The sequence below is a fragment of the Leptidea sinapis genome, chromosome 46, assembly GCF_905404315.1.
Source record: "Leptidea sinapis chromosome 46, ilLepSina1.1, whole genome shotgun sequence".
In the NCBI taxonomy this organism is placed as follows: Eukaryota; Metazoa; Arthropoda; class Insecta; order Lepidoptera; family Pieridae; genus Leptidea; species Leptidea sinapis.
Genome location: NC_066310.1, coordinates 3,350,534 through 4,312,576, shown reverse-complemented (window position 1 = coordinate 4,312,576; position 962,043 = coordinate 3,350,534). Strand labels below are relative to the sequence as shown.

Sequence of the window (962,043 nt, the reverse complement as noted above, 5' to 3'; positions counted from 1 at the left end):
TTGTGGATCCGACTACTTTGAAATAAAATTCGACAACAGCCTTTAGAGGAATTTGCTTGTGGCTAAAACTTAAAACCAATGCATTATCACTGAAGTTTGCTGACGCCTTTTCGAGTAGCCACAAAAGGTCGACATTGCACGAAGGATGATTTCTAGATAATGACCACATTGCATAAGGATTATTGGAAAAGGTGTTAAACTGGTTCGTATTAATGTAGGGTAACAGACTGGACCTCACGACACAGAGAATCCGAGTGTGAGGCCAGAATACTTGCAAAATTGTAATTATATGCAGCTTCGAGAACTGTAGAGAAATCATTGTATGGCTTACGAGCTCTGTATTATGTGGGCATCTCCATATATACATTGAGGAGTACTGTGAATCTTTAATTACTTACTTAGATTACAACAAGCAATACCGTGTCTTAATGAATATGAATATCAGTGCACGGTAATCCCAGCCCCGTCTAATCCGGAGCCCCTGTAATTCAACATGCCCATCACTATTGAGTGTAGGTACACAAACATTTTTTTGGCAAATGTTTTTTTTATGACAATACGGGACGAGACGATCAGGACGTTCAGCTGATGATAATTGATACCATATACACTGCAGCGCCGTTTAGGATTCTTGAAAAGCTCAAAAGTTCTTAGCGGCACTACAATTATTGTATTCGTCTCCTTGAGACAAATGATGTTAAGTCTCGTTCGTCCAGTAATTCCACTAGCTACGGCGCCCTTCAGACCGAAGCACAAGAATGCTTACACATTAGTGCTTTACGGCAGGAATAGGCGCCGTTGTGGTACATAGGTAATCATAGCCATACTCTAGCTGGCATCCTGCGCAAAGGATTGTATTATTTCTTGAGTTTGACTACATTTTGTATAATTTCTTCTTGTTAATTCATGGTGTACGTATACATACGTAGTAATGTCGTCGCAAGCCCAGTGAAAGCATAGAACACTGACAATTAAAGAAAAATGTATAATTAAGGACCAATTAAATCTTAATAATCTTGCAGAATTTTAGCAAATGAATATTTTATTTACTTATTAATTTTGTATCAAAATTGTTTTTCTTGCAAACAAGTCATATGGTAGTTTCCACGCGGTTCATATCTGCATAATGAAATAATCTTTGACGTAATCGTCAGAAGAAGCAGCGCGGGCTACATTGGGACATTCCGAACTAAATCGCCCGACGGAGAAAGTAACTGCTAATGTAAGAGCCTTCCAACTGCACATGAGAAAACGGACTCTGTTACCCAGATACAAGGTAGATTATACAAATGTTATAAAAGTACGCAGTCATCATACAGGTGGGTATGTGTTGAGTGAAGTAATACTGAGTTGTTAATGGGATCCGAATCTGCAATCTCTTTACTCAATGTAATCTCGAGATCTTTCGCAGGGTTCTCATATTTTTATTGTCTCTTCAATAAAAAAAAAAACAATTAAATATGTTTTTTTTATCTTTATTATGATGACATACTGGAAGAACGAGTTTGGGAATGAGCGCCAGTGCGATATTTTTAAAGAATTCGCAACAGCGTAATTATGTTGATTATAATTTATACCTAGTTTGATTTACTTAAGTCACAAGATTTTTCTTTAAAAATCTTTTTTGTACCTACTTACTTTCTTTTTAATTGTAGAAGGTACAACTGAGTTGAACATAGGTACCTATAAGACGGCTGTTCTGGTAATATTGTTCTAAAAAGCTATGTGTTTCAACTATTATTACTTAGAATGTCTTATGGATAAGTCTATAATTTATAATTATTATAATTAATTAGAAATATAAAAAAGAAAAAGAAAATTATACATGTAAACAAAATATAATCAGAAATAATAAAATAGAAAAAAAAAACAATATAAAATTATCAGTTTTCCATACTTTACAGTTTCTCGTGCATTTATTCGTGTGTTAGTTAGACCTCGGTAATCAAACGACTTTAATTATTTGTTGAATACTAGAATCGCTTCGTGTGTTTTAGGAAAAGCCGTAAGTTACATACAAAAGACATAAACGAGAGTTTCGATGTATGCTCTGTGTTTCGATGCGTATTTTTACGTCAGTCTTTATATTACTAGCTGATACCCACGACTTCGTCCTTGTGAAGGGTTTTTAAAAATTATCAGCAAGTTTGAATTTGAAGATTATCTCATGTCCAATTCTAGTTCCGGTTCCCGTTTTCGCTACCGTTCCCAACATTTTATATGAATCTTATTTCGAGGAAGATTGCTATGGTAAACCTATTATTGGAACTGTTATAGCTCACCCAAGTGAATTTCAGTTTTTCACAAATCCCCTGGGAACCATTGATTATCCGGGATAAAATGAAGCCTATGTCCTTTCCCAAGCTCTAGCCTATCCCTACAGGGAACCGATTTTCATATATCTAATTCCATCAAAATTGGTTCAGTAGCTCCGGCGTAAAAGCGAAACAAACAATCTTACATTCACATTTATAATATTGGTGGCGATACTAAATGGTGTAGTTTAGCCGTAGTTGTTAAGTTGAAGTAGTTGTGGTCATGTATTAAATTATTGTTTGAGGTAAATTATTCAAGACACTCTTTTAATGAATTTTAATGTATAAAACATTAAAATTCTTACCGCTGACCGATGTCGGCCATGTTATATTGCGTTCGAGTGCCTAAAATAGATTTATGGAAGGGTCCTAGCTACTATAAGTCATGTCAGTTTTTTTTTTTTTTTTTTATTTTCTTTAATGGATCACCAACATAAGAAATACTAGTTACAGTTTTAATAATTACATTGCATTACTTATAAAATTTAACTTTTCCTACAGTTAAAGGTAATCACAGCATGCTTTGTGTTACAAAAATATTAGTAAGGAGAAATTAAAAAAAATATATTAATTAAAAGTAGTAAATTACGAGCTATTTATATTAATTACAAATCTGTGAATGCAATATTCCAGCCAGTTTATTATATAAGACTATATAAGACCTAAGTATTACATTCTGAGGCTGTAGATAGGTCACACTTAATAAGCTTAAATTTAAAGTTGTTAAGACTATCAAAATTAATGTCGATATTTGGACTTTTCTTTGTATAGTCATTATAGCGACGAGAAATGCGTACCATAGGTGAATCACGTCCTAGATTGGTTTTACAGAAACTTGGCTCAAACAAGTCACATAGATGTCGTGGTATTCTGGCAGGAAATTTAAATTTAAGTAATAGAGTTGGACAATCAATGCCGCCGTTTATTAACCTATGGAGAAATAACATGTCGAGATGAGATCGTCGCGAGGATAGCTGCTGTAATTGAAAGTGCTTCAGTTTGTCTGCATATGTCATGAGTGTATTTGGAGTCTTGAATCGGTACGATAGACTACCAATTAACTTTTTCTGTACCCTTTCCAGTCTATCTATATGCACATTATAAGTCGGGTTCCAAGCTGTACTACAATACTCAAGCTCGTAACAGTTCTATAATCTAATTACTGTAGCTGGTTTTTTCAAGCCCTTTGTACTTCTTAAAATAAAGCCCAGAGATCGATTTGGTTCAGCCGAGATTTTATCAATATGATCCGAAAAACGTAGCTTGCTATCTAATTGGATACCGAGGTCTCGAATACTTGGTACTTCATGTAGTTTTGCCCGTCAATGAAGTATTCGGATTGCAAAGTGCATCGCTTTCTCACATACGTTATATGTTGACATTTTAAGGTGTTTAGAAGCATGTTGTTCTTTGTGCACCTATCATGAATTTTGTCAATGTCATTCTGAAGGGATTTCACGTCGGAGCTGTTACTCACTGTCTTGACCAACTTGAGGTCGTCTGCATAAAGATAAACGTCGCTGTGATTTACAGATCGTATTATGTCACGTATATGAAGACATTGAAAAAAAGAGGATTATCGAAGAGATAATGAGCGTTTTAGCTCTAATATGCGATTATGAATACCATTTTTTAACAAGCGTATATTAGCGATGTTTTAAATCTCCGCTAAGTCGTTATGAATAAGACAGTAAGACGCTACGAACAAATGAGAAATAAAGAACTTTTATACCCTCTAAACTTGAAAAAGGTTGACTTACACGTATAACGAAACTTAGATTCCTGTAAGCTTTTTCAGTTATTGCAGCAATGTGATCTGACATTGACATTTTTGTATCAAACAATATTCCTAAGCCCCTAATGCATCTAAATCGCATGAGTCGTTAAGGCTTACAAGTGTAACAAATAAATCCATGAGCCACTGTAAAGTATGTTTGTCAATTTTAAATTGAATATATATTTTAATTTTTGTATTACTGATTATATTTTGTTTACATTTATGATTTTCTTTTTCTTTATTATCTTTCTTGTTAACTAATATTTACATGCTAGATGACCCGGCAAACGTTGTTTTGCCATATAAATTATTTTTAGAGTAAAACTGTTTCTTGGACATTGCAACATTACTTTATTTTTCTAAAATAAAAGATTTTTTCTAAATGTCCAGCCATTTCAGAGATTAGCCGGAACAAACAGAAAGACAGACAGACACACAAAAATTTAAAAAAATGTTTTTAAAAAAGATTTAATTAAGAATTATTAAGATTAGAAAGTTTACATTGAGTAAAGAGATTGCAGATTCGGACCCTATTTACAACTCATTATTACTTCACTCAACACATATGTATGTATGATGTCTGCGTACTCGGAGACACTTTACTACTTATTATGTGTCATTAGGTCAGGAAATTCACCATGGTCTATACAATTGTTAAATATTACAGCTAAATATGGTGCAAGAAATCAAAAATCAAGAAAAAAAGAGAAATTAGCAAATTAAAAAGCTTACGTTGAAAATAATATCATTGACTATAAGCGACGATCTTGTCATACAATTTGAACTTTGAACTGAAGTTGATTTTCGCAAATTTATTTTAAAAATCGATATTGTGCTGACCCGGGGCTCTTGAAACCTAATACCGCACGCACTTGATAATTTTAATATGTTATTGCTTCTTCTGAGACAGACACTCAGTGGATCATCCCAGCGGATACTCCATAGGGAGTGCTTCTTGCTCCTCTCTCTCCCCAAGTGATGGTCGCCTTCGATGAAGGCTCTTGCCCAAAGCCAACCTCAGGTGGTGTTTAGTGGGTAGGAGCTTAGGTTTAACGTGAGTCCCACATAACCAACGCAGACTTAGGCTGCGTTGGTATTCATGAGCATTCACCACACAAAAAAACAATGTATCATTATTGGATCTCTTTTAATATAAGGTTCAAAGACGACCGAGTTTGATTATTGTTAACAAAACATGAGAACTTCCTTGAACTTGTACACAACGCTAAGGGTATAAGGAAATATTCTGACACTTTTTATTTTAAATAGCTAAAAACACATTTTACTAGACCAATAGATTTATATATTATTATATTGAAAAGTAATAAATGCTATTGGTCATTTAATCAAGAGCAAGGTAAAATCACATACAACAAATTTCAAAAAAAAAGACGACAAGACATGCCTGAGTTTGTTTACTGTTTACGTCAACGAACGATAATATTATGAAGTTGATAATAGTAAATTAGTACTATGTTAATTGTTAACGAATCGAATTAACTATATCACAAACGTATATCAACGTTATCGTTTAAATTGTCATCGACCTATCACTACTCACTGTAGTTGGGGTATAGCAGGGCGTCTAGTGGTAGTACCTTTCATGTTTCGCCAGCCGGCCCTTGCAAGGGTGGTGTCACCTTACTGGTCCGCAGACGTTCTGTAAGCTCTCACTAGTGGCTCCAAGAAGTTGTTGTGCATGCAACGGCCACACCCTGGTACACCTTGTCGGCGCGCGGGCTACAACTGGTTGAGGGGGGCCTGCACGCTTTGGCGGGCAGGTCTGGAGGAGGGGGCGGAAACCTCCCGCGTTAATGCATGAAGACTATCCCGGCAGGCAAACCACGCTGATAAGCACAGGAACTTGGCGGACTCGGCGGGCTAGCAAGGCATGGTGGAAGGCCTAAGGCGACAGCAGAGGTCTTCAGAGACTGTCCGTAGACACTTCATCTGATCTCTTCTCTGGTTGTAGCGATTTCCGTTCCATCGGGTTCAGGAGAGGAAGGACGAGAGATTGCGTCTGTGGTTAAGCGCCCACTTATGCACTTTAATATGATCTGCTTATTGGACTGCATACGGATAAGGAAACGGTTTTGAAAGCCGTGCGGCGACAAATGGAGGTAGAGAGGTTCGGTTGTGATGCACACCGGGCTTTACTGACATCTGCACGTAGGCGGCTCAGAGAGAGTGGTCGCTTTTGCGCTGAATGGGGTACCAGCGCGTCTCGGCAGCACTCTGGGTGTCCGAGCAGCCTATTTAGGGATGCACTGTTCGCCCCTCACGGGGACAGGACTAGAAAAGGTGTCTTTAAAAATTGCGTATCCTAGAAAACACAAGGGAGATAGTAACCACGGTTGTATATGCATCCTTAATACGTGGTGGCAAAAACAGAAATAGGAAAAAACTCACATCTAAGATATCAAACTTGACTTTTGCTGCATGGAAAGTTCGAACCTTACTTGATCGTGATACCAATTTGTGTCCTGAGAGAAAAACTGCAATCGTGGCTCAGGAACTTCGTCGCTACAATGTGGACATAGCCGCGATTAGCGAAACCTACTTGCCAGACGAAGGAGAATTAGACGAACGCGGTGGCCAATACACCTTCTACTGGAAAGGCACGCCCAACTCCGAAACAAGGCGCTCCGGAGTTGAATTTGCGATCAAAAGCTCTATTGCATGGAACCTGAATGAGTATCCGGTGTATAGATCTGATCGCATCATCTCTCTCCGCCTTCATATGGATAATGACAAGTTCCTCCAATCCTATGAAGAGCTGACTTCAATGCACGGGTTGGAAGTGATTTCGAGGCTTGGCCTCGTGTTTTGGGTCGTTGGTCGCCAAATTTTAATAAGCCTCTGTGCGCAATTTGGCCTGGCTATAACCAACACCTATTTTCGACTCCCCTTAAACCACAAAGTTACCTGGATGCAGCCTAGATCAAAGCACTGGCATCTTGCTTGTTACCAGAGTTATGCGAGGTGCTGAGTGCTGGACAGATCAAAAACTTGTGGTTATAAATATGAGGTTAAAACTCCGACCCCCGATAAGATCTAACATGGTTAAGACCCTACGCCTTGATACTAATAAACTTATAAGTGTAATAAAAAGCAAAGAGCAACTAAAGCATTATGGAGTGAAAAATAGAGCCCTAGATCTGTTAAATTCATATTTAAGCGAAAGAGTTCAGATAGTCGATGTAAATGGCAAACGGTCTTTGGGTAAACCTGTGGGAATAGGTGTTCCACAGGGTTCTATTCTCGGTCCTTTCTCGTTTCTTATATATATTAACGATCTACCGTTTGTGGTAGATGATAGCCATGAGATTGTATTGATTGCTGATGATACTTCACTTATTTTTAAAGTGAAGCGACGTGCAGATATTGATGACGAGGTAAACAATGCACTCTCAAAGATAGTGCGTTGGTTTGAGATGAATAATCTGCACTAAAACAGTAAAAAAACAAAGTGTTTACGGTTCGTTACACCAAACACAGCGGAGGTACAAACCAACGTACTTATAAATGACCAGAGATTGGAACTTGTGGACACTACGGTCTTCTTGGGTATCACGTTAGATAAAAAGCTTCAGTGGGGTCCACATATTGCCCATCTAGCAGATAGACTCAGCTCTGCGGCATATGTAGTTAGAAAGATAAGAGAGTACACGAATGTTGCGACCGCTAGATTAGTGTACTTCAGTTATTTTCACAGCATCATGGCTTACGGTATTTTACTATGGGATCATGCTGCTGACATTGATATAGTGTTTGCTTTGCAAAAGAGAGCTGTTCGTGCTATATATCAGCTTGGTTATAGACAGTCTCTCAAAGAAAAATTTAAAGAAATAAATATTATGACATTTATTACATTATTCAGTACATTTATGAAAATTTAATATACGTTCACAAAAATCGTTACCTTTTTGCTCTTAATAGTGATTATCATTATTATAACACTAGAAATAAGGGATTGCTTGTAACTTATTCTTGTAGGCTTCATAAGATACTTAATAGCTTTAAGGGTAAATGTATACACTTCTATAATAAAGCCACTGTTCAGGCATTATCTATAAATAAATTTAAATGTTTTATAAAAAAATGGCTCTGTCGTAAATCCTATTACTCCACTGCTGAATATCTAAATGATCGGACAGCCTGGGACTAGATTGTGATTATTTTATAGCGATAGAAATGATTGTACAGTATTGTATATTTTTATTGAAAAGAAGAAAAGAAAAAAAGAATGCTGGGAGAGTTTCTTGCGCCGCTTCTTCTATCTCAGAGCGCCATTTGTTTCCGAAGTGGTAGTAGTATCTAGTAGTTATTAGAAATGACATCAAAAAGAATTCTAAAGGAATCAAGTTTGAGAAAATAAATGCCTTTTATGCCTTTTAAACTTCTACCAGCATATCGTATGTTTACAAGTAATTGATGCGGCCACCCAAACTCTAGGGACAAAAACCCGTATTAGCGAAGACTGGTTCGACGAAAACGATAAGATGATCAATGATGCGATTATGAAGCACCGCACCCTATTACGACGTCAACAGCGAGTTAGAGGATCACCTGGTTTGCTCGAGGAGATTAGGAGCAGCAGTGTGGCTTTGCGCACACTCACACGTGAGGCCAAAGAACAGTGGTGGAAAAGGAAAGCCGTATACATTAACTGGCTTTCGGAAACACATCAACTTGGGCTGTTTTATTCTGAAGTAAGGTATTTAATTGAAAGTGCGTCTCGTGTCAATGTGCCATTGAAATGAAACGCACGAAATCTCCTGTAGCTAGTGATTTAAGCGTACCTCCCACGTTTGATGAAGTTGTTGCAGCTATCAAACAGCAACCAAACAACAAGGCGGTCGGTGTGGATGGCATCCCAGGGGAGTTATTTAAGTACGGCAGAGAGAACCAACATCATACTCTCTGGCGGTTATTTTTGCGGATGTGGGATGAAGAACGAGTACCGAGCAGCTTCAAAATCTCGCGTATATGCTCACTTAACAAAAATAAAGGAGACGGCTCCGATTGTAATTCATATCGAGGCATTTCATTACTTTGCGTTTCGGGAAAGTTATTTGCAAATTTCCTTCAGAACCGGCTCATATCACTATCCGAACAAAAACTACCAGAGACCCAGGTTGGTTTCAGTGAAACTATTTTCAGTTTGCGACAGTTGCAGGAAAAAAGCAAGCTTCATCTCTGTTTCGTATACCTCGAAAAAGCATTCGATTGTGTTCCTCGCGAAGACCTGTGGTTAGTCCTCGAGAAATTTAGATGCCCAGAAAAATTGGGAAGGCTTGATCGTATTCTGCACGATGACATGACTTGCTGCGTTTCAGTAAATGGCGAACAGACAGAGTTTTTCCCCGTTACCTGTGAAGTTAAGCAAGGATGTGTCTTGTCACCCATTCTGTTTGCTCTGTATTTTGCTGTGGTGGTTGAGGAAGCCTTGCAGGATATTTCGGACGAATGGTAAGCTGTTCAACCTGATTAGACTCAAGGCGCACACGAAAGTCTCTTATAGTGTCATCACAGAGATAATGTACGCCGACGATCTGTGTTTTGTTGCGGTATCCCCGGAAGGCTTACAAAATATGTTAATGATCTCTCTATACAAAGCCTGCAGTACGTACGGATTAAAAATCAGCGTCAAGAAAGAGGTTATGTCTCTGGATACGCTTCAAACGGCCGGTTTCGCACTCGGTATAAGCCTAGGAGGGGACACTCTGAAACAACTGGACAAGTTTAGATACTTGGGAAGCATAACACCAATACGAGGTGACCTGGATGCCGACATTAACAATAGAATCAGCGCTGCCTCGGCGACTTTCGGAAAGCTGGAGCAAAGATTATTACGGACATAAGCAGGTCCACGAAGATTGACGTATATATGGCAACGGTACTGCCAAATCTTCCCTATTCAGCAGAGTCCTGGTGTTTGTACCGAAGACATATCCGTACGCTGGATAGATTCCACATCAAGTATACATACAATTATGAAAATGGTGCTTCAAAATGCGGCATATGTCGAAGGACCTTAGTTGCCAAGATTGGCTACGTCAGCCACGTTCGGGCACACCAGCGTCCCCCCCCCCCCCCCCTAAACCTTTGCAGTCGCCGTGACCGTGTCGGTCAGGAAGACATCATCATCACTAGTCACTACTAGCTAGCCACTACCCAGTGCCCATTACTTCCAAGTTCCTACTTCCACGAACTAGAGGTGATCGTTAAATCAATGAACTGTTTCTATTAACAGTTTTATATCCGTTAACGAATTAACTGTTTTTCTTCAACGAAAAAACCTGTTGAACATAATAAGCTAATAAATTCATCAACGTCTTCGCCCGTAACTCGCAATAAATGAAGAAATTGAAAGCCACTCGAACACGAGTGACACGAACATATAAGGTACACCACAACCCGCAGGATACTGGTTATTATTATTCAAAAATAATAAACAATTAAAAAAAAATTAAAAAACGAATACTGCTTATCCGACAGTTTGGAACAATCCATCCAATGATAATAAGGTCCATGTGAATTGAATCTTTAATAATTATAATTACAATATAATAATAAATCATTTATTTTCAGGAATTCAGCCACAGACCTACAAACAAATTAATTAATAATTAAAAACAATTATAACGCCTACGTTATCCTAATAGCAATCACGCCGGTTCGGACGTTTGCTGGTTGAGTATCCAAGTGATTTCATGATTATTGTGGTGACGTCGGTAGGAGGGTGTGTTTGGGCCGAAGCCCAAACACACCCTCCTGCCGACGTCCTACCGACGTGGTGTTATGCTTCCCAAGTATCTAAACTTGTCCAGTTGTTTCAGAGTGTCCCCTCCTAGGCTTATACCGAGTGCGAAACCGGCCGTTTGAAGCGTATCCAGAGACATAACCTCTTTCTTGACGCTGATTTTTAATCCGTACGTACTGCAGGCTTTGTATAGAGAGATCATTAACATATTTTGTAAGCCTTCCGGGGATACCGCAACAAAACACAGATCGTCGGCGTACATTATCTCTGTGATGACACTATAAGAGACTTTCGTGTGCGAACCGAAGTTCAAGTGAGTATAAATATTGAAAATGTTATATTCTTGTACTTGAATATAAACTTCAGCGCGAGAAAACAACTAATACCCTAATTGCTAAGTTTAGTTTCGTTTAGTCGATAATTATTTTATATTGGCTTTTTTTTATTACTATACATAACACTTTGCTTACGATACGATCTGTGATGTAATTAACTATAATTGAAAATTGTTCTTTTCCTTTTGAATATTTATGCAATTTAATTATAGCGGCTACGTACACAGATAAGCTTCATTTAGTTTAAGTGTGTGTTATTGTATTTTAAGATTTAGACAACTAAAAAAAAAACAAAATGGCGGACCCCTTATGCCATTGACACAAGTGTGTAATACAGTTAAAGATGCTCTTGGTGTCGGTCGAGCTACACATAGAGGAGACGCCGAAAAAAGTCAAACAAAAAAAAGACAAACAGAAAGAGAAAGAAAGCAATGTAATTTACTGTTTTTATAAAACACTAGCTGACTCGACAGACGTTGTTCTGTATATAATAAATAAAATAATATTTTTATATGAATTTGTCAAATATATATCATAATTTATATATATATATAATAAATATAATGAAATTGTTTCACAGCAGAACTGTCAAACCGTGCGTCAATAAATTCTCTCATAGAAATTATGTATGGACACATCAAAGGAAAAACAAATTTGTTGTTTTTATTTAATTTAGCAGCATTTTCCTATTTATTCAAACTTCTCTGGACTTCGACAAATAATTCAAGACCTAAATTTGCAAAAATCGGTCCAGCCGTTCTCGAGTTTTAGCGAGACTAACGAACAGCAATTCATTTTTATATATATAGATAGATAGATGTGGGTTACTGATAAAGTTATTTCTTACTGTAATAAAAGAGTCTTCAGGAGAGAGAGAGAGTTTTCAGGTAACAAAGAGGAAGTGGCAAGTCATTCCAGCATTTAGTGGTTGTGAACTTGAAACAACAGTGGACAGCTGCACTCCTGTGTAACGTCATTTGTAATCTATACATACATGCTCTTGTGATGTTTATTTCTCTTTATGGAAAAGGAGGATAAACGAGCGTACGGGTCACCTGGTGTTAGTGATCACCGCCGCCCACATTCTCTTGCAACACCAGATGAGACACAGCAGCGTTGCCGACCTTTAAGTAAGGTGTACGCACTTTTTTAGAAGGTACCCATGTCGTATTGTCCGGGGAACACCGCACAAGGAAGCTCATTCCACAGCTTTGTAGTACGTGGAAGAAAGCTCCTTGAAAACCGCACTGTGGAGGACCGCCACACATCCAGATGGTGGGGATGATATCCTAACTTGTGGCAAGTAAATAATAATAATCAAACTAGAAAGACCCCAACGTGCTATATTAAAAATAGCATACAACAAGCCGTGGCGATATTCAACAGACACCCTCTACTCAGAGGTAAACCATCTTCGATTAACAGCCATTCCCAATATACTATCTACAGATAGAGATAATTTACTACCTTCTACTGTCGGTAATTAGCTGTCAATAATCTGAAGCTGTCCCAATATAACTGATAAGTCGTTATTATCGCCTTATATTGGGACATTGCAATTTCCATACAGACGTCTATCGCTGGTAAGCTATACGTCGTCCCATTGACAGAGAGTCGATAAGTTTATTGGGACAGAAAAGTCAATGATAGTTACGATTTTTATCTCAAGTCAGCGATAGACTGAGTATTGGGAACGGCCGTAAGACGATTATTTATCTCCTCTACATTACTTAAATTCCACAAAACCGTAAAATATCAGGCACGAATTTCTTATAGGGCGCTAATATAGGATCGCCCAAGAATGTGTTCTTCCTTTGCTCGAAGAACATAATATTACAAACAAAACAAAAATGTAATATTTGATTGTTTAAAAGTTTTAAACTACGAGGATACATGAAAAACTTATAAATGTACTAAATTAAAACACAATAAAACTAATTATTATACCAACGTTTTTAATTTTCTTTTCTTACTTAGCAAACATACAAACATACACTCACACACACACTTCCATACACACACACGCTAATTTCTTTTATTTTTATTTTGGATAAATATAGGGGAAGAGATCAGGGTACAGGGAAACGATACAGGGAATCCTAGTGTGAGGCCAGAATACTTGTAAAATTAAAGTTACCTACTTAAATTGTACCAATGTAACAGATATTTTGTAACAACTATGTAACTAATATGGTACCCCAAATTATTCTAAAATATAATATCTAAAATATTAAATATATATATATATACTAGCTGACCCGACAGACGTTGTTACAGAAATAATAAAAAAATATTATTTCATAGGAATTTGCCAATAATATTTGAAAACATCAAGAATTATTTCGTAAAAACTGCTCCCTGTTGTTATAATGAAATTGTTTCACAGCGGGACTGTCAAACCGTGCGTCACTAAAATCTCTCATAGAAAATATGTCCATACAAACAAATATTGAAAATAAAAATAATTATGGGTCGCAAATTGAAATAAAAACTATCCTATCTCTCAAGTTGGACTAAACTGCACTCCATGAAGTAATCCCCACTAAAATCCGTTCATTAGTTGAGGAGTCCATCGCGGACAAACAACGTGTCACGTAATATATATATTTTAAGACTAGCTGACCCGGCAAACGTTGTTTTGCCATATAAAGTATAATTCACGCGATAGTTTTATGAGTAATAAAATATTGCCTATATTATAGCCAATGTACCATGTACATCATTTTGTTCTATTGTCAATAGTTTTTGCAGCGCACAAAAATAGGTTTTCGATTTTACACCTTGTGTTACAAAATAGCAATTTTATTACGGATCCCTAATTTTGAAAAAAAAAACATAGCCTATAGTCTTCCTCGATAAATGGACTACCCAACACTGAAAGAATCATTCAAATCGGACCAGTGGTACCAGAGATTAGCGCGTTCAAACAAACAAACACTGCAGCTTTATAATAATTTATATATTATATATATTAAGATATCTATATTAAATTCTTAGTATGTGTAAGAAAGTGTCTATTACTGAATAAGACCAGGGCTTCGTATAGCTATGAAGGGTAGAGGTAAGGAGAATCGACTGTGTTTATAAAAAGTGTCCATCAAAATGCATTAATTTATGGTGCCGCCATTATAGGTAGCATCAGGATAAATCTTAAAGATGCGCCAAATCTATATATATAAATAAAATTGGAGTGTCTGTTTGTAATATTGAAATAACCGTTTTTTACTACATTTATATGAATATATATCCATATAAATGTATATATGAAACATACACCAAAATAACATTTTTTTAAATTTTTGTCTGTCTGTCTATCTGTGTTTGTTCTGGCTAATCTCTGAAATCCTCCTCCGATTTTGACGGGAGTTTTATTGGCAGGTAGCTGATGTAATAAGTAGTAACTTAGCCTAGCTTATTTTAGAAAAAATATTATATTTTAGAAAAATATAATAATATTGCAATGTCCAACAAACGGTCTAACTCTAACAATAATTTATATGGCAAAACAACGTTTGCCGCGTCAGCTAGTATTAAATTGTTAGGATTGAAATTAGTAAACTGTTTTTATACAAGATCTATTTTTAATTATAACTTATTTAACAAGAGTTTCGTGATCTTCGTGTAGCTTCCATTACGGTGAAGGGCAAAGAGAGAACAGATTCTGTAAAGTATGCATTGTCTATACTCTGACAAAGACTAAAGGAATGACGTAGATTAAAAAGTATGCGTACAGAGAACAAGTACTAAATCACTCTAGATGCTCGTTTCCCTATAATAATTCTATAAGGTTATATTCACTACATTATTTTGTACATCGTAGTTTGTAGAAATTTTCAATAATTAACTACTTTAGGTCGACAGTAATATTATTTTTTTAACTCGGCATACTTCAATTCATTTACAATAATTGCTACATTCACCATACTTCATACCATACCATGTGCCTACACCAGCGCCATTGTGGAAGGTTTTGGAACTATTATTAACAGCATAATCTGGACACTTTTTCAACTTTTCTCCCATAAGAGATGATATTCCTTCATAGCTTAATGCGCACTACAGGTAAAATAAAATCTTTTATGCGATAAAGAATCTTTAAACGGTAAAAGCAATTCTGATAAATATTTAGAATGAGTCTTTTGAAACGTAGTCATTCGTCTATTAGAACCCTCGGATTACGCGCCTCGGTAATTCGTCGTAGGCTCTCCGTTTTTTTTTATGGCAGTAAGGGACGAGACGAACAGGACGTTCAGTTGATGGTAATTGGTACGCCCTGCCCATTACAATGCCGTACCACTAAGGCTTCTTGTGAAACTCAAAAATTCTGAGCAGCACTACAATTGCGCTTGTCACCTTGAGACACACGATGTTAAGTCTCATCTGCCCAGTAATTTCACTAGCTACGGCGGCCTTCAAGCCGAAACATGATAAAGCTTACACATTACTGCTTCACGGCAGAAATAGGCGCCGTTATGGTACGCATAATCTAGCCGGCATCCGTGCAAAGGAGCCTCCCACTGGTAATATGGTTATATCTCAGGGTCGTATTGTATTATCGCCTTTATTTGCCATTCGGTAAAAAGTATCATGTATTTTGTTTTACTCGAATTTAGGACTAAGCAATTCGATTCTGATCATCTCATACGATAGGTACGTTATCTGAATGTGTATTTTTTGGCTTAAATCAAACATTATATAATTACTAGCTGACCCAGCAAACGTTGTATTGCCGATATAAAAATCGCGATACAAAAGTAACTGGTGATCGTAGATGGGTGAAAATTTGAAGTTGTATGTACTTTTTAATGCTGACTCATAATCAAACAAATTTAAAACAAAATGTCAAAAAAATTAAAAAAAAATTGTCGTGGACCACCCTTAATATTTAGGGGGATGAAAAATAGATGTTGTCCGATTCTCATACCTACCCAATATGCACTCAAAATTTCATGAGAATCGGTCAAGCCGTTTCGGAGGAGTTCAAAGTTTAACACCATGACACGAGAATTTTATATTTTAGAAATAGATTGTATATCAATTATCATCTGCGTATATGTGACAATTACAGGACAGGATGCAGTTGCAACAGTTAAATATATGTGGTCAAAATAGATGAAATGAAATTCAAGTAATCAAAAAAAAATATTTATTCAAACTAAACAAATCTTATAATTATATTTACAATACTATACTACATAAAATTAAAACTATCATTATGTGTCTAGCGTAGCAAAAATACTGGCAGTATTTCCGCGTTGGATAGATAGGCTGATCCGTTGACCGAGATAGCTGCCAGCGCTTGGGCTTCCAGTAGCCTTATTGATGAGTAATCAAAATAGTCATATCATATATATTATTAAAGTATTTGAATCATATTATACGAGTTGAAAACTAGTTAGTAGTTACCAGTGAGAGGCTCCTTTGCACAGGATGCCGGCTAGATTATGGGTACCACAACGGTGCCTATTTCTGCCGTGAAGCAGTAATGTGTAAGCTTTACTGTGTCTAAAGGGTCTAAAGGGCGCCGTAGCTAGTGAAATTACTGGGCAAATGAGACTGAACATCTTATGTCTCAAGGTGACGAGCGCAGTTGTAGTGCCATTCAGAATTTTTGGGGTTTTTCAAAAATCCTGAGTGGCACTGCATTGTAATTGGCAGGGCGTATCAATTACCATCAGCTCAACGTCCTGGTCGTCTTGTCCCTTATTTTCATAAAAATAAAACTAGTTAGTAAAATATATAACAAACATATTAATTTTTACTATACTTTTCAACCCCACCAATTTCCTTCAGTATCTGTCATTGGTTACTCATGTCTATGTTATAGACACGGACGAGTAAAAAAAGAAGGACTCCGCGCCGTGATATTAGCAAGTGAAGCACCGTTATGCTAGTGTGTGTGCGGTGAGGGGGGATACTAGTTACATAATTTTTTCTCCCTTAAATAATCATATATGGCCACAAATACTTATATAATATCGTTTTTAAACTTGTCTTTTTCACAACGCATGTTGACTATGATGTATGATTGACAATACCCTCTCGACTAACGGCCATTCCTGATATTCAGTCTATCTCCGGTTGTGGCCTACTTGAGAAAAAAAATCGTAACTATGGTTGACTTTTCTGTCCCTGTTATCGACGGTAACTCACCTTCTCGTATACGCTGTCTGTCAATGGGACGACGTATAAGCTATACGATAGAGCGATAGAAGTTTGTATGGAAATTGCAATTCACGCGTTCCGATATAAGGCGATAAGAATTACTTATCGTGTGGACGGCTTCAGATTATTGACAGCTAATTACTGACAGTAGAAGGTAGTAATTTATCTCTATCTGTATATAGTATATTGGGAACGGCCGATAGCGTTATGACCCGGTATACCAATTTTACATATTCAATCACTTTCCGTACTTCTGCATAATGTTTCAGCGAAATGCATTGCTTGAAAGCTTAGCCATAAGCCTTGCCTTCTTTTTGAGTAGAATTAAAATTTGTTGAAGGTACTATAATGAGTTAGTTTATTAAGTTACAGATAAATTGTTTTCCATTCCGTAAGTAAGGCATACTTTATTCTTATTACTTTTGAAAGAGGATTCAAAGAAAAATTTAAAGAAATAAATATTATGACTGTTCATTGTCAGTACATTTATTTAAATTTAATATACGTTCACAAAACTCGTCACCTTTTTGCTCTTAATAGTGATTTTCATTATTATAATACTAGAAATAAGGGATTGCTTGTAACTAATTCTAGTAGGCTTCATAAGATACATAATAGCTTTAAGGGTAAATGTATACACTTCTATGATAAAGTCCCAGCCACTGTTCAGGCATTATCTATAAAAAAAATTAAATGTTTTATAAAAACATGGCTCAGTCGTAAATCCTATTACTCCACTGCTGAATATCTAAATACTCGGACAGCCTGGGACTAGATTGTGATTATTTTATAGCGATAGAAATGACTGTACAATATTGTATATTTTTATTGAAAAGAGCGCAAAAAAAATAATGCTGGGAGATTTTCTTGCGCCGCTTCTTCTCTCTCAGAGCGCCATTTGTTTCCGAAGCGGTAGTAGTATCTAGTAGTTATTAGAAATGACATCAAAAAGAATTCTAAAGGAATCAATTTTGAAAAAATAAATGCCTTTTATGCCTTTTATATCCAGGCTGTCAAAAGCCTCGGTGTCGGTCAAAAATTGAAAAACAACGTTATAATAAGAAACAATTAAAAAAACGAATACTGCTTCTCCGACTGTTTGAAACAATCAATTCAATGAAAGGTTCATTTAAATGAAATTTATAACTCCTACATAATTTTAATAGCAATCACGCCGGTTCGGACGTTTGCTGGTTGGGTATCCAAGTGATTTCATGATTATGTGGCGACGTCGGTAGCGGGGTGTGTTTCGGCTTCGGTTCAAGTAAATCTGTTCCCCATGTCCACTGAAAAAGAAATAGTGTACATTTTATATACTTGGACATGAATAAGACCCTGCTATGACCCTGAAGGTCGATCCTTCTAAGGGGAGCTCCTTTAAATGTAATAATGATTCCTTCATTTTGAGGTCATAATTTTCGTAAATTCTAACCTCAAAATTAATGAGAACGTAAAAATCAGTCAAAGTCTGCTGCTAAATTTATAGCATAAGCTTTCTAAGTTCATTTGTGACTTTAAAAGCTTACTAGGTGGCAATAACCTAACCTCACTTAAAGTTATTATGTCAGGAACGTGTTGTATGTAACACGTCTCATTAAAAGTAATTCGTTGCTCTTTCCTTTTTATGATATCTTTGTCAATTAAACCTAACTTTAAGGAGGTTAGGTTTAATTTGTATTTATAAATAATAATAATAATAATACTAACACACTTTTACACAAATTATCTTGACCCAAATTCGGTATAGCCTGTATTATGGGTACAATACAACGATATACTTAATACACTATACTTACTTAAACATACATAAATAGATATAAACATCCATAACGCGGAAACAAACATCCATATTCACCATATTATAAATGTTTGCACCTACCGGGATTCGAACCCATGATACCATACCCATTCGTTGTTTGTTGATGTTTGTTTCAGAGTCATGGATGTTTAAAATGTATTTATGTATGTTTAAGTAAGTATATTGTATTAAATATATCATTGTCTTGTAACCCATAACACAGGCTATATATGCTTAACTTGGGGCAAGATAATTTGTGTAAAAAGTGTGTCAATATATTCGGGATAGTTGTTCATAGATAAATTATAAATACTCATATATACAAACGAGAAGATTTTTAAGCGTTTTTTGAATTAATATAAGAATTAGCGCAACTCTTACCACGAGCACAGCGAATGCCAGTCCCATCAGGTGTCCAGCCAGTACATCGCTCCAGTGGTGCTTGAAGTCTGAAACCCTGGACAGCATCGTGAACCAGCTCAGCATAACAGCGATGAACTGCAACGTGTGACGAACGACGCGAGTGCCACTCCAACTCATGCGTTTCTCAAGGTACAGCTGCGAAGGGTTAAAAATAAAAATTTAGTTATTCTTCTAATATATAAAATGCTCGTGTTCCGGTGTATTTTACCAAACTCTTCCGACCGAAGCGGCTGAACCGATTTGTATGAAATTTTGTGTGCGTATCGGTATTCGTATTACCATTAAATGATAAGGGTGAGCCACCCCTACATATATTTTTTGACAATTTTATTTTTATTTTATTATGATTCAGCATTGAAAAACACATACAACTTCAAATTTTCGCCCTTCTACGATCTACAACTATTTAGGTATCCCAATTTTTATATTATTCTGTTCCATTCGCAAATCCGCTAAAGGGTTGCAAGATGGCAGAAGTGCCGATATATTTGGTAGGTCTGTATAATGTCATTTCGTGATTATCTAGAAGGCAATGCCAAACTGGCTTCGAAGAAACAGAGATAGGCAATACTACGAGGGCGGCACTGAAAATTTCGGGAATCAAGGAAGTGACACAACATTACTATTTAAAAAAATATTTATTGCTTTTCGAAGTATTCTACGCGAAATTTGACACATTTTTCCATACGATGGAACCAATCATTGAAGCAACCATTCCATTCGGAAGTAAGGGTCTCCAAAATGGCCGTTTTGTAGGCGTCCACAGCTTCTACAGGTGATGAAAATCTCTGACCACGCAATTTATTCTTTATTTTAGGGAAAGTATAGAAATCATTAGGGCTTCCGTCGGTTAGGTAGACCATCCGCCGTACAGCCCGTACGGCGGATGGTCTAATAATTCTATGTTTTCGTGCTTTAAAAACTCTTTTGTTCTGTGCGCGGTGTGAGAACTCGCATTGTCGTGATGGAGGATGATGCGGCGGTTGCAGTTCTCTTTACGGAGTTCAGAAACGACCTGTGGCAAACAAATGCTAGCATACCATTCTGCATTAACCGTTCTTTGTCGCTCAAGAGGAATAGTCTCAACATGGCCGATTTTGGTGACAAATGTGGCCACCATTTTTTTTGCAACACTCCGTGAACGATTAATTTTTGTTGGCTTTAACTCATTTTCGAACACCCAAACTCGTGACTGGTTTTTTGTTTCGGGTTCGTAAGCGTATATCCAGGATTCGTCACCTGATACGATGTTGTATATAGCATTTGAGGATCCTGCGTGGAATCTTTCGAGAGTTCTGATAACGCGAGCCGCTTTTTTCTCTTCACAGAGCAAATGCGGTATCCATCGGGAAAACAACTTTTTTACACCTAATTATTCATGCAAGATTATTTGTATTTGACTCATGCCAATGTCTAAAGTTGCCTGAATTTCGCGGTATGTCACATGTCGATCTTCTTCAACCAGCTAACGTACAGCATCAACGTTTTCTTTGGTGCAGTCACCACCAGTTTTTGGACGACCTTGACGGGGATCATCACTGAGCTTGACACGTCCACGTTGAAATTCAGCAAAGCAGCGATAAATTGTGGTTTTGGATGGGGCTTCATCACCAAATGCAGAAATCATCCGGTCAACACACTGTTTTTGTGTTAAACCACTTCGAAAGTCATAATAATTCATCGCTCTAGAATTTTCTCGAGTCAATTTCATTTTCTCAACGACTAAACTAGTTTGACAAGACCTTGTGACAAGACCGAGAATCTTTTTTTAAATAAATAAATGGTATTCGATTTTTAAAACCACGGAGTTTTCAATTAAAAATATTTTAATATGACAGGAACAGTAGAAATATTCCATTCCCGGTACTTTTAGTGCAGCCTATGTACAAGCCGGCTTACATTCTACCACTCTGCAAAGAGCAGACCACATAATGCTTTTCGTCGGGGATCCAGTATTCTGTGGTCGGATACACTTGGCAGGGCGTATCACTTACTATAGTATCGCCTATTCCTCGTCATGTCAATTTTTCTAATAAAAAAGACATGCAAATTGACCTTATTGATCCCTTTAAGAAACTCAGTAGAATCTATGTTTTGCTATAAATATTGTTGCAGGCATCAAATATAAAATATTTAATATAGTCTGTACCGGATGCTAAATATTCTACTACTAGCTGCCGACAGACGTTGTTCTGTTCATATTAAAAAAAAACTCTTGCGGGTGGAATTTCGCAAAATCCGTTCTTAGCTGACCTCTATTCGGCGAAAGGAATATTCCTAACAAATTTCAAGTCTTTAGCTCTAGTGGTTCCAGAGATATCGTGATGAGTGATATACGTGGAAATCTCTTATATATATAATATATAGATGATATATTAATAATTTTGGCATCTACCATTACTTGTGCTGTGTGAAATTGCTATTGGTTTAATTTCATGACAAAGTTAATTGGGGCAGTTATCAGTATAAAGTCTCAGATAATTTATACGTCTAGATAGAATCTCTTGTTGTTAGGCAACCGATAAAAACAGGCCAGGAATATTAGTTTAGTGTGCGTGACAAGCTACGTCTTACACACGCGATTTGTAAGACACTTTGTGTTAGGGTACGTGCATAGCTCAAAATAGAGGTTAACTGTTGACCTCAATTTTTTTTCGACGTTTTCACAGCTGTCATAGTCTTTTTAGACGTATAAATTATCTAAGTGTGATATTTTCATATCATTTACTACTGACGTGTTAAATGTTTATAGAATTACCTACAATGTTAAACTGATTACTTCATGGGTCTGTATATTTTAGTACAACCTGTGTGAAAAGGTAACATCTTTATGGTAAGTATATTTATTTATTTTATTTATTACTAGCTGACCCGGCTAACGTTGTTTTGCCATATAAATTATTTTTAGAGTTATACCTTTTCTTGGACATGCAGCATTACTTTTTTTTTCTAAAATAAACGTAGCTAAGTTATTACATCAGCTACCTGCCAATAAATGTCCCGTCAAAATCGGTCCAGACATTTTAGAGATTAGCCGGAACTAACATGCAGACAGACAGGCAGACAAAAATTGTAAAAAATGTTAATTATATTTTTTATAATCTATATATTTCAAACAGACACTACAATTTTGTTTATATGTATAGATTTTTTAAATCTATTAAAGTATTAAACTAGATTATTACACTCGTTAAATTATTGTAATTTTTAGTTGTAATAGCGAATATTGGACCTCAAATAGTAGAGGGCTATAATGATTACTTGGGCCAGCCCCTAATCTTATATCTTTAAACGAGCAATTCTTGATAAATCGATCTAGCTAGGATTCATTTTATTTATAATTCTTTTATTATGATTTATTATGACTATTTTATTTCTCTTATGACTCTTTGGGGGCGTCCATAAATTACGTGAGATGTTTAAGGGGGGGGAGGGGGTCGAGTCCAATCTCGTCTAATCTTACGTTGGAGAGAGGGGGAGTATCGGCAAATATCAAGCAATTTTTTTCTGATTGAAACAAAAAAAGATACTATTTTGATCCATTTAATCATATGAACTAGTTGGTTCCAATAGTCTCTCTTGAGACCGCGCATGATTCTCCATGGACTGAATTAGAGTAGATATTCTTTTTTTAATCAAAGTAGTTACGATTTAAGTATAATTTATACAGAAAATTCAAAGAAACACCTCACGTAATTTATGGACGCCCCCTTTCCGACATCTATTGGCGAATAATAATACTATTTTATTTTTGAGAGCAAGAGCTTTAACGACACAATAACACTAAAGCTACAATACCACTTCAGCAGATGGCGTTGTTAAGAAAAATAATATTCATATTTTATCAGTAGACACCGGTTTATATTAAAATGCATATTGCATATGCTTTTGCATATTTAGTACTTTTTCAGAGGAAGTTGCATATTTAAGAAAAAAAAAAAATAAAAAATAAAAATATGACTTTTTATTTTTTTTCCTGTTTAATTGTATGCATATTTAGGTACTTTTTATAGATTTTTGTGCATATTTTAGCTATTTTACTTGCATATTTTGGGCATATTTTGTAGCATATAACCCGGTCTCTATAATTATCAGTACTATGGTTATTATTAGTGTTTAAATATAATATCTAAAACACACAATTTATCAAAAAAAAACAACGAGCAAAGGTATTTCATCCAGGTACTGATTATAAACAAATTGTTACTGGTAATTAGGAACGGCGCGCGTGATGGAGTTTATATCTAATAATTATAACTAATAAGTATAGGTAGAATAATCGATGGACTTACATCATAAACTGAGAATTGATTTTGATAAAATTGAAATAAAATTGGTCGTCATTTGTACCAAATAAAGAAATAGTGGGAGGTCCTTTTTACTTTCAAATGTCAGAAACCTTTTAAATGAATACTTATTTACCGCTAAGTAGACCATGGTGAAGGTTGACCACGAGGAGTGACCGCTGATGAACGACATGTGCATATCTTTGAACCTGTCCAATCTCGTTCCCTGGCAGACATACTCTTGAGGAAGAATGTATCTGTTTTGCCACTCCAAGAGACTGCAATCTATTGAAGGTTGGCATATCTGTAGAAAATTAAAAAGTTTAGATCGTATTTTTTAGGAAGCTTAAATCAAATCAAAATTACATATACAAATTAAATTTGTAATCAAAATTTATGAAAGATGTGGGGCTGTTGCTCTTCTTGTGGATGGAGCCACAGTCTGAGAGTTGCAGTAGCACAAGATATACTAAGATTTACGATCAGCGGATTAAGTGCTCGGACTGCACCCGAGAGGCGCTGGTTCGAGACCCGCATCGTTCATAATTATTTGTTATAAGTGAGGGATATCAGTTTAAAATAACAACTTATTTTAAATTATAAAATATGTTCATATAAATCGCAACAATTTGACTTCTGCATCTTAAAGTGTTCCGCAAGGTTCTATTCTCGGTCCTTTTTTGTTTCTTATATATATTAGAGAGATACCGTTTGTGGTAGATGATAGCCACGTAGTTGTATTGTTTGCTGATTTCCGTGACCTACAAAGGGATTTTGAATTTGAATTTGATGATATTTCACTTATTTTTAAAGTGAAGCGACGTTGTCATTGATGAAAAGGTAAACAATGAATTCTCAAAGATAGTGCGATGGTTCGAGACGACTCGTTTAAAGTGGGTCAAATAAGCGCCCAAATGAGTCGGTCACAAACAATTAATATACATACCCCCAACTCTTAAAAGGAGATATAATAAGAAATAAAATATATAAAAATTAATTCAATTGATCAAATAAGAAGAAAATTTAAAAGGGTTTTAATATTTATAAGACAACACATTTATAGACAGAGATAGCTATGGTAAAATATGATGCCATATATTAGTTTTGCCATAGTAGCTCTATACAACGGCCGGCAACGCTCCTGTGATTCCTCTGGTGTTGCAAGAGATTGTGGGCGGCGGTGATCACTTAACAACAGGTGACCCGTACGCTCGTTTGTCCTCCTATTCCATAAAAAAAAAAAAAAATTGTTTGCGATATAGGAACCTTACGCCATAAGATTTTTGAATTTGATTTATGAAAATAAGGGACAGACGAGCAGGACGTTCAGCTGATGGTAATTGATACGCCCTACCCATTACAATGCAGTGCCGCTCAGGATTAATGAAAAACCCAAAAATTCTGAGCGGCACTACAATTGCGCTCGTCACCTTGAGACATAAGATGTTAAGTCTCATTTGCCCAGTAATTTACTAGCTACGGCGCCAATCAAACCGAAACAGCAGTGAATGTTTACACATTACTGCTTCACGGTAGAAATTGTATTTCATTTTATTTTCAGTGTACATCATTATTTTTCTCTTGAATTATAAAAAATATATTTAAAAATTCCGGGTCAAATACCTAATTGGTAATTAAATGGCTAATACATCAAAACAAACGATTATTGACAATCTTATTATTGGTGGGGAAATAAAATATTATATCTACGCGTGTGGCGTGATATTGCGTGAACTATGACATATAAACTTTAACTTAAATTTGCTGAGATACTGAAAATCTCTGTAGTACATTCTCATTTGGTTCAAGGAGAAAAAATAAACTGTACGTGCGGTTATTAGGTTCGATACGGTTAAGGGCTCCTTCATAGGTCTTGCTACTCAATTTTACAATAAAATATCAGATAGAATAATACAAGGACTCAATGAGCACAAATTTAAGAAATACATAAAAAAATAATCAATATTGATAATAAAATAATGGTTCTTGACTTGTTCTGCGCGGGCCACCTTAAATTTTTTAGTATATATTATTATAACAATTTCGTTATTGTATGATTTAAAAGAAAGGCTGGGAGTTTCTTATCAGTTCTTCTCCTCATGTCAAAGCCCTTTTACGACCTGATTTACTAAGTGTTTAAACGGTATAGGCCGGTGATAGTGCTATGCGGTTAGCCGATTTGGTTGGCCATATTGTCTATTACGACATAGACACTTATGTATGCACGCAAGAAGTTAACCTTCTTTTTCGTAACAAAACAAATCCTTAAAATTATTCGTTCCTCATGCTATTCTACGTTTGTAGAAAGAACAATATTGTAAAAATCGTGAAATAAATTATATATAATATTAACTAATACGGCTGTATTGGCTTGAACCCTTTGCCTGTACTGGATAATGGACGAAGAAACTAAAAAAAAATAATTAATGTCACAAACGTCGGAAAATTTCTGAAAACTTATATTTTTAGATGTCGTTGTGAGCGCGCAACTTAATCTTAATATATATAAATCTCGTGTCACAATGTTTGTCCTCAATGGACTCCTAAACTAATGAACGGATTTTAATGGTGATTACTTCATGGAGTGCAGTTTGGTCCAACTTGAGAGATAGGGTAGTTTTTATTTCGATTTGGGACCCATAAATATTTTTATTTTCAATATTTGTTTTGTATGGACATATTTTCTATGAGAGAATTTAGTGACGCACGGTTTGACAGTTCCGCTGTGAAACAATTTCATTCTAACAACAGGGAGCATATTTACGAAATAATTTTTGATGTTTTGAAATATAAAACAGTTGTTTTTTTACTATCTACAGAACAACGTCTGTCGGGGCAGCTAGTAGTCAAATAAATTTATCTTCAATAACATTAAAAAGGTATACTTACTTAATGTACATGTTTTGTTTTTATGTCAATGTAATTTTTCAGTTATAAACCTATTTAAATATGATTTAAATATTCGTTTATTGTATTTTGGTTTGGTTTGGCCTTGTCACCAATGCTCTAAATAAATAAAATAAACAATCAATGTAATATGTCAGAAATATGTCAAATGTCAATAATTATTGTTACTTGTCAATTATTTATATATAAATAATAATAATCTTATGTTCCGGACGTTTTTTCCCGGTTAGGTTAGGATCGTCCCATAAGAAACTTCGTTCCAATATCTTACAACTATATGAAACGTAATAATGTGGATTTATTATCGATAGAGGAATTCATAAGATTATTAAAATATCTTAATGAATAAGGAAACATGATATCTATGTGGATAACTTTGTTATTGATCGCGTGATATACCAGAAGATAGATTCTCATATTACTATGATTATTTATAAGTCAATAATATTAATTACAAATAAAACACGCAATTCCTGTTTATAATTTTCTATATTTGTTTTCTTTGTAAAAGTAACTTTTTCATAGATAATTTTATTTTTGATAACATTAGGAATACGTTTTAAGATAGGATAATTTTCTCAGTGGGAGGCTCCTTTGCACAGGATGCCGGCTATAGTATCACAACGGCGCCTATTTCTGCCGTGAAGCAGTAATGTGTTCTGAAGGGCGCCGTAGCTAATGAAATAACTAGGCAAATGCGCCTTTTTGTCTCAAGATGACGAGCGCAATTGTAGTGGCGCTCAGAATTTTTGTATTTTTTCAAGAATCCTGAGCGGCACTGCATTGTAATGGGCAGGTCTTATCAATTACCATAAGTTGAATGTCCTACTTGTATCGTTCCTTATTATCATAAAAAAATATGAGCAAACGTGCGATATACAGATTGTATAATCTATCACAGCATATTATCTACTGTAATCGGCCGATGCTTTATTAACTCTTAAATAAATTGATGTAAACAATGTGTTATTTTTAAAGTGATATCCCTCAGTTCAGCGCGGAATGGAAAGAAGCATGCTTAATTTAAGGAAAATTAATAATGTACACAGCCAGAAGATAAGGAAGAAAACAAAACTAACTGATGCCTTAAGCCAAGCACTACAACTAAAGTGGAAATGGGCCGGACACATTTCCCGACTAACAGACGCTAGATGGATCATTCAGACCACAATATGGAAGGGACCTGCAAGAAAGAGATATGAGGGCACACCGCATAAAAGGTGGACCAATGAGATTGGCAGAAGTAACTGGCTCGAAAAAGGGAAATATAGAAAGGAATGGAACTTAAAAAAAATTATAGGTATTTATGTATGTTTATATGTATTTATGTATGTTTAAGTAAGTATATTGTATTAAATATATGATTGTCTAGCAACCCATAACACAGACTATATATACTTATGCCTAATTTGGGGCAAGATAATTTGTGTAAAAAGTGTCTCAATATTATTATTATTATGTGTCACTCGAACGGTTGGCATAGTGGTAAGAGCGTTCGGATGGAACTGGAGAGGTCGCGGGTGCGATTCCCGCATCTTTTATAAATTTTTGGTTTCAAATTTAATTTCTATAAATATATTTTATAACTATATTTCCAATTCTATGATTACATTAAATTTAAACAATTGTTACGGGGTAGCGTACCAAGAATACTGGCAGAATTAAAGAAGCTAGGCTGATCCGTTGACCGAAATAGCTGCCAGCGCTTGGCTTGCCAGTTGCCCTGTTGAGGCGCGAATTAAATAAAGGTAGGTTTATTTCTATAAATAGATGTAACTCTTAAGATATATTACTTACATCAAAGAAATGTGGTCGTAGTCTTCCAATAACATTTTTGGCAATGTTGGTTGTAATTTCAATGAAGCAGGCACCAAATGCGAAGGAAGTCAGCACGCAGTAGAATCCTACCAGCCATACAGGAACGGACACGTTTATCAGACAGATCTTGCTTCCTTCCTTACGAAGATACACCCATTCGCAGATCAGAAACTGTGGGAAAAATGTTACTGTCAGGTATTTTATTTTTTGAAGTGAAAATTTCTTTAGCATCGTTGTGATTGGAAGTCGATGAAACGAAAAAGCGACAGTAAGAGACAGACACATAAATTCATAAGATTTAACGTGGGAGAAAATGAGATAGAAAGCATTACATAGTATTTTGGTACCAGGCGATCATAGTTGAAGAAGAGATAGTCTTATGTACGACGTATCACTACATAAACACCGGAGACAACCAGGAGAACATAAATATGGTAGCGGTGATAGTAATGTCCATAGCGATTGAAATCCTATTGAGTCATCCAAGCAATTGTACCAGGACTTCATATGCAGTTTAGAGGTTCATGCACAATCCAGGTTTCACTTCTGACATGTGTATCCATTAATTACGTCACACGAAATTGATGATTACAAAAGTATTTACGAATCATATAGGTAGTGATTGGCCAACTGACCGGATTTTCAACATATTCCGTCACATCAACCTGAGAATTCCACATTTTATTCCATAGTGTTGTTGATATTGGAAGGAAGTGAAATACAATTCAATAACAATGATTTTCACGTTAAATATACTGGTTAGACATGAGCCACGGAAATAGAACTTCTAGAATATTCTCACTAAGCCATCTAAGTACCGGACGCTATGATGATTGTTATTAATATAAATGTCTTTTTCCTTCAATCTGTTCGTATATAATTTATATCCACGTGATCACGTAACAATTTGTAAATCCGAATACGCGACACAAATAAGTGTATGCTTTATATTATGTATATATGCAGGCAAATCGTGTTTTACAAACGGTGTCGTCCGTTCCCAAGCGCCGATGTTATCAAATATGCCTTGGGCAAATTGGCAACACGTTCATTGCTATACTTTCGATATCGATGGGGTGACCATCATAAAAAAAGGTTGGACAAAGCAGACTTTATTTCAGTTATTTAATTTTATAAAGTGACAAGACCATTTTGTCTTGTTACTTTGTGACCATTTTGTCGGTCGCGGGAGACCTCGTAGAACCTTCATCGTTTTGCGAAAAAAAGGTCCGAGGTCCGGCGAGCATCTATGAAAAGAATAATGAATGTAGAAGAAGCGTGTGAGGTTTGTAAGGATAGAAGCAAGTGGCATTCTACTGTCTCGAATTTGCTAGAAACTGTCATAACCATGATGTTAACACCATGAACAGACATAAATTTATAATGCCTACTACTCGTCTGAGTCGAGTTAGTCAGTCTTTTGTGGGGCGATGTATATGCTTTTATATCAAGATCCCAGAAAATGTTCAAAACAAAAATATTACGATATTCAAAAGAATTGTTAAAAGACGTTTGTGTGGTAAGGGTTACTATAACATAAATGACTTTCCTAATGATGCCAGATGGATACAGATTGGAAATGGTGCCGTACCGCCGGTACTGCCCTCAGACTATTAAATAATAAGTTTAATTGTACAATATTACTTTGTTAACATATTTTTTTATGATAAGAACAGCCCGCTGAGTTTGTTGCGCCCATTCTTCTCAGGTCTGAGGCATTCTTTTTGTAATGGGTAGCTTTTGACTTTCAATAAGTGATGTCACATCCTATTTGGATAAAAATATTTGAATTTGAATCTGCCTATCCTGAAAGGAACAAGGCGTGTGTATGTGTGTTTGTAATTTACTCACCGCTAGTACAGGCAATCCCAGCCCAAACCCTCGCAACATTGTCACTGTCACTGTGTCTTCTCTGTAAGGAAACATTAGACTCTGGTCTCCGCAGAAAAACCCTCGCTCATACGGCACCCATAAGTTGCTTGTTATAATTATAACAGATATTACTGAAACAAAAACATGACATATTAATTGCAATACTCGGTGGTCCAATAGGTTGAGCCGTTGCCTCTGGTTTGATCCTCACCCGCCGCATACCAATGTCATTTCGGTTTTCGAATTGAACCCTTTTTTTATTCGACATCACGACGACAACGCTCTTGTGATTTCCCAGTGTAACCCCCCTGGTGTTACAAGCAAGTACGGGCCGCGCTAATCCCATACCATTGGGTAAACCCCATTTTTATTATAATAAGGGACGAGACGAGCAGGACGTTCAGCTGATGGTAATTTATACCCCACGCCCATTACAATGCAGTGCCACTCAGGATTCTTGATAAAACCAAAAAATTCTGAGCGGCACTACAATTGCGCTCGTCTCATTTTCCCAGTAATTTCACTAGCTACGGTGCCCTTCAGATCTAAACACAATAATGCTAACACATTACTGCTTCACGGCAGAAATAGTGTACCCATAATTTAGCCGGCATCTTGTGTAAGGCCTTCCCACTGGTGAATATTTAGCTCATTTGTCCTCTTCTACTATAAAAAATTGTGGTATTTGGATCCATGCAAATTTTTTTTGAGTCTGTATGTTTGTGTTTGCAATTCAAGAATGTTTTCTTAATTTGATGAGGTAAAGAAGCACTGTCCAGTAAAGGTACAGACTCGCACGATTATCAACTGAACGGAAGTTTACTCGAATCTAAACTCTATCCAGTTTTACTTGATCTAGGGACCTAGATCGAGTAAAAATTTTGCGCGTCGGCCATCTTGGATTTGAAAAATGATCCCAAATTCGGTCTCGGCCCAAATAATAGTTTTATTTATATAAATATTATTAGACGCCATTCAATTTTGTTTACTTTCTTATCGTATAAAACACATTTTAAGTTATTTTTCAAGTATCTTGAGTGTCCATATATCTCCCCATCATTGAAGGAATCCGCATACCATTTGCTTGGACGCGTTTCAGGGCTACTTCAAATGAAGCTGGGTCAGCTGTATCGACTGACAATGGTCAAAAAATTTATAATAATACCGAGCACTTCAACTACAAGCGCCGTACATTCGAACAGTGCTTCCTACCCGTAATGGTTAATGGAGCCGAGACTTGGACGCTGACTCGGCAGCTTGTCCACCGACCACAAGTCTCCCAAAGGGCTATGGAAAGAGCTGTGTTGGGGATTTCTCTACGCGATCACGTTCGGAACACCGAAATCCGCAAGAAAACGGGACTCACTGACAAAGCATAAACCTCTAGGAAGTGGAAGTGGGCCATATTTGTCGTAGGTCCGTTGGAAGATGGGGTAAAAAGTTGTTGGAGTGGAGATCACGAAAGGGGTTCAGGAATGTTGGGAGACAGCCAGCAATATGGACGGACGATTTGATGCGAGCGGCTGGGAAGGACTGGATTCGGAAAACTCAGGTCCACACAAAATGGTCTAAAATAGAAGAGACCTTTACTCAGCATTGGGTAGATCAAGGTTGAAAAAGACTTCAACTAAAGATTTTTAAGTGTTATGATGATATGATAAGAGTTGAGAATGAATTGAAATTAAGTGGAGCCATTATTTAAAATCGAATTACTCGTAGACATAAAAATCGCGAGTGTAAAACGTAGCTAGTACAAACTAAAGTAATAAACCTGGCCTGTTTTCATCGGTTGTCTAACAGCAAGAGGCTCTATCTAGACGTATAAGTTATGGAAGATTTTATATTACAATTTTAGCAGTTTACTTCAAAGTTTCTTATAGAAAGTACATGGTGTTTATGTGGCATCAGATATTTATTTTACGATCACCTTTTAACACTACACGGTAATTAGTTTCTAGAATTTCATTTCATTGATTGATGATTAGATTGATAAAAATTAATGAGAACCAGTCAATAGTTAGTAAGTCTTTTGTTGGGCGATCTATACTTCTACAACATGATTCCAGAAAATGTACAAAACAAATTCAATACCATTGTTAAAAGACGTTTATGTGGTAAATGGTTATCTTATAGAGATATATACTACCAACATTCGATGCGTATTTTATCCTAGAATGTTGATGGCTACTTATTTCTTGGACGTTCCTTCCTTTGAAAATTCGCACAACAAAGCGTGAGGGAACGGCTAGTTATAACATAAATTATTTATTTAATGATACCACAGGTTGGTAATGAAGCGACCACCCTCAGACTATTTCCTTAATATATTTTATCGTAACAAAATTTTATTGAAAAAAGAATCCCGCTGTGATTCTTGCGCCCGTTCTTCTCACTCATAAATTTTCGAATGTGTGGCAGATTTTGTCGTTTTATAAATAATTTAAAATCCAATTTTCAATAAAAGAAAATTATCTGAATGAATTGTATTTGAATAGAATATCAGTCAACCAAAATGGGAACTATTTGAAAATTAAAATTGTTTCCAATATTTTAAAAGGATTAACAACATACAATTAATAATGTCTATAAATTAGTGAATAGCTTATCTTTTCATATCTGTTTCTTAATTTAATAAACCCATTAGAGTTTCGATTTATTTTCCAGGATAAAATTGATAATAATCTTAAGAAACAAAAAATATTTCAACATTTAAGGCTGGGGACCGAGCCAACGGCCTTGAGGTATCTAGCGGAGCTAGGTTATCTCTGCCGTAGAAGATCGCCATTGTTTTAATTCAGAATAAGAAGCATTTTTAATTTATTTCAAACATAATACAATATTCTTAACAAAAATAACAAAACTATATCATGTTAAATAGTATCGGTTAACAGTTAATAATTTTTCATACAATTTTTGTCTAGATTGAACAATTAGCATGGCTCCAACTGTAAGAGTTAGGGGTTTTTGGGCGATTTTTTTTGGCAATGTCAATTAAAAATAGATATGTAAAGAAAAAAATAGTTTTCTTCTCATATTCTGTAGACATATACCGATTTTTTTGTAAACATATAAACCGTTAAGGAATGGTTTCAATTGAAATAATTATGCGCTATTTTGGATATGTCTTGGGATGGCGGTTTTAAAAAAATTACTGAATTATTCAAATAAAACAACAGTTATTATGTAGTAATGTTGAATATCAATTCCTTTAAGACTAAGCTATATGAATGGCTAATTTAGACCAATTACTATGCGGTATCTGACTTTATAAATTTGTCATCATGAAAGAATCATTAAGAGAAAAATTTAAAGAAATAAATATTTTGACTGTTGCTTCTCAATACATTTTCGATAATGTTTTGTATGTTCATAAGCACATTGAGGAATTTTCTAGAAACTGTGACATTCATAATGTTAACACGAGGAACAAACATAAACTTGTTATGCCTACTACTCGGTTGAGTCGAGTTAGTAAGTCTTTTGTTGGGCGATGTATATGCTTCTACAATATGATCCCAGAAAATGTACAAAACAAATGTGTTACGAAATTTAAAAGAATTGTTAAAAAACGTTTGTGTGGGAAAGGTTATTATAGCATAAACGATTTTCTTAATGATACCACGGACTGGGAATAAAGCGAACACCCTCAGGCTCTTCAATTATAAATGTTTATTGTACGATATTACATTGTAATCCATATTTTATATTTAAAAAAAAAGCCCGCTGAGTTTCTTGCGCCCATTCTTCTCAGGTCTGAGGCAGTCTCTTTGGAATGGGTGGTAGATTTTGACGTTCAATAAGTGATTTTATATCCTATGTTGAATAAAAATATTTGAATTTGAATTTGTGATTATTTTTTCATCTCTATATCTTTATAATCTTGTGTTTAACTTTGAAATTTGAATACCCATTGTATATTTTATGCAGATGTTAATATGATGTAACAATTAAATATGTACTTGTAATGTCAAAAGTTTATTATTATACAAGCTGACCCAACAGACGTTGTTCTTTAAAAAAAATATTGTTTTATAGGAATTTGCCAATAATATTTCAAAACATCAAGAATTATTTCGTAATAATGCTCCCTGTTGTTATGTTATAATGAAATTGTTTCACAGTAGAACTGTCAAACCGTGGCGTCACTAAATTCTCTCATAGAAAATATGTCCATACAAAACATATATTGAAAATAAAAATAATTATGGGTCCCAGATCGAAATAAAAACTCTCCTATCTCTCAAGTTGGGCCAAACTGCATTCCATGAAGTAGTCCCCATTAAAATCCGTTCATTAGTTTAGGAGTTCATTGGAAACAAACAACAGGACACTGGATTTATATATCTTAGATAATGACGTTGAGCTGATGTAAAATGCATGCCCTTTTGGCTAATGTGTTGATTGGTATTGTGACTTTTGTTTACTTTTATACACACACATTAGGCAAATAAAGAATTAATATTATTATTATAATTTCTATTTGTGTTTCTCTCCCTAAAATTGACAAGATGAATTAATACTTGACGACCTGTATAGCCTAGTGGTTAGCGACCCTACCTACTAAGCTAGAGCTCCCGGGTTCGAATCACGGTAGGCATTCGATGATGCAAGCATTTATGTGATGAATATGGATGTTTGTTTATGAGTCATGGATGTTTAAATGTATTTATGTATGTTTAAGTAAGTATATTGTATTAAATATATCGTTGTCTTGCAACCCATAACACATGCTATATATGCTTAATTTGGGGCAAGATAATTTGTGTAAAAAGTGTGTCAATATTATATACTTACGTAATATTAGGAATAGCCCATCAATGACCAATTTTCGTAAAATTTTGATGCCAGTTTCTTGTGACATGTTGTTGGTTTCAAGTACACACATTGACTGAAGAATGGCAGTCCCCTACTGTGCTATTTATTGCTATCTGCTGATGTCGATAAACTATCTACGGGAAGAAATGGCTTAAGTGGGTCACTTATATGTATATTGTTTAATGTTGGGGGGAGACACATAACAGATACTTATATGACCCCACAATTCGTCGAATATATATAAATATCATTTTTTTCTAAATAGATTTTTATAGAATTTATTATTTTACCAGTGGGAGGCTTCTTTGCACGGATGCCGGGTTATAGGTACCACAACGACGCCTATTTCTGCCGTGAAGCAGTAATGAGTAAGCATTATTGTGTTTCGGTCTGAAGGGCGCCGTAGCTTGTGAATTTACTGGGCAAATGAGACTTAACATCTCATGTCCCATGGTGACGAGCGCAGTTGTAGTGCCATTCAGAATTTTTGGGGTTTTTTCAAGAATACTGAGCGGCAATGCATTGTAATGGGCCAGTCGTATCAATTACCATCAGCTGAACTTCCTGCTCGTCTCGTCCCTTCTTTTCATTAAAAAAAATCAACTATAAGTAAACATAAAAGTTAAAAATATTTATGGGATGTTAATCGGCGATTGACTTATCTCATGGAAAAGTATATTCTAAAGAAAGTGAATAAACTCCTGAGAATTATGTCTAGGTTGATAAACTCAGTTAAAATTAAACAAAAGTGTAATGAGTTCAATTATGTTCTGATTTAAATCATTAACAATAACAACATGGTCCGTAGTTTTCTTTATCTGTTTATATGTTGTTAGTGTTTTGTTAATCTGATCCCAGTTAACAAGTATACTTATTATTTATAGTTGGTTACTATGATGTATTTATTTCTATTTGAGTCATAATTAATAAGTTCTTGGTAATGTTGTTTATGTATATAGGAATATTAGGAAGCTCATTGTCGCTCAGAGACATGCTCGGAGTATGCTCGGAGTTTCCTTGCGAGATAGAATCAGAAATGAGGAGGTCCGTAGGAAAACCAAAGTTACCGACATAGCCCAGTGGTTGCGAAACAGAAGTGGCAGTGTGTAGGGCACATAGCTTGACGGACAGATGGCCGTTGGGGCAGTAAAGTCCTCGAATGGTAACCACGTGTCGGAAGACGTAGTGGTGGTAGGTCCTCCACAATATAGACTAACGATCTGGTCAAGATCGCCGGAATAGGTTGGATGAGGGCAGTGCAGGACATATCGTCATGGACCATGGTAATCTTTGCGGGAAACCTTTGTCCAACAGTGGACGTCTTCCGGCTGAAATGATGATGATGACGTAAGCACAAAAGCGTTTTTTCTAGAAACTGTGGGGCGATGTACTTATATTGAGAAATGTACTATTTGGTAGTTTTGACGTTCTATAAGTGATTTAAAATCCTATTTAGTATGAAAATATTTTAATATTACTCAACCTTTCCCTTCCATCCATCTATCTGTCAGCGATCTGTATCTCAAACACCGAAATAGACAGTGTGTATTAAGGGAAGGCGGGGTATTTACGAACACCTAAGGGAATTTCGAAGTTAAAGAAAAGATATCTAGTATTTGTAGGTTAACTTTAATAGTTGCTACTTAAAGATAAATATTCACACTACAATCAACAATGTTAATTTATCTTTATATAATCAACTTTTATAGTCAAAACGAACTTTGATTAAAAGTTATAGGATTTATAAAACAAAGCAGTGATAGAACCTAAATATCACGACATGTTTCTAAAGGTAATGAAACTGCAAACCGTACTGACGTAACAGGACGAACGAGAGGGGGTGAAAGTGGAACTGGAGGAGGCCTGTATATAGAGATGTGGCCCTGTAGTATTTATGTATGTTTATGTACGAATATACTTAGTTTAGATGAGGGTGTGTTCCCTGACCTCTTGGAATACAGCAAAGTTATACCTTTGTTTAAATCGGGCAGTTCTTTTGATCCTGCTAATTTTAGGTCTATGTCAGTGCTGCCTGTTTTTAGTTAAATTTTTTGAAAAACCTTTGCTTCAGCTACAAATGCATTTTTATAAATTATTAAACTATATTAATTTGGGTTTCACTGCATTGGACACATCTTTGACGCCTGGGAAGAGTCACAGGATGCATTGGGAATTTTTTGTGATTTGTCCAAAGCATTTGACTGCATGCGCCATGAAACTTTATCTTCTAAAATTAAAGCTTTACGGAGCAAAAAAAGATAGTTGACGTAAAAGACAAATGGTCTTCGGGTAAACCTGTAGGAATAGGTGTTCCCGCAGGGTTCTACTCTCGGTGTTTTCTTGTATATATTAACGATTTACCTTTTGTGGTAGATGATTGTCATGAGATCGTATTGTTTGCTGATGATAATTCACTTATTTTTTAAGGTGAAGCGACGTGCAGATATTGATGACGAGGTAAACAATGCACCCTCAAGGGAAGTGGTATGGTTTCAGACGAATAATCTGCACTCAAACAGTAAAAAACAAAGTGTTTACGATTCATTACACGAAACACAGCGGAGGCACAAACCAACGTACTTATAAATGACCAGAGATTAGAACTTGTGGACACTGTGATCATTTTGGGTATCACGTTAGATAAAAAGCTTCAGTGGGGTCCACATATTGCCCAACTAGCAGATAGACTCAGCTTTGCGGCATATGCAGTTAGAAATATTAGAGCGTACACGAATATTGCAACCGCTAGATTATCTAAGATATTTCAAGAAATCACAGATTGTCTAAACAGACATTAACGTTTATAACGCATTAGCTCCTACGCCGTGTCTATATGCTTGTATATTCTAAGTCTATGAAGATTTGTTGTATTGTTACGGATTTACGAAATACATACTGTGATACTCTTTGAAATGAAATGGTGACTGATTAATAAATTCAACCATTGAGATATGTAATTGTTTTTACAATCGTAATAAAGTTTATATTTAATCCTCCTCTCTTCTTCGACCCGCGGCAGAAGATCCGGCGGGAAGCAGCGGCTAATCAGGTAGCCGCGCATGCCATGGTGCCAGGTCCCGCAGGTGTGCGTAATCTGACGAGATGGCGACACGGCTGATGAAGGTGTCAAGGCTTTCAACTACTAAAATCCTCTGGATCGTGGTGTTCCTTACGCACTCCTAAAGGGGGCTGTTTTTTCTGAGCAAATTTGACGTGGCCAATGAACTTTACAAATTTGATTTGATTTGAGCGTGAAGTTTTAAATAAGCCCAGCTTATTTAATTATATGGCAGTTCCGCCGCTGATGCAGGTCTTGTGGACCCCCACCTGGTTCTTCAGAAGGATACTGGAGGAGAGCACCGTACGGAGGAGCGCTGCGGCGATGTTGGGCTTCGAGACAGTGTCATTCAAAACTGTCAGCCAATGTTGCCAGTATTGCTGACATTCAAAACAGCAGAATTTAGACAATCAGAATTAGGAGGAGTCACGATGTGTCTCTTCGGGGCTTGGTCGCTAGGGCCACCTGGGTTAACGATCTTCACTACCGGACATGAGTTCAAAAGGGATCATCCGCCTCCCTCACTGATGACCTCGGCATCTTCAGCCAGCGAAGGAGACCCTTCGCGCCCCGGGCGCGCGTAATATGACACCGATTGCTCATTTATTCATTCAGAGTCTGAGTGTTCCTGACGAACATTCGGGGCGATGTAACAAGCGATAGAACTGCTTATGTCTGGTTTAAAGAACTTTATTTCTCATTAAGAAATCACCTAGTTACTAGTACTGTAGTAGTGATCACCGCTGCCCACATTCTCCTTCAACACCAGAAGAATCACAGAAGCGTTGTGGGCTTCATTTCCCATTTTAATCGTACGTGGAAGAAAGTTCCTTGAAAACCGCACTATAGAGTAACACCAGACGTCCAAATGATATCCTAGTTTTTGGTGGTGGTTTTCTGAACGCTATAATCCTATGTTTTCACTGGTGTTTGCACACGCCACTTTGTTGCTTGATAGACGGTCAAGTGAGTTTACAATTGCCTCTTGATGGGGTTTTTTTCTTTTCAATAATTAATCGTCTAAGTCCAATTTACAAAGACCTTCCCAGGAAGTAAGTAGGTTTTCAGATGCTGGAGCTCGGAGAATCCGTGTCCGTTTTTTGGCGACACTCTTACAACCTGGAAGCTCGCTCTGTGGCTATTCTTCTGCATCCATATCTCCTATGCATCAACTACCTTGTGCAACCTATTGTAGTATAGTAGGTGCATGTTTAAGAGGTTGCAGAGTATGGGACCGGTAACCACCCTTTCAAAGAAGCCTCCCACCAAAAAGCATGACCCGAAAATAAAACCCAAGACCGCGACATGCTACCGAGGCAGTCATTTACACCCATAAAAAGACAGATTTTTACATTTTGTTACCGCAGTTAATGTGTGATTATAGTATAGGTAATGACATTTATTTATCAATCTGCGGCACGAGATTACTGGACATGCGCCTGCGCACAGGGGCGCGTGTGATTCGCGCACGGCGGAGGCGTGACGCAGTGTCATCAACGAACCTTATCAATTACAATTATCACGAAAAGCTTAAGTTTATCGACTCTTCTATAAATAAAATATAGTTATTTACGAAGCTAATCAAATAACATTTAAGTACGTACATGTATAAATCTATAGTTTATATAGGTTACCTATCTCTCGTTTTTTTATGGAGAACAAACTAGCGTACGGCCACCTGCTGGTGTTAAGTGATCACCGCAGCTCACATTCTCGTGCAATACCAGAGGAATCATACTATTTTTTTAAATTTCGTAGTACTTCAAAGAAAGTTTCTCGAAAACCACACTGTGGAAGAATGCCAGACATACAAATGGTGGGGGATAATCGTAATTCATGGCGTGTCGTGCCAAGGTGCATTTTTTTAAAAATCTCTTCGCCCCATATCGTTCTTCGTACGAAGAAATCGTTCAAAATTCTTTAACAGACACCAAGTTATGTCTCAAGGTGACGAGCGCAGTTGTAGTTAATGGTGCTAGTTCTATTACCTTCTGCATCAGCTGAACGTCCTGTTCGTCTCTTCCCTTATTTTCATAAAAAAAAGTTAACCTCGCAAGAAAAAATTTCTACTTTCCTCAAAAATCTCTGTACTGGCAGTAATAGTGGCTTTGTTAAATTAAATAAATTAAGAATGAAATTAATTAAGAATCGACAACGTCTAGGTACTAAACTCTAAATTAGAGAAAACTTTAAAGAAATAAAACTTTTTGACTGTTGCCTCTCATATACTTCTTAATGTTATGTTTGTACATAGGCACATTAGCGATCTTTCTGGAAACCGTGATAATCCTACTGGTAAGACCCGGGGCCCTGATAAAAATGCAACTGATTCCAAGCTTTCGAAATGTATTTAAAATAACCGACGGCTTCATAGCCCCTATTTTTTTACCACTCCGTTTCATTGTTGTGATTGAATATTAAATGACCTGATAATCTCGAAAAATCGTCATTTATTCAACTGTTGTGTAATAAGGGGTATTAAAAGACGAATGTGGGTTTATGATAATAGTGTGGTAATAGTATCAGATTATTAACAGTTGCATACAAGAGACTTTATCTACACCCATAATATGAATCCTCTAAAAGATTCTGAAACAGATAGCTTACTGCTAACATTAAAAAAGCCAGTCCGAGTAACCATAATATCATCCAAAGGAGTGTTATTATGAAAACGGATGATGTAATGCTGTACTGAATTTCATTACAACACTCGTTTGGATGATGTAATGGTTATTAGGACATTGGGTGTTTTAATGTTGGCAATGAGCTAACTATTTAAGAATCTTTAATAGAGCATTTAAAGCATGGGTGTAGATAAAAATACTTAAAATGGCGGGAAATGACCGAAGTTTTAAGCGGCTACAACAGCTTCTAATTTTCCTGCATAAAGGCAATCACAGACTTAGAATATACTAGCAGTCCAAGAATGTGTGACCAATATTGATTTGTCAGTGTGTGCGTGAGATAGTTGCTTAATATTCAAAATACTAAGAAGCTAATTCCAAGAGTGGCTGATTGTTTACGACTTCTCAATGAAAATCGGTTACAGTAACAATAGAATAGCTTTCCCTTTCTATCGTGCTGAGTCTCCGTCAGAGATGGTCTTCACTCTCGCACGCTGTGTTTGTATACCATTCTATTTGATTTAGATTCTATTGCGTCATATTCATACGCATATTCAGAGGCAATATAATCATTTGATACAATCAAAATAATTTAATCAGACCAATCGCATGTTATTTTCTCGAATGACGTTAATAATAGTTATTTTAATATCAGTTGCTTAAAGTGTGTTTAAAGATAACACATTGCACGTCATACTTAACAGTTTCCTTGTGATTGGTCGTACGATAAATATTGTGATATTTTATAATCACTCCAATTGGGTTTGTGTTTCACTAAATTGAAAGGTCAAGTCTTATTTTAAAATCATAAAGATAAGACCCGCCTAAAGATATATCTTCTAAATCACATTTTCATAGCAACTTATCAACGTGATTTATATTCACGTTAGCAACAGTGTGTGTTTTATCATTGTTATCATAACTGTGTATAAAAGAGACAAAATACACTTGATCAAGATTTACAACTTGGTACCTTTTTTTGAATGCGGGATCTTAGATTCTCATGTTTAAGAAAAGTATGTGTACCTACTTACGTATGCACGCAAGAAGTTATACTTCATTGGCCTAACAAAGTAGAAATCCTTAAAATTATTTATCCTCGTGCTATTCTACGTTTGTAAAAAGAACTATATAGTAAAAATCTTGCAACGATGGCTTTGATAATTAATTATTAAGTAACGAATACGGCTGTATGGGCTTGAACCCTTTGCCTATCCTAGTAATGGACGAAGAAACCAAAAAAAACATAACGAATGTCGCAAACGTCAAAAAAATTTTAGGAACCAACTTCATCCTTGGAAGCGCGTGAAACGTTGAATCGATTGGTCGTTTTTTCTTTCGCGGAATTTTCATTTTTGATTTTATCAGTATTATTATAGTTTATTCGTGTAAAGTTTATTTATATTTAGTGTTAATATAATAGGTTTAGTGTTTAGCTAGAGTCCAGGTAAGTTTTTATGTATAATATCATTATATGAACAAGCCGCCTGACTGTACCGCTCCGGGGGCTGAGATAGTTCCCCCGGCGGCTAGTTTTATTACTGTATCGACAACTAATGAGACGGAAATGGACACGGATAGTTCTGTTTCCAAGCGTACAAGTCGCAAAAGATCTCATTTACATAAAATTTGCAAAACCTGTAATATGAGGCGGTGGGTGGTAAGACTGGATGTCGTTGTGGAGGCAGTGAAATTAGTGATACTTCAATAGAAGTTACTAATAAACCTTAAGAAACATCTAATATCACTAGTGAAAATAATCCAATAAATCCAACAATACCCTCTATTGGTTCAGATCCCAAAGCTTACACTTCTATTGGAAGGATAAAGTACAACGAAAATGACATAGCTCCATTTATTGTGCACGTAGAAAGAGAAATAAATTCACCAAAATGACAGTACCACTCTACACCCTGTTTCATTTGGCAGGTTCCTTAAAAAATATTCGAAATATTATTAATGGTTCATTTAATAAAATAGGTAGGAACAGAATGTCTTTATCTTTCTCAAGTTTTACTGATACTAACACCTTCATAGATAATTCCAACTTAGAAAAGATGAACTTGAAAGAATTTATTCTATCATTCCAAATAATGCGCATGGGCTTTGTACGAGGAGTGCCCTCGGACTGGTCAATTGAGGATGTTATGGAAAATGTGTCTGTGCCTAGTGGTTGGTAAGGTTCTTAAGGTTAGACGAATAAATTATAAGAGTATAGTGGAGGGTTCTCCTGTCTGGAAACCTACTCAAAATGTTGTTCTGACATTCGTTGGCCAGGTCCTGCCGGAACGTATATTCGTTTGTTTTAATTCCTTACCAGTAGAGCTATACACATACCCAACTACACAATGTTTCAATTGTTGTCGGTTTGGACATACGAAATTGATTGCAATTTCGTATGTCCAAACCGATCAAAATGTAAATGTTACAAATGCGGTTCTGAACACACTGGTGACTCTTGTAATGTAAATGAGGAGAATGTTACTTGTTGCTATTGCTCAGGTAATCATTTTGCTATTAGTAGATCTTGTCCAGAGTATGACCGTCAAAAACAAATTAAAATTTCTAGGGCACAAAAATGCATCTCATATGGGGAAGCAGCAAAATTGATTCCTCCTATTAATTCACCCGCGGTACGTCAACTTAAAGAGTCGTGTTCAATTACGGTGAAACTAATTTAATTTATAAATATTGCAACAAGTGTTTATATACATACTTATTTCAGTATTTTTTTCTGTGACCTTAAATAGATTGCATAATCAGTGAAAAGTGCATATTTGGTTATCAGGCAGTGAAATACAAAGCAGTAAATCTTAAAAATAGTGAGTGTACAGTTTTTGTACAAATATTAATATCAATCTACCCTCAACACTTACATGTTCTAAATTGCCTAGCTAATTTAAAATTTATAACGCCAGCTCAAATTGTCTTAGCAATAGCATCAATCTCATATACTGCTCTAAATTTGTTGTTGTCTTCACTGTGGACACAAGTTAAGTTAAAAATACTATAAAATGTCTAAATCTTGCTCTGCATGTGAGAAGCCGCTTAAATCCAGCGAGCTTAAATCTTGTACGGTGTGCGATAATCATTATCACTACCAATGCTTAAGAATTACTCCAGAAAACTTTGCAAAGGAATCAAAGGCGCATAAAGCTTTGTGGAAATGTCCTCAATGCAGAGCGGGCGAAAGAAGGATGTAGTAACATTCATCTTGTTACTTTTTATCATACTAGGGTTGTCACACTTAAAATTATGGCATACTTTTAATTTTAAAATTCAATACTATCCAACAATTTTCTACTGAACTAGATGATTACCAGAATTCGGACCTTTGCATTAGTACAGATAACTTTACTGTATGTAGTGAATATATTAATGTGAAAAATTCATTTAAAATAATTTCATTGAATATATGTAGTATTCACAAAAATTTTAACCAACTCCTGGTTTCTCTGGAACTTCTTGGAATAAGTTTTGACATATTAATTCTCATTGAATGTAGGATCAAGCATCATAATTCCAATCACACTTTACCTGGTTATATCTCATTGCATACTAAGATAAATCCCGTTCAAAATGATGGGGTTGTTATTTTCATTAAGGATAGTATTGCTTTTAGCTGTGCAGAACTGGAGGTTTTTGGGGCTAACTGCTTACAGCTCGACTTAAATAATGAGCTCACTTTAATTGCCCTATACAGATCGCCTTCTTGCGCTAATATTGAAATCTTTCTAGACTCCCTGGATCATAAATTTAAGCAGGTAGGTCGTTCGAAAAACATCATTTTTATGGGTGATACAAATATCAACATTACTGGTAATATACATCCCCAAGCAAATGATTACTTAGCACTATTAGCCCTTCATAATATAGAAGTTGGCATAGACGCACCGACTAGGGACAATAGTTGCATTGATCATTGCATGTATAGACTAAAAAATAACAAAGCTGCTAAATTTGCTGTGTTAAAAGCTGATATTACCGACCACTATGTAACTCTTTGTAGTGTGTACGCAAAAGATAAATTCTCTTATATCGAAGAACGAAAACCTCCTTTTCAAAAACGATGTATTGACTATGAACAGCTCCTCAAAGATATAAGTAGTCAACCATGGGATGAAATCTGTAGTGAAACAGAGGTTGACAAAGCCTTTCAATTATTTCATGACATTATAGGTACACATATTAGAAATAATACTTCAGTTAAAAGCATTCCTCACTCTAGAGTTAAATTAAAACCTTGGATTACGGACGGGCTTCTCAAGTGTATACAAAAAAGAAACAAACTTTACTATTATTTAAGAAATATTCTAATGATCCTATCACTAAATCTAATTACTTAAAATATAGAAATATATGTAACCGAATAATAAAAGATGCTAGAGAAAAATACTATAGGATAAAAATTTCTAAATATTCAGGGGATTCTAAAAAGATATGGAAAATTTTGAATGAAGCTTCTAATCGAAAGAATAAACAAAAGTGTACTATAAAAGAAATGTTAATAAATAATAAAGTTGTAAATTTTTCTTCAGATGCAAATAAAATAACAAACGCTCTTAACGGATTTTACTGCTCAATAGGACATGACCTTGCTGAAAAGCATCTAGATAAAGTAAGAGCTACAGATAAAGCCCTATGTCGCAAAATTAGTCTCCCCCGTATACACAAAACTTTTTATTTAAAACCTACAAACCCAGCCGAGGTTAGCAAATATTACTGATAATCGTATTACATCATTAGCTCCAAATTTAAGCAAAACATTTCTGAATCGTCTAGCTCCCCCTTCAGTTCCGGAACACAACCTTTTTTTGTAGTAATATTGCTTCGCACATCTTCCAAAAGCAATGCATCATTAATTCTACCTTCACTATGCAAGAACTACAAAGTGCTTTAACCTCGATCAAAGACTCTGCCCCAGGTGAAGATGGTATTCCATATTCTTTTGTAGCAAACCTTAGTCAAGCTTCTCTTCAGTATTACTTGGATTTCATTAATAAAATAATTCTATTGGGCAATGTTTCACCTTCTTGGAAATCGCAAATTATTATCCCCTTCTTAAACCAGACAAGTCACCGAGTCGCAAAAGTTCCTGAGAATTTGGTAAAAAATCGTCTTGAATGGTTCATTGAAAATCGTGGAATACTACCCGAATCACAGTTTGGATTCAGGGAAGGAGCACTTTGGATAGTGTGGGTACTTTTACGACAGATATATGATTGGCTTTTACACGTAATGAATCAGCTATTGCAGTCTTTTTAGACTTGCAATCAGCTTATGATAATGTCAATCTGCATATTCTTCAATATAAAATGAATAAACTTACTATTCCGGATATTATAACAAACTTTATTATAAACCTTCTGTACAACTTACCTTTGAACAATAAAACTAGACCAACAACGGGATCAAAGTAGACTTGTGTGGAAAGGACTTCCACAAGGATCCGTACTCATTCCAATACTTTTTAACCTATATACTCATGACTTGGAATCTTCACTTCCGAACTCATGCTTACATGTTTCAATATGCTGATGATTTAGTAATATATGCCATGGGTAACACATTTAGTTCATTACGTAATGCCGAATATCAAATTCCTTAGATTGTTTAAAACTTTCGATGGATGAATGTATTACAAGTAGAGTGTAACGAACCCCCGCTTTATTTAAGGCACCAGTTTTTGTCTGATCGTCTATTTTTTCGTGTTTTACAATTTTTAAATAGCTCCTTGATAACCAAATTAAATACTCTCACGGATCTCAATGAATCACCAAGTTATTGGAATAACAAGTCACCCCCTTGTTTGGTAAAAAGTTATTTGAGGTATAAATCGATTCACTACCCGATACATCGATCTCCAAATTTGATTTATTTAAATGTAAATATGAAGCCTTATCTACCATTCCGACTGTTCATTATCTTGCAAATATTGAAAAATATAATGCCAATAATTATTTTAATTCTGTTGTTAAAGAAAACTGGCCAGGATGGCATCATATTTATACCGATGCGTCAAAACACAAGTCAGAAGATTTTGTAGGAGTAGGAGTTTATCATGCCCAATATAATATTGTCCAAAAAATTAAAATGCCCATCTAACACGTCAGTTTTTACTGCTGAATGTCTTGGCATCACCAAAGCATTAGAATATGTTTTACTTTGTAAACTTAATAATAGTTTAATTTTATGTGATTCCAAGAGTGCTTTACAGGCTCTTTTGCGATTTCCCTTCAAATCAAAATCATTTTTTCCTATTATAGCAGACATTAGAAGTAATCTTTACGAGTGTTCAACAAAAGGTCTTTCAGTCAATTTTGTCTGGATACCTAGCCACTGTGGCATAATAGGCAACGAAACAGCCGACACACTTGCAAATGAAGCTATGGTGTGTGGTGACAAATTCCCCTTTAAAATATATACTCAGGATTTAGCTGTTCTTTCTGGTCTTTATCTCAGGGCCTCCTGGGGTAAAGTCTGGGCCGAAATTGGCGAATTTAAAGGCAAAAATTATTGCGAAATTCAACAAATAATTCCTAACAAGTCATGGTTCTCTGTCATTAAACTTGATAAAATCATTACCACCATATTGATAAGAATGCGCCTTGGACACACCACTTGTCCGGCCCACCTTGCAAGGTTTCATATTATAGATAGTCCACAATGTGAATGCAGACATGACTTTGGGGATCTGGATCACTTATTCTTTTCCTGTCCTAAATATGACCGAACTTCCTTTTTAGATAGTTTGATATCCATCCGTGTCCCTTTCCCCACTTCTATAAAAATCCTCCAAATATTGTATAGTATACTTTCTAAATATATTTATAGCAATAATATTAAATTGTAAATAATGTATTCATCTATTTTTTTGTATATATTTATTTACCTTAACATTTATCTTAACCATATCAAATATCAAAATTCTCATGTTGTACATTTTTGTAACGTGATTCGTTTCCCTACCTTAAAATAAATAAAAACACTTTGAAGTAGAACATACGAGAAAATTTGCAATGTGAATCGATGAAAGAAAATTTGAAGCTGGCGGATGCATGGAATGTGGAATGCGAGCCAAAGTGTCCAAAATGGAGTGAAATTAAAAAAAAAAACTTCACCCTTTTACTTTTGTGTTATAGTCTATATATATTTCACTCTCATCATTTTTTCATAACGCGCCTTGAGAAGTATAACTTCAGAAAAATCAATTTATAAGATACCACCTGTTATGTATTTTCTTAATGTATTCACTTATAATACGTTGGGCACAAAGTTTCTTCGCATTTTAATATGAACCCCTTGCGTACCGAGTAAGTCGATCGACTTAGTGCCGAAATCTACACGCCTCATTCGATTTCTGGTTTTAGGAAGTGCTATTTCCTTTAGAGAACAGATTAGTATAAACATGAACGAGATTTATAAATTAGTTTGCCAACGATGTTTCACTTCTGACATATTGTGTACTTTGTACGCACGCAATTTTTTTGTTTGTGTACCTAGATGATCTTAATCTAATTTGTTTTGTAGTTTTTCCTAGTTTCTTGCTATTTAGTAACTACGGATACCTATGCTGATCTTGCTACACTTTTTCAAAAATGGCGTCCATTTTATCCGTGACAGGACGACCAAAACGAGGTGTATGTTGGACATCAAAAACCCGGATTTAGAACGTTTAAACATTTATTTTATCAAAATACATTACAGTATATTCCAATGAGATAGTGGTACATTCATTCATTCTACATTTTTATAACATATTATAAATAATCATGAATTCACCCTGAGTGCAAAAAACAGATACGTCTGTGAGGCTATTTCGTAAATTGTACGAAGTGCATGCGTCATCGCGGACGCGTTCTTAAAACAGAGAGGCGTCGAATCGAACCACTACACTGACACCGCTCAAACACATACACGTACTTAAAGTTAATTGCGGGAATCAAATGAATTTGATACTTTAGCAAGTTTAAATTTTGTTTTTTTAATACCTATGTATTTTTGATAATTGGTTGATGTATTCGTTTAGTAGTTCAATATTAGATCTTTAGATGGCAATTCTGTCGCATAACGTCGTGTGCAGTAATGGTAGTTTTTTTTAATCCAAGATGGCCGCTGCGAAAAATTATGATTTCAGCAATATGGGTATCGTATCCGAGGTTATCGAGGGTGCAGAGAACGTTGCGTGCAAGTTGGTGCGCGCGGTCGGCACCATCAGCAACGGCGGTCGACGGACGTCGGCTCCATACGTACCTATCCAGAACAACAAAATGTAGTCTGCCCAATATATCCGCATTATCAGCGCCAAGTCCCTTCCTACCCTCAGCTCACTATATCCTACTATACCCAAAATCTATATATATATAAAAATGAATTGCTGTTCGTTAGTCTCGCTAAAACTCGAGAACGGCTGGACCGATTTCGCCAATTTTGGTCTTGAATTATTGATGGAAGTCCAGGGAAGGTTTAAAAGGTGAATATATAGGAAAATATTGCTAAATTAAATAAAAACAACAAATTTGTTTTTCCTTCCTCATGTGTCCATACATAATTTCTACGAGAGAATTTATTGACGCACGGTTTGACAGTTCATCTGATGACATCTGATGTTATGACACCTGACATATTATTAGTATACTTTAGTTATTTTCATAGTATTATGTCCTATGGTGTATTGTTATGGGGCAGTGCGGCCGATATTAATACTATCTTTGTGCTGCAGAAGAGGGCTATTGGGCTTGGGCTTGTTGGGCGATGTATATGCTTCTACAATATGATCCCAGAAAATGTTACGAAATTTAAAAGAATTGTTAAAAAACGTTTGTGTGGGAAAGGTTATTATAGCATAAACATATAAATATATACAAATTCATATAAAAACAAACAACGTCTGTCGGGTCAGCTAGTATATAATAAATATATAATGTCGGGTACATAAGCGGATATAAAAGGTAAACCCCATAAAGCCTCAAAGCATGTACAGCTACCGCATAGATTTGTTTTGTATACGCTCTAATATAAGGCTATACTGGCCTTGATGACATATACTTTGTGCTACTCCACTGACACAGTATGAGATCCATTTACCTAACAATTTCCTTTCGCGGCTGGCGTTACGTTTTTCAATTTTTCATTGATTCTCTCATTTTGACAGAAAGACAATCGAGTGAAATATAAAAATAATACCTGTCTGATGATAAATAAAACCATTGTTATAAAAACATTGATTTATTACCCGTATTATTAAATAGTCATATTATATATTGTTCAACTTACAGGATATTCATTACAGCTAAAATAAATATAGTACATCAGGGTATGTTCGCATACAGGGTAATTCCGGATAATTCAGCTATTTTTGTGTCAAGCAACACACAACCAGCAACCACAACATATCGATAGACACAGGGTACAAAAACGAAGGGCAGCCTAGCGAAATTCTCTAAGAAAATTGTATGAAACGTGCAGTAGATAGATTGACAGATGACGGCTGTAATCCACTAGGTTATAAGCAACTGTTCGCTTTCAAACTTCGTGGCCAATCGCAATACCACAGTGCAATACTGTAATTACTACTATTCCAAACTTATGTCAAATTCTGCACGTTTCATACTAAATTAAATTTCAATTTTTACTTAGGCCGCCTCTTATTACGTAGTATTTACATACTCTTTGGCGAAGGGCAGAACAAAATGACGTTTCGTGCTATGTTGCCACCTATAAAAGTTACCGAAATTTGAGTAATCCGGACATACCCTGTGTCCGAACTTACCCTGTTGCTTCTTACAAAGTCTAGGTCCTCATCAACACTGGTCGTGGCAGGAATTCTGGTTGCGAGGTTCGCTCCGTCTCGTAAGAATCTCGCGCCAGATACTTCTTAGGTTTGTAGATGTAGACAAACTGAAAATAAATCAAAGTTATTATAAGTACCTACTCAAAATTTAGACTTTACAATAAACTAGTGAGAGGCTCCTTGGCACAGTATGCCGGCTAGATTATGGGTAACACAACGGCGCCTATTTCTGTAACATAGATAAATACATAGGATATCAAATCAAATCAAATCAAAATCAGTTTATTCACGTAGGTCACGGAAATGACACTTATGAATGTCAAAAACAAATTTTTTTCTTATTGAATCTACCGCTACTTCGTAAAGGGTTGAGCTAATGTGAAGAAGTAGCAAGAAACTCATTGCCACTCTTTTATATCAAGATTTACATTTACATCGATTTACAAATCATTTCAATTACAATAAAATATGTAAAATGTAAAAACGTCAAATAGTCAATGTTTTACACGAGTTAGTCAAAAAAGTAAATGTAAATTAATACAAAAGTTATTGAGTACAGTAGCTGCATCATCCACATACACCGTAAATAAATAAAGGTATTCTGTGAGCATTTTATAAGCGATTATAAATAAATAGGTATATATCCATACATATATATATACACACAATAACTTACCGAATATACTACCGTATAGACGGCCTGACAGCCCGACATTGTGTGACTAATTTTGATTTGTAATATCTAATATACTAAGGAGGTAATGCCAAGGCAAGCGGTGCTGACTCTTTACGACTTTTCAATCAGAATCGATTACAATAACAATAGATTCGCGTTCATTTTCTATCATGTTGTACATCGGTTAGAATTTTTTTTTTGCACGCTTTATATTTACGCTAGTATTTTTTATGTCATAAGGGACGAGACGAGCAGGATGTTCTCCTAAGGTTAATTAATACGCTCTGCCCATTACAATCCAGTGCCGCTCAGGATTCTTGAAAAACCCAAAACTTATGAGCGCCACTACATCTGCGCTCATCTCCGTGAGACATAAGATGTTTCCATTTGCCCAGATATTTCACTAGCTACGGCGCCCTTCAGACCGAAACACAATAATGCATTCTCATTACTGCTTCACGGCAGAAATAAGCGCCGTTGTGATACCCATAATCGGCATCACCACCGGCATCCTGGGCAAGGAGCCTCTAACGACACCCTTGGGCCTGGGACCCTATTATTTTTATGCCCCGGGGAAGCACAAGGCACTGATCAAATAGTTCACAGAATATCATCGGATATCCATTAGTATTCTGATGATGCATATTTTGTGATATGTTTTTACCGTGATTATGGCGAAGGCAGCGCCGGCCGCGAAGCCGACAGCCACGTCGCTCCAGTGATGCATATGATCGGTGACCCTGCTGAGACCGACGTACCAGGCGGCCAGGAATATGATGAACTGAGCCACGTGTCGCATCAGCTTCGACCCACGCCACTTAGCATTTACTTGTATATACATCTGTTAAATATAACAATATAAACATCATCACCATAGCAAACTTACAAGCAAACAGAGACGCGTTAAACATGTCGCCTCACAGGTGACATAAAGAGTACCAGCGAGAAAGTAGTGATTTTGTATAATCAGATACCAGCGACTTTATTTTTTTTCTTCTTTTTTATTAAAATAAGGGACGAGACATAATATGTCCTATGGTATATTGATATGGGGCAACGCTGCCGATATTAATTCAATATTTGTGCTGCAAAAGAGGGCTGTTCGCACTATTTATAACCTAGGTCCTAAAGAATCATTGAGAGCAAAATTCAAAGAAATTAACATCTTGACTGTTGCTTCTCAATATATTCTTAATATTGTAATGCATGTTCATAAGTATATAAGTGAATTTTCTAGAAACTGTCATAACCATAATGTTAACACCAGCAACAGACATAAAATTATAATGCCTACTACTCGGCTAAGTCGAGTTAGTAAGTCTTTTGTGAGGCGATGTATATGCTTTTACAACAAGATCCCAGAAAATGTTCAAACAAAATTATCACGTTATTCAAAAGAATTGTTAAAAAACGATTGTGTGGTAAAGGTTACAATAACATAAATGACTTTCTTAATGATACCACAGATTGGGAATGGAGTGACCGTCCTCAAGCTATTAAATAATAAGTTTAATTGTACAATATATATAAGCTGTGGAATGAGCTTCCTTGTGCGGTGTTTCCGGGACGATACGACATGGGTACCTTCAAAAAAAGCGCGTACACCTTCCTTAAAGGCCGGCAACGCTCCTGTGATTCCTCTGGTGTTGCAAGAGATTGTGGGCAGCGGTGATCACTTAACAACAGGTAACCCGTACGCTCGTTTGTCCTCCTATTCCATAAAAAAAAATATATAACTTTGTAAACATATTTTTTCGGTGAAAAAAAAAACGCCCGCTGAGTTTGTTGCGCCCGTTCTTCTCAGGTCTGAGGCATTCATTTTGGAATGGGTGGTAGTTTTTGACTTTCAATAAGTGATGTCACATCCTATTTTGAATAAAAATATTTGAATTTGAAAGTATTTCGTTCTTTGGAGTGATTTGTACGACTACAAATAAGATGATTGCTAACAAAGTTAGACAGGCGTTATTTATTAAGTTAGTACGAAAAGCTAATTATAGTTCTTAATAATATAAATAATGATTATGTCTTGGATCATTTATACGTCTAGATAGACTATGACAGCTATGATAACGTCGAAAAAAATAGACTTTAGAACTAACCTCTACTTTGAGCAATTCACGCACACTAACAAAAAGTGTCATACAAACCGCTAGTGTAAGACGTAGCTTGTCACGCACACTACACTAATATTCATAACCTGTTTTTATCGGTTGTCTTACAGCAAGAGACTCTATGATATTGGATTATGTACTAATTATTGTTTTGGACCTTCGCACCAACCTCAAAGACCAACCTCAGTCAAAGAACGAGAGAGACAAAGGATTGACGCACTAGAAATGTGGTGTTGGAGACGAATGCTACGAGTATCTTGAACACAACGCCGCACAAACGTCTCGATACTTGAAGAGCTCAAGGTGCACCTGTCTCAGTCCCCTTTGTCGTCATACCCCCGCGCCCCTATACCCCGCAGGCGAGGACTCAGATAAACGGTCGGCCTATAATATGAACCATTTTAATTGCTTAATGTAAATGTGTATGGACAATTATATTATACATAGACAATTATTGTCAATTATGAACATAAAATACATTATACAAGCGTACCAATAAACCAACAAAGCGAGGGAGACAGAAGAACATCTCTAACGGAAATATAGCAAGATAGCAAAGGAAAGCAAATCAAGTGTTTGTAACCAAATTTTGATAGACAACTCGTAAACAGCCACGCTTGGCATTAACTCCTTAGTATTTTAAATATTACACCATTAACTTACGCACATTGGCAGATCAAAATTGTTCACGCATTATCGGGCTGTTATTTGGAACACTTACAATAAAGAAAATGGCGCAGTACATAGCGAAGCCGGAGTGTGCGCTGGGGAAGGACAGCCGCATGTCCAACATCGTGTTGTGATTGGCTAGTGGCCCCGTGCACGTGAAGTTCTGGACGTAGCCGAGATCCCGCTCCACTTGTTCCATTGAGGTAGGAACTGGCACGCACAACTGAAATTATATCGATCAATGTATTAAAGAGAGCCGCTGAGAGGTATGTTCGGAAGTCTTCTGCCAGCTCAAAAAAAAGGGGTCATTAATTGAGTGAGATTTTTTTATGACAATATGGGACGAAACGAACAGTACGTTCAGCTGATGGCAATTGCCGCTCAAGATTCTTGAAAAACCCAAAAATTCTGAGTGGCACTATAACTGCGCTCGTCACCTTGAGACATAAGATGTTAAGTTTCATTTGCCCAGTAATTACACCAACTACGGCGCCCTTCAGACCGAAACACAGTAATGCTTACACACTACACATTACTGCTTCACGGCAGAAATATGCGCTATTGTTGGTACCCATAATCTAGCCGGCTTCCTGTGCAAAGAAGCCTCTCACTGGTCAGGTCAGTATTAAGGAGAGCCACTGCCAATACCTACCATCATAATATTGATATGATTTAGAAATGATGGCTGGTCGGCAATAGTTTAGAACAGTCTAGGTATGTTCAGACGTCTTCTGCCAGCTCAAGCAAAGCGGTAAATTGTAATTCGGACTTGAAAACGAAGTATTACGTGACATCCTAGAAGCTATAATATCACTACTTACGTTTTAAATACATTTGTAAAAGAAACAAGAGTATAGAGTTGACGAGCATCTCACCACAATAGTTTTTTTACGGAAAAGAACGACAAATACGCATACGAAAGATGTTAAGCGATCACCGCCGCCCACATTCACGAGAGGACCAGGAGGAGAGAGAGGAGAGGTACTCATGTCGCATCGTATAAGTTTGAAATAACAGTATTTTTAATTAGAACCTAAATAAAGCCAGGTTGACAAAATACACTTGATCACGTGCTACGAATTCAGATGCCATCTTCAATACGGGCCGTAGTGACGGCAGGTCAGAGCATAATCCTCAGAAATCACCAATCAAAAAGTGACGTTTGCTATCTGTCCACTTCTTGCTGACTGATATTTTAATCATCCCATGGGCGAAAAAAATGAATCACTCTTGAGGTAACAGAGAATACGGAGCTCCATTTGCAACAATATTTTCATGTCTTTTTCCTCTCATCCACTTCCTTTTATACAAGCTCTTACTCTCTTACTTTCGTTGCAGTATATCCCCCTGACCGTGGAATGTCGACCTATCCAAACTCTTCTAATAAAATATTGTTGACAATGACAGGTGGACAGGGCGAAGATGTCTAAAAAAAGGCGATGTCTCCCTTGACCGTTGACTAGTTAGGTCGTTACTCTGCCCAATTTCTGTTCGAATATTAGTCATTGTGTTATTTGAAATTTATTTTTAGAAGCTTAACAAATTGATCTATTTTTTAAAAGTTAATTATTGTTCGTGAATTCTTAGTTGGTGGTATTAAAATTTGTCAATAAATTGATATAAAAAAACCTCCATTTGATCTTATTTCCTTGAATATAATATTGAATAAACTTACATCATAAAAGTGTGGCCTCAGTCTTCCGATGACATACTTGGCGACAGTCACAATGAGCTGCTGGCACGCCGCTCCGAAGGTGAACACCCCAATGGCTGTGTAACTCTCCCAGACCCAGCCTGGTATCTCGGACCCACACAGGTACTTGTCGCGAACAGATTTCCCTTTCACACCGCGGATTATCTCAACTATCAGAATCTGGAATGACCAATAATGCCCATCAATCACATTTACACACTGTGAGTGAACATCACACATCCAGATGGATAGTTTGATATTTAAGTTTGTCGCAATTGGTACGAAGGAAATCGTAGGAAGAAATCAATTCAAATAGCTGTTCGTTGCACACAATCATCATGATTCAGCAACGCGTGTTGCAGATGCGGACAAAAACATGTCGTAAAATGATTTGTTATAAGAATAAGTAAAAGAACAGGCAGATGCTGAGAATAAGAGAGCTTGCATTATGCAAGTACTCCCACTAGCACCATTGCAAAGGGTTGATGCAAATATAAGAAGTTTGTCCATAATCTCTGCCTTACCAAAAAAGTAAACTAGTTTCATTTTAACTTTAGCTAAAGAAGGAGCCTCCTTCTCTTTCATAGGTCTAGAGGTCTAGAGGTCTGCCGTCTGCGGTGTTGGGGAATCTCTTCTCCAGAGATAGTTAAGGAAATCCGTTTACCGGGTCATCAGCAAGCTGAAATGCTCCTGGGTAGCTCCCAGCGGAGTCGTTTGCAGTTTGCAATGGGCAACTAGCTAAAATTGCTCACAATAAGTTTAGTCTGTGCACATTCTGCCGCAACAGCTTTGAAAATCCTAGCCACATCCTAGTGAGGTGTGAGGTCATTTGCTGGTGTGAGAACTAGGTCCCATAAAGTGCTCTGAGTTAATGAAAATGAAATGAAATGAAAATGAATTTATTTGAATGAAATGAAATGAAATTGAAAAACTTTACCACACATTCACACAAAATAAGTTAATGAAATCAAAATATAAGCTTAATCATAAATACAGAAGAAAAAGAAATAAAAGTTATTACTAAATTATCTGTATGGCACTGGTCTTCCAAAACAATAAACATTGAAGATTAAACAATAGATTTATGTATTAAAGAGTTATGTACCGTAGCAACCATCAGGGCAAACCCAAGTCCTGCCAGCAGCGCTTCAGATATCGTCTGATCCTTGTAGGGTAGGGCGAGAGACGAGTCGTCGTAGAAGAAGCCACGCTCGTATGGGGATGCCCACAGCTTTATCGCAAGCAGCGGAAACGAAACTGAAACGCGCAATATAGTTGTTGTTATATTCTGTACATTTAATAAACAAATACAATTCACGACTTTGATTGTGATTTTAAAATAGAATATTTCCCTTAATACCAGAGAACAAGGTTTTATGTCATTGTGATTGTTCCATAGAATGGAATACCATTACTGCGGATCGGGAACTTATTTCGCACTAAACAATCGAACGAGCGAGAGGTTCTCACACGGTGAGGCAACCGCACATGGATATCCGAAAACTTGGGGTCAAGAGATGTGTTACCGGCCTAGAAGTTGGGAGTATACTCTTGGTATCTAAGTCAAATTATTAACACTTTCGTGAGACATTTTAACGTTATTTATTAACACGGCGTTACTCCCCCCGCCCTGTCCAGCCGCGGACTACGAGCACAAGTCCGCTCACTCACTACACTCACCCTGATGAAGGACCTGCGAATGGTATGAAAGTTGTCGGTACCCACACCGATAAAACGTGAGTAAACCAGTGTCAATAAGGAACGGTATAAGTCGTATCGATTCAGGGAAACTGCAGTCGGTAATTGATTCCACAAAGTGCCTACGTGAGGCAAATATTCTCGCAACAATTGCGGTTGTAGGGTGCTTGACATCAACGTGATGCGGGTGGTATTTTGCATTTTGACGTTATGTTCATTTACGCGCTGGTATCAACCCCAATAACTCCTCTGAGAATATGCAATATGTAGAATATGGGGAGAAAACCCACATCTCTACAATTATTTGATTTGAATGATTCTCATATAATTTTATTAATCTTATTAACAGTTGCTGTCTTTTGTGTCGAATATTGTCCGCAATCATTGAGATAGCAAACTCAAGGTAGAGTCGTTCATCCGCAGCGATTTTTTTGGCTTGTTTTGGTCAAAAGGTATTCTCAATATGAAATAATTTCTAACAAAACATCATAACATATCTTATACAAAACATTCGCCTGGTCTAACTTTCATTTCAAATTCTTTATTAATAAATGATATTACAACGGAAATGTACAGCGATTTACGTTTGAACATTAAACATGAGAATGGCTAAACAACTGGTCTAACTGATACGCGCTGTAACGCGTGGATATCGCAATGCAATAAATGAAATTACTAGTAAGTACTAGGAGTTCTAAGAAATATAGTTAAACTAGCTGACCCGGCAGATCACGCGATAGTTTTATAAGTAATAAAATATTGCCTATATTATAGCCTGTACATCATTTTGTTCTATTGTCAATAGTTTTTGCAGCGCACGCAAAAATTGGTTTTCGATTTTACACCTTGTGTTACAAAATAGCAATTTTATTACGGATCCCTAATTTTGAAAAAAAAAAAACGTAGCCTATAGCCTTCCTCGCTAAATGGACTACCCAACACTGAAAGAATCATTCAAATCGGACCAGTAGGTACTACTGGATGATGAACAGAGATTAGCGCGTTCAAACAAACAAACAAACAAACAAACACTGCAGCTTTATAATATTAGTATAGATTAATTGTTTAAAATTTTTTAATTAAATAGTTACATTTTCATACAAAATAAATTTAGTACACTGTGAATTAGTCAATGTACTTGAACCCTGGAGCGAACGACTTTTTCTTTGGTTCTGCCTTTGATTCTTATGACAATTTGCGACGAAATTCAAATTCACTAAGTTCATCTTTACGAACTTACGTTTTTATGTCGCTATAACTGAACTGAACTTAATAAATTAAATAAATACTGCACATAACAAAACAATTAATAATATTCAATTAATTGAACATTTGCGCAAGCTGAAGTGGCGAACACTCAAAAAGACTAAAAAAATATTCAGGTCTCTAAAAGGACAAATGCCAAAATTATAGTTTATATACTTCCTTTTTACACTTATTACCTAAACAAGGCAATAAAATGCAGATACAATATTATAAGCAATTATCAAATTAATTATTAGATAAACTTTAAAAAAAGATTTTTTAATATCGAACTTATGGATTAAAGCTCCTGCCCTGCGAGTAGCAAACGGGTAAGTTGGTTCGATTTTTAATAATAGTTTGCTTCCTATTACTTAACATCTTAGATTAAGGATTGGGCTCCGCTGCGCTCCAGCAAGATACCGCATACCTAAGAACAATAGCTTTTTTACTACGGCAACTATTAGCTGCTTGTGTTTTTTTTTATGGAAAAGGAGGAAAAACGAGCGTACGGGTCACCTGGTGCTAAGTGATCACCGCCGCCCACATTCTCTTGCAACACCAGAGGAATCACAGGAGCGTTGCCAGCCTTGAAGGATGGTGTACGCGCTTTTTATGAAGGTACCCATGTCGTATCGTCCCGGAAACACCACACAAGGAAGTTCATTCCACAGCTTTGTAATACGTGAAAGAAAGCTCCTTGATAACTTCACTGTGGAGGACCGCCATACATCCAGATGGTGGGGATGATATCCTAACTTGTGGCATGTCGAAGATGGAATTCGGCGTCAGGAATCAGGTGAAACAGCTCTTCGGAACAGTCCCCATGATAAATGCGGTAGAGGACACACAATGAAGCGATTACTCTACGCAACGCTAAGTGATCCAACCGTTCACAGAGCACCCCCGGGTCACAGGTCCCCGACAATTCGAGCTGCTCTGCCAATCCAAAGCCAATTTGGCTTTGCTCTCCAGATGGCCGCGAAATTGGCAATCGCTCGAGATATTGAGACCCAGAATTCCGATACTAGGCGAGGCTGTAAGGGAAGTGTTGTCGAAGAGCGGTGATACGACAAATGGGGTTTTATTAGTGTTAAACGCGCAATCTTGAGTCTTCTAGGGGTTAAATTGAACAAGGTTCAATTTACCCCATTCCGCGATCTTTCCCCCCATTCGAGCAATGATCGTCGATAACGACCTGAATGCTGCTCCCAGTGACGAAGCTGGAGGTCCACTTGCACAAGCTCTCGGGAAGCCCAAATGATGGAAGTTTTGAGAGGAGCGCCTTGTGCCATACACGATGAAAGGCCTTCGCTATATCCAGGCTAACTGCCAGGCCTTCCCCCTTGCTTTCGGTAGCCGCCGCCCATCTATGTGTTAGGTATACCAGAAGATCACCTGCCGACCGTCCATGGCGAAAGCCGTATTGTCGGTCGTTGATCAACTGGTGACCCTCTAGGTATACTAAAAGCTGGCGGCTAATTATGCTCTCCATGATTTTGGAAAGTAGGGAGGTAATAGCTATAGGCCTGTAGTTTACCGGATTCGAACCTTTTTTTTTGGATCGGATGGACAGGGGCTGACTTCCATGAGTCAGGGACTAAGCTGCTTATGTGTGTGACACATGACATCTTTCATATTTTGTGATATACGCTTCGTGTTATTTTATATTGAAATTAATAAAATACAAAATACGTACTGATGGTATGTGATCCCAGTGTCTTTCTAATTCCTTGTATAATAATAATAATAAAAACATTTATTTCGGATCAGATCCATATCTTTGTGAGTAAAGTTAATTATTGTTACATAGTTTTACTACGCAACCCGGCACACTTTTTTTTTTAGTTTCAATGATTAGCAAAATTGAACAGAACATGTGGCACGTCAAACTCACTCATTGTTCGAGACTGGCTCGTGTACGCCCACGTGGGCGTAGTAGGTATTACTTGTCACCATTTGCGACTACGCCTGCGTACCTGATGTACATCTTTTATAAAATGTTATTGTTTGGTTCTACTATATTCATTATTATTATACTAACGAAAAATAAACCCGCCCACATTAACAATCATCATCGTTCGAATTCGAATTTCAAAATTCGAAATCACAGTGGCGTTGCCGCTCTTTTAGAAAAGTGTACGCGTCTAACACTGTGCGCAAAGTTTTTTTTATCGGTCATAATTACCTAAAAGAAGCTAATATGTGATAGTGCCTTACCCTAGCCCGCTCGTTGTATGGGTCGCGGAGATTCGCAGAGGTCGCACTTGATATTTTTAAAAATATAAAATTTAATAAGTACACATTAAATCTTTAATTAGCTTAAGCGTATTAATTACTGTGTATAATTCTATTTGTTTTTGTTTTATTTTGCAAAATATAATATTTTGTAATTAATGCTTAACGTTGTGTGATGAGAAATAAAAATAATAGGTATCACATGATTACACCAATAGACTTTGATTAACGCGAGTTTTACACATTTCAATAAAACCCTTTTTAATTGATTAAAACGCGTGTAATTGTAACTTTGATTTTATATTCCATTTTTGCGTAAAAAATACTTTTTTATTATTCTTATTTTAGTTAACCTGATGTTTCAACAAACAACAACTCGTTGTTAACAAGTTTATGCCTACAGTCGGTTAAGTTGAATTAGTAGGTAAGTCTATTGTTGGGCGATGTAGGCTTTTACCTACAACATGATCCCAGATAATTTACAAAACAAATGTGTTACGAAATTTAAAATGACTGTTAAAAGACATTTGTGTGGGAAAGGTTACATACTAAATGCTAACTATAGTTATAACATAAATAACTTTCTTAGTGATATCACAGACTGGGAATGGAGCGACCACCCTCAGGCTATTTAATACTACATGCTATTGTATAATATTACATATTATTATATTGTAACGAAATTTCAATAAAAAAGTCCGCCGAATTTCCTGCGCCCGTTCTTCTCAGACTTGGGGCAAGCATACTATTTCGAATGGGTGATAGCTATTGAAGTTTTAATAAATGGTTTTTAAATACTCTTTTTTATAATTATAATATAACTAGCCGTTCGTGGCGAATTTTAATAGGAAATAAATTAATGAAGGAACGTTGGAATTCGCAACAGACCATCTAGAATAAATTTATTAGTTTCAATGTCGATACGATCAATGCTTTAGGCGCGATTGAGCCTTAAACAACGACCATTTTCATACATATTTAAGATTGTTGTATTTGAAAACTAAAACGGTCGACATTTTTTGTAAAGTTTTTGATTAAATTAATTAAAAATATGAAATTTACATTAAATTACATTTGTAAGTACTTTTACCTTAGGTACCTACTTACATTAATTCGTAATAACAGAAGACTACCTTCTACTTATTTTTATCCGATTTGTTTAGTTAAATTCATAATTGTAATAATTTCTAATTAAAACAGGTACTTTATGAAAAACTTTGAATGAAAAATCCAATATCCGACACTTACTTATTATTAAAGCGATCAGATCCAAAAACATTTTCAAAATCATATTATTTTTTACCATTTTATCTCACAAGCCACAACACAACACGCCGCGATCTAAATCATTATTCACTAGCCAATATACAAAAGGTACTTTGTTCACTAGACTACAGAAATGTACAAGTTATTAACAATAAACTGAGATTATGAATACCAAATTACTACTCGGTATTACCGAGTAACTGATTGTGTAGGTATAGATACGATTCGCGAATCGCGATAGAAACTCAATTTAAATGATAAAGGTCGATAGTAGTTAAGCGTTGATAAGCGAAAATGAATCATACTTTTTATATCTCAAGAGCTAATTTAGATACGGCATAATTTTGCGTTTTCTGTTATCTCATTATCTCGCTTCCGCGACTTGGTGAATGGTTTGCCTAGTCAGGTGTTTCGATTAAAAATATTACCCTGAATACCGCCCTCAAGGTTTCTAGATCCTATTTACCTACCTCAGTCATATGAAGAGGTCGCTAACTATCGGCCTTATGAGGAAGCTCATTGTTGCTCAGAGGGCAATAGAGAGGGCTGTGCTCGGAGTTTCCCCACGAGATCCAATCAGAAATGAGGAGATCCGTAGGAGAACCAAACTCATCGACATAGCCCAAACGATTGCGAAACTGAAGTGGCAGTGGGCAGGGCACATAGCTCGGCGGACAGATGGCCGATGGGGCAGTAAGGTCTTCGAATGGCGACCGCGTACCGGAAGGCCTTGTCCAGCAGTGGACGTCCTCCGGCTGAAATGATGATATAATGAGAGTTTAAATGACAATAATTTACAGTATTTATGTATGTCATACAATACAGTCATGCAAAGTAGAGCTGCTTGAGTTGTCGGGGATCCAGTACTCTGTGAACGGCTAGATCACTTGGTGTTGCGTAGAGTCTTCGGTTCTATCACGGGGAGTGTTCCGAAGAGCTGTTTTACCTGATTTCTGCCGCTGATATCATCCCCATGATCTGGATGTGGGGCGTTCCTCCACAGTGCGGCTTTCAAGGGACTTTCTTCCACGTTCTACAAAGCTGTGGAATGAGCTTCCTTGTGCGATGTTTCCAGGGCGAAACAACATGGGTAGGTACCTTAAAAAAAGCGCGTAAACATTTCTAAAAGGCTGGAAACGCTCTTGTCATTCCTGGTTTTATAAGTGAATGCTGGCAGAGGTGATCACTTAACATCAGGTGACACATACGCTCGTTGTCCTCATCTTTCATGAAAATAAAAATGTCTATTGTATATTCTACAAGAGCTATAGATTATAAATATTGTAACAAGGAAAATATCTATAATTTGTATTGCATAAAACCGTTACTTTATAAAATAACATAAAAAAATGGGGGGCATTTTTGAGGATGAGGGCAGCGGAGAACCGATTGTCGTAGAGATCATAGAAGGCGTTTGGGGAGAAGTGGACGTCTTTTAGCTGAAGTGTACCGAATAATACCCACTTTTTTTTCACCTTTTTCACAAAAATATAACTCAGTCTCTATTGACAGCTAATCATCCAGCATACTGTCAATGAGGTTGCACACATTGTACCTACTATGAGTGTCTAAATGAGAAGCTTCTATAGAACTTTCAGAATCAACCAAGTCAATCTGCTTGCTAAAATGTTGCTTTGTAATAAATTTGTCATCAGTCAATAATAGTATAACAAGTGCAATACAAAACAAAATGATTTGCTTCCTCTGCGTAACACAAAAAAAAACTGATATGATTTAACCACGCACTTTTTGTATTACTCATGCGGGAAAAGTAGTAGGTAGGTATCTTGGCGCTTGCTGTTGCGGTTGGCCATTTTTTAAATTACGCGTGAGTTTTTTCGTACATGAAACTGTTGATTGAGTGCGAAATGTTTACATGTCGCACAACACCAATATGAGGATATCCAGATTTAAAATAAAACACTTTTTAAAGGATTAAAATGCGTAACTATAATTGTAACTGTGTTTTTACGTGCGATTTTGCGTAAAAGTTACAGTTTTATTATTATTTTAATCAACCCGTTTTCGTTAACGTTTCGAGATCTTTCCAGATCCCGTTTTCACTGGACACTTTTACGCAAAATGTAATATACACAGTTACAATAACAGGCGTTTTGATCCTATAAAAAGTGTTTTATTTAAATGTGTAGCACTCGAGTTAATCAAAGAAAATACACACATACCTAAATACACCCAGATTATCAAATGAAACGAAACTTCAACTTATAAACAAATATTTATTATGCTTTCATATTGCTAAAATACAAGAATAAATCAATAAATACGCTGCTAATAACTAGCTTGATACAGTGCATACGCGGTACCTAACGCGGTACTAAATTAAATATTTATTATAACTAACACACTTGTATAAAATTTATAATATAATTCTATTAAATTATATAATTTGTAAATATATACCATGTATGATGTACTGTGTACTTCTTGTATGCATGCAAATTATTTTAAAACTGAAATCAACAAAACCAAATATATTTACTTATGTTATACTTACATATTTTTATGTATCATAAAATGGATTGACAACTCATAAGATATTTAACGAACACATAAGCTGAATTTAAATAAATGTTGCACTACCAATAAAACATCGATAGGTAAAATAAAATGTATTCATTAAAAATTACATATCCGCATGCACGGACAAGTAAAAAAATAAGGACTCCGTGTCACCTTACATAACAGTGTCTCAGCAAAACAAGACGATTAACGCGTAAATACATAGCCCCACGCACACACACTACTACTAGCCGATAGGCGGCCATTATGAGAATTGTCATCGTGTGTGACAGTTTAGTTTACGTCTCAATAAAATATTTTAAAAATGCCGTCGTGCGTTGTGAAAAAGTGTAAAAACGATACCATATAAGTATTTGTGGCCTATACTATATAAGTATATATGATTTTTTAAGTGAGAAAAAATTGTGTAACTAGTATCCCCCGTAACCGCACACACACTAGCATAACGGTGCTTCAGTTGCTAATATCACGGCGCGGAGTCCGCCTTTTTTTACTCGTCCGTGATCCGCATGCTGTCAAACTGTCATCTAGCTGTCAACAGCAAAGCACCATTGCAATAGAAATTTTAATTAGAGAAATTGCATTATTTACACTCTATATCACAGTATTGAATACGTCCCCGGTCTTGCAGACCGACAGTTCAGAGATTTCGTATAATAACATGACAGACCTTTCAAAATGTACACATTTTTTTGAAGTTATAAATCTTTTAGTAGAAGCGCGTTATGAAAAAAATTATGAGATTGAAATTTTTAGATGCGCGCGCATCACTGTAACACACATGTGAAGTTGGTCCCGAAAATTTTCTGACGTTTGCGACATTCGTTATATTTTTTGTTTGATTTCTTCGTCCATTATTAGGATAGGCAAAGATTTCAAGCCTGTACAGCCTTATTCGTTATTTAATAATTAACTGTCAAAGCCATCTTTGCAAGATTTTTACAAAATCGTTCTTTCTAAAAGCGTGGAATAGCCACGTGCTATTCCACGTTTTTATAAACCATTTTAATGATTTTTGCTTCATTAGGCCAAATAAGTATAACTTATTGCATGCATTCACAAACACACCCACTTTTTTAATTTAAAATAAATTATTAATAGATTATATTATAAATTATTTGCCTCCTTTGAAATCAGATTACTAACTATATTTCTTCTAATAAAAGTTACCAACCCTAGTCAAAAGTGCATCGTCTTCAGTAATTCTTCGGGGCACATAATTTATTATAAGTTTTCGTTACATTCTGCAGGTTGTCATGTTAACATACAAATCTCAACTTACAATCACTAATAAATTGATATAAAATAAACGAGCCAATAGCTTTTAGTGCCTACACGGTGTATCAGCGATAAATATTGCACGTGTCGTGTCATAAATTACATTTACTATCGACAAAATTGAATCGTGAGCTGACCTGTATAAATACCACTGGACAGGTTGTTCCATATGTTTGACAGCAAATTATTTGTGCCTATTTGAAGCGCCACTCGCGAGCGTCCAGACAACTAATTTGACGTATAATACAAATGGCTGCAAAGGACCATACAATTTTATCTGAAGTATTTTTGCATTTTTAATTAATTTCGTTCGTTTTCCGTGTTATTTATACTTCAAGAATCAACGTAATAAAGTACACATTTTTTTTTGTAAATAGTTTCCCACCATCTTTCGATGTTTGCTGAGGTTGTCATCAGTAGTTTTAGTACCGCAGACTCTCGCTATATGGCCAACAGCGCCAAAATGGCGAATATCAAATAGGCACAAAAGCACTTTGACAGCCGCCAGTCCAGTCGTATATAGTAGAGGTCAGTGATCGTGAATAACTGCCTAAATGTCACTTTCCTACAGTCATAATAAACAATTAGGTCGAAATTAGCTTGAACATACATTTCCTGAGTAACTTATTAGACACTGACGGTGTTATTACAAAAAGGTTAAACATGTGAACACTTGTTTTAAAAAAGTTTTATTACAAATCTGTGTCTATCTGTTAAACATTCCTTATATTTAAACACGAGTCGAAGCTTGTCTACGGTGTGTCTAACGGATAGATCATATTCTTATGGAAGATTTAGTTTATATGATGACAGACAGCTGTCAAAAATTGCGTTCCGTTCCTTTAATTATTCCTGTACACCGCAGTTAATGTTCTGCTTAAAGACTTTTTAGTTAAACACTGTTAGAAAGAGAATAAACTCCATTTTAGACGTCGCTATTTTTAGGTCACTGACGTTGTTATAGTTACATCACTGTCTAAGACATGTTTAAATTATTTTTTTGTTTATTACAGGTCTTATGACCGTGACAGTCCACCAACTGTCATACATTTTTCGTGCAAATATAAACCTAACTGTTTTTATGATTTTAAAATACTTATCAGCTAGGTGGGTCATGATACTCATAAGTCAATTTTGTCGATGGTACATAAGTTTCATAATTATTAATAACTACACTCAAAATTGATATCTTATGTCTAATTAATTAGTTATAAATACACGTATAAATTACAAATTTCTACAAATTGATCGAAATTATTTAAAAAGTAAGTAAAACAAAATTAAAATGAGCCGTGCTATTAAAGAATACAATCTTAAATTGCGAACAACTCTAATGCTTATTCTAGTAGGCTTAGAGTATGGATTGGTGTCCATTGCGCCCCAACTAGATACCTAAGAACAATAGATGCTAGTGCGCGTGGCATCTTGACACTCAATGGCATCTTTCAAATTTCGTAACATACGCTTCGTGTTATTTAAGATTGAAATTAATAAAATACAAAATAATTTCGTATATGAGATCCCAGTGTCTTTCTTATTTCTAGTACTATTAGTTTTACAAAGTTTTACTACGCAACCCGGAATTTTAGTTTCAATTATTAACAAAGTTTATCAGAACATGTGGCACGTGAACGTCACACGTTATTCGAGACTGTCTCGAGTACGCCCACTTGGGCGCAGTATTTGTGGCCGCACTTTGCGACTACGCCTGCTGTATCGAGTTGGAGCGCAGCGGAGACCAATCCTTAATCTAATCTAGTAGCATTTGTAATCCCATTAAATATAGACAAGCTCTCAATTTTTACAACTACCCTCTTATTAATAATAAGTAGCTGACTACAATACTGTTAGTTATAATGATGTTTCACAAAACTACTAATGAATAGTAAGACTTATTATCTAATGATACTTTGTTTAAAACTACTAATTGCAACAACCTAATTGTTTTTGTATCATAAGAGTTAGCGTTAAAAGTAATATAACTACTTATTATAATATTTTCTTAACACTCTCAATATTTTCAATCCACATTTTAGCGTCAAATAGCAGTTGTAATTTAAAACAAACGATGAATTACCCACATGCAAGTAATCTATATATATAAAAGAGAATGTATGTTTGTATGTTCCCTAATAACTCCTAAACTATTCGACCGATCTCAATGAAATCTTTTGTAATAGATTCGTTGAAACTCAAAGAAGGTTTACATGTATAATATATATTTTAATATAAACTAGCTGACCTGGCAAAACAACGTTTGCCAGGTCAGCTAGTTTATATTAAAACAACAAATCTTTTTCACAAAGATTTTTCTGCCAACTATACTTAATAATAATAGTACATTACGATACAAGTGCGCAAAGTAGGTTGTACCCGCACAAGCGAAGCGAGTGCTGGATGTCCTACGTGCGCACGAGTATCGTATACTATTTTTCCTATTAAGTTGCGCAAAGTTAAACCACTATAATTATTTTCAAACATTCCCGCACGCTCAGCTACATTCCCGCACGCTCTTGTCAACGTGTGGGAAAGTGGTATTGCGCAACGCGAATGATGCGCAAAATTGAACTTTGCGCACGATAATAGGAAAAATATGTTAGTTATTAAGTAAACTCACTATTATCCAAACTGACTCTTATAATATATTATATTTAGACATAACCGACAAGAAACCTTAGCAAAGTATTTTGATATGTACAACACAGTGTAATATATTTTACATAACTCGCAATTTACTAAACTCATTACAATAAATTGAAAATATTAAAACTTAAAATACATGATAATCTATACCAAAGAAAAATATATAAAAAATTTAAATATAATATCGGTGTCTTCTGTTTAAAAACTGGTTTGGTATTGCGCAACGCGAATGATGCGCAAAATTGAACTTTGCGCACGATAATAGGAAAAATATGTTAGTTATTAAGTAAACTCACTATTATCCAAACTGACTCTTATAATATATTATATTTAGACATAACCGACAAGAAACCTTAGCAAAGTATTTTGATATGTACAACACAGTGTAATATATTTTACATAACTCGCAATTTACTAAACTCATTACAATAAATTGAAAATATTAAAACTTAAAATACATGATAATCTATACCAAAGAAAAATATATAAAAAATTTAAATATAATATCGGTGTCTTCTGTTTAAAAACTGGTTTGAACCTTTAATCAAATAGAAATAATTAAAAATTAATCACCCACGTAAATAAAGAACGAGCTATATATACCCGGTGCGGTTTTCAATGCCATTCTAAGTATAAATAAAAAAAAAATATTATATAGATTTTTTGAGAACTTCTATAAAGTTTCATCACAATCTTAACAATTGCTTCGGACCGCATACGAAACAAACATACAAATATTGATTTGTAAAAGTATCTAGTTACATTTTAAATTCTATTCTTATTAGTCAAGTCACGGGTTACTCCGTTTTATTTCCATAGTAAAATTCTTAAGTATTGGTCTCCGCTGCGCTCCAACTAGATACCGCACTACCTAAGAACAATAGCTTCTTTATTGCGGCAACTGTTAGCAGCTTGTGTACGTGGCATCTTGACACTCAATGGCATCTTTCAAGTTTTGTAACATAGGTTTCGTGTTGTTTTACATTGAAAATAATAAAATATTCTTACTGACGATATGCGATCCCAGTGTCTTTCTTATTTCTTGTGGTATTATTTTTAGAAAGTTTTACTTTTCAACCCGGCATTTTAGTTTCAATTATTAGCAAAGTTTAACAACCCTGACCCAATACATATAAGGCCTAACATAGTCAGTACTAAAATATAGTCTTACTAGCTGCCCCGACAGACGTTGTTCTGTAGATAATAAAAAAAAAATACTGTTTTATAGGAATTTGCCAATAATATTTCAAAAGATCAAGAATTATTTTGTAAAATATGCTCCCTGTTGTAACAATGAAATTGTTTCACAGCGGAACTGTCAAACCGTGCGTCACTAAATTCTCTCATAGAAAATATGTCCATACAAAACAAATATTGAAAATAAAAATAATTATGGGTCTCAAATCGAAATAAAAACTATACTATCTCTCATATTGAACCAAACTGCACTCCATGAAGTAATCCCCATTAAAATCCGTTCATTAGATTAGGAGTCCATCGCGGACAAACAACGTGTCACGTAATTTATATATATTAAGATATGTGCAATAAAACATGAATCGTAAACTAATGAATATGTTATGCATTGAACTGTATATTTATATGTATATCCACGATACGTAAATCATTCGTTCAGTCTTCTTTGATTTACCTATTCGTTCTTTAATAAATGTCAATTCTCATATCATTTGATTTAACTGCAATTCTAAATTGGCCTGAAAATATCAAAGCTAGTTCTAACAGGACATCCGTTTTATTTTTATGAAAATAGAGACGAGTAGGACGTTCACCTGATGGTAATTGATACGACCTGCCCATTACAATAAGGTGCCGCTCAGGATCTCAAATTAAAACCCGAAATTTCTGAGTGGCAGTCTCATTAGCCCAGTAATTTCACTAGCTACGGGCACATTGCTGCTTCATGGCAGAAATAGGTGCCGTTGTGGTACCTTTAATCTAGCTGGCATCCTGTGCAAAGGAGCCGAGTGCACTTATGTCATGTGAAATAATCTGTGAGGTAAACAAAATATATTCCAATAACAATTTGAAAATTATTTTGATTTAGGTTTAACAACCAATGAGAAAAGAGTCAAGAAAGTTTTCATGGGAAAGTGGTCTCTAAGGTGAAGACTCTTAATACTTCTCCAATGTGATAGTGGAATGTACGCCAAGCTAGTTTTTTCCCAACATTCGTTATGTAGTGAACACAATCTTCTTCCAGCCATCAAATTCAAACATTTTTATTCAAAATAGGATATGATATTACTACTGAACTTACTTATTGAAAGTCAAAAACTACCACCCATTTAAAAATGTTTGCCTCGGAACTTAGAAGAACGGAAGCAAGAAACTTCTTTCATATTAGAAATTGGTTACAAAGTAATATCGTACAATTGAACTTATTATTTAATAGCCTGAAGGCGGTCGCTCCAATCTCAATCTGTGGTATCATTAAGAAAATCATCTATGTGGTAGTAACCTTTACCACACAATCGTTTTTAACAATTCTTTTGAATTTCGTAATACATTTGTTTTGAACATTTTCTGGGATCTTGTTGTAAAAGCATTTACATCGAGAAAAACTCACTAACTCGACTAAGCCGAGTAATAGGCATTATAAGCTTATGTCTTTTCCTCCTTCATTCCTTCATCATCCTAATAATAGATCGCGTTTAGTTCATAATAAAAACTATACCGTATCAAGTAAACAAAAAACGCAAAATTCCAAATTCTTTATATTGTAACCACAATGAAATTAGACAGCTATGACATGACGGCTACCCTTTTCGAATTCAGGTAGGGAAAAAACAGTAAAGATTTTATAAGGCTGTCAAAATTAATTGTAGTTTAGGATGAATCAAACAAGCCTTTGAAATTTTATAAGGCTTAAGTTTTTGTTTGAACGCGTCGATCTCTGGACTGTACCAGTAGGATTAGAATAGTTATTATTGTATACTATAGTTAGTTACATTTATGAAGAAAAATATCGTAGTAGTACAGAACAGAAGAAGATTTTTTCAATGAAAATAAGTGACGAGACGAGCAGGATGTTCAGCTGTTGGTAATTGATATGCCCTGCCCATTACAATGCAGTGCCGCTTCGGATTATTGCAAAACCTGAAAATTCTGAGCGGCACTACAACTGCTCGCCTTGAGACATAAGATGTCAGGTCTCATTTGCCCAGTAATTTCATGATGAAGAATAAATGATTAATAAAAACAGAAGAGATAAGATACCTGTAGACAACGAGGTGTAGAAGCAATATTTACCAGTGTCGCTTCATTACTAAATATTACAATTTTATACAATATTCTAAATTATAAATAAATTACAAAACTTCACTGATATTCAGTTCATTTTCTTCAAAACAATTTACAACACAGTCACTGTACTATATAATGCATAGTCATTGTCGCAGACCTTAGAAATCCGTGTAGGGGGAAGTTGTGGCGATATGTCATCCCCCCTCCTCAGTGCTAGGGTCGTGCTGGGAGGTTGCTAGTCAGACCTGCCACGCGGGAGCTGACCGAGTGTTTCCGTTGGTCGTCAGCTCATTGTCGTGAGCGCCTGTTTGTCGACGAGGTGTTTTACGCAAGTCGGACACGAATAGGAACTGGAATAGAAAATTAATTGGTCATAAGATAATTGTTTTGAGCGGATTTTTAATCCACATATATAACAATTTTAATGGAATAATACACAGTTTTTGTTAAAGGGCTTAAAAGGCATTTATTTTCTCAAAAGGAATCAATCCTTTAGAATTCTTTTTGATGTCATTTCTAATATACTAGATACTACTACCGCTTCGGAAACTCGGCGCACTGAGAGAGAAGAAGCGGCGCAAGAAACTCTCCCAACATTCTTTTTTTGCGCTCTTTTTAATAAAATATAAAATATTATATTGTCATTGCTGTTACTATAAAATAATCATAATCTAGTCCCAGGCTGTCGGATCACTTAGATATTCAGCTGTGGAGTAGTAGGATTAACGACAGAAGTATTTTTTAATAAAACATTTAAATTTATTTATAGAATATATTCTATAGAACTAACCTCTATTTTGAGCAATTCACGTACACAAAGTGTTAAACAAATCGCGAGTGTACATTTACTGTGTTGTCAGCAACTTATAATTAGAGCACTCTTATACAATTTTATTGTAAAATAGAAATAATATTGTTTTTTAGTTTGGAATGATAAAATATTCACACTCATTGTTCATTCATCTGATTAAACATGGCAAAATTATTTTACACAGTGACATTAGCTACTGTCAGTTGCCTTCGTCTCATTAAAAATACGACTATAAATTCGAAATTCGAAACACGTACAAGAATCTTTGCGGATAAATTCGCGGTCTAACAAGAATCCTGTCACAAAAGACCCTTTTTATCGTAATAAATAAAATTTACTGAAACTTAACAATAATAATCGTGTTATAAGTAAAGCCATCGATAATTCCGTTTCGGTTCGTAACTAACATTTCTCGGTGATGCAATGTAAGTGACATAGTACTACGTACCTATTACATCTGAACTGGCTATAAAGCACAAGAAGAGCGCAAATTCGGCAGTGCTCATACTAACAATGTCCCTACAAATTCATTACCTCCTTCAATGACCAATAGGTATCTTTTCCAACCGTTTACTAGGTTCCAACCAATGTTGGAATCGAGTAAAAACTAAGTATAAATAGTAAATAGGTACTCGCTTCTAAATGGACGATGCGTGATTTCGGTTTTTTTTCCATTGGTTAGCTAGCCACTTTTATATATTCGAGGATTAATTAATTTATTTATTTAAAATACATTGTGTTACATGCACCTTAGTTACTAAACAAAATTGTAGTACTCGTAAAAGTAATTGCACCACCAAATGGATTATACGCCTCTAACGCTCTAACAACTTATGTAGGTAATCAATTATACTGCTTTGAATTCCTTTGGTGTTCATGGTTGCTTACTTGCACTCAGACGTAGATAAAATGTTCACATTAGCTACTTTTTATTAGATGGGGCAGACGGGCATCTTGCACGCCTGGTAGAAAACCAGGCGCCTTTGGAAATCCGCAATAACAGAGAAGAAGGGGTGCCTTGCCAGCCTAAAGTGTGTATGTTCAAATCAAATCAAAATCACTTTATTCATATAGGTCACGGAAATGACACTTATGAAAGTTAAGTAAAATATATTTTCTTATTGAATCTACCGCTACTTCGTAAAGGGTTGAAATAATGAGAAGAAGTCGAAAGAAACTCAGTTCTAAGCTTGAAGCTACCTAATTCGTATCTGTGCGGTAGCCGGCAGAAGATTCCACAAAGCTGCCAATACCCCGTGTATTGGACTGAATTAATGTAATAATAATTTTGACTCACACAAATTATTTTGCGCCAATCTAGGCACAGCTTCTATGGGCTGCAAGACTACGATATACCTATTTAATATAATGTACTAACTTAAAACATACATAAACACAAATAAATAAGCTGAATTCGAATCACTTCTCACCACAACAACGGCATAGACCAGTCCGATAGAGAAACCGGCGAGGACGTCGCTCCAGTGATGCTTGTAGTCGGAGACGCGGGACATCACCGTGTACCACGCCATCATCAGCATCGTGAACTGGATCCCGTGCCGCAGCAGCTTGGACCCTCTCCACACGAAGCGCTTCTGGAGGTACATCTGCAATGAACACACACTTCGGTCACAACTCATCTCAATCCTATAAGTTGTTATCAATCTTACCAGTGGGAGGCTCCTTAGCACAGGATGCCGGCTAGAGTATGGGTACCACAACGACGCCTGTTTCTGCCGTGAAGCAGTAATGTGTAAGCATTATTGTGTTTCCGTCTTTAGGGCGCCGTAGCTAGTGAAATTGATGTGCAAATGAGACTTATAATCGTATGTCTAAAGATGACGAGCGCAATTGTAGTGCCGCTCAGAATTTTTGGGGAATTTCAAGAATCCTGAGCGGCACTGCATTGTAATGGGCAGGGCGTATCAATTACCACCAGCTGAACGTCCTGCTCGTCTCGTCCCCTATTTTCATAAAAAAAACGACTCATCCCAATCATGGAGCCGTTCTCAATCTATCTAAGGTTGATAAAACTCAGACCGCAGAGGATAGATTAAGGATTTCCATTTGTCACCGACATACAATCCGCCGCACATACCGCGCGTGGGCATGCGTACTGGATGTAAAAAACATTAAAAGTAGATTAATCCTCACATTAATTTTAGCAGTTTTGTAGTGAAACTTCTTTAGAATCGTTGTGATTTAAAACTTGATAAAACGAAAAAGCGAGACGATAGAGACGCAAACATTTATATAGGTATGTACCTAGTCTCGCACTTAACAATGAAACAAAAAAAATTAACAAAGAAATGTGTGTGTACTCATGTATAGGTACACGAATAGCGAATGAAGGAACCAACTTCACCCTATTACTTTTGTGTCACAGTGATGCGCGCGCATCTTAAAATTTCACTCTAATCATTTTTTCATAACGCGCCTAAAGAAGTATAACTTCAAAAACTCACACCACAGAGGATAGATATTCCGTGACTATATAGTGTGCTTAAATCTTATATTTATAATCAACGTACGACTAGGCCATGGAAGAAAATTAATTGTGTTTTCAGTAGGGTGCCTAAGGCGTGTCTAAAGTCATATGCGCGTAGGCAAAAGTGTAAACGTAACAGTAGCCCTGGGCACCTATTACGAAAATCGAAATACGTAGTTTCGGTCCGAAACGAAAGAACGACGAACTTCGATTTAAATCCTATTACCAAAGTACTTCGGATCCGTATAGTGCGGACGTAATTCGTTTCGGAACTATAGACATAAAAAAATTGTACAAAGATGATATGAATGTACATACTTATATTACCGGTAAATCGTGCCAAAACCGATAACAAATTAGAAATTTACAAATAAGTTTTTCGTTATGTTAACATGTATTTAAATAATGGAATTGCTTTATATTCCGTTTAAGTTATCTATTTAAAAAATAATCCTATTTTACTGCAAGAAAATATGCTTTATTAGTTAAATTAAATTTGACGTATCATGTCATCTATTGCATTATATTTTTATTTAGTCTGTGGTAGTTTAACATACTTTCGCGGTTTTTTAGTTTAAATTTTTTCTGAAGTAAAGTGAAAGTTATATATATGCGAGTAAGTATTATTTAGAATAGAATAGAATAGAATAGAAACATTTATAGTGGCTTTATTAGTACAATCTCTTCACAAAGTTTTTCAAATAAAGTATGATTATGGCGATAATTCATAACAATTTAGGGAATCAACCATCGGGAATTTGTTTATTTAATAAATATTGCCGGAGTCGACGTCGCTCTCTTGCTCTTTCAAGGTTTTCTTCGTACAAGAAGACCTCTTCGTACATTAAAAAACGTGCCATTTTATAATAAAATAAATATGTTTTATCTAAAACGAAACATATAAGTCTGTCGTTAAAAGTGACGTTGTTGTTACGACCATAACAATGTCAAACAACGAAAACGTATGTGTCGAGTGAATTTAGGAATAAGCTAAACGAAAGACAAAATGTCTAATCTCGAACTTCGTTTCGATCTTCGGATTCGAAACACTTTCGTAATAGAAAAATGTACGATCCGTCAACCGAAACTTCGTATTTCGATTTTCGTAATAGGGCTCCTGTTACCGAAATATGAAGTTTCCGTTGACGGATCGTACATTTTTCTATTGTTCGAAAGTGATTCGGCTCCAAAGATCGAAACGAAGTTCGCGATAAGAGATTTTGAGATGAATAAGGTCGTAACTACATCTTCACTTTTTATGGTTATGTCTATGTTTCCGAAACGAAATCCGACCACACTATTCGGATCCGAAGTTGTTTGGTAATAGTTCTTTCGTTTCGGACGAAACTTCGGCTTTCGATTTTGGTAATAGACCTCCAGATCTATTTAGATTATTACAGTTAAAAGCTTAGATAGAAGAACATATTTATTATTGCTTCATTTATCAGAAATCAACCGTATTGACTTTACTGGTTCTCGCACAAGTTATATATCAATAGATGTTCACAAAACTGGTAAAAGATCACACTTATCCAAGTCTTTCTTTCAGAACGTGTACTGGATCTTTAATCTACATGCAACGGGAGGTGAAAAAGTAATAAATAACCTTTGTTTACACATTCGTTTAAGTACCTTGGCCCTTATTATATCTGTCAAAAACGACTAAGAATGTATACAAATGCCTCCAAAATTATGTACATTTAACTTTCCAGCTGGTGTGAATGTAAATGGAACTTAAATAGAATTCCGGAGAGCTGTTTTTTCTGATTTCTGTCGCCTAATTCAACATTCGCCCTACCAGCCACAAATTAGGATATCATCCAAACCATCTGAATGTATGGCGTTCCTCTACAGTAGGGTTTTCAAAGAAGTTTCTTCAATGTACAATTTAACTATGCAAGGGGCTTCCTTGTGTGGTGTCTACCGGACGATATGCTTGCTATGGGTACTACAAAAAAAAGCAAGTACATCTTTCGTATAAGCCGGCAACCTGTGATTCCTCTGGAGTTTTCATAGAGTGCGGGCAACGGCTAGCCATAGGTACTATGCGTTCCCTCCCCTTCCATAAAAAAATAAGTATTCTCTGTACTTTTTCGTAAATTGAAGGGTTTCTACGTCAAGCTAACATATTAATGCTTATTTATGTCATTTTTTTTTAATAAGCCATGGCAGACTTTAGCAAAACAACCTCTGATATTTATGCTTTACAATTATTAACGCTTTTCTTTTCCCAAAGAGATTAAGGAGCTACATTTGTCACGGATATACAATCCGTCAAACATACCGCGCATTGTCTCACCGACGCGTGGGCGTGCGTACTGGTTAAAAAAAAAAGGTAGATTAATCCTCATCTTAATTTTAACAGTTTTTTAAGTGCACAGGCATAATTAAAATCAAGATAAATATAAAGTAATACTGTGCTTAATAATCGTCACTACTGTTACTAATTTCCGCAACCCACAGTAATGGAAAAGCGTTTATTAGCTTCCTCATTTTCAAATAAAATAAATTCTTCATTATATTAGGTTCACTAGGTTAGTATTTAAAACTTCCAAGAAACAAAACAAATAAGTATTAACTTTATTTGTTGATAACTACAAAACGTGCAACAAATGATTTTGAATAAAAATATTTGAATTTGAATAATGATCTTCGACGTTAATTAGTATACTGTCGGTACTGTAAGCTCAAGGCAAAAGAGGAGAACTGCGCGGGTTAGTGGTGGAGGGGTCGAATTACAGAGTTTATATTTTATTCGACCGTGGCTTACCTTTTCATTCTTGATGTACTCTTGACTCAGGCGCTTCCTATACTATCCGCATATTTTGTAGCATGGTTTACCGTTTGCATTGTTAGATTGGACGTCGTATAAAAACAAAGCCAAAATATGGAAAATGCAAAAGACAATGTCGAAATCCGCCCCAGAGCCGATGAACATGGGACTTACACCATAAATATATTATTTTAATTGTTGTTGAAGCAGCAGTTGTTTAAAATATTTTTGGTCAATAAGCAGCAATGTAAAACATTAATTATTCATGTTTGGGTTTGATTCGGACAGTGACAATTGACACAAGACTAAGAAGATAAGTGTGCGTACGTTGTCTTTAAGCACACTTTTGCCGTTCCGCCATCAAATCAAATCAAAATAACTTTACTCATGCAGGTCACGGAAATGACACTTATGAATGTCAAAAAAATGTTTTTCTTATTGAATCTACCGCTACTTCGTAAAGGTTTGGGCTAATGAGAAGAAGTAGCAAGAAACTCATTGCCACTCTTTTATATCAATATTTATACTTATTACAATATTTATATCATCAGACTGCGAATGATATGTCCTATGTGTATAGAACAGAATACTCACGGCGAAATAGAGCATAGTGTAAGCGGAGAAGGAGGAGTGCCCGCTGGGGAAGGATAGCCTCATCTCCTTGAGCAGCTTGGCATCAGCGCCCAAGCAGGTGAACTTCTCAATGTACCGCCATCTGTTCTCCTGGAGGGTGCAGTCTATGTCCGGCTTACATACCTGGAAAGAAATAAACGACTTCTTTACCCAAAGGACAAAATAAAGTGCAAATATTCAAAGTACTTTAGAGCTGGGGGCCTACTCCTAAAATCGATATTCGATAAATCGTGGCATTAGTCGTGTCGAATTCTACTCTTAGTTACGTCGTATTCAATGTCGAAACGATGATTGAACGAACGAAACATTATTCGATATTATCGGTCCTAACCCTACTCTTAGTTGAAAATTTCAGAGACGAATATTCGAATTTCACAAATAATCAAACGTCACTTTTACGATAATCTCAACGACACCATCTAGGCTGTCGTTGCTATTATCGTTTCAAGTTGTATAGTTATATTTGCCATACAATATACATAGTTAATAAATATTATTAAAATAATTATATGTGATTTACTATTCAAGAGGATTTTTTTACTACTAAGTTATTTAAGTCATTTTGTTGATCGTTTATGCGTAGAAATAATGCAAATGGCCGCCTGAGAAATAGGAAGTCGACGAGAAGGGTTGAGTTACTTTTTTTACATTTTATTATCCGCGAGTTTTGTATTATTTATTCAATTTTAAATGGTCATATTATATTCATTACATATTTTTTTAACATTTACATTATGTGTAAATAATACCAAATTGGTGGTGCAGAGTCTGGCATGGTCCTTAGCGCCTAAACTATGTTTTGACTTTTGACACTTCACAGCGACAACGCACAGATAATGTTTAGGTTTGAACATATTACATTCACACTAACATCGTAAAAAAACCAAAATATTAGTCTATGGTAACGATAAACGATAAGGAATTCGAACATTTGTTAGAATACAATAGTTGCGATATATTCGGAGTATTATCGTATCGTTCCGAATGTATCGTTGTCGATTTTGCGAGTAGACCTCCTGTATTGAGTGGTGTTTTAAACGCCTCTTAAATCTTTAATCGCAATAAAAGGTGAAGATTTATAATTCATATGTCCATTTTATAAGCTCAAATTAGGATATCATCCCCACCATCTGGATGTGTGGCGGTCCTCCACCGGTTTTCAAGGAGCTATCTTCCAGGAACTACATAGCTGTGGAATGAGCTTGATTGTGGGGTGTTTCCGGGACGATACGACAAAGGTGCCTTCAGAAAAAGCGCGTACACCTTCCTTAAAGGCCGGCAACACTCCTGTGATTACAAGAGAATGTGGGCGGCGGTGATCACTTAACACCAGGTGACCCGTACGCTCGTTTGTCCTCCTTTTGCATATAAGAAAAAGCTCGACAACGCTCCTGTGATACCTCTGTTGTTACAGCAGAGTATGATCCGTTGTTATTAAATTCATATACAGTTGAATAAAAAAAATTGCACAAATTTACTCAACCATTAATAATTGCTTCAAAACCTTAGATTAATGATCGGTCTCGGCTGCGCTTCAACTAGATACCGCAATCAATGGCGTCTTTCAAATTTTTTAAAATACGCTTCGTGTTATTTTACATTGATATTAATAAAATACAAAATAATTAATAATGATATGATCCCAGTGTCTTTCTTATTTTTTGTGGTATTATTTTTAATAAGTTTTACTATGCAACCCGGCATTTTAGTTTAAATTTCTTAGTGGCAAAGTTTAACAGAACATGTGGCACGTCAATGGGCATAGTAATAGTTCCCGTACTTTGCGCTGCGCCTGCGGTATCTAGTCGGAGCGCAGCGGAAACCAATCCTTAATTTAAGTTCATAACTTAAATTAGTAAGTGAATAATAATTGGTGTCGCAAACTTAAAAAAATAATAAAAAATCTTGTTGTCGTACACGTCGAGACAATTATCTTATATTGGGACCGGTCCTTGAGACCATAAATTGTGAGCCAATTAATATTTTGTTTAAAACGATCGCTTGAGTGATGGCTGGTCCGCCGCGGGCGCCCGGGTTGTCCCACATACAACGCAATTTGTTTAACAATGCTATCTCGCTGCTTGTTACGAGAGGAATTACTTAGCATGTGAGGGCTAAGTGAATAGCGTCAGCGGATAGCGATACAAATAATCTCAAACTCACTTTTTCATCTAGGACAAGGAAATTACACTTCGGAATAGATTGAGCTTTCCAATAAAAAAAGAATCATCGAAATCGGTATTGAGTTATTCGTAAATTTGTCGCGCACATAATTATCAAAATCAGTTCACCCAGTCGAAAGTTCTGAGGCAACAAACATAAAAACAGGGCATGCATTGGTTTTCTAGCAAAGTATTATGAAACGCTGCTTGCTTCGTATATGCAATCTGTATACTGCCTGCGGTAGGTACTAAATTAACTTTAACACAAGTGCTATATTTATTTAGGTTCATAACGAGGTTGGCACTCCTAATTGCCTATATGATATGCAGGCCCCTGCATAAAAAAAACATACCGACTTGAGAACCTCCTCCTTTTTTGAATTCGGTTAAAAGAATTATTAATACTGCGCCGTGACAGCCCTATATTTTGCGAGCCCCTACTTGACTGGTTGATTGACGTGACTGTATCGCGCAAAAATAAAAGACTCCTTAATAATACGTTACTCCGTACACGTCTGTAAACAGAGCCCTATTAATAATACACTCGATTGTATAATCAGACGGCCTGTATTCAAGGCATGTCGCTATTTTGTTTTTAATTTATCCTTGAAGAACTTTACAAAACTCTATACGGTGCAAGTAATAACCACACCATTATTTTATTTTTGTGCACGTTTCATAAGTTACGCGGTGGAAGTAGCGGATTTTTAAGGCCGGAGACCGAGCCAATGGCCTTGAGGAATCGAGCGGAGCTAGGTAACCTCTCTCGCACAAGATCGCCATAGTTTTAATTCGGAATTAGAAGCATTTGAAATTCATTATATAAACATTCAAAAACATCCTAAGGTGTCTTTCATTTTTAAAAAATACCTCCACCAAGAGGCATCTTTTCAAAAACAGTAGATTATTCTGAGTATGGACACACACTTTAAAAACCTTTTTTTGGCGACAGCTCTTTTTATGACACAAAAAAAAGACGGTTCATTTATTAAAAATATTATTATATTACATAATATTATATCTTTTATGTTAGATAAACAGCCTTGAAATCAAAGCTGCTCAACTTTAGTTAGCTTAAAATAAATTAAGTTAATCAATCGAATTCTACGATCATTGTTATTTTTGAAGTCGTGTCAGTCGGATTAATTAATTAGATAGTATTTTTTACTATTTATTTTTATACCTTTTAGTGCATATTATAATATCTATTGTTTTTGAATAGTGTTTTTGAAGTTGGTTGTTTGTTTGTTAGTTATTTTTTTGTTTCTAATTTTCGTTTCATTAAGGCCAATTTCACACCGAGCCAAATGATTCGTTCAAATGTGCAGGTTTATCGGACATAATGTCAAAAAGGCAAAATCCATCCGCATTATGTTGACGTCTAGAATTCTACAAGCGCGCGTTTTGCAAGAAAACTCTTGCCTAGCACAGTCACTTAGTGACTAGATTAGAGATACTATTGTATATATTTTACCACTTTGAAAGTGTCTCTCGCGCAAACTGTTCAGTTTAGAAAAAAATGGTATTAGAAAGCTCCATATCATATTTGAAGAACTATCCATAGATACCCACACGTGTGGGTTTGATGAAAAAACATTTTTGTCTTTCAATTCTAAGTATAGGGAACCCCCAAAATTTATTGTTTTGTTTTCTATTTTAGTGTGAAAATGTTAATGCGGTTCACAGAATACATCTACTTACCAAGTTTCGACAGTATAGTTCTTATAGTTTCGGAAAAAAGTGGCTGTGACATACGGACGGACAGACATGACGAATCTATAAGAGTTCCGTTTTTTGCTATTTGGCTACGAAACCCTATAGAATGGTTATTTATTAAACCGAGTTGCGACTATCGACTCGAAACATTTACACATGTTTTGAGTCGAGCCATATGTGAATGCCTGAGAAAATATGTTAGTCAACGCGAGAAGAAAATCTGCTAATTACTAGTTACTACACACGAACGTGACCAGAACAAATCGTATCATACACTACGAAGTCATAAAGGCTAATTATAAAATTTTATACGTATTTTAATGTGCCACATTAAATATTATGTTTTTAGCGCAAGTTACGATTATATTTTCTGATAAAAAACATAATTATTAAATAGTTAAATGTATGCTATAAAGATAATAGTTAAGCATTTAATCATAATAACATAATAATAAATTAATCGTTTACTGGTAGTGAAATATGTGTTAGCGGCGTAGGTGAAATATATTTTTGACAAACTGGATACTGAAAGCAATGGTCTGAAGGAAGGTCTACGACTAGGTGAATCAATCGACCATACTTGGTGTTGATATATCGAGCGACATTCAGTTCCGTGGCCATTTGAAAGAGAAGACTGCCCAAGAATGCCCAGGAGCAACGAGGAGGACAAACGAGCGTACGGGTCACCTGGTGTTAAGTAATCACCGCCGCCCACATTCTCTTGCAACACCAGAGGAATCACAAGAGCGTTGCCGGCCTTTAAGGAAGGTGTACGCGCTTTTTTTCAAGGTATCCATGTCGTATCGTCCCGGAAACACCGCACAAGGAAGCTCATTCCACAGATTTGTAGTACGTGGAGGAAAGCTCCTTGAAAACCGCACTGTGGAGGACCGACACACATCCAGATGGTGGGGATGATATCCTAACTTGTGGCGTGTCGTGCGAAGGTGGAATTCGGCGGCATGAATCAGGTTAAACAGCTCTTCGGAACACTCAGAACTTTATATTACAAAAAGAGTGTATACGCATACTGGTCAATATAAAATAACAGACTCATGTCTACCCCATTATAAGAAATTCAAAATTCTAACCCTACCCTCTATATATCTTCAAAAAATGCAAATTTGTTAAAATAAATCTACATAATTATAAAAAATAAAAAGAAAATAAGCCCCGTCGACTTCCCGAAAGATATATAAATAAATTAAACCTCCCACAATCAAATTTAGTACTATATCCATCGAGTCCTTACGTAATGTCTATAAAAATATATAATAATCTGCCAAACAAAATTCGAAGCAAAGATAACGAAAATGAATTTATTAAAATACTAAAAAACTTTTTATTAGAAAAGTGCTACTATGTCATAAATGATTTCCTAAACGACTCAAACGAAAATAATTAAAATATGGGTCTCCCTACTACGGTCTGCTGTTCGGACCGAATTGCGACACCCGAACTGGGTATCCATAATAGTGCCTTGTACAATTATAGTATTTACTCCAAATGTTATATTTAAGAATTGTATTTATGGAATTTCAATAAATTTAAATTGAAGACAAATTGACCTCTTAAACGCTTGTGAAGACTGAGTACTTCAAAGCGTAAGGCGAATCTGTACGATGGGTGGCTGATATGAAGTCTACTTTGTTAAAGAATGTTTCTAAAACTGTACTGGCTTTTACATTTTCATATATACACATACTCCCTCTGGGTGAAGCCGGTTATTTCGTAAATGTTACATCTATTAAATGCCAAAATGCTATACCATTTTGGATAGCTAAAGAGACGTAGTAGTTTTTAAAATACATTTTATTTAAAAGAAGCGCTTCAAAGTTTAAAAGTCTTAGTGAAAATTCTAAAGTTTGTCGAGCTGTCAAAATTTGCGAAATGTCAAAAATTAAGCAACGTACAGTGATTAAATTCGTTTATAAACAAGAAGCTCATGATGAAGCTGATCCTTAAAGTAAACAAGAGTCAATGCAGGGGAACCCGCGAACCAGCTAATCATTGGCTCTCGTCAGGCCTCGGGCAATCTAAGCTGCTCTTATGTGGCTGCAATTTGATGCGGGCAAGGCTTTTCATAAACTTAGCGAGGAGTGAATTACAATCCCTCACGGGTTTTCACTCTGGACATTGCAAACTTAAATTACACCTAGGGCAGTGCGCCGAAGAACTGTTGGACCTAATTTCGCCGCCGAATACCTTCGCACGACACGCCACAAATTAGGATATCATCCCCACCACCTGGATGGCGTACTCCACAGTACGGTTTTCAAGGAACTTTCTTCCACGTACGACCAAGCTGTGGAATGAGCCGTGTTTCCAGGACGATACGACATGGGTACCTTCAAAAGAAAGCCCGTACACTTTTTGAAGGGCCGGCAACGCTCCTGTGGTTCCTTTGGTATTGCAGGAGAATGTGGGCGGCGGTGATCACTTTACATCAGGTGACGCGTAAGCTAGTTTGTCCTCCTCTTTCATAAATAAAACACCTAGCAAAAATTGGCCTAATTGAAAGCTTATGCAGATTCTGTCGAGAGGCCTACGAAGCTCCTACTGGGCTCAAAGCCGTCACACTCCATGCAGAGATACAATTAAGAACTCCGGTTGTGCAAGGGTAAACTTCTCTAAACGTTTGCCCTAATCTTCTACTTTTGAATACTTCATCTGCTTTCTACCTTGAAAACATCTTGCTTTATAAACCGCAGCGTCACAGACCTTAATATTAGAAGCGGGGCCGAGAAAAGAAGTGTCTTGACATAGAAAGCGATTAACTAATAAAAAGTTTTAATGATTAATGACAGCACTTGCAAAAGCCGCAATCAGGGAAATAGTTATTTCACGACATTTACACAAATTTTACGATATGATGACCCGTGTCTTCCTCATTCACAAAAAAAAAGTTAAAGATCAGCATTAATATGAAGTCAATGGGTCTCAGCTAAATCTTATTTCTTTAGTAATCCATAATATAACCCACAGTCCAAGTACAGCGATAACAGTAACACACACCCGCAAAAGCCAGCCTATTAATGTTAATAGTTTCGCCATAAATCAAGGAGGCAATAAAGCGTGGTAACTGATAAACGGAACTGTGACACGCGGAAATGTGCGCGCTAACAGACCGTGAACACTCGGGGCTTGGTGCACCAGCTCTTATTGCGGTCATGCAGCCGGTTGGCCGAGCAGTAAGCATGGTGTCATGATACTTGACGGCAGGGGCGTGCATTGATTTTCTAGTGAGGTACTGTGGATGTAACTAGTCGTAGTTGAGCTTTGGAATATGAAGAGATTCCTCACTGTGAGTATTTAGTATCTATCGTAAGAAAAATTTTTATGAGTAATAATAGAAGATTGGTTATAAAATAACGGGACCAAATTGATCTAAATTAACTTTAACACTAGTGCTATATTTATTTAGGTTTATAACTAGGTAGGCACTGCCTAATTGCCTGTATGATGCGGTCCTTGATGGGTCCACAAATATCGGTGCTAGTGTACCGTTCCGGGGGAAGTGTTGATGGGCGTTAGTGCTGGTGACATCTCAGCCATTTTTCATGGAAGAGGACAAACGAGCATACATATGTCATCTGATGGTATGTGTTCACCGAGCTCATACTTTCTTGTAGCAACAGAGGAATCACAAGAGCGTTGCCGACCTTTTAAAGAATCTAATAAACGTATATACGAATTCAAATTCGAAAACACCACTGTTTCGAGGCGAGGAGACAATTTTTGTTTTAAATTATTACGCGTCAAACACAGTCTGTTTTTTAAGTCCCAGAATGAGCGCGATGTAGTTAAGCGGGGTTTTTGAAGCGGTATACTGACTTACGCATTAAGGCTAATTTCCACTTTAGACTAATGAACATTATGAGGGATTTGATCATTTCTACTTCTCGGTCTCCTTTATTTTCGACTTTTCTGTTTGAAGTACACCTGCAAGAATTAATAAGTTATATCTTCGGACTAATTTGCTTGCTTCAGTAAGAAACCAAAATCAATTATCTCTGCAAAGGGTTAAACTATACTTACAAAATAAGCATGTCTAAAGATTTGGTTACGAGGATACTGCGAGTGAAGGGGAAGATAGGGCTTTTTCTACAGTAATATGCAAGCAATATTGTTTTTCGGTTATAAGCGAGCTTTTACTCGGACACTACTAGGCCGATGAGACTACATCTTATACCTCCAATGACGCTCAGAATTCTGGCTTTTCGAGAATCTTGTAATTAATTAATCTAGCGCCGTATCTAGTGAGATTAATGGGCTAATGACTCTTAACATCTTATGTCTCAAGGTGACGGTGCAGTTGTAAGTGCCGCTCAGAATTTTTGGGTTTTACAAGAATCCTGAGCAGCACTGCATTGTTATCATATATAATAATTGTATCAGTTGAACGTTCTGCTCGCCTCGTTCCTTATTTTCATAAAAAAAATAATCCTGAGTGGCACTGCATTGCAATGGGCTGGGCACATCAATATCAAGTCAAGGTGTTATTCTTCACGTCGCTTCTCATAAATATAAAAAAAAGTAAACAAAGCCAAAAATCTTATCTTAAATCTACACAAATATGTTATTACAGTAGCTTCTTAAGATACTTTGAAAGAAGAAGCTACATAAATTGGACTAAAAATGTCTCACACTACTCACGCCAAGATTAAAAACTAATTCGAGTTTACAGTAAATAATTTGCATCTCACAACGCCGTGGGGCGCGGCACCTCACAGACTAGTTTCTGTCGCGTTCTCTTATTGCGAAATAAATTAACTGCAATCATATTGAAATTCGCACCATAAATTATTTGATAGAACACGGCTTTATAGCTGACAACCGATGAATACATTAGTTTATTTAAATAATAACATTTCTAATGCTGAGCGATTTGCGGAACTTAGGCGATTCGTAGACGAAGCGTTAGTTGGTTTCTAATTTGTATTTAAACGGCCTTACAAATAAACTTGGTATAAAGTTATAACTGATGATAAACAAAGAAAATGCAAAATGTTTACAATATCGTTGACAACACTGTCAGTACAATGATAATTCTGAAGTTTTCCGAATGACAAGCTGCCTTGCAAATAAACGCGGGAAACTTTATACGTCCGAACAAACCATTCGTAAGCAAAATGTCTATTTGTAAATATTTTACATATTCTTGGTTTATGCTTAGTTATAACTTTATGCCAATTTTATTTGTAAGGCCGAAAGCGATTTTCATAAGTTCAATATGATAAAAGCATATTTAAAATAAAACGAGTGTACCCACCTTAAAATGACGATACGTTGAAGAGTACGGGCGTTGGCCATTACTTACCATCAGGTAACCTATATTCTTACTTCTTATTCCATAAAAGAACTAACATGGAATCGCGGCAGTACCAAATTATTTTAATTCTGAGAATTGTTGCATTGTCACAAACTAAGAGGGAACGTCAAAAGCAGTATGATAAAAATACCAACGCCTACGAAAATACCAGAAAAGTTATTTGGGCAGGATGCCGGCTAGGTGGGTACCACAGCGCAACCCCTTTTCTGGCGTGAAGCAGTAATGTAAAAGCATTGTTGTTTCGATTAGTGCGAAGTAACTAGTGAATTTATTGGGCTAATGAAACAACATCTAATGTTTTAAAGTGACGAGCGCAATTGCCGCTCAGAATATTTAGTTCAATCAAGAATCCAAAGCGACACGCATTGTAATGGGCAAGGCGCACTCACCATCAGACAATGTCATGCTGTTCATCTAATACTTATTAAAAAAAAATCTAGAAATAATATAACATTAAGTCATGCTTTTAATGGTTTTTCATTGTTATTAATAGAGTTCAGCGGAAATCCACAGCTCGTAAAATATAATGAAAGAAAAGGTACATAAATATAGGATTGTTTGAACTCATACATCTGATTACATAAAATCGGTCGAATTGTCTTCAAAAAACCCAATTTTAATAAATAAGAAATAATAAAATATGTATGTACAGACATAAGCTTATAATGCCTACTACTCGGCTAAGTCGAGTAGCAAGATTTTTGTGGGGCGATGTATATGCTTTTACAACAAGATCCCAAAAAATATTCAAAACAAAAGTATTACGTTATTCAAAAGAATTGTTAAAAAACGTTTGTGTGGGAAAGGTTACTATAACATAAATGTCTTTCTTAATGATACCTCAAATTGGGAATGGAGCGACCGCCCTCAGGCTATTAAATAGTAAGTTAATTGTACAATGTTACTTTGTAAACATATTTTAGATGAAAAAAAAAGCCCGCTGAGTTTGTTGCGCCCGTTCTTCTCAGGCCTGTGGCATTCATTTTGGCATGGGTGGTAGTTTTTTTTAATAAACAATAAGTGATGTCACATCCTATTTTGAATAAAAATATTTGAATTTGAATACTCTTGCTAACGGTTCTGATAAATTGGGAATTAAATTATCAAGTCCGATATGAAGACATTAATCATATAGTTGAAAACCATGAGACTTGTTCAGTTGGTGCCCCGAGCGATAATTTACATTTTTTGTAATGCATAATGAATCAATGAGTAATGACCTTGCGGGACAGGCACCGAGAAGTTAAATAGGTACGAAATAAGCAGTTTTCAATGAGTTTAACTGGGAAAATGCCTTACTGTCTGACTATAAATAACAGTAGCGAATTTCTTTTTTTAAACTTATACTAACTTATACCACCAACAGCATACGTTTAAAAAGTGGTCATTTTAAAATATATTTCTGAAGCATCATTACAAAATAGTAGTTGCTTTTTGTTTTCCTGTAAATGAAGCGCCTTTATTTCATGCAAATCTGTTACAAAATTAAACGAGTAACCGTAAGTCTAAAAAAAAGGGTATTTATTGTTGTTTCTACAAAACGCTTTCGAATAGGCTTATGAGTGATGATTACTTGAATCAAGAAATACATTATTAACTTGTATAAGTTATCATATGTATGAAAAATGTATCTTGAATATGTTCAATCTATTAAACGCTCTTGAACAGCCTTGTGTGTGATCCGCCTTACTTGAATCAAGACACACTTTATTAATTTGTAGAAATAGAATTGTATTCGTTCACAGAGCACCCCCGACAATTCGAGCAGTTATGCGTTGCACGCGGGCATTAGGTTCTAGCTGATACTGGGGTGCGTCCGACCAGAGGTGACAACAATACAGGCAGTATCTGGTGTTCCTGCGCTTTTGGAGTGCGCTAGAATTTAGGTCAGCTTGAAGTATTACCGTGATCTATTAATGACCCCTAGCTTCATTGAAGCCAATTTGGCTTCCTTGACACCTTCCAGATGACCTGTAGACATGACCGGACGTGGTCTTCATAATCTACTCGCAGCCAGAGAGTACACCCTACCCTTGAAATTGCCGAAACATTGACAGCAGTTGTCCTCCCCAATAAACACACCTACCCATATTATTATTCTTTCATTATTCTGAGCGAGTGAGGAACTTAATCCGAACGAGTCATTTAATGAACTTCTAGCAAGTATTTTTTTACGATTTAACTTACGAAACTACTGTTTTGTGAGTTGTGGGTGACCAAAAGGGTTTTTTGATGTGACAGAGTCATGCTGTCGACCGATAACTACAAATTATAAATTTATAATTTGTTAAAATTATAATAACGTTCGAATAACACAAAAATAGTTGTATCCTATTATATCCTATCCTTGGTATTTCGTAATGGATGCTAAATAATGGTAAAAAACTATAATTGTGTGGTATTCCCTATTAAAGGCTTATTTTTTTCGTTATTTGAATGTTTAGCACTTCAGTCATCACTAATCAGTAACCAGTGTATCGCGCGTCTTCTGGGCAAATAGATTATGTGTTTGCCTTTCGAAGGAATCAAGCTGAAATGGACACTTTCTACTGTATGTGTATGTGTGTACATGTGTAAATTATGTTTTTAAGTTTGTTAATTGTTATTGCTTTTACGGTAAATGTGACATTTAGTTTTTCTTTGAAGTTTGCGAACACGGGTGAGTTATTTAGAATATAAAACAAGATGCACAATATTGAATTTACAGTTCAGTTCATTTATACCGAAATAAAAAAGTGTTCGTAAGAATGAACATAGAGAATTTTTATTTCGTCGCAAATAATCAAACAATTAATCAAAGGTGAAGCCGACAATCCAGAGGTCAATGTACGTCGTCTGTACAGTACTGCTAATTCTTAGTATATTTATTTTAATATTTATTTTGTTTGAAAATTTCACTTTTTCAATTTAAAGTTTTTAATTAAATAATTAATTTTGCGATAGTTCTGTGGACTAGTATTATCTATATTTTTATTTATTTCATAGGTATACAGACCATACTGTATAAGTAAAGAAAAATTATTTAAAATATGAAGCTTCTATGAAACGCTTTCGAACAGCCATGTGTGTAATCCGCCTTAAATGAATCAAGACATACATTATCAAATATATTTACATAAATTCGCAACGGATAAAATCTAAACTATCACTCATTTTATTGATTTTAAATCCAGGTACATTTGCCAAGTAAATATTAAGTGACTTGTTAAACAAATGCAATATTTAATTTGCGATTGTAACGATAAGACATTCTAAACGTTTATTATGACATCAAACTGTCAAAAACAATGACAATCAATCTGACAAGACAATACTGGATTGACTCTACTGTAGATATTAAGCCTTTTATTTGTTCCATACATCTTTTAACAAAGAGGCAATGATCGAACCGGGGACCCCGTGATTAAAGGGAAAGGTTCTATCCATTGAGCCACCGACGTTTTTTTAGGATATTCTGTAAGTAAGTTGACTCTTAGAGTGGGATCGATAGAGCGTAGTTAGACTTTGCTGAGATATTAATTAAGGAACACTTTTTTTTTGAAAATAAGGGTCGAGACGAGCAGCACGTTCAGCTGATGGTAATTGATACGCCCTGATTATTGAAAAAACCCAAACATTCTGAGCGGCACTACAACTGCGCTCGTCACCTTGAGACACAAGTAAAGTCTCATTTGCCCAGTAATTTCACAAGCTACGGCGCCCTTCAGACCGAAACATAGTAATGCTTACATATTACTGCTTCAAGGCAGAAATAGGCGCCATTGTGGTACCCATAATCTAGCCAGCAACCTGTGCAAAAAGGAGCCTCCCACTGGCAAGTTTGGCTTCCACTTTGCTGAGTGTGATTAAATTCAAACTTGAATGTTGCATTGGGCTGTCTCATGTTAAGCTCAGCAAAATTTAATATGTCAAATGACTATAAAAACGAAAGATTATGCTAAGTTTACACTCAGCCTTAGTTCAGTTTTACGGAAGTAAAGTCTGAGAAGAGTCTAAGTACGTTCTATCTCAGCCTTAAATGCTAATTAAGTACGTAAATCTCTTTTTTTTCTCCTGTCATAAAAGAAATACCTACATCAAAGTGTATTAACAGATATTAAACTAAAATTATCACACGAACAATACAATTCGACCAAATCTTATACGACAAAAAAAAAGAATCACACTTGGCCGGTTTCCTTTTACAGTGAGACTTATCCATAACTAACCTGTGCCATCAATAATTCATTACTCATTAATCTGTTGATATAAATCAACCGGTAGCCAATAAAGCGATTGACGTCAAGCAATTATATGCCTTATTGATAGAACGGTAGAGGTAATGAATGAATCTAGTTGTCACGATGACAGTCATGTGTTTGTCTATGCCCGAGATTTAATACGATCCTATATACGGTTTGACTATTGTCTATCTTTATTACTAATCGAAGTTCGTGAGCGTTCGATAAGTAGGTGCCCGATTCTGCCTTTGAAATTGTTAAGCGGTTAATATACAAATTTAATTTTAATACCAACACTTATAACCTGCGACTCTCGAGATATGCCCCGGCGCTTAGATTTCATTCCTAACTGTTTCTTCAAGTCTCGAGCTGTAGCGACACTGACACATCTATAGTAATTACACTTTTTAGTATAATTACCATACTTACATATATGAAAACCTTAGACAACCACCGATGGACATCTGCAACACCAGGGGTGAGAGACACACAAGTGATGCGTTGCCGGCCTTTAATTTGGTAGTATGATCTAATGATCTATGTTTGAAGGTCCCTTAGTCGTATCGATTTTGGAAAACTGAAGCCAGTAATTGATTCCACAAAGTGGCTGTGCGAGGCAAGCGGGTTTTCACAAATCACTAGTAGGATTCTCCATTCTACATGATGCCGGCTAGATTATACTACCACAACAGCGCCTATTTCTACCACGAAGCAGTAATGTGTAGTTTCGGTTAGAAGGGCGCCGTAGCTAGTGAAATTACTGGGCAAATGAGACTTAGCATCTTATGTCTCAAGGAGACAAGCGCACTTGCAGTACCAATCAGAATTTTTGGGATGTTTATCCTGCCGAATCCTTTGCGGCACTACATTGTAATGGGCAGGGCGTATCGTATTACCATCAGCTGCACGTCCTGCTCGTCAGGTCATGTCATACAGGTAGAAATTCTTCACTTCAAAAATATTCATAACTAACGCCTTTTTACCATTAAAAACCCACATTTTCTGAATGTTCCAGCCTTGACCATTTATCTGCCAACATCTTACTCGCTCGTTGCCGACTGACGTATCACATTTAGCTAAGCTTAACATAATATAAATCACTATGTAAGTGTTATGCGAGGCTTAATTCATTTCGTCTAAAGTTTCATAACACAATCCAACGCTGTGCCACCAAATAGCAACGTGCAGGAAATGAAAACAAATACACAAATTTGGTAAACAATGGGATTTGCTTCCAATTTCAGCTGCATGTGTTTAATCGTAGCTTTCGTAAAGTATGCCAAATGTTAGTTGAGCGGGAACTTGAGAAGTTGAAGAGTCCGATCAATTTTATCTTTTCTACATACATCATTAAGAAAGTAGCAAATTGCGAGGTAGTGCCTACTTACATATGCCTGGGGGCACTGATTTCAAATAATGGCGGCTGCATAGACGAAATCAAAGGACGCATGGCAATCTCCAGATCGGCTATGGATAAACTGAGGAAAATATGGAAGGATCGCAATATCACAAAAACCACCAAAATACGACTTGTGCGGCTCTCATATTCCCCATATTCCTCTACGCTGCTGAGACATGGACCCTACGAGAAAGTGAGAAGAAAAAGATCAATGCTCTTGAGATGTGGTGCTGGAGAAGAATGCTCGGTATACCGTAGACGGAATTCCGAACCAATGAGTCCATTCTTCGGGAGCTCGGCATCAAACAGAGGCTGTCAACTACCGTACTAGCTCGCATTCTCACTTTCTTCGGGTATCGCGACGTGGAAGACTCCATAGAACGCTTAATAGTGCAGGGTAAAGTCGAGGGCACTAGACCACGAGGCAGGTCCCCGATGAGGTGGACGGACCAAGTGAGGCAAGCTGTCGACGTTACTCTGCATGAATGCACGAGAAGAGCGGCAGTTCGCGACGAGTGGCGTCGCATTGTGAAACAGATCACTAACCTCGACGTGACGACCAGGACCACTCTGACAAGGGTGTAACGCCGAAGAAGAAGACTATATACATCTGTAGGCTCTGTCTGTTGCATAGATTTAGAACAGAAAACGTATAGCTTATTTATTTATTTGGATTAGGGTCTACCAGCAGTTATTACAATAAAACTTATAAAAAAGCAACAAAAGTGTACAGAACTATTACTAATTGTATAACCAACTAGCTGACCCAGCAAACGTTGTATTGCCATCATAGTTAACATTAGTAGTTATTCTACCAACTGTAGCTAAAATTAAGTTTGTTTTTTACCTCCTGAGAAAGTTAGAAAGATACAAAGATTCTAATAAGTTATTCATTTTAAACTAGGCGGGGAACACATCAAAGGAAAAATAAAATTGTTGTTTATTTTTTATTCTGAACATTTTCATATTTATTCACTTTTTAAACCTTCTCTGGACTTCCACAAATAATTCAAGATCAAAATTAGCCAAAACGGTCCAGCCATTCTCGAGTTTTAAGCGAGACTAACGAACAGCAATTCATTTTTTTTTATATAGATATAGGTTAACACCGTGCATGCATTGATACTACGGTTAATACCGTAATACCTAACTAAAAGTTATAGTACTTCTACATTACAAAATTTTAGTACAACAACAAAAACAAAAATTTTGTGAAAATAAGGGACGAGACGTGCAGGACGTTCAGCTGATGGTAGTTGATACGCCCTGCCCATTACAATGCAGTGCCACTCAGGATTCTTGAAAGACCCCAATAATTCTGAGCGGCACTACAGCTGCGCTCGTCACCTTGAGACATAAGATGTTAAGTCTCATTTGCCCAGTAATTTACTAGTTACGGCGCCCTTCAGACCGAAGCACAGTAATGGCACACAGGCGCCGTTGTGGTATCCATAATTTAACGGGCATCCTGTGCAAAGGAGCCTCCTTTAAAGAAGGTGTACGCGCTTTTTTTGAAGGTACCCATGTCGTATCGTACGGAACCACTGCACAGTGAAATTCATTCCACAGCTTTGTAGTACGTGGAAGATAGTTTTCTTGAAAACCGAAATAAAATGATAAAACAGTGATTGAGTAACAAACATCCAAACGTACAAACCGTGAATATCTTCGTATCATTAGACTAGAAGATAAGATAAAACCTTATGATCTCTTGTGAAATCGTGTCAAGAAGTCAACTTCACAGGAACTCTCGTGTCTGTATGATCCCGGCCTCGCAACCTCCTGTCTTGTCCCTCATTAGAGCTGTCTTTGTTAACTTTAAGAGTAGTCAAGGAGCTACGTCGTTGACGGCAAGTGTCAAGATTATATATCGTCTAACAGCCTTACAAATAAAATTGAAAAAATATTATTAAGTTAAAAATTATAAAGTTATAACTAAGCAAAAACCAAGAATATGAAAGTGTTTACAATTAAAAGACATTTTGTTTACGAATGGTTTATTCGGACCTATAACGTTTCCCGCGTTTATTTGCGAGGCAGGTCGTCATTCGGAAAACCTCAGAATTATCATTGTATTGACAGTGTTGTCAACGATATTGTAAACATTTTGCATATTCTTTGTTTATCATCAGATAACTTTATACCAAGTTTATTTGAAAGTCCGTAAATCTTTATAGTAAACTTTAATTTAACCCATACTTATATTACTTCTGTTTGTGACTTTATATTTGTCCGTCTTTTATGGCTTAAGCAAATTACTCGACCTTTACTCAAATATTTTTAGATTAGATTTATAAAGCTGCTTATGATGAGCAGAGAATCGGGAAGATATTCAACAATTGCCCTTTTAAGGCTGGGGACCGAGCCGATGGCCTTGAGGAATCGAGCGGAGCTGGGTTACCTCTCCCGTACAAGATCGGCATAGTTTTCAATCAGAATAAGAAGCATTTTTCGGGAACCCAGTACTCTGTGAACGGCTGGATCATTTGGCGTTGCGTAGAGACGTCGCTTCATTGTGTGTTTTCTACCGCATCTATCACGGGGAGTGTTCCGAAGAGCTGTTCAACCTGATTCCTGCCGCCGAATTCCACCTTCGCACGACACGCCACAAGTTAGGATTTCATCCCCACCATCTGGATGTGTGGCGGTCCTCCACAGTGCGGTTTTCAAGGAGCTTTCTTCCTCGTACCACGAAGCTGTGGAATGAGCTTCCGTGTGCGGTGTTTCCGGGACGATACGACATGGGTACCTTCAAGAAAAGCGCGTACACCTTCCTTAAAGGCCGGCAACGCTCTTGTGCTTCCTCTGGTGTTGCAGGAGAGTGTGGGCGGCGGTGATCACTTAACACCAGGTGACCCGTACGCTCGTTTGTCCTCCTATGCCATAAAAAAAAAAAAAAAAAAATAATTTATTGCAAACATAATACAATTTTCTTTACAAAACAAACAAAACTATGTCATGTTAGATAGTATTGGTGTACGATTAATGAATTTTCGTACAATTTTTATCTAGATTGAATAATTAGCATGGCTCTAACTCTAAGTTATTTGGGTAACAGTAAGTAACTAACTGTTAGTGTAGTTATTTATGTGATTTTTTCGTACTGTCTACAAAAGAAGAATTGTAAAGAAAACTGATTTTCGTTCTCATATTCTGTAGATATACAATTATTTTTTGTAAAAATGTAAGCTTTATATAAACCGTCAAGAAATGGTTACAATTATGCGCTATTTTTGCGATTTCTTGGGATAGCGGCCTTAGACATAATTTTATAGAAAATAAAGAACTTAAATCTATGTCTATAGTTTCATGTATAAAAAATATACTAAGCTACAAATATATACGTCACACCATAGATGGTTTGAGAGATGGTTAATCGAAACGATAGATCGATTGTTGGAATGCCAAAAACAGGAAATGGATATAAATAAGAGTCTTTTATCGCAATTTCAAAGTCAAATTAGCTTTATTCAATTAGGCACTAAGCGCTTTTGAATCGTTACTACAAATATTTCTTTTAAATTACGGAATCTACCATATTTTCGGAAAAAGTAGAGCTCTTGAGAAGAACACACAAGAAACTCAACGGCAATAATAAACAAAAACAAATTGGTTTGTAAGGTGCTGCATCCAATATATGAATCGTGTTCGAGTTAAAAGCGTTTTTAACATCAAATATTTCTATTTAAGTAGGCGTTACTTTGCGGAAATTCATAATTATCCAAATGTTTTGAGTTTTCTTTAGTGTTAATTCCGCGACTATTTTTCTTCCGCCAAAATGAGCCGCTCAGTGAGTCTCGTTCCAGAGTCAACATGTTCTGAGCATGCCTCGCGTAGAGGCGAAACACGTGTCGAATTGTTTAAAAGACAAATATTGGCGGAATTAACACTAACGAAAACTCAGAACATTTGGATCAATAATTAACTGTATAAATATAAATTATCGTATATTGGATGCATTACTTTAGAGCCTGAATTCATTGTTTGTTCATTTTAGAATGGCAAATATACAAACATATAGGTTTGAACTTAAGCGTGGTGTACCGTTTCGCATATTATTCACTGGGATCGAATCAGACACGTAGTGATTGAGTCGTCTGTGTTAAGTACGTCTCTCGAGTGTGTTATGCAATTGCTTTCACGTAGTCAATCGAGACCAATTGTAATCAATAAAGCCTTCAACACAACAATCTATCAATTTAATGCTCGGTTAAATGTTAATGCGAGTAAAAGTCATAAAAGCTATTTACTTTCATAAAGGAGACTCGTTTATAATGTAGACGTTAGTTTCAGGATGCTGGCTAGGTTATGGGTACCACAACGCCGCCCATTTCTGCCGTGAAGCAGTAATATGTAAGCATTACTGTGTTTCGGTCTGAAGTCGTAGCTAGTCAAATTACTGGGCAAATGAGACTTTATATATTATGTCTCAAAGTGACGAGCGCAATTGTAGTGCCGCTCAGAATTTTTGGACATTTCAAGAATCCTGAGCGGCATTGCATTGTAATGGGCAGAGCGTATCAATTACCATCAGGTGAACGTCCTGCTCGGCTCGTCTCTTATCTTCATCATTATTAATATCATATTAATTCCTATGCAATATAGCCAATTTATCTAGTAGAATTATTATTTAATTATTGGATGTCATATGAAGATATTAAAGCCACAAACAAAAATAAGCTCAAGGAAATTATTTGCCAAAGACTGTGCTGAATTGACTCAGAACTAAATATACAAATTTTTATTGCTCATACTATACTTCACTGAATAGCGAAAATAAGTAGAAGTATATTATATTTATTTCATATTGCAACTTCTGCTCAGGAAATCATTGGCTAGTTTATAAGCTCTCTAATTATCAGAGGACACTCCAGCGGTACTAATCCAGAACTTAGCTGATAGTACTTAGCGTAAAAATAGACGTTGGTATATGAAGTAATTTATGCTGATGATAACTAAAAATGATCGCAAGAAAATATCAAATAGACGAGAGTGTGATGGTCTATTTAATGGTCCAAATTTTTTGAGTTACCTTCAGTGTAAATTCCGCTAATTATTAAATTGCACTAACTAGCGGAATTTACACTCAAGATAATTCAAATAAAAAATTTGGATAATTATGGATTTCCGCAAGATAACGACTAATTCAATAAATTTTGCTTTTAAAAATATTATTTGAGCTGAATTAAAAAAAAATAGAAATGGCGTGTTCATTTACTTCGGCAATGGTACGGTAAGCCTATGTACATTAGAGTGTGGAATTACTAAGTGCACAACCAAATACACTTATAAGATTCAAATCTAAAACGTAATAGATTAAAATACATAAAGATCAATACAATCTCAACATAACACCGATGCAATAAAAACCTCCGTTTCAAAAACGACTAGGTACAACTATAAGCTGATTTATATACGGTCTTAAAAAAATAGGATGTGATAATCAAAGGGCTTCTGTCAAGCTAAAAATACAAGATTCCACGCCACTAATCCCATATCAGCCAGTGACACCATTCTACAAAAGCAAAAAATATCCCAACCGTGAATCGCTATCCATTCATCCGGACAAACGTATTGTAAAGATTACAAACCGACCAGAATCAATGAGCCGTGGTGCTATAAACTTGAATGTGGTAGATATTGATGGTCGGGGTCATGATGAGTTGGTCGCGTTGATATAGGGGAGAAATATCAACAAATCAACGCATTAGCGCGTTGTACTATTATAAATGATATTAAAGGGGCAAGGATGATGCGTCACACATTTTAATTGAAACGATGCGTTAAGTTTGACCGATTTACGAATTAATTAATAATATAATACTAATTGAGGGGTAATCCTCTTATATATCTTTCACACTGGTCAAGTTTCTTTTGGATGATTCTTAAGCTTTACAACATTTGATTTTCATATCGTATTAGTAGAAAGTAATTAAAATTTACAAAGGCTCGAATCTGAAAAACCTGCGGCATAGTTTATTGGCCACATTAGTAAAAAAAGGTGATTGGATATTAAATTTTAATTATGTCGGTATAATTTACAAAACATCAAATAATAAGAAAGCGTTTGTATCCTGGTTGTGGTACTGGTAAATGTTCGGGGCGGCTAAGCAACCATGATCTGGTCAAGATCTCCGGAATAGGCTGGATGAGGACAGCGAAAGACCGATCGTCGTGAAGATCTATTGGGCGAGGCGAGGAATTTGTCAAGCCGTTCGTGTAACTAAGAGTATTTTCTTGTTAATATTTATTACTTTCAATTGCTATTGTAATTTGTAGCTTTAAAGAGATGAATGTGTTTACAGAGCTCTGGATCTTCATCGCTTCGAGCAGCTCAACGTCACAAGCATAAAAATGGTTAAGGAATACTGGCGTATATCAGATCAGATACTCCAAAATAAAATGTAGCTTTAGCTGTAAGTTATAGATCGCGTGATGTCATTGCATCTCGGAATGTTCTCTTTAAACTACATAAATCTTTTTTTATTGAATTAGGGCACATTTTACGAAAGTTACCGATATAGTCCAAATCATTGCGAAACTGAAGTGGCAGTGGGCAGGGCACATAGTTCGGAAGTGGCAGTGGGCAGGGCACATAGTTCGGAAGACGCAGTGTTGGTAGGCCCCCCACAAGATGGACAGACGATCTGGTCAAGATCGCCGGAATACGCTGGATGAGGGCAGCGCAGGACCGATCGTCGTGGAAATCTTTGGGAGAGGCCTTTGTCCAGGAGTGGACGCTAATGATGATGATGAAGGCATATTTTACGGAAATCTTTAATTATAGAAATGTTATGAATTATCTTAAGTGTTATTTCTACTAAGATTTGTCTTTAAATAATGTTGTCAACACTTATACTACATAAATCTGGTTATAGCACACTACTGTTATATACGTTTATACCAAATAGAAATACGTAGAACAGAATATTTAGCAGTTCTCATTTGATTGTTATCACTCAGGATGTTCGTCGCTGCAAATACGACCTTAGCGCACAGGAAATATTACAACAGCTGGTCCGATTGCCTTGAAACTAACTTGTTATCAATGGCTTGAAAATATTGTAGAATTTAACTTATTAATTCGAGATAGCCATGCACGCCTGCGATTTAATGAGACCAATAGAGATTATTTAGGTGAAATTAAACAATTTACGAGCTCCTTTGCAAAAAAAAAAAGATTATGGGTACCACAACGGCGCCTATTTCTGCTGTGAAGCACTGTGTTTCGGTCCTAAGGGCGCCTTAGCTAGTGAAATAACTGGGCAAATGAGACTTAACATAAATATTTATACCACATCACCAGTTTATAATCACTTTCCTCGGCATAGCAATTACAGGATAATATCTGTATAACTGGGCCAGATATTTGTCCATAGTATCTTTTTTTGATTTGAAGATAATCAGATTTTTTTATGGAAAAGGACGACAAACGAGAGTACAGGTAATCTGGTGTTAAGTTATCTCCGCCGCACTTATTCTCTTGCAACACCAGAGCAATCACATGAGCGTTGCCTATAAGGTGTACCCGCTTTTTTGAAGGTACCCATGTCGTATCGTCTCGGAAACACAGCACAAGAAAGCTCAATCAGCAGTTTTGTTGTACGTGGAAGAAAGTTTCTTGAAAACCGCACTGTGGAGGATATTATTAGATGTAGTGTTTTTTTAGATAAACTGTTTTTTGGAAAAGGAGAACCTTGATGAAAGAAAGAAGTTGTTTTCGGAATGGGTAGGCTGGTTGAAGACATTCAATGTATCAGCGATATATAAATATTGCTAGAAACGGTTGCAACACTAATTATGTTTCCTTGTAATTCCTCATTCTGTTGATAATCGAAAGCACATATCTTCTCGTGATTTACACCAAAGAGTCGAAAAACAAGAACGAAGACTTCCCTAAACAAACATGAGAGCTATAAAACCCGGGAATCGGCTTTGTGACCAATAAACATGGGGCGCGGCTCATCGCTAATGACACTTAAATCTTTACGAGCTAGCTATACGAGTTTGAAATGAGGCTAGCGATGTTTTCTTGATTAATGAATTCCTGTTTGAAGTGAAAACTACTTTTGGCGCACTCAGTACTTTCTTATGTGGGTATTGAATAAGACTCAGCAATATTATAATCAAGTCAGCTCGAGTCGTTTTAAATAATGCAAATGACAGCAAAATAGTCCAAAGTCAAATAAACTTTATTCCATTAGGCTTCCGAAATCGGTGCGGTATGCCTTAAGTATTTCGGCGCGAATTTGGACCATGTAAAATAAACTATCTTACAAATCAAATGAAGACTGAAACAAACAAAATTAGTAATAGCATCCAACAAATATAATGATTTATTAACTATAACAGGTCCACCTGGCACCACAAGCAGCGCCCGTTCACGAGTTGACGAATGGAAATCATTCCCTTCGCACACGAAAGAGTCGACCCGGCACACGACGCCACCGCAAACGATGTCAGTCAGTAAGCATGACGAACCAGGTTATAGCAATAAAATATGAAACAATAGTTGGCGGAGTTCTTTTTGAAGGTATTTCGAAATTCTTCCATGAAGTTTATGCATTTCATATTTCAGTTACCACAGAAGTTTTGTTTCATTTTTAGTATACGATACTAATAATGATCAGTCAAAGCAAATTAAATGTAACTTTATGAATATAGAACAATAAATAGTCGCATTTCGAAAACGTCGCCTTGATACGGTATTTACTTTTGCCGTGTAGTCAATAAGCACACACTGTTTATAAATACGATATCGGACATCATCAGGTCCCGTGTTTCTACTCGTGTGTACCGATACCTTTGATGAAACGTTATTGGAAATATTAAATACGGCTCAGCGATTCTAAAACTTCTACACACTACTACCACACAATCAATCACATCTGTCTTCAAGGTACGCACAGATTACCGACTTCCATATGCGACGTTATACTACTCTGGTTTCTTCCGCTTGCTTTTTAGCCAGTAATTAGGCCATATCAGATCTGATCTTGGGATGTACGCTTAAGTAACATTTCCAGCTATTTACAGCATGACTGGTAAACACTAAACCAACTCGAGGACGTGATATTTGGCGATCATAATATGAATAATAAATTAACATAAAAATAATAAATATTATTTGACTACATATTAACAGTTAACCAAACCCACACCGATTACACGCCAGTCGCGGGACGCGGAAGTAGTAAGCGAGAGGGCAGACGCGTGGACCCGTCGGCGCTTGCGATTAGCCGACGAAAGAGTCACGCAGTAACCAAACTTAATTTGTTTATTTGGATTTTTTTTTTCAAAATTTAAGTACCTCGTTATATTTTCATAGTTTGATAAAGAATTAAGTGCTTCAATAGTTGATAATCCATCGCCAAACCATTAAGCGTTCTGTAATGATGCACGGACCACGCCGCATCAGAGGTTATTCTTGAATTCAGAACTCAGTTTGCGATGAATTTTCTGTCCTGTAAGTTGTAACGGCCGCCAATTTTATGGTACCATGAATGAAAAATACCCTTTTGTAAGTATTTCGTGTATATTAATTGAATACATAAAATAGAAAGAATAGTTCTTTTTTCCTAAACGTGTTGCTTGATGCTAATTTTGCAATTGTCTTTATATCAAAGTCACTAAATGTCTTAGAGAAAACACACTTCACAAATGTCAAATGTCATTGCCAATATAATCAAGTACACTAAAAAAACGGATTGTGTCGTTTTATAAAACCACGGTAAAAGTGAACCTTTTTTCACATTATAGACATTTAACTAAAAACTTTTGGAATAATATTCCATTAAGGGTATAACAATAACTTTATCAATCTTAACAAGTTTACAAAAACAAACAAAATTGCGTGGAGCGCTGACACGAATGAATAATAGTCTATACACTACACGGCCAGCTGCTGCGAACTATAGGCGCCGTCCGACCGTCACGCGTCATGCAACACACAGACGAAAAAGTTTGAGACGATGTAATAAAATTTTCACTTTAAAAAACCAAACTCCAGTCGTACTGTATTTATATAATGGGCTTATTGTGATAAAGAAAAATATGCATCAAAACTGTCCACGTGTCTGTAAAGAACAAAGCATTTTAAACATTTCGAAGACATTTCGAAGCCGGACATTTGTCAGCACCACTTCAAGATGTCACATCGCTGACATTGTGATTAATTCTGCTAAGAACAATACCGTGCACTTGGCGGGATGTCATTAGTCTCCTTTCATCTTCAAATCAATCATTTACGTACTCATTTGTTTAATTCGTATATTTGCAAAATTGCTTTGTTGATTGACACGAAATATTACCGAGTTTTAACTTGCAATGTTTGTTTGAATAATCTTAAAACTAAATTTTGTGTTTCATCTTCAAATAAATCATTTACGTACTCATTTGTTTAATTCGTATATTTGCAAAATTGCTTTGTTGATTGACACGAAATATTACCGAGTTTTAACTTGCAATGTTTGTTTGAATAATCTTAAAACTAAATTTTGTGTTATCCTCCACTGATAATAACTGTGATTTGCCATCATGACATGGCTTCTGAGCTCAACGTTGGTTTCCAACTAGGATTCATGTCAACGGATATTGGCACAGATATTTTTATGAAGCCATAACAGATGGCTATCAAATGAAAGGGTTGGTTGAGGAGACAATGAGAAATGTAATATCTGTACTCGCCGCTATTGTTTATTCTGTTTCCTGTGAAATAGAGAGTCACCTATAGACAACAGACGCACTGGTATCTGATTGGCTAATCTAATGCCAATTGGCTATCGTCCCTTAACCAAAATTGTCACCGAGCACTTGCACAGTCCGCACTCAATACACGTACAATATTGATACTTCATCACTGGTCAACGACCTAATCGCATCGCATCAAAGTTCTCGGTGTAACTCAAATCACATTTAATTCTACAAACGCTGAGAGAACAGTAACACCCATTAGAACCAGGATCCTCGTTTCGTCCTTCTTCCTCGAAATCTCAGGTATGTCTTTTTTTTATGAAATAAGGGACGAGCCGAGCAGAACGTTCAGCTGATGGTAATTGATACGCTCTGCCCATTACAATGCAGCAAGTACCGCTCAAGATTATTGAAAAACCCAAAACTTGTGAACGGCACTGCAACTGCGCTCGTCACCTTGAGATATAAGATGTCAAGTATCATTTGCACAGTAATTTCACTAGTTACGACGCCGTTCAAACCGAAGCACAGTAATGTTTACACATTACTGCTTCACGGTAGAAATAGGCGCCGTTGTGGTACCCATAATCTAGCCGGCATCCGGTGCAAAGGAGCCTCCCACTGGTGTCTGTCTATTGTTTTACCATAACTGATTTTCATTTTTTCATATCATAATATGTTTTCCTACGCACGCGCTTATACAATATCAATGTGTCTGTGTTACAATGACCAACATCTTTCACTAAGATTCTCACGTTGGTACTTCGTTAAAGTGATTTAAAAACTGAAACTATATTTCCTTAAATGGTGGGGCAACCGCCCATGTACAATGTTAGACATTTTCAGACCATTCGTAAACCATCATGTTTGTTTGTTTACCATTCTACCAGTTCCATTTCACCAGTGGGAGGCTCTTTGGCACAAGATGCCGGCTAGAATATGGGTACCATAACGGCGCCTATTTCTACCGTGAAGACGTAATGAGTAAGCATTACTGTGCTTCGGTTTGAACGCCGTCGTAGCTAGTATAATTACTGTGCAAATGATACTTGACATCTTATATCGTGTATATATATAGTATAGGTGACGAGCGCAGTAATTGTAATGCCGTTCAGAAGCAGTAATGTGTAAACATTACTGTTTTTCGGTCTGAAGGGCGCCGTAGCTAGTGATATTACTGGGCAAATGAAACGTAACATCATATGTCTCAAGGTGACGTGCGCAATTGTAGCACCGCCCAGATTTTTTGGGGTTTTTCAATAATCCTGAGCGACAATACATTGTAATAGGCAGCGCGTATCAATTACCATCAGCTGAACATCTTGCTCGTCTCGTCCCTTATTTTCATTTAAAAAAAATCACATCACCGTACATACGTACGTAAAATGACATGGTAGTCAATAAATTTTTAATTCTTCCTCACAGTTTTAATATATTCCCCCCACTATGTTGTACCTACCCCAAAGTGATTTCGTTAAAAACGTTTTATTTGACTAGGATATCTTAATGATGGCATAAAAGCATTCGAAGATATCCGATTATAGTTTTACTGACGGCACTTCTTGTCAAATTAGATTAGGTGAACAATTTATGTGGCCGTAAAAGCATCTTTCTACAAACATTTGTATTCTTTGATGACAATTTTAGATTGAATCACAATTATACAGGATGCACAGATACAGATTATTATTTATTTTAACATTTGCTTGAAATTACATGGTTTTTAAATGCAGTAAAGATTCAGTTGTCGAAGAACAATACGTTATATACTGCAAATGATTCAGTACAAAACTCCAGGCTCACATCTAATATATAAAATTCTCATGTCGCGGTGTTTGTAGTTGAACTCCTTCGAAACGGCTTCTTCTTCTTATCGAGTCGACTGTCACCTCAAATACGGGCAGCCCAAAAAGCCGCAACCGTGATAGCTCGGTCGGTAGCTTGTGTAGCTCCTCGTTTGTGCATGTTGTCGGGCACGCAGGGCACCCAGTCATGTGCGCAACGGTCTGTCTCGGATGACCGCAGATGCACTCCGTATCATGTCCAGAGATGAAACCCCACCTTGCTAAGTTTGCCCTAGATGTACTCCTGCTCTGAGACGGTTGAGCGACTTCCAGATAGGCCAACTGAGGTTGTATCCTTCGGCTAGTTTCTCTTTCACGCTGATGTTCAGGTTTGAGGTGCTTAGCCGTGACGTCTACATGGCAAGACGTGTAGTTTCAGCGGATTGGTTGAGAGGCTGCACTGAGTGTAAGAAGCTATTCCTGGAGCCGTAGCCTACGGCGGGCTGGTATATGATTGAATAGTGGGTGCCGTCTGTCCTGTGTCTGTTTTGCTCTTTCTACCGAGCTGGAGACTGCTCTTCGCACCTCAGGGGGGGCTATTCCTGCCAGCTGGTACAGTTTTTCGGTAGGTGTTGGCTTCAACAACCGGTTATTAAACGACAGGACTCATTCAGTGCTACGTCGATCAGCTTTGTATGTGCCGACCGTTCCCATGCAGGGGAGGCATATTCGGCTGCGGAGTAGCAGAGTGCAATGGCTGTAGTGCGCAAGACGGTTGGTTTGACCGATCGAAACGGCTTGACCGATTCTCATGAAATATTGAGTGCATATTGGGTAGGTCTGAGAATCGAACTACATCTATTTTTCATCCCCCTAAATGTTAACGGTGGCCCACGCCAAATTTTTTTAAATTTATTTGATTATGAGTCAGCATTAAAAAATACATACAACTTCAAATTTTCACCCATCTACGGTCAACAGTTACTTTTGTATCGCGATTTTAATATCGGCAATACGTTTGCTGGGTCAGCTAGTAATTAATAATATCAAGTGAACATTTAATTTAAGTCGCGGTTATATCGTCGCCTTGGCGATTTAGAGGGGGTGGAACAGGAAACAGGAGCGTTTTGGCGGCACCGCGCTTGGTCTCCCACTCGCCCGTATACGTAAAGCCCGGTATGCACCAAAGCGGAGAGCAGAGGAGAGGAGATGTATTTTGATAACTAATCAGATGAGAAATGGATCAAGTGGAGAGGGGAGGAGACGAGAGGAGATAAGCAGCGAAGCTGTCAGGTAATTTCCATCAACACGGAGAGAAGATGTGAGCTGTGCTTATAACAACGCCTTTGGGTGTGCGAGGTGTGGACATACCGGGCTGACAAAATGCTGAGTTGGATAAAATAAATACGTTACGTCATCTATAGTAATAGATGATTTGAAAAAAGAGCTAAGCAAAACGGTTAATTCTTTTTTGACAGGTGTGCAGCCCGACTATTAAAATGCACATATCTTAATATATATAAATTACGTGACACGTTGTTTGTCCGCGATGGACTCCTAAAGTAATTAACGGATTTAAATGGGGATTACTTCATGGAGTGCAGCTTAGTCCAACTTGAGAGATAGGATAGTTTTTATTTCGATTTGAGACCCATAACTATTTTTAATTCCAATATTTGTTTTATATGGATTTATATTCTATGAGAGAATTTATTGACGCACGATTTCACAGTTCTGCTGTGAAACAATTCATTACAGTTAACAACAGGGAGAAAAGACGTTCTATACATAATATAGAAAGTCATTGACATGGAGCATATTTTACAAAATAACTCTTGGTGTTATGAAATATTATTGACAAATACATGAAAAAACAGTATTATTATGCTCAGGACAACATCTGTCGGGTCAGCTAGTTTATTATAATATATTTACTACAACCCTTTTGAGTTATCGTATCGTACCGTTACCAATAAAAAATACTGCCCATAGTAACTTTTCCACGCGAACGAAGTCGCGGGTAAAAGCTAGTACTGAAAAAGTAAAATAGAACGCAGCTCAGGTGATATTAATTAGATTTGGCATGTATATTATATTCGTAATTATTTAGATAAGTTTTTCATATTATTTGGTTATTACCTTATATATAAAATTCTCGTGTCACAATGTTAGTTACCTTACTCCTCCGAAACGGCTTTACTGATTTTTACCAAATTTTATATGCACATTCAGTAGGTCTGAGAATCGGCTACTATCTATTTTTCATCATTAACCACCCCAACATTTTTTTTTAAATTTTTTTATGATACAACATTAAAAAATTAATGCAACCCTAAATTTTCAACCCACTATGATCAACCCCTATTTTTGTATCGCGTTTTTTATATTATTCTGTTCCATCCACAAATCCGCTATAGGGTTGCAAGATGGCAATTCATCAATACAATACAATAATTGTAGTACGATAAATTTGGTAGATCTGAGAATCGGTTGCATCTACTTTTTACAACCCAAATTTTTTTTTTTTATTACTTTATATGGCAATAGAACGTTTGCTGGGTCAGCTTGTATTTTGTAAATGTTTACCTGTATTTGTAGAGTTTGTTCCAAATAAAGATATACTTAATTACTTACTGATATCAGACTAATGCTGAGTAATAAAGCAGGTAGCACAAATACAGTAATACTTACACGCCGTTAAGTAATCTATAAGTTGAAGTTAATTGCATTTTCCGTAACTTAAAGTTCAGTCTAGATAGCGGGAATAAATATTCATGAGAAAGTAACTTAATAGTGCACTTAAACTTAATTCACGCTGAATTCTGTTTGTCGCAGCCATAGCCTTCTATACTAGCGTATAGACTTTCTGACAAACCGAGAGTGCGTGATCAATTTTGATTAGTCAATGTATTTTTATTTATTTTATTTATTCATAAAGGCTTACCAACTAAATACAATATATTAACTTATGCACTGAGAATCAAACAAATATAATAACATAGTTTAAATGTACTTACATTATAAGTAGGCACATTACTACACGAAATACATGTGAAATTTTAAAATCTGTTGGAGAGCAATATAAATTTGTTTTTTAAAATTGCGAAAATTTGAGAAGAAACTATCAATGTTTTCATCTACATTAAAAATAAATAAATGTACGTGTCAGCTTATTAGTAATAATATAATAATAATAATATTGACACACTTTTTACACAAATTATCTTGCCCCAAGTTAAGCATATATAGCCTGTGTTATGGGTTACAAGACAATGATATATTTAATACAATATACTTACTTAAACAAACAAATTTCGTCGTGTTAGTATTAATATTCAAAATAGTAAGTAGGTAATGCCAATTGTTTACTTGCCAATGAAAATTTGTTACATTATTCGCTAGACGCTATACTTTTTGTGAAAGAGTGACATTTACAATAGACATAAATAATAAGTCTTAAAATATGAACATGCCGTTTTGCTCTTAATAGTGATTTTCATTATTATAACACTAGAAATAAGGGATTGCTTGTAACTAATTCTAGTAGGCTTCATAGGATACATAATAGCTTTAAGGGTAAATGTATACACTTCTACAATAAAGTCCCAGCCACTGTTCAGGCATTATCTATAAATAAATTTAAATGTTTTATAAAAAAATGGCTCTGTCGTAAATCCTATTACTCCACTGCTGAATATCTAAATGATCGGACAGCCTGGGACTAGATTGTGATTATTTTATAGCGACTGTACAATATTGTATATTTTTATTGAAAAGAGCGCATAAAAAAAGAATGCTGGGAGAGTTTCTTGCGCCGCTTCTTCTCTCTCAGAGCCCCATTTGTTTCCGAAGCGGTAGTAGTATCTAGTAGTATAAGAAATGACATCAAAAAGAATTCTAAAGGAATCAATTTTGAGAAAATAAATGCCTTTTATGCCTTTTTATTGTAATAGGTACTTCGAATTGACATAGAACCTTTATGGTTTGACATTTTTGAGTGAAACTTTTTTCACATGGCACCTATGTAGTTATTCTATTACTTCATTCGATTATTGATCTTCAGTTGTTTTTTTGTTCAGCATAGACAAGAAAGATGGAATGAAACGCGGCGTAAACAGCTCGTAATATCAATGTTGCGTTTGGAGAGGGTATAAATCGTCAATGATATCCTTAAACCCCTAATATTAACCGAACGTTTAGGTTTAACCTAAATATTCTGAGGTCAATTTATGACCGTTTAGTTACAACATGTGATTTGAAGAAATAAAAAGTACGTAAAACAACCATCCGAAGTTTTATATCATACACTATTGTATTCAATTTTTTAGATTTATATTATAAGGTTATAAGTAGAATGAATTTTCGGCATTCAAAGTCAATTTAGCTTTAAGATGGGACCAGTGGGAGGCTCCTTTGCACAGGAAGCCGGCTAGATTATGGGTAACACAACGGCGCCTATTTCTGCCGTGAAGCAGTAATGCGTAAACATTACTGTGTTTCGGTCTAAACGGGCGCCGCAGCTAGTGAAATTACTAGGCAAATGAGACTTAACATCTTATGTCTCAAGGTGACGAGCGCAATTGTAGAGCCGGTCAGAATTTTTGGATTTTTCAATAATTATTCTGAGCGGCACTGCATTGTACATGGGTATGGCGTATCAATTACCATCAGCTGAACGTCCTGCTCGTCTCGTCCTTTATTTTCATTAAAAAAAAAGATAACTCTATATTCAAAATATAGAGTTATTCAACATATATGGAGCTTATATTGATGAAACGGTATTTACGTACGCAGTGGCAGGGTTCAAATGAGCTTATAATTAATTAATGCCGCCTACAGTCTTAATCTAAATGTGGCTCTCGAGATTAGAAAATTAACATTTAATCGAGTTACACGCTCGATCGGTCGCGACAATAATTTAAAGCATATGTATGTGTTAATAAAAATATTTTAAAACAGTTTTCTAAATAGAACAATAAAAACTATGTTGATTCTTACGTTATTTAGTAGATAATTAAAATTTTACCAATATCAATTACGTATAAGTTGAGTTTTAATGATACGAAATGACAAGACACTGACGGAGAAAGGTGTCTTTGAAAGGTGCAACAAAGGCATCAGTTTCGACCTACACGAATAACTAATAAAAGATTACATTTGTAAAGAAGTTTATCTACAACCATGGTTTAAATCCTCTATTAAAGATTCTGAAACAGTTAGTTTATTGCCAACATTAAAACACCCAATGTTCTAATAACCATTACATCATCCAAACGAGTGTTGTAATGTTGTACTGAATTTCATAACAACACTCCTATTTTTTTTTTCGATCCCTTCATGCGCAAAGAGTTTCAACAGACAGCCACATTCTTATTGCTCGATGCGTGGTATCTGTATGAATTTCAAAAAAAGAACATTTCCGTTTACGCGCGTTCTTCACTACCAGAACGCCGCGCGCCGTAAAAAAAAAGTAGGTTATTCGAATCCCCGCCATTTTTCTTCGATATTTTTACTGTTTTGTTTTCAAAAAATGAGCGATTCATTTTAAACTGTGTGTATTCGAGTGAAATTTAATTATTGCACTATACAAAATGTAAATTACTACTAAAATAAATAATTGTTTCATTAATACTTATTTTATTTGTATATAATCAGTAATGAATGATTTTAGGTTACTACTAGGACTGGTGTTATAATGTTAGCAGTAAGCTAACTGTTTCAGAATCTTTTAGAGGATTCATATTCTGGGTGTAGATAAAGTCTTGTATGCAACTGTTGATAATTAAGTATTAAAACAACACTCATGTGATACTATTATCACACTCGGCTTCGCCTGTGAGATAAATCCACATTCGTGTTTTAATACCCCTTATTACACAACAGTTGCATAAATAACTATTAAAATCATGGATACCCGCAATACATCTGGTATTGTTACCTCTGTTATATCAAGAGATGTGTTACCTTTAAGGTTGGAGTATGTTTTAAGGTTCCTAAGTCGTATCGGTTTGGGAAAATCGCAAGCGACTGTTGATTCCACAAAGTGGCTGTGCGGAGCTAAGTTTCTTGCGAAACTTGCGGTTTTGGAATAATGCGAGACATCAACATTTAATGTCCAGTGGGTGGAGTTTGGCTGCCGAAATTATAGTATATTTCATATGGGTACTTATTCGGAACATGCCTCTTAGTTATTCATCTATTTTGGGGGCGATAAACTGATCTAAGCAGGTGTCATCTATGGGAAATTGGGTTTTAACGTGATGTCACAACCGCCATTTTCCATGTATCTCTCTGAGAGAGAGAGAGATATATATATAAAAATATATATATATATATATATATCTCTCCCTCTCTGGAACTTAGTGGTCATAAACAGTTTTGTGATACAAACGCACAGGCGATACGAGCCCATTCAAACCACACTGCGCCCGTCACCTTGACAGCATTGCGGTAGTACCTACTTAGTGGGGTGACATGAAGTACGTCCCCGGATCACTGTAACTTCAAATGATTTACAACATTGTAGTTTGCTCTTGGCGCCAGAGCCTAGATTAATGTAAGTTTGAAAAAATGTAAGTACTTTCCTGATACCCCTGGCAGTTTCAAACTACTACTATTTAAACGTACTTGCCTGGCTTTTTCATCCAATAAAAAAATCCGTGGAATGAATACAAGAACCAAATCATCTTAACACACCCTTCTCAATAACTAAAGATTTAAGACTCCACTTTAACATAATTAAAAAAATATAAATTACAACAGAAACGACGTGAAACAGGCTGAGGTCAGAGAATAAATTATGTTATTGCTTTCAAACTATTTAATCAGCAAAAAGTGGGCAAAAATAGATAAATATAAGCACGATAATTCTGCGGGAATGTTTTACAATCAACTCGCAAATAAATACAAGCTAATTCATAGAATCGGACAAACGCGATTGTATAAATGGATTAATCACGGTAATAACTTAATAAGTTACAATTCATTTCAATTTAATCAAGGTAAATTTTATGTTTGGTGCAAGCGACAGGCTGTCAATATTCGAATAATATTTTACTTTGAATTTTGATTTTTGAATCACTTATTGAAAGTAAGAGTTAAACACTCATTCGAAAAGATATGCCTTGGGCCCAAGAAGAAGTTGGTACTTTCATAAAACCAAATTGCACAAACCCGCTACCAGACGAACTTCTTGCGGGATTCGTCGAGTGCCAGATTATTCGCCGAATAGGGCGTGAAACCCATGAAATACGCTTATAACAATGATATCGTGACTAGACGAATTGACCCGCACGAATAATGAATCTAATGATGTATTTAAAAACTATTTATACGCACAAACTGTAGAAAATAGTAATAGGTTTATATTAAGAAGTAAAATGCAGTGGCAGGTAAATTATTATTGGCCAACGATGAAGAACAATTTACATTGAATAAGCATAGCAATAAAACAGGACTAATTACTGATATGAATTTACGACAGCGATAGATGGCTGTATAAAACAGAAATCATCTCTCCCTTCTAAGCCTTGTACCAAGCGTCTAGATATTATCCTTCTAAGCAGCACCGAATAGGCTGTGTAGATAGTACTAATGGCACGTTTGAGGCACACCGCTAATGCGCCTCCACAGTAAATCCGAACAGATTAAAACTGCTTGATTGAATACAAAATGGAAAAACTTCAACATAAACCGAAATGATTCCTTGGAAGTGTTGCGCTTATCTTTTCATCATTATCTTTTTATATCACTCTTTCGAAAAGGTATGCTTCACACCTGAGAAGAACTGGCGCAAGAAAGCAGAGGTTTTCTTAAATAAAATTTCAATTTTTAAATATTTATTTCATGAAAGAACCTGTTAAAAGTCGCAACATAAGTATGTTTCTAGGATCTTGTTGTACTTCGCTTTATGAAAACTACCTACTACTAACTCAACCAAGACTAGTAGTAAGCATAACAAGTATATGTTTGTTCCGGGTAATAATATTATGGATGGAAATTTCTTTATGGATTGATTTGGAACTGATCACCAGGTATCTGATCAATAAGTAAATGATACAAAATTAATGGTATTATATGATGTTCAATTAAGGTATTAATAAAAATGTATTGAATTTATGAAAATTGCACTCCTGTATCACGCAGCCATAAAATACTCTTTAATCTATAATAAATACTAATTAAGAGCTTCAATGTATTTTAATTGATCCGCGAACTATCCTTCCAACAATCTAGCATTGTGAAATTATCTTCAAAACTCCGCCGAGATTCAAATTTCAAAGTTTTATTTTCTTCTTAAACATTGCCTTTATCAAGTAAGTCCTATTTTTTTTCATACTCTTCGTTAAATTCTATCTTCGATTTACGGTCACGACTGATGTCATTAAGTTTATGAACGGAACTTTTTTTAAGGACATTATTCCACATTGACCAAGTGTATTTTGTCTCTTTTATGCACAGTTATGAGGATAGTAACAAAACACAATTCGCCACCTTCGCACGACACGCCATAAATTAGGATATCATCCACACCATCTGGATGTGTGGCGTTCCTCCAAAGTGCGGGTTTCAAGGAATTTTCTTCTACATACAACTAAGCTGCGCACTGAGCTTTCTTGTGCGGTATAACCAGGACGAAACGACATGGGAACTCCTGTGATTCTTCTGGTGTTGCAAACGAATGTGGGCCGCGGTAATCATTTACCAGTGGGAGGCACATGATGCCGGCTAGATTATGGGTACCACAACGGCGACTGTTTTTGCCGTGAAGTAGTAATGTGTAAACATTACTGTGCTTCGGTCTTAGTGAAATTACTGGGCAAATGAGACTTAACATCTTATGTCTCAAGTTGACGAGTGCAATTGTAGTGCCGCTGAGAATTTTTGGATTTTTCAAGTATCCCGAGCGGCACTGCATTGTACTCTACCATAAAAAATCACGGATTGCATACCTATTCAGACAGTTTCGGAATAAGGACCTAGGTCGATATGGGACGTACGAAAGAAACAGGTACACCACACATACTACACGTCTTACAGTTTGGCAGCATTCCTGTGATTCTAAAAGAACATTGTGTCAATAACAAGAAATTATAATGATAAAGACCATAAGTTGTTATAAAAGTGTCCTGTGTTACGATTTTGTCCATTTTATGGAGTTGCTTGGCAAGTTAATAAATTCGATTGATGCTTTCCATTACTTTATTTGACGGTATAAATCAATACAAACAAACCAAATCAGAGAAGTAAGTCCTACATTCTCGAATAGGAAACCAAAGCAAACAAGTTATAATGCGGTTTCTATAGCTGCACTTTTTAATATTCGAAATAGACTTTCCCATTCAACATTTAATAGAAATTTCTCGTACATATGGGAATTCAAGCACACCTGATCAGATAGATTCTCTATTCCTTTCAAATTCTACCATATCTATCTTGTCACCAAACGTGACTGTTTCCGTGTCCGTACGTGATCATCAATATCAGATCTACGTCATCAAATTGGTTACTAGTATATAGATGTACAAGCAAAAATATAACATATAACACTAAATGACGTACTATACATACACGGCCGTTTTCAATAACCTATCTACCCTTAGTTTAACTTACCGATACATTTCTGTTTAATGACAAGATCTTATCTAGTTATGTCCATTGCTATCTGTCAATAGGTTATTGAAATGTAAGTAAGCGTAAAAGGATAGATTTGTCTACGTCTAGTAACTTAACGTAAGTATAGGTAGGTTATTGAAAACGGCTGTTAGACGTCATGTTATTCATCGACGTTATTTCATATTAGAGATAACGAATGGCGTGTTGCACTGTTTTGAATGAATTTGCTGTTACGAATTACCTATGACATTCCAATATACGCGATAGAAACGGTTCCGACAGCAATACGGTTCTAGAGTAGGGAAAGGGAGCGCTCGAGAGTTAGGCCGCAAATGTAGAAAGCAGAATGAAGAATTAGATGAAAAGTAAGTATTTAAATACAATTTGTTAAAAAGAAAATAGTGCCGACGAGTCAAATGCCAGATTTTTCAAGGAGTTTGTACCAAATTCTAAATTGGGAACTGAAACTTTTAGAAGAGCAGAAAACCTCTGGTGTTATGCAAACGATGGTAAAGATAAAATAATGTATGAGTTAAGAGAGTGGAATATTGGTAAGCAACAGTATGTAGTGTATGTAACAATCAAACAGACAAATGTATTTCCAACTTGAATATAATCTTAACGGAGAAGACTAAAGATGTCTAAACACGCAACACCTAAAGGGAAAATAAGTTAAAACATCTCAAACAAGTTGCATCGACACGGTCTTTTTGTAAACTGCCAACGAATGCACATCCGAGCAGCGTCGCTTGATATGTTGTTTTGCTTTGCTTAGCTCGTTACTCGAAGCTCATTTTGTAATAATGTTGCCAGTTTAATTAAAGCCACATTCAATTGGTTATTTTGATTGTATAGTAAAATTGTTTTTGGCAGCACGTTGATAAACTTTACACCATTATCAAAATCAAAAGCGCCAAAAAAGTAGATATAGAAATAAAAACCTGTCAGCATAGAAATCGTTAAACTATGATTAGTAATTTACAATTGTTAATACCCTTCTTTTTTCGTACCTAGGGGTAGGTAAGTAAGTAGTATAATAATTATACTTCGCAGTTTGGTATCTTTAACTTTTAGCGATGCTGTTTAATAGTGATTCAGTTTATGCACAACAGTAATGTTATAAATGTAAGGAATGCACACATCCAAGTTTGAGAAGCTTTTTTAATATTGTGATTTAGTTTTAATTTGACATTTAACTTTAAATGATTTGACAAATACTAATATTTTTTTTTGTGAAAATAAAATTTTCTGTTATTATGAATTTTATGTGGTCACTTGTTTTTTTTCCAGCAATAGCTTTTTCCAGTTTAGCAGATATTTTTAAGACTTGACCTATTATAAGTGAACGGGCAAATCGTATATATAATCGTAAATATATATATATATATATAATTAATTGTAAAAAAGGGACGAGACGAGCTGAACGTTCAGCAGACTTAGACAGTTCAGGACTATTGAAAAACCCAAAAATTCTGAGCGGCACTACAATTGCGCTCGTCACCTTGAGACATAAGATGTTACGTCTAATTTTCCTAGTAATTTCACTAGCTACGACACCCTTCAGACCGCAGACATTACTGCTTCACGGCAGAAATAGGCGCCGTTGTGGGAGGTACCCATAATCTAGCCGGCATCCCGTGCAATGTAGCCTCCCACTGGTAATTTTTTTAAAGTCATTCAAACTGTATCAGTAGCTCTGATCTATTTATATCCAATCCTGCTTCAATGTCAAGTCAGCATGAAACCAACAACAAACAAACGATACAATCTGCTCAAAACAGTTACAACTCAATATTTCGAAGTTGTGTTCGAGACAGGAATAGATTGATCAATAATCAAAATCCAAAGCCGGAACGATCAATAACTCGGACGTGTACCATTGATAAGCCGTCTCGCATCATCGATCAAGTCAAGATAAGCTGGAGAGCAGTGCGGTCGATGGCCTGCACAAATCACCTACACACTATTCGCGTGCGTGCGAAAATATTATAGCACTGTCATTATATCATTCTACTCGATCTCGTCTTGCATCGATCAAAGATAACATAACAAATTTTTATCTTCGATCGATACGGGTTCCAAATCAAAATCATTCTATCAATTAGGTCATAAAATGACACTTCTTCACTTCACCACTTTGGAAAAGTTCAGCTTTATTGAAATGTTTTTCACTTTCCACTTTCTTTTTTCGCGTTGTTTTATCATCAACTTTTACGATATTCTCAGTACAAATACATTGCTGTTGTTATTATTCTTTCACAAAAATTACAAATCTTCATTTGCCATGATCCAAACATGCTTGATTGCCTCTTTTTATAACGTCAATCCTTTCATGCAAGCTCTCTTATTCTTGGCACTCTCGTTTTGAATAGTTTTTTAGAACATCTAACATCCAATCATATTCTCGAATCTACGCGTTTTTGCCTTCCATCGGCCGTCTTTCACTCGGGCTTTCATTGTGGCGGTGTGTCGGAATCGAACCAACTAACACCACACGTTGCCCTATTTCGAGCCTTTGTAGGAGTGGTCTGGAAACTGGCCTCTAGTTACGCCTAATGCAACGTTACTCATTACCATTCACACTCTCTCAACAAAATATGTGTCTATTTACTTTCATTCATCGCCTGTGCTTGGTTAAGCAATGGCAATATTACCTTTTCATTATTTTTATGATCTCAACACTGAGAAGTTTCAATGAAGTAGACACTGTTATTTACACTGTAATTTAAAAACTAGCTCTTACGATCACACTGTGCCCAGCAACCAGCATCCGGCATTTAGGATGCTGGTTGCTGGGCACAGTGTGATTCCCTGGTATCTAGTATTCAGCGTGTAGTTCATTCCACTAACTATAAGTTTAAGCTTAATAATGAGTTATGCTTACGTTATATTACGTGATATGTCACTGCAACTTCGGAGTGACATCTTCCATCATGACGTTTTTCCCTAATTTATGAGATTTACTAATTTTCTTTAAGCGTTGGTGCGAATGGAAAAGGCTAGGGAAGAATGTCAGGTCGAAAATGAAAATCTCTGTCAACCCCTCTGAGAGTTTTTCTCCCAATAGGGGAATAGTTAATTATACTGCAATTTTATTGGTCTCCAGCTTGGCAGAAATGTATACATAATGGTTGGCCTGTCGTATTCCTGAACTAGATAACAAAACACTACATATTAAAAGTTCGTTAACAATTTTCAATGGAAAACTGAGTCATGATACTTCATACGGTATCAGAATGACATTATCCAAAGTGTTAGTTCTATCCCCTCACAGAATGAAGCCATATATCTACGAAACTGCTCCGTCATCTGACTGCTACAAAAACATGCAATAAGTCCGCGACACTTAATAACCACCATGAATATATCATTTGGACGCAGATGGCACAAACACATCAAAATTACGCAGAGCCGGGCGGCGGAGCGTGACTGCGTGTCTTGTAACGATACGAAGATTAATCATACTCTATACGGCGTGCAACTTGCTTCGTAAACGCTGCGTTTCTCTTCAGGTGAGATATTATTGTAATGAGTAAGAGTTACAAAAAAATTACATTATGAAACTGACTTTGGCATGCCTCTTGACTCTAGTCTTGACATTACATTCGAAACGCTGTCATTGACTCGACTTTTTACGACGTTTAAGAGATTTGTTACAATCGTGTTGGTCGAATTGACAAACGACTATGTACGGATTGCGCGTTTCGGACTACTACTTACGTCCTAGTACAAATTTAAATTAGTAAATATAACTCGATCGGCGAGGCTTTACTAGTAACTAAATGGGCGGAAGTGAGCAATAATCATTATTTATTGATCACTGTCAAAAGTCATAACAAAAAACATAAGTAACGGGCATTTAACTAGAGTCCATATGTCTTATGAGATTAACAACATAAAATAATTTCCAAACTTTATGTTTGGTTTTAATTTGAATTTGAATAAGAAAAATGCTGACGCAGCTATTTAATACTACAAGCAACTAATTCGAAACAAAACCGGGATCCAACAACAATCCACTTTATCACCAAGTTCACTTATATATCAAGAAAATTTCGAAAGTCACAAAAACCAGTTGTCTATACGCGTAGCTTTTCTTTCGCTCCAATAAAAGCAGTCTTAATAAGACGCGACAGCTACAATACTTCGCACCCGTGTGTTTTCACTTCCGACGCCGGAGTTGACGAGGCATCCGCCACCCAGACAACAAAACGTCAAACAAGACCATACATGGTTACTGCTTGCTCAAATTAGATCTGGGAATATATGGATGGTGCGTGCGGATTTATGGACTTATGAAAGAGTCAAGTAAAATCTTAAGTAATTCTGACAAATGATTTAATAGTGTAGTAGAATAACTAATTCTTCTTTCAAAGTAAGAGCGTGTGGGTGCAATTAAGCATAACAATGTCCCTACTAGTATTTCTGGTGCGTTCGTTGATGCGCTAAAATCAAATCTATATAACACACGTAAACTTTTGTAACTTTTTCATAGCATTTTCCTACAAAACTCACTAGCCTATTCAAATTAAATGCCTGTTGGCATTACTTACTACCGTGAATTGTGTCTTTAATCAAATGTATTTAATTGCGAATATTCTTTATAATATTGAAATAAAAATAACTTTATAGCAACAGAAATAGACAAAGCTATTTATTTATAATATAGATGAAGTTTGGAACTTTTAATACGCTATTGTTTATATAATGACAGAAACAAATATACACAAATGGACTACAAACAATACATCATATATGCACTGTTGAGAAACCTCTTAATAGGACTAGAACAGCTGTGTTCTTTAACAGAAGGGTAAGATTTTTATCTCAAAACAAACTTATCCAAGCGTTGCACAGTACCAGCTGTAGATTACACCGAATGCAAATTGTAGAAGAAATTCACACCCAAAACAAATTTAAATGTAATATAATCTATATATATAAAAATGAATTGCTGTTCGTTAGTCTCGCTAAAACTCGAGAATGGCAGGACCGATTTGGCTTATTTTGGTCTTGAATTATTTGTGGAAGACTTAAAAGGTTCGAATAAACATGAAAATCCCCGGATTTAAATAAAAACAACAATTTTGATTTACCTCTGACGTGTCCCCCGTCGTTCAGAAATCAAATAAAAATAATAGTTTAAAGTGAATAACTAATTAGAATTTTTATATTTTTCTAACATTCTAAGGAGGTAAGAAATAACTTCCTTAAAACACGTTTAACACTTAAAAAAAGGAGTCCTTTTGTTTGTTTTAAGTTAATTTTATACAAAAGTTTAGGTCTTTTATTTATCGATTAAGGTAGAATGAAGTCTGCCAGGTCAACTAGTTTTAAATAAAAAAAGCGTTCCAGTTTCATGTTTTACGCTGAGAGTGACAATTATTATACTATCGATAGCTTCTGCATTAATTCGTGCAGCAATAATCTTGTATCTAGTTGTAGGTCAGAAAAATCTGTCAATCAGTCTCTCATTTAAACATCTTTCGTTTTAATTTTTTTAGTTTCGACCATTTCAGTTACCATTGATGGTAGTTATTGCAATTTTTCATCATTGCTACTCAGAAAAACATATCTATGTCGAGAGTATTTATCCTAACTTCATCTCTTCACCTGATCTAGCTTTAAGTTGCCAAAGTTTATTTGTATGGAGTAAGCGGAAGGTAGTCCCCACGGTTTATTGTATTCATTGCCCGCCTTTCGTTTCATGCTGCTTCCAACTGCTTTTATCAGGCTAGCAATAACCCTCGGGGAGGTTAGTTGTTAGTTAATTCTATTGAAAGTTCATGTTCTTCGTAATCTGGCTCTTTTTGAGGTATCTAGATGGTTGTTGAATCTGTAGACACTAATAACTCTTCGTAGTCTTTCTTATCTGGTCTATGTTTAAAGTGAGCACCTTATCGAAAGCTTTTTGTCAAGTCTTTTAGATATCTTTGAATATCTTTGGCCCATGCCTTTTCCTACGTAGTGCTACATGCTCCGGTTTCCCATGCATTATTGTAATTTATTCTTTTTTTTTTGAAGTGGAAGGCGCGATGAGCATTCTATGGTATAGACCACCAGAGTAATCATAAGAACTGCTCCAGCCTTTGACAATTATTATACGCTCGTCTGGACGATTCGCACGTGCCATTGGAGCCATATCGCACTCTGCGAAATAATGTCTGCTCCATTTACATGAGTCAAGATTTGCTTTTTCCCTTGGTTTTTTCCTGATTAATTCAATATCCGTATCACAAAATTTTATCAAACAATTAAAGTGGTATTTTCCATGAATATATCAGGCTTATTGCATATTTGTTCAGCATATCGAAACATATTAATGACACTGAGCCAGCCCCGGTATCCATTACGAAGCTTGGCTGCCGTCAACTGGTTTTATATCGCACAGTTAATATCAACCATAAAGATAAATAAGGTAATATGTTAAGTCTTACGTAAACATAATTTAAACGGCGGTCACGTGTTGCGCAATTAATTGCCTTTACTTGAAGCTTCTTGTTGGTACATAGTGTGAAAAAATTGTACTGATGTTGAATATTGAGTATGAGAAAATGAATATTAGTATATTATATTAATAGAGTGGAATGATTCTTATGATAAAAAGTGTGTGTGTGTTCTTATGTATGCACGCAATAAGTTATACTTCTTTGGCCTAACGAGGCAAAAATCATTAAAATGATTTATTCCTTGTGCTATTCTACGTTTTTAGGAAGAACAATTATGGTAAAATCTTGCAAAGAAGACTTTGACAGTTAATTTTTAAATAAGTTGATTTTCATCTTCAACCTGTTACTTTTGTGTTACAGTGATGCGCGCGCATTTTAAAATTTCACTCTCACTTTCATAACGCGCCTAAAGAAGTATAATTTCAATAAGTATATATTTATTATCATAAGAATCGTAGAGAGTGGGTCGGAGGCGCATGGCACATGAGCGCCACCTTTCTCCGGGCGGTGGAACCGGGGGGTACCATCGCCCAGTTGGAGAAGACCCCCGAGACGGCTGGCGTGTCCCGTGTTCAGCACGCCAGGTGGAATGGTGAGTGGGCGCCCCACAAGATGGGTTCGAATACGGACAACCGTCGGCGGAGCAGCGGAACTGTGCGAAAGCGTTCGCGTAACTCTGCCGGAAGACGGTGAGGAGGAACATTGCAGGTTTTTAGCCGGTAAGAGTCCGGCATAAATCGACAGCGCCCCCCCCCCCCCGCGTTGTCGGGTATCCATGAGGATTTTCCAGCGTTAAAAAAAAAGAAAATGTCTTTGTTGAGCGATTTATAAGCTTTTACTCTATCAGAATGTAATGTAAGAAAATGTACAAAATAAATGTGTTACAATAACATTAATGAATTTCTCAATGATACCACACCTTGGGAATGGAGCGGCCGTAGGCTGGCAGGCTTTTTATAAATTAATTTTAACTAAATGAAATTTACATTTAAAAAAATATTACAATAAATATATTGTTCTTGTTAATAGAATTATTGCTGAGGGCAACGTTGAAATTGTTAAAGTTTTTTAAAATATTTTAATTGTCTTGGTAATGTATCTGTGTAACGGAATTAGTAATCGTGGCTTTCAACCCCTAAACGTCGGATTAATTTGGAATTTTGCACACTTTTTAAGAACAAATTCAACAAACGAATCCCACCTTCGCACGACACGCCACAAGTTAGGACATCATCCCCACCATATGGATGTGTGGCGGTCCTCCATAGTGCGGTTTCCACGGAGCTTTCCTCCACGTACTACAAAGCTGTGGAATGAGCTTCCTTATGGGGTGTTTCCGGGACGATACGACATGGGTACCTTCAAAAAAAGTGCGTACAACCTTCCTTAAAGGCCGGCAACGCTCCTGTGAATCCTCTAGTGTTGCAAGAGAATGTGGGCGGCGGTGGTCACTAAACACCAGTCCACCTTTTCCATAAAAAAAGAACTAACCTAACCTGCAGGACCAGACGAATCATGGGAGTACAGCCAGCCACAAAGCCACTAAAGACCCTAAGCATATCTTGCTGGAGTCGTTAAAAAACAATAACGCTAAATTAAAGCCCCCATACAAATTACTAAAACCGGGCAGAGATTATGCTTAAAATTTTAATATTGCCTTCTTTATAGAAGAGGCGGACAAATGAGCGTACGGGTGGACTGATGTTAAGCGATCACCACTGCCCACAATCTCTTGCAACATCCTAGGAATCACAGGAGCGTTGCCACCCATCAAGAAACAAGGAAGTTAACTTCATAGATATAGTTCGTTAAATTACGTTCAGTGAGCACACACCTTTACGTGTGCTCTGACAAACTAGATCGTGTCAAGTGACATTAATTGGTGAATTGCTCTCGTCAGCTGAATTATGCCGAATTGCAATTGTACTCTGTTACATGATATTTGTTTGACACAATTTAAAGCGGCCATTTTATATGCCTCTGATTTTTTGTAGAGCGACAATATTAATCATAACTATACTAAGAATATTTAATGTAGGCCTTAGCGATAACCACTACTCGATTGTAACTCACCACGTACTAACGTACCTATTATAGACTAGCTGATACCCCGCGACTTCATCCGTGTACACACCGAACTAAGCATGAAGTAGCGACATCTATATATATAAAAATGAATTGCTGGTCGTTAGTCTCGCTAAAAATCGAGAACGGCTGGACCGATTTGGCAAATTTAGGTCTTGAATTATTTGTTGAAGTCCAGAGAAGGTTTAAAAGGTGAATAAATAGGAAAATGCTGCTAAATTCAATAAAAACAACAAATTTGTTTTTCCTTTGATGTGTCCATACATAACTTCCATGAGAGAATTTATTGGCGCACGGTTTGACAGTTCTGCTGTGAAACAATTTCATTACGACAGCAGGGTGCATATTTTACGAAGTAATTTATGATGTTATGATATATTATTGACAAATTCATATAAAAACATTGTTTTATTTATTATATACAGAACAACGTCTGTCGGGTCAGCTAGTTTTTAATACAAAATCACAGGCAGATACTTCAATTCAACAACAATGGTGTTGAAATATGTATTTGTCAATATGCCTATTGGAGCTACTCAGCATATCGGTTCATATTTGCTTAGTAATAACACATGTCTTCATTGTTCATATAACACAGTCAGCGTAACCTATATTGGCCGTATTTTATGCTTGCACGCACTTATGCAAACACTTGAGCAATCACCGTACGCAGCCCGTACAATAACGTACATATTATGAATAGGTAATTTATATCTCAGCGGCTACGCTCTGTCGCCGTCCAAGTATGTGCCCGTTGACTTTAACCAATTCACCGTAAATGAGACAGTGAGAGTGGTTAAATATATTTAGATACGGAAGCATGAGGCGAATAGCGCTATATACTAACCCCCTTATTCATAATGGTCCGCTAACTTAAAACAGCCGCTAAGGAGTGTTTTTTCTCATTCTGACTTAGGTCAATAGAAGAAGACAGAGTGTGAATTAGCAATGCTTTAAGTTAGCAGACTATTATGAATAATGGGGGATAGTAAAGCTTTACTTATAAAAAATTACCAATATTTTGGCTCCAAGTATTTTGTATTTTATTAATTTCAATGTGGCGCCTATTTCTGCCGTGAAGCAGTAATGTGTAGGCATTATTGTGTTTCGGTCTGAAGGGCGCTGTAACTAATGAAATTACTGGGCAAATGAGACTTATCATATTATGTCTCAAGGTAAGGAGCGCAATTGTAGTGCCTCTCTTAATTTATGGGGCAGGGCTTATCAATTTCCATCGGCTGAATTTTCTGCTCGTCTCGTCCCTTACTGTCAAAAAAAGTGTATTTAGATCTGGTACTAATTGCAATAATTGTTTTTATGAATTCCCTTTATAATTCGGGCATAATAAGTTACCTTTTATCTTAGATTTCTATGAGGAGCTCCGAAACGGCTTAAAAGATTTTAATTGAAGTCTTAAATTTTTCGTGTATGTATCATCAGCCGGAAGACGTCCACTGCTGGACAAAGTCCTCCCCCAAACGGAAACAAACATCCAACGTATTCCGGCGATCTTGACCAGATCGTCGGTCCATCTTGTGGGGGGCCTTCCAACACTGCGTCTTCCGGTACGTGGTCGCCATTCGAGGACTTTACTGCCCCAAGGGCCAATTTTCGTGTATGTATATCAGATAGATCATATAAATATGCATATATTTAATATTAATGTCTAATTGAACATAAATATTGTAAACGCGAACCATAACTACTTATTTCTCTCTATATTTTACATTTCAATGAAAAATTTCTCCTATAAATTATTGTAATGCTCAGCATCGTTATCAAATTTCTCCGTATATATGTGTTTCTTTATCTTAAAATATTCACAAACCAATGCTGCATATATATTTATCTCAGTTGTTTGTTTTAGGTCGAGGTTAACAGCCAAAAAAACAAGTTACATAAAGAGCAAAGCATTTATATTAATGTTTTTGCGTGTGTCGTAAAACTCAGTTATTCCCTATCATTCTCATCAGCCGCATATTATATGGCAATTTATTTTATCCGCAGCTATCAAATACCTTGTTTCCACTGCAATATTATTCTATTCTTCTCCGCTGATGTTTTAACATCGATATAAAAGTATCCTCGAATATTAGCAAAATCACACTTCGCGAAACATTTAATTGATACCGGTCACTCACTCGGAAAAAATAATAATTTTAATATTTTACACACTTGTGAAAAAGGATTTCGGTTAAATGTGTAAGAGCAATTAGAAATAATAAAACACAAAAATAACATGTTTACATTGTTGAATGAACAAACAAATTTAGTCCCATCACATTTGTTACGTATCTCTTCCGGGGGTAATACGTCACAACAGCCGACCAATCACAGCGCGTCATTTCATGGGACGAGGGTATAAAAGAGCGGATTCAGTCTCATGCCAGATTTTGGCGAGACAACTCATCCTGAGGATGCCTCGTGTAGAGGCGAAACACGTGTCGAATTGTTTAAAGACAGATATTGGCTGAATTAACACTAAAGAAGACTCAAATCATTTATATAATTATGGATTTCCGCAAAGTAACGCCTACTTCAATAAATTTTATTAGCAAAGAGTTGTCTCCTGTGCCTTGGTTTTACCACTTTTTAGACTACCACACTAATCTTAAAGTAATTGTTTTTTTTTTATGAAAATAAGGGACAAGACGAGCAGGACGTTCAGCTAATGGTAATTAATACGCCCTACCCATTACAATTCAGTGCCGAAAAAATTCTGAGCGGCACTACAATTGCGCTCGCCACCTTGAGACGTAAGATGTTAAGTCTAATTTGCCCAGTAATTTCACTAGCTACGGCGCCCTTCAGACCGAAACACCGTAATGCTTACATATAACTACTTCACGGCAGAAATAGTAGCCGTTGTGGCACCCATAATCTAGCCGGCATCCCGTACAAAGGAGTCTCCCACTGGTAAATACAGCAATGAAAACGTACTTACATCGAGAAAATGCGGCCTCAGCCTCCCAATAGTGTACTTGGCAATATCGGTGGTGAGCTGCTGACATGCACAGCCGAAGAGGAAAACACCAACGACGCGATACACTTCCCACAGCCACGCGGGAACCTCCTTGCCGAGTAAAACTCGCGAGCGACCGCCTTTGAAGTCACGCAGCCTTATCCACTCCGTGAGGCACATCTGTTGAAGATTCATGATCGTCATTAAAGACATGGGATTGTAAAGAAAATTTCTTGCAATTCTCGAATAAGTATATCATATTGTATTGCAACTCGGATTCATTTTATACTAGCTGAGCCGACAGACGCTGTTCTGTCAATTGAAAAAAATAATGTAGTCTTGCGGCCGTTTCCAATATACTATCTACAAATAGAAATAAATTACTACCTTCTACTGTCAGTAATTAGCTGTCAATAATCTGAAGCTCTCCCAAAATACCCGATAAGTCATTCTTATCGCCTTATATTGGGACGCGTGAATTGCAATTTCCATTCAAAATTCTATCGCTGGTAAACTATACGTCGTCCCATTGACAGACAGCGTGTACGGATAAGATGAGTTACTGTTGATAAGTTTATTGGGACAGAAAAGTCAACGATAGTTACGATTTTTAACAAAAGTAAGAGATAGACTGAATTGTTAACGGCCGTTAAACCATCGGAAATGTGTAATCCAAGTTAATTTGTTAAAAATGAAACAAAAACTTATTTCTGAATGATTTTATTATATTATTATGTAGTAATAAAAAATTATAAAGATTACTATCGTATTTGTATAAACAGCTTTTACATTACCGCTTTATAATTGCCATTTTATAAAGGTATTAAAATGTATATAGTATGTTATCCTTATGAGATAGACATATGCCCTCGCGGACTTTTCTGTAGACCTGTATAAGATACACAATTCCACCATACATTATTTTGTTATATCTCTAAGGGTTTAGACAGCGTTTTCATTTTCGTAATTTTTTACCGACACCTTACTACATATTATATCGTGATATTTTAGCAAATGTATACATAACATTTTATATACTAAAACCTTCCTTGAGAATCACGCCATCCATTGCAGAAATCAGCTTAAAAATCATTTATGAGTTTATCGCGAACAGACAGACAGACAGACACGGCAGAGGACTTTGTTTTTATAATATGTAGTGGTTTAAAAATTAAGTTTTAAGTACTTGTTACTAAGCATGTGTTCATTAATTCGTTAGAAATTTAGTATTTTGGGATTTTAATTAGCAACAAATCTAAATTTCTTTTCAAAATCGAATACTCTATTACCCACTCTTATATTTCTACTAAACACCTCCATGACAAGTAATTAATATTATTTGCCTTATCGCGATAATGTGGCCGCAGTAGAAGTTAAAACTGTTTTGAAAACAACTTTTCTTACGTTACCTAATGTCAATAGCTAAATAAATATCGTGAATATAAGAATAACTAAACGATTTGTTATACTTTAAAGTGATAACCCTCTGAGATTAATTACACAAATAACATTTGAAGACAATATTTATGAACGATGCGGGACTCGAATCTGCGACCTCTCGCGTTCCCTGCGAAAGCTCTTACAACCGAGCCAACCGTTCAACCACCAAGCCACAACCTGCTAGTTGAACAAAGCATACAAGATTTATCAAGCAGACGTCACTCGAACGATTGGCTAAGTAGTAAGAGCGCTCACACGGAACGCGGGAGTTTGCGGGTTCGAGTCCCGCATCGTTCAAAAATTTTGTTTTCAAATTTTATTTGTATAAGAATAACTTCACACTACACTTAAGCGAGATTCATCGAACTTCATGGTGATGGCATATCAAGGCGCAGTGCTTGCACGTAGTAAAAAGTCCTCTCATAATATTTTACAAAACGCGTTAAAAGAAATATGTATATGTTACGGGCAACGTGATTAACTGGACATTATTAATAAGGACCGGCCATTATTAATAATGCCCGACGGCCCGTGGTGCATGTAATAAGTCAGTGTTTGAGATAGCTTGAATTTATCACTTATTACATTCTTAATGCACAGTCAGTCCTTATTTATTAGATATTTTTGTTGATTTTTCTCAGCTTACTAATTTTTAAACTATTTTTTATTAAGTAATATATTTGTCAAAATAAAACTAGTTAACTAATGATGTTATTACATTTTTAACTGTTTATCTTTTAACTACTTTGTTAGTAGTATAGTAGTGGTAGAGTAAGTTTAATTTCATTTAATAAACAAAAACACTACAGTTCACCTATTTTATTACTTTGCCCAAAATAGGGTGGGCATTATTCATAGTGGCCGGGAAAAGTGATTCATCATGCTGTTTTAATCACATTGTCCAATTGAGTCGGGCATTATGAATACAGACCGGCCATTATTAATAGTGCCCGGACTTATCAAATTGCCCGTAACATATATATATATATATATATATATATATATATATATATATATATATATATACAATCTTAAATAATAATGATCACTCACAATAAACGTTAACATCGTGTTGATGTTTTCTTTGGTGCAGAAATCATGGGCGATGCTGATTACCATCTAAATCTGAAAGCACATATGCCTCCCCGTGCCCTAAAAATTCTAATTCAAAGTCCGCAAAGATCAGAAAGAGTAGAAAAATTATAAACCACTTGTCATTATGTTTAATCGAATACAATATATTCCAACCCAAACCACAAATTTAACGAAACCGACGCCTACATAAGATTTGACATTGCGACACACCTGCACCAACTTGAGTTCTTTCACCGTTAAATAAACAATATAAGAAAGACGACACGACAAAACGCTTAGTATAAATAAACATCAATAAATACAACATAAAACGAGCTTTATTTTACGATGCAATCAATAACCAAGAGTGAAAGAATTATGAAAATGTATGCATGCTATCATCAATATGCAGAATCACGTGGGAACTGCGATCCTATTTGACTTTACCCTCAAACTCTACAAAATTGAAATTAAAGGTATGTTCCGATATGCACTGCGAGAACTGCACAGTGCTATCACTGTAGAAAAATTCGTTCCGTTATCAACTGCCAGTAAACTGCCGCAGTACCCTAGGGAAATATATGATGTCATAAATCGCCGCCATAGTCTACTGTGGCACTGGCGTTTTCTAGGTGAGGTACTTGCAGTACTTTGATCACGTGATCAGTCAAAACCACTCGAGTGCCTAACGTTTTATAAACAATACCTACAGTTTAATCCCAAATAGTTTTAATTTGACAGTACTCCAACAACAGTTTTTTTAATGAACTAGAAAACTTTAATACACTCATTAGAATGCTGCGTCAAAAAGTGCGGCTATAAAGGAACAGCTTTACAGTATACTAAATTGACGTCACACTGTACAGTGGTCGCAGTGCATATCGGAACATACCCTAAACCAGTTTTGGCTTTAATCAAATAATATATTCTCAATTTAAACATTTCTAAATGTGTTGCCGCGAATTGCTAATATTAAATTTAGAGAATTTTTGTCGTTTGTATATTTTTGTTTTGTCAGTTGATAACAATTCAAATATGATCGTCTAATGAAGAGAAAAATTAAAAAACTAAAATGACTGAGTAAAGATAGGAAAAGAAGGCCTTCAATAATGAACAATAAATATTGTACACGTAACCTACATGTAACGGATTTAAGGTTCCTAAGAGATAAGATTAGATAAAGCAAAATAGAAAAATGGAGACAAGACGAATTTGGTTTGTAAAAAATGGAAACAAAGAAGTAAATATAAATTTATTAGCAAAACTAGTTATGCCCAAGGGAAATCAAAACATGTTAGACACAGATGCAATTTTCAATGAGATGGACAAAATCTAGACAATTTGCTATCGAGCTATCTTTGTATCAAGCTGAAAAGGCATTAATAAAAGGAATGTGGCCGTGTTGTTTTATTTTTTTCCAAAAACATACGCGTATCTCTGACAGTGCGACGTGCTCGGCCCTGTCACTCACCGCGAGGCCATGTAACAAGTAGACTAATTATATTTAACTACTTAATTACGTGTACATAATTGCGAGGAAGTCTAGGCTTACATGACATTACGATTTTATCTCTGAAATACGTTTACCTAAGACTATTACTTCTTTGAATATATCAAGCAGAAACTGGTTCTACAATTTACAGACATATACATACGTAATGCTGCTGGGCACTTATTTGGCGTGTACCGAATGAAGCTACGTTACGCTCATCCGGGTGAAGTCAGCTAAAGTCATCAAGTCTGAGATCTATAGACCGTACATAGAATTTGCTCCGAATTTACTTACGTAAAACTCATCTAACTTCAAGCTTAACGCAACCTTTGATTTCGCATTTATTTTTAGATTCGATATTTTGGTATTTGACAGCTGACATGAGTGTAAGGTAAGACAACCCAATGGCCCAAGCACGCGGCTGATTATACACAGCACATTGTCGATTATTATTAAACATACTCTCACAATAGAAAGTATACTTTGTTAATGTGATTAATATAATAGCTATAGATAGTAGTAATAAGAATATAGATTCGTTCTTTCATCAGAATCTCGCACGCCGCTATCGATACGACAATAATCGTTAACAAGGTGTGAATGAGTAGATAAGGCGACGCAGCACGAGCTACAATTACGAGGCCATTAGCCGCACGGTTAGCACTTCAGTGCGACATACCGCTGCCATGCTGTCCACAATTATTATGAATTCAATTTTGCACGATATTGTATTCAGAATATATTCGTTTATATCCCTAAGCTTGCAAAAAGCGTGGTGGATTCAGAATGATTGATGGCGAAAGAAATCAGCAGCGTTATGGTAATGAACATCTATATTATGGTGTTGCACCTTATATGGCAAATAACTCGAACATAAACAATGTGCTTTTACATCGCAAAACATGTTTATTTTAATAATGGAAATCTGGCTTTGTTTTCTTTGTTTATATCTTTCTGCCAATTTCCAGAATAAAACCATACTGATATTATCAATGCCTGGATGTGCGGCCATTTATAACTCGGTCCTCACGCAACATAATAGGATGCACCACTAATGAATCCTTTGTGACGTATTAAATTTTATAAAGGCATTAGAGATCATACAATCCAAGATTGATTGAGGGAGTACTAAAAGAGGGATCAAGACAATAGACTATGTGAAGGGTACGAAAATAATACAGCCTGCATACAAGCGAGTGAAAGATGCAAGAGATATAATGACCATGGCAAATGGATGTCCTTAATCTCTGCCTGACCACTTGGGAGACAAACTTGACGTTGTGAAGAAATTTGAACAGCACTGATAGTAGGAGACTATCAGGTAAGCAATAGGTAGAACCGTTGCCGCACGGTGTTGCTCACGATTCGATCCTTGCGCATTCGGTTTTTGAATTTATGTACATTTATTCGACAGCAACGCTCCTGTGATTCTCGTGGTGTTAAAAGGGAGTATGGGCCGTGGTGATCACTCATGTGTGCATGCGGCACATGCTCGTTTTTTCCTCTATTTGCCTAAGAAATAGTTTCCTAATGGTAGTAGATCGACGCCCCCAAATTAGTAATCCTGCGATTATCCTCAAAAATGATTGGTTCCTACATGAATTTAATTTCTGACTCACTGATCATTCATCAACAGCATAAAGAAATGATATAGATGAGAAAATTTATGCGCCTCCTTATCTACAGCTAATTGATGGACAAACCTTTGAAGTTATAAATACAGAGTTACCGGAATACACAACAGCCACGTTACTGATCACTGACGGATATGTGAATTGACAGCCCCCAACAGAACACATAAGGATACATATAGTTTCGTCGCCAATTTCCTGATACGTCCCGGATACGGTCCGTGTAGGGTTCAAGGGAGTAGAGGGAACCTAAAAAATTATCCCAAGCAGATATTCAAAAGAAATTAGTAATATAAAAAAGTGTGTGTGTACTTACGTATGCACGCAAGAAGTTATACTTCTTTGGCCAAACGAAGTTAATTTCATTAAAATGATTTATTCCTTGTGTAATGTAATGAAATTAATTTAATGAAAAGTATTTCCTAGTTTAAAGGTTCAGTTATGTCAACATATCATTGTATATAAACTAGTAATTATCTGGAAATCATACGAATTGCTTTGATTTTGAGGTTTTGTTACATTTTATCAAATAACATCAAAACCCGGGTTTTGATTTCAAAAATAATAACTGTGGGGGAAACTGTGGATGTTTACGTATCATCTAAAAGAACTTTGAATTGGATGCAAGTCTAGGCAACGGTCCATTTTTGGGCATTCTCCTTAAGGAACCAACTTCAACCACAAATTTCACTCTCATCATTTTTTCATAACGCGCCAAAAGAATTATAACTTCAAAAACAAATGGATCAGGCAGTTTACCTAACTATTACATTAACGTTCTCTGACCAGATTCTTCCTTATTATGAAGTGCAATGTGAGATAATTTGAGTACCAGTAAGGTGGTAAGAAAAACGAGTACTATACACTATAAGAAAATATTGTTAGAAGCCCTAGAAAATAATACTAAGTTAAAAAGTGAGTTGTCTGCTTTACACATACAATATGACTGTATCATCGAAGAACGAGATAAGCTACAAATGATTATAGATGGTTTTGATCAGTGTGGTGCAGAGTATGAGAATACCTTAAAGCGAAACTCTATCCTGGAACGAGAACTGTGTGATGCCCACAAACAAATAGCACAAATGGAAGAGGAGTCTCGTTTTCAGCCGTACAAGAAACCCAAAGCTTATTTAACGAATTACTATCAGCGAATAGCGTAGTTAAGCAAGTTTCCGTTGCAAGCAATAATGTAGCCGGCTCCGTGATTGACTTGACTCATGGTAACACAGTGGTGGGAATTAATTCTGTATGCAACAAAAATACATCAAAAGTATATGGTAAAATAAAAAAACACAGAAACTCCACAACATCAAAGATATTAAAAAATAAGAAAAGTCTCAACAATAGTAATAATAATAAGAATAAATTAGATTACTTAGACAAACTTAAAATTTGTACAGAAGAATTAAAAAATAACAGAATAAAATATGAAAATGACATAAAACATCTCGAGTTAGAACTAGCCCGTGTTGAAGGTAGTTTGAGGTCAATAACTAGTCTTTATGACAAATCTCAAGAGACGATTCGGGAGTACTCTGCGAATATGGATGAGCTACTTAAATTATCTCAAAGTAACCAGGAACGATTCGTTTCCTTGATGACCAATTATTTGTGTGACTGCCAAAATTCTGCGATTTTAAAACCAGATAGAGCAGCTCTCCCCTTAACCGCTGAAATTAATATCGGATCTTATTCAAAATAAACGTGATATTATACTGTTTGCTGACGATACATCTTTGTTATTTAAAATAAAACGCCAGCAAAAAACTTTCTGTCAGGTTGACGACGACATTGCTGAAGTAGTAAATAGGTTTAATGTTAATAACTTACTTTTAAACGAAAGGAAAACAAAATGTGTAAGGTTTACACTTCCAAATATAAAGCACCAACCAACACCTATAAAAATTAATAATGAAAAACTTGATGTAGTAGAAACGACAACATTCCTAGGCATTACATTAGACTTTAAGCTACAATGGGGTGCTCACATAAAAAACTTATGTAATCGACTTAGCTCTGCAGTATTTGCGATAAAAAGGATTAGGCAGCTGACAGATGTTGAAACGGCTAGACTTGTATATTTCAGCTACTTTCATAGTGTCATGTCTTACGGAATTATATTGTGGGGTAGGGCTGCAGATATTGAAAACATATTTGTGCTGCAGAAAAGAGCAATTCGAGCAGTCTATAAAATGCGTTCAAGGGATTCATTGAGAGAAAAGTTTAGTGAAATAAATATTATGACAGTACACTGCCAGTACATATACGAGAACCTCCTATAGGCGCATAAAAATATTAGCCAATTTAAAAAGAATAGTGATGTACACAGTGTCAATACTCGAAACAAACATAAACTCGCAATTCCATCTACTAGGCTCCGTAAAATTGCTAAATCTTTTAAAGTGGATTGTGTTGTATTTTATAATAAACTCCCAAATGAAATTAAAATGTTACCTTAAAAAATAAATTAACATCTAAGGCCTATTATAGCGTGAAAGATTATTTGAATGATAAAGATAGTTGGAATTCTAAATTTTGTTAATGAATATTGTTTTACTCATTTGAATGCTATTGTAACTTTTGTACTTCATCCTGACTTGCACTAAATAACTTATAAAGTTTTACAGTGAATGAAGATTTTTTTGACTTTGACTTTGAATATGACAACTGAATGTGCAATCAACAGTCATCTAAATAAACCATAGATCACTTCTGCCATCGCAAACCAAATAAACTCTTTTAAAGCCTTTTACCAAAGCACTCACTACATGGAAACTTAGATAAGAAACTAACCCTATCTTCGGACATAAACGATTCTCAAAAATCAGGCCCACAAACTTAAAGTCATGATTTAAGCCATTTGAAACTTTAAACGTACAACTTTGCTGCAGCAGTTAAAGCCAGCCATAAAGATAGCAATGCATTTACTTTAACAGTAAAAGCAGACTATAATCTTCGTGAAATTTAAACATAACCACTAAAGTAATTCGTAGACCGTGTGTACATAACGTTTAAGGTTTACGAGTGTTTACTTTTATGTTTAATATCATAATATTATGTAGCTAAACACAAGTTTCAGTGGGGATTATCTGTTTTTCCACTGACTAAACATTCAGTACTATCTACTCATGAGAGTCTGTTTTTTATGCGAAAAGATGATGAGACGAGCATTACACTCGCCTAATGGTAAGAGACACGCCCAGCCTATCACGACACAGTGCCACCACTGTTCACCAGTGGGAACAGTGCCTATTTCTGCCGTGAAGCAGTAATATGTAATCATTACTGTGTTTCGGTTAAAAGGGCGTCGTAGCTAGTGAAATTGCTGGGCAAAAGACTTGACAGCTTATCTCTAGGTCAGCAGCGCAGTTGTAGTGCCGCTCAGATTTTTTGGGTTTCTCAATAATCCTGAGCGGCACTGCATTGTAATGGGCAGGGCATATCCAATACCATCAGCTGAACTTCCAGCTCGTATTGTCCCTTATTTTCATAAAAAAAATCACGATGCTTGATCCGGCGTCGCAACTGCGCTCGTCAATTTATGACACTAGGTGTTAAGTCTCGTTAGCTACAGCGCAATTAAAACCGGAATGCAATAATGCTTGCACATTAACGTTTGACGGCAGAAAGATGCGATGCTGTGGTACCTAGCTAGGCGACGTTCTCTGCAGAAAACCCTCCCACTAGTCTTTTATTATATCACAATTGCCTATTTCTTTTGGTCTATGCCATACCAGAAGCCGCTGTCTAGTTTGATAATAATTGTTGTTGAATTTATTTTTCGTAAGTTAAATATCCTATTACAAATCAGCATACTCAGATTCCATTTAAATGATTTAAAAAAGACAGTTAACATCATCTTTAGCATCGCTAGGATTGATTCTGTTGGATATACCAATGTCTCAAAAATGTGGACGATAAATGGATGGTGTTTTTGGCTTATGCAAAAATGTTGTTTTTGCATCAGCTCCCCTCGTCCTTCATAAGTGATTGAATCTTCGCTTTCATTCTTAATAATTAGGCAATATCAAAAATTATAGATTCGATGCCATTACGATCTTGATAAGAACCATGCTATAAAAAGGCATAAAAGGTATTTATTTTCTCAAAATTGATTCCTTTAGAATTATTTTGATGTCATTTCGAATATACTAGATACTACTACCGCTTTGGAGAGAAGTAGCGGCGCAAGAAACTCTCCCAGCATTCTTTTTTTGCGCTCTTTTTAATAAAAATATTGTACTTTCATTGCTATTGCTATAAAATAATCATAATCTAGTCCCAGGCTGTCCTCTCACTTAGATATTCAGCTGTGGAGTAATAGGATTTACGACAGAGGCATTTTTTTTATAATTATTTTAATTTATTTATATATAATGCCTGAACAGTGGCTGGGACTTTATTATAAATGTGTATACATTTACGTTTAAAGCTATTATGTATCTTAATATGAAGCCTACTAGAATTAGTTACAAGCAATCCCTTATTTCTAGTGTTACAATAGGTACTTAGGTAAAATTTAAGGCTTTTAATGATTATAAAATAAATAACGAGTGCTTACGTGTGGCAGTGTAGATAGCAAAGTACCCGCATGTGATCTAAATTTAGACAGAGTGCCTACGGCAATGACACCGTTATCAAATCTCTTATTTTAAGTGTTTTTGCGTAGAATCTAAATGAGAACGAAAATAGATACAAATAATTATTTTCCACTTCACTAGCAATCTGATGAGTATCTTGCAACGGTTCTACTGGTCTGAGGCATATCTTATCGAATGTGGGGTAGATTCAAATATTTAGTAAATGATTTATGAATAAAATACTTTAATTCAATATCTCCTTTCTTGGGTCATTCGTTTTGTAAAATATTTCAAAACAGGGGGACACAATAATCCTAAGTACCTACTAGAGAGATCCATCAAAATAGTGCAAAATGATTGACGTGTAGTTAAAAAATTTGTTTACGACACAGTTTCGTTTGTATCGCTTCCAAAGTGAGACAGACCGAAACTTAAGGCGAAGGGTAAACAGTTTGGTGGTGAAAATATAGCATTTGGAGCTATGAACACTACTTTATCCTGTTACACATACCCTTAAGTCTTACTCGTAGGTTGCTCATGCATGCTGTTGGTTAAAGTTAATACTCCAGAGCTATTATGAAATACCAATTTTCTTTGCAGTTAAACAAGTTTTTTCTCGGAATGATGCATTTTGTTTAGTATACTACTCTCATAAAAGTTGTTCTTATAACTTTTAGTTTTTTTGTGTAGGTACATTTATTTAGGTTAGTAATCAATAATGAGGATTGTAAGCAATTGAACTGTTTGCACCTGTTAAAATGTTACATTTTCGACGCAAGAATTTTGAAAATATTGCCTTTGTTACATGAGAGCCGTGAACTCATATCGCTCAAGGTCGCCGGCATTTAGTGTCGCCTTAATAAAGTTTATAACCATAATCTAGCGCGCAAATTGGCCTTAAAAGATATGACACAAAGTCCACAGGACTTGTCGTTGTCCATATAAGACACCATAATTCCGCGTTTTTATCGTATATCCATAACTGGGTACCTATGTATAAATAAGAGTAAATGCTCTTATAAGGAATTGGACTAATATTACATACTAATGAGACTACTGTATATTATCAACCTATTTAATTATAAGTAATTCAATTTCAAATTATTAATTAAATCCTAGCTTCTACTACCTATGACATTGCAAGATTTATAAATAGCAAAAAAAACTTAGAAGCACATATTATTATGATAATTTAAAATGTATAGTTTTTTTTTTTTCAATTGATTGACAAATGACTCATATAATACCCCTAAAAATAGTGTATAAGGAAACTCATGTGTAATAGTAATTAGTAAGTAAGACAGTCCCGACCACACGTAAACAAAACATTAAACAATAAATCGCAGTTGATAGCGCGGTCATATTTATTGAATGTAAATCAGTTATAATATAATTAATTGGTTATCTATTTTCCAATGTACGATGCGTGTTTCAAGTGCAACATATTCACAGCTATGATACAGCAACTCAGAGGCGTGCTTATCATAGAGGCAATAGGCAGTGCCTACCTCGATATGAACCATTGGGAGCCATATTTACCAATGGGAGGCTCCTTTGCACAGGATGCCGGCTAGATTATGGGTACCACAACGGCGCCTATTTCTGCCGTGAAACAGTAATGTGTAAGCATTACTGTGTTTCGGTCTGAAGGGCGCCGTAGCTAGTGAAATTACTGGGCAAATGAGCCTTAACATCTTATGTCTCAAGTTGATGTGTTTTTCAATAATCCTGAGCGGCACTGCATTGCAATGAGCAAGGCGTATCAATTACCATCAGCTGCACGTCCTGCTCGTCTCGTCCCTTATTTACACAAAAAAAGAACCTAAATAAATATACATAGTGTTAAAGTTAATTTAGTTTAATTTGGTTCCGGTATTTTATAACCAAACTCTTATTTAATACCCACTCATTAAATTTTTCCTTACGCTAGATACTACATACCTACGGTAAGTAATCTTTTCATATTCCAAAGCTCAACTACGACTACTTAGATCCACAGTGCCTAACTTACTTTACTGTAGTAAATGCAAGCCCCTGAAGCAAACACACACAGCTTTTACATATACTTAATATAATATAAAAAAAAAAACAGGATTAAGGCGACACTAAATGTCAGCGACCTTGAGCGATATGAGTGCACGGCCGCCGGTCAGCCATCTAAGTAACAAAGCCAGTATTTTCAAAATTCTGGCGTGGAAAACGTAAGATATTAACAGTTAACTAACAATCCTCATTATTGATAACTAATCTGAATAAATGTACCTACACAAAAAAAGTAAAAGCTATAAGAATAACTTTTGTGAGAGTCGTACTAAACAAATGCGTCATGCCGAAATAAACATGTTTAACTGCAAAGAAAAATGGTAGTTCAAAATAGCAAACATAAGCAACCTACAAATAAGACTTAAGGGTATGTGTAACATGATAAAGTATAGTGTTCATACCTCCAAATGCTATATTTCCACCACAAAACCCGTCTAAAAACACCTTGTTTGCGTGTTTTCTGCCTACCCTCTAGTAACACGATGTGATTGAACTTTTGATATCGAAAAAATATCGCTTATAATAAAATGAAACAGACGTGGACCGAAAATATCTCAAATATCAACGTTGTCATAAGCAATAACAGTAAAAGCTGGCGAAATGCCATGGCTTCGACATTTTTTGTCGGTCAAGGTGTAGGTAGGCAAGGATAATAGGTGCAAAGCTGTTGGTGGAACGATAATAAAGATCTTTTATTAATTTACATTAAACATATACTTAGGCTTTGCCCAGACTTTTGTAGCAGGGTGCATATTTTACGAAGTAATTTTTGATGTTATGATATATTATTGACAAATTAATATAAAAACATTATTTTATTTATTATATACAGAACAACGTCTGTTGGGTCAGCTAGTACTATAAATACTATGCTTACCTTACTGAGTTTAAAAGTCTTTTAAATTTTATCGGTTATTAAGAGGAAACATAAGGGCGATTTTTCCATACATACGTTCTCCTTACATATTTTCTTTTTGGTTTTCAATCCTTGCATAGTTTAGAGATGTCAATTTTTAAATTGAAGAATAGAGCTTAGCGTTTTTATAATAGTTATATGTACTTTAGCTGAGCCATTTTAACAACTTGGCCATTTGGAATAGCATTTAAACGACTTTTGCTTTTAAATTTACTAGATAATAATGAACATATTAATAAAACAGAAAGATTCATTCATAATCATTCATTCAGAGTGGTGTACGTTATTCCCCTTGAAAACGTTAAAAAAGAAATTTTCACTTCAATACCAAAAATATAACTTTAAGCGCAAACATATAACTTAAATATTATGTAGTATATAATTACTAATAAGCGTTTTCGCATTTCGAAATTTAGATTTTAACAAATAATTTTTTTTTATGGAAAATTCTCAATTTAAAATATCGCTTCTCGTTTCTCTAATATCTTCTCTTTTTACTAACAACATGCGCGACCTTTTGGTAAGAAAAGCTTCCCAGATATTGTAGTGCGGTTACCCAAAAATGGGACCGTAAGACCAGGCTAACATGAATATAGGTAGTTTATGAAAATACTGACCCATGCAGTGACCGTAACTGGATGCATCATAGCGCATACGTCGAATAGTTCTAATAGACGACAATGGAAAAAGACTTTTATCTTGACTTTAAAATGTTGAAACGTAAACAAATTGTTAATTAAAACAATAAGTTACGACCTCTGATCACGATAAAACAAAAACAAATGAGAACAATCGCAGAATACATTGAAGAGTAACAACTCGTTAACATGAAAATGCAAATAGAATCGATTCATCAAGTATGAAGGTATCATAAAGTTAACTGTTATTAACGGATAAGTTGAATAGATTTCGCATTTACGTGGAAATAATATAATTATTGCACGTTTAATTGAACCCTATGCACTGCAACGGTTAATAAGAAACACGGAGTTGTTTGTAACTTGCAGTAGAGACTAATTAACCGACTTTAAAAAAATGAGGAAGTTCTCAATTCGTCGGTATTTTCTTTTTATGTTTGTTACCTCAACACTTTCGACAGGGTGAACCGATTTTGATAAATCTTATTTGAAAGCTGGTGCTTCCCGTGTGGTCCCATTGTAATTTGGTCCACATCTGGTAGTAGCATCCATGAGAAAACCATAAAAGTCTTAAATTTGCTATACGTACGTGGATGATAAATTTACGTTTATTTTTAGATTTATCATTGCTGCATTGAAAAATTTTGTATATCTATATAACACATATTGAGACAAATTGTTAGTTAGTGTATGTACTTCAAATTCACTGAAAATCAAATAAAATACAAAAAATATTAAAAAAAAAACGATTTCAAAAACACGACACCAAAACAATAGATATAATACGCACTAAAACGTATAAAATAATTGCGTATTTTTATACAATCTAATTAATTATCTAATTCTAGTTACGATTATTGTTATTTTTGGAGTCGGTGTCATCCAAGATAGGTTTATAACTACATACATATAAAGGTGAGATGTGCTTGAGTCGTGAGGAGGCGAGAGCGGGTCGCGGCGGAAGGACACCGATTCCAAAAAATAACAATAATCGTAACCAGAATAAGATTAATCAATTAGATTGTATAAAAATACGCAATTATTTTTATACGTTTTAGTGTGTATTATATCTATTGTTTTGGAATAGTGTCTTTGAAGTCGGTAGTTTGTTTGCTATTTTTTTTTTCAGTTTATCTATGCGATAACGTAATTATAATTGGAAATAAAAATTTGCGCTATTGAGTTGCAGATTCAGAAACGGATCGAACTAGATGACATAAACTCTGGATTATAAATAATAAAATAATATTGAATGAAGCCGTTAACCCTGAAATCCTTACTATCAAAATAATGTTTAAAAAAAAGGAACATACCGACGAATTGAGAACCTCCTCCTTTTTTGAAGACGGTTAAAAAGGGCCACTCTTGACCGATTTATCGATACAAATCAATATCGGCCAGCCGACCGTGTATTAACACGACCACTTGTAGCACATCCCGTTCGTTTAAGGCGCATTCTCACTACATACTTCAAGAAGGCCCGACCACAGATTAATATATATCTGACCTGCTTTCCGCAAAATGTGGTCTGTATAAAAATTATGAATTGAACTAGTTTAGTTACCAGTGGGAGGCTCCTTTGCACAGGATGCCGGCTAGATTATGAGTACCACAACGGCACCTATTTCTGCCGTGAAGCAGAAATGGGTAAGCATTACTGTGTTTCGGTCTGTAGGGCGCCGTAGCTAGTGAAATTACTGGGCAAATGAGACTTAACATCTTATGTCTCAAGGTGACAGAATGTTTGTTGGTTTTTCAAGAATCCTGAGCGGCACTGCATTGTAATGGGCAGGGCGTATCAATTACTATCAGCTGAACGTCCTGCTCGTCACGTCCCTTATTTTCACAAAAAAAATGTCTATTTTGAATGAGTCGTAGATTTTGATGGTATGATATTAGGTAAAATAAAGTAACAAAAAAATAAATTATGTAAAAATTAGATCCTCTCTACTGGACTATTTTTATTACTATATTCGCGGTGAGTGAAGCGCCTTAACTTTAAATTCTGAAAGGCAGGTGTCGGGTGACCTGCCCACGACCAGCCAAATGATCTAATTACCCATTCAACTGTGATCCCACACACTCGCCTACTTAACCTCAGACGAAACCGGTAGTTACTTGTCCAAATATCTGGTTATAGAAGCGAGAGACGTTCCAACTCCCACACTGTTTTTTTTAAATCCGTTCACACCAACATGTGAAGATATTTTTCTAGGACTCATAAACTATCACATGGTTGCAGCTTCAACCCGGAAGAAGAGGCTTTGGCAAACAATAACCAAATTTTATTGCATCTCTATATACCACAGAAGGGACAGACAGGCAAAAGACTTACGTGATCGGAAATAGAGAGGCAACCGCCCATAGACATCCGTAACACCTGGAGTCAAGAAATGCCTTGCCGGACTATATGGTGGGAGTATGCTCTATGCTTCACTTTTAAGCTATTGCATAGCTTTTATCGCGGGCCTTGAGCGTGGAGACCGAATCCAGAAATTCCGTAACGAAAATAACCTAACACTTTCTTACTAGATCTATATAAATATTTCGCCACGGTCATTACAGTTGCCGTGAAACAGCGGTTACACGTATACTTTTTGTGCTATTCCAGGTTCGAGCCTGGGGTACGTCTTGATTTTTTTTAATTTCTTTATTTTTTTTAACACTTTTTTTTAATTTTTATTAGTATGACAAGCATTTTTATTTAGTTTCACCTGTCCCGTTGTCTGTCTGTAATCAAATCTTGCAAGTAAAATTTTACTCACTTCTCGTACTGCATAAATAAAATAAATAAATAATTATAATTGCATAAGTTGATAAAAAATGCTATGCAATTGCTTTACCGCGGCAGTCCCCGAGTGCCACACGTCTTTTTTTTATTGATGCTATATATGATAAAAGTTGTGGATTCGAGTCTATTGCCCTGTTCATCGTACGGTGTTCAAACTTGCACCTTTAACAAAAACAACGTGTCAAAAATTTGTACCTGCCAAAGAGCTATGGAGAGGAGAATCCTTGGCATCAAGACTACCGACATAGTCAATAGTAAAAAAATCAGACACAGAACCACAGTGATAGACCTATTAAAACACACTCAGCGTTTGAAGTGGAAATGGGCACATCGCCCGTTCGTCTGATGAAAGATGGCCTAAACGAGTAACAGAATGGACAGGTCCGGGCAAACGACAAAAGGGAATACCAAAAGCTCGCTAGAAACATACTTCAATTGGCAGGAAGAGACTGGATGAAAACAGCTAAGCTAAGGAAAAAGTGGGGGCAACTGGCGGAGGCCTATACCCGAAAGAGGCCAATGCATATATCAATCTGGAACTAAACATAGTTATGATACATATTTTTAACATCATGAAAAGTAAATAAAAGGCTTTTATTATTAAAATATGCTCTATGCCTGAAGGTTTATATATGGAATAGAACACAAAATTTATATCTATCTGAATGTATAATAATATAAGCCCGAAGCGCTCAAGCAAAACCAAAAAACCTAAAAATGAACCATCATTATTATTTAAATCAATAAAACCATATAAAATATCTTATATCTTTTCATCGCTGCAACATTTCGTTTTAGCTTTCACACAAAACGAACGCAATTAAGATTAGTATCGCGAGAGGCATAACACAGTAGCCGTGATATCAGATCACTCCGGGAAATTATAAATTCTTCTCGACAAGATAAGTATCGCATTAACGCTAAATCATAGTAAAGCATTTGATTCATTTGATCATTGATTTACATTATTGTATTTTTTATGGAATAGGAGGAATAAAGAGCGTACGGGTCACCTGTTGTTAAGTGATCACCGTCGCCCACAATCTCTTGCAACACCAGAGGAGACAGAAGCGTTGCCGACCTTTAAGGAATGTGTACGCGCTTTTTTTGAAGGTACCCATGTCGTATCGTCCCAGAAACACCACACAAGGAAGCTCATTCCACAGCTTTGTAGTACGTGGAAGAAAGCTCCTTGAAAACCGCACTGTGGAGGACCGCCACACATCCCTGTTGGGGATGATATCCTAACTTGTGGCGTGTCGTGCGAAGGTGGAATTCGGCGGCAGGAATCAGGTAAAACAGCTCTTCGGAACAGTCCCCGTGATAAATGCGGTAGAAGACACACAATGAAGCGACGTCTCTACGCAACGCCAAGTGATAGCGTAGATAGAAGATGAACAATAGATGCATCACTTAAAGAACAATAATAATTTGACAGAGACAAGAGAGTAAGCGAGATACATTACAATATTTGCTATCGCTGTCGCGTATGCGATTTTTATGTTTGGACCCAGTACATCGGCTCCCAACAAACAATGGTTGCCATGGTGATTTCAGTTATTATTCAAATATGGGCCGTTGTTGTCTAGCATTGTAAAAGTCATCCAGAACGAAAACATGAAAACATAACACATGTCACAGAGTATTGCTGTCTCATTTACATGTAGAGAATCTAGTGTCCATCTTCTATGTACGTAAGTATCCATTACTACTCTGTGGTAATAATGTCTATCATAGCAGTTGAGATCATGTGTCATCCTAGCAACATGTACCAGGACTTCATATGCCGTTTAGAGGTTCATACACAATGCAGATCTTAAAATTATTATACAAGTGCTTACGTTCATTGGTGTTCTGAAATTATAGATGATTTTTCTGAGAGATAAACTTCTTAATGTAAAAAAATTGTAATAGGAGTGTTAAATTTTTTATGTTATTTAAATTATCATTTTTTGTGCATGATAGTGCAATAAATGAATAATGTATTTTGCTAGTACTTTTATTCTGATAAATAATGCAATTCGTGCGAAATTATTCACAAACCATTCCAAAATATTCAAAATGCACAACGTTAATGTTCCACTTTTCACTTCTGCCGGCACTCCCGGAGTGCAACCCGTATTTTTTTAATTGCATGGGAGCCATTTTGGAACAGTATATTAGTATTTTAGCTATCAAATATTGCGGTTTATTAGATACTTCCCGGTGACAGTTGATGCCCGTTGACAACAGACAGGCAGAAATTAGAATGCTTGTTATTTATTGCATGGTTTAAAACACGATGTTTTTCTCGTATACTCTAACGGCCTTACAAATATTCTTGGTATAAAGTTATAACTAGGCATAAACAAAGAATATGCAAAATGTTTACATTATGTTTTATGAACAAGAAAGAAATATTTTAGTCGAGTGACAGAGCACGACAGGCTTCAACAAATGATACCAGTAAAAACTACATACCAGATAATATAATTGGAGTTTCAAACAAATAAAACGATGGGAAAATAAATAAATAGTAATGTCATCCCACCAAACAAATTTTCTTAGTTTGTACAAGCGGTTCCAAAATTTGGAGGTCAATTAAATGAAGCAAACACAACCGAAGGCGACTAAGGCTACACGACAGATAAGCGATAGGTGACAACAACTAATGGAGTGACAAACAGACGGCGCTGCGGTCAATATTGACGGCCGATCGTTAACTGTAATAAACCATAGAGTTACTAATGAATTTGAAAGGTTTACTACGTGAGACATAACGTAAATCGTGAGTACCTGCTCAGTCGTATTGCACTTTTTTTATGACGTTTACAGCAAAAAGTCAAATCAACTCAAATCAAAATCAGTTTATTCACGTTGGTGACGGAAATGACACTTATAAATGTCAAAAAAAATATTTTTCTTATTGAATCTACCGCTACTTCGTAAAGGGTTGAGCTGATGAGAAGAAGTAGCAAGAAACTCATTGCCACTCTTTTATATCAAGATTTACATTTACATCCATTTACAAATCATTTCAATTACAATATAATATGTAAAATGTAAAATGATGCAACAAACACAATCAAACGTCAAATAGTCAATGTCTTACACGAGTAAGTCAAAAAAGTAAATGTAAATTAATACAAAAGTTATTGAGTACAGTAGGTGCATCATCCACAGACACCATAAATAAATAAAGGTATTCTGTGAGCATTTTATAAGCGAAAGGATGTAAATACTACGAAAGTGAACAGTTGCTTAAAAACGTATTGGATTTCGGCTATCTCCGTTTTTAACAAGATTATAGCCGTCATCTGTCAATCTATCAATGACTGCACGTTTCATGCAATCGAGTGAATCACTTTTTTCTTTATAAAGAGTTTCGCTAGGCTGGTTAACATTAACATTACACATCTGTACTAGTAGCTAGAGAAGCATTAAAAATAACAATAGATTATATAAAACTTATAGATTGCTACCAAAATAATATAGTGTATTTTCTTTGATTAGCGCGAGTGTAACACATTTAAATTAAACACATTTTAAAAGTATTAAAACGCGTGCAATTGTAGTTTTTTTTTACGTTACATTTTGTTACAGTCTCCCTGAAATTGTGATCTGGAAAGGTCGGGAAACGTCAACGTTAACTAAAGGCTGCCTCATCGAAAGTAGATGAAAAAATTATATGAATTAACAAAAATCTTATTCTGCAAATTAAAAAATTGAATAATTTTATCAAATTAATGAATGGTGATCGGTCCTCGATAAATCAACGAAGTTTGAACGAAATCCCACCGTTTAAAAGTGGGTCAAAATCGCGCCCAAATGAGCCGGTTACAAACAAACATACATACAGGTGAAGCTAAAAAAAATCGTGTAATAATATGTAACTTTTAGGGAAAATCAAAAAATAATACAGTAACACGCGTTTTTATCCTTTAAAAATATTCCGTTATTACTGTCGTTCAGGGCAAAGTGGAGGGCACCAGAGGGCGGGGACGGTCACATTGAATGAGTGCACCAGACTGTCGTCCATCAGGGAAAAGTGGCGATGCCTCGTGGGGCGAAACACATCTGCCCCTAAAGATTTCACTTCGTGATGACCACGACCGCTCTGAAGTATTACGACGAAGAAGAAGAATATCTATTAGAACTCACCGTGAACACTGGCAGACCGATCCCGATGATGTACAGCATGACATTAGTGACTGTGGAGTCTTTGTAAGGGTGCTTCAGAGACTCGTCGTCGCAGAAGAAGCCCCTCTCGTAGGGAGAGCCCCATAGGAAAAACGCGAGTATTAGGAACCCAACTGTAACAAAACATTGAACATTAATCACTAGAAGTCAGTTTTTATTTCGTAATTTACTAAATATCTTTTTTTTTAAGGAATAGGAGGACAAACGAGCGTACGTGTCACCTGGTGTTAAGTGATCACCGCCGCCCACATTCTCTTGCAACACCAGAGGAATAATAAGAGCGTTGCGGGCCTTTAAGGAAGGTGTACGCGCTTTTTTTGAAGGTACCCATGTCGTATCGTCCCGGAAACACCGCACAAGGAAGCTCATTCCACAGCTTTGTAGTACGTGGAAGAAAGCTCCTTGAAAACCGCACTGTGGAGGACCGCCACACATCCAGATGGTGAGGACGATATCCTAACTTGTGGCGTGTCGTGCGAAGGTGGAATTCGGCGACGGGAACCAGGTTAAACAGCTCTTCGGAACACTTCCCGTGATAAATGCGGTAGAAGACACACAATGAAGCGACTTCTCTACGCAACACCAAGTGATCCAGCCGTTCACAGAGCACTGGGTCCCCCACAATTTGAGCTGCTCTACGTTGCACGCGGTCAAATGGATCGCGTGAAATGATCAAATCAAAACGCTTTCGCACTACGTCCGATCAGAGTCCGATCTGTATCCGTGAATATACAGATCTAGAATTCTCGGACCTAATTCGGATATTACTTACGCACTAGTCCATTCTCTGATCCAAATCCAAGCAATTCACGGGCCACTTTTTGGCATACAGCATTTTACGGGAAGCCACAGCACTGGGCAAATGAGACTTTACATCTTATGTCTCAAGGTGACGAGCGCAATTGTAGTGCCGCTCAGAATTCTTTTGGTTTTTCAAGAGTCCTGAGCGGCTCTGTATTGTAATGGACAGGACGTATCGATTACCATTACCTGAACTTCCTGCTCGTCTCATCCCTTATTTTCATTAAAAAACCGCTTTATGAATTATCTTAGCTAATTATACTTAATAAAAAACCCATATAAAAAAAACTGTTACAAAAACTACAATAATACTAAGTAACGAAATAAAAAAGAATGTTAAGGTGCTAACAAAAAAATAGGCCATTTAAATTTTTTAAGAACACTGCAGACAATCCTCAAAAAATCTCTTAAACAATCATCTAGGCTAATAAAAAGTTGTTAATGTTACGACATCGCATTCACAAAACAGATTAAAAACACATTGGTTATAAATCTCGGGAATCCTAAAAACGGCTATAAAGTTCAACACAACAAGGCTGGGAATTTAAATTGGTCCATTTCGACTAGAATCAACTATTGTTTAAGTCATTGTTGTTTTAACAAACACCATCGGGAGCGACAAAAAACAGCAGGTACTGAGGTCTCGAACACGGAATAAGAAATATTGAAATGACAAGAGTGAAAGATAAAATATAGGTTTCTAGAAAACTTGCTTTGTGCAATAGAACTGGACAAACATCCCATGGTTTTTGGTCTGTTATCACTACACAGTATAAAACAAAGTCGCTTTCTTTGTCCCTATATCCCTATGTATGCTTAAATCTTTAAAACTACGCAACGGATTTTGATGCGGTTTTTTTTAATAGATAGAGTGATTGAAGAGGATTTATATGTATAATAACATCCATTAAATAGTGGAGAAATAACTATCTTGTTAACTAACTAACTAACTGTTATTTTTGAGGTTTCTAATGTTTACGACATCACATTATATATTACATTTTTACCGCTTACATTACAAACGCAGGCCGAACCCTACGAGATTTATCAGAATAATGTACTAAATATTGTACAAATTGAAAAGGTCTACAGAAAACTCGCATATTTTCAGTGAATGACATAGGCTATATATTTTATACCCGTGCGAAGCCGGAGCGGGCCGCTAGTATATTAATAAATTGTAATTCTTAATTTCGCTATTAAAAAAAACGACGCTCTTTCTTTAGTATTTTTATTTATGTAATAAACCAATGTGTATTCCGATTACGCGAATTCATGCCGTACGTTTATTCGATGCTCTAATGTGAAACAAAATAGTTTCTTTTTATGGAATAGAAGGACAAACGAGCGTACGGGTCACTTGGTGTTAAGTGATCACCACACCAGAGGAATCACAGGAGCGTTGTCGGCCTTTAAGGCAGGAGTACGCGCTTTTTTTGAAGGTACCTAAGTCGTATCGTCCCGGAAACACCGCACAAGGAAGCTCATTCCACAGCTTTGTAGAACGTGGAAGAAAGGATAATCGGGATATATTATTTTATTGTTACTTGTATCGATAAGAACATTACTTTATCATGAGAATCGGATCACTATTATAATAAAAAAATATTGAATTTAACAAAACACGATACAACTCCGCGCGGGGTCAATATCATATCTAGTAGTTGTATATCAAAGCACAGCGGAACCGTTTGTTATGTATCCAAACAAAAATAACAAGTCCATTAAAATAGGCTCACTTACGGTGTCTAGAGCTAAACATAATAAATAGCGGTTACTTATTTACACTGTATTTATGTAAATTCAACACTGACTGACACTTATGAATGTCAAAAAAAAAGAAATATTGTTTCTTATTGAATTTACCGCTACTTCGTAAAGGGTTCAGCTAATGAGAGGAGGTAGCAAGAAACTCATTGCCACTCTTTTAAGCCAAGATTTACATTTTAATTGTTTTACAAATCATTTCAATTACAATATATGCAAAGTGACGCAACAAAATACTCAAATGTCAAAAACTGAAAGGCTTACACGAGTAAGTCAAAAAAAAAAAGAAAAAAGTAAATTAATACTTATAAACACAAGAGTTATTGAGTATAGTAGATGCATCAATCCACACATACCGTAAATATATAGAGGCATTATGTGAGCATTTCATAAAATAAAATATATAATAACTTTAACTTTAAAGGAGATAATAATGATAAAAAACACATCAAGCAGACCTCCCGGTAACAAGATCATCCAGACACCACGAGTAGCACCCGTTCACGAGCATTAATAAAATATATTATGTAAGTATAATGTCTTCTGCAGTCTACTACCATATAATGTTAGTATTTAACTACTCCCAAAACTTTATATGTACAAATTATATAAATTTATTATTTGCTAAAAAGTCGTGCTGTGGCAGCTGTGACGAAACGACAAAAAAAATGAGTTTGACAGTTAGCCTCTATTTTGAGCATGCTCTCAAACACAAAGTAACGAATCGTGAGTGTAAGACGTCAGAGACCTAACAATAAGGACGTCTAAAATGGAGTTTATCTTTTCTATTACAAGACAGTGTTTAGCTCGTGTTTAACTAAAACGTCGTTAAGCTCAACATAAACTTAAGTGTACAGGAACAAATAAATAAATGGAACGCAATTTTTGTTATCTATTTGTCATCATATAAACTTACGACCGTTTCCAATAACGTATCTCTAGTTACGGATACATTGCTATCACCGTTTAATGACAAGATCTTATCTATTCATAGTTATGTCCAATATAGTTATAGTCCAATGCTATCTGTCAATAGGTTATTGAAATGTGAGTAAGCGTTAAAGGATATATTTGTCTACCTCTAGGAAGTTAAACTGAGGAAAGAAACGGCTGTATAACTATATTGGACATAACTATGGATAGATAATCTATACTAATATATAAAGCTGCAGTGTTTGTTTGTTTGAACGCGCTAATCTCTGGTACTACTGGTCCGATTTGAATGATTCTTTCAGTGTTGGGTAGTCCATATATAAGATAAGACTAAAGATTGTAAACGCTAAACAACAGAAAGACACAGATTTGTAATAGAACTTTTTTTTAAAGTGTTTAACACATGTTTAACATTTTTGTAATAACACAGAATCTGTCTTTTTAATAAACGCAGTGTTAACTTACTCCAAGTTTAAAATTACTTCTCCATGTCATGTAATTCTGTAGTGACCAAGGTAACATAAAGACAAACTTTCTTACAAATAAACTTGGTATAAAGTTGTAACTGAGAATAATCCAAGACTAAAAAATGTTGACTATGTCGCTGACAACACTGTCAATACAATGATAATTCAGAAGTTTTCCGAATATCAGGCAGCCTTACAAATAACCGCGGGACAAATTTAACGTTCGAATAAACCAATCGTTCGAATAAGCAAAATGTCTATTTGTAAACATTTAGCATATTCTTGGTTTGGTTTCAGTTATAACTTTATTCCAAGAAAATTTATTGAAGCACGAGGTCTATTACGAAAATCGAAAGCCGAAGTTTCGGTCCGAAACGAAAGAACGACGTACTTCAAATTAAATCCTATTACCAAAATTTTTCGGATCCGAATAGTGCGGACGGACTTCGTTTATATAGACACAACCATAAAAAGTGAGGTGAAACAGCGAAAAAGTCAACGTGAAGTGAATTTGAGAATAAGGTAAACGAAAGAGAAAATGTCTAATCGCGAACTTCGTATCGATCTTCGGATCCGAAACACTTTCGTAATAGAAAATGTACGATCCGTCAACCGAAACTTCGTATTTCGATTTTGGTAATAGGGCTCCAGGTGTTACATTGCCGAAATTCATAATTATTCAAATGTTTTGAGTTTTATTTAGTGTTAATTCCGCAAATTTTTGATATCTCGTGCCAGAGTTTGGCGAGTCAACATGTCCTGAAGATGCCTCGTATAGAGGCGAGATACGTGTCGAATTGTTTGAAGACAAATAATGGCGTAATTAACACTTAAGAAAACTCAAAACATTTGGATAACTTTATACCAAGATTATTTGTAAGGCCGATAAAGTTTTTAACTTGGAATAACTTTACATTGCGTTTATTAATAAGTCAGATTTAGTATCATGTACATATAAAATTCTCATGTCGCGGTGTTTGTAGTTAAACTCCTTCGAAACGGCTTGACCGATTCTAATGAAATTTTTTAGTGCGTATTGGGTAGGTCTGAGAATCGGACAACATCTATTTTTCATCCCCCTAAATGTCAAACGCCAAATTGTTTTTTATAATGTTTTGACATTTTTTTAAATTTGTTCGATTATGAGTCAGCATTAAAAAATACATACAATTTTCACCCATCTACGATCAACAGTTACTTTTGTATCGCGATTTTAATATCGGCAATACAACGTTTGCTGGGTCAGCTAGTGTACTTATATAATTTTGACTCAGTTGAATAAATACCAAAGGCAGTAATACTTACCACCATCAGCAAGGTCTATTAACACAATCTAAATGCAGCGCTGACAAATTAATTACTAACAATTATCAGCAATAAATAATTGTTACTAACAAGGCGTAGGTCAGAGTTTCTCATATTTCTCAAAAATGTTAGGCGTCGATGCATTTACGGACGGTCGGTCGTAAACTTGTGTAATTCGTGGTTATGTAAGAGGTCAACGCCCCTGGTACACTATGATTGATGATTCACTATCACTGCCGCAATAAGGAAACAATTTTTGAGAATGGGCATGACATTATTAAAGAATAACCCCCTTAGTCTGCTAACTTAAAGCATTGCAAATTCTCACTCTGTCTTCTTCTATTGACCTAAGTCAGAATGAGAAAAAACATTTGTCGACGCCAGATTTCCTATCGTCGACTGGATTAAATTTAATCTTATTATTATATCGAGTCATACACCTAAACCTATCAAACAATTACTCTAATATTACTCCATTTACCTACTCTGTCAATCATACTTCATCCTTCATCTATCTGTCAAATATAACATTCGTTCATTCACTCTTCTACTTCAGCTACTAGCACACGACACCTCAACTACACAAGAACTTTTTTATCTAATCCTGTTAAGACAGACGAAATGTAAATCTTTAAGAAGATATCAATCTTTCTTTTGTTCATCGCGAACAACATTCCTTAGCGACTGTTAAAGTTAGCGGACCATTATGAATAAGGGGGTAAATGGTTTTATGAACAAATACCAACTCCGCCGTTGTCGGTCCCAAGCCCGAATGAGAAAGGAGGAGGGTTGGTGTGGAGGAGACCTTCCCATGCTGTAAAACAGTCAACACCGAGTATCGGGCGGTGGTAACTAACCCGACATCCCTGTGTGGACTTAGAGCCCACGGGGCGGTAACCAGTGATTAGGTTTGCCAACTTTTTTTTACAAGAAATAAAGTATATTCAGGTCTGAAGAATATTAAACAGTATTTTAGAAAAATGAACAGTATTTTATTTATTTACCCCCTTATTCATAATAGTCTGCTAACTTAAGGCATTGCTAATTCTCACTCTGTCTTCTTCTATTGACCTAAGTCAGAATGAGAAAAAACACTCCTTAGCGGCTGTTTAAAGTTAGCGGACCATTATGAATAAGGGGATAAATGGTTTTTATGAACAAATACCAACTCCGCCGTTGTCGGTCCCAAGCCCGAATGAGAACGGAGGAGAGTTGGTGTGGAGGAGACCTAACCATGCTGTAAAACAGTTAACACCGAGTATCGGGCGGAGGTAACTAACCCGACATAGGGATGTTCGTGGGCTCTAATCAGTGACCGTGAGGATCTAAATACCCTCTAAAAAGACTGATGCGGAAGGATGTGGGAGCCTACCGCGCTTATTTTCCCATGAAAACCCCCCTTATGGTATCAGAAACCGAAAATGGGTATGTTGGGCGACCCGACTAACCATCGGCGCCACCCAGTACCCGGGCTGGATGGTGTGAAATTGACGACCGATGCCTTTCACACCGCCAGAGACAGGAATAGATGGAGTGCGATCATACGAGAGAAAGTGATACAGAAGGGTGGTCAGCAGGGAGGAGGAGGAGAAACAAATACCATGAAATTCCTGCCGCCGAATTACACCTTCGCAAGGTACGCCACAAATTACGATATCATACGCAATTTTTTATTTTTTAAAAGACACATGAACAAAGTGTCTTCCCCTTAATAGAGACATTAAGAAATGTGTTAATGGACACATTCTTAGTTTAATCTATCTAGCAGTTTAAGTTAAAGTAGAATTACTTATTAGTCTAAGTTAAGGCTAGATTGTAATGCAAGTGGGGCAACATTATAATGACTATATTATTATGTTCCCTATAGGAAAAAAAAACAATTTCTTATTTTTTAAAATGATAACCCTCACTTCTGGGATTAATTACACAAATTAAATTTAAAAAAAAATTATCAACGATTCGGGACTCGAACCCGCTACTAGGGTTGAGTAGCACCTAACATGCAAATATTGGGGTTGAGCAGGTTAACTGTAAAGCAGATCCTGTAGATGAAGCCACAACTCGAACGGTTGGCTCAGTTGGAAGAGCGTTCGAGGGTTCGAGTCCCGCATCGTTCATAAATGTTGTATTCAAATTTAACCAACCACTGGGCATACGGTCGTCTCGTAAATTAAAAGGCATAAAAGGCATCTATTTTCTCAAAATTGATTCCTTTAGAATTCTTTTTGATGTCATTTCTAATATACTAGATACTAATACCGCTTCGGAAACAAATGGCGCTCTGAGAGAGAAGAAGCGGGACAAGAAACACTGACAGCATTCTTTTTTTGAGCTCTTTTCAATAAAAATATACAATATTGTACAGTCATTTCTATTGCTATAAAATAATCATAATCTAGTCCCAGGCTGTCCGATCACTTAGATATTCAGCTAATAGGATTTACGACAGCCATTTTTTTATAAAACATTTAAATTTAATATATGCCTGAACAGTGGCTGGGACTTATTATAAAAGTGTATACATTTACCCTTAAAGCTTTTATGTATCTAATGAAGCCTACTAGAATTACAAGCAATCCCTTATTTCTAGTGTTACAATAATGAAAATCACTATTAAGAGCAAAAAGGTGACGATTTTGTGAACGTAGAATTGATAACCTTATCTAGAAAGTAACGCATTATGAAAAACAAACATAACCAAATCTAAATAGTTATTACGGCGCATTGCATAAGGCAAATACGCTGAAGAATTTACAAAAGGCTTGATAAGATAGCCGCTTATGTTCCAAAACTCAGGACGAAATGTGTTAGGCAAACTCATCACCTGACCCATTACAACATACTAATTCGAGTCCTTTGCCGATTGACATACGGATTATATTTCTATGCTAAATGTGGTAGGTAAACTCATTATATTATAGCTGCATTCTAATTCAAGTTCTATTCTAATGTATTACGGATTATATTGGTATGCTAATCAATTTATAATTTCAGAAGTCAATGACACTCCTTTGTTTATGTAAAACTAAGTGGCTTTCTCAATTATGGGAACACTTACACGAAGAGAAGAAAGCTTTATAATAGGAGATACACAAGGACGATAAAAATAGTTGTGAGCTTATGGAAAGAACCACATAAGATTCCTATTAAATTTTCACCATGATTAGTTATAGATCTTTTAACTAGAAATTTTACTTACACATTAAAGTAATGACTAATTTAAAGCGATCTATTAAAAAGTAGTTTACAAGTTATACAATTATGCTCACATTAATAATGACGTATTCTCGGATATTTGATGATACCACAGACTGGGAATGAAGCGAACACCCTCAGGCTCTTAAATTATAACCCCCTTATTCATAATAGTCTGCTAACTTAAAACATTGCTAATTCTCACTCAGTCTTCTTCTATTGACCTAAGTCAGAATGAGAAAAACACTCCTAAGCGGCTGTTTAAAGTTAGCGGACCATTATGAATAAGGGGGTAAATGTTTATTGTACGATATTACATTGTAATCCAAGTTTTATTAAAAAAAAGCTGATTTCTTGCGCCCGTTCTCTCTCTTCTCAGGTCTAAGGCAGTGGGAGGCTCCTTTGCACAAGATGCCGGCTAGATTATGGGTACCACAATGGCGTCTATTTCTGCCGTGAAGCAGTAATGTGTAAGCATTACTGTCTTTCGGTCTGAAGGGCGCCCTTTCTAGTGAAATTACTAGGCAAATGACACTTAACATCTTATGTCTCAAGGTGACGAGCGCAATTGTAGTGAGGCTCAGAATTTTTGGTTTTTTCAAGAATCCTGAGCCGCACTGCATTGTAATGGACAGGGCGTATCAATTACCATCAGCAGAAAGTCCTGCTCGTCTCGTCCCTTATTTTCATAAAAAAAAGTCTATTTCGAATGAGTCGTAGTTTTTGAAGTTCAATATGTGATTTTGAATAAAAATATTTGAATTTGAATTTCAGAAGATACAAACAATAATACATATAACTTGGTCAATTGACCAATCAAATAAGTGATCACCGCGGCCCATCCTCTCTTGTAACACCAGAGGAATCACAGGAGCATTACTGACCTTTTAAGGCGGCGAATAAACGAACATATCAATTAGAAAACAGAAAAGACATTGGTACATGGCGGACGAGAATCGAACCAGGGGCTCCGTGGTGAGAGTCAACGGTTAAAGATATTGCGTCACCGACAAAAGATAAAACTTATATATTTTCGAATGGCTGATTTTTTTTATTGACGTTCAAATAATTGTAAGACCCTATTCTATTGGCTTCAAAATAAATGGCATATGTGATATGTGCTCAGAGGAGCTGTTCGGGTTGATTCCAGCGGCCGAATTCCACCACCGGACATTACGTGCAAAGTACCACCCGCATCACATAGACGTCTGGCATTCCATAACCACGCGTTTTACAAGAAATTTCTGACCTCGCACAGCCACTTTGTGGAATTTATTACCGGCTGCTGTTTTCCTTCAAGAAAAGAGCTTACTTTCCTCTTAAAGGCCGGCAACGCATCTCTTGACACCTGTTGTTTGCGGATGTCCATGGGCGGTTGCCTCATCACTCCCCATACTGTAAGCCTCCTGCCCTTGAGCTGCCTTTACTCGAACAACTGTCACACATAAAGTTTGCAGATCAGAAGTTTCCCGTCAAGCTTTAGCAGCTATGGTATCACATAAATACAAGTTATGCCAGGTAACATTCAAACTGGCAGTCATAACAATATCATTATTACTACAGTAGCTCCGCAGCGTGTGTAAACACATATAGTTGGACATGTGTGCGTGAAGCGTGGATGTGAAATAAAAACAAATCTGGAAATGAATGGAGCCACTGTTGCACGCTTCAGCTGTGGTGTGTTGTGTCCACTAGACAGTTCTGTTTATTATTATTCCGAGTCGAAAGTAATATATTATGTAAACCTATTTAGTGATACAAGTCTTTTGGGGAGAGAAGCTAATGGGCAAATTAACTTTGTGTTCAACTGTGTTAACTGTCTGATGAAAAAGAATCAAGGCAATCGTAGTATGAGGCGAAGCCGAGGGATCTAATGCAGTCCATTAGGGGAAAAGCTCTTTCTCCCTAGTAATATAAAGTGATAATATAAAATACCTACCAAGATATGAAAGACAATTTTTTATTAAGATGTTTTCCCAAATAAATTGCAATGATAACAGTTTTAAAATTTGAAAGTAGATATTCATTTTAAGTCACATCGTTTGTAATACATTGAAACTACCAGTGGTTTTTTCATCGATAGATTCAATAACCAATCAAAAAAAAGAAGAAAACGTTAGAAATTGTTTTTCATATTTTTTTTCTGCACGCGAATCTCTCATTATCATAAAAGTAGCAGTTTATGCACAACTGTGACAAGATTCATTTTTCAAGATAAGAACACTTTTAATTTGCTAATGTCGATAGATGCACAAACTGTCTCAAAATAACTGTTGTCTAACGGCCGTTTTCAATAACCTATCTATCCTTAGTTTAACTACTAGAGGTAGACAAATCTATCCTTTTACGCTTACTTATATTTCAATAACCTATCGACATAAAGCATTGGACTATAAACTATATTGGGCATAACTATGGATAGATAAGATATTGTCATTAAACGTTGATAGCAATATATCCGTAACTAGAGATACGTTATTGAAAATGGCCGTTAAAGATTATGGTTGTGCTTGATAAATACAATATCAACTTCGTACGAAACGCTGGTAATAGATGAATAGGAAACAACTTTAAGATATGCTTTTCGTTGGCGCTTCCATTGTAAGCCGTTGCACAATGGAAATCTGCTTTAATCCGTTACTCTGTAAGCTCGTCGTAACTTGGAGCACCGATGGACCCCATTGTCTCTCAACAAGCCATTGTTATTGTAATGAATGCTGATGCCTCGTGACGTTTGAGTTTTGACAGTAGCCGCACGTTTGTATGAGCTTAAGAAGAATGTACAAACACCATTCAGATAGATATAATATATAAAATTCTCATGTCGCGGTGTTTGTAGTTAAACTCCTTCGAAACTGCTTGAGCGATTATCATGATGTCCACCATCCATGTCCACGCCAATTTTTTTTAAATATTTTTTTAAATTTGTTTGATTATGAGTCAGCATTAAAGAATACATACAACTTTTCACCCATCTACGATCAACAGTTACTTTTGTATCGCGATTTTAATATCGGCAATACAACGTTTGCTGGGTCAGCTAGTTATAATATAATATATGGAATAGCACACACGCTACTAGACCAAATAATTCTTGATATATGGTCGAGAGCTTTTGAGACGAAAAAAAATAATAATACGAAGAAACCCATTGGTGGAAGATAATATAACAAAAGGAAAAATAAATTACGGGCGATCTGAGGTCAGGAAGTGGAAAAGGGGGGGTGTTTAAGGGTAAAAAACAGTTTATCGCGATTTCCGGCAAAACTACAAGTGATTTGAAAAAAAGTTAGATGGCAAAGTTATAGGTAATAAAAAGGTCTACAAATTTTCAAACTTTTTTCACATTTCCTCAAAATTTATGTGAAAAATTAAAATAACGAAGTTTTTGGTTTTTTATATTTATCTTTTACAAAAAGACTGAAATTGGCCTCAGATTGAACGTAATTTATGTTTTCATTTTTGTTATATTCTCTTCCTTTTCCAATAGGTTTCATCCTACTATTATATTTTTCAATTTTTTTTACGTTAATCCTAATGAAAGATAATGGTAGCAAAGAGTATGTAAATACTACTAAGTAAAAGACGGGACAGCCTATGTAAAAATTTAAATTTGAGTTTAGTATGAAAAGTGCAGTCATTTGACATAAGTGTGGAATAGTAGTAATTACAGTATCGCGATTGGTGACGAAGTATAATCCAGCTAAGTTTGAAAGCGACAGTTGCTTAAAACGTAGTGGATTTCGCCTATCACCGTTTTTTACAATATTATAGCCGTCATCTGTCAATCTATCAATGACTGCACGTTTCATACAATCGAGTGAATCGCTCTCTTCTTAGAGAGTTTCGCTAGGCTGCATGGCAACAACTCTTACTCCATATAACTATAAAAAATACAAACGTACTAACATACCTACACTAATAAAATAATTGCATACATAAAACTATAGTAATATAGTAAAATAATTATTGTTGGACGAACAGACAGACAGGATAATATCATTGTATACTTCGTATTGTACAAGCATTTAAGATGGCTTTAATCTCCGACAAAATGGAATGATTAACCTCTTCCTGCCTTCTAGATTTACGACTTCGATGATCAGATAGAATTGACTACGAGGATAAAGAAACTCTGAAAAAGCTTAGAGTAGTTAGTATTGATGTAATAAAATTATCCCATTTTTGATGTGAAACATCTTTTCTCTATATCACTAGATTTTGTTTGTGGAAATAAATTCGTAAAAAAGTAACGGAAATATGTAACAGGAAACCAAAGAACTATTTGATTTGACCAATAAGCAAGCGAAGCATAAAATATATTTATAATCACGGACGAGTAAAAAAAAGAAGGACTCCGCGCCGTGATATTAACAAGTGAAGCACCTTTATGCTAGTGTGTGTGCGGTTACGGGGGATACCAGTTTCACAATTTTTTCTCTCTTAAATAACCATATATGGCAACAAATACTTTTATAGTATTGCTTTTACACTTTTACACAACGCACAACAGCATTTTTAAAATATTTTATTGCGACGCAAACGATGGCATAACTCATAATGGCGGCCGATCGGCTTGCATTAGTGTAAGTGTGTGCGGCGGGCTATATATTTTACACGTTTAAAGGCTTGTTTTGGTGCTTCACTGTTATGTAAGGTGACACGGAGTTCTTTTTTTTTTACTCGTCCGTGTTTATAATATGCGTTTTAATCCTTTAAAAAGTAGGTAATTAATATGAATAGAAGAACTTCATTTCTCGACATCAAGTGAAATTAATGAAGAAAAATTGTACACGTTTATTCACTTAAAGATATATTTCATCTTAAAGTGAAAAAACATGAGCAATTTCATTGAGAATGGCGTCGCTGCAGTCGCGGGACGAATCTCACGCCTGTTACTGCGCTTCTAACTAAAAAACAACGACGGGGAAAACTAAATATAGGTCGAGACCAATGCCCGATGTAACAGTTACCCAGTCAATCCAGTAATCACTCAATTAAAGCAGCAATTTATCACAGAGAGTGCGTTACAATCGAGCCGCCGGCCGCCCAACGCTAGCCGCCCGATAATTACTTCATACGCGAGTATTGTTTCATTGACTATGTACAATCAGACGGAGCATCTCCAATTATAGGCCACGGCACAAAAGTGTGGGCGAAATGCGTTTACAATCTTTTTTTTTATGAAAATAAGGGACGACACGAGCAGCTGATTGCTGATGTTAATTGATTCGCCCTGACCATTGCAATGCAGTGCCGCTAAGGATTCTTGAAAACCCAATAATTCTGAGCGGCACTACAACTGCACTCGTCACCTTAAGACATAAGATCTTAAGTCTCATTTGCCCAGTTATTTCACTAGGTACGGCGCCCTTCAGACCGGAACACAATAAAGCTTATACATTACTGCTTCACGGCAGAAAAAGGCGCCGTTGTGGTACCCATAATCTAGCCGGCATCCTGTGCAAAGGAGCCTCCCTGTATGGTTTACAATCGTGTACATTGAACGTACACTGAGTTCTATCTGCAGCACGAACTACCTAATGTTAAAAGGAACCATCAGTACGTAACAGAGACAATAGGTATCATCTATACAATTTGTTATGTTTTTAAAGTGATAAACCTCACTTCTGGGATTAATTACACAAATAAAATTTGAAACGGAACACGACAGTTCGCGGGTTCTAGTCCCGCCCCGCATCTTTCATAAATTTTGTTTTCAAATTTTATTTGTGTAATATCATCTATGTTGTATTAGAATCTTGAGGAGTAGCGAAAGGACCGATTTACCCTAGTCTATAGCTGTATTGCTGAACAAATCAACTACTACTAAAGGTTTACTCAAATGTTTTACGGCGAAAGAATCTAGGGAGAAGCGGGTTCGAGGAATGCCTGACGTTAGTTGTTCCCTGTACGTTTTCCGATAAGACAAAATGGAAAGCGAACTAAAACTGAAGGAGGCTACCTTAAAACTAGATGTAGGAGTAAGACAGCAAATAAGCTTAAGGAGTAGGGGGGAGGGGAGGTATAAAATTGGGTAAAATCCCAAACTACAAAAATCATCTTCACTCACAAGATATATAATCATTTAATCCTATTCGAATATAACTTTACTATTCACTGGTAACGTGTGCGTGGAATCTGTCTAATAATAATTATATCTATGTACCCCGCATTGTGTAACATTCGGTTTCTTGTTTATTTTACACTATATCTGTTCTGGTTCAAGGCAACTTGTACTGTGTCAGCTGATAACTTATATATGTTGCATAGTATAACAATGCCTGCGCATGTATATACATAAACATTATGGTATATTATACAAATTAACCAAAATTTATGAACGGTGCGGGACTCGAACCCGCACCGCGCCTCTCGGGCACGTTCGAGCGCTCTTACCAGCTGAGCTACCGTTCGAGTGACGCATGAATCGCAAATGGTCTAAAATCTTGGTATGTCCTATTCAACTCTCAGGTTGTCTAGGTGTTGTCTAGAATGATGTAAAGCATATACTTACCTACATAACCTAAAAAAAGACTAGCTAACTAGACTTAGCCGAACTTTTTGGTTGGTAGTTTGGTCACATTGGTTTTAAATAGCGTGATAGGTCAGTCTCATTCAAAATCCACTAAACGAAGTGCTCAATGCGGCTAAAGAAGTTTTGACTTCAAAAAATTATATACCCCAACACACCATCACTCTGGTAAACAAATTTGTTTTGTGCACTCACGAAACTTGTTGATGGATAGCACCGCTATTTTTAAAACAACTGCTGCATTTGGAAACAGTAAGAAGCCGACTATTTCTTTGTAAATTAGCTCTTGACGGATGAGTGGGGTTTCTTATAATAGGTTATCACTTTTGCCACCACTCACCATTCTATATTTTATACCCTTTACATCAGCTACGACTGTATCTATAAATAGATTTTATAAGACATGAAGGAGGATGGCGAGAATGGACCCACAAAATTTAAAAATTAAGCAAGCATCGTACAAGAACAAGTTTATATTAATTATAAACTTATGATTATAAGATAATAATAATATTGACACACTTTTTTACACAAATTATCTTGCCCCAAAGTAGGCATGGCATATATAGCCTGTGTTATGGGTTGCAGGACAACGTTATATTTAATACAATATACTTACTTAAACATACATTAATACATATAAACATACATAAATATATATAAACATCCATGACTCGGAGACAAACATCCATATTCATAATATAAATGCTTGCACCTACCGGGATTCGAACCCGGGACCTCGTAGGTATCTCTAACCACTCGGCTATACAGGTCGTCATGTTGATAAGGTGTAAGATGTTTATACAAAAATTATTGAGGCGCTAAGATATGAGAGTCGAAAGAAATTTGATATTATGAAAGTAAAAAAAATAAAACTTACAAAATCAGAAAATATATTTTCAAATATGGATTGATCGTTCTATTGCGATATAAAATCCACTGGTTTATTGTAGTAAAAAATCTCTCATTCACTCATTTTTAAGACACCATCAGATTCTATGGAAAGATAACAAAACATCGTACGCAGTTACGCTCAAAGTTAATTCAATGGTATTTCGCCATTATCATGACATCAATAGTGATGAAAATGTAAATCATGATTTAAAAGAGTGGCAATGAGTTTCTTGCTACTTCTTCTCATTAGCTCAACCCTTTACGAAGTAGCTGTAGATTCAATAAGAAAAAAATTTTTTTTTGACATTCATAAGTGTCATTTCCGTGACCTACATGAATAAAGTGATTTTGATTTGATTTTTGACTTGATATAAAACCTATCCTATGTCTGCTGTCTGCTGCATTGTAAAGTAAGGCAAAAAAGTACGCGATACAAAAAAAAATAATACGTACATATATCATCTAGCTGGAAAAAGTCTTTTGAAAACCGCACTGTAGAAAAACACTACACATCCAGATGAGGAAGGAGTGGGAGGCTCCTTTGCACAGGAAGCCGGCTAGATTATGGGTACCACAACGGCGCCTATTTCTGCCGTGAAGCAGTAATGTGTAAGCATTACTGTGTTTGGGTCTGAAGGGCGCCGTAGCTATTGAAATTACTGATCAAATGATCTTATGTCTCAAGGAGGTGCCGCTCAGAATTTTTGGGGTTCTCAAGAATCCCGAGCGGCACTGCATTGTAATGGGTAGGGCGTATCAATTACAATCAGCTGAACGTCCTGCTCGTCTCGTCCCTTATTTTCATTAAAAAAAAAGATGAGGCGAAAAATCGTTGTAATTTTAAAGTTATCACATAAAGATAACCCTTGAAGTCCACTTGAGTCAGTTTACAAACTATAATGTGCGTGCTGGCCTAATTCAATTCCCCATTAACATGTTATTACTTCCCCTGTGGCTCGATCAAGTTCATGACATTGCACCAATCAATGTGAACATCATGAATGATTCATGATTCACCAGTCGCGGCCAACGATTGTGCTCGACTCTTTGAATGTGTCGTAAACTTTCACGACAACAATTATTCAAGAACATTTGGATTCCCACGATGTACGTGGGCTATGGTGGAAGATTCTGGAATGGCCATTTATAATACAATTATTTGAAAAACATCAGCGTTTACAAAATCAAAACGATGTGTAGCATCACAACATAGATTTGTGGGGGCAATAATATAATATAATAATAATATTGACACACTTTTTTTACACAAATTATCTTGCTCCAAACTAAGCATAGCCTGTACTACGGGTACAAGACAACGACATATTTAATACAATATTCTTACTTAAAAATACATAAATACATATTAACATCCATGACTCGGAAACAAACATTCATATTCGTCACATAAATCAGTGCACCTACCGGGATTCGAACCCGGGTCCTCCAGTTTAGTACTCGGGGTCACTAACCATTCGGCTATATGGGTCGTCATGCAATGCAATCAAAGTCAAAGTTATTTATTTGCTAGAAACATTTACAGCTGAAGTTGTTATAAGTTTAAAAGTAGGCATAAGTTCATCTTGACAGACATGCAAATATTCCAGTGGTTTCGTAAAATGAATGCAATGAATTTAACTCGAGAAAATATTCACGACATAAATTCTAATATATTTTCACTAATGTTTTGCTCGTCACCTTGAGACAAGATGTTAAGCCTCATTTGCCCAGTAATTTCACTAGCTACGGAGTCCTTCAGACCGTAACGCAGTATTGTTTACACATTACTGCTTCGCACACACTGCATAAATAGGCGCCGTTGTGGTACCCATGATCTAGCCGGCATCCTGTGCAAAGAAGCCTTCCACTGGTGAATTATTTATATCATTATGATATCATAGGAATGATTGAAATTAAAAAAAATGCATGACAGCAAAGTTGTGCTGTTTCAGATATAGGTATCAAGTGCAAAAAATATACATCTAAGGGCTCGGAAGCTTTGGACTCGATACCGATACCGCATGATTGAAGTTGACCAGAAACCACTGCGTGAAGAGTGGTCTCGTAAAATGGTTAAAAAAAGGACTGAAACGAAACTTGGGTATGTTGCTTTGAACCTGAACGAAAAAGCCAATTGGTGAAATAGGTCTTTCTTTGTCAAGATTTTCCAACGAATGTTAGGAAAAGTCAATGCTTCAACGTTCAGAAAATGGTAGCTTCTTTTTCACGGAATAGGAGAACAAAAGAACGAGTCACACATATTCTCACACAGGAGTCTGGTATGGTATAGGGGCTCCTGTTTCCGCAATTAAACCACTAGCATGGGTCCATTTTGCGTGCAGTAATGGCCAGTTACTCCAACCAGCCCAGCTCCTTCGAGAAGTTCAGAACATTCCTGGGGTGTTCGCAAACTTCCTGGAGCGACCTCGTATTCGTTAAGGTTTTTGCCCGTTGGTTGGCCACCCCCGCACATTCAAGGATTACGTGAGCGACCATTTCGTCCTCGGCCAGACAGCCTTTGCACTTAGGACTGTCCGTTACGCCGATTGTGAACACACAGGAGTCTGTGTTGCAAGAGAATATGATGAGGAAGATGCTCGCGCTTTTATGAAGTTACTCATGTGTATCGTCCCGGAAGCACTGTTATGTTTAAGGCTGACTCAAGACAAATGTGGTTGTGGCGACCACAGCTGGTTAGAGTTTAAAAAAATATATAAAACCGCACCGTGACACTCGGAACGTACTTCATCCCACCCAAACTCCCTGTCCCTGTTCCAAAGCTTCCTTTATTTTAACGTTTTGTATAAATATCACAAAAAACTAAACGGAAAAATACTGTTTTAACTTAAAGCGAAGGCACTATCAAAAGTTTGTCAAGCAAATAATCAGTGCAAAACTAAAGACTAATTTAGTAAGGAAAAGAAAAACTTTTTAACTTAATTAAATTGTGACTTAGATCCGATCTTTATTTAGTACAAAGAGAAACGTAAGCAAATATAATTAAGACATAATGAGGAATAGCGTGTAAATTTAAACCAGCCCGCTATAAAACCAGCAATTATCTCGTTAAGAATTCAAATATTTCAAGACATAAATAATAGCTTTCCAGGGTAATAAAAAGTTATGTTTTGATCTACTGTATATATAAACTTGGTGGCGTAAAAGTTAAACACTTTCCACCTAATTCATAATGGTCCGCTAACTTAAAACAGCCGCTAAGGAGTGCTTTTCCTCATTCTGACTTAGGTCAATAGAAGAAGACAGAGTGAGAATTAGCAATGCTTTAAGTTAGCAGATTATTATGAATAAGGGGGTTTATATGCGGCGAGATTTACAAGAAAACCGGCCAAGTGCGAGTCGGAAGTGTACTGCAAGATCGTACAAGATCTAACACCTTGCAGGTAGAAATACATTTGTAAAATAAAGTTTTTTTTTATTTTACATGTTGGCTACTTTTGTACTCATCAATTTGTTGGTACAACGGCAGTAGTTAATACATACTCTGTTAAAATAACAGCTGTCTGATTTTTGCGGTTTATAGGACAGACAGCAGCTCTTGGTGGTAGGCAACTCTCCTTTGGTAATATGCAGTATACAAGGGCTTCATCGTCATCATGATCATAAACAGCTGGAAGACGTCCAGTGCTGGAGTAAGGCCTACCCCAAAGATTTCCACGATGATCCTGCGCTGCCCTCATCCAAATTGACCAGATCGTCGGTCCATCTTGTTGTGGGCCTAACATCGCTTCGTCTTCCGGTACGAGGCTTCCCATTCGAGGACTTTACTGCCCCAACGGCCATCAGTCCGTCGACCTATGTGCCCTGCCCACTGCCACTTCAGTTTCGCAATCATTTGAGCTATGTAGGTGACTCACCAGGGTGTAAAGGAGGGTCGCCTTGTCGAAGAAGTGTCGTGAAAGCTCTTTGAAATATTGAGCAATGGTAGGAAGCTCACGATCGTGATGAAAGTCCAAGGTCTCCACTGGCCGTATGCATAAAGTCAAAGTCAAAGTTTTTATTTGCATAAACATGTTACATAAATATTATTAAGTACATGTTTGCCACATTTATGACGTGCAAATTCTAAATCATTAGTTACAATAATATAGATTTAACAAAAGATTAGAAGCAGTATTATATAGTATATAGTCAAGTTTTTAGTTGAAAATATTCGTCTAATGAATATAAGCAGTTTTTACTAAGGTATATTTTCAATTTAAATGAGAAATTCCTATTTGACGATACCTCTCTTATTATTTTTGGGATGTGAGTATAGATTTTTATGCACATACACAAACAGTTTCTCTGAAATAATGTATTTCTACAGCAAGGTACTTGTAGTTTGGTGGGACTTTCTTATCAGTTCTACTGTCTTTTTCGCCATTTCTATCAAAAAATTTAGTGATTTAATTGACAAAACAAATCAAAAAGGGTTCTCAGGGAAACTATTTCGTTATAGAACCTTAAAAGCAACTTTCATTGGAATTTTTTACTTAAAACGAGTTTTTGATGGCGCCTCATCTAAAACTAAACTTATCACACCATTGAAAACACTTTGAATGTTATTTTGTAGTCGTGACTCATCAGAAAACATTCGACCTTTCAAGATTGTACCATAAATAGCATTTTGTAACATAGGTCAGTGCAAGCCACTTTAACATAGAATATTGTGAGACATTGCAGAGTAAATACGATCACTGTTCATGTACGTTCAATTTATTTCCTTAAGTTTTCCACTTAAAAGTACCTAGTTCTTTTGTAAGTGATACTTTTTGGGCGCGATAAGGTAAAAAAAAAGTTTGATCCTTATCAGCAACAGAGTCATTTGGTTCAATAATACAGGCTGTATTTTTTTTTTGAAAAATCATTGGCGTTGATTTCCGTCAAAAGTTTAAGAAATTTAAAAAACAAGTTATTGGTTTCTTAGAGATCCCACAAACTGCAGACTTTTGATCGGCCGATAGTTTGGTTGGTTTCTTAATAAGTATGAAGATGTATGACAGTGCACATATTATAACGATTCGGTATTGGCCGACAAAAAGTTTGATGGGCTACACGATTGCCTTCAAACTGAACCGTCAGCAAACTATCGGCCGACTGTTGAATCAGTACAGCGCTCATCTAGGCGCGCATACCACCGATTGTTTAGTCGGCCAGACTCATCAATAGCCGATTTAAAACTGTCGGCCGATAGTTGTCTAGTGTGCGCACTCATCACAGACCCAACTTTAGTCGGGCCAGTGTGCGCACTTAACAGCCGAACTCAACCAAACTATCGGCCGATCGAAAGTCTGCAGTTTGCGGGGTCACTTATAAATCGAGGGCATGACTACTTCCATGACTTTCCTCTAAGTCTCCGACTTGGCCATTACCGCCCTTTTCAAAAAACCATCCTATATATTATTTCAGATTAAAACGACTTTCCGAAGAATATTCACGGAAAAACTACAAAATGCTTCGGGTTGGGATTATGACCATTAGAAATCCAAAGTGGAATATTTCGTGGATATAGATTTACTTACTTTTTAGATTCCATATAACCATTCCCTTTTTTTTTTGGATTAACTTCTGTAAACATTTTTTTCCTGATAAGAATAAGAATGAATTACTACATGGCAAACGAAGTCTTTAAGAAAGACAAGAATGACATTTATATCAATTTTATTAGCGTCAAAGGGTCATGCAACCCCTTTAGAAAATTGTTCAGTTTCATCATCATCATCAGCCGGAAGACGTCCACTGCTGGACAAAGGCCTCCCCCAAAGATCTCCACGACAATCGGTCCTGCGCTGCCCTCACCCAATGATCTTGACCAGATCGTCGGTCCATTCAGTTTGCATGAATTTAAATAGAAACTAATAAAATCTTACAAAATAAATCATTTTGACTTTAAATACAAGCAAATTTACTTAGCGTGTCAGGGTTCCTACAAATCCTCAAGGAACATGTTGTGCTTTCTGCGGAGGCGGCAAAGGCGTGTCAGTACCAACCCCAGCATTAATCACATCCAAGATATTCGTAGTGATACCACGCATTGTATTTACTTGACAATGGATACATTCGCGCAGGACTAAGATTTATGCAATCATTGTTACTTCAGATCGTTCTTATTGCTATCCAACCATAGAAATCTAAATAAGCAGGTACTAGAAGTGACTTATCGCCTCACACGTGACAATATCTAGCAACGGAAACTCTTCCATAACCAGTACAGAATAGAAATAGAAAAATATTTATTTATCTTATATCATTAAACGAGCAATTCTTGTATATATATGCCGCAGGGATATGATAAAAACAGTGATTCGGTCAAATCTCGGAGAATGTTAAAATAACAACACGGTTTAATCATTTCTCTAAACAAATCTAGTGATTTGATCGAATGCCAGAGTTGGTGCCGTGAAATGACAAAAAGTCTTTTGTTTGGTATTTAAAAGGATTATTTGGTAAGACTTAGACATAATTTGGTAATAACTTAGTATCGTGTCGCATGTGGAGGGGGGAAGGGGGAGGGAGGGAGATGTCCTCTGTCTGTTATGTAACCAAATAGAAGCCGCGGGGCCCATATTATTAAAAAAACAGTCTCTAGCTCAGATGGGACATTGGGTGATCCGGAAAGCAGAAGACCCCGGTTTGAATCCAGATTTCCTTTTATTTCTTTTTTACCGTGCGTCAATAAATTCTCTCATAGAAAATATGTCCATACAAAACAAATATTGGAAATAAAAATAATTGTGGGTCCAAAATCGAAATAAAAACAACCCTATCTCTCAAGTTGGATTAAATTGCACTCCATGAAGATTAAAACCCGCTATTAGTTTTGGAGTTCACTGGTAATAACTTCAGGACACTTTATTTATAATATCCGGACGACCGATTGCTCGGATTTTTAAGAATGTACAAAACTTGAACAAAAAAAACTAATAGAACATCTGGATTCGAACCGGAGTCTTCTGCTTTCCGGATCACCCATCTGAGCTATTATAGTCTTGTGTATAGCGGCGAAATTTACCTTTGTATTCTAATATTATTGTAGCTGTTTCTAATTAAAACACGGATAAAACTAATTTTTTTTTAAATTGAAACCTAACTAGATCGATTTATCGCCCCCGAAATATGTGTACTAAATTTTATGAAAATCATTGAAGCCGTTTCCGAGATTCAGATTTGTTTCAAGATATAAGATATATAAACATATATAAGTATACCAGCTGACCCAGCAATCGTTGTATTGCCGATATTAAAATCGCGATACAAAAGTAACTGTTGATCGTAGGTGAAAATTTGAAGTTGTATATATTTTTAATGCTGACTCATAATCAAACAAATTTAAAAAAATGTCAAAAAAATTAAAAAACAATCGTGTGGACCACGCTTAACATTGAGGGGGATGAAAAATAGATGTTGTCCGATTCTCAAACCTACCCAATATGCACTCAAAATTTCATGAGAATCGGTCAAGCCGTTTCGGAGGAGTTCAATGTTTAACACCATGACACGAGAATTTTATATATTAGAATACTATAGGCGACAGTCGCCCCGCAAGTAATAAGCACTCACAACACATCTATTACCTCCTAATTTACATATCTATGTATCCAACACAGATTTGAACCGCAATCGATACTTTTACTCGAAGCGGTTTTCTCATTACGTCGTAAATGACTGTAATTATGGTATCAATCGCGTCCTATCACATACCCAAATGTGAAAGTTTAAATTGGCCACGTTAAGTCTATCCCACAATAAAGAAATTGTAATTTTAGCTCAATATACGGCATCGCAATAATTTTATGGGTACCGTCGGTCTCAGTGCAATCATTATCAAGTTCCTGTACAACTTGATAGCATATATTATATATCTTTAATTGAAGTTATTAAGCTTAACAATTTGTTATATTTTTAAAGTGATAACCCTCACTTCTGGGATTAACTACACAAATAAAATATTGAAAACAAAATTTTTATTTAACATGAGAATTTTATATATTGAATTAATCGACAGCTTGGATAAATTAACCATAACTATAGTAATGTTTCATTTGGGCCTCAAAGATAATCAAAGTTGATTTGAAATATTATAAATAATCGTCTTTAGTGTTAATTCCACAAAGTTTCACAAAAAGACCTGTCTTCAGGAGTTGTTGACTCGCCAAACGCTAGATCGAGAGTGATCATTTTCTTATTTATAAAAATCTGCTCTGTTTTGACCATCCGACAACAGCTATAACATCTTCATTAGCAATAAATCTCCGCAAATGCCCAAATTCTATTAAAATTTTATGAACTTATACATGGTTTTATATATGAGAAATCAGCAGTGGAATTGTTTACAAGTACCACAAACTAAGAGCTATAATTGTTCGTGACCAACTACCGACATATAATTGCTGATCAATTTGTAATGTTGAATTCTCGAAGCCAATAAGCGGGCAATACGCGTGAAATTCTATTAACAGGGCTCAAATTGGCTGCTCCTACAAGCGAGGATCACAAAGAAGCATTAGGAGCAATTCTCATGCACTTACATGGTTCGGCCAACGATGTCGGACGAATTGTTCCTCGCAATTAGAGTACAGCGGATACAATAATTCCGTGACTTCCCCCATACATTAAGGGCAATCTACCGATGTGAATTACACCGGGAATGCAAAAGTCTTGTTAAAATTAAACGCATATTCTGCTATTTTCCTGCATAGAATAAACTAGTTGATTAAATGAAAGGAGAAAAATATAAGGCTCGGTAATTATTCAGATCTACTGGAAAAGTGAATTTTAAATTTAAATAGCTTTTAAATTGAAAAGCCAGTTAAAGGCCTTCCAAATAAAGGCTTCAAAATCTGTTGACAAAATTCAAACAACATTTTTTTGAGAACTGAAGCATTAATCTCAAGACTCAAATGCTGATTATCAGACGAAATCATCGCTCAAGTAATCCTGGAATTGTAGAGCCTGGTTACACAGGGGGCAAATGAAGGTGAGGATGAGCAACTTCGTCAGATATTATCGGATAAACCTTTAGGGATTTCTGGAGGTATCTCCGATTTTAGCTGGTATTGGGTTAGGTTAGGTTAGGTTAAGGCATTTCGATCACACCCTCCGGGATTGCGTCACGTGGGAAACGAGGCGTCAAGACCTGAGGTCAGTGATCGACCTTGTGATTGCCAGGACCTCTCGCTGCCTGGCATGGTCAACAGCATGCTGGGCAGCGAAGAGGCTTGGAAGGCGGCTTCTTCCTTCTGTGAGCACGTAATGCTACAGAAGGAGGAAGCCGAAAGAAACAGAGAGAGGGCGTCAGTTGCCCTTCAGAGGGAAGCAGGGCGTGGCAGAAGGGGAAGAGGGGTCCAAGAAGAGAGGTCTTTTTGGGTCTGGTGTTGAAGAAGGGGGTCCCTTCTTCAACACCAGACCCTAGCAGCCGGTAGAGGGCCACTGATGGCCTCTTCCCCGAGTTTCTCCGGTGAAATGCCCTGCAAAGATCCCGGAGAAACTCTCTGATTTCGAGGAGGTTTTAGTGGGTATCACCAAACTTGGCCAACTTCAATCTACGTAAAAGATGGTCTAAGTGGTTGAGTCCCACACTCCCTGTGCCACATAGTGCACAGGGGTAGTACGAAAATGTAGTTCCTCCTCGTTAAAAAAAAAGGTTGAGGCATTTAAGGTGTATTAACTCCGTAAAAAACTATGCATAGTTATGAAGATGGTGGAATAGACTTAGTCGCGGATTACGAATTGAGACTACTTCTCGAATGCGAATATTTGGATAGGCATACATATTGGTGTCCTGCTAAGTTGACCTAACCTATGCTATGCTGAATTGTTTTCAGTTCTTGAAGCTCTTGATTGATCATTTGTACTGGGGACGTTTATCAAGAATTGGACCAATACGATGACGACTAAATATTTTGTTTCTAACCGCCTTATTCATAATAGTCTGCTAACTTAAAGCATTGCTAATTCTCACTCTGTCTTCTTCTATTAACCTAAGTCAGAATGAGAAAAAACACTCCTAAGCGGCTGTTTAAGGTTAGCGGACCATTATGAATAAGGGGGTAAATCTCCAAATCCAAGTTTACGATTTACGAATTGATTTTTATATTGCGTAGAATTTCAGCATAGGGAAATTAAATTTTGTTATTCTCTCCAAAACTTTAGCTTATTTGGAAATAACCGTACAATCTATTTTTTTTTAATTTTAGAATCATCAAACAAACGTTTTTGACTAACTCAGTAATCTATCACAAACTTACGAAAGGAAAACGAAATTTTCATACTGATTACAGTACGACTTGAAACAACGGAACGAATCCAGTTAACATTATTACTTGCATCAAATTTTCAAATCATTTTAACAGCCTTTAAATCTTGTTAACTAGTACCAGTTACAGAATAGCCGAAAGAAATCGAGTTGCTCCCATCAATAAATACCTTAAGTTATGACGTACGTTGATTCAATGTTATGGATTCCTTATTAAGTACAACCAATGAAATCTACATTTAAATTGAGGGCACGTTGGTGGTCTCGTGCAGTTGAATAGAATCGATTATCAATAACTCGATTCAAATGTAAAAATCCCGATTAAGTATCGGCCGAGATTTACCGACCGCGACGGTTCTGTACCACAAAATACTATCAATTGTATGCGATGGTTTAAAATATTATCGTGTTTGAAATCATACCAGTGGGAGGCTCCGTTGCACGGGATGTCGGCTAGACTATGGGTATCCCACATCAGCGCCTTTTCTGCCGTGAAGCAGTAATGTGTAAGCAATATTATGTTACGATCGGAAGGGCGCCCTAGCTAGTCAATTACTGGGCAAATGCGACTTAACATCTTATGTCTCAAGGTGACGAGCGCAATTGTAGTGCCGCTCAGAATTTATAGGTTTCTCAAGAACCCTGAGCGGCACTGCATTGTAATGGGCAGTGCGTATCAATAACCATCAGCTGAACGTCCTGCTCGTCTCGTCCCTTAATGTCATAAAAAAAATATATATAATATAAAAATAAAAAAAATATAATAAAGAAACTAACTATACTAAAAAAACTAAATAGTAGCGTATAGACAAACTAAGTGTGCCAGAGAGGGAAAACGAATCTACTGTTAGTGTAACCAATTTTGATTGTCAAGTCGTAAACAGTCAGCCACGCTTGGCATTAGCTCCTAATTATTTTCAAAATTAAACTACTAGCTAACCTACCTATATACCTTAAAGAATATTATACATTCTTAGCCTGTGGTTTTTAATTGGCATGACTTGATATTTGTATGCGATCATACAAGAAGAAAATAAAGACTATTAAAAATAAATACTAAATGACTACTAAGTAAACTATAGTGAAAGTTATTAATTACGCAATGCAGTCACCGCATCGAACACTCGGATTATACGCTAATCGTGGGGCGCGGAAGTTGTTAGCGGGGAGGGGGACACACGAACCTGTCGGCGCTTGCGCTAAGTAAGGAAAGAGTCACGCAATTTGTTACAAAATTAAGTAGGTACTTAATTTTAAAACATAATTAAAACGAGAATCCTTGTACTCTCTTGAGAGTTAAGTATCTCACCAGTCATACTGTATATTGAAAACAGCAATTATTGGACATGTACATACTAGCTTCCATCTTCGACTTCGTTTACCAGATAAAGGTCATTTTTCTCTTTCACTCGCCTACACATAACGCTCTCTTATTTCATTTTTTTTTTTATTATACAGTCAACGTTGTTTGCTTTCACGGTACCCTAAAAAGTATCGATTACCTTGACATTTGAATTGTCCACCTCTGTGATAGTATTTCTCAAGTCATGTTTATATGAACGCTCGTATCACAATCTGTTTATGGCACATGCTTTTGGAATCGCCTGATCTTTACCTTGAGTTTAATCAATGTCATTTAGTTAGTTTATTGAGGAAACTTTTACGTTTTGTTTGTATATAATATGATAGCAGGTATTATTTGAATATCGTTAAGATATTCGAGATATACATATAAATACTAGCCGATCCCACCCCCTTCGCTGGGCGAATTTTCAAAGAAAGGAACGTTGGAATTCGTAAAATAAGTAGCCATAAACCATCTAGGTTAAATTTCGCATCGAATGGTGGTACTTTTATATCGACACGATCAGTGGTTTAGGCGTGAAAGAGCCTCAAACAAGGACCATTTTCATTATATATATAGAAAGACACGACAGACGCTGTTCTGTCAATAGAAATAAAATATGTTTGTAAGTATTCGGGAATAATCTAGTATCAATCCATTGGAAATGTCTACACAACCAAAGTTAGTGAGATAAAAATGAAACAAAAACGTATTTCTGAATTATTAATAAATTTATAAGGATTAATATCTTATTTATTTAAACAGCTTTTACATCAAAGTTATGTATTGTAATTGCCAAATTTCTAAAGTATTAAAATCGATATCGGATGTTTTCCTAAAGTGATAGACATATTATGCCATCGACCTTTCTGTATATCTATATAAGATACATACTTAATTCCACCATATATTATTTTGTTTAATCTCAAAGGGTGTAAGCAGCGTTTTCCTTCAAAGACGGCTTACTTCTTCCGACATCTCTTACAAATATCGTTGATGCATGCAAAATCTATTTAAAAACTTACATACTTAAACCTACCTCAAGAAACAAGCTATCCGTTGGTGACAACAGCATGAACATCAATGCAGTAGTTTTCGAGATTATCGCGAACAGACAGACAGACGCGATGTAGATTTTTTTTTCTTATATGAATCTAATTATGTACCTGATATATTTTTAGTACTTACAAATTAAATTTGTATATAGTTTATGTTTTTTCTGTGTAGTAGGCTAAACACTGAATGAACTGAAACGTTCGTACCGGTCAATAGAACCAGTGGCAAGAAGTTCATTGCTGATAATAGGCATTTAAAGCTTCAGCACTGCAGAAAATATTATTACAATCTAGGCAAATTTTGCAACAAAAAAACTCAGACGTTTGGAGTTACTGGTAAGTAAAACTACCACCATTCGATGCGAAATTCATCCGAGATGGTTTATGGCTACTTATTTTTTTATTGTTAAATTTATTTCCTTTTAAAATTCGCCATTCAGCGAAGCGGGCGGGAACGGCTAGTCTAGTAAACATAAACTATAAAAAAGGTTGTTCACACAACGGGAAGATGTTCTAGTATCCAGATACAAGCACCCACATACGAAAAACAGGATGGTGCATTAAAATACTAGTTGAACACCACTTTAAAATGATATTTCCCTATTGTACGGCTGATTACAATTCGTTAAAGCGGCTAGACTGTTGCGAATTCTCTTTTCACTTTATGACTTGAAATATTAAACTAACCGGAGGCGGCAATTACTATAGGTATTCCCATTTTATATCATTGTTAATTCGCGATTCAGAATTCGAAAATTTTGTATAACAACTATTTAAAGTCAAAGTCAAATAAAACTTTATTCAATTAGGCTTAAACTAAGCGCTTTTGAACCGTCACTACATTACTTTTTTTGACTTACTCGTGCAAGCCTTTTAGTTTTTCACATTTGAGTATTTTTGTTTCGTCACTTTGCATATATTGTAATTGAAACGATTTGTAAAACAATTAAAATGTACATCTTGACTAAAAAGAGTGGCAATGAGTTTCTTGCTACTTCTTCTCATTAGCTCAACCCTTTACGAAGTAGCGGTAAATTTAATAAGAAACAATATTTTTTTTTGACATTCATAAGTGTCATTTCCGTGACCTACATGAATAGAGTGTTTTTGAATTTGAATTTTAATTTTTCTTTTAATTTTAATATAAGAAACTCAACGGCCACTCTTTTCAATCAAATAGAGTATTTTACAATGGCTGTAATATAAATTAGTTTGTAAGATGCTGCATCCAATATAGGAGCCTTTAAATAATATAAACTATTTCATAAAAAAATATAAAAAAAATTACTGTATAAATATAAATTATCGTATAGTGGATGCATCATCTTTTAGAGTTTGAACTCAATGTTTGTGTAAGGATGCTTCGTGAACATGATGGTCGTGATTACTGTCACAATCAGTAATTGCATCCACCAATTTAATATTTACCAACCGAGTTTCTGCGATCCAAGAAGATACAAGGACAACATGACTGACCACAGAGGATATATTAACCATAACTCGAGGATTTTTTAGATTCAGACATACATTACTTCTATATATAAATCTCGTTTAAAGCTACTGCAAATTATATGATGATGATTTTTCAAGTAAGTGCAGAACTGTGTCGGATATTCAAAGTCAAAGTTAAATATGTATATTTAATCAAGTTTATATAAACACTTTTGAATCGTCAATTAATTTTATACACTACTGATAAGTTGATAAGATTTGGGAAGAAACTCAACAAATGTTATTTTAAATCATTCTTATAATATAATAAATATAGCTGTATTATCTTATAATTGATAACAATAATATTAACATAAGGTAAAGGTCAAAACAATTAAAAACTAAATAACAGTTTAAAGTTAACTTATAAAAAAGCCACATTAAAACAACAGTTAACGCCCACATACATACACAATTAGCACTCTGTTTAGATAGCAGTAAAACCATGCACGTATTTCTAACTTTATTGTACTATGTTTTGATATTAGGGAGGAAAAATGCATGCCGATCTTACTCTGTTAAGATACTAAAATAGTCTTAAATACTATATTTTACAGATCATTTACTAAGAAAATAGAAGACTATAAATCTCTGGTTGTAAAACGAAGAACGACCACGAATGAAAATTCAGAGAAGCAATAAACAGAGCTATTCTGTAACCACAAAATTGTGATGCAAACTTTCTAATAATAAAGGAAAATTACGACGTGAACAATGTACTGACAGATTGGTCGTGATATTGGCTCATTTAGGTTAGCTAAGATGAAACGTCAGCGGCTATTTTTTCATACAAATGTTATTGACTCTTTTCTCTTTGTTTAAGTATATTTTCTTAAGTACTAGAGTACCAGTGGGAGACTCCTTTGCACAGGATGCCGGCTAGATTATTTGTACCACAACGGTCCCTATTTGTGCCGTGAAGCAGTAATGTGTAAGCATTATTGTGTTTCGGTCTGAAGGGCGCCGTAGCTAGTGAAATTACTGGACAATCGTGACATTTTTTGTTAAGTCACATTTTTCTCCTTTTATTTGAGACTCTCTTATTTGTTTGAGACTCTCTTATTTATTTGTGACTTTCTTTTTCTTCCTACACAAAATCGATTTCATTTCAAACATCTTCCATTAAGTGCTCAAATAAGGTTAAATCAAACGATCAGTTTAAAAGGACACATACTGATACCAAAACGAAAACTAAGAATAATTAATATTCCGCTGTGGCATCGCTCATCCATTGCAAATTTAATGGCGGATGTACGCATTCCCCATTTAGTGGTTAAAAAATAAATCAGTAAGCAATAACATCCTCTGAGGTAATCGACTTGGTATAACCTTCACGTTTCCCTGTCTTCAGTGAGGAGGAAAATATTTATTTAACTCATAATTATTTTTCATTCTAAAGTGTTTTATTCTACTTATCAAATAGCTTATTTCTATTGACTTATTGACTATCGAACGCTTTATTGAAGTAGGCATTACTTTGCGGAAATCCATAATTATCCGAACGTTTTGAGTTTTCTTTAGGTCCTTTAGTCTCGTGCCAGATTTTGGCGAGTCAAGAGTCCTGAGGATGCCTCGTGTAGAGGGAAACACGTGTCGAATTGTTTAAAAGAAACATATTGGCAGAATTAACACTAAAAAAAACTCAAAATATTTGGATATCGAACGCTTGGCAAGTACCGAGTCTAAAATAGATGAAATTTAGAATAAGTTTAAGCTGTTGTTCGTTGTATAACTTATATGTTATGACGAAGTTCTAACTTACTTCTGGAAGTACTAAAGTACCTACTTGAAGTAAAAAAAATATTAAACCTACTGAGCATTATTCACGTTTTCATTTTAGGCTTTTAATAATGTAAGAAATCTATATTATATCATTATATTATGTGGCTAAATGTAAAATTTTATTGTATTTGAAATTAAATGAATTTTATTGTTTATTTTTTACTTTCAATTTAACTGCAGCGATACTTCATTGGTTTATTGTAGGTTTAATTTTATTTATAAAGTCAGCGTATTGAGAATTCATTTTAAGGTACTTAGTTAATATACTTCTTTTATTTACATTGTTGCCAACCCTAACGGTATCATTACGAATGCGAACCGAGGGCTAAGTAATATGTGACGAAAGCCTGGTTTGAATGTGCGGCCCCGCCCTTAGGACACACGAATTTAAAAGGACCTCGCTTTATGAGTATCGCGTGACTACCAAAAGTGTCAACACTATTTTAAAAATTTACGAAATCGTGTTGTTCTTTACCCATACAGGTACGCGGACAGATTTGCAATTTAAACCAGTTCTCCCATTGCAATATATATATTTTTATATATATATATATATATAATGAAAATGGTCTTTGTTTGAGGCTCAATCACGCTTACACCACTGATCGTATCGACATTAAACTACCACCATTCGATGCAAAGTTTATCCCAGATGGTTTATGGATTCCCTATTTTTCAAATTCCAACGTTTCATCATTAATTTATTTCTTTTGGACGTCTTCCAGCTGCTTATTATTTTGGCAAAGACTTTCCCCAAAAATTTCAATTCAATCTCTTGCAAATTGGGATCATGTGGTTTCTGCTACTGATGTTAGCTCGTCTATCCACTTTTTAAACTGTCTTCCTCTTTTCCGTGTCTGTTTCGAATCCCAATCAATTAATACATCAAAGTTTAGCCCCATTCGTCCCTTTCCCCTTATTGTATGCATTCCATTTCCATTTTCATTTCCTTACTTTAATTGTTTACTGGATCTTCTTTCCTTTTTCCGAGCTCTCACAAACTTTCTCATATACAAACAGCATTGCATGTGGGAGCGCTAAAACACAAGCACATTAAGGATGACACCAAAAGTACAGGCACTTAATGAAATGCACCACATTAGGCCCCGGCAGTCGGCCAGATGTATCGCGTAATGTAAGTGCACGGATATCGCCGATAGCAGATATTGACAGCGGAGTGTGAGACACGTGGGAACGCCTGTGTTCGCCAATGATCATAAAGATAAGCTGATTCGCAGCAGTTGAACATCGTATCTCATATACTGCTGGCTTAGAGTATTTAACAAAAGGAGACGCCATGCTCGTGAACTTAACGTTTGCGTTGAAAGTACCTACTCACCCCGTTGAGAAAAATTCAAGACTCACCGACATGCATATATCATCATTTCATACCAATGTTTTTAATTTTTGACAGTATAAATAGTTTGAACATTAACGTAGTGCATTTTTGAATATTTTGGAATGTTTAGGGAATAATTTCGCACGAATTGCTTTATGTATTAGTATAAAAGTACTTGTAGTTAAATACAATATTCATTTATTGCACATTTGCACTTTTATATATACATATATATTATCAACTGAAGTTAAAGTTTATCGACAATCTAATTTGAACCCTATAACCTTTTACCGAAAGTTCATTTTCCATAAATTCAACGACTGTCTTACGAATTTTCGATCAGGGTCACGTGTCCTGACGCGAGTTTAACATTATATACCCATCCCAAGAAAAGTGCTCAACTCCGCTAAACTTTGGTTCTCCTACGTATCTCCTCATTTCTGATTCGATCTCGCAGGGAAACTCCGAGCATAGCATTCTCCATTGCCTTCTGAGCGACCATGAGCTGTCTCATCAGGCCCATAGTTAGCGACAAGGTCTGCGTACCGTTTGTCATCACTGGCACCACACACTGGTTAAAAACCTTCGTCTTGAGACACTGTGGTATTTAGGACGAGACTAGACCGACAGTTTTTGGAACGAAGTTCCATATCCCGCGTTGCGAAAGGGGGCTAGACGGAAATTAAGACCAAAAGTTGTAAAGACAGTTTTTATTATTTATATATAAATAATTGACAAGTAACAATTATTGACATTTAACACATTTGTGACAAATTACACTGATTGATTATTTTATTTATTTAGACAATGGTATCAAGGCCAAACCAAACCAAAATACAATAAACGAATATTTAAATCATATTTAAATAGGTTTATAACTGCAAAATTACATTGACATAAAAGGAAAACATGTACATTATGTATATATTTTTGATGTTATTGAAGATAAATTTCTTTGACTATAACGTTGCGCGCTCACGACATCTAAAAATAAAAGTTTTCAGAAATTATCTGACGTTTGCGACTTTAATTTTTTTTTTTTTGGTTTCTTCGTCCATTATAAGGACAGGCAAAAGGTTTAAGCCAGTACAGCAATATTCAATAATTTATTTCACGATTTTTACAATATTGTTCTTTCTACAAACGTAGAATAACACGACGAATAAATAATTTTAAGGATTTGTTTTGTGTACGCCAAATAAGTATAACTTCTTGCGTGCATACATGGAAGGACATACGGTGGAATTCAGTGGAAACTGCCCATTTTTTTTAGTAAATCAGAAAAATTATTATTTTTATAGTAATGAACTTCGTTCTTATCCGGTGTCCCCCACCACACCGTTTTTTCTTCTATTTTTATAACCAAAAGCAGAAAGCTATGTTGGCTCCGGATTCCATGCTCCAAAAGACTTATTTAATTCAAAGTCATTTAGAGAAAACGCAACGCCCTTAAATGTCTGAAGACACACGTTGTTACCATAAAGATAAGCGAGGCATTAAGAGATCCACTTAAGGATTGAGTACTCCTTTGATGGCGAAATTTCTGTCTCATTAAGATTAAAAGTAAATTTACCTGGCGAGCGGTTCCATTGATGGAAAATATGGTAGTTCTCATACTTTGAATATACTAGAGTACAGACAATCTGCCATTCAGTGATAATGCATGTCAAACTATGATTTGTCAATGTGTGTGTTAGCTACCAATGGGAAGCTCCTTTGCACAGGAAGCCGGCTAGATTATGGGTACCACAACGGCGCGTGTTTCTGCCGTGGAGCAGTACTGTGTTTCGGTCTGAAGGGCGCCGTAGCTAGTGAAATAACAGGGCAAATGAGACTTAACATCTTTTGTCTCAAGGTGACGCAGTTGTTGTGCCGCTCAGAAGTTTTGAATCTTTCAAGAATCAGCGGCACTGCATTGTAATGGGCAGGGCGCATCAATAACCATCAGCTGAACGTCCTGTTCGTCTCGTCCCCTATTTTCATAAAAAAAATAGCTATTGGTTCCTGGCTGACTGTTTATGACATCTCAATCAAAATCGGTTACAGGTACAATAAATTCGCTTACCTTTTCTAATTTGCTGTATCTCCGTTAGAGATGTATTTCTATTTCGCACGATTTGTTTGTCAATACGATAGTATATTGTCTATTAAGATATTAAGCCTATTATTTTCACTATAAGCGATTTTCGGATCGAGTGTGAATGCTTTTCGGCGCCATCTTATATAACGGACCTCCGCCAAGTACAGAATGTCTGATATACCTACTTAAAAATTAAAAATGTAATTTAATTATTGACACCCAACACTTTACCTTGTAATTTTAATACACAAGTTTAAGCCACTTTTAAATCCTTTTAACGTCGACCAAATGGAAGGCCGTATAAAAATGAGACTGCGACCTGTCACTTTTTAAGTCCGCAGGCCGAGTGCCTCCTTAACGGATACAGGTAATCTGACAGGTCTGTCGGATGTTTTGACAGCGCGGCAATTACCTGTCACTCGAGTGGCGGGAGACTCGGGCGTCTAGTGCTCACATCCTGCGTTCATTGCACTCGATTGGGCCGTGAGTCTCAATTGCTAAACATTTTGATGGGCTCGATCAAATTGTTAGGACTCTTAGTGTGATTACTGTGTGGTTGAAAACATGGGCTAAATTTGAACAATAAATGAAATGCACAAAATTAGAGTTGTGACTTACTGTATACTAGCGTGATAGACATAGAACGCATGGAGAGAAAATATCTCTTATTAGCTTAAACACATGATGGGACTTGGTTCGGTAGGACCATATGTTCCGCTACCGTCCCGGGCTAAGACCCGGTTGATGGTATGATGGTATGTCACATCATTGTGCATCGCACAAAATTATTATTATTACCGTCCGGATCGTACTAAGTACTACCGGACCGATTGGTGCGAGGCGCCCATCGGATCGTTCGATGGTCCGGCCGTACGAAATCTGACCTTGTGTTTTGCTATCGTCACTGTAACCGATTTTGATTCACAAGTCGTACACAGTCAGCTACATTTGTCATCAGATCCTAAGTGTTTTGAATATTAAACCACTTTTGCTGACGCACCCATTGACAAATCAAAGTTGGTCACGATAAACATTATCGGGTTGTCAGATCGTCTGTACGCTACCCACTTATTAATCTAAGACGCTAGTGTGATCCTTGCAAATCTTTCTGTTCGAATCAATGTTTCAGTTATACAGAATGGTTTCACCTTCGCACGACACGCCACAAGTTACGATATCTTCCCCCCCATCTGGATGTGTGGTAGTCCTCCACAGTGCGGTTTTCAAGGAGCTTTCTTCCTCGTACCACGAAGCTGTGGAATGAGCTTCCTTGTGCGGTGTTTCCGGGACGATACGACATGGGTACCTTCAAGAAAAGCGCGTACATCTTCCTTAAAGGCCGGCAACGCTCTTGTGATTCGTCTGGTGTTACAGGAGAGTGTGGGCGGCGGTGATCACTTAACACCAGGTGACCCGTACGCTCGTTTGTCCTCCTATTCCATAAAAAAAAAATGGTTTTTTGAGAACGGCGGTGATGGCATAGTTCCGACTTTGCCATCACCGCCATCACTACGAGACTTAGAGAAAAGTCGTGAAAGGAGTCATGCACACAAATTATAAGAAACTATCAACTGTATATTTAGTTTTTTAAAATTTCTTGAACTTTTGACGGAAATCGACCCGTATGATTTTTCAAAAAAAAAACATCCTGTATTAAGTAAGGTTTAATCTCAATAAAATCTTTAAGTAGGGATAACAGAGAGAGTTGTCATACTGAAACATGCAAGGCAAGCCTGTCAGTCATTAAGTTGGCATAGCGACATCCCATTCTGCAATGACGCACGCCAAGATATTAGTAGGATCATTGTATAGGTACTAGGAGATTGGTAAAACCAAGTAAAAGTGAATGTGCTGCAACGCCATTTACTTGGTGAATTATGACAAAGTGGTTGGCATTGACATATGATCGAATGAGCGACATATTTATGAAATAGAAAGAATAGGGCATTCTTTGATCGTGAATAACAGAATGGTTGTAAGCGTGGGAGAAGCGCTGTGAAAACCGCTTCGTGAATATTAACATCCGTATGATAACTATGTCATATATCAACCACAATCTGAGAGTTGAACTAGACATACAAAGATTTACGGTTGATGCGCTACTCGGACGGTTGGCTCAGTTGGTCAGAGCGCTCGGACAGAACCCCAGCGGTGCGGGTTCGAGTCCCGCACCGTCCATGAATTTTGGTACCAATAAATTTAAGTAAATATCACACAAAATTAAATTAACTAAAGTTTATTGAATTGGGCGTTACTTTGCTGAAATCCATAATCATACAAATTTTTATGCGTTGTCTTATGTCTTAATTCCGCAAACGACTCGCGTTCCCGCCAGAGTTCGACGAGTCAACATCTCGTGAGGATGCCTCGGATACATATAGCCGAAACGCGTGTAGAATCGGTTAAAGAAAAAAACTAATAAACATTTGGTTTGGTGTCAAAGTGACGAACTCAATCGCGATGCCGCTCAAATTTAAGGATTTTTCAACAATCCTGAGCGGTAACTACTACATTGTAATGGGCAGGGCGCTAAGAAGAATACTGTTCAAGGGAAGTGATACGACGTAAAACTAAATATAAATAAAATAAATTAATATTTATTTTAGGTATCTATATCTGATACTATCGATAGCGAAAGGAAAACCTTCAGAAAAGGCGAAATCAAATTGCTGTCTAATAAATGTTATCTTGCGATGCTATCTAAAATTAAAGGTTTATTTTGTGACTAAGTGAAAATACGATAAGATCGATAATTATCATAGCGATACCATTTCATGAGAAACCGTAATCCATTTAATACGCGTGAAATTACTAGAAAACTGATCAACTATCAATATGTCAGTTATATGTTAGGAAAATACTCTTAAGTTCCATATATACACAAATCACTTTTAAGACAAAATCACATAAACATGGTACGGAAACAAACATAAACTACAATTAACTATTAAGCTAGGACAAATTATGGTACGAAAACTATACAGTTTGAGGGAGCGCTACTATATAATGACTTGCCGAAAGATATATTTGAACTAAAGCTAGGACAAATTATGGTACGAAAACTATACAGTTTGAGGGAGCGCTACTATATAATGACTTGCCGAAAGATATATTTGAACTAAAGCTAGAACAAATTATGGTACGAAAACTATGCAGTTTGAGGGAGCGCTACTATATAATGACTTGCCGAAAGATATATTTGAACTAAACCTAGGACAAATTATGGTACGAAAACTATACAGTTTGAGGGAGCGCCACTATATAATGACTTGCCGAAAGATATATTTCAACTAAAGCTAGGACAAATTATGGTACGAAAACTATACAGTTTGAGGGAGCGCTACTATATAATGACTTGCCGAAAGAGGTTCTAGTAGAAAAATCAAGGGAAATAGACCACGCAGACCACTAACGCAGTGGAACGACCAAATAAATAGAGACGACAGTGGACCCCTGGTAATTCGGCCCCTGTCTAATCCGGCTGCGACATGGTCTATGGGCTGAAGAGAATGGTGCATCCTAAAACAAACTTCTATTTTGAGAAGACTGAGGGACAAAGCTATAATCTCGCGTTTCAACAACGTTAAAGAAAAAAAAAGTTATGTATTTTTAAATTGATTGATTCATAATTTTTGATTATTTTAGTATGTCTGTACACAATTATTTTCTAACGTTTATTATTGCATATTTTTTGTAACTTCTAGAGCATTAATGACATGACATTTATTTATACAGGTGTCCCAAAGTCATGGGACATGAAGGGAAAGTACCTTAAATATAGTAGATAGGGTATTTTACTGAAAGAAGACTTTATGTTATTTTTAAAAGTTAGTAATTCTGCATTCAAAGATTTTCAAAAAATTACTTGCCTCGTCTGGGACTCGAACCGACTTAAATGTAAATAAAAACACCCCTACTTTTATGATGCCAATCGAAAGAAAGGCTAAAATCTAATAACTCTTCTTAAGTAACATAGTATCTTAAAAGAAAGGAGCAACGTAAAATGTTTGAGACAAATTTCAAGAAAATTATTTATTGCCGACGACCTATGCCTATTCCATAGATAGCATTGATTATTCGTTAATAAGTACCCACTTCATAGTTAAAATACTTCATAGCATAGTTTTTTTTAGTTTAAAAGCGATACGAGAATGTGGGCGAGTTACAAACACAATTGTGCCATATCATATCGAGTATTCACCATAAAATGATAAGAAAATCAAAAGGCAGCGGACTCATTAAAAGATTGGCGATTTGCGTAAGACAGGAGGGATCACATTTTGAGCATTTAATTAATTAATTTACAGAAAAATACCCACTTAATTGACTACTTTCTCATATCTACATATCATAAAAGTAGGGGTGTTTTTTTTACATTTCAGTCGGTTCGATTCCCAGAAAATCTTTGAATGCAGAATTACTAACTTTAAAAAATAACAAAAATTGGGACACCCTGTATATATATAAGAGATATAGTCACTCATAAAGAGAATCAGAAATATTATTATTATTAAAGAACTTTTATATTATGTTACTTGCTGCTACGGAAACGGGGCAAGTCCGACTCGCACTTGGCCGCTTTTTATATTAATAAAGAGAGATTCAAATAATTTTATTTTATTATTACTATTTAGTAACTCACAAGTGCTAACCCCAAGCGTCCTACTAAACCCCCTACACACCACCTCCTACTCGTGTCATCTATTAATCGCGAACATGTTCTACTTATACGGAGTTCTATATATAAGGAGTTTTTATTTAATTTTATTTAGGAACAGGTGGCCAAAAAAAAAGCGTTCAGTTCACTTGAACCTAAGTTATCACCGTAGCCGTGGAAAACCAAAGAATTACCTGACTGTTGAAAGCTTTTTTAGTTATAGCATTTTTAGAGTAACCTTATTGTCCTGGAAAAATTGTGAATTTAATTCAAAAACTGATAAATAACCCAAAGTGAAGCTGAAACGTAAAATTACACTTCACAGCCCTTACAGTTACTTACTTATTGCCCTGTCGGTATCTCTTAATTAAATCTACCCACATAACGGAATATACACATGCAACGTTCCCAGTGGGAATTATACCATGGAATCCTAATTAAATCTCATCCTCACATTTTAAATCACACAAAGTCCCTTCCAAAAACCTTGTACTCATATCCTAAATACACTTGTGTCAAACATTCAATTCCCAGTATTACCATCAATGTCAATACACTCCACTGAATCAATGCACCCACTGTGTACTGGGCAACATGCGCTAACAGACCTTTCACACTACACATTAGTTACAAATTACTGTTTAGTTTATCATTATTATTGTAGTTTATTACTATTGTACAGGCGTCTAATGCAAATACTGTTTAAATGTATAATTACTAAGGTTTGTTATATGTTTGTTTCTTGCTACTTTCTTCTCAGGTCAATGGTTTATATTTTCGAATATTTGCTAGATTCTGAGACTCAATTAATAATAAATGAAATAATAATTATACACCTATAAAATATGATATGGTGAAATATGAACTAGTATTATAAATAAGAAATATTTGTTAAACTTTGATAATAAGCCTAAGTAAATGTATACACTTTTATAATAAAGTCCCAGCCACTGTTCAGGGTTTATCTATAAATAAATTTAAATGTTTTGTAAAAAATTGGCTTTGTCGTAAATCCTATTACTCCACAACTGAATATCTAAGTGATCGGACAGCCTGGGACTAGATTTTGATTATTTTATAGCAATAGAAATTACTGTACAATATCATATATTTTTATTGAAAAGAGCTCAAAAAAATAATGCTGGGAGAGTTTCTTATGCCGCTTCTTCTCTCTCAGAGCACCATTTGTTTCCGAAGCGGCAGTAGTATCTAGTATATTAGAAATGACATCAAAAAGAATTCTAAAGGAATCAATTATGAGAAAATAAATGCCTTTTATAAGTGTCCTATGAGAATAAATATTACAAATAAGTTATTTTAAGTATTTGTTGAAGTAAATAAAATAGGTTTAAGTGTTAGTTATTTAGATAGTTAGATAAAATTGAAAGTATATCTTTGGAGTTTTACTTGTCTAGAACGGCTTTACTCACTGTTTGTCGGAGTTGGTACCAACTAGTGTCAGACCATTCGGAGGTCCTTCTTCAGGGTGAGTGAGTTCACAGTGATGTCCTGTCTCAAGTTTGAGAGTTTTGAGAAAAGCCGTTTTAAACAATAAAAGTTCCTAATCTCTCTTGAAACTTTTTATAATTTAATGTGACTCTGGAGATTTCGTCACCAACACTTTCGCAGCTAAGCAATATTTGTGATAATGCATGAAACATTAATCATAAAATTTTGGTACATATTGAATTTGCAAATATTGCATAAGTTTATCTTATATCCAGGGGGTTTGAATAAATACTTACCTAATTAATTAGTCTAAAAGTGATTTGTGTAATGTATAATCAATTACTTTTTATTAATAATTAGGTTACTAAAACTAATTCCACGGTAGTTTAATACAAATCATTTCAAACATAATAATTAAATACTGTCTTTTTATTTTGAAAGAATATTCTATTGATAAAAAAATATATAACATATTGCATACTTTACATACTTTCACATTTAATATATTATTTTATAGTTAATAAAAAATTACTTAATAAAATAATTATGATTTTTAATTTGGATTAATTATGGTTAATTGATATATGAGTAATATTAGTGATACTCAATTCAATTTAAAATATTATATCATATTGTGTTTACAAGTTTTTTATACACAAAATAATATGACTTACCATTATTAAAAACTGTTACAACTACATAACATATGATTTAACAAAAAAGGTAGTGCTGAAATACACAATATTTTATTTATTTAAAAAATACATGAAGACAAGTTATTTTTCATAACTTAACTCGAGTATTAAAGCAATTATTCAAATATTTTAAATAAACATACCAATTAGAAGAATCGTAAAATCCATCAGAACTTTTCGCAGCAAAAACTTTGAGTCGCGGTCCAAGGTAATTGAATGTGTACGAGAATTTGCTTTTCTTTCGTTTCTCTCCATTGTTATAATTTATAAAGTTTTTTCATTCAACTAATAAAATATTTTTCATCTACAAATCTATTTTACACCACTATAACCTTTCGAAACGTCAAAGAAACTGCCGGTCGGTCGTCGTATTTATAAAACGTCAACTTCATAACAAAACAAATACACGTCAAACCCAACGCGCATGCGCGCTTTGACTGCGGACTGCTAAATGAAAAAGTCATATTCAGCCATGGATCTTTGAGTTGAATAGATAGGTACGCTATGTACGGCGTATATGCTGTATAGAATGTTTAACTATACTTAAATAACTATATTAATCCTATTTACTACAGTCATTGATGTACAATAAACAACAATACAATAATTAATGTTGCCAAGTGCCAACACATTACTTATTACAAAAGCCATAACGTAAACTGTAATGTTCGTCTGTGTTTTCGTCAAGGAAATTCTGTCGCTTGTTAAAAAAAGCTGAGTCCCACGTACATTAATAAGTTTATACTTTACTAATTTCAAAGATTGAGTTACTCTTGAGTTGTTGTCACAAAAACAGTCACGGCTGACTAACTTTAATGCTCAGCTATCTTAATACCCAGTGGTGATTGGTTGTGACAAAGGCTCTGAGGGTGCCTTAATCCTGTTTTTTTTTAACAAAACATCTACCGCCATTCAATCGGTAGCTTTATGACAGCACCTGTGATGAATTTAACAAAGGAAGTCTGAGCGCGGTGTCTCTACAAAAGAGGTGTTACAATGCTAAATAAAAAATCAAAATCGATCCCGAGTGTTATTGTAAGTATCTGTGGAAGGTTATGGGACATTAAAATATTTTTAAAGCTAAGAAATACCGAAAGTGGTAAGAAGGATATAGAAGAGAAGAGGTACATTTGTCTGTTTTTACTAGTTTTTCCCGACGTTAACTATAGGGCGTTATTATAATATAATAGGACCTTGCCAATAACCAAAATAAATTCTATAACTGGATTTTCGTTCCGCAACTTTTAGAGTCCATATGAAACATAATTCTTTGTGCCAAAGTCCAAGGCGCGCGCTAATATCTACACGGACAGATCCCGCGCTACAAAATTATTAGGTATCCGAAAGTGTGGTGTGTATTTTAAGATATTTTGAAAAGGGAACAATGGGAGCACCTAAGTAGCTCACCAAAAAATAATTTTTACACCCTTATATATCAAAAACGGTGGTACTTAGGTACGAAATAAAATAAATTAACTCCATATGGAGTTAATGAATTATATAAATGCAACCCACTCCATACAGAGGTCCATAAAGTAAAACGTTTTAAGTTCCAAAATAAATTTATACACACATCAGAATAATAGTAGGTACGTTTTGTTCAAAGAGTATAATAATAATAATATACATATATGGTTTTGTTTACATTACTTTTGCATGCGAACCTCAGATTAATAAATTATCCTTTTTAGTTAAATTTACTAAGAGGCATAATTTTACTTTTGCTAATCTGTGTTGTCAACATGGACTAATGCTTACCAAATATTGTTTTACTGAAACACATTATTACCAAATATCACAGTTCTAATTTGTTTTAGTGTAATTAAATTATCCAACCTAAATCCAAAATATATTATGACTGTTAGAATAATATACAATCATTTCTCTTTATTTTTTACGTCGCAACCAGTTAACTGAATCAGCGATATACTACATTTTTTTTTGGATTTTATGGCCTGGTCGATATACTACAGGATTCCAGCCAGTGAGAACATAAAGTGTAAAACTTTCGATGTCGACTGGGAGAGTTTCGATAAGTTTAAGCAACAGTTTTTCATTGAATGGTGAATTTTAAAGTCATGACACCAATCAACAGTGATGATTGGTTTATGGGTATAATTTGTGCGATGGACAATGCTATCTCCTAACGAATATGGTCCGCTAACAGACCACGTGCGATGATTTGGCCGTACCAAATCCGATCATGTGTTTGGTCTATAAGAGTCGCTTGGGCTTTTGTATGTATCTCTCCTGCATTCCTGAAACAGTATGTACGTTGACAAACATTGATTGCTGGCAAAAACATGCTACTATAACATACTCTGATACTAAAGTATTTAATTTTAATTATACTTTTGATTTTTTCCTACCAGTGATTCGTTTTATTGTCTACCTTAGTCATTATATTTTGTTGCAGTAAATGAGAATGATATATTTATTTATCTACTTTATCATATTTTAATTAAATTCATAAAGCAATAAATAAGTAATTTATGTTTGGGGTAAGCAATATTATATTTGAAATAAAAATAAAATATATTTAATAAAAATAAAAAACTACCGATCGACGTTAGTTTTTTTGACTTAGCAAAGATTGCTAAAATGAAAGTCATAAAATGAAATATTGGTACCATCTAGGCAATATAAAATATTTGGTCTGAAAGAAATTTAACGGGGTTTACATATTTTTATGGCGTGCAATAAATGAAAATTAGCTTAAGGCGCTATAGTCCTAAAAGTAACATTTTTAAAAATCTACTTAAAATACTTCTACAAATACTACGGTTCCAATTTTTTGACATGTTGATCTTCATTTCTTTATCTAAATTATCGCTGTTTCGAAAACACGATTACGAAAATCTCGATAGATTTTTTTTTTTTTAAATAGCCTTTTTTATTTGAATTGTTTATATTATCATAAAACTATGATAGCTATAAACACAAAACTTATTTTATTCGATAGTTTATTAGTATTTATAAGTTTTCATTGTGGGATTTATCAATACGCTTTGTGAATTATTTTATATTAATTTTTTTCGTAATAAACCAAACGCGACGCCTTGGTTGCATGCTCGCTCAAGCCAGCAGAACGCCCGTGACCACTGTCAAGGAAGGTACTGTGTTCGTGTCTCTCGGGCTCATATTACGTAAGATTTTTAGCAAACAAGTACAAAGCGAGAATCATAGTAAAAAAATAATGATGATGCGACAGCGTATTTGTTGAAATATATAGGTAAATGTAAGTCCGAAAGTACTAAAATAAAATTAACGTAATATTATTTTGAATATTATGCCACGCGGGATTTTTGTATATATGTACTTTAGAGAAGTTAGATAAATCCAAGAGGGCCGCCGCACAAAATTATGGTTTCATCAATATGGATATCGTGTCCGAGGTTCTCGAGGGTGCAGAGAATGATTGTGTGATCATTTTTGAAATCCAAGATGGCCGCCGCACAAAATTATGATTTCAGCAATATGGATATCTGCTCCATGGTTGTACAGAACGAGTTTTGGATATTTTATGAAATCCGAGATGTTCGCCCCGTAAAACAGCAATATGATCACAGAATATGATCACAGAATCGTTCTCGGCACCCTCGAGAACCTCGGACACAATATCCATATTGCTGAAATCATAATTTTGCGCGGCGGCCATCTTGGATTCCAAAAATGATCCCAAAATCGTTCTCTGCACCCTCGAGAACCTCGGACACGATATCCAAATTGCTGAAATCATAATTATGAGCGGCGGCCATCTTTGAATTCAAAAATTATCACAGAATCGTTCTCGGCACCATCGAGAACCTCGGACACGATATCCATATTGCTGAAATCATAATTAAGTGCGGCGGCCATCTTGGATTTCAAAAATGATCACACAATCGTTCTCTGCACCCTCGAGAACCTCGGACACGATATCCATATTGCTGAAATCATAATTTTGTGCGGCGGCCATCTTGGATTTCAAAAATGATTCCAAATTCGTTCTCTGCACCCTCGAGAACCTTGGATACGATACCCATATTGTTGAAATCATAATTTTGTGCGGCGGCCATCTTGGATTTCAAAAATGATCCCAAATTCGTTCTCTGCACCCTCGAGAACCTCGGATACGATACCCATATTGTTGAAATCATAATTTTGTGCGGCGGCCATCTTGGATTTCAAAAATGATCCCAAATTATTCTCTGCACCTTCGAGAATCTCGGATACGATATCCATAATGTTGAAATCATAATTTTGCACGTAATATAACATTTCTCTCATACGTCGATAAAAAGATTTACTTCAAAAATGCATAAAAAATATTATCACAGTAATTCCGTACTCTAGCACAACTGTAAGTTTTAAGAAATATTACGCGGTCCTTCTGGGTCGGCGGTCGTTGACCCGCATCGCTCGGTTCGTTCTCAGCCATGCCCGACGCCCATGTCCATGCGTACCTATCGAATCTAACGTTCGCGCAATTTTTACCTAAAGTGTTGGGAAAACCTCGCTTTAATACTTCATGATCCTCAATTTGGTGAGCAGAGATTATGTGACCAATCGACATCAAGCACCCATGCTTCTTTCCATTAAATATCTTTATTTGTTATTTACACTTTTCCTTATTTTAACTTAATTCAAATTATTTTCTAGTTTTGAGTGTTGTTTTCTAATAAGAGCGTGTTTTTTAGTTTTTATTTATTTAATTAGCATAACAATAAAAATCTTCTATTTTTGAAACTAAAAACACTGGTAGCTTCTTGCTACCCATAACGACAAAAACTCGGGCCCTTCTGAACAGTATTAAAAAAAATACTAGGTATATAAAAAATCACTGAAGCAGTCGCAACGTAGTTTGCGTTTTTTAGCGTTTTAGGTACCTAGAAAAGAACTCAATATTAAAAGTTTAAATACTTATACCTGCACTCGTACAATAGTTTTTTTTTAATGAAAATAAGGGATGAGACGAACAGGACGTTCAGGTGATGGTAATTGATACGCCCTGCCTATTACAATGCAGTGCCGCTCAGGATTCTTGAAAAACCCCAAAAATTCTGAGCAGCACTGCAACTGCGCTTGCCACCTTAAGACAAAAGATGTTAAGTCTCATTTGCCCAGTAATTTCACTAGCTACGGCGCCATTCAGACCGAAACACAGTAATTCTTACTCATTACTGCTTCACGGCAGAAAGAGGCGTCGTTGTAGTCCCCATAATCTAGCCGGCATCCTGTGCAAAGGAGCCTCCCACTTAACTAAAAACTTGAAAGCTTAACCTTGTCAATAACTTACTGATGATCAATTTAGGGTTAATTTAATAGCCCAAACATATGGTCGGATTTGGTACGGGAAGTACGTGTCGAATTCGCTTACTCCTACAAATTATAACCCTAGTCACTAAGTACTTTCAAAATATTTTTTTCGCTGTTTTGGATTTTACTATAAAATGTAACTTTAGTAACACGTGGGTTAGTAATAAAACATAAATCTTCTTTCTATATTCTACGTAATTGCTGATACATATTACAGATTAGTTCTATGAAATATTATCTTAGAAAATATTGAGCATTAGGCTTAAATACTATTCCACCTTTTCGGCCAACAGTGTAACAATGAGAACTAATATATGACTAAGATCTCCTTGCTATACACACACGTACAAGTAGGTACTATAATACCGTAAAATACAGCCTGCTGACAGACAAACGGTGGAGTCTAATAAGGCTCGCGTTGATTGTACTTCGGGTACAGAACCTTATCATCGATTCCATCATAATAACCCAAACACATGATCGGATTTGGTCCGGCTCTGCCATCGAACCGGGTACCGGACCATATTCGATTGCATTGTACATCGCTCAAAATTATTATTATTATTACCGTCTGGACCCTACGGCGCAGGACCAATGGATGAGAAGCACCCATCGGACCGTCCGATGGTCCGGCTGCACCAAATCCGATCATATGTTTAGGTTTTAAGCGTTCTTTTTCCTCTTAAATTTAATATTAGATCTTTGTAATTAATTATAAATAGAATACCTATGAAAATACCAATTAAGTAAAAACCGTTATTTTGACATTAAAACATACAGTTCGATTAGATTTTATAAAGTACATTAAATAAATAATAATTTTAATAAAAAAAATATGTGTGTGTACCAGTAAGAAGTGAAACCTCTTTATGACATAATTTTTCTTTTACTAGATAAGGCTTTAACAGTCCGTATTAAGTAAAAGCTATTTTATTGAGACGTTAAAATACTTTACGTCACAATATTGACATATTTTGATAAAATTCAAGATGGCGAGTAACCGAAAATCGTGACGGCATTGCTATAAAATTTCTTTCATACGTCTTAAAAGAAATTTCACTTCAATAAGAATTCAGAAGTATTTTTAACAGAAATTATCAACATTTATTTATTAATTTTATTAATAAAATATTTATTACATTATATACCTAGGTTTTCCTCATCTTTATAATATCATCATATCAGCCTGAAGACGCTCACTATTACACAAAGGCCTCCCCTAAAAAGATCTCCACGACCATCGGTCCTGCACTGCCCTCATCCAACCAATCCCGGCGATTTGACCAGATCATGGTCTATCTTGCGGGGGTCTGTCAACACTGCGTCTTCCGGTACGTGATTGCCGGTGTCGGTGACTTTGGTTCGTCTTCGGATCTCCTCGTTTCTGATTCGATCTAGCATAGAAACTCTATAGGCATAATATCTACATACCTACAAATTTAAATATAGGTACATAATATTTTACCTACAGTTTATAATAAATCAGATTTTCTACTATTTTTTGCCGACTTCAAAAAAGGAGGAGGTTCTCAGTTCGTCGGTGTTTTTTTTATGTCTGTTACTTCAGAATTTTCGACTGGGTGAACCGATATTGATAATTCCTTTTTTATTTGAAAGCTGGTGCTTCCTGTGTGGTCCATGGCAATTCGGTCCAGATCTGACATTGTTATCCATGAGAAAAGCAAAAATATCTTTAATTTTAACTTATTTGACTCCAAAAATATAAAAATCGTAACTAGAGTTAGATTAATTAATTCGAGTGTATAATAATATATCAAAAATTATGTTATTAGTACTGTATAATATAATTCAAAACTAAAACTTTAAGATTATGGTAGCCAAAATAGTTACAACCTAGTAGGTAAGTATATACTTATTTGTAAATTAATAATAAATTAGTTTTAGCTGCCATCTAGTGAACCACACTATAAGCAGTTGCTGCAACTAATATTACACGTTCCAATTTTGTACTGATACCAATGATATTCGCTAGATGGCAGCTAAAACATAAACGCGTTATTCCGTTATACACTAGGTGGCGCTATAATAAATTAGATAATATAGTGCAGAGATGAGAGCAATACTCCAACTGTGGCTGAACTTAATCCCTATAGAGATTAAGACATATTATCTTAAAGCCGGCTTTGCTATCCAGGTTTTTTTTCGAAACGGGAGGGCAAACAAATCTGGTGATAGTATGAGATCACCGCTGCCCCTTACTCCTTTCAGGCATCACAATAGCGATGCCTGAAAGGGATAAAGTGTCGATTAAACGTAGGTACATAATATGAATTCGAAAACCCAAAAAAAAAATAGATTGGTATTTGGCAGACGAGGATCCAACTGGGGGGACTCCGTAGTACGTGGTGAGAGTCAAGACGCTTCTAAAATGTAACGTCAGTGACTATTAAATACTAAGAAAAACACCCACTATTCAAAACAATAAGAAAAAAAACATTTAATTTATTTAAAGATCTTTTAATGTAATTTCCTGATGTTTCTCGTTTTCTCTAAAAAAAATAAAAACAACTTTTAGAATTACTTTTTCAACTCCTGTCCAGTAAGCATTATCATTTGTAAAAGCTTTCTGAGCTTGAGATGTTGGTATAAATAATTAAAATGTAACATTGAGTTAAATTGCAGTGTGACAATCATGTAAAAAGTATTTTATTTAGATAATATTTAAATCAATGAAATTACGAATAACAAAGCCTAGTTAAAACTATATACATACTTAAAAATATACATTACTAACCTAGGAAACATACGAAATGGAATTAAACAGGAAAAAAACCTAGACTGCCATCAATATTATTAAAACATGAATTTTCTGACTTCACACTCCGCTATTTCTTCTCCTAGAACCTCTTCAGTCATGAGGGCTGGCTGTGGCTTGCTGGATTCGTGTCTACCACGGCGAAACGGAACAGTTGTACGAATCGAGGCCCTCCCTTGGATCTCTTGGATTGGATAGTAAGCATCTCCTTCCTTACAAAGCATGTCTCTTTCCTTAGATGATTTATGCTGTGACAGCTGTGAAAACGTCGAAAAAGAATTAACCTCTATTTTGAGCAATTCACGCACACTAATTATACAAAATTCATACAAATCGCAAGTGTATGACGTAGCTTGTCATTGTTGATCTGTAAATTATCTGAATGATCTTTGATTTGATTTGATTTCACCTGCTGATAAATCTACAGAGGTAATTTGTCCAGTTCATATGAACGCTCTAAGACACGATTTCTATCCCGACCTCTTGTGTCTACCTAAAGCGTAATGTATTCGGTGGTGGAACCAAATTTCGTAGATTACAATTTTTGAAATAAGTTATAACAAATAACTATATCATTTTTAATCGACTTTAAAAAAGGAGGAGGTTCTCAATTCGTCGGTATTTTTTTTATTTTTGTTACCTCAAAACTTTCGACTGGGTGAACCGATTTTGATAATTCTTTTTTTATTTGAAAGCTGGTGCTTCCCGTGTGGTTTCCCGTGTGTCCCATTGTATTTGGTCCAGCTTTGACGGTGGAATCAATGAGAAAACCATAAAAGTCTTAAATTTGCTATACATACGTTTCGCAAAGTGATAAGTTTAAGAATAACTCAATATCCCGCTAACCGATTTCGATGATTCTTTTTTTATTGGAAATGATATACTTCAAAGATAGTTTGGTGAGTTTGGTTAGGTTCTGATCTTTTTTCTTTTTTTATTTGAAAGCTGGTGCTTCCCGTGTGGTTTCCCGTGTGTCCCATTGTATTTGGTCCAGCTTTGACGGTGGAATCAATGAGAAAACCATAAAAGTCTTAAATTTGCTATACATACGTTTCGCAAAGTGATAAGTTTAAGAATAACTCAATATCCCGCTAACCGATTTCGATGATTCTTTTTTTATTGGAAATGATATACTTCAAAGATAGTTTGGTGAGAGTTTGGTTAGGTTCTGATTACGGAATCCATGACAAAGTAACGGAACTCTTCAATTCTTAGGGGCAAATTAACGAAACTCGTCCGAATCTTTTTATGCTATCCGGATATTTAAATCATCTACCAACACATGTGTCACAAATTGTCGTAGTCGACTATGATGATCAATGGGACGCCTTAACGACTTACAGTAAGGGTGCGATCTGTGACAGAAATTTTAGCTGTCTGTAGTCAAATAGAAGCAAATTGAAATTAAAGCACTTACATTCATTGCTGCATTGAAAAATTTAGTATATCTACACATATTTAGACTAATTGTTAGTGTACTTCAAATTCACTAAAAATCATAAAATATTTTTTTTAACAAAAAAACAACTGGCTTCAAAAACACTATTCCAAAACAATAGATATAATGTGCACTAAAAAATCAAATCAATCAAATTATTTAATCCAATTCTAGTTACGATTATTGTAATTTTTGGAGTCAGTGTCAACCAAGATAGGTTTGTAACTACATACATAGTTATAGGTGAGATGTGCTTGAGTCGTGAGTACGCGAGAGGCGAGAGCGGGTCGCGGCGGAAACCGATTCCAACAATAACAATAATCGTAACTAGAAGTAGATTGTATAAAAATACGCAATTATTTTTGTACTTTTTAGTGCATATTTTATCTATTGTTTTGGGATAGTGCTATTGAAGTCGGTTGTTTTCTTGTTAAAATTTTTGTGTTGGTTAGTTTGATTTAGAAGCCTGATTAATTTTATGTTAAATTAAATCTTAATACCTGCAAAAGCTTCTGTGATAAAGGGCTGGGTAGCCGGAAAGGCCGGCAACGTAAGTTTATTTTTTACGGCATGGAACCCTAAAATCTATATTTAAAAACATTTTTCTTTGATTAATTTAGGGATTAAAACCCGTGTAATTTTTACATTTTTATTATTATTTTCGTTAAACCGACTTATCGAGGCCTTTCCAGATCACGTTTTCAGGAGGACTACGTCTGGTGACGTGATCTGGTCGGATTAACCGCAAGAGTCACTATTACATAAATTGAATGACCTCTTGAAAGTGCCTTTCCCACTTCCCGATGTGCAGTGTATTCTTTATTGACACTCATGACAGTGACAGTGATTATAAGTCACATTTATTTCCTACGTTTATGTCAGACTACATGCCACATCTGCACAATATATTATAATCTATTTGGGTTTGGTACAAGACTATCTCGAGAGTTTGTTTATAAACTTCCGCCTGTTTTCTCCAAGCCAAGTTTTGATAATCCCACAAAGACTAGATTATCCTCCGCCTTGCTTATCTGCAGCACAGAAATGTTTGCGATCGGATTCCAACTTCTTTGACGGATTACTTCGCGTCTGTACCGCGCGGTTTGTTGATTCGAGCACTGGACGAAACTTTTATTATTTTGTTCGGCTTGATAGCTTTTGTGGCATTCAATTGCTTTCACGTTTTCCTCAAATATAGGTATAAGTAATATAATAATCTTTAAAAAAACCGTAACAAAGTAACTGAACATAGAATATTTTTTAATTGCGTTTGAAGAACACACAGCAAATATTCAGTTACACACACACACACTCTTTTATGAAAATAAAACCTATATAGATTACATCATCACACTATTTTAATTTATATTCGACGGCAAAAAGAGATTTATAGATAACAAGCTTTTACCCGCAACTTCGTCCGCGTGGAATTGAGACAATTTCAATTCAATTGGACAATAAATTTTATTTTTTTGAATACTTTGCAAATAATACACATAAAAACTGCTGCGGCTAACTATAAATTGCTTATTTTAATAAATTTTTATAAACTATTTTATTTTGTTTTTCCATCCTTTTAATACAAAGTCTGGTGGCATCTTTGATAATGACGAACTTCCAACAAACTTCCACCCCCTATTTCAACCCCTCTAAACCTCTTATTCAAGATAAAAGTTAGCTTATGTCCTTATCCAAGTTCTAGTCTATTTCTGTACTAAATTTCATCAAAATCGTTTCAGTGGCTTAGACGAGATTGCGTAACATACAAACTTACATTCATTTATAATATTAGTAGGGTTATTAAAATTTGTCATTTGCAATTTTTGCATACAACAAAATCTTTCGAGTTGTCCGTTATATGTATTATATAGCGTAACGCTATAACAGCGACATTAAATGAACAAACGGGAGAACTACTTAACCGTAATGTAATCTAAAAATTAGAGTTAATAATTGTTTTTTTTTTCAAACAAAACTTTTATACATATGGCCGCTATCCCAAGAAATCGCCAAAATAGCGCATAAGGGACTACGCACACTTATTCAGCTCTTTTAAGCTTTTGTCCATAGAAAACAACAATTTTGTATGGAGAAGTGTACGCGTCGATTCAGCTTTCCGCGTACATTGTGCTTTCGCGGCAAACCAGCATAAAATGAGGATAAATGTGTTTTTATTATGCGAATGCTGTAGAGAGCGTTCGGCGCTGTTCCGCCGCGTACAGCGCTGTTCGTCGTGGAAAGCGGGGGAACAGATCTTTACAGGGATGGTTCGCGACTCCTTGTCGACAAGTTGCGACCTGTATTGTTCCTGCATTGATTTGACGTAATCATTATGCACGCAAAGATTAAAGTGTGCAGACGTGATTTAAAGTTATTATTCTGATTCTTACGACGCCGTACGCGGCTGATAGAAGCCGAGCTGTATAAGTGTGACCAAAATCATTTCTTGACTGTTTATTTAAAGCTTAACATCTACAGAATATGAGAAGAAATTTCATTTTTATCTTTAAATTTCCAATTTTTATAGACAGTGCGAAAGAAAATAACCAAAATACTCCTAACTTTTACAGTTAGGGGTATTTTGCATAGGGAGCCATGCTAATCATTCAATCTAGATAGAAATTGTACGAAACTTTATTAATTGTACACCAATACTATTTAACATGATATAGTTTTATAAAGAAAATTGTATTATGTTTGCTATAAATTAAAAATGCTTCTAATTCTGAATTAAAACTATGGCAATCTTGTGCGAGAGAGGTAACCTAGCACTGCTCGATTCCTCCAGGCCGTCGGCTCGGTCCCCAGCCTTAAAAAACAAAATATTAATCACCCTCACGTGGGTGCTACTTTACTACGATTTGAACTGCTACGGCGCCGTGTAGGACAAGACGTAGGCACAGTATAAATAATTTCTACTGTGATGTAGGTGTCCTACGAAAACGGGCGGCTAGTATATCCTTTTTTTTGTTTGAAAATAAGGGATGAGACGAACAGGACGTTCAGCTGATACGCCCTGTCCATTTCAATGCAATGCCGCTCAGGATTCTTGAAAAACCCCAAGAATTCTCAGCGGCACTACAATTATTGCGCTCTTCACGTTGAGTAAAAGCTAGTATTATATATTATCACATTACTAACACAAAAATAAAAATTATCAGATCAATTAATCCAAATGATTTGAGTTTTCTTTAGTGTTAATTCCGCCAATATTTGTCTTTAAACAATTCGACACGTGTTTCGCCTCTACACGAAGCATCCTCAGGAGGTGTTGTCTCGCCAAAATCTACGAACACGTGTCGAAACTCAAATCATTTGGATAATTATGGATTTTCGCATAGTAACACCTACTTCAATATTTTTTTTTATTATCAGTTTTATAATCAATTTAATAAAACAGTAAAATTTTAAACTATCAGTAAACGTCTTTAGACACGTTGGGCACTTCTTGTATGAGAAGAAGCACTTAACACGCGTGACCCCCACGCCAAAGTCTCTCAAAATCTGGTGATATAATGATGAGCTACTTAACCGTTATAATAAATAAATAAATTCAAAATAAAAATACAAAATCAACATAAATAAATCAATTTTCAATAATATCATTTCAGAACAAAATAAATAAACAATCTGTATCCCTCACTTCTCGGATTAATTTATTAAATTTGTAATCATAATTTATGAACAGACCGGGACTCGAAGCCGCGACTTCGTTCGAGTTCTTCTAGTTGGTTCAGTTGGAAAAGCGCTCCGAAGGAACCCTAAGGGTCGCGGGTTTTTTACAAATTTAATTTAACATACAAGAAACTAGTGGTAGGCTCCTTTGCACAGGATGCCGGCTAGATTGTGGGTACCACAACGGCGCCTATTTCTGCCTTGAAGCAATAATGTGTAAACATTATTGTGTTTCAGTCGGAAGGGCGCCGTAGCTAGTGAAATTACTGAGTAAATGAGACTTAACATCTTATTTCTCAATTTTATGTCTCAAGGTGACGAGCGCAATTGTAGTGCCGCTCAGAATTTTTGGGGTTTTTCAAGAATCATGTGCGGCACTGCATTGTCATAGGTAGGGCGTATCAATTACCATCAAATGTAAGACTTTCTTAATAGTTCCGCTTATTGTTGCCGCATTAAACTAGGCTTCTGTTTGCGGCTTATTCGATTAAGCCGTTTTAAGTAGGTACGTTTAGAAATAACCTAGTATTTGTAAGAATAAAAATCTGAAAAAAGCTGAAAAGTGTCACACAGATTGAAATTATTTAAAATAAATATTAATCTTTGGTTAAGATCAATGAGAAATTTGTATGGAAAAATATAGGGGAAATTGTACCTTGGCACTATGTGTACCTAGGACATAAGGCTGGTTTGAAAAACTCCCGCGATGTAAAATTCTATTTTCTAGTATATTCATGTACAGAATATACTAGAAAATAGAATTTTACTTTTTTTGAAGAAACTACTGACAATTTAAATTCAAAGTAGTCACATTTAAACACTTGTAAGTATGAAATATACATATTTGATATTTTGGTTGAGAATACTCAAATAATTGAGCTTTCAAAATATGCAAAAATCGTTTGAGTATAGTTCGTCAAATAACAATAAAAATAGATATCTAAAAAACTGTCCTAGGTACAACAGGTTTTCTTACCTACCGCAAAACTTTCATAAGTGCTTATATTAAGTCTATCAAATTCAACTTAGTAGTTAGTGCAATTCAAATTCAAATATTTTTATTCAAATTAGGATTCATAATCACTTATTGAACCTCAAAAACTAGCAACCATTCAAAAAAGACTGCCTCAGATCTGAGAAGAATGGGCGCAGGAATCTCAGCGGACTTTTTTTTATATAAAAATTACTTTACAATGTGATGTTGTACAATAAACATTTATAATTAAAGAGCCTGAGGGTGTTCGATTCATTCCTAGTCTGTGGTGTCATTAAGAAAATCGTTTATGCTATAGTAACCTTTCCCACACAAACGTTTTATAACAATTTTTTTAAATTTCGTAACATATTTGTTTTGTACATTTTCTGGGATCATATTGTTGAGGCATATACATCGCCCAACAAAAGACTTACTAACTCGACCCAACCGAGTAGTAGGCATAACAAGTTTATGTTTGTTCCTCGTGTTAACATTATTAATAGATAGAGCCGTGGACTCTCAACACATTTGATTCTAGCCCACCACGTATCAATGTGTTTTCGGTTTTCCAACGAACTGCCACAGGATTTGCTAAAAGATGTTTCCTCTAAAAATCACTGTGCCCATGAAATGTATTTAATATAAGTTTATTTAATATTTAATTTATTATTTTAACTTTCCAATGCCGTGTTAATTTACAAATACGAAATAAGTTTAATGCTGTACAATAGGTTTAATAGTAGTTTTAGGTTAATACTGTAAATTTAGTTTTATTGTAAGTTAGTATTATAGTTATTAGTGTTAGTATTATCTTTGCACGAGAGCTGCTGCCGACAAACTACTTACGTAGTTTGGCAGACTGTACTCATGAAATTTGTAAAGGCTACTGCAATAAATGTATTAAAAAAATCATATGAAGGTATGTTTATTCGACGTTTTAAAAGGCCGGCAACGCTCTTATTATTCCTCTGGTGTTACAAGTGATCACCTACCATCAAGAAAAGCTTATTGGACTTTATTTGTTGATTAAATCCACCAGTGAAAACTACATCAATACAATATTAAAGTTTATTCTAAATGCATTATCTGTTAAGGCAGATAAATAAATATTGACTCACTTTTACACAAATTATGTTTTTTTTAATTAAAAATAAGGGACGACACGAGATATGCCCTACCCTTTCCAATGCAGTGCCGCTCAGGATTTTTGGGAAACCCAAAAATTCAGAGTGGCACTACATTGAGACGTAATATGTTAAGTCTAATTTGACAGGTAGTTTCACTAGCTACGGCGCCCTTCAGACCGTAACACAGTAATGTTTACACATTACTGCTTCACGGCAGAAATAGGCGCCGTTGTGGTACCCGTAATCTAGCCGGCTTCCTGTGCAAAGGAGCCTCCCACTGGTAAATGTTGCCCCAAACTAGGCATAGCTTGTACTATGGGTACAATACAACGATATATTTAATACGATATACTTACTTAAAAATACATAAATACATATAAACATCCATGACTCTGAAAAAAACATTCATATTTATCATATAAATGTTTGCATCTACCCGGGATTCGAACCCGGGACCTCTAGCTCATTAGGCAGGGTCACTAACCACTGGCCTATTAAGATCGTCAGATTAGATACATCATGCGATTATTATGAAATTTACAAATCATTTAAATGGCATAATCAAGTGAAGTATACATTAAATAAACATACCTATTAACTTATTACCAAAAAAAAAAAATAACACAATGAAATAGTAATCGGAAGAGCTTAAAGTGCCTTATTAACAGACTGTGGCCGAAATGTGCAATTCGCTCTTAACGATCTTTAGTGTGGTAAGCGATATTAGCCACGCATTTAAATAACATAAAATAGAAGACTAAAGACAAAAAAAAATATATTATCATGTATACCTAAAAGTTATTACTGAAAAATCCACCTTTTAACATAACCTTCCTTATTAGTGAAATTACTGGGCAAATGAGACTTAATACAATATTATGTCTCAAGGTGACAAGCGCACATAAAGTTACGCTGAGAATGTTTGGGTTTTTCAAGAATAAGAGCAGGGCGTATCAATTACCATCAGCTAAACGTCCGGCTCGTCACGTCCCTTATTTTTTTTATTAAAATATTGTTTCTGTATGATATCTAATGCCTTACAAACAATTGTCTAAAATACTATCTTGACTCATTGCATCTGCAGTCCCCCAGAAAACGAGATCTAGAAAGGTTTTGAAACGTCGGGTTAGCAAAAATATTAATAAAAATGTAACTTTAACGCATAAATCTAATGTAAAAACACAGTTAAAATACACTACACAATATTATAATTAATCTAATTAAATAATACTTTAAGACAAGTTTTAATTCTAGTTGCTTAAGACAGAGCTTCAAATTTAGTTATGAATCATATTAATATAACTAAAGCCAAGAAACAATAGAATACGAACAAGCCTGCTCGACTTAACCGCGGTACGAAAGATCGTGAAATTCGAACGGTAAACAATTACAAAATTCCTTCATTACAGTACAATTCCTACAACCGGCAACATACAAATAGCTGGGAGCCTCCAATTTAAATAACAGCCTCGCAAAGCTGAAAAACAACCCGACCGAAGTTGAGAATAAATTAGCAACCCCTCCCCCCCCTCGGCGTGCGATACTCAATGTGTACATTGTGCAAAATATTATTTGCCTTGCCAGACAATAATAGGATCTACTGCTCCGCCCTGACATTTCAGCTTTGTACAACTCCGCCCACCGGAGCCCACGCTGCCATTGGCTAATCGCGTCATGCATCTCTTTCCCTAACGTGTTTTGTCCCTTTCCCGCGTGTAGCTTTTCCTTTAACGCCTGAGGGGTAAATGTTTTGGTAGGAAACACACACGAGGGTTTTCTAGAGTCGCGTATTGTTGGAGCGATTCGTTGAGTGAATATTTTTTGAGCTTTTATTTGATACCTGTGTAAGAATTTCTCTTTATGAGATTTTTTCAATAGACTCCTTTAGCGCTTAAAGGATCTTTTTACGTTTCGTAAACGCCCTGAGATATTTTAATATTATTCGAATACAACGCTCAGTTTTATTTATATATTGATAAGCAATCATGTTGATACAAAGCTATTTATTAGATCAACTTTGATTTAACTGCTTAATAATTATAATGTAAAAATGCTAAGTTATGCTTATTGTAGACAATATCTGTCTAGATTTAGAATAAAATGATTAGGTTTATACATATAATATGTTAACTAATATGAAAAAAAACGAACATAAAAAAAAATTTACTTTAAACTTTATTTTGTCTTACACTTCAGTAGTATTGTAACATTTTAACTAACAAAAGTACAGAGAAAAGTTGAGCGACCTCGCGATAAGCAAATAAAATAGAATCAATACTCGCTAATAACAATTATTAGTCAACGGCCTGAAATTCATGCACAAAGCCCGACCCGCAGCAATAATAACGACAATTGTTGTGTTTACTGAAACGTAAACGTGTGGTGTGGGGGCCAGGGGGCGGAGTCTCCGCAGGCGGGAGTCGGGGCCGCGCGGAGCTCCGGGAGCCGTCGGCTGCAGTCTCGGCCGCGACGCGCGCTGCACTACTCCTGTGCTGCCATGACAGCATGGAAGACTGTGAGCTCACTCAGTACCGTGACATGATCATCGAAGGGGAGCTTCCTTTGGACCTGCGGCCACCTCCCAGGCTCTACATCCCGCACTACTTGCGTGACGACCGTGAGGACTATCACCACGATGACACCTACGTGTCTGTCGACGAAGACACACCCGACCACCCACCGCAGTCCAGCGACTCTGAGCGCTACGACGCCTGCAGCCCGGACAAACCCAGCTCGCCAAAGAAACCGAAGCAGAAGTCCTCATCGCAGCTCATCAAACCCCCGTACTCGTACATCGCGCTGATCACCATGGCCATATTACAATCGCCGCACAAAAAGCTTACGCTCAGTGGTATATGTGAGTTTATCATGACGAGATTTCCGTATTACCGCGAGAAGTTCCCCGCGTGGCAGAACTCAATTCGGCACAATTTAAGTTTGAACGATTGTTTTATAAAAATACCCCGTGAGCCGGGGAATCCGGGGAAAGGGAACTATTGGACTTTGGACCCGTTGGCGGAGGATATGTTTGATAATGGAAGTTTTTTGCGCCGTCGTAAAAGGTACAAGCGGCCCGCACCGTCGCTGCAACACGCGCACGCGGTCGTCGCCATGCTGGCCAGAGAAGCCTACGCACCACTTCTGCCTCTTCCCTGTTACCTACCTCCCACCCCGCTGCTGTCACTACCACGTCCACCGCCGACGACGCTACGACCTGTGCCTTTACCGCCCCGACTCGCTGAAACCACAGAAACTCGAACTAAGAGATCTCGGAACGGTTTCTCTATTGAATCCATTATTGGATCACAGGACAGTGACGTGGTCGAACCTCGCCGGAGTGCGTTTTCGCCGCTACATTCAGGGAACAGTCCGCCAGACGACTGGGGAAGGTGAATTTATGAAGCCGGGTACGTTGCGAATTACTTTTAAAACGGCCGGCGGTATGTGAATACGTTTTGAACTTTATTGCTTGTCATAATGCAAGAACCAAGTGTAATGTGACCACAGTCCCTAGTTACCAGCTCTTTGTATTTTTGCAAGATCCTCATCGATGTAAATTGTTTCTCTATGGCATGCTTATTATAATTATTACCAGCTTATGCAAAGACAATTGTCACAAACGTCCTTAAATGTAAGTTATTTAAATCGCGACTTGAGACAAAATTAATTTATTAATGTACAATATATTTGTTCAAAATTTTCACAAAATTAACTTTCATAGTTAATTATTTTTCAAAATAAATTGGCAATAAAAATATTTCAAACGTAACCTATTCTTGATGATTATTTTTCATGCCGAAATTGATTTCTTGTAACATTACTATTGCTTGTATTAAATTATGAATTATGAAAGTCGCGATTACTATATCTAGTCACTTTGTACAAATTAGTAAATACTGTAAATATATTAGATATAATATTATATAGATTAACTACGTAGTATTAGATTATGTCGCCGCCATAACTTGTAAATTATATTAGGTCTAAGCTGTATTTATCAATAAAATAATGTAAAAGCATAAAATATAAGCTAATACAATATTATATTTATTTTTATTCAACATAAATTGCGTTCCCGTCATTATTTTATAAAAAAGGAAAACATACTAAATCGAAAATTAGAAATAGTATATTTTTATTTATAATGTCTCCATTTCTTTAATGTCCAATGTTACATTTTGTTTTTATCTTGATAGGTTGCATTATATTAGTTAGTCTAATCACATCAATGAGTTTATTAAATTTGAGTAAGTTACAAGACGAGCAGACAATATAGGTAATACGTATCTTCATTGGACCCAAACTTCTGAGTGGCTTCGGATTGCGGTCGTCACTTTCAGACATAAGTCTCACCAGCTCAGTAAATTCTACGCCGCTCTTCAAACCAAAACACAATAATGCTGCACATTACAAATAGACGAAGACTTAAAACGTCCCACTGGGACAAATATCTAAAACAGCGTCAGAACAGAGAGAGCGGTATAATTATAGTTTAGTAAAACTACATCGATATATTTGTCCAAAGTGTTTGAGGCCTTGGTACATTTTATACGAAGTTTAGATGATTTTTTCCGACTGAGGCTTTCTGTACCTTGCCTCCCACTGGCTATTTTGGAAATTATTCAATTGATAGTATACCTTATTATATGGATACCTTATTTTTGCTTAATAACTATGTTTCAAAATATGACTTAAAATTAGGTAATTTTGAACTATACATAAATAATAAAGTAATTGAAGCATGAAGCAGCTTTACACAGTTAGTTGTGTCCAAAGATCATAAAACCAGTCCTAATTAAATAATATTAATATGGAAACAGAAACAAGATGTGGAAGCTAGTAATAGGTAGTTAAAGACTGAAAAATAACTAGCCCTGTTGTTTTGCGCAATGTTAAAGTATATTGTGGAAGTCTGCTTTGTCATTTTGAAAACTAAGTATTGATAGTTTTTAATTGTTGGTAGGGTTAATAAAATGAAATTGTTAATATTCTAGTTAATGAAGTAACCACAAAAGGACATAAACCATTAATGAATACAGGCATTTAATTAAAGGGCTAATCCAAAGCCATCCAATTCACTGGCTAATTTAGCTAAATGGCTGCGATATATAGTCAGCCGCTTAGGAAAAAGGCTAGGGTGTTAATTGAACGGCTGATAAGCTGTTGGCTGTGAAATCTATAACATTTTTTTAGACAGCTTCGTGCCCTTCAAATGTTTCGATTTTGGGTAATGTTACTACATAAGTAACTACATATTATATATATTCGTGTCTGTCGCCCAAAGAGTAGGCTGATATCACGGATATTTATTTGCCATGACATATTTTTCTACTTCTACTCCCTCTTCAACTCTTTGATGCATCTTCTTTTAGTACTGTTGACTTTACTCTTTTTAAATACCCCTTTTAAAGTAAACATTTAAGACGGCCCCTCCTAGTATAAGAATACTGAGTCTCAAATAGAAAATGGAACCTAAATTAGCTTTGTCGAGATTTAGGGCTATGAATACTCTCATTTCTGGCTCGGTGAACTCCAGTATCAACTAGAATCGATTGATCGGCTGCAATATAGCTGCGGTTCAAGGTGTTGGGAATATCGTAATCATGAAGAGCTGTTTTGAACTAATTCCTACTGCTGATTCCTCCATTTAGCCACACAACACCAACATAGATATCATTCGGATTTGTGGCGTTAATCTACAGTGAACATTTCAAAGAATTCTCTGCTTTGAATTAATCTGTGGAAACAGTGTTCAGGGCGAAACGACGTGGTTACCATTAGAAAAACGTAACGTACACTAAATTAAAAGGCTTACAACGTTCCGATTTATTTAGTATTGCAACGGAATGTGGCCTAAACAATAGATGACTCAAAATATATAGCTAAAAGACTAAAAATTGCGTTAGTACTCCTTTTATAAAAATAACTAGCTGACCCGACATACTTCTGTTCCAAACCACTAGTAATTGTAGCTCCTATGATCATGAAAATATTTTCACAGAACAACATGACGTAAGCACCTATTCAAAGAAAGTTATTATTGCAATAAAAACATAACAGCTACAGAACTATTTATCGATAGCCTTGTGATATTCAGATGATTGCTTTATTAAGCAATAAGGCAAGACAGAGCGTCACTCAATACATTGTTTGCTACTTCGGCGTCACATGGAGCAAAGTTCTTACGTTTTGGAGGCTTTAAAGGACCTGACTAAATATGATAAAGAGCAGCGAAATTCAATACTTCTCCGATTGTCTCTTTCGTATTGCGTAGAGATTTACCAGAGGGAGGCTCCTTTGCACAGGATGCCTGCTAGATTATGGGTACCACAACGGCGCCCATATCTGCCGTGAAGCAGTAATGTGTAAGCATTATTGTGTTTCGGTCTGAAGGGCGCCGTAGCTAGTGAAATTACTGGGCAGATGAGACTTAACATCTTATGTCTCTAGGTGAAGAACGCAATTGTAGTGCCGCTCAGAATTATTGTGTTTTTAATAACCCTGAGCGGTACTGCATTGTAATGGGCAGGGCGTATCATATCATATCATTACCATCAACTCAACGTCCCTTATTTTCATAAAAAATACTATATATTTAAGAATTGTCTGCCAGATAATAACGGGTTTTATTTAAAGGGATTGTTCAGCTGCAAGTAAGATAAGTTTATTCCACAGCAGCATATCTTCATTATAAACTTCTTCTACTCGCATAGATATACAACTTAGGAACATTCAACTCAATTCAAAGGTCGAAAAGACATCTAGGATTAATACACAAATCAAACCTGGAAACAAAATTTTATGAACGATGCGGGACACGAACCCACGAGTGCTCTTCCAACTGAGCTAATCTTGTATGCTTTGTTCAACTCTCAGGTTGTGGCTTCATCTACAGGACCTTTTCACTTTCCATCGAGTGACTCCTATTGCCCCCTCGAAATATCGTTTATCTATAAAGAAAAGTAAATGTTTTATTTAAAATACAATGAAACATTATCATATGAAACTGCAACATTTCCAGTAAGGTGTATGGCAACACCAAATAGTCAAGATGACGAGAAATTCGCAACTAGATAATGAAATAATCACAATTTCTCTTTATTTACACAATCAACATTTGTGTTGTAAGGTAAACCTTATAACAACTTGCAATAGGGCTGGGTTACATAGTTCCATATGTATTTATTATTTTTTATGTATTAATGTACATTTAAGAATGTATATAGTATTAACTATTAACGCCAGCTAACTGTTGTAAAAGTTTGCGGAGAAATGAAGTACCAAATAAGCAGTTCAGTACAGTTACGAATAAACAAAAAAACAAACAATTTTTTTTATATTTCGTAGGTAAATCGTTTACACTTGAAATATGTTATTTTTTCTTACAGCTCGTTCGGAATGCAGATTTCCGTAGAGAAGAACGAGCAAGAAACTCTAAGGTTGCTCTTTTTTTTTTAATGAAAATAAGGGACGAGACGAGCAGCACGTTCAGCTGATGGTAATTGATACGCTCTGCCCATTACACGGTGTCGCTCAGGATTCTTGAAAAACCCCAAAAATTCTGAGCGGCACTACCACTGCGCTCGTCACCTTGAGACATAAGATGTTAAGCCTCATTTACCCAGTAATTTTAAAAGAGAATAGTATTATAGATTCTTATTTTCAATTTAATTTTACAAATCATTTCAATTACAATATATGCAATAAAATACACAATCGTCAATTACTAAATACCTTTCACGAGTAAGTTAAAAAATATGTAAATTAATATCATAAATAAAAAACATACAATGTAGGCATTAAAATCATTCTACCTAACTTTAAGAAAGTACATTTATGTTATAGTAACCTTTACCACACAAATGTTTTTTAACAATTCTTTTGAATAACGTAATACTTTTGCTTTGAACATTTTCTGGGATCTTGTTGTAAAAGCATATACATCGCCCCACAAAAGACTTACTAACTCGACTTAGCCGAGTAGTAGACATTTTAAGCTTATGTCTGTTCCTGGTGTTAACATTATGGTTATGACAGTTTCTAGCAAATTCACTTATAATGTAATGTGCCTATGCACATACATTACATATCAGGAATATATTGAGAAGCAACAGGCTGATGAAGATGATGATGAAGATGTTAATTTCTATGAATTTTGCTCTAAATGATTCTTTAGGACCTAGGTTATAAATAGCGCGAATAGCCCTTTTCTGCATCACAAATATTGTATTAATATCGGCAGCGTTGCCCCATAGAAAGAGGATCAGAAAGCTGGGTGACCAAGGATAATCCCTCGTTTTTAATAAACTGTTTTTTTTTGATAAAATAAAATACAGAACACGAAAGAGCCACGAACCAAATGTCTCGTGATTTAGATGAGTTTGGGCGGGACATAGTGTCCAAATGCCCGAGGCTTTTAGAATCTGATCCTGGTGGTTGGTGGAACCGTGGTAGGCCCAAATATCGCTGGCGTTTAGTAGGACTTCAAAGCCTTACCACGGGATGAAAGAGATTAGAGTAGAGATGGACGAACTGGAGATCTGGAGGTTTGTTCTCGATCAGTCCAAGGCCCAATAGGCTGTAGCTCCATGATGCTAATAATGAAGAGCAAATACTACTAGCACCGTAGCTGTCTTGAATAAAAAGGCTCCATTGACTGGAAGAAGTTTTTCACTTTTTTCCTTTGCACAGAATGCCGGCTAGATTATGGGTACCACAACGGCGCCTACATCTGCCGTGAAGCAGTAATCTGTAAACATAACTGTGTTTCGACCTGAAGGGCGCCGTAGCTAGTGAAATTACTGCGCAAATGAGACTTAACATCTTATATCTCAAGGTGACGAGCGCAATTGTAGTGCCGCTTAAAATTTTTGGGTTTTTCAGGAATCCTGAGTGGCACTGCATTGTAATGGGCAGCGAATATCAAATACCATCAGCTGTACGTCCTGCTCGTCTCGTCCCTTAGTATCATAAAAAAAACTTTCCTTTACTGTACAGCTACTACTACTACAGTAAGATGTGGAGTCTCAGGTCGAGACTCGAGTATCGCTCGGGACGCCTTTCTTACTCCGCTTATAACATACAATCGTGACGGCGCTTCGCACCACCCCCTATACTTGGTTACGTTGGAAAAGCTATTTTGAACTAGCAGTCATAGAGTAAATTCGAAAAAAGAACCAAATCAGGGCCAGCTACTTTTATTGAGATTTTTTTAATAGTGCAAAGAGGCAGCCCTATTTGATAGCAACATTGTACCAAGTACAATAACAAAATTAGCGAGATCAAACAAATCATCATCTCTGCAAATTGTCGAGATAAATGTTTATTCACTGTTTTATTTGACGTTAATATTACTGTAACATTGTTTTAAGGTTATTTATACGTTGTATACTCAGACAAGGATAGTGTATAAAATGAAATAAAATCATTTGCAAACAGGCGGAATCCAGTGTTTATAGAAAGCCAGAAATTACAAGGCCACAGTAAAAATCATGTTATTTTTCTGCAAAGACAAGGGAAGGTTTGCGTTACTAGAATTTCATCTCTGTGTATATGTCGCAGGTATATTGTTAAAGCCGTGATATTACAATTTCACTAGTGATATTACAATAAAATGGTAGGTTGTCAATTGTCTTCATTTCTTACAATTTAACTGAACGAATCAGGCCTTGTTCACTAGTAGGTCCCAAAAACAAATTAACACTGTTAATCACAACTCACTATCAGAGCGCAGCATGCCGCGGTAGAGGCCGGCGAGTGCCAAAACCGAATCAGCCCTTGTTCACTACTATTTCAACAATAATTTCAGATGGAAAATTACATACACGTTCCAATATTTACTATTATTGATTTGCAAATAGTGTATGAAAAAGAATTACCAATCAGAACGCTCGACGACTCATAGTGCTAACTACATTTGTAATATTCCTCGATTTATTGTAATATCACTATAGTGTACCAGTGACATTACAATGTCACTAAAATCGGGCCGTTTAATTGTAAGAAATGAAGTCGATTGACAATCTATCGTTTAATTATAATATCACTAGTGAAATTGTAATATCACGGCAAGCACAAATATATGATTGCGAAAATTAAGTGGCAGGGCACATAATAAGACGGACAGATGAGCAGACCGGTAGAGCAGTAAAGTCATCGAGTGGTGACCACGTATTGGAAGACGCAGTGTTGGTAGGCCCTCATAGGCCAAGATCGCTGGATTAGGTTGGATGAGGGCACAGCAGAACCGATTGTCGTGGAGATCATTGGGTATACCCCTTTGTTCAGCAATGGATGTCCGGCTTAAATAATGGTGATGATGATGATGAAAATATATAGCACAAAGGAGGCGTTGTTGAAAATTTTATTAGCAACCACAATAGGTACAGACAAAGACATGCTGTAGACATTAAAATTAAAATAAAATCTCTATTTGTTGCTGTTGCTGTATCTTATTTGCAGCGTAATCAAAGTACTTGGAGCGCAGCGCCTCGATTAAGTAGAACATCTTTCTTACTAGCGTTGATTTTTAGCTTTGTCATTTTCGGTCGATATTAGTTTCGTAGCTTTGCTAACATAAAATAAACGTTAACTTTTGATACTTCAATACGTCCCACGACCTCACCGCCACTTGTGTCGTCACAAATCCATCGGACGTAGTATCCTAAAAACGTTCCAAGCCACAAACATCCCATTTTGTGGGAACGCTCTGTGAAGGGCTGGATCACTTGGCGTTGCGTAGAGACGTTGCTTCATTGTGTGTCTTCTACCGCATTTATCACGGGGAGTGTTCCGAAGAGCTGTTTAACCTGATTCCTGCCGCCGAATTTCACCTTCGCACTCTCTTAAATTCTCAGGAACAAATACTCAGCCAAATCTTATATATGCTCTCCGGATATTTTCAGCCACCTATTGTAACATAGTAATGATCAAGTAATTGTCGTAGTCGAATATGATAATCAATGGAACTCCTTAACGACTTACAGTAAGGGTTCGATCTGTGGCAGAATTTCTAACTGTTTGTAATCAAATGTGGTCACGTTCATTGCAGCAAGTGTGCAGTGGAGTCAGTATCAGCCAAGATAGGTTTGTATCTATATTCATAGGTTATATATAGGTGAGCTGTGTTTGTGTCGCACACGCGAAGTGAGGAGGCGTGAGGCGAGAGCGAGTCGCGGCGGAAGGACACCGATTCCAAAAATAACAATAATCGTAACTAGAATTAGATTAATTAAGTTGATTGTATAAAAACATGCAATTAATAAAGAGTCCTCAAAAGCGGTATACTGTGCACGGAACCCTGAAAACCTCTAGTATTTTCCGCTCGACCATCACTCAGTTTGCCTATAAACCAAGAATTGTGCCAAGATTAATAACACAGCAATTTGATAAAGCACAAACATTTTATAGTTGTCTAAACATAAACAAATAAAGTGATAAAATTCTTGTGTTTATGAAATGGGACACGCACTGTTTGAACAAGGGAATGCAATACAAACTTACATCTGTGACGAGTTTGTAATTACGAAAACTTCAAATCTTAAGATAAGTGGCGATGTTACAGGCCCAGCGTTTCTCAAAGTTGTGAACTCAGGTGTCTGTATTTGTGATATGGAGTTCGTTAAGTTTTGAAAAATAAAATACAAATAACATTATTTAAAATGGAATTTTAATATTAACCACTCATTTGAAATTTTTGCGTGAGACATGAAAATATTGGGCAAAAGAAGATCAGCGGTTCTTTTGTTTAAGATTTTTTTCATGAAATAGCCAATTGGCGATCGGCCCATCTCCAAGGTGGTATGTTTAAAATATAATTTATGTAATATCACCCTAAAATATTTTACAGAATTTGTTCTATAAGTATATGCTAACTTGACTTATATAGACAATAATTAAGTAATGAATTCATCATGTTGTACATGAACATGAATATAACACCTTTATGACTAGATAGGGATGTAAAATAACATTATTCTGACCAGACATTATCATATAATATACTAGCTGACCCGGCAAACGTTGTTTTGCCATATAAAGTATAATTCACGCGATAGTTTTATAAGTAATAAAATATTGCCTATTTTATAGCCTGTACATCATTTTGTTCTATTGTCAATAGTTTTTGCAGCGCACGCAAAAATAGGTTTTCGATTTTACACCTTGTGTTACAAAATAGCAATTTTATTACGGATCCCTAATTTTGAAAGATAAAAAACATAGCCTATAGCCTTCCTCGATAAATGGACTACCCAACACTGAAAGAATCATTCAAATCGGACCAGTAGTACCAGAGATTAGCGCGTTCAAACAAACAAACACTGCAGCTTTATATATTAGTATAGATTCTGTTGTGTGCATTAAAAACTTAATTATAATGCAGATATTAATGGAAAGTGTATCGGGTTGAAAGGCGCGCAACTTAGCTCAGAATTTTTGCTTCAATTAAAAATCGTCACCTTTTTATATTTACTTATTTATTAGTCTTATTTACAATCACTTACAATAACACACACAAAACTACTAAGAACTAGGAACTAAATGTAGTGATTACTTACAAATAAACAAAGAATGGACAGAAATAATTAATTTTAAGTATTATACAGAATAAATTAAGAATTAAACAGTTTTTTTTTTATTAATAAATGAGTAAGTTACATAGTTATACACAGTGAGATTAATATACCAATTATAACATTATTAAAGATTACCAATGTTGGTGCAAATGTATTATATAAATATGAAGACGAACAAAGCTGCGACGGTGCGATTATTTGAATGCTACAGTAATTACATTCATATTAAATTTTCTCTTTTCAGAATGCTATCTAAGATGATTGTGAAAATTTAATTTTAACTAAAATGTTATGGATAGGGGACTGCAGTTTGAGAACCACTGCGCTCATACAGACAAGTTGTCAGTGTCTCATTAAGAGTAATGTTATGCTTGTAAACAAGTCTGACATACAGTTTTGAAATGAAACTATTTTTTCTGGCGGAAAACTTGAAGAACTTAATTTTACTTTACTTTTCTGAATTTCAAACGTGGCTGAATAATAGGTATCTATGTATTTTTGTGTCTGTTGTCTGTAAGGTATCTTGTCTGTAATTTTTAACATCTATTTATTTACATGATAAACTAAAATTAGGTGATCAGTTACAAATTACAGTGATTTTTTTTGATATTATTTCACCTACAAAAAATCTTGGCTTAGTAATCATAACATTTACTTTTTTACTTCAGTCATCAACGGACTCACTTGATGGTAACCAGGTTTTTGGTGAGCATGGGTAACAAGACTATCAGCTCAAACCAAAATACATTATAAGAAGAATATTTAAATCATCTTTCAATATACTTGATTACAAGAAAAACTCCCGGTAGGTTTATATTCCAAGTCCCATAATTTCTGATGGTTACCAGTTCCGTTATTATTAATGATGCAATTTTTTTTTAGCCTACAGAATGTTATCTTGCCAATCCTTACTAGTATTATAAATATGAATGTAAGGTTTTAACCTGATTCCTGTCGCCGAATTCCACCTTCGCACGACACGCCACAAGTTAGGATATCATCCCCAGTATCTGGATGTGTGGCGGTCTTCCACAGTGCGGTTTTCAAGGAGCTTTCTTCCACGTACTACAAAGCTGTGGAATGAACGTGTTTCCGGGACGATACGACATGTGTAAAAAAAATAGCGCGTACACTTTCCTTAAAGGCGGGCAACGCTCCTGTGATTCCTCTGGTGTTGCAAGAGATTGTGGGCGGCGGTGATCACTTAACACCAGGTGACCCGTACGCTCGTTTGTCATCCTATTCCATAAAAAAAGGATGTCATATGTTTTATTGTATCTAGTTTACGTCATTACTACTCAATCAATTATTGTTAAATTTTCTCAGAGAAAATGACATAGGGTGCTTTAAATCCGAAAATTTCAAGAGTCATCAAGGCAGCGCTAGTTCGGGTCCACATATTGTGATTTTTGATTGATGGGATTTTTCGAAATCCAAGATGGGTGGCGCTGAAAATTATGATGTCAACAATATGGATATCTACTCCATGGTTGTACAGAACGAGTTTTGGATATTTTATGAAATCCGAGATGTTCGCCCCGTAAAACAACCTTTACTAAAATTCTTGGGATTACTGAGATGTAACTGGAAATATTATATTGACAATTTTGCAACAATTTTGAATTTTGTATGCACCATACTTACGTACATATCTATGTTTTATGTGCGAGAGAAAAACATCTGGAACCATCATAGGAACACTCTTGAGTCTGTCTGTCTGTCCACCTGTCAACGTACATATGCAATTTAAAGAAAATCATAATAGGAAAATGTTGGTATTTTAAATTTTTCACCTCATTTTTTATGTGATTTTGATTTATATCAACTGAACATTGAGATGTTCCACATATTTCACATACAACATTATGTTTTTACGTCATGATGAAGTCGCGGTCCCAAAAGTAGTATTTCTATATTTGCGAACGAATTTCATATCAAACATTTATAAACCAAACTTCTTTTAACAGTGGCAGGCTCCTTTGCACCGGATACCGGCTAGATTATGGGTACCACAACGGCGCCTATTTCTGCCATGAAGCAGTAATGTGTAAGCATTATTGTGTTTCGATTTGAAGGGCGCCGTAGCTAGTGAAATTACTGGGCATATGAGATTTTTGAAAATGGTGCGCTGGTGTAGTGCCGCTCAGAATTTTTGGTTAAATTACCATCAGTTGAACGTTCAGCTCGTCTCGTCCCTTATTTCCATAAAAAACCTCTTGGCAAGAAATACGCTGTTTAATTAATTACTTTGGACTTTACAGCAAGATGCACCTGGTCACTAGGCACGAGCAACCCAAGATTAGCCGAATGTTAAAGCTCTGGACTTTTATAAAAAAGTGAAGTTTTTTTTTTTAATTTTACTATCTAGTTGATAGGATCAGGATAGGTTTACATCGGAATAGTTGCTATAATGAGAATGAATTTTTTTTAATTAGGGGCGAGACGAGCAGGACTTTTAGCTGATGCTAATTGATATGCCCTACGCATTACAATGCAGTGCCGCTCAGGATTCTTGAAAAACCCAAAAATTCCGAGTGGCACTACAATTGCGCTCGTCTCCTTGAGACATCAGAAGTTAAGTCTCATTTGCCCAGTAAATTCACTAGCTACGGCGCCCTTCAGACTGAAACACAGTAATGTTTACATATTACTGCTTCACTCCAAAAAAGGCGCCGGTGTGGTACCCATAATCTAGCCGGCTTCCTGTGCAAAGGAGCCTCCCACTTGTATGTGGAATCTAATTGTCATAATAAGGTACCAATTGTTACTGAACATGGCTTCGGGACGACATGTCTATAATAGCATATCACCGTTCTTGGAAAGCATCGAAGTTGAAAATTTACTATAATTTGAAGGCGAAAAAATTAAAATACAACTCTATTTTTTCTAGGTCAGTCGTGCATTAGTTCTAATCTTATCATCTTAAAATCATTATTTAAACTACGACCGTACTAAGATATAATATTTCAAATAAAATACACTCAAACCAACAGAGACCTAGAAAAAGATTTGTTTAACATTGTGAAATCTGTTTTGTTTATTGTATCACAATGATGAACTATATATATACATTTCGAATAAGAATAGCATAAAATTTATTGATAACACCACCACACAATTATTAATTAACAAACCAAGAATGAGTAATAAATCTTAGAACTAACAAATAAAACCAATTAATTAAATAATCGACCATCAACCCGGTGGTCTGATGATATCGTACAAGTGGCCGGTGAACAGTGGATGGAGACTGCATGGAACAGGGATAGTTGGAAATCTCTAGAGGAGGCCTTCACCTTTGAGAACAAGTCATTCTTACTATATATTTTTTTTAAATTAAAAGTTATAGAAATAAGTTTATTTTGTATATAATATGTTAATATTTAAGGAACATGTACAAATTATTTAATTTAGTAAGAAATATAAGGCTTTCTTTATTTTATTTTTATTATTATTATATTAAATAATACAATTTATAACTAAAAACGAAAAAGGTACTGTGCGGCAGTGAATGTCACCAAATGGGGTTAACTCAGTAATAGGCTGCAATGGCGTGGCGCCAATGTAGCACTGGTTTTCAGTAGCCCCAAAATTATTAAGCCCTGGAGTAGCAGTGACTAGTAATTTTGAAATTATAGTTATGAATATAATTCAATAGAAGTTAAAATCAGTAAATAAAGGCAGTGTAAATCTAATTTTTGTAATTTTAACTCTTAAAAAAATAAGTTAAAGAAATTGAACGTAAAAAGAAGATGATTTAAATTGAAAACGATTGAAAATTTATTACTAATTTGATGCATATTTTCTTATTGAAGTAGAAATTTCTTTAGACGTGTTAAGTACTTTATTTTGTGAGTATTGAACGGGACTGACCTGTCACGATCGTTCGAGTAAAGTCAGCTCGAGCCGACTAATGGAACGAAGATAAAACAGGAACAGAGGTAGAACCTGAATGGTTTTGGTATGGGGGCTCTTGCTCGGTGTATCCAATTTTTTTTATCAGCTGATGGTAATTGACACACCCTGCCTATTAAAATGTAGTACCGCTCAAGATTATTATTTGATAAACCCAAAAATTTCGCCCTTCAGGCCGAAAAGCAGTATTTTTTTTTAATGAAAATAAGGAACGAGACGAGCAGGACGTTAAGCTAATGGAAATTGATATGCCCTGCCCATCACAATGTAATTCCTGAAAATAACAAAAATTCTGAGCGGCACTACAATTGCGCTTGTGTCCTTGAGATACAAGATCTTAAGTCTCATTTGCCCAGAAATTCACTAGCTGCGGCGCCCTCGAAATACAGTAATGCTTAGACATTACCGCTTCACGGCAGAAATAGGCGCCGTTGTGGTACTCACAATCCAGCCGGCAAGTCCAAAGGAGCCTCCCACTGGCAAAAAAAAATTATACGATATGGGTAGGTATACCTTGAAAACCAAAACACATTAACTCATATAAAAGGAGGCCTGACAGTTCGATAATGAGTGTAAAATTTTATCTTGTCAATGTGTGCGTTAGCTAGTAGTTTAACATTCAAAATACTGAGGAGATGATGTTTCTAAACGTGGCTGACTTTTTACGACTTGTGTATCAAAATCGGTTACATTTACAATAGATTCGCTTTAGACATGTTCTTCTCTCTTACACGCCTTGTTTGTCTATACGCTAGTATATTGTTTTTGTTTTTCACATTCTCTTGCAATACCAGAGGATTTACAGGAGCGATGCCTGCCTTTAAGGAAGGTGTGGGCGCTTTTTTTGAAGGTACCCATGTCGTATCGTCCCGGAAACACCGCAAAAGGAAGCTCATTCCACAGCTTTGTAGTGCGTGGAAGAAAGCTCCTTGAAAACCGCACTGTGGAGGACCGCCACCACATCCAGATGGTGGGGATGATATCCTAATCTGCCTAATGTGCCTAATGCACCTTCCATCAGATGACCCTCTAATCTATCTTCCATAAAAAATCTTAATCAAGTTAAAAGGTCATATCTTTCTCGTGTAAGTCTTAATATAAACTTAAGTAAGTAGTCTTAATATAAATGCATTGCGCCACTTTATCGTGTCTGTCATTCATTAAATAATATTTTGATCTGGCTGAAGTATTTTCCGATAGCCTCGTACGCGAAGCTGCGAGGTTGTGCTTTATAACCGACCTGTCAAGGTCACACGATTTCCACTCTTTAAACTGCATATTTTTTTTCTATTACTCTTACACATTATAAAAAGCACATCAATATAAAGCTGTGACACTAATGAATAATCCTGATACTTTTATTTAGTTGTCAAATAGGTATTAAAATAAAAAAAGTTCATTAAAAAAATTTATCGTGGACTTCCATTAGTCTGTGGTTCAAAAGAACAGCGTGGTACGGATATCTCGAGAACGACTTGACGAAACGACTTAATTTTTTTTTACAATTTTCAGAATTAAGCAGAGAAGGTTCCATTCGAAAATCATTTTATTCGAAATTTAACTTAGCAAAACAAATTTAGTATGAGCGTTCGAGACGTGCTCTTTTGGATTTTCCATTTTTTTTTTTATATACTGTATAAGTCTTTGTGTTAAATATAAGTGCTCTATAGTAATGATTCTCATTTATGTTGTATGCTTGTAATTGACTCATACACCTCAACTGTTTTTGTGTATATTTTAAGTTTAAGAGTGTATTGTGAATGTGTTGTTCGAGCACTATAAAAAAAATGTTTAGTAAGACTGAAACTCCCAATGTCAATATATAAGTTAAGAACACTCCTAAACTGTATTTAGACCACCAGCAGTTAAAGCTATGTGACGTAACTCCCTTATCTCTAATAAGCCTGTAAGCTCATAGGTTTTGTTGTCTTGTCAGTCTGTTGGTTTGTTCAGCGTTACCTCACACGTCGACACGTGAAACGTTCATTCTCCTCCAAATAGGAATATTGACGGACTTAAATGATAACTTTTGGTTCAACTTAAGATGTTTACTTAAGTATTACTCTTAGTCTAGTTCTAGACTTAGTTGATTTAAGTACAGATACGTGTATAAGCCTGACGCTTGTATTTCAAAGTTATATTAAAAACATTTCCAATACAATTGTTAAACATGGTTTACTTTCAAAAGCTTAAAATAATAGGTGTTAAAGTATTAATTGCCGTTTCATTGTAATAGGTACATCGAATTGACATACAGCCTTCATGGTTTGAGATTTTTGAGTGAAACTTTTTTCACATGCTACCTATGTATGTTCTCCTTTTAAAAAAATTGCGACATTCGATTATCGACTTTCAGTTGATTTTTTTTTATTAAGCTAATACAAGAAAGATGGATACTTAGAAAATCAGAGTGATTTTTGAATACGAATTCCGACGCAGAAATGTCCAAAAGTTAAAAAGCAGAACCCTTATAGGATCACTTTGTCGTCCATCCGTCCATCCGTCCGTCTGTCAATCTGTCAAGACCCTCTACCTCGGGAGCGCGTGGAGGTATCGAGTTGTATTTAAAACGATACAGTCAGGTCTACCGTTTTTTGAAGCAGCCAAAAAATCAAACTTACGTAAATTTTCCGTTGTCCTAGAACTATCAAATTTGGTAAGTACATAATAAATAAAATTTTAAAATAAAATTTTATGAACGATGCCGGAATCGAACCCGCGACCTCTCGCGTTCCGTGCGAGCGCTCTTCCAACTGAGCCAACCATTCGACTTACGTATCTTTGATAATTGAGAGTTGAACAAATCATACAAGATTTTTTTAGAGTCTTCGAGTCCCGCATCGTTCATAAAATTTTGTTTTCAAATTTTATTTTTGTAATTAATCCCACAAGTGAGGGTTATCACTTTAAAACATAACCTAATACCATCTTATACTAAGAGTATAGGTAAAAATCTGTTAATTATTTTGTAATTAGATCATAAATAAAATTGTACGGAATCCTTGGTGGGCGACTCCCACTCTCACTTGTCAAGTTTTTTTTAAATAACCTATTCTATAAATGGTGTGTTTAGTTCTTGTTAGTGAGAGGTAGCTACACAATTCTCAAGAGTATTGACAATAGTCAAAGCTCCGAATCATACGCGTAATTGACCACAAAATAAGCTGAGCTTCGGTTAATTTTTACAATACCACTCAAAGAACAAGTTGTAATGCAGATATTGCGTTTTTTTGGTTTCTACCTACACAATGTTTTATATATACATATTTTGTTAATCTTTAAAGGAATATAATAAGTTGTATAGATTTATTTTAATATAAAAAATATTTTTTTTACCTTTTTGTACTACAATTTTTTTTATGTAAATTTTGCAATACTGAGTTAAATATACAATTTTGTCATTGTTTTTCGACCGTATATAAGTAATATATAAGGTATAATTTTACAAACCTATCGCTATAGGCACAGATATTGGTGCTGGGTGAATTCAGGATAGATTATAAGTATGTAGATACTTATTATTACACAAATGTATAGTTTTTTTTCAAATTTTTAAGAATAAGGAAGCTTTATTCCATGCAACACACATAAAAATACAATCTTAATACTTTAAATATATTCTTAATCCTAACCTAACTAAATATTCTGTGTGGCAAAAGAATAGGCTGATGTTCAGCTTTTGCTGGCTGCAGCGCATCAGCGCTGAAAATCATTTCAGCATCTACCTGGTTTACTATGGGAGTGGCAGTAAACAATAAAATTTAAATAAAGAAAAAGAAAATACATTAAAACACTTACATGTCTGCCATCTAGTAATTTTTAATAAAAGTAACTCATTTCTTATATTATTTTCTTTATTTGTAATTTTTTGTGAACTACTACTAGATAGATTTTCTTAGTATTGTTGTAAAAATATCTATAAACCGTAATTATGGTAGTGGTGTAATTGGTTTAATAGGTTTTATTAAACAGGCTAACGTTACACAGGAAAATCAACATAGCAAATACAGCATCTAGCTATAAACTTAATCTATGACCAGCCTGAGCGCCCGCTGAGTCGAAGCCCCTATAACTTTAACACATCAATTATGCAAGCGCGCACAAATGTAACATCTCCATATTATGACGGGTGCACCGATGTGGAGTGAGCAGTGAGCACCACAATGGCTCTCGAACACATGGGCAGTCGATACGATTCTTATTGAATTTGTTGAAGATGTTTTTGTCGTGTTTTCGAGTGCCCCGCTGTTCAAGTGAATGTAATTGTATGCATTTGAGTGGTGTTTTGCAATTTAAATTCTGATTTTCTGGTATTGATTGCATCAGTGCATATAGTGCTGTAGTTTTAATACCTCAAGTCCTTAATACGGTAACAGCCACCAGTTGGAGGCTCCTTTGCACAGAATTCCGGCTAGATTATAGGTCCACAAAGGCGCCTACTCCTACCGTGAAGCAGTAATTTTATTTTATTAGGGAAGCACAGCTACGGCTTTACAGCCACAAACACAATACAGTTAAAACATGTGAATAGACAATAGGCCAATTAAAAGCTACTACATATGGGAAAAAAATATTTCTAACTGTATAAAATTTTATCTAACGAAATTATATTGCATAAGTTGGAGGTTCTAAATAAGTATATGAAGCAGAGGCGGTTTCCTAGACGTGCGGAGTGAAATACATTTAACAATTGAGGGTTATGGATAAATCCTGTAGGAATTTTCATTAAAAAGGAAATTATTGTGTTTCGGTCTTATCAGCTACTTTATCAACAAATGGTTTAGCAATTTTCAATAAAAAGTAAATTATTGTGTTTCGGTCGGCTTATCAGTTACCATCAGCTGAACGTCCTGCTCGTTATTGTCATAAAAAAAAAGTAGGCACTAGGTGTTACTTTACACATAGTCTCGATCTAAGCCATCTGATACCATAATTATTATCTATGGCAAAGGAGGACAAACGAGTGTATGCCTTAGTCTCCAGCAACACTAGAGGAATCACAGGAATTTTTACCAGTGGGAGGCACCTTTGCACCGGATGCCGGCTAGATTATGCGTACCACAACGGCGCCTATTTCTGCCGTGAAGCAGTAATGTGTAAGCATTACTGTGTTTCAGTCTGAAGGGCGCCGTAGCTAGAGAAATTACTGGGCAAATGAGACTTAACATCTTATGTCTCAAGGTGACGAGCGCAGTGGTAGTCCCGCCCAGAATTTTTGAGAATTTTGAAAAATCCTGAGCGGCACTGCATTGTAAAGGGCATGGCGTATCAATCACCATCAGCTGAACGCCCCTGCTCGTCTTGTACCTTATTTTCATAAAAAAAAGTTAAAACATGTGAATAAACATAAGGCCAATTAAAAGCTACCACATATGGAAAAAAATACTAACTGTATGAAATTATATCTAACGAAATTTTATTGCATAAGTTGGAGCTTCTAAATAAAATGCTATTTGATAATATTGATCGATACTGTGTTTGGTGGTAAGTCATGTGAAGCAGAGACGGCTTCCAAGACGTGCGGAGTGGGACTTTGAGGTGAATTAAATTTAACAATTGAGGGTTATGGATAAATCCTGTAGGAATTTTCATTAAAAAGGAAATTATTGTGTTTCGGTCTTATCAGCTACCATCAGTTGAACGTCCTGCTCGTCTTGCCCCTTATTGTCCTAAAAAGGTAGACACAAAGTAACACGTAGTGTCGGAATCATCTGGAACCGTAACTTTTATTTATAGCAAAAAAGGACTAATGAGCGTACGCCACATTCTCCAGCAACACCAGAGGAATCACAGGAGTTTGCTGGGTTTTAAGAAAAGTCTATGCACTTATTTAAAGGTACAACACATCTCGTTTCGTTCCGGAAACACTGCGCAATTAATCTCTTTCTATAGTTTGGTTACACGTGTACTTAATTTGTTATATTTTTAAAGTGATAACTCTCACTTTTGGGATTAATACACAAATAAAATTTGAAAACAAAACTTTATGAACGATGCGGGACTCGAACCTACGACGAAAATGTCTATTTGTAAACATTTTGCATATTCTTGGTACCAAGTTAAGTCTTTCTACCAAGATCCAATCTTGCCTAAGTTGTTGGCAGGTTGAAGAGGGGTTTAAGTTTAAGGGCAGTTTAAGAATTCAATTGTGAATTGAATGCAATTTGTCAATGACTTACTTTTTGAACCGACGAAAAAGCGAAGAAGGTTTTCATGTCGACGCGTATATACATTTTTATTTAAGACCACGCATAAATTTTTACGGAGCAATATATACCACGAAATTGGGTGGGAAAATAGGGGTGATTGATTGTTCACTCACTGATTTTAATGTTTGGTTGTGTGTTACAATAAAAACCTCACAATGAAAGAGCTTTAGACTTGACAGTCTCTTGTATGTAAACCTCATAGTCTCTGCATTCCTGAAAAAGCTCGTTCATCGTGAGGTTTATGTAATAACTTCTTTGGCTCTAAATCAGATGTAGAAATAACCTACAGTAGGGTAGGACGGGGCTAAAAGGTCCGCGGGTAAAAAGGTCCACCACAAATATCTCAAAAACAAGTAACGCATGGTTGATGGTAACGATACGAGTGTATAGAAGCGGGCGCGGGGGGAGTAACGCGCCATCGCCGACCATCGGGCGACGTCGCTTGCGGGAGATACACGACAGTGTAAGACGTCTAACGTAATTATTTTTTTCGTCGTTAATATTTTTGGTTTCAAGGACTGTTTTTAAGGAAACGATCCCTGAACGTAGTTTTTAAGTATACGTTATTTAATTGTTCTTTAAAATGTATTGTCATTTTTTAGTTAGACTGAATACTTTTTTTGTATAACTTCTACAAATACTCACACGTGGTTGGAAGACCAACTGGACCTTTTTACCCCACTTCATTTACATATAGGTCATACAATCTTTCTTATATGTTTTAGTATGCGGAACTATAAAAGAAAAACAGATCGTGGCACTAAATCTGTAGAATTGATGCAGCAAATTTAGTTCGACGTGAAAATAAATCATTAAGAGAGGCATGTCGAGATTACGAATTAAGTAAAACTTCATTATCAAGATCAAGACAAGAAGATGATCCTGTAAATTTGAAATTTGGCAAAACTGCTATTTTATCAGATACACCTGAAAAGGAAAATCTTCGAAAAGAACAAGAAATTGCAAATAACAAAAAGACCAAAGGTGTAAACAAGAAGAAGAAAGTAAATAAAAAAGTAAGAGAGTGATAAAAACGCAATCTCATAAGATGTTAATAGTCATTCCAGCTCTGATGATGAATACTAGTGTTTGATTTGCTGCGAGAACTACAGTGACAGCGTTGTAATCTTTGCAAAAACTGGGCCTATGAAACATGTATTTCAAACAGAGGTTGTGTTTACATTGTATGTAATAATCGTGATTCAGAAAATGATGAAACTGATTAAGGTAAAACAGTAATATCTACCTAAGCAATATTTCTTATAATAAGTAGTAAGTGTTAGAATAACTTTTTTTTGTTTAATGTTTATTTGAATTATTTTTGTTTTATAATACATAGTTTAAATATCTATGTTTAATATTCTAACATTTTAAGTGCTGATTTGTTTAGTTTTGTTCTTCAACTGAGACTGATTATTAATTAAAGTGTTAAGATAGTTAGAAATTATCAATAAAACTTTATATCTTTCCAAAAAATATATTGTTATTTGATTAAGACTAATTAAATTTAAGTATACTTCAATGAAGAGAATATATTTTTTTGAAAAACAAACATACTTTTGATTTCCATTAAATAATTTGTAGTTATTATTTCATGAAACCCTTTAAAATTAAGAATGAAATATTGGACCTTTTTGCCTCATCGCTGTCCCTTTTTACCCCTATTATGGGACAAAAAGGGACACATTCCAATGTCTAGAAAAACAGTAAAAGGATATATTTTCATAATGATGAATCAACCAAGAATTGAGTCAAACATAGTTCGATAGTAGTTGTTTCATATGTGTTGTTTGTTTTGATGTAGTAGGTTTGATTTTCGCAATATAATTAAGTGAAATTGGACTATTTTGCCCCGCCCTACCCTATTTTTACTCCACTTAGTTCTACTACGGTATGTAGCAATTTTAAAAGTAATCAAATATTAAGCATGTAAGTAGGTATAAGTAATGTTTATAAAACTGAAAAGCAAAAAATAATAAACTTTTTTATTTATTTACGTTAATAACTCCGTTCTTAAGCTAATGTAAGTATGCCTAAGTAATTATGAGTCGCACCACCGCCGCGCATCGTGCATTTAGAGTTATTTAGATAGAGTATTATTATTTTTTCCTTTTTATTAAAATGTTTTTTTTTTTAATATTTATTTAAAATAAAATGTAGTTATAAATTACAATATAATAACACACACTTAAACTTAGGGAGCACATCTGTGTGTGAAGCCGCTTAAAATTAAATTACATAATATTTAAAAAGAAAAGAACAGTTACTTTCAATGAATACAGTTACTACAAACTAGTATAGAAATCAATAAAATGCAAATAAAAAATAATTATCAATTAAATGTTAGTAATTACAAATTAGTTGTCTACTTAGCTTGCCTCTGATAAAATTATATTAATTAAGGATTTTGTAAAAAGTACTTTTTTAACGATGACATATTTATTTTTATTTTTGAATCTCTATGGGAGTCTCCTTTAAATATAGAGATTCTTGATATAAGTTTCTTACAATGTTTTTCTTGTAAGTGATGAATAAGTTTTTAAAAAATTTAAATTTATTTATGTATATGTTTTAATGGTGTTAACATAGTTCTTAACAATTAGTATAGAAGCACAGCACAATTCGCCAATATATCGGCATAAAAATATTTGATTGTCAATATTACAATTATTATATTTATGCGTTAATAATCACATTACATAGTAATAATCCGATAATCTTAATATATATATTTCTTGTGTGCGTGTGTATGTCACTGAACTCCTCTTAGACGGCTGGACCGATTTTGATGAAACTTTCTGTGTGTCTTCAGGTGGATTCGAGGATGGTTTAGATTCACAATTGAACTACCTCCTAAACGGCTGGACTGCATTTGATGATTTTTTTGTTTGTTTCAGTGAATTTGTGCTTGGTTTAGATTCTCAATTCCGTCCATGTTATATAATTCTCCTGCTCATGCGTATGTTAGTGAACTCCTCCTAACGGCTGGACCGATTTTTCAATTTCAAGACGTGTGCGCAGGACAACGTCTGTCGGGTCCACTAGTATATTAACATAATATAAACATTAGTTTGTTGGTACCACACTCAAATAATTACTTTTAAATATTCTTTTTATTATTAATACGTCTACAATCTACATAGACTATGACAGCTGTGAAAACGTCGATAATTTTATTTAGAACTATTCACGCACACTAACACAAAGTGTCATACAAATCGCGAGTGTAAGACGTAACTTGTCACGGACACTAAACTAATATTCCTGCCCTGTTTTTATTGGTTGTCTAACAGCAAGAGACTCTATCTAGACGTTTAAATTATCTAAGTAAATATTATTATTTTTAGTTTAGAAACATATACTAGCCATTATTTTAATTTTGATGCATTATTGTTTAAGGCATCTCTCTAATATTATTTGATAGTTAAAGACCTTGATGCACATAAACATTTGCGATAATAAAAGCCTTAAGTTAGAAGTCTGCTGTCTGGCTCTAAGCATGAAAGTCCATAAGTAGTATCAGTTCGGGAATACTGCTGCAGCTGAAGTCAGGAATTTGTGCCTTTTATAGCTGTTCGAGGCCATGGCTTGAAGTAAAGCTCTGTCTTGCTATGATAAGTAAATGAAGTGGCGTTCTCTTCCAAGTGACCACGAAACTGTGCAAAGGAGCATCACACTGGTATCCAGCCTAGCAATCCAATGCTGAAATGCTGACAGTATTCTTGGTACACTTCCCCGGAATGATAGTTTTAATTTTATGTAGTCATAGTATTGTAAATATAGTTATAAGATTTTTTTTACATGTAATTAAATATCATTAAATTATTGTTTTAAGTTGATATAAGATTTATGAACAAGCCTTTTTTCATTATTCTATACTGTCCTATAAATAAACATTGTTAGATTATTTAATTCGCATATCTAAACATAAGTACCGAGATTGAATTCGCAAATTGTATTGAAGGGCTGTCTAAGGGATGTTTATTAGATTGGAAGGGAGAAGGCCTTTGTTCCGATTGCGTATATACCTACTACATTTACTTACATATTTACGTTTTGAAGAAAAGGCTCCCTTCATGCTGTCTATAATTCTGTTATTAGTTTTATCACAGAATAAAGATTAGTTAATAGTTTATACATAAAAGTGCTAGTAATAAGTGATTTTGCTAGAAACTGTCATAACCATAATGTTAACACAAGGAACAGACATAAACTTATAATGCCTACTACTCGGCTAAGTCGAGTTAGTAAGTCTTTTGTGGGGCGATGTATGTGATTTTACAACAAGATCTCAGAAAAGGTCCATAACATAAGTATTACGATATTCAAAAGTATTGTTAAAAACTTTTCTGTGGTAAAGGTTACTATAGCATAAATGACTCTTTCTCTACTTATATTTACCAAGAAGAAGTGGCAAGAAACTCATTGTGACTCTTTTAAAATAATCATTTACAGCTTCATAGTTATTAAAATTATGTTGATTATGTAATCTATAAGTAAGGCAACAAAAGGATTTATTTATTTATTTATTTATGTACTGTAGCGGCCAGCAAAAGAGACTTTGATGGACGAACGTGTAAATAGCGAGGAGAAGAAGAGGCTTATTGGTTGCATAACTTAATAATTATTGTTATACAACCAATAAAAATCGGATCAGTAGTTGTTGGGATAAACTCGGGCATATATACGAAATAATATAACCTAACCATAATTATAATACCTTTAAAACCTTAGATCATTAATACGTCTAGATAGAGTCTCCTGCTGCTAGACAACTGATGAAAACAGGCCAGGAATATTTGTTTAGTGTGAGTGACAAGCTACGTCTTACACTCACGATTTGTATTACACTGCGTTAGTATACGTGAATTGTTGAAAATAGAGGTTACTTCTAAACTCTATTTTTTTCGACGTTTTCAAATCTGTCATAGTCTATCTAGACGTATAAATGATCCTGGGTTCGAATCCTGGTAGGTGCAAGCATTTATATGATGAATATGACTGTTTGTTTTAGAATCATGGATGTTTATTTGTATTTATGTATGTTTATGTAAATATATTGTATTAAATATATCGTTGTCTTGTGCCCATAGTACAATCTATGCCTAATTTGGGGCAAGATAATTTGTGTAAGAGTGTGTCAATATTTATTTATCTAATTTCAAAATTTTGCTTACACCGGCAACGCTTCTGTGGTGTCCTAAGAGAATGGGCGGCGGTGATCACTTAACATCAGGTGACCCGCTCGTCCTTCTCCGCTCCGTAAAAAAACACCTTTATTGAAGTCGGTTAATATGAAACATTTATTTCCATATATTGTCACCGATTGCAAATATTCCCACAGATTTAAGACTCCAACGCCCCAAAGCGACACTGCAAATACATTAAACTATTGACTTTGTCAACTTAAAACTACAAATAAGATTTAAATGAGAGCCCTAGGGCTCCCCGGGCCGCCGCTGTTTACAAATGGGGTCACGGCGCGGAGATTACATCAAATGACCATCGGTTTATTGGAGTATTAGTGTGTTTCGTTCAGTATTGATTTATTGTTGATGTTATTAAACTCTACCTCAATGAAATATGATATAGACTTGGAATATATTTTTCAAATTCAAATATTTTTGTTCAAAATAGGATGTGAAAATCAAAAATACCACCCATTCCAAAAAGAATGCCGCAGACCTGAGAAGAATGGGCGCAACAAACTCAGCGGGCTTTTTTTTTACCAAAAAATATGTTTACCAAGTAATATTGTACAATTAAACTATTATTTAACAGCCTGAGGGCGTCACTCCATTCTCAATCCGTGGAATCATTAAGAAGGTCATTTATTGTAACCTTTACCACACAAACGTTTTTTAACAATTCTTCTGAATTTCGTAATACTTTTGTTTTGAACATTTTCTGGGATTTTGTTGTTAAAGCATATACATCGCCCCACAAAAGACTTGCTAACTGGACTTAGCCGAGTAGTGGGCATAGCAAGTTTATGTTTGTTCCTCGTGTTAACATTATGATTGTCACAGTTTCTAGCCAAATCCTCAATGTGCTTATGAATATATAAAACATTATGAAGAATATATTGTTGATGTTATTAAAACTCTACTTCAATGAAATATGATATCGATTCTCCGCAAACACTTGGAATATATTATCGTATAGACGACCTCACAGCTCGATAATGCGTAACCATTTTTCAATTGTCAATGTGTGCGGTGTTTTCAGGATGATACGACATGTGTGCCTTCAAAAACCGCGCACACTTTTCTATTCCACTTTGTGTGGAAGGCGAATGTGGGTGGCAGTCATCACTTAATATTAGGTGACTCGTGAGCTCGTTTATGGAGGGCTATGATTAAAGTTTCCTTGCGAGATCGAATCAAAAATAAGGAGATCCGTAGGAGAACATCAACATAACCAAAATGGTTGCGAAACTGAAATGGCAGTGGGCAGGACTTCAACGGACAAATGGCTGTAGGGGTAGAAAAGTCCTCGAATGGCGACCACGTACCGGGAGACGTAGTGTGGGTAGGCACACGATGAACCGACGATCTGGTCAAGATCACCGGAATACGTTGGATGAGGGCAGTGCAGGACCGATTGTCATGGAGATCTTTGGGGAAGGCCTTTGTCCAGCAGTGGACGTCTTCCGGCTGATGATGAACGCTCGTTTGTCCTTCCCTTCAACAACAAAAAGTCATGAAACACACGGACAACAAGGGTTCGTCTATTACGGTAGTAACTAAGTTTATGCTTTTTTTTGTCTAGATCTTGTCAGTTCAGACTTAATGTATAAATTCAAGTAACGGTCTCATTTAAAACAAGACGATTTTAAATGCTCCCACTGTTGATATAAAACTTAACAGCCTATATTTACAACGAATGAATTCAAATCACAAATATTTAATTACAGCCCATATTATCAATATGAATGCACAATTGGTTTCCATCTCGCTTTAAAGACGATGAAATTAAGAGGTCCAGTGACACGACGATGAATTACATGCTCACCCCTTATCCGCATACTATTAATGCTATACAGAACAAAAACCAATCTTATTCTACCCCCCCAAGGTTTATTATCGATTAAAGAAACATGTTGACAATGAAACTGTTTGGCAGTCGCATTACCCTGACAATAGTGCTCAGTACTGAAGCGGTGATGACAGCCAGTTGTCAGACTATACTAGTCTTTATTTTTGGACAAAGAAGAGTTAGATTCGTGTGTGGTTGGTGATAATAACACTACAGGGGCTCAAAATCCGGCCCTCGACTGTGACGCCCCGTGAAGTGAGCTATGATCTGTTCTGGTGTTGCTGTCGGATATATAAAGTCCACATTTTAAGTAGTTACTAGTAATATAAAAATTGAAATACACAATTCATTTTATACGAGACTTACAATTTTAACTTATATTTTAATCTAATCATCTCATTAAGACACAATATGAGACATCTATTTTAAGCATATATTTTTGAATTGTTGTAGCGAGTATTAGTTTTTGCAAAACAATACAAAATACTTAATATCAAGTACAGTTACATAATAATGAAACTGTTTTCTTTTGCAATTTTCATAAAAAATATGATTGATCAAATTTCTTTTATGCAATACCAGAGTAATAACAAGTACTATAGCGGATCTTAAGAAAATACGAGTGAATATTCTGGATTAATTATGCATTAGTTAAAATTAAAGTTAGCCATATATAGTCTCTAGAAACTATCAAATTCATTTTTCATATTTATTAATAATATATTTTACACTAAATTCAATATAAGTATATACGTATCTAAACCTTATGTTATTGAAAAAATGTGGCCGTTTCAACAAAATACTAAATGTTCTTGTTGTACCGCAGCACAGATTAGAGCCCATGAATAGGAGTAATGAAATAAATATTTTGCCGGTGGGGCAAATTCGATAACGCCTGGCTGCGCTAACCCTTAATTTAGAACCCAGCTATTTCATAAAATGTCCGAATTGTTTGCGGTAAAGTACCGTAAAACATCCAATGCGTTTGATTGGGTGGAAATTTTGGCGGTTTTATTTGCGATCGGCTGAAGACTTTTTTATGTCGGTTTTTATATCTGTCTGTTAATGATCCCTTTTTATGAATAATATTTCAACAATTTTTTATTATGTTTGGGGTCGTTGTAGTTATATATATGTTGTTCTATAATATTATAGTGTGTTGCCTTCATGTGTTTATTTCTCGCCGATGCTTAATTTGGGGGATATTTTAACCGATGGTATACCTATAATGCTTGCATATCCTATAGAAACACGTTTTTCGGGATAAAAAGCCAATACTGTGTCAATGCAGGGTGTAAAATCGTTTGAGTTTGAAAGAGTACAAAATAAATCTAAATTCCATGCTCATCGCACAGGAACACTAATATTTTTTTCGGGATGTCTATGTCTTAATTCTGGGTGTCAGTTAGGCATTTCCATACCTAATTATATTAAAATCGGTCCAGCCGTTTGAGCGTGAAGAAGTAACAAACAAATAAACACACAAACAACCTTTCGCTTTTAATATTAGTAGGAGTATTATGTATGTATTATTAACGTACCGTGACCTTATAGACCTCTTTGCCTAAAAGGAGACCCAAACACTGACATTGAACGTATTGTATTCTGATGTAATAAATAAACATTTGTATTTGTAGATTAAATAAAAACATCTAATATCCAAATGCTGTTTATAAATGTGATACTCCTCCCATTCTGTAGAACGCTCTGCAAACAGTGCGACCCTCCGGTCCCTCCGCATGTAACTTTGTAATGTCTATTGTTTTTTAAAATTGCACCTTTTTCTAAATAGCATCAATTGTTCTATCTTTTCTTTATGCGTAATAATAGCTGGAGTACTTATTCAAATGGATTCAAACGCAGGTTTTTATGTGCACAAAGTTTTGAATATTAATGTGTATTTTAGTGCCTTTATTTTGGAGAGGAGGAAAATACATTTACGTATTGAAGACACCAAAACGGGGCCCATATGTCGTGCTCGGGTGTAGATACCCCCTACCAACTAAAAACCTCCTCTGTGCTGATAGCCCTAAAGGCTTTTACAGCGAAGCCGGGCCTTGGGGCCGAAAAAGTAGCTCACAGGCGCGTCTCGGAGGAAGCTCACAGCTCACAGGAGACTCGAACCTCGGACCGCTTGCTCACTAGGCTGGATGGAGAGAAGATCACTAACGATCTCATATATCTGTTAGTCCAATGGACTCTACGTTTGAAAAGACTTCGCACTCGCCGGCGAGTTTGGTGATATATATATATATTCGTCAGCCGGAAGGCGTTCACTGCTGGACAAAGGCCTCATAAATGTATATGTGTGTGTAATGTATGTGTAGCGTTATTTTTTAGTGCTGATATATGATTTTTTTTCTAACATATATTTTTTTAATTAACATTATCTTTAGAAAATAGAGTGCTTACTGCGGATATAAAATGAAATGCTTATTATTTTAGTACATATTATGTTCTACGAAAATAAACATCAACATACCACGAGATCGGTATGTAAACGAGTGAAACCGTGGGGCATTGCTCGTAGGTACGTAGGTAGATAGGTAGTATGTAGTATGAATGTTAGATAGATACAGGGCCGGAGAAGATCCGAGTTAATCTCACTCCTGCACCGCTTATAGTCTTCAAAACGCGCTTCTATCTCTGAAAAGCACTATTTTCATACAGTACAGTGTGCTTAACGCGTATTGGCTTATTTTCCAGTATATTTATTAAAACTATTGTAACGCTACATCTTTTTAATCACCTTTAGACTGTGAACAAAACATACACCACAATATGTATTTCATCTATGCATGAAAAAATTATTAATTTTTGTTGAAAACTTTAATTCGAAACTACCTACATATAAACTGTGTCCCTACTCGCTATTTTACGATTTGGCCTAAAAAATAACAATAATTTCCTTCGATATAAGTAGGTTTTTCGGATATAGTTATTACCTATTTACATATAACAGTTAAGAGTATTGCAAATAGAAATGCAAATTTATAATAAAAATATCTGTCGTGATGCCAAGCGTCCTGATGGAATGACCCTAATGGTTGGGCACGAGGAAGGGCGCTGGTGTGGGACACGTTCACTGACTCTTGTTCCTTCTCATGTCAAAGCCATTTCCATTAGTGTTGGGGATGCTGCTTCAACTGCCGAAGACAGCAAACGTCGCAATCTCAGTGAGTCTCATCTCTGTTCCATTTGGCGTCGATTCACTTGGCCCGTAGGGCCCACAGGCGCGGAGAATATACAAAATACTATCTACACGCCTCAATAGGGTAAATGGAAATATTGTCAACGGATCAACCTAGCTGAAATGCTGCCAGTATGCTTGGTTCACTTCCTCGTAATGATTGTTGTTACTTCATGTAATCATTTTTAGTATTGTAAATAAAGTTATAAGCGTTGTATTGTTTTGAATAAAATACAATAGTAATATGTACAAATTCAACATATAAAAATATAAATATTATGTGTCATTCTGATAGCGTAGTGCTTACAGGGAATTGCTTCTTTTCATTTTTACCTCAATTAATCCGATAAAATTTTAGAATAATGAAACTATTAAAAAAAATAATAGAGTTAAACTTGCACATATTTTCCACAAGCCCTTACATTCGTTGAGCCGACTACATAAGCGTTCGCCGCGAGAACCGGTTTATTTGCGCTTATATTGTGTTCCCAATACTTGTGTGGGATCATGTCGCCCTGGTAGCCTCTTGCCGACTCTTGAGAACATATTATCTCCAACTCATATACATACATACATATACCGTCATATGTTTTCATACATAGACTCATGCTATAGTACTGGCGGAGTCGCGCGATCTTTATTTGGCACTGTTTATATATTATACTTTATATATTGTTAGTAAAATTAAAAATGAGATTACAATTACAAATACATTACAGATCTTAAATTTATTGTAGTGTCTTCTATTCGGCTAATTTAAATTAGCATGCAAAAAGTTTACATAAAATTAAAAAAAAACTTAACACTATAACATTTTTCGTCGATTAACCATTTAAACAGGAGTTCAGTAAATCGCTTCTGTGGTAAGTTTTTTATTTCTAGAGTAAGATGATTAGCTATTATTTATATTTCTATTATTTTTGTTCTGGGACAGTGGCCATAAACCGGTGTATCCGGTAATCTGGTAGAACGAGGATTCAATTCAATGGCCCTTTTAAATAAATGATTATTGTTGTTTACAAATTTAGACGCGTCAAATATATACATATTGGGCAATGTCAAAATAATTAAATTTTTAAATAAGTCTTTGCATGACTAGGTCCGACCAACTCCTTGAATATAATACTAATACTAATGCCATATAAAGTAATTTAAAAAATTTTGGGGTATAAAAAGTAGATGCAACCGATTCTCAGACCTACCAAATTTATCGTTCTACAATTATTGTATTCGATTGTCATCTTGCAACCCTACAGCGGATTTGTGATGGAACAGAATAATATTAAAATCGCGATACCAAAAATAGTTGTAGGTTGTAGAAGGGAAGAAGAAGAAAACATTGAAGTTGTATCTATTTTTTAATGCTGAAAAATAATTTAAAAAAATAAAAATAAATTGGGGTGGACTACCCTTAACATTTGGAGAATGAAAAATAGATGTTGTTTGATTCTCAGTCCTACCCAATATGCACACAAAATTTCATAAGAATCGGTCAAGCCGTTTCGGAGGAATTTAACTACAAACACCGCGACACGAGAATTTTATATGTTAGATGTACTTTGTCATTACATTGTAGAACGTGTTTAGTTCTTAAATGGGTAAGGGGAAGAACGGATCTTCCATCATTCCGACCCCAAACATCTTCACACATGCGCTGCAAATTCCTGCGAGTCTAGTTAGCTGGTCTACCGAAGGACTTCCCCTGCTAGATAAAGAAGGCACTGATCACCGAGTAGTGGCGGTACATCCACCTGATCGGTTCTCTCTGATCTGACTGATCAGAAAAGGCTTCAGCAACCTTGGGGCTTTACTATACTTAGAACAGTCTGGTGTAGAAGACATCGGAACGGAACAAACCACTGCAACTCTCTTTCTTAAAAGAGAATTGCCATTCATAGTCTCACACAGGAACAAAACTTCATGAAAACCACGACCACCCTGTCTACAGAGTATCGTCTGAGAAGTACAAGACTTCCATTTCATTGCATTGATAGCCATTTCCTAAAATCAATTATAGTATAATTATACTATCGATATTTTACTCATAAACTAATTAAAGAAATGTTTCGCGCAGCACACACACAGAGTTACTGTGTGATAATGTGTAAACAGATGTGATATAAAACGGACAGCAGGATTACAATGATAAGAAAAAAGAAAAAACAGCCAGTATTATTTGTACTTACGTTACAAATGCGTTATGAGAATGCCTCTTAATCTTAGTTAATACGTCTAGCGGCCGATTTCAATAACCTATCTCTAGTTACGGAGATAGATATGTTATTGAAAAACGGCCGTAGAGAGAATCTTTTGCTGTTAGACAACCGATAAAAACAGACCAGGAATAATACTTTAGTGTGCGTGACAAGCTACGACTTACACTTTCGATTTCTATGACACTTTGTGTTAGTGTACGTGAATTGCTTCAAATAGAGGTATGTTCTAAACACAATATTTTTCGACGTTTTCACAGCAGTCATAGTCTATCTAGAGATATAAATGATCTAAGGTATTATTTAAGAAAAACAACGCGCGCGCTCCTAAACATAATAATAACTGCTTCTTTTAAATACAAAGCTGTATGCACATTTCTAAAATCGTTTTGAGTCGTTTGATATTTAGGGACTATTTATTTATTTATTTATTTATTCAATGAACAAAATTATCTTAATATATATAAATAATAAAGACATACTCGCAAAACCTCTAAGGTTTATGTGCGAGCGGTAAGTTCGCATTACAATAATTGTTTTAATTACTTAAGACTTAATATAACATATAGTAGTATTATTAAAAATATACATGGCTATTAGCTTCTAGATAGTATTTTTTTAGCTTTACTTTGAAATTTTTCTTTTGCTGATATATATCTATTAGATCATTAGGTAATGTATTTAATATCCTAGGTAATACATAGTTACAGGTTCTTTTACCATATACATTCACCATACATATATACTTCATATTATAATAAAAATCTGAAAAAAATTTTATGTGTTGCAAAATAAGATATTGGAAAATAACATTCAAGAGTTGTCCAAAGCATATACTGAAATTTTCGGGTTTTTTGCGAAGTATCTGTGTATATGACATAACAAATATTGGTAGAATAATAAAAAAAAGGAAAATATAAATTAATAACATTTTACAAATAATAAAGAAATATTTTGACGATCTTTTAGGCGATTGGGAGTCTAGTTAATTTTTTGCACGTCAATCAGGGCCGGATTTAAACTTAATATCGCCCCTGGGCACCGGAAAAAAATCCGCCCCAATACTGGACTTTTACATAAACTTATAGTTTATATAATTTATTTTTCAAATATAAAATAACCAATTGAATGCAGATACTTTATTATATGTCATATATTCTAAAAACATGAATAATATTTATAAATATTTGTTTTTTTTTTTCTAACAATTATAAATTTGGATCTATTTGGTGACCATAACACGTCTGACTTTTTTTTAAACAGAATTAATTAATTATATTGAGGAATCTTGATAAGACTAAAAAATATTTTTTTAACTTTCAATATTTTGCCGCCCTAAAAAATTTGCCGCCCTGGGCACTTGCCCCAACTGCCCCTAGTGTAAATGCACCGCTGACGTCAATATTTCTCATAGTCTTCTTATGAGTATCAGTATGAGTATGCCCATACCCATATGGGGGATAAAGATTCTCACCAATGATTCCTACGTTGTTGCACTGTACTGTCCTCGTTATCGTACAATAAAACTTAAAATACAGCCGAAAGATAAATTACTTCCGCAGCTGAACCTCAACACCCTCAGAGACTATGATATCACATCCAAATTACTTAGTACTTATCAAGTGTTACATCGAGATCACTGATACGTTAACTGATCAAACGTGTCGGTCCCGCTCCGGCCACGTGTCGGACACGTTTCGTAATCAATCGTCGTGCTTATTGCAACAAACAACGCACTTGAAACCCAAGGGCCGCGCTAACTGTAGGCGGTGATATAACATCGGATTATGTTCATTTGTTTTACACAGTTTTTTATGTCATCATAAAGGTAGTACTGGCATACGTGACTCCAGAGGAATTTCCAACACTATTGTCAGATTTAAAGGATCTACGTGATTTCAAATATTTATCGAATATATCTTCACAGTCTCATGACTGATACAATACACACTTATTTATTTATACTTATTTCTTGTATATTTTTGTTTATGGAAAAGGAGGACAAACGAGCGTACGGGTCGGTACCTGGTGTTAAGTGATCACCGCAGCCCACATTCTCTAATTATTCAATAAATCTTTACAGTGATCTAAAATACACACTTATTTATTTATAACTAGCTGACCCAGACTAGCTGACCCATCAAGAACGGCTAGACCATTTTTTCTGTTGTTTGATTTTTTGGGTTACTCTTAGTTCGGAATAGGATAATATGTAATAAAATATCGAAAAAATCACAAATAAATATTACTATAAAAACATTTATTTTCTCATACATTTTGTATGGATAGACATTTTCATGACATCTCGAGAATAGAAAGAAGTCAATTAAGTTTTTTGTTAGTTTCACGCTACATGAGTAATAAAATACAACTGACAGTGCACGTTATGTTATTCAAGTTGACTGGTGCGTGCAATGACGTTCTTATGTATAGAATTGGGTGGGTGTGTTTGTTTCGAGTTTCTATTAGCTTATTGTGCCATCTTTCCCGACATAGACGTAATGCAACTAGGATTCGAAACATTGCGAATTGGAAGAACAAGAAATTGCAGGTAAAAAGCACCGCGTTAGTATGGGCTTGACGTTGTGTTTCTGAATCACAAGAGCAAAGCGAGGCAGCCAGTAAACCTCAGAGATCAACAACTAGATAATTTTTGACGCACAAGAAGAAATTTATGAAGTACTGATTTGAATCGAGCAGCGTTTCGATACGATTGCAGTACTGATTACCGCTTGCATACTAGCGTTCACATTGGATCGATGGACGTTGTTTGCAAGTATTTTCCAGAGAAACGCCAGGATTGTGCTGCCTTAGTGGGAAACTACGGAATCACGACATTTTCTAGCAAACATTCAAATATACAATGTTTGTTTCCAAATGTACTCATTTGGGGCAGACATTGTCTAAGAACGACGATTTAATCCGATATTCAGGGTATTAATTAATTTATATTCTTACACACAATACAGTAAAAGAATAACATACCTACTATATTTATTCCTATGTATTATGTATGCTAATTCTAAAAATAAGTGTTTACAAATCAGTTATACGGACTTTGCTTTTGATTTTGTAGATACAAGGACAGATTCACCATCGAATTGGATCATTGCAATCTGTGGAAGATGCACACCATAAATTTTAACAATTATATTGCATGGGCACTATGGAGGAACAACGACATGAAGAGATCAATGCAACAATGATAATAGCAATTCTTCATGATCTGCAGCAACTACTTCATGAACATTTTGCATGTCGAGTTAGCCCGCAAATCTTTAATTTCCGATCCGTCTTGCATTGGCCATGACCATTAACAAATCTCAAGGCCAATTCTTGATAGTTTGTGGGCTCAATCTAGAAAATCCATTTCCCATTGTCAATCTATATATATATATATATATATATATATATATATATATATAAGAGATTTCCACGTATATAGTCACTCATCACGATATCTCTGGAACCATAAGGCGTAGAGACTTGAAATTTGGTAGGAATATTCCTTTCGTCGAGTAGAGGTCAGCTAAGAACGGATTTTACGAAATTCCATCGGCGAGAGTTTTTTTTTAACAGAACAACGTCTGTCGGGTCCGCTAGTTTCTAGTATAAATACGCTATCGCATATCGATCTACAATACGCACTTATTTATTTACACTTATTTCTTCCATAAAATTATTGAATGGAGGTTATCTTTATAGTGATCTACAATATGCACTTATTTATTTACACTTATCTATTTCTTGTATAAAATTATTGAATTTACCTTAACTTAATAGCTGTCCAGTGATCTACAATATGTATACTCCCTGTTAAGTGCTACTGCAACTTTACTTGTATATATAGGTTGTCCCAAAGTTATGGGACATGAAGGGAAAGTACCTTAAATATCGAAGATAGGCTATTTTACTGAAAGAAGACTTTATGTTATTTTTAAAAATTAGTAATTCTGCATTCAAAGATTTTCAAAAAAATACTTGCCTCGTCTGGGAATCGAACCGACTTAAATGTAAAAAAAAACACCCCTACTTTTATTCACCATAAAATGATAAGAAAATCAACAGGCAGCGTTAACAACTCATTAAAAGATTGGCGATTTACGTAAGACAAGAGATATCTTTTAAAATACTTTGTTACTTAAGAAGAGTTATTAGTTTTTGGCCATTCTGTCGATTGGCATTATAAGAGTAGGGGTGTTTTTTTTTACATTTAAGTCGGTTCGATTCCCAGACGAGGCAAGTAATTTTTTGAAAATCTTTGAATGCAGAAGTACTAACTTTTAAAAATAACATAAAGTCTTCTTTCAGTAAAATAGCCTATCTTCGATATTTAAGGTACTTTCCCTTCATGTCCCATAACTTTGGGACACCCTGTATACTGTTTTGTATGTGAGAAACAGTATTTGATTTAGGTTACCTATAACTAAAATTTATTACGATTGTAAAAAATGTTTCTCAAAACTCAAATCAAACAGATATGAACACTTTGGGAAACGCCCTGCTAAAAACAAATAAAACATTTATAGAGTTTATACCATCCAATATCCTGGAGGCACGAAGAGAATTCCTATAATCGTAAATAACTGAAGTAAACATAAAGCAGATATGAAAACAATAATTGCTGGCGAGGAAGGCTCTTTCTATTTACATTTTTTATTCATGCAATATCGTTCGGAAGCTGAGGCACAATTATAAATATTTCAATTATAAACCAGACGGATTCCCATTTCAGTTTTTCAGTGTTCACGTTCACATAAGGATACTGGAAAATAAAATATATACGGCTCTCTCCCAGTGGTGGATCAACTTTGTACTTCTATGTACCAGTGGGAGGCTCCTTTCTACAGGATACCGGCTAGTTTATGGGCACCACAACGGCACCTATTTCTGCTGTGAAGCAGTATTGTGTAAACATTACTGTGTTTCGGTCCGGAGGGTGTCGTAGCTAGTGAAATTACCGAGACTTAGCATCTTATGTCTTAAGGTAATGAGCGCAATTGTAGTGCCACTCAGAATTTTCGGGTTTTTTAAGAATCCTGAGCGGTGGCGTTGTAATAGGCAAGGCGTCTCAATTACCATCAGCCGAACGTCCCGCTCGTCTTGTCCCTTATTTTCATAAAAAAAATCATATTATAAATAAATCAATAAAAATGGCCTTTATTTTCAACTACAAAAAGATTTGCACTGTGAAACTTATTCTAGTTTGAATTGAATACATAATACACTATTTTAATTCTGTAAATCGGTTAGGAAGTATTCTTCAAGTATTTTATTACAATTTAATAGTAGTAATTTTCCCAGTAGTGTGGGCCACTAAACCTTACCTCATGTCTTTTTTTGTATAAAGAGGCAAACGAGTAAAGGATGATTGCGAAACAGAAGTGGCAGTGGGCAGGGCATTTAGCTCGACGGACAGATGCCGTCGGATACCGGAAGACGCCGTATAGGTAGACCCAAGATGGACCGATGCAGATGGTCCGATCAAGATCGCTGAATAAAATGCATGAGGGCAGCGCAGGATGGATTGTCGTGGAGGTCTTTGGAGGATGTCTTTGTCCAGAAGTGGACGCTTTTCCGCTCTATAATGATGATGATGACAAGAGCAAATATTTTCAAAATTGATTCCTTTCGAATACACTCTTGGTGGTTGCATCACAACTTACCATGAACGAAGTGAACCTGTTGCCCATTTGCTTCGTCTTATATAAAAAAAAAAACAAATATTACTTGACTCATGCATTTCATTACATTTCATTTACTTAAAACTCAAGTCGCCAACATATTATTAGATAACAGCACGAAAAATGTTATGGCGCTTCTTCACAATCGGCGATTAAAGGCGATCACACTCGAACACGATCGAGTGGAGGGCGTATTCGCTTCAAGTCGCCGATCATCGTCATAGTGATCGCAACGATCGGTGACTTGTCGGTTTTTCGGGCATGCATAAAAGGGAATATGTGTGTATTTGCGTGTGCCTACATTATCGCCGGTCGTTCATTTACTGGAGGAGACTTGACAGTCAGCGAAGCCGTACGTACTTCGCCTCGTCGCAATCTTCGCGGCATTGTTTTGTTTTCCTTTTATTTACTAAGCGCGAGTAAGATACAATGACTACTGCGTTAAATGAATAAACATTTAAATCCATAGAACTTTATCAGAACTACCCAAAAATATGGAATCTCAAACATAAATATATTGTATTCTGAAATTAAATGAATGGCAGCAGCAGCATAAACTCCACGTCCATCTTGAAGAACTGCCGCTCAAAAATGATCACGGACGATCGTGTGGACGCTTACATGATCAAGATTAACTTGCCGATGGCAGACGATCATACTAATATCGATCATCGCCGATAGTGGAGGGGAGGCTTTAGAAATAGCTGCCACGAGCAACGTTCAAGAGCTTTAATTGTTCGTAAAAAATAATTTAGATCATGTCTGGGTACCCGACAATGAACGTGCTCCAAAGAAAGGGGATGAATAATTCTCATTATTCGAGAGTTAACACTAAGCGCGCGTTATTACTGCGACGGTTGAAGCTTCATTATTCCGAAACAATTCTAGATTTAATGCTATTATTACTTAAATTTTACTTAAATACTTATGTTATCTTGCTTAAATAGTTATGATGTTTAGTTATGCTAATGCATTAATTGTTTGTACAATGTTTGATGATGCGATATATATTTTGAATTAACGTTATAAATTCCTGTAGAATTTGGTAATGATGTGAAGATGTCCCAGTTTCAAACCCCGGCAGCATTTGTATGTTGAACTAGCTGACCCGGCAAACGTTGTTTTGCCATATAAAGTATAATTCACGCGATAGTTTTATAAGTAATAAAATATTGCCTATATTATAGCCTGTACATCATTTTGTTCTATTGTCAATAGTTTTTGCAGCGCACGCAAAAATAGTTTTTCGATTTTACACCTTGTGTTACAAAATAGCAATTTTATTACGGATCCCTAATTTTGAAAAAAAAACAAAGCCTATAGCCTTCCTCGATAAATGGACTACCCAACACTGAAAGAATCATTCAAATCGGACCAGTAGTACCAGAGATTAGCGCGTTCAAACAAACAAACACTGCAGCTTTATATATTAGTATAGATATGATAGTTTCCGTGTCATTGATGATATGTATATATGTAGTACAGTACTTTATGATAGTACAGTACAAAAATACATCCACCAATCCATATACCAGAACGTCTTTTTTTAATACGTCTAGGTTGTAGGAAACCTGAAAAATTCCAATACTATATATAATAATCTTTTTTTTCGAGATGTGGAAAATACATTTACGAATAATGTTCGGGGCAATAATAATTTACCGAGGAGCACAATAAAAACCTCCTCTATGCTCGTAGCCCTAAAAGTCCGTGACCTACATGAATTATTATTTTGATTTGAATAAAGTTTTTCCAACGAGTCCGGGCGGGGAGATATAATTTTCAAGGAGCTTTGTTATTTCTGGTACTCTTGATGTGACCCATAGAATTCTAAATAAGAAGATCTTAGATTAAGGATTGGTCTCCTCTGCGCTCCAACTAGATGCCGCACTACCTGAGAACAATAGCTTTTTTATTACGACAACTATAAGATGCTTGTGTGCGTGGCATTTTGACACTCAATGGCATCTTTCAAATTATGTAATATACGCTTCGTGTGTATAAATTGAAATTAATAAAATACAAAATACTGATTATATGTGAGTTCCCAGTGTCTTTCATATTTCTTGTAGTATTATTTTTAAAGTCAAAGTCAAAGTTTTTATTTGCATAAACATGTTAGATTGATGTTACATAAATATTATAAAGTACATGTTTGCCACATTTATGACGTGCAAATTTTATAAAATACATTTCTAAATCATTAGTAACAATAATATCAATTTAACAAAAGATTATAAAATAGCAGCAGTATTATAAAATATATAGTCAAGTTTTAGTTGAAAATATTCGTCTAATGAACATAAGCAGTTTTTACTACATACTTTTTACAATGATTTACTTCGCAACCCGGAATTTTAATTTCAATTATTTGCAAAGTTTAACAGAACATAAGGCACGTCACACATTGTTCGGGACTGGCTCGAATACGCCCACTTGGGCGTAGAATTAGTTGCCGCACTTTGCGACTTCGCCTGCGGTATCTAGTTGGAGCGGAGCGGAGACCAATCCTTAAGCTAAGAAGAAGATAATAGAAATATTTTGGTAATTTGTTGCTGGATAACTGTCGCGTACCTAACAATATAACATAAACATCTCCAGCTATTGAGGTACTTGTACAGCAATAGTTTACAAAATGACGCCCTGCCCATTACAATGCAGTGCCGTTCAGGATTCTTGAAAAATCAAAAAATTCTGAGCCACCTTGAGACATAAGATGTTAAGTTTCATTTGGCCAGTAATTTCACTAGCTACGGCACCCTTCAGATCGGAACACAATAATGCTTACACATTACTGCATCACGGCAGAAATAGGCACCATTGTGCTACCCATAATCTAGCCGGCATCCTGTGCAAAGGAGCCTATATAACCATATATCTCATTTAAAAAAAACATTTTAGTTTAAAAAAGACTGACCGATAACTTCTTATCCCTATTGTTATAATGAAATTGTTTCACAGCAGAACTTTCAATAAATTCTCTGATAGAATATGTCCATACAAAACAAATATGGTAAATAAAAATAATTATGGTTGCCATATCGAAATAAAACTATCATATTTCTCATGTTGAACTAAACTGCACTCCATGAAGTAATACCCATTAAAATCCGTTTATTAGTTTAGGAGTTCACTGGAAACAAACATCAGGACACTGGATTTATATATATTAAGACATACAAGAGAGCTGTGTGTATTCTATATATGTTAGTACGTTTATATGAACTGGTTGGGAACTGAAGCGATGCACATCAATAATGCAGGGGAACGGACAAACCACTTAGAGTATTATCTGATACAAACCATTCAGAGCTTGTGTTGTAGACACAGTATTATTTAGTAGCTATATAATAAATCATTGTATTGAGACTGTCGAATGTATTGAAGGATTAAATGAATGAATTTATTTTGGAAATTTACACCCTGACTTGATTTTTAAATAATAAAAGCAGTTCGTAGCTCTCGAGAGATAGAAATTACTGTAATTTAATGATTACTTTCATATTTCACTAAGACATTTCAGAAGTAGAATGACTGCGTACTTTTGGTAATTACTTAGATCGTATTTTATACGTCTTGATATACTATGACAGCTATGAAAACGTCGAAATGATAGACTTTAGAACTAACCTCTATTTTGAGCAATTCACTAAGTGTCATACAAATCGCGAGTTTAAGACGTAGCTTGTCACGCACACTAAACTAATTTTCCTGGGCTGATTTATCGGTTGTCTAACAGCAAAAGACTCTATCTGGACGTATAAATTATTTATCATCTGCTGCGATCTAACCAATAATCAATGTTTTTTTTAGTTACATACATTTATACTAGTAACAACTCATACCTATTTATTTATATATTTATTAGTAATGACAACACAATAATCACTAACTAATTACAATAATATTTTTTAAATGATTCTAAACAAATCCAAATCTGAGTATTATTGCAGTCACACGCAACGATCACATGCTAATATTACATGTCTACACACAAAGAGGATGTAAATACTACTTAATAAGTAGGACTGCCTGAGTAAAATTTTTAATTTAGTTTAGTATGAAACGAGCAGTGATATTTGGCATAAGTTTGAAATAGTATGGCGATTAGCAACGAAGTATAATCCGGCTATGTTTGAAAGCGAACAGTTGCTTAAAACGTAGTGGATTTTGGTTTTTAACAAGAATATAGCCGTTTTATGTCAATCTATCAATGACTGCACGTTTCATACAATCGAGTAAATCGCTTTTTTCTTAGAGAGTTTCGTTAGGCCTACTACACAAACTTTTAATTGTGCAACATAAGAAATACTTAGGCATTGCAAAACTTATTTGGGTTCTATATTCAAAGGGTAAATAAACAACCTTGTTACTAAGGTTTCACTGTACGTTCAGGCATCCGTTCATCAGTCGGAATATCTGTCAGTTTCTCTCATAAAGCCTATATTACTATTTCCGCTATGACAACAATAATAATTAAAAAATACAATTTCCTATTTACAAATGTTACAGGTTATAGAGCCCTTTCTTGTTTCTTTTACAAAACTATTTTAAGTAGGTACATAATCTTGTATCGTGAAAAATTCATGTGGTCACTAGTTCGCTTTTTACTAAGCATTCAGGCAGATAAAACAAGCTTATTAAACCTTAATTTATCATACCGTGAATAAAATAAACGTTATACAGATAAACTATTATTTTTTAATAAAATATTCTCATATTACAACCGCACTCATGTGACATGTCCCATCCAACATCAAATTAAACGCCAATTATCGCGACACCATCTCAATATTGACGCTTTGTCTCCACGGCACGTGTCCAAACTATGTCTGATATTAGTTTTTTATTTGCCCAAACGCCCCTTCAAAAGTTGTCAGCATTGTATCGATATAAAACTCTACAACACTAGCGATACATACTCTTTATACTATATGTAAATCCTTAGTGCACTCCATTCTGTTCTCTGTGGCATCGAGATACAGAATATAGATTTTGACGTTTATAAATTGGCGGCAAAATGAATTTTGTTGTTCAGTTTGCTCATCGGATATTGCTGCGTAGAGTGGCGCGCACTATTTGACAATGTCCTTTGCTGGATGCCAATTCCCATGGAAATTGTATTAGGAATAAATAGATTTTGTTTGTTTTTCGGCATTTAAATTGATTAAATGAATGTACTATGATTAAAAAATGAAGACTTTTTTGGGTCTACCTACATTATAATTGTATAAATAATTGATATAAATTATTGATTATTGTGACGTCCTATATTCAATTCTATCATATCATTTTAAACTATTTTTAATTACATATGCAGATATTAATTAGCTAAACATTCATTTCATATGCGTTGACAAATGTAAGCATGTTATATGTTATATAATATGTTTTTTTGACTTCATTCTGATCGTTGATCTGTGATTAAATTTAATTTGGGATAGCGCTCCGGTTACTATGAAATAATTTTATTCAGTTAGTATTACTTTTAATGACATAAGAATTCTAAAGGAATTAATTTTGAGAAAATAAATGCCTTTTATGCCTTTTTATACCGCCTTAATACGTAACTAAAAATATTAAAATTTATTGAAGCAGGCGTTACTTTGCGGAAATCCATAATTATCCAAATGTTTTGAGTCTTCTTTTGTGTTAATTCCGCCAATATTTGTCTTTAAACAACGTGTTGAGCCTCTACACGAGGCATCCTCAGGACATGTTGACTCGCGAAAATCTGGTACGAGACTCAATACAAATATTGGCGGAATTAACACTAAAGGAAACTCAAAACATTTGTGTAAAAATATTAACATAGTAATTTTGCTTTGAAAAAGACTATAATTAAATCAAACTCTATATATATTCACTAGCTGACCCAGCAAACGTTGTATTGCCGATATTAAAATCGCGATACAAAAGTAACTGTTGATCGTAGATGGATGAAAATTTGAAGTTGTATGTATGTATTTTTTAATGCTGACTCATAATCAAACTAAAAAAAATGTCAAAAAAATTAAAAAAAAAAATTTCGTATGGACCACCCTTCCACATTTAGTTTCGGAGGAGTTAAAAGTTTATCACCATGACATGAGAATTTTATATATTAGATAAATAACCAATTACATAATATAATAATACAAGTGTCATCAATATATATCAAGGTGTTCCAATAATATATCATAATCATGATATCTACCGATTTCCAACCCGCAAACTTTTTGTTCAAAGAAGGCGCGATAGCTTCATCAGGGAGGTATTTCATTAAGTCGCGGACTAAAAGAAAAGATCTCACATTCTTGGACGCCCTCGAGTTTTCTAATGAAGAATGTCCATTTACGTCCGTTCTTGAATTGTTTTTTTGGAATCTTTTAAATTGAGAGGGCGGATCTTACTCGGATTATATTATTTATTTGCATATATAGGCGATACCTTGTTATATTCGTAATATTTTCTTCTATATATCTATCGTATTAAAAAAAACTACTTACTAGATCTCGTTCAAACGAATTTTCGGTGGAAGTTTTAAATTTTATCATTCTCTTATTTTAGAAGTTTTATTTTTTTTACCACTTTGGAAGTAACTCTCGCGCAAACTGTTCAGTTTAGAAAAAAAATTATATTAAAATAATCTCAATATAATTTTTGAAGATCTATAGATAGACCCACCCGTATGGGTTTCATGAAAAAAAATATTTGAGTTTCAGTTCTTAGTATTAGGAAAATTATTGTTTTTTTTCTATTTTTGTGTGAAAATCTTAGTGCGGTTCATAGAAAACTTCTACGTACCAAGTTTCAACAGTTCTTATAGTTTCAGAAACAAGTGGCCATCCATAACGACCTGTATAGCCGAGTGGTTAGCGATCCTACTACTAAGCTAGGGTCCCGGGTTCGAATCCCGGTAGGTGCAAGCATTTATATGATGAATATGGATGTTTGTTTCCGAGTCATGGATGTTTAAAAGTATTTATGTATGTTTATATGAATTTATGTATGTTTAAGTAAGTATATTGTATTAAATATATCATTGTCTTGTAACCCATAACACAGGCTATATATGCTTAACTTGGGGCAAGATAATTTGTGTAAAAAGTGTGTCAATATTATTATTATTATTATAAGGGTTACGTTTTTTGTCATTTGGCTACGGAACCCTAAAAAGCAACAGAAGCCTTAGGTGCCAAGACATATTTATAGTTCATATTATTGAATCCATGTTGTGTTCACAAATTAAAGTTATATTTTATAATTATTATTTCGGTATACTACAGGGTATCACCCGATGGAAAGTAAAACCAGCCTCCCACTGAAATCTGGAATACCAGGCCTTCAAAGTTGGAGTACGGTCTAACTCGGTCCCTAAGTCATTGTTTCGGGAATATAGCAGTCGGAAGCGCGAGGCACAGTGAAATGTATTGCGGTTATTAACCACATATGTAGGATTTATGTGTAATTCTGCTGGTATAAACAAAAAAACCGCTATGGTGTTTTCCCTTTTTCATTAAAGTTCAAAGAATAACTAATATGAAACAGAAGCGGCAACGTCCGTAGCGAGTCCATTTTACTCAATTAATTATTCACACCCCGCTTCGAAACAGTTTCCAACTGAAATGCATTGGTGATACCTTATTCGAGATATTCTATTTCACTGAAAATCATTTGTATTACTTCTTGTTTTTACTATTGAAGTGGGGTTTTCTTTTGGTTATAAAAATACAAATTCAAAAACAGCAACATGTCGTTATAAAAATTATAAGCGGAATTGCCATTTGAATAATTTATACAAAAATCTAACACCACCAAACAATTCATTGTGAACAAATTCAGAATTTCAGAGGGTAGTTTTGTTTCAAATTTTATTCTATTTTTAACGAAGTCATCCGCAGGGCATTTGGTGCTCTTAATATACCAGCTGTTTTAGAGTAAAATGGTTATTACATGCCGCGGAGGATAGCGTCCTGGTGAAATTACCCTAGTGGCTTGGGCACGGGGAAGGGCGCTGGTGTGGGACGAGACAGCAAACGTCGCAAATATGTCTCAGTCTCAGTGAGTCATAAATTTGTGTAGAGTCCAGAGGCGCGGAGAATGTACAAAATACTATCTTTGCGCTTCAGCAATGCTACTGGAAACCCAAACGCTGGCAGCTATTTCGGTTAATGGATCAGTCTAGCTATCCAACGCGGAAATGCAGCCGGTATTTTTGGTTGAGTCGCCAACGCAGCTTCCGGATGTGGATAGCCACATGCCGTCCTTATTAGATCTTTTGCTGACTACACATCCCGATGGTTACCAGGTCTTTGTCGACGCCCCTCTCGGAACGTCCGACCATTAACTGGACAGGAGTGTAGTGCCCATCCGACGCCCACGTCGCAGACCACCAGCGACCCGCCGCGTTTGGCACTACAAGTCAGCAGATTGGGATAGGATGCGATGCCAAAAAAAAGAGACAGTTCGGATCCGGCAAACTACAGCCTATTGCTATTACCTGCTCTCCAAAATCATGGAAAGCATAATTAGCCGTTAGCTCTTGGTATACCGAGAGGGTCACCAGTTGATCAACGACCGACAATACGGCTTTCGCCATGGTCGGTCGGCAGGTGATCTTCCGGGATACCTAACACATAGATGGGCTGCGGCTATTGAAAGCAAGGGGGAAGGCCTGGCAGTTAGCCTGGATATAGCGAAGGCCTTTGATTGTGTATGGCACAAGGCGCTCCTCTCAAAACTTCCATCATTTGGGCTTCCCGAGAGCTTGTGCAAGTGGACCTCCAGCTTCCTCACTGGGCGCAGCATACAGGTCGTTGTCGACGGACATTGCTCGAACCCGACGCCCGTGAATGCTGGAGTGCCTCAAGGCTGTGTGCTATCTCCTACGCTGTTTCTTCTGCATATCAATAATATGTTGGACACCTCCAACATTCATTGCTATGCAGACGACAGCACTGGTGATGTCGTATACGGCCATGTATACACGGGCCATGCAGGTCTCTCTCGGGAAATCGTCGACCAGTGCCGGGAGAAACTTGTGTCTTCTATCGAGTCCTCTCTTGAGAAGGTCGCGGAATGGGGTAAATTGAACTTTGTCCAATTTAACCCCCAGAAGACTCAAGTTTGCGCGTTTACCCCATTTGTCGTATCACCGCTCTTCGACAACACTTCCCTAAAAGCCTCGCCTAGTATTGCCAATTCCGTGGCCATTTGGAGAGCAAAGCCAAATTGGCTTCAAAGAAACTGGGCGTCATTAATAGAGCACGGCAATACTTCAAGCCGGCCCACATACTAGCGGTCCACAAAGCGCAAGTCCGGCCACACATGGAGTATTGCTGTCATCTCTGGTCTGGCGCACCCCAGTATCAGCTCGATCCATTTGACCGCGTGCAACGCAGAGCAGCTCGAATTGTCGGGGACACAGTGCTCTGTGAACGGCTGGATCACTTGGCGTTGCGTAGAGACGTCGCTTCATTGTGTGTCTTCTACCGCATTTATCACGAGGAGTGTTCCGAAGAGCTGTTTAATTCCTGCCGCCGAATTCCACCTTTGCACGACACGCCACAAGTTAGGATGTGTGGCGGTCCTCTACAGTGCGGTTTACAAAGAGCTTTCTTCCACGTAATATAAAGCTGTGTAATGAACTTCCTTGTGCGGTGTTTCCGGGACGATACCACATGGGTACCTTCAAAAAAAGCCTGTCCTCCTATTCCATAAAAAAAATCATAGTATTGTAAATATAGTTATAAGATCTGTTTTATTCTTAAATATATTTGACAGATAACATCGATTAGTTATGGTTTTATGACGACTATATATTGCCTAAAGTCAATATAAATCTAGCTGTATAGCTACTATATAATACTGTGTCTACAACACAAGCTTTGAATGGTTTGTATCAGATAATACGGTAAGTGGTTTGTCCGTTCCCCTGCATTATTGATGTGCATCGCTTCAGTTCCCAACTAGTACATATAAACATACTAACATATATAGAATACACACAGCTTTATTGTTTATAATGTTATGTAAGTGTTATGGTATTTTCTATGATTAACATCATGTCACTTTACACTTTTAAATAAAATACAAAAGTATTATAAAATTGTATTTTTACATTAGACATTTGGCAAAAATTATATTTTGAATAAATTGATCGGGAAAAATTCAGAAGAATTTGGAAAGAACCGTTGAGAGCAAAATTTAAAGAAATAGAGTTTTTAACTGTTGCATTTTAATATATTCTTGATAATGTTATGCATGTTCATATGCACATAAGGGAATTTTTAGGCCACTGTTGGCTAAGTGGAGTCAGTAAGTCTTTTGTGGTGCGATGTATACGGTTTTACAACAAGATACCAGAAAATGTTCAAAACAAATGCATTACGAAATTATATAGAATTATTATAGAACGATTGGTTGGTTTAGGTAACTATAAAATATATATAATATATCTTAATGTAATATAATATATCTTAATGATACCACAAATTAGGAATGGAGCGACCACCCTCAGGCTATTAAATCATGAATTTTATTGTACGATATTATGAAATGTTTAAACCTACTTCTATGTAATAATAAGCCCGCTGAATTTCTTTGCTCGTTCTACTAAGACTTGAGTCTGGGGAATATTTTTTTAATGGGTGCTTGTTTTTGACTTTCGATAAGTGATTTCATATCCTATTTTGAATAGTGAAAATATTTGAATTTGATTGGCAGTCGTTTGAATAAAAATATTTATTATTTAATAGAGAAACGCGTAAACAGTTAACCAGGTAGATGCTGAAAATCAGCGCTGCAGCCAGTATTAGTTTTCAGCACAAGCTGAGCATCGATAACGTTTTTTACCAGTGGGAGGCTCCTTTGCACAGGATGCCGGCTAGTTTATGGGTACCACAACGGCGCCTATTTCTGCCGTGAAGCAGTAATGTTTAAATATTATTTTGTTTCGGTCTGAAGGGCGCCGTAGCTAGTGAAATTACTGGGCAATTGAGACTTAAAATCTTATGTCTCAAGGTGACGAGCGCAATTATTGTACCTACCACTCAGAAATTTTTGGGTTTTTCAAGAATCCTGTGCAGCACTGCATTGTATAAATTACCATCAGCTGAACGTCCTGCTCGTATCATCCCTTATTTTTATATAAAAAAATTATCCTTCTCTTTTGGGACACAGCATATTTAGTTATGTTAGGATTAGGAATATATTTTATGTATTTTTTATGTGTGTGTGGCATGGAACAATTTTTTCTTATTCTTTAGTTTTCCTGAATGGGAAATCAAATCAAATCAAAATATTTTATTGCAAGTCACATTTTACAGTAGGATGGTTGGTACATTAATGGGTAGACAATATGTGACGCCCTGCAAGGGCACAGCAACGTTATACATAAAATAAATAAGTCTTATACATTTTTTACATTCTTATACTATATTGTAACTAATTCTCACACTTGTTATTAAAAAATTCGGGTAAACCGTAGAAGCATTTTGAAACTAAAAAATTTTTAAGATGTCTTTTAAATAGAGAAGGCTTCTCTTTATTTTTAATTTCGTTTGGGATGTGATTATAATTTTTTATTGCCATGTGGTGAGGGCTCGATGACACTAATGACATACTTGTTTGGGGAATTTTTAATTTGTTTAAATTTCTATTATTTCGCTTGTTATTTGGTAGTGTTGAGTATAAGTCCGAATGTTTTTTAACAAATTTACATGCTTCTAGGATGTAAATTGAAGTAAGGGTTAAAATTTTGTGTTTAATAAAATATGGTCTACATGAATCCATCTGCTGAATATTTTATAAAATTCTCATACATTTTTTCTGTTTAATAAATATATCTTTTATTTCACTACAGTTTCCCCATATTAATATTCCATATGATAATCTAGAATGTGCATATGCATAATAAGCAGCAAGGCCAGATTTGAAATCTATTACGCGTTTTAGTTGGTAAAGAGCATAAGTAAAAGATGACATTTTGCTTTTTGATTTCTGTAGATATGGCTTCCATGTCAAGTGTGAGTCTAAATCAATTCCCAGTAGTGTAGCTGTGTCAACTGTTTCAAGTTGTGAATTTTTGTAAGAATAAGATATATTTAAGGGGGATTTTTGATAAGGTTTAAAAGGTATAATTTTAGTTTTATTAATATTAAGTTCAAGAAATTGTATGTGATTGTTTTATAGTGTACCTAATGGTAAATAATTTGACAAATATACGAAGGCTTAGAGTGATGGGTGGAAAGAGGGCTTAGGAGGGCGCGGGAGGGGCTGACAATGTCGCGACTCTCTCTGATGGCTAAATCATGTTCGATTCGCACCTGAAGTGTGATACAGGTAGAAAGATACTCTGCTTTAATTCTGTCGCTTAATTACATGTGGCTTACAGTTTACTCACAACAATTGTAATGTACACAAATTAAATTAATAAGCAAAACTAACCGTTCCCGCCCGCTTCGCTGGGCGAATTTTAAAAGGAAATAAATTAATGAAGAAAGGTTGGAATAAATATAAGGAGCCTTAAACCATCTAGGATAAATTTCGCATCGAATGGTGGTAGTTTCATGTCGATATCCTCAGTGGTTTAGGCGTGATTGAGCCTCAAACAAAGACCATTTTCATTATATATATTATAGATTTATGAACGATGTTGGGCTCGAACCAGTGACCTCTCGCGATCCATGCAAGTGCGCAAGCCAACCGTTCGAGAGGCTATGTCGTTGTATATGTCTTGTTCAACTCTCAGGTTGTGGCTTCATCTTCATTCATAAATTTTGTTTAAAAATTTAATTTGTGTAATTAATCCCAGAAGTAGGGGTAGTTATCACTTTAAAAAATAACCAATTGTTTATAATTGTAATGTAAGCATTTATTTATAATGTGATTTCTTTCTTACTGTGATCTTGTTTTTTGTCAAAATTTGTGATTCAATGTCACACAAGTATACTCTAACGGCCTTACAAAATACAAACTAAAGAAAAATAAGTTATACCTGAGAATAAATCTAGAATATGCAAAATGTTTACAAATAAACGTTTTGCTTGAGGTTGGTTCTTCGGACGTATAACGTTTCCCGCATTTTTTGCAAGGCTGCTTGACATTCGGATAACTTCAGAATTATCATTGTATTGACAGTGCAGTTGTCAGCGATATAGGGTAAGGCGGGGCAAAAAGGTCCAATTTCACTTTTAGCAATTATATTGCGAAAACCAAAGCTACATCAAAACAAACAACACATATGAAGCAAACAATTATCGAACTATGTTTGGCTCAATTCTTGGTTGATTCAACATTATGAAAATATATCTTGTAACTGTTTTTCTAGATATTGTCATCTGTCTCTTTTTGCCCCGTAGTAGGGGTAAATACGTTAAAATTTGGACACACGGCCGTGTATCTCTGTCGGCGATGGCGCGTTACTCCCACGCCCGCTTCTTTACACTCGTATCGTTACCATCAACAGTGCGTCACTTGTTTTTGAGATATTTGTGGTGAACCTTTTTACCCGCGAACCTTTTAACCCCGCCCTACGCTAGACAACATTTTGCAAATTCTTGGATTTTTCTCCGGTATAACTTTTGATCAAGTCAATTTGTAAAGCCGTATAATATATAATTTATACAATATCTAACAGCAACACTAAACAATTCTTAAATATGCCATTTAACAGTAACATTATTTTACTTAGGTTTAGAAAATACGAACCACATAATGCACGACCGCAAACGTAGATCTAAAGTAGAGCATACTTCGTTTACGTCGTCTGTTGAAACCGCAAATGTTTTGTACTATAAACCATCTCTCGCCACCGTCACCCGTCACCGGTTTTCGTGTCGCAACTTTTGCAACTTAAACTTGTTTTCAATTTCTGAAAAATTTTCACGCTTTCGACTTAATTTCAATACAGTATCTGTGAACTAAGATTCTAACTTCTCGCCACAGTTTTAAACTGTAGAGCTGCATGATATGACATGACTTTTATCAAAGTTTATAATTTTCGGACTCGAACCCACGATCTCATAAATTTTGGTGATAAATTTAATTTAATTAATCCCAGAAGTGGAATATCACTTTATAAAACAAATTGTTTAGGTTTCCAATATTTTAAATAATATTATGTAGATAGGTTAACATTTATATTATTAACGCGATTCTTCCACATTTCAAATAAATACTTCTTAAAGGATAAGTTTGCGTGCCAAAGACGCTGTAGGGAATGAAATTACTGGGCAAATGAGACTTGACACCTTATGTCTCATGGTTTTTTTATATGATTATTTTAAATTTAATAAGTACACTTATTGATATATCTTGCCAAACTTTAACAGTTTGTTGGCAAGTTAATGCGGTTAAAAAACATTTAATTATGTGTACATACTTAACTACTACTTACATTAAACTAAACTATTAGGACTTAAAAGTAAACATTATTAGAATTATTACTATTAGAAAAAAGAAAAGATTTACATAATTAAGCTATCCTAAATTAGCTTAATATAGCATTGTTGAGTAACAGTGAACAACAGTTAGTGAGAGTTATTCAATGTTATTCAACAGCGCATTTTTCATTTTAAATTTAACTGCATTTTTTTTTAGTTTGGGAACACTCCTCAGCCACGCTGTATCGTTGTATTCAACTGGCACCACATATTCATTTAATCTTTAATCTTTTGTCGTAGTAATTTTTAGGAGACGAGCGCTATTGTATTGCCACTGAGAGGTTTTGTCTTTTTCAAGAATCCTGAGCGGCACTGCATTGTAATGGGCATGGCGAATCAAATACTATTAACTGTACGTCCTCGTCTCGGCCCTTATGTTCAATAAAAAAAAAATCAGTGTTGCCGTGAGGTTTGGAAGCGAACAAATCTATAGAACCTTTTTTTCTGATTTCGCAAGATTACTGGTAATATGCCTTGTGGTAAATCTTATTTCGTAAATATATGATTAATTTAGTTTTATTAAGTGTTCATTCCGTCAGTATTTGTCTTTAAACAGTTCGACACGTGTTTCGCCTCTGCACGGGGCATCCTCCGGACATGTTGACTCGCCATAACACTTAAGAAAACTTAAAACATTTGGATAATTATGGATTTCCGCAAAGTAACGCCTACTTCAATAAATTTTCCTAGATACAGTAAGTTAAATTCATATGGATGAGGCTGCAAAAATGTCAATTGGCCACGTTGTGCTAAATATAATATTTATTATAATGGTTTCAATATTTGTACTATTTCTTTTTTAAATATGTCAACTATCTACATACATACATCTTTATTGCTTGTAACTAGTTCTACTAAGCTTTATAAGATACATAATAGCTTTAAGGGTAAATTTATACACTTCTATAATAAAGTCTCAGCCACTGTTCAGGCATTATCTGTAAATAAATTTAAATGTTTTATAAAAAAATGGCTCTGTCGTAAAATGATCGGACAGCTTGAGACTAGATTGTGATTATTTTATAAGGATAGAAATGACTGTACAATATTGTATATTTTTATTGAAAAGAGCGCAAAAAAAATGCTGGGAGAGTTTCTTGCGCCGCTTCTTCTCTCTTAGAGCGCTATTTGTTTCCGAAACGGTAGTAGTATCTAGTAGTTATCAGAAATGACATCAAAAAGAATTCTAAAGGAATCAATTTTGAGAAAATAAATGCCTTTTACATAAAATAACGATGCATAACAAAAGGCGAGTTTTTTTTATTGTATGCTGTTTATTTATTCCGACGAAGCTCCGAAATGCCTGGTGCCATTTCGACAGGTCTTTCGATGGCAGAGAGAGAGATGTTGTAAGGAGTAACATGTTTCGAGAAAAACGCATGAAATTGTAAAAAAAAGCCATCAATTGACGCTTAAATAAAAATTTTCGCAGGCGTGTTTTTCAGTCGGCTCTGCTTAAAAGTTGATCAATTTTAAACGACGGAACCCGAAGAATAAATAATAATAACCTTGAATGTTAATAATTTGCTTCACTCTCTTGTGTGCACCAGTCTACCTGAGGTTTCAAATTTCAAATTTCAATCTTAAATATTTTTAATAATATGATTTTAAAATAATTTACTGAACGTCAAAATTTATTCGAAAAATGTATGTTTCAGACCTAAAAAGGTCGGGTGTAAGTATTTAATGAAACCCCTATTCTATTTAGAATTGAATTATAATAAAATTTAATTATTCATAAAATAGCCTGAGGGCTGTCGCTTCATTCTGTGTTTATTCCGATCTGTGTGTAGTATCATTAAGAAAATCAATAATGTTATAGTAACCTTTACCACACAAAGTTTGTAGCAAATAAGTGAATTTTCTGAAATCTGATTGTAAAAGCATAGTTTTATCGCGGAACAAAAGACTGAGATACTAACTCGACTTAACCTTTGTATGGCCACAACCAGTCTATCTAAGTTTGTTTCTGTTGTTAATATTATGATCATCTTATACAATATATAAAATTCTCGTATCCCGGTGTTTGTTACCAAACTCCTCCGAAACGGCTAAACCAATTTGTGTGTATATCGGGTAGGTCTGATAATCGGCCAACTTCTATTTTTCATACCCTTAAATGATAAGAGTCGCCCACCCCTAAATATGTTTTTTGACAATTTTTTTTTTTTTGTATTGTATTATAATTCAGCATTTATTAATACAACAACTTCAAATTTTCGCCCGTCTACGGTGACCATCTATTGTTGTATCGCGATTTTAATAGATATTATTCTATTCCATCCACAGATACGCAATAGAATTGCAAGATTGCAATCGAATATAATGATTATTTTAGTACGATATATTTTATGTACGATATATTTGATAGGTCTGAGAATCGGTCGTCATCTATATATCCCTAAAAATTTTAATTATTGAATATTTTTTATTATTTTATACGGCAATACAACTTTTGCTTTGTCAGTTAGTATACCTATCTTAATATATACCTATATTTCTTTTTTTGCGTCTGTTGTAACTGAACTCGTCCTAAGCGGCTTGTCCGATTTTAATGAAACTTTCTGTGTGTCTTCAGGTGGATTCGAGAATGGTTTAGACTGAACTACTTCCTAAACGGCTGGAAAGATTTTGATGATTATTTGTATGTTCCATTGAATTTGAGATTGGTTTAGTTTCTCAATTCCGTCCATATAATATAATGCTCCTGCTCATGTGTATGCTAGTGAACTCGTCCAAACGGCTGGAACGATTTTTCAAATTTAAGACGTGTGTGTACAAGGCAACGTCTGTCGGGTCCACTAGTAATTATATAGTTTCTAGACAACTTGCTATGTACCTTTGTATATAGGTACATCACATTATAGAGAATATATTGATAGGCCATTTACCTGTATTCTTAAAGCTTAAGATGCATCTGAAATCGAGACTATGCTATACAGTCTCAGAATGGAGACGGAAAATTTAGTCCAGTTTAACCCTAAATAAATACAAGCTTACGCGATCTCCGCTAAAAAGTTTGCCTTTGTTGCGATGTTCCTTCATCTCAAAAACCTAGAGGGATAGTTGATTGTAACCTAAATAACAATGTAAGTTATTTTATATTTTATTCAGTTGCTGTTATATGTTTCTTCAATACGATGTTATTTTATATTACATTAAAATATATTTGGCTGTAAGCAGACCGTTCCCACTTCAAGTCATGTTCTGTCTCCTCGACTATTGTTTTATTTAATTACGTCCGTTTTCAATAACTTATCTCTAGTTACGGATACATTGCTGTCACCGTTTAATGACAAGATTTTATGTATCCATAGTTATGTCTAATATAGATAAACGGCCGTTTTCAATAACCTATCTATCCTTAGTTTAACTTACTGGAGGTAGACAAATCTATCCTTTTACGCTTACTTAAATTTCAATAACCTCTTTCAGTATTACTCGATTACAAGAAAAACCCCCGTTAGGTTTATGCACAAAACAATTCTTGATGTAGGTTAGATCTTATATCTTTTTTTGTATTTACTTTCAGGTTCTGTCTCCTCGATTGTTTTGTTTTCGCTTCACCTAATTTTTTAAATTATAAATTCATTTTTTTTACAACTATGCGGCTAACAGCAACAATATCAAAATTAGATCTTAAACAAGACAAATAAGATTAATTGCTATTTTCAACAATATTTGCTTATAATGTGTTTTAGTTTTGAGTTGATGACAATGTTTAAAAAAAAAAATTATAACAGTAAGGAACAAGACCAACACGACGTTCAGCTGTTGGAAATTAATACGCCCTGCCCATAACATTGCAGTGCGTCTCGGGATTCTTGAAAAACCCAATAATTCTGAGCGGCATTACAATTGTGCTGGTCTCCTTGAGACATAAGATGTTAAGTATCATTTGCCCAGTAATTTCAATAGCTACGGTGCCCTTCAGACCGAAACACTGTAATGGGTACACATTACTACTTCACGGCAGAAAATAGGCGCTGTTGTGGTACCCATAATCTAGCCGGCATCTTGTGCAAAGGATGCCTCCCATTGGAATAACTCTTTATAAATGACCAGACTAGTAGTTGCAAGCATTTTGATAAATCCAACCATAATAAAATTACCAATTTATAGTTATATCAAATAAGATTAAGACGTAACATAATAATTACGTTTAATAAAATCTTATTTCTCATTCTGAATCGGTAACTGGGCAAATGGGACTTAACCTTATGTCTCAAGGTGACGAGCGCATTTGTAGCGCCGCTCAGACTTTTTTCACAGGGTTTCTTTTTGCTCAGGGTTTTTCAAGAATCCTGAGCGGCACTGCCTTGTAATGGGCAGGGCTTATCAATTAACATCAGCTGAAGGTCCTGCACGTCTCATCTCTTATTTTCACTAAAAAAAAACTACAAAAAAATTGTGTACCTACCCACTTACTAAACTTAAACATAACTTACTTATTATTATAATATCTTATTTGATTATAAAAACATAGGAAATTCTTTCAAACGAACATAAAAAATCCATACCAAATATTGTTTCCAAATCATTAACCATTCATGATTTCGCCAGCAATTATTTTAATCCGATAGCTAGCACGGCCTGATGTGGAATGAAATAATTTAATAGCCCCCTCGGCTTCCCCACTGTTTCCAAGATGGCGCCGGGGCGGAGCAGGGATGGGGCGTGCCACCTCATTTGAATTTCGAACTGAGAGCTATTCGAACGTGGGTTCGAAATTCGAATTTCGGGTTTTCGGCCAATTAGTTTTGACATAATTTGGTTTTAGCCATTCGGTTAGAAACCTTTATTTAATTACCCTCTTAATTACAAAAGGAGCGTTTTCTATGGTTACTTCTATTGTTCAGCTAGGCTATCGTTTTTGTTTTTTTCTTTGTTTGGCTAGACAATGTACTGTGTTACTTTAGTAAAGACAGATATATTAGTTGAGGTATTTCTATCTGAAAACTAGTTTTATATAAACTTAAATAGGTAGATATATAAATAATAATATACACTTTATTCTTGGTAAGACTTTTTCTTCCACTTAGATTTTTTGTAAATTAAATATCTTATGTTTAACATCTGCTAAAATGATGATTGTCTAAATTAAGGAATTAATAATATGTTACTTATAATACACGTCTTATATGAATAAATTCAATACCTGTACAATCATCATCAGCCGGAAGACGTCCATTGCTGGACAAAGGCCTCCCCCAAAGATTTCCACGACGATCGGTCCTGTGCTACCCTCATCCAATGTATTCCGGCGATCATGACCAGATCGTCGGGCCATCTTGTTGGGGGCCTACCAACACTGCATCTTCCGGTATGTGGTCGCCATTCGAGGACTTTACTTCCCCAACAGCCATCTGTCCGTCGAACTATGTACCCTTCCCACTGCCACTTCAGTTTCGCAATCATATATATATATAAACCTTAATATTTTGAGTAATATCTATACACGACGAGTCTCGAATAAGTTACTAATTAGAAGCAAAAACTCAAGCAAGTCTCCAAGATCGCAACTAATTGTGTATAAAATTGAAACAAGTGATTTCATACAAAAAGCCTCATAATAGGTCCGCAGCAAACACTGTATTGTTAGAACTTTCACAATATTATGTAGAGTGGTGTAATGCCGCACAAAGGCCCTCCCGCTTGGTAAATAGCGCTTTGTTCTACGAAGCCAAATTTTGACAATCACTAGCTCACTCCCTATACGTGCGGCGGACTTTGGCAAAGATTATAGAGTCGACCACAGACGAAACAAATAGACCCGATTGGCAGCTGGAAGTGTCAATATTGTGCAGAGTTAAATTGTTTTTAACCGACTTCAAAAAAGAAGGAGGTTTCTCAATTCGTCGGTATTTTTTTTAATGAAATTAAATTTTATTTGCAAGAAACATTGTACTTGAGATGTTAACATAATAATATCATTGATAATCCAATATGTTTCGTCAATTGACATGCAAAATATGTTACAAAATTATTTTTATGTTTGGTACCTCAAAACTTTCGACTGGGTGAACCGATTTTGATAATTCTTTTTTTATTTGAAAGCTGGTGCTTCCCGTGTGGTCCCATTGTAATTGGTCCAGATCTGACAATGGCATCCACGAGGAAACCATAAAAGTCTTAAATTTGCTATAGATACCTATAGCAAAGTGGATGACAAATTTACGAATAACTCAATATCGCGCCAAACGATTTCGATGATTCTTTTTGAGTCGGTGTCATCCAAGATATGTTTGTAACTACATACATAGTTATAGGTGAGATGTACTCGAGTTGTGAGGAGGCGAGAGGCGAGAGCGGGTCACGGCGGAAGGACACCGATTCCAAAAATGACAATAATCGTAACTAGAATTAGATTAATCAATTTGATTGTATAAAAATACGCAATTATTTTTATACTTTTTAGTGCATATTATATCAATTGTTTTGAAATAGTGTTCATTCAAAAATTCAATTTTTTTTTCAAAATAGGATGTGACCCATTCCAAAAAGTATGCCACAGACCTGAGAAGAACGGGCGCAAAAAACTCAGCGGGCTTCTTATTTTCATAAAAATATGGTTACAAAGTAATATCGTACAATGAAACATAATATTTAATAGTTCCATTCCCATTCTGTGGTACCATTAAGAAAGTCATTTATGTTATAGTAACCTTTGCCACAGAAACACAAGAAATGACTTACACCATTTGACAATTTTTAGATGAAGTCATAACTTTAACTGTTTACCGTAACCGTCCAATCTTCGCAGATCAAAGCTATTGTTAATATTAAATAGGGGCCTGTCAAAAGTTTCTTATAAATATTCGATATAGACCTTATATTTCACTTATTAACTATGCCAAGGAATACGACGGTGCAACACATTCCGCTGTCTATGTTAAAGTCAGCGTTTCTGTTAACGTTAAATTTGACATATAACGCCTAATATGATGCAACATTCATTGCGAATTATCTGGCAATTCGTTTATTATATTAGGTATTAAGTTACTTACCATTTTTGTACCAAAGATGGTTTCGCTCATTTGGCATTTATTCTGTATATATAGGCATATATTTTATGAAAATAAGGGACGAGACGAGCAGGACGTTCAGTTGATGGTAATTGATACGCCCTACCCATTACAATGCAATGCCGCTCAGGATTCTTGAAAAACCCCAAAATGTCTTACCGGCACTACAATTGCGCTCGTCACCTTGAGATATAAGATGTAAAGTCTCATTTGCCCAATAATTTCACTAGCTACACACCTTCAGACCGAAACACAATAATGTTTACACATTGCTGAGTTTCTTGCGCCCATTCTTCTCAGGTGTGAGGCAGTCTCTTTTGAATTGACGTTCAATAAGTGATTTTGAATAAAAATATTTGAATTTGAATTACTGCTTCAATGCAGAAATAGGCGCTGTTGTGGTACACATAATCCCGCCGGCATCCTGTGCAAAGGAGCCACCCACTGGTAAATTTCTCATATTGATAAAATGAAGGTTTATCCACTTATTCGACTTTGTCATATACATTAATAATCTTGCAATGTTTATACATAAAAATATTATGTTGTACTGTATCTTCGATCTGAATTCACATAATCTTTGGCAGATTTCTTTGTGAAGGGTGGGAGGTGATGGGAGGCGCCGGGAGGTAGGGGGTGCGCCCCGCCAGTCCAATGTTGACAATTGATGGATATCTCTTGTTCCAAAGGCAGGATTAATGTCCTGTCTTCGTGAATGGTGACGATTTTCAGAGGATTAGCCCCTTGAAAGCGAGAAACTTCAATGAAAAGCGAACAATGGTTGAGATATTAATGTTATTTACACACAGAGCTATTGCAGTATCGCTGAATGTTTTGGTCATTGGACAAGGATGCTTACTAAATAGGAAGTAACCAGCTCTTCACTTCAAGGATTGAACTTGATAAGTTTTAATATTTTGGAAATTATAGACTTAATATAAAACCAACCTCTTAATAAAAATAACATGATTTAAGTCGCAACGCAACATAACCGAAGATGTGGCCTACCTACTGCCCCAAAAATTCAACGAAATTCCGATTTCAGACAAAAGGTATGTTACCGTTTGCATAATAAACCTAGGTTAATGTTGTTGTGGGCAGAGCGTATCATTAGCTGAACGTCCTGCTCATCTTAACTGCTCCCTTACTGAATAAAAAAGGTATTTTAAAAAGGTGATAATTAAGAATACAAAAAAATACAAAAATAATACAACGTATGCTAACAATTCAATGAAGCCAAAACTCTGCGTGAATACATGGTACCTAGGTATCTAACATGGTAATATCCTTATTACAATTTCCAATTCCCACCTTCCTACTTCATCATCAGATCACTTCCATAGATTTGCAAATACTTTGAGTTTATGAGCCTCACAGAATCATAAACATCCTCACCAATAATATCAACGATAATACAAAAATTAATTTGTATCTACTTCCAATTTCTTAATGAATTCAATTAGAAATTCCATTTAAAGCATAAAATTCCACCCAACCGATATTGCAAGAACATTAAGATTGTTGTTGATTGAAAATTAAATCATTCCAAAACATCGCAATCCAACCTTCCAAAAGACAGTCGAACAAGCCAAATAACATCTGAAGAAAATCCCAAACGTAATATCCGAGTGGAAGCCAATATTATCATTGACAACGTTTATTACTCTCGATATACAAGTATGCGCTGTCCCGGCATCTGTCCGACGGAACATTATTGACTTCTCCAATAAGCGTGGACGATAGAACGCCTTTTGTTAGCTATCCGGTGGCTAAGTGTGGAAAAGGCGTTTTATATTTGTTTTAATTCAAATTCAAGTATTGTTATTTAAAATAGGTTTAGGACGTAAAAAGCTACCACCCATTGGAAAATTTATGCCTCAGATCTGAGATGAACGGGCGCACGAAACTCGTCGGGTTTCTCCTTAACTTTTTTTTTATAAAATTTCGTTGCAATACGATTTGTTGTCTAAAAGTGGTCGTCCATTTTCTATCTGTAAAGTAATTTAGAAAGTAATTTATGTTATAGTAACCTTTACCACATCAACGTCTTTCAACAATTATTTTTAATAAAAGTAACACGTTTATTTTGTATATTTTCTGGGATCATCTTGTAAAAGCATATACACCGCCCAACAAAATACTTACTAACTCGGCTAAATTGAGTCGGTATAACAAGTTTATGTTTGTTTATGGTCTCAATATGATTATATGATTATTACAGTTTCTACAAAATTCGCTTATACACCTGTGTACATACATAATATTATCAAGAATATATTGAGAGGAAACATTTAAAATGTTTATTTCTTTAAACTTTTCTCTATTTCCTTGACTTTATTATCAAAATGTTCACGCGTAAAATCAAGTTTATCACGGTTTGTTGTGTAACTGTGTTAGCAATACTTACAAACTTGTAACAAAAATTGCGAAGATAACTTAAAATTAATATCTATTGTTTATTTCCATCGGGAAAAATATTTGTGAGAGGAGAAACAAGTACAAGTCAAAGTATGATACTAATTTACTAAACGGGTACGACGACGAGAAATCGTACCAACATAAAAACATATTATAAGGAGAGTGAAGTATTCAATTTTTTATTTATGGACACTTAATGCAATTAAATTAAAAATTCGATAATTGCATATTAAGGCACATTTAAGTATCAACCTTTACTTCAATAATAAATGACGTAATTACCTACAATCAAATGCAATGGTTCTTCAGTTTATGACGTACATAAGAATGCTCTCGTATGGTTTTCTAAATAAACAGAATTATAAATAATCATTTTCCATACAAAGCTATCTTCGCGCTATAGCAACATTCCGTAGAGTGATTAAATGAGCCGCCGGCCATCGCTATATTGCCGACAATCTTGAGAACACGAACTACTGTCTAAGGGTTGGGCTTGGAATGGGCAGGACAAGGCTATTTCCTCAAATATATTCACTACTTGGGCTCTGCTTATTGACACTTCCAGAAATGTACGACATAATTCAACATAACAAGTTATATCTTACATACACTGCAACTGATTGAAGTATGTAAATGAACGAACGTAATTATGTAAAAATACATTCTTCTTTTGTGTGAATTGGTGTCCGCATTTGCAATAAAATACCAATTCTGCTGCAAGAATAGCCCTTTTAATAAATTTAAATCAGTAAACAATAATATTTTCATTATAAAGGCTTAGTACACTGTGAATGATTGCCTGAATGACTGAAGCGCGTGGTTGCGAGCGACGAGCATACTGTCACAATGAAGTAATTTAATTTAGATTTAAATTAGTTTATAATTTTGGACAAGTGCAAGTGTATGTAAATACCCAAGTGCTGAATAAATATCATTGTTTCATTGTTTCAACGATAATTGAGAAAAACCTTTATACTATAATAAGTGGAATGAGTTTGTTTGTAATTTAAGAAACAGCGTAACCGAATTTTGTGCCGCTTTTCGTAAATAATTTATTAAAGTTAAAAAATCGAACTGTGTTAGTCGCTAAGTTCTACTGGAAATCTCTATTTTGACTTTGTGGGGTAGATAATTAAAATTAAATAGTTAATTTAATTTAATTAATAATCGATACATGCATGTATTATATCTATATATAGGTACACATCCACACAAAATATAAGAAAACAGTAATTGTTGTCTAGTTTTACCAATTTAGGTACCTACAATACACTGTTCTTGATGTTTCCGTCAAGTTTCAATAGCTCTATATACATTTTTAACGTTTTTGAGGTTTAAATGTTAATATTTGCAAGAATTTTATATGCTAATACTGCTGCAAAATAAAAATAAATGCATACGTACAAAGTACACAGGTCAACTGAAGTGAAACTAATTTTATATGGCAAACTAATTTTTAAATATCATATATATTAATTATACTAAGCTGTTAATCTAATGTTTTTTTCAATATTAGAATATATAAATCTATTATTAATTAAAATTTAAATTTAGTTGTTGTTATTTAGATGTCCTACTTACTAGTTGCCGGTGCTATGTGCTTCATGCGACGTTCGCCCTTTCTTTCTCTCTCTCAATTGGTCTCAATCGCTCTCTCCCTCTTCTTGGACAAAAACGTCCCACATTTTCGTGGCACGTTATTCCGTTTCAAATTTGTATGCACCCTCATGCGCGCAATGAAGTTTCACTTTAAACATGGTTTTTTAGTTTTATATGAATGAAACTCTTTAATAACTTGAAAATAATTTGCATTTTGATTAAAGAAACCTCGCGTTCTTAGTGCTACAATAGTTCTAGCGTTTTATTAACGAAATCTAAAAACGACATCTTATCTCACACTACACAAAATTTCAAACTAATAAAGTTTTTGACTACTTATCATAAGGAATCCTGTTCGGGTGGTTAAATTTCCTAATAATTTGTCAATTAATTACTGAGCTTTGTCTGACATTTTAGGATTATAGCCTCACAGTTCAGTGTGCCTTTTGCCACAGGTCTCATAAAAACATATTTCATTGTTGTCTATCTCTCTAAACCCACCTAAAGTTGGAGAGTTGGGACCTGCTTTTAACTTAATCCTTTTCTCCCATCTTCTTCCCTTGCCTTCCTTTATTCCTGGAATTTTCACAATAATGTGAATATGTCTCGTGGTGTTAGTAGTTATATGTAGTCATTCCTAAAATAAGTTGTTATCTACAGCTCTTGTTTTGATTTTAGCTTTGTGACTACTTAAATACCATTTTTATGATTTTCTTTTTGCTCGCTATAGATATACTACACAAAATTACTAAATTTGTACTGCCTTGATTTAAATTTAAATATTTTATTTCAATATTATATATTTATATGACTCAGTCATCTGCAATGAGAACAGACGCAATTACTCGGTAGGATTTCTAATTAATAATATAATAGATATAAGATATTAATTGGAAATCCCAATGCCATATATTTACTAAACATAAAATAACAATTTTCTGCAATCTTTAGCAACTAAGAATAAGCAAAGTTCGATATAGTGTAATATACATATAAGATTATCTCACAACAATTTCAAATGTATTTATTATGAAGGAAAACATTTAGGTCTACGAAGTATTATAACGTTGCGGCTAGAAGAACATTTTTCTGTGTAACAAAGCGAATATTTGAGAGGTTCCACAAAAGGCGGCCGCCGTCTACGTAGTGAGGAACAACGTCTTGAAATGTATCGATAAGATTGAGTAACGAAGGAAAAATTCTGAAAATAATACAATACAAGCAGAGACAATTGAACATATGGAAGTTAGGATAGAACTTATAATAACAGAGTGTTGTTTCTAAAGAGTTATTTCACCTAATTAACTGAATGGCTGAAATTTAGCATCGTACCAAAGGCTGCAAAGTCAAATTGCATCCTTGCTCTCTGAATGTGTGATGTTCATTTTATACTGTACGCATTAGCGTATTAACAATTAGGTATTAACCTAATAACAATAAATCAATTTGAAATCTAACTGTAAAAAAGACCGTACGTCCATATTTAAGACTAACGACGCTTATGTAATTCCAGTCTTGCAAGAAAGAAGCAACAGCAATCACTTACCGTTTATATTTAATACATCTTGAAAATATCAAGGAAAGTGAAAATTGAGAGCTGTTTATTACCGCGACTTAAAGTATCACGTTTTTGTCAATAAGTCACGGACACGTAATTAATTCCAACCCACTTTTCTCATTCGGTGATACACATAATAATACAATCCCAAATCTTATGTAACAAAAACCGCTTATAAACTGATAACAAACAATGACATACTTACTTTAAATTTTAAGCGTTACGTTTATAATATTACATTAATTATGGTAATTTAATATTTATATACTTACCTTAAATTACACTAGATAGTTCAATATAAATACAGTTAGTTATTTATATTATATTACTAACAATTAAATTACCTGATGTAATTAGCAAATTATGTGATATTTTTTCTATTATTGACATCGATAAACACCAGGCATCACTACGACTGACTCAGCAAGCAAGTGCCTTATAGTTACATACGTAGGTGTAATTGTTGATAAGTACATTTTTCTTTGAGGTTACTCTCTATTAAACGCTCAAAGTCAAATAGGTAGCAATGGGCTCGAACCACAAAGGTGTAGAAGATGAAAGGGGCCTTAATTGTTCCTCAAATTATTATGAATTTGATACACGGCCGAGTCAAAGGGCTAGGTTCAAATTGCGTCCCCATTTGCAAATGAAAGTGCGCTTGGTCGCTCGTGAACTTTGACACAAGTACCCACAAGAACTTGACAAGACTTTGAGATTATTATCATTTAATTGTACGAACATTTGTGTACCTGAGAGTATTGGTTTGTTTGAATCTTTATTTTTTTTTGCTTTTCATTTCACAACATTTTGATCTATCATTTTATGGGTCCGTATCTATACATGGTATAGGGGCTCCTGTTTCCGCAATTAAACCACTAGCATGGGTCCATTTCGCGTGCAGTAATGGCCAGTAACTCCAACCAGCCCAGCTCCTTCCAGAAGTTCTGAACATTCCTGGGGTGTTCGCAGACTTCCTGGAGCGACCTCGTATTGATTAAGGTTTTTGCCCGTTAGTTGGCCAGCCTTACATTCCAGGATTACGTGAGCGACCGTTTCGTCTTCGGCCAGACAGCCTCTGCACTTAGGACTGTCCGTTACGCCGATTGTGAAAAGGTGTTTGCTTAGTGATGTGTGACTCTTTAGGGTGCCCACTATTATACGGATGTCATGTCTGTTGAGGCTGATAAGCCTACGTGTCAGTTTGTCCGTATGTATACAGTCTGAACATGCTGAACTGTGCAGGATGAAAAGAACCTTAGAGGATCTCTCTGTCCGTCTGTTTGTCAAAACTCTTTGTGTTAGTATGATATCAAGTTGATATAATCATCAAAATCTCACATCAACCCAAAAAAAAAATTCGACTAAAGGGCTATATTTTAATGAACATCTTATGTCTCAAGGTGACGAGCACAATTGTAATACCCTTCAGGATTTATAGATAGATTTCGATATCTTCGAAAGGTTAATATTTTTTTTATGACAATAAGGGACGAGACGTACAGGACGTTCAGCTGTTGGAAATTGATACGCTCTGCCCATTACAATGAAGTACCGCTAAGGATTCTTGAAATACCCAAAAATTCTGACAGCACAATTCAACAAGTGCTCCGAAATTTGTGAGTAATCTTTCACGGAGAGTATTCGGAACACTTCCCGTGATGATGATGTAGTGGAAGATATATACTAAAAGAATGGCTTTATGAAATGCTGAGGGCTTGATATCAGAAATTAATATACGTTTTAATAGGCTTACTACTCAAAGAACGTAGTAAATGCTTCTACAAGAGGATGCCAGAAAAACGTTTGTGTGACTATAACTACTCTAAGAAACTATACTTCTTGAGAATAGGGCGTTCGTAACTGGGCTATTTGAGGAAATATTATATATTTTCTCTTTTTTCTGGTATTATCTTACAATCAGTCGTTTAAGCTATTAGCTGATTGGTTGTTGGTCTGTCGATTGTGTGGGATGCTACTTCCACTGGAGTACAGCCCATACATTTGTGAAGTCATTCTTCAAGCTGTCAATCCTGGTCAAAGATATCTTAGTAGATCGAAGAAATAATCTATTTTTTAAGCGATGAAGATTCTAGGGAATGTTTTTTGCCGATCAAGCTCTTTAGGATGTTCTCTCTATTTATAATTATCACCATTGGAAGAAATTTCCTCCTTAATCGTTGGTATGTATTGCATGACGATCTGTTGCTTTTAGGAACCATGACAATTTTTTTCCAACTATTTTATTGGATCGTTTGAAATTTGTCTCAGAATATGGTCTGCAATGTCGGTCATATATGGCAAAATTGGCTTTTGCATTGTTTTATCCTGGACACTTACGCTAAGGGAGGAGCCACACTAATTGTATCTGAAAATGGGAAATGGAGAGTCCGCAAGAATATCAAGCTAGAAGACCTCGTGGATGAGCCCAACAGTATTGGAGAAGTTAAGGCCGACTGTCTCTGCTGGCTCGGCCACGTAAAACGCACGGGAGAGGATCGTGGAGTGAGAAAAACATATCTACTCGAGACTTATGCAGGGCCGACTCCCTGTAATTCACCTTAAGAACAGGTGGAAAGACCGGGTGAACGCTGACCTGTGCGATGTGAAAATCATTAATCATAAATTGATTCATAAATTCAGGTGATATCGCACAGGACCGAAATAAGTAAAGGGCTCTCGTGCCGAAGGCCAAGTCTCGCTTTGGGTCGCTTCTATCAATTGACAATTATAAAAAAAAAACAATGAGTTTGATTACATATCTACCGTTCTCACAACATGATATATTGCTGAACCCAGAAATACAATACATGAAGCTCAGAATTAGTTCATTATCAGTTAAGTTCAATAAAAGTGAACCGCGAGCGGTAATTCTGCTCGGTAAATATAAAATAATCAGTAGAATTAATAAAAATTAATGTTTATTAGTGATAAATATAACATAATAATTAATAAAAAAATAATGTTTTATAAGCATTTCAAAATAATAACAGACATTTTTTACAGGTCTAAGACACGTCATATACAATAGATGGTAAATTTTGACGTTTAAAAAAGTAGTATAAATGTCCATCATTTAATAATATGTATTTGAATTTATATTCGAACTCAAGTCTTTAAGTAAGAGAACAAATTTAGGATAACATATTAAAAAAAGCGCTCGGTTACTTCGCACAGAATAAACAAAACACAACGAGTAAAAGCAACCCTTTGTTTAAAACCTAACAGTTGTACACTCAAGCGATTATTAACCATGAATTTTCTCACAATAAAAATCTCATAATCTCCTTCAAGAACATCGCTTAACCCTTAGTGTAAATATTTATGGAGCGTCATGTGTTTGACGTGATTCAAATCAGGATTATAGTTGAGATGGGCATTCATGAAATGAGGCTGTCTTTTTTGTTCCAACGGAGTGTGAGAGTGACGAAGTATTTGTTAAAAAGACATGGTTGGAATCACGGTCAGATTGGATTATGCTTACAAACATGTAATCACACCTGACTTCCGGGGTTGACAGATAAAGCTGATCTCCATTTGCCAGGGTCCTAACATGCTTACTCCATAAGCCAGGGAAGAATGTTGGATGGATAGAGTAGACTCCACAGTAACCACATTCACATAAGCTTTCTGAGTCTATTTTTCATCTGGTAACATCGTGGAGTGCCCACTTAAATCGATAATTGCTTACACTTCCGTGTACAGTCGCTCTTAAAATTTATTCAAATTCAAAAACACTTTATTCATGTAGGTCACGGAAATAACACTTAAGAATGTCAAAAAAAAAATTTTTTCTTATAGAATTTACCGCTACTTCGTAAAGGGTTGAGCTAATGAGAAGAAGTAGCAAGAAACTCATTGCCACTCTTTTAAGTCAAGATTTACATTTTAATTGTTTTACAAATCATTTCAATTACAATATATGCAAAGTGACGCAACAAAAATACTCAAATGTCAAAAACTGAAAGGCTTACACGAGTAAGTCAAAAATGAAAATAAAGTAAATTAATACTAATTATAAACACAAGAGTTATTGAGTATATTAGATGCATCAATCCACACATACCGTAAATAAATAGAGGCATTTTGTGAGCATTTCATAAAATAAAATATATAATAACTTTAAAGGAAATAATAATAATAAAAAACACATCAAGCAGGCCTCCCGGTAACAAGATTATCCAGCCACCACAATCCATTCATTTAATGTATCTTCCAAATAATTATATGTTGGCCTTTAAATGTACAAACATAAATGTTTACTTACTGCTTTATTTATTTATTTTATGAGATGTACTAACAATAACTCTAGGTTGTTCTAATTCTAGGTTCGTATATTCTATTTAGGTACATTCAACATCTTAAGAAAGAAAAATTTAAGTAATTTTAATCTTTTTCTAGAAGCTATACAATGTAAATAATTAGAATGTGTTAGTAATTTAGCAGTGGGAGGCTGCCGTCAAGCAGTAATGTGTAAACATTACTGTGTTTCGGTCTGAAGGGCGCCGTAGCTGGTGAAATTACTGGGCAAATGAGCCTTAACATGTTATGTCTTAAGGTGACGAGTGCAATTGTAGCCGTTCAGTATTTTTGGGTTTTTCAAGAATCCTGAGCGGCACTGCATTGTAATGGGTAGGGCGTATCAATTACCATCCTGCTCGTCTCGTCCCTTATTTTCTAATACAAACTATAATTATCTATCGTGGTCGTGATTTTTTGCTTTGATCATATAGAGTGATATTTGATTGAATTATTGAAAATAGATGTCTTTTATTAAGGAAACCCTTTGGAGATTGCGGTCTCAGCAAATATATTTTTTGATATAATAATATAGATAATGAATAACATAGCTGAGTAAATTCAGTGGATAAACATTTTAAACTAGGATTTTAACCTTTAACCACAACTAGATGACATTCGCCCGTCAAGTCAAAGTTTGCTTTTAACGGCTTAGCTATTTTTTTTAAATTTCAAATTATGATTTCCGGCATCCATTGTTTTTTAGGTTTTGTTCAAATCAAATCAAATCAAAATCACTTTATTCATGTAGGTCACGGAAATGACACTCATGAATGTCAAAAAATATTTATCTTATTGAATCTACCGCTACTTCGTAAAGGGTTGAGCTGATGAGAAGCAGTAGCAAGAAACTCATTGCCACTCTTTTATATCAAGATTTACATTTCCATCGATTTACAAATCATTTCAATTACAATATAATATGTAAAATGATGCAACAAACATACTCAAACGTCAAATGGTCAATGCCTTACACGAGTAAGTCAAAAAAGTAAATGTAAATTAATACAAAAGTTATTGAGTACAGTAGCTGCATCATCCACACACACCGTAAATAAATAAAGGTATTCTGTGAGTATTTTATAAGCGATTATAAATAAAAATATACATATATATATATATATATATATAATAACCGAGTCTCCGGAAAATGTGGTGGCAGATCATCCTGCCACCACAAGCAGCGCCTGTTCACGAGCATGACGCATGAGCCAGCCATCGCCTCCCTCAACCATATTTTAGGGAAGGGGACGACCCGTCCCATGACACCGGCACAAGCAGTGACATTTAAGCGAGCATGACGAAACCTGATACGAGAACTCAAGCAATAAGAATAAAATAATCCTACATATCATGCAATACTCACCAAATACCTCTACTTACAATTTGACAATTCTGCTTAAACTTGTAATTAATATTATATTTTTACTAACAGTAATCAAAAGCTCAATCAGAATCACCTTATTCATGCAGGTCAAGGAAATGACGTTTCTTTTTATATACACCGCCTTTGAGGGTTGATCTTTAATAAGAAGAAGTGGCAAGAAACTCATTGTGACAATCACTCACAAATCATTTCAGTTACAATATATGTAAAGTGATGCAGCAATAATACTAAAAAAAAAATGTAAATTAACACGTAAAAACAAGAGTTATTGACTACAGTCATGGCCGACTACTACTGTATCAACAATAATAGTAGGCCATGGTACAGTAGATGCATCAATCCACACACACCGTGAATAAATAAAGGTATTTAGCGACCATTTTATTAGCAATTATAAAAAAACAACGTTCAACTCTCAGGTTGTGACTTCTGAGAGATGAACAAAGCATACAAGATTTTATGACGATACGTCACTCGAACGGTTAGCTCAGTCGGTTAGAGCACTGGCACGGAACGCCAGAAGTCGTGGGTTCGAGTCCCGCATCGTACATAAAATTTTGTTTTTCAAAATTTTATTTTTGTATTAATCCTAGAAGTGGGGGTTATCACTTTAAAAACATAACAAATTGTTTAGTTTTACAATGTACCTATGAACCAAAACTACTCAAATGTTTTGACTTAGGTACTTGTGTAAGTGAAAAATAAAGAAAAAGACGTGAATAATCATAAAAAATACTCTAAAGATTAACTAGTAGTTGAGTAGATGTATCTATCCGCACTTTACATTTATTGTAACAAAGTATATTTAAAAATATACATTGGAAATTCCAAATCTAAGCTATAACAATTAGTCATAAATCGATCATAAGACAAATATTGGAAGTTTATTGCTCATAAAGTCAGCACCATGATGCGCTCAACGTGGTATTAGCCATATCTACGCCATCTGTCGGAAAAACTATGAACTATAACACTTGTGTAGACGATAACAACTCGTAAACTCTTTTGATAGAGTCGAATTTATATTGATCACCCGATTTGGGGTTAAGTTTGAATGGTGAGACTTGATCGCGGGTGGCCATTACCGCTGTGAGCTGTGATGCTAGTGTGAGCCCTAAAATGGTGTTATGTTTCTGCAATTTTAAAGTATAAGAGCTGTGCAAAAAATATCATAAGCGATAGTCGATACGTTACACACTAGGTATGTGGCAAGTCCAGCTGAGATTTTAGTACCCATACAACTCAGGCCTGGTATTTCTTTTATTAATACATTAAATCCTCCTCAAGGTTCAATCCTAGGACCTTTCGTATTCCTGGTCTACATTAATGATTTGCCATTTGTAACCTCGAAAGAATGAGAAATGGTTCTTTGCGCACACGCGACTTTAGTTTATAATATTCAATGCGTTTACAGAATTTAGATAAAATAAAACTGTCCTTGGAAAACAAATCTACATGGTTCAACCTGAATAATTGATCACTTAACACGACCAAAACAAAATGTATAGACTTCTCCCTACCAAATGTTAAAAAAGAATCAAGAAGTACAATATAAAATGGGGAACCCTTATTCAAATTCAAAAACAATTTATTCATGTAGGTCACGGAAATGACACTTATGAATGTCAAAAAAAAATTGTTAAACTTGTAGGTCCTACTTCGTTTCTTGTAATAGTATAAGATGAAAAACTACAATGTCACGCTGGTACTTTTGCTATCAGAAAAATTAAACATCTTACTGATAATAACACAGCGAGATTTATTTATTTCAGTTATTTCAATAGCATTATGTCATATTATGGCATTTTGCTATGAGGGAAAGCATATCGAAACAATATTTGTTTTGTAAAAAAGGGCGTTTAGGGCCATCTAATGTGAATTCTAGAGAATCCGTAAGAAATCGCTTTAAACAGATAGGTATTCTAACAATAGCATCGAAATTCATATGTGTTTAGTTTATAATAGAATATACTAAAGAGTAAAATAGTTATATGTATAATAAAAAAGCCTACCTGCAAAACATCATAAATAGTTGTATCAAAAATGTTTTATAAATGCGGAAAATAAATAAGTATTTAATAATCCCCTGAGCGACGCGACGCGAAATTGTTATAGAATGCAAAAGCGTCATTTTAGCGGCGTATCGTCGCCGAAATACGAAGCTCAGTTAAATCTGATTAATTAAACACTTGCATGAACGACGAACAAGTGGCGTCGGTTTAATACGTAATCGCATTAGGACTCTATTGCTGTATTTAAATATGACAACGATCATGTCTAAGCGTAGTGTGCTAAGAGTTAAAAACTGTCAAGTGTGATTTAAAATCCTGTTACGTCGGACGCGTACACGAAGGGTTCCGTACCAATAAACAAGATATAACATCATTTTCAGATTTTAAGTACTTTTTACGTGTGTGTGGCTTCTTTTGTCGTTAGGGTGGAATGTGGAAGGAGGTAGTGAAATTACTGAACAAATGAGACATAAGTAAGTCGCCAGTACCGCGCATCCATTCCATTTTAAATGCATTACTAGTTAACTGCAACTAACTAACCTAACTGCGATTTATTCGAAGATAGGTAGAGTGTGAGATTATGTATTTTTTTGGTGCTACTTTGAAAGAAAAATAAATAAATAATAGCATCTTATGTCTCAAAGTGACGAGTACTATTGCTATGCCGCTCACAAAGTTGGATTCAACCAAGAATCTTCAGCAGCACTGCGTCGAAATGGGCAGGGCGTATCTACCATCAGGTGAACATCTCGCCCATCTCATCACTATCTTCTTCTCTATAATTTTTTTTTGATTTGTACTGCAGTGATTATGGAATATTCCATCTCAGTTTTTTTTGTTAAATAATAAATTTATTTATATGGTAATAGTAACTTATACACATTGTCAATTATCTAATTTTCAATTGTAAAGCTATCTCAAGGCGATTAGTGAGACACACCCTGCCGACAGACGGATGAACGGACATATGGACAGCGTAGTCAAAGTAGTAGACAACTCAAGCTTTATTCAAATAGGCTTAAACGAAAAGCCTTTGAATCGTTATTAAAAATATGTAATTAAAATTCCTGAATCTACTATATTATGTTTTGGAAGAGATGAGGTCGTGAGAAGAACATAAAAGAAACTCCACGGCCTCTCCTTGAGTATTTTACCCTATAATGTGTAAAATTTAGGTGCTTCATAATCATTATCATCCGGAAGACGTCCACTGCTGGAGAAAGGCCTCCCCCAAAGATTTCCACGACGATCCGTCCTGCGCTGCCCTCATCCAACGTATTCCGGCGATCTTGACCAGATCGACGGTCCATCTTCTGGAGGGCCTACCAACACTTTGTCTTCCGGTACGTGATCGCCATTCAAATACTTTACTGCCCCAACGGCCATCCGTCGAACTATGTGCCCTATTGTCCTATTTGTTGAATAGAAATATAAAAAAACTGTATAAATATAAATTATCGTATACTGTATGAATCAATCTTTAGAGCTTGAATTAATTGTTTGTGGGAGGATGCTTCGTGAAACTGATGTTCGTGATTACTGTTGTAACCTTATTAGATCCCCGGGACCCCGCTGGTTAACCTTCGGATACAGAACTCTAAGAATCAGCAGACAGGGGGCTATCCTTTACGTACTTAAGGCTAGAGGACCTAGCCAATTGGCACAAGGCCTAGCTTCGCTCGATTCCTTGAGTAATCTAAAAGGCTAGGTTACCCTTTGAGATATAACAAAATAATATACGGTGGAGTTGTGTATCTTATATATGATGCTGAAATTCATTTTCTTGTATTGTAATAAGGAGTCCATACGCAAAGTTTCAAGTCTCTTACTTAAAATTTTACTCCATCCCCATGCAAACTTTCAACCCCCTTTTCACCCATTTAAGGGAGGAATTTTCAAAAATACCTTCTTACTGGATACTTACGTTATGTAAACTACCTGTTGTGAAAAAATCAACTTTCTAGATTCAACGGTTTGGGCTGGGCGTTGTGAGTCAGTTAGTCAGTCAGTCACTTACAAATATAAATATCAATTTATTACAACAAAATACAAAATATACAATGTCAGTGTTATGGTCTCCTTTTAAGCAAAGAGTTGCCTGTAGTAAGAGGCCCCACTCTTCCATAGCAAAAACCTAATAATTTGATGTTATAATAAACAAGTTGACCTTAACATAAATATAATAAACTAAGGGATAGAAAACTACTAACAATAATAACATTATAAAAATTGATTTATTTGTAATATAAACTTAATGTGCTCTGTGTATGGGTGTGTATGTATGTTACTACATACTAAATAATCATTCAGAAATCGTTATTGTATCATTTTTGATTCATTAGCTTTGATTTCATACTTCCGATGGCTTTAGACTAGACCTACATCATTCCCAAATACTTAGGTAATACTTTTTTCTATTGGGCATTGGCAGTTTTCTATACAGCATCTATTGGGTGAGCTAGTATAGATATCTAAACAATATGTTATGTTTTTTTTAAAGTGATAACCCTCACTTCTAGGATTAAAACACAAATAAAATTTGAAAAACAAAATTTAATGAATGATGCGGGATTCGAACCCACGGCCTCCGGCGTTCCGTGCCACAACCTGAGAGTTGAACAAAGCAAACAGAATTTTATAACGAGGCGGTACTCGAATGGTTAGCTCAGTTGGTTAGAGCACCGGCACGGAACGCCGGAGGCCGTCGGTTCGAATCCTGCATCGTTCATAAGATTTTGTTTTTCAAATTTTATTTATATAGATATGTATATAACTTAAAATATATCACAAAAAATACAAATTAAAAACCAAATATTCTTTGTTCTCCCCCTACCACTAATTTGACATAATTCTTCCTTCACTCCGATCAATATTTACACCAAAATTCATATCAACCAGACACAAAGATGAACGCTAATCCCACCATTATTCAAAGCTTTACAAAATTAATTGTGCCTCCACATGCCGCATACAATAAAACCAATAACGATGATCATAGCAGATTCCAACTAATTCTATAATTTATAGTCTGTGGTGACGGCGAATATGCGAGAACCCTTCGCCACTAAATGATTAGGGCGTGAAGGTTATCAATATTTATTAATACTTGAATTATTCGATTCACGTTTTCAATTTTCAATACGCAAAACATAGACGTTGGTGTATCCGATAATATGTAGTTGTGTATTAGAAAGTCATATAAAAATTTAATTCTGTCGTAGCTTATCAGGTAGAAAAAATGGAGAGAGTTCCTCAATTTTTTCTGTTTAGCTATTGACAAGTTACAATTTATTTAGAAGCTATGTGGCAACCGTAAGGAGCCGCCCAAATTAAGTCGAAAATTGCGATGCGGATCTAAACTAATATAACAAGGAAACATATTTTGTGTTTTTGTATGTATGTTTGTATCGCTTTCACACAAAAACTACTAGACTGATTTCAAAAATTATTTCACCATTAGTAAACTGCATCTTTACTGAGTATATAATTAATTTGTCAATATCTACAAAATGCCCGCGATACTATTTGTCCAACTACTATATTTATGCCACAATAGCTACTTTTTTAAGATTTTAAAAGTTGACAAAATTGTAGACAATAATCAAACCATATTATAAATCCTTATCCCATTAAATTATATTTTATTAAATCCATTTCAATACTTCTTAAATGATAAAAATCGGATATTCCAATGAAACCGAAGTGAAATTAAATTTAGATATGAGATATCGTGATGAGTGACTATATACGTGGAAATCTCTTTTATATAATATATAGATTAAGTTTTGTATACATTTTTATAAACATTAACTATATTTGTTAGAGGTGTCGGAAAAAAATAAGCCGTCTGGGAGCTGTCAAAGAAACAGCTGTCTAAGCCCTTTGAGATTTTACAAAATATTGTATAATAGATATGTGTATCTTATCTATGTCTACAGAAGAGTCCGCGATGGCAGATGTCTATCTCTTAAGGATAACATACCATATCCATTTTAATACTTTGAAAATTGGCAATTATGAAGTGGTTCTGTAAAAGCTGTTTACAATACGATATTAATTCTTATTATAAAATCATTGAGAAATACGTTTTCATTTACTTCATTCCCGAATACTTACATAATTTTTTTTTCTATTTACAGAACAGCGTCTGTCGGTTCAGCTAGTTTATTTTATATTACCTAAATAAGCTTCTTACCGCTGAAATTTGTTTGCTTTTTACAATTTTTTTTTTTTTATGAAAATAAGAGACGAGACGAGCACGACGTTCAGCTGGTGGTAATTGATACCCATTACAATATAGCGCCGCTCAGGATTCTTGAAAAACCCTAAAACTCTGAGCGGCACTACAATTGCGCTCGTTACCTTAAGACATAAGATACTAAATCCCATTTGCCCAGTAATTTCACTAGCTACGGCGCCCTTCAGACCGAAACACAGTAATGTTTACACATTACTGCTTCACGGTAGAAAAAGGCGCCGTTGTGGTACCCATAATCTAGCCAGCTTCCTGTGCAAAGGAGCCTCCCACTGGTAAGTGTTATTACTCATTCATTCCTACACCACGAACCCGTCATTTTTCTTTTAAATAGAATTAAACAGAACCCCATTGATAGCGTATAATTAAATATAATATCGCTCTACTTGAAATAAACAAAACATTTTATTGGCGTTTAACTTGATGTGGTAGCGGGTGTAACTAGACCATCTGTGATTGCTTCATAAATAGGATCTTTATAAAAACTTTAATTCAATCATTCAACGAATGTTGGCATTTATGAAAAATAATATTCGTTTATTATTTAAGTTATCAGCATATTACAGTTATTTATAAAGCCCCGATTATATGCAACATAAAAATCTTGAAATATGCTTAAAAATGCTTGAAAAATGCACTAAATTTGACAGAATATGCATATGAGTAGAAAACACAAAAATCGTGGTTTCGTTCACGACGTAGTCTCTTCCAAAACTTAAATAATCGGAGCAAAATTTTTGATGGAAATGTACTATGACACAGAACGTGTCTGCGTCAGACTGTTTTATTTTTTAGCTTATTAACATCGTATATGTGTAGTAAGTAGATCATATGAAAACAATAAAACCAGAGAAACACAAGACAATGTGTGCGGTGGTGATCACTTATGTGAGCGCAGGTGTCGGTCGAGCGTAGCTATCTATAACTATGAAAAAACGAGAGCGTTCCGTCCAGCGCTGATGAATTGCTTCGCGCGTAGAGCTACGTCGCACTGACGAGAATCGTCGGTCGAACTCATTGATCCGTCTAAATGCAGCCTAAGAGACCCCGCAAACTGCAGACTTTTGATCGGCTGATAGTTTGGTTGGTTTCTTAATCAGTATGAAGATGTATTAGAGTGCGCACATATAACGATTCGGTATTGGCCGACAAGAAAGTTTGATGGGCTACACGATTGCCTTCAAACTGAACCGTCAGCAAACTATCGGCCGACTGTTAAATCAGTACAGCGCTCTAAACCCTAAAACTGTCGTCCGATAGTTGTCTAGTGTGCGCACTCATCACAGACCCAACTGTTTAGTCGGGCCAGTGTGTTAACAGCCCAACTCAACCAAACAATCGGCCGATCGAAAGTCTGCAGTTTGCGGGGTCTCTTAAGGTGATACGCGCTCATTTTTCCTCCTTGTCCATAAAAACACAGATTGAATGATGTTATTCCCCTTTTTTGAAAAAAAACGGTGAAGTGCAAGTTTAACTAGCGTGGGTACAATCACATTTGAAATCCTCAAAGTAAGACGCAAGTTAACTACTACTAGCGCCATCTACTCGTGTATTAGTGAATTATTTTATTTATTCACCAACAAAGTATGCAAAAATATTATATATATATTGACAAAAATAAAAGTTGAGTGCTAATTTTCAATTACAGGCGCAAATAACAGCAAATAAGTAGGTATATATACATTAAAATAGTAAAAACTGTATAAAAAATTAAATCGCGATAAAATTGATTTAAATTAAATTACAATACATAGGTATGTAATTAAATTATTAATTTAATAATAATAGTAATAATAATTAAATGATTTTACAGTTTTTTTTACTTATAACAGGTAAAAACTACCAACAATAGAATAAATAAAATTGATTTCATTACATTAATAACAGCAAATTACAATTCAAATTAATACAACATACAAAACCAAATAATAAAAAATATATAAAATTCATAGTTTACATTATTCAATTAACTACCGACTAACTACTTATTCTGTGGCTTCTTTGATCATTTCGTCCTTTTTACTTGTAATTTACCGGTTTTTCTCTTAACGCTAAACAACCATTTTTTGACTCTGTTCAATTACTTTATTATAGGCTTGCTTGCTTACTTATTATTATAGGCTTCCTTTATTCCCCCATTTTTACTATATGTTCTTTCAAAACAGTTTGTCGTCTTGCTATCTTATCCTTTCTAATATTCTCGTTTATCTTTTTACTTATTTCTGATATATTAATACGGTTTTCTTGGTTTTTCTTGCCTTGTAGTAATATTTTTTATTTCTCATACTAAGAAAGTAATGTTGTATTGATCTGATTATTAGGTGGAAAATGCTGCTTCCCTCCATAGAGAGGGAAAAACTCATACAAATTAATTCCCACCTAAGGGCCGGAATGAACTTTAAAAATAGAACTGCTTTGCAATGCCATGTGTCTTTCTAAACAGCCAGTGTGAACTTAGCGCAAACTTCTTTGAACGGAATAAGCCGCAACAATTTCGCGGTGAGTTCCATATTTAAAATTTAAAAAGTCGACATAATTTGGCGACATACTGATCTGTAATGTATCTGTGACTGTCTGATGAAATACCAGAGTCTCCCACTTTTACAGATATCCAGAACAGCCAAATTTGTCATAATATATCAAAGAGCATAAACATTCAAACAAAAATGTAACTTTTAATTTCACGAATTGTCCTAATTTGACAATTAATTTTAGATAGGATTAATTAATTTTAATAACTACTAATATTATTATATATTATGAATAAATAGTTTAGATAAACAACTAGTTTTATTTTCCTCATATTCGAAATGAAAAGTAAAGTGTTTAACACGGGTAAAAGAATCATTTCCTACTCGGACTATAGCCGTCTAAATACCTCGGGAAATGATTCTTTCGACCCTCAGTTAACAATCTACTATTACTACTCTCTCTAAAATGTTTGTAAACATTTTAAAACAGCAGTGACTGTTTCAGTCACACAAATCTTACAAAATTAAATAAGTGCATTGTCTTTTTAATCAGTAAATATTATGTAATTACGGTCCAATAAGATATTATAAATATTGACATAATATCAAAACCAAACCACTGTCGTTATGCTGGTGTTTGGTCTATCGCCGCGTTTCTGTCTCTTCGACATACCTACGTTACGTACGTCGAAGACGTAGTTAGGTACTTTAGACATACGTTATAGCTATACTGTAGTCTCGTTTAGGTATTCTCAGCGATAAACGAGTCTGCAGTCTGTACTCTCTCCAGATTAATGCTCTGAAATTGATTGTCCAACTCACGTAAAGTTTATTTCATACTGGTTTTACAACAAATGTTTCAGCCGCTATCATAAATCATAATATGTTGGAGTATTTAAGAAATTAATCTTCCATATCATATTGAAAACTGGATATTTTCCACATCGTATTTTAGCTCTACACTTACAGGTACATCAATGCAATTAACACTTAAATTTGCACAAAAATTGCAATATAGACAACTACTCTCACAAATCACCATTATAGCATAATTATATCTAAGTAGTTGGTGTGCGAGTGAACCTAACTTTTGTAATAGTTCTAATGTAACAACTAATTATAACTGTCCAATTGAATTAAAATTAGTGTTGAATCTTTATGGTTTTCTCAAAGTTCGTCAAAACTATTGATACAGAAAGTGTACCTTTCTGTATCTACCATGTCCATGCCTTCCAGTTACCTCTACCCTCCATACTTCAAATTGTAACTAATAAGGAAATGTCAGCAGTTGTCTATGTCGTGATAAAAAAGCGCGGGAACTCTTGGTTGCTTAGGGCGGTCTTTTTAACTATAAAATTAAATATTTCTATTATATTGTATATCATCCTCATATTTTTGAAAAGTATCTAAGAATTTGTATATGTTTATCATTTAATTTGTTTAGTATAAGTAAAAGTCTATATATTTAGTGACTTAGGTTTGTGCTAAGAGATGTCGAAAGGGCGGAAAAAAACCAAGTCGGAACGAGATAAAGGTGAGTCTATTTTAGATTCCACCTCTGAAAGTAGCGAATACTCAGATTCGCGTACAGTTTTGGAAGACCACGAAAACTTTTATTTGCCATATAGGGTGGCCGACTATTGTCGCCGATATCCAGAAGACGCAGGTGCCGGTCATGAATTTATAGTCTTCATAGAGAGTGTCACTGAACAGCCACTTGGTAGTCGTGACATGCTTACTCTTAGTAGCTACTTATCGCGTTTCATTAAAGGCATTAAATATCTTAAGAAACTCAACGAATATAAGATAGGAGTAGTGTTTGAACGACCCAATTTGGCTAATACATTCCTAGACAACACGACATTTTTATGGGAACAAAATATTAAGGCGTCCATCCCAGCTGGTGCCACTGAATTGTCTGGAGTGATTTCCTCCGTACCCATTGATATGTCCAACAAAAAAATTTTCAAATCTTTGTCAAGTACAAAAAAAAATATTTCTGTTCGGCGTATAATGAAAAAAAACAAATCCGATAGTGGTTTTATATTACAACCTACACAGGCAGTCATTATTACCTTTGCGTCATCTACTTCACTCCCAGATTACGTTCACTTAAAGATGTGGCGTCTACCAGTGCGACCTTATGTGCCGCCAGTTAAGCAGTGTTTCCGATGCCTTAGGTTTGACCACTTGGCTAAATTCTGTAAGAATGCTCAGCGTTGCTCAATCTGCACTGAAAATCATTCATATAAAGAATGTACTATACCTATTGACAAAGCAGTATGTGTGCACTGTAAAGGTAACCATCTTGCAGTATCCGGTCAATGCCCTATAAAACAAAAAAAGATATTGGATAGTAAAAATAAAAGTAAAACACCATTATCAGATTTATTTAAACATCCAACAAACTTTCCATCGCTCAATAAGACAGAGAACACACGACATCATTAATTTAATTTTATCCAATCCAGCAGCAATGAACCTAATCACAGAATCAATAATCAAAGTCATTACACTAAATAAAACACAGAATTATGACTGCTTCGTGCCGCTTTACAAATTTATAGTTTCAACGGTAGGTGAAATTTGAAAATACGGCTTGACTTTTGACACAATCCCTTACACAGACTTAAAACATATTCGTCCATAAATTATTATTGGACTTGTGTTTATAATATAAATTTTAATGTATAAATGTAAATAGTATATTTGTAGTTATACCTTAAATTAGTTTCATATTATCTTATAATTATTATATTCAACTAATATTCATCATTATTATTTATAATTAATGTATAATATATTTCTTATAACGTATATGAGATTTATATTTTAGTATTACATCATAAAAGTTTATTATTATTAAACCCGCCCGGGGTTTAAGCTTGATCTTCATTGGAACAAGAATATTATCAATAAAAGACTTGGCTTCGGCCTTTTATGCGAACCTATATGTATATGAAGAAAATGAAACATGAAGAACACGAAATACTACTTTTATGTTAAAGTGTACTATTTATGTTTGAAGATGAAGATGATATAACGACTTAGCTTGACTTTGAACAAGCTGTGTAAAGTGAAGACTGAAGAATAGAAAAATAAAAATAAGACTTGGCTGTATGGGCTTTTGACCCCTTTGCCTGTCGAGATGGACGAACAGAACCAAAAAAAAATGTCTATGTCGTTGTCAATGTCAATTGACATTTTCAATTCTTTATAATTCGGTACCTAATTCCTAACCTAACTTTTCTGGGATTGTTTATATTTTCAGTCTACAAGGAAATATTTTAAATTAAATCCAAGAATGAGCTATTAATCCAGTAAATTCAGTAATCAAGTTAAAATGTGGCACTTGTTGCAAGCTCAATCGTGCCATTGTTTACGGCAAAGGTAACTTTTTGTGCTTAGATTATTCTATTTGATACATATTAGATATAATATTTCTATAAAATGTCTTCCTTTTTTCAATTTATAGGATTGCGCCGCTTAAAAGCAATGGTTTTTATATAAATTTTATTAAAAATAAAGAATCTGACGTCATAAGAAGGTACATTACCAATTTAAGACAATCAAAGGACAGTGAATTAAAAGTTGGACTTTTGAACTTTATAAGTCCATGGAAGCTATGTGCAGGTGTGAGTTTAGGTTTAGCGGTTCGCTCATTGATAAGTAACGCATCCGTACTTTGTAAGGCACAGCCACCTTCAAGAATAATTCAGAGACGACCAAATATTAACAAGGACAGTGAAAAGTTTGACTGGAATAGATTCTTTGGATATCTCAAACCTCATAAATGGCTTTTACTTGCTGCTGTTGCTGTAAGTATAAAAAAATATTTATTTATAATGTATAGTTTTGTAGCTATATAACCGTAAGTACATATATCCCACATTGCATTTGTAACTTATATTTTTTACTAAATGTTTTTAATGATCTCGTCACTTTGTTTCCTTTCTGTTATTCTCTGTATCAATCGTTTATATTATTGTATACTTGTCCAGTTTAAATGTATGTTATTTTTTTATTTATTTATATTTTTCCTAGTACCTATTTAGTTTTATTAATGCATGTGTTACACATTTAAACTTTTTAAAGCATTCAAACACAGGGTAAAATACAGTTACACACATATGTTAGTCCCTTAAAAATATATTTTCCTATCATTAGATTGTTCCCTATAATCTTTGTATACAAGATGCTCAGAATGTCCATACAATTCTCTGAACTTGAGCTTTTGCTTTAGGTCAACTTTCCAAACAAAGGTTCAATAAAAAGTGAGAATGTGTTGTTTTGAATGTTTATTAAATTTACTTTTATCTTTTCACTTTTTTTTTTATGGAATAGGAGGACAAACGAGCGTATGGGTCACCTGGTGTTAAATGATCACCGCCGCCCACATTCTCTTGCAACACCAGAGGAATTACAAGAGCGTTGCCGGCCTTTAAGGAAGGTGTACACGCTTTTTTTGAAGGTACCCATGAAATATCGTCCCGGAAACACCGCACAAGGAAGCTCATTCCACAGCTTTGTAATACATGGAAGAAAGCTCCTTGTAAACCGCACTGTGGAGGACCGCCACACCCAGATGGTGGGGATGATATCCTTATGGCGTGTAGTGCGAAGGTGGAATTCGGCGGCAGGAATCAGGTTGAACAGCTCTTCGGAACACTCCCCGTGATAAATGCGGTAGAAGACACACAATGAAGCGATGTCTCTTCACTTTATATCTTTTTTACTAAACTTACAAGAACTTTCTTAAAAACCTTTATCCTGCACACCTTATTCCTGTACTGCAGCAATTATGTTTTCAGTATCATTGAATCTCTGTCCTTTCAAATAATGCTTCAGACTTGAAAATAGATAGAAATCTCTGGGGGCTGGGAATATGGAGGATGCTCAAGTATTTTGAAATCAGAGTCTCCAATTTATATATATATAATTGATGCAGTCCATAAAATACTTAAATTTAGGACATCCTTTGCTTTGACCGAAAATTTACTGAAAAATCTTATTTGACCAGAGACCCTCGGGTTCATAAATACAGTACACACATCACCTTTCACACATACACACATCCCTACACATTCACCACACACACATAACAGTCATAACGTAAATATAATATAACACTTGATCGATTTTGAACACAATCAAATACCTAGTTTGTATAATATGCTAATTTCAAGTACACGCACCTAAGTATCGCTGATCTAAGGACGATGAATACTATCCTTTCGTGATACAGTTTTTACTAGTACGAAATGATAGGGTTAATCAGTTTAATGACAGCCACTAAGTTACCTATAATAATGAAAGTTAACTTTGAATAATAATTAGTTATATTGTGTTCAGTTAATTGTATAGATTAAAAAGCTGTGTAATGGTTGTTTTCATATTTTAATAAAGATTATTATTATTTAAGTCATAGCAACAGCGGATCTGTGAGTCAGAACATGAAATGTAGTATGACACAATAATCTGCTGTGTCACAACAATCAATGTGGCCATTATTTTTGATAGATGTTGTTCCACATACAAATTGACTGCAAAAACTTGCAATGTGGACCTTAAGATCCTGTAAATCTTGTAATTTATTATACATTGAAATATTTCAAGCTTACTTAATACACACACAGACAAAAGCCATTGTAAAAAACAATAGATATTGTAATTATTTATTTTTCATTAAAATTTATTGAAGTAGCCGTTACTTTGCGGAAATCCATAATCATCCAAATGATTTGAGCCTTCTTTAGTGTTTATTCCGCCAATATTTGTCTTTAAACAATTTGACATGTGTTTCGCCTCTACACGAGGCATCCTCAGGACGTGTAGTCTTGCCAAAATCTGGCACGAGACAAATATTGGCGGAATTAACACTAAAGTAGTATTAAAATCATTTGGATTATTTTTCATTATTAATCTATTCAATATTTATCAGCTAGTTTTTAGTTTTTTTATGTTTCCAAAGAGTTTGCACCTCATCCTCACTATTTAATGTAAGCCCCTTGTATATATTATCAAATTATTCTGCTGATAATTTTTTCTATGTTTCAGTCTGCTTTGGCGGTAGCATTTCTGAACATCTACATTCCAGCCATGTTGGGAGTTATTGTGAATATACTGGCTGACATGAAACACAATTCTGGCACTGACTTCATGGACCAGATCAAGTTGCCAGCAGCTAAGATGATTGTATTGTACATTGGTCAGGTGAGGTAGAATAATAAGGAATTCTGCCTTGTATATCCTTTTCGTTCCGGGAAACACTGATCGCGCGGTAAGCCTCAGATTGGAGCTCGCACAGCATTCTTTCCATGCATATTATTTAACTTAAGGATGATTTTAGTGAATGTATCAGAAGGCTATTGAAAAAAGCTACAAGACCATGCAAAATAAATCATCATATAAAGAAAATAGGTGTCAGAACTTGGTGAGGGAGTAGGGTGCTGTACGGCACTTTCGGTTTTGTTGTATGTGAAAAATCAAGTGCCCTGTGGCACTGCCGATTTGGGAAGGATATTAATGTTGTGTTATTATGGCACAATTTTTTTTCTAACTGACATACACATACCTTTGACCCGAAATAACTTTGTATAATGCGATCATATACAATAAATGGATACACTTTCCTAAATGGCTGGCAATCATCAGGCAACCTGTATGCTTGTTTGTCTTGCTCCAACTATAAGTAGAATGTTATTGTGCAGTTGTAACACCAGTTATTATCTTCTAACAAATAGCTTGGGGATCCAGGAAGAGCTTGCAACCAAACAAACAATATTTGAATCATAGTGGACACCCCGATGGTACACACATAACTAGATAAGCACCTTTTACAATCAGCATAACAGACTGCTCTAAGTGTAAGGATATCTGGTTGAGGGTGAAATGTAGTCCTTTAATGTAGTCTACGAGGACGATATCGCCATTCTTATAATGGGCCCATTTGAGAATGTATATTCAGTCTCAGAGTCTTAAGATTGCTAATCCATTATTATTATTTATTGAAAAGAGCGCAAAAAAAAGAATGCTGGGAGAGTTTCTTGCGCCGCTTCTTCTCTCTCAGAGCGCCATTTGTTTCCGAAGCGGTAGTAGTATCTAGTAGTATAAGAAATGACATCAAAAAGAATTCTAAAGGAATCAATTTTGAGAAAATAAATGCCTTTTATGCCCTTTTATGCCTTCATCTAAGATGAAATTAATGCTTTTCACTAATAAAACACAGCTTAAGTAATCTAACATTACCAAAGCTTTTCATCTTTTAGCAGTGCAGAAGTCTCATAGGGTAAAACCCTGGAGTCTCGCTCTAAAGATAAGTACACACCTAAAGGCTTTACCCAGAGTCATAAAATAAATCATCTCCTATAAAGCAATAGCTTGGTGGCCCTGGACAGAGCATTTATTTTCTCAAAATTGATGTCATTTCTTATATACTAGATACTATTACCGCTTCGGAAACAAATAATATGGCTTGCACAGCCATAATAGAATGCATGCGCGCTATGCCTACGTCCACCCTAGAAAACATCCTGGGGCTAACACAGCTCTACATCCACATTCAACATGAAGTGACAATATGATTTTTTTTTTATCAAAATAAATGACGAGACGAGCAGGACGTTCAGCTGATGGTAATTGATACGCCCTGCCCAATACAATGCAGTGCCGCTCAGGATTATTGAAAAACCTCAATAATTCAGAGCGGCACTACAACTGCGCTCGTCACCATGAGACAAGATGTTAAGTCTCATTTGCCCAGTAATTTGACTAGCTACGGCGCCCTTCAGACCGAAACACAGTAATGCTTACATATTACTGCTTCACGGCAGAAGTAGGCGCCATTGTGGTACCCATAATCTAGCCGGCATCCTGTGCAAGGGATCCTCCCACTGGTTCTTCGCCTGAAGTTGTTAGGTGCATCAAATTTCATATATATAATAGTGAGTACTGGTTGCTTATAATTTTATAAAATAAGTTATATTTAAATTTTTCAGGCTGCATTTACATTCTTCTACATTCATTTACTCGCTCAAGTTGGTGAAAGAGTTGCTTCACAAATGAAGCAGGATCTCTTTGTATCTATTCTCAATCAGGATATGAGTTTTTTTGACCAAGAGAGGACCGGAGAACTTGTTAACAGGTATCAATTTTTAAAAGTTTAACTATTACAACACCTACAATGTTATATAGAACCTACCTATTATTATTTTGTATTCTTAACTAGGTCATCATCTTATATAATTATTTGTACATTTGTTATTTATACAGGGTGGGCCAAAAGAAGTCATCCGATGTTGTTTGGCTCTCGTATTTTTGTCTAAATGAGAAACTTCGATTCTTTTTTTTGATTATTTTTATTTGAACCTTTAGAATTGTAGTGATCAAGTCGACAAGATGATATCGGCCAAATGGGCGCCGTCACAATTGTTTGCCAAACGGGCTCGTTTTATGGCATTTTACATCATTTCAGCGAGAACTTCGGGCGACAGATTCTCGCACTCGTGTCAAATGTTGTCCTTGAGGGCTGCCAGAGTATAGAGCTTGTTCACGATAACACGGGACTTCAAAAAACCCTACAAACAAGTCTGAAACGGTTAAATCGGGCGATCTTGCGGGCCTGTGCAAATCGCCAAAACGAGAGATGAGGCGACTCGGGAACGCCGCCTTCAGAATATCGGTTATGGCTCGCCCAGTGTGTGCCGTTGCTCCGTCCTGTTGAAACCACATGTCCTGCAGTCCTAATTAGTCCAATTGCGGCAGAAAAAACTTGGTCAACGTGGCCCTATAGCGCGCACCGTCCACTGTTGTCGTTTGGCTAGCGGCGTTCTCGAAAAAAAAATGGCCCTATGACTCCTCCAGCGTGCACAGCGCACCATGCAGTCACTTTGATTGGGTGTAATGGCTCCTCGTGCATCACTCGTGGATTTTCAATGCCCCTGAAGCGATAGTTTTGATTGTTCACGTACACGCGGAGGTGGAAATGAGCCTCATCGCTCATTATGATTTTGGTCGAAAAATCGTCCACTTCTTCTCCGAGATTGAGGATGGCTTGGGCGTAGGTCACGCAGGTTGGCGGTCAGCTGGCAGCAGTAGATGCACGGGCTGTACTTGGTACGGGAACCTACGCATGTCTTTGACCAAAATTCGCCTTAGGGACGTCCGGCTGATGGCGAATTGCGTGGCACGGCGTCTGGTCGATTTTTCCGGCGACTGCACGACATCCTCGGCAACAGCGGCGATATTCTCAGCAGAACTGTCGCTCCGGGGCCGCACTTTCTTGGCAACGTCTCGTGTGGTCCCATACTCTTCAAAGTTGGTGGCCAAAAGGCGCAGTGTTTGCGCAGTCGGTGTCAGACGGCCGGGGAATCGGCGACGGAATTCGCGCTGCGCCAACACCACAGACGAATTGTTACGCAAAAAAATAAACACAATTATTCCACGTTCTTGGGGAGTGTGCTGCTCCATGGCTTGTTCCCTTGTATTCTGCATCTGTCTAGTTCATAAATGTCAAAACAGATTTGATATTGGCGGCCATTTGCAAAAATGAGAGCATCTTCCAATAGGGTGATTTCTTTTGGCCCACCTTGTATTTACCCCACTAGCTTTTAAGGATCATAAAGACTAGTTGAGAATCGTAAATAACTATTACATTATTGAATATTACATATTAAGCTTTTTAATAATACTGTCTAATGTTGTGAATATATTATTCAATAACAACATAAAAATATTAAGCTGTGACGGGGAGGGTCTAGCACGAAGTTAGGAAAGGGGCAGGCGCCACGATGTCAGGTTTGCCAAGCGATTTATGCATAACCCGCGAGGTGCCATCAGTCGTCTGACGTCTGCTATCAAAACTACCGTTGAGTGCCAAACCAGACGTCGTACGTCTGCTTGGCATACAACGGTAGCAGATATTTTTTCGTTAAATATACACAGAGTAAGACAAGCTACACGATATACCACAAGAAAGGTAATTTAACTGACTATAAAAGCAAGAATATTTAATTTTAAAACTTTATTTGTGTAAACACGACAAGCCGTCAAAATGCGGTCAGCCTTTTAGCCCTACTTTAAACGAAATTTGTTTAAATTACGCAGTATCTATTGTTTATGTAATCTAACAAAGCGCTAGTTTGTTTAATAACAAAAACATCGACGTTCGTTTTTATAAACAAGCCGAAACACTTCAAAAGCAATAAATTTTATTGTAACACGAGCCCATTGAAATTGGCGTCGGTAACGCGCGGCGGTTTAAGACGGGCATGTGCGCCACGCGCTTTGTGGCAGCTTAGCCAGTGACGGGTTAAGATTGTGAATTGTACTGACGAACGCACGCAATAATATTCATTGAAATTTATAATTTCTTTCTCACCAATAAACCATTTATTTTTGATAATTTTCAGCATACATAGATAACTGTATACTATGGATAGTGGTTCAAATACATCACCTGCAGCTATGTATGGCTTAAATTCGGTCTCACATGTAGTAACAATAATAATCCCACAATAACTTAAATACTAAATACACTGTAAACCATATAGATATATTTGGTGATTTTCAAATTCTATACAAAAAGAAGCTTATTAAACAGTTTGGTTAACATCAAGTTATAAATTTTTACTCCTATTCTTTATTGTAAAATTCTAATACTTTCATTGGTCAATTTTTTATATACTTATATAATATATAAGCATTAATTTAGATATTTACGTTAAAGATCCCATAGAAATGTAAAAAAAATATAATTTGGGTTTATATGAGGATGCTAATGCTATACCTACTTTTAATAGGCAGGCATGTTTAAAATGGCTATGTCAAAATATTATATTGTCAATGTTATGATATGTTTTGTTGTAAGTTTACTCAAATAAATATACAAGGAACAGATAACTGTTAACCCGTAGTTAGACGATTATAAATTAACACTGATTTGCCTTTTATACGCGTTTTTAATATTAAGATATTAACATTCAAAATTATTATTTTCTGTAGTCAAGTCTGGCGCCGTAGCTAGTGAAATTACTGGGCAAATGAGACTTAACATCTTATGTCTCAAGGTGACGAGCACAATTGTAGTGCCGCTCAGAATTTTTGGGTTTTTCAAGAATCCTAAGCCACACTGCGTTTTAATGGGTAGGGCGTATCAATTACCATCAGCTGAACATCCTGCTCGTCACGTCCCTTACTTTCATAAAAAATAGGGCTGAAGCCCCATTTAAAAATTAATTTGTGTGTTTGTATAAATATACTTAATTATGCGTCTCAATTATCGCACAGTGCCACCTATTAATTTCGGAATATTAGGTACTGTATCGTTATCACCTCTGGGTGTACTCCCCAATATCAGCCCCTTCCATTTGAATGCATACAACGAAAAAGAACTCGTATCATCGACAATCTCTTATTGGATTTATTCTTAGTGATTACGTAGAAATTTGGGGTCGCTCTGCAAATTTAACTGTATATATCACTTGGAAAGAATTTCACCAACGGTCATAACGTCAATATGCAAAGTTTGACAAGCATCACTTTACAGGCCATATTTTTGCCTCTCACAGCCATTTTGTAAATTATTTTTCGAATGTAGTATTGCCAAACCAATTTTATGGTTAGTATTTTACGTATATAATATGTTTACAAAATTATTTTTATATGAAAGATGGCAGACATGTAAGTGATTTAATGTGTTTTTTTTTAATTTTATTGTTTATTAGCACTCCGAAAGTTAACCAGGTAGATGCTGAAAATCAGCGCTGCATACAGTATTGGTTTACACAGCACAAGCTGAGCATCGGCCTTTTCTGTTACCACACAGCATATTTAGTTAAGTTAGGATTAGGAATATATATTAAGTATTTAGATTGTATTTTTATGTGTGAAGCAAAAAAAAATTGTAATGCTATTTTTCAGGTTAACAGTTGATGTGCAAGATTTCAAGAGTTCATTCAAGCAAACTATATCCGGTGGACTTAGAGCAATAACCCAGGTTAGTATTAAACTTCAGTCTCTAAACGTTCTAACACTGAAAATCCTTCAGAGAAACACAAAAAAAAGCAAAAAGTATTAATAAAAAGGATCTTTTTGAATAGCGGTTATAATATCCTTAACTTTGAAATGCCTATTGTCCTATTGGCAAAAAATGCCTTATCCAGTACTCTTTAGTACCTACTTATGGTCTAGAGAAGCTTCGGGCCAAGTGCCTGGTATATTTCATCTTTCTATCTTTTTGAGGATTTGCCTCTTAGCCGTTTGCCTTCTCTTCGATACCAGAAATTTCTATTTAATGTCAATTTCAATTACTTCAATACCACCACTCAGCTAAGCTTGCATTGGCTCTGTTGTCCTTCTGTTCAATAAAAACCCTAGAGTTTCTCAAAAATCATAAACTTAACCATAACCATACTATATTGACATGTTACAGTATTTTACTTTGCTATAAAAACATCATTAACCATAAAACAACTAAAGTATTTGTTAGTAAATATATTTATTAAGCTAACTAAGCAGTTGATTACCTTCCTATTCATACATTTCCAATCGAAGTTTCCTAAAATTATTAGTTTTTTAACCTGTTTTTCTTTTTAATGTTGTTGCATTGACAGATCGTTTAATTTAATTAGTGCGTTGTGAACCTTGTTTGTATTATACTTATCATCCAGATTTTTTCTTTTAATTGCCGAGAAATTAAAACTTATTATGTATGTGATTTTTCAAAACTGCCTGCCCAGCCCTGCAGCATCTGTATTGTGCTGTGCTGCGTCACCTGCGTCTCAGCATACGATTCGCCTAATTATTGTTAACAACCAAAGATGTATTTTTTTTTCTGAAAATAGTGACGAGACGAGCAGCACGTTCAGCTATAATAAATACACCCTGCCCTTTACAATGCAGTGCCGCTCAGGATTCTTGAAAAACCCTAAAAATTCTGAGCGGCACTACAATTGCGGTCGTCACCTTGAGACGTAAGATGTTAAGTCTCTTTTGCCAAGTAATTTCACTAGCTACGGCGCCCTTCAGACCGAAAAACAGTAATCTTTACACATTACTGGTTCACGGCGCCGTTGTGGTCCCCATAATCTAGCCGGCATCCTGTGCAAAGGAGCCTCCCAATGGTAAAATTTAAACAGTGGAATCTTTATACCAGACTGAACTCTACTTGTACAAAAGTGAACTGGGCACAGATAATAATCATACTGTTTATGATTTCAGGTGGTTGGGTCAGCTGTAAGTCTCCTCGTCATATCTCCACATCTCACCGGGCTCACTCTCGTGTGTGTTCCGTCTGTTGTCATCGGAGGAACATTCATTGGATCATTACTCAGGAAATTGTCTAGAGATGTACAGGCCCAGGTGTGTTCTAAGCCAGTGATGCAATATATATTGCTTCTACCAACTGAATGTGGACTGTATAAACCGCTATGTATGGATATACCAGACTGAACTGGATATATCCAGCTAATAGATCCGTCTTATTCATATTGTACTATCGAACGTATAATTTTTATTAGGTAAAACGTGTTACAAGCTTGTAGAATTTTCGATAAAACTCTTAATTCATATTCGTTTATTAAACCTTCGATAGCTAACATGTTAACAATGACGTGAAGAGAGGCCAGGACTAAGAACGAGTGGGCAAAGTGCTTTTCTCAGTGGTTCCGTCGGATGTAGCGATGGATTGACATGATTCACACTATTTTGAAAAAATATGATCAAACTAATAACTTGCTAGTTTATTCTGTTTAAAATTTTCTAAGAATATTCAGTTTGACCCTCGTTACACATTTGTTTTGTACGTTTCCTGGGATCATGTTTTTTCGCATATAACAAAGACTTACAAAACTCGACTTAACTGACTAGTTTTAACATTATGATTATTCCTACTTATTAAATTCTCTATTATTACGGCTTTACTCACGTTTTTGTTGATGTCGGTACCCTGTTCTTATTCTGTACACCCGTGGACACCAATAGTGATACAGTGCCAGTGATACCGTACTCGTCATCACCGAGCCCCCCGCGATGTCCAGACCGCGCACTAAGAGCCCAAGTCCACAGTAAGAGTTGGGACGTTATCGCGAACCCACCACACTCACCCTGATGAAGAACCTCCGAATGGTCCGAAACTAGTATTAAAACTAGTTAAAGCCGTATTAATAGATAATTGTATAATGACTCACGAAAGTTTTATTAATTTAATTCCTACTTATCAGTGTAAAATAATTGAATTGCATGCCTCAGAAGAAAAATGTCATAAGCGATAAAATTCAATCTATCGAACCTATTACGAAAATCGAAATACGAAGTTTCGGTTGACGGATCGTATATTTTCCTATAACGAAAGTGTTTCGGATCCGAAGATCGCAACGAAGTTCGCGATTAGACATTCTCTGTTTCGTTTACCTTATTCCTAAATTCACTTATGTCTCGTCCGAAACGAAATCCGTCGGATCGGATCCGAAGTACTTTCGTAATAGTTTATTTTGAAGTTCGTCGTGCTTTCGTTTCGGACCGAAACTTCGGCTGTCGATTTTGGTAATAGACCTGTGACCACAAATTTCATAAATTGTATAGATTCATAAAAGAAACTACTCCACTCAATAAAAAGGTTACAATAAAAATTATTGTTTGCTAATTAATAAATTCTTCTAGATAGAAAAAGCAACGTTAGTCGCTGAAGAGGCGATTGCAAACATACGCACGGTGCGAGCATTCGCCGGCGAGGAGAACGAAGCGAAGATGTTCGCCGAGGAGTGTGAAACTGCCGCTGATTTAAGCACTGAGCTGGGATTGGGTGTGGGTTTGTTCCAAGCTGGAACCAATTTGTTTCTGAATGGGTGAGTAGATAGGCTTAACCTTTTGAATTTTAGAATAAGAATAAGAATAATTTATTTAAATTGATCTTTTTACATAAATTACATTAACTTTAAATATTTTACAAGCTTATATATAAGTATGACTAAATTATTATTGCCATTGAATCACCACACTAGTCGGAGACTGTATCGAGGGATCAAATAAAGGTATGATTAACAGTAAACCATTATCTTGGTTGTCATCATTGGCATTACTATTACAAATTTTGAAGACACTATATACAACTGTAAAATAATAATTTAATTAAAAAAACTACAAATTTATCAATACTAAATAACAATGGCGAAATTATTGTTGAGTTAATTATTTAGCGTATTAAAACGTCACTATTACAAATTTACATATTATAAATTCATAAGATTTTTCAGACTTCTATTTAATCCTGGTTAAGTCAGGGAAAAAACTCAATTAAAAAAAGGATCTCAAATGTCTTTTTCTTAAGAAGCAGCCATTTGACCACAGAATACTATTACTCTAATGAGCATTTGACTGTAATTGAAATGTCAGTATTTATCTATTTTGGCTTGGACTTATGTCTTTAGACCAAGTAGACTTACTTATTATATCTATCCTGTTACTTACTTAAAATTACTTTGTCTGTCTTGCATACTAATGCATTGATTTCCTATATGATAAGCCTTCAAAAATACAATAAAAATGGCACGAACGCATATAAACTACCACTCACTATGCTGCAGACCACCAAGAAAAATAATATTATCTCTTAATGTCTTGTCACTGTCATGTCATTTGTGTTTGTTAGTTCATAGATGGCGCGCGTTCTTTTGTGTATTTCCTGGTTATTTTCCGTGTTAATTTTTTGACATGATGTCATTATGAATAATTTATTTTATCATGAGAATTCTGCTCTGATGCTGTATTTAAGAAATGGTGACGCTTTTATATTAGATAGGGGATTCAGAGATAGTATCAGTTTATTAGAAAACTATGGCTATAGAGCATTTATGCCAGAATCACTGTTATAAGGTGAACACCAGTTGACAACAGCTCAAGCCAATCAAAGTCGTTGTGTTACCATTTGCAGATGGGTGGTGGCACTTCCACCACCCAATGCAATGGATATTTCAAGAGATTACAAAATACTAAGACAAGAATATTTCAATATATCATTCCTCACATGATTTATTAAATAGGTTTTGGTGTTCCAAATCGCCTGGTGGCTTCTATAAACTCTATAAATTATTATACATGTAAAAATACTGTGTATATTTTGTTTTATTTCATAAGATGCTATTTGGTCAGTGCTAACCTCAAAAACTTCAAACTGAAATATATTTATTTGTAGACTTGCTACAGTCTTATTCTTAGCATCAATCAACTCAGCAATACAAGCTCTATATTATTACATATTTTTCATTCTAATACGCTCAAGAAGAAGTTAACAAAAATTTGTATGGAGGTTCGCCATTGTTCTTTAAAAGAAAGTAAAATAAAATTAAAGTAACAACATGTGTGTGTGTGTGTGTGTGTGTAAGTTTGTGTGTGTGTGTGTGTGTTTATGTGTATGTGTGTGCAAAATTAAATACAAGGGATCAAAATATTTTCAGTTTTTTCATAATCTAATTCTTCTAGGTATTTACTGAATTTTATTTTCATATTTTTTGTACTTAAGTCTAATATACCAACATGTTTATGCATAAAATTATATAAATATTTAGATATATAAGGTGCCAGTCGTTCCGAAAACTTGGTATTAATTCTTGGGCGAGTTATGTTAAACGTGCGTTTCATTTTGCTAGTGGCAAAACCCGGAGTATTGAGAACATTTTTGTGCTCCTTCATTACACTAGCCAATATGAATAATTTTCGAACTCTTAGCACGCCGCATTCCGTATACAAACTGTCCGTAGGGTGTCGTCGTGGCTTCCTGCACATGACTTTTAGAAAGGCTCGTTGAGCTCTCTCTAATATTATTAGATGAGATTTTGCAGCTCCTCCCCAGACTGTTATGCAATACATAATGATTGATTGACATAGTGCAATATAGATTCATTTAAGCAATTGGCAGTCAGCTGAGTTCCTGAGTAGCCTTATAATATTCATGAGTTTTCTAACTCTTCCAGATAAGGATAAGATGTGCGGCAAGAAGGTGAGTTTTTCATCCAATTGGACTCCCAGGTACCGTAATTCTGTCGTCCTCTGTATCTTTGGACAAAAGCATGGTGCTTCTGCTGCTTTATCACATCTATGTATTTGAATGAATTCGCAGTCGGTTGGAGCACTAGCTTTTGTTATGTGAAACGACAGGTAATTCGTTTTCCCGGGGTTAAGAGTCAGGAGGTTATTATCTAACCAGTTAGCTACTACGGAGAGGCCTTTTTCCGACATGTCTTTTGCTTCTTCCCATGACTTACCTTTAAATAATATTACGGTGTCGTCAGCATAACAAACGATATCCGCGTTTTCAATGTTCAATTTAAGTAGGGAGTTCATGTAAATTGAAAACAGGGTTGGGCCTAAGATAGAGCCTTGTGGAACACCCACTGTGACCTCTTGTAATTCACTAATGTGTTTACCTACACGCAGACACTGTTTCCTGCCAGTTAGATAACTAGCAAACCACTTCAAAGGAAGGCCTCTGATGCCCATACATTCCAGTCGCTTCAAAAGTATTGGAACTGAGACAGTATCAAATGCCTTAGACAGATCCAAGAATACCCCAATAGATCGATGTCCACTGTCCATGTACCGTGAGATCAATTCTGTTACCAGTAAACATGCATCCTCTGCGGATTTTCTTCGACGAAAACCAAATTGACGATCACAGAGTAGGCCCTTAGATTCAAGATAAGAAGAGAGTCGGGAATTGACTACCTTTTCCAAAACTTTTGATACTACACTGAGCAATGAGATTGGTCTATAGTTTCCAGGCACTTCTTTTGATCCTGATTTATATATTGGAATTACCATTACTAGCTTCCATGATTCAGGAAAGACTCCAGTAGTTATACTCAAGTTTATTATATGAGTCAGCGGTAAAGTAATATGGTCCGAGTTTTGCTTAAGTACTACTGCTCCTATTTGGTCTATTCCTGAAGCACTATCTACTCGTAGATCGTTTAACCAGTGTTTTATTTCAGTCTCGTCAGCTGGTTTCATGAAAAATGATCTTATTGGAGTGTTTATATGTTTTATTTCGGATGCTAAATTTTCCTCAGTTTTTTTGATGTTGTCAAGAATTGTCTTAGTAAGTTGTCTACCCACAGATGCAAAATATTCGTTATGCAACTTTAAACAATGTTCTACTTCATCAGACGTTTTAATTAATTCTTCAGCATTCTGCTGTGAGCGTTTATGATGAGTAATATCTCCAATCACCTTCCATAGCTTCTTTTTATCATGTTTACTTTCTGTCAAAAGTGAGCGTTCGTAATTGTACTTTAGTCGATGTAGTAGATTATTACAGAAGTTTCTATATTTTATATAAATTACCTTTTTAATTTCATCGTTTGGATTATTTTTATACTTTTGATGGAGTTTGTCTCTGTTTCGAATACATCGGATTAAACCAGGCGTAATCCAGGGTTTAATGTTAAATTTATTCCTACTGAGCGTGACCTCTGATCTGTGTCTAGATATAATTGTATTAATTGTATGTGAGAAAATTTCTACTGACCTTGAGACGTCCATAGTATCATACACTGCCGTCCAGTCAGTATTTTGTAGATCGCGCATGACTGCGTCATAGTCAGTTTTTGTCACAGTTCTACAGTGTTTGTGACCAACCGGGTATTTAGTTTTTAAACACGTAATCGTCATATCGTGATCAGTCAGATCCGCGCTGCAAATGAAACCCTCTGCTGACATGTTGTTCTTTATGAAAGTGTGGTCCAAACAAGTTTTGCCGTGAGTTGGTTTTAAAAATACAGGCAACAAACCAAACTCGGCCATCAGGCACAGGTATTCGTGACGTCGTGGGTCCACACTTGTAGGACATATATCTATATTCATGTCACCAGTAATTATTAGTGAGCTTTTTGAGGATTCCTTCGTAAGGAGGCTTTCCAGGACGTCTAAAAAATTCGTGGTGTCCTTTACTGATGGGGATCTGTAAATAGCTATGATTTTTGGACCTTTGTAAATATCAATTTGTAAACAAATTGCGTCATTCAGTTCAGGCTCACATACAGACACTGAAATTCCGTTTAGGACATAAACGACAACACCACTACACTGGTTTATAGCTCGATAAGTTCTAAACGAATCATATCTATCTAACTGCATGACTATTGAATAATCATCAAGCCAACATTCCGTCAAAATAATCACACCGTAAGTTATAACAAAACGTTGCAGATTTGCTCTGAATAGGTCAAAGTTTTTATTTAGACTTCGAATATTAAATGTTAAAATTTTAAAATTATATTTTCCCACCTGAAGCAGAGCGTTACACGGTTCTATGCCTTCAACCTTATGGCACGTTATATTCAAGATGTTATCAATTTCACTTATCATGTTACTAGCTATTTGAGTTGTGGTAAATATAATATATTCTTTGGTATTTTGGGGTTGGTGGTTGAAGACAACAGACAATTATATTTATTAAATTGCTGAAGTGAGAGATACATAAGTTGTCGGACAACGAATAATTACGGGTTCTTTTAATTACGTTTTGAATTTTATAAGAGCTGTGTTGGATAGTGAATGCTTGTGAATATGGGTTTGTGAATAAGTATAAGTTAATGCGTGTATAAGATAGTGTTTTTTGTGTGCGTAGGGTGTGTGTGTGTTGTGAACGTTGTTGTGATACTTTGAATATGATTGAGAACAGATTGTATCTATAACAATTATATAACCTCAAGGTGGTGAAACTAATGCTTATGAAATGTAACAAAATAGAACTCTTAAGATGTATTTTCTTGAATGTTTGAAATGTTTTGTTGTGTTTCCTTATTTTTGAAACAATTTTGCAGATCTTCGCCAGATTTGATGGTGACGTAACGGAGTTTTTCAGCTTTACGAACATATATAGTTCCGTTTCGGACCCAACAGAAATTAAAGTTATTTTGTTCCTTAGCTTGTTGACGTGCTTCACAAAATAATATTGTCGATTAAATTTCGTAAGGCGTTCGTTAATATATAATATGTTTCATGGTTGTTCAGCAGTTATTCCTTCGGATGTAAGATTACGTCTTAGCTTTACTGCCTGTAGTATTTCGTCCCTTTTGGATCGTCGAACAAGGCGAATAACAATTGGGCGCGTAACTGGAGAAGATCGGGATTTAGACATTTGCGAGGCTTTTGGGCCAGCTCTTTCTACGTAGTCGACATCATTTTCGCCAAGTGATACTCCGAGTTTTTTGGATATAAGCATGGCTATATGAGTTATGCTCTCATTTTTCTGTTCATTAACACCAACAATTTCTATTTCGTTTTTTAAAAGACTTTGTTCGTAGTTATTTATCGTCGACTCAATGCGCTGGAGAGACCCTTTGAGGTTTGTGATCTCTGTCTGTTGAGTCAAAAATTTCCTGTCATACTGTTCGAGTTTGATGGTAACCGAATGTAGTTCACATTTAACTGTTTTTAAATCCTGGAATATCGCACTGTTTTGCTGCTTCAATGCTTGTAACTCTTGTCTCAGAAGTCTGATTTCGGTTAAAACAGATGCTAGCTCTGACTTCTCTTCAGCCTTACTGCCTCGGCTTCCCCGTATTAAGTTTATATTTCCTTGTTCGTTCGTGTAGGTTGAGTTCAAATTGCTTCGTATAGGTGTTGTGGAATTATCAGTTTTCGGTCTTGTACATACACACCCAGGGCAGATCCAAGTATCCTTAAATTCTTGAGAAAAGGTGTCAAACTGCTTGCTATTGACTTTGAGACATTCTAGATCATAGAGTTTACCGCATGAGGCACATTCGAAATACTCAAGTGACATAATTTTGCTATTATTACGCACGCATTACAGTTATTTGCCATAATGTAATAAAAACAAAATATATTAAATTAGCAGTGATAACAATTAAATTAAATTAAAAATATTTGATCTACGCGGATGGGATTCGAACTCGGTTCGATGCAGTGTTGATTTAAGTAATGCAGTGTGCCACTAGGCCAGTGACGTCAAGACTGTAAAAGGCGTTTAGTATTCGAGCAGAACGAACAACACGTCTTACTAGGTCGAATCAAGGGCAAAGTTTTTTAACTACCTACAAGTTACAACCCACAATAGGCACTTTTGGTTTGTAAATAATAAATAGTATATAACACTCTTTTAGTACTTATCTTCTTATACATTCACTTTCACAGAGAAAAGTATTTAATTTACACTATTTTGAATTTACAAAACACTAAAAGACTGCTGGATCGAACTAGGTCAATGTTTTTACTGCGAACACATCATACACTTATAATTTTGATTTCGTAAATGTAACGAAAATATTAACTATTTCTTAAAAAAAAAAACTTATTAAACACATTTAATAAATTGTTATTTTATATGTGTATTCAAATTTTACTTCTGATATTCGATTTTAACTATTTTAAATTATAAATTGCACGGAGCTTCACTAAAACGATGTTTACAATCCAGATGACAGTACGAATTTTTTGAATGTATTCCTTACCACAAAATTTTACACACAGGCGAAATTCGCATGTGACAAATGGCACATGTTTCCCAAACCCTTATTTTGTTTGTAAGATGGTTTATTTCCCTGCTAACTATGTGTATTAATTTTATCATAATTTAAAAATACTTCATCTGTGTATAGAATAATATATTATTGAAATCAGGCGTAAATAATAAAAAATGATGTGATGGTGCGCAGTACTAAAAATAATAATAATATGGACACACTCTTATAATTTGTGTATTTTTCTTGCCCCAAACTAGGCATAGCCTGTACTATGGGTACAAGAAAACGATATATTTAATACAATATACTTACTTTAACATACATAAATTCTTATAAACAAGCATCCATGCCTCGGAAACAAACATCCATATTCATCATATAATTATTAGTACTTACCGAGATTCGAATCCGAGACCTCTAGCTCAGTAGGGTCACTAACCACTGGGCTATAGGGGTCGTCATTAGATTATCAATAATAGATTTTTATTGAAATTTATTCAACATAATATATGATTTCCAGTATGGTGTTGGCAACGATGTTCCTAGGAGGCCACCTAATGTCCACGGGCCAGATGTCAGCGGGGGATGTGATGGCATTCTTGGTCAACGCGCAGACCATACAGCGGTCTGTGGCTCAGATATCGTTGCTGTTTGGCTCTGTGGTCAAGGGTGTGAGCGCAGGGGGAAGGGTGTTCGAGGTTAGTTTATATTTTTATTTACAAACTACTGGCAACCCCTATAATATATCCCTGATTAATGTTCGCTTTAAATACTGACCCCCTTATTCATAATGGTCCGCTAACTTAAAACAGCCGCTAAGGAGTGTTATTTCTCATTCTGACTTACCTAAGTATTAAGTCTAGTACTAAGTCTATTGACCTCAATAGAAGAAGACAGAGTGAGAATTAGCAATGCTTTAAGTTAGCAGACTATTATGAATAAAGGGGTGAGAGTATATAATACACCATTTATTTATTTATGATATTAAATCAAATCAAATTTGCAAGAAACATTTGGTACTTAAGATGTTAACATAATATTATTGATAATCCAATATGTTACGTCAATTGACATGCAAAATATGTTGTAGAGTTTTCTAAGTACCAACACACTACTGTTATACTGAAACATGTCGGATTTCACGATGCTATAATTAATATAAAAATTATAATATATAATATTAAATTATATATATAAAATTAAAATTTAAAGATAGTATACGTAAAGACTTAAATAATTTAATAATTCATTTAGTACCTATGTATAATGTCAACAATTTTATTCATTTTTTATTGAAAAATTCATTTTCACCTCTCAAGCACGAAAAGGGCGCTATTGCTACGGGAAAACTTGCGTGAGGCAAAGTGATTTAAATTTCGAACCCCACGTACATACAACCGGGAATTACTCCGCGTTAAAAAAATAAACAATGCGATCCGGTGCGTTCCGAAACTCATTTTAGCCTAGCGTAATATCTCATTGTCACAAAAATCTTAATTGTTTCTCTTACTATAACACTTTTCTCGTTAGTCAAGGTGATAAGTTGTATGTTTCACATGAGAACAATTTTTTTTTGTCTCGTGCCTTTAAATCAGTCACTACCTCAGTAGTCTATATTAGAATCACTCGCTACGTTCGTGATTCAATTCTAGACTACTTCGCCAATTCGTGATTACAGTCAGCAGTTGCAACAAAAAATAATTTTGCTCACTTGTTGAACAAATAACTGTTAAACTATAGAAGCACTTATTTAATAACCATTGATGCAGTCTTCTTTTAAAAACCTTGGAAGGTAAATCTTTTAATTAAATTAATTTCTATAAGGCATTTAATCATGCTATATATACAGGGTGTGTTGAGTTGCAGCCTATCTTGTATTCTTGTGTAGCTGCAAGTTTTCTTGTATATTATGTTGAATGTTTAATTCTTTTGTTTGTACAAATTAAAATAAATTATTTCGTTAACATTAATATTATTTATTCATTGCGTTTTTTTTTCAGAAGTTGAGAACTTAGTTTTATTAGGTCGTTTAGAGCTATTACTTAGAGCCCCGGATATGGAATTTGTTGTACACGGATGGTTTGTTTTCAAAATTTACTGACGGTGTCCTAATTGATCAAAGAAAATGTAAAATTTTGGTCCAATCACATATTCTAAAGCGGAACTTTTACTGGGACGGTTTTCACATCAAGTACACTCGACTCGAGTGAATTTAGTCTATTCGAACTATATTCGCATTTAAAATCATTTTATTTTTTATTTTTTAGAATGAAACACAAAAAAGATTAATAAGCCTATATAGACTCGTTAATCATAGTTATCATAAACAAAAGACTTGAAGAACTATATTTAAAAAGCGTTTTATGTCAACGTTTATATTCTTAATATGAATTATATTTGTATATTATTCCAGTACATCAACAAAGAACCAGTGATGGACACTTCCGGCACGAAGATAGTCAAGTACCACGAATTCCACGGTGACATTGAATTCAAAAACGTAACGTTCTCGTATCCGTCGCGCCCGGAAGCGGTAAATATATCTGTCTCTTTCACTTTGAGTAAAAGAAACTAGCGTGCGAGAGAGAAGAACATCTCTATCAGAGATACAGCAAGATAGTAAAGGTAAATCTACGGTTGCTGTAACCGATTTTTATTGACAAGTCGTAAACAGAGAGCACTACACATAAATACCAGTGGGAGGGTCCTTTGCAAAGAATGCCGGCTAGATTATGAGTACCACAACGGCGCCTATTTCTGCCGTGATGCAGTAATGTAATAATAACTGTGTTTCGGTTACTGGGCAAATGAGACTTAACATCTTATGTCTCAAAGTGACGGGGGCAGTTGTAGTGCCGCTCAGCAGCAGCTTTTTGGGGTGTTTCAAGAATCCTGAGCGGCACTCCATTGTAATGGGCAGGGCGTATCAATTACCATCAGCTGAACGTCCTACTCGTCTCGTCCTTTATTTTCATTAAAAAAATTATTTATTGCCATACAAAAAATTACAAAAATAAAATGAATCTTGCGATGAAACAATAGGCAAAAGAAAAAGGCTCAGCTTCACCTGACATGGAATCATGGATTTATGTTTCCATGAGGCGCTGTTTTTCAGCCATCCCCTCCTCCCTAAGGTGTTGAGTGGTTAAGTTAGTGCTAACGCACATATTGACAATTAAAATTAGTCACGGCTGTAGTTTAAATATTAATTTTTATAAAAAAAAATTACATTATAAATAGAACTTCTGATATCAATATTGTTATACAATATTTTTTCCTTCCTCCTCAGGTAGGCCTTAATTATAAAATGTACAACATTAACTTTCACAAATATTGTGTATTTTATATAATACTTTTTGAATTATGTGCAAGCAATTCCTTATTTGTTGGGTTGTAACTATAAAAAAAAAATTACGTGTGTACAAAGTACACATGTCTGAAGTGAAACCTGCATTGTGCATGAACTTCTAAACTGCATATGAAGTCCTGGTACATGTTGCTAGGATGACATATGATTTCAACAGCTATGAAAGACATTACTAACACCGCTACCATATTTATGTTCTCCTGGTGTCTATGCAGTTATAAGTCGTGCGTATGACATAAGAATATATTAAGGTATACCGACTCGCGTCATACATAAAAAAAATAGTATGCATATTTCTGTCTCATTCTTTGCCGGCTTCATCCTACACATTTTTGTATTTGTGTGTCTTACCTGTCGTTTTTTTCCGTTGCATCCGTTTTGAAATCACAACGATTCTTAATAAGTTTCACTTCAAAAACTGCTTTGAGCAATAAACAAACTGTTTTGAATGTTGTCAAATTTTCATAGAAAATAAAAAAGTTCTAATACAAACTAAGAATAAAAAAATTCGATTTTAAAATGGTTTTTTTGGAGGATTTTTGTAATAAACAGACATTTACCATCAAAAAGTACTGCATGCCAGGTTGTTCGCTTCCACTACTTAAATGTGTATTTTCTGTCTTAAAACATTAGTTTAATTCTGTATTGCCTATTTGAAAGACAGATAAAGAAACGATGAGGGGAGTGATGTGGAGTAAGAGGTAGTGAAAAACTTTAAAAGAAAATTACAAATAAAATTATTTCAGAAATAATATTTCAAAAAACATTCCAAACAAAATAATATTTATGTTAAGTATATTTCAATAAAATTATATTAGCAAAACTCAACTTCCCTTCGCCTCGCCCGAACACACTTTTCACGTCTTCACCAGCTTATTGTTCTAGTCAAGCGTGCGTAAAGAAGTCTTACTTTAATAAGGTAAATTAAATCTAATATCGCGCAGTGTACTTGTCGAGAAACATTAGAAATATTGTAAATTACAGACTTACATGACGCAAAATATGGCGACTACCATTTCTTTGACATCTGTCAAAAATGTCACTTGTCTAAGAAAAAATACGTCATCGTCAATGTCAACTATCCAATCATAAGAAATGTCAATATTACTGGTAATAAATTGCTTGTATCAAATCCTGAGCAGTTTCGCTTTTTTTCACATGCCTTTTTATTACTTGTTTAAGGATATATCGATTATTTTTCAGGTAGTGCTTAAAAATTTCAATTTGAAAATTCCGGCTGGAAAGACCGTTGCCATTATAGGCAGTTCCGGGAACGGCAAATCTACTATAGCTGCTCTATTAGAAAGGTAAGTAAAATGTTTACTGGCTGACCGCGCAAACGTTGTTTAGCCATAGAAATTATTTATAGAGTTAGACCGTTTCTTTGACATTGCAACATTACTTAATTTTTCTAAAATAAAAGAATTTTTCTAAAATAAACGTAGCCTAAGTTACTCCTTATTACATCAGCCAATAAAAGTCCCGTCAAAATCGGTCCAGCCGGAACAAAGAGACAGACAGACAGAAAAAAAATTGTAAAAAAAAATATTTTGGTGTATGTACCGTATATTTATAAAATATACATGTAGTAAAAAACGGTTATTTCAATATTACAAACAGACACTACAATTTTATTTATATGTATAGAAATATCTATGTGTGATAATTGTTATGACCTCGCAGACTGAGGTGCAAATTATTATTTGATTACATTACGAGAACGTGGAACAACGATGTAATAGTTGATGTAATAATTGGACATCTACAAATTTAATACTAAATAAATAAGTATAAATTCACTTATACTATATGTCGCCAGGTATCCGACAACTTGGTTTAAGTCAATCAGCGCTCCACTGATAGGACAATAACTAACTTCAATCATGTCACAGACATTGAGGTACGCACGAGCGTCACTAACGGATATGACAGTGACAGCTACAAACTTTAACTTTAACAGATGACGTTCGCCATCAGTTCAGCCACAATAATATGAATAGAATATAATCATACAATCTAATATATAAAATTCTCGTGTCATGGTGTTAAACATTGAACTCCTCCGAAACGGCTTGACTGATTCTGATGACATTTTGAGTGCATATTGGGTAGGTCTGAGAATCGGACAACATCTATTTTTCATCTCCCTAAATGTTAAGGCTGGTCCATACGATTTTTTTTTAAATTTGTTTGATTATGAGTCAGCATTAAAAAATACATACAACTTCAAATTTTCACCCATCTACGATCAACAGTTACTCTTGTATCGCGATTTTAATATCGGCAATACAACGTTTGCTGGGTCAGCTAGTATTATTATAATATTTTAATTCTCCGACATATATATGTATACACTCCACTCCAGGTTCTACGATGTAAACGAGGGCAGCGTCGCGATAGACGGCATCGACGTCCGCGATATGGATGGAAAGTGGCTCCGTGGACGAGCGCTGGGCTTCATCAGTCAAGAGCCGGTGCTGTTTGCAACCAGCGTGCGGGAGAACATCCGATATGGGAAACCCGACGCCACAGATGAAGAGGTTAAACATCTTTCTTAATCAAATTATCAAGTCAAGGAAATTACAGTTATGAATGTCAAAAAAAAAAAAACCGCTACTTCGTAAAGGGTTGAGCTAATGAGAAGTAGTAGCAAGAAACTCACTACCACTCTTTTAAATGCAGATTTACATTTTCATTGTCTTACAAATCATTTCAATTACAATATAATATGTGAAGTGATGCAACAATCATACTCAAACTTCAGATAGTCAATGCCTTACATGGGTAAGTCAAAAAAGTAAATGTAAATTAATACAAAAGTTATTGAGTACAGTATGCTGCATCATCCACAGACACCGTAAATAAATATAGGTATTCTGTGAGCATTTTATAGGGATTATATATAAAATATATATGTATAATAACTTATAATAATCTGAAGCAGAGTTTCCGGCTACAGGCATCATAATCCTGCCACCACAAGTAGCACCCGTTCACGAGCATGACGCATGGGCCAGCCATCGCCTCCCTCATCCATATTTTAGGGAAAGGTAACGACTCGTCCCACGTCGCCGCCACAAGTAGTGACATTTAAGCGAGCATGGTGAAAACCGTCACAAGAACTAAACCAAATAACAAAACATATAATGATCATTGATCCCAGAAGTGAGCTAGATTACAAATAACAAATTGTTTATATTTGAAAGAGCTACATTCCAATTCTCTAATATACAATTATTGGAGTTGAGCAGGATATCAATCGAAATATAGATGGCGCCACAACCTGGGTTTAATAAACATACCAAGACTGATGAAGCATGCTTCAATCGGAGGGTTGGCTTGGTTGGTAAGAGCGTGGGGTTATCTTGAGCAGGGTGCAGGTTTGAGTCCCGCATCGTCCATAAATTGTGGTACCAATTAAATTTCTAAAAACATTAAAATTTTCCCTGAAACCTTCCCAACAGTAGGGTATTATGCCTCCCTCTGCCTATAATGCCTCGCTGGCAAATCGGACTCGTGTGGTAGGCAAGTGGATAACCCATTGCCACGACATTGGCACACCATGGGTCGTGAGTTGATTGTTCGACGTTTACTGGTGACAGCGACGATATTATAGAATAGAAATATATCTATTTACCACAGGCAGTAATAATAACATAAAATACTGCAACAACACTTGGTATACATCATGAAGCTACATCAGTTCGTAAAGGTGCTTTGACATGGGAAGAAGAATTGATCAAAACTCTCAGTCCATCCTTTAAATCATAAAACAACTATAAAATTATATAATTTGGTGGCCTGCGCAGAACCAGACAAGAACCATCCATCGACGAGGCTATGCTGGCTGAATGCCGGGTAGCTCTAATGACCTCCTCTTAACTTTTATTGTGTTTAACTAGGGTAGTAGATACTTACTTTCAAATAGTGATTCAAATATCATCATCACTTCAGCTGAAAGACGTCCACTGCTGGACAAAAGCGTACTGCGTACCCTCTATTCCAGCGATGTTGATCAGATCATCGGTCTTCTTGTGGGGGGCATACCAACACTGCGTCTTATAAGAAAGCTCATAGTTGCTCAGAGGGCTATGCTTGGTTTTTCTGGGAGATCGAATCAGTAATGAAAAGATCCGTAGGAAAACCAAAGTCACATAGCCCGGACGATTGCGAAACTAAAGTGGCAGTGGGCAGGGCAGTAATGTGCAATAAGAAATAAAAGTAAAAAAAAAATAAACAGTCACAAAAAATGAAAAGTCATTAATTGTCTCGTCTTGGATTTCCAGCGTTGCAGTAACGCCTCCACAGTTAACTTAAACAGTTATTCTACTTACAGCTATAAATGTATTTGTATGTCGTTGCCGCTGTCCGTGCTGCGAAGCACGGTGCCCACTGAAAATGCGTGTCGATAATACTGAGTGGGCCTCCGATTGGCAAAACTAAAAACTAAAGTGATTGCACTACTCCTCAATGTTATTGTATTCATTATTCCTTTTTTAAATATTGACCTATGTTCTGCAGTGTAATTATGTTGCTAATAAAGTTTATTATTATTATTATAACTAACCTAGTTTGTATTGATCTAATTAATCCAGATCCTATTATAAATATGATACAAGAGATGCTGAATGTTTTGTTAAATGTGTTTTAAGATATACGAAGCCGCCAAGACGGCGAATGCTGATGAGTTCATCCGCAAGTTTCCGGCGGGGTACGAGACACTGGTCGGGGAGAGGGGTATGTCCCTCAGCGGAGGACAGAAGCAGAGGATCGCGATCGCCAGAGCAGTACTCAAGAACCCGCCCGTTATGATCCTAGATGAGGCCACGAGGTATGTGATCAATACTTTAATTAGGAAATTTTGTTTTCATTTTGTTTCTGCAACTATCACCAAGTTTCCAACTAAGGTACTAAAGCTAAATGTGATGGCACACTGATCATAAATGTCGCATCTTGTGGTGATATCGTGGCGCGAGTCGTTCCGTTTCTTAACTAATGGCGAAGGAATCGGTTGCTCATCCATGAGTAGTGCTAGCGAATTGGCGCTGTTTGGGGTCACTGGTCCATTCCTGTCATTTTTATCACATAAATGTTTTGCACCTACTGGGATTAATACCTATAGCTAGTAGGTTGGGTCACTAACAAATTAACATCTTGACTGTTGCTTCTCAATATATTCTTGATAATGTAATGTATGTTCATAGGCACATAAGTGAATTTGCTAGAAACTGTCATTACCATAATGTTAACACCAGGAACAGACATAAGCTTATATTGCCTACTACTCGACTAAGTCGAGTTAGTAAGTTTTTTGGGGGGCGATGTATATGCATTTACAACAACATCCCAGAAAATGTTCAAAACAAAAGTATTACGTTATTCGAAAGAATTGTTTAAAAACTTTTGTGTGGTAAAGGTTACTTATCACATAAATGACTTTCTTAATGATACCACAGATTGGGAATGGAGCGACCGCCCTTAAGCTTCTAAATTATAAATTTAATTATACAATATTACTTTGTAAACATATTTTTTTGTCTGAGGCATTCGTTTTGGAATGGGTGGTAGTTTTAGACTTTCAATAAGTGATGCCACATCCTATTTTGAATAAAAATATTTGAATTTGAACTACTGGGCTATCATGTGATCGTCAAATGTTTTCTGTGTTGCAGTGCGTTGGACGCGAGTAGCGAACGTGAGGTTCAACGCGCGTTGGAGCGTGCCTCCAAGGGACGCACGGTGCTGGTGATAGCACACCGGCTGTCCACCATCATCAACGCAGACCTGATAGTGGTGCTGCATCGAGGGAGTATCGTTGAGGTATGTTGTTAAGTTATCAAAAACAAAAATATTTATTGAACCCATAACATTGATGGCATCAACAATGGCTTAAGTTCCGTCATACACTTAATGTCATAATGATTATTAATAAATATCAAACAGATAAAATTAAAGTCAAACAAATCAAATGAAAATAAAAATATCAAATAATTAAAATCACACAAAAACAAATCGCACTAAGTAGAACAATTCAATTCCAGGCTGCTTTATCATTATATAATCTTGGATATTGTAATAGCCTTTGCTGCTTAATTTAATTTTTGTGAAGGCTTTGAATTTGTTTATAGACAAATTTGCTATCTGTTCGGGGAGTTTATTATAGACCCGGGACTCGAACCCACGACCTCTGGCGTTCCGTGCCAGTGCTCTCCCCCAACTGAGCTAAACTAAAATTTTATGACGATACGTCACTCGAACGGTTAGCTCAGTTGGGAGAGCACTGGCACGGAACGCCAGAGGTCGTGGGTTCGAGTCCCGCATCGTTCATAAAATTTTATTTGCAAATTTTATTTGTGTATTAATCCTAGAAGTGAGGGTTATCACTTTAAAAAAACATATCAAATTGTTTTTGACAGTACTTCGCCATCTGTGTCTCTCTTTGGCTACGTGCATGAAGTCCAGTATCCAGAGATATGCGGATTTGGTCAGACCATCTTATAGGGCGACCTTTGGAGCGTCGTCCGTCTACCTTCCCAATAACCATCAGTTGTTCGAGGTTGTGGCCATCCTTTCTGGCGATATGTCCAAAGAACTCTAAGATTCCACAAACATTAAATGACCAATAGATGGATATGCGATATATCCATATATCTTAGTATGTCTGTGGTATTGCTGTGAGGTCCACACCTTTAATGAGAAAACGTTAGGTCACTGATAATTGAAATATGATAATGAAATATTTAATTTTTTCTTTAATTCTCTTCTTTTCTTTAATCTTATTACATTCTAAATTAATAATCTTACCACTTTGAAACGAAGAAAATAAGAAAATGGCTGTTTTTCAAAGTCAAATTTTTAAACTAAGCGCTTTTTAAACGTCATTATAAATATTTATCTACACCCATGCTTTAAATCCTCTATTAAAGATTGTAATAGTTATTTACGCAACTGTTGTGTAATAAGGGGTATTAAAACACGAATGTGGATTTATCTCACGAGGCGAAGCCGAGTGTGATAAAAGTATCACATGAGTATTTTAATACCTAATTATCAACAGTTGCGTACAAGACTTTATCTACACCCAGAATATGAATACTCTAAAAGATTCTGGAACAGTTAGCTTACTGCTAACATTAAAACACCAGTCCTAGTAGTAACCTAATATCATTCGTTACTGATTATATACAAATAATATAAGTATTAAGAAACAATTATTTATTTTAGTAGTAATTTACATTTTGTATAGTGCAATAATTAAAATTCACTCGAATATAATGTTCTTTTGCAGCGTTTAAAATGAATCACTCATTTTTTGTAAAGAAAACAATAAAAATATCGAAGAAAAATGGCGGGGATTCGAATAACCTACTTTTTTTTACGGCACGCGACGTTCTGGGAGTGTGGAGCGCGCGTAAACGAAAATGTTCTTTTTTTGAAATTCATACAGATACCACGCATCGAGCAATAAGAATGTGGCTGTATGTTGAAACTCTTTGCGCATGAAGGGATAAAAAAAAACATAGGAGTGTTGTTATGAAATTCAGTACAACATTACAACACTCTTTTGGGTGATGTAATGGTTATTAGAACATTGGGTGTTTTAATGTTGGCAATAAGCTAACTGTTTCAGAATCTTTAATAGAGGATTTAAAGCATTGTTGTAGATAAAACAGTTAGCTTAGTGCCAACATTAAAACACCCAATGTCCTAATAACCATCATATCATCCAAACGAGTGTTGTATTGAAATTCAGTACAACATTATATCATCCGTTTTCATAATAACAGTCCTTTGGATGATATTATGATTATTAGGACTGACTTTTTTAACGTTAGCAGTAAGCGAACTGTTTCAGAATCTTTTATAAAGGATTCATATTATGGGTGTAGATATAGTCTTGTATGCAACTGTTGATAATTTGGTATTAAAAAACTCATGTGATAATATTATCACACACACATTCGTGTTTTAATACCCCTTATTACACAATAGTTGCAAAACAAATAACTATTACATCTAAATTACTTAATCTACCATATTATGTTCGGGAAATGTTGACCAAGGACTGAATTGTATTTCAGATGGGAACGCATGACCAACTGAAGAAGCAGAAAGGTCACTATTGGAATCTTATCAAGCAACAAGATCAAGGGGCTGACGACTCTAGATCTCTATAAGTACCTTACCTCATGATTTAGCTCAATTTTATTTATTTATTGGTGCCTTTACGCAGTATTTGTGGTAGATTGATAGATTTAGATTAGTTAAATTAATTTCAATGGCAAAATTCTATTCTCATGAATTTATTCTGCAGCACCGCCCTTTTATACAATCGGCCTGTTGTGATTGGTCGGCCGTGGTGAAGCCCCGCCCCTAAACCATTTTGTGGAACTTGGAATTAACAGTAAAGATTATTATTTATAATATTTAAATAGATATGTTTCTTTATCAGTTTAAACCGTGTATAGAGAAACTGTGTTGCTTATATTTTAATGCCTCAAATTTATACTGCTAGTTGTATAGACTGTTTCAATCTGAATCAACCATATTATATTATGATGGCTATAAGCATGATGACAGATTTTGAATCAGTTTCTAAAATGTTGGTCTCAACAGAACTGCGGTGGTGGCGAGAATATTGTTTTTTAAAGGGACTAAAAGAAATTAAAAGTTACTCACAGTCTATATTATTTATTTAATATTTCGATCCGATTGCATGAATCATGATCACGACAGAACTGCAATAAATTATATAATATCGTACCTGTGATAATAATAATAAATAAATGCGAAATTCAACCCGCACCACTTGACGTCTGGCATTCTACGACCGCGCCTTTTCTCGCAAAACTTCTTGCCTCGTACAGCCGCGTTTGGAATCAATTACTGGCTGCAGTATTCCCGAATCGACTTAGGGACCTTCAAGCGTAGAGTATATACTCCTTAGGCCGTCAACGCGTCTCTTGATCCCTGGTGTTGCGGATGTCCATCGGCGGGTGCCTCACCACTACCCGCCACGTGAGCCTCTTGCCCGTTTCTTCCCTTTTACATCGGCGTAGGTAGTATTTTGGTAAGGGGGGGAGGGGAGTAGACAAACCAATTTAATAGTACGATCTTATAAAATTCGCCTACCTATAGAATTAATTTTATTTTTGTTTATTAATAGGCTACCTACGTACCTACTAATATTACTTGTGAGCATTCCTACATTTTCTAGAGGGGGCCAAGATTCCCCCCCACCCTCTGCTGTGAAAAAAAAAACAATGCTTAAGTCCGCGATCATAAAAGTTTGAAAGCAGAATTGCTTTCGGCTTAAAAGTTTATCGCCGCCTCCGCATGTCTGCTGTGATCATCGTCCATGCAATTGACTCGAATAATCGGTGTCGCTAGATTATTTAATTTGGCGATGAATTAATTTCGCATATTTGATGAATTTTATATGTATTATTGATAGTTATATGTTTAAAGTGGAATTTTATGAGACGGCTTATATTAATTTATTATTTAGTGACATGTTAAGGTGTGAATAGTAAATTTGTTGAATTATTTGAGTGTTTTATTAATGTTTTCTGGTAGTTCGTTATATTTATAGAGAACTAGTGGACCCGAAGTTGTCCTGTCCAATTAAAATATATTTATTTTAGTCAGTTTAGTAGAGTCGAAACCAACAACCATTCCTGTTGTTTGGCATAAGAGCGACAGAAGGGGGGATGATTTCCTGTCAGGTGACGTCTGTACCCATATATATATCTTCTGATTTCATATAAGCAATAGAACTCAGATGGACACGTGAATGGCAGGAGATCTCCTGGGACTCCTCTCAGTATGGGGGTACCACAAGGGTCTATTCTCGGACCGTTCCTCTTTCTTATCTATATAAATGATCTTCCTAATCTTATAGAGAAAAAACATTTGAGTGTTTTATTAATGTTTTCTGGAGATTCGTTATATTTATAGAGAACAAGGGGACCCGAAGTTGTCCTGTCCAATTAAAATATGTTTATTTTAGTCAGTTTCGTAGAGTCGAAACCAAGCATAAAAAATCCATGGAAAAGCTCAAATGATTTCTGTTGTTTGGCATAAGAGCGACAGAAGAGGGGATGATTTCCTGTCAGGTGACCTCTGTACCCAATCCTCCTCCATTCATCATCATAAGTTGCACAATTTGTCCAATTATTGTAAGTAAAATCGTTAGTAATATAAGTAATAAAACAGCCGCATATACCGCATAATTTACATTTGCATCTATTTATATAATTTTTAAGTGTTTCATATATTGCATTTGTAAAGTACAACACATTGCAATACTATCAATTTCACGGCTGTTAATGCCGAAATATCGCAGTTGTAGTGGCATTATAAAGTGGCCGCAGAACTATAGAACAGAATGTCATACGCTTGTGCCTTGAACTTGATCGAACCTTGTTTTTATCTATACAAAATCATTTTGCTAAGAAAAGAAAGCAACTTATTGATTTTACCCCGTTTTGAAAAAATAGAATTCTCATCAGATCTCAACATTCTGAGGTCCTAGGAAGCTTCCCTAACTATTCTCGCGAGGGTGTTACTGTGTGTGTGTGTGTGTAAGTATGTAAACCTATAACTTTTGAATGGTTTGACCGATTTCTTCGCGGTTGGTTGGTTCTAAAACGACGCATTAGATATTATATACTGTTTTTCTATTTTTTTTTATTAGTCACCTTTGGGTTTTATTCTTCTCTCCAGGATTGCGGCAAATATTCCGATGTAGTCCAAAGAATACGTGTTTCGGAGAACGTTTGATTTAAATAATATAGATACTATGATTTGAGCCAAAATTCTGAACTGTACTGCAATCAAGCCCATCAATTTCAGTCATAAGTCTCAAAGCAATAATTGCTTGCACATTATAACTACTCACAACACAACACAGAAAAAGGCGCCGCTGTGGTGCCCATCAAACAAACAAGCAAAACTTTTTATTTCGTAGGTATATAACAGCTCGTTCCGAAGGCAGATTTCCTTAGAGAAGAACGAGCAAGAAACTCTAAGGATGCTCTTTTCAAAACAGAATGGTATTACAGATTCTTATTTCCAATTTAATTTTACAAATCAATTCAATTATAATATAATATGCAAAGTGATGCAACAAAATACACAGAAGTCAATTACTAAATGATTAAGTCAAAACGAGTAAGTCAAAAAATGTAAATTAATAAGTAAAAACATAGTTAAAGTTATTGAATACATACTTAAACTACTGGCGATCTACCTCAAAATTGTTAGACTACGATCGGTCGGCTCTGAAAGGCTTCAAGTATGTGTGATGATGGATCGTCATCTATGTAGAGTGTCACGATGACATAGATATTAGTTTTGCGCAAAATATATTTTTTTTAAACAAGGTAAGTGTAGGTCTGCTCTTAAATGTCAATGAAAAAACTCATAATTATTATTCAAAATTGCGAGTTTATTGGTTCTTACAAAACAAACGCGTTCTAAAGTTCTAATCTTAACTAAAGAGCTACTTTGGATGTTGAATCTGCATGACACTGCATGTCCTGAGCATACTTTTCATAAAATGGTACGTAATTACCGATTTTAGTTTATCATACCGGATTTTTTTCTCGAGATCGACTCAAAAAGCACTCGCGATCGACCTGTCAATCCCGTTAATAAAATAAAGGCATTATGCGAGCATTTTATTAGCTAATATATAAAAAAAATATAGTAACTTTTATTTTAAAAAATTGAAAAAATAAAAGAAATAAAAAAATATAAACTTGAGGCGATTCTTATATCTCTCTCACACACACACACACAAATACCATGTCTTATTATAAATATTGCAAATCCATTATTAGAAGTAAGTTCTAATTATTATTATAACCTAAACAAAAGTTCTGTGAATTTTGTGATGTATTAAATAAATAAATAAGTATCGATGACCCGTGAAGTAAGAATTGCATGTATCGACGTTGTCTTAGATACAGATACAGAGCGGTTCAAACTTCGGTGTCCCAGTAAAGTACTACGAGAACGATTTGGCATTGGATGGAGACATCTTTTCATTGTGTACTCTCTACCGCGGTATATCTAACAGCATCAACTTCGCGCTTTTCAAAGAACTCCGTACCTCGTACAACCAAACCGATGTTTCCAGGACGATACGACATGATACTTTCAAATAAAGTGAGTACAAGAGGGTATGCGACTTCCATCCAAGTACACTGGTCTTCTCACATAAAAATTATCATTTCATAGGTAGATATGGGATCGAAGCTTATCGTATTAAAGTCGTATTAAAGGCAGCAAATTACAGTACTTTTTATTCGGATTCATTGAATCAAATGTCTGGAGTTCACGCCACTATGACGTCATAAAGATGGCGGCATGTCCCTCTCCAACTTGCGGGGAAACCAGTTATGATGGAGACCAATTTTACGGTATAAAACTTGATACCATCTATGAGCCAATTACGACGTTATGTAAAAGGTAAGGTAAGGAGTCGTAAAGAAATGATTTTCGAAGAAATATTTATTGCATAGATACATAATCACCAAAAATTATTTGTACAATAAATAGTTTCAAGTAACACTGATAAAGTATTTACAATTGCTAATGGACTATTCTACGTACCTATATTATATTTACACGAATATCATCTACTGTGTATATCTGAAATATGAATGAGTTTTTATTATTACTTTCACGAAATAGGATTTGTATTACGTATAAGGTTTATCGATTATTTTAATTTGAGTTAATATGTGCTACGTACTAGGAGGACGTTTCACTTTCATTGTTTGTAACACAAGTTGTCAGATGTAGTCAACTCATTTAGTCTGTGCTGAGCGTTTGTAGAAATAACATGTTAAAAATTTGTCTTCATGTGTATTGAGATACTGTTGCACCATTCAATCTGGGAATAGTACCTAACTATAGCACGTAGAACATATTACTTAATGTTGAAAAGTTTTTAGAGCAGGTGTGAAATGATAAGAATTGTTTACCTAATTTTTGAAGTGAAAACTTCTTTATCATCGTTGTGATTTGAAAGTCGATGAAACGAAAAAGCGGGACAGTAAAACGAGACACATAAATTCATAAGATTTAACGTGGGAGAATATTTGATAGGGAGCATTATACTGTGTTTTGGTACCAGGCAATCATAGTTGAAGAAGAGATTGTCTTAAGACGCGAGTATACCTAAATATATTCTGACGTCATGCGAACGACGTATAACTACATCGACACCAGAACATAAATATGGTAGCGGTGATAGTAATGTCTTTCATAGCGGTTGAAATTATGTGTCATCCTAGCAACATGTACCAGGACTTCATATGCAGTTTAGAGGTTCGTGCATAATGCAGGTTTCACATCTGACATGTGTACTTTGTACGCACTAATTTTTTTTTTAATTCGTTTTATTTACTATACTATCTTCCATGGATAGATTCGCTACATTCATAGATTCACATAGATGTTTTTTCTTAAGTCGAAAAATTTTTATTAAAAAGTGTGTACTTATGTACGCACGCTAGAAGTTATAGGTACCTCTTTGGCGTATCAAAATAAAAATCCTTAAAAAATATTACTCCTATGTTACGTTTGTTGAAAGAACAATATTGCAATAAAGAAGGTATTAAATGCAACTCATGAAAATATTAATATGCCGCATAATTGAATTAAATAGCGTTTATTTAAACAATTAAAATTAAAAATCAATTTTTCACCTGCCCTAACAACTTACAAAATATTCTAATAAAAATCGTTTTTTGTCAAGATCAAATCAATTCAAACACTTAAATGCATTATTCTAATATTATTTATGTATTCCTTATTTTATTTATACTCTAGTTTGAAATGAACATTATTGATTGAGCGATTCAAATTAGATATATACATGGTACAGGTAAACAAGGAGTTCAGAATTTTTTGGGAATGTCCATATTTATATAAATATTTAACAATAAATGTGGGTTTTCAAATTATCGTATATTATTCAATATAAATACTTATAATCTGATTGAAATAATTTTAGATATAATATCCATAATAAAAATCAAATATTTAATTCATGTTACAATAAAAAGCATACACATTAAATGATTCACTACAAAATACAACAAATTTAACCAAATGGTATTCGGTTTCCATCAGGCAAGTTATGAGAATAATTAATATTAAGGCTCAGAGGCTCCATTATATTAAGGTTTTTAAAATATTATATAGCTACGTTATTAACTGCCGCTTAGTCAAATTTCGTGGCTTGTCTCCGCAATTCTTCTCATTAATACGGTATTTACAAAGTGACTCGCCGTATTGCTTTCGTTTTTTTCGATTTTAAGGTTTGAATCATATGAACAATTTTTAACTAATTTAAAAATGAATCATGAATAAGTGTCTTTCGTAGCTTTACTTAAGTTAGACCTAATAAACATTCATAACAAATATGTAAAACAAATTCATTAATAAAAACAGTAATTATTAGGTACTTACACAAAATAGTTTTACAATCTGTGTACATTTTCTTATGAGAAAAAGTGGCGAGATGAGCAAGAAATTCACCTTATTATGACCAATGTCCCTTGTCAGTATGTAGATGTTACGCCCTGCCGATTACAATCATTGCCGCTCAGGATTCTTGAAAAACCCAAAATTCTTTGCGGCATCACAATTGCGGTCGTCACTTTGAGAGATTAGATGTTAAGTTTTATTAGTACAGCAATTGCATTAGTTACAACCTTTAAACTGAAACGCAATAATTCTGGCTCATTAATGGTTTTACAGCAGAATAATGGCACCACTGTGGTATACATCTAGCGGGCATACTGCGTCAATACAGATTATTTTGTAGATAGTAGATATTTACAAATAACAATAAGCGGTTTTTTTTAACTATATGTATAAATCGATAACATATGATAATGAAAAATTAATTATAATTTTTTCGCTAAATAATAAAAAATATTATCGAAAAACCAAAAAATTACCTATGGACACTCAATGGAATTACTGCATACTTACGTTTTAATTGCTAATAATTGTATAGAACTTATTTTATCTTCCCCCTTTTGATAATTTACACTCAACACACCAAAAGAAGCATAACTTTAATAATAATAAAGTGCTACATTATTTATAACTATGTACTATGTACTTAAAATTTAGTAATTAAGTATATTAATTTAATACGGGTATTTGTTTTAACTAAGGAAGAAATTCGTTCTTTTAGACATGGTTTTCTACTGTTTGATTAAATATAAATTCCGTTAATACATGATTCGCCTAGTTATATTATATTACTTAATTGACTATTATGATTTGACACGTCACCACAAACTTTGTACAGCGGGGAAAGTAGAATTAGGGAAATCTTTCATAAAGTGATTAGATTTTTTAGTTCCTATGCAATGAAAATGATTGAATATTTATTATGTTACGACGTTACGACTGTTACGACGCACGACTTTGAGTGTAGCGTGTCGTAATAATAATATTAGTTTGTCACGTACAGATGCAATGAACCGTTACAAGTTGGTTCAATATTGGAAGATACTAACTTAGTAATTAATTACATACATTACTTTATTCACTGGTAAATATAGTCAATGCAGTTAATTTATTTTTATGTTCTTTTAATTTAACTGACCTTTTTGTGAGATTTGTGTGATCACACAGCAAATTTCAGTCACAAAACATTTCACAAAGACTCATGTACATGTGTTCGATTGTCTGTCAGAACACCGTCATTCAACATATTGTTAGTAATTTATATATTATTTTGTGCCAAGTTTGATGTGGCTGTAATTGTACCATACCACCATCAATGACTTAAAAGTTGCCTATGACAGAATACATTTTCATAAATGTCGTTTACTAAAATAAATTCATAATTAAAAAAGGTATGTGCAAAACATCAAACGACGAAAGTGAAAACTTCATCGAGGCGAGGTTAATAATACGAAATAAAACATTTTGTGTTGTACATCCACTAGGTAATATAACATTTAAAATATATATAATTATGATTGTGTATAATTTACTGTTTTTTTAATCAAAGCGTCTAAAGAAGCTTTCATTTCAAAAAAAATGTAACATAAATGCTTGAACTATTCAAATAATTATTCAAAACATTAAATGCTATTGAATAATCCAAAATAGGTCTCCGTGAAACGTATCGCTGCTTGATTTAGAATCACATTAACATTATTAGAAAGATACATTACATCTAATTAATGAAATCGTACTATAAACAGTCTACCGTCATCGCAAAACGAAGTGTATGATTACTGAAGTAAAGAGCAGTATGCAGGTGATGCTCGAGGTAATGCCGTGGATGGCGCTAGTGTTGCGTCGCAGGATCGCCGCCATCTTGTTACCTGGAAAGTTTGGAATATGCCGATGTTTTATTTTGTCAGTAACACATTGAAATAGATTTTTAAGATAATATAATATTATTATGCTTTCTAGCAGTATTAATTAGTTTAAGTTGAACAAAGTTGTGTTTTTTTTTTACAAAAGAACGTGACAAGACGAGCAGATCGTTTCTTATTATAATGCAGTGCCGATCAGGATTATTTTTTTAAATATTTATTTCATTAGATGTACCAACAATAACTCTAATATATATTTCAACATAACATTAACAATTTATTTGCACTTACATATCTACTAGTTCTAGATTGGTTATTCAAATTAGGTACATTCAACATTTTCATGAAATGAAAAAATTATGTAACTTTAAAATTAATTTTAATATGAAACTATACAATGAAAAATAATTATAATGTGATAAGATTGTGAAATTACAAAAATAAAAGTAAAAATTCTTGATTGATCTGAGCGGGATCGCAATCGGCACTGTACTGCTTGATGGCAGAAAAAAAAGAACCTAAAGTGTAGGTGCCCACCGGCATCCTGTTTAAAGAAGGCTGGTAAATAGGTTGTTGATTTATCAGCTGTCGATGTCCGCTTCAAATTAACAGGTTAATTTGAAACTTCATGAAGGATCGATGACAATGCAATTATTGAATTATACCCAGTTCCATTTTCATTCCCAGGATCTTCAGGGTTAGAGATTTTTTTATATATCCGATACCCACCAGTGTTGTGCCATAGACCAACGAAATAAAAGCGTGTCTTAATATATGCGCACACCAAATATGTAAATCCTTCTAATATCTTCCCTTTCTTGGCGTGAGTCCGTGCAGAATATATACATATATACCTATACTAGCGAACCCGACAGACATTGTCCTGTAAACACGTCTTAAGTTTGAAAAATCAGTCCAGCCGTTAGAAGGAGTTCACTAACATGGGCAGGAGTAATATATATGGACTGAATTGAGAATCTAAACCATTCTCGAATCCACTTGAACACACACAAAACTGCGCTCGTCACCTTGAGACATAAGATGTTAAGTCTCATTTGCCCAGTCATTTCACTAGCTACGGCGCCCTTCAGACCGAAACACAGTAATGCTTACACATTACTGCTTACAGTTGTGGCACCCATAATCTAGCCGGCATCCTGTGCAAAGGAGCCTCCCACAAGAAGTATATGCGACTTCTGAAATTTATGTATAGGGCTACTTTTTTCTTTCTACTGTTTTTTTGTTGAACTTGCCAAGTTGCCCATCATACAAAGCAACTTCTACCGTAAATCGTGTTAGATACGCAGACACAGTACGTACTTCCTTCAGACACGAACACGTGTATAGAGGCTGGCTCGGTGTTGCTAGCGCTGCACGTGTAATTCCCCGAGTCCTTGAGCGTGGCGCCCCGGACCGTGAGCCGTGACTGTGTCCGAGCCCCGGGCTCCGTCTCGACCGTGATGCCGCCGCGGATCGCGTCGTAGTTGATCATTCGGTCGTTGTGGTACCAGAACACGTACTGCGGCGGTGTTGGACTCTGGAACATCGATATTCCACCAGTCAGGCTGAGCTCTATAGAGGGTATCTACTTATACTTTGCTCAGACATTACTTACGTTAAACTTAGCTGAGTGTGATAAGACACGAACTTGACTTTTGTATTTGGCTGTCTTAGCTTAAGCTCAGCAGAATTTCAGCTGTCAAATGACAGATATAAGACAATAAAAGATTATGCTAAGCTTACCCTCAGCTAAGTTTTTCGTAAGTAAAGTATAAGTACGCTCTATAGATCTCAGCCTAAAATTTTGAGAAAAGTAAAATAAATCCTACCTAATAGTTACAATAATAGATCATTATTCATTGAGTTTTCATTGGGGTGCAATCACGTAAAATTACTGAATGTATCAGGAACGAACAATGTGCATTTCATGCCTAATAAGATTCTTAACACATCCTCACTGGAGTGTGAGTACATCGCATCATAGTCCAGGCATAGAACTCAACTTGAGCCCCTCTGAGGATTCTGCCCCTCTTAATGGGTAACGCAATGAAATCTTATGTGAAATAAGGGATGGAGGGAGGGGGTTGAGCATAATCTCACGACATGTCATCAAGAGGAGAGGGAGGGTCAAAATTCCAAAATCGCCTAACGTAATTTAGGGATGACCCCGCAATTTGTATGGACAAATTTACAACACAGGTAAATATAGCATGTGTTATAAAATATCAACTATCTTATATTAAGAACACAAATGCCTTAAATCTAATCTCACTTACCTTTTCAACAATGCATATGAGATGTATAACACTTCCTAGATCAACGTGGTGTTCTCCGGACCCCAATATAAACGCCTCGGGCACCACGATCTGTAGTCTAACGTAATGGGACACGATGCCCGTACGAGTGGAGACCTGAAATATTCAAGTGACGTAAATGAACTCGTCAATTATTTGCGAACAGGGATTTGGGGTGGCATTAGTAATTCTGGTGTCGCAACGTTATTTACATGAGTTTACTTGTTGGCCTGCGGACTTGCAACCCGTGCCAATATATTTAAATTTGGGTACATATAATTTAAATAGGGTTTAAGTTTATACGGATGTATTATACAATAAGTTAAGTCATCGTTAGTTGAGCGATTCCCTTGCAGCATCAGAATTAAGAAGTTTGAAACTGAAATATAAAGAATATTTCAGTAATTGGTGCTCACATTAACTACATGACGTCATCCAAATATCCTCAGTCCCTACGACAAAGGTTAGCCTTGCAGTATCATAGTAGATTGAAAAATTAAGACCAATGTGTAACGGTGTGCAACGTCAGCGTTGAGCAGTTGATACGCGATCAGTACAAAATATGCTATAATTTGTACAGTTTTTCACTGAAGACTGTCATTGAGTAGCGTTGTATTCAAAGCGCGGTCAAAACACAACTTAACGAAGACTCGGCTTATTAGACGTGGAGGAAGAGTTTTGTTTCAGACAGTTTTAGAGAGTGATTGTGACACTTAATTGTTTACGCTGATTTGCGTCATTACTTAATTGTTTGCGTCAGTGATACGCTGGTAAAACGTAGATAAAACCTAATGAAGTATAAAAAGTCAATTATTATACATTTTTAACACCAATTCATAAAACTGATAATGTTAAGAAGAATCGCAGAAACTGAATGTTGACGCCAAATGTTCTAAAGACCTGAAATTGCTTTTAGAATAAGGCGCTTTATTATATTAAGCCATACACTCGACCAATCAACTTATTCAAATATAACTTCGTTACGCACTACGTCAATTATACATTATTGAACTGTCAAACACTTGTACCTAATTCTGTTTAGATAGGCCGAATATAAATCTTTGAGAATATAAAATTGCTCTTTTAAAAATTATATAAAATATATTAAAAGTACTTGAAATGAAAAATATAACAAATATAAAGATTACATTTGTCTTTCTGATTCTATCTGAACTTATTAGGTTAGACAGGCTGATCCTAAGCGAGCTCGAAACCTGCACTTTGTTTAGTATAACATACGAAGGCTGAGATCTAAAGAGCGTACTTAAACTTTACTCAGACTTTACTTATGTAAAACTCAGGTGAGTGTCGGCTAAGCATAATCTTTGATTTCGTTTTTATGGTCATTGTACAGCTGAAATTATGCTGAGATTAATCTAAGAGAGCCCAATGCAAATGTCAAGTTCGCGTTTTATTACACACCAGGGAGGCTCCATTGCACTGGATGCCGGCTAGATTAGGGGCTCCACAACGGTGCCGTGAAGCAGTAATGTGTAAGCATTACTGTGTTTCGGTCTGAAGGGTTCCGTAGCTGGTGAAGTTACTGAGCAAATGAGATTTAACATCTTATGTCTCAAGGTGACGAGCGCAATTATAGTGCCGCTTAGAATTTTTGGGGTTTTTCAAGAATCCTGAGCGGTACTGCATTGTTATGGGCAGGGCGTATCAATTACCATCAGCTGAATGTCCTGCTCGTCTCGTTCCTTACTGTCATATAAAATGATATCAATGGTACCTAAGTACCTACATTTAGGTACATAATATAACGCATATAGAAAATTTATTGAATTAGCAGCAATTTTGCGGAAATACATAATTATCCAAATATTGTAAATCTTAAGTGTGCTAAGATTTCTCTTCAATAACGTCAAATAATAATGTCGAAATGATTAATGAGAAATCATAGCTGAATTTACATCTAAGAAAACTCACATTTGGATAAGGCATATAAGCATAATATAGCCTTTTCATTCGTCATTATTATCCTTCATAACAAAAACAAACCGCTATAATTAAGGTCTCAACGCCTGAACTTCAGTCCCATAGCCGCCCTTGGCTTAAAGTGCCCTTTTACCTTTTGCATGCCCTCATAAATTTCCCTGCCACTGACAATAGGCCGACAATTACAATATGTCTTGTGGGCGACCATGGCTTATACATCTTTATATAAATTCATCTTAAGGATGTTTTCCAAATAGAACTTCCAAAGAGGTTCCTTTGTCCGGCCTCCCTTTTGATATGAGTTACGACATCTTATTTGTTGAAGATGCCGCCTAAACGCCCCAACCCAAAAATGTAGTTTATCCAACATATTATACTGCCAAGCATTTGCTCTGTGATTTTGCTTTTTATAAATAAACGTGGTTTGACTACTCATCCTATCTATAGTAATATTATAAAGAGTACAGCCTTGTGTTCTTGCGTTGTGTTATAAGGGGTATTAAATCACACGAGACGAAGCCGAGTGTAATAATATTATCACATGAGTGTTTTAATACCTAATTATCAACAGTTGCATACATGACTTTATCTACACCCATAGTATGAATCCTCTATAAAAGATGCTGAAACAGTTAGCTTACTGCTAACATAAAAAAGCCAGTCCTAGTAACCACAATATCATCCAAAGGAGTGTTATTATGAAAACGGATTAAAACACTCGTTTGGATAATGTAATGGTTATAAGGACATAGGTGTTTTAATGTTGGCAATAAGCTAACTGTTTTAGAATCTTTAATAGAGGACTTAAAGCATGGGTGTAGATACAATAAATTAATTCTTTCACCAGTTCAATGCAACATCAAATTCAAGTATTTAATTTTTTATTATTTCAATTATTAAAATCTGATATGACTCGTTCTTCAAAACCACCACCCATTTGAAAATTTATACTTGAGACCTGTAGAAGAACGGGCGCATAAAACTTAGCAGGTTTCTTTTTTAAATTTCGTTACAATACTATTTAAATAGCTTGAATTCTCAATCACTCGCAATCATTAACTGCGCTATGATTATATTAATCAAGTTTGTGGAAATAAAGGATTTGTCCGTAAGTGATCTTTAATATTTTTATTTAAAAAACTTTATAATTGAAAGTTTTTTAGATTTAGACCTTCCAATCTAGCTTTATGTCACGATTAAAATAATTTTAAACACCTACGTTTTCACAAAAAAAATTGAAAATTATCATTACTAATATCTAAAACACTTTCTTCAAATTGAGTACTCTCAAGAGAGACTTACTAGTCTCTCTCCCAACCGTAGACAGAAGATGAACACTCTTCTATGTACGGTTTTTGCTATACAAATATTTTGGCGTTGACAGTTGAAGGCAGATAACAAAAATACCATGGTGACTTAAGGTTAGTATTAAGACTATATAATGTATTTGCTTTTTAATGTTGCTGTTATGAAAAAAACTATGATTTTAATTTAATAAAAACGTTGAAAATTATCGACTTTTATTGATTTTTAGAATACTTAATTTAATGTTTCATAGGGCAGTATGGTTTTGTTAAGTGACTGTAAAGAAAATTGTATTTTCATATATAATTTGTTAATATTATTAGATCCAGTAAAAAACAGTACTAAGAGTTACAGTGTGTCCATATAGATTTGGAACGCAGCTCAGTCCAAACTGTAAATACGCGAGAAAGTTGTCAAACACATCGATTTGTTGAGTATTTCGCTTTATGTAAATAATTCTGTTTTATATTCATTCTGAAAGGTTCAAGCGAGGCGCGACTAAGTCCGACATATAGAATTATAAATCTTGTGTCCATCGATTTGAAAATTTGGTAACGGTTTGTATAGCTTATTACCAGACGTATTTTTTTTTATTCAAAATCACTATTATTGAAAGTCAAAAACTACCACCAAATCAAACTAGATTGCACCCGATCTTCTCAGGGCTCATAAGAAACTCATCGAGCTTTTTTTTTATAAATATATGAATTATGATGTAATATCGTCAATAAACATTTATAAATAAAGAGCCTGAGTGTATCCGCTCCATTTCCAGTCTGTGGTAACATTAATTTCGTAACACTTTTTTTTATCTATGATCATATATAGATATGATCATATATATATCATAGAAACACTAACTCCTAACTAACTGGAATGAGCTTCCTTGTGCAGTGTTTCCGGGACGATTCGACATGGGTACCTTCAAAAAAAGCGTGTACACCTTCATTCTGGTGTTGCGGGAGATTGTGGGCGGCGGTGATCACTTAACAACAGGTGACCCATACGCTCGTTTGTCGTCCTATTCCATTAAAAAAAAAAACTCGGCTCAACCGAGTAGTAGGCATAACACGTTTAGGTTTCTTCCTTCCTCGAGTTAACATTATGATTGACACCGTTTCTGGCAAATTCCTTAATCAGCAGAGATATTTTGTTTGTAAAAGTACCATTATTTTCATTAACTAACGCGTTTCTCCATTATTTTTGGAATATTATATGTTGAATATAGGGCGATAACGATCCTGTGATTCCTCTGGTGTTGCACGAAAATGTGGGCGGCGGTAACTTCAATAGCTGTCTGCGTTCAATTTATCGAAACGTTTTTTTTTATGGCCAAATGAAGGCAAACAAGCGTACGGGTCACCTGCTGTTATGTGATCACCGCCGCCCACATTCTCTTGCAACACCAGAGGAATCACAGGAGCGTTGCCGGCCTTTAAAGGAGGTGTACATATATTTTTTGAAGGTACCCATGTCGTATCGTCCCGGAAACACCACACAAGGAAGCTCATTTCACACCTTTGCATTACGTGGAAGAAAGCTCCTTGAAAACCGCACTGTGGAGGCCATATTCAGATGATGGGGATGATATCCTAATTCGCGGCGTATCGTGCGAAGGTGGAATCAGGTGTAACAGCTCTTCGAAACACTCCCCGTGTTAATTGCGATAGAAGACACACAATGAAGCGACGTCTCTACGCAACGCCAAGTGATCCTGCCATTCACAGAGCACTAGATCCCCGACAATTCGAGCTGCTATTGCCTTGCACGTAATGTTTGTTTGTTTCAAATGTTTGCGATGTATATGCTTAATTATTACAATTTGTTTGATTTTCTTTGTCACCAACGTTTGCTCGTCAATATAGTATAGATCGCTATTTATCTTTTAGGGGAAAATGCGATTCCACTAAGCTCGAGTACATATAAAGCCTCCGACTTATTCTCGTTTGGAATCACTTTCTCCCTCTTCAACAACATATACTAGCGTATAAACGAATAAAGCGTGCGAAAGACAAAAAACATCTCTAAAAGATTTTTTTTTAATGAAAATAAGGGAGGAGGCTCCTTTGCACAGGATGCCGGCTAGATTACGGGTACCACAACGCCGCCTATTTCTGCCGTGAAGCAGTAATGTGTAAGCATTATTGTGTTTCGGTCTGAAGGGCGCCGTAGTGAAATTGGGCAAATGAGACTTAACACCTTACGTCTCATTATGACGAGCGCAATTGTAGGGTCGGTCAGAATTTTTGGGGTTTTTCAAGAATCCTGAGCGGCACTGCATTGTTAAGGTCAGGTCGTATCAATTACCATCAGCTGAACGTCAAAATAACCATTTCAAAATTGTGGTCATTATTTTGATTATTATTGTTTTAGGCACATAGTTTGATAGACAGGTAGCCGTTGTGGCAGTAAAGTCCTCGAATGGCGACCACGTAGGTACCGGAAGACGTAGTGTTGGTAGGCCCCACACAAGATGGACCAAAGATCTGGTCAAGATCGGCGGAACAGGTTGGATGAAGGCAGCGCAGGACCGATCGTCGTGGAGATCTTTGGGCTAGGCTTTTGTTCAGCAGTGGACGTCTTTTTTTTATAAAAATAAAGGATGAGACGAGCAGGACGTTCAGCTGATGGTAATTGATACGCCCTGCCCATTACAATGCAGTGCCGCTTAGGATTCTTGAAAACGCCCAAAAATTCTGAGCAGCACTACAACTGCGCTCGTCACCTTGAGACATGAGATGTTAAGTCTCATTTGCCCAGAAATTTCACTAGCTATGGCGCCCTTCAGACACACATTACAGCTTCACGGCAGAAATAGGCGCCGTTGTGGCACTCATAATCTAGCCGGCACCCTGTGCAAAGGAGCCTTCCACTGGTAAGGTCTCCCGGCTGATTTGTCATGACTTAACGAGAAAAGTTATCTCAAAGTTAATTATACTCATGTGATGTGAAATCAGCTCATGTAGAAACCAAAAAATGGTTTTAACTTGAATTATCAAGTAAATAGAAAGCTGCGAAATTAGTAAGAACTAAGCATATAAGTTGAATAACTGTTTAACGTTGCGAATCTTATTTAAACAGACGTGGAGACAAAGCGACGCCTGTGTTTGTGTAGCGCCTTGTATTCAAGTCACGTACGAAGGCAATACGGTTCTACTTGCTGTATGTTCAATTATGTTGTTATTCAACACTTACTTACTAATTCGTTAAATAAAATATGAAATTAAACGGGCCATCTATCAAATCATATATCAATTTATGTTTTTAAAGTGATAACCCTCACTTCTGTGATTAATTGGACGTAATTCCTGAAAAGCGTTTCAAGCCATAAACATCACATTTTAAGGAATTCGCGTTTAAAGTTTAACAAATGTTAGTGTATTCCATACATGTGCGTTGGGTTACTAAGTCGTGATTTCATTTAAATAGTGACAGTAGGACTGCCATTTTTTGTCACTCTGTTAATATGAATCATGTGACCAGTTTTGTGTTTATTTTGACATGATTGTGGTTTGAAACGTTTTTCTGGAATTACATCCAATTAGACAAATATAATTTTATGAACGATGCAGGACTCGAAGCGAGCCAACCGTTCGAGTGACGTATCGTTGATAAAATCTTGTATGCTTTGTTCAACTCTCAGGTTGTGGCTTCATCTACAGGATGTAAAAACATAACAAATTGTTTAGACTTGCAAGAGCGACATCTCAAGTTATCAGTCCTAATATGCAAATATTGGGGTTGAGCAGTTTATCAACTGTAAAGTACATCCTAAATAGCGCGAATAGCCCTCTTCTGCAGCACAAATATTCTATTAATATCGGAAGCGTTGCCCCATAGCAATATACCATAGGACATAATACTATGGAAATAACTAAAGTATACTAGTCGCGCCGTATCTATGTCAGTTAATTGTCTTCTCTTCTTAAACACGATTGCTGAAGAACTAAGTCTGTTTGCCAATCCTTCTTTGCTCTCAATAGTGATTTTCATTATTATAACACTAGAAATAAGTGATAGCTTGTAACTAATTCTAGTAGGCTTCATAAGATACATAAAAGCTTTAAGGGTAAATGTATACACTTTTATAATAAAGTCCCAGCCACTGTTCAGGCATTATCTATGAATAAATTTAAATGTTTTTTAAAAAATGGCTCTGTCATAAATCCTATTACTCCACAGCTGAATATCTAAGTGATCGGACAGCCTGGGACTAGATTATATATTTTATAGCGATAGAAATGACTGTACAATATTGTATATTTTTATTGAAAAGAGCGCAAAAAAAGAATGCTGGGAGAGTTTCTTGCGCCGCTTCTTCTATCTCAAAGCGCCATTTGTTTCCGAAGCGGTAGTAGTATCTAGTATATAAGAAATGACATCAAAAATAATTCTAAAGGAATCAATTTTGAGAAAATCAATTCCTTTTATGCCTTCAATATGAAATTAAAATACAGTATAAAATTACAATACCTTGTGTTTTGCTAAAAAAAAGTCGGGGTTGTATAATATCGTTTTCGAGGAGTTATTTAATATGTCGGTTGACGCCGCGTTGTTTCCCGCTTAATAAATTCAATATCAGAGAATACAGAACGTGTTTGAAAAGTTATCAACGCGGTGTCAACCTTTTGAATTTAAAACAACAACGGACTGATACCTGAATATTTTATGTCGGTGTTTGCGTTAAAATAATTATTAACGATGAAACGATGTTTTTAAAATATGTTTGAAAATAATCAAACTTTTGTAGCTGCAAAAGTAGAATTGTGCATTCCAAAAAGGCCCCCACGCGTTTAAGAAAAACGCGATAACATATTTAAAAAAATAACTTAGTGTTACATATCTTGTCCAGTACAATTGTATGGAACCCTTTTCAATATATCAGAATATATCTTCATGTACTAAATGCCTAAAACCACCTCCAGGCGATTTCTCTCTGTCTTTTTTCAAAATTGATTCCTTTAAAATACTTTTTGATGTCAACTAAACTTTTTGATCTAAATTGTGATTTTTATTGCTATAACATTAGAACTATGGAATTGCTCAATATATACGTAATTATAGCTTTAAGTATAAATTGTAAACACTTTAATAAGAAAGTTCCAGGTGCTATTCAAGCGTTATCTAAAAATAAATATAGAAGTTTGGGACTTTATTATGATTATTTGGAACAATAGCGAATACATAGTTACTACATTTTTTTTATGAAAATAAGGGACGAGATGAGCAAGACGTTCAGCTAATAGTAATTGATACGCCCTGACCATTACAATGCAGAGCCGTTCAGGATTTTTTAAAAACCCAACAATTCTGAGCGGCGATAAAATTGCGCTCGTCACCTTGAGACATAAGATCATTTGCCCGGTAATTTCACTAGCTACAGCGCCCTACAGATCGAAACACAATAATGTTTACACAAAATTGCTTCATGGCAGAAATAGGCGCCGTTGTGGTACCCATAATCGTGCAGCTCCTTGCCTTCCACTGTTATATATAAATTTTGTTAATTCTCATAACCGGCTTGATTCTTGAAGCGTTGCGTAGAGATGTGACGAAAACCATCAAACTAAGAGACAAAATGAAGTAAATAATATTTCGAAGAAATAGCAAAGTGGACTTAAGGTTACAGACACAATAGATAAGCCAGTACAATCCATATTTAAAGATTTACATGACACTCTTAAACCTGCTTGAAATAAGGGCCCTCATAAGGAATTCGTTTTTTATAAAAATTGAACCAACATGACATCATTTGCGATAGTCTCTTCTGGCGTTCTGATGTCCATGGGTGGTTTCTAACCACTTCGTTTGCGCCCTCTTTTATAAGATAAATCTTGATTTTTTTAAATGAAAATAAGAGTTGAGACGAGCAGGACGTTCACATGATGGTATGGGATACGCCCTGCCCATTACAATGCAGCGCTGCTCAGGATTCTTGAAATAATCAAGCCCTTCGGATCCAAACACAGTAATGTTTACACATTACTGCTTTACTACACATTACTGCACGGCAGAAATAGGCGCCATTGTGGTCCCCATAATCTAGCAGGAATCCTGTGCAAAGGAACCTCCCTGGTAAGTCATCCAGTTCAAATTCAAATTCAAATATTTTTATTCAAAATAGGATGTGACATCACTTATTGAAAGTCAAAAACTACCACCCATTCCAAAATGAATGCCTCAGACCTGAGAAGAATGGGCGCAACAAACTCAGCGGGCTTTTTCTTTTTCATCGAAAAAATATGTTTACAAAGTAATATTGTACAATTAAACTTATTATTTAATAACCTGAGGGCGGTTACTCCATTCCCAATCTGTGGTATCATTAAGAAAGTCATTTATGTTATAGTAACCTTTACCACACAAACGATTTTTAACAATTCTTTTGAATAACGTAATATATATGAACATTTTACGGGATCTTGTTGTAAAAGCATATACATCGCCCCACAAAAGACTTACTAACTCGACTTAGCCGAGTAGTAGGCATCATAAGTTTATGTCTGTTCCCGGTGTTAACATTATGGTTATGACAGTTTCTGGCAAATTCACTTATGTGTCTATGAACATACATTACATTATCAAGAATATATTGAGAAGCAACAGTCAAGTTAATTCTTTGAATTTTGCTCTCAATGATTCTTTAGGATCTAGGTTATAAATAGCGCGAATAGCCCTCTTCTGCAGCACAAATATTGTATTAATATTGGCAGCGTTGCCCCATAGCAATATACCATATTTATTTATTTATTAGGAAGCCAACGTGCATACAACTGTCTTAATCTATAGATACATTTAAAAATTCTTTTATAATGTTGTATACTCCACTTACAGGCTAACTCGACATGCTTAATAGTATTATATACATCCTTTGTTAAACTAAAACTTTTGAAAACAATTTTTGAAAAAATTTTACAAATTATACAAGCAAAAGGCTGATACAAAAAAAATAACTATGTTCTTACTTATTAACCAAGAAAAACTAAAGAATAAAACAATAACTACGAACAATGACTAACCATCTTGCAGTACTTTCATAATTTTTTTCACTTCTTTCTTAAAACATGGGAGAGAGTGCTGAAAAATATCTATACCAGCTCTTTTAACCAAGTTGCAAGATCTGCCTAGGTTCGATCCAGTTAATCTAGGCCTGAACGTTAGTTTTTTGATAACATGTGACCTAGCATTACGCTTTGGTACCGCCAATTGAACCATAGGACATAATACTATGGAAATAATTAAAGTATACAAGTCCCGCCATATGTATGTCAGTTAATTGTCTAATCTTTTAACCGCGTATGCTGCAGAACTTTATTGTATATTGAAAATATCTCATACCAAATGCTATATAACCATAAAATAACATCAATAATATTTTTACGTATAATTTTAGCTTGCAAAGCACTTCATAAACACATCTATATAACGCTATTTCCAGTAGAAATTCTCTCGAAAGGATGAAAGTACATCAATTTGCTTTAAAGGCAAAGTAAACAAGGAGAGAGTCTCAGTCCACCCGATGCTTTCAGGTTTCTGCTAATGGACGTGCTCACCCTAAAAATTGTTGTCGTTTTAACAGCTACAAAAATAATCTTTGAAGTAAATAAAGGAGTTGATATTAAGTATTTCGTCTTGCATTGGAAACAAAATGTTTAGTAGGTAAAGACTTTTAATATAAATTGATTGATTGATTGTTTGGTGTAAAATTACATTGTTTATAAATACACATTTATTTTAAATCAAAATACGGGACGAGACTAGCAGGACGTTCAGATGATGGTAATTGATACGCCCTGCCCATTACAATGCACTGCCACACAGGATTCTTGAAGAGCCCAAAAATTCCGAGCGGTACTACAATTGCGCTCGTCACCTTGAGACATAAGATGTTAAGTCTCATTTGCCCAGTAATTTCACTAGCTACAACGCCCTTCAAACCGAAACACAGTAATGTTTACACATTACTGCTTCACGGTAGAAATGGGCGCTGTTGTGGTATCTACCCATAATCTAGCCGGCATCCTGTGTAAAGGAGCCCTCCAATGGTGAAAATATTAATCAAGGCTTTGATAATTTTATATTAAACTAACTGACTCGACACACGTTGTTCTGTAAATAATAAACAAAATACTGTTATTTTATGAATATTGTTAATAATATTTCATAACATCAAGAATTATTTCGTAAAATATGCTCACTGTTGTTATAATGAAATTGTTACACAGCAGTCAACTGTCAAACCGTGCGTGAATAAATTCTCTCTTAGAAAATATGTCTATACAAAACAAATATTGGAAAAAAATACAATTATGGGTCCCAAATCGAAATAACTCCGTGAAGTAATTAATCTCCCATTAAAATCTCCTCATTAGTTTAGGAGTTCACTTATAGAGTTATTATTATATTATACTAGTTGACCCGATGGATGTTGTTCTGTATATAATAAATGAAATAATGTTTTTTATTAATTTGTCAATAATGTTTCATATCATCAAGAATGATTTCGTAAAATATATAAGCCTGTTGTGGTATTGAAATTGTTTCACAGCAGAACTGTCAAACCGTGCGTCAATAAATTCTCTCATAGAAAATATGTCCATACATAACAAATATCGGATGACGGGGGACATATCAAAGGAAAAACAAATTTGTTGTTTTTATTTAATTCCCAACACTTTCATATTTATTCACCTTTTAAACCTTCCTTTTTGATTTCCACAAATAATTCAAGACCAAAATTAGCTAAATTGGTCTAGCCGTTCTCGAGTTTTAGCGAGACTAACGAACAGCAATTCATTTATATATATATATATATATATATATATATAGATATAATATGAAAATTTAAAATACGTTCACAAAATCCTCTTCTCTCTCAGAGCGCCATTTGTTTCCGAAGCGGTAGTAGTATCTAGTATATTAGAAATGAAACCAGAAATAATTCTAAAGGAATCAATTTTGAGAAAATAAATGCCTTTTATGCCTTTATGTTATTTTGAGCAACTTCATCAAACTCGTAACCAAGTTTGATAAAGATTTGGTATGTTATAAGTGTCGACAACGGTCCAACCTATAGCGACAGTAACACTTTTTATGCCATGAGAATATAAAAGAAACATAACTGTAATTAACGTATAATATAATGTAGAATATTAATACTTGTAAGATATGCACGCGGTTTTTTTCAACTCTCGGTACTAATAGGGTAGGGAGAAGTTCATTCCGTTTGACCTAAATACATACATTAAACCGGAACGTTCTACTTTTTATGGTAAGTAATAAATAGTAAATGAATATCACACGATATAAGTTATTAATATAATTAAATGATGTTTTATTAAAATAATAGAGTTAAAATTGTAGACTCTGCCTACAACTTCTTCCTTCTTAAATAATGGTATTGCACTTAATGGAAAAATAAAAAAATTGCAACAGCAAAGATCTAATCTTATGGTTCTCAGTCAGCGAAACTCTCTAAGAAAAAAGTGATTAACTCGATTATATGAAACGTGCAGTCATTGATAGATTGGCAGATGACGGCTTTACGGCCTTATTCAATACCCTATCTATCCTTAGTTTAACTTACTAGAGGTGACAAATCTATCCTTTTCGCTTACTTACATTTCAATAACCTTTCGACAGATAGCGTTGGACTATAACTAATAATATAACTATATTGGACATAACTATGGATAGATAAGATCTTGTCATTAAACGGTAATAGCAATAAATCCGTAACTAGATATACGTTATTGACAACGGCCGTAAATCCTGTAAAAAACGCAGATAGCCGAAATGTTCTGTTCGCTTTCAAACTTAGCCGGATTATACTTTGTCGCCCTATTGTAATTACTATTTCAAACTTACGAGTATGTCAAAGTCTTAGACATTCCCGCCTCTTATTATATAGTATCCTCTTTATTTTCAGTGTTCAATATAACCGATATAGAAGATGGGAGAGCTGCAACAGACTGTATAACTATTATACTATCTATTATCTCTCTCTAAAATATCAAATTGACATAATTTTTAACATATTATTTATATTCATAGACGAGGAGTATAATATGAATATGCAGAATGTTATCGACACATTATGTAGATACCATTAAGGCTCATTCAATTTGCTTCAAAACAGTGTAACTGCAATACCGGATTATGCATTTTTATGCCCTAAGCGCATCATTCCTATGAACCCCTTGTCAACTAGGAACCCCACTAACCAGTATCGGTCTTTAAAGGGGATAGACTCTACCTTAGAATCAGGGGCTTACATATCATATAGGCAATTAAACAGTGCCTACCTCGTTATAAACCTAAATAAATATAGCACTAGTGTTCAAGTTAATTTAGATTAATTTGGTTCCGTTATTCTATAAATAAACTTCTGTTTAACACCCACTCATAAAAAATTTCCTCACGCTAGATACTTAATACCTACGGTGAGGAGATCATATTCCAAAGCTCAATTACGAGTAGTTAGATCCACAGTGCCTACCTTACTAGAAAACCAATGCACGCCTCTGAACTTAGAATATTAACGAAAGACGAATTAGATTTGTGGAGTAGGTGTTACTGTGAAATAAGACATATTTAACATATTTATTGAAATGCAAATCGCGACAGTACTTTTTCTTATATAAAAGGGCGCAGTCGGCCACGGGGCTTACTTCCCATATGTGGTGAGACATTCACAACACCAGAGGTCAAGAGATGCGTTGCCGGCCTTAAAAGTGAGAGTATGCTATAAGCCCTCGAGACGTGATGCTTAAGCAATTGCCGAATTTATGGGCTAAGCCGGAACTGTGTTGCTAGCGAACTAAGACTTAAACAATGTCAACACAATTATTATCTTACGGAGACTAAGTCTTGGTTCCTCCCCCTGTAAATTAATAAAATCCGCGGCATTCGAACGTTTCTACACCAGTGGAATGGGTACCACAACGGCGCCCATTTCTGCCGTGAAGCAGTAATGTGTAAGCATTATTGTGTTTCGATCGAAAGGGTGCCGTAGCTAGTGAAATTACTGGGCAAATGAGACTTAACATCTTATGTCTCAAGGTGACGAGTAGGTTGTAGTGCCGCTCAAAATTTTTGGGTTTCTCAAGACTCCTGAGCTGGCAGGGCGTATCAGTTACCATCAGCTCATCGTCCTGCTCAACTCGTGCCTTACTGTCATAAAAAAAATTCCATCTCGCCATACAAATTCCGAGTAATCCCATGACGATATTAATTAATTAAAACTTCAAATACAAACAGGTCGTATTGTTAATTATACAAAATAAATAACAACGAACTATTTCTAAATTCAAACTAATTTTATAATTAGTTCAATTTAATTTGTACTTGGCCTATATTCAATTTCGGCTCGGTTCGTTAATTTAAGTGGTTCAAATGGGCTTGGCGTTTTGTGTCGAAGAATGCTGTAAGGAGGAATTTCTTTATCGCAAGCATAGGCTTACCATCTCGTACGTACTATTGTTGAAGGTATAACGTTTCTGTTTTTAGCATGGTGGAAATTTTGGATTCGAAATCAAATATTTATTATTATTTTTTTTTATGGAGGACAAACGAGCGTACGGGTCACCTGGTGTTAAGTGATCACCGCCGCCCACATTCTCTTGCAACACCAGAGGAATCACAAGATAGATGGAACCTTTAAGGAAGGTGTACGCGCTTTTTTGAAGGTACCCACGTCGTATCGTCCCGGAAACACCGCACAAGGAAGCTCATTCCACAGCATTGTACTACACAAGGGAGAAAGCTCCTTGAAAACCGCACTGTGGAGGACCGCCACACATCCAGATGGTGGGGATGATATGTTAACTTGTGGCGTGTCGTGCGAAGGTGGAATTCGGCGGCAGGAATCAGGTTAAACAGCTCTTCGGAACACTCCCTGTGATAAATGCGGTAGAAGACATACAATGTAGCGACGTCTCTACGCAACGCCAAGTGATCCAGCCGTTCACAGAGCACTGAGTCCCCGACAATTCGAGCTGCTCTACGTTGCACGCGGTCAAATGGATCGAGCAGATACTGGGGTGCTCCAGACCAGGGATGACAGCAATACTCCGGACCTGCGCTTTGTAGAGCGCTAGAATGTGGGCCGGCTTGAAGTATTGCCGTGCTCTATTGATGACGCCCCGCTTCTTCGAAGCCAATTTGGCTTTACCCTCCAGATGGCCACGGAATTGGCAATCGCTCGAGATTTCGAGACCCAGTATTCCGATACTAGGCGCGGCTTTAAGAGAAGTTTTCTCGAAGAGCGGTGATACGACAAATGGGTTTTTTTTGTTGTAATAGCCCTAATAGTATGACATTACTGGTGTCAGTTGAAACATACATGAATTATACTTTAATTTGTGTTATTTAATTAGTGAAATAAAAGTTTTTTCGACACTAGTAGGTGTCTACCGACACTATAGATAGAAATTCAAAAATCTGTCTTCATCGACACGAAATACAATTCATCACTACATAATAATTATAAAACAAAGTCCTCCGCCACGTCTGACTGTCTGTCTGTTCCCAATAAAGTCCAGTACTACTGCACAGATTTTCATACTCTTTATACCAATGGATAGCGTGGTTCTCGAGGAAGGTTTTAGCTTATAATTTGTTAAGTTTTTGTATATATTAACGATAGTTGGAGGTGTCGGAAAAATAAGCCGTCTGGGAGCTTTCAACGAAAACGCTGTCTAAACCCTTTGAGATATAACAAAATAATGTATGGTGGAACTGTGTATCTTATATGGGTCTATAGAAAAGTCCGTGATGATATATGTCTATCTCTTAAGGATAGCATACTATATCCATTTCAATACTTTATCAAATTAGCTATTATCAATTTTAAAGCTGTTTACACAAATACGATATTAATCCTCATAATTTTTTTATTACAACATATCATTAAAACATATAGAAATACGTTTTCGTTTCATTTTTACTCATTAACTTTGGTAAGTTACTCATTTCTGATGGCTTTAGACGACATTGTTCCCGAATACTCACTTTCTTTTTTTTCTATCGACAGAACAACGTTTGTCAAGTCAGCTAGTATGTAATAAAATAAGAAAGAAAGAAATATATTTATTTGTAACAAACAATATTTACATAATAACAAAATTATAAATTGGAGTGTTTGTCACAAATTGGTCACACTTCAGCATAATGCTGATTACTGTCGCAACCAGCGCTGATCTTCCAGTGGGACCACTAAATGACGCCATGACGAATGACATATAATAAACTAAAAGTATATATTGAAGAAATAAGATCTTTAATAATATTGTCAATTTATGTAGCGTTTATAGTGTAATAACACTTTAAGAAATAAACTGATCGGTAAACAATAAGGTAATCTAACGAACAAACAAGACTCCGGAGATTCTATAATCGTATGAAAAAAAATATAATAGGTGTCGTTGAAATAAAACGTAGGCCTGAATACCCAAATACCCAAACACGTACATCGCAGACGATATCCGCCGTCATATAAACGGAATTGCCTCAAAAACTGCTTATACAAGCATCCTTTTTATTTCAACTGTTCACTATTACGTGGTATTATCAAAAGTGAGTTTTTTCAGACGTTCACCATGAAAAATCATTGCTGTGTGTAAATTAAATTGTAGTATTGATTATTTTGAATTGTTTAAAATAAAATTAAAGTATTTTTATTCAAAATAGGATTCGAAATCACTTATCGAACGTCAGATACTAGCACCCATTCAAAAAAGACTGCCTCAGACCTGAGAAGAACGGGCCAAAGAATCTCAGCGGGCTTATTTTTTAAATAAGATAATATGGATTACAATGTAATATTGTACAATAAACATTTATAATTAAAGAGCCCGAGGGTGTTCGCTTCATTCCCAGTCTGTAATCATTAAAAAATCGTTTATTTTTGTCATGCAAACGTTTTCTAACAATTCTTTTAAATTTTCTGGGATCATATTGTAAAAGCATATGCATCGCCCAATAAAAGACGTACTAACTTGACTTAACCGAGTAATAGGCATAACAAAGTTTATTTTAGTAAGCTCTAAGCAGCAAAATATATTTGCAATATATGCTTGGCGCTATAATACCGTCCTTAAGTCCTTAATATAAAAAAACATTATTTTAATCTCCCTTACGTGGGTGCTACTCACCTACGAGTTCTGAATGGCTACGACTCGGCGTAGGGCAAGTAGTGCCTACGCTAGCACGCGACTACTATAGCTCACTTATAGGTTGCTCCAAAATGATATTTTGGAAAATTTTGTTTTTTAGACAATTATGTATTTTTTTCAATTTACTTTTTAAAAATTACTGCTTAGTATGAGTGGCTAAGTAAGTAAGATTTTTGTACTTTAAGTTTCTGTCGCAGCGCGAAAGCGAAAGTAAAGCTTGAAGAAACTCTCAAATTACAATCTCAAATATCATCATCGCGTTTTTTTATGTCAGAATATCAACGGACAAGCAATAGGGCTCATTTCGATGTGAATTATTATTAATAAAAGTGATCACTTCTACCGATCACACCGTTATTAATTCGTAGAATTCGCACTTGATGATCGTAACACCTATAAAATTGGGATCGTGTCCCTATGGGAGTTTATCATTCCTTCCCACCACTCGTCATATTTGATTTGGTAGGGCACCTTTTTAATAGTTTTACCTTTTTTCGCGCGCTAGGGTAAAATATCCGATTTAATGTTTAAGTTGCGGACCCACACCGTCACGCAAATTCGACACCCTGATGTTACCATGAGCCTTCAGCTACCATGAGCCTCTCGTAACTTATATGTCTATTGAGTTAAAACTTAAAACCAATAAAAAGTAAGAAAAAAAAATATTTCGCACTGTATAAAAATAATTTAATGATAGTTAAATAAATGTTATTTAACTAAATTGTGGCATTATAATATTTTGATTGTTTATATTTAATCTCAAAATATTGAACCAGTGTATCAGCTTCGACTGGAGACAATCTTCTATACCCATCAGAAGAGTAGTAAGGCAAGGGGAATTATGAAAAAAAAAATTGACCAATCAGAACGCTCGATGTCTCACACTGCCAACTTCATTTGTAATATACCTAAATTTATTATAATATCACTATATAATATTGACATATAATATATATTATTGACACACTTTTTTTTACACAAATTATCATATATAGCCCCAAATTAAGCATATATAGCCTGTGTTATGGGTTACAAGACAACGATATATTTAATACAATATACTTACTTAAACATACATAAATTCAAATAAACATACATATAAACATACATAAATTCATTTAAACATCCATGACTCGGAAACAAACATCCAAATTCATCATATAAATGCTTGCATCTACCGCGATTCGAACCCGGGACCTCTAGCTTAGTAGGTAGGATCGCTATACACTCGGCTATACAGGGCTATAGTGCTTTAGGGCTATAGGGCTTTAATCAGGCCATTCAATTGTAAGAAATTAAATCGATTGACAATCTACCGTTTAATTACAATATCACTAGTGAAATTGTAATATCAAGACTTTGACAATATACCTACGACATAGACATAACAAAAAGTCAATATTTGAGGCAATTTCGGGTTTCGTCCAAAGTCTAAAGTTAACTCGCTGGCAAGTGGAAGGCTCGCATGCTGAATAATTCCGCCCGAACACTTATGAATATTTTATTCTGCATTGTGAGAGCGTTTTAGCAAAGCCGCTATTTCTGCTATCTTAGAACTTCTAAATGCTGCGGTAATTTAACTTTACTGCTCGCCTTTTTTGGAGCACGGAATGTCTTAGGTTTGAGTTTTTAATGTTGACTGGAATCTTGCGTCTATTTTGCTTTCGATTTTATTTTAGAAATATATTTTTGATTGTCAGGTGAGGTTGAAAATAATATTTACTAGAACGGACATCTATTGCTGAATCAAATTCACATTATGTGATTGCGATTTGGGAATTATCGAAAGAAGTATGTTTTATGTGAAAGAATAATATAATTATAAATTATTATATTAATTTGGACAGATTATGTGTTGGATCGAGTCATTTTGTGTTTTGTTAGGCGATGTATAAGCTTGTATGCTTTGTATACAAAATACATGTTTTGAAAAAAGAAATGGTTATTAAATTTTTGTGTAATAAAGGTTACAATAGTATAAATGATTTTACAAATGATACCACGCCTTGAAAAAGGATCCATCAGCCCCAGACTATTTCATGAATTAAAAAAAAAAACAATGATAATAATCTAAAATAAATACTATGAAAATAGCAAAAATAGTTACTTTAGACAATTTTTGTATCTTGTAGGATACCTACTTTTTAAACAATACACATGCAAACTACTCTTTCCGTTGCTGGCAGCTTCTCTTGTCTCTTCTATGATACAGCGAATATCCCTTGTCAATGTGTACAGTTTCTTTAATAATATTTCCCTGTGAACTTTATTCTCCTATTTCGTCCTCATGTAGGTCAAAGATTCAAAAATGCTCGAACAAATCATTATAAATTAATTAAGTGCCTAAATACAAAGTTTCATGGTTTTATCTTCGATAATGACGAATTTTCATAAAAACTGCCATCCCCTATTTTAACCCCTCCATTAATTTTTTTGCAATATAAGGCAGAATATGTCCTTTTTCAAGCTTTAGTCTATTTCTGTACAAAATTTAATCAAAATCGGGTCGGTGGATTAGGTGTGAAACTTACAAACTTACATTCACTTTTATAATATTAGTAGAGATTACATTACTCTCCAGACTCCAGTACACAATAAATCTGACTAATAATTGTAGATCTGTAAACTTAATAATTTTAGACCTGTAAACTTTTCTCCATTGCTCAGTTGATAATAATTAAAAAATACAAGTGTAAGTCGGTGGAGGCTCCTTTGCACAGGATGCCGGCTAGATTATGGGTACCACAACGGCGCCTATTTCTGCCGTGAAGCAGTAATGTGTAAGCATTACTGTGTTTCAGTCTGAAGGGCGCCGTAGCTAGTGAAATTACTGGGCAAATGAGACTTAAGAACTTATATCTCAAGGTGACGAGCGCAGTTGTAGTGCCGCTTAGAATTTTTGAGTCTTTAAAGAATCCTAAGCGGCACTGCATTGTAATGGGCACGGCGTATCAATGACCATCAGCTGAACGTCCGGCTCGTCTCATCCCTTATTTTCATAAAAAAAACATCAAATACAATAAATCTGAAGGCTTTTATAGTTGTAAAAAATATTCTTGTGTAATAAATTCGATCGGGAGATTCTTTTGTTTAACCCAAATTATAACACTGTTTTTTCTTTATTTTATTATCGTAGAATCGTGTTTTTCTTTTTCAATATAACTTATCTTGTACGATGATTCCGAATCCTGTGTGTGCGAGGCAGACTCTTACTGAATTTTCTGTCTGGGTCAGACTGATCGAATATGATCGGATAGGTCAAGGTCGCGTTATAAAGGTTACTGGCGAGAGGGAGTTATCGAAGCAAGATAAAGCTGGATTAATAGCTAAGGCCGAAGAGTAAAGAATGGGATGGAAGACGGTCATTTATAATATTTTTCGACAATTCATTATCAAGCCATTTATTTCTTTATTTGTTTGTGCACGCGACTTTATCTGCGACGAGTTAAGCGTTGAGTTTAAACGGAAATATGATGTAAATTTTGATGTCAATTATGCATCTCGCTCTGATCGTCCTGTTACAAATCCCATTTTTGAAAATGTGGAATGAAATCGGCAAGCAGTAATGTGTAAGCATTATTGTGTTTCGATCGAAAGGGTGCCGTAGCTAGTGAAATTACTGGGCAAATGAGACTTAACATCTTATGTCTCAAGGTGACGAGTAGGTTGTAGTGCCGCTCAAAATTTTTGGGTTTCTCAAAACTCCTGAGCTGGCAGGGCGTATCAGTTACCATCAGCTCATCGTCCTGCTCAACTCGTGCCTTACTGTCATAAAAAAAATTCCATCTCGCCATACAAATTCCGAGTAATCCCATGACGATATTAATTAATTAAAACTTCAAATACAAACAGGTCGTATTGTTAATTATACAAAATAAATAACAACGAACTATTTCTAAATTCAAACTAATTTTATAATTAGTTCAATTTAATTTGTACTTGGCCTATATTCAATTTCGGCTCGGTTCGTTAATTTAAGTGGTTCAAATGGGCTTGGCGTTTTGTGTCGAAGAATGCTGTAACGGAATCACTTATTATAAGAAATAACATTTTGTTCTCTGGAGGAATTTCTTTATCGCAAGCATAGGCTTACCATCTCGTACGTACTATTGTTGAAGGTATAACGTTTCTGTTTTTAGCATGGTGGAAATTTTGGATTCGAAATCAAATATTTATTATTATTTTTTTTTATGGAGGACAAACGAGCGTACGGGTCACCTGGTGTTAAGTGATCACCGCCGCCCACATTCTCTTGCAACACCAGAGGAATCACAAGATAGATGCCGGCCTTTAAGGAAGGTGTACGCGCTTTTTTGAAGGTACCCACGTCGTATCGTCCCGGAAACACCGCACAAGGAAGCTCATTCCACAGCTTTGTAGTACAAGGGAGAAAGCTAGTTGAAAACCGCACTGTGGAGGACCGCCACACATCCAGATGGTGGGGATGATATCTTAACTTGTGGCGTGTCGTGCGAAGGTGGAATTCGGCGGCAGGAATCAGGTTAAGCAGCTCTTCGGAACACTCCCCGTGATAAATGCGGTAGAAGACACACAATGTAGCGACGTCTCTACGCAACGCCAAGTGATCCAGCCGTTCACAGAGCACTGAGTCCCCGACAATTCGAACTGCTCTACGTTGCACGCGGTCAAATGGATCGAGCAGATACTGGGGTGCGCCAGACCAGGGATGACAGCAATACTCCGGACCTGCGCTTTGTAGAGCGCTAGAATGTGGGCCGGCTTGAAGTATTGCCGTGCTCTATTGATGACGCCCCGCTTCTTCGAAGCCAATTTGGCTTTGCCCTCCAGATGGCCACGGAATTGGCAATCGCTCGAGATTTCGAGACCCACTATTCCGATACTAGGCGCGCCTTTAAGTGAAGTGTTCTCGAAGAGCGGTGATACGACAAATGGGTTTTTTTTGTTGTAATAGCCCTAATAGTATGACATTACTGGTGTCAGTTGAAACATACATGAATTATACTTTAATTTGTGTTATTTTATTAGTGAAATAAGTTTTTTCGACACTAGAAAAAAAATAAAAAAATCTGTCTTCATCGATACGAAATACAATTCATCACTACATAATATTTATAAAGCAAATCCTCCGCCACGTCTGACTGTCTGTCTGTTCCCGATAAAGTCCAGAACTACTGCACAGATTTTCATACTCTTTATACCAATGGATAGCGTGGTTCTCGAGGAAGGTTTTAGCTTATAATTTGTTAAGTTTTTGTATACATTAACGATAGTTGGAAAAATAAGCCGTCTGGGAGCTTTCAACGAAAACGCTGTCTAAACCCTTTGAGATATAATAAAATAATGGATGGTGGAATTGTGTATCTTATATGGGTCTACAGAAAAGTCCGTGATGATATATGTCTATCTCTTAAGGATAGCATACTATATCCATTTCAATACTTTATCAAATTAGCTATTATCAATTTTAAAGCTGTTTACACAAATACGATATTAATCCTCGTAATTTTTTTATTACAACATATCATTAAAACATATAGAAATACGTTTTCGTTTCATTTTTACTCATTAACTTTGGTAAGTTACTCATTTCTGATGGCTTTAGACGACATTGTTCCCGAATACTCACTTTCGTATTTTTCTATCGACAGAACAACGTTTGTCAAGTCAGCTAGTATGTAATAAAATAAGAAAGAAAGAAATATATTTATTTGTAACAAACAATATTTACATAATAACAAAATTATAAATTGGAGTGTTTGTCACAAATTGGTCACACTTCAGCATAATGCTGATTACTGTCGCAACCAGCGCTGATCTTCCAGTGGGACCACTAAATGACGCCATGACGAATGACATATAATAAACTAAAAGTATATATTGAAGAAATAAGATCTTTAATAATATTGACAATTTATGTAGCGTTTATAGTGTAATAACACTTTAAGAAATAAACTGATCGGTAAAGAATAAGGTAATCTAACGAACAAACAAGACTCCGGAGATTCTATAATCGTATGAAAAAAAATATAATAGGTGTCGTTGAAATAAAACGTAGGCCTGAATACCCAAATACCCAAACACGTACATCGCAGATGATATCCGCCGTCATATAAACGGAATTGCCTCAAAAACTGCTTATACAAGCATCCTTTTTATTTCAACTGCTCACTATTACGTGGTATTATCAAAAGTGAGTTTTTTCAGACGTTCACCATGAAAAATCATTGCTGTGTGTAAATTAAATTGTAGTATTGATTATTTTGAATTGTTTAAAATAAAATTAAAGTATTTTTATTCAAAATAGGATTCGAAATCACTTATCGAACGTCAGATACTAGCACCCATTCAAAAAAGACTGCCTCAGACCTGAGAAGAACGGGCCAAAGAATCTCAGCGGGCTTATTTTTTAAATAAGATAATATGGATTACAATGTAATATTGTACAATAAACATTTATAATTAAAGAGCCCGAGGGTGTTCGCTTCATTCCCAGTCTGTAATCATTAAAAAATCGTTTATTTTTGTCATGCAAACGTTTTCTAACAATTCTTTTAAATTTTCTGGGATCATATTGTAAAAGCATATGCATCGCCCAATAAAAGACGTACTAACTTGACTTAACCGAGTAATAGGCATAACAAAGTTTATTTTAGTAAGCTCTAAGCAGCAAAATATATTTGCAATATATGCTTGGCGCTATAATACCGTCCTTAAGTCCTTAATATAAAAAAACATTATTTTAATCTCCCTTACGTGGGTGCTACTCACCTACGAGTTCTGAATGGCTACGACTCGGCGTAGGGCAAGTAGTGCCTACGCTAGCACGCGACTACTATAGCTCACTTATAGGTTGCTCCAAAATGATATTTTGGAAAATTTTGTTTTTTAGACAATTATGTATTTTTTTCAATTTACTTTTTAAAAATTACTGCTTAGTATGAGTGGCTAAGTAAGTAAGATTTTTGTACTTTAAGTTTCTGTCGCAGCGCGAAAGCGAAAGTAAAGCTTGAAGAAACTCTCAAATTACAATCTCAAATATCATCATCGCGTTTTTTTATGTCAGAATATCAACGGACAAGCAATAGGGCTCATTTCGATGTGAATTATTATTAATAAAAGTGATCACTTCTACCGATCACACCGTTATTAATTCGTAGAATTCGCACTTGATGATCGTAACACCTATAAAATTGGGATCGTGTCCCTATGGGAGTTTATCATTCCTTCCCACCACTCGTCATATTTGATTTGGTAGGGCACCTTTTTAATAGTTTTACCTTTTTTCGCGCGCTAGGGTAAAATATCCGATTTAATGTTTAAGTTGCGCACCCACACCGTCACGCAAATTCGACACCCTGATGTTACCATGAGCCTTCAGATACCATGAGCCTCTCGTAACTTATATGTCTATTGAGTTAAAACTTAAAACCAATAAAAAGTAAGAAGAAAAAAATATTTCTCACTGTATAAAAATTATTTAATGATAGTTAAATAAATGTTATTTAACTAAATTGTGGCATTATAATATTTTGATTGTTTATATTTAATCTCAAAATATTGAACCAGTGTATCAGCTTCGACTGGAGACAATCTTCTATACCCATCAGAAGAGTAGTAAGGCAAGGGGAATTATGAAAAAAAAAATTGACCAATCAGAACGCTCGACGTCTCACACTGCCAACTTCATTTGTAATATACCTAAATTTATTATAATATCACTATATAATATTGACATATAATATATATTATTGACACACTTTTTTTTACACAAATTATCATATATAGCCCCAAATTAAGCATAAGCCTGTGTTATGGGTTACAAGACAACGATATATTTAATACAATATACTTACTTAAACATACATAAATTCAAATAAACATACATATAAACATACATAAATACATTTAAACATCCATGACTCGGAAACAAACATCCAAAATCATCATATAAATGCTTGCATCTACCGGGATTCGAACCCGGGACCTCTAGCTTAGTAGGTAGGATCGCTAACCACTCGGCTATACAGGGCTATAGTGCTATAGGGCTATAGGGCTTCAATCAGGCCATTCAATTGTAAGAAATTAAATCGATTGACAATCTACCGTTTAATTACAATATCAATAGTGAAATTGTAATATCACGACTTTGACAATATACCTACGACATAGACATAACAAAAAGTCAATATTTGAGGCAATTTCGGGTTTCGTCCAAAGTCTAAAGTTAACTCGCTGGCAAGTGGAAGGCTCGCATGCTGAATAATTCCGCCCGAACACTTATGAATATTTTATTCTGCATTGTGAGAGCGTTTTAGCAAAGCCGCTATTTCTGCTATCTTAGAACTTCTAAATGCTGCGGTAATTTAACTTTACTGCTCGCCTTTTTTGGAGCACGGAATGTCTTAGGTTTGAGTTTTTAATGTAGACTGGAATCTTGCGTCTATTTTGCTTTCGATTTTATTTTAGAAATATATTTTTGATTGTCAGGTGAGGTTGAAAATAATATTTACTAGAACGAACATCTATTGCTGAAACAAATTCAGGCTAGAACTTGGAATTACTATAATAATTGATGTGAAAGCCAAAATATTATGTGATTGTGACTGGGGAATTATCCAAAGAAGTATGTTTTATGTGAAAGAATAATATAATTATAAATTATTATATTAATTTGGACAGATTATGTGTTGGATCGAGTGATTTTGTGTTTTGTTAGGCGATGTATAAGCTTGTATGCTTTGTATACAAAATACATGTTTTGAAAAAAGAAATGGTTATTAAATTTTTTTGTAATAAAGGTTACAATAGTATAAATGATTTTACAGATGATACCACGCCTTAAAAAAGGATCCATCAGCCCCAGACTATTTAATGAATTAAAAAAAAAACAATGATAATAATCTAAAATAAATCCTATGAAAATAGCAAATCATTGACAAAATTCAATTTAGAGCGTATAGATGTACACATGCAAATGAACGAAGATTCACAATTCACAATGCTATTTATAAATCGCTACACGAACTGCCCCCTTTCCTTACCCCGCGCTACTCCCATCCCCGCGTACACTATCATTGATAGTCAACATGTCCTGAGGATAAAAGACAAATATCGGCGGAATTAACACTAAAGAAAACTCAAAACATTTGCACGTAGTATATTTTTGTTAATCCATATTTTAGGCGGGTCTTGTGAATATTAATACTTTTTAAACAATACACATGCAAACTACTCTTTCCGTTGCTGGCAGCTTCTCTTTTCTCTTCTATGATACAGCGAATATCCCTTGTCAATGTGGACAGTTTCTTTAATAATATTTCCCTGTGAACTTTATTCTCCTATTTCGTCCTCATGTAGGTCAAAGATTCAAAAATGCTCGAACAAATCATTATAAATTAATTAAGTGCCTAAATACAAAGTTTCATGGTTTTATCTTCGATAATGACGAATTTTCATAAAAACTGCCATCCCCTATTTTAACCCCTCCATTAATTTTTTTGCAATATAAGCCAGAATATGTCCTTTTTCAAGCTTTAGTCTATTTCTGTACAAAATTTAATCAAAATCGGTTCGGTGGATTAGGTGTGAAACTTACAAACTTACATTCACTTTTATAATATTAGTAGAGATTACATTACTCTCCAGACTCCAGTACACAATAAATCTGACTAATAATTGTAGATCTGTAAACTTAATAATTTTAGACCTGTAAACTTTTCTCCATTGCTCAGTTGATAATAATAAAAAAATACAAGTGTAAGTCGGTGGAGGCTCCTTTGCACAGGATGCCGGCTAGATTATGGGTACCACAACGGCGCCTATTTCTGCCGTGAAGCAGTAATGTGTAAGCATTACTGTGTTTCAGTCTGAAGGGCGCCGTAGCTAGTGAAATTACTGGGCAAATGAGTAGTTGTAAAAAATATTCTTGTGTAATAAATTCGATCGGGAGATTCTTTTGTTTAACCCAAATTATAACACTGTTTTTTCTTTATTTTATTAACGTAGAATCGTGTTTTTCTTTTTCAATATAACTTATCTTGTACGATGATTCCGAATCCTGTGTGTGCGAGGCAGACTCTTACTGAATTTTCTGTCTGGGTCAGACTGATCGAATATGATCGGATAGGTCAAGGTCGCGTTATAAAGGTTACTGGCGAGAGGGAGTTATCGAAGCAAGATAAAGCTGGATTAATAGCTAAGGCCGAAGAGTAAAGAATGGGATGGAAGACGGTCATTTATAATATTTTTCGACAATTCATTATCAAGCCATTTATTTCTTTATTTGTTTGTGCACGCGACTTTATCTGCGACGAGTTAAGCGTTGAGTTTAAACGGAAATATGATGTCAATTATGCATCTCGCTCTGATCGTCCTGTTACGTATCCCATTTTTGAAAATGTGGAATGAAATCGGCATGTCAGAAGTTGATAAACAGCTGAAGCACTTGACCATAGGACTACTCGAACAAAAGTAAGTACGCATATAGCTCGATATTTCAGTGCAAATAAACTCACTGAATGAAAACTAATGATACGTGCACTCATTGGCGATTTTTTATTGAGACGTAACTGAGAGGTCATGACAAGTGGATCTCCTACGACAGGAAAGCCCAAAAAAGGCCTTCGTCAAAGATCAATCAGGCTTCACATACTGTTGCCAAACCCGGGTTAACTCGCAATTAGGTGATTCTGTGTCTATTGTGGGATTGGAAGGGCATTGGCAGTGCAAGGTTTATTATGAGCTTTTACCGCCAGGAATAATCATTGATACAGATCTCTACTGCCAATATTAACTAATGGGATTAAAGCAAGAAGCTAAGATGAAGCATCCGGTTAGTCAATAGAAAAGGTGTGATCTTTCATCGTGAAAAAGTCCCAAATATATCTTGAGCCACTCACCAAAAATTAAGAGAGTTTTAAGACGAGACTTCTACCAGTTTGCACCTTTACATTTCTACCAGTTTTGGTCTCATCAGAATTCTTTACGTAGTGTTTTTTGTTTATTTTATTTATATTTATATAAGAGGGGGCAAACAGGCAAGAGGCTCACAGGAGTGGTGGGGCAACTGCCCTTGAACATCCACAACAACAGGTGTCATGAATACGTTGTCGGCCTTTAAGGTGGGTATGCTTTTTTCTTGAAGGTCCATAAGTCGTATCGGTTCGGGAAAACCGCTGCCGGTAATTGATTCCACAAACTGGCTATGCGAGGCAAGAAATTTGTTGCAAAACGCGCGGTTGTGTAATGCCAGACGTCAAAGTGATGCGGGTGGTAATTTGCACGTAATGTCCGGTGGTGGAATTCGGACGCTAGAATCAACCCGAACAGGTCCTCTGACCACTCCCCGTGATAAATGCGGTAGAAGATGTGTCAGGTCAACAAAATGAGAGCTACTAAAATTTATTGTCACGTTTTTTTGATAATTTCTGTAGGAACAAGATGGCAAAAAGTCATCTAAAATGGCATATAAGGAATGTAATTTAATCTAAATAAACTTGAGTTATTTTATAAAATGCGACGAAACTTTCCCCCCCACCCTATCATATAACGTAGTATGTACTTGTATGATAATCCGGTATTGTTTTACTTCAGTATTTCAATTTACGACGTAGGTAAATATCATACTCGTAGCTCGAAATAGCTGTAAAATTGTTTATTTGTAATGCCCTCGGGAAATAGGGCGTCGGAGCATCCCGGAGTACCCCACATCTACTCAACGTCTGTCAGTTTTACTTCACGTCATCATTCTACGGCGAGAATTTTGTTTTCTTAATAATAATTCCCTCTTTATAAATTCATAGAAGCTGTTTTTGTTATTTTTATATATGTAATAATATATTATCTTAATATATGTAATAATATAGACATACTCGCAAAACCTCTAAGGTTTATGTGCGAGCGGTTAGTTCGCATTACAATAATTATTTTAATTACTTAAGAATTAATATAACATATAGCAGTAATATTAAAATATATATCATAGGTATTCCTGGTTATTGGCTTCTAGATAGTACTTTTTTAGTATTACTTTGAAATTTTTTTCATCCCCCTAAATGTTAAGGGTGGTCCACACGAATTTTTTTTTTAATTTTTTTTTTACATTTTTTTTAATTTGTTTGATTATGAGTCAGCATTAAAAAATACACTCAACTCCAAATTTTCACCAATCTACGATCAACAGTTACTTTTGTATCGAGATTTTAATATCGGCAATACAACGTATGCTGGGTCAGCTAGTATATTTATAAGATCCTCAGGTAGTGTATTTAATATCCTAGGTAATACATAGTTACAGTTACTGTTGTTTTTGCTCTTAAAAGTGATTTTCATTATTATAACACTAGAAATAAGGGATTGCTTGTAACTAATTCTAGTAGGCTTCATAAGATACATAATAGCTTTAAGGGTAAATGTATACACTTCTACAATAAAGTCCCAGCCACTGTTCAGGCATCATCTATAAATAAATTTAAATGTTTTATAAAAAAATGGCTCTGTCGTAAATCCTATTACTCCACTGCTGAATATCTAAATGATCGGATAGCCTGGGACTAGATTGTGATTATTTTATAGCGACTGTACAATATTGTATATTTTTATTGAAAAGAGCGCAAAAAAAAGAATGCTGGGAGAGTTTCTTGCGCCACTTCTTCTCTCTTAGAGCGCCATTTGTTTCCGAAGCGGTAGTAGTATCTAGTAGTATAAGAAATGACATCAAAAAGAATTCTAAAGGAATCAATTTTGAGAAAATAAATGCCTTTTATGCCTTTATGCCTTTAATTCTCAGAGTTACTTATTCGCAATAATATTTACTAAAAAAATACGCGCTAAATTGTTAATTAAAGTAATTTAATGATTTGCTGTCACATTTCAATAGCAAATATAGTACTGTTGCAAACATAGTATACTAGCGTAATAGACAAACACTCTCCTGATTACAGCGAGACTAAATTTAAAATGTACATGTGTGCTAGTTTTACAGATGTGTTAGTGAGTTAGTGAAGTGTGTAGTATTTTGCTTTTAGACAATACTTATGACAAATATTAATAAACGGCGTCATATTCACGTATACAATAGTTTATTTTCTAACTCATATTTTTTTAACTAATATAATCTTTAGAAAATAACGAAAATAAACATCACATAAGTAGTATTGAAGAATCAGTATTTACCTGTGAAATGTTTCTATAATTGGATTGTTGCTATATGTACATAATCTCATACAGAACACGACACCATTATATTTTCTAATTAATATCCGTTAAAACACAGAATAATCACGATCAAGACATAACAATTAAAACGCGGTCCAATTTGACACGAGACTAATGGACACTAAATTATTTCAAAACGGTTTCATGGTCTTCATCTAATCCGTCTCTTTCTCATACCTAGGTTTTTATGTTAGTATAGTTATGTCACTTTCACGCAGGGTTCGTTTATCACTTTAGTATACTAAGTTTATGAGAGGAAAACAGATTTTGACAGGTTGTGGCACAGTTAATACTATTTTAATACCTCAAAAATTATCTATTTCCTTATAATTTTCCTTTTACTTTAAACATTTAGATATTTCCATGAGCTTATGTTGCGCAGTAACCATAAAAATCCACACTATAAGCACATTCCTGGAAATGCGACCTCTATTTTGAAATACAAATAAGTGTTACGTATTTTAGATTAAAGTGGTATGTAAGCATCGGTTGCGGTTTCACGTACGCAGATCAGTCCATTTATCACATCAATACCAGAGCTCTTTCAGAAACAGTGCATTACAAAATGTATTTGATGTGTTTTATTTAAGTTTCGCCGCACTTGTTAGCTGAATTCTGCCAAAATTTCGAAGAGCGTGTCGTGTTTTCGTTAAGACTTAATACTGCTTCTACTTCGTGTGCTAGAGTTTAGGGCTCCTACATAGATATATTCACACACACACACGCCTTGTTCCCGTCGTGGTAGGCAGAGACAATAGAATGCCATTTGCTTCTATCCTTAGAAACCTCACGCGCTTTATATACATTCATTACACTTTACCGGTTGCGGGTGCTTCGGACCTTTCCTTTTCTCAAAACGTCCCCAATTTGGTCGACGAATGTTCTACGAGGTCTCCCGCGATCGACTTGCCCACACACGCTTGCCTTATATATTTGATAAGTCATTCTTTCTTCAACTTTACAATAAAATACCAGACAGGATAATAATCCTGTCTGGTATCATTTGGACTCACTGAGCACAAATTTAAAAAAATATAAGTAATAAATAATGATGCATGGTTTTAATCTGGCTCTGCGAAGGCCACCTAAAATTGTATAATATTATATTTAGTATGCCTATGTTGTTATGTGATTTAAAAGATGGGCTGGTAGTTTCTTTTCAGTTCTTGCAACTTGTTATATTATTGTCACTCCTATGGTAATAACACTATGGTAAATAAATACATTTCTACTAGCTGACGCTGACATAATATCACGAATGTTTAAGTAAGATATGATCTCTGTTGTTATAATGAAATTGTTTCAAAGCAGAACTGTTAATAAATTCTCTCTATTCCAAAACTGTAGATATAATATGCACTAAAAAGTATAAAAATAATTGCGTATTTTTATACAATCTTATTAATTAATCTAATTCTAGTTACGATTATTGTTATTTTTGTAATCAAAGCAAATTTAAGACTTTTATGGTTTTCTCATGGATGCCATTATCAGACAATGTACAGAAACCACCAGCTTTCAAATAAAAAAAAGAATCGTCAAAATCGGTTCACCCAGTCGAAAGTTTTGAGTTAACAAACATAAAAAAAACATACCGACGAATTGAGAACCTCCTCCTTTTTTGAAGGCGGTAATCAAATATTGGATTTCATTTTGGGTTCTACATCGAAATAAAAACTATCCTATCTCTCAAGTTGGACTAAAGTGCAAATCCCCATTAAAATTAGTTCATTAGTTTAGGAGTTCACTGGAAACAAACATCAGGATTTGGAAACACCCTGGATTTATATACAGGCTGTCCCAAAGTTATGGGACATGAAGAGAAAGTACCTTAAATATCGACGATAGGCTATTTTACTGAAAGAAGACTTTATGTTATTTTTAAAAGTTAGTAATTCTCCATTCAAAGATTTTCTAAAAATTACTTGCCTCGTCTGGGAATCGAACCGACTTAAATGTAAAAAAAACACCCCTACTCTTATGATGCCAATCGAAAGAATGGCCAAAAACTAATAACTCTTCTTAAGTAACATAGTACGTTAAAAGAAAGTTGTCTATTAAGTGGGTATTTTTTTGGAAAATTATTGTTAATTAATTAAATGCTCAAAATGTGATCCCTCTTGTCTTACGCAAATCGCCAATCTTTTAATGAGTCCGCGCCTGTTGATTTTCTTATCACTTTATGGTGAATACTCGATATGATATGGCACAATTCTGTTTGTAACTTGCCCAAGTTCTCGTATCGTTTTTTGTATAGCATATCTTTCACGTATCACCAAAAGAAGAAATCTAATGGTGTAAGGTCCGGGGATCTGGCCGGCCATCTAATCGGTCCCTTCGTACCAATCCAAGTAGGAAAACATTCATTTTATGTTGTTCCTTTCTTTTAAAATACTATGTTACTTAAGAAGAGCTATTAGTTTTTGGCCATTCTTTCGATTGGCATTATAAAAGGAGGGGTGTTTTTTTTTACATTTCATTCGGTTCGATTCCCAGACGATATCTTCGATATTTAAGGTACTTTCCCTTCATGTCCCATAACTTTGGGATACCCTGTATATTAAGATTTCTAACTCACTGAGGTTATAGAATCAAGCACGTAATGTGATTAATGTTAAACACAAGACAATGGTTCGATAATTCGCTCACTGTCGAGGACTAGTCAATATCTTATCGACCTACATCGAATTATCGTAAGTGATTCATGGCATCGTTACTTATGCGTAACTTGATAATGCAGATGCTATGACTCTAATTGCTTTATGCTAGATGTACGTGATTGGGGCCGCTTCTTAATGCGAAATAACGGGTAACAATTAATTCGAGAAAGTCTGATATTATATGAGGTTACCAGTGGGAGGCTGCTTTGCACAGGATGCCGGCTAGATTATGGATACCACAACGGCGCCTATATCTGCCGTGAAGCAGTAATGTGTAAACATTACTGTGTTTCAGTCTGTAGCTAGTGAAATTACTGGACAAATGAGACCTAATATCTTGCGTTTCAAGGTGACGAACGGATTTGTAGTGCCGCTCAGAATTTTGTGATTTTTCAAAAATCCCGAGCGGCTTTGAATTGTAATTGGCAGGGCGTATCAATTACTATCAGCTGAACGTCCTGCTCGTCGCGTCCTTTATTTTCATTATAAAAAAATCCAAATACTATCATCCTAGTTGTGTTAATATTTCAACCTTAAGTGACAAAAATTAAAGAAGAAAGAAAGAAAGGAAAACATTTGTTTCACAAAACACAACTCACTCAACAACAACACTCAACTCACAGGATACACTTAATATAAAAAGATAACAAATATATAAAATTCTCGTGTTTGTTACCAAACTCCTCCGAAACGGCTGCACCAATTTGTTTGAAAATTTGTGTTTATATCGGGTAGGTCTGAGAATCAGCCAACATCTATTATCTACCGCTAAATATTTTTTTATATTTTTTTTGACAATTTTTTTTATTTTAATTTTAGTATGATCCAACATTAAAAATACATACAACTTCAAATTTTCACCTGTTTACGATCAACACCTATTTTTGTATCGCGATTTTAATATTATTTTATATATTCGATTTTTATATATTCTATTTCATACACAATTACGCAATAAAGTTGCAAGATGGCAATCGAATATAATGAATATTGTAGTACGATATATTTGATAGGTCTGAGAATCGGTCGTAGTCTATTTTTTTTTACCCCAAAAATTTAAACTATTGATTTTTTTTATTACTTTATATGGCAATACAACGTTTGCTGGTTCAGCTAGTAATAAGATAAAAGTAAAGGCATAAAAGGCATTTATTTTCTCAAAATTTATTCCTTTAGAATTCTTTTTGATGTCATTTCTAATAACTATTAGATACTACTACCGCTTCGGAAACAAATGGCGCTCTGAGAGAGAAGAAGCTGTGCAAGAAACTCTCCCAACATTCTTTTGTTGTGCTCTTTTCAATAAAAATATACAATATTGTACAGTCATTTCTATCGCTATAAAATAATCACAATCTAGTCCCAGGCTGTCCGATCATTTAGATATTCAGCAGTGGAGTAATAGGATTTACGACAGAGCCATTTTTTTATAAAGCATATTGAAGCAAAAGTTTTTCAAAAATTTTACTAAAATCAGGCAGCACTGAGATAGGTGTGAAATTAGCAGGGTCAAAAGAACTGCCCGATTTAAACAAAGGTATAACTTTGCTGTATTTCATGAGGTCAGGGAATACACCCTCAACTATGCATTCATTAAATATTATTGCTAATTTAGGTGCTATAATGTCAAGTATGTATTTTACAATATTAGTCGAATGGCCCCATAGGTCTTTTGTATTTTGTAGGTTAATTAATTTGAAGATTTTTATTATATCGCTACCTGTAACATACTTAAAATTCAAATCAATGGAAGATACTGGTACGTGTAATTTAAGCATATCATATGCTGCTTTTGGTGAAGATAATATCCTTGGTCGTGATAATCGGGATTTCGGAGAAGTATTTATCAAATTCATTTACAATTTCTATTTCCGAATTTATAACGCGATTATTAATATTTAAACAGATAGAGGTGTTACGGCAATTCGATCTACCAGTTTCATTGTTAATTACACTCCAAGTCGCTTTTACTTTATTATTACTGTTTTTAATTTTATCTGCAATGAAACGTGTTTTCGCTTTATGACAAACTACTTTAAAGAGCTTGGAGTATTTTTTTACATATATTCTAAACTCTTCACTATTATTGTAATGTTTCTCATAATAAAGGTCATATAAGCGTTTACGACTTTTGTGGATACCCATTGTTGCCCAATCATTAAAACAATGTTTGTTTTTTACTCTCACCGTTACTGGAGTAAAAATCCTGTCAAAGAAGTCCTCACAGAAGGAATTGAAGACTAAGTTATAGTAAAAGTTAGCAGTTACACAGTGTTAAAATGGTATCGCATTTACCAAATTATTTCTAAACCTCTCAAGACGGCTACCCATAACTGGTATAATCGTCACCTTTTTTGGTCTGACATTGTCCAATCTTGTATTTTCTTTTACAAGTTGCCCACTATGGTCGGACTAAAGATTATTAATTATGAGTTTACTAGTAATAGTAACATTTGTAAAAATATTATCTAAACAGGTTGCTGTTGTAGAAGTGATTCTAGTAGGTTCCCAAAATACATTGAACAAATTAAAACTTTGAAATAAATTTTTAAGGCTAGTACAATTGGCCGAAGGTTCAAGCAAGTTTATATTAAAATCTCCACACACTATAATTGACTTGCTGGTTTTGCTAAATTTTGATAGTACCTCCTCCAATCTATGTTGGAACTGTTCATATGATGCATTGGGGGGGGCGGTATACACTTACAATAATAAATTGCTCTAGTTCTATACAAGCTATCTCAATTAGTTGTTCTATAGAGAGATTAACAATATCTCTTCTATTTTTACATTTTAATCTATTATTAATAATAATTAGGGAACCTCCATGTATTGCCCTACTTCTACAAAACGAACTGACTACTTTTTGTTCTCTAAAACTAAACAAAAAAACTAAAGTACAAAACAAACCGAAAAAGCACGTATTTAAATAGTGATTGATTTAATATAAGAGAGTTCCTGTGCAATGCAAAAAATGGGTCACTGATTCAGGATTATTCGTGACACGGCCGTGGCTATGAAACAGCACTGATTTTCAGAGGTGCCCGCTTAATTCTGGAGATACAGTCTATATATAATAAATAATTCCTAATAATGTATATACATACATCTCATTTAATGGTCGATAGACAAATATTGTTTTTTTTTTAATTTTAACATTTAACTTATTTAACTATTTTAACATTTAACATTTTTAATGAAAATAAGGGAGGAGACGAGCAGCTTTACAATGCAGTAAAAACCAAACCCAAAAAATCTGAGCGGCACTGCAATTGCGCTCATTACCTTGAAACATATGATGTTAAGTCTCATTTGCCCAGTAATTTCACTAGCTAGGGCGCACTTCAGACCGAAACACAATAATGCTTACATTTTTTTTAATGGGAAAGGAGGACAAACGAGCGTACGGGTCACCTGGTGTTAAATGATCACCGCCGCCCAGATTCTCTTGCAACACCAGAGGTATCACAGGAGCGTTGCCGGCCTTTAAGGAAGGTGTACGCGCTTTTTTTGAAGGTACGCATGTCGTATCGTCCCGGAAACACCGCACATGGAAGCTCATTCCACAGCACGTATTACACGTGGAGTAAAGCTCCTTGAAAATCGCACTGTGGTTGTATAAGAAACATGTGCTCAAAACAAATAACAAAATCTCCGTAATGTTTTATAAGTCGTTATATCGTTCAAGCTTAAACATTATCGGCGTTATTACAAAAAATAATTTAAACATTGCTTAGACACGTGTTTTGTTAAACAGTGTTTAACTATTTAAGAGCCGTCTAAAGATTGACGCTAAATAACAGAAAGCCACGAATTTGCAATTGAACTTTTTTAAAACAAGTGTTCAACACGTGTTTGATTTTTTTGTAATAACTATATCTTTATTATAGACTCACCTGACATTCGTAGGTACCATTATCACGTTTTTGAACAAATTTGATCTGTAGAGTCCAATCTTCAGATCCTTCGCCGTGTAAAACCTGGAACCAAAACATACACATCTCAGAGACATTCACTACTGGCAAGGAACTTTGTTAAGTTGTATTCCAATTGACATAATATCTTGATCTCGTTAGATAATATAAATATTAATAAGAGGTCACATCGTCGCATTAAACTATACCACCAGCTGCAGCGTAAGTCGTGATTTAGTATTCAACGGAACCGTGGACGTGAAGCAAAGCGTACATCTATATAAATAATAAAAGTAATAATATATTTAATTTTTTCTGTATAAAACGGCAATTTTATACTTTGACCCCTTATTATTTAGAACCGGTCGTTTAATAAGAAAATTTCTTGCCTCAAACAGTCACTCTGTGGATTCAATTACTGCCTGCAGCTTTCCTGAACCGATACGACTTAGAAGGGACCCTCAAGAGTAAAGCATTCTCCCATGTAAAAGCCGGCAACACATCTTTTGACTTTTTGCAGATGTCTTAGTAATAAAAAAAAAAACAATTGGCGGGAAATCATTTGTCAAATGTTTTTATCACACATCAAATGGAATTAAGTCGAAAAGATTTTAAAGTGATGATTTTTTAATGATTTTAATAGTTCTCTATCCGCAAGACTGTGCCGTTCATCTTCAAAATGCTTTTGGGAGGGAAGCGCCTTGCTTGAGTACCGTGAGGCGATAGTTTGCTGAATTTGAGAGAGGTCAGGTTTCTTTACATTACGAATTTCATGAAGGGCGGCCTTCAACTGCCGTCAACGAAAATAATGTGTCTACTGTTAAGTTACCGGCTAATTGAAGAAAACTCGCGGATTACCTACAATTCGAGGACTATTGGAGATTGGTATGAGCCAAATTCAGAAAATTTTACACGATTAATTGAAAGTTCGGAAACTTTGTTGTCGTTGAAGCCCTCATGAACTGACAGCGGAGCAGAAGCGGGCTTGCGTGGAATGGGGCTCACAGATGCTAATTAAGTACGACCACGGACATTCTAATGCTGTTTATGAAATTATCACAGGAAACGAAACGTGGATTTATTGTTTTGAACCCGAAAAAAACAGCAATCTTGTGAATGGGCGAGAAATGTTGGTAAAAAAATTATCGCATTTTTTTTTTCAGCTACGGGTCCCATCTGCACAATTCCACTTGAAGAACAAAAGAGTGTTAATGCCGAGTGGTATTCTACCATTTGTTTACCCAGGGTGATAAGAAAAGTTCGCGAAAGACGACCAAAGAGCCGCGTTCTCCTACATCATGACAACGCTTCTTTACACACGATCACCAAAACAAAGTAAATTTTAGCTTCCGAAAAAGTACAACTCGTCACCCATACTGCACATAGCCTCGATCTAGCACCGTGTGATTTCTGTATTTTCCCCAAAATGAAAGATTTGATGAGAGGTTTCACTTTTACCAATTCCGAAGAGGCAGTGATAGCGTTCAGTCAGCACGTAGAAAACATGCCTTCAGATCTGTGGTCCTCTTGGCTTAAAAAATGGTTCAATCGCATGGAAAAATGTAATGACGAGTATTTTGAAAAGCGATAAACATAATATTTTGGTTATAACATGTTTTTTTTAAGTTACGCAAAACTTAGTGTGACCTACAAGTTATATAATTTTATCTTATTATGAATACCCGAATAATGAAAGTATTTTATTTAGTAATTAAAGCTATTCGAAATGTCTCAACAACTGAAAGGAATGCTACATCCACTTCCACTTGAGTTTTATTTCCATCTCGAAATTCTCGCAAAGTTTACAAAGCGTTCAAGAAACTATGTATTGTGGAAGGTTAATTAATGTTTTTAAGCATTACCTACAGTTATAGTAAAAAAGCTTATTATTTTATTTATTTATTATTTGTCTTTAATAATAACTATATTATGTATATCTTTTTTTTTAATGAAAACGAAAAAAAGACGAGACAAGCTATGCAGTGCCGCTCAGGGTTCTTGAAAAACCTAAAAATTCTGAGCGGCACTACAATTGCGCTCGTCACTTTGAGACATAAAATGTTAAGTCGCATGCTTACACATTACTGTGATTTAATTTTTAATACTACTACTTTTATTTAATTACCAGTGGGAGGCTCCTTTGCACAGGAAGTCGGCTAGATTATGGGTACCACAACGGCGCCTATTTCTGCCGTGAAGCAGTAATGTGTAATAGCTAGTGAAATTACCAGGCAAATGAGGCTTAACACCTTATGTCACATGGTGACGAGCGCAAATGTAGTGCCGCTCATAATTTTTGGGTTTTTCAAGAACCCTGAGCGGCACTGCATTGTAATGGGTAGGGCGTATCAATTACCATCAGCTGAACGTCCTGCACGTCTCGTCCCTTATTTTTACAAAAAAAAAACCTCTATTATAACTATATTGAAAGCAACTTATACATTAAGTTGACGAAACTAAAAGTACAAAAGTCACATCCAATTTGGACGTCCTCTAAATAATTGGGAAGGAAATCGTTAGTAAGTACCTACAAAGGGTTAAGAGACTTTGTAGCATTGTTGGAGAGAATTGGCACTGCAACTAGTTGATTTGCACATTTTATGTACTAAGATTCAGTATGTGAAGTCAATGCTAAAAAGTTATTAAGAATAATTGATTACAAGTACTTTTGATAATTGTAATTATTAAGACGGGTACTCACGATGTATATATTATTATTTTAATGCCCATATTTCGATCCAATTGCATGAATCGTGGTCACGACGGAACTGCGGATGCGGCGAGAAACACTTGACACATTCACACGTGACACTAATAGTACATCAATCTGTCCACTTGGCGCCTAGTTCGTTTTGGTCTTTGATTCCCTAATTCACGACACAAACTACTGACGACGTCCATACTTTCGGATCTTTTTGTTGCATTCGTACTGTAGAGAGAGACCACGGGATTCCATGTTTGCGCTAGCCTAAAACCATCCTCCCTATAAAAATTGTTAGGATGATTTTTAATTTCTATAGCTTCTCTAATAAGCCGTGGGATGTATTGGCGTTCAGCAGAAATCACTCGTGGGTTGTGCAGCTTGATCCAATGGTTGGTACCGGCTTTAAGCAAGTGTTCGGCTATTGCAGATTTTTTAGGATCGTTATTTTTGACTGCGCTGATGTGTTCCTCCGCAGTTCAGTCGTGACCACGATTCATGCTATTGGATCGAAATATTGGCATCAAATTAATAACATATATATCGTGAGTACCCGTCATAATACTTACAATGTTAAAATTCCGCGATGATAAAAGTTTATTTCTTGATAATGTTATGTATATACATAAGCACATTAGTGAATTTACTAGCAACTGAGATAAGCACAAGATTCACACCGAAAACAAACATAGACTTGGTTTACGTGTAAGTTAGCAACAAACGTTAACAATAATTCTCGGTTTAGTCGAGTAAGTAAGTCTTTTGTGGGGCGATGTATGTGCCCCCGGCATGTCCAGCCGCGCACTACGAGCCCAAGTCCGCAGTAAGAGGTAGGATGTTATCGCGAACCCACCACATTCACCCTGATGAAGGACCTCCGAATGGTATGAAATAAGTCGGTACCCACACCGATAAAACGTGAGTAAAGCAGTATTAATAAACAAATTCATATGATTTTTTATAGACATTTTTGAGGCGAAGGTTAATATAATATAAATTACTTTCTTTGATACCTTAGATTGTGAATGGAGCGATCATCGTCAAGCTACTTAAATTATAAATTTAATCGTATCGAAATTTTGTTAAAAAAAGAAGCCTATGAAAAAGAAAAACAATTAGTGACGAGACAAGCAAGAAATTACCTGATAGTAAGCGATACGAGTACTGTTTATTACAGTGGTTACAAAACTGAAGTACACTGTATTTAAATGTATAATATATCTCAAAACTCCATATATTGTTATTACCCAACATATTTAAATAAACTGGCTCATATCCTATATTATGTAATAACCAATTCAAACGCGACCCACATAGAGCCTAGCACCATAAATTGATCTAGTGCGAAAACAATACTAATTAAACAAATGCCTTGGTACCATTATGAAGACGTTTTAATGACTTTATTAACTAGTTAAGATTGGTTTCCCTGGACACAAATATTGTACACTCGAGACGAGTTGCTCATATTTTGAAATTAAAATCATTGGTTGACGACATAAAGATAGAAACGATACAGCAATTTTTATAACTGGTATCAAACAACATCTTGTTTCAACATCGTTGTTGCAACATCACCCATCGGTGGAATAGACTCACCGCACGTGAATTAAATTAAAAACATATTACCAGATGAAATGTTGAAACTGTATGTAACTCTATTTTATATAAACTGAGATAAAAATAATAGGAATGGAAAATAAAATTTGAAACCATATAAAGAAATACAAGCTATACGCTTTTATACTTTTGGGGCAATAGTTGTATGTACGTCTATCGAGCAAAACAAAAACTTGTATTGTTATTCCTATATCAAAATTAAAGTCTAACGTCCTTTTTTAGTCCGGCTATCACTGTCTAATGACACATAGAAACTGCATAGTTACCAGATGTATTTATTATGTTAACCTAGTTTCAAATACGAATTTAAAAAATTCGTTATTTTGTTTTGAGTATAATATATCCAAATTCAATGTTGAAAATAATATCTTATGCTTCAGGCACCAGCAGAATTTTAATTTGGTCTCCTTACTCGATTGGTACCTTTTATTATTTCTCAATATTATTATTATTAAGACTATTATAGTAACTGTGGTCTTGGCTTGTGACTGGCAAACTTAGATAAGGTTCCTACATATTTGTCTCCACTTTTAAACTTGCTCCTAACTTTTATTTACACAAATTTGTACGCAAACATGTTTACCTCTAGTTCTATCTGATTATGGGATTGAGAATACGACAGGCCACCATCTCAGTGACGTAAGACAGGCAGACGTATCATCAATCACCACTAACTGTAACTTTCCTAACAATAATAATATAAGTGTGCATCTTTTTGTGAACTTTTTCTAATTTTACTAACAGCCACGGACGAGTAAAAAAAGAAGGACTCCGCGCCGTGATATTAACAAGTGAAGCACCTTTATGCTAGTGTGTGTGCGGTTACGGGGGATACCAGTTACACAATTTTTTCTCTCTTAAATAATCATGTGGGCCACAAATACTTTTATAGTATTGTTTTTACACTTTTTCACAACGCATGACGGCATTTTTAAGATATTTTATAGCGCGCAAACTGAACTGTCACAGACGATGTTATCATAATGGCGGCCGATCGGCTTGTATTAGTGTAAGTGTGTGAATGGAGCTATGTATTTACACGTTTAACGGCTTGTTTTGGTGCGTCACTGTAATGTAAGGTGACACGGAGTCCTCCTTTTTTTACTCGTCCGTGCTAACAGCATGTATATTTGTTTGAAAATTTAAAAAAAATGAAAGAAAAAGTATTGTTTATAAGCAATGAATATTACCATTAAAACTAGTAGCCTACCTCACTCTGAAATTGGCTAGATTTTGGTGAAGTCGAAATTATGAGCGTACGGGTCACCTGGTGTTAAGTGATCACCGCCGCCCACATTCTCTTGCAACACCAGAGAAATCACAGCAGCGTTGCCGGGCTTTTAGGAAGGTGTATGCGCTTTTTTTTAACCGTGTCGTATCATCCCGGAAACACCGCACAAGGAAGCTCATTCCACAGCTCTGTAGTACGAGGAATAAAAACCCTTAAAACCGCACTGTGGAGGACCGCCACACACCCAGATGGTGGGGATGATATCCTAACTTGTGGCGTGTCGTGCAAAGGTGGAATTCGACGACAGAAATCATGTAAAACAGCTCTTTGGACTCTTTCACTAATAAATGCAGCGATACCCAATGAAGCGAAGTCTCTACGCAAAGCCAAGTGATCCAGCCGTTCACAGAGCACTGGGTCCCCGACAATCTGAGTGGCTTTTTATATTAATTACTGTTTACATTCTGGTTGTTTGTTTATCCTGCAAGTTTAGTAGAGCAGGTATTTCAAAGTGGCTAGTCGTATGACAATTTTGTTTAAGTTATAATTATATATTGCCCTGCTAATGGGCCGGGGTTCTTCTTCAGCTATTGCAAGCTGGTATTGCATCAGGTAATCAGCCAAGGTAACTCCTAAAGCAATATATGGCAAAACTTGCGTGATGAATGCTCTTACTAATTTGAAACACAATTGCAGGAAGACAATAATTAAAGCCGCTTTAAGAGTACGCTTGACGTACCCAATTGACGTTAACTTTCAAGAAGTTCTATAAGTTTCCAGAAAGTTCACGGCCTTTGTAATTAATAGTACCGACGAGGGTTAAAGCTATTTATTAGTTTCGTGCACGTTCTCCTTAACGCGTTATAAAATATAAATGAAACAACGGTATTGATTGGATTGCAAGGGTGGACAAATGCATAACTCTTTTATAATTTGCAAATCAACTAATGCGAAACAGACATGATCTGTAATACAATATTATCGAAGTTAGTGAAAGTAAAAGAAGTTATCAAAGTAACAGAATGAAACCGACTGGTTTCACTTTAACAATTCTTAAAACTTCTACTCTATACGAGATCGTGTATACCCAACTGTGAGTTGTGGCGCATTGCTCAAATGCATGGTCCACCAATTGTCTTTGACAAATCATTCGATAATATGCAATGTGAGATTGTCGTTTGTCAGTTTGACAATGGTGCCAAAAGTAAATCAGATGTGAAAACTTAACAGACATAATATTATAGTTGGAATAAAATATAGAAATACAGTGGAACTATTAAGTTCCTCTGTATTTCTTGTAAAACTATCAAAATAATAATGTTGATGACATGATATTGATAATTATTAGTAAACGTATTATCATATATGTATTTTCTGGAGATAAGTATGAATAATTCGAAGAAAAAAAGTTTTAGAGATACAATATTAGATATAATCTAAGAATATAAATAAATAAATATCATAGAAAGATCTTTCTTTGCTTCTCAGGCCTAGGTGCTAAGTAATAAGTGATAATTTTTTATGAGAAAAAGTGACGAGATGAGCAAAATTTCACTACCTACGGCTTTAATATGCTTGCACATTACTGCTTCACAGCAGAAAAATATTCAGTGCAGAATAAAAAATACAAACAAGTCATTTGAGTTTGGCGTGTAACGTATACAAATATTTAATTTAAATTTAAAACCGCAACACAAAACAAAATTAAGAATAAAATAAATTCTTGAAGAAAACCTAGATTGTTCAAGGCAGAAACCTAGATGTTTGTGGAAAAAGCGATCCCATTTCCACAGAGTGCCGTACTAAAATGATGCCCGTCAAATTGATATGGAACGAATGATAAATGTGGGTAATAAAAAACGGGGAAAGGGTAAAGTTTCTGAGCAATTTGCATGGGGTGGCAAACGTGGGAAATCTCCCCAAGTCGTCAAGCGATTCTAATATCGGCTTTAATCAATCTGCCGTACAAATTACATGTCAATAGAGAAGGGTTCTTATCTGTTCGTCTGATTGTGACGTCACAATTACTCAGATCCTGTTTATTGCTTTATTTGAAGACGACGTTCCGACTGACTAATTGACATTGACGTTTGACATTGCGAGTACAGGCTATCAAGTATAAATTAGAGTGTTGCAATAAAACTAAATACTTAAAACACAATATTTGCCACTACATATACAACAGTGGTGTCCTTTTTTTTTTAAATGAAACTTTTATTACATCGTCTCAAACTGTTTGGTCTGTGTGTTGCATGTCGCGTGACGGTCGGGCGGCGCCTATAGTTCGCAGCAGCTGACCGTATAGACTATGACTACTTTAGTTGGAGACTTAGTCTAATTTTATTAATTCCCATTATCATTCCAATTTTCCATGTATAAAATTAAGATTGATAAAGCGATTTTTATACTCTTAATGGAATATTTTTCCAAATATTTTTAGTTAAAAGCCTATAATGTGAAAAAATTTCACTTTTACCGAGGTTTCATTAAACCACACAATCCTTTTTTCCAAATCACATGTCGTAACCAAAAAACATAAATCGATCTCGGAATTTTCAGTTTAAACCTAAACGTTAGTTTAATATTCCTCCAAAAATTTAACGTTAATATTACTCCATATAAAATAATTTGAATATCTTAATTTTTTTTAGTCATAAATTATTCTTAGATAATTTATACGTCTAGATAGACAATAACAGCTATTAAAACGTCGAAAATTGAGTTCAGGACTAACCTCTATTTTGAGCTATCACGCACCCTGACACAAAGTGTCATACAAATCGCGAGTGTAAGACGTAGCTTGTCACGCACACTTAACTAATATCCTGGCCTGTTTTTATCGGTTGCCATACAGCAAAAGACTCTATTTAGACGTATAAATTATCTAAGCAATAATTATAACACCAGGCTCCTTTGCATAGGATTCCGGCTAGATTATGGGTAACACAACGGCGCCTATTTCAGCCGTAAAGCAGAAATGTATAAGCATTACTGTGTTTCGGTCTGAAGGGCGCCGTAGCTAGTGAAATTACTGGGCAAATGAGACTTAACATCTTATGTCTCAAGGTGACGAGCGCAGTTGTAGTGCCGCTCAGAATTGTTGGTGTTTTTCAAGAATCCTGAGCGGCACTGCATTGTATTGGGCAGGGCGTATCAATTACCATCAGCTGAACGTTCTGCTCGTCGCTTCCCTTATTTTCACAAAAAAAAATTAACAATTATTATTTAAACATTTAAATACGACTTGTACGATCTATTCACACGCTCACGTTGTGATAGGCCGATGAAAATACGGTTTTTTTAATGCTTGCGACCAAGCCAACGGTCTCGAGGAATCGAGTGGAGCTAGCTTACCTCTCGCCATCGCGTCGTTTTAATTCAGAATTAGAAGCACTTTTAATTTATTACAAACATAATACCATTTTCTTTACAAAACTAACAAAACTATGTCAAGTTAAATAGTATTGGTGTATAATTAATAAATTTTCGTACAATTTTTATCTAGATTGAAAGATTATCATGGCTCCAATTGTAAAAATTAGGGGTATTTTGCTGATTTTTTTAGGACTGTCTCTAAAAAATAGAAATGTATATAATTATTGTTTGTAAAGATTTAAGATTTATATAAACAGTCAAGAGATGGTTTCAATTATCCGGTATTTTGGCGATTTCTTGCGATAGCGGCCTTAATCAGAAATTTCGATGTATTGGTATGGTAATTTCGTACTTCCATCACAGACTCACATAATTAAACAGTAATTTTTTTTTACTTGATTTGATTCCTGATCCAAAAATAAAGAAGAATAGAAGACGACTCAAAGATTTTACCACCACATCGGAAAAGTTCTTAGTTATTTAAATCATACACAATTGGTATTACTATATTTGGATAGAGTTTCCACCTATTTAAAAACATCATCAGCCGGAAGACGCCCAGTCCTGCGCTGCCCTCGTCCAACGTATTCCGGCGATCTTGACCAGATCGTCGGTGCATCTTGTGGCGGGCCTACTAACACTGCCTTTTCCGGTACGCCATTCGAGGACTTTTCTGCCCCACCGGCCAGTTCGTCAAACTATATGCCGTGCCCACTGCAACTTCCGTTTCGCAATCATTTGTGCTATGTTTTGACTACGGTGACTTTGGTTCTCCTGCCGATCTCCTCATTTCTGATTCGATCTCGCAGGGAGACTCCGAGCATAGCCCTCTCTATTGCTCTCTTAGCGACAATGAGCTTCCTCATAAGGCCTATAATGAGCGACCACATCTGCGTACCGTAAGTCATCACTGGCAACACACACTGTTTGAAAACCTTCGTCTTCAGACACTTTTTTTTTTCTTTTATGGAATAGGAGGACAAACGAGCGTACGGGTCACCTGGTGTTAAGTGATCACCGCCGCCCACACTCTCTTGCAATACCAGAGGAATCACAAGAGCGTTGCCGGCCTTTAAGGAAGGTGTACGCGGTTTTCTTGAAGGTACCCATGTCGCTCATTCCACAGCTTCGTAGTACGAGGAAGAAAGCTGCTTGAAAACCGCACTGTGGAGGAACGCCACACATCCAGATGGTGGGGATGATATCGTAACTTGTGGCGTGTCGTGCGAAGGTGAAATTCGGCGGCAGGAATCAGGTTGAACAGCTCTTCGGAACACTCCCCGTGATAAATGCGGTAGCACGCGGTCAAATGGATCGAGCTGATACTGGGGTGCGCCAGACCAGAGATGACAGCAATACTCCATGTGAGGTCGGACCTGCGCTTTGTAGAGCGCTAGAATGTGGGCCGGCTTGAAGTATTGCCGTGCTCTATTTATGACGCCCAGTTTCTTTAAAGCCAGTTTGGCTTTGCCCTCCAGATGGCCACGGAATTGGCAATTGCTCGAGATTTCGACGCCCAGTATTCCGATACTAGGCGAGGCTTTAAGGGAAGTGTTCTCGAAGAGCGGTGATATGGCAAATGGGGTTTTTTTTAGTGGTAAACGCGCAAACTTGAGTCTTCTGGGGGTTAAATTGGACAAGGTTCAACTTACCCCATTCCGCGACCTTCTCGAGAGAGGACTCGATAGAAGACACAAGTTTCTCCCGGCACTGGTCGACGTTTTCCCGAGAGAGACCTGCATGGCCCGTGTATACGGCATCACCAGTGCTGTCGTCTGCATAGCAATGCATGTTGGCGGTGTCCAACATATCATTGATATGCAGAAGAAACAGCGTGGGAGATAGCACACAGCCTTGGGGCACTTCAGCGTTCACGGGCTTGGGATTCGAGCAATAACCGTCGATAACGACCTGTATGCTGCGCCCAGTGAGGAAGCTGGAGGTCCACTTGCATAAGCTCTCGGGAAGCCCAAATTGTGCCATACACGATCAAAGGCCTTCGCTATATCCAGACCAACTGCCAGGCCTTCCCCCTTGCTTTCAATAGCCGCCGCCCATCTATGTGTTAGGTATACCAGAAGATCGCCAGTCGACCAACCATGGCGAAAGCCGTACTGCCGGTCGTTGATCAACTGGTGACCCTCAAGGTATACCAAGAGCTGGCGGTTAATTATGCTCTCCATGATTTTGGAGAGTAGGGAGGTAATAGCAATAGGTCTGTAGTTTGCCGGATCCGAACTGTCTCCTTTTTTTGGGATCGGGAAGGGCTGACTTCCATGAATCAGGCACTACGCCTTTTGAATAAGAGTGCCGGAATAAACGCGTTAGCACCGGCGTCAACTCAGAGGCACACGTTCTAAACACGATTGGAGAAATGCCATCCGGCCCGTTCGACTTCCTGACGTCCAACGAAAACAGAGCTCGCCTAACAGTTTTCTGTCGGAACTGTAGTTCAGGCATGGAGCTCTGACACCGCGGGATGGTCGGCGGTATTTTTCCGTTGTCATCAAGAATCGAGTTGGAGGCAAAAAGAGTGCACAGGAGATCGGGTTTCTCTTTTGCCGTATGGGCCAGGGTGTCATTCCTCATGTGCAACGGCGGCATGGACGGCTGGTTGAATTTACCAAGAGCAGCTTTCGACAACGACCAGAACTTGCGTGTTCCGGTCGGGTAACTGGAAAGCTGCTCGCCAATTTTGACGACGTGCTTCGATTTCGCACGGGCGATTTGCCGCTTAAAAATCTGGAGGCACGGTTATATTTCCTCTTCAGAACTTTGCAGTTCGGATCCTTTGAGCCTAGCGCCGCAACCCAAGTTCGATACGCCTGTTTTTTGCAGTCAGATGCTGCTTTAACTGACGCATCGAACCAGGGCTGTGATCTGCCACCGATCGGTACTACAGAGCTTGGTATAAAAATATCCATGCCCTGCAGTATCACATCGGCTACTGCAACGGCGCAGGCACTAGGATCATCCGAAGGGAAACAAACCCTGCCCCAAGGGTAGGATGCAATCCCATGCATGCATCCTATCCCAATCTGCTGACTTGTAGTGCCAAACGCGGCGGTTCGCTGGTGGTCTGCGACGGTGGCGTCGGATAGGCACTACACTCCTGACCAGGCAATGGTCGGACGTTCCGAGAGGGGCGTCGACAGAGACCTGGTAACCATCGGGATGTGTAGTCAGCAGAAGATCTAATAATGATGGCATGTGGCTATCCACATCCGGGAGCCGCGTCGGCGACTCAACCAATTGGGACAGACCATACGCCAATGCAAAATTATGCACAGATCGCCCTGCGTAGTCTGTGGTACGTGATCCAAGCCATTCGGCATTGTGCCCGTTGAAATCACCCAAGACCACGATTTCAGCGGAGGGGATCTGAGCAAGCACGTCATCAAATGCCGCTTGAACGCAGCTCATGAGGTGATCCGTTTCTGTGTTACCACTATGGGACCTGTAGACTCACGCATAGATGCGGACGCGGTCCTCTAAATCTTCGCGGAGCCAGAGAGTAGACAGGCCCCTACCCTCAAAATTGCCGAGACGGCGACAGCAGATATCCTCCCTAACGTACACACATACCCCGGCATGATGCATGAAATTATGCTCAATTTTATACCCGGGGTACGTTAAATATGACGTATCGCTAGGTCGAGATATCCCTCGACACTAACCTATGCGAAACATAGCGGCACTAGGCCGCTACTTCACGCCGGTATTCTGTGCGAGTGTGGTAAGTAACCCGGACGAGTCTGGCCCGATTGTGCTGACGTCAGCAGCGTGACTCTCCCACTTTCAAAAAGCCCGTAGTCGCCTCTTACGACACCCTTGGACCTTGGACTACCCTATTCTTTTTACGCCCCGGGGCAGCACACTGCAGTATTTGGGACGAGAAGATTTTACGGAGCTTCCCGAATGCTGCCCATCCGAGTTGGATTCGACGAGTGACCTCTTACGTGAAATTGGACCCGCCTAACTGGATTGTTTGTCCAAGATAGTCGTAATCGTCAACAATTTCGAGAGTACAGTACCCAATTGTTACGGGAGTAGGTGCGACATGGACATTTGACATGATTTTCGTCTTGTCCATGTTCATTTTGAGACCTACTGCTTGGGATGCTGTATTGAGGCCATCGAGCATATGGCTTAAGTATTCCATGGTCTCTGCCATGATTACGATATCGACTGCGAATCGAAGGTGAGTTGATATTGATGCTAAGCCCGTTCGAGTCCAGAAGCTTAAAGACATCCTCCAACGCAGCGTATTATTTCTACAATATGGTCTTGAAAACTAAATATCGATATATTATACACGATTTCCCATGAAACTTCCGGCCTCTATTGAGGACACCTCCTCATATCGATTTTTTAATTGAAAGTAATGCCTTTTGGTCTATTATTTAACATTATAATTCATAAATGTATTATCTATTTGGTAAACTATAACCTACAACTCATAAATTATATGTAATCGTAATTATAAATCTAAATTATGCTTAACATATCATCGAGCTATGTTGACAATTATAGTTTGGAAGCGCTGACAAATAGCTTCAACAATGGATCCTGATTGGTAATTATAAAAGTTTGTTCGGCGTGATTCGTTAGTGGATATGGTCTAAAACATAATTATCTGTTTGAAATGCGATTTATTGAAAGCGGTTGTAGTTTGAAACTATATTAATTAGCATTTGATTAGATACATATATTTTGGACCCAAAAGTAATAAAATAATTGGAAAAGGTTTTTTAGGTTTGGTAGCCAAATGGCAAAAAACGGAACCCTTATTGATTCGTCATGTCTTTCTGTCTGTCGGTCCGTATGTTACAGCCACTTTTTTCCGAAACTATAATACTATACTGTTGAAACTTGGTATGTTGATGTGTAACACATAAAGATTTTCACACAAAAATAGAAAAAGAACAATAAATTTTTGGGGTCCCAAATTATTAAATTATTCCCCACACTTAGAAATGAAACTCAAAAACTTTTTTATTTTTCTTCATAACCCATACATGTGGGTAGGTACTCGTATGTATGGAAATGATATTTCTAATATGATTTTTTTCTAAACTGAATAGTTTGCGCGAGACTCACTTCCAAAGTGGTAAAATGTGTATCCCCTCCTGTAACTTCGAAAATAAGAGAATGACAAAACTAAAAAAAATATATGATGTAAGTACTTACATTACCATGCAAACTTTCACCGAAAATTGGTTTGAACGACATCTAGTAAGTAGTTTTTAATACGTCATGAATAACTTAATTAAAAAAAAATACACTATTATTAAAACATCTATCAAAGTTAGAACGACCTACAAGAACTTGTATATTATATTACTTAATGCTACGGAACCCTTCACGGGCGAGTTCTACTAGCACTTGGCCGCTTTTTTTAACATACAGGCAACGGGCACGTGATGGGACGTGGTAAGGGAAACACACATGGACATCCGCAACATTTAACATCCAACATCCGTTTTTGTTGTTTCCAAAGATCGAAATAATCATAAGCGTTTAGGTATTTATCATCTGATTCTTGGACAGAATATTATTTATTACTAGCTGACCCAGCAAACGTTGTATTGCCGATATTAAAATCGCGATACAAAAGTAACCGTTGATCGTAGACGGGTGAAAATTTGAAGTTGTATGTATTTTTTAATGCTGACTTATAATCAAACAAATTAACAAAAAAAAAACTTGTCGTGGACCACCCTTAACATTTAGGGGGATGAAAAATAGATGTTGTCCGATTCTCATACCTACCCAATATGCACTTAAAATTTCATGAGAATCGGTCAAGCCGTTTCGAAGGAGTTAACATCAAAAAAAAGGGTATAACATCCTTTCAATGTTACGTTATATAAGTCAATAGTATAACGATGTTTAAATTTGAATAAATAAAATAAATAAGAATAAAAAAAGCCCCTGCAAAATAAAAATATTATTTTTCAATTTCTTTTCTCATTAATCTGAATTTAATTAATATTAGATTAATCTCTAAAGCTCCGATTATAATTCTTGTGTTTTTATTTATTAATTTACATAGCTTAACTTAACTTACTCGTGTAAGTTATTAAGTATTTTGTTGCACCACTTATTGTAACTAGCTGTAACTTATATTGTAACTAGCTGATATTAGTGAAGGTCGTCCGCGTAGATAAAGGGTTTTTAAAAATAATAAGCAAGTTTGGAATTAAAGATTATCATGTCTTATTCCAGTTCCGGTTCCCGTTTTCGCTCCCGTTCCCAGGAAACCATGGATTTTTCTATATGGACATCCTTTCTCAATCTCTAGTCTATCACTGTAGCAAATTTCATAAAAATCGGTTTAGTAACTCCGGCGTAACAAACAGACTGACATTCACATTTCTAATATTAGTAAGGATTTAAATAATTTGTAAAACCAGGAAGCTGTAAATTTTCATTTATCTTGAGGCAATGAGTTTCTTTCTAGCCACCTTTTCTAATTAAACCTTTACCTTTTCCAGAGTGATGGTAAATGTTAAAACGAAAAAAACTTTTGACATTCAATATTAGTGTGATTTCCATCACCTTAATGCATAAAGTGATTTTCATTTTTAACCCTCGTCGACAAATCAGTATCACTTGACGTTTTCTTATCAGCGGATCGTAAAAATATTTGAAAGTGTTAAATAAACCAAAGGCTTTGAAATTGGGCCAGTTTGAAATTCGATGCGAGGCCGATGAAAATACGTTTTTCGTATAAAATCTCTTTATAATGTCAATATACAAAGAATTTTGACACGAATCTAAACATTCCAAATTCAAATCATTTGAATCCCGGTATCTCTACAATATCATCTACCATTGCGTCTTGAATGGAAATATAGACCCCCTTTACTTTGATATTGCCTGAGATATAGGCAGGTTTGAAAGTTAATAATAGTAGTGAATTGTACCTAAGGGTTAGAGTAGAAAGTAAGTGGTCCCAAAGAGGTTATTTTTTGTAGGGACGAATCGAAGCCCAGGAAATCAATACAATTTTTAATGGAAAAGGAGAGCGTCCGGGTCACCTAGTGTTAACTGATTACCACCGCCCACATTCTCTTGCAACACCAGAGCTAACACCAGAGATAGCATACAGCCTTGGGGCACTCCAGCGTTCACGGGCTTCGTGTTCGAGCAATAACCGTCGACAACGACCTGTCCTGTCCTGTCTGACTAACTGGCACACCTTACCCCTTCCTCTCGATAGCCACCGCCCATCTATATGTTAGGTATACCAGAAGAGGGCGAAGCCGTACTCTCGGTCGTTGATCAACTGGTGAACTTCAAGGTATACCAAGTGCTGGCGGTATACATATGATGGGAATAGAATAATCTATCTATCTATCTATATATATATAAAAATGAATTGCTGTTCGTTAGTCTCGCTATAACTCGAGATTGGCTGGACCTATTTGGCTAATTTTGGTCTTAAATTATTTTTGGAAGTCCAGAGAAGGTTTAAAAGGTTAATAAATATGAAAATGCCCGGAATTAACCTCCTGTTAGCTCAGTAGACCACCATTTGGTACTCTGTTATAAAGTTAGCACACAAGACTTTAATTAAAAACAACAATTCTGTTTTTACTTTGATATGACCCCCTTCGTTCAGAAATAAAATTGTTTTTATGTATAATTATAATTTTTATATCTTTCCAACTTTCTGGAAATTCAAAATTCTTAAGTTTTGTCATAAGAAATATGTATATTTTTATAAGTACTACGCTTATGCTTAGTCATGTATGTACGCGGACGAAGTCGCCGGTCTCAGCTAGTTCACAATAATTATTAGTGTCAACAAAGCCAATGTCGTGGCGTGTTACCCCGTTTCATTGTCTGTCAAATAGCACGCTAAATTGCTTCCATGTAGGTACAGTGATATGACATGTAGTCAATGAACTGGAAATATTAACGAACAATCAATATGAAAAATAGATTTTGATAGGTTGTTTATGGAATATGGAGTTAATTTACGAGCTAGAGAGTATTATATAGGATATTCAGATTCACTCAATGTGGAAACCCGGTTGGATAATGTTAACTTACATAATTATACATCCAATTAAAATTTACTTTATAATTTATTTATTTTGAAGTTATATTTCTTTAGGCGAGTTATGAAAAAATGGTGAGGGTGAAATTTTAGGCTACGCGCGCATACTGTAACACAAAAGTAACACGTTGAAGTTGGTTCCTAAAATTTTCTGATGTTTGCGACATTCGTTATTTTTTTTTGTTTTTTCATCCATTTTTAGGACAGGCAAAGGGTTCGAGCCCATACAGCCGTATTAATTATTTATTAATTAATTGTCAAAGCCATCTTTGTGAGATTTTTACAAAATTGTTCTTTCTAAAAACGAATAGCACGAGGAATAAATTGCGTGCACACAGAAGTACACACACACTTTTTAATTTATTTATTTAAGGACAATGTAAAGGTTAAAAGTAATCGTTATTAAATTTATCAAAAACGTGGTACATATAGACCCACTTAGAGATTGCCACAGCGTGCAAAAGAGATACTAGTCAGAAGAAGAAAAAACGAAAAAGAAGAGGGAATACTTATTTGTTCAACAAGTGAGCAAAGTTATTTTTTGCTGCGAGTGCTGACCTTAAATCACGAATTGGCGAAGCAGTCTAGAATTGAATTCTTATATAGACTACTGAAGTAGTGAGTGATTTAAGGGCACGAGACATAAAAAATTTGCTCTCGTGTGAAACATTCAACTTTTCACCTCGACTAGCGAGAAAAGTGTTATAGGTTATAGTAAGAGAAACAATTAAAATAATATTTAACAATGTTTGTTATAAATATCAAATGCTCATAAAAAAAAATTAAAAGTTGAAAAATTTATAAATCTAAATTTGGATAAGTAACATATAAATTTTTGTGACAGTGAGATAATACGCTAGGCTAAAATGAGTTTTGGAACGCACCGGATCGCACTGTTTATTTTTTTAACGCGGAGTAATTACCGGATGTATGGTCACGTGGGGTTCGAAGTTTAAATCACTTTGCTTCACGCGAGTTTTCACGTAGCAATAGCGCCCTTTTCGTGCTGAGAGGTGAAAAAGAAATTGTAAGCTTCAGCAAGCTGTAACAGTCAACTAGCTGGTTCTAGTGCCATGAACTGCTTGTTATATATATTTAAAAAAAAAATAATGCAGAATCTAAATCTAAAAGCAAGGTTCCGAAGATACTGGCAGCGTTCCCCTTTGAATATCTAGACTAATTCTTTGTACGAGCCAGCTCTTGCGTCTCCTGTGATGTCGACTATCCTTTTTACTATTTCCTTAAAAAGCCTTATAGCACTAGGACCCTACGGACCAAGGGTCTCGACGCTGAATGGGACAAAATCATATTCAGAGCCTAGACCCCTGTATTCGCATGCTTTATCTTTTTCACCCGCTTCACAAGCCGCTCTGTTGTAAGTTCCATGTAGATGGGAAGGGGCCAGCGTGTCTGAACAGGTTGCATCCCACTTTAGAACTTTATTTATAAACAATAACAAATATAAACTACCAGCATCATTAGCGGACCAAAACTTAAATATTAACTCTTTTAAAAATAAAATTAAGGAATTCTTAATGACGAAGATATATTATTCAGTTAAAGAGTATTTAACAGTCATGAATCTATAGTCATTAGAATAAGTAAATTTAGATATTTCAAATTGTCATTTAAAGTAAACAATTTTTATTTTTCATATTTTAATAATATTATTATGGATAGAAATTTATGTATAATGAGGTTTTTAATTTTTTATGTTTTTTTACTATAAATGATTATTATTATTATTATTTTCACTGTAAACTTAAAAACTTGTAAAATATTATTTTTGCATGCCTACCCGGCAGATTGTTAGCACTTTTATTTATGCTTTTATATTATAAGGTTAACATCCTACAGATAGAGCCCTAGATTTGAGACGCCAGCTTTGAAAGGCATATAGTTCTTACAAGACGATAAGGCCTTTGAATTGTTACAGAGATTTTATAAAGTAAGTATATTATATATTTTATTCTTAAAACACATCACAAGTGAAGGTAACTGAAATATAAAGTTAAACTTTATGAACCCCCGGTCGCTTGAAGTTATGTTGTTATATTACATTTTATTATGATACGATGACACGAGACTATCTACACGTTCATGATTTAGGCCCAGTATTAGGTACTTTCGGTCATTTTGTCGGCATTACTATAGGGCAATGGTACAACGCCTTCGTTAGCGCGAGTTAACGCGGTGCGGTGCGGCGCGGTCTGTCAGATCTAAAGGATATTTTGGACTTTTTGCATGTCGTATGTGGTACTGCTTATAATTCTATATGTTTTATTATCACAGACTAAAAAGAGCGGCACGGATCGTCTGTCGTCTGCGTTTGCCCTTATAGTGTCATACAAATCGCGAGTGTAAGACGTAGATTATCACGCACACTAAACTAATATTCCTGGCCTGTTTTTATCGCTTGTTTAACAGCAAAATAATATATCTAGACGTATAAACTATCTAAGGTACAAAACATAATATCATTTCATAAATAACCTGCTTAACTTATTAATAATTCAAACTCGATATCAAACGCTATATATGATTGAATCTCATTTAAACTTTGAAGTAAGTTCATAAATGAAAATATGAATTCTATTTATCAATGCAGACCATTTCCAATATTAACTCGCTGCTATTCAAAATAATGATTATAGTTATTACGTTTATGTACAAACTAGAACGCGATATTTATGGTTTCGCATTTCAGATTTAAATTTAAATCCATTTCTCTCTTAAACCACATGGGATGACTGCAGCGAAGAGTTTCTGAAGACTGTGGTAGATGTGAAACTTCAACGGACAAGGTTTAATAACAGATATTTGAAAGTTTCCCGTCAATATTTCAAAAAAAATATTTCCATGATAAACATTGAATAAAATATTGTTTAAAAATATTGCATAATCGTCATCATGTAGACAATAATATTAACATTAGACACTGAATAGCCATCATACATACACTATAACTTCTTCGCTTCGCCCCATAAGGAACTTCGTTCCAAAACTCCTTTTTTAAAGTCGGTTAGAAAAATAACCTGACAACCCTATTGTTACGAGTGTACGCACGTTTAGTTAAGTATTTTATGATCAAGGCTTAGTTCTGCCGTGAAGCAGTAGTGTGTACGCATTACTGTGTTTCGGTCTGAAGGGCGCCGTAGCTAGTGAAACTACTGGGCAAATGAGACTTAACATCTTACGTCTCAAGGTGACGATCACAATAATTGTAGTGCCGCTTAGGAATATTGGGTATTTCAAGAATCCCGAGCCGTGCTGCATTGTTATGGGCAGGGCGTATCAATTACCATCAGCTGAACGTCCTGCTCGTCTCGTCCCTTACTGTCATAAAAAAAGTTTCTATATTGGTTCATATTATATCTACTGTGCTGAAACCGTGTCAATAGGTACTATGAATTGAAAACAATATATATAATATGCACTAAAAAGTATAAAAATAATAAAAATAACTAGACTAGAATTATATTAATTAATTAAATTGTATAAAAAATACGCAATTATTTTATACTTTTTAGAGCACATTATATATATTGTTTTGGAATAGTGTTTGTGAAGGCGGTTGTTTTTTGCTATTTTTTTTTATTTTATGATTTTTAGTGAATTTAAAGTACTCTAACTAACAATTTGTCTAAATATGTGTAAATATACTAAATTTTTCAATGCAGCAATGAACGTACGTACTTTGCAATTTGATTACAGACAGTGTTCCGTTACTTTGTCATGGATTCCGTAATCAGAACCTAACCAAACTCTCACCAAACTATCTTTGAAGTATATGCTTTCCAATAAAAAAGAATCATCGAAATCGGTTGCGCGATATTGAATTATTCGTAAATTTATCATCCACTTTGCTATACGTATGTATATCAAAATTTAATACTTTTATTTTGGTTTCCTCATGGATTCCACTGTCAGATCTCGACCGCATTACAATGGGACCACTCGGGAAGCACCAGCTTTCAAACAAAACAGAATTATCAAAATTGGTTCACCCAGTCGAAAGTTTTGAGGTAACAAACATAAAAAATAAAAATAAAGACGAATTGAGAACCTGCTCCTTTTTTGAATTCCTCATAAAGTGAGCCTTATTACATCATGCTAAGGGCCATAAAACGAACTATAACATACACGTGCATAATAATATTACACACTGGTGCATAATATAATTACCCTTCAATGTAAAGTTAGTGCCTAACTGCAAATTATATGAGAGTGAATAGAGAATTTTCAATTTAGCCGGGTAATACTGTTTTCTTTTGTTACAACAAAGAGGTCTTATGCCGCTGAATCCATTTACATTTTTGGAATAAATAAATGTGTGCTTAATTAAGTCGAAAATTCATTATTATTAAGAAATTACTTATATCACCTTACATTTGACAAGTGCAATAAAAGTTTTATCAAATCTCATCCTTTATAACCCACCCATGAAGAAACCTGTGAGCTTAGATTGAGGATGAGTCTCCGCTGCGCTTCAACTAGATACCGCAGGCGTAGTCGCAAAGTGCGGCAACTAATACTTCACTCAAGTGAGCGTAGTCAAGCCAGTCTCGAACAATGTGTGATGACGTACGATGACGTGCCGCATGTTCTGTTAAACTTTGCTAATAACTGATACTAAAATGCCGGGTTGCGTTGTAAAACGTAAAACTAATACTACAAGAAATAAGAAAGACACTGGGATCTCATAATATCATCAGTAAGTATTTTGCATTTTATTAATTTCAATGCAAAATAACACGAAGCGTATGTTACACAATTTGAAAGACGCCATTGAGTGTCAAGATGCCATGCACACAAGCATCTAATAGTTGGCCCAATGACAAGGCAATGCACGTCATACAAAATCAAAGCCGAAGTGTGGCACATGCCACAAATGATACCATACGAGTAATAAGCTGCCGACTGCTATGTCTATAAATTTCTGCATTTACTGTAGTTGTGGCAGCAATTTTTCAGTTTGAGCTGCGTAGTTTGAATTTAGAGCCCGATTTGGACAGTGACATCAGTGGAGTAGCAGTTAGGTATTTTTTTAAACCCAGACGAAAATGAGGGTTGCTATAAGTCTTACGTTTGACAGTCTGTCCCTATTTTCTGATCAAGATCTGTTCAGTCGGAGGCTTTTTATGTTTTTAATCAAATATTACACTCGTATTATAAAGGCGAAAGTTTGTATGTTTATTTATTGGTTTGTGCGTATATTTGTTACTTTTTAATGCTCTAAATGTATTTGGAAGGTAAGGTAAGGTATAATAAGAGAGACAAACACTCAAATATAATATTTTTATATTCATAAAATAATTCGGGCAACTAAATAACTAAATGTAAATGTTAAGTACCCTGAAATAAATTTAATTTGTTAAATTGTGTCTTTGAGAAATCTGTTCCAGGGTATATTTTTATCATTCGTAGTGTAAGCGGACACCAACATATCTTGGTATGACAGCTTTTATCACATTTTGAATTGGACTGTTGTATGAGCGTCAAAATATATTGACTTTTGAAAGAGATTTCAATACGATTAAAGTTAAAAAAGTTTTATCATACTTTATGATTATTTAAACTTTTAGCGGTTATTACCGCTTTAAGCTTTAAGTTTAATATTATAAATATCAACTTTGAGGAAATTATTGTAAAATTATTCACATCTCTCTCTTGCTACCAACTGGCACCAGTTCTCTTTCACTATCTTATGTACGGAAAAGCTGAAAACGATAAGCTTTTACAGATTTGCGTTGTAAATAAGTATCAATTATCATGAAGTTACGATACGTCTGTGATACCGTGTAAATAGCACTAGTTTGTAATTGTTCACGTTCTTGTAAGACATTCATATTCACTGGCAATGACTTTCTGTGCACAAAATACAATATCGCTAATCATTGTTTATTGGGCCTTTAAATAAGAGCTACTCTATAGTTTTCATTTCTGACTGTGTGCTTGTAGCGTCCTTTAATCTGTCTCATTCTGACAAGCGGGAGAGAAAGGGATGTGAATACTTGTCAATATACATACCATGTTTAACGAAAAAAAATCGTTTTACTAAATTATTTACACTGTTTGCCAACCTATCTTATATAAATAAACTTACCGATGATAAGTCACACCATCTTTTTTTACGTCGCTTACGATTCATGCAATTGGATCGAAATATCGGCATCAAATAATAAAATATATATCGTGAGTACCCGTCATAATAATTACAATGTTAAAGTTCCGATGATAAAAGTTTAAAAACACATATTGTTCCTTACTTAATTGTTTTTCAAGTATTTGTTAGCTATTATAACTTCACCGCTAAACATTTTATTTATTTTATTTTCACAACAGAAAACAACAAGAAAATTACGCCTGTTTTACTGTAATTAACGATTTGTAAATATTGACAGATTATCAACGTGAACAATTCGCCGTAAATTGGTTATTTGAAAACTTTGCTTTAAAAACCATCAGCGATCTTCTCTGAAATAGTCTGCTTATAATTAAACACAATTGAGTATTTGACTCAAATGTTATTATTAAATAATATAAAAATAATGATGTTCACTGAAAATAAAATTAAAATCAAACAAAGAAATACAAATTCATAAGAATTTAAGCTTTTGGTGTGAGGGTCTTTTGTCCCTGTCTTGCAAAACAAATAATAGTAACGATAAATACTTAATAATTTTATCAATCGTTGGCTAAAGTTGAAGTTTTTTTCCCTCCCGGATTTTTTTATTGAAACCCTCAGATCTAACAAATAAGACAATGATTTATAGAAATTGATAATTATATTGCATAACAAAACATTATTTAACTGTAATTTTATGTAAAAGGTTACATCTCCATACTTTATTTTACACGAAAAACATGAGAAAATTAAGTCCAATGCAGGGTGCTCGCGCGCCTGAATTAATAAATGAATATTTAAAAAAAAATTGTATGGCGTCGAGTGTGCTATTGACATTAATGATTTCCTTGTTTATCGAAAATTGATTTGTTTCATTCTTACATCGTTGCGCTCGCAATTAAAATAAACAAAAAAAAAAGAAATCGGAGACCATAGCGGATCGAACACAATATGTCTGGTTCGCAGCTATCGCCATTTTGACACCAGACATATTATGTCTGCGTCCCAGTTGAGGGGATCGGCTTTTGAGCCTCTAGGGCGGTTTTCCTGTCACGCGGAATTTCCTCCGAGTGCGGATCTGCATCCTATTGCTGCGTACTGCTCGCGTGTGGAACGTGGATTGGTTGCTGGTGGGACATTGTCTTGCCTATTGGCAGGATCGTTCATAGTAAATGCATGTCAGTTCAGTGTCAGCAGTCATTTCTATCGCTATAAAATAATCACAATCTAGTCCCAGGCTGTCCGATCATTTAGATATTCAGCAGTGGAGTAATAGGATTTTCGACGGAGCCATTTTTTTATAAAACATTTAAATTTATTTATAGATAATGCCTGAACAGTGGCTGGGACTTTATTATAGAAGTGTATACATTTACCCTTAAAGCTATTATGCATCTTATGAAGCCTACTAGAATTAGTTACAAGCAATCCCTTATTTCTAGTGTTATAATAATGAAAATCACTATTAAGAGGTACGTGCGTGCCCGGAATCAAACCAGGGACACCGTGGTGAAAGTCAACAGATTTTCCTTGGATAATTTATACAGTCTAGATGGAGTCTCTTTCTGCTTGACAAGCGATGAAAACATGCCAGATTTATTACTATAGTGTGCATGACAAGCTATGACTTACACTCGCGATTTGTATGTATTGTGTTAGTGTGCGTGCATCGCTCAAAATAGAGGTTAACTGTCATCCTCAATTTTTTTGGACGATTTCAAAGCTGTCACAGTCAATGATTTATAACCTAGGTCCTAAAGAATCATTGAGAGCAAATTTTAAAGAAATTAATATCTTGACTGTTGCTTCTCAACTAGAAACTAGAACATAACCATAATGCTATCACCAGGAACAGACATAAACTTTTAATGCCTACACTCGGCTAAGTCGAGTTAGTAAGTCTTTTGTGGGGCGATGTATATGCTTTTACAACGGATCCCAGAAAATGTTTACAACAAAATTATGATGATATTCCAAAGAATTGTTAAAAAACATTTGTATGGTAAAGGTTACTACTACTATACCACAAAAGACTTTCTTAATGATGCTACAATAGTACAACTATTAACTAACTACCTACAACTATTTAATAGCATCCATTCCCAATTAGGGAATGGAGGCTATTACATAGTATGTTTAATAGTACAATATTAATTTGTAAACATATTTTCAGATGACAAAAGTCTGAGTTTGTTGCGCCCGTTCTTGTTTTGGAATGGGTGATAGTTTTTGACTTTCAATAAGTGATGTCACATTCTATTTTGAATAAAAATATTTGAATTTGAATTTAGACGTATAAATGATCAAAAAGATTCAACCTATTGACCGATGCTGTTTCGTTAGTCTTGGCAGTAGCGTTTATATTATAAATTTAAAACATACCTGAAACCTCTCATCGTTGGTGTAGGTGAATTTCCCGGAGCTCAGGATATGCCAGTCACGTTTCCGGATCCACGACACTTGCTGAAAATAAACGATGTTATCAGCTAAATTATGTAACAGGAGCTTTTTAGCTTCAGCTATTTTCGTAAGTTGGTTTAATGACTAGCCCAACTCACTAAATTATAAGCAGATGGCGTTTCGCCTGGATATACGGGAAGCTATAACCAGCTATGTATTATATAATATTGAATCTTGGATTAAGGATTGGTCTCCGCTGCACTGCAACTAGATTCCACACTACCTAAGGGTCGAATGTTTTTATCACAGTTAAGACCGATGGCATGCGAATAAGCTTTGTGAAAAAGGCATGACTAATTAAGGCGACACTAAATGCCAGCGACCTTGAGCGATATGAGTTCACGGCCGCCGGCCCGCCCTCTTGTAACAAAGCCAATATTTTCAAAATTCTTGCGTGGAAAACAGTTTATATGCTTACAATCCTCGTCCTATAAGAATAACTTTTCTGAGAGTAGTACCAAAAAAATGCGTCACGCCATGCCAAAAAACTTGTTTAACTTCAAAGAAAAGTGGTAGTTCAAAAAGGCTCGGCAGTGTTAACTATAACCAACAGCAAGCATTAGCAACTTACAAATAAGACTTAAGGATATGTGTAACAGGATTAAGTAGTGTTCATAGCTCGAAATGCTATACTTTCACCACAAAACTTGTCTAAAAACACCATGTTTGCGTGTTTTCTGCTTACTCTTCGCCTTAAGATGACACCTTTTTAGTAATAGACCCCACTCCGGTTATCCCGCACCCTTTGTCATCGTGAGAGGCAAGCAGCAATTTATTACCATTAAACGTAATTAAAGGGTTTAAGGTTACGGCTTATTTTGTCTTTTTTACCTTTTAACCTTACTTCCCTCTAATTAATATTAATAAATATAATATCAATGGTTTATACTATACTGTATGTATGTAATCCCTATTAATATTATAAATGTGAATGTAAGTTTGTTTATTTCGCTTTTGCGTCGGAGGTACTGAACCGATTTTGATGAAATTTAGTACAGCGTTAGACTAAAGCATGAGAAGGGACGTAGGCTACAAGTTATCCCGGAAAAATCCATGGTTCCAGCGGGATTTTTGTAAAACTGAAAGTCATGTTGACGAGCTATATGTTGACCAAGAGAAGGTTTATTTTGCCATAGCAATCTTCCTCGAAATAAGATTCAAATACTGTGTTACGAATGGGAGCGAAAACGGAAACCGCAACCGGAATAGGACATGAGATAATCTTCAATTCCAAACTTGTTTATTATTTTTAAAAACAATTTATCTACGCGGACGACGTCGCGGTCATCAGCTAGTCTATAATAAATATACAGTATGAAAATTATTCGAGCTAAGTGACAATTGAATACTTGGCTAATTCTGTAGATTATCGAAAAAGCAAGCTACAAAATTAATTTCTATTTCGTCCACATTACATCATAAATCACACTCCATTATACCTAAAGCGGGTCAATCAATAAATGCATTTATGGCGCCAAGAACGTTCCTCAACAATTTAAAATTAGAATACATACGAGAATTATATCGAACAACATATTCTCGGTCGGTATAAATTCCCGGCTTAGCTTACATTTGTGAAAACTCTACTGCAAGATAGAAAACGCTTGCTAAGCTCGTCGAGTTGGCACTATTACAATACCCCAGTTTGCATAACGTTTAACCCATATGTCCACTAGTACATTTGCAGCAAGTATTAGTATGTTCCATACAGGAATATCTCGTGTTTCAAACACAATAGATATATTTAGTATTTTCTTTGATTTGTATTAAATTAAAACCACTTTTATATGATTAAAATGCGTGTAATTGTAACCGTGTTTTTACATTAGATTTTTGCGTAAAAGTTATATTATTATTATTATTTTAGTTAACCTGACCTTTCAAGACCTTACCAGATCACGTTTTCAGGAGGGGCTGCCAATGACGTTTCAGATGAAATAAGTCAAGATAGTATTTCTCATAGTTGTCATTATGAAGTTTAGCGCCATTTATTGCCTCGGAGGTGGTGTTTGCTGTAGACAGATGGTCTTGGTCAAAATTAACTGACAGTGTCTTATTTTCTGGTATGTGTAGTTTTGGGTTTTAATTTAGATATTATGGATCCCAGGTGTAAGAAAGTTTTAGACCGTCTTCTCTGTTGAAATTTGGGTTTTTTTTTAATTTCAATAGCTTCACGTACCCGTCCTAGGAGAAATATATTGTCTTTCACCAAAACTTTTGGTTGGTTGAACCGGATGATGATAGTGGTTTGGACGGTCTGTTATGTATTCACATTTAGCTGATTTAGAGTGACGTCTGTGTTTGATATCCGAAATATGCTATTTAACGGCCGTTTTCAATAACCTATCTATCCTTAGTTTAACTTACTAGAGGTAGACAAATCTATCCTTTTCCGCTTACTTACATTTAAATAAGCTATCGATAGAAAGCATTGGACTGTAACTATATAGCTATTGCTAGATAAGATCTTGTCATTAAACGGTGTCAGCAATGTATCCGTAACAAGAGATACGTTATTGAAAACGGCCGTAAGTCGGCTTGAAATATTGCATTGCTAACGTAAAGACACATATGTACAATTACATGCGTTTTAATCCTTAAAAGTGTTTTATTTAAACACAAGATATATACGCCGAGCCCATTTATATTGCAGTGCGCATTATAAATGGGCACGGCGTATCGCTTAACATTCGGTGAGTTGGTCTTAATTCATTCATCATTTTTAATAGTAAAAATGCTATTTTAGAATCGTTTCTCTATCAGAACGGGTTCAACACCAGTGAGAGGCTCCTTTGCACAGGATGAAGGCTAGATTTTGGTACTACAATGGCGCCTGTATCTGCCGTGAAGCACTAATGTGTAAGCATTGTTGTGTTTCGGTCTTAAGGGCCGCAGCTATTGAAATTACTGGGCAAATTAGACTTAACATCTCAATATATCTCAAGGTGACGAGCGCAATTATTGTAGTGCCACTCAGAAATTTTGGGTTTTTCAAGAAGGTTTCTGCATTGTAATGGGCAGGGCGTATCAATTACCATCAGCTGAACGTCCTGCTCGTCTCGTCCTTTACTGTTATAAAAAAAACTCACCCCTCTTTCATTCAAATGTCCCACTAGACAATGAAGGTAGGCTGTTCCTCCGAGCTGTGCCGTAACATTGCTGACGGAGTTATTCGCTGTTACATCTGTCAGGGCTTGCACGTTGCCACGCCAGCCTCGAGCTCTTGATGTGCCATGGTGCCCTGGTAAACAATAGTATTATTTTATAATTAAAGTTTTGCTATAATATTATTACACAATACCAATTGAATTAAAATCAACGATTCTTAACGAGTAAAATTAAGCATCATAAGCGAGGATTTTTTTGAGGAACTGTTAGGGTTGATTACTGTAGTTGAATGTCATCACCAGTTATCATAATGCGAAATCTCGCTTGCAACGTGTTGATGTCTGGGGTATTGTACAACTTCTTGACTAGCACAGTCAATATGGAACTGCTTTGGCTGTAAATATTTGTGAGTTGAACCAAAAAAGATCTTCAAATCAAATTAAGATCGAATTCTTTTCTCATATCAAAAGCCTAAGCCATTTATCAGTGGGAGGCTCCTTTGCACAAGATGCCGGCTAGATTAAGGGTACCACAACGGCGCCTTTTTCTGCCGTGAAGCAGTAATGTGTAAGCAGTACTGTGTTTCGGTCTGAAGGGCGCCGTAGCTAGTGAAATTACTGGGCAAATGAGACTTAACATCTTATGGCTCAAGGTGACGAGCGCAGTTGTAGTGCCGCTCAGAATTTTGGGAATTTTTCAAGAATCCTGAGCGGCACTGCATTGTAATGGGCATGTCTCGTCCCTTATTTTCATTATAAAACAGTCGCGACCACCATGTTCACGAAGCATCCTTACACGGGCAATGAATTCAAGCTCTAAAGGTTGATGCATACATTATACGATTATTTATACTCAAACAGTTTATTATTTGCACATGAGGAATGACACCCTGGCCCATACGGCAAAAGAGAAAGCCGATCTCTTGTGCACTCTTTTCGCCTCCAACTCGACTCTTGACGACAACGGAAAAACACCGCCGACCATCCCGCGGTGTCAGAGCTCTATGCCTGAAGTACAGTTCAGACAGAAAACTGTTAGGCGAGCTCTGTTTTCGTTGGACGTCAGGAAGTCGAGCGGGCCGGATGGCATTTCTCCAATCGTGCTTAGAACGTGTGCCCCTGAGTTAACGCCGGTGCTAACGCGTTTATTCCGGCACTCTTATTATAAAGGCGTAGTCCCTGACTCATGGAAGTCAGCCCTTGTCCATCTGATCCAAAAAAAAGGAGACAGTTCGGATCCGGCAAACTACAGGCCTATTGCTATTACCTCCCTGCTCTCCAAAATCATGGAGAGCATAATGAGCCGTCAGCTCTTGGTATACCTAGAGGGTCACCAGTTGATCAACGACCGACAATACGGGTTTCGCCATGGTCGGTCGGCAGGTGATATTCTGGTATACCTGACACATAGATGGGCTGCGGCTATTGAAAGCAAGGGGGAAGGCCTGGCAGTTAGCCTGGATATAGCGAAGGCCATTGATCGTGTATGACACAAGGCGCTCCTCTCCAAACTTCCATCATTTGGGCTTCCCGAGAGCTTGTGCAAGTGGACCTCCAGCTTCCTCACTGGGCGTAGCATACAGGTCGTTGTCGACGGATATTGCTCGAACCCGAAGCCCGTGAATGCTGGAGTGCCCCAAGGCTGTGTGCTGTCTCCCACGCTGTTTCTTCTGCATATCAATGATATGTTGGACACCTCCAACATTCATTGCTATGCAGACGACAGCACTGGTGATGCCATATATACGGGCCATGCAGGTCTCTCTCGGGAAACCGTCGACCAGTGCCTGGAGAAACTTGTGTCTTCTATCGAGTCCTCTCTTGAGAAGGTCGCGGAATGGGGAAAATTGAACTTTGTCCAATTTTACCCCCAGAAGACTCAAGTTTGCGCGTTTACCACTAAAAAAACCCCATTTGTCGTATCACCGCTCTTCGACAACACTTCCCTCAAAGCCTCGCCTAGTATCGGGATACTGGGTCTCGAAATCTCGAGCGATTGCCAATTTCGTGGTCATCTGGAAGGCAAAGCCAAATTGGCTTCAAAAAAACTGGGCGTCATTAATAGAGCACGGCAATACTTCAAGCCGGCCCACATACTAGCGCTCTACATAGCGCAGGTCCGGCCACACATGGAGTATTGCTGTCATCTCTGGTCTGGCGCACCCCAGTATCAGCTCGATCCATTTGACCGAAACTCGAATTGTCGGGAACCCAGTGCTCTGTGAACGGCTGGATCACTTGGCGTTGCGTAGAGACGTCGCTTCATTGTGTGTCTTCTACCGCATTTATCACGGGGAGTGTTCCGAAGAGCTGTTTAACCTGATTCCTGCCGCCGAATTCCACCTTCGCACGACACGCCACAAGTTAGGATATCATCCTCACCATCTGGATGTGTGGCGGTCCGCCACAGTGCGGTTTTCAAGGAGCTTTCTTCCACGTACTACAAAGCTGTGGAATGAGCTTCCTTGTGCGGTGTTTCCGGGACGATACGACATGGGTACCTTCAAAAAAAGCGCGTACACCTTCCTTAAAGGCCGGCAACGCTCCTGTGATTCCTCTGGTGTTGCAAGAGATTGTGGGTGGCGGTGATCACTTAACAACAGGTGACCCGTACGCTCGTTTGTCCTCCTATTCCAAAAAAAAAAAAAATATTTATTACTTTTTACGAAATATTTGATATTATTTAAACAGAATTTATATATTGGATGTAGCACCTTACGAATTAATTTGTTATGTATGTTAGAACCATTGTAAAATACTCTATTTGATTGAAAAGAGTGGCCGTTAGGTTTGTCTAATTAATTAAAGTTAATTGACTTTGATGAATGATGTTAGAACAGGAGCATTGTGAGACAAATAGTGAAATTTCTAGTATAGGAGAAGTCAAACTCGATCGAGTTGTGCAAGACCAATATTTGATCAAAACTGGTTCGTGCAATACCTCACTTGGTTTCTACTGCGTTTAGCGGTAGTCCTACTTTCATAATAATTGATTACCACTATTCCGGACAAGATTGCTGAAAGCCTATAGAATTATGAAGATCTCTCCTCTCTTAGGTATCCATTAATTTATTCAATGTAACTAACTACTTCTGCAATCTAAACAATTATATTTTTACTATCGTTACATTTAACTTAATTTTTTAGTTCAATTTGCGTTATTTACAGTGTGTGTGGATTTATGCATCTACTGTCCAAAAAGAAAGGATTGTGTGGTTTCATGAAACCACGGTAAAAGTGAAACTTTTTTTCACATTATAGACATTTAAATAAAAATGTTTGGAATAAATAACAACTTTTACATTAAACACTGACAAAAACAAACAAAATAGCGTGGAGCATTTGCACAAATGAGTAATAGTCTACACGGCACGGCACACTACACCGCAGCTGCTACGAACTATAGGCACCGCCCGACCGTTACGCGACATGCAACACACAGACGAAAAAGTTTGAGACGATGTAATAAAAGTTTCACTTTAAAAACTTTAAAATCCCCGCCAGAATGCAAATAAATTTAGCGCTAAAAATAACGTTGACAAAGTTGTTAAAAACAAAAAAGGATTGTGTGGTTTTATAAAACCACGGTAAAAGTAAACCTTTTTTTCACATTATAGACAAAATTTTTTGGAATAATATTCCAATAAGGGTATAAAAATCGCTTTATCAATCTTAATTTTATACTTGGAAAATTGGAATGATAATGGGAAATAATAAAAACAAACAAAATAGCGTGGAGCACTGGCACAAATGAGTAATAGTCTATACACTACACGGTCAGATGCTGCGAGCTATAGGCGCCGCCCGACTGTCACTCTACATGCTACACACAGACGAAAAAGTTTGAGACGATGTAATAAAAGTTTCACTTTAAAAACTTTAAATTCAGCGCTAAAAATAACGTTGACAAAGTTGTTAAAAACAAATAATATATAAAAGCACTAAAACTGTATACACTCCATTCAGTTCATTCAGTTAACACAACATAACGTTTTAATATTTGGAGCGTCGTTATCAATTCCTGTGACGCATAGTCACTTCCATTGTAACTCATCAAAAATTCTGTTTTAGAATATTCTCGTTCAATATTATTTCGAAACAACAATGGACGCACACTGATAGACAGCCTTTTGTTGTCAAGATATTGAAGTTTGGAAATTAATAAAAGTTTTTATACGTTTTGCGTGATGGTCTTTATCTGTTTTCGGTATGATAGATCGCGGGATGCCGTGATGACGAAAATTACTTCGTTTGAGGCAATACTTTTCTTGTTATCACTGAAGTATAGAACCGGTGGTACTACGATGTACACAGGTGAATTTTATGTGATGAATGGCTAAATGAAAGATGCACCAAAAATAATGTTTTATTACATACAAACAGAGTTATGGCATAATTAGGCGATTTCATTGCTAATCAGCGATCTCTTCCACGTATATTAAGAAATTAACAACTACAAAAATATTAAGTAACCTGTAGGTATATTCCAAATGAGGACATAAAAAACTAGGCTGAAATCAACGTGTTAAGGATTAAAATACATTCAGTAAAACGTTCTTAATTTTAATGAAAACAATGTTTAAGGATCGCTAATTCATACCATGCATTCGTACCCACGAAAATCACACACGAATGAATAAACAACAACATGCAAACGTATAAGAAGACAGAAGACATTAGAACAATGATGTTCTATATACACATGAAAATTTTGAACGGCAAAAATGTGCTTAAAGACAATGTAAGCACACCTTTCTCCTTAGTCGTGTGTCAACTGTGTGTCAATCACCAAGGCTAAGTTTGCTATAAAAAGTATAAGAAAAATACGTTATAGACGCAAAAAAAGATGGTTAAAAATTTAGTAAAACGAATATTGTTTCATTAAATTTGGTACAATTATTGACAAGTATTCACATCTCTTTCTCTCCCGCTTGTCAGACGAAAGGACGCGACAAGCACACAGTTAGAAATGGAAACTTTCGAGACCTTCTTTTTTTAAAGGCCCAGTGAATATTTGAACAATAATTAGCAGTATTGTATTTTGTGTACAGAAAGTCGTTGCCGGTGAATGTGAACGGTTTCCAAGATCGTGAACAATTACAAATTAGTGCTAATTACACGGTATCACAGACGTATCGTTACCTAGTAAAAATTTATACTTTTTCACACCGCAAATCTGTAAAAGCTAATCTTTTTCAGCTTTCCCGTACACACAATACACACAATTTTACAAACCCAATAAATCGAGTGTCATTTGCTCAAATCATTTCATCCAGGAGGATTTATATTTCACCTCTAAAGCGTTTAAAAATACAAGCTCAAAAAGTATAATTAAACTTTTTTAATATTAAAAGTATTGTAATCTCTTTCGAAATTCAATATATTTAGTCCAATTGATGCACGCACAAAAGTCTAAATTGGTCATTTTTATAATTTGTCAAAAGTTGTCATACAACGATATGTTGATGTCCGCTTACACAACATATGCCAAAAAATACACTGGAAAAAATGTCTTAGTCTAAACGACAAATTTTAACCAAATATTATTTCTATTTCAGGGAACTTAACATTTTAATAACCAGTTTACCAAATTATTTATGTAAATAAAAATATTATATTTTAGTGTTTTTCCTCTAATTAAAGATTACCTTAACTTATTAGATCCAAATCCAAATTAGGAGAGTTAAGGAGTAATAAATAAACACTCGAACCAATAAATAAACATACTAACTTTCACCTTTGTAATATGAGTGTTATTTTTTGATTAAAAACGTTAAAAACATCCAAATGAACAGATCTTGATCAGGAAATAGGGACAGACTAACAAACTTTGAACTCATAGTAACCTCTTTTTTATCAGGGTTTAAAAAATACCTAACTGCTACTCCACTAATGTCACTGTGCAACTCCGGTTATAAATTCAAAATACGCAGCTTATACTGAAAATATTATTACATTGCTGCCTATTTACCAATAGTATTTTAATCACCTGGAGTAAACGCAGAAATGTATAAATATGGTAGTCGCATTCAGTATTAATATGTAATTTGTGGTATGTGCCATAGTTCGGTTTTGATTGTGTATGACATGAATTGTCTATGTGTATAGAACGTCATTGCATTAGAAGAAAAACTTTTTTCACGACGTCAGAGTAACTTAGATTATTTTCGAACAAGAAGACTCGTTCACCAATAAAATGTAAAAGTTTTAGAAAAGGTCATGAAGCTCATAATGACTTGACTTATACATAACCTATGTTTTCATTTTTTAAATTTCTTAGTAATATATTTGATATTTTTTATACATTGTCATACTATCGCGGTGAAACGATTTTATTATGTGTTCGATATCTGTGGAAACGGACATTGAACATATAGATAAAAAATTAAAATCACTTCTTAAAGAAGTCAGTCAGCGCAATCAGACATAAACGTATCGAGATTGGTCAGTCAGCATTCGATAGGTTGATTCTTTCATTCCATTAATTCATATAAGAATGAGCTATATCACAGTGTGCCAAGCTATAGCTAATTTTAATGTATATAAAGATTGATATATTGAAATATACTTATGTCTCCTGTTGATGAGGTGATGAGAGGCAGCATAAAGAAAACAGCGGTAGCTAGAGGGACGCCCATCCCGCTCGCCACTCGCCATTTCATCTGGAACAAACGAAAACAAATAAATTCTCGATCCTTCTTGATTTTTTTATGAAAATAATAGACTAGACAAGCAGGACATTCAGCTGATGTGCCGCTCAAGATTATTGAAGAACCCAAAAATTCAGAGCGGCACTACTACTGCGCTCGGCACCTTGAGACATAAGATGGTTAGTCTCATTTGCCCAGTAATTTCACTACCTACGGCGCCCTTCAACCGAAACACAGTAATGCTTACACAATACGGCTTCACGGCAGAAATAGGCACCAGTAGTATTATTTTTACAAAGTTTGACTACGCAACCCGGCATTTTATTAACATGTGGCACGTCAACTTCACACATTGTTCGAGACTGGGTGTAGTATTACTTGCCGCATTTTGCCACTACGCCTGCGGTATCTAGTTGGAGCGCAGCGGAGACCAATCCTTAATCTAAGTTGGTCAATTATTTTTCAGTTTATTATTCACAGACAATAATGTGTACATACAAAAATACAAATCATATCATTAGGATTAAGTGTTATTAGAGTAACAATAAGAGCTAATAATATACAATATATTACAAAACGATCGTTCATTATAGCAAACAAGGCAGTTAACGTTAAATTCAATACAGGTAGTGCGTGTATTCGCAATAGCTTAAGAAACGGAACACGCAAAGTTGCAATCAAAGCATTCTTTACAAATCAAATAGCTATTTATTATTTATTCTATATGTGCTTTTGCCCTGAGATATCGTTTCGCAAAACAATCCATCCAATCTATTGAAAAATATCCCTGAACTTAACACAGAAAATTTTGACTAAAATAAAAGATTACATTTAAGATTGACTTTGACTAACCGCCAGTTGCAGAAGGCGCCCTTAAAGTTAATGTTTAATTAAATATAATATCGTCACTTTTTTTTTTCATTTTGACAGTCAAAGATATGCATGCAGCATGTGATAATAGATAATGAGATAAGTTGTGGTAATAATAATTACTATGGAGACTATGGAGGTTAGGTAATAAAATTGAAGTTTTATTCATACCACGTCATCGATTTAATCGCAATAATAAAAACACCATGAGGAGTGGTATATAGAACGGCCCTCTTCGACGCGTATTTGCTGAAGTTTCGAGTACACAAAACGATGAAATAGTTCCATAGATGTGGCAAAAAAGCAGATGATTACTGGGTGGATAGGAATCGTGTTACAACTAGATAGACTCGTCATCTTATATGATAATCTAAAATATAAATATAAGATAAATCTTTAAAGCGAAGTCACAAAACGGCCCAACGGAAGACCAGAGCTAGTTTTCAATCCAGCAAACATTATGAGATTTTGACGTACAGAAATAACACAAAAGACACAGTTTTTTAATTTTTTTTTTGTCATTGATCTGTTTGTCTTTTTCTTATAATATTTAAGTTAAACTGAAAATAACCTCTAGGAGACAACAGAGGCGTTATTAGCTAAGGCTCCAGAAAAGCCACTAGCTGTTCGTAATCAAAAATCCGTGCGTAAAAAACTTAAACGAAGTATATTTTTTTTTATATATTTTATGTTCGACGTGAAGAATTTTGTGGGCCCGAGAACATTCGCCATGGGATAACTAGTTATGGTCACTGATGTGTCTCATTTTGAATGTGAACCAGATTCACGAGGAAAATGTTTTTGGAGATCTAACTGCACCCAGATAAGAAAATTATGGTATGCTATGGTATGGGTAGAATTCACTCGGCAGGAAAACCTAGCCAAGCAGCACGTCTGCCCAAAACTTACTCGAAGATGTAGAAGAATCTGTTAACGTCGCGCACTCAATCTAAATGGGGCAAGAATTTCAACTCGTTCACGATCATGTACCTTCCCATACGGTGCATCTGGCAGCTCTCCAAGGCCATGATGTAGAGTTGTTATACACAGTACATGCATATCAAACTAAATTTTAAATTTTAGTACTGCGTAACAGTTAAATACTTAAAAATTAATCGTATTTTTACTACTAGAGTTATTTGGATAATAATATATCAAATCATATTTCAAAATCCAAACCTATAACGTCAATTATTTGCGAAATGTCGAAGAATATGTAACGCTATGTTAACCTCCACTAAAACTTGTAGAAGGTGTTTTTTTGTGGAAAAGTAGGATAAACGAGCGTACGGTTCACCTGGTGTTAAGTGATCATCGCCACCCACATTTTCTTGCAACACCAGAAGAATTACAGGAGCGTTGTCGGCCTTTAAGGAAGGTGTACGCGCTTTTTTGGAACGTACCCATGTCGTATCGTCCTGGAAACACCGCATAAGGAAGCGCATTCCACAGCTTTGTAGTACGTGGAAGAAAGCTCCTTGAAAACCACACATCTAGATGCTGGGGATGATATCCTAATTTGTGGCGTGTCGTGCGATGGTGGAATTCGTTGGCAGGAATCAGGTGAAACAGCTCTTCGGAACAGTCATAAATGCGATAGAATACACACAATGAAGCGATTTCTCTACGCAATGCCAAGTGATCCAGCCTTTCACAGAGTACTGGGTCCCCGACAATTTGAGTTGCTCTGCGTTGCACGCGATCGAATGGATTGACATGATTCTGGGGTGCGCCAGAGCAGAGATGACAGTAATTCTCCATATGTGGTTGGATCTGCGCTTTGTGAAGCGCTAGAATGTGGGCAGGCTTGAAGTATTGCCGTGCTGTATTTATGACGCCCAACGTTTTTTCGAAGCCAATGTGGTCTGAGAGAGACAAGACAGGTCGTGTATAGTGTTATAATCTTCAATTATATTATGCTAGCGCAAATAAGTACCACTACGTCTTGCTCGAAATTACTATAAAGTATTAGTACCACTTGGTCTATTATTGACTTGGCTCCTCGTGAATATATCCCCGATTATATCGTTCAATGTATATCTTTCAGTGTTTGTAATTGATCTGCTTTTATCAATCCTTTATACAAGACCAAATCGCACCAACATTCGCTACCAGTAACTGTTAACAAATCTACCACAACCGCTATCTCATTTCACAATTTCCTAACCTGTATCTAAGTATAACTTCACGGGCTTTCATTGTTTCCTCAGTTATACTGCTTGTATTTTTATATTATACCCAGCTTTCACTTTTGAAGTTATCCTAAATTCAAATGTCACCTTCTTTTAAATTTGACCTTCATGCTTTTCATTTATCGTTAATACAATTCCAAATATACCTAAATAATGCATGAAATAGTCCTTGGCCCGGATATTGAGTAGCGTTATTGCACAGAGGTCAAAAATATTGATCAAAATACGTCACGCGTTATTCTACTGTACAACTTAGCTTTACTAACCGTTTAAGATATTGCTGATTATACTGATGTCGAAGATTATCTCCGGTACCGCTGTAGGTACTTTAAGTTTCATCGTTTTAATGTGCAACAATGCAAATGGAATTGGGCGATGTCTTTTATATGTTTATTATAATCCCTTCTTCCCTATTTATATCATAAATGTGATTATAAGTTTGTTTGTTACGCTTTTACGAGTTACTGAACCGATTTTGATGAAATTTGGTACAGCGATTGACTGGTGCTTGGGAACAGACATAGGCTACATTATATCCCGGAAAATCAAATGTTCCCACGGGATTTGTGAAAAACTGAAATTCACATCGATGAGTTATAACTATACCAATAGTAATTAAGTTTGCCATAGCAATCTTCCTCGAAATAAGATTCATATAATATGTTGGGAACGGGAGCGAAAACGGGAACCGGAACTGGAATAGGATATGAGATAATTTTCAATTCCAAGCTTGCTTATTATTTTTAAAAACCTTTTATCTACGCGGAGGAAGTCGCGGGCATAAGCTAGTATTTTATAATAATGATATGTCAATAATTTTCAACAATCCAGACAACATTTGTCAATGCCTAACATTTGAATCGTATTTAATTTATTAAATACGTAATTTAATAAATGTTTACATTTAAATCATAATCAACACATTTTTGGTATGAAAAAATATCTTCTGAGTTTCTTGCGCAAGTTCTTTTACGGTCCAATTATAAATATTATAAATTATTTTTGTTATGTTCGGACTGGCAACTGACAGTTAACCAGAAATGGCAATTTATTAAATTTATATGTGGTTATATAACCCTGAAACATGTTTAATAATAAATCAAGCTCGAATATATTTTTGTAGGCCAAAGTTTATACAGCACAATCAATCAATATTCAGGCTTTTATATCGCTGGAAGGAGTAATGGTACCACATGCACGAGAGGGAGATTGACCTAGTTTGCCTTTCCAATTAACTGGTTGTTGATATAATTATTTGAGTGTTGAAGCGAATCAATATCAAGTAGTAGAACCAACAATGGTTATTGGCTTAATTGGTACTATATATTTCTATTTCTATCATTAATTTTATGCGACAATAGTACACAAATTAAATTTGAAATAAAATTTATGAACGATGCGGGATGACGGATCGAACCCGCGACCAATTCGTTCAACTCACGCCACATATCTGAGAGTTAAACAAGTTTAAACAAGTTTAACTCTTAGATATATGACGTGACATGCAAGATTTATCAATGATACGTTATTCGAACGATTAGCTCAGTGGAAGAGCGCTCGCACGGAACGCGAGAGATCGCGGGTTCGAGTCCCGCATCATTCACAAATTTTGTTTTCAAATTTAATTTGTGTAATTGATTTCAGAAGTTAGTAGGGTTATCACTTTAAAAAATAGCAAATTGTTTCGACAATTCTACTTTAAAATATGTTAATCAAATATAAGCGGTCGCACGCCTCCTTCCTTGCACTGATATTTAGTCTTTTTTTAACATTTTATATTTTTAAATATAAAGTTAGTAGTAAGTACAACTATCTAAGGAAGAAGAAAAGGGATTTTGTAAGGCTTTTTCAAGAAAAACGCTATTACGCGTTTTCATGCATTCAGTTGTTAAGTCAGCCAATGTTTTATAACATTTAACCTCGATTTAATATGAAGTGATGGTGTCATATACGATGGATTCATGTATTTTTTGTGATTATCCTGGGTAATGTGTATTGTGTATTTTATCTAGTCAGTGCGGTTTTCAAGGTGCTTTCTTCAACATACTACAAACCTGTGGAATGAACTTCCTTGTGTTGAGTGTTTCTGTGACGATACGACATAGGTACCTTCCAAAAAAGCGCGTACACCTTCCTTAAAGGTCAGCAACGATCCTGTGATTCCTCTGGTATTGGAAGAGAATATGGGCTGTGGTGATCTCTTAACACCAGCCATACGCTCGTTTGTCCTCCTTTTCAGTAAAAAAAAGTCAACTAAAGATTGTGAAACTGTACTGAAGGCAATATTTCATCTTATCTCAGTATACTCTTCATTTTATCTCGAAATTATTTTAGGGTCAGCGAGAGCGCGATATGAAATTAACGCGGACAAAATGATAAATAAATGTTTTGCCTATTGAAATATATGTAACATGTAAGGTCATATTATTGCCCCTTGTAGTACACTAGAAGATACAACTACAACGAAAATGTCCCTTAATATTTCAAGGACTCTATCAGAGAATATACAATGAAAAACTCAATATTCGAGTATGCAAGGAGTTCGTTAGCTAGTAAAATTTGAATTACTAACCAGATGGCACAGTTAACAATGTCAAATGCCTGACCAAAATCGAACAATGTTGGATTTGGAAGCTTCTTGTTTCAATTCTAACATGTAACGAGGATTCTAGACATTGTCTGTGCGGTGTTCAGGCTAGACTACAATAGATTTAGTACATGTTTGTCATGTTAGCGATCTAGTACCATTTCAGATGTGCAATTAAAAATTGCTTTCATATCTTTTTATGAAATTGATGCAGTAATGAAAACAGTTTACACACTTTTTATCGAAGTTAGGCGAGAGAGTCATCAATTGTATGTTATATAAAAAAAATATGGAGGAGGAAGACAAACATAGACATACAATAATATAATATTTATTTATTTTTATATTTACCTTCATGGAAAGGAACCTGAAGCAAAATGGAATAAAAAATTACCCATTTGAAAAGATATGCTCAAGCATGAAAATAACGTGACGTTTTTAGGTCACAAGAAATTCAGTACCCATCTAAAAAAAAATTACTACAAATAATCTAAACAGACCGGGGATGTTTGTTCACTCTATTACCCGACTTATGGTTGTTTGCCTGAATTGTAATTTGCATATCCACTTATGAAGTGGAGTGAAAATGGCTTAACTTTATGAAAACCATATTTTTATAAATAAAGAGAATATTTATATATCACAAATATGATTTTGAGATTCTGAGAGGTAATTGCAAACAATATAGTCCTGTCAATAGCCAGTATAAGCTGGCTTCATCGAAATCGCTTTAAAACTACTACTAATCACATCATCGTAGTATTTCGTAATAGACCTCTTCGTCGGTGATCATATACTATTGAATCCTATCGTCCTAACTTTTATATAAAACAAAATCCTGTACATTATGTCATTTATGCGATGCTTTCAACAACCGTATAAAATTAACTCTACCAGTCCTACTTTATGTGAGACCGGAATGAATATTACATGAGTTGTTAGTTGTTACGTTAATTAATACTCAATTATCAACCCCTCATGAGGTGGGTCAATCGATAATCAATTACTCCTTAACTTGATTTTCATCCACTAGAAATCGTTTTGCACATAGACAAAGGGATATTACCGAGTAAGCTTGTATGGAACATAGTTCACCTATTTGATATTCTATAGGCAATAATGCGAATCAAAATGAGTGCAATTCATTCTATTACTGAATTCTGCATTCCTAATACGTTCCCCTCTTCAAAATCAAAGATGATTCTGAGATAATATAAGATGAATCGTTGCTTTAATGGTATACTATGATTCCATAATCAGAACCTAACCATACTAGCTTTGAAGTACATTCTATTACAATAAAAAAAGGACCATCGAAATCGGTTGGCGCGATATTGAGTTATGCGTAAATATGTCGCGCACATACTTAAAGCATATTTAAGACTTTTATGGTTTTTGGTAGGTGCCCAGTGCTCTGGTCTTGATTAAAGGGAAATCTTGGCGTCCAATGAAAAAGAAGACTGTAATTGATTCATTTATTAAGTACAATTTAAAAAGTTATTACAACGTTACGTTAACCAGTCCGTTCGTATCAAAAGTTGACGGTCGGGTGGCTCTCTCCAACGCGACCGTATCGAATGCGAAACCGGTCTGTCCGAGCGACCATCTTAATTCGGCCGCTTAACACAGTGACTGTGTCGCTAACAGTTTTCTCATGCAATAGTCAGATCTAGGACCAGATTACAATGGGACCACAAGGGAAGCACCAGCTTTCAAATAAAATAGAATGATCAAAATCGCTTCACCCAGTCGAAAGTTCTGAGTTAATAATTATAAAAAAAATACTGACTTTGAGAATTGAGAATCTTTTGAAGTCAGTAAATAATAGATATACAAGAAGGTGATCATCTTCTGCTGCGCTACCTTGAAGAAAACTCTACTGGCAGTTGGTGATTAGCTGATACTCCTGTAGGTATTCTAAAACTACTTTAAAATAACTTAAAAAAGAATAAAGCAAGTACTGTGTAAGCGTGGTACCAATGTACCTTTGGGTTTTAGAAGCCTCAACGTAAACTCATGGAGTAGCAGCTAACAGTCATTTAACTATATAGTTGCTATGAATATAACTGAATAAAAAAAGAAAAATAATAAATAAAGTACGAATGGCAATGTATTTACATTTAATTCATTTATTTTTATTTTGAACCGCTCATTAATAGGTTTATAATTCTCACTAAGTAAGTAAGTTTTGGTTTTAACTTAGAAAATTTTAATGGTATCAATAAGTTGAAGTTGAAATACTTAACTTAACTAACTATAACTGACGCTTAATGCAATCGTACTATTTACGTCTTAACTTGTAGATGCCTTAATACTTCCTGAAGCTTTCGTCTTATTGGGATACTTAATTACAAACACTTTTCTTAATTAGAACTATTAAGAAGATTAAAAGAATCTATTTGGCTGCGAACAACTTAACTAAATAATGACTATTTCTCACTACTTTCCTAAGCTGTAATTCATTAAGATGTGCCTTGGGAATAAATTTGCAGCCTATCTCGTCATATTAAGGCTCAAATTGAGACGAAGCTTTCTGAAGTTCAAACGGGGCTCGGCATAGAAAGAAAACTTTCTTCAGAAGTACTTCTTTTTTGTAACATTTACCCGTTTCGATACATTTGTTAGAAATAGGTTTATTTTGTAAGTTTTCTTATACCTTGCAGTAGGAACATTAAAAAAATTATATCGTGCCAAAATTTGTAATTGGATTAAATAAAACAAAGAGTGACTATATGCAATTATTATCATGTTTTTATAATGCTGTTTCCTTTTTTTTGGCTAAATAGTACAGCAAATTAGGTACCTAAATGTTATATTTTATAACTGTTTTGATATTAAAATGTAAAGTTAAGATAACACCTATACGTAATTGTGGACTTAATGCGTTCCTTAGATCATTTATATGTCAAGATAGACTGTGACAGCTGTGAAAACATAAAAAAATTGAGGTTGACTGTTTGACCTGTATTTTGAGCAACGCACGCACACAAACACAAGTTAATAAGCCTGGTCTATTTTTAAACGACTTCAAAAAAGGTGGAGGTTCTCAATACGACGGTATTTTTTTATTTATTTGTAAACTCAGAACTTTCGACTCGGTGAACCGATATTGATGATTCAAAACCTATAGGTAAATCTTAAATTATGTGTGCAAATAATGAACGAATAACTCAATATCACGCCACCCGATTCCGATGTTTTTATTTTGATTGGAAAGGATATACTTCAAAGGTAGTTTGGTTGGAGTTTGGTAAGGTTCTGATAATAGGATTCATGACAAAGTAACGGAACTCTTCAATTCTTAGGAGCAAATTAACGATTCTGGGCCGAATTTTTTATACGTTATCTGGATATTTGAGTCACCTACCGTACCGACGTTATGGTCTAGTAATTGTCGTAGTCGAATATGATAATCAATGGATCTCTTTAAATATATACAGTAAGGGTGTGATCTGTGGCAGAATCAGTATGTAATCAAATTGCAATGCGCTTACGTACATTGCTGCATTGCAACCAACTTAAAAAAAACTACTCCAACAATATGCACTAAAAAGTAGGAAACTAATTGCGTATTGTTATACAATGTAATTAATTAATGCGCTCATGTAAATACATAATATTATCAAGAATATTATAGAAAGGCTAAAGTTAATAATTATGATATTTTTTTTAATATTTCTCTTTATTAATCCTCTAGGACGCTACGAATATCGTCTAGAGAATATAAAGCTATGAAAATAACTAAAGTGAACTGGTCACGCCGAATACTTATATATTAGTTATTTGTCTAATTTGCTTAACCGCGTATGTTGCCGAACTAAGTCTATTAGCCAATCTTTCAATATTGTAGTTTGTAGTAAATAGTAATGCCATAAAATATATCAGATTCCATTCTCATTTTTGAATGTGGTGTGGTAAATATGTGGATTTAGTCAAAAGTATATAAAATAAAAGTTATAATTAAACTCAAGCAGGTTCAATTACCGCAAATAATTCGGACAGTATTGTAAATGTTTACATTAAACAGTACTCGTCGAGTTGTAAGTTTTAATTAAAATTTACTTTTGAACATTGCTCCATTGTAACACCACAATGAAACGAAAACACGAGAATTTTCTTTGTATCCGAGCTTTTTACAAAATTCATTCTATTTCGAGTCACATAGGAGTTTAAGTAATTTACTGTATTGTTAATGGGTGTGTGGGATTCGCTACAACTTTTAGTATGGTGCATGTCTAGTGTGATATTAATGCATTATGACTTGAATACAAATTTTCAAATTCAAATGTTTATTCTGTAAATACGCCACTTAAATAGCACTTTCACATATCTTATATTAAGGTAAGTATGAATGAATAAGCCTTTATTGCAAACAATGTAAGATTCATACAATATATATAGTCTAATCTAATCTAAATAATATTGTAAACTAAGTAATATTCTAATCTAAGTAATAGTCTAAGCTAAGTAATAATAATCTAAGTAATATTCTTATCTAAGTAATAATCTAATATAAGTGATATTCTTAATCTTCTACATCGTTCGCTTGTCTTCCGACATAGGCCTCCTCCAGAAATTTCCATTGTGATCTGTCCAGAGCAGATCGTCTCCACGTTGGTCCAGCCACTTTTTTAAAATCATCTTCCCATCTAATGGGTTGTCTTCCTGGATTTCTTTTCCCTTGTCTTGGATACCAGTCTATAATATTTTTTGTCCATTTATCAATATTGCTTCTCAAGGTGTGTCCTGCCCATCGCCATTTTAATCTTTTTATAGTGTTGTCTATCCTTTCTAATTTCGTTTTCTTCTTGATTTGTGTTAGTCGTACCTTGTCTTTCCTTTTGATCTTTAACATGTTTCTTTCAATGCTTTGTTACACACTTTCAATTTTTGTATATTTTTCTTTGTTAAGGACCATGTTTGGCACCCATATGTCATGCAAGGTGTAATGCACATATTGAAAACTTTGCTCTTAAGTTTTTACGAGATCTCATTAGTTTTCATTATATTTTTTAAAGACCAGTATCTTCTCGAAGAACTTGCCACTCTTTGCTCTATTTCCTTGTCCATGAGGTTTGTGATGTTTGATTTGGCCCAAATACGTATATTCTTCAACATATTCGATAGTATTTTGGTCTACTGTTATAAGTTCATGTGATCTGTTAGTCATTATCTTGGTTTTTTCAGTGTTAATATCCAGACCCACTATTTTGCTTTCTTGGGTCAAATCCTGTAGCATTTTTTGGAGCGTTCTAGGATCTTGGGCAATAATAATTAAGTCGTCCGCAAATCTTAAATGATGTAGGCGTTGACCATCTATGTTTATTCCCTGATCCTCCCATTCTAATTTTCGAAAGATTTGTTCCAGCCGAAAATAGTTTGGGTGATAGCGGATCTCCTTGTCTCACACCTTTGTTGATCATAAATTCTCGTCCTAATCTTTCCAATTTAATTTTTGCTCTATTGTTTTTATAAATTTCTTTTATTAAATTTATATATTTGCCGTTAATTCCTTGTATTTTTAGTGCATTCCAGAGAGGGTTGTGTTTTATAGAGTCGAATGCTTTACTGTAATCAACGAATCCTAAATAATTACTTATAACGAAATTGATTTTATTCTTACAAACAGACCGCGAACATTCGAGAATATGGACGTCGTCAATAGTTTTAATTTTAGCTCTGATCATAGAATTCTAAGAGGAACTATGAAATCTAACGAAACAATATCCAGGTATATTAAAAAACCAAACAGAGGAAGAATATCGCTACTGATTTCAGAGAACCTATTGGACGATTTTGAAAAGAAACTTAAACAAGAGAGATATACAACAATAAAGATGAAACTATACAAAACAAATATGATATTCTAGAGAAGAATTTAATTGAATTCAAGGATAAGTTAATTACACGTAAAGAAAAAAGGAATAACATTGGAAACGAAGCGTTGACACTATTGGATAAGAGAAAAGATTTGTTGGCTGATCGGAAATCTCATAAAAAAGAAATTCAAGACATAAGTAAAAAAATAAACGAAAGCATTAGAAAATATAAAAGGAAAGTGGCTACTGACACTATTATAGACCATATAGAAAAAACGGGTGGAGTGAAAAGGGCACAAAAATCTCTGGATCGTAACAAAAAGTGGATTCCTAGATTGTTGAATACAAAAACAGAAACGTGTCAAACATCGAGAGAACATATATTAGAAATCGTAACTAACTTCTACAGCTCCATGTACGAAGATCACGAAATAGAAAAAACAGATTTTTATTACAGAACGGCACAGTTTGAAGAACAAGTACCACCTATACTACAGAGTGAAGTCGAAAAAGCTATAAGATCTCAAAAAGACGACAAATCACCTGGAGAGGATAACATATCTAATGAAGTGATAAAAGGAACTCTTCGTAAAACAATTACACTAATAACAAATCTATATAATGAAATAATGAAGACAGAACAAATACCAAAACAGTGGACAGAAAATATAATTACATTACTTCATAAAAAAGGAGATACACAATTAATTGAAAACTATAGACCAATAAGCTTAATGCCCAACTTGTACAAAATATTTTCTAAAATTATTTTGAATAGAATAACCACAACATTAGATGAGTCGCAGCCAAGAGAACAAGCTGGTTTTAGAAACAAATTTTCAACGATAGACCATATACATGTAATTGTAAAACAACTTGTACAGAAATGTAATGAATATAACCAACCATATTATTTTAAAAATATTTAAAATTCCTCGTCATTTATATTTATTTCATCATTGGGAGGCTTCTTTGCACAGGATGCCGGTTAGAATATGGGTACCACAACGGCGCCTTTTTCTGCCGCGAAGCAGTAATGTGTAAACTTTTTTGTATTACGGTCTGAAGAACGCCGTGAAATTACTGGGCAAATGAGACTTAACATCTTGTCTCAAGGAGACGAGCGCAATTGTACTGCCAATCAAATTTTTGGGGTGTTTCAGGAATCCTGAGTGGCACTGCATTGTAATGGGCAACACGTATCAATGAACACCAGCTGAATGTCCTGCTCGTCTCGTTCCTTATTTTCATAAAAAACAACTAATTTAAAGCTAATTCGTAAATAAAATGTGATATTAAAAAATATTTAGGGTCGCGAATTGAAATAAGAACTATCTCTTTTGAAAAAAATAGAATAAAGAATTGAAATAACATCTTTCAAGTTGGATCAAACTTCACACATTGTTCAAAAGATTAGAATCGGTTCAGTAGTTTAGAAGTTCATCGCGGACAATCAACGTCACACGAAATTTTATCTACATTCCTCAATTATTTCCCGTGAAATCCTAAACCAATGAACGGATTTTAATGGGAATTACTTCATGGAGTGCAATTTAGTCCAACTTGAGAAATAGGATAGTTTTTATTTCGATTTGGGACCCATCATTACTTTAATTTCCCATATTTGTTTTATATGGACATATTTTCTATGAGGGAATTTATTGGCGCACGGTTTGACAGTTCTGCTGTGAAACAATTTCATTATACCAACAGGGTGCATGTTTTACGAAATAATTCTTGATGTTTTGAAATATTATTGATGAATTCATACTTAACAGTATTTTATTTCTGTCTATCTGTCGGCTCAGCTAGTATATTATAAAGATATAGATTGTCGCACCTATCAGTATTGTGATATAGGGTCTTGGCGTTTGTAATTTTCACTTAAAATTAGATGACAATAAAGTATAGACCCAAAATCAGTCTTTCCAGCCAGTATTGTGTGATCCTTAATTAGAGCGTCGCGTGATAGTCAGTTCGTCGTCATTAGTGATAGGCCTTCAACTACCGTTGTTAGCCAAACGACTAACACGAGTATACTATTATTAGAAGACAATTTAGGTTTCTGATAATTAATTAGTATTTTCTTTGATTAAGGGTCCAGTATAGTGATAATTACAAGGCCCTTATGAATCTTCCGAGATACTGCAGCGCATCAGGCATGTTCGTTGATAGTGGGGTCCCTGACTTCTTCGCTGTAATAAGAACAAGAGTCGCGACGAGAGAAGAACGTACAAGAAACTCAACGGCCGCTCTTTTTCAAATTAGTTTGTAAGGTGCTGCATCCAATATATCAGTTGTGTTAAAATAATATAAACTAATTCATAAAAAGTAATAAAGAATATTTATTTATTTAAGGAATAAACTGTATAAATATAAATTATCGTATACCTAGCACTGAAAATATTTAGAAAATCAAAAACGGCTTAATGAAGAAAATTGCCAATACTTTTATTGTTTTTCAAAGTAATCTCCGTTCCTCTCTACACATCGTCGCATTCGATGGAACCACTGAGAAAGGTAGTGGGCCCATTCTTCCGTAGGGGTCTCTTCTATGGCATTGTCGTACGCTTTCACCGCATCTTCAGTGCTCGTAAAGCGAAACCTCGTATTTTAAAGATAAAATACGGATTTCCAAGAACTAAAGATAGTTCTTGGGAATAAATAAAAGTTGCAGGGCGCCAGGTCAGGACTGTATGGCGGATGACTCATTATCTCGATACCTGCCATAGTCAAATATTCAACAGTTTTGGGGAGTGCGCTGCAGCATCTGTCGTGGTGAAGGAGGATCCTGTTTTGAGGAATCACCCACTGAGCTGATTGTCTTTTGGTTTCGGATTCGTAGCAATATATCCAGCTTTCATCACCTGTGACGATATCAAATACAGCATTTGAGTCACCGCCGCTGAACCTAACATTTGGCGACACCAGTCCGTGCGAAGGTGTCTTTGGTCGTCGGTTAAAGTATGGGGAATCCATCTGGTTAAAAGCTTCCTGACGCACAAATGTTCCTGAAATATTTTTTGAACTTCACTCATACCAATGCCTAGGCTTGTCCGTATCTGCTGATAGGTCACTCTCTTATCTTCCTTTATCATGCGTCGCACAACACTTATGTTATCTTCAGTAGTCGCTGTTAAAGGACGTCCCTCACGCGGATCATCATTGAGACTGCTACGTCCACGCTTAAACTCGTTAAACCAATTGTAAATAGTGGCACAAGATGGGGCTTCATTAAGAAATGCTAGTCGCAGCCTATCATAGCTTCGTTTTAAAGTAAGCCCACAACGAAAGTCATAATAAATCATTGATCGAAAATTTTCTCGCGTTAGGTTCATTTTCACGTGTAACAGAGTTTTAGATTTGCCGCCAATTCCCAAAAACAAATGACAAATGAATGCAATATACTACATTAGGTTACCAAAGAGTTCTAAAATTTAAATTCAAAAAAAGTTTTCATTGGCAACGTCTAACTGGCCGGTTCTTAACACTTTCAGTGTTACCCACGTATTAGATGCATCAACCTTTAGAGGTTGAATTCATGATTATTTTTCTTTTTCATTCGTGATTGCCAGACCTTACTAAAACATAAATTTGAACCCTTATCATCTTAATTCGGATTTCAAAAACAATGTTTTTGTTTATAGTTCATTTACTACCCTAGTACGTTTCATTAACACAAATGATTTGAAAATTATTCCCAACTTAGCATTAAAATAAATGTTGACATTAAAACATAACTCTCGTTAAAAGTTTTAATTAAAGTTGACTTTCGTACATTGCGCCATTGTAACACCACAATGAAACGAAAACACGAGAATTTTCTTTGTATTAGAGTTTTTAATAAAATTTATTCTATTTCGAGACATACAGGAGTATAATATGTAGTTTACTGTAATGATTATGGTTTTGTGGGTTTTGCTGCAACTTTTATGTTGTAGGTATTTGAAGTGTAATATTCTATTAGGTAGGAACGTCCACAGAACAGAACTAGTTTTTACTGTTCCGTGGGAACGTCAGATTAATTTCAAATATGAGCTGTTCATAATTATATAGCCTTGATATGTTGCACTGCTGACAATTCCCGGCCTGTGGCATGGCATTTATAAGGGGCCATTGGAAGTGGAAATTCCTTTTTTTGGAGTATTGTGTTTTTTTTTTTTCAAAAAAAAATCCAGTATATACGTATACATATTACTTGTTTAAAAGCGCTGGTACAAAGTAGATTTTAATGATTATACAATGTTGTTATATTAATCCTGTGATTGTATGAGTATCTGTGCGGGAAATCTCAAGTAATTAAAGCCAAGTATCTCGAAATCGTTTTGCTTAAAATTAATGCTAAGCAGTTTTAAAGAACATGTACCTACTATATACAAGATAACGAACCAAAACAATAAAGAATTCTTGACTTACATGAATAAGAGAAATAACAATAAATTCAATAATGATTTGGTTGCTATTATTATAATATTTTATTAGATTTGAGCAATTTAACTAGAAAATATGAACGATAATATAGCATGCTTCTTATGCTACTACACAGGTTTAAGTAGTATTGGTTGAAAAAAAATATCTATTAATAAAACAGCCCTTGGCAGGCTGGTACGCGTCGTAAACCTATAACCAAGTGCTTTTTGTTTTTAGGTTAAATCTAAAAAATTGGAAATACCTATGCGAACAGCCGTTAATAAAACCAAATCTAACAACTTGAGGAAATCTACATTTGATTTTATATTATTGGGTAAACGGTGGTAATGACTTTACATCACGTGTTAAAATGTTGATACAAAACGATATTATTAATTTAGCTGTAGTCATTACTCTGTTTGGGGTTAATTTTCTGGTTGAGTGGCAGTGAGATGGTTGTCATTAGCCTCTACTAAATACGGTAGTAAGCCAAATGACATGTTATACACTAATTAGAAGCCAGTTTTATTTATACACTGAAAATATGTACCGAATTGTCTGTCACCGAAATTATAATAGTTAAGATTTCAAACTTTTTTTAAAATGAAAATATGGGGCGAGACGAGCAGGACGTTCAGCTGGTGGTAATTGATACGCCCTACCCATTACAATGCAGTGCCGCTCAGGATTCTTGAAAAAAAACAAAAATTCTGAGCGGCACTACAATAATTGCGCTCGTCTCCTTGAGACATAAGATGTTAAGTCTCATTTGCCGAGTAATTTCACTAGCTACGGCGCCTTTCAGACCAAAACACAGTAATGTTTACACATTACTGCTTCACGGCAGAAATAGGCGCCATTGCGGTACCCATAATCTAGCCGGCTTCCTGAGCAAAGGATCCACTGGTGGAACTAGTGATTGTACCGAAATTATAAAAAAAAGAAGAAGCCCGCAGACTTCTTAGGTTTGAGATAAAAATTTAAATGGATGGTAGTTTTTGAGTAGCAAAATTGAATTTGAAAATAGCAGAATTCATATCTTTTTGTTGCTAATTATGTCTAAAACGGCGAATTTGTTGTTGCGTTTGCGAAAATTCGTGACCACTGACACATGGAAAATCGGTAACTATCTTAGTAACCGATATGCCAAAATTTGTGGCTTTTTTGTTGCTCTTAAGTACCTAAATCGGAAATTTATTTGCCTGTTAAAAAAAAAGGTTTGGATGATTTCGCATACTAGTTTGAATAAAAATATTTGAATTCGAAACATATCTGTGGGATTTCTTCGTCCGCAGCAGTACCTACACCCGCCAATAGCATCCCACACTTTCTCATCAGAATTAAACAGAATTAGAAATCCCGGGTTCGTCTGACACGCATTACCCAGTAAATACAATGCGTAGTTATTTGTTAAAACATTAGCGGCCGTTTTCAATAACCTATCTATCCTTAGTTTAACTTACTAGACGTAGACAAATCTTTCCTTTTACGCTTACTCACATTTCAATAACCTATTGACAGATAGCATTGGACTATAACTATATTGGACATAACTATGGATAGATAAGATCTTGTCATTAAACGGTGACAGCAATGTATCCGTAAGTTAAACTAAGGCTAGATAGGTTATTGAAAACAGCTGTTAGATGATACTATTAATACATCTTGTCAAAGTTAAATTTAAAGAAGAATAAAAAGAGATTGTCCTGGAGTATAAAAAGAGAAACAAGACTTGAGAATTATAAAAAAATGCATTCGGCTGATAAAATCAAAACAGCCGAATGTCATGTTTTGTTCGGGCGTATTACGTGTGACATTTAGGAAATGTAAATGAAAGATTTTTATTTACGTAAGCTAATAAAATCATTTGTAAACAGTCATAAAATGTTCACAAAAACAAGTGCGCAAAAGCTTCAAAAAGTAAATTATATAAGTAATGAGTAAGTAGGTACTTAAGGAGCCATCTTCCACGTACTACAAAGCTTTGGAATGAGCTTCCTTGTGCGGTGTTTTCGGAACATTACGACATTCCAAAAAAAGAGCGTACCTTAAAGGCCGGCAACGCTCCTGTGATTGATCTGGTGTTGCAAGAGAATGTGGGCAGCGGTGATCACTTAATACCAGATGAGCCGTAGGCTCGTTTGTCCTCCTACTCCATTAAAAATAAAAAAAGGAATTAAAAATACCTAAGTAGTGGATGCTACGGGGTCGTAGAGACTCGCGATGTCCAAGGTTCCATACTTCTTCTTTCTCAATATACTCTTTAATATTATACTCTAACTCTTAGATATTTCAACTCTTGGATTTTCATTGTGACAGTAATAACGACCATTATGTTCACGAAGCATCCTTACACAAACAATGAATTGAAGGTCTAAACGTTGATGCATCAAATGATTTTATTAGTTTTTTAATTATTTATTCATAATTAATTAACAATTAATTATTATTATTATTATTTGACAAAATATTATTTACAATAATGATTTATAGTAACATCCTGTATTATCTCCATATAACTATACCAAACTTATATTTGGAAATGTAAATCTTGATATGGCAATGAGTTTCTTGCTACTCCTTTTAACATTCATAAGTGTCATTACCGTGACCTGCATGAAAAAGTGATTTTGATTTGATTTGATTTTTAATTCTCTTAAAGAGCATCTCTCTCTTATTTGAAGAGCGCTCGCAAGGAACGTGAGAGGTCGCGGGTTCGAGTCCCGCATCGTTCATATATTTTGTTTTCAAATTTAAGTTGTGTAATTAATCCCAAAGTGAGGGTTGCCACTTTTAAAAATAACCAATTGTTTACAATCGATAGATTTCAACGATGGCTGAAGATTGAAACGTACAAAAGCGTCGCAGTTGTTCCAATTCAAAAGATATTCTAAGCGTAAATAATGTGACGCAGCGGAAATACCTCAGAAAGTAGAGATTTCCTCTCCACTGGGCGCAATAAATCACAGTCCTCACTCAGCTTAAGTTTTTTTTTTATTGAAGTAAAACTTCTTTAGGTGCGACTACGAGGTAACTGGACGACAATGCAAGATGGCGTCACGTTTGTGTAGGTACCATCCGGTTATTGGTTTCTTCGTGTATTACGACAGGCAAATGGTTCGAGCCCATACAGCCATATTCGTTAATATTCAATAACAACGTCATATTTATACGACTTGTAAACTTATATTTAACTTTAAACAAGTTGTATAGTATGGTCGGGAAGGTAAAGATAATGAAAGATGTGTAACCCTGTAAGTTATCTGTACACTTAGATATATATATTTTTTATTTTTGTATGTAATTTATGTATTAGTGTGCTATTGTTGGGTTTCGTATAATAAATAATATGTTCAGAACGGGAGCGAAAACGGGAACCGGGATTGGAATAGGACATGAGAATATAATCTTCAATTCCAAACTTTATCTACGCGGACGAAGTCGCGGGCATCAGCTTGTTATTAAATATTGAACGAAAGCGGAAATATCAAACTTAGAAACGTTTACTCTATTTAGACTGAAACTGTATAAATAATCTGTTTAAGCACAATAGACTTAAATATCAAACTTGAATCAAAGCTATCAGCCTTTATGGCTGTAAACAGATATTTCCTCAATCTAAAGCCTGAGTATCAATTGTGCTCGGCCTATTGTGTTTGTTGTTCTGTAAGGCTACACCTTTGACGGCCCGTTAAAATGATGCTAAATCAAAAGAAGGTCGATAAATAACCCAGATCTTACAATAATTCTGCTTTAAACTGACAGGAATAGTGATTTTAATTAATGCAACACTAGAGGGATTGCTACTACCAATTCTAGTAGGCTTTATAAGATACATAATAGCTTTAAGGGTAAATGTATACACTTTTATAATAATGTCCGAGCCACTGTTCAGGCATTATCTAGAAAAAATGTTTTAATAAATCGTAAATCCTAGTACTCCACAGCTGAATATCTAAGTGATCGGACAGCCTGGGACTAGATTATGATTATTTTATAGCAATAACAATGACCGTACAGTATTGACAGTACAAGAGCGCAAAAAAAGAATGCTGGGAGAGTTTCTTGCGCCGCTTCTTCTCTCTCAGAGCGCCATTTGTTTCCGAAGCGGTAGTAGTGTCTAGTATGTTAGAAATGATATCAAAAAGAATGCCATAAAGCCATTTGTATCCGGAGCGACTGCAGTATTAGAAGTAACATTAAAAAGAATTTTAAAGGAATTAATTTTGAGAAAATAAATGCCTTTTATGCCTTTAGTAACTTTTTATGTTTGCACTTGAAATTAAAATATAAACACAGTAGCAATGCTTGTGGATAGGTAATATATGCAACTTGGTTTCAATGGAGCTTTATAACACCTCTTTGAGTTATTTAGTTTTGCCAGTAAAAAAAGTTACCGATTAATGATAAATTTGCAAAACACATTGAAATTTAGTTCTTTATTTTTCATGCCTGTTTAGGTTGCAATCAACAAATATCTATGCAATTACTTCAATTGGCATTACCTAACTAAGTGGCACGTTATTATTATACAAACTTGACTTGAGTCTCGTGCCAGATTTTGGCGAGACAACACGTCCTGAGGATGCCTCGTGTAACAAATATTGGCGGAATTAACACTAAAGAAAACTCAAATCATTTGTATAATTATGGATTTCCGCAAAGTAACGCCTACATCAATAAATTTACGTTATTATTTGTAAAAGGAGGACAAACAGATCACTTGACTCCTAATGCTAAGTGATCACCACCTCTCATTATACACTAAAGGGATCACTTGGAATCAATTCCACCAACATGTTAAATTAATACATCATAAACCATTAAAATTACTAAACCATGGGACAATAATTGCGGCAGCTAATACTACGACCAAGTGGGCGTACTCGAGCCAGTCTCGAACAATGTTCACACATTGTTCGAGACTGGCTCGAGTCACCATTGACGTGCCACATAAACTTTGTGTAAACCGTGTTGCGTAACTATGAGATCATTCACAATGAGAGGTGAGGAGTACTTAGTTTATAAGGTAAGGTTTATAAGTAAAGCAACGTATGCCGAGTCAGCACGTGTATCTATATAAATTCAGATGTCATTTGTGCAAGCAAGCAACTAAATTTGTAATATATTTCTGTATGAAATAGGTCACAAAGTAAAGCTGAAAAGCCATCGGTAACACAGAATATCTGAACAGAAATGTTACATGTAAATAGGTAGTTTCGTACACGGGGGAGCAGCTGCTAGCTTTAGTTCGGGATCAATGCATCTCAATAGTGACAATAGCGATGCACACTGAATCTAAGATGCTTTTATACATGAAATTCGGAACGTAATTCTTACAGCGGTCGAATAGCAAACAAAGCAGTTCTTAGTGTTTTAAATTAAACACTTTTAAAGAATTAAAACGCGTGTAATTGTAACTGTATTTTTACATTAGATTTTGCGTAAGAGTTACATTTTTTATTCTTATTTTATAACTAAAATGGGTTAACACCCGACGTTTCTAGACCTTTCCAGATCTCGATTTCAGGGGGACTGTAGATGAAATGAGTCAATGATAGTTTTTGTCATAGTTGTCATTATGAAGTTAAGCGCCATTAATTGCCTCGGAGGTGGTATTTGCTGTACACAGATAAAAATGTAACTTTTACACAAAAATCTACTGTAACACAGTTACAATTACATACGTTTTAATCCTTTAAAAGTATTTTATTTAAAGATTGTGTAACACTCGCGTTAATCAAAGAAAATACAGTTCTTAGTCATAAATTTTTTTAAATAATGATTTCTACGAGTCACTTAAATTAAAATAATCTTTTATCAATTATTTTTCTTCCGTAGTTTTGTAGTAGTTTGTTTTTTTTTAACTGGATAGTATGGGGAAATCGTAAACCAGAAGACATACAGAAAAACAGTCTGAGGAAGAATTTGTTCTTATTTTGTGAAAACAATTTGGGCATGGTTATTTTTACGGCTAAGCGCAGGTTGTCAATAAAAAAAACATTGTTTTCATAGAAATTTCCACCACGCACAACCTACTTGCGCCGTTTCCTGCAAGGCCGGAAACTCGAACGAATGTACTAACTAGCACGCAATTTCTCCGCCTTTACAATTTATTTATTTTTATTTATTTCATTATTTAATTCAGAGAGATCTCCATACATATTAGTAATAGTATTTTTTATACTATGTTAATATTATAAGTGAAAAATATTTATAAACCTAGGGCTAACTGTATCCAGTGTTTCTGGAAGGAACAGTCAGCTCTGGCAGCAATCACCTTTAGGATGCTGTTACTGCTTACACGTAGACGCTGCAACATGGAGACCGCTTTTTTGCGTATTATGGCATGGAAACCGTCGACAGATGCATCAACAAACATTCCGCTAACGCCAGGGTAGCCCCAACAGCCTCCTAAACGCATTATTTATAAGCTCCGCGCGAATAATTAATAAACAATTAATTAATTAATTTATTTATTTATTAATTTACCCACAAGCCACTCGAGTAAAAAGACTAAATTGCCTGATTAAAAACATGTAAACATACTTTTGTCAAATTCAAATTCAAAAACACTTTATTCATGTAGGTCACGGAACCGACACTTATGAATGTCAAAAAAAAAATATAAAAACATTGTTTCTTATTGAATTTACCGCTACTTCGTAAAGGGTTGAGCTAATGAGAAGAAGTAGCAAGACACTCATTGTCACTCTTTTAAGTCAAGATTTACATTTTAATTGTTTTACAAATCATTTCAATTACAATATATGCAAAGTGACGCAACAAAAATACTCAAATGTAAAAACTGAAAGGCTTACACGAGTAAGTCAAAAAAAAGAAAAATAGTAAATTCATACTTATAAACACTAGAGTTATTGAGTATAGTAGATGCATCAATCCACACATACCGTAAATAAATAGAGGCATTATGTGAGCATTTCATAAAATAAAATATATAATAACTTTAACTTTAAAGGAAATAATAATAAAAAACACATCAAGCAGACCTCCCGGTAACAAGATCATCCAACCACCACGAGTAGCACCCGTTAACGAGCATGACGCATGGACCAGTCATCGCCTCCCTCGACCATATTTTAGGGAAGGGAACGACCCGCCCCACGTCGCCGCCACAAGCAGAGGCATTTAAGCGAGCATGACGATCGATCGATGCCTGTCACCAGAAATCCTTATCTCATTTTCATATACCTTTATCTACCTAATACACGAAAATATATATCTGATCAATTATGTCAAAACCGATTCTATATAAAAAGAAAAATACTAACTGACGAAATGTATAATATTATCGCGTTCGAGAATCCACACAAATCCAATAAACTTAATATAACTCAACTTAAAGCCACGCCACATCCCGCACTTCCTTAGTGGCTGTCAGAAAAATAGAAATTGAATCGCTCTTAAATTCTCCTTCAATAAACCCGTCGAATAGAATTTGGGAAGATCTTCGCAACGGATTGCCACAGAGAGCCCTTTTAAAGTCACAATATGGAGTCTATTAATATAAAAGGATTACTCGTTCAGTTAATTGAACTGAATTGAAGACTTGGATTTAAATAAGATTCTTTATTGTAATTTTGCACACATTACACTTAAAGGGTATTAATAAAATTTTCTTTGGGGGAGGGGGGGGCTTATACAATCTATATATTTAAAAATTAATTGCTGTTCGTTAGTCTCGCTACAACTCGAGAACGGTTGAATCGATTTTGCTAATTTTGGTCTCGAATTATTTGTGGGTGCCCAGAGAAGGTTTTAAATGTGAATAAATATGAAAATGCTCGGAACTAAATAAAAACAACAATTTTGTTTTTCTTTTGATATGTACCCCGTCGTTCTGAAATCAAATTGAAAGAATAGTTTAATATGAATAACTTATTAGAATTTTTATATATTTGTAACTTTTTCTAATAACATAATATATTATAGACTTAAAGCCTATCAATAGGTGTGCTACCTAATACAAATAATATTATTTTATTAAATAAAATCTCTATTAAGTTATTTTACTTTTTCTGAACGTAGATTTTTTTAATATTTATTATGTACAGAACAAGGTCTGTCAGGTCAGCTAGTTTAAAATATTAATAGAAATTTTACTTAAACATACATAAATATATATAAATATCCATGAGTCATAAATAAAGATACATATTCATCATATTATAAATGATTGCACCTACAGAGATTCGAACCTGGGACCTCTAGCTCAGTAGGTAGGGCCACTAACCGCTGTGTTTTATGGATACTCAAATATATTGGTGGGATATGCACAGAACAGATAAAAGACTGTTCTGTGGGTATTATTAAATTAAAATTATGTAAAATTATGCCAATATGATAAAAATATTTATTAAATATAAAAGATGCGCTGAACACTTTTTTGTAAATATAATCGCATAATGATAATACCTACTAATAGTAAATCGACACGATTTGCCACGGAAACAATTCAATACACAGTCTACTTAGGAAGAAACTCAGCGGGATTTTTTTCATATCATAAGTAACATATTCAGATAAACATTTAGAATTAAATAGCCTGAGGGTGTTCGATCGATTTCCAGTCTGTGGTATCATAAAAAAATCACTTATGTTATAAATTTTTTTTTAACCTAACCTTACCTTTACCACACAAACGTTTTTAACAATTGTTTTGTACATTTTCACTTCATTTGCAGTTTATAGAAAATTCCTTAAAGTGCTTATAATATTGCTTATAAAACACATATAGAACATAATCACAATTATATTGAGATGCAACAGTCAAAATTGTTGTTTCTTTAAATTTTTCTCTTAATGATTCTTTAGAATCTAGGTTATAAATAGCTCGAATAGCCCTCCTTTGCAGCACAAAGATGGTATTAACATCGGCGGTGATGGTATTAATGGTATCAATATCCTCGATCAAAGCTGCTATTCTCTATACAACCGAAAACCCAGTTATGAAATAATTGGATTTCACATCAAAGATGATTGAATTCAAACAAAAACCTTGATTTTAGGAATATCGTTGTTAACGTGTAATCAATACAATACGTGCCGCAAAAACAGAATGAAATTCAGTTACTGGTCATAAAAAATATTCGCAAAACAAGGAATAAATAGTTTGCATTTCAATTTTTTATTCTGAATTGTTATTAGACGCGTCTCATACAGTAAGGAATTGTTTACAATGACAATGACGAATCTTATCATTATTTTATGATATCTATATTATAACTAGCTGACCCAGCAAACGTTGTATTGCCGATATCAAAATCGCGATACAAAAGTAACTGTTGATCGTAGATGGGTGAAAATTTGAAGTTGTATGTATTTTTTAATGCTGACTCATAATCAAACAAATTTAAAAAAAAATGTAAAAAAAATTAAAAAAAAAATGGCGCGGACCACCCTTAACATTTAGGGGGATTCTCAGACCTACCCAATATGCACTCAAAATTTCATGAGAATCGGTCAAGCCATTTCGAAGGACTACAAACAACTACTACAACCACAAACACCGCGACATGAGAATTTTATATATTAGATTTTTTTTCCAGCCTTACAAATAAAATTGGCATAAAGTTATACCTGGGAATAAACCAAGAATGTGCAAAATGTTTACAAATAGACACATTACTTATTCGGACGTATAGCGTTTCCCGTGTTTGTTTGAAAGGCTGCATAACATTCGGAAAACTTTAGAGTTATCATTGTATTGACAGCGTTGTCAGCGATATAGCCAACATTTCGCATATTCTTGGTTTATTCCTCAGTTATAACTTTATGCCAAGTTTATTTGTATGGCTGTGTATTTAAATTTATTCTAAGAGCAATCAATTTGTCAGTTTTACTTACTAATTAGGGCGTTATTCCACTTACTATGCGTTTGTCTATTCCATATTAGAAGTGCTTCTTATTCTCTAGTTTAACAATAAGCTGGCTAAAAAAACTGTGCGTGTACTTATGTATGTACATAAGAAGTTATACTTCTTTGGCCTAGCGATGCAAAAATCATTAAAATGATTAATTCCTCGTGCTATTCTACGTTTTTAGAAAGAACAATTTTGTAAAAATCTTGCAAATATGGCTTTGACAATTAATTAAATATTTATATTAACCGTATGAAAAATCTTTATCTAAATGATGAAATCCAAATTCAAATATTTTATTCAAAATAGTATGAAAATCACTTATTGAACGACAAAAACTATCACCTATTTATTCCTCGTGCTATTCTACGTTTTAAGAAAGAACAATTTTGTAAAAATCTTGCAAAGATGGCTTCGACAATTAATTAAATATTTTTATTAACCGTATGAAAAATCTTTATCTAAATGATCAAATTCAAATATTTTATTCAAAATAGTATGAAAATCACTTATTGAACGTCAAAAACTATCACCTATTTATTCCTCGTGCTATTCTACGTTTTTAGAAAGAACAATTTTGTAAAAATCTTGCAAAGATGGCTTTGACAATTAATTATTAAACAATGAATACGGCTGCATGGGCTTGAACCCTTTGCCTGTCCTAATAATGGACAAAGAAACCAAAAAAGAAATACCGAATGACGCAAACGTCAGAAAATTTTAGGAACCAACTTCAACCTATTACTTTTGTGTTACGTTACGTGATGCGCGCGCATCTTAAAATTTCACTCTCAACATTTTTTCATAACGCGCCTTAAGAAGTATAACTTCAAAAATCCTCAATAAAAGTCTGTGACTGCGTATAAGATAATTACTTCACATAAATTAAAGTATTTCAAATTTGTAGAGGCATTAATTTATTTTATAAATAAACCTCAATATTTAAATTTCATTCAAAAATGTTTAACTTCCGTGGCCAAGAGGGTAAGAGGGGTTGTAAGTAATTATGTATGAGAGGTCGGTTATTTGTGGAGCAAGGAACAAGGAATTAAACTTAATTTATGGCGGGACGGGAAACAGGATGCTTGATATAACTAGTCTGGCCCTAAATAATGTTACAAATTAAAAACATCAAATTTTTTTTATGAATTCAAATTTCGAACTTGTTTATTGTGTTAAAAAATTCTATCATTTCCATATTTAGGTACACGCTATTTCATATTATATTGTAATAAATAAAAATAGTTTAAAATCTTTGTGGGTTTAAATCCTTTACACAGGATGCCGGCTAGATTATGGGTACCACAACGGCGTCTATTTCTGCCGTGAAGCAGTAATGTGTAAGCATTACTGTGTATCGCTATGAAGGATGCCGTAGCTAATGAAATTACTGGGCAAATGAGACGTAACATCTTATGTCTCAAGGTGACGAGCGCAGTGGTAGTGCCACTCAGAATTTTTGGGTTTTTCAATAATTCTGAGCGGCACTGCATTGTAATGGGCAGGGCGTATCAATTACCATCAACTCGTCCCTTATTTACATAAAAAAAGACTAAAAGACACGCTTTGATTGCAAAGATAATGGTTGAAATTTAAAATTAACACCAAATTTATGCCTTATCGAGGATATATGAAAATTAGATAAATTAACAAAAATCTTATTTTGCAAATTGAAAAATGGAATAATTTTATCAAATTCATGTACTGTCATTGGTGATTGATAAATCTACGAAGTTTAAATGAAATCTGGCCGTTTAAAGTGGGTCAAAACCGCGCCATTAATTAAAACAATTATTGTAATGCGAACTTACCGCTCGCACATAAACCTTAGAGGTTTTGCGAGTATGTCTTTATTATAATATATATTAAGATAATTTTGTTCATTGAATAAATAAATAAATAAAAAAAAATACGGAAAACGCGGTACTTCAAAAATGACAAAGAGAATCCTCAAACTATAATATTAAGGCCGGTCCTACATCTGTCCTTTGTCAATACGCTTTTACTCAAGAATGGGTAAATGTGTCAAGATGAAATATTGAAGCCAGTTGTCAAGATAAAGTTAATCTTTTGTCGCAACCGAAGAGTATATATAAGTATATACACTAGCGTATGTACGACCTGACAGGCATATGCGTGAATTTTGATTTGTCATTAACGACGACCTGTATAGCCGAGTGGTTAGCGATCCTACCTACTCAGCTAGAGGTCCCGGGTTCGAATCCCGGTAGGTGTAAGCATTTATATGATGAATATGGATGTTTGTTTCCGAGTCATGTATGTTTATATGAATTTATGTATGTTTAAGTAAGTATATTGTATTAAATATATCGTTGTCTTGTAACCCACAACACAGGCTATATATGCTTAACTTAGGGCAAGATAATTTGTGTAAAAAGTGTGTCAATATTATTATTATTAATATGTGCGTTAGCTACTGGTTTAGTATTCAAAATACTTATTAGCTAATGACAAACGTGGCTAACTGTTTACGACTTTGGAGGCTCCAGTGGGAGTCTCCTGCACAGGATGCCAGCTAGATTATGGGTACCAAAACGGCGCTTTTTTCTACCGTGAAGCAGTCATGTGTAAACATTATTGTGTTTCAGTCTGAAGGGAGCCGTAGCTAGTGAAATGACTGGGCAAATGAGACTTAACATCTTATGTCTTAAGGTGACGAGTGCAATTGTAATGCCACTCAGAATTTTTGGGTTTTTCAAGAATCCTGTGCGGCACTGTATTCTTATGGGCAGGGCGTATCAATTACCAACAGTTGAATCAATTACCATCTCTATGTCCGTTAGCGATGTTCTTCTCCCACGGACGCTTTGATAGTATATACGCTTGTGTATTATAAGTCTAGGTTTCTATATATTACATATATATATATATATATATATCTATATACTATTTTCATAGAAGAATCCTGTGTGAAAGTTAGATAACTATCCTTACATAAAAGCCTAGGTGTGGGAAAGAGACGGAATAGATGGACGGTGAAACCGTTTTGAAATAATTTTGTGTCCATTAGTCTCCTGTCAAAATGGACCACATTTTAATTTTAGTGTTTTTATCGCAATTGTCCTGTGTTTTAACGGATATTAATGAAAAAATATATTGGTGTCGTATTCTGTGTTAGATTGTGTTGTTATCGACAGCAACAATCCAAATTAAGAAACATTTCACAGATAAATACTGATACTTCTACGCTGCTTACGTGGTGCTTATTTTCGTAGAAAATATTCACTAAAATATTTTGTATTACATTTTATGTACGCAGTAAACACTCGATTTTCAAAAGATTATATTATTGATAAAAAAAATGCTGTAGAATATAAAAAAATGTGTATATGTGAATATGACACCATTTATTAATATTTATCATAGAGATTGACCAAAAGTAAAATTACACAAATAAAACTGACAACAAAATTTTATGAACCATACTCGAACCCGCGAACTCTGAAATTCTGTGCGAGCGCTCTTTCCAAGTGATCCAATCGTTCGAGTGACGTATCGTTGATAAAATCTTGCATGCTTTGTTTAACTCTTTGGCTTTGAAGCCAAAATCTGACAAAATCAAAATTAGTATTTTCACTACTAACTCACAAACAGATCTGTAAAACTAGCACACATTAATAATTTAAATTAAGTCTCGCCGTAATGAGGAGAGTGTTTGTCTATTACGCTAGTATGTTAAGCTTATTATTTTCTTATGACGTACGGTATTTTACTATGGGGTCATGCTGCTGACATTGATATAGTGTTTGCTCTGCAACAGAGAGCTGTTCGTGCTATATATCAGCTTGGTTATAGAAAGTCTCTCAAAGAAAAATTTTAAGAAATAAATATTAAGACTGTTCATTGTCATTATTTATGAAAATTTAATATACGTTCACAAAAATCGTCACCTTTTTGCACTTAATAGTGATTTTCATTATTATAACACTAGAAATAAGGGATTGCTTGTAACTAATTCTAGTAGGCTTCATGAGATACATAATAGCTTTAAGGGTAAATGTATACACCTCTATAATAAAGTCCCAGCCACTGTTCAAGCATTATCTATAAATAAATTTAAATGTTTTATAAAAAAAATGACTCTGTCGTTAATCCTATTACTCCACTACTGAATATCTAAATGATCGGACAGCCTGGGACTAGATTGTGATTATTTTATAGCGATAGAAATGATTGTACAATATTGTATATTTTTATTGAAAAGAGCGCAAAAAAGAATGCTGGGAGAGTTTCTTGCGCCGCTTCTACTCTCTCAGAGCGCCATTTGTTTCCGAAGCGGTAGTAGTATCTAGTAGTTATTAGAAATGACATCAAAAAGAATACTAAAGGAATCAATTTTGAGAAAATAAATGCCTTTTATGCCTTTTTATGGTTTCTATGGATACTTATGTCTTTTATACAAAAATATAAAAAAAAAACAAAAATCTTTCACCTTTACAATTTATTAATCTTTCTGTTTGAGCTTAAACGCACTCCGTCCCAAGCTTTTTATCCTGTATAATATTTATTAACGTGTTAGCTACAGCATAAAATCCACAAACTTGTGAAGATCCATTATAATCCGTGATAAGAACTCTGTAAATCCACGCTCAGTCGAGGGACAACGAATGCGCCCCACAAGATGGATGGCAGCTTCGGTCACGGTCTATCGGAGACGACTATGGTAGGAAAAGATAAACTATTAGTTAGTTTTATCTGGGCGGTCTTAAGTCTATGATAAGTGGACTGTAAGATATTTTACTAGCTGACCCGACAGACGTTGTTCTGTAGATAATAAAAAGAAAATACTGTTTTAAAGCAATTTGCCAATAATATTTCAAAACTTCAAGAATTATTTCGTAACGTATGCTCCATGTTGTTATAATGAAATTTTTCACAGCGGAACCGTCAAACCTTGCGTCAATAAATTCTCTCTCAATAAATAGAAAATATGTCCATATAAAACAAATATTGGAACTAAAAATAATTATGGATCTCAAATCGAAAAAAAAATCTTATCTCTCAAGTTGGACTAAACTGCACTCCATGAAGTAATCCGCATTAAAATCCGTTCATTAGTTGAGGAGTCCATCACGGACAAACAACGTGTCACGTAATTTATATATATTAAGATGTAGTCCGCATATACGCATTCAATTTTACTGTATCAATATTTCTGTATAAATTACCTCTTGTCTGGTCAACAAGGTGAAAAATATATATAAGCGACAGTTTATTGGATTAAATCCATAATAAGTGGACTGTAATTTTTTATACGGTCCAAAAATAAACGACACTTTCATTTTATACATATTTTATTTTATGAAATGCTCACATAATGCCTCTATTTATTTACGGTATGTGTGGATTGATGCATCTACTATACTCAATAACTCTTGTTTATAAGTATTAATTTACTTTTTTTTGTCTTACTCGTGTAAGCCTTTCAGTTTTTGACATTTGAGTATTTTTGTTGCGTCACTTTGAATATATTGTGATTGAAATGATTTGTAAAGCAATTAAAATGTAAATCTTGACTTAAAATAGCATGGCAATGAGTTTGTTGCTTCTTCTTCTCATTAGCTTCAACCCTTTACGAAGTAGCGGTAAATTCAATAAGAAACAATATTTTTTTTTTGACATTCATAAGTGTCATTTCCGTGACCTACATGAATAAAGTGTTTTTGAATTTGAATTAGTTCTGTATCAATATTTCTGTATATTTATCTCTTGTCTGGTCAACAAGGTGAAAAAAATAAATAAGCGATAGCTCATAAAGTCCATAGAAAGTGGACTGTAATTTATTTTATGTAGTCCACAAATAAACGAATCTTTTAAATTTTACTGTATTAATATTCCTCTATAAATTACTTTAAGCCTGTTCGACAAGGTGAAAAATGAAAAAATATAGATGCAGCAACTGAAACTGAATTTTAAGGTTCTTTAATTTAAATTATAAATAATGTAATCTTTGTTTCGGAACTCTGTAATTTTTATTGGAATTTCTCTCCTCTGTAAAATCCTTATTTACTTTTTTCTTCAATATTAACGAGTCTTATTTCTATTTACATGTTTCACAACATGCTTTTTTTTTTATGGAATAGGAGGACAAACGAGCGTACGGGTCACCTGTTGTTAAGTGATCACCGCCGCCCACAATCTCTTGCAACACCAGAGGAATCACAGGAGCGTTGCCGGCCTTTGATGGTGCTTTAGCCTCGTGAATTAAATAGTCAGCTTAAAAGGTGATTATTTTTGAAAATAATAATTATCGGTGCTGCCCAATTCATGCCAGTTTTTTATTAAGATGGTATTATAGTATTGGTTTAGTAAGAAATTAAGGTATTTTTTTATGTTTGATGTAAATATGGCTAAATGAGTGTAAATTGAGGTCTAAATGTGTGGTGTGATATTAAACATGGCTCTCATTTTTTTAATGTATGGAACAGGTGTTACCACCTGATGTTAAGTGATCACCGCTGCCCACATTTACTTGTAACAATAGAGGAATCACAGGAGCGTTAGGCCGTTTAGAAAATAATACGCTTTTTTATGGTACTCATGTCGTATCGTCCTTGTACTTGTATGTACGTACTTTCGTAAGAAAGTTGCTTGAAAATCGCACTGAATCGCACGGAATCTATACAGATTAATGAGAATATGCTATTCTTGATTGATTATAATTACTAATTATTTGTATTTCTATCAATATAATTTCGTATGTTTTACGCAAATAAAAATTTAAAAACATTTTTTTATGAACGATGCGGGACTCGAACCCACGATCACAATTATCAATATAATGTTACGATCGACCTCCCGGGACACCGGTCGCACAGATTTCGTTAACGTGGAAATTTGACCATATAATCTGAATTAATATTTTTCAAAAATAAACCTTGCCTAATTTATTACAGATGACATGGAGTATTTGCCAATGGAAATCCTATTCAAATAGGTCTAGAAAATTTGAGAAACATCCCAAAAGATACAAAATCAATTTATTATTAAAAATTTCTTTTCTGATATATGCTCGTCAAACGATTTATGTGAATTGTTTAAAATTTAAAAGTATCAATTTTTAATAACGGCCGTTTTTAATAATCTATCCTATCCTTAGTTAAACTTACTAGAGGTAGAAAAATCTATACGCATACTTACATTTCAATAACCTATCGACATAAAGCATTGGACTATAATTACTATATTGGACATAACTATGGATAGAACAGATCTTGTCATTAAACAGTGACAGCAATGTATCCGAAACTAGAGATACGTCATTGGAAAAAGCCGTAAATCAATTGTTCGTACGTTACAGATAAGTAATATTAACTGTAACTAACAAAAATTAGGAAATCCATTAATTATTATCTTCTCCCAGATGAAAACTGTTGAAGTCATATGGGAAATGTTTTCATAAAAAAAAATGGAACCCTACATTCCAAAGCATGTATAATAGCACAATGAATGAACCCAACTAACAAAAGCGATCTTGTGAGCAATTTAACAAACCAGACCCCAATTCTTTAACCCTCACATTGAAGTTTTCGATCCCGAAATATCTTTGACTGGTGTTTTATTAACCCTGTACGTGCTTTCCGAAAAATGTTTATTCCTTTGACTCTGGATATCTCCCTCAAGTTTAAAAGGCCACATAGATGATCGTTAGGATGAGCATTTATTTATTATAAGCTCGTGGTGTCTTCTAACACAAAGTCTCCTCCAGTGGAAGGCTTCCTTCCCCAACGGCGTCTGTTTGTGCCGTGAAACAGAAATGTGTAAGCATTATTGTGTTTCGGCTAAAGGGCGCCGTAGCTAGTGAAATTACTGGGCAAATGAGACTAAACTTCTTATGTCTTGAGGTGACGTGTGCTATTTTGTAAGCTGAACACTGCATTGTAATGGGCAGGGCGTATCAAATACCATCAACTGAGCGTCCTGTTTCATCTCGTCCCTTAATTTTATAAAAAAAAGTCTACGAACACAAATAAATATATTTTTTGTTTGAGTATGTATAACTAACCATAGAATATTGCCATGGTTCATAACTAGACAACCAGCGCATAAACTACGCAAACTTATCATCAAATCAAATTTCGGGAACCATCGAAACTGTTAACCGCGGCTAAAGCTCGCTCGTCTGTTGCAGCTTTAACAGCAGTTAAAATAATTCCGCCTGCGTACTTTGGAGTCCTTAAATACTTTCTTAGGCGCGTAGGAGTGATGATGCTTTTAACTTAATTCGAAACAAAGGAATCGAATGAAAGGAATTTCGATGTGACAATTATTTAGAAACTTTAAATACTTAGTGTATTAATTCTAAACTTTTTGTTATTCTGTTTTTTCTCTCATAGAGCAACATATATAGATATAAGTCATGCTGTATTATTGGACGTCAAATAGAATCAGTTTTGAGGATATAATTATTTTTTTTACAGATACTAGAATGACTTCCGTAGAATGAGTTGATGCGACATTGGGCTGGAAAAGCGAAATCTATTACTACAGAATAGGGATGGGATACGTACGTAACAACTATTTGTTGTTAACGTTGTTTGGCGGGCAATAAAATTATCTGAAAAGTATTATGGATATAATATTAACTGGCGATAATGACCTGTTACGTTGATTTATATTTTTTTATTTATATCTCTTTTGTCAAGTTGCCTTTTGTTTATATTTTATGTTCATTCATTATCCAAAATAATATAAAACTTTAGTTTGTTTGTCTTTTAATCAACTAACCCTTGTATATATTGTGTGTATCTTTTTTGTTTTAGATTCATCAACAGTGTTCTTTGCGCTTAGTTTCTGACCGTGACATCGTTTGGTCACGAATAAAGGCAAAGTTTAATAATATACACTCGTCAATGTCGAAATCTAAAAGGAACCGACATTCACTCAAACAGTAATTCTTTGACTTGTTAGTCAAAGTCTGTGTAGCTTATGTGTACGTCAAACTTCTGCGTATAATTTGTAAATTTGATATTTGTATACTATGAAATTTAGTTGATTAAATTTAAATAATATGATTTTTTTTTGTAAGTGTAGTGTAAAAATGTCCATAGTGGTAAGTTCGATTCCGCTACTTCGCTGTTTGGAAGCCGTCGGTTTCGTCTCGTTTTTTATCTTGGGTACTGAACTACGATTAAAGTGGGTATAATATGTTAGCTTATACTAAACTGTTCAAAGTAGTCTATTACCTTACCTATTACGTTACCTACGTTTTTCAAGCATTACGATTAAGCAAATATCTTTTATTGATTAATTTTTTAACATGTCCTAGTTCGTTGGTATGTGCGGTCAAATCTTATCAATTGAATTTTGAGAGCATTATCACCAAATCATACATCAATTTAAAGGGTTTTTTGTTTTAATGTTGTGTTGTCAAGTTCATACATTGCAACAAGCAGTTTTTTATCTAGTGTTTTGAATATGAAAACATTTTTGCATTGAGGATAATACCAATTAATAAGCACCAATATACCTTTGAGTTGATCACATTATAAATTTAAATATAGAGAGATGCTATACAATATTTTATATGATTTCTAACGTCATTCACAAATATCAAAAAGAGCAATGGTCCTAGGTGGAACCCCTGGGGGACATCAGATCGCGCAATGTATGAAGTAGACTCAGTGCCCCCAACAACTGCTGACTGAAGTCTTTTATGGAGATATGACTCGAACCATTTCAGTTAGTTTCTTCCAATTCCATAATTATTTAGGTTCTGAATCAGTATCGGGTGACTGACTTTATCGATGGCATTGCTAAAATCGGTATATATTGCATCAATAATATGGCACACATTGTCAAACTTCTGAGAAGTCTCGGTGACGAAAGAGATGTGAAGTGAACGGCCCTTTCTGAAACCATGCTGCTCATCAAAGATCAAACTGTCAATATTTTTTGGAGATTTGAAAAGCTTGGAAAAACAAGACAAAATAACTAGACAATATAACATATAGGACGGTAATTATTACGTCGGTAACATCTCTCTTTTTATATACAGGTACAATACGAGACCTTTTCCAGTCTTCAGAAAATACACCTTCTTTTAGTTATCTATTATATTTATAACTATCAAATTTCTTCTGCCTCGCACGCTTTGTTCTTCTATACTCTAATATTTATTATACGTCAATGTTATAGATATCATTTGAAAATTCTTGGCGACGGTCATAATGATATAATATAACGTAAGTACTACAATGAATTATTGTCATAATAGAGGACGTACAAATAACACCAATTACGGCAAAATGAGAAAAAAAGAAATTGTAAAAAACACCAGCATGCTATAGCAAACAAAACAAAATAAAGATAATCACGGGATTATTGTACTTCTGTCTCACAATTTCCCAAAGCTTATTAAACAAAAACAACATAATCTTTTACATTAATCTTGATATATTCTAAGCCAGTCACAGGTGAGTGCCAGTCTCCTAAGATCTATATTTATTATGGATTTGATTGTGTAATTCCATCGTGCAATATGTTCTATAGCATAATAACTTGTTATACAAATGATTTGAGTTTTCTTTAGTGTTAACTCCGCCAGTATTTTTAACACGAAAACTAAGTGCTCTGTGAACGGCTGGATCACTTGGCGTTGCGTAGAGACGTCGCTTCATTATGTGTCTTCTACCGCATTTATCACGGGGAGTGTTCCGAAGAGCTGTTTAACCTGATTCCTGCTGCAGAATTCCACCTTCGCACGACACGCCACAAGTTAAGATATCATCCCCACCATCTGGATGTGTGGCGGTCCTCCACAGTGCGGTTTTCAAGGAACTTTCTTCCACGTACTACAAAGCTGTGGAATGAACTTCCTTGTGCGGTGTTTCCGGGACGATACGACATGGGTACCTTAAAAAAAAGCGCGTACACCTTCCTTAAAGGCCGGCAACGCTCCTGTGAATCCTCTGGTGTTGCAAGAGATTGTGGGCGGCGGTGATCGCTTAACAACAAGTGACCCGTACGCTCGTTTGTCCTCCTATTCCATAAAAAAAACTCAAATCATTTGTATAATTATGAATTTCCGCAAAGTAACGCCGAAGTCAATAAATTTTTGATAACTTGTTAGCAAAGTGCCGGTAAGACTTGCAATTATTGATGATTACAAATGTATTGTTGGATGATTAAGTATCATAATTGTATTAAAATATTATGTTTTTCTATTACTCTACTTCTATCTGTCACTTATACAGCCACAATCAGTAATATAAATACATACTATATTGAGTCTTTGAAAAAGTATCACCGATAAAAGCACAGTTGTTTTTGGTGCCACGGACAACTGAATCTGGGTTAGGTATGGAAGGTTATTTCTCATAATCTGTGTTTGTATATTATTCTTATCTCTCTTCTTATCTCTCTATGTATATTTGTCATAGAAATATAAATAAAAGGATATAAGAAGTGATATATTCGTGTTAAAGATTCGCCTCACTGACTCATAGACACCCAGCGGGTAATTAGTGATTTAGTATTAATCGGAACTGCGGACGTGCAACAACTCGTTAATATTTTTTATTTTTTTATGATAATAAGGGACGAGACGAGCAGGACGTTCAGCTGATGGTAATTGAAATGCCCTACCCAGTACAATGAAGTGCCGTTCAGGATTCTTGAAAAACCTAAAAAGTTTGAGCGATACCACAATTGCGCTCGTCACCTTCAGGCATGGAGATGTTAAGTCTCATTTACCCAGTAATTTCACTAGCTACGGCGCCCTTCAACCGAAACACAGTAATGCTTAGGTACACATTACTGCTTCACGGCAGAAATAGGCACCATTGTGGTACCCATAATCTAGCCGGCTTCCTGTGCAAAGGAGCCTCCCATTATAACTAACAGCGGAAACTCTTCCAAAACCTGCAAATATACCAATCAAACATATTTCATGTCATTTGAAACATAAGATGTTAGTGTCATTAGTCCAGTACTTAGATATTTTCAACCTCTAGAGAGACTAATCCTAGATCTAAACTAGGCATCATATTGAGTAAATAAGCCTTCCAATAAAGTTCCCAATTAATAAAAAAAAAAGTGTGTCAGCTTATGTTTAACTAGCTGACCCGATAGACGCTGTTCTGTCAATAAGAAAAAATAAGTATAAGGGAATAATGTATTTTAAAGCTATCAGTAATGTATTCAAAGTTAACGGTTTTAGAGTATTAAAATGAATATTATAACATATTATGTGTCCTTAAGAGATAGACATATACCATTGAGGACTTTTCTGTACATTTATATAAGAAACGCAATTCTATCATGCATTTTTTTTATATCTCAAAGGTTTTAGACAGCGTTTTCGTTGAGAGCTCTTAGACGGGTTATTTTTCCCACATTTCCCACAAATATCGTTAATTTATACAAAAATCTTAACAAATTATGTTCTAAAATCTTTCTCGGGAACCACGCTATCCATTGGTGAAAACAGTGCAGTAGTTTTTAAGTTTATCGCGAATAGATGGACAGACGCGGCACAGAACTGTGTTTTTTAATATGTAGTGATTAATGTCAGAAGTAAAAGCAATATCACTAGTTGGACAAAAAAATCTAGCTGAAGTTTCGCAAAATGAAAAGTTCTGAATGGTGAAATGTACTGAAATGAAAAATTCTCTTTTTCTATTTCCATTCATCGACCGATGCTTTCCATTCGGATTTCTTTCAAAGGTTGACCCTCATGCTCGCTTGTCGACAAAATCAAAAGTGTTACACGTAACATTACCTTAATAAAATGTAATGAAATCAGCGTGTATTGTTCGTCCCATTTCTGGGTCGATCTCTTGTGGAGTTAGACACAAAGGCTTAGTTATGATTCGTTTGTGAATAAGGCTATTGTGCTATAAATTTATCTCATCATAATATAATAAAATTGCAAAATGCGGTTAAATTAATACAAAAAGTAGGAAGATGTATAGAGAGTTGGTTGCGCCGAAATTGTTAATTCTCTTTGTAATTTTTTGCTATGGCAAACTATAGTGCAGATAGTCCCTGTAGAAATAGAGAGACACGTTTAGACAACAGAGGCATTGATATCTGGCTAATCTAAATCCAATTAAATATCGAGCTGGTTAATAAATAATTGTCACCGAGCACCAGCACAGGTCGCACGCATTAATACTTCATCAGTGGTCAACTAAACTCAACAAAAAAGTACTCGGTGTAACGCAATTCATATTTCATTCTACCAACGCCCGAGAGGACACAAAGCAAACTTTAGCACCAGGAGATCCTAAAGGATTAGCGGGGGCCCACAGCTGCAGACAATCTCTTCCTCGAACCTCAGGTATATCTGTCTATTGTTTCGCCATAGCTTATTTTAATTTTTAATATCTATAATCAATAATACAAGAGTATTAGAAGACAAATCAGCAGTTAATCGAATTATTTTCTTTCGGCTGACCTAACAATTTAACGAACTGCCGTGCCGTTTCGCTGTACTTTACATTACTCATATTACATGCCTCACTATTGAGCGCGTTCACGGTTTCTGATTTGTTCTGTATTTTGAGGTTAGATTCTAATTAATTAATGGGAATATTATTCAATATATATATCTATATACATTACTTATACAAGTAGGAAAACGCAATAGCAAATCGTACTATCTACAAGACTATCTTTCAGAATAGCAATTCATTTAGACAGCACTGTTAAATAAATAAATCCTTTATTTTGCTAGAAAACATGTAACAATGGGTGTAAATAGTTTTAATGTAACAATGTTATCGGCCATTTCTGGCATGCAAAATTATTATTAACTATTAATTAATTTTTCGTTTCATTACAAAATTCTAGTTATTATTATAATTGATTTAACATTAATGAACTCTATATTTTAAGCACTTAGGTCAATTTAGTTGTTTTAGTTTTCAGTTCTGGAATACATTATATAAATTAACTATTCGAATTCGACTCTTCAAAAGGCCTTTTTCTGGAAGAGAAGGACAAACGAACCCTCACCTGAGCAATAACAGGCGTTGCCAGCCTTTTAGAAAAGCGTATGCGCTTTATTTGATGGTGCCCATGTCGTATCGTTTTGTAAACACTGCACAAGGAAGCTCATTTCATAGTTTGGTAATATATAGGTCGACAATGATCTTGTCATTCCTCTGGTGTTACAAAAGAGTATGGGCTGCGGTGATCACAAACCATTAGGTGTCCTGTTTATTTATATATACTATATATATATATATAGATATATATAATGAAAATGGTCTTTGTTTGTAAACCACTGATCATATCGACATGAAACTACCACCATTCGATGCGAAATATATCCTAGATGGTTTATGGCTACTTATTTTTTTATTATATTCATAATAAGATGAATAAAATTTAATTTATTTCCTTTTAAAATTCGCCCAGCGAAACGCTAGTCTCTTTTATACAGATACGTTGTTATAGAACTCCCTTTATTTCTTTTACAAAAATACCAACTTGACATAGTTTTATATCTAGAAACGTATGGTAAGGAAACTTCTCGTGCACCTACCGATTTCATCAAAGAAGCAAGTCACGAGATAGTCGTTGAAACTAAATAACCGTTCTGCAATGCAAATTGTATTTTTCAACTGTGTTGTTTTACCACTCGAAAAGAGGCAACCAATTTATATTTTTTCTTAATTGGAGGATGAAAAAAATGCTCTTACTGTATTTCTGTCTGACCCAGTTATACTTTGATATTACCAGTTTTGTTATCATTGGAAGGCTTCTTTGAATGCTAGGTTGGTGCCACAGGGGCGCAATTTTTTGCCTTCAAGCAGTAATGTGCAAGGATTATTGTATTTCAGTTTAAAAGGCCCCGTAGCTAGATTTCTGGGCTAATGAAGCTAAACTTCTTATGATGATAATTATTACTACAGCTAATGTATGCTGATCTATTTGATTTAAAAGAGTGGCCGTTGAGTTTAATTGCATGCTCTTCTCACGAGCTCCACTTTTCCTAAACACAATATATATAAAAATCAACAATTATTGCAACCAAACTGTAAATACGTCGCTATTTTCGAGAATCGACCATGCGTTCACTCTGCTGTCATTGGCTCAACTGAGATGCGCCTTTATTTGTGACTAGCTGACCCGGCAGACGCTCTTCTGTCAGTAGAAAAAAATTACGTATTCAGGAATAATGTAGTCTTAAGCCATCGGAAATGTGTAATCTTATTTAATTAGTTAAAAATTAAACAAAAACGTATATCTGAATGATACCCTTATACCCAAGCCCTTCAACTACAGTTATTTAAAGTATTAAGATGCTATGAAGACATATGCCATCGCGGGCTATTGTGTAGACCTATTTAAGATACACAATTCATGTTCATTAATGTTCTTAATTTATACTTTCATAAGAAATTTCTCCTGGCAACAACAAACACGACAAAAAAAGAAATAGCGAAATCGGTCTTGCCGTTCACGCGTGATGGTGTGACCAAGGAAAATAGGGATTCATTTTTATATATATAGATTACGCCTCGAGTGTTTTGCCTCAAATGAATAATGACACTGTCTCTTTCTTACGAAAATGGCGTTGCGTCTCTGTACATGCTAAAATATCAAAGATTTATGATTGTTTGGCATACATAATTCAATTTGACAGAATTTTGAATTACGTCGATATTCTCGCCAACCAACGATATGGTAGAATCAGTAATTTAAATAAAATATTTATAACGACGATTCAAAAGTGCATAGTTTGTCTAAATAAAGTCCAATTGTGCTTGAGTTTAACTATTTCTCAAAGTAACGAGCGAAATTACGATGCAGATCAGAGTTTTGGTTTTATCAAGAACCCTGAACGGCACTGTAATGGGCTGCGCGTCACCTCATTATCATGTTCACGAAGCATCCTTAAACAAACAATATATTCAAGCTCTAAAAGTTGATGCATCCAATATACGATAATTTATATTTATACAGTTTATTCTTTAGCACTTTTTATGAAATATCTGACATTTTCTTTGATCGAAAATAAGAGACGAGACGAGCAGGACGTTCAGCTGATGGTAATTAATACGCCCTGCCCATTACAATGCAGTGCCGCTCAAGATTCTTGAAAAACCCCAAAAATTCTGAACGGCACTTCAAACTGCGCTCGTCACCTTGAGACATAAGATGTTAAGTCTCATTTGCCCAGTAATTTCACTAGCTAGGGCGCTCTTCGGACCAAAACACAGTAATGCTCAGTCATTACTGCTTCACGGCAGAAATAGACTCCGTTGTGGTACCCATAATCTAGCCGGCATCCTGTGCAGAGGAGCCTCCCACTGGTAAAGTTTATTACAGCCATTGTAAAATACTCTATTTGGTTGAAAAGAGTGGCCGTTGAGTTTCTTGTAGGTTCTTCACACGAGATCTACTTTTTCCGAACCTATGGTAGATTAATTAATTAAAAAGGAAATATATTTTATAGTGACCATTCAAAAGCGCTAAGCTTAAGCCTAATTGAATAAAGTTTAGTTGAGTTTGACTTTGATCCACCATTAGGTGAAAGCTTGCTCGTTTTGTGACCTTATTTAAAAAAGATGTTAATAATTTTACATAATACTTATTTAGAAATTTTCGTGATTTTAAGATTTGTTATTTCCGTAAGCCATATCTTAGATTTGTTCGAGGAAACAGTTAATCCATCCATCCATCCAAAACACAGTTGGAGAACCGATACGAAAACAAAAAGTAAACGACTAAAGGAAAGCACGAAGGAAATGGATTCTATTCGGATGAACGAGCAGCTGTAGTACATTATATCGAGTAATTCTTTTCTTTTTTAATGTTTCTAAGTGCTATCGACGGTTTGTTGTGCTACGGTATTAAATTAAGATTTAATACTTATTAACTAGGCTTAGCATTTTTTTTTAAAATATATACTTTAAAATATGGTCTGGGAGTTTCTTTTCACGTTGCATTGTAACACCACATGTAAAAGCCCCTTTACAAATTGATGTAGCTTCATGAAGTTACCCTCGCCTATCGTCTTGTCACGTTGCGCGTGCGACATATGCGATAGTTACAAATCTACCTTGTCTGACATCCACCCCAAAAATGACGACTGTAAGTCGGGAGTTCCATTGATTATCAGATTCGACAACGACAATTGCTTGATCATATTGACGTTGCGGTAGGTGACTCAAATATCCGGATATCAGGAAAAAGATTCGGTCGAGTATGGTTAATTTGCTCCTGAGAATTGAAGAGTTCCATTACTTTGTCATTGATACCATAATCAGAATCTTTTCCAATAAAAAAAGAATCATGGAAATCGGTTGGTGCGAAATTGTGTTATTCGTAAATTTTTTACGCATATACTTATTTTTTTACACATTTAAGACAATGTTTTCGCATTACTTCTGGAGGCACATAAAGCAGGCATTGTGGTAACTATCTCGCCGGCATCCTGTGCAAAGAATATTCAATCTAAGATCAAAACACGGTGCCCACTGAAAATCAGTGTCAAGCCTCAGACGGCTCGACGTATACTGGGCCTCCGATTTGCAACACTAAAGTGATTGCACTGCTCATCGATATTATTATTCTCATATTTCTTTTTAAATTCCACTAAGTCCGTATTAATTATTCTTTACTATTTTTACACATTATGTTAAATTACCTATTTTGTTAAAGGTTCCTTTTTTATGTTATAAATTTTGACCTATGTCCTGCAGCTAAATTATGTTGCTAATAAAGATTATTATTATCATAACTATAATTGGATACGAGTATTCTCCTATAAAACTGGTCCTATTCTTCATCTTGTAAAATATTTCAATAACTTATTGGTTTATGTGATTATCACTTCTATGGTATATTCAGAAGAAATCGCTTCTCCCATTTTTCCATTGCTCCTGAGTTTTGTAAAACATATCTTTTACTTTTGACAATAGCGTTTTGTTATGAAGTTTAGGCTGCAATCAATCGATCAGATAACTCAAAATAATTTATCCATATCTTAAATATTGAAGTAGCAAAGATTTTGTTTATTACATTATATTCTGAGTGCAGGCATATAATTGATAAGCTTCAGTAATATTTGTTATGCCAGCCATGTAATAGGATTATAGGAATCATGTGATAGGATAGGAGCAAGATAGGTGTCACTTTATAGTAAATGATTCCCGGTTGCGACACATTCATGCAATACCAGAGAAATTAGACGAGCGTGGCCGGCCTTTAGGAAGGTGTTCGCGCTTTTTGTAAAAGTTCCCATGTAATATATTTATGTATTCATAGAAAATCGTCCTGGAACGAATGCGTAAGGAAATGCATTCGATGATTGAACTTGGATGAATGTTCCTTGAAAAAAAGTTGATGTCAAATCACAAAATGTCAAGATGAACTAGGTTTATCCTACAAGGAATGGAAACATTTCGAATATAGTTATTTAAGTGTCAAATTGCTTGGTAGAAAATGGGAAGTACTATTAAGAGAAAAATTTAAGGAAACAACCTTCCTTGCGCGTTGTTTGTAAACGTGGAAGCAATAAAATACACATGTACCTACACCTTCCTTAAACGTTAGCCACGTTCATGTGATTGAAACATGACTGTGACCATTATATATTTTAAGAGAATAGAAACTGTACAGAAAAAAAATTTACGGACGATGCACTATAAATGTACGGGAAGCTACCTTCCTTATGACCAGCTTCTTGAAGAATATAGTATACTTGACTTGCAGTCAAGGCGCTAACAACTTGAAGCTATGCTCTTATTTGATCTGTGTCATAATAAATACGACTGTATTCCTTTAACTCGTAAACTCTGTTACAAAATACCAGTTAGAAGTCATGTACGCAATAATCAAACGCATAAACTTTTTGCTACTATAAAATGTCGTACATATTCTGGCGAGCGCTCACCACTATGGAGAATGACACACTCATATAATGCGTGCTTTGGCAATATTGATATTTTTTCCACTCGTGTGGGCTCTTTCAAAAAGCTGGTCATGGATTATCTAAGAAGAATATTACTATATTAGACTAAACCTGTAGAATAATAAGAATAAAACTAAACGAATATATTTTTTATATCTACACTTATATTCATACATGTAACTTTTGTAATTAAGTATTAATTAATTATGTGGTTGACGTAGTGGGTAGCATGTATAGTATTACTGTATTATATTATCACTGATTTTTTTCTAAGCACTGCGTGCTACTGTTTGTTGACCCGAATAAATAAAAAAAAAAAATAAAAATAAAAGTAAAAAAAAAAGTAAAAAAAAAAAATGACTGGATGCTGGATTCTATTTACGTTCAGATTCAACAATCAACCCGAATTAGGAAAGAATCGCGTATAATTTGCGGTAATTATGACAGATCGCTGTTGGTTATGTAGTTGTAAGATTGCGGCCTAGGTTTGTTTGCCATACATACAGGATTTTAGGGTCATTGTGTGCATCAGCATCTTTATCTATTTTAATTGAAATTATCTATTAAACGATGAATCTGAAAATGTTTGCTTTAAAGAGTAGATTAGAGTTTCTTGCAACTTCTTCTCATTAAAGCTCAACCTTTTCCGAAGTGGTGGTAAATTTAAAAAGAAGAGATTTTTTTTTAATTCATAAGCATCATTTACTTTACCAACATGACTAAAGTGATTTTGATTTCATTTATTAAATTCTTAGGCAGTGTAAATATTTGAAGTATTACTTACCTTGGTCTGTAAAGTTGAATATTAGATGTTAGACGTCGCTGTTTTATCTAAGTTTCTTAAATATACTTCACTAGAACACGATACACTAAAATCAACTCAATTTAGTACACAGCTAGTAATTAGTGTTCAAAAATAGTTATTTTTTAAGACAATAAGGGACGAGACGAGCATTACGTTCAGCTGATGGTAATTGATACGCCCTGCCCATTACAATTCAGTGCCGTTTAAGATTATTGAAAAACCCAGAAATTCTGAGCGGCACTACAACTGCGCTCGGTGCCTTGAGACATAATATGTCAAGTCTCATTTGCCCAGTAATTTCACAAGCTACGGCGCCCTTCAGACCAAAACACAGCAATGCTTATACATTACTGCTTCACGGCAGAAAAAGGCGTCGTTGTGGTACCCATAATCTAGCCGGCATCCTGTACAAAGGTGCCTCCCACTAGTTTTTGTTAGTTTCTGATTTTCCAATTTTATTAATATTCTTATTATTTTTAAAGGTTGGATGCGTCCTTCATTACCGGTTAAAACTGGTTGGTCTCTAATATTCCGTTTGAAGTGTAAACATAAAGGAAGTTTTAACTCGAGTGTTACACCTTTTTAAGGGATTAAAACGCGTGTAATTGTAACTTTGAGTCCCTCTGAAAACGTGATCCTGAAAAGGTCACGAAATGTCAAGCGTAATAAATAACAATTAAAATGTAACTCCTATGCAAAAAACTAATGTTTTCACTTGTATTTTTATACAAACTCAATTAAAGAATTTTAGTCCAATGAATGTGAAGGAAGTGTTTTTATGACATATTTTTGGTGAAAAAAAAAAGCCCGCTGAGTTTGTTGCGCCCATTCTTCTTAGGCCTGAGGCATTCATTTTGGAATGAGTGGTAGTTTTTTGATTTTCAATAAGTGATTTCACATCCTATTTTGAATAAAAATATTTGAATTTGAATATCTTTAAAAAATTGGTAATTCCGAAAGAGACGAAACTATACCAGCATACGTCTAAAATTGAAACTCTAACAATACCTCGGGTATGAATTTTTTTTTTGTAATCGTTAACGGGTTAGAATTTATTGTCTTACAAACTGCTTACTTAACTTAATGTGTCATGAACCTGGTCACTTGTACCCACACCCTTCGAACTTGAATAAAAATTAAGACTGCCCATCTCAATATATTTTTAAGCGGCAAGCTTTACCATCTTTCATACAATAATATGATAAATGCATAATTCTTCTAATATATAAAATTCTTGTGTCGCGGTGTTTGTTACCAAACTCCTCCAAAACGTCTGAACGTTTGTGTGCATATCCGATAGGTCTGAGAATCAACAACCAACATATATTTTTGAAGTGAAACTTCTTTAGAATCGTTGTGATTTCAAACCGGATGCAACGGAAAAACGACAGGTAAGAGACACAAATACAAAAATGTGTAGGATGAAGCCGGCAGAGAATGAGACAGAAATATGCATACTATTTTATTTTTATGTATGACGCGAGTAGGTATACCTTAATATATTCTTATGTCATACGCACGACTTATAACTGCATAGACACCAGGAGAACATAAATATGATAGCGGTGTTAGTAATGTCTTTCATAGCGGTTGAAATCATGTGTCATCCTAGCAACATGTACCAGGAGTTCATATGCAGTTTATAGGTTCATGCACAATGCAGGTTTCACTTGTGACATGTGTACTTACACGTTGTGTACACACGTGTTTTTATTGCAATTTTTTTTACAATTTATATCGAAAAAACGTTTGCTGGGTCAGTTTTTGACAAATAAATAAAAAAAACTGGTTTTTTATTTATTATGCACGGAACAACGACTGTTGGGTCAGCTAATATAATATAACAAATCAAATCATCTGTATTGCAAACGAGCCGTCCCAGCTTCTTCGGGTGTATTTTAGAAGAAATGGGGTGAAAATTGTGACGTTTTCTTCGAACAATACGAATTTTCAAAAGTGACGCACTATTAGGAGATACAAACCGTTATCACATGATATATCAAAAATTAGTTTTCGGTGATCTAAATATATACCAATCAGCAATATGTGCTTACACAATTCGACGATACTCTAATTTGTCAGTTCAGTATTACTTCAATAACAATTCAATATCAGTTCAGTCAAGTGTACTTCAACAAATATTTGCGAATTCTGTTCGGTAAATATAAGCTAATCAGTGTATTATTGAATTGAAATTAGTGATATTATAATATTGTGTAATAAATAAATTGACAGTTAATTAATTATTTCATCATCAGGCGGAAGACGTCCACTGCTGAACAAAGGCCTACCCCAAAGATGTCCACTACGATCGGTCTTGCGCTGCCCTCATCCAACGTATTCTATGTATTTAACTATGGGCCTTATGGGAAAGCTCATGGTCGCTCAGAGCACAATGGAGGGGGCTATGCTCGGAGATTCCCTGCGAGATCGAATCAGAAATGAGAAGATCTATAGGAGAACTAATGTTACCGACATAGTCCAAATGATTGCGAAACTGAAGTGGCAGTGGGTAGGGCACATAGTTCGACGGACAGTTGGCCGTAATGTCCTCGAATGGCGACCACGTACCGGAAAACGCAGTGTTGGTAGCCCCCCACAAGATGGACCGACGATCTCGTCAAGATCGCCGGAATTGGTAATTGATTTGGTAAAAATATGAAAACTAGGAAACAGTCACGAAAGTGCTTGTTTATTTCATGCCAATTAGATAGGTACACGATATGTCAGAAGTGAAAGCTGCATTGTGCGTTGACCTCTTAACAGCATATGAAGTCCTGGTACATGTTGCCTAGATGACACATGATTTCAACTGCTATGAAAGACATTACTATCACCGCTACCGTATATAATATGTTCTCCTAGTGTCTTCTTTTCTTCTGTAACTATCGCCGGTAACAAAACACTGTATAATGCTTCCTATCTCATTTTCTCCTATTCAATTATTAAAAAAATTCTATTCAATTTATGTGTCTGTCTCTTTTTACTGTCGCTTTTTCGTTTCATCGACTTTCAAATCACAATGATCAAATCACAAGTAATTGTTTTTCTAAACAGACAAAATTTTAATATGAAAACAGTTAAAAATAATTCGACCGAAATCAAACGTAATTTCCTCAGCGAATTGAATTTGAATTAACAATAACTTTCTTAAATATGAAAATCCTTTCCACGCTTTCCGATCTTTGAATTTGTTATGAGCTGTTTGAACAGTGCTTTGTTTATTTTCTTTGTGCAAATTTTGTATTTCGTTTTGCCCATAGGCAACTAACTGTTGCAGATGATATATCTTATATATTAGGCGCCTATTTCTGCCGTGAAGCAGTAATGTGTAAACATTACTACTGTGTTTCGGTCTGAAGGGCGCCATAGCTAGTAAAATTACTGCGCAAATGAGACTTAACATCTTGTGTCTCAGGGTGACGAGCGCAATTGTAATGCCGCTTTTTGGGCTTTTCAAGAATCCGGAGTGGCACTGCATTGTTATGGGCAGGGCGTATCAATTACCAACGTCCTGCTCGTCTCGCCCCGTATTTTCATAAAAAAACAAAAAAATATCTTATATATAATAAGTACATAATTTTAAATTTTATGTTATTGAGTTATGAGTGTTTCTCAAAAGTAATTTATTTTAATTATAGTTTTTAACTCTTTGCGGGAACTTTAAATCAAAATCAAAAAAAAAAAAGAATATAATATGTGCTTATTAATGTTTACGAAAAAGGAAACTTTATTGTAAAGAGCTTAATATATACTCGTATTTACAGAGTTTGGATTATTTTTTATTTAGCACGTATTAGGCTTACTTCACTGTTAGTTGTCCAGTTTTAACAGGTACATAAAATACTCTTAAGTATTAAAAACTCAAATAAGCCTCATATTGGTCCGGTAATGAGTGACAGGAAACCGGTTAAGAACGAGTCAGACTCGGTTGGATCCGTAACAATGTAGAAGACAATATCTAAATTCTTTTGTATCATAATTATCATAAGCCGGAAGACGTCCACTCCTGGACAAAGGCCTCCTCCAAAGGCGATGATCGGTCCTCCGCTGCCCTCATCCAACGTATTCCTTCGATCTTGACCAGATCGTCTGTCCATCTTGTGGGGGACCTACCAACACTGCGTCTTCCGGTACGTGGTCGCCATTCGAAGACTTTTCTGCCCCAAAGGCTATCTGTCCTGTTTTTGTCACATTAAATGTTGCATTGCAGCCATAAAATAAATCAACATTTTAGTTTTTAATATTAAAGCGACACTCTGTCAAACTTTCAGCTATCTATTTGTTGCGGAACTAATAGACAGGTAAACATCGGTGGCGCAAAAGGTAGAACCATGATTGACAAGTCATAAACAGTCAGCCACGCTTGGCATTCGCTATCAGAGGTCCCGGGTTCGAATCCCGGTAGGTGCAAGCATTTATATGATGATTATCGATGTTTGTTTCCGAGTCATGGATGTTTAAATGTATTTATGTATGTTTATATTAATTTATGTATGTTTAAGTAAGTATATTGTATTAAATATATCAATGTCTTGTAACCCATAACACAGGCTATATATGCTTAACTTGGGGCAAGATAATTTGTGTAAAAAGTGCGTCAATATTATTATTATTATTATCAGATAACGCACACATTAATAAATTGATATAGTTAACGTACTTTTATCGAGCTGTCAGGTCGTATTTACGCTTGTATATTCTATGTCTATGGGTAAAACCGAACCTCGCCGCGGTCGCCCGGTTCGATCCTCACCCTCTACGAACTAATGTGTTTTAGATTTTCGAATGTATTTAGGTTTATTGGACTCCTCATACAGTAACGCTCCTGTGATTCCTCTGGTGCTAAAAGAAAGGGTCGCGCTGATCACATACCATCAGGTCTCTCGTATGTATCTAAATTAGACCTCATCTTCATATAAAAAAATGACAGACAGACGCACCGACTAATGAATAGAGGAATCTTAGATATAAGTTTCCTATTATCCCTCGGGCACGAAACTTTGAAATACCTCTCCTATCAAAATTAATTTCCTTTCCACAACAGTTATTTCGTAATCAAGTTATTTGGAATACACAGCATCGCGTAGATTTATTTATAGATGTAAGTAAATAGTTCAGTGGTTAAACAAGGGTCCAACAAATCTGTAATACGGAAGGTGTCGTCCTTTGATCGTTGGGGCGTGGTTGATTCGAAATCAAACTAAGCGGAGACAAGTATATACTACCCCATTGTAACTTTGTACTTTGAACTGAATTCGTAATATAAATTATTTCTCATCTTCGCTGATTAAACTTTATACCGGAAAGCGAATGTCTTTGATGCAAGTTGTAAGAATAAGCGGATTTCAAATACGAAAGGGTATGGTGCGTCTGACAGCGGGCTGTATCGCATAAACGGCAATAAAAAGGCGTAAAAAGAATTTACTTTTCAAAGACTCAAAATTGATTAATTTTGAAACCTTTTTAATGTTAATTAAAGTAGTACCTATCACCGCTTCGGCGCTTTGAAAGAGAAGAACGGTAACAGAAACCATCTCATTGTTATTTTCTTACGTTTATTTTAAAACAAATATTTTTTATACAATATTATACTGTTCCATTGCTTTTTCTAAATAACAATCAATTTTTCAGGCTATCCGATCGCTTTACACCAGTGTCATTTTTAATGAAACATTTAAATTTATTGAAGATAAAGGCTATTCAATTATTAAAACTCAATATTTTCCGAAGTGGCGCCATCAGGATTTTAAATTGAACCCAAAATTCAAAGTGACATCGCAATAGTACTAGTCTCTCTGAGACATTAGATGTAACTCATTAGTCAAGTAAATTTAATAGCAACAGCGTACTTGAAGCCGAAACACATGTTTGCACATTTTCCACAGCAGAAGAAGACGACGCTGTGGTATCCAATGAGTTGGTATCGTGTGCAAAGAAGCTTTCAATTGGTAAAAGATATATCAAATATGACCAATTCAGAAAATCGCAACTATCCAAATCTAGCAACAGCTAACGGGCGTTCCCAATATACTATCTACAGATAGAGACATATATATTCTGAAGCTGTCCCAATCTACCCGATCAGTTATTCTTATCACCTTTCTGGGACGCGTGAATTGCAATATCCATACAAAATTCTATCGCTGGTAAACTATACGTCCTCCCATTGACAGACAGCGTGTACGGATAAGGTGAGTTACCGTCGATAAGTTTATTGGGACAGAAAAGTCAACGAGAGTTACGATTTTTATCACAAATAGGCCACAACCGGAGATAGACTGAATATTGGGAACGGCCATAACACAATACATGCTTCAAAAGGTTTCGTTGAACTTGCATAAAAAATAAAGATCATTACAAAATTTTAAGTAAATAAGATTGACCCTAAGGCAGTGAACTTTCCGTTGTTTTAAACCACTATTAGTAACAGAACTCTAATTCCACAACGAAAGCCATCAATTTGAAATGCCACAACTACAACGAACAAAGCATGCAATTAGCGAATTTACCTTTCAGCATTAATATTTACAATTTCATTTAGTTTTTCATTCGTAATGTTACAGCGCTGACGGGGCATAATCAACGTTAGACGTTTTAATACTAGATGGCTTTTTGATATTTAAATTATTTGGATCTTTTCACCAGCTATTATAATTTTAAATGAGTGAAATTTCGGTTAGCGCGGGTCCGTTTGGGCCTTTGTAAACTTAAACTTGTACAAAAATATTTGATGTTAACCTTTTCCGACCTTTCATTTGCAATTTTTGTCATAATTTATTTTTAACTAGGGTTGGTTGTCTATTAGCAGACACAACATTGTAGATAAAATTTTATTTTCAGCAGCACAAAGAGGAAAAGACAGGAAAGTATATTATTATATTTTATTCTGCGTAAACCATAAGCTAAATTTGAAATGAGTTTTCAAATAACCAACTTCAAATTAATTACAGCAAAGCAGAGAAGCCTCATTTGAATACTAGACAATTGTATTCACAATGAATTTGGTTACGGTGAAATGATAGGGCTGCCACTCAATTATTATAAACCGCAGATATAGACAATATTTATATTTCACATCACACTAACTTATGCATTTAACAAAAAACCAGAATATAAAATCAACTAAAATTATAGAAAGCAAATTAGCTTTTTTACTTTTATGGAAAAGGAGGACAAACGAGCATACGGGTCACATGGTGTTAAGTGATCACCGCCGCCCACATTCTCTTGCAATACCAGAGGAATCACAGGACCTTTAAGCAAGGTGAACGCCCTTTTTTTGAAGGTAAAGTAAAGTAATAAGTACCTTCAAAAAGAGGTGTTTCCGGGACAGTACGCCATGGCATGGGATTGTCCCGGAAACACCTCACACAAGGAAGCTCATTCCACATCTTTGTTTGCTTTCGCTTAAAGTAACAGTATATTAACAGTATTTTTAAGGTATTATATATTGAATTAAAAAGAGCGCAAATGCTGGGAGAGTTAATGCAGCGCGTCTTCTCTCTCAGAGCGCCATTTGTCTGCCGAAGCGGTAGATACTACATCAAGTATATTAGAAATGACATTAAAAAGAATACAAAAGGAATCAATTTTGAGAAAATGTTTTTTGCCTTTTAATGAATAAAAAAATCCGCTCGGCATTTGCTGAAGCGGTTCCTAGAGCTCTGGTTTTCAGGGAAGCCCCCCAGCTCGCGCTGTAGTTACGAGACTTTTGAACATAAATAAATACGGAATACTAAAACACAAAATAACACACAATAGTAAATACCTACATTTTAATAGTACTAACATTAAAAGCTCATGGTCGCTCAGAGGGCAATGGAGAGGCTATGCTCGGAGTTTCCCTGCAAGATCGAATCGGAAATAAGGAGATCCGTAGGAGAACCAAAGTCACGTCAAAGAAACTGAAGCGGCGGTGGGCATAGTTCAACGGATAGATGGCCGGTGGGACAGAAAAGTAGCGATCACGTACCGGCAGACGCAGTGTTGGTATGTCCCTCACAATATGGACCGACTATCTGGTCAAGAGAACCCGGATACGTTGGATGAGCCCAGCACAGGACCCATTGTCATGGCGATCTTTGGTGGAGGCCTTTGTCCAGTGGACGTCTTCCGGCTGGTGATGATAATGATGACTTTAAAATACAATTATTATATACACTTCAACTTTATACAACTTATCTATGTATGCTAGACCTTATTAGATTTAATTACAATAACTTAGTGTTAAATTAAATACTTAGTGGTATATAAAATATATTTCAGTATATTTTACATGATATAATACCGATATCATAAACAATAGTTAGCTATGTGCAAAAATTATAAAGAAACATGAAAGCACACTATAAGTAACGGCCTTAAATTTATCTAGGACAGAAACTGAAAGAAGATACGAAGACGGAAAGACTCTAACCCATCATTATAATTTTTTATTAAAGTAGGTAGTTATTTTAAATTAACAGTTTGTTTTTTTTTTTTTCTATTTCTTTTAATTTTTATTAAATACGGAACTTAAACCGGAACTGTAGTGTAAGTTTTACCTTAAATATTTACTACTTTAAAGTCTTATATAAAATCTAAGCGAAACTATAAAAGCAACTTTCTTGCAGTTATGAAAAATAACGATATATAGCGACGGCAATGACATTGCGTACCAATTTTTTTGCAGGGCAACAAATGTTTAAAAACAACGAATTAATAATTATTATAGACCTATCACTGTTTTTTCCACCACTGCTGTGAGAAACTGAACATCTAGATACAGTAAAACAACATAGTCAAATTATACTGGATCAGTCATAGATGAAAGAAGCAATGGAAATGAGTTTGACATAAATAAAACTGATTTTAGTTATGCATTTGATAAAGTTGATCACTGTATATAACTAAAAAAGCTTACTGACTTTGGTGCACGACAATCCTTATGCAGATTAAAATAAATGTAACCATTTAACTATTTTCCAGAGAACATATCAAGTTTAAAACCACATATAACTTAGATGGCGTACTGATAAAAGATATTGGTGAAATTAAAGATGACCATACAATCAGGTGACTCGTAATATACTCGTTTGTCTCTCATTCAAAACATATTTTAATCGGTAATACTATTATGATATCAACCCTACAATTTCGACTAAATTTTAATCTAAATGTACAAAGCGTTTGTAGTTGCACATCACGAATCTTATTATAGCAGTGGTTCTAACAGCTGTGGTTGCAATAGCAGAGCTTAAATGACCAACAATTCTATGCACCCGCTCACTTATAAATAAATTCTTTAATAAGTTAGTATCAACTCGTTCAATAAAGATATAACAGATTCTTATAATAAAAGAATGGTAGTTTTTTGGGTTCTTTACCTAAATGGTAAAAAAAGGAAACCCTAATTTATCACCACTTACACCACAAATGGCGATTTTTTTGACAAGATAAATATCATCATTATCTGTGTGTCTCTGTTTTGCTTCTTGAAGTGAAAACTCCTTTAGCGGCGTTGAGAATATTTCTTGGGATGGGTATAAAATGTTAAATCGCGTCAGGACACGTGGCCTGGTCGAAAATCCATAAGACAGTCGTTGAAAGTTGGATGAAAGATTTATTCTTCTAACTACATATTTATATTTTGGCTATTTCAACATATTTATCATAAGGTCATTGAAATTTTTTACAGTTTATTGATTTGGTTTTTAAGCTTTGTCATTAGCGAAGACTTAAGGCGATAGTTATACATGTATTTCTTTGTTATTTATTATTTTTTTTCTTACTTCAGCTACCATAAACCGTATCGTACCGTAGCTACCATAATTGTATCAGTTTTAGAGATTGGCAAAGATGATGCTGGTAATGAAAATGGTGAAAGTTGGATAAAAGTTTTTAGTCTTAGTAACGGAGTGCAACCCGTATTATTTTTAATTTTGTTTTTGTAACCGTTAGAGAACATCAGAAAGTGCTTATGTCTGCCGCATTACGAATTATTTTTAATTTACTAAAATAAAAAAATGTGAACTCATTTCATCTTGACATTTATGTTAATTTTACAATCCTCAGACACCTTGTCAACGTTAGCAACAATTAAATTTCAGCTTGTTAACAGATTATGGAAACCAGTTGTCAGAAATAACTGATTTCTCGCAATAAATATTAAATAGACCACGTCTTGTTTATCATCATTAGAATTATTAGGTTCTCTATGAATATTAATAATGCTGGAATATAAAGCGGATTACACAAGATAATTATTGTTGACATGAACCCTTTAATGAATGGAGTGTTAGCTTTGTGGATATTAATGCTCGATAATGGGATCTTTATGCTCTAACTTGATAGAACTACGAATCATCAAATGTAATGTACCTAAATTACGGTTGCTTTCAAGTTTGTGGTGTATTATAATATCTTTTATTATTATTTATTCGTACAATCCGGTTCAGTATCGATTACACTGTTAAAATTTAAAAATTTATAAATGCTCCTTTGCATAGGAAGCCGGCTAGATTATGGGTACCACAACAGCGCCTATTTCCGCCGTGTAGCAGTAATGTATTTACATTACTGTGTTTCGGTCTGAAAGGCGCCGTAGCTAGTGAAATTATTGTGAAATGAAATGAAACCATTCAGGGGAGCGACTCAAAGTAGAATTCAAGGTGGCGATGGACTTATAAGAAGAAATTCCAATAGAGGTGGTAGAAATGGTAATGCAGCCCATATTAATACCATCTTTGTGCTGCAGAAGAGGGCTGTGCACGCTATTGATAACCTAGGTCCTAAAGAATCATTAACATTTTGACTGTTGCATCTCCATATATTCTTGATTATGTCCTATATGTTCATAAGCTCATGATGGAATTTGCTAGAAACTGTGACAATCATAATGTTAACACAAGGAACAAACAAACTTGTTTTGCCTAGGATTTGGTTGTCTAGGATTCTTCTTCGTACTACAAAGATTTGGAATGAGCTTACTTGTGCGGTGTTTCCGAGATGATAGGACTTGGGTACATTCTAAAAAAGCGCGTACACCCTAAAAGCCAGCAACCCTCCTGTGATTCCTCTGATATTGCAAGAGAATGAGTACTGTACGCTCGTTTGTCCTTCTTTTCGATAAAAAATACCGAAGACCAATAAAATTCTCACTAGTGAACCTGATGACGTGAAGACTATGCCAAAGTCAAAGCAGCATGATGGTAATGTAGCAACAGAATAAAGAACATAAATTTATTATTTTACTTTACGACAAAACAACAAGTAAGTTTAATAAATAATATTTTCTAGAACATAATAACGTACTTTCAGCTAAGATATTTTTGTCTACCCCATTTTGCTAAGTTCGGAAGTGTTCAAGTAATAATAAATGAACTAACTACTCGTGTAACTATTTATTGTTGGAAGGCCTCTGCCACAAACAAAATCGTTTACAAAAAAACGGGCTATAGTCCAGTTAAAAAGTAATTTTCACGAAACAACCCAAGATAAACTCAACGAAAAGAAGTTTTATGGCTTTTACAACTTAAGAGCAACAAAAATAAGTTTTTCAGTAAAATTTTCACATCAACTAAATATTATCCAGTCGATCTTTCGGTTCAAATACTGCGCGTATTTTTCTTTTTTATAATATATTCTGGGCCTTCATAATTTTTTCAACGAAAACTCCATTTCCGATTGGCAAGAGGAAAATATATTTTTATATCGAGGGAAATGAATAGAAGGGTCAGCTATTGATAAAATATTGTTAGTCAAATAATTCTTGTTTGTTTTGTTTGATATAGTTTGCTGGGATAAATTCTTTTTTATTAGCTTTTCCTATAGTTAAAAGACTACAATAAAAAAGTCTTCAGACACAAATTAATAAGTTTAATTTGTAATGTAATCAAATTATAATAATTAATGTTGTGGGAATACGTTTTATACTAAAAAATATACATTAGACAATGACAAAAACAAACAAAATAGCGTGGAGTACTGGCACAAATGAGTAATAGTCAATACACTACACGATCAGCTGCTGCGAACTATAGGCGCGACCGTCACGCGACATGCAACACACAGACGAAAAAGTTTGAGACGATGTAATAAAAGTTTAACTTTAATAAATCGAAGAAAGTATTGCGTGCATTAAAATGATTTAATACATTAAAATGGTGATTAAAAGAGAGTTATGATTAAAACAATAGAAAAAAAGCAGCTACTATGTCGTCGAAGTCAGTCTTATTGGACCCTTGCGAATCACGCGATGGGCGCGCTAATGACATTATGCTGCTTTTTAACGGCCGTTTCCAATATACTATCCACAGATAGTGATAAATTACTACCTTCTACTATCAGTAATTAGCTATCAATAATCTGAAGCTGTCCCAATATACCCGATAAGTCATTCTAATCGCCTTATATTGGGACGCGTGCATTGAGTTTTCTTATTTTAACGCCGATACATTGTACAATATTGTGCGATATTAAAATGGAGTGGTGTGATAAAGAAAACCAAATCGCTGTGTTACACAAAGTAGGAATGGAGCCAAATGCAATTTAAAAACTCTCCATACGCTGGGTATTAGTAATATGTTTGTGTACCGGGCTATTAATAGATACAATGAGACTTCCTCTGTTTGTGACAGAAAGAGATCTGGCCGTCCACGTAGTGTTTGTACGAAAAAGGTGGTCAAACCAGTAAGGGAAAGACGAAAGAAAAAATTTTTGATAAACGATCTCGGGAGATGAAGATAAAGTAGAACCATGTCGTGTATTTTTAAAGATTACTTAGGACTTGCAGCCTATAAGAAACGTAGTAATCTTCTTAACTGATAATTTAAAACAGAATAGGGGGTAGAATCGAAACAACTACTGAAGCGGTACGTAAAGGGAAGTCACAGATAAATTTTGTTTACGGATTAGATTTTTTTACAATTGAGCAACATTTTAACAAAGAAAATGACTGTATTTATGCTCAAAGCTCTAAGATAGTTTCCCAATTAGTCGACAGAGTGCACCGTGGGCAGTATCCTACTTCAGTGATGGTTTTGTAGGCTATTAGCTATGAAGTAGTGACTGAGCCGTACTTTTGTGAAAAAGGTATCAAAAAATCGGCACAAGTGTATCAAGATACCATTCTTGAAAAGGTAGTGTGGGCTACACTACCTTATTAACAACAATACCATGTTCAAGCAAGAATCGGCGCCGGGTCATAAAGCTCGGTCTACGCAGTCTTGGTTGGAAACGAACGTTTCGCACTTCATCAGAGCTGAAGACTGGCCGTCGCCTAGTCCCGATTTTAATCCGCTGGATTTATGGTCAATTTTAGAGAGTACGGCTTGCTCTTAACGCCATGATAATTTGGAGTCCCTTAAACAATCCGTACCATTGGCAGTGAAGAATTTTCCCATGGAAAGAGTGCGTGCTTATTTTTATTTATATATTAAACTAACACACTGTAAAAATAATAAATATCATTTGGAAAATATTTTTTTTCTATGTTTCAGTATTTAAGGCAAGATAGGTATTAGCAAGGATTTCCACCTAAGTATTGACTCATCACGATATCTCTGGAACCATAAGGCGTGAGATTTGAAAGTGAGAGTTTGAGAGTGAGAAACGTGAAATTTCGTAGAAGAGGACTTTCACCGAGTAGTGATTTAGCCAACTACATCTCATGCCGAGTAACCCTTTTCATGACGGAACTGTCTCTGTATCGGTCTGTTGTTCCGTGATATAGTTTAAAAAAAATCAATTGTTAATGTTGAATATGAAACAAATGAAAACTTGAAATACCACCTGTCCATTACTTACCTTTACTTTAAAATTCCTCCCTTACCCCAAATCATTCAAAAAGCATCTAAAATAATACGTACTATCCTAAATTCTGAAGTAACTAATAGGTTACAATTGACCAGCCCCATAATTTAGGGGGACTGATAATAACAGCTATTGTCCTTTCTAAAATTAATCGCCTGGTCATTCTCATTAATTATTATTACAACTTTTAATTGATTCTGACGTTTTGCTTGTAACCTTTTTAGGAGACTATTTATCAAACAATGAAACCTTTTTGATAATTTGATTTTGGCGCTCATTTGGGATTATGTTTCCGGTAATTTATTGTTGTAATACTCTGTGTGATTAAATCCATACTAAATGTTATTGAAGTTATACATTTTTAGACGCTTTATGAAAAAATGATGAGAGTGAAATTTTAACATGCGCGCGCATCACTGTAACACAAAAGTAACTGGTTGAAGTTGGTTCCTAAAATTTTCTGACGTGTTTATGGCATTCCTTATATTTTTTTTTCGGTTTCTTCGTCCATTATTAGGACAGGCAAACGGTCTAAGCCCATACAGCCGTATTCATTATTTAACAATTAATGTTCAAAGCTATCTTTGCAAGATTTTTGCAAAATTGTTCTTTCTAAAAACTGATTTTTGCTTCGTTAGGCCAAAGAAGTATAACGTCTTGCGTGTTTACACACACACTTTTTTTTATTTTCGAACCAGTAAATAGCTAGTCTAATACATAAGTATAATTATGTAATTTATGTGTTTTACCGACAAGGTGTTTGGCTTCGCCTTTTATAAGATCTGGTGTTTCTTTGGTTCGACTGTTTTGTACGACTTGATTGCTACTTGGATCTGTTGCTATGTTATTATGGTAGGGCATCGTAAAAAATATGTAATATATGTTATGAAGAGCGTATGGAAAATCAGTTTTGCGCGTATTGCACAGCTTTATTATCCAAGGTAATTATAGATTAAGTCCTCCAGTAGTTCCACACGAATGATCCAGAATTAGTCGGTACAAACACCATTGAACCGTGAGTAATCATCATTATTTCAGCCGGAAGACCTCCACTGCTGGACAAAGGCCTCCCCCAAAGATCGTCATGACGATCGGTCCTGCGCTGCCCTCATCCAACCTACTGCGGCGATCTTGACCAGATCGTCGGTCCATCTTGTGGCGGGCCTACCAACACTACGCCTTCGAGGACCTTGCTGCCCCGACGGCCATCTGTCCGTCGAGCTATGTGCCCTACCCATTGCCACTTCAGTTTTGCAATCATTGGGTTCTCCTACGGATCTCCTTATTCCTGATTCGATCTCATATGGAAACTCCGACCAAAACCCTCTCCATTGCCTGCTGAGCAAAAATGAGCTTCCTCAAACCGTGAGTAAAGCCGATTGAAATAATAAATATAATAATAACAAGCCTCAATTATACAAAGGGGTGAAAACCTGTTTCATCAAAGCAAAATTAATGAAATATCCTTCTTGGCTGATAATAGAGCCCTTAATGTATTTTTTATGTTGTGCAACTTTTCACGAATATTGATTGATGACAGGAAGGTTTTATTACGAAATGTCACAGTGAAAGTTATGCTTTGATGGCATCGAATATTTTATCGGTAAAATGCTTCATTTGCTTTTATTCCTCTTCCTAAGTTTTTGAATATTTAAGATCGCAAGCAGATCGTTTTATGTGTGAACTTAGTTTTATATGAAATCTTTTATTATTGCTTTTGTTGGAATTTGAACTATAACTTGGGAAAATGGTAGTCGTCTGTTTGATAAGATAGGTGTGATGACTGGTCCCCAGGGCCTGCCCAATAAGTTTCTTGTTTTCACTAGTGGGAAGCTCCTTTGCACACGATGCGGCTAGATTATGATTACCACAACGGCGCCTATTTCTGCTTCTAGCTAGTGAAATTCCTGGGCAAATGAGACTTAACATCTAAGTTTTTCCAGATGAAGAGCGCAATTTTAGTGCCGCTAGAAATTTAAGGGTTTTTCAAGAATCCTGAGTGGCACTGCATCAAAATGGCCAGGGCGTATCAATTACCGTCAGCTAAACGCCCTGCTCGTCTAGTATTAATTTTTGGTTTCCTGGAATCCAGAGCAAAACGAAACACCATCTCTTTTAATATTAATTTGTTATTGGCAATTGCAATTTTTATGTGCTAATACAAAGACAAATATTGAAGACCAAAATCAATTAAGCCTCATTTTATTATCTTTAAAAAAAGAAAAATATTTGTAACAGTTACAAAAATTGTAAGTGGCCAATACCGGTGCTAGAAGGCCATGCTCATTCATATGAATTAAATTAAGGTGACAAGGTTACTTATTATTAAATATATAACGAGAATATTGTTGGAACTTGAATGTCAATGCGTGTGTGTGTGTATGTATGTGAGTGTGTTATATTTCTTAACGCACTTATTAATAATCTAACATATAATCTCAAAAGAAGTTTAGTTTGCCCTTTGCAACTTTCTAACCATTAGTAAGACTAATGATTAGAAAGTTGCAAACCTGATTCCTGCCTCCGAATTCCACCTTCGCACGACTCGCCACAAGTTAAGATATCATCCTCACCATCTGGATGTGTATCAGTCCTCCACAGTGCGGTTTTTGAAGGAGCTTTCTTCCACGTACTACAAAGTTGTGGAATAAGCTTCTTTGTGCAGTGTTTCTGGGACGATACGACATTGGTACCTTCAAAAAAAGCGCATACACTTTCCTTAAAGGCCGGCCGCAAGGTGATCCGTACGCTCGTTTGTCCTCCTATTCCATAAAAAAAGGTAGATAATAAAAATTCGAGTAACATTATCAACACCAACAAGAGTATGAAACCTGCTACCATTTATTCGATAAACATAAAACAAAGACCCCGCATGCGCTGAATACAAACGAAAATAAACGGCAAAAGAATCCATTAAAACACATTTTAAAACATTATAACTCCACTGAAACCATTCCAAAACTAAATCCAACATATTTAAACATAACCTCAAACGGCATTCAACCGTATGAAACATTACATACATTTTTCAAATCCATTATGCCTTGTCAACGCAAAGGTCGGAGGGTAAAAGCAAAAATTTTTCTCATTAAAATTAATATTTGTCAGGCGGAGCGGAATTATTGCTGAACGGATATGACCCGGCATGCTGACGCGGCGAGAATTAAGGACATAACGAGACAAAAGAGAGTATTTTTACTAGGAGAGCCGAATGTGAAAAAAAAAAAAAACCTATTGTTATGAGTTAACAAGCGCTTTGCTATAGTTTTTCGCCACCAATTATTTTGTAACAAGTCCGGATGATAGTTTTTCGAAAGCTTGTTTGCATAATGTGAAAAGGCATTTTGGGAATAAGGGAAATTTGCATATTATAAAATCAATGACGCGTGTTTTTATAAAACGCATTAAATTTTACAAGTTTAACTTCTTTGCGCGCATGAGGGAAAGAGTCAATATAGTGACACGAAAATGTGGGACTTCTCCCTACTGGCGTTGTATCGTGCAGGTTGAGCGCGCGGCTGCGAGTAAGGAGAATACGTTCCCTACGAGCGTTGTATCGTTCAGGTTGAGCGCGCAGCCGCGAGTAAGTAGAACATGTTCCTTACTAGCAATGTATTCTACTTGTTTTTGAAGTTTCATTTCAAGTAGAATATTTTAAGTACAACAACTAAGTTTTTAATGAAACTACTGGAAGAAACACGTTCGCACAAATCAATTTATTATACTCATAAGCTTTATCTGTATTTATTCAATATTAACAGCATCTTGGAACTATCTTTAAAACGTCCAATTAACTTTTAAGTTTAAGTATAAAATAATGAAGATAATAAAAAAAAATTAGACTCACCACAATTTACTATCAGAGTAAATCGAGTCTTTTTTTTATTTTTTATGGAAACGGAGGAAAAACGAGCGTCCGAGGGTCACCCGGTGTTAAATGATCACCGCCGCCCACATTTTCTTGCAACACCAGAGGAATCACAGGAGCGTTGCCGGCCTTTAAGGAAGATGTATGCGCTTATTTTGAAGGTACCCATGTCGTATCGTCCCGGAAACACCTCACAAGGAAGCTCATTCCACAGCTTTAGTATAGTATTAGTATAGTATATGGAAGAAAGCTCCTTGAAAACCGCACTGTGGAGGACTGCCACATATCAAGATGGTGGGATGATATCATAACTTTTTAATTTAAGTACTTCTGAAACTGTTTTGAGTTTAAAAAAAATAGTAAAATGAATATTATTTAAAAAATTACGCGTCAGGAACAAGCTGAGCTAAAAAATACAATTTAAATATTCTTATGTATGGAGAGTTTGTTTTATGTATAATTAAAGAAACTCTTAAAATGGTGAGATAAGAATTAAGTTTTGGACAAAATAAAATACCTTGTTAAAAATCAATCCCTATAGTTGTTCTACAAAACAGTTTAAGGCATTCGATAACCAGCTCGTAAATTAGCGCGCAAAAAAGGCCACATTTGGAATAACATTGATGGCCAATAAGTGTATGTTTTCATGATCTCCAATATTTTCCTCAAAGAAAATAATAATATACTGCTTGTTTTTGAAAGAGCTCGCAAGAAACGCTTTAGTTACGATAACCTTGCGGCTATTATTAAAAGATAAATATAATACCAACAATTCTATTCTCTAAGTACTAATAATCGAACATTATCAACTAATATGATATTTTCTTTGACTAAAATTCTTGCTCAGACTAAAATTTATTGAATTTTAATTGATATTGAAATATTAATAGTCCAGTCATTACAGTAAGTTCACCTCGGAATTTGAGATACCCAGCTGTAAGTCTGTAAATACTTATATATTGACACCCTTAAAGTTGTCTCAAAACCTACATATGGTACGCAACTATTAAATTTCAAGGTCAAAGGTCATATGAATCAGTTTTTTGCGATTTATTTGTTAATATCTCATTTCCTATGTTTTTTTTGCTATTTATCGTTAGTAAATACAAAATTCTCTACAAATCGTGTTTAGAATTTTTTTTTATACGGTGAACCGTTTTCGAGATAGAGGGCGGAGAGCGCGCGGTCACAGCACCACTTCAGGTCAACCGGTGCCTTCGGTCGAAACGCGCCATATATAGTTGATTAAGTATAGTAAATCAATGATTATATATATTTGTCAATTTTTATTAACTATTATATTATATTTTATCATTTTCTTCATGCATTAAATCTATATCTATTCAATAATACTGATAACCGCCTACGGTGTTACAAGAGATTGTGGTCGGCGGTGATCACCTAACACCAGGTGACCCGTACGCTCGTCTGTACGATACCCATAACCTAGCCGGCATCCTGTGCCTCCCTGAGCCGGCAGGTAATTTTAATTAATGCATGTCATAAATATGATATGGTAACTAGCATGTACTTTAATATTAATAAAGTAACATCAATTTAACATGTCTATGTAATTAATTTAACATTATCTTAAGACCTAATATAGTTTATATGTTTAGATAATCTCTTGCTGTTAGACAACCGATAAAATCAGGCCAGGAATATTACACTCGCATTTGTGAGTGTGCGTGAATTACTTTAAATAGAGGTTAGTTTTAAAATAATATTTTTTTTACGTTTTCACAGCTGTCATAGTCTATCTAGACATAATATAAATAATAATATCTGGGCGACTGAGCCTTGCTCGGATTTTTTAAAAGTACAAAATTTAACAAAAAAAAATACGAATCGGACATCTGGATTTGAACCGGGGTCATCTGCTTTCCGGATCACCTAATGTCCCATCTAAGCTATTATAGTCTTGTATATAGTGGCGAAATTTACCTTTGTATTCTTATGTTATTGTAGCTGTTTCTCATTAAAAAACGTATAAAAATACATTTTTTTAAATTGAAACCTAGCTAGATCGATTTATCGCACCCTAAACTATCTGTGTACTAAATTTCATTGAAATCGTTGGAGCCGTTTCCGAGGTTCAGAATATATATTATATATACAAGAATTGTTCGTTTAAGGGTATAAAATAATCTTAACACCTCGGACTTAGTCATAGCCTACAATGTATATATAAATATCTTGAGATAAAGTTTTTTAACTTTCGTATCGTATACTGAAAACATAAAGCCTAAATTTACGCTTACGAGCGCCTCATCTCGTTGTTAAAGATAATTTTGGGAGCTACTAATTTTTTTAATGAAACTCTATTGCCACCCTGTGAAGTAATTAACATAAATGTCGTAAAAACTTTTGGGACTATGCCAACACAACGAAGCGTAGGGCTGCCACTTATGCTAAAAAAATAAAAACTGCCGAGATTACGAAAGCGGGTCAATCTCCAAGTACAAGGAGTACTGACTCGCTATGTTAGGGGTAATATAACTGGATTTGAAATTGTTTATATTATGCAGTAGATTGGCTAGTGTGTTCCATGAGGAATCATTATAATTTGAATTAAAGTTATTTAGCAGTGGAAGGCTCCTTTGCAACAGAAAGCCGGCTAGATAATGGGTACAACAACGGCGCCTATTTCTGCCGTGAAGCAGTAATGTGTAAACATTACTGTGTTTCGGCCTGAAGGGCGCCGTAGCTAGTGAAATTACTGGGAAAATGAGACACAACATCTTATGTCTCAAGGTGACGAGCGCAATTGTAGTGCCGCTCAGAATTTTTGGGTTTTTCAAGAATCCTAAGCGGCACTGCATTTTAATGGGTAGGGCGTATCCATCAGCTGAACATCCTGCTCGTCTCATCCCTTATTTTCATAAAAAAAATAGGTTCCATTTGCACGACATTGTATAAAATATGTACAAATTTAATTGAAATACCAATATTTGCCAGGGTCAGGATGAATATCCGCGCCCGTCGGGATCTGATTATCAACGGCGTCATACGGATGGTTAGCTAAATGGTTAGAGCGTATCCCAAGAAGCGCAAGTTCTCATCCCGCATCAGAAGGGCACATAGTTCGATGGACAGATGGCCATTGGGGTAGTAAAGTCCTCGAAGGTGGACCGACGATCTGGTCAGGATCGCTGGAATAAGTTGGATAAGGGTTGCGCGGGACTGATCGTCGTGGAAATCTTCAGGGGAGGCCTTTGTTCAGCAGTGGACGTCTTCCGCCTGATGATGATGATGATTATGGATCCCAGAGGCGAGGGAAATCACTTTAAAATAACAAATTATATAAGTATAATGTTAAAGTTGTAAATATTGATTTAAAAGACACAATATCTCAAACCAGCTCAACTTTCCGTTTAATGTTGTTAAAATAATTACTTAATGTGTTGGTACAACGCATAGCTGTATAATATTCACATTCTTATTACGACCTAATTTTTTGAACGCAATTAATGTATTTTTAAATTTGAACTTACAGTGAACCTGTTTGAGCTTTCTACCTCAGTCACCAACGAACCAGAATGGGATAGGCCTAATAGCAGGTGATTTAAATGATTTTTTCAAGCAAATTTCAGTCGCTTGTTATAAATAATGCCACGTTGATCTAGGTTTAAATTTATCTTTAACTAGTGGTGCCCTTTTCTAACAACTGGCAAAACGGGCAATTTTGAATGGATCTACTGTGTACATTATTTTATTTGTGAATTATTTACTTTTTGTAGAAAAATATCATCAGGTTATGAGTTTTCCCTTATATACTCTATTACAACCAAAATAAAAGAAGTTATTTTACTAGTGGTAAACTCCTTTGCACAGGATGCCAGCTAGATAATCTAGCCTAGATTATGGGTAACGGCGCCTATTTCTGCCGTGAAGCAGTAATGTGTAAGCATTATTGCGTTTCGGTCTGAAGGGTTCGCCGTAGCTAGTGAAATTACTGGGCATAACATCTTATGTCTCAAGGTGACGAGCGAAATTGTTATTCAATTATCCTGAGCGGCACTGCATTGTTTTCGGCAGGGCGTATCAATTATCATCAGCTGAACGTCCTGCTCGTCTCGTCCGTTACTGTCATAAAAAAGTTAAGAATAATTTATTTTAGATAGAAATACGTTATAGTTTCGGAAATAATAAAAGATTAAATTAATTGATTAAATTAAAAATTTTAGTAATAAAATTAATTTCTAATTAATATTAAATGAGTATATAATCAATGACATGACTACGTTTAACAATAATATTACAATTATTAATTGAAACAAAACAGCCTCCTTTATGGTTCTGTGTATGTTTTCAGGAACAAAAGCCGCGCGACACAACTAGTTCCTACTTTACATTCGCAAGCGGATATCGTGCAAAGTACCGAAGACTTCCGGCAAATGACAAAACCTTAGCGAGAAACTCAGCTAACAGTGAAAGTCATCGTTTTGATAAAGCGTTCCGATTCCACGAAAGTTGTCACATGAAATGTTGCGTAAGCATTGATTTATAAAGATTTAGATGGAGCGATATTTCATATTAAAATGTACTTATAATTATATCTTTATCTTTCTTTTTCTCTCTTTTTGATGTCATTTCTGATACTACTAGATACTACTACCGCTTCGGAAACAAATGGCGCTCTGAGAGAGAAGAAGCGGCGCAAGAAACTCTCCCAGCATTCTTTTTTTGCGCTCTTTTCAATAAAAATATACAATATTGTACAGTCATTTCTATCGCTATAAAATAATCACAGTCTAGTCCCAGGCTGTCCGATCATTTAGATATTCAGCAGTGGAGTAATAGGATTTACGACAGAGCCATTTTTTTATAAAACATTTAAATTTATTTATAGATAATGCCTGATCAGTTTTCCCACTCTGGTGGATCATTAAGTGTTGTTGAAGATGGGTGTATCGACAAATGGTTTGGTGTTAAGCCCGAAAACTTGATCATCCCGTGCTCTTATACAAGGTTCATTTAATTTTAACTATTCGAGATCAGTTATCGCCAGTCAGTAAGGGCACATAAAAATTTGTCCAGAAGACAATATTTTTAGAAATTAGCAAGGAGCTTGCTGCTAAAATTTGAATTTTCGCATAGAATTTAGTTACTGGAAGTCCACTCCATGCTAATCAAGCACAACCATATCGACAATACGATAAACGAACATTCAAATGATACCTATTATATTATTTTTTCCTAGTCAATCATTGCTATTCTGTTTTCTATAACTTCGAAGAAGGAGGGAAATGTTATTTTTTTATGAATTATTTTCATTGGAGGAGATGAGCAGGACGTTCAGCTGATGGTAAATACGCCCTGCCCATTACAATGCAGTGCCGCTCAAAATTATTGGAAAACCCAAAACTTCTGAGCGGCACTACAACTGCGCTCGTTACCTTGAGACATAAGATGTCAAGTTTCATTTGCCCAATAATTTCACTAGCTACGGCGCCCTTCAGACCGAAACACAGTAATGCTTACACATTACTGTTTCACGGCAGAAATAGGCACCGTCGTGGTACCCATAATCTAGCCGGCATTCGGTACAAAGGAGCCACCCACTGGTTAGTTTCAAACATAAAAATATTGATCCTAAAAATTAACTTTTTAACATTTTTTTATGGAAAAGGAGGGCAAACGAGCGTACGGGTCATCTGGTGTGATCACCGCCGCCCACATACTCTTGCAACACCACAGGAATCACAGATCGCCTTTAAGGAAGGTGTACGCTCTAAAGGAAGGTATAACTCATTAATAATAATTATCATTACCACACGCAATAAAAAAAAAACGCTGAATTACGGCTCCGTCTATTGTATGTATAGACGACGATTAAACATTACTGAAAACTTCGAAACAAAACTTTACAAAACTCCCATTGTCGTCTTAGTTAAGACACTTTTGCCGTAGAATAAACTCCTTATAATATTCAAATTCATTGAGTTCACAAAATTGTTTATCGAAGCAAAAACTTAAAATTAAATGACTCAAAATACTCTAAACTCAGGTTTTCATAATCAAAACTACGAATATTTTTAATTGTTGTTTTTCAAGTTGCGTCAACTTACTAAATGAAAATGTGAAAAAAATTAGTTAGTCGTTTGACTTAGGAAACAATATCCTATACCAACAATGTAATTTACTTAGATTAAGGATTGGTCTCGCTCCAACTACCGCGGGCGTAGTTGCAAAGTGCGGTAAGTAATACAACGCCCAAGTGGGCGTACTCAAGCCAGTCTCTAACAATGTGTGAGGTTGACGTGCCACATGTTCTGTTAAACTTTGCTAATAATTGAAACTAAAATGCTGGGTTGCGTTTCTTATTATTTTTATGAAAACAAGGGACGAGACAAGCAGGATGTTCAGCTGATGGTAAATGATACGCCCTACCCATTACAGTGCCGCTCAGAATTCTTGAAAAATCCAAAAATTCTGAGCGGAACTACAATTGCGCTCGTCACCTTGAGACATAAGATGTTAAGTCTAATTTGCCCAGTAATATCACTAGCTACGGCGCACTTCAGACCGAAACGCAGTAATGTTTACACATTACTGCTTCACGGCAGAAATAGGCGCCGTTGTGGTACCCATAATCTAGCCGGCCTCCTGTGCAAAGGAGCCACTGGTAAAAATTTGTAAAAATCATACTATAAGAAAGACACTGGGATCACATATCATCAGTGAGTACTTTGTATTTTATTAATTTCAATGTAAAATAACAGGAAGCGTGTGTTACAAAACTTGAAAGATGCCATTGAGTGTCAAGATGCCACGCACACATTAAACATCTAAAAGTTGACGTAATAAAAAAAGCTATTGTTGTAATTGACGACCTGTTAGCCGAGTGGTTAGCGATCCTACCTACAAAGCTCCCTACAGAGGTCCCGGGTTCGAATACCGGTAGGTGCAAGCATTTATATGGTGAATATGGATGTTTGTTTTCGAGTCATGGATGTTTAAATGTATTTATGAATGTTTATATGTATGTTTATATGAATTTATGTATGTTTAAGTAAGTATATTGTATTAAATATATCAGGTAGTAGTCATAGGTCTTGTCACCCATAACACAGGCTATATATGCTTAACTTGAAGCAAGATAATTTGTGTAAAAAGTGTGTCAATATTATTATTATTTGTGTCTAGTTGGAGCGCAGCGGAGACCAATCCTTAATCTGAGGTAATTTATAATTTCTCCCATTGAACATTTTTGGTGCCTTCACCAATCATAAAAGTGAAAATATGAAATAGCTCTGCACCAAAACAATGCCTTTTGTAAGAATAAAGGCTGCCTCATCCACCCAATTCTAAAGTATAAAGGAAATGATTTGTTGACTTAAGAAACAACAGAGGAGGAAAAGTACGCGTCTTAAAACAATTTATTTAGATGTGTTGTTGTGTGATATTATTGAAATTTTAATAAAAAAAATACATAAAAACAACCGGCTTTAAAAACACTATTCCAAAATATGCACTAAAAAGTATAAAAATAATTGCGTATTTTTAACCGACTTCAAAAAAGGAGTGCTCTGTGAACGGCTGGATCACTTGGCGTTGCGTAGAGACGTCGCTTCATTGTGTGTCTTCTACCGCATTTATCACGGGGAGTGTTCCAGCGTTCAAGTTAGGATATCATCCCCACCATCTGGATGTGTGGCGGTCCTCCACAGTGCGGTTTACAAGGAGCTTTCTTCCACGTACTACAAAGCTGTGGAATTAACTTCCTTGTGCGGTGTTTCCGGGACGATACGACATGGTTTCCTTCAAAAAAAGCGCGTGCCGGCAACGCTCCTGTGATTCCTCTGGTGTTACAAAAGATTGTGATTGACTTAACAACAGGTGACCCGTACGCTCGTTTGTCCTCCTATTCCATAAAAAAAAGGAGGAGGTTCTCAATTCGTCGGTATGATTTTTTATACAATCTAATTAATTAAATTCTAGTTATGATTATTGTTATTTTAAGAATCGGTGTCCTCCCGCCGCGGCCCCACTCTCGCCTCTCGCCACATCTCGTCGCACGTGCGACTCAAGCATATCTCACCTTTAACTATGTATGTAGTTACAAGCCTACCGTGGCTGGCACCGACCCCAAAAATAAATATAGGGCGGTATTGAGTTATTCGTACATTTGTGGCGCACATATTTATAGCAAATTTAAGACTGTTATGGTTTTCTCATGAATACGACTGTCAGATCTGGACAAAATTGAACAACACAAAATCAGTCACACTCAAAAGTTCTGAGGTAAAAAACAAATATTAAAGAAAACATACCGACGAATTGAGAACCTCCATTTTTAAAGTCGGCTAATAACTAACTTATAACAAAGAAGCCACTTACGTTATGTTTTTCACCATAATAGCTGCTGCAGAGATTTGCCGCAAGTGTCTTTCTTACCTGTAACAATAGTAATAATCTGTAAAGTAACGCATATTTTTTAAATTAATAGAATTAAAGCTAACTACTTAATGACTCTTGTGGACATTTAATTATCTTAATTTTTTTATGGAATAGGAGGACAAACGAGCGTACGGGTCACCTGGTGTTAAGTGATCACCGCCCCCCACATTCGCTTGCAACACCAGAGGAATCACAAGAGCGTTGCCGGCCTTTAAGGAAGGAAGGTGTACGCGCTTTTTTTGGAGGTACCCATATCGTATCGTCCCGGAAACACCGCACACGGAAGCTCATTCCACAGCTTTGTAGTACGTGGAAGAAAGCTCCTTGAAAACCGCACTGTGGAGGATTTCCACACATCCGGATGGTGGGGATGATATTCTAACTTGTAGCGTGTCGTGGGAAGGTGGAATTCGGCGGCAGGAATCATATTTATTCTTTCAAAAAATATTTTATTATTTTAAACTTGCTCGAAAAAAGAAAAATTCACATTAAAAATCACTTTATTTAGATAATTTTTTTATAATTTGTTAAAATATTAAAAATCAAGAAATATCCGAACGACCGAGCCTTGCTCGCATTTTTAAGAATGTACAATAAAAAAACTTATAGGATATCTGGATTTGAACCGGGGTCTTCTGCTTTCCGGATCACCAAATGCCCCATCTGAGCTATATGTCTTGTATATAGTGGCGAAATTTACCTTTGTATGCTAATGTATACCCCCGAAATCCCCTGTATACTAAATTTTATGAAAATTTTTGTCCGAGATTCAGATTATATATAGGTACAAGAACTGCTCGTTTAAAGATATAAGAATAAGATAAGTTACAGTTAAAAAAACTAAAAACATGATTTTATAGAAGACGACGTGTATTTGTAAAATTCAAACATTTTTATTCAAAATAGAATTACTTTTTGAAAGTGAAAAACTACTCATTCCAAAATGAATGCCTCAGACCTGAGAAGAACGGGCGCAAGAAACTCGGCGGGTTTTTTCTTTGTGTTTTATTTTATTACAATTTTGATACAATTAAATTTATAATTTAAATAGCCTGACAGCAGTCGCTCTATTCCCAATATGTGTTTTTAACAATTTTTTTTTATTTCGTAATACATTTGATTTGAGCATTTTCTGGGATCTTCTTGTAAAAGCATACATATACATCATCCCACTGGAGACATAAAACATGACAAACATAAAAGACATATAAAAGGATATACGATCTAGTAACAAGACTTAGCCGAGTAGTAGGCATTATAAGTTTATGTTTGTTCCTGGTGTTAACATTATGGTTATGACAATTTCTAGCAAATTCACTTATGTATATATATATAACACTATCAATATAAAACAATAATACAATCTAGATACAGTCAATTTTATAATTTAAATAGCCTGATGGCGGTCGCTCCATTCCCAATCCAAGCTTCACTACACAAACGATTTAATTTTTTTTTCATTTCATAATACATTACTATTGACCATAAATTTCTGGTATGTGATTGTAAAAGCATATACATCGTTAGTTGTAAAGCGTCACTTCTTCTTAAAATCTCAATAAAAATCACAATGTCCCACTTTTCATTAAAAATGCTACGGAGCCGTGACACATTAAAATATTTATTTTGTATGAAAACAAACACCAGAGCAGATCTTTGAATAAAAAGCTTTTTTAACGTTATACTGATGAATAATACTAATGTATTTTACGAAATCTTTATAATTCTTCCTAAGATCTTAACTTTTATAAGAAAAATTTTCACCAATATGATTTTTTTAATGACTTTAAGGGATGAGACGTGCAGGACGCTCAGCTGATGGCCCATTACAATGCAGTGCCACTCAGGATTCTTGAAAAACCCAAAAATTCTGAGCGAAACCACAACTGCGCACGTCACCTTGAGACATAAAAATGTTAAGTCTCATTTGCCCAGTAATTTCACTAGCTACAACGCCCTTCAGACCAAAACATAATAATGTTTACTTATTACCGCTTCAGGGCAGAAATAGACGCCGTCGTGGTACCCATAATCTAGCCGGATGACTTACATTATCACAAATGCTTAGGAACGTATATTGCGTTTAGATTACCAACGCATTACGCCTATTACTAGAGATTCAATATCATCAATATAGATCGATATAAATAGATTGGCTTATAATATATAAGCAAATCTATTTACATAACCAATCTTTATATCCTTTACGAGCCAGAAATTCAGAGCCAGAACTATATAAATCAGATTCCATATTTTTGTGTTTCCCACAAGCAATATTATCACCAAAGAAGATCCTATATTATTTGTTTTTAAGCACATAAAATGCGTTAAGTACCCATAAAATTGATTTTATATCCGATGTCAGTAGATTTTATACTCATTCGACGTATCCCCGATTACAACCCTTATCATAAAACTAAGAGAACTTTCATAGTAGATAATAAAGTTATATTTACGTTGTTTCCTTCAACCGTTGAATAACTATATGAATAATGTAGTATGTGATTTATGTTTTACCTTAAGATTAGATCAGTGGGAGGCTTGTTTGACCAGGATTTCCACTAGGTGGGTACAGTGGAGCATTTTTCTGCAGTCAAACAGTATACGGTGCGTCATGTTCACTAACAGTCGTTCCCAATATTCAGTCTATCTCTTACTTGAGATAAAAATGTAACTATCATTGACTTTTCTGTGCCAATAAACTTATCGATGGTAAGTCGCCCTATCCGTGCACTGTCTGTCAATGAGACGACGCATAGCTTACCAGCGATAGAAGTATGTATGGAAATTGCAATTCATGCGTCCCAATACAAGGCGATAAGGTTGAGAGGGCGATTCAGATTCAGATTATTGACAGCTAATACTGACTGTAGAAGATAGTAATTTATCTCTATCTGTAAATAGTATATTGGGAACGGCCATAAAATTACATTGCTTGCGTCGTGTGCCGGGTCGTCTACTTCCCTCATATATATGCGAAGGGAACATTGGCTGGTCCATGCGTCAACTCGTGAACGGGTGCTGTTTGTAGTGCTAGATCGACCTATTATAGTTAATAAATAATTGTATTTGTTGGATGCGATTACTATTCGTGACGTTCACGAAGCATCCATCCACAACCATTTATATTATAGGCGGTAAGCATAATTTAAGTAAAAAATATGAATTCAATTGTATATTTCACTTAGTAAGTATAACAAAGACATGTTGCGGTAAGAGAGCACCAAACGCGTGCAACTGATTACGTGTAGGTACGTAAGAAGCGTCAATACGAGTACCGATGTGCAATGGAATGAATCAGTACGACCGAAGACCGCGTGGGCAGAAGGGGGGCACCGGTCTCCATTAGTACCGTTGCACTGCCTAGTGATCAATTGAGTCATTTTCGTTGAGTCAGTTGAGTCAGTCAGTCTTATATCTATTAAAAAAAATATGGTTATAGACCTTTTATATTTATTTATTTTGGCACCTAACAAATTACACTCTTTACTCTTAAACTTAAAATACAATAATAACATGGGTAAGAGTTAATTCACTTATAAGCTACCACAGCATTCATAATTTTTACTACGTTTATAAGACAGGAATTTTAACAATTTAAAAACTAAAATCTATAATTTTTTTAATATATAATAGAAAAATAAAAATGAAATATGAAAACAAGTTTTCTAAGTCAAGTGTGTAAATTAAGTATTTTCTTTTTATATTGAGCAAGCGGAATAAATAAATCAATGTTGATTTGGCCAGTGAGCTATATGACCTACAGAGCCTACGAGGGGCACACTGAAATGATCGGGAATAAGAAAAACCACATGCACGGTATAGCTAAATTCTATTTTATTGTTTTTCAAAGTATTCTCTGTTCAACTTAATGCACTTTTCCATTCGTGCATACCAATCATGAAAACAGTAATTCCAGTCTGAAGTTGATATTGACAAAATGGCTGATTTGTTCGCTTCCACAGCTGCTTCGGGGTCTTCAAACCGTTGACCGCATAATAAATCTTTCATTCTAGCGAATGTAAAGAAATCGTTTGAGCTCAGGTCAGGACTGTACGGAGGATGCCCAATCAGCTCAACGTTTTCCTGCTTCAAAAAATCATTTGTCTCCGAGCCGTATCGGGAGCTCGCATTTTCGTGATGTAAGATGATGCGACGTTTCGGGTTATTTTTTCGGAGTTCGGCTATCATTTCTGTCAAACAATCCGTGATATACCACTCAACGGTAGCCGTTCTGCGATCCTGTAAAGAATTGTAGCAACATGCCCCTTTTTCGAGACAAACGTAGCGAACATTGTCTTTGACACGCTGCGGGAGCGAACCACTTTCATTGGTTAGACCTCGTCTTCGAAGACCCAATCTTCTGACTGATGTTTTCTTTCAGGTTCGTATGAATAAATCCATGATTCGTCACATGAGACGATATTATAAACGGCATTTGACTTCCCTCCGTTGAAGCGTTACAGAGTATTCCGGCACCAATCTACACGAGCCGCCTTTGCTCTTCGGACAAATTGTGGGGTACCCATCGGAAAACTAGCTTTCTTACACAAAGTTTATTATGTAATATCGACCGAATTGCACTCATTCCGATACTGATAACAGCCTGAATCTGCTCGTATGTCACATGACGGTCAACTAATACAATAGTTCGCACAGCAGCGATGTTTTCAGGCGTGACCGCTGTTCTTGGTCGACCTGCAGAAGAAACAGTGCTGAGCGTCACACGACCTCGTCGGAACTCGGCATACCAGCGGTATATTGTCATTTGACTCGGTGCTTCAACATCATAAATCGAAACAAGTTCGCTGAGACATTTATCTTGAAATAAGCTGCGACGAAAATTGTGATAAATTATGGCACGGAAATGTTCACGCGTGAGCTTCATTTCTGTCAACGACGTGTCAACTTTAAACCAACATAGTCTTTGTTTTTGAACTTTTTTTAAAATTGTATGAATGTCATTAAGGTTCTAAGAGGCCAGTATTCAAATTCTAAAAAAGGTTTTATTGTAACTCAATTGGGAAATATTCTATTCCCGATCATTTCAGTGTGCCCCTCGTAGAAATAGTTGCGTTTTGACCCAGATTAGTTCTAGATTGTGGTACTACAAACAACGTATAGGCATTTTATCTTATTAATTTTGGAGGAACGTTTATTTTGAATTTTGATAGCAAGAATGGAGAATCTATTTTTTATCCGCTAAAAATATTGTGTAAAAACAAAAGATCTAACACTTAATATCTTAATATAGATATGTCTTTACTGAGATGGATGCATTTACTTGCAACTTTGATTCGTCTTTCTTTATATCCCTGTAGAGTTAAAAGGTTGGCTCCATTTTGATGTGTGTACTTATGTGGAGACTGACACAAATCAAAACAGTTACTGTCAGTGACGTGCGGTTTCAACGCGATCTTGAATACGTGACAACTCGACCTGTGCACTGCACGCTATTATTGACATAGCACGCGTACTTCAAATTATACAATAATTTTATCAATATAGAGCTTAGTTATTTAAATGTTAGTGGTAAATCTATTTTCATCCCCCTAAATGTTAAGGGTGGTCCACACGATTTATTTTTAATTTTTTTGACATTTTTTTTTAAAGTTTGATTATGAGTCAGCATTTAAAAATACAACTTCAAATTTTCACCCATCTACGATCAACAGTTACTTTTGTATCGCGATTTTAATATCGGCAATACAACGTTTGCTGGGTTAGCTAGTCTAATATATAAAATTCTCGTGTCATGGTGTTAAACTTTGAGTGAAATTTTACAATCGTCTCAAGATAATTCTTGAAGCCAAAATTTTTGAAGGTTTCACTTCTACCACGTGTGAACTACACACACTGTTTTTTTAACTTATTTACCATTATTTCGGACAAAATATTGTGTAACTATCTTTATCTTTATATATATATATTTCTTGTGTGCGTGTGTATGTCACTGAACTCCTCCTAGACGGCTGGACTGATTTTGATAATTTTTTTTGTGTGAGTTCAAGGGGATTCAAGAATGGTTTAGATACACAATTGAACTTCCTCCTAAACAGCTGCACCGATTTTGATGAAGTTTTTGGTTGTTCCAGTGAATTTGAGATTGGAGTGTGTCTTCAGGTGGATTTGAGAATGGTTTAGATTCACTATTGAACTACCTCCTAAACGGCTGGACCGATTTTGATGATGTTTTTGTGTGTTCCAGTGAATTTGAGATTCGTTTATCTTTTAAATGGCTGGACCGATTTTTCAATTTTAAGACGTGTTTACAGGAAACGTCTGTCGGTTTCACTAGTATCTTATAAAATTTTGTATTTCACTTTATTCTGTTCTAAATAATCATAAATTATATAGCAGGTGGTACCCAACTCTTGTTCAGTAATTGTAAGATTAAATCAACGAAAATACATCGCAATGTTCTCGGTACTGGATAATTAATGTTCCGGAAATAATGTAACATAACATTACTATTTCCGCATAAAACAATACCACAGTATAGTAAATGTAGCATATAAAGACTGGGTATAGCAAATTATTGCGCAATTTTCCCGACCTCTAAGTAAATACAGGCTTATTAGTTTCACTCACAGTTCACTACAAGGTCGGTCCGTTGATTCGGAATCCGTTACTGCGTGTTTTCGATCGGAGCAACAATGAAAATGCAGATAGGTTCGAGTTATATTCTTTATCGTACTTACATGTTTATTTGTATACTTACAAAAAATTGTCTCTTTAGCACATTACAGGCACTAAAACACTTGTTGTTGTTGAACAGATTGAGGCCAAACGTGTAAAAAGGTAGAACAGTGCGCAAGGGCGTAGTAAGGATTTTATTAGAGGGGGGAGAAACGGCAGGCAGATACAAACCAAGAATATATATAATGTGCATGCGAATCTAGATTCAATCATTCATACTACAATCTTAGAAGGAAACGCCATAAGTAAGGATATCATCCTCACCATCTGGATGTGTGGCGGTCCTCCACAGTGCGGTTTTCAAGGAGCTTTCTTCCACGTACGACAAAGCTGTGGAATGAGCTTCCATGTGTGGTGTTTCCGGGACGATACGACATGGGTTCCTTCCTTACCTTCCTCTTACCTTCGTGATTCCTCTGGTGTTGCAAGAGATTGTGGGCGGCGGTGATCACTTAACAACAGGTGACCCGTACGCTCGTTTGTCCTCCTATTCCATAAAAAAAAAATCTTATTTAATTCGATAATTGAAATAGAATCAACTTTGTTTCTGTTTATTAATACTAATAATTAAGAGGCTATCTACGTAATATTACTTTGCGGTTTGAGAGCATTCCTGCATTTTCTAGGAGAGCAGCATGAAAAAAAGCATGTGTTTCGGTCTGAAGGGCGCCGTAGCTAGTGAAATTACTGGGCAAATGAGACTTAACATCTTATGTCTCAAGGTGTCGAGCGCAATTGTAGTGCCGCTCAGAATCTAATGGTTTTTCAAGAATCCTGAATGGCACTGCATTGTAATGGGTAGGGCGTATCAATTACCATCAGCTGAAGGTCCTGTTCGTCTCGTCCCATATTTTCATAAAAAAAAGTAAAATATTTACTCGAATTGTTTTAATTAAGCCCAGGATTGCCAATATCACACATCTCCTGAAGCGAAAAAGCACTATGTAGAATACAAAATATAACATGGAGAGTATAACCACGTATGACTGTCTAATTAGCTTCTCAATATGGCGTACGGCAAGTAATTAATACAACCTGTGCTTATCCGTCGTCAACATAAAACGAGAACTTTATGTTCAAATAAAATAGTTTAAGCCACATTGCATATTATTGTTTAATTGCACAATAGTACAATAGTCAGTTTTGCGACAAAAGGCGCGGAAATTAATACTTCAGATAAGAACTGCAACTAATTAGACAAAGAGTTCTCTCTTGAGAAGGTCGCGGAATGGGGTAAATTGAACCTTGTCCAATTTAACCCCCAGAAGACTCAAGTTTGCAGGTTTACTACAAAAAAACCCCATTTTAAGTATCACCGCTCCTTCGACAACACTTCCTTTAAAGCCTCGCCTAGTATCGGAATACTGGGTCTCGAAGCGATTGCCAATTCCGTGGCCATCTGGAGGGAAAAGCCAAATTGGCTTCGAAGAAGCTGGCCGTCATTAATAGAGCACGGCAATACTTCAAGCCGGCCCACATTCTAGCGCTGTACGAAGCGCAGGTCCGGCCACACACGGAGTATTCCATTAAAAAAAAATTGTGTGCCTTGGCGTGCACCGTGATTTGAATCGACTACAATACCACAAAGATTAAATAATCATTCAGGAAAATAAAACTAGTTCACTAGCATAAATATACTAAGTGATCGTTACTTCGATAAACTCACCATTAAAAGTGAGATAAACATGAAAATGAAATGAGATAGAAACCAATAGTAATAACTTCCATACAATTCTTACTATGAACGCTTGTTATTAGCCTAATAACATCAAATACAAACGATAAGCCTAAATAAACAGGCTCGTGACGTTAATGTAATCATAAAAATGTGATTTAATAACAACCCTATTATATTATATTGGTTATTTTATTCTTATTTACCGTTATTATCGATAAAATACATAATATTGCCCTTTATAATGTGGAACAATGTTGCTATATGTAATTTCATGGGTAGATTTTTTTTTATCAAAATAAGGGACGGGATGAGCAGGACGTGCAATGCAGTGCCGCTCAAGAATCTTGAAAAACCCAAAAATTCTGAGCGGCACTACAATTGCGCTCGTCACCTTGACACATAAGACGTTAAGTCTCATTTGTCCAGTAATTTCACTAGCTACGGCGCCCTACAGACTGCAACATAGTAATTTTTACACATTACTGCTTCACGACAGAAATAGGCGCTGTTGTGGTACCCGTAATCTAGCAGGCATCCTGTGCAAGGAAGCCTACCACTGGTAAAATTATTGCAATGCCTCTCAGTATTTTGGGTGCAATCAGGAATCCTAAGCGTTACTGCACTGTAATGGACATGGTAATCTCCTATCAGATGAACATTATGCATTTCGTCACTTTTTTTCATAAAGACATTTACATACGAGCATAACTAGCTAACCCAGCAAACGTTGTATTGCCGATATTAAAATCGCGATACAAAAGTAACTATTGATCGTAGATGGGTGAAAATTTGAATTTGTATGTATTTTTTAAAGATGACTCATAATCAAACAAATTTAAAAAAAAATGTCAAAAAAATTGGCGTGGACCACCCTTAAGATTTAGGGGAATGAAAAATAGATGTTGTCCGATTCTCAGACCTACCCAATGTGCACTCAAAATTTCATGAGAATCTTTCAAGCCGTTTCGGAGGAGTTCAAAGTTTAACACCATGACACGAGAATTTTATATATTAGATATATTAAAGCTGCAACTTTCACAAGCGCAGCAATAATTTTAGATTTTCCTTTATTAAGTAGCAGATGAAGCGAATTTTATTGACAATTTAGTGAGCTTATTTTTGTGTGGACCCTTAACCACGGTACAATCTTAATATATATAAATCCAGTGTACTGATGTTTGTTTCCAGTGAACTCCTAAACTAATGAACGGATTTTAACGGGGATTAACTTCATGGAGTGCAGTTTAGTCCAACTTGAGAGATAGGATACTTTTTATTTCGATTTGTAACCCATAGTTATTTTTATTTCCAATATTTATTTTGTATTGACATATTTTATATAAAAGAATTTATTGACGCACAGTTCTGCTGTGAAACAATTTCATTATAACAACAGGGAGCATATTCACAAATTAATAAAAAAAAGAATTTTATTTATTATGTACAGAACAACGCCTGTCATATATTACTAGCTGACCCTGCAAACATTGTTTTGCCATATAAATTATTTTTAGAGTTAGACCGTATCTTGGACATTGCAACATTACCAAAATTAAAAGAATTTTTCTAAAATAAACGTAGCCTAAGTTACTCCTTATTACATCAGGTACCTGCTAAAAAAAGTCCCGTCAAAATCAGTACAGCCATTTCAGAGATTAGCCGGAACAAACAGACAGACAGATAAAAAATGTTATTTTGATGTACGTACCGTATATATATTCATATACATGTAGTAAAATAACGGTTATTTCAATATCACAAACAGACACTCCAATTTTATTTATATGTATAGACTAGCTTACCCGACAGACGTTGTCCTGAAGATATTAAAAAAAATACTGTTTTATAGGAATTAGCCAATAATATTTCAAAACATCAAGAATTATTTCGTAAAAAATGCTCCTAAACAGTTATATTGAAATTGTTTCACAGCGAAACTGTAAAAACGTGCGTCACTAAATTCTCTAATAGAAAATATGTTGATACAAAACAAATATTGAAAATAATTAGGGGCCCCACATCGAAATAAAAACTATCCTATCTCTCAAGTTGGAAAACTGCACTCCATGAAGTAATCCCCATTAAAATCCGTTCATTAGTTTAGGAGTCCATCACGGACAAACAACGTGTCACGTATTTTATTTATATGTATAGATTACGTACGTTATAGATACATGGATGTATAATTTAACGCTATATGAGAGAGCTAATCTTCAAATAACGATGTGGCGTAGATAACACAGCTTAAATACTGCATCTAGTTAGTACCGAGGCGGGAATATTCCCGGAGCGCTTTCGTGAGACATTTGATTACAGCCTTTCCGAATGCAATGTTCTAACAATGCAAACATCATTATATAATGATCCAATTATGAATGTTATAACTATTCAAATAAGCATTGAAGATAGTATATATTCTTCATTTACATAGATGACCTGTCTGGGAATGAATAGTTAAACTTAATTGTCAACTTTTTATGTTTCGGTTTTATAGGCGCCGTGGCTAGTGTTATTATTGGGGAAAAGAGACTTAACATCTTATGTCTCATGGTGACGAGCGCAATTATAGTACCACTCAGAATTTTTGGGTTTTTCAAGAATCCTGTGCGGCACTCCATTGTAATGGGCATGGCGTATCAATTACCATCAGCTGAACTTCCTGCTCAATATATATACATAGTGATAAATGTGTATGAGATTCTCATTCAAAGTCAAAGTCAATTAAACTTTATTTAGTTAGACTTAAACTAAGCGCTTTTGAATCAAAGTCAAAAGTCAAAAATATTTTATTGACATAAAAGCAAAAGATTGCCAAAAATTCAATTCAAATACATGTTAATAATACAAAAGTTTAAAGATATATATTTTAAAAATAATGCAAGCCAGTAACACAATACAAGGCTGAACCATAAAATCCATAAGAAAAATTAACTATAATACTATTCAATTCCACATTGTAATATCGTTTACATAATCTTCAATACTTTAATAAGCCTACGACGTAAGTCTGGGTTTAACAAAAGATTTAAATTTATTTATTGATAATTCAGATACACTTTTTGGTAATTTATTGTAAAATTTAATATCATTGCATGCAAAAGAATTGTGTATTTTACAGAGCCTAGTAGGGGTCACTATAAGCTTGTATTTATTTCTAGTGTTTAAATTATGGTTGTCGCTTATTATAATGTTTATGTACGTGCAGGAGATTGCTATCAATATAATAATACTAATGTTGACACACTTTTACACAAATTATCTTGCCTCAAATTAAGCATATAGCCTATGTTATGGGTTGCAAGACAACGATATATTTAATACAATATACTTACTTAAACATACATTAATACATATCCATGACTCGGAAACAAACATCAATATTCATCATATAAATGCTTGCACCTACTGGGATTCGAACCCGGGACGTCTAGCATAGCAGGTAAGATCGCTAACCACGCGGCTATACAAGTCGTCACTACAATTACTGAATTTACCATATTTTCGTAAAAAGTTGAGCTCGAGAGTCGAACGTATAAGAAACTGATTTTATTAGTTTTTTAGTCATTTTATTCACCATTGCTGTACAACTTTCTCAATATCCGAATCGTTGCAATCGTAAGTAGCAATGTAATATATAAATTTACATTATATTCATTTTAAGACCTTATTAAGATTTCTATTTAAGAAACCATACACCAAGTTCCCCATGATGTATGTAAAAGGAATTAAGACTTTTATCCATAAGGTTTGCTCGTAAAAGTAACAAAACAGCCCACTACATTCCCTGACCTATTTATGTACTGCCAAGTTATTTTCCGAAAATGTCTGTTTTATGACGGCTCCAGCAGATTTCCCAATTTTACGAGCCACACTTCTTGGCTTAATGTTTTACGATTTACGTCATCTCTGGAAGCTGTAGATACGTTGTTGATAAGTCGACGACCCATATAGCCGAACAGTTATTGACCCTGACTACTAAGCTAGAGGTCCCGTGTTCGAATCCCGGTAGGTGCAATCATTTATATGATGAATATGGATGTTTGTTTGCGAGTCATGGATATATATATTATATGTATGTTTAAGTCACGGACTAGTAAAAAAATAAGGACTCCGTGTCACTTTACATAACAAAACAAGCCGATTAACGTGTAAATACATAGCCCCACGGACATATTTACACTACTACAGGCCTAGGATAGGCGGCCATTATGAGAATTGTCATCGTCTGTGACAGATCAGTTTGCGTCTCAATAAAATATTTTAAAAATGCCGTCGTGCGTTGTGAATAAGTGTAAAAACGATACTATATGAGTATTTGCCGCCATATATGATTAATCAAAGGGAGAAAAAATTGTGTAACTAGTATCCACCGTTTAATAACCGCACACACTCTAGCATAATGGAGCTTCACTTGCTAATATCACGGCGCGGAGTCCTTCTTTTTTTACTCGTCCGTGGTTTAAGTATGTATATTGTATTAAATATATAGTTGTCTTGTACCCATAGTACAGGCTATGCCTAGTTTGGGGTAATTTAATATGTCTAAAAGTGTGTCAATATTATATAAAGTGTGGTGGGTAGGTTTTCCAACCATACTATTTAAACAGTATTATATTTAGTATTTTCTTTGATTAATGCGAGTGTAACAAATTTTAATAAAACACATTTAAATGTATTAAAATGCGTGTAATTGTTACGGTATATTTTAGACAAGCTATGTGCGTAAGAGTTACATTTTTTATAAGTTACTGGCTGTCCCGACAGACGTTGTTCTGTAAATAATAAATAAACAACTGTTTTTTATAAATTTATTAATAATATTTCGTAAAATTCCCTCCCTGTTGTTTTAATTAAATTGTTTCACAGCATAACTGTCAATCCGTGTGTCAATAAATTCTCTCTTAGAAAATATGGCCATACGAAACAAATATTGAAAACAAAACAATGACATGGGTACCTTCAAAAAAAGCGCAGTACACCTTCCTTAAAGGCCGGCAACGCTCCTGTGATTCCTCTGGTGTTGCAAGAAGAGGACGGCGGTGATCACTTAACACCAGGTGACCCGTACGCTCGTTTATCCTCCTTTTCCATAAAAAAAGAATAATTATGGCTCCAAAATCGAAATAAAACCTATCCTACCTCTCAAGTTGGACTAAACTGCCTAAAAATCCCCATTTAAATCCGTTCATTAGTTTAGAAGTACAGTGGAAACAAACATCAGGACAGTGGACATATATTAAAATTAATTAACCCGTTGTTTCCCGACCGCTGCAGGAGAACGTTTTCAGGGGCACTGTGACTGACAGTAGTTGAGATAGAAGTTGTCATAGTTGTCATTGTGAAGTTTAGTGCCATTTATTGCCTCAGAGGTCCTGTTTTCTTTTGTAAAATACAGTACATTTTATTTCTCCGTTCTGTTAATTTCACTTCATTTCTAGTTTAAAAAGCTGGGAGCTCTAGTTTCGGGATGTGTTTGCTTTCGAATACTTTTTGACGTCATTTAATGCACGCTTTACTCTGTGAACAGCTGGATCACTTGGTGTTTCGTAGAGACGTCGCTTCCGAAGACTGTGGATGATAGACATCTGGAAGTATGACGGTCCTCCGCGCTACGTTTTTCAAGGAGTTTCTTCCACGTACTACAAAGCTGTGGAATGAGCTTACTTGTGCGGTATTTCCGAGACGATACGACATTGGTACCTTCAAAAAAAGCGCGTACACCTTCCTCAAAAGGCCGGCAACGCTCTTGTGATTCCTCTGGTGTTGCAAGAGAATGTGGGCGGCGGTGATTACTTAACACCAGGTAACCCGTACGCCCGTGTCCTCCTTTTCCATAAAAAAAAATTTATGCACCGCTTCGGAATCAAATGAGGCGATGAGTGAGACTACAGGTACAGCGCAAAAACCTCTCCCAGTATTCTTATTTGCACTGTTTGCCATTGCAATTACTCTAAAATGATTATAATCTAGTCTCAGGCTTTTTGATCGCTTATATATATAGTAGTTTACTTATAAAGAAAACTTCACAAGTGTGAGTCGAACTTGTTTCGGGGTTCCGTACATATTATTAATTACTACCGATACTCATAATAAAGGGGGGAGAAGATTTTTTTTATTCTTCGTGATAAATAGTAATTAAAACATCATAAAAATAACTAAAAATATGTTTAAGCTTCTGCCAATGAAGAGCTTTAATACAATACCCCACGACACATAACTTAACTCAAAATTTTAAATACTAAAAACACCCTGTTTTTTAGGATTTTATTAGAAGGTACATCTAATATATAAAATTCTCATGTCGCGGTGTTTGTAGTTAAACTCCTTCGAAACAGCTTGACCGATTCTCATGAAATTTTGAGTGCATATTGGGTAGGTCTGAGAATCGGACAACATCTATTTTTCATCCCCCTAAATGTTAAGGGTGGTCCACGCCAATTTTTTTTTGTTATTTTTTTTAAATTTGTTTGACTATGAATGAATCGGCATTAAAAAATACATACAACTTCAAATTTTCACCCATCTACGATCAACAGTTACTTTTGTATCGCGATTTTAATATCGGCAATACAACGTTTGCTGGGTCAGCTAGTGTTAATATATTATTAAGTTCTTCTTCAATTATTATTATTCTTCTTCTTCGTGACACTCTTGGCAAAGTGGTCATGGTCATCACGAAGTGACATCTTTTGGGGCAGATGTGATTCGTCTCACGAGCAATTACCACTTTTCCCTACTGGCTGACAGTCTGGTACACCAGTTCAATCTACCGCCCACAGCAGACTTAATAAGACGGAATAAATTGCCGAATTTCTTTGTTCTAGGTGAATGGAAAATACCGTGTCTTTTTAACTTAGAAGTTTAATTTTTATAAACAGTATCAAGAGATTTAGATTTGAGTGCATAATTTTAAGTTAGTTTTAGTTTCAACTCGATAATTTTACGCGTTTCTGAGAAAAAGGGTCTTGACAGATGGACGGAAGGACGCCAAAGTAATCCTATAAGGGTTCCGTTTTTTCTTTTTGTAGGTACGAAACCCTCAAAACGGGACGACGAGGCTAACAATCAAATTAAGCCTATAATGTTCATGTTTTGATAATTCACATGAAAGCGTCGTAAAAATAAATCAAGAAATAGAATCATTAATATATTCCAAACAAGCCTCGTTTGGTGTTTATTAATTATAATTTATTACCATTTACATTTTCCGGGTTAAATGAGCAATAATACCCAATGAAAAAGAATAATTATTATTCAGGAAATAGTAAAGTAAATACTAAAAATGAAACAGCTGTAGTAGCTGTAGTAACCCTTTTAGTCACCGAAGCGTGACCGAAATGAAGCGAGGGCGGGTATCGAAATAAAATAGAGCTTCATTTTCTTGGGATAAATTATGGGTATCACTACGGCGCCTATTTCTGCCGTGAAGCAGTAATGTGTAAACATTACTGTGTTTCGGTCTGAAGGGCGCCGTAGCTAGTGATTACTGGACAAATGGGATTTAACATCTTATGTCTCAAGGTGACGAGCGCAATTGTAGTGCCGCTCAGAATTTTAGAGTTGGTTGCGTATCAATTATTTAAGATGTGTAAATTTAAGTAAGATAATTCCTCGGGCATTGCAAGATTGGGTGATGGAAATCTCTAGTAGACCAGTGCTGAAGCCTTTGAAAATGATAAAAAGGGAAATAAAATAATAGAAGGATGAAACCCATTGGAAAAGGAAAATAATATATCAAAAATGAAAGGAAATATAAATTACGATCTGAGGTTGGGAAGTGGTAAAAGGGGGGGGGGGGGGCTTAAGGGTAAAAAACGGTTTAATCTCGATTTCCGTCGAAACTACAAGTCCTATGGAAAAAAATTTAAATGCAAAGTTGAAGGTCATGAAAAGATCTACAACTTTTATTTTTACACTTTTCTTGTGATCGAAAAATATAATAAATGATAATTTTATCTAGCCCCAAAGTAGACAAAGACGAAAGTGTTTAATGGGTGCCAATGAATACTTTTATTATTATTATTATTCATTATTACTGAAATTCAAACTATATCTTACAGGTGACTAAATAAATAAATTAAGAAAACGGCCAAGTGCGAGTCGGACTCGCCCATAAAGGGTTCTGTAGCAGCAAGTAATTTTTTTTATGTTTGAGTTGAATGAATGAAAGGTAAATTGCGGTTAACGATTTATGATGTATTAAAAAAACTACTTACTAGATCTCGTTCTAATCAATTTTATGGTGGAAGTTTGCATGGGAATGTATGTACATCATATATTTTTTTAGTTTTATCATTCTCTTATTTTAGAAGTTACAGGGCGGGGACACATTTTACCGTTTTGGAAGTGTCTCTCGCGCAAACTATTCAGTTGAAAAAAATTATTTTAGAAACCTCAATATCATTTTTGAAGATCTATCCATACCAAATGGGTTTGATGAAAAAAAAATTGGAATTACTTATTGGGAACCCCGAAAATTTACTGTTTTTTTTTTTATTTTTCTGTGAAAATTTAAAAGCGGTTCACAGAATACATCTACTTACCAAGATTCAAGTATCAAGTTAAGACTACTTATAGTATTGGAAAAAAGTGGCTGTGACATACACGGACAGACGGACAGATATGACGAATTTATAAGGTTTCCGTTTTTTGCCATTTGGCTACGGAACCCTGAAAAGGTGAATTGTAAAGATCACACACAAACACACAATCTGCAGGCAAGGATCTAACACCCTTTGTATTAATAATATAAGCCCACAAAGAACTTTTAGGCTAGTAGAACAGACAACTTACTATCCGCCGACCAAAGTTGACATAAAACTTCGCCCGCAAACTATAAATTGCTTCATTTCGTTATTTCTTGAGCTCCACTTCTATTGTGAACTGTCTTGAAGTAATACATTGTACCTACACAAACGAATGGCTCAAAGTTTTTGATGAATTAAAGTTCTCTAAAGATCCATGGCGTTGAAGATGTTACAAGGAAATAGAGGAGCTGAATATCTTTGTACTTCTGCGCACATTGTACTTTTAATTATTATTAGACACAATAATAGATAAATGCGTTTTCTCAGAGATTAAACCTAATGGTTTTTTGCCAAAATTTGTGGTTACGTGTCTGGGTTTCGGATAGACCTAGATTGCGAACATTTAATTTGTTTATGAAGAAATTCGCTAATCGGAGGATATTTCAGAATATTTTATTAACCGACTTCAAAAAAGGAGGAGGATCTTAATTCGTCGGTTTGTTTTTTTTTTTATGTTTGTTAGCTCAAACTTTCGACTGGGTGAACCGATTTTGATGATTCTTTTTTTATTTGAAAATGGTGCTTCCCGTGTGGTTTGGTAATTTGGTCCAGATAAGACAATGGCATGAGAAAAGTACAGGTTGGTCCAAAAGTCCGTTAACATTTGAATCGGTTGCCGCGTCTAGCAATGGCGGCGGAGGGGGGTGGAAGGGTTACGCATTGCAAGAACGGCCAATGGGAATTTAGTACCATGGCGTCGTTCAGCGGTAGTCAACATGCGTTTTGTGTACGCGAGTACTATCGAAACAACGATTCTGCGACCTTATCTCAACGAAAGTTTTGCAATCATTACAAGATACGACACAAAAATCAAGCTCCATCAGGTGTGTTAATTAAAAAATGGGTGCTCAAGTTTGAGAAGACGGATTCAACAATGGATTTACCTCGATCTGGCCGGCCTAGAACGTCGAGGGACCCCGAAAACGTGGAGCGAGTAAAATCGTCTGTTCATGACCAACCTGGACTTTCAACTCGAAAGCGGTCTGCTGTCCTTAACGTGCCATGATAATGATGTATTAAACCGCATTTTCAAGAAAGATTTAAGTCTACATTCCTATAAAATCCAAATGGTGCAGGAATTAAGGCCTCAGTACCATGCCACTAGGTTGCAATTTGCGAACGAAATGGTAGAGCTATTCACCAGTTTTACAAACATTTTTTTCTCAACGAGGCACACTTCCACCTAAATGGGCATGTTAATAGACAAAATTGTCGTAATTGGAGTGACACTATGTCATGGTGATCAAAAACCCCTGCATTCCAGCCAACCAACCCAGTAACTCTTGACGAATTAAAGGATCGTATTCGCACAGAAATCTAAAACATCTAAACAGAAACATGTAAAGCTGTTATCGAAAATTTCCGCTCTAGATTGCAGCAATGCCAGAATAATGAAGGATTGCATATGGATGATGTGATTTTTAAGAAATAAATTCCCCTTTTGTTTACTATCGAAAACAATAAACAATTTTGATCTACTGTTATTAGTTTTTTTTTAATCATCATTCCAATCATAAACGAACTTTTGGTCCACCCTGTATAAAAGTCTTAAATTTGCTATACGTCTATGCTGTACGTCTAGCAAAGAGGATGATAAACCAACTCAAACCTGGTGTTACGTGATCACCGCCGCCCACATTATCTTGAAACATCAGAGGAATCACAGGATTGTTGCCGGTCTTTAAGGATGGTGTACGCGTTTTTTTTGAAGGTAACCCACATCGTATCATCCCGGAAACACCCCATAAGAAAGCTCATTCCACAGCTTTGTAGTACGTGGAAGAAAGCTCCTTGAAAACCGCGCTGTGGAGGGACCGCCACACATCACCGTCCATATTTTAGAAACAAATATAATACAAAATAATAAAAATAGAATGTTTTGTATTTTAATATAATAGAAGACGTAATTAGGTAATGCTATGGAAATACTGAAAGGAGGACGTATTGAAAATGACAATATCAGGCTATAAAATGACAGTTGACATTTCGTTGCTTCGCCCGGATTTGAATAAAACTCAGTGTATCAGCATTTTTATAAGCAGTTCATAATAGAGTTCCAATGCCTATCTTTTTCATAATAAGGGACGAGACGAGCAGGATGTTCATTTGATGGTAATTGATACGCCCTGCCCATTACAATGCAGTGCCACTTAGGATTCTTGAAAAGACCTAATAACTCTGAGTGGCACTACAACTGCACTTACGTCACCTTAAGACATAAGATGTTAAGTCTCATTTGCCCAGTAATTTCAATAGCTACGGCGCCCTTCATACTGAAACACAGCTTACACATAGTAATGTGTAAGCGCCTATAATCTAGCCGGTATGTAAGCCATCCCGCTTTATCGCCAGACCATTTTTAATGGATTGTTTTTAAATACGGTAACTGTATTTCTATAAAAAAAAAATCATCAGCTGATGGTAATAATACCCATGCTTATCAGAATGTAGTGTCACTCCAGAATTCCTTAAAAATCCAATAGTCTGAGCAGAACTGTGAATGCATTCATCATCTTTAAACTGTGAATCATAAGATGTTTATTATCAGTGTACCAGTAATTTAAGTAGTTATCTACGGCACCCTTCAAATCTAAACACGCAGTGGTATTGGTTGTGGTCTACACACTACTCCTTGACGACAGATTAAAGTGTCATTATATCACCCATCTCATCATCATGCCAAGTATAACAAATATATTAAAACGCTTTATTACGCTCTCTCCAAATTCTGATCACAATAAATTCCACCCAGATTCAATACAAATAATAAAAAATCAATACGAAAACGAGATAACGACGAAAGGAAAATCGGTGTTTGTTTTTATCACCCGCATCGGCCGCCATGGACCAATAAAAGCGTTCCGAAAAAACTGAAAAAATTAAATCGACAATTGTGTCCCGAAGTAGCGAAGTACTTCCTCTCATTTCCGCAGCACTTTTGTCGTTAGAATGTTTTAATGTCGAATTCTGTTTTGATGGATAATTTCATTGAGGAAACAGGGAATTACAAAATCTTACTGCTTCCTTATGTAGGTCAGGGTATTTAATTATTACGGTAAAGACCTAAGCATAGCGTTTCAGGTCGGTAGATACCATAATAGTTATTTATGCAACTGTTGTGTAATAAGGGGTATTAAAACACGAATGTGGGTTAATCACATGAGTGTTTTATTACCTAATTATCAACAGGTGCATACAAGACTTAATCTATAACCATAGTATGACTCCAATATAAAAGATTCTAATACAGTTAGCTTACTATCATTAAAAAAGCCAGTCCTAGTAGCCATTACATCAGCCAAACGAGTGTTGTAATGTTGTACTGAATTTAATTACAACACTCGTTTGGATGATGTAATGGTTATTAGGACATGGGGTGTTTGAATGTTGGCAATAAGCAAACTGTTTTAGAATCGTCAATTGAGGATTTAAAGCATGGGTGGAGATGAACTTAGTATACTAGCGTAATAGACAAAAACTCTCCTCATTATCGCAAGGCTAAATTTAAAATGTTCTTGTGTGCTAGTTATATAGATGTGTTAGTGAGTTAGTGAAGCGTGTAGTATTTTGCTTAAGTTTGGTTAAGCCCCTTTGACAAATGGTGTCATATTCACGTTTCCAATATTTTATTATGTAACACATATCTTCTTAAAGGAGGATCTTAGGAAAATAGAGTGTTTACTGCATATATAAACTGTAATATTTAGTATTTTAATGCATATGTTCTACGAAAATAAACATCACGAAAGTAGTATTGAAGAATCGGTATCTACCTATGAAATGATTCTTTACTTGGATATTTGCTATGTGTAACAACTCAATATAAAACTAACGAGAACATTATATTTTTTTATTAATATCCTTTAAACACAGAAAAATAACGATAAAACAGTAAAATTAAGGCACGGTTCAATTTGACAGGAGACTAATGGTCAATATATTGTTTGAAAACGGTGTCATGGTCTTCATCTATACCGTCTCTTTGTCACACCTAGGTTTTTATGTACAGATAGTTATCTCAATTTCACACAGGGTTCGTCTATTTCGGTAGTATACTAAGTCTTATGGTTATAACAGGTTAATTTGATAATGTGTTTATTGTTAAGCCATATTAACAGGTGCAAATATCTGTTATTAATTAACAACCATTCATTTTTCAAAGCAAGGTCAAGGCGATTGATAATTATATGCATGTAATAGAATATATTTGATCTTTTTATTTTAAATAACTACTGGACGAAGTAATAGTTCAACTTTGTTTTCTGTTCTATATATATATATATATATATATATATATATATATATATATATATATGTTCTATATAAGATAATATAGTTGTCACTTTTAATGTTTAAATAAAACACTTTTAAGACGCGTGTAATAGTAACTGTGTTTTTAAATTAGTTTTTTGCGTAAAAGTTACATGTTTATTATTATTTTAGTTAACCCGACGTTTCAAGACCTTTCCAGATTTCGTTTTCAGGGGGGACTGCAGATGAAATGAGTCAAATTTAGTATTTGTTGAAGTTTGACTAAAACTATGACAAATACTCGCGTTAAACAAAGAAAATACCTTTCATGTTATATACGTGCTAAGTCATCTTGTAGACAAGACAAAAATTTGAATTTTCGATTAGTAATACTAGGTGCTTCTCACTTTAGCAAGACTTAATCAAGCGGGTGCGAGCGAGACACGAAGATAAAATAACAGATAACACGGACAGTTTTTAATTGTTAATGAGTTGTTTTAGTGTAGATAGTGATTGAGATTTATGAATTTTGAATTTTATTATTTAACAGATACAATATGATATCACAAAACTTACTGTTGTATATTTTAAGATAAATGCGCCTCACTCCAACACAACTGAAACTCACTTTGTCACAGGTCGTTGAGTGAGATGTCATTCTCATTGAGATTTGAATTTTGAAATTTAAAAATTTCGCCGTTGTAAAATATTGTTAATTATTTATTTATTTAATCCCATAATTATTTACATAAGATTGATAAATATATATTGTTTACAACATAAGTTAAACATAGGTTAGGTGGTAGTGAAAAATGGCGTCTCCTATTATTGTTTCGGAGGGTAAACTACAAGGCTATATAACAGAGACTGAAAGCGGAAAAAAGTTTTTCGTGTTCAAAGGAATACCCTACGCAAAGCCACCAATCGATGAACTTAGATTTGCTGTGAGTATTCTGTTTTTATATAATAAATTACGAATGGAACAATTTTTCTGTAGACTTCTAGTACATTTAAATACTAATAAAACATACAAATGATTTAAATTTTCTTTAGTGTTAATTCCGCCAATATTTGTTTGAATTAACACTAAAGAAAACTTAAATCATTTGTATAATTATGGATTTCCGCAATTTTTTTTTATGGAATAGGAGGACAAAGGAGCGTACGGGTCACCTGGTGTTAAGTGATCACCGCTGCCCACGTTCTCTTGCAACACCAGAGGAATCACAAGAGCGTTGCCGGCCTTTAAGCCTAATTCGATAAATTTACTTATAAAACATGTTTTATTTAATTTATACTTTACGTTTAATGATTATTATTTGAATTAGTTCACTTTCGTCAAATCTAAAAATTATAATGGATTGGAAATGTCCTACATAATCTGAACCCCAACAATTTTAGTTGCTAAAGGTTATCTGCTATCTTTAAATAGTGACCTAAGATTAACTAATAAAACGGTTCAATAAAAACAACATAATATCAACTTAGCAATTAAAAATGTGTGATGTATTCATATAATGTTCGTCAACACGCCTTTATTAAAATTATATTATAATTTATTACATCAAAGGTATATTACTTAAATTTTTTGAGAATAAATTATGTTATTTAGAAAAGATATAGAATAAGACAACCAAGTAAAAATATAATGCAAACTACAGGCCTATAGCTGTCTGTCGGCCTAGTGCATCCTAGTATCAGCTCGATGGATTTGACCGCGTGCAGCGCAGAGCAGTTCGAATTGCCGGAGACCCAGTGCTCTGTGAACGCCTGGATTACTTGGCGTTGCGTAGAGACGTCACTTCATTGTGTATCTTCTACCGCATTTATCACGGGGAGTGTTCCAAAGAGCTGTTTCACCTGATTCCTGCCGCATAACACGCCACAAATTAGGATATCCTCCACAGTACGGTTTTCAAGGAGCTTTCTTCCACGTACTACAAAGCTGTGGAATGAGCTTCCTTGTACGGTATTTCCAGGACGAAACGACATGGGTAACATTAAAAAAGCGCGCACATTTCTAAAATCCCGGCAACGCTCCTGTGATTCCCCTGGTGTTTTAAAAAGACGTGCGCGGCGATGATCACTTTATATCAAGTGATGCGTACCATAAAAAATTTTGGTAGTAATGATTTATCACAGCAAGACATGAGTTTTGGACATAAAAGGCCTTGTATGCTCTTTAAACTTTAATAAAAAAAAATCTACAGACAGCAATAATATTAAAATATCTTACTGGGAATAGCAGTTAATGCGTTAAATTCCTAAAACCCTTCTATTGTACATTTAGCAATTAAAACTGAATTCAAAGTCATAAAATTCTTTCCTTTTACTTAACTTGTATTTTTACAATTCTTATTAGACAAAAAAATTCATTTAAAAACCGTAAAAATAATCTATACAATATAATATATTCGCAAATAATCAATATTTTATATAATATTACCATGAATGACTCAAAAAACATTCAGACAGATATTTATATTAGTACACTTTTCTGCACAAACTTTCTATGAGCACAAAAAAGATATTGTTTAACAAAGAGCTCAAAGCTCTGTTTCTAAGCAGGTTAAAAAAGACAATCCAAAAATTAAATTATATCAATGTGTGATTGCTTTATATTTATCACCATAAAATGATAATTGTAGAAATGCGAATACTAATTTAAGTAGTTCTAATATACAATAAAAAAGGCTACTGAAATGTTGTGTAATGATAACTTTAACATTTTAGGCACCATTACCATCAGAACCTTGGGAGGGAGTTAGGGATGCCACCAAAAACTCAAACATCTGTGCTCAACTAGACAGAGCAACAAAGACAGTAGTAGGGGATGAAGATTGTCTATATTTAAATATCTCTTCACCAAAATTACCAAATTCTAATGACGATTTGTTGCCTGTTATGGTATTTTTCCATGGAGGAGTATTTTTGTTTGGAAATGGCACTGATGATTCAATACATGGACCGGATTTTTTGGTTGAGAAAGATGTTGTTGTTGTTAGTTTAAACTATAGGCTTGGTATACTTGGATTTTTGTGTTTAGACCGATCAGATGCTCCAGGAAATATGGGCCTGAAAGATCAGGTACAAGCCCTGAAATGGATACAAAAGAATATCAAAGAGTTCGGTGGCAACCCTGAGAATGTTACAATATTCGGCATAAGTGCTGGTGGTGCATCAGTAGAGTATTTAATGCTTTCTCCAATGGCTAAAGGCTTATTCCATAAAGTAATTGCTCAGTCGGGCTCTTCATTATTACCCTGGGCTCAAACTTCAAATATCAAGAAAATTGCCGCAAAGTTGCCAGTATTGAAAAATAAAATAATTACAGATGATGATGAGCTTCTGAAATATCTAAAGAGTTTATCAACAAATGATCTGATTATTACAACCATGTTGGGTTTGGCTATTGACGTTTGGAGAGGAGGTATTAATTTCAGCTTTGTACCAACTGTCGAGAGCCCAGGTGATTGGGAACCATTCATCAGTAAATCAACTTACGAAATGCTCTCTAATGGTGAATTCACTAAAGTTCCTTACATGGCTGGTTGTTGCGACCGCGAAGGACTTTTATTAATTCCACTTGGTACACCATTGCTAGAAAAACTGAAAAAAGAAAAAAAGTTCACCTCTCATTTACCATTTGACTTTGGTGATAGCACAGAAACAGAAAACGCAAGATTAAAGTCTCTTTATATGGAAACAGAAAGTAAATATATTGATCCAGATTCCTATGCAATTGATTTCTTGGGTGATGTTGATTTTTTGGGTGGAGTGTTTGTTTCAACTATGTTAATTGCCAAGAACAATTCTCCAGTATATTTCTATGATTTTGCATATGACGGTAATTTGAATTTTTTGAAGAAGAAAATGAGCATTGATAGAAAAGGGGCCTCTCATGGTGATGAAATTGGTTATTTAGTGAAGAGTGCAATCCTCACCGATCCTTTATCAGAAACTGATATGTTAATTAGGAATAGGCTTTGTCAATTGTGGACAAATTTTGCCAAGTTTGGGTAAGTGTAAGGTTTGATATAAGATATGATTTTTACACAATAAAATAACGTGCTTCATTCAACTGATATGTACATGGTGAATTACGATGCCTTATTCAATAATAGATGAATTGGCGAATAGATGTTTGAATTGACCGTTCATGAGACTGTCAGTGCTATTGCGAGTATAAAAGAAACAAGGACTTTTCATTATCCCTAATTATTGAGATAGTAAATCTTTTCTATCTCTGGCAGGAGGCATCTACCTTGTCCCAGCTTTTAGACATAGTATTTTGTGTTGTTTTATTTACTGGTAGGAGGCTCTTTTACTCATTGCTCAGGATGTTGGCTGGACGGGTGCCAGTACTGCTATTTATGTATGAAGAGCAGTGCTGCTCAATATTATGGGTTTTCAGAATCATAAGAGGCACAACATTATAATATTATGAAACGTCGTGAACATAATATTGCTTGTCTCATTATATTAAAATATAGTTTTGCTAACTAGTACCTAATTAATAGAGAAATAAATTATTTTTATTGATTTAGTTTAAATAGGAAATATGTGCAGACTTCAAATACATTTTTACTCTAGTAGGACCAGTAAGTTTTTTATAGCTTTTTATGGCTCTATTACTTACGATGTCTATCATCTTGGTTCAGTAAAAACTTGTGCTTAATTGACAATCCTGTTTCTATTTCGGAAAATTCTTCCACAATCCCGAAATAATCTGGGCAAAAACGAAGCTATTTTCAGGGTCTATAAGTCATATAGCTCACTGACCAAATATAATCTCTCTCTGTCTGGTATTTATTTATATTTGCCGTTCGCTCGATTTTCAAAAACACAAAATTTACACGAAGAATTTACTTCGTATTTACGTTACATTTTTATATTTCTATCTAACTTTTATTTCACGGCGGAAATGGCGATGCTGTAACCTAGTCGGCACTCTGAGCAAAAAAGCCTCCGACTTATAAAAAGATAATATAATATCCGGACGACCGAGCCTTGCTTGTATTTTTAATAATGTACAAAACTTGAACAAAAAAAAAACTAATAGGTCATCTGGATTCGAACCGTCTTCTGCTTTCCGGATCACCCAATGTCCCATCTGAGCTATTATAGTCTTGTATATAGTGGCGAAATTCACCTTTCTATTCTAATGTTATTCTAGCTATTCCTCATTTAAACACGGATAAAACTACATTTTTTTTAAATTGAATCTAGATCGATTTATAGCCCACGAAATTCCCTACATTAATTTTTTTATGAAAATCGTTGGAGCCGTTTCCGAGATTCAGATTATATATATTTACAAGATTTTCTAGTTTACAGATATAAGATATAATCAAATTGTTTTCATGTCTCATAATATTTTGTATTAAGCATGTTCCTATATCATGGGGCCGGCAAGACATTTGTATCACAAATGCTAGTCTTATCACGGACGAGTAAAAAAAGTAGGACTCCGCGCGGTGTTAACAAGTGAAGCACCACTAGTGTGTGTGCAGTTATGGGGGATACCAGTAACACAAATTATGTCCCCTTATTAGTCATAGTATTTTATTCAAATTCAAATATTTTTATTCAAAATAGGATTTAAAATCACATTGAACGTCAAAATCTACCACCCATTCAAAAGAGACTGCCTCAGACCTGAGAAGAATGGGCGCAAGAAACTCAGCGGGCTTTTTTTTTTAATATTAAATATGGATTACAATGTAATATCGTACAATAAACGTTTATAATTAAAGAGCCTGAGGGTGTTCGCTTTATTCCCAGTCCGTGGTGTCATTAAGAAAATCGTTCATGCTATAATAACCTTTCCCACACAAAAGTTTTTTAACAATTCTTTTACATTTCGTAACACATTTGTTTTGTACATTTTCTGGGATCATATTGTAGAAGCATATACATCGCCCAACAAAAGACTTACTAACTCGACCCAACCGAGTAGTAGGCATAACAAGTTTATGTTTGTTCCTCGTGTTAACATTATGAATGTCACAGTTTCTAGAAAATTCCTCAGTGCTTATGAACATACAAAACATCATCGAAAATGTATTGAGAAGCAACAGTCAGAATGTTTATTTCTTTAAATTTTTCTCTTAATGATTCTTTAGGACCTAGGTTATAAATCGCGCGAATAGCCCTCTTCTGCAGCACAAAGATAGTATTAATATCGGCCGCACTGCCCCATAACAATATACCATAGGACATAATACTATGAAAATAACTAAAATATACTAATCTTGCCGTATCTTTGTCAGTTAACCGTATAATTTTCTTAACCGCATATGCTGCAGAACTAAGCCTATTCGCCAATCCTTCAATATGGGGGCCCCACTGCAATTTGGAATCAAGAGTAATGCCAAGAAATATAGCAGATTCCACTGGTTTTACCACCTCCCCATTTAATAAAATATTCGCATCTACATTTTTGACATTTGGCGCGATGAATTTAATATATTTGGTTTTATGATTATTTAACAATAAGTTATTGGCACTAAACCAGTAGCCACATTACTTGTTCCTCCGAATTTCTCATTTCTGATAGTCAGATTGTTTCCTAAATTTAAAATAAATATCGCAGGCATTTAATTATAAAATTACATAATAAACAGGTTCACTTGTGTCTGTCTTGTTTGCAGTATCTTAATTCTAACTGATAAAAAATGACCTGCTTACATTTCTTATTTTTAACAACACCTACACAAAATTCATTTTTAAATTCGTTTGTTTGCCACTGACGTGGTATCAAATAAGTACATTTTTAGAGTACAAATAACTATGTGCCTTATAGTGATTTGGTTGCTAGGTAAATACATCAGTGATGGAAATTTTCACAGAGTACTGGATCCCCGACAATTCGAGTAGCTCTGCGTTGCACGCTATTTAATGTTTAGAAGTGATACTTTGATGCACCAGATCAAAGATGAGAACGATACTCGTATTGAAGTAGTGTTCCACATTAATTAAAGAAATATCGGTTAAAACATATCTGTTATCTTAAATCTCTGCATCTTTGAACAGATAATGTTTTATCTACTTAGAACCCCATTACATGGATTACCCAATTTTTCGGGTAAAGTCCCTGTTTATTTACTGGCCACACTGAATGTCTGTACTGTCCGTCACAGACGATGGCAGAAGTCATAATGGCGGCTGATCGGCTTATATTAGTGTAAGCGTGGGGCTATGTATTTACATTTAACCGGCTTGTTTTGATGCTTCACTGTTATATAGGTGACACGGACTCCTTATTTTTTACTCGTCCATGAGTCTTAGATCATCTTTTATTGTGATAATGCTAAGCTGTCCGTGATATTGATATTAAATGTAAGTAATATTTCTAAGACGCTATTTCTATTACAGCAATCCAACGCCAAAGACTGATGACGTAATAACCACTATATGGGAGCCATTTGCCGAACCAGGGCAGGCTTATCTGTATATTGATGACAAGTTGACAATGAAGCACGAACTATACCCGGAGAGAATGAAGTTGTTTAAGGAACTCTATGAAAAATACTACAAGTTATAAATTTTATTTATAAATACCTACTTATAAAACTCTCATTTCCGTTTAAGATGTTATGTTTCGGTCTTCCACTAGGTTTACCAAATTTTTAGGGTAAATGTTTAGAAGATAATTGTTCCTTGCAGTCACGTTTTTAAGCAAGGATCACTCTGTAAAACTTGTTTTATATTGATTATTTAAAAACTATTTAATATTAATTTCATATTTTGGATATATGTTTTTAATTTTTTTCCCATTTTAGCATATAATACTCTTATTATAGGGTAAGTCAGGATAATTCAGTTATTTTTGTGTCACAACTCATGCTACACACAACCAGTGCAACACATCGATAAAGGCAGAGAACAAAATCGAAGGACAGAACAAAACAGCCGTTTTCAATAACGTACTCTTACGGATACATTGCTGTCACCGTTTAATGACTAGATCTTATCTATCCATTGTTATGTCCAATATAGTTGCAAGTTATATGCAAAACTTTATGTCAATAGGTTATTGAAATGTGAGTAAGCGTAAAAAGATAGATTTGTCTACGTCTGGTAAGTTAAACTAAGGATAGATAGGTTAAAAACGGCCTTTAGGTGAGAAGAGTTATCCTGACTGACCCGGTTTACAAACTTCACATGATGAATATTATATTATCATTATTATATATTATTCTAAATATCTTCAACACCCAGTTTGTGATAAAATTATTAATGAAATCTTACAAACATATTATATTTATATACTAACGGCCTAACAAATAAAATTGGCATAAAGTTATAACTAAGCATAAACCAAGAATATGTAAAATGTTTACAAATAGATATTCTGCTTTCGAATGGTTTGTTCGGACGTATAACGTTTCCCGTGTTTATTTGCAAGGCAGCTTGTCATTCGGAAAACTTCAGAATTATCATTGTATCGACAGTGTTGTCAACGATATTGTAAACATTTTGCATTTTCTTTGTTTATCATGAGTTATAACTTTATACCAAGTTTATTTGTAAGGCCGTAAATATATTATTAGTCACCTGTGTTATAAGTATAGGAGGACTTTGATAAAGATAATATACTTCACGATATTTACTTCAATATTAAATAATAATATACAGTGTACTCTTTATTAGCGAGTATAAACAGTCCAAGCACGAATAGTGCTATAAAGACTCGTTCGTTATAAAGAATAAGCGTTATATGAATATATAAGAAAAAATTATCAAACTCCATCTATTACATTTTTGTTGGTTATTTTTGGCGAGTGAATTATATTTCTAATTTTAACATTCAATAGGTAATTAAATATTCCAATCAATTTTGAAGTTTGATTACGAATGATATGCATACCTCATGCAGTTAGAACTGAAACTAAAATTCGCTTGAAATAATGTAATCCAAAACTAAAGGCACACACACGTTCGAATAATATATTATTTTAAAATTATTTATTTATTAATAAAAACAAATTTTACATGGAGGTTTCAAAACAATAAAAACCACTGAGGTTTGTACAATTGCTGAATTTAGTCTACAACAACAGAGTTAAATTAACAAAAGAAAGATAGTAACACAATCTTTAGAAACTAAAGTTAAAGTAAAAGTAGTTGATACAAATAATTGTTAAGCATGATAAGTTGATCGGTGGTCAGTCAAGTCTTAAAAAGTATTTTTTTAAGTTCTGTTTTGAATTAGTCTCTGTCAACGAGTCGATCAAGTCACGTGGCGGTTTATTAATCAGTCTAGGAAATATGTAAGCTGTTGTTCTTTCACCGAACGCATTGGAAGCCCGAGGTATGTGCAGCCGATTTAGACTAACAGCGAGCGTATACACGGGATATATAATAATAACAAAGGCATGGTAGTTCTTTACAATCAAGGCGTCTCAGAAGTTTTAGCACCTGAGTGATTTCGTTGTAACCTTTTGTAAACTGATTAAAAAACAATTACACGTGGAAAGTACTTAATATGATAATACAATAAGAACACAATTGTTTTAAGATAAATAAGAAAACAATCCTCAATCCGACTGCTCATCATGATGATGATATAATGGAATACGCTGGAAAAGACTGGCTAATATTGGGCAAAGACCGTACGGTATGGAAGAAAATGGAGGAGGCCTTCACCCAGAGAGGGGCCCATAATTCTGATTAAAATATTAATTATTCAGAAATAGATAAAACTTACTAGCATTATACTTTTTCACTTTTTTAATTCTTCTAATATTAGGCTTAAGTTAAGGATACTAGCAATAATATTTATAATAAGTTTTTTAATTTATAAATTTATTTATTTTAATTAATAAAAGGCTTTTTATTTTCATTTCATTTCTGTTGACAAACCAATAAAATAAACAAAAATTTAAAAGCTTCTCTGAGAAACAATATGACAAAATGAGATTTCCTTAGGTATGCTTGCTATGGAAATTAAAAAAACTATTTCTGACGTCCAGTAAGTATGGTCTCATACCACACTTCATGCACAAGACCTTGGTCTGCCCTTTTATGCAAGGTTTGCATCGACCCTTGATCCCAAATGTCGGAAAATGATTATATCCATCAAATCTGACGTAGTAGTTGGCTTTGCAGTACGAGGTTTTTTGATGGTTTTCTTTGGTGTTGGTGGCATAAAATCAGATTTGTTTCATAGTCGTTGTCTCCCAGAATTCAGTAGCCCTTGTATTGTACATGATAATATATAAAATCCAGCCGTTATTTACACACATATCCAAGATCTGTGAAAATATTGACAAATATTTGCTACGACTTTTCATTGCAGTTCTGTAGAGGGCAAGCAACATGTTCGTAAGATCTACACCTCCCATGTGCGCGTTGCAGTGCATGATGATTTCAGGACGGATGACAGCAGACCAACTGGCGTTTCGGCCTCTTGTTCAAGTTTCTTGTTTATCCAATAGAAATTTAAATACTTCCTTTTTATGGGCGCTGGTCTTTAACAGCAAATTCTGGCTGTTTAGAATGCGTATTCTTTATGTTGGATGATGACGGTGAAGCTACTACTGTACGTGGCGATGGCTTAGGTGTAACAGGTAAAATTCGGTTAATCCTAGGTCTTTTGGTGACGGAGGAATGGATGAAAGAAGAGAATCTTGAGCTGATTAGTTCAGGGACTTCAGTACCAGCACAACCACTTATTGGATGGTTCCAATAAGTGGTTGTGCTGGCACTGAAGGGCCGGAATCAAATATCGTTGGCACTTTTGCAAGGTCACATTCACCATCAGAAAGTAAGTGAAGATTTTGAAGCGAAGGATTCGGTGAACATCCATTACTGAAGTGCTTTTGAAAAATAATATTGCCAAATTCACTCCGAATTTTCCTCATCATTTGATGATTGATTGGGTTCTGGGACCAAAGCAAGTATTTTTCTTCCCTTTTCAAAGCACATGCAACTTATTTACCTAAAAAAACAGAAAATAAGCTAAGCTTTTGTAAGCATAATGAATCAGTTATGGATTTGGCAGTGTGTACTACGAGATACATCCCAAATAAACACAAAAGTGTTGAACGCTTGGTAATGTGCACGACGAGATACACCCATTGCGATTGCGTCAACATCAGGACTGTGAATTGACCCTTAAATAAGGAATAGCACCTCCTTTTTTTTATGCCTTTTTTAAGCTCATATTGATATTGTTTGTAACAAAGCTTTTAAGATTATGATGTATTGTTTCGTCATTAGATCGAGGAAGCAATTTAAAAAGCAAATTACTTATCTTCATCTATATAAAACGTTAGTAAGGTCTCGGCTTGAATACGCTCTCTCAAAATGGAAGCCTTTTATAAAAAGTATATTCATAGTGTAGAACGTATACAGAAAAAGTTTTTAGAATGTATGCAGTATAGATGCCATCACAATCACATCTCTTATGATGAGCTATTAATACTGCACGATAAAGATGAGGAAAAGATTCTCATGGACCTATAGTTAGATACCAACACTACCGAGAATTTAAAGGAGCTGCCGTTAGTTGGTGCCATTTGTGAAGAGGGAAAATAGTTATTTGTTCAAAAAGTGAGCAAGTTATTTTTTGCTGCGAGTGCTGACTTTAAATCCCGAATTGGCGGAGTAGTCTAGAATTGAATCACGAACGTAGCCAGTGATTCTAATATAGACTACTGAGGTAGTGAGTGATTTAAAGGCACGACACAAAAAAAAAATTCTCTCGTGTGAAACATACAACTTTTCACCTCGACTAGCGAGAAAAGTGTCACAGTTTATAGTAAGAAAAACAATTAATAAGATTTAACATTGTCTATTATAAATATAATTACTAGTAAACTAAATTTAGATAAGCAACATATAAATTATTGTGGCAATGAGATAATACGCTAGGCTAAAATGAGTTTCGGAATGCACCGGATCACATTGTTTATTTTTTTAACGGGGAGTAATTCCCGGATGTATGGTCAAGTGGGGTTCGAAATTTAAATCACTTTGCCTCACGCTTTGCAAAAACGCTTTTTGCTGCGAGTTTTCACGTAGCAATAGCGTCCTTTTCGTGCTGGAGACGTGAAAAAACTATTTTTTTTATCAGTGTACTTTATTATAACTTGGATAGCAGAGTACTATATTACACTTGGGGCACAACGTTATCACTTTAGTAGCCTTTATCCTCGCGAGTTTTGAAGATTGTTCCTCTGAAATCATCTTATGTAGCTTGAGCATAGCAGCATTTCAATTGTATTTTATTCGTCTCACGCCCTAGATCTCTTATTTTCTCGAAGCTGTGTTTGTTTTCAGATAATGACCGCGGACGTCCAACAGATTTTTATATGCCTTCTCTCTTAGTGACAAAACGATACGCCCTGTCCATTACAATGCAGCGTCACCCATCCTTCAAACCGAAACACAAACAATGCTTGCACATTGCTGCTTCACCGCGGTACAAACCCGGCATTCTGTGCAACTCTTTACATTGGATGATTCCGACTGGTAGTAGAAAGAAAATGAGAATGATCACACTGTGAACTAAATCATAGTTTGAATTAAATTTAGCATGAACTGGATAGATATTAGATATAGTTTTGAACCTAATCTGTACACACACACAGGATATCGCTATCAATTTCCGCAAGATAATATAAATACGAATACCGGAGACTGTGCTCGGTTGTAATGTGATCTGTTATAATTGATATAAATGTGTTCAATTGTTTGAACGTGATAATCTTAGAAACGACCATTATTGAAGTAATAATCATCAGTTGTTAAGAAGATAACCTCACATGATAAAGGAATAGTGCCACACTGGGAATAATAATTTAATTTAAAATATATTAATATTCAATAAAACTTGAATTGAATTGAATTATATTTACATTGTAATTATTAAATTATATAATTATATTGCCTATGCGAAAGCAAAACAATATGTGCCGATGTCTACTGCAAACTAAATGTAAATCTAAAACTATGTAAAGATTGTTATTAAAGGCTATTATTTTTATTATTATGTTTAGATTTATCAAATAAGCGGCCTTATCTATTGCCCCCCGCATATTGACGTCTCGCAACAATGCTACAACTGTCTTGTACGCTACAACTGTCTTGTACGCGACAACTGTCTTGTACGCCACAACTGTCTTGTACGCCACAACCGTCTTGTACGCCACAACCGTCTTGTACGCCACAATCGTCTTGTACGCCACAACCGTCTTGTACGCCACAACTGTCTTGTACGCCACAACTGTCTTGTACGCCACAACTGTCTTGTATGCCACAACTGTCTTGTACGGCACAACTGTCTTGTACGCCACAACTGTCTAGTACGCCACAACTGTCTTGTACGCCACAACCATCTTGTACGCCACAACCGTCTTGTACGCCACAACCGTCTTGTATGCCACAACCGTCTTGTACGCCACAACCGTCTTGTACGCCACAACCGTCTTGTACGCCACAACCATCTTATAGGCCACAACCGTCTTGTACGCTACAACCGTCTTGTACGCCACAACCGTCTTGTACGCCACAACTGTCTTGTACGCCACAACCGTCTTGTACGCCACAACCGTCTTGTACGCCACAACTGTCTTGTACGAAACAACTGTCTTGTACGCCACAACTGTCTTGTACGCCACAACTGTCTTGTACGCCACAACTGTCTTGTACGCCACAACTGTCTTGTACGCCACGCGTAAATCGACGCGATAATACACTATGAAGTTTTAAGCTTTATTTTTCAGCTAGGCACCGTATAACAGAACAGAATTCGTTAATTTTATTTATCATTTTTTCTTTTATTTCATAAAATAAAATAAAAATATTAAAAAAAATTATGTTTGCAGTCCTACTATAATATTATTACGTTCAGTAGTAGTAATATATAATAAATGTTCGAATTTCGATCTTTTAATGAATATTGACGAGTCTTTTCGTCAAAAATAATGAAATCTATTGGTAGAATTAAATGGTCAAATATAAATTGATCTCTGAATATTAATGGTTATACGGTAGTTATTCGGTAGATTTCTCGTGGCAGGTATCGTCATGCTCGCTTAAATGCCTGTGCTTGTGGCTTTGACGTGGGGCGGGTCGTTCCCTTCCCTAAAATACGTTCGAGGGAGGCGATGGCTGGTCCATGCGTCATGCTCGTGAACGGGTGCTACTCGTGGGGGCTGGATGATCTTGTTATCGGGAGGTCTACTTGATGTGTTTTTTTTTATTATTATTATTTCCTTTGATGTTAATGTTATTATATATTTTATTTTATGAAATGCTCACATAATGCCTCTATTTATTTACGGTATGTGTGGATTGATGCATATACTATACTCAATAACTCTTGTGTTTATAAGTATTAATTTACTTTTTTTTTCTTTTTTTGACTTACTCATGTAAGCCTTTCAGTTTTTGACTTTTGAGTATTTTTGTTGCGTCACTTTGCATATATTGTAATTGAAATGATTTGTAAAACAACTAAAATGTAAATCTTGGCTTAAAAGAGTGGCAATGAGTTTCTTGCTACTTCTTCACATTAGCTCAACCCTTTACGAAGTAGCGGTAAATTCAATAAGAAACAATATTTATATATTTTTTTTGACATTCATAAGTGTCATTTTTGTGACCTACATGTATAAAGTGTTTTTGAATTTTGAATTTTGAATTTTACGGACTTTGTTTCTTAAAATTTGTATCTTCTGCTTCGACTAAAACCTAGATACAATGCACAAGAAGCCTTTTCTTGTATTTTTTTAAAGAAAGATGAGTTAAAACATCCGAGCGTTTCTATGAAAAATATGACAGATTAGCCGCTCTTAAGGAAATTGTTGTGAATTTATTACCTAATATCATACATCTTTATGCTGTTTGGTGTCGAGACACTTGGCCCGTGAGGCCCAGAGGCGCGGAGAATGTTCAAAATACTATCTTCGCGCGCGCGAAATTTTGAGTGCATATTGGGTAGGTCTGAGAATCGGACAACATCTATTTTTCAGCCCCCTAAATGTTAAGGGTCCACACGAAATTTTTGGAACGAAGTTCCTTATCGCGCGTTGTGAAAGGGGGCTAGACGGAAAAATTCTTACGAAAAGTTGTCACGACACTTTTTGCTATATTAAGCTATTGTAAGCTGTGCGGCGTGCGCATGTTTCTCTGGATAATAATAATAAATTTAACAAATATGTATATTAAAATAATATTTAAATAATTATATATTAATAATAATTAATATATAATTATTAAAATTATTTATAAATATTTATATATATATATATATATTATTTATCTTTAAATACTTTTAATATTTATATTATTATTTTATTTTATAATATTTAATATATTAAATTTTATTACAATTCCTTCACTAATTAATCGAATGGAACTTCGTTCCATCCGGGTGTCCCTTAACACCTCTCAACTTTTTTTTTTAATTTTTTGACATTTTTTTTTAAATTTGTTTGATTATGAGTCAGCTTTAAAAAATACATACAACTTCAAATTTTCACCCATCAACAGTTACTTCTGTATCGCGATTTTAATATCGGCAATATAACGTTTGCTGAGTCAGATGGTAAGTTATAAAAGTTGTACAGCGGATGACAAATGATTTTATACGTTGGATATGACTCACTGGGCATAGTGGATAATAATGTTAGCTTCGGATTTACCAGACTCATTATTCTGTTTTACATGTTATAAATAGGTACAGGTAAATTGATTTTATTTTATTATTAAAACAAAAACCTACTTTTAAAATCGACTTCAAGAACTCAAAAGTATAAAATAACTTCAATACTTTTGAGTTTTGGAAGTCGTTTTTTTTACACGTTGTTTTTTTTACTATTTAGTGTCATTAATCAGGTAAACTATAAGATTTCGTTGCTTTTCACTGTCGTATGTTAAATAGTATTTTTTTAAGTAGCTATGGGTAGGCCGATAAAGGTTCCGCGTGCCTTAAACAATATAGATTCCTTATTTCACGTTCTTGCGAGAGACTAATATATCGTGAAGAACGTTTATTAGCTATGAAAAAACCTGTCTTTCACCCAACTTATCGGCGAACGGGTTAATAATAATAATGTATAATCAAACTAAATGAAAACTCATAAAAGAACTATAACAACATCATCCACGTACACAAAAATATTCATTAAAAATGTTCAGAAAATGAAAACTACTAACCCGAAAACTACTACTGGGCCAAACTATTTTGTATATGACCAAATGGCAAACATTCCGCATCAAACAAAAGAAGAATCACGAAAATCCGATCATAAATCGATCGAATTGAGAACCTCCTCCTTTTTGAAGTCGCTTAAAAATATATTCAAAATATTAAATATATTTTTCATTACTCATACCCGGAAAGTAATGTTGTTTTGATCTGATTATTGGGTGGAAAATGCTGCTTCCCTCCATAGAGAGGGAAAAACTCATACAAATTACTTTCCACCTAAGGGCCGGAATGAACTTTAAAAATAGAACTGCTGTGAAGAGTTTTATGTAAAAAAGAACTAATTAAAAAAAATGATGCGGCCATGTGACTTTCTAAACAGCCAGTGTGAACTCAGCACAAACTTCTTTGAGCGGAATAAACTGCTACAATTACGTGGTAAGTTCCATATTTGAAATTTAAAAAGTCGAAGTCGTTGGCGGGATACTAATCTGTGCTTAGATAAACAACTAGTTTTATTTTTCTCATATTCGAAATGAAAAGTAGAGTGTTTAACTCGGGTAAAAGTATCAATTCCTACTCGGACTATAGCCGACCTCGCTGCGCTCGGGCATCTAAATACCTCGGGAATTGATTCTTTCGACCCTCGGTTAACAATCTACTATTTTATATATATATTTTAAAATATATTATAAAAAATATTATCAAAAGGTTGCCATCTGTATACATTGTATAAACAGAAATACAATTAACACACAATGTAGCCTCCTACTTTTATGAGACCGAAAAAAAATTTTCTAGAATTTTTATCTGTTTGTTTGTGTACGATAGTTACAAAAACAACTATACCAATTTGAATGTGGAATAAAGCTGCGGTACGATAAACGATGATCACTTTCGCAGTACTTCCACATGTACCAAGACTATTTTTACTCGCAATAATTGCATTACGTTGTGTCAAAAGAATCAGAGAAAACATTCATTTCAAAATTAAATAAATGTTACCAACTGTTTTGTGTTAATTACCGATTATAGATTAACCGTTAACACAATCCAAATATGATTTTACACTAAATTTGTGCATTGTATGCATTTTTTGGTTATGGAAAATGGAACGCCCGAGGCCAGATGCTAGCTGAATTCATGGAGAAGGAGGATCTCTATATGATGAATTCCTTCTTCATAAAGCCAGGATAACGCAAATGGACTTGGATCAGCTCCGATGGTGCAACCAAAAATGAGATTGACTTCATTATGTCGACCAAAAGACAAATTATTCTATGATGTCTCTGTGATCAACTCAGTGAAAACTGGCACCGCATTGTAAGAGGCACATTGAATATCAATGGAGCGGTCTCGACTGGTGAAGTCTACGCTCCTCAGCTATCTCAGATCCAAAACCCGGCAGAGTTTCAACTCGAATTGCAAAACCGCTTCGAATGTCTCGGTGACTGTATTGAGGTGGACGAGTATAATAACAGGTTCGTGGCAGCTGTTCAAACGGTAGGATCTAAGTTCTTTACGACCAGCTGTTCAAAACGAACGACGGAAACGGAATGACGGAAGGGTTGTTTCGTCTTAACTCCAACTTTTGAGGGAAGTCGAGAAGTTCTACGGACAATTATACATGACTACACAGGCACCTGTACCAACAATTCTGAAGATACCCAACACTATACCGAAGATATCTCAGACGTCAGCGGGTACGAGATTAGTATGGCTCTAAAACAGCTTAAAAACAACAAGGCGCTGGATAATGATGGAATTACAGCGCAGCTTCTGAGAGCTGGTGATTCTACTATTCTTAAGATCCTCCAGAAGTTATTCAATTCCGTTATCCGCGAGGGCAAAACGCCGCAAGCATGGCACAGTAGTATAATGGTTCCTGTTCTTCAAAAAGGGCACTAAAATGCTTTTGAAGAACTTTAGCCCCATATCACTTCTGAGCCACGTAGTATATAAGCTGTTTTCTAGGGTTATCACGAAACGTAAAAAATGGACTGTTCATGCATGTGAGGGTTGAGGGTTGCATTTTTCTGTAAAGTACAAGTAAGTCACGTCTCTAGAAATGAGAACTCGATGGAGAGACTGGTAGTTCAGGGCCAGGTGAAAGGCAAGAGAGCGGTTGATCGCCAACCCGCTGAATAGACGCCATAACAAAGGCTACTGAGTCCACCATAGTCCAGTGTACTCGCAACGCCTCTAACCGTCAGAAATGGAAGCACATCGCCAGGAGATCTACCCTCAGAAAGGATATTGACCCACCGAACATGTACCACCCCACCATGTACCTCGTCAGTGCAACCACGACCACTCTGACAAGAGTGTCCGACTAAGAAGAAGACAAGTAAGTAATTTTTTGTCTACTTTAGCATGATATCTTATAGTTTACTTAAGCTTTGACAGCTTTCTGACAAGTCGCACCGATTTGTTGAAATCCATCATATTATGCGATTTCTTGGAAATAATAGCTATCCAAATACAGAGGCCCACAATGCCTTAACCTGTAATTATATTGCAGCCTTATAGCGGTTTTTTTGTGACAAATCCACATAAGTAGGTATGTATCTCTTTGTTTTGAAAGTTAAATTAAATTATGAAATAGTATTTTTTGTAATTTTATTATTTCGAGAGAATGAATGAAGAACGATTGACGAAGAAAGTATAAGGCCAGTATGAATGAAAGTGTTGGAAGGGGTAGACCTAGGCGGACGTTTCAAGATCAAATCAGGGACGTCTTGAAAAAAGGCCAGGTCAAGAGTACCCTAAACCGGAGAGCATGTATGAAAGGAATAATGAAAGTGGACGAAGCGAAAGAAGTATGTAAGGATCGTAGCAAGTGGAAAGAAGTGGTCTCTGCCTACCCCTACGGGAAAGAGGCGTGATTTTATGTATGTATGTATGTATTATTTCGACAAAAATTGCGATCCAGTATCCATAGATCCAGTAAAGAAATTTCCAATCCTTATTTAAAGTAAAATTAATCAAGACATTGATATAGCGAGCTCTGCCGATCTCTATCCAGACGAAACGGATGCCGCAACCTCGCTTACAGATTCATTTACTAATCATGACCGTAGCCGTCTCAATGGATTCTTATGAAACATTGCTAAATCACTGCCTAGTCGTACTTTCACTGAAACTTTGACTTAGACCATGTTAATTAAGCTCGTGTGATAGGATATCTAATAGTCCTTTTCGTCCGTAACCGTATCGGGACAATTTTTTCAAGAAACGCGATAAAATAGGAATACATAAAAAAGAAAAGATTATTGATACTGTCATCTGTAAATGTAGTAGTTTTATTGCGTCTTGGATTTAATTGAGCTACGAGAGCATTCCATACATTCATGATTTTATCTGTGTAATATATAATATCTTATTTATCCATTTAACACATTATGATATCCACAATAATTAATGGTTTTCACTATCTGTATCGACACATTCATTTATGATTGTACAACACTAGGTATTCTGACAGTATTCAAATATATGGTTTCATCGTAAGTTAATATTAAGGAGATTATCCTTTTTAATTTACTAAACTACACTAGCCCATATGAGGAAAACTTGTCAAATAATATTGGCACAAAGTTATAAGCGTTATCAGTGTCCCAAAAAAGCACGTGTCGTAATTAGCTGACACAAATATTATTTCTGTTCATTTGAAAACTCATTATATTACAATACATATACATATTCGTAAAAGTTTAGTGATCAGACCAATTGCTGCTAGATTTGGAGAAAATTTGTTTAGTTATGTGCTACCTGTTAGAGATGAAATAATGGAGTTATCGTTTTTTTTGTGTATGTATTATATTTTTGATTTTATATTAATAATAATAATAAAAAGCCATTTATTCTATAACTCATAATATACAATCAAATGTTAGTAATTTAAAGTTCTTAAAATCTTGTGTTAATTTTATTTAAAGTGACCAGTTTAATTATTTATTCTTTATTTTTATGGAATAGGAGGACATACGAGCGTACGGATCACTTGGTGTAAAGTGATCACCGCCGCCCACATTCTCTTGCAACACCAGAGGAATCACAAGAGCGTTGCCGGCCTTTAAGTAAGGTGTACGCGCTTTTTTTGAAGGTACCCATGTCGTATCGTCCCGGAAACACCGCAAAAGGAAGCTCATTCCACAGCTTTGTAGTACGAGGAAGAAAGCTCCTTGAAAACCGCACTGTGGAGGACCGCCACACACCCAGATGGTGGGGATGATATCCTAATTTGTGGCGTGTCGTGCGAAGGTGGAATATTCTATATAATTTTGGTTATGGACCCCATTTTGGGTATAGGCCTCCCCCAACTTTTTCCATTTTTCCCTATCCTTGGCCTGATATGTGATTTTATATTAATATTAGGGGTTAAATAAAGTATGCAATTGCTGAATCGTACTGAAAAATTGAAATACGTGTTTTTTAATTTAACATATTTATTTAATCAAAATAATTTCCATTATTCTATATTATATATATCTATACATTGGTGCCACTAGGAAGCTCATTTATGCCTTTACGATAAAACTGTGGTGATCTAGATTCAACAAAGTGTTTGAAAGCATTTTGTACTGCCTCCCGAGAAAATAACTTTTTATCACGTAGAAAATGGTATTCCGTTGGAGCAAGGTCTGGCGAATATGGAGGGTGACAAATGTTTTCTAGTTGCAGATTCTAATTCCTGGGTAGATTGGCTCCGATCGGCTTCCATCATCTCTTTCAAGTCATTGTAATTAACCTGCGTGGGCGATTTTCCACGTGGTTCGATCTTAAAATCAAGTTACTAGCAGTCCCCTCTCCAAACGCAACATTGCTATTGAGAGCAGTTTCTGACGCCTTAGTTAGTTCACTCGAATTTTCGAAATATCCATATTTTTGTCTAAGCTGAATAAAAAAAAAAGAAAATATAAAATCCTTAAAGGCCGGCAATGCTCCTGTGATTCTTCTGGTGTTGCAAGAGAATGTGGGCGGCGGTGATCACTTAATATCAGGTGACTCGGACGCTGGTTTGTCCACCTTTTCTATAAAAAAATTAGTTTATCTTCTTAACAACTGATGATTATTACTGCAATGATGGACGTTTCTAAGATCATCACGTTCAAACAATTGAACACATTGATATCAATTATAACAGATCACACTACAACCGAGCACAGTCTCCGTTATTCGTATTTATATTATCTTGCGGAAATTGATAGCGATATCCTGTGTGTGTGTACAGATTAGGTTCAAAACTATATCTAATATCTATCCAGTTCATGCTAAATTTAATTCAAACTATGATTTAGTTCACAGTGGGATCATTCTTATTTTCTTCCTACTACCAGTCGGAATCATTCAATGTAGAGTTGCACAGAATGCTGGGTTTGTAGCGCGGTGAAGCAGCAATGTGCAAGCAGTGCTTATGTTTCTATTTGAAGGACGGGCGAAACTGCATTGTAGGACAGGGCGTATCATCTTGTCACTAAGAGAGAAATCTTAAAAAAATCTGTTGGACATCCACAGTCATTATCTGAAAACACACACAGCTTCGAGAAAATAGCAAGGATCCTGTAATAAAATACAATTCTTGGCTGCTATGCTTTAGGATAAAGGCTACTAAAGTGATAACCTGGTGCCTCAAGTGTAAAATGGTACTCTGCTATCCAAGTTATAATATAGTACACTGATAAAAAAAATTCACCCTCCTCACATATGGATAAATGACTTTCTTCTCTTCGTCCAGTCTAATTATGAAAAACATCTTACATATGGACTATGACTCCAACTAGATTCATGAAAATATGAGTTTGGTACATATGTCACTTCTTTGGAGTCATTGGACAGTGACCGTGTTAAATATATTATTAGTCCAAATCCGTAGGTATGATCGCAAGTAGAAAAACCTTCAGAAGAGAGGTGCTTGTTGTGGTTCTTATTTGTGTAGATATCATGTTTCTAGCTTATAATATCGTGGCTTGCACAAAAGCCATTTATTTTCTCGAAATTGATTCCTTTAGATTTCTTTTTGATGTCATTTCTTACGCTACGAGACGAAGCGGCGCAAGAAACTCTCCCAGCATTCGTTTTTGCCGCTCTTCTTAATAAAATATACAATATTGTACTGTCATTGTTATTGCTATAAAATAATCATAATCTTGTCCCAGGCTGTCCGATCACTTAGATATTCAGCTGTGGAGTAGTAGGACTTACGACGGAGCCATTTTTTAATAAAACACTCAAATTTATTTATAGATAATGCCTGGGACTTTATTATAAAAGTGTATACATTTTTTTGTATACATTTACATTACCCTTAAAGTATTATGTATCTCATAAAGCTTACTAGATTTAGTTACAAGCAATCCCTTATTTCTAGTGTTATAATGATTTCTATTTAGAGCTAAAAGATGACGATTTTTGTGAACAATATTATTATTTAAATGGCCACTCTAATTCCTATCACATGGGATAAATGAACCTTCTGATATAAAAAGAAACTAGATTCTATCTATTCTGCGTTGCACGATAGCAAATGATTTGAGATTATATTGGGTGCTCCAGACCAGAGGTAAGAGACATAATATTCCATAATATGTGGCCCAACCTGCTCCTCGCCAAGCGCTAGAATGTAGTCCTGCTTGAAAGATATACGTGGTTTTCTCTGTACTACCTACAAATTGTCTATATATAACCTGATTCCTGCCGCCGAATTCCACCTTCGTACGACACGCCACAAGTTAGGATATCATCCCCACCATCTGGATGTTTGGCGGTCCTCCACAGTGCGGTTTACAATGAGCTTTCTTCCACGTACTACAAAGCTGTGGAATGAACTTCCTTGTGCTGTGTTTCCGGGACGATACGACATGGGTACCTTCAAAAAAAGCGCTTACACCTTCCTTAAAGGCCGGCAACGCTCCTGTGATTCTTCTGGTGTTGCAAGAGAATGTGGGTGGCGGTGATCACTTAACATCAGGTGACCCGTACGCTCGTTTGTCCTCCTATTCCATAAAATAAAAAAAATATTATAACTCAGCTTTGGTATAACAGCGTAAAACTCAGAGACTACGTTTTTTATTTTTTTTTTTCGAAATTTTTGTATAAAATACACAATTACAGAAACGATTTAAGCTTAATAACTGCACGCACTTTTGCTAGACTACAAGAAAGTGACCCTAAAAGAAATTCCTTTTCCATTTGACGTAGGCGACTCCAAAAATCCTTAATCACTATTAGATGAAGCTATATTATATTCTTTAACTATCTACACTAGCCCATATAAGAAAAACTTGTCAAATAATATTGGCACAAATTAAGTGTGCTATCAAATGCATGTTTGCGGATGTACACACATGATAGATTAGTTATAAATGTTGTTGTTTTGTATTTTATTTTAATAGAGACAATAGCGTTATCAGTGTCCCAACAAAAGCACGTCTCGTTATATTTAGCTGACACAAATTTTATTTCTGTTCATTTGAATACTCATTATGATAATGGCATACGTATTCGTAAAAGTTTAGTGATCAAACGAATTGCTGCTTGGATTGGAGAAAGTTTATTTAGTTAGTGCTACCTGTAAGGGATGAAATAATGGAGTTACTGTTTATTTTGTGTATGTATTACATTTTTTTTTATTTCATTTTAATACCTAAATTAAATGCAAGTATTCATAGAACATTTTGGATATATTTGTGTTAGTATATCTTTTTACTAAAATATCAACTTTTAAGTTTTACTTTTATGTTATGTGTAGGCGCACAAAAATAAGTGAAATTCTAAAAAATAAATCAAAAGGAAATACAAGTAGATTAATTGTAATAATTATGACGCTGTGCTTGTTCATAATTTAAAAAAAAAAAGCGAGAAATAAAACAATATATATTTTTTAATAATATTTAATAGTATATTTTTAATAACTTCGATAATAATTGAAAAGTAGGATTAGGATAGAAAAGATTAGTAGTCTCTGAGTAGTCATTTCCTATGCAATGATAAATTTTATATTCGCATCTCTCCTAAAATACATATAACCGAGGCAAAATCTGCATAAATTAACCCAAAACTTTAAAATCTCTTCGTCTACCACTTCAAATAATAAAAATTTGAAAAAAAAATACAATAATAATAAGGGCAAGTACGGACGTTCCCTTAGTCTAGTTAAAAAAAATAAGGCTGTAATTTGCGAAGTATTTTGTTTTCAGGTGTAGCATTAATAATTGAAATTTTATATAATTAGCAGATAATAGAAAATATTGATAAATCTAAGCTGTTTTTCAAGATTTGGCTATATATTTTAAAGTGGGAGGCTCCTTTGCACAGGACGCCGTCTAGATTACGGGTACCACAACAGTGCCTATTTCTCCCGTGAAGCAGTAATGTGTAAACATTACTGTGTTTCGGTCTGAAGGGCGCCGTAGCTAGTGAAATTACTGGACAAATGAGACTTAACTATCTTATATCTCAAGGTGATGAGCGCAATTATTGTAGTGCCGCTCAGAATTTTTTTGGTTTCTCAAGAATCCTGAGCGGCACTGCATTGTAATGGGTAGGGCGTATCAATTACCATCAGCTGAACGTCCTACTCATCTCGTCCCTTACTTTCATAAAAAAAAAATCGTATCCCTTGGTGTTTTTCATAATACTGGATGAAATATATAGTTATTACTTTTCTATACTTACATTTCCAATGATACAATATTTCGTTTCCGATCTCACCGCCACTTGCAGAAAGCCTCATTCAAGTAAATGTTTCATTAAATATAATACCGTCACATTCTTTTTCATTTTGACAGTCAAAGATAGCATGTCATATAAGAAAACATTAACTTTTAAATATATGGTTTCTGCGACTGGCTGTTAGACAAATAATAAATAATGATATATAAATTTTATTTTGATCATTTAAAATATGTATTATACTTATTTGTAAATAATGAACTTTGTAGAAGTTGAACCATTACATACAAAAAAATTATTTCGTTGTACCCACTTCTTGTAACCAAATAATGCAGAACTGTCAAACCGTGCGTCAAATATTTCTCCAACAGAAATATTCTTACATTAATAAAATTTGGAATAAAAATAATTAAGGATCATGAATCAATGTAAGAACTATCTCTTAACCAAACTGATTTATTAATCTAATACTAATTATTTTTAAATCTACATTAAAACATTTTCATTAAAATCGGTTCAGCAGTTTTCTGATTATATCTAGAACATGACAAGAAAACAAGTCATGGTACAAGCTAGTACTGGTGGAAAGGATTTTTAAAATTTTGATTAAATTATGAATGTGTATGTAGATAAGCATATCAACTCATTAGCTGGACAAATGAGTAATAGCTTTATCGTTATGGAGGAAATATTAATCTATACTAATATTATAAAGAGTAAAGATATTTTGATTGTTTGTTTATATTGAATAGGCTCCGCAACTACTGAATCGATTTGAATAATTCTTTCACAGTTGGGAAGCTACATTATCCCGGGTTGATATAAGGTTGATATAAAGTTACATTTTCAAAAAAATTTGGGATCCCTACTAAAAGTCCAATAATGTAACCCAAGATATAAAATATGTACGCGAAGGACGTCACGGGGTATCAGCTAGTGTATAATAATAATATTGACACACTTTTACACAAATTATCTTGCCCCAAACTAGGCATAGCCTGCACAAGACAACGATATATTTAATACAATATAATTAATTAAACATACATAAATACATATAAACATCTATGACTCGGACACAAACATCCATATTCATCATATAAATGATTGCACCTATCGGGATTCGAACCCAAGACCTCTAGCTTAGTAGTCAGGGTCACTATATCAAACATACGTATATTCATAATTCGTAATTGAAAAGTATTGGCTTAATTGATTATTTTTTCTATTTTTCGATACTGTTTATTTAAGTTTCGCCTTAATTTTTTTTCACTTCCAACATCGCCTAAAGAATTTCTTCCAGAAGTGCACTATTAAAACTCATAACAAAATACATACAACTTCTGTATAATCTAATAGAAAATAGTTCTTCACAGAAGTCTTAAAAGACAGACATTAGAATATAAGCCACTATAAAAATATAATGCATTTTCATTGCGATAATCAATATGCAGAAAAATCGGTAATCGTACCAGTGAAGTTCTGTATTGAACTAATCAAGTATTGGGCCACATTTTAAAGCATAATTATAAGATCGAATTTTTTAATTTTGAATGGAAATTTAATTTTCTTATTGCAGATCTCTTAGCATCGGTTGCATACCGGACTTCAGCGACAAACACATGTGAGACAGAAGATATACAGAATAACTGCGTATACTCTGTCGTCTGCGTTAACTATGCGGGAAGTACTAATATCCTGTCATGTGACTTCGAGCCATATGTCACTTTCATAATCAAAGATTCTTACGTCAACAATCTAATGGCAGGATTTTTCGGTTCGACCAACTTTGATTCCCGAGTAAGGTCCATAAAAGCGATTGGCAATACTTGGACATCTATAGAAGAAGCTGCATTCAGATACTTTTCAAAAACAAAATACATGGATATTTCCAACAATGGAATAATACATGTTAAAAACTATGCTCTGAAAAATTTACTGGCAATGGAGCACCTTAATTTGTCACACAATGCGATTGAAGAACTGTTTCCTAGTTCATTGACAGTTTACGAAGGAAGAGATAGCACAATCAGAGTCCTTGATCTTAGTTATAATAGAATTAAGGATATATCGATTGAAGTATTCCAATATATGTCAAATATGGAAATGATCCATTTGGATCATAACAGAATTGAAACTCTAAGTGACAGCGTATTTAATGACCTCAAAAACTTATCATGCCTCCAACTTCAGAATAATAAATTAACATCTCTAAATATGTCACTTGTTAATTTGAAATCGCTGAAAGATTTAGATTTGTCGTATAATCTTATTGAGAAAGTTTCAGGATATGAGATAAATAGATTGGTTGCACTTGAAAAGTTAAACATGTCAAACAATGTCATAAAAACCATTGAATCAAACTGCTTCAACCAAGCATTTAATCTACAAGTAGTTGACTTTAGTCAAAATAGAATTATATCCATTTTGGAGAATGTTATGTTCATCAACAACGGTAACCTTCGGTATTTAAACTTTAAGAATAACCAACTTACCAAAATTGAAGATAAATTCTTTAAGCATAGCGTATTACAATACCTCAACTTGGAAAATAATAAAATTAGCGGAAATATATCAGAATTCTCATTTATTGGACTGAAAAATATCGTGAAATTAAATTTATATAATCAAAGTGTTTCTGGTCTTGACAAAAATGCATTTTGTGACATGGCTTCCTTAAAAACACTCAACTTAAGCACAAACATGATAAAATATATAGATAATTCAAGTTTCGCAAATATAACTGAGCTGAGTATATTAGATCTTTCCCACAATTTTATATCCCAAGTAAATTTTTTGAATAACTCACTACATAATTTAACAGAATTACTTTTAAACGACAATAAGCTTACGGTGATTGAACAAGGGTCTTTCAGAAATTTAATGATCATAAAAAAGTTGGATATATCAATGAACCGTATATTAACGATTGAGCCATTTTCATTACCACTACAAAGTCTACAATATTTGAATGTTACGGGCAATAATTTAGTAGGAATCATAAAAGAGAATATGTTTAGCCCTGCTAAATTCTTGCGATATCTGGATATAAGTAACTTCAATTTTACCAAAGTAGAAAAATATGCATTTAAAGATATGAATGTAGTAAACAGGATAAACATATCAAATAACGCATTACAATTTATAGATCCAGATAATTTTAATGGGACCAATAATATGTATAGTTTAGATGTTTCTCACAACAATTTATCGTATTTTGAGATAAAAACAGATTATATTAGTAGTTTAAAAGCTCTCTATCTTAACAACAACAGATTAAAGGAAATACCTACTGCAACGATGCCTGAGATATCTTTCTTAGATTTATCTCATAATTTAATTTCTAATATAACTAAGGAAATATTAAAATCATTTCGTTCTCTAAAAGTATTTAAACTTTCGTATAATAATATAACGATGTTCAATAATTTGTACAGTAATTCATTGAAAGAGTTAAGTGATTTAAGTTTAGCTTCTAATACAATTTCCTCTTTAAATTTAAGTTACTTCAGAGAATTAGTTAGTCTGGATTTAAGTAATAACTCAATTAGTAATGTAAATAGTTCGTTTTTACAAAACTTGGCTAAGTTGCAGTCTCTAGATTTGAGTCATAATCAAGTTTCTTATATATCTCCAGGCACATTTCAAAACAATAAAATATTAAGGTTACTTAACATATCATCTAACAAATTAGGCAATTTACGTTATGGTAGCCTTAAAGGGTTGAATCAAGCTGAGATACTTGATATTTCCAGAAACAATATTGATGCATTAGATGCAGATTTACTTCACGAATGTGCTGAGTTGAGAAAGCTGATTATAGATTATAATAATATTAGGGAGCTCAATGTCGATAGATTGATTGATATTGCACCAAAACTTCAATGTTTAAGCTTAGGAGGTAATCCAATTCAGTGTAAAGAAATTCTTCGTAATATGAACAATATTAACAAGACGTCAACTAGAATGATCGAGGTAACATCGATACATAAAATTTATCACGAAGATAATGTTTTTGGAATAAGATGTGGAAACACAGAATACACCACAACTACAGAAATTCCAAATGCTAAACCAACGTCATCTGCATCGAATTCCTCTTCAATATCACTAATTATTTGGTGTTCTTTTCTCACAGTATTTATATTTGTTGGCGCTGGCTACATAATTTATAAACGCAGAAACAATGCTTTGCGTTTCGAATCAGGCTTACAAATAAGACAATCTTTTGCAAGCAGTATTTCAGAAGGCCATCGAGATTTGTTAGGGTAAGAGAGAATGTTTTCATCAAGAGGTTAATGAGGTATTTAAGAGTATTTATCGGCTTAAATTGTATATTAAAAGACATATTCAAGAGAATTGTTTTTGTAAATAAATTTTAAGTATTTAACATATTTTTCACTGATTGTCTTCCTGTATTCATATATGTACATGCCTACATTTTTGTCTTGTAATTTCCTTTGGGAAAAGATTATTTACATCGATTACAGCAACCATTGCAGCAACCTCGTTTAGAATTCTGATGTTTTTTAATAAAATAGATGACAACGAGTATAGTGGTGACTAAATGGCCATCGTCACTAATTCTGTCTTCTAACACAACAAGAATCCCAAGCGCATCCGGCTACGCCAGTCTTTTAGTTGAGTAAACACTTACTTTAAAGCAGTAATATACTCTTACATCACTAAAAAATTTGTGCAGTGGCGGAAATATCAAATAAAATGAGGCTATCTGTAAAACGTGCTAATTTTATCATGAATTGAGTAAATTTGTAAATATAATAATTATGTTGTATATGTATTTTATTGTATAATGGTTGAAATGTGATGATCATTTTTGAAGATGTCCGAATATATATGCATTTTTATGAGCAAATATATCTCTTTGAATAATTTTGAAAATTGTGATTTTATAAGAGACTACAGAGTTCAAAAAGAATTTAGTGCCGTGATTATGAGGCATTTAGGATAAAGACTCTGGAAATATTAAATATTATCTATAAATATGTTTTCTATAATAATGATAATATAGCATAGCTTGTTTTCTTTTTAGCTTGTATGTTTTTATTTCAATTATATTCTAAAAAGCAAGAAAGACTAGGTAGAATAAATAATCTTAAATTGACTGTACTGCTGTCATATACAACTAATATTTGTTTTTTATTTGTATTATTTTTTTATGGATAAACTTGTGTTTGTAATGAATAAACTCAAAAAATGTTAATTATCAAAAACAACATGTGCTGTTTTTTTTTAATATTAAAAATTCCTTGATAAATGTTGATATGCATCATAGAAATCTAAAAAAACAATAAGGAGAACGGTTGACCCTAAAGGCCATCCCTGCAACGTCCCGCTAATTCCATACCTAAACGGTTCAAATTGTACTTATAACAATTTTGACCTCTTCGAACTCAATGAGTTAGCTGTTCTATGTTTTTTTATTCTTTATAATAGAACTCAGAACATGCATTTGATCAGAAATTAAATTTCGGATTAATTTGAAAAAAACATTCTGAAAATAATGTTTGATAAAAGTTTAATAAAACATTATTTTGGGATATTTCAATTAATTTTGAATGAATGAACTGATTTTTACGCGGTTGGCGGCAATGGACGCAATTTTAAAGCATCATATAGAAGCTTTGTTTCAATTGATCAAAAACACTTGTTTTGGTTTTATTTTGTCAACGATAACTCACGAACAAATCAACCGATTTTGACCGGCCTGGTGATGATCGGTGTGGTTTTCTGACGTTAAGAATTGATTAGTTTTTGGAATCGATCGGTAAAGCCGTTGAAAAGTTATTCCAAAAAAAACACATATGAAAAAATTTCGTTTTTTTGAGATTTCTTAAAATCTACGAAACTTTCGAATGGCGCCGACTGCGATGAAATTTGTCAAGCCCTTCAAAAGTTATAAGAGGTTTACATACACATACACACACACACACACACACATACATACAGACGTACGGACACCATCGCGGGATTAGTCAGGGAAGCTTCCTAGGACCTTAAAACGTCGAGATCTGATGAAAACGACGATTTTCAAAAAACGGGGTATAACCAATAAATTGAATATTTTCAATTTTCTTAGGGCGAAGTTCAAAACGTAGCTAATAGCTACGTTCGCCCTTTACACTCTCTCTCTATCGCTCTCTCCCTCTTCTTTCTTTACGTCCCATATTTTCGTGTCCTGTTTTTGCGTTTCATCCGTAAAAATTTTACCCTCATGCAAGCCAAGAAGTTTCACTTCAAAAACTGTATTTAATAGAGATTTACTGCATATTAAAATACTAACCTACTATATCTGCATACTAAAAAGATCAAAGCGTTACATTTTTTATTTCTTAAACTATCAAAAATAGTTTGAGCACGGTCCTAGCGCGCAACTTGTAACTATAATACAACGGGGGTTAAAATTAATATATGAAATTGTACTAAAAGTAACAAACATTTTATTTCGGTTTATTAACCGACTTTTAAATATTTCCCTTTGTAATTTTTGCCATTTTTGGTTAGACGTAATATAACAATTTTGACGAAAAAAAAGCTCTATAGGGAAAGTAAAATAATATATTTTTCGCAGCGAGTGAATCAGAAGAAATATCTTGAGTTTGCCAATGTTGATTGTACATTGACAAGAATTCATGAGAAAGTCAATTTTGCCAGTAAAACTCTGGGGAACTGGACTCAACAAACTCTGTGAAGGCAATTAATGAAAAGTTTCAAACGTGCAAAACATTGTACAATTTGCGGAAAAATGGTAGTCGTTTGGGGTTAAGTCTGGCAATTACGGAGGATCTCTGAGGATTTCTAAATTTAGTTCCGTACATAGAAAAATAATGGTGAAGATCGTTTGATGAATCTTTAGTTTTATTTTAACCCAAATTAAGGAGTACGCCAATTAAAACAAACAATATAGACCTTAAAAATAATAAATATTTCACAATTAAATTCATAATAATTGTGCCGTTTCGTGTCGAGGCACTTGGCCCGTGAAGCCCGGAGTAGCGGAGAATGTACAAAGTACTATCTACGCGCCTCAATAGGGTTAGATGAAACCCAAGCGCTAGCAGCTATTTCGGTCAACTGATCAGCCTAGCTAACGCCGAAATGCTGTCAGTATTCTTGGTACACTTCCCCGTAATGATTGTTTGTATAATACTGTAAATATAGTTATAAGATTTGTTTTGTTTGAATAAAACAACAAGATTTAATTCAAAAATAATTTACTTGTATCAAATTACAACAATATTGACGCCGACGCGGACGGTGGTTTTCAAGTTTGTATCCAAAAGCGAGAAGCAAAACTATCTGAAGTGGTCAGTTGAGAGTTGACGTAAAACGTAGATCATTAAAGTTTAACGAATGTTTAGATACTTGTGTAAACGCTGGACTTGGTTCAAAGTATTTGATGATTCTTTTCAGAAGTTTCGAAAAAACTATACCATCGTTTTCTTCATCAGTGACACTATTTTAACTTTTACAAATCTTAGTTTTAAGTTGTAATTCTAATATTTTTATTCAATACATTTCTCAACAAGATTTTAATTGAAGTGTGTAATGTAAACAAATTGAAAGAGTAAATAACGACAATTTAACCTCAAACATGTAAAAACACTTAAAATTTAAATCATAAATACAAAAGCTTATAACAGACAGACCACTTTATCACGAACATTCATAATCATCATCACGGAACAGAAATAACTTTCTGTTCTGTGATCAATATATCAATATCAATACTCATTCTCGTCCTTATGTAATTAAAAATTACACATATTATACATGTACATTTACGTACTATGATTTATAAAACACGTGTGTTAAAAAAAACAAAAATATTTCTTTTTATTTATTTATTTTAAACTCGGCAAACGTTACGTTTATCGGCCATTTTAAATATAGTTACTATGGAGACTATACACTCCGTAATAGTAGTCTCCAAATCATACCAAATTTTTTCCTGTGTGCGCGCGCAACGTAAACACCTATTTCATCCTGTTGTGTAACGTGATATGCGGCCCGTGGGCCAACAATAGGTGCAAGACCGAGACCGTTTTCTTATTTTCAGATTAAAACATTACAGCCTTTAGATGTTGCAAAATGAAATCTGTTATCAAATATGATTTGTTGTTGTGTGTGTAAAATGTTTTATCCACTCTTAAAATTACAATAATCGTAACTAGAATTAGAATAATTAATTAGATTGTATAAAAATACGCAATTATTTTTATACTTTTTAGTGCATATTATATCTATTGTTTTGGAATAGTGTTTTAGAAGTCGGTTGTTTTTTGTTAAAAAAATATTTTTTGATTTTTAGTGAATTTGAAGTATACTTTTGAAGATTCGGTCGAGTGTCGTTAATTTGTTCTTAAGAATTGAAGAGTTCCGTATTTAGAACCAAACCAAACTCTCACCAAAGTAACTTTGAAGTATATCCTTTCCAATAAAAAAAGAATCATCGAAATCGGTTGGCGCAATATTGAGTTATTTGTAAATTTATCATCCACTTACCTGCTCCACTACATCCACGTATAGCAGCAACGTATGTATAGCAAATTGAAGACTTATGTGTGTATTTATGGTGTTCTCATGGATTCCATTGTCGGATCAAAATACAATGGGACCACACGGGAAGCACCAGCTTTCAAATAAAAAAAGAATTATTAAAATCGGTTCACCCAGTCGAAAGTTTTGAGGTAACATACATAAAAAAAAACCGACGAATTGAGAACCTCCTCCTTTTTTGAAGTCGGTTAAAAATGAATAAATGCCATAAAATAGGCGAAATATATTATTATTGTTTGGCTTGATGGCGTATCCTTTTTAGATTCCATCAATGTCGAGTATATATTCATCATCTCTTTTATATAAAGCAGGCTTTGTGAATAAACAAGATCTCGAAACAGAATATCATCTACCGCAAAGAACACTGTTGATGTATCTAAGACAAAAAAGACACACACAATATTATTTATACACAAAGGGTTAGTTGATTAAAAGACAAACAAACTAAAGTTTTCTTTTATTTTATGAATATAAACAAAAGGGGAATTAACAAAGGAGAGTAAGGATTTTAAATCAGTGGGGCGAGGGATATGAGGAGGAAGGAGATCATAAAGAGAAGAAGACAGTCGAGGGCAACTGAATAAGATGTGATCTTTCATCAAGTCCACACTTACAAAACAGCTGTCTCTTATATGCAGCTTAGCCATATGAACGGCGCGCGGTACACGCATGCCCTAGCCTTAATCTACAGATTGTACTACAGGCAAATAGTTTTGAATCGTCTCGGGTTGCGCACGTAACCACATACTTGGTGGACGTTACGCTTAAATCAATAATTAATTTGCTTAATAATATTAGTGATCATTTTGTAAGTTATTAATTGTAATATCGACAATTATAAGTGAATATTGGAATACCGTCTACGCCTACTCGAAGATGTCTAACAGACCTGATGATAGTCGAAACTCGAAAGACTTCATATTTAATATCCGCAGATTACACACTAGGACAATTTCTGATTAGTGGACCTACAACTGAATTTATGTCACATCCTGGTGGTGGTAACCCCATTCCCAAGGGAAGGTAAGAAGGGAATGGTAGCCCTACACCATTTATAAACGATTTCGATATTCAATCTCAATCATAAACTTACGATTCTAGATTAAGATCCGAATCGATAACGTACTTCTGGTGATTCAAAGACCGCTCTGTGGAACGTTTAATACTTCCTCCTTAAAATCGATAAAATTAAAATCGACTCCGATAGCTTTGGATAAAATGGAGGTAATGGCAATGGTAGTACTTGGATGGATCAGAGCGTATACATTTCTTAGTGGTCGGGGACACTAAAGCACTTTCCATGATTTGGGGCCTACAACTTATGAGTAGGAGGGCTGGAAAGGACGGGTAAGGTCTGGCGCAAATTCCGGGCACATGTCCGCAACACTATCGGGGGATTGATGTAAAGAGGACTTCTAGCACGGTGCCATGCCGGAATTAAACCTGCGGCGTGTATGAGATAGTATACGAGGCGAGGCTTAAAGGGAGGTGTTGTTGAAGAGCGGTGATATTATAAATGGGGTTTGTGTAGTAGTAACCGCGCAAACTTAAGTACTCTAGGGGTTAAAGTGTACAGGGTTCAATTTACTCTATTCCGCGACCTTCTCAAGAGAGGACTCGATAGAAGACACAAGTTACTCCGGTTCCGTTACTACTTGATTACCCTAGGGAGACCTGCATGGCCCATGTATACGGCATCACCAGTGCTGTCATCTGCATAGCAATGTATGTTGGATGTGTTCAACATAATATGGAGAAGAAACAGGGTAGGAGAAAGCACACAGCTTTGGGGCACTCCAGTGTTTGCGGGCTTTAGTTTCGAGCGACCCAGTGAGGTAGCTGGAGGTCCACTTTCATAAAGTCTCAGGACGCCTAAATGAATAGATGTGCTCAAGGAGGCTGTCATGTACCGCAGTCAGCGCATTCCATGTACCGATGTTATGTTCTTCCATCTAAGGAAACTCAGGCGTTGAGAACACACATCCCGCCCGTCGTAATCGCACCCATGGTATAAAGCTCCAGTTAGGAATAGGAGTTTAAGTTAAAAATTAATCTTATTCTTTAAAAGTTGATGTCTAAGCGATTTTCTTATGTAAACGTCATCTGATTACACGAAATCATCGTGAATTTGACAACCGAAAACACATTATTTACGTGGTAAGGATCGAACCGTGGCACCGACCGACCGAACCGACTTTTGATTGATTTATATAAGAAAGAAAGAAAGAAACACTTTTATTTGTAACAAATACAATATTTAAATACATAATATAATAGAAAAAACATAAACACAGAACAAATCACAAATTGGAGTGTTTGTCACAAATTGGTCACACTTCAGCATAATGCTGATTACTGTCGCAACCAGCGCTGATCTTTCAGTGGGACCACTAAATGACACCACACACGAATACTATAAGTACACCTTTCTAATTACACTTCTTACACATTATATCTTATGTAGCTAGTTAAGTAAGTACTTTCTTCGCTTCATGTTACTATAGTTCAAGATATTATACATACAAAAATTTCAACAAGCAAACTACATTGCACTGGTTGGTGTCTATAGTTAGCAGTTCCTCTTTTTTTGGTGCTCAAAAATAAATTACTTTAATTTAGGTTTAAAACTAGGTAAACTTTTATAAACTTTAAATATAGGTACGGAATTCTAAAATATCTTAAATGACTCAAGTCTTACCTGTGCTATCTTAGGAACTATATATTACCCAAGCTGAGCTAACGAGCTCTAGATATCTGACATGGACTCTTCTAAATTTACATAATCGATATTAAAGCAGGAATGTCATTTTATTACAAGTTCCTATCTGGATTAGATATTGAAGACAGTATCGATAGCGTATTTGGCGAAGAAGGAGGGCAAACGGGCGTACGTGTCACGTCACCTGTTTATAAGTGATCACCACCACCTGCTTACATTCTCCTACAACAGTAGAGGAATCGCAATAGTTGCCAGCTTTTTATGAAAGTGCACGCGCCTTTTTTGAATTTATCCATGTCATATAGTCTTAGAAACACCACCAGTAGGAGGCTTCTTTGCACAGGTTGCCGGCTAGATTATGGCTACCACAACTGCGCTTATTTTTGCCGTGAAGCAACAATGTGTAAGCATTGTTGTGTCTTGGTCTGAAGGGCGACGTAGCTAGTGAAATTACTGAGCAAATGAGACTTGACAACTTTTGTCTCGTGGTGACGAGAGCAATAATTGTAGTGCCGCTCAGAATTTTTGGGTTTTTCAAGAATCCTGAGCGGCACTGCATTGTAATTTGCAAGGCGTATCAATTACTATCTGCTGAACGTCCTGCTCGTCTCGTCCCTTATTTTCATAAAAATACATACATACATAAAAAGAGGTCACCTGGTGGTAAGTGACCACTACAATCCATTATCTCTTGCATAACTTGAGAAATCATAGGAGTGTTATCGCATTTTCAGGTGGGTATACGCTTTTTATTTTTTTTCCATTGTTTATAGTAATTTTCATTATTGAGTTATGTGTCTTGTTTTATTAAAATTTAGTTCTATTTTATTATTATTTTAAAAACTACGAATACTGAAACTTTATTGAAGTAGGCGTTATTTTGCGGAAATCCACAACTATCCAAAAGTCGAGTCTCGCAGTGCCAGAGTTGGCTGAGTCAACACCTCCTGAGGATGCCTCGTGTAGAGGCGAAACATGTGTCGAATTGTTTGAATTGTTGAACACTAAAGAAGGCTCAAGTCATTTGTATTACTATGAGTATTGTTATACAACTAAATTTTTTTCACAATTTTATTTTTATGCATAATTTTATTTTATTTCTGTTTGTAATTTAACTTTTGTATTTAAGATTTGATTTATTATGTTCACTTACGTAGCAACCATGCCATAGTCGTCTGCAGAATACCAGCGTTGTGGCTAGTTTCATAACATAAAGCTGATCAGACCGTTTGATTCAAAGTTTATGTCTTTCAATAGAATAGAATAGAATAGAATAAAAATTTATTGATAACAAAAACCACCACCACACAATTATTAAAATGATACAAACCAAAATAAGTAATAATTTCTTAGAACTAACAAATAAAACAAATTAAATAATACAATTTATAGCTTAAAACGAAAAAGGTACTGTGCGGCAGTGAATGTCACCAAATGGGGTTAACTCAGTAAAAAGCTGCAATGGCGTGGCGCCAATGTAGCACTGGTTTTCAGTAGCCCCAACATTATTGAGTCTGGGAGTAGCAGCGACTAGTAATTTTTAAATTATAATTATGAATATAAGTCTATGAATATAAATAAATAAACGCAGTATAGATCTAATTTTTGTATTTAACTCTTAAAAAAAAATACATAAATAAAAAAAATAATTTAACGTTAAAAGAAGATCATTTAGATCTTAACGACGGAAAAATCATAAAATATGAGGTTATTAATACTAAATAAGTGTTAATATACATTATGGTTACTATAAATTATAATATTATAATATTTGTGTATTATTACTTTTTTGTGCTAGTTCATATATTTTTGAACCAAATAAATATATTTTCTTTCTTTCTTTTATCACATTTCTCATGATAAATGCAGTAGAAGACACGCAATGAAGCGATATCTCTAAGCAACACCAGCCGTATGAGTCGATGACAGAGTACCTACTCGACCTTCCCGCTTACTTCCAAAACTCTGTTACTGCTCAGACCATTTGATTGTATTATGTTCATCCACAGTGTTGTGTTGGAAGAATTTACGTCCACGCACTAGGAAGCAAAAACTTTACTACTGTGCCAGGAAGGTCAATACGTCATGATAGTTTGATAAGTACATGTTCGACCTTCGTTGCAAAAAGGGCTAGGATGATGATGACGTCACAAAAATGGCGGCCTCTTCCAATTCAAATTCAAAATCACTTATTCAATAAGTCAAAACCTACCCAACCATTCTAAATAGACTGCCTTAGACCAGAGAAGAACGGGCGCAAGAAACTCAGCTGCCTTTTTTAATAAAAATATGGATTACAATGTAATATCGTACAATAAACATTTATAATTATAGAGCCTGAGGGTGTTTGAAATTGTTTATGCTGTGCTAATCTTTCCCACTCAAACGTTTTTTAACAATCCTTTTAAATTTCGTAACTCATTTGTTATGTAATATTACCTCAACGCATAAAGAGTCAAGAAATAATATAACCGCAGTATTTATATCTTATTAATAGTACTATGCATCTAATCTATGTTTAATTCATAGAAATCTAAATAAGAAGGAACTTTCAACTGTCACCTTTACATACATTACATTGCTACGTACATTTACAACACTTCGGTTATTACTTATGCAGCAATGTACAACAATTATCGCGAAAACATCAATTAAAAAATATATTCGACTGACTTAGTTGTAGAAGAGTTTCCGCTGTCACTTGTAGACGACATGTTTGGCCCTGCTATGTCACTTCTTGTACACCTTTTATAGTCTCTACTGTTGCACATAGTATTTTCTTTGATTAAGGCGAGTGTTACACATTTAAATAAAATAGTTTTAAAAGTCCAGATCTCGTCCCTCTGAAAACGAATTGATTATCTGTTAAGGTTTTGAGACGTCGGGCTTACTAAAATAAAAATAAAAATGTAACTTTTACGCAATTACTAATGTAAAAACACAATTACACGCTTTTTAATCTTTTACAATTGTTTTATTTATGAAAAAAAGGGACGAGACCAGCAGGACGTTCAACTGATGGTAATTGATACGCCCTGCCCATTACAATGCATTTACATTTAATGTAATTATATTACAATTACACGCGTCTTAATCCTTTAAAAGAATTTTATTTAAATACACCTTTTTTCTTATGATTTTAATTTGTTTTATTTATAAAAGTACGTAGATTTAGTTGGAGTAAAACTTTTTTAACTTCAAGATATTCGTATTCTGAGAGTTTGTTGGACATTAGGTTATGATTCAGAATTGAATGCAAAATAAATTAAGCTAACTTCACAAGGCAGCTTACGATGAAAGGGAAAACTTGAGTCTTCCGTCAAAGAGAAGTTTGCGAAGAGGCTAAGTAAGTTACAACAGTTTCCTAATATAGAGGTATCTTGCATCTTTAACGTAAATGCTTTTAGTGAATAATATATTCTTACTGGCTTAGACTAAATGTATTCTAACTTTTTTATAAGTATTTTGGCATCTTAAAACGCTAATGATATTTAATGTTTTGACATTAACAAAGTAAGCAATTATTTAATTAAGGACTGCTACCAGAATATTTACATATACTTATATAAAACTCTTGGCCGCTCACAGGGCGATGGAGAGAGCTATGCTCGGAGTTTCCCTGCGAGATCGAATCTGAAATGAGGAGATCCGTAGGAGAACAAAGCTACCGACATAGCCGAAATGATTGCGAAACTGAAGTGGCAGTGGGCAGGGCACATAGTTCGACGGACAGATGGCTGTTGAGGCAGTAAAGTTCTCGAATGGCGACCACGTACCGAAAGACGCGGTGTTGGAAGGTGGCCCACAAGATGGACCGACGGTCTAGTCAATGTCGCCGGAGATGAGGACAGCGCAGGACCGATCGTCGTGGAAATCTTTGTGGGAGGGGAGGCCTTTGTCCAGTAGTGGACATCTTCCGGCTGATGATGATGTATTATTCTGACAAAATATTAAGGTATTATTTAGCTACTGAAAACTGAAATATAAGTTGATATTTGTGAGATCATAGACTTACAATATACTAATACAAACAAGCGTGCGAGAGAGAAAAGAACATTTCTAAAGGAGTAACAGTAAGATAGAAAAAAAGGGAATGTATAGTCACTGTAACCGATTTTTAATGACAAGTCGTACACAGTCAGCCATGTTTGGAATTAGCTCCTTACTATTTTTAATATTAAGCTCACTAATGCACCCATTGACAAATCTAAATTAATCAATCATATAATAATAAATCGGGCTGTCATGTCGTCTATACAGGGTGGTTTTTTGAGAAGGGCCAACGCTGGCCAATTTGGAGACTACGAAACTTAGAGGAAAGTCTTTTAAAAACTTTCTTCTAAGTCTCGTAGTTTCCGACTTGGCCATCACCGCCCTTAGGTCTAAGTCTATAGAGTTAGGTCAACGTCCAGGTAAGCCTATTGTTAAACCTAAAATTCCAGTCTCAGAAGAACGCACAAGCGTACGGGTCACCTCGATTTACGTGATCGACGTCATTCTCTGTTTCAATACTAGAGGAATCTCAGACTATGCATGATCATGGTCAAGACACCAAAGTGAATCTAGACTAAATATTTGATACACTCGCGAATTTAAATTGAAATAAATTTTCTGCAAACTGCTACGATTTTGCGTTATATCGCAATCTTTAAATATAAATCACTTTGCGTTGCGTAGAGACGTTGATTCGTTGTGTGTCTCCTATTTAACCTGATTCCTGCCACCAAATTCCACGTTAAGACGACACGCGAACATTTGGATATCTTGGAATTTTCTTCCACATACAATCGATCTATGGGATGAGCTTGCTTTTGCGTTGTTTCCGGGACGATCCGACTTGGTTACCATCAAATCGAGCTAATACGTACCCCTTTCTATAAGGCTAGCAATGTGTGCGTCGGTGATGACTTTCCAACAGGTGACCCTTACGTTCCTTTGTCCTCTATATTCCGGTTCACTGAACATACCATCTGAAACTTTGATGTATAATTACCACAATCTTGCGTCACATTGGAATCAACAGTCTTTTAATATGCAACTTAGTTGGGATTCACTGAACATACCCTCAGAAAATTTGTTACGCTCGAGTCATTTTCATCATTTTCCGCCATCGCTTTCATACAAACTGAAGTTTAATCAGTAGAAGTATCCTAAAGACTACAGACCTCCGAATATTCCGAAACTAGTCGGCACCCACACCGATAAGCCGTGTTAATTAAAAACTTTTTAATGTGTCACGAAAGTTTTAATAATTTAATTGACATTACATTGATAAAGTGTAAATAGGTATGTGTCAATCTGAGTTTTAGGTGCGAAAACATACCTACGTCCAACTGGCGCGCGGAATCCTCGAGGTAGAAATCAAAGTCGAGTGTCTATTGCTCGCATTGACATGAGTGCCGCTGTTATTCTAGTCACAGGTAAATATTTTCCTTTGTTGGTTCATTTGATCGGAATAAAATTTTTCGAAAGTATTATCGAAAGAGGTTGGCGCGATATTGAGTTATTCGTAAATTTGTCGCGCACATACTTATAGCAAATTAAAGACTTTTATGGTTTTCTCATGGTTGCCACTGTCAGATCTGGACCAAATTGTTCCAGTCAAAGTTCTGAGTTAACAAACATAAAAATACATACCGACGAATTGAGAACCCCGTCCATTTTTAATGTCGGTTAAAAATTTAGAGAAACGTAAATATTATATACCCAACAATGAGCTACTATTTGCTGTAAGAAATAAAATGAAATTGAGCTACAAAAAGCCTTAGTCAAATCAATAGTATTTTTTTTTAATTCTTCGATAACAGTATTACTATAATATACACAAATGTTATAATGATATAACTTGGCTAGATTAGCGTATTTAGGCTAATTAGTAATGGGGAATATTTTGTTCTTGTGGTTTAATTGGTAGCACTAAGACAATTCGTTTCGGATATATTATAATTAATACTTAAATACTAAGGCTATTCCCAAAGAGTCACTATAAAATATTAATAGACTTGAAAATTTAATGAGACCGAATATTCAGCTTTGATTTTCAACGAATTTGTTCGCTTTATCAGAGTGGCGTGCTATTGAAATGAAACCTTCACACACAAAATATCGCGTGCCATTCTAATGCTGGTATTCAGGGCCCATTTTGAGGTTTCAGTTAAAGCTGCGTAATGTTGACCTAAGAATATGATATAATTATATCGATTATATATATTATGTACAGGTAATTGTAAACTATAACAATAGAACGAAAAAGCTATTGCCATAGAAATCTAAATAAGAATTATAAAAGTTACATGTGATAGTAATAAATTAACAGGGTGACTGCAGTAGCCTACATAAACATACATTTCACTGCTACGTACGCTTGCAATGGTTCGGATTATGAGGGACTTGTGCAGCATTGTGCACACCATTGTGCAAAATGACGACAATATGTTTATATTAAGAATTTAATTATAAGAATTGATCGTTATAATATTTTATATACAAAAGGCAGTTTCCTTCTGAAAATACCGACGAAATATTACAGTTTAATTGGTGTAATTGCCGGTTGTGTGGGTTTTGCAGTTAGATATACGTCAACCGTTCCGATCAATACTAAAATACAACTTACTCGCTGGTGGTCTAAACGTCACCTGTAAGGCGACACGTGTAAAGCGGTTACGTCATTTCTAGTACCTTTTTATTTAGATTTCAATGGTAACAACGAGAATCACTTAGTCAAATCACGATTAGTATGAGTGAAATGCGTCACGTCATTAATTATACGTTGAAAAAAGTGGACCAAGATGAGAACCCTGAGGCGTACGAGATCTAACAGATGAAAAACTTTTACCTGTTAGATCTCGTTCCGCCAGACGTACAGATTTTTGTTGCTGCTTGGAGATAACGCTTAAATGAGGATTAAAATCTCAAGATTACACCATCTTTACCAATGTTATTAAGTTTGCTTTTTAACACATTATGTCAAATTTTGTCAAATGCTTTTGAAAAGTCGGTGGCGTCCATCTGATATCCCCTCTCCATTGCTTCTTATGTCAATTCTAGAAAAGAGGCCAACCTCTATCACATTTATATCAATGCTGATTAGGTATCCTGGGCGGACTAGTTGCTGGAGCTATAAAATCATACATTATTTATCTGAATTCATATGTATAATAAGTTATAGAAGTAAAATCAAAAAAGCATTTAGCACATAATACGTTTTTATTCCGAGAAATATCTCATAGTCTCTCTCATGCCGCTAGAATTGTAGAAGTGTACACTAACCATTCTTAATCACTGCAACTACACAGTCGGATATGCAGGTTGCGGGTGTAACCAGGTTTTTTTTGGGTAGGTTCCAGCTATTAAGACGAAGGAAAAAATATTTCTTAGACTTAAATTCCACAAGCATTGCTGTTATATCTAAAATTTCCATAGACATATTCTACTTAGACTATTCCAAGATTAATTATGAAACTTAAATCGCCTGTCATCTCTTGTCAATTTTAGCCCAACTTACCGGAACCGGGGAACATAGCTGTATCCCTAACTCTCAAATTGCGTTAGTCGTCGCATGTCCGACTCGGGAATAATAATTTCAAACTTGGATGTTGAAATCTAATGCGATAAGGCTTTCAGATTGGATTTCAATGTACAATATCGAGTTATATTTAGTTATAATCACATGGGATTTGTGTATCGGAATTACTGGTTATCAAATTAAGGCATAATGTAGATATTTCACATGCGGTCAAACTGAAACCAATATATTTTGATTAATAAATTAATAACTTAAAATAGGTAGAGTATTATACTTTCAACAAAATAATAATATAATTAATTCGAGCAAATTCGCTTAAGTGTTTATATGCACACATAACTAAATAGCGTGGATAGCCCTCTTCTGCAGCACAGAAAAGATAAGACGTGTGAAACAATACAGAAAAAATAATACGTTATAACGTACACGTTGATATTTTTAATAAAAAATACTTTCTAAAAGAAAAGATATTTACAAATTTGTGAACCTTAGAAGTTTTCATTAATGCGTGCAGCCATACGTATGGCAATTTTTGGGAATATAAATCTTAGAAGAATTTATACGTCTTGATAGACTGTGACAGCTTTGAACACGTTGACAAAAATAGCGGTGATATGCCATTTTACCTGAATCTTAAGAATTTTGAGTTAGAATTTTTTTTTTTTATATTTTTAATTTTAATTTTTTGACCTGCCCATTACAATGCAGTGCCGACATAAGTTGTTAAGTCTCATTTGCCCAGTAATTTCACTAGCTACGGCGCCCTTCAGACCGAAACACAGTAATGCTTACACACTGCTTCACAGCAGAAATAGGCGCCGTTTTTGTACCCAAAATCTAGCCGGCATCCTGTGCAAAGGAGCCTCCCACTGGTAAATATTATTAGAAAGCATTAAATGTTTTGTCTACAGCAAGAATAACACAACCATTACACGTCTATTTTCAACCTTGCCATTTCGCTAATTGAATTTCCGGTTTGATGTCAAGAACAGACAACATGATTTGGGGAAACTTTTTGCTGCAGAAAAAGTAACGCCAATCTTTTTTTTATAAAAGTTACTGGAAATGGGCTCACAATGATTGGAAGTGACTTTTCATTGGAACCGCCCATGGACGTCTGCGATAGAAAATTTTTAGAGATTGCTGACCTTCAGGATATATATACCAGTGAGAGGCTCCTTTGCACAGGAGCCGGCTAGATTATGGATACCACAACGGCGCCTATTAACATAACCATGTTGGCCCCTGCATAATATGATCTATTATGATGATAACTTTACTATCAACTCAGTAATAACTGTCCTTTTAATCTCTTCCAAAAACGATTTCATAGCAGAGTCAATCAAAAAATCCAAAGCTTTCTATAAATTATTATTGTAATCTAAGGTAGGTAAGGAACAGCAAGCAGATGTACAGATGGTCTTATAAGGTTGGCTTGAGTCATCTAATGGAGCAACCATCGTGTTCCAGCAGAATAACTAGTTAGACCTTCATCTTCATCGTTTTATCGTCAACATTTTTTTCATTATATAATATGATGCGTGAATATAATATGTGAATGTTTCAACTAAAAAAACAATTGGCCCACCCTTTCTATGATTTTGTCTCATAGCATCAGTATTCTTGCTTCTGTATGCGGTTATGTCAAGTCTTTATGTAGGCATTAGCACTTATGCTTTGAATCACATATTTTGTATTAGAATCCTATTCATCTCAATATTTCTCACAGCGTTATAAGATATATCAACATCATGGTTTATAATTTATATCATCATTTAAGTCTACATTTTATGTAATTTAACTGAAATCATCAAGCTGAACTTTTTTACGTTTCTTACGATCTTTTCAGGAGATTTAGTTTTCTGATACGTAGACTCATTAATTCTTCTTTAGTTTTAGATGTATCATTCACCAGCCCCTCGTGACATTTAGAGTAGACAGTATAGGGTTCTCATTGTTATTGAGTTTTGTGTCGAAGAAAATTAGAAATATTATAACATATAAAAATTTCGTGTCACGTTGTTTGTCGCGGCGAACTCCTAAACCACTGAACCGATTTTAATCAAATTTCGCACACTGTGTGCGTTTTAATCCAACTTGAAAGGTAGCTTAGTTTTTATTTTGAATTCGTGATTTAATTTCACATTTTATTCCTGTACGAATAATTCTATGAGATAAATTATTGACGAACAGTTTGACCGTTCTGCGGTGACATTACTGCGGTGAGAATAGGGGAAAACTAAATAATTATTGTTATGGTTGAACTTCCAACCACCAGCTAATATTATTATATATAAATGTTGCCGTATTTTATGTTAGATATTAAAATATATTAATATAAATAAATATAATTATTGCCACACTTTCACACAAATTATCTTTCCCCAAACCGGGCATAGCCTGTATTATGGGTACAGGGCAACGATATATTTAATACAATACTTACTTAAACATACATAAATACATATAAACATCCACGACTCGTAAATAAACATCTATATTCATCATAAAAAATTTTCGACGTCTTCGAACCCGGGGCCTCCTATTAAATAAAACGCCAAAAATCCATTAGGAAATGTTTTAAATCATAAAACAACTGAACATGTGACTGAGTTCACAATTCAGATTATTTGATAATGCAAGTCTAACTTAATTGAAATTGTTTAAATCGCAGCGATGGTTTGAAACTTCGCAAATCTGCACGCGATTGGATTTTGCGATATTTACGGTTGGTTTACATAATCTACTAATGGTTGCTGTGTATTTACGGCTACAGTTCCAACCTCAATTTTGGATTCTAAGGATGTCTTACATGCTATAATATAACTTTCTTTATTTTTTTTAACATAAGATTTTTATCAGTGGCTCTTTCGCACAGGATGCCGGCTAGTTTATGGGTACTACAACGGGGCCTTTTCCTGCCGTGAAGCAGTAATGTGTAAGCGTTATTTTGTTTCGGTCTAAAGGGCGCAGTAGCTGGTGAAATTACTGGGCAAATGAGACTTAACATCTTATGTCTCTAGTTGACCAGCGTAATTGTAGTGCCGACCGACTGCCGTGACGCCATCATGCCGTAATCGACTTCCGTGACGCAATCTTGCAGTAACCAACATCCATTGCATTGTCGTCTCGTAGTTTCGCCTAAAGAACTTTTACTTCAAAAACTTACGAGACGAACAAGTCATTCACGTGATGGTAAATGAGACGCCTTTCCCATTGACACTCAGAATTCTTGAAGAATATTTTGAGTGACAACTTGCGGCTCTTCCCCTTTCTATATAAGATATTGTCTTTTATGCCTTTTATAGTTCACTAGCCGTTCCCGTCCGCGTGCTGGGCGAATTCTAAAAGGTAATAAATTTAAACATTAAAAAATGAGTAGCCATAAACCATCTAGAATAAGTTTCATATCAATACGATCAGTGGTTTAGGCGTGAAAGACCTCAAAAACCATTTTCATTTTATTCATATATACAGTGTGCTTTTTTTTAAGTGGGACAGTATGAGGAAATCCTAAAGTATAAGAGATACAGGAAAACTGTCTTAGGAAACATTAGGTACTTTTTTGTAAAAAAAAATTGGTATAGTCAAAATTTTGGTCAAGTGTGAGTTGTCCCTAAAAATGATTAATTTTGATGAAATTTTTTTTTGACGCACATCTACTCAGTTTCATGAGGGGATTATTTTATTGTATGGGAAAATCAATCGGGACAGCAGAAGTAAGTCAAATTTAAGAAAATCGTTTTCATTATTACAACCCGTGTAAATTGCCTACCACTGCCCCCTGCAAGGTTTTTATTAAAAAATATTGCCTTTTCCAGTTTTACATTTGAATTTGGAACACTTTATTTGGTTTAAAAAGGATTAAAATACTTTAAGGTATTCTTACGCGAGCACCTTACCTTACAAATCTAATTAAAAAAAAAATTTAAATTTGGAACTTCTTGAAACAAACAGTATTTTACTTGATATTTCATTGTTTAAAGTTAACATTATATTAAGTTTTCGTCATGGAATTATCAAACTCGTATAAAGTAAATTTAATTGAAGCGTATTTTGTAAATTATCGTAGCTCTGTGAATGCGTTACAGTGGTATCGGGAACGTTATCCGGACCGCGATCAACCGAACCGCAAAATTTTTGACAAACTGGTGAAAAATTTTAGAAAGTATAAATATATATATAAGAAGATAGATAATGTATTTAAATAGAATGTGAAGCAAGGAAACGTTGAACCATAAAATAAAATATCTCTATGCTGACAAACTATTTTTAGCTCAACAAAAGACTGTGTCAGCCGATTCATACACCGATGTGATGCAGCAAATAGCAATATGTTACGAAATATTTTTATACAACTCACTCTTGGAGAGAAGACAGCGAAGTGGGTTGTTGGGTAGGTGTGGGTAAAGGAGAATTCTGGGACCTATTGTAAATACCGGTTTGAATAGGTATACCTTAGATGAAGAATAGAAGACCAAACTAGATACCGCACTACTTAAGAAGCTTTTTATTACGGCAACTATTAGATGCTTGTGTGCGTGGCATCTTGACACTCAATGCCATCTTTCAATTTTGTAACATACGATTCGTGTTATTTTACATTGAAATTAATCAATTACAAAATACTGACTGATAATATGTGATCCCAGTGTCTTTCTTATTTCTTGTAGTACTATTTTACAAAGTTTTACTACGCAATCCGGCATTTTAGTTTCAACTATTAGCAAAGCTTAACAGAACATGTGGCACGTCAACGTTGTATTAGTTGCCGCAATTTGCGACAATGCCTGCGGTATCTAGTTGGAGCGCAGCGGAGACCAATCCTCAATCTAATAGGTACACACAGGAAATAATTATCATGAAGAGCGCGGTTAACAGGTAAGGTGCCCATGAAGCTGGCAACGTTCTGTATTGCCAGACTAATCCGGTCAGGTCACATAAAATTTATAAATCAATTTAATCTCCTAAACTTTGACTTTTAAAAAATATTCATAGTGACTCAGGGTTGATTATCATGAAATCAAACTAGTAGTTTTTCATAAAAAGCATTTACTCATTCCACATTGGAGTATTGCTGTCGTCTCTGGTCTGGCGCACCCCAGTATCAGCTCGATTCGTTTGACCGCGTGCAACGAAGAGCAGCTCGAATTGTCGCAGACTTGGATCACTTGGCTTTGCATAGACACGTCGCTTCATTGTGTGTCTTCAACCGCATTTATCACGGGGAGTGTTTCGAAGAGCTGTTTAACCTGATTCCTGCTGCCGAATTGTACCTTCACAGATTGCACGACACGCACAAATTAGGTTATCATCCCCACCATCTAGATGTCCTCCACAGTGCGGTTTTCATGGAGGTTTCTTCCAGTTACTACAAAGCTGTGGAATGAGCCTTGTGCGGTGTTTCCGGGACGATACGACATGGGTCAAAAAGCGCGTACATTCTCCTTAAAAGTCGTCAATACTCCTGTGATTGCTCTCGTGTTGCAAGAGAATGTGGGCGACGATGATCACTAATCACTCGTTTGTCCTCCTTTTCCATAAAAAATAACATAATATATCTATCCATATAATCCATGCTCCCACCCACACATGCTACAACAAATCTTAATACTTTACAAAATCGTGTATATCCCTTGGCTTCGTGCCCGGCCTGCTCCCTGTTAGTTTTATGCCAGTTTAGTTTATGTCTATTCTCTGACGTATTTCAAATATTGAAAATATTGCTACTATATTTGGAATACAATTTCGTGTTTCTTTCAACGCTCACACCTACAGCGAGAGTAATGTAGCGGTGGACAGAATGTCACTTGATTTATTTATTTACAAAATTTTGTACAAGATTTTCCAATATACAATATCTGTCTTCGAAGCTATTTTTCCCCTTTCTCAAATCCCATGCTTACAAAATATATAATTTCGTTTTTACAACAACTAATTGATTTGTGTATTTATTTTACAAACTTCTATCTGAAATCAGTGTTATTACTACCACGGCTACGAAAAAAATTAAGGAGGGTCTCAAGAAAATGCCAGTATTTTTTTCTGCTTTAAAAAGCAGTTATGCCTAACGGATTGACGCGTTTGAGATGTGGTGCTGGCACCGCATGCTAAGGATACCATGGATGGCTTACCGCACTAACGCCTCGATCCTTAAACAGCTAAAAATAGGGAGCAGTCCACGTCTATCTACTACAGGTCTGCAGCGGATCATGAGATACTTTGGCCACATAGCACGACGCAGTGCTGATAATCTAGAACGTTTGATGGTCACCGGGAAAATTGAGGGGAAGAGACCAAGAGGCCGGAGCCCAAGATGCTGGTCTGATCAAATATCCGAGCAGACTAACCAACCCATCAGCATTGCACTCCACCATGCGACGGACCGAAACAGATGGAGGAAAGCTGTAGACGAACTTAAGCGGAGTCACGATCCTCAGCAATGAGGGAACGACTGTGAAGAAGAGATTGCCTAACTAGTTTAGGTAACAAAGGAAGCTAAAATGTTCCATGGCTAAGGTAAATAATGATAGGTCAAAAGTATTCCACGAATCGTTATATATTATTGATATATTTAAATACCGCTTTGACCAGAGATTGATCTGTATTTTCCAATGTACTACTTCAACCCGCTGATTCCAGGAAGTTCCAGGTTGTTTGGGCTATAAAAGAACCTTATTTTGCGCATTAGTTGTTTCAAGGAGTAGAGGCTATGCATAGCTGTTTCCTTGGCAGTTAGTCGCAATATCTCTAAAATCTTTTACCAGTGGGAGGCTCATATACACAGGATGCCGGCTAGGTTATGGGTACCACAACGGCGCCTTTTTATGGCCTGAAGACGTAGTAATGTGTAAACATTACTGTGTTTTGGTCTGAAGGGCGCCGCAGCTAGTGAAATTACTGGGCAAATGAGACTTAACATCATATATCTCAAGGTAACGAGCGCAGTTGTAGTGCCGCTCAGAACCATGAGCTGAACGTCCTGCTCGTCTCGTCCCTTTTTGTCATAAAAAAAGGTTCCCGAACAATTTTCCTACTTCTTTCCTTTCCTATTCTTGCCGAGCTTATTGTCGATGATATAAAGCAAATTGCTAAATAAAAGTGCGGTTAAAAGGGTTCTATTGCAATGTAGGTTAATAACTCTTATGTTATTGCAGTCATTAATCCTTTCCATTTCATTAAACGAATTCATTGGCTGACAGGAACAGAGTCTATATCGGCTTAATATTTAAAAGCAATGAATTATATGGCTTTGTGGAGTGATAAACAATCTTCCCTATGCTATGTGCATTAAGGCTTATTTTACCGTACTTAATATATTGACAGCCGCCTTACAATTGTTTTTAGCGAAAGCGAGATTTACTACCTATCGAATATATAAAATTCTCGTGTCTCGGTGATTGTTACCAAACTCTGGCTATCGGGTAGGTCTGAGAATCAGCCAACATTTTTTTTCATACCCTTAAATGAGAAGGGTAACCCAACTCTAAATAATTTTATTTGTGTATTAATCCTACATGTCCTTACATGTTAAGTGATAACCCTTGTTATCACTTAAAAAACATAACAAATTATTTAGATTTTCAAGAGCGACATCTCAAGTCAATTTTCTAATATGAAAATATTGGGATTAAGCAGGTTATCAACTGTAAAGTAGATCCTGTAGAGTGTAGATGAAGCCACAGCCTGGGAACAAAGTTGAACTAAGCATACAAGAATTTATGAAGATATGTCACTCGCACGGTTAGCTCAGTTGGCAGAGCACTGGCACGGAACGCCAGAGGTCGTGTCGTGTCAATATTGAAAGTGTGTACTATATAGTAATTTAAGGTCGAGATTCCTTTGAGTTTGTAGATACTAATCAAATGAAATAATAATATTTGACGTGAACTTCGAAACCTTGATTTTTTCATTTCACGAGTGACTTTGTCCGCGCAGATCTCGCTTACAATAAATAAAAACTCTATTAAAAATGGTTTAGCCTTTCTTGAGATTGGTTTACAATATTTAAACCCTAATTTTAGCCTTTTATTTTGCGTTTCCCTTTATTCAATATTTTAATGTACTAAACTAAACTAATATATACGATTACATTGTTACTTTAAATAAAACAAACATCAAACAAAAATTGTTTTACAAAGTGAGAATTTTTCCATCGTATTTATATTCATCGTTAAATTTGTATGAACATATAAACACATATGGCCTTACAAATAAACTTGGTATAAAGTTATAATTGATGATAAACAAAGAAAATTCAAAATGTTTACAATATCGTTGACAACACTGTCAATACAATGATAATTCTGAAGTTTTACTTATGACAAGCTGCCTTGCAAATAAACGCGGGAAACGTTATACGTCCGAACAAACCATTCGTAAGCAAAATGTCTATTTGTAAACATTTTACAAATACTTGGTTTATGCTTAGTTATAACTTTATGCCAATTTTATTTGTAAGGCCCTCTCTGTGTAATGTTGTAGTATATCCTCAGTATTATAATGATTTCCAAATGAAAACTGCAAGCAAAAATAATAATTCTACCCTGAATTTAGTAAAACGTTAATTAACGGCATGCTATAAATTGCGCATACGGGTCATTATCGCGTGAAGCGTGCTGCAGTGTTGGCATCTACATAACGAGATATTTCTCCCGATATAGCGGGTAAATTAACGCTATACCATCGTTAACTGAACCAATTTGCTCATCACTTTCCTCATTAAAACTGCAATATTGAGAGGGAACCATTAACACTCTGTTAGTAACACGATAAAAATTAAAATGGAAATTCACAAATTAAAAGGGCAACAATATATCGCCTCATGATATGAAATTTATATTATGTAAGTGGAAACTTCTTTAAGAGTACTCCTTGTTGAGTGTATTGAATTTATACTTAATAATAATTATAATATCTGAACGACCGAGCCTTGCCCGGATTATAAGAATGTACAAAACTTGAACAAAAAAAAACTAATAGGACATCTGGATTCAAACTCGGATTTTAATCTAACGAAAATTTTTAAAGCCATTTGCATTAAGCAAAGAAACAAAGCAAAGCTTTACCCAGGGATTACCTTATTAATATATGAAATGATCATTATTGGTCTGAAAGACGATCCCTGAGGGACCCCGGATAAGATAAAGACCCAGAATCCCCTAAAGCCATCGGTAGCCTACGATTATATGTATAAGTTTTCGTGAAACGTAAGAGGCAATCAGACAGACCCAAAATCTCCAATTTACAGGCCAATTGTCTATGACTGAGTCTATCAAAGCCCTTTTGCAAATCAGTGTAGATGATTGATCAACTTGACCATGATTATTAATCGCTTTACAAATTAAGCGCAAATGTATACTCGCGGCTCACCTTTTTTAAAAAACTGTGTTGCTTCTGAGTAATATACGGGGAAATGGTTGATTATAACTATTTTTTTTATGAAAATAAGGGACAAGACGAGCAGGACGTTCCGCTGATGGTAATTGATAACGCCCTGCCCATTACAATGCAGTGCCGCTCAGGAGTCTTGAAGAACCCTAAAATTGTTTCCGGCTCTACAATTGCGCTTGTCGCTTTGAGACATAGGATGTTAAGTCTCACACCAGTAATTTCACTAGCTACGACGCCCTTCGGTCCTAAACACAATAATGTTTACACATTACTACTTCACGGCAGGAATACGCGCCGTTGTGGTACCCATAATCTAGGCGGCATCCTGTGCAAAGGAGGCTCCCACTGGATAATATTGATCAACAACTCAAAATATTCTAATAATTCAATGATTTATTTAAAATGCTAAACGGTAGAAACTTCAATTAATTCCCACTATTTCACATATTTTTTTAAGTTAATACGTGGGTAACACTAAAAATGTTTAGAACTGGCCAGTCAGAAACTTTAGAACTCAATATAAGCAACGTAATTGCATTCATTTCTCATTTGTTTTTGTGAACTGGCGGCAAAGATAACATCAGTGCTGTGCGACGCATGATAGAGGAAGATAAGAGAGTGATCTATCAGCAGATACGGGAAAGCTTAGGCATTGGTATGAGTCAAGTTCAAAAAATATAACACGACCATTAGGCGTCAGGAAGCTTCGTACCAGATGGATTTCCCATACTTTAACCGACGACCAGAATCACCTCCGCATGGAGTGGTGTCGCCAAATGTTTGATAAGTTCAACGGCGGTGACTCAAATCGACTCGGTCACAGGTGATGAAAGCTGGATATATTGCTACGAACCTGAAACCAAAAGACAATCAGCACAGGGGGTGTTTCCTTTCGAGAATCGGCCAACTAAGGTAAAGAAAGGAAGAAGTCAAGCAAAAAAAATCTCATTCTTTATTACACAGTCAGACAGTTACTGCAGACTGGTATGTCAATCGCTGTTTGCCTGTCTTGGAAAAAATTCGAAAGCAGCGCCCTCGAAGCAGGATCCTCCTTCACCACGACAATGTGTTCAGCGCATTCCGCAAAACGGACTGTTGAACATTTGACTATGGCAGGTGTCGAGATAATGAGTCATCCGCCATACAGTACTGACCTGGCGCCCTGTGACTTTTATTTATTCCCAAGAACTATAGATAAAATTCGAGGTATTCACTTTACGAGTCTTGAAGATACTATGAAAGCATACGAAAATTCCATAGAAGAGAATTCTATCTAAGGAAGAATGGGCCCACTGCTTTTCTCAGTGGTTCCATCGAATGCAACGATGTGTAGAGCGGAACGGAGATTACTTCGAAAAACAATAAAAGTATTGGCAACTTTCTACATTAAGCCGTTTTTCATTTTCTAAATATTTTCAGTTCAGTCAGACCTAGGTATAGATTTGCATCAATCAGTGCTGATTAAAAAATATTATGGACTTATTAGAATTAATGATATTCAATTAACTAGTCTGACCATAAATATTGTTACAACGCAAAAAGTTATTTTTTTTTATTTCTAATTTGAACCGCAGTTATTAAGTTAGAAACTTCTATAATTTTCTGCCATATAATACCCTATTCTATTATTCTGGCTTAATATTAACCTAGAAATAATCATATGTTTACTGTCGTTTTTCGCAATACCAAAAATCCAGTTTTTTTTATTTATTTTAAATTTAATCAGTACACTTAAGTTATTGATATATCTTGCCAAACCTTAACAGTTTGTTGGGAAGCTATTACGCTTATAAAACATTTAATTATGTGTACATACTTAACTACTACTTACTTTAAACTAAACTATTAGAACTTAGAACTAAACATCATTAGTATAAGCAAAAAGAAACGATTTACATAAGCTATCCTTAATTAGCATGTAGCATTGTTCAACAGTGCAAATTTAAGTGCATTTTTTTTTACTTTGGGAAAGTTTGGAGGTTTGCCTTAAGAAATTTTCACTTCCAAAGGTTCAGAATCTGATTGGGGCAGAATACCTACAGTAAAATTCATTATCAGTTGATAACTGACATAAAATAGATATAATTCGTAAGCACGTTAAAGTTTACTATTTCCACATACTCAAATAAAACACAGTGTGATAATTTAACAATATTCATTTGTAGGCTCAACACACTATCTGGATTCTGGCTCCATGTTTCTGTAAACATCCCAATTACTTATATATTTATGGAATATTGAAAGAGTTGGCCTCAAGGGTGCGCCGCCACAAGAGCACGGTCAATTTACCCAACGTACCGTAAATAATGAGTAAACTCATTCACCACAGACGAAATCCGTTAACTCTACCGACATTTATTCGAAAACATTATACAAGGGATTTTAGAATGCCTATGTTGTAAACGAAATAAATATTACAAGTATCATAGAGATATAAAAGTCTGTTATCCCTACTTAATAATAATATTATAAATGTGAATATAAGTTTGTTTTTTACTTTTTAATGCCTTAAGCACTCAACCGATTTCGATGAAATTTAATACAGAGATAGAATAGAGCTTTAAAAAGGACATATGCTACCTTTTGTTGCGAAAAAATAAATGTAGGGGTTGAAATAGGGGATGAAAGTTTGTTTGGAAGTTCGTCATTATCGAAGGTGACTCCATAAAACTTTGTATTTAGGCACTTGATAAGAAGTAAATTAATATTTAGTCTAGCGTTTTATAATTTTGAGCTGTGTTGGGATTAAATAAGGCATGAAAAGGCCTACTCCGAATTCGATTTTGATTATATTTAGTATAAAAATAGTTTATACCTTAGGAAAGGACATAAGCTACCATTCTTGGTAAAAAAGGCATGAATGGGTATATAATATATATATCGTAATATATGGGATGAAAGTTTGCATGGGAATTGGTCATTTTGGGAGATAAAGCCATGAAACTTTGTATTTAGGTACCTAATAAGAAGTAATTTATAAAAATAGTTCGAAAATTTTTAAGACTTATACCTACATGGGGATGAAATAGAAGATTAAAGTTCGCAGGGAATTACTATTAAAGAGACTGTCCATAATGACAAGGGTCATATCCGCTGTATAGTAGAAAAGCGAAAAGAGCACTTTGTATTATTTGCAAAGTATCCTAACAAATAAAAAATGCTGCCCATAGTAACTATCTAACGCGAACGAAGCCGAAGGTAAAAGCTAGTATTTTATATGTATAATAAACCATTAAAACACGGAAATTATCGTAAATTATCACTGAGCTATGCGTATTGCGTTTCGACATAGGCCTCCTTCAACAGTTTACATAGCACTTTATCCCAAATTTGCAAAACTTTGAGGTTAGGTTTGCTGTTCTTACATTTGTGTTCCTTACCCATTTTTCTGTTGCCATGTCTGGGGTACCAATCTGTAACAACTTTCCTCCTTGTTTCGGGTCCATCATATTTATACCAAAAGTAATTACTTTTTTATTTTGTTTCTGCACTAACTTAACACTATAACCTCGTTTCCCTCTTGGAAATACTTGAGTTATTAACAATCTTGTTTCGTTAACCCTCAAGTTCACAGGCATTATTATGTTGATGATTTTATCCAAGTCTCACCTCAACGGGCATCAGATCACGCTTAATCACCAACTGTCAATTGAAGTCTCTAGAAACAGTCTATAATAACATAAAGAACTATAATTATTATCTGGTAACTGTTTTCTCTGTGAACTGTTCATTGTAATTCCCAGAAACAATATTAAAATTCATGCCAATGGTTAATTCGACTGTCATAAAAAAAAACATTTTCCCAGACAAAATCATCACCAAACTTCGTAATTGGTTTTATACTATATAAATCAGTGTTATATTAGTGGTTATTTATATTAGTGTTAATTTTATACACTTTTGAATTGCATAGGTATTTAAAAATACAATCAACGAACATAGTATTTTTATTATAATTGATCACTCCAAAGCATTTCCCAAACTACGATACGAACGTCTAAAATATCGATAGCAGAACCAAGGCAATGTACGTAATAGAACACGGTGGGAACCTCTTGAATGTTCAGTCCACGTCCATGTTTCATTGCTCTTTCAGTTCAGGTGCCACTGAAAAATGAAAATTGGCTGAGAGAAACCATTTGACACATTTTCTTGAATTTCATTAAATAAAAGTACTAGATCAAAATAGTGCTGATCTCCGTGCTCATAATCTTGCAATAAAATTCCCCCTCACGGGGAAAGTTCTTTTTTACAAGATACCAGTTAGATATATTCCATCTCTAAAAATAACAAGTCTTACTATAATTACTTCTCTAATTGACTTTGATTATTTTCATGGAGTGGCCGTTCGCAAGTTCCCCCGCGTAAATTTCATTTACCATCAATCTAAGTTTCTATCGTTTTCAATTGAGCCAAATTTTGATTGTAATGAATAAAAGTATCGTAATTTATTCCTCCAAAAAAGGGTAATTTGTCTGTGAAAGTCAAACCTCAAATAAATTAGTTTAACCTTTATAGTAAAATATATACAAAATTTGTATTTATGTAAGCATTTGGAAGCATCTAGTAAATTGTTGTAATTTTGATAAAACAGTCACTGAAACTTTATTGATATGTAAAAAATCTGCTGTATATATATTATAATTGCCATTCAAATGATCAACTTTTAAAGGCAATGGGTATTATTAGATTATTCACATACAACAATACAAATGTATTGTTCATACCTTTTAGTTTGGGACAATGATTAATATTCCTATATCCAGTTAATTCTTAGTTTGTTTTACACCCTAGCCTCTTACTGATTAAATTTAACGATTGCTTAAACCTTAACCAAATTATAAGCATGATCAAAGATACTCATGGCCGATAACTGCCGAGACTAATTATAGTAGTATTTTTTAATTAAGACTAAGTAGCTAAGTGATGTTGAGTTATCTGAGATATTTGTTGATAGTTTACTGCCTTAATTATCAAATAACCTAATATAATAATGATAATATTGACACACTCTTACACAAATTATCTTACCCCAAACTAGGCATAGCCTGTACTATGGGTAGAAGACAACGATATATTTAATACAATGTACTTACTTATACAAACATAAATACAAATAAACATCTATGACTCGGAAACAAACATTCATATTCATGATACAAAATGATTGCTCGAATTCTAATAATCGATATAAAACATTCTCGAAATTTGTGATCTAGCAAAATTTACATACGGTTTACTTGGCTAAAGAGGATGTAAATACTATGAAATAAGAGACGGGACTGCCGAAGTCAAAATTGATATTTAGTTTAGTATGAAACGTGCAGTCATTTGATAGTTGTTTGAAATATTAGTAATTACAGTATGGCGATTGGCGACGAAGTATAATCCGGCTAAGTTTGAAAGCGAACAGTTGCTTAAAACGTAATGAATTTCGGCTATGTCCGGTTTTTACTAGATTATAGCTGTCATCTGTCAATCTATCAATGACTGCACGTTTCATACAATCAAATAAATCGCTTTTTTTAGAGAGTATCGCTAGGCTGTAGTTGGCGGATGTACCCATAATAAGTTAAATAACTTTTTATTTTGTTTTTCAATTGTTTGTTACTTGATATAGATCACAGAAAATAGTATTCAGTAATCTTTGTTCGAGGTTAATGCAAGCTCGTTAAGCGCTAAACGTAAACACTATCAATGCTTCAGGTGTGCTAATGAGTTTCAACCGGGGCGAATCGACCTCAATACTGAGAATTGAGTGTGCTATGATATTATACTCTACGAATTGATATTTAATTATAACTTTTGCTATTTTGATTTCTTTACCTTTCATCATTAGCATGAAAATTATTTGATCATGTCTATCAAACCCTTTATCAAGATCTTTATCTTCGGGAATTTTAAAAATTATTTGATCATGGGTAACAAACCCTCTATCAAAATCTTTATTTTTTTTTATGGAAAAGGAGAACAAACTAGCGTACGGGTCACCTGGTGTTAAGTGATCACCGACGCCCACATTCTCTTGCAACACCAGAGGAATCACAGGAGCGTTGCTGGCCTTTAAGGAAGGTGTACGCACTTTTTTTGAAGGTACCCATGTCGTATCGTCCCGGAAACACCGCACAAGTAAGCTCATTATTTATCAAAATCTTAATCTTCGGTAATTTTGAAAATTTGTTCACGTACTAAAGAAAAACTTGCAAACCTATACATAATTTCTAAAATGGGGCTCCTATATGCATAATATAATGATTTAAAAAAAGGCAAATGTTAGCTCAATAAACTTAAGAATTATGTCTGCATCATTTTGATGAAAGTTTTATCTTAAACACGAAATTAAATTTGTGTTGTAATAAGAGTGTACAAAAAATTATGTAAAAAATATTATATATTTTAAAAGCGGGGAGATTGGTCTTCAACGATACACTACAAGCGATTTTCAAACTAATCATCTATACTTGTTAGTTTGATGTTATGATTTTGCATATTACACTTCCTTCTCCCTAAACTCTTCATCCAGCACACCTAAAACTTATTGCACTGCAGTGACTACGGCTTCATCATCTACGAACTCTGCCCTTTCAAATAATGCTTCATCCTTGGAAATAGTAACAAATCACTGAGGGGTATGTAAATATGAATGCTAAAGTATTTAGATGCAAACATCGCAAAGAACAGCCACAACAACGGCAGACATGTCACCCGGGGTATTATCTTGATGCAATAGAACAATGTTCACCACATCGTAACGCAGTTTTGTCCTGCACATAAAGACGACCCATATAGCCTAGTGGTTAGTGACACTGGCTGATGAGCTTGAGGTCCCGGGTTCAAACCTCGGTAGTAGCAAACATTTATATGATGAATTTGGATGTTTGTTTCTGAGTATCCGTTTGTTTGGGTGTTTATATGTATGTTTAAGTAACTTATAATAATTATGTATGTTTAAGCTGTCTTATAGCTATAGTATAGGCCTAGCTTGGGGCAAGATAATTTAAGTAGAAGTGTGTCGCGTCAGGACCTCCTCTAGACGACCGTATCGTGTTCAAAACCGACCTCTCCGCGTATTACCTTACCGCGTAGTGCCCACTACAATGTATTGCCGCTCAGGATTCTTGAAAAACCCAAAAAAATTTTGCGGCACTACAATTGCGCTCGTCACCTTGAGACGTAACATGTTAAGTCTCGTTTGACCAGTAATTTCACTAGCTACGATGCCTTTCTGACCCAAACACAATAATGATTACACATTACTGCTTCACGGCAGAAATGGGCGCCGTACCCATTATCTAGCCGGCATCCTGTGCAAAGGAGCATGCATCATTGTCCTCTATTTAATCTACAATACTATAGTAAGTCTTCTTTGTCAACGAAACTTTAATAATTGCGAAGAACTTCAAATACTGTATGTACATGAGTAGTAGAATATATGGCTATTATATTCGAATTCAAATTCAAATATTTTTATTCAAAATAGGATGTGACATTACTTATTGAAAGTCAAAAACTACCACCCATTCCAAAACGAATGCCTCAGACCTGAGAAGAATAGGCGCAACAAACTCAGCGGGCTTTTTTTTTCATCGAAAAAATATGTTTACAAAGTAATATTGTACAATTTAACTTATTATTTAATAGCCTGAGGGCGGTCACTCCATTCCCAATCTGTGGTATCATTAAGAAAGTCATTTATGTTATAGTAACCTTTACCACACAAACGTTTTTTAACCTTTTTTTTGAATAACGTAATACTTTTGTTTTGAACATTTTCTGGGATCTTGTTGTAAACAAGAGACTGACTAACTCGACTTAGCCGAGTAGAAGGCATTATAAGTTTATGTCTGTTCCTAGTGTTAACATTATGGTTATGACAGTTTCTAGCAAATTCACTTATGTGCCTATGAACATACATTACATTATCAAGAATATATTGAGAAGCCAGAAGAAGAAGTACAGTCAAGAGGTTAATTTCTTTGAATTTTGCTCTCAGTGATTCTTTAGGACCGAGGCCTTAATCTCGGCAGCGGTGCCCCATAGCAATATAACATAGGACATAATACTATGGAAATATTAAAATCCAAACACGTTTTTTATTACGATAAATATTTTCTATGAAAATGTTGTAATCCCTTGCAGTTTCCGCCAGCTGTAGAAATGCAACACGGCCTTGGATGGTGAATTCAAAAGCGATGAGTACAGTGAAAAGCAACCGGCTCTAATTCCACGTGTGTGGCTTAGATGTATATAATACCAGTTGGTTTATTCCCACGATTCTTACGAAATATGAATAATATTATAAAATGTTATATTAGCCACAAACAAAAATGCTCATATACCTATTTACAATCACCTGAATAATTTATTTAGTATTCAATTAATCAATTCAATTTATTAATTAAGAGATTATTAAATTACAAAATAAGAAGAATAATACAAGTCTTACTTAAAAGCTAGTTAACAAATAGCTAGTTAGTTAATAGAACATATTATAAACTTAGATAATTAATACGTCTAGATAGAGTCTCCTGCTGTTAGACAACCGATAAAAACAGGCCAGGAATATTAGTTTAGTGTGCGTGACAAGCTACATGTTACACTCGCGATTTGTATGACATTTTGTGTTAGTGTGCGTGATTTGCTCAAAATAGAGACTACAGTCATAGTCTATCTAGACAAATAAATGATCTAAGATATATAATATTTAATAATAAATAATTATAACACGAATAAGAAATATTAGTATAATACTATAACATCTCAAACTAGTCAACTCTTATGAAAAAAATTGCATCAATATAAAAAATTTCTCAATGCACCGATTTTCATCATATACAGCCTTAGTGATGTGCTATTCCGAAAGACATTTGAGAATGTTTCATGACAGTTCTTTAGTTCCAGAAATTAGCGAGTATAGAAAAACAGACAGAGAGACAAGTTTTTTTTTTCAAATATATTTTTGTGAGCAGCTACAATACCTTTATCACCTACTCGACGACTACTACGTCGACTCTACACCTTTATTATAGTATCGATATAATATTATAAAGCGCCTGTTTAAATGTTGCAATTAAATTTCTAGTCGTGTTAACATTTCGTGTCAAACGGTGTTTATTTGTTGTCACGCTCACTATTTCCCAGCTACGACTACATTTAATCGTCCATAACGTTTCCTTTGTTTTCGCCGAATACCGTTTATTATTAGGGTTAAATCTTCAAATATGGCGCCAGAAATACGTTTAGCTTCCGTCAGAGTGTTGCTTTTATTTACCCGAGCTTGTAAACGAACTGAGTTGTTATTTTTTTCAAAATTGATTCGATAAGAACTCTTTGGATATCATTTATAAATCATACCACGCACCGCTTTGGAAAAAAATGGCGCTCTGAAATTATCTGTTTCATTTGAATGAAAGCAGGAGGACAAACATAGGTCACCTGATTTTAAGTGATCAACACTGCCGTTCTCTGGCAACACCAGAGGCATCACAGGAGTGTTGCTAGCCTTTAAGAAGACTGTACGTACTTTTTTTTTGAATAAACCCATGTCGTATCATCCTTGAAATGTCGGACAAGGAAGCTCATTCCATAGGCGTTCCATAGGTTGTGCGTTGAAGATAGTTTTGAAAACCGCACTGTAGAGGAAGGGGGGTGTAGATGTAGGGATGATATCCTCATTTGTGATTTATCATGCGAAGGTTGGATTCGGCAGTGTGGGTCAGGTAAAACAACTCTCCGTGATAAATGTGGTAGAAGAAACACAATGAAACGACGTCTCTACACAACGCCAAGTGATGTAGGCGTTCACAGAGCACTGGATACCCGACAATTCAATTTCAATTTCAATACACCAATACAATGTGATTTTATTTTATATAAATGAAAGACAATCTAAGAGGTTTGCGACTTATATGCCCTTTAATTTTATAAATCTCTTAGACGACTGGAATAATTGCTTTGTGGAATGGTTACAAGGAATGCAAAAGTGTATTGTAAATGGTGAAGAAATTATCATGATCATATTTGCCGAAAGACGTCCACTTCTGGACAAAAGCAACATTACATTTCAACAGTGCGAAAAATACCACTGAAATACTCCCATAACTTTTACAGTTAGATGGTTCCAGCTAATCATTCAATCTATATAAAAATTGTACGAAAATTAATTAATCGTACATCAATATAATTTAACAAGACATAGTTTTGTAAAGAAAATTGTATGTTTGTAATAAATTAAAAATGCTTCTAATCCTGAATTAAAACTATAGTGATCTTGTGCGAGAGAGGTAACCTAGCTCCGGTCGATTCCTCAAGGTTATTGGTTCGGTCCCCGGCCTTAATAAGCAACATTAAAAAAGCGTGTTAAACAAACCAATTAACACGAAGCAGCTAGTTTCATCCACACAGATCTGTACGTGTATTACAAGTGTACTCATAAATATCCCAAAAAGCATTCGGATCATTGAACACTAAGTTTATTAGAATCGTTGCAATTGGCACGATACTGGCAGTACAGTAATTTTGTTAGCACGACAATACGAGCGTGCCAGCAATATGGGAGCTACGAAAAACAAAATAAGTTTTCTGTGTCGGAGAGTTGTCGTCTAAATCACAAATGGTTTGTACACAATTGGAAACTGTACTTCTATGTTAACAAATTCAACTACAATTCAAAATTAATTTGACTATCAAGTAATCAAATTAGTAGGTTGAATTGTTTTATTAAAGACGAGGATGAGAGGAGAACCAATCTTTACAAAAGAGGCTAAAAATAATTGTAATGTTAAAAATAAATATACTATATTATATACAAATATAAATAAACATAACGTATAGTTTAACACAGCTCCGTTTCACTGTGACTCGTCAATATTATAATTAAATACAATATAAACATATTATGATTCTACGTGAATACATTTTAAGTCTAATAACTGAATTTTTATATAACTTACCAGTTGTAGTACCAGTGGGAGGCTCCTTTGCATAGGATGCCGGCAAGATTATGGATACCACACGTCACCTATTTCTGCCGTGAAGCAGTAATGTGTAAGCATTATTGTGTTTATTAGACTTAACATCTTAGGTCTCAAGGTGACGAGCGCAATTGTAGTGGCGCTCAGAATTTTTGGGATTTTTCAAGAATCTTTTTTTTTTTTAATTATAACATATTTTATATATAGCATATTCACTCGACCTAACCCTCAGTAATTTCTAACTATTTCCAAGGATATCAATCCTATAGAACTTCAAATACCTAATGAAAAACCCCGGGAGAAAAGTTCTAATATTTGAGGAAACATTTTTAAGGAGATCTCGGCCGTTGTCAATAAATTTCATTGCTACATTAAACTCAAATTAAGTAATAAGGTAACTGCCGGTTATATTAGACTACGTGATTTTATTTAAAAGGTTTTCTTAAGAAATATTTAATATGTTTTGGTGAAATACATTTTTGTATTCCTTTCGTAAAAGTATAAAATATATTTTATATTTCTCATTTCTTACAGCGACATTTACATAATTATAATTACATAAAAGGAAAAGTTTAATCGAGTTAATTGAGAAGTACTGAGGTGGCGGACTTATCCAAAGAATCATCATTTTAGCCGGAAGACGTCCACTGCTGGACAAAGGCCTCCCCCAAAGACCGCCATTACGATCGGTCCTGCTCTGCCCTCCAACCGATTCATGCGCTGCCATCCAACCTATTCCGGCAGTCGTGACCAAATCGTTGTACCATCTTGTGGGGGCCTACCAATACTACGTTTCGCAACCACCTGGGCTATTTCGGTAGCTTTGGTTCTCCTACGGATCTCCTCATTTCTGATTATATCTCGCAGGTAAACTCCGAACAATTGTCATTGCGTGCCGTTGTATTCAAAGCGCGGTCAAAACATAACTGAACGAAAACTCTGCCTAATACACGCGCACGCAGAGTTTTTCTTTTACGTTCTATAATTTTTATTTAAGCGTGATTGTGATCGCTCGAAAAATCCCCTTTGGCATATAATTTTAAAACAGAATTATTTACCCTCATTATCTATACAATTTTCCATCTAACGGAACTACTAACATTGTGGTAGAACTGTGGGGACCTAGACTCAACAATTGCTGCAAAGGCATTTTATACTGCTCCTTAAATTTCAGTACAAAACAGGAAATTCACAATTTAACCCCTAATTTTAGTTTATAGTAGAACTTCAAGTGTTTGTTACAAGTCAAGTTAATAAATATTTCTCATTTCTGAGCAAAGCTGTTGCACATAACTTAAATTCTAAACAAAGTTACAGGTTTAAGTCGCTGAAACTATTTTGCGATTCGTCTGCAAAGGATCTTTCCTCATAGCGTAGTGGAACTCCTCGTAATCCTATTTGAAATAGAATAAGTTTTGCTGTTAGTTTTTAAATTATTCTAAAAGCGAGTAAGAGGATTGAATACAAATAATTCACATGCTCAGAAAGTGAAATTGACGCCACAACTGAGGTGAAAGTGCGTCATCGATTTCGTACAAATATGCGCCTTCTGGTTTTCCGCATCTTCCTGTATGCAGTAGAAATCTGATTCCTGCCGCCGAATTCCACCTTCGCCACGACACGCCACATGTTAAGATATCATCCTCACCATCTGGATGTGTAGTGGTCCTCCACAGTGCAGTTTGCAAGAAGCTTTCTTCCACGTACTACAAAGCATCGAAATGAACTTCCTTGTGCGGTGTTTCCGGGACGATGCGACATGGGTACCTTAAAAAAAAGCGCGTACACCTTCCTTAAAGTCCGGCAACGCTTCTGTGATTCCTCTGGTGTTGTAAGTGAATGTGGGCGGTGATCACTTAACACCAGGTGACCCGTACGCTCGATTGACCTCCTTTTCCATTAAAAAAAAAGAAACGTGAACAATCTTGGCCGGAGAAAGGCAAAGGATTGATGCATTCAAGATGTGGTCTTGGAGACGAATGTTTACGAAGGAGGGTCTGTAGCTACTACGTAAGTCGGTACTGGCTAGGAGCTGATCTAATTCCCAGCCAACAGATATTATGTTTGAAGTGTTTAAGCAAAAAGCAATCATATATCGTTAACTTATAAATTAAAATACCTTGGACGGCGAAACACACTAATGCATCGATCCTAAATCAGCTCTGAAGCCGACCATATGACCGACAACGCGCGGACAACTTAAACATATTTGTCTCTCCAATATTTGCATCGAAATAATAAGTTTTACGGAGGACGGAGGACAAATGAACACACATACGGGGAACCTGGTGGTATATGATCACCCCATATTATCTCGTAGCCCCAGGGGAATAACAAAAAAATCTGAAACTGTTCTTGTAGCAAAGCTCTATTTTACCTACTAATATTGTAAATGTGAATGTTAGTTTGTTTCACATTTCACGGCTAAAGAAAGACTTGAGCTTGGAAAAGAATATAGCCTACCTTTAATTGCATGATATATGGGTTGGGAGTTTGTAAGGGAATTCGTAATTTTTGGAGATAATACCATAAACTTTATATTAAGGCACTTGATAAGTAGTAATTTATAAACATTTGTTTTGAACATTTTTGAAACTTCAACTTACATGGGGATGAAACAGGATATTAAAGTTCGTAGAGAAATACTATTAAAGGGACTGTCTAATGACAAGGGATATCGCGCCACCAGCAGTGGAAAGAACAGTTTGTATGTGTATTATTTGCAAAGTATCCTAAAAATGAAAATGCTGCCCAAAGTAACCATTCCACGCGGACGAAGTCGCGAGTAAAAGCTAATATACGTATAAACGGATATTACAAATTGTGGTCAAATTAACATACGTTACAATTATATTAAAGCCACTTTAACATTCGTCACAATAAGTTTTAGATACCACAATATTTAATTTGAGTAATTCACGCTGATTTTAATATTTAAAGTCAACCAATATTAAGTTAGTAAATGACACTTTAATTAAATAAAAATATAAATGTTTTAATTTAAAAAGTAAACATTTTTTAAAGAATTCACAATTTTGATTTCAATATTGAAATTAATAAGATATTTAAACAATATGTTATGTTTTTAAAGTGATAACCCTCACTTCTAGGATTAATACTCAAATGAAATTTGAAAAACAAAATTTAATGAACGATGCAGGACTCCAACCTGAGTGTTGATCAAAGCAAACGGTTGGCTCAGTTGGTTAGAGCACCGGCACGGAACGCCGGAGATCGTGGGTTCGAGTCCCGCATCGTTCATAATTTTTTTTTCAAATTTTATTTGTGTTATAAGATATTCATTTAAAAAAAATATAATACGTCAATCGGAAATGTTAATAGAAACAAATTTTCGCGTGTAATCCAAATTAAATTCGTAATGATATTTTAATTTCCATATTAAATTATTATATTTAAAAAAAAGAAGCTTAGGTTTTTCTTTAAAGTAATACACAGAACTCCAAAATCTTTCATCATACACATTATTATAGTTACAGAGAAGGTTTTACGTCATATTTTTGGTAAATTTTTGTCATTATTTGATATAAATTTATGACCAAATGTTTTGAGTTTTCTTTAGTGTCAATGGCGCCAATATTGCAAAAAACTCTCTCTTAGTCTCGTGCCAGAGTTTGGCGACTCAACATGTTCTGACGATGCCTCGTGTAGAGGCGCAACACGTGTCGAATTATTCAAAGAAAATATTGGCGGAATTAACACTAAAGGAAACTCGAAACATTTGGATAATTATGGATTTCCGCCAAGTAACGCCTACTTCAATAAATTTTCATAAATTTATGTATTAAAACTCTTCATGTATACAGTGCATTACGTCGACTCGAGACGATTTTACTAGAAGTAAAGTTAAATCAAGGATCATATTTTATAGGTCTAGATGATAGCTGATAGCTGTGAAAACGTCTAATAAATTGAGTTCGAAAGTTAACCTCTATTTTGAGCAATGCACTCACACTAACACAAAGTGACATACAAATTGCGAGTGTTACGGCCGTTCCCAATATTCAGTCTATCTCTAGCTTGAGATAAATATCGTAACAATCGTTGACTTTTGCGTCCCAATAAACTTATCGACGGTAACTCATCTTATCCGTACACGCTGTCTGTCAACGGGACGACGTATGGCTTACGAGCGATAGAATTTTATATGGAAATTTCATTTCACGCGTCTCAATATAAGGCGATAAGAATGACTTATCGTGTATATTGGGACAGCTTCAGATTATTGACAGCTAATTACTGACAGTAGACGGTAGTAATTACTCTGTATCTGTAGATAGTATATTGGGAACGGCCGTAAGACGTAACTTGTCACGTACGTAAAGTAATAAACCTGGCGTGTTTTCATCGGTTGCCTAGCAGCCAGATGCTCTATCTCAACGTATAAATTATCTAAGCGTTAGATATCCAAGCGTGATGACTAAGTTTCATTCAATACCCATAAAATAAAGTGATTAGCATGCCTAAAGAAGAATCTTTAAAATCCAACTAAAACCTAGTTAATTCAAACAGAGAAACAAGAACACTAAAATCATCAGAAATGTAGCTTTGCACAGGCACTTTGAAATTTACAAATTTACAGTTGAATTTTTCACTGGAGATAGGATAACATATTATTTAACTTTATTCTGGTAAAATGTATCTGGCATTGTAAGGTTTGCTAAAAGAGCGGTCAATCAATGTCAAAAGCTTTCATCAAAAAAATTGCTTCTAAATCACGGCAGCGGTCTTCCAAAGTTTCCAAAATATCATTTCGCCCACACAAAAAGTTAATACAATTTGTTTGAGCTTCGAGGAATTCTGTATGAGTTGGGGAATGCTTGTGTTTGGAAGTTTTTTTTGTCGACAGTTGTCTGTGTGATCTTTCTTTCATCGTGTTTCTTTTTATAGACTTTATCGTTTATGTCTTGAGGAAGATTTGATATATTCTGTCGATTTATGCGGAGGCTTGGTTATTTAGCGTTATATTTCTCGGATTTATATTTTGTAATACTTTGTTTACTACCAGTATTCAAAATGAGTAAAGGTTCATTAATTATTCGTAGCGTTTTACATTAATGCTTTAGAAATAAGCTGTAAGATCATTCAAAATAAACCATCTTATAAACCAAATGAGGCTCAGAACTTGGTCAGGGCGTAGTGTGCCGTACGGCACTTCCGATTTTGGTGTATATGATAAATCTAGTGACATATTGCAATTCCTGATTTCGGATGGTGCACCGCCTAGTACGTTTTGTATTTAACTTTGTTCCTTTCTTCGTTTTGTAATCCACACTTCATAAATTTTATCTGCTTTACGGGAAGTTTCTCAATTCATGAGTAATTTTGATTTTAGTTATATCAACACTCAGCAACTATGAAACGATTTAATTAAAAAATTAGTTTAGTCCAAAGAAAAAATCAGATCTGAACATGGTATTAAGAGTAGGTGAAGAAGCTACGCAATTTCTTCAAATTGGATTAAGACAATCACATATATATTACAAGTCTGAGTCTGTGAACCCATAGTAGCGTATAGAAGACGTGCAGTTCAATATTATTGTGTAACCAATTTTGATTGTTAGTGTGTGTGTAAGCTATAGTGGTTTAATATTCAAAATACTTACTGTTAGTGGTTAGAATTTCAAAAACGGTCATCAGATGTTCTTCTCTCTCGCACGCTTTCCTTTTCTATCTTGCTGTATCTCCGTAAGAGATGTTCTTCTCTCTCACACGTTTTCATTTTCTATCTTGCTGTATCTCCGTTAGAGATTTTGTTATCTCTCGCACGCTTTTCTGTCCTGCTGTATCTCTGTTAGAGTTGTTCTTATCTCTTGCACGCTTTGTTTGTCTATACGCTAGTGTATTTTAAGTTGAGAAAATTTCATTCACAAGTGGGACTCTGTCAAAAATGCCCACCAATTGCTTCGAAAACACAGTTGACCATGTAACTGAATAAGAAAATTGCTACAGTAGGACTGATGAGTATCACAAAAGAGACTTGATATTAATGCTGTATAGTAAATATTTCACAGATGAAGACAAGGTGACTAATCGACTTTAACACCTCGCCTGAAACTTAACGGAATCAGTTAGCAACGACTTATTTTTTTTTTGGACTTGATTGCCCTTAAGTATTATAATCAGCTTCGACGGTAAGACGAGAGAGACTCACTAAAAAAAGGTGTAATGAAACCTTTTCACGAAAATACCGACCGATAGTATTTAATTGAAATTTGCGTAGAGCAAAGCATAAAAATTACTATTTGAGAGCAATATATTTCGATTTTTCATCAATTAATAATGGAATAAAAGAGGATTGTTATTTTTATATTTAAGGTAATATCAAATATAAATAAAATACTTTTAAAGGATTAAAACGCATGTAATTGTAACTGTTCTTACATTAGATTTTTGCGTAAAAGTTACGTTTTTATTTTAGTTAACCCAACGTTTCAAGACCTTTCCAGATCTCTTTTTCAGAGGAACTGCAGACGAGAAACGAGAAATAAAATAAAAATGTATCTTTTATGTAAAAACACAGTTACGATTACACGCGTTTTAATCCATTAAACGTGTTTTATTTAAATGTCTAACACTCACGTAAATCCACGGACGAGTAAAAAAAGAAGGAGTCCGTGTCACCTTACATAACAGTGAAGCACCAAAACAAGCCGGTAAACGAGATACAAGCCGTTCGGCCGCCATTATGAGATTTGCCATCGTCTAAAATATTTTAAAAATGCCGTCGTGCGTTGTGAATAAGTATAAAAACGATATTTTAAAAGTATTTGTGGGCATATATGATTATTAAGGGGAAAAAAGTTGTGTAAATGATATCCCCCGTAACCGCACACACACTAGCATAAAGTTCGCTTCACAAGCTAATATCACGGCGCGGAGTCCTTCTTTTTTTACTCGTCCGTGCGTTAATTAAATTAAGAAAATACTAAAATAAAATTAATAAAAAAAAACATAGTTTTCTTACTTACTAGATCTGATAGCACCAATGGAAGCAATTTTTTGTTATACACTTTCCGCAAAACACTTTCGCAGTAACAACTAAACACAGCGTCCAATCTTACCTGGAATGATAAGAAAAAATTATTAATTATTAACCAATTTACCTGTTCCTCATTATAATTACAGTTTGATTGAAATTATTCGTCACTAATTAGTTATAATCTTACATTTTTTTTTTCGCAACAACAAGAAGTTGAGAAGATTCGCTAAAAGTAAAGGTTCATTTTAATGACTCTGTATGAGATTAGAGTTTTATTTGAATGATATCTTTTTAACAGTGATATATTAAGCAAGTTTATTAGTTCTTGTTAAGCGAAGATTAGAGCCCTAGCACTCATATTAAGGCCAACCGTCCGAATGACACAAGCTTTTTTTATGACAATAAGGGACGAGGGACGAGACGAGCAGGACGTTCAGCCGATGGTGATTGATACACCCCGACCCTTACAATGCAGTGCCGCTCAAGATTATTGAAAAACCCAAAAATTCTGGGTAGCACTACGATTGCGCTCGTCACCTTGAGACAAGATGTCGAGTCTCATTTGCCCAGTAATTTCACTAGCCACGGCGCCCTTCAGACCGAAACACAGTAATGTCTAACATTACTACTTCACGGCACAAATAGGCGCCGTTGTGGTACCCATAAACTAGCAGGCATCCTGTGCAAAGGAGCCTGGTGAAACTCCCACTGGTGAGCCTCCAACTCTCGGGTTGTAGTGCCACCTACAGGATGTACTTTACAGTTCATAACCTCCTAGGTTCAATAACCACAATTTTTGCATATTAGAAAACATGAGATGTCGCCCCTTCATATAATCTACCCTATCTGTCATTTCATCAATCACTCATCTAAAAATAACAAATAATATTAGGACGGTTGGCTCATCTATTCAATTAAATAAGTTGTGTCAGTAATATAGATTATTATATTATTAGATAGATTATATTTTAACTCAAAGTAGCAATAAGCGATCCTGTACTCATAAGATAGAATTTTAATACAATACACACAATCTGCAACCTCGTTAAATCTAACCATTCAAAATAGAAAAAAAGCGCAAGCAATATAAAATCTAATCTCATTGAATACATAAGGCACATTTTAGCGACTTCGTTCTTTACACAACATATTTCAGAAGCCGCATTAGCTGAAGATATTACGATCAGTGCGACGACGTGATCAATCACACGGGACGTCTTTGTCACTTCTCAATCTATTTACATGAAAAATGTTGTCTTATGATTAACTTTTAGACGTTTCCTGAACTCTGTAGGCGTTAATGATACGAACATTTTGCTTATATGCATTATTCATTCAATGTTATGGATAGATATTATTATCAAAGTCAAAATTAATCATTTTTGTCATAATATATGGGTCACACTAAAAGTTTTGCACTTCTAGCTAATCGGAACTATTTGAATTTCGAATGGTATATAAAAAACAATTGACGGGAAATAATTTGTCAATTGTTTTTTATCACACATCAAAGTTCTACGTATGCAACGAAAATGGATTTAAGTCGATGATTTTATATGATTTTAAAAGTTATCTCTCTCCGCAAGACTCGCTCGTCTTCAAAATCCTTTTGGGAGAGAAGCACCTTGCTTGAGCACTGTGACGCGATGATTTGCAGAATTTGAGAGAGGTCTGGTTTCTTTTCCTGACGAATTTCGTGAAGGGTGGCCTTCCACTGCCGTCAACGAAAATAATGTGGCTACTGTTAAGCGACTAATAGAATAAAACCCACGGATTACCCATGAGATAATTCGAGAACGATTGGTATGAGCGAAATTCAGAAAATTTTACACGAAGAATAGAAAGTTCGGAATTTTTGTTGTCGTTGGATCCGTCATGAACTGACAGCGGAGCAGAAGCGAGCTCGCGTGGAATGGTGCTCACAGATGCTAATAAAGTACGACCATGGACATTCTAATGCTCTTTATGACATTGTCACAGGAGGCAAAACCTGGATTTATTGTTTTTAACCCGAAAAAAAAACAAGCAATCTTGTGAATGGGTGTTTGAAAATGAGAGCAGGCCAAAGAAAGTGAGGCAGGCGAGAGACGTTGGTAAAAATGATAGCATTTTTTGTCTCAGCTACGGGTCCCATCTACACAAGTCCACTTGAAGATGGAAATAGTGTTAATGCCGAGTGGTATTTAACCATTTGTTTACCCAGGGTGTTAAAAAAATTTCGCGAAAGTACTCCTACATCATGACAATGCTTCTTCACACACGGCCAACAAAACTAAGTCATTTTTAGCTTCCGAATAAGTTCAACTCGTCACCCATCCTGCACATAGCCCCAACCTAGCACCGTGTGATTTCTGTATTTTCCCAAAAATCAAAGATTTGATGAGAGGTTTAACTTTTACCGATTCTGAAGAGACATTGATAGCGTTCAATCAGCACGTAGAATATATGCCTTCAGATGTGTGGTCCTCCGGTTTTAAAAACTGGTTCGATCGCATGAAAAAATGTTTAAAATGTAAAGTAGAGTATTTTGAAAAGCAATAAACATAATATTTTGGTTATAACATGTTGTTTTTTTAAGTTAGGCAAATTTATTTGTGTGACCTGCGTATTAATTTTAACACTACCACAGATTGATATATAGTATATGTATCGTCAAATGAATAGGAAGTCTGAAGCTGAGATATTGACCTTTCTGTTTCAACATCGTCACGTTCATGATATTCGACGGAATTTTATCGACCTAGTGCAGTAATTTATACCAAGAAACTAGTATCTGGCAAAGCATTTGAATCAAGTAGAATAAATACAGCTACTTCTTAACCAACTGTATTAAGTATAAGCGTTAAAGAATGGTAACGGCTCAAATTTAGGAATATACAATCCCTAATAATATTATAAATGTTACGCTTTCACGCCTAAACCACTGAACTTAGAAAAGGAGCTTAGAAAAGGACATAGGCTACCTTTAATTGCGAACAATAGGCTTGGCGGGATTGAAATAGGGGTTGGAAGTTTGTACGACAAGTTCGACATTATCGAAGATAACACATGAAAGTTAAAAATATTTGTTCTAGCGTTTTTAAAATTTATACCTGTATGGAGTGAAAAAGGGGCTGAAAGTTCTATAGGTGGTAGCCCAAAGTAACTCTTGCACGCGCACAAAGTCGCGAGAAAAAGCTAGTAGATTATAATCGTTTATGACTTTTGCCGGAACCTTCAGCTTGTCTACTTGAAAGCTCTGGATATCGCTCCATAAAACATTTGAACCATGCATTTTCAGCCACTGGGGTGGAAAATCTGAGCCACTAAAATATTTTTGTACCTACTCATCTATATTTTGCATTTTCTAACGATTTGGACGAAATTATAGTCACGGGAAATTATAGTTTTTGGGGACTAAAAACTGACTTATAAATGTCTCTTCTCTGGATAAACACGTTTATCCACCTTCCACGTTAAATACCTTCTATACCTTCAACACCGAGTCGTAACTTTTTCACATAACTACTATGACAGGTGTAAAAAATTCACCTGATGCTGCTTCAGCAGAGGCGTCGTACAGCAGATTTTCACGTATTTGTGCGAACAGTAAGACCGACTGTCCAGAGTTACTTAGCATGCTTGGACTAGTGGCTCAAGCCTTTCCATTACGAAATCCTAGCCTTTTGCATACTCCCATGGCATAACTATCATGCAAATAGCTTCATTACTAGATCCTGCAGAAGTTATAACGACTTGGAAAATGACGTAGATATTTTTTTAGTTTATTGGCCAATACAGAACAAATACATACATTTATATGAAAAAAGTACCACGAACACCTCACGGGTTTATCTGGGTACCAAGAGCCATTAAATTTATTTTTAAAGTTTCAATTCTTTTTTTTAATCCTATTCTTTTTTCAGGAAGTATGTTTTAAAGCTAGTTTTGATTTTCGTGGTATTTATGTACATTTCTTGCAGCTCTTTGGGCAGGTAATTAATGTAATCTGGTATTACGTAGTTGACCGTTCTCTTCCCATATTTATTATTATTTTTTTGTAAAATGTAATTGTGATTTACATCAAGTTCTCGTAAGCCTAAGGGTCTATTTTTTTCGATTAACAGGGTGGGATTATTAATTTCGGTTAAAATAGAAAATTTTGCTTTATCATACACATTCATGACACAACAATGTCCAAAGAACTGATCATAATAGATAGAATAGATCTAGATTAACTTAGTACATCTAGCACCAAATAAAAATTACCACATCTAATAAGTTCTTCTTGTGTAAATAATTGTACTAAGGATAGTTTTAAAGCGTTATATTACATCATAAAAATAGTATAACATATTTTATGTGGAAACTTTTAAGCAGCCATCATAAATTTTAATTATAATAAGTTATGATTCTAAACTAGCTGTGAGTTTCCTTAAGCTAGGTCACAACAATTTCAAAGCAGCCGAAGAGCTTGATAGTATGCATACGTATCAAGGAGTAAAAGATGATAGTGCCATAAATTCTTTTTTTAGTATCCGCAATGGATGATGAATCTTTCACGCAGTATTTTTGGGTGATAACATAAAAAAATCGATACTTTAGTTAAATTTGCTATTGCTTTGATTGCTCGTATCTACTACTTTTTTTTATGGAAAAAGGAGGACAAACGAGTGTACGGTCACCTGGTGTTTAGTTTTAGGTTGATGTAAGAGATATTTCTTGGGAATGAGTAACGCGGATCATAGCCACATACTCTGGGAAATGCCTATTACTAATGCGACTCACATAAACACTTAGGTTTCAAGAGAATGGCTTAAATTGTTTAGAAGTTTGTTTCTTGTAAATTTTGAACAATAAATAAAAAAAAATAAAAGTTATCACTGCCGCCCATATTCTTTTGCAACATCAGAAGAATCACAAGAGCGTTCCGGCCTTTAAGGAAGGCGTACGAGCTTTTTTTGTAGTTACCCATGTTGTATCGTCCCGGAAACACCGCACATGGAAGGTCATTCCACAGCTTTGTAGTACGTGGAAGAAAGCTCCTTGGAAAGCGCACACTGGAGGACACATCCAGATGATGGGGATGATATTCTAATTAATAGCGTGTCGTGTGAAGGTGGAATTCGGCGGCAGTAATCAGGTGAAACAGCTCTTCGGAACACTCCCCGTGATAAATGCGGTAGAAGACGCACAATGAAGCGACGTCTCTACGCAACGACAAGTGATCCATCCGGACACAGAGCACTGGGAACACTTTTCTGCACTTTCTTTAACCAGTAGCTGGGAGAACAAGCTTTTCTCAAGGTCTGTTGGTTCTCCCGTGATATCCTATGTCAAGATTATATATTTATCCAAGTCAAATTCAGGAAATAATACCCTACTACCACACTAATACTAGACCACCAGGCTCCTTTGCACAGGAAGCCGGCTAGATTATGGGTACCACAGCGGCGCCTATTTCGGCCGTGAAGCAGTAATGTGTAAACATTACTGTGTTTCGGTCTGAAGGGCGCCGTAGCTAGTAAAATAACTGGGCAAATGTAACTTAACATCTTATGTCTCAAGGTCACGAGCGTTTTTCAAAATCGTGAGCGGCACTGCATTGTAATGGGTAGGGAGTATCAATTACCATCAGCTGAAAGTCCTGCTCATCTCGTTCCTTATTTTCATAAAAAGAAATAATAATAAATAAAAATATTCTAATGATATAACACTATCCAAATGACTAATACACCTGCAGTCTAGACTTAAAGTTCAAAGATCTATGAAATGTAATTAGAGTAGCGCAACTATATTGCACTAGCGCTGACAGAAGCCTCAGGATTATCCGAGATAATACCCCTTTTGCTAACAATAACTACAAAATTGCTACATTTTGTACAAAATTGATGTCGCAAATTGTAGTTTGCATTTTATCCACGCTAAATTTGTATTTAAAATTAGCATTGTAATAGTTATAATGTTTTGAACAGTACGTTCTGTGTCATTTACAACAGTTTACTTTTTGTTATTTCTTAACACATGCACTGCCATCAAAATAAATAAAAATAATAGCTGGGAACCTACTTAGGAAATACTACGCTAATTAATATACCTATGTACAAAAGTTATTTATGCCTATTTTGGAAGATTGTACTTATCACAACACGAACGTAAAGATATAAAAGGTTTAGTAAAACCCGTGGTGTGAAGACGAAGAAAAAAATATTTTCCGTCCAAAGTCATTCGTTATCTAAACTATCGAGAATTTCGATATCATGAGAATAGAAATTGACACATCACTTATATCAATTACCAACAGGGTGTAGTAAAAGCCTTGGTGTGACGACGAGGAAAAAAAATTACTCGTAATCACGCTGGTGTGACCACGAGTCGGGAATGGAACCTACTTAAGGCGAATACTTCTTAAGGCGAAATTTGATTACATTTTTTGGTACATATGAATGTTTGAAAATATGGATAAATGTATGCTTACTCGTTTTCGTAAGTCGACTATATTGCTAGAACTCCCGCACAAAGCAACATTGACTCGCCTCAAACGCCGGCTATTTACTGACTACTACAAAATGAACGGGACGCTTGCTCGGATCCGAGTGGAAGACACCGCTACTCAAAGAGTATAATAATATATAGGGATAAGAGAGCCCTCTCTACGCATTACGAGCTGTCTATTTGAAAACTAGCGCCAAATGGAGATTGGCCCCGAAAATAACTATATATAAGCTCGAAATTATAAAATTCATTTCTAATGTTGTGACGCAATTAAATAACTAACTCTACTTAGAGTACGTTATTAACGTAGAGTTAGTTATTTAATTTTGCCACAACATGGAACATAAAGGTTAGATTTAGTAGTGTATATGCAAAATGGAACACGAGAGCTATATATACATGCGCAAACGCTAGAAGTAGCCGCCATATTATGACCAGTGGGCAGTGACACAAATAAAGAAAAGTTGAATGGTTTTAAAGCGAGTGACAGCTGACAAAGCTTTCATTTTCGGGCCAACTAACAGATGGCACTACAGTCTTCTGAAAACGTCACTTTTAAGGCGTCTGTCCCACCCCCGCCGCTACTATTAGCCCTGTTCTACTCGGATCCGACAAGTGAGCAGTGAATTTACTTTATTATTTAATACAAGTATTGTGTCGAAACTACAAAAGTGTATTATTTGGACAAACTGTGTAAAAGCAAGGGTTAGTAAGTCGATCAATGAATATTATAACACGCGATAATTTATTGACTATACTTTCTAAATCTTGACGAGGGAGCTAAAGTTGAGTGACTTGAATGGTAGGCTGAATGTCAAGAAAAATCAATACTGACTCAATACTGAAAAGAATAATAATTAGAACACCCTATTACATATATTTGTTATTTCTCTATGAGTACTTGACTTTAAAATATTCTAGCAAATGCTTAATTTGCTTCGACTACGTTCCGTGCTACTTAATTATAACAGCTCCATGAACGCGGTCACTTAATGCACAATTAAAATATGCGTGTCTTGCTTATTTCTTGTAGTATTTTTTAAACATTTTCACCAGTGGGAGGCTCCTTTGAACAGGATGCCGGCTAGATTATGGGTACCACAACAGTGCCTATTTCTGCCGTGATCCAGTCATGTGTAAACATTGCTGTGTTTCGGTCTGCACGACGCCATAGCTAGTGAAGTTACTGGGCAAATGAGACCTAACATCTTATGTCTCAAGGTGACGAGCGCAATTGTAGTGCCGTTCAGAATTTATGGGTTTGTCAAGAATCCTGAGCGTCACTGCATTGTAATGGGTAGGGCGTATCAACTACCATCAGCTGAACATCCTGCTCATCTCATCCCTTATTTTCATTAAAAAAATACAAAGTGTTTTTTACTTCTAACTATGACTAAAATTATACAAAACAATCGGCTATCCCAACACACAGATTGCAACGAAACGGGCTCGGGTAAGTACGCCAATTTCGGCGTAGTACTGCTGCCGTGCCGGAGTAGACGCGGGGAGACCTATAAATAGCCTTAGATAGTTATTAAACAGAAGTAATTGTAAACTTAATAATTCAGTGTAGTCACCCGAGGGTACCTACAAAAGATATTCACTCGCTTGAAACGATTTTGCTTTCCTCGAAAAATGCAAAAGCACATAAGGCAGTGATCACTTCCGATCGTCGCACGACACGCCACAAGTTAGGATATCATCCCCACCATCTGGATGTGTGGTGGTCCTCCACAGTGCGGTTTTCAAGAAGCTTTCTTCCACTTACTACAAAGCTGTGGAATGAACTTCCTTGTGCGGTGTTTCCGGGACAATACGACATTGGTACCTTCAAAAAAAGCGCGTACACCTTCCTTAAAGGCCAGCAAGGCTCCTGTGATTCCTCTGGTGTTGCAAGAGATTGTGGGCGGCGGTTATCACTTAACAACAGGTGACCCGTACGCTTGTTAGTCCGCCAATACCATTAAAAAAAATTTGAATACTGTTAATAAGGTTATATAAAAATTATCCATTAGAGGCCAACATCTAATATCAGTTCCGACGAGAGATACCTCAGGCCTGAGAAGCACTGCCGCAAGAGACTTAGTGGGATAACATGATACTTTTTTATGTTCAAGTATCATTAAAAAAAAATTTTTTTGAACGTTTTATTATATTAAACCTCGATTACCTAGAGAAGAAAACTGGGAAAAAGCATCCGAAGTGGGAGGCTCCTTTGCACAGGATGCCGGCTAGATTATGGGTACCACAACATGAAGGAGTAATGCGTAACCAATATTGTGTTTCGGTCTGAAGGGCGCCGTAGGTAGTGAAATTACTGTGCAAGCGAGACTTAACATCTTATATCTCGAGGAGACGAGCGCTATTTTAGTGGATTTTCAAGAATCCCCAAGCGGCACTACATTATAATGGTAGGGCATATCAATTACGTTCAGGTGAAGGTCCTGCTCGTCTCGTCCCTTATTGTCATAAACAACAGATTTTTAGAGTTTAGAATCGATTAATTTCTCAGACAAATCCTCTCCTGACCTGTCCATAAATGTGTTTAAAAGCATGAAGTTATTAAAAAATAGCTTCTCTTTTCTTTCTTCTCGACACACCCATAAATAAGTCTATATTTTTCATCAGGAACAACATTGTCACGCCCTGCTTCCCTAAGGGCACAGACAGCGTGCAAACATCCACTCATCCCTTATATTTTTCCCCAGTTCCACGAGCTTTTCCTAATGAATTACCAACGATGTACACTTGATGACTTTTCATAAATTACAAGAACTAAAAGACATATTTTTCTCAAAGCCTTGTAAGACATTTTTAATAGTCAGTTTTTAATGAATATACTGTGTTTTTTAAAGAGATACCCTTCTTTCTGGAATAAATTATTACACAAATTAAATTTGAAAACAAAATTTATGAACGATGCGGGAATCGAACCCGCGAACTGTCGCGTTCCTATCGAGCGCTCTTCCGATGAGCCAACCGTTGAGTGACGTATCGTTGATAAATTTTGTATGTTTTGTTCAACTATCAGGTTGCGGCTTCATCTACAGGATCTACTTTACAGTTGATAACCTGCCCAACCCCCATATTTGCATATTAGGAAAATGACTTGAGGTGTCGCTCTTATAAATCTAAACAATTTGTTATTTTTTTTAATAGGAAGAGCGCCTGCACGGAACACTAGAGGTCGCAGGTTCGAGTCCCGCATCGTTCATACACTTTGTTTTCAAATTTTATTATTTGTGTAATGAATACATTGCCAACTATTCATAAAAAAATGGGGCTTTGAGTCATAAACCCCTACAATTTGATTTTTTGAACTCTTTTTTAAACATATCAATTTAAATATCATGATTTAAAAAAAATCTGTAAAAACCAATAAAAATATATATAGTATTATCATACATAGTACTACTGAACACCTCAAATATTCTAAAGGTGTAACGAGTGGACTCTCGTTTTAATGAATGTTGCACTTGCAACTGTCGGACTTACCAGTGGGAGGCTCCTTTGCACAGACAGCCGGCTAGATTATGGGTACCACAACGGCGTGGAGTGCCGTGAAGCAGTTATGTGTAAACATTACTGAGTTTCGATCTGAAGGGCGCCGTAGCTATTAAAATTACTGGGCAAATGAGACTTTTAACATCATAATATGTCTCAAGGTTACGAGCGCAATTGTAGTGCCGCTCAGAATTTTGGGTTTTTCAAGAATCCCGAGCGGCACTGCATTGTAATGGGTGGGGCGTATCAATTACCATTAGCTGAACGTCCTGCTCGTCTCGTCCCTTATTTTCATAAAAAGAAAGTTAATACGATTCGCTGTGCTTTGTCGCTTTACGTCGTGTTTTAAAGGTCCTTTAAGGTCATCGTCATTACCGCATTTATACGGAGTTGACAGTCAACTATTTTCTCATAATCTGATTAATTATTTTTTCAATAATCTGTCCCTCGTAAAACTATTACTCGTTGAAGACGAAATGTCACTCAACTCTTAAAATTTATTAGTTGGTTTGTTAAATCTATAATAGTTAAGTACCTCTGGGTTTTTGTACCATTTTATATTTTTTTGTTAGAAAGAAACTTAAAAATCTATTAGGTGTCCCATAATAGAGAAATTATGTTTTTGTTATATAAAAAATACCTTTTACAAAGACCTATTAGTGGTAAAAATTATATTAGTCGTAAATATGTTTAAGAATAATAAATTTAGTATGTTAAGTGTTATTTTCTATAAATAATTAGTATGTCTCAAATCACACAAAGACCAAAAACTTAACGAAGAAGTCACAAGATCAATAGAATATTTATTACATATAATTATTCCAAGCAAATAAGCTTAATTGGGTTAAAGACATTTCTCGGTAAAAGTCTCACATAAAGGTAAATAAAGTAATCATGCTAATTTTTGGGTATCATCAATTTACATCAAAGGTGAATTATGAATTTTAATGTGAGCAAAAATGGATCTAAAGGTAAGTAATAACATGAGCTGTTATATCATGAAGTATATCCAATTTAATGAGCCCCGCGAACTCTTTGATGTTAATTTTTTAAGGGTTTGCGTATTTGCGAAGTGTATGTAATTGAGATTTCGGATTTAAAATTTATTTTATCTGAAATTTTTTGCTTTTATGAAGAATTTCGAAAAATTGTTAATAGCCGAATAATGTTCTGGACTATCGATTACAATTGCTTTAAATGTATTATAAAATATAAGGACTGACACAGGGCATCCAATTACGTTACCTTATAAAAAAAACACAAGGTAGTTTTGTTTGCGGATGACATTTCAATCGTATCAAGTGTAAAGGAATTGAGTATATCAGGAACCAAACAATATTCTATCTAACATGGTGTACTGGCCGGCATGTTAGGCTTAATACCAGTGGGAGGCTCCTTCGCACAGGATGCCGGCTAGATTATGGGTAAGCAATATTCTGTAAGCATTACTGTGTTACGGTCTAAAGGGCGCCGTAGCTAGTGAAATTACTGGGCAAATGAGATTTGACATCTTATCTCAAGGTGACGAGCGCTGTTGTAGTGCCGCTCAGAATTTTTGTTTTTTTTTTTCAAGAATCCTGAGCAGCACTGCATTGTAATGGGCAGGGCGTATCAATTACCAGCAGCTGAACGTCCAGCTCGTCTCAACCCTTATATTCATAACAAAAAAAAAACCAAGGCAAGAGAGCTAAATTTATAAAATTTATGCGCCAAATCAAAAATGTAGATACGAGTGTTTTGTTCAGCATGGTAAGGAGTATTAGGTTGAAACCGCTGGAAAGCTGTTGAGAGATTTAATATCGGAAAACAATGTCTCAAATTATTTTGCAATACGAAACCAAGCATTATAAAATATACACTTGTACATGACGCTAGAAACCATAAACTTAAAATACTACCGTTATAGACGAACCCAGTGTGAAGTTGACATAACTATACTTACATAAAAACCTAGTGAGACGGAATAGATGAAGACCATGAATCCGTTTTGAAACAATTTAGTGTCCATTATTCTCCTGTCAAATTGTACCGCCTTTTAATTATAAAGTTTTTATCGATATTGTTTTGTGTTTTAACGGATATTAATTAAAAACTATAATGGTGTCGTGCACGGACGAGTAAAAAAATAAGGACTCCGTGTCACCTTACATAACAGTGAGGCACCAATATATACTGGCACGTGTAAATACATAGCCCCACGAATACACTTACACTAATACAAGCCGATCGGCTGCCATTATGAGATTTGCCATCGTCTGTGACAGATCAATTTGCGTTTCAATAATATATTATAAAAATGCCGTCGTGGGTTGTGATAAAGTGTAAAAACAATAATATAAAAGTATTTGTGGATATATGATTATTTAAGGGAGAAAAAATTGTGTAACTGGTATCCCCCGTAACCGCACACACACTAGCATAAAGGTGCTTCACTTGCTAATATCACGTCGCCGAGTCCTTCTTTTTTTACTAGTCTGTGGATGTCGTGTTCTGTATTAGATTGTATTGTTACATATACCAACAATCCATCTAAAGAAACATTTCACAGTTAAATACTGATTCTTCAATACTACTTTCGTGATGTTTACGATCGTAGAACATATGGACTAAAATACAAAATTATTACATTTTATATACGCAGTAAGCACTTTATTTTCTTTGTTAGATATTAATATATTGTATACGTGAATATGGCGCCGTTTATCAATGTTTGTCATAGGGATTGACCAAAAGTAAAATACTACACACATCACTTACTCACTAACACATCTGTAAAACTAGCACACATGAACAATTAAATATTTAGTCTCACCGTAATGAGGAGAGTGTTTGTCTATTACGCTAAACTTCTAGAAACTTGCAAATGACGTCTAGATTATTTTTATCTCTTCATTATATTACTAGCTGACCCAGCAAACGTTGTACTGCCATAAAAAGTAATAAAATAAAATTTTTGGGATATAAAAATAGATGACGACCGCTACGAAAATCGAAATAAGTGTTAATCGTAGACGCGAAGGTTGAAGTTTTGTGTATTTTTTAATGCTGAATCATAATAAAAAAAAATTGTCAAAAAATCAAAAGATATACACAAAAATTTTCAAACAAATTGGTTAAGTCGTTTCGGAGGCGTTTGGTAACAAACACCGGGACATGAGAATTTTAAATATAAGATAAATCGTTATTTTTGTATTGTGAGAAAAATCTCTATCTCTAAGTAAGTATATTGAGTCTTAAATAAAACCTGTAAAAATATCTCAATATCAAAAAAACGGAATACATTTTGCTCAGATTTTAACAGAAATTGTTTTGCGTAAATAACGAGGCTACGAACCCTAAACTCTACAGAGTACATCTCCATCCCTGACCCCGGTTTTATGTTCCAATTTCCTTTTTTTCCGCTAGGATGAGTTCACATATCAATCTGTTGTAAAGTTAATGATACGTGGGTTGTCATTTATTTATTTGTAGGAGTAGAATGGTCGTTGTTTCTATGTTAAGGAGGTATTCAGATGTTATCGCGTAAAAAAAAAAGTATAGTAGAATACTACTATAGTAATTATAAAGAGACTCTGCATAATAAATGTAATACTAGAAGGGTTAAGGAACAAATTTAAGCTAATTAATAATAAAATATCAAATTATTACTGTAAACGAACAGATAGATATATGTTAACCTATGTATTTAATAATATATATATGTTAAGACAGACCCCCAAGATAAAGATTGGACTACTTAATAAAAAGCTTAAAAAGTGTTATAAACAGTTTTTTATGTTTTAAAGTGATAACCCTCACTTCTAGGATTAATACACAAATAAAATTTGAAAACAAAATTAAATAAAAAACGACCACTGGCGTTTCGTGCCAGTGCCCTGCCAACTGAGCTAACCGTTCGAGTGACGTATCGTCATAAAATCTTGTATGTTTTGTTCAACTCTCAGGTTGTGGCTTCATCTACAGGATGTGCTCTACAGTTGATAAGCTGCTCAACCCCAATATTTGCATATTAGGAAATTGACTTGAGAGGTCGCTCTTGTAAATGTAAACAATTTGTTATGTTTTTAAGGTAACCTAATAAATAATCCTCACTTCTAGGTTTAATATACAAATAAAATTCGAAAACAAATATTAGATACAAATATTATATTAGATAATATAAGGTAATAAGTATATACACAATATAGTTATTCGCATCTTAGATTATTATACTTTAATTTTAGAACCATTTTATGTAAGGTTTGTATACCATTAGGCTATTAGTGGTATAAAACTAATGAGCGCTTCTCGCCGAAAAACGTAACATTTGCCGAGTAAATAAATGTAAGTTAAATGTAAGTAGATATATTTAAATAAATAAATAAATAACGAAAATTGACGTATTTTATTTTACAGCCGTGTGACCAGCGCCAGTGGTTTTCAACCCTGATTTGAGTTCAATCTTGAGTATGTAGTTATTTGAAATATAACGATCTTAAAATATATATTATACTAGCTGACCCGACAGACGTTGTTCTGTATGTAATAAATAAAATACTGATTTTTTATGAATTTGTCAATACTTATATTACATAACATCAAGAATTATTTCGTAAAATATGGTCCCTGTTGTTATAATGAAATTGTTTCACAGCAGAACTGTCAAACCGTGCGTCAATAATTCTCTCATAGAAAATATGTCCATACAAAACAAATATCGAAATTAAAAATAATTATAAGTCTCAAATCGAAATAAAACTATTCTATCTCTCAAGTTGGACGAAACTGCACTCCATGAAGTAATCCTCATTAAAATCCGTTCATTAGTTTAGGAGTCCATCGCGGACAAACAACGTGTCACGTAATTTATATATATTAAGATAATAAAGTTTTTGTAAGGTCAAAGCTCATCATTCCAGCCCAATCTCATTTATTTCAACTTCAGACATATATTTCAACTGTATATTTATTTTCTGCCTAAAGTATTCGTATGTTTCAATTATCTCTTATAAAGAACGAGTCTATAAAATTTCATCTTCAAGAAAAAAAAGCCCATAAGGGCTGGCAACATACTTGTAATTCCTCTGGTGTTGCAACAAGGAGCAGGCAGTAATCATTTACCACCGCGTAACCCATAGACTATTATAAATTACATAAAACATTAATAAGTGCCTACTATTTAAAGTCATAATGTGTATATGTAAATGTATGTAAATCATTTAAAAAGTATAAAAAGTCCTTAAAGTTTATAAGGAAAATAATTGCACAGATGGATGCCCAAAATAGTTGAATTTACAACACCTACCAATAACACACCACAGTAACGTAGCAACGACGTCACAAAGGGTTGAATTCGGGCTCATTTCACCCCGAAATTGTAACCCCTTAAATACGTATTGCCTGTTCCACGTCCGCAAAAGCCAGGGCATTTTATGTACCACATGTTTTTGTACTTCACTTCGTTGTGTATAGTGCAATTTAGTGTTGCCAACTCTCGCCGACAAATACCATGATTTACAGTTTTTATGGAATGTTTTTTATTAGTCCGGTTGCGAGTAAAAGTGTTAAATGTATTGTTATGCGTGGGTACTTTAAGTGAGATATTGAATTGGGAACATACATTTTGCATTTCTTATGGCAAAACAACATAATATTAAAAACTATTGGGATTTATTTCTTCTGTGGTAATTTCTAGTTTAAGCATCAGATTAAATAATTTTATATTCATAATTTTAAACATTAAATCACTGTTAGATATTGCATCAATATAGGTAATTAAGAGCAAGCTTAAATATTTTTTATACGAAAATGGTAATTATAAATATTATATGGAATAGTATTTCAAATGAAATAAAATTATATATCACTATTTCAATATTGAATACGTGGTCGTTAACTACGCAGGGCAGGGCACATAGTTCGACGGACAGATGGCCGTTGAGACAGTAAAGTCCTCGAATGGCGACCACGTACCGGAAGACGCAATGTTGGTAGGCCCCCCACAAGATGGACCGTCGATCTGGTCAAGTTCGACAGAATACGTTGGATGAGGGCAGCGCAGGACCGATCGACGTGAAAATCATTGGGGGAGGCCTTTGTCCAGCAGTGGACGTCTTTCGGCTGATGATGATGATGTAGATTTAAAAATTTGAGTAATGTGTGAAATAAGTTTATTGAAGGTTTTGAATAGTTTACATTCCTATGTTCTGTTTGTACATAGAAGCATATTTTGACTATAGTAATTATTTTAAATGCGGATTTAACAGATGGATATATTTTTGTAGTAATAAATTTGAATATTATTATTACAGACATATAATATAACTAAACATAATAAATATTTTACAATATATTTTCTCCATAAAACTAAATAAGATATGGTATCCCTACAACCATACCTAATTTTAAGTGAACATGTAAACAATGATATAACTCTTTCATTTAATTAATTAATTAATTTAAAATGTTGATAGAATTAATTCGATGGTAGTGGAGATACACGATAACATGGAAGAAACACAATAATGTATATGTGGACCTGATCTATCTATGATGTCACAAAGATGGCCGCCTGTCCCTACATTAATACCCGGTGATATTTACGAATACATTATACATACATGTAATACATACAATACATCCACGTTTGAGCACAAATTCAAATTCAAAAACACTTTATTCATGTAGGTCACGGAAATGACACTTATAAATGTCAAAAAAAAAAATAAAAATATTGTTTCTTATTGAATTTACCGCTACTTCGTAAAGGATTGAGAAGAAGTAGCAAGAAACTCATTGCCACTCTTTTAAGTCAAGATTTACATTTTAATTGTTTTACAAATCATTTCAATTACACTATATGCAAAGTGACACAACAAAAATACTCAAATGTCAAAAACTGAAAGGCTTATACGAGTAAGTCAAAATAAGAAAAAAAAGTAAATTAATACTTATAAACACAAAACATACCGTAAGTAACAGTAGACATAATGTAACAGTACGGAAACTAATCCTTGTTGATAAATACTGACCTACACGTGCTTACACTCCATTTACGGCTGTTTTCAATAACCTATCTATCCTTAGTTTAACTTACGGATACATTAAGTATTAATTTACTTTTTTTCTAGAAACTGTGACATTCATAATGTTAACACGAGGAACAAACAAAAACTTGTTATGCCTACTACTTGGTTGGGTCGAGTTAGTAAGTCTTTTGTTGGGCGATGTATATGCTTCTACAATATGATCCCAGAAAATATACAAAACAAATGTGTTACGAAATTTAAAAGAATTGTTAAAAAACGTTTGTGTGGGAAAGGTTATTATAGCATAAACGATTTTCTTAATGACACGACGGACTGGGATTAAAGCGAACACCCTCAGGCTCTTTAATTATTAATGTTTATTGTACGATATTACATTGTAATCCATATTTTATATAAAAATAAAAGCCAGCTGAGTTTCTTGCGTCCATTCTTCTCAGGTCTGAGGCAGTCTCTTTTGAATGGTTGGTAGATTTTGACGTTCAATAAGTGATTATAAATCCTATTTTGAATAAAAATATTTGAATTTGAATTTGAATTGCTGTCACAGTTTGATGACAAGATCTTATCTATCCATAGTTATGTTCAATATAGTTATACAGCCGTTTTCAAGTATATTTATAGTCCAATGCTATCTGTCAATAGGTTATTGAAATGTAAGTATGCGTAAAAGCATAGGTTTGTCTATTTCTAGTAAGGATAGAAAGTTTATTGAAAACGGCCGTGAAGCAATAAGGTTGTCATGTTATTTTTGTAACCGAGTTTAAAAAAGGAGGTTCTCAATTCGACTGTATTTTTGGAACGAAGTTCTCAATGGGGCGTTGCGGAGCGTAAAAAAAATAAAAAGCGTAAGATTTTTTATCTATAGTGTATGTATGATGCCTATACAGTGTCGAATGTAATATAATAGTCTACACTATGACTGTTATTCTTGGAAATATCTTTTTTTAATTTTTCGTTGAAATATTGACGGGAAACTTTGAATATTGGTTTTTAACCTTTGTCCGTTGAAGTTTCACTTCAACTACAGTCTTAAGAAACTCTTTCCTACAGTCGTCCCACGAACAGGTCTAGACGAGGCAACTGTCGTTTTCGTGAGTGTCAATTAAGAATAATTAATATCTGTATATATATATCTATATATTATCTACAATTAACATGTATATATTATTTAGCGTTGCGTAGAGATGTCGCTTCATCGTGTGTCTTCTACCGCATTTATCACGGGGAGTGTTCCGAAGAGCTGTTTAACCTGATTCCTGCCGCCGAACGCCGCACGACACGCCACAAGTTAGGATGACATCCCCACCATCTGAATGTGTGGCGGTCCTCCACAGTGCGGTTTTCAAGGAGCTTTCTTCCTTGTGCGGTGTATCCGGGACGATACGACATGGGTACCTACAAAAAAAGTGCGTAATCCTTCTTTAAAGGCCGGCAACGCTCCTGTGATTCCTCTGGTATAACAAGAGATTGTGGGCAGCGGTGATCACTTAACAACAGGTGACCCGTACGCTCGTTTGTCCTCCTATTCTATAAAAAAACAAACTGCTTAGGGGCCTCGTCGATGCGCATGTTTGTGTGAGTGTGACATTTTGAACATAGCAAAGGTGAACATTAAGTTATTTAATATATATGTCGCAGGGAAATGATAATAACAGAGATTTGGTCAATTTCCTGAGTGATTTGATCAAATCACGGAGTATGTTTAAAGAACAACATGATTTTATCATTTCTCTAAACTAATCTAGTGATTTGATCATTGGTTAGAGTTGGTTCCGTAAAATGACAATGAGTTATGGACTAGAAGAACTTAGGATGTAAAAGCGCGCGAAGCGAGCATTAGACTTGAGTCATACACCGACACGGAAACGTTAGTGGAATTATCTGTTTTGGGGTAAGGTTACATTAATTTGATTTTCAAGAGACTGGTGCGTTACCATTTCATGAGAGTGGGGGAGGACAGAGGACATCTCCCTCCCTCCCCATTCCCCTCTCACCCCCCTCCACCTGCGACATGATACTAAATTCTTAGCAAATTATATCTAAGTCTTACCAAATAAACCTTATAAATACCAAAGAAAACACATTTTGTCATTTCACGGAACCAACTCTGGCATTTGGTCAAATCACTAGATTTGTTTAGAGAAATGATAAAATCGTGTTGTTATTTTAACATCTTCCGAGATTTGAACAAATCACTGTTCTTATCATATCCCTGGGACATAATATATATCCCCAATAAGATGAGATAATACTACGAGATATAATCACATGCCGCATGTTAGTGTGTTTTAGTTATTTGAAAACCTAAACGAAATTTCAGGAACATTAGATCTCTGTGAGCTTTTAATTTTAATGATTATATGGAATTCTTTAAGGATTGATGTAGTCTGTTAACACGACATAACTCGGTGGCCTGTTTGATGACGAAAATTGGAAGACCTTTAGAATTAATATTATATTACAAATACTGTTATTTTTATGACAATAAGAGACGAGATGAGCAGGAAGTTCAGCTGATGGTAATTGATTCGGGCTGTCCAAGCAATGCAGTGTCGCTCAGGATTATTGAAAAGCCCAAGAATTCTGAGCGGTACTAGAACTGCGCTCGTCACCTTGAGACATAAGATGTTAAGCCTCATTTGCCCAGTAATTGCACTAGCTACTGCGCCCTTCAGACCGGAACACAGTAATGCTTAATAACTGCTTCACGGCAGAAATAGGCGCCGTTGTGGTACCCAACATAGCCGGCATTCCGTGCAAAGGAGCCTCCCACTGGTAAAACACAACTGTTTACCGGATACATACAAATAGTAGATAAATTATTAGGTCTCCGAACAATGATTTAATTATAAATCATTATTCATTTTACTAGAGGCCTGTATGTTGCTAATTAAGATCACTAATTTACATACTTGGATAGTATCCAAGAACTTACAAACGGAAATATTTTAATTTAACTATTAACAAATACTTCCTAGAGCCAGTGTTGCAATAGTTTTGTGTAACATGTAAATATCGCATTTGATATAAAATGAACAAAGTATTTCTCGACTATAGTATCGTAAACAGAATGGAGATAAAAGAATTTTTATTTTTTATTAAAACCACCATAGTTATGAGAAAGCTCACGGTTGCTCAAAGGGCAATAGAGAAGGCAATGATTGGAGGTTCCCTGCAAGACAGAATTACAAATGAGAAGATCCGTAGTTGACCCAAAGTCACCGACATAGCCCGGATGATTGCGACACTAAAGTGGCAGTGGGCAGGGCATATAGCTCGAAGGATAGATGACCGTTGGGGCAGTAAAGTCCTCTAATTGTAACCTCGTAAGAGGCAGTATTTGAGACCAGAGCAATGTTCTGGTCAAGGTCGCTGTCGGTTTGTCAGAGATGTTTTCTATCGCTCTTTTTCCTTGTATATACACTACCAAGCCTGTGTTAAAGACAGTGTAGTTTGTATATTATTACTAGCTGACCCAGCAAACGTTGTATTGCCATATAAAGTAATAAAAAAAATCAATAATTAAAATTTTTGGTGTATTAAATTAGTTAGATGTTGACCGATTCACAGACCTAACCGAAATAAACACACAAACAAATTGTTTAAGCCGTTTCGGAGGAGTTTGGTAGCAAACACCGGGACACGAGAATTTTATATATAAGATATAGACCTAGATACAAACAGACAGTACAACAGACAGTACAACAGACAGTACACATTATCAACGAAAATTGAAGGAGCAATCATGAAAATACATAAAGGCATCGTACTAAGACCCCGCCTCATGGGATTGCCGGAAATGTAATCACTGTCATCCATAAAGCTTAATAATCGTTATAAAAAAGGTTTTTAATTTCAAAGAACAAGAGATCTCTTCATTAAAATGTCTTCAGGTGATTTTCCTGCTCTTATAAGCTACTATATTTTTTCGAGACTTGAAAAATCTCTCTCAAATAAATCTCTGGAGTGAGTCGGGTAATTTATGCAAATTAATACTAAGACGTTTTGCTGCAGACATTTTTATATCTTCGTAAAGTTTCGAAGCAATGTCAATTATAACTTTGATAACCTGTGCAATCATGAAGGAGTAGAAATCAAATTGGTTTTTGGACTCTCTGATCAAATAATCTCGTAATCTTGACCTGAGAGTAGAACAAGCATATCAGTTTTTATAAACGATACGCCACTCGAACGGTTGGCTCAGTTAGAACGAGAACTCGCACGTAACGGAGAGGTCGCGGGTTTGAGTCTCGCATCGTTCATAAAATTTTGTTTTCAGTTTTATTTGTGTAATTAATCCCAGAAGTGAGGGTTATCACTTTAAAAACATAACAATTTGTTCAGATTTGCTAGAGCGACATCTCAAGTCAATTTCCTAATATGCAAAAATGGGGGTTGAGCAGGTTATTAACTGTAAAGTAGATCCTGTAGATGAAGCCACAACAATCTGAGAGTTGAAAAGCATACAAGATTTAATCAACGATACGTCACTTGGCTCAGTTGGAAAGAGCACTCGCACGGAACGCCAGAGTTCGTGGGTTCGAGTCCCGCATCGTTCATAAAATTGTGTTTTCAGTTTTATTTGTGTTAGTAATCTTTGCCCATACCTCAAGGCTTGGAAATAGATAAAAATTTGTAACCGGTTATCGTGTACACACTTTCAATTCGGTATTGTTATTTCTTGCTATGTTTGGTATAAATGTGCCTTTAACCGAAATTCTATTCGAAAATTTGTTAGACGAATATTTTTGTAAAATTAAAAAGTGTAAAAAATGAAAGTGATAAAATTTTATACTTATAAATTTCATTCTTTAGATTTCTTGAGCGTATGTTAAGTGATCACGGCCGCCCATTTATTTTGCAACACCAGAGGAATTACAGGAGCATTTTCCAAAAAACCCTTTCAAAAAGATGTACACGCTTTTTTGGCGTCTTTTTAATATAACAATAATTATTTTTCATCTCAGACAGCGCAATAAATAAATATCTTACCACTAAAATATATTCTAATAAAAATATTTACTTGAAAATGTTTCTTTAAAGCCATGTACATAATGCATACAAATTTGCAAAGAAGTTAAGAAATTTTTCTCTTCTGATGGACAGTCCTACGACAGACAGTTTTCTTCCAATATTTTAAAGTTTAAAACTTTCTCAAACAGCTCCTTTCAGCAGAAACTCTATTGCAAAGTGAGTCTAAGAAATAATATAAGTTTTTTATCTTTTCTTTGTGTTTACGATTACTTATCGTTTTCTAACAGTAACCTCCGTAACTTCTTCAATTTAAAATTTTTTATTATATAATTTTGTGGATGTTATAATATCAAATGCATCATCTTATTCTATTAAATAAATAAAAAAGGATTGTGTGGTTTTATGAAACCACGGTATAAAAATCACTTTAACAATCTTAATTTTATACTTGGGACATTGGAATTACTGTGTCGTTGTTTACCAAAAGCAAATAAAAGTTTCATTTTAATAAATAACAACATTTACAATAAACACTGACAAAAACAAACAAAATAGCGTGGAGCACTGGCACAAATGAGTAATAGTCTATACACTACACGATCAGCTGCTGCGAACTATAGGGGCCGCCCGACCGTCACGCGACATGCAACACACAGACGAAAAAGTTTGAGACGATGTAATAAAAGTTTCACTTTAAAATTTAAAACATTATTTTAAATAGAACAACCTAAAATAAAAATAGTTTTAATTATCCCTTCTTAAGGATTCAATAGCTTTTAGGTGACCATTGGTATCTTTTTCCTGTCTTTCAGCGATACCAACTAAACTTTATTTATCTTGCGCGGTGTTCCCAGAATATGACATGGGTACTTTAAAAAAAGTGTGTTAACTTTCCTAAATGTCTAGAAAGGCCCTTGTGGTATCTCTATAGTCTCTCGGAACATAGTATGGGTGACAGTAATCACTAATCATTAGTTAACCGTACGTCATTTGTTTCGTCATTCAATTTTTTTACATATTGTTGATAAAACTCCCTGTTGTTTCATCTGTTTTTGTTTTGTGAGAAGTATTATGTAAGAAGTAGTGTAAGACCATTTATAATGCTATTGCTAGACACAATTATGCGAGGACTCACAAAATTGGAGCAGCAACTGCACTAACACCTCAAGTCTGTTAGTAAATAGATCACATTCAGGGCGAGCTTCTACGAGTAAACGATTACACAATTTTAAGATTCGCGGCACGGGCACCGTGCGACACGCGGGTACCGCCTAAAGAGGGTGATTTCTGCCACGACAATAATTGTCAGGTATATACAATCGAATCAGCTCATTATGAATATCAGGGGCAACTAGTAGACACCGCCACCGCCTAACTTTAAGAGTGTTGTATTCGATGCGATGATATACGCCGTCGGGTACAAGAACGGTTAGTAACCCAGTTTCCGCTTATATATGTAACGCAAAAATGCTTTTTGCACTTTCTCCAGCATAAGGGAATAGGTTAATTCGAAGGGATTCGATAAATACTAATAATCATTTATACTGGCATCTCCTGTTTCGTTAACGTCTTGGGCATTGAATTCCTACATAAAATTTGTTTACACGTTTTTTATGGCAGCCATACTTGCTACTTGTACAAAAGTATTCAAAAAGTAGATAGCGATTTTATCTTGTATGATTGTACGGAGCCCATCTTGAGCAAGTCTGACTCATACTAGACCGCTTTTTAAATATAAGAATGTTCAAAGTAAAAGCCATAATCGACAGTGAATCATTAAAGTTGCAGACTGGAGTAATTGCCGACCCACTAGCATCTTTCGTTGCGCAACTGAATAAGAAGTTTTTTGTTATTAAAGTTATCTTTTTCTACGTTTACTAAGTAAAGAGTTCGAGGCTACAGCTGTAGGCGATTTAGTCTACGTTCAGCTCTAGAAAACAAACCATTGTCTACGCTAATTGGCGAACTCAAGTTTTTAACGAGGTAATTTTATTAGCCAAGTTTTTTATACTTTCAATTTGTGTAGCGATCGCCATGCCAATAATTTGATTACTATTATTTATTTTTTCGAATAAATTAAATTTCCTCGTTACGGCTTTAAAAGTTCCCTTTCCTTTCGTACAATTTTATCATAAAATTAGCCGTTCCCGCCCGCTTCCCTGTGCGAAATTTAAAAGAAAATCAAATACAATTAAAAAATTAGTAGCCATAAACCATCTGGGATAAATTTTTGCATCGAATGGTGGTAGTTTCATGTTATATATATATATATATATAGACTAGCCGTTGCCGCCCACTTCGCTGGGCGAATTTTAAAAGGAAGGAACGTTGTTATTCGAAAAAACAAGTAGCCACAAACCATGTAAGATAAATTTCGCATCGAATGGTGGTCGTTTCATGTTGATACCATTAGTGGTTTAGGCGTGATTGAGCCTCAAACAATGACCATTTTCATTATATATATATAGATATAGATAGAAGATAGAGATACTCTCAAAAAATATATGAATTGCATCTGTTTGACAAATAAAGTTTCGCATCTCTCTCAAGAGACTTTTCTATTTCTTTCACGAACACAACCTCGAATACTGCGGATGACAGCTGTCTGAATATCAATTCAATCTTAGATTCTTCCTACGTTTATTCTAACATATCAAGAGTTTATGTAAATCACCTTTTTGGAAAGTGCCTTTGTATTAATATCACAACTGGACTGAAAGTGCATCTTTTACTAAGCACTTTGCGGGCAAAAACGTTGTTTCAAAATCGATTTCTAATAAATTCATTATTTGTTCTTTTTTATCTGTGTATCGAGTATTTGAAGGAATACGTTAAAGTTAGCGTCAATTTTTCACACAAACATGTGTCAGCTTGAAACCTTTTAGAAGAAGCTATTAAATATAGCACTCTCTTATAGTAATGTGTTTTGTTGCTTTGTGTTTTTGCTTGAAGCACTATGTATCACCCGAGGAAATACGATTCCTCCTTCCATTAGTTCATCGATTCGTTTCGTGCCTGCAAATTAAAACTCATTTTCTTTCCTTTTCTTAGCAAATTTTATTTTAGGAAAATAAGGGACGAGACGAGGAGAACGTTCAGCTGATGGTAATTAATACGCCGTGCCCATTACAATGCAGTGCCGCTCAGGATTCTCCAAATGCTTTATAATCAGATAGATGATCTCTGCTAGTTAAGTTGTATTTATTTTAATTATGCAAGTATTCATTATGTTTTTAATTCTTACAAATCTTAATTCCTGGTACTGAACAATATATTGCATCAAGTGATATTGTAATAAAATTAATTTATAAAAGCAGGCATCGTAAGTACTTAACTTACACCCGAGTCATAAGTTTACACATAGTCTCGGGTACTTTTTGGAGGTGTTATATGCTATATAATATTTATACTCAGGCATATCCCAATGGATATAATCACCTTATTGTGGGTCGTCGTAACCATATAAGAGACAAAAATTAGATGGTTTTTCTAAATACCCTATTAGAATCGTCCTGAACATTCTTTTAAAAAGTCTCTATGAATTCAATGATTCATTAATGAAATAGCTAATGATAACAGTCTAAAGAGATAAGCCGGCAACGCTCCTATAATTCCTCTGGTGTTGCAAGAGAATGTAGGTGGCGGTGATTCCTTAACATCAGGTGGGTCAAAATCTGGATTGACCTCTAAAAACAATATTTCATACAACAATATCTACTATTAAACATTGTAAGCGGTCTGCGCCGTCTTGGTTGGAAACGAACGCTTCGGACTTCATCAGAGCTGAAGTCTGGCCGTAATCTAGTACCGATCTTAATACGCTGGATTATAATTTATGGTCAGTTTTAGAGACGGCTAGTACGGCTTGTTCTAAACGCCATGATAATTTGGAGTACCTAAAAAAATCCGTACGATTAGCAGTGAAGAATTTTCACATGGAAAGAGTGCATGCTTCTATTAATAACTGGCCTCAATATCTATAGGAATAAAAAGAAAAGTCTATAACACGTATATACTCCCATGTCTAACATATGGATGTCAAAAATGGGCTCTAACAGACCATCTCTCGGAAAAAGTAAGTGTGCCAAAACTCAAGAGCGTAATTGGAGTTCGGAGACGAGACAAAGTTAAGTTAGAAAACATTAAGAGTCAGACAAAATTCAAAAACGCACACAAGTCTGTCGAAAGCAAAAGTGGAAATGGACTGGACACATTCTGAGGGAAAAGAAAGAGAAATGGACAAAAACCGTTACAGATGAGCTGGAGACCGAATAAGGTGGAAGACTTTAGAGGAGGCCTTTGTCGAGAGACAAATTACTAGTTAAGCTAATCTAAGTTTTATTTATAAGAAAAATTAAGTCACTAGTAATAGTAATAAAGGCTATTTTATTTATTTATTTTATTATTTATATTGCAGCCATGGAGACCACTTCGAATAAGCTTTTTACATTTTAAATTGTAATAAATGTTATTTGCAATTTGAAATTGATTTTTCTTTGTTTCAGTAATTATGGCAAGAGTAGGTAGAATTGTGTGAAGTGAGATTAAACGGACATTGCCATCAGAATTCATAGAGTCAACATGCCCTTAAGATTCTCCCTTTGAAGGTGTAATCATGTTAGTTATGATAAAGGGAGTGTTGGTGTATAATTTCAGCTTAATGTATTCTTTTACACGACTTACAAGTAGGAGGTAATCAATTCGTGTTTCTCGTTTATCATTCTTATATCATTGCTTCGTTTATATTTTGGCATGCACATGTCAAAAATAGTTTTTAGATTGTTTTTTTACCTCAAATCAAGGATTTTGTTTGCACATATTGTAATTGAAATGATTTGTGAAACGATGAAAATGTAATTGTTGATTTAAAAGATTGGCAATGAGTTTCTTGCTACTTTTTCTCATTAGCTCAACCCTTACACTAAGTGGCTTTAAATTTAATAAAATTATTGAATTAAAAAGTGTTTGATATTCATATAAGTATCATTTCCGTGACCTAGATGAATAAAGTGATTTTGATTTGATTACATTTGATTTGAAAGTAAGTTTTGATTGGTGAAGGGGTTTTTTTATGATAATAAGGGATGAGACGAGCAGGACATTCAGCTGATGGTAATTGATACGCCCTGCCCATTACAATGCAGTGCCGCTCACGATTCTTGAAAAACTCAAAAATTCTGAGCGGCACTACAATTGCGCTCGTCACCTTGAGACATAAGATGTTAAGTCTCATTTGCCCATTAATTTCACTAGCTAGCTAACTACACATTACTGCTTCACGGCAGAAATAGGCGCCGTTGTGGACTGTGCAAAGGAGTCTCCCACTGGTATATGGGTCTGATGAAAAAGCCTACAAATGGCCACCACAACAAGACAGCTATGCGACTATAACAGACCAAATTAAATGATTTCTAATAAAAATAATACCATCCAACTGATCTGGTGATGAAGACAGAAGGTAGACCTGGGCGCGAAGAAACTTCTAAATTAAGCCATGGATCGTAGCCATAGACGAAATATATCAGCGTATAAACGATTTGTCGATTGTCAATGTGTACGTTAGTGGTTTAACATTCAAACTAATAAGGGGTTCAAGCCAAGCGTGGCTGACTGTTTATGACTTGTTAATCAAAATCAGTTACAGTAAGAGCGGTTTCACACTATGTCCGATTCGAATCCAATCCGTACCCGTGAAAACACGGTCCGAAGTAGTCGTAGAACTATTTCTATGGCAGCTTGAGTGAAGTGAAGTGAAGCACCGTTATGCTAGTGTGTGTGCGGTTACGGGGGATAATAGTTACACAATTTTTTCTCCCTTAAATAATCATATAGGGCCACAAATACTTATATAGTATCGTTTTTACACTTGACTCGAGACGCAAACTGATCTGTCACAGACGATGACAATTCTCATAATGGCCGCCTATCGGCATGTAGGAGTGTAAGTGTGTGCGTGGGGCTATGTATTTATACGTTAATCAAGCTTGTGTCACAATACAGTAAGAGAACAGTATTTTAATTTCAAACTGACGTGCCAGAATTGACGCACGCACACATACACGCGAGTTATACTGTCGGTAAGCAATCTTGGGAGGGCAAAACTATTGAGTGATAACAGATAGGTCATAAATGCTAAACTGTTATGTAAGGTGACACGGAGTCCTTATTTTTTTACTAGTCCCTGCCTTTAATAAGTTTTGGTTTAAAAAATAACATTAAGATATTAAATACATAATAGCTTTAAGAGTATACACTTCTATAATAAAGTCCCAGCCACTGTTCAGTCATTATCTATAAATAAATTTAAATGTTTTATAAGAAATGGCTCTGTCGTAAATCCTATTACTCCACTGCTGAATATCTAAATGATAGGACAGCCTGGGACTAGATTGTGATTATTTTATAGCGATAGAAATGACTGTACAATATTGTATATTTTTATTGAAAAGAGCGCAAAAAAAGAATGCGGGGAGAGTTTCTTGCGCCGCTTCTGTTCTCTCAGAGCCCGATTTGTTTCAGAAGTGGTAGTAGTATCTAGTAGTTATTAGAAATGACATCAAAAAGAATTCTAAAGGAATCAATTTTGAGAAAATAAATGCCTTATATGCCTTTTAATGACCAGCCTATAATGGTTCCAGAAAGCAAGAACAAAAAGAGTTGACGCGCACGATTCTCTGCAATGATTTCAATTTAGTAGATGTGTGACGCGTCTCGTACATTGTAATTACAATGCATTGTTAGAGCCATCTAGTTATAAACGGGTGCGTCGTACAAAGTTCAGTTCTGGATATTCAAAGTTAAATGGAAAATTTTAATTGCAATGTTGCATTAAATTGCTTTCATGTCTACTAGTATAATAATAAGACTCAATTTTCAATAAAACGACTGTTATTATTTGTTGACATGTTATTAAAGAGTGAAAAATAAATAGAAGCTCGATAAGATTTTATACTTTAGATTAAGGATTGGTCTCCGCTGCTCTACAACTAGATACCGCACCACCTAAGAACAATAGCTTTTTTATTACGGCAACTATTAGATGCTTATGTGCGTGGCATCTTAACACTCAATGACATCGTTCAAATTTTGTAACATACGCTTAGTGTTATTTTACATTGAAATGAACAAAATACAAAATATTTACTAATGATATTCTTATATGTGATCCCAGTGTCTTTCTTCTTTCTTGTAGTGTTATATTCACAAAGTTTTACAATGCAACCCGGCATTTTAGTTTCAATTATAAGTAAAGTTTAACAGAACATGTGGCACGTCAACGTCGCACATTCTTTGAGACTATGCCCGAGAGAGTTCGCCCACTTGGGCGTAGTATTGGTTGCCGCACTTTGCGACTACGCCTGTGGTATCTAGTTGGAGTATACTATAACGTTTATACTTTTTTTGACAAGCCTTTTTTGTAACAGTATAATGTGGGGAGATGCTACTTAAAATGTCATTCATTCGGTATAGATTGACTAGTGTCGGACGAAGAGACTTCGCGTTCACACCCACTCTAGCACTGAGCTCATAACACTCACCCTGAATTATGACCTCGGATTGGTGAGAAAATATATCGGTATGTTATATCTGCAACTATTAAACGCTAGTGTAGCTGCTTTAAATATATGACATTGCAAGGCCGGTCAAATGGTCATGATCTTCGTGCTTGTACATTTTTTTTGTGGACGTTGAACACGGCAAATAAAACACAATTTTACTAACTTACAATAGTAATGCCAGGTATACTTAAAAAAAACTTATGATAATGTAATAAGAACATAGCATTCCCGGCATGCGCGTGCGATACAACCGCCTCGCTCGATAGTTCCTCCTTTACTGCCTGCTCGACGCTCGCCCGGCGCCTGATCTCGACTACTCTCGCACCGCACGCCAATTACACCCGAACCAAGACGAGTCCCGAAATATTTTCGTCCTCACTCGCAGCTCGTTGATCTTAACTTTGATATATTATAGTCTCACGGATTAATTTAAAGCCCTCTTGATAATTTAAAGGGTTTTATTTTCTTTGAAATGTCAAAACAATTAACCTCTTTGCCATTGTTGTTAAATAATATATAGCTTATTTATTATGTAAAATGAAAACTATAAACTAATAAAATTAACAACACCAGGCGAGTAGAGAAAAAATAAAAAATAAACGTTTAAAAAAACCGACTTCAAAAACTGAAACGTATAAAATAACTTAGTAAAGATTTAATTTAATACATTTCTTATACAAATCTTAATACCTTTAATATAAAAAAAAAATCCAAAAAACAACCGACTTCAAAAACACTTCAAGTACACTAACTAACAATTTGTCTAAATATGTGTATAAATAAGATTAGGTCGAGTATCGTTAATTTGCTTCTAAGAATTGAAGAGTTCCGTTACTCTACTAACTCTAGAAACTAACCAAACTCTCACCAAATAAAAAAATAATCATCGAAATCGGTTGGCGCGATATTGAGTTATTCGTAAATTTATAATCCCCTTTGCTATACCTATGTATAGCAAATTTAAACCTTTTATGGTTTTCTCATGGATGCCATTGTCAGATCTTGACCAAAATACAATGGAACCACACGGGAAGCACCAGCTTTCAAATAAAAAAAGAATTATCAAAATCGGTTCTCCCAGTCGAAAGTTTTGAGGTAACAAACAAAAAAAAATCCTCCTCCTTTTTTGAAATCGGTTAAAAATACGATTGCTTGTATATGCTACCTATTGATAGGGTTTTAATCGGTGCCGAGGCAAATGTAATAGCAGGTACCTATACTCGCCATGTACATACAATTGAGAACCTCCTCCTTTTCTAAGTCGGTTAACTATCAAGTGAAAAAGATTTCTATCTTTTAAATTATTTTACTTTTGTCAGTAATTGGCACGTCGTAGATGTTCTCATTTGCAAAGAACAGGTAGTATCTAAGTTCTACATCACAGTATTTCAACAACAGATTACTTAAAATAATATTAAATAAATGTTATGACTTGCAAATAACTTACCTTATTGAAAGCTTCGTAACATTGTTCTGTATTAACTTTTTCCAAGTATCTAGTTTATACGCGAGTGAACAACTTTATTGCATTGAAGGTTTTGAAGAGATATGAAATAAAAATACTGAGAAGCCGATTGTGCATTGTAACAATATATTTTATTTAAAACTTTTAATGGTTCAAAGCACACATACCTCGATGAACGTTTATAATGGTGAGATTACAATGATCGTATATAATGTTTCATTCTTATCCGTTCGAATGACTCATCATCATAAAATCTTGTACGAGTATGCTTTGTTCAACTTAGATGTCGCTCTTGTAAATCTAAACAATATATTTTGTTTTTGAAAAAATACTTTATAACTTTAACAACATAACAAAATAATAATTATAACTTTAAAAAGATAACAAATTATTTAGAATTGCAAGATCATCTCAAGTCAATTTCCTAATATACAAATACTGGGGTTGAGAAGGATATCAATTACTGTAAGGTAGATCTTGTAGATGATGCCACAACCTGAGAGTTGAACAAAGCATACAGGATTTTATGACGATACGTCACTCGAACGGTTATTAGATTTCTATGGTAGTAGTTTACATTTTGAATTTGAAAAAATAAAGATTTTCTTGAGATATAAACATTATACAGAAGCTTGGCTCTATAACGTAGTTTGATATCTATACTAATATTATAAAGCTGCAGTGTTTGTTTGTTTGTTTGAACGCGCTAATCTCTGGTACTACTGGTCTGATTTGAATGATTCTTTCAGTGTTGGGTAGTCCATTTATCGAGGAAGGCTGTAGGCTATGTTTTTTTTTCAAAATTAGGGATCCTTAATAAAATTGCTATTTTGTAACACAAGGTGTAAAATCGAAAACCTATTTTTGCGTGCGCTGCAAAAACTATTGACAATAGAACAAAATGATGTACAGGCTATAATATAGGCAATATTTTATTACTTATAAAACTATCGCGTGAATTATACTTTATATGGCAAAACAACCTTTGCCGGGTCAGCTAGTTAAATATATAATTTATAGTAGTACTATTTTTCAAATGTACAGTGAATAACCTTAGTAATTTTATATTCATTTCATTAGTAACACAAAATTCTTAATTATTTCAAAAATAAAAATTTTATTCAATATTAAATATATAATTTATATATATAGTAAAATTATGAGATATTTGTTTGTCATGTTTAATATGTACAGTAAAAAACCTTAGGCATTTTATATTAATTTCATTAGTAACTAAAGATTCTTAATTATTTTAGAAATATAAATGAAATTGAAATATATCATACTAGCTCATACCCCGCGACGTCATTCACGTACGTATAAATACACCTTGGGTTATATCACTGGACTTTTAGTAGGGATCCCTATTTTTTTTTTAAATGTAATATAGCCTATAAAACTCGGGGATAAAGTAGCTATGTAAGTAACAGTGAAAGAATTATTCAAATCGGTTCAGTAGTTGCTGAGCCTATTCAATACAAACAAACAAACAAACAATCAAATATTTACACTTTATAGTATTGGTTTAGATAACTTACCTACCTTTACAACGAATTGCATGGTAAAATTGATTGATATTAAAATGGTAATATCGAAAGGTTTTTCAAAATCATAGTCCATCACTTTTACGGCCGTTCCCAATATTAAGTCTATATTATTTAGTATTAAGTCTATATTACTTGAGATAAAAATCGTAACTATCGTAGACTTTTCTGTCTCCGTACACGCTGTCTGTTAATGCGAGCGACGTATAGCTTACCAGCGATAGATGTTCGTATGGAAATTGAAATTCACGCGTCCCAAAGGCGATAAGAATGACTTATCGGGTATATTGGCACAGTTTCAGATTATTGACAGCTAATTACTGACAGTAGAAGGTAGTAATTTATCTCTATCTGTAGATAGTATCTTGGGAACGGCCGTTAATCATTTTATGTGACAAAGCTAACAACTAAATGTTGTTAGCTCTATAAATCATCTCACTTTGTTAATTAGTGAAACTCTCCAGTTAAACACTGGATAACACACGATTCAGGCTGGATTATCGGAAAACAGCGGGAATACAGTTGTCTTTGAAATTAGGTCAGCATCACTAGTGTTTTAAAATTGTGTTACACTTTCGCTATGCTCAACTACTCGAAAATTAAACAAAATAGCTGCAGATGTTCATTTTTGGGAGACTTACGGCCGTTCCCAATATACTATCTACAGACAGAGATAAATTACTACCTCTTCTACTGTCAATAAACTGAAGCTGTCCCAATTTACCAGATAAGTCATTCTTATCGGGTATATTGGGACGTGTCAATTGCAATTTCCATACAAACTGCTATCACTGGTAAGCTATACGTCCTCCCATTGACAGACAGCGTGTACGGATAAGGTGAGTTACCGTCGATAAGTTTATTGGGACAGAAAAGTCAGCGATAGTTACGATTTTTATCTCAACTAAGCGATAGAATGAATATTGGGAACGGCCGTTAGGCTATCTTTGTAATTTTTGCAAATCTTTTGTTGTGTCAATCTTGAACAGTATATTCAATCTTAAATACAATGACGTTCTATACATTTGAATTTAGAACCAGATTTGGACAGTGTGGAGTATCAGTTAAGTATTATTAGTGTCTCTATTTTCTGATCAAAATCTGTTCAGTCGGAGGTTTTATACTTTTTTTTTTATCAAAAATCACACTCATTTTATAAAGGCGAATGTTTGTATGTTTATTTATTAGTTTGTCCGATATTTGTTACTTCTTAACTCTCTAAAGTCTATGGATTTTAATGTTATAAGTTAAGGTTACCTATAATGAGAAAAACAAATACTCAAATATAATATTTTTATCTACATAAAATTATTCGGTAAACTGATTATTAAAATGTTAAGTTCCCTGAAATAAATTTTAATCTGTTAAAATTTTTCATTTAGACTTAGAAATCTTTTCCAGGGTATATTTACGGAATACGTAATCTACGTGGACATCAATATCTTTGTATAACAGCTTAATATGTCAAATTATAAATGTGGATAAGTTAGACTTTTGTGTGTGCGTTAATTTGGCTAAAGATAGTGACTTTCGAAAGAGATTTCAATGCTTTTAATATTAAAATAGTTTTATCATAATTTTGAGCATTTTTTTAAATCCTTTAGGATCCGTGATACATAAATCAGCCTGAAGAAAATGATTCGCGCAAATAACACTCAACTTTCTACCAACTGGCGCCAATTCTCTTTCATTTTCACGTGTACGGAAAAGCAAAAACAATGTTATCACTAGGGAGCGATACGTCCCTATAAATAGTACTAATTTGTTATTGTTCACATTCTTGTTAGCTATTAACATTCACCGGCAATGACTTTCTGTACACAAAATAGAATGTTGCTAATTATTGTTCACTGGGCCTTTAAAAAAAAGAGCGACTCTATAGTTTTCATTTTTTACTGTGTGCTTGTGACGTCCTTTCATCAGTCTTATTCTGACGAGTGGGAAGGAAAGGGATGTGATTATTTCTTAATAACTGTACCATATTTAATGAAAAAGAAATCGTTTTACAAAATTATTCACTCTTTTTGCCAGCCCATCTTATATAAATAAAATAAATTTAGCGGTGATAAGTCACACCATCTATTTTTAGAGTCGTTAACGTCTTATTTGAGCACTTTTTTATAGTACAATTAGCCTTGGTGATTGACACACAGTTGACACACGACTAATGAGGAAGGTGTGCTTACATTGTCTTTAAGCACACTTTTGCCGTTCCACTTTCAGACTGCGAATAATATGTCCACATGAACATAGAACGTCATTGCTCAAATATTACTTACTAGCTGACCCAGCAAACGTTGTTTTGCCATTTAAATTATTTTTAGAGTTAGACCGTTTCTTGGACATTCCTTTATTTTTCTAAAATATACGTAGCCTAAGTTACTCCTTATTATATCAGCTACCTGCCAATAAAATTCGCCGGATTAGACGGAACAAACAGACCGACAGACAGACAAAAATTGTAAAAAAAAATTATTTTGGCGTATGTATCGTGTATGTGTTCATAATATACATTACGTAAAAAACGGTTTTTTTCAATATTACAAACAGACACTCCAATTTTATTTCAATGTATAGATAATTCACACAATATTTTTATAAATTATAGCCTATATGTTATTCTGGTGTGTAAGCTATATATTGCAAAGTTTCATCAAAATCCATTCAGTAGTGTTTGCGTTAAAGAAGTTCAAACATACATCCAGACATACAAACTTTCACATTTATAATATTAATAGGATTCACATTGTATAACGGAAAAAATTCAATCTCAATTTTTTATCTACCAACAACTGAACAGGTTATTTATTTAATAAGGAAGTAGCAAATGTAAAATATTGACTACTTCTTATCATCTCAGGATTGAAATAGTTTTACAGTTCGAAGAATATTTTTACTAATGTAGTTTTTTTTAATAAATACGACCATTATTCGTCAAAGTGTGATCATTGCAGGTTTTAAATGAAAGGACTTTAATCACTGCATTGAAAATCCCTAGTCTGCATACTTCAGTTAGATATTGTCAGTAAAATTTTGTTTGTCTAAGTTCGAATTGAATAAATTTTGCATTTAAAATTTATAAAGCATACTTATTATATTTTCGTTGTTAAGTAAAAGCGATTCGCTCTATTGTGTAAAACGTGCAGTAATTGATAGATTGCCAGATGACGGCTATAATCTTGTAAAACACAGAGATAGCCGAAATAGACTTCGTTTTAAGCAACTCTTCGCTTTTAAAATTAGCCGGATTATATTTCGTCGCCAAACGGAAAACTGGAATTACTACTATTTCAAACTTAAGACAAATGAGTGCACGTTTCATACTAAAGTAAAATTCACTTTTACTTAGGCCTTCACTTTTAGTCACGCCTCTTATTACGTAGTATTAACATCATTTTTTAATACCTCTTTGTATAGTTGTATGCGACAAAATATAACTTTTATTTGTCTTGAGAGATAACAATGTGAAGGTCAATATAGCATTAAAAAACAAACGTAACAAGCAGTTATTTTATCAATGGTTGATATAATGATATCAATGTTAATAAATATAGAAATAAAATTAAAATGGCATGTTATATAACATCTACAATTTAATTGAGAAATACGTGATGTAATATTATGTTTATTTCAAATGCCAAATTTAACTTTTGGTGATTACAATAGTAGAATGCAACTTGAGGGGGTACGCAGCAGAGCACCAAGAAAACAAAAACGGGTCAGCACTTGTATAATAATTTTAAGATTTACATTATGCATAAACCTCTTAGCTGCATATGAAGTCTTGGTACATGTTCCTAGGATGACACATGATTTCAACCGCTATGAAATATTATTATCACATTACAATCACCGCTACCATATTTATGTTCTCCTGGTGTCAAAACATATTAATTAATTATACCCGCGTCATACATAATGCAATCTCTTCTTTAACTATGATCACTTGGTACCAAGACACTGTATAATTCTTCCAATCTCATTTTCTCCCACGTTAAATCTTACGAAATGAATTTATGTGTATGTCTCTTTTTCGTTTCATCGAGTTTCAAATGACAACGGTGCTAGAGTTTTCACTTCAAAAAAAAAAAGCGAGCGGGCGAAGTAAACAGTTCATTCATATTATGATAATTGACAAAATGGACAAACAAATAAAGTAACATTCAAATATATTCGTATAATTGACTACTTACATTTATTAATTAATTCTTAAAAACCTATACAGAAAAATCCAAACGATCTGTTCCATAAACTTGTTGTGCAGCAAGTGTTTTAGAGATAATAATTAGTGCACAAGCGTACACAGCAAGCGTTTCTATGGTCCTATGCTATCGTGTCTCCAATCGTGAACACATTAAGACAGCCGTCAAAATACGTATCCCCAGACAAAAACACCAAAGAGAATTTTTTACCGCGTGTATTATTAATTGTTCTTGGTTCTAACATAAAACAAAGCGCAACGCGTTTGAAGATAAAATGTATTAGTATTTATTTGAATTTAGCTGGTGGCAGCCATTTTTTTTGAGCATACAATAGGAACATTATATTGTGATTTTTTTTAAAAGATTTCATAAGATCTATAACGAGTCCACTATAGTAAAAGTAATACAAAGAAATTAATTTCAATATTTTTGTTTAGCAAAATAGTCACAATTTCTCGTACAACACTCTTTCGAGCGGCTATATAACAGCACGAATCTATCATAAATCACGTTTTTTGTTTACAATAACCAAGCATGTTTATCTAGCAACCCGCAAAATATACCGCATAATGAAACCTCGACTATTGTAAACACAAGTGGATAACGTCTCAAAAAAACAAGAAAATTATCAACTCAAAGTTAATATAACTTTATGTATTTAATTATGTATATTTATTTATAACTATTTGCTTTATATATTACTATTTAATTTTATAAAATTTATTATTATCAAATAGGTATACATTAAAGTCAGATAAATATTGATTTAGTTCTATATAATTCATTATAAAAATTACATAGCAGACGGCAGTCACTGGTTGGCTCTGCACAGGGTTTCCTAGGTCACTAGGAAAATGTATGAAATTCTTCTGGTTGGGTCACCATTAAAGGTCCCTCTTAGTTTCTGTTTATGAGACTGAGACTGTAAATTTATATTAGGCCTGATGAACAATGCATGTAATTAAAATTAATAATTAATAATAATAAAAAGTGGCCGGCGCCGGATTTGGCGCCAAAACAGCTCAGCAGGTGCTCAGGAAGTGTTGGCATATTAGATACATTGAAACTAGTCAAATGTATTTCTGTTTTACTAATTATATTTTCTTTTGCTTCTATATTTAGCCTTGTTGTCGTTTATTATATCGTATATTAAAGCAGATATAATATTTACATTTATTTTAGTTGTACAAATATTATGTAAAGTTTGATTTAGTAAGACATTGCAGCGGTGATATTATTATCAAGAGACAATAATTTATCAGTACGCAAAATTACGTCGTTTGATACGAATGAAGCTGTTTGTGGATATGTGTTTTTTACTAAGAAAAAATCTTTAAATAAAAATGAGTGGAGTAAACTTACCAGCTATGGCTGAATGTGGTATGTTGGTTCTTTTATTTATACTAAACTAGCTGACCAAGCAAACGTTGTATTGCCATATAAAGTAATAAAATAAATTCAATAAATAAAATTTTTGTGGTATAAAAAGTAGATGACGATAGATTCGCAGACCTACCCGTAAAATTTATCATACTTCAACAATCATTAAATTCGATTGCCATCTTGCAACTCTAGTGCGTATTTGTGGATATTATAGAATAATATTAAATTCGCGATGGAAAAATAGGTGTTGCTCGTAGAGGGTTGAAAATTTAGGATTGTATGTATATTTTAATGTTGTATCATAAAAAAAATATCTAAAAATTAAAAAAAAAAATAGGGTTGAACTACCTACATTTAGGGGTATGAAAAATAGATAGTAGCCGATTATCAAACCTACTGAATATGCATATAAAATTTGGTAAAAATCAGTAAAGCCGTTTCGGAGGAGTAAGGTAACTAACATTGTGACACAAGAATTTTATATATAAGATATACAGTCATAGTTTAAATCAAATAAACTTAATTCAAATTGGCTTAAGAAAATTTATTGAAGTAGACGTTACTTTGCGGAAATCCATAATTATATAAATGATTTGAGTTTTCTTTAGTGTTAATTCCGCCAGTATTTGTCAGCTCGTGCCAGATTTTGGCGAGACAACACGTTCTGAGGATGCCCCGTGTAGAGGCGAAACACGTGTCGAATTGTTTAAAGACAAATATTGGCGGAATTAACACTAAATAAAGCTCAAATCATTTATATCAAATTGGCTTAAGCTAAGCACTTTTACAAAAGTGCGATTTAAGCTTGTGAGGTTCTAGCAAGGATATGCTGAACCAATTTTGAACATTCTGTTACCAACAGAATAGGGTATATTATATTAGGCTGAAACATTAAAAGACTTTTCGTGTTAGACGGATTTGCAAAGTAAGTCAGAGAGTAAACGGTTGAACAGAAATGTTCCTTATGAAGGCTGCCTTAACGATGAAAGATATGATTGTTTTATATATGTTTAATGCATTTAGCAGTATTGTAACACCGAGATAAATGGTTAGACTGCTAAATGTAGCTAGCTATGAATCTACCGTATGTTTGAAAAAAGTCCGTGAGAAGAATACACAAGAATATACTCAACGGGCACTCTTTTAAATTAATAAAGATTTAACACTGGCTTATGTAACGAGCGTAACAAATTACTTTGTAAGGTGCTGCATATAATAATATAGATTACGTTCGAAGTGAAAAAGCGTTTTAATATCAAAATATATTTCATAAAACGTGATAAAGGTAAACTATTTAAATAAGACACTTTTTAAAGGATTAAAACGCAGGGTTTTCAGATTTCAGTCCCCCTGAAAACGAGATCTGGAAAGGTCTTGAAACGTCAGGTTAACTAAAATAATATCATGTAAAAACGAAGTTACAATTACATGCGTTTTAATCCCTGAAAAAGTATTTTATTTAAATGTGTAACACTCGCGTTAATCAAAGTAATACTTAAAATAACCTGTATAAATTATCGTGTATTGGAAGCATCGTCCTTTAGAAGTCGACCAGGCAGCACTCTTTCCCTAGTAGATGCATGGACCAGCCATCGTTACATTATTATATGTATATTGATATTTATAGACCAACTTTAGCTGTTTCATTATATAATTCGATAATTGTATAGTAAATATTAGTTTATGCAAAATACATATAATATGAAATGAAAAGATTAAAAACCCCAGATAATTCAAAGTGCGTGAAATAGAGTAAACCTTTATCAAAGTGAATATTTTGATTTCTAAATGTCTGCACTTAAAACTGAAATATTCACGTGTTCTCCTTGTGATTATGAATTCAGTTTATGGAAGTATATTCCAATTTTAAACTTACAATGCTAAAGGAAACTTTTAAAGAGTGCATGCAAAAAAGTTTGAATTTTGCAGACAGAAAACTAACTGTAGGTTAATCTACAAACTGAAGTAAGCTTTAGACGTTTAAATTAAACCGATGAATACGGACTTTGATTTATACATATAATTTTTGCAATGAATTTAAATATTTATAGATTATTTTATGTAATAATATCATGGTGAGCTTTAGGAATCAAGAGTTTTGGTACATTGGCATGAAGGACTACCAGATTACGAAATAAATACAGTATAGATCGATCAATTTATTGTATCCTAGTATACTACGTGTACAACAAAACCACCATACACTCAATTTGCACTGTAGACTTCGACAGACGGGTGAAAAATCCCAACAAGTTCGAACTCGTCGGTGGATCGGCCGTTTCCAAGCGTCACCGGACGGTGACCTTCGCGTTGGTGTACGCACTCTCTTTCTTTTATAAGAATTTGATTCGATCGTCCGAACTCGGCCGTCGTCGCCCGAATAAACTTCGGCCGACGACGGATTCGGTGTACGCGAGGCTTTATAGCTGGCGCATTACCAAGAATTACTTTTCCTTCGGTTGTCGGTTGGACTGTAAGCTCATAATATGCACTGTTTATACTGGGTTGTTCTAATGGATCAATACTAACTCCTGTATTTTATTGACAATAATGTCGACTATTCTCAACGTATCCCTCACAGTCAATATAACATTGCTGTTTTAGTATTGTTAATACCATACGTACTTTCTCAACACATGAAGCTCTCTTTTGGATGGTAGCCAAATCATATCACGCTGGACACCAACGGCTTATTTACCAAACAAAAAGGTTTATTGAAAAACACAGTGAATGCAGCGTTTTCATATGTGAATTTGAAATGGCTATAATGTGTTCGCCAAATTAAGGGGTAGCATTCTTCATAGAATAAAAATACGAATAATGCTGTGCCACTGATTAATCCCTCAAAAATTTAAGCAGATTTGTGTTACACGCAGTCCATGAACAACATCAAAACAAAGTCTTGGATTGCTCAAAATAAATTGAGAATACGTTTGAAGAAAAAGCTTAGTTTTGTATTAAATTTAGTATTATTTCAGTTACAGCTCCAGATGACAAAAAGCAGACTATAGCAATGGAAGAAGTGAATGCAGCTCTAAAAGAATGTGGATTTGGATTATTCCATATAAGATTACTGATATCAGCTTTTGTAGCTTTAGTTAATGGTGTGATAATTTCAATAGCAAATCCATATGTTTTACCTGTAGCAGAATGCGATTTGAATATGAATTTGGTGGAAAAGGGTATTTTGAACGCCTCGCCTTTCGTAGGTACGTATAAAATATAAACTAAGCAAACGCTTAACACCACCTGTTTCTTAAAAAAGGATTAACGACTTTAATTTTTGCTGAAGACATAATAAATATTTAGCCGTTGCGTCTTTTCCTCTTTGCTTACTAAAAAGTGAGCACAAAACATTGTGAGTTGCACAGTGCACTTTGGTAGTATTATTTGCTATTTTTGGATTCACATGCTGTTTTTAAAAATATACATAGAACATACATAAACCTTTGAATTATCAGAAAATGACACACAATTGGCACACCAGTCTTTTGAATTTTGACATTTTGAATGGTGTCTTCGAATACATTCATATGGTTTTCAAGTGTTACGGTATTGTTATGTCAATGAATGAAAACGAAGCAAAAAATTCTTTTTCTTCATAATTTTCGTAAGGATATATTCAAAAGCCCCTTCCCATTAATTGGTTGTATAAGTATGGCCTTTATTTCAGGTATGGTTGCTTCAAGTATTATCGCAGGATTTCTTACGGATGCATTCGGACGAAAGAGATTTATTCTGATTGGTTACGAAGGCCTTTTCGTGTTCATGTTCATATCAGGATTGAGCCAAAATTATGTAATTTTAGCAACAGCGAAATTCTTCGAAGGACTCTTGTAAGTAATTTATATTTTTTTATGAAAATAAGGGACGAGACCATTAGGACGTTCAGCTAATGGTAATTGATACATCCTGTCCATTACAATGCAGTGCCATTCAATATTATTGAAAAACCCAAAAATTATTATCGGCACTCCAACTGCGTTCGTCACCTTGAGACATAAGTTGTCAAGTCTCATTTGCCCAGTAATTTCACTAGCTACAGCGCCCTTTAGACCGAATCACAGTAATGCTTACACATTACTGCTTCACAGTAGAAATAGGCACCGTTGTGGTACCCATAATCTAACTCGGTGCAGCAAAATTTAATATCGGCAGCTTTCAGATTTTCGATTAGATCTGTATAGTAGGTACAGAACCAGACCTAATACACTTCCCTGGGGCACTCCAGCTTATATCTCCTAAATTTCTGAACAGATATCCTCTTGTCATTATCAAATAATTAATAGCTTAACATTTTCGTAGTTTTGCAACGGCGTTCAGTCCAACACTAACGCTTACTTCGGAGTTCTGTCACCACGGCATTAGGGACATAGTTATGTTACTGCAAGCATCTTTCATGCCGTTGGGTCAAGTAATTGTGGCTCTCAAGTCCTGGCTGATATTAAGTCATGATTGGAAACTCTCCTTTTTTGATGGATATTTTGGTAAGTGTATTCTGATATATGTTTATACTAAATTTGTGAATATAATATATACATGATACTTCCAATACACGCTGCAAGTACCCCGACGCATTTTACCATTGTTAATAATTTTCTAATTACCACTGTAACCTTTAACCATATTTTGCTGTTGCCACCCCACCTAGAAAAGTATTTACTACTCCATACTTTTAACCATGGTTAAAAAATTTCTAATTACCACCTTAAGTTACATACTATTTATTTATTTACACATTTATAATTCGACATCCAGTTTTTGTTACAATATAATGTACGAAATATAAAGATGTGTCAATAATCTTCATATTATTGCACAACATTAAGAATTTCACAGAATGCGTAAGTAATAAGTAACATACGTATTAGATAAAAGAAATAAAAATAACTGATCTAAGTGAATTATTTTACTAGAAAATTATTTTAATTGTTTATTGGAGAATATGCATTCACCCGTTCTCTCTCAACAATCTCAAAACATCGATGTTTACAAAAACCTTATTAAAATAGCTATATTTTATTTTTAAATTAAATAATCTTTCAAAGAGCTGAAATGCAATAACTACCTGTACTGTATTTTGAACACAATTTACAGTAGTTAATGCAATCAACCATAAATACTAGTACGTTAAATACTGTGTGATAATAAAATTTGAAAAACAAAATTTTATGAACGCTGCGGGACTCGAACCCACGACCTTTGGCGTTCCGTGCCGGTGCTCTAACCAACTGAGCTAACCGTTCTAGTGACGTATCGTCATAAAATCTTTTATGCTTTGTTCAACTCTCAGGTAGTGGCTAGTGAGGGTTATTACTTTAAAAACATCTATCTCCATCTAACTATTCCCATTCGTATATTATTATTCAAATGTGGCTATGTTAAATTAGTTTCAAAAAAATATCTTCGAAAAGAGGAAAAGCTAATAAAACAGTATCAGATTGTATCAAATAATGAATCTGAACAGTTAATAAGACTTTGTAAAAAACCAGGCCAGTCTGTTGGTAATTCTTCTGATGCATTGCGTAGAAGTATATATAGTGTATTTTTATAAAGCTTTTAAATCAATGAATACTAACATTTTTAGCATTACAATTGTTAATAACAACATCGGTAATGTAAAGTAAGACTTCAAGTGACCCATCACACTCTGCAGTTCTGTCCAACATACGAAATTGCTCTAATATCTGCACTCTAATATAAGATTGAATTACAATAAGACCATACTCAATGTTAAGCTGCTTGAATTGTTGAGAATCTACTCTAAAATCATCGATTTCTTTGCTTTGTTTAGAGGCGTGATGAGATCTAATTTTATTGCAAATTGCGATGAATTTCTTGTATGAAGATTTTCTGCTAGCTCCGATTTCCTTTACAAAATAAGTAACGAAATATAATTATTTATACTACTAATGCTTACTATATTTTTAGTTTTGCACACGTGGAATATATACTACTTAGCTTTGTCACTCTGGCCACTGCTGGTGTGCATATTATATGCCTTTATACCAGAAAGCCCCAAATTTCATGTCACGTTAAGCGAGTACGATAAAGCTAGAGAAATATTGACTAAAATTTACATGGAGAACACGAGGAAGCCTGCGAATACTTTTAAGGTAAACGTATTTTCATGAAATTGAATTTGAATTAATTATTAACAAACATTGAACAATCAGTGTATTCTTAAATAATTAATGAGTAAATATATTTTTAATAAGTTAATTAGGACCTTGCTCGATAATGGACGTTATTCCAAAAAAACGTTCCAAACCACAATCATGTCGAAATTGAGTTAAGAACACAAAACTGGTCACGTGATTCATATTAACAGACTGACAAAATATGGCAGCCCTACTGTCACACTTTAAATGACACCATGACTTTGTAGCCCAACCCACATGTGTGGAATACACTAATATTTATTAAACTTTAAACAGGAATTCCTAAAAATGTGATGTTTGTGGCTTGGAACGTTTTTAAGTAACTACGTCCAATTTAAAAATATTAATTTAAGCACTAAGCAAGAAGACCATTAGGCGCAATTTTGACTTCAGATGAAGTACAATACCAGCTTCCTCTATTTGACCGCATACAATGAAGAGCGGCTCGAATAATCGACGACCAAGTCATATCCAATCGGCATGATTCTTTGCCGTTGTGTAGAGATGTGGATTCTCTCTACATCTTCTATCGCATACATCACAGAAAGTGTCCAAAGGTTCATACCCTTAGTCCAATTCTACCACCTGACATAACCGCTATTATACAACTGCGCGTTTGATAAGGAAGTTCTTGCCTCGCACAGCCACTTTGTGGATACAGTTACGGGTTGCAGTTTTCCTGAACAGATACGACTCACGATCCTTCAAGCATACTTCTCATTTAAAGGCTGGCAACGCGTCTCTTGACCTCTGGTGTTGCGGATGTCCATAGGCGATTGCCTCACCGGATTTCACCACGTGATTCTATTGTCCGTTTTGTTTGTCCCCTCTGGCCTTTTATAGATAAAAAACAATAATTTTGATCTAAAATTGAACTCCAATAGGTGGCAGTGCATTAGAGGACTTCTATAATTATATTATATTTTACTATTAAATGTATATTTTGTCTCGAACCTAGTCCAATGATGATTGTTTTTAGTATGTTGATTTATGGTGCAATAGAAAATCAGAAGAAGCAATCAATGAAAAACCCCAAGGATACTCATCTATCACGGAACAAATCTGTGCTGGCTTTCAAAATATCAAGCCCATCTTTAAAAAGCCATTGCTCTGGTCTCTTATCCTTATATGCACATTGAATTTCTTCACCCTGAAATTGTAAGTATATAAAAATTCATTTCAGTTTATTCAAGTGCTTTTTAACATGCAGTTTTTTTATACAGTTATAATTGGATAACATTCATATTTTATTCATCATCTAGGTTTGGACAAAATTGATATCAATGACAATAATCAACGTTTCCTTTATAAAAATGATCGAGGGATATAAGAGACCATGCATTATGCTCGTGAATAGGTGCTACTTGTGACTTTGTAATGCTTCAAACGGTTGATTTTTTAAATTGTTTTGAATTATTGCCTTCCGTTCCGGGAAACTCTGATCGTGCGGTACGCATCAGTTTGGCGCGATTTTTGCGCTCGCACAGCGTTCGGTCAGTGCGTATTATTTTACGTGTAGCAATAGATCGCTTATAATAAGGATGATTTGAGTGACTATATCTGAAAGCTATTGAAACAAGCTATAAGACGTGCAAAATAAACAAAATAAGGGTCAGAAATTGGTGGGGGAATAGGGTGCCGTACGGCACAATCGGTTTTGGTATATCTGAAAAATTTAGTGCCCTGGGGCAATGCCGATTTGGGAAGGTTAAGAATATTAACAGCATTTGTAAGCTGAGGATAAACTGGAAATATCTATAAATATACAGGATGTCCCAAAGTTATTATTATATTATTATTATTCCCATGAAGGGAAAGTACCTTAAATATCGTAGATAGGGTATTTTACTGAAATAAGACTTTATGTTTTTTTTAAAAGATAGTAATTCTGCATTCAAAGATTTTCTAAAATGAATTGATGATTAGAAAATCAAATGGCAGCGGACTCCATATTGGCGATTTGCGTAAGACAAGAGGAATCACATTTTAAGCATTTAATCAATTAATTTACAAAAAAATATCCACTTAATTGACTACTTTCTCATATCTACATGTCATAAAAGTAGGGGTGTTTTTTTACATTTAAGTCGGTTCGAGTCCCAGACGTGGCATGTTAGAAAATCTTTGAATGCAGAATTACTAACTTTTAAAAATAACATACAGTCTTCTTTCAATTAAATACCCTATCTACGATATTTAAGGTACTTTCCCTTCATATCCCATAACTTTGGGACAGCCTGTATAATGAAAATGTTATTTGTTTGACCTTTGACACTGATCGTATCGACATTAAACTACCACCATTCGATGCGAAATTTATGCTAGATAGTTTATAGCTACTTATTATTTGAATTCCAATGTTTCTTCATCAATTTATTTTCTTTTAAAATTCGCCAACCGAAGCGGGCGGGAACGGCTAGTTGATTAATAAATTTCAATATATTTCTTGCTACTTCTTTATATAGCTAAATTTTTCGAGGTAAATGAATAGCTTTGACAGTCATGAGTATAATTTTTAGTCCCAAATGAATAAATCATCTTTGATTTCATTTCATTTGAACAAAGAAGAATATAATAAATATTTTATAGAGCTCTTTTATGGCAGATACAACATAATAATAATGTGGTTCCCGCAACTATCAGCGATTGTTGAAAACTATTCTCGGATTGGTTCAAATGATCTTTGTGTCATGCTGGATGCCTACACACGAGATTCAAATTCCAGAGCAATTAATACTAACAATGGAACCTGTGTTCCGGTAAGTACGCATGACTGAATCATAAATAAAATACGAGAGATATTTGCAAGGAAATTGCCGAAATTCCAAAGACGTTTATTAAGAATAATCTTTTTTATTTTTCTTCATAACATATTTACTTTATTTTAAAATGGGATAAATATTTTACCATTAGGTATACATTATTATTATTTGATAAAAGTCAAAACAGAAAAGCTATAGAAAACATGATAAAAGGCATTTATTTTCTCAAAACTGATTCCTTTAGAATTCTTTTTGATGTCATTTCTAATATACTAGATACTACTACCGCTTCAGAAACAAATGGCACGCTGAGAGAGAAGAAGCGGTGCAAGTAACTCTCCCAGCATACTGTTTTTTGGGCTCTTTTCAATAAAAATATACAATATTGTACAGTCATTTCTATCGCTACAAAATAATAATGTTATAGTCCCAGGCTGTCCGATCACTTAGATATTCAGCTGTGGAGTAATAGGATTTACGGCAGAGCCATTTTTAACAGATAATGTCTGAACAGTGGCTGGTATTACTATAATAGTATTATAAAAGTGTATACATTTACCCTTAAAGCTATTATGTACCTTATGAAGCCTTGAAGGTAAGCTGAGTTGGTTAGAGCACCGACACGGAACGCCGGAGTTCGTGGGTTCGAGTCCCGCATTGTTAATAAAATTTTGTTTTTCAAATTATATTTGTGTATTAAATAGTATTAAAGATGATTTGAATTCGTATATTTCCAGGTACGCAGTGGCACAGAGTCTTACATAAATAACGTTATATTAGGAACAGTCTGCTTTCTAGCACTAGTCATAAGCGGAATGGTCGTAAATAAAGTCGGTAAAAGGAATCTTTTTATAGCTTATGGAATTGTTACTACAGCTTTGACTGTAGCATTGAGATGGGCCAATTCGAAAGCATCGATCGTTACTTTGTTTTCATTGGATGGAGCTATAACACAAGCTATGGCGAGTCTCACACAGGCAATGGTGGTTGAAGTTTTTCCTACTTCTATAAAGTAAGATAGTAATTTTTATTCTTTGAATTTAAGACTTTTCGGATATTGAATGAGACTCAGCTGTTAGGCCTGGTTTCCGCCAAAGCGGAGAGGAGAGGAGATGTATTTTGATAACCAATTAGATTTCATTATTTCCACATCTCCTCTCTGCTTAGCTTCGGTGGAAATGGATCAAGCGAAGAGGAGAGGAGATATTTCATTTGTCTATAGAATTTTGTGCAGCGTCGAGCGATCAAACGGCGCGGTGGATCGGAGATACAAAAAGACGGACTAACGCCCCTTTCTCCGCTGCCTTCTCCCTACGTCTCCTCTCTGCTTTGGTGGAATTTACTAGTGGGAGGATTGCACAGGATGCCGGCTACTACAACGGCGCCTATTTCTACCGTGAAGCAGTAATGTGTAACCATTACTGTGTTGCGGTCTCAAGGCACCGTAGCAAATGGACTTAACATCTTATGTCTCAAGGTGACGAGCGCAATTTTTGTAGAATTTTCTGGGTTTTTCAACAATCCTGAGCGGCACTGCATTGTAGTGGGCAGGACGTTTCAATTACCATCAACTGAACGTCCTGCGCGTCTCGTTCCTTATTTTCATAAAAAAAAAATAACCTCAAAGCTTCGCGGCTTATCTCCTCTCGTCTTCTCTTATCTCCGCTTTGCTGGATACCGGGCCTTACGCTCGGCTCTAAAAGTCGAATGAGCGATCAATGTCGACTAACCTGGGAGACTTGGAGGGAAGGAGATACTTGAAAACGTTTTTAATCCTGTTGTGTTGTATGAATCATAGTTTTTAAAAGAGTATTAATTTCCGTTGTAATGCAATAGTAATCTGTATATATATTTATATATAAATTAATTGCTTTTCGTTAGTCTCGCTAAAACTCGAGAACGGCTGGACCGATTTGGCAAATTTAGGTCTTGGTTTATTTGTGGAAGTCCAGAGAAGGTTTAAAAGGTGAATAAATAGGAAAATGCTGCTAAATTAAATAAAAACAACAAATTTGATTTTCCTTTGATGTGTCCATACATAATTTCTATGAGAGAATTTATTGACGCACGGTTTGACAGTTCTGCTGTGAAACAATTTCATTACGACAGCAGAGTGCATATTTCACGAAGTAATTTTTGATGTTATGATATATTATTGACAAATTCATATGAAAACATTTTATTTATTATTAGAACAACGTCTGTCGGTTCAGCGAGTATATTGTTAAAAATTGAGCGCTAATTGCATGTTTGATTCATACCCATCTTTTCGTAAAAAGTAAAAGATGCATATAACACGGCAAAATTATCTCTGAACCTCACTGGAACGTGAAGTTCCCTCCCGTTCCCCTTTCATCCCCTCGCACTCGTCCTGTCGCGTCAGTACGGTTGGCAATTTCATTACCGCTACCTAGCGTAAAATGATAAACGTAAAATAAAGTAAAACATGTAGGTGACATATATTTATATTCAAACAAAACAAATCTTATAACTATATTTACAATTCTACGATTACATAAAATTAAAACTATCATTACGTGGAAGCGTACCAAGAATACTGGCAGCATTACCGCGTTGGATAGCAAGGCTGATCCGTTGACCGAAATAACTGCCAGCGCTTGGTTTTCCAGTAGCCTTATTGAGGCGCGAAGATAGTATTTTGAACATTCTCCGCGCCTCTGGGCCGACACGTAGGTACATGTCGTTATATTTTCATGTTATCACTGCTTTGTTTTTGAAGTTTTCATTGTTATATTTTGATTTTAGTCGTTAAATTTTCTGTAGTTTCTGTTATACTGTGTAGCTGTAATAGTACTGCCACTTAATACTTTTTTTTAGTGAATCCAGATTTATTCATTGATTTTTCATCATTATAATAATAATCAGCATCACAAAATAACACATGTAACTTTAAATTAATCTTTAATACAGAAAAAATAAATCATTGTTCATTAATTAATTTATTGTTATAATAATATCATAGTCATGCTTGTTTTGCACACCGTAACAAAGCGACGATGTGACGTCATCGGCGTCAGGTCCACAGGTAATGTAACCGGGTAGTACTTTGTTTTTGTTACTTTTATACAAGAAAACACTTTTTTTGAGCGAAGCGAAGCGAGCGGAGTTCCCCCCGGGTGACTCCAATTGATTTCTGTGTTTAATTGTTTCTCGGCCATTTCTGGACCGATTTAAAAAAAAATTGAACTCCTAGAAAGCTTCCGAATTTTCTAGGTTATTGTCGAGACAGAATTTTGAATTTCGACTTGATTCAATTATTATAATTAAAAACAAACATAATTTACAAATTATTCGAAATTAGCACGCGCTATTTATATTTATTTAAAAATTGAGCTGATTGATCAGATCACAATAAGTTTAAATTGTAACACTGCTATCCTTTGATCATTTTCGAATGTTCATGATCTATAAGCATCAGTTTTGTACACAGACTTAGTTTACCTCGTTTTGCTCAAATATACGCCTCTATTATGAATATCTCTTAGGCTATCTATGAGATTTTTTTACTAAAACCAATGCATTATTTGAGCTTAATTGTTGCATATGTAAAAGGGGTTGGCAATTTTACGTAAGAGAGAGAGGTATAGATGCTACCAACTGTTGGCACTACTACAGTAGTGCCAACTAACTTACACGAATCAAATTAAATAAAGATCTGAATATAATAATATGATATTATAGTTATTTCTAATTATAGTGATAATTATATTAAAAAGTATTTAAATATTAGCAGTAGTTAGATGAATGTTATTATTAATTGGGATATCTTATGACAGTCATGACGTTGGTAGCGCTTATTAACACATCAAGCTGACACATACGATGAAACGAAGCAACTGCACAGTTCTTGCATAATCGTACATAAGAATATGGGCCAGTTATTTATATCCGACACGTTCATTATTTCTAGATTGATCAAACTCTAAAAGCTTCCTGGAGTCCTAGTACCAGCCTTTTCTTTTCATGCCTGTTTTGATACAAAAATAGTGAAATATTTTCTTTTCAGATCTTTAGCGATGTCTATTGTTATGACGTGCGGTCGAGTTGGAAGTATTTTTGGGAACGTTTTATTTCCTGTACTCTTAAATATTGGATGTTCTGTGCCCTTTTTCTCAATGGCAGCAATGTGTTTTGGTGAGTTATTTATTTATTTTTAAATTGATAATTCTCACTTCTGGGATTAAAAAAACAAATTAAATTTGAAGACAAAATTAATAAACGATGCAGGACTCGAACCCGCGACCACTCGCGTTCCGTGCGAGCGCTCTTACCACTGAACTTGAGGGTTGAACAAGACATACAAGATTTATAAACGATACGCCACTCGCACGATTGGTTTGAACGCGAGAGGTCGCGGGTTCGAGTTCCGCATCGTTCATAAATTTTATTTTCAAATTTAATTTGTGTAGTAAGTCTTACTTAACCTTATTCTGTAGTTAATTAAAGATTCGAGTCCACCTACAACTTAAAAGTTTAATTTCAATCTATGATGATAATAATTATTTTCATTTTTGAAATCAGCCATAAAAGTTTATGTCTCAGTTAAATAATATAAGATTAAATTCTTCAATTAGGAGTCAAAACATTGTATTTATTTAATGGTACTCACGTTCGTTTGAATACAACTTAGACATTCATTAAAACAACGAAAAGTTTCGAAAAGTTGTTTGTGACGTCTTCAAAAGACTTCCAAATTTTGTCGTCAATAATAATAATTGCTTGTTTAGGTTTTAATTTAAAATAATACAAATGAATGTTTCGAGAAAATCATTTCTTTTATCTTATTTATTTATTTAATACATCCAATGACGTTCTATATATAAATACATCACAAAATCCACAGAACTTACATTTCTTTTTCTTTCCTTTAGGGAACATAATAATATAATTATTATATTCATGCCCCACTTGCATTACAATCTAGCCTTAACTTAGACTAATAAGTAATTCTACTTTAACTTAAACTGCTAGATAGATTATACAAATAATGTGTCCACTACTTAATGTCTCTATTAAGGGGAAGTCACTTTGTTCACGAGTCTTTTATAATATCACTATTTCTATATTGTGTATAGAAGAAATAAATAAGGTTATAAGAATACTATTGTAGAACTTACTTTTAATAATGGATTTACAATATTTATAATAAGACGTGGTATTTGTGCGTGTGCGTGTGTGTGTGTGTGTGTGTGTTATTGTGAATTACTTTTATACCTTCCCTTAGATTTTTAATAATATCTTATGTTCTTAATAATGTGATTGTTTAAAATTTTAAGTATTCATTGGCTTACAGGTGTGACGCTGCTTGGATTTATCATACCGATCAAAAACAAGACTTAATTAGTTTGTAAACAAAATAAAAAGATATAAAAATAATTACTTAAAATGATTTAAGCTCCTCAACAGCTATAAAATATTAATTAGCAACTTACTAAATAAGGTATCGTTTATTTTATAGATGAATAGGACTGAATGAATTAGAAAGATAAAGATTTATATGTTAATATGGTATTTCTCTTGCACACATATTATTAGAAGAGTGTCAAGTTAATGAATATTTAATTATTCAAAATAGAATTACTTTGATTATCTTAATATCCCTAATAATATTATTATTATAAATTAGTAAGTAAGCTCTTACGGCGGAGCTACTGAACCGATTTTGATGAAATTTTGTGCAGCGATAGACTAGAGCTTGGGAAAGGACATAGGCTACATTTTATCCATGGATTTGTGAAAAATTTAAATTTACGTCTATGAGTTTTCCATAGTAATCTTCCTCAAAATAAGATTCTTTTAATATGTTGGGAACGGGAGCGAAAACGGGAACCGGTACTAGAATTGGACATGAGATAATCTTCAATTCCAAACTTGCTTATTATTTTTAAAAACTCTATCAATCTACGCGGACGAATTCGCGGGCATCAGCTAGTAATATATAAATCCAATGTCCTGATGTTTGTTTCCAGTGAGCTCCTAAACAAATGAACGGATTTTAATGAGGATTACTTCATGGAGTGCAGTTTAGTCCAACTTAAGAGATAGGATAGTTTTAATTTCGATTTGGGAACCATAATTATTTATACTTCCAATATTTGTTTTGTATCGACATGTTTTCTACGGGGGAATTTATTGACGCACGGTTTGTAAGTTCTGCTGTGAAACAATTTCATTATAACAACAGGGAGCATATTTTATGAAATAATTCTTGATGTTTTGAAATATTTTCGACAAATTCATAAAAAACAGTTTTCTATTTGTTATGATACAGAACAACGTCTGTCGGGTCAGCTAATAAAATATAAAAGTCATTTACTGTGGTGTGCTTTTGTTAAAAAGATAGTAAATAACGGAAATAGAAAACACTATGAATGGAATGGTATTGCCTAACTACATTTTTCTATGAATGAGAATGACAAACGAGCGCACGGATCACCTGATGTTAAGTGATCACCGTCGCCCACATTCTCGTGCAACACCATAGGAATTACAGGAGCATTTCTTGCCTTTTAGAAATGTGTATGCGCTTTTTGTCAAGGTACCGATGTGGCATCATTCCGGAAACACCGCACAAGGTAGCTCATTCACAGCTTTGTAGTATGTGGAAGAAAGCTCATTGAAAACCGCACTGTGGAGGACCACACACATCCTGATGGTGGGGGTGATTGTTCTTATTTGTGGCGTGTCGTGCGAAGGTGGAATTCGGCGGCAGGAATCAGGTGACACAGCAGTGATCCAGCCGTTCACAGAGTACTGGGTCCCCTACAATTTGAGCCGTTTCCGGCCCTTTAGAAAAAGAATGGGCTTTTTGTGAAGGTACCAATGTCGCATCGTTCTGGAAACACGGCTTAAGGGAGATAGTTCCATAGTTTGGTTATATGTGAACGAACATTAAATGAAAACCCCACTGTAGAGGAAGGTAAAACATGCAAGTTTGTGGCATGTCGTGCAAAGGTAGATAAGCAAGAATCAGTTCGAACAATATTTCTGAATTCTCCTGTTTAAAACGGAATAAGACACACAGTGAAGCGACGTCTCTACGCAACGCCAAGTGATCTAGATCGCAGAGCTCTGGATCCCCGACAGTTCAATTTCAGCAAGGTGAATGTTCGAAGTAATTCCTAACTAGGGTACATTTTGTAGGTACGAAATGAGGTCGAGGGCGTCATTACACCCGAGCTGTGGAATCGCACTTTTGCCCGAGTGATTATTTATAATCCATAAGCGAAATAAAAAAGAAATTACATTTTTAAAGCAAATAAATTGTAAATATTTAAGGTTTCATTTAAATAAGAGTGAGCAAACTGGCTGGATCCCATGTGATAGGAAGTAATGAGGCAAATACCATGGGGAAACCATGGACCACATCCACAACACTGTGAGGAAATAGGTGTGTTACCGACATTTATATTGGGAGTATGTTTTAATCATGGAGGTCCCAAAGTCGTATTGGTTCGGGAAAACTCCAGTCGTTAATTGATTGCATAAAGTGACCCAAACCCTCTACTGCACATATCCCGTGATAAGTGAAGAAGTGCCAAAGAATCAAGCCGATTGGAGATAACTTAAATTACTGGGCAAATGAGACTTAACGTATTATATCTCAAGGTGACGAGCGCAACTGTAGTGCCACTCAGAATTTTTGGGTTTTTCAATAATCCTGAGCGGCACTGCATTGTTATGGGCAGGGCGTATCAATTACCATCAGCTAAACGTCCTGCTCCTCTCGTCCCTTACTGTCATAAAAAAACTTGATTGACTATGATTAATTAGTACCTAACGGATTTAAATATAACTTTTCTGCACACATATTTGTACGAAATACATAATGCACTTTCTCCCTAGTTATCACGTCAATACGAATACTCTTTCAGAGCAGGTGTAGTATAAATTGTATTTTTAAGAAAAATTGTGAACTGAATATACTATAATACCATCTAATATATAAAATTCTCATGTCGCGGTGTTTGTAGTTAAACTCCTTCGAAACGGCTTGACCGATTCTCATTTTGAGTCCATATTGGGTAGGTCTGAGAATCGGACAACATCTATTTTTCATCCCCTTAAATGTTAGTATTTTTTTTTAATTTTTTTTTGACATTTTTTTTTAATTTGTTTGATTATGAGTCAGCATTAAAAAATACATAGAACTTCAAATTTTCACCCATCTACGATCAACAGTTACTTTAGTATCGCGATTTTAATATCGGCAATACAACGTCTGCTGGGTCAGCTAGTATATTATGTATATCTTCCCATCATTATTAAAGAATGGCGAACCAATTTGATAAACAAAGAAACAGTTGACGCTTGATATATGTACAAACGATATCAATTAGTGAGAGAGCAGAGAGGAACAGAAAACTCTTTTTTTTTATGATAATAACGGACGAGACGAACAGGACGTTCAGCTGATGGTAATTGATATTCCCTGCCCATTACAATGCAGTGCCGCTCAGGATTCTTGAAAAACCCAACAATACTGAGCGGCACTACAATTTCGCTCGCCTCCTTGAGACGTAAGATGTTAAGTCTCATTTGCCCAGTAATTTCACTAGCTACGGCGCCCTTCAGACCGAAACACAATAATACAATCTATATAATTTAAATACCATAACCATAAAATATAATATAATATATTATAACCTATCACAGTCCTACGCAAATATAATTAATATAATTTATATATATAAACATTCATAATAATATCAAAGTGTCGAACATAAAACTACACAGGATTTGAAAAGTTACCAATCAAATACCTATTAAAGTCCTACTTACTAAATTTCGAATGATATGGATGGCAGAGAATACTGTAAATGTTATTTAAAACCCGTGAAACTATATATTTACCCTCACCATGTATAATATAATTTCATCATTCTAGAAAGAAATTTTTAAGACTTCATATCTAGAAAGAAAAAACTTCAAAGTAAAGCTAAAAAAATATTATATAGATGCTAATAACCAGGAATACCTATATAGTATATTTTAATATTACCTACCACTATGTGTTACTAACCCATAAGTAATTAAAATAATTATTCTATGCGAACTTACTGCTCGCACATAAACCTTAGAGGTTTTGCGAGTATGTCTTTATTAATGTATATATTATTAAGATAATTCATTACATAAATAAATAAATAAAATTCAATCATGGAAATATTGAATTCATATAAAAGTGCCGAATACAAAATAACTCATAACCTATCAAAGTTACATTTAGTGAATTTGGAATGAATAAAAAAATCGACTCGATCAATACTGGAAATATAACCACACAAATTTTACTGCAATAAGTCCTATTATGGCCATACAAACATCTATAAAACACCAGCATAAGTACCCGTCAGTTTAGCTCTTGTTCAAATAGTCGATTTTAAAATGCAAGCCAGTTCAATTTTTGAGTGGCACACAATAGCACATATTTCCTGAATAAAACTCCATTCTGAACTCTAGAGAGGTTTTATACTGACCACATACTGGACAATTAGCTGTTGAATAATAGAATAAACTGCTTGATTTTTCGAGTTATCTTTGTTGGAATGCAATAAATTTCGTTCATACGTGGAATTGGGGAAGTGCCTTTTAATTTTTAACATCACGTATGTTTTGATGGGATTTCTGGCCCAGAGGGAGTAGTAAATATTGAGTAGAATTGCCAGTTTTAATATCGTGCGAGAATTTCAGAATATAACTCAAAGCGTTGGGAATTTTATCTCGGGTAATATTTGCGCGTGTTTGTGCATCACGTGGATAAATGAGACTGGATAGATGCAATATTTTTGGTGATTGATGATGCTGCTTCATTTATCTATATATATAAAATGAATTGCTGTTCGTTAGTCTCGCTAAAACTCGAGAACGACTGGACCGATTTGGCTAATTTTGGTTTCGAATTATTTGTGGAAGTCTAGAGAAGGTTTAAAAGGTGAATGAATATGAAAATGCTCGGATTTAAATAAAAACAACAATTTTGTCTTTCCTTTGATTTGTCCCCAGTCGTCCAGAAATCAAATTGAATCAACATTAAAATATACACACTACTTCAAATTTTCTTATATTATTCAGTTCCATCGACAGAAATCCTATTTCTGTGGATGGAATAGAATAATATGCAAGATGGCAATCGAATATAATAATTATTGAAGTACGATACATTTTATGTACGATTTGATAATATTTGGTAGGTCTGAGAATCGGTCGTCATCTATTTTTATAACCCAAACTTTTTAATTATTGAAATTTTCTTATTACCATATAAGGCAATACAACGTTTGCTGGGTCAGCTAGTCAATAATATAATATCTGAATAGAAATTTCGAATGTTTAAGAAAAGTATGCTAATTTAAAACGAGTTAGGTAAACTAAGCCCCTACTAATAATTAGGTACATTGTTGACGTTCTCAATAACTATAACAATGAAAATATTAATTTACATTTTATTAACTTACTCGTGTAGGGCATTTAGTAATTGAAGTTTGTGTACTTTGTTGCATCACTTTGCATTTATTTTAATTGAAATGATTTGTAAATTTAATTAAAAATAAGAACCTGTAATACCATTCAGGATATCATTGTCAGATCTGGACCAAATTACATTGAGACCACACGGGAAGCACCAGCTTTCAAATAAAAAAAGAATTATCAAAATCCGTTCACTTAGTCGAAAGTTTTGAGGTAACAAACATAAAAAATAAAAATACCGACGAATTGAGAACCTCCTCCTTTTTTGAAGTCGGTTAAAAATTACATATTTCAAGTGTTATGCAATTTACCTAAGAAATAAAATATTATTAATTTGATTTGACGGCACAATTAGAAAGTGTGTGGAAAACTGAAGCCTTCTGAAGTCATGATGATTATTTTATGTATCAAGAGACATACCATTCATCCTTAGTTCTAGTATTATATTCCGTCTGTTCTGCTTAAGTAAACGTAATTCTCATTTGTTAAACAACAGTTACAAGTTGAAACCACATCTATTGCCGTTCCCCAAGCAGCTCTAATTTTCCAGTGAAATATCAATTCAAACGTTAACTAATTTATATTGTAATGTATTCATAGTGTAGTTCCGTACTTATGAAGCTATCTGTTTACAGTAACATCTTTTTTGTATCGCTAGATTGTATGTTAATTAATTTAGCAGACTGTTTAGTATTTGCAAGTTTTACGTCTACAAATAACTTGTTTTTGTATACATTTTTAAACAACTTAAAAAAGGAGGTGGTTCTCAATTCGTCGGTATGTTTTTGTATGTTTGTTTCGACTGAGTGAACCGATTTTGATCATTCTTTTTTTATTTGAAAGCTGGTGCTTCCCGTCTTAATCTAATTGTGCATAATAATGCATATTTTTTGTACTTTTCAGTGCATATTATATCTATTGGTTTGGAATAGTGTTTTTGAATTCGGTTGTTTTATTGTTAAAATTTCTTTTAGTAAACCACTAACATAATATGTAAATAATTGCAGAAAGCATTTAATTTGTACTAATTAATATTTACATCGAAGAAAGCTAAACCAAACCGTAATATAACATAAGACAGAGTATATTATAAAACTGAAAGATTTAATAAAATCCGCCCAAATTTAGTAATTCAACAATCAACACAAAAAATACCAAATGTTAAAATGAAATAGGTCAAACCGAAGTGGTCGGCTGCAAAGTGAAATGCATTCTCTAGAACCCTTCTGTTTGATATGTCTGCAAACATGTTCATGGTATGCAAATTTGATGTTTTGTCCGGTCGTGACCCTTCTTGGCCAAGATATTGTGTACAATTTATGTCGAATATTGAGTATATAGTATTTGGCGAAATAAGACATTTGCACTGAATTATTAGACTATTGTGCTTTGCATAATGTTATTGTTTTGTTAAACTGTAGCAAATTTGATAGCTTGGAAAGAAATGAAGATAAATTTATTAGAAAACTTTTGTAGACTTGGTACATATAGTATCTATAATATATAAGATATCATTAAAATAAGATATACAATAAAATATAACTGATACTATTTTTAACAAACTTGAAGAAAAGATAAGGTTGTAATTAACTCTACCAGTGAGAGGCTCCTTTGCACAGGATGCTGGCTAGATTATGGGTATCTGTGCGTAAAGGCGAGTGAAGCAGTAATGCTATTGAAATTACTGGGCAAATGAGACTTAAAGTCATCTTATGTCTCAAGGTGACGAGCGCAGTTGTAGTGCCGCTAAGATTTTTCAAGAATCCTGAGCGGCACTGCATTATAATGGGCAGGGCGTATCAATTACCATCAACTGAACGTCTTGCTCGTCTCGTCCATTATTTTCATAAAAAAATAAATAACGACTATGCCAATACTGTCAACTTATTATATTGATTTTCTGTCTTACATTAAAAGGGGGTGTTTCAAATACATTTTATGTAAAAGTGGCACTCTCAAGTAAGGTAAATTTACGACTGAAATTTCATATAAGTACATTGACAATATCTTCTTCAGTACTAAATAATAATCTGGCCACTATTTACTATGGAGAATTTGTTAAAACCAATAAAGAATAGCGGACTTACGGCTAGATAGTGTCCTTAAATAATGCTTTATTGAAACATTAACTTTAAGGTTAATTTCTGCAACTAGCGGTAAGTAGATATGAGACAGTTGACAGACAGACAGTAGATAAGAGACAAATGTCAATAATATAAAAATGATATCAGTCACAGAACAGAGAAAGATATAGCAACGGTTGGTAGATTTACCGCCGTTCCCAATATTCAGTCTATCACTTATTTGAGATAAAAATCGTAACTATCGTTGAATTTTCTGTCCTAATTAATTTATCGACGGTAACTCACCTTATTACCTTACCGTACACGCTGCTTGTCAATGGGGCGACGTATAGCTTACCAGCGATAGAAGTTTGTATGGAAATTGCAATTCACGCGTCCCAATATAAGGCGATAAGAATGACTTATCGGCTATATTGGGACAGCTACAGATTCTTGACAGCTAATTACTGACAGTAGAAGGTAGTAATAATGTATCTCTATCTGTAGATAGTATATTGGGAACGGCCGTTAATAAGTTCCAGTATTACTTTGAGCAAAATAAATCATTAATTACAGCAGATATTCAAAGAACATAAAATCTTAATATTATTTATAAAAGACAATCCTCCAGCGAAATAATTAAATGTATTTCAATTATCTTAATGGAAAATATTTCAGAGCTCATAGCGTGTATTGGGAAAGTTGTCTCCTGAAATTAATTAATTCCATTTTAATTAAGTTTCTTATACGAAGTGCAAATATAAATCGAGCAGAATTGTTACTTGAAGGGTAATAAGTTATTTATAATTAGTAAATTTACATAATTTTTTTAATTGATAGGTAGAATTCATTTTTTGTGACCTTGCAAAAGGTAATCTAGGTAACTGTTGCTTTCAATAAAAAAAAAATATTTAAATAAATGTAACTGAGTGACCAAACTCTACTCTGTGTATGAAAATGGTCAATGGGTGCTAATTAAAAAATAAAACCAAGAGAAAAGAGATAAAACATCATGCTGAGAAACTTGGAAGACGATCGCGTGAAAACTTGATACTACGTGTGTCCCTGACTAGACCATTTTTAGGCCCTTTAATGTATAAGAATTACTCAATGAGTATAGGTATAAAAAATAAAGTTATAAAAAAATTAGAATTTAATCAGGAAACAGTAAATTTTGAAATTTTATTATCTCATATTTAAAAAATCATTTTGTTTATAGAGATTGTTTCCTTTCGAATGCCGACAAACATCCGCACTGTCATACTTCAATATCACCAAAAAATGGTTTCTTAGAGAGTCGATTACAACATAATGCAATTAAAATATTCCGACACAAAAAATACAGTGAACAACGAAGGACTTAAAGAAAATTTTGAACCGAATAGAATATTTATATAAACTTCGAAATATCCAATAAAAAATTTGAAAGTTGCTTCCCAAAAATAAACTTTGGAGTTATAAATCTCTGAATTTTCAACGAATGAGTACTTTTCTAAAACTTGAACCGAACAATTTGATATGTAAATTTGAATAAACAAAAGAAATCCAGTAAAAATAAATGCCCATTTGCATCTTAGCCACATATCAACACAAATATTGTAGCGTTGGTTGTAGCAATTTTACAATCTTAGTCAGACCGCGCCTTAAGAGTTTTGGTCTAGAATAAATCCCAGTATAAGCTCGAACCAGTTGACCTTGCGCAACGTAAGCAGAGCTGCTTGAATTATCATGAATTCAGTTCAGATTCAACAATATCGCTTCATTGTTTGTCTTCTAGCTTATTTATTGTAAAGCTAAATATGACTTGGCCACTACCATCTTAAATCATTGCACTACACGCGACAATTAAGATGTCCTCGCTATTTGGTTGTGTAGTGTATGGTAAATAATGGATATATAAAATGATGAGAGGGCAATGGAGAAGGCTAAGATCGAATCAGAAATGAGGAGATTTTTAGGAGAAATAAAGTTACCGACATAGCCGGCACATAGTTCGATGGATAGATCGCGGGTGGGTCCTGTATGACGCATTGTTGGTTGGCCACCCACAAGATAAACCAAACTTAACAAGATGTCAAGATCACCGGGATTAGTTGGATAGGAGCATATCACAGGATCGATCGTCCTGGAGATCTTTGGGAGAGGCTTTTGTCCAGCAGTGGACGTCTTCCGGCTCATGATGATGATGATGGTTATATAAAAAAGCATGTCTATCCTATGTTTAAGGCCGGGCGCCCTCCTGTAACTTTTCCTAAGTTGCAATAGAGTATTACGTTACCTCTATTGTCCGTTTGTCTTTATAATCCATAAAAATGTTACTTAAACGCCTTTTAAGTTAGCGGTAACGCTCTAATCATTCAATAATGATGACATAAACAGGCGTGACGTAGAAACTAGAAGTAAAGGAAATACCCCACCTGAAGTGGCAGTATCACTTGGCCCTAACATTGACAATATTATGCTCTAGGTATGATAGCGTACCTGCAGCTCTGCTCGAACCTACAATACTATTTTGCTACAAAACTTCCATCAGCTTATATATGAACAAAATTTCTGACTTACTTGATGATGCGCAAGCTATGACATTTACGCTATTTACAAGAATGAATTTCGATCGTTGCGGGCCTTCAAAGAGTAAAGAAAACCAATCAGAGTAAAACAAGACATGTAGGTACCAGTACGCTTAAAATTTAAGGATGAACCATTAATACAATTTCACTTCAGATTCTGCCTAAGGGACTAAAACTAAGTGAAATTCAAAAGAATCTGTTTCGCAACTGAGATTCTGGTTATTAACGAGTCCACATTAATGTGGTTTGCCAATTTAATTTCAATCCCAGTAAAGAGGGATATCACTTTAAAATAACAAATTATTTAAATCTTAGCTCTCATAAAATATTAAATAATAATAAAAAATATCATAGCACAATGGTCATTACTGTGCTACATATTGATAGCTTTCAAGTCGGTGCCAAGCCATATGTAATAGAGGTACCTACACCCACCACGCGTAACTTTGAGCCGGATAGCTTCGTCTAGAAAAAAAACAACCCAAGCGGGTAGACACGCAAGGCCAGACAACCTAAATAAATACAGTAAGTAAGCCTGTTTATAATATTAAGTTTTATTTTGTTTAGTGCTTGGCACTGACTTAAAACCCATCAATAGGTAGCACATACAAATAATAGTATTTTATTAATATTAACGGTAAAGGTTTGTATAAGAGGTGTATTAAATTAAATATTTAGTTATTTGATACTTTTCAGTTTTTGAAGTTCGTTTTTTTAAACGTAGTTTATTTTTTATTATTGATCTAGATGTGTTCAGTCTGCTATAATATGTACATGAATATATGAACACACTATAGCTGCGTCTCGTAACGGTGTCGCAAGTCCAGAGATTTTATGTAATCTAAAAATACGCGTACCGTGCTGAAAGAAGTTTTCACTTGAAAAACTTATAATATTTCTAATTTTGTTAACAAATGATTTAAAAAACGATGGCACATCACTTAGTGTTCATTGAACGATTAGAATGAAAAAAATCGATGTACCGGAGCACAAAAGGCTGCATTGCTCTGAATACACTGTATCCCAAGAGTACTCGAAAACTATCTTCAAATAGCTCCGAGCCAGATAACCCAGTTTCCCGAGAGTGATTGTAAGTTACGTACAATGATCGATGTGGGTTCATCATAAATACCCTCGCTTGGACTGCACATGTCAGCAATTACATTGTTATACTTGCTAGATAGATTATTGCTAAAGCTAACTTCTGGCTTAAAATATATTTATACTTTAAACTGTCAAACTCCTAATTTAAATATAGGAATATTTGAAATGTTCAAGAGCGTACTAGTAAATATCATTACTTATTTTTAAAACCATTATTAGTTTATATTAGTTATGTTTTGTTAATACAAATTAATACTACATGTATATGAAGGAGTATACCAGTGGGAGGTTCGTTTGCACCGGATGCCGGCTACATTATGGGTTCTACAACGGCGCCTATTTCTGCCGTGAAGCAGTAATGTGTAAGCATTGCTGTGTTTCGGTTTGAAGGGCGCCGTAGCTAGTGAAATTATTGGGCAAATGAGACTTGACATTTTAAGTCTTAAGGTGGCAAGCATAGTTGTAATGCCTCTCAGAATTTTTAGGTATTCCAATAATCCTGAGCGGAACTGAATTGTAATGGGCAGGGCGTATCAATTACCTTCAGCTGAACGTCCTGCTCGTCTCGTCCCTGATTTTCATAAAATTATACTGATATTCTTTGATTAAGGATTGGTCTTCGCTGCGGTTCAAATAGATACAGCAGGCTACTCACAAAGTGCGGTAACTAATACAACGCCCACGTGGGCGCACTCGAGCCAGTCTTGAACAATGTGTGACGTTGACGTGCCACAAGTTCTGTTAACTTACCTAATAATTGAAACTAAAATGCCGGGTTGCGTATTAAAACTTTGTAAAAATAATAGTACAAGAAATAAGAAAGACACTGGGATCACATATCACGTAAGTATTTTAAATTTAATTAATTTCAGTGTAAAATAACATAAGATACATATATAGCTTTAGCATAGCTTTAAGGGTAAATGTATACACTTCTACAATAAAGTCTCAGCCACTGTTCATGCATTATCTATAAATAAATTTAAATGCTGTATCACAAAATGGCTCTGTCTTAAATCCTACTACTCCACAGCCGAATATCTAAGTTATCGGACAGCCTGGGACTACATTATGATTTTTATAGCGATTGAAATTACTGTACAATAATGTATATTTTTATTGAAAAGAGCACAAGAAAAAGAATGCTGCGAGAGTTTCTTGCGCCGCTTCTTCTCTCTCACAGTGCCATTTGTTTCGGAAGCGGTAGTAGTACCTAGTGTATTAGAAATAACATCAATAAGAATTCTAAAAGAATCAATTTTGAGAAAATAAATGCGTTTTATGCCAAAGCGCATGTTACAAAATTGGAAAGATGCCATTAAGTGTCAAGATGCCACGCACAGAAGCATCTAAAAGTTGCGGTAAAAAGCTATTTCTTAGGTAGTGCGGTATCTAGTTGGAGCGCAGCGGAGACCAATCTTTAATCTAAGATGATATTGTAGAATACGATACTGTTATAAATGACATTGGGAACAGGAATAAATCCCTGGAATATATTTCAATTTACTGTACGTTAGATCCGCATAAACTCTTAAAGGGCTTGAACTATTTGAATATTTCTTTTATTATTTTTTTTGCCTAATACTGGAGTGGTATGAATAAACGTAAAAGAAGGAAAACCCAAGGACAAGCTGAAAATTTTAAAAGAATCGACAATAGTAATTTTGTATGCAAATAGGATAAGATTTAAGTGTTTTACATTTACTTAGATAGTTGTGAGGTTATTTTGTGTTTCCAAAACAATAACATCTCGATTGATCTTTTGCGAAAAATAACTTGATTGAAAATTAGTTAGTTTTTTTTATGACAATCAGGACGTTCAGCTAATGGTAATTGATACGCCCTGCCCATTACAATTTAGCGGCACTACAATTGCGCTCGTCACCTTGAGACATAAGATGTCAAGTCTCATTTGCCCAGTAATTTCACTAGCTGCGGCGCCCTTCAGACCGAAACACAGTTATGCTTACACATTTCTGCTTCACGGTAGAAATAGGCGCCGTTGTGGTACCAATAATCTAGCCGGTGTCCGGTGCAAAGGGGACTCCCACTGGTTCACATCAGAGGAAAAATTGGAGCTTTGCTGAACCTTTCTTAAACACCATCATCATCATTTTAGCCGGAAGTCGTCCACTGGTGAACAAAGGCCTTCCTTAAAAATCTCCACGATGATCGGTCCTGCGCTGTCCTCATCCAATCTATTCCGGCGATATTGACCAAATAGTCGGTTCATCTTGTGGCGGGCCTACCAACAACGCCTACCTCAACGGCCATCTGTCCATCGAGCTATCTTATAAGTGGTTTTTACAAAATCGTATAATAATCCTAACAAAGAGATTTATCATTTTTATTTGATCTTTTAAATAAAACATACCTATACATGATTCTGACATAAATAATTATTTCCCACACAACTTTCATATCATAAAAAATATTCCATTAATAAAGATGAAGCGAGCTCATGGAAGAGGGCTCGATCATGTTTTCATCTCATATTTATTTATAATATGTATACTGAAGGTATACAGGAACTAGTGACAATTCGGGATTCGATAGCAAAAGATTAGGATTCCTAACGATTTTCCTTGCCCTGGAATATTTAAGGTTTTTATTATAACAAAGAGTGACAAATTAAACAAGACATAAACAGATGCTTAGTTGTACACAATTATAATTCGGTATGACACAGAAAGCTCGATGGCCTCAATAGAGCATTCCAAAGAGAAGGTCTCAAAATGAATATGGACAAGACGAAGATCATGTCCAATGTCCATGTTACACCTACTGCTGTAACAATTGGGAACTGTACTATCGAAATTGTAGATGAGTACGTGGACGTCGGACAAAAAATTTAGTTAGGCTGGTCCAATTTTGCGAAAGAGGTCACTCGTTGAATCCAACTCGGATGAGCAGCGTTCGGGAAGCTCAGTAAAATTTTCACGTCTCAAATACGACACTAAAGACGAAGGTTCTCAACCAGTGTGTGTTGCCAGTGATGACTTACGGTACGCAGACGTGGTCCCTAGCTATGGGCCCGATGAGAGAGCTCATAGTCGCTCAGAGGGCAATGGAGAGGGCTTTGTTCGCAGTTTGCCTTCGATATCAAATAAAGAGATTCGAAAAGTCCTCGAATGGTGACCACGTATCGGAAGACGCAGTGTTGGTAGGCAAGACAAGACTGGAATACGTTGAATTAGGGCAACGCATTACCAATCGTCGTAGAGATCTTTGGAGGAGGCCTCTGTCCAGCAGTGGACGTCTTCCGGCTGATGATGATGATGATGATACAGGATACTTGAGCACCCAAATACTGAGCGCAACCGTTATTGCATTCGTAACCTAAGAATAATTACTATACAATGCCGCTGACTACTCGGGATACTAATCCATCTAGCGGCATATTCTGCTAAGAATTCTCGAACAAAAATATCAACTTTGATAACTTGAAGCTGTATATTTGTTTACCCAAATTGTCCTAATTTTATGAGAAAAAGTGTAAAAATACAACCGAAATTATATCACGCATTTTATTCCTTTAAAATTTTATTTTATTTAAAGAAATGTGAAACACTCAAATTAGTCAAAGAAAATACTATCTAAACTAATAAAATACTCTTGAACTGCCTCCAAAGGGAGGCTTCTTTGCACAGGATGCCCGGATAAATGGCTACCACAACGACGCCTTTTTCTACCGTGCAGCACTAATTGCTATTTAGCTATAGCATTTTCTTGGTTTCGACTTAAAGGGTGCCCGTAGCTAGTGAAATTACAAATGAGACTTAACATGTTATGCCTCAACGTGACCAACGCAACTGTGATGCCACTCAGAAACAGCACTGTATTGTTAAGATCAGAGCTTATAACTTACTATCAGATGAACGTATCATCTACTGACTTTTGTCATAAAAAACTTAATCTTCATTATATACCAAAACAACGAAGAAGAACATATTATTAATAATAAAGTTGGCTTATCTTCATTTCCAGCGCAACAGCTATTAAATTGCTTTAAAATGAAAAACTAAATGCTTGTAGGGGAGTGTGATGTCGTCCATGTGATATGGCTTTATCGCAGCGAGGCGTCGTTTGGCAGCCAATTAAGTAGAAGCGGAGTCTACGCCTGGTTTAGTTGCCAATATTTTAAAATATTATCATTACATAAGTTAAACCTCTTTAGATAGATTGCGCTTTGCACCGTTCATAGTCATTTTTAAGTTAAAAAATTATAATAATATGTCACGATGAATTTGAATGGAAGATTAAGCGTAAATTTTGGAAATTACAAGGCCACTCTGAAAGTTTCGCGAAATAAAAGTTTTTATGTGTGAATAGGTCTAATTATTTAAAAATATGTAATTATTAACGATTGCCATACCATCGTTCATTCATTTTAGTCACTCTATTTTTTTTTTTTGATAAATTGTATTGTCGTGTCTCATTGAAATATGTATCTGAGTCGGGAACAATTTCGTGATTCAATTTTTTATGACTTTTATTGTGGCCACGAGTCATAATTTGATGGACTTCAAGTGCTATTTTCGGATAAAGCGTGATGAAATTGTGCTAATTTATTCAAAAGGGTGTTATTTGTATCTGTTTAGGTCATACAAGTATATCATAGAAGATTATAGAGTCTTAATATACTTTAGACTACAGATATTTCTGAGACATAAGCTACATATGCTAGAAATTTATATGAAAATTAACCAAAACTGTTTTACTTATTTATAATATTATCGTATTTAGTGGCATAAGGTCACCATTTATTTAAAAATAATTTAATGATCTCGAAACTCGAAATTATAAAAAAATCTCAAACCATATTATTTAATATTCAATTCTTATCAGTGGCTCCTCTGCACAGGATGCCGGCTAGATTATGGGTACCTCAACGGCATCTATTTCGGCCGAGAAGCAGTAATGTGTAGACATTAATGTGTTTCGGTCTAAAGGGCGCCGTAGCTAGTGAAATTACTGGGCAAATGAGACATCTTATGTCTCAAGGTGACGAGCGTGAGAGTAGAGTCGCAAGAGTATTGAAATGGACAGGGCGTGTCTATTGCCATCAGCTGAACGTCCTGCTCGTCTCGTCCCTTACTTTCATAAAAAAAAATTAATGAAACATTTTCAAAATATAGCGCTAATCAAATTAATGTGAAATATATTCTTTAAAATTGTCATTAATTTCTAAACAACTTTATGTATTTTGAATGTGAAAAAAGATTTCTAATTTAGCATGCTCATAAAAACTTTAAGCGCTCATAACAATCGAATTAAATCTTTTAGTGTCGAGAACACATTTGCAAAACTTCTAGATTGTTCTCCTTCCGTCTGTAATGTTTATGCTTTTTGGTAAAATGCCAGTTATCAAATCAAATCAAATCAAGTCATTTATTAACTGACTTCAAAAAAGGAGGAGGTTATTAATTCTACGGTATTTTTTTTTATGTTTGTTACCTCATAACTTCCGTCAGGATAAAACGATTTTGATAATTCTTTTTTTATTTGAAAGCTGATGCATCCCATTGTAATTTTATCCAGATCTGATAGTGGCATCCATGAGAAAACCATCAAAGTCCTAAATTTGCTATACGTATGTGGATGATAAAATTATTATTTTGGAGTCGGTGTCATCCAAGATAGGTTTGTAACCAGTGGGAGGCTCCTTTGCACAGGATGCCGGCTAGATTATGGGTACCACAACGGCGCCTATTTCTGCCATGAAGCAGTAATTTGTAAGCATTACTGTGTATCGGTCTGAAGGGCGCCGTAGCTAGTGAAATTATTGGGCAAATGAGACTTGACATCTTGTCTCAAGGTGACGAGCGCAGTTGTAGTGCCGCTCAGAATTTTTGGGAGTATTCAAGAATCCTGAGTGGCACTGCATTGTAATGGGCAGGGCGTATCAATTACCATCAGCTGAACGTCCTGATCGTCTTGTCTCTTATTTTCATATAAAAAAAACTACATACATAGTTATAGGTGAGATGTGCTTGAGTCATGAGGAGGCGAGAGGCGAGAGCGGGTCGCGGCGGAAGGACACCGATTCCAAAAATTACAATAATCGTAACTAGAATTAGATTTTTTAATTATACTGTATAAAATACGCAGTAATTTTTTACTTTTTTTGGTTGTTTTTTTAGTTAAAATTTTTTTGTAGATGCTTACAATCAGCCAGGTTGGCATGCAAAAATAATATCTTAATAATTCTTACTCTAAGTTTAAAGTGAAAACAAATAACATAGAAACAACATTATTCATAAGAGTGAACCTAATATCCGTGATTAAAATATAATATAATTATTGAAGTGAAAATTTTAGCAACGTTGTGATTAGAAAGTCGATGAAACGAAAAAGCGAGACAACAAAAAGAGACAGACATTTAAATAAATTCATAAGATTTCGTGGGAGAAAATGAGATAGGAAGCATTATACAGTGTTTGGTACCAGGCGATCATAATTGAAGAAGAGATTGTCATATGTATCACGCGAGTATACTTCAATATACACCAGGAGAACATATTCCCGTGGTTCGCCTAGTATATAAACATTAAAGAAGGTATCATGGACAATAGAGTTAAATGATATCTGTGTAAACAACATTAAATTTAAAGTAACACTTCAATTTATTAAGACCCTGAGTTCAAAATACTATACAAAAAGGCACAACACAAAAAAGACTTAAGCAGTAAACTAACTTTAGATAAATCTCCTCACTTCTTGGGATACTTATGTATTGAATTCACGGAGCTCAGTCTTATACGTGACTTCAAAGCAGCGATATTCAAGATAATTCACAACTTTGTAAATACAGGACCCTCTCTGCTTAATGGCAGAGCCTGTTTGTATAAACTGAGTCTTCAATTTCGGTATACGAATCTAATTATCTTAAATGAGACTGTATCAGCTGAAGATATCTCGTTCACGCTTGATATTTATAAACATAATGCACATTAACATTCTAATTAAAGTTAATGGAAATTCGCCAACACGTTAAGGGTGTTGGGATAATGAAAGAAGAAAAGTTATATATAAATAAAATTTATATTAATTGGGATTTTTTTTAAGATGTATCATAATATTATTCGCCAGGAGCAAACATAAAGTTTTTTAGTCAAAGTCAAATAAACTTTATTCAATTAAGTTTAAACTAAGCTCTTTTGAATCGTCACTACAAATATGCTTTTTCATCATTATCCCAGAAAATGTATAAAACAAATCTGTTACAAATTTGAAAAGAATTGTGAATTCTTGAAAATGTATATATTTCATAACTGACTTTTTCAATTGTTTTTTTTTATGGAATAGGAGGACAAACGAGCGTACGGGTCGTGTGGTGTTAAGTAATCATCGCCGCTCACAATCTCTTGCAACTCCAGAGAAATCACAGGAGCGTTGCCGGGCTTTGAGGAAGGTGTACGCGCTTTTTTTGAAGGAACCCCAGTCGTATCGTCGCTGATGATTCATGATATCTTAACTTGTGGTGCGTTGTGCGAAGGTGGAATTCGGCGGCAGGAATCAGGTGAAACAGTTCTTCTTAGTTATCACATAATTGAGTATGCAGCGAAATGTCTTATGTCACTCTTCAACGTTCGTTCAACATCATACAAAACTCACAATATCAAAATCATTAAAATTTACCCCATTGCGGGTAGTTCGTAATAAAATCTCGAAAAGCTACAAATAGACAGTAATATTGTGAAGCACGCCATTATCTCAGTAAGGACGCCTCTTGCGGCTTCCTCCGACCAAAAAATAGTTGGCCATTCTCCAGAATCACCTCAACTATGATTACGTAATTGTTGGAACAACTAAAATGTGTTTTTATGTGCCATTTGGCTAAGTTACAGTAATATGGAGTTTGCGGAAACTATTTGTCACTCAAGACTTGGGATTAACTTGCGGTTAAGGCTATATAAATGAAAAATAAATCTGTTTTCAGTGATTCATGAGAAACTTATTTTAGTATTTTCTCATTCATTTCCTTTCATTTATTTATTTTATGGTAGTTTTCACCCACCACGCAAGCAGTTATGTACAAACATTATTATGTTTCAGTTTTATGGTTCACGTAGCTATTGACATGACTGGGAGAATGAGACTTGACATCTTATGTCTAAAAGTGATGTCACACAGAATTTTGGGTTTAATCAAGTATCCTGGCGGCACTGCATTGTAATATGCAGGGCGTATCACTTACCCTTTGGTCAACATCTTGATCGTCTAGTCTTTTTCCTTATAAAAAATATTTTACTGCAAGCGTATTCAGTTTTTGTATTGGGAAAACAAATAGAATTTGTAGATTTTATAATTATACTTTTACTGTCGATAAAATGTCAAAATTACATATTGGGAGTCCACTGCCAACACAGGATTATATAATTATTCCTACCGCCAAATTACACCTTTGCATGACACGTTACAAATTAGTATATTATCCTCAACACCTGGATGTGTGGCATTCCTCCACAGTGCTGTTTTCGAGGAACTTTCTTCCACGAACAACCATGCTATGGAATGAGCTTCCTAGTGCGGTGTTTACAAGATGATTCCACATGGGTACCTTCAAAAAACGTGGGTATGCTGGCAACGCACCTGTAATTCCTCTAGTATTATAAGAGAATGTGGGCGGCGGTGATCATTTATTTATTTTTTATTTATTTATTTAATAGGTACACACAACAGAATTACAACAAATACATAATAAAAAAAATAAACTATCAGCTAAATACAAGATAGGCTGCAACTCCACGAGGGTGTGTACTCAGCATGTTTAGCATAAGTTGATAACTATGCAAATACAACAGAAATAGCGATTTTAAAACTAACTTTAGGTAATGTAGTATTATAAAAGAAAAAGATAGAGAGAATATATATTTGGACAAATATTTATGGAAATAATTATGGAAGTTAAATTAAGATGCTTTTTTAAAAATTTAAACTAATTAAGGAATTTATATAAACTAGATTTCCATTTACAAACAGATGAACTGTGGATGTCAGGTACTTCACTGATTTCGAGTAGTAGTGCATTGTATTGACGACAAATTCTATAGATGGGGTTTTGGAAGGACACGTTATTATTGCAGAACGGAATGATAAAAGGCTGTTCATGTCTTGAAGACCGATTGGGAACTCTTAGATAGATATTCGACAAGAGGGAAGTAGAAATTGTGCCATCCAGTATTTTGTATAAAGTCGTTAGGCCATGCAATTTGCGACGACTCTCGAGGCTCAGTAACTTGAAGTGAGATAGCCTTTCCTCATATGTAGTCAGCTCCCTTTTTAGACCAAACCTAATCGTCAATACGCGAAGAAGACGTCTTTGAATAGACTCAATCATATCAGTATATGTATTATATTGAGGTGACCAGACAATGGAGGCGTACTCGATTTGGCTCAGGATTAGCGACTTATAGAGTAACAGTAAACTATTTGGTGACTTGAATTCTTTAGTAGCTCTGCATATGAAGCCAGATAGCTTATTACATTTCTTGGCTATTTCTTCATAGTGATATTTAAAAGTTAGTTTCGAGTCAAAAGCAATACCTAGATCCCGTAAAACAAACTTCCGCTCAAGTGGTATATTATCAATTTTATAGTCAAATAAAATTGGGTTTTTAATACGAGTGAAAGATATAATGGAGCATTTTTTTATACTCAAACTCATACTGTTAGCACTACACCAATCGAGTAGAGTATCAAGATCCAATTGTAGATTAATACAATCACTAACAGTTTTTATTCGACTAAAAAATTTAAGGTCATCCGCATAAAGCAGGGAAACATTTCTTAGCCTAGGGATCAGATCATTAATATATATAATAAACATCAATGGGCCGAGATGGGATCCCTGAGGAACGCCGGATATTATAGAGACTCGTCGTGAGTAGAATCCCTTCAGAGCTACTAATTGACTACGATTTGATATATAAGATTTTATCCAACGTAAGAGGCAACCATGCAGACCCATAGTTTCCAATTTACAGGCCAATATTCTATGGTTTACTCTATCAAAAGCCTTTTGGAAGTCAGTATAGATAGAGTCAACTTGACCATGATCGTTGAAAGCTCTACAAATAAAGTCTGTATACTCCATCAAGTTACTGGCGGTTGACCTTCCTTTTAAGAAACCGTGTTGCTTCTGAGTGATATGCGGGATAAAGTGGTGGTATAGGTGGTCGTAAACTAAGGACTCTAATATTTTGGCAAAACTGGATAAGATGCTTATAGGCCTATAATTAGTACAGTTGCTAGGGTCACCCGATTTGTGTATTGGTATGATGTGTGCTTCTTTCCAAGCATGAGGAAAAACACCAGTTTGTATAGATTTGTTAAAAATCAAGTAAAGAGGGTCTATCAGAGCCTCTGAGCAATGCTTAATAAAGTAGGGAGGAATGCCAGGCCCAGCTCCTTTGTTAGGATCCAATGCATTGAGTTTCTTTAAAATATCCTCTTTAGATATGTGCACTGAAAATAGAGGATAATTAATAGGCTGACTTGATAAAGAATCGTTCATGTGCCTATCTGGTTCAAAAACTGATGAAAAATACTCGGAGAAGAGTTCGGCTGCGGCTTCACCACCAGTTGCAATTTTGTCACCAAACTTAATGGTCTCGGGGATTGACGGTCCAAGTCTTTTACTTTTAATATAAGAAAAGAATAGTTTGGTTGAATTATTAAGCGACTCTTCCACACTTAAAAGGAATGAGTTATAACAAGCCTTAATCAGAGCCTTGGACCTAGAGCGTAATAACCGAAACTCGTCGAAGTCCCTCGGATTATTGGTTTTTTTATATTTTTTATGGATACGATTTTTCTCTTCTATACAGGCTTTCAAAGATTCTGAAAACCAAATAGGATAGTTCAATCGACCTATTCGCTTATATTTTGTGTTTCTTTTTATTGTGCCGTTAAGTATTTCATAAAAATATTTAACACTCAAGTTGACATCACTATGGCTTAAAATACTGTCCCATGTGTTATTATTAAGTTGTAGTATACAACTTTTTGTGTCACATTTACGAAAGTTAGGCACCATAATAGATTTGTTTTGTATATTTTTAATATTAGATTCAATAGACACATCGATCTCAATGGCTGGGTGGTGTCGGTCGGGCACACACAATGGGGAACTCTCAGATAAAGATACGTCTGTCAGATCTGTCATAAAAAGGTCAAGAGTACGATTATTTGAATTGCGAACATAATTATATTGTGACAGGCCACCCACCTCCAGTAGATCAATAAGTAGCGAAGATTTGGTATCGTAGGCTTTACTAGGGCACAGACGAGGAATGGAAATGTTATCGCATGACCATATAATACCAGGCACATTAAAATCACCGAGAATAATAGTTTTAGAATTGTTTAGATTTAAAAGCCTATTACAACAATTATAATAAAAAGTGCGACATTGAGTGACATTCAGATCGGGAGGTAAGTATACAAGGTATATATTTAAGTTAAATCCACGAGGTCCTCGGTTCTCTCGTACTGTTATCCATATATCCTCTAATGAGCTTTCAAGTTCGGGATGTCTAATTGCAAATAGATTTTTCTTAAGTGCTAACAGAGCACCCCCACCGGATTGCTTTGACAAACAAGTAGATTCGCGGTCTCTACGAAATACGGTATACCTGTCATCCACAAATTCACTATTAGAGAAAGAGCTATCTAGGTTTGTTTCGCATAAACAGATAATATCATAATTCTCAATTAGGATATTTTTGTACAATTCCGTTAATTTAGTTCTTATTCGGTTAACATTCTGATAAAATATTTTCATAAAAAAAACTGATATTTAAAAATCCAAATAACGTAATAAACGTATAACCTTAAAACTAAATATTTATACAAAACAATAAGTAATATATATCACAAAATTAGCTTCTCAAGACTCATGATATCTTTAATGTAAATAAATAAAGCGGGTGAGGTGTCGTCTTTTCTTATATATACTCGGCCGAATTTAACCCATACGTACTTACATCCCTTATCCTTAGCCAGATGTCGCGCGGCTGCATGCAAGTCCTTACATTGCTTTGAAAGGTGTTCACCCACGAAAATAGGTATTTTATCTCCACTAACTCCGATGTGAACGGAATTTAGGTGATCCATCGGATTACCTCTGTTGTATCTCTTGACGCCTGATATAATTGCATCACGGTGACGTTCAGATGGAAGTGTTACAAGTACATTTCGAGGCCTGTCAGATGAGGGGTTAAGTTTGGCAATTCGACGACACGAGCGTATATCACTGTCCGATATGGGCATTTTTATTTGTTCACAAAGCTTCTTAAACAACATGGCTAAGTTCTCATTCCGGCGCTCTGGAATACATTGAACCTCTAAGTTACAGCTCCTTGAAGCTTTTTCGGATTGACAAAGACGATACTCCAACTTAGCCATATCAGATTGTACCTTGGCTTTCTGTGCTTCGAGTTCAGTAATTCTCTTAATAGCCTGATCAAGATTTGTTCTTGTGTCTTTTTGTTCTTTAGATATAAAGTCTGTAGTTTCAGTAAACTCTTGTTTAATTGTTTCCACAACAGCTTTCACTTCAGATTTCACTTTTTCCTGAATTTCAAGGGAGAGTGTAGATCTGATACTATCTAACTTTAAGTCAATAAGCTCACTAAATTGTCTCATGTTGATTGTAGCTCTTGAATCAATATTGAGTGGTTCACACCCATTATTCGAATTAATTGATTTAGAAAAAGAGTTATCAAGTGAGTCATTGCTTGAAATTTTGCCATGAGAGGGTTGGGAAGCAGGCAGTGATTGAGCCGAAGCCACTGGAACATTGTTCAGCCTATGTCGCGATCCTACGGGAGTATCATCATTTCTAGTTCTACGAGTAATATTTGCACATGACTCGCAGCGCCACGATCGATTCAGTTCTCTAATATTTGACTTAAAATATGATGACGAGTAATCAATGCATTGGTAGTGATAGCACGCTTTACATGCAACACATTTAAGTAAGTCAGACTGGCTGACAGCTTTCTTACATCCCAAGCAGTTCATAGCTAATTAGCGGTAAACACAGTATCGTAACTTATGACGTAGACGCGGAATGAACGAAGAGAACAGTACAGTTATATTCACAGTTAATAATAAATTTACAAGTACCGTCTTTATTTTTTCCACATTACCTGTTACACTTATTATTTTCACTTTTTTATAATGTATCACAGTGCACGATCCTCAACCGTGCGATAAACAATTTAATAATTGGTATAAATAACAATTTAGATATAGTTTTTTTTTGTTAATTTAAAGTTATATACCTACTGTCACTGTTCTGCTTACTGTATCGTTAACACGGGAGTTCCACTTCAGATTTTGTTTTGTGTTTAAATTGAGTGTCACTGGAAACTATTTGTGGAAAACAATTACTGATAAATTTTGAACACTGCACAACAGAATTATTAATAAGGTAACTTCTACTGATTGCTATTTTTATTGAACAAATTTATTTTTACGGAGATCTTGATTATGATTTTACAGCTGTCAAACATTTTAGCATCAGGTGACCCATATGCTAGTTTGTCCTCTCTTAAATTTTCCATTTAAATAAAATAAAAATTTAACAAAAAAGCAACCGACCCCAAAAACACAATTCCAAAACAATAGATATAATATGCACTAAAAAATATAAAAATAATTGCGGATTTTTATACAATCTAATCCTAGTTATGATTATTGTAATTTTTGGAATCGATGTCCTCTCGCCGCGGCCCCGCTCTGGCTTCTCGCCTCCTCACGTCGCGCGTGCGACTCAAGCACATCTCACCTATAACTATGTATGTTGGCTACCTACCTTGGCTGACACCGACTGATGATGAATTGAGAAAAATGGTATGAGATTGAAAGTCAACAGGAACAGAAATTTTGAAACAACAGAGTAGATTGTGTTTTTATTCCTCGAATTTATCTAGTTACTACATTATAAATTATCATGGATAAAATGTTTTCACTGAACTGCAGGCGTAGATTTGAGTGTTAGTTGATATTTGAGCATTTTTATATGTTATGCAAAAAAATTCTATAAGCAAATTCCTGGAAATTTATCGTATTTCTATTTCGATATACAGGGAAGTATTATTGGAGATGATACTCGTAGAGGTACATTTTCGTTGCGGCTTCGCGCGAGGTAATTATTGGATCGAATTTACAACATGCCCAATTTACAAACAACAAAACAATGGCGCAAGTTATTATATTAACCAACAAAGAAAGAAGTTGTAATTATCTTTTAAGACCACACTAATGCATTATGCTTACTCTGCAATGATAGTGTAAAATTGAAATGATAACGATAAATAAATAAGTTACTAAAAAAAGGAAAAAAATGCCTTCTATCTTTTTGTTATCATGTCCAGACAAATTTAAGTCCACGCTGGCAAAGTAGCGGGCACAGCAAGTGCTAGCATGAAATATTATATAGTTGGGTTTGTATGATTTAAAATTTTATGAAAATAACCTTTTACCTGAGTGATAAAAGCAGAAGGCCGACGATAAAGATTACTAACCTAAACCCTCAACACCAAAAGCTACTAAATTGATAATTTTAGTACCTCCAAATTAATTTCATTAGCCATTCCAACCCTCGTATTTCAATATGGCGTGGTTGGGTATAATCAAGAAAAAATACGTCCGCCTATCACACCGACACGTAACGCTGAATTAACTGCTTTCAATTTGGCAGGATAATAGCCGGTTTTATCTAACAAGAACAATCTATCAAGGAAAGCTTTATTTGCTTACATGAATTAACAATGTAACGATTACAAAAGCATTTGGGCTGTAAAACGTTTTCAGTATTAAGATTTGAATATGTTTAAGCAAGTATCAATAACAGTGGAGTTTTATTACAAAATTGATTGAATAAAATGTAAAATTGCCAATGTAAATATTATTCGCATACTTATGCTAAGGATTGGTGGTGTGACCTTAAATTTTTAATTTTCACGCAGTCTACTATTTATTATTTTAATAGCACTATTTTTCCATAGTACGGTTTTCAAGTAGCTTTCTTCCACGTACTAAAAAGCTGTGGAATGAACTTTCTTGTGCGGTGTTTCCGGGACGATACAACATGGGTACCTTCAAAAAAAGCGCGTACACTGTTTTAGGACGCGAACACACGCGTTCAAAGGATTAAAACGTCGTCTGCAGTCACCCCGAAAACGACATCTGGAAAGGTCTTGAAACATCGGGTTCACTAAAATAATAATCAAAATGTAATGTAAAAACACGGTTACAATTAACACGCGTTTTAATCCATTAAAAATGTGTTTTATTTAAATAAATATAAACCAATTTGTTGCATTATTAGTTCATCGTACTGTACGTGAAACTTCAATTCATTATTATTTTTTCCACAAAACCTTCTAACTCGCGCACAAAACATATTTATCAACTGGGTGATATCACTGTTTTCGTAGGATTTAATGGTGAAACATTTTTTGCGTCAGTCTATAATCCAAGTTCATAATTCAACGATGTCGCCAATAACGGTTTCGTATCGAGCTCGGAGACACGCTATATAAATTATTAATCCCTCTTTATTTACGAAACGGTGTCACAGGCGGATTATGTCGAAGTTTTTTAAGTACTATTATTTGTGTTTGCGTATTGGTGTTAATTTATATGATAAGTATTATTTCGTGACCTTTTGTTATTATTGATACACAAAATGTTTTCATTGTGGTTAATGTTGAGAGATTAAATTTAAAAATTCCTACTTGCTTTAATGGTTTGTATTTTTAAGGCTTATCAAATAATTTAATAAATTTAACTTCAGTGGGCATCAGGCGGCAAGTGTGTTAAGCAGAGAAAAATCTACACGTGGAGGAGTTAGATCGTGCAATTGGTGTAAGTATATATATACAGACCCAGACCCACATGATTATAGGAACTATTTGAGAGTATCAAATATATTCTTTGAACTCACTATAGTAACCAGCAACTCTAAAAGCTGTAATAATAATATTTTTACTAATTATTATAAATCTACTTATCAGTCATTTTGGTCAATTAGCCTCTTAAATATTGAAGTAAAAAATGTACTTCAATTAAAAAGTTTATGTTGATATCCGGTGATTAAGTAATAGGCAAATGGAGAATTAAAGAGGTAATATTGCAATATAATTCTAAAATTTGTATTTAAATTCTAACATTAATCCAAATGAGATGTACTATATGTTAGAGTTGTTGTTGTTTGTTGGTTAGAGCACCGGCACGGAACGCCGGAGGTCGTGGGTTCGAATCCCGCATCTTTCATAAAATTATGTTTTCAAATTTTATTTGTGTACTATATGTTGTTTAAAATTATTAAAACAGAGTTTGCTTCTATATTTACTTCAAAGACAGTCAACTCGGGTTGATTTTAATGATTGACCAACAGCTGGCATTCATAGGAGCAGACAACGTCAAAGTATTTTATCCCGTTCTTCCCAGTTATTTAAATCAAAGCTCTGAAAATATGCATACCTCCGAAAAAACTTAAATAATGAGTTTAAATTATTCCTTTTACATGCTAGCATTTATCGACACATTCTTTAATTAACTAGCCCATCACTACGTGCTTAAAAAGTAAGACGATGTGACGATGACGTAACAACCACAAGCCAATCATCGCTAAAAGCAATTGTCGCTCAAACAGTTCTATTATTTACTTTTAATCTACCTTCAATTACGGGGATTACTTTACGTATCGCCGTCATAGAGATTCATTATCTCGATGACGCACGAAATGTCGATTGTATACAATTTCGGGTTGAAGTTCCTAATACTTAAGAATAAATTGTCAGTTTGCACCACGAAATGAGAACGACATTTTAGGATCAAAATTATACTTTTACCTTCCTAACAAATAAACTTGGGATACTTCTTGGTTTGTTCTCAACTATAACTTTATATCAAGTATATTTGTAAGGCCGTTATAATTTGTAAACATAAACTATATATTAACATATTATTTTCTATGTCAAGTACTCAGTGAATTCCATGCGATTTTTGGATTACTTTATAGATAGATTATGCTATAACTCTTATGACAAGTAACTCGAAGTAGCTCCAATAGAAGTGAAGGGGCTCCTGTTTCCGCAATTAAACCACTCAGTTGAGTTCATTTTGCGTGCAGTGTTGGCCAGTTATTTCAACCAGCCTCGCCCACCAGAAGTTCAGTTCAGATCCTGGGTAAGACATCGCAGACATCTCGACTCGGCAAGCGACCTTATATTCAAAAAAAGTTTTTGCCCGCTGGTTGTCCATACCTGCAATTTCTGGACTGTTCGTTACGCTGTGTGTGAAAAAGTGTTTGTTTAGCGATTTGTGACCCGTTAGGATCTCCACCATGATACCGATTTCATGTCTGTTTAGGCTGATAAGTAGTCGTGTTAGTATGGGTAATAATATAGGACTCGCATCTTTCGACTATCTCCAGCATGAGCACATTTATCCATCAGGTGCTGTCTAGGTCGTTGATGAGAGAACGTATCCATGAACGCATTTGGCTGAAGGGCAGCGGCAGAAGTGGCCATGGACCAGCCACTGATCCCCACCGTGTGTTGACTTTGCAACCATTACTTGGAACACTGCAGCTGCACATTCTTTGTGTATTTTTATGAAAGAGGATGACAAACAAACGTACAAGCGTAAACAAGGTCATCTGGTATTATGTGATTACCGCCGCCCTTGCAACACTAGATGACACAAATTAAATTTAAGAACAAAATTTATGAACGATGTGGGACTCGAACCTACGACCTCTCGCATTCCGTGCGGTTGTTTTTAAATTTAATTTGTGTAATTAATCCTAAGAACTGAGGGTCATCACTTTAAAAATATAACAAATTGTTAACAATAGATGAATCACAGGAGCATTGCTGGGCTTTTAGAAATGTGTATGCGTTTTTATTTAAGGTACCCATTTCGATTCGCCCTGGAAATACCGCGCAAGGAATCTCATTCCACAGATGAGTTGTACGTAGATGGAAGTTTCTGGAAAACCGCACTGTAGAGGTCCAGATGGTCGGGATGATAATATCCTAATTTATGGCGTATCGTGCGAAAATAGAATACGGCGGCAGAAATCAGGTAAGACATCTCTTCGGAACACTCCCCTTGATAAATGCGGTAGATAACACACAGTGAAGCATCGTATCTACCAATGCCAAGTGATGTAGCTGTTCACAGAGCACTGGATTCCCGACAGTTCGCGCAGTTCTTTCTATTTCTGCAATTATCATCGCGCCTTTACGATAAATTTTCGTGTTGAAAAACTATAGATACCTGGAAAAAGAGAAACCTTTCTGGAAAAATTTAATAATTCGTCTCAGAATTTCCAACTACTACTTTGGCAAGCCCACCTATGTTAAAGCTGGAACTTAGTAATTCTAATGTATGGTCTGTCTGGAGCGGTCTCTACTAATGAAGTCTATATTCGGAACCGCACCCATCTAGATCCAAAACCCGGAAAACTCGAATTACAAAAGCGCTTCAGTACCAGCCGACGCAGTCTTGGTAGGCCCCCCACAAGATGGACGAATTGGTCAAGATCGCCGGAATACGTTGGATGTGGGAAGAGCAGGACCGATCGTCGTGGCGATCTTTGGGGGAGGTATTTGACTAGCAGTGGTCGTCTTCAGGCTGATGATGATAATGATGAATGCTTGTGTCTCAATTGGAAATCTGGTAACCTGACCAACATTAATCCATTGTTGATCAAAGCTAGACTAAATTTGTTTTCTACATTTTTACTTCCTGTATTCTGGTATTTTCCGAACAGCGAACCAACTTTCACGATTGAAAAAAGTTTTTGATTTTTCCTTCGGATCAAAGTTAAAGTTAAACCCAATAGGTATAATACAAACACTTTCCTCGTTACACTTATTAAGGTTAAGTCACGCAATATGTTTGTTTAGTAAGCTACTCTACATGGTAATTGCTTAGGTCATACGATCAATTTTATTTACGCTACAAAAACAAACAAAAACACGTAACTTATACTCTATGTATTAACACAATAATTTCTTCTTTAATATTTTTTCGCTGAATGGTGCTTTGGACTCTTACAATATTAAAATGTTGTTATTTATTGGAATTGGCTTATTTAAGATTTCAGTCGTCAGTAAAATTAAGGCGTCGAGATTTTAGTAATAGAGATTAATATAATGTATACTTATTGTAGGGACACGCGTATTCAAATATGCTTATGGAAGCTATGTATGTATGTATGCGTGTTCACACTGTGTACCCATCAATTAAAATTTTATTTTAAGTGCAGTAGCGGTCCGTAACTCATTTAGTTCGGTTCACTTATTCTAAATATGATTAAGTAATATACATATTGACGATTCTATATTAGATTTTTATATATATAATAGGACCCTACTCTACAGATCTTATAAGTTTTATTACATGAATATATAGATAACAATAAGATTCGTTTTAATAGAAATTCTAACCTAAGACTTTTATAAGAAAACCTGTAAGTATATAGTTTTGTGTCGAAAGGCTGTTGTTTCTGCCGGTTAATTTTAAAATAAACCTTCATTTGACCAATGCGAGGCTCCCTTACACAGATAGCCGGCTAGTGAAGCAATAACGTGTAAGCATTATTTTGTCTCGGCGTAGCTAGTGAATTTACTGTGCAAATGAGACATAACATCTTATGTGTCAAGGTGACGAGCGCAATAAAGGCATAAAAGGCATTTATTTTCTCAAAATTAGTTCCTTTAGAATGCTTTTTGATGTCATTTCTAATATACTAGATACTACTACAACCGCTTCGGAAACAAATGGCGCTCTGTCTTTGTGTGTGTCTGTCATTTCTATCGCTATAAAATAATCACAATCTAGTCCCAGGCTGTCCGATTGTAGTGCCGCTCAGAATTTTCGGGGCTTTTCAAGAATCTTGAGCAACACTGCATTTTAATGGGCCGTTAATTCATAAACAACATGACCAATGAGATTAGCAAAACAAAAAACTAAGACACTTCTATTTCTGTATCATGATAAAACTCTAGCCATAATTTCAACTTCTTTCAAATCTATTTTATTCAGCTCAGTATTTCAATGTTTATCACTAAAAACCCAAATAGCTGTTCACGATAACAAAATGCATTGCTATAAATTAAGCGCCAGAATGTGCAAACCATGCAATTATTAAAGTCAAATTAAGGGTGATAAATGGAGGGCGTTCGGTAAAACGGTTTTATTCAGTTCACTATTATTGCGTTTACTGATCTTTTATTTTTGGGGTTCCGTAGCCAATTGAAAAAAACTGAACCCTTATACAGACAGGCAGATACATCGTGTCTATCTGTCTGTCCGTCCGTATGTCACAGCGATTTATTTTCCGAAAATATAAGAACTATACTGTTGAAACTTGGTGAGTACATATTGTATTCTGTGAACCGCATTAAGATTTTCACACAAAAATAAAAAAATTAAAATTTTGGGGTTCCCCATACTTAGAACTGAAACTCAAAACATTTTTTTATCAAACCCATACGTGTGGTTTTAATAGGTCTTCAAAAATGATTTTGAGGTTTTTATCATATTTTTTTTTCTAAACTGAATAATTTGCGCAAGAGACACTTCCAAAGTGGTAAAATGTGCCCCCCCCCCCCCTGTATCTTCAAAAATAAGCGAATGATAAACCTAAAAAAATATATGATGTACTTTACCATGCAAACTTACACCAAAAATTGGTTTGAATGAGATCTAGTAAGTAGTTTTTGTTTTAAATACACTATTATTAAGACATCGATCAAAGTTACAACGAACTAAAAGAACTTTTATATTATACTAGCTGACCCGACAGACGTTGTTCTGCATATAATAAATAAAATAATGTTTTTATATGAATTTGTCAATAATATATCATAACATCAAAAATTACTTCGTAAAATATGCACCCTGCTGTCGTAATGGAAAGGAAAACCATAATTGTTGTTTTTATTTAATTTAGCAGCATTTTCCTATTTATTCACCTTTTAAACCTTCTCTGGACTTCCACAAATAATTCAAGACCTAAATTAGCCAAATCGGTCCGGCCGTTCTCGAGTTTTAGCGAGACTAACGAACAGCAATTCATTTTTATACATAATATACTAGCTGCCCCAGCAAACGTTGTATTGCCGATATTAAAATCGCGATACAAATGCTGACTCATAATCGAACAAATTTAAAAAAAATTGTCAAAAAAATTAAAAACAAAATCGTGTGGACCACCCTTAACATTTAGGGGGATGAAAAATAAATCATGTCCGATTATCAGACCTACCCAATATGGAATCAAAATTTCATGAGAATCGGTCAAGCCGTTTCGGAGGAGTTCAAAGTTTAACACCAACACACGAGAATTTTATATATTAGATTACATTCCGCTACGGAACCTTTCATGGACCAGTCCGACTCGCACTAGGCTGCTTTTTTACTAAACCTTTTTATGAGACTAGACAATGTCGACTGGCCTTGTGTTGCTTTTCAAGCCAAATTACACAATAATTTTGGCCTTTGTAGTGTGCTTGTATCCCGCAGTCGTATTTTTAAAACGTAGTAAAGGGTTTGCTCTGCAGACACATTTTAAATATATTTTTTGTTTTGAAAATAAGGTTCGAGACAAACAGGACGTTCAGCTGATGGTAATTGATTCGCCCTGCCCATTACAATGCAGTGCCGCTCAGGGTTCTTGAAAATCCCAAAAATTCTGAGCGACTCCACAAAAATCGCGCTCGTCACCTTGAGACATAAGATTTTAAGTCTCGTTTGCCCAGTAATTTCCCTAGCTACGCCGCCCTTCAGACCGAAACACAATGATGCTTATGCATTACTGCTTCACTGCAGAAATAGACGCCGTTGTGGTACCCATAATCTAGCCGGCATCCTGTGCAAAGGAGCCTTCCACTGGTGAGCTGAATTAGTATGATAAAATGCTTTTAGTTTTTGGTTTGCTTGTTGCGAGTCATGCATATTTATTGAAGTAGAACTTCTTCTTGGGGGTAACTCAGAATATTTTACGAATTATTGAAGTACCAACGATACTTCCGGCAGAAAATACTCAATTGAAATCATTTTTAACCATTATAATATAATGGCTTAAAAAAAATGTTACAAATTGCTCAGTAATATTTTCTGGAAATCTCCAAGTATATTTGTTTATTGACTACTTTTGTAATAAATTAAAAATAAAAATTCTCAGTCTGACATTTGCGATATTCGTTAATTTTTCTTGGTCCATTGGACAGGCAAAAGGTTCGAGCCCATACACCCATATTCGTTAATATTCAATAACAACGTTATATTAATATGTGTTATAATAATAATTTAATCTTCAATTTCTTATTATTTTAATTCAATAATTTATTAATAACACAGCTTTAATTAAACTAAGTATATAAATAATGGTATAAATTAAATTTTCTTGTCTTTCAACTTTTTAAGAATATATGTTATATACTGGATGTCCTAGAATAGGTGGGACAAACAAGGGCAAACGAAAATAACATATTTTGTTTATGAGCTTTCAGATAACAAAAATAAGTATATATATGTATCTGTTAATTTTTCCTTATGTTAATTATAATTAAGTATTACTTCAATCGCGCGTAAAGATTACACGCACACACTTTTTTAATTAAACACTTTTTAAAGGATACTCTTGTAATTGTAGCTGTTCATTTAAATTTGCGTAAAAGTTACATTTTTAATAATATTTAGTTTTAGGGGGACTGTGATGGGACTCGAGATAGAAGTTGAATAATGTAACTCTTTAGTAAAAAGCTAAAGTTAAAATATAGTTACATATACTTGCGTCTTAAACCATTAAAATTTATTAATTAAAAAATATTCAGCGTTAAAATAGCTTAGGAACATTTATATTTATTTAAATATAATTCCGTAATTTGTTCTCCTCACAACACAAACAGGTTTTCCAAATGGTAGTTACAGAAAATTATTGAAGAATCAAGTGCAAAAAATCAGGGGTGTAGACTTTTAAATGGAATAATGTATCGCACATTTAAAGCTATGCTAACGCCGCAACCGTTTAAAAGCAATACAACTTAATGGATTTGAGTATTTCTCAGGGGCATTACTCTGCAATCTTTTCTATATCACTACATAGTATAAAACAAAGTCACTATTTCTGTCCCTATATCTCTATGTATGCTTAAATCTTTAAAACTACGCAATGGATTTTGATGATAATGTTAACACCAGGAACAGACATAAACTGATTTGTTACATATCGGTTTGTGTGGTAAAGGTTACTATAACATAAATGACTTTCTTAATGATACCACAGATTGGGAAGGGAGCGACTGCCCTCAGGCTATTTAGTAATAAGTTTAATTGTACAATGTTACTTTGTTACTTTGTAAATGTTACTTTAATTGTAAAACATATTTTTGATGAAAAAAAAAGCCCGCTGAGTTTGTTGCGCCCATTCTTCTCAGGCCTGAGGCATTCATTTTGGAATGGGTGGTAGTTTTTTTTGACTTTCAATAAGTGATTTCACATCCTATTATGAATAAAAATATTTGAATTTGAATTTGATGTGGTTTTTTTAATAGAGTGATTGAAGAGAAAGGTTTATATGTATAATAACATCTATTAAATAGTGGACGATTACTGTTATTTTTGAGGTTTCTAATGTGATGTCGTAAATAATTACATTTTTCCCGCTTACATTGCAAACGCAGGCTGAACCCTACGAGATTTATCAAAATAATGTACTAAGTATTGTACAAATTGAAAAGGTCTACAGAAAACTCCGCTATCCCACAATAACATTTTTTTGTCATTTAGTTTTTACGACAAATAATGGCTAATTTTCGAAGTGTTTTTAACCAATACAGCATTCATCCTTATCTAATTATTAATCTTAAATACATTGTTTATTTAATATAGATCTTTATGGCCCTTTACAGCATATGATTTGAATGAATATTTTGGAAGATATTACAGATTTAAAAATTACGGGACGAAGCGTTTGCGGCGGTTCCGGCCGGCCGGGTCGACGGGAGCATGCCTATAAATAGCGCGTCGGAGGCCTCATTGTTTAGGGAAAGAAGAATTGTTTTACTCTAAATTTAACGCGTGCGGGCCGGGCCACGGGCAGTAGTGAATAAATCAAAACTACTGGATCGATTTTAATCATTTTTTAGTGAATGACATAGGCTATATATTTTATACCTGTGCGAAGCCGGAGCGGGCCGCTAGTCTGCTACAAAATAGTAACGTTCTTGAACTAGTAAGTCTTTTATTGGGCAATGTATATGCCTCTAATATGATCCCAGAATATGTAAAAAATGAATATGTTACGAAATTTAATAGGATAGTCAAAAAACGTTAGTGTGGCTAAGGTTACTATAGCATAAACGATTTTCTTAACGATACCACAGACTGGGAATGAAGCGAACACCCTCAGGCTCTTTAATTATAAATGTTTAATGTACGATATTTAATTTTCCCGCTGAGTTTCTTGCCCCCGTTCTTTTCAGGTGTGAGCATAGAGTCTATTTTCAGTGGGTGGTAGTTTTTTCCGTTCAATAAGTGATTTTTTATCCTATTTAGAATAAATATTTTTGAATTTTAATTTAAACCGCTGTGATCCTGTGTTTGAAGCAATAATTTCAGACACCAAATATGATATTATCTATTGTAATTTGCAACAAACACGAGATCTCCTAGGTTACGTGCTTGTTTTACCTATTTCTGTTAGTGAAAATTTGATAGCATGAGTTGCTACAGCTTCATGTGATCCATACACTCCCTTGCCCTCCTTATTATTTGACATGAACATTACTAATAGGCGTATAGTAGGTAAGGTTGGCGAAGATTCATTTAAAGATATATCTTTAGGTATACCTAAACAATTTGTTATGTTTTTAAAGTGTTAACCTCAGAATACAGAACAAACGAAAATCCTCACTTCTGGGATTAATACACAATTACTGTCGGTCTTGTAAATCTTAGATTTTCAAGAGTGACATCTCAAGTCAATTTTCTAATTTGCAAATATTGGTGTTTAGCAGGTTATCAACTGTAAAGTAGATCCTGTAGATGAAGCCAGAACCTAAGAGTTGAACCAACCATAAAAGATTTTATGACGATACGTCACTCGAACGGTTAGCTCAGCTCAGTTGGAAGAGCACTCGCACGGACCGCAAGAGGTCGCGGGTTGGAGTCCCGCATCGTTCATAATATTTTGTTTTCAAATTTTATTTGCGTAAAAAATATACCTATCAATGAGGTGCGAATATAATTTCATATTTTAAATGTAATTTCTTAAGTCCTTCAATTACTCTCCGATATACAGCGCGATCCTACAAAGGCAATATTAAATTAACACACGGTTAGTTAACAGTAATTTAAAAAACAATTTAAAAATTAAATTAAATACTTGAAAACTAGTATTTTTCAAACAAACAAATTATACATCTAGCTACGTGGGTGCTACTCAGCTACGAGTTCTGAACGGCTACGGCTCGGCGTGGGGCAAGTAGGCAGTGTCTACGTTAGCGCAAGGCAACAAGATCACTTACAGGTCCGAATTGGTATGATAAAAAAAAATTATTTGGGTGATCTATGTATTTTTATTTTAGTTTTTTATAATTACGGTTAGTAATTCGTTATCCTTGCGTTCATTTAATATTGCCATTGTAGATGATGCAATGTTGAATGCTTTTATTTATATATTTATTTATTTCTACTTCTCAAAACATGTTTAAAATTATCCATAAACGTGTATAAAGTATGTTTACACGAATTCTTGTAATAAAGCCTAACTAAATTATTTAAAATATTTCATTTCAAAACTTAAAAATTCTGAACGTGACAATAGCTTTGGAGTTCTTTTGTTATAAATTTCTTTGAAACACTTCTAGGGACTTCTGAAGCGATTTTAACTGTCTGAAGTTTTAAGAGGTCACTCTAATTAATAATAAACCTACTATTGTTTAAGTTAAACTTTTAGTAGCTCTTATGTATTTGAATATTTTATTGAAATACCCATATTGTAACAGAAAAGTGACAATGATATTATTATGTTTAGCTCGACTCTGGTAATTTTCTTTTCATTTACAGTACGGTACTAAAGAAATTAAAATTATGGAATGTCTTATTATGTTTGTTTTATTTCCTGAAAAAGTAAGCCACAATAATTTATTTCAATAACTTTATAAATTTTACGAAGCTACATTCTCTAGTTTGGAATGCATATAATTCCTTCTGATAAATACTTTTCTACCTAAACATATTCTTGATAGAAATAACAAATAAACCTTTTCCTCAAACGTCTCCTTAGTGGGAATTTTTATTTGAATTCATCCATCTTAGATATGTAGATGGAGATATAATAGCGCCATGCAAAATGTTTCGGACTCTAATTTAAAATGCTATATATTATTTAATGAAAATTTATTTAATTACGCGTTATTTTGTGGAAGTCCTGTGTAGTGGTGAAACACGGAATGTCAAAGTCAAAGTGGCTAATGTGAAATCTTAGCCACAGTAGACGTATATATGTCTACTGTGTCTTAGCGGAATCAACAGTTAAGACAACCCATAATATTGGGATATTATCTTTATGACCTGTTGTGTGATTTTCTGTGTACTCTTTAGCTCTACTTTATACAAGCCGTTTGTCGTTGCCATGTTATATGGCCTGTCCATCTTCATTTCGGTAACAAAATGTACCACACAGCATATGGAAAAAATAAGAAAAAATAAGAAGATAAATATAAAGGAAGAAGATGTAAAAAAACAACTGAGCAGCCTCGCGGCTGCGTTAAGCAATGCGCGGCTCTGTTAGCAAGGCCATTAACGTTGATATTTAATAAATCATTAGCAGAAGGCGAATTTCCTAAAATATGGAAAAAGGCTAAAGTAGTCCCTGTGTTTAAGAGTGGTGACAGAAAAGATATAACTAAGTATAGGCCCATTTGTATATTATCAGTATTTTCAAAGGTATTTGAATCATTAATCTGTCCGATATTATCATGGCACTTAAGATCAATAATGATACAGAACCAGCATGGCTTTCTTAAAAAGAGGTCTACTATATCTAATTTAGCATTGTTTGTCGATGATTTATCAGTTGCCATAGATAGTTCAAATCAAATTGACTGTGTTTACACAGATTTAGCAAAAGCATTTGATGTCGTTGATCACCGCATTTTGTTGGCAAAACTTGGGGCATACGGTATTTGTGGGAATCTTATTCAATGGATGGGCTCATTTTTAAAAAACCGTGAGATGAGTGTTGTTATTGGAGGGTACCAGTCAAATACTTTTATTGCGACATCTGGTGTTCCGCAGGGTTCCAATCTGGGCCCCACGTTGTTTGGTATTTTCATTAATGACATAGTCAAATGTTTTAAGTTTTGTCAATTCCATCTGTCAATTCCAGCAGATGACCTCAAGATGTATAGTGAAATAAATAATATTGAAGACTCGATTAATATGCAACAGGATTTAGATAGACTTTCGGTTTGGTGCAATGAAAATAATCTAAAATTAAATCATTTGAAATGTTACAGTATCACCTTCAGCAGAAAAATAAGAAATATTAATTTTGATTACAATATAAATGGCAACATATTAGAAACGGTCAATCAAATAAATGATCTCGGGATCATTCTAGATTGTAAGTTGAGTTTCATACCACATATTGATAATCTGGTGAGTAATGCTCTTAAACTTTTAGGTTTCATAACAAGAAGTACAAAAGAATTTAAAAGATCATCCACAAAATTAACGCTGTTTAATTCAATGATTAGAAGTAAACTTGAATATTGCTCTGTTGTATGGAATCCTAACTATCAAGTGCATAAAGACAGAATAGAAAGAGTACAAAAAAAATTCTTACGACACTTAGCCTACAAGGACAATATATTAAAAGAAATTAATAATACCAACGATCTCTTAAAACTTTATAAAACTATATCACTATGCAATCGTAGAAACTCAATAGATCTCTGTTTTTTGCATAAAATTGTAAATGGAGCTATTGATAGCCCGAACTTATTAAACAGAATAAGGTTAGCAGTTCCAAGACAAAATGCAAGGTCACATATTAAAAATAAAATTACTTTTATGCCAATAATTACAAAGAGTAACCTAGGTAGGGCCGCTCCTATTAACAGAATTGTAATGTCCTATAACAATATATTTAAAATAGCAGAGTTGGACATATTTTGGAACTCTGCGTCGATTTTCAAGCGCAAAATTAAAAATCATTTAATTAAATATAATAATAGTTGCTGTATTTTAAATTTAGTTTATATAAAATTTAGTTTTTTTTTTTTTTTTTGTTTAGAGTGATAAGTTTTTTATATTTTTGTTTAGGTAACCAATTTATTGAGTAAATTAGATAAGTAGTAAGTAAACGAAGAAATTGTCATATTATGTTAATAATGTTTTTAAGTACTTGTAATTTAATTAAGTAATTAATTGCATGTCGAGTTAGCCCGTAAATGGGGTATACGATGTTAAATAATATAAGTAATTAATGTGTAAATATACTATAAGGTAATACATTGTATGCAACGTGGGCTTCCTATTAAATAAATAAATAAATAAATTACGTCTTCAAAGTTTCCTAAGGAATGTCTGTTGTTTAGTTATTTGTACTCTACTGAGTTTCATGCTAGTAACCTATTCTTTAAGTATATCGGCGTACATCCATATACGGCTGATTTTTTACCTTGGTCCTTTTTTAGTTTTTAAATCATAGCTTAATTTATAGATATCCTTTTGTAACTTCCCCCATTAATTTTCTGCTTAAACTGCATTTTCGTTGCTTGAGATTTGTACTTATCTGAGTACTAAGTGTCTTATCATGTTTCTATCTCTTTCAATAGGTTTTTATAACTCTTTATTGGTTTAATTGTTTTAGTTATAATAGGACTATAGGACAAATTTAGACTTTCTGATATACATTAAAATAACCATGTCATCGGCATATCTAAATATAGTCAGTTAATAGGTTTGAAGAAATTTTCTAAAGTAGCTTTAAATAGCTAAGTATAAGTAGGGTCCCCTGGTTCTTGGTAAGCAAAATATTTTCATTGTTTTTAAAATTTTACCCTACCCACACTTGTGTACATATTTTCAATGTATACCCCTCACAATTTTTAATTATTGCAGCTGCTGGAAATTTTGTAAACAGCCGTTGGGTTGGTATTGATTACATTATTTTTCAATGGATTTGCGGCGAGTATTTGCTGGAAATTTCGGCCTTTTAGTTTGATTTTAATTTATATGAGCAATTCCAAAATGCAATGTCTGTGCTACATAACTTGTTTTATATGATGGTTTTTATAATAATACTAGCTGGCCCAGCAAACGTTGTATTGCCATATAAAGTAATAAAAAAATTCAATAGTTAATATTTTTAGGGTACAAAAATAGATGACAACCGATTCTCAGACCTACCAAATATATCGTACATAAAATTTATGGTACTACAATAATCATTATATTCGATTGCCATATTGCAACTCTATTGCGTGTCTGTGGATGGATTAGAATAATATTAAAATCGCGATACAAAAGTAAGTGTTGATCGTAGATAGGTGAAAATTTGAAGTTGTATGTATTTTTTAATGCTGACTCATAATCAAACAAATTTAAAAAAAAATAAAAAAATGAATTCGTGTGGCCACCCTTAACATTTAGGGGCATGAAAAATAGATGTTGTGCCATTCTCAGACCTACCCAATATGCACTCAAAACTCACTCCCTCACCTCACCTCACCTCACCCCGCTCCTTACCCCTCCACGATTCGCGTCACACTTCACACCGCTACACTAGCGCCACCTCTCAGACACCCGCTGCTCACTTCACTTGACTCGTTACAATTTATATCAGTATCATTCACAAAACTAATGTTCTTAATATTAATAATGAATATAGACTGATAACACACTCATAGATTAGCCGACAATCTTGAAGATTCTATTTTTTTAGGAAACCAAACCGATGATGACTGACTTACAATTATTGACAGTGACACTGGCGTTCACTACACAACTGTTTAATATTTAAAGCTTTCAAACGCCGTTTGTTCATCACAGGTGCGTTATAACAGTCATGGAAATCATTATTTAAGCAACTCATTAAAAAAATTTGTGATTTCCTTTTTACAAAATTTACTGCTATCTAAGGTACTACAACGGCGCCTATTTCTACCGTGAAGCAGTAATGTGGGAAGCATTACTGTGTGTCTTTTTTTTAAATTACTGGGCCGATGAGACTTAACATCTTATGTCTTAAGGTGAAGAGCGCAGTTGTAGTACTGCTCAGAATATTTGGGGTTTTTCAAGAATCCTGAGCGGGACTGCATTGTAATGGGCAGGGAGCTACAATTACCATCAACTGAACGTCCTGATCGTCTCGTCCCTTATTTTCATAAAAAAATAAATAAAAATAAAGATTTTTGATGAATAGATAAAATTGATAGTCACAAATATCAATTTATTAAGACTTTACAAGTTTTAAACAATAGTTCCAATGGATAACAGAATTGCAAAACAAAAAACTCAAAGTAAATAATACATTTAGCAAAAGAATCATTTCAAGATCTATGGTAACTAGAAACGCGTCCCACCAAATAATGTAAGAAATACAATATTCATGTTTTCGGTTCCAAGAATGATTAACGATGTAAATAAGTGAAACGTGAAAGATCCGTATCACGATGATAAATTAAGTCTCTAATATCAGCCAATAAAGTTATTATTTATTATAAATAGACTCTTGTCGGCAGTCGGCTTTCTAAACTGCCAGTCGAGACTATATTTTTTGCAAGAGTTGCCCGATATTTCTAATTTTCTGCTTCTACAACAACATTTCAAACAATGTACAATACCTAGGTAACACTGAAAATGTTTAGAAAATGAAAAACGGCTTAATGTAGAAAGTTGTCAATACTTTTATTGTTTTTCGAAGTAGTCTCCGTTCCTCTCTACACATCGTCGTAGTGGGCCTTTGGTATTTTCGTACGCTTTCTCCGCATCTTCAGGGTTCGTAAAGCGAATACCTCGAATTTTATCTTTAGTTCTTGGGAATAAATAAAAGTCGCGGGGTGCCAGGTCAGGACTGTATGGCGGATGACTCATTATCTCAACACCTGCCATAGTCAAATATTCAACAGTTCGTTTTGCGGAGTGTGCTGAAGCATTGTCGTGGCGAAGGAGGATCCTGCTTCGAGAAAGCTGCTGTCGAATTTTTTCCAAGACAACAGGCAAACAGCGATTGACATACCAGTCTGCAGTAACAGTCCTTCCATCTTCTAGCACAACTGTCGCGAAATTATCTTTCCAACCAAAGAATTAGGCAATCATGTTTTTTCCTTGACTTCTTCCTTTCTTTACCTTAGTTAAGGCTAGGCTTGCCCATATCTGTTGATAGGTCACTCTCTTATCTTCCTCTATCATGCGTCGCACAGGACTGATGCTATCTTCAGTAGTCGCTGTTAACGGACGACCCTGACGCGGATCATCATTGAGATTGCTACGTCCACGCTCAAACTCGTTAAACCAATTGTAAATAGTGGCACGAGATGGGGTATTATTAAGGAATGCTAATCGTAGCCTATGACGGCTTTGTTGTTGAGTAAGCCCACAACGAAAGTCATAATAAATCATTGACCGAAAATTTTCTCGCGTTAGGTTCATATTCACGTGTAACAAGAGTTTTAGTTTTGCCGCCAATTCACAAAAACAAATGAATACTACATTAGGTTACCAAACTGAGTTCTAAAATTGAAATTCAAAAAAGTTTTCATTTGCAATTTTTCTAACTGGCCAGTTCTAATCATTTTCAGTGCTACCCACGTATTCGCATATTTTTTTTGCCTCGCACAGCCACTTTGTGGACTCAATTACCGGCTGCATTTATCCTGAACATATACTACTTAGGGACCTTCAAGCTTATAGGATACTACAAACTTAAAAAAAGGCAACGCATCTCTCGACTCGTCAGTTTCCGTCACCAGCGTTGCCCGTTTGTCCTTCTTAAATAAAAAAATGATGTAAAGCTGTATGCGGAAAAAGGGTACGTAATTTATATTATTACTTATTATTCAACTAACTTATTCATTCATTCTCTGACAGCTGGTTCTGGCAGACGACGTGAAACTAATTATATCTCCATGTGATTGAGATCACGCGTGTGTTGAAAATATCTTGCATATTTATGTATGTATGGACAAAGAAATAAATGTCTTCTTTTCCTAAGGGTCACTTACAGTCATAAGTCATTAAGAGCAGTGGCAGTTTAAAGTGCGAATTTCGGTATGAGCTTTAAAATATCGCTATTATTCAGAATGAAAACGCTATCGTCAATTAATTTATTTTAATGTTGTTACAAGCGGCGGTGATGACGTACTATTGAGTGGTTCGTTGTGGTCGTCGATAACTAATAGAAAAAATAAAAATGTACTATCACCACAATCAAGGCTCTTAAAATTAGAAAAAAAAGTATGTGCGTGTAACCGATTGAAGTAGAACTTAATAATAATTAACTTTACGAATAATTAACAGATACATAAATATGTTAAATTATATATATGTGATATATAATGAAGCCGTGTTTCCAACTAAGCACTCACGTATCACTGAAGAGCTAGGAACATTGTTAGATTTTTTTCTCGGAAACGCTGACGAAATAACTACATATTTGAGCAAAGTTGGCAATTTCTTTACTTAGAATGAAAAGAGGCCTTTATTAATATATATTAATGTTATTTTATCAACTGAGATTTTATATATTTTATGTTTTGATATTATTATTCATCAGAAAATAAACACTTACTTTACAGGTCAAGTCATTATCAGGTTCTTGATTTTCTCTTATATTCTTATTGATGAAAGAGTAGAATATTCCTGGGATTCCGCCATTTTAATTGAATACTACTACTATTCGCACGTTTTAAAATTTTCACTCATGAAATAAAATAATAAGAAATTGGAGGTTAAATTATTATTAGCACATATCAATATGGTGTTGTTATTGAATATTAACAAATATATGTATGTATGTATGTCGCAAATGTCAGAAAATTTCTGAAAACTTATATATTATTTATTGCAATGGTAGTAATAAACAAATTGTACACCTGGAGATTTTTAAAAAAGATTACTGAACAATTTGAAATATTATTTAAAACCATTAAATTATAATGGCTTTAAAAAAATTCAATTGACTTTTGTACTGAGCGTAACTTCCGTCAGAAAAATATTCTGAGATACCCCCAAGTCACATCTAAAGAAGCGTTACTTCAAAAATATTATCACTTCCAGATTTTGAAGAAAAGAAATTATACATTAGAAAGAAAGAAAAAATTTTTATTTACGTCATTATACATTCTGACTATAGTTCTTAAAGTTATAATTATTATAGTGATTCTAATTATGATCTAATGACGCCAATGGTCCCCCAACTCAGCATAGTTGTGGTTTCGAAAGAATCCACAACGCTAGTCTTCCGAGGAAACCCAGAGAGCGCTACTAACGCCCAGTCCTATCACACGAAGGTTTACAAATTATTAATTCTCTATGAGCACAGAGCACAAAAAATAGTGAAACTAGGATCTAAACTAAACAAAAGCATTTTTTTAGGAACCATACAATTAAATTTGCTCAACAAAGTCACACACACATACACTACAGTCTCACAGGAATGTGGATTCTCTTCTACATAGTGTTTTGTACCTACGAAGAATAGAAGTGTAATCTTATAGCATAATATGGATTCATATTTAAATTGAAAGATACTGGCCTAGTATCGATTCCCGTCAAAATATGTAATAGCCAAACTCCAAAATGAATGAGAAAACGTTGGTTATGGATTTTGCGGAAAAAATTCTGCTCGTTGCACTACGTTAGTAATAGATTAACGTACGTAAGTGCATCAATGCTTAGTTGTGTAGTGTGGTCAAAGCTTGTTAAGTACTTTTCTCAAATAATGCGCGGAAACTCAAATCAAATGGCTCTAACATCTCTTGAATTCCAAATGGCGTTAAAGGAAGATTGATTGAGAACTACAAAAAACAACAACACTCACAATCACGCTAAAACAAACTCTGCCTATGCATCTATTAGGCAGAGTTTTCTTTCATAGCCTTTGAACAATACTGCCATAAAATCAGGTGTTAGTTTAAAAGAATCTTTTAATGTTATCTGTATAAGTTAATATCAAAACTGCTCGGACATTTTAGACGACCTTTTACTAGCGATAAGTGTCAAAAGTATGAACCCTAACGGCCGTTCAGAATATACTATCTACAGATAGAGACAAATTACTACCTTCTGCTGTCAGTAATTAGCTGTCAATAATCCCAATATACCCGATAAGTCATTCTTATCGCTTTAAATTGGGACGCGTGAATTGCAATTTCCATACAGGCTTTATATCGCTGGTAAGCTATACGCGTCGTCCCATTGACAGACAGCGTGCACAGATAGGGTGAGTTACCGTCGATAAGTTTATTGGGACAGAAAAGTCAACGATAGTTACGATTTTTATCTCAAGTAAGAGATAGACTGAATATTAGGAACGGCCGTAATTAAATTAATATTTTACTCTTGTCATTCAGGAATACTAAGAATATTATACCTTACAATACAATACGGAAAGTTATGAATTTAAAATGATTTAACTTTGATCTATGTACACAAATAAACTATGAACTGTGAATACAAAAAAACAACCGACTTCAAAAAAGATATTCCAAAACAATAGATTATAATTAATCTAATTCTAGTAACGATTATTCTTATTTTTGGAGTAGGTGTCAGCCAATGTAGGTTTGTAATTGTTTCTCATAGTTGCCATTGTCAGATCTGGACCAAATTGGAATGGGACCACACGGGAAGCTACTTTCAAACGACGATCTTTCAACACCAGAATTCAAATAAAAAAAAAATCAAAATCGATTCACCCAGACGAAAGTTCTGAAAAAAAAACCTTATAAATATTTATATTTAAATATTTATATATATTCATTTAATCGAAAAAGAAAAATCTAAGTTATCCTTATAGCAGCGGAAGTCTAAATAATTTTGAAAAGCCTCTCGTAAAAATACGAAGCCTTAACTCTGCTGCTGTTTCAAGAACCTTATTAATTTTCCTCTTGTCCTATTTACTTTGTTTTGAAGTGCCTACAATTATGATAACACTTATAAGCCGACGTTTCTCACAGCTTAATTAAGTTTTCGCTTATTATAGAGTTAAAGAGAGAGATAGAAACATATTAGAAAGTTTAGAATGTTATTTCCATATATTTTTTTATCGACAACAAGGGACGAGACTTGAGTTCGTCTGATGGCAATTGATACGCCCCGGCCAATACAATACAGTACCGCTCAGGATTCTTTAATAACCCAAAACTCTCAACGGCACTACAATTGCGCTCGTCACCTTGAGACATAAGATGTTAAGTCCATTTGCCCAGTAATTTCTACTAGCTACGGTGCCCTTCAGACCGAAATACAGTAATGCTAACACATTTCTGCTTCACCGCAGAAATAGGTACGACAAGTACCCATAATCTAGCCGGTATCCTGAGCAAAGGAGCCTCCCACTGGTCATAAAAATACAATAAAAATTCCTGGCCTATTTTTATCGGTTGTCTAATAGCAAGAGACTCTATCAAGGCGTATAAATTATCTAAGGTCCTTCTGATGGTAAGTGGGCCTTTCACTTATTATGAAGGGTCGCTTAGAATACTTAGGTCAACCTCATTAAGTAATTCTCGTCACTTTGAGATGTAAGATGCCTAATTTTTAACCCTTTAATTGGAATAACAAAAGGAAATAAAAATGCTTGCACATTACTTCTTCACGACATAAAAAGGAGTAGCAGTTCGAAATGGGTTCAGCCCACTGACCTGTATAAATAACACAGAACAGGCTGTTCCTTAAGTTTGACGGCAAATCTTTTGTGCCTATTTGAAGCGCCACTCGCGAGCGTCCAGAGAACTAATTATGACATATAATACAAATGGCTGCGAAAGAACGTACAATATTCTGAAGTATTTTTACATTTTGAGAAAAGTTCGTTTTTTTTTCCTGTTATTTTTACTTCAAGAATCAACGTAATAAAGTACACATTTTTTTTGTGAATAGTTTCCCACCATCTATGTTGTCGACTAGGTTGTCATCACTTGGTTTAGTACCGCACACTCTCGATACATGCACAACAGCGCCAAAATGGCGAATATCAAACAGGCACACAAGGACTTTGACAGACGTCAGTCCAATGGTATATAGTAGAGGTCAGTGGTTCAGCCTAGCGAAACTCTCTAAGAAAAAAGCGATTCACTCGATTATATGAAACGTGCAGTCATTGATAGATTGACAAATGACGGTTATAATCTTGTAACAAACGGAGATACCCGAAATTCACTACGTTTCAAGCATCTGTTCGCTTTCAAAATTAGCCGGATTATAATTCGTCGCCAATCGCCATACTGTAATTACTACTATTTCACATTTATGTCAAATCACACGTTTCATCTTCTATCTATATACTAGTGGACCCGACAGACGTTGTCCTGTACACAAGTCTTAAATTTGAAAAATCGGTCCAGGTGCAGGTCGTTAGCAGGAGTTCACTAACATACACATGAGCAGGAAAATTATATTATATGGACGGAATTGAGAATCTAAACCAGTCTCAAATTCACTGGAACACAAAAAAAAATCATCAACGTCCAGCCGTTTAGGAGGTAGTTCAATTATAGATCTAAACCATTCCCAAATCCACCTGAAAACACACAGAAAGATTCATTAAAATCAGTGCGGCTGTTTAGGAGGAATTCAGTTACAACAGACGCACAAAAGAAATATATATTAAGATATATATATATATATATATATAATGAAAATGGTCTCTGTTTGAGGTTGTTTCACGCCTAAACCACTGATGATATCGATATGAAGCTACCACCATTCGATACGAAATTCATCCTAGATGGTTTATGGCTACTTATTTGTTTATTAAGATGAAAAAAAAAATATTTCCTTCTTAAATTTTCCCAGTGAAGCGGGCGGGAACGGTTAGTACTAAACTAAATTTCAATTTTTACTTAGGAAGTCCCGACTCTTAATACGTAGTATTTACATCCTCTTTGGTGGATTTGCTATTAGTATTTCCTTATCCTTCTAAAACTTTTATTACATTAAACCGTTCCTCACTGTTCCTTATTACTGTATCGAGGACATTATAAACAATTACGGTTTCAAGAGCGTAATAAAATCGATAGCAGACACCACTCCCCTAACAGTCATTAAGAACTTAATTAAGGCTTTACATCCCCTGTTATAGAATGGAACATGTTTACAATTAAATTGAAACGCTGAATATTCACATGGAGTTTTGCAGCGATGTGCGCATTATTAAATACTTCTTATCTACTGTTTTCTAATCTTTATAATATTTCCTAAAAGTATTATTTGTCTTGTGTTTCTTTTTAGGGTTCTGTAGCCAAATGACAAAAACGGAATCCTTATGGATTTGTAATGTGTGTCTGTCCGTCCGTATTTCACAGCCATTTTTTTCCGAAACTATGCTGTTGAAACTTGGTAAGTAGATGTATTCTGTGAACCGTATTCACATTTTCATACAAAAATAGAAAAAAAAAAAGCAATATAGTTTGAGGGTTCCTCATACTTTTAACTGAAACTGAATTATTTTTCCATCAAACCCATACGTGGATAGGTTTTTTTTTTCTTAACTGAATAGTTTGCAAGAGAGACACTTCTGAAGTGGCCACTTCTAAAATGTGTAGCCCCCCCCCATGTAAGTTCTAAAATAAGAGAATGATAAAACTTAAAAAAATATATGATGTTTATAACTATACAAATTTCCACCGAAAATTGGTTTGAACGAGATCTAGTAAGTAATTTTTTATAAAACGTCATAAATGGTAAACAGCATTTTACCTTTCATTCAATCAACTCAAATATATTTTACTTGCTTCTACGGAACCCTTTATGGGCGAGTCCGACTCACACCTGGCCGCTTTTTCATTAAAAGTCATGATAGTTTATTTTTAACTGTTTTTTTTTTGTAAACTGTCTGCAACTGGTACTGTTATATCTGAAAATTTATTGAAGCAGGCGTTACTTTGGGGAAATCCATAATTATACAAATGATTTGAGTTTTCTTTTTGAGTTTTTTTATTTGGGACTGAATCTCGTGCCAGATTTTGATGAGACAACACGTCCTGAGGAAGCTTCGTGTAGAGGCGAAACACGTGTCGAATTGTTTAAAGACAAATATTGGCGGAATTAACACTAAAGAAAACTCAAATCATTTGTACTGTTATATCTGAAAGGAAAATAAGAAAACGTCCGGAACTATTATTTACTTTAAAGTATTTAAGTTGATGTACTGTCAAATTCAAAAATACAATTCCTATTTAATATAAATTGTTTTAATTGTAGATCAATACGAGATAATATTTAAATTTTTTCACGATTCTGTAACATAATATAAATTATTTAGGTAACATGGATTTTATTAATTAGTAGTGATTTTCATTATTATAACACTTGAAATAAATTGCTTGAAACAAATTCTAGTAGGCTTCATAAGATACATAATAACTTTAAGGGTAAATGTATAACACTTTTATAATAAAGTTCCAGCCACTATTCAGGCATTATCTTTATAAATAAATTGAAATGTATTATTAAAAAATGGCGCTGTCGTAAATCCTACTACTCCACAGCTGAATATTTAAGTAAGCTTCGGACTAAATTCTGATTATTTTATAGGAATAACAATGTTAGTATAATACTGTAGAGAAGAGCGCAAAAAAATAATGCTGAGAGAGTTTCTTGCACCGCTTGTACTTTCTAAGAGCGCCATTTGTTTCCGAAGCGGTAGTAGTAGTAGTATTAGAAATGACATTAAAAAGAATTGTAAAGGAAACAATTTTGAGAAAATAAATACCTTTTAGGCCTTTCAATAACAAGAAAACCTAATAAAAATATTTTATTTTTTATTTTAAAATCTAATAATATTATCGTCAGCACTATCATATAAGTAAACAAACGCCAATTCATACGTATTTAATTATTTGATCGCTATGAATGAGGTTTGCACACACACAAATTTATCAGTGAGTTTAGTTTGCAGAGATTGTATGAGATAACTAAAGGAGGAAGATTCAGTAGCACTTTGATGGTGGTTAGAATAATATTTGTAAGTTTTTAGTTTAAGAAAATAAATTAAATATGGAATTGAGGCAAAAAACTGGTACGTAGAAAAATAATTGTTAATAAAGACTTCTATGTATACTACTGACCTCTACTAAATAACGCAACTGTCGAAGTGCTTTTGTGCCTGTTTGATATTCGCCATGTTGGCGCCGTTGGCCATGTAGCGAGAGTCTGCGGTTCTAAAACTAGTAATGACAACCTTAGGAAACATCGATAGATGTTTAAAATGTAAGAAACTATTAACAAAAAAATATTATGTACTTTATAACGTTGATTCTTGAAGTATAAATTACACGGAAAACAAACGAAATTAATCGAAAATGCAAAAATACTTCAGAGTATTGTACGTTCCTTCGCAGCCATTTGTATTATACGTCAAACTTAGTTCTCTGAACGTTCGCGAGTGGCGCTTCAAATAGGCACAAAAAATATGTAATTAATATACCCACCTGTAAGTAAGTATTGTTAATAAACATATTATTAGAATTGTAATGTTGGATTTAATTTTTTTATTTTTATAAAATAAATCTGTATTTTTTGTCAAACTATTAAATTCTTGTCGTATAAAAAGTAGTGGCTTTTATGCATGCTGTCAATTTCCTAAGATGCAAATATTTGGGTTGAGCAGGTTCAATCAACTGTAAAGTAGATCCTGTAGATTAAGCCACAACCTAAGAGTTGAACAAGACATACAAGATTGATTAACGATACGTCACTCGAGCGGTTGGCTCAGTGGTGCGCTTGCACGCAATGCTGTTTTCAAATTTAATTTGTGCATGCTGTCATAAAATACTTTCAATTAAATATGATCAATGACGTCAAAAGAGCAAAATTCCTATAACACACGACCGTTACCGGCTTTTCTGGGTGCACGCGCTTTTTTAAGCCATCCGTAGTAATAGTTAGCCATAATCATTCAGCCGAATAGAATTTGTTAGCTCAAATATTAATAAAATAATTAATTATCCCAACGACCCAGCATCGCATTATATCTGCTTTGAGGATTAGTCTCTGCTGCGCTCCAACTAGATTGCTCTACCAAAGAACAATAGCTTTTTTATTACTTCTTTTATTACTACTATTAGATGCTTGTGTGCGTGGCATCTTAACACTCAATGGCATCTTTCAAATTTTGTAAACGCTTCGTGTTATTTAAAATACTTATATTTACAAAGCTTTACTCTCAACCCGGCATTTTAGTTTCAAAAACAGAACATGCAGCACTTCAACGTCACACATTTTTCGAGACTGGCTCGAGTGCGCCCACTTAGGCATAGTAATAGTTGCTGCACTTTGCGACTACGCCTGCGGTATCTAGTTGGATCGTAGAGGATAATTTTTATAACATCTTTAATCACATATTCTGGATCTATAGTATATAATATATAGTAGATAATCTATACTAATATTATAAAGCTGCAGTGTTTGTTTGTTTGAACGCGCTAATCTCTAGTACTACTGGTCCGATTTGAATGATTCTTTCAGTGTTGGGTAGTCCATTTATCGAGGAGGGCTGTAGGCTATGTTTTTTTTCAAAATTAGGGATCTGTAATAAAATTGCTATTTTGCAACACAAGGTGCAAAATCGAAAACCTATTTTTGCGTGCGCTGCAAAAACTATTGACAATAGAACAAAATGATGTACAGGCTATAATATAGGCAATATTTTATTACTTATAAAACTATGCGTGAATTATACTTTATATGGCAAAACAACGTTTGCCGGGTCAGCTAGTCTATAATAATCTGTATAGTGATCTTAATAATTTGAGCTGGCTATCACTCGAAATGGAGAATGCCTGATAGTTTAATGTTACGACATATTATTACATAATTATTTATTTTGTTATGCAGGAAATTTTGTGTGTTAACAAGATAAAAATTACTCGTGAAGGAATTTTATCTTTAACTCTAAAAATATACGTGTATGATTAATAATACGACTAATATAATATAACTTATAATTATTATAATAAAATGAGAAGTAACAACAGTAACTGATTTTTCTAAAACTATAACATTGTAAACATAAAATTCATGTACCACTATAGTTAATGCACAGTGACATGTCCTACGGAATTATATTGTGGGGTAGGGCCGCAGATATTGACAACATATTTGTGCTGCAGAAAAGGGTAATCCGAGCAGTCTATAAATGCGTTTAAGGGATTCATTGAGAGAAAAGAAAATTAATATTATGACAGTACACTGCCAGTACATATACGAGAATCTCTGTACGCTCATAAACATATTAGCCAATTTAAAAAGAATAACATTATGTCAATACTCGAAACAAACATAAACTCGCAATTCCATCTACTAGGCTCCGTAAAATTGCTTAATCTTTTAAAGTAGATTATGTTATATTTTATAATAAACTCCCAAATGATATTAAAATATTACCAATTAAAAAAAAAAGACGTGTGACACTCGGGGACTGCCGCGGTAAAGCTATTGCATAGCATTTTTTTATCAACTTATGCAATTATAATTATTTATTTAGTATTTTTTTTTGATAAAATTAATTAAAAAAAAAACGGGAAGTGAGTAAAATTTTACTTGCAAGATTTGATTACAGACAGACAACGGGACAGGTGAAACTAAATAAAAATGCTTGTCATAATAATAAAAATTAAAAAAACGTGATAAAAAAAATGAAGAAATTAAAAAAAATCATGATGTACCCCAGGCTCGAACCTGGGACCTTCTGCACAAAAAGTATACGTGTAACCGCTATTCCACGGCAACTGTAATGACCGTGGCGAAATATCTATATAGATCTAGTAAGTAAGTGTTAGGTTATTTTCGTTACGGAATTTCTGGATTCGGTCTCCACGCTCAAGGCCCGCGATAGAAGCTATGCAATAGCTTAAAATATGTATCGTAAAAAATTAATTAACATCTAAGGCGTATTATAATGCGAAATATTATTTGAATGATAAATATAATTGGGATTAATGTTTCTATATTTTATTGTTAATGAATATTGTTATATTCATTTGAGTGCTATTGTAACTTTTGTACTACACCTGACTTGACTAGCAATGATAGTACAAAATTGTATATTTGATTAAAAAGAGCGCAAAAATAATTCTGGGAGAGTTTGTTGCGCCGCTTCTTTTCTCCCAGAGCGCCATTTGTTCCTGAAGCAGAATAGTGTCTAGCATATTTGAAATGACATCAAAAAGAATTCTAAAGGAATCAATTTTGAGAAAATAAATGCCTTTTATGCCTTGCACTAAATAACTTGTAAAGTTTTACAGTGAATAAATATTTTTTTGAAATTGATTTTTTTTTTGTGTTCTCAGGTAAAATAACAGAAAAAAGTACAAATGATGAAGGAACAAAGACACCAACAGCAATGGAACAAGTTGAATCAGCGTTGAAAGAATGTAGATTTGGAAGATTTCACATCAGATTACTGCTAACATCTTTTGTGGGCTATTCGTGTGGGGTGAATGTATCAGTCACGATACCGTACATATTACCAATAGCGGATTGTGATTTGAACATGGGTTTGCTAGAAAAAGGAATTTTGAATGCGATGCCTTATTGCGGTAAGTCTCTTTAGTTTTTGCCGTGAAAACTTCATTAGTGGCCGCGGCGTTGAGCACCTTTATTTGGATGGGTATAAAATGTTAAATTCGCGACACGTGTTTTGATTGAAAATTCGTAAGACGGTCGTTGAAAATATGGATTTATAATTATAGTTAGACTATTTGAACGGTCATTGGACCAGTGGTTGAATCATTGTGATTGCGAGGCCTGAACACCTAGGTCGAGAGATGGAATCTTAGCCGAAAAATATGTTTACAATTTATTATGGATGAAAGTTGATTTTTCTGGCTGATAAACTTTCTAAAGTAAAATAATTGTAATAGTTATGAAGTGTTTAATTTTTATCTCTAATATATAAAATTCTCGTGTCATGGTGTTAAATATTGAACTCCTCCGAAACCGCTTGACCGATTCTCATGAAATTTTGAGTGCATATTGGGTAGGTCTGAGAATCGGACAACATATATTTTTCATCCCCCTAAATTTTAAAGGGTGGTCCACACGAAATTATTTTTAACTTTTTTGTCATTTTTTTTTAAATTTGTTTGATTATGAGTCAGCGTTAAAAGATACATACAACTTCAAATTGTCACCCATCTACGATCAGCAGTTACTTTTGTATCGCAATTTTTATATTTTAATATCGGCAATACAACGTTTGCTGGGTCAGCTAGTGTAATATAAATTGACATTTTTGTGTACGATTGCGCATTGAATGAATATTGTATTTAACCACATAATATAATATATGTAAGTAATTTTACACTATAAATATAGCAATTCGTGTTCTAGTTTTCAGTTCTGCCGGAGTGCAACCTGTATTTTTTTTAGAATATCATTGGACATGTACATAGTTTTTGGTACATAATCTAAAAATGTTAGAACTAAAATTATTATTATACGCTATTTCACAATTATGTCTACTATGCTTTCGAAGCAGATGAATTATTGAAATATATATTTTGTAATATTAAATGAACTAATATCTTTGCTAATATTTTAGGAATGATAGCGTCGAGTATGGTGGCGGGCTTCTTGACGGATACATTTGGAAGGAAGCGGTTTCTAATAATGGGATTTGGAGGACTGTTCATATTCAGTGTAATATCCGGACTATGTCAAAGCTATATTGTATTAGTGACATCGAAATTCTTTGAAGGATTACTGCAAGTATCAAATCTATCATATATCTATCTTCTATCTCTATATTACATATAATGAAAATGTTCTTTGTTTGAGTCTCAATCACGCATAAAATATTGATCGTATCGACAAGAAACTACCACTATTCGATGCGAAATTTATCCTAGATTGTTTATTGCTATTTCTTTTTTTATTGTTTAATTTATTTCCATTTAAAATTCACCCAGTGAAGCAGGCCGGCTTGTGTGTGTATATATATATATATATATATATATGAAAATGGTCTTTGTTTGAGGCTCTTTCACGCCTTAACCACTGATCGTATCGACATGAAACTACCACCATTCCATGCAAAATTAATCCAGGATGGTTTATGGCTACTTATTTTTCGAATTCCACCACCAAAAAATGTGATTTTTATTAAGTGTAAATTCCGTTTTTTGAAAATTGGGAATGTAAAAAAGGAGGAGAAACGACTCAAAGGTATCCATTTCGTATCGTCCCGGAAACACGGCAGAAGGAAGCATTCCACAGCTTTGTAATACGTGGAGGAAAGCTCCTTGAAAATCGCACTGTGGAAGACCGCCAGATATCCAGACTGTGGGGATGATATTCTAATTTCTGGCGTGTCGTGCGAAGGTGGAATTCGGCGACAGGAATCAGGTGAAACAGCTCTTTGGAACACTCCCCGTGATAGATGCGGTAAAAGTTAAGTTATGTCTTAAATCAATTCGACAAGTGTTTCGCCTCTACACGAGGCATCCTGAGGAGATGTTGACTCGCCAAATTCTGGCACGAGACTCAAAGTCACAGCCAAGCAAGATGACAATCACAACATTTAGATAATCATCATCATCATTTATTCAATACAAACTTCTTATAGATTTGCTGCATCATTTAGTCCAATGATGACTCTCACCTCGGAACTGTGTCATAAGGGTATAAGAGATAGAGTGATGCTGATCCAATCGTCTTTTGTATCAATTGCACAAATAGTTTTGGCATTATCATCTTGGAGCATTCTAAAGAACGACTGGAAGACTTCATTCTTTGGTGGATATATTGGTCAGTCTTTGGTATTACTTTTTTTCAACTGACACTGTTTACATGCTTACCTACTGGTGCTTTTTTATGAAAAAAAAAACGATGAGAATAGAAAAAAAAAATTTGGGGTTTAATTTGAAAACCCCCAAATTCTGGGCGGTTTCGCACAATCGTTAACCACTTTTAGACAAAGTTGAGTCTGTTTACCCAAGAAAGATAATGTTATTTTTTGCTACTGAAAAGATAATGATGTGACTTACAGGCGCTCAGTATTCAATATAATTTTTATACAAATTTAAAATATTATTTTATTTTTCATAACTTTGAGGATAGCTACATTATTAGTACATAAATTATAAAACACAAATTTTACCTATTGTTTTTTTATCTTATTAATATAATTTTCTAGGGTTAACTCAGTAATTTCAGTAGCTACCCAGATTCGTGACAACATAAATACTCGTTTTATATTTAAAATAATAAAACAACCAATAAAAAAATCTTAACAAACAACAACCGACTTCAAAAGTATAAAAATAATTGCATACTTATTTTTATACAATCTAATTCTAGTTACGATTGTCGTTATTTTTTGAATGGGTTCCGTCGCACCCTGGTCTCGGCCCTCGCGTCCTCACGTCGCGCGTGCGACTCAAGCACATCACACCTATAACTGTGTTACCTATATAGTTAAAAACCTACCTTGGCTGACACCGACTCCAAAAATAGCAATAATCGTAACTAGAATGTAATGAATTGATTAGATTGTATTGAAATACGCAATTATTTTATACTTTTTACTGCATACTATATAAGAACAACATATTTAAGCGTTTATAAAGTTACCATAATTATTCTGTTTCAGTTCTTAACGTATGGAATTACTACTTACTCATCATGTCTCTGTGGTCATTTTGGGCGTGCATTTTATATCTTTTTATTCCTGAGAGCCCAAAGTTTCTTGTATCCCAGCGGAAATTTGATGAAGGCAGGAAGGTTCTCTTACAGATTTATAAGGAAAATACAGGGAAACCGGCAGATAGTTTTAAAGTAAGTTACCTTGTGTAAGAACACTTACCTGCTGTCACACAAAACTTGCTTCGTAATAACTTTAATGGGATATAAGTTCAAACGAGTATGTAGGTCAACTAAGTTTAATTAACACAATAGAATTGCCAGCTTTTATATAAGTGTTGGCAATTTTTCAACTCTGCCAACCAGTGGGCGGCTCCTTTGCATAGAATGCCAGCTAGATTATAGGTACCACAACGGCACCTATTTCTGCCTCAACGCCGTAATGTGTAAATTTTACTGTGTTTCGGTCTGAATGGCGCCGTAGCTAGTGAAATTACTGGGCAAATGAGACTTAATATCTTAATTATGTCTCAAGGTGACGAGCGCAATTGTAGTGCCGTTCATAATTTTTGGACTTTTCAAGAATCCTGAGTGGCACTGCATTGTAATGGGCAGGCCGTATCAATTACCATCAGCTGAATGTCCTACTCGTCTCGTCCCGCATTTGAATAAGAAAAATAACAAACCATATTATATCAATATAGGCGTTTTCGAAATGAAAAATCCTTGCTGGGAACTTAATTGTAGTTGATACTCATAAGCGAAAAAAGTGTGATTTTATTTAACCCTGCCTAAATGTGAAAAACACAATATCACAAAAATCGTCACCTTTTTGCACTTAATAGTGATTTTCATTATTATAACACTAGAAATAAGGGATTGCTTGTAACTAATTCTAGTAGGCTTCATAAGATACATAATAGCTTTAAGGGTCAATGTATACACTTTTATAATAAAGTCCCAGCCACTGTTCAGGCATTATCTATAAATGAATTTAAATGTTTTATAAAAAAATGGCTCTGTCGTAAATCCTATTACTCCACTGCTGAATATTTAAATGATCAGACAGCCTGGGACTAGACTTTGTATATAATACGGTATTATTTTTTATTACTACAATACACTACAAAAGTAAGTAACTTTTTCTAAAATAAAGTACTAAATCAAAACGAAATAAACAAAATAGAACGGTTTTAAATAGATTAGTGAACTATCAAAAAAAAATACATTTTTATAAAAAAATAACAAAATATGATCATGGTATTATTTCGCTTTTCGACTATTTTACGGAGAAATAACCTGTCTTACCTTAAAATTTACATCACAACTGGTGGGGCATCACTATTAAAAATAAATGAGGACCTAAATCCACCAATAGCATAAAGTTTTACTGTGGTGCCACGGTTACAAGAGTTGTGATACAAATATGATCTTAATTGCCTATGTAATTTGGATAATTTTTCGTCGCGTGGTCTAATTACCTCGAATTTGTAGTATTTTGTAATCATACACTATTCTTCCAAAGCAACGATTTATGAATCTAAAGTGCACAATATGTAAGACATTTTTTTTTAATTAGGACGCCAATCTATGGAATTTAAAGGAAATAAATGGCGCCAACGAAGGAACAGATGAGGGTCAAGCAGTCCGCAAAAGTCAACTGTCCAAGGGTTTTGATAACATTAAGCCTATGTTCCGAAGACCATTTGTATTCCCCCTTATACTTTTCTGTTGTATAAACTTCTTCACAATGACACAGTGAGTATTTTATTGTAACATCAAAATATAATCAGATGTATATTTGAAGAATGATTCTGAAATATTATACAAATAAAATTTTATGAACGATGCGGGAGTTAAACCCACGACCTCTGGCGTTCCGTGCTCTCTACTGAGCTAACTGTTCGAGTGACGTATCGTCATAAAATCTTGTATGCTTTGTTCAACTCTCAGGTTGTGGCTTCATCTACAGGATCTTCTTTACAGTTGATAATCTACTCAACCCCAATATTTGCATAATACATAAAGCATACAAGATTTTATGACGATACGTCACTCGTACGGTTAGCTCAGTTGTCAGAGCACTGGCACGGAACGCCATAGGTCGTAGGTTCGAGTCCCGCAGCGTCAAGTGAGTGAAGTGAATTACCTTTGATGGTTAAGCTTTCCGCTTTATTGTTTTATTACATTCCAGGTACAATGTCCTCAGACTTTGGTTTCCACAATTATCAACAATTGTGGAGAATTACCGCGGCGAGAATGGGATTAAAGACTTCTGTGTCATGTTGGATACATATACAGGTGATTTGAGAATGAAACTCGCAAATGTAACAACAGACGGTGAAGTTTGTGTGCCGGTAGGTGTTTGCTTACGTAATTACACACTTGTTTCAACACAAATATTTACCATCAGGAAACGGATAAACGCGGAGTTTTCTCATTGTATTGTGTTTTGTTGTGTTGCAATTCAAACACGATTAAAATAGGAAGGATTTAGTGAATAAAATATATTAATGTGGTTTATATTAGGCAAGAATGAATGGCTTAGCTCACATAATGATTTTCTCTGTGTATGGATTGATGAACCTATTGTACTGAAGTAGTCTAGTTGTATTGATTTTTGTGACGCACTTTAGATAAAACGTGATTTAAATACCTAATAACCGATGAAGCTGTCAATTTTGAATTTATTCCAGTTTGTACCATTTATACTTAGAGTAATAACTAATACTAAAACTCAACTCTCTTTAAACTGTTCTGTGGCTTAAACTGGACGCTAGGGCGTATCTCAAGGGGTGCGGGTTTGTAAATTTTTAATCGCAATAGTAAGGGAGACCACTTAAAAAGAACATAATATTGTTAAGTCTATACTACACAAATAAAATTTGAAAACAAAATTTCATGAACGATGCGGGACTCGAACCCACGACCTCTCGCGTTCCGTGCGAGTGCTCTCCCAACTGAGTTAACCGTTCGAGTGACGTATCGTCATAAAATCTTGTATGGTACAGGTTCTATTTTACAGTTTTACTTTAAATTTTTGTTTTCAAATTTTATTTGTGTACTAGCTGACCTGGCAAACGTTGTTTTGCCATATAAAGTGCCTATATTATAGCCTGTACATCATTTTGTTCTATTGTCAATAGTTTTTGCAGCGCACGCAAAAATAGGTTTTTTCGATTTTACACCTAGTGTTACAAAATAGCAATTTTTTTACGGATCCCTAATTTTGAAAAAAAAAAACATATCCTTTAGCCTTCCTCGATAAATGGACTACCCAACACTGAAAGAATCATTCAAATCGGACCAGTAGTACCACAGATTAGCGCGTTCAAACAAACAAACAAACAAACACTGCAGCTTTATAATATTATATAGTATAGATAGATTAACCTCCTGTATGCTACCGTTGCCATATGGCAACAACATGAAACCACCGTTTAGTACTGTGTTATTTGTTTAGCACACAAGCCATTCCCAAAAGTGAGGGTTATCACCTTAAAAACATAACAAATAGTTTAGATTTGCAAGAGCGACATCTCAAGTCAATTTCCTAATATGCAAATATTGGTGTTGAGAGTGTTATCAACTGTAAAGTATGTGTATTAATCCCAGAAGTGAGGGTTATATAACAAATAATCTATACTTTATTTTTTTTCAGGTACGAAGTGGCAATGAAACATACATAAACAGCGTAATATTAGGATGTGTCTGCGTCATACCATTTATAATCACAAGTATCGCAGTCAATAAAATAGGGAAAAAGAATCTATTCATTGCTTTTGGGTTACTATCAGTGGGATGTACCATCGGCCTAAGATGGACTGTATCGAAGATAACTATGGTTACATTGTTTTCAACTTGTATTGCGTTAGCACAGACTATGTTGAGCTTATCTCAAGCTATGGTGCTCGAATTATTTCCTACAACAACCCGGTAAGTATATAAAATATATAGTCTAAAGATAGAACATACATGCACACACATACACACTTACTCACTCACACACGCCTATTCTGCCGTGAAGCAGTTATGTGTAAGCATTACTGTGTTTCGGCCTGAAGGGCGCTGTAGCTAGTGTAATAACTGGGCAAATGAGACTAGCATCTTATGTCTCAAGGTGACAAGCGCAATTGTAGTGCCGCTCAGAGTTTTTGGGTTTTTCAAGAATTCTGAACGGCACTGCATTGTAATAGGCAGGGCGTATCAATTACCATCAGCTGAACGTCCTGCTCGTCTCGTCCCTTATTTTCATAAAAACACACACACACACATAACTCGCAGAGCACATATTGCCATCGATACATAACCGCAAAGTAATGCTCACTTCTGAAGTATCCTGGTATGCAACCAGTGCATATGCTGCAGAAATTCTAAAAGATTTGCGTAGGTTAGAGAGGGGTAGGTTAGTTAGATGGCAAGAAAAGCCACTGCAGTAAATTTATAGTTTGTTTAGTTGGAGATAGCAAAAGTAAGATTCTCCCCCCGTGAAGAAATGCCTTGCGGCGATTCCATGCGGACTAGGGAGATAGAAGAAGAGGCGGTTTTTTAGAGGGTATTGATCTTCAAACCGAGCCCGACATACGAGATCAATAAGACCACGATCTTATGATACGTAAAAGTATTTTCCCTCAGAATATAAAAAACACACAAACAAATAGTTCTCAGAATTGTTTTTTTTTTTTAATGAAATAGGAAGACAAACGAGCGTACGAGAAACCTGGTGCTAAGTGATCACCGCCGCCTACATTCTCTTTCAACACCAGAGGAAGACAACAGCGTTGCCAGCCTTTAAGGAAGGTGTACGCGCTGTTTTTGAAGGTACCCATGTTGTATCGTCCCGGAAACACCGCACAAGGAAGCTCATTCCACAGCTTTGTAGTACGTGGAAGAAAGCTCCTTGCAGGAATCAGGTTAAACAGCTCTTCGGAACACTCCCCGTGATAAATTAGTTTTGATTATTGTTATTTGTTAAATTTTGGTTTTAACCATTTTCGTTTATTTTTATATTGTTTATCAAGTATTATGTATCCGCTAAGGAAGTGCGAAATATTCACAATACGAGAGTCCTAAGACAACTTACTGGGCAGTCTCAACCACTTAAATGTATATGCAATCTTTGAAATAAGCGACATTTATTATCATTAAAATTATATTTAATGTTATTGTAAGACTTGGAAATTAGATTCAAATTACTCCTATTACCCTCTGTGCTATTTTACTGAATTAACAACACGATACTAAGAAAATGTAATACTATACAATTATTTTTCAGAACATTGGCGATGAGTATTCTTATGTCTTTCGGCCGCAGTGGAAGTCTAGTTGGAAATATTATGTTTCCTATATTACTCGATATGGGATGTGTTATACCTTTCTTTACGTTGGCAGGTCTTCTAATTGGTAAATAACCCCTTTTTTAATATATATATATAGTATATATTACCATAATAGGCTCCTTTTACACAGGAAGCCGGCTAGATTGTGGGTACGACAACGGCACCTGTTTCTGTCGTGAAGCAGTAATATGTAAGCATTATTGTGTGTGGTACTGAATTGATATCGCCTTACCCATGCAGTGCCGCTCAGGATTCTTGAGAACCCCAAAAATTCTGAGCGGCACTATAATTGCACTCGTCACCTTGAGACATAAGATGTTAAGTCTCATTCGCCCATTAATTTCACTAGCTACGGCGCCCTTCAGACTGCAACACAGTAATGCTTACATATTACTGTTTCACGGCAGAAATAGGCGCCTTTGTGGTACCTATAATCTAGCCGGCTTCCTGTGCAAAGGAGCCTCCCACTGGTAACCTAATTAGCAGTAGTTTCTCAGGTTCATTCAACAATATTTAAAATTTTATGCAGGTAAAGATTTTCTATAATACGTTGTTATCAATATATTATATTTCTGGCGGAATACGTTGGATGAGGGCAGCGCTAGACCGATCGTCGTGGAAACCTTTGGGAGAGGCCTTTGTCCAGCAATGGACGTCTTCCGGCTGATGATGATGATTGATTTTATTAGGTCATTATAAACGTCATACGTCTAGATAGACTATGACAGCTGTGAAGGCGTCGAAAATAAAGACTAACTAACCTTTATTAAGAATTCACGCACACTAACACAAAGTGTCATACAAATCGCAAGTGTAGGACGTAGCTTGTCATGCACACTAAACTAATATTCCTGATTTGCTTTCATCGGTTGTCTTTTTTTTTTTATGGAATAGGAGGACATACGAGCGTACGGGTCACCTGTTGTTAAGTGATCACCGCCGCCCACAATCTCTTGCAACACCAGAGGAATCACAGGAGCGTTGCCGGCCTTTAAGGAAGGTGTACGCGCTTTTTTTGAAGGTACCCATGTCGTATCGTCCCTGAAACACCGCACAAGGAAGCTCATTCCACAGCTTTGTAGTACGTGGAAGAAAGCTCCTTGAAAACCGCACTGTAGAGGACACATCCAGATGGTGAGGATGATATCCTAACTTGTGGCGTGTCGTGCGAAGGTGGAATTCGGCGGCAGGAATCAGGTTAAACAGCTCTTCGGAACACTCCCCGTGATAAATGCGGTAGAATACACACAATGAAGCGACGTCTCTACGCAACGCCAAGTGATCCAGCGACATCCACAGAGCACTGGGTCCCCGACAATTCGAGCTGCTCTGCGTTGCACGCGGTCAAATGGATCGAGCTGATACTGGGGTGCGCCAGACCCGAGATGACAGCAATACTCCATGTGTGGCCGGACCTGCGCTTTGTAGAGCGCTAGTATGTGGGCCGGCTTGAAGTATTGCCGTGCACTATTAATGACGCCCAGTTTCTTTGAAGCCGATTTCGCTTTGCCTTCCAGATGACCGCGAAATTGGCAATCGCTCGAGATTTCGAGACCCAGTATTTCGATACTAGGCGCGGCTTTAAGAGAAGTGTTCTCGAAGAGCGGTGATACGACAAATGGGTTTTTTTTAGTGGTAAACGCGCAAACTTGAGTCTTCTGGGGGTTAAATTGGACAAGGTTCAATTTTCCCCATTCCGCGACCTTCTCAAGAGAGGACTCGATAGAAGACACAAGTTTCTCCCGGCACTGGTCGACGATTTCCCGAGAGAGACCTGCATGGCCAGTGTATACGGCATCACCAGTGCTATCGTCTGCATAGCAATGAATGTTGGAGGTGTCCAACATATCATTGATATGCAGAAGAAACAGCGTGGGAGACAGCACACAGCCTTGGGGCACTCCAGCATTCACGGGCTTCGGGTTCGAGCAATATCCGTCGACAACGACCTGTATGCTGCGCCCAGTGAGGAAGCTGGAGGTCCACTTGCACAAGCTTTTGGGAAGCCCAAATGATGGAAGTTTGGAGAGGAGCGCCTTGTGCCATACATGATCAAAGGCCGTCGCTATATCCAGGCTAACTGCCAGGCCTTCCCCCTTGCTTTCAATAGCCGCTGCCCATCTATGTGTTAGGTATACCAGAAGATCACCTGCCGACCGACCATGGCGAAACCCGTATTGTCGGTCGTTGATCAACTGGTGACCCTCTAGATATACCAAGAGCTGACGGCTAATTATGCTCTCCATTATTTTGGAGAGCAGGGAAGTAATAGCAATAGGCCTGTAGTTTGCCGGATCCGAACTGTCTCCTTTTTTTTGGATCGGATGGACAAGGGCTGACTTCCATGAGTCAGGGACTACGCCTTTAGAATAAGAGTGCCGGAATAAACGCGTTAGCACCGGCGTCAACTCAGGGGCACATGTTCTAAGCACGATTGGAGAAATGCCATCCGGCCCGCTCGACTTCCTGACGTCCAACGAAAACAGAGCTCGCCTAACAGTTTTCTTTCTGAACTGTACTTCAGGCATAGAGCTCTGACACCACGGGATGGTCGGCGGTGTTTTTCCGTTGTCGTGAAGAGTCGAGTTGGAGGCGAAAAGAGTGCACAAGAGATCGGCTTTCTCTTTTGCCGTATGGGCCAGGGTGTCATTCCTCATGTGCAACGGCGGCATGGACGGCTGGCTGAAGTTACCAAAAGCAGCTTTCGACAACGACCAGAACTTGCGTGTTCCGGTCGGGTAACTGGAAAGCTGCTCGCCAATTTTGACGACGTGTTTTGACTTTGCACGGGCGATTTGCCGCTTAAAAAATCTGGAGGCACGGTTGTATTTCCTCTTAAAAACTGTGCAGTTCGGATCCTTTGTGCCCAGCGCCGCAACCCAAGTTCGATACGCCTGTTTTTTGCAATCAGATGCTGCTTTAACAGACGCATCGAACCAGGGCTGTGATCTGCCACCGATGGGTACTACAGAGTTTGGTATAAAAATATCCATACCCTGTAGTATCACATCGGCTACTGCAACGGCGCAGGCACTAATATCATCCGAAGGGAAACAAACCCTGCCCCAAGGGTTGGATGCAAAAAAGGAACGCATCCTATCCCAATCTGCTGACTTGTAGTGCCAAACGCGGCGGGTCGCTGGTGGTCTGCGACGTTGGCGTTGGATAGGCACTACACTCCTGACCAGACAATGGTCCGACGTTCCGAGAGGGGCGTCAACAAAGACCTGGTAACCATCGGGATGTGTAGTCAGCAGAAGATCCAATAAGGACGGCATGTGGCTATCCTTATCCGGGAGACGCGTTGGCGACTTGACCAATTGGGACAGACCATACGCCAATGCAAAATTATGCACAGATTGCCCTGCGTAGTCTGTGGTACGTGATCCAAGCCATTCGGCATTGTGCCCGTTGAAATCACCCAAGACTACGATTTCAGCGGAGGGGATCTGTGCAAGCACGTCGTCAATTGCCGCTTGAACGCAGCCCATGAGATGATCGGTTTCTGCGTTACCACTATGGGACCTGTAGACACACGCATAGATGCGGACGCGGTCCTCTAAATCTACGCGGAGCCAGAGAGTGGACAGGTCCCTACCCTCAAAATTGCCGAGACGGCGACAGCAGATATCCTCCCTAACGTACACACATACCCCGGCATCAGGCAAAAAATTGTGCTCAATTTTGTACCCGGGGTACGTTAAATATGACGTATCGCTTGGTCGAGATATCTGCGTCTCAGTAAGGAAACACAAGGCCGGCTGCGCCGTCTCAAGGTGGTGGTGGACGGCGTTTAAATTGGAGTGAATTCCCCTGATATTGCAAAAGTCCACGTTGAGTGTGGAGCGGGGTGCCGTGGTGATACTGCCTCGTTTGTCCTTGGTCATGCGCGGTTCTGTGCCCTCCCCAGAATACGAAGGGCAGCCCGAGCTAGAGTGCCCGGGGAGGGATTCTCCAACTCTGGTAGAGCCGGTACCCTCCTGAGGTAAAATCTTTTTTAGTACCGCTGTCATATTTATTATGGCCACCGGTTCTCGACACTAACCTATGCGAAACATAGCGGCACTAGGCCGCTACTTCACGCCGGTATTCTGTGCGAGTGTGGTAATTAACCCGGACGAGTCTGGCCTGATTGTGCTGACGTCAAAAGACGGCAGCGTGACTCTCCCACTTCTAAAAAGCCCTTAGTCGCCTCTTACGACACCCATGGGCCTGGGACTCCCCTATTCTTTTTACGCCCCGGGAAAAGTACAGGGCAGTCTAACAGCAAGAGCCTCTATCTAGACGTATAAATTATCTAACGGGCGTTCCCAATATACTATCTACAGATAGACATAAATTACTACCTTCTCCTGTCAGTAATTAGCTGTCAATAATCCGAGGCTGTCCCAATATACCCGATAAGTCATTCTTATCGCCTTATATTGGGAGGCGTAAATTGCAATTTCCATACAAACTTCTATCGCTGGTAAGCTATATGTCCTCCCATTGACTGACAGCGTATACGGATAAGGTGAGTTACCGTCGATAAGTTTATTGGAACAGAATATTCAACGATAATAACGCTTTTTATCACAAGTAGGCCACAACCGGAGATAGACTGAATATTGGGAATGGCCTTAAATGATCTAAGTTGATTTTATGAATCATACAAATTCTAATTCTATAATTAAATTCGACGTCCACTAATTTGATTGTTTTTTTCCAGGTGTAACAGTAATGGCACTTTTTTTGCCAACGAAGTAGAATTAATTAAATTGTGATTAACAACAGCGTGTACTTTTAAATACCAACTCAAGACTCGTCTTAAGTATTCACCCAAAAATGTAACTTAGTATGTTATCTTAGAAAATCTATTTTTAAGAACTGTTTGGAGAAGATACGCTTGAAGGACAATTTAAAATGTGTATACAGTATAAATCAGGTAGAGCTTATATAGTAAATAAATAAAAAATAATAATTCAAACTGGTATTTTATCTGCTTGATTTATGTTTATTAAAGTGTCTTGTACAGAAAAATCTACATTATAATCACCACAGACGAGTAAAAAAGAAGGACTCCGTGTCACCTTACATAACAGTGAAGCACCAAAACAAGCCGGTAAACGTGTAAATACATAGCCCCACGCACACACTTCACTAATACAAGCCGAACGGCCGCCATTATGAGATTTTCCATTGTCTGTGACAGAGCAGTTTGCGTCGCAATAAAATATTTTAAAAATGCCGTCGTGCGTTGTGAAAAAGTGTGAAAACAATACTATAAAAGTATTTGTGGATATATGATTATTGAAGGGAGAAAAAATTGTGTAACTGGTATACCCCGAAACCGCACACACACTAGCATAAAGGTGCTTCACTTGCTAATATCACGGCGCTGATTCCTTCTTTTTTACTAGTCCGTGTATAGTGACATAATATTTTCACTTTGCTTGCCATATCAATAGACAATCTTTACACATAAATTATTAATCCTAATATAAGTTTCGAATCTGTTGTTGTTTTGTCCCGCATCGTTCATAAAATTTTGTTTTTCAAATTTTATTTGTGTATTTATCCTAGAAGTGAGGGTTATCTCTTTGAAAATATAACATATTGATTAAATTTTTTCACAAAATAGTAATAACAAGGTAAGCAAGAAATAAGTAAGCCTTATTTGTAAAAAAATAGGTTATATTATACACTGATTTAACAATATTTCATGTTGTTAAAATACGTTGATTTATTTAGAACTTACGTAAGACGGGAATTATTTACCGGTACAGTAATGAACAATACCATAGATACAAGCCATTTTAGTACAAGACAATATAACAGAATACCGCGGCACGCTACAAAACTCAATTCCTTACACTCGCTTCACCAAAATGAAATTACATTTTATACTTTGTCGGGATAATAACGTAAACTCAACTTTGATGCGATATTGCGACGCGGGAAAGAATTTCTTTTGACACGTGAATAACATTTTACTTACAATGTCCCACTTGTTTAATAAATTAATGGAGATTTCCTTTTTTATTACAGCCCAAAGTTTATTTTTATGAAAATATGGGACGAGACGAGCAGAACGTTCAGCTGATGGTAATTTATATGCCCTGCCTATTACAATGCAGTGCTGCTCAGGATTCTTGAAAAACCCAAAAAATTCTGAGTGGCACTACAATTGCGCTCGTCACCTTGAGATATAAGATGTTAAGTCTCATTTGCCCAGTAATTTCAGCTAGCTACGGCGCCCTTCAGAAACACAGTAATGCTTACATATTACTGCCCCCCACTTGTGAACGTATTTTCATAATGTATTTTTTAATAAACATACCAAACATAAAAAATTGTTTCGTAACTTGCAGTAATAATAAATGTGAAAACTATACTAATATACATAAAAGGTTTAATTTACTTGACTATACTTTGGAAAAAAAAAAGCATCCTATATCAAAGTTACAAAAATAATTCCACCTTTGCAAAGTGTAATCGTTAAGTGTTGTGAATATTTCGAAACTATTACAGAAACTTTGAACTGATTTTGAGTACCTGATTAGTAAAATCACATCAATAACTTTTTCTTATAGCATTCGAGAAGAGTGCAGGAGGAATCTTGATATTAAACATTTTCAGCCATGGAATCTGAATACAAACTTAGAAACAAAATTAAGTTGTCAGAGAGGAATTGAGAGAAGTTATATGGAGTTAAGACTAAGAGACAAAATTAATAACATTACAACTGAGCAATACAATAAGAAAGAAAATCTTGATTTCTATTTAATCTACGTTTAAAATTGAAATGGGCTGGACATACACAAAGAACAACGTAAAATGGTCCAAAGTAGTGGACTGGTACCCTATAAAAAGGAAGGCCAGCCTCGATTTCGTTTCCTGGAGCGATAACATAGTAGAAACATAGGGAAAGTTGTGGACCAAGAATTGCAAGAGATAGGAACGAGTGAAAACTAATGGAGGAGGCTTTTACCGCTAAGATAGCTAACCGCTAATACAAATAATTTTTACTTAATTCCCACATGCGTTTCGAATGTGCTGTAGTCATGTTATTGACACAAGTTGGCGCTTAGCATAAAACTTGTTTGTATTTAGCTTCCCTACTCGGTTTGATACTTACGTTACCTATAAATAAATAACTATAATCAAACATATCTGCAATTTTTTAACATTTAATATTATTCTGAATATTATATATGAAGTAAAAGCCAAAAGTAAAACATGAGACGTAAGTATATAAGGTAAATAAACATTGATGTCGTATATAATTAGATATATCACAACGAAAAAGCCCTTTAATAAATAATATGACAGCAAAGGGTTTAAACCTTGAGTTGTGTAAGGACATTGTAAGTAGAATATATAATATGACATGAAGGGTGAGGCGGGTTTCTTAAGGGATGTTAGATGAAGGTATAAAGATAAATTTTGTGAACCTTAGTGTCTATAAGGGTTAGTACATATTATTGGGATTATAACCAATACAACACATGAAATCACTTTTACTTCGTTGATAAAATCATTTGATGTGTGGTATCATATATCATTCTCCGCAGTGCAGTTTTCAAGGAGCTTTCTTCCACGTACTACAAAGCTGTGGAATGAGCTTCCTTGTGCGGTGTTTCTGGGACGATACGACATAGGTACCTTCAAAAAAAGCACGTACACTTTCCTTAAAGGTCGGCATGGATTCCTCTGGTGTTGCAATACAATGTGTGCGCTGGTCATTACTTAACACCAGGTGACCCGTACGCCCGTACCTCTTTTTTCATTAATAAAAAATATACAAAGAAATGATACAGAAGATATGTTATGAAAAGAAAATAAGCGTATTCATGGTAAGTCACACTTTAACAGCGAAAGAGTTGAAGCTTCATGGGAAGAAACAGAAAAAGAGAAAAGAGAAGAGTAATAGAACACCTAGAAGATTTTGGGAGTGAAAACTCGGTAAATCACATTTTGCGCAGACAAAAGGGAACAAAATGCATATTATTTTAAATTATTCATACCTTTGTAATACTAAAAGATATATCAAACGCCGTTAAAATAACATAAATGTAGGTATAATAAAAATTGCCAACTCACGCGGCCACTATAAACGCCCCCTAATTTGACGAACAATTACGTCATACTTCATAACAACAAACAACGGAGAGGATTGATTGAAAACTAACATTTGTCGTCATTTTTTCTCTTCAAATTTGCTCGAAAAAATGGCTTCGCTTTTCAAATATTCGAATTTCCCAGAATTTATGGTACTTTGGAAGTGATACTTCTTTTGAGACGGTGTGAATTGGTTTTTATGAAACAAAAAAGTGGAAAGAAAACTCCGCCCTCATGTACGGGCCCTTACAAGGACTCTGCATACTATGGGGACTAGTAGTCTACACTCAAAGTCAAAGTGAAAAAAACTTTATTAAATTAGGCTTAAATTAAGCGCTTTTGAATAGTCACCTTAAATATTTCCTTTAAGTTACTGAATCTACCATATGTTCGGAAAATCTCTCTTCCCAAGAGAAGGTCGCCTTCGATGAAGGCTTAAAGGGCACTTGCCTAAAGCCAACCTTAGGTGGTGTTTACTGGGTAGGCATTTAGGTTTTTACGTGAGTCCCACATAACCAACGCAGACATAAGCTGCATTGGTATGCATGAGCACCCTTTCATTTTGTCTGGGCGCAAAAAAAAAGTTGAGCTCGTGAGAAGAACGTACAAGATACTCGACGACCACTCTTTTCAATTAAATAGTGTGTTTATAATGGCTGTAATACATAAAAAAATAGTTTGTAAGGTGCTGCATCCAATATATGAGTCGTGTTTAAATTATTATATATCTCATGAAAAGTAATAAAAAATTTACTGTATAAATATAAATTATAGTATCGGATGTATCAACCTCTAGAGCTTGAACTCATTGTTTGTGTAATGATGCTTCGTGAATATGATGGTCGTGATTACTGTCACAATTAGTTATTGCATCAAACAAATACAAATACTATAAATAAATAAATATAGACTCGGTTACTACAAATGATTAACGGCCGTTCCCAATATTCATTCTATCTAACGTACTTGAGATAAAAATCGTAACTATCGTTGAATTTTCTGTCCCAATAAACTTACCGACGGTGACTCACCTTATTCGTACACGCTGTCTGTCAATGGGACGACGTATAGCTTACCAGCGATAGAAGTTTTTATGGAAATTGAAATTCACGCGTCCCAATATAAAGAATGACTTATCGGATATATTGGGACAGCTTCGGATCATTGACAGCTAATTAATGACTGTAAAAGGTAGTAATTTATCTGCATCTAAAGATAGTATATTGGGAACGGCGGTTAATCAACTTTCAGCTGTTACTCAAGGAGTCAGTTGTTGGGAAATTCTGAAAACCGGTTCTATACTGGCATTACGCCAGTGTAGCTAACACTGAGTTATTTTAATGACAATAATTCCCACACAGTACCATTGTTTTTCATTTTAGGTAGGTAATGGATTGTACTACTTCATATGATTACACTTTGTTTGAGGCTTTACCATCTGTTATGTAATAAGGTACAAGACACGCAGGACGTTAAGCTGATGAAATTTGATACGCCTTGCCCATTACAGTGAAATGCCGCTCAGGATTCTTCAAACCCTCAATTCTGAGACCGGACTGACAAAAATCCAATCGGACGGTAAGACTTTGGATGATGGTAGTCAGACTTTCCCGGTTTGGGAAGTATCACGACTGCCACCTGTTCGCGATCTATAGGAAGAGCCGCTCATCTGCCTCAATGCTCTTGGCACTGATGTCCGCAGAGAACGCGTCCGATCCAGAAGCTTTACGAGCATTGAAGTCATGAACCGCTTCCCTGAGTTCCGCAAGGGTGAAAGGTGGATCATCCTCTGCGCAAGCTAACTCACACAGAGGGCGGTCCGCCTCCCTCCTTATTGCGGAATGTACGGTACTGTCGTCCTCCAACCTGTCGTCCGGGAAGAACGTAGCTGCAAAGAATTCTGCACTTTGCTTGAGATCCAGAGTCACTCCGTCCCTCACAAGGAGTTTATCTTCTTGGTTTTTCGAGGTTTGCCGGAGGACTCTGTAAATACCATACCACAAGCTTTCGCCCGTTAGCGCTGTGCCGTACTCCTTCCAGCTATGGGTCTGTGCCGCTTGTGCGGCAGACTCATACTTTTCCCGGGAATTCAGGCACTGGCGGACGATAGATTCCCTCCTTGTTGGGGCCGCGCAGCGGACCCGGCTCTTTTTGGTAACCGCGTCGCGGTTCAGAGCCAGAAGTTCGGAGTTCATCCAAGCTGGTTCATACTTGAGTGTTCGCTTCAGCTTCGGGATAGCGGCCTCGCACGCTTGACGAACCGCCTCCTGATACTCGAGGACAACGTGCTCAATGTCCTCGGGGGCGGTTATGGCCTAAGCTCTATCCACTCGGATTTGGCGGTTTTGTAAATGTAGGATAAGTTCCTTTCGGAACTTATACTGGTTTGCCTTTCGAGTGTTGTAAATCCGAGTGGTTGGTGCTGGGCCAGGTGCTTTCGCACGACCTGTGCGAAGGCCTATCCTTAGGGCATTGTGATCGGAACTGACCATGTCTGGGTCCACCCTCCAGGACTCCATCCTTGACAGGATACTTTGGCTGCACACCGTTATATCGACTCTGCTTGTGCAGAGCCGACCTTCCCGAACCACTTGAAATGTGGGTTCAGTCCCAGTGTTAAGAACCATCATGTGCATTATTTTCATAGAAATTGGATTCATAAAAACCGGTCGTCTAAGATGGTCTGTTTGAATATTTCAACATACTGGATCAAAAGTAAATGGAAATACCTTAATATAATCTTAATATATTTGATGACGATCAGTTCTTCATGGGAACTGGCAATTGGCAATCTGCTACTTACAAATAAAAGTGTTACATTACATCAATAAGTCTTTTTTTAACCGACTGAAAATGAGAGTCTCAATTGTTTTTGTATTGCCGCTACTTCACATGTTACCATTGTTGCACAAGTCCCTCAATATCCGATGCGTTTTTTTTAGGAGTGGGAGAGTCACGCTGCCGTCTTTTGACGTCAGCACAATCGGGCCAGGCTCGTCCGGGCTAATTACCACACTCGCACAGGATACCGGCGTGAAGTAGCGGCCTAGTGCCGCTATGTTTCGCATAGGTTAGTGTCGAGGACCGGTGGCCATTCCCCCCCCGCCTCCACCCGAATATGACCGCGGAACTTAAAAAGATTTTACCCCAGGAGGGTACCGGCTCAACCAGAGTCGGAGAATCCCTCCCCGAGCACTCTAGCTCGGGCTGCCCTTCGTATTCTGGGGAGGGCACAAACCGCGCATGACCAAGGACAAACGAGGCAGTAACACCACGGCACCGCGCTCCACACTCAACGTGGACTTTTGCAATATCAGGGGAATTCACTCCACTTTAAACGCCGTCCACCACCACCTTGAGACGGCGCAGCCGGCCTTGTGTTTCCTTACGGAGACGCAGATATCTCGACCTAGCGATACGTCATATTTAACGTACCCCGGGTACAAAATTGAGCAAAATTTTTGCCTCATGCCGGGGTATGTGTGAACGTTAGGGAGGATATCTGCTGTCGCCGTCTCGGCAATTTTGAGGGTAGGGACCTGTCCACTCTCTGGCTCCGCGTAGATTTAGAGGACCGCGTCCGCATCTATGCGTGTGTCTACAGGTCCCATAGTGGTAACGCAGAAACCGATCATCTCATGGGCTGCGTTGAAACGGCAATTGACGACGTGCTTGCACAGATCCCCTCCGCTGAAATCGTAGTCTTGGGTGATTTCAACGGGCATAATGCCGAATGGCTTGGATCACGTACCACAGACTACGCAGGGCGATTTGTGCATAATTTTGCATTGGCGTATGGTCTGTCCCAATTGGTCAAGTCGCCAACGCGGCTCCCGGATGTGGATAGCCACATGCCGTCCTTATTGGATCTTCTGCTGACTACACATCCCGATGGTTACCAGGTCCTTGTCGACGCCCCTCTCGGAAAGTCCGACCATTGCCTGGTCAGGAGTGTAGTGCCTATTCGACGCCAACGTCACAGACCACCAGCGACCCGCCGCGTTTGGCACTACAAGTCAGCAGATTGGGATAGGATGCGTTCCTTTTTTGCATCCTACCCTTGGGGCAGGGCTTGTTTCCCTTCGGATGATCCTAGTGCCTGCGCCGTTGCAGTAGCCGATGTGATACTGCAGGGCATGGATATTTTTATACCAAGCTCTGTAGTACCCATCGGTGGCAGATCACAGCCCTGGTTCGATGCGTCAGTTAAAGCAGCATCTGACTGCAAAAAACTGGCGTATCGAGCTTGGGTTGCGGCGCTGGGCGCAAAGGATCCGAACTGCACAGTTCTTAAGAGGAAATACAACCTTGCCTCCAGATTTTTTAAGCGGCAAATCGCCCGTGTAAAGTCAAAACACGTCGTCATAATCGGCGAGCAGCTTTCCAGTTACCCGACCGGAACACGCAAGTTCTGGTCGTTGTCGAAAGCTGCTCTTGGTAACTTCAGCCAGCCGTCCATGCCGCCGTTGCACATGAGGAATGACACCCTGGCCTATACGGCAAAAGAGAAAGCCAACTCGACTCTTGACGACAACGGAAAAACACCGCCGACCATCCCGCGGTGTCAGAGCTCTATGCCTGAAGTACAGTTCAGACAGAAAACTGTTAGGCGAGCTCTGTTTTCGTTGGACGTCAGGAAGTCGAGCGGGCCGGATGGCATTTCTTCAATCGTGCTTAGAACGTGTACCCCTGAGTTGACGCCGGTGCTAACGCGTTTATTCCGGCACTCTTATTCCAAAGGCGTAGTCCCTGACTCATGGAAGTCAGCCCTTGTCCATCCGATCCAAAAAAAAGGAGACAGTTCGGATCCGGCGAACTACAGGCCTATTGCTATCACCTCCCTGCTCTCCAAAATCATGGAGAGCATAATTAGCCACCAGCTTTTAGTATACCTAGAGGGTCACCAGTTGATCAACGACCGACAGTACGGCTTTCGCCATGGACGGTCGGCAGGTGATCTTCTGGTATACCTAACACATAGATGGGCGGCGGCTATTGAAAGCAACTGGGCGAAGGCCTGGCAGTTAGCCTGGATATAGCGAAGGCCTTTGATCGTTTATGGCACAAGGCGCTCCTCTCAAAACTTCCATCATTTGGGCTTCCCGAGAGCTTGTGCAAGTGGACCTCCAGCTTCCTCACTGCTCACTCATAATAATTAAAATGTTAATGTTCCGCGATGAAAAAAGCTTAAAAACATATATTATGTATGTATATATTAAAGGCGACTGTTTTAAAGTCAAAGTATAATAAACTTCATTCAAATACGACTAAACTTAACGCTTTTGAATAATCATTACAAATATATAATTTAAATTACTGAATTTACCATATTATGAGCGGAAAAAGTAGAGCTCATGAGAGGAAGAAGTTGGCCGAGAATTAGCACTATATTTCTAATCTGTACTCATTTAGAACTTTATAACACGACCAATTTAATTATTAAATAAAAATAGACATGATTGAACAAATATTTTTAAATGGATTCTTACTATAAAGGAATGCTGAAATGGTTTGGACACGTGGAGCGAATGAGTGAAGAAAGAATGACGCATCAAATATATAAGGCGAGTGTGTGTGGGCAAGTCGGTCGCGGGAGACCTCGTAGAACATTCGTCGACCAAATGTTTTGAGAAAAGGAGAGGTCCGAAGCACCCGCAACCGACGAGCATGTATGAAAAGAGTAATGAATGTAGAGGAAGCACGTGAGGTTTGTAAGGATAGAAGCAAATGGCATTCTATTGTCTCTACCAACCCCGACAGGAACAAGGCGTGAGTCTGTATATGATTCTTACTATAACTTACCACAGAATGGGAAGGAAGCGACAGCCCACAGGCTATTCAATTATTTTGGTGTACGAAATTATGTATATTGTAACTAACTATAAAAAAAGAAAGAAGCCCACTCAATTACTTGAGCCCGTTCTTCTTAGGTCTCAGGCGTAAATTTTGAATGGGTGATACTTTTTGAAAATCAATAAGTGATTTTGAACCTTATTTTGAATAAAAATATTTGAATTTCAACGATCGCAATAAAGTAATAGAATTTGATTTCCAATATGCAGCAGACTACAATTTGTCGACTGATTAAAACTCAATACCACTAGTAATATAATGAATTAAGATCCAAAAATATTCTTTATATTATATTCATATCAACACACGCCCTAAAATACTCGTGTCGTCACTGAGGCGAAATGGTGAAGGACCGTCTCAAATCAGATTAGAATGGCCGATTGTGATTTTCATGCTATCTTGAACGTCCGCCTCGGATATTTCATATCTTATATCGATGTGATGTATTGGATGGAGAGCCGCTATGATTTTATGAAGCTTTTACGAAATGTGTATCTATATTCTTACATAAATACTAGCTGACCCGACAGACGCTATTCTGTACATGATAAATAAAAACTGTTTTGTCGTAAAAAATGCGAGTAAACACTTTATTTTCTGAAGTATTCATTAAAAAAAATAAGTGTTAGATAATAAAATATTGTATATGTGAATATGACGCTGTTTATCACAATATTTTTCATAGATATCGTCTAAAAGAAAATCGGCTATGGATAAATTGAGGAAAATATGGAAGGATCGCAATATCACCAAAATATGACTTGTCTTGACTCTCATATTCCCTAAATTCCTCCATGCGGCTGAGACATAGACCGTACGAGAAAGTGAGATGAAAAAGATCAACACTCTTGAGATGTGGCGCCGGAGAAGAATGCTCGGTATATCGTGGACGGAATTCCGAACCAATGAGTCTATTCTTCGAGAGCTCGGCATTAAACAGGAACTGTCTGCTACCGTACAAGCTCCCATTCTCACTTTCTTCGGGCATGTATCGCGACGTGGGAGCGACTCCATAGAACGCTAAATAGTGCAGGGTAAAGTCGAGGGCACTAGACCACGAGGCAGGTCCCCGATGAGGTGGACGGACCAAGTGAGGCAAGCTGTCGACGGTACTCTGCATGAATGCACGAGAAGAGCGGCAGTTCGCAACGAGAGGCGTTGCATTGTGAAACAGGCCACTAACTCTGACAAAAGTTTAACGCCGAAGAAGAAGAAAAGAAAAATACTACACACTTCACTAGCTCACTAACATATCTGTAAAACTAGCACACATGAATATTTTAAATTTAGTCTCACCATAATGAGGAGAGTATTTCTCTATTACGCTAGTAAAATAAGTTTATGGTCATTCCAAAATGAAAAGAGCTTCGATGACGCATTTGTTAAAATCGTTAACAATCTCCACGCTGCCCCCAGTTTGTTCCTCGTCCGCCACATACTCACGTGTTTTCGGTTTCTTAAATTCATATGTTTAATCTGATATATAAAATTCTCGTGTCCCGGCGTTTTTTTCCAAACTCCTACGAAACGGCTTAACCGATTTGTGTGAAATTTTGTGTGCATATGGGGTAGGTCTGAGAATTGACCAACCTCTATTTTTCATACCTAAATTATAAGTGAAACCTCTAAATATTTTTTGCCATTTTTTTTTTAATTTTTTGTTCGTCTGTCAACCTTGTATTATAAAATTTGAAAAATAAAATTTTATGAACGACGCGGGATTCGAATCCACGACCTCCGGCGTTCTGTGCCGGTGCTCTAACCAACTGAGCTAACCGTTCGAGTACCGCCTCGTTATAAAATTCTGTTTGCTTTGTTCAACTCTCAGGTTGTGGCTTCATCTACAGGATCTACTTTACAGTTGATAACCTGCTCAACACCAATATTTGCATATTAGGAAATTGACTTAAGATGTCGCTCTTGTAAATCTAAACAATATGTTATGCTTTTAAAGTGATAACCCTCACTTCTAGGATTAATATATCAATATACATAATGTGGTGGAATCTTTAAAAAACTGTTGAATAGATTTAAATTCAATCTTCTAAGTTTTACTCCTCAGACACTTGGCCCTTGACGAGACGAGCAGGACGTTCAGTTGATGGTAATTGATACACCCTACCCATAACAATGCAGTGCCGCTGAAGGTTCATGAACGACACAAAAATTTTGAGCGGCAATACAATAACGCTCGTCACCTCGAGACATAAGATGTTAAGTCTCATTTGCCCAGTAATTTCACTAGCTACGGCGCCCTTCAGACCGAAACACAATAATGCTTACACATTACTGTTTCAAGGCAGAAATAGGCGCCTAATCAAATAAAATGGTTAATAAAGTTTTAAGAAACAAAGATTTTTCATAAATACTACGTGCTCAGTAATGAGTGTACGCGAACGAAGTCGCGGGAAACAGCTAGTAAAACATAAAATATCTATAAATCGCAAAGGTAACACTACTTTTATTTATTGGAAGTGATTTTACTTACAGTAATAAATCACCTCAAGTAACCCAAAGCCTTTCAACTTAATGCTCCGTTATGTCGTGTTCTTTTCAAAATGGATTAGTAGTTTCTACAAAAAACAAGTATATTATTAAATCGCAAATGTAATGGTACGGTAATGGACAACAAATTACATAAATTACCATTGTAACTGATGTTTGACGCAATATTAAACAAATGTGTCGTTTTGCATAATTTACTTATAATTGATTTATTACATGAGTGTTTTGTTTGCGCTTTCTAAATTGACACATCAAACATAGGCACATAAGTGAATTTGCCAGAAACTGTCATAACCACAATGTTAACACCAGGAACAGACATAAACTTATGATGGCTACTACTCGGCTAAGTCGAGTTAGTAAGTCTTTTGTGGGGCGATGTATATGCTTTTACAACAAGATCCCAGAAAATGTTCAAAACAAAATTTATTCAAAAGAATTATTAAAAAACGTTTGTGTGGTAAAGGTTACTTTAACATAAATGACTTTCTTAATGATACCACAGACTGAGAATGGAGTGTTTGTAGAATTGTACAATATTACTTTGTAAACATATTTATTCGATGAAAAAAAAGCCCGCTGAGTTTGTTGCGCCCATTCTTCTCAGGTCTGAGGCATTCATTTTGGAATGGGTGGTAGTTTTTTGACTTTCAATAAGTGATGTCACATCCTATTTTGAATAAAAATATTTGAATTTGAATTTTAAACTTATAACCTTAGTTTGTAACGTTTATTTGCCGATTATTTTTTATTGGGTAGTAAGATGTGTAATAAAAATTAGTGAGGGAAAGCACAGATGTAGTATACTAGTATGATATACCTGTTAAGTAGAGAGTCCCGCTCTTCCATAGCAGAAACAGGAAGAAATTAATTCTGGAATAGGCTTAATCTTAATGACGTTACATGTGTCCTTTCTTAGTCATACAAATTTATATATTTTTGAGAAAAAGTGACGGGAGGAGAAAAGTTAACATCTGATAGTAAGTGATACGCCTTGTCTATTATGCAGTGCCACTCAGGATTCTTGAAAATTCCAAAATATCGCCTATCTAATTCAATAACTTCCAAAATAACCAGCACCAATACTGCCTACATACTAATGCTTCGCAGCGGCAGAAGGCGTCGCTATGAAAATATTTGTTAAATCTCAAAGTTCAAGTTAAAACTAAATTTATGTAACTTGGTCTAAAACATTTAACGTTCACATTGTGAGTAATTAAGTGATTCATACCGAAAAATAATTAAATTTATAAATTGCTACAGCTCCGATAGATCCTCTCATCGTATACCTACACGACACAACACAATATATATTTTAGTAACAATAATAAATATATAATAAGTATTTTGTGTACACATTAAGTTACTATCCGGCGTGTAGATTATGTAATAGTGCAGATGAAACCCCGTTACACATCCTCTGTCAATAAGGTCCTTTAAATTCGTAGACGAACGTAACATCTCTTTGGAAAGATAATTTTTTCAACCACTTGAGATACGGCATCTCATTGCAAAAGATATAATTATATTCATAAAAGGAATCAATCTTAGCAGTGAGCTATATTTAACAGTTGCTGTCACAATATGTCATATAAGAAAATTTATTGAAGTAGACGTTACTTTGCGGAAATCCATAATAATTCAAATGATTTGAATTTTCTTTAGTGTTAATTCCGCCAATATTTGTATTTAAACAATTTGACACGTGTTTCGCCTCTACACGAGGCATCCTCAGGACGTGTTGTCTCGCCAAAATCTGGCACTAGAACATCTCGTCATCATGCCTCGTGTCGAATTGTTTAAAGACAAATATTGGCGGAATTAACACTAAAGAAAACGCAAATCATTTGTGTGTATCCTATTGGTTCGCAATGAAACAGGGGAGTGAAACACTGAACTGTACCTTAAGTGGCTTTACTATCTGGTGCATTAAAAATATTCCAGAACAACTCTATTCAATTACATATAAATACGGAAGATATTGAACATATACAGAAGATAATTAACGGTAGAATACTCACATAAAGCCGTGTTATCAGCTATGCTAAAACAAAACAAATTAAAATTTATCGTTCCACAACTTCGGCGTTCCCTGTCGGCTCCCCGCTCGAAGCAAAACAATTTACAGAGTTGGTTACTGTTCAGAAGTTTCTGTAACTCCTAACTTATTATGAAAACACGGAAACTTTACGATTTGTTGATAATTATCAATAACAGTAACATACGAGTAATATACCCTCATACCAATGCTGAAGTATATAACAGAATACTCAATTCATTTCCAAATTAATAATAAACTTACTAATAATGAAATTACATAAATACTCTCAATAACAATCATAAACTTTCAGAATCAGACTAATGTCACTTACCTTGGTTACTTACTACAAATCTTCAAAAGAGTTAAATTTTCAAGCAACGTAAATAAAATATTACATAAACACTATTTTTAGCATGTTGATGACACAGCGTGCATAAAAGCCGTAACACCTCTATCTGTTTAAATATTAATAATCACGTTATAAATTCGGAAATAGAAATTGCAAATGAATTTGATAAATACTTCTCCGAAATCCCGATTGTCACGACCAAATACCTTAACGCTTCGCCAAAAGCAGCATATGATATGCTTAAATTACACGTACCAGTATCTTCTACTGACTTGAAATTTAAGTATGTTACAGGTAGCGATATAATAAAAATCTTCAAATTAATTAACCTAAAAAATACAAAAGACCTATGGGGCCATTCGACTAATATTGTTAAATACATACTTGACATTATAGCACCTGAATTAGCAATAATATTTAATGAATGCATAGATGAGGGTGTGTTCCCTGACCTCATGAAATGCAGCAAAGTTATACCTTTGTTTAAATCGGGCAGTTCTTTTGACCCTGCTAATTTCAGACCTATCTCAGTGCTGCCTGTTTTTAGTAAAATTTTTGAAAAACTTTTGCTTCAACAGCTACAAATGCATTTTTGTAAATTAATGAACAAAAATCAGTTTGGTTTCACTAGGGGTTTATCAACAATTAATGCGGGTACTAGACTCATTGAGCACATCTTTGACGCCTGGGAAGAGTCACAGGATGCATTGGGCATTTTTTGTGATTTGTCAAAAGCATTTGACTGCGTCCACCATGAAACTTTACTCCTAAAACTAAAGCATTATGGAGTGAAAAATAGAGCCCTAAATCTGTTAAAATCATATTTAAGCGAAAGAGTTCAGATAGTCGATGTAAATGGCAAACGGTCTTCGGGTAAACCTGTGCGAATAGGTGTTCCACAGGGTTCTATTCTCGGTCCTTTCTTGTTTCTTATATATATTAACGATCTACCGTTTGTGGTAGATGATAGCCATGAGATTGTATTGTTTGCTGATGATACTTCACTTATTTTTAAAGTGAAGCGACGTGCGGATATTGATGACGGGGTAAGCAATGCACTCTCAAAGATAGTGCGTTGGTTTGAGACGAATAATCTGCACTTAAACAGTAAAAAAACAAAGTGTTTACGGTTCATTACACCAAACACAGCGGAGGTACAAACCAACGTACTTATAAATGACCAGAGATTGGAACTTGTGGACACTACGGTCTTCCTGGGTATCACGTTAGATAAAAAGCTTCAGTGGGGTCCACATATTACCCATCTAGCAGATAGACTCAGCTCTGCGGCATATGCAGTTAGAAAGATTAGAGAGTACACGAATGTTGCGACCGCTAGATTAGTGTACTTTAGTTATTTTCACAGCATCATGACGTACGGTATATTACTATGGGGTCATGCTGCTGACATTGATATAGTGTTTGCTCTGCAAAAGAGAGCTGTTCGTGCTATATATCAGCTTGGTTATAGACAGTCTCTCAAAGAAAAATTTAAAGAAATAAATATTATGACTGTCTATTGTCAGTACATTTATGAAAATTTAATATATGTTCACAAAAATCGTCACCTTTTTGCTCTTAATAGTGATTTTCATTATTATAACACTAGAAATAAGGGATTGCTTGTAACTAATTCTAGTAGGCTTCATAAGATACATAATAGCTTTAAGGGTAAATGTATACACTTCTACAATAAAGTCCCAGCCACTGTTCAGGCATTGTCTATAAATAAATTTAAATGTTTTATAAAAAAATGGCTCTGTCGTAAATCCTATTACTCCACTGCTGAATATCTAAATGATCGGACAGCCTGGGACTAGATTGTGATTATTTTATAGCAACTGTACAATATTGTATATTTTTATTGAAAAGAGCGCAAAAAAAAAGAATGCTGGGAGAGTTTCTTGCGCCGCTTCTTCTCTCTCAGAGCACCATTTGTTTCCGAAGCGGTAGTAGTATCTAGTAGTATAAGAAATGACATCAAAAAGAATTCTAAAGGAATCAATTTTGAGAAAATAAATGCCTTTTATGCCTTTTAAAGCAAATTTTACAACTAAAAGTAATTTTATCTCTACAAATTGTATGAATGTGAATGTAAGTTTGTTTGATATGCCTTCACGCCTAAACCACGGAACCGATTTTGATAAAATTTAGTACAGAGATAGAAAGAGAGGACCGATTCTGACGGGACTTTTATTGGCAGGTAGCTGATGTAATAAGCAGTAACTTAGGCTACGTTTGCTTTAGAGAAACAAAGTAATGTTGCAATGTCCAAGAAACGGTCTATCTCTAAAAATAATTTATGTGGCAAAATAACGTTTGCCGGGTCAGCTAGTAATAAATACATACATTTTGATTATAGATGCATATTATTAAAAGCTGACCTCAATATTTATTTAACTCATTAAATTATTTTGAACTTCAAATATATTATCAATGATTACGAATATAATTAATGCGACACGGTTAATTGAAGTAAGCCATGGACGCCGCAATTGTCCTCGGCTGTTCTACCCAGCGCCTTTGACTTCACACCTACTCCGCGGCCGGCTGTAATGCGACATACGATAGATGGACGAAAAAATTTAAGCCTATATAATAAAAGTGTCACTTTAGTAATATTAATATATTCAAATTTTTTTATTCCACAGGTAAATTTACATTGCACTAAAATATGTCTTTTTTTCATACAGCTAATTTGGAAGGCAGATTTTCTTATAGAAGATCGAGCAAGAAACTCTAAGGTTGCTCTTTTCAAAAATGATTAGGTGCTACAAGTTCTTATTTTCAATTTACAAATCATTTCAATTACAATAAATGCCAAGTGATGCAACAAAAATACTCAAACGTCAAACACTAAATGCTCGGTAAGTAAAAAAAAATTAAATTAGTAAAAACACAAGAGCTATTGAGTACAGTAGATGCATCAATCCACACACACTGTAAATAAATAAAGGCGTTATGCGAGCCTTTAATAACTATATTTTTTTTTATAAAAATAAGGGACAAGACGAGGTGGCTGCCCATTACAATGCAGTAACAACGCTCAGGATTCTTGAAAAACCCAAAAATTCTGAGGCTCTACAATTCCGCTCGTCACCTTGAGACATAAGATATTAAGTCTCATTTGCCCAGTTATTTCACTAGCTACGTCGCCCTTTACAATAAAACACGATAATGTTTACACATTACTGCTTCACGGGAGAAATAGGCGCCGTCGTGTTACCCATTATCTAGCGGGCATCCTGTGCAAAGGAGCCTCCAAGGAGATTATTATTGAACTACATTTTATTACAAAATATAAAGTAAAAATCCTCTTTAGGAGCACAACAGAAAATAAAATATTCATACATATATTTGAACGAATCAAAATCAACACAAGTAAATCATAACAATAGGAGTTCACTGCTTATTATTATTATTATTATTATTATATCATTGGGACATTTTTTATGCAAAAGGAGGACAAACGAGCGTACGGGTCACTTAATTTTAAAGGATCACCGCCGCCTACATTCTCTTGCAACACCAAAGGACTCACAGGATCATTGACGATCTTTGAGCAAGGTGTGTGTGACAACTGAGTGTCCTAACTGGTTTGCTCTCTGGCCATTATAAGCTAAATGGGCTTCTAGCCAGAATGTGTCTGAATGAATTAAACCTGTGCACATTCTGCTGTGAAGCCACTGAAGACCCCAAATACAGGATGTTTACTGGAATGCGAGGCTATTGCCAGGGTTAGGTAGAGGTGTATTAAAGTGCCTTCACTTAAGGCAGAGTGCCCTGCCAGAACCTTCTGAGGATCCTACGCTTCTTAAAAGTAGTAGGTCTTGAGGATGTAATTTAAACTTCGGCACAGTAAGCACACACGTTCCCTAGCTAGTAGCCTCGACTTCCACATCTTTTTCTTAGGTAAAGGGAAGCTCGCTTTCGACTCCATAATAAGATAATGAAAATGAATGTATGTTTAGAAAGGTGTGTTTTGATTAAAAATTCTTATTGCATGTGTGGATCGATGCATTTATTGTAAACACAAGAGTTATTGAACTCTTGCATTTTTACTTATTAATTTACTTTTTTTTACTTGTACTCGTATAAAGCATTTAGTAGGTATTTGAAGTTTGAGTTTTTTTGTTTCATCACTTTGCTTATATTGTAATTAAAATGATTTGTAAATTGAAAATAAGAACTTGTAATGCCTTATCATTTTTGAAAAGAGCAACCTTAGAGTTTCATGTTTGTTCTTCTATATGGAAAACTGCCTTCCGAATGTAGCTGTTTGAAGAAATGACAATATTTCAAGTGCAATGTAAATTTACGTATGAAATCTATTTAGTCACTCATCACGATATCTCAGGAACCACTAGAGCTAAAGACTTGAAATTTGGTAGGAATATTCTTTTCACCGAGTAGAGGTCAAAATTCCAAGTTTTTTTATTATCAACAGAATAACGTCTGTCGGGTCAGCTAGTATTATAATATTACTAAAGTGACACTTTTATTACATAGCCTCAAATGTTTTTACTATCGCATGTCGCATTACAGCTGGCCGCGGAGTAGGTATGAATTCAAAGGTCCTCGGCAGAACAGAAAAAGTCAATTAAGACGTCCATAGCTTACTTGAGCTAACGCGTAGCATTAATTATATTCTTGTTCATTGTTAAAATAGTTGAAGTTCAAAACAATTCAATTATTTAAATAAATATTGATGTCAGCCTTTCATAATATGCGTCCATAAACAGAATGATTGTATTTATTACATATTCTATACTCTAATACGCAGACTGTTATTGATTTCCCAATATCATCGCCACCTTAAAATTATTAAGTTAAGATTTAAAACGTATATTTATTACATTTAAAGTAAAACATTAGTCGAGGCATACTACAAAGAAACTCCGAAATGCAACGGGTATTATTTGTTTTTTGAGTTTTTCTGTTAATGATTTAGGTACTTCACAATTGGCTTTCCATATATTATAATTGATTAGGATTGTGCTGGTGTTATCTGAGAAAAGGAAATTTATTATTTTTAAATCTTTTGTTTTATCTTTTGTCTGTCTTTTCTTGTTTGTCTGCTTGTCGAAGAACAAATTGTGGGTTAAATATTCGCTCACACAATTAAATATTTTTATTCGAATATACACCAGGTAGTAGGGTAAGCCCCGCATAAATTCTGACAAAGTAACAAAACACCTTTCTTAAGCATTTGATAATATGTTCCACACATAAGGTAAAATTTTGTATTAATTACAATAAAAATGTATCTATAATTCAAAAACATCAATCACAAGATTATTTTTAACCGACTTCAAAAAGGAGGAGGTTATTAATTCGATCGGTATTTTTTTTTGTGTGTACACCGATTACTCTGAGATTAATGATCCGTTTACGTAATTTTTCTTTAGTTTGATGCAGAATATATGCCATTTGGTCCCAAGGACCAATGGCCAAGCCAAATGTAATAGTAAGTACCTACACTCGCCACGCGTGACTTTGAGTGGGAAAGCTTCGTCTAAGACAAAACAAACCCAAGCGGACAGACACGCGTGGCCAGACAAGCTTAATAATTACAGTAAGTAAGCTGTATATAATATTAACTTTTTTATTGTTTAGGGTTGGCACCGACTTAAACCCTATAAATAGGTAGCACAAATAAATAATAGCATTTTATTAATATTAAAGGTAAAGGTGTATTAAATTAAATTTTTAATTATTTGATACTTATCCGTTCTTGAAGTCGGTTTTTTAAACGTAGTTGTTTTATATTAACTTACAGAGTTAATCGGATCCATTATCTTAGATATTATAGATAATTTTATACAAATATATAATAAAGTATATGTTATTATAATATTACCTACCTTGATTTGTAGTGGTTACATTCTCTTTACATGAAGCCTAGTTGACACGACGCCTACCGTAGATAAACACGTCAACAGCCCTGAAACAAAACATTGGCATATATATATGTCTTGTTTGAATATTATTATCGCGGCAACTAATACTACGCCCAAGTGGGCGTACTCGTTGACGTGCCGACGTGAAAAAATTTAATGTTTATAATTATAAGTGCCCTATAGACCAAATAAAGCTTACACATTAGTGCTTCACGGCAGAAATAGGCGTCGTTGTGTCATAATCTATTCGGCATCCTGTGCAAAGGAGCCTCCCACTAGTAGGCAGTATATGATATAATTATCCTAGTAGAAGTCGTATTTTGTTGTAACTAATACGTTATATTCAATGACTCAAATGTAAGGTATTCTTCATTATTACTATGGTCTTCACGCAATGTTTTTACATTGTATAGCCGAGTGGTTAGCGATCCTACCTACTAAGCTAGAGGTCCCGGGTTCGAATGCCGGTAGGTGCAAGCATTTATATGATGAATATGGATGTCTGTTTCCGAGTCATGGATGTTTAAATGTATTTATGTATGTTTATATGAATTTATGTATGTTTAAGTAACTATATTGTATTAAATATATCATTATCTTGTAACCCATAACACAGGCTATATATGCTTAACTTGGGGCAAGATAATTTGAAAAGTGTGTCAATATTATTATTATATTTTTATATTTCACCCATCACATACATAGAGTACTGGGTTTTCCATAATACCTTTGGTCGACTCACACTTGTAGACTTTTCTTTATTAATGGCCTGGTTTGTGTCTTTGCTGTGCTTGAAATGTTAGAATTTTATTATTATATAATGTCAGCTTGATGTGTTAATAAGCGCTACCAACGTCATGAACTGTCATAAGATATCCCAATTAATAATAACATTCATTTAACTACTGTTAATATTTAAATACTATTTAATATAATTATTACTATAATTAGAAATAACTATAATAGCTTATTATATTCAAACTGTTAGGTAGTTGGCACTACAGTAGTGCCAACAAACAGTTGGTAGCATCATAACGGTAGACGGTCGTGCCCTATATAAGCCAGAGCGCTCAGTTCGAGAAAACATTACTTATTGTGAATTCTAAGGGGTAACACTGCTCATATTATATTTAATTATTATAAATTATTAGTAGAAACTGTAAAATACAGACATTTAAATTTAAAAAAATATATAATGACGTGGAGCTATTGAAGTAATTGAAAGAAATATTATTATTATTGGATTTAAGTTAAGATTCAACTGCTTTATCTTTTTCATCTATATATACCCCGCTGCAAATTTTTGAAGTTATCTGTAAAAGTCATAGTGAGCACACCAACCTATAAATTGAGCCCAAAATCTGTTTTATAATAGCTAATTTCAATGGAAAGAATACTAAGAGAGATAACATTAAATTTAAATAAATATAAAATACATCTACATGTTATTGTTACAATACTAATGAATGATAATGATTTATATCGGGTTCGAATCCCGGTAGGTGCAATCATTTATATGATGAATATGGATGTTTGTTTCCGAGTCATGGATGTTTATATGTATTTATGTATGTTTAAGTAAGTATATTATATTAAATATATCGTTGTCTTGTACCCATAGTACAGGCTATGCCTAGTTTGGGACAAGATAATTTGTGTAAGAGTGTGTCAATATTATTATTATTATTATTATATTTTTTGATTCATTCATTCAACGACTATAACTAAAAACTATTAATTAGTTTGGATTTACTCCGGTACTGTAAACATATCTGTGTCAACAAACTATCCAATCTAAACGCCAAATTCCATTTTCGATCTTCCGCAACTTGACAAAAAAGTTCGTTGTTTATATAAGGTGATTTCAAACAAACTCCCCAAATCAAAAACGTTTTTTGCTTCACGAGCTTACTTTTGCCATTAAAAAAAAATAATTTAAATGAGTTATTCCTCGTGCTATTCTACGTTTTTAGATAGAACAATTTTGTAAAAATCTTGCAAAGATGGCTTTGACAATTAATTATTAAATAATAAACACGGCTGTATGGGCTTGAACTCTTTGACTGTCCTAATAATGAAAGAAGAAAAAAAAATAACGAATGACGCAAACGTCAGAAAATTTTAGGAACCAATTTCAACCTGTTACTTTTGTGTTTCAATGATGCGCGCGCATCTAAAAATTTCACGATCATTTTTTCATAACGCGCCTAAAGTTACAACTACAAAAACTTTTAATGAGTTTGGATTTTCTCCGGTACCGTCAATGATATTATAGTTATTATAAAAGAGGTAGATATGTCACTAGTGCGCCGAAAATAAATCGCCTAAATTGAGTCAATTGGTTCATTTGGTCGTAGTCGCTCTCTCGATACGAAAACGGTACACACGCGTTTGTTGTTGACAGAATTGCTTACAATTTGATATAGGTACAACATCAAAATGCCGTCTTGTGTTATGGGAAGATGCACTTATTTCGAAGGTAAAAAAATCAAAGAATTACATACCACAGTTAAGAAATCATGACTTATAACATTTTATTTGATTTCATTATTTATCTAACATAATAAGTATGTCGCCATGACAACGCCGATCGCCGCCAAGGCGATGACAAAATATTGATGCTGTCTGTTGCGGGATGATCGAGGTTAGAATATTTTAGGAAATGATGTAAAAAAGTCGTTGTTGCAGTGAATGTAATACGAAATGTAACAATTTTTAATAAACAAGTGCAAAAGAAGCTGAACTATCAAACTACTAAAACAAGTTTTAGGGTAGGTAGCGGATGTAGACAGTGAGTGCTATTTGTTTACGTAGGAGGTTTTTCAGTAACACTGTCCCTTTCAGTATATCCCTTGCTAACTGCAGAAGAATCAATGGATCATTTTCTTCTTCTCCTATTACCTTATTGTAATAAACCCTCAACAAAAAGACATTCATAAATAATATAAGATACAAAAAATAATAATTGTAATCTTAAAACTTTTTGGAAGCCGTCGTTGGTAAAATTGAAAAATGGGACCCTTACTGTAGATAGAGACCTTTCGGTTTTGTTTTGGTGTCTGTATGTTTTTTTTTATTTTATGTAAAAATAATTGATATCATCAATCATATTATAATAAATATTAAATTAATTTTTATAAAATCAATGACACATTATCTACCTAATTTCAATGCAGTTTTACTACTTTATAGCTTTTACTACATGAACTCATGAATGAATCGTAATTTAGGCATAAATCACAGTGTACGGTAAAAATGATATCTGATAAATTAATTGTATTTTTTCTATACAAATACGAAGCAATAAGCAAATTAGAGTTATCTCTTTTTCGCTTGTGATAATTGCATTTACTATCCTTCTTTGACGTGTAATCGTAATGTAGTGTGCTATTGCAATGTTAAATTAATCATGTGTGCGTAAGTGTATCAATTTCAAACACTGAATGTTGTCTACATGACCTATCTATACTTTTAAATATCATTGGGTACTGTAAACATATCTGTGTCAACAAACTATCCAATCTAAACGCCAAATTCCATTTTCCCTCTTCCGAAACTTGACAAAATAGTTCGTTGTATACATAAGGTGTTCTCAAACAAATTACCTTAACCTAAAACGCCATTTGCTTACCTTCGCCATTTAAAAAAAATATAATTGTTATTTGATCTGTGGGTAAAGTGACGCATTCATCTATTCAATGCGACTTTGGCCATGTTTTGATGGATGAGCCAAATAATGGATGCTGATATAATATACCCAGGCTTAATGTTCCTTTTGTAGACGGGGACGCGTATATTGTGGGTGGCTTTTCTGGCATTACCCTTTCAAAATATTATATTTATTCTTACAGATATTAAGGAATACATTTTTGCGGAAGAGAACGTACATACTTATATGCTATAATATGTTTGTACATCTTTAATGGTTTTAAAACTTACGGTTAAATGTATTTTTTTTAACAGCATGAAAACCTTATTACAAAACTTACGTTCTAAGTGTGGCTTAAATATGCAGATAGAGGCTTATCTATTTATTACTTAGGGCCTATAAAATGATGTATAGAAATAATAAAGATGTTATCATATTGAATGTTGCTATTTAATATATGCTATCAAAAACATAACTTGTAAAAAAACCAAGTCTCGCAACTCAGTTCTTCTGCCGTAAAAAGTTGTGAGATTCCCTACTTAAGGGTCCTGTCTCAAGTAATTACATAATTAGCTAACCTTACAACATCTTATAACGAACTTTAAGGCCGGCAACGCTCTTGTGATTCCTCTGGTGTTGCAGGAGAGTGTGGGCGGCGGTGATCACTTAACATCAGGTGACCCGTACGATCGTTTGTCCTCCTATTCCATAAAAAAAAAAAACGACCATGTGACTATTGAAAATATTTTATGTTTTAATTAAATTTTTTAACTTGGCCATCGCGTGAAAGCACAGTGTATCTTTTTATTTTAAACACAATGTATGTTACGAGTAATAATACGTCATATTATATTATGTCACATATTTAATATAATTAGTTTGTTTAGTGGGATGGCCAAGTCAATCTATTTGTTTAAAACATAAAATAAATTAAACTTCTAATTTTATCCACAAGAAAGATATAGGGGTTGGAAATGGCCTGCAATGCTTCGAGAAAAGGATGGTACGGCTGTGTTGCTTATTTTTGCTCGACTTGCTTTGGTTGGGGACGGGTGCTTCCAGATTCTGATAAATTAATGTTTGCAAGCAAATTAATAAACTTTTGAGTAATTTTGATTTTTAAATACTAACCTAACCGAACATTTATAAAAACTTTTGTATGGAAAAAGTTACTGGACTAATCTGCACTCGATGATGGAATCCCAATAAAATCCGATCATTAGTTTAGGAGTTCACTGGAAACAAATATCAAGACACTGGATTTATATTTTTTAAAATATAAACGTTTGATTCCTTAAAATTTGATATAGAGGTGAGAACATTCACACAACAAGATGGGTAAGAAGGTAAATGTATCCCTTAAAAGGAAATTCCTTTACGCAGGAAATCTTATTAAGGAAAGGTTGTAGCTTTACTTCGATATTCATCCTGATTCAAGAATGTATCGGTATCGAGTGAAGGATACTCTTCAGCTTGATTGTATTTTATTGATTGTATATTAAAAGGCTTTTCATGTTTGATATTGGCTGACTTGTTAAAGATTACTTGCTGCAAATTAGGTGTGAGTAGACTTACAGTGTAGCTAACTTTGTAGAAATTAAGTTATTGTGTTTTTTATTTCATTTATTTCTAGTACCGACAGGAAATCACTTTATATAACTTAGCTGTAGTGCTGAAAATCAAAATATATTTAATATTTGAGAAATTCCAAACAATTCTTATATATTGAAATACTTGAGGCATCATTTGCGGATGGATGGCAGACGAATTTAACAGAGTGCTTGCGTTTTTGTGAGAGGAATGGATGAACGGTATTTGGATGTTTATTAATTGTTAGCTAATTACAGTAAACTTTGTATTTATTAAATATTATTTGTGTAATATGTTTAGTTTGCTTATTTGTAATTAATTACTTGCTTTAATATTGTAATTGGCTCACGCCGTTTTATTAAAGTATTAAAAAATAATAGCATTTATCACAGGTGTGTCCCGAAGTGCTGTTTAACCTGATTCCTGCCGCTGTATTCCACCTTCGCACGTCACGCCACTAGTTAGGATATCATCCTCACAATCTGGATGTGTGGCGGTCTTCCACAGTGCGGTTTTCAAGGAGCTTTCATCCACGTACTACAAAGCTGTGAAATGAACTTCCTTGTGCGGTGTTTCCGGGAGGATACGACATGGGTACCTTCAAAAAAAGCGCGTACACCTACCTTAAAGGCCGGGAACGCTCCTGTGATCATTTAACAACAGGTACGCTCGTTTGTCCTCCTATTCCATAAAAAAAAAATCATTTCCGCGTCGGTTTTGGATTAGCTAGGCTGGTCCGACGGACAAAATCGCTGCAAGCGCATGTATTTCCAATTTTCCAACAAAGAAAACAACAACCAACAACAAATACACACTCAGATCGACTCAAATCATAATTATGATATTTTGGTGTCTTCAGCGAAGTGGAAGCTTCAGGCTAAGCGCATAAAGAGATGCAGGTGACGTTGCAGAGCATGGTACAGTTTTTCCAGGCCAGGGCAGGAGAGGCAGACATAGGCCACGAGCGTATGCTGCGACGCAGTAAGAACACTTTTGCGTAGATTAAAAGAAAAAGCTTATTCTAGTTGACGAGTAAAATGAGTACATAGAATTAGGATAATTTGAGCAAAATATGCTTTTACAGTACGGGACACTTGTTATTAATAAAGTTTTCATTCATTCATTCATTCATTTAATTGCGCTTTTGTTGTTAACTTAAAACTGTCGAATGCAAACAAATATTTTAAATACTTAAACTTGAGATTCTCCAAAAGAAAAGCAATACGTACTGAGCCATTTACCACAAAGTAAAATCTTATTTGTTCAGTTATATGCGTTTAATTTATTATCGTGTACGAAATACCAGCATAAAACCCATAGGTATATATGGTTTTTCTTGTAACAGAACGGATAATCTATGAAAACTTTAGATCCCTCTTTAAGAATGTTATCGGGTACTGGATAGTGTAAGTTTTGACGCAGGGAAAGGGTAAAGGGTAGCGAAGAAGCGCAGAATGATAAAATGAAAAGCAACATTTACACTGTATAGATGTGTGGTATTAAAATATTATTAAGTGCGGTAATTTCCTTTTTTTTATGAAAATAAGGGACGAGACGAGCAGGACGTTCAGCTGATGGTATTTGCTACTCCCTGCGCATTACCACTCAGGATTCTTGAAAAACCCAAAAATTCTGAGCGACACTACAATTGCGCTCGTCACCTTGAGACATAAGATTTTAAGTCTCATTTGCCTAGTAATTTCACTAGCTACAGCGCCCTTCAGACTGAAACACAGTAATGTTTGCACATTACTGCTTCACGGCAGAAATAGGCACCGTTGTGGTACCCATAATCTAGCCAGCATCCTGTGCAAAGGAGCCTCTCACTGGTAGGCTAAGGAGCCTCTCACTGGTAGTGTAGTATTACACTTTACCCCAGATAAAAAAAATTACGTGCGTACAAAGTACACATGTCAAAAGTGAAACCTGCATTGTGAATGAACCTCTAAGCTGCATATGAAGTCCTGGTATATGTTGCTAGGGTGACACGTGATTTCAACCGCTATGAAAGACACCGCTACCATATTTATGTTCTTCTGGTGTCTACGTAATACGTCGTAACGTCGACCACATGATATCAGAATATATTAAGGTATACTAGCGTCATACATAAGACAATCTCTTCTTCAACTATGATCGCCTGGTACCAAAACACTGTATAATGTTTCCTATCTCATTTTCTCCCACGTTAAATCTTATGCATTTATGTGTCTATCTCTTTTTACTATCGTGCTTTTTCGTTTCATCGACTTTCAAATCACAACGATGCTAAAGAAGTCTTCATTTCAATAACTCTTAAACGTAATCTTAAAAATGTTATGAATTAAAACCGGGTGACCTATGAGTGACCTCTCGTATTATTAATTCCAACTGCAGCCAAGCCTTGTTTGAATCGACTTTCTAACTTTCCCTATTCATATGGTTGAAAAGTAGTCGTTTGCAATGCATTATTTCGCAAGTCAATAGAGCAACGCATAAATGAGGAACAATATAAGCTTCAGTTGGCAGCCGGCTTTTGTTATTGTTTCATTTTACGTCACTGACGGGGGAAGATTATTTTTTAAATTGCTTCTGATTTGCTGACGTTATTGAAGAGAAAACCTCATCACAATTGTTAATTACATTTTTTTTATGAAAATAAGGAACGAGACGAGCAGGATGTTCAGCTGATGGTAATTAAAACACCCTACTCATTACAATGCAGTGCCACCCAAGATTCTTGAAAAACCCAAAAATTCTGAGCGTCAGTAGTCACCTTGAGACATAAGATGTTAAGTCTCATTTGCCCAGTAATTTCACTAGCTACGGCGCCCTTCAGACCAAAACACAGTAATGTTTACATATTACTGCTTCACGGCAGAAATAGGCGCCGTTGTGATACCCATAATCTAGCTGGCTTACTGTGAAAAGGAGCCTACCACTGGTTTTTAGTTATAGCTATATCACTTGGTTTGTTACTAATTTTAATCAACGTTATTTCAGTCAAATTATCATATTATATGTACGTAGTTCCTGAAAAACGTTCCAAGTGACAATTTAACAATCACATTTTTAGGAATTCGTGTTTAAGGTTTAATAAATATAAGTGTATTCCATACATGTGGATTTGGCTACTAAATCACGATGTCATTTAAAGAGTGACAGTAGGGCTGCCATTTTTTGTCAGTCCGTTAATATGAATCACGTGACCAGTTTTGTGTTCTTATCTCAATTTCGACATGATTATGGCTTAGAACGTTTTTCTGGAATTACATACGTATGTTGTCGTCGTATTCTCAGGTACAAAATATCTTGTAAATTCTATAATATTATGTAAAGAGCGTGGGTTGCCCCGATGATCTACAGACCCCTCTTTAGATAATCGGAGGAGAGGGGTGGTTGGCGTGAAGGTATGGGTGGAGTTACCTATATATCCTATTTGGAAAACTAGTCTAGACGAGTTACACTACATAAAATATATTTTTAAATGAATTTGTAAGTATCTCTCCGTAAAAATAAACTCCTTTTTAGTAAATTTTTAGTACAAAAAATAACAGCTCGTCGGCGTATGCTTGACATTACATATATACAAACTTGTACAAAATAAAATAGATTCTGTAGACATATTAAATTGTATAACATTTCAAGCACCTCAACTTAATACTCGAAATAAAACAAACTTTTTCTATTTACCGGTTACGAGAACTAATATTGGACGGAATGCACCTTGGAGGATTTGTTCCACATATAACTCCATTATTTAAAATGATGCTGATTTAGATCTTTTTAACGAAAATTTTGCGGATCTCAAACGAATATTAATTGCAACTGCTTTATATTGTCATAAGATTTTCTTGTACATATTATCAATTAATAAATTGTTTATTTAAGTCATATTTTGTAAAAAGTTTGATATAATTTATACTAGTAGTATTTTGTTTTAATTTTTAAGTCTTGTTTTTGCCTAATGTAAGTATCTATTATGAAATGCTGTGAATGCCTTTAAGTAATATATATAGTAGACTATATAGAATCTTAAGAATGTGTAAGCAAATGTCATGTAAATCTATTGTTGGTGTTGCAATAAATAAATAAAATGTGGTATAGAAGTCACAATCAATAATATGTTATTGTATAACTATCTGATACCCCGCGACGTCGTTCGCACCCGTATTTTTACACCTTGGGTTACATTACTGGACTTTTAGTAGGGATCCCAAATTTTTTGAAAATGTTATATAGCCTTTAACACCCGGGGATAATGTAGCTTCCCAACAGTGAAAGAATTATTCAAATCGGTTTAGTAGATGCGGAGCCTATTCAATGCAAACAAACAAGCAATCAAATCTTTCCTCTTTATAATATTAGTAGGTATAGAAGTATAGTTTAGCCATTCCCGCCCGCTTCGCTGGGCGAATTTAAAAATGAAATAAATTAATGAATGAACTTTGGAATTTGAAAAACTTATTTAACTTAACTTATAGCCATAAACCATCTAGGATAAATTTCGCATCGAATGATGGTAGTTTCATGTCGATACGATCAGTGGCTTAGGCGTGATTGAGCCTCAAAGAAAGACCAGTTTCTTTATATATATATACTAGTTGACCCAAGAGACGTTGTTCTGTATATAATAAATAAAATATTTTTTTTTTATTAATTTGTCAATAATATATCACAACATCAAGAATTATTTCGTAAAATATGCTCCCTGTTGTGGTAATGAAATTGTTTTACAGCAGAACTGTCGAACCGTGCGTCAATAAATTCTCTCATAGAAAATATGTTCATACAAAACAAATATCGGACGACGGGGGACACATCAGAGGAAAAACAAAATTGTTGTTTTTATTTAATTCCGAACACTTTTATATTTATTCACCTATTAAACCTTCCCTGGACTTCCACAAATAATTCAAGACCAAAATTAGCCAAATCGGTCTAGCCGTTCTCGCGTTTTAGCGAGACTAACGAACAGCAATTCATATTTATATATATAGATATAAACAAAAATCAAATAAATAAATCTCTCTCCGCTGAAGGTAAAAACTATACTAATACTATATAATCTCAAATCCTGTTCACTTAATATTAATAATTACTATGAGTAGCAGTAATAAATATTTTGTAATATTATTCTTGCTTTCAAATCGAATAAACATAATACTTTATTGACGTAGGCGGAAGTAAGGATTTATTTTAGTAGAAGCCCCTCGTCAAACGAACACAGAGCGTAATATAAAAACAAGAATATTTCACAAACAATTTTGATTACAATCGTTTATTTAGAGACAAAGCCCGAATACAAAAAGGCAATTTATTTCATTGTAGAATGAATTAAATACTTTACCTATTATTCTTTTGAATTTATTTGTAATAATATGCCAATCTTTCTACACCTACAGCCTATCAGTTAGTTGCATGTTAAGGGCAGTGATCTATGTTTTTTTTTATATAGGGACGAGACGAACAGGACGTTCAACTGATGGTAATTGACCATGACAATGCAGTGCCGTTAAGGGTTCTTGAAAAACCCAAACATTCTGAGCATTTTTTCTCCCACTTGTAAAGTGATCTACATTTTCAATATAATAATGCACTCAGGGTACTGCAGGGGCTGCTATGACTGCTATGGCATTGGCAGAGGCATGAAATGGTGGTTTTGCCGCAACTATTAGGAAAAGACAATATGTGCATGCTTGCTCTCTCGAGTCCGTAGCAGTACCAACATTCTCCTGAGTATCTTTGCAGATCAGTGGAAGTTTTACAAAGAAGTGTGCGGCTTCACGCCAATTTAATTTCATTCGAATCTAATAACTTCACTGTTCCTCGAATGTAATAGGTTTCTTTGAAGGGGTGTGCATGGCATTGACTTTGAGGTCTTTTTATGTGCAAAATTTGTTACTTCTGGGAGATTATTTCTGAGTGTATCTCTCTGTATAAATTGAAAATAATTTAAGTTTATTGCATCTGTTAATTGAATGAGATTCAACAATACTTTTTTAAAAGTAAATCTCAAAGTGGATGTATATACCACGTGTTAAGAGGCGGGATTGTCTTAGTAAAAATTGAAATTTAGTTTAGTATGCAACGTGCAATGATATAACATAAGCTTAATATAATAATTATAATAGTATGGCGACGAAGTATAATCCGGCTAAAGTTTGAAAGCGAACAGTTACTTATATATTATAGTGGATTTCGCCTATCTCCGTTTTTTACAAGATTATAGCCGTTATCTGTCAATCTATCAATGACTGCACGTTTCATACATTCGCTTTTTTCTTAGAGAGTTTCTCTAGGCTGATCTAATGATGTCTTACTAAAATAACACGGACGAGTAAAAGAAAAGGACTCTGCGCCGTGATATTAGCAAATGAAGCACCGTTATGCTAGTGTGTATTTTTTTGAGACACAAACTGATCTGTCACAGACGATGACAATTCTCATAATGGCCGCCTATCGGCCTATAGTAGTGTGTGTGCGTGGGGCAATGTATTTACACGTTATTCGGCTTGTTTTGGTGCTACACTGTTATGTAAGGTGACACGGAGTCCTTATTTTTTTACGAGTCCGTATAAAATAAGATGTGAATTCTGTTGATATTTCAACTGTCAAAACTTCAACTCCTTCGTTCTATCCATAGATAAACAATAAAGCAACGGATAGACAAACGTGCAAGAAAGAAGAAAATCTCTAACGGAGGTACAGTAAGATAAAAAAATAAGTGAATCTGTTGTTACTCAAACCGATTTTGATAGAAAATCAGCCACGCTTGACATTAGCTCCTAAGCATTTCGAATATTTAACTCTTAGATGTCAAGAGAATGAATGAAGAACGATTGACGAAGAAAGTGTATAAGGCCAGTGAGAATGAAAGTGTTGGAAGGGGTAGACCTAGGCGGACGTTTCGAGATCAAATCAGGGACGTCTTGAAAAAAGGCCAGTTCAAGAGTACCCTAAACCGAAGAACATGTATGAAAGGAATAATGAAAGTGGACGAAGCGAAACAAGTATGTAAATATCGTAGCAAGTGGAAAGAAGTGGCCTCTGCCTACCCCTACGGGAAAGAGGCCTGATTCTATGTATGTATGTAGATAATATATACGTCTGGATAGAGTCTCTTGCTGTTAGACAATCGATAAAAACAGGCCAGGAATATAAGTTTAGTGTGAGTGACAAGATACGTCGTACACTCGCGATTTGTATGACACTTTGTTTTAGTGTGCGTGCGACGTTTTCACAGCTGTCATAGCGTATCTGTATAGCCGAGTGGTCAGCGATCCTACCTACTAAGCTAGAGGTCCCGGGTTCAAATCCCGATAGGTGCAAGCATTTAGATGATTATTGAGGTTTGTTTCTGAGTCATGGATGTTTATGTGTATATATGTATTTAAGTATTTTTAAGTAAGTATATTGCTTTGAATATATCGTTGTCTTGCAACCTGTAACACAGGCTATATATGCCTAATTTGGGGCAAGATAGTTTGTGTAAAAAGTGTGTCAATATTATTATCTAGTCGTATAAGTGATCTAATAGTGAACCACTACCTAACACATACATTGACAAGAATAATTGATCACACTTTATCGCGCTGTCACGTCGTCTACGCTAGGATAATATTCTTATTATAAGCTTGTGGTTCTATCATCACATTTCAAGGTGTTATAGTAAACACTTGATTATGGATTGGTCTCCGCTGCGCTCCATCTGGATACCGCACTACCTAAGAGCAATAGCTTTTTTATTACGGCAACTATTAGATGCTTGTATGAATTCAAATTCAAATATTTTTATTCAAAATAGGATGTGACATCACTTATTGAAAGTAAAAAAACTACTACCCATTCCAAAATGAATGACTCAGGACTGAGAATAACGGGCGCAACAAACTCGCGGGCTTATTTTTTCATCAACAAATGTTTACAAAGTAACATTGTACAATTAAACTTATTATTTAATAGCCTGAGGGCGGTCGCTCCATTACCAATTTGTGGTATCATTAAGAAAGACATTTATGATATTATAGTAACCTTTAACACACAAACGTTTTTTAACAATTCTTTTGAATAACGTAATACTTTTGTTCACATTTGAACATTTTCTGGGATCCTGTTATAAAAGCATATACATCGCCCCACAAAAGACTTGTTAACTGGACTAAGCCGAATAGTAGGCATTATAAGCTTATGTCTGTTCCTATGCGTGGCATCTTGACACTGAATAGCATCTTTAAAATTTTGTAACATTGTCTTTGTGATAATTTACATACTTACTGATGATAATTAAAATAAGATCAGAAAAAACTTAAGTAAGTACATACACAAGGTTTACAAGCAAAGCATCATTAGATCAGGTTCGCATTCAACCGGTCATCGTTGATTCATATCTCTATGCGAAAGCGGGACACTGCTATCTTTCGATCGCGCTATTCCGTCGCACACGCACAGCGATATGTCTATTCGCTCGGCCGGTGGGCGGTGACAAAGAACCCGATGTTTGACCCACTTAGAATGTAAGCTACAGGTTGTTCAAAAATTGCAATTTTAACTTATCTCTAATATTTTTTCTGGTGATGCTAATTTTTACAGATGGATCAATATCATTTAATAGCCGAGGAACCAAATATTGTGTTGTGCGCGAACCATAAATGTTATTGGACTTTAATGTTTTTAAGTGATTATTTGTGATTTTCCTAGTGGTTATTTTATGACAAATTTTACTTTGAATTTCATGATTGAAAAATTGTTCCTTAAGAAGACAATAATTAAATTTTGTGTGTATTGGTAAGATTTTACAGTGCCTGAAGAGATCGTTATATTCATTCGCTTTATGTTGTTCTTTTACTACTGGGGAGACTATTTCTTTAATTATCCTAATTTGCATGTTTTGTATTTTATCTAGGTAGGTCTTAAATGTTCTGCCATAGCTGGTAATACCATAACTTATAATGGAATCGGCTAGTGAGTTATATAATAATAATAATATTTTATATGGTATTCTACCCTTTATTAAAATTAAATTGGCTAAAAATGCTCTGAGTTTGTCACATACAGTATTGATATGGGGGAGCCAGTTAAAACAACAATCGATAACTAAACCCAAGTACGTATGATTTTCAACAGTTTCAATAGTGGGACAGCTACATATTTGTAGCTTTTGATGAAAACACATATGGCAATGCGCCTTAAGCTTCTTGATTGTGTCATAATTAGTTTTAAGATATGGTGATCGAATATGCATCAATTTCGTTTTATCGGCATTGAGGACAAGCCTATTGTCGTGGCACCATTTGTTAAGGCGGTCGAAGTCAAACTGAAGGTTCTCAAGTGCTTGTTCAATGTTTCTATCAGCGATTACAAGACAAGTGTCATCAGCGTATTGATATGATGTACTATGCTTCAGTATATTATTTATATCATTGACATACGCGATAAAGTGTATTGGGCCGAGCACTGATCCCTGTGCTGTTCCTTCAGTAACTGATAAAACATCACTCTTGGCATCTTCTATTTTAACATAGAATGACCTATTTTTGAGATAATCCTCACACCAATTTAGGGTCGGGCCTCTGATTCCAGAGTTTCCAAGTTTCGAAATCAAGCATTCGTGATTTAGAGTGTCAAATGCGCGCGAGAAGTCAATAAAAAGGACAAAGACGTGTTTGCGATTACCTAAGTGACCGTTAATTTCATCACTGAACTTGGAGAGCAGCAGCGAAGTACTTTTGAGTGGTTGAAAACCATACTGGTTTTTGCTAAAAATATCATGGTTGTGATAAAACGATTGAATCTGATCACTGAGGTACTTCTCAACAATTTTATCTATAGATGATAAGAGGGAAACAGGACGATAGTTAGAAATATCGTTCTGTTTCCCTTTTTTATGCACTGGTCTCACGCAACTTTGCTTTAATTCCCTCGGGTACTTTCCGACTGCAAAGCTGACGTTTATTAAATGCGCTATAGATGAGGATATTTTCTTTGCGATACATTTGACATCTCTAATTTTTATGCCATCACCACCTTCAGCCTTTCTATTATTTAACCTGGATATTAACTTCTCGATTCTTAAGGGTGTTGCATTTTTAAAGCGAAGAGAGACGTTAGCATCCATTTTATATTCATCTGGATCTAAAAGTTTAATCGGGCAAGAAGGTACCATAGCCTTGACAGCATTTCGGAATTCTTGTGCAAACTTGTTTGCAATAACTTTGTGAGACTGTTGACTGTAGTCAAAAGCCTTAGAAACTATTTCATCTATCGATCTACTAACCCTGCCGCAAATATTATTAACGATCTGCCAAAGTTTTCTAGGATTTTTCATATTTTTATTTATTTCATTCTGATAATATCTGTTCCTACTTCTTTCAAGGGTCTTATGAATTTTATTCCTAATCTGATTATACTCTAGTCGAAGACATTTGTTTGTCGGATCTTTTTTCCAACTGTTGAAAAGGGCGTCCCTTCTATCAGTCATTTGTAGCATAAATTGCTTCACCCAGGGTTGTTTCGGTAGTTTATTGATGCGTTGCGATTTAAATTTTAAGGATTTGTTATAAGCTAAAGTAAAATTAGATTTTATGAATTCGTAAATTTTTTCAGGACATGAAATATTTGTCGTATTCAACCACTCAATATTATTTAGTTCCTCGTTTACAATTTTACTGTCACAGTACTGCATTTTACAATTATATTTTGTAGCACGCTGTATATTACTTGTAGCTTCGCATGCCAACAGAATGACGCGGTGATCCGCCAGAACTGTATCGACTGCGGCCGTGCACGGACTCAATGAAATTAACTTCGTAAACAAGTGGTCAATGCACGATTTTGTAATTTTATTTAATCTCTTTTCAATTCTGGTATAGTCAGTTATACCTACATTGAATCCGCGCTCGGAGAGCATATCGATGTACATATTTCTTATGGAATTGTTGGTTTTTAGGTCTATATTAGCATCGCCGAGAATAATTGTGTTTGTATTCGAGTATCTATCTATAACCTGTGAAAGTTCGTAAACAAAAGTGTTTTCGTTTGTACGTGGTGGTCTGTAAAATGCACACAGTGTCACGACGATTTTATCCGCTGTTACTAAATTACCGAATAACATCTCAAAACTTGTCGTTGTTATGGTTGTTAGTTGAGTGAATTTAAGATAACTTTTCACATAAATTATTATTCCACCACCTCGTTGCTTAGTACGAAGTACTGTGTGCATTTTATAGCCATCAATGTTATATAAATTACTTATACTCGAGGAACCCACCTCGGTTAATACAATAACATCGATAGGAATTTTACATGAGTTTAATAATAGTAACAGTTTAGGGAAATGTTTTTTCATAGACCGAATGTTAACATGTAGGCAAAATAAATTAATTTGATTGAAGGGTACTTGATTTATAAAAGAGGTAACAGTAGAACAATCAAAAATTTCAGATGTTGGAGTATGACTAATATTATCCATATTATTTTTTAAGTAGGTAGGTAATTATATATATTTTTTTTTTCTGAGTTTAACTTATCAAAGTAATAACAGGTAATAAGTCTAGTCTATTAATTTGATAATAATCCTTCTATGTCTGCTATTGATCGAATAATGTGTGGCCGACTCTTGTCATCACCTGTAGTAAACTGGACTGTATTCGACGATTTGAAAGTTGCAATAAAAAGCTTTAGCTCAATCGGCGACTAACTCTACAAAGTCTAATTATTGTACCAGTGGGAGGCTCCTTTGCACAGGATGCTGGTTAGATTATGGGTACCACAACGGCGCCTATTTCTGCCGTACAGCAGCTATGTGTAAGCATTATTATGTGTCGGTCTGATAGGCGCCGTAGCTAGTGAAATAACTGGGCAAATGAGACTTAACATCTTAAGTCTCAAGGTGAGGAGCACAATTGTAGTGCCACTCAGAATTTTTATGTTTTTCATGAATCCCGAGTGGCACTGCATTGTTATGAGCAGGGCGTATCAATTACCATCAGCTGAACGTCCTGCTCATCTCATCCCTTATTCTCATAAAAATTATAATAATCAATTTGTTTAATTCCAATCCCGACCACTTTCACAGTTTCCCACTTAAATTTTACCAAAAATATCTTCAATAGAATATCATATAACGCCAGGAAATAGGGCGATATTGTCTTTACATTTTCCCGTGACGTAACAAATATATTCCTTTTAAGATTCCGTTTATCTCGACATAACAAGAGTTGCGTTACTGAATTATTCAGCACTATTTCGGTTTGCGTAGGAAGTGTGCCTTGTCGAAGTTGAGCCGAGCAATAAACTCATATTTTGGGATTCATAGTTCAAAAATAATAGCTTAATCTTAATACATATAAATTAGGTGTCACGTTGTTTGTCCGCGATGGACTCCTAAACTAATGAACGGATTTTAATGGGGATTACTTCATGGAGTGCGGTTTAGTCCAACTTGAGAGATAGGATAGTTTTTATTTCGATTTGGGACCCATAACAATTTTTATTTTCAATATTTGTTTTGTATGGACAAATGTTCTATGAGAGAATTTAGTGACGCACGGTGTGACAGTTCCTCTGTGAAACAATTTCATTATAACAACAGGAGCATTTTTTATGAAATAATTATTGATGTTTTGAAATTTTATTGGCAAATTCCTATAAAACAGATTTTTATTTATTATGTACAGAACAACGTCTGTCGGGTCAGCTAGTATTTTATATAAATTTAGATTATCAACACTATTATAAAATAAGTTAATAAGTTTTTTTTTCTTTGTTTGAATGCCCTTGTAACATACCAGTCAACATTAAATAATTATTTTTATGTGTAACTAGCTGACCCGGCAAACGTTGTTTTGCCATATAAATTATTTTTAGAGTTAGACCGTTTCTTGGGCATTGCAACATAACTTTATTTTTCTAAAATAAAAGAATTTTTCCAAAATTAACATAGCCTGAGTTACTCCTTATTACATCAGCTATCTGCCAATAAAAGTCCCGCCAAAATTGGTCCAGCCATTTCAGAGATTAGCTGGAACAAGCAGACTTACAGATACTGTAAAAATAGTAAGAAATGTTATTTTGTTGTATGTACCGTATATTTATATACATGTAGTAAAAAACAGTTATTTCAATATTACAAACAGACACTCCAATTTTATTTTTATGTATAGATGATAGTAAGGTTTAAGAATAATAAATAAAAAATATTACTGGCTGTTGAGTATTAATAAAAATAAATCAATATATAATATATGTAACATATTATTTTATGAAATTCAAAAAAAAAAGACATTCTTAATGATATGATAAGTATGAAGTATCATATATAGTAATATAATAGCCAATAGGTACCTAAATACCAGAGACAAACATAAACTTGTTAAGCCTACTATTCGGTTAATTTGAGTATGTCTTTTGTGAGGCGATGTATATGCTTTAAAACATGATCCGAGATAATGTTCAAAGCAAAACAATTGTTAATGAATATTTTGTCGTAAATGTTACTATAACATCAATGACTTTCTTCATAAACTACACTTTGGAAATGAGCGAACGCCCCAGGCTATATATATTGAATACATTTTATGAAATGAAATTTTATTTACATACAAATATACCCTGTGATCTTCGGCGTCTTCTTTCATATATTTTTAAAGAGGTGGATTTTGACGTTTGAATTTGATGATTGATTTAAAATCATTCTATTGATTATTCATATTAAGAATAAAGAGGGCTATGCTCGGAATTTCCCTGCAAGATTGAATCAGAATTGAGGAGAGACGTAGGAGAACCAAAGTTACCGATACAATCTAAATGATTAAGAAACTAAAGTGGCAGTGGGCAGGGCACATAGTTCGACGGACAGATAGCCGGTGGGGCAGAAAAGTCCTCGAATGGCGACCACGTACCGGAAGACGCAGTGTTGATAGGCCCCCCACAAGATGGACAAGATCGCCGGAATACGTTGGATGTGGGCAGCGCAGGACCGATCGTCGTGGAAATCTTTGGGGGAGGCCTTTGTCCAGCAGTGGATCCCGCTGATGAAGATTAGAAGTGTAATACAAAGAACTTAAACAATAAGACTCCGCTGTTCAACCATCAAATAATATAAAAAAAACTCCAATAGTGAGATGGCTGAACTTTTAACATGTTGCCGTTATAACAACAAATGACAGAAACAATGATGGCGGATTTAAAAATGGTAGCCACGCAAATAGGGAGAAACTGTTTCTGTTAGAGAAACATAATGAATTTGTAACGCTTAGTGTACAAGTCCTATTCACACTTCACCCGTTTTTCGTGATTAATTTGTCCAAGGCCTCAGACGAAATCATAAAATATTTTTTCTCTTTAACATTTGATATTAAGTAACACAAGTATGTTTTTATGAAAATAAGGGACGAGACGAGTAGGACGTTCAGCTGATAGTAATTGATACGACTTGCCCATTACAATGCAGTGCCGCTCAGGATTCTTGACAAACCAATAAATTCTGAGTAGCACTACAATTGCGCTCGTTACTTTGAGACATAAGATGTAAGTCTCATTTGCCCAGTAATTTCACTAGCTACGGCGCCCTTCAGATCGAAAAACAATAATGCTTACACATTGCTGCTTCACGGCAGAAATAGGCCCCGTTGTGGTACCCATAATCTAGCCGGCATCCTGTTCAAAGGAGCCTCCTGTTTCATAAATGAATCAACTGAATCCTCTCTCATATTCTCAAAACACTTTAAAACTTGTTGAATTTCACGTGAAGATGCATCTCGCTTTTGAATTAGTATTTGATCGTGTACAACCATATCTGCTCTGTTATATACTTCATCCATTGAAATCTTGGTTGCAACTTTATCTATAACCCCGTTTTAGTTGAACAATCGTATGTAATATTACGCTTCCTCCATATATTATATGATAGCATTCTATCTTTTATTATAATTTGTCAGGCGATGAACGAGGAGGAATAAATGAGGGGTGCTACTTAAGGTGGTGGCTGATAGTATTATTGAGAACTTTAGTTAATGTTGTTAGTGTGTGTGGATTGATTCACATTATGTATTTTTTTTTATTAATCTACAGTAATTGTTATTTTTAAACTTACTCATGTAAGTCATTATGGTTGAGTGTTTAAGTTGCATCATTTCATTCGCACATATCATGAAGGACGCTAATATGGCCCTCCGACAAACATAGTCCTAACCTTTGAACCATACGTTTAATGTCGTTATGATATTTATTCAAACAAAACAAATCTTATAACTATATTTACAATATTATTATTACATTAAAATAAAACTATCATTACGGGGAAGTGTACCAAGAATACTGGCAGCATTACATTATATTACATTACATTATGGATAACAAGGCTGATCCGTTGACCGAAATAGCTGCCAGCACTTGGGTTTCCAGTAGCTCTAATGAGGCACGTAGATAGTACTTTGTACATTCTCCGAGCCTCTGGTCCCCACGGGCCAAGTGTCTCGACACCAAACGGCACAAAGACTCTGTGACCAACATATTTGCGACGCTTGCTGTGTTCGGCATTCGAAGCAGCAGCCCCAGCACCAACTGATAAATATTATAATAAACTAATTATATATAGCATAATACATGTGCACCACTGGAACACCAACTAATATGATTACACACAAATTAAATTTGAAAAACAAAATTTAATGAACGATGCGGGACTCGAACCCACGACCTCTGGCGTTCCGTGCCAGTGCTTTAACCAACTGAGCTAACAGTTCGAGTGACGTATCGTCATAAAATCTTGTGTGCTTTGTTCAACTCTCATGTTATGGCTTCATCTACAGGATCTACTTTACAGTTGATCTCAACCCAAATATTTGCATATTAGGAAATTGACTGATGACAGATCTCGCTCTAGTAAATCTAAACAATTTGTTATGTTTTTAAAGTGATAACCCTCACTTCTAGGATTAATACACGCATAAAATTTGAAAAACAAAATTTTAAAAAGGATGCCGGACTCCCCACGACTTCCGGCGTTCCGTGCCGGTGCTCTAACCAACTGAGCTAACCGTTCGATTTACGTATCGTAATAAAATCTTGTATGCTTTTTTCAACTCTCAGGTTGTATATGATTACACTTAAATGTGTAAATACGACGAAAGTCGCGGGTAACAGCTAGGAGATATTTTACAAAAATCCTCCAGTCTTTAATGTTTTGAAATAGATGTGAATATTCATAAAGTTAAAATATTAAATCTGTAAGCTAGAGCTCATACTTTATTCCCTTGAAATAAAAACGATAACAAAGCACTGGAAGTGTCAGAAATAATTGTTAGATTTTTTTCTTTAAAACAAGTCCACTCTCATTGTTAATTCCGGATAAGTGCGCTCCAGTGAGTTTAGAGCTGCGGCAATCCTTTATTTACTCAACGGTACTGGCTACTTATACTGAATGCTTGAGGATTTTCAATTAAAATCTCGTTCGGAAAGTTTTTGTTTAATATCCGATTCAACTTTGAAATGTAATGAAATTTTGTGAGAGTAAGTAATGATTATATTGCTTAGATATCTTATTTCTTGAATTGTAATGAAAATTGAATTTAATATTCCGAAATCGTAAGGCTCCCATGCTTATTAATACTAACAAGAAATAGTAACGATTATGAGAGACATTTTAATAATCATTATCCATTTAAATACCCAAATTGGATTTTTAAATCAATAGTCTTATTGAACGTCAAAACTACCATCCATTCAAAAATACATCAAACTTGAGAAGAACGGGTACAAGAAACTCATCAGGCTTCTTTACTTTCAATAAAACTTCAATACAATAAAATTTATGAATAGCCTGAGGGCGGTTGCTCGATGTGGTATCGTTAAGAGAGTAATTTATGTTATAGTAACCTTTATCACATAAACGTTTTTTAACAATTCTTTTAAATTTCGTAACTCATGTATTGTTAATGTCTATGTGCTTTTTACTATCCCTCAGATGAGTCATCATTTGCCCATTTGCCCCCTCTATTATAAAAAAGGGGTTCAGACTAATTCTTTCTAATATTACCTCAGCTCTTTTTAGTCAGATTTTATGCATTTTTTGCTGTTCTTAGATATAACAAAAGATTTAGCCGGATAGACTCACTGAGTATGGTTGCCGGCAACGCTTCTTATAAAAAAAATATATAAACAACTACAAAAGAACTCTTCTTCGTCGAGATAATCAGTCATTGAATCTCCGTCACTTGTCTTGAGTTATTTGTTATACCAACGTGTATAATCTGTAGAGAAAAAGTTTAATTCAGTATTTTATTAATGGCAAAGGTACTTAATAAAACAAGAAAATAATGAATTTCGATTACTTGTTAAGGTAATTTTTATAATACTTTTTGGTTTTAAGGAATAACTGAATTATCGCCAGCATATTTATTACAAAACAAATAGTATACACACAAAACTAACAAACACAATCGATATGGTTCTAAAGAAAACTATAGACAAAAAGTTTTATTTTAAATATTTACATCTTAATATATATAAATTACGTGACATGTTGTTTGTCCGCGATGAACTCCTAAACTAATGAACGGATTTTAATGGGGATTACTTCATGGAGTGCAGTTTAGTCCAACTTGAGAGCTAGGATACTTTTTATTTCGATTTGGGACCCATAATTATTTTTATTTCCAATATTTGTTTTGTATGGACATATTTTCTATGAGATAATTTATTGACGCACGGTTTGACAGTTACATGGAGCATATGATACGAAATAATTCTTGATGTTATGAAATATTATTGGCAAAAACAGTGTTTTATTTATTATGTACAGAACAACGTCTATCGAGTCAGCTTGTTTATTATAATTAAGTATGATGACGTCAAACTAATCTAATACACAACTAGTGATCAACTGAAATATCAAGTTATGCCCAAATTACTGTTTGGCTTCGCATTGTAATTTCTATGCAATTGTTAACGGAATATTCATTACTCAACGAAGGCACGCATAATGACGAGTTCTAACCGAATTCAATTCTGAACGGAAATGCTACGCGGGTGTCATTTTAATTGAAAGCCTCGTTGCCGTCGAAATGACGAATAATATCATAGAATTTTATTACCAAACACAACACCCGAATGCTTAGAATCGTATGTCATGTAACTTTTTATCTCCCGGGAGAGCGGAGTTGTTCGATAAAACAAATATGCTCGCAATTTCCTTGCCAATTTTCGTCATTTATTATTTTTAGTCCAATTATCGAAAGACAACATATTCTGACTTCTAACTTTGCCTGCAATGAACTCTTATTTTCAAAGGTTTCATGAAGTTATTCTAAGATAGTTCCTGGATTTAACCTGAATCATATTTAATCATGCAAAATATTATAATTTATGAAAATAATCATGGAATTTAATGTATATTCTTTGTCCTAGGGGGTCCTTTCTAGAAGGTTCTAGTTAAAAAGCAATTGCGAACTTTGAGTTTTATTCTAATGGAAATAGTCCTATAAATTTTGCTTTTTCATATGCTCCCATGAACTCCTATGAGTTGAGTCTTTTATTTAATTCTGATGATATAATATTTATAAATATAACTTGTTATAAATATTACTTTTCCATTGATATGATAAATAATATATTTAAATTCAAATATTTTTATTCAAAATAGGATGTGACATCACTTATTGAAAGTCAAAAAAATACCACCCATTCCAAAATGAATGCCTGAGAAGAACGGTCGCAACAAACTCAGCGGGCCTTTTTTTTCATAAAAAATATGTTTACAAAGTAACATTATACAATTAAACTTATTATTTAATAGACTGAGGGCGGTCGCTCCATTCCCAAACGTATGAATGTGTCATCGAAACGTTTATAGGTGCGACTTGGAAGTAATATAATTTAATAATAAAATCGCTAGACATGTCTGTGCATTGAGTATAAAAAAAACTTACACAATATGTAATACGTTACAGAGGCTAAAGTAGTTCTTAGTAGTAGTTATAAGAAATTTCATCGCTTATTCTGTTGCCTTTATGCTCGCTAATCTCAGAAACGACTAAATATAATATTTAAATGTGGTTACCAATAACACATAAATCAATTTATAAACAAAAAGTTACGGATCTTAATAATACGACGATACCTTCGTCTCATTATCTTGAAGCCAAAATTTTTGAAGGTTTCTCTTCTAGCACGTGTGAAATGTTTTTTTTTTGTATTTCTATTTTGATGGGAAGTTGAATAAATTCTTTGCAAAATTATACCTACTAGTGTAGTAAAACTAAAATAACAGCTACTTTATAATCAGGAAACAATCAAAATCACCAGATAAGTCAGTATAAAATAAATTTCCGTAAGCTTTAATCTCGGTAATATTTTATTACTAGGCTTCAAAACAGACAGGGCTTATCGCTCCACTTAATAACTGGATAAAGTATTGGCTGAATAGAGATGTCGATGCGATGTGCGAGAAAGCTAAGAGGGTGAAAAACTCCACCAACAGGATTAAATTTATACCTATGATTTAAGCACCTATGGAATAACCATGGGCCTTTAAGGTAAGGCTAGGCATTTTTTGACGTTATTCGTAAATAGAATGACGATAACTAATTCATAATACGACGATACGACATGGGTACCTTCAAAAAAAGAGCGTACACTTTCCTTAAAGGCCGGGAACGCTCCTGTGATTCCTCTGGTGTTGCAGGAGAATGTTGGCGGCGGTGATTACTTAACACCAGGTGACTCGTACGCTCGTTTGTCCTCCTTTTACATAAAAAAACGCCTGGATTCCTCCTGTTGTTATAATCATAGTTAAGAATTATCCTTTAAAGGGTTATAGAAATAGGTTTTCTATGATCTACATAATATGAGTTGAATTATACCCATAGTACAGGCTAGCCTAGTTTGGGGCAAGATAATTTGCGTAAAATTTTGTCAATTAAAAAAAATATTAAGTACAATCACCCACTAAGACACTATTATCAGCTTAGATCACTTACTTACTTAGAACTAACCTCTATTTAGAGCAATTCACGCACACTATATATATATGCTTACACACTACTGCTTCACGGCAGAAATAGGCACCGTTGTCGTACCCATAATCTATACACCTTCCTTAAAGGCCGGCAACGCTCTTGTGATTCCTCTGGTGTTGCAAGAGAATGTGGGCGGCGGTGATCACTTAACACCAGGTGACCCGTACTCTCGTTTGTCCTCTTATTCCATAAAAAAAAATCTTGCCGGCATCCTGTACAAAGGAAACTCCCACTGCTAATAAATTAATATACCTGGTCTGCTTTTATCGGTTTTCTAACAGCAAGAGACTCTATCTTTTAATTATCTTAGATTATTAGCCTATTTAAATCCCATTACCTGTTTGTTCTACATTCGAGTAACATTTCCCCTTAATTCTATTGAATTGCCTGATAAAATTTTCTCTCGAGAATTTCCTTTTACCCAACATCCTGTCGGTAGCAGAAGTGGCACTCATTTATAAAAACCACAGCATTAGAAAGGCCTTACTGTTGCTTCCCACTTGACCCCGCTCTTATTTCCTTTGATAGTGTTAAAATGAGTTTCTTTTACACATAAAAATATTCACGGGAGTTCTGTATTGCTAGAAATTTTACAGAGGGAATTCACACATCTATTCATACATTTCACTATAATAATTTAATTTTATCGTACGAGTATGCAAATGAAATGAAATGAAATAATTTTTGCATCTTTTAATTTTCTATGCAACTTACTTACTTCAAGAAAGCCTTTTTATCGACAAATTGACCTACGTCATTGTTGATTTAATTAAGTACATGTTAAACGCCTAAACCACTGATCGTATTGACATGAAACTACCACCATTCGATGCGAAATTTATCCTAGATGGTTTATAGCTACTAACTTTCCGAATTCCAACGTTCCTTCATTAAATTATTTCCTTTTTAAATTCGCCCAGCAAAGCGAGCTAGTAGTTCATAAAATAATTTATGTATAGTACCTACAGTACTAATTAAGAGAGGCACAAACCATTTTTCAGTAGTTATATTAGGCTACACAAGCTTAGAAGAAGAATATAAATTATAAAACACAGTATATAAAAACACTGATAATATATAATCCATTAATCACACGATACAATACCATAAATTACAACACTTTAGAATTTAAATAAAACACTTTTAAAGTATTAAAACGCGTGTAATTGTAACTTAGTTTTTACATTAGATTTTTGCGTAAAAGCTACATTTTTATTATTATTTTAGTTGACCCGACGTTTCAAGACCTTTCCAGATCTCGTTTTTAGGGGGACTGCAGATGAAATGAGTCAAAGATAGTAGTATTTGTCATTTATTGAATTAGGCGTTACTTTGCGGAAATCCATAATTATACAAATGATTTAAGTTTTCTTTAGTGTTAATTCCGCCAATATTTGTTTTAAAAACAATTCGACACGTGTTTCGCCTTTTTCGCGAGGCATCCTCAGGACGTGTTGTCAGTCTCGTGCCAGATTTTGGCGAGACAAAAACTCAAAGAAAATTCTTTGCTAAACCTGTGGATTAACGTAAACAAATGTTCAAAACATGTTTTACGTTCAATGTAGCTCTCGACAATTGAAGAATCCTAATAAAACATTTTTCATAATTCCCGAAGGGTCAGCCGTTAGTAATTCACTTTGTTTCAATTGCCACCACTTTGAGAAAAAGTAAATTTATGACCTCGCCAGCTTTTGTTGAAAAAGTTCATTTTACTGCTACTTACATCCAAAACTTATATTAATTTACTTTTATTTATTTAGAAAAACACAGCCTGACATTTTTTTATGACACTAAGGGACGAGACGGGCAGAACGTTCAGCTGGTGGTAATTGAAACGTCTTGCCTATTACAATGCAGCGCCGCTCAAGGTTCTTGAAAATCCAAAAATTCTGAGTGCCACTACAATTACTGCGATCGACACCTTGTGACATAAGATATTAATTCTCATTTGCCCAGAAATTTCACCAGTAAACACAGTAATGATTATACATATTACTGCTTCACGGCAGAAATAGGCGCCGTTGTGGTACCCATAATGTAGCCGGCATCCTGTGTAGAAGAGCCTCACATTTGTAATATTACTTAATTACTAAATTAATTAACAGATATCAGTTCTATAGTTTCCTGTGAAGTGATACGCCCTGCCAATTACAATGCACTGCCACTCGGGATTCTTGATTAAAATGAAAAGTCTGAGCAGCATTTAAATTATTGAGTTAATCACTTTGGGACATAACATGTTAAGTCTCATTGGTCCAGTGATTTAACTAGCAGCGGTGCCATGCAAACCGGAACACAATAATGCTTACGTAAGATGACAAAAAAGTGCGAGTCGGTTTCGCTCACTGTGGGTTTCGTACATATTATTAAGAACCTACCTATACTTATGAATAAGGAAGAGGTATTTTTGCATTATTCGTAAAGAAAACCTTAAGATGAACTCATACAAATGATTGGAAACTTGAATTCAAAATTTCAAGCACAGTCAAATGATTTAAAAGAAATCAAAACAAGTATTATCAGTGATCTAAAAAAATATTTAAACTTGTTACTTTAGAATCAAGGCAGCTAAAATTGGAAAATATTATAGAAGAAAAAGAGCGAACAATCCAAAACACAACATAAAAATAATAAAAACATTGTTCTCTTTAAGCTTGTGGGGCAATAAAGCCCTTTTATACATGACACAGCTAACATAATTTAAAATTTGGACCACCGTTTATTGCATATAGACCCTGTTTTAATGATTTAAATACAAAGACTTTTCACTATACCTGAAGTATAAAACGGTATTATTTGCCAAATTTCATAGTTCTAGGTTAACAGGAAATACAATATAAATTTTATTTTCCTTGAGAGTGTCAAAATATATATTTTTGTGGCATAAATGGCCGCATTTTTTACGTACTTAGAAGTTTAAAGATTCAAATAGGTCCAAAAGTCTGTAACTGTGAGTTCAATATATTCTTTTAATTTCAACTCGATATCTTCACGCGTTCCCGAGATAAACAGTCTTGACAGACAGGAGGACGGTCATATACGAAGTGATCCTATAAGGGATTCGCTTACTCGTATTGAGTTACTAAACCTTAAAAATTGATTTCCCTCATGGCAACACATTTTATTTAAGCTGTAGGTGTATTTTGCTGCCATATTTAGCGTACAGCTGCCTGGTTACAAAACATAAATATGTTCCAAATCTGACAACACATAAGGTTCAAATATCTTCAGGCTTATAAAGTGTAGGTTAAAAGGATTACCGCACTGAAAGGGCGATGTTTTGAAAGAGCTCAATGAAGTGTTCCTCCAAGGACTCTTGGATTTTAAAAGGGTCATTTATAAAACCTTTTTGGACAACATTCAATTTGTTGGATAATAAATTGTTCCTAATATACCATTGTTTGTTTAAATGAGAATTTTGTTTTCCGCTGTGTAACGCAGGCTTAACGTCTTATGTCGTAATTAACTTCCCCGTTTTGTTTGATTTGGTTTGATGGTACATAGTCTGGTGTAACCGTGTCCCCGTGTGTAACAAGGCTTTAAAATTAATCCACATAAATCCAATTAAATCTTCAAGTAACACTCAAAGTCGGTCCTTTTTTATCTGACTTCGTAAATATCTGGTAAATGCCTCATAATAAATGTTCACTGTAATTATATTTTGGTGTTATAGAAGATGAAATTCATAAGCAATTAATTTTAATTATTTATTTGCATTACAATAAGTAACTTGTGATGAAATTAAAACTAGCCTGTAAAAATAATAATGTAACAAAAAAGAGTTATTAATGGTAATATTATTCACCGGATCAAAACTTTTTTTACTTGTGTATTCATAACTTCAATGCTTTGCTGAACAAAATTCCCATAAAATTACTTTTAAACTTGTTGATGTAAGAAAATATTTGAAAATAATATACCTGTTAAAAACAGTTCTAATAAAAATCTGTTTCTTTCTGTTGTTTAGCGTTCAACAATCTTTTTCATTACTTATATTTAAACACGAGTCGAAGCTTGTCTAAAGTTTGCTTGGATAGATCATATTCTTAAGAAAGATTTAGTCTTTATATATATTCCCTAAATTATTCCTGTACACTTAAGTTTATGTTGTGTTTAACATCGTTTTCGTTAAACACCAGCTAAGCACTGTTATCTGATAGAAAAATATTTTTTTATTATTGTTAGGTCACTGACGTTGCTACAGTATCTAAGCCATGTTTTAATTATTTTTTTGTAATAGCACCGTAAGTTTTTGTTACTATTTTAATTTTTTAATAATAGATTTAACGCAGTTGAGAAGCGATCAATGCGAAATCAGTCGCGGTAGACCTCGTAGAACATTCGTCGACCAAACTGAGAACGTTTTACGAAAAGGAAAGGTCTGACTTTAGGTCTGACCTTTTCAGGACCCGGAACCAGCGAGTATGTATGAAAAGAGTAATGAATGTAGAGGAAGCGCGTGAGGTTTGTAAGGATAGAAGCAAGTGGCATTCTATTGTCTGGCTATCCCGACGAGTAGAAGGCGCACGCGCGCGCGTGTGTGTGTGTGTATGTGTGTGTGTGTGTGTGTGATTTTTGTTTCTTTAGTTAATACTTATCTCTTTGCAACGTCTTGATAATTTGAAATTCAGAAATGTAGAAATCTGTTTAGTGATAGTTTTTTTTTATGACAATAAGCAATAAAACGAGTAGGTATTTAGCTAATGGTAATTGATACGCCCTGCATATTACAATGCGGTGACGCTCAGGATTCTTAAAAAACTCAAAAACTCTAAGCGGTACTACAATTGCGTTCGTCACCTTGAGACATAAGATGTTAACTCTCATTTGCCCAGTAATTTCACTAGCTACGGCGCCCTTTTGACCGAAACATAATAATGCTTACAAATTATTGCTTCACGGCAGACAGCCTTACAGTTGTGGTACCTATCTAGCCGGCATCCTGTGCAAAGGAGCCTCCCACTGGTAAAAAATGACTTCCATAAAGTAGCTTTAAAAAATCTATTATTAAAGTAAATAGAACGACAAATATTATCACTTACGATAAATCATATTGTGATCACTATTAATAAATCTATCAATAATAATATATTAAATCAATTACATGAAACAAACAGACAAAAACAACTGTTTCCATACATTATTATCAACCCAATTAATGTCACAGAGGTCGTATTTTCTAGAAATTTGTCGTGAAAACGTAACGACGCTACAAAAGTAAAAGATATATTACTGACCGTTGTCAAGAGGCTCGCCAACGAAGCCTCATTATTCAAGGGGTATACAGTTTTTCTGACACTAATGTCTATCTATCTTAAAAATATATAATATTTATTATGAAAATATGCAGTCATTATTTTGTGTTGAATTTGGCCTATTTCTGCCGTGAAGCAGTAATGTGTAAGCATTATTGTGTTTCGGTCTGAAGCGCGCCGTAGCTAGTGAAATTTCTGGGCAAATGAGACTTAAGGCGAAGAGTAAGCAGAAAACACGCAAACATGGTGTTTTTAGACAAGTTTTGTGGTGAAAGTATAGCATTTCTTAATCCTGTTACACATATCCTTAAGTCTTATTTGTAGGTTGCTAATGCTTGCTGCTGGTTATAGTTAACACTGCCGAGCCTTTTTGAACTACCACTTTTCTTTGAAGTTAAACAAGGTTTTTGGCATGGCGTGACGCATTTTTTTGGTACTTCTCTCAGAAAAGTTATTCTTATAGCTTGTACTTTTTTGTGTAGGTTCATTAATTCAGATTAGTAGTGAATAACGAAGATTGTAAGCATATAAACAGTTTTCCACCCAAAAATTTTGAAATTATTGGCTTTGTTACATAGATGGCGGGCCGGCAGCCGTGAACTCATATCGCTCAATTTCGCTCGCATTTAGTGTCGCCTTAACATGCTATGTATCAAGGTGACGAGCACGATAATTTTGGCCAGAGCATTTTTATGGGCAGGGCGTATCAATTACCATCAGCTGAACGTCCTGCTCGTCCCGTCCCCTATTTTCATAAAAAAGAACAGAAACAATTCTCAATTTTCATTTTAAACTATAGGAAATAAAGGCATTGATCGTTTGAAGCTCCTGCGTTTAAACACCTTTAGCTTGATCATGCATTATTTTTAGTAATATTAAATTTATTGAATTAGGGTCTTTTTTTAAAGGCAGTTTATTTGCAGTAATCTATAATAATCCAATCCAAGTTGTGAGTTTTCGAGACCAAGATCATCTCCTAAGGATGCCTCGTTTAAAGGCAAAACAGGTCGCGTCGAATTGATTAATTAAAAGACAAGAAAACTCACAACATTTGGATAATACTAAATTGTGAAACTTATCTAATAGTGAAACATTTTTCAATCACGAAATAGTCAATTTCAGATTTTTTCAAAATTCTAAATAGAAATTTATATAACTTATTGAAAGACAAAAACTATTCATTCGTAAATATATGCTTCAGACCAAGAAGAGGCAAGCAGTTCAGGGGGCGTCTAATTTTGCAAATACATATTCGTTACAATAACATTCACACATTCACAGTCATTCATGTCAGAAATCACTTACATAATAGTAATCTTTATCAAAACGTTTTTAATAATTCTTTTGAATTTCGCATAGGACATAGAATACATTTTCTAGCACCAAGTTATAAAATGTTTTACAACATGATCCTAGATAATGTATGTATACGCATCGCCCAACAAAAGGCTTACTAACTCTACTTAACTGAATAACAGGCATAAAAGTTTATGTTTGTTCCTAGTGTTAACATTACTATTACCATGGTTACTAGAAAATTCACTACTTATATTATCAAGAATATATTGAGACAATACTGAATAGGTAACTTATTTCCATAAATTATTCTGTTAGGAAATTTTGTAGTCCTAGTCATAAAAGGCATTTATTTTCTCAAAGTTGAGTCCTTTTCTTTTACAATTATACAATTATTATGGCAAGGAATGCAAAAGTCTGTAATTAGAGAAGAAATATATTTTAACAAACAATATTTATATTGTAGACATAATATTATGTAACATTATTAGCTTAGTATTACTGCATTCTAAGACCTAGTATGTTACATTTCAAATATCGATTATGGTGTTATACGACTTTTATTTCCTTCACATTTTTTATGGTCAGAGATGTTTGTGAGTCCAAGCCATTCTGTGGAAATATTTCACTTTAACGCCGACTTTTTTGGCTTATACGTTTAATTTACGTTTCAACTGTTAAACAAGATCGTTAGTGAAACGGTTTGAATAATATAACAAGTCTAAAGTGTTTGATTCGTACTAAATTCAAACGGAAACATTATTTTACTTCCATTTGAACTTTACGACTATTCAAGAAGGCTAATTAAGACGGCTATTTGCACCATTTCTAATATATATATATGTACATATACATATAACTCTAACAGATATATTAGATCGTTAGTGATCTTCTCTCCATCCAGCCTAGTGAGCAGGCTGTCCAAGGTTCGAGCCTCCTTCCGAGACGCCCCGCGCCTGTGAGCTACATTTTCGGCCTCCGAGGCTCCCGGCTTCGCTGTAAAAGCCTTTAAGGCTATCAGCACAGAGGATGTTTTTAGTCGGTAGGGGGTGTTTATACCCGAGCCCGACATTCTTCAATACGTAAATGTATTTTGCTCCTCTCGAAAAAAAAAAAATCATTTATGATCTATTTTCTACTCTTAATAGTGATTTTCATTATTATAACACTAGAAGTAAGGGGTTACTTGTACTTGTACATAATAGCTATAAGGGTAAATGTAATTCTTCTTCTTCTTCTTCATCAGCCGGAAGAAGTCTACTGTTCGACAGAGGCCTCCCCCGAAGATTTCCACGACGATCAGTCCTGCGCTGCCCTCATCCAACGTATTCCGGCGAATTTGACCAGATCGTCGGTCCATCTCTTCGGGGGCCTACCAACACTGCGTCTTCCGGTACGTGGTCGCCATTCGAAGACTTTACTGCCCCAACGGCCGTCTGTCCATCGAACTATGTGCCCCTTCAGTTTGGCAATCATTTGGACTTTGGTTCGCCAACGGATCTCCTCATTTCTGATTCGATCTCGCATGGACCCTCCGAGCAAAGCCCTCTCCATTGCCCTCTGAGCGACTATGAGCTTTCCCATAAATGAATACACTTTTATAATAAAGTTCCAGCCACTGTTCAGGCAATATCTATAAATAAATTAAATGTTTTATTAAAAAATGGCTGTGTCGTAAATCGTAAATCTAATCAGACAGCATGGGACAAGATTATAATTATTTTACAGCAATAGCAATGACAGTAGAATATTGTATATTTTATTAAAAGGCTTCTTCTCTCTCAGAGCGCTATTTGATTCAGAAGTGGTTGTAGTTTTTGATATAACAAGAAATGACATTAAAAAGATTACCACAGGAATTTGATAATTTAGAGAAAATAAATTCCTTGTTACGCTATAACTTCTAAACACGTAATTTGGGTGAAAACAATTTAATAAATATATTTATTTCCGATGAAAACGTTAGCCGCAGCATCAATCATTGTGTTCCAAATAAATTACAAGATTTCATCTCGCTACAAATCACGAGAGATAAGCTTAAGTAAAACAAACAGAAAACAATTCTGGTTTTCAAAAGCCATATGTTATTTGGAGTTTGACATAATTTATCTCAACTCCTTTCAGTCCCCGTGAAAATGTGCTCGTGCAAAGGTCACGAAAAGTCGGGTTAAATAAATAAATTATAAAAAGCGTAACTTTTACGCAAATATGTAAAGAATACAGCAAGTACATGCGTTGTAATCCTTTAAAAATGTGTTTTACTTATTTTTTTTTATGGAATAGGAGGACAAACGAGCGTACGGGTCACCTGGTGTTAAGTGATCACCGCCGCCCACATTCTCTTGCAACACCAGAGGAATCACAAGAGCGTTTAAGGAAGGTGTACGCGCTTTTTTTGAAGGTACCCATGTCGTATTGTCCCGGAAACACCGCACAAGGAAGCTCATTCCATAGCTTTGTAGTACGAGGGAGAAAGCTCCTTGAAAACCGCACTGTAGAGGACCGCCACACATCCAGATGGTGGGGATGAAACTTAAACAATTATGTGACTGTTAAAAATTTCTCGCAAATTGCTATAGTAAAATAAAATTAACTTTGTGTCCTTTGCAATGTTTTTTCTCCCGCGTGATATATAAGCAAAATCTTAATTAATAACTGAATTGCTTAATGTATGTTTATGATTTTTTAGATCTGAGATATTTTAGTGATCTCGAAATATTCCTAGCTATTTTTGAATCGTTTTCACCGTTGAATATTTAAAAGGATCTCTCCTTTTATTAAATCTGCTGACTTTGGTTCGCTGTATGTGGACGAGGCCGTAGATGTTAAAAGATACAAAATTTACATTAAAAAAACTGCTTAGTGAACAAACTAACGAACGATAGAATATATTTTGCAGTGTGTCTTCTGGCTAGGTGCCCATTCAGCTTGCATTGTATCAATGTCCTGCCCGTCTTGTCCCTTGTCATTAAAAAAAGCGAGTACCTGTAATTTGCTATAATGCTGTAACATCATCGAGAATATATTGAGAGACAACAGTTTAACATTTATTTCTTGAAATTTCACTCTCAATGATTCTTTAGGACCTAAGTTGTAAATAGCCCATAAAATATAATAGAACGAACGTAATAAAACATGCAAATTTGATAATATTAGGTTGCTTGTAGGAGTTATCCGTTCCATATTTATAAAATTCATAATTTATTCATTCTCTAGTTTTTCCGCTTCACGGAAATAGTTCCCAAGTGACATTATATTTTACCAGCCCGCTAGTAATAAACCTATGACGTTGACGATTTAATTTAATTTCAGTTGGAAATATACTCGGACCTAAAAGAGTCGAGATAATTATGTTTATTATTATCATGATAAATTTAACATAAGCTCCCGAATTGTCGAGGATCCAATGCTCTGTGAACGGCTAGATCACTTGGTGTTGCGTTGAAAGCTAATTTATGACGTGTCGTGCGAAGATGGAATTCAGCGGCAGGAATCAGGCGAAATAGCTCCTCGGAACACTCCCCGTGATAAATGCGGTAGAAGACACACAATGAAGCGACGTCTCTGCGCAACGCCAAGTGATCCAGCCGTTCACAGAGCACCGTTCACGGGGAGCTATCCCGTCAATTGGAGCTGCTCTGCGATGCAATAGGTCAAATGGTTCGGGCTGATACTGGGGCGCGCGAGACAAGAGATGACAGCAATACTCCATGTGTGGCCGTACCTGCTCTTTGTAGAGCGCTAGAATGTATGCCGGCTTGAAGTATTGGCGTGCTTTATTTATGACGCCCACCTTCTTCGAAGCCAATTTGGCTTTACCCTCCAGATGACCGCGTAATTGGCAATCGCTCAAGACTTCGAGGCCCAGTATTCCTATACGCGAGTCTTTAAGGGAAAATTTATTGAAGAGAGGTGATATATATATATATATATATATGAATAATAAAAACAACAAATTAGTTTATTTAATTAACAACTGATGGCCCTGTTAATTTTAGGAAAATCTAAGTATAGAAGAAGATCTTTAAGAGTGTTTCGATGATAACACAATATCTATATTATACTAGAGCTCTGAGATAAACCATGTTATTCTAGTTTGGAAACACAGACTTCATAATACGAATACAGAACTAGATGTAAACCCTAAAAGAATACATTACTTATTCGTCTCTATATTGCTAGAATTGATACTGCTTGTACAATTACAAAATACATAATAATTACACAGATATTGTCAAAGATATCCCATATTATTCACAGATATCTTAGGGTAGGCTGGGGTAAACTCGAGTACGAACACGTAGAATTAATGGTCTCGTATCAGATTACGGAGTTCGTAAGTACATCATGCACGGTGGTTACTAGATAAATCACTTTGGCGAGGGTAACGTGTTGCTGATTAAGGTGTTTTGATACTTTATTTGAAACGAGAGATTTTTCTTTCTTGATTAATCTTCTGACAGCGAAGGATTGAACTTTTAATAATATTTCATTGTCATATAATTAACATGCCAGTTATTTCATTAATATTAACGTTTTCATGTTATATATTACAGAGTTGAACAGCACATATCAAGTTTTATGAACGTGACGTCTTTCGAACGATTGGCTCAGTGGAAGAGCGCTCGCACGGAATGGCGGGTTCGAGTTCCGCATCGTTCAGAAATTTTGTTTTCAAATTTAATTTGTGTAGTAATGAGTCTAAGAGGAGCAACTTGTGAAGAAAATATTAAAAAAATGACTCTCAGGATTATTATTTGATATTTATTCGTACTGATAAAAAAAAACTAACATAATAAATTGGTTCAATAAAGAATGCGGTCACGCACGCAAAGTCGCGGTAACCTTAAATTATATAAAATATATATTTTATTACAAAAGTTTCGAAATAAGGTTATTTGGCGTAAATTATGGCAGCAATAACAAATAACCACACGAATATAGAATCGAACATAATTCAATTAATTATGGAATGTAAATTCCACATTTATATTAAAATACGAAATTGTCAATCTGCAATTGCAAATCTAAAGCCGCCCTAACAAGCTGCTCGTTAACGATTCGTATAAATCAACCGAAAAGAATCATTCATTAGCTAATACATATTATCTTTTCCAATCTACCCTCGTTTCCTCCGAATTTAAATTCGTACTGTGTGCTATTGTCAGAACCGAGATAAGCGAATTACATGGACTCAATGGAAATAAGTTTGAGTAACCTGAAATGTCTTCCAATTCATTACATAATATTCACATTTGTATCTTTTATCGTCCAAAAAATTTCAAGTAAAAATTTAATCAGTTGAAATTATGGGCATCTTTACAACTTCATATTTCAGGTCCCTTTTTAATTTTAGTACTGTCTTCTTCTCATTTTATATGTACATCATACTATCTGGTAACATAAGTATTTCTTTAATTTACCATCAAGGACATCCTGATGAAGGGAAAAAGTTTACTACCAGATGTAACCAATAGACCTATTACCTCACTTGGGATACAACTTACTATTTTGACAATGCTACGGATCAGTTTAAATAATAAAAAAAAGTGTGTATGTCAGCTCCGACGCACGACTGGAGTTTACTCCTCAAGATCGATTGTCTTTGAAGAGGTACGTGCTTATCAGATTTTCCGCCACTATTATTTACATCACTTTCTTCCATAACTTATAGAATTTTCACTTAACTTTATGAAAGTATAATAATAAATCAATTTCAATAATATAATAAAGCTTTAAAATACAAGAAAAGAAAATGGTATTTGCTATCCGTATCAGTGCAATACAACTAATATAGGGACCTAGCGTAGACGCTCTAAAGACTCCGAAGTGTAGAGACTGTCACGCCAACTGAAAAGTGAAAGGTGCGCGAGAAATGATGCGCACCAAAAACGTTACTATCCCATTTGATGAGTAGGTTTTACTCTCCATATTTTTCTCATACCGGGCGCCTTATATGAAAATCGATTCTTAAGGAGTAAACTCCAATAAACGCTTACAATTGGTACCATAAAAAAGCGCACACCTTACCATTTAATATAGACTACATTGTATGCAGTCAATCAAAAAATTAGTCCAACCACAGAAAACTAGTTATAACGATAAAGCCACCGTTAAGTAGTTATGCAAATGAACTCTCAGCAGGAGCGATCCAGGAATGTACAACTTTTGCATACAAAACTTCGTAGGTGTTTAAAATTGTCGCGTCTAGCTTTGAGCACAAGTTTTATATTATAAAGTTGCTTCTACGAGTTATAATATGCTTTCTACAGGCGTTTTGTTAAATTAAAAATTGTAATTGTGGCTTTCTACATTGTGCTTTGTACAACCTTAGATGCATATAAGGCTTATTCTTTCTCGTTTTAATTTAAAACTACGAAAATATATTAATTATTATAATTACGAAATATAAGATTTTAAGAGGCGGAGTTTTAAATTTTTCTTTAATAAATCTAATATCATTTCTTTCAGCTTTCAACACAGCTTTTTATAAGTACCAGGTACCAGGGTTTTTGTATTTAGAATCAGATTAAAAGTCTTTGAAGAAGAGGCACAAAGATGAATAAATGTCCATACGACAAAAAATAGGGCAGGACATATTTCAGGATACGCTGATAATCGATGGACAATCCTAACCGCAAGATGGAATAGACCAACATTAGGGCAAACGAAGAGTCGACAGACTAAATAAACGGTGGACTGATGACATAATAGAGATAGCAGGGAAAGACTGCATGCATAAAAGCAAAAATCCAACACTTTGGAAATCCAAAAATCCAAAACTGGAGGAGGCCTTTTGAAATGAAATGAAATTTTATTTTGAATATTTGAAAACATTGTACTTAAGATGTAAACAATATAATGGATAATCCAATATGTTTCGTCAATTGACATGCAAAATATGTTACAAAATTGTCTAAACACTACTCGTACTGTTATACCGAAACATGTCGGATTTCACAATAATATCATTAATATTTATAAAATAAAATTTTAAGATATTATAATATGAGACGTAAATAACTTAATAATTCATTTAGTACCTATGTATAATATTAACAAATTCAATGTCATAAAAGTATATTAATTTACATATATTATTATCAAATAGACTAATTCATTTTGTATTGAAACTTACTACCTACTAATACTACAAATAAATCGCTTTGTGTAAAAAGAGTTATGGAATAAATGAGGATTTCTTATTATTATTATTTTGAACGGACAGAAAAATACTTTATCGGCCTGGGAATCAGTTTATTCTATAGTTTGTTTATAAAAATAATATTGTAATATAATAATAAAATAGCACACGTGAAAGGAATATTAGATATTGTAGTGTATCTCACTTACTCTCATTACCAATTTAATTTATGTGTCTCTGTCACATTATTATTGTTATTTTAGTGATGCATCTAATGTTCATCTTCTATCTTCGTATCACCTCTACCTTATTTATGTTCTCCTGGTGTCTATGTAGTAATACTTCGTGCGAATGACGTCAGAATATATTATTAAGGTATACTCGTGTCATACATAAGACAATCTCTTCTTCAACTATGACTGCCTGGTACCAAAACACTGTATCAAATTGTCTTATGAATTTTCGATCAGGACACGTGTGGCGATGCGAGTTTAATATTATACATCCATCCCAAGAAAAGTACTCAACGCCGCTAAAGAATTTTTCTCTTCAATAACCTAATTGACTTGAAAATACCGCGCAGAGAAGTTCATTTCTTAATAATATGGTTACAGAACGAGAAAGAAAGATCTGCACTGCGAGGAGAAACGCAAGCAATCAAGATAGCGGTAATGATTTAAGTTACTTTTGTAGCTCATACGTAAATCAGACCCGTACTGTTAGATAATATACCAAAGTCTCATTGGTTATTATAACTACAGTGGATATGAATACTCGAGAAGAATACATTCAATCAGGCATGTCCTCGAGGGAGTAGATAGTTTCTTTCACGCTCACTAATCCGTTCTTACCCACAGAGTATAATTTAGGCCACTAAGGGTTCTACACCTTTTAGGCTCGCATTGCAGAAAATATGTAATTTACGATGAAATATATTTCGTCACTGTTTGTATAACTGTGTATATAACAGACAAAATACACTTGATCACAGATTACGTATTGAGACACCTTCTTCATTACATCCAATTACAAAAATCCAAATAGTGGTAATCAAACAACGTGCACTTAAACTTATTTATTTTATTAATCCAAATTAAAACTTATCGCTTCAGTGTAAGATTCAATTCACAAAGCGATCTAATAAGCAACGAGCACAGTGTTCGCTCGATGAGACGTGGTATAACATAACGCGTCTCATTGAATTAGCGCTCTTTGTTAAGATTTAATAGAAAAAAAAATTATCGAATATATATAAAATAGAGATAAAAGATTGATGATATATTTACAATTACATTGTAGCTATTCACTCCCTTTTTCACAATAACTCAAATCGCTTAGTAAATCTACTTTCGCTTTCGCACAGTTTTGTTCATTTATGTCAAATTAAAAAAAAATAAGAAAAAAGCAACCGACTTAAAGAACAACTATTTCAAAAGAGTAGATATAATATGCACTAAAAATTAAAAATATAATTGCGTATTTTATGCAATTTATTAAGATTTAATTCTAGATACAAATTATTATATATTTTTGGAATCGGTGTCCTCCCGCCGCGCCCAACCTTCGCCTCTCGCCTTGCCACGTTGTGCGTGCAACACAAGCACATCTCATCTACAACTATGTATATAGTTACAAACCTACCTTGGCTGACTCCAAAAATTATGAATTGAAAACCATCTCCTTTTTTGAAATCGGTTAAAAATTACGTTAATCCGAAGGAGATGAAACAGTTTGATAGCTCAAATACCACTATTACTGAATATTAGATACCGAAGGCGTATTCGCAAATTGCGGCAACTAATACTACGCCCAAGTATTGGCGTACTCGAGCCTGTCTCCAACAATCTGTGACGTTGACGTGTTCACATGTTCTGTAAAATTTTGCTAATAATTGAAACTTAAATGCCGGGTTGCTTAGAAATCTTTGTACAAATAATACTACAAGGAATAAGAAAGAAAAGAGGATTAGAATATATCATCAGTAAGCATTTTGTATTTTATTAATTTCAATGTAAAATAACACGAAGCGTACCTATGTTACAAAATTTGAGAGATGTCATTGAGTGTCATGATGCCACGCACACGAGCATCTAATAGTTGCCATAGTAAAAAAGCTATTGTGTTTAGTTAGTGCGGTATCTAGTTGGAGCGGAGCGGAGACCAATCCTAAACCTAAGCTCAAATAGTTTTAAAAAGTGTATGATGTTATTATGAATAAAATCGTTAGAATTTTCATTACGTCGCTTTCTTAGAGACGGCTAGTTTTAAGAATAATTAATTATGACTCTAATGGCAATTAATTTCCCTGGTGTCGTGTATATCATGCGATGTCAGCGTCGCTAGAACGTTTATAATAATTTAATAGTTCGCATCACATCTAGAACCGCACCGTACACAATTATTAATGGAAGAACTTTGCAAACTTTAGAGTTTAAGGATTAGGTTCATCATAATTCATAAGTTGTTCGTGATAAAATATTACTATAATATTATCAGTTTTTTAAAAACGATGAACGGTTAACGACCGTTCCCAATATTGAGTCTATCTCTTACTTGAGATAAAAATCGTAACTATCGTTGACTTTTCTGTACCAATAAACTTATCGACGGTAAGGCACCTTATCCCTACACGCTGCCTGTCAATGGAATGACGTATAGCTTACCAGCGATAGAAGTTTGTATGGAAAATGCCATTCACGCGTCCCAATATAAGGCGATAGGAATGACTTACCGGGTATATTTGGACAGTTTTCGATTTTTGACAGTAATTAGCTGTCAAAAATCGACAGGAGAAGGTAGTAAGTAATTTATCTCTATCTGTTGATAGGATATTTTGAACGGCCGTTAGTCCGCAAAGACATTATAAACGTAAAACTTTGCTGAAATCAATTTTACACGTCATGCCTCTACACGAGGCATCCTCAGAAGCTGTTCACTCGCCGAACTTTGGAACCAGAGTTCTGTGGCACTCAATTCGATAAACGGTAAGTTTGTGAAATTATTTTTAATTGAGAATTATCTATTTTTTGAAGTTTGTACGAAACTCATCCATTTTAGTCTCTAATACTTTTAATAATATGTTCATGTTGTTGTATATGTAGACCGTAACCCTGTTTACTTAAATAAATGGTGTACCCAAATCTCTTAAAGCCAGTGAAAGATGAAAGGGATGGGTAGTAATAATTAATTTAAGGGTGTTATGAAAATGTCGCCGTTTCAATCTCCCATGTGACTGCTAAATATTGTTTCATAATTAAAAGCCTCCGTCATATACAGCATTAGGAAATTTTGGGAATATTGTAAATAATTAATTAGTCTGATATGCGACTGTGGATCCCATTTGGCGAGTTAAATGGTTGTTTTTATTCATATCGGATGAAAAGTATTTATTTTAAAAGTGTTAATTAATTTTGGATGTATTTTAACAATTGAAAAGACACTAGTTGGCATTAAGGTATTACATAGGCTGCACTAAAAGTATCGGGAATGGAATATTTCCACTGTTCCTGTCATATTAAAATCTTTTTAATTGAAAACTCCTTGGTTTTAAAAATCGAATACCATTTATTTATTTAAAAAAAGATTCTCGGTCTTGTCACAAGGTCTTGTCAAACTTGTTTAGTCGTTGAGAAAATGGAATTGACTCGAGAAAATTCTAGATCATTTATTATGACTTTCGAAGTGGTTTAACACAAAAACAGTGTGTTGACCGGATGATTTCTGCATTTGGTGATGAAGCCCCATCCAAAACCACAATTTATCGCTGGTTTGCTGAATTTCAACGTGGACGTGTCAAGCTCAGTGATGATCCCCGTCAAGGTCGTCCAAAAACTGCAGTCACCAAAGAAAACGTTGATGCTGTGCGTAAACTGATAGAGAAAGATCGACATGTGACATACCGCGAAATTAAGGCAACTTTAGACATTGGCATGAGTCAAATACAAATAATGTTGCATGAACAATTAGTTGTAAAAAAGTTGTTTTCCCGATGGATACCGCATTTGCTCTGTGAAGAGCAAAAAGCGGCTAGCGTTACTTGGTGCGTCAGAACTCTCGAAAGATTCCACGCAGGATCCTCAAATGCTTTATACAACATCGTATCAAATGACAAATCCTAGATATACGCGTACGAACCCAAAACAAAAAATCTGTCACGAGTTTGGGTGTTCGAAAATGAGTTAAAGCCAACAAAAATTGTTCGTTCACGGAGTGTTGCAAAAAATGATGGCCATGTTTGTCTTTGATTTTGAAGTCAGTTTTTTTAAACGTATTTTTTTTTATATTATGACAATAATAATAATAAATAAGAAGGTTTTTCGAAAATTTCCTCTTATTCCTCTAACTTGTATCTAACTAATATCAAAATAGTTTGCTGCCAATCCGGTTCTATCATCTTATTCAATTTATCTTTAATTTTCTTGGTTGCAGCTTTTCCTCTGTGTTAATTTTCAAGCCAAAGTTTCCTCTACGGGAGCGATTCCAATAAAATAGGTACTGTGCGTTCATTAGCCGTATTCTCACACCATTGATCTTTAAAATTGCTGTGCTTTTCAAACTAAAAGAATACAATCTTTGACATTTTTTAAATCCGGAATATTCTAGCTGTAACATGAAAAATGCTCACTCTAAAATCTCGTCCCAAGAAGATTCTATTTTACACCAAAACAGGATGTGATAAGAAAACACTTACGATTCCGTTTGCGACTTGATATGGTTGGTCTTTTTTAACCTATGTAACCTATTTGAATTAGTCAAAACTAAATTATTTATTTATTTGATCAAATAAATCTTATAGCTATATATATATTTACAATACTTTGATACCATTAAATTAAAACTATCATTACTGGGAAGCGTCCCAAGAATACTGGCAGCACATCCGCGTTCGATAGCTAGGCTGATCCGTTGACCGAAATAGCTGCCAGCGCTTGGGTTTCCAATACTCCAATATTATTGAGGCGCGAAAACAGTTCTTTGTACATTCTCCGTTTTTTCTCTTTGTACTTTCATCTCCACTATCACACACACACACATACTCACGCCTTGTTCCCGTCGGGGTAGGCAGAGACAATAGAATGCCACTTGCTTCTATCTTTACAAACCTCACGCGCTTCCTCTACATTCATTACTCTTTACATACATGCTCGTCGGTTCCAGTAGCCTTATTGAGGTGAGAATATAGTACACTGAACATTATTCGGACACCACGTAGCAAGGGTCTCGACACCAAACGGCGCAATGATGTATGATTCACTGAGACCGACATATTTGCGACGATTGCTGTCTTCAGCAGTAGAAGCAGCAGCCCCAACACCAACTGACGTAACTTGGACATGAGAAAGAGCCAGAGTGTCGACGCAAGTCGCGTTCTACACCAGTTAAAACTTAATTTGATGGTCGCTTTTTAGATTTGTATTTTTTTTTATGAAATAGGAGGACAAACGAGCATCGGGTCACCTGGTGTTAAGTGATCACCGCCGCCCACATTCTCTTGCAACACCAGAGGAATCACAAGAGCGTTGCCGGCCTTTAAGGAAGGTATATGTGCTTTTTTTGAAGGTACCCATGTCGCATCGTCCCGGAAACACCGCACAAGGAAGCTCATTCCACAGCTTTGTAGTACGTGGAAGAAAGCTCCTTGAAAACCGCTCTGTGGAGGACCGCCACACATCCAGATGGTGGGGATGATATCCTAACTTGTGGCGTGTCGTGTGAAGGTAGAATGCGGCGGCAGGAATCAGGTTAAACAGCTCTTCGGAACACTCCCCGTGATAAATGCGGTAGAAGACACACAATGAAGCGACGTCTCTACGCCACGCCAAGTGATCCAGCCGTTCACAGAGCACTTGTATTACCAAGTAGTTTGAATTTTGTGTTTCATTTTAATCTAATCCACATTCTCAATGCAACAAGCCAACGTGATAATGATGTTCTACTGTCCGTACGAAGCCGGGGCGGGTTAAATCGTACAATTTTAATGAATTCGATTGACTATTAATGCCGACCTGTAGAAAATTCATTAATTATTTATAGTTGAGGATCCGAATAGGAACCAACCTTCACTCAACTGTTTTATAGACAAAACGTATTTTATTTATTAAATAGGAAGTCAGCGTTGTATACAATATTAAACCTTATTCTAGATAACACTCTAAAATATATATTATGATAGAAATTCTATACCCTACTTACAGACTAACTACAGACCCCTATAGCCCAGTGGTTAGTGACCCTGCCTACTGAGATAGAGGTCCCGGGTTCGAATCCGGGTAGGTGCAATCATTTATATGATGAATATGAATGTTTGTTTCCGAGTCATGGATGTTTATTTGTATTTATGTATGTTTCAGTAACTATATTGTGTTAAATATAACATTGTCTTTTACCCATAATACAGGCTATGCCTAGTTTGGGGCAAGATAATTTGTGTAAGAGTGTGTCAATATTATTATTATATTATTATAAGTCAATATGCATAATGAACTGATAAACAAAACAATATACTTTTTAGAAACGTACAGTACGAAAAAATATTAAAAGAAACACAACATTATGAGAATTAAAAAGTAATAAACGACATAATATTAATAATAATTAATTAATTAATATTTTAATATCAACAATATGTTAAAAGTACGTATGCCAACCGTACTATAAAATAGAGTATTGTCTATATGTACGAGGCGGCACTGAAAATTTCGGGAATCAAGGAAGTGACAAATTACTATTTAAAAATGATTATTTTGCTTTTTGAAGTATTCTCCGCAAAATTTGACACATTTTTCCATACGATGGAACCAATCATTTAACCAACCATTCCATTAGGAAGTTGGGGTCTCCACAATGGCCGTTTTGTAGGCGTCCACAACTTCTTCAGGTGATGAAAATCTCTGACCACGCAATTTATGCTTTAATTTAGGGAAAGTATGGAAATAATTAGGGCTTAGTTCGGGCCTGTACGGCGGATGGTCTAATAATTCTATGTTTTCTATAAATTGTGGTTTTGAATGGGGCTTCATCACCAAATGCAGAAATCATCCGGTCAACACACTGTTTTTGTGTTAAACCACTTCGAAAGTCATAATAAATCATCGCTCTAGAATTTTCTCGAGTCAATTCCATTTTCTCAACGACTAAACAATTTTGACAAGACCGTGAATCTTTTTTTTAAATAAATAAATGGTATTCGATTTTTAAAACCAAGGAGTTTTCAATTAAAAAGGTTGTAATATTACAGGAACAGTGGAAATACTCCATCCCGATACTTTCAGTGCAGCCTATGTATTGTACTCTATATCATGTAGTCATAATCTATAATCTATAACACTAATACAGTATACGACCATGTCACCTCATACCGGAAAAAACTTAACTGGCTTCCTATACGTCTACGTCGCAAGTCCCACATTCTACACCTTCTTTACTCCATAATTTTTCACCAAAACACTCCTCTTTACCTTAAAGACAGATTTGAGCTACTAGGGTCTCAGCATGAGCTTTCGTTGCGCTCTGCTGCGAAACAAATACTAAATGTTCCTTTCCATAAATCTGATAGCTATCACTATTCTTTCACCATTAATGCCATCACTCTTTGGAATCAACTGCCGCTTACTATCCGTCAAGCACATTCACTAGCATCCTATAAAAATCAACTAAAAAAACATTATCTGTCCTCTATTTGATAGAATCTATCTGTATGTATCCACCAACATAATTCAACAATTCTGAAATGTTAATTATTGTTCCTACTTTTTACATATTTGACTTTCTTATAAATTTATCTATATTTTAGTATGTGTGTCTATATTTTTGACTTACCCTTTTAATGTTCTGCCTTTCTCTTTTATTGTATTACAAATGGTTGCCTGGAAGAGATCACTATATAGTGATAAGGCCGCCATTTGCACCATATCATGTAATTATGTATGTTAATAATTAAGTTATATTTTGTTAATGTGGTGTCAAAAAAGTGTAATAAATAAAATAAATAAATATGTAAAAATACTATTTTTTACACAATTCTTTTAAAACCCATGAAAAATTTGATTCATGTGCTGCAAAAAGTACAAAAAATACATTTTAAAAATATAAAATAAACGATTTACCTCCTTGGAAATTAGATATACTCTATTTCTTCTGATAAAAGTTAGGCAACCCTACTTAAAAACTACATCGCGAGTATGTTTGCAAAATTCATTTAAGACAATATAATTTAATTAATAGTCAAAAATTATTTGGGTTATTGTCCACGTTTCATAGGCTTAGCCTGCCGATGCAAGCGTAATCACACTTAATTTATTATATATCCTTAGAAAGTGTTCATAACATTCAATCATGGATTGGAGTTTTTTCCTTTTTCCAAGAAAATGGTGCCATCACCAGGGCTTACATCGATGTTGAAAAACCCCAAAAATTCTGATCGGCACTACAACTGCGCTCGTCACCTTGAGACATAAGGTGTTAAGTCTCATTTGCCCATTAATTTCACTAGTTACGGCGCCCTTAAGACTGATACACAGTAATGCTTACACATTACTGCTTACTACCCATAATCTATCCGGCATCCTGTGCAAAGGAGCCTCCCAGAAACTTCGCTTCACAGACAGATGAAATAAAAAGTATTATACTTTGGTATAGTTACCGTGTTAAAGTTTCAAATTATTGCACATTTATTTTCATTAAAAATGAAAGGAATCTTAACAGTTACCTACATTAAATTACAAAATCAATATCGTTCAGATAAGAAAGGATGGCAGCGCGCTCCGTGAACTTTGCTTACATTATAACTTGAATGTCACAATTAATTAATTTTGTCCGTGTTTAACATTTTCAAACTTATTTTTAAGTTTATTGTAGCAAAGTTAATCTAATTATGTAAGTCTATTATTTCGATATTACTCACTTACATTAAGGATTGGTCAGCGCTCCAACTAGATACCGCAGGCGTAGTTGCAAAGTGCGGCAGCTAATACTACGCCCAGGTGGGCGTACTCGAGCCAGTCTCGAACAATGTGTGACGTTGACTTGCCACATATTCTGTTAAACTTTGCTAATAATTTAAACTTAAATGCCGAAGTAAATCTATGAAAAAAAATACTACAAGAAATAAGAAAGTCACTGTGGAGCACATATCATCAGTAAGTATTTTGTATTTTATTAGTGTCAATGTAAAATAACACGAAGCGTATGTTTAAAAATTTGATAGATGCCATTGAGTGTCAAGATGCCACGCACACGAGCATCTAATAGTTGCAATAATAAAAAAGCTATTGTTCCTAGATAGTGCGGTATCTAGTTGGAGCGGAGCGGAGACCAATCCTTAATCTTAGCATAAATTTTAATTATAGATGTTTTAATGCAAAAGTTATAAAATAAAAAGTACCACAAATGAAAACGTGTCACAAGCGAGACACATTTCAATAAAAATTCTTATTCCCTTTGCTTACAGAATATCCGAGCTCTTTACAGTAATCCCATTGTAAAAGGTTCCAGCATAAAGTCAAGGTTATTTCTAGTTCAAAACACGGTTTTCTATTGAAATGGGCCTAAATGTAGTTGGATATTTTTGATGCTAGTGTTTCTTTGACGCTGAACTAGGTCAGATGTGTGTAGCGAGTGAAAAGGCTTGCGAATGCTTTCAGTTATCTGCATATAACTAAATAGAACTTGACGTGTGAATATTTTATTGAAAAATGTATTTGTGGAACGTAGCGGACTTGGTATTGGAATAGTGAGGGTAAACATTATACGATGTCGTATTTATAAATGTAGAAATATTAATCCGAAGTAAAATTATGACTGATAGTCGAATCAATAGATGCTTATGAATAATTTGTTATATTTTCAAGTGATAACCCTCACTTCCGGGATTAATTAAACAAATTAAATTTGAAAATAAAATTTATGAAAAATGCAGGACTCAAACCCGCGACCTCTACCTAGAAGCTCTACCTCAAATAGACCCCAAGCTCTCTCGCAAGCTAGTAAAACTTCCACGACCTGGGTTACGGAAAATAACTCATGTACTAACGGGCCACGGCCCTTTCAACAAGCATCTGTTTAATATAGGTGACACCGACAGTCCACTGTGCAGAGCCTGCATGGAGGCAGATGAAACAGCCGCACACGTCATTCTGGAGTGTAGGAGTGTAGCAACATACCGGGCCAAACACCTGGGGTCACCGAGGACTCTCCCCGAGGTCATGGTTGACATCAGAGGTTTGATACAATACCTTGAGGAGCTGGGTTGGCAGGATTAGCCGCCCACTTCACCACGCAAAATAGGGGCGCTGTAGTCGTCGAGTTGCGGATAATAGCCCGTGATAACCTATAACCTATATATATAAACCCGCGACCTCTCGAGATCCGTACGAGCGCTCTTTCACTGAGTCAGCCGTTAGAGTGACGTAAGGTTCATAAATAATTAAGCTTCAAACATAATATGATATCTACGAACTGAGCCCTGTTTTCTAGCCCCGGCGGTATTTTTAGTAAGTGGTTTAGCGATGTAGCAAAAGAAAATGTCACACCAAGCGCTGGCAGCTATTTCGGTCAACGGTTCAGCCTAGCTACGCTTCCCCGTAATGATAGTTATAATTTAATGTAATCATAGTATTGTTAATCTAATATATAAAATTCTCATGTCGCGGTGTTTGTAGTTAAACTCCTTCGAAACAGCTTGACCAATTCTCATGAAATTTTGTGTGCATATTGGGTAGGTCTGAGAATCGGACAACAATCGCCAAATTTTTTATTTACAATTTTTGACATTTTTTTAAATTTATTTATTTATGAGTCAGCATTAAAAAATACATACAAATTCAAATTTTCACCCATCTACGATCAATAGTTACTTTTGTATAGCGATTTTAATATTGGCAATACAACGTTTGCTGGGTCAGCTAGTCTTAATATGTCTATTTCTTTTGTGCGTCTTTTGTAACTGAACTAAACGGCTGGACCGATTTTGATGAAACTTTCTGTGTGTCTTCAGGTAGATTCGAGAATGGTTTAGATACACAATTTAACTACCTTCTTAACGGCTGGACCGATTTTGATGATATTTTTGTGCGTTCCAGTGAATTTGAGATTGGTTTAGATTCTCAATTCCGTCCATATAATATAACTCTCCTGCTCATGTGTATGTTAGTGAACAAATCCTAACAGCTGGACCAATTTTTCAAATTTAAGACGTGTGTAGGTACAGGACAACGTCTGTCGGGTCCACTAGTAGATTAAATAGGTCCTATAATTATAAGATTCGTTTTGTTTGAATAAATTTGTAAACAGACAAAAAAAGATCTTTAGTATCAAATATATTTTATTATACTAAAGGGAAATAAATATAAAAGGAAGCATTTAATTTATGCTGACGGATGCAGAAACGCGATATCCCCGCAAAATGTGTGCCGTCTTCTTATCAGACTGGAAAAGTCATTGAAATAACTGCATTCACAGAGTGGCTGAGTTAATTGAATCTGATAACCGAGACTACCTTCCAGAAAATATGTGAAGGCGTGTTTTATAATTATCATACTATTCAATTTAGAATAAAAAAGATATTTGAAAAATCAATATCATTTTCGAAGACCTATCCATATCGTATGAGTTTGGTGAAAAAAAATTTGGGTTTCAATTTGAAGTATGGGGAAACCCTCAAAATTTTTGTGTGAAAATCTTAAGTTCATAGTTTGAACAGTACAGTTCTTATAGTTTCGGAAAAAGTGGTTGTGACATACGGACGGACAAACAGACAGACATGCCTTTTTTTGCTATTAGGCTATGGAACTAACAAGTCATGATATTCCCCACTTCTAGAATGTACTTATGAGTAGTAAAGGAAACTCCTCAAAATTTTACTGGTAGATACTGCGTTTGGTTTTTGATAGCAAATTGAAATATTTAATACAGCAATCATTTGTATATTTCAGTGTAAAAATTATTGAATTCACAAATAAAATTTGAAAAACAAAATTTTATGAACGATGCAGGACTCGAACCCACGACCTCCGGCGTTCCGTGCCGGTGCTCTAACCAACTGAGCTAACCGTTCGAGAGACGGATCGTCATAAAATCTTGTATGCATTGTTCAACTCTCAGGTTGTGGCTTCATCTACAGGATCTACTTTACCGTTGATAACCTGCTCAACCCCCATATTTTCATATTAGATGTCGATATGACTTGAGATGTCGCTCTTGTAAATCTAAACAATTTGTTATGTTTTTAAAGTGATAACCCCACTTCAAGGATTAATACACAAATACTTGAGTTGCTGTTTTTTTTCTGTAATTTTCCGACACCAGAGAAACTGTTCTGAAAATATTTATTTCAACGAGATACAAATATACGTTATCGTTGCTATCATTTTTTTAAATCATTTGTATAAACCTCTATTTAGTAGACTTATTAGTCTATAATATTTCAAAGTGAAACAAAGTTCTAAATGCTAGTAGTAAAGCATCAATAGTTATTTGTGTCAATTCAATTTGAATGCCGATTTAGTAACACCACAATGCATTAATTACAAAACAAAATAGTACATAGTACGTTTGAGTGGCACATAACTGTTATACATCCACAAATACAACGGTCCAGTGCGGTCAGCGATCGACCACGCTATAATGAATACCTACGTGTTATGAGATTAACAGATCTAGGTGTATGGAGTAACATCATTCATTGGCTATATATAGTTTACAATGGGACTGTATCGCATGCTTAGCACCCTTATTGATAGGGGAGTAATGTGCCTTCGTTCTTGTTATGTTGCATTTACACTAATCGAACTAAGAGCCAAAGCTAGAACAAGAGGATTCTTTCTTGATCTTTTAGTGTAAACAAAAGGTCGTCTTTTTTATGAAAATAAGGGACGAGACGAGCAAGACGTTCAGCTGATGGTATTTCATACGCCCTGCCCAAAACGAAAAAATTCTGAGTGGAACTACAGTTGCGCTCGTCTCCTTGGGCCATATGATTAATATCATCACAGTCTCATTTTCCCAGTTATTTTACTAGCTACGGCGCCCATCAGACCGACACACAATAATGCTTACACATTACTGCTTCATGACAGAAATAGGCGCCGTTGTGGTACCCATAAACTAGCCGGCGTCCTATGCAAAGGAACCTCCCACTCGTGTACAGCGTTTACACCAAAATATCAACGATTAGAATCAAGAACTTGAACTAGAATTCGGACGTGCTCGCTCCCCGGAGCAAGAACGCTCTAGGCAACTGTTCGCACGCTCTAGTGCCGTTTACACAAGCAAACAAGCATTCTTAGGATATTCCATAGAATCTTTGGGAACACAGATAGAACAACGAAGCGCTCTACGTCTGTTTACACTAAAATAATTTAATAGAGTAGGGATAGAATGAGCATTCGCTCGTTTAGTGTAAATTGGCCTTTACGTAAGGCCGCTCTAAGCTACGTAAGAGTAGGGTTACAAGTCTAATACATAAAAATATGTACGGTAACTACTTAGTGCATTATTTACGAGTATTGACAAGAGAGAAGATGATCTCAAACGGAGATACAGTAAGATTAAAATTGGAAGTGAATATGTTGTTTTGTAACCGATTTTAATTGACAAGTCGTAAACAGTCAGAATTAGCACATTGGAATTAGCTCCTTAGTTGAATATTAAACTCGCTAACACTTATTTGATAAATCAAAATTGGTGACGCACTTTCGGACTGTCAGATCGTCTATAAGCTAATTCAAATTCAAATATTTCTTTTAAAAATAGGATTCAAAATCACTTATTGAACGTCAAAAACTACCACCCATTCAAAATAGACTGCCTCAGACCTGAGAAGAACGGGCGTAAGAAACTAAACTTATATATGTTGAGTACTGACGTAGATCGTCTTTAAGATCACATCGAAACATAATTTTTGGACAGAAGAATATAGCTAAATATATCGTATTACCATGATGGTAACAAAATTTATATTGCGGAAACACATTTGATATTTAAAACATTTTAAATCATTGTAGTGTTCTTTCCTCTAAGTTTGCAAAATAATTACAAAGGCTTCCTCTCCTGAACAGGAGATATTAATGCTGATCAACCGAAAAAGATATTGAGCGTTTGGTGAGTCAGCAGCTCATGGAGATGCCTCGTGTAGGGTACAACACGTGTTAAAGTGATTATGTGAAACTTAGCGGAATCAACACTAAATATAATAATTTAAAATCAGAAAAATATCAATGGACATCTGTAGCACGAAAAACAATAGAAGTTGGCTCAAATTTAACTATTATTATCTTAATTTTAGTAAACTACCTCCAATTTTAATGGCATTTATTACAAGCGCCAAGTATAGCACAGTTAAGTCAAATTATGGCCAAATTATCATCAGAAACACTTACGCAAAAACTAATAAACTAAATAACATTTCATGAATATTTCAAAAGCCACATCCAACATAAATAATTCCCTCTGCTCTCGGCTCAATTTACAGGTTTCATTATTCAAAGGCATCGAGTTTTAAACGCTCAGCTGTTTATTTGTATTGGAAATAATTAAATTTTTGCTATAAATTTAATTAGACGCTGAAACGTACGCATTAATTACATTTAGCGCACAGTTGGAATATTAACTGTGATAAATAGCTGATATCATTGTGATAAGTGCGTATGAAAAAAGTATGACAATTGCAAAATAGATTTTAAGGCGCGGTCATACCTCAATATCCATAAAAATTGGTTTCTTAGAGAGATTACAACATAACGCAATGAAAATATTCGGACTCATAAAATACAGTGCACAAAGAAGGACTTAAAGAAAAATTTGAACCCTCCCAAAAATAAACTTTGGAGTCAAAAATCTCCTAATTTTCAGCTTTAACAACATTCTTTTTTTTTTAAGAATTTAATAGGTTTAGTACTTTTCTAAAACATAAAACGAACAATTTTTCAATTTAATATGTAAATTTTGAATAAACAAACGAAAATCAGTAAAATAAATGCCCATTTGCAGCTTACATGATCAACACAAATATTCTAGGGTTGGTTGTAGCGTTTACAATCCTAGTCTGTCCGCGCCTTAGGAAGCTCCTAGATCTTTTAGTGAAAAATTGGGATCAAGCACTTAGTTTTATTTTGCGTGCTCAAGCAATATAATGTTCGCAAAGAAATTATTGCCCAATTAGTATCAGATCATAGTCAACTAACTTGAAACTTGTGTAGCCTTGTTGAATCAATACAGAAATGAAGGAATATTGGATCGAATTGTAAAATGCGATGAAAAGTGGATTCTTTAAGACAGCCGTAAGCGAAAAATGCAATGGCTGACCCAAGGTTAATCGCCGCAACAGTGTCCTAAAGCAAAGCTTACCAAAAAAAGGTAGTGGTATCTCTTTGGTGGACTAAGCATGGTGTTATTTACTATAACTTTTCCGATCTGGTTAAGCAATAACGGCAGATGGCTACTGTGCCAAACTTCAAACAATGATAGCAACACTAGCAGCAAAACAGCCCCGAACCATGAATCGATCTTCACCATTATAGCTCCATGATAACGCGAGACTTCATACAGCACGAGAAACCGTTCTAACTCTACAGGAGCTGTAATTAGAAAGCATTCGCCACCCTCTGAAGTCGGCAGACCTTGCACCAACGGTCTACTATTTTTTCGTGATTTGGACAATTATCTACGTGACAAAAAGTTTTCTTCTCAGGAGGCAATACAAAATGCTTTCACACAGTTTGTCGGATCTCTAGATCTTGTGATCTATCACCACAGTTCTATCGCAAAGGCATACATGACCTTCCTATTAGATTGCAGCATTGTATAAATAATAATCGTAATTATTTTGATTATATATATATATATGTTAAATAAAAAAAAGGATTGCGTGGTTTTATGAAACCAAGGTAAAAGTGAAACTTTTTTTCAGATTATAGACATTTAACTAAAAATTTTTGTAATCATATTCCATTAAGGGTATAAAAATCGCTTTATCAATCTTAATTTTATACTTGGAAAATTGAAATGATAATGGAAATTATAAAAGTAGACTAAGTCTCCAACTAATATTTTTATTGAACTCTGTGTCTTAGCCCTGGTTAAAAATATTGATTGAAATGGATTAAAAATGATGAAATTTAAATACTTTTGAATACTTTCAATTCTTTTTCATGTATATAATACAGCTTACATGGGGTGACTGATTCCCAATACTTTTCAATATTTTTAATCAGGGAGAGTACGACATACATAATACCTTACAATTACTTAGATTATATACACATATTAATAACAACATTTACATTAAAACCTGACAAAATGTAATAGTCTTTAAACTAAACGATCAGCTGCTGCGAACTAAAGGCGCCGCCCGACCCTCACGCGATATGCAACACACAGACGAAAAAGTTTGAGACGATGTTATTAAAGTTTCACTTTAAAAATATAAATCGGCAATTTCATACTTTAACCCCTAATATTTTAAACAACAGAAGTGTGTACGTCAATGTATACATACAAAAGTCGAAGCTTATTGTGTTGTAGTTAGTGGGATCTGCCTTATTCGGCTGTGCTTTTATATGACGTATTTGTCTATATGTATAGTATGTCATTGAATTAAATAAATGATTTTTCTTTCTTTGTCTGAGATGGTGTTACAAAGCTATGTTTGACTTACGGCCATTTTCAATAAGCTATCTATCCTTAGTTTAACTTACTAGAGGTAGGCAAATCTATCCTTTTACGCTTATTTACATTTCAATAACCTATCGTCTAACACATAGGTTCTCAACGTGGGCGATAACACCCCCTTGTGGGCGTTTGAGACTTTCGGGGTGGCAGTAGAAGACCCAGAGAAAATTAGGGGGCATTGAGATTGCGCAGATGGGGCGTGGGTAGATTGAAAAATATAGTCTAAAAAGGCAAAAAAATACACGCTAATCACGTGCTAAAGTAAAATAAAAAAACATATTCTCAGAGTGGGCGGTGAGCAAAATAAGGTTGAGAAACTATGGACTCTAACATCTAACTTATATAGGACATAACTATGGACAGATAAGATGTTGTCATTAAACGGTGACAGCAATGTATCCGTAAGTTAATTAACTAAGGATAGATAGGTTATTGAAAACGGCCGTTAGCCGGTCAGAGACATACATAACGTTAAGTCATGCTCGAATCGAGCCTCAAGCAACTTTTATAAACTGTCAAACGTGGGTGACTCAAGCAAAATAGCTGGTATCATCCTGGCAAATGACTCTTTTTGGCAAATGAATAATTCTCTACATAGAACGTCATTATATATATACATCTTAATATATATAAATTATGTGACACGTTGTTTGTCCGCGATGGACTCCTAAACTCGGCTGGATCACTTGGCGTTGCGTAGAGACGTCGCTTCATTGTGTGTCTTCTACCGCATTTATCACGGGGAGTGTTCTGAAGAGCTGTTTAACCTGATTCCTGCCGCCGAATTCCACCTTCGCACGACACGCCACAAGTTAGGATATCATGCCCACCATCTGGATGTGTGGCGGTCCTCCACAGTGCGGTTTACAAGGAGCTTTCTTCCACGTACTACATAGCTGTGGAATGAATTTCCTTGTGCGGAGTTTCCGGGACGATACGACATGGGTACCTTCAAAAAAAGCACGTACACCTTCCTTAAAGGCCGGCAACGCTCCTGTGATTCCTCTGGTGTTGCAAGAGATTGTGGGCGGCTGTGATCACTTAACAACAGGTGATCCGTACGCTCGTTTGTCCTTCTATTCCATAAAAAAAATGAACGGATTTTAATGGGGATTACTTCATCGAGTGCAGTTTGGTGCAACTTGAGAGATAGGATAGTTTTTATTTCGATTTGTGACTCATAATTATTTTTATTTTCAATATTTATTTTGTATGGACATTCTATGAGAGAATTTAATGACGCATGGTTTGACAGTTCCGCTGTGAAACAATTTCATTATAACAACAGGGAGCATATTTTACGAAATAATTCTTGATGTTTTGAATTAATATTATTGGCAAATTCCTATAAAACTGTTTTTTTATTACCAACAGAACAACATCTGTCGAGTCAGCTAGATATAAACATTTAGAACATCATTGAACCTGATCATAAATCTTAAATGATATAAAAAAAAGTTGTTAATTCAATAGGTATGAAAATCATTTTTGCCAAGCCATCTTTCACCATGTTTGAAAAGCAGACTAATGAAATGAAAAAAGATTCATCACATAAAATAAAATTTTAATTTTCTCTCAATCATCGCGATTAATAATTTTAATTGAAAACGCAAAAGATTTAAATGAATTCACAACCGACGGACCAAATCCTCTTTTATAATGATTCTTTTCATTTACATCTGTGTTGCTCGGGTTTATTTATCACTCAAATGATTTTAATACATCGTAGTTAGTAAATAAATGTTTCATGGTATACATTTTGATTACATTTTCAATCAAAATATTTTATACTAAAAATGTGGTCGCTTATGACGCTTTACAAAATGGTTGTGAATAATATCATGAGACAACAATGTTATTTATTTCTAGTGTTTCTCTGTCAATATTTACACAATATGGTTTTATTTGAAATTTATAAAATATGAAAAGAAATTTTATTAACGATGCGGGACTCGAATCCACGACCTCTCGCGTCCCGTGCGAGTGCTCTCCTAACTGAGCGACGTATTGTCGTAAAAACTTGTATGCTTTGTTCAACTCTCAGGTTGTGGATCTACAGGATCTACTTTACAGTTGATAACCTGCTCAACCCCAATATTTGCATTTTAGGAAATTGACGTGAGATGTCGCTCTTGTAAATCTAAGAAAATTTGTTATGAATGTGAATGTTTTTGAACAAAGCATACAAGATTTTATGACGATACGACATTCGAACGGTTAGCTCAGTTGGAAGAGCAATCGGACGGAACGCGAGAGGTCGCAGATTCGAGTCCCGCATCGTTCATAAAATTTTATTTGTGTAGGGTAGGGCGGAGCTAGTTGATCAATTTTTCACTTGAGCGGTTATAGCTCCTCAACGATAACTCTTAATGTCTTGTTCTGCATACTGATCAAATACTAATATATCCCTTAGCAAAAGTGTCCATTGTAGTTATTTCTAGCTAGTTGAGTTTAAGAGCTACAGCTGTTTAAATACAGAAAGTCATGTTTGCTCCACATACCCCATGGGTGAGGTAAGTTGAGCAAGGATATGGGGCAAATTGAGCAGTCAGATGGATTCAATGTTAACTAGATACAAAATCAAATTTGTTTTTGACAATCATCTTTTATTTATAATTTTTATGGGCAAATCGACAAAACTAAATTCTTTAAATAATGAACTCATGTCACTGTTTTGATTGACACAAACGAAAGTAAAACCAGCACCAGGCACACATTTTGCATGAGCCCATTTTCTGCAAACTTGACATTGTATGCATGTTTTTCTCCTGGCAACCTTTAAACTTCCCAGATACAATCTTATTTGGCTTAAGCACAATGGACACTACTGTCTCATCCACATTCCATATATCTGATACACTGAATATATGTTTGTTGAGAAACTAAAGCTCAACTAGCCCACCCCGAAATTTTAGGACAAAGGTGAGATTATGAATAAACTGTTAGAATTATACGCAGAACCTTTATATGTTTCAAAAGTAGAATAAATTTATCATAGTATACTACATATCCGATTGAAAACGAATGAAATTTGACTATTACAGACGAAATATTACTATTTACAACTATTTTACTGTAAAAATAGTTGTAAATAGTAATATTTTAAAATTAATAATGCGGTCATGCATTTTACTCGATCGACGTGTCACCACTGGCCGTCGTGCGATAAGTTCTTCGCTTTCGACGCTTTTTTTTCGCTATTTGATGTTTCTGCGTGCGGTGTATAGTTTCCGAGATATGTCGATTGCCCAACTTGCCCCTATGCTCAACTAGCCCCGCCCTATCCTACGTAATGAAGAAAAAAGAGAAAATTTCAAATAAAACCATATTGTGTAAATATTGACAGAAAACACTAGAAATAAATAACTTTGTTATGTCTCATGAAATTATTCAAAAATTTTGTTTTCAAATTTTATTTGTGTATTAATCACAGAGGTGAGGGTAATCACTTTAAATTCAACAAATTTTTTAAAACGTACGTACATAAAAAAACGAGGGGTCAAAAAAGGCGTAGCCGATCTTTGGGGCCGGAGTATGCTCTGTCTTTAAAAATCCCTGAGTCGTATCAGTTAGAGGTTTGAGCAACCGGTTACTGATTCGACAAAGTGGCTGATGGAGACAAGCAGTTTAGGTAACTTATATATTAACCATAAAAATTAAAAGACCTTTTCATGGTAGTCGGATTTGTAAAGTACGTCGTGGAAAAAAACAGTTGAACACTCAAAATAATTTATAATATGGCAAATCAACGTTTGTTGGGTCAGCTTGTTAATTTAATAGTGAGTATAAGCAATGATGGAAAAAAAATAAGCGCTTATATGAAAATGTCCAATAGAATTTTCATAACTCCATAACGTGCTCCCTTAGTGCCAAAAAGACTTGGTCACATGAAATTTGTGACGCACTCAATTTAAACTATTTTTTAGATAATTTCTTTAAGAGTCGCGCAGTTTGGCAGAGAATTCAGCCCTTTTTCTCGCTTTTACGTCCATTCTGTTGGAAAGATTCCAAGTAAAATTATTTTAACCTAAAGCCACGGCTAAAGATATCTCGCTCCAGGCGTTGGTATTATTATCTGTAGAGACGTAACCGAAGTCTCCAATTAAAGGTTGCTGGACTGGTTAAACATTAAAATGGCTTCAAAGAACTCTTTATTACTAAGATTTAATAAGTCTTTTATAACAGACCCAATTAAAAAAGGGGTTCAACACTCAACTAACATAATTAAAATTTTGTATAGATTTAAAACTAATTACATCATACCTTAAAATGTTTTTTTTTAATGGTGAAGACTTTCAATTCATATTATTCTAAATTTAAACATATTGTAATTATTTTTATGATAATATGGGACGTGACGAGCAGGACGTTCAGCTGATGGTAATTGATACACCCTTCCCATTTCAATGCAGTGCCGCTCAGGATTCTCGAAAAACCCAAAAATTCTGGGCGGCATTACAATTGCGCTCGTCACCTTGAGACAAAAGATGTTAAGTCTCATTTGCCCAGTAATTTCACTAGCTACGGCGCCCTTCAGACCGAAACACAGTAATGTTTACACATTACTGCTTCACGACAGAAATAGGCGCCGTTGTGGTACCCATAATCTAGCCGGCATCCTGTGCAAAGTAGCCTCCCACTGGTAAATGGTGTTATGTTTTAAAGTGATAACCCTCATTTCTAGAATTAATTACCCATCCAATTTGAAAAAAAAAATTTATAAGCGATGCGGGACTCGAACCCTGCCAGCACTCTTCCAACTGGGCCAACCGTTCGGGTGACGTATCATTGATAAGTTTTGTATGCTTTGTTCAACTCTCAGATTGTGTTTTCTTCTACAGGATATATATAGTTGTATAAAAGTATTTTAATATTTCTATATCATACAATTATGGTGCCAGATAAATGCATCATACAGTTTGAAAATAAGTCTTGTTATTCGTAAACCTAAAATAAAACATTCTTGGGAACAAACAGAGTAAGTAAGCTTTTGTATTCGCAACGAAAATACGCAGAAAAAAGAATTTTATAAAATAAACATGCAAACATTTTAATTGCCACAGATTTGCTTATGTTTAGAAACAAGTGTTTGTTTACACAAACAAGCAAATTTGTTTACTTTTAATTTCGATACAGTTTCTATGAAACGAACACAACACGAATAAAACACCACGTTTAGCAGGAAAAATATATACATAAGAATAGTCCGTCGTTTCATGGAAGTAATGAAATATTTATTGGCAACACCGATAATGTTAAAGTTCCAGTTTTTGATGCGGTTCAAGAAAAACTGGCCTGTGACGTTGATGACGTGACGTTCGATGTAGAAAGAAAAGGTATTTCAAGACTCCTGAGTGGCACTGCAATGTAATGGGCAGGGCGTATCACTTACCATCAGATGAAAGTCTTGCTCGTTTATTTGATTTATATCAAAACTTCAATTTCAGGAGCTGATAAGATTAAAAACGCAGTTTAGAATTCTATTTTTTTGCCATTTTAAATACAATGTTAATTTGATTTGAATTTGAAGTAAAATCTTTATGTATTGAATATTAATTTGAGTTTGTTTAAGTTATTTTTTGGCTTTATAATTTTTTTTTTATATTTCGGCATTGTCTCAAATAAGGTATTCACTATCCCCCGTATTCATAATAGTCTGCTAAATTAAAGCATTGCTAATTCGCACTCTGTCTCCTTCTATTGACCTAAGTCAGAATGAGAAAAAATACTCCTTAGCGGCTGTTTAAAGTTAGCGGACCATTATGAATAAGGGGGTATATTGTAACTAGCATTCTGGCTAAATATAGTCAATCAAAATATTTGTTACTAATTACTAATACAATTATAAATATACAAAAAAATAACAATGAAAATTGAAATTTTTATACAACTTTTCTGCCCTCTAATCCTCGTTAGAAATGGATTATCATACAACATTTCAGACAAATTGTAATATAAATATATTACCTTGTCAGAATCTTCATAATAATTCCTTCCTTCAAAGAATATTTTTCCTTTAGCCTTAATGCTCTCGAGGCTAACACATTTACCCTAATATCTTACAGGTTTATCCAAATCCATCCAGGAGCTAGTGAATAAACAATAAAGTAGGTACTAGAATATAATAAGAAAGATCAACCCGATATTAGGTTGGGATATCAGCGTCTAGAAAACTTTTCGCTGAATCATCTTTCATTCCGTGCTTATAGATTCTTACGTGTTACTGTCAATGCCAAAGTGTGCGTGTTTGGAAACATTATTTAATAGAATTCTAATGTAGATAAATAGTGATGATAACGTTATATTTCGAAGTAAACTGATAGAGAATTGTGACTTTAAAAACGAAGACAGTTACGATAAATATATAAATGATTTGAATTTTCTTAAGTGTTAATTCCGCGTGTTTCGCATCTACACAAGGCATCCTTAGGGCGTGTTGTCTCGCCAAAATCTGGCACGAGACTGAATCAAATGATCCGGACGCCGCTATTTTATACCCTCGTCCCATGAAATGACGCGCTGTGATTGGTCGGCTGTTGTGACGTTTAACCCCCGGAAGAGATACGTAACTAAGGTGATGGGACTAAATTTACGATAAAGCTTTGTAAATAATAATGTTTCTAGGAATAAAAATATTGTAGATTTTTTATAAGATTTATAGTGATGAGTCGAGAAAGAGCTTTGGAGATAGATCGTAACAATCACTTGCTTTCACTCCGGATCTTTTCCATCTCGTTTGACTCGTCAATGACTATCCGCCGCCATGTTTGCTTTTGACGGCCACGTTCGCATTTTCCTTGAGGAGATGTCTCAAATTAACAAGTGAAAACAATTATAATACCAATAATAATAACCGTAACAGGCAGATCGTTACAATAAACATCACCCGACATTGTAAAGATCTACCTGTTATAATGCAGTGCAGCTCAGGATTTTTGATTGAAGCCAGAATTCTTAGTGATATTATAATTATTTTCTATACTATTTGTTTCGGAAACAAATGGCGCTCTGAGAGAGAAGAAGCGGCGCAAGAAACTCTCCCAGCATTCTTTTTTTGCGCTCTTTTTAAGGAAACATACAATATTGTACTGTTATTGCTATTGCTATAAATTCATCATAATCTAGACCCAGGCTATCCGATCACTTGGATATTCAACTGTGGAATAGTTGGATTTACGACAGAGCCATTTTCTAATATTATAGTAGTATCTAGTATATTAGAAATGACATCAAAACAACTGTAAAGGAATCAATTTTGAGAAAAAAAATGCCTTTTATGCCTATTTTCAATTGGTATTTTGAGACATCCACAATTCCTTGAGAATACGCAACACGCAAGGAATATGCAAACGTAACCGTCTCAAAAGCAATCATTGGCGAAGCGAAAGGTATCGGAAAGACTTGGAGTGAAATAAAGAGAGATTCTCAGGACCGATTGCAATGGATATGCACTGTGGTTGCCCTCTGCCCCAGCTAGGGGTTAATGTTATTTGAAATGAAATGAAAATCTGACACATTCACACAAAAATGCTTCTCTGCCTCTGCGTTGCACGCGGTCAAATGGATCGAGCTGATACAGGTGTGCGCCAGACCAGAGATGACAGCAATAATCCATATGTCTTGTCACTTTATCTCATAACATAATCACTTTGATATCACAACATGTATCTCAATACTCCAGAAGACATGTTCATCTTTGTGTCTGTCATTTATTAAGTCAGCAAGCCTGCTTAGCAATCCTAGAAGGCCGTTTATGGCTTACACCTACTCTCAACTTTCTAACGTCTATATGAATAATATTTATAAGCTGATTCTGGTTGTATTCGATGCACAAGGATGATAATAAATGAAACGAAATAAAAATGAATTTATTTTGGAAGAAAAACTGACACATTCACACAAAAAAGTTAATGAGAACAAAATATATGCCTAATCTAATACTTAACTTACTTAATACAAAAGAACTTAATGTGGCAGTGGTTTTCCAAAACTGGAGTCCACTCAGTTATAGATGTGTCCATACATTATGAGCACAACACTGATTTTCAGTGACCCCATGGTGTGAAGTTTGGAGCTGAACTGATATATTTTAAAAGCAAAATATAGTTAATTGTGGCACAAATAAATAATGAAAATATTAAAAAAACGTATGTGTGTAAATATATTTAAATGAATAAGTTTGAGACATAAGATGCTGAGTCTCATTTGGTTAGTAATTTCACTTGCAGCGGCACCTTTGAAACCAAAATACAATAAAGCTTACCTTACCCACATTACCATTTTTCCACAGAAAAGGGCGCTGTTATGGTACCATACTAGCTGACATCCTGTGCAAAGGAGCCTCCCACTTCTAAAATATGTTTAGATAATTTATTGAATTAGGCGTTACTTTGCGGAAATCCATAATAATACAAATGATTTAAGTTTTCTTTAGTGTTAATTCCGCCAATATTAGTTTCCAAAACAATTCGACACGTGCAAAATCTGGCACTAGACTCAAGGAGTCAACACGTCCTAGGATGCCTCGTGTAGAGGCGAAACACGTTTTGGAAACAAATATTGGCGGAATTAACACTAAAGAAAACTTAAATAATTTCTATAAAGAAAACTTAAATCATTTGTATATGCTTAGATAGATTATTGTTTCAATTAACGGCCGTTTACAATAACGTATCTCTATGTGCGGATATATGCTATCACCGTTTAATGACAAGATCTTATCTATCCATAGATATGTCTTGTTATATAGTTATGTCGATAGGTTATTGTTAAAATGGCCGTAAATCAATCATCTAGCCCTAGTTTATAGGAATCATGCTTTGACCTGCCCAAATTGATTTTAACTCCTATTTATCCCACCTAAAATACCGCGTGTGTAAACTATACAATATTTGACTTTTACTTAAACTTTTGCCCAGTAAAAGGTCGCTTACAAAAATATACTCAAGTCAACCCTACTCGACTTTACTGGCTTTATTTTATTGTTGTCATTTAAAAGATAGAAGCCATTTTCTAGTGGAAATTTTGCTGACGTATTTTGTCCCTGTACGAGTAATAGCGATTATACAATTGCACGGTGAGTTTGTTTAAATCCTATTTGGCTTATGATATTTTAATATAAGTATGATTTGAAGTTGCTTACTTAAAAGGCGCTATTATTTCCAAGGTTTAATTACTTCTAATCACGGACTAGTAAAAAAATAAGGACTCCGTGTCACCTTACATAACAGTGTAGCACCAAAACAAGCCGATTAACGTGTAAATTCATAGCCACGCACACACTTACACTACTACAGGCCGATAGGCGGCCATTATGAGAATTATCATCGTCTGTGACAGATCAGTTTGCGTATCAGTAAAATATTTTTAAAATGCCGTCGTGGGTTGTGAAAACGAGTAAAAACAATACTACGGAACATAAAAAGTGTCAAGGAATTACCTTTCACAGGTAGGCCAGTAGTTATTTTCTGCTCTTTTTATAATACTAACTAATTCGGTAACTGGAACTCAAAATTTGCGCTACGCGTGATAATGACAGCCAGTGTGGCCGGTAAATAAATAGGGACTTTACCCGAAAAAGTGGGTAATCCATTATTTATGTTCTAATATCTGTTTCAAGATGTAGAGATTTCTTTATTTTTTTAGGTTTCCTACAGGTAATGTACCCATGGAAAAATGATTGGGTTCAAATTATAAGGGACTGTAGAGATGAAATGGATTGGATTGGAAACACTACAAAACGTTAGTATTTTGTTGTGTTCTTTTATAATAATACAACTGCTCCATCTTCACGGACTGATGATGCAAATAAGAATAAAAGTGACGGTTATATCATAGATAACTTAGAAGAACTGGAGACGTCTGTCTCGTTTACTTGATTATAACCAAGCTTGTGAATATATATAGCAAATAATTTGATATATAGCTAGTTTTGTGGTGAGACCTCTATGTTTATTTTTAGAAATAATAAAAGTTAGTACATAGAATAGTACATTTATATATATATAAATCCCTTGTCCATCCGCTCCAAAAAAAAGGAGACAGTTCGGATCCGGCGAACTACAGGCCTATTGCTATCACCTCCCTACTCTCCAAAATCATGGAGAGCATAATTAGTCGTCAGCTTTTAGTATACTTAGAGGGTCACCAGTTGATCAACGACCAACAGTACGGCTTTCGCCATGCTTATACCTAACACATAGATGGGCGGCGGCTATTGAAAGCAAGGGGGAAGGCCTGGCAGTTAGCCTGGATATAGCGAAGGCCTTTGATCGTGTATGGCACAAGGCGCTCCTCTCAAAACTTCTTATTCTGTGCGAGTGTGGTAAGTAACCCGGACGAGTCTGGCCCGATTGTGCTGACGTCATAAGACGGCAGCGTGACTCTCCCACTTTCAAAAAGCCCGTAGTCGCCTCTTACACACCCTTGGACCTGGGGCTACCCTATTCTTTTTACGCCCTGGGGCAGCACAGGGCATTATAACATATTGTTTAGATTTACAAGAGCGACATCTCAAGTCAATTTCCTAACATGCAAATATTGGGGTTGAGCAGGTTATCAACTGTAAAGTAGATCCTGTAGATTAAGCTGAACCTGAGAGTTGAACAAAGCAAACAGAATTTTATAATGAGGCGGTACTCGAACGGTTAGCTCAGTTGGTTAGAGCATCGGCACGGATCGCCGGAGCTCGTGGGTTCGAATCCCGATCCGTTCATAAAATTTTGTTTTTCAAATTTTATATGTGTACATAAAAGAAAAGAAAAATACGCGACTTTAATAAATTACTTGAGCGCTTCATTAAAATTTCATCACCTTTATCATTTAATGACCTTTACTGAAAAAATATAGGTCACGAACGAAGAGCCTCTCAACAAAATTGGTACAGGGCGATTTGTTCGAAGCTTTCATTAATACCAGCGATTATCACATAGGAGCACACAAATCCCGCTGCTTCCGAAAGCAGGCAATTTATAATATGCGCCCAAGACACTGGCTTTGGGAAAAATTCAAGTTAATAAACAACCTAACTATTCACAATAAATTATATATCTAAAGAAAAACTTGTCATTTAAATTCATTTAAATCAAATTCAAATACTTTTTTTAAAAATAGGATATGATATACGTTATTGAAAGTCAAAAACTGAAAAAAAAATTAGCAAAGCGCGTACACCTTCCTTAAGGGGGAAATGCTCCTGTGATGCCTCTGGTGTTGCAAGAGATGGTGGGCGTCGGTGATCACTTAATACCAGGTGACCCGTTCGCTCGTTTGTCCTCCTTTTTCCAAAAAGTATGCCTCAGACCTGAGAAGAACGGGCGCAACAAACTGAGCAGGCTTCTGTTTTTCACAAAAAATATGATTTCAAAGAAATATCTTACAATTAAACTTATTATTTTAAACCTGAGGGCGGTTTTCAATAAGAAAGAATAAGTACATTCTTCATAGTATGGTGTGTGTGTACAACCTTTATACACATAGGAACACACTAATTAAATAACTGATAAATTCAAATTCATTAATAAAAAAATAAAATTCAAAATAGGATGTGACATCACTTATTGAAAGTCAAAAAACTTTCACCCATTCCAAAATGAATGCCTCAGGCCTGAGAAGAACGGGCGCAACAAACTCAGCGGGCTTGCTTTTATCAAAAATATATGTTTACAAAATAACATTGTACAATTAAACTTATTATTTAATAGCCTGAGGGCCGTCGCTCCATTCCCAATTTGTGGTATCATTACCTTAACCGCACAAACGTTTTTAACAATTCTTTTGAATAACGTTATACTTTTGTTTTGAACATTTTCTGTGATCTTGTAGTAAAGGCATATACATCGCCCCACAAAAGACTTACTAACTCGACTTAGCCGAGTAGTAGGCAGTATAAGCTTATGTCTGTTCCTGGTGTGAGTTGTTTCTAGCAACTATCTCTCCAACTAGTATATAAGTAGTTGCATAGTTTGATAAAGGGGCATATAATCGCAGTCAAACTTATCATTATTTAATACCCGAACCTCCAACATCGCAATAGTCTTGGTATTCAATGTTAATACCAGACAGCATACTAGGACTCACTGAGACAAATTCAGGATACATATATTAAATCTTCTTTTACAATTACTATAATATTGTACACTATATAGAGGATAATGATGCCTGATTATTGTCTGGTTAGGCACAGGCCACCTAAAATTTTATAATGTTTTTTTAATGTTGCGAAGTTGTGACCAAGAAATAAGCATTTCAGTTATCAGTCTAATGAGCAGGTTTTGGAAAAGCTTCTGCAGTAAGTTTACTACTGAATGCACAATATTTACGGCTTATTTCACGGCACCGTTAGAATAATACTAAATCACTACTTAGTCGCCGAGTCACCTGCGAGGCGACATGTTTAACGTGGTTATGCCACTTCTAATAGCTTGTTATTTAGATTTATTTAGTAATAAAACAGGTCTTAATAAATCTTAAATATTAGTACCGTTTTTTCTATGGAAAAAGAGGACGAACGAGCTTACGGGTCACCTGGTCTTAGGTATGATCACAGCCGCCCACATTCTCTTGCTAAACCAGAGGAATCACAGGAGCGTTACCGGCATTTAAGGAATTTATACGCGCTATTTTTGATCCCATTTCGTATCGTCCCGAAAACGCAGAAGGAAGCTCATTCCACAGCTTTTTAGTGGATGAAAGCTCCTCGAAAACCGTACTGTGGGAACCGCCACACATCCAGATGGTGGGTATGATATCCTAATATCGCGCATGTCAAAGGTGGAATTTGGCGGCAGGAATCAGGTGAAACAGCTCTTCAGAACACTCCCCGTGATAAATGCGGTAGAAGACACACAATGAAGCGACGTATTAACGTTTGGTCTGAAGACACATATCCCGTGGGGTCTAATAGCGCGTAGACTAAACAAAGTACTCTATACGCGTCTATATAGAGCTACTGGAAATTTACTGGCTGAAAGCCTCCAGTATATAATATGAATCCAGTAATAGATTCTGTGTCCTATTCCGATTCCTATCAATTAATATCACGTATTGAAAAAAAGCAATATAATAAAATATTCCGAAACCAGAGGCAAATACATTTATTCGGAAGCAACAATCAATCTAATTCCATCGTGAATATTTTATTACACATTGTTTTCGTTCATTGCATTAGAGAGGTAGCGTTATTTATGGGTTGGTGCGCCTGATTTACCGACAGTCTCGTTGCCACTAAATCTCGGTTACCTTACTTTATAACATTGCAGATATGTTTTCCTATCTCAAATTCCTTAATACAAAGGCGTACTTTTACGGAATACGAAAGTAGAGTTATTAAATTTTACCAATATTTATTGCTTTAATATGGCATTTTTATTTATTATAATAACCAGAGCATGTGAGAAACTGGCCTAAAAGGCGATTTAAACATAAACTTAAAATATATTTAGCGCATAAATGTTATTATAAGATCAGTGAATTTTCAATAGAAAATGACTTTGAAGCCTTGAAGTAACTTTGACAAATAAGTATTTAGTAACTGCGTAGTTTAAACATAATTTATAATGTAACTATGATATTTATAATAATTTTTCTTAATAATGATATGGTCGCTGTTATTTTTAACTTCATGATGCAATTAATTTAATTTAACTTTATTTCATGATGTAATCAATTTTGTTTTATGATAATTATTATGATTTGTCAAATATTTGTATGCTCAATAACGGGCACGACTTGGAGAGCTAAAATGTATTTGAATAATGTATTACCCTAGTCAACAAATAAAGACCTTACTTACTTACTTACTTTATCATTTTAAATAGTAATTGCTCCTATACAAAATTAAAATGGCCCAGAAATATATTTGCTATATGAAAAAGATAGATAAGGAAGGTACGGACAGAAATTATATAATAAAGTATTGAATTATTGTCGCCTTATTACCTTTCATGAGCGACGCTAAAACTCCTTTAGTAGACTGTTTCTGGCTTGCCTTGCGATCTCTTTGAACATCACTAATTGGACTCAAAGAAAACTGCAACGTATTTAAAAACTGATATTTTTGATATAATCCTCTTACACTTTTTCAGTCTGCGATTTATTGTCGTCTAAAATTATTTGCGTTGGCAGTTAATTGTGATTTCCTAGATGTTTGATACTGTAAGGTCTACTCAGTTAAATAAAAGATTACTTGAGATCTAAATAAAATATACTATAAAATATATATATATATAAAATACCAGTGCACAAGATGCCAGCTAGATTATGGGTACCAAACGCTGCCTATTTCTGCCGTGAAGCAGTAATGAGTAAGCAATTTTGTGTTTCGGTCAATTTTCGATTGAATCTACCATATGATCGGAAAAAATGAACTCGTTAGAAGAACATACAAAAAACTCACCTCCACTCTCTTCAAACAAATAGAGTATTTTTTTACAATGGTTGTAATACATAACAAATTAGTTTGTAAGGTGCTTCATCCAATATATGAGTCGTGTTGAAATAATATTAATTATTTTATAAAAAGTATAAAGTAAAGAATTAAATGTATAGTTATAAATTATCGTATATTGGAGCCATTAACCTTCAGTACGAAAACCTCGTTGCGTCAACCTCATTCATACTCCTCCAACTCTAAGTTAATTTATTGCCTTATGTATGTCAAGTTATAAGTAAAATTCCTACACCTCATAGCTACTTGGAAGAGGACACTGAGTAGTGATAGAATGCGACCATAAATCTTTTGGATCTACAAAACATAATATGTATTAATTATAAACATTTTGTTATTAAAAAAAATTGTTTAGATTTTAAAGAGCGACATTTCCAGTCAATTTCCTAACATGCAAATATTGGGATTGAGGAGGTTATCAACTGTAAAGTAGATCATGTAGATGAAGCCAGAACCTGAGAGTTGAACAAGACATATCATGATTTATGAACGTGATGTCACTCGAACGGTTGGCTCAGTGGAAGAGCGCTAGCACGGAACGCGAGAGTTCGCGCATCGTTCATAAATTTTGTTTTCAAATTTAATTTGTGTATTTTTTAATGCATTCCAGAATAACAATTCATTCATTAATTCAACACTTTTTATTAAGAAATTTAAATAAATGGGCGTAAGGATTTTAGCTGCCAGTGGCGAAGCTAGTAATGAAGGTAGCTAGGCCGTGACCACTAGTGCGGTTTCTGACCAAAGAACCTCAAATATCTGTTGATTTCCTGACTTGGATTCAGCTAACCTCAGCTCGAATGGATGACAAAACTATTGTTCAATCCCGATTGGGTCAATCTAACAAAAATACACATTAATATTACGACTAATCATTTTATATAAAGTCACTACAAAACAAAATTGCTACTTATACAACTACTTTATTTTATTTTCCGAATATGTATGCCGTTAAATAAAGATATTATCTAAACTATAATAATATTAAAAAGAGGAAATATTTGTGCTTTTATAAGAATGTTTGTAATGCTTTCACACAAAAGCTACTGGACTGTTTTCAAAAATTCTTTCACCATTATAAAGCTGACATGGATTATATCACAAAAAAATATCCATTTAATGTAATAGGAGGACAAACGAGCGTACGGGTCACCTGGTGTTAAGTGATCACCGCCTCCCACATTCTCTTGCAACACCAGAGGAATCACAACAGCGTTGCCGGCCTTTAAGGAAGGTGTACGCGCTTTTTTTGAAGGTACCCATGTCGTATCGTCACGGAAACACCGCAGAAGGAAGCTCATTCCACAGCTTAGTAGTACGAGGAAGAAAGCTCCTTGAAAACCGCACTGTGGAGGACCGCCATACATCCAGATGGTGGGGATGGTATTCTAATTTGTGGCGTGTCGTGCGAAGGTGGAATCCCTACTAAAACTGCACTAATGTACGAAAGGTGTGAAAATTCATAAAAACTCTGACATAGCGTACGCTGCGGAAACTATTGATGCTAGAACAAAAAATGTTCTGAAGTACTATAGAACGTAGTAATATCTACAAAAAATTCCGCGATACCATATGTCCAACTACTACATATTGTTCATACCGCTGTTTTAATTTTGATCCTATAAAATATTTTAATACATCTTATTAAAGACCGTTTCAATACCTGTAAAATACTTATTTAATCATTAATATCGAACATTTCATTCGAAAGATATAAGGTCAAATGTCAATCTAAAGAAAAGAATGAAATAATAAAATAAAAACTAAGTGGAAAAAAAACTTTTATGTTTATAAAAATAAATCTTTAGTTCGATTTCCACTACCAGGAGATCGGTATCTAAGCGAGTGAAACCGCGGGGCATTGCCTAGTATTATATAAAGTTACTAAGTCAATAAAAAATTGCTACTACATTTTATTTTCAAAACTATGTATGCCCCTAAAATACAGATATTATAATAAATATACAGCCTTAATCTTTTCAAGTAACAACGTTCAAACATAACATCTTTTGCTAATTTAAATAAATTCCATTTACAATTATTTCAATCGCAACAAACAAAACGAAACACGCTTTTGGGTTTGATCGGTGGCGTATTATTTCCAATGTTAATAATAAAGAGTACAAGTATCTTTTCTTAGAAGTCCAATTCATAATTTAAAATGAATGATTTTAATTCTCTCTATTACTAACACAATTTCAGAGATCAGGGTTCAGAATTCGTCTCATTCCTATTATGTATGTGGCTATATTTTAAACGTAATTGCGAATCAATTTTAAAAATTATTTTATCATTAGAAAGATCTGTAGGGTAGTAATTTACTGTCACAATACCATTTCTAATGGCACAAGGAGAGGCTATGGCTTACAAACGACAATTTATCCCAATGCAACAATCTATCAGAAAAACCAGCAATGGAGATTGAAACGCTTCCATACATCCTGGGCCCAGGTGATAGCAAGATGAAAGTAGCACCATTTAAAAGCTTAAATTTAAACAATCCACAATTGAAAATTTATTTTCAATTGTGGATTTGTCGATGCAAGATTTGTCGATCTAAGAGCTGAGTACCTAATCGAAGATATAAAAATGAGGTTATGTCTTAAACTTTATATTGACAGCTGATTTATAGTAGGTTTATTTAATGCCTAGCTGATAAGGATTAATCAAATACTTATATTAGATGGGTACCATCCATGTTTTTTTTTACATAAATTTTTTTTTAGATAAAAGTCCCATTCTATCTTCAATCTGTCGAAAGGATTTGTCGCCCAGATACTCTCAATCAAAACGTGTAAGTTAATGAACGACAGTTGTTGCTATTTTTGCAGTATGAATTTCGTATAAAAATGTTTGAAGAATGTCTTTTGTAGAGCATGACGTAAGTGAGCGTGCTCTTTTGAGACTTGCTCCTTGTTATTAAGAAGAAAATAATATTTTTTGGAACATTTGGAGACATACTGGATATTTCTTTAAAAGTGTATTTTTATGTCACACTAACAATTTCTCTAACTTTTATTATTTATATTACGCAGGTGCTGAGATTTCTCGCTATTCAAACATTTTTTTAAAAAGGCCTGAAGTCACATACAAATGCGCTTAATTTAAGCCTTATTGAATAAAGTTTATTTAACTTTGACTTTGAAGTAAAATATCACCAACTACGAATCTCCTAGCAGTAATATTATATAGATCTATGTGTTCGAGGCTCCTCGCCAAACCAAATACAAGCCGAGACTCCTATTTCTACAGATACTTGCCTTTAGTGTAAATAATTTAAAAGAAGCAATCTTGCATTTGGTATTTGAACATCGCTCCAAGGCTGCGATTCATCATTAAATAAATAATACTTTAAAAAACTAAAAAACACGCTTTATATAAATTTCAACTAAAAAAAATAAAAAAAAAATAATAAATTAAAATTGGTAACAGTGTAAATAAATATATATTTTATTGTAAAAAAAGCGTGGGGTGTAGAAGAATTATTATATTAATAATATCCTAAAAGCACCCCACGCTTTTTTTTTACAATAAAATATATTTTATTTTTTTACACTATTTTCAATTTAAATTTATCAAAATTTATTTTATAATTTTTAGTTGAATTTTATATAAAGCGCGTATTTTTAGTTTATTTTAAACTATAATTTATTTTTAATTTTTGAGTTAAATTTTCTATAAAAGCGTATTTTTAAAACTATTAAGTACTTGAATATCAATACCTGCCTTATCGACTACAGATAAAAATTATTGACAAAAATCTTAGTTTGCAAATTGAATAATAGAATAATCTTATCAAATTTATGTATGGTCATCGGTCCTCGATAAATCTACAAAGTTTGAATGAAATCTGGCCGTTTAAAGTGGGTCAAAATCGCGTCTAAAGGAGTCAGTTACAAACATACATACAAGTGAAGCTAATATACAGTGTGTAAAAATGATAATCGCATAGGATAATCACTAACAATATGTCAACGCTCGCGTCGAAACGCTTCTTGTCAAAATGATGCAATATGTGTGGTCGTAAAATGTCCTTAATATAATTTCCATACTTCGTGTTTATCATTATATATGTTTTTTATTTTTATTTTAATTAGTTAAATAATAGTTTTAAATATAATAATAGTATATTATTCGTTATCAGTGTAATAAGTTTTGATTGACACTTTTCATACTGTTTTGATTATTATTTCAATATCAACTTTCCTAGCTTGATACTAAAATCAACGTGCTTAAAAAACAATAAAAACAATTTCTTGGCTGAGAATGGCTGCATAAAGTTATATTTTAATGCATTTCCGTATCAGCAGAAGTAGTAAGTAGACACCGTGATACTGTTTAAAAAACTTTTAACAAAAAAACAACCCACTTCAAAAACACTATTCCAGAACAATAGATATAATATGCAATAAAAAGTATAAAAATAATTGCGTATTTGTATACAAAGTGTTATCCAAGATAGATTTGTAACTATTAACTTTGGGACCACACGGGAAGCACCAGCTTTCAAATAAAAAAAAGTATCAAAATCGGTTCACCCAGTCGAAAGTTTTGAGGTAACATAAAAAAAATACCGATGAATTGAGAAACTCTTCCTTGTTTGAAGTCGGTTAAAAAAGGGGCAACCATTTCCATCATTGTAATTGAAAATAAAGGATAGTCAAGTTGGCCAATAGAAATACAATATACATGGCGTATAGATGAACGGACCGTGTGTGAGAGAGAACAACATCTCTAATGGAGATTACAGCAAAATAGAAAAGGAAAGCGAATCTTGTGTCACTGTGACTCATTTCGATTGACAAGTCGTAAGCATTCACGCACGGAATTAGCGCCTTGGTATTTAGCCACTAGATAACAGACACATTGACAAATCAAAATTGGTCATGCATTATCGGGTTGTCAGTTTGTCTAAACGCTAGTAAATTCTCAGTGTATGGGTTGTGACTATCCCTTCTGTTTAAATAAAGGAGACGGATACTCTTTCATACATTATTGGGCCAAGATGTAAAAGGATGAAATTGGTGTTAATAAATAGCTTATAAATTAAAAAAGGATCACTGAGAATTTGAGGATTTTTGGCAATCTGAAAGCAGAGTTTTAGAAGGTTTTGTAAAATTGAGGTTATGCAATATATGGGCAACAATCTATATTAAAACAGCTGATTTTTTGTACGATAATGATCGTACACGTTTAGCAATATAACAAGTCAAATAGAAAGAAGGAAAATATCAATAAAACAACGGGAAATACTCAAATGACAAATCGCGTAGGTACGCACAAACGATAGATACTACGAAACGTGTGATTGACAATTGACATTCTAGACAATTCTGTAGCTGTCACTGTCAGCACAGATTAAAAATACAGAACGAGATTCAGAATCGACTTTTTTTCGATCCATTTTTTTGTAATATTAATTTGATATTTTTTTTAACTAAAGACATTATGTTATGTTAATTATAATGTATTTTTTTAGGTACTTTTATTGAATCAATCATCTGGTGCAAGTGGTTTTGGGTTGAATTGTATTAACTCATTCACATTAATCGATTATAGTTCAAATTCAAATTCAAATTCAAATTTTTTTATTCAAAATAGGATTTAAAATCACTTATTGAACGTCAAAATCTACCACCCATTCAAAAGAGACTGCCTCAGACCTGAGAAGAATGGGCGCAAGAAACAGTAATCAATAACCCATTTTAATCGTGAATTTTAAGATAATAAAAACTTAATTTTAAGATTTCTCGTTTTCTAGATTGTGAATCAGGGTAATTTTCTATATTTTGACGTAGAAAAATATTTAAATTTTTTTAAACTATATCTCCAGAAATCCCCGTCTCCTTTAAATAATACACTTTTAAAAGAATAAAACGCGTGTATTTGTGACATTAGATTTTTGCGTAAAAGTTACATTTCTATTATTATTTTAGCTAACCCGACATTTCAAGACCTTAACAGATCTCGTTTTCAGGGGACTGCAGATGAAATGAGTCAATATAGTATTTTTCATAGTTGTCATTATTAAGTTTAGCGCCATTTATTGCCTCGGAGGTAATATTTGCCATAGACAGATGGTATTTGGCAAAATTTACTGACAGAATCCTTTTTTGGTATGTGTAGTTTTGGGTTTTAATTTAGAGATTATTAGATCCCAGATGTAAGATAATTATAGACCGTCTTCTCTATTGAACTTTTTTAGTTTAAATCCTTAGGAAGTGTTATTATTAAATGTGTAACATTCGCGTTAATTAAACAAAATTTTACCCCTACTGTGACAATGTAAAGATTAACGACTAACAATACAGTTTTAAAAAACCTCCTATGAAGAATTTAAGTTTGAAATTGAATATTCGTAAGTTAAACAGATCTGTGCACACCATAATACTGAAACATTTTCCGCTGCCTGCACAAGTTGTTAGCCTTATTATTTTCTTGTAACGTTAAACACAGGAGTGACTGTCATTTCAAAGGAGAATTATAAAAGCTATGAACTTCAACCCGACAGTCTAATGAGATGTCTGGGGATCTCGGTTTTTTCGCTAAAATGCTAAATTTTCAAGTGAAATACTCTTTTACAGCTTAAAACCACTTGGAAATTTTAAACCCTTTTTATGAGCGAGTCGGTGCGGTGTTCATTCTGAGATAGTGCATGGAGGGTAAAAGCTGGAAAAATAATAATTACAGAAATTGCTTTTAGGGATAGGTTTCTAAAAGACCGAAACACATACACAGTCATAAAATAAGGGACGAGACGAGCAGGACTTCAGCTGATGGTAATTGATACGCCCTACCCATTACAATGCAGTGCCGCTCAGGATTCTTGAAAAACCCAAAAATTCTGAGCGGCACTACAATTGCGCTCGTCACCTTGAGACATAAGATGTTAAGTCTCATTTGCCCAGTAATTTCACTAGCTAAGGCGCCCTTCAGACTGAAACACAATAAACACAATACTTACTACATCTAAAAGAAAAATCCGAAAATTGCTTAAAAAGTCTTAAACATGCAGGCCGCTAACAGAGGCCTCGTATACAAATACGACAATAATAATCAAAAAATCAAAACACAACGACACAAATTATTTCATTCAACGAAACTGAATCATTCCAAAGTTTAGCTACGATTAGTTAATTTTTGGAGGACGAAATTGTAGATAACGAAACACTGATTTTTGAATTTTGATATATTTTTACACGAGTAAGTCAAAAAAAAGTAAATGTAAGTTAATAAGCAAAAACACAAAAATTTATTGAGTACAGTAGATGCATCAGTTGACACACACCTTAAATAAATAAAGATAGTACCTGCGAGTATTATAAAAAATATAATAAATTTATATTTAAAAAGTTTCTGCTAACAGGATCAACCAGCCACCACAAGTAACACCCGTTAACGAGCATGACGCATGGACCTGCTGACATGTCATCGCCTCCCTCAATCGTATCGTAGGGAAGGGAATGACCCGCCACACGTTGCCACCATAAGCAGTGACAATTCGAGTACTAAAAAGTAGATAACGAAACACTGATTTTTGAGTCCTTACACACTGATGATTGTCTCGCTTGGGTTAGCGACTATCTGATTAAAGCTTCAGTTATAGGCTAGTACCTACTAATAACAAATTTTTCACATATAAATACACATTCAAAGTACTATCTCTTCGCCTCATTAGGGCTACTGGCAACCCAAGTGCTGGCAGCTATTTCGGTCAATGGATTTTATTTTTTATTTATTTATTCAATGAACAAAATTATCTTAATATATATAATAATAAATACATACTCGCAAAACCTCTCAGGTTTATGTGCGAGCAGTAAGTTCGCATTACAATAACTGTTTTAATTACTTAAGACTTAATATAACATATAGTAGTAATATTAAAAAAATACATCATAGGTATTCCTGGTTATTAGCTTCTTATTTTTAGCTTAACTTTGAAATTTTTCTTTTGCAGATATATATCTATTAGATCATTAGGTAATGTATTTAATATCCTAGGTAATACATAGTTACAGGTTCTTTTACCATACATATTGTTATATTTAGGTAGACAAAACTTATTTAGGTAGGCTAGTTTCCTCATATTTTTTTTATATATTTCTTAACATTACAATATGTATTATTATATTCTACAACTAAAATAGCGAATCTTATTTTCGAGTGTATCGACATGACATTACAATAGGAAAATAGTTCTTGGTGGTTATTAGTAAATTTATATTTAACATGATTAGGCATAATGGTTTTAAGTAATCTTATTTGTAAGTTATTGAATTTTTTCTAAATATGTTTTATACGTTCTGCCATAACAGCACAACCCGTATCCAACAACAGAGTCAGCCAGGGCAAGATATAGTAGTCTCAAGATTTTGTAGTTCATTTTGTATTTAAGTATTGATAATCTAGAAAGTGTTGACCTTAGTTTATTACATACAAATTCTATATGAGGACCCCACGTAAAGTTATTGTCTATAATTAGCCCAATATAATGTTCTTTCACTACATCCAGTGGTGTACAGTTTGTGCTGTTATGACTTGTATTATTGTGTTGACAGTCGTGACAGGATCAGCCTACCTATCCAATATCTCTCCGTGGAAATGCTGCTAGTATTCATGGTACCCTTCCCCGTGAAGTTTCCCATGTACCGTAATAAGCCTATAGATAAAAATAGTGCAGTTACCTAAATGCTAATAATTAATTAAATATATATTCTATGGTGCAGGAATTATCTCTAATATAATATATTCCAACCTAAAATGCAAATCAATCAGTGTATATACCCCAAAATATGTTGTAATAATTATAATTGCTTCATTTTATATTTAAATCAGCAGCTGATCCAGGCTAAATAGTACACGTAAATGCGTCGGTATCACAGAGTAATTAATGTCATATAAATATGCAATGAGATCGCTGTAAAAGCGCTTATTTACTTAAATAATTGCTTTATGACCCTTAAATTCTATAGGGCTGTCTATTTAAGGCAGCTATCGGTGCTTATAAAAATTTACAATTATAATGCATTAACAGCCGTTTCCAATAATGTATCTCTAGTTACGGATACATTGCTGTCACAGTTTAATGACAACATCTTATCTTCCATAGTTATTTATGTTCAATATAGTTATAGTCCAATGCTTTATGTCGATAGGTTAACGGCTGTTCCCAATATACTATTTACAGACAGAGATAAATTACTACCTTTTACTTTCAGTAATTAGCTGTCAATAATCTGAAGCTGTCCCAATATACTCGATAAGTCATTGTTGTCGCCTTATATTGGACGTGTGAATTGCAATTTCAATACAAACTTTATATCGCTGGTAAGCTATACTTCTTCCCATTGACAGACAGCGTGCACGGATAAGGTGAGTTACCGTCGATAAGTTTATTGGGACAGTCAGTCCGAAAAGTCAGCGATAGTTACGATTTTTTTCTCAAGTAAGAGATTGACTGAGTATTGGGAACGGCCGTAAGTGTATAAGGATAGATCTGCCTCCTCTAGTAATTTAAACTAAGGATAACTAGGATATTGAAAACGGCCGTAAGTTGAAAACTATGCGATCGATCTGATAAAAAGTTTGGAAAATCCAATAATCCTCACAAGCCTTTTTTACCGTAAGTACTATTATAAGAATTTTAAATGTATGTAAATATGTGTGTGTATTTTTTTTGTTATTTCTTCACGCTCAAACGGCTGGAGCAATTTCAATTAAATTTGGTATGAAATTAACGGATTGGGATTAAATAGGCTACTTTTTATGCCGAAAAAGTGTAGTATTTCCGTGGGCTGTACTACGGCTGGATCACTTGGCGTTGCGTAGGGACATCGCTTCATTGCGTGTCCTCTACCGCATTTATCATGGGGAGTGTTCCGAAGAGCTGTTTCATTTGATTCCTGCTGCCGAATCCACCTTCGCACGACAAGCCACAAGTTAGGATATCATCCCCACCATCTGGATGTGTGGGGGTCCTCCACAGTGCGGTTTTCAAGGAGCTTTCTTTGACGCTCTACAAAGCTGTGGAATAAACTTCCTTGTGCGGTGTTTCCAGGACGATACGACATGGGTACTTCAAAAAAAGCGCATACACCTTCCTTAAAGGCCGGCAACGCTCCTGTGATTCCTCTGCTGTTGCAAGAGAATGTGGGCGGCGGTCATCACTTAACGCCAGGTAACCCGTACGCTCGCTTGTCCTCCATTTCCATAAAATAAAGGATATTCTGTGTGATATAATATATAAGTTGTGTGTATTTTTTTTGGTTGTACACGCTTAAACAGCTGGACCAATTTTAATAAAATTTGATGTGTACGTTGCTGATTGCCTGGAATACCATCTTAACTAACTAATATCTATAATACTAATATTATAAATGTGAAATTTTGTGATGTTAGAAGGATGTTTTAGTTTTTGAAATGATGAAACTTAACAGTAATATAGATTATACATCAGAATAACACATAGATTAAAAATATATTTAATGATTACTAGTTCTTTGAAAATTGTCCTTAGGGTGAATGGAAACTTATTCATTTTTTTTTATTGCAATATATTGTCTAAAATATTTTCAAAATCTAAACAATTTGTTATTTTTTTAAAGTGATAATCCTCACTTCTGGGTTTAATTACACAGAATAAATTTAAAAACAAAATTTTGAATGATGTGGTACTCGAACGGTTGGCTCAGTGGTAGAGCGCTGCCACGGAACGTGAGAGGTCGCGGTCTGGTAAGTCTCCCTACAGATGTACATTTCGAGTTCAACATTAATAAATTAGTTACATTTTCTCGATAAGCGATGTACAATATTGAAAACACCTACCATGTTTGTTGAATAACTAAACTATAACTGTTCTAATATAAGCTAAATAAATCTAATCAGTTTATTCACGTAGGTCACGGAAATGACACTTATGAATGTCAAAAAAAAAAAAAAATCTTATTGAATCTACCGCTACTTCGTAAAGGGTTGAGCTAATGAGAAGAAGTAGCAAGAAACTCATTGCCACTCTTTCATATCAAGATTTACATTTACATCGATTTACAAATCATTTCAAGTACAATAAAATATGTAAAATGATGCAACAAACACACTCAAACGTCAAATAGTCAATGTCTGACACGAGTAAGTCAAAAAAGTAAATGTAAATTAATACAAAAGTTATTGAGTACAGTTGCTACATCATCCACATACACCGTAAATAAATAAAGGTATTCTGTGAGCATTTTATAAGCGATTATAAATAAATAAATATGTATATATCCATACATATATATACACACACAATAACTTTTAAGTATCATAAAATCATAATTTCATTACTTTAATGAAGACTTTGTACACCAGTACAAGCATTATAATCTATACTATAAAGCTGCAGTGTTTGTTTGTTTGTTTGTTTGTTTGAACGCGCTAATCTTTGGTACTACTGGTCCGATTTGAATGATTCTTTCAGTGTTGGGTAGTCCATTTATCGAGGAAGGCTATAGGATATGTATTTTTTTCAAAATAAGGGATCTGTAATAAAATTGCTATTTTGTAACACAAGGTGTTAAATCGAAAACCGATTTTTGCGTGCGCTGCAAAAACTATTGACAATAGAACAAAATGATGTACAGGCTATAATATAGGCAATATTTTATTACTTATAAAACTATCGCGTGAATTATACTTTATATGGCAAAACAACGTTTGCCGGGTCAGCTAGTTTAATCAATATAAAAGACAGCACTCCGAATCCAAATTAGCTATAATGAATCCGTGTTTCCATATACCATTTTATAGCAGAAATAGATTTTACAAAGCATTTTTATAAACACTAATATACTCCATCTTAAAAATTTATATTCAGTGGCTGGGTGCGTCCTCAGCTTGTTCGCCTTATACTTTTATATACTTTACATCGGTGGAGTGGGATGAATTATTTATTCGCATAAATAAACGCGTCTAGGTGTTCGCCAGCGGGTGACACAAGTGAAACTTCATAAGTTTCTGTTACACCTGTACACCTAGAATGAGTTACGATTGTTTTCATAACTGTACGTTTTGTTTACTGTGAATTTATTTTGTGCCGCGTTTTCCTACATCATGACAACGCTTCTTCGCACACGGCCAACAAAACTTAGTCATTTTTAGCTTCCGAAAAAGTACAACTCGTCATGCAGGATGCACACAGCAACGACCTAGCACCCTGTGATTTCTGTATTTTCCCCAAAATCAAAGATTTGATGAAAGGTTTCACTTTTACCAATTCCGAAGAGGCAGTGATAGCGTTCAATCAGCACGTAGAAAACATGCCTTCAGATCTGTGGTTCTCCTGTTTTAAAAAATGGTACGATCGCATGAAAAAATGTTTAAAATGTTAAGGCGAGTATTTTAAAAAGCAATAAATATAATATTTTGGTTATAACATGTTGTTTTTTTTTAAGTTTAGTGTGACCTACGTATATAGAGAGCGTTAACAGGCTTGGCTACTCAATAATATTGCTATGTCGTCTTTTCTATCAAATAGTACAACACAAGATTGACATGGCGACCTCCAAAAAAGTTCGTACACTTTTCTAATAGGCTGGCACTCCTGTCATTCCCCTGGTTTTGCAGAAGAATGTGTCCTCATCAATTAAAAAGAAATTAAATTTTCACACGATTTTGGAAACAAAGTTTTATGAACAATGCGGGAATCGAACCCGAGACCTCTCGTGTTCCATTTTCCGTTAACCGTATCACTTTTAAAACATAACAAATTGTTTACATTTGCTAAAGCGGCATCTCAAGCACAGTAGACATAACTGTGTCTCAAGTCAATTTCCTATTAAGCAAATATTGGGGTTGAGCAGGATATCAACTGTAAAGTAGATCTTGTAGTTGAAGCCACAACCTGAGAGTCGAACAAAGCATACAAGATTTTATCAACGCTACATCACTCAAACGGTTGGCACAATTGGAAGTGCGCTCGCTCGTTCAAAAAATTTTGTTCTTAAATTTAATTTGTGTAATTAATCCCAGAAGTGAGGGTTACCACTTTATAAACATAACAAATTGCTTAAAATTTCACAGATGTGGTTTATTTGAGTATTTTACAAAAACTCTTTACATCTCTTACTCTGCTTTGAAATGTTGTCTTACTGAGGAAATAATATCGATGTACTTTTGAAAAGTAAAAAAAAAATAGAATTTAATAAATGGTTAGCTCGGACATATTATTTGATAGCGAAAACCCAACCGGTGCCATTTTATTTGACAACAAAGTTTCTCAAAGCTGCCTGGAGCCAATAGATAGTAGACTTTAGCTTGCAGTTAACATTGCCCTGCTACTTTGAAGCATTTCAGATATATTTGGTTTCTGTTTCTGATCACACACCGAGAAGCAATGAGAATAAGGTTTCAGAGTTAAATTAGCTGTCATCACAGGTCGCTCAGAGGTCAATGGAGAGGGTTATGCTCGGAGTTTCCCTGAGAAATCGAATCAGAAATGAGGAGATACATATCGCAGATGATTGCGAAACTGAAGTGGCAATAGGCAGGGTACATAGTTCGACGGACAGATGGCCGTTGGGGCAGTAAAGCCCTCAAATTGCGACCACGTACCGGAAGACGCAGTGTTGGTAGGCCTCCCACAAGATGGACTGACGATCTTGTCAAGATCGACGGAGTACGTTGGATGAAGGCAGCGCAGGAGCGATCGTCGTGGAGATCTTTGGGAGAGACCTTTGTCCGGCTGATGATGATAATGATGACAGCTATCATTGAGGGTAAGTGGGGGTAGTTTGGTCATGTAAAGAGGATTCATGAAAGTACATTAAAATTTTAGGAAGAGCGCATCTTTAGAGTAGAATACAAAGATAAATTTTGCCACTATATACAAGACTGTAATAGAACCATGTGAATCCAGATGTCCTATTAGTTTATCTTGTTCAAGTTTTGTACTACTTTCTAAAAAATCCAAGAAGGGCTCGTTCATCCGGATATTATATATTAATAAAGCATGTTTGATTAGGTATAGCACTAGCTGTTATTGAGCTGGTAATTATCTTCAGGAAAACCTTGCAGAGAGAAGCTTGTTATTTAATAGCCATGCATAGTAGTTATCAAGCCGACACACAATCTATGTTATTACAGACTATACTACTTTTTCTATCTTTAATATTAATATACTTATACGGGGTAATTGGTAATTCCATGTATGGTATGCTAGTGTAATGGGCCACTATTTACGATAATTTTAGCCTACATGCAAAAGTGAACCATTTTTGATTTATCAGTTTTATTAGCTTTTTTCAAAATATGCAATGACTTTCTATACATAGTTTAGTGAATTTACTGGGCAAAACTTGCATAAAATCAATGTTCTTAATAAATAAAAACACACAAACAAAAAAACACGAGACTTGATCCTGCAGACAAACTGTCTAAACAGTTTTGCGGGATGATAATTTAAGATTCTTTCTGTAAATGATAAATAGTATAAATTAAAAATAATTATAATAAATGTGACTTGACATCTTATGTCTCAAGATGACGAGCGCAGTTGTAGTGTCGCTCAGAATTTTTGGGGTTTTTCAAGAATCCCGAGTGGCACTGCATTGTAATGGACAGGGCGTATCAATTACCATCAGCTGAACGTCTTGCTCGTCTCGTCCCTTATTTTTATAAAAAAATCACACTTCTCATTTTTTCTTTTGATTTTTAAAAACTATTAAACACTGGTCATTTATCAATATCACAACAACAAGTTTTTGTCCAAATTAAAAGAATGCGAGACGAAAACGATATTTTTCAATATTATTTTGAGATTATTTTCACAAAAATGCTTTAAGTAACAAAAAATCGTTATGAAACTTGGATTGCAGATTATGAATAACGCTGTCTGTGTATTACTGATGAATGATTTTTCTGAAAATTCTCTCAAAAATGTTTCAAATTAATTAACACTTTAATTTTAGAGGATTTTTGGAAGTTCTATCCCTAATGGGATAAAATTAGGATCAGTAGGTTTCATGATACTCTGTGATTCTTAACATTAGATATACAAAATTTTAAACGGAATGTAAATGTACATGTATTTTAGTATCTTTCAAAATTTAACGCTAATATTGCGATTACTGATGATTGCATATTTATATGGGCAGTTCGTCAATTTTGAAGTTATAAGCCACAGAAACCGATTTTGCTATAACCACATAAAGGCATTGAGTGAATTACATGCCTGATATTAGTAATGCTTTACCCCCTTATTCAAAATAGTCTAACTTAAAGCATTGCTAATTCTCACTCTGTCTTCTTCTATTGACCTAAGTCAGAATGAGAAAAAACACTCCTTAGAGACTGTTTTAAGTTAGCGGACCATTATGAATAAGGGGGTTAATGTTTTCAAACCCATACCTCGTACTTAATTCAAAAATTTCTTCGCAAAAAAAACTGTAGAAGACCGCCTAACAGAATAGATAAACAGTGAGGGATCCAGGAAAAATAAATAATGCAGTGTCGTTGTCATTAAAGATATTAACTCGCAACCTGATCAGAATACACATGGACAGCCACTATCCCTTAAACAAGAATCTATTCACCATAGGTGTAACAGACAGCCCTTTATGAAAGGATTCATGAAGACAGAAGAAAGACCAGTGTATATTACGACCTGACCTGTATAGCCGAGTGGTTAGCGATCTTACCTACTAAGCTAGAGTTCCCGGGTTCGAATCCCGGTAGGTGCAAGCATTTATATGATGAATATGGATGTTTGTTTCCGAGTCATGGATGTTTAAATGTATTTATGTAAATTTATATGAATTTATGTATGTTTAAGTAAGTATATTGTATTAAATATATCATTGTCTTGTAACCCATAACACAGGCTATATATGCTTAACTTGGGGCATGATAATTTGTGTAAAAAGTGTGTCTATATTATATTATATATTATATTCATACAGAGTTTAGGAGTGTGGCCAACAATGGGCATAAATCCTCCAATCTCAAGCATCCTGCGCTGCTTGTGGAATTATGAAAAGACTGCTAGAGTCCTGGGACGGTCTGGAGGTTGGAGTAAGATGACGATCAGGCATGAACAATGGCCTAATCAAGAAACTTAGTGCGTGAACAGCCCAGTCAAACTAACTAAATGCTTTGATAGATGACAATCATAGTTACGTCCACATTATGCCGCGTTACACGTTGAGTTTACGGAAGAAAGTAATAATATTAAACAGCTACTCGTATTTATTATTATTCCAAGACAAGACAATAATATATTTAATACAATATACTTACTTAAACATACATATATTCATTATAAACATACATGTAAACATACATTTAAACATCCATGACTCGGAAACAAACATCTATATTCATCATATAAATGCTTGCACCTACCGGGATTCGAACCCGGGACCTCTAGCTTAGTAGATAGGATCGCTAACCACTCGGCTGTCTATATATTTACACACATACGTTTTTTATTATTTTTGTTACTGTCATTGTTTATTTTTAGTTACATCTTTTGTAAATCTATTTTATATAACATTTATTTTAGTGCCACATTTAAGTATACTTTGCTTTTAAAATATGTCTGTTCAGCTACAAACTTCACACAATGGGGTTACTGAAAATCAGTGTTGTACTCATAATGTATGCACACAACTATAACTGAGTGGACTCCAGTTTTGGAAGACCACTGCCACATCAAGTTTTGCTTTTGTTTCTTTTGTATTAAGTTAAATATCCGATTGAGCATATATTTTGTTCTCAGTAACTTTTTTGTGTGAATGTGTCAGTTTTTCTTCCAAAATAAATTCATTTTCATTTCATTTATTATCATCATTGTGCATCGAATACAACCAGAATCAGCTTATAAATATTATTCATATAGACGTTAGTAAGATGAGAGTAGGTGTAAGCCATAAACGGCCCTCTAGGCTTGCTGACCTAAAAAATGACACACAAAGATGAACATGTCTTCTGGAGTATTGAGATACATGTTGTGATATCAAAGTGATTCTGTTATGAGATAAAGTGACAAGACATATGGATTATTGCTGTCATCTCTGGTCTGGCGCACACCTGTATCAGCTCGATCCATTTGAACACGTGCAACGCAGAGCAGCTCGAATTGTTGGGGACTTACTCATTCCACCATCGTACGACACGCCACAAGAAAGGATATCATCCCCACCATCCGGATGTGTGGCGGTCCTCCACATGGCGGTTTTCAAGGAGCTTCCTTCATCGTACTACAAAGCTGTGCAATGAACTTGCATGTGCGGTATTTCCGGGACGATCAGTGTTGTACTCATAATGTATGCACACAACTATAACTGAGTGGACTCCCGTTTTGGAAGACCACTGCCACATAAAGTTTTGCTTTTGTTTCTTTTATATTAAGTAAGTTAAATATCCGATTGAGCATATATTTTGTTCTCAGTAACTTTTGCACAGCTACAAAGCTGTGCAATGAACTTGCATGTGCGGTATTTCCGGGACGATACGACATGGGTACCTTCAAATAAAGCGAGTACACCTTCCTTAAAGGCCGGCAACGCTCCTGTGATTCCTCAGGTGTTGCAAGAGAGTGTGGGTGGCGGTGATCACTTAGCAGCAGGTGAACCGTACGCTCGTTTGTCCTCCTTTTCCATAAGAAAAAGATGATTTGGCCGTTCACCTAATAATAAGTAAAATGCCCTCCACATTACAGGCACTGTTCAACATTCTTGGAAAACCAATGATTCTGAACGGCATCGCGATTTTCTCACTTTTAATCGCGATAGTCTCATTAGCACAGAAATTTAACAAGCTACGGCGCTTTTCAAACCGTAATACAAAAAGTGCTTGCACACTTATTCAGTTACCTCTTTTTTCTGGCGTCAAGAAATATCATGACGCCTGAAAAATACGTTACTTTGGCACCTTAATGTCTAGTATAATTATACTTTCATACATGATCACTTAAAATCTCTTTCTGAGAACAATATTAGGTACGGAGTTGTAAGTTTTTACCAGTGGCTTCTTTGCTCTTTTCTCAGGATGACAGCTAGATTATGGATACCACAACGGCGCCTAATTCTACCGTGAAGCAGTTATGTCTAAGCATTATTGTGTTTCGATCTGAAGGGTGCCGTAGCTAGTGAAATTACTGGGCAAATGAGACTCAACATCTTATGTCTCAAGGTGACGAGCGAAGTTGTAGTGCCGCTCAGAATTTTTGGATTTTTCAATTACCCTGAGCGGCTCTGCACTGTAATGGGCAAGGCGTATCAATTACCATCAGCTCAACGTTGTACTCATTTCATCCCTTATTTTCATAAAGAAAAAGTAAGCTTTGACATTGCGAAAATTTACTTATAGAAATGCAGAAATCTGAAACGAATAAGATTGTAATAAATAATAACAGAATAGATCTATCCGTACAGACGGATACCCTTTAAGAGCTCATGGATTATGATACAAATTTAAAAAAGAAGGTAATAGAAATTGTATAAGTGATAATTACTCTCGCGGCTGTCACCCTTACGGGTACGTAGCAATATAACGAATTATGTTAACTGAACAGGTAAATGTATAGGATTCAGTCGGTGAAAGAATGAGATAGAATACATTATACGTTCTCTATCTCTAACAATGATTTAGAGCGACAGAAAAAAGAGACAGACACATAAATTCACAAGATTTAACGTGGGAGAAAATGAGATAGGTAGCATTATACAGTCTTTGGTACCAGGCGATCATAGTTGAAAAAGAGACTGTCTTATGTATGACGCGAGTATACCTTAATATATTCTGACGTCATGCGTACGACGTATTACTATATATACACCAGGAGAACATTTATATGGTAGCGGTGATAGTAAAGTCTTTCATAGCGGTTGAAATCATATGTCATCCTAGCAACATGTACCAGGACTTCATATTATGCAGTTTAGAGGTTTAATGTAAATTTTGCATGGTATACAGTGATTCCATTGATTGAGTTTTTGGACGCCAAATTTAATTTGAAAATGTGCAACAGTCGCACTGTATCAACAGAAAGATCAAAAACAGTAATTGACGCAGTATTCCAAAGATATATTGACCATATTAAGACCAAAGTATTTATTTCATACTTTAGTTACCATAAGCATCTTTGTTTAACTTGCACAGTAGGACTACGATAAAGAAACACACTCACTTTAACTTGACACTTTTTATTCAATGCTATTCCAGAACTCACCAACCAACCTGTACCATACATACTCAGATATAATGCTTTGACAAATGTTTGCGTGTTTACCCCTCCTTCCCTTTCCCAAAATCCCCCCCCCCCACCCCACACCCCTCTTATATTTATATATTATATATGTATGTATACATATCTATGTATTTATTTACCTTAGTTTTTAAGTTCTAGTCATTAGTCTTAAGTTAGGTTAAGTGGTAGGTTAATATTACGTTATATCAATAGCAAATAGCCAGGTTTTCCCAGTTTCCTGGATTCCCCCCCCCCCCACAAACCTCATGTATTAGTTTTTTAAGCATAATAAAGTTTTATCCCTCAATACGTAGATAGGGTTGTAGAAATAAGTTTTCTGATACCTACATATATAAGGCTTAATTGTAAATTGCTTTAATAAGTAGATTTAAGTAATTTTGTATATATAATTTAATACCAAATACAGAAATTTTGAATTTGATTTTTTTTTTGCGTGTTTTAATGTTACAATGTATGTGGACAACGCCATCTGTTGGATGTTAAGCGAAAGAACGTAAAATGATTCTAACAATCTTGTACCATCTATCGAAAATGTAAGTCTTAATAAATCTATACAGTAATATATAAGAATAAAATGTAAAATAATTATTACTTCGTATCACTGTAATAGTTACAATTATCTTGAAGCCTAAATATTTGAAGGTTTCACTTCTACCACGTGTAAATTGCACACTTGTTTTATTTTCGTTTTATATTATACACATACTTGTTTACAGAAATGTATTACCAATATTCAAAATAATTGTTACAAAAATTTTGTTACGGTAAAAGGCTACTATAACATAAATAAATTTCTTAATGATAATAAAGAATTATTAAAATTACTGGGCAAATGAGACTTAACGTCTTATATCTCAAGAAGACGAGCGCAATTGTAGTGCCACTAAGAATTTTTGAGGTTTTTCAAGAATCCTGAGCGGCACTGCATTGAAATGGGCAGGGTGTATCAATTACCATGAACACCCTGATCGTCTTATCTCTTATTTTCATAAAGAAAACAGATTTGGAATGGACACTACAGATTGGAATCGGGCTAATAATAATAATAAATGTTATTGTACGATATTACATTGTGAAGAAATTTTATTTAAAAAAAAAATCCACCGTCAGTTGTCAGCTATCCACTTACGAATGTGTGACTTTAAATCCTATTTTGTATAAAAATATTTGAATTTGAATTTTTGCTGTAACTTATTGTGCTCCTTAAGTCACTCGAGCTGACTTTACCTGAATAAGCGTTACAAGGACTAGCGTATTAGCTCAGTCTCATTCAATACGAGCAAAAATAAGTCCTCAGAGCGCTCAAAAAGTTTTCACTTCAAAAAGAGTACATTTCAAGAGTACTTATATGAGAACTTGTATGAAAGAGGTGATGTCTACCCAACACCTGGGATAGAGATGTGATTGATTATATCACTTCAATGGATAATCGTTCTTATAACAAGTGATTTAGATTCACTGCTTGGTTATAATGATCAAAAGTTTTTACATCAGCTCATAAAAGATCGAAAATCACCAGATTTGGGGGAATTTTTGATAAACTCCATTTGACTTTATGAACCATCATAATGCTTATGAACATTAGGTTTAGAGATAAAGGAAAGCTCGTAACTAATTATAATACTTCTCACTAGTGGGAGGCTCCTTTGCACGGGATGCCGGCTAGATAATTGTTACCACAACGGTGCCTATTTCTGCCGTGAAGCAGTAATGAGTAAGCATTACTGTGTTTCGGTCTGAAGGGCGCCCTAGCTAGTGAAATTACTCGACAAATAAGACTTAACATCTTGTCTCAAGGTGACGAGCGCAATTGTAGTGCCGCTCAGAATTTTTGTTTTTTTCGAGAATTCTAAGCGGCACTGCATTTTAATGGGCAGGGCGTATCAATTACAATCAGGTGAACGTCCTGCTCGTCTCGTCCCTATTATTATCATAAGGAAAAAGAAAAAAAAAACAAATAATACAAATTCATATTATAAATTTAGTTTTAACCTCTGTTCCAGATGAAGTATACAGAAAATTGAATCACTTATCGTCAGTCAAAAGGCAAAATTATCTTAATTAATTTTGATATTTAGACAGACTATTACACCTTCAAATAAGAAAAGAAAGAAAGAATGGTTGGCTTAATTCCCTATGTTCGAATTGAATCTCGATTAAATGAAATCGTGCTAGATAACCGATTAAAACAGGCCAGGTTTATTAGTTTAGTGTGAGTGACAAGCTATGTCTTACACTCGCGATTTGAATGTGTATGTGTTAGTTTGCGTACATTGCTCAGAGGTTAACAGTAATCCTCAATTTTTTAGATGTTTTTATAGCTATCGTAGTCTATCTAGTATAATTGATCTAGGATTTTGCGTTTAATTTGAAAACACGAGCACTGCTTGCCATTCACAAACAGTTCAATTCTCTTTATAGATAAAAAAAATTAAAAAGAAAAATACATTAAGTAAATTAAAGTTTGAATATTATATTGTATAAAAAATATGAAACAACTTTTTTGCGCTTAGGCTACGGTCTCAATTATTAAGTTATTCTTAATTACTATCAGTGATAAGTATAATCGAAGGATAAAGTCAAAAGTAGATAGCCATTTTTTCTAAGTTGTGACAGTCTTCCAGGATAAAATATAGACACAATAATATTTCACAGTTCTCTGGACATCAATAAAACTTGAAATGAGTAAAGTTTCCTCTCAAATAAATGTTTAGTGCTGTGCTGGACGTATTGTAAGATTACTAGCTACATAGTATATCTTATATGTAAGATTCTCGTGTCGCGGTGTCTGTTACCGAACTGATCCGAAACGGTTAAGCCGATTACAAGAAATTTTGTTTGCATATCGGGTAGGTGTGAGAATCAGCCAACATCAATTTTTTATTAATTGTAATTGTCGTGCCGCTCAGAATTTTTGGGCTTTTCAAGAATCCGGAGCGGCACTGCATTGTAATGGACAGGGCGTATCAATTACCATCAGCTGAACGTCCTCCTCGTCATTTAAAAAAAATATGTCATATCCCTTTATGAAATTTATTTTAATTTTTTTTTGACAATTATTTTTTAGTTGTATTTTATTGTGATTCAGCATTAGCCGCGTACCCACCTAGAGCACAGGCTCGCGCGGCAGCCTCGAGAGCAAAATGCCTCGGCTGGTGTGGACGTGCCTCGGCCTGCCTCGGGCGCGCGTTTGCTCGACCGAGCACGGCTCGGCCCCGAGGCATCTGTTGTCGGTAAACTTGACGCGCTCAAAGGTGCCTCAGTGAGCGCTGTGCGTTAGGTGGGGACGGTTATGTTTTGGCTCGCGCGCGAAGCTACTTCAAGTTTTGTCTCTTGCCGTGTTTGTATTTTGTAATTTTAATATCATCAGTCAGGAGGAGTCCATTCGCCTAATACAACTGTACAGCACGTACAATGCGCTTTGGGACCCCAAAGATCCAAATATACTCATACATTTTTCTAATCCAGAAGCGTCTAGGTTTTTTCTTGATACGTGACTGTTTTCGTTTCTTTAAACAATAAGCAGCTAGGAAAATAGCTGCAGCTGAAAATACACGACTGTCCATTACGAATACTCGCGGACTTATGATGGCTCAGCCTGCCTCGCGAGGCGGCCTCGTGTAAATTGAACAAAACTACTGAGGCTGCCGCGGGAGCCATCGCTCGCGATCCGGACACCGAGGCTGCCGCGCGAGCCTGTGCGCTAGGTGGGTACGCGGCTATTGAAAAATATGTACAAATTCAAATTTTCACATCTACGATCATTATCTATTTTGGTATCGTGATTTTTATAACATTATTATTCTGTTCCATCCACAGATACGCAATTTGTCAATCGTATTAAGCCAATTGCAAGATGGCAATCGAATATAGAAATTATTGTAGCACGATTTTAATTATTGAATTTTTTTTATTACTTTAATTGGCAATACTATGTTTTCTGGGTCAGCTAGTAATATATATTATATGGATGGATCTGTGCAGCAATGGTGTTCAAAATGACAGCAAAATATATTGAGAATCAGCTAGTAAAAAATTACCTATATTTTAATCTATAGACAGCAGTTTAGTTAAAAAGGGACTTGAATTAATGAAACTTTGATTGGTATAATTTGATATTATGCAGGATGTGAAAGAGTTTCTGATTTTACATAATATAATGAAATACAACTTATTTACGCGTTGTTTTACATCGCCCTTCCATTTAATACTAATCAAATCAAACCAAATCAAAATCACTTTATTCAACCAGAAGGGAATGGACATTTATATACTTTATTATTATTTCTTCACTTATATACTTTATTTCATACTTTAAAAGTTTATATTAATTTTTTTTATAATTATTATTTATATACCTTAAAAGTTTTCATTTGTTCGGAAAAGCTTAAGCTTTATAGAAGAAGAAATGGCAAGAAACTCAATGGCATTCTTTTAAATCAACGTTTACAGCTTCATAGTTTTAAAAATCATTTCAATTACAATGTATGTCTACATTGTAATTTTTAAATTTTACATCACTTTAGTGATGCAACAAAAATACTCAAATGTCAAATACTTCAAATTCAATTATTTTTATTCAAAAATGCATTCAAAATCACTTATTGAACGTCAAAAATTACCACCCATTCAAAATAGACTGCCTCAGATCTGAGAAGAACGGGTGCAAGAAACTCAGCGGGCTTTTTATTATATGGATTACAATGTAATATCGTACATTTATAACTAAAGAGCCCGAGGGTATCCGCTACATTCCTAGTCAGTGGTATCATTAAGAAAATCATTTATGTTATAATAACCTTTCTCACACAAACTAACTTGCTGTGACGTTGACGCTGTGATGTTTAACACGACTCTGTCACTTCCAGTATCTTCTTATTTATATTTCTATGTTTCTGATATTGATTGGTACTTAATATGTATTGAAATATCACTTAAACTGCCGCTATAGCTCTATAGCTATTCGCATTGCGATTCCCCGCTGAAACAACACAGCCATAAGATCAGACTGACGTCGTTGCTATAAGGGTGTATTTTCGGTACTTTAAGCTCGGGATTGTTTGCCATTTTGTGAGTTTTGCGAAGATTGTTGCTCGTATATGTACGAAAATCTATATTATCTGTTACAATGAAATTTTACTTCATGGCAATCTGAACCTTAATGTCATTTTATACAGCTGATTCAGAAGACTTCTCTACAGAGTCTTCTCACACTTAGCATCGATTATTGTAACGGGAATGTTCTATTTTGTTTATTGAATCACTTAACTAAGATTAAATTCTATATTGACTAATTTGTAATTTTTCCTGCCTTTATAAGTGAGAGTATTCGAAATTAATGTGGTCGTAAAAGCAGAAAAGACTATATTTTATCTTATAATATATTTTAATGTTAGAACTGAAAACACTTCCTTACACCACGCTATTTCGGACATCTTAGATTAAGTACTTCAACTGGACAACTTAAAAGGGTTGCCACCTAACAATAATATTAATAATATATTGTTGCAACTTAACAGAGAGCTTCATTTTGAAAATGTGGGTAAAACTGCAAAATAATGATGATGAAACTAAGTTATACTTAGGATGTCAGCTTTTTATCACTGTGTCAAAATACGCAAAAATGTTTCATGTAAAGGAATGAAGAGTCATGTACTTTCATTTCGTCGTCTCATCTAGGTCTTTGTCTCTACACATAAAGTTTGTTGTTTTCACAGCTGTATTAGTTTTTGATTAATACCTCAAAAGATTTCTTATGGAATCAATTTTGACTGAATAAATGGCTTAAACGATATATTTTTTACCAGTACGAGGCACCTTTGCACAGGATGCCGACTAGATTATGGGTACCACAAAGGCGCCTATTTCTTCCGTCAAGCAGTTATGTATAAACATTACTGTGTTTCGGTCTGAAGGGCGCTGCACTGTAGCTAGTGAAATTACTGGGCAAATGAGACTTGATATCATATTTCAAGAATCCTGAGCGGCACATCAGCTCAGTCCTGGTCATCTCGTCGCTTTTTGTCAAAAAAAAAAAAAAAAAAAACAAAAAAGGAAAAAAATATATACTTATATAATACGTGATTCTACCCGCTTAGCTAGAGGTCTCGGATGCAAGTCCCGATAGAAGCACACATTTATATTATGAATATGCTTACTTATTCTGTATATCAAATTAAATTTATCGTTGTCTTGCACCTATATAGGCTATACCTAGTTTGGAAATGAAAATTTGAGTTTTTTTTATGACAACAAGGGACGAGAGGGCAGGAAGTTCAGCTAATGGTAATTGATACGCTATTCCCATTACAAGGATTCTTGAAAAATTCTGAGCAGCACTACAATTGCGCTCGTCACCTTGAGACATAAGGTGTTAAGTCTCATTTGCCCAGTAATTTTACTAGCTACATTAATCTGATGGTAAGTGATACACCCTGTCTATTACAATGCAATACTGTTCAGGATTCTTGATTGAACCCAAAGTTCTCAGCGGCGCCGCAGTTGCGCTTGTCACTTTGAGACATAAGATGTTAAGTCTCATTAGCCGGCGATAAATAGCTCCGCTATAGTTACCACTTAGTCGACATCATATATCAAAAGTCATCCCACTTAAAAAAAATAAGTTACTAAAAGACAAAAAAAAATATATTTTAAATAAGTCAATTGTACGGTAGTGTATACTGAAAACTTTCTTTTTTCGTGCCTAAAACACCCAAAACAACTTAAGAATTTGTTTTTATGTTCATGCATGAAAATTGAATAATCCTAATTATAATCTCTAATTATCAGGTTACGATTTAACTAAGTGGAGTTTTTCTTCCTATATTGTACTCGAAGAATTGTAATGAAATAACTTTGCGTAAGACTAGCCTGAGTTAAACCGCCGTAGTTATAATGTGTAAATGTACTTTAGAATTTGGTTCAGTTTTAAAAACATTAAAATAAGAACGCAATGTGTTATTTAATTCGTTCCGTAGTAGGCACTTATTAAATTTCAAAGCGTTCTACAAAACTCGAAAGTATAATAAAGTTTATTCAAGTAATAAATTCACGGTAATTCACCGCAACTGTGGTGAAATTCGTACGGAAAATAAGCTCTATTTCCACTCCTTCGAATTATAGAACAATCAACAAAAGGAAAGAGCAATTTTTCTATGTCGACTGGAACGCGGCACCAAGCCGAACCGATGACTATGAAAAATTAAGCATAACATTCATCGTCTAATCACAATATGAAAGTAAACACATTTACCATTTTTCTGCACCATCAAACAGAATAATCAGCTGTCCTCCCAAAACTTTCCACAGTATCACATTACATGAACAATTCAATTTTTATTAAAACACTTTAACTAATATCACATTCACTATCACTAAGTTACTACGGAGCGATGTAACGCGGTGTAGCACTGCTGGTAGCGTCTACGAACTGCCGCTACGGCGCTACGAACTAAGCCGATCGGTAGCGAAAAGACACGATCGAGCGACGTTGAATGCTTACTCTTTCATATTTTATATCTGAGACGAAACGGAATTACGGAGTTTGCACTGCTAGGTTTTTATAACGTAACGGAATATAACGCGCACATTTTATTTGAACGCTATTTTTTCAACTCGCCGCGAAAATTTTTCATTGTTTGCTTTCCTCCACACGGGTGGATCGTGTGATTTGAATGGAGCATGGGCGTGACTCATACAAAGATGTTATAAGCGCTGATTCGGTACTTACACTGACGGGAATGAATTGTTTGTCGTTGCGGTTTTTTTTCACTGTGACAGCGTGTTAGGGACGCCATTAAAGGGTTAAGGTTTCGTATCAGATTTTATTAAGATTAATATCAATGTAAATTTTTTATTAGCACTTCAAATTTAAATCTAACAACAGCGAATTAGTAAAATATACCTAACCAGTGCCTAAATTGAATTAAATACAAAAATATAAGAAATGCCAAGAAATTATATTACAGAAATTTAGTTTTAATAAAAATAATCGGACGAATAAAACCTATAATAACTAGTTGAAAACTATTCTCATAATTTCAATACATTCCATTTTTTATGGAAAAAAGGACAAACTCACACTCTCTTGAACTCTCAACACCAGAGGAATCACTAGAACGTTGCCTACCATGAAAGTGTACGCGATTTGTTTTAAGATACCTCTATTGTATTGTACTGGGAATACTAAAATTGTACATGCAACAGTGTCATCATTTTTTAAGGTAATAGGGGAAAAAAACATCCTTTCAAAGAAAAGCGTTCAACTGCCTAAAAACGCAGGTAAGCGTTACCTGTAATTGCTTTCGTATTTGTTTACACTCCTTCAAATATTAAATATCTACTTTGCGTTTATTGTACACGAAATTGTTTCAGAGTCCAAGGTCGCTTAATGCTGTGTACTTTAGCCGAATAGACATGTTGTCAGCCCATTTAACACATAGCCTAACTTCGCAGGTATGTCTAGACTTTCCGATAATTTTCTTCTCCGTTAGACAGTTGATTAAATAAAAATTAATTCAATAAAAGAAATATAAAAAATTGGCAGTTGTAGGACTTGCCGATAGAAGTTTTCAATTTAATAAATAGTTAAATTATTTAAAATTTCATAATGTTAAAAATATTTTTTTTTATTTTTTTATTATTAAATTACAATTTTAAACTTATTTTCAAAAACACTATTTCAATAATGCACATTATATACACATTGAACATTTTATTAAATCCATTCAATTTCACTTAAAAGATATACACAACACTAATGTTGCACAATACGTCAGCGGTATAACTACAGATATACTGCTATAAGAATTTCGGTGACGCGAACTCACGAGATTTTACCCTTCCAAAAAGTGTCTAACTATATAATTACATTTATATATATTTTTAATAATGTACTGCGTACGCCAGTCGTGTCGGTGACGCAAACCTATAAGATGTTACTTCAAAAATTTTAAACTTATTTGTATGTGGTGGTAGCCTTTCAAGTCACGGGCTCTTTTTCTTTTGTATCGTTTACTGAACTTATTATAAAAATTCCCCGCTTGTTGGTTGGTTGTTAATAAGTAATCAATGAACGTAACTTTAAAAAATAAATCCCAAGGAATTTTGATGCTCTTTTAAGTTTTAATATTAGGATAATCGATAATTTATTAGCTTTGGTCCGTGATTTCATCCGCATAAAATTCAATTTGTGCCGCGCAACCTCAGTAAACGTTTTAAAACTATGGAATAAAATATTTGCTTCTTTCTACCCTGTCTCCGTTCATAAAATTTAATTATGAACTGTTGAAATGTATGGCAACTAAACAAGCTTACATTAACAATTATAATATTATTTAGAACTATTATTATAATAAGAACATGTAAAGTTAGATGTAAGTATTACTGAAATAATATAATGCTTTATATTATACCAACCACTACTTTTTATAATTTGTTTTTTCTATTATTTTCTCTATTGTAAATATTTTTTTTGTTGTAATGTTGCAATGTAGAACGTACGGCATTCCACACAAACCCAAGTGGTTTATGGGTGCTATTGTAATTTATTATCCTTCATGTTTCTTAAAATAAATAAAAAAAAAGTTAAAAGAGACACAAAAGAAATAATTGTTAAAATTAATGTAAAAAAAATAATGAACAAAAAAAAATTAACATTTATTTAATACTAGCGGACCCGACAGACGTTATTCTGTACCCACGTCTTAAATTTGAAAAATCGGTCAAAATCAAAATCAAATCAAAATCACTTTATTCATGTAGGTCACGGAAATGACGCTTATGAATGCCAAAAGCCGTTAGGAGGAGATTACTAACATACACATGGACAGAAGAATTATATATTGACTGAATTAAGAATCTAAACCTTTCTCAAATTCACTAGAAAAAACAAACAAATTTTTTCGATGAAAAAAAGTCCGCTGGGTTTGTTGCGCCCATTCTTCTCAGGTCTGAGGCTTTTTTTTGGAATGGGTGGTAGTTTTTGATTTTCAATAAGTGATGTCATATCCTATTTTGAATAAAAATTTTTGAATTTGAATTTGAATTCGGAGGATTCGGGGTCTTAGCTATTCTTGAATCTAGAAGTTCATTCTTGAGTCTGAAGACACACAGAAAATTTCATTAAAATCGCTCCACCCGCTGAGAGGAAGTTCAGTGACAAACACACACACACAGAAGAAACGAATACAATATAGAGATAGGCTTACTACGCGGAAGTCCATAATTGTATAAAATGGAGTTTGTGTGTTTTGTTACAAAAGTCACTATCTTTCCTGCGTTGGGCGGCTCAACAACTTCTAAGGATGCCTCGTGCAAAACGTAGTATAGAATTGATACACAAATAAAATTTTATGAACGATGCGGGACTCGAGCCTACGACCTCTCGCGTTTGGAGCGAGTGCTCTTCCAACTGAGCTAACCGTTCGAGTGAAATATCGTCATAAAATCCCCTATATGCTTTCTTCAACTCTCAGGTTGGGGCTTCAACTACAGCACCTACTTTACAGTTGATAACCTGCTCAACCCCAATATTTGTATATTAGCAAATTGACTTGAGATGTCGCTCTTGCAAATCTATACAATTTGTTATGTTTTTAAAGTGATAACCCTCACTTCAGTTGGAAGAGCACTCGCACGGACCGCGAGAGGTCGTGGGTTCGAGTCCCGCATCGTTCATAAAATATTGTTTTCAAATTTTATTTGTGTATTAATCCTAGAAGTGAGGGTTATCACTTTCAAAACATAACAAATTGTTTAGTATGGAATTGGTTTGAGCAGGGTTTAACGACTAATCAGGTCGAATCGAGAGTTCATTATTCGGGAGCCGATTATTCGATGGAGATCACGTTAAACCCTTATCTGTCCCTGCAGGGGGGTGTTGCATCCTGTTATATACATATAGACTATCAAAACTTACCAGAGTTAACACGAAACATATTTTATTTTTAGTGTTAAATCTGCTACGTTTATTATTTGTTATATAAACTCATTTCTATTGATTTAGTTACTTCTTTCAAATCCATACTAGTAGTAGTAAGTAGATACTTCTAAAGCTACGGGTACCTGGGGAAACGACCATACAAAGACTTCAGAAGAAAAGCCAACTAAACTGCCAGTTATTTTCTAGCGAATTTTTTGTTATATTTTTAAATTGATTACCCTCACTTCTAGGATTAATACGAGATGTACAAGAGCGACATCTTAAGTCAATTTAACTGTAAAGTAGATCCTGTAGATGAAGCCATAACCTGAGAGATGAACAAAGCATACATGATTTTATGACGATACGTCACTCGGACGGTTAACTCAGTTGGAAGAGGACACAGAACGCCAGAGGTCGTGGGTTCGAGCCCCGCATCGTTCATAAAGTTTTTTTATCAAATTTTATTTGTGTATATGAATAGTATGCAACTTGCAACACTCTATTATATATCATTTTAATCAGATTTCTATATTGCTCACAATGATCATGGACATAATAAAGTAAACAGAACTGATAACCGTTAATATTAACGAAAATTAACCATATTACTGATTGGGTAAGCATATTTTATTTCGCACCTTACACAGAGGCAAATCCAAGCCAAGAAGGACAGCCAAAATAGAGGCCATGTGTCCCGTTCTTACATCAACAAGATAAAATAAATGATATGATCAAAAAATTCAATTTTAATAGAACACTTTTTAAAGGATTAAAACGCATGTAATTATAACTGTTAGATGTAACACTCACGTTAAACAAAAAAACTCAATTGAATCACTTGTATTTTAACATTATAATAACAATTTTAAATAACCATACCATAATTTTTAAGTTTATTATCTGCTAAGTTTAGTTTGATTAAATTTGTAACAATAAATCCATTCGTTTTGATAAAAATATAAAGATTCGATTCTAATTTTTATATCATTCAAAGTGAATACAAAGAAATGACTATCCATCACTCACGGAGCTCGAATTGTGTCAAAGCCTTAATAACTTAGCAAAAGACTAACTTGTTTATTTCATAGCCATCATCTCACACAGACGTACAAATATGAGTTGAAGTTGCTTTTGAACGTTTATTCACCTTGCGCTTGGAACATGTTCGGGGTGACTTATGAAATGTAGGCGGATTACACACTATGAATTTATAATTTTAATCAATAGGCTTAGTTCTGCAGCATATGCGTTTAAGAAAATTAGGCGGTTAACTGACATAGATACGGCGCGACTAGTATACTTTAGTTATTTTCATAGTATTATGTCATAGGGTATATTGTTATGGGGCAGTGCGGCCGATATTAATACCATCATTGTGCTGCAGAAGAAGGCTATTCGCGCGATTTATAACCTAGGTCCTAAAGACTCATTAAGAAAATAATTTAAAGAAATAAACGTTTTGACTGTTGCTTCTCAATACATTTTTGATAATGTCCTGTATGTTCATAAGAGCATTGAGGAATTTTCTAGAAACTGTCACATTCATAATGTTAACACGAGGAACAAACATAAACTTGTTATGCCTACTACTCGGTTGGGTCGAGTTAGTAAGTCTTTTGTCGGGCGATGTATATGCTTCTACAATATGATCCCAGAAAATGAACAAAACAAATGTGTTACGAAATTTAAAAGAATTGTTAAAAAACGTTTGCGTGGGAAATGTTACTATAGCATAAACGATTTTCTTAATGACACCACGGACTGAGAATAAAGCGAACACCCTCAGTCTCTTTAATTATAAATGTTTATTGCATGATATCACATTGTAATTGTATTAAAAAAAAAACCCGCTGAGTTTCTTGCGCCCATTCTTCTCAGGTCTGAGGCAGTCTCTTTTGAATTGGTGGTAGTTTTTTACGTTCAATAAGTGATTTTAAATTCTATTTTGAATAACAATATTTGAATTTGATAGCAATACCACTTGGTTCATTTAGGCCAAAGAAATGACACTTATAATTTCAAATGTTGAGGGTATGATAAGAAGTAAAAAAAAACTGCTACAATTAATATACACTATGTTAATTACGCAACAAAAACACTCAATCATTTTAAATTAGTGAATCTATGTTGTTCGGAAAAAGTAGAGCTCATGAGAAGAGCATTAAAAAAAATAACGGCCTGTCCTTAGATTAAGGATCGATCTAGATACCGCAATATCTAAGAACAATAACTTTTTTATTACGGCAACTATTAGATGCATGTGTGCGTGGCAACTTTAAAATTTTGTAACCTATAATATTATGAATAGGCTGCGTGTTATTTTTTCATTGAAATTAATAAAACACAAAATACTTACTGGTGATATGTGAACCCAGTGTCTTTCTTATTTCTTGTAGTATTATTTTTACATAGTTTTACTACTTAACCGGGCATTTTAGTTTCATTTATAAGCAAAGTTTAATAGAATATGTGGACGTGCCACATGTTCTATTAAACTTTGTTATAAACGTCACACATTGTTCGAGACTGGCTAAAGTATGCCCACTTGGGCGTAGTATTATTTGCCGCACTTTGCGACTACGCCTGCGGTATCTAGTTGGGGCGCAGCGGAGACAAGTCCTGAATCTAAGGGCCACTCTTTTAAATCGATTAATATTTTGCTATAGTTGTTAACTTGTTGCATCCAATTTAACTGTAGTAAATCTAAATTATCCTATATTTGATGTAATTGCGGCTCGTCTCGCCCTTACTGTCACAAAAAAAGAAAATAAGGCGCGCAATTCATGAATATTATCAGATGAGCTGGTGGTAACTGCCCGTTTAAATCTGTAACATCTTCACTAATGAATGTTTCTTACAATTAATAAATTTGACTTTGACACAAGAAACTCTGACAGTATTAAATTTGCACTGATTTTTTTGTGGGAAGCTAGTTTGTACAGGACCCTGGCTAGGTCAGGTGCTATTTTTTTCTGCCGTGAAGCAGCAATGTGCAAGTATTAATGTATTTCGGTTTGAAATAACCCAACTGGTTACACAAGAATAACAAAACATATTAAAACTTTAATAGAGGTAACAAAATATCATTAACTTTAACTAGGTACTTTCATCGGTATTCAGTTCTTCTCCCCTCCCAACAGCTTGTCTTTCGACAAAGGCCTCCTCTAAGGCTTTCCACTTGTCTCTATCTTTTGCTATACTTAATCATCCAGAGCTCGCTTTCTTAAAATCATCTTCCCACCTCTTTTTCTGTCTTCCCCTGCTTCACTTACTTTCTGTGGTACCAGTTGGTTACAATTTTGGTCCATTTTTCTTTACATATTATGTCCAATCCAGGCGAATAATAAGGCTTATTAAATAAGCATCGTATATGTCAAATGAGCGAAATTAAAAGGCATTTATTTTCTAAAAATTTATTCCTTTAGAATTATTTTTGTAAATATACAATATTGTGCTGTCATTGCTATAAAATAATCATTATCTTGTCCCAGACCGAACTTAGATATTCAGCTGTTGTAATGCTCCTCAGAATAATGGGTTATCAAGAACAATGAGCGGCACTGCATTGTTAAAGTCTGATCGTATCACCAACCATCAGTTGAACGTCTTGGCAGTTTCGTCAGTTTTTCTTTTAAACTACTGGATCAACACTCGTCAAATAATTTCAGATATTCCTCTAGGCATAAAAGGCATTTATTCTCTCAAAATTGATTAATTTAGGGCTCTTTTTGATGTCATTTCTAATACTACTACCGCTTCGGAAACAAATGGCGCTCTGAGAGAGATTCTTCTCGGCGCAAGAAACTATCCCGACATTCTTTTTTGTGCTCTTTTTAATAAAATATACAATATTGTACTGTCATTGTTATTGCTATAAAATAATCAAAATCTAGTCCCAGGCTGTCCGATTACTTAGATATTCAGCAGTAGAGTAGTAGGACTTACGACAGCGCCATTTTTTTTATAAAACATTTACATTTATTTATAGATAATGCCTGAAAAGTGTATATATTTACCCTTAAAGCTATAATGTATCTTATGGAGCCTACTAGAATCAGTTACAAGCAATCTCTTATTTCTAGTATTATAAAAATGAAAATCACTATTAAGAGGAAAAGACTAGACATGACTCAAACACCTGACGGTAATCTGATATTTTAGCTGCGTGTTAGCCCTAACTGGTAAATGAAGTTGTAATTACATTGCTTTCAAGTTTACCGTCAGGCATTAAATGGTAGCGGACACTTTCTAACCAGTTACCGGTAACAACTTTGCTTACCAAAGCGATACTATTTATAATAGTTTTACTCTAATGAGTCGAAGAGAATTATACGGTTTTTATTTTTAATATAACATTAGCGAGAAAATCATAAAAAATTATATGTATTTATAATGTATTTTGTCATTAAATCTAGAGTTGTATTTATACTTTAACGGCCGTTCCCAATATTCAGTCTATCTCTTACTTGAGATAAAAATTGTCACTATCGTTGACTTTTCTGTCCCAATAAACTTATCGACGGTAACTCACCTTATCCGAACACGATTGTTGGACGACGTATAATAGCTTACCAGAGATAGATTTTTGTATGGAAATTGCAATGCACACGTCCCAATGTAAGGCGATAAGAATGACTTATCGGGTATATTGGGACAGCTTCAGATTATTGACAGCTAATTACTGACAGTAGACTGAGGGTAGTAATTTATTTTTATCTGTAGAAACTATATTGGGAACGGCCGTAAGACTAATATAACCCCATCGAAAATCAAACGTCAAATATAAAACAGATGGCCAATATTTGCCATTTCTTTTGCTATCGAGGGTATAAGCCTAGTTAGCTAACGGCCGTTCCCAATATACTATCTATAGATTGAGATAAATTACTACCTTCTACTATCAGTAATTAGCTATCAATAATCTGAAGCTGTCCCAATATACCCGATAAGTCATTCTTATCGCCTTATATTGGGACGCGTGAATTGCAATTGCCAAACAAACTTCTGGTAAGTATACGTCATCCCATTGACAGACAGCGTGTACGGATAAGGTGAGTTACCCTCGAGAAGTTTATTGGGACAGAAGAGTCAACGATAGATACTATTTTTATCTTAAGTAAGAGATAGACTGAATATTGGGAACGGCCGTTAAAGTATAAATACAACTCTAGATTATAATGACATTATAAGTACATATTTTTTTTTATGATTTTCTCACTAATGTTACATTAAAATAAAAACCGTATAATCCTCTTCGACTCATTAGAGTAAAATATGAACGATGCGGGACTCGAACCCCCGACCTCGTAGCTTCATCTACAGGATCTACTTAGCAGTTGATAACGTCCTTACCACCAATATTTGCATATTATTTGGAAATTGACTTGAGATGTCACTCTTTCAAAATAATAAATTGTTTAGATTTAATTTAATTTGTTTAATTAATCACAGAAGTGAGGGTAATCACTTTAAAAAATAACAAATTGTTTATGCATAATTTATTTATCCAAAACAAAAGTTATGATAAATGTTACAGAGGATCGGAGTGAAAGATCGGGATACAGATTTTCAGGTTTATATATTTTGTAGTACGTGTGTTGCAACTAGCTGCACTGGCAGATCAGCTCGACTGGGTTTATATAAACCATTGTTATGGACTACGCTTTACATACAAGGACTGAGGAACAATTTGAAGATTATTTATACTTAGTCTAGCCATAAATACTGATACAATTAAAAATAAACAAAATATAATATTTGAATTAGTTTTATATTTGGTTAAAATCTCTCGACTATGAGGCAATGGAGATTTTCCTCCAACAACTTAAATAATGTACATAATATTATAATTTAACCAATATTTACATAGATCAGACAGAAAGTATCAGGTATCAAGATACCATTCTTGAGAAGGTAGTGAAGCCCCTTAACAACACCATGTTCAATAATGGTCCTTCGAGCAAGACTCGGCACCGGGTCATACAGCTCGGTCTACGCAGTCTTGGTTGGAAACGAACGTTTCGGACTTAATCAGAGCTGAAGACTGGCCATCGTCTAGTCCCGATCTTAATCCGCTGGATTATGATTTATGTTCAGTTTTAGAGAGAACGGCTTGCTATAATTGCCATGATAATTTGGAGTCCCTAAAACTTTTTTTTATATAAAAATATGGTTACAATCTAAAACCGTACAATAAAATTTATTATTTAATAGTCTGTGGGCGGTCACTCTATTCCTTATCAGTCGTATCATTAAGAAAGTCATTTATGTTATAGCAACCTTTACCACACAAACTTTTTCTAACAATTCTTTTGAATTTCGTAATACATTTGTATTAAACACAAATCAAAGCAAAAAGAAAATAAAATAATTATGAGATTTAATAAATCTGAAGTTGTCTTCAAATTATTTTTTTTCACAATTCACTACAATCGATCTACGAGTATGTGAACGCGTACCTAACAACGGCGGTATTACCAATTACCATGAGGATTCAGCAGGTATATCTTTTCTAAATTGTGAATAGCCTTTAACAATGACATTCTATATACATAGAACGTCATTGGCCAAGACAAAACCTGCATAATTACATTTTATAGTTTTTTTTCTCAGAAATAGAAAAATTTTAAGCGATAGAGTTTGAAGGCCTTATACGAGTCATGAGCTCGATCTTCACTCTTTAAAAAAATGTGCTAATACAAATTAAAAACAGAATTCAACCTTCCAATTAGAATTTTACTAATGACGAAACTCTTATTATAAATTGGTTGCGATGAAATGTTGTCACACCCCTTCAATAAAATTATTTCCTAATTGACGCGGATTTTTTATGGCGTTGTAAATGTGAATGGGTGGGCGTTGCCGTCTGCTATTCAGGTTTAAATCAGATTGTTGAAGAATAAATTCTCAATTTGATTCAAACGAGAATTTTGACAGCTGTGAGTAGTCAGTTTAGCTTATATATGCAATTTAGGGTTCCGCAACTCACGGGGCTAGAGCTTATTATATATAATAGATTATTAAGACTTCGTTATCGCTCAGTTCGTCTCTTAGACAGGCTGTATCTCGTAAGCTGTCGTTAGCTAGCATGCGAGTTCTGGCGAGTGCCAGAACCGCATCGGCTTTTATTCACTAATATTTCAAGATTCAGATTGTGGAACTTGTTAGTGCAACATGAACACCGATCTGCATGACCGGCTGTTGCGTGGTGACGTCACGCCTACGTCATGATCCCACATCGGCAACTAGCACACTGCACCGTACAACTATAGCGTCAACACAAACCCATATTTTATTATTATAATTGCTTTTATATACCTACCTTATAGTTAAGTATTTAAATTGTATAATTAATAATTTAAGTACGTATTACCGTGGAATTATTTCTTTTACAATCATGCCTTTACACAATAATCTGACCAGGATGGCATGATTGTTAAGACTCTCTAGGTTAGTTTAAAGTACGTACACCGAACAGGACTTAAATTATGGCTTATCATATAATCAGCCGGAAGACGTCCTCTGCTGGACAAAAGCTTCCCCCAAAGACTTCCACGACGATTGGTCCTGCGCTGCCCCTATTCACAGGCGATAAGCTTAACGGGAGAAACCTGCCCCTAGTTTTTAAGGTTTTTTGTTAAAGAAATAAACAAATTTATTATTATTATTATTATAACGTATTCCGGCGATCTTGACCAGATCGTCGGTCCATCTTGTGCTACCAACACTTCGTATTCCAGTACGTGGTCGCCATTCGAGGATTTTACTGCCCCAACGGCCATCTGTCCGTCGAGCTATGTGCCCTGCCCACTGCCACTTCAGTTTCGCAATCATTTGGGCTATGAAACTTTGGTCCTCCTTCGTTTTTTTTCATTTCTGACTCGATCTCGCAGGGAAACTCAAAACAGGCTTATAGTATAATAGAAATATATTTATTTACCACAGACAGTGACAATAAAATAATATTGCAGGAACATCACATCAGTTTGTAGATTCATGACGCTTACCAAATGCTCTTGCAACGAACTATCGTAAAAGGGGCTTTGACATGGAGTTAAGAACTGATAAGAAACATCAAGCCCTCTTTTTAACCGACTTCAAAAAGGAGAAGGTTATCAATTCGATTGGTATTTTTTATGTATGTACACCAATTACCCCGAGTTTTATGATCCGATTTACGTAATTTGAATGATTTTTTCATTTTATGAATATTTTTTAAGAAAATTTTTGTTTACCTCGATGATATAATTGTTTTTTGTGTACGGACTTTTTAGAAGTTTTCAATCAGGTTGATTGTATATTATATTTATTAACTGGCACTAAGGAGTAAAAATTAAAAAAAATACGTTTAGAAAAACCGACTTCAAAAACTGAAAAGTATCATATAACTAAAAATTTAATTTAATATACCTCTACCTTTAATATAAATAAAATACTATTATTTGTATGTGCTACATATTGATAGCTTTGAAGTCGGTGCCAAGCCAAATGTAATAGTAAGTACCTACACTCGCCACGCATGATTTTGACCGGGATAGCTTCGCCTAAAAAAAACAACCAAAGCGGACAGACACGCGTGGCCAGACAACCTTAATAAGTACAGTTAGTAAGCTGTTTATAATATTAAGTTTTATTTTGTTTAGGTCTTGGCACCGACTTAAAACCTATCAATAGGTAGCACATATAAATAATAGCATTATATTTATATTAAAAGTATTAAAATATTTGTATTGTAAAATATATGTATTAAAATATTTTTTAGTTATTTGATACTTTTCAGTTTTTGAAGTCGGTTTTTGTTTAAACGTAGTTTTTTTTAAATCATGTAACAACGAAACGAAACGGCTAAACCAATTTGTTTGAAAATTTGTGTATATAATATATACACGAATTTTACGGGTAGAATCGGCCAATATCTATTTTTCATACCCCTAAATGATAAGAGTGACGATCCCTAAATACTTTTTATTTTTTTGAAAATGTTTTTATTTTTATTTTACTATGAATCACCAGTGAAAAGTACATACAACTTAAAATTTTCGCTCTTCTACGATCTACAACTATTATTGTATCTCGATTTTTATATTATTCTGTTCCATCCACAGATCCGCAATAGGATTGCAAGATGGCAATCGAATACAATAATTATTACAGTATGATAAATTTTATATTTCATATATTTGGTAGGTCAGAGAATCGGTCGTCATCTATTTTTTATACCCCAAAAATTTTAATCATTGTATTTTTTTTATTACTTTACTTGGCAATACAACGTTTGCTTGTTCAACTAGTATAGTATACAATTTTAGTTAGCCTGCGCAGAATCACTCAAGGACCATGTATTATTAAGCCTTCATTGTTAAAGAAACTTTAATATATTTCTTAAATTTATGCTCAGTGAATCTTATTATAGTATTTTATTGTGAAATTGAAGACTCAGACTCTTGAAGGGGCCCTTAACCTTAGCTAACTTATTAGACGGCACGTACGGTTTATTATTTCTCCTTGAAGAGATGAATTCACAATTATTCTTGAAATTAGAAATGATTTCTCTGACATACATTATTTACATACATATATTGTATGTTAGTAATATTATATAGCATACCATACTCCCTCCAAGCTTACGTGTATTACCCGTCCAACGACCATCTTTTTACATGGCTTATAGATAAATGTTTTTATTCCATAAATGAAATGTTGACACACTAGATTAAATTAAATTGACTTTAAAATATATATTAAATCTAGTCTTTAAATAATGACATTTAAAAGTTATAATAATAATTTAAATTGACCTAAGTGCTTAAAATATAGAGTTTATGTATGTATATAATGTTAAATCAATTATAATAATAATAATAATAAGTAATTAAAATAATTATTGTAATGCGAACTTACTGCTCGCACATAAACCTTAGAGGTTTTGCGAGTATGTCTCTATTATTATATATATTAAGGTAATTTTGTTCATTGAATAAATAAATAAATAAATAACTAGAATTTTGTTAATAATAATTTTGCATGCAGAAATGGCCGATAACATTGATACATTAAAACTATTTACACCCATTGTTACATGTTTTCTAGCAAAATAAAGGATTTATTTATTTATTTAAAACTGACCATAATCCAGTGTATTATTTAGGTATAGATGACGGCCAGTCTTCAACTCTGATGTATTCCAATGCCTGTGTGTATCGACTTTTATGGCCTAAAATACTTTATTTGATTGAAGAGAAAGTAGCCGTTTTGTTTCTTGTATGTTCTTCTCACGAGCTCTACTTTTTCCGAACATATTATGGTAGATTCAGTAATTTAAAAGAAATATTTGTAGTGGCGATCCAAAAGCTCCTAATTTAAACCTAATTAAATACAGTTTATTTGACTTTGACTTTGTCTTGTTTTACTGAAAGGACCATTCTTAGTTATGGAACACGTTATTATGAGGGTTAACCCTCTGATGGATCGCATTCTTATACACCTGTGCTGATGTTTTGACAGGACCAGGTGCTATAAGAGTGGTTTTTGATAAATCGAGGGCATAACTCCTTTTCGACTTTCCTCTTAGTCTCGTAGTTTCCGACTTGGACATCACCACCCTTCTCAAAAATCACACCCTTACTTCTGGGATTAATTACACAAATTGAATTTGAAAAAAAAAAAGATGAACAATGCGGACTCGAACCCGAGACCTAGCCCGTTCCATGCGAGCGCTCTTCCAACTGAGCAAACCGTTCGAGTGACGTATCGCCAAAAAATCTTGTATGGTTTGGTCAACTCTCAGGTTGTGGCTTCATCTACAGGATCTAATTTATAGGTGATAACCTGCTCAACCCCAATATTTAGATATTAGGAAACTGACTTGAGATGTCGCTCTCGCAAATCTAAACAATTTCTTATGTTTCTTTTTTCAAATTTTTAAATAGAGTACATATACAGTTTTTCGTCCATTATCTAGGATCCTATCCAATCCTATCCTATTGCAGAATCGAATACTTTGCCCAAACTATTACCAGTGGGATGCGCCTTTGCACAGGATGCCGGCTATATTATAGGTACCACAACGGCGCCTATTTCTGCCGTGAAGCATATTGTGTTTTGGGTATGAAGGGCGCCGTAGCTAGTGAAATTTTTGAGCAAATGAGACTTAACATCTTATGCCTCAAGGAGACTAGCGCATTTGTAGTGCCGCTCAGAATTTTTGGGTTTTTCAAGAATCCTGAGCGGCACTGTATTGTAATGGGCAGGGCGTATCAATGACCATCAGCTGAACACCCCATGCGTCTCGTCCCTTATTCTCATTAAAAAATACTGACAGACTGAGATTGTTGTTCTCATGATCCATCTAAAGAAAAAATACAGTGACAATAACAATCATGTAACCCACAGTCCAAGTTGGATGGACGGCGAAGCATCCTCTCGTCCCAAATACCACAGTGCCAAAAAACGAAGGTTTTTAAGCCACACGCATATTGTGTTACTAATGATGATTTACTGTACGCAGACGTGGTCGCTGACTATGGGCTTCATGAGAAAGATTATCGTCACTCATATTACAATGGAAAGGGCTCGGAGTTTCACTGCGACATCGAATCAAAATTAGGAGATCTGTAGGAGAACCAAAGTTACCAACATAGCCCAAAATGATTGCGAAACTGAAGTGGCAGTGGGCAGGGCACATAGTTCGACGGACAGAGAGGTCCTCGGATGGCGACCACGTACTGGACGGCGCAGTGTTGGTAGGTCCCCCACAAGAAGGACTGACGATCTAGTCAATTACGCCAGAATAGGTTATATGAAAAGCTTTAAAAGCTGGCAACGCTCCTGTGATTCCTCTGGTGTTGCAAGAGAATGTGTGCGGCGGTGATCACTTAACACCAGGTGACCCGTACACTCGTGTCTCCCTATTCCAAAAAAAAATTAGGGTCACACCGATCGTCGTGGAGATCTTTGGGGGAGGCCCTTGTCTAGCAGTTGGTGTCTTCCAGCTGAATTGACGATGATGAAGGTCTCAAAATTTACCAATGTACCAATTTACCAAAATATAATTGGACATATTATTGTGCTACGAAAGTTACTGGCGATACAAAGAATAATGTTTACGCTTCATGTTGAATTTATGACTTGGGCGTAGGATATGGTCGTAACAAGCCAGATATCGAAATAAAAATTCTGAGTAAACCTAAGATTTTTATTGTCCACTACGCTAATAAAAAATCGGTGCAAGAGAGACAGTAAATTTAAACAACATCTGGGACACTGATCATTATATAGAACGGCTTCCGATTTTTTTTATTTTCAATTGTTTTTTATGTTTCATTTTGTTTGGATCATTTGATTTTGGATGACAGCTCGACACTGTATAACCTTTTTTGATTTAAACACATTAAATCTAAAAACAAAATTTATGAACAATGTGGGACTCGAACCCGCGATCTCTCGCGTTCCGTACGAGCACTCTTCCAACGGAGCCAACCGTTCGAGTGACGAATTGTTGATACATCTTGTATGTCTTGTTCAACTCTCAGTTTGTGGCTTCATCTACATTCTACAGGATCTACTTTACAGTTGATAACCTGATCAACAATTTAATTTCCCAGAAGTGATGGTTGCGTCGCTTCTTCTTTCTTCTCTCAGAGCGTCATTTGTTTCCGAAGCGATAGTATTATACTAGATATACTAGATGTATATTAGAAATGACATCAAATAGAATTATAAAGAAATCAATTATGAGAAGATAATTGCATTCTCTGCCTTTTTATCACTTTAAAAAAATAATAAATTATTATCTATTTTTACTTGTTAGCTAGTTAGTGGTTTAATATTCAAAATACTGAGGAGCTAATTTCAAGCGTGGCTGACTGTTTACGAGTTGTCAATCAAAATCGGTTACAGTCACAGTAGATTCGCTTCCCTTTTCCATCTTGCTGGGCGTTACAAATATTCTTGCCATTACGAATAACCTTATATGATTTTCTTAAGTTAGTGTTGCAAAGATCGAGCTGCTGTTTGAAATAATATAATACCACTTACAGAAAATATAAAAAGGGAAAAGAGAGACAAAGATAATATTCTTCATGTTTTAAAAGATATTTAATAATCTGGGTTTAAAAGTGAAGGAAGAATCAGTCAAGGACTTTATATCGCAGCAAAAATACGCAGTAGCCTATATTATATTATGTTGTCCCAACCTCTTGTTAATATTGTGGCAATGAGTTTCTTACTACTTCTTCTCATTAGCTCAATCCTTTACGAAGTAGCAGTATATCTACCGGTGGGAGGATTTCTGCCGTGAAGCAGTAATGTGTAAACATTACTGTGTTTCGGTAGAAGGGCACCGTAGCTAGTGAAATTACTGGGCAAATAAGACTTAACAACTTATGTCTCAAGGTGACGAGCGCAGTTGTAGTGCCGCTCAAATATTCTTTCAAGAATCCTGAGCGGCACTGCATTGTAATGGGCAGGGCGTATCAATTACCATCAGCTGAACGTCTGGCACGTCTCGTCCCTTATTTTCATAAAAAAAATACAATAAGAAAAAAAAAAATTGACATTCATAAGTGTCATTTTCGTGACATACATAAATAAAGTGATTTTGATTTGATTTGTATGAATATTTGAATTAAACCTAAATATATTATACGTTTATCTAAAAACTGACCAAATGTCTATAAACTACTGTTTAGGTTTCGATATGGTTAAGAGAACAAACAGCTAATATTCTTGAAAAAATAAATTCAATTTACAGTTTTTTTATGTTACAATTATAGTACAAGTAAAGATGTTTTTTTATGGAATAGGAGGACAAACGAGCGTACGGGTCACCTGGTGTTAAGTGATCACCGCCGCCCATATTCTCTTGCAACACCAGAGAAATCACAAGAGCGTTGCCGGCCTTTAAGGAAGGTGTACGCGCTTTTTTGAAGGTGTATGTAACCCATGTCGTATCGTCCCGGAAACACCGCACAAGGAAGCTCATTCCACAGCTTAGTAGTACGAGGAAGAAAGCTCCTTGAAAACCGCACTGTGGAGGACCACCACACATCCAGATGGTAGGGATGATATCCTAACTTGTGGCGTGTCGTGCGAAATACAGAATTAGGTTATACAGCTCTTCGGAACACTCCCCGTGATAAATGCGGTAGAAGACACACAATGAAGCGACGTCTCTACGCAACGCCAAGTGATCTAGCCGTTCACCGAGCGCTAGGTGTTGATGATGAATGTATAGGTGATGAACAGACATAAACTTATAATGCCCACTACTCGGCTAAGTCGAGTTAGTAAGACTTTTGTGGGGCGATGTATATGCATTTAAAACAAGATCCCAGAAAATGTTCAAAATAAAAGTGTTACGATATTCAATACAATACCATAAATGAACTTCGTAATGATGCCACAGATTGGGAATGGAGCAACTGCCCTCAGGCTATTAAATAATAAGATTAATTGTACAATATCACTTAGTAAACATATTATTTGATGAAAAGAAAAGCCCGCTGAGTTTTTTGTGCCCATTCTTTTCAGGTCTGAGGCATTCTTTTTGGAATCGGTGGTAGTTTTTGACTTTCAATAAGTGATGTCACATCTTATCTATATATATAAAAATCAATTGCTGTTCGTAAGTCTCGCTAAAACTTGAAAACGGCAAGACCGATTTGGCTAATTTTGGTCTTGAATTATTTGTGGAAGTCCAGGGAAGGTTTAAAAGGTTTGAATAAAAATAAAAAACTAATTAGAATTTTTATATTTTTCTAACTTTCTAAGGAGTTAAAAAATAAACCTCCTTAAAACACGGGTCACACTTAAAAAAAGGATTCCTTTAGTTTGTTTTAAGTTTATTTTATACAAAAGTTTAGGTCTTTATTTATCGATTGAGGTAGTACGAAGTCTGCCGGGTCAACTAGTTTTGAATAAAAATATTTGAATTTGAATTAATAAAATCAGATTTAGAAAAAGGAAAATAGTTGAATGTCATTGTCACACGTGATGTTAGATCCAACTCAACAAAAGTAATACTCCCAATACTTTTTCTAACCCGCTCCAACAGCTGTCAAAGGGTTCCGCGTCAAGTACAGTCAGTAAAAAGGTATCTCACATATTGATTCCTGTCTCCCGGAATTCCAAAAGGACTTCACCGATTCGTATGCATCGTGCGATCCATCGAGCCTTTGTGAAATTCAATATTAGCTGTGAATAAGTTCGTGACTGAATTGTTTTCGGCTTTGGAACGCTTAACTCGTTTTGGATTTCGTACATCTATGTAAGCTATCGTAGTTCACATGTTATTTATAATTTAATGTCATTTACGTAATATATTTTAGTACGCATTTAAATAAGACACTTTAGAAGATTGAAAAGGCGTATAATTTTAACCGTGTTATTAAATTCGATTTTGCTTAAAAGTTACATTTTTATTTTGGTAAACCCAGTATTTTGTTACCTCTGCAGTGCACGTTTTAAGGGGCAACTGTTTCAACTTTAGCGCCATCTGTTGCCTCGGATTACCAATACATTTTGTTGGTTTCAACGCATCTCTGAGCTCAGTTGGATTGGAATTGTAGTACTCTACGACCTTAAATGCTGATTTTTGTGAAGCATATGAGTGAGCTGAAGTAACGTGATGTATAAAAATTATTTAAAAGTACACCAACAATACTCTGGCATACCATACTATGACGATTATTCCAACTCATTCTATATGAGATCAGTTATTTAAAACAAAAAAATATTGAACGTGGGTCAAAGTGTGGTACAGTTACTTGACTAATTTCATAGGTCAAATCCATATGTCAGCTAATAGCGATGAAGTAAAGGTCCCAAAATGTTGGCAAACTATTTTGGGAGCGATTATTTGTTTTTACGAAGGTGGCAATCGCGCATAATCCTTATTAATTAATAACATTATGAGTATCCTAGGTTCTCCCGGTAGCATAGAACGAATTGGGGATCGTTTTTGAAACCCAAGATGGCTGCCACTTAAAAATATTACTACTGTATAATGTCGTTTCGTAGGTCTAAGATGGCTGATATCAAATTCAAAATTATTATTTTGACAATTTTTAAATTAATATTCTGATACATACATATTCTAATAATTTGGTACATGAAGCAATCTGGATTTGATTCTGCTTGTCTGTCCGAATGTCAATTTGTGGCCAATTATACCAGTGATATATTTTTACTTCTTATTTTTTATTTGTTTTTGGCATATGTTAATTCTAAATTTGATTATTCATTGAGATATTTCAGATCTTTTACACACAACGTGACATATGTGTTCTGAAATCCCTAGGAAGCACAATATTCATTTAACGAGGACGCCGTCACGGGTAATAGCTAAGTAATTGTAAGTAGTCAACTGGTTTATATTATAGAGAAAAAACGGATTTTAAAATTATTGTGTAATTATTTTGTTTTTAAAATTATAATTATTTCATTAAGGCTTTCATAAAAAATTAAAAAATAAGGGGCTGTTTCACAATGTCCAAGTAAAGTAACACATTGTCATAATCTTGATATGTTACTGGCTACATAAATGTTCCAGATATAACAGATTGCGATTAACATGTGAAGTGATCTTCACCGTTATATTTATTTACTAGATAACTTATCTAGCAGATCAATCTGGCAACCTTACACTTTCCATTTTCGAAAAGTTCGTAATTCCGTTTGACGAAATGAAAATATTAAGAAAAACTGTTCCTTATACGATATAACGTAGCACAAGCTTAATGGCTTTCAATGAAAATTTAATTTCATATTTTAAAGTTTTCTATTTATATATTATGTTTCTAAATAGCTCTTACACCAGTATTTTCGCAATAAAATTAATCATCACATAATTGTTTTCCGCTTTTGTGTAACGAAATTTGAGAATGTCAACTAATCAATTGTCATGAGCCTTTCATAATTGTCCATAAGTCGTAACATAGTAGAGGAGCCCAAGCGGGGATTTTGGTATTCTCTAGATTGCGTCAGAATAACATAAAAGGGATAATCTTGCACCTTGTGAAGTACTCCCAACATACCTGAGCTCTGAATATAGGGTCGAACGTCTCGAACCGCCGATCAGATTAGTAAATAAAATCGATTGTTAGAACAACTCGGGCGCGTCAGATTGAGGTAAGGTAAGTTAATTATATACAGTAAAATGTGTATTTCAGTAATCTAACAGTGTGAGCGTTACATAACGAAATCGAAAAGGTTCAAACCAAAATTTTCAAACCGTCAGTTTAAGGGAATTCCTCCACACAATTCTCATTCGTCATAATTGTTGGTCAGGGCGACAAGGACATTAAGATGAACCGATTGTATAATAAACTGACGCGCTTGGGTGATGACTGATGTCATGGTCATGATTTTATTTTGCATTTGCAAAATCGTTCATAACTTTTGTTTATGTCCTCATCGTCTTTTGAATAGGAGCTACAACAGGGTTCACTTAATATTTCGTCTCAATCACGCGCTATTTAAGATTCTTTTTTCCTATTTTCTGCTCCTTCGTATAGCCCCACTATGCAAACGGGCAGTTTAATATTTTTCAGTCATCAATAACACGTGGGGCGCATATACTATTAATATGTATCTGATGCGAGAATTTCTTTGTGACTTTTTTAGATTGTTGAACACGCTCCCCCCCCCCCCCCCCCCCAGTGACTGATTACACATCATATTAACTTTTTTCTTTTTAGCATCTAACCTTCACAATCCAATAGGTGCCCACGACGCTCGAGTAAATCCCAATTTAGCCTCTTGGGCTCACCTACCAATAAATTAATTGACATTATTTTGTCAAATGCTTGTCACTCTGTCAGGCAATCCATCAGATAACTATTATAATGAAACGATGATGACTGAAAGCATACAAGATTTTATCAACGATACATCACTCGAACGATTGGCTTTGTTAGAAAGAGCGCTCGCACGGAACGCGAGAAGTCGCGAAGGTCCGAGGACCGCATCGTTCATAAAATTTTGTTTTCAAATTTTATTTGTGTAGATAACTATGATATGTGCTACTTTGTCCAACCTATAATTTAAATAACACTTAAATGGTAGATACCACAATTATACATTGTGAAACGCAAATGATGTCTTTATTCGATAGATAAGTATCAAGTAGCCTATTTGTAACTTTACTTGGACATTATGAAAGAGCCCTAAGAAGGATAAAGTCACGGCGATGACTTAATCACGCAATAAACAAATCGAATTTCTATACAAGAATAACAACAGCCTTTCCCAAACTGTGGTAAACATCTCTGAACAGTAAGTAATTAATAACCTCTTTTGTCAGAACGCTAACCATAATATGGAAACATAATAATTAAGCTAGAATTTATTAGACGCGCATGAATCACCAGCCCCGTAAGACACATTAATTTAGCAATTCACGTACAGCTTGTAACAATAAAAGCTAACCGGAGGGAGATTTCATTATAACCTTACAGAAAGGATGTTAGTGTTAGGTGGTCTGGTTTTACGATACTATATTTAGAGAGCATTGACAGAATCAATATAAACTTCACTTTATTAATTTAGGTCAAAGAAATGATAGATAGGTTGAGCTTTAATGAGAATAAGTTGCAAGAAGCTTATTATCACTATTTTAAGTCAACGTTTATAGTTTACCAGTAGGAGGCTCCTTTGCACAGGATACTAGATTATGAGTACCACAACGGCGCCTTTTTCTGCCGTGAAGTGATTGTGTAGGCATTATTGTCTTTCGGCCTGACGAGAACCGTAGCTAGTGAAATTACTGGGCAAATGAGAGTTCACATCTCAAGGTGAGGAACGCAATTGTAGTGCCGCTCAGAATTCTTCTTCTTCTGCATTGCAATGTAATGAGCAGGGCAAATCAATAACCATCAGCTGAACGTCCGCCTCGTCTCGTCCCTTATAGTCATAAAAATAATTCAACGTTTTATAAATCATATTGAATGCAATCTATGCAAAGTGATGCAATTAAAATACTCAAATGTTATGACTTACATGGGTAAGTTATAAATTACGTTAATTTAGTTAAGTTTCTTACGCCGCTTCGTCTCTCAGAGCGCCATTTCTTTCCGAAGCGGTGGTAGTGTTAGAAATGACATCAGAAAGAATTCTAAATGAATCAATTTCAAGAAAATAAATGCTTCTTATTAAATTGATTAAAAAACAACCCACAAGAGATATCCATTACAGTAGATCCGATACATCAATCCACACACAATGTTAATAAAAAAGTATTATTAATGTATTTTATTTTATTCGGAGAACTTACAGCTTACAATACAGCTTTCACTTATATGTATTAACAAAGGCAATTATTGTAATATACGGTAAAGTAAAATACAAAAACTTAAAAGTAAAAAAAATCAAGAATTCTACAAAACTAGCTAGATCTATTCAAGGAAATACTTAATTAAAATTAAATAGGATTTATGTATCATATTATACGAGTCTCATTTTAACAATTGTAAAGATAAATATATAACTATAAATCTACATAATTTATATAACATATTTCCACCTATATCTTATATTTAAAATTCTCGTGTCACAATGTTAGTTACCTTACTCCTCCGAAACGGCTTTACTGATTTTCACCAAATTTTATATGCATATTCAGTAGGTCAGAGAATCGGCTGCTATCTATTTTTCATACCCCTAAGTGATAAGGGTTTTTCACCCTTAACATTTTTTTTTTAATTTTTGGACAAATTTTTTTACTTTTATTTTATTACGTTCAGCTGATGGTAATTGATACGCCCTGCCCATTATAATGCAGTGCCGCTTAGGATTCTTGAAACCCTCCCACTGGTGGAGCCTCCCACTGGTATTACAAGTTGCAAGATGACAATCTAATATAATAATTATTGTAGTACGATATATTTGCTTGGTCTGAGAATCGGTTTCATCTATTTTTTATACCGAAAATAATTTTAACTATTGAATTTTTTTAAACATTTTTTATATGGCAATACAACGTTTGCTGGGTCAGCTAGTAATAATATATATTGTTTCATCACGATATCTCTGGAACAGTGAGTCGTAGAGAGTTGAAATTTGGTTGGAATATTCCTTTCGTAGTCGTAGTCGAGCAGCTAAGAACGGATCTTACGAAATTCCACACTCAAGATTACTTTTTTATTATGAACAGTAGAACGTCTGTCGGGTCAGCTAGTATACAAGATAAATTTAATTTCAACAACTTGAAGTAATGTTCAAGAAAATAAGAACATGCAGCCGCAACCATTGGGAGGTTCCTTTGCACACGATGCCGGCTAGTTTATGGGTACCACAACGGCATACTGTGTTTCGGTCTGAAGTGCGCCGAAGCTAGTGAAATTACTGGGCAAGTGATACTTATCATATTATGTCATCTTATATCGTTGTGGTGCCGCTCAGAAATTATGGGTTTTTCAAGAATCCTGAGCACTGCATTGTAATGGAAGCGCCTTGCCGCTTCAATTTGCTGAATGTCCTGCTCATCTCGTTCCTATTCATAAAAACCAAACAATATTTAGTAATAGCTCTTAACAAAACAGTAATTCAAACATGCTTCAAGTTAAAAGTGCCCAATCTATTGAAAATAAATAACGACGTACAATACTAGTGGCACGTATTTAATTTAAACACTTCTTAGACTCCAAAAGAAAAGCAAAAAAGGTAAACAATTAATTATTACTAAAGCTAAAAGAAAACGTAGAAAAATTTAAAATATAACGTAATGGGGCTGTTTTTGTATAAGAGTATGCTCTATACTTGAAGGTTCCTAAGTCATCTCTTTTTCTACAAGTGGGAGGCTCCTTTGCACAGGATGCCAGCTAGTTTACGGGTACCACGACGACGCCTATTTCTGCCGTGAAGCAGTAATGTGTAAACATTATTGTTTTGATCTGAAGGGCATCGTAACTAGTGAATTACTGGGCAAATGAGACTTAACATCTTCTCTCAAGGTGACGAGCACATTTGAAGTGCCGTACAGAATATTTGGGTTTTTCAAGAATCCTGAGTGGCACTGCATTGTAATGGGCAGGGCGAATCAATTACCATCAGCTCAACCCGTCAGTCCCTAAATAAATAAAAAATCAAAATCGTTTTGGACTGTTGTCTAGAAAAATGTATGTTAAATTATAAGTTAAACTGAATAAAACACAGCATTTAGTTAATTACACAAAAACTTACTAAAATAATTATCTTCCAATTTCTGTTATATTAAATGAACGTTTAAAGATAAAATTATATATATACATAACTATATATATATATATATAGGCACTACGATTGCGCTCGTCACCTTGAGAGATAAGATTGTAAGTCTCATTTGCCCAGTAATTTCACTAGCTACGGCACGCTTCAGACCGAAACACAGTAATGTTTATACATGACTGCTTCACGACAGAAATAGGCGCCGTTGTGGTACCCATAATCTAGCCGGCTTCGTGTGCAGAGGAGCATTCCACTGGTAAACTACATTTATTACTTTGATTTCGACTTGTTGACTAAACTGCATTGTAAACTACATGAAATCGGTACTTCACGTTTAAAGAGTATATAAAACGATAAATTATTACTAACGAACTGTAAATGGGAACACATTATAAAACTCGCTATTTAGTATCGAAGTTAAGGCAGTTTGTAAACTATTATAATGCTTATTTCGTATATTTTATACTAAAATAACTTAAAATACTTAAGCAAACTAAACTAGTTTGTAGTTGACATGCATCAACACACTATACTATAAGTATATGTTCAAAGTTTATTAGAATACGTATGTAATATAATACTATGATGTCTGTCTGTCTATTGTAAAATACATATACTAAATTGCAAGAATATTTAAGCGCGTAAGTTTTTCGACATTGTATTGTTTCAATAGATATTAATTATCAAACCAAGGTTTGCAAACATATCAGTGCAAATGTTACTCTATAGAACTGGATATACATAACTTTTTTTATGAAAATAAGGGACGAGACGAGCATGGCAGTCATCTTAATATGGTAATTGATAGGCCCTACCCATTACAATGCAATGGCGCACAGGATTCTTAAAAGACCCAATAATTCTGTTTGGCACTACAATTGCGATCGTCACCTTGAGGCATAAGATGTTAAGACTCATTTACACAGTAATTTCATTATTACACATTACTGCTTCACGGCAGAAATAGGCGCCGTTGTGGTATCCATAATCTAGCCGGCAAGCCCCCCACTGGTTAACTATTTCAAGTATCAAATTTAAGAATAAATTATGATCAAAACACAAACCATTGTAACTTCTAATTGTTAAATGTACATTTATAGGCATATCTATCCGAATAGCTTGTAGATAAAGAATTCTGAATAAGTGAAACTAATATACAACGTTGAATAAAAATATTTGAATAAAAAAAAACAACCGATACCAGAAAAAATAAATGCTAAATAAAAGAATCAACCAAATTAGAACATATCTATGCAATAACTATCTCATAACAATTCATTTAAGCACCTGAATCTCTTAAATTTCTATAAAAGTATCTGTTTAAGGCTAAGCGCACACTGCAAGCGTATTCGAGCGAATTAAATTCGCTCACTCAAATAGCTCTTACGCGCGCTACGATTTATTATCGCTTGCGAAATAGAAGAGGCCAAAGTGATAGTCAATTGTACCGCCACTAGAGACAGATTGAAGATCGTAACGTGGATTTACAAACGCTGATAAAGCTTCATTGGGTTCAAAGAATATGTACATTTCGCATTTGTTTTTTTAAATTGCAAGCGATTTTTGTCTCAGTGCGTGAAAAGAACAAATCTTAATCAACATTAGTCGCAGTTTTGCGATATTTATATAAAATGATTAAAATTCAATCCTTATAAAATTTTTGAATTTATACTTCTTTAGGCGCGTTATGTAAAAATGATGAGAGTGAAACTTTAAGACGACGACGAAGGCGAGAAGTTTGCGACATTCGTTTTTTTTTTGGTTCTTCGTCCGTTATTGGGATAGGCAAAGGGTTCAAGCCCGTACAGCCGTATTCTTTATTTAATAATTTATTATTAAAGCCATCTCTGCAAGATTTTTACAATAGTGTTCTTTCTACAAACGTAGAATAGCAAGAGGAATAAGTAATTTAAAGGATTTTTGATTTGTTACGCCAAAGAAGTTTTTATTAGCCTATCGAATCCCACTGCTGGCCAAAAAACTCCCTGCGTTACTCTATTAGTTTTATTCTATCCTCCCATCCACCAACCAGATCTAATTATAGGCATCCAGATAATCACACTATCATTTTCGGGTCTACATATTGTGCATCCTGCTAATACTAACTTATGGTGCACAGACGTGGTCACTTACAGAAAATCAGTAGTCCAAACTCCAGGCTTATCTGCGAGTAATGGAGCGCAATATCCTTGGAGTCAAGCCAATCAATCACATTAAGGCTGATGTGGGAGAAAAAACCGCCAGCCTAAAGTGGAACTGGGCTGAGCATATATATCGGATGCACACAGACCGATGGGCACCGGTCGTCACGCATTGGTTGCCTTAGGATAGGCAATAACGTCAAGGCAGGCCCCGAAAACGAATTATTACTGATATATTCGGAAAACTTGTATCAGAAGAAATATTTGCACTTATAGCTCTAATGGCTAAAGGAAATATACTTTTTTATAAGATTAAGGGACGAGACGAGCAGGACGTTCAGCTGATAGTAATTAATACGCCCTGCCCGATATAATGCAGCGTCGCTCAAGATTATTGAAAATGCCAAAAATTTAGAGCGGCACTACAACTGCGCTCGTCACCTTGAGATATAAGATGTTAAGTCTCATTTGCCCAGTATTTTCACTAGCTACGACGCCCTTCAGAATGAAACACAGTAATGTTTACACATTTCTGCTTTACGGCTGAAATAGGCACCGTTGTGGTACCCATAATCTAGCCGGCATCCGGTGCAAAGGAGCCTCCTCCTCGTAAAAAGATGTTATTTAGCATTTTTATATCAAAAGGAATATTGCCTTATATAATTAGACCATGCGAATTCGGCTACGAGCAGCCTAACAGAGGCGATACGTAATGGGTGTTTGGAAAGAGAGCAATAAATTTATGATTAGGCTTTCACAAACAACTTCGGTTTGAACAATGAGCTGTTGGGAGCTCTGGTTAAGCTTTGACTTAACATAATATAAATTTTCTGGAAATATACCAGCTGTTTGAAGAGCTAATCGCATTTGAGAGTGCCTAAATAAATCAGTCTGTTAGCTCTGGTGAGAACTGATAACAACAAATATATTTTTGCGTTAAAGTATCATTTACATGGAAAGTATCATTTTAAAAAGTGTGATTGATGATTACTGCGAATGGCCACAGAAAGTCATATAGATTATTAATAATATTATATATTATATAATATATATATATTATATAATATATATATATATATATATATTATATAATATAGATTATTAATAATTATTTATATTTCAGCCTCCTCGTTATTCTTGTACTGTTATATTGTTAGTTAATAAAATATTAATTCTGTATATAAAGCAACAATACTTTTATTGTTAATATTGTGATTATTAGTAATTTTTCTAGTTTGTATTAATGTTCATAATATGTCCTAGCACTTAAATGCATAAAATTTTTGATTCCTTTTTCTTTCTTAATAAGTGAAAAGGGGTGCTCTTAGGGGTAGATATATATATTGGTTTTATGGTAAAACTATTTATTTACTTAAGGTACTAAACTTACTACGTACGTACTAAACTACTGGTGAGTACGCGGATCTCTACGGTTAATTGATTAAAATGGTTAAAATGGTTACTCGGACCAGTCCTGTAATAGTTGTAGACAAATGGTTAATGGTGACTAGGACCGGACCGATCAATGGTTACTCGCGTACTACCTTACTAAAGGCAACACATGGTTATAAGTAATTAATTTTATCTACTTAGCAATATTTGTAATACGTAATCTGTTTGATGGATTTACTTCGAACAATAAGTGTATATTATGTATTCCGTTGACCATTAATTGTACACTCGGTAAAACTCAAATGAATTTATGTATGTACAAGAATTTTGAAAATTAAATGTAAAAAAACATGCTCGAACATTTTTGACAACAACATGAAATGTTAACTCCAGGCGTTGACAAAATGTTGATGATGATACCAGCCCTGGACGGCCGCCCAGGAAACGTCTAATTCGAAAATATAACTGGCAAAATGTATAAATGCCTTCTAGAAGTTGCTAAAATCTTGGTATTTGGGTTGCCTCATGACATGCAATAGATTGTAATGGTTTGATGCCGAAACATGTGTTTGTTCTGATTTTTCAAAATTGGACAGAAGAACCAAAGTATTGCTCTGAAGTTACTGAATAAACTTTACGACATTACGACGTTTTTTTGACTTTCAATTAGTGATGGCACATCCTATTTTGAATAAAAATATTTGAATTTGAATTTGACAGAGATTAAGTATTTGTCTCCGGTGCACTCCAACTAGATGCCGCACTACCCAAGAACAACAGCTTTTTTATAACGGCAACTATTAGATGCTTCTGTGCGTGACATCTTTCAAATATTGTAACATACGCTTTGTGTTATTTTACAATGAAGTTAAAAAAAAAAAAAACATAATACTTACGATGATATGTGATCCGAGTGTCTTTCTTATTTCTTGTAGTATTATTTTTACAAAGTTTTACGCTACGCAATCCGGCATTAGCAACGTTTAACAGAACATGTGGCACGTCAACGTCACACATTGTTCCAGACTGGCTCGAGTACTTGGGCGTAGTATTAGAGCGCAGCTGAGACCATTCCTTAAACGAAGCTTAACGACAGAGATTTATACACAGACATATTTTTTTATGGAAAAAGGAGGACTAACGAGCGTACGGGTCACCTGGTGTTAAGTGAGCACCGCCGCCCACATTCGCCAGAGGAATCACAGGAGCATTACCGACCTTTAAGGAGGGTACGCGCTTTTTTTTAAGGCACCCATGTCCGAACGTTTTCTCAAAATAGTCGCCCCCAGCAACGAAACATGATAACAATCTGTATATCAACTGAAGGCATTTAATTGTTATGAAGCTGTGTTTCATACTACCTTCATTATTTCCAACCAATTATCGTATTTCAAACGTCCATGACATTTATTGATACGTTGTTATTACCTTAATTAAATATCAAACGTGTTATAACTAATAACACAGAGCAAGGATATATACTTATGTATAAACTATTAATATATACTATGTGGGTGAAATTATTATACATACATACACACTCACGCCTTGTTCCCGCCGGGGTAGGCAGAGACAATAGAATGCCATTTGCTTCTATCCTTGCAAACCTCACGCGCTTCCTCTACATTCATTACTCTTTTCATACATGCTCCTTTTCTCAAAACGTCCCCAATTTGGTCGACGAATGTTCTACGAGGTCTCCCGCGACCGACTTGCCCACACACACTTGCCTTATATATTTGATGCGTCATTCTTTCTTCACTCATTCGCTCCACGTGTCCAAATAATTTCAGCATTCCTTTTTCAGTCCTTGTCACAACATCCTCTTTCAAACCACACCGCGCTCGTATTACCGTAATGAAATTATTATATTTATATATATTAAAGTAATAATAAATCATTGTATTTGTTGAATGCGATTACCAAATATGGCTCAAATCACGACCATCATTTTCGCAAGGCATCCTTACTTGAACAATGAATTCAAGCTGTAAAGGTAAAATAAGTTTGTTTTTTATTACTTTTTACCGACTTCTAAAAAGGAGGAGGTTCTCAAGTCGTCGGTATGTTTTTTTTGTTTGTCACCTCAGAACTTTCGATTGGGTGAACCAATTTTGATAATTCTTTGGTCCAGATCTGATAATGGCAACCATGAGAAAACCATAAAAGTCTTAAAAATATACTATAAGTAGTAATATGCGCGACAAATTTACGAATAGTGCATTATAGCGAGAACCGATTTCGATAATTCTTTTTTTCTTGGAAAGAATATACTTCAAAGGTAGTTTGGTGAGAGTTTGGTTAGGTTCTAATTATGGGATCCATAACAAAGTAACGGAACTCTACATTTCTTAGGAGTAGAGACTTTTATTTTCTATCCGTATATTTGAGTCACCTACTGTAACGTTGTTATGGTCAAATAATTGTTATAGTCAAATATGATGATCAATGGAACTCCTTAACGACGTTCAGTAAGCATGTGATCTGTGGCAGAATTTCTGCCTGTCTGTAATAAAATTGCAATGCGCCTACGTTCTTTGATGAATTGCAAAATTTACTACATCTAAATATATTTAGACAATTTTTTTTATGGAAAAGGAGGACAAACGAGCGTACGGGTCACCTGATGTTATCAAATCAAATCAAATCAAATCAAGTCATTTAATTGCATAGATTGAGGGGGTACATTGGTGTTACATTATAATCATAGGTGCTAACAATCTGCCGGGTAGGCATGCAAAAATAATATTTTACAATTCTTACTCTAAGTTTACCGTGAAAAACATACAACATAAAAACCAAATTATTCATAAAAGTCTATCCACCATAATATTATAAAAATGTGAAAAATAAAAATTTGCTTACTAAAAATGTTAATTTGAAATATCTGAATTAACTTATTCTAATGACTATACATTCATGTCTGTTAAATATTCTTTAACTGAATAATATTTCTTCGTCATTAAAAATTCCTTAATTTTATTTTTAAAAGAGTAAATATTTAAGTTTTGGTCCGCTAATGATGCTGGTAGTTTATTATATAGCTGAGGAGCCATATTAAATATACTATTACCAAAAAGTGCCGTTGTATGCTGCGTGAAACATATTTTATTTTTTCTGCGTTTACTGCGTTTACTGCGTCGAAATTAGTCAATTTGTCAAATATTTCATTAGACTGTGGTAACGCAGTGGGTTTATTTATCTGAGATTTATTATTATGATAGTCACTTGTGATGAGTCATTCATTTGCACACTGCACTAACGTGTTTTGTTCAACCGCACTTAAAACTTTTATATTATCGAATGTTTTTACACTTTAGCACTTCTTTTTCATTTAAAATTTTTACGTCACTTTTTAGATACACTCTTTAACTTTCAAAGTCTATCAGTTTAAGTGAGAAATACTTTTTAAAAACTACTATTAAGAAATTTATTAAAGGAGAACACAGTATTTGCGTCTTGATAGCTCCGCGGGTGGCGGGGGAAAAAAGTGTTAAAAGTTAAGTGATTTCACCACCGCCCAGTTTCTCTTGCAACACCAGAGGAATCACAGGAGTGTTGCCGGCCTTTAAAGAAGGTGTACGCGAATTTTGAATGTCGTATCGTCCTGGAAACACCGCACAAGGAAGCTCATTCCACAACTTTGTAGTATATGGAAGAAAGCTCCTTGAAAACCGCACTGTGGAGGACCGCCACACATCCAGATGGTGGAAATGATATCGTAACTTGTTGCATGTCGTGCGAAGGTGGAATTCGTCGGCAAGGATCAGGTGAAACAGCTCTTCGGAACACTCCCCGTGATAAATGCGGTAGAGGACACACATTGAAGCGATGTCTCTACGCAATGCCAAGTGATCCAGGCGTTCACAGAGCCTTGGGTCCCCAATAATTCGAGTTGCACGCGGTCATATGGATCGAGCTGATAATTTTCAATTGATCAGCAATTCTCCATAATATGTTGCCGGACCTGCGCTTTATACAGCGCTAGAATGTACGCCGGCTTGAAGTATTGCCGTGTTCTATTTATGACGCCCAGTTTCGTCGAAGACAATTTGGCTTTGCTCTTCAGATGGCCGCGGAATTGGCAATCGCTCAAGATTTGGAGACCCAGAATTCCACGACTAGTTTACTTTAGTTATTTCCATAGTATGATGTCCTATGGTATATTGCTATGGGGCAACGCTGCCGATATTAATACAATATTTGTACTGCAGAAGATGGCTATTCGTGCTATTTATAACCTAGGTCCTAAAGAATCATTGAAAGCAAAATTTAAAGAAATTATCATCTTGACTGTTGCTTCTCAATATATTATTGATAATGTAGTAGTGTATGTTCATAGGCACATAAGTGAATTTGCTAGAAACTGTCATAACCATAATGTTAACACCAGGGACAGACATAAACTTATAATGCCTACTGCTCGAATAAGTCGAGTTAGTAGATAAGTCTTTTGTGGGGCGATGTATATGCTATTACAACAAGATCCCAGAAAACGTTCAAAACAAAAGTAATACGTTATTCAAAAGAATTGTTAAAAACGTTTGTGAAAGGTCATATCATAAATGACTTTCCCAATGCTATCACAGATTGGGAATTGAGCAACCACCCTCGGGCTATTAAATAATAAGTTTGATTGTACAATATTACTTTGTAATCATATTTTTTGATGAAAAAAAAAGCCCACTGAGTTTGTTGCGCCCATCCATCTCAGGTCTGAGGCATTCGTTTTGAAATGGGTGGTAGTTTTTGACATTCAATAAGTGATGTCACATCCTATTTTGAATAAAAATATTTGAATATGAATCAATGGGGGACGAATTACATTGATGAGAAACCTTGTAAACCGTATTTCCAATCAAGTGCCGTATATCAATATCTGTGATATTCATCACAAAATAATGTTAATTAACTGCCAAACGCATTACATTCCCGACAGTCCGCTGCCTATAACTATGTATTTGGATTCTGAACTAATTAATATTGCAGGAACATTGAGTTAGTTAGCTTTTATAGTTTAAGTAAGTGTATCGGAATGTATTGACGTAATTTTGTTGGCATTTGCGTGTTTCTACTAATTTGACCCGCCGTGTTGGCCATTCTAGTAATAATTTTATGATTCAATGTAAATACTTTAAATTACTGATCATATTCACATCAAAAAAGTTACCGACAAAGTCCAAATAATTGCGAAACTGAAGTGGCAGTGAGCAGGGCACATAGTTTGTCGGACAGATGGGGCAGTAAAGTCCTCGAATGGCAACCACGTACCGGAAGACGCAGTGTAAGTGGGGGGCCTCCCCACAAAATGATCCGACGATCTGGTCAAGATCGCTGGAATACGTTGGATGAGGACAGCGCTCCTGCGATTGTCATGGAAATCTTTGGGGGAGGCCTTTGTCCAGCAGTGGACGTCTACTGCCTGATGATGATGATGATTCCCTTCTCTCCAAAAAAATCGAAACACACTGAATTATGGTTTTGATCGAGTTTTTTTTTTAGATTATGATTAAAAATGATATTATAAGGTATTGCATAAAGAATATAAATATTTCAAATAAGATTAAGCCAAAAGAAAGAAAAAGAAGAATTTGTCAAAAGTAATGTTATTATTATAAAATATTTCCTTATTTCTTAATTGAACATAGTTTTGTGGTAATTTACAAAATATATTATTTATTTAATATTGTTTTATTATTTGAAATAAATATTTCGATATCTTTTCCAATCGCCATATTGTTAGTCTCTAGTATTATTAGTGTGGGTTAGTCTGTAGTTAATACTACTGACTAACCCACACTTAGTAACCACAATTAGTAATTACCAGTGGGAGGCTCCTATGCAGAGGATGCCGGCTAGATTATAGGTACCACAACGGCGCTTATTTCTGCTGTGAAATAGTAATGTGTAAGCATTATTGTGTTTCGGTCTGAAGGGCGCCGTAGCTAGTGAAATTAGGGGGCAAATGAGACTTAAAATTTTATGTCGCAAGGTGACGAGCGCAATTATAGCGCTGCTCAGAATTTTTGGGGTTTTTCAAAGAGCGGCACTGCATTGTAATGGGCAGGGTGTATCAATAACCATCAGCTGAATGTCCTGCTCGTCGTCCTGGGCGGAGGAGTTACATTGTTTTGACATCACGCACACCAAGACGTGTAACAATGTCTCTCATCTATTTTACTTCTCTATCCCAAAGAGTAATCAGGCAAATGGTCATGTGTGGAGCACAAGTTGCAAAGATTCTCATGGCAAGTCTACTTAGTTTCCTTCCCATGGTTGCTGTCTGTTATTGATTTGGTTCCCTATGAAACAGATATAACAAAAACTGAGTAGACGCACTTGACCCTTCTCTCCACATCAATCTCTTCCGCTTCCAATCATTTTTCCCATCTCTCCTCTCGGCCGAGCTCAAGGCCAGCGGTTCTCCCAGTTTTCGTAGGTTGGGGCTGGGAGACTATCAACGACCTACCTGCGTTTTTGGTCTACGCAGTCGATCGCCGTAAGCTGGGACAAAGGAATCCTGGAGGATTGAGCTGTAGATGAGCAACACGCCCTCTTTGGTCTGGACTTCCATGCGAAACGGTAGCCCCCGCCCAGCCAGCGTGAGGAAATGGTCTTCGGTAGCCTGCCTTCTGCAGATACCTGGCGAGAGGCGGAGGGACTGGTAGCGGTCATGCTGAGGGGGTAAGCATTGCGTGGCCAAACTGGGGGTGTTGGGAACCTATGCATCCAGCCACACTCTTCCAAACTCTTGATGTCGTACCTAAACCACCAACTCGCTGTACCGACATCCTTTGTGGTAGTCTTAGTGTACCGCTTAGGGCACTCCCTATTGCGGGCTCTGGGGAGGGTGGAAAGCCATGAAGGATGAATATTTTCACTTTTAACATGGATAGTTTAAAGGTTTCAATAAAACACCCAATATAAACAACCCGAGGGAAAACCTGAAGGGAAAGCCGCACTGGCCATCCCTTCCACATCTAACACAACAGCTGCTACTTCCGCTATGGAGGTGGCGCAAATAGGGTCTCTGGAACTCCCCAAACACATAAGATAAGTAACTTCGAGCTCAAATGGGCCCAGGTGAACGCGCCAAAAAACAGGGCTGCTAAAACCACTCCCAAAGTGGCTCAGCGGCCTAGTGGCTTGGCGAATAGTGAACCCTGGCTCTCACGGAAACATAAGAAGTTACTGAAGTTTTTTCGACCATAAACCATGTAAGAAAAAGTATCTCTTGTACCAAAACATTGCTGGTGTTTTAAATAAGCTAGAATGGATTGAGCTAGCGTTGTCTGAAATAGAAGTAGATATAAGTATCATTTGTCTTACTGTAACTTTTATAAAAAGGGGTGAAGAATCTAATCTCATACTGCAAAATTATAATGTCGTTTCGACGTTTTGTAGATTGAATGAAAGACGAGGCGGTAGTTGTATTTTATTGGAGAAATCTCTAGATTATAAGATTCTCGATCAGTGTACTGAATATTTAACAGAAAAAATATTTGAATGTTGTGCTGTTGAGGTAAGAGCGATAAATTGCTACATTGTTTGTATATACAGGACACCAAACTCAAATATTACTTTATTTTTTGAAAAATTAGAACTACTTCTCCATAAATTAACCATAAATAATAATAAAACTATTATATTAGCCGGAGACTTTAACATTGATATATTAAAAGAAAATCAGGTATCAAAATTATTTCAAAATCTATTAAGTAATTTCAATATTAATATAAATATAACGGAACCAACACGAGAACAAGCATGCCTAGATATAATAGCGACAAATATTCCTACAGCAGAAGGCAAAGTAATTAAACTTTTTCTATCGGATCATGAATCATGCCAACTAGTAAGTTTACCGAAAATATTAATAAATAAACTGAAAAATTGGTCTATAAGAATTAGGGATTATTGTCAAGAGAAAATACATAAATTTAATATGAACTTACAATCACTAAATTGGGTCGATGTAATAAATGAGTCAAATGCCAATACAGCCTTCAAAAATTTTTATGATTTCTTCTGCCTGTTATACGATCTTTGATTTCCCATATATAATAAGAAGATATCCAATTAAGGCAACGCAATAATAAATGGATATCAAAAGGTATAAAGGTAGCTTGTATTAAGAAAAGACAGTTGAGATTTACTCACTACAAATCAAAATCTCGTGAAAGTAAGATAAAGTTAAAAAAATATAGCAAAATATTACGGTCTTGTATTGACTGCTCTAAGAGACACCTAAATAATCAATATATACAAAACTCAAAAAATAATATTAAAACTACATGGGATATAATAAAGAAAAAGGTAGTCACAATAATATGACAGCTAAAAATTGTATTGACCTAATTCATTATAATGACGTTGATATAACAAATCCATTAGACATTGTAAAAACATTTAATAATTCCATTATTGATTTGACTAAAAATGGTAATCATAATTGGAATAATCAGTATTAATACAAAATAAATTCAATCAATAATAGTATATTTCTCTCTCCATGTTCCGAAAACGAAGTAATAAAGATAATAAATTCTCTTAAAAATACAAAGGCAACAGGTTATGATTCGATATCTACACATATACTCAAACACTGCAAGCACAATATCTCTCATATATTGACTCACTTAATTAATATATCCTTTTCACAGGGTGTCTTTCCAGAAAGCCTAAAGTTATCTGTTATTAAGGATTATCTTTACTCAAAAAAGGTCCTAAAACCGATATCAATAATTATCGACCAATTACTCAATAATGGAAAAAGCAATGTATGTAAGAATAATGCATTTTCTAAATAAACATAATATTATAAAAAAAGAACCAACTGGATTTCAAGCCAACAAATCAACTACTTTGGCTGCTTATTACTTAATAGAAGAAATATCTACATGTATTAACAAGAAACTACCTGTTATATCAACCTTTTTTGATATGTCAAAAGCATTCGATTTTGTTGATCATCATATCTTAATATATAAATGTGAAAAATATGGTATAAGAGGCCCTGCTCTGAAATGGATTGAAAGTTATTTAGCCGATAGACAACAAATTGTAGAAATAAATAAAATAAATAAGAAACTGGAGATGACTACATACAAGTCACCCTATTTAATTAGTAAATTTGGTGTTCCTCAAGGAAGTCTTATGGGACCCTTACTATTTTTAATTTATTTGAATGATTTACCCGATGTGGTTGACAATAAATGTGTATTATTTGCAGATGACATATCCATAATTATTCCTGACGAGCATAAAGCGATAAATAATTATAATATGACTATTAATAAAATTTAGAAACTATATTAACATGGTTCAATGAGAATAATTTATTCGCTAATATGACAAAAACTAAACATATACAATTTTCTAATTATAAAACAATACATAAATATCTAAATATAACACTCACTGACCAAACGATTAAAGAAACAAACACAATAAAATTATTAAGCCTTATATTAGTTTGCAACTGTAACTGGAAAGCTCAATGTGATTCAGTGGCAGGCAAAATAAATAAGTTCGTCTTCGCTTTAAGAAGGTTCAGACAAACTGTATCCTTTAATGCTGTACTTACTGCATACCACGGTTATATTGCGTCAGTTTTACGGTACGGGTTAATACTATGGGGAAAATCCACTAATATTTCAAATATTTTTCTGGCACAAAAAAAATGTATAAGAGCTTTATACAATGTCAGTCCTTTAGAATCGTGTAGACCATTATTCAAAAAGCACCGTCTGTTAACGCTTTCTGGTCTATATATATTAGAAATTTGTATGTTCATTAAAAACATGGTGAACTTTTTAAACCAGCAAAGGACTATTCCATATTAGGATTAAGAGATCCAACTCGCCTTCTGATGCCATACTGTAGAACAGCGCTTCATCAAAATAACGCAAATGTTATGTGTATTAGGGTCTGTAACCACCTGAGAAAATGAGAGAGATGCCTAAAATATTAATGCATAAAAAATTAAATTTATGGCTAATAGATAAATGCTTTTATAATTTAAAAGAATTCTTTAGCCAAAAATAATAGTATTTAAATGTAAGTTTTTGAGAGGTACCTACAAACTAATGTTTATTTAATATTATATTATAATTAAAACTATGTATTTTTTATTAGTGACGTATAAATATGAAAATTCCAATATTGACAATCAAATATTTGTATGCCGATATATTGGCGAATTGTGCTGTACACCAATTAATTGTTAACAACTATGTTACCACGATTCATACAAATAAATCATTCCATTCCATTCCATTCCGTTCCGTTCCGTTCCGTTCCGTTCCGTTCCGTTCCGTTCCGTTCCGTTCCGTTCCGTTCCGTTCCGTTCCGTTCCGTTCCGTTCCGTTCCGTTCCGTTCCGTTCCGTTCCGTTCCGTTCCGTTCCGTTCCGTTCCGTTCCGTTCCGTTCCGTTCCGTTCCGTTCCGTTCCGTTCCGTTCCGTTCCGTTCCGTTCCGTTCCGTTCCGTTCCGGTTCCGTTCCGGTTCCGTTCCGTTCCGTTCCGTTCCGTTCCGTTCCGTTCCGTTCCGTTCCGTTCCGTTCCGTTCCGTTCCGTTCCGTTCCGTTCCGTTCCGTTCCGTTCCGTTCCGTTCCGTTCCGTTCCGTTCCGTTCCGTTCCGTTCCGTTCCGTTCCGTTCCGTTCCGTTCCGTTCCGTTCCGTTCCGTTCCGTTCCGTTCCGTTCCGTTCCGTTCCGTTCCGTTCCGTTCCGTTCCGTTCCGTTCCGTTCCGTTCCGTTCCGTTCCGTTCCGTTCCGTTCCGTTCCGTTCCGTTCCGTTCCGTTCCGTTCCGTTCCGTTCCGTTCCGTTCCGTTCCGTTCCGTTCCGTTCCGTTCCGTTCCGTTCCGTTCCGTTCCGTTCCGTTCCGTTCCGTTCCGTTCCGTTCCGTTCCGTCCCGTTCCGTTCCGTTCCGTTCCATTCCATTCCATTCCATTTCATCTCATCAGCAGCTTTCGAGTTGTACTAAAGCAGATGCACCCGTCTACAGACACAGATGATTTAAAGGCTGCCCTTGAAGAATTAAACCATAGAGTGACAAACATATGGAACATCCAAGACAGAAAAACAAAAAACCTCTACATTTGTTCTATGTCGATTTACATCCAAACTCTAATAACAAAGACATATACAATGTCAAAGTGCTTCTCCATTGTCGGGTTATATTTGAAGCCCCAAGACCAAAACGGGAGATCCCACAATGTTCCAACTGCCAGGAATACGGACACACACAAAAATTCTGCCACAGAAGGCCTAGATGTGTCTTATGCGCGGCGGTGCACCATACCTCGGATTGTCCCCGAAAAACACGCTCCAGTGACGTAAAATGTGTTCTCTGTGAAAGGAATCACCCGGCCAACTACAAGGGCTGCATAGTATATAAAGAACTCCAGAGAGTTAAATACCCTCCACTTCGCTTCAGAAGGACACTGGTTTCCGATCAACCTAAACACGATATAATTCATCACGAGCAATACAATATAAAACACAATTCCAAATCATACGCTGCAGCTGCCAAACAAAACCAAGCTACAGCAGTCAATCCAGACAATAATGACCAAAATAATGACACACAAAGCATTGCATTTGCCCTTGGAACCCTAAGTGAAACAATGCAAACTCCCATGAGCCAAATGCTAACTATAACCAAAATGTTAGCTGAAATCACGACTAAGTTGGCTTTTAATGATAAATACAATTAAAATATGTATTTGGAATGCCAACGGCTTATCAAACCACTCAGCAGAGTTAAAAATATTCTTGACGTCTAATGAAATCGACATAATGCTGATATCGGAAACTCATTTTACGTTCAAAAGTCATCTTAACATTAATGGATATACCTTATACAATTCTAACCACCCAGACGGCAAAGCTCATGGTGGAACTGCCATACTTATTAGATCTAAAATCAAACACCATATGCATGAAAATATATCTAAATCTACATACAGGCTACCAGTATCGTTTTGAACGACTGGTCTAGTGACTTTGTGATTTCAGCAATTTACTATCCTCCGAGATACTCAATAAAAGATATCGATTTTAATGACTTTTTTTCGTCTCTGGGCAGCCTCTTCATTGCGGGAGGTGACTACAATGCTAAACATACCTTCTGGGGCACTAGATTGATACTGCCACGAGGCAGAGAACTCTTTAAATGTATACAAACAAATAATCTAGATGTAGTGTCAACAGGACAGCCTACATATTGGCCAACTGACCCTAAAAAAATACCAGGTTTAATTGACTTTTGTGTTGTAAATGGTATCCCAAAAATTAACATATCTTGCTCTAGTTGTTTAGATTTATCATCTGACCACGCCCCAGTGCTGTAGAAAAACTACCAAAATGTACACTCCACAATAATAAAACTAACTGGCCACTTTTTCGAGTACTTATAGACAATACTTTTCAAAAATCCATCACCCTGAAGTCAGCAAGTGATATCACAGCTGCCGTCGAATTTTTTAACGCTAGCATACAAGACGCCGCCTGGACGGCAACTCCTAAAGATAATATTACCAAGCCAGCAACACAGGTTGACAAATCCACCATGGACAAAATTTCTGAAAAACGAAAGGCAAGGAAGCAATGGCAGCAAAGTAGATGCCCCATCGCACGCAAAAAATTAAACCACATGATAAGAGTTGTGAAACGATCTCTGAATGATGACCGCAACAGAGGTTTCCAAAATTACCTAAGTACCTTGGACTCCACTGCGGCCACAAATTACTCTCTATGGAAAGCCACAAGAAAATTGAAACAACCGACTATTACATCACCCCCCCTAAGAAATAATATAGGGACCTGGGCACGCACAGATGAGGAAAAAGCCATGATCTTTTCACAACATTTAGCAAGTGTCTTCAAGCCTCACCCATACGAAGGAACCCCCGAGCACGAGAAAGAGTCACTGACTATCTCAATACGCCTACAATAAACAACACCAATGAATCAGTTACTTTTCAAAAGTTTATAAAAAAGAAGTCTTCAGAACAATCAACAAAGCTAACTGTAAAAAATCCCCGGGATATGACTTAATAACAAGCAAAATTCTTCAAGAACTCCCTGACTCTGGACTGACATTCCTCACCTCATAATTCAATGCTATAGTAAGACTGCATTTCTTCCCACCTCAATGGAAAGTTAAATCATAATGATCCTGAAGCCGGACAAATCAGCGGAAGAAGCAAAGTCTTACAGACCAATAAGTCTACTACCGAGCCCTTCAAAAATTTTTGAATCTCTGCTCCTTCAACGTATGCATCCTATTATAAAGGATAAGAAACTTATCCCAGACCACCAATTTGGGTTCCGCAATAAACATGTCACAGTCGACCAAGTTCACAGATTAACTGAAAAAATTATGAAATCTCTTGAAGATAAAGCATACTGCAATAGCGCTTTCCTTGACATATCTCAAGCCTTCGAACGAGTATGGCACCAGGGTCTCCTCTACAAAATTAAGACTTCCTTTCCTGATTCCATCTATAAAGACCTCCAGTCATACATTTTTTTTATGGAATAGGAGGACAAACGAGCGTACCGGTCACCTGTTGTTAAGTGATCACCGCCGCCCACAATCTCTTGCAACACCAGAGGAATCACAGGAGCGTTTCCGGCCTTTAAGGAAGGTGTACGCACTTTTCTTGAAGGTACCCATGTCGTATCGTCGCGGAAACACCGCACAAGGAAGCTCATTCCACAGCTTTGTAGTACGTGGAAGAAAGCTCCTTGAAAACCGCACTGTGGAGGACCGCCACACATCCAGATGGTGAGGATGATATCCTAACTTGTGGCGTGTCAGCGAAGGTGGAATTCGGCGGCAGGAATCAGGTTAAACAGCTCTTCGGAACTCTTCGGTCTCTACGCAACGCCAAGTGATCCAGCCGTTCACAGAGCACTGTGTCCCCGACAATTCAAGCTGCTCTGCGTTGCACGCGGTCAAATGGATCGAGCTGATACTGGGGTGCGCCAGACCAGAGATGACAGCAATACTCCATGTGTGGCCGGACCTGCGCTTTGTAGAGCGCTAGTATGTGGGCCGGCTTGAAGTATTGCCGTGCTCTATTAATGACGCCCAGGCCTGCCTGGCCTTTAAATACACTCCCCTTGCCAGGCGGGAAGTTAGGGTCATCTTCATACCCAAGCAAGGTAAGAGTAATTACACTAATCCTTAATCATTCAGACCTATCAGTCTGTCGTCTTTTCTCTTCAAGACTTTAGAGAGAATATGCGACAGACACCTGAGAGACAATGCGCTACGTAATACACAGGCATCAGCATGACTACTGCCACGACAGATCAACGAATTCCACTCTTCACCAGGTAGTAGGAAAAATTTTACATGCCTTACAAAATAAATTAGTCTGTCTAGGTTGCTTCATAGATATAGAGGGAGCCTTTGAGAAAACCAACTTCACCAGTATCAACATAGCACTTTGTAGACACGGAGTACAGACCCTGCTAATTGACTGGATAATTAATATGCTAAGCAATAGAATTACAAGGGTAACAGGTAACACGAAAGGCGCCCTTGTAGCCCGCGGCTGTCCGCAGGGAGAACATAGTAGTGAACGATTTAATCTCCAAACTGAACAATGTGTGTGATTCTAGACAGCAAACTGAACTGGAGCAGCCACCTAGAACACAAAATCAACACCGCGAGTATCACCTTATGGCAATGCCGCAAGATGATTTTCAAGCGATGGGGTCTCCAACCAAAGCTCAACTTATGGCTCTACACAGCAGTGGTCAGACCAATGCTCACTTATGGCTGTATAATGTGGTGGACCAGGATCAGGCTAACAACTTGCATCGCCAAATTACAAAAATTTCAAAGGCAAGCATGCTGTGCGGTGACGGGATGCATGAGAACAACTCCTCCGTTCCACCTATTCATATATCAAGAAGCGGCAATGGCTGCGCTAAGATTAAAACACCTGAAAACACAGAGAATTGACAAAGTAAGACACCTTAGCATACTTTCAGAAGCATGGTCAGCTATGCCACTTGTGGAGGCAGCTAGTGATAAAATAGAGCGGGCATTCATTTTTGACAAAAAATACAGAATAGAGCTCGAGGAAAGGAACGACAGTGTATGGGAATCTTCTCGGAAGATCTAAATATCACCATATACGAGTCCTTGGGTAAGCTTAACATTGTATACTAGGCTGAATGCATGGGGATGCTGCTAGCTGCCAATGCTATCTTGGCCAGAGAGGTTCAAGATTACTACCATTAGAATACTCTCTGATAGCAAATCGGTATTACAATCCCTTTAAGGTAAGATTACCAATTCCAGCCTATTACTTGAATGCCACTCAGCATTAAATAAGGTGGCTGGCAAAAACAACAACTTAACACTTCAGTGGATCAAAGGTCACAGTGGGGTCAGGGGCAACGAGGCGGCAGACCAACTGGCTAGAAGGGGTTCTGAGACCCAACCGGTCGGACCAGAGCCTTTCGTGCCTCTGCCACATAGTTGGTTCAGGAACCACTTAAATCAAAAGATAAAAGCACTACATCAACAATACTGGGATAGCCTTGAGGAGTGCAGGCAAACCAAAGCAGCCTTACCTTGCGCCGACTTGCGTTTTAACAGGGAAATCTTACAACTTAATCGGTGTCAACTAAGATTAATATTATGTGCGGCCACAGGTCACGGCAATTTTAACAGGCATCTTTTTAATATAGGTGTCACGGACAGCCCTCTATGCAGAGGTTGCCTGGGGGCAGCGGAAACTGCCGCTCGTGTTCTGCTGGAATGCAGTGAGGTGGCAAACTACAGGGCGAAGCACCTGGGGTCACCAGGCGCTCTTCGGGAAGTCTTCCAAGACGTTAAGAAGTTGGGTGAGCTTGGCTGGTTGGAGTAGCCTCTACCACCCTCGCACGCAAAATAGGCGCATACGACGTCGAGTTGCGGAAAGCACGCGTGTGATGAAAAAGTAGAAGAAGAAGATGTCCTGCTCGTCTGGTCATTCCTTATTTTTCATAAAAAAACTGTTTCATTATTTCAGCTGTTTTGATTTGTATTGATTAACCAGATATAACCCAATACAGACAGCTAAATGGGTATGCAATCCTGAAGCTAAATTTCCCAATAAGTATAAAAATAATATACTGTGTACGCAAACTGCTTATGTTGGTAAAAGAGAGTTTCTTCCACTTCTTAAAATTTATTTCACAAAATTTTAAATACTCACATAATATATTTATTTTCATATTTGTAGCACGACTTATGGCCAGCTGTAGTCAACTAACTTATTCTATGCTAAGCGTTTGTAATAATAACACGCATTTGATATGATGCTGGATTTTTTATTTATTTATGCCTTCGTGTCTTGATATATTAATATACTGTTTTAAGGAACTCTCGAAACATAACTAAAAGTTTACCTTTCACAATTAAGTTCAAGATAAAATAATTAAATCACGCTTAATATAATTATACTTTATCGATTTAACAGCAGACCACTTGTCATCACAGTGACAACTGGCAAGTTATAAATAAACATTGAATGCTTAAACTTGGTCAGCTGTAAAACTTTAATTTTCTTTGAATATACTTCAAATACGTGTAAATTATAAAAATCGTTAAAATTATAAAAAGAAAGGAATGGTCTCATGGCGTTAAAGTCCATGCAAATACAATCAACACAGTCATAATTCAAACAAATTCCATGCCATGTGACCTAATGAATATTTTGATGATTTCTCAAACTATCAGTTTGAAAAGTGTTAAATATTCGACAAACGTGCAAGTAAAGATAAATAAATCCATCTCATGCTGTCTCCAACAATATAAGCGAACGCGAGCACAAAGACTTACAAGACTAGATGTGACGAATAAGTCATATCCAACATAACTATAAAAGAGAACAACGTATCTAAGATATTATTTATGGATAAGAGTAAGAGATTTATAAATGCTTGAAACTAAGTTGCAACATTAATAATAAGATAATAAATTGCATATCAAATAACATTTTAGCTAAGAATACTTTGTCACCTAGATCAAGCTTAGTTACCTAATCTGTTGTTCATACCTTATTCATTTTTCCTCTCTTTCCAGCAAGCGCACTAAAAGATGTATCGACTTCACTCTATTCTATTGAAGTGAACGCCCATTGCCAGTTACCTGCCGTCCGTCGTTATATACGCAGATGTATTGAGTGAACCGCTGACCGCACCGCTAACTGATATATTTATTTATTTATTATATATATGACATTATAGAAGTAGTGATTCGACTAGTATATAGGTACTTATAGTATTGTGAAGTGTAGTGAATAGTTCCCGAAAACGAGACCATTGAGACTTCATTTGCGCACGAGCATACCATCTGTGACAATTTCAGGTTAGTGCACTTGTTCCTTTAATTCATCCTTTTGTTCACGCCTTAACTGAATACCGCAACTTACAATCCGTTATAAATTCAACAAATCATTAAACCAGGTGAACTACCACCTATGTTACACAAAATTTGCCATTACATATCGGTACGATCTAGATAGATCAGTTATAATAAAAACTCTAGCATTGATTGTTGTAAAGTATTATAGTAAATAATGAATTAACAAGACAATCGTTATTCTTATTAAGTAAAAATTGCACTTATGATAATCAAAATAAGGGAATCAATATAAAACTCATAAAACTGAATATGAAATTGCACCATCCAGTAAATTTAATTCAATGTCCCGCATGCAATATTCCGGCATACATCATTGGGTCACAGTACCGTCACCCAATGGTCGAATAAATCTTATTTTAGCACCCTTTAACGATCGTCGCTGAAATTTGTTTGTCTCTGTTTCCATACCGTCGCACATTTGTCACATCCAGCATTGTTTTTGATCGTCGTAATTTCTGACTTGCCTTGTTTAGGGCTCCGAATTTTACAAAAAAAAAGAGTTCTTTTTCTTTTGTCCGTTGTCTTTTAAATTTTTTTTATTGATTTTATTACACGTAAAGTACGTTATTATATCTATTAAAAATCAAAGAAACAAAAAAATACGAATATATAAATATATATTTATAGCTAGCTAATACAAATTCAACAACAATTTTTTTAACTATTGACGTAGGAGTATAATACGAAATAAAGCTGTTTTTTATATTTTTAGATATGGAAAGAATGATAATAGATAGATATTTATAGTGTTATTATAAAAGTGAAACTTTTATTACATCGTCTCTAACTTTTTCGTCTGTATGTTGCATGTCGCGTGACGGTCAGGCGGCGCCTATAGTTCGCAGCAGCTGACCATGTAGTGTATAGACTATTACTCATTTGTGCCAGTGCTCCACGCTATTTTGTTTGTTTTTGTCGGTGTTTAATGTAATACTTTTCAATCAATATTTTTAACAAGGGCTAAGACACAGAGTTCAAAAAATATTAGTTGGAGACTTAGTCTACTTTTATTATTTCCCATTATCATTCCAATTTTCAAAGTATAAAATTATGATTGATAAGGCGATTTTTATACCCTTATTTGAATATTATTCCATTTTTTAGTTAAATGTCTATTATGTGAAAAAAAGTTTCACTTTTACCGTGGTTTCATTAAACCACACAATCCTTTTTTGTCTTATACAAAAATTTTTATTTTTATTTTTAGGTCAATGCAATTCATCTTCTCAACATCTACTGCCCGAAGATTAGTGTCAAATGCAACTCAATCGTGTACGACATGTTTTCAAAGGACATAATATTCAAGTGCTGATTTCGTTTTATTCAAACGCTTTTCTGACGGACGCTAAATCTTTATTATTATATTACTTGCGCCATTGTTTTCCGGTGAAACTGGACACCAAATACCGCACTTAAATGGCAGATCTTATTTCTATTGTACTCTTATATAATGGGTGTGGAATTGTTTTCAGAGTTCTGTATGCACAAGATAAGATTGTTTGTCCGTATGTTCGTTAAGAACTTTTTCTAGGGAACGTGGAGATATAAAGTACGCTCTTCGACAACACTTCCCTTAAAGCTTCGCCTAGTATCGGAATACTGGGTCTCGAAATCTCGAGCGATTGTCAATTCCATGGCCATCTGGAGTGCAAAGCCAAATTGACTTCGAAGAAGCTGGGCGTCATTAATAGAGCACGGCAATACTTCAAGCCGGCCTACATTCTAGCGCACTACAAAGCGCAGGTCCGGCCACACATGGAGTATTGCTGTCATCTCTGGTCTGGCGCATCCCAGTATCTCGATCAATTTGACCGCGTCCAACGCAGAGCAGCTCGAATTTTCGGGTACCCAGTGCTCTGTGAACGGCTGGATAACTTGCTGTTGCGGAGAGACTTCGCTTCATTCCACCTTCCAACTTCGCACGACATGCCACAAGTTAGGATATCATCCCCACCATCTGGATGTGTGGCGGTCCTCCACAGTGCGGTTTTCAAGGAACTCTCTTCCACATACTAAAAAACTAACTTCCTTGTGTGGTATTTCCGGGACGATATGACATGAGTACCTTAAAAAAATCACTTACACCCTCCTTAAATTCCGCCAACACTCCTGTGATTCCCCTGGTGTTGCAAGAAAATATGGGCGGCGGTGATCACTTAACACCAGGTGACCCGTCTGCTTGTTTGTCCTCCTATTCCATAAAAAAAAGTTGATGACCACAGCGATAAGTCACGTCAGTAAAGGAATGTGGGGCCGCCCTCCTCCCCGCACCATCTACGATGTTACTGATTCGTTCCATTGCATATCGATACGATTTATGATCTCATACGACACATGACTCATATTGTCGAAATTTATTATCAAATTAGTATTTTTTTACTGAATTGGTATGTGTGTATCTATTTAACGGAACATTTGAACCTGATTTTTCGACCCCTTAAAAACATTGGATTAACTTGAAACTTTGCACACTCATCAAGGACCAATGACAACGCAATAATCTGAATAATTTGTCCTCTTTTTCTTACTAAGATCGTAAGAATTAACGATTGCATCTATATATCTTCATGCCAATACCAAAGCGAATACATACGCATACCAAAAAGTCGCTACAAAATTGTCATTGTGTAAGACTAAAAAAAGCAAAAATAAATAAAATTAAAAAAACACTAAACACACACTTTACATAAAATAGAGTTATTATTTTAATCTCATTGCAAGAAACATCACAACAATATCCAATATTTGCCGTCCAGCACTTGATATTGAACGCATCTCGGTTAAAAGCTTCGCGTTTTAAAAGCACATGAATATACATCCGACTGCCGTTATATTGCATTTTGAATCAACGAACTCTGACAAAGCTCTCGTGCGAATGATGCCTTATCTCGTAAATATTCAATAACTGAAAACGCAGACTGGGCAGTCATGGTATTTCACAAATATTAAATAGCTATCTATATATTGAAACCTAAACAACTTGTTTATTTTAAATGTATCAATAACAAATTGTTTAGATTTGAAAGAGCGACATGTCAAAGTCAATTTCCTAATATGCAAATATTGGGGTTGAGCAGGTTATCAACTGTAAAGTAGATCCTGTAGATGAAGCGACATCCTGAGAGTTGAACAAGACATGCAATATTTATCAAGGATATGTCACTCGAACGTTTGGCTCGTTGGAAGAGCGTTCGCACAGAATGCGAGAAGATGGCCGTTGGGGCAGTAAGGTCCTCGAATGGCAATCACGTACCGGAAGGCGTAGTGTTGGTAGTCCCACAAGATGGACTGACGATCTGGTCAAGATCGCCGGAGTAGGTTGGATGAGGGCAGCGCAGGATCGGTCATGGGAATCTTTGGGGCAGGCATTTGTCTTGCAGTGGATGTCTTCCGGCTGAAATGATGATAATATTATCATCATCTTCATTATCATTGAAACTTTTTGTGTCACAAATTAAGTACACTACTCTGACCTAACTTTCAACAACAGATGTTACTCCATACACAGATTATTGAATACACAGAATTATTTTATTTTAGTACTTTGTTTAATAACCATAACGAACGTCATTCTGTAAGATAAATAAAATATATATATGTAGAAATTTTTTGTACGGAACAGTTACAGAACTTTAACGTGTTAAACTTTTAAAAAAATCCGCCTAATTATTATAGATACAATACTAAATGCCAACATAGATTCTATCTATGGCAGCGGACGTGTGCGCTGTTCGATCGGTCAAGTTTGAGTAGCGATTTATGAATAAAATTGTGAAATTTACGAACAAACACAATAACAATCATAAAATATTTCAATTAACTACCATTTTCGTGTGATAATTTTTGACTTTATCCTTCGTAAAACTATTTTTAATTTTTAAACCAGATTTTTTCGGTTATGTTAAAATAATGATGTATATAGCAATGGTGCTCAACAAAAATACGCTTTAATGTTTAGTGTTAACATTCAACGAAATAAGATCTAAATTTCAACAAACCTTTTAGGCTAACCATTATTCTATCATCATATTCATTCGTAGCTAGTGAAATTACTGGGCAAATGAGACTTAACATCTTATGTCTCAAGGTGACGAGCGTAGTTGTAGTGCCACTCAGAGTTTTTGGGGTTTTTCAGGAATCCTGAGCGGCTCTGCATTGTAATGGGCAGGGCGTATCAATTACCATCAGCTGAACTGCTCGTCTTGTTCCTTATTTTTATAAAAAATAGTATCAGTATGTAATTTTTCTTTCCTTTCCCAATGAACGCCACTGAATCCAATATTCGAATGTTTTCATCCAGCTTGTACCAGCTACTATTATCCGTATATCGTCACTCTGAGTCAAAGGGTGCCTTACACTACGATTTCCGTCCTACAATTGCTTACACTTCCATCCATTTCAGCCGGAAGACGTCCACTGCTGACAAAGGTTGCCATGACGATCAGTCCTGCGCTGCTCTCATTCAACCTACTCCGGCGATCTTGACCAGATCGTAGCTACATCTTGTGGGGGGCCTACCAACACTACGCCTTCCGGTACGTGGTCGCCTTTCAAACACGTTACTGCACCAATGGCCATTTGTCTGTCGAGCTACGTGCCCTGCCCACTGCCACTTCAGTTTCGCAACCATCTAGGCAGTGTCGGTGATTTGGATACTCCTACGGATCTCCTTATTTCTGATTATTATTGATTCACTTAACTAAAAATAAAATATTATATTTAATCTCACAACCAAATTTACCTTTAAACGAAAATTTCTAATATAAAGTAAATTACAAGTCTATGTAAAATTTATAAGAAATGAGCTAGTATTTCTTGAATATTTAAGGTTTCCTGGAAGTTCGAGATAGCCTATAGCACGTTTTTAATAAAATGCGTCAAAGAGCTGCCTGAATCTTCTCAGAGATTTTAGTTTGGGTTTCTCTTTTAATATGGAAAAATACTTAAAACGTTCTTAGTCGTAAAATTTTAAAACAGAAAGTGTTATAAAATTCACTTCTATCACTAATTTTAATACAAGCTGCTTGCTGTGTAAAATATTGTAATATTAGAAATAAATGTTTATTTGACTCTTACATTAGCAATATAAAATAGAATCATAAACTAGTGACAACTATTCTGTCAACTATCTGTCGCAGGTATATTGTCAGAGCGGTGATATTACAATTTCACTAGTGATATTATAATTAAACGGTAGATTGTCAATCGACTTTATTTCTTACAATTTAACGGCCTAGTTTTAGTGACATTGTAATGTTACGGTTACACTATAGTGATATTGTAAGGCTAGGTTATTTTTTAGTTATACATTAGTGTAATCAACTAATTGATATATAAGCCTTTGTTCACGAGTAGGTCCCAATAACAAATTTACACTGTTATACACAACCGAAGCATGCAAGAATGGAATCGGCCCTTGTACACTACTATTTCAACAATAAATTCTGACGGAAAATTGCATACACGCTCCAATAGTTACTATTAGTGTTATGCAAATTGCGAATGAAAAAAAAATGACCAATCAGAACGCTCGACGTCTCACACTGCTAACTTCATTCGTAATAAATATCTAGATTTATTTTAATATCACTAGAGTGTACCCGAGACATTGCAATCTCAATAAAACCAGACCGTCAAATTGTAAGAAATGAAGTCGATTGACAATCTATCGTTAAATTACAATATCACTAGTGAAATTGTAATATCACGGCTTTGACAATATACCTGCGACATATTTACTATAAATATGGCAAATAAATGTTTTTGACTGATTGCGTTATCCACATAATAATTATAATAATGACACTGTAGGTCCTCATGATAGTTTAATAAAAAATATAAACATCGCCTACCAGGTTAGTTTTGTTTATGTAGCCAGAAGTAGAGAAATGGCACTTTTTCGTGGTACTCGTAGTATTGGACTCCGTTAGAACTGACGGCTTTACGGCAAGGCGTTAGATTCATTGAAAAGCTTAAATGCTTACTTGGGTATAAATCTCTTTCAAAGAAGTATTTATGGATTAAGTCTCATTTGCCAAGTAATTTCACTGCTACAGACCGAAACACAGTAATGTTTTTCACATTACTGCTTCACAGCAGAAATAGGCGCTGTTGTGGTACCCATAATATAGCCGGCATCCTGTGCAAAGGAGCCTCCCACTGGTATATTAGTTAAACGACACTACTTACGCAACATCAAGACTTCAAATTTTATTTAATGTAAAATAGCTACTATTAAAGGTTGAAATGGTGCTTAAATGTGAAAATACATATTTTATGATTATTTTTACAAAACAAGACAGTGCTTTTGCCCATTTTTGTGATAACATTTCGTGCGTGTTATACTGGGACACATGTTCTTTGCTGAGTGTATTAGGCTTATTTCACTTTTTATTAGATTTTTGCCGTATTGTCACATTATTACAAACCAAATAATATGTCTTTAAATAGGTAAGTGCTTCTTTGTCTCGACTCAAGGTGTCTGTTTTTCAATCGATTCAATTTCGTCATTGTTTTCTACTACATAAAGATGGTCGAAAAGTTCTGATCCATAATCCCTGATTCACCCTCTATATGTTTTTCTAGTAATTGCAGGATAATCTGAGAGACGTTACTAAGCCTTCGAACAACTTTATATTGAAAAATATAAATAAAATAACAACTTGGTTCAAAATAGTACTTAAATATTTCTACGTATAGGGTTGCGCGCTGATCTTTCGACCCCTGCGCTGCTAAAACAGAGACTATATATATAAAAATATTTAAAAAAAAAATTAAAAGAGTTGGTAGTTCATTTTCGCGTATTCATGTGGACACGTGATGTGAAGAAGCCGAAAATGATAACAATTTACTGGAGTTGATTAGGACGGTTGTCACATCGGAATTTTCAAGCTTGAAGGATGAATTTAAATCAGCACTTGTTCCACTCAAAGATGAATTAATATCGATTCGACAGGATTTCAATTGTATAAAGGAATCTTTGGACTTCTTTAATTCAAAATTTGATAGTTTAATTTTACGTATTGAAAAATGTGAGAAAGAATTAAATCAGCATAGTGAAAAGTTATCTGAGTTTGAGGAAATAAAATCTACAATGCAATCAATCCTTACAGAAAACAATAATCATGAGCAATGGGCTCGTCGATCGAATATTGAAATCTATGGAATTCCTGAACATAAAAATGAAAATCTGTATTCTATTTTACAAAATGTTGCCAGCAAAACCTCCATTAAAATTAATCCCAGCACCGACATTGATTTTATCACCAGAGTTGCCACCAAAAACAAAAATAAGGATGCTAAAAAGTGTAAACCTATCATTGTGAAATTTTTAAGTCGATGGAAAAAAGATGAATTCCTTGCACAAGCAAGAAAACTAAAGATAAAGGGTAATGATTTAGGTTTTTCAAACAATTATAATAATGTTTACTTTAACGAGCATCTAACAAGTTCAAATAAAACCTTGCTGCTATCTGTAAAAAAAATAGCAAAGGAGAAGAATTATAAATAGGTTTGGATAAAAAATTGCAGTATAATGTTAAGACGTTCCGAAAATAGCGTTGTACTAAATATATGTAATGTGAATGATTTAATCAAAATTGTATAAGGATTACTTATATATCTACCTATGGCACATCATGTTATGGAGTCTTTTTGTTTTCCTGCTATAGTTGTTTATATCTTTATAATGCATATTGCTCAATTTAAATTTTTAACGTTTGTGAAGGCATTTGTGTTTATAAGTTATCTTTTAAATGGGTTTTTAGTCGCGGAATCTATTTAATGTATGTTATTATAGTTATTTTTTATATTTATTATGTAATATATTATAATTTTTCTTTTAATACCAGGCAAATATTGAATAGTGGAGTTATAATTATTATTATACAGAATTTTTTGCACGTGTTGCTTTAAACTTTTTAAATCATGGGATATAATTTAAACATTTTGTACCAAAACGTACGAGGCTTGCGTACCAAAACTAATAAGTTCTTCAGGGCAATGTTGCATGGGGAGTATGATATTATCTGTCTTACCGAAACGTGGTTGTATGATGGTATTTTTGATTCTGAACTCTTTGATTCAAGATACACTGTCCATAGATGTGATAGAAATTATAATGTACGTGGTGACAAAATGGGCGGCGGTGTACTTATCGCCTTAAAGTCTAACATAACAGTTCGTTCGTCGACATCCATTCAATTGAGCAACTTTTCAGCTGAAATAGTGAAAGTAACAGTATCGTTGATGTCTACTGCAATAACCAGGTCACTTCATATATATTGCTGCTATTTCCCTAATATTAACCATCATTGTGAGAGTCTTATTGATTTCTTTGAATTGGTTTCGGATGAGAAGCTAAATTATCCTAACGATAGTTTCATGGTGTTGGGTGACTTTAATGTTCCGACTGCGCAGTGGGATAGGAATGACAATGTCATGATCCTGTGTAACCTTTGCGACGATAATAGTCTGGTGTATGCCTTGGCCAACTTTATGAATTTTGCTGATCTGAGGCAATTTAATTCAGTTCATAATGTCAATGGCAGATTTTTAGATCTTGTTTTTAGTGACTGCCACTGTTCCGTTAGTCGTTGCACTCAACCGCCTGTTAAAGAGGATGCACATCACCCAGCTCTGGGAATATTATTTTCTATCCAGAATTTACGATTTATTAAGCCAAATGCTAGATTGATTCGACTTTTCACCGTGCTAACTACGAGGAAATCAATAATGCACTGTCCGAAATTAATTGGTTTGAATTATTGGATGGCCGTGATATCTTGGATGCAGTTAATGTTTTTTATGAAATAATGCATAAAATTGTAAATGATTTTATTTCAGTCAAAATTTTAAGAAGTACCCATAAGTTTCCCTGCTGGTACCCTAGATGCTTAATAAAAGTTATTAAAGAAAAATTAAAGTATCATAGTAAATGGAAAATTTATAACAGAATTTCTGATTATGATACGTTTAGTCTGTTGCGTGATCGCGAAAAAAGGTTACAAACTAAATATTATGACTTGTATATTTCAAATTCTGAAAACAAAATAAAAAATTTTAGCAAATTCTTTTGGTCATTTGCCCGAGCGCAAAACTCTTCCAGTTATATCCCTGATATTATGAATTTAAGCGAATTAACGGCAAGTGACGGAAATGATATTTGTTCCCTTTTTAATAAATATTTTGAATCCATTTATGAGTCACCTGTCCTAACCAACAATAATAATTGTGTAAGTGCTTCGAGTAAGTATAGCTCTGTTAGCATTGGATCAGTTTCACTTTCTCCTATTATAGTAAAGAGATACCTCAGTAAACTGGATATTAATAAGGGAAGTGGGCCAGATGGCTTGCCTCCTGTTTTTTTGAAGACGTGTCGTACCTCTCTATCTCTTCCTCTTTATTTATTATTCCACAAATCTATTTGTAGTGGCGTTATGCCTCAACTGTGGAAACAAAGTTATGTGGTACCAGTTTTTAAATCAGGTGATAAGCACAATGTGAAAAATTACAGACCCATATCCAAATTATGTACTATTGCTAAACTTTTTGAAAAAATTATATTCGATTGTGTTTTTCCTATTCTACGACCCATTATTATTCCTCAACAGCATGGTTTCGTTAGCAATAAATCTGTGGAGTCCAACTTGTGTGAGATTGTTCATCAGGTAACTACTGCAATGGATCAAGGCTTCCAGGTGGATGTTGTGTATACCGACTATTCAAAAGGTTTTGATAAAATCTGTCACCTTATCTTAATTCGTAAAATTGAAGAACTCGGTATACATGGCGACCTGCTCCGTTGGCTTACTTCATACCTCAGGGATCGAAGCCAGGCTGTTACAGTTAAAGGTTACTGCTCTACGTTCGTGCCTGTAACTTCTGGTGTTCCTCAAGGATCTCATCTTGGACCCCTTTTATTTAATCTATACATAAATGACATTATTGCAGTATTTAAACATTAACATAATTTATGCTGATGATTTGAAGATATATAAAACAATAAGTAAACCTTCGGATTGTAGCTTATTACAGGATGATTTGAATGAATTGTGTAAATATTGCAATGATAATCTCTTACAACTCAATATTAAAAAATGTAACGTAATATCTTTTTCTCGCAAAAAAAATGCTATTAAATTCAAGTACACTTTAAATAAAAATCTTATTGAACGGGTTTCATGGGTGAGAGATTTGGGCGTTCACCTTGACTCCTCGTTAACCTTTATTCACCACTATAGATGTGTGACTGCAAAAGCCTATCGCATGCTTGGGTTTGTTCTTAGAGTCAGTAAAGATTTTAAACATATTACCACCTTGATTCTTCTATTTAATGCATTTGTTCGTTCTTTACTTGAATTCGGCTCGGTAATTTGGAATCCTCATTACAATGTCCATATTCAAGAAATAGAGAAAATTCAAACGAAATTCTTAAAGCATTTAAAATTTAGGTGTTCCGCTATCGATCAATATGTTCCTAACTTAATCTCTCTGGAAAAACGGCGTAAGGTAAAGGATCAAACATTTCTGCTAAAATTACTTCATAATATGATTGACTCTCCACTTCTTCTTAATTGCCTTAATTTCCGATGTCCAAGACAATCTTCGCGAATTAAATCTTTATTTAATTTACATACTACACGCACTAACTATGCACAAAATGCCTTCTGTACGGTACTTGCTGATTTTTATTAGGAATCATGAGGGTAGTTGTACGTGCTCCAATATCCGATGACACAAGTCGCGCTTGGGTTGACAAGCGGACAGAGACAATTGATCTTTGCTCGGGCGTGGTCGATAGCACTACATATGTAAACCGTGTTTACCCTGAGTAACCAGTGATCATCAAGTCTAGTGTTGACGTTCAGTACTAGTGTCTACATACAAAACTTTGAAAGCTTGCGATCGCCAGTGACGTTCACCTGGAACACCAGAGTCAGGACCGTTGGAGCTGCTGCGCCGCCGCCACCTGAGTGACGTGGGAGTGTTCAAAGGTTAGTGGATTGCATTTACTTCTTTCCTCATGATTCTTGGTTGATTGCAAGTGCCTACATAAATTCATTTATTTAAAGAGCCAAAACCGATTATAGGAAACCTTAATACAGTCCCAGATATTATTCCTGAGCCCGAACATTGGCCTTCGGAGCCGGATATTGGCCTACGTAGTCGGATTTTGGTCATTTCATTCTTATAGGTCCTTCGAATACTTTGATTTAACTTTAATATTACTATATAATCGGTCTAGTTACAGATAAATCTTAATTCTTTTGTTACAAGTAGATACTTTAGTCTACCTACACATACGTAATTCATTTCGTTGATAAACTTACTTATTTGTAACATTAATACTTAGTAAAATCCTTAATAATTAATACTTATACTAAATAATATTAACTTGGTAGCTACGTAATATTGTAACTGCGTCGCTTAAAATGGCGACCCGCAGGAAAGTTGAAGTCGAAGGAGACGAACAAGATATTCGTCACAGAGTTTGTACTCATAATGCAGTTAAGCAAAGACTATTCTCTCAGGTTCAAAAACTATACGATACTTCTTTGAAAATATGTTCGAATCCTGAATCTGTAGACATCGACATGTTTTTACTTCGTGCCTCTGAAATTAATTCTATTCGCGAGAAATATGAAAAGGTTACAATTAATATATTTGAACTAGAAGTTTTGTTAAATCCTAAAATACAGTTTAATTCTAGTGAATTAGATAGTTTTGATGATTTATTCTTCCAAATCAAAAGTTGTGTTAAAAACCTTGACTCAAAAACAGAAAATAACTCGTCAGATAATTCATCTAAAACCGAAATAAATAGTCGTCCTAGGTTACCTAAACTTGAGTTAATCTCCTTTGACGGAAACATAGAAAACTTCACAACCTTTTATGAGACATTTTGCTCCTTAGTTCATAACCAAAAAGGCATATCAAACATTGATAAGTTTCACTATTTGTTGTCATGTGTTAAGGGTTCTGCCCTCAGTGTTATTAAAAGTGTACCGATTACATCATCGAACTATGATGTGGTATGGAAAGCCCTACTTGATAAGTACCAAGATCAACGTATGCTGGCTAGTAAATACCTTGATAAAATGTTAACTTTTCCACCCATTTTAAAAGAATCTCCTTTAAGTCTAAATAATTTTATTGAAATCTTTGAAAATTCCTACAAGGCAATTTGTTCACTTAATATACCTAACCTTCATAGTTACGTCATCTGCCATATTGCGTTAAAATCACTTGATCAAAATACTCGCAAATTATTTGAGCAAAGCATTGATCAAACAACAATTCCTTGTTATGAAAACTTAATATCCTTTGTGCAAAATCATGTTAAAGTATTGGAACATTCACAAACGTATACTTCAAATATAATTATACAAAATAATGGCACACAACGTAACAAACAACATTTGAATTTAAACACTAATAATAATAAAAACTTAACTTCACGTAAGAATTATACTCAAACAACGAACAACAAAAACAAATTGAATAATTATGCATGTCTTCACTGTAACGAAAATCATATGATTTTTAGGTGTACAAAGTTTCGTAAACTGACACCAACACAGCGTATTAGCCGTGCTAATACTTTAGGGATTTGTCATAATTGTTTAAAACTAAATCATACAGCTGATGAGTGCCGCAGCGAGTTTCGATGTTACACTTGCGGACAAACGCACCATGATTTGTTACATGTCGACTATAACAGCAGTGCACCCGCGGCCGCCGGCCGGCACCCTCTCCCTGCGCCGCCCGCGCCTGTTGACGCGTCAATCATGCACTCGCGAAATGACAACTGCTACTCATCGTTATCAGATAGCAAACAATATTCCGTTATATTAGGTACGGCTATAGTTAACGTTGTTGATGTTTTCGGTAAGGAGCAGCCGTTTCGTGTGTTAATCGACTCAGGCGCACAATCTAACTTTATTACTATAAATTGTTTAGAACGGTTAGGTTTAAGACGTTATAAATGTCCTTACAATATTTATGGCTTATCGGGTGAAAATGTAAAAACGTATGGTATGACGACATGTACACTAAAACCTAGGTATAACTGTGATCCGGTATTCACAATAGATGCCGTAATCCTTTCAAAAATAACTTCTGATTTACCCACTTCTAATATTTCAGAAAATATTGTTAAAAAATATAATAATTTAGTTTTAGCGGATCCTTTCTTTTACAGACGTTCTGTAATTGATATTATTTTATCGGGAGACGTTTTTCCACACATTTATGATGGAAATCGAATCGTATTCGGTCCCTCCCTTCCGTGTGCGTTGAGTAGCGTATTCGGGTACGTAATTACAGGGAGACTTGAAGTACCGTGTGCTTCAAATAATTTAAGCGTTTCTATGACTTCAAACTTAGTGTCGTACACTAAGGACGATGACGTCATCGATACTTGTCTTCGGCGATTCTGGGAGATTGAAGCCTCACCGTGTGAGGTACCTCCAGATCCCCTAGAACAAGAAGCGGAAAATATATATTCATCGCGTACGTATCGCGACGCAACTGGCAGGTACGTGTGCCCGCTGTTGCTGCGTGAGCGCCGCGCGCCGCTGGGAGACTCCCGCGCCGCCGCCGAGCGCCGCCTGCTGCAGCTGGAGCGCCGCCTCGCCCGGGACGATGGTCTCCGCGACCAGTACGTAGCCTTCATGCGCGAGTACCAGCAGCTGGGTCACATGGAGCCTTACACCGGGGACGAGCCCAGTCAATACCTTATTCCGCATCATCCAGTGGTTCGCACCGCCAGCGCAACTACACCGGTTCGAGTCGTTTTCGATGGCTCAGCTCAAACTTCGAATGGAGTTTCGTTAAATGACAACCTTTTAATCGGCAAAAAATTACAGCAAGATCTTTTAAAAATAATAATCAATTTTAGACTTTATGACATTTGTTTTACGGCTGATATTACAAAAATGTACAGATGCGTTCTAACAGACCCCTCTGAGCGTAAATACCAACACATTTTATGGAGGGAGTCACCTAATGAGCCCATACAAATATTTGAATTAAAAACAAATACATACGGTTTACGTAGTGCACCGTTCATAGCTGTGCGTACGTTACGTCAGCTGGCACACGACGAGGCGAAGCGACACCCGCGAGCAGCGAGCTTGCTGCTGCACGGGTTTTACGTCGACGATCTTCTGGGATCTACACCCACGCTGCAAGACGCTTGCACGTTGCAAGATGACGTTATCGACATATTGCAGCGCGGTGGGTTTACACTCCGGAAGTGGGCGAGCAACTCACCTGAGCTTCTCGCTCGGGTTGGAGTTGACCAGTGCGCGTCTATAAACTTTGATGAGGATTCTGCGTCTTCTTTAAAAATCCTTGGATTAAAGTGGGATCCAAAAGACGATTGTTTCTCGTTTCAATATAATTTAAAAGATAATATTTTCGCTAAACGTTCAGTATTAAAATTATTAGCAAGCATTTTTGACCCTGTAGGTTTTCTAGCACCGTGTGTTTTTTTGGCTAAATGCCTCCTGCAGGATATATGGAAACTTAGCAAAGGCTGGGATGAACCCCTGCCGTCTGATCTTTGTGAGAGATGGAAAACGTTTATTTCATCTTTGTCAACCTTGTCTGAGCTCCGCATTGAGCGTCATTTATTAATAACGGACTTTTCTGACGTTCAGATAGTTGCGTTTTGTGATGCCTCGACGCGCGGGTATGCGGCTTGTCTGTACGTTCGTAGCGTAGACAAGAATAACATTGTTAAAACTAGGCTGCTCACTTGTAAAACTAAAGTAGCACCAATTAAACCTCTTTCAATCCCACGATTAGAATTGATGGGATGTGTTTTATTATCAAAATTAATATTATTTTTAAAACAAAACCTTAACAATTTTAATTACAAAATCATAGCTCTGACAGACTCTAGTGTCGTACTTGCATGGTTGTAAACGCCACCTTACAAATTAAAAACGTTTGTTAGCAATCGTGTTGCCCAAATAATCGAAGCAGTGCCGTCAAACTGTTGGTATCACGTTAGTAGCGACGAGAATGTGGCGGACGTGTGCTCGCGCGGTACAGCACCCGCGGCCCTCCTCGCCGACCAACAGCTCTGGCTGCATGGACCAGAATGGCTCACGAGAGACTTTCAACAGTGGCCGATTACCACATTTTATGTTAGGGACGACACTGATATTTTAGAGTTAAAATCAAATACGGAGAGTTTTAATTTGTTGAGTAATAAAGAACCGTCGGATCATGAACTGTTTTTAAAATTTTCAACTTTTAATAAATTGCAGCGCGTCACCGCTTGGTGCTTGCGATTCATTAACAACTCACGTAATAAAAATTGTGATAGATATTTTAAAACTTTGACAACTATTGAATTAAATTCTGCACATAACCTTACAATTAAATTAACTCAAAAACAATTTTATTCCAACGAAATTAATTCACTTAAAAATAATACGTTAATAATTCAAACCTTGAAAAGTTTATCTCCATTCTTGGACGAAGCAGGGTTCCTCAGGGTGGGGGGTAGAATCTCACAGGCAAGTCTACCTTGTAGTCGTAAACATCCCTTGCTTTTACCTAAACGTAGTCACATTACAACTTTGATTATTGAACATTTCCATCGTAATTATTTACATGTAGGGCCTCGTACGTTACAAGGTATAATTAGTCAGAGGTACTGGATCGTATCCGCTCGTAGTGTCATACGCTCCGTTCTCCCACGTTGCGTCACGTGCTTCAAGTGTAGTCCACGGTTGGCTCAGCCGAGTATGGGGACGTTACCTAAGCCTCGGTTAGAACCCAATAAGGTTTTTCATCACGTTGGTGTTGACCTTGGTGGACCCTTTAACGTAAAAGAGCACAAGAGGCGTAACGCTAAGTTATACAAAGTATATCTTTGTTTGTTTGTCTGCTTTTCCACAAAAGCAGTACACCTTGAGGTCCTCACTGATCTGTCATCGGATTGCTTCTTAGCCTGTCTAGACAGGTTTACCGCTCGTCGTGGCTTGTGCTCAAGTTTATACTCAGATTGCGGTACAAATTTTGTAGCAGCAAACAAGCACTTACAAGACGTCGTTAAATTTCTTAGTAATAACGGAGTAAAAACTTCTATTTCTGATGGCTGTTCAGCTCGAGGTATTACATGGAAGTTCAACCCTCCAAGCGCCCCCAGTATGGGAGGTCTTTGGGAAGCCGGCATAAAGTCGGCGAAATATCATTTATTGCGTGTCGCAGGTGACAAGTCCCTCACGTTTGAGGAATTGTCAACACTTTTTTGCAAAGTTGAAGCCGTGATGAATTCACGACCGCTTTGCTCTCTTTCAGATAACCCAAACGAGTTTGAAGTTTTAACAGCTGGACATTTTTTGATTGGCCAGAGCCTGCTCGCAGTGCCTGAGCACAATTTACAGGACGTTCCTATTAATTTATTGTCTAGGTGGCAATACATTCAAAAATGTTCACAATCATTTTGGAAACTTTGGTCACATGATTACTTACACACATTACAACAACGGTCAAAATGGCATGTATCCCCACCTAATTTGAAGGTTGGTGACCTTGTTTTAATTAAATCGGATTTAACTCGCCCTTTGCAATGGCCATTAGGTAGAGTCATTGAAACGTTTCCTGGTCCTGACGGCGACGTTCGCGTAGTCAGTGTCCGGACAGTTAATCGTTGTTTTAAGCGGCCAGTTAATAAGTTATGTCCGTTACCATTTCGTCATTAAATATTTAAAACTTAACATTTGTAATGTTAGGTATTGTTGTTACATAAATAGGTTAAGTTTATTTGGTATCCATAGTCATAATTTACTTTTTATAATTCTTATTATCTTACTAATTACATAAGTTTTTTTTATATTTTTTTTTATAGAGTTAGATGACTCTAATTTTATTAAATACATAAATAAATACTTTAATTTTCCTTTACCTGGAAATCATTACAATGATTTCGGTGGGGGGTATGTACGGTACTTGCTGATTTTTATTAGGAATCATGAGGGTAGTTGTACGTGCTCCAATATCCGATGACACAAGTCGCGCTTGGGTTGACAAGCGGACAGAGACAATTGATCTTTGCTCGGGCGTGGTCGATAGCACTACATATGTAAACCGTGTTTACCCTGAGTAACCAGTGATCATCAAGTCTAGTGTTGACGTTCAGTACTAGTGTCTACATACAAAACTTTGAAAGCTTCCGATCGCCAGTGACGTTCACCTGGAACACCAGAGTCAGGACCGTTGGAGCTGCTGCGCCGCCGCCACCTGAGTGACGTGGGAGTGTTCAAAGGTTAGTGGATTGCATTTACTTCTTTCCTCATGATTCTTGGTTGATTGCAAGTGCCTACATAAATTCATTTATTTAAAGAGCCAAAACCTATTATAGGAAACCTTAATACAGTCCGCTATTATTCCTGAGCCCGAACACCTTCATTCATCGTTCTTGTTTAGTATACAACAAAGAATTCTGTTCAATTGATTACTTTTCAGGGTCGATACAGAAGTTGATAATATATAAATATTGCATCTCTTTATTAACTTAAAAATGTATGCTATTACTATTAATATTATTACTAAAATCATATATAATTTTCTATAAATATTTTCTTATTTTCAATTCAATATATTTAATTAATATTTATTATTTTCATTACAAATAGGTACTTTTAAATTGTAATTAATTTGCTCGCATTTTTCTATGTACTATTTAATCAGTCAGTGATTTATATTTTAAGTTTTATTTTTTAAGTGTATTAAGTTGTACTGTTTGTTTCCCGAATAATAAAAAAATAAAAAAAAAAAAATAAAAAAAAACGGTTCATAAGCAGCTCATTTTGTTTGTAGTGAACTTAAAGGAACTTGAGACGAGAAAGAGCTGTTACGAAAGTACTAGGAGTTATGAAGAACAACTTTAAAGTGCGGTCAACACAATATAGACACATCTACAATGTCCGGTTCTGCGTAGACCACCTAACATTGTATTGTAGTTATATTAAGTAGACTATGCAATTTTGGTATTATATGATTTAAAGGACGAGCTTCTTATCAGTTCTCCTCCTTAGTAGAAGCCCCTTTACGAACTGATGTATGTAGCTACATGATGCTTACCAGATGTTTTGTAATATAATAATTAAATTAAAAAAAACTTTTATTCGGAATACAGATATACGATTATGTTTGATAATAATATAGTACAGTTATATACGTATTTTACAATTATTATCATTCGTGTATTTGGTGCTTCTGTACTTTCTGTTAGACCGTGTGCCAGTTGACAAAGGCCTTCTCCAATCTACTCCATTCTGATCTCTCATCGTCCTGCCTGGTTTCTATCATCGTCCCATCTTTTTGTTTTCTCTTCTCAGCCTCTTTTCGGTTTATTTTCCCTTGGGTACCATGTTATTATTTTGCTCCATTTGTCCTTTCCTCTGAGGCTTTAGCCTTTTTATTTTTAGGCGATGGTCTATATCGTTGTCTTTACCCTAATGTTGATGATTCTCATTTTACCCCCCACTTTTGCTCCTATCATACTTCGACCAACAAAAATTTGCATTACTGATTAGAGACATAGTTTTCACACAATGGGTAAAGTAAGATAAAGCTCATCCTCATTTTCCAAGATTTTTACTTTACCGCTTAATATTTCAAATCCATGATGAAATAAATGGGCATGGATAAATTTAAAATACTTCGTGAAAAGTATAGATTCATCAATGATAGCAAGAAAAGCTATTATACGATTGTAAAAGTTCCATTTTGAATTACTATACCAAATCCGCAAAGCACAGAAACCGATCATTTAATATTAATGAACTGTAAACTAGAAAATATATAACAAAGCGTGCTATTTCGTATTGAGGTTTAGGCTGACTACAGACTATGCTTAACCATAATATAGCATTTAGTATTAATATTATATAATGATATATATAAAATGAGTCTTATTTGTTTCGTTTTTACACCATTACTTGAACGATAATCAAAATATTTTGTTAACTTGCTATCTGGAGTGCAAAAAGGAAATAATTATTATTCTAAAGTGAAACATGGTGGTAGGCTTTAATAAATGTACCTATAGAGGTATAATATTACAGAAGTATAATCATTTCATAATATAGATTATGAAATGATTATACTTCTGTAAATTCTTAAAGCAAAAAGATTGACTGTATAGAAAAGCCTAATTGTTACAAATACAGCGGGTAAGAAATGACACGTCGTTTGTAAACAGCCTTAGAGTGGCGATAAATACGTAATGGCTGTTTAAAAAGAGAATAATAAATGTATTATTAGGCTTTTACAAACAGTTTTGTTATGAACAATGAGCTGCTTAGATTAATTGAAGCTTTAGTTAATCTCTTTGAATTAACAATACAATTTTCTGGAAACGTAACAGCTGTTCGTGGGGATTATCGAGTTTGAGGATAGTAATTTCTCAACGTAAATGAAGACTGAATCTGAATCCCACAAACACTTTTTTTTGCCTGAGTAGTACAATAATAATTTATGGTTTGTTTTATTTATTTAGAGCATCGGTAACAAGACCGTCAGCTCAAACCAAAATAATATAATAAAAGATGAATATTAAAATCATTTTTCAATCAACTCAATTATAAGAAAAACCTCCGTTAGGTTACGTCTTATATATAACTAGATTTTACCCGCGACTTTGCCCTCGTGGAATAGTTACTATGGGCAGATTTTTTAATTTTTTGGAAATAATACACAAACCGCTCTTTCCACTGATGGAAGCGCTCTTCTACTGTACAGCGAATATCTCTTGTTATATCACACTCTCTTTATAGTATTTCCCTGCGTTTTTTATTCTCCTATTTCATCCCCATGTAGGTCAAAGTTTCGAAAATGCACAAGGCCATCCCTGCAACTTCCCGCTAATTCGATAACCGTGGGAGGCTCCTTTGCACAGAATGCCGGCTAGATTATGGGTACCACAACGGCGCCTATTTCTGCCGTGAAGCAGTAATGTGTAAGCATTACCGTGTTTCGGTCTGAAGGGCGCCGTAGCTAGTGAAATTACTGGGCAAATGAGACTTAACAACTTATGTCTCAAGGTGACGAGCGCAGTTGTCGTGCCGCTGAGAATTTTCGGGTATTTCAAGAATCCTGAGCGGCACTGCAATGTAATGGGCAGGGCGTTTTTATAGCTGAACGTCTGGCTCGTCTCGTCCCTTGTTTTCATTAAAAAAAAACCTAAACGCTTCAAATAATACTTATGACGAGTTTAAGCTCTTTGAGCTCAAAAGTCTGACAAAAGTTATATAAAACCCTACTGTATAAATTTTAATTTTTAAACAGCAATAACTTTATAATGAATGAACCGCACATATTTCACACGGTTGGCGGTATCCCACGGAATTTTCGAATGCCTCCTAAGGACTCTTTTAGTTTCATTTAAATTGATGGAACTCGGAAGTTCGAATTGATTCCGAAAAAACACTTTTTTCGGTTTTCTTTCGTCAACAATAACTCACTAACGAATCAACTCATTTTGACCGTCTTAGTGGCGATCATCGACATGGTTTTTTAATGTTAAGAGCATGATTCATTTTGGAATCGATCGGTAATGCCGTTTAAAAGTTATTCCAAAAAAAATACATATATAAAAATATTTTCTTAGTTTTTTTGAAATTTCTTAAAATCTACCGGTTACAATCGGTTCGAATTGTATTCAAAATCTAAGTTTGGTACAGACGTACGGACACAATCGCGGGAATAATCAGGGAAGCTTTCTAGGAACTTAAAACGTCGAGATCTGATGAAAACTTGATCATCGGAAAATTGGGTTAACCCAATAACTTCTTGAATATTTGAAAATTTTCTTAGCGGGAATTTAAAAAATAACCAAACAAAATATTACCCACACTTCTCTAGATCGCTTCACTTTACTAGAGATAGGTTCGATGTCGATAGGAACAGTAAGGTACTTATTTATTGCTTTATAGGGCCCCTAGATTGAAATAGAGTGCTGTATATAATAAAACAAAGATGATGTGAAAGTAGCAAAAATAGACTAATTTTGTAGTTTCAATGTCTGTTAAGACATTAAAATAAAATTACGAATAACTTAATTGGCAGAATTTCTGTCTGTAATCAAATTGCGAAGCGCTTACGTTCATTGTTGCATTGAAAATTTTTGTATATCTACACATATTTAGACAAATTGTTAGTTATTGTACTTAAAATTCACTAAATATAAAAAAAAAATTAACAATAATAACAACCGACTTCAAAAATACTATTCGAAAACAATAGATACAATATGCACTAAAAGTATAAAAATAATTCCGTATTTTTATACAATCGAGTTAATTAATGTAATTCTAGTTACGATTATTGTTATTTTTGTAATCGGTGTCTTTCCGCCACGACCCGCTCTTGCCTCTCGCCTCCTCACGACTTAAGCACATCTAACCAATAACCACCTATGTATGACAAACATATCTTGGATGACACCGACTCCAAAAATTACTATAATCGTAACTAGCATCTCCGAAAAAAACGAATTCTATGGAAATGCTAGAAAAGCGTTATCTAAACGTAAAATCAAAAAAAAAGATTTCTAATTTCTTCAGAAACCTTGTTTAGTGATTTATAATAAAACAACCTTAGATGAAGGCTGCGATGCAATTATACACCGCTACGCCACTACGCCTAGTCGCAAAGTTCGGCAACTAATACTACGACCAAGTAGACGAACTCGACCAAGTTTCGACCAATGTGTGACGTTAGCGTGCCAATGTTCTGGTAAACTATGCTAATAATTGAAATTAAAATACCGGGTTGCGTAGTAAAACATTGTAAGTATAATACTACAAGAAATATATAATTATCATTTCGTGGTAGCTTTCGCTACGCAGCCACTAAGTGTTGGAATAACCTGCCACCACCACTTCGAAATTTGCACTCAAAGGAATCTTTTAAGAATAACTACAAAAAGCTATTATTGCAAGAGCAAAAACTAAATTAAATACATCGACTGTAGTGAGGATGGGTATCAAAATGGATATATTTTATCTATATAATATTAAATTACTCATGCATTTTTTATATATATTTTTATTATATACTTGTCTAGCTAGTGGGGATGTACGTAAATGCGTGTATACGCATCACTACTTGATATAAATATTTTCTTTTCAGATTTATAAATTTATTAAATTCTGAGCTTTGTTTATTAGATAGAGGATACGATAAATATTTAAATATTATAATTATTTGTTTCACTCATTACTGCCAAAATAGCTTTCACGGAAAAAAAAATATAGGAAGTTCATAATATCAGTGTTAGGAAAATACGTCCTAACGTTTGCTGAGAACTTTCCTTTTTGCGAATCGCGCTGCTGCCTGGTTTGTTATCATTCTACATAGTTAGTTTTAAAGCATTAATATCTCTTTCTTTATTGTTTTTTAAACATTTGTATTGTTATTTTTCTTTTCTTTATACAATGTTGATTGTCATATCTATTGTACTTGTAAAGAATTTGGTGGCGGTTTTGCGCAAATAAAAAATTTATTATTATTATTATTAAATAGGACAAACACTATAATAAATCATCATTAAGTATTTTATTAATTTCAATGTAAGATAACACGAAGCATATGTTGCAAAACTTGAAAGATGCCATTGAGTGTCAAGATGTCACACACAGAAGCATCTAATAGTTATCGTAGTAAAAAAGCTATTGTTCTTAGGTAGTAAGGTAGTAACGTAAGTAAGAAAACAACAATTTAAACAGTCACGACCTTAGCCTTCAGAAGATTGATATAATAATTTATCAGCATATCATTTGACTTCATTTTAAAGTAAAATCCATTTTGCAGGGAAATACCTTAGCCCCATATTGGGATAGTATTATTCATATTATATCATAAATTATTTAATAATAATATGTAAATATTCATCAACATACATAAGTGAAAGCATTATATATGCGGGGCCTTGCATAGCCTCGTCTGTATTCAAAGTAACTTTATAATCTAGGACACCGCAATCTCGTCATTTAAATAAGGCGCAATCCTGAAGACGTAAAGGTGATTCGTGATCTGCAATCTAAGCGAATCTAAAGCTTCATAAGGAACAACTTGATAAATGTTACCTTTATAAACGCTGCGATTGCCGGAAATTCTCACAAATTTCCCGTAGTCTTTGTTATAAGGTATTCATTGCTAGACCTCTATTCTTAAGATCGTTATATCTTTTTCTTTAAAAGTGTTACTTTTTTTCATGAAAATAAGGAAAGAGTCGGGCAGGTCAGACAATACTGCTTCACCGCAGAAATAGGCGCCGTTGTGGTACCTATAATCTAGGCGGCATCCTGTGTAAATGAGCCACCCACTGGTTACTATTTGTGTATTTTTAAATTTTATTTGGTTGGAGATTTTAATAAATACTTCTTAAAGGATTAAAACGCAACGTGTAATTGTAACTGTATTTTTACCTAAGGTATTTGCGTAAAAGTTACCCTTTTATAATTTATTTCAGCCCAGGGAAACTCACTAAGCAAAAGTGATTCTCCCGATTGTGTGAAACGTGCAGTCATAGATTGATTGACATAGCCGAAATCCACTGCTTTGTAAGCAACTGTAGGCTTTCAAACTTAGGATTATATGTCGTTGCCAATCGCCTTAATGTAATTATTACTACTATTTCAAACTTATGTCAAATCCCTGCACGTTTCATACTAAATTAGATTTCAATTTTTACTTATGCAGTCCCGCCTTTTATTACGTAGTATTTACATCTTCTTTGATTTATTTTTTTAACGCGAAGTTTTGTGACCTAATCAGAAGCACGTTAGTGTGCCATTTGTTGCCTTGGAGGTGGTATTTCGTAAAAATACAGTTTTTTATGACAATAAGGGACGAGACGAGCAGGACGTTCAGCTGATGGTAATCGATACGACATGCCCGTCACAATGAAGTACCACTCAGGATTCTTGAAACACTCAAAAATTGTGAGGGGTATCACAATTGCGCTCATCACCTTGAGACAAGATGTTAAGTCTCATTTGCCCAGTAATTTCACTAGCTACGGCGCCCTTCATACCGAAACACTGTAATGTTTACACATTAATGCTTCATGGCAGAAATAAGCGCCATTATGGTACCCATAATCTAGCGGGCATCCTGTGCAAAGGAGCCTCCCATTGGAGCCTTCCCTAAAGTATAAAAATCCTAAGCAAATAATAAATCGAAAAAGGCAACATCGTAATATTATGTTCATGGTAATTTATGACGTCACAAAAATGTAGTCGTTACATGTAAGAGAGTGGAATAAACCTAAGCATCATTTACTTTACACTACGATAATAAAAAGCCGGTGTAGGAAACACGATAAATTTTAAGTAACACCTGTGATCGATCTGGGAAGGTCGTCAAAAGTTTTATATCGGCAAACGAGTTCGAAAATTTTCACCTTTCAATTCGTTATTTTTGTAATTGTATTTATACAGAATGACTATTTTTTGGACTGAAAACTTCTTTAATGGCTTTGAACATTTTTCTTGGGATGGGTATAGAATGTTAAAGTCGCGTCATGACACGTGTTCTGATCGAAAATTCGTAAGACAATTTTATACAGTGATTTGGTACCAGGAGAGCATAGTTGAAGAACAGATTGTCTTATGTATAACGAGAGTATACCTTAATACATTCTGTCTTCATTAGTTTCTATCCCTACTCAGTGACATGTCTTTCATAGCGGTTGAAATTATGTGTCATCTTAGCAACATGTACCAGGACTTCATATGCAGTTTAGAGGTGTACGGCTAGATCTCTTGGTGCTGTGTAGAGATCTCGCTTCATTGTGTGTCTTCTTCCGCATATTTCACGGGGAGTGTTCCGAAGAGGTGTTTCACCTGATTCTTGCCGCCAAATTCATCACGCCACCATCTGGATGTTTGGCGTTTCACTACACTGCGTCTTAGTACTTAACAAAGGAATCTTTAAGCGATCGGACAGCCTAAGACTAGATTATGATTATGTTATTATTATATAGCTTCTACATAAATAACACAAAAATACGATAAGGTGATCGGACAGCCTGGGACTAGATTATGATTACTTTTTTCATAATTTAAAAGAGCGCAAAAAAAAAGGAATGCTGGGAGAGTTTATTGCGCCGCTTCTTCTCTCTCAGAGCGCCAGTTGTTTGAAGTGGTAGTAGTATCTAGTATATTAGAAATGACATCAAAAACAATTCTAAATGAATCAATTTTGAGAAAATAAATGACTTTTATGCCTTTTATGCCATATTGAGGCGAGTAGATAGTACTTTGTACATTCTTCGAGTCTCTGTCCCCACGGGCCAAGTGTCCGAAACAAATTGTTCCAAATATGTAAGACTCATACAGGATGACATATTTACGATTTTTGCTGACTGCGGCAGTCGAAGCAGATAATTTAAATAAATTTATGTATGGTATATGTTTTATAATATAAATAATAAATATGAAAAAAATATTATATTTACCACCAAATATAATATAATGTGGATCTTTTATATTATGATGTATGTTAAGACCTGGCTACACATCAAATTCTATGCAATATTGTACTGTCATTGCTATTGCTATAAAATAATCATAATCTAGTCCCAGGCTGTTCGATCACTTAGATATTCAGCTGTGGAGTAATAATAGGATTTACAACAGCGCCATTTTTTAATAAAACATATTTTAAATTTATTTATAGATAATGCCGGAACAGTGGCCGGGACTTTATTATAAAAGTGTATACAATAGACAGATAATGACAAGAATAGCTGTTAAGTTTAAGTCCTATTTTAAATATCATGGTTTTAGCTAAGCACGTAAAACGAACATTTATTATTAACGAACTGTTAACTGGAATACATTATAAAGCTCGCTATTTAGTAGGATTGGGGCTTAGGCTGTTTATGAACTATTTTTATGACTTCAACAAAAGTATGTTTCAAATAAGATTTTTTTTATCCATAACGACGGCTATTGAATTATCATGTTTTATAATGGTGATCATAGTTGCTGATACTCTATACTATATGAAAAAAAAAAGCAATTACGTTACTAGCCTACGTCATTTGCTACAACTGTTTTTGTACAAATTTATGTTACGTAAAATTCTCATCAATTAGAATTAGCAAATTAACAATTAATTAACAATGTTATTTACCAATTTAGGAGTTATATAAATTGTACAGGTTGGAACTTAATAATACCATAGCTTTACCCCGCGGTTTCATTCCCGCTTAATATTTTTTTGTATTAAGAATCAATATAAGTACACTAATTTTTAAGCCTATGCATGCAGGTAGATAAAGATTGTTTCAAAGCGCTTTTTGTCATAACTCACATTGAAAAAATCTGATTTAAAACTTATTGACTTATTTAAGACCTATGTAATTTAACTATGACAATTCTTCATGTATCTGGCCATCAAAAACAGTAACAAATATTCAAATCTGAAAAGTAAACCTAGAGATCAGCGCGTACAAACACTCAAACGAAGACTTTATAAGTATAATACCTAGAATAGTACAAGAAATAAGAAATATTGCAATTCGTATGCCACCAGCCTTACTATAGTTACGTTTACGTAATAGCTGTTCTAAAAGAGAACAATAAATATTTTATAATTTGAGTTTTCGTTAATCTTTGAATGAAGAATGAGTTCTGGTAATAAAATCATCGACTGTTGAACATTTGGAAAATGGTACTGTTGCGTAGCAACCCTTCGAAGTATATGACGAGAGTTGTCAAACTTCAAGACATTGTTAATTTCAACAGCTCCGTCAGCAATACTCGTAGCTCAGCGGAAAAGTGTTTACTTTAGACGCTGTAGACCCGGGTTCAATACACCTACCAGTGTTATGGATTTTTTTGGGTTTTGTAAAGTTAAAGGAAATTATAAGTAATTTCAGGATCAAACCGAACAGAAAAAAAGGGAAGGGAAAATATGTAAGCAGGATAAAAATAGTTAAAAGAATTTTCTAGTACAATTTAAATTTAAAGATGGAATGGGAGAATCATTTTGAAAATAGAACAGATCCGGGGGTATATAAGCCGTACTAAGCGTGGCCTACGGCAGTTCTAGTTCTGACTCGAAAGTGTGAAGAAGAAGTAGTGAAAAGTGGAAGTGTTCCAAGAAGAAGAAGATTTTTTTTTTTTTTTTTTATGGAATAGGAGGACAAACGAGCGTACGGGTCACCTGGTGTTAAGTGATCACCGCCGCCCACACTCTCCTGCAACACCAGAGGAATCACAAGAGCGTTGCCAGCCTTTAATTAAGGTGTACGCGCCTTTCTTGAAGGTACCCATGTCGTATCGTCCCGGAAACACCGCACAAGGAAGCTCATTCCACAGCTTCGTGGTACGAGGAAGAAAGCTCCTTGAAAACCGCACTGTGGAGGACCGCCACACATCCAGATGGTGAAGATGATATCGTAACTTCTGGCGTGTCGTGCGAAGGTGAAATTCGGCGGCAGGAATCAGGTTGAACAGCTCTTTGGAACACTCCCCGTGATAAATGCGGTAGAAGACACACAATGAAGTGACGTCTCTACGCAACGCCAAGTGATCCAGCCGTTCACAGAGTACTGGGTCCCCGACAATTCGAGCTGCTCTGCGTTGCACGCGATCAAATGGATCCAGCTGATACTGGGGTGCGCCAGACCAGAGATGACAGCAATACTCCATGTGAGACCTTACCTGCGCTTTGTAGAACGCTAGAATGTGGACCGGCTTGAAGTATTGCCGTGCTCTATTTATGACTCCCAGTTTCTTTGAAGCCAGTTTGGCTTTGCCCTCCAGATGGCCACGGAATTGGCAATTGCTCGAGATTTCGAGACCCAGTATTCCGATACTAGGCGAGGCTTTAAGGGAAGTGATCTCGAAGAGCGGTGATACGGCAAATGGGGTTTTTTTAGTGGTAAACGCGCAAACTTGAGTCTTCTGGGGGTTAAATTGGACAAGGTTCAACTTACCCCATTCCGCGACCTTCTCGAGAGAGGACTCGATAGAAGACACAAGTTTCTCCCGGCACTGGTCGACGTTTTCCCGAGAGAGACCTGCATGGCCCGTGTATACAGCATCACCAGTGCTGTCGTCTGCATAGCAATGCATGTTGGCGGTGTCCAACATATCATTGATATTTATTTATTTTTATTTATTTATTTATTTATTTAAGGAAAACCAACAGCTAATACAATTTCTTTAGAAACTTAAATAGTAACAGATAGCCAATTACAGGTTTTCACTAATAGAAGTAATATAAAATATGTACGTGAACACTATTTTTCGGCTCAAATTCATGACAATAAAGATTCTTTTAAACCGATAACAAAAAACAATACTTAATTAAAAAAGTTGAGGGTTATGCACTGCTTTGCCTTGGAAATGCTTGTAGCAAATATGTCAATATCTAATAATCTACTAACATCATTCACTGTTCTACACGCTCGCACCATATATGAGTTTTGCCTATATTTACTACTAACAGCAGGAACACAAAGTGGAGGGCTATATCTAAGAGTTTTTTGAGGTACATTAAAATTAACTTTATGCAGCAGATCTGGGCAATCGACATGATTGCTTATAATTTTTAACATAAATAAAAAGTCAGTTATATTTCGCCGTTCTTTCAGTGGTAAGAAGTGAAACTTTTTACACAAATCAACATAGCTATTAGAATCGTAAGGTACCTTAAATCTAAAACAAAGATATCTTAAAAATCGCCTCTGAACACTTTCTAGACAGTCAACATACGTACTATATGTAGGATTCCAAATTTGTGAAGCATATTCCAGATGACTTCTAACAAAAGTACAATATAGTATCTTAATAGCCTTAATATTATTAAAATTCTTTGAAATTCGCTTAATAAAACCTAATGCCTTTGAAGCCTTGTTAACTATCTTATCAATGTGATCATTGAATAGCAACTTAGAGTCATGGTAAACGCCGAGATCCCTCGTACCATTGCATCTAGAGAGCACCTGACCTCTTAATGTGTAATTTGTTTGTAGGATGTTAATCTTACGGGTATATGTGACTACTGAACATTTTGATGTATTAAGTTCTAGTTTATTAGTAAGACAATACTCCTCTAGGCGGTTGAGATCCTCTTGAAGGGCAATCATGTCAAGGATTGATGTTATTGAAGAGAATATTTTCATATCATCAGCGAAGGAAAGTAAATTGGAAGACTTAAAACAGGAATCTATATCACCTACATAGATAATAAAAAGAAGTGGACCAAGTAGTGATCCCTGGGGAACACCACTAGGAACTGGAACCCAACTAGAAATGTAGTTATTTAGTACAACAGCTTGTGAACGATTATCTGTGTATGACGAGAACCACCGTAACAAGTCACCCCGTATTCCCGACTGAGATAGCTTACATATTAATGTATTGTGGTCGATTTTATCAAACGCCTTACTATAGTCGGTGTAGATTACATCGACTTGCATACCATTATCCATAGCGTCAGTAATAAAATTGTTGAGAAGTAAAAGATTAGAAACAGTAGATCTACCTTTCAGAAATCCATGTTGGAAGGGACTAAAGGTGTTTTTTAAGTTAGCATACAATTGCTTATATATGACCCTCTCAAAGACTTTAGCAATAATGCAAAGTTTTGAAATTGGTCTATAATTTGTAATTTCAGATCGAGACCCTTTCTTATGTACTGGTGTAATAAATGCCGATTTCCATAACTTAGGGACAAAGCCAGTAGAAAGTGATTTACTGAAAAGCATGGAGATAGGAAGAACAATAGTGGAAGAGCATTTTCTAAGAAAAAATGACGAAATGTTATCAGGGCCTGGAGATTTTGTTATATCTAGCCTATCAAGTAATAATTTTATTTCATGCACATTAATATCAATATTTCGAATATCAGAATTAATATTTAAATAAGAACTAAGAGTTAAGTCACCGTTATCTGAAGAATAAGAGGATATGCTTCTATTGTTATGTGTCGTGGGGTTAAGAAATGTTGTTTGAAAGTATGTTGAGAACGCATTACAGATAGTTTCTCCACTGGTTAAGCTATTATTATTGTATGTCATTAGACTAGGCATACAATGAGATTGTGACCTACTTTTCACAAACTTCCAAAAATGTTTTGGATTTTTTATAATTGAATCCTCAGTTAATTTCATATACTGTTCATAGCAAATAGATTCTAATTGGTTAACTTTATTACGTAATAAATTATATGTAAAATAATCCGATTTGTTACCGTAGTTCTTAAATTTTGCAGAAGAAACAGCGTGGGAGATAGCACACAGCCTTGGGGCACTCCAGCGTTCACGGGCTTGGTATTCGAGCAATAACCGTCGATAACGACCTGTATGCTGCGCCCAGTGAGGAAGCTGGAGGTCCACTTGCATAAGCTCTCGGGAAGCCCAAATGATGGAAGTTTTGCGAGGAGCGCCTTGTGTCATACACGATCAAAGGCCTTCGCTATATCCAGACCAACTGCCAGGCCTTCCCCCTTGCTTTCAATAGCCGCCGCCCATCTATGTGTTAGGTATACCAGAAGATCGCCAGTCGACCGACTATGGCGAAAGCCGTACTGCCGGTCGTTGATCAACTGGTGACCCTCAAGGTATACCAAGAGCTGGCGGTTAATTATGCTCTCCGTGATTTTGGAGAGTAGGGAGGTAATAGCAATAGGCCTGTAGTTTGCCGGATCCGAACTGTCTCCTTTTTTTGGGATCGGATGGACAAGGGCTGACTTCCATGAATCAGGGACTACGCCTTTTGAATAAGAGTGCCGGAATAAACGCGTTAGCAACGGCGTCAACTCAGGGGCACACGTTCTAAGCACGATTGGAGAAATGCCATCCGGCCCGCTCGACTTCCTGACGTCCAACGAAAACAGAGCTCGCCTAACAGTTTTCTGTCGGAACTGTACTTCAGGCATGGAGCTCTGACACCGCGGGATGGTCGGCGGTGTTTTTCCGTTGTCGTCAAGAGTCGAGTTGGAGGAAAAAAGAGTGCACAGGAGATCGGCTTTCTCTTTTGCCGTATGGACCAGGGTGTCATTCCTCATGTGCAACGGCGGCATGGACGGCTGGTTGAAGTTACCAAGAGCAGCTTTCGACAACGACCAGAACTTGCGTGTTCCGGTCGGGTAACTGGAAAGCTGCTCGCAAATTTTGACGACGTGCTTCGATTTCGCACGGGCGATTTGCCGCTTAAAAAATCTGGAGGCATGGTTATATTTCCTCTTCAGAACTTTGCAGTTCGGATCCTTTGAGCCCAGCGCCGCAACCCAAGTTCGATACGCCTGTTTTTTGCAGTCAGATGCTGCTTTAACTGACGCATCGAACCAGGGCTGTGATCTGCCACCGATCGGTACTACAGAGCTTGGTATAAAAATATCCATGCCCTGCAGTATCACATCGGCTACTGCAACGGCGCAGGCACTAGGATCATCTGAAAGGAAACAAACCCTGCCCCAAGGGTAGGATGCAAAAAAGGAACGCATCCTATCCCAATCTGCTGACTTGTAGTGCCAAACGCGGCGGGTTGCTGGTGGTCTGCGACGTTGGCGTCGGATAGGCACTACACTCCTGACCAGGCAATGGTCAGACGTTCCAAGAGGGGCGTCGACAGAGACCTGGTAACCATCGGGATGTGTAGTCAGCAGAAGATCTAATAAGGACGGCATGTGGCTATCCACATCCGGGAGCCGCGTCGGCGACTCAAGCAATTGGGACAGACCATACGCCAATGCAAAATTATGCACAGATCGCCCTGCGTAGTCTGTGGTACGTGATCCAAGCCATTCGGCATTGTGCCCGTTGAAATCACCCAAGACTACGATTTCAGCGGAGGGGATCTGAGCAAGCACGTCATCAAATGCCGCTTGAACGCAGCCCATGAGGTGATCCGTTTCTGCGTTACCACTATGGGACCTGTAGACACACGCATAGATGCGGACGCGGTCCTCTAAATCTACGCGGAGCCAGAGAGTAGACAGGCCCCTACCCTCAAAATTGCCGAGACGGCGACAGCAGATATCCTCCCTAACGTACACATTAAGCGTGGAGCGGGGTGCCGTGGTGTTGCTGCCCTGTTTGTCCTGTGACATACGCGGTACTGTGCCCTCCCCAGAATACGAGGAGCAGCCCGAGCGCGAATGCTCGGGGAGGGATTCTCCGGCTCTACAAGAGCCGGTACCCTCCTGGGGTAATTTATTTTTTAGGACCGCTCTCATATTTTGTTGGGGGGGGGAAAGGACGGGGGAGAATGGCCTCCGGTCCCCGACACTAACCTATGCGAAACATAGCGGCACTAGGCCGCTACTTCACGCCGGTATTCTGTGCGAGTGTGGTAAGTAACCCGGACGAGTCTGGCCTGATTGTGCTGACGTCATAAGGCAGCAGCGTGACTCTCCCACTTTCAAAAAGCCCGTAGTCGCCTCTTACGACACCCTTGGACCTGGGACTACCCTATTCTTTTCACGCCCCGAGGCAGCACAGGGCAAAAGGCAGCACAGGAAAAAAGATAGAAGAGACTTAGTGTTCGTTGCGTTGTGACGCGTTGAAAGTACCGCTGCCCACAAGAGGAACTAGCGGCAGACCGGCAAAGTGCAAGTTCAGAAAAAGTGAACGCAAATAAAGACTCGTTCCTATAAGCGGAGTATTATTTCCAATCCCTGACCCACTCCCGTGTCAGTACGTTGAAAGTAAAAACAAAAAATGATACATTTATTTTAAGTCATTATTATATCAAGTCTGTCAAAGTCTCTGTAACTATTGCTATTTATGAGATTTTGGATCATCTGGAAGTCAAAGTCAAATTGGCTTCAAGCCTTTGACTTCCAGATAGCCCGCAAAAAGCGCAGGTCAGGACACATAGTATAGAGCATTGCTGCCATGTCCGGTCTGGCACACCCCATTATCAGCTCGAACTATTTGACCCGTGTCATGCAAAGCTGTTCGAATTGTCGGGGACCCAGTTCTCCGTGAACGGCTAGATCACTTGACTTTGCATAGAGACGTCGCTTCATTTAATGTCTTCTACCGCATTTATCACGGGAAGTTTCCATTATATTATCATCATTTCCGAAGATGACTAAAGAATTACCTGATTCCTGCCACCAAATTCCACCTTCGCATGACAAGTCATAAATTAGGGTATCATTCCCATCATCTTGATGTGTGGCGTTAGGACATAGTAGTTTTCAATGAACTTTCTTCCAAATACAACCAAGCTATGGAATGTGCTTTCTTCTACGCTGTTTTCAGGACACACATATTAATTATAAATATTAAATATTAGGCCGAAGGCCGACCGTTCTTACTTTACTTCAAGATCTATTCTGTCTCGTTATTCAATTATTATTCGATTGTCTTCTCATTCGCGTCAGTATTCAAATCTAATTCTTTAGCTTGACGGCCAACCATAGAACAATGAGTTCTTATATGCGGATAAGAACTCCTTGTTACAGTTACTTAAAAAAAAAAGCGCGGACACCGTTCTAAAGGGGCCGGCAACGCTCTTGCGATTCCTTTAGTATTGCAAGAAAATGTGGCCGCAGATGATTTGTGCGCTCGTTGTCTTTCCTGATCCAAAAAATAACCTGCTGATAGACGGACATACGCGTAGGCAAGAAGTTCTTAGTAATAGGGATACCGTTGGCCACCCTTCGGATATAAAACCCTATGTAGGATTAGAATGTGTCGACATACTTATTAGAGTAGAAAATAGATGACCAGTGAACGCATAGCTACTAGAAACAGAGTATAGGTAATAGAAATTACAAGTAAAGCGAATATGACAATAATAATATCATTATATAATCTTGATATTTAAGTAAACCACCATATTTATAGAAATATATTTACTACGCCACTAAGCTACATCAGTTCGTAACGGGGTTTGATATGGGGAGAAGAATTGATAAGAAACTCCCACCCCATCTTTTAAATCGTATATATGTATCTTTAGGAATCTTTAATAAATTGTACTTATGTTAAAATACTAAAATAACACTTACCTCATTTAATATCAAAAGGGATAGTAACATCTGAACAGAAAATATCTAATAATTATTATAACGGTCAGGTACTTAAATCACGTGTCCGTTTGGTGCAGTAAATACCAGCCAAATGTGTCTAATATAAAAATGAAGTGGTGTCGTGGGACACCAGGTAGGGACGAAGTTCCTTCGGCTAATGTAGAATCGACACAAATTGCAAAAAAAATCGTTCTAATATTGCTATAATCGTTATCATATATTAATATAATAATATTCATAATATATACACTACTCGCTTGTGTATGCGACTGTCGCGCCTGCGCACGTCTCAGTTAACGGTTTTATTCAACGCACTTTACCACGCACTTTTTTCCACGGATTTTTTCTTACGGTTTTACTATCACATTTTTTTCAGTTCGGTCGCGCAGCAAAATCCCCCCTCCAAGCCTGCCGTAAGGAACTTCGTTCCAAAATATCGTTAGCCATGCTGCACCAACCGAACCTTAGTAGACTTAGGTTGGCAAACCTAGCTCGAACAGCCAATCAGGAACAAGCTCCTATTGGCTGTATTGACTTTAAAATAAAAATGAGCTACTTTTTAGTCTTAAGATGTCAAAACATAACTCTTTTAACTTTGAATTATTTACATTAGCTTTAATTCAGTGTTATTTACTTAAGATTATTGAATAATAACATTGAATCTTATTAATCTATCACGTTCACAGATAGATGACATATAAAAAACACCGAAAAAACTAACCTAAATCTATTTCCATTCCCAATTTTAGTAAGTGTTGGAAACGACATCTGGAATCAATCAAGATCTTAAGCAAACTATTAAGTCTATCTTACAATAAATGATCGCTCAATCACTTCACAGATATTGTCAGACGGCTGGAAGTATGTGGCTTCCAAGTTTTTCTATTCGATTCCATTAAGAATTTAATGTAAACGATTGATCGTAGCTATTTTTTGTGTCTAGTAATGAATTCCATTTAAGAGCTGTGTGCCTCGAATGTAAATACTGTCGAAAAACCAGGCGGTTTTCACTTATATATGGTTCTAAATACGAGAAGAATAATTATAAATAGCCGTTAAAGTAATCTAGTTTTTTTTTATTTTATGGAATAGTAGGACAAACGAGCGTACGGGTCACCTGGTGTTAAGTGATCACCGCCGCCCATATTCTCTTGCAACACCAGAGGAATCACAAGAGCGTTGTCGGCCTTTAAGGAAGGTGTACGCGCTTTTTTTTTTTGAAGGTACCCATGTCGTATCGTCCTGGAAACACCGCACAAGGAAGCTCATTCCACAGCTTAGTAGTACGAAGAAGAAAGCTCCTTGAAAACCGCACTGTGGAGGACAGGACACACATCCAGATGGTGGGGATGATATCCTAATTTGTGGCGTGTCGTGCGAAGGTGGAATAGTAACCAAGCGGTAAAATTGTGCCTTATAGGTACAGTTTTTTTATATGGCAGTAAAGGACGAAACGAGCAGGACGTTAATTGGCAATTGAAACACCCTTCAGATTATAATGCAGTGCTATTCAGGATTCTGGACACTACAATACTACTACTAATACTACAAATAATTGCGCTCGTCACCTTGAGACATACGACGTCTCATTTGCCCAGTAATTTCACTAGCTACGGCTAGTTATATGTTGTAATTATACGCATAGCCACATAGAGAGCAGCAGACGGTTAGGTATTGTTCTCTTCGTCATCAATAAATAAATATATAAGAAAATTATATTTAATTGGACAGAAATTCATTATTATCGAAATTTTATGAGTTTTCTTAAGTGCTTTACCGAATTAATACTTATATAAGATAGATTAAAATTACTTCTCCCTGTTATATAATTCTGTAGTGACAAAGATCAGATTCAATAATCAGATTGTATATTTTATCTTAGTGTGAGAAAACGCGGACTGCTGATATTAAATTAAAACATCTATTGTGTCTTCTTTGCTCACCCGAACCGATACGACTTAGGCATAGAGAAAACTCCACTTTCCAATGTCGAAACTGGACAACTCTTGACTTTTGGTATTGCGAATGTCCAGGACGGCTTACTTTCCATTAGATACGTTCCATTAGAGCCAACTAGCATAAAAATACTGTCACTCGTGAAACTTCACGTCAATACCTTCTCTCACACTCACAATAGCTTAAATACGCTTCGACTGCTTGGAACCCACGTTATACAAAATATATAGATGCTATAGAAAGTGTACAAAATAAATTTATTAAAAGATTAAATTATAAGTTTCAAAATTGTAATACTCCTCAATTTAATTACCTATCTTTACAACAGCGTAGAGAATACAAAGATCAAGTTTTCCTTTTCAAAATATTACATGACTTAATTGATTCCAATTGTATTTTAAGTAACATTAAACTTAACTGTCCATAACATTATACACGTTCTATCGATACATTCTTTATCCCTGTTCGTAGAACTAATTATACTAGCAATTGTTTTATTATAAGAGCATGCAACACTTATAATAATAATTATAGTCACTTAGACATTTTTCATGGCAGCTATCGAACTTTTACTAAAAAAATTAAAGAATATCTTAAACATCCTTAAAATATGTCCAACCGATAAATTTTGTTTCATTTGTATTTTTGTGTACTTTTTTCGCCTTATGTTTAATTGCATGTTTAATCGTTATATTTTGTATTATATTCACTCCTACTTTGTTTATATTTAAGTGGAAACTTTATTGGCTTGTGTAATATAAATTACGTGTTACAATGTGTATATAACTTAAGCTGTTTGTTTTCCAATAAATAAATAAATACATTAATTAATTAATAAATACCTTCACTCAAACTTTCCAAAGCTCATTTTTAGACATAGGGAGTTGAGGGCAGGCGATAATAATAATAGTAACAGATACTAGGATTTAAGTGCTACTTAATCCCCTAATCATAATAAAAAAAAGTGAAAAATTCGTAGCCTTAAAATTGTATGTATTAGTTTAAAGGTTTCAAGATAACATATTTAAGGAAGTTTTTATTAGAATTAAAATAAATATTATTTTATTATTTATTGTTATATTATTTTATTGAAAATTTATTATTATTAGCTTTTTTTTAAACAAACGAATTTACAAATACATATATATTTAATAAAGTTTAATCGATTGGATTTTCCATATTACTTTCATTTAATTTCCAAATTATCATCTTATGAAAAACTGATACTGGCATACCGTAAGATGAAATGAATAATTTTAATTAAATTTTCATAGTCCTGTTGAATATAAAATGCGTGACGGCAAAGAGATTTAAGAACGTAAGGCGATGGCTAAATTGTTTTCACTTCAAACAGAAATATTTGAAGTTTATTCAAAGCGATGTCTAGACGAGAATCAGACCACTTACTACGTATATATCAATATCAAGTATCGCAGAGATTTACAAACTGTAACCAAATAATGCCTTATTTACTTATCATAATCCCATAGATATTTATTATGATACAATTCTCTACAAACCAACAAATTACGAAAAATAACTTTACACACATATAACCTAACGTTAACCTCTAGACATTTCAATAGGTATTCAGTGTAAAGATTCCAATCAAAATTCGGGACCAAACACAAAAATATTCTTGCGTAGCACCGCTTCTACGTTTATGACGAGAGTTGTCAAACTTCATATCGTGCAGCAACGTAAATGACGAGAGTTGTCAAACTTCAAGACATTGTTAATTTCAACAGCTCCGTCAGCAATACTCGTAGCTCAGCGGAAAAGTGTTTACTTTAGATGCTTTAGACCCGGGTTCGGTACACCTACCAGTGTATGGATTTCTTGGGCTTTGTAAAGTTAACGGAAATTTCTAGTAAGTTCAAGATCAAATCGAACAGAGTAAAGAGGACGGAAAGTGTGTAAGCAGGATAACAATAGTTAAAAGAAATTTCTAGTACAATTTAAATTTAATGATGGAATGGGAGAATCATTTTGAAAATAGAACAGATCTGGGGGTATATAAGCCGTACTAAGCGTGGCCTTACGGCAGTTCTACTTCTGACTCGAAAGTGTAAGGAAGTAGTGAAAAGTGGAAGTGTTCCAGGAGGAAGAAGATAGAAGAGACTTAGTGTTCAGTGCGGTCTGGCACGTTAAAGGTACCGCCGCCGACAAGAGGAACAGCAGCAGACCGGCGAAGTGCACGTTCAAAAAAGTGAACGCAAATAAAGACTCGTTCTCGTATAAAGCGGAGTATTTTTTCCAATCCCTGACCCACTCCCGTGTTTCATATATTAAAATTGTATTATTTTTTTAAGAGGGTTATTTTAAAATATCATAGATTAATATCTTAAGAATAACTTGCAAGGCAATCACACCTGATTCTTTGAAAATTTTATAAATTGGGGAAATTTTTTAGAAATCCATAATTATTTCAAATGCTGTGAAAGTATAGGATATGGTAATTTTAAGATATCATAAATTAATATCAGGCAAACACGCCCCATTCTTTGAAAATTAATAAAAGTGGGGCATTTTTTAGAAATTCCTAATTACTTGACATGTTGTGAAGGTAGAAGAAGAGGGTAATTTTAAAATATTATAATTTAATATATTTAATGTTAATTGCGCTAAGATTACTTAGTAGATGCAGGAAAGAGTGAGGGGTTAAATCAAGTCGAATACTTGGCTCCCACTGAACGACCGATTACAAAAAAGGTTTGCAAACCAATTTGACATGTGTTTTGCAAACCAATTTGACACGTGTTCTGCATCTACAAGATCCTCCTCAAGATGTATTGAGTCACCAAACACTGGAATAAAAGTCAAATACGTATCTCTAAAAGGGATTATTTGCTGGAGGACGCGTATTTACCCCTTACACTGTGCCGTGTGGACTGATTATGCATCCTGAATGTGGGCTAACAGGACATGGCAGAATTCACACTAAATAATTATATTAATTTATAACATTTTTAATGTTTACCCTCTTCTTACTTTAAATGGGGAAGGTACCATTGAGGCGCCTTTTTACGCCGTCAAGCATTTTTTTTATGGAATAGGAGGACAAACGAGCGTACGGGTCACCTGGTGTTAAGTGATCACCACCGCCCACATTCTCTTGCAACACCAGAGGCATCACAAGAGCGTTGCCGGCCTTTAAGGGGGGTGTACGCGCTTTTCTTGGAGGTACCCATGTCGTATCGTCCCGGAAACACCGCACAAGGAAGCTCATTCCACAGCTTTGTAGTACGTGGAAGAAAGCTCCTTGAAAACCGCACTATGGAGGACACACATCCAGATGGTGGGGATGATATCCTAACTTGTGGCGTGTCGTGCGAAGGTGGAATGCTATCCATGAGTCAGGGACTACGCCTTTTGAATAAGAGTGCCGGAATAAACGCGTTAGCACCGGCGTCAACTCAGGGGCACACGTTTTAAGCACGATAGGAGAAATGCCATCCGGCCCGCTCGACTTCCTTATTGTACTTCGGTTTGAATGCTACCGCTAGTAAAATAACTAGGCTAATGAGTATTAGTATCATATAGAGTAATATTAGTGGCAGTATAATTATTTCAGAAATTGTTACGTAAATATTAAATAGTATATTTTATTTATGTATATTATATATACTGGGTGTGGTGTTGAGGAAAGATATACAGGGACGGAGGGAACTGACCTGGTAAATGCTGGTACTCCTCTGCAGCCCCCGGGGGAATCAAATTGGCCTTTATGTATACTACTTTTTCTTCTACGTTAGTACTGCTAGATCACTTATCACTGGTGAGGTTAGTTAGGTGGCGCGTCCGCCATTACTTTATTTGTTTACGCGGGTCGTCAAGCGCTGCGTAAGCTTTCATAAGACATTATAAACTTTATTTGTCTAAAACGGCTTTACTCACAGTTTTTCTTAGTAAATTGTACTTATTTTCTTACAACTTTATGCACGCATACTTGTATAAAGTAAATGATACAGTTTCAGCCAAGTTATAACAACACCATAAAGGGAATTTTTGGAAGAGATGTGTTAAAGTAATTAAGATATTTTCACAATAATTATCGAAGCAAATTGTCACACACGTGTTAGGTATATATTAGAATAATAGCCTAAACTTAATAATGGTTTACAATCACAATAGATCTATGATGTCGGTAAGCAGTAATATGCAACCATTATTATCTTTTGGTTTGAAGGGCACCGTAGCTAGTGGAATTACTGAGCTAATGAGATATTATAACGCAAAATAACAAGAGTAAATTGTGATGCCAATTAGAATTTTGAGTTTTCCAATAACGCTGACTCACTCTCCATTATAACAATGAGCACCATGACTGTATCCCTGTCCATCATGAGAATGTCTTGATTATGTCCGTCACTTTTTTTCAAAAAAAATGCTTAAGATTTTTTTAAGCTATTGCATAGCTTCTATCGCGGGCCTTGAGCGTGGAGACCGAATCCAGAAATTCCGTAACGAAAATAACCTAACACTTACTTACTAGATGTATATAGATTATCACGAAGAACAGCGGTTATCACGTATGCTTTTTGTGCAGAATGTCCCAGGTTCGAGCCTGGGGTACGTCTTGATTTTTTTTTAATTCCTTTATTTTTTTTTTATCACGTTTTTTTAATTTTTATTATTATGACAAGCATTTTTTTTTAGTTTCACCTATCCCGTTGTCTGTCAGTTATGAAATCTTGCAAGTTAAATTTTACTCACTACCGGTTTTCTTTTTTTTTTAATTTATTTTATCAAAAAAAAATATTGCATAAATAAAATAAAAAAATAATTATAATTGCATAAGTTAATAAAAAATGCTATGCAATAGCTTTACCGCGGCAGTCCCCGAGTGCCACACGTCTTTTTTTTAAGAAATGTGTTTCTAGCTGTTAAGCCTAAACAATTAAATGAAATTTTTACAGACAACTTCCATATTGACTTAAAAGTTTCTTGTGAAAACACTAGTTGCAAATAGATTGTATGTACACACTATAAAGTACTATTTACAATGAGTTACTAAATCACACTGCAAACCGCCACGGCCAATCTCATCCGCAGCTCATAACCCACCCACTTTGATGTAAATACGCCTTTGTTGCCAAATTGTCTCGTAAATATTCGTTCGCAGCATCGGCTCTGGCAATTACGCGGTTCTTAAAAGTTTTATTAGTGACGACGTGTCTGTATCACTTGGCTACATTTTCAAGGTTTATGGGTGCTTTTGAAAGGCGTCAGAGTTATTTGCTTACTTTTGTGATAAGAATACAGTGGCACTCCAGGTGTACCGACAGTAGTGAAAATTGTGCAAAAAAAAACAACGTTAAAAATCGACTTCAAAAACTAAAAAGTATCAAATAACTAAAAATTTAATTTAATACACAAAAATGTTTGGAGTCGTTTTTTTTTAATGTAGTTTTTTTTAACTTTTTAGTGTCAGTTAATAATAATAATATATAATCAACCTGAATGAAAACTCCTTAAAAAATCCGTACACAAAACCAATAATATTATCATCCACGTAAACAAAAATTTTCATAAAAATGTTCATAAAATGAAAACTACTGGGCCAAACTATGTAAAATATTTTATGGGACCAAATGGAATCTATTCCGCATCGAACTAAAGAAGAATTACGTAAATCGGATCATAAACATCAGAGAACAAAAACCGATTAGGTTTACATATAATAAATACAAATAAAAAAAATATCGATCGTAAAAAAAAGTAGGTTATTCGAATCCCCGCCATTTTTCTTCGATATTCTTATTGTTTTGTTTAAAAAAAATAAGCGATTCATATTAAACGCTGCAAAAGAACATTATATTGGAGTGAATTTTAATTATTGCACTATACAAAATGTAAATTACTACTAAAATAAATAATTGTTTAATACATGGTTTATAATCAGTATTTAATTAAACTACTAGGACTGGTGTTTTAATGTTAGCAGTAAGCTAACTGTTTCAGAATCTTTTAGAGGATTCATATTCTGGGTGTAGATAAAGTCTTGTATGCAACTGTTGATAATTAGGTATTAAAACACTCATATTGTGGTACTATTATCACATTCGGCTTTGCCTCGTGTGATAAATCCACATTCGTGTTTTAATACCCCTGATTACACAACAGTTGCAATAACTATTATACTTCAAATATACAATCATTACTCAGGTAACAACTTTCTTACATTTTCATTACATTGTAAGATATCGCTTAAAACTTAGACTCAGAACCGATTGTCGTTTCCCCGAGCCTGCAACATATAAGGCGAACGAACTGCCACTTACAAAATACCTAGACTGGTAAATAAGTTGCCATCCTTTGTACGACAAAATGTAATCACTCTTTATACTTATAATCAATTCACCTGTGTCGCGATTATGGTAAATTATAAACGATTATAAATGCTTAGACCCATTAAGTGATTCGTCTCCAAGGTTTCACAAAAATGTAAAAAATTATATTGTAAATAAATAATTAATAAGTATTCTTGGTTTGTTAAATACGTTTATCTTGACTTGTTTGGTAGATTTTGTTTACTTTCTAACTTCATTACATCATAGAATGGTTGTTACACGCTTTATATTAGCTTCACTTGTATATTTGTATGTTTGAATATTTGTATGTTTGTAACCGAATTCTTTGGGCGCGATTTTGAACCACTTCAAACAGCTAGATTTCGTTCAAACTTTGTAGATTTATCGAGGACCGATGACATTACACTAATTTGATAAAATTATTCAATTTTTCAATTGCAAAATATGATTTTTGTTAATTTATATAATTTTTAAATAAATAAATCACTAATAAGTGCCATATAGTAATTTATTGTAAACTACAAAGCAAACGCGCGACATGTCAAGACAGTTCAACAAAGTTTAAGTATCTAATTCGTTTAGAAGCGAATAGATATAGGCGGTGAATTTATATTTCCATTATAAATTCTTAATGCGTGATTTAACTGAGCTAATTATTATAAGAGCTAGTTTGGGGATCTCGGGCTAGCTGAATTAAGTGATTATTCAATATAACTAAAATATTTTTATTCGCAAATATTAAAATCCCTTCATTCAATCTAAAAAAAATAACTAAAATATGAAAAATAAATAATAGTTAAAAAAAAACTAAAGAACACGCTTTATATAAAATTCAACTAAAAAATAGAAAATAAATTTAAATTAAAAATAGTGTAAAAAAATATTATATATTTCATTATAAAAAAAGCGTGGGGTGCTTTTTAAGATATTATTAAAATAATAATTCTTCTACATCTTCTACTTCTTCTACATACATAAATGTTATATTGTAATTACCACTGGTGAATCTAAATAAATAACCTTCAGATTAAGGAATTTCGTAACGTCCACTGCTGAAACGCACAGCCCAAAGTTCTCCACAACGATTGGTCGTACGCTGACCTCATCCAACCTATTTCGGCAATCTTCACCAGATTATCAGATTTGAGGTGTCGGTGTATTGCCGCTCAAACTTTGTGAGTACTCACATAATTGGAGAGGTAACTATCAATAGCAATTGGTGTAGTTGATTAATGTTAATATTGGTTTTTAACCGACTTCAAGATGTCGGAGCCAAGCCAAATGTACTAAGTGTAAGTACCTACACTCGCCACTCGTCACTTTGAGCGGGATAGCTTGGTCTAGAACAAAACAACCCAAAAGGACTGACAAGCGTGGCTAGACAACCTTAATAATTACGGTAAGTAAGTCGTTTTATAATATTAAGTTTTATTTTGTTTAGGGCTTGGCACCGACTTAAAACCTATCAATATGTAGCACATATAAATAATAAACACTTAAATTAAATAAAACAAATCTTATAACTATATAAGATTTGTTTTATTTAATTTCGTATTTGTATATACAATACTACGACTACATAAAATTAAAACTATCATTACGTGGAAGCGTACCAAGAATACTGGCAGCATTACCGCGTTGGATAGCAAGGCTGATCCGTTGACCGAAATAGCTGGCAGCGCTTGGGTTTCCAGTAGCCTTATTGAGGCGCGAAGATAGTATTTTGAACATTCTCCGCGCCTCTGGGCCCCACGGGCCAAGTGTCTCAACACCAAACGGCACAAAGATGCACTCACTGAGACCAACATATTTGCGACGCTTGCTGTCTTCGGCAGTCGAAGCAGCAGCCCCAGCACCAACTGACGTAACTTGGACATGAGAAGGAGCCAGAGTGTCGACGCAAGTAGCATCCCACACCAGCGCCCTTCCCCGTGCCCAAGCCACCAGCGTCATTCCATCAGGACGCTTGCCTCGGGGCGGGTAATACCATTTGGCTCTAAAACAGCTGGTATATTAAGAGCAGCAAATACCCTGCGGATGACTTCATTAATGCTGGCGTGACGACTGATACGGCCTGCCGATTTTAGGCAGGATAACCCGTGGCGTCCAAGAGCGGTGTCCACCTGAACATAAATAATAGTATTTTATTAATATTAAAGGTAAAGTTATACTAAATTAAGTTTTTAGTTATTTGATACTTTTCAGTTTTTGAAGCCGGTTTTTTTAAACGAAGTTTTTTTTATGTAATTCCATTTTAATGAAATCACCAGATATTATAAAACAAAGTCCTCCACCACGTCTGCACCGATTTTCATGTTGTTTTTACCAGTGGATAGTGTTGTTCTCGAGGAAGGTTTGAGTATATAATTTATTAAGTTTTTGTCTTTCTTTGCATATACATTAATGATATTTGTTGGAGATGTCGGAAAACAATAAGCCATCTGGTAGTTTTAAACGAAAATACTGTCTAAGCCCTTTGAGATATGACAAAATAATGTATGGTGTAATTGTGTATCTTATAAAGGTCTACAGAAAAGTCCGCGAGATTCCATTTTATACTTTAAAAAATTGGCAATTATAAAGCGGTATTGTAAGAGCTGTTAATAATCCTTATCATTTTATTACTACATATAATACCCATAACTATAATTTCTCCGGCTCCGGAGAATCCCTCCCTAAGCACTCTCGCTCGGGCTGCCCTTCGTATTCTGGGGTAGGCACAGAACGGCGCATGGAATTCCACCTCCGCACGACACACCACAAGTTAGGATATCATCCCCACCATCTGGATGTGTGGCGGTCCTCCACAGTGCGGTTTTCAAGGCGCTTTCTTCCTCGTACTACAACGGTGTGGAATGAGCTTCCTTGTGCGGTGTTTCCGGGACGATACGACATGGGTACCTTCAAAAAAAGCCCGTACACCTTCCTTAAAGGCCGGCAACGCTCTTGTGATTCCTCTGGTGTTGCAAGAGAATGTGGGCGGCGGTGATCACTTAACACCATAAAAAAAACTATAATTATACGTTTTTGTTAAATTTTTTAACTAATTAACTTTGATTGCATATTTCCAATGGCTTTAGAGTACATTATTCCCAAATACTTGTATATTTTTTTTTCTATTGATCGAACAGCGTCATGCCATCACTGTACTTCCTTAGTCCTAATACTTTTACGGCCGTTCCCAATATTTAGTCTATCTCTTACTTGAGATAAAAATCGTAAGTATCGTTGACTTTTCTGTCCCAATAAACTTATCGACGGTAACCCACCTTATCCGTACACGCTCTCTGTCAATGGTACGACGTATAGCTTACCAGCGATAGAAATTTGCATGGAAATTGCAATTCACGCGTATATTGGGACAGCTTCAGACTATTCACAGCTTATTACTGACAGTAGAAGGTAGTAAGTTATCTCTTGGGAACTGCCGTTAAAGACTAATTAACTTCATGATGTACAGTTGATCCACTTTTATAGTTGTAAATGAAATACAACCTTACACAATAATAAGTGGTGAAAGATAATATTACGTGCCGGACGTTAGGCTACTAGTGTGCGCTGACAGTTTCCGAGAACTATTTGTAACTGAATAACGATATAGTTGCACTCATAAGTCATACAACCAAGGACTCAGCTAATTAAATTCGTTTAATTCAACTTGTAATATTATGCTTGCACGTAACTTGAATTATAATTGAAGATTTAATTTTAACACATTCAGATATATATGATAACTAGCCGTTCCCGCCCGCTTTGCTAGGCGAATTTTAAAAGGAAATAAATTAAAATTTATTCACAAATAAAATTTGAAAACAAAATTTTATGAACGATGCGGGACTCAAGTCAATTTCCTAGTATGCAAATATTGGGATTGAACAGGTGATCAACTATAAGTTGGATCCTGTAGATGAAGCCACAACCTGAGAGTTGAACAAAGCATTCAAGATCTTATGACGATACGTCACTCGAACGTTTAGCTCAGTTGTAAGAGCACTCGTACGGAACGCGAGAGGTCGTGGGTTCGAGTCCCGCATCGTTCATAAAATTTTGTTTTCTTATTTTATTTGTGTATTAATCCTAGAAGTAAGGGTTATCACTTTAAAAACATAACAAATTGTTTAGATTTTATTCATCTTATTACAAATACAATAAAAATATAAGTAGCCATAACCCATCTAGGATAGATTTCGCATCGAATGGTGATAGTTTTATGTCGATACGATTAGTGGTTTAGGTGTGATTGAGCCTCGAACAATGACCATTTTTACAATATATATATATATTGTAAAAATATATATATATATATATATATATATATATTTTTACAATATATATATACAATATATATATATATATATATATATATATATATATATATATAGATTGATATGATTTCAACTTAGATAATTTATACGTCTAAATAGACTGTCTTGCTGTTGACAACCGATGAAAACAGGCCAGGTATAATAAGTTATAAGTTTAGTGTGAGTGACAAGCTATATCTTACACTCGCGAATTGTATGACACTTTGTGTTAGTGTGCGTGTATTGCTCAAAATAGAGGTTAGTTCTAAAGTCTATTTGTGTTAGTGTGCGTGTATTGCTCAAAATAGAGGTTAGTTCTAAAGTCTATTTTTTCGACGTTTTCACCGCTGTCATAGTCTATCTGGATGTATAAATGATCTAATGATTTCAATTGGACCAAATTTTTTTATTGCTTTGACAATAAAGTTATTCAGAATTTATATAAGCCTGTTCCAAGATACAGTAGAAAATATATTTTAAGTAAGCATAAATAATAATGTTACATTAAATTTAATTTTCCTTCATCAAGGCAAGTTAAACTATAGTTAGTTTCGAAGTTAAATGGATGCTTTGTTCGGGGATCAAGCTATTTTGTGTACTCAGACAGTCTTCCTCATTATATTTGAGGAGAGAAACTACAAGTTTCACCTGCAATATTTACGATTTTATGCATTGTTAAACTTTTACTAATTTAATCTATATATATATATAAATGAATTGCTGTTCGTTAGTCTCGCTAAAACTCGAGAACGGCTGGACCGATTTGGCTAATTTAGGTCTTGAATTATTTGTGGAAGTCCAGAGAAGGTTTAAAAGGTCAATAAATATGAAAATGCTCCGAATTAAATAAAAACAACAAATTTGTTTTTCCTTTGATGTGTCCATACATAATTAGAGAATTTATTGACGCACGGTTTGACAGTTCTGCTGTGAAACAATTTCTTTACGACAGCAGGGTGCAAATTTTACGAAGTAATTCTTGATGTTATGATATATTCTTGACAAATTGATAAAAAAAAATCATTATTTTATTTATTATATACAGAAAAAAGTCTGTCGGGTCAGCTAGTGTTAAATATTTATTCGGTTGCTGTCTCCGGAAAGCAATGTCCATCTCCTATAACTCCTGTGTTTTAAGTTGACCGCACTGGCCAAGTTCGAGTTGGTCAACTTAATTTTTCATTTCAACAAATGCGTTTTAGTTTCTTCACGACATTTTCCTTCGCCGTATGAATGACACATAAAAATGTTTTCATTAAGTAGTCTCTAATCGTCACATCCGATCAACCATAGGTGCGTATTTATTGAATATTAACACTATTATTATTATTTAAAACCGGAGTTTTTTTTATTAAAATAAGGGACAAGACGAGCAGGACTTTCAGCTGATGGTAATTGATACGCCCTGCCCATTACAATGCAGTGCTGATTATGATTCTTGAAAAACCCCAAAAATTCTGAATGGCACTACAACTGCGCTCGTCACCTTGAGACATATTCACTATAGATTTCTCGGATATGGTCAAGCAATAACGGCAGACGTCTACTAACTGTTAAGTCTCATTTGCCCAGTAATTTCACTAGCTCCGGCGCCCTTCAGACCGAAACACGTTACTCCTTCACGGCAGAAATAGGCGCCGTTGTGGTACCCGTAATATAGCCGGCATCCTGTGCAAAGGAGCCTCCCACTGGTTGTAAGCAGTATGATAATTACATAAGACTTTGTTAGTAACGATATTTAACATCAGTTAAATTAATTACCACAATATCATTAATAATTTATACTCCAAATAACGTTAGAAAGTTATCTTGCGTTAAATATAGTGACTACTTCCGAAAATTGTTTGTAACTAAATGAAGATAAAGTTACTCATGAGTCATGAACTCAGTTTAGTCGAAATTGAATTACATCGACCGAACCAGCAAATGAAATTCATTCAATTCAACTTGTTAAATACTATACTTAACTCCTAGAACAATTGGAACAATTAAAAGTAAACACGTTTATTGTAATAGGTACTTCGAATTGACATAGAACCTTTATGGTTTGAGATTTTTGAGTGAATCTTTTTTCACATGGCACCTATGTAATTTGTTTTTAATGTGCATCATTCGATTATTAACTCTCACTTACTCAGACAAGTCTAAGCTGAATAAAAAAACAACTTTTCTTGAATAGTGAACGTCAAAAATTCGAGTGATTTTTGAATATATCCATCACGAAAACGTTTTCAAAAACCAAAATCACACGGTGCGTTCATAAGCAGTCCCCTCTGAAAACGCAAAATTGATATTGTGAGCTGTTTCTGCTAGGTTAGTTCCGACTCGGAACTCGTATTCTAAAATCACTCGAAGGAAAACATCGTGAAGAAACTAAAACGCATGTGTTGAAATGAAAGATTAAGTTGACCAGCTCGCACTTGGCCAATACGGTCAACTTAAAACACAGGAGTTCGAAATCAGGACTTTTTTAAGACAAATAAGTATATATTATTGGCAGTAGACGTTGGTTTCCAGAAATATCAACGAATAAATATTAAACATTGAAATTGAAACAGTTTAGCAATGCATAAAATCGTAAATATTGCAGGTGAAACTTGTAGTTTCTCTCCTCAAATATTATGAGGAAGCCTGTCTGAGTACACAAAATAGCTTGATCCCCGAACAAAGCATCCATTTAACTTTGAAACGAACTATAGTTTAACTTGCCTTGATGAAGGAAAATTAAATTTAATGTAACATTATTATTTATGCTAACTTAAAATATAATTTCTACTATTTATCTTGGAACAGGCTTATGTAAATTCTGAATAACTTTAACGTCAAAGTAATAAAAGTTTTTGTAAACAATAAGTGTCATACAATTCATATCAAATCAATTACAATATATTATATCTAAATGTGTTTACTTTTCCATGATAATTCAAGTTACGTGCAAGCTATTTATTACCCTTTAGCCAAATGCGGTCATGGATACGCTCTCTCACCAACACCCGATGGACATATGTCTCAGGCTGTAGACGGTCGAAAGAGGCGATTCCTGCACTATAGCCCAAACTGACACGTCGACTTATTAGCCTAAACAAATATGACATCCGAATCATGGGGTAACGAACGGGTCACACATCACTGAACAAGCATCTATTTACAATTGGCGTAACGTACAGCCCTAGGTGCAGGGGCTGTCCAGCCGAGGATGAAACGGTCACTCATGTAATCCTGGAATGTGCTGGGTTGGCCAACCAACGGACAACAATCCGTTAAATACAAGGTCGCTCCAGGAAGTCTACGAACAGCCCAGGAGTGTTCTGAACTTCTGGAAGGAGCTGGACTGGTTAGAATTACTGGCAAAAACTGCACGCAAAATGGACCCAACTGAGCGGTCTAATTGCGGAAACAGGAGCCCCTTACCAATACCAATACCAAAGCATAATATTACAAGGTGAATTAAACAAATTTAATCAGCTGAGTACTTGGTTGTAATTCTTGAAACTGATTTGAAGAACGAACCACGTGGAAGACCAACCATACAGGTGAATAACAATGAATTGAAAGGAATTGGTGGAAGCCAATCCAAGCCAGGCTACCCAGGAAATATCTCATTATACCAAAAACATTGACCCATTTGCGTCAAATCAATAAAATAAAAAAATGGAAGCCTCATGATTTGACTGATCTGCAGAAAAAAACGCGTGTTGAAACTTGTGTTGCCTTTTTTAATCGGTACAGAAATGAAGGAATATTGCATCGAAAAAAGTGGATTCTTTACGATAACCGTAAGCAATGGCTGACTCCAGGTCAAACAACGCAACAGTGTCCTTAAGCAAAGCTAACCATTAAAAAGGTAATTGTAACTGTTTGGTGATCTCAGCATGGTGCTATTCACTATAGATTTCTCGGATATGGTCAAGAAATAACGGCAGATGTCTACTATGCCCAACTTCGATTAAATTTCATACTATAACCCCTAATATTACTAAAATTTGTTTCCTACATGGTATTTATTCTGTACATGAATTCTTAATTCTTCAAGCAATATTATTCCGTTTAGATTTGCTTCTATTATCTACTCTCAGAAAAATTATTAACTTGTGCAAAAAATTGTAGTTCATATTGCTTTAATGATACTGTTATGTCCTTTGTTTCTTCAATATTTTTAATGAAAATCAATAATAAGTCTTTAATAACAAATCCGGAAAAACGAGTAATGTTTTGTGTAATATTATTTCTATATTAAGTAAAATTTAATAGATAATAGAAGAAAAAAATTAAGATATACATTAAAATAATTTGAAATCGACGAAGCTTTAAATATTGATTTAAAAGAGTGGAAATGAGTTTTATTGATACTTCCTCTTATTAAAACTCTTGAGTTTTTCCGAAGTGTTATATTCTGTGTTAAGTGACGTGTCGAGACGAGCAAACCATTCACTTCAGTGCAGCTGCTGATATTATACCCTGCTCACAACATTGCAGTATCTCTTTTCAGCGCATCAAGTCTCTTGAAAATCCTAAAATTTTGTGATCACCTAACACCAGGTGACCCGTACGCTCGTTAGTCTTATTCCATAAGAAAAAAGATATAGGCGGTGAATTTATATTTCCATTATAAATTCTTAATGCGTGATTTAACTGAGCTAATTATTATAAGAGCTAGTTCGGGGATCTCGGGCTAGCTGAATTAAGTGATTATTCAATATAACTAAAATATTTTTATTCGCAAATATTAAAATCCCTTCATTCAATCTAAAAAAAATAACTAAAATATGAAAAATAAATAATAGTTAAAAAAAACTAAAGAACACGCTTTATATAAAATTCAACTAAAAAATAGAAAATAAATTTAAATTAAAAATAGTGTAAAAAAATATTATATATTTCGTTATAAAAAAAGCGTGGGGTGCTTTTTAAGATATTATTAAAATAATAATTCTTCTACATCTTCTACTTCTTCTACATACATAAATGTTATATTGTAATTACCACTGGTGAATCTAAATAAATAACCTTCAGATTAAGGAATTTCGTAACGTCCACTGCTGAAACGCACAGCCCAAAGTTCTCCACAACGATTGGTCGTACGCTGACCTCATCCAACCTATTCCGGCAATCTTCACCAGATTATCGGATTTGAGGTGTCGGTGTATTGCCGCTCAAACTTTGTGAGTACTCACATAATTGGAGAGGTAACTATCAATAGCGATTGGTGTAGTTGATTAATGTTAATATTGGTTTTTAACCGACTTCAAGATGTCGGAGCCAAGCCAAATGTACTAAGTGTAAGTACCTACACTCGCCACTCGTCACTTTGAGCGGGATAGCTTGGTCTAGAACAAAACAACCCAAAAGGACTGACAAGCGTGGCTAGACAACCTTAATAATTACGGTAAGTAAGTCGTTTTATAATATTAAGTTTTATTTTGTTTAGGGCTTGGCACCGACTTAAAACCTATCAATATGTAGCACATATAAATAATAAACACTTAAATTAAATAAAACAAATCTTATAACTATATTTACAATACTACGACTACATAAAATTAAAACTATCATTACGTGGAAGCGTACCAAGAATACTGGCAGCATTACCGCGTTGGATAGCAAGGCTGATCCGTTGACCGAAATAGCTGGCAGCGCTTGGGTTTCCAGTAGCCTTATTGAGGCGCGAAGATAGTATTTTGAACATTCTCCGCGCCTCTGGGCCCCACGGGCCAAGTGTCTCAACACCAAACGGCACAAAGATGCACTCACTGAGACCAACATATTTGCGACGCTTGCTGTCTTCGGCAGTCGAAGCAGCAGCCCCAGCACCAACTGACGTAACTTGGACATGAGAAGGAGCCAGAGTGTCGACGCAAGTAGCATCCCACACCAGCGCCCTTCCCCGTGCCCAAGCCACCAGCGTCATTCCATCAGGACGCTTGCCTCGGGGCGGGTAATACCATTTGGCTCTAAAACAGCTGGTATATTAAGAGCAGCAAATACCCTGCGGATGACTTCATTAATGCTGGCGTGACGACTGATACGGCCTGCCAATTTTAGGCAGGATAACCCGTGGCGTCCAAGAGCGGTGTCCACCTGAACATAAATAATAGTATTTTATTAATATTAAAGGTAAAGTTATACTAAATTAAGTTTTTAGTTATTTGATACTTTTCAGTTTTTGAAGCCGGTTTTTTTAAACGAAGTTTTTTTTATGTAATTCCATTTTAATTAAATCACCAGATATTATAAAACAAAGCCCTCCACCGCGTCTGCACCGATTTTCATGTTGTTTTTACCAGTGGATAGTGTTGTTCTCGAGGAAGGTTTGAGTATATAATTTATTAAGTTTTTGTCTTTCTTTGCATATACATTAATGATATTTGTTGGAGATGTCGGAAAACAATAAGCCATCTGGTAGTTTTAAACGAAAATACTGTCTAAGCCCTTTGAGATATGACAAAATAATGTATGGTGTAATTGTGTATCTTATAAAGGTCTACAGAAAAGTCCGCGAGATTCCATTTTATACTTTAAAAAATTGGCAATTATAAAGCGGTATTGTAAGAGCTATTACTAATCCTTATCTAATATAATCTATAATCTATAATACCCATAACTATAATTTCTCCGGCTCCGGAGAATCCCTCCCTGAGCACTCTCGCTCGGGCTGCCCTTCGTATTCTGGGGTAGGCACAGAACGGCGCATGGAATTCCACCTTCGCACGACACACCACAAGTTAGGATATCATCCCCACCATCTGGATGTGTGGTGGTCCTCCACAGTGCGGTTTTCAAGGCGCTTTCTTCCTCGTACTACAACGGTGTGGAATGAGCTTCCTTGTGCGGTGTTTCCGGGACGATACGACATGGGTACCTTCAAAAAAAGCCCGTACACCTTCCTTAAAGGCCGGCAACGCTCTTGTGATTCCTCTGGTGTTGCAAGAGAATGTGGGCGGCGGTGATCACTTAACACCATAAAAAAAACTATAATTATACGTTTTTGTTAAATTTTTTAACTAATTAACTTTGATTGCATATTTCCAATGGCTTTAGAGTACATTATTCCCAAATACTTGTATATTTTTTTTTCTATTGATCGAACAGCGTCATGCCATCACTGTACTTCCTTAGTCCTAATACTTTTACGGCCGTTCCCAATATTCAGTCTATCTCTTACTTGAGATAAAAATCGTAAGTATCGTTGACTTTTCTGTCCCAATAAACTTATCGACGGTAACCCACCTTATCCGTACACGCTCTCTGTCAATGGTACGACGTATAGCTTACCAGCGATAGAAATTTGCATGGAAATTGCAATTCACGCGTTTATTGGGACAGCTTCAGACTATTCACAGCTTATTACTGACAGTAGAAGGTAGTAAGTTATCTCTTGGGAACTGCCGTTAAAGACTAATTAACTTCATGATGTACAGTTGATCCACTTTTATAGTTGTAAATGAAATACAACCTTACACAATAATAAGTGGTGAAAGATAATATTACGTGCCGGACGTTAGGCTACTAGTGTGCGCTGACAGTTTCCGAGAACTATTTGTAACTGAATAACGATATAGTTGCACTCATAAGTCATACAACCAAGGACTCAGCTAATTAAATTCGTTTAATTCAACTTGTAATATTATGCTTGCAAGTAACTTGAATTATAATTGAAGATTTAATTTTAACACATTCAGATATATATGATAACTAGCCGTTCCCGCCCGCTTTGCTAGGCGAATTTTAAAAGGAAATAAATTAAAATTTATTCACAAATAAAATTTGAAAACAAAATTTTATGAACGATGCGGGACTCAAGTCAATTTCCTAGTATGCAAATATTGGGATTGAACAGGTGATCAACTATAAGTTGGATCCTGTAGATGAAACCACAACCTGAGAGTTGAACAAAGCATTCAAGATCTTATGACGATACGTCACTCGAACGGTTAGCTCAGTTGTAAGAGCACTCGTACGGAACGCGAGAGGTCGTGGGTTCGAGTCCCGCATCGTTCATAAAATTTTGTTTTCTTATTTAATTTGTGTATTAATCCTAGAAGTGAGGGTTATCACTTTAAAAACATAACAAATTGTTTAAATTTTATTCATCTTATTACAAATACAATAAAAATATAAGTAGTCATAACCCATCTAGGATAGATTTCGCATCGAATGGTGATAGTTTTATGTCGATACGATTAGTGGTTTAGGTGTGATTGAGCCTCGAACAATGACCATTTTTACAATATATATATAGATTGATATGATTTCAACTTAGATAATTTATACGTCTAAATAGACTGTCTTGCTGTTGACAACCGATGAAAACAGGCCAGGTATAATAAGTTATAAGTTTAGTGTGAGTGACAAGCTATATCTTACACTCGCGAATTGTATGACACTTTGTGTTAGTGTGCGTGTATTGCTCAAAATAGAGGTTAGTTCTAAAGTCTATTTTTTCGACGTTTTCACCGCTGTCATAGTCTATCTGGATGTATAAATGATCTAATGATTTCAATTGGACCAAATTTTTTTATTGCTTTGACAATAAAGTTATTCAGAATTTATATAAGCCTGTTCCAAGATACAGTAGAAAATATATTTTAAGTAAGCATAAATAATAATGTTACATTAAATTTAATTTTCCTTCATCAAGGCAAGTTAAACTATAGTTAGTTTCGAAGTTAAATGGATGCTTTGTTCGGGGATCAAGCTATTTTGTGTACTCAGACAGTCTTCCTCATTATATTTGAGGAGAGAAACTACAAGTTTCACCTGCAATATTTACGATTTTATGCATTGTTAAACTTTTACTAATTTAATCTATATATATATATAAATGAATTGCTGTTCGTTAGTCTCGCTAAAACTCGAGAACGGCTGGACCGATTTGGCTAATTTAGGTCTTGAATTATTTGTGGAAGTCCAGAGAAGGTTTAAAAGGTCAATAAATATGAAAATGCTCCGAATTAAATAAAAACAACAAATTTGTTTTTCCTTTGATGTGTCCATACATAATTAGAGAATTTATTGACGCACGGTTTGACAGTTCTGCTGTGAAACAATTTCTTTACGACAGCAGGGTGCAAATTTTACGAAGTAATTCTTGATGTTATGATATATTCTTGACAAATTGATAAAAAAAAATCATTATTTTATTTATTATATACAGAAAAAAGTCTGTCGGGTCAGCTAGTGTTAAATATTTATTCGGTTGCTGTCTCCGGAAAGCAATGTCCATCTCCTATAACTCCTGTGTTTTAAGTTGACCGCACTGGCCAAGTTCGAGTTGGTCAACTTAATTTTTCATTTCAACAAATGCGTTTTAGTTTCTTCACGACATTTTCCTTCGCCGTATGAATGACACATAAAAATGTTTTCATTAAGTAGTCTCTAATCGTCACATCCGATCAACCATAGGTGCGTATTTATTGAATATTAACACTATTATTATTATTTAAAACCGGAGTTTTTTTTATTAAAATAAGGGACAAGACGAGCAGGACTTTCAGCTGATGGTAATTGATACGCCCTGCCCATTACAATGCAGTGCTGATTATGATTCTTGAAAAACCCCAAAAATTCTGAATGGCACTACAACTGCGCTCGTCACCTTGAGACATATTCACTATAGATTTCTCGGATATGGTCAAGCAATAACGGCAGACGTCTACTAACTGTTAAGTCTCATTTGCCCAGTAATTTCACTAGCTCCGGCGCCCTTCAGACCGAAACACGTTACTCCTTCACGGCAGAAATAGGCGCCGTTGTGGTACCCGTAATATAGCCGGCATCCTGTGCAAAGGAGCCTCCCACTGGTTGTAAGCAGTATGATAATTACATAAGACTTTGTTAGTAACGATATTTAACATCAGTTAAATTAATTACCACAATATCATTAATAATTTATACTCCAAATAACGTTAGAAAGTTATCTTGCGTTAAATATAGTGACTACTTCCGAAAATTGTTTGTAACTAAATGAAGATAAAGTTACTCATGAGTCATGAACTCAGTTTAGTCGAAATTGAATTACATCGACCGAACCAGCAAATGAAATTCATTCAATTCAACTTGTTAAATACTATACTTAACTCCTAGAACAATTGGAACAATTAAAAGTAAACACGTTTATTGTAATAGGTACTTCGAATTGACATAGAACCTTTATGGTTTGAGATTTTTGAGTGAATCTTTTTTCACATGGCACCTATGTAATTTGTTTTTAATGTGCATCATTCGATTATTAACTCTCACTTACTCAGACAAGTCTAAGCTGAATAAAAAAACAACTTTTCTTGAATAGTGAACGTCAAAAATTCGAGTGATTTTTGAATATATCCATCACGAAAACGTTTTCAAAAACCAAAATCACACGGTGCGTTCATAAGCAGTCCCCTCTGAAAACGCAAAATTGATATTGTGAGCTGTTTCTGCTAGGTTAGTTCCGACTCGGAACTCGTATTCTAAAATCACTCGAAGGAAAACATCGTGAAGAAACTAAAACGCATGTGTTGAAATGAAAGATTAAGTTGACCAGCTCGCACTTGGCCAATACGGTCAACTTAAAACACAGGAGTTCGAAATCAGGACTTTTTTAAGACAAATAAGTATATATTATTGGCAGTAGACGTTGGTTTCCAGAAATAGCAACGAATAAATATTAAACATTGAAATTGAAACAGTTTAGCAATGCATAAAATCGTAAATATTGCAGGTGAAACTTGTAGTTTCTCTCCTCAAATATTATGAGGAAGCCTGTCTGAGTACACAAAATAGCTTGATCCCCGAACAAAGCATCCATTTAACTTTGAAACGAACTATAGTTTAACTTGCCTTGATGAAGGAAAATTAAATTTAATGTAACATTATTATTTATGCTAACTTAAAATATAATTTCTACTATTTATCTTGGAACAGGCTTATGTAAATTCTGAATAACTTTAACGTCAAAGTAATAAAAGTTTTTGTAAACAATAAGTGTCATACAATTCATATCAAATCAATTACAATATATTATATCTAAATGTGTTTACTTTTCCATGATAATTCAAGTTACGTGCAAGCTATTTATTACCCTTTAGCCAAATGCGGTCATGGATACGCTCTCTCACCAACACCCGATGGACATATGTCTCAGGCTGTAGACGGTCGAAAGAGGCGATTCCTGCACTATAGCCCAAACTGACACGTCGACTTATTAGCCTAAACAAATATGACATCCGAATCATGGGGTAACGAACGGGTCACACATCACTGAACAAGCATCTATTTACAATTGGCGTAACGTACAGCCCTAGGTGCAGGGGCTGTCCAGCCGAGGATGAAACGGTCACTCATGTAATCCTGGAATGTGCTGGGTTGGCCAACCAACGGACAACAATCCGTTAAATACAAGGTCGCTCCAGGAAGTCTACGAACAGCCCAGGAGTGTTCTGAACTTCTGGAAGGAGCTGGACTGGTTAGAATTACTGGCAAAAACTGCACGCAAAATGGACCCAACTGAGCGGTCTAATTGCGGAAACAGGAGCCCCTTACCAATACCAATACCAAAGCATAATATTACAAGGTGAATTAAACAAATTTAATCAGCTGAGTACTTGGTTGTAATTCTTGAAACTTTGATTTGAAGAACGAACCACGTGGAAGACCAACCATACAGGTGAATAACAATGAATTGAAAGGAATTGGTGGAAGCCAATCCAAGCCAGACTACCCAGGAAATATCTCATTATACCAAAAACATTGACCCATTTGCGTCAAATCAATAAAATAAAAAAATGGAAGCCTCATGATTTGACTGATCTGCAGAAAAAAACGCGTGTTGAAACTTGTGTTGCCTTTTTTAATCGGTACAGAAATGAAGGAATATTGCATCGAAAAAAGTGGATTCTTTACGATAACCGTAAGCAATGGCTGACTCCAGGTCAAACAACGCAACAGTGTCCTTAAGCAAAGCTAACCATTAAAAAGGTAATTGTAACTGTTTGGTGATCTCAGCATGGTGCTATTCACTATAGATTTCTCGGATATGGTCAAGAAATAACGGCAGATGTCTACTATGCCCAACTTCGATTAAATTTCATACTATAACCCCTAATATTACTAAAATTTGTTTCCTACATGGTATTTATTCTGTACATGAATTCTTAATTCTTCAAGCAATATTATTCCGTTTAGATTTGCTTCTATTATCTACTCTCAGAAAAATTATTAACTTGTGCAAAAAATTGTAGTTCATATTGCTTTAATGATACTGTTATGTCCTTTGTTTCTTCAATATTTTTAATGAAAATCAATAATAAGTCTTTAATAACAAATCCGGAAAAACGAGTAATGTTTTGTGTAATATTATTTCTATATTAAGTAAAATTTAATAGATAATAGAAGAAAAAAATTAAGATATACATTAAAATAATTTGAAATCGACGAAGCTTTAAATATTGATTTAAAAGAGTGGAAATGAGTTTTATTGATACTTCCTCTTATTAAAACTCTTGAGTTTTTCCGAAGTGTTATATTCTGTGTTAAGTGACGTGTCGAGACGAGCAAACCATTCACTTCAGTGCAGCTGCTGATATTATACCCTGCTCACAACATTGCAGTATCTCTTTTCAGCGCATCAAGTCTCTTGAAAATCCTAAAATTTTGTGATCACCTAACACCAGGTGACCCGTACGCTCGTTAGTCTTATTCCATAAGAAAAAAGATATAGGCGGTGAATTTATATTTCCATTATAAATTCTTAATGCGTGATTTAACTGAGCTAATTATTATAAGAGCTAGTTCGGGGATCTCGGGCTAGCTGAATTAAGTGATTATTCAATATAACTAAAATATTTTTATTCGCAAATATTAAAATCCCTTCATTCAATCTAAAAAAAATAACTAAAATATGAAAAATAAATAATAGTTAAAAAAAACTAAAGAACACGCTTTATATAAAATTCAACTAAAAAATAGAAAATAAATTTAAATTAAAAATAGTGTAAAAAAATATTATATATTTCGTTATAAAAAAAGCGTGGGGTGCTTTTTAAGATATTATTAAAATAATAATTCTTCTACATCTTCTACTTCTTCTACATACATAAATGTTATATTGTAATTACCACTGGTGAATCTAAATAAATAACCTTCAGATTAAGGAATTTCGTAACGTCCACTGCTGAAACGCACAGCCCAAAGTTCTCCACAACGATTGGTCGTACGCTGACCTCATCCAACCTATTCCGGCAATCTTCACCAGATTATCGGATTTGAGGTGTCGGTGTATTGCCGCTCAAACTTTGTGAGTACTCACATAATTGGAGAGGTAACTATCAATAGCGATTGGTGTAGTTGATTAATGTTAATATTGGTTTTTAACCGACTTCAAGATGTCGGAGCCAAGCCAAATGTACTAAGTGTAAGTACCTACACTCGCCACTCGTCACTTTGAGCGGGATAGCTTGGTCTAGAACAAAACAACCCAAAAGGACTGACAAGCGTGGCTAGACAACCTTAATAATTACGGTAAGTAAGTCGTTTTATAATATTAAGTTTTATTTTGTTTAGGGCTTGGCACCGACTTAAAACCTATCAATATGTAGCACATATAAATAATAAACACTTAAATTAAATAAAACAAATCTTATAACTATATTTACAATACTACGACTACATAAAATTAAAACTATCATTACGTGGAAGCGTACCAAGAATACTGGCAGCATTACCGCGTTGGATAGCAAGGCTGATCCGTTGACCGAAATAGCTGGCAGCGCTTGGGTTTCCAGTAGCCTTATTGAGGCGCGAAGATAGTATTTTGAACATTCTCCGCGCCTCTGGGCCCCACGGGCCAAGTGTCTCAACACCAAACGGCACAAAGATGCACTCACTGAGACCAACATATTTGCGACGCTTGCTGTCTTCGGCAGTCGAAGCAGCAGCCCCAGCACCAACTGACGTAACTTGGACATGAGAAGGAGCCAGAGTGTCGACGCAAGTAGCATCCCACACCAGCGCCCTTCCCCGTGCCCAAGCCACCAGCGTCATTCCATCAGGACGCTTGCCTCGGGGCGGGTAATACCATTTGGCTCTAAAACAGCTGGTATATTAAGAGCAGCAAATACCCTGCGGATGACTTCATTAATGCTGGCGTGACGACTGATACGGCCTGCCAATTTTAGGCAGGATAACCCGTGGCGTCCAAGAGCGGTGTCCACCTGAACATAAATAATAGTATTTTATTAATATTAAAGGTAAAGTTATACTAAATTAAGTTTTTAGTTATTTGATACTTTTCAGTTTTTGAAGCCGGTTTTTTTAAACGAAGTTTTTTTTATGTAATTCCATTTTAATTAAATCACCAGATATTATAAAACAAAGCCCTCCACCGCGTCTGCACCGATTTTCATGTTGTTTTTACCAGTGGATAGTGTTGTTCTCGAGGAAGGTTTGAGTATATAATTTATTAAGTTTTTGTCTTTCTTTGCATATACATTAATGATATTTGTTGGAGATGTCGGAAAACAATAAGCCATCTGGTAGTTTTTAACGAAAATACTGTCTAAGCCCTTTGAGATATGACAAAATAATGTATGGTGTAATTGTGTATCTTATAAAGGTCTACAGAAAAGTCCGCGAGATTCCATTTTATACTTTAAAAAATTGGCAATTATAAAGCGGTATTGTAAGAGCTGTTACTAATCCTTATCTAATATAATCTATAATCTATAATACCCATAACTATAATTTCTCCGGCTCCGGAGAATCCCTCCCTGAGCACTCTCGCTCGGGCTGCCCTTCGTATTCTGGGGTAGGCACAGAACGGCGCATGGAATTCCACCTTCGCACGACACACCACAAGTTAGGATATCATCCCCACCATCTGGATGTGTGGTGGTCCTCCACAGTGCGGTTTTCAAGGCGCTTTCTTCCTCGTACTACAACGGTGTGGAATGAGCTTCCTTGTGCGGTGTTTCCGGGACGATACGACATGGGTACCTTCAAAAAAAGCCCGTACACCTTCCTTAAAGGCCGGCAACGCTCTTGTGATTCCTCTGGTGTTGCAAGAGAATGTGGGCGGCGGTGATCACTTAACACCATAAAAAAAACTATAATTATACGTTTTTGTTAAATTTTTTAACTAATTAACTTTGATTGCATATTTCCAATGGCTTTAGAGTACATTATTCCCAAATACTTGTATATTTTTTTTTCTATTGATCGAACAGCGTCATGCCATCACTGTACTTCCTTAGTCCTAATACTTTTACGGCCGTTCCCAATATTCAGTCTATCTCTTACTTGAGATAAAAATCGTAAGTATCGTTGACTTTTCTGTCCCAATAAACTTATCGACGGTAACCCACCTTATCCGTACACGCTCTCTGTCAATGGTACGACGTATAGCTTACCAGCGATAGAAATTTGCATGGAAATTGCAATTCACGCGTTTATTGGGACAGCTTCAGACTATTCACAGCTTATTACTGACAGTAGAAGGTAGTAAGTTATCTCTTGGGAACTGCCGTTAAAGACTAATTAACTTCATGATGTACAGTTGATCCACTTTTATAGTTGTAAATGAAATACAACCTTACACAATAATAAGTGGTGAAAGATAATATTACGTGCCGGACGTTAGGCTACTAGTGTGCGCTGACAGTTTCCGAGAACTATTTGTAACTGAATAACGATATAGTTGCACTCATAAGTCATACAACCAAGGACTCAGCTAATTAAATTCGTTTAATTCAACTTGTAATATTATGCTTGCACGTAACTTGAATTATAATTGAAGATTTAATTTTAACACATTCAGATATATATGATAACTAGCCGTTCCCGCCCGCTTTGCTAGGCGAATTTTAAAACGAAATAAATTAAAATTTATTCACAAATAAAATTTGAAAACAAAATTTTATGAACGATGCGGGACTCAAGTCAATTTCCTAGTATGCAAATATTGGGATTGAACAGGTGATCAACTATAAGTTGGATCCTGTAGATGAAACCACAACCTGAGAGTTGAACAAAGCATTCAAGATCTTATGACGATACGTCACTCGAACGGTTAGCTCAGTTGTAAGAGCACTCGTACGGAACGCGAGAGGTCGTGGGTTCGAGTCCCGCATCGTTCATAAAATTTTGTTTTCTTATTTAATTTGTGTATTAATCCTAGAAGTGAGGGTTATCACTTTAAAAACATAACAAATTGTTTAAATTTTATTCATCTTATTACAAATACAATAAAAATATAAGTAGTCATAACCCATCTAGGATAGATTTCGCATCGAATGGTGATAGTTTTATGTCGATACGATTAGTGGTTTAGGTGTGATTGAGCCTCGAACAATGACCATTTTTACAATATATATATATAGATTGATATGATTTCAACTTAGATAATTTATACGTCTAAATAGACTGTCTTGCTGTTGACAACCGATGAAAACAGGCCAGGTATAATAAGTTATAAGTTTAGTGTGAGTGACAAGCTATATCTTACACTCGCGAATTGTATGACACTTTGTGTTAGTGTGCGTGTATTGCTCAAAATAGAGGTTAGTTCTAAAGTCTATTTTTTCGACGTTTTCACCGCTGTCATAGTCTATCTGGATGTATAAATGATCTAATGATTTCAATTGGACCAAATTTTTTTATTGCTTTGACAATAAAGTTATTCAGAATTTATATAAGCCTGTTCCAAGATACAGTAGAAAATATATTTTAAGTAAGCATAAATAATAATGTTACATTAAATTTAATTTTCCTTCATCAAGGCAAGTTAAACTATAGCTAGTTTCGAAGTTAAATGGATGCTTTGTTCGGGGATCAAGCTATTTTGTGTACTCAGACAGTCTTCCTCATTATATTTGAGGAGAGAAACTACAAGTTTCACCTGCAATATTTACGATTTTATGCATTGTTAAACTTTTACTAATTTAATCTATATATATATATAAATGAATTGCTGTTCGTTAGTCTCGCTATAACTCGAGAACGGCTGGACCGATTTGGCTAATTTAGGTCTTGAATTATTTGTGGAAGTCCAGAGAAGGTTTAAAAGGTCAATAAATATGAAAATGCTCCGAATTAAATAAAAACAACAAATTTGTTTTTCCTTTGATGTGTCCATACATAATTAGAGAATTTATTGACGCACGGTTTGACAGTTCTGCTGTGAAACAATTTCTTTACGACAGCAGGGTGCAAATTTTACGAAGTAATTCTTGATGTTATGATATATTCTTGACAAATTGATAAAAAAAAATCATTATTTTATTTATTATATACAGAAAAAAGTCTGTCGGGTCAGCTAGTGTTAAATATTTATTCGGTTGCTGTCTCCGGAAAGCAATGTCCATCTCCTATAACTCCTGTGTTTTAAGTTGACCGCACTGGCCAAGTTCGAGTTGGTCAACTTAATTTTTCATTTCAACAAATGCGTTTTAGTTTCTTCACGACATTTTCCTTCGCCGTATGAATGACACATAAAAATGTTTTCATTAAGTAGTCTCTAATCGTCACATCCGATCAACCATAGGTGCGTATTTATTGAATATTAACACTATTATTATTATTTAAAACCGGAGTTTTTTTTATTAAAATAAGGGACAAGACGAGCAGGACTTTCAGCTGATGGTAATTGATACGCCCTGCCCATTACAATGCAGTGCTGATTAGGATTCTTGAAAAACCCCAAGAATTCTGAATGGCACTACAACTGCGCTCGTCACCTTGAGACATATTCACTATAGATTTCTCGGATATGGTCAAGCAATTACGGCAGACGTCTACTAACTGTTAAGTCTCATTTGCCCAGTAATTTCATTAGCTCCGGCGCCCTTCAGACCGAAACACGTTACTCCTTCACGGCAGAAATAGGCGCCGTTGTGGTACCCGTAATATAGCCGGCATCCGGTGCAAAGGAGCCTCCCACTGGTTGTAAGCAGTATGATAATTACATAAGAATTTGTTAGTAACGATATTTAACATCAGTTAAATTAATTACCACAATATCATTAATAATTTATACTCCAAATAGCGTTAGAAAGTTATCTTGCGTAAAATATAGTGACTACTTCCGAAAATTGTTTGTAACTAAATGAAGATAAAGTTACTCATGAGTCATGAACTCAGTTCAGTCGAAATTGAATTACATCGACCGAACCAGCAAATGAAATTCATTCAATTCAACTTGTTAAATACTATACTTAACTCCTAGAACAATTGGAACAATTAAAAGTAAACACGTTTGCAAATACTTTGAGTTTGGTAATACTTTAAGTTTGAAATTGTCGCTTTATTGTAATAGGTACTTCGAATTGACATAGAACCTTTATGGTTTGAGATTTTTGAGTGAATCTTTTTTCACATGGTACCTATGTAATTTGTTTTTAATGTGCATCATTCGATTATTAACTCTCACTTACTTAGACAAGTCTAAGCTGAATAAAAAAACAACTTTTCTTGAAAAATGAACGTCAAAAATTCGAGTGATTTTTGAATATATCCATCACGAAAACGTTTTCAAAAACCAAAATCACACGGTGCGTTCATAAGCAGTCCCCTCTGAAAACGCAAAATTGATATTGTGAGCTGTTTCTGCTAGGTTAGTTCTGAGTCGGAACTCGTATTCAAAAATCACTCGAAGGAAAACATCGTGAAGAAACTAAAACGCATATGTTGAAATGAAAGATTAAGTTGACCAGCTCGCACTTGGCCAATACGGTCAACTTAAAACACAGGAACTCAAAATCAGGACTTTTTTAAGACAAATTAGTATATATTATAGGCAGTAGACATTAGTTTCCAGAAACAGCAACGAATAAATATTAAACATTGAAATTGTAACAGTTTAGCAATGCATAAATTCGTAAATATTGCAGGTGAAACTTGTAGTTTCTCTCCTCAAATATTATGAGGAAGCCTGTCTGAGTACACAAAATAGCTTGATCCCCGAACAAAGCATCCATTTAACTTCGAAACTAACTATAGTTTAACTTGCCTTGATGAAGGAAAATTAAATTTAATGTAACATTATTATTTATGCTTCCTTAAAATATAATTTCTACTATGTATCTTGGAACAGGCTTATGTAAATTCTGAATAACTTTAACGTCAAAGTAATAAAAGTTTTTGTAAACAATAAGTGTCATACAATTCATATCAAATCAATTACAATATATTATATCTAAATGTGTTTACTTTTCCATGATAATTCAAGTTACGTGCAAGCTATTTATTACCCTTTAGCCAAATGCGGTCATGGATACGCTCTCTCACCAACACCCGATGGACATATGTCTCAGGCTGTAGACGGTCGAAAGAGGCGATTCCTGCACTATAGCCCAAACTGACACGTCGACTTATTAGCTTAAACAAACATGACATCCGAATCATGGGGTAACGAACGGGTCACACATCACTGAACAAGCATCTATTTACAATTGGCGTAACGTACAGCCCTAGGTGCAGGGGCTGTCTAGCCGAGGATGAAACGGTCACTCATGTAATCCTGGAATGTGCTGGGGTGGCCAACCAACGGGCAACAATCCGTTAAATACAAGGTCGCTCCAGGAAGTCTACGAACACCCCAGGAGTGTTCTGAACTTCTGGAAGGAGCTGGACTGGTTAGAATTACTGGCAAAAACAGCACGCAAAATGGACCCAACTGAGCGGTCTAATTGCGGAAACAGGAGCCCCTTACTAATACCAAAGCATAATATTACAAGGTGAATTAAACAAATTTAATCAGCTGAGTACTTGGTTGCAATTCTTGAAACTTTGATTTGAAGAACGAACCACATGGAAGACCAACCATACAGGTGAATAACAATGAATTGAAAGGAATTGGTGGAAGCCAATCTAAGCCAGACTACCCAGGAAATATCTCATTATACCAAAAACATTGACTCATTTGGGTCAAATCAATAAAATAAAAAAAATGGAAGCCTCATGATTTGACTGATCTGCAGAAAAAAACGCGTGTTGAAACTTGTGTTGCCTTTTTTAATCGGTACAGAAATGAAGGAATATTGGATCGATATAAGTGGATTCTTTACGATAACCGTAAGCAATGGCTGACTCCAGGTCAAACAACGCAACAGTGTCCTAAAGCAAAGCTAACCATTAAAAAGGTAATTGTAACTGTTTGGTGATCTCAGCATGGTGCTATTCACTATAGATTTCTCGGATATGGTCAAGAAATAACGGCAGATGTCTACTATGCCCAACTTCGATTAAATTTCATACTATAACCCCTAATATTACTAAAATTTGTTTCCTACATGGTATTTATTCTGTACATGAATTCTTAATTCTTCAAGCAATATTATTCCGTTTAGATTTGCTTCTATTATCTACTCTCAGAAAAATTATTAACTTGTGCAAAAAATTGTAGTTCACATTGCTTTAATGATACTGTTATGTCCTTTGTTTCTTCAATATTTTTAATAAAAATCAATAATAAGTCTTTAATAACAAATCCGGAAAAACGAGTAATGTTTTGTGTAATATTATTTCTATATTAAGTAAAATTTAATAGATAATAGAAGAAAAAAATTAAGATATACATTAAAATAATTTGAAATCGACGAAGCTTTAAATATTGATTTAAAAGAGTGGAAATGAGTTTTATTGATACTTCCTCTTATTAAAACTCTTGAGTTTTTCCGAAGTGTTATATTCTGTGTTAAGTGACGTGTCGAGACGAGCAAACCATTCACTTCAGTGCAGCTGCTGATATTATACCCTGCTCACAACATTGCAGTATCTCTTTTCAGCGCATCAAGTCTCTTGAAAATCCTAAAATTTTGTGATCACCTAACACCAGGTGACCCGTACGCTCGTTAGTCTTATTCCATAAGAAAAAAGATATAGGCGGTGAATTTATATTTCCATTATAAATTCTTAATGCGTGATTTAACTGAGCTAATTATTATAAGAGCTAGTTCGGGGATCTCGGGCTAGCTGAATTAAGTGATTATTCAATATAACTAAAATATTTTTATTCGCAAATATTAAAATCCCTTCATTCAATCTAAAAAAAATAACTAAAATATGAAAAATAAATAATAGTTAAAAAAAACTAAAGAACACGCTTTATATAAAATTCAACTAAAAAATAGAAAATAAATTTAAATTAAAAATAGTGTAAAAAAATATTATATATTTCGTTATAAAAAAAGCGTGGGGTGCTTTTTAAGATATTATTAAAATAATAATTCTTCTACATCTTCTACTTCTTCTACATACATAAATGTTATATTGTAATTACCACTGGTGAATCTAAATAAATAACCTTCAGATTAAGGAATTTCGTAACGTCCACTGCTGAAACGCACAGCCCAAAGTTCTCCACAACGATTGGTCGTACGCTGACCTCATCCAACCTATTCCGGCAATCTTCACCAGATTATCGGATTTGAGGTGTCGGTGTATTGCCGCTCAAACTTTGTGAGTACTCACATAATTGGAGAGGTAACTATCAATAGCGATTGGTGTAGTTGATTAATGTTAATATTGGTTTTTAACCGACTTCAAGATGTCGGAGCCAAGCCAAATGTACTAAGTGTAAGTACCTACACTCGCCACTCGTCACTTTGAGCGGGATAGCTTGGTCTAGAACAAAACAACCCAAAAGGACTGACAAGCGTGGCTAGACAACCTTAATAATTACGGTAACTAAGTCGTTTTATAATATTAAGTTTTATTTTGTTTAGGGCTTGGCACCGACTTAAAACCTATCAATATGTAGCACATATAAATAATAAACACTTAAATTAAATAAAACAAATCTTATAACTATATTTACAATACTACGACTACATAAAATTAAAACTATCATTACGTGGAAGCGTACCAAGAATACTGGCAGCATTACCGCGTTGGATAGCAAGGCTGATCCGTTGACCGAAATAGCTGGCAGCGCTTGGGTTTCCAGTAGCCTTATTGAGGCGCGAAGATAGTATTTTGAACATTCTCCGCGCCTCTGGGCCCCACGGGCCAAGTGTCTCAACACCAAACGGCACAAAGATGCACTCACTGAGACCAACATATTTGCGACGCTTGCTGTCTTCGGCAGTCGAAGCAGCAGCCCCAGCACCAACTGACGTAACTTGGACATGAGAAGGAGCCAGAGTGTCGACGCAAGTAGCATCCCACACCAGCGCCCTTCCCCGTGCCCAAGCCACCAGCGTCATTCCATCAGGACGCTTGCCTCGGGGCGGGTAATACCATTTGGCTCTAAAACAGCTGGTATATTAAGAGCAGCAAATACCCTGCGGATGACTTCATTAATGCTGGCGTGACGACTGATACGGCCTGCCAATTTTAGGCAGGATAACCCGTGGCGTCCAAGAGCGGTGTCCACCTGAACATAAATAATAGTATTTTATTAATATTAAAGGTAAAGTTATACTAAATTAAGTTTTTAGTTATTTGATACTTTTCAGTTTTTGAAGCCGGTTTTTTTAAACGAAGTTTTTTTTATGTAATTCCATTTTAATTAAATCACCAGATATTATAAAACAAAGCCCTCCACCGCGTCTGCACCGATTTTCATGTTGTTTTTACCAGTGGATAGTGTTGTTCTCGAGGAAGGTTTGAGTATATAATTTATTAAGTTTTTGTCTTTCTTTGCATATACATTAATGATATTTGTTGGAGATGTCGGAAAACAATAAGCCATCTGGTAGTTTTAAACGAAAATACTGTCTAAGCCCTTTGAGATATGACAAAATAATGTATGGTGTAATTGTGTATCTTATAAAGGTCTACAGAAAAGTCCGCGAGATTCCATTTTATACTTTAAAAAATTGGCAATTATAAAGCGCTATTGTAAGAGCTGTTACTAATCCTTATCTAATATAATCTATAATCTATAATACCCATAACTATAATTTCTCCGGCTCCGGAGAATCCCTCCCTGAGCACTCTCGCTCGGGCTGCCCTTCGTATTCTGGGGTAGGCACAGAACGGCGCATGGAATTCCACCTTCGCACGACACACCACAAGTTAGGATATCATCCCCACCATCTGGATGTGTGGTGGTCCTCCACAGTGCGGTTTTCAAGGCGCTTTCTTCCTCGTACTACAACGGTGTGGAATGAGCTTCCTTGTGCGGTGTTTCCGGGACGATACGACATGGGTACCTTCAAAAAAAGCCCGTACACCTTCCTTAAAGGCCGGCAACGCTCTTGTGATTCCTCTGGTGTTGCAAGAGAATGTGGGCGGCGGTGATCACTTAACACCATAAAAAAAACTATAATTATACGTTTTTGTTAAATTTTTTAACTAATTAACTTTGATTGCATATTTCCAATGGCTTTAGAGTACATTATTCCCAAATACTTGTATATTTTTTTTTCTATTGATCGAACAGCGTCATGCCATCACTGTACTTCCTTAGTCCTAATACTTTTACGGCCGTTCCCAATATTCAGTCTATCTCTTACTTGAGATAAAAATCGTAAGTATCGTTGACTTTTCTGTCCCAATAAACTTATCGACGGTAACCCACCTTATCCGTACACGCTCTCTGTCAATGGTACGACGTATAGCTTACCAGCGATAGAAATTTGCATGGAAATTGCAATTCACGCGTTTATTGGGACAGCTTCAGACTATTCACAGCTTATTACTGACAGTAGAAGGTAGTAAGTTATCTCTTGGGAACTGCCGTTAAAGACTAATTAACTTCATGATGTACAGTTGATCCACTTTTATAGTTGTAAATGAAATACAACCTTACACAATAATAAGTGGTGAAAGATAATATTACGTGCCGGACGTTAGGCTACTAGTGTGCGCTGACAGTTTCCGAGAACTATTTGTAACTGAATAACGATATAGTTGCACTCATAAGTCATACAACCAAGGACTCAGCTAATTAAATTCGTTTAATTCAACTTGTAATATTATGCTTGCACGTAACTTGAATTATAATTGAAGATTTAATTTTAACACATTCAGATATATATGATAACTAGCCGTTCCCGCCCGCTTTGCTAGGCGAATTTTAAAAGGAAATAAATTAAAATTTATTCACAAATAAAATTTGAAAACAAAATTTTATGAACGATGCGGGACTCAAGTCAATTTCCTAGTATGCAAATATTGGGATTGAACAGGTGATCAACTATAAGTTGGATCCTGTAGATGAAACCACAACCTGAGAGTTGAACAAAGCATTCAAGATCTTATGACGATACGTCACTCGAACGGTTAGCTCAGTTGTAAGAGCACTCGTACGGAACGCGAGAGGTCGTGGGTTCGAGTCCCGCATCGTTCATAAAATTTTGTTTTCTTATTTAATTTGTGTATTAATCCTAGAAGTGAGGGTTATCACTTTAAAAACATAACAAATTGTTTAAATTTTATTCATCTTATTACAAATACAATAAAAATATAAGTAGTCATAACCCATCTAGGATAGATTTCGCATCGAATGGTGATAGTTTTATGTCGATACGATTAGTGGTTTAGGTGTGATTGAGCCTCGAACAATGACCATTTTTACAATATATATATATATAGATTGATATGATTTCAACTTAGATAATTTATACGTCTAAATAGACTGTCTTGCTGTTGACAACCGATGAAAACAGGCCAGGTATAATAAGTTATAAGTTTAGTGTGAGTGACAAGCTATATCTTACACTCGCGAATTGTATGACACTTTGTGTTAGTGTGCGTGTATTGCTCAAAATAGAGGTTAGTTCTAAAGTCTATTTTTTCGACGTTTTCACCGCTGTCATAGTCTATCTGGATGTATAAATGATCTAATGATTTCAATTGGACCAAATTTTTTTATTGCTTTGACAATAAAGTTATTCAGAATTTATATAAGCCTGTTCCAAGATACAGTAGAAAATATATTTTAAGTAAGCATAAATAATAATGTTACATTAAATTTAATTTTCCTTCATCAAGGCAAGTTAAACTATAGTTAGTTTCGAAGTTAAATGGATGCTTTGTTCGGGGATCAAGCTATTTTGTGTACTCAGACAGTCTTCCTCATTATATTTGAGGAGAGAAACTACAAGTTTCACCTGCAATATTTACGATTTTATGCATTGTTAAACTTTTACTAATTTAATCTATATATATATATAAATGAATTGCTGTTCGTTAGTCTCGCTAAAACTCGAGAACGGCTGGACCGATTTGGCTAATTTAGGTCTTGAATTATTTGTGGAAGTCCAGAGAAGGTTTAAAAGGTCAATAAATATGAAAATGCTCCGAATTAAATAAAAACAACAAATTTGTTTTTCCTTTGATGTGTCCATACATAATTAGAGAATTTATTGACGCACGGTTTGACAGTTCTGCTGTGAAACAATTTCTTTACGACAGCAGGGTGCAAATTTTACGAAGTAATTCTTGATGTTATGATATATTCTTGACAAATTGATAAAAAAAAATCATTATTTTATTTATTATATACAGAAAAAAGTCTGTCGGGTCAGCTAGTGTTAAATATTTATTCGGTTGCTGTCTCCGGAAAGCAATGTCCATCTCCTATAACTCCTGTGTTTTAAGTTGACCGCACTGGCCAAGTTCGAGTTGGTCAACTTAATTTTTCATTTCAACAAATGCGTTTTAGTTTCTTCACGACATTTTCCTTCGCCGTATGAATGACACATAAAAATGTTTTCATTAAGTAGTCTCTAATCGTCACATCCGATCAACCATAGGTGCGTATTTATTGAATATTAACACTATTATTATTATTTAAAACCGGAGTTTTTTTTATTAAAATAAGGGACAAGACGAGCAGGACTTTCAGCTGATGGTAATTGATACGCCCTGCCCATTACAATGCAGTGCTGATTATGATTCTTGAAAAACCCCAAAAATTCTGAATGGCACTACAACTGCGCTCGTCACCTTGAGACATATTCACTATAGATTTCTCGGATATGGTCAAGCAATAACGGCAGACGTCTACTAACTGTTAAGTCTCATTTGCCCAGTAATTTCACTAGCTCCGGCGCCCTTCAGACCGAAACACGTTACTCCTTCACGGCAGAAATAGGCGCCGTTGTGGTACCCGTAATATAGCCGGCATCCTGTGCAAAGGAGCCTCCCACTGGTTGTAAGCAGTATGATAATTACATAAGACTTTGTTAGTAACGATATTTAACATCAGTTAAATTAATTACCACAATATCATTAATAATTTATACTCCAAATAACGTTAGAAAGTTATCTTGCGTTAAATATAGTGACTACTTCCGAAAATTGTTTGTAACTAAATGAAGATAAAGTTACTCATGAGTCATGAACTCAGTTTAGTCGAAATTGAATTACATCGACCGAACCAGCAAATGAAATTCATTCAATTCAACTTGTTAAATACTATACTTAACTCCTAGAACAATTGGAACAATTAAAAGTAAACACGTTTATTGTAATAGGTACTTCGAATTGACATAGAACCTTTATGGTTTGAGATTTTTGAGTGAATCTTTTTTCACATGGCACCTATGTAATTTGTTTTTAATGTGCATCATTCGATTATTAACTCTCACTTACTCAGACAAGTCTAAGCTGAATAAAAAAACAACTTTTCTTGAATAGTGAACGTCAAAAATTCGAGTGATTTTTGAATATATCCATCACGAAAACGTTTTCAAAAACCAAAATCACACGGTGCGTTCATAAGCAGTCCCCTCTGAAAACGCAAAATTGATATTGTGAGCTGTTTCTGCTAGGTTAGTTCCGACTCGGAACTCGTATTCTAAAATCACTCGAAGGAAAACATCGTGAAGAAACTAAAACGCATGTGTTGAAATGAAAGATTAAGTTGACCAGCTCGCACTTGGCCAATACGGTCAACTTAAAACACAGGAGTTCGAAATCAGGACTTTTTTAAGACAAATAAGTATATATTATTGGCAGTAGACGTTGGTTTCCAGAAATAGCAACGAATAAATATTAAACATTGAAATTGAAACAGTTTAGCAATGCATAAAATCGTAAATATTGCAGGTGAAACTTGTAGTTTCTCTCCTCAAATATTATGAGGAAGCCTGTCTGAGTACACAAAATAGCTTGATCCCCGAACAAAGCATCCATTTAACTTTGAAACGAACTATAGTTTAACTTGCCTTGATGAAGGAAAATTAAATTTAATGTAACATTATTATTTATGCTAACTTAAAATATAATTTCTACTATTTATCTTGGAACAGGCTTATGTAAATTCTGAATAACTTTAACGTCAAAGTAATAAAAGTTTTTGTAAACAATAAGTGTCATACAATTCATATCAAATCAATTACAATATATTATATCTAAATGTGTTTACTTTTCCATGATAATTCAAGTTACGTGCAAGCTATTTATTACCCTTTAGCCAAATGCGGTCATGGATACGCTCTCTCACCAACACCCGATGGACATATGTCTCAGGCTGTAGACGGTCGAAAGAGGCGATTCCTGCACTATAGCCCAAACTGACACGTCGACTTATTAGCCTAAACAAATATGACATCCGAATCATGGGGTAACGAACGGGTCACACATCACTGAACAAGCATCTATTTACAATTGGCGTAACGTACAGCCCTAGGTGCAGGGGCTGTCCAGCCGAGGATGAAACGGTCACTCATGTAATCCTGGAATGTGCTGGGTTGGCCAACCAACGGACAACAATCCGTTAAATACAAGGTCGCTCCAGGAAGTCTACGAACAGCCCAGGAGTGTTCTGAACTTCTGGAAGGAGCTGGACTGGTTAGAATTACTGGCAAAAACTGCACGCAAAATGGACCCAACTGAGCGGTCTAATTGCGGAAACAGGAGCCCCTTACCAATACCAATACCAAAGCATAATATTACAAGGTGAATTAAACAAATTTAATCAGCTGAGTACTTGGTTGTAATTCTTGAAACTTTGATTTGAAGAACGAACCACGTGGAAGACCAACCATACAGGTGAATAACAATGAATTGAAAGGAATTGGTGGAAGCCAATCCAAGCCAGACTACCCAGGAAATATCTCATTATACCAAAAACATTGACCCATTTGCGTCAAATCAATAAAATAAAAAAATGGAAGCCTCATGATTTGACTGATCTGCAGAAAAAAACGCGTGTTGAAACTTGTGTTGCCTTTTTTAATCGGTACAGAAATGAAGGAATATTGCATCGAAAAAAGTGGATTCTTTACGATAACCGTAAGCAATGGCTGACTCCAGTTCAAGCAACGCAACAGTGTCCTTAAGCAAAGCTAACCATTAAAAAGGTAATTGTAACTGTTTGGTGATCTCAGCATGGTGCTATTCACTATAGATTTCTCGGATATGGTCAAGAAATAACGGCAGATGTCTACTATGCCCAACTTCGATTAAATTTCATACTATAACCCCTAATATTACTAAAATTTGTTTCCTACATGGTATTTATTCTGTACATGAATTCTTAATTCTTCAAGCAATATTATTCCGTTTAGATTTGCTTCTATTATCTACTCTCAGAAAAATTATTAACTTGTGCAAAAAATTGTAGTTCATATTGCTTTAATGATACTGTTATGTCCTTTGTTTCTTCAATATTTTTAATGAAAATCAATAATAAGTCTTTAATAACAAATCCGGAAAAACGAGTAATGTTTTGTGTAATATTATTTCTATATTAAGTAAAATTTAATAGATAATAGAAGAAAAAAATTAAGATATACATTAAAATAATTTGAAATCGACGAAGCTTTAAATATTGATTTAAAAGAGTGGAAATGAGTTTTATTGATACTTCCTCTTATTAAAACTCTTGAGTTTTTCCGAAGTGTTATATTCTGTGTTAAGTGACGTGTCGAGACGAGCAAACCATTCACTTCAGTGCAGCTGCTGATATTATACCCTGCTCACAACATTGCAGTATCTCTTTTCAGCGCATCAAGTCTCTTGAAAATCCTAAAATTTTGTGATCACCTAACACCAGGTGACCCGTACGCTCGTTAGTCTTATTCCATAAGAAAAAAAAGCATTACCTCAAATTTTTTAACGGGTAACTTCATTAACAGTAGTAATATACGAATAAATTTAACCAACCAAGTTACTTGAAATACCAAACTAATTAAAAGTAACGATTTTCTTTATAAGCTAAAAACATCATCGACCTATAAAAGTTTTTGATCGGAATACTGTTATTATAACGAAGCGATTTTGCAGATTTTGAAATGAACTGCAATGTTTTACAAAAAAAAAGTCCGTTTATATGGAACGATATTCAAACTGGCGGGATAGTATAATTCCGACATTATATCTTTATGAAGTGTGCACAGTATATTTAATGACAGCTTTAAAGATTGGTCATTTGCTCAGAACGAAATAACTCTTGCATTTGGATTTGATCCATAAGCAACATGGTAGGATAATTCACTGTTTATTTTATTATTTCTTATTAGCTGAACTCGGTTTAACTTCGCTGTGGCTGAATCATATAGTATAAAAAAACGTTTACAAAAGTCTATTTGAAAAATAAACGCAAAAATTCAAAGATTCCTGTAATTCCACGTCGAATGTTCACAGTCAATTCAAGATACGTTTAAAAGTTTTTGTAGGATTGCACCTCACAGGAATGCTTAACACCTATACCATCTTTTATTATATTCTCACATACCTACACCCTCTCAAACACCAGTAAAGCATTTGTGAAATTGCTGATGTGGGCCCATCGGCGGCCGGTTTTCTATCAGGTGTTATTAAAGATTAGATAATAATCTACAAGTATAAATCAATGATATACAATATAAATTCAAACGACGTCGTAATAAAGTCGTCTTTTCATTCATATCTGGTGAGAACTGCATTTTGACCAGCAACGGTTAGAAAACTATACTAACAAATTACACTATTCTATTATACGATGTAAAAGCAGATTTATCGAAGTGCTCGCTATAAGCTCGTGCTAACTGCACGATTACTCCACTTTTACTTTTTATCGTACTCTCTCAGACATTATTATTTTCATGTTTTGATCTTTGATTCATGTAATTCGTTGAATTGCTCTCCTAGTTGCTTGCGAATAACTTAACGCGGCAATCTCAATCTTCATAATATAATAGATAATCCGTAATTTGAAAAACTTCTAGGTTAGCAATCTGTTATTGTTTGCACCGATCAAAGGACATGTAAGAATAGTCGGGATTCTTGTTGACATTGATAGATTGCCATTTTCTAACAGAGGGCTATCCATAATCAACAATTCGATGTCACAAAATATATTGTGTGATTTTTAAGATTAAAATCTCAATGATTGGATTGATTATTGCCATGCAGCATATAGCCATACTCAATAAGCATTGGATTAGGATTTGTTATTCATTTCGGGCGTAATAATGCAGTGCTCATCCTTAAACATTATTTCTCTTTTATAGGGTGCAATCATATTTGTAATTGATCAGCGCTATTTCGGATTATTGAACTCCTTCCTTTTACAACTGATTACTCACACAGTCTATTTGAATTTTCTTTAACATTATTTAAAAAATGTTGAAAATGTCAAAATATCGTGTCGAACACGTGTCGTTTCATCTAAATATTATTCAGTTGCAATGAATGATATTTTAGAATTGCGAGCTTTTTGAATGGAAGCTTGGCTAAAACTGAAAAAGCACATCGATTGAATTGAGCATCGACATTGCGGAGAATTTATAAATATTATTGCAGCAACTGTTGCTTTTTAATATCATACCGGATTTTCTGTTCAGGCCGTTGAATATAATATTTTGATAATATTTTGAGGACTTCCTAAATAAGAAAGAGGTTATGGCGTCGGTTCTGTTTAAATTTATTACAAACACTTTTGCTGCCGCACCGATTTGGATTTCTATTCATTTGAAAATATACTGTAAAGGTACATTTAAAGATTTGTCCAATTGACTTTCACATTTAAATTGCAAAAGTAAGCATTTAGTGTCATCTTTATTGTCGTCAGTAATCCATTTGTTTAAGAATCTATGTAATGACCTAACATACCATGCCCCGTTAACAGTTGCGACGTGTAGTGGTCGGGATGCACCCACGTCGCCTGATATAGTACTAGTAGACTTTAAAATGATATAGTAGGAAACATAATCTGTATATATAAAAGAGAATGTATGTTTGTATGTTCCCTAATAACTCCTAAACTATTCGACCGATCTCAATTTTAACTAGTTTCGGGGTCGGAGGTCCACCCATTTTAATATCACTGCGAAACCGTTTTCCAATGTTTTTATTATTACAATTAACGATAAAAGATGTTAATAATTGGTATTATACAATAAATATTGTACATTAGTTTATGTGCAGTGAGTGTAAGAAAAAGATGAAACAAAGTATTATTATTAATTAAATCTTTTGTAATAGATTCGTTGGAGCTCAGGGAAGGTTTACATATTATATAGTTTGTCGTGTCACGATCCAATCCCAGCACTCACCCACGCATTTACCATATATCTCAAACCGTTTATTGACAGAACAACGTCTGTCGGGTCAGCTGGTTGTATTACACAAAATCAAATCCTGTCACCAGACCAGACGTAATGAGAGAAATTAACGATATTATTTAAATGTAATCCGTTGCTTTGATTTAGTTTACATTGAACAACTCAGTTACGAAATTGAGCTGAACTGATTTCTTTTGTGTATAACATTTATGAAGCTTTGAAACTTTTAGTGAAAAATTCCGTGAAAACGCCGACATAACGACTTGTTGATAAGCATAGTGAGGTCACGCTGCGATTTGGAAATACTGCGCATACTTTGCACATTTTATGAATTTTTGCATTTAGAAAAGGTTTTGGTGTTTTAAGTCCATAATCATAATTATCTTAATTATGCTATCTTTATTATGCATAACAATGCTTCTAGCAAAATTTATACATGAAAACCGCATTTAAGTGCTGGGTAGCTCGTACGTTTTATTTATCGAGGAATGAATGGATGGAACTCTTTTTTTATGGAAAAGGAGGACAAACAAGCGTACGGGTATTGGTGTTAAGTGATCACCGCCACCCACATTTGCTTGCAACACCAGAGGAAACACAGGCCTTTAAAGAAGGTATACGCGCTTTTTTGAAGGAACCCATGTCGTATCGTACCAGAAACACAGAACAAGGAAGATCATTCCACAGCTTTGTAGTTCCACGTGGAAGAAAGCTCCTTGGAAACTGCACTGTGGAGGACCGCCACACATCCAGATCCTTCACACTCTTGGATCACTATATTTTTAGGTATATAATAGATGCAATGCTGGTCGTTGAGCACGAATCAATTGTCTCTACACCACAATCACCACAAACCTCACCAAGATTGATGAGTACCGTTTGCCATTTTTGTCAATGCTAAATTTTAGGAATTAGTTTGTTAAGCCTTATTAAATAGCTAATTCTGCGAGAGTCCCAACAAGACGAACATTATTATCAAATGGTAATCTTATCTCTTGCGTAAGAGGGTTATTATACTGAATATACTTACGGCCGTTCCCAATATTCAGTCATCTCTTACTTGAGATAAAAATCGTAACTATCGTTGACTTTTCTGTCCCAATAAACTTATCGACGGCAACTCACCTTATCCGTACACGCTGTCTGTGAATGGGACGACGTATAGCTTACGAGCTATAGAAGTTTGTATGGAAATTGCAATTCACGCGTCCTAATATAAGGCGATAAGAATGACTTATCGGGTATATTGGGATAGCTTCAGATTATTGACGCTTAAATTAAAACTTTAATTACTGACAGTAGAAGTTAGTAATTTATCTTTATCTGTAGGTAGTATATTGGGAACGGCCGTTAACAATAAGACACATATACGCGTTAAAACAATACGGGGTCGAACTGCAAGCTCAACTTACTAAATAATCGTAATCAATTTATATAACACAAAAATAATGGAATAAAAGGAATAGTTGGTTAAAACAGAGAAACCTGATTTCATTTAATAGCTAGAACAAAAGAAGCAATAAAGTTATTCACAGTTAACTTTGAATAAAAGTTTTATGAAACGCGATGACCTGTAAGCTTATAGTTGAATGCACATTTTTTTTGTTCAAAGGCAATTCAGATTTGTTCTTGGTCCTAATAACGTTTCCTATTTGAACTAGTTAAGGCTTATAGTGATTATTTATACGTTTATAGCTTGAATGTAGGTTTTTAAATAAAATGGAATGAGGTAAATTGAACCTTGTCCAATTTAACCCCCAGAAGACTCAAGTTTGCGCGTTTACCACTAAAAAAACCCCATTTGTCGTATCACCGCTCTTCGAGAACACTTCTCTTAAAGCCGCGCCTAGTATCGGAATACTGGGTCTCGAAATCTCGAGCGATTGCCAATTCCGTGGCCATCTGGAGTGGGCACAGAACCACACATGACCGAGGACAAACGAGGCAGAAACACCACGGCACCCCGCTCCACGCTCAACGTGGACTTTTGCAATATCAGGGGAATTCACTCCAATTTAAACGCCGTCCACCACCACCTTGAGACCGCGCAGCCTTGTGTTTCCTTACGGAGACGCAGATATCTCGACCTAGCGATACCTCATATTTAACGTACCCCGGGTACAAAATTGAGCACAATTTTTGCCTCATGCCGGGGTATGTGTGTACGTTAGGGAGGATATCTGCTGTCGCCATCTCGGCAATTTTGAGGGTAGGGACCTGTCTACTCTCTGGCTCCGCGTAGATTTAGAGGAGCGCGTCCGTATCTATGCGTGTGTCTACAGGTCCCATAGTGGTAACGCAGAAACCGATCATCTCATGGGCTGCGTTCAAGCGGCAATTGACGACGTGCTTGTACAGATCCCCTCCGCTGAAATCGTAGTCTTGGGTGATTTAAACGGGCACAATGCCGAATGGATTGGATCACGTACCACAGACTACGCAGGGCGATCTGTGCATAATTTTGCATTGGCGTATGGTCTGTCCCAATTGGTTGAGTCGCCAACGCGGCTCCCGGATGTGGATAGCCACATGCCGTCCTTATTAGATCTTCTGCTGACTACACATCCCGATGGTTACCAGGTCTTTGTCGACGCCCCTCTCGGAACGTCCGACCATTGCCTGGTCAGGAGTGTAGTGCCTATCCGACGCCAACGTCGCAGACCACCAGCGACCCGCCGCGTTTGGCACTACAAGTCAGCAGATTGGGATAGGATGCGTTCCTGTCGCTTAATTGTGTGTCTTCTACCTTCTATCACGGGGAATGTTCCGAAGAGCTGTTTAACCTGATTCCTGCCGCCGAATTCCACCTTCGCACGACACGCCACAAGTTAGGATTTCATCCCCACCATCTGGATGTGTGGCGGTCCTCTACAGTGCGGTTTTCAAGGAGATTTCTCCCTCGTACTACAAAGCTATGGAATGAGCTTTTGCGGTGTTTCCGGGACAATACGACATGGGTACCTTCAAAAAAAAGCGCGTACACCTTCCTTAAAGGCCGGCAACGCTCTTGTGGTTCCTCTGGTGTTGCAAGAGAATATGGGCGGCGGTGATCACTTAACACTAGGTGACCCGTACGCTCGTTTGTCCTCCTATTCCATAAAAAAAAATGGGTACCTTCAAAAAAAGCGCGTACACCTTCCTTAAAGGCCGGCAACGCTCTTGTGATTCCTCTGGTGTTGCAAGAGAATGTGGGCGGCGGTGATCACTTAACACCAGATGACCCGTACGCTCGTTTGTCCTCCTATTCCATATAAAAAAAAAAATAATCGATTCACGAAATAGGAAATCCTTGTAATCTCTTTAAAAGTACAAATATTTTAAAGAGATTTCTCCCATTACTGGGATTTTATTACATTTTACTGCGTGCGGATGACACAGTAGCACAGAATAATGATCCAGAGCTCAAACCAAACCACCCTCAGCAATTTCAGCGATGATGGCTTTATTGCAACCACAATTTATGAACGCCACGGAACTCAAACTACATCTGCAGAGATAACGCCTTAGTTAGTTATTCTGAGTTGAACAAACATACCAAGAATTACGAAGGGACAGACGGGTATTAGACGGCTTAGCGATAACACCCGTTGTGTTGGGAGCGCTGGAAGCGTTACCTCCGGTGGCGATGTTTGTATATATCACGTGCATAGAATTTGGCACCTACCAATAAAAATATGAATAGAAATTCATAGATATTAACTTACCTTTTATCTATGAACTGACTTAAAGAAAATTAAGTTCTCAATTCGACTGTTGACTGCATTGTTTGGTATATTTGTTATCTCATATCTCCACCGTTTATTATTTTATAAATTTGAAAAAGTTAAACCTGTTATTTTTTTTTGTTAGCGCTCACTATGGGCCTTATGAAAAAGCACATGGTTGCTCAGAGGGTTTTATTTGCAGTTTCAGATTCAGATTGCAGAAATGTTGAGATGCCTAGGAGAATCAAAGTCATAAAATTTATTTAACATGAGCCAAATTATTGCAAAACTGGATCGAAGGACAGATGGCCTTTGGGGCAATAAAGTCCACATCGCGGAAGACGCAGCGTTGGTAGGTTCCCCACAAGATGGACTAATGATGGTCAAGACACCGCAGGACTGATCGACTTGGAGATCTTCGGAGGAGGCCTTTGTCAAGCAGTGGATGATTTCGGCTGAAAACCTGACGATGGGATTTATGAGTAATTAAGGAGAATACAATAAATCTTATAGGTGTGCACTTAGCACTTGTTGACAACAAAACGAATTTCGTGACTACTGAAACGAAACAAATTTAAGGGATATAAAAATACTACCACCGACAAATGGAGGATGAAATCGAAAGGAATATAATAAAAACCTTGCCATTTACTTATTCGGAATGTTTACTACGTGTTCAAGATTTGATAAAGTGAATTTAAAATATTTCTTTTTTACCGTTAAGAAGTAAGTTATTAGCATCATTCTGTAAACATGTTAACAGCTTTAGTAAAAGCAATGGTAATAATGTACAAATTTGTTGAACTATAATTTATTTTAAGCATGAGTGGTGTAGTATCAACAAATAACCCAATTACTTAGTTACGAGAAACAGAAAAGGTCCTAAAATCAACCCCTTAGGAATCCCCATTTTCACAATTGATCTTAAAAACGGCTTTCCATTCACGGTTTTTTAATAACACACAGTAATTTACGGTTAAGGTAGGATCATTAATATGTCAAATGCTATATTTCTCATTCTGTAATAGTGAAGTATTCAATCTCTAATTCATCTGCTTTTTCATTTTATTCGAGAACGTTGTAGATCTGTCTGTATATTATATACTTCTACTAAATCAAAATAATTAATGGATAATATAATTAACCATAAAATATTCAAAATGTTAATTATTAAATTAAGATTTTTTGTGAAATTTGAATTTAGCAAAACACACGTTTTCTGCCAATTAAAGATGAAAAACTGGGCTTACGGAAAGTTTTGTTATTTCTTTCTCAAATATTTTTTCTCCCACCAGTCTTATCGATAAAAATCTATATAGATAGAAATAAATATCGATAATTAATATTATTGTTGTGGAGTTTTAATATTTATCACTTTATTTCTCTAAGGTGAAGTGATAATTATATAAACAGTGGCAGAAAGTGGTGAAATTAATAATGCAGAAATTAATTAGCGGAGCGCAAAACCGTCCAAGTCTGTCGTACCCGTAATTACGTCACATTTGGCGCCATCAAGTCCTAATATGAGACACACCATCATACAGCATGAAGCAGTCATTGAAACTGTAGCATCGATTAGAAAAAGAAAAGATTGAAGATTGTTTGATGTTAACACTTTACCAAATAATCATAATAGATGTTGAGATCATTGGTACATTATTTACAATTTGATATTTATAGTTTACCAGTGGGAGGCTCTTTTGCACATTAAGCCGGCTAGATTATGGGTACCACAACGGTGCCTTTTTCTGCCGTGAAGCATGTGTAAGCATTACTGTGTTTCGGACTGAAGGGCGCCGTAACTAGTGAAATTACTGGGCAAATGAGACTTAACATCTTATGTCTCAAGGTGACGAGGGCAATTGTAGCGCCACACAGAAATTTTGGGTTTTTCAAGAATACTGAGCGGCCCTGCATTGTAATGGGTGGGACGTATCAATTACCATCAGCTGAACGCCCTGCTCATCTCGTCCCTTATTTTCATAAAAAAAAGATATGGTATTAATCTTTTTCTGAGACTAGTAAGGCTTTTTTGTGCCTATTTAGACAGTCGATCTGTAGGAGTAAACGCCAGTCGTGCGTCGGAGCTGACACACATACTTATTTTTACTACTACAATATATATTATAACCATTCAGAAATACGTTTTGTTTCATTTTAAACTCATTGACTTTGACTAGGTACACATTTACGATGGGCTTAGACTACAGTACTCCCGAATACATCATTTTTGTTTCTATTGAAAAAACAGTGTCTGTCGGGTTAGCTAGTAATATATAAATAAAACATGTGTAAGATAAAATTTAATTAATTTTCGTTCAAGTCAGAACTGCCATAAATTCAAAATATTGACTGAAAATTTGCTGAACCCTTTTGTTGATATAAAACGTTTCAACGACTTTTCCGTATTGATTCCAGGTGTTACGCAAAATTTATTTCTTACGCTGATAATTATGAGGAGAGAGGAAGGTAAATAATACTAAAGCTTGGCTGGAAAATATTATTTTACATTTTGGTTACCTACATACTTTAAGGTATTATGACGTAAGTGATTTATTTTTTTTTATTAAAATATTGAATTTTGTAGATACTTAGCGGATTTGAAAGTATTAATTAAAGTGACAATGAAGGATGGTATCCAATTGCATCTTAGGTGTGGAAACAAGCTTGAAGCGAGTTCGTATTCGTAGTTTATTTTAACAACGATGTTATCTTACACGTCGTTAAAAAAATAAAAAAGAACGTTGAGGGTTCCTTGAAGTTTTAACAAAATTTAAATAAAAAGATTGGTTTGATTGACGGAAACTATGGGCATGCTGCTTTTTGTTTTAAATATTTTTTGTTATTTTTGTGTCTGTCGGTCTGACTGCTTAATTGTGCACGCTCAGAATAACTTTACACGTCATGCAAAATGCATGTCCGGCCTTATTTGGAGTATTGCTGTCACCTCTGGTCTGGCGCACCTCAGCTCGAACTATTTGAAAGCATGCAAAGCTATAGAACGGGGAAATATAGTGCTGCATAGAGACGTAGCTTCTTTGCTATCGTGGTGAGAGTTCCGAAGAGTTGTTTTATCAGATTCCTACATAAATGTTATATATTCCAGCAAAATATTGGCAAATTAAAAAAAACAAATTTTCTCCTTCTCTTGACATTTACTAAACAAGGATACCATCAACATCTGGATATGTGGCGTTAATTCGCAGTACGTAGGTCACAATACAAGTTTTTCGTAAATTAAAAAAACCACATGTTGTAACCAAAATATTATGTTTATTGCTTTTCAAAATACTCACCTTTACATTTTAACATTTTTTATGCGATCGAAGCATTTTTTAAAACAGGAGGACCATAGATCTGAAGGCATGTTTTCTACGTGCTGATTGAACGCTATCACAATTTTCGGAGTTGGTAAAAGTGAAACCTATCATCAAATCTTTGATTTTGGGGAAAATATAGAAATCACAGGGTGCTAGGTTGGGGCTATGTGCAGGATGGGTGACGAGTTGTACTTTTTCGGAAGCTAAAAATTACTAAGTTTTGTTGGCCGTGTTTGAAGAAGCGTTGTCATGATGTAGGAGAACGCGGCTTTTTGGTCGTCTTTCACGAACTTTTTTTAACACCCTGGGTAAACAAATAGTAGAATACCACTCGGAATTAACACTCTGTTGATCTTCAACGTGCATCGTTCTAGCATCTGTGAGCACCATTCCACGCGAGCCCGCTTCTGCTCCGATGTTTGTTCATGAGGGATCCAACGACGACAAAATTTCCGAACTTTCATTGTTTCTTGTAAAATTTTCTGAATTTGGCTCATACCAATCCCCAGTAGTCCTCGAATTGTCTCATAGGCAATCCGCGGGTTTTCTTCAATTAGCCGCTTAACAGTAGCCACATTATTTTCGTTGACGGCAGTTGAAGGCCGCCTTCACGAAATTCATCATGTAAAGAAACCCGACCTCTCTCAAATTCATCAAAACATTGCCTTTTCGGTGCTCAAGCAAGGTGCTTCACTCCTAAAAGCATTTTGAAGACGAGCGGCGCAGTCTTGCGGGGAGAGAACATTTATAATCATAAAAAATCATCGCCCTGAAAATATGTTTTCGACTTAATTCCATTTTTGATGAGTACTTAGTACTTTGATATGTAATAAAAAACAATTGACCAATGATTGTTTTTTTTACTACTAAGAAGGTTGCAACCTTTAAAAAAATATAACATTCGAAATTCAAATAGTTCCCATTAGCTAGAAGTGTAAAATTTGTAGTGTGCCACATGTGGATGGTGTATGGATATTATATCCAACATTATGCTAAATACAACCTACCTATGGAATGACCTTCCTCGCGTAATGTTTCCAGGAGTGCGGTGGGTACATAACAAGTGCAATATGCTCATTAGTTCTACTCCTCCATAAGAGTCTCAGTAACGTCTTAACCAATTTTAATGCGGTGTTTGTTTCAATGTAATTGGTTCACAAACAAAAATAATACTCGGTAAAAGTATCAAGCTTTTGTTAGTGCATAACAAGGACAAATAATAAAGAGCCACAACCTGAGAGTTAAACAAAGCATACAAGATGTTATCAACGATACTTCACTCGAACGGTTGGCTCAGTTGGTAAGAGCCCTCGCACAGAACATGAGAGGTCGCGGGTTCGAGTCCCGCATTATTCACAAAATTTTGTTTTTAAATTTTATTTGTGTTAGAAATAATAAAGTTTGTTCCGTCAGCAGCTATTATAAATTATTAATATTAATTTCTTCTATAATCTCAAAAATCTTCTCAAATTCTAAAACCAAATTTGGTTCGAAATAAAAATAATAATAATCATTTATTCAAGACTAATAATATGTGGTCCAGAATGTTTTGTGCCCTACCCTCTGCGGTAGGATACTCTGAGTTGCAGAGGCAAGGTCCTTCCGAAAGGCATTATTATACATAATTAGCAAACTCACTAAAAAGAGGTATGTGTGTGTGCATGTGTGTGTATGTGTGCGTGTGTGTGTTGTGTATAATTGCGTGTTTGTGTAGTGGGCGTGTGTGTGTATGTGTGTGTTTGCGTGTGTGTGTGTGTGTTTTTTTTATTAAGTCTTTGTTGATTTGGCACAATCCTTCTTCAGCAAACGATTTCACGTCATCCCACTGATTTCCATTAAATAAAACCACAGTATCGGCAAAGCAAAAGATACGTCATACGTGGGAGAAATCTTACAAAGTGAGTTGATGTAAGCTAAGAATAGTGTAGGGCCCAAAAAACTTGGTTGGGGAACTACAAAGTCAATGGTGATAAGATCACTAGTAAGATCGCCTATCTTAATACAGTGCTGTCTTCCATTAACCAATACTATTCTTTTAATTAATTATAAACCAGTCCGATGCTATTCCTCTAACTCCTAAATTGGAAAGTCTATTGAGTAAGATAGGGATTGAGACTGTATCGAATGCTTTTTGCAGATCTAAGAAAACGCCTATGCATTTATTGCCACTATCTAGGGTACTAGTGATATATTTAGTGACCTCAAGTACTGCATCCAGAGTAGATCGACTTGACCGAAAGCCAAATTGGTTTTGAGCAAGTAGCTTATATTTTTCAACTTGGTAAATCTGATACTAACTATTTTTTCCAAGATCTTACTAAAACACTCAGCAATGATATGGGTCTATAGTTAGAAGCAACTTTTTTGTTACCACTCTTATGAACCGGAATCACAACTGCCTGTATAAAAACCTCTGGGAAAATACCAATAGAAAGACTTAAGTTGAATAAATGAACAAGCTCTAAGGTTCATGAGTAACTTCATTAATCTTTTAACAAAATATGAGTGAATTTTATCATAACTTGGAGCACTTGCTGATTTAAGTTTGAGAATAATATATTTCACTTCGATAATATGAGTAATATTCTTAATAATCTTCTTCCATCTAGAATATTCCAGAAAATTGTAAGCTGTCAATGGAATTCAGTGAAATATTTGATATTGAAAGCCGTTCGTATTGTCTTATTGATATTAATCAAGCATAATATTTGAATTGAGCTTTTGTTCGTCAATGGCTAATATTGTTTTAGTCTTTTTGAAATCCCTTTGAATTATGATCAAACGCTGTAGGGTGAATATAATTTCTCGCAAATTGGTTATAATTTTAGGTTGTGATGATGTTAAAACAATTAATAAAATAGAATATTAATGATTGGACAGTTATTTAGGCGCCCTCGGTGAATAAGTATGCCTGATGGGGATACACTCAAGCAAAATTAAGCGTTTGGAATTGGACACACGAGCCTATAGGTTGTTTTTTATGAAAATAAGGGACGAGATGAGCAAGACGTTCAGCTGATGGTAATTGATGCGCCCTGCCCATGCCCTGCTCAGGATTCTTGAAAAACCCCAACATTCTGAGCGACACTGCAACTGCGGTCGTCACCTTGAGACATAAGATGTTAAGTCTCATTTGCCCAGTAATTTCACTGGGTACGGCGCCAATCAGACCAAAACATGGTAATGCTTACACACTACTGCTTCACGGCAGAAATATAATTAGATTTACAAGAGCGACATATTTTTTTTTTTATGGAATAGGAGGACAAACGAGCGTACGGGTCACCTGGTGTTAAGTGATCACCGCCGCCCACACTCTTCTGCAACACCAGAGGAATCACAAGAGCGTTGCCGGCCTTTAAGGAAGGTGTACGCGCTTTTCTTGAAGGTACCCATGTCGTATCGTACCGGAAACACCGCACAAGGAAGCTCATTCCACAGCTTCGTGGTACGAGGAAGAAAGCTCCTTGAAAACCGCACTGTGGAGGACCGCCACACATCCAGATGGTGGGGATGATATCGTAACTTGTGGCGTGTCGTGCGAAGGTGAAATTCGGCGGCAGGAATCAGGTTGAACAGCTCTTCGGAACACTCCCCGTGATAAATGCGGTAGAAGACACACAATGAAGCGACGTCTCTACGCAACGCCAAGTGATCCAGCTGTTCACAGAGTACTGGGTCCCCGACAATTCGTGCTGCTCTGCGTTGCACGCGGTCAAATGGATCGAGCTGATACTGGGGTGCGCCAGACCAGAGATGACAGCAATACTCCATGTGAGGCCGGACCTGCGCTTTGTAGAGCGCTAGAATGTGGGCCGGCTTGAAGTATTGCCGTGCTCTATTTATGACGCCCAGTTTCTTTGAAGCCAGTTTGGCTTTGCCCTCCAGATGGCTACGGAATTGGCAATTGCTCGAGATTTCGAGACCCAGTATTCCGATACTAGGCGAGGCTTTAAGGGAAGTGTTCTCGAAGAGCGGTGATACGGCAAATGGGGTTTTTTTAGTGGTAAACGCGCAAACTTGAGTCTTCTGGGGGTTAAATTGGACAAGGTTCAACTTTTCCCATTCCGCGACCTTCTCGAGAGAGGACTCGATAGAAGACACAAGTTTGTCCCGGCACTGGTCGACGTTTTCCCGAGAGAGACCTGCATGGCCCGTGTATACGGCATCACCTGTGCTGTCGTCTGCATAGCAATGCATGTTGGCGGTGTCCAACATATCATTGATATGCATAAGAAACAGCGTGGGAGATAGCACACAGCCTTGGGGCACTCCAGCATTCACGGGCTTGGGATTCGAGCAATAACCGTCGATAACGACCTGTATGCTGCGCCCAGTGAGGAAGCTGGAGGTCCACTTGCATTAGATCTCGGGAAGCCCAAATGATGGAAGTTTTGCGAGGAGCGCCTTGTGCCATACACGATCAAAGGCTTTCGCTATATCCAGACCAACTGCCAGGCCTTCCCCCTTGCTTTCAATAGCCGCCGCCCATCTATGTGTTAGGTATACCAGAAGATCGCCAGTCGACCGACCATGGCGAAAGCCGTACTGCCGGTCGTTGATCAACTGGTGACCCTCAAGGTATACCAAGAGCTGGCGGTTAATTATGCTCTCCATGATTTTGGAGAGTAGGGAGGTAATAGCAATAGGCGTGTAGTTTGCCGGATCCGTGCTGTCTCCTTTTTTTGGGATCGGATGGACAAGGGCTGACTTCCATGAATCAGGGACTACGACTTTTGAATAAGAGTGCCGGAATAAACGCGTTAGCACCGGTGTCAACTCAGGGGCATACATTCTAAGCACGATTGGAGAAATGCCATCCGGCCCGCTCGACTTCCTGACGTCCAACAACCTGAAAACAGAGCTCGCCTAACAGTTTTCTGTCGGAACTGTACTTCTAGCTCTGACACCGCGGGATGGTCGGCGGTGTTTTTCCGTTGTCGCCAAGAGTCGAGTTGGAGGCAAAAAGAGTGCACAGGAGATCGGCTTTCTCTTTTGCCGTATGGGCCAGGGTGTCATTCCTCATGTGCAACGGCGGCATCGACGGCTGGTTGAAGTTACCAAGAGCAGCTTTCGACAACGACCAGAACTTGCGTGTTCCGGTCGGGTAACTGGAAAGCTGCTCGCCAATTTTGACGACGTGCTTCGATTTCACACGGGCGATTTGCCGCTTAAAATATCTGGAGGCACGGTTATATTTCCTCTTCAGAACTTTGCAGTTCGGATCCTTTGAGCCCAGCGCCGCAACCCAAGTTCGATACGCCTGTTTTTTGCAGTCGGATGCTGCTTTAACTGACGCATCGAACCAGGGCTGTGATCTGCCACCGATCGGTACTACAGAGCTTGGTATAAAAATATCCATGCCCTGCAGTATCACATCGGCTACTGCAACGGCGCAGGCACTAGGATCATCCGAAGGGAAACAAACCCTGCCCCAAGGGTAGGATGCAAAAAAGGAACGCATCCTATCCCAATCTGCTGACTTGTAGTCCCAAACGCGGCGGGTCGCTGGTGGTCTGCGACGTTGGCGTCGGACAGACACTACACTCCTGACCAGGCAATGGTCGCACGTTCCGAGAGGGGCGTCGAGAGAGACCTGGTAACCATCGGGGTGTGTAGTCAGCAGAAGATCTAATAAGGACGGCATGTGGCTATCCACATCCGGGAGCCGCGTCGGCGACTCAACCAATTGGGACAGACCATACGCCAATGCAAAATTATGCACAGATCGCCCTGCGTAGTCTGTGGTACGTGATCCAAGCCATTCGGCATTGTGCCCCTTGAAATCACCCAAGACTACGATTTCAGCGGAGGGTATCTGAGCCAGCACGTCATCAAATGCCGCTTGAACGCAGCCCATGAGGTGATCCGTTTCTGCGTTACCACTATGGAACCTGTAGACACACGCATAGATGCGGACGCGGTCCTCTAAATCTACGTGGAGCCAGAGAGTAGACAGGCCCCTACCCTCAAAATTGCCGAGACGGCGACAGCAGATATCCTCCCTAACGTACACACATACCCCGGCATAAGGCATGAAATTATGCTCAATTTTGTACCCGGGGTACGTTAAATATGACGTATCGCTAAGCCGGATGTTACAAAAGTCCACATTAAGCGTGGAGCGGGGTGCCGTGGTGTTGCTGCCCTGTTTGTCCTGTGACATACGCGGTACTGTGCCCTCCCCAGAATACGAGGGGCAGCCCGAGCGCGAATGCTCGGGGAGGGATTCTCCGCCTCTACAAGAGCCGGTACCCTCCTGGGGTAATTTCTTTTTTGGGACCGCTCCCATACTTTGTTGGGGGGGGGGAACGACGGGGGGGAATGGCCTCCGGTCCTCGACACTAACCTATGCGAAACATAGCGGCACTAGGCCGCTACTTCACGCGGAAAGTCAAGTTAATTTAATAATAATATGCAAATATTGGGCTTGAGCAGGTTATCAACTGTAAATTAGATCCTGTAGATGAAGCCACAACCTGAGAGTTGATCAAAGCATACAAGATTTTATGACGTCGCTCGAACGGTGAGCTCAGTTGGCAGAGCAATGGTACTGAACGCGAGAGGTCGTGAGTTCGAGTCCCGCTTCCATGATAAAATTATTTTTTCAAATTTTATTTGAGAATAATCCAATTTATTCATTTATACGTCTATACAGTCTATAAAAGCTGTGAAAACGTCGAAAAAAAATTGAGTTTTAAACTATCTTCTATTTTGAGCAATCCACGCACACTAACTAAATTATGATACAAATCGCTAGTGTAAGACGTATCTTCTCACGCACACAAAACTAATATTCCTAGCCTATTTTTATTTATGGTTGTGTAACAGTAAGAGACTCTATCTAGACGTTTAATTATCTAGGATTTAAATATTAATGCAGCAGTCTCTAACCTCTCTATCTCTACATTTCATGTAAATACAAATATTTGCTTAAGACACCCAAAGCTTTGTTACACATACATTGTTTATTATACAAACATCGCAGTATGTATGTTATATTACTACAAGTTTGACAGTGGCTTTCTTGTTAATATTATTATTGTTTATTATTTCAGAACGCGCCCGAAAAGTGTGTTCTGCTGGCATTCATTATAATAGTTGTATATCCAGGATTCTACTTGTATTTGTACACGGACAAACCGCAAAATATATAAATAAAAAAGCGACCAAGTGAAAGTTGGACTCGCCCAACGAAGGGTTCCGTAGGTGCAAGTAACATCGTATCAACGTTCTTGTAGTTTGTTGTAATAGTGTATTTAAAAAAAATTACTTGCTAGATCTCGTTCAAACCAATTTTCAGTGTAAGTTTGCATGGTAATGTATATCATAATTTTTTTTTAGTTTTATCATTCTCTTATTTTAGAAGTTACCGGGGGGGCGGGTACACATTTTACCACATTGGAAGTGTCTTTCGCGCAAACTATTCAGTTTAGAAAAAAATTATATTAGAAAACTCAATATCATTTTTGACCTATCCGTAGATATATATATCGTAGATATACGTATGGTTTTGATGAAAAAAAACTTTTGAGTTTCAGTTTTAAGTTTGGGAAACCCCCAAAATTTATTGTTTTTTTTTTTTTTGTGTGTGAAAATCTAAATGTGGTTTACAGAAACATCTACATACCAAGTTTCAACAGTATAGTTCTTATAGTTTCGGGTAAAAGTGGCTGTGAAATACGGACGGACAAACAAACAGACAGACAGAGATGACGAATCCGTAAGGATTCCGTTTTTTCCCATTTGGCAAAACCGGAAAGACAAACAAACAAGTGACAAAAGGGAATAAGATCTAGGTGATAATCTAACCACAGACATTGCAATACCAATAGTCTCAAAACCACTAAATACATGTATACAATCTGTTCATCTATTCGGAAAAATATTAATGAAAGAATTACGCAGTAGAGTGACAACAATTTTGAATTTTCTCGCACAAATTTAATTATATCTGATGATACTGTTCTTACTAGCTCAGCTGTGGCACCGATATAATTTGATGTTGATTCATCACTTCACCTTAATGCCTTCTTGTTGTTTAAAAGTACTTGTAAATGTGCTTAAGGTTATCCATTTTTGTTCAATTCAAAGTTCTGTGTGTTGGTTTTGTTCATATCTTATATTTCTATTTGTTATTTTCATCAGCACATAGCTTGTTAACACGATATAGGAGTAATTTATTATGTTAGTAAAATGGCTAACTTTTATTTTGGAAAATGAATAACAATTTTAAAATGCCCTTTAAGTGTCAGATTGTAAACGAAATCTGCGCGGGCGAAGGTGGGTGCAGACGCTTGTTCTAAATTATAATTGTCAGTTGCCTTTCTCAAAAATACAAATATGAAAGTCCCAAATGTCCACAACTGTGTTATATGTTTACCCTACAAATAGTTGAGTTGGCGATACAGCGTCCGATCGACCCGAATAATCCGGTAAAAGCATCCATGACTAATGATCAGATTTGATGCCGTGAGCCGGTTAATAACAATGATACCGGATATGGGCCTAACATTATCAATATGAATCCACGTGGAAATAGAATCGTAAACGTTGCACACGCTTCAAGTGTTTTAATAGCTATTTGCAATTTATGATACAATGGTTTACTGATACGATGATACTGCCTGTTATGATTAAATATTGTTTGATTTTTATTTGTTCTAATCATAAACTTAATTAGTCCTGTGGGAGGCTGCTTTGCACAGGAATCCGACTAGATTATGGGTACCACAATGGCGCCTATTTCTGCCGTGAAGCAGTAATGTGTAAGCATTACTGTGTTTCGGTCCGAAGGGCACCGTAGCTAGTGAAATTATTGAGGAAATGAGACTTGACATCTTGAAGTCTCAAGGTAACGAGCGCAGTAATTGTGGTGCCGCTCAGAAGTTTTGGGTTTTTCAATAATCTTGACCGGCACTGCATTGTAATGGGCTGGGCGCATCAATTACCATCAGCTGAACGTCCTGCTCGCCTCGTCCCTTATTTTCGTAAAAAGAATTATTAAGGTTTGCTTTCCTCCAGTATGCATGAATACATACAATTTCTACAGGGTCCCGCAGAACACCGCTATTTTTCGTAGTATTCTTTGGGTCCCGCACTGCAACGGTGTCATCAGCGGCGAATTATTTGCTAAGCGCCGGTGCTGCTCTCACTCATGAGCGTCTCGTACGTCGGTATACTCACACAGAAGTATGTCACTCTTCGATTTAGGAACGAAAACATCTGTAGAGGAGTTTTGAATCCTAGGCATAGAAATTGGGAGGGTTTCAATTGCTCATCACGTGCATGCATTCATTCCAGTCGTAAATATTTTCCTATTTTTGCTTATTTGACAAGAGAGGTCAAACACGGAGAAGCTCATTAAAGTTAACAAAACAACAAAAGTAAACATTAGACCTAGGTACTTAATTTGGGTAAGTTAGAAGGTAATACTTTCCTCTCATTGTCACCGTGCGAGTTGGATGGTAAATTTTGGCAATGTCAGATTTTTCTTTGCAAGCTGTGAGTAAATGGCTGGGTAATTTATTTCTTCATTTCTCAATCTAGATTACCTTTCGTTCAACTTCGATCAATTCTATCAATGTGATGTCAGGAAAAGAGCATTCTCAATACCATCAAATACAGCTTCCAGACCATGATTATGCTGATTCTAGACATCATTAATCCTGTAATCAGTTATATCCTCTGGAATTTTCCTTGATACCTAGAAGGAAGCCTATTTGCTTTATCCTAAAAACTTTGCCTTCACACCTTTCCGACTTTCGGCCTCCAAGGGCCCCGTCCGGCTTCGCTGTAAAAACTTAAGGGTTATCGGCACAGAGGAGGTTTTTAGTCGGTAGGTTTTGCTTACACCCGAGCCATTCATATGGGCTTCAATAAGTATTCGTATTTTCCTCCTCACCAAAAAAACCTTTCCGACTTCCAACCTATCTACGTTTATATTGGAATTTTGTCAAAAATCCTAAAAATTCATCACTCCTAGATTCATTACAACCCAGATTATGACTGGTCAAAGCAACACAACAGCGCTTGTTTGATCGTTTGTTGACAAAGGCCTGGCAATTGAAAATAAGAATGTTATGCTCTTGTTGGTACTAAATATAAGTAATACTATTAATTCTATTGAGGTTAACATTCTGTTTAGAGCGCTGAGTTCTTTGGACACATCTCCATCAGTATTGTATGGCTTTGATTTTTCTATTTTAATTAATTTAATATCCTTAAGATTTTCCACTTTCTACCATTTGTATTATCTTATAATGCTGTCATAACTCTGAAAATATATTAACTTTATTTTTAGTACAATATGGATTTTTATTCATTTACTCCATTTCAGCATTTCACAACACATTTATGTCTATTGTATCAGTTAGCAATCCAAGTGTCAACTGCTATTGGTAAGTTGATGTTTATATTACTAACAAATATTGAGTTTGAAATGACAGGATCTGCTAATGACACCAGCAGCGCGCGTTCATGATCGAGGCGTACCAGCCATCCTACCTCTGCATGGACTGAACCGACGAATTCCACGACATTCGTTTTTAAAGTGCTGCATTCAATATATGAAATTTAACGAGAACTTACTTTTATATAGCATCTTTAGTTTTCATAACATCATGACGTACGCTATTTTGAGGTGGGGGTCATGCTGTTGACATTGACTTAGTGTTTTGCTCTGCAAAAGAGAGTTGTTCGTGTTACATATCAGCTTGGTTATAGACAGTCTCTGAAAGAAAAATTTAAAGAAAAAATATTATGACTGTTCATTGTCAGTACATTTATGAAAATTTAATATACGTTCACAAAAATCGTTACCTTTTTGCTCTTAATATTGATTTAACAACAGTAGAAATAATGGATTGCTTGTTACTAACTCTAGTAGGCTTCATATTATTCATTTATATATTATACATACTTCATAAGATAGCTTTAAGGGTTAATGGACACTTTTATAATAAAGTTACTGTTCAGGCATTATCTATAAATAAATTTAAATGTTTTATCAAAAAATGGTTCTGTCGTAAATCCTACTACTCCACAGCTGAATATCAAAGTGACCCGATAGCCTGGGACTAGATTATGATTATTTTATAGCAATAAAATGACAGTACAATATTGTATATTTTATTAAAAGGAGCGCAAAAAAGAATGCTTGGAGAATTTCTTGCACCGCTTCTTCTCTCTTAGAGCGCCATTTGTTTCCGAAGCCGTATTAGTATCTAGGATATTAGAAATGACATCAAAAATACTGTAAAGGAATCAATTTTGAGAAAATAAATCCCTTTTATGCCTTCATCTTAAAAAAGTAAAACCAACTGAATATTACCTAACAACCCGGATATTAACAGGTCTAGCTGGAGGAAAGTCACATGAGACAGGAAGACTTTCTAATGATACCACTGATTGGGAATGGAGCGAGCCCTTAGGCTATTAAATAATGATACGATTGTACGATACGAATGTTACGATATTACATTGATACCATATTATTTTTATGAAAAAAGGGCACCCGTTGAGTTTCTTGCGCGGGTTCTTCTCATGTCTGAGGCATACTTTTTCGAATGGGTGTTAGTTTTTTACTTTGAATAAGCAATATCATATCCTATTTTGAATAAATATATTTGAATTAAAAAAATCTGAGGCTGTCTCGTGTAGAGCCGATACACGTGTCGAATTGGTTCAAGACATATGTTATCTTAGCGGAATTAATACGTAAGAAAACTCATAACATTTAAGTAGTTATGAATTTCCGCAAAAATTTAATAAAAATTCATAGACAATAGACACAATACACTCTATATTAAGTTCCATTAACACTGCGCTACTAAATCACCCAGCGAACCGCCCATCCCGTCCGCAGCTCATAACCCACCCACTTTGATGTAAATACGCCTTTGTTGCCAAATTGTCTCGTAAATATTCGTTCGCAGCATCGGCTCTGGCAATTACGTGGTTCTTAAAAGTTTTATTAGTGACGACGTGTCTGTATCACTTGGCTACATTTTCAAGGTTTATGGTTGCTTTTTTAAACGCGCTCCACTTAGGTGATCACTTGCAAAAAATATAAATACAATGTTAATATTCTTCTTATCTGCACACGAGTAAATAGGGTTTGGAAGCCATGGAAACCTAATGGCATGTGAAACATGCAATTCAAGGACTCACTTCAAACATTCCACAAATTGAATAAAATACCAAAACCTGTTACTAATAACGAAAGAATACCTTATAATTATGAGCATCCACTCCAAATCCAAATAGGTTGCATATCCCGTCGTAGCCTGTAATAAAGTGTTGACACCAGATTTCCTATCGTCGCCTGGATTTAATTAAATTTTATTATTATATCGAGCCATACACCTAAACGTATCAAACAATTACTGTAATATTACTCTATTTACCTACTCTGTCAATCATACTTTATACTTCATCTGTCTGTCAAATACAACATTCATTCAGTCACTCATTTCTACTTGAACTACTTGCACACGACAACTGAACAGCACAAGAAACTATAATAATTGTACCTAATCCTGTTAAGACAGACGAATATACCTCTTTAAGAAGATATCTATCTTTCTTTTGTTCATCGCGAACAAAATGTAATAAAATTCCCCGCTTTATAAAGGCAATACCTTATTTTTTGACACTAATTAAATACACTTGTTTTTCAAGAGAAACTCTTGAAAAACAAGTGTTCGAGCGCTCGATAAGAACTGCGTTAAAACGAGTATGGCCGGAAATGACCGAATAAAAAAATCTTTGCTCTCATTCGTTACTCATACAAGTCAAATGAGATATTTTAATTTAATTCGAACGAACGACGAAATAAACAGCTTGGAGCTTCATTGGCGACATTAAATGAACGCATAAGTACAGCTACTTAACCGTAAACATAAACCCCCTTATTCATAATAGTCTGCTTAAAGCATTGCTAATTCTCACTCTGTCTTCTTCTATTGACCTAAGTCAGAATGAGAAAAAACACTCCTTAGCGGCTATTTAAAGCTAGTGTACCATTATGAATAAGGCGGAAAGTAAATAAAAAAACATAGAAGGGTGATCATACAGCCAGGCGACCCGTTGGAATGGTTTTCTTCCTCTAAAATAAAAAAATCTTCTCCTGTATAATAACATGCCCAAATCATTTCAAAGTCAAAGTCAAATAAACTTTCACTTAACTTATTCAATTGGGCTTAAGCTAAGCGCTTCTGAATCGTCACTACAGGTTGACCTGGCACCACTGTCAGCACCCGTTTACGAGCTGACGCATGGACCAGCCATCATTCCCTTCGCACATATTTGAGGGAAGGAGGATTATAAAATTAATGCTCACAAAGCAAGCCCAACAATTTTATCGTATAAACTCATTTCAAAACGTCTCGTTGAAGAAATTTAAATCTTATCACGGACCAACGACAATATTTTCATTGGCCTTACATCTTAACTTATATAATTTGGTATTGTATATCAGCCTAAACTTGACTTGCTATCACCAACTCAAGATCCAAATTTATATCCTTGAATTATCTTTCACCTAATAATACTACTTTCTACTACTACTACAACAACACTATGACATCAGTAACAATGCACTGACGCATTCTTATTTAGATAAATAGAATTCAGACTGTTGATATCAATGTAAAGAGCGTCCCTGGATCAACTATAAAAATGGGTGTCCCACAGGGTTCAATTCTTGGTCCATTTCGGAAACTTTAGAAGCGAAACTTCAATGGTCCCCTCTTAAAGCTGTTTTGGCCGTAAATAAAATTCACCAGCTCATAAGCGCTCTATTAAAGCACATAAAGGCTTAGCACTCAACTTAGAAAAACAATTCATTATCTCATACAAAATCCAATAAGATTTGAAATCCATCTAATTGATGAAATTCTTACTGCAAATGAATGGATTGTGTGTCACACAAAGTTTTCATTCCATTCTAGTCGTCAACATGTTAAGGGAGTGGGCGATCATTTATTTTAACGTGGTTTTAGTGATGGCTTACAGGCATTGATTGATTTCAGGATATACTCTTGCTATCACTTAAATTACCGCCTTTAATTTAACAAATGAAATTTTACCTTCGTTCAACTTGACACATTTGTATTTTACTCGCCGTTCCCGACCGGGCGAATTTTAAAAGGAAATGAATTAATAAAGGAACATTGGAATTCGAAAAATAAGTAGCCATAAACTATCTACGATACATTTTGCAACGAATGATGGTGGTTTCATTTCGATACGATCAGTGTTTTAGGCGTGAAAGAGCCTCAAACAAAGACCATTTTCATTTTATATATGAGAAGAAGATTCCATTTAACTAACTAGTCTGAAACATCAAAATTTAATTATTTGATTACAGAATAACCTTTTTATTGACAAATGATGTGAGCTGCTGCGGTTGTAATTTAACATCAGATGATCCGTATGCTCATTTGTTCTCATCTTTCAAGAAAAAGAAAGCAAAATCATAAGTGCGGTTTTATTTGTAATGTTTATTTTTTTTAGATACTAAAAAGGTTCATTAAAAATAACACCGTTGACTACACCGACAAAGTTACTAGCATCAGCTTATTATTGTTTTACTGAAATTAGAAATTTTATTATTTTTATACAGGACTATGTGAAATTGTTTATAAAAGTGAAATTGCTAGGTAAGATTTATTTGAAAGATATGGGAGTCAACAAGATATAGCTCAAATTTATTTAAAAATAATAAAGGAGCCGACCCTGTTGGTGTTGCGGAATTTTGTGGACTGTATGCGCTGGTTCAAATTAAGGAAGTAGGAAATAACTATATACTTAAATTAGGATTATATTGTAATATGGCGGAAGGAAGGCAACGTACCTACCTTGTTTGATGAGCTCGTTCTGTCTCCAGCTGATCTCCAAGTAGGTAACACTATGACTAAAACTTGACACATACACAGGTATTTAGTTAATTTATAAAGTTAGTGCGGTGATTGCGCAAATCTCAATATAATGCATGCGGCGGCGCAGCAATTTGCCTTGACATCTCTTCTTAGAGAGCTGAGTGTGGGTTTCCACACGTACGCCCTGCCTGAGGAGAAGCGTCTGAGGGTCGTTATTAGGAACGTCCCGAGAGAGATAGACGAGGCCGACATTCTGTCGGACCTCAAAGAGCAGGGTTACCCTGCACACGAGGTGCACCGTATGCGCGACACCAACAACAAACAACCATTTAACATGGTTCTCGTCGTCCTCGACCTCACGCAAGAGGGAAAGAAAATTTTTAATATAAAATCAGTTTGCTCCCTTCAGGGCATCCAGGCCGAAGCTCCTCGCAACCGCGGGGGCCCCGGTCAGTGTCACAGATGCCAGTTATACGGGCACTCGGCACGCAACTGTGAACACACCCCGAGGTGTGTGAAGTGCCTCGGCAAACATGGCACGCCGGAGTGCCCTCGACCAGCGCAATGCGCGGAGCCCCCGGTCTGCGTCTTGTGCGGGGAGAAGGGGCACCCCGCGAGCTATCGCGGGTGTCCCAAGGCACCCGACCTTCAAACCTGCGCCGCCTCCTAAGGTAAACGCCTGGGCGAGGTCTCCTCCAGCTGCCAACGCTGCCACAGAGGCCACTCTCGCGGCCCCCGCGCCCCTCCGGCCACCGCTAGCGTCCCGCCCGGCGGCGTCGGTCCCGCGACCGAGGCTACCGGCGCCCGCGTCCACGGCAACAGGCAACCAAGGCGGCAGCGCCTTTGCCTTCATGTTTGAGCTGTCAGAGCTGTTCGACATAGACGAAATCACAGCCCTGGCCAGCAGACTCGAGGCTGTCCGGGACGACCCGCCGTCGCTCCTGCAAGTTATGGCAGACAACGCCAAAATATTCCGAGCCCTCAACGATATAGGGCGAAAGTATAAAAACATTCGCGGTGCCTTAATTAGGCACCGCGAATTACGTAATTACGTAAGCGGACGGGTTAAACCACATACGCTCCGTATAGCGTATTTTTAAAATAAAACCCGTCGTCCTAAATCTAGGCCCACCGGTTAACTTTCAACCACCGACGAAAACAGTGATCGACTGGCAATGGCTGGAAAAGGATCTCGAGTCTATCAAGTCCGACGACCTTGACCTTATACCGGACGTCATCGACTCGGTCGACACGGCTCACAGTGCTATCTCTCATGTGACGTCACATATACAGAATAGGATCAAGGCCTGCTCCAGGCAGGTTCCGACGATGCAACCGCATCGCCTAAACCTGCCTCCAGAGGTCAGGAACTTACTCACACAGAAGCACAGAGCTACTAGACTTTACGATAGGTATCCGTCGGTCGAGAATAGGCGCCACCTCCGCTACCTACAGCAGGTGGTACGGGAACGTATCGCGGAACTCCGCGGCGAACGTTGGGACCGCTTGCTCGGCAACCTTAAGCCATCACATGCGGCTTTCTGGAAGCTGCCTCGCGCGTTCAAACAGGAGCCGCCCACTGTCATGCCTCCTTTGGACAGACCGGGACTGCAGCCGGCGCTCGATGACGATGAGAAGGCTGAATGCCTCGCCGATAGTCTCGAGAGTCAGTGGTCTCCAAATGCAGCGGCCGACCCGACACACGTTGACGAAGTTGAACGTGAAGTTGAACGTCGCTCCGCTCTGAGCCCTTCAAGCGATCTAATAAAACCAACCTCTTACGAAGACGTGAAGCTAATCATTAAGGAGCTTCACTCCAAGAAGGTCCCGGGGCCCGACACTATAAACAATAGGGTTCTTAAAATCCTACCCTCGACTCTTATTACTTTATTGGTTACCATTTTTAATATTCTATTGTCTAATAGCGCGTTCCCCGAACAATGGAAGGATTCCATTGTTATCGGTATCCCAAAACCCAATAAACCTAAAGCTAATCCGAGTAGCTATAGGCCTATTACCTCAATTAACTCGACCGGGAAACTTTACGAAAGATTAATCCCCGCGCGTCTTAATCATTACATCGCGGAGCTCAACCTGATACCCGAATACAGTTCGGATTCAGAACCGCTCACTCGTGTCCCCAGCAGGCTCACCGACTCACCGTATGGCGTCAACTTCACGCTACCACGGCAGCCGTGTTTTTCGATGTCGCGAAGGCATTCGACAAGGTATGGCACAACGGCTTAGTATTCAAGCTGTATGAACTGGGAGTGCCAGACAGGCTCGTGCGCATCATACAATTTCACCTTACTGATCGCTCCTTCCGATATCGGATCGATAGGGCACCCTATCCTCACCCAGACCCATCAGGTCTGGCGTGCCACAGGGTTCAGTCCTCTCTCCCACTCTTTTCTCGCTCTTCACGATCGACATTCCCAAGTTTCCGAGTGTCCAGCTCGCTCAATACGCTGACGATACGGCACTCTACTTTGGCTCCGCTCTATTGAACCGCTCAACCTTGAGCAGGAACATTAAAGTGCTTCAAGCCGCCGTCGATGAACTAGGCAACTGGTTCAGAAAATGGCGGATTGAAGTGAACCCCACCAAGAGTGCAGCGGTACTCTTCGGTAACGCGAATAGCATCCGCGCTAAAAAACGACCGACCGACGTCATTAAATTGTATGAAACACCCATACCGTGGGTGAAGGATTACAAATACTTTGGAGTCACGTTCAACAGCAAAATGAACTTCAAGAAACATATTAATACGGTATGCAATAGAGCCCGATTTGTCCTCAGTCGCCTTTATCCACTTGTGTGTGGGCGAAGCAAACTTCCGCTCAAACACAAAGTGACGCTGTACAAAACCATCGTACGGCCCATACTGTCATACGCAAGCGTCGTTTTCGCGCACACCCGACCGAGCTACTTACGTCGTTTGCAAGTAGTTCAAAATAAATTCACGCGCATGGCAACCGGAGCCCCGTGATTCATCCGAAACGTTGACCTTCACCGCGACCTAGAGCTTCCGACGATAGCTCAACACTTTAAAGAGATCTCGCGACGCTTCTTTGACAAGTCGCCTAACCATCCCAACATCTTGGTTAGGAAGGCATGCGGGTACACCCCCCTTCACCATAGTCTCAACCCAATAAGACGTCCCAGACACGTAACGGTAGACCCGGATGATGACATCACCATCGCGAACGCGACACCCACACAAACACCGACACAGACACGCACACACCGCCTTCGCAGGCGTAGGCGCGGTCAACCACCGCAAATCACTGGCACTCGTCACTCTGACGATGGTCAGCGACCCGCACCCTAGATATACCACACATTGTTTTGATACCCGACAAGACGTCGTTTCACAATCGTTTCACTACACTCACTCACACACGGACTGACTGACGGACTGACATACACCACTTACAAAATCACAAACACACTCCACAAACAGACACAAACATACATGCACACAAACATTTACACTTCTTACATACATACAAACATACATACATACAATCATAAACACAAACATACACACTTACATACATTACACAAAACATCACCACACTCGCCGGCGAGTGTGTTCTTATCACCTTTTCATCTTTCATCTTCATTTCATCTTCATTTTCATTCTCTCTTGCGTAGTCTTTGCGGCCTCCACGGCCCACGTCCTACTTCGCTGTGAAAGCCAGGGCTGCTAACAGCACAGAGGAGGTTTTAGTCGGTATGGGGTGTCCGCTTACGCGGACACTCGAGTCCGACATATTACGCCCCGTTCCGGGGCGTAAATACGTAACAGTATTTCCTCCTCTCAAAAAAAAAAGGCGGCGCAGCAGTGTCACTCAGCGGCACTTCGAAAGCAATCGTCCTTCGATTCACCTCTCGTAATTAGCGGGTTTGAAGGCCGTTGCGAACGACTAGCGCCATCTCTGTGGCCTTGTACGCTGCCATTAGGAAATGGAATATAAGAGCGGTAAGGCGGATACTGAAGGAGGAGTAGGAAAATAGGAAATAAATATATATAATATAAATACATATATTCCGCGCAACACCTGTTAGTCCTTTTTTATGGTAATAGGAAGACAAAAGAAACTGATGAACTATATTTTTTTTACAAATACAAATATTTAAAAAAATGTAATCGCGGCTCATTATCTTGTACACCAGTGGAATTGCAAGGGTATTACCGACCGTGAGGTCAATTCATAAGCATATCAGTAATATATGAGTAAGTATTATAAAACCCCATTTGTCGTATCACCGCTCTTCGACGACACTTCCCTTACAGCCTCGCCTAGTATCGGAATTCTGGGTCTTGAGATCGGCTGGATCACTTGTGTGTCCTCTACCGTATTTATCATGGGGAGTATTCCAAAGAGCTGTTTCACCTGATTCCAGCCGCCGAATTCCACCTTCGCACGACACGCCACAAGTTAGGATATTAACTGGATTAGTGGCGGTCCTCCACAGTGTGGCTTTCTTCCTCAAAGCCGTGGAATGACCTTCTTTGTGTGGTGTTTCGGGGACGATGTGACATGGGTACCTTCAAAAAACTTCCTTAAAGGCCGGCAACGCTCCTGTGATCCCTCTGGTGTTGCACTTAACACCTGGTGTTAAGTGATCACCGCCGCCCACACGTGTTTGTTTTTATCATAAAAGTATGTTAAAGTTCTAAATTTTAATTAATGTGGACTCCCTGGAGTATGTGGGTTATTACAGAGCCTATATGGGGACGTAGACGGAACGTGATAATATTATTACATTTATAGTAAAAAAATAATCGCTTAAGGCCTGTTTCACAAAAAGTATTGTACCGAATTGTAATAGGCGAGATAAATTAATCACCACATAAAAAAGCCTATTAACAGTGATTGCGTATTACAATCACTTTACCGCTCCGTTATTTTTTACCAGATGATTTACTGTCAGGTCGATTAGACAGCCTCACATTCAATATTAGTTTCGTACGACGAAAAACATTTTTAAAAAAACATTTTCTAGTACAATATAATGAAACTTTTGCTATAACGACTTAGGTTTTAAGTTTAGTATACTTTCAACTTAAAACTAGACAACGCATCTCTTGACCCTAAGTGTTTCTTTCCTAATCATGTGAGCCTCTTGCCTGTTTGCCCCGAATTTTACTACTTTCTATTGGGATATCTCTGAATCTTTTACAAAAATTTCATAATCAAGTCATCACATAATTCTTTTGCACTATCGTGTTACGAAATCTATGTGTGTGAACTAAACAATAATTGTCAGGAGAATATCATAGCTTTCATAAGTCATAACATATCCGGCACATAAAATATACAGGGTGTCCCAAAGTTATGGCACATGAAGGGAAAGTACCTTAAATATCGAAGTTATGCTATTATACTGAAAAAAAGACTTTATGTTATTTTTAAAAGTTAGTACTTCTGCATTCAAAGATTTTCTAAAAATTACTTGCCTTGTCTGGGAATCGAACCGACTGAAATGTAAAAAAAACTACCCCTATTTTTATAATGCCAATCGAAAGAATAGCCAAAAACTAATAACTCTTCTTAAGTAACATAGTATTTTAAAAGAAAGGAACAACGTAAAATGAATGTTTTCCTACTTGGATTGGTACGAATGGACCGATTAGATGGCCGGCCAGATCCCCGGACCTTACACCATTAGATTTCTTCTTGTGGGGATACGTGAAAGATATTCTATACAAAAAACGATACGAGAACGTGGGCGAGTTACAAACAGAATTGTGCCATATCATATCGAATATTCACCATAAAATGATTAGAAAATCAACAGGCAGCGGACTCATTAAAAGATTGGCGATTTGCGTAAGACAAGAGGGATCACATTTTGAGTATTTTATTAATTAATTTGCAAAAAATACTGTGAATACCCACTTAATTGACTACTTTCTTTTAAAATACTATGTTACTTAAGAAGAGTTATTAGTTTTTGGCCATTCTTTCGATTGGCATCATAGGAGTAGGGGTGTTTATTTTTTACATTTAAGTCGGTTCGATTCCCAGACGAGGCAAGTAATTTATTGAAATCTTTGAATGCAGAATTACTAACTTTTAAAAATAACATAAAGTCTTCTTTCAGTAAAATAGCCTATCTTCGATATTTAAGGTACTTTCCCTTCCCATAACTTTGGGACATGAAGGTATACAACTTCTAGATCCATTCTATAATTTAATAGGCACTTTATGTGTCGCTTAACACTATTTACAGATTTCGAAACGCAAATAAGTATTTAGTAAAATTAATTGTACATTGTGAAACTGGGCCTAAGTTAAAAGTAGATACTATTTAGAGTAATGTACAATGAGTTAAACGATATTGTTTACGCAGTCTGAGGGAACTTCATAACGGGCCTAGAATTTGTGTAAACAGTGCGAAACTAATAAATAATTCGTTGAGACCGTGTGATGTTAGTTCATGCCTGATACATTTGATATAGTGCAACGTTTATACAGTGCAGCTATTCCTATCATTGTGAAATACGTGGCCAATACGAGGCTTGAATTTGCTTTATGGCTGTGAATAATATTTTTCTGTTTTTTAACATAATCTTTTGATTACGAGACGTTTTCCTGATACTAAGTGATACGCCCTGCCCATTACACAGGATTCTTGTAAACCCCGGAACTCTAAGCGGCACCGCGACATACAATTAGTTGATAGATGATAATTAGAATGGCACTACAATTGCGCTTGTCACCTTGAGCCATAAGATGTGAAGTCTCATTTGCCCAGTAATTTCACTAGCTGCGGCGCCCTTCAGACCGAGTGTTTATACATTACTGCTTCACGGCAGAAATAGGCACCGTTGGCAAAGGAGCCTCCCACTTGATAAGTCACTTTTACATTTTAACCGTCACATACGTTCGAATAATTCCACTGTATGTAAGAAAACCTATAATATTACAGTACTAGCAGTAGTTGAGTACTATTACTCAGACAGAAAATGGTAGATTGTAAAGCCAAATATTTTCTTTTGTACAGTTTCACTTTCAAGAACGTTTGTAGTATTTTTTCGCTATCAAAGGAGTGAACCAAACAAGAACTCTTAGAAGCTTCAGTTCTTTGATGTATTTTCATTTTAAGCCCGCGAAGGTGGTCTAGGATTTTCCGGAAACCTTAAATATACGACGAATACGTGCTTTGCTTTTATAAGGTTTACTCCGACTTTCTATTTTGAAATTGTGTTTTCGACTGCTCTTAAAATATGAAAGGACGAGTTTCTGCCTGATGCAATATTTCTGAAGACGAGTACGTAAGTTCGATTGTTTCACGTGAACACACCGATGAAGTAAATACTACTTTAAGTACGCTGAACAAGTTTTGTGGGTATATTTAACTAATTGAAACAAAACCGTCACTCACGGTTACTAAGGTAACATTGTTTAATGGTACCAGGCGAACATAAGTCAAGAAGAGATATTAATCTGTTTGTACGGTAATGGATGATGCTGTCTTACCTTACACCCTGATGTTATTCTCATTACTTCTACGTTCATTGACAGTCACCAAAGAAAACAAATTGATGACTAATGCTTACTTATGTAATATGAATAATTTGTGATTGAGACACGCAATTTTATAGTTTTTTATACCACAATGTCTTATTTTATTTTAGAATTTAATATGTATTATTTAGTAGTGTGAAGACCACTGTCGGCAAAGCAATACAGCCGCAGTTCAGTGGACTGCTTGCGGAGTGGAGTGTGCGTAAGACAAGGAAACTAATCTGATCAAGCTGCACCGCTTTTATTTATATAAGAGTGGGCCAACGGTCAAGAGGCTCACGGGATGGGGAGAGGTGAGGCAACCACCCATGGAAATCCGCAACAACAGGTGTATCAAGAAATGCGGCGTTTGAGGTGGGGTATGCTTTTTTCTTGAAGGTCCCTAAGTCGTATCTGTTCGGGAAAACCGCAGCTGGTAATTGATTCCACAAAGTGGCGAGGCAAGAAATTTCTAACAAAACGCGCGGTTGTGGAATGCCAGACGTCTACGTGATGCGGATGGTACTTTGTACGTAATGTCCGATGGTGGAATCCGACCGCTGGAATCAACCCGAACAGCTCCTCTGACCACTCCCCGTAAATGCGGTAGAAGATGCAGAGAGAACCCACATCTCTACGCAATGCCAAAGAATCAATCCGATGGGAGATGACTTGATCATCGATCATTCGAACCGCTCTTCGTTTTATGCGGTCAAATGGAAGAAGCTGGTACTGGGGAGCACCCGCCCAGAGATGAGAACAGTACTCCATGTGAGGCCAAATTTGCGCCTTATAAAGTTGTAGTCGGTGGCTTTTAGTGAAGTTTCCTCGTCTTCACAATTCGTTTCGCGGTGCGTTATATGTTTACGAAAATAAGAGGCGAGACAAGCAGGACGTTCAGCTGATGGTAATTGATGCGCCCTACCTATTACAATGCAGTGCCGCCAGGATTCTTGTTAAACCCAAATTTCTGAGCGGCACTACAATCGCGTTCGTCACCTTGAGACATAAGATGTTAAGTCTCATTTGCCCAGTAGTTTCACTAGCTACGGCGCGCTTCAGACCGAAACACAATAATGCTTACATATTACTGTTTCACGGCAGAAATAGGCGCCGTTGACCAATAATCTAGCCGGCGTCCTGTGCAACAGAGCCTTCCACTGGTAATTGGGTTGACAACCACGACGCGCTAATCGTCCAAGAAGATATTTTATATTATATTAAACTCCATTTTTTTTTCCATAATGCAACCTATCTTTTATTACCAACGTAGGTCGTGAAAATTTAACTAAATTCAAAGTGCTAAATTAAAACCTTTTTGCTGCTGCAATGTTTCAGAAATAATGTAAAAACTTTTAATTTTAAAAATATAAAAGTACAGTACAAAATGGACTTTTCATTTCAGTTGCTGCATTATTAAGAAAACTTTTCAAATAAAACATAAATGTCCTAGACTAATATTTTTGTATGAAATGTTTTTAATACAGGATGGTTTTTTGAGAAGGGCGGTGCTAGCCAAGTTGGTAACTACGAGACTTAGAGAAAAGTCGTGAAAGGAGTCATGCTCTCGATTTATAAGAAACCAAAAACTGCATATTTAGTTTTTTTTAATTTCTTGGATCTTTGACGGAAATCGACCATAAATAAAGGCATAAAGGCGTTTATTTTTTCAAAATTGATTCCAATAGAATTCTTTATGATGTAATTTCTAATATACTAGATACGACTACCGTTTCGGAAACAAATGGCGCTCTGAGAGAGAAGCATTCTTTTTTTTTGCGCTTATTTATACTTTATACGCTTTTTATATATATTATAGACCTTACAGCATTTGAAACCATGACAGGATTTATCCTCTATAGAATAACAGTTTCTCAAGGAAGCTCATTCCACAGCTTTGCAGTACGTGGAAGAAAGCTCCTTGAAAACCGCACTGTGGAGGACCGCCACACATCCAGATGGTGAGGATGATATCCTAACTTGTTGCGTGTCGTGCGAAGGAGTTTGAAAAGGAGGAGAGGTTTCTTCCTTGTTAAAATAATAAAAAGAAACATTTGGTATTTGCTTTCATTTTTAGTAATACATTATATTATAATAATCACTACATATTATATAAACAAAGGCCTCCGCCGCGTCTGTCTGTCTGTCTGTCTGTTCGCAATAAACTCATAAACTACTGCACCGATTCTCATGATGTTTTCACCAATGGATAGCTTGATTCTCGATTTTGTTTAGTTATTAAGTTTTTGCGTACACATGAACGATATTTGTAGTAGATATCGGAAAAAAAATTGCCGTCTGGAAACGCTGCCCTTTGAGATATAACAAAATAATGTATTGTGGATTTGTATAACTTATAAAGGTCTACAGAAAAAGTTCGTGATGACATATGTCTCTCTCTCAAGGATAACTTACTGTACGCCACTTCGACGTACAATACTATATCCATTTTAACTTAAAACGACATTAAAATTGGCAATTTAAAGGTGGTCATGTAAAAGCTGTTTACCCAAATATTATAGTAATCCATATCATTTTATTACTACATAACATAAAATCATTCATTTCCGATGGCTACACTACTACAGTATTTCTGAATACTACATATTTTAGTAAATCTTTTTTTTTTATTGACAGAACAGTGTCTGAGGGTCAGCTAGTAATTTATAATTGTTAAAAAATGATAAGCCGCAGTGCCGTATAAAAAAAAATCTTTACGAAGTATTGTGATTATTAATTTACAAGTCATATTTTGACTTAAAACAGTTCCTTTCGCTTAAGTAGAATATGTACACATTGTACATAAGCAACTGGACGACCGAGCCTTGCTCGAATTTTTAAGAAGGTACAAAACTTTGATCTGGATTCGAACTAGGGTCTTCTGCTTTCCGGATCACCCAATGTCCCATCTGAGCTATTATAGTCTTGTACATAGTGGCGAAATTTACCTTTGTTTTGTAATGTTATTGTAGCAGTTTCGCATTAAAACACGTTATAAAACTATTTTTTTTAAACAAATTTTTTTCGGGCACGTCTCACGGCGCGAGAGTGCGTCCATCGAGCGCCTTGTCATGCAGGGCAAAAAGGAGGGCACCAGAGGAGGAGGAAGTCCATTGAACGAGTGTACCAGACTGTCGGCCAGCAGGGAAAAGTGGCGAATACTCGTGGGACGAATCACATCTGCCGCAAAAGTTGTCACTTCGTGATGACTACGACCACTCTGCCAAGAGTGTCATGAAGAAGAAGAATACAGATATAGTACCATGCTGTTAAAAGCGTCGACGCAGACGAAGTCACGGGCAGTATCTTGTATTCAATAACAGTAAAAGCATAAAACAGTTCAAACAATATGTTATGTTTTTAAAGTGATAACCGTCACTTCTAGGATTAATACACAAATAAAATTTGAAAAACAAAATTTAATGAACGATGCGGGATTCGAACCCACTACCTCCAGCGTTCCGTGCCGGTGCTCTAACCAACTGAGCTAACCGCTCGAGTACCGCCTCGTTATAAAATTCTGCTTGCTTTGTTCAACTCTCAGGTTGTGGTTTCATCTACAGGATCTTACTTTACAGTTGATAACCTGCTCAACCCCAATATTTGCATATTGAGAAATTGACTTGAGATGTCGCTCTTGTAAATCTAAACAATATGTTATGTTTTTAAAGTGATAACCCTCACTTCTAGGATTAATACACAAATAAAATTTGAAAAACAAAATTTAATGAACGATGCGGGATTCGAACCCACTACCTCCAGCGTTCCGTGCCGGTGCTCTAACCAACTGAGCTAACCGTTCGAGTACCGCCTCGTTATAAAATTCTGTTTGCTTTGTTCAACTCTGAAGGCTGTGGCTTCATCTACAGGATCTACTTTACAGTTGATAACCTGCTCAACTCCAAAACGGTTTAGTTTATAATTATATATTGTATACACAATATGTAAGTACTTAATAAGGTTTAAGGGTATAAAACAAAAGACTCGTTGCGAATTTTTTTCTCTCAATTTAAATTTATATCACAAAGTGCAAGACTAGCTATATTAATTGTATCATTAATTTATCTTGGCAAGTACCGAACTGAGGTTCACAATTTCACACGCACTTATAGCTTGGTATAATTCAATATTTTAGTAACACATTCAGACCTTTTCGTCCTTGTGCTCCTCGTCCACGTTCGTCTATTTGTAAAGCCAACATAAGATAGATTTATTAGGGTTTAAAATTACCCTTTTGTATTTTTTCTTGTTAGGTATGACATATTTCTTTCATTGAAGTATTTAGCCTCGTTATCTATACATTTCTGCCATTTTATGGGATGGTCATTTTTGTCTTAGTCTGGCGGGTACGAAAGATGTCGGAGAGGTTCAAGAGTTAAAATGGTTTATCAAGCCATGTGAGATCTTGCAATATAATGGTGCAATAATGCTGAAAGACCTGATGAGAAAGCTCATGGTCGCTCAGAGGGCTATGCTCAGAGTTTCGCTGCGAGATCGAATCAGAAATGAGGACGTCACCGACAACCAAAGTCACCACTGACGTAGCCCAAATGATTGCGAAATTGATGTAGCAGTGGGCAGGGCACATAGCTTAAGAGACAGATGGCCGGTGGGGCAGAAAAGTCCTCGAATGGCGACCACGTATCGGAAGATGCTGTATTAGCAGGCCCCAACAAGATAGACCGACGATCTTGTGAAGATCACCGGAATACGTTAGATGAGGGCAGGGCAGGACCGATCATCGTGGAGATCTTTTTGGGAGGCCTTTGTCCAGCAGTGGACGTCTTCCGGCTAGTGATGAATGCTGAAAATCTGACGGTAACTGAGTCGAGCCTGATTCACTTCGAGATTCAACATCATTGTTCGAAGTTCAGAATAGTAGAACATATTCCGTTATTGATAAACTGGATCTGAGGAAGCTTTATAAATATACCATTTAGTGAGCACAAAACAGTTTCCGTCACATTGTTGCAGCGTTTGTCCTGGAGTCAGCAATTGCAGTTATTGTTCAGAAAGCAAATTTCATCACTCGTCATAAGTCACTACAAAATTAAGATTGATGCCAATTAGCTTTTTTTATGGAAGAGGAGGACAAACGATCGTACGTTCCACCTGGTGTGAAGTGATCACCGCACTAATGCAGTTTGTAAATTTGAAAATTGACTATAAGTCATCATCATCAGCTGGAAGACGTCCACTGCTGGACAAAGACCTCCCCCATAGATCTCCACGACGATCGGTCCTGTGCTGCCATCCTCTAATGTATTCCGGCGATGTTGACCAGTTCGTCGGTCAATCTTCTATCATCTTCCAACACTGCGTCTTCTGGTACGTAGTCGCCATTCAAGGATTATACTGCCCCACCGGCATTGCATTTCTGAATCGATCTCGCA

The 962,043-nt window shown here is 35.3% G+C and overlaps 11 protein-coding genes and 2 non-coding genes across 16 annotated transcripts; 8 read left to right on the top strand and 5 right to left on the bottom strand.

The window, feature by feature from the left end:
- Positions 1 to 16,325: 16,325 nt before the first annotated feature.
- On the bottom strand, positions 16,326 to 35,336 carry LOC126978001 (putative phosphatidate phosphatase). Its single transcript, XM_050826733.1, has 6 exons — positions 35,257 to 35,336; positions 30,442 to 30,593; positions 28,570 to 28,761; positions 24,002 to 24,169; positions 19,538 to 19,714; positions 16,326 to 18,644 (listed from the first exon to the last, which is right to left on the bottom strand). Exons 1-6 carry the CDS (start codon positions 35,321 to 35,323, stop codon positions 18,528 to 18,530), a joined length of 873 nt encoding a protein of 290 aa, XP_050682690.1. The 5' UTR covers positions 35,324 to 35,336; the 3' UTR covers positions 16,326 to 18,527.
- A 13,850-nt stretch (positions 35,337 to 49,186) lies between these two features.
- On the bottom strand, positions 49,187 to 62,537 carry LOC126978003 (putative phosphatidate phosphatase). Of its 2 annotated transcripts, XM_050826737.1 has the most exons (7): positions 62,331 to 62,537; positions 57,010 to 57,161; positions 55,887 to 56,084; positions 54,264 to 54,434; positions 52,093 to 52,269; positions 50,732 to 50,859; positions 49,187 to 49,212 (listed from the first exon to the last, which is right to left on the bottom strand). In XM_050826737.1, the coding sequence occupies exons 1-6, from the start codon at positions 62,386 to 62,388 to the stop codon at positions 50,752 to 50,754; spliced, it is 864 nt and encodes a 287-aa protein (XP_050682694.1). In that variant the 5' UTR covers positions 62,389 to 62,537; the 3' UTR covers positions 49,187 to 49,212; positions 50,732 to 50,751. The 2 variants fall into 2 exon arrangements, with proteins under 2 accessions (XP_050682694.1, XP_050682692.1); XM_050826735.1 differs by lacking the exon at positions 49,187 to 49,212 and having other exon boundaries at positions 50,169 to 50,859.
- A 7,206-nt stretch (positions 62,538 to 69,743) lies between these two features.
- LOC126977994 (putative phosphatidate phosphatase) lies at positions 69,744 to 190,455 on the bottom strand. Its single transcript, XM_050826728.1, has 6 exons — positions 190,171 to 190,455; positions 147,944 to 148,095; positions 127,178 to 127,375; positions 78,741 to 78,902; positions 74,316 to 74,492; positions 69,744 to 72,424 (listed from the first exon to the last, which is right to left on the bottom strand). The coding sequence occupies exons 1-6, from the start codon at positions 190,280 to 190,282 to the stop codon at positions 72,314 to 72,316; spliced, it is 912 nt and encodes a 303-aa protein (XP_050682685.1). The 5' UTR covers positions 190,283 to 190,455; the 3' UTR covers positions 69,744 to 72,313.
- Trnas-aga (transfer RNA serine (anticodon AGA)) lies at positions 185,332 to 185,404 on the top strand. Its single transcript has one exon. It is a non-coding gene; the product is annotated as a tRNA-Ser (tRNA).
- Positions 190,456 to 207,793: 17,338 nt separating the features above from the next.
- LOC126977996 (forkhead box protein D5-like) lies at positions 207,794 to 209,299 on the top strand. Its single transcript, XM_050826731.1, has one exon. It carries the CDS (start codon positions 207,823 to 207,825, stop codon positions 208,708 to 208,710), a length of 888 nt encoding a protein of 295 aa, XP_050682688.1. The 5' UTR covers positions 207,794 to 207,822; the 3' UTR covers positions 208,711 to 209,299.
- Positions 209,300 to 290,823: 81,524 nt separating this feature from the next.
- On the top strand, positions 290,824 to 321,983 carry LOC126977933 (mitochondrial potassium channel ATP-binding subunit). 2 transcript variants are annotated; one of them, XM_050826627.1, is made up of 14 exons: positions 290,824 to 290,978; positions 291,064 to 291,406; positions 293,646 to 293,801; positions 295,586 to 295,731; positions 299,508 to 299,583; positions 300,807 to 300,947; positions 302,247 to 302,431; positions 309,591 to 309,768; positions 311,484 to 311,603; positions 313,641 to 313,744; positions 314,803 to 314,977; positions 317,090 to 317,268; positions 318,110 to 318,257; positions 320,519 to 321,983. In XM_050826627.1, exons 1-14 carry the CDS (start codon positions 290,932 to 290,934, stop codon positions 320,612 to 320,614), a joined length of 2,094 nt encoding a protein of 697 aa, XP_050682584.1. In that variant the 5' UTR covers positions 290,824 to 290,931; the 3' UTR covers positions 320,615 to 321,983. The 2 variants fall into 2 exon arrangements, with proteins under 2 accessions (XP_050682584.1, XP_050682585.1); XM_050826628.1 differs by lacking the exons at positions 290,824 to 290,978; positions 291,064 to 291,406; positions 293,646 to 293,801; positions 295,586 to 295,731; positions 299,508 to 299,583 and having other exon boundaries at positions 302,251 to 302,431.
- A 4,246-nt stretch (positions 321,984 to 326,229) lies between these two features.
- On the bottom strand, positions 326,230 to 803,532 carry LOC126977997 (neuronal growth regulator 1-like). Its single transcript, XM_050826732.1, has 9 exons — positions 803,370 to 803,532; positions 706,791 to 706,870; positions 403,541 to 403,634; positions 396,955 to 397,106; positions 393,788 to 393,868; positions 368,266 to 368,349; positions 331,075 to 331,209; positions 330,119 to 330,335; positions 326,230 to 328,804 (listed from the first exon to the last, which is right to left on the bottom strand). Exons 3-9 carry the CDS (start codon positions 403,632 to 403,634, stop codon positions 328,689 to 328,691), a joined length of 879 nt encoding a protein of 292 aa, XP_050682689.1. The 5' UTR covers positions 706,791 to 706,870; positions 803,370 to 803,532; the 3' UTR covers positions 326,230 to 328,688.
- LOC126977955 (juvenile hormone esterase-like) lies at positions 497,225 to 505,415 on the top strand. The gene is made up of 3 exons (XM_050826664.1): positions 497,225 to 497,519; positions 499,309 to 500,594; positions 503,953 to 505,415. Exons 1-3 carry the CDS (start codon positions 497,388 to 497,390, stop codon positions 504,119 to 504,121), a joined length of 1,587 nt encoding a protein of 528 aa, XP_050682621.1. The 5' UTR covers positions 497,225 to 497,387; the 3' UTR covers positions 504,122 to 505,415.
- LOC126977921 (toll-like receptor 3) lies at positions 516,427 to 526,647 on the top strand. Of its 2 annotated transcripts, none has more exons than XM_050826609.1 (2): positions 516,427 to 516,547; positions 522,990 to 526,647. In XM_050826609.1, the coding sequence occupies exons 1-2, from the start codon at positions 516,526 to 516,528 to the stop codon at positions 525,680 to 525,682; spliced, it is 2,715 nt and encodes a 904-aa protein (XP_050682566.1). In that variant the 5' UTR covers positions 516,427 to 516,525; the 3' UTR covers positions 525,683 to 526,647. The 2 variants fall into 2 exon arrangements, with proteins under 2 accessions (XP_050682566.1, XP_050682567.1); XM_050826610.1 differs by lacking the exon at positions 516,427 to 516,547 and adding an exon at positions 520,200 to 520,346.
- LOC126977957 (synaptic vesicle glycoprotein 2B-like) lies at positions 605,569 to 620,053 on the top strand. The gene is made up of 10 exons (XM_050826666.1): positions 605,569 to 605,730; positions 608,712 to 608,942; positions 609,407 to 609,569; positions 610,039 to 610,220; positions 611,665 to 611,849; positions 612,874 to 613,052; positions 614,500 to 614,653; positions 615,394 to 615,668; positions 618,684 to 618,811; positions 619,971 to 620,053. Exons 1-10 carry the CDS (start codon positions 605,694 to 605,696, stop codon positions 620,015 to 620,017), a joined length of 1,581 nt encoding a protein of 526 aa, XP_050682623.1. The 5' UTR covers positions 605,569 to 605,693; the 3' UTR covers positions 620,018 to 620,053.
- On the top strand, positions 670,058 to 687,044 carry LOC126977956 (synaptic vesicle glycoprotein 2B-like). The gene is made up of 10 exons (XM_050826665.1): positions 670,058 to 670,176; positions 673,448 to 673,696; positions 674,701 to 674,863; positions 675,724 to 675,905; positions 676,750 to 676,934; positions 678,319 to 678,497; positions 678,934 to 679,096; positions 680,401 to 680,675; positions 682,015 to 682,142; positions 686,787 to 687,044. The coding sequence occupies exons 1-10, from the start codon at positions 670,155 to 670,157 to the stop codon at positions 686,822 to 686,824; spliced, it is 1,584 nt and encodes a 527-aa protein (XP_050682622.1). The 5' UTR covers positions 670,058 to 670,154; the 3' UTR covers positions 686,825 to 687,044.
- A 2,938-nt stretch (positions 803,533 to 806,470) lies between the features above and the next one.
- Trnal-caa (transfer RNA leucine (anticodon CAA)) lies at positions 806,471 to 806,543 on the bottom strand. The gene has a single exon. It is a non-coding gene; the product is annotated as a tRNA-Leu (tRNA).
- A 54,075-nt stretch (positions 806,544 to 860,618) lies between these two features.
- LOC126977954 (uncharacterized) lies at positions 860,619 to 866,375 on the top strand. Its single transcript, XM_050826663.1, has 2 exons — positions 860,619 to 862,097; positions 866,195 to 866,375. Exons 1-2 carry the CDS (start codon positions 860,642 to 860,644, stop codon positions 866,332 to 866,334), a joined length of 1,596 nt encoding a protein of 531 aa, XP_050682620.1. The 5' UTR covers positions 860,619 to 860,641; the 3' UTR covers positions 866,335 to 866,375.
- The last annotated feature ends 95,668 nt before the right edge of the window (positions 866,376 to 962,043 follow it).

Coding starts and splice junctions, on each gene's coding strand:
- LOC126978001 (XM_050826733.1), bottom strand. CDS start 35,323: ATGTCACAAGAAACTGGCATCAAAATTTTACGAAAATTGGTCATTGAT. Junction 28,762..30,441: donor TGGGATTGCCTGTACTAGCG/GTGAGTAAATTA, acceptor TTTTTCCCACAG/TTTCTGATCTGCGAATGGGT. Junction 19,715..24,001: donor TCACCATGGTCTACTTAGCG/GTAAATAAGTAT, acceptor AACCCTTCGCAG/CTGTACCTTGAGAAACGCAT.
- LOC126978003 (XM_050826737.1), bottom strand. CDS start 62,388: ATGGTAAAAAATAATATGATTTTGAAAATGTTTTTGGATCTGATCGCT. Junction 57,162..62,330: donor TCTGATCGCTTTAATAATAA/GTAAGTGTCGGA, acceptor TGCGCGTTTCAG/TTTCGTTTCCGCTGCTTGCG. Junction 52,270..54,263: donor ACTGCGCCATTTTCTTTATT/GTAAGTGTTCCA, acceptor TATATTTAACAG/ATGTATATACAAGTAAATGC.
- LOC126977994 (XM_050826728.1), bottom strand. CDS start 190,282: ATGGAGAGAAACGAAAGAAAAGCAAATTCTCGTACACATTCAATTACC. Junction 78,903..127,177: donor TGAGGCCGCATTTTCTCGAT/GTAAGTACGTTT, acceptor ATTTCTTTCCAG/GTATGTAAGCCGGACATAGA. Junction 72,425..74,315: donor TGGTCTATGCCGTTGTTGTG/GTGAGAAGTGAT, acceptor TTTCTATTCCAG/TTCCTATTCGTGTCCGACTT.
- LOC126977996 (XM_050826731.1), top strand. CDS start 207,823: ATGGAAGACTGTGAGCTCACTCAGTACCGTGACATGATCATCGAAGGG.
- LOC126977933 (XM_050826627.1), top strand. CDS start 290,932: ATGTGGCACTTGTTGCAAGCTCAATCGTGCCATTGTTTACGGCAAAG. Junction 295,732..299,507: donor ACCGGAGAACTTGTTAACAG/GTATCAATTTTT, acceptor GCTATTTTTCAG/GTTAACAGTTGATGTGCAAG. Junction 313,745..314,802: donor ATAGCTGCTCTATTAGAAAG/GTAAGTAAAATG, acceptor ACTCCACTCCAG/GTTCTACGATGTAAACGAGG.
- LOC126977997 (XM_050826732.1), bottom strand. CDS start 403,634: ATGAAATGGCGAGTGGCGAGCGGGATGGGCGTCCCTCTAGCTACCGCT. Junction 397,107..403,540: donor CTCATCAACAGGAGACATAA/GTATATTTCAAT, acceptor ATTGTTTACCAG/GGCACCATGGCACATCAAGA. Junction 328,805..330,118: donor CGTGTTCGTGTCTGAAGGAA/GTACGTACTGTG, acceptor CAAACTTTCCAG/GTAACAAGATGGCGGCGATC.
- LOC126977955 (XM_050826664.1), top strand. CDS start 497,388: ATGGCGTCTCCTATTATTGTTTCGGAGGGTAAACTACAAGGCTATATA. Junction 497,520..499,308: donor TCGATGAACTTAGATTTGCT/GTGAGTATTCTG, acceptor TTAACATTTTAG/GCACCATTACCATCAGAACC. Junction 500,595..503,952: donor ACAAATTTTGCCAAGTTTGG/GTAAGTGTAAGG, acceptor TTTCTATTACAG/CAATCCAACGCCAAAGACTG.
- LOC126977921 (XM_050826609.1), top strand. CDS start 516,526: ATGGAGTTATCGTTTTTTTTGT. Junction 516,548..522,989: donor GGAGTTATCGTTTTTTTTGT/GTATGTATTATA, acceptor TTCTTATTGCAG/ATCTCTTAGCATCGGTTGCA.
- LOC126977957 (XM_050826666.1), top strand. CDS start 605,694: ATGAGTGGAGTAAACTTACCAGCTATGGCTGAATGTG. Junction 610,221..611,664: donor CTTTTTTGATGGATATTTTG/GTAAGTGTATTC, acceptor CTATATTTTTAG/TTTTGCACACGTGGAATATA. Junction 614,654..615,393: donor ACAATGGAACCTGTGTTCCG/GTAAGTACGCAT, acceptor GTATATTTCCAG/GTACGCAGTGGCACAGAGTC.
- LOC126977956 (XM_050826665.1), top strand. CDS start 670,155: ATGGAATTGAGGCAAAAAACTG. Junction 676,935..678,318: donor AACCGGCAGATAGTTTTAAA/GTAAGTTACCTT, acceptor TTTTTTAATTAG/GACGCCAATCTATGGAATTT. Junction 680,676..682,014: donor TTATTTCCTACAACAACCCG/GTAAGTATATAA, acceptor ATTATTTTTCAG/AACATTGGCGATGAGTATTC.
- LOC126977954 (XM_050826663.1), top strand. CDS start 860,642: ATGGCGACCCGCAGGAAAGTTGAAGTCGAAGGAGACGAACAAGATATT. Junction 862,098..866,194: donor TAACGTTGTTGATGTTTTCG/GTAAGGAGCAGC, acceptor GATTTTTATTAG/GAATCATGAGGGTAGTTGTA.